At 42.0% G+C, this 1,153,433-nt stretch overlaps 2 protein-coding genes and 1 long non-coding RNA gene across 3 annotated transcripts; 1 reads left to right on the top strand and 2 right to left on the bottom strand.

Annotated features, from left to right (window-relative positions):
• The first annotated feature begins 14,227 nt into the window (after positions 1 to 14,227).
• Positions 14,228 to 17,031, top strand: LOC102558456 (coiled-coil domain-containing protein 70). The gene is made up of 2 exons (XM_006258575.3): positions 14,228 to 14,323; positions 16,057 to 17,031. The coding sequence occupies exon 2, from the start codon at positions 16,167 to 16,169 to the stop codon at positions 16,827 to 16,829; it is 663 nt and encodes a 220-aa protein (XP_006258637.1). The 5' UTR covers positions 14,228 to 14,323; positions 16,057 to 16,166; the 3' UTR covers positions 16,830 to 17,031.
• A 181,558-nt stretch (positions 17,032 to 198,589) lies between these two features.
• On the bottom strand, positions 198,590 to 755,547 carry KLHL1 (kelch like family member 1). The gene is made up of 11 exons (XM_019488567.2): positions 754,657 to 755,547; positions 627,516 to 627,698; positions 602,310 to 602,446; positions 580,671 to 580,867; positions 452,534 to 452,746; positions 400,972 to 401,158; positions 344,445 to 344,669; positions 276,970 to 277,132; positions 229,485 to 229,697; positions 215,339 to 215,510; positions 198,590 to 209,074 (listed from the first exon to the last, which is right to left on the bottom strand). Exons 1-11 carry the CDS (start codon positions 755,151 to 755,153, stop codon positions 209,015 to 209,017), a joined length of 2,247 nt encoding a protein of 748 aa, XP_019344112.1. The 5' UTR covers positions 755,154 to 755,547; the 3' UTR covers positions 198,590 to 209,014.
• Positions 449,038 to 452,520, bottom strand: LOC132248602 (uncharacterized). The gene is made up of 2 exons (XR_009459900.1): positions 451,411 to 452,520; positions 449,038 to 451,141 (listed from the first exon to the last, which is right to left on the bottom strand). It is a non-coding gene; the product is annotated as an uncharacterized LOC132248602 (long non-coding RNA).
• Positions 755,548 to 1,153,433: the final 397,886 nt, after the last annotated feature.

The following is a 1,153,433-nucleotide window of genomic DNA, read 5'->3' as shown; positions in this document are numbered from 1 at the left end:
GGGGGTGCCACCACTTCCCCCTGGTGCTGCTGGAGCTGCTGGACCTGGGAGTGGCAGGAGTTCTGCTGAGCTGCTGCAGGTTCCTGCTCTCCCCAACACCGCCTTCACCTGGACCTACAGTCTCCCCTCCCTTCTCAGGGAGACGGGAGGCCACCACCACATGCTGCCATGGCTTCTCACAATGAGAGGACCAGTGGGGCCCCTCCAGCAGCAAACACCACCTGTTTTCCTACTAACTGCTCCAGCAGTACCTTTGTGTTTACCCTCCTGTGGCGAGACCTCTGCTTCATTCCCTCTCTCCCACTGTTTTGTGTTCAGCTAAGTAAGCCAATAGTGGGATTCCCACTTCCCTCCTATGTATGCCTCTGTGTGTGTGTGTGTGTGTGTGTGTGTGTGTTTATACCCCTGCCACTCACATACACACCACTCTACCACACAGCAGCCCTCCCTCCCACCCAGAGCAGTTGGAAGCACAACCCTGGACCCCGAATCAGGAGTCCCTCTCTGTCATCAGGAGGCACCACAGGGTGCACTGCTTTATGCCCAAGCACCTCTCCCCATCCTTTGAAACATATGTGAGGGCCTTCTCTTGTGCAACAGGACCCCAAAGATCGTGGCAGCCTCCAGACAGTATGGCAAGTCTTCTATCTTGCCACAGAGGCTGCTATGCAGTAAGTAGTGAAAAGGCTTGCAGTGGGGGCGGTCATGTCCAGGGACTGAACCCTGGAAGAGCTGGGGACCTGGGTGGTCCTTAACCCCATCCCCATCTACCTCCCCAACTGGGCCCTCATGTCCTTCCTTCAAGGTCTTGGTAGAGTCCCCAATCACCACCCTCCTGCTGGGGTGTCAGGACCTCAGCCTCTACTACATCCAATCTTTCTGTACCAGGCCAACATCCAACTGGGCAGAGGCATCAGGGGCCTTTACAGTCCCCTTCTAAGGGTCTCCCAACAAGGTCTTCTGCATAATGATGCATGTGAGGTGCTTCTAGTACTGGGACTGGGGCATCTTTGCCAAGGGTTCCCACTCAACCAGCAATGCAGGGGAACCATGTGCCCCTGAAGAGGATAAGGGTGCCACCAGCACCCCACAAGGAGAAGCCCCCACAATCTCAGGAGACCCCATGCCACAGCCACCAGTAGGGTGCCAGGGAGGATGGGTAAAGACAGGGAAGGGTGGCAAGGAGGATTCACTTGCTTACCCCCAACCCCCACCATCATTACTGCTGCCACTCCCACTTAGCTCCCAGCACCCCAGGCCAACCCCTCCCTGGGACATCTTGAGGCTAAGAGGTGTTGGTCCGTTATGGGTGGCCATGTGCCACCCAGAGCAGAAGTAAGCACAAGTCCCAGGTGCAGCTTGGGCCTTTGATATGGAGGAGTCCCCACCCCGCAACTACCTAAGAGGGGGAGTGACATTTAGGTCATGCCCACCAGTTCCTGAACTACACCAGGAATTCAACCCCCAGAAAAAATAAAAAAGTTAGCCAGTACCATGATGGAGGAGGGCCCAGGGGCATCTTACAGTAGAGAAACTAATAGAGGAGATCCCCAACTACACCAGCCACAGTCTGCCCCCCACCATTTCAGACACTGAGGCCCTGGCCTCGCCCACCCCTGGAGTGGATCCAGCAGCTAATGACTAAAATTTCATTTTTTTAGAATGTTAGTGTTTATTTACTGCTTATTGATTATCATTCAATATATTCAATATAAGCGTAGCTAACTAGTGTGCTAGAAAGCAAAATGAGGCTCTCACAGCCTAGCAGAGGAGCAGTTCTGTAACAAGGCAATCATCACATATTGTATAGGTAGAGATTTTTTTTTTTTTGAGGGTAGAGATTGTCTAATCCTGAGAAGAGAAATGGCCCCATCTCCCATGCATTCAAACGATAAGAGCACAGCTGCAGGGATTAACTCATCCTGGTACCTAAAGGTCCCAGTTAGGTTTGAAAAGATATCTAACTATAAGATCGCATCTTACTAGATGCCTGGTGCATGAAACACATGTGGATAGTAGGTCCATCGGTTGAACAAGGTATATTGAATTGGACCATGAATGAATGAGCACCAGCTAGGTACACAATGAATGGACTGAAGATATAGCACTTGAGAGGAACAAAGGGACGGTGTGTTCATCACTTGGAAAATTCCTCCAAGTGAGACCACAACAAACTGAAGCAAATGACACACAGAAGATGATCATGTGTTGGCCAGACATCCATCTTTCTATGTACATCCCTAGGGCACAGTGTATGGTAAGAGCCTTCGCTTGCTTGCTAATTGTCATACGCTCCTAGTGTGTATCAATAAAAGTTTCCAAATTATTGACTAGATGCACTGTGACTGGTCATTTTAGGGATATTGCACCCTGCCCACAACTGAGTATAAGCTGTTAATTTTTTAAATCAAGCCAACAGTGGAAGAGCCCTCCCTTCTCAGACCACTGGGAGAAGGTGAGAACTCTGGGGGAAAGAGTCCCTTCCCCAGGGCTCCACAGAGGGCACCATCACCATCCAGGTGCCCAAACTATCTTCTATGGCCTTCATCAAAGCCACCCCTGCCACAGACCCCAGCATGTCCTGTGGCTTCAGCACAGAGCAGGGAGAAGTATGTCCCCCACTGAAAGCCATTCCAACCCCAAGGGGAACCTTGCAGAGACAACCCTGACATTTGCCCTAACACTATCCATGATGCCCTCTCCCCCATCCCAATGGGCTGCAGCCCTCCCTCCCCCAGTGTTGGGGGATGGGTGGTTCAGGCAGTGCTTTGCCAGGCTTTTGATCCCATTGGGATGGAGAAGCAGTTAGGAGGAGCTCACTGAAGCTCAGGCACCCTGGCCTCTGTCTCCATGTCCCCAGCTGTGGTCACCCAGGGTGCTGACCTCCTCACTGAACCCCTGATGAAAAACACGAAGCAATCTCCACCTCCCAGGCCTCAGACATGGTCACCCTAGGTGTTAACTTCCTCAATGTGCCCCTGCTGATAAACCTGAAGCTGGTGATTCTGGTGATGGAGGTGCCCTAGAGGATAGTTATGGCCAATATCACTCATATCAGAGACCTCCTGGACTATGCCAGGCAGGTCACTCTGTGCTGGCCCAGTGCATTGAGCTGCCCACCCTTCATGCTCCCTGCCACCTACTCCAGGAGGGCCAGGCTACTCTGCTCAACACTGCTGTCACCTACACTGACCAGGTCCTCTGAGAGGGCAGTCCTTATGCACTAGTATCCCAAAACCTGCTGGAGTTCAACATAGGGTTCCTGCTTCAGCAGGCCCCATGGTGCTTCCAGCCCCACCATCTCAGCAGGATGGGAGATACCAAGCTGGTCTGCTTTGGTGTAGCCCATCACTGCCAGCTCTACATGCTAGTGCTCCACACTCTCTGCTACCTCGTCTTTGCATCCTACCCAGACACCAAGTGGCAGGACACCCATGGTGAAGTTGAGAGCCCCTGGTGGATGGAACTATACTCCACCCTGATCCCATGAGCCACTGGGGACCTCAACTGGTGGCACTATGGATGTATACCTGGCATGATTCATGGAATCCCCTGACACCCGCCCTTACACAGAGAGAGAGAATTTGTGGATGGCTACCTGGAGCACACCAGGCTGCAGCCTCTTCACTGCCTCTTCCAGAACCTCCTGCTAGGATTCTGGCTATACTACGCCCCTCACTTTTTGTTTACACAGCCCCACCAAATCCGAAGGCCTCCTGGTCAATAAACTCCTGGCCCTAAGCAAGCTAGCAATATAACTGACCTGGAAGTGTTAGCAGTGAGTCCTGGCCAGGCTATGCATGTGTAGGATGGCTAGAGGTTAGATGTCTCTGGAACCTATAAACTTCTTACCTTGATGATGCTGTGACCTACTTTCCAGATATGATCATGTGCAGTCCACCGAGCTGCCTGTGGAGATGTAATCCAGTTGCATGTGCAGATGTAATCGCTGTGGCAGGAAAACTATGGTAATGAGACATAAGGTAAGAATGGTTCTGAGTGGTCCAGTTGAAGTGTACACTTGATTGATGGAGTGATGTGATTGATGACTGGATAACAGCATGATTGACAGGTGGCATGATGTGACCAGTATAAAACCTATGTGAGGTGTCACCTTGGCGCATGACTGGCATATGACTGAGTTGTGACTGGATGTGATGGTGCATGCATGTCCGAGACTGTGTGGCTACAATCCGATGTGATAGAGAGCACAATTGGGGATTGTGTGCAGCTGGGTGTGATAGTGGACAGCATCTGATTTAAGGTATAGGGTGCTTGTATGAGCAAAGGATTATTTACCTGTGGAACATTATCTGCCATACATGAGTGCATCTGCTCGGTATACCTATCTTGTCATTCATTGTGAGGGTAAAGTATCACCCACCCCTGTGTATGAGGTGTTTAGTACCCAGATGGAGGAAAAGCAAATAAATTCTTGGTGAGTGTGGTAGAGACTGAAATAACAGGCTCCTTTCCACACTAGGCCCTTAGTGCTCTGGACTGCCATCTAGTAGTGATATGTTGATGCTGTTTGATTCCCTATTTTAAATATTGTATATACTGATTTGTCTCGTATGTTTGACTTGCTGTTACTATTGTAGATGTTAGTTGTGGAACTTGTTATAATATATACTGTTGATTGACCTGTATCCTGTATTTCATGGCTATTGGTGTATTTTCCCTCTGGATAGGGCCAGGCTATAGGCCAGTCTCTGGAGCAGAGACCCTTCGTAAGCCTACCAAAATAAAATCAGCTGACAAGTTATAGAGGCCTAACCATGCTCTGTGTTTATTAATATAGGTCACCTGCTGGCTTTCTTCAGAAGAGGTTTTGGTCAGGAGGATCCCCAGGGATTGTGTGGCTGTTTTTCTGTCCCTTGTCTGCTCCCATCTCCAAATAGTGTCCATTACCTTCTTGGACTAATTTGAGGGCCGGAGGTCACTGTCTCCTGTGCTCTACTCACTGCTCCCCCTTGGTCTACTCGTTATAACCTTTGCTTTCACTCCTGTACCTGTTTTGTTTTTCATTTGTCTCAAGGAATCTTTTGTATGTCTATAGTGTCCTTCCTTAGTAAGGGAGGCTTATAGTTTGCCTTGGTGGGCCTAGGCCCATGTTCTCTGGCACATCAAATAGGCCTATGACACAAAATGGCAGAGAGTGAATACTGAAAGGAAGAGTGAACAGGGTATGACCAGAATTGTTTCCACTGTTATTCTCTCACTTGCAGCCTCCAGCATTTATAGTCCAGGAAGTTATGATTCAGAGGCTGTACCACTAACTGCCATGCTCAATAGATACTGAGTCCTAAGACATTCTGTGTAAATACCATATAATTTCACCAACAGCTGAGTCATGGCTAATAAAGCAGATGCCACTAAGGCTAACTTCATAGCCTTAGTGGACGAGGAATTGAAAATAAGGAAGAGACATCCACCATGGATGAAGGAACGTATACAATAATATGGAGTGTCTTGAGCACCATCAATTATCATAGCTGTTATAGGTGTAACCTACTCAATTACACAGGCTCTCAACACACACACAAAAATGAAGTACACTTCATGTATAATATAACAGTAGCTTATGGATCAGACACGCCTGAGCCATAAAACTGCTTTCTCCGCTTTGAGTATGTCTTTGTAGTATAACATTTCTATGCAGGAGTTCTAAAGCAACTTCAGCTATCAGAATCAATGTGGTTTCCTCCAAGGTAATATATATTACTTCCTAGCAGGCTTAATAGTACAGATTGACAATCACGTTAATTTGACCATACTGTTTCTTGTACCTGGTAGCTTATTCAGAACTAATTCAAATATCTTTATATGGTGCTACATCACGCCATATAGGCTCCATCTACACATTACACTTAAGGCATGATTAACCAGTTAATCGCATCTTAAGTGGTTACCTGGCCACACATTCAATCAAAAAAAGAGGAATAAGCTGCCAAGTCATTACACAAAATGTGTGTACTATAACTTTGTAGCTTATTCCTATCACACGATTAATTGTACATGTGACCACAGGCCCCTGTGTCTGCAGCTGAACAGAGCCCCATCAGCTGATCAGAATTCCCAGTTGGGGAAGCTTGCTTCCTGCTAGTGCAGAGGGAGCCTGGGATCATACCATCATGCTTTTACCTGCTGGTGTACAGGAGTCCATAGACATACACACAGGTTTTTATGGATGGCTTATAAATGATAGCCTATAAGGTAAACTAATTTAACAGTTTCATCAGTATCTATTTTCCACAGATTATATCATAAACAGAAAATCGTATCTCTCCTTTAAAAGATGAGAGCTAGGTGGACAAATACATAAAATTGTTCTCTAATTTAAGGACCACCATGGACAAATTCCAATACGAGGGAATTTTATTGCAATTATCTGGCATTTGTTGGCCAGTGGTGCTAAATATTGCTGTTCAAGAACAAAGGAGATAGGGCAGTTCAAATTAGCAGTTAAATATCTATGTACAGGTGGTGTGCAAATCAGCAATGCTGACTCTAACTTCTATGATTGCCACCCTAGCTGCCTTCTCCAAAAAACAATTGTCTTGCTGTGTCTGTACCTACATATAAGCAAATCTACAGCACATAAGACAACCCCCATCATACTGTCAAAATTACAGGCTTGATTACACCTTCAGTGAAAGCAACTGCAAAGCTGCCAGAGATATCAGATAAAGCTAACCGAAGCAAAACACTACCACCCTGTTATATGGTTGTTGTTTATATGATGATTAAGGAATATGATAAATCTGATTATCCTAATCTGATGATTAAGGAGAATTAATACACTGTGCATTTATGCATCTCCCAGTATATTTCACATGCATGGTGAGTTACAAGAATGACTTAAGTCTTGATTCTGAAATGGGACTAGAATTACACTAAAGTCAATAACACTCTATGGGATCATCCTCATGCCCATATGCAGTCCCATTGACTTTATTTGTGCCCATAGGCAGCAGAAGGCCAGGGCTAACAGGGCTTAGCCTCACCAAACATGGCTCCGTTGCTCCAGTGCTGCTGCTGTAGGGCTGCACCCTGCACCCCCACTGCGTGTCAGCCCCACGATGTCCCTGCAGACAGGAGGGGTGGCCCTGCATTGCCCTGCATTGCACCCCGCACCCCACCCTCCACTGCCCCCTGCACCACCAGCCCCCCCCACATAATATTTTCTCCCGCCACCGCTGCTGGTGCCCCATAGATGCAGAAGTGTTGTTTATAGTGCACTGAAGACTGTGGGCCTAACACCAACACCCTCCTCCCCCAAATAATTTGAAAGCAATTTTCATGATGCAGAGTTGAGTTGATACTGTAGAAATCAACTCAAGAGGCTTTACATATGCCAAGTCATCTATTGATTCCTGCATGTAGTTTTTTAGACAGAAGAAGTTCTAGTTAAAACATGTCTTTGAGCCAGTAGCTCAACTCTATTACTAAGAATGCTCAAAAGAAATACAGCAATTGGATATTCCTAACTGAACAGGTAATAAAGGTGCTCCAGGACTAAGTTCCATGACATATGCCTCAGATTAGCTCATTTTTGTTTATCCTAAAATGTTCAGCAAGAGGCTGTAATAGTGAGGCAACAGTTTTCAGAATCTTAATTGGGGTGCTGTGAACATCTGCTAGGCTTTAAAGGCACAACTTTCCCTGTTTTTAGACATCCTGGCCGCATCCAGATAAGCATGGCCATGTGGTATGTGGCACCATTGACACATCTCTCACACATTTAAGCATTCCCTGCACTGCTACCTTGCAGAGTGTGTGTGTGTGTGTGTGTGTGTGTGTGTCGGGGTGTGGGGGGTTGACCCAGGGTTCTCACATGGAAAAAAAAGGGTGGCGGCACATGTGGTGGCAATGCAAAACACCCAGAGCCTGACCAGCCAGAATCACACTCCAGCTGCCGACCAGGCCCCCAGCTGCAGGAACACTGCAGCTGCAGCTTCTCTGGAGCCCAGGCCCCCAGGTAAGGCTGCTGGAGGCAGCACAGTTGTTGGTCCCAGTCTTCCGTACCCCACCCAGGGTAATCTGCTGCACATCAGAGCACATGTGGCACAGGAGTTCCCTGGGGACAAGTTGCAGTGGCACAAGGCATGCTGCTGCTACTTGTCCCTGGGGAACCAAACATCCATGCTCATCTGCATGTGGCCCCTGTGGTTATTTTTATGTAGGCAAAGGAAATGTTTGCTCTTTTAATACTAAAAGTGTATCTTTAAATACTAAAAGAGTATCTTTATCAATGGGTGAATAGGTAAAATAAAAGCAAAGGATGCGTGGGAATGAAACACATCATTCTTCTTTTGATATGATTATTTTTAATGACTATGCAACTACCCTTCAAATTGGATACCTTTTCTTGTGATAAACCAAAAATAATTGGTAATTTACATGATATACCAGCTCACAACACTTACAGGGGTTATACTGTGATGTTTAAGCTTCCAACAAAGAAGCATCTGTCTGACATAAGTAGTTTTAAAATATATATGATTCCAAACATGATTGCCCACACTTCTCATCAATCAGCTCTTATCTTCTAAGGGAATGAGCTGGCAGCTGGAGCTGGAATCTATTGGAGACTCTGTATAGGTATGCTAGCAGGTGTTTATGAGTGTCTTTGTGTATAGGTCTGAAGTACCTGGTGAGATTCATCCAGGTTAGAAACACAAAAGTTTAGTTTCTTAGTTTAATTTTTTCTTTTCAATTTCTTTGAAAATCATATTCAAATGATTCAACGCCTGCACATTCTTTCAGAAGGAGTTCTGTTTTGATGACTAAACAAAGCCTATAGAGCCATCCTTTCTTCCACTTACTGGGCATTTTTACACATGCTGTGAGATGTGGCACTGGGCACTTTAATTAGTGAGCCACATTAATTAAAACTGCCCATGTATCATGTGTATCAGCATACTCATGTGTCCCCACACTAAAAATGGCAGCAGGGCACTTTGAACTAAAGCTTATTGAATGTGTTTCATTTCAAAACATCCTGCCACCATTTTTTCAGCACAGATCGGTACTGGGATGCTGATACACGTGATACAGAGGGCTGCTGGAATGCATCTCTAGCAGATGTGTTTTATCGAGTCTGTTCTGATGTGCTGGATATCCAGCGTGTTAGAGCAAGCCCTGCATATAAGTATAGGAGCCCAATGTTGCAACTGTTTGTAGGATCAGGAACATTACATATGCATACATGTCAAGTGCTTACCTTGTCCTGTCCTGTGGCCATTTCAGTATTTCCTGGAATCCTAACCTCTCAGAGATGAAGCATTCATGAAATGGTTCTTTCAGGGCTGTGGTTTAATGGGATCAGAATTTAGAACACCTTTTGCATCCATTCACTTAAAGAACTGCATTTGTAATAGCATATGGCTTTGACATGATTTTGAACATAAAACATTGAATCACTCAAAGCATCCTACAGCTTGAAAGAAAAACAAACAATAAGAAACACGCATTTTTGAATAAAGTATAATTGTTGAAACTACTGAAGGTAAAATAACTCAATGTCTTTTAGTTTTTACTGAAAAATTGGCTTAATTGTTATTAAACATTTTATTGTGGCCAGTGTTACCTTGGTAATTATCTATCAATCCTATGCAGATGAGACCTAACTCCAATACAATTTATATGATTTCAGTTCCTGATGAGACATACTAAAGGAATCTTATTCCTTTTTACTTGCTTTAGGTTAAGACCAGAAGACACGGAGGGCCTTAGGACATGTAATACTGCCTCAGGACTACACTACAGAGTGCTGTAGTACTCACTCCCTTTGTGCATATGCTTTTTTCCAAAACCAGTGTATTTTAGCTTCCAACACGCTTGGTCTAAGGAAAGCTTCTTGGCATGTGGCCCGCATTAGATTAAGATGGCTCCATTACATCAGCTTCAGAAGGAAGAGCATGCTGAGGGGGCATGGGGTAGTCTACTATGGTGCTCCCTAGCAGAGTCCTCAGGCAGAATGCCTTGACTGTGCCAGGCACTGAGCCATGGGAAGACCTGGTTCAGCAAAGTAACTGATAGACTAAAAAATACGCTTTATTGGTTTCATTTTGTTTCCAATTTAATATGTATCCATTTATTTATATTACTCTGTGCTATGATAAAAGTACAGTTTAGAAAGTAAAAAGAGAGATAAAAAGATTATTCATATAAACGGAAGGATAAGATAAGGATAAGAAGGGAAAGCTAGTATCACATGAAGGAAAAAGAGAGAACGGGAATTTGGAGGAAACCATTCACTATGAAACTATAAAATAGGGGGAGTGGAGAGAGATATGGTTGAAAATTCATCCCAGGAAAAGTTTGGCTCACCCTTGCTGTTAGAAGTCTGCACAGGGTTTCCCTCTTATATCACTGGTAATTGTAAATGATGGGGACTTCTCTGCTGCCTAGGGGATTACACTATCCCATTAGTTCCTCCATTTCTTTCTCCCACGAATATGGCTGCATGGTCTCAGTGAATATGAAGTGGCATCCTTGGAAATCTTATTTATTATGAGCAGGGATCCTGGTTTTCTCCGATTTAAAAAAAAATTGCCAATTTTTGGATTAAAAAAGGTACCCCAAATCTACATTTTTCCATGATTAAAATGAAATTATATATTATAGTGGTGTTTCATTTTAATCACGGAAAAATGCAGATTTTTTGGGGGGGAGGGGGTTATATCTGAAAATTGGGGATTTTTTTTTATCAGAAAAAAACAGGATCCCTGATTATGAGTGCACTGATCTCCAAAGTTGTGTCCCCTAAAAGAAAATAAAAATGATGTACAGTAGTGCCATTTCAGAAATCAAATCAGGAATCAACAACATAAACATTCTTACTTCTTGAAATAACTAATAACCATACAATGACAAAGCTAAAAGCAGAGTTTTCTAGTGTTTCAACAAAACCATAACAAAATAGTTGATTGGGGCTTTACTTTTGAATTTATAAACTGTGGAATTTTCAATCGTTGAATATTTCACATTTTTATGATTTACAGCTGTGTTTAAATAAATCCATCTAATAATATTGAATCCTGCCTAGTAATCACAGACTAATCCCATTTTCATGTTTAGAAAGTGATAACAATGAGCTCCACTGGGCTATAAGGATTCAGATAGATAAATTGAGGTCCTTCTGCATTAATTCTAGGATAGCACTTTAAAAAAATCCTGAATTTATCTGGCTTGCTGCTTCAAAAAGATCATGTTTATGACCTTAAACCAAAAGTAAGAAAGACAGATAAGTCAATCCTTGACACTTCTCCACAAAGACCAGACCATCTGGACACAGTGCATTTGTAACAGGTGCTTATGGGACTTAGAGCCTAATTCTGGCCTAGATTCTGTTCTGTATGGGTGACTCTGTTGCTATGTGCAATTGTGCATTGCATTAATTGAAGAGACTGGAAAAGGCCAAGTACAGTAATTAGTCAGTTGGTCATGCAGAAAAGAGACTAGTGGCTTTGTGCCACTAAATGCTGAATGCACAGATGTATAGTACCATCAACTTTTGCTCTCTGTGGTATCCTGCTAATCTCAGGAAGGTAGAGCAAAGATCTGTCTTAGTCCAGATTTTTAGTCTTGGAAGCAACAACGTACATTTCATAACCACTGAGGGGAAAAATGGTGAGTTTGACTGACCTGAAAAACAAGTCATATCAGCATAAAATTGTCAGGACAGTAAAAGCACCAGATGGGCCAAATATGCTTTTGAGGTTTCTTGGTTTCAGGCTGAACTTTGATTTACCTGACATCACCTGGTATACTTCGAAATTAAAATTGATATGATTCTTATTTTTTTTCATTTTTGTTTTCTTTTAAGCATATTAAGGTCATTATTGCAGACCAAAGTAATGATTTCACAGAAGTGATCAGGAATTTTCAACAAATCAATTTTTTTCACTGGCAATAATTTTGTCAAATCCAGGATGGGCATTTCTGATGGGAGAAAAAGAGGGTTTTTCCCCTTCCAAAAATAGCAAATAGCAAGGTAATTAGGGCACTAATTTAGGATATACAAGGCTGAGGTTTAATTCCCTGCTCTGCCTGCTTCAGAGCTGAGACTTGAATCACAGTGTCCCCTGTCCCAAGTGACTATTTTAATCATTAGACTGTTGGGGGAGGGTTGGGAAAATGCAAAGATGAAAAAAAATGAAAAGATCTCACTTTTATTTTGATGCAGAATGAAACAAAATTCTGTGTGTGTGTGTGTGTGTGTGTGTGTGTGTGTGGTCTGAATCCAAAGTCTCATTATATTATTATACTCTTGACAGAGCTATTTTGAAGCCTTGTTTTCTGAATATTCGAAGTTTTACATTAAAGATTTATAGGATTGGGGCCCTAGCTTTTTCTCACCTTCCCATATCTCACGTACCTGAGGATGGGCAATGAAAGCATAAGCAGGCCATATCACAGCATCCATGGTTAAACAGAACTGTCCGCTGGTTCCTATGGAAATTTTGATTTAAAAGTGATATCATGGTCTAGCATATGATTTTTTTTGCTCTGAAGTTCAATGAGGCCATCTGCTACTTAAACTTCTTGGAATGGATTGGGGTACGTAGTGCTATAGAGTCTCAAATGGTCCAAATTATCATGGGCTTTCGAAGCACTACATCACTTTACATCAGATGAGAACTATAGAGATCAGACTAACCATCCCCTCATACCCATGCTGCTGAGCAAAAGGTCTGTAAATATAGACATGTTCTTCTCTATCATATATGGAAACAGCCAGCCTCCTTCCACCTACAGGCTGGGGTTAGGAAAGGAGATGGCTTTCATTCCAAAATGGCTAATGTGTCTTTAAATTATACATTCTGAAATGGAACATCAGTGACTGACTATTGTTTAGTATTTATTCACCTTATGGATATAGGTAACTCCATCTCCCTCAGCAAGGCCAATAGCTGAAGACAGACAAAGACCATAGGATGGACTGTAATTAGGATTCAGATTTATTTTATTAAGGACAGAAAAAAAATAAAATTAAGACTGTGCCTAATCATAAAAGAAAGAGCGCAAAACAAAAGGTGCACAAAGAAAGATCACATTCAACATAAACAGGTTCAGGAGAATTGCTCATCTGCTGCCCCATTGGCCTCACATCCATATGGAAAAAGGGGATATTTCTGGAGAGAAGGATTTAGAAGGCTAATCATCCTTGAAAAAATGTCAGTGGTTTTTGTGTGTATTCCTCTCCAGAGATTACCGAGCATCAGTGCTGTACCTAATAACATAAAGAAACAAGTGACAACACAAAAAGAAGGCATGATAGAAAACAGAATCATGGAAAAAATGGGCTGGAAAGCACATCAGGAAGTCATTTATTCCAACCCCGCACTCAAGTCAGGATTATCCCAGCTAATGATGTAAAGCAAGATCTCATTTTAACTTTATTGGACTTTAAAAATATCTCTGCAACTTTAAAAAAAATCTTTGACAGAAACAGAATGATTAAAAAACACTGTCAGTTGCCTCAGTCAGATGTCAGATGCATGGAAGACATCTATTCAAAAATTGCTGTAAAATATTCACTTGTTCAAAGGTCATAAAGAATGGAAAAGATTCTGCCATCAGTGTGTAAAAGACAGTGACTCCATTACATTAATGGAGCTAAGAGTTTATATTGGTATACAGAATAACACATTAATTATAATTGTGTAATGAATGCTGGGATTATGTATATGTATACAGTGATATCACGGTAGGCTGTGGGAGTGGGCAGTGAAGACTGAAAATAGTGTATCACCACATTCTTTTCTGCTTCAATATATATTCATTATAATTGTTTGTTTCACATTACCCACATCGCTAAATCTCCCTACTATCATTAGCCTAATAATTAAGCTATACAGACCTAAATTTCTCTTTCTGTTACAGCAGTGTGAATCTAAAATAACTTTACATCTATCGATGGAGTTATTAGATATTTACACTCAGGTAAATAAAGGGAAAATATTAACTAAGAATCTTCAGAGTCAATACAGGAACTGTTCCTATAATGTTCTACATTTCAGCTCTGGAGGCAACCAGGCAGCCAGCCAAAAAATACTTTAGGATGCTGTAATAAACAAACAAGCATGAAGAATGACTGAGAAATACAAGCCATAGACAACTCTCAGCCAGACTTCTAGCCTTATGCATATTTATTGCTCCCCTTGTGACCAGTCCAGAGTTGGGATTCCCTGGGCTACTGATTCTTGCCTCACTGAAATTATCTTTATGACATCACTGCATACAACCAACCACAATCTCTTGAGTGTCTGTCACCAAGGCATTGGATGGCAAGCTGATTAAAGAGCAACACAAAGTAAGTACTTCAGGCTATCTTATATTGGTCAGATATTTGCCTTATATTTGGCCAGATTTTTAGCTGGTGTAAATTGGTTTAACTCCAATAACTGACAGAGAATCAGCTCCTCTGTGTATTCGATGGTATCCTAAATAGAAAATTAGTAGTTCATTAGTTACTTGCTTTTTGTCCCAAAGGTATAACATATTACCATTTTAAACACAGTAGAGGATCAGCCCCTTTCTGTATATGGTATAATACCAAAAAAGAAAGCAACATACTACAGTTGTAACCAAGGAGAGGATTCAGGCGATACCTAAAAATACAATTATTCATTACAAACACCTTTAAAACAATCTCTTTCAAACAATGAGCAGAAACAAAATACACAGTTCTTGATTATTAGATAAAAGGGTGGAGTGTTTAACACTGTTTTAACATCGGTGGTGTTGGACATTTTTACATGTGCTCCCAGCGCAACACTGGGTGCTTTAATTTGTGAGCCACGTTAATTAAAAGTGCCTGCACATCATGTGTATCAGCGTTGCCGTGTGCTCTCATGCTGGTGGTGGGCTGGTGGGGTAGGGGTAAAAAATGGCGGTGGGGTGCTTTGAACCAAAGCTCATCAGATATGTTTCATTTCAAAGCACCATACTGCCATTTTGTCAGTACAGAGATGTGCAGCGATACTGATACATGTGACATGCAAAGCTGCCAGAACACATCAATTTCTGTGTTCCAACAGACTCGATTAATTGAGTCTGCTCCCCGCATGTGTGTGGGATCCCCTTGGTTTTTATTTGCACGCAGCAGTGTAAATCAAGAGTGACTCCTTCTAATTAAGTTGCATTATGTCATTGTAAAGTGAAAATGAAATCATAATCAGATCTCCTTTCATTTGGAAAGTTAAAGATTTTATGCATTTAAAGTTCTTAGATGTCACCACTTAAAGACAATGGTACACATTTAATGAATTACAAATTATTGCATTTTTAAATAAATAATTTTGTTTCATAGTTAAGTTCAGAAACGTTTATCTGTAATTCAACTATTCATGACAAAAACAAAAAGCTTATCTGTCTACTTTGTGTTAAAAAAGTACGTGTAAATTTACACAAAATTTTACTCCCAGTGACACTGGTATAAAGGCATCACTCCGCTGAATTCAATAGAATTTCATCTAACAAGTACCATCTTGCTGCGGAGATTTTACTCCGCAACACCACATGTGAAGATGCTGACGTGGCTGGCTGGGGCGCAAGGCTGCTTCACTGCAGGGGCTGCCTGCTAGTTATTCCCGCATTGTGGCATCCTTGTGCTCCATCCAGCTCCTCCACACCAACTGAACCAGGCTGAAGCAGCCCAGGGCTGGCAGGCTGACCCCCCAGACCTACTGCCAGCCAGGGCTGCTCTGACCCGGCACAATGTGCTGCAGTCCCAGGAACATGTTCAAATGGTGCACCCTGAAGCAATGAACCCCCTCACAATAAGCACTGGAGTTTATTGCTTCTAATTAATTGCACATGTAGCCACACCCATTAAGAGTGAAATCTGATTTTAAATACTCCAGGTGCTATACTTGGCATTGTTCCCCCCTAACTATGCATACCAATAAATGGATTATAAACAACTTATCTCCTAAATTTAATTTTACCATACATTCTTCCGAGAATGCACAATATTTATCAGGTGTTTAAACTGATTTCATTATTAATGGTGTTAATTCTGTATCCCACAATGTTCCTCTGCAGAAGTGCTTACTGAGCCTTCAGTTTCATTTTTCATCTGATGAATTACTAGCAGGCTGAGCCGAGTTTGAACCACAGACCCCACCCCCTTGAGGGTGCAGCTAAGTGACAAGATGATTTATTTTGAGGATGGCAAGTGGTTAAATGAAAACAGTTCTTTACCTGTACAGCCCTCTTCCCCCTCCTCCTCCCAACAGAAAAAGCTTAACCAAAGCCTTCGGAAGGAGAATCAGATCCTCCGGGAGGAGAATCATGCCCTTCGTCAGGAAAACAGGGCTTGTCGTGTGGAGAACAAGGCCTTCCACCAAGAGAATCAAACCATTCGAGAAGAAAATAAAATCCTCTGGGAGGAGAACAAGATCTTCCAGGAGAAGAAAAAAAACTTAGAGAAACAAAGTGTTCTTGAAAAGCAGGAAAATGCCCTCCGAAAACAGAACAAGGCCCTTCGGGAAGAGATTATAGCTCTGAAAAAGCAAGAAATAGCCTTTGCAATGGAGGAAAAAGCACTTCAGCACGAAATTATGGCCTTGTGGGAAGAGAACAAGGCCTTCCAAGAGCAGATCAAGGTTCTCCATAAGGATGACAAAGCCCTCCGTGAAGAGGAAAAGGCACTTCGTGAGGAGAAAATTGCACTCCATGAGGAGAAACTATCTATCCAGGAGGAGTACAAAGCTCTTACGGAGGAGAATACTGCCCTCAATAATGAGAAGAAAGCCCTGCTGGAGGAAAACAAAGCCCTTCAGGACTTGAACAAAACCCTCTGTGGGGGGGAATAGGACAATTTAGGAAAAAAAAGACTTTGGCAGGAGGAAGAAGGAGGACAAAGTTGTAGCCAGAGGTTATGGGCCAGTTTGTAGACTAAGAAAGCAATGTAATCACAAGGGTAAAAACTGGGTGTTTGGCTTAGTGTTGAACATTGTAATTTCAGTTGTGTATCAGCATACTTGAGCCTAGAAACCTAATAAAATCCTGCTGGAGGAGGTGTAGAAAAGATGGTTTCAGACTGTTGTATTTGTTGTAGTATGGGCTGGGGTGATGCAGGTTCTAAGGTGCATGGGTGACAGCCTAAGAGCTCAGACATTTGAGGCCATAACAAAGCTGTTGGTTGTGGCTGTGTTGGCATAAGGACATGGGCAGGAGGGCTGTGCAAAGCTTCGGTGACTGATTTGATTTGGAGGAGATTTGGGCTGATTTCACGACTGAATCTCTGAATCCAAATTGAAACAGGGGACCAATTAAAAGGTCTGCATCCAATCAGAAGCCTCCAAATTGATTCGGAAAAGATTTGGTGCCACTTCAGAGATTCGGCCATAGACTAAACAGGCAGCAGTCCTCACTACACTGGACACAACTGCCTCCAGCTAAGTCTGGTAAGTCCAGGTAAGTCTGTTGTGGTGGCCAGACAGGGGAGGGAAGGGACATTTGGGGAGGAATGGATTGGGGCTGGGGCTAGCTGCCCAGCTGGGACAGGGAGTGCAGGACTCAGGGCAGGAGGTGGGGGGAAAGGGGCATGGGATGTGGGCATGACAGTGCTCTGAGCAGGGACTATGTTCTGCTTCTGCTTGTCCAGCTGGGGCGGGATGAGGATGAGGACTGCTGCCTGTTTAGTCTATGGCTGAATGTCTGAAGCAGCGCCAAATCTTTGGATCTGATTCAGCCAAATCAAACTGGACAGTGATTTGAATCTTTGAATCAAATCACTGTCCCTCTGAATCGGTCAAATCCAAATCCAAAACAAATACTTGCTGCTTCACACAGGCCTAAGAGGCAGACAAGTTTCTTTTGGTAAATCTGTTATCTTTTATTAGACTAATTAGTTGCAAGCTTTCTGGTACAAACACCCTTTTTCAGAAAGAGGGAGCATTTGCGGTTGTTTTGTGCTTTCTGGGATGGGATGGAAGCCAGGAGAGCACAAAACAACTGCAGATACTCCCTCTGCCTGAAGAAGAGTGTGTGTGCCCAAAAGATAGCAAGAAGAATTTTTCCAACTGTTTGAGTTGGTTTAATAAAAGGCCATAACAGAAACACTCATAGTGCAGCCTATCAGATTCCAATGAAATCTGTGAATTCTGCTAAATGCCTTGTCACAAGGACACTACTTATTGTAGTCTTGTTATAGGTGTGTATATTCCTTTTTATTTATACCTGACTGAATACTATGAAAAAAATCATCATTTGCTTTCTACAAATGTGTTTCAGTGCTGACATTCAAAACAGTGGGCTTTTAATGAAAAATTAGAGACTATTCATGGAATGTCAAGGTTAATTTAATAAATGCTGAGGACTGGGTAATGGAGGGGGTATAGATAACTTTTTGCCACCTTCCATTCTTCAGTCATCCTCTACTGAAACTAAGAGAATACATTGCCACATGCTTTATAGCAAGGCAGTCTAACTCATTAGGTTGAGGGATCAGCTGTGGACAGCAGAGCTTCTCATGGGATGGATGACCTACTTTCAACAGTTGGATGGGTTACACCTACACTAATCCCCTTGTGTTGACTGAATCATTACCAGGGATCCTGGTTTTCTTTGATTAAAAAAAAAATCCCCAATTTTTGGATTCCATGATTAAAATAAAACACCATTTTTTTATTTTTTTTTTTACCAGAGAAAACTACCACCTGTCTGACTGTCAAAAGCCATCCTTAAGACTCCCAACCTGGAAATTCAGGGGGGGGGGAGACATCAATGTGGAAACAGCATTAACCCCCCAGGTGCTGGCTCCACCAACACAGCAGCTCTGGCAGCTGGAGGGGTTATTGTTACCACTTATCCCTGCCACAGAACTTCCAGCCACACAAGCTATGATTTAACCACTTGCACACCACATGCAGACACAGGACAACCCTGCTTTATAGGAAGTGCAAGAAATGCTGTAGTGAATGCTAATATAACATGCTATATATTGGGAAATACCACAGGGCACAGTCTAACACTTCCATTGAAATATTATGGAAGCTAGAGGTATGCACCCATACTGTTTTCCAATCAATGAATTAGTCTACATGTTATCTTTTGAACTTCCACAGTACTCTGGATGCCCATCCAATAGATCAGTGGTCCACAAGCATGGGAATTTGAAGGGTAATAGACTAATGACATTTTAAAAAACAATATTCATACATTTCATGAGTGTATAATGTAAGGACCAGGATATCTGCAATCTTGCCAAATGGTTAGACTAGTGAGGAAGGGCAGGAGACAAACCACAGGCTGAGTTAGGGATCAGAGACCAAGGTACCAGATCCAAAAGGAAATCCAGGAGTAGAGTTCAAATCACAGGCCAAGTCTAGCTTCAAAAGTCAGAAAACAGTGGCTGGACCCAAATTAGCCTGAAGACAAAGCAGAAGTTGGAGCATACCAGGTTCAGAACTGGAGTCAGAGTATACTAGGATTCAGAAACAGAATCAGGATGAATCAGGAGTCAGAGAATGAATTGCCAGATTCAAAGGCAAAATCCTGAGAGGCAGGGGGAGGGAGGCAGGGGAGGGAGGAGTCCAGGACCAAAATCAGCAGAGGCAGAAGTCAGATCAGAAAATAAAGAGCACCAGATCTAAGAGCTTTACAAGAATAGACCTCCAAAAAGAACAGTTCACCAGGGATCCTGGTTTTCTCTGATTTAAAAAAAATCCCAAATTTTCACTTTAAAAAAAGGAGCCCCAAATCCACAATTAAAGTGAAATATCTACCCATCTACCTACCTATTTTATATTATATATCTCGATATAGTTATAGATGTAGATCTATTAGTGGCGTTTCATTTAAATCACAGAAAAGTGTGTATTTGGGGTTACATTTTTAACTGAAAATTGGGGATTTTTTTAAATCAGAGAAAGCCAGGATCCCTGCTGCTCACTGACCTGCAACCTGCTGCCAGAGGTAGAACTACATGGGTGGCTTCAGCTGCTAATCTAGAGGCCCTAACAATAGGCAGCTAAACCATTAGCTGGGATAGGGCTGCCTGTCAGAGCCCCCAGGCAAGTGTGGCCAATTAGGCAATTAGCCCAGGCTAGACTGCCTGTTAGGGCCTCTGACATAAGGTTTGTATTTGCTGGGGAGGGAGAAATAGTGACAGAGAGAGAATTATGGAGTAAGGTGAATGTCTTTTCAAAGCATGCAAAAGAAATTCAAGTAGCAACAAATAGGCTATAGTACTTTAGGAGAAAAAAGAAAAAGAAAAAGAATGAAAAAAGGGGCACTGAGTAATGTTTAACTGAAAGGGTAGCCTTTACAAAACTTATAGTTTATGGTCACATTTACTCAGAATTTCAGAGCATGATAGCAACTTAGCAGGATTATGTGTTGGCGATGATCATTTTCTGTTTAGAAAACAGCATTTCATTTGTAATTAATTACAAGGTTATTTCTATTCTGGGTCTCTATATTTAAATAATGATGAAATATGGTGTTCTAATTTGTCTTTATAACATTAATAAGATTACATTTACGTACATACAGAGAAATTAATTAGTTTCCATAAATACATTATGTTTAAAACATAGTAAATTATCATGTGTAATTGGGGACTTCAAGAATGATTAACAGTGTTTGAAAGTGTTTTAAATGGGCTGTTTATTTCTTTTGAAAAATTAAATAACTTTATGGCATTAGCAGCAAAGATGAAGTTTTATCCTAATGTATATGAACAGTATATATATATAATGCATATGAATGTATATATAATGTGTTGTTGTTACTAAGGGCTGATCCTAACAGATGAAAGTATCCTTTTTTGGGTACTGTGCATCTTCACATCCAGTCTTTCAACATGTTCTCCTGGTAATGGTATTGCCTGGTTTTGGTTTTTTGTTTGTTTTGTTGTTGTTTTTAATTATTTGGAAGGAACCAATCATGAAGGGCTGGGAACATTGTCCATAGAGGCACTGGAGTGAAGCTGAGACGGGGGAGGCAGGGAGGGAGACAAACTTTTTAAAAACTTCATTACAAAAATATTAAACACAAAAAAGGTGAAAGTGCAAAAGTAGGCAGCCCTCCCAGGGGCTGAGCATGAAACACTTATCAGCAACAAAAACATGACATCACAGAGATTGAAACTGCTTCTCCTTCATGGGGTTACACATTTAGGACTAGTTGTCTGTTTTCCACCTTGCAGAATGCCCCCTCAATGACCCTGCACAACACAAAGGCTGGTTCACATTTTGTTACAAAAAGTGTCCATATTCAAATATGAAGTGTGCCTGGACCAAAATATGGAAGAGTTGGAAGGTGTTGTCAGAGCTGCTCCCAGTGAGCTAATTTTTGCAGCTTTTTGGAGTCTTGGCCAGACCCAGCAGGAAATTGGACAGGTAGATCACAGTTCCCTCAGCCACTTGGTTTGCGATCAAGAATAGCCCTGGAGAAGTCCAAGTCTTGTGTGCCAAAGAGGGTGCAGAGGGTGGCAATGAACAGCTGTACCTGGGGCAGTCCAGGAAGGCATGTAAAAGAATAATCTGCTCTGCACAGAAAGGGCAGGATGCCAATACCACTGGGTCTAAGTGGTGGACAACATTGCCCGTGGCCATAGCAGTTCTCTTAGCCTATGGGCAGCTTGTACAGGGTGTGCCAGGCTGGGCAAGTTTGCTTTGGTTTTTGCTGTCAGGAGATGCCATTTCAAGGGAGAGAAAGAGATGCTTTAGGGAAAATACTGGGTTTGTCCCTATTGTAATTAAGATTCTAGATCAATGCTAGATCAACATTAAATCTCAAAAAACTTTTCCTTGAGATTCTTTCCATTGGCACATGACACCTCTGACAAAGCTGAGCCTTTAAAACGTTAGGGGAAAATGCAAAATATTAAATCATTCTTAGTATATTTAGATGAAACAGGTATATGGCGATAACTAGAACATTAAAAATCCAAAGGCCCCTAGTGTGATTTTTTTTTTAAGGTAGCTAATGGTATGAAAAGCAAAGATTGAAGTGTTTACTAATAGATACCATTAAATGTCAGGGAAAGGTTGAACTAACTAGATTGAGAGTATTAGGTATGCTTAGTTTGGAGAAAAGAAGATTACAAGGTGGGGGGCATGATATCAGCTTTCAAATACTCGAATGGCTGCCATGACAAAAATGGAGAGCAACAATTCTTCCTGGCTATAGGGGGCAGGACATAAAGCAATAGACTTAAACTGCAGTAAAGAAAATTTGGATTGAATTTCAGGGGAAGAGGAGAAAACCATAATTGTCAAAACAGTAGGGAAATGAAACAAGTTTCCCCAGGAAGTTTTAGAATTTCCTTCACTGGAAGTATTCAAGAGGAAGCTAGACAGGCTTGTGTCCAGAATGGTTTCAAAATTGTGCAACCTGCATAGAATAGATGAACTTTAAAGTCTTTTACAACCCTAAGATTCAATGAGAAAAGGGAAATTCTCAAAGGTGACAGTGAGCAGTCCAGCCTACATGGTCCTACAGTTGCAGATACCCAGATAATGATACTAAGTATGGCAACTACAGATACATTTCCCTGTCCACAAACCTCTTCAACAACATGTGCATTGGGCCCCCAACTAATTTTGCTCAGGGTTTGCAGGATCCAATCCCACTAACGTTAGATCGATCGATCGATAGATAGATAGATTCGATCGATCAATCGATCAGGCAGGCAGGCAGGCAGGCGTGTGTATATACAGGGTCTTCATAAGTCCTTGTGCACTTTTAAACTTTAATAACTTAGGTTGTCCTAAAGGACTTTATGAAGAACCTGTATGTAGATCTCATAATCTTATGCCAGTAAGTCATGTGTAAAGACTTTACATTCATAAAGAACTCAACATGCAGGTAGCCAATTTTCAGTGGAAAGCTGAGTAATTTCATCCTGGGTAGATGGCACTTGAAGATGATACAAAGCTTAAAGGCATAGTAAAACTAAAGCAAGGCCCAGCTTTAGTCCACAGACCAGAATCAGGGCCCCAGGCTAACAGTGATGATGACATGCAAACAAATGGAGCAAAAGGAAAATTGAATTTAAAATGAGAACTTGGAACTTCTTATTCTGTGTGTATATCCTTCCACAATCACCTCATCAGTGTCCCATTATTCCTATTCATGGGTGCTGCAGGGCTTTCTTACACATAACACTGTGGGCCTGAAGGACTGAAAGGTAAGAATCCCTCCCCTTTCATTCCAGGTTTTCTTCCTGCTCCCAGCTCCTCTGGAGCTCCCCCTGACCTTCCCCACCCCAGGGCTCCTGCCCCTGTCTCTCACCTCCCTGCCCACACCCCTACCTCCTGACTTCCCTCATCCCTAGGTCATTATTTACTTGTGGCTGCCTGCAATGTCGGCCCCAGATGAGCAGGCAGGGAAGGGTTAACCTATCTGCCTGGCCACTGCTGCTGCCAGGCTACTGCTTTTCTGGCCCAGAGAGTAATTCTTTCTGTGCTGCACTGAAGCTCCAGGAGGCTGGCAGCAGAGCACACAAACCCAAGCAACCTGAACATCAAGAACAGCAGCAGACAGGAGGCCAGCTGGGAATATCCATACACCCCTGTGGCTCAGGAAAAAGTGGGTACTTGAGTTAGGAATTTTTAATTGGGAAGAAGATCCTTTCTCTCAGATTCCTTCTACTGATATGACAGTGAAACAAATGGAATCCTTCTGTACAACAGAAAGAGAAGAGGGGATGGAGGAAAACTATCCAAGGAAACTTCACAGGATGTCCAGACTCCATGGAAGTGTCAAGGTGGGGTGGATAAAAAATGAAAATTTGACTTCTTACCAGGATATAGGAGTGCAATAGCTATATAATTTACAGTAGTCTCAAAACTATTCTGTTACAAAGCGTTTTGGTTTCCATTTAACTTTTGACTTTGAGGACTTCACCTGCACCAGTCTTATTTGTGTTTAAAAGTTGTGCTATAATGTATTATTTATACACCTGAAGGAAATTCTATAATTCTTTTCTTGATGATGGAGACAGTGACAACTGCTTCTATCCCTTCTCTTACTTTTTACACCTTGCTTGAGCTTTAGCTCAAGTTGTGACAGCTCTTGCTTTTGGCTCAGGAGATTCCTAGTTCAAGTTCTAGTATACTCACCAACACAACTATCATCAGTCATTACAACAAGGATAGACAGTATAGTAGTAATATAACTCTTTTACTATTACTGTGTAAAGCAAGCAAATGACATGTTTTATATTCTGGATTAGAGTGATTCCAGGTTATAATATTGGCATAAAAGTGAGCCATTGAAAATATAAATTGCACAGTGTGAAAATGATGTACAGTATTTTACATATCCAGAGGAAAGAGGTAGATACCTGCTGAGTCATTTAAAACAAAAATAAGCAAGACTCTTGGACATCTTCTGTATGAAATGACCCTGATTTATATATAATGGTGTCAACAAAATAATTTATGATAACAGACAAAGTGGTCTCTAACCCAAATTACTGTATTTACTCAATTCTGAGATGAGGTTTTTTTCCCTCATTAAACATTGGGGAAAAGCCCCTTGTCTTATATGAAGGTGGGGGGGGGGGCAATCAAATATGAAGGTGGTAGGGGGCAGGTGGCTACTGTGGCTTGGGCCCCAACCTCTACTCAGGGTTGGGGTCAGAGTGGAGGTCAGGGCCATAGCTGCAGCTGCTGCCTGGGAGCAGTGTCTGGTGGCAAAGAGTAGGGAAGAGAGGCTGGGGGACAGTGGAAAGCAGAGGCTAGGGGGAAGCAGGTATCAGAGGCTGGAGGAAAGTGGGGAGCAGAGGCTACAAAGAGGTAGGTAGAGGTAATAGGGGGCAGGCACAAGGAGGGGGCAAGCTGCTGGACCTCCCCACAATGGGGCTTGGGAAGGGAACTCGGTTCAGCTAGGCTGAGTTCCCCTCCCCAGCACAGCCATCAGGCTGGGGAAATGAATGAACAAGCCTAATGGTCACACTGGGGATGGGAGGTCAGCCCAGCTGGGCTGAGTTTGTTTCCCTGAAACTCATCCGAATGAACTCAGCCCAGCTGAGCCAAGTTCCCCTCTCCAGAGCAATGATTGGGCTGGGGGCAAGCTGCTGGACCTCCCCACAGTGGGGCTGGGGAAGAGAACTCAGCCAGGCTGGGCTGAGTTCCCTCCCCAGCACAACCCTTGGGCTTGGGAAGTGAATGAACAAGCCTAAGTCATGCTGGGGAGAGGAACTCATCCCAGCTGGGCTGAATTCATTTCCCCAGCCTGAGGGTTGTGCTAGGGAAGGGGAACTCAGCCTAGCTGGACTGAGTTCCCTTCTCCAGCCCCATTGTGGGGAGGTCCAGCAGATTGCCCCCAACCCAGTTCCCCAGCCTGATCATCACGCTGGGGAGGGAAACTTAGCCCACCTGGGCTGAGTTTGTTCCCCAGCCCATCTGGGCTGAATTCATTTGGATGAGTTTCAGGGAAACATCAAGACAGCCTCAAAACAGCATTACTGTTTCAATTAAATGAAATGGAACAGCAGTTTTGAATCAAAATGAAATTTGAAACAAAACGCTGTTCCGTCAAAACCTCAAAACACAAGTCAAAATGGAACAGTACTGTTTTGCACAGCCCCAGTACCTAAGAACTTTGCAAGAAAGGCAACAAAAAGTTTACAGAGGGTGCAATAGCTTTTCCAAGTGGAGGGTATGCTGTACACAATGCATACTTTTTACTGGAGGATTTAAACTGTAACCAGAGCCCCCATTGCAGAGCCCCCCAGGCTCTGGCTGCTATGGAGCCATAACATCTAAGGGAGGGAAAAGCAGCTGCTGAGAAGCTGCAGGAGAGCTACACCAGCCTGGAGAGAGGGTCAGAGACTCATTCCCTCCTTCCCCTCAAGGCAGAGGGAATAGAACTGAGGCTTGCTGGGGAGCAGACTTCAGGATTGAGGAGAGCTTGAGTCATCCCAGGAGAAACTGATTCCCCATCCAGGGTTGGAGCTGTGCAACAGGGACACAGAAGGAAACTAAAGAAAAGAAGCCTATTACCTGCAGTGGCTAACTGAAGACTTGTTTTTTCTGAGTTACTAAGAAAGAGCAAAGAGTCCATCTTCCCCAGAGCAGCAGAAGCCTTGCCTCTTCCACCTAGTGGTAGAACATAATTAAAGCTATTGCCATTTATTGTTATGGGAAGGGGAGTGTTACCAGAGGAAAATCAACTGGCTTATGGGAGGTGGGGGATGTTTTAAAGTGTTATAACCAGGTGAATGTAATCACTGAGGTTGTTTGATGCAAGTGGGACCACCCAGTGTGGTGGAATTATTTATCTATTGTTGCAGTTGTAAATTGTATTTAAATTGTTGGTTTTATTATTAACTATTGATATGTGTGTGTGTGTGTGTATTTAGTCTCTTCATTAATCATTTCTTTTCTGTATATAGTTGTGTATAATAAAGAAACCCATTTGTTTATTGGAATTAAAGTCAATTCTTGAGCAGTGAGGTTGAGGCTTACACCTCTCCAAGGGGTGTATCAGTCAGCAGGCCTGCTTGGGGGAGTTTCCAGGACTATTGACACCCTGAGAATCCAGAATCTGGCATATCACCTAGCCTAGCATGCTGGCAAGGGTTACCAAATTTAATTATTGGGGAGTCATCTCAAATTCAGGGCCATCTTATATTCAAGTAGATACAGTACTAATCCTGTATAGGCATAGGCTGGAATTCTCAGGGGGTGTATCTACAAAGATGCTTTACTATGCATTAAATTAATCTAACGCACAGTAAAGTATCACCATCTACACATGTGCAGCAATTACTGCACAGCAGATTAGTCTATTAGGCTTTTTTTCTAGTACTGGTTGATACAGGTACAAATTTGTTCCTGATGGGTACATTTTCAGATTTGTGCAGGGCTGCAGTTAAATGTGCCTGAATTTTATATGCAAAAAATTCAGGCACATTAATTGCACATGTAGATACACATGTAGTGTGCATGATTATAAATTGTTCTGTGTTGTTAATAAAATGTGATTCTTCATAAAGGGAGTTATTTTATTAGATATGGTCCCATGTCACGCAGCGTAGAACTGAATACAGTTGCAAACTTTCTCAAAGCTCATGCTTTCCAAATTAGAATTTGCTTCATTCTTTGGGAAGAAGCCAGTTGCTTAGCCAAAGTTTTGAAGTGGTGTTAGTGGATTTTAGGGTTTGGATGCATGTCATTTTTAAATTTATTATTTCCATAGCTTTCAAAGCTATTAAAAACCATGTGTTTAATTCACTGCTTGAAATACACCCAAAATTTCATATTTTAATGTGTATTTTGGCTCTATAAACCCACTGAAACAATAATGTCCATAAGAAAGTAGAAATTTGGGGAATATCTCAGCAGCTGACTTCTATTTTCAAATGCTTTGTTGAGCCATCACCATATAGTCTCAACATTTTAAAAATAGATATAGATAAATCATTAGCCAAATTTCCAACTTTGATTGCAAAACTAACTTACGTAAAACCATATCTCACTACGTAAGTAAAAGACCCGATTTAAAGAGATGCTAAACACACTTAAAGCCCCTGTATTTCAGTAAATTTTGCAGGTGCTGAGCAGCTTTGAAATAAGGAACAACTATACTACCTAACTTGAAGTTCAGTGTAGAACTCTGGAAACTCTGAGATATGTATATTACATATTCCACCTCTCCCCTTGATGACTATTGATTTTTCCTATCTTTTTATATAGACGCTCACTAGCATTACAGAAGTGTGATCCAAATAATTTTTTTAAATATGTCTGATACACATTAATGAGTTTTTCTATCCTTGTATGTACAAATAATAAAGGTTCCAACATTTAGTATATGGACTTTAAACATGAACAATACATTGTCCATCAGTCTGGGGAATTAGGGCAGTACCCCAGATTTATCTCTTAGTAGAAAGAAATAAGAATGCTTTTCGTCTAACTTATCCTGAGACACTGCTGGGATAGTCAATGAATAGCACTATTTCTATTGAATACAAAGAGTATTTTTTCTTATAATTAATGAGTCATAGATATTTTAAGCACTGCAATTCAAGGACAGAAAGCTATTAGATTTAGAGGAAGAATGGGAGAAAATAATGAGATCAGAAGGGTAAGCTATTTTTGCACCTGTGAAAGGTTGTTATTCTAATTCAATATTTATCACACTGTAACAACTTTAAAATGGGAATCTACAGAAAAGATTCTTAGGTTGCGATACCATCTGGGAAGTATAGTTCAAGAGAAGTACATGAAGAAAGTAATGTAATTAGAAAATATGTTTGTAAAAACACAGATTATTTAAATCAATACAAAAATAAAAACAGATGGTAAGTTTTCATAAGATACTTTTAAATTGACACCTTAGGCTGCTTACAAATGTAGAAAAAAGAAAAAAACCACAGCACTCTACTTTCAGCTCTGCACACTCCGTACCAACCACAGCGCATGCCCAGAAGCGGTATCAAATTAATTGGCCCTGTTTCACTCAACATCTGTATGGATTGAGCGCTTCAATGGAGAGTTTTGGTACTTTTATCTAATAGCTGATTGAATCAAATTAACTTGCAGAGTCCCCAATTATATATGATAATTTACTATGTTTTAAACATAATTTATTTATGGAAACTAATTAATTTGCTAAAAAGCTCTGCTGAAGCGCTCAGTCTATACAGACGCCGCAGACCCGGGTTGAACTAATGCTCTGCCTCTTCCATTAAAGTGCTGTTTTCGGGGGGGGGGTTACATTTGTCAGCACCAGTGATGACTAAATCCTGTATTTTTTTAAACCAAAGAGTAAATTCATTTACACTTCAGCAGGATGGTACTTGTAAACACAAGTATCCTGCTGCGGACTTTTTTACTCCACAGCAGTGCTCGTGTCGATTTTACTCCAGCAGGCTTCAGCACAAGGGTGCTTCAGCGTGGGGCCTTCCTGCCGGCTAGCCCCACACTGAAGTATTCTCGTGCCCCAACCAGCCACTTTGCAGCATCTTGAGCCAAGGGGAGCAGCACTGGGCTGGGCTGGCAGGCTGATCCCCTGGGACCCTTGCCTGCTGGGGTTGCCCTGACCTGGGCGCATGTTCAAATAGCACCCCTGGGAGAAATAAACTCCAGAGCAATTGGCTCCACAGTTTCTTCCTGCACACTCTTCACATGTATAGACACACCCAGTGAAGAGAATAGTAAGTAAATATTAAAGATCCTTGGTCCACTAAGATTTTTTCATGCTGTGTAAGTACTAATTAGACATGAAGCACATTTGGCACACATTTAATTCCCCTTTTGGCACATGAGTGGTATTTGGACCACTTCCATGAATATCAGATTGTGCTCCTCTTTGAATCATTCACTGACCCTTCTGAGCATGATCAAAGTGATATGATGTGGTCACTTACACTCTGTTGTAATCCTGTTCCACCTAGGACATACATAGCTTCATTAAAGCACTGGAATACTAGTTGCAGAAAAAAACACAACTATCAACTGCTTGATGAAGAGGGTGAGGGGACAGCCCTCCTACCTATTAGTCCAACAGCCTTGTAATTAGGACTCTTGCCAAAGTAGTTGAAGTCTCAGGTTCTAGGCCCCTATCCTAGCAATTGATGGTTAAAAAATACATCTCCCACTTCCTAGCAAAGTGTCCTAGCTACAGGCTGCAAACTAGGCAGTTCCAAGACCAGCCTCCACCCCTTTCATAGTTGGAATAACTGCTATTGCTTTTTATCATTTGAGTAGTTTGCTACAATCTGCCCAAATGGGCAATGTCTGTAGCTAAAATTAGCCTAAGTGATACTGACACATCCATGGGTAGAGTTAGATTTAGCTAAAATAGCTAAATATGGCCATGGATATTCCCCCTTAACCACAACAACATTTTATTGGCAGAAGGTTGAAGTAGTGGCTCTGTTGCACAAAGCTCATCAAGATTTTCTGAGATCAGGGTGTGTGAAAACATAACTCAGCTTCATTATTCATCTATTGGCATAAATTAGAGCTATCCTCCTGCTGTGTAACTTGTACCAGGCACCTAACTCAGGATGAAGAAGGACAATTTCCTGATGCCTCTTTCTACCCCTTCTTCCATGGCACCTACTCACTGCCTGAGCAGGGTGGGAAATCTGCTCAAAGACATGATTTTTTTTTTTCCAGATTTTATTCTGTGGCATGATTTTCCCATGCCATGACCTCCCTCCCTATATGTTGTACATACTATCTTTCATTAAGCATCTTACACTATTTTGCAAATATTAAGTAATTCTTTTAAACAGCACCTCTTTAAGGAGACATTGTTATATCTATTTGACAAGTGGGAAAACTGAGGCACAAAGAGAAAGGAAGTGACTTCTTATGACAGAATTACCCCATGACAGGGTAGGAATGGGGCACAGGAGTTATTATTTCAAATAATTTGTTTTAATCCTAAAATAAACATTGTCCCATTTTAGTACAAAAAATTCTCAGCACATTACACAAAAAATATTCCATGTTCCTTTTTAGTATTCCAGGAGTTAAAAGGTGGGGAATCACAGCCAACACACTTTAACAGGAATCTGCAGACCAAATGCCAACACCAGACATGTTTGCACTCACACTAAGAATACTACATCCAGAATAAAACAATGTAGGGATATATGTATATGGATTAAGTTAAAGTTGCCATACATTTCTTTAAGACTTACATTCTCACAGGCTAAGTGTTTAAAGGGGAGCTTAGAAGGGATATAGGGCCCGCCACAAACAGTCATCTTATTCACCTGATAGGACAAACTGATTCAAACCAGTTTCTGAAGCATGAAAGTGACCCTGAAAGAGGTGGAGTGAAGAGTGGAGGACAGGCCTTGTAGCAACCCTCACCATTCATTGGCTAGCAGCATTGTTTGATCACAGAGGTACATATTCTTCACTTTCTGCTGCTCTTCTGCCTTAATCTCTATTGTAGGCCAGCAAACAATAAGCATCCCTATACTGGTGGCATCTCTGAGAAACAAATCTACTCCTCATTCCTGCTGACACATTACAATTAGGCAATATAAACAGCTTAAAGAGGTCTTGAGCATGTACCCTTAGCACCCCACCACATGAGATCATGAGATCATCAATAGTGTGGATGTGCAGAATGTCTTTAAACTGTATATTGCCTAATTACTTAAAGCTGGGTAAGGGCTTGGTAGGTAAGTTGGTAGGGAGGCACCTATAGACATGGAAAATGTTTCCAAGACTTTCCACCAGAGTAGTGCAATCCTGTGCTGTCCTGAACATGTAACAAGTATGGATGAAAATCACAAAAAGCATCAAATAGAGCAAAGTTAATACTCATGACCCAAAAGACAGTTTTCCAGCCACATAAGTGGCATTTTTGGTACTTATGCACAGTTTGTGATTTCAATACCTGTGCGGCATGAATGCAAGGCTACTGAGCATGTGCAGTAAGCTACACATTGGCCAGGTACACAGCTTTGTATTTGTATACATCAAGCATTCATATGTCATGAAATGTCACCTGACAGCAACCCAGCTAGCAGGTGTTTAGCTCCAGAGAAGGAGGTGGCGCTGCCATGCACAGACAATGCGTAAGGAAGGCACAGGGGGGCACGTGCCCTCCCTAAAATTGGGCCTCACCAGCTGGGGAGTGGGGAGTGCCTGCCAGTGACTGCCCAAGAAGTGCCAGTAGCACTTCTGGTTTGCTGCCAGTGCATCCAGTTTGCCTCCAGTGCTTCTACCAGTGGTGGTGATTGGCCACTGGAGGCCCTCATCCTGGTCAGCAATTGGCTGCAAGTGCTAGCAGCACTTCCACGCTGGCACTTCTGGTTTGCTGCCAGCACTTCTGCTGGTGGCAGGAATCAGCTGCTGCCCACCCCCTCCACCCATGATCAGCAGCTGGTGCCCCCCACAGAGCCAGGAGGCACCATCTATCCATGCAGCCATACCTTAAGTGCATATAGGACTCTTGCTCAAGAAGCAGAAAACACAGGTTCTCCACCCGCCACAATCACCTTGAATAAATTTGACCTGTTTTTCTTTGACTTCCTAGCCCAATGTTTTAAATACCAGATTACAGGTTACACATTATTTAGATCCTTTCCAGTTTTGATTTTTGAAACTGACACCCTGGACAGCCAATGAAGGAGATAGGTGGATCCAAGAGGAGGAGAACAAGTTAGAAGTTACGTTGCTCAGTGGGATGGATGTGACTTTGAAGTGAACCAGGTCTTCGATACTAGCCTGCACTCTGGTTCCCAATAATCCAGAAACTTCATCAATTTATCCAATAGGAAATGAAAGGTGCAGTGGGTTAACTTCAAATGAAGTGGAAAGGGATCTTGGAGTCCTAGTGGACTCCAAGATGAACATGAGTCGGCAGTGTGACGAAGCCATCAAAAAAGCCAATGGCGCTTTATCGTGCATCAGCAGATGCATGACGAATAGGTCCAAGGAGGTGATACTTCCCCTCTATCGGGTGCTGGTCAGACCGCAGTTGGAGTACTGCGTGCAATTCTGGGCACCGCAATTCAAGAGGGATGCGGATAACCTGGAGAGGGTCCAGAGAAGGGCCACTCGTAAGGTTAAGGGCCTACAGACCAAGCCCTATGAGGAGAGACTAGAGAAACTGGATCTTTTCAGCCTCCGCAAGAGAAGGTTGAGAGGCGACCTTGTGGCTGCCTATAAGTTCATCACGGGGGCACAGAAGGGAATTGGTGAGTATTTATTCACCAAGGCACCCCCGGGGGTTACAAGAAATAATGGCCACAAGCTAGCAGAGAGCAGATTTAGATTGGACATTAGGAAGAACTTCTTCACAGTTAGAGTAGCCAAGGTCTGGAATGGGCTCCCAAGGGAGGTGGTGCTCTCCCCTACCCTGGGGGTCTTCAAGAGGAGGTTAGATGAGCATCTAGCTGGGGTCATCTAGACCCAGCACTCTTTCCTGCTTATGCAGGGGGTCAGACTCAATGATCTATTGAGGTCCCTTCCAACCCTAACATCTATGAATCTATGAAGTAGCTAGGTTAATATTTAACTTGTGGTCTGGTGGGTAAAGCACTCTATTGCTAAGTAAAGAAATGTAGTTTCAAACCTACTCTGGGCCAGGGGAACCTAGAACCTGCATCTCTAAATTTCTAGGCAAGTCCCCTAAGTGCTCAGTTTTTGGGACTGAAAAACAGGACCTATGTTTAGGTACACTCATATATAATCGCATATCTACCAGCCATGTAGATGCTTAAGTGTTGGCACTATGTAAGTAATACAATTACAAATTGTGTGTAAGTGACAAAAATGCCACTTACACAGCTGAAAAACTGCAATTTTGGGGCACATAAAGGGTAATAGAAGTTTGCCCTAATTTTCTATACACTGCAGGTACTTTCTTGAGGCTACAGAGATAGATGGTACATTTTGAATTGGATTGACATTGCAGTTATTTGCAAGGGTCACTTCTCTTAGTGAGCTATTAATGATTTATGAACCATTCAAATGAAATTGTATTTCAAAATGTTGTCATTATTTCAGAAATTAGGTATCTGGGTTGCGTGAAAGCTATTTATTGGTATTGTTTTTAATCAAACAAAATGCAAAACAGCTAATGTGCATGCAAATAGAAATGAAAATACTGTTATCAATTTCAGATGAAGAATTTTAAAGCAAAATATTATACTTAAACTCAACATTAATTACTGGTTCTTATGTTTTTCATTACCAATGTGCAAACTGCACTTATTTCTTAAAGCTACACAATATATTTTTACAAGAGCTCTCTCTTGTGGACATACCAGTTTCTGCAGGTCCAACATTTATAGAACTTGTTAAATGAAGTATACTCTGCAAACATATGCAAATCTTAGGGAAAATAATTATAGGCAGTAGTTAAGAATATCATTGTAAACCCTAATAAAATAATTAACAATTTAATTAACCACAGAATGAAATTAAGGGAGGGAAGAAATTAATTAAAAGAATGCAAAAATTGGGTAAAGGTCCAGATTTGTGAGCACTTAAAAAGGAAATGTTCAAGAATTGTGACAGAAAAGACACTGACACAAACACTGAACTGATCTCTGCTTCTATTTTGTAATAATATAACTGCTACAGTGAGAGAATCATTCAGTTTCTATAATTGACTAATATTTATGTGGGGCAACTGATGACAAAGAAAGTAGTGTAACTCTTCACCTTTCTAAGTCTTCTTTAAAACTCACCTAGACTTCATATATCCATCCCCAGTACAGGTACCATGATATATTTTTTCCTAATTTTCACAACTATCATGGATATTTCTTTAACTTATAGTTAACTTTACATATTGTGTGTGTGTGTGTGTGTGTGTGTGTGTGTGCGTGAAGTATAAAAATATGGATATAAATACTTTCAAGTTACATGGTAGGATTGGTGCAAACACCAACAAACAAGACAATTCTCCAACTAAATCAGAAGCCATATACACCTTTATTCCTTAGTTTTCCAGTCCATTAAATAGGTTAAAACTCATGAGGAGATTTCCTAGTTGATAGGTATGTATCAGGTCTCTGCTTAGCTAACCCCAATCTCATGAGTCCCCTGCCCGCCCCCCCCCCCCCCCAGTGCAGGGGCTTTCCCCAAGTCACCTGCCACATCTTGATGGAATAATATTAATTGAAGGTGGGGTTCAGTGGTGTGATCAAATGCCCCCGTTTGGGGTTACTCACAGTTCTTATGTGGTCAGCTTTGGGGCTCAACCTCCCCTACACCCCATCCACTTGCCAACCATGTGTGTTGATATTTATATCCAGCCACAGCTGCTTCTGGCCTCTGAGCCTGCCCATCTGGCACTGACTCAAGTTTTATATCCAGGTTCCAGTGGGTGGCTTTTTGGGTTATCTGGCATATCCTACATCCTTCTCCCTTGCCTGCCTAAACTACCCTGCAGGTCCCACACCCAGTCCCTGCCTTTTTTGGAAAGTGAGCTTACTATTTAGCTTGCTGATCACTGCACAATGATACAGTGAAAAAAGCAACAAAAAACAACAACAAAAAAATCCAACCTCAAGAGCAACAAAACCAAAAACCTGAAAAACAAATGATAGGGGGCTGACTATAAAAGCCTCAGCCAGCTCCCTCTGGCTACCTCTATGCTGCTACCCCTCCCTAGAAAGGCACATCCTGAAGCAGCCCTGAAGTGGGAAGCACCTCATATCCTGGCATCTGCCCCTCTTTAGCTCCAGTGGGGACCCAGCATTGCTGGAGTCCTTTCCCAGCCTCAGTGTCCTGAGGCTTCTCCACATCCAAGCTCTGCCTACCTGGTTTCGGGTCTCTCTACCTCCTGCTCATCTCTAGCCAGGCCTTTTAAAATTTCCCACCATGGCACCTGAGGCTGACAGCATCAGACAGGCATCACCAAGCTAAAAAAGCATTGCAGCATCAACACATGTTGTTCTGGACTCAGGGCTCCATGCCTCTTGGGTAAGTTCTCCCTCTCTCCTAGAGCCCCCTGCCTGCACCCCTTGATGCTGGTGGGGTTCCCAGGGTCCCAGCTTTTTGTGCGCAGCCCCGGCCACCACAGTAGGTTACAACCATTAATATTTTAGGAGTTTTTCTAGAGGAGTGAACTGGAAGGATAGTGTCTTAAAAACCACATATATTCCTTGATCATACAAGTACTAAATAAACGTCCACTAACCACCGCACAGTAATATCTTGTGAGGACGCAGCCTAGGAGTACCAATGTGCATTGAATTAAGCACCTGTATAATGAATTTCTCTTGTATTAAAATATTTTTTCTTGGTGGCATAAATTTGCCTCAATGTTAATAATGGAACATTATTTATTTACATGTTTAATGCTTAATGAATAAAAACAAGCTATACAGAAGTTTATTTTATACTAAAGCGGAATTTAAACTGATTCAGAAGGTTAAAGTACCTAAAATGATAAGCTTCTTCTGCTGCAGGGAGATTTAGTGTTGACTAGCTGCTTAGATACCCTAAAGGCAAAGGACAAATTTCAGACATGCAACAGCAGAATGTTAGAGCAATCCACAGTTAGGCACCTAGCACTCTGGGAAGAGAATATAAAACAACAATGCCTCCAAAGAATGATTCTGAAATCCCAGAGACACCTACAGCCAGTAAATAGAAAAGTTAAACTCAGGGATGTTTCTGAACTTGCACTATCCATCAAGAATCTCTGCTCACTTGAAAATCACAACTCCTACTCTCAATTCTGAAATAGCCACCAGAGACAGCTCTGGGGAGAGGGTGTGGTGGTTTGGGCACCCCCCCCCCACACTTGATTCCTGCCACAGAGAGGGAATAGGGACCTGGATCTTCATAAAGTCTGCTGTGGGGGAGAGGAAGCAGCTGTGAAGGATCTGGAGTGTTTCCCCCAGGTCTCTCCAACTCCATTTGGGCCCAATCTGTTGCAACTGCTGCTGTGGCAGCAAGGGATGAGAGCGGGAGTAGGGTGGAGGCATAGTACAACCTGGTCAGAGTGGGATAGGTAGAAATGATATACCAACAGCCAGAGAGCAGCAATGACAGTGGTGTTATCTGCAATGGCTTAGGCTCCCTGCAGTCCAGCTGCTACTTCTGCATCGTGGGTGGAGGAAGAGAAGAAGTGAGCTTCTGCAGTATCCTGGGTGGGGGTGAGGGACATAAATTATGTTGACCACTGGTGATCTGGGGTAAGACTCCACTGTCTCTTCCCCTTACCTACCCCAGCTCTTTCTGCACACTCTGCATTTGGTGGCTACTGCTGCAGCTCCTGCTGTCTCCATTTGCCTGAATTTGCAAATTTAATGAATAAAATATTTTATAAAAAAATTCACCAGTTCTATTTCTGAGTCCTACTTCATTGTCTTAAACACAAAACCACTCTTGTTCTCTATCATCATTTACTATTTTTCATTAATGTACGCCTGCTTTTTCTAGGGAACAGGTTGGGGACTTTTCCCTCTGTTTCTTCCACTCCTCAGGGGTTCTGCATGCACTGCCTTCTATATTCTACTTAAGGGAAAAGTTCCACCCCCAACAGGATAGGAGAGCTAGGGGTGTGCAAAACAGGTTGTATTCAATTTAGATTTGGCCCGAATCAGGGACAGTGATTCAATTTGTTGATTTGGATCACTGTTCTCAGTTCAATTCAGCTGAATCTGAATCTGAAGATTTGATGCTGATTTGGAGAGTCAGTGATTCAACCATAGACACAGCTTTAAATGTTTTTTCTACATACCTCAAGGTAGTAGGCATGGCTCATGAAATCTGTGATGCTGGGGCAGATGAAGCATCCCACAGGACTGTGAGGGGGCCCCCACATGCTTGGTGGTGAACCCAGAAGTGGACCCAAAGTACTTCCAGTCCACTTGCACATCCACTGCTGAGTGCATTGCGCCTCCCCCCCCCCGCATCTCCCCCCAGCTTGGTGCTTGGCCATGAGGGGACCCCAGGTGCCCCCCCAGACCCAGGAGGCACCAGTCAATGAGCCAGAAGAGTGCAAGACAGGGGGTGGGAGGCAGTGTGCTCCCTAGAGGACTCAGAAGTGGACTGGAAGTGCTTCTGGTCCACTTCTGGGTCTGCTGCCAAGTACGCTGGGGAGCCTCTTCATGCTCCATGGGATGCTTCATCCACCCCATCATCTCAGCATTCACAGGTCACCTGGTACCTTGAGTTATGTATAAAAAGCATTTAAAGCTGTGTCTATATCAATTCATAGGGTTCCAATTTGATTTGGAGAGATCCTATGACCAGGTGACCTATCACCTGGACAAGGGAGAAGAGATTGATGTCATATATCTTGACTTCAAAAAAGCCTTCAATCTGGTTTCCCATGATCACCTCTTGGAGAAACTGGCCAATTGTCGCCTTGGGTCCTCCACGATCCACTGGCTGGAAAATTGGCTCCGTGGTCAGACCCAGAGGGTAGTAATTGATGGAAGTCACTCATCATGGTGTCCGGTGACCAGTGGGGTCCCCCAAGGCTCTGTCCTTGGACCCATACTGTTCAACATCTTCATTAATGATGTGGACACTAGAGTCAGAAGTGGACTGGCCAAGTTCGCTGACGACACCAAACTTTGGGGCAAAGCATCCACACCAGAAGACAGGCAGGTGATCCAGGCTGACCTGGACAGGCTCAGCAAGTGGGCGGACGAGAATCTGATGGTTTTCAACACTGATAAATGCAAGGTTCTCCACCTTGGGAAGAAAAACCCGCAGCATCCTTATAGGCTCGGCAGTGCTATGTTAGCTAGCACTATGGAAGAAAGAGACTTGGGGGTCATCATTGACCACAAGATGAACATGAGCCTGCAATGCGATGCTGCGGCTAGTAAAGCAACCAAAACACTGGCTTGCATCCATAGGTGCTTCTCAAGCAAATCCTGGGACGTGATTCTCCCCTTGTACTCGGCCTTAGTGAGGCCGCAGCTGGAGTACGGCGTCCAGTTTTGGGCTCCACAATTCAAAAAGGATGTGGAGAAGCTTGAGAGAGTCCAGAGAAGAGCCACGCGCATGATCAGAAGTCAGGGAAGCAGACCCTACGATGACAGGCTGAGAGCCCTGGGGCTCTTTAGCCTGGAAAAGCGCAGGCTCAGGGGTGATCTAATAGCCACCTATAAGTTTATCAGGGGTGACCACCAGTATCTGAGGGAATGTTTGTTCACCAGAGCGCCCCAAGGGATAACGACTAGGTCGAATGGTCATAAACTACTACAAGACCGTTTCAGGCTAGACATAAGGAAGAATTTCTTTACTGCCCGAGCCCCCAAGGTCTAGAACCGCCTGCCACCGGAGGTGGTTCAAGCGCCTATATTGAACACCTTCAAGATGAAACTGGATGCTTATCTTGCTGGGATCCTATGACCCCAGCTGACTTCCTGCCGTTTGGGCAGGGGGCTGGACTCAATGATCTTCCAAGGTCCCTTCCAGCCCTAATGTCTATGAAATCTATGAAATCTATGAAATAAAGGCTCTCCTGATTCAATTCAGATTCGGAGATTTGGCCACCAAACTGGGCAGAATCTTTGCTGAATCAAATCATGAACCAAAGCTTTGAACAGACTTAATGAGAGTCCTGTGCATGCAGTCTTGCATGTAGAGCTTCAAGTGTCTCTGGTAACTTAGTAAAGGGATGCAATGGTGGAAGACTTAGCAATGTTCTCAAGGAGAGGACAGGACAGTTAATTTCATACTTGAAATCTTTATCCACAAATGTGAGAATTATGGGAAACAAACAGGAAGAATTGGAGGACCTAATATAGTCATAGAATTATGATGCAATTGGGATTGCTGAGTTGTGGTAAGATAATTCACTTGACTGGAGTAGGGTCATGGATGGGTACAGCATGTTTAGGAAGGATAGGCAAGAGAAAAAAAGGAGGTGGTGTTACCTTGTATATAAGGGCAATGTAGATGTGTTCCAAGATGCAGTACAAAGTGAGCAGTAGGCCAAATGAAAGCCTCTGGGTAACGGTCAGTGGAGAGAGTAGCCAAAGTGGTGAATGGTGGGCACTAGCTGCAGTCCACAAAACCAGGAGGAGAAAGTAGAGGAGGTCTTCTTCAAATAATTGACAGAAGATTTCAAATGGAAGATTTTAATTATTAGGAAGGAAACACAGCAATGTACATATAGCAGCTTTGTGGATTGTATTGTGGATATTTTTTTGGTATTGATGGTAGACAGATTTTCTTTTATGCTAAGGTGACAGGCTCTGTGGATGGGAAGAGAAATGGGTGCGATATAAGTAGGGCAGGGTGTTTGACCAATCAAATAAGGTTTGATCAGCTGGCCAGTCAACTATCTGTCAAAAATTGTAAAAAAAAAAAAATTGCCGATAGGTCCAAGTAATACACAGAACCCCCCCCCCACACAAATTTTCATTAAAATATGTCAATAAACAATTAATCATATGCCTATCAAGAAAACTATAAAAACTGTATTTTTTATAAAAGAGCTGTATTTTTTGATTGGTCAAAAAATATGCAGTCAATTGACTAGTCAATTAACAATATTTGACTGATCAATTGAGCAGCTTGCCAACCCCAGATTAGACAGACACTTGGCTAAAATGCTGTAGTCAGGAATGATCCTTGAGCAGGCGTGTAGACTAGACAGATAATTTTGTGATTATCCTTTAGCCTACTTTCCTATGATTCTAGAATACCAAAATATATATTTTGCACAGTCAAGAATTTGTTCATTTTTGGCATTAAGATAAAACAAAGTGTGTGTCACACTAATTCCTTCCTCAATAAGTGTTCTTTTCCCATGCAAACTACCAAGCTTAAAAAAATGAGAGCAAGTATTCTCAATTTACATCTAACCATTACTTAAAAAGCCATGGACTGGTAATTACATTTAATAGAAACAAGTGTATGTAAATAAAAAGTATTTGAAATATATAGTAAGGTTAAGTCAAATGCTTTTCTGAGCCAGTGCAACACATCTATTACATCAATAAATATATGTTTTTTCAAAAGAATGAATGGAAGATCTTTTGACTATTAGTGTATCTATTATGCATTGCTAAAACTTTAAGATGCGAGAGATCACAAATAAAGGTGCAGAAATAAGCAAAACGCAGATCATAATCAATTCTGTTCAGGCAGACAGATTCCTTCATTTAACCAGGTTTAAAGAGAAGTTTACAGATCTTCCTTCTTTTAAGCACCAGCTGCCTGCAATTCTGCAGTTTCAAGACTTGTACATTCTATTTTATCTTTTAAGAAGGTGGCATGCTAAACAACACAGCCAATCAGGCAAAGAAAAAGATCAGTGTTTTCTGGTCTGGGAATTTTATCTTTTGTTGCACTGTATCTCAAGTTTTTCTTATATATCACCTCCCAAGTCCTATAATTATCTAAGAATATTAGCTTTTCTCATGTTTAAGTATGTATTTCCATATGGTTGTAGAGAACAATTAGAAAGGTGAACCCCAAAGACTAAAACAGCAGATGACAATTATATGCATCTCTAAAGTCTCAATGTTTTAATAATCATATTTCATAATTGTTTAGTTACTGTCATTACTTTTAACATTCTTTCTGATCAGCATTATTGCAGAAGAGCCAAAGAAGGAAGCCACATAGCCTTACCATTAAACCAAGTCACTCTAGACTTCTTCTTAGCAGGAGGGTTACATTTTGGGACCTTCCTGAGGGAGTTTATTGTTTGCTAATCTATTTCAATATTTTACTGTTTTTATATTGTTTTCTTTTTTTTGTGCTGTAAGCTGCCTTGAGCTTTTATTCTGGCAAGGGTAGTGTATAAATCTCATAAATATATATAAATGGTCAAAAACTAGAATCTATGCTCCAAAGGAAATACCAACATTTTTCTTTTAGTTTAGTCCCAAACAATATAAGAAAGCTAACATTTCAAAATTTCCTTTGGAATAACAATTCAGAGAAAAAAAAATCATTCCCAAAAATCTAATTATTTTATTTCAATTACATGAAAATTTTTCATGCTACAATTACTGTGTCAAGTTATGTTCTTTGACACTGAAACCTTAGTTATACATATATAACAGTATATTGTATACACTACTTTACTATGTTAGTTATGTTTTTTAAACTACAACATTAAATGGAATTTTAAAACACTATCATTTTGTTTAAAACATGAATGAAACATTTTAATGATTTCTATCTAAAATGTCAAACAAATTTCCTTAAAACATTTCAGCTTTGCTAAAACTGCATTTTCTGAAAGTAAATGAATTTATCAAACAAAAGGAAAATGTTTCATCCTTCCTAAGATTAACTCTAAAGGGAGAACAATGATAATTCTAATGAAGGTATGAGAAAGGAGGACATAAAGAAGGGGGGCTGTAATTAAGCGTATGAAAAAAAAACTCTAAGGTGGATGAAGGCACGAGAGAAGATAAATGTAAACAACAAAGAATGGATGGTATTGATGGGATGGAAGGAAACAAAATGAGACAAAGTGCAACAGATCTGATGCTTTTGCAACAAATGTCTGATCAATGTACTTTCAACCTGGGAATGAGTGGGAGACGCACAAAGCAGAAAACTAGCTCCATTTCCTCTAGGAAAGTTAATGCTCTGGCAAAGACCTCAAATAATCTGTTTATCTAAGAACATAAGACATCCTTAGTCATTGCTTTCTCTGTAAGGGAGGATCCAAGGGGGTACAGTAGTGCAGACCCCACCCCCCCACACACACCCCCCCCTTACGAATTCCACCCCTTTGGTAGTATCTCCTCCCCCCCCCCCTTCATCTGTACGTTTAGTCATCCCTCTACTTTCATTCCTCTCTTCCCCCACCAGTGGCTGCTGCCATCCCCAGCTGCCCTTGGGATGGGGGAAGCTCTAGAGCTGCCCCTTCCCCACTCCAGCTGGGTCTCAGCCCAGGACAGCATCAGTGGTGGCCATGGGTAGGTTCCTTCTCCCTGCTCAATTCTCCTGGTGTTCCTGCCAATCTGGGAGCATATTGTGGGAAAGAAGATCCCACCTGCTGCTACCACTGCCACTGTCCTGAGATAAATCTGGCTCTCCCCACAGCTCAGCTGGAGCAGGGAAGAACTGGTTTTGGAGCTCCCCTCCCCTTAGGACATCAACAACAGCCAGTGAGAGAAAGGGGGGAATGGGAAGGGAGGTAAAGGAAAAAGAGGTGCTGCTGAGCATGGAGGGGATAGGAGACGGATCAGATAACAAATAGGAGGAGAGTCTTACCTGATTTAGAAACTTTTAATGTCCCCAGCTAGGGGTGCACCAATAGAATTTGCGGGGTAATACTAATGGCCGATTTTTAACAAGCCATATTGGCTGATACTGATCCAATTGCCAATATGTAGCCCAGCGGTTACAGAGCAGCATCTGGGTGGTAAGTCTGTTGTGGAGGAACGGGTGAAGGGAAGGAAGAGGTGTGGGGGGGCAGATCGAGGCCCACATGATGAGGGAGGGAGTGGGGCTGAGGCTGAGGCTGGGGCTGGGGCTGGGGCTGGGGCAGGCGCTGCCCAGCTGCAGCAGGCTGGGGCACAGAATGGAGCCATGGGGGGGACCCACCACTACGAACAACTTGTGAGGGCATGGGGGCATGTGCCCCCAGATGAGTGTGCAAGGCAAGGGCAGGCTGGGAATGGGATGGGACTGCACTGGGCTGTTCCTGGCAGGGGAGATGGGATAGGCTGCACTTGGGGCAGGTGGTGCTGCTGAGAGGGGGCTATGAGGGGGCTGCAGCCACCCCAAAACTTGCAGTAGCCCCCACTCCCAGTGCTGCTGCCTGCCCTCCCACTGGGAAGAGCTCAGTGTAGCCCTGGCCCCAGCCGGCAGTACCAGCCTGCCCTTGCCCCATGCACAGATCCAGAGGCACATGCCCCCATTCCCTTTGGGGGTGCATGTAACAATGGGAGCTGCCCGTCCCTCCCTGCACCCTCCCAGGATGAGCCGCAGGTGACTCCATCCCATGCCCCACCCCTGCCCAGCTAAGCAGTGCCTGCCCCTCCCCCAAACCCAGCCCCACTTCCTCCATCACTGCAGAGGCCTCAATCTGCCCCCCCACATCCCTTCCCTCCCCCCACCCCTTCCCCCATAACAGACTTACTAGCCTGATGCTGATCTCTGGACCGGGCTGTGCTCCTGGCTTCCTGTGTGCTGACTGAGGCTGCATGTATGCACAGGCCATTTATCAGTGACACGTTCAGCCACATCAGCCAAAAAAAGCCAATTGCCAATACTGACAATTTTCCTTATATCGGTCCCAATCCTATATGGGATCAATGTATTGGTGCACCCTTACTCCAGCTGCTATTTCCCCAGTGTGATCTGCCCATCCCAGTTGGAGATGGCAGAAGCTGGGAGTGGGGGTGCCATTACCGCTGCAGCACCAGTCGCTGTTCCTGACCTCCCATTTATAAAACCCTGGATCTGCCCATGACCCTATGCAGAAGACATTGAAAAAATGTATAATGTACAACCACGTCAGCATTATTGTGCTCAGAGATTCCTTTTTTGTTGCAAGGAATCCAGATTTGCCCCTTAAGGCAGTTTTCCAAATGCTTTGATCTGACTTGGCATGCAAAACAAATACAACAGGTGCAATAGGATATGGCCCCATTTGTTTGGGCCTATTCCAGATAATGGCCTATGTCCAGATTCTATTCCACTCATTGGGCATCTAAATCTGATTTTATTCCAATCTACTCAAGTCCCTGAAAATCTATATTCTATCCTCTTTTGTAGTAGCCATCATCTGGCTATTATGATTGAGCATGCAAAAAGCAACAAAGACCCATGCAGCTTTTGTATGAACAGACTTTCAGGGACTGAAGCAGGATGGAACAGAATAACACTTGAGCACCTAAGTCCTCTTACATGTCTAAGTCCCCTTATGCACCTAATATGTAAAATGGAATCTGGTTCCTAAAGTCAGTTCTCTGTTCTACCACTAAATTAGATCTGAGTTTGATTTCCTACTCTCACTCTTTCAGAAGACAGCTATGTATGCTGGACCCAGGCTGGGTCCAGGCCAAAGGGAACTGTGCCTGTGCCGCTACTGCTTCACCCAGCTGTCCCCACTCTGGGTGAGGCATGGGCACAGCTTCCAGCCAGTGGAGAGCTATGCCAGGTCTGCAAGCTGCATCCATGCTGCCACCACTTTTCCCTGCTCTATTCCCCCCTCTCCCACTCCAATCGCCCTCCATCTGAAAGGCAGGCAAATATGAAAGCTGCCTAGCCCCAGCACAGCTCCCCACAGCTGGAATCTGTGCCCATGCCACAGCTGAGGCGAGGGGAGGGTGAGAAGAATTGGTGGCAGCATGGATGCAGTTTGCAGATAACTGGTCTTAGCATAGCTTCCTACAGACTAGAATCTGCACCCATTCTGTAGCCAAGACGTGAGGGAGACTGGGAGAAGCGATGGCAATGTGGGCTACTGCATAGTCATAAAGAAAGCCCCCACTTCATAGTCATAAAGAAATATATTGCTAAAACCACCTAGCCTTGTCAGACTGGAGCCAGAGGGGCAGGGAGAAGCAGCAGCAACATGAATACAGCTGGAAGCTGCCTTGTCTCAACATAGCTCCTTGCTGCCTGTGTGGGCACAGGCAAAACCTCCAGCATGGTGGGTCAGATACATTGGTTACATGGGCTGCATCCATCCTGTGGGCCATATGCTGCCAACCCCTTGTCTTAACCATTGCTTCTCAAATAAGGCAATGGCTCTTGTTATCTGTAGTAATGACTGTTATAACAATGACAAACTGAGTACTGAGAATACTTTGGAAGGCTTACAGGTAAGTTCATTATGAGAAAGTGGTGACTTTCTCTTGGACACTAATGTTGTGTATCAATAACAGTATGATACTGCATTAGACAGATGAATCTGCTTTCATTATGCAATATAAAGACCTTGATTTAAGGTGTCCCTGATTTATTGTTAATTGTGAACATTGTTTCTACAGAAAAGTGGCTTATCTATTTGGAAAAAAAAACAGAGTTAGTATAGTACTACTTTCTATTGTATCAAAGGCAACATTTTAAAAGTGACACAACTATCAATTTTAATGTTTTGCCTCCCTAGTTCACTTTAGGATAAAGTATTCAGGATGAAAAAGCCCCTTAGGATAGCTTATATCCTAATAATTTAGGCATCTCTGGGGATTTCTACACTATGTACCCAGCATTTCTAGGGAGAGATGCTTCACTGTGTGCTGTCTTCACCATCTTCTGTTTGCTCATAACAAACCCAGGAATACAGCAGTGAAGGTATTCCAGGGGTGAACACTTCTTGTCATTCTTGAGACCTCTGCCTCAGGTATATTTGAGAGTTGTTTCATAGTTTCATAGTAGCTAGAGTCAGGAGGGACCTAAACAGATCATCTAGCCTGATCTGCTGCCACAGGCAGGAATGAATGCTGGGTTCACAAGACCCCAGACAGGTGATCATCCGAACTCCTCTTGAATTTGCCCAAGGTAGGGGCGAGGACCACTTCCCTAGGAAGTTGGTTCCAGATTTTGGCCACCATAGCTGTAAAATATTGCCTTCTGATCTCTAACCTAAACCTATTCTCCATCAGTTTATGACCATTGTTCCTTGTCACCCCAGGTGGTGCTGGGGAGAAAAGGGCTCTGCCTATTTGCTGTTGAACTCCCCTGATGAGTTTGTAGGCAGCCACCAGGTCCCCCCTCAGCCTCCTCTTGCTGAGGCTGAACAGGTTCAGGTCCCCCAGACTCTCCTCATAGGGCCTGTCCTGCTGCCCTCTCACCAAGCAGGTGGCCTTCCTCAAACCCTCTCCAGGCTGGCCACATCCCTTTTGAAGTGTGGCGGCCAGTACTGGATGCAGTACTCCAACTGCAGTCTGACCAAAGCCGCATAGAGGGGGAGTATCACCTCTCTGGACCGGCTTGAGATGCACCTTTGGAAGCATGACAAGGTATGGCTGGCCTTGCTGGCTGCGGTCTGGCATTGGCAGCTCATGTTCATCTTGGAGTCAATTATGACTCCAAGATTCTTTTCTGCCTCTGTGCTTTCAAGAACGGAACTCCCCAGCCTGCATGTATGTTGTGGATTCCTTCTCCCCTTCTCCCTCTCTCTTCCTTCTCCTTCTCCATTGTGTCGAATGCTGTTGGTGCAGCTTCACTGACCCATTTCTAGATTTGCTGTATGTGAATGGAAGAATGTTGGTTAGGCATGCATCTGCTGTAAGGCATGCAGAGAGCATGATGTAGACTTACCTCACACCTAGATCCAAAATTATAATTTTCAAAACCTCCACATAATGTACCCTGGAGGCACCTAATATCCCTAACAATGTTATTAAAATGCTGTACGGCCTGCTTCTGGGCATGCTTTGAAACTGCTGCCCATACAGTGCTCAGCAGCTAGGCACATAGCTCACATCTAAGCCCCAGGAGATTCTCAAACAGGAACTTTCTCCACCTATTTTGCTTGCAGAATCTGATCTGGTAGATGTTGTCAGGTTGCACCTAATGTATTGGGCTCCATGCAGAAATAGCCATAGATGGAGGTAAAAGTGTCCCCCTGTCCAGCCTTTAAGTATCAATTCAGTGGCTTAAGCCCTCACCCAAAGTAATGGGTTCTAATTTCCTTCACTGCCTGAGAAAATTCAAATGTGCATCTTTTACCTCTAAGGAATGGACCAACCACTAGGCTATAGTCTATTCTTGGGTTGTGATATAGTATATTGGAGGGCAAGGATTCAGTCTTTCCTGTTGAAACCATTCCACTTCTTGTGCAATAAAACTAATTGGACCAATGAGAGACCATGATTCTCTAGGGGTTTGAGCTGGGGGAGATAAGGATTCTAATCTCTGCCTAATGCCACTGGAGACAAGATACATTGGTCAGTGAGAGAGGAAAGATTTAGTGTAAAATAATCTTAGCAAATTTAGCTGCTTGCAGATTTAAAAAAGGCTCTTTATTTTAAATTTAGTGCATTCCTGAGCCGAGCTTCATGCATGCCCAGAAGAGGCAGCACATTACTTCAACCTCGTTCTGCAGCGTCCAGAAGGAACAGGCACTTTAGTGGAGCTCTTTTGGGTGCTTTTATCTAATAGATGATTGAATCAGCTTTAACTAAAAGTGCCAAAAAAGCTGTGATGAAGCACCCAATCTTTACAGATGCTTCAGAGCTGGATTGAAGTAACATGCTACTGCTTCTGGTAAAGCCTTTTTTGTTTTGTTTTAATGTCTGCAAGCAGCCTTTATGAAAAGGAAAAATTGAGATAACATGAAATAGAACAACATATTAAAAAGAAAAAAAGAGAGAGGGAGACTTTCAAGAACAGCAAAATTGGATAGTACATCTGTAAAAATTTAGTAAGAGTCTTATCCTATAAAGTATATGGGATGAGGATGTATTTACTTCTGAGAAGAGGGCCATCCATAATCTGGAACCACTAAGAGCAAGTCTTTGGGGTAGCAAGCAGTAGAATAACATTACCCAGAGCTGATGAAAGCATGGCTGGACACAGACTGGTGGGATGTCAGGAGACTTGTGTTCAATGGGCTCCTATCAGATTTTACAAATGCTACACAAATATCAGAAGATATATGGATTTGTGGTTCCAAAATCCTAGTTTCTTGGGGCTCATGAGGCAGAACTCCCCACCCTACCCAGAACCAAAACCTAATGTTTTGCTACTTAGTGTGCTTTCCCAGGAGTCTTTCCGCAGAAGAGCAAAATCTGGTCCTAGGACACATAATCAAAGTATTTCATTTTAATCGTGTGTGGGAATATACATTTCTATCTTTACTATTCTAAATATCCACCAGATGTCAGTGCAAGCTTACAAAAGAGCCTAAAATTTTACTTAAGACACTGTGTTTTAAGTACAAATCTGTTCTATTCTCAACATAATACTGAAGTACAACTTACAATCATAAAACTGGTGTAACTGAAAGGAAATAACTTCAAATGCAAACTAGTGTAAGCCATTCTTTAACCTTCATAGAGGTGGGAGATTGGCAGGGGTATTTAGTTCTTTCAGTGGTACTGAGAATACTCTCAGGTCTCTGGCTGATGAGTCTTGTTCTGTCATCTCATCTCCCTTTCACATCCATCACAGGCTCATGGCCAAATCAGCTCTTAGATATGGAGTGAAGAAGACATTTTTCTCTTGCTGGTCAAATTGGCAAGAGACTTTGGACTATTTTTCCTTTTACCATTCTCTGTAACAGGAGGCATAGTTTTGTTGTTGCCGTGAACTTTGAGTATATAATAAATTCCTTGCCATTGTCATGGCCAACACATTGGTAGCACCTTTTTTCCCTCTCCTATTCTCTTTCTGTAGCACATTTTATGTTGACTTGTTTTGTTTTGTTGGGGTTTTTTTGTTTTTACTTAATCAGATGCTTTCTGGCTATGGTTAGAGAGAAAAGCCAGAGCAAATAGTCTGGTAGATCCTTTTGGATAAATGTTTGCCTGTAAATTTTGGGGATTGGCCTGGGCAACCCAGGCTGTCTCTTTGTATCAGATGTTACTATTATATTTATATATAAAGTGAGGTAACAGGAGTATGAGTCACTAATGCCCCCCCCCCCCCCCACACACCTTCCCTCCACTTTGTTTTTTTAATTAAGTTTAAACTGAAACTCTTCAGGCTATTTTTTCTAATAGCAGTTTAAATAGGAAATTTGAAATATTTTTCATTGACAAGAAGGGATATATTGCATATGAATAATAGGGTTTTTTTTCACCTAAATTTTCATAAGGTATTTTTACACGGTATTAATGAGCATATGCAGAGCCAGCTTGACACAATATGTTGTGATGTTTTTTTCCAAATGTTGAGCCTACCAGAATACTATGTAGTAGCAACATACCTACTGCAGGATACAAGTACTGTTGAATTTGATGGGAATTTGATCAATTCTTCAGACATTAGAATGCATTTTAGACTGAATTCAGCTCTGTGTTTGAACACTGATGAGCACTATGGGACCCTGATCCTGATTCAGGCCTATGCATGTTAACTTTATATAAATATTGAAGTAATATCATAATAACCAATGTCATAAGATGACAGAAGTGGTACGTTCACATTATACCTTTACAGAGATAGTTAGCTTAAAATCAGGCAGAAGGTAGGTCAGGGTGGCAAGTGGTTCAGAGATGCATGAGAAATATTGTAATTGGGTGTGGGGGGGGGGGGGGGCAACCAGGTCACCAGCCCTGGGCACTAATTCAGAGAGGGTGCCAGAATGTCAGCCTACAGAGAGCCTACATTATTTCCACAGCCCGTGCTGGAGGACCTTGTGCTAAGGTAGTAGTAGCAGCTCATACTGCTGCAGCAACTTGCATGTGAAGGTAAGTAATCCCCAACCCTCCCCTCTCCCTTCCCCTGCCCATGCCTATGCCATTTCAGGCCCCCAAATTTAAAGTTACATCTCTAGGCATGAGCTTTCATAGGCAACAGCCTAGTTTAATCAGATACTATTAAGAGACTAGCAGAAATAGACAGATAGAGAGATATATAGAAAAGAGACGGGGAGATGAGACACTGCCAAGGAAGTTAAATCAGTGAATTGAGGTAAAAAAGGCAGTTAACACCTGAAGGGACCAGTCTTGTTTACCACAATTCATCTAACTAACACTAACTAACAATAACTAACAATAACTATTCTCCAACTATTTGGGTTGGTCTAATAAAAGATATCAGATTCACCCAAGGAACCTTGTCTGCCTCTAACCAACACTGTAAGTCATTGCCCATGACAGCTCACACCTCTCTGAACCCGTTAGTCTCATAAGGTATGTACATGTGCAACATTTAGATCTCCCTAACCAAAGTTAGGGTGATCTAAATGCCCCCCATATGCAAGTATTCACAGTGCTTTAAAAATGGCCCCCCTGATCTAGTTGGTTAACCTCATAGGTGAACTAATGTTAGATTGGCAAGGAGTTAACTCAACTAGCAAGGGTTAACCTGCCCTAGCGAACACTTGCATGAACACCCCAGAGCTGATAAAATCCAGGCACGCTCCACAGCCCTGTGGGCTTTGCTATTTTATTGCTGCCCCAAGCCCTGACTCGGTTATTCCCCACACCTGAACTACCCTCCACAGGTTGGACATTTCCTGCTCCCTCCAGACCAACCAAATCCCATCACACCTATCAGATTCTCCCCCCTGTGGACCCACCTCCCTGATCCCACCACCCACTTCTTCCCTCCAATTTGCTTACCTCTGGCTGCCTGCATCTCCTCCCAGCAAATGGCGAACACTTGCACTCACAGGATCTTGACTCAAGTTGAGATGGATTACATTAAGCCACATTTTTTCAACCTAAGGTGCCATCCTGCCCTACCTTGCATTATGCCTTTAGAAAGAGGAGATTGCATTGTCTTCAACATACAGTTCTTCTCTTGACTCCCCTAAACCAGATTTCCTGTGGGACACTAAGTAAGCCACTTACAAATTTATGTAAAAATCCTCGAAATCAGTGATGGGATGCTCTTAATATTATCTTGTTTCAACTACCTTATGGTAAAATGGCAATAACATTTTTGTACCTCGTAACAGCATTGCAAACAAATGTGTTAATTTAATGTTTATAATGTGTGCTCAGATTATTGAATGGCATCTGCTCTGAAAGTTCAAGGCATTCATATTATGTAAATAAAATCAATTTTAAATGCATTATTATCTTAACTTTTTATATAGGGAAATTTTATTTTAAATGTGATTGACAAGGAATATTTTAAAAAGGAGCTTCACATACCAGAGAGACAGACAGACAGATATGGATATTTTTTCAGATGCATACATCACTCAAAAATGAGGTTAAAATTCCCTTTCTGAAGTCAACATTTCAAGCCCATTAAAAATAAAGATACCTATAAATTTAAACAAATGAATCTCCTACCTATCACATCCAAGAATTTAACACTAACGTTGTTGGCAGGTGCCTTGAGATGCCTCACTGATTTCTGTATTCCTCTGTATGAAATGACATCTCATACACAAATGAGCATAAATTAAACTCTTCTTCATGACAGTTTAAGTTCTAGAACATAACCACTCGCTTTTGTTTTGCTGCAGACTGACACCTTTGCTTCACTGCCTCATTTCATGACATTGCATCAAATATGTCACTTCAGTCACTACTTTTGAATACAGCTGAAGTTAATACAATTGTTTTGTTTGACTAGTATGATACTTCTTGCATTGATGTATTGTTCTGGCAGTACACCGATTTAATGCCACCATTCAATAAATGGTAGATATTTCCAATGAGTTTATACTTTTTTTTAATTCTAAAGAAATATTTTAAGCAAATATATTTTCATACAATTCAGGCCTATGAATATCATATACATTACTTTAAAAGTGTATGGATTTAATAAGGAATGATCTAATTTCTAGAAACCTTTTAAAGCAAATATATAGACTCTAAAAAGTATATTTAAAAAACGTATGGGTTTAGTACCACTTTCTTTTAGAGTCTATACATTTTCCTTGCAGAGTGCTTTGTGTCTCTTCTACATGAGTACCACTGAGTCACCAAGAAGATATATGAATACACACACACACACACACAAACACACACACACACAACCTAATGACATCTGAATTTCATAAAGGAAACCTTTCATTGAAACCTGAGAAATGGTATAAATTGTTATTTGATAAATTGACCCAGTAGACAATAATTTTGTTGAAATCAAATGATAATTCAGGCTCTGAAGCTGAATCCTAGGGTAGAGAGCCCCCCTCTTAGAAAATATCACTGAAGGATCTTTGCAGTTTTTAGAAAACATGCTGCAGTATGCTAAAGAAATGTAATAAGTAATAGGTGATGGTATATATTAATATATATTTTATATACAAGCATGGATCATATCTTCAGGAATTCATGTTTTAAGCAGAGAGAAAGACAAATAGAGAGATTCAAAATGCTCATGTTGTTAGGGTGGAAAGTAATAAGCCTTAAACAAAGAAAAGGAGCCAGTAAAGGTGGTAGACCAAGCCAGGAAGATACATATGCCAACTACTTTGGCCCCTGTACATCCAGTACATTTCCAGGGCTTCCCAAAGTGTGCCCCCCAGGCAAAATGTAGCTCACAAGACTCTTTGATACGGCTTGACACCCAGGATTGCCTTTTGGAAATGGCCCTTCAGGACCAAAAGTTTTTGAACCCTTGGAGTAGAAGAAAACGAGGTAAACAAAGGGTTTGCATTTTGGGAACAATAAGATAGATTAGTTGATCAGTTTCAGTAACTCATAAAAGGCTGCAATGAAAATCTGAGTGAATAAAATAGAACAAGAGAGAGGAGGTCTTTGCTAGCCTAGCTAATCATAGGGAGCCAAGCATCATAGGAGAGGTAAAATCTCTCTTCCTAGTCCAGTTGTAAGTATTCTGATCAAATACTTATAACTGTAAATACTCTGTGTATCTGACATAAATAAGTATTACAGCATTGCCATTTAATATATAGGTGGTATTTTGTTGTGGGATTTTAGAATTTTTGTTACCAGTGAGAGCACATCTACACGTGAATATTAATGCAATGCAATAAACACTGGAACAGTTCGTGCTGGAGTTTATTGTTCCTGGGAACAGCATTTACATGTGCACCCAGGACAGCAGTATGTTGAGCACAGCCTCAGATGGCAGAGGGCCCTGGGGGTCAGCCAGACCACCCAGAGCTGCTGTGACCCAACTCAACTTGGTGCAGAGGAGCTGGCTAGTGCATGAGGGTGTTTCAGTGCCAGGCTAGCTGAAGCACCCTTGTGAACCAGCCAGCCCCATCAGCATCTGCACATCCATTCTAGTGGAGTAAATAACTCAGGTGTAGGGTAGTACTTATATCTGGCAGTATCAACTTATGGCAGAGTTAATTAGTTTACTTCTGCCTAATAGGTTCGCATGTGTAGACCAGTGATGCTTTACCGCAGAGCTGATTAGGCAACACCACAGTCAGCGACTCGTATAGATGCTCCCAGTAACTATATGACTGCTACTGGCCTTTAGATTTAATGAAGGAATTTTAGCTGAATTACTGACATGGAAAATCAAATTCTAACAGCAGCAGCACCCGTAATCTCTTTTATAGCGAAAAAGGACAAGAGCTGGCTGTACAGCTGCCAAAATGTGTTATACTGTCTGAAGGTAGAGGGTGGTCACAGTACTCCAGAAATGTATTGATTCAGTTTCTCTCTCAAACAGGCCCTGCTGGAAAGCCCTAGGAACAAATGAAAGCTATTGGGGTGATACTGTGGCAAAAATATAGTCTGTCTTTCCTTGGGGGTGTATCTCCTACTGGCTCAGGTGTGGTGGAAGGGCTGCACAGTCTAGTACACATAATTTAAAGTAATACAAAAACAAAGTAATCTCATTTATTATATGGGTATGTTTTGTAGGATTCAAAATTGCCTCCAATTCTGCTGACTTTTTAGCAAGCTGTCAAAAGGAACACACATGCTTTCTTAGTTGTGCCCGTTCTCATTTTTTTCAGCGCAAGGATAATTGAAATCCCATGTGATCAGTATTCTAGCTATTATACCGTCTTCGCTTATCTGCATAAACAGTGCCTAGTCTGCTGCTGCTTTTCACCCTGGAGATATAACAGTTTTTGTTTGAAAAACTCTTCTTCAAACTTTGCCTACCTTTTATTTCTGTTCAGTTTGCCTTGCAGTTTCTGAGAACATTCTGCCCTGTAACAATGGGGAGTTATATTTCTTTTAATTAATTCATAAGCATCATCTGGTCTACATGATTTTTATTCCCTAACAGAATTAAACATTATTTCATTCAAAAACTTATAAAAAACGGAAGTAATGTTGTAATGGTTGTGAGGATGAGCACCTAAAAGTTAGGGGAAAACTAAGCAACCCAGCACAGCAATGCAGTTCTCAGCCACGTTTTCTCAGAGTTAGATACCTTTCAAACTGACATAATCCTTATTTATCCATGGATCTTAGGGCTTTTGTGAATTATCCTTTTTAGAATCCTATGATACTATGATATGTTCAGCATTAATGCTACTCAGAGTAGATGTGAGGCAAATGCATGATTCCTGGTTTCCTGACTTATGCATATTTAACTAGGACAAAATATATTTTGATAGAGAAAAAAGTATCAAAATGAAGAATTTTGAGCCAGGTGCTGTAACTCTGAACAATGATTAGTTAAGTTGAGTTAGGAAATGCAAGTAGAAACATCAAATAATTATGAGTGAATATATAAGAAACATTACTGTATATGTTCAAAAGGTGCTCTTTCTGTGATTTATTACTTGATTTAATTTGGAAGGTTTTTACAGGAACAGTGAAACATCTCCATGTTTGCTTCAACATCCTTCTGTCAAACTTGAATTTTAAATTCATTCAGACTTTTTATGGTGTAAGGCACTGCTCAGTAGGAGAGAAAAGGTGGCATAATCAAGTCCTAGGTAGCTAATTCAAACTCACCCAGAACATGAGAATAGAAACTGGAATTTTAATGGGATTTTTTATTCTTAAGACCTTTTACTCATTGTGCCTTAAAGTTTATTCTATTTCGTAAGATGTGCAAGAGATTCTTCCTATACTTTAAATGCAGTTTATTATTCATATAGTAATAAAAATGGGACAAATTTTGAATAGTGATCATTGTATTTGATGAGGTATTAGAGATTTTCCCTCCTGCATCATCACTCTGAGGGTGAAATTACATGTTACACTTAGACCATACTAAAGCTATGGTATTTTAAGCAGTGTTGAAGTTAGAACATGCTGTGAGCAGTCACTCATTAAAAGTCATTACCATTTCTTGGCTGTACAGCTCTGACTTGCTACTTTGAGGTCTGGTGAGCAGGGGCATGGCTAGGAGCCAGGATACCTGGGCTCTATCCCTGGTTGGGGAGGGGGGTGCTGGAATCAGTGCTTCCTGGGATGCGGGGGGACTGCAAATTGTTTGTTTTATCTCAGTAGAGCAGACAAAAGTTATCCTAACACAGCCTGGAGTTGACCTTTGCCTGAAGTGGCAAAACTTCGAGAAGCTCAGAGGTCACTTAGCACAAGTTAACAAGCTTTGATGTGTAGATGCTTGTGTTTTAAGTGTGCTTAGTAATGTCTAAGTGTAATAGGCATCTTCACCCTTTGTCTAGAAACGGTAGCCTAGATCAATGAGGTCCTGATCAGGGTCTCCAGGCACTATGATAATACTACGACTATTACAGCTATTACTAACGTACCCATACAGGGCACAGCTACACATGAACCTGACTGCACAGTTGTTACTTGCTTTAGCAAGTACTACATGACTGTACAGTAACTGCTACTTAACCGCACAGTCCCAGTAACACACGGGTCATTTCTGACCCTACTGTGAGTAGTGGTGGCATCATGGTTTGTGCCCACCGATGCTATGTTGCCATAGTGATGAGCTTTATCACTGTAGCCCATCACTAGGGAAATGTAGCGCCTCATGTTGATGTGCTCACAGTCTATGATTTACAAAGACTAACACTAGTGCTCCTGGATACTCAGCACTTAAAAAAAAATTAAGTCACCAACTTAGTTTCCTAAATGAGGACTCAGGGAACCTAACTTTAGACAACCAAAATTTGTAGGTTTTGGTCATCAAATCTACTTGAATATTTTTAGTGTGAAGAATAGGCATTCAGAAGCAGAATCTTTTTAATGAACTAGCTAGACACTGTAAACAATTTCAAGTCTTGCAGCTGTTATATTTAAGTCTGCTTTTTCCCCTCAGAAGTTTGAGGAAGATTTTTGTAAAAGTTCAAATAATCCCTCTAGCCAGGAGTCTGAGGAACAAGGGCTTCTGCTTTACTGCTCTCTTGATGCTTGTTTGAGCCTTAAAGCCTCATGCTCTTGATGTTGCACTAAAACAGATGCTTTTATGCTCTTGACTTCTGACTGCATGGGGAAAGATGTTTTTTGTTGTTTTATTATTCCACCCCCAAAATTTCACTGAATCTAAGTTAAGATTTAATGGACTACATCCCAAGCTGATATAAATCAATTTATAATAACTGGGATTCTGCCTTAGAATCATGTTTAGCCAGTTTCTAATGCATTCAAGCTTCTTGATTTTATCCTAAGCCTTTCCCAAGAAGAGTTTTTTTCATGTAAGTTGTTTCTAAACCACTGGTTTCCAACATTGTGACCACTCATGCATTCTACAGAAGCGTCCGGATGACTGTGCACATGCAGGGACATGCATTTGCCACATCAAAAATAGTAGCGGCACATATTTTTGTAGTTGCTTTGTGCCCCAGGGCACACCATGCTCTGATGCATGCCAAATTGTTGGCAGGGGACAGCAGGGACCAAGGTGCTGGCCCAGCAGCCTTTCTTGGAGTCCTGGGGACTTCCCAGGGCAGCAGTGGTATGGATACAGCTGCACAGAGCCTGGCTAGCAGCCAGAGCATGGCTCTCAATGGCTAGGCTCTGTTTTTGGTGGTGCATGCTGCTGCCACATGTGCACCACCACTTTTTTTCACAAATTTTTTTTACACCATATCTTCTCAGTGTCAAATTTTGGTGCTGCGCTGCAAATTAACAGCATGCCAAATGGGTGCATGTGTACCATGTATCGTTTGCAGTGCCTCAAACAGCATTGAGGCATCACAAACCACACGTGCATGCTTATCTAGACGTGCCCTACAGGGGGTGACACGAGGCTGCAAGCAACTCCTTACCACAGATATGTTTCAGGTAGCATTCCTTTCAAAATATGTGCATTTAAATCAGGTACTATGCTTGGATACATGTGGAGAAAGTATTGAAAAATATGAATGATTTTAAAAGTGGAAAATCTATCATGATTATTAACAATAATCTTTTTTATTTTCAAGGCACCATTTTCTATCTCATCAGTATACCTGGAACATTTTACACTATAATTTAAAATTTACTTTAATCAATTTTGTGACGCATCATTAGCTGTTACATGGGATACGTTTTTTTAAATGTTGTAACTGTGTATACCTTCACAGGTACCATGTTTACTTTCAGTTTAGGCTCCTGTTAAGAGCACTATAGTTACCAACCCTGCTAGTTGTGTTGTGCTCTCTTCCCTGATCTAGTCTAACCACCAGTGCTAAGGAATCATAAGACATAATATATTTTGCAACAAGGACAGGATAAATAGCTTAATTTAAATAAATAATTAAGTAAAATTGCCATGAGTAACCCAAATTTGTTTGATCAAATGTAAGGGTTTTTGAATATATGGAAATGAAGGTCCAAGTTCTTGTCAGAATATTTCCTTCACTAAATCATTACTGGTTTTGGTGCCACACTGCCAAAACCAATTGGTTATTATCACTTGAAAAAGAGTTGGCAAAATGAACTTGTAGGATAAATACAGTTAAAAGTCAACAAATTATGTGGTGATGGTGATGATGACATCTGATATTTTGATTTTAGTTCAGCTGACCTGAAAAAACTGATATATAAAAATGTGCCAAGTAACAATTTAATTATTTTAAACATGATGACTCCCTCAACCTAGACCATTATGTTTGGAACATCCTCCAGCATTTACTTTTAATAACAATGTAAATTCCACAATCTATCTTTCATTTTACTGCTCTGGATTGCTGTAGGGAAGGTATATGAAAATATGCTCCAAGAACCATTGCCCATTAAACAGCTGGAAAGACCCATAACTGAACAAAAACTATGAGTTCAATATATTTTTATAATCCAGGTAACTTCACTGATGCCAGAAATGGCCTGTCAAAAGCAACTTTTAAAAAATCCCTAGTTTCAGCTCCCATTCGATTCTGAGAAGCTTCTGTGAATCACTGCAAGAATATGTTTATTTATCATTTCTAATTACGGTAGAACTTAATTTTGAGGAGTCCATTTGAACCTGAGACTGCACAGGATCTATAACTCAGGTTACCTACTTTATGGAAGAGTGCAAGAGCCACTACTCTACTGAAAAGAAGGCCAGCACCATTGCCGTTAGACACACACAAACTACCCATAACAGATTGCCATGGGATGCCAATCTTTCTTTTCTTTCTTTTTTAAATCCTAAACAGCCCTAGGTAGGAATTAAACACTCAGTATACACAAGGCAACAACATTTTGGGGAACACATATAAGCCATTCTTTAGCGATCTAAATTCATTTTTTGCCAGAAACCTATGGCACTGATTAGGCAGGAATTTAGTAGATCACTCATTTAAATCTTGGGGTGTAACTTCTGCCTAAAGTGCACCTACATCCCTTTTTTAATCTTGCCCTACATTACAAAACATATATGGACAGGTTAAAAGAAGCTTATATAAGACCACCAGATGTTTTCTTAAGGCAGAAAGCATTGGTTAATACAGCAATATTTCAAAAGATTATTCAGAAGATGTGTCTGAGTTAAATGAGGAATCTGGCTTATTTTTGCCTATTATAAAGGTGAGACTACTGTAATTAATATGATTAGGTAACTTAGAATAATTAAAGAATAATATATTTTGTTTGAATATCAATGAAACAATTCTCATAGTTAAGCTATGTTAGTCAAAATAAACACCCATGGAAAGTGATAGTTCTATTGCTTGTCACATTTAAAATTGAGTTGAACAAAACGGTAGAAAATGTATCATGCTAAACAACTGTGTATTGCAAGGCTGATGGACCACATGACCCCAAATGATTTTTTTTCCCATTCTGTTACTCAGAACTTGTCCTTCTCCATTTCAAAGCAGAATTCTTATGTGCAGTATATTATCAAATGCTTTATTCATAATGTAGCTACCACAACATGCTGTGCAGAGCTTTGAAACTCTTCATGAATATCCTTTGATGTATATAGTTGGACTTCATTGAAACAATTTTAGCCCATCCAGGCTCATTATTCTACAGAGTATTTTGCAAGGAAGTTTTTGTAACAGGCAACAATGGTTTTATAACAATTCTTCTTACATTGACACTTATAAAATAGAAATTAAATACTGGAACGAGCCAAAGTAAACCATTAAAAAGTCTGTTCATTTAAATGACAATTACCGACTCTAACACTAATGAACCCTTATTTTTTTATATTATTTGGTTATCTAAGATGATATAGCTTAACAATCATGAAAATGTAGTATGAGGGATGTTTGTAAGATTTTTTTATGCCATATGTCAACAGTTCCATTCCATTCCATGAAGAAGTCACATCCTTGAGTATAACATAATTGTGCTGCTTTATAAACCATCCCATAATTATTCTGGAATCTAAGCTTTCAGTTTTTAAACAGCAGCACAGCAATGACTATTTCCACCAACTAAGGATATTATAACATTTCTTTCAGCTTCTTGGTTGCACAGAAAACTTTCAAAATGTAAAATAAGGTGAGTTTGTGATGCTTTCCTGGCTAGGTACAGACAGTCAAAAACCTGAGTCTCAATTGATTCAGTCTTTTCAGTCTAAATTGCACAGATTAAATTGAAACAAAAGTGAACATACATTTACCTTTGATTCAGGAAATGCAGTCACATATCTGCAGTGGCTCAGGCCAGAAGCTGGGTGTTCACTTTCTCTTCCTGCTGCCCCCAAGGTCTCTGAGATTTGCGGTTCAGAATTACAGCAGCCGGACTCTGCAGTGTTGCTCATCACTTCATATAATCATAGAATCATAGAAGTAGGGTCGGAAGGGACCTTGTAGAGCTTCAAGTCTGACCCCCTGCCTGGGCAGGAGGGAAACTGGACTCAAGTGACCCCAGCCATGTAGGCATCGAGCCACTTCTTAAAGACCCCCAGAGTAGGAGCCAGCACCACTTCCCTTGGAAGTTGGTTCCAGATCCTAGCCGCCCTAACTGTGAAGTAGTTCCTACGGATGTCTAATCTGAACCTACTCTCCAACAACTTGTGGACATTATTTCTTGTTATCCCAGGGGGCGCTGGGGGAAACAAGGTCTCCCCCAAACCCTTCTGGTCCCCCCTAGTGAGTTTATAGATGGTCACAAGGTCCCCCCTCAGCCTTCTCTTGTGAAGGCTGAATAGGTTCAGGTCCCGTAGCCTCTCATTGTAGGGTCTGCCCTGCTGTCCCTGGATCATGCGGGTTGCCCTTCTCTGGACCCTCTCAATGTTGTCCACATCCCTCTTGAAGTGGGGTGCCCAGAAATGGACACAGTACTCCAGCTGCAGCCTGACCAGTGTTGCGTAGAGTGGGAGGATCACCTCCTTGGCCCTACTTGAGATGCACCTGTGGATGCACGATAGTTAGACCTGCTGACCGTGACGTCGCATTGTCGGCCCATGTTCATCTTGGAGTCAATGATGACTCCAAGATCCCTTTCTGCCTCCGTGCTCTCAAGAAGGGAGTTTCCCATCTTATAAGTGTGTTGCTGGTTACTACTGCCCAAGTGCAGCACCCTTCACTTCTCCGTATTGAAATGCATCCTGTTTTTGTCAGCCCACCCTTGCAACCTATCCAGGTCTTTCTGCAGTCTTTCCCTCCCTACTAGCATGCCCACCTCACCCCAGATTTTGGTATCATCAGCGAATTTGAACAGGTTGCTTTTCACCCCATCGTCCAAATCGCTGATAAAGAAATTGAACAGCGTGGACCCAAGGACCGAGCCCTGGGGGACTCCCCTGCCCACTTCCCCCTAGGTCAAATATGACCCATCCACCACCACCCTCTGAGTATGACCCTTCAGCCAATTAGCAATCCATCTGACCATGTAGGCATCAATGCCACAGTCGCCTAGTTTTTTAATGAGGATGGGGTGAGAGACAGTGTCAAAGGCCTTGCTGAAGTCCAGAAAGACTACATCCATGGTGACACCTGCATCCAGTGCTTTTGTGACCTGATTGTAAAAGGCAATCAGGTTAGTCTGACATGACCTGCCCCTAATGAAACCATGCTGGTTGCCCCTCAGCATCACCCCCGATGCCAGCCCAATACAGATGTGTTCCTTGATGATCTTCTCAAAGAGTTTCCCTAGGATTGAGGTAAGACTGATGGGCCTATAGTTGCCCAGGTCCTCCCTCCTCCCTTTCTTAAAGATGACCACATTGGCTATCTTCCAATCATCTGGCACCTGGCCCAAGCACCACGAGCGCTCGTAAAGCCGTGCCAAGGGCCCTGCAATAACCCCTGCTAGCTCCCTCAACACCCTGGGGTGGAGAGCATCCGGACCTGCTGGCTTGAACACGTCCAGCCCCTCCAGAAGCACTCTATCCTGGTCCTCCTCAACCTTAGGTCTTGGGGCGTTCCCCTCGAGTGCATCTTGAATCATGGTGAGGGAGTCCTGGTCCCTGCACAAGAAAACAGAGGTGAAGAATTTGTTAAAGATGTCTGCCTTTTCTTCTGGAGCAACCACCAGATTGCCCAGCGTATCTTGCAGGAACCCCACATTTCCTGGCGCCTTCTTCATCCTCCCTATATATTTGAAAAAGGACTTTTTATTATCCTTGATTTTGGATGCTAGTCCTAGTTCTATGTCCACCTTAGCTTTCCTAACAGCCCCCCTACAGGCCCGAGCAGTGGAAGTATACTCTTCTTTGGAGATAGTGCCCCCCTTCCACCGGGTGTACGCTGCCTTTTTGGTAATCAGGCATTCCCGGACTTCCTTTTCCTGCTTCCAACTACCTCTGGGATTTGTAGTCCACAGTTGCAGCCAATGGTAAGTTTGAGCAGGGGAAGGGATGTTTAATCCCCACTCCCTGGCCCCAGACCCCAGCTGGGTCCTCCTCTTGTAGATTGGGCTGCATCCCCAGCTGGGCTTGCCCCCGTCCCCTTGTCAACCAGCCCTCACTGTTCCAGCTAGGGAGTAGAGGAGTGGGAGCAACCTCACTCTCTGGAGCAGACAGCCCAGCCCAGGGCTGCAGAGCATGCTGGGATGCTGGGGTACTTTGATTTAACTTGAACCAGGAAGGGGTCTGGGGCAGAAGTTTCATAAACCAGTGTCATAGATTTCATAGACATTAGGACTGGAAGGGACCTCGGAAGGTCTTCAAGTCCAGCCACCTGCCCCAGGGGCAGGAAGTCAGCAGGGGTCATAGGATCCCAGCAAGATAAACATCCAAATGTCTCTTGAAGGCGTTCAAAGTAGCTGCTTGAACCACCTCCGGCGGCAGTCTATTCCAAACCTTGGGGGCTCAGACAGTAAAGAAGTTCTTTCTTATGTCCAGCCTGAAATGGTCATGGAGGAGTTTGTGACTGTTTGACTGTGTCATCCCTTGGGGTGCTCTGTTGAACAGACATTCTCCCAGATCCTGGTGAACACCCCTTATAAACATAGGCAGCTACCAGATCACCCCTGAGTCTGCACTTTTCCAGGCTGAAGAGTCTCATAGCTCTCAGCCTTCCATTGTAAGGTCTGTTTTCCTGATCTCTGATTGTGCACATGCACATGGCTCTCCTCTGGACTCTCAAACTTCTCTACATCCTTTTTGAATTGTGGAGCCCAGTACTCCAGCTGTGGCCTCACCAAGGCCGAGTACAACAGGAGAATGACATCCTGGGATATGCTTGAGAAGCATCTATGGATGCAAGCCAGCATTTTGCTCGCTTTACTAGCTGCAGCATCACATTGATGGTTCATGTTCATCTTGTGGTCAATCATGACCTCCAAGTCCTTTTTTGTCCGTAGTGCTAGCCAGCGTAGCACTGCCGTGCCTATAAGTATGTTGCAGGTTTTTCTTCCCAAGGTGGAGAACCTTGCATTTTTCGGTGTTAAACACAATCAGGTTCTCGTCCACCCATTTCCTGAGCCTGTCGAGGTCATCCTGGATTGCCCTCCTGTCCTCAGGTGTGGATGCTTTACCCCAAAGTTTGGTGTCATCGGTGAACTTGGCCAGTCCACTTCTGATACCAATGTCCACATCATTAATGAAGAAGTTGAATAGTATAGGCCCAAGGACAGAGCCTTGAGGGACCCTACTGGTCACAGAACACCACGATGATTGACTTCCATCAACCACCACACTCTGGGTCCAATCACGGAGCCAATTCCCCAGCCAGTGGATCATGGCAAAGCCGAGGCCACAGTTGGCCAGTTTTGCTAAGAGGTGATCATGGGATACCAGATCGAAGGCTTTTTCAAAGTCAAGATATATGACATCAATCTCTTCTCCCTTGTCCAGGTGATAGGTCACCTGGACATAAAAGGAAATAAGATTGGTTAAGCAAGACCTACCAGCAACAAACCCATTCTGGCTATCCCACAAGATGTTGCCATCGGCCAGTCTGTTAAGAATGGCCTCTTTGATAATTTTTTCTAAGACCTTACCCGGGATAGAGGTCAGGCTGATGGGCCTATAGTTTGCTGGATCTACTTTCCTCCCTTTCTTGAAGATAGGCACCACATTGGCCTTCTTCCAATCTTCGGGCACTTTACCAGAGCACCAGGAGTTCTTGAGTTTGATCCAAATCAGTTAAGTCTACATTCAACCAGGTTTATCTTAAACAAGTTTCAGCCATTTTGAAACTGGTTTGTGTGCACTGAGCTTATGTTCTGTTACAGGTTTAAACCAGTTTCTGATCACTTAAACGGGTTTATGTGTAACTTCTGCCCCTTCTTGTATTTGAAAATTTTTAGACAATAGCCACAGGCACTAAGGTAGTTACCTTAAATTCTTAAGGTAATTTATGGAAGAGATCTTTAACATGTATCAGGCAAAGAGGAGAAGAGATGAGAGAAAGTACTTGAAAAAACAGTGCTCACACATAACATACATATTTGTCTCATGCATGGAAGGATCCAGGATTTCAGCAAGGGGGGTGCAGCATTCACAATGAAGAAAGCTCAATGCGCATGTACCTCACAGCTGAAGGGCACGTGGCTGCACCTCACCATGATCCTGGATGCAAAAGCTCAGTTCTCTGAATTCACCAGCTGGTTGGCATGGGCTTTGGCCAGAGTCCTTGCTTTGGTATAGCTCCGGAGGCAGGGGATGAGCTCTGTTGCTTTTCACTCTTCCCCTCCTTCTCCCCTCCCCATGTACTGAATTCAGCAGCAGGGATAAATAGGGGACAAGTAAAGTCTCTCTTTTCCTCTATTGCCAAATTTAACCAGGGGAAGGGGGAGGAGAAAGAACAAGGGTAACAGCACTGGTGCTGACCCATTGGGCTCTGAAGCTGGGTGAAAGCAACGGCTCAACCAGCTGTTGAGCGCACAGCACATGCAGATCTCCCTTTAACATCTGCACTGACATGCCAGGGGGCTCTAAGCTCACCATGCATGTGGCACTCAGCTCAAGTGGTGGCAAGACTGTACCCCTGCACCCCTTTGGATCTACACATGGTCTCATGCAGAAGGAAGAATCCAGTCCTTTTCTGGAACATATAAACATGAAGAAATGTAGATTTACTTCTCCCTCCCTTTGCAAGTTACCATTTTATGCTATGTTGTCAAATCTAACTCATGATGACAAAGCTTTCCCTACCCTTGCAGACCTACATCTGAAATTGTACCTATGTAGAATATGGCTACATCCACATAAGTGTGGACATTCCCTGGGGACAAGTAGTGTTGGTGTACCTTGCCCCAGGTGAGGTAAGAGAGCCTGAGGCCAGCACTGTGCCTTATTGAGGGGCTTCCTTGAGCTGCTGCAGCAGCAGCAGTTTTGCCATGTGAAGCCTGACTGGGAGCCACATTGTGGTTCTGGGTGGCCCAGCTCCACTTTTGAGCAGCACACACTGTCATGTGGGCATTGCTTTGCACTTTTTTCTGTGGGTTTTTTATGACCCCTGGATATCCAGGGGTCAAAAAAAAAAAAAACACAGAAAAAGCAAAAGTGGAGCAATGTATATACAGGCAGCACTCCCTTGTATCATGGAGAACATCTGAATGTGCAGTATGTGGTGCTGCAAATGTGTTTGTGGCACCACATGCCACCTGTGCTGGCCCTAACAGTATATAAAGGTGCCCTGGTGAGCAGCTCAGATCTACTTGCCCTCAGGAGTTTTTGAGGCCCAGCCAGTTGGTATCTGGGGACACTACTCCTTGTTCCAGCTGGACTGCTGAAGCAGACCCTGCACCCTTTACCCACTGCAGCAATCTGGAAGTGGGGGCTGCTGTCTGGCTGTGACCTGTTGACACCTGCGACAGCATCCGCCCCCTTAGACCCATGGCTCCATGGCTACATATCTGCCAGACCTGGATGGGGACCACATAGCCACCTGGGCTGTGGTACAGGAACTGTAGCAGAGCTGTCTGCACCTCTGGGCCAGCTGCTAGTGGGCCATGGCTGCACAGTTGGCCTTCACGCACCACTGCTGTCATGCCTTCTGGTGCCCCTGCCCTGCCATATGGACAGCTATTGCCCAGTTGTGCTTCCTGTGGCAGCCCACTTTGAATTGTCAAAGCATGTCTTCCTGGCCCCAAATGGCTAGATCAGCCAGCTCTTCTGCCCTCTAGCTGGGTCCCCAGTGCTGGCCCTGGGTAGGCTTCTCTGCCCAGGTCTCACCACTTTGCCACACCAGCAGACATCCTGGTGTTCCCTGTTTAAAAATTGCAAATTCTCTTATAAGAAACCCAAATTCTCTCATTAAAATACCCCAAATTGATTCATAGATTCATAGATGTTAGGGTCGGAAGGGACCTCAATAGATCATCGAGTCCGACCCCCTGCATAAGCAGGAAAGAGTGCTGGGTCTAGATGATCCCAGCTAGATACTCATCTAACCTCCTCTTGAAGACCCCCAGGGTAGGGGAGAGCACCACCTCCCTTGGGAGCCCGTTCCGGACCTTGGCCACTCGAACTGTGAAGAAGTTCTTCCTAATGTCCAGTCTAAATCTGCTCTCTCCTAGCTTGTGGCCATTGTTTCTTGTAACCCCCGGGGGCGCCTTGGTGAATGTTCTTGACAAGTAAATCTACATTTCTTCATGTTTATATGTTCCTGATGTTCTTCCATGATTAAAATAAAATGTCACTATATATATAGAGAGAGAGAGGTCAGTTAGACAATATTTTATTGATATATTTACAATTATAAAGCAATTTGAAAATCTATAAGTGCCTCTGTCTTCATAATTAAATGAATTCTAAATATCTATACACTTTGACTCTTGCTTTTGTTTTTTCATCCTAGAAAAATCAGAGCTGCCCTTCCCCCTTTGCTCACCAGGATGTGGGGTGCTGAGCAGCACTGATATACCAGTGCCCTCTCCCTGACTAGACTCTTGCCCCTTACTCCCAACCCACAGCCCTGTCAGTGGCCCTCATTCCTGACCCACAGCCCTTGCCTGCCCCCCACTAGCTCCCTCCTGGCAGCAGCTCCATCCCAGCACCAGGACACAAGTTCAGCTGCAGCTGTCCCACATGCTGCTTTGTGGCTCTGAGCAGTGCCAGCCCTTTCTGTTCTGCTGCCTACACCTGTACCCAGGGTCCAGCAATCCCCATGCTGTTCCTGGGAAACCTTGATTGGGGCTCAGGGACTTGGTTGGGCAAGCCCCTCCCAAGCTGGCCTCTCCCTGCACAGGCTGCTCTAGGGGAGCAGTGGGACTCTAAGCCCAGCTCTGGCATCCTCTCCTACTTGGAGCACTTCCCCTATCCCTAGCCTCTATCTCTCTGTGTCTGTTCTCACACACACCCCTGCTGCCACCTCCACCCCTCCCCCCAGCCCATCACACACCCAAGTGGTTCCTGGGACCAGGAGCTCTTCCCCCCCCCCCCCCCACACAGCTGGGGCTGCATGTCCCAGCACTGGTGTGAGCACAAGACAGGGCTGCAGTGTGGCAGTTGCCATTGCAGCTGTGGTTCCTGACAGGAGGCCCCATCCCATCCCATCCCATCCCATCCCATCCAGCAGCTGGGCATGCAGGGTTTGAGATCTGTAGGAGGGATGTAGGGTTTGGGGAAGAAGGGGTATATGTGGGGGTGTAGAGTTTGTGGGGGTGAGGTTTGTTGGGGTGTTATGGGGCTTGTGCAGGAGTTTGGGTGTGTGGGGCTTGTGAGTATGTATATGGGTGTGTATGGGGAGTTTGTGGAGGTGGTGTATGTGTTTCAGGGTGTGGGGTTTGTGGGTGCATTGTGGCAGGGACTATGTGGGAATGGGGGGACTGTGGCAGAGATGTGCCCCCCACGCACAACCCAGAAAGGCTTATAGCCCCCGCCACCCCAGTAGCAGCAGCAGCTCTTGGGGTGCTCTTGGCCACTCCTGGCAGAGACCCCTGGCAGCACAGCAATGCCTCACTGGACATGGCGCAGGGTGCTGTCATCCCGCTGGTGTGCACCCTCAAACAGAAGAAGGCTAGGTCTTGCTTTCACCCACGGCTCCCGGCAACACATGCCAGCCATGTCCCCTCAGGCGGGGCTGGGTCCTGCCTCCATGTGCCCCATGCACCATCAGGTCAGCCTGGCTACATGGACACAGAATCCAGCCCGGCCTGAGAGTGCACCACTTATATGTTTGGTGCTGGGAGCCATGGGTGACAGCAAGACCTGGCCCAGTTCTGCTCAAAGGCGTATGCCAGTGAGATGATATGTCCATGTGCCATGTCCAACCACCAGGTCTGAGGTGGCATCACGCTGCCAGGGGTCTCTGCCAGGAGTGGGCATGAGGCCCTTATAGTGACTGCTGCTGCTTCTGCTGCTGCAAGGGAGGCAGTGCACTTTGTGGAGAGGGGGAACCCACCCCTCCCATAGTCGCCCCCACCCCCACATCCCTATGTTCTGGGGACAAAACTTGGGGACAGAGACTTGCCCCACTCCTATTGCTTCACCACACAGAGGCAGTGTGCTGGGGCAGCAGGGGCACAGGGCAGGAATTGAGATGTTCTGGCCAGGTGCTAAAACATCGCTCTGTTGCTTCAGGGCATGGTCAACCTTTTTTCAGTGTGTGTTTGTTTTTTTTTTCATACTGGGATTTCCTGGTATCAAAATCAGAGTCTGTGCTGCAAATATGCAGTACGGGGAACCTTTTTTCATTCCCAGCATGTGTCTTGCAGAGTCTCAAACTACTTTGAGAAGCCATAACAGGCATGTGTTCACTCATCTGGATGTGGCCACTGAGTGACCCAAAGTGCTGTGTAAGTGGAAGTTATAGCTAATCTCATCTAGGTAGCAAAAAATTCAGCTTACATGGCTACCACTTAATGGAGAGTGAGGTTCAGACCAGGATCTCTAAAAAGACATGAAAACATAAAGACCTACTGTTTCATTTATTTTGTTTTCTTTGGGCTTGGTTAGAAGATGGTTAAAAAGAAATCAATTTTCAAGAGGAATTTTCATGGTTTACGCGCCTTCTACAATGGGGTGAATTTTTTTGCTGGAAAATTTTAATGCCAAGTATCATAGCTATATTATTGTTCATGGTATATAAGCCAAATTCTGCTTTCATTTAACTAGTGAATGCCATTGACTTCAATAGTATCATATCCATGTAAATAAGAACAGTGTTGTCTTTATTCCAAAGCATTAACTTAACACAGGATACCAATATATTTAATGGTAAAATATGTCTATTAATTTGCATATGTGCTTCTCATGTGTGAATTATCCTGTTGGTTTGGAAAACAAATACTTCATTAGTTAAAACCTAAAAACAAACAGTCATTCATCTTAACAAGAGATGACATTCAATTTAAATCCTATTTGTTGTAAGTAACTTTTATAATAAAGACCATCCAAGAAGATACACAGCAAGGGTAAATGCATCAAACATGATTTATAACCATTAAAAAAATATAGGATTGTTATACCCTATAAAGAATATGAAAACAAGAGTGTAACATTCTGAGATAGCAGCTTGCAGTTAACCCGAAGGACCTTTCAGTGAAAAAACTAGTTATCTTTCTGCAGTATATTATTGTTCAAAGATGGGGGTGGTTGTGGGGCAGGAACTTATATATAGAAGTGCAAATACGCTTGGTTTGTAACATAATCATGAATGGATGTCAGGTTTCATTATCACAGGAAAAATAAGGGCTATCATGGAAAGGGTAAAGATAGAAATAATGCTGATGTAGGCAAAAAGTAAAAAAAGTAGAAATGAGAAAGAAAAGCAAATCAGATTTGGTAGATAGCAGTAGCAATGTTAAAAATTTGGAAATATTGTAGATTAAGGTCATGTAAGAGTAAGAAGATTGAGCTCTAAATGGAAATGTTAACCTGACGTGTCTTTACTGTAAGGAGATGCTACAGTACAACCACTGAAAGAAATGCTATTCATTTCAGAATAATGCTGCTGAAATTACAGTCAAAGTTGACTTTTTTTAAATATTTTTTAGATGAGGTTATGGACCTTAGTGCAGGACTCAGTAAGTGAGTTTCTTTCCCTTTAAGTGTCTGGAAAAGATTTTCCTCTGATATCTGTCTCTGATTAAAAACTGTCTCCAAAAGTCTGCTTGAGAAGCTTAGACAGGATAAAACCAATGAGGGCCTGCACATTCCGGCAATCCCTTATAGAAAAATCTCCTTTCGACAGTGCAGGGGGTATTCCATATCTTCCACACGACCACAGTTCTACTGGCCCTGAGCCCCTAAAAAGAGCTGATCCAGGCTTTTGGCTGTATGGAGATGATAGGAATAAGGAAAATAACTAAAGGAAGGAGCAAGACTTATAAGGTCCAACCAGGAATAAACCCATGTGAAAATGAATTAATCCAACCTGATGGCACATACTGAGATATGAGCATACTCATATTTAACAGTGTAAAATAACTGGTAAAACACACACACACACAGAGAAAACAATAAAAGGAATACTATAAAAGCAGTACATTTACACCAGAAATTAGGGATTTGCCACAAAAAAAAGTTCCCCAGGACCAATTTGCATTAAGTTCCTTTGTAAGACAAGGAGCTTCCTGGTGAAGCCCTTTCTGCTATTCAGGTTTTAAAAACTTTGGACATTTACCTAGCTTCCTGGCCAATAACCATTCTGGAACTTTGGCAGAATGTTTGGCAGGTGACCAGGAAGCCAAAACTTCCAGTTTCCCTTCATCCCAAGGTCCCAGTTCTTCAAGTCTATGAGCTTTGTCTCAAGTCTAAGAGCTTTCTAGGTCCCAGACCACCAGGTGAACCACATGAAGCTAGGACTTCCAGTAGAATGAAAACACATTCTGAAACCTCAAAATTCTTCATGAACTAGGATTGCTGTTTCCACATAGCTCTGCTGGAGAATCCTTGATATGCCATTTAAAAAGGTCTGCATGAATCAGGATTAATGCATTAGTTGTTGAGGCACAATGTACTTTTAGTTCTACAGGAAGGATAAACCTCACAAGTTTGTCCTGTTGAAATATCTTCCATAGATTTTATTGAAGGTACCATTTGTCTCCATCTTTACAACATTGCTTAGTAGCAAACACTGACACTTTGCATTGAACTGCAGAAGAAACCATGATTGCTTTTATTGTGTGATTTCCCCTATCCCCTAATTTTAAAATGTGACAATATAATAGAGCAACTGGTCAGGGATATTAAATCTCAACCACATGTGGAACACTTTAATTATATCTCTGTGTAAGATGTGTAATGTGACATTTTGAGGCAGGAAATGCTCTAGTTGTGTGTACTGCATACAAGGCCTTAAAAGGTCATTCTGTGCAAGACTGAAGGGTGTCATGCATCACTCTCCAGTAAGACAAAACAAGACTGATACACCTTTCACGCCCTATTATCCATATTTAAATGGCAGCATTGTTACTCGTTTCCTTGTGTGTTCTGTTTTCTCTGTTTTACCTCATCTAACACAGATGTTCTTTGATTTTTCCTAGGAACCACTTTCTTGGATTTAGTTTATTTTTTTTTTTTATACATATGATAAACTGATTGATATACTGAGACCAGAGTTGGCACATTTCTAATATATTGCAATGATAAGTGCAAACAGAACTAACAGCTGTAGCTGGCATAGTCTCCTTAAGTTATCGTCAAGATCTAGTCTTGCTTGAAAGATTTATTGTGTCCAATAAGAAGGGAAAAAGCATTAAGTAAACATGAACATGTTTGCATACTGGAAGCTCTCCAGGTGTGTGTAGATGTTTCTGCACCCTCTAAAAGTTCCATTAAGAGTGTTCCATTTGAGGAAAAACTTCCACACATAGGAAGAATGCATACAGACTTGATTTTGGATGCCCAAACAAATACTTCTAGTGGTTGTTTATCCAAAGAAATTCCTGTCTGTACATTATATCATATTTACTTGAACAGAAGATGACCCCAATTATAAGCAAGGATCCTGGTTTTCTCTGATTTAAAAAAAAAATCCCAATTTTTGGTTAAAAACAAGTAACCACATATCCACATTTTCCCATGATTTAAATGACACACCACTAATAGATAGATATATAGATAGATGCCTGTCAGCTGCCAAATAAAGGGCATGGTCTGGTGGACACTCTCCAACCAATGGTTATGGTCAGAGATGGAAACCCACTGTGCCCACAAGGCTTTGCCACATTGACTGGTCATGCCACATCTGGCCTGACAGCCCCTCAGACATGAGCATTGGAGCACACATCCCATATGAACTGCCAATGCACCTCCACCTTTCTCCATAATGCCACAAGGTCACCTATGACCAGTTGCGGTCCGAGAAGGTAGGGTGTAGCATTGGCAATGAGGCCATCAGGGCTCCCACGCCAGCTCTCCAGGCCTCCAAGCAGTTGTCTCTACACTTCTGGGCATGGACAGTACAGCTGTGTAAAGCTTCAGTTCCTGAATTGATTTGGTTGAGATTCGGTGGCCAAATCTCTGAATCTGAATCAACATCAGAGGACCCTTTAATCTCTCCAAATCAAATCAGAACCCTCCGAATCAATACGGAGAGATTCAGAAAGATTTGGCGTATTGGACATAGACACAGCTTTAAATGTTTTTTCTACATACCACAAGGTACCAGGCAGCTTGTAAATGCTGTGATGGTGGAGTGCATGAAGCGTCCCACAGGAGTACTGGGGGATCCCCAGTGTACTCAACAGCAGACCTGAAAGCGGACCAGAAGGAATTCCGGTCTACTTCTGGGTCCACTGGGGAGTGTGCAGGGGACCCACCCCACACCCCCTGACTCAGCAACTGGTGCCTCCTGTGTCTGGGGGGGCACCCAGGGTCCCTCTGTGACTGATCACTGAGCTGGGGGAGGGTATGGGGAGGGCACCCAGCAGACCCAGAAGCGGACCAGAATTACTTCTGGTCCACTTCCAGGTTTGCTGCCGAGCATGTGGGGGATTCCCATCCCCCCTGCTCCTGTGGGATGCTCCATCCCCCCTAGCATTGCAGTGTTCATGAGCCATGCTGGTACCTTGAGGTATGTAGAAAAACCTTTTAAAGCTGTGTCTATCCGAATCACTGATCTCTGTATCAGCACCGAACCTTTAGATTCAGATTCGGCCAAATTGAATCAGGGACAGTGATTCAAATCAACTAATTAAATCACTACCCCTGATTTAGGCCAAATCCAAAGTGAATAGGGTCCACTTCACACACCCTTAAAGGGCAGCTGCCTTCAGTGCCCTGCACAGGGGCATGGCACAGAACTAATAGCCACGCAATGAGGCAATGCCCCACGGCACCTTCAGGCTCCAAGCAGGCAGCTGGGATGGGCTGCAGACAGCTGGAACTAACTCTGGTGTCCAGGAGTTTCCTGCAGCTGGGTCTGGATGCTGACAGGCCTGGCAGGAGCCTGGAGCAGCCTGAAAGCCTGGACAACATGGGCCTGGCATCTGTATGGCACCATGGTGCAGACAGGCTGCTGCAGCTGCCCTATGGCATGTGCAGGGGGACACAGTAGCTCTGAGTGCCTGCAGGCTTTTAAAGGGCCCAGGGCTGCGGCTGCCAGAGAACCAGCCCAGCCCTGGGACAAGAGAGGCTCCCAGCCCCAGAACCCTGGGGCTAGCCTCAGGCTGGCCCCCTAGTAGTGGGGATGCTCATAATGCACGTGTAGATGCCAACCGGAAGCAAATTTGCACCTAGTCAGCATCCACATGTTCATTACTACTCACGAGTAAATTTCCTACTTGCATTTTCATGCTTATTACACAGTAATCTATGCTACTGTGCAGGTAAGCATCTCATGTAGACACACCCATTGGTTCCCAAATGTATCATATCTTTGTCTTTTAAATCAAAACTAATATTGATTAAAGTAGCAGAGCTTGGAGAAATAAAAAAAAAAAAAGGACTTTCTAGGATTTCAAATCTAGATGACATAAGCCAGACATTTTTTGTCATATGCTAAGTTAATGATAATCAGGAAGTTCAGCCATAATATGCATAATGAAAAAGAAAAGTAGCAGTTACAGAGTAAATAAGTATTTACTGCCTCATTCAATTTTAATAGGAAGGAATTTCATGAGCCTGAGCATAGTTTTCAAACTTGGGTTTCATATGGATTTTGAGACTTTGAAAGCCTTCTAGTAAAATTATGATGATATTGTAAGGGGTGACCTAGAAACCACTATTCAAAGACGAAGCAGAAGAGAATGTTATGTGATGAATGCCCATCTGCAATGATAAGGAGGAGACAGTCTTAGATAAAGGGGGCTTGAAAACAAAATAAGAAACAGAGTACTGGGTTATAGGGCTCATTAAAATACTAAAAATCATGCCCCTAGGTGGGGAAAAAGTATGCTAATGAAACATACATGTATGTAAATGAGATACATGGCTAAAACACAGGTATAGAGTCATGCTCAGTAAAGAACTCCTTGCGTCACTCCTTTATAACCGATCAGCAAACAAGGATGCTTATGAAGGCTCAAAAACTCCTGTATAAAAGATGCTTAGAAATAGTAATCTGGTGTGCTTGTTACATGAAATTATTCCGCTCACACCTTTTATTGCTAGCAATAAACTTTCTTTGTACTTTCACCCCTGGTATCTTTATTGGCCTTTGCATACCGGGCACGATCCCAGACTTGAGCTGGTGCTCAACAATATGAGGAAATTTAGTTTATGTATTGCACAAAACTATTGCTCCTTTTTTTTTTTGTGCTTTTGTTATGTCTTGGACAGTCTGTTAGAGCACACCTTCCGTTTGCTTTGGGACTCTGGGTATCTTTTTTACTTTTGAGCTACCTACATTTCAGTTAACTGCTTTTGAATTAGCCTAGCTCTGGAAAGAGTGGACAGACACAGTGAAAGCCAAAACTAAAGCAATAGAGTAAGTAGATTAGAAGCACAGAGAAGATGAGACCCCTGTATTACTAGCTTGAACAAATCAGTGCTTAACCTTCAGTTTGTACTCTCAATCAGGCCAGCTTGCTTGAGTTTAAGCTAACACTGAAGTGAAAAGAGGCTTTTATAAACTCTTCTAAATGAAAGCCACATATTGCAAATATTTACTTTCTCTAAAAAGTACATTTCAAAGCCATAGCAAACTGCCAGCCTTCATTTCAGAAAGTCTTGGCTGTGGCTCACTCATCTGTAAAATGTACTATGGGTCCAGTATTGAAAAACACACACACTTTTCTTTTGAACAATTATTTTGAGACAGAAAGCAAGCTACAATTTGAGGGCAAAAAGTTTCTATTTCTTTTTCACATTTCTAACAAAAAAATATATTAGCATTAACATTTTACTTTTATTCCTTTTTAACATAAGAATAGAAATTAATATAAAATTTAGAAATGATCGGGCTAAGGGCTTTTTGTTATAGAGCTAATCACTATTTATTTCAATAAGACCTATTGTGATGTCTATAGAAAAGGATATTAAAGATGTCTACTTATCTATAATAAATCTATATCACTGTATTCCTGCAAGATAATTATTTTTAACAACATAATATCTTTTCTTCCCTGAATCTGTGTGTTTGGGGGTTTTGTGCTCACTGACAAAGGAAGCTTTTTCTGTGTTGTACCCCTAGCCCAAGAAATTATTTGACGGTATTCTATACCCATTGAAATTAACCTTAACAAGACATTAAGAACAACATTCTGATAGCCCATGTAGCAAATGCATAGCTAAAAAAAGCCTGGGAAAAGTTGCCTGGTGGGAGGAGATAGGGCGTCACTCTTACCTGCCCTGGAGACTCAGAGACTGGCTGCTGCACTGCTATTGCCCACCCCTGACTCTGCTGCTGCTTTGGTGCCTTGTACCCAGATGTGGCATGGAGCCACTACTACACAATGCAGGCTGCTGTTGCCAGGGCAAAGACTCCAATGGGGAGGGGGGATTACCATTCCAGAAACCCCCACTGAAGTGACCCAGTGAACAGTCAGGACTTTACCCTAAATATCTTGTCAACATGAATTGACTCCTGAACAGCTGTGAAGAAAAGCTTTTAAGATGAATATTCAGCAGACTTTTCATGAGAAAGCAAACTTCCAATGCAATCTGAGCATTAAACTCAAGGTAAACTGAGCAAAACAATTGTGATATTGCTTAATTGCATTTTGTCTGCTTGGAATTTAATTCACGTTTTAGCACATGTTGGTAATATAAACTTAAAACAACATCAATTAGTGATGCAACTCTGGATCATCTGTTACTATTAGCTATGATATATCAAGCTTTTAAATAAGCATAGTTTAGGTATTTTTCCCCACCAGTTTACTTAGATAAACAGCCATGAGGCATTTCAACAATATTCATCATTATCACTGTCATTGACAAAGTCATATCTTATCTACCCCAGCAGGAAGAGGAGATCAGGAAAACTTTTGAAGGTTCCTTTTAAGGGATGACAAATATTCAACATGACCTGCAGTCACTTAATCAATTACAGTGTTACCAAAAACACCAAAGGCATTTTGAATATAGGATAGACAAATGGGTAGCCGAGAAACATATAACAATAAAGGTTATATTTGAACATATTCTGATTGTTTTTTGTTCCCCTTGATAAACAAAACAGAGGTCACCCCACCTCATATTGACAAGTGTAAAAATCCTGTTGCTACTTTTGAGGAGGAGGCCAGACCTAAATTAGAAATAAGTTTAAAATGGTAGTGCAATATGCAAGCAAAACTGTACACAACATTTGACATGATTTGGCAAGGAGACATCAATATTTATTTACATAGTTTTGTTTAAATTGATTTTACAACATGGACTTAGTTTCAAGATTAGCAATTACAGTTTACACTTATCAAAGGTTTATAGCAATAACTTAAGAATACCACCTGGAAAATGACAGTACATAATAATATCTCTCAGGTCCATTTGGGAGCTCTGTCAAGGTCTTTATGTCTTTCCATTCTCATCTCATTTGATTATCTACATATATTTCAACCTTTAAATCAAATAGATGTAAGATGCAATGCATGAAAAGATTCATGACAGACTCCGAAAGAAATTATCCTGACTAGAAACTTAAAATGTTCTGGGATTAAGTCTTTTGGCTTTACCTGCTCTTTCTATAACTCTTCTCATTATTTTTTATTTCCACGGTAAACAATTTTCAACATGGAAGCGAGAGCTCCAAGTATACATGTAATGTAGGTAATTTTCTGACTCATCATGAGTGGGATCCCTAAGAATGGGAGAGGTATGCAAATACACAGCAAAAGGCCATATGTATATATGAAATAGTAATTTTATTGTATGTACTATTGGCGTGCTCAACTGTTTGCCCTTTCTAAATAAAGATGATTTGCCTTTACAGATAAGCATTTTTTTTAATTGTAAAAAGTCTCTCAGCTTATCAACAGGGATCCTGCTTTTCTCTGATAAAAAAAAAATCCTCAATTTTCAATTTTAAAATAGTAAACTAAAATCCACATTTTCCATGTTTAAAATTAAACACCACTCATATATAGATATATTTGTAGTTTTGTTTCATTTTAAAAATGAAAAATGTGCATTTTGGGTTACTTCTTTTAAACTGAAAATTGAGAGGTTTTTTTTTTAATTAGGAAAAACCAGGATCCCTGCTCATCAACCTTTTAGCTAGCCTTTTAAAATATATATATATTATGACTTGTTTGTAAATGCACAAGAAATAAAAATGTGGGCTAACACTCACATGCCTGAATCAACCCCTCAGAGCTAACAAACATCTCAACTCTGCTGGCCAGTTTCTCTCCTGCCAGAGCAATATCCACATTTCTCAGTGTTGTAAGTATGTTGTAGTATTTCAAAACTGTGTGTAATTGCTTTGTCTAGCTTTAATTAGCCGTTTATCCAAATACACCAATGTTTCAATCACCTGTGTTGCTGAGGTCGCCTGTCTTAATCCTTCACTTCAGCTCTGAAACTCTTTAGGTCAATTTAACAACAATAAGTTAAACTAACTGGTGAAATCCTCACATCCTCCACAATATTCATTAGTTCTTCCTTCCCTAGAGGTTTATTCTAGTTTTAAGATTTTAGACTCAAATTGATCAAGGAATTTATGTGCTTGATTTTTAAGCTCATGATTAAGTGTTCTGTTGAATAGCAATTAACTGCTGAATTGTTGCATTGATAAAGTGGAGGATTTTTCTGCTTTCCATCACCCATTGGAATAGTAAAAGGATCCATGTGACTGAAAGTTTCCTTCCCTGTTGCAAGATTCAAAGTAGACAAGGAGACGCAATGGAGGGTCAGAAGTCCCTGAAAAACAGTATGAGAATTAACAACTGGGGAAGTGGTCAGTAAGGGGCGGGTGGGGGGGGGGGGGGGGGGTTGCCTGATTCAACATAACCATAGCTGGAGACCATTTACATTCAATGAAAGTCCCATTATTTTGAAAGGAATTTACTATTTGGTTGTGTTGCCATTGACATAGTTGTATCTTTTAAACATGAGCAAACATAGCATCACATTGTTCATTTCCCATTCTTTTTATCTGGTCATCTTTTATCTAAACCATTTTAGACTATAAGATCTCAAGAGCAGACTGTACAACTAACTGCATTTTCCAAGCTGACACATTACAAATACAATAAAATGCAGTCCTCAGCCTTCTATCAAGTCATTTGAACAACACACTTCTCATATTCTTGGTACCCACAGTGGTTCAGTTTTATTTCTGCCAGCTGGGGAGTAACTTCTTGTCTGACTGCAGTTAAGAAGTCTATCAGATATAAAGTAGAGACAATTGCTAGTCCTGTAGTCATTAATGTTAAATGTACATCTCTTATTCAGATTCATAAACAAAATCTAGCCTTCTTGAGTATCCTGACAGTGCTTTCAATACTTCTCTGTCAGTTATTTTTACACCTGAGTTAATATTACCACAGCTGAGTGAAGTTTTTTAGCTAGAGCTAGAAACAGTCTGCAGGGCTGTGAAATTGAACAGAGACATTACCAGGAACGGTTAACAGACAGCAAAATTACAGAAGAAAGGATTACTTGAATAGTGGAACATCAAGACCATTAAAAAAGATAGAGGGTTGTTAACATCCATGGAGTGGAAAGAAATTTACAGAAATCAGAGAGATGACAATAAGCCATGAAGTCAATTGTCTCTCTCAGCACTGCCTGAATAGAAATATGACTTCCCCTCCCAGACAGTAGGTTTTAAAGTTTGGGTGGAGCAGGAATCAAGGAGGATGCAATTACATCACTACACTTGCCCCCTGGATCTGCCCCTGTATTCAGATTCTGTTTAGGTTTTCCATGTCCTTGGGATTGGGTGTTTTTACTTATAGTTTACAGTTAGCATAACCTATTCCTGTTCCTCTTCTATCCATAGTATGTCATGGCTGCCATAAAGTTAGCCTTGGCTCTCTTTTTTTCTGCAGCAGACCCTTTTATCTTACTCCTGTTCCATGGGGTCCATGTAATTCTCATGCATTCATCTGGCATGAAGGCCTTTGTCATCCTTTCCCTTTTCGCTTTCACCTTCTTTGCAGTTGCCTCACCATGTTGTCTGTCTTGCTATGGCAAGTGTACCACCATGTAATGCCACTTTTTAAATCTCTGTATGCATCATAGGTTAATTCTAGAGCTTGTTTAGCACCTTCTGCAGCACTGCATACTGCTGTCCCTTGGTCTGTTTTGGAGTTGTTCCCGCTCTATAGCTGTACTCCAAGCCTAGAAACAGACATCACCAAATTGAGCAATTCAGCTCTGCTGTGATGTATTGCCCTACAGCTGATTTGCCTCACTGAGAGAAACACATCGTCCTTTGCCCCACCCTTGATGGTGAGGGACTAGGGGTAACATGATCTCCCCACTGCCCCAGACCTGTGCAGTGGGTTTGGGGCAGCAGGGAAAATTGCTTCCCCACTCAGCTGGGCCTGAGGGTGTGAAGCATTGAAGAACACTGGGTATTCTCCCCTCCCAGCACAGGTCTGTGACAGCAGGGAAGTCTGGGGCTGGCTGAGTGTGGAAGCACTTCCCCCACTGCCCCAGACCCACAGAGCAAGTCTAGAGCAGCAGAGAAAGCTGGGAATGGCTGAACACGATTGCACCACAAAATAATAGATTTCCACCATGGTAGATTCTATTACTACCTTTAGTTGAGCCACTGATGCAACCAAGGGTAAGGACATCTATTTGCTCTGAATTTGTGCCACCTTAAAAAATTTTAAGGTGGCACAAATGAGAAATCAGATGACTCCTGTTTTCACTCTAAGACCCATAAAATGCATGTCTCCTCCAGCTCCTTCAGGCTGTCTTTATTTGCTCTCTGAACAAATTGCCATTACTGCAACTTCTGCCTTGTCACTGCTCTCACTATTCATACAACAGGATACTATGAGGGTCAGTTGTCCTGTGATACAGATTATTGCATCTAACAGTATGGTACGTATGAGCCAACAGTGTGCCCTTGTAAAGAAGCCTAATGGCATAGTAGGCAGCATAGTAGGAATTTTGTCAGCAGACTGAGGGAAGTGATTCTTCCCCTCTATTCAGCACTGGCGAGGCCACATCTGGAGTACTGTGTCCAGTTTTGGGCTCCCCACTGCAGAAAGGATGTGGACAACTTGGAGAGTGTTCAGCAAAGGGCAACAATAATGGTGAGGGGGCTGGGGTATGTGACTTCTGAAGAGAGGCTGTGGAAACTTGGCTTATTTATCCTGGAGAAGAAAAAATTGATGGGGTATTTAATAGCAGCCTTCAGGTATGAGAGTGGTTCCAGAGTGGATGGAGCTAGACTGTTCTCAATCGTGGCAGATAACAGAATAAGGAGCAATTGTCTCAAGTTGCAGTAAGGGAAGTTGAAGTTAGAGATTCGGAAAAGCTCTCTCACCAGGAGGGTAGTAAAACAGTGGAGCAGGTTTCCCAGGGAGGTTATAGAGTCTGCATCCTTGGAGATTTTTAAGACCTGACTAGACAATGCCTCATCTAGGATGATCTAGTTGGGGATGGTTCTGCTTTAAGCAGGGGATCAGACTAGATGATCTCCTGAGGTCCCTTCCAACTCTGATTTTCTGTGATTCTATGATTCTATGTCAGTTTAGTAAATATATGAACACCAAACTTCTATTATTTGTCTCTACACGTATTTGCAAATGCAGATTTTTTTTTTAAAGATGACTCATAATTTAGCCCACAGAGTCATACAATAGTTGGTTTAGTATGAATGACCATTCTATATTTCATTTGGTAGCTTTCTCTTCCTTTTCCAACTAATCCTTTTGTATAAATACATACTCAGACTGTAACTCAAAACCTATTAGGTCTACATTTCTTCACCTACATCTCCAATTTAAACAAAAGGGGCCAGATCTTCAGGTCATTGGAACCAATAGAGAGAGAATTATTTACAAGAAAGAAGGATCTGACCCAGTATAACAGGTTTTTTTTGATCTGCGGCGATAGAGATAAAAGAGTCTTCTGAACCTGAAACACAAAGTAAACCAGCACAGTAATGATTATCTAATACACTGAACTAATGAAGAGGCCTTTGAAGAGAAAAGGCACGTTACAAAAAACATGCTTCAAGGAACTCGATATTTTTATATTTATATTCAATTATATATATTTATATTTTTTACTATTTCTATTCTATTCCAAATATTATAGTAGTTAAAATATCATATAAAAGGAATGGTCCTCTTGAGACAAGTTATTTCATAGGCAAGGAATAGATCCATACAAAACTATTTTGATATGTATCACAGATAAAACAAAAGTCTGGAAGTATTTCTTTTTTATTTATTTTATCCCTATTTATTGAAAGGATGTTTTTTGAATTTAAGAAATATTTGACTTCCCATTTTTATTCTCAAAACATTTTGATGAGGCAATTAGACATAGCATAGTAGAGCCCTATACTACTGAAATACAGTGTGCAGCTGTAATGCTAAAATAGAATATTATGCAGACATGTAGGAGAGTTCTTACTGCTTGGACCTTCCCCCTTACCCGACCTCATGAAGAGATTAAGGGGATTGAAAAGAGTGTTTTATTCCTGATGCACAAGAAGGTGGAGCCAGAGTCCAGTTTCCTAGGTTTTTTTTAAGAGATATCTTTCCTTAAGTTTAAATCCAAGTTAGTTCTGACTTACGTATTGTAACTCAGGAGTACCTGAGTGCATACTCCCCTCTCCAATAAAAGAGAATGGTCAGCAGGGCGTACGTGCTGAAGATGGAAACTACAGCTTGCTCAGTTTCCCCTTCTCCGGTGTCTCTATAGAGGAAGACCAGGACACAATAGCTTAACAATATACATGGTTTATTCAGGTGCAGAATAAAAGGGGAAGGGATAGAATAACTGGATAGGCGATAAAGATAAATATTTACATATAATATATTAAAGCCAGCAAATAACAGAACAGGTAAGTATAGCACTCCCCAAGACCCATGAGAAAAACCTCACCCACAGATTCCCAGAGGGTAAGTATGTCCCAACAATCAATGGGTAAGCACTCCAAAATGTAAAGCACAAACAATCAATAAACATTCCAAAATATGAAACACAGCAAGCAATTAATAAACACTCCAAAATATATAGCTCTCCCAAATATCCCCCTCCTGTAGAGGAGTTTCTCTTTCTGTAGCATAACCCCCCTCTGATGCGGCTATGTACTGTGTCCCTCCCTGGTGGGAAACCCCTTGCCTGAGAACTCATACTTCCTAGCAAGTAAGGGTCCAGCAAGGGTTCCTGGTGTTTTGTCCCCAGATAGGCAAATGGCTCCTCTAGTGGGTGCTCTGCATCAGTCCCCTCGTGGGGTGTGTGGCTTGTTTATACACCCAGATGGCTTGGCTTTCTCAGCAGGTTGTGGGCCTGGGCCACCTTGTGTGTTTGCCCAGGGCTGGGGCTGGAGTACAGGCCCGCTGCCTACAGGTCCCTGCACCTGTAGCAGGGAATGCAGCCCAAACCACCCCCCGCTCCCTCCAAGGGCCCTCGACCTGTCAATGACTCACTGTGCCATGGCATCTGCAGCATCCAGCCGCGTGCCGGGGTTGGAGACCCGAGTCACCTCAGGTGGCTTCCAAGGTCTCTCAAGCCTACTAACCAATTAGAGAAACATACCCTTTTGTCCCTAAGGTAACTTGGGACCAAACATGGGCTGCTTTTTTGGCTGACAGGTCCTGTGACAAGCTTACACCTTTTATAATTACACTTGCTGCAAATAAAAATATGCCACAACACGTGCAATGGTGGTCTTAACCAAACAGAAACCCCAATTACCCAGGACCAGCCTAGGAAGAAATCCATAGTATGTCCTGACCATACCTTTGAGGTGTATGTATGAGGTATGGAGCAGGGCAGGAACTTTTCTTACCTTTGAGGAAACATTAGTTCTTCTTCTTTTTTTCTTTTTCTTCTTCATGCTTAGGGACAGATTCATCCATCTGTCCTGCTTCTGTCTTATATGAGCCTGACTCCACCTATATCTACAACTACGCTGTATTAAAGGTCCTCTATTATACAATCACATACATGAAGCAGTTTCTTCTGTTTGAATCCTCTTCAGTAAATGCTTAAATTGTTAACTGAAGAGATGCTTACTGTACGATACACCATAATGACCAGGGAATTTTTCAGTGGCCCTTGGCTTCTATTCTTCTATATCTTTAAGTTGAATAAAAGGTGTTGTACATATACAATTCTGCATGATAGGGAGACACACATTCTGTTGGCTGCACCTGATCCCAAACTCATGCTTGGCCTGCAGGGTACCAGTGGGGTTGGCATCAGGTTACCAATGGGGTTTCTCCCTTAATTTCAGAAGTTACAAGTTAAGGAAATCACAGCCAGACAATCCACCTTCATAGGATGGGTGAAAGTTTCCAAATTAAGCATTTTATTTTCCTCCTTGCCCATCTGCAATACTGTCACTATGTGCAATGTGGAGATAAGAGTTGACAGTTCATCACGTCTTTGCACTGCAAGGTTTACGGGCAGTATTGCCAATGTATTCAGCACAGGCCATATGGACATTACCAGAGTTCCTCAATGTTGCCTTCATTTTGAGCAGGGCACAGAGTTTTTCATGAAGATGTTATAGAAATTCTTACACACCTTTGGGTCTTGAAAATATTTGCTGTTACAAGTCCTTTGCATTGGTTTTGACTATTTGACTGGGTTTACAAAAGATGCCAAGATCCAAGCTCTCCTCAGCTGGAAAAAAGGGCCTAACTTGCTTGGCAATGTGACACCTTATCTCAGAAGCAGAATAAGATGCATCAGCTCTTCAAAGCACAGATTTGAGATGTCATGGAAGGATTACCGAGACTCATCCAGCCCTCTAACTACTATCCCGTGCTGCTTATGCATGTGGGCCAGTGATACTGCCAGGGGACACCCTGAGCAGATCAAAAGTGACAATAAGGCTCTGGGTGCAAGGATGTAGGGTTCAGGTGGTGTTCTCCTCAACCTTTTCTGTCAAGGGGAAGGGCCCAGGCAGGAGTGGATTCATCCTGCAGATCAACATATGGTTGCAGAGATGGTGTCACCAGCAGGGATTTGGCTTCTTTGACCATGGGCTGTTGTTCCAAGAAGAAGGATTGCTAGGAAGAGATGGGATCCATCTGATGCAGAGAGAGAAGAGCATCTTCAAAGACAGGATCTCTAACATACTGAGGAAGGCTTTAAACTAGGTTGGTGGGATAAAGCTGGGGGATAAGTACCAAAGCCCTGAGGTAAGTGGGTGACCTAGAAGAAGCATGAGCAGGAGGGGGCAACAGAGGCAGGGTTTTCATTCTTGTGGAGAAAGTAGGGCATCAGCTGGGAGAGCAATAAGGCAGTGCACAGGCAATTCAGGACATTTTTAGAGAGTGCTGGGGACAACTTCTGGGTGCAAATGCTGGACAAAATTAGGAAGGCCAAAGCACAATTGGAATTGCACCTAGCAAAGGATGTGAAGGTTAACAAGAAGGGTTTCTGCAACTATGTCAGCCTCAAAAGGAGGATCAGGGAAAGTGTGGGTCCTTTTCAAAATGGGGGCGGCAACCTAGTGAAAGAGGATGCAAAGAAGGCTGAAGCATTCAATGACTTTTTCACCTCAGTCTTCACAGGCAAGGTCATCTCCCAGACTACCGCACGTGGCAGCACAGTTTGGGGAGGATGTGAGCAGCCAAGAATGGCAAAAACAAACAGGTTAGGGACTTTTTAGGAAAGTTAGATGTGTACAAGTTTATAGGGCTAGGCTGCAGCCAAGGGTCCTGAGGGAGTTGGCTGATGTCATTGTAGAGCTGCTGGCCATCATCTTTGAAAGCTAGTGGCAGTCAGGAGACATCCCAATGGCTGGTGCCACAACCCAAGGGTGTGATTTTTGTTTGTGTGTCCTTTGGCACTGCAAAATTATTTCCCGCCACTCGTAGCTTTCTTTGCAGGGTGCATTTCTAGGTTGCAAAAGAGAAATGCACAGTGCAAGGAGTTCCCACCATTCGCATGCAAATTTGTGTCCCACTATTGGCCAGTTCTAAATTATTCCCACGTGGCGGCTAGCGATTGGTTTGCTAGCCGTATAAGAGGCTTGAGTGGTTTCCGCCCAAGTTGGAGGAGAAAAAGGAGAACTCCACAACCATCTGGAGAGAGAAAAAGAGAAAGAGGAGGGCTTCACGTCTCATGAAGATCTCTAAACGCTGCGGAGCCTATCGGACCCAACGTGAATACCTCAAGAAGGCTATAGGGGTCTGATCAGCCTCTCGCCTCTCCCTGTCGCTGCCTGATCCCTCGACATACCCTTCCCTGTGCGCAAGTTCCACGGAGCCTAGCAAACTTCGTGTGAGTGTATCCAGAGCTCTGTCCTAGTTTGAGTCCTGCAGGTTTATCTTCCCGTCGCCGAAAACCCATTGCGACGTACTCTCATGTTTTGCATCTTCCCATTGCCGAAAACCCCCTGCGATGTACTCTCGTGCCCTGCAGGTTCGAGTTTTGTTTTGTTTTGTAACTGCAACTCAAGCAAGTTTTCCTGCCTGCACCGCAACCATCTTCGGTATAAGTAAAATAATCTTTAATCAACCACTAAGCTTCCGTGCCTAATTCTAGCGTGCCGCCTGCCTTCCCCGACCTGGCGTGTCCGGGCTGCTGGCCACAGCCCGCCGCGCGGAAAACCCCCCGAAGGCCTCGGACCGCTCCTGGCCCGCACATGGCAACGAGGATGGGATCAGGGGAAGGCACGCTGGAGCTAGAATTAGTTAAGAACTGCCCTTGGTGCAGTGGAAAACGCCAAGTAGAAAACTTTATGGAACTGGAGGCGTGTATCGCTTACCACCAGGCGGGCGGAACGGGTGAGAGATTTATCAGCGGATGCCTTTCGCTGAAGGGAGAAGAGGGAGCTTCCAAAGATGGAGCCCAGAAAGAGAGGGAAGTGTATCTGCACCCCGCGGCATTCGGGTGTATAATGAGCGATGAGCAGGTCCTGTTCAGGCCCCTCAACACTGTGTCCCTCGCCAGAGTCAACCCGGCGGGTGAAGTGAACCCGACCCTCACCCGGGAGTGTGCCCATTGCCTAAGATGTGCTCGGGAGAGTGAAGAACCGGTACCGATCAACCGGTTCACCCCCTTTATGCTGGCGTCTAGATTAAGGGGTCGCGAGCTTCCATCCGAGCTCCGCGAAGATCTGGAGGCGGAGGAATGCGCCGCGGGTGAGAGGGTGGCCCCACAATACGACAAGGGGGGAGTGTTAACTACAACTTTTCGCACTGTAACCAATTTAATGCAGAAGAATTTAAGTTTGAAAGCCCAGCTGCGTATGGCCGTTAGCGCGGTCAAAGAAGCGGCTGCGAAAGAGAATCCTGAAACACCACACCAAGATGGCGCCGAGCAAGACGGAAACTGCGTGGAAGAACCAGAAGAGAAGGGTGGAGCTTCGGAGGAACCCGCAAGAGTTCGGTCAGCGACTCCGCCCACTGACGCAGAGCTGTTTCTGGCGACCCCGCCCACCGACGTAGCGTCGCTTCCGACGACCACGCCTTCTTGCCGACGGAAGGGAGAATCGAGCGGGGGAGTGCATCCACCCCTCCTGCCTGAAGCAATAACAGCAGCAATGACTCCCGCAGCAGTAGTTCAGCCTGTAACAACAACTAACCGAGTTGCTACTGCCTACTATGCTCGCACCAGAACTGAATTACAGGATTTGTGCAGAGAATCGAGAATCCAACCTGAAGAAACTCTAGCTGTATGGTTGGGACGTTTAGTTGTGGAACTTGGATCCGACCTGCTAAACCAGGAAGAAGCAAGCTTCTTGATAAGACAAGCTTCGTGGAGTAGAGGACATGTCACTGACATTGACATGGTAGCGGTTAACGTTCACTGGCCTATTCCACTGCCAGCGCTTGTTGCAGGACTGATCGGTCAGAAAGCCCATGTATGGCATGATGGATGGCCAGAACATATTGGCGCAGAACATCTCATGCTAGCAATCATCGGAGTCTCGTACTGTGCCTGGAACCCAAGAGCATGTGAGCTGGGACTGACATCACTCCAGCGAATAAGACCATGGCCTCACCGTCGTCTATGAGATCCTGGAACCGTTCCAGTGACCGTTCACAGCATAGATAGTTGTCTTGAGGTTTATGGGTGAAAGAACATCGTCGTCCTCCGGATTCTGCTCAACCCAATGGTGAACCAACCTGTGAGTAACCTCCTTCATCAGTTGTCACGACTGCGTATCCTGATGGAGCCAAGATTATCAGGTGATTGGGAACGTCGACACCCGACCGAGATTCAAGGCACAAGACACCGCGAATCCGATCTTCCATCATTGCCACAGAGAACACCAGAGGAGCGATACATGTTCGGATTTCTCCTACAGCGTTCTGGACTCAATAAGCGGCAACTTCGGATTTTAGGGGACGCAGGCCAATGGCAACTGGCCTATGAGTTAGGTTTTCATTACCTAGAAGAATTAGACGATGGCTCCTCGACGATTTCATCTAGTTGAGTGTGCAAGAGAGGGTAGTTCAAAGTAGCAAACACCTGTATTATATGTTTTAAAATTAATAGTATAGTTCCATGGAAATTTTGTAAATATTTTGAGATACGTTAACTTATTTTTTGAGAGTTTTGTTTACAGATCCGGAATTCAGAGTGCGTGGTGAAGAAAAGCCCCAAGAAGGATAACATCATCAGAAGAAGTGAGGGCCTGACGCGCGACTTCGCCATGACGCCTACTGAAGCCCTGATCGTACAGTTCTTTGTTATGAATCTGATCATGTGTATATGTATTTGTGCTGGTTATTATTTGATTCAATCCCTAGAGGACGAACTTCTTATGTTAGTGGATTTTGTGTTTACCCGTTTAGTTCGACGACCCATGGTAAGAGCTCTTGATCACCCGAGTGACGAGCGTGCAGCATAATTCATCTGTGCCTCCAGCAAGGGGGGATGTCACAACCCAAGGGTGTGATTTTTGTTTGTGTGTGCTTCAGCACTGCTAAATTATTTCCCGCCACTCGTAGCTTTCTTTGCAGGGTGCATTTCTAGGTTGCAAAACAGAAATGCACGGTGCAAGGAGTTCCCACCATTCACATGCAAATTTGTGTCCCACTATTGGCCAGTTCTAAATTATTCCCACGTGGCGGCTAGCAATTGGCTTGCTAGCCGTATAAGAGGCTTGAGCGGTTTCCGCCCAAGTTGGAGGAGGAAAAGGAAAACTCCACAACCATCTGGAGAGAGAAAAAGAGAAAGAGGAGGGCTTCACATCTTGTGAAGATCTCTAAGCGCTGCGGAGCCTATCGGACCCAACGCGTATACCTCAAGAAGGCTATAGGGGTCTGATCAGCCTCTCACCTCTCCCTGTCACCACCTGATCCCTCGACGTACCCTTCCCTGCGCGCAAGTTCCACAGAGCCTAGCAAACTTCGTGTGAGTGTATCCAGAGCTCTGTCTGGGTTCGAGTCCTGCAGGTTTATCTTTCCATTGCCGAAACCCCATTGCAACGTACTCTCGTGTTTTGCATCCTCCCATCGCCAAAAACCCCCTGCGACATACTCTCGTGCCCTGCAGGTTCGAGTTTTGTTTTGTTTTGTTTTGTAACTCAAGCAAGTTTTCCTGCCTGCACCGTGACCATCTTCGGTGTAAGTAAAATAATCTTTAATCAACCACTAAGCTTCCGTGCCTAATTCTAGCTTGCCACCTGCCTTCCCCGACCCGGCGTGTCCGGGCTGCTGGCCACAGCCTGCTGTGCGGAAAAACCCCCGAGGGCCTTGGACCACTCCCGGCCCGCACAGCTGGAAAAGGGCAAATATAGTGCCCATCTTTAACAAAGGGAAGAAGGATCCAGTGAACTACAAATTGCTTAGCTTCACCTCAAACCCTGGAAAAAATAATGGAGCATGTGCTCAAGGAATCCATTTCTAAGCACTTAGAGGAGGATAAGGTGATTAAGAACAATCAGCATGGATTCACCAAGGCATGTCATACCTGACCAAACTGATTGCCTTCTATGATGAGATAATTGGCTCTGTGGATGCAGAGAGACCAGTGGATGTAATATGCCTGATGAAGGTACTTTGATTCTTGAAAGCTTGCAGAAAAGGACAATTTTCTTGTGATTTTCCAATTGGTCTAATAAAAGGTATCATTTTGGAACCATGAGTTCTAGTTTTTGTATGTCTTTTTGTCTCAGACCAACACGGCTACCAAGTACACCCCTGAAACATGGAAGATGCCGAATGTCAGCCGATTTTGGATTTTAAACTTCATTGCAGAACAACAAGGAAGTTTTTTTTTGCCTCTCTACCTACCATCTGACACCTTCAGGGAAGGAATTCTACCTGATCAACACATTAAAGAGCTACTCAACACAGCTCACGAAGACACTCTCATGGACCCAGTGAGACAGACTTCCATCCTCAGCTTCCTCTGTGCAAAAATGAAGTTTATTTCTGACCTATGGGAACTTTTTACCATCTTGTACCATCTGCACTTTCCCCAGAGCCTGATGAAGGGATTTTGATTCCCAAAAGCTTGCAGAAAAGGACAATTTTCTTGTCATTTTCCAGTTGGTCTAATAAAAGTTATCATTTTGGAACCAAGAGTTCTATTTTTTTCTATGTCTTTTTGACTTTAGCAAGGCTTTTTGTCAGGCATTTCAGTTCCCTGCCAGCAGCCGAAGGGGAAGAAGCCTTTGGGAAGGAAAGTCTCAGAGATGCTATAGCCATCGGATACGCCACTTTAGGGGTTAATGGGGCACCAGGAGCCCATAAGGTACCCTTGCCTACATGCATCCAGTATTAGAAAAGAGGTTTTACTCTTTTAAAAGGGGAAGAGTGTGCCCTGAACTTTGTGTTACGTTATAGCCCTGGGGCTCAGGTTTGATTGGTGTTTGTTTGCTATCTGATAGCCTCACCTAAACCACGGGTGTTTTTTGAGGAAGGAGGAGGAGGCCTCACTGGGGGGCTCACTACAGTATGGGGACTCCAGCGCCAGAGAGGGTGCAGAATTTGGGGTGCGCAAACCCCAGAGCTGAGGGGCACAGAGAGGGCTGCAGAGAGCCCAGTGAGGACAGGGGGCTGAATTATAATGAGGTCTAGGCAAGACAATGCCAGTACCATCTGAAAGGCTTGGGGTGTGGTAAAGGGGTAGTTGGAGCCATGCATACAGCCCATAAGGCTGAGACTTGGGAATCATCCACCATAGCGTGGGGCACCAAGGGGTCTATGAACCACAGGGTTCCGTAAGATCTAGCCAGACCATGTCTAAACCCAAAGATCAAGGGCAGCCTCCCTATATCAATTATTCCAACAAGATGTGGCAGGTGAGATAGAGGGTGCCTGTAGGGCAAGACTGGCATGGTTAAGGAGCCTAGGGGTAACATAGCCACCCCCAGGGACCCCACCCTGCTACACTTTTAATATGGTCTCCCACAACATTTTTGCAAGCAAATTAAGGAATTATGGGTTGGATTAATAGACTATAAAGTGGATAGAAAACTGGTTGCATCATTGCCTCAGAGGGTAGTAGTCAGTGGCTTGATGTCTAGTTGGCAGCCGATATCAAGTGGAGTACCCCAGGGGTTGGTCCTGGGGCTAACTTTGTTCAATATCTTTCTCAATGACCTGGAAGGTGGAATAGAGTGCACCCTCAGCAAGTTTGCAGATTATGCTAACCTAGGAGGAGTAGTAGATACACTGGAGTCTAGGGCCAGTATTCAGAAAAACCTCAATGTAGTGGAGGATTGGACCAAAAGAAATGTCATGAAGTTCAATACTGAGAAGTGCAAAGTCCTGCACTTAGGACAGAAGAATCCAATGCCAGGTACGAGCTAGGGGCTGACTGGATAAGCAACAGCTCTGCAGAAAAGGACCCAGGGATTACAGTGGGCAATAAGATGCATATGATCCAAAAGTTTGGCTTTGTTGTGAAGAAGTCTAACGACATATTATACTGCATTAGTAGAAGCATTGTCAACAGATCAAGGGAAGTGGTTATTCCCCTCTATTTGGCATCGGTGAGGCCACATCTGGAGTGCTGTGTCCAGTTTTGAGCCCCCCACTACAGAAGGGTATGGACAAATTGGAGAAAGTCCAAGGGATGGCAAGGAAAATGGTTAGGGAGCTGGGGCACATGACTTTTGAGATGAGGCTGAAGGAACTGGGCTTATATAGTCTGGTGAAGAGAAGACTGAGGGGGCAGTTGATAGGAGCCTTCAACTACCTTAAGGGTGGTTCCAAAGAGGATGGAGATGGACTGTTCTTAGTGGTGGCAGCTAACAGAGCAAGGAGCAAAGATTTCAAGTTGCAGAGGGAAGTTTAGGTTATATATTAGGAAAACTCGCTCACTAGGAGGGTAGTGAAGTGCTAGAACAGGCTACCCATAAAGATTGTGGAATCTCCAATCTTAGAGGTTGTTAAGACCCAGGCAGACAAAGACTTGGTTGGAATGATACAGTTGGGGATGGTCTTGCTTTTAGCAGGGGGTTGGACATCGATGACCTTCTGAGGTCCCTCCCAACCCTAACTTTCTATGATTCTATGTTGGCAGACATGACATGCATAGCCTCTTTCCAGGCAGTAAAAGCCATCTACAGCCCAAATTTCCATGGTTCTACTTTCCTACAATAATAGAATGACTTGACACTCCTTAGAGACAACAAATCTACCAAAGCTAGATGGAAAGAGCACTTTGAGGTATTCATGAATCAAGAGTCAACTGTAACAGAAACCACCACTGAGTCCATCTTCCAATACTCCAAAAAGGGTTCCTATGCCAACCCTTCTATCTTAGAAGAAGTCTGGCATGCCAACAAGGAAACCAAGAACAGCAACGCTACTGGACTATATGGCATACTGCTGAAATGTAGAAGGCTGGCAGTGAAGAACTAGTACAGAGACTCCACAATTTTATTCTTTTAATTCAGAACAACAAAGTGATCCCTGGGGACCTGAGGAATAACAACATTATGACTTCAAGACAAGAGATGTCTGAGAGTGGAAATATAGTAAGATTAGCCTCAAGGGTGGCCATGCCATCCTTAGAGGCTGCTTTGATCCTGCCATGCTCTCTGGTCTCTCAGGGTCTCTGCCTGCTGTCTCATCTGGCATGCCTTGACAGTAAAAATAAAGAGGGGAGGCTACCCTCCAAGGCTGTTGACCTTGGGGTGATCTTCCTAGTTCTGCTCCTCTTTGGACTTCATAGAATCATAGAAGTAGGGTCGGAAGGGACCTTGTAGATCTTCAGGTCTGACCCCCTGCCTGGACAGGAGGGAAACTGGGCTCAAGTGACTTCAGCCAGGTAGGCATCGAGCTGCTTCTTAAAGACCCCCAGGGTAGGAGCCAGCACCACTTCCCTTGGAAGTTGGTTCCAGATCCTAGCCGCCCTGACTGTGAAGTAGTTCCTACAGATGTCTAATCTAAACCTACTGTCCAACAACTTGTGGCCGTTATTCCTTGTTATCCCGGGGGGGGGGGCGCTAGGGGAAACAAGGTCTCCCCCAAACCCTTCTGGTCCCCCTAGTGAGTTTATAGATGGTCACAAGGTCCCCCCTCAGCCTTCTCTTGTGAAGGCTGAACAGGTTCAGGTCCCATAGCCTCTCATTGTAGGGTCTGCCCTGTTGTCCCCGGATCATGTGGGTGGCCCTCCTCTGGACCCTCTCAATGTTGTCCACATCCCTCTTTAAGTGGGGTGCCCAGAACTGGACACAGTACTCCAGCTGTGGCCTGACCAGTGTCGCGTAGAGGGGGAGGAACACCTCCTTGGCTCTACTTGAGATGCACCTGTGGATGCACGATAGAGTCCGGTTAGCCCTGCTGACCGTGACCTCACATTGTCAGCCCATGTTCATCTTGGAGTCAATGATGACTCCAAGATCCCTTTCTGCCTCCATGCTCTCAAGAAGGGAGTTTCTCATCTTGTAAGTGTGCTGCCAGTTACTACTGCCCAAGTGCAGCACCCTGCACTTGTCCGTATTGAAACACATCCTGTTTTTGTCAGCCCACCCTTGCAACCTATCCAGGTTTTTCTGCAGTCTTTCCCTCCCTACTAGCGTGCCCATCTCACCCCAAATTTTGGTAATTTGATTTGGTCCACTTGATTTGGGAGCTCTGATGCCACAGCATTGTCTCAATCTAGGGCTCTGGCCCATGCTGACCTTAATCTCTCAGCTCTCTTTATGGGAATCAGACACCTCTGGCACTAATTGCCTTAAGGGCTAAAATTGTTGCCTCCTGACACCCTTATAGACATGTACATGCCTCTGTATCAATTCAGAGGGGGCCTCTTGGTCTCAATGGAGCACTTAGTCCCTCAGGCTTCATACCTTTGCCTGGGCTTCAACTTTCCTAGCCTTAGCACTTTTACTTTTGTACCCTTTGGCCCATGTTCACTGCCTCAGACCTTGGCTCCTGGGTCCCAGCCCTGTACTGTGGTCCCCCCTGGCACGGTTTCATATTCTATCCTAGCCCTTCATTCCAGGGCCCAGGGAAGGCTGTATTCACTTTACTTCAGTCCTCTAGGGCCCCTGACCCAAGCAAGGCTACCGTTAATTTGTGGAGTCCCTGGTCAGAGGAGTCCCTTGGCCCCTAGGATCCCTGACCCTTACAGGGCTCTCTGCTCGGTGCTCTCCAGCACCCCTGTGGTTTCCATGCCATACTTATAACCACCACCAGTCCTCTGGCTTTCTGCATCAAAGATGACCACAGAAATGGCAACCTCTTTATTGAAAGCAATGTAGCCAGTATAGGATCAGTGATCCTCAAGCACCAACTTCACTGGACCAGAAATTGTGTGAGGATGCCAGAGTCTCAACTCCCAGAACAAATGCTTTACTCACAGCTTAGTTATTGACTGAGATTTTGCAGCAGTCAAAGGAAATGCTACAAGGACACACTGAAGGCATACCTCAAGAAAATGGATGCCAACATCAAGAGCTAGGAGAATCTGGCTACTTACTGACTCCAAAAACAGAGAAGAGAGAGTCAAGGAAGGAACAGGAGAAGAATTCCAGCCTACAGCTTACTCTCTCCTGCAGAAACATATGGAACTTCTGTGCATGCATCTGTGGCTCAAGGATTGAACTCTTAAGTCACCTCAAGACCCATCAGTGAGCCATGGAAGAGATTACCCTTGAACTGAGAGACTACTGATGATGGCACTGAAAGGTCCCACTTACTTAATACTCCTAGTGAATGGGTAGGCAGAGTTTATTTGCCTCATTGGGAGTCGGGGACATTTGTACTCTGGGCCTTGCCATTGCTACTGACTGCCACTATAGCTACCTTGGTGATCTGGAGTAATTTCAGGCAGCCCTCACCAAGTACTCTGAAGTACTTGGGGATACCCAACATCATATGAGGGCTTCCCACATACAACTGTGCTAGATAGACCCTTCCTTTCAACTAAGAATCAAATAAATGAAGGTGTTTAGGTTGGAGAAATGGTATTTATGGAGTGCATAAGCAACAATAACCCCATCCTGGTATACCCCTTTCTAACTTACGCGTGAAGATCTTATATGGCTAGAAAACTGCCATTAAAATGCATAATGGGAAATATAATTCCGTTCAAAATGTTCATAATACAAAATAGGGAACACTTGGCTCGGGAGCAAGTTGATGGTATAGGATCAACTTGCTTGGAGTTATAGTTTGTCACAAAGTCAGCAGAAGTATGTCATTGTAAATAAAACCAACCTAATTTACAGATATGTTAAGAAAAATGTTAAACTTGTATAGGAGATGTAAGAAGTATTACATTGGGGATATGAAGTAATAACACAAGTATTCCAATTTAAAGGGAAGGAAAAGGACTTCCTGTGTCAAGATGATCCATTATAACTTGTTTTGCGTGTCCTTTCTGTCCCACAGCGAATGCATCTACACATTCATTAATGCACTGTGTAACAGGGGGCCTACCTCACTGTGGCCCACCCACCTGTTTCTGGGCTAACCTCCCACCTTCTTGTCCACCACGCCTTGTTGGTAATTAATTAATTGATGTAATTTAAGTGGGAGGCTTCCTATTTCTTGCCCCAATGCCAGGGGGTGCTACCTGTGGCTCTGTTCCTCCCCTACACCACAGCCCAAGCCTTGGAGATGGCATCCAGATGTTACCAACATCACCAGTCCCACACTGGGCCCCAGAATCCTACTAGTTGAACCCCACCTGGATTCCTGTCCTAAGGCGGCCTATTCTACCTTCATCCTGGGCAGCATAGCTCCCTGAACTGCTTCCCCCTTATGGGTGTGGCTCCCCCCCAGAACCTTTGGCTACTAGCCCCGGCCCACCTCCAGGCCAGTCAGATGCCCATGCTCTCAGCTTTTGGGTGTGCCCCATGGTGGGCACCTGGCCCTTTGACCCTTCCAGTCCTGGCTCCAGCATTGACCAGTCAGGGGATATCCAGACAGGTGTGAGTCTATGGCCCAAATCTCTGTCTCTGGGCTCCACCTTCCAGACCCCACAAAGCAGGTAACCTACCCGGTTGTGGGAGCTGGGGTTAAGTTGCTTCGATCCACCTTTCACCAGGGTGGTAACTGGCCTGGCATTTCCTGGGGGGTCCCACGCAACTGAGAGCCCCACCAGGCCACCCACTCCCAGCGGGTGCAGTTTTATGTCATGCCCAGGACCAGGAGCCTCCTGACCATCCCCTACAGATTCTCCCTTACCTCCAGATAATACCAGCAACCCTGCAGCCAGGCAATGTTGATGTCTGGCCTCCCAGCAGTAGAATGACCTGTTTATATGGGTAACCCTGAATCTAAAATGGCTGCCCTAATCAGGAACCTGCCAGCTGCTGTCTTCTGGCCCCTTAAAGTGTCAGGCACAAACAGTGCCCTGCCACACACTATAATTAAGGCACATTAAGTTTAGTGCTTGTAATGACAGGTACTAGGTTAATGCACCATTATTGATGCTACTGCACATTAGCACAAACAAATGGTCTTTTGTAATGTTAATGTGCAGCAGACTAAATCTACTGTGCATTAGCACATTTGCATAGGTTTTGCCCACTGCATTAATGTACAGTAGAATTATTCTACTGTGCTGGAAGAGTCTCGTCTAAACATGCCCAGCAAGAAGCAGCTAAACCAAAAAGCAGTAAGTTAGCAAGTTGTGATAAACTGACTATGGTTATCTTCCGTTTAGTATAGTTACACAGAGAAGTTACAATGAATCAGCTGGGCCATGTACACAAGCAATACGTTGTCTCCAACATCTTTCTAATTTGCTCTCGTTGTTTCATATGTCCATAGTCTGAATTAGACAAACATATAACAATATAGGCCTACTTGATCCTTCCCATCATTTCTGAGATTTTCCATTCCCCACCATACCTGTCAATCCAAATAAAGATTCTCTATTGCCGATGACGTTGATGCTGTCAAGACAATTTTCAGGCTCTTTCAAGCCTGTAGGAAAAAAAAAATAGTTTAAATTTCTTTGAATAATTCTAACAGTTATATCCATTTTTATATTCACTAAATGACTGTCTCTTTTAGCTCTCTCTCATACTGTAGAAAGTGTAGCAACTTCATAAAAATACTACTACTACTTTAGGAGCCATCTTCATCTCTGCTGTTACAAAAAAAAAGGTGTGTGGGGGGGTGCTCCCAGGGCTTAGGTAACTTCCATTTCAGGTTCAAATCTTCATTAATGGAACCTAGAGAACAAAGTGACAATAAAGGGGAACCATCATTCAAAAATAAGGAGGGTAAATTCCAACTTTATGATGCAGTTGTTTGGTCTTAAAAAACATTCCTCATATAAAGAAAGGCTCAGGTTAGCTTTGCTCTAAAGTTGCTGTAATATATTCACCCCAGATCATTAAAAACTTTGGAAGTAGTGAGCTATTTCCCAGTCTGAGGCAGGGATTAGATACTGTGTTATCAACTCCAGAGCTGCTAAACTCAGAAGCTAGTATTCTATTCATACCTTGTATCTTTCCCTCCCTAAGGATACCTTCTTTACGAGAAACCATTGATTTATGCCATATGATGTACAGTCACTCTCACAAAGTCTTCCAGCGTGCTATTTGCCTGCATGACTTTTATGGAAGGAACCATTGATTTCTACTTTTTGGAATAGATTTTTAAAATAGTTCTTTAAAAACTTTCCTTTCATCTTCTGTGGTGTCAGTAGTACTAGGAAAAAAGTGAAGTATGAAAAAAAATTTGAACTTGTTATCTTTGCAGATACATAAGTATGTGGTATGCATATATATGGACTTTACAGAAATACTGTGTATGGTACCTTTTTTTCTCTGAGGGTTAATTTAACTTATTTTAAGAGGTCCCACAAATGCTATCTTTGTAATAACCTTATGCCAATACTTTACATTTGTATGTTGGATGACACACTTCTTAAATCTAATCAACAGTACAAGGCAGTAAGTCATGAAGTAAAATAAACATAAAACACAGAAAAAGTATGTAAAATATTGTTCAGCAAATGCATTTAAACAGTGACTTAGCACAAAAACCTGTATTTAAATAAAAAAGATGATGTTTAATTTTTAAACGTTTGCAATATGCCCTTAGAATAAGTGATGTAGCGTTTTTTTCTACTATTCATTTTATTCTCTTATTTAGCAACAGTTGAGATTTTTGTTTCAAAATGGAGCTGAAAAATGTATACTTTTTAGTTTATCAACATCAACTTGCACTTCAATATGGTGCCTTTTCTTTCACACATCAATGCACACTGATATAAGTATACTTAGCTAACTGCTAGGAATAAAAGTATAATACTTATTGGAGTCAATATTTTGGATATAAGCTCTAACTAGTAGTTACCGTAGCAAATCAACTATTTTTAGGTTTATCCCCATGACTGCTGAAAGTTAATATGAAAAAGACATTAAAAGATATGTCTTTATAGCATATTAAGGAAAAAAGGAATATTTTCTGTTTTATAGCCTTGTCTACCATAGTACTATGATTTGGCAATGGGGTTAGGATTTCATTTTGGGTTTCAACAACTTGTTTTTTTGAGACCTAGTAACATGGTCTCAAAAATGGCAGCTGGAAGCATATATTCCACTTCTACTCCACCTCTAACTGCATCTCCCAGAAAAATATCAGTGTTTTAGATTACTTTCTTTTTGCATTTTAAAATTTAAACTTGGCAACTAAGAGTGCTACACACATCATATAATCATTTCCACTCTTCCAGGAAAATTTAAATTCTTTAATGCTCATTTAATAATCAAAATATGTTGCATTGAAAATAATGGATTAGTTATCCTGGCATATTTAGAAGCTCTTATCACAAATAACATCAACAATAAAATAAATAATCTTGTTAGCTTTAAACATATCAAGGTATTTCTGATGCTTAACAAAATCTATTAAAAGATAGACATTTTTCAAGTCTCAGTATTAAATAATTTACTTCCAAGTGAAACCTCAAGAAGAGTTAAAGTAGATGAAATAATATTTAAATAGTATCTTAAAACTATTGTTATTCATCTAAAATTAACGCCCTGACTTCTAAGATATTCATAGTATTTATTCTGTATTCCAAAAGAATCTATTATAAATTTGGGAAGGACATCTTATGTTTTTTCATAAAATTTACAATAATTTTTTTTTTTAAATCTAAGTCTCAGTACAGCTTTAACTTTTGCAAAATAATTTACTCTAAGGTAGATGGACAAATCTGGAGATTTTCAGTCAGCATGTTGAAAAGAAGAGAATATCATGACCAATTGAAAAGGAACTTTTATAATGGAAGTATGTAGGCTGAAAAGTAATAGTCAACCCCAAAGATATCGAAGATTTTGGATCTAGTTTGGTGATCAAGCTCCAGCAACACGATTATGCCAGAATTATATTTAAAAGTAGTTATAATTTTAATATCTCCCCAGGGGATTCATTTAGACGGTTAAATCTTTCAGTATCCTCTCTTCCCTACCATCACAACTGACCCATTCTAGAATGATGATAATTTAGTTCTAAATCCATTTTTTTTAAAATAAAATTCTATGGAAATTATATTACATTAAAGACATGACTTGATTTATGTCATATCCCTTACCATTAAACTGTCAAAAGTCTCAGAAGAAGATAATAATACCCTTGAAAGTATAACAGTAGAGGAAGCGACTGAATTTGTCTTTTTAAATCCTAAGTGTTGCAAATCATCTGGAAATGACAGCCCCCACAACCCCCCACACCCTTCATGGCAAGCTTTATAAAAAAACATAAAGTTATATTCAAACCAAATCAGCAAAAAGCTTTTCCACAAAATAAATGTTACAGAGAAATTCTTCCAACTGTAAATGCATCCAATTATAATTAGTGATTTTTTTATTAAAATAATGATTTGGATTTCGGAAACCAAAGAAATAAAGAATTTTGACATGGCATAATTAGATGTATTATAATAATAGAAATGGACAAGGAAGAGTGAGTATCCAATAATATGATTACATGTTACTAAATTTAAGTACATCATGGATGTTCTTTTAAGTATTTTACTTATTATTTGTAAAAAAAAAAACCCAACATGAATATACCAGTATTATTTCATTCTAATCTACAAATTTAGACTTGTAGTAATTTGCTTCACAGGGTACCCATGAGCATGAAAATGAAGATAGTCAAGATTTTCATTCACACACTAAAAACATTTTCAGTTGTAGGCCATGATCTTCCAAGTTGTTAAGACTTTGGGACCAGTCTTGCAAAAGACTTAAGTACATGCTCAAATTTAAGCATGACAATAATTCAGTTGACAATTAATAAAGGACAGGATCCTAAATGATGTCATGGAACAATGAACCAGACCAGAGTGAAGAGCAATACAGACTAAAATTATTCTTTTTCATTTCGGGTAAAATCCTTACTTTTTTTTAATCTTGTTTTCTCCTCCATGTTAAATTCTGGTTAATTTTAACAACAACAGAATAAAGGTTGCCTCACACTTACTATGAGACAATTACACTGATTACTTTTTGTTTCATTCTATGTAAATTAGCTGTAATGATGTCTTTGAGATAAAGAAAAGGAAATAGCAGGTCTCACAATGACTCATTTATTTTTGTCTTAATGTGTAACCACTAAAAGTGAAATAGATTAGACATAAATGAGGTCTCTTGTCTCATGTGGCTTTATTTTCTTACACTTTTCTTTCAAGACATGGTTTATATTATGTCTGTTTGATTCTCTAGTACATTTCATTTGTTCTTCATAGGCTGGGTCCTGAAGTTCTTATTCACACTGTAATATTTTTAGCCTTTTTATTTTCTTAATAGCTTCCCAAATGCTTCTCAGTGCATATCAGGGTTCCTCTTTTAAAAGGGCCAACATTTTTAGATGAACATGTTTGCACTAGGTTGTGAATTAAAGGCATTATCTAGACTATACCCATTATCTAGATTATCTACCCAAGGCATATGCAGTGCTTCGGAAATGGGTCTAGAGTATTTGTTGATAATTCTTTTTATGCTGTATCTTCACTGAGCAATGAAAAATGTGTATTTTGTGGTAGATGGTAAACAGCGAATGACTTCATTGTGGTTAGGGGGGAAACAGTGTGCTGTTGATATTCTTGAGTTAAGAAATCCTATGTTTTATCTTGATCTACTAAATTGTGCAAAAACAAGTGTGTCCAATCAGATTTTACCTTCTGCTAGTTTGCTCTCACACACAACACCCTTTCTTTTTTTTGCCCAGTACAGTAAAGACTGGACCTGGTAAAGAAGATACTCCTTGGCCTCCTGTGAAATCTAATGATGCCCTGTTGCTGCACGACTGAACCCTGTCTCACTCAGTGGTTAATTGCACCTATTATACATGGGTTTGTGTTGTAGGAACTCCATTCTATACACCCATATGGGAACTCTAAGTAAGAGAGCCTATATAGAAACAGATTGGCAATCACATTAAAGAAAGGGATTCTGACACGAAGCCTCTTGATACTGCAAGCTACTTCCCCTGCTGAACCTTCTTTGTCACATACTTCCCCACTTTCTTTACACACACAAAATAGGAATTGATAGCTAAAACAGCCCTTGGATTAGCAAAGGCTGAGCTTCTGACAGATTCCTGGCAATGAATCTGGCATTTAGTGCAAAGAGCTTTGAATTGATGTCTACCTTTCCTTGAAACACTGCATCATACCTCTGAGTTTTATAAATCTATGGAACATACACAAATCGTCATTTTTAAAGGCTAGTCAGTGAGCCAAATCAAACCAGTTTCCACTGAAAGGCTCAGAGGCATTTCTCCATAAAGGCCATCTCTCCAACAAATTCAACTTCTTCCCAGCTGCTGCATTGCTAGAGCTGGTTAAAAAAAAAAGTCACAGTTACGGGTACTATTTAGGTCATATTAACTAAACATTGACAGTGTTCCTGGAAATTAGTGAGGCATAGTATGAAGATAGTCCCCATATTTAAGTGCTCAAGGCCATTCATATTTACAACTAAATGTAATATTTACTGTCTCTGGTGTATTATGAAATTAAACTGAGGTACAAAACCAATGCTTATTTTTTTTTTTTTATTAAAAAATATATCCTACACCTATCTTCCAGAGCTAATAATCAGATCCCTGCCAGAATCCCTTGAGGAACTGTCCCATGACTTAGTCAAGGAACCTGCTGCCATCTGCAGAAAATGGGAAGTCCTGATAGAACAGCTTCTATGTCAAACTGCTCCCATGGCTCAGCAGTATACATAAAACAATGGTCCCAGAATGAAGTGTGGGTACAGTTGTATTAATGGCATAGCTGTTTGGTATCTTTGATGCTTGCCCTTTTTACAGTGAGAGGCACAACAACCTGGGGGTGGGAGAGGGGGTAAAATAGTAATCCCCTGTTCTTCCACTTCCAAAATCTCACATTTAGGCTTGGATGCATTTTTCCTATGTCTTTTCATCTACATCATCTCTGCTCAGTGCTGCTTCTGAAACCCTCATTTTTACTTGTGTTTTATTTATTGTCTCCTTAGATCAGCTGTCAACTGGGTTCTGTGTCCCAGTCTTTAGTCTAAGAGGTTCAGGATGGTTTTTGCAGTCTTTGAAGTTTTGTGAAATTCTTCTCCTGAACTATCTTGACTCCTTTCCTACCTCATGTTTTTCAATCAAATATAAGAAGTATTTGTCATTTTGATTCTGCCTTTTTTTTTTTTTTGTACTGTCAATGTGCATGCAGAGTTCCTTAAAGAATTTTACATGTCCTTTGTTTAAGTTTGTCATAGGATGATCATTTCAGCATTTTGGTTCTTGAGCAGATGCCCCAAGCAGTGATTTGGGGAGTGAAAACATTTCCATTCATTAGTCTCTGGGATATCTGTGCCATGAAGATTTTTCATACATTGTGTTTTTCCTTAAGGAACAAATACATTAAAACTCATTTTCTTACTGTTTTTGCTGTGCTATTTAACTACAGATATATCCACATCAGAATTTGAAAGGGAAGGAAATGGTACAGGGAAGGAATGTGATAAAACAGGAGGGCAGGCAAGGACATTTGGCATGGGAAAGGGCTTTTCATGAAACTTGTGGTTCATGTACTTTGCCAAGTGAGTACTCAGCATCATGCTTGGGTGGAAATTACCACAATATATGAATACATCAAATTGTTTGATAGTCTGGTACTGATAAGCATTATCCCTTTCCATGTTCTAGGACAAGAAAGGGTTTATTAGTACTAAAATTATCAGCAAAAGATATAACCAGTACATGCAAATCCACACAATCAATTTCAGTTCATCACTCCTCTCTTATAAAAATCCAAGAAAAGAAAAAAGAAATCTTCAAACATGGGGCCATTAAAAAAAATGAGAAAATGTCTTTAAAATTATATAAAAATCCAAAAAGTCTTGGGAGACAGGTGCGGTACTAGAGCACTGGAAAAGGGCAAGGAAAAGGACAGGAAAAGTGCTCCTTTTAAAAAAAGGTAAAAAGGAGGATCCGGATAACTGCAGACCAGTTTTCACCAACTCAATACCCAGGAAGTTACTGAAACTTATCCTAATGCCAAGGAAGTCTATTTGAAAGCATCTGGAAATGGAAAGGCTGACCACAAGCAGTCAGTATGGATTTACTAATAACAAATCATATTAAAAAACCTGATCTTCTTTGACAAAATTGCTACTTGGGAAGGGAGTCCTGTGAATATAACCTATCTGGGACTTCAGCAAGGCTTTTGAAAAGGTCCTACATGATCTTCTCATAAAAAAATTAGAGAAATGTGGACTGGAAAAAAACTCCTAAAAGGTGGATAGACAACTGGCTTAATAGCAACAGATCCTTATAAATGGGTCCCTGTCAGTTTGAATGGAGTACCACAAGAGTCTGTCCTGGTCCATCTGCTGTTCAACATGCTTATTAAAGCTTTATATACTGTCATAGAAAGCTTCTTGAGCAAGTTTGAAGATGACACAAACATGAGAAGAATTGTAAAAGTGAAGAATGGGAGCACAATTCACAAGGTTTTTGACAGATTGGAAAGCTGGGCTGAAGCTAACAGGTTGAAGTTCACTGCTGACAAATGCAAGATGCCATACTTTAGTAAGAATAATAAAAAATACAGCTACAAAATGAGTGATACCTGGTTCGACAGTACTACTATAGAGAAGGCTCTTGGAATCTTGGTAGATAACAGAAGCAGTATGAGTCTGCAGTGTAATGCAGCTGCTTAAAAGGCAAATGCGGTTTTGGCCTGCATCAACAGAAGCATTAGGTACAAGTCATGGGCGGTGATAGTGCCTCTCTACTTGGCACTGGTTAGGCCTCATGTAGAGTACTGTGTGCAGTTTTGGGTTCCACATTTTACAAAGGATGTAGAGAAATTAGAGAGGCTCCAGAGGTGGGCAACAAGAATGAGAGGGCTTGGAAGGCAAGTCATACCAGGAGAATCTGAAAGACTCAGGAGTCTGAAGGCATGTTTGACTTGTGGCAAAGGCACTTAAGAGGGGATGTGATAGTAGTATTCAAATACTCAGAGGGCTTATGTAAAGAAGAGGTAACACACTTTTTCTGTCTTGCCTCAAAGGATACAGACCATTGGCTTGAAGTTGCAGCAAAGTAGGTTTAGATTACAGGATCTTCATAATATAAATCCCAAAGAAGTTTAGAAAATTGTTGAAATAGATATATAGAAGGCATCCTATTTTATATTTTCAACTTGTAAACATTTCTGGCTTAGATTCAGTTAAACTGAAATTAATCTCCTGAAACTCAACAGGGAGCAGAGGGAGGCCATTTCAGGTTATCCTGTGGATCAATAAACTTACAGTGGATCATCTGCCTACCATTCATCATAAGAGATGGTCAGGAATTTAATAAAATGGGATGGTAGGGGGATTGAGAGATGCAAAGGGTGTAAAAAAAATCTATACTGAAACATTAATGGAAATCAGTTTCAACGAAACTTTTTTTGGGTAAGGATATCCAAGCTTTGAGTGAAAATTTCAGTCAAAAGCATAAAATCCACTGTGCTTAAAGCTAGGGTAATTAGGATATTAGGGTCATTAGGATATTAGTCTGCATTAGTTTTTATTGAGTATTGGGGATACAAGAAAGGCGGTAGGGGGAACAGTGTTACAACTGAAAGAAATCAATCTTTGAAGAAGTCTCCTATTGTGGAAAAGTGATATTGTTGGGGGGAAAATGTGAGGTACCTGCTGAAATATGAAACCATGTGGAAGCCCAAATCAGGAATCAAAAGTTCCTAACTCCCTGCCCTCATTGCAATATACCAGGGATACATACTCTTTAAGGAGCAGGGGGCCAAATAAAGCAAGCTGGCATCAAAGGCGGGCTGCCATTTGTGACTTAACTATTGGGTCTCCAAGCCACCTGCCACCACCCAAGCCCTTCTCTGTGCAGAGAACTGTTCCCTCTCTCATACCCTGCATATGGCAGCTGCTGCCATTTCTGCCTCTTGCCCCTGACTACTTATCTTCATGAACCACTGCAAGAGATGAATTTTGCAGCAAGAGAAGCTGTGGTTGCACTAAGGGGACATGAGAGAGAGAGCAGGGAAGGCAGGAGTGGAAACACTGGAACAGGGCAGTGAATGGGGATGCACAGGCAAAGGGGACCTGGGACACCCCCTCCGGAGAAGAAAGAAGCACAACATTCTAAACTGCTCCAATAGCAATCCTACAAGCCATGGTACATGCATGGCTCCCAGTATGACAACATATCTATGACAGACCTTGAAGTTCATTTCTTCTGCAGCTGCCCTATTATTCCTTTGGTAAACCTCATGAACATTGATTTTATCTTGATAATATGGACACATGGGAAGGAATCTCTAGAAAATTCCACCAGGATTTGAACAACTTCCACCCCTCCATCAGATGAACTCTTCAATTTTCTGTGCAGCAGATTAATTTCTTAGACACTACGGTGAAGTGTTGCAGTGGCCAAGCTGCCACCACATTGTACCAGAAATCATCCAGCCTTTACAGCTACTTCCATGTCACCGGTTTTCATCCTAAGCATACCACTAAATCTATCATCCACAGCCAAACTCTATATTACAACCAGATCTGCTCTGATCCCAGCAACTGGGATGAATAAGGATCTGGAGCAGGGATTCCTACAGTTACAATTCAATCCCCAAACCGTAGCCACTCAAATAAAAAAAGCCAGACTCAGATCTTGCTCTGACCTGCTACAATACTGACACCAAGACAAGGACAACAAAAATCCCTCTGGTTGTCACCTACAGCCCTGAGCTTGAAGCCTTAATGGTACATCATTAATTACCTCCAACCCTTCCCGGGAAAAGATGTCTCAAGGTAGCCTTGGCAAAAAACCTGCCCCAGCTTACAATCCTGCCAACATCAAACAGTGTGTCTCAAGCAGACTGATGAACTCCCATCCTCACAAAGGCACCAGAATTTGCAGTGGACCCAAATGCCTGCTGTGTACCCACACTGATACATATCCGGACCTAATAATAAGGAATACAATACCCAAGGTTCATTTACCTGCAACTTTACCAGTGTCATACTCCATTACTGGCTTGCAGTATTTCTATGCTGCTTACATTGGACAGAAAAGGGAGATTTCTATGTGCAAAAATAAATGAACACTGATCTGATATTAGCTGCAAAAAGACACAAAAGTCTGTGGCACAACACTTCAGCATCCCTAGAAACTCCATCGGTGATGTCAGTATTGCTGTTCTCAGACAGATTTAGAAAAAACAAAACAGTTTGAATAGGAAATTACAGAACAGGAAATTACCCACAAACTGGTGTGTGTTAAGTATGGTTTAAACAGCAACTATTGATTCTTATCTTATTACCTGAATTAGCTTTTGTGATCCCTTTGTTCCTATGGGTTCTTTGTATGCCTCTTGCAGCACTTCTGCTCCCTCTTTCCCCTCCTGCTTTTCTACCTGTTGTATTCTAATCACACACTCCACTTAATACACTGCTTTATGCTGTCCTTTTATAGCATCTGATTAAGTTAATTTGGGTTCATGAAAGTTTGTGCTACATATATAGCCAAGATATTATATATATTATTATCTGTAACCCAGGTGCACCCAAGTAGGTGCTCCCCAATCCAAATAGAAGGGATGGGTGGTTATGCATGCGTGTTATGAGAGGGATCTGCAAATGCAAACCAGTTCCCTGTATTCCCTATAGAGTCAGGCCAGGACAAGGAATGCTTAACTATGTACAGATGTATTAATATATATAAACTCTAAAGAAATGGATATTGAGGAACATATTTACACAAATATATGATTGTCATATAGTATTATATCCCTCAAATGAAGTCTGAAAGATTACACCACCTCAAGAAGCATTGAACAATGCATGCATAATGAGTTGATCTGAACCAGGTAAGCAACAGGTAAGTACAGGTAAGCACAGGTAAGTATCAAGGAAGGGGTCCCAGCAGAGACCTGGCTAAGAGTCATATACTCTACACTCTATTAATCTACTAATATACAATTATAAAAATAAACAAAATATAAGACACAGTATTACAAAATATGTGGCGCTCTCTCCCAAGGTATAAAGCCCATTAACATAAAAAATAAACTTGACTCTTCAAAAGTCCTCAAAGCCCAGGCTGTTCCTAAGACCTTGGCAACACTCCAGTGACTAATGGGAGGGAAAAACCCTAATGCACCTTGAGCCTTCCACAAACCCCAGTGAAGCCTATAAACTCAGAGGGGCCCTCTCCCCCTGGGACCTCCCCTGCAGGAGCTCCTTACTAACCTGGAGAATTTCCCCTCCCCTGTGGGAATCCTTTTCCCCAGCAACTCACGACTCCAGAGTCCAGAGTGAGTGGTCCTTGGCCCCTCAGGCACATTGGTCCTTGCTTGCAGGAGCCTTATGGGGTTTTGACTCCTTCTGGACTGCTTGCCTGCTTGGAGCTCTGAGCACTGTCACATGCTCCTGGGGGTTTTGCCTTCTGCTAAGAGTTGGAGGCCCAGGTCACCTTGTGCAACATCAGGGCTCAGTCTGGACCCTCCATGCAGTGTTGTCTGCACTGGGCTGCTGGCTCTGTGCCAGGAGGAGCAGACTCAAGCTCCTGCAAGTGGCTCCCAAGGCTCCGATCCCTCCCAGACTGCTGTGTACCGTGCTATCAGCACCGACTGCTTGGCCCTGAACCAGGGGTTGCAGACCTGAGCCACCTTGAGCAGCTCCCAGGGTCCTGGTCCCTCCTGGACTCTCCGTGCAGCACTGCCTGCACCGACACTGTGTCCCTCAATGGCAGGCTGAGGATGCAGTCACTTGCTGCTCCCATCCAATGAAGAAGGGTCTTCGGGCTCTTCAAGGTACTGACTCTGCCCCGCTGGCCAGCTCACACCAGGTCAACTTTGCCCATCCTCTTCTCCATCCCTCAATGCAGCCACCCGTGTGCCGGGCATGCTGCTCTTTTCATATCCCCCGAGGGCTCCGCCCCCAGATTGCAGATGGACTAATCAGGTTGAAGAAAGGTGCAGGCTTCAACCAGGTTCAGGTTTTCTGCCATGCAGCATTCACCCAATTGGTGGAAGGGCTCCACCAATCACAGTGAAACTTCTCTGAGCCCAAGCGCACCAGGCAGCTATCAATAAGCCTGCACATATTTTATATAATATCTTATAACTAAATATCTTATTTAGTTAGTCTAAAAAGACACATATATACTCTGCCTTCTGGTGCTTCTACTCATATTACTATTGCAGTGCTGTAAGAAATTGCTTGGAGGGCAAAAAAACCCCAATAAACACTGTTGTCATTTAGTACTCATAAACCCAAGTACTATTCTACAGTAGTGTTTAGTGCACCAGAATACATGTCTACTTCACAGTTAGGGCAGCCAGGATCTGGAACCAACTTCCAAGGGAAGTAGTGCTGGCTCCTACCCTGAGGGTCTTTAAGAAGAGGCTTGATGCCTACCTGGCTTGGGTCATTTGAGCCCAGTTTTCCTCCTGCCCAGGCAGGGGGTCAGACTTGAAGATCTACAAGGTCCCTTCTGACCCTACTTCTATGATTCTATGATTCTAGACACTGTCAGGCTAGCTGGGGCATGAGGGTGCTTCAATGCTGGGATGCCTGTCAACTAGCCCTGCACTGAAGCACCCTTATGTCCCAGCTAGCCCCTCTGCAGCACAAGCTGGGTTGGAGCAGCCCTGGGAGGGCAGGCTGACCTGCTGGGGCCCTTGCCAGTTGGAGCTGCTCTGACCTGGCTCAATGTGCCACTGTAAGCAATTGCTTGGCAAGCTGGATTCAGCCTATGGGCTGTAGGTTTCTCTTGTAGTAAAATTAGGAGTATTTTGCCTATTGTTCACTTTCCTTTTCATATCTCAAGTATTTAACTAGATCAGTGGTTCTCAACGTTTTTAGAAGCACCCCTCAAAAATTTCCACTGCTTAGTTTTCACTCATTTTATGACTATTGAAAACAATAGAGCAGTTCTTCTGCTGCAGAGAACTCAGAAAGACAGGTCAGAATATTGTTAACAGTATGGATTACTATTTGAAATCTCTGGTTTTATCCTGTGACTCATGTCTGCACACATAACAGGGCCAATATTGTGTGGCATCCCACAGGACCCTTGAAATGATCTCAAGGTGCCTCAGGGGGTGTGGCAGGCTTTTTGAAAAATCACTGATCTAGACCAGTGGTGCTCAACCTTTTTTCTACGAGGGACCATTTGTAAACATTGATGGCCAGTCCCAACCCAGTGCCCCTCACCCCCAAACTGCTGTCACCCACCCCAGGCCACATGCCCCAGTGTGTGGGGCAGGGAATGGGTTTGTGGGGTGGAAGGTTGTGGGGTATGGGGGCCCCAAGCAGCCTTAAACAGCCCCTTGCAGGCTGGAACTCTGCCAGCCTACAAGGGAAAAGTCACCATTTCCTTCATTTTTCTACTTTAAAGGAGAATCCATGTTAAAGCTTGTTGATCAATTTTTAAAGTTTGTCTGTGATCCTTGCATATCCACTTTTGGGTCACAACCCACAGGTTGAGAAACAGTGATCTAGATAGCCTTGGTATTGTGCTTCATGATGAATGGGGATGTACATCAAGAGCACCCCTATCCCTGTGCAACCCCCCCCCCGCAAAAAACTCAACTCTGTTAGTTGGTAGGGACTTATTCCCAGCAAGCACTAGTACTAACCTCTTTAAAAGAGGGAGATGTATAAGTTTAGTTAGCTTATTACTGAATAGTGTCACAAAGACTAACATATTTTGTAGCCGATGCTAACTGTAGTGAAGGAGGATTAGAACCTACAGAAGCCAAATGCTGTGGGTGAAATCCCAGGCCCACTGAAGTCAAGGGCAAAACTCCCATTGACTTTCGTAAAAGCCAGCATTACAGCCTATGCAGGAAGACTGAGTAGGCACTAAATCTTAAATATGCTGATTATACCCGTTGGATATAAAGTATTTTGTGTTTTACTAGTGTAAATTCCTATGAAGAGTTTTTGAAGTAAAATGTCTTATCTAAATATTAGCATTGCCATTTTGTATACCTGAGGGCTGAGAAAATGGAAGAACATTAAAGAAAAATCCATAAATATGAAATGTAGATAATGAAAAGGGAGAGAAAGCAGCCCTGCTGTGTACATATTGTATCGTCAAGTAAGAGCAATAAGACATACATTGTGAAAACGCTGAAATTGCAATGGTATGAAAACATATTAAAATACCATAAAAAGAGCACTAACCCAAGAATTTATTTAAAAATGGGAAAGCATTACCAGATTTGTTATAGAAAAGGGAATAAAAATAGCTGTTTTCTACAAATATGATAAAAAGAAGATACACTGAATAAAACTTTTTAGGCTATAGATATCTTATTCAGAGACAAGATTGTTTATTATAACTATGACTAAAGAAAAGGAAAACTCATAAGAAAAAAAAGTTCTTGAATAACTTCTAACTAGTGTTAGAAATTAACCAACAGTCTGGTGAAGAACTTTGAAGGTTTTTTTTCCCTGAAAAATACATGCAAACATATACCAAAGCAAAACAAGAATCACACGATGTTTTTACTATATGTTTAAATGCCTTAGAACAAGAAAACAAAACAAACCCCCAAAGCAGTGGCTGTTTTCTAGCAATAATAGTGAAATAAGGAAGTATAGGTTCTCCTGAGAATACTGCATTTTGAATGTGGTATCTGTCTGTTAGTCATTAAATGAAATGATAAAATAATAATTAATTATATAAAAAACTCTCCCACCACAGATATTAGGCTGGCACCTCTCTTCTTTGGGTTCACCAAGTAGCTTAGGTTTTACTGTTAAGCTGACCTTTCCCATTGAAGTCCGTAGCACATCAAGGTCCTAGGGTCCAGTCTTCACAGTAGGCAGAATCACTCAGACCATTTCTGTACAGCTTGAGGACCATGTTAGAGAGCACTACAATGAAGCGTGTAATAAGGAAGCTAAGTTGCATCAATTTGAGGAGTTAAATGCACCTCCAACAAGAATTCTGTGCCTCATCTTGCATAGTCTTTAGGTGGTAGAAACATGCTAAATGCTGCAACAAAGGACCAAAAGAAACACACTGTTGAGAAATTCCTGTTAAGAATCAAAATATTGTGACCTACCATTGGAATAGGAGTGGAAGCCATACAGGAGAAAGCAGGTAGAATCCCTGGAACTGGAAAGGTATTCTGAGGGACTCCTCCCACTGAGAAGGAGTTTGAATAGGAAATCTGCAAAAACCTATTAGGAACGAGGACAAACACTAGCAAGTCCCTAAAGACCTAGCTGCAGACACAAGAATGACAGGCTTTGCGACAGACAATGGTACTGGCCATAAAGCAGAGCTCAGTCTCTGCCCAGTACCCCACACAGGCCTGATAGTGCCTGTGAAAGAGCAGCACCAGTACAGGGCCCAATCCAAACTCAAGTGTATGGGCCCGCCTTACACACGTACCACTACAGTTGTGTATACAGCACCAGGATTGCCTCTTGTCATAACTTTTCCAGTCTTTCATGCATGTTACCTAAAAAATGATAGTGTGGGAGGGAAGTGGAACTCCTGGTAGCCTTGTTTACCTTTAGTATTTCAGGTAGAAATATGACCCTAAGTAATTTCCACCCCTGCACTATACAAAACCATATACATAAGCGGCATCAGGGGACAGGGAACAGAAAAGAGAGACAAACGCTAGATATTTTCACCATTGATTTTACTTTAATTATTTAAAAGGTGCACTTTGGCTACTGACAGATATTTGTTTAAAAGCCCATTGGGATCTAATCCATGATCCCAGTAATTGGCCCTCCTGAACTGCCATAAATTAATGGCAGAAGGTGCGATTTTGGGATTGGGGATGAGATCCAAATCACATCATACCAGCGCTAGTGCTCCAGGTTCCCTCTACTGATTGTCACCTGGCTCGTGGGACCCATAGGCTGGTTTGAGTCCCTGGACAGTCCCAAGAGCCAGCTGATGATCAGATGATGACTGGGAGGTCTCAGAAGCTTAAGTTGTGGAGTGCTCCTGATCACCAGCTGATTTCTTGTGACAGACAATGGTACTGGCCATAAAGCAGAGATCAGTCCATCAGAATCAGGACTACAACAGTATAACCTAGTGAAGTCCTGGTCATGTGGACAATCAGCTGATTGTCAGCCAGTGGGACCTCATTGGCCACAAGTTCAATTTAAGCCATGATACAGCCACAAAATTATTATACATATTTCATTCAGTAACTTTGTGGCTGGTTTCCTGTTTTATTGTTCCATTAGTTGCTTGAACATGTGACCAGGTTACATTTTAAGATGCAATTAACTAATTAATAAGGTATTACCATAAGTTTAATACCTACCATGGGCCATTGGATTGGGTGGGAGGGGGTTTTGAGCTGCATGATGATTGTATTTATATATCACCATCATATTAAAAAAAATATTATTTATTGTTCTCAGTCAGCTAATGTATTCTTGGTAATTTTCTTATTGTTGGTGTTGGCAAGTTTAATTTCTCGTTTTATTTCAATGTATTGTTGCTGTTTAATGAACTGGTTAAAAAAAAGGCAAAGCCATGACAAATGCTTTTGTTGAAAAAAAATCAAGGAATCTGTCAATTCAGAGGAGGAAGAGTAGAAAAACAGCCTGTATTCACAAAAGGGAAAAGGAGAGATGCAGACAATTATAGATCTGTTAGCTTGGCCTCAATATTACACAAGGTCTTGGGTGTTGAAGGTTAAAAAGTAAATCAAGGCTGTAGAAGTAAAACAGAAAATTGGATAAAATACAACATGGCTTTATCCAAGAAAGATCATGCCAGAATAGCATAATACCTTTCTTTTAATAGAAAAAAAAGTCTTAGATAAAGGCAATGCAGTGCAGTGGACCTAACCTAACTAGATTTAAGTAAAATATCTGATACTGTACCCCCAGGGAAATAACTAAACGGAATAAAATGGGGATTAATGCTAATGTCGTAAGGTAAAGAAGGCACTGACTATACAATCATGAGAAAACCTTTCTTCTAAGAACATTGCTAAGGCTTTCACTATTGCCTCCTCTTACTATGCTTTTTATCCAGGTTTCCTTGCTGTTTACTTACCTCAGGGATTTTGTCTTTATTCACTGATGAACCTAGTTTAAAGATTTAAAGTTTTAAACTTAGTATTTTTTAAAGGATTTTTAAACCAATATTTGAAATATATAGCACTTAAGACATTAATCCTTCAAATTATTGAAAATATGCCTTTGTTTGCAGAATGGAACTGATATTGACTATAGATGTGGAGCTCTAGCAAGTACCAGATGTGACTAATGAGAAGAGTTATTCATTGTGACTGAAAGCACTGCACTCAATTACACGCGTATATTTAAGGGACAGCAAAGAAATCAGAGTGGAAATATTGCAGGTGACTTTTCATTTACAAATGCAGGCCAAAACTGAAAGGCTTCTGCTTTCTCACTTGGTCTGGACAATCAGGAAATCAGACTCAACTCCCTTAAAAAGTGTGTAATAATCATAAAAGACTGAACTGTGGCTTGAACACTCCCTCCTATTTTTGCATAGCCAAAGTACTCTATCCCTTATATCCTTCTATGAGCGCACTAGGTTATGGTGAAACTACATGCCCATTTATTCATTCACCAGAAAAGGAGGATGAAGTGATGTTGCGGGGAGGAGAAGCCAGTATTAATTTTGCCCACAACTCCCACTTGGTGGCTCAGCTGTTCTGGGAGGTTTGCAATTTGCTGCTAGAAAATTTCTATTCCATCCTCAGCCTAGAAGCAAGCAGGTGGCAGGGGAAAAATTGTGACTCACAGAGTGTTTACCACAAGATGAATGAGCATAGGAAGTTCAAAAACAGGAAGGTTCTGATCAGGACCTGAACTGGAAAGTCTGACAGATAACTGTGATGAATCTATTTTTATTCCTGTCCAATGCAGGTTTTATTGCTATAGAAGAACATTCAGAGTAGGTTAGGACTGGCTGAGTGCATCTACATGTATTATTAATATGACATCATAAACTCTGGCACAGTTTGCACCAGAGTTTATTGCTCCCAGGCATCATGTTTACATGTGCACCTGGGATCTCAGTACATTGAACAAAGTTAGAGCAGGCCCAACTGGCAAGGGGCCTAGGGGGTCAGCCTGCCCTCCCAGGGCTGCTCCAACCCGGCTCATGCTGCAGAGGGGCTGGCTGGGGCATGAGGGTGCGTCCGTCTAGGGCTAGCTGGCAGGCAGCCCAGCACTGAAGCACCCTCATGCCCCAGCCAGCTCCATCAGCATCTATACATGTATTGCAGTGCATTAAACATGGCTGTAGAATAGTACTTGGGTTTACAAGTACTAACCTACAACAGTGTTTATTAGTTTACTGCACCCTCATAGGGTGTACATGCAGATGTGAAGACTTTACTGCAAGCTAATTAGTCAGCTCTGCAGTAAATGTCTTATATAGACATACCTGCTGAGTGGTTCCAAACAGCTGTGATTTGTGAAGGTAGGGGAAAGATGCTGCAAGTTAACATAAGAAACTGAAAACACTTGGAGTTACTGTTTTTGATGGGAGTTGGAACTGAGTGCTTTATGGAAAATTGTTGCTGATCTGTTTTTCAGTTAACTCTCAAGGCTTGGGGTGTTTCAGTTACTTTGTGGTTAAGGAGCTGTTTCTGATAGGAATGCCCCAGTGAAAAAACCTGCAAAATGTTCTAAAACAGTGTAAAAAAAGTGGGGCCTTTTAAATGTGTTTAAGTATGTGTCTGTTTTCTGTGGCAGATGATCCATATTTGAATAGTGTTTTTCTCTTTAAAAAATCAACACAGAGCTTTGATCATTCATTTTAACTGATATTTGAAAGAGGAGATGATGAGTAGTTTTTACTTAAAAAAAAATCATAGATTTCTCTATCCATATCTTAACAAAGTGGTACACTGGCTTAAACTGGCTTAATTCCTAGATTTCAATGCAGCTAAATCCTCATGAATTGCTTTGAAAATTTAGCACCTAAGCTATTTAAGTTAATGATTGGACTGTGAAATAACTAATATCTTAGTTGCAGCTAAATATTGATATTTTATATGCTCATGGGACAACATAAATCTGTAGTCCTTAAATTATATCAAGGATAACAATTCCTTTTGCACAATTCAAAGTATAAAGGAAATAACTTCAGGTAATACCTGAAGGCACGATAATTCTCTCTTAGTCTACTTAGCAAGTCAATTGAGTTGATGGCTTCTACTATCCATAAATCTATTTTATTCCCTTTTTGGTTCTTTAAGGTATGCTATTTTTAGAAAAAAGTTCTACTGCATCATCTCAGCAAGAAAGTTAAAATGCTCAAGTCAACAACTGAAATAAACTGTGGGGTATGCTATGAGAAAATAATGTAATTTCACTTTACTTGAATAAAACTGCAAAGTCTACTTGTTAAGGAAAGTGCTGATCAAACTTGCATGTAACATGTATGTAATACATAGATTATTATGCCATGCTAAATTTAACTGTATAGTAAAGGCACAGCCATAAGCTGGTCCTATGGTCTTGGAATTTCAAATATATTCACAAGATTTATTTTATATTGACCTGAATCACATGCCAATCATCTCTCTTGCAGTTTTTATACTTTGGTAGCAGAGTAGTTAAACAATATTTCTATAGATTCTGAAGTGCAACATTGCAGATAATTCTAGGCTTTGAATAAAGGCCTCCCCTTAGTCAACCCAACTATAAATACGTTCCTGGTCATTCAAGTTGTTGAGTCAAAGATGGCCAGCCATGATGCTTGCTACACCTCTCCTCCATGTATGCCATTGGCTGGTATTCCTTAAATCATGCTAGCTCAATGGGCTGAATAGGTCTTTTACCATTGTGATATATATTTTAAAGGGAGACAGAAAACTAAACTATTCCCTTCCAAGATATTCTCAGTCGGAGGCTTGTTAAATGGGAAGAGAACATTTGTGGAAGAACCCTGATTTTGGCTGGATGTAGATTCTAGGTGTGTGCAACATATTTTCCTATTTGCAATAAAGTTAATTGTGCAGTGCAAAAATCATTAAGGACAGATCATCAACTTGTGTGTCACACTGTTAAGTATCTAGCTTATGACAGCTCCTAGATTGCCTATTTTTCAATGCAGGATTTACTGGTAATATATAGTAGATGCATTTGCTATACTGGATGGTGTGGGGGGGTTTTTCCCCCTTTTTTTTGGCTTCCCTATCAACCACTGTTGAAGAAAGAATTGATGACAGGAAAAAAAACATTAATCTGCTCTGGTTGGGTAGCTATTATGTTCTTATGACATTTTGTTCCACAAAGGGGTGGGGGAGGGCAGTTTTTTGAATTGGTAATAGAAACTCTTGTGTGTCAGAATTGGATATTTGTCCATATGCACTTTGATTGGATGTTTCTTGTTGCTTGATAATCTTTACTGCATGAAAAGAAAAATAAATCTAGTTGCAATTGCATGCCTATCAGCAATGACAGGGACTTCTTGTACTATGGGAGGAACATTACAGTGTAAAGATGCTTTACCCTCAAATTCATTTTTTAGCACAGATGGTTTGGGTCTGTGGAGATATGATAGCCTTTTCACTTGAGATACTTTTCTTGAAATATGGAGGATACAGAATTGAAATTAACTGAGCTCATATTGTATGTGCCATCTTTACAGGAATAGAAATAACTAATTACCTGTTTTGAGAAAATTAATCATGTGCGACAGGAACAATTGATAATGATACCTTTAGCTTTCTAACATATCCATAAATGAGACCAATTTCTTCTCAGTAAGAAAACCGAAACATCTAATGTTTGGCTTAGCATTTATCACTAGAGAGCCCATGCCAAAATTAGTTCTACACTTCACATCCCACAAAATAATTGCCGGAAAAAAGCCTTGACACAAAATTATATTAAAAACATGTATTACAGAAAGAGACTCTAGAAATGTAACAGAATATTGTCACAGGATAATTGTCTTCTCCAGCTGATATTTTTACATAATGATCTTCTACATTTGCTTTGTATGTATGTATGGAAAAGAAGTGTCAAAGAACAACCAAGTGATTTATTTTCAAAACAATGTACATGTATGCTGTGAAAGTGGTCTGCCACAGCTTTCACTTGCTTTAAAACAACTGGTTGCTGTCTGTTCAACTGTGCAACAGAGTGAAGTAACAGTTGTTCCTTATATTATTATCAAAGAATGATAAAATTTAGTTAAAATCTTTTAGTCTGATCAAGTTAAAATGTACAACCATCTTCCAATGGAGGGAAGGAGCTCCCCAAATGCCCCCTACCTCATACCCAGATAGTCCTTCCTTGCAACCACAATCATGTACATTTTTGGTAATCTCATTGTAAATACAGGCAAGTATCCACTTATGTCATCCGTTTACCTTAATGTCCCTGTACCTTTCTATTGGGCCAGATGGGTCTACACCATGAATTCTAAGTAAATACTGTGAATTGTCTAGTTTCCAAAATAAGATGTGGCTAAGTATAGTATAGGGCTTGTGATTGTGGGATTCTTTTTATTTGGTGTTGCCCAATCCTAGTATGCCTCATTCCCTAATGCTTCCTTTGCCTATGAGGTACAATTTTATTCCATACCTATTGAGTTATACTACTTCTAATAATATTCAGTCCCATTTCCATTTCTCCACTTGCCTGATCAGTAGACTACATAGGGGAGAGGCTGAATTACGTCTGTATACTTAATCTCCTTCTTCATAGGTCTGCACTATAAACCCAATAAAAAAGTATGTTCAAATAATTCACATTCATGCATTATATAGTTCCACATGCAGGCAGATTCATTTTTGTGACTATTTGTGTGTAGGATGGGATAGCAGTATATTTTGCAATCCAGCTTTAGATGGTACAGCCTAACTGTCTTGTTAGGAGGTTAGCTAATTCTGCTGCCTCGCAAGGCACATTGTACCCTATGAAAAACACCTACAACATTCTCCAGGCACTGGCAACTGAAGTATGGCAGAGCCTCTTTTCATATTACAGATCTATCCACATCATAGCAGGGGCCTAAAAGAAACTACATTTCCAATGGAGCTCTGACCTCAACAGGCCCGATTCTAAAATTTTCCTTTCCCATTGGAATAAAATATGATCAAAGATTATTTTTCTTCAGCTTTCATAGTCCCTTTCTATGGCAAATCAAGAGGCAAAACTGAAGTGAACATTTGGTTTGCCTTAGGCCAACTTACGAACTCAGCTCTACTCTTTTTGCAGTTTATATTCTCTTTGTTCTTATTTGATAACTCTTCAAAATAGGCTTACGTTCTCTTTTCTGGTGTACTGTCAGCATCATTAGTGCTCCCCTCTGAATTGATTCTTTTCATCAATATGATATGAAGCAATGGTACACAATTTTGTATTCTTAGAACAAATAATAGGGCTTTTCAAAGGGGGTGGGGGGAAGAAAAAAAGAAAACAAAGGAAAAAGTAAATTCAAAACAGAAACAAATTAGTACTGCATTGCAGCTTGTCAGTAGCATTCAGAATAGTAATTCCTCCTAAGGAGCAGAGGCATATTGGCCTATATAAAGTGCAATAGTAGCATTTAGTAGGCTAGAGTGCTACTGCTAAGTCATTAAAACCATAAACACAAAGCATAGGAAAGAACAGTGGATGGCAATAAAACTCACACAGGAAAATAGATAGTTGGTGATTATGTAAATATGATACTAGCTACAGTTTTCAAAATAAATAAATGTTTCACTCATATAAATAAAAAGTATCAGGGTGCATCAGAGAGTGTATCAAGGAGGCATGATTTAGAGGTTAAGAAGTTTCTGATCTTCTATCCTTAGCTCTTTCTGTTTCAGTGGCCTAGCCATTAAAGGCACTTTTATACGTGCTCCAGGGTTGGGGAGGGGGGGCGGACCATAATTAAAGCAGATTTGAAAGCTGCCCTAATTAAAAACACTGCAATATCTCATGTATCAGTGTCCCTGTGCTTCAAATGGCAGCAGGGTGCTTGAACTAAAGCTCATTGAATGAGGTTTAGTTCAAGCACCCCTGCTACCATATTGAAGCATAGGGATCTTGGTACACGAGATGCAGAGTCTGGCTGGAGCCTGCTAATTAGCACACTCCAGCAGACTAGATTAATTGGGGCTGCTCTGATGTGTTGTAACTACAGTGTGTCAGAGCAGCCTCTGGACTCACGTACAGGCATCCTAACTCTCTCAGTAGTCTCTTCCAGTCATTTGAGGTAAAAGTCTCATTCTTATATGAGAGCTTTTTGAGGTAAGGGGTAAGATGTCTTACAGTTCTCTGAAAGCTGTTTTCACTCATCCCACAACGGGACTGTTTACATGCTTTCTGGATCAGAGGTCATGTTTCTTAATTTGTTTTCAGTGCCAGCCATGCTTAGAACAATACATGTATAATGGCCTAAACTTTTAGACATGATTAGTGATTTTAGATTAATGTCTTCTCTTGTGACACAATTGGGCTGAATTTTCCAACTGTAATTGAACATCTATCCCATAAGTCAAATTCAAATTAGTCGCTCAAAACCAAAACAACTTGAAATCACTAGTGCATGTTTCTGGTTATAACTGGCATGTTCCCAGGGTCTGGATATTTCATAGAAAGCCGAAGTACTTGATTCATGAATGCTGTCATCAAGTTTCTTTCTGCCTTGGGCTTCAAAAATCTTCCAAAATCCAGCCCCCAAGATGAAGTTATTGGTCCATAAAGAATGTGTAGATTAACAGCAAGGCCTATGCATAACAACATTAGAAAAGAGTATTTATTCACCCTGTTCATTCATTCAACTTTTAATTACCAAGTTTCAGCTGGAAGTATATAAATGTGAATTAAAATGTTAAGTCTTTTTGTCAAGAGAAAATTACAATTAAAAAACCCCATGAATAATCAAAATAAGAAGAAGGTGGTTAGCCTCCTGTTTGATCATTTGTTTAGCAAGTACTGATTTTATAGCATGAACAAAATTTTCATTAAAGATTATTTTAGCTTTCATGGAGTAAAACCAAACTCATTTCATGCATAACAGTTATGATTTTATAGTTCTAAAACTACAACTCCGTCAGAATATACCGTAGACATACTTTCCTTCTAAACTGGATGCATTTGTCCTTCATGTCTCCTTGGGCTGTTCAATTTAGGAGAAGTGTAATAATATGCAAGCATTCTTTTCTTTGCAATATACTTTTTCTTGCCTGAATAACCACACCTTTCCTAGCTCTTCAATAGCAATTTCTCTTCTTCCTATTTTGTCACCAAAGAGCTGTCTGATAAATAATTTCCTCAGCTTTCCTTGTGAATATAAAGGTATAGTATATTTATTATTGTACGTTAGTTCTCTATACCTAATAGGATACTGCACTGGGTCCTTTATGCAGCCATAAAACACATAGCACAATTTAAGAGAACAGTACAAAAAAGGTTTTATCCTTACTGGACACATCTACATGTACAATTAATGGGGATGAATAAACTTGAGAGCTTATTGCTCCAGAGTTTATTTGTGTGCAGCACATGGATCCTGGTTGGAGCAGTTTGGACTGACAGGGGACCCAGGGGGTCATCCTGCCAGCCCAGGGCTGCTCCAGCCAGGCTGTGTGCTGTGGGGGAGCTGGCTGGGGCACAGGGTGCCTCAGTGTGGGGAACAGCCAGCAGGCAGCCCCCTGCAGTGACTCACACTGTTACTCAGCCAGCTCCCCTGTCTCCATTTGGAGACAGGGCGTGGAGTGAAAGTTGTTGCTTCCCCTATCACCATGTGCTGTGGGGTGGCTGGCTGGGGCTCAGTGTGTCTCAGTGGAGGGGGTGCCTGCCAGCTAGCCTCCATGCTGAAGTACTCTGGGCTTTAGCCAGCTGGCGCAGTATCTACATGTGCAATGCTGTGCATGAAAAAGCTCCACAGCAATGCAGGAGTTGTATTTTACAAGACTACCCTGCTGCAGTTAATTAGTTTTGTGCACCTTAAGAGGGGTGCACGTGTAGACACAGAGACATTTACTGCACAGTTAATTAGTCAGCTGTGCTGTAAACATCACATGTAGATGTTCTCACTCTGAACTATTTACATATGGGAGTAATTTATGTCCAAGTTAAAATGGTTGAATATTATTAACATCTATTTTATATAATACCACACCTGCATAGAGCACTACACCACCAAAGAAAAGACAGCAGTGCCTTTTCAAAAGAAAACTCAATTACCGGGTCCAAGCCTGCCATCCTTACTTTCACATAGGGCCCCAAATTTTAGTTTGCAATGAAAAGCTGATCATAACAGAAGTATTTTGAAGAAAGTAAAGGAGAACGATACAATTTATGACCACAAGCATGTATCATTACATTTGCATTCTGGGCGATGATGTACATTTTTTAAATGCCTGATACACTACTTCTGTTGTGCAGGATCAAGGTAAAATAAGTACTTAGGGAAGAAGTAAGAGACTTTTCAACTGGGGAAGTAGAATAGACAGATATAAAGGGGTTTCTAGGTATAGGAGAATGAGAGTAATGTAGGAAAACAGCCAATCTTAAGATATAGGTGATAAATCTTAATTGTCTGTGATAAATTTGTTTAACATTTGTATGCTGCTATTAATGCCATAAATGCATTAATAAGATGCTTAACACAAAATTGTTTAGAAGGATGGAATATGCATTCACTGTGACATAATGATGACTCCTTATTTGCTATTCCCATAGTGTATATGTTACTTGTATAAAGCATTTAATTTAAAGCATTAACCAGGAAACACAAGCTAAAATATAATATATTTAATCTTCTCTGGTTGAAAGATTTAATCAATGACAGTAGCTTTAAATCTTGCTTAGATTCACTATTGAATTAGCTCAGAGTCATGTTTTCTCAATATATTTTGCTTGCTTAACTCTATCTGCCACAAGTGAATTCAAAGTGTTGTGGTAGTTGTAATTATCTTAAAATATGTCACTTTATGCATTTATTGTTGCATTTCCAGGAGAAATCTCTCTCCACAGAAATGTTACTTATAACCTTTCTGTTTTCTGAGGCAAGAAATATTCAACATAGTGCTCACTACTACAATTATTTCAACAAGTATATGCTTGTTTATATATGCACCTAAAACTTTCTATTTCTTTTTAAAATAGTATTATAAGACAGTGAGATTGAGCTGTTCTAAATGCTTATTAATTTTATTTACATTTTTGACATTTTTCTCTCTTTCAAAAAAATATTCTGGTTCCTGAGTAATAATTAATGAATGCGGATTATTAACAGTGATCCTTTTGGTATCAAGATCTTTTCATAATTAAAGAAGGAGAAAAAAATGTAATGGTTAAAACAGTAGATATTGCTCCAAAGGAAAAGTATGTCTTCCTCACAGAAAACTGCTTATGTGCATTGCTTTCCCACCTGACTCAAGTTTCATTTTATCATCTCTCCTTTGTGATACATATATGGAACTTAAGTCATCAATTTTTTTAAGGGAAAAAAGTTGTCTTATTGCACGCAGTAATTTAAAAACTACAGTCTCAAGTTGTTTGATAAATTCATGATATGGTTCCTGCAATAGGAAGAATTGAATCTGATGATCCAGGAGGTAAATTCCAGTCTTATATTTCTGTACTATTTTTCAGCATAGAACATGATACTCCTAGATACATTATTTTATCTGCTTTGTGCTACTGCCATCAGTGAGAGATGAAGGCCCCCTTTACCTCATAGGGTTGTTCTTTTAGACACGAGTTTAGCAAAACACTAAATGACTTTGTGGATTCATGTACCAAGTATTAGAATGCTGACTTTCAATATACATAATTGATTTATATCCTTGTACTTTGAGAGATTCAACATCGACCTGAGGAAATGACATACAGCCATATAGCAAATATTCACCAAAATAATTTTTACCATTAATTTAAGAACAATTCTGCATCTTAAACCAGGAAAAATATACTGCATTTACTCGAATACAAGATGAGGTGTCATCCCCCGCCCCACCAATCTGCATAGAGGAAAAAGCCCCTCGTCTTATAACTGCATACAAGAAAATCTCACTAAATACATTGTTGATCATTAAATTGCTGCCAAAAGCAGCGTGCACTAGGAAATGGAAACCAACTATGAGGCTGATTAAATGCAGCCAACACTGAGCATCACTATAAAATACATGGCTCATATTTGGCAAACATGCTGATGAGACGATGGGAACTTTTTTTATTATTACAAAACAACTAAAAGAAAACTACATTAACATAAAACTTGACAGCCTCCCCTACAACAATACCTTTTTCTTCTTACACCATTTTTCACCATTAACACACTAGCTACTCATGAACTACACCCAACCCAGGAGGAAGCAACAATTTTCACTCCATACCTTTGTCCTTTTGAAATAGACCTCCATTCTTCTTTCCTTATCTCCTCTCTGCCTTCTCCTTTCCCATCTCATTGACATCTTGATCCATATAGTATTTCAATTCATAAATTGCCAACTCAAAACATTATTTTCTAGTTAAAGCCAGTCCCTTGACCAACAGTAGGTTTTTCACCTTCCATATCATTATTGTCACTCAAAACAGTATGGTTCTCAGTCTCTATGTCTCCAGTCCTTTGGGCATTAATCCATACAACACAATTTCATATGTTAGGTCACAATTCATATTGATTGTCTTCAAAAAATGACACACTCCCTCCCATATCCTTTGCACAAAAGGGCAGTCCCAAAATACATGCAGTACAGATTCTTCAGTACCACATCCCTCTCTCAAGCATGCTGCCTATTTTACCGTGCCCATTTATGCCGAATGTCCCTCACAGGAAGAATATGCTTTATCATCATCCATCTGATATCTGTATGTTCTCCTTTCACTCTATTATCTGTCACTTTTTTCCACACATTTGACATCTGTCTTTCCATCAGATCCCCAACTATTGTTATCTTATCTTCTTTTCTTATTATATTAATCACCTTCTTACAGTCTTTTAAACACACTAATCCCACTTCTTCATGTTTATTTACCCTTACGAAGCTCTCCATCTTCACAAAGTGGGCTGGTGGTTGCTATGCCCATGGCCTTTTCCATTCTCCCCTATACATGCCCCAACTTCTTAATACATGCCAGGTAATAGCAGAAACATGAAGTCTTCCCTACCTGCTCCATTATCTCCTTACAAAGTAAGCATACACAAAGCTTTCCAAAGCATACACAAAGCTGGCATTCCCCAACCTCTTGATTCCCTGGCTTTGTTTAGGTCTATTCTGGCTATGTTTTCTCTTTTACTTCCCCCCAAAAAACACATATCTGCTTCTGTACCCTCCTTATCTGTTGCCATAATAGTGGCTACAGCACTCCCATGTAAAGGATGATTGGCAAGAGTACTGTTTTCACCACAGCCCCTTTACCCTTGAAAGATAATGTTCTACTATTCCACAATCCCAATATCTGTCTCACTCTAACTTCTCCAAGACCTTTGTTCCTTTCTCTTCAGCATCCATTAGGATTCTTCTCGAAGACCTTTGTTCCTTTCTCTTCAGCATCCGTTAGGATTCCCAAAATCTTGATTATACCCTCTACCACCCACAGCCTGAATTTCTGTAACTTCTCCCAATTCCCCATACTCATCAATGTACCTTTCATCTTATTTAATTTGTCCCCATCATTTCACCATAGTCCTCTCAATTGATACCCTCTCACCTGATATGTTGCCCTGAGCCACTATGTTCACATCATCCATTATCCATGTAGAATGTACATTAAACTTCTCCTCCTCCTGGTATCTTCACAACACATATCAGGTTATCACCAGAAATTTCCTGTGCCAATGGCTCCATCATGCACACAGAAAGATAGGGGACAGTGGGCATCCCAATCTTACTTCTGTTTATATGAGAAATGCTTTGTTCAAGTAACCATTTACCACTTTACTATATAGCACTTTGACCCATCTAATCATTTTCACTAGAAACCAAATCCTCCACAATAGTTTAAACATGAAATCATGTGCAGTCCTATTATAAGCTTTTTGCAGGTCTAAATTCATTATTATGGTGTTTCTTTTCCCCTCTTGTACATCTGATAAGACATCTCTCATTAACCATAGGATCTGGTATATGCTTCTTTCAGGACTGGCACATGTTTGTTCTTCTTGTATCACATTGACTAAACAGTCACACATTCTTTTGGCCAATACTTCTGCCATCAATTTGTAATCTACATTTAAAAGGATTGTTAGCCTCCAGTTGCTTAACACATCTTCCTTTCTTGTTTTGAATATCAAAATTACCACACCTTCTACAAAATCTTCCCATCTCCCTATCCTCCAATATTTCCCAGTATCTTTCTACTATATCTGTCCCTAGGCATTGCCAATTTTTTTGATAGAATTCCACTAGAAATCTACCCCTCCCTCGAACCCATATGGAAAATCCTCAAACAATTGCAACCTGTACTAGAAAGAGACCCTATTCTTAAAGAGATCTTCCCAGAGCCACCCACCCTAGCCTTCAAACAAGCACCGAACCTCGCCAACCTCATCACCAGAAGCAAATTTCCTCAGACCCAAAACACACCAAATGGATCCAGGACATGCCATGACAAGAAATGCAAAACCTGCCAACACATCTCCACCACCCCCACAATTACTACACCTCACAACAAAGCCAGCAGCATTCCCGGATCTTACAGCTGTACCTCCAGAAATGTAATATATCTTATCCAATGCACCAAATGCCCAGATGGAAAATACATAGGAGAGACTAAACAACAACTGCATACCAGAATAAACGGACACCGGAAATCTATCAAAGACAAGAATACCCAATTACCTATGGGGGCACATTTATCACAAGGAAAAACCACTCTTTCACCAATCTCTCAGTCCTGATCCTCAAAGGAAACTTACAAAACACTTCCCAGGGACGAGCCTATGAACTCTACCTCATCAACCTCCTGGATGCTAAAAATCATGGGCTAAATATAGACATTGGATTTATGACACATTATAACCTGCCTGACAGCTGAATCCCCAGGTACTTCTCCACTATTCATCCCTCTTCCCCCTCCCCCCCCCCCTCCCAGCCTGTCTCACCCATTGACTCCTCAATCTACATTTTCACTGACTGCCTGTCTTGTATGCATACCAGCCCAGCCGCTGGCTTCTTTATTTTTCATTCTATCCAGGAAGAGCACACACCAACTGCTGAAACTTCCTCAGCCTGACAAAGGGTTTTTGAATCCAAAAGCTTGCTTAAATATTGTTTCTCCATCTATTTAGTTGGTCTAATAAAAGATATCAGATTCACCCAAAGAACCTTGTCTACATAGGATGTAAAGCACTAAAAGGGTTCTTTGAAACAGTAACAGACTGGTGAGAGTAAGTAAAAGTGTGCAAAAAGGACTAATTTATAATAGTAGAAAAAAGAACAAGCAAAAAGGAAGGTAGCATAATACAAGGTGCCATTGAAATGGATACTGAAGAGACTACACCAGCAGACCATACTGGGATTTGAAGTGAAAGAAGAAATCAAGGAAACAAAAGGGAAATTGAAACAATGGTTTAAAGAGCACAGGAAGAAAAATGTTTTTTGCATCAACACAATGGGTGGAGGAAAAGGAAGAATAGACAGAGTACTTCAATAAGATCAGAAAAGAAGGGAAAGAGGGCATATGGAAAGAACATAAGGAAAGAAAGAGATAGAAAAAATAATCAATGCCTTTTTCACCTCAGTCAGCATAGGCAAGGTCAGCTCCTGGACTACTGCACCTGGCAACACAGTTTGGGGAGGAGGTGAGCAACCAGCTGTCCAAGACTAGAAATGAATATAGGCATCCACTCCCAGTGAAATAGGCCTTCATTCCTAACTTTGCAGAATCACAAAATACTGAACCTTTGGCCTCCTCTACACTTGCAGGTAAAGGTCCAATAGGTTCTAATGCACAATCCAGACAATCACACCTCCTGTCATGACACAGATGCATGGAAGGAGGTGTGATTATGCAATCATGAATTAGATCCCATCACAACTTATTGCTAATGCAGGGGGCTTCACTTCACCAGCACAAAGCAGGCTCCCATGGCTGGGAGCCCCCTCTTCTAAAGGGGGTGCCCATTTCACCCCCATGGCTGGCAGACCATGACTGCTGCAATCTCCCAGCCCCAGGGTACCTCACACACCCCTGGGGCTGGGAGATTACAGCAGCATCCCATGGCTGCTAGGACCCAGTGTCCACATTTGCTAGGCATTTCTGAGACCAAGACTCCCATCAGCTACACAAATCTCAGCCCTGAGAGCTGCAGGGTGCAGCTGACAGATGACAGCAGCTGAGGTCTTCTGGTCTCAGGGCTGTGTGTGTTATGCACCCATGGTGCTAAAGGATCACTGAAGTATAATCAACCCAGAGTTTAATGCAGAATATGCCTCACACAATTCAGCTGAACTAAAATCTAATTTTATTAATACATTAAATACAATAATAGTTTCTACACAGAGGGAGAGAAAAACAGTTCAATGATCACAGCCAATACTAGATGTTACTCAACTTCACAAAAAAGGTACATGAAAGTAGAGGGTGGTCATCTGTGGGTAATGGCTGTTTTTCAGTTCAGTTGTAGCTGGACATTGACACACCCAACTTCCTTGTTTGCCCCTCTTTTATGTTTTTTCTTCTGATGACTCTTCATTTCCAGGTATCATTGATGGGTTTCCCTGTGATCCTCATAATGTTCATTTTCCTGTGTTGTCAGCATATTCCTTTGTTCCAACAAACCCAACACATGCACGCATCTTAATTTGGTCTTTTACCAGCATCTTAATTTGGGTATGCCCTATACTCCTAATTTGATCTGTCCATCAAAACCTGAAATTCTAAGGGTTCTTCAACTGGGCACTGTCCAATTATCACCTTTCATTAACATATCCAAACATGTTATTTCTATGTTTTAGTTGGTAAGTGCCAAGTTCAGTTAATGTGAGCTAAGAACAAGGCTTACACTTCACACACACGTTGATAATGCTGAAACATAAGCTGCCTGTGTAAGTGATCTCAAGGTTAGTCGATAGTGCAGACACAAGCAAAATCAGAAGTTTAAATAATAAGTCTTTCCAAAAACTTAAGCAATGGTTAAATAAGGCTGAATATAAAAGAAAAGTTCAAATAATACTATAATTCACCACTCAAGCAGGTGTAACTGAAGCTAAATGTGACAAGCTACCCTGACACGTGGATTGCCTCTGCAGCTCAGAGACCACAGTGGCTGGGAGACTGCAGCAGCTGTGAACTCCAAGCTGCTGCATGGAGTGCCCCTGAGGTCTTCCAGCCATGGGGGACTAGTGATACATGCAAATTAAATCTGAATAGAAACCAGCTATACAGTTATTACACATTTTTGAGCAATAACTTTACAGCTGGCTGGACCTTTTAAGCTGTCTATTTACATGTGTATCCAGTCCAAATTTATGGTGCAATTAACCAGGTAATTGCTTAATAGATACAGCATGTAAAGGGGGCTTTTAAAATGGTGGCATTTTTATGTCAACAAAACCTATTAGTGGCCTTGGACTGAATTTTGCTGCTTATTGGCTTGACGAAAATCTATGCATGTGAGAGCAGACAATACATTTCTATGTATCAAAACAAATTTTTGCATTCAATTGGAATAATTGGAACAATGATAATAGAGTTGTAATTAATTAATCAAAATCAAATGAAAAGCAAGTGTTGGGAAGCAGAGGTCTGCATTTAGATATTTCTAAATATCTCACTTGTCTAATAATTGATTTTAATGCAAGCCTAATAATACATTATTCCCCATCTTCATAAAATGAAATTCATGCTTTAAAAAATATGGATAAAGTTTCAAGTATTTCTGTGTTGCAGTTGCTGTGAATTATATGACTTTTCTGTGGATGCAAGTTGCAAGGTTAAGCACAGTGAGGAAAACTCCATCTTTCCTTCCCCAATCACTATGTGCTTCCTCATCTTCATAAAATGGCCCACCATATTTTAGGGCTCAGACACTCACATTTTGGTAAAATAAACTAAGAGCATATCTCTTTGTCCATGATAGTAGTAAGCAGACATGTTCTTACTTCATAGTGGCCATGTCTACATGAGACACTGACTGAACAGTAGCTTGTTACTACTGCATAGTAGTGTTGTGTGGCACAAAGTGTGCCATGACACTACTGTGCGGTAGTAATGAGCCTACTACACAGTCAGCATCACCTAAAAACCATTCAGTGATGCTATTGTGCAGTAACTCTGGTTATTAAACAGTCATTTAGTACTTATGTATGCAAAGACTAAATGACTTTGAAGTAACAACTGCATGGTCAGCATCTCATGTAGACATGGCCGGTATATAGGAAACAGCTTACCCTTCAGTTTGACTCATACTAACATGTTTGCAGAGATATCCCCTCAGAAGCCACTCCTGCTTTCCACCTATCTAACATAGCATCTAGGTTCCTCCTTGGTTTATAGGGGACACAGAACAGTGGCCCAAAATGTGCTTGCAAACATCAGGCCCAAGATTTGAGGAAACCTGTCAAAGGGATGCAGCCAAGGAGTTAAAATTACCACTACCAAACAAAGAAGAAAAGGTAGATACCTGAAGCAGGAGAGGAGAACCTCTACCATAGAAAAGTATGGTAGTCATATCCACCAATTCAGGCCTTCCATTTCAGACAGAAGAGAAGCCCACATATATTGAGTGCTAGCCAGACTGTCTTGGATCTGCTTGATGAATTAAAATAAAGGACAGGTGTAGAAGATTGGGGAATATGATTTCAAGGGCTGACATAGAATTGTTAGGTGCATATTCTGTGGAACTCTCATCTTCAGTTCTAGCACTTTGTTTCTGGTTACATGGATGACTGGTGCCACCTTAGTCAGCGGGGGCATGTGTCCCCCTGCAACCAGTCCCGCCCACAGACTGGGGGTGGGGTCCCTCCTTGGCTGAGCTCACTGCCCGGAGGGACGTCCAGCCACTTCCGGGAGCAGCTGTAGCCATTTCTAGGAGCAGCTGTAGGGATTTGCTGGTGCTTGCAGTGGGGCCAGTGGTGCTTCCACCTGCACTCCCTGACCATCACCTAAGCAGCAAGCGCTGGTCAGAGGGTGCACTGGTGCTCTCAGGGGGTGCGCATGCAACCCCGTGTACCCCCTACACGTCACCACTGTCTGGTTAAGACATGAACTATCTCTAATAAGCACCTGGTGCATTGATAGATCACTAAAAATCATAGGGAGACTCACTCACTTGTGTGAATTAGTAGCTGCAAACCTTGGAAAGTACCATTCCTTTATGTAAGAGCCTTAGGATTGACTTTGAAGAATGACACACTCTTCTTCCAAACACCTTCCTATGTTTACAATTTTTTTTCCCCTATGTCTCCATAGACATTTTCCATTTTCTATTCTGAGTTCCATGCTTGTTAATAAGCCATTACAGTGGCACAGAGTAAATTTATGAAGCAGCTTCACTAATGAAAAGTAGACAGTCATGTCAATGGACTTTTATTAACATGCCTAACCTTGTAGCCTGGTTTAGGTACAGGTTTCCCTCACTGTATGAGGGTTCTGTATATGCAAATTCGCTCTTATGCGATGACCCTTTTTATACCTAGAATTCCATTTTTTGTGAAGTAATATCACTCTTATTTGATCAGCAGCAGGTAATTCTGTTGGGGGAGGTGAAAGGTCCTTAGGTGGTGGGGGAGATCAAGGCTCCAGTGGTGAGGGAGGGAGTGGGGCACAGGCAGGAGCAGGGGCTTGGGTGAGTGGGGCCTTGATCTGCCCTCACACTGGTAGTGAGGGAGGGAGTGGCACTAGGGCTGGGGCTGAGGCATAGGCAGGTGCTGCACAGCTAGGGCAGGCTGAGGAAGAGGGTGCGCACCTCCTGCTGCTACAGGCTGCCACTGCAGGCTGGGGCCAGGATTGTACCAGGCTCTTCCCAGTGGGGACCGGGCTGGGCTGAGCTGTGGTTGGGGCAGGCAGCAGTGGCATTGGCACTGGGAGGGAGCAGCCACCCCAAAATTCACCGTAGCCCCGCCACCGAGGCTCCACTCAACCGACCCAACCCTGGGGCTGGGTTGTTCCTGGCAGGGGGATTCAGCTGCATTACACTTGGGGTGGGTGGCGGTGGCACTAGGAGGGGGGTTAAGGGGAGCTATGAAAAATGTTGGGGTGGCTGCAGCCCCTCCCCGTAGCTTCCCCCAGCACTGCTGCTGCTCACCCTGAGCACAGCCTGGCCCAGTCCCCACTGGGAAGAGCCTGGTGCTGCCCCTGCCCCAGCAAATTTACCTGCTGCAAATGCAGTCGAGGTCTTGGAATGTACTGGCAATCCCCGATAAACACTGTTTTGCTTAGCACTATTTTGCTATAACACTTATTTTAAATTGATACCTGATTTCACTTAGTGTTCAGTGAGTTTTGTTATAATGCTCACAGTTGCCATCTTGGGTCATTAAAAACAATTGTGGTCGCCATCTTGGGTGATCAAATATTTTCAGTTTTGCTTAATGCTTGTTTTGCTTAATGTTTAGTTTTTCAGGAACCGATTAAGAGTGCTAAGTGGGGGTTGCTTGTATCCCTATTTGTTACTTTGTAAAGTGGGTTCCCTTTATGCAAATTCGAGTTATGCACATTTTTTTTCAGGAATGCATCTACCACTTAAAGCGAGGGAAACCTGTAGTGTCTTTGTTACCCATGATCCTTTCTGTCTGTTTAGTTTAGGGTCTGGCCCTTTTTAAGCTAATAGAAGTTTAAAATATATCTGAAAGACCAGAACCTTGGTCCAGCACCTTGGTTCTCTCCACAGTCTTGGGCTCCTTTACTTTGAGAGCTACAACTACCACTTTCACAAGAAAACAGAGGTAGAGGAACATAGAAAGATTCTCTTCTTTAGGATATATTAATAAACAAAGCTATTCCTTCCTAGATGTCACTGGTTCTCTAGTCCATTTCCTGCCATCTTTCTTGGCAATCTTTCTCTTCATGCCATCGTTGCAAATCCTCTCTAATTACTACCTTTTCCAATTTTTAAAAGCAATGCTTTCTAAGGGGCTGACTAGTTACAGGTGGGGACAGGCCCTTAATTAACTCTTTCCAAGATGTAGCTGTTTGGAGTATATAAGCCCCATCACAGGTTATTTGCACAATGCCTTAGTAAACTGAATCTTGTGCATATTAACATGGTTTAATCTAACTAGAGAATAATAAATAATAGAAGATACCATTAACCATTCTGTTAATGTAGTCTATTAATACATACAGTATCATGCTTAGAATGAAATATAGTAGTTTTAAAAGATTATACCTCATGAATTTGAAAGCAATTTAAAAATATTTGAAAGCAATTGGTATATTTTAATGGCTTGAATGTGCTTTAAAAAAAAACAACGCATGACTGTGTATTTAGTAGAGCTATTTCACAGAAATGCATAGAAGTGGCAAACTCAGATTATATAAAAGATAAAAGCCCAGTCTTCCAAGAAATGCACTGAAATGTATCCTGTTAAGATTGCTCTTTCACTGCTTTTATAGGTGTCCTATGTTTGGGGGAAGGGAAGAATTACAGACAAGATAGTGAAGTTCACTGAGTTCTTATAGGTCTCACTAATTTCACTGTTGTTTAATCTATATGAAATTATAAATTCTATTAACAGGAGTAACAACAGAAGGAAAATACTAAGGTTGATAAGCCTAATGTACTGAAAACAAACCAAATTCTTTAGTGTTAAATACATACAGTATTAAAGGCCACTTGAAAGATGCAAATTATATAGGACTTTGCAGCACAATCCATCCTAGTTGTCAACTTTTCCTTGGGTGCTGGAAAAACTGTTCACAGGGTTGCTGGAAAGAATAGACCAAATACCTCTGGATTCAGCAGTAAAATAGATGGAGAAGGAAAAAAGGAAAGCTGTAATGGGAAAAGAGATGTAGGGACATACTGTTTTAGATATGAAGTGAGATTTTATGGATACATACAGGCATTATATTTGGATCAGTGTAAGTGAACATAGCTCAATCTAAATGCTTTAGTATACAGGCATTCAAAATGTCTAGGTTGGATTAAAAGTGTCATACACAACTTAAACCTAGGTTGCACCTGAAGTGTATTAAGTGTAGCTCAGGTGTACTCAGGTATATACTCCCCTTCTCCAATTGAAGGGAATTGTTAGCTGGCAGTTGTGCTGGGGGGGAACTGCAGACCACTCAGTTTTCCTCCATCCCTATAGAACCAGGCCAGGACAGTTAAGAAACTTAACTATATACACATTTATTTACATTAACTCATCACAAGGAAAAGAAACATAGATATAAACATATGTACAATATATATACATGGTATCCAGGGAAATAACATAAACAATACCCTGTGGGTAAATGCTATAAAACCTTATTCCAGTGCCCCAGATACAGGTAAGTCACAGATAAGTATCTGATCTGAAACAGGTAAACCCCAAAATAAACAGAGATAACTAACAGATAAACTATAGGTAAGTATAGATAAACAATAAATAAGCCACAATAAAAAAAACAAACAAACAAAGGTGAATAATAGCAAAAGGGGGTTCCAGCAGAGTCCTAGTCAAAGATATAAATTTAAGACTCTACTCATCTACTAATTTACAAACATGAGAATTCACAAAATAGAAGGCACACCAAGACATCATACCACTTACAGTGCAAGAACCTCAAAGATAAATTTAATCCCAAGGGGAAACCCCAATGTCCCTTGGGCTTTTTCCCAAACCCTTCAAGAAAGCTGGTAACTTCAGGGGGGCCTTCCCAATGGGACCTCCATTTTCAGGAGTCTTTAACTAACCAAGAGGGAATCTCTTTCCCCTGTGGGAATCCTTTTTCCCTGCAACTCACAGTTCCCAGGCCTGGAGGGTGGCCCTCATCCTCTGTGTCAAGCTGCTCTCTTGCCTGTGGTTGGGCTCCACTATGCAGGGATTCTGGGGCCTCTGGCTTGGCCCTGCCCACTGGCTCAGTATCCTGAGCATTGTCTGGCTCTCTGGACTCAACCTTTTGCTATGGGTTGGAGGCCCAGGCTGCCTCATGCAGTACCTGGCTCTGTCTACTCCTGGACCCTCCATGCAGTGCCTCCTGCACCAAGCTCCCAGCCTCGTGCTGGGGGTTGGGGACCTGAGCCACCCAAGGGCCTCCAAATATCCTGCTCTGTGCACTGGCCTGTGCACTGTGTCTCTGGCCACATGCCAGAGTTTGCAGTACTGAGCTGCCTTATGCAGCTCCCAGGGTTTGGACACCGTGCACTGTGCTGCATACCAAGAACCTAGTCACTGGAGCCATCTGCCGTTCCATGCAGATGGAAGACTTCAGGGGCTTTTCCAGGCTACTGCTTCACCCTGCTGAGCAGGTCTCCTCAGCTCTTATAAGCCCCACTCTTCTCTTCTCTGTCCCTGATGGGTCTCCCATGTGCTGGGCACACAGTGTCTTTTATTCTCTTTGGGAGGCTCCAACCCTGAAGTTCTTCTGGGGCAGCAGAGTACAGTCTTGAACCAGGTACGAGGTTTCTTTGTTTTTTTTTATTTTTTCTCTTTGCCCCAAGCAGTGGTGGGACAAGTCCCTCCCAACAGTTACCTGATTGGTGGATGGGCTCCACCAATCATGAAGAGGATTCTCCAAGCCTAGACATGCTGGGCTGCATCAGTAAGTTTGCTACATAAGTAGAGATTGATAGGGGGCAGGTGAGCTGTTCTGTTCCCCCATCAATTCAAGTTAACCCACTGTCCTCTGGCACCCCAGCATGTTTTTTGCCTCCTCCCTTAAAGGCAGGCATGCTGAAACTCAGCCTACACTTGGCTGCTGTAGCTGAGAACCCAGCAAATTCCAGTTCTCCCCCAGACTGCAGGAGCCCAACTCTTCCCTGCCTCCCATTGCAAGCCACAGACAGGCATGAGAGACCAAGGCAACAGTGTCCCCTGCACATACCCAGGCCCTTGGGAACCAGAGCCCCCAGACCATGCCCTCAAACACCCAAGACCCCATCACAAAATACCCCATGACTTACACACAGACCCAAACACTGAAGCTAGGAGAACCCCAAGACTGAGGCATAGTGCCACAGCCCTGAACCTAAGCATTCACATAGTGAAGCAGGGACCCTATATTCCAGGATTCAGGCCCAACCCCACAGACCCCACATTTCAAATGCCAGACCCAAGCACCCCACAACCCAGACCCTGAAATGGATCCAGCTGATGCAAGCAGGAACCAGTGAGGGATGTTCAGTTCTGGCAGGGGAGGGGAGAGAACCTCAGGATTAGACTGACATGGAGGTGACCCTGTTGCCTCCAGGACTCAGCTGCTGTCAGCTGGTACCCAAGCCATGTCAACCCCAGGTACTGGCAACGTTTTTTGGCTAGCAGGTACAAGTTCCTGAAGTACTTGTCCCCAGAGGAGAAATAAGAATTTGAGCTGAGGCAGACAGGTGGATAATGGCCAGCCACCTCAGGGTTGCCAGATAGAAGTCCATAGAAAGTTTGAAGCTAGTGATGGGGCAGGCCCAGTCTATTGGGGGGCACCAGGTGAAGCCCCTGGAAAGCTTTAAGACATGGGGGTGGCCTGACCAATGAAACTGTAGTCACTATGGAGCAGGGGCCACACCCTGTTGGAGTAAGAAAGAGAGCCATGTGCACCATCTACATCCTTGAGGCAACAACTGCACCCACCCATGGACACCAATACCGCATGAGCACCACCACACATCATGGCAGAGCTTGTTCTATCCTCCTGGGGTACCCAACACTGGGCAAACAACTGGGTGCTTGTGGAGCTGAGGGATATCATTTCCATATGGGTAAACCCAGGAGAAGTTCCCTCACCAACAGTATTTAAGCATATTGTTGAACAGATGTGGGCATGGAACTATGACAGGGATGGGGTACAGTGCTAGGCAAAGACAAAGTGGATGAAGGTGCAGGACAAATGCATCCACAATGCTAAGAAGACATCTGGTGGCAAGAGGCACACTGTACCCTTGTATAAGTAGCTGTCCCATTTTCTTGCCACTGATAGGGCTACCTCCACCTTGTATATCTTTGGCACCACCACAAAGTGTGCTGCTGGTGGTCTTCAAGGACCCTGGCTTGTTGCCAATGGTCCCCAGTATCTAAGGGGAACCAGAGCTGGAGATGCAGCTGGAGATGGAGTATAGTTCCCTTGACCTCATCTTGGGCCCTAAGTTCATGTACTTTGCGGGGGGGACCACAGTGGACACCTCCACCATCACTGTCATTGAGACCCAGGACCTGGACCCCAACATCATGCCATCCACCTTGTGGGTACCCCCAATGCAATCATTGCCTTTTCTCCTTGTTCTTGACCCTAATGAATGTGGGAAAACACATGTGCCAAGGAACACCATTTCCTGTATCAGTGCCACAGGTGTCCCACTCTCACTTGTCCAACTTCTCCTTGGTAGTCCCCTCACAGATGCCTGGACTGCCCACCAGTCCCACTGGTCCCAGCACAGGGAGCTGCACAGCACCCACAGAACCTGTGCCCATCCATCTTCCTGATTTTGTCAATGAATCTGGGATTGAGAGACCAAAGCCAGACTCCTGAAAAGGTACAGCTCAACTCTACATCAATGACAAGTGTTGGGGTTCCATGTCCCACCCTGCTCAGAAGTACTATGGGGTTGGGTGGCAGATAGCACAGTGACATCAGGGACATATGAAAACAAGCAGTTCTTAAAAGTATCAGAGTCACATTATATCAGGAACCAGGAAGGAATCCCCCTCTGCCAATCTCCCTCCATCCCTTCCCAAGACAAGTACTGTTGAGAAGGCAGAAATCCTATGGGGGACAATATTTGCAACTGATCTGGCTAAGGATCCAGGGTCACTCCCAGCACCTGAGCACTTGTGCCACTTGTAGGTGGTACTCAAGTAGTCCAGCCCACAATCCCAAGGGAAAGTCCATGGGACTGAGGTGACTCCAAGTCTTATGGTACTACCTGTCAATGCGTACTGAACACTCAACCCCTGAACACACTTTCCCCTACATCCTTGTACTCTTCCTGGACAATGGGTCCCTGACACAAACCCAGAATTCTCCCCCTAAGAATTTTTTTAGTAGAGGAATACACCATGGCAGCCAAGGGCAGCACATGATCTAGCTGCTCAGAGTGAACAGAGAAAGCACCCAATTCAGTTCCTGGGGAGGAACCCACTCCCTTCTTCCTAAGCACTCCTCTCAGGCTCCTGAGTCTGCTGTCCACCCAGATAACAACCAGAAATCTAATATGAAGTGTCCTGGGCGGACAGCTGATTCTCCCAAATCCAGTGGGTAACAGGCAAGACAGAAGACTTACTATCACTAATGTTCTGTCTCTGCATTAGTCCCATCATGTTAGGGCTGCCAGACTCTGGAATGGGCTCCCAAATGAGGTGGTACTCTCTCCTACCTTGGGGGTCTTCAAGAGGAGGCTGGATAGATATTTGGCTGGGGTGTTATGACCCCAGCACATGTTCCTGCCCAGGGCAGGGGGTCAGACCTGATGATCTGTTTAGGTCCCTTCCAACCTTAAGCACTATGAAACTATGAAACATCAGGCCAAAACTTCTTCATTTTTACCCCATTATATGAACAAAGTTTGTTACATTACACAAAGGTGCAGTATTTCCCCTGTCTAATTGCAGAGACAGCACCTGTACCAGGAGGTGGGGCATGGAAGATGAAAGTAGGCGGCTCAAGGACAGCCCTCTGCACATGAGATATGCCCAGGGGAGGCATTGATGAAGGAGCAAGGAAGTTTTGCTACAGACCCTGGTAGCTGTATCTGAGCATTGGGCAAGCACTACAGACTCCTGGTGCTGACAGCTAAGGCACTGGCATAAGGAGAGACTGCAGAGGTGGAGAAGGAGGCATCCTCAGGCTAGGGGCTGCTGAGATGTTGGGGGCTTGAGATGGCTACCAGCTGTTTTGAGGAGGCTAGTAGCACCTCAGGAGACCTGGCAGACTCCCAATGCCAGGAGAAGGAGCTCATGGACAAAGTCCTGGACCACTTGTGGCCACCTATGACAGTCTCAAATAGTTACAGCTTTGCCTCCCAGGGAGACTCCATGGTCCTCTGAGCCAGGTGTGGTAGGAGAGGCTGCTTACACAGCCCCCATTGGCATGTCATGTTTCACTCTGGGGAATCTTCCTTGGGGTGAGAGGAACCAGAGTCCTGTGGGTGGGACCCCTGGACTAAAGGTAGGGGACACTTACCCCCATGGCATCCAAATTGGGAGCAAGGGCAGCTTGCTCCCCTTGCCCCCCAAGGGGAGTCAACCCTGGAAGCAGAAGTGCAACAAGGGGTCCAGTTACTTGGCAGCTGAGAAAATATAAAGGGCCCCAGGGATACCCTTATCCCTTTCCCTTCATTGTCTTGGGGTTGGGGAACAGCCCCAGATGATGAGGTGCTCCAGTTTCCAGAGGTGACTCCAGTCCCTTTCCCTTTGTCAGACCCCACCTACTGAAGCCTACTTTATAGGCTCAAAGGAGTTAAAACTAGTTCCAGTAAGCAGGGACTGACAAAGGGAAAGGGACTCGGATACCTAGGGCCTGAGGGCAGGGCCATCCCAAACACCACCCTCGTCCCCAGGGTAAGCCTTCTTTCCCCAGCCCTGGAATTCATCCCATGAACACAGGATGCCATGCTTGTCTGTTGCTGGGACAGCAGCTGGCATTAGAGTCTGGGTTCCAATTCCTCCATCTGCCATGCGGAGAATCTGTGGGGAAGCTGGTCCACTCCATGCAACCCTGATACTGTTCTTGGTGCAGGGGAGCACTCCAGCCACAGCAGGGATAGGCACCTGCTGGTCAAGTCTTAGAGTGTGAGATGAACCCCATGCATGGCCAAGGTATAACAGGGAGCCAGGGCCTCCTCTTACTTTAAGGGAAAAACCACAACAGGTATGTCTCCAGGTGGGGGAAGACAGCAAATCTTGAGCTGCCTGCAGGGGAGTAAGAAGCCAGAGACCCATAGGCTGCAACTGTTTATTGTGGGGCTATCTGCCTAGCAATAGGACAGTAGGGCAGAGTCCTGATTAGGTGGCAAGGCACTACTACAGTTTGGCCAGAGAAACAGCAGTAAGCTGAACCTGATCAGAAGGGGAAGAGCCCAGGAGATATAAGCCTGAGTCCTTGAGGCAGAGGGGCAGTGTAACCCTGAAAGGAGATGAGTGATTGCCAGCTCAGACTGACAAGGAGTGGTAGCTGCAGTCCATGTCAGGTACTTCCAGGGTTGGCCAACCAGTGAGTGGGGAGGTGGGGAGGTTATAGGGTAAGTTGTTCCTGCAGAGGGAGACTGGAACCCAGGGTCCCTCAGAAGAGTGGAGGAGCCTGTGGCTTCTGGTATGGTTGTTGCCCTGTGGGGTCAGACCGACTCTCAGGATCTCAATATTGCGCTGTTAGACAGGAGGGGGTGACACAATTGCACATATACAAACACACAAATCAATTGGATGCATACACACACACACACACACACTACCAACTCAGGCACATGCACATCCAAACTAGCCTAGGCACGTGCATACCTATCACCAATTCAAGCACATACACTATACACCCCAAAAGTTAAACAAAAATCAATTGTCCATACCCGCACACTCAGTACACATATACAGATTACTAATTCATATATCATACACAAAATGACATATATATATATATACACACACACACACACACACTCACCAGTTCACACACATGTGCTTGGGGTACCTGGGATATTGGGGGAAGGTTAAGGTGAGAGAGAGAGAGTTGAAGTGTAGGGAGTGAAAGTTGCCAGAACTAAAATTAGAACTGGTGGACTAGAGAGAGGAGCTGGCTGATGAATTTAGGTTTGTGGTTACTTAAGGTAGACTGGGGCTGGAAACTGAGGCAGACATCTGAGATTTTTTTTTGGGGGGGGGCAGATAAGTGGTGGAAAGGAAGAGACAGTCAGGAAAGAGAGAGGGAGGCAGAAACCTGGGAGCCTGGGACTGAAAACAGGCAGACAGCTTAGAGACTAGGGGGTGGGGGGGCAGATAAGTGGTGGCAAGGAGAAAAGAGTCAGGAAACAGACAAAAACGCAACTCGGGGTTTCAAAATAACAGGTTTATTAAACAGACAACACACTCCATACCCCCATGAAGTTATTGGTTCACACACACACACACACACACACACACACACACAAGCACTCACAATGGCAGCAGGAGAAAGAGACTTAGTGGAAGGGTTGTTGGAGTCCAGGTAGGGAAGAGAAGCAAAGTCCAAGTCCTTGGTTGAAAATGGGGTGGGGGGTGATAGCTACCGATCCAAGCTGGAAAGGTGTCCTTGTCCAGTAGGTGTTGTCCAGAGCGGGGGTCGCCGGCAGGGCCACTGGGTAGATAGGTGGTGTGGCATGGTGCTGGTCGAGATGGAGAGTGCGTCCCAAGGAGTCAGTCTTCACTACCCATTTTTATGGGCAGACTACCTCTGATCTCCTCTGGGGAGGGCCTGTCCAGGCAAGGTCAGTACTGTTCCAGATGTTCTTACTGAGCTGAGCATGTGCAGCCTTGGCACAATGGTGGGTTGCCTCATCTTTTGTTTCTTGAATGGTGAGGGTGGTTCCAAGGGCTGGGTCGTTGGTCCAGGTATTGGTGTTGGTGGTTTGGTCATTCAGGGGGAGCTATTTTTCGACCTACTGCCATTGTCTCTCAAGCACCCTCATTCATCCCCATTGATTCAGGAACCAAGTTACATAGGAGGGTATGAGTCATGGGTTACACAACCAGGCCTGGGGACAGGATGGAGTCTTGACATTACAAGATGGAAACTTGACTTGACTTATGCTAGCTTACATATATAGACCTAAAACAGTAATCACACAAAATAAAAGCAGTACAAAAAAAATCAATACAAAACATAATAATTATCACTTATAAAACAGTGGGTATCTATATCAAAATAGCAGGTCACTTATTTGCAAGGAGGGAAAGAAAAATAAAACTTACTACCTAAAATAAAATGTTAAAGCTTATCTTACATCTTAGCTTACTTATACTTATCTAGGGAATAGAGAGGGAGAGAAAAAGTCAGAAATGGTTGGGGAAGGGGAGGGAATGCATTTTAAAAGAAAAATAAAGAAAAACTGAAGGTTTTGCTACATGGTGATGACTCCTACCCCACACCCTCCTCTTCCAACACCCTGCATCCCTCTCAGGCAGATAGTAGGTGAGGGATCATGCACCTGTACAGCTCCTACATGGATATGTCCCTCGTCTTCACCCCCATGTCAGGGGATTAGTATGACAGGTTTAAATCCCTCCCTCCCCACCCCCCCCACATCTAAGTTTCTGTGTTGGGTGCTGCCCCTCCAGCATCTCCCCCCATCCCACCCACACCTTTCCTGATCTTAACTGCCCCTCCAGGTTATTTCCTGACCTGAACTATCCCTTCCCCCTCCTCCAGCCCCCTCCCAAGGTTTGTTCATTTTCATCTATGGGAAGAGGGATCAATTCCATGTTCAGTGGGTTTTATTAAATACAGTTAAAGTTTAGCAACTGAGAACTTGAAGCTGAGGCACATCTCCTCCTCACGCTGCCTTCCTTTGCATCCAGATGTCTCTCCCACAGGAGGAAAGTGTCCACCCAGCCAAGGTTGTGGGCAGCCCCAGCCACTTAATGGGGCCAGAGGAATCTGAGTCAGGAAGTCCCTTGCCCAGACTACACCCCACAAAGCCCTCCAGCCCTACTCATCTGGGGGGTGCTCCCAGGCCCTGGGTCCATGGGCTTCAGTGTGCATGCCAGGAAGTGGCAGCGCATGCGGTGCTAGGAAGAGAAAATGATAGACAGGCAGTTAATAAGAGATGGTACTCACTCCAGGTATCTTCTGGAAGCCTCTGGGCAGGCCAATTTGAAGGGGTGCAGATTGGAGGCATCATTCCCCATGGCAGCTAGACAATCAGGGGTATCTCAAGTGCTTAGCTGCATTTGGCAATCTCCGGAAGCCCAGAGTTCACAGGACATGCTGGGATGTGTGCACAAGCACCCCTCTTCTGTGGGACCCTGCCAGTGCAGGCTGCTTGCGTGCTTCCTCCCTCAAAGTCAAATGGCTGTACGGTGCATACCCAGTTGAACCATAAGTCATTCAAAATAAGCCACATAACTTTAATCCGTTCTTCTTCCTGAATGTCTATATGTACCCTATATGACTCTGTTCTCCTACATTTTTACCATGCATAGCAGAAGTCTGCAGGTTTGGGGAAGGAATACAACTTTCCATACCTCCTATTCAAGCTGTTGAGCCAATTGTATAGCTACTAAATACAAGTTTCTTGAGGGGCCAGGAATAAAGGTTATCAATAAGCAGCATAACTCTGAATTTGAAGCCTATCCTAGTGGGTACGTCATTCAGTTGGAAATGAGATCTCTTGGCTTCTAGTCGCTCTTCCCAGGATTATTTCTGAGTTTCTTGTAATAACTTTTTATGTAAAATGCATAACCTCCAGGGAGCAGGAACTGAAATCCTGAACACACTCTCCCTGGCAACTACCTTAATCAGTAGGGCAGATTCTCTCCTGTCTGGACACTTTCTGGTCCCTACAGATTCTTGCCAGTCCCATATATTTTGCATTCTTGGCTAAAAAAGTGAAATAACTTTTTACAGAGGAAGTGAATATGCTCCCACAGGACTTAGTTTATCATGAGGCATCCTGCTCTCCCATCATACTGTATAAGAAGTCTATAGGCTTAACACTGGGTTTTAGATTGTACTTTGTAGATCTGGCACCTAAAATGTAGGCACTACAATGGCTAATGTGTAGTGCCTATCTCCTTTACCGTATCTGGCCCATATGATGAGAAAATGTCTTTTACTGCTATTATAAAATGTTTGTTAAAGAAAGGCTGCAGTGAAAGCAAGGGCTGTAAAGTTCATTTGGTAGAATTAATAGAAAGGCTGATCAGAAGGTTATGACCATCCAGATAAGCACAAAGCTGTATTAAAAAGAGATCTGTAGATTTGAAAACTAGCAATAAGGTTTAAAAGTGTCAACATCTTTTTCTCCACTGCATTATTAGGAATACTAAAAAGATATTGAGAAACAGAAACTGAATTTTCTGTGTGATAGGCTGCCTCAGTCTTCTGATTCAAAGGGCAGATCACTGAAGCTTTACCCTGAGACCTCTTAGAAATTAATCTGGAAGATATGAGCTGCACTTAAACTCAGAAAGCAGAGGATAGCTTTTAAACTAACATTAAAAAAAATAGTAACAACGGTTTCAAAGTGGTACTAAAGGAACAAGGAACCACTAGAATTTATTGCTAATGTAGGTACATTGCAATTATGTATGGAAAGACATGTATCCAATATGCTAGAAAACATTAAAGCTGAAGTTAAATTCAGTTAAGAAACACCCTTTAGGAAATACCTATACAGGCTTACCATAATTTACTGTTCATTATGATAAGATTTAATTGCATAAAAATGTAGTATATTTCCCAGCTGTGGCAGGGTCATTCACAGTGGGTAGAAGCAGTGCCCCTGGGGCTTGGTTAGCCTGCTCCACTCCAGATTCTCTCCTGCCCCACTCGTGTCTCTTCCGCTATGCTTTGATGGGAGAATATTCCTGTAGAAGGTGCCCAGACCCCTAGACTGGTGTTTTTGCTGTGCTGTCTTGATCCAGGCTTATTTTGCTTTAACAGCAAAATCCACCCAAGCTTAACAAGATTCAGCTATAGCCAAGTATGATCCAAATATGGTTCAACTGATTCTAAATTGCCTTAGGGCTTTAACTGCACCCTCCAACCTCCCCCCCCATAACTGCATCCATGCCTCACGGCTTTCAATCTGCCACAGCTTCTCCATAGAGCCCCAAAACTATTTCCTGCAGGGGGCCTCATAAAATTGTGGGCCGGCTCTAGTATCCACATATCTTCCCCCTTTACATGTAACGCATCCCCATATAATACTAATATTGGCAGTTTAGTTCAATCCATAGTTAAAGAACATTTTAACAGGTCTCTTATTTGTGCTGGCTTTTTAACTCTAAGTGATCTTCTCAGTTTCTTTGCATTTTCAATCCTTATTGATTCAATTCTTGTTTGGTTCCCTTGTTCAGATGTCTCTACTTCTGCATCACTTTCAATCTCCTCTATCATTTCTTGTTGCCTTGATGTTAGCTGTATTTCCTTTGATGATTCTCGTGATGCTTCTTCTTTTCTCCCCTTTATGAGCTTCAAGTGTCTTCTGTTCCTTCTTAATACCTATCCTTCTGGGTTGACTACTTTATAGGCTCTGGGAGCTACTTGATGGGAAACTGGTGCTTTTTTCCCCTTGTTTATCCATCTGAATTAAGCACCATATATTTGTTGTGCTGTTGTGGTAACTCTCTGGAACCCCTGTCATAGTACCATTTTTTTCAGTTTGTCTTTTTTGTTTTGTTTTGTTTTCACATCTTGCTTTTCATACTGATGATCATCATCCACAAGATTCGGCAGCATGGTTTTGAGTTTCCTGTTAAACAGTATTTCTTCTGGGGACAATCCATGTTCCATGGGTGTTACCCTGTAGTTTAAAATGGACAAGTAAACATTGGTGTGTGACTCTGTAGCTCTTTTCAATAATGTCATCATTATTTGTACTCCATTTTCCACAAGACCATTGGTTTGTGGGTATTTAGGACTTGAAGTGTTGTGAAAGCATCCATATTTGTTTGCAAACTCATTAAACTCAAGACAGTTGAATTGAGGTCTGTTGTCTGTTCTCACAATTTGTGGAATCCCATGTCTAGCAAAAATCGATTTGATGTGAGTTATGACATGGTTTGATGTTGTGCTTTCAAGCAATGCAGTTTCAGGATAGTGAGAATAATAATCCAGCACTAATACATATTTTTTTCCTGCATGTATGACTACATCAATTCCCACTTGATACAACACAGCTATGGACTACTCCATGATCATCATGGCATCTTTTCTTTGTGTTGATCTGTACTTTAGGCATGTTGTACAAGCCTTTACAGTATCTTCTATGTCATTATTTATGTTGGGCCAATATGGAGCACCCCTTGCTTTTCTTTTGCATTTTCAATGCCTAGATGCCCCTCATGTATTCTGTTTAACATGCCTTTCTTTAGCACTACTAGAACAAGAAGTTGTGAGCCTTTGAACAAAATGCCATCCACTACTAACAGCTCTTCCTTGAACTGAGAATAGGGCCTCAGTATATGTTTTCCAGGCGAAGTAGCACAAATAGCTGTTTTCAGTTTTTGCAATGTGATGTCCTGAGCAGTAGCTTCTACAATTAGTGCCCACATTTTATATGTGACAGGAATTACTCTTTTAATCAGATTAACATATACTATGTCTGAGTCTGGAATTCTGTCATTTTACATTGTGTCATATGCTCTGGACAATGTATCTGCAATAAGTAGATGTTCTTCTGGCATGTACTGTATGTCTAAATCACACATTCAGGGATGTATTTGGTAGCTGTATTGGTCTGAGAAAAAAAAGAAATGCAAAACTCTAGAACTCTTGATTCAGAGATGATACCTTTTATTAGACTAACTAAGAAATCACAAAAAAAGTTGGTCTAATAAAGAAATCTTAGTTGGGCTAATAAAAGGTATCTCTGAACCAAGAGTTCTAGAGTTTTGCATATCTTCTTTTTCTCAGACCAACATGGCTACCAAATAATTCCCTGAAACATGGAAGATTCCAAATTTGAGCTGATTTTTGGATTTAAACTTCATTGCTGAACAACAAGAAAGATTTCTGTACCTCCTTGCCTTTCTGCCACTTGACACCACCAGAGAAGGAATGCTGCCTTATCTGCACATCAAAAAGCAACTCACAAAGATGTTCTCATGGAAAGAAAAATAAAACTTACTACCTAAAATAAAATGTTAAAGCTTATCTTACATCTTAGCTTACTTATACTTATCCAGGGAATAGAGAGGGAGAGAAAAAGTCAGAAATGGTTGGGGAAGGGGAGGGAATGCATTTTAAAAGAAAAATAAAGAAAAACTGAGGGTTTTGCTACATGGTGATGCCTCCTACCACACATCCTCCTCTTCCACCACCCTGCATCCCTCTCAGGCAGATAGTAGGTGAGGGATCATGCACCTGTACAGCTCCTACATGGATATGTCCCTCGTCTTCACCCCTATGTCAGGGAATTAGTATGCCAGGTTTAAATCCCTCCCTCCCCCCCCCCATCTAAGTTTCTTTGTTGGGTGCTGCCCCTCCAGCATCTCTCCCCATCCCACCCACACCTTTCCTGATCTTAACTGCCCCTCCAGGTTATTTCCTGACCTGAACTACTTCCATATGGACATACTTCCATCTTCAGCTCCCTCAGTTCAAAAATGAAGTTTATTTTCTACCTCTGGGAACTTTTTACCATCTTTAATTTTCCCTGAGCCTGAGGAAGGGTATGTGTGCCCGAAAGCTTGCAAGAAAAGATTTTTTTTTTTATTTCTTAATTCATCTAATAAAAGGTATCATCTCTGAACCAAGAGTTCTAGAGTTTTGGATTTCTAAATCATACATTTGTAGTTGAAAGAAAAGTCTCTGTAGTCTGCATGGCATATCCGATAAACCTTTTTTTGCTATAGTTACCAAAGGATTATGATCAGTTTCAGCTATCACAGGCTTTCCATAGATGAATATATGAAATTTCTTAGAGTCATATATCAGAGCTAAACATAAAGGCATGTGCTACCAATCTCCAGCTCCATGTTTTTGAAGCAAGGCTGTTCCAATGCCTTCCTTAGAATATCTTTTGACAATTTAATGGGTCTTTTAGGGTCATAGTACTTTAGTACCAGAGCTTTATTGACTTTTTCCTTCAAGTTTTTAAATTCAGCTTCATCTTCATGTTTCCATGTCCACTGAGCATTCTTTTGTAGGAGTGATCTAAGGTGTTTGGTCTGCTCTGCTAAGTTAGGTAGATATTTCCTTACAAAATTGATCATTCCCAGTAATCTTTCCACTCCTTCCTCATGTTATGGGCATAAGCAATTGGTGACAGACAGGGGGGGCAAGGCTGCACTCCTCAATGAGTTCTTTGCCTCAGTGTTCCTAAGCGAGGGGCAAGACAAGTCTCTCACTGGGATAGTAGAGAGGCAGGAGCAGGGCGCCAGACTACCAAGTGTAGACCCTGAGATGGTGCAGAGGCACTTGGAGGAACTGGATGTGTTTAAGTCAGCAGGCCCGGATGAGCTCCATCTGAGGGTACTGAAGGCACTGGCTGATGTCATTGCACAGCCACTGGTGGGAATATTTGAACACTTGTGGCGCACGGGCCAGGTCCTGGAGGACTGGAAAAGGGCCAACATGGTCCCCATTTTCAAGAAGGGGAGGAAGGAGGACCCGGGCAACTATAGGCCAGTCAGTCTCACTTCCATCCTAGGCAAAGTCTTTGAAAAAATTATCAAGCCTCACATTTGCAAGAGCCCGGCAGGAGAAATTATGCTGAGGGGAAACCAGCACGGGTTCATAGCAGGTAGATGATGCCTAACTAATCTAGTCTCTTTTTATGACCAGGTTACAAAATACCTGGATGCAGGAGTAGGGGTTGACGTCGTTTACTTAGACTTCAGGAAGGCCTTCGATACGGTATCCCACCCCATACTGGTGAACAAGTTAAGAGGCTGTGACTTGGATGACTACACAGGCCGGTGGGTGGTGAATTGGCTAGAGGGTCATACCCAGAGAGTCGTAGTGGATGGGTCGGTAATGACCTGGAAGGGTGTGGGCAGTGGGGTCCCGCAGGGCTCGGTCCTTGGACCGATCCTCTTCAATGTCTTCATCAGTGACTTGGACGAAGGAGTGAAGTGTACTCTGTCCAAGTTTGGGGATGACACAAAACTGTGGGGAGAAGTGAACACACCAGAGGGCAGGGAACAACTACAAGCAGACCTGGACAGGTTGGACATATGGGCGGAAAACAACAGAATGCAATTCAACGAGGAGAAATGAAAAGTGCTGCACCTAGGGAGGAAAAATGTTCAGCGTACCTACTGCCTAGGAAATGACCTGCTTGGAGGCACGGAATCAGAAAGGGATCTTGGAGTCCTAGTGGACTTCAAGATGAATACGAGTCGTCAGTGTGACGAAGTCATCAGAAAAGCTAATGGCAGTTTATCATGCATCAGCAGATGCATGACAAGCAGAACCAAGGAGGTGATACTTCCTCTCTATCGGGCGCTGGTCAGACCACAGTTGGAGTACTGCGTGCAATTCTGGGCGCCGCACTTCAAGAGTGATGTAGATAACCTGGAGAGGGTCGAGAGAAGGGCCACTCGTATGTTTAAGGGAATTGGTGAGTATTTATTCACCAAGGCACCCCCGGGGGTTACAAGAAATAATGGCCATAAGCTAGCAGAGAGCAGATTTAGACTGGACATTAGGAAGAACTTCTTCACAGTTAGAGTGGCCCAAGGGAGGTGGTGCTCTCCCCTACCCTGGGGGTCTTCAAGAGGAGGTTAGATAGGCATCTAGCTGGGGTCAACTAAACCCAGCACTCTTTCCTGCCTATGCAGGGGGTCGGACTCGATGATCTATTGAGGTCCCTTCCAACCCTAACATCTATGAATCTATGAATCTATAGGGAGGTAGCATGTTTGTAATGCCTTTAAGCCTTGCAGGATCGATTTGCATACCTTTCTCACAGAGCTTTTTCTCCTAGATATGTTATTTATTTTTTATCCTGAATTTGCATTTTTGTTTGTTCAGTTTCAAACCTGCTCTGTAAGTTCTTTCTAGTGTCTTTCTTAGGCTCAAGTCACATTCTTCCATAGTATTGCCCTAAACATCAATATAAACCATAGTTCCAGCAAGACCTTAAAAAAATTGTTGCACCATTCTGTGAAATACTTCAGATGTAGAACATATTTCAAAAGGAAGCCTACAAAAGTAATATCTTCTGAAGCGTGTATTGAAGGTACATAATCTAGTGCTATTCTTTTCTAGGGGAAACTTGCCGAAGCCCAGAAGAGGCATCCAAGGTGGAGAAGTATTTGACTTCTGCCACGTTGCCAAAAATATCTTTCTGGTGGGAAAGGGAAAATGCTCCCTTTTGATGTACCTGTTCATTTGCTTAGGGTCTAGACACGATCTCAAGAATCCATCTTTTTGTTTTTCTATTATAACCAGTGAATGAACCCAAGCAGTTGGTTGCTCTACTTCTTCTTTTATGTCCATGCTAACTAATCTCTCTTATTCCTATTTCAGTTTCTCCCTTAGTACAAGGGGAACATTTGTTGAAGCATAGATGGTGGGGGTATTTGATTCTCTTAATCCTATTTTTTACTCAATTGACAGTTTCCCTATGCTTTGAAACACATCATAAAATTCCTCTTCTATGTTCTTGCTTTCTAATCCCTCAGTGGCATCCATTCTCTTAATCAAACCTAGAGTTTTACACATTCACAACCCCATAATTGGCACTAGCTTTCCTGGGACTGTTACAAACTGATTTTTTACTATGTCACCCTTGTGTCTAGCATGCAGTGCACAAACACTGTTGCTTGCAATCATATTTCCATTATATGCTTTAAGTCTCACTCTCTTATTTTCATAGTACACAGATTTTTCTATTTTTTGAATAAGGTATTCTGGCATTACATTGACCTGTGCCCCTGTATCTAATTTAAAAGTTATCATCAGTCCATTGATGTCCAAGGGTGATTGTCCAATCCTCAGAAGAAAGAACTTCTTGCATTGTGCAACACAGTGCCAGGTGCATCAGTTTGCGTGCTCTGCAGACTCGATTAATTGAGTCTGCTCCAGTGCGCTAGATTTCCAGCAGATCAGATCATACAAATGTATGTGCATAAATGCCCCAAAGTTGCATGTCTGGCTCAGCACTCTGAAGTCTTTGACAAAATCCTCTATTGTCTCAAATTCTTTCTGCTGTCTTATGTGGAAATTATACCATTCAAAGGTTTCATTTTGTTTGGGTATACAATATTCCTGAAACTTTTTTATTACTGTGCCATGGCTTTTATGTTCTGCTGTTCTGTTCAGTTGTAGGCTATTATAAAGAGACAGAGCTTCTGGGCTTGCTATATTTTAAAAAAAAATATATATAGCTACCTTGAGTGAATCTTCCTTCCCTGTAGCTCCACTGGCCATCATATATACGGTGAAGCACTGCTTAAAAATCTTCCAGTTTTCTGCTGCATTGCTGGACAGCTTTAACTCCTCTGGCATTCTGGGATGCTCCATTGTTTTTCTTTCTTCTCACCCCACTACTGGTACCATGGGTAGTTCTCAAAAGATTAAGGGATTAAACTTATAGAATCATAAAGCTTGTTTTGGGGGTTTTTGGTTTTTTTCAGAGGGCAGTACCCTGCCTGCAGTTCTGCTGTTCCTTCCTGAATCCCCAGACAAATGTAACAACTTCTACACCATCCAGGACTAGAATTACACCGCCCCCCCCAGCCTGATGGTGAATCTCTTATGGTAGTAAACCCCTCCTCCCCTTCTGGCCCATTAGACCTATCACACAGCCCTGTCAGAGACCTCCCTTTGGCTGCAGTCTGCTTACTTTCAATTCACCGGTGGCAGGGGTGCTGGTGATTGCAGGTATCCTGTCTCTTACACGTTTTGCTGCTTGCCACATTGGGCTTCTCCCTAGTGGCATTTTTGCCTTTCCTTCCAGCTATATTTTTTGTTCCTGTGCTCTTTTCTCTTCAAGCCACAAAAACCCTGCTCTGAAAGGATCCTTGCAGGTTTTATTTGTCTTAACCTTCTCCCAGTAACAGGGCAAGGGTTCCCTGTTACACCAGCATGCTTACTTCTTTTCTGGCATAGAACTGATAATAATGACGGGCTATTCAATAGTTTGTCTTCTTTTTTTTTTCTGGCCAATGTGTGGCCACTAGCCTTATTTCTGGAATGGTATTCAAATCCAACTTTGAAATTCTCATATGGAATGAGAACATAGTTTCTCTATGGACTTTTCTAAGCATCTGTCACTACAATTTCTAAGGGCATCACTAAAATTAACTAATTTCTCTTAACTAAATCCCTGTGAGGCCAGAGAATGGCATTATCCCTATTTTTTACATGCGTCATTGAAACATGGGCAAAATAAGATTAAAGATTTCCACTAATTTTGCTTTCTAGTTTGAAACATCTGTGACACTATTTTTGGAGGACTTAGCCCTGTATAGTATTTATCTTCACAATGCAACTTCCATTGACTTCTGGTACAGCTGTGAATGCTCAATACTTACAGATTCATTCCTCACAATTGCAAGTCTGACACCCAGAACAAGGCAGTCACAATTAGTGACCACTTGGTTTAAATGGCTTGCCTGACATCACAGTGGAACTCAGAGGCTTGTACAGGGATAGAATGAAAATTTTCACAGTAAAATTCAACTGCCTTAACCCAGACAGCACCCCTTCTCTTCCTCCTTCCCTTGCCTCATTCAGTATATACAACTTCTGCAAGAGAGGAAACTGAGGTCTCACAGACAATGTTACTCCACAGTCACAATCCTCAGAATATGACCAACCCACTAGGATTTCTGGTCTGCTGTGGCTCACTCTGCTTGCTTTGCTATTTAATAAACAAAGTATTATGTATTTTTAATTTCTCAAAATTTCAGCTTTTGGTTTCTCATCCCAGTTGAAGCAGGAAAAACATGCAGAAACTCACATGCATCAAGGTTGCTCCAACATGATGTAATTACAGCGCACCAGAGAAGGCTCTATTAATTGTGTCTGCTGGAAAGTAGTAATTACCATGCTCCAGTAGACTACAGAGTCACATGTATCAGCGTCCCCATGATTAAAAACAGCAGCAGGGGTGCTTTAAATAAAGCTAGTCAAGAAAGCTTTAGTTAAAGGTTCCCCCACTGCCACTTTTTCAGCATGGCTCTTGGAACCGCTCTAATGAAAGTGCCCCTTCCCCCAAACACCTCCAAGAGCATGTGTATAAATGCCCTCAAGTGTACACAAAATTCAAATTAAGTTTCTCAATCAGTTTATTATTACTAAGTTACAGTTTGTTATTTTCAAATTCCCTACCAAGTGTACAATGTGAAAGAAAGAATGCTCTCAAACCACTTTGGAATAAATGATAATCAGAATCAAAACCTGAATCAAATGCCTGAATAACTGTTGTATAGTGTGTGAGTTGGAATTCCCTGCTTCTGACCTAGAGTAAATCACTTAATTTCCCTTTGACTCAATTTCTTCACCTGTACCATGGAAATTGTAATGATAAAAGTTATAATTTAGAGATACTCCCTAAATTACAAACTTTCAGAATTGGGAAATGTTCTCTTAATTGAGGAGTGGTTATCTAGTTAGTTAAAGAAAGAGAGAGACAAAGGTCTGTAGAGATTACCTACTGTCACAACCCAAAGTTATGAGTTTTTGTTTGTGTGTGCTTTGGCAACGCTAAATTATGTTCCTGCTAAATTGCAGCTTCCTTGCATGGTGGAGTTCTCTGCTGCGGAAGAGAACTCCGGTGCAACGGGGAATTTCCCGCCAAATTTGTAGCTTCTTTGCATGGTGCATTTCTTTTGCATCTCAGAGATGCACGGTGCAAAGGAGTTCCCACCATTTGTATAAGAGTTCGTGCCACATTATTGGCCAGCTCTAATATATGCATACGTGGCGGCTGGCGATTGGCTTGCTGGCTGTATAAAGGGCTTGGGTGGCTTCCGCCCAAGTTGGAGAGAAATCACTTGGAGAGAAATCACTTAAAGAGCGTGAAGATCTCTAAGCGCTGCGGATCCTCACGGACCCAACGCATTTCTTAAGCAGGCAACAGAGGTCTAAACAGCCTCTGGCCTCTCCCCATCGCCGAGCACAATCCTAGACATATCCCTTTCCTATATACACAATTTTCGAACCCACAGAGCCTTAACAACTCCGGGGCCTGAGAACCGAATTTGTCGTAGTCCTCCAACGAGGATTTAAGCGGAGCTGCACCCGGAAACTGTCCAGCCTACACCGTGACCATCTTGGGTGTAAGTAAATAATCTTTTAATCAACCATTACGCCTCTGTGACTAATTCTAGTCTGTGCGTGCCTTGCCGCTGTGCGGTTTTCTCCGGCCCCGCATGCCCGGGCTGCTGGCCACAGCCCGCGTGCGTAAAGACGGGCCCGGCTCGCCCCCGGCCCACACACCTACAATAAAAATTTATTTTTTTGGTTTTCTCATTCATTATATGCCTGTGTTTCCTGAATCCAGTGATCCCTAAATGGTAAAGTAGTGAATGAGAAAGAATTTGAGATCTGAACTGATAAAGAAGTTGGAAACTGAGAGCAAGTGGAGCAGACAGGCATGTGAGATGACATAAGCCTTTCAAGCACAGCCATATAGTCTAAATACAAGGATAGTTTGTCAGGGAGGTGTTGCAACCTCTGCAATATATCTGGTCAATATAAAGCAAGGGCATTCATACAATGATTTGAATGGTACCTGGCAGCCCAAGAGACAAGAGAAACATGATAAAATCAAATCCTCAATCTGCTTTCATATTGTAGAGGAAAAACCCTGGGGGTTGATCACACTTTTACCTTTGCAGAAGGCCAAAATTTATTTTGTGTTATGTGTACAGTTATGTGTAATACTGTCCAACTTTGACAAGTATTGCATGTAAAAGAATCCAAATAACTTGAAAAACACAGCTCTTTTATGTACAAAAAGAGGAGAAAGTCTAGATCAATACATTACTAAAGTAAAGAGACTGAATAAGAATTGTTCTTTTGGGAACTTGAGAGAATATCTGATTAGAGACAAGATTATTTTTAGCATTGCAGACACTGCATTACAGGAATGGCTGCTTATATGAGAGAGACTTGTCCCTGGAAAAAAGACCGTCTAAGTGTGCATGGCAGTAGAAACTATGAAGACTCAGGCTTTCGAGTCAAATAATATTAAATCACACTTTACCTAAGAATAAGTTATAAAATATACCAAAAAAGACTTACTGTAAAAATAAAAACAAACATAAGAAATTAGTAACCATGTGTTGAGATACAGAAAGAGATGTAAGATGCAAGCAAACAAAAGGAAATACCAGAACAAAAACTTGTTCTTACTCTGAATCTTAAATCCAATAATGCAGTTTTTATTCAGCTCAACAGGTTAAAAAGCAGCTTCTGTCCCTGACCTTCCTGCCAAAGACTCCTGCAAGTTCTCCTCTCAGCCTCCATTACTCATCTCACTGGCTGAGAGACTCCAGTGTTTTTCTATGCCGGGAAAAACTAAAGATAAAAATTTGCTCCCAAAGAAAAGGTCAAGTATTGTTTCTTATCTGGCCACCTGTGTACATCATTCTTTAGACTCTTGAGGAAGTCCATGCTATGCATATAACTTCCTGTCCTCCAAAAGATGCATATTTAAAGTTGCATGAATACAAGACTTGCCTGATATAATTATGACCAGGAGAATATTTGCATCCTTTCAGACATGAAGACTACTAATCCAATATCCTAAAAGTCCTGTCTCTCGCTTAATTTCCCCTGCTGTGAGAAATAGCTTTTCAGGTGTTATTCTTACCATCTCTTCTTTCAAAATATAACTTCATTATGATCAAAGAGGGTAAAAAACTCATGTCAGATGTTAATTATCATCAATTTCCCCCCTCTCTCAAAGCCATTTAATCTTTGAGCCCCTCTGAGGCATGAAGTAGATCATGTAATTCTGGATCGATTATAATTTATAAGAAATAAATCTATATCAAATACAATAATTCAGATCAACATAAAGATGATAGGGGCAAACTCAGCTTGATGCTCCCCTCCACTGAGACCACACAGTAAAACAAACTCAAGAAATTTTCATGACACCCCATAAGCCCTTCAAATTACTGTGGGGTTCAGGACACTCCTCTCAGGGCAGAATTTCCCTTTGGCAAGGAGGCTGCTAAGTGAGAGAGTGTGAAAAGCCATTTATGCAGCAAATGTTGGAGGCAACATGGCTTCAAATGTTCTGGATTTGGAAATCTCTGTTATAACCAGGGATCCTGGTTTTCTCTAATTAAAAAAAATCCCCAATTTTTGGATGCAGTTGAATCAAGCAAAAATGAATGAGAGGGACTGGATTTTGCCAGTGGAAGTGCAAAGAATTATCATTTCATTTAAACTGGACACTGAAGCTCAGTGTCCAATTTAAATGAATAATTAAATTACCAGACCATGAATATGGAGCATTAAAATTGAAAACAAAAATGAGTCCAACAAACATCAAGATAATTCAGGAACCCCTATACTAATGGCATGGAGATGCATTGCTATAACATAAAAAATGGAGTATAGAAACTCCCATTCATTGCAGTACTTAGCAAGGTGACACTAATTTTGGGTCTGGCAGCTTGTAAAAAATGTAATACCATTAAGAATGTGTTTGCAGAAAGAAAAGACACAGGCACAGAATATAAGACATTGATGTCAAAGTGCAAGGAGTTATTTGAAGGGCTAGTTTGCTTCTCAGGTAAATGCACAATTCAGATAAATAGAGGAGGCCTCCATTCAGACATGCAGAAAAGTGTAATTTGCTCTTCATGGTAGACTTGAGACGGAATTTGCAAGAATGGGAAAATTGCAAGTGATACAGGAAATCCAGGAGCCTCCAGAATAGGTAAGCCATGTTGTTATTATGGAGAAAATATCTGAGGTACCTCAGCAAGTCCATGAGACAAGAACATTTTAAATGCCAACTAGAGGCAAGATTATGACCTCATTTGTAAATACACAATTTTTCAGTAAATGCCATGCCTCCTCAGAACTTTGGCAGCTGAAGCTTAGAGAGAAAAGCTCTAAATTATATACATTTAATTCTCCATTTTGAAAGGTACTGATTCTGATATTGTCTCTGTTCCTGATGTGTACCATAAAATCATACACATGAGTTCTAATCCATATTCCTGATGTGGACACCTCTATGTGTGAGATCAGTTAAGCCATGACCTCAAACCCAAAGAATTGGCCTGCCCAGCACAGCTACTCCTCCCAGTCTGTCACATCTCCAGCTGTTCATTTGGGTAGGACACAGGTGATCAGAACCTTCCATCGGGGTCTAACTGTCCATTTTCTTCTATCAGAGTAGCTTGTCAGGGACTCCACCTCTCCCTATAGAAACCCCTGGTCCAAAAGAGGAAGTGTCCAGGCAACAGGGCTCAGCCCCTACCTGGGCTGCTTTGCTCTTGACTTGTACCTCTACCCCCTCTCTGCCTGTTCCCTCAGATACTGAGCCAGCTCACCCTTGCGCCCCATGTTCTGCTTGACCCTTTGGCTTCCTAATCTGATTCCCATCTTGATCTCCTGGATACGTACCCTGACCTTCTCATAGATTTCATAGACATTAGGGACTGGAAGGGACCTCGTGAAATCATCAAGTCCAGCCCCCGTGTCATAGGCAAGAAGTCTGCTGGGGTCAAATGATCCCAGCAAGATAAGCATCCGAACATTTTTTGAATTAATCCAGAGTAGGTGCTTGTACCACCTCTGGGGAGAGTCTGTTTCAGACCATGGACACTCAGACTGTAAAGAAGTTTTTCCTTATGTCCAGTCTAAAGTGGTCTTCAGGAAGTTTGTGGCCATTAGACCTTGTTATCTCTTGGGGCACTTTGGTGAACAGCTGTTCTCCCAGATCCTGGTTCACACCCCTTATATACTTATAGGCTGCCACCAAGTCTCCCCTGAGCCTTCTCTTCTCCATGCTGAAGACTCCTATGTCCCTCAGCCTCTCCTTGCAAGGCTTGCTCTCTTGGCCTTTGATCATACAGATGGCTCTCCTTTGAACCTCTTAAGTTTATCCACATACCTCCTGAACTGGGAGGCCCAAAATGGATGCAGTACTCCAGCTGCAGCCTCACCAAGGCCAAGTAAATTGGGAGGATGATGTCCCTGGTTTTCCTAGAGATGCATCGGTAGATGCATGCCAGAGTTTGGTTTGCTTTGCCAGTCACAGCATTGCATTGGTGGCTCTTGTTCATCTTTTGGTCAACCAAGACCCACAAGTCTCTTTCAGTCATGGTGCTAGTGAGCATAGCACTGCTGAGCTTATACGTATGATGCTGGATTTTCCTCCCAAGATGGAACACCTTGCATTTTTCTGTGTTAAATGCCTTCAGGTTTTGGTGTGCCCAACTTGCGAGCCTGTCCAGGTCGGCCTGTATCTCCAGATCCCCTGAGATTCTTACTCCACACTCTGCCCAACTCTCCAGCTTCCTGTCTCAGCTTCTCAGGCTGACATCCTGTTTCTCTGATCTAGCCTGTAACTGGGTTCAGTTCATTCCTCTTGACCCAGGTTGACCCCTTGTTCTCCAAGTGGCCTCGACCTAGTGTCCATGGCCCTGAGTGACAGTATCATCTGAGTCTCCACCCAAGAACATGATCACAGGCTTCAGGAAATGTTGGAGGCTACTAGAGGTGCAAATTTGAAACTGAATAAGGTGAAGTGCATTCTGAACTGACATAAAGGAAACACCATCTCTGCCAATGGAGTGAAACCTGACAAGACAAAAATTAAGGTCACTGATCTCGTGCTATATCCTCAGTCAAAGAAAAAAAGGTGCAATGGTGCCTAGGCCAGTTCCTATCTAATTTGTCAGCAAAAACAACACCAATGACTGCATTCCTCAAAATACAAATAAAAAGTGGTGTAATGCAGAACAGGATGCAGGAGTCACTATTGACATTTTATACATCTGGAAAACCTTTAAAAATATCAAATGCATCACAATCAGGGGTTGGCACAGTGATAATGGAAAAATACAATGCAATCAGTGGATTACCAATTTGAAGGCATAACTGATGCAAAAACCAGATATATGCAGATTGAAGAGTTATTGGGAATATTCATTGCCTATGAGAGATTGCACTAATGTATCTGTGACCGGACTCTGTACATGGAAACAGATGTAGAAGCAAATGCCTTTACTTTGAGGATTCAAAGAATGATGCTCAAACTTCAAAAAAAAATGATTTAGTTGTGACCCACACAACAGGTAAATGTATAGTTACTAAGGATGCTCTCTCTAGAGCTATACATCTAGCTATAAAACCAGAAAGGAGCTGACACAGAAGTCCAAGCCTATGTAGACTTAAATCACTGTCTATAGCAGATAGGAAACAGCAACAAATAAAAACAAGAGAAAGACAATTTGTTGTCACAAAAGTGACTGTAACATAGATGTAGCACATTACTGGCATGAACTTATGGTAGTAAAAGACGGTTAGAAAAGGCAGTCTGCTATGAAAAAGTAATGCTGTATGTAGACCCAGGGTTGTTCATTGTTGCCATTCAGCCCCCTCATTGATTTGGTAGACCGGGGCCTGAAGCTACTAGTTGTGCCTCACTCTGGCCTATCAATGTGTCTGCATTTAATGACATGTTTGATTTAATCCTGGGGAAAAAATGAAAACAACGAGCTTTTTGCCACAGGAGTTACTTTTGTGCATCTACTCAGTGAAACAGAATTCAGTCCAACTTGCTTCTAAATGTATATGGACATTACCATGGCCACAATTCCTTGCAAAATCCCTCATTGCTATTTATGTTTTCAGCTTTTACAGTGGGAAAAAAGCAGATCTTCCATTTAAATGAATATTGTATGTCTTTTGGGGATTCAAAATTTGTGAGGTGAGGTGAGGTGCTGGTTGTGTTAGAGGAACTTTGAAGCTGTATTGCTGCAAGGAATTTTTTTTCCCAATTATTCAGATGCTTTAAACATCATCATGAACACACCCAAGGCATAGGTGTGGATATACTCCTTTGGGATCCAGGATTTCTTTTTCAGTTGCAATATCTAAAGACTTTGATGTACTATCTACTGAGAAATCCTGAGAGCAAACTGCAGTCTGGAATATTGTAATATTTTGCTTTAGGTTTGAACAGCCTTAACAACGAAGGGGAAGTTATATTTCAGAAATACATTTAGTTAAGCAGATAAGCAAACAGTAATGGGGAAAACAGTAGCTCTTAAAATAAAAAAAAAAAATCTTCTTTTTGTCTCTTGGAAACATTTTTAGCATTTAAAATAAAATGCAGATGGAAAGGGGAAAATAGTATAAATACCTAAAGAAAAAAAAAAAGCAAGCAGCAATGTCCCCTTTCTAATAAATACATATAGAACAGAACAAAAGCCAATGAGGAAATTCTTCTTGCAAACAAACATACACAGTTGTAACTATATATTAGCAGAGTCAGATTGTTTTCATCCAGTAACCCTTAGTGATCAGGGCAATCTTCCATAATTTATCCATCCAGAAGTACTTCAGGGCTAATAAAATACTGATATTGATATTTGTCTGAGAAGCTTGTAATGTCAACAAGTTAGTAGGAAAATGTACTTTAAAATGTCCTGTCACAGCAGTCTAGACATTATCATCAGAAATCCAAATTTATGCACTCTTTCTGTCTGTGAGAAGGGAAAGGAAGTTTTGATTTTTAAAGACTGAGAATCTGAAATACAGCCCTTGGAGCTTATCTCCATTGCACAGACCCACAGTTTTTTCCTGAAGCCAAATCTGCAGTGCATATACCAACTTGAAATACACTCAAAAAGTTTTGAGCAGTGGCCTAAACATGGAAAGAATACCACTGCAGTTCTTGGGAATGTAGCATAGGAATTAGCATGTCAGTCCAAAGGAATGATCCCACCTCTGGCAGTCGTAATATACATACACTTAGGAAAAAAAAAAATAAAAACTTCATTGTGGATAGCTGTGGAATAATCTAATAATCTGCATTCTGTAAAAATCACAGAAAACTCATATCATGAAGAAGCAAACAAACAAGTACTTATTTGTTTTATAATAATCCAAAGTTTTACAGAGACAACTGTTTGATTCTTCACTTGCTTGCAGCTTGTATCAATATTTATATCTATATTAGCGAATATAGATATAAATCTATATTCTGGAGGCGCATCCAGGCCTAGGGTCAGTGAGGATCTAGTCAGGGAACTTCTGGAGGGACTGGACATATTTAAATTAGCTGGTCCTGATGACCTCCACCCCCGAGAGCTGAGGGAATTAGCAGAGGTCATTGCAGGAACCCTGGCATGGCTTTACGAACACTCATGGTACTCTGGTGTGGTGCCACAGGACTGGAAAAGGGCCAATGTGGTTCCCATTTGCAAAAAAGGGAGGAAGGAGGACCCAGGAAACTATAGGCCAGTTAGTTTTACCTTGATCCTGGGTAAGCTTTTTGAGAGAATTATCCTAGCACATGTCCATGAGGGGCCAGCAGGGGAGGCTATGTTTAGGGACAACCAACATGGGTTCATTAGAGGCAGGTCCTGTCAGACCAACCTGGTGGTATTCTACAACCAGGTCACAAAATCTTTAGACGCAGGGGGTAGCAGTGGACGTAGTCTTTCTGGACTTCAGGAAGGCCTTCGACACTGCCTCTCACCCCATTCTCATTAAAAAACTAGGAGACTGTAGCATCGACACCTACATAGTCAAATGGGTCACTAACTGGTTGGAGGGCCACACCCAGAGAGTGGTGGCGGATGGGTCATTTTTGACCTAGAGGGATGTGGGCAGTGGGGACCCCCAAGGCTCGGTCCTCGGACCCGCGCTATTCAACATCTTCATCAGTGACTTGGACGAGGGGGTAAAAAGCACCCTATTCAAATTTGCTGATGACATTAAGATGTGGGGGGATGTGGGCATGCTGGAAGGGAAGAATAGGCTGCAATTGGACCTAGAAAGGTTACAGGAGTGGGAGGATGACAACAGGATGGGTTTCAACACTGACAAGTGCAAGGTGCTGCACCTGGGGAGGAAGAACCAGCAGCATACCTACAGGCTGGGGAACTCCCTTCTTGTCAGTGCAGAGGCAGAAAAGGATCTTGGGGTCATTATTGACGCCAAAATGAACATGGGCCAACAGTGTAGGGATGCGGTCAGGAAGCCCAACCACACCTTGTCATGCATCCACAGATGCATCTCAAGCAGGTCCAAGGAGGTGATCCCCCCCACCTCTATGCGGCACTGGTCAGGTCACAATTGGAGTACTGCATCCAGTTCTGGGCACCGCACTTCAGGAGAGATGTGGACAACATTGAGAGGGTTCAGAGGAGGGACACCTGCATGATCTGGGGACAGCAGGGCAGGCCCTACGAGGAGAGGCTAAGGGACCTGAACCTGTTCAGCCTCCACAAGAGAAGGCTGAGGGGGGATCTAGCTGCCTGTTACAAACTAGTCAGAGGGGACCAGCAGGTATTGGGGGAGTCCCTGTTCCCCCAAGCACTACCAGGAGCAACTAGAAATAATGGTCACAAGCTGGCAGAAGGTAGATTCAGACTAGACATCAGGAGGCGCTACTTCACAGTCAGGGCGGCTAGGACCTGGAACCGACTTCCGAGAGAAGTGGTGCTGGCTCCTACCCTGGGGGTCTTTAAGAGGAGGTTAGATGACCACCTTGCTGGGGTCGTTTGACCCCAGTACTTTTTCCTGCCATGGCAGGGGGTCAGACTTGATGATCTGCTCAGGTCCCTTCTGACCCTAGCAACTATGAAAATATGAAACTATGAACTGCCAGTCAAGAATCACAAGCGGGGGGGGGGGGGGGGGGAACAGGAACAGAGCACTGCCATCCACTGCCCAGGAACGAGCGGTGGAGGGGGAAGCTTGCATGTGGTTGCCACTGCCGCCACCCACTGCCCTGCACTTCCACCACTCTGCATCCAACTGTGTGCCACCCCCCCTATTCTGCATCCATCCCTGCACCACCTCTTCTCTCCACATCCATCCCTACGCCTTTCCAACCCCCCCATGCCTGCCTCATGCCCCCCACAGTGCGGGGCAGTGCATGACCAGTGACACCCACTGGCCCATGCTGCCACTGCTCTGCATCCAGCCACGTGTCCCCCCTGCTCTTCATCCGGCCCCACACCACCACCCCTGGCACTCAACATCCATCCTTGTACCCCCTCTTCCACTCTGTGTCCATCCCTGAACCCTCCTCACTCCATGTCCAGTGCCGTGCCACCTACTTTCTCCCCAGCCCACTCTGTATCCTCCTAGACTGCTCTGCTGGAGCCATGCTCCCCCTCATTCTTAACAAACATTCTTGATGCAGCACTGGCTGAAGCCATGCCCCACCAGGAGCCATGCCCCACAAGAATGCTATGGACAGACAGAAAGACACACAGACAGACACACAGACAGATGGACTAAACCCTTTATATATATAGATATGTATGTGTAAAATGCATATAAAGGCTTCTTGTCAGAATAGTATAATTTGGTAACTTAGACCTCCCTGAACAAAGCATGTTACTTGTAGAATCAGAAATAGTCCTAAATGCAGGTGTAAAAGGTTAGCCTTTTAGGATCGGGCCTCAGTGCTAGCTGCTCACCTGTTCAGGGCCACCTCACTGGGCCATTTCTACACACTCAGCCCCTCTCAGGGCCTTCTTCCCCCTCACTAGGCCACACTCAGACCCTCTGGGCCACTTCATTCGCTCAGCCCTTCTGGGCCACTGGGGTCTTTCACCCTGTGGGGCTCAGGTGGCTCCTACTGGTGGCAGGCACTGCAGGTGCCCTGCCACAGCAGGTCCTTTTTTTCTTTTCATGAAATTGCATTTCCTTATTATCATAAGATTATCTTATTCCAAATTAAACTTGATCATAAATGTATTACTTTATTATTCTTGATTTACCTGAACACCAGTGCCAGCCTTTACTAAATAATTTCCAGATTTTTACAAGTTCTTATACGGAAACTAATTTTTTCATAACAACCTATAAAATACATATTCATATCCTGTGACTAGGTTCTTATTGATTACCTACTATTGTAGTTAGCTGGGTATCTTATATTTTTTCAGTAAATATATGTAAGTGAAATTAAAGGGTTTGTTTTCTTTTTACATTTAAATTAAAAAATAGTTAAAGACTGAAATAATCGTGCTTCTACCAGTATCAACAAGAGTTGGCGAATGCTTTAGAAACAAAGGTTTATTTTCTGAGCAGGAAAAAATGTAGAAGAATACATTCAATCTTTATTAATGACAATCCATTATTATTGCTTTTTAATTTATAATTAATTATGGCTTTCCAGTTTACCAGGAGAGTGTGCAATATTGCCGGTCCCAAGTGTTCCAGAATCATGATTCAGGATCCTCCAAATTCATAATACTTAATAATAAATAATAGATTGTAAATTTTATTTCACTTTGTAGACTAAAGTGCAGCTTCAGTCTAACTGAGCTATCTGACTATAGTGTAATGACAGTGTCAGTCTCCCCATTAGATATGTAAGTGCCCCCATTATAGGGACAGGATTGCCCCTTGAAGATGCACAGATGTCTCCCTATTCTTTATGTACCTGGAGAAACACTCCTACACCCAATTTGGATAACTCAGAGTTAGTCTCAAATTGTACTTTGGTCATCCACTAAGTGAAATAGCATTCTGCTGTTGGTCTTTTCCACCTGCTTTATTTTTTCAAGTATTTATGAATCACATTTTCCAGTTTTTCTCTGTAACCATATGGGTTAGAAAATTGGGGGAAAGCTAAGATCATTAACAGATGAGTCCAGGATCTCAGAGCTATAAGAAAAGCATACCAAATGTTATGTGACTCATGATAAAATCATGAGAGATGACAGCCCTGTGTAGACAGTAGGCCATTTTTTATTGTTTTTGAATGTAAAACTGCCATCAAATTCCCACTGATTTTTCCTTTGTGTCTTTGAAGATTTTTCCCTGTAATGTTTTTTACAGCTTTTAAGTTGTATCAGTTTAGAACACCTTAATCATGATACCTGGCCTTGTTTATATATGCTTCATGTTTGCCAACAATTTCTTCTATTTAAAAACACTTGTTTATCAGTTAAGAAAATATAAGGTGTATGATGTATATAACATAAAATGTAATGTGGTCCCATCAGAGATTTGTGTTTTGTTGAGGCTATATTGGTGGGTATTTCTGTGTGTCTTTGCATCTTTACTAGACATACATAAACTAGCTCTAGTGCCAACAGAGCACAGGGTTTTTAGTTTCCAGTCAAACAATTTTTCATAAATTAACTTCAGTCCCACTTAAATCCAAATTATACATGCATGCATATATATAGATACACATCAGTATATATGTAGATGCTGTAGATTGTAGAAACACAGTGTATCCATTTCTGAGACAGTCTCAGTGATAGTCTACTGAGTTCATCAGTAGACTATCACTGTCAGCTAAATAAGAAACCGCATATTTACAATCTCAGTGGGGCTAGCTGACCAAATATACAATCAGGATCCTGGGTCTGCTGCCATAGCTACATTTCTTTTGGTATCCAAGCTAACTAGATTAAAATGATCGTGGGCATGCCTACCTGTGCTGCAATTATAACCCTACTGCAGACTGGATATTCCCTGAAGGCTCCATATGTAATGAGCAAACACAGACAAAGAGTGGGAGGGAAAGGAGAGTTACTGAGATGTGAAATGACTATCTCCAGATTCCAGGGTGAATAGGAATTCCAGAACTGAAATTCAGGTTTCCCATGCCCCAGTTCAGTGCTTTGTCCACTACCTGTATGCTCTCTAGGGGTTTTGTTTGGTTTGGAAGGGTTGTTTGGTTTTTTAACAGCCTGATACATCCCCAAAATTTTATCATTACCTTTGTTGATCTATCCATCCCAATCAGTATGCTGTCAATCAAAATACCACTGCTTACTAAAGCTAATGCATCTGATTTAGTAAGGCTATAAGATGCAAATTTACCCTGTCTTCAGCTCAAAGTCTATCATGAAGTCTAAACAAAAGTAGTGTTGGCAGTCCCATTCTTTTTCTTGGGATGAACTGTGATTAGACCCAGATTGCTTTTTTATTCATAATCCACAGGATTTGTCTCATCTATATTTCAACAGAATGTTGGTGTGTTCTTTCAACCTCAGAATGTGAGGAATCCATGCAAGGAACCGATCTGTTAGGAATATATATTATCAGTACGCTAAAATTATATGTCAAATCTCAGATTACAAATCGAACTTAATTTTCCAAAGAATCAGAGAAACCAATAATGAGATACACTGATTACAATAGGTCATCCTATCCATTCCTTATCAAGGAAATATCATTGTCTATCACACTTTTAAGTACCATTTTCCAGTGGCACAAAAATTTCAACATAATCAACTCCTAAAATAATAAGACAATAATCACAGGGCATATCTGAGACCTTGGTGTTAATAAGGATTTACATAGGGAAATGTTGGCATCAAGTATTTGATAATCATGCCGTTTTGACCATTTTCCATACTTCCTGTAACTCATTTCCCTTTCCGAAACTTGTCTAGGCCTGTTACTTTTTCCTTCTCATCAAGACGCCACAGTGGGCCAGAAAATAGAATCAACTCCCTCATGAGGGCAGAATGAAATAGCAGGAGGCACCTACTTTTATTCAAAGCAGAGAAGCTAATAGAGGAGTCCTCTGCCTCCTTTTCAAAGCCACAGCAAGACATGTCAAACACTCTCATATTCTTTTCCTTCCTCACAGCCAAAAGTGGAACCTCAGTATATTAGCACAAATTTTGAATGAAAGACAGATTAATGACATGGAAGTAATTGGAAAATGGGACAAAATACAACACGGCTTTTCTAAAGATCGATTGTGCCAAACTAACTTGATATCTTTCTTTGATGAGATAACTGATTTTCTTGACAGGAGAAATGTGGTAGCTCAATTTTTTTCTTATTTCATTGGATTTGGTGCCACATAATAAATTGTTATTTTAGGAGGGGAAGATAGCAATTATTACAATAATTGACTAACAAAGGGTTTTACTAAGAAAATAATGGTCAGGATGTAGGGGGATTCTCAAAGCTCAGCCTTGGAACTGACCTTATTTATATTTTCATTAATGACTATGGCCCAAGAAATAAGCGTGTGCTAACAAATTTTGCTGATTGAACAAAACCAGGAGAAAATATCAGTATGAAGGAGCAACAGAGTGATTTGCTTGAGAAACTAGAACAGGGCTGTCCAACTTCTGAGTGGCCAGGGGCAACAGGCCTCCCAGCCACTTACTGTATGGCCCGTAACCCCCTCCACCATAACATATGAGGCCTGATGCACCACATCACCCCCAATGCACTCCAGACTGTCAAAATGTCCCCAGCAGTCCAAGATGAGCTGCACCTTTCTGGCAGACCACTAGGTATACTCATGGTCTCGAAATGCAATTAGCTTACTCCTGGGGACCACTGGAACTGAAAGGTCTGCAGGCTCCATGAAGTCTGCTGGTTCTTGGGCATCCTCCTCCTGGTCCAGAGGCTCAGTGGGCTCCTTAACCTGTCTGAACCCTTCAGTCCGCTAAATCCTTGGGCTCTGGTTGGGATTGCTGAGCTCTGCAGCCCCTTGGGATGGGGGTGCTGGTAAGGGTTGGGTTGTAACTCCCTTACAAGTTGGTAGAGAAGGGCTGGAACCCTGTGGGGTCTGCACGGGGTCCTCAACAAAATCAGCCTGTCAGTCAGGGTACCCCACCTTGACCTCCTTGGGCTGGTAGCAAGGTTTTTCTGGGAGAAGGGGGGAGGAGACCCATCAGGCACTGGGGTGGCATCAGTGCCTGCCTTAGAGCCTGAAAAAGAGGACTTTCCCCACTCAGGACTCCCCGTGGTGAGCTCCAGGGACCCCATTGCCCCCAGATAGTTGGAGGGGGCAGGCTTTGCTGCCAGACCTACAATTGGGTTGGCCTCAGCCTCGGTGCCTGTGGTCTTGGGGGATAGGCCCTGGCCAGCAGAGCAAGGGGTTTCCTTCATGGGCTCTTGCTCAGGACTGTCCAGGAGCCCCAAAGTCTCCTCAACTAGGATTACCTATTTTATCTTTCCTGGGGTTGGGGTGTCAGGTGCAGCTGGGGAGGGCTCCAGAAGCTGGGCTACTCCCCCTCCTCACATGGTGGTCCTGGGAGTGGTGGGGGGTTCCTCTACCTCAGAGGGCTCTAGCTGTGCCTGGGCCTTCCACCTGGTTTTGCACCCAGAGGGGATGAGCACCCACTCAGCCATGGGGAGGTCCTCAGGAGGACAAACTCTGGTAGAAGAAGGTGGGGTTGGAGGAGGTGAGACAGTGAAAGCAGGGGTATAGCTAGGGGTGGGGGGGTCCCACTCCCTCTCTCCTCTTAGCTGCTGCCTCTTTCCCTGGAACTCCACCAAACATGGTTGGGGGGCAGGGTCCCCTGCATGCAGAGGGGGGCTGGATGTTTTGGCTGGGGTGCTAGGGGGGCTGAGGTGGGAGGGGCACCAGTGGCAGGGGCACCCCTCTCACCAGTGGGACCCACAGATGCCCTCCCCACCTGGCCCATGGGGCACACGTGATGCAAGTACCCTGGGGCATGGTACCAGAAGCACTGCAGGTACCCCAGTGTATAAAACAGCTTCACCAATGCCCCCTGAAAAGGAATCAAAGGCACTCCTCAGCCTCCAGCTGTGCCCCCACCACCAGATGGATCATAACCTGGCAGCAGAAAGATTGCATGTGGTGGAGGCTGGGGTCTTGGCACCCCAATGAGAGGGCCAGTACTGGGGCAATAACCCTCCTCAGGGTTTGGAGCTGGGGGAGCAGGGCCCAATTAGGGATATAGGGTGGGATGGAGCTGAGGACCACCTGGGTCCCCAACTCTTCTAGAAGCTTGAGGGGGGCATATTTGCCCTCCACCACAAGCCCCCTTTCCACCGCCTTTTGTGCAGTGGCCTCCAAGACAAGGGGAAAAAAAAAAAACCTTTTCATGAAAGCAAGAGATCACAACAATCTTGGGGGCCCCCACCTCCCAATCCAGGTCCTGCACCGAGGTCTCAAACTGCAGGTCCTGCTGCTTGTATACTTGCCACTTCACCCCATGCCTGTGGGTGAGTACCAGAAAGGGGGCCCCACCACCCAAGCTGGAAGGGCCAGTGGTGGAGGGTCCAGGCCCCACAGCCACCTGTGCATAGCTGTGGTTCCCCCACTGGAGGGCCACATTGGTGGGGCCAGGGCTAGGGCCATGGGCAGGCTGAGTTGGTGTGCTGGCTGGTGTAGTACACCTGCTCCCCTCAGTCACTGGTGGCCTAGGCTTGGGGGTGAGGCCCTTTTCCTTCCTATCCCCAGCTGTGGAGGAGGCTGAAGTAGAGCCCTTCCCACTTTGCCTTTGCCCTGGGTTTCTGATCCTGGGGGAAGGGGGGGCTTGGGAGCCCCTCTGGGAGGTGTCTGGCTGAAGAAGAGCCCCTGACTTTGCTGGTTCCCCATTAGAGTCCTGCTTTCCCCCAAGTTGAGAGTTAAAGACTTGTATACCCCTAGAAGGGGTCGATTGGACTCTGCCCCCAGGTTGGAGGTTGTAGAGACATGCAACCCCTTGGGGCCCTGGTTGTAATCTGTCCCTACAGTGGGGGCTGCAGGAAGTTCTGTGGGGGTGTCTCCCCCCCCCCCCCGAAGGTCCCTGCTCTGCCATTGCTTCACCTAAGGGAGAGGGAAACCAAAAAGAAGAAACAAAAATCACAGCAGGGATAGTGAATCCAATAGGGGCAGGCTGGGGTTGTACAAGAAGGGGGGTGGGGAGGAAAGGGGCTGAAGCTCACTGAGCTACAGCCCCACAGAAAACTGGGCAGGCTATGCCTGGGGAAGGTGAGGGAGGAACGCACACACTCAAGGGTTGGGAGATTTGAGCTGGCTTACTTAGCCACACAACAAACACCACAACAGGGGGAGTGTATCACAGGACTTACCACACAAGGGCAAAACGCACAGTGGAGGCTACTGAGGCATGTGTAAGAGATGGCTGGAGCAGAGGAGGGGTTTCATTTGTTGAAGCTCAATCCAGCAGCCCCTCAGGCCTCCAGACAGGTACTTAGCAGCAGGGCAGCAGGCAAGAAAACAAGGCACAGGATCAAACATGGTGAGACAACTGTGACAGAGTGCAGGAGCAAACAGTTTATTAGGGAAGTAATCCAGTGCAGGTAAGGTGCAGAGTAGTGTAAGGCAGTGCAGTGGGGAATCCCTCCCCCTCTCCTGAGGGAGGGCAGCAGCACTACAGGTGGCAGCAGCAGCAGCAGCAATGGTGGTAGCAGCCATCCAGGTCAAACACTCAAGGCATGTTTCAGGTAAAGGTCAAAGTGAAGGTGAAGGCAGGGGGTGGCCTGTGTCGGGACCGAGGGTGGTCTAAGGCTATGGCCAGTAGCCCGGACCGTCAGGTGGGGTTTTTCCACGACACAGTAGAGTTAGGCATGGAAGCGTATTGGTTTTACAAAGAGAGCTTTACTTACACTGCCGATGGTCACAGTGCAGGAAGGAAACTTGCTTGAGTTGCAGTTGCAGACAAACAAACACAAGTGAGATCTCTTCCGAACCGAACCGAACCGAGATGAGTCGTCGATGTACGACTCCACGAGCGCTTCACATGGGGGATACGTCAAATTTTCCACTATGACGGGGAGTGGCTAGAAGCTGATCAGGCTCCTATGTCCTCCTCCAAGACACACGTGGAGTTTGCTAGGCTCCACAGCGCGCTCAGAGTTCCCCACGAGGTGGTTGTGGAGTCCTCCAACTTGGGCGGAAACTGCTCTAACCTTTTATATGGCTAGCGAGCCAATTGCTAGCCACCATGTAGGAATAATTTAGAATTGACCAATAGTGGGACACTAATTTGCATACGTGTGGCGGGAACTCTTTTGCACCGGGGATTTCTCTCTGCAGCTGAGAAATCCACCGTGCAAAGAAAGCTCCATGTGGTGGGAAAATTCCAATGTGCCAAGGCACTAAAAATCTTTGGGTTATGACAGCCTGCTGAGGCAGCTGGGGCAGGAAAGGCACCTTTAGGCACTGGCAATGATGGTGGGAGAGGTGCCCATAGGTAGTGCAGGCCTCCTCCCTGGGTTACCTCCCAGCTGCAGCTTGGTGGTGGGCTGGGCAGCAGGCTGCAACAGGACTGCAGAAGCTGGGGTGTGGTGCTGGGGTGTGGTGCAGTGTGGTGGGGATGTGTGGGGACGTCCTCTGTGGTATGCGGCAGAGGACGCCCCCATGGGGGAGGTGGCAACAGCAGCAGCCTGAGGCATGAAGGGGCATGGCTAACTTCCCTCAGAAACTCCTGAGAGCAAGCAAGCTAGTAGCAGCAGCAGTAGCAACAGCCAGAAGCAGGAAGGGGCATGGCCAACTTCTCATAAAAGCTCCTGAGAGCAAGCTAGCATCAGCACATTGGGACAGGAAGGGGCAATGCCAACTTCCTCCCAGAAGCTTCTTAGGGCCAGTAGCACTGACCTGCTTGCCAGGGCAGCTTTTTTTACTGTTGGGACCAGCACAGGTGCTGGCCCCAAGCTCTAGCTCCCACTGGCTGCAGATCTGGGAGGAGCTGGGCAGTTATTTTGCCCTAAGTGGCACAACTTGCCCCACATGTGCGTGTCCAGGCATATGCACTGAGGCAAAACTTCCTGGTACAAATTTGTGCTGCTCCTATTTGGGCTGCTGCAAACTCACATGCCTGCATGTGTGGACACACTTGAGACGTTCTTGCACAGCACATATGCTGATCCAAATGTTCTGATGCACTTCTGTCTTCCACAGAACGTAACCTCTTACTGTTCCAGGCCTGCCTCATGTGCTACAATGGCATGACCTATGCTATAATGTAGATAAACAGTCTTTAGGCTAAGTTGCTTGTTTCCTAAAATGTTTCCAGCTACAAAATAGGAGATCCAGTTCTAAGCTGTCCTTACTCTGAGAGGAATTAAACTCATAGCTTCCATTTCTTGCCAAAGTGCCCTGATCAACAGACATGTTTAAACCATGCCATTGGGTTCCCTTGTTTAGGAAGGGAAGCAGTGTAAGGGAAGAAGGAGGGCAGAAGAGGAAGCTTGGCTTTATGGCTTAGTAAAATGCCCCAGATGGAAGGGTCTCCTGGGTTCTTGACCTACTGCTGCATTTTCAGTTTATCCAATAACTGTTAAATGCAAAAACAGCTTTGAGGACAGGAACCAGAACATATAACCTGGGTCTCCTATTCCCTGAACAAGTGTCCTACGCCCTAGAATATTAGCCCGAGAGGTAAAAGAGTTTTCCTCCTTCTCTGATCAAAGTTGCAGAAATTTACCAGTTACACTTCACCCCAGGTAAAAAAATAAAACAACAGTATTTTAATAGAAATTACAAGAAGACTAATAGCAAGACTGAAAGCCTTAAAATAAATAAATCTGATAACAAATTCTAATGGCTCTGCGTGCATCTAAACAAGACATTTACTGTGGAGTTCCCTAATTAGCTTTGCAGTAAACATTTCAGTGTCTACACGTGCAGTACTATTATGATGGAGTAAACTAATTATCTCCACCATAGGTTAGTACTTCTAAATACAAGTACTATCCTATGGCAGAATTTTTTTACTCTGTGACAGTGCACATGTAGATGCTCACAGGCCTGGCTGGGGCATGAGGGTGTTTCAGTGCAGGGTCTGCCTGCCAGCTAGACCTGGACTGGAGCACACTCATGCCCCTGCCAGTCCCTCTGCAGCATGTTGAGTCAGGTTGGAGCAGTCCCAGACCGGGAGGATGACCCCTCCCCTCCGCCCCCCAGGACTGTTCTGTCCTGGCTCCATGTGCTGTGGTCCCAGGCATTTGTGTGAGAGTGATAAAGCAATTAAAAGCACCAGTTTTCCAAAAAGAGCTGAAAATGATGATGTAGTAAGATATATACCTTGCTTATCAAAAATCGTAGCCCATCCATGAGAATTAGCTGAGGGTGACATAAAAAGTGGTACTGAGTTATCAGTTTTGATGAGAACACCGAAAACACCCATGATGTGATCACCTTCAATAATGAATTAATACGATAAGAGCAAGGAATACACATTTAAAAAGTTGTAGTTTGAGAATCATTGTTTCAGGAAGGAGCCAGTGTAGCATATGGATCAAGAGCACTGATGCTAATGCACTAAAATTAAGATCAAATAAAAAACTGTTATTGCTGATGGATGTCAGACATTTCCTCAGTACATATATGGTTGTATAGTAACAGCCAAAAAAAAAGGACTATAAATATCTTGAGAACATTTTTCATCAAGTTCTAACCTCTGCACCAATCACTAGATCATTAGTGCACGATCTTAAAAATAGAAAAGGTGCAACTTAAGTGAAATACAAGGCCAGAAGAGAAATTCTGGTACTAGGTATTCTAATGTGTAGAAGTACAAGAGTCCTTTTATAGAAGGACAAGAGTCAACAAGAAGGAAGACTTTTGAAGAACAGGTACAAATGGTACTATGATACTTACTTGTATTTGCAAATAAGCCATCCAAAATGGTGAGTGGGAGTGTGCCAACCAGGGATCCTAGTTTTCTCAGATAAAAAAAATCCCCAATTTTCATATTAAAAAAGTAACCATAATGGTGTTTCATTTTCATCATGGAAAAATGTGGATTTTGGGTTACTTATTTTAATTTGAAAATTGGCAGCAAGGTGATGACTTGAGGAATGTTTTAAAGGAAACATAAAAGTCAGATGGCCTCCACAAAAACACATTCCCTTGGCTATTAGAGACTTTTGGAATGAAAGACCGAGTGGCTGTGGAGAACTGATTAGTACTGAAAGGGTAGAAATTGGTCATTCCAAGGAAAAGATGTCTGGGGAAGGGAGGAGAGTAATGAGGGGAACATTGCAAGTATTTAAGAAGACTCAATATTTTTTTATTGGTGAAATATGAATGGACAAACAGAAAAATGATCAGAAACTTATATTTGGTCAGAGTACCAGAGAATTTCAAGGTATCTATGACAAACTATGATGCACCTAACAGAAAATGGTAGCATTTATTCAAATTTATAGGCAAACATTAACTGCTGGTACTCAATTAACACAGTAATTTTGTGTAAGTAATTCAACTAAGAAATCATTTAGAATCACTGCAAGCAATATTTGTCAGGAAGGCTTTGTGATGAGCTAAATTCAAATAACAGATGACAATACACATATGATGAATTCTTAAGATATGAAAAGCATTTATGCTTCATATATATACAAGCAGCAGTCTGTATTACTTACACTTCACAGGAGTATCTGAAAAATATGCACGGACAGCCTTTGGCCCCAAGGGTGGCTGTGATTCCTCCTAGTGGCCAGCTTAATACAGCCCTGCTTGCTCACTCTAGCCTTTTAGGGTCTTACCTTGCTGCCTTGCCTGCCATGCCTCATTGGTATAAATAAGAAGGGAAGGCTGTCTTCATAGGCTGATGAGCTTTGGGTGTTCATCCTAACTCCACTCCTCCTTCAGATCAACTTGGCCCACTTGGTCTGGGACTCCAGTCCCTGCCAACTTCAGTGACTTTCTGGGGATCCAACCCGCGACTCAACACTGGCTTTCTCTGTGGGTTCTGACCATTCTGGATGCCAGTTCTCTACATGGGGATCAGACCTCTCTGGCCCTATTTGCCTTCAGGGCTAAAATCATGGTCTCCTACCATACTCATTGCCACTCTCGTGCCTTGCAGGTGTTACTTAGTTTTATTTCAGAGGGGTCCCCTGACACCAATGCAGCACATGTTCCCTCAGGCCTCAAACTTTTGTCTGGGTTCTGGCCTTCTAGCCCTGGCCCTTTTTCTGGCCCTGGCCCACTGCCCTGAACCTTGGCTCCTGGATCCCGTTCCAGTCTTTGCTCTGACTCACATGCTACCTCATTCCCCTGAGGTCCCTGACCCAAGCAAGGCTTCTCTCAGTCCAACCCAGCCCCTTGAGGTCCCTGACTTGAGCAAGGCTGCCTTCTCTGAGCTGCTGCAAGGGTCTCTGACCCTTATACAACTCTTTTCTGGCAGCCCCTTAGGCACCTCTGAAGCTCCCTATCCATCCTTATCAGCCACAAACAGTTCTCCAATGTTTCTAAACATGACATAAACATAGGTTCAACCCTATTCTGGGTCAAAGCCACACCCAAACCACATTTCCCCTTTAGCTCTCGCAGGCAGCTTGGATGCTTGTTGGCCTCTCTTCCCCAGAGCTGCTCTCCCTGCAACATGTAGGGCCAGACTGCCTACCTTGCTTCAGACCCTGGTCTTATATGCCCTCTAGCACCCCTTCCAAACATGTGACACATACAGGGATTTTCTCTTTTGCCTAATGGTCAGGCTTCCTTCTTTGGCTGCAGCCTGACCCAGCTGCCTAAAGCCTTTACCTCCAGGCTGCTCAGAGACCCTCCTTTTAGTTACTTATGGCAGTGGAGCTAGCTTTTGCTCAGCTGCCTGCCCACACTGTAAGGCACTATCCCCTTAAAATAACAGGAGCCTCAGGCTCCCCATTGCACAGTTATATATATATTAACTACAACACAGAAAGATAGATCAAAACCTTTAACTTAGGTTACTGAATTACCTCAACAAACATAGGAAATAGGGGTTTCAGTTGCACAAATTTTAATTAGCAAAGAGCTAAATTCAGTAATATCTGTGAAATAATCTCTTCCTTTTCTTTAAATGCTATTTATAATGAATCAAGTAATAACTTTTAATAGTTAAAGATACACCCAATTTCCCAAATATACATAAAAACAGATATTTAGCTTCCAACAATGGTGTTCCCTTAACCCAAGCCAGCATCCACAGAGGAGGTATGGTTGTTACTTTCTTCTATTGCTTTTCTTTATGTCTCTGACAGCTCCTTTACACTTCTTAGTCTATGTTAAGCTTTTCTGTTTCTTCATCTTTATTTGAACCTACTTAATCATTCACCGCCTTTTTTCCCCTCAGAACTCTGCATAAAACAAGGTTCATTATCTTCTAACCTATCTCTACTTTTCAGTTTCAAATTAATTCCAAAATTTGTTCTGAACTGTTAGCTCATAAAACTTGCACTCTCCTTTTAATATTAAAAACAAAACAACAAAAACTGTTTCTCTGGTTTTCTTGTTTGGAGGCAGAAGAATGGTTTTTTTCCCATCAAATTCAAAGAACTTCCACCAGATTTCTAAGTAAGAATCTTTTTTTTTTCGTCTCCCTTGTAGAACACTGACTTAATAGGACAATTCTTCCAAGACTAAAAGTTCCTAAACTTCTCTAGCCATTTTCCAGAGCAGTTTGATTCTGGGATATAGCCATCTTATGTCATAGAATCCTCCCATTTAACTGTACTTTTTCCAATAATAGTCTGTTCCTATACCTTATATACAATTCATTTTAAGTGGGGTGGTATACTGTCAATATAGAATTTAGAAAGGGTATGATTTGAGAAAAGTTTCCTAATTCTGCACTCTTTCAAAGAAATAATGATGTGGTTACATAAAAAATAGTCATGCTTAGAAAATGAATGTGTGCACCAAATCAGACCATCTCTAGTATACTGTTTTTTTTTTCTTTCCTGAAGAAAGGAGGTTATTATGTATTAGCATAACAGGGATATTCAAAACAACCTGAAAGACAGGCACTAAACTGTCATAGAAAGCTAATGGAAATGAAACATATAATTAACTCAGGCTCCTTATAAATATTTATCCATAACCCCTTTGTAAAAACTTGGTCAAATGGCACTTGAGGTCAGTGGAAGAATGCAGGGATTCAGTATTCATAGGGGGGGTGTCTACATGTTCATTTGATTCAAGATCAGTTTACTTGCAAGTAAACTAAATGCGCCCAGGCAGGTGTCTACATGTGTAGAGATGTGGCAGCAGATTTGTTGATTTAAGCAAATCTGCTGCCACTTCCTGAAGCCCTGCAAGGGGCCCCTTCCATCACTGGGGGGAGCTTGAGGCTCTAGCTGCAGCTGCTAGCAGCTGCCAGCAATCTTGAAAAGGCAGCCCTGCTCTCTGCTCTCTGCTCCTGGCCAGCCACTTCCCTGGTATGCACAGCACAGGGGCAGCACATGGCAGCTCTCTCGCCTCACCATTTCTGCCTTTCTGCACCATGCTTCTCCAGTCCCTGCCCCTGGCAGTGATGAACAGTGCCCTAGGCTCCTAATGGCCACTGCACTGGCCCTGCTAGTCCATGGTGCCAACCACTGGCTGGCTCATGGCCATCTGGGCCCTCCTGGCACCTCCACATGCAGCAACCACCTGCCTGGCCACAGCTCACTGTCCCAGGGCCACCACCACCACCACTCAGCTGCTGATTGGACCTCAGCAGAGATGCCAACAATGGGCTGCTGGACACCTCAGCTGAGGTCACCCACACCCTCCTTGTCCTTCAGACCTGCCAGCCAGCTAGGGCTAGTGGCTGCATGTCGGCCAGCACATCTGGGACAATGAGCAGTGGCTGGGGGCATTCCATGTGACCCGGGACACTTTTCTGGGACCTCCTTGAGCAGCTCTGCCTGTACCTGGAGTGGCAGGACACCAACATGCAGCTGCCCCTCCCTGCAAACACCCAGCTGGCCCTCACCATGCTCAAGCTGGCCACATCTGCCAGCCTCACTATGTGGGCCATCTCCTTGGGGCAGGCAAGGCCACTTCCAGGGAGGCCATCCATGGTGCTCCATGTAAATGACTACCTGGTACTGGTGGTGGGGTTCCATGCCCTGGGCTTCCCCCAGTACAATGGGGCCCTGGATGGGACCTACATCTCTGTCACCTGCCTAGCACATGGTGACCAGCCCTACTAAACCTGGAGAGGCATTCACTTTGTGGTGCTCCAGGACATCATGGACCACCATGGGGCCTTCATGCACATGAGTGCCGGCTGGATGGACAGTGGTCACAATGCCCATATCTTCAGGAACTTCACCCTGCATGCCCTGGTGCAGAGTGGCCGTTTCATGTCAGGGGTGCCGAACCTGCCGCTGGGTATTATGGTGGTCCCAGCAATTCTCATCAGGGACTCTACCTGCTGGCCTACACCAGTCAGCTGGACTCCTGCCAGGCCCACTTCAACTGGTGACTGGGCCAGACCCACACCCTGGTTGAGTGTGCCTTAGGCCACCTTAAGGGCTGCTGGTGCACCCTCACCACTAGCCTCAAGTTCACCAAGAACAACACCCCCCCCCCCGGTCATCTTTGCAGCCTGTGTGCTATATAACAGCTGTGAGGCCCAGGAGCAGATCTTTCACGAGGCCTGGGCAGAGGAGGTGAGGTGGGTGGACACTGCCAAGCAGTGGGGGCACCACCTGCAGTGGCAGTGGCAGCAACAGAGGCAGATCCCCACCCTGGTGAGGCCCCAGGAAGCTGCAGACCTGCCCCTGGGGGCCAAGATACAGGTGTGAGAGGGGCTGGCCAATGACCTCCTCCTTCACTCTGCACTGTAGCCCATCTTGACAGCCATCAATGGACAACCCATGTCCTCCCCACACCCTGAGCACTACACTCACTACAGACATGTCTCAGGAGAACTAGTTTTTTTTTCCCCTCACACATCAAACAGACTCCATCCCTAACATACAGAGCACCCCCACCTAAGAAACAGAACCCCTCTACCACTCACTATTAATAAAGGACCTTCTTCCCTGTGCAAATTATTTACAATGTCATTTGTGTGCTGTCCCAGTGTAGGGACCCATGGGATGGGGGCAGCTAGGGGGCAGAGACCAGGGACAGGCAGCCAGCACCCTGGCCTCTGCCTGTTCCCCCATGAGTGTGCATGCCACCATGACTTTGGTGGGTGGGAGGTTCACCCAGAGGTGACAGTGGCTGTTGATTCCCACAGCATGGGTAGATACCACTCCAACAGTCCTTGTCCAGGGCCAGCAGGGCTGGCATGTGGTCCTGGCTCTGCTACAGGCAACTCTGGCTCCACATCCACATGGAGCCGGGGTGAGTGGCAGGCCTGGGCCCAGGTGGTGAGGCTGGATGTCAGGGGAACAGTGGCAGGATACAGGGTGGTGGCAGTGCTGGACGTGCACTGAGGCCCATGGGGGGCATGCCACTGGCTGGTGGGTGGCTGCCAGGGGACAGGTAGGCCTAGGGTCAGGGGACAAGCAGAGGTGGCACAAGGGTCACTACCAGGGCCAGGATGAAGTCCAGCACCCAGAGGTCATCTTCCATGGCCTGCACTGCCCTGCCCAGAACTGTTGTCTACTTCTGCAGGGCCTCCACCTGCTCACATTGTAGAACCAGGAGCTGTGCCCAGAACTCCTGATCTGCACAGTCCTGCAACTCCTCACACCACTCCCATATCTCCTTATGGGCCACATCCTCCAACCACCAGGCCTGTGTATCCACCAGTTGGTCCTTCAATGCCATCTCCAGCTGATCCAGGAGGACAGTCCTGGGTTCACCTCTGATCCTGGGTCTGCCTCTGGCAGAGACGGCACATCTTCAAGGCCCTGGCTGTGGGCAGTAGCAACCCTGAGCTCACATCCTGGCTGCCAACTATGGCTTCACCCCTGTGTGCAGCTGCAAGACCTGTAGAGCCATGTGATAACAGCCGTTTGTAAGCATTTGCAGCATTTCTGAGATAAGATGCTCTGTACCAGGGGCTGTCCGCTGTTCAGCCTCACTTCGGGAGCCAGGCATGCATGGGTGCCCACAGACCATGGCAAGTCAGCTGGGAAGGCCCAGGTCCAGGAGACCACTGGAACCCCCCCACCCCCATCCCTGCTCACTCCCTTGGAGCAGGTGGGCTCCTGGGTGCTGGCTGCAGGCAGCCTACCTTTGCCACCCCATTCTTAGGCTGGGACAGGCCAGGCTCCTGGCAGCACCTGCTGCCATGACTTCAGCCCTGTCCACTGCCAGGGAGGTCATCCTGGTCATAGGTGGGGCCCTCTAAGATGTGCTGGGGCACATGGTGCTCCATGTAAATGACTACCTGGTACTGGTGGTGGGGTTCCATGCCCTGGGCTTCCCCCAATGCAATGGGGCCCTGGATGGGACCTACATCTCTGTCAGCATCTGGGACTCTGAGCTTTGATGGTGTTGGGGGAATGCCTGGGCTGCTCTGCAGATTTTGCAAAATCTACCCAGTGATCCAAGGTGATCTGCACCTTCTTGGTGGACTGTTGGGTGTATTTGCAATCAAGGAATTTTAGTAGCTCACCTCTGGGGACCACCATGATCGAGAGGTCCACAGGCTCCGCAGAGCCCACTGGTTCTCAGGTGTCCTCCTCCTGGACCTGGGGCTCAAGTTCTTGGGGGAGGGGGGCAGGTCCTGGCCAGCAGATCGGGAGGCCTCCTCCATGGCCTTCTGCTTGGGACTGACCAGTGGCCTTGAAGTCTCCTCCACTGGGATTACCCTTTTCATTTTTTTCATTGGGATGGGGTGTCTGCTGCATTGGGAGAGGCCCCTGGAAGCTGGTTTATTCCTTCCCTGCAATGTGGTGGTCCCTGGAAGGGGGTCCTCCACCACAGAGGGTTCCAGCTGCACTTGGGCCTTCCTCTTAGCTTTGCATCTAAAGGGTACCTATACCCACTCAGCCATGGGGTGGTCCTCAGATGAACAAGCTCCAGCAGGGGAAGGTGTGGGGTGGGCGGATAGGGTGGTTGCAGTGAAGGCATGGGTAGGGGAAGGCGGGCCCCATTTCCTCTCTTCCCTCAGCTGATGCCTCTCCCCCTAGGACCCTGCTGAACTTGGTTGGGGAGGGGCACCAGTGGCCGGGACACCCCTCATGCCAGTGGGACCCACGGATGCCTTCCCCACCCAGCCTATGGGGCACTCGTGATGCAAATGCCCCAGGGAGCGGCACTGGAAGCACTGCAGGTCCCCTGGCATATAAAATACCCTCACAAGTACCTCCTAAAAGGGCATCTGAGGCACCCCTTGGCCTTGAGCCACACTCCCATCACCAGCTGGATCATGAGCTCATGGCGGAAAGAGCACATGTGGCAGATGCTGGGGTCTTGGCACCCCAGCGGGAGCGCCACCACTGGGGAGATGACCCTTCCCAGGGTCTGGAGCTGGGGGAGCAGGGCCTAGTTGGGGATATAGGGTGGGATGGAGCTGAGGACTACCTGGGTCCCCAGCTCCTCTAGTGGCTCAAGGGGGGCATATTCACCTTCCACCACAAGCATGAACACCATCTGCCCCCAGAGGCTTGGCGGGGGGGGGGGGGGGCACGGTGACCACCCAAAGGCAGTGGCAGTGATGTTGGTGGCAGAGAGTCGTGGTGGCAAGCAGAAATCCCCTACAGGTGGCTGCAGTGGTGTCAGTGGTTGGGGGGTGTCCAGCAGTTGACAACCACCCACAGACACCACTGACAGTGTCGGCGGCAGCCATCAGTGATCAGGAACCACTTGCAGAAGCCACTGGAGGTGTCAGCATCAAGGGAGGAGTGGCAAGTGGCAACTGCCTGCAGGTGCCGCCAGCAGCAGAGTTGCTTTTTGCAGGGGATGCACTGCCAAGCTCAAGGAGTGCACATACACCTGCATGCACCCCTATGCATCACCAATGACCACAAGCCCCCTCTCCACCTCCTTTTGTGCATCATCCTTCAAGGCAAGGAAAAAGAACCCCTTGCCATGAAAACAGGAGGCCGCCATGATATTGGGGGCCCCCACTAACTGAACCAGAGCCTGCACCCAGGTCTCAAAGTGCAACTCCTTCTACTCAGGTAGTTTTCACTTCATCCCATGCCTGTGGGTGAGTGCTGGATAGGGGCCCTGCCACCCAAGCTAGAAGGGCTAGCAGTAGAGGACCCAGGCCCCATGGCTGTGGGTTGCCCCACAGCTGCCTGTGCATAGCTGTGGTTCCTCCACTGGGGGGCCACCTAGGCCCATGGGCAGGCTGAGTGGGTGTACTGTCTGGTGTAGTGCACCTGGTCCCCTCAGGCACTGATGGTTTGGACTTTCAGGTGGGGCCTTTGCCTTTTCTGCCCCCAGCTGTGAAGGAGGGTAAAGAGGAGCCTGTCCCCTTGCTCTTGCCCTGGGTCCCTGATTGGGGGGGGGAGGGTTTTGGAGTCCCTTGGGGGGGTTGGCTGTGGGAGACACCTTGGCCATGATGGTGCCCCATTGGAGCCCTGCCTGCCCTCACAGTGGGGGCCACAGGCTTATCTACCTCCTGAGGGAGCTCATTGGTCTCTCCCACTGCAGTGGGAGCTGTAGGGGCATGCACCCCACCATGGATCTGGCTGGAGTCTCCACTTAATGTGGCTCCAGAAAGCTCTATGGAGGCATCTGCTCCCCCAGGAGGCTCCTGCCCTGCCATCACTTAATAGAAGGGAGAGAGAAAACATGAACAAACTGCCAAAGCATTAGTGAGTTCAATAGGGGCAGGCTGGGGCTGTGATGGGGGAGAGGGGCTGAGGCTCATTAAGCTACAGCTGCACAGGAAATCTGGGTGGGATATGCTGGGGAGGTGGGGGGTGGGAGACACACACACACACACACACACACACACAAGGGCTAGGGAGACTCAAGCTAGATTACTCAGCCACACAACAAACACCACAACAAGGGGAGTGGACCACAGAACTCACCACATGAGGTCAAATCATACATGGGAAGTGCTGAGACAGGTGGAGGAGACAGCTGGAATGGTGGAGGGGCTCTGTTGGTTGAAACTCTGTCCAGGAGCCCTCAGGCATTTGGCCAGGCACTCAGCAGCAGGGCAGTACGCAGGAAACAAGGCATAGGATCAGATGCGGTGAAGCAGTTGCAAGTGAGTGCAGGAGCAAACAGTCAATTAGGGAATTACTCCAATGCAGGTGTTGTGCAGGGTAGTGCAAGGTAGCATGGCAGAGAGTTCCCCTTCTCCTGAGAGGGGGTGATGTTAGCAGAGGCAACAGCAGCAGCAGGAGAGCAGCAGCAGCAGCCATCTGGGGTAGCCACCCAAGTCATGTGACAGGTGAGGGTGAAGATCAAAGTGAAGGCAGGGAATGAGCCTGCCAAGGCAGCTGGGGCAGGTGAGGCACCCTTAGGTGCCAGCAGTGGTGGTGGGGGAGGGGTCCACAGGCAGTACAGGTTCCTTCTCCGAGCTGTCCCCAGCCATGGCTAGGCAGTGGGCTGGGCAGCAGGCAGGAACGGGAGTGTGGAAGCTGGTGTGCAGTGCTGGGGTGTTGTGCAGCACAGTGGAGATGTGGTGGGGCTCCCCCCGGGGGAGGGCAGCAGCATGCGGTGTGTGGCAATGCCCCCCCCCCCCCCCCCCGTAGAGGCAGGGAGGCAACAGCAGCAGTAGCAGCAACAGCAGAAACAGGAGCAGGAACCTGGGGCAGGAAGGGACATGGCCACCTGCTCACCAGAAGCTCCCTAGGGCAAGTAGCTCTCAGCTGTTTGCCAGGGAAGCTTTTTATACTGTTGGGACCAGCACAGATGCTGGCCCCAGGCTCTAGCTCCTCCTGGCTGCAGATCCGGGAGGAGCTGGGCAGGGTCATTTTGCCCCAAGTGGCACACCTTGCCCCACCCCAAAGTACATGTCCATGCAGGCACATGCACTGAGGCAAAAATTCCTGGCACAAATTTGTACTGCTCCTATTTGAGCTTCTGCAAGCACACATGCCTGCATGTGTGAATGCGCCCTATATGTGCATTACTGCACAGTACCTACTCACAACTAAATTTCCTATTTGTATTTGCAGGTACCAAATTTACTCATGAATAATTTGCTGCAAAGTAAGTGTACACAGGTGTAGACACATGCACTTATTGTGCAGTGAACTACACTACTGCGTAGTAATGTGTCTCGTGTAGACACACCCAGGTATGTTTATAGAGTTTATTTCTCTATCAGGGGCTGTACATGCCAGGATATGCTAATGGTAGTTATCACTTTTTTTCCTGATTTTTAACATTTATTATCTATTTTTATGCAGTCTGAAAGGTATGGGTAGATTTCATTGCTGTTTACTATTTCTCCCCCTTATCCGGTTGGATGACTATCGCTGATACAGTATTAGTCATGGCAGTCTTAGCATTCAGTGCAGAGAGACCTGCAATCATGGCTTGCCAGTAAACAGTAGTTTAAGAGGAAGACATTTATTATTTTTCTTATGTGAAGATGTAAGTGTTCACTGTTGGGTTTTTTTTTTTTAATTATTTGTTTATTTCTACACCCCAACCAGACTGCTGAAGACTATTAATTACATATATTTGGAAGAAGAGTTTGTCCAATGTAAAAAGCACTGATTGTTCTATCTATGACTCACTTGGATGACTAGAGTCACTGAGTAATGAAAACGACAGGATACCGTCTCCTGTTCTAGCTGTATATTTTCCTAAGGACAGAGACAAATTATTTTTCAGAACCATCAGTGTGTCATTTTATTGCTAAAGGAGAAAAAATAGCATTCAGAATAAAAGTTCATAAGGACATATTATAAAACCTTGTAGCAAAATCCTCTACAGGAGTGTTAATCTATCCCAGAAGTCATATGCTCTTGTCAAAGTACAATTATAATGTTTAATCCTTCTTTTGTCTTCTCAGTGAATGACACTATTGGGAAAATTAATGTCCAGCAATGTCAAAGGCACCAGACTAGTCTAAGGAGCATTTATCTTTCCTATTCAGATGCTCAGTGAACTGCAACAGCATTAAATCCAAATTTTGTATCTAGGACTATGGTGTGGATGAACAGGAACTCACAGGGACTGTGTTCTAGCTATTTTTAGCCCTGATTAAAGAAAAATGTGCTTCTCTACACAGATGAATGGTCTGAAGGACAAATGAATTAAATCTAAAGTGAAGAAAAAATTAATGTTGAAGAAAGTGAAAAAGTAAAAAGGGATGGAGACAGAGCTGAAGGTGAGCTCTCTGAAGAGCTGCTGGGAATTCTTCATTGTCCTGCTCTTTTCACTTTGAAGTAATACACAGTCTAGATCTGTTCATTTATCCTAAGTTAGCCATTCTCTTCTGAGCATTGATCCAAGACCCAACTTGAACGATGTTGGAAGACAAAAAGAAATGAAATATGGAGAACCCTACTATTATTATAGGATAGATTTCAGTATTCTTGCTCCTTACTCCAAAACCAATACCTCTTATGCTAGCTTTAAAGTAGTTTTCAGTGAGAATATGGATCAAAATCTGGTCCTAAATCTTATTTTTAATATTTTCTTTGCTTCATGGCTGTTAAAGTGCCTGTGGGAGCTTTGGAAACAGGAAGAGATTGAGGGAATGAGTTCAGGATGAAACTGAGGGGTAGAAGGAGGAACGTATGGAGTAGGAGAGGGACAGTAAAATATGAGAAAATGAACAAGGGAAGCTGGAGATGGAATGGCATAGAATGTAGGGCACAATAGGGAGATAAAAGTTGAATCCCATTCAGAGGAGAAAAGGGGATTTGTTTGGATGTTTCTAAAGTTGAATTTTTGAACCTGAATTGATCACTCTCTCTCTCTCATACACACATCCACTCATGGATGTACAATGCCAAACCAAAGTAAACATCACATGGAATATCATGATTTTAAGTCATCTGCATGGATTTCATAGATTTCATAGACTTCATAGACATTAGGGGTTGGAAGAGACCTCGCAAAACCATCGAGTCCAGCCTCCCTGCCATAGGCAGGAAGTCTACAGGGATCAAATGAGCCCAGCAAAATAAACAGCCAAAGACCGTTTGAATGAGTTCAGAGTAGGTGCTTGTACCACCTGTGGGTGAGTCTGTTCCAGACACTGGACACTCGGACTGCGAAGAAGTTTTTCCTTATGTTTAGTCTAAATCAGCCTTCTAGGAGTTTATGGCCATTGGACCTTGGGGAGCTCTGGTGAACACCTGTTCTCCCAGATCCTAATGCCCTCTCCTTATGTACTCATAAGTTGCCACCAAGTCCCCTCTGAGCCTTCTCTTCTCCAGGCTGAAGAGTCCCATGTCCCCCAGCCTCTCCTTGTAAAGTTTGCTCTCTTGGCTTTTGATGATATCGGTGGATCTCCTCTGGACTCTCTCAGACTTATCCATGTCCCTCCTAAACTGGGGGGCCCAAAACTGGATGCAGTACTCCAGTTGTGGCCTCATCAAGGCCAAGTAAAGTGGGAGGATTATGTCCTTGGTTTTGCTAGAGATGCATTGATGGATGCATGCCAGAGTTTGGTTAGCTTTGCTGGCCATGGCATCACATTAGTGGCTCATGTTGATCTTGTGGTCAATCAAGATCCCCAAGTCTCTTTTGGTTATGGTGCTAGTGAGCGTAGCACTGCCAAGCCTATAAGTATGATGCTGGGTGTTCCTCCCAAGGTGAAGCACCCTGCACTTCTCTACGTTAAATGCCATCAGGTTTTGGTCCTCCCATCTTACGAGTGTGTCCAGGTTGGCATGTATTCATAGCCTTCTAGTGTTACTGTCTTCCCCCATAGTTCAGTGTGCCTGCAATCTTTACCAGTCTGCATCTGATGCCTGAGCTCAGATCATTAATGAAGAAGTTGAAGAGTACCAGCGTGAGAACTGAGCCCTGAGGGACTTCACTGGTCACCTTGCACCATGTTGAGTCACTTCCAGCAGCTAGTATGCAATGGGTCCAACCCATGAGCTAGTTCCCCAGTCATCAGACTGTGAGAGGGTCAAGGCCACAGTTCCCCAACTTAACCATGAGAACATCATGGGAGACCAAGACAAAGGCTTTTTGACATCCATGTACCTTGTCTCCCTTATTGAGACAATGCATCACCTGGTCATAGAAGGTGACAAGGTTGGTCAGACAAGACCTTCCAGTGATAAAAGCCATGTTGGCTGGCATTCAGAAGTTTGCCTTCTGTTAGCTTGTTGCTGATGGATCCCTTGATGATTTTCTCCAGGATCTTTCCAGGGATGGACTTCAGGCTGATTAACCTGTAGTTCCCTGGGTCTTCCTTCCTTCCTTTTTTGAAGATTTGGACCATGTTGACAACTTTCCAGTTTTCTGGCATCTCACTCAAGCATCTCACTCCATGAGTTCTCAAATATATTTGCCGTAAGGTGTGCTATGATGTCAGTCAGCTCCTTCAAGACTCTCAGGTGCATTCTATCTCAGCCTGTGGACTTATGGATGTCTAACCTTTTGAGGTGTTCCCTCACCTGATCAACATCAATTTTTTAGGCCCATTTCCCACTCTCTAGAAGTTTTTTCATTTTGTCTGACAGTGTGACCCCCTTGGGAGGGTGGAAAATTGATGCCAAGTATTTGTTTAGGAGATTGGCCTTTTTTTGGGCATCAGCTGCCCCATTTTATCTCACAGGGGTCCAATGTTTTCATAAATTCATAGATTGGAAGGGACATTGGAAGATCATCGGTCCAGCCCCCTGCACCAAGCAGGAAAGATAACTGGGGGTCAGGTGACCTGATTAAGGGGACTGTCTAGTCTCCTCTTGAAGATTTCCACATTAGGTGATTGCACCACCTCTGAAGGGAGCATATTCCACAGGCTGGACATCCTGACTGTGAAGAAGCTTTTCCAAATGTTGAGCATGAATTGATCTTCCAGGAGTCTGTGGTCAATAGTTCTGGTTTTCCCCTTGGGTGCCCTGGTGAACAGTTGCTCATTGAGCCCTTGATGTACTCCCCTAGTGTAGCAGTAAGCTGCTACGAGGTCCCTTCTCAGCCTTCTTTTCCTCATGTTGCCTTGGTTCTTTTTCTGACTTCCCACATATCTAAAGAAGGACTTTTTGTTGTCCTTGATTCTGATGGCTAGTCTGAGTTTAGTTTATGCTTTGGCTTTTCTGAACTGCTTTCTACAGGTGCAGGCAAGTGCTCAGTAGTCCACCTTGGTGATGATTCCCATTTCCCATTTGGTGTAGGCTTCTGTTTTAAGTTTCAGGAGGTCCAACAGTTTTCTGTTTAGCCAAGGGGGCTTTCCTGCCCACTGACTGCATTTCCTGTGGGACAGAATGGAATTCACTTGTGCTTCTAGGATCGAGTTCTTAAGGAATAACCATTCCTTCTGGACTCCCCTTCCCAAGGGGTCATGGTCTATTCATACCTGAGTAACCAGTCTTCTGAATTTGTGAAAGTCTGCCTTCCCAAAGTTGAGGATTTCTGTTTTACTCAGGGATTTGCCTCCCTGCTTTGAACGGAGGTGATCAGTTCATGGTTGCTGTTACCAAGCTTCCCCTTGATCCTCAGATTGCTGAATGCTCAGAGAGTTACCTAATACTGCAGTCTGAATCCTATATATTTTCCTTCATTATTTTCAGAAGAAAACTGCTTGACAACACATCTCAGCATTTGTCAGACCATATTTTTGAGATTCTAGCTTAGACACAACACACTTCTTTTATAGGTCTTCTCTGGACCTCAAGTAAACCTTCCTGAGAGATTAGTTTTCAGCAAACCAGTTTTTCTAATGCTACCATACACAGTGTCCTCCTAACCAGAATCCTTTTGGAAAGCACCCATCAAGAACAGAGGAAAGTGATACTTTCCCTCCAAGAGAAAAATCTTGTGGCCAGAGACCTGTAGATTTTCTCATTTTTTTAACTTTGAGACATTTTTCCAGTTTGTCAGTTATGATATCACTGCCCTCCATTATCCTTCATGAATTCACTTTTACAGACACTTTCTGCCTTCTGTCTCCAGAATATATATATTTTTAAAAGCAGCTGACCCTTGCCTTTCTTTCTGAGCTCTCATACATTGCTGCCATAAAAAGAAATCCAAATTCTGGTATTTTGGGGAATAACTTCAAAACAAATTCATAGGTATTCAAAACACCATCCGTACAGTTGAACATGTTGATTTTAACTGGGCTCCCAGCTAAAATTTCCTTAATCACCTTGTCATGCAGCGAGTCATAGGATGTTGTATTCTGTACTTTTGCCATGTTACTCTAAAAGTGAATGGATGGATTCTTTTTTGTGGACAAATTATAAAGGGTGATATAATTTTTATATTTTTTGTGATATAAATTACTGTGCATCTGTAAGATTTTCATGAAATCCTCAAAACTGGAGAGGTATTAAGGAAAGCTTTTCAGCTTCCCACATCTTCACCAATTTTATTTAGGAACCTAATGAGAAAGTAAAAGAAAAAAAATGATAATAGCTTTTCCTACTTGTGCTGCATCGTTATAAAAGATCTATTAGGTCACCTATGGAAGCCTCAAGGGCCAAGGTAGTATTGATTCTTTAAATACAGTTCTAAAGATTTCTTATCCAGTCAAAGTTTTAGACTGAAATAGCACAGCTTCCCTTGGGAGACTCCTCCAGGGACTTTGTGGATTTCACTGTTAAAAATTATTTCCTGTTCTTCATTCTAAATTATCTTTTATTCATTCTAAATTATCTTTTACTCAATTCTACTCAGTTCCATTAATCCTACTTTTACTGCCCTGTAGCAGTCTCACAAATATCTCTCCCTGCTTACATGAAATCCTGGGCTTACTAAAATCAATGACAAAAATCACACTGAATTCAGAGAGACCATTTTTAACCCCTCCGTGCCAAAACACCTTAAACTAGATTTTGTGAAGAGAAGACAGGCATAGGTAAAGTTGAAGTCTAAATGGATTCTGAACTTTTTTTGCCTGCATTGTATCTCTTTATTGAATCCAGGCCACTGTATCATATATAAGTTGAAATAAAAACACGTTTGCAAGATTTAATAATTTTGTGGATGAATATTGAGTGTCTTACTCCATATTGGTCAACTTTAAATAAATAAAATAAAGCAAAGCCGGTATTATAAAATAACAAAGAAGAGACATCAAGAACCTGAATGATAAAAATCACATGTCCCATGGTACATTAGGAAACAAATATTGAGCCTTGACTAAATTCTCAACTCTGCTACAGTAAGTCTTCCCAATAATTTACTCTTTCAAAATTTTAAGTGAAAATTATTACAATTTAAATTTAAATTGATGGTCTGTCCACACCTTCATCAAAAGTTTACAAGAATCCCCCAGGGGTTACAAGAAACAATGGCCACAAGCTAGCAGAGAGCAGATTTAGATTGGACATTAGGAAGAACTTCTTCACAGTTCGAGTGGCCAAGGTCTAGAACGGGCTCCCAAGGGAGGTGGTGCTCTCCCCTACCCTGGGGGTTTTCAAGAGGAGGTTAGATGAGTATCTAGCTGGGGTCATCTAGACCCAGCACTCTTTCCTGCTTATGCAGGGGGTCGGACTCGATGATCTATTGAGGTCCCTTCCGACCCTAACATCTATGAATCAATGAAAAACTGTTTGTTTTTATTTCCTCTATAAAGCTTGAGAAGGTTCTGCCAAGAAATTCAGCAAAGAAGCAAACAGTTTTAATGGTCTTCTTTTAAAGGCTTGAAACATTGAATTTCTTACACTTGGAATCCTTGGAATGTTGTTGACTGGAACGCAGAATTTACTGGCTTGTATATTACACTTGCTGCATCAATTTCGGGGGGGGAGGAATTTGTAGTTTTTCAGTTCCCTAAGAAAAGTCCCAAGAAACTTAAGACTTCTTTACTACTCTGATATTAAGTTTTCCTAAGAAGAATCTTATTTCCCCTTGGCATACTTTAACCATGCATTGTGTTATCATTTCTTTGTACATAATAGCCTATTTTAATGAAAGTCAGCAAATCTTATGGTCATAGATCTACAGAGAGACTTTGGATTTTTCAGAAATATACTTTATTCCTTGGAAAGTCTATTTAAAGTTTTATGGAAATATTCAAGCTGTTGTATGACTAGCAATCTAACCTGCATGTAACCTGAAAATTAGATTTTCAAAATGTTTATTTGTTTTCTTTTCTTATTTGAGGCTTTTTTTTAAAGTTTTTTTGCATGACCTGGTAGACTTCTTTATTTATTTATTTATTTTTGGAGAGGAGAGGAAGGGAATCCCCCCTTCATTTTGTTTAAAACCCCCTACCTGACTGCCTTTTTGGGGCACCACACCACTTCCCTTTCCTGTTGGTCTAAACCCCACTCTGGGATGCTCATTTGAATCTGTGCCCTGCACCTGAGACCAGTCTCCAAAATCCAGGACTGTTCCAGGAAAAATGGGACAGATGCTCACCCTGTATCTATCTCTGGAGGCCTGCAATGGTTGCTTCTACCCCAAAGTGATTCTATTCTACTCTTCTGGGTTTTAAGCTGCTGCTCAGAAAGATATAGGCCTCATACAGACATTACACTTAGACTAATCTAAGTGATAAGAAATAGATCTAAACTTGTAACCATACAGAAGTTTGGGGCACACAGAGCAGTCTAAAATGGTGCAACTGGTCTAAGATAGACCTGGTTTGGTCAAATCAGATCAATCTAAATTAGACTGATACATTGATACTTCACCAATTCCTTATTGATTCAAGTAAGATTGCTGTCCTCCAGCATCCCAGCCTCCTTTGTGGCCTTGCTACCCCTCCCTTGCAGGGAAGTTTGCTAGAACTTGGCCCACTCTCGACTGTTCTGACAGAGCATCCAGCAGAGCCCACCCCCAAGCTCTCCCAGAGCTGAACCAGTACACCCCTTATCCCTAGCCCCAACTCCTGCCTCCAGAAATCTTTCAGTTGGAGGCAGGCAGCTAGGGGAGGTAGGTGTCTGTGTCCCCTACACAAGCCCTGGGACCTGGGAACCTGAGTCCCAAAGCTGTACCCACTGACCCAATTACAAAGCACCTTGCAATGTACATATATATAGCTTATCTTCAGCATATAAGCAGCTAAGCATATGCTTAAGCAGCTTATATGTAGTGTACACTACCTGACAATGAGCCCAGGAGAGCCCCCATGCTCAAGCATAACTCTACAGACCCTGACCCTGACACATGCACACCCATCCAGGGATTCCCATGAGCCCATGCCCATGCACAGACCCACAGACCCTAACTTTGGTTTGTGTACACCACATCTCAGAAGCCAGAGCCAGGTACCCTATCACCCATATCCCAGAATGGATCTCCTACCCAGTGTGGGCAGCTTGCCTCTGGTGAGTTGGGGTGGTGGAGAGCAGAACACTGGGACTGGGCCTGCATAGAGATATCCTGTGACCTCTGCAGCTCAACCACTGCTGGCAGATCCCCAGGCCATGTGCACCTGGGGTTCTGCAAGGCTTTTTTGGTCCACAGCTATAGGGTCTCAGGGTACTAGGGTGGGGGCAGGAGTGGGCAATGAGCAACCATGCTGGGGCAAGCAGGTAGGGGCCTCTGGATACTTCAGGAGCAGGTGGGATGTAGCCAAGTGCCTCCATGTGGCAAGGAGAGGACACTGGAAATTTCCAAACTGGATTGTAGGGCATTACCAGAATCATGGGGTGTCTTTTGAAAGCCACTTAACTCAAGTAACAAATGGGACTACAGGGAGATGAGGAATCTCATCCCCAGGGATCCTGGTTTTGTCTGATTTTAAAAAAATCTCCAATTTTTAGGTTAAAAAAAGTAACCCCAAATCCACATTTTTCCATGATTAAAATGAACCACCACTAATATATAAATTAGTTGGGAAGTTGCCTAAGTGCCACTTTTCATTACAGAGTACATGCAGTAAGACAGATCCCTTTCCTGGAAGAGTTCCAGGCTTATTTAGGCCTCAGTGGAAACAAGGGGCTTGTCCAGCTGTGTGTGGGAGTCTCATGGCAGCATCTTTTTCTCAGGGATGTATTTTCTTTCGTGCATGTGCTGAAAATTATCTCTGGGCTCTGTACAAATTGCTAAAGTAACAGGCAGTTACTTTATCTTTCCTGGATGGGGCATGTAGATCATCTCTGACCTCTCTGGTAGGATTGGTGTGAATAGAATCACTTTCTGAAGATGCACAAGTGACTCTCTATTCCTATAACAGGTCATGTATACAGTCAGAAGAGAAAACAGAATCAGTCTTAAACCCTGATCAATAAAGTCAGGGTTAGTCACAAGATACATTTTGGTCATCTATTGGGCGAAACAGTTTGCTCTAGAGCTTTTACAGCCCTTTAAACATTTCAAAATAGAGTTTGATTTTTTGCAAATACTTGCTCATTTTCAATGTATTTTGATTTTTTAAAGATTTTTGTTGTTGATTAGGTCAAATTTACTATCTCTAAATCTCATTGAGTATGACTAATAACATGTATTCTACAATTACATGTATTCTACCTTTTCTTTCATATGCACTGAAGCCCCATGTGATCTAGTTATGCCAACTGTGGTAGCACAGACTGAAATTCTACTTGTGACAGTGCATTTCTATCAGACCTTTTGCCTTCCCAATTAGGAAGTATATACTCAGCCATTTTGTCAGATATTCTCAGTATATAATTTTACAATCTCTCATGAGTTAAAAGATGTTCTTTGCCTTTGGCTCCGACATACACTTTTTTGATTCATTGCTGAATTTCTTAGAGTCAATATGAACTGCACTAACCTCTGAAAATCCTGTGCTGCTTCTGAAAGGTCAATTACTGTTGCTAGCATCTTTCCTGGTACACATGATAATTTGTAATTTAGCTGGGGATGTTGCTTTCAATCTCTGATTCAAGATGAAAGACAATATAGATTATAATATGGAGTCATAAATAGTACAGCCATCCACCCTCTGTTTCAAGTAGGCACACTGATTTTGCTCAACAGAAATAGACATGGATCAGAGACATCAGAAATTTTTTAATGAAAAACTGAAAGAATCCTATACCCTTCATCTCTTGTAGCTGGTATGTAGGATTTATCAAATCATAGTCTCAAATTATTTTGAAAATATAGCTATTTCCTAGACAAAGAATACAAAATAGAATTAATGAAACCATATTAATACCAAGTTATAGTCTTACCGTTATCAATCGTAAATACAGCAAGGCAACAGTTAGGATTTTCTGCACTTGAGGGCTAGGGACAGAAATTACACATAAACTGGTTTAAGCGATCAGAAAATGTTTTAAATGTTTAACAGAACAGATATTCACATAGTGCACATAAACCAGTTTGAAAATGGCCAAAACTGGTTTGTAATAAACCTGGTTGAATATAGATTCAGACTTAACTGATTTGGCTTAAACCATATAATGTAATGTCCACCACAGACCCTTTGCTAATTTAAATTAAATCAGACACCCCTAGCATCCCGGCATGCTTTCTGGGCTGTGCAGAGCTCTCTGCTCCACAGCAGGGCTGGGCCCTCCCCTCTGCTCCCTGGCTGCAGGTCCAGCAGTTTCTGCAGGCATCTGCCTGGCTTCTGCTCCTGCCCCACTAAGCAGGCATTTCCCCATCCCTCAAAGGCACCTTTCAGCATTAGCTAGCAGACCACATGCTGGCTAACTCCAAACTGTGTCACAGGGGACAAAGGTAGAATCAACTGATAACTGGCAATGTCCCTCTGTTGTTTTCTTAATGGGTTGATAAACACTATATGAGAGGTGATAAACATTCCCTGCTGGGCTGCTTAGGTTGTGGGGGACCCCTCCCTAATCACAGCATCCTGCCAGGACCTAGCCACACCCCCCTCAGCTCAGCTCTGTGAAAGAGAAGGGAGGGCTTCTCTAGTGCTCTCCAGCTTCTAGCCTGAGCCACTGCAGGGATGTGCTTGCATTTCTGGAATGAAAAGGCAATGTCTATCCACCTCCAAATTGGTTCCAGATTTGTAGGTTAGACTAACTTGCAAGGCTTGAATCAATTCAGGCTCAGGCTTTTTTAATATCTGCCCCTAGCCCATAGCTAGCATTGGTTGACTCAGAAACTCTCCTGGTCCTTATTCTCACAAGTTCCTTCAGAGTCACAACTCACTGCTCAACTGCCATTTTTACATCACTTATTGCATTTATAAAATCTTTTAGGTCCCCAGCTGCCCAGTAAAATCTGCAGCCCTGGGCAGAAAACATTTACACCTGTGTAACATAAGTGGGATTTTTATACTTATATAAACTCCACAGTAAACAAATGGGTCCTTCCAAAAAAACTGTGGACAGATAACACTGGTTGAATTACTCTGGTAAATCTGTATTCCTGATTTTCCCTAGAGAGATTCTAAAGCAGACAAATGAATTATATGTGTGTTGCACTGCATGATGCCAGTTGTTCATAGCAATGTAGAATCATAACTTGACGGAACTCAAAAATCAGTTTGTGATTTCTACTCCTCCAAAATAAGTAAACATTTTCTTTATGTTCTACTACTTATAATCTGTCATATATACATATAGAGTCCTATCATCATCCCTATTTCATATAAGAAGAGTTAATGCAGAGGCATCAGGTAACTTTTCCTAATTAAGTTTATGAGGGACACAGAAATTGAACCAGGATCTCCTACATGATAGCTTCAGATAGCAGTCCCCAGACATATTTGCTTATCAATGGCATCAACTCTTATGTCTGAACAATTTTGCCTGAATAGATGATAAATGAAAGTCACTAGGGAATTCAGGGTTTGTCCCTATTGACTCTTTTGGTGTTTCCAAATGTCAAAAATATCATGGCATATATAAAGATTAAACATCATATTAAAGAACTTAGACCCAGTACTTGTCTGTGACTACAGACACTTCACAAGGCAGCCCTTGGTCATTGTAATGAGCTGCTTTAAAATATGCTCTATATAATAATCATTTTATTTTTCAAAAGATGAGTGCAGAAAAAATGCATGATGGATGATGTTGCTGTATACCATATTATTGCAATCTGGACAGGCTGAATTTACAAAGAAAAAGGCAAGTAATTTCACTGTTAACATTAACTAAACTCCTAAACATTTTGTACGTAGAGAACTAAAGGTATAAACCTAAGGTATACCATGTATAAAATAAGGTGTGTGCACATAAATAAAAAATAATCAACTCAAACTCTTATCAAACACTTAAATGTATTGTGATACTCATTTAATAAAATCACAGAAGGTGAACATTAAAACAGGCAGATTTATTGTTTCACAGTGACATTCAAAATTCAGATATCTTTAAAAACAAGTCGTAATTGAAGGCAAATTTCTAAATTTTAACATTGTGCTCTATGTCTTCACTTGCATTCTACACACAGATGTCCAAGATGTCAGGACACAGACGGTAAACTGAGTAACATTCAGTAAGCTGCTCTGCAAATATTGCAAATTTTAGCACAGATTATTTGAAATTATTTACAAACATTTGCATCATACATTTTCATAGTATGCATCATATACATTCCAAACCACTAAAAATTGACTTTGCCCTGCAAATACTTGCATACCCTTAGAACCCCAAGATACTTCTGTTTGTAATATTAGTATAGTATTTATTTAAATAAAACAACAAAACTGATTTTACCAAGTCCATGACAAAGCCACGGCACAGCTACAGAAATGGCACTCTCACTTGGTGTCAATGGAGGTTTCATTATTATGATATAGTGGTATTTACCATGAGTCAAATTACACCAACTCTACTTGAAATTCTCTTTTTGAAGTACACAATCAGTGGTCAACTATAACTGTGAGTGCATGGTGTGTATATGTAAGGGAACCTGGAAGAGTATATTTAGGTATCGCTAAGGCATAAGCATGACCCTGCCAATTCCTTATAGGATGCATTAGGGAAAGCATTGGCTTCTGTTCTATGTAGGTTTAGCAATTCTATTAGCCAGTGCCAATCACAGATACATGAGCAGGCATTTCTCTCCATTTTAATTATGGATATGTCTCTGCTTCCATAGCTGTACCCTTTTGGCCTGAATCTTAAACACCAGTGTAAATCCACTCATTTTAGTGGTGTTAGTCTTATTATATACTAATATGAACAAGAATAGAAGCATTGTCACTTCTTTTGTGCAAAATCATGCAAGAATTTCCGATGTAATGAAGGTCTTCCATCTACTTTACATTGTTTCTATTTCTGATATATCCCATTCAACATAGATCTCTGCCAAAGGACAGATTCATAAAGAAATTGTATTTAGCTTGTAATCCTCTTTCTGCAGAAACCTACCATTTTATTTGTCTGTAAAGTGACATACAACCTATCACACTGCATAAAAATGAAACACTCGTTATTAAATAAATACTTTAAATAAAATATATAGTTCAATATTTTCAAACTTAGAAACCTAAAATTAAGCACCAAAATCCAAATGATTTGACTCAATGATTTAGGTAGCTAAAACAAAGGCCTCCTTTTTTTTTAGAAGTGCTAAGCATCTACAGCTCCCCAGCCTCGGAGGATCACACGAACACATCAATAAAAACAGCATTACTACAATAGGTGTCTAACAGGACAGTTATTTCAAAGTTTGTTTTTTTAAATTTTCTTAGTACGTTAGCATATGCAGCTGTATCATTTAAAAAAAAAAAAAAGTACGCGGTTCTGTAAACCAAGGGTAGCTAACCTTCAGTACATGCCAAAAGTGGCACTGGCAGCTTCTATGCATGGCATGTGGCAGAACAGGTAGCAGACAGGTAGTACAGTGTTATATAGAGCAGAAAGCAGACCAACGGATCAGGTAGGAAGCAGAAAGCAGAGCAAGAAACAGGGCATTTCTACATGAGATACTACTTCGCAGTCATAGTTGTGCATTTATTTAGTAAAGACATTATCAAGTACTAAATCAATGTACAGTGACTGGAGTTACTGCTCAGGAGTGGTGGCTAACATGTTTGAGGTGACGCTACTGCACAATAGCCTAATAATACTGCTATTAGAGGAAAATGTTTAGTGACCTATTAAATTGACTATGGATGTTAAAGTTTTCAAACTTGTTTGTCTAAATCTTAGCCATCTTGATTTTCAGAGATGCTGAGCAGGCACATCTCTAATTGATTTTATTGAGAAGTGCCAGTGCTCAGTATCTATCAACTTCAGGTTATATACTTTTGACATTCAATTGCTATTGTAATATTTTACCTTATACAATTATTTATCTAGAAATATGCATGCACGTACCTAACTTTAACCTCCCAAATTTGAAAATGTTGGCCTGAAGAGTCATACTTGAAATATTATTTTTCAAGGGTGGTCCAAACCGCTGCTAAGCCATTTAAGTATAGACAGAGTATATCTCATAAAAAAAAATGCTGAGGAAGCACACCAAAAATTGATTTCAGACACAATTGTAAGCCCTCTAAATATTATAATGGCATTTGGTTTCAGAGAATTAAAATAGTTTTGTTCATAATAGAAGTTGTTTGTTGGTGCTAACCATGGGTGACTGGTGCACTTGCCCCTCCAGCAGCCAGTCAGTGACTGGGGTCCCCTTGCAGCTGATTGAGCTTACCTGGAAGTGCCAGCGGTGCACCCAGAAGTGCCAGGGGCGCTTGTCCTGGCACCCCCACTCCCTGGCCACTGCTCTCAGGCGGGGCACCAGTGCTTCTGCCTGCACCCCCTGCCCATTGCCTAAGCGGGGAATCATTGGCTATCAGAGGGTGCACCAGCATTATCAGGGGGCACATGTGGACCCCTGTGCACCCCCTATGCTTCACTATTGATGCTAACTTCTAAATAGAATCCCTGTCAGTTACTTGTGAACATAGAACTGGATGGCTATTGATTCACCCTGTCTTTACAAGTCCCTCTCCCATTCTGTCTCTCTCTCATTCTCTCTGCCTTTTTCTCTTTTGCACAAAGTGACCACTTTGCTTTCATTCCAACCTCATCTATAGAACATGGATAGCAACAAAATAACCTTCAAAATGAGTAAGACATTTCCACCTTTTTCAAGTTCAGGCCTACATTTTAATTGCAAAATCTGGAATTATTTTATCTGTTTTCAGACATCATTCTTTCAGGTTTTACATTTTCCCAAGTCTGTGATGTCAGTAATTTAGGAACTCACACAGAATCAAGCTGTGATAGAGTCCACATACTTTTGCATAGTGTATGGCACCACACTTCCCTTTGTGCTTAAAAAATAAAAACAGAAAAGGTTGCACTTTACTTGTCATCATGTGAGATTGACAATTTGCAAAATAAATATTCTCTAGGTATTATTTAGGTCAATCTCTCAGCAGTGGAAGTGTCAATATTTTCCTACACACCTTTTTATTAGTTAAGAACAATACAGGACTCACTTTGCTCTAATATTTTTAGAGTTGCCACCTTGCACCATCATAAAAAAATAATTCTCTCTACTGTAAGACTATATTATCATGCTTTCCATATGTACACAGAAGTACTTTCAAAGCCATTTTACTGTTGGAAAGAGGAAACAATAAATCTTTAGACAATGGATACTCCAGCAGAATAAACCCATTATCTTTCAAGAGTAAAACAGGTTTGCTTGTCTTGTGTACAGAACAAATTATATTTGAATATTGAGGTCCTGGAGAGAGGAGAGCTTACAGTGCTGGCACTGTGCAACTGGGCGAGGGAAGGTGGGAAGAGGAGGACCTGTACACACATCTCAGCATGCTTTTCAGGCTCCCTTACTCTGCCTGGCAACAGATCCCAGCAGTGCTTAGGTTAGCCCTGATTGCCTGCCCCAGACTGCCCTGGTCAGCCTGTGTTTTCCTACAGCATTAGGTGGGGATTGTGAAGGGGATGTGTAAAGGGAGCAGCGGTGTCCAGCAAATGACACACTGTCTTCCTTGGGGAAATGGAGAGGAGGAAGGGATGCTGAAGGATTATATCATCTTCTGAGAGAAGCTGTTCAAGGATACTGTCTGTCTCATGGGAAGACCTCTGCCAGTTAATATTTCATATACTTAATTTGTATCACTCGAGTAGTAGTGAGCAGGGACTGTGTTTTCACAACTATGTTTACTTATATGCTTCTCTCCTCTGAGGATCAAGGTAAATATTTTCAAATGTAAGTTAGATCCACAAAAATATATATGTGTCTCCACATTATTGGAATCCAAAGCACAGAGTTAGGTTCCTTATAAGCAGGGATCCTGGTTTTCTCTGATAAAAAAATCCCCAATATTTGGATTAAAAAAAGGAACCCAAAATCCACATTTTTATGTGTGTGTGTGTGTGTGTGTGTGTGCATGTGCGCGTGTGTATAAAACTCCCCTACTGTGTGTGTATATATATATATGTGTGAAACACCACCATATATATGAAAAAAATAGCCCCAGATCCACATTTTTCTGTGATCCAAATGAAGCATCACTATCGATATTGATATCAATATAGATAGTGGTGTTTCATTTGGATCACAGGAAAATGTAGATTTTGGGTTATTTTTTCATATATATAGTGATGTCTCATATATATATGTGTGTGTATATATATATATATATATATATATATATATATATATATAGTGCTATTTATTTGATATATAGTGGTGTTTCCTTTTGATCACAGAGAAATGTGGATTTAGGGTTATTTTTGTAATCCAAAAATTGAGGATTTTCTTTTTAAATCAGAGAAAACCAGAATCCCTGCTTATAAAGTTAATGGGAATATTTAGGCATCTCAGAATAACAGTAAAAAAAACCCCTATATCCTCAGCAGAATGAACTAGACAAAAAAGAGCATAATCAAGATTCAGAACCAGACTCCTGAGCACAGGCATCTAGAAGTATTATTTTAAGAATCTAGGCAGAGTTCATTCTTTTTAAACATGGTTGGCAGTAGAAGTAGTAGTGTAATATATCCCTGTGGTATGGGCACTCACCAAGAAAGTGATATTTAGACTCTCACCAGCATGAGGAGATTCAAACCCATATTTCAGATTTCCCAGGGGAGTGCCCTGGAATCATTCATTCCTTTGCATTGAAGTTGGGACACTGTATGCCAAGGCATGCATGGGGTCAAAAAGCAGCGAAGAAGAGGGCAAATAAATCCATAGCCCAGTAGTTAGGATACTTCAGTGGCTGCAGGTATCATGAGTTCTTGTCCCTGATAACAGTTATTTCTATTTTTTATCAAATAACTGTCTAATAGAAGAAGGCATAAACTTTTTAAGGGAATGGAGACTGAAACCCACCTCTCCCCACTCCTAGCTGTGGGTTCTAGTTACTAGCGTCACGTTTATATGAGCGCTGCAGGACTGGCACCGAGAAAATAAGCCCTGCTCAGATAATCTTGTTCCAGTATACCAGAGACCTGAAACTAGGCAACATAGGGTATGTCTACACAAGACATTTACTGTGGTTGCCTAATTAGCTCCACAGCGAAGCCTCTGTGTCTACCCTTTTAGGCTGCAATAAACTAATAAATATTGTTGCAGGTTGTGTTGCACAATATCTTGTGGTGCCATTATTTAGTGTGCCACAATGCATGTGTAGATGTTGATGGGGCTGGCTGGGGCACAAGGGTGTTTCAGTGAAGGCTGGCCCCACACTGGAGCACCCTCATGCCCGTCAGCCCCTCTGCAGCATATGGACCCTGGTCAGAGTAGCCTCAGGATGGCAGGCTGAGCCTCCAGATCTCCTGCTATCTGGTGGTGTTTAGGCCTGCCTCAATGTGCTACAGTCCTGGGTGCACATTCAAATGTGGCACCCAGGAACAATGAACTCTGACATAATCTGTGCCAGAGCTTGTATTGCATTAATTTCATGTGTAGACATGCCCACAGACAGCCCAGAAGCAGCCCCAGATGCCTTATAGCAAACCTGAGTGTAAACCCTAGAACTACTCTTAGGTAGTACTAAGCATTGGGGTGCACACCTAGTTTTCTCTGATCTCCTCAATCACACCATCACTACTGCCTAATTTCCAAACTATCGTCACTGAGTAACTGCCAGAGTGCACAGTGCTTAGTTTTTTGGACAGGGAGTTACTTTCCCTTCTGCTTCCTTTTCTTCTTCCACACCCTGAATTGGCACTCTTAACTGCCTCCTCCTCTCTCTGCATTTTTGGATGAACATGATCCTGGCAGCTGTGTTCTGTGCCAAAGTCAGTGTTATTAGTTCAGTCTCCCATGGATGAAGACTTGTGGGTGGGTGGACTTACTGCAGCGGGGACCCAGCAGCTCATGCACAGCAAAGGAATATGGTGTGGAAATACACCATAACTATAGTGATTTGTTGTGGAATTTTAGGTTATGACAATAGGACCACCTTTATATTAAAGAGTTAGAATAAGGCTGAAGAATAATTATTTGAAGGGGGAGTTGTTTTTGTTTTGGGGGGTATTTGGAGGGAGGGGTTGCATTTTCCCTTAATTTGGACTGATTATTTTCCAGCAGAATTAATTCTGAAATTATATTTGTGTGTGAATATATATATATATGAATGTTTTGGCCATTGCAATTTAATACTTTAGGTGTATCCAACTGGTTTATGGGTTGTAAAATCTGTTCACAATTCAGCACTGTCAAAGTTTAAAATAACAACTAAATACTAACCAAAAACATGGATTTGAGTTGCTGTATTTCAACATTGAGATTTTAAGTAAGGTTATGAGATAAATAACTACCTTCCTCCTTTTACAGTCAAAATACAATGTCAAGTGCCTATTTAACATGGATTTTTATGCTACAGGAAATTACAGTGGTAACGAAATCACTGCCTATGACTAGTCCACACATCTATGAGCCAAGAAACTGATTGCAAAGTTATTCCTCCCAGATATAGCTGTTATGACTAAAAAATAATAATAATAATATTTTCAGTGAATGCAGTTTTAGAAAAAAAATGAAAGTCCATTTTCCTAATGTATACATTACATTACACTTCTGTATTTATCTCTATTATATTTTATATAGATATATATTAAAATACATTGCACTATCCCTGACCTTTTTATGTTACCATCATATTGGGATGAATAATTTATATGTTATAATTGAATTAAGAATGAACACTGAAACAAACCTTCACTAAAGCTGTAGGAGGCTAAGTAAGACTTGCTGAAAATTTTGTTTAATTTTATTGTTTCATTTGTGCATACTATATGCATTTGTGTAATTAGTAAATATTTAAGTTACTATTTGCAAAGGTGTAAGTGCATTCATACTTTAGAATGTGTATGTAATGTTGACACCATGATGCCTGCTTACAGGGTAGGAGTTGGTCACAGTAATATACACAAACTTCAGAGATTCAAATGTGTAATCATGAAAAAGTACAGTAACACTTAGACACAGATATTTGTAAGTTTGAGCTTGTACTTACAAATCTGTAAATTGCCTTTATAAATATGTTATAAATAGCAGCAATGGTACAGAATGATTACACATAAATTGCACTGCATTATGTGTTGAAGGTTACAGTGACATGGGAAGAAGTTTTTTAAAGTGATAACTTTGAAGTTATTTAAAGTGTATGTTCACTTCTGAGAAATGTCTATGCTTTTGTAGAGATGAATATACAGTTCTTTTATGTCAATTTTAGTCCGTTCTTGGAAAATAGAAAAGTAAAGAATTAGTTACTGGTATTCTGTAGTATTATGCAAGAAACAATTTGTGCTGCAAAATGTGGATAGAGTTGTACAACTTCTAAAATAAAAAGTACACACAGCTATTAAGCCTCTAAAGGGGTTGCTACACTGAAGCAGCAGGAGGGCCCAGTGAAGACAGGGATGAGTAGGGTCTGCCCACACCTGGTACAATCTAAAACCAGAAACACTTTAGTGAGGCTGCTTCAGGTTCATTCTTCCATTCTTGGTCTCTGATGTGCTTTAGAGAAGCTACTAGGGACATAACAAGTCGGCAAGCTCCTCTGACTTGCTACTTGTTTCAGAATTCGGTGGCAAATTCCAAAATTGGAAGACCAATCCTCTTACACCTGTACGGTATGTCTATACCTGCAGTGGCAGGATCCACTGCTGTGGTAATAAGTCCCATCACTTGCCTCTGCTCCACTTGGATCAGAAATGAGACCCAGGGAATGTTGAGGGTGTGCTCCAGGTCACTACTTTTGAGCATACCACAAAGCAAGGTCTTGTGCTCAGTGTCAAAAGTGCCCCAGATATTCTCAACTGCCTCATTTTGGGGTTGACAGGCAGGAAGAAGGACCAGGTTGGTGGGGCTTAATTTTTTTAAGCACTGCAACTGAGCATCCAATCACTGTGGTGTAGATATACCCTAAAACATTTAGGTCTGCTATCTCAATGAGAAATCTAGTGCGACCTAATCCAGAGGGTTACCTTATCCTGCCCTTCTCTGTACAAATCTCTCTGTTTTTTTATATGAATAGGAAGACCTATAGATCATATCGCAATTCTCCCTGCTCTAATTCAATAAGCAGGAATGTACCCATTTGGAATCCCTTACACTTGGATATTGCACTTACCATTGCATCAGAGCACGTGACCAACATACAGATGGAGGAAGAGAAAGGTAACTCATCCACCGTTTAACTTAGAGTTTAATGGCACTTGCTATGGAAGTGATAGACTCAGGTTTTAGAACTTCCATTGTTCTGAAGGAACATGAACCCACATTTTCCATCTCCCAGGTCAGTTCCCTAAACATCAGGCTAGGGACTACATAGAGGTGATGACACCCTTTTGAACCAATGAACATCCCAGAATGAGAGAGTCAGGGGATCAGATAAGAGGCCCAGGAAAAATATCTTAAACAGTTGGGCAAAAATGGAGTCAGCAGTTGCACCACCAGTATGTTCTTAATTTCAAACAGCTGTAGTAGCTGCTCCTTTCTAATTTGGCCAGTTAGGAACTTGTGCACAACTTAGACATTTTTTTTTCCAGATGCAGTAGAATCAGAAAAAATTGTAAGCTGAATATGATGCCTGGGTAGCCATTTTGGATACATTCTGAATATGCTCAGAAGATCAGGTATAGGGGACTGTGGAGAGATTTTGAGTTTAAGACAAGGTATCTCACTGGGAGTCTATGGAATTTAGGTACCTAAAGGGAACAGAGGATGTTTTGAGGGGAAGAATAGTAGAAATAAAGGTTTAGTGACATAGAGGCCTAAAAATGCCAAAGGAACACTTAGGTTACAAGCAGACATTGCTGAATGAAATGGAACAGCTGTACCAAGATGTCAGACCCCTGCTGCTTTCAGAAGCAGCAGAGGCCCAATCCTGCAGAACAGCACTTGCGGTGTACCTCTGCAAATGCAGGAACCCCAAGGGGATTCCCCAGCAGGTTTATGGGGATTCCTTGGGGTTTCCTTGTTTGCAGAGATGCAATCCAATTTAGAGCATACCAGCACAATATACACCACTTAGAAAATCTCCTGCCAGGAGATTTTCCAGGCATTCATCTGCAAGCAGTAAAACTCATGGTTACCCCATTTGCAAAGGCATGCCCTGCGTTGGGGTGCAGCAGTGTGATATGGGCACCTAGGGAATCCCATGCTGGCTGATTCCCAAGGTACATGTAAGAACAGGGGAATCTGGGTGGGTGCTCCTGGGACTTTAGAGACCCAATCTCAGTATGCTGGCAGGAGCATGGTAAATACCATGTTCCAGAAAACTCAATTAAGTCTAGGGTCAGAAGGGAGAGCAACAAGGGTGATGCTGCTATAGACTACCAGACCAAGAGGAAGTGGTAGGTGGGGTTTTCTTCAAACAGCTAGCAGAAGTTTCCCAGTCACAGGCCCTGGTTCTCCTGGAGGACTTCAGTCACCCTGACATCTGCTGGGAGGATGATACAACAGTGCGCAGGCAATCCAGGAAGCTTTTGGAGAGTATTCAGGACAACTTTCTGGTGCAAGTGCTGGAGCAGCCAACTAGTGGCCATGCTCTTCTAAAATTGCTGCTCACAAACAGGAAGAATTGGTGGGGAATGTAGTAGTGAATAGCAACTTTGGCAGAGAGATGATTGAGTTCAGGATCCTGAGGAAAGAAAGGATGGAGAACAGCAGAGTAAGGGCCCTGGACTTCAGAAAAGCAGACTTTGACATGCTCAGGGAACTCAGAGGCAGGATCCCCTGGGAAGCCAATCTGTGGAGTTGAGGATTTCAGGAGAGCTGGCTATATTTGAAAAAAGCCTTAGTGAAAATGCAGGAACAAACAATCCCGATTCACAGGAAGACTAGCAATATGGCAGAAGACCAGCATGGCTTAGTCAGGAACTTTTTAGTAAACTAAATCACAAAAAGGAAGATTATAAGAAGTGGAAACTTGGACAAATAACTAGGAAAGACAATAAGAGCATTGCTTGGGCATGCAGAGATAAAGTCTAGAAGGTCAAAGCACAATTGGAGTTGCAACTAGCATGGGATGTGAAGGGTAAAAAGAGGGGCTTCTATAAGTATGTTAGTAGCAAGAAGAGAATCAGGTAAAGTGAGGGTCCCTTACTGAATGAGGAAGGCAGAAAAGGCTGAAGAGGATGCAGAAAAGGCTGAAGTGCTCAATGCCTTTTTTTGCTTCAGTTTTCACAGGCAAGGTCAGCTCCCAGGCTACTGCACCAGGCAGCACAGTCTGGGGAGGAGGTGAGCAGCCCTCAGTGGTGAAAGAACACGTTTGTGACTACCTAGAAAAGTTAGATGTGTATAAGTGCATGGGGCCAGAAGGGGTGCTCCTGAGGGTGCTGAGGGAGTTGACTGATGTGATTGCAGAGCCGTTGGCCATGGTCTTTGAAAACTCATGGCAATCAGGAGAGGTCCCAGGTGATTGGAAAAGGCCAAACGTAGTGCCCATATTTAATAAAGGAAAAAAAGAGGAGCCAGGGAACTATAGACCAGTCAGCCTCATCTCAGTCCCCTGGAAAATTGTGGAGCAGATCCTCAAGGAATCCGTTTCTTAGCACTTGGCAAGAAAAAGGTGATTAGGAACAGTCAGCATGGATTCACCAGGGGCAAATCATGCCTGACCCACTGGATTGCCTCCTATGATGTGACTGGCTCTGTGGATGTGGTGATGGGCAGCTGAGTGAAACTCCAAGACAGGGGAATGATACAGCAAATAAGAAATTCCCAGTAAAATTAACTTTATTGGCAATATGGTAAATGTTTGTTAGTAAAATGAATTGTTATAAGTTAGCCAGCAGAAGAGAAAGAGAGAGAGAATGGAAATCAATTATAAAATACCTTTTTGTGATTACTTATTTCATTTTACAAATAACAATTTTTCCAAGTAGGCAGGTAATAATAATTCATTTCATTTGACTTAATGTATGTGTGTTCTTGGCCAGATTCTGCCAAGCCTCGTCAGGTGGAATGATACCAAGAAGACTAACTTGGGAAGAAAGGTACTATTTAATATGCATGATGGAAGGAGGATCTGATCTCTGAAACTCACTGGCACAACACAAGACTATCATAAATTATTCCAATCCAATCCAGTGTGTCCCTGGATTGATATTACTCTGGAGGTTTATGGATTACAGCTCTTGGTGATAAGATTTTCAGTAGCATTCCATTTGACTCAGAGCTGTTCCTTTCAAAGCTAAAACTCCCATTGACTTAATGAAAGCAAAAAGCCATTGCTGAACACTTTTGAAAATCCCACCTACTGTCTTCTCTCTCAAATAAATGCATGCAACACATTTGAAATCTCTGAGATCTAGCTGCATACAGAAACTGAAGGTCAGTTTTGGCCTTTTATCTATATTGGATATAGAGGTATACAATTAGAAATAAAAAGAAGATAAATAATCACAGTGTTTTACTACTGTTGAAAGGGAACTGTATGATGTGCTTAGTATTGGGTTACAGAATAGTTAACCAACGTGGTAACAAGAGAAATTATCAAAAGGAATAAGGAAATCATGGATAAAAGTGGTCACGAGACAGTTACCTCAATATGGGTTACATGTATGGAATTTCTTTTATTGGAGGTTAGATGCAGAGGTACTATTCATATTTCAGTTCTATACTGGCTATAAAGCACTTGACAGAAATTGTGGATTCTGAATTGAAACAATTTTTACTCAATAATGTTTAGTCTTTACTGAATTTTATTTTATTTAGTTATTTTGGAACTTGGCTTTGAAAGGACTGTTTAGGTGGACTCTGAACCAGTTTGAACATGGGAAATATTATTTCCTTTACCAGCATTATACATAGTGTTAGCAAAAATGAGGAACCTTTTTAAACCAGTATCTGTGCATGATAAACCACTGTAATTATTTCAGTTGTTCACTTTTTCCACCCTCTAACTTCAGATAGATTTATTATTTGTACAAGTTTTTCAAAAATAATTGACCTACCTAAAGAAAACTGAAATTGTAAGGAACTCCAGTTATTCTGGGTTAAATGTATACCCTATGTTAAAGGTAAGCATCCTGGTTTTCTTTGATAAAAAAATCCCAAATTTTCTGACAAAAAAAATAACCCCAAATCCACATTTTTCCATGATTAAAATGAAACACCACTAAAATATATATAATGAAACATCATTCATTTTAATCATGGAGTAAAAACTATATATATTAGTGGTGTTTCATTTTAATCATGGAAAAATGTGAATTTGGGATAAAAAAAATCCCAAATTTTTTTACTTAAAAAAAATAACCCGAAATCCACATTTTTCCATGATTAAAATGAAGCACCACTAACATATATATATATGTTACCAGAGAAAACCAGGATCCCCGAACACCATGTATGCACATGAAAATAGGATTTAATTGTGCTACAAGTCCTGTATTGGCCCTGAAGTGACCTGCTATTAAATTAAATTTCAGTTTAACAACAGTAAGGATTACACAGTTAAACCTCAGTCCTCCTAACAAGTAAGACTAGTGACTATTCCAGTGTCTATCAAAACAAAAGAGAACTCTTTGTTATAACAAGCTGGTATATATTTGTTAGCTGATTCAAAAAGTTCTAGGAATCCATATATATTTGGGAATGTATATTTAAATGGCTGGATATATACATTTATATATCTACACCCAATTCAACATCTGGTTAATACAAAACTTTTTGGTAGTTCAGTTCCAAAAAACCAAGAAGCTTTGTTCCTATCAACATTTATTTTGTAGGATTCTTTTTTTTTCAGTACCTTAAAGATCTCTTGGATTTGTCCACAAAAGAGGCTAATCCTAACTCAAGAACTGCTTGTGCAACTGTCTTTTGACTAGCAAAGAAGAGCATAAAAAATTAAACCAGCACCAGTGATTTGCTATGAAAGTTCGCTCAAGACAGAAAACTGGTATCTTTTTGGTGGGTTTTGGCACTTAATGGCAGGGTAACATAATTGCTGCAGCTCCACACTACTAAAAAGATACATTTCCAACTATCATTGAGCATATTGTAATATACATACTGGCAATGTAAGCGGCTTCAAAGGCAATGAAAAGTTCCTCAGCTGTAGCTATCACAGGACAGTTCAGAATTATTCTGAATTCTTATGAATGACATGGCTCCTGTATTTGAAACACAATCTTTTTTTTCCCTAGAAAACCTGCATTGATTCAGAAACAAAAAAGGTTGTTCTTTGCCAAATAGGCTCATCCCCACTAGTTTCTATGCTGCTTTGAATACTGTAATCCCTTGGATCCTCACATTCCATTAGGTGGTTTAGATTTTAAACCAATTCAAATGACCAACTAGAAAATACGGATACCAACTTCATTGCTGAGTCAAAAGCTTGATGTAGTGTTACTGCTGTATTTGAATTACCCTAAAGAAAAGCACACAAGGCTCTAATATATTTATTATATGGGATTTATTATATCTAGATGGCCTAATTTTGTCTTACTCCACTCGCATACATTTCTCACTTGTGCTGTACTTTCAGTAACTTTCAGTAATAAAATGGAAATTAAGTGTAAGTGGAATAAGGACCAGTTTTTGTGTAGGAATTTGAAAAAGGAAATGTCATGACATTTCTATTTATTTTGTCCATCTGCATCAAACTGGGCCAAAAAGATAATTCCTTACCCTGGTCATATTTAATTTATTATATACTGGAATGAAGCAAAAATAGCTGCCTTTCAGCTTTTCATGGGCTTCCACATGCAGAAGATGCATAAAATATAATATGACCAGAGCAAACATGCTTCAGTTTTATACAAGATAAGACGGATTTATGGATTGATATGTTCATTCAAACTGAGTTCCATTTTTGCAATGAAGCCCAGGTAGGGCTAAAAGTATGTTGTTCTCTCTGTGTAGACTTTGCTCAAACGTTCAGGATATAACATCAGTGCAACATGATGCATCACAGACAAGGAGCGATAGTCCCCAATTATTGAAACAATTGTCATGTTGGTTTAATTTTTCTCTTGCTTCTCCTCAGACTGCAGAGAAGAAACGTAATCACTGTGGATGAGGAAGAGAACTAACCTTTCAACCTTTCTTTTTTTCTTAAGCAAGTATTAATGCCCTTGCCTTGTATAATCACATATCTAAATTTAAAGCCCATAACCAATTTGAACATAATACCTTGACAGAAAAACATCACATCTACTGTTCCTTTTAATACAAAGGTTTAAAAAGTGACTGAATGTGCTGTGATGGTTCTGTAGTTAAAATTCTTGGTGCCATGAAAGCTGTTCTCTTACTCCCTTCTGCTCCTTATGAAGAGCTGGCCCTTGATGATATTGATTATCCAGCTTTATAACTCTTGAGAACAGTGTCTGGACTTACCACTACATTTGCTCCTACTACAAACTGTTTTTTCTTGTTCATCGACTGAACATCTTCTAATGATTGGATAGGGCATAAATCCTTAATCTTCCCTGTTTTTAAACTTCGTCAAGTTTGTGATTAACAGATTATTGACTATGTAAATCCTTGTTCTCATGAAGTTATCATTCTTGTTGTCTGATAGTAAAATAAGCATTTCACAGTCAATTAAATCCTAAGCAATGCTGACAAAAGTCATGGTTGCTTGATGACTACAACACAGGCACCTGCTCTTCCAATATTTAGGGAAGCCATCTGCAGAGAAAATAAGCAAATAAATAGGAAGAATTCATTCAAGAAATGGCAGAAGTATCATGTCATGTTACAGTTCTTTTGGGAAGACATAAATTAGCAGGAATTAAACTTAAAAGGAGCATACAGCTCCTTTTTAATTCTAGATTAAAAAAACAAGGAGAGAGGAAGGAAAGATGGTTTTATGATTAAGAGACTAAACTATGATTCAAGACACACAAGTTTAATTCCTGATTCTACCTTGTATTTTCCATGTGTTGGTCAAATCGTTTCTATCTTGTTAGTTGGGAGCAGTTTGGGACAGAAACCAACTTTTGTTTAACAAATAATACAGTGGGATTTCAATTGCAAGGTACAAGTTATACTGTAATACAAATAATTAAAACAATCAAACAAACAAAAACAACTCTGTATCTTGGGTTAAAGGTGCTAGTTCTAGTTCCTAGACATTTTTGTTAAAACTCACTTTCATTTTGTCTGATATATAAAATAATGTATAAAAGTTATGGGACCTGTTTTAAATCATTTTGAGTTACTATTAATTCAACATTAACATGCTTATGTAACAGCTATGACAACTACTATGCACAATATTATCTTCCCTTTATAGTTATAGTAGGAAATATTTACAGTTATTTCTTGTATGGTATCTGTTAGAAAATGTTTATTTTTTATCAAGTTCCATTGCCCAGACTATAGGACTTCAGGTTATGCTAAGCAATAATTATGCTAAGCCATAGTTACACTAAGCACCAAAAATGAGCTTGGGAATAACAGGCTTTGTTGACATCTGGATGACTTGAGAAACAAATGTATAAAGTAAAAATTCATTAATGAGCATAAAAGTTGGCATGAGAAGGGAGTAGTAGAAGCAAAGTAAAATTAATGAGGGCAGGTGCAGAAATAAGAGAAGAACTGAAGGTATCAGGTGTACGACCTTGGCAAAGAAACAAATGGGTATCTGGACAGAAGGATAGATAAACATTGGCATGAACATTTGGGTATTAGCGGCACAAATAGGAGTGCCACATTATGTGTTTCTTTTTAGCGATGTAGGGGGTGTAATTAATGCAAGGAGTTGCTACCCTGTCCCAGCAGTTTTACTGAATTGGGCTAACTGCTAAACAGATCAGCTAATGTACAGCCTAAGTCACAATAAACATCTCTGCGCTTTTACCACCAAATATGAATTTTGCGTAATTCTGTGTTGCACTCCAGGGCTGGGTCCAGACAAGCATGGCCATGTTGTGTGATGCCCATTCACATCTGCGATGCCACATACTGCACATTTGTTTGCTCTCCACGCTGCAAGGGAGCAGTGCAAGGGTTTTTTATGACCCCTGGATATACAGAGGTCAAAAATCCCATAGAAAAAAAAGTGGAGCAGTGCACACAGGGGCAGCATGCCAACTCAAAACCAGGGCTGGGCTGGCCAGAGCCATGCTCCAGCTGCTGGCCAGGCTCTGTGTGGCAGGATCGCCACTGCTGCAGCCCCAAGAGGCCCCTAGGACTCCAGATAAACTGATAGGACCAGCCCACTGCTGGCCCCAGCCTCCCCCGCTCCACCTGGGATAACTTACAGTGTGCCAGAGAGCATGTGGCACAGGCATTCCCTGGGGACAACTAATGGCAGTACAAAGTGTGCCGTTGCTAGTTGTCCCTGGGGAACCAAGTGTCCACGCACATGTGGACATAGCCCAGAAGGCTGCTTGCTAGCACTGGCCTCCTGGAGCACATAGACCTCAGCAGCCTGAACACCAAGACCAACAGTGAGCACAAGGCCACCCAAACACTACAAACTCCAGAACACTGCATACTGACCTAAATCAATGAACTATTTGTGATAAATTCTCATAGCACTCTTTTGTCTCAATGATTTAAATGCTGTAGCAGGATTTTTGTATAATGTCTGAGAGATCAAATATTGGAGCCCTATTCTCCCAGCAAACTTTATTGAGTTTGCAATTTACATCATGAGCATTTCCTGACAGAATAAGTTACTATTCAAATTGAGTAAAGGTACAAGAATCAGCCTTTCATCTAATAGGTAGGACAAAGGTTGGATGGGAGAAAGAAAATTGTTATCTCTGTTTTACAGATGAGCAGGGATCCTGGTTTTCTCTACAAAAACCCCCCCAAAAAACAAAAAAACAATTTTCAGATTTAAAAAATTATCCCAAAATCCACATTTTTCCATGATTAAAATGAAACACCACTAGTATAGATACATTAGTGGTGTTTCATTTTACTCATGGAAAAGTGTGAATTTTGGGCTACCTATTTTTATCCAAAAATTGGGTATTTTTTTTAAACAGAGAAAACTAGGATCCCTGCACATGAAGAACTGAGATACATTGAGAATAAATTTGCTCAAGATCACACAGAAGATGGCACAGCCTAAATCTAATTTCAGACTATTAGAGCCATTTTACAGTAGTTCAACTTCCAGGCTATGTCTCTTTCTGAAAATGAATTTAGGCCATCCTCTGGCACCAATGTTCTAAGGGAAATTAGTAATGAGGAAAGACATGACAGTATTCTCCCTGTGATATAGAAAATAAAACATGAAAAAGTAAAAGCTGGTGATAGAGGCAGGGCAGAACAAGGAAGCAGTGAAAAATATATCCTGATTTGTTTTTATTGACATTTTATATACTCTGGCATCATAATTTAAATTAATTTTAAAAGCCTGTGTAACACCCATAAGGTGCCATGCAAGTCACAAGGTATAGTGTAGCATAGGTGTAGGGCCTTTAAAATTATTTTCTATAATGTTACTGCTGTACCCAGCCAAACTATCATAATTTCAACCTTTTAGAACTGTAGGTGTTTTTAAGAGTGGGTAACGAAGCGTATTCTTACATATATAATGCATTTTACTTAGTCTACTTAAGACTGTGTGAAATTCATAACTATGCAATTTTTCCCTGGCTACTAGGAAAATAGCTCTAGGATGAGACTCAAACCCCAGAAGATTAGGGAGCTAAAGTGCTGATAAGAGGAGAAAATCTTATTTGCTTCTGAATAAACAGGCTTTGTGAAAAGAAAACTAAATAAGTAACTTGGAGCCTTAAATTTCCCTCTCTCTGACAAAGTGAATTCCAGTGAATATCACTTGCTTACTGTAATAAAGCCTATCCTTTCCTGTAGACCAGGTAGATTAGTAAGATTTATAAACCATATATAAAATACATAGTCACAAGAAACTCCCTGTGGCTTGCAGTCAGGGCATAAATTTATTCTGCAGTTGTTACTGAGGCCTGTATTAGCATGTGTGATCTGGACATAAGGGCCAGGTACACTTTTACCAGTATAAGTGATAGGAAAACATTTTATACCGGTAACAGAACAGAAGTTTAACACACAAAACTGGTCTACGTCCATAACAGAATAGAAGTTTGGTGCACACAGACTTGTTTAAAAATGGTGGAACCCAATCTAAGATCTGCCAAGGGGAAATGTATGTTCTCTTGCTACTGATGTAAACTACAACACTTACAGAAAACTGTGGGACTTAGATTGATTCTGCCTCAGGTTTTTTGAATGTCTGTGCCTAGCCAAGGGTAGAAGTTAGCCACAGTCTGAAATCAGGCAGGAGGCAGGATAGATTTGTAAATCAGAGATGCATAGCATAAGCTTTCATGAGCCCAAACTCTCTTAATCAGAGGTTGATGTGAAAGAGCACATGCAGGGCAGTGTATCAAATACAGAGAGTGATAGTGAATATGAAAAGCAGGCAAAAGAAGGAGGGAAGGGAGACATGGGAGGTGAAACAATTCTGGGAGAGGCAAATAAGCAGTAAACCTATAGAATGGGGACAGACATTACACATAAACTGGTTTAAGTGATCAGAAACTAGTTTTTAAACCTGTAACAGAACAGATGTTCAGTGCACATAAACCAGTTTGAGAATGGATGAAACTGGTTTGAGATAAACCTTGTTGAATGTAGTATCAGACTTAACTGATTTGGGTCAAACTGGTTTATGCAATGTCTGTCCCAGACCCCTTGCTGGTTTAAGATAAACCAGACTCCCCAGCATCCTGGCATGCTCTCTGGGCTGGATGGGGCTCTCTGCTCCACAGCAGAGCTGGCCACACCCCTCTGCTCCCTCACTGGGGTTCTGACAGATACTGCAGGCACAGCAGAGTCTGTCTGGCTTCCCTCTGCTCTCCCTCTGCCCCCACTTGCTGCTCACTGCTCAAGCAGGAATCCCCCCTCCTTCCCTCACATCTCCCACAGCACAGATGCTAGCCCCATGTGCCCTAGGCATGTGGCATGCCAGCTAATGCTGAGAGGTGTCTGTGTCTGTGTCTCTCCAATTTCACTGGGACAAGCAGACAGAACAGTGACCACTTAGGGTTTTTTGGAGCTAGTCAGCTGGTAAGCTGTTTAAGAAGAGTTTGAACTAACAGAGAAAGGCTATTGTTTTACTGATGGCATGATAAGCACTGTTATCAGCCCCCTGCTGGCTTGCTTGCCTGTCAGTTTTCTGCAGACAGTATAAAGTAGCAGGGAGGGAGACTGAAAAGCTCCGTATCATCAACAGATGCATGCACTGCGCACCCCTGTCCTTGCCTCAGAGTGCTAGCTGGGGGCTGGCAACACTCCCATCCCTTGAGCAGCCAGCAGCAAAAAGTCTGGGACTGTGCAGGCAGACATCCCTAATCAAAGCATCCTGCCAGGGCCTGGCCACACTCCCCTCAGCTCAGCGTTGTACAAGGGAAGGGAGGGCTCCTTTAGCACCCCTCAGCTTCTACCCTGAGCCACTGCAGGCATCTGCCTGAATTTCTTCAGTCCAGAGAGAAAGTCTGTCTGGTTACAAACCAGTTCAGTCTAGCCAGGGTAGACTAATCTGCAAAGATTGAATCAAATAAGGCTCAGGATTTTTTAATGTCTGTCCCTAGCTGTGGAGGCAATGGGGTCACAAAAGCTAATCCAGGGATAAGAATCCATAGTCCCTGGACATGAGGGCCATGTTACTTGAAAAAGTTTTCAGAATTTAAATAATTCTGTTGTAACAAATCAAGGCACTATAGCAATTCAGGTCTGATTTTCTGTCACTTTAACAAGGTCATAGTAAAGTCTATCTCCACCATAATAATTAAGGACACAATTCTGTTTTCATGTATACACTTTACTTGGTGACTTTCAAAGGAAAAGTGGTATTAACAATAGGGTAAGATAGCACAACAAAAACTGTTAATGTTGTTTAATTTCATTTCTTTGAAAAAAAGGTTTACTTTATTACACTGAAGGCCAATAAATCATATTTGTTGTTCTTTCTTATTTACTTTATAAAATTTTGAAATAAAGAAAATTAGAGAAAACTGCACTTTGGCAAAACACACACAGTACACAGTTATATATACATCTTCTTGCAAACATACCTTACTGAATTTCATGAAACCTTTCTCATGCTTTCAAAAGCAATGTAAGGTAGTTCATAACCAGGATTTCTGTACATCAAAGAATTCCCCACCTAACAATATTGAAGCATTCTCCTCTGGGAGAAATATGCATACAGCATAAAGGGTTATGGCAAAGGAAATTCACTGCTTGCCTTCTTTGGTGAGGTTTCATGAAGTAGGGAATCCATATGATGGTTCGCTATGCAAAGGGTGCTTCCATAATATTTGTGCTTTGGAAGACATCTGTACTTTATCCCAAAAAAGTAATGGTCAGCTGTCAAGGGGAAAGATTGTTTTGCTTAAAAACCTTGTGGCTTTAGTGTTCTGTCATGCTTCCTGTTCTCCAAGCAGGCAGCATAGGGAGCTATACTTATGTCTGTTTATAAGCAGGTTTAGTGGATACAGGAGAACTGGGCAGCATCCTGGCCTATCGAGGATAATTGGTAGAATCAGTACAATGAAAGCTGCTCTGGAAGTATTAAGATATATGCCATGTGCCCTAAATCTCTGGTTACTGTCAAAAGCTAGTTATTCTTATGGGGAGAAGTGATTTTTTTAACCCTTTAAAATTTTTGGATTTAGCCCTCTGACACTACAGGGCAAATACTCAAAAACTATCTACCTGTTGTTATAATGGCAACAGGAGTTTTAAAGTGACAACTTTATCTGTCTCTCCCTGGTATCCTAGGTGATAATTTTTGCTTTTTCTCTCTTCTGAGGAAACTTCTATTATAGTAGGTGATAAAATATTAGGAATAATTTTACATTTATGTCAGTGTCAGCTATTGAAAAAATACAGCTTTTATGAATAATTTCTATGATATATTATAGAAGAATTAATAGACTTAATAAGTACCTGTGTCCATTCATTAGTTTGAGGGTCATATGATTCCATAGTGTTCAGGTATGTCTGGCCATCATATCCACCCACTGCATATAATTTATCACCAAGGAGACAGACACCAACAGCATCTCGAGGCATACTCAATGGAGCCACCATTGTCCAGGTATCAGTTTTTGGATCATATCTGAACAAGAACAAAGGAAGCAGTATGCTTAACATAAAATTGGGTGTTAAATCATGTTTATCTTTATGTAAAATCTATTCATTTGCTTGGATGAATTGTTCATGTGCATTTATACAGGAACAATCTTTTCAGCAGCACAAAAAGAAAAAAAGGGACTTAGTGTGGCCCAGATTCTGATACTTTTGTGTTGAGTAGCCATCTATTCTTGAAAATAAGTGGGCCATTTACAGAATAAGATTCTACTTAACAAGACTAAGGACCATAGAATCTGGTCCTATGTAAAGAAACTATCTAATTATACTGTTGTTCCATAGTGTATTGGAATGTTTTGTCCTAAAACTAGATTTAACTTTCTACAGTAAATCTATACAGCCTCTATGAGAACTCCAGGATTATTTCTTATTCTACTAGGGCTAGATTATATCTTTGCTACTCCTGTTATTCAGTTACTTTTCACTCTATAGACAGTATCATTTTCATAAATGGGATGACGCCCACAGTAACATCAGAGTAAGCAGTATCACAACTGATCCCTTAGGGGAAGAATCCCAGAGGGAACTATGTGCTTAAAGTGAAATTAAAGAAGAATTTAAGTGCTTAAATCAAAAAGTCTTCTCCACTAAAAAAAATGTTAAAATCTTTAGATGTCTGAGAGTCTATAAGCACTTGAGTTCTCATTAATAAAATTAATTAGGTGCTTAAAGTTTTGCTACTGCATCTTCCTAGAGATGTAACCATCTTGCCTGTTATGGGTATCTCAACACCTTTCTCATGTGTATGGCCATAAAGAACACAATAACCAGGTGTCTCCACTTCTCAGTCCTTTGAGGAACCCAATCTGTCCCTCAGGAAAATTCAGAAAGTGCTTAACATATTAGTAGTAATAATTTCAGCATAAAACACACCAGCCAAATAATTATCATTCAGAAACATGGTAGCATGCACCCAGGATAATAAAAACCTAGTATCCAAGACCTCCGCTTCCTGAGAGACTGCTATAACCAGTATGCTACAATATAAAAGGTGAGCACTACCACTCTATCACTCTTCACATCTCTCTCTTCAGCATTTCCTATTGGCTGGCTTAAGTATCCTTCTGCTCAGACTAGAATAGTAATGTGTGTTGTAGGGTTGTAGCCGTGTTGGTCTAAGATCATACACAGGCAAGGTTCTTTGGGTAGATGTGATATTTTTATTAGACCATCTGAGTAGTTGGAAAAAAAAAGTTCCGCAAGCTTTTGAGCACATGCATCCTTCTTGAGTCTCCCAATGCCTGAAGGAAGGTGCTTGTGCTGGAAAGCTTGCATATAACTTTTTTTCCCAACTACTCAGTTGGTATAATAAAAGATATCACATCTACCCAAGAACCTTGCCTGCCATTGTGATTTTTGTAGCATTTTGTGGTTCCTAACCCTTCCATTGTACAGAAATTTTGCCATGTTTCATTGTAAATGTGCCATCTCAGGTGGTGATACTCATACATCCTACACTGGTCTGTTCAGACTGTCTTCTGAAAGTAGCATGGCTGCATCATAAATTGGTTGCTTGGCTTGAGGTCAGCCTATTTGTTGGTATCACTGAGCATGTCTATACATGCATTTTAATGTATATTAGCTTATTTTAATGCATATTAAAGCATCACTAAAAATCTGTGCACATTCTCTAATGTGCATTAAAATAGGCTAATATGCATTAAACCATCTCTAACAACCATGCTTTTTAGTTAATCTGTATTAAGACAGGCTAATGCACATTTACCTAGTATCCCACAATGGATCCACGCATAATCTATGTGTGTGCTTTAATGCACATTACCCGTTGGGACCAGAGCTGAAGCCAGAGCCACAGCTACTGCCTGCCCCAGGCTGGAAACTCAGCTATAAAATTAGGCTTTTTTTCCCCATGTTTTTTCCCCCTTGAAGATCCCAGACACTTCTTGGGCAACCAGCTACAGGCAGGCAATTGTCAAGGGAAGTCTCTTTCTACCTGAGTGAGTATTCTATCTGTTGAGTTATTATATAAATGATTTGCCTGGTTCTCCTGGTAATATTTTTTCATAAAATTTTCTGTGACTGCTGCTTTATACTTAACTCTAAGCTGTCAGTGGGTGCGTCTACATGAGATGCTTACTGCACAGTAGACTAATTAGCTTTGCAGTAATGTCTCAGCTTCAACACGTGAGACTCTATTAGGCTGGAGTAAACTAATTTACTCCACAGCAGGATAGCACTCATATTTACAAGTACTATCCTGCTTCGGAGTAAAAAACTCCACAGCAGCGCATGTGCAGACACAGACTGGCTGGCTGGGGCACAGGGGTGCTTCAGTTTTTCATAGATTCATAGATTCATAGATGTTAGGGTCAGAAGGGACCTCAATAGATCATCGAGTCCGACCCCCTGCATAAGCAGGAAAGAGTGCTGGGTTCAGATGACCCCAGCTAGATACTCATCTAACCTCCTCTTGAAAACCCCCAGGGTAGGGGAGAGCACCACCTCCCTTGGGAGCCCGTTCCAGACCTTGGCCACTGTAACTGTGAAGAAGTTCTTCCTAATGTCCAATCTAAATCTGCTCTCTGCTAGCTTGTGGTCATGGTTTCTTGTAACCCCCGGGGGCGCCTTGGTGAATAAATACTCACCAATTTCCTTCTGTGCCCCAGTGATGAACTTATAGGCAGCCACAAGGTCACCTCTCAACCTTGTCTTGCGGAGGCTGAAAAGGTCCAGTTTCTCTAGTCTGTCCTCGTAAGGCTTGGTCTGAAGGCCCTTAACCATACAAGTGGCCCTTCTCTGGACCTTCTCCAGGTTATCCGCATCCTTCTTGAAGTGCGGTGCCCAGAATTGCACGCAGTACTCCAACTGCGGTCTGACCAGCGCCCGATAGAGGGGAAGTATCACCTCCTTGGACCTATTCGTCATGCATCTGCTGATGCACGATAAAGTGCCATTGGCTTTTTTGATGGCTTCGTCACACTGCCGATTCACGTTCATCTTGGAGTCCACTAGGACTCCAAGATCCCTTTCCACCTCTGTGCCACCAAGCAGGTCATTTCCTAGGCTGTAGGTGTGCTGGACATTTTTCCTCCCTAGGTGCAGCACCTTGCATTTCTCCTTGTTGAACTGCATCCTGTTGTTTTCTGCCCACTTGTCCAACCTATCCAGGTCTGCCTGCAGCTGTTCCCTGCCTTCTGGCATGTCCACATCTCCCCATAGCTTTGTGTCATCTGCAAACTTGGACAGAGTACATTTCACTCCCTCGTCCAAGTCACTGATGAAAGTTTTTTGGGGCTGCCTGCCAGCTAGCTTCACACTGAAGCATTCTTGTGCCTCAGCCAGCCCCTCTAAGATCAATTGGAGCATCCTTGGGCTGACAGAGAGACCCCTGGGGCCCCCTGCCAGCCAGATCTCCCCTCCTGGCTCAATGTGCTATACTCCTGGGTGCATGTGAAGATGCATGCTATGGGGCAATAAACTCCAGAGCATAAAGTTCCAGAGTTTATTCATGAACATTAATATAGATTTAATAGATTCAATAGATTTCACAGACATTAGGGCTGGAAGGGACCTCGTAAGTGTCACAACCCAAAGTTGTGGTTTTTGTTTGTGTGTGCTTCGGCACTGCTAAATTATTTTCCCGCCAACTGTAGCTTTCTTTGTATGATAGAGTTCTCTGTTGTGAGAGAGAACTCTGGTGCAACGGGGGATTTCCCGCCAAATTACAGCTTCTTTGCAGGGTGCATTTCTTTTGCATACTGGTGATGCACGTTGCAAAGGAGTTCCCACCATTTGTATTTGGATTCGTGCCACATTATTGGCCAGATCTAAATGTAGGCACACGTGGCGGCTAGCTATTGGCTTGCTAGCTGTACAAAAGGCTTGGGTAGTTTCCGCCCAAGTCGGAGAGAGAAAGGGAGTCGGAGAGAGAGAGGGAGAGGGAGAGGGAGAGAGAGAGAGAGAAAACCTGGAAAGAGATAGAACTCGCCAGGAGGAGGAGGAGACTTCGTGTTGTGTGATCTCTAAGCGCTGCGGACCCTTGCGGACCCAACGCGCCTCTCTCAAGCTTAATAACTGAACCCACAGAGCTTTCGCTTCTAGCTTCTCCCCATCACCCATCACAATCCCAGACGTATCCCTTTCCTGTAAACCCAATTTTCGAACCCACGGAGCCTAAACAACTCCAGGGGACCAGGGAAGCGAACCGGACCTGCGGAGCTTAAACAACTCCGTGGGAGCAATCGAACTTGTCCTGGTCCTCTAGCAAGGATTTAAGCGGAGCTGCGCCTGGAAACCTGTCCAGCCTACACCACTACCATCTTTGGGTGTAAGTAAACAATCTTTTCAATCAACAACTACGTGTTTGTGACTGATTCTAGCTTGCCACCGGTTTTCTCCGACCCCGCATGCCCGGGCTGCTGGCCACAGCCCGCGTGCGCAAAAGACGGGCCGCGGATCGCCCCCCCCGGCTCACACTTGGCAGCGGGATCGGGGCCTGGCCCGCACATGGTGACAAGGATGGGATCAGGAGAGAACACCTTAGAGCTAGAGTTGGTTTGAAATTGCCCTTGGCGCAATAACCAACGCCAAGTGAAAAGCTTTGAGGAACTGGAGGTGCATATCGCTTACCACCAGGCGGGTGGAACAGGTGAAAGATTTGTGAGCGGATGTCTGTCGCTAAAGGGAGAAGAGGGAATCTCCGAAGACAGAGCCCTGAGAGAAAGGGAAGTGTACTTGCTCCCCACGGCGTTTGGGTGTATAATGAGAGATGAGCAGGTCCTATTTAGGCCCCTCGATACTGTGTCCCTCGCCGGACCCAACCCGGTGGGCGAAACGAACCCGACTTTCACCCGGGAGTGTGCCCGATGCCTATGATATGCTCAGGAGAGTGAAGAACCGGAGCCAATCGGCCGGTTCTCCCCATGTATGGTAATGGCTAGATTACAGGGTCGCGAGCTTTCATCTGAGCTCCATGAAGATCTGGAGACGGAGGAACGTGCCGCAGATGAAAGAGTGGCCTTGCAGTACGACAAGGGGGGAGAATGTGGTACAACTTTTTGTACTGTGATGGATTTAATGCAAAAAAACCTAAGTTTGAAAACCCAGCTGCAGATGGCGATCCGATCGGTCAAAGAAGCGGCTGAGAAGAAAGAGCCTGAAATGCCGGTCCAAAATGGCGCCGAGCAAAAGGGAGACCGTGTGGAAGAACCAGAAAAGAAGGGTGGAGCTTCTGAAGAACCCGCGAGAGTTCGGTCAGCGACTCCGCCCATCGACGCAACGTCGTCGCCGGCAACTCCGCTTAGCGACGCAGCGACTCCTCTACCGACCATGCCTTCCTGCCGACAAAGGAGAGAGTCAAGCGGAAGAGTGAATCCGCCCCTCCTGCCTGAAGCAATAACAGCAGCAGTAACCCCCACGGCAGCAGTTCAGCCTATAACAACGTCAACTCCCGAAGGAGCAACTTTCCCTATAACAACAACTAATCAAGTTACTACTACCTATTATGCTCGCACCAGAGCTGAGTTACAGGATTTGTGTAGAGCATCAAGAATTTAACCTGAAGAGACTCTAGCTGTATGGTTAGGACGTTTAGTCATAGAACTTGGATCCGATCTGCTGAATCAAGAAGAAGCAAGCTTCTTAGTGAGACAAGTTTCGTGGAGTAGAGGACATGTCACCGACATCGACATGATAACATGTAATACACACTGGCCTATTCAACTGCCAGTGCTTGTTGCAGGACTGATTAGTCAAAAGGCCCATGTGTGGCATGCAGGACGGCCAGAATGTACCGGCGCAGAGCATCTTATGCTGGCAATTATTGGTGTCTCGTATTGTGCTTGGAACCCGAGAGCATGTGCACTGGGACTGACATCACTCCAGCAAATAAGACCATGGCCTCACTGTCACTTGCAAGATCCTGGAACCGTTCCACTAACCTCTCACAGTCTAGATAGTTGCCTCGAGATTTATGGGTGAAAGAATATCGTCGTCCTTCAGATTCTGCTCAGTCCAATGGTAAATCAACACGTGAGTAATCTTCTTTGTCAACTGCCATGACTGCGTATCCTGATGGAGCCAAGATTGTCTCTTGATCGGGACTGTCAACACCTGACCAGACCTCAAGACACCAGACGACGTGGATCCGATCTCCCACCACTGCCACCGAAAACCCTAGAGGAGCGATACATGTTTGGATTTCTCCTACAGTGTTCCGGCCTTAACAAACGGCAGCTTCAGATTTTAGGAGACGCAGGCCAATGGCAATTAGCTTATGAGTTAGGTTTCTGTTATTTAGAAGAACCAGATGATGAATCTTCGACGATTTCATCCAATTAAGCCATGAAAATTGTTTAAATTTGTTGAATAAGATTATTAATCTGTTTTTGGGAGTTTTCTGTTTACAGATCTGGAATTCAGAGCGCGTGATAAGAGGAGCCCTAAGAGGGATGACATCACCAAGAGAAGTGAGGGCTTGACGTATGACTTCACCACGACGCCCACTGAAGCCCTGATTGTGCAATTTTGTTATAAATCAGATTATGTATTTGTGTTGATTATTATTTCTTGATTGTTATGTAACTTAATCCCAGGGCAGCAAATTTTATGTTTGTTTATCTGTTTGTTTGCTTATCTACTCGCTTGACGACTCACGACAAGGTTCTAGAGTGATGACTGTATAGCATAATTTAGCTATGCTCTCAGCAAGGGGGGATGTCACAACCCAAAGTTGTGGTTTTTGTTTGTGTGTGCTTCGGCACTGCTAAATTATTTTCCCGCCGACTGTAGCTTTCTTTGCACGTTAGAGTTCTCAGCCCCCTGCCCAAGGGGCAGGAAGTCAGCTAGGGTCAATGGATCCCGGAAAGATAAGCATCCAAATGTTTCTTAAAAGTGTCTAGCTTGGGTGCTTGCACCACCTCTGGGGGGAGTCTGTTCCAGGCCTTGGGGGTCTCATACAGTAAAGAAGTTATTCCTTATGTCCAGCCTAAAATGGTCTTGCAGGAGTTTGTGACCATTGAAGTTTGTGACCATTGAACCCTGTCATCCCTTGGGGTGCTCTGGTGAACAGGCATTCCCCCAGATCCTGATGTACTTAAAGGCTGCCACCAAGTCACCCCTGAGCCTGCGCTTCTCCAGGCTGAAGAGTCCCATAGCTCATAGCCTCTCTTCATAAGACCTGTTCTCTTGCCCTCTGATCATGCACATGGCTCTCCTCTGGACTCTTTCAAGCTTTTGTATGTCCTTCCTAAATTGTGGAACCCAAAATTGGATGCAGTACTCCAGTTGCAGCCTCACCAAGACCGAGTGCAGTGGGAGGATGACATCCTGGATCTTGCTTGAGATGCATGGGTAGATGCAAGCCAGAGTTTTGTTTGCTTTGCCAGCTGCGATATCGCATTGGTGGCTCATGTTCATCTTGTGGTCAGTCATGACCCCCAAGTCTCTTTCGGCCATGGTGTTAGCGAGTGTAGCATTGCTGAGCCTATAAGTGTAATGCAGGGTTTTTTTTCCCTGGGGTGAAGCACCTTGCATTTCACTGTATTGAATACCATCAGGTTTTCATCTGCCCACCTTGCAAGCCTATTGAGGTCAGCACATGTAGACATGCCCAGTGGGTATTAGGCCATGCCAGCGTGGATAAATATACCAGGCCCAGAAGTAGCAACCTCCATTATGTTGCTTTGAGTGGGCTGCCTCCTAAATCTGAAGTACTGTAGCCACACAGCTGTTCAGGGAAGCCAATTATCACTGCTGAGAGAGTGTCAGTTAGTCCATTTCCATGCTGAAGTGCTGCATAGGTACAGTTGCATCTCTACTGGATTAGAAGGCACCCTGAAAAAGGCAGTAGAGTATACTTGAGGATTCTGGTGTTGATTGTGGTTGGTTTACTAAATAAGCATGGCCTGACACAAGCTCTGAGTATGGTTATTCTCTTTTGTCCCTCAGGTAACTCATTCAGGCATTGTTTTTCCAAGGCCACTGATGTGTGAGAATCTGCCATAGGCTCATTCTTGGCACTCGCTTGCCTATTGCCTTCTTGTAGCTGGTTGGCCAATAAGTGTGAGTCTGAGGTCTACATGTGAGCACCAATTTTGTATGTGAAAAGAAATAATATGTAAATATGAATCAACAGTGGTTTACACTTAGGTATCCCCACTGACTGTAAAGGAAACTTCTCAACCAAAAAGAATCAATGAGACTTATCTTCTGTGATCAGACACACAGTGGTTAGGTGGACCTTTGCCTAAGTCAAAGTATGTACTGAAACAATTTGTATCTAGTCTTATACAATTAATTTTCAACGGACCTTAGGCATCTAAATCTCTTAGGCACATTTAAAATGTTTACCCATTAACCAAATGGACATTTTAATCTAAGAACAAACTAAATTAGGAGACAGGTTATACTAGATTAGTTGTTACTACTGTATTTTATAATCTTCTTTCTTCCTTTATTGTATTGCTGACTTTTTTTTCTTCTTATATTTTTATTATACCTACCAATATTCTTTCACACCAGTAGATTTAAGAAAACAATACCTGAACTCATTAGAAGTATAGGGGAGGAGAGAATGGAAAGCAGGAGAGGAAATAGAAATAGGGGTAGAGGAACAATGGGAGCTCCCAAATCCTAGCTTTAGAGGGGACTGGGTCTTGAGAGACTAAATCTTACAGCAGTGAGGACTGCTGGGATCTGGCAATGAAAGTGCAGTGCAGGGCATGGGGTACCTGGGCAAGCCCAACTCCAGGTCTGGTCCTAGCCTGGCTCCTGTCTACTGTTGTCCTGCACTCCTAGTCAAAGGTGAAACATCCTAAAATAGTATTTCATTTAAATAGGTACTATTTTGGAGCATTTCAGCCACTCTTGGAATGTTTCAAAGGACACACACAGCTGGACGTTTGAAATGGTTTGTTACATTTACTTGCACCCTCAGGCTTCCCCCTAAATCATTGAGGGGCTTCTGAAATTTTTCTTCACTCTTACTAGCTAGGCAACATTTCCATTTAAGTCATTCTGCTTTCTTAGTCATTCTTGCCATCAAGTTTGTTTCTTCCTCTTTCTGTCATCTAGCATAACTCATGCTCATAACTGTTTTATTCAAATCCTTATTAGTTCCTGGAGGTTGTCAAATTACATTATGTCTTTAAAAACTTGTGCATGGTTATATAAATTTAGATATGTCATGGATATCTCTTCTGATGTTATATCCTGACCTATAGAACCTGTGGATATGACTTCCAATTTTAAATCTCCTATTTATATGCATGTAACAGATTTACAATTGATTGAGTTGTTGTAGAAGAAAGAAATAGCTATATTTATGTGCTTTTCTTGCCTACATCTTCCATAGGTGGAAGAAATGCTGGACATGCTGTATGTATGTATGTATGTATTATTACTATTATTATTGTAGTAAAATAGTTGCTATTTTCCAGTTACAATTGGCAATGGTGTGAGTAGGGCAGGGCAACAGAAGCAACTGCCCTGGGCACTGGCAGGGAAGGAGTGGGGCATGGAAAAAATAGCTTTTGCCTCATCTGTGTGACTGATTATCCTGTGTATAGCAGCCACTCTGGGTAGCTGGCTGCATTGTTACACAGCTGACAATTGCAATATTTGACATTTTTAACAGCATTTAGATCTAAGTGGGTATTGCTCTGGATAAGGGCTGTTAAAAAAAATGAACAAGAACAAGATAGCCTTTCTCTCCTTGGCCTAACCTTAATGGCTTCAAATTGCCTTTTTCTATTCAGAAAATTTTATGGTATCCCCTCTCACCCTGGGCACATCGAATTATTACAAAGATGAAACGTACAGCTGTTTTTTAGCAGGACAAAGAATAGAAAAAAATGCAGGTATTTTTCTAGGCAATTAAAATAGCAATTTTTTTTTATGTTCTATTTTGTTGACAGAATTGAGTTGTAAGCATTCTATGTAGCTTCTGGTTACCTGTTCATTAAAAACAGAGACATCATTTATATTTAGTTTTTCTGCTTTTTCAGCTCTTCACCTTGGTCATTGCAATTGGAAAGAGTACTGTATCAAAGAGTCTATTAAAGTTTATTGCCCTCAGGCAGGTGAAGATACAAAGCACGCTTGCTAAAACTGGTTGTAAAATGTCTTTCAGCTAGAGGCATCTGATCCACGTGGAGGAAAAGTCATACAGTCTTTGAGAAATCCATCCAGAATAAATATCTTTTGGTCTTTGTTATATATGAATTTTCCTATCCCATAAAACATTATTGTAGCATTTTACACCTTAATTCAACAGTTATTAAGAAAATGCTGTGAGTCTTAATAAAAATCTTGTTAAACAACATTTAAAAACAATTAGAAACCTTTAAAAGAATGTGTACTTCCAAGAATGAAATATGCACAATAACTAACTTTATTTAACCATTGCTATTGAAATACTTCATGAAAATAACAACAGCCTTCAAATACTTGAAGGGCAATTAGAGGAAGGATAAAGATGAGCTTTACTCTGCAACTGTAAGGGACAAGGCTAGGAGCAATGGCCTTAAATTTCAGCAGAGGAAATTAAGTTTGGAGATAAGGATGAACATGCTGACTATGAAAGTAGTCAATGATTAGAACAGGCTACCTAGAAAAATTGTGATATCACCACCACTGAATTTTTTTCAAGAGGAGGTTAGACAAACCCTTGGCTGGGATGGTTTAGTCAGGAATGATTAAGGGGCTGGATTAGACAACTTCCAACCCTATTCCTATGAATTTTATGACTTCTGACAAAACAAGTGTCTATGAAAATAATGGATTTCAAGCATTACTTTGAAGCCATTGCAAGCAGGTATTATTATATATTCTTCCTGTTACAAATTGGATCAACTGTATCATAATTCAAATAAGCCTGGTTTCTTTTCTTTTCTTTTCTTTTCTTTTCTTTTCTTTTCTTTTCTTTTCACCATAAACTGAGAAGAGCATAAAAATGTTGTACTTGTTGCCAAAACAAGACTTGAGTCTATCCTGTTATATACAAGAGTTTAGGGCACTAACGCATCTCTATTAAGCATCTCTATTCGTTATATTTTCTAATAAGCAAATTACATGGCTTGTACTAGAGCCCATGCATTTTATCTAAAAGTTGGCAATTTATCAAGCATTTTTACTAAATATTGCAACAGGTTTAGTGGCATTGTTTTTAACTACTTTTCAGTTCATAATACATTTAATTGGTTTTAGCACAATTAACAGTCTTTACTTTCAACTTGATTAAATTGTTCTCAACAGCTAAATGCAATTGGGTCCAAATTTTCTTCAGTTTACTACTGTACCTACTAATTTAATTAGGACTATGCATATAAGTAAAGAGAGCAGGATTTTGTGATCACTGGGCACGTCTACATGAGACGCTAACTGCGCAGTAACTTAATAACTACAGATCCTGGTTTTCTCTGAAAAAAAAAGATCCCCAATTTTCCGATATAAAAAAGTAACGCAAAATCCACATTTTTCCATGATTAAAATGAAACACTACTACTACTACTACTACACACACACACACACACACACACACATTAGTGGTGTTTCACTTTAATCACAGAAAAATGTGACTTTTGGGTTTGGGTTTTCTTAAATCCAAAAACGGGATTTTTTTTTTATCAGAGAAAACCAGGATCCCTGATAATAACACTGTGCATTCAATCATTACATCCCAAGTGCAGAACTTTGCATCTTTCTTTGTTTAATCTCATGTGGTTAATTGCAGAACATTTCTCCAGTCTATGCAGGTCATTCTGGACCTTAACCTTACCGTCTGGAGTATCTGCAACTCTATCTAACTTGGTGCTGTCTGCAAATTTGCTTCAGATGTTTAACATTACAGGAGGGATAATTAAAGTTTTTCATTAAAACCAAGTTCTGTGATTTGGAAGCTTCCATCAGTTGTGCAAAGGCCTCATGCACCTTCTCTGCCTGGTTTGGTGGCCTATAGTAAATGTTCACCATGACATCTCCCCTGTTCTCCCTTCTGAACTTTACCTATAGGCTTTCAACAGTCCTACCTTTTCTAAGTAAAGGCCTACCTTCCACTTAGTATTACACCTCAGAACATGTATATATCACCCTTACATACAGGGCGATATCTCCTCTTTTTTTCCCCATATGTATCCTTCCTGAACAAACTACACCCATCGATGACCCTACTCCAGTCATGTAAACCATCCCACTCCTGCAAACACCAAGATACTAAGATCCACCCTAATTGCTTTTAAAGTTCTCTGGATTCCTAGTACCATTGTATAGTCAATGCAAAATGCATATACAGCATTTGGTGCAGAGCTCATGGCTTCCTCCATCTCAAGGGACGATTCATCTCAATGGCCTACAGGGTTAGATTCAATCTTGCATGGTCTGTTTTTGCCCCAAACTCTTGCATTCCTTCCTATCTATTGACTACATTTCAACAGGAACTTGTAGGATGCCCTCATCCCTGCCTAGCCAAGAGGTAGATGGTAGGGTACTTTTCTGGAAAGTGTATTTAAACTCACAGGCTGAGGGGGACGTAGAAGTCAGGGCTCCTCCTTCTAGGGCAAGTTATCTTATTCATTATGAGTTGTTTATATGACCACTGTGAATCCAGCTCAGTTTCTTGAAAGAATGCTTAGAGATATCTACTCCTGTGGGGGGATCTGAAGCTAAGGGTCCTGAGTGGTTTGAGGTACCTAGGTTCCTCAGAGGAATAGATTTCAGAAACACTCATGTATTTGATATTTCCTACACAGTTGGCTGTTATAGAACTGATTATGAAACTTCTAATTCAACAATTCATTGCAAAAGGACCTACGCACCTAACATGCTGTTTGGAATTTCACCCAGGGATCACATACTTAGATCTTAGGCATTGTATTGCCTACCTTGAAGATGTCTAAGTCCTTCACTGAGTCTAGCAGGGGATATGATTTAAACAGAATGCCAGAATGCCAGAATTTTCCCTTACTTCCCCCTTGATATAAATTCTGGCTTCTGAAATTAAAGTGTTCATTTTTATATAAAGTTATAAATTCTGTCTTAAGTCACATTTACATTTACATTGACTTTTCTAAGGATAAAATTCAGTTGAAGAAGAAGGGAATAAGTCAAATTCATATGGGATGGACAGTTAATCTTGATCAGACTAATCTCTAATGTACAAATTATAAAACAAAGGAGTTCCTATATCAAGAAAGATGTTAGAAGTGCAAGAAGTATTTCATCTGCTTTACACTCACTACTTTACTATTTAATTAGGACAAGGTAAATGCTTGGGCCAAATGTTTATATCTACTTCTCTTCCTGGAATTATTGGGAGCCTCCACATGGTCTACTTTCTTCCTCCATCTTCTTTTTATCATAGATCAAAAGAAAAATACTGGCCACAACCATTTTTCCACCAAAAAGTGCAGATTTGGATTGACTGAAATTCACCCCTATTGATATCTTAAGAAATTGCAGCCCTAGTGAAGAAACTACAGCCCTGTAAACTGCATGTGCATCACTTTAAAGCTTTTTATAGTTGCCTGGTTATATTCTAAATGCTGTCCTATACATCTAAACACAGTATGGTAGTACAGAGTTTCTTACTGTTGACTTTGCAATGAGAAAATGTTTATGACTTAGACATGGATTTTCCTCTCTGAAAAGTGAACAGGCTTTATTTTCCTTTTATGTACCTGTGTTTATTTGTAGTTTTAGTGAGAAAGCAAACCAAGGTATTTTTTTTCCTGTAATCCCATTTCTATGTGACAGTTAACATGGCAACAGGTTATCTTGACAATATTAAATAATTATTTTTATGTGGTTACTAACATCTGGTTATTTTCAGTCATCATTTCACTGATTAACTTAAAAAACAAAACAAACTTCCTCCAAAAGAATGGTCAGTAATTAGGTAACTTATTGTTTTAGGATACAGGCAGCTATCACATGTTCCAAAATAAAAAAAAAAAATTGCGCATACAATTATACACTTAGTGGATACCTTTCTACATAATCCAGCAATCTGGAACAGTGGTTAGAAGCAGGAGCATCATGGCCTCCAACTGCATAGAGAAAGCCATCACATGTGGCAACACCTACACCTCCTCTTCTCTTGCACATGGGTGCACACATATTCCATTTATTTGTGTGAGGATCATAATATTCCATTGAACTCAAACAGGAACTTCCATCCCGACCTCCAACTGAATATAACCTTAAAAAAAAAGAAAACAAAACACACATAAAAACAAAAATGTCAGTACAAGAAGAACTCAGAGAAGAAAATTATAGATTGGGAGGATCTTTTTCCTTTTCACACCTGTAATCTGAAAAGTAAGGGGCAGGAGAAGACAGCTTGTCAAATTTGAAACTCACAGAAATCTCACTCATTCAGAATTAATCAATATCATTTCTACTGTCAAATTCACATTACACTTTCTGTTTGCCTCAGTGGAATGGAAGTCATTTTCTTGTTGGGCAAGTGGCATTTTAATTTTCAAATAAAAAATGCATGCTACCAAAACATACTTTCTTTCTCCTTGATAAAATATCTCATAAGAACTTGCTGCACTATTACTGCTAATCTCCACTTGTGGTATCAGAGGTATAAATGTGCAGAAAAGTAAAGGTGCTAAATTATTATTAGTTATCTGATTCAAATAAAACTAGGGATAGACTGAACAATGGATGAAACTAGATGGAAAATAGAACATCAGAAATAATAGATCTGAATAAACATTATTGTAAAGACTTTAGAAGATCTTAGAGTCTTACGATAATATAATGGGGCTAAACAAATTTTTGAATCATATTGAAAGTAAAGGCTGCTGTGAGCAGTTTAGAAATTACCATGTAAGAAAGTAGAAGCAATACTACCTGATTTAGGAGAATAATCATGCCGATTGAATAGTAAGATTATAAATTGTGACTATTTGAAATAATACTTGTAAAGGCTGAAAGAGATTTGCATAACTCATTTGAGGAATTATTTTGGGTATCAAACGTCCTTGAAAAACATGTCTGCACAAAGATAACGCATAAACAGAAAAAAAGAAAGAGTAACTTAAATGAATTGTTTACTGCAACTGGTTCATGCAGCTGTAATGAATGTTGATTAAAATGATACCTCCATTTACAAATTGCATAGAAGCTTTTTACTGATTCTGATATGTGCCACATACTATTTCTATAACTAGCTAAAGTTAATTGTGATAACTGCCTACAGGTGCTGCATTCGGTGAAAGGACTCATTCTATAGAAAACAGTCCTTTTAAGTGAAGCAGGGTAAAGCAGAGCATCTAAACATAGAGATATAATAATCTTTATTATATGATAAATATACTGCATGATAATAGGAGTTGCCAGACCCCATTACTGAACCAGCGAACAGGGGCAGCAAACAGGGCAAGCAGTTTGTAGACAGTTTGCTGGGAGCAAGAAGAGGAAGGGGAAGGGAAAGAGAAGCCAAGCACCAGGCACCAGATTCTGCCCAGGGAAGATAAGTGATCCAGAGCTGCCTGTGCCTTTGACTTGCTGAGTGTTGATTTGGTGGGCTGTTTGTGTGTTGCACACTGGGAGCGTTGCTAGCTGAGTGACTGCTGATTGCTGAGGGCTCTTATACATGTGTTCTGGGAAGCAGGGGGCACTTTAATTAGAGGGGCTCTGAGAGCTGCTCTAATTAAAGCGCCCAAAGCATGATGTATATCAGCATTCCCACACTAAAAAATGGCAGCGGGGGAACTTTAACTCAAGGTCATTAAACAAACTTCAGTTAATGTGCCCCCGCCACCATTTTTCAGCACAGGGATGCTAATACACATGACACTGGAGTCTGCTGGAGCATGGTAATTACCACGCTCCAGAAGACTTGATTAATAGAGTCTGCTCTGATGTGCTATAATTACAGCACATTGCAGTAACCTCAGTGTCTGTGTATAGGTGCCCTGAGTGATTGCTGCCTGTTCCTGACAGAAGCCCTAATAAGGGGGCAGAGCCAGTCCAGGCCCAGCAGGGTATAAAAGGAGACTTCCCAGGTGACCAGGGTGCCAGAGAACAGAGGCAGGAAAAAAGGCAAGCAGTTTGCAGGCAGTTCACTGGTCAGTTTGCTTCTCCCCACCCTCCCTCTCTTGAGGGGAGAGCTTTTCAGCTTGGTATGAAGAAGAAGGGAAAAAGAAACCCTTTTGGGGCCAAGGAACAGTACACAGGCCAGTGTTCAGGTGAGTTTGCTGGGGAAAGTGTGCTTGGAAGAAGGGCAGTAAGAGAGAAGAGGCCAATTCAGACCCAAGGAAATGGCTGGAGGACATTGCAATGCCAGAGCCACTGTCACTGCCTCTGCTTGTACCTGTGAGGTTTCTGTTCAGGCAGGACTGCTCACCACTGAGGCTTCCATAGAGGTCCAGGTTTGGTGATTTGGGAACCATGGGTTACAGGTTCCTTCTGGTGATGGCCTAGTGGATGAATGCCTATGATATGAGTGATGTCTCTCAGGAAACAGGAAAGAAAGGTACAGGATGAGATGGTGAGGCTCCAAAGCATCCTCCACCATGAGGAGTTCATTGATTCGATACTGGAGGAGAACTCCAGGACTGTGGAGGAAGAAATGTCAGAGGCAGCACTAGAGAAGGGAGAAAACATGGACTCCCAGGAAGGTAGAAGCTCTGGCAGCAGCAATCAGAAATCTTCATCTCCACCTCCAGCAATTTGTCTGGAGAATAGATGTGGAGACCTAGCAGTAGAAAGCAAGGAACACTTTTCATTGGTAGAGGAGAACAGGCCAGGCTGCCCAAAGGTGGGAAGGACTGTTGGCGATAATGTTGGCAACAAATGAACAATTCCCAGGATCCTTAAAATTCATTTTTTTGATGGAATATTCAAAATTGATAGTGTGAAAAAACCATAAATCAAACCTTCAAATTATGAGGGGTACTGTCTCTCAAATACCTGCCCCCCCCCCCTGACACGCACACATGTAGCAGCTGCAACAGAACACCAGTGTCAGGTATACCTATCCTAAGCATTGGAGTCTGCCATCAATGGCCAGTTGAGGTTTCCTCCAAGCGGTGTTGTTTCCAGAAGGGGGTCGCCAGCTGGTCCTTCTGGCTGGATTGTTAGAGTGCTGGTCAGATCAAGAGGGTGCCACCGAGGGTCACTCTTTACTGACTATTATCCTCCTCTGGTAGACTTCCATGCTCCCCCCCGTTTTCAGATTTGCCCAATCCAGGGGTCCCTGACCCTCATGGGATGTCCCTTGGGTGGCTTCCAGGAGGCATTTGTCAGCCCCTGAGGTCATGTCCATTGGTATGTGCAGTTTGGAGTGTCCCTTGGTGATTTTGATTAATTTAGTTTCTGGCATTGTCTGGGTTCTGAGAGTGGCTGATAAGGAGGTATTATTCAGTCCCAATAGCCTGTCTATGGCATTGATTAAGTCAAACCAGGGCTTCTGGTCCTTTAACAATGACGTTTCATGGAGTTCAGGGGCTCTGTACTGATCCTTTCCTCTTCTTAGTTTGGGGTTTCATAGGTTTTAATCCTTGCTCATTAGCTCATTATTGTAGCTAGCTACTGTCCTTACACAACCACTCACTCACTCCCATTCATATAGAGATCAGCCCAAGACATAGATACCGTAATTCGATTCCCATCCTTGCTACTATTGTTACAGGGTACAACTTACTTCTAAAAAGAAAATACATTTGTTACAAGGTTGAATATATAAAATATAAAAGGTGAAATGCCACGGTACATACAATAGATAGAATGCCCGGTAAAATGAGGGGAAAAATACAAATGCACAATACCATACTATATCTCTATAAGCCCTTATAAAATGTGATTTCATAATGCACCAATTTTATAGCATACCTAAATAATTCCATATCCTTATCCTTATAGTGAAAAGAAAGAAGAGAAGTGAGGAAGGAAGAAAAGGCAGAAGAAAGAAAAATACCCCGAGGGACTGGCAGCACAGGCAAGAAGCCTTTGCTATGTGGAGTGGGGGGGCTTTATGGTATTGGGGCAGGCAAAAAGGGGGCTTCTTGTTACAGGATCAAAACCACTGCCACCAAGAAGAAGTGACAAGTGGCGGTAGATGGTGAGGTGGAGGGATCCACCTGCCAACCTGACCTGTAGTCTTGGGAATTCTGCTGCTTACCTAGAGCCCAGATCCAAGAGGTCACTGAGGCATTACTGAGACTCACCCAGCCCTCTGACTACAAGCCCATGCTGCTCATCCATGTGGGCATCAATGATACTGCCAAGGGAGACCTTGAGCAGATCAAAAGTGATGACAGGACTCTGGGTGGAAGGGTGAAGGGACAGTGGCCCAGGTGGTATTCTCCTTGATGCTTCTGATCAAGAGGAAGGGGCTGGGCTGGAATAGACTCATCCTGAAGATCAATGCATGGCTGCATAGATAATGTAGCCAGTAGGGCTTTAGTTTCTTTGACCATGGTATGTTGTTCCAAGAAGGATTGTTAGGAAGAAACGGGGTCCATCTAACAAAGAGAGGGAAGAGCATCTTCACAGACAGGCTTGCTATCCTAGTGAGGAGGGCTTTAAACTAGGTTTGCTGGGTCATGGGGACCAAACCCCTGAGGTAAATAGGAAGTGGGTGACCTGGAGGAAGAGCAAGGAGGAGGGGCAAGAAGGGAGGTGTTCTCATTCTTCCTGAGAATCAGGGCAATTGACTAGTTACCTCAGGTGGCTGTACATGAATTCACAGAGCCTGGGAAACAATCAGGAAGAACTGGAAGTCCTTGCACAGTCACGGAAATATGACGTGATTGGAATAACAGAGACTTGGTGGGACAGCTCACATGACGAGCACTGTCATGGATGGGAATAAACTGTTCAGGAAGTACAGGGAGATGAGAAGAGGAGGAGGAGTTGCACTTTATATAAAAGAGCCATATGATCACCCAGAGCTCCAGTATGAAGCTGGACATAGACCTGTTGAGAGTCTCTGGATTAAGGTTAGAAGAAAGAGCAACAAGGGTGATGTTGTGGTGAAGGTCTGCTATAAACCACCAGATCAGAGGGAAGTGGTAGATGAGGCTTTTTTCAAACAGCTAGCAGAAGTTTCCCAATAACAGGTCCTGGATCTCCTGGGAGACTTTAATCACCCTGAAATCTGCTAGGAGGGCAACACAGCAGTGTGCAGGCAATCCAGGAAGTTTTTTGAGAATGTAGGGGACAACTTCCTAGAGCAAGTGCTGGAGCAGTCAACTAGGGGCTGTTCCCTCCTTGACCTGCTGCTCACAAACAGGGAAGAATTGGTGGAGGATGCAGAAGTGGATAGCAATTTGGGCAGCAGTGACCATGAGTTAATTGAGTTCAGGATCGTGACAAAAGGCAGAAAGGAGAGCAGAAGAATAAGGACCCTGGATTTCAGAAAAGTAGACTTTGACTCGCTTAGGGAACTCATGGGCAGGATCCCCTCAGAAGCCAGTCTGAGGGTGAAATGAGTCCAGAAGAGTTGGCTGTACTTTAAATAAGCTTTACTGAGGGTGTAGGAACAAACCATCCCAATGTGCAGGAAGAGTAGCAAGTATAGAAGAAGACCAACTTGGCTTAGTAGGGAACTCTTCAGTAAACTAAATCACCAAAAAGAAGCTTATAAGAAGTGGAGACTTCAACAAACAATGAGGGAGGGGTATAAGTGTATTGCTGTGGCATGCAGGGATGAAATCAGGAAGGCCAAAGTGCGTTGGAGTTGCAGCTAGCAAGGGATGTGCAAGGTAACAAGAAGGGTTTCTACATCATTAACAAGAGGAAGATCAGGAAAAGTGTGTATCCCTTACTGAATAGGAGGGTGAGGGGCAACCTAGTAACAAAGGATGCAGAAAGGGGTGAAGTATTCAATGCCTCTTCCACTTCAGTCTTCACAGGCAAGGTCAACTCCCAGACTACTACACCTAGCAGCATAGTTTGGGGAAGAGGTGAGCAGCCAACAGTGGTGAAAGATCCCAATTTTCTATGATATAAAAAAATCCCCAATTTTCAGATAGAAAAAAATAACCCCAAATCCACATTTTTACATGATTAAAATGAAACACCACTATATATCTCTATGTTAGTGGTGTTTCATTTTAATCACATAATTAATGTGGATTTGGGGTTACTTTTTTTTAAATCCAAAAATTGGGGATTATTTTTATAACAGAAAACAGGATCCCTGCTGGTCATAAGGAAATCTGGGACATCTGGGACACTGCCCCTCTACCCCCACCTCACTCTCTGAAGTCAGGGCAGGGGTGCTGTGTCTTCCTGCCTGACTGCTTGGGGCGCTATGCCAATTCATCCTGCTCCACCTCTCCTCCAGACTACACCCTGTGCCCTTGCATTTCCAGGACACTCGTTTTATTTTTCACCAGCCAGCTGGGATCATCCTCCATAATCTGGGACCATCCTGGCTAAACTGGGATTTATGGTCACCTTAACTATGTGGAAGCCACTGAAACTATATACGTACTCACAAATTGTGAAATATTGACATCTAACAAAAACATAAAACATTGTGTAATAGCTAAATTACACAGAATAGAACCATCACACTGGTTTCTGATCTTTTAAGGTGGCATACTTTGTGCTTATTGCCAAGGATGCAACTAAGTCATGCTTGATGGGTGCGGTACAGCTGCTCCTTTAATCTTGTTCATTTTTTCACAGCCCCCTACCACTGATTGGCTGAGGAGCCCTGGTGGCCCCATTGCTCACTACTGAAAGGCCAGGAGGCAAAAACTGCAGCATATTTAAAACTCTTTTTTGCCTCCTGGACAATCAGGAGTGAACAGTGAGTGGAAGACCATTGGGGTCCCTCAGCCAATCAGTGGTGGGGGAGACAGAAACATGGTGAAAAGAACAAAGTTAAAGGAACCACTGTCCAGTGCACTTCCAGTGTAGATAGATAGATAGATCCTTACTTATTGCCCATAAGGATCTCTTGTTGATATCAATGGAAAGTTCACATATGCAAGGAGTATAGAACTTGCAGTAAATATGGGTATTCCAAAGATTAAATTTGCACTACAGATTATAAATTGTGCTTTAAGTGAAGATCTCTACAAACTACCATAAAGTACTACCTTGCTTTTCTAAAACAGGGGTGGGCAAAATATGGCCTGCAGGCCAAATCTAGCCTGCTAGGCCATTCTATCTAGCCCATGGGGCCCCTAAAAAAAAATATAAAATTAATTATTATTTATCTGTGGCTGCCTATTTAAGATGATGAGGCACCAGTAGTGGCAGGACCTAGGAGGAAGTGGCAGCAGCACCCAGGGGCAGCAGCAGCAAGGCTTGACTGGCTTTGTCAAGCCTCCTAGCAGAGGCTTTTGGTCTGGTGACACTGGGGTTGTTCCCTGCCTCCCTCCACCTGAAAAGGCAGTCAGAAAGGAATAGCGGGGGAGAGGACCAGTGGCAATCACCTCCAGTCTGCAGGGGCTGGGCTGGCTTGTGCTTCGTTCTGCAGTACCAGCCATACAGCTGGTAACTGTGCACTGCTGGAGCGGCAAGTGGGTGGGCGCAGGGGGGCAGGGAGGGGAGAAGTGGCAGCAGCAGCAAGAAAGTGGGGAAATGGTGGTGGCAGCAGAAGCAAGCAGGGGGTGGGGGGGAGTAGTAGTGAGGAAGTGGGCAGGAGCGCAGCAACAGCTAGGTTGGAGCACGGGGCAGGAGAGTGGGGCCTGTGCTGGTGGAGGCCCAGAGCAAGGCAGCAGGAGCATGAACCCCAGGCTGCCAGGGGCTCTATGGAGCCAGACCAGCTCCCCACTTTCCCTGCCAGTGCAGCAGAAGCCAGCCTTGCCCCTGCGATTCTCGGCTGGTTCTATGCCAGTTCCTTGCTGAGTGGCTGAGACTGCACGGTGCAGCAGGAGCCAGCCGGGAACTGTGTGGTGTGGGAGCAGTGAGTGGGTGTGTGGGGAAAAGCAATGGTGGGCAGTCAAGCAGATGGGAGGGAAAAGCAGCAGTGGGTGGGTGGGCAAGTGCAACAGGGAAGCAGCAGTGGGAAGGCGAGTGGGGGAAAGCAACAGTGGTTTTGGGTGTCTTCAAGAATGCCAACACTGCAGTTCCCAACACGCTTAGCACTACACTACAACCACCATCTTTCCACACTGTATGCCCCACATAATCACCCTGCACCTCACATACCCATAACCCCCAAGCACACTCCCCTGACCCCCTCACACACTCACAGCCCCCTGATAAACCCCATATCCCACAAACCCACCTACACCCAACATATCCACACACACCCCCATGTTTCCCCACCCAGCACCTCAAACCCCATACCCACCCACACCCACAACACCTATCCACCCCCAACAAATCCCACACACATTCCCAACCTTCCCTGATACCCCACATACACACACCCACAGCTGCCCACAAACCCTGTACTCACCCACCCATATTGCTCACACCCCTTCACACCCCTCCCACAATATACAAAACACATGCAAACACATGTAAATCAGGGAAAAAATATTTTTTTTTTAATCAAATTAATGTATGTTGTAGATGTTTGGCTTTTAGAATATAATTTGTTTTTTTTTTTTCTTGTTCCCAGATAGCACCCCCTTTGCCAAAAAGAGTATTTCTGGGGGCAAGGGACAGGACTTCTAGTGGTAAAAGTCAAGGGTTAGGGTGTGGGACTTCTGGTCCCAAGATGGCCACCAAGAGGTGAGGCACCTGTCAAGGTGTGGGGCTACCCATGTGACCCTCAACAGCTCACCAAAACTCGTTAAGCAGGCATCCAGCTGAAATAATTGCCTGCCCCTGTTCTAGAATCTTAATTGAATTCCAGCAGATTTTGATCCATGCCTAAAATTGGCATGCCTAGTGAATGGCGTGCTCAGGGAATCAAACATGCAAATACTATACATTGATTTTCTTCATCATAGTATATGATAAATAATACATAGTGAGGGTTGATTTACATGGGTAGTCTTGGAAAACTTCCAAGAACTATTTTAAAACCAAAGTAATATAGATACTGTTTAATGAATTTCAGCTCCATTTGTAACTAACTACAGGCAAATAAAAATTGTTTTCTTCCTTTTTAATGGTTCCCAGGAGGAAATAGTTCCTATTTTGCTCTCCAAGTGTTACCATGTTGCCTACATTTCTTCTATGACTCCTGTCCAGGTCTGTTGCCTGTTCAGGGCTCCTGGAGATTAACTAATAGAAACACAGGCTAGTCCAAGCATTGAGCAATTTAGGATGCAAAAGCTCCCTGCAGTGAAGCAATTATTCATTTGGAAGCTTTTATTGTCCTAAATGCTTCGTGAATTCAGAGCTAGTTAAATGTGCATTTGCTGTTATGTTTCACTGGCATTGAAGCTGGTGTCCTGAATAAGGCAGCGTAAAGCTATCACTAAATCTTCAGTGAGCCCATGAAATGTTGAGGTACTGACTGACAGACACCCTTTCACTGTTAAAAAAGAAGCCAAAGGAATGAATCAGTGTAAATGATGATCTGCTTAAAAAAATCAAGATCAAGATATTCAAATTTCAGATGTTAAATTAGGCTCACAAATCTGGATTTATGTGCCTAATAATCAGCCCACTTTTGAACATTGTGGAGTACTTAATCCTTCCAACTAAAAGAATGGCTGTTATTGGGTGCTCAACACTTTTGAAAATAAAGCCATATAATTAGGTGCTTCCTTCCCTTGTTTTTCCTGCCTGAAAGTTCTGCTCTGTTCCTGTTGACTTTCTTTTGACTCATATTGGGTTTTCCAAGACTATGCACAGAAATTGCTATTTTTGGGAGGATGCTTAAGCAACCCTATTGTTCCCTCTTCTGTTTTAATAAATGCTTGAGGCAGCTATTGAAACATTAGAATATAAGTAGAACCCAGACACTCAGAAGGTGAAAGGAAAGAAGTAGTGAGATGCCCCAAAGAGACAGCTTAATGTTGTTTGCATGTTCTCAAAGAAGTTCCGGACAGCCTTTTTGGCTCCAGCTAACTCTTGTCAGCAATTATTAAATTAAAAAAAAAAAAGAGAAAAAAAGGAGGCAAAGACAGGAACAAACAAACAAACAAAACCCAGCAAAAACAAACTTCCAAGGCCAGCTTGCTTCAGATTTTTATTTTGTTTACTTTGATTAGTAATACCTAATTAAATTTAATAGTAAACACCTTTAAACAAGATTGCATTGTAGCAATACACTGAATTCCAGTTTTTTTCATTTGATTTCCACAACTCATTTATCAGTTCTATTGGAACCTCACTGTGCCTGAGAAGTACACAAGGGCATGGAGGATGGCAAGGTTGTTCTCCTGTATTTACTCCCCTGACAGTTTAGTTACTTGTAATATGCTCAGCACCATTGGGTTGGATTGATCCTAGACACAAGTAATGACTGTTCAGTGAGAGTGCACAAACAACTGCAAAACATGCTGTAAGTGGTATGAGGACTGTCAGATAGGACTGAGGAGCTGAAGAAATATCGTCTCTATTCCTCTGTCATAGACACTCCCAGACCTGATTTTATCTGTCAGGAAAATACATATAGTGGGCACTGATAACAGTTGGTACAGAGCTGGTAAAGCTGACCAAATGATAATAAAACATGACTATTACTCTCTGGAGAATCACACAATTTGATGCTACCATTTTTTGTCAAGAGGATATTTCTTCCCATTGCCTGCAATTCAAATTCAGAGTCTTTAGGTAGTTCTCATTATTATCCCTGTTATGTTGTTTGACCTCATGCCTAACCAAAGAGAAAACAAAGGGATAATTTTCTTATCTCTGGTGATGGGGACCTAAATGCCTTTTGGAAGATATTTTGCAATTCTCCATGTAGAAATGGAATGCCTGTATATAGCCTGGATAGATCAAGAAGCATTTAGTTCCCCATAACCCTAGCTGAATAAGATTACAGAGAATGGAGGAGTGGATTTTATTTCCCCTTGTGAATTTAATTGTTGCCGTGTTGATGTGTAAGCATATGTGCATAGACTGAACATGCACTGAAAGCTCACACTGGCCACTTAAGTGTCCAATTGTACATGAGCTCCTTGTGGTGCACACAGGAGTCTAAATCATAAAAACGTAGTTGACTAGAAAGCCATGAGAGACTTCCCATGTTTTAACCCAAATTAATTCAGTCTATGTGCATATGTTTATATCTTTATAGCAGAGAAAAATACCCAGGGATGAAGCTATAAAACTGCCATTTAAATGAACAATGGGAAATAGAATTCCACTTTGCAAGTTTATTCTCTTAGCCACATTTTGTTCTCCATAGACCTCTCAAAATTACTTCTTTATATATCATTTTTACGTACCAGCCCCCAAATTAATCTTAATACTTTATTTTGTATGGAATAGGTGTCAAGTTTCTTCTCTTTTAATAACTGCCTAGGCTTCACATCTACATAAAACAATAGGCACTATAATGATCTTATGTATATAAAGCTTGGCTTTTTTCAGTAGTTGTTTAGAACTTAGAATTCTTAGCAAAGAAAAAGTTATAAGCATTCTTCCTCTGTTATCATGCCTTAATTTTCTCTGTCACCCAATTATTATTAGTAATTCATACCCCTAAGATTTTAAGGTAATATGCTATCAACAGTTATATATCAACTGCTTGTTCAATATTTTCTCATGGGCTTATAGCCACATATTTACTTTCATTTTCATTGGTATTAAGTCAAATCCTTCTTCATGTTTTAAGACTCCAACCTCTTTTGTACCATATCTTCTCTATTGACTATGATAGCCAAGTCATCAACACAGCATAAGAAATTAAATTTATCCCCACCACCGCATACTCAGAATTTTGCATTCCCTATTTTTCCTCTAGTTTTTGAGCCATAAGAATACATACTTGTGGGATTATAAAATGTTTGAAGAAATTTCACATTTTTTCCCTGTGACCCAATGGGCATTGTGTAAAAATCAAATCACACACTTAAAAAATACATAAAAAGACACTGTATGTGTTCTGATTGCATTCCCATCTTTTTTTCAAATAACCAATGAACTGGACCCATTTTTCTAGAACTTGGATAGATATTCCCCTACTGTTATGTTTATATAAGAAATAAATATATATAGGTAGGATTTTGTAGACCACAGTGAAGAGAGAGACATCGCAGTAGTTGCTACATTCTACTTTACCTCATTAAAAACATAAAGAAAAAAGTATATTATAATTTCATTTTACTTATACATTTTTAAACAAACTAGTTTACAAAATGTTAGATTTTTCCTATCCCAGATAAACTATTCAGTTGGAACAACACCTTGTGATTTGTTGATCCTCAATGTTTTAAAAGCTTTCTGGATCTGTTCAAAACTTGATTCTTCAACAAATGGTTTATCTTGGAAATAACCGTTTGCTGTTCACTTTTCCTATTTTACCATTAAGATGATCATCAAAGTATTCCTTCCAACTTTCTACAACTTCATATTTTGAAACTAGCTGTATTTTTTTCTTTTAGTTTCATTTGTAACTATCCATTCAACTATCCATACTATTTCATAGTATCCTTCCTTCCACCTGTCGCTGCCTTCATATTATTATTACTTCTGTTTCTTCTCCCTCTTCTCTACCACACACATATTATCTTTTGTGTTGTTTTGTTAGTCTCTTAGTTTTATTTTTGCTTTATTATATTGCACAACAAGATATATCAGTTGTGTTGTCATAATCATTTAATGTGATGCATAGCAGCCCTCAGTTGGTTTTCTACACTGTTCCTCAAACCATGGCTTATTATGTTATTTATTCTTGGACTTATAACCATAGTTTTTTTTTTATTTTTGGGGGGAGGGTGGGTTGTTTTTTTAACTCTGCGGTGATCATCTTTAACTCATTTCTGTTGCTCTCTTGTTTGCTATGAACATGCTGTAATGTTCAGGCAGCAGCAATGTTTCACATGATCAAATCTGTTCTTAACTAGCACCCAATATTCCTGTTGCTAATCTCAATTCCCCTAAGAGTCTATGTTGTAACTGCAGATCATCTGTTTCCTTCATTTCTTTTTTGCAGATAATATTTCCATTCCCATCACTCTTATAACACAGTACTGTAGTGCAAATCACAATACAGTAAGTAGAAAAAGATAAGCGCCTCAGAATGCAGTTCACAACAGCTGGCACCCTGACTAGAGGTCTGCATAAACCAACCAAGAAGAAAAAAAAAAAGAAAAGCATGTGTGACTGGAATTCCACCTCTCCATTGCTTTTCCCACCTCAGAGTTATATACCTTCCTGAATCCCTTATTTAGACACTCATAGATTCTGGTGTTCATAGGCTCGAACTGCTTCCTGCATTTAAGCACCCAAGTGCTTCTTTAGGGTACAGATGACTCAGACCTCACTCTTCTTTTTTGTTTAAGAAACAGCTAGAAGAGAAAGGGAGAAGGAATCATAGTAGGTATCCACCTTTAAATAGTGGTCTACCTTTAAAGTACCTGCACAACAACAGGACACTTAGACCCATTAACTCATAAGCCTGAGACTAAAACTACAACTTGCACTTTTAAGAAAATGTTCTGTCAACAGGGTTATGGGGCACTACTCGCCCCTCCTGTTGAAACACAGACTTTATGCAGCTAAGACTGAAGAGAGACAGGGTCAAAATGCCAGGGAGCAAGAAGGAAGCCTGAGGTTGCATACAGGTATTCATTTTTTGCAATGGAAAATTCCCCAAGTGACCAGAGAGAAAGCAAACAGGGGCACCAAACAGGGAAGCAGTTTGCAAGCAGTTCACAGGTCAGTTCACAGGTCAGTTTGCCAACTCCCTTTTTGAAGGGGAACCTTAACGCTTCATGAGAGGAAGCAGGGAAAAAGTAACCCTTCAGGACCAAGGAGCAGTAAACAGGCCAGTTTACAGGAGATTTTGCTAGGGAAAGTCTGCTTGGAAGAAGGACTGCAAGAGAGAGGCAGTAGATAAAGAGACCCAGAGAAATGGCTGGAAGATGCTGCAATGCCACAGCCACTGCTATGGCCTTTGCTTGTACTTGTGAGGTATCTGTCCAGGCAGGACTGCTCACTGTTGAGGCTTCCACCCAGGTCCTGGTTTGGTGCTATGGAGACTGTGTCTTGCAGGTTCCTTCCACTGACAACCAAGTGGAGGAGTACTTGTGATATAAGTGACACCTCCTCACAGTGCCCCTCAGGAAGGAGGAAAGAGAGCTACAGGAGGAGGTAGCAAGACTCCAAAGCATCCTCCACCATGAGCAGTTCATTAATTCAATGCTGGAGGAGACCTCCAGGACTCTAGAGGAAGGACTGCCAAATGCAGTGCTAGAGAAGGGAGAGGACATGGACAGAGAGAGGAAGGTGGAAGCTGGAAGCTTGTAACCTCTGGCACCAAGCAGAAATCTTCATCTCCACCTGCAGCAGTTTGCCTGGAGATCAGGTATGGAGTCCTAGCAACAGAGAAGGAGGATAGGCCAGGCCTCCCTGAAGTTGGAAGGACTGAGACCACTGCCACCAAGAAGTAGTGATGAGTGGTGGTTGTTGAAGACTTCCTTTTGAGGTAGGCAGAAGCATCCATGTGCCAGCCTGACCTGTTGTCTCAGGAGGACTAGTGCTTGTGCAGAGCCTGGATCCAAGACAACACAGAAGGATTATCGAGACTCATCCGGCCCTCTGACTACTACCCCATATTGCTTGTCCATGTGGGCACCAATGATACTGCCAGTACAGACCCAGAGCAGATCAAAAGGGATGAGAGGGCTCTGGGTGCAAGGGGAAAGAGACAGTGGCCCAGGTGGTATTCTTCTTGATGCTTCCGATCAAGGGGAAGGGGCTGGGCTGGAGTGGACTCATCCTGCAGATCAATGCATGGCTGCACAGATAATGTAGCCATCAGGGCTTTAGTTTCTTTGACCATGGTATGTTGTTCCAAGAAAGATTGTTAGGAAGAAACGGGATCCATCTAATGAAGAGATGGAAGAGCATCTGCACAGACAGGCTTGCTAACCTAGTAAGGAGGGCTTTAAACTAGGTTCACTGGGAATGGAGACCAAACCCCTGAGGTAAGTGAGGAAGTGGGTGACCTGGAGGAAGAGTAAGCAGGATGGGGCTAAAGGGAGGCATTCTCATTCTTCCTAAGAAATGAGGGCAATCAACTAGTTACCTCAGGTGCCTGTACGTGAATTCACGGAGCCTGGGAAACAGCTAAGAAGAATTGGAAATCCTCACACAGTCGCAGAACTTCAGTGTGATTGGAATAAATAGAGACTTGGTGGGACAGTTTACAGGACTAGAGCACTGGTATGTATAAATATAAACTGTTCAGGAAAGACATGCAGGGCAGAAGAGGAGGAGGAGGAGGAGGAGGAGTAGCACTTAATTTAAAAGTGCCGGATGATTGCTCAGAGCTCCAGTATGAAACTGTAGATAGATCTTTTTGAGAGTCTCTGGCTTAGGGTCAGAGGAGAGAGCAGCAATGGTGATGTTGTGGTGGGTATCTGCTGTAGACTACCAGATCAGGAAGATGTGATGAATGAGGCTGTCTTCAAACAGCTAGCAAAAGTTTTCGGCTAACAGGCTCTGGTTCTCACTGGGGACTTCAATCGTCCTGACATCTGCTGGGAGAGCACTACATCAGTGCACAAGCAGTCCAGGTGCAAGTGGACTGTAACTTCCTGATGCAAGTGTTAGAGAGGCCAATTAGGGGCCATATTGTTTTTGACCTGCTGGTCACAAGCAGGGAAGAATTGGTGAAGAATGTAGTAGTGGATGGCAACTTGGGCATCAGCAATCACAAAATGAATGAGTTCAGGATCCTGATAAAAGGAAGGAAGCCAGGGGGTGCTAGAGCGGGCCTCCCAGCCACTGCCAAAGGGGAGGGAAGAGAGATGACCTCCAAGGTGCTCACCCTTCCCTGCTTGAGCAGAGAGGGTGTGGCCAGGCACCAGCTGGGGCTAGCACACAGGGGATGGAGAAAAAATCCTGTCTCTGAAGCAAGGTATTGAACACAGCAATTTGCAAAGCATACAACAGGAAACTACCAAAAATCTTTGTCTAAGCTAAGATACAGCCCAGTAAAACACAGCAGACACAACTTAGTCTAACTTAAAATGTAAACCAGAAAAACAAGAGTTAGTCTTACTAATCCTTACAGCCAGGCATTCAGAAAGACTTTGTTTACATGTTCTGATTTACAATGTAAATGTAGTGCTTTGAATTCTTTGGTGCAACTTCTCTTAACTAAATCTCCAGCATGTATGATCACTGATGATTATCAGGTCTTTGCCAACACTTTCCACTTCTCAGTCTGATTAATTCCATCCTTGCCTGTTTGCAGGCAAGCCATGGAGGTACATCTGGGGCTAGCAAACAGCAGCTGAGGTCCCCAGGTTTTGCCAGCAGAGGGAGGGGGGGAAGAGGAGACAGAGGGAGAAATTTGCCTCAGGGGCCATGGCAGGCCAGTGTCCAGCCACACCTTGCCCCTGCTTTGCACTTCCCTGGGTCCCAAGAGGAGTTAAACTATGGAAAAGTGTACAATCGTTCACTGTATTTGGCATTGCTTCTCCTTGTAGTGCCTTCTCTCTGGTTGGGGCTGGGTTATTTTTCTCCTGAAACTGTCATTTTTGGTCCAGGAGAAAAAGCTGGAATGTCTTTACACTCAACATTTCTGCTAGGACAATGGCAGTTCTCCAGGTAAAAATGGAATATCTGTACATGACCTGATTCTAGCTTAGTGACTGGGACATTTGTCTCTGAGAAGAAAAACTTAATTTCTAATCCTAGCTTTCCTACATGGTTCATTCATTTTACATTGGAGAGGCATTGGCTACAATAGAAAAAGACTCCTGAGAACATGAAGTAGAACGCAGAACTCTTCCTTCCCTGTTGATTTCCTTACCACTAGGCCATAGGAACTTGCTTTCCTTCATCTTGATGACTCGTGAATTCTTGGTTTCATTGTAAAAAGAGCAAGCCTTGCTTGGTGAGGCATCTATCCTAAAAAGAGTAATCTAGGTTCTGGATTCCAGAAGACCAATATACCTTAGACTGACAAACCTAATGTATAACCCTGACTCATGCACCTGAATTACAAAGAGAGGTGAAAGTTCAGACACATCCGTTGATTAGTGCTTTCTATTGGCTAGGTCTCATAGACATTTTGCTCAGTGTCCAGTCTCTAAGTTGCCCTTTGGAGATGCCTAACTTTTTTTTCCAATAACTGTGCAAGTCCAAGGTTCAGATTCTATTCCAACTCGTAGGTGTCTAAGTGGACTTGGTGCCTGAATGTGATTCTATTCTATGTGCTCACTTCCTGAACATACATTAATTTGTTCATTTTCATATCATCCTAATATTTTATCCTTGAATCACAAAAAAAGCAGTGAAGAGGAAGAGAACACACCTACCATTCACATTCTCTGTTTTTCAGGGACATTGGCTGTACATCTAATTTTAGGTGTGTCAAAGGTGGACCTAAAGGGGCCATCTGTATTTTCTCAAAGGGACTTAGATGGGAGCACAGTCTGTGACAGAGTAAAAAAACTTACTCTGAGTTCAGCATTTAACCACAAAACAAACTAAATTATCTGAAAATCATGGTACAGGCACATATAGATATATATGAATGCATACATACACAAATGTGGCAGGCACTGAATACATCCTTGGAAAGTAAAACATTTGTGTCTGAGGCTTCCAATGGGGTAAATAGTTAATTTTTTTCTGAATATTTATTTCTTAATTGAAGCTTGATATGGTCCATTTACACTATTAATTGTTCTCTGAATTGTTCTGTATTGGCTCATGCTGTGTTTTCATTATATTTTACTTGATTTTATTATATATATATATATGTGTGTATATATTATATATATATGTGCGTGTGTATATATATATGTATGTATGCATGTATGTATATATGTATATGTATATAGCATTATAGATTATATTATTATATGTAATGTTTATAATATATATTATAAACTCAAATATGATGGAAATGCAGCAAATTTACTAATATACATAATATAAAATAAACAAGTAAAATGTGATGAAAGTGCAGCATGAGCAAATACAGAGCAATATATATATTTGCTGTGCTTACTCTTTTACTTGTTTTTTATTTGCAAATAAAGGAAAATTAAAAAAGAAAAAAAATACCCTGCTTTCAGGATCAAATACTATAAATCTCTTAATAATTTGACAGGAAATAGGGAACAAATACTTTTAAAAAAGGCATTTTCTTTAAATGATAATTGCTTATCAAAGCAAATATACCCCTTCAATCTAACAGTGCAGTTTTAAACATCTAATTATGCTAAAAATGCAACTTCCCATTCACTGTATAGCTGTTTTCAGCTTCATCTGTTTGTTTCTGTTTCCATTTAGGGTTTACACTAGTTTTCAGCACTTACACATACCACCTACTGAAAACATTGTATGTTGCTGCATCTGTTTTGTATGTATAAGTATACCTTCTTATGTCAGAAATTGAGGTTATACTATAGGCACGTCTTTGAAAATACAAGCCAAGTGTTTGGGGTCAGTGTCCTTTCTTTATACCCTTCCCCACATGTTTTGGCCCTAGAAATATAAAGAAGAAACTCAGTTGGATTTAAGTTTTTTTACCATTCTCACACAGTCAGAATCCTTTGCTTATGCTGTAAAATCTCTTTGTCCTCATCACTATGTTATTTGAACACCATCGAAATCTGAAATAGCTAGTCTTTATGCAAAACACTGGCAGCTTCATCTATTTATACTTAGTCTTGATTTCAATAATTTTCTGAACTTGTAAAAAAATTCTTCAGAAATCCAATACACACACACCCTGTGGTTATTAAAAAATAGCTGCAGTCAACAAGTAGCAGTCTCTCTTGCCTTGTCCCATCCCAGTCCCCTTTCCCTTCCTCATTTTCAACTGGCACATTCCATTCTAGGAATATTCCCTGAAAAGATTCTATTTCCACCACCAAGCAAACCTGCTTACGTCTGTCTCAGTTTACTTCTGACATCAGTTCCATTTTCACTTATGACCTAGATACAGAAAAGGTGTGTCCAGAAGCTGTTTTGTGATGTCATGCCTAGAACAAAATCTTGCCCTTGGCTACATGGACGCATAATGGACAAAGATTGCTGTGACAACTGCTGCATAAAAGTAAGGAGGAATGGTATTTTACTACATAAAGCATTAGGCTATTGTACAACTACCAACCTGGCTAGCTTTGGGGCACAAATAAGCACTTTGGCCTAGATTATTAGGATTTAAATCCCAGGTGGGCAATTATTTGGGCTTAGGGAGTTTTGGTGAGTTGTTATGAGCTGGGTTAACACCGGCAGCAGCAATCAGAAGGAGCTGCCACGATTGTCATTGGGGCTACTGGGAAGTAGAGTCCAGTGGCCATGCTGCCCAACCCCACTGCATGCCAGGGGTGGTGGGGCCACCTACCGATGGTCCAGGCTGCCCCTCATGCCTGGGCCAGGCAGGGTTGAGAAACCTGCCATGGACCGGACAAAATCTCTTGGCAGGCCAGATCTGGCCCATGGCCCTACTTTGCATGCCCATGGCCACTTACATGCCACTCAGGGTCTGGACTGCTTTTCTCCAGTAGCTGCACTATGTAATTGCTATTAAAAAGTAGGCAACTGTTGTTTAGTTAGAGGTATAGTTGAATGAGCAAACCTGACACAAGTAATTCTTCCCTGTACTATATGTTAGTAATGTTATACTTAAAATAATGGTGAGGATTTTACATTTTATGCATGTAATATTCTGAATAAAGTAAGTAGAAAGCATTAGAAATAAACAATGAACTTTTCTTTACTATCAAATCACACTCCCTCAGCTCTGCTGAAAATATTAGCAAAGAAGGTATACAACAGGCAATCAAGAATATCCTAGTAAGTTTGAGCATGATGGAATGAAGTCCCAGCATGCAGAATAAACATAAACACATTTGGAAGAAACACATTTTTAGAAGTTTAAAAGGAAAAATAAAACATGAGAGGTAAAAAATAAAAAATCCATAAAATATAGTATTATAGGTAGTTGGCAACAATCTCAGTTCAAAATGAAGCCAAAATTAAAATGAAAGTTTTGCCTGAGTTGAGACTGAGGTATGTCCAAAAACAGCAGATATACTTAAATCAGTAAAAGTAATGAGTTCATGGGTTTGCTGACAGTTCATATAGTTATTAGCAGGGATCCTGGTTTTCTCTAATTAAAAAATCCCCAATTTTCAGATTTAAAAAGTAACCCAAAATCCAAATTTTTCCATAATTAAAATGAAACATCATTATATATATTACAATATATTAGTGGTGTTCTATTTTGATCACAGAAAAATGTGAATTTTGAGTTCCTTTTTTTATCTGAAAACTGGGTTTTTTTTTTATCAGAGAAAACCAGGATCCCTGATTATTAACCAAGTCAACCTGAAGGAGAATTATTTACTTTGAAATTTCCCTTTGAAGCATGGTTATACTGCCCATATTTTAACAACAGGCTCTTACATAAATATTCCCATCACCTATGATATACGCTATGCCTCGCCAGCACTTGTGCTTGCAAAAGAAGGGTGAGGAATTAGAGAATCTATTAAACTGTTTTTCCTTTAAACAGATTATAAATTGTTTCAGAAGCCAGAGAAGGGGTGACTTGATTTAAAGAAAAGTCCTCTCAACTTTCTCTTCCAAATGGTGGCAGAATTTTAACAAGATGTCCCCAGGAGCATTTCCAGCCAGTGCATCACCCATTTGACCCATTGAAACCAACAGTTCTAGCTTTTGTACATCGCCCATTTGATGATGTTTATGGAGGCTACCAGAATCATTCACTTTCTAAATTTTTGCTTTTCTGTATTTGCTGAAATACCATCTAGACCGATTATTTCAATCTATTTTATACCATTTTTTGGAATATAACTTTTTAGGGCAAATACCTAAGAAGGAGCTTTGGTGTATTTTCCCTAAATTCCAAAATGCCATTATATGCTCAATATTTATCAAATCATATATTATATAAATTCAACGTTCTGATTTTTTTTTTTGTTTCCCAACACTTATCCATATGGAACCAGTGTCTAGGTCCTCCTCTGTATAAGACACAGTCCTTGTAGGTAAGTCTCCAAATCACCAAGTAAGAAGGTGATCTGAAGGAAGAGGAGTACAATCCTCTTATTGACATTAACTAATGAAGAGAAAGAAATGCAAGACTCATAAACAAAGAAAGAAAAGCTACAAAAAAGCATGAGATTCTGTAGTTTGCTGGTTAATGAGCTCACCCATTGGGGATGGAGTCCTACATTCTGAATCAGTAGCAAAACTAGGGCAGGGTGACTGGTGCATCCACCCTAGGCAACAAGTTGAAGGTGGCGGTGGAAGATGGGTGGAATTCTCCCACCAGGGCCCTACAATTTCACTGGAAACAGAACAGCAGATAGAAGTTATTGCTACCCGCCACCCCCACCACCATGTGTCACAGCTACCCCCTCACCTACCACATTGTTACACCTATGTTCTAAACACAGGATTTTATTTGATTTTTATCAAATGGCAATTTATTGCAACTTTCGCTTTATATAAAGATAATAGGGGAATATCAGTCCAGGTTACAGAAAAAATAGGTCCAGTTCATCAATTACTTGAAAAAAGATGAGAATGCAATCAGTACACAGACATAGTCTTTTATGAGTTTTTTGAAAAGTGCATGATTTGATTATTACACAATGACCATTGGGCCACAGGGAAAGAATTTAAAACTTATTAAAACATTTTATAATCCTACAAGTATGCATTCTTATGGCTCAACAACTAGAGGAAGAGTAGGGAATGCAAAATTCTTAGTGTCCACTAGTGGGGATAAATTTAATTTCTTTTGATATTCTGATAGCCTGGCTGTCATAGGAGAGAGAGAAGATATGGTACAAAAGAGGTTGAAGTCTTAAAACATGAAAGATTTGACTTAATACCAGTGAAAATAAAAGCAAATATATGGCTATAAGCCCATGAGAAAATATTGGACAGGCAGCTGATATATAGCTTTTGATAGTTCTGGAAGCAGAAACTAGAAGGAGGAACCCCTGCCTTTCAGGCAAGTATTCTAAAATGCTAAGCAGCAGGCACACTCCCTTTTGTACTCTCTCAACATGACTACAGCACTGATTTACCATGACAGGTGCTGGTATGCTAAAACACTACTTTGCACATACTACCTCCCAAACTGGAATCTGTATAAGAACTTCCCAGTGATTCTGAGGAAAGGATAACAGCTCCTGTCATCTCTTTCTTCCTGACACTAAAAATCTGGCATTCCTTTCTATACAATAGGACACCTTCAACAGGAAGGGTGGGAGAGTTAACCCTCACCTGACCTAGTTTCCAGCCTAAGGGCACCTTACTAACTCAAGTTCCCCATTTCCTGGGCAAGTAGTCTAAATATTAAGCCATAATATAATGGTGGGCAGCAGAAATTGCACCTTCTTCAGTTGTATTTGTACAGGGAATGTGCACTCTACATTCAATTCTTTAAAAAAATACTTGTAGGCACCTACACCCAGAAGAGGACTGCAGGATCTGGTTCCTGAGTAACTGAAAGTGCTTGAACTTGGGAGATCAGGCATACCCTTATGCTAAACCTTTTCTATTAGCTAGGTGGAAATGGCTCCCTCCTCATTTTTAATTGGACTTTTGAGGTACATCACTTCAACCTGGTAAGGCACAGGGAAGCTAGGTGACTAACTTTGGGTTTTGGACTCTACTTCAGGTTCCAAAACTCAACAGAAACCCTAGGACAAATGGCACAAACCACTCGTTTGTGTGGCTGACTCTATACCTATTAGAATCAGGAAGAGTGTTGAAATTTGCCTCAATGAAGCTGAATCAGACTTTATTATACATATTGTTCTGTCAAAGCTGTATGTTTTGTTCAGGGAGCATTGTACATGGACCTCTGATTTCTCCTATACTTAATCCTGCACTGTGAAAAACAAATCATTCTGAGACTTTGTATTTAAAGGGCACCTACAGAAAGGTTTTAGAATTTCTCATTCTTCTGAATTATTCCATAGTTTGCTTAATCTCCCTTTTTACATCCAAATCATAGGTTCCCATCCCCAGCATTAATTTAAATGATTTAATATGACTTCAAACTTACAATTTAAAAACCATATTTCTTTCATCATTATGGGGTTTAGCAGTGCTTTTTGGAGCTTATCTGCTTTAGAAGAGACTATCCTTTTATTTTAATTCAATTTTAGACTTAGAAATACATGAAATATAAGAGCATTCTTCTGTTCTTTCATGTGTCTTGATGAGCCCACGGGATATTACACATTTTTCAGTTTGCACCTTATGTGTGATTTATATTTAAGAAAAAAAAATCCTTACAAATAGAACCCTTTAAAAAACAAAAAACATATGATCATTTTTTAGGAAGTTGCTAACTGAAGTCCTCATTTACTGGGAAATCCATTTTAAAATTCATCTTGATAAGCCAACCTCAAAAGTTTGCACTGACTTTGATCTGAATTTGGCTTGTAAAAATACTCATGCCTGTACTGTATGCCCTATAAGGTTCCACCTTTCAAAATGTCTTCAATGTGCATATATAAAACACATGATACTGGCTTATCAAAGCATCTCTTTGTACTACTTTGAGCCACTTCAAGGTACCTAAGCAAGAAGCTGAGAAGTACTTTGGCAAATAGAATATATCACAGCTAGTGATGGGCCACTATATGCCACAGGGCACATCTACACTGTAGCAATGAGCTGTGGTGATGTAGCTCATTGCTACAACAACGTAGCATCAGCGGCACAAACCATGACACCAAAGCTACTGTGTAGTAGCTCATTGCTACTGTGTAGTAGGGTCAGAAATTACCTGTGTGCCATCAGGACTGTGTAGTAATGGTGGTTACTGGTGCTTTAGTAAGTACTAAATGATTGTGCAGTACTGCACAGTCAGGCACACATGTAGATGTGCCCACAGAGTCTTAGAGGGGCCCCAAGACTATTCTGTGCTATATGACTGGGCATAAACCCTTGCCTACCTGGTCTTACATTAAAGTTGCAAAATAAAAAAGCAAAAGTTCACTTTTGCTGCTTCTTTTAGGTATACAGAGAACTGCTTTGGAACAGCTAATGAAGTTGTATTAGTTTTTCTGATGGACTGATTGGGCATGGCTATAAATCAGTGATTATTCCAGTATGCAACATTTTAGATGATATTTCTTTGACTCAGTAATGTAAAAAACTAGAATCATGTGATTAGTACATACAAGAGCCTGGAGAAGCAAAGACTAAAACCAAAGTTTTAAGTTTGTCATTCCCCCTGGGGAATAATTGTGTCAGCTTCTTTGCAGTTATTTATTTTTCCTGGTATAAGTGCTAGTCTATTGCTAGTAGGCCCAGTTCTAATCAAATCTATATTGGAATTCTTGTATTAAAAGGCCAGCTATTGAAAGTTGACTCCAATAACTGGAGAAGTCCACTGCAGCATCAGACCATCTAGCATGACATCATTTAATATAGCAGTGGTGCACTACCTTTTTCCCTTGTGGGCCAGATAGGTAGTGCCTGGTCCAACCATGGATGGTGGTTCTGATCCAATGCCCAGGGCTGGCGAGGCAGCCAACATCTGGCCACATGAAGGAGGGTGGGGGACTGTCTCGTCTGAACCCAGCCCCACAGGGGGGAAGGAGCTTTAGCTCAGCTCTATGGGGAGAAAGGAGGCATGCTTGGTCCCATGTGTGGGGGGAGGAGGCATGGCTTGGCCCCACAGGGGGACAGATGGCAAAGCTTGGTCCCAGGCCAGCTCCTGGGGAAAGGAGATGTGGCCCCCCAACTTGGCGCCATAGGGGAAAAGGGGTCATGGCCAAGATACACAGGGGGAGGGAGGGTGGAAGAAGGCACAGCTTGACCCCACAGGGGGAAGGGGGAACAGCCTGGCTCCCACTGGGAGCATGGGGCTTAGGCTTTGGAAATTTGGCAGGGGGGAGGGTGGCCATATTAAAGACTACCACTCCCCACTACCAAATTTCTAGACCTGAGGGAAGCCCCCCGAGCAAGATGAAATGGCTCCACAGGTCACATTTGGCCCAAGGGCTGGAGGTTGAGCATCCCTGTACTATAGTATCAGTATAAAATTATTTATTTGCTCTTGTATTTGTTAATAAACATGTCTGGTGTTTCTATCTTATTATTTAAGTACTTCATAATATAGTTTTATGCTGGTATAATTCAGTGTTAGTATTTTAGGGGTATCTATTTTCTCTGTTAATTGTTTTAGCTCATAGCACATTTTCTGTCTAAACAACTTCAAATGCATATACGTCTCTGAAAATTCTACTTCTAAGTATGTACATTTTCCACAGGTATCTCCTATTCCCGGTAGCAAGGGGCAAATAAATTGTCCTTCTGAGGAAAGCATTCAGTCAGATGAAGTAGTTGGTAAATGCCTCATTTATAAAACAATCATAGATTTTGACAGTGCTATGAAAATAACTTGAAAGAACCATTGCTGCATTTCAAACTGTGGTAAAATTTTCTAAGGTACGTTGGTGAAAAATGTGGTAAGAGCCAAAACAAAAAAATAAAATGATACCACTAAATTGTTTTTCTTCTACTAACAATCATAATTATTTATCCTTTATTTAGACAAAACCTTAAAATGATACCGGTAAGGCTTTGCCTGAAAAAGAAATAACAATTGCAGGATTTACTCCATGTTTACATGTTTGCAGCATCACATACGGCAGAGTCCAGAGTTCTCCATGCTGCAAGGGCACACTGCCCAAGCGTGCATGGCTCTGTTTTTTGTTTTTGTTTTTTCATGTTTTTATTTGATGCCTGGATATCCAGGAGTAAAAAAAAAAAAAAAAAAAAATGGTAAAAAGCCCCCCAAGCCTCCCCTCAGTGTCTGGATATCCAGGGGTAAACAAACCCCACAAAAACATGGAAAAAAAACCCAAAAAACCTGGGCAGCATGCACTGCTAAAAAGCAGTGCTGGGCTGCTTGGAGCCATGCTGCGGCTGCCAGCCAAGCTCTGCCCAGCAGGATTGCCATGGCTGCAGCTCTGGGAGGCCCCCAGGTCCCCAGGTAAGGCTGCTGGGGCCTGCACAGTGCTTGCCCCAGCATCCCCTACACCATCTGGAGCAACTTGCCACGTGTCAAAGCATGCATGGCACAGGCATTCCCCAGGAACCAGAAGCGGTGGAGCATGGTGTGCTATTTGTCCCTGGAGAACGAAGCACCAATGCACATCTGGACGTGCCTTAGATGTAAGTAAGAAAAATGAATGCTTAAATCAGTCTTTGTATTGTGTCTCAGGATGGGTTGGGGAATGTAAAATACATAGCACATTTTAAAAGTTATAGGAATATATATCTGTTAAAAAAGGGCAAGGAAAGCTGAGTATTATACAACATTTCAGTGATTAAAGCACAAGACTGGAAATCAGGACCCTGTTTTCACACACTTCTTGTGTGATTTTGAGTGAGACCTAAAGGGTTGGAATGTTCAAACCGGTTCAAATTTAAATTTAGGAATAATAACAATAGATAGGTTTTCAAAGAAATCTAGTGAATTGGATGCCAAGCTCTTTTAAAAAAAATTCTACTGTGGGAAGCACATGAAAACCTGACCCTTAATTCCCCTACTCATTGTTTTCTCTTAGGTAAAATGATTGTGTTGATACTTCCTTTTACTCACCCTGTTTCTGTCTTGGATAGTTACTTTCTAAGATGTCTGCATCAAAGCTTTTCTCTAGCTATATCTATTATATGATTTCTAGTGTCCTAATGTGGCTGAATATCTGCTATGGGTTTTACATGCTACAATTACAAAAAAAGAACACATCAAATAAGTAAAATGTTTTGTTTATCAGTAATTGATTGCTGCTGACACTGGAAGATGTGTTTTACTTAGAAGAAACTGGAGTAGCCCAGCTACTTATACTCTGCAACACTTGGATGAATATGTCATTGAGAGTTACATACTTTGAATGTCTTCTTCAAATTACCAATCATTAATGTTAGTAGTAAATAACAATTATTACTATTGATTGATAAAACTCAGTGCTTTGATCCAAGTTAGATAAGGCCCCCAAAACGTAAATGATGATTTGAAGTATGTCAAAACTTTATTGACTTTTGAAGGTCTACTTTTGGACTTATCCTTCCCATGTCTTAACCAAAGCCCTCCTATGTTTCCAATCTTGTTTGTAAGTACAATCCATCCTGAAGCTGGATTATCCTGGCTTCATTGTAGTTCTTGTTCCCCCATCTTTTTTCCCAAAAATATTTTCATCTCTCTAATCACACCATGACAAGATTATGATCATCCTCAGCATTTCTGGGTTATAGATTCTAACCTTACATACCTGAGAACCATTACATTAAAAAAGAAACAAAAAAACCTAAAATCTTTGTTACCTTTCTACAAAATTCACATGAAAGGATGTTTACAATTAAGGGTCAAATCTTCCACTTAGTGGAAAGAGTGAAAGGTGGAACTGTGCTCTAGAAAGAAAGGAATTTCAACTGGCCAAGAAATATCTTGCTGATGAAAGATGGAATGTTAAAGGAAGGAAGAGTTAGCCAAATTAGCAATTGGCTTAGAAAAGGTCAGGTATGCTATGACTATTAAAAAGCATACATTGCAATTTGTAGACCAGATGAGAGCTTGAGTGTTGCACACAATAGCCTCAACAAGCAGATAGTGTTCCTTGGTAATGGGAAGACTGTGGCTATGGCCACTGGCCACATTTTTGCTCTAGGTAGGCATTCTTCCCTACTGCATGCATGAGGGTGCTGGAATGGGAGAGGTGATGCTCCTTTATCTCTATTACTGATTGCAATGTACCTTTAAAAATTATGGGGTTTTACATTTACCTCCTTTAAAATCTCATTTATTTACCTGAATTTAATCCCACTTTAAATATAGGACTGGAGCACAGAGAGAAGCAAGCTTAAGAGGAAAGTTGTTTTAGCTTTTAGGGTGTAAATCAATCCCTGCTTAGCAGCCACTCAAGTATGAGATTCTAAAATGAATATGGTTCGAACTGACCTGCACACCCACTGACCCACAAGAGAGCTCTATGTAGGACATAAGGATTTGCAAGCAAAAGTACAAAGAGCAGCAGGCTGGGGCACTGAATTACTAATGACTCAATGATTCTGCTGAGTTTAAATGCCATAGAGGTTTTGTTATGTACAGAGCTGGCTTTAAGGATGGGCAGTGTGAGCAACTGCCCAGGACACTGTTGTCGGGGGGTGGGGGGCACTATACACACGCACACACATACATGCATTCTGCCCTCATTTCCCTGATACATACCCCCACACCTCCCACACACACCCCACTCCTCCACACGCCCCAGACAAACAGCACTGGTTACAGAGGGGTTAGAAGGATGCTGCTGCAGGGCGCTCTCAAATGTAAGTTCACCCAGGGCACAATTTTCCCTAAGGCCGGCTCTGATTATGTGATAAGTGAGAAGCAAGATGTAGAACATCTTAAGAAGCTTGTAATCAGGCACACAATCAGTTATTTTAGGTGTACATATGAATGTAATATTCTGTTAATTTTCTTAGGTCAACCACTGAATCACTATTAATGACTTAGAGATATTATTAACCTGTGACTTCAGGAGGGTATTTAGCAATGAATGTGTCATAATATACAATGATTAATTCCAAACATTTAGGCCAGCATGAGATTAATCTTTTGAAAATCACAGCCCAAACAGCTATTATTATTGCATTTGATTGCATGGAAAGCCTTTGTATTTCTGTCAGAGCTTTGAGGCACTTCATCATAAAATGAATGAGCAGAATGCTAAAGCTTCTGAAATGTGTTTTGTACCAACTGCATAGCAGCCATGGTCTAGTATCAGGAATAAGTGTTTTCACTGCCTTCATTTGGGTCAGGATTTCAAATAGGAAATTTAGAGCCAGAGAGGAGGTATCAGAAAGGAACCCTATATACAGAACAGATTTTTACCCCCCAAGTAACTTGTCCAGCTGAAGGATTCAGCAAAGTCGATTGCATTATACTGTTGAGGCCTGAGCCACAAGAAAACCCAACAACCACCCCCCCCCCAAAAAAAACCCCCAAAAAATAAAACTACACACACACACTCACAAACACAGCCTCATGTTTCAGGCTTTTAGGAATTGATTATCAGGGATCCTGGTTTTCTCTGATTTAAAAAGATCCCCAATTTTCAGTTAAAAAAAAAGTAACCCCAAATCCACATTTTTCTGTTATTTAAATGAAACATCACTAATATATAGATACAGCAAAAGCTGTGTTAACCGGCATTTTATTAGCCAGAAAACTCTATTAAACAGCATCCAAGGGATGCAGCAAAAGCGAAACTGGAAGTACCACTTCCGGGTTTTGCTGCTGCCACGAGCAGAGTTCTTGTCACTTCTTCAGCCCATGGCCCAGGGCAACCTGCACAGGGCAAAGCTGCCTGTGAGAGGCCCTCTTCCTGTCCCCAGCACACTGACACTGGGGAGTGCACCAAACAGTGCACATTTGATTAACAAAAATATTTGATTAACTGGCACCCCCATTTCCGGGGAATCCTGGATAACAGAGCTTTTACTGTATATAGAAAAGCAGGATCTCTGTTGATTATTAACCAAATGGTCTCATTTTATTTTAATGACCTATTTTTTGGTAATAGTTTATAAAGTAGGCTCTAAATAAATTAATCTTCAATGAGCAGGTTAAAGTGTTTTCCTTAAAAAAAATCATAAGATTGATAACAGAAAAGAAAAATAGGACTTTAATATTTTCAATGTGCATGCTCCACTCCACAGACAGAAAAGAAAATGGAAAACTCAATATATAGAGCTTCAGCCCACTCCTTTAATTTTCTAGACTATGTAATACAGAATGGACTTTCCATAAAGATATTTTCTCTGGCTCTCAAGAAGCATTTATAGCTAGGAATCTCCCAAACTAGAGGAGATGGCCAGATGATTTTGTAGGTAGATCCCAGGGCTGGCCACCATTTTCACAGGCTGAGCATGGTGGGGAGCCCACCATGCCTCTGATTGGCTGAGGGGCCCGGGAGTCCCGCATCTTCCCACAGATTGCCAGATTGCCTGAAACTGCAGCTTAATTACCCTGATTAAGTCCAGGGAAGCCATTTTTAAGCATGGATTGATGGCTTTCCATGGCTTAATCAGGGTAATTAAGCTATGATTTAAGGCCATCCCAAAGTGGGAAGGCTAGAAACAGCTGCATAGCAGTCTTGAGCCAGCTGCAGCAGGCAGTTGGGAAGCAGCAAGCAGTTACACCAGGGTCTGTGGAGCCCCAGCTCAACTTGTTGCTGGCAGCAGGTAAAGCACAGCCCCTGGCCCTTTCCCACCTTCCACCCCAGGGTGCATGTGCACCTGCCAACAGCAAGGAGCCAGGCTGGGACTCTGCAAACCCCAGTGATTCTGCTTGCAGCCTCTCCACATCTGGTCTGGGTTCCATGACCAACATCAGAGGACTGCCTGAGCCTCGGCCAGCTGTGGTAGGCACCCAGGAAGCTGCAAGTGGAGTCCACAGACCCCCAACCCAGCTCCTTGCTGGCAGCAGGTGCATGCATGCAACAACCTGGTGCAGCTGCTTGCAGACCCCCTGTCTCCTGCTCCAAGCAGGCCTGTCCCATCCCCACCCTCTCTGCCCCTCTGCCTTCCTTCTCCTCCTTCTGCCTCATATTATAAGACTGCAGGACTTCCTGCCCTTTTCTCTGCTTGCTGGTAAGTTTCTTTTGGTTTTTTCCCCAGTGTGCCTGTTTTGGTTCAATAAGCCCACCAAAATCACAGAGCCCATCATTTTTCTTGAAGTCTGTCTGATTTAGCATTTTCCACAAAAAAAACATAAAATCATGATTTTGGTAGGTTCCTACTTATAGTTTTATATATATGAGCATTTGTGAAAGGGGCTTGTACAGAAAGATGATTAGAAGAGGCTAACTGTTTATCCCAGGACCTCAAACAGTATATTTTCAGTTTGCCTTACATGTGGTATTGAACCTGGGTATGTCTGTAAACTGGATCTGACTGGAGAGCCTGGTTGCAATGTGGTGGGGCTACTCATGGTGAGGGTAGCCTCTATAAAATACCACAGTGTTGCAACCTCCAGGGTATGGTGAACATAGGGTGCCTCAAAACCCTAGCCCCCACTACCTTGTGGGTATTCCTTGCTTGAAGAAAAGCTAAGGGAAATCACTTTGACCAAAACACACCCTCACTAAGGCATTAGGCAGTCACTAGCAGTTCTTTTCTGTTGCTCTCTGGATAAACTACAACCACTGAGGTACTGAATATTTTGACTTCGTCTGACCTTTGGATTCTGTCTCAGTGGTATAAAAAGGGGGTGGTAGGTCTTGGGCATACTCTTGCCTAGGTGTGCACATCAAGGCTAAGGACAGACATTCAAAAAGCCCAAGCCTGAATTGATTCAATCTTTGCAGGTTAGTCTAACCTGCAGAGATTGAACCAATTTGCAAGTGGAAGACATTAACATTTATTCAGGAAATACAAGCACATGCCTGCAGTGGCTCAGGCTAGAAGCCAGGAGGCGCTAGAGTGAGCCCTCTCTTCCCTTCTACAGTGCTTAGCCTAAGGCTGAAGAGTATTTTGGGATGCTGGCAGACTCTGCTTTAACTTAAACCAGGAAGGGTTCTGGGACAGAAGTTCCATAATCCAGTTTGATCCAAATCAGTTAAGTCTGATACTATATTCAACAAGGTTTATCTTAAATCAGTTTTGGCCATTTTGAAACTGATTTTTGTGCATTGAACTTATGTTCTGCTACAGGTTTAAACTGGTCTCTGATCACTTAAACCAGTTTATGTGTAACTTCTGTCCATAGCCCAAAGGTCTTGACGTGATCGTTGCAGGACTCCATATAAGCAGATTTATCAGGCACCTGAGTAGACCTCTTATGCATTCACAAGACTCAAAGGATTGATGGTTGACTGCTGCATGTCTTAAAGATGGTGCAAGTACTTGGGCTTCTAATTAAGGATATCTTACACTTTCCATTAAAATGAAAAGCAAGCAGGAAAGTTTTCAGTTCCTCAAAACTATGTCAAACTATGGCAAACTTCAATTATTTGGGTGAAATTATAAAACTTCACTTTCTCTTCTTTTACTCCCCTCTTCCCTCAAAAAACCAAACAAAACAGTAATGAATGTTCAACTAATGGGAATGCAATTGCACTGAATATAACCAAGCATACAAAAAAATCAATACTTATCAATACTTAAGTAAACTCCTGGTCAAAAAACAGTGATTTTCTGTATACTCAAAAACATATTTCCAGTAAAAATATAGGGCAGAAAAATGAAAAAAAAATATTTTTGATAATACATCATTATTTCTAATGTGACTGCTTAGGTGGGATGTAGAAGCCACACTAAACTGAATTTACTATAAATCCAGTAAAAAAAATTTAGCCAAATTGATCCCGAGTTATTTTACAAATTATGGAAATGCAAACTCACAGATTTATGGACAATGTGTCTTGGTGAAAAATATAAGTGGAAGATAAAATATAAAAAGCCTAGGATAAATCTACAAAGATAAGGTAGGTACAAACTAGGGTGGAAGATGATAATATTTAAGTATGCAATGCAAGGGAGAGAAAAGTTTCCAAATTTAAGAGATACAAAATGATGAGACTGTATTAAGATACCTATTTTAATTGAGGAAGGATGCCATATTTTAAATCACTGGACTGGCATTCATGAGGTCTAGGGTTAATGCCCTACCATTTAAGTGTCACTACCATTCTTGAAACTACCATTCTACTACTTTATATTCATAGACAAAGTTACATTTCTAGCAGTGGTAACATGTAAAGCATCTAAGCACTTACGCCTCCTCACAGTGAATGAGCTGAAGCCTTGGGGGGCCTTGAAGTAGGCTTCTCGAATGACAGCAAGTCACCTTACCTGACAGGAGGGCCTAATATTATAGGCGTGCCTTGGTTTGTCTAATTTTTGATGCAGCCTTCAAAAGAGACAGGCAGGAGATGAAAATTCATGTGCAAAGAGGTATGTCTGAGAATTCATGCGCGAAGAGGTATTTCATGGCCAGAAATAGGCATTTATATGTCCAGATCATCCAAAGAATCAAAGCTGATATATGTGCCTCCCTAGCTCAACTGGTTTCAACTAGTGTCTTCTTTAGGTTGGGTAGGCAGTATCAGGGATAATTCAGGGACACTGAAGCCAACATCTATTGCATGGGGTTAGACTAGATGACCTTCAATGTTCCCTCCAACCCTATGATTCTGTGAACATTTCCTGTGCATATCATAAGAAACCTGGGGGTAAAGAGTTTACTAGGCAGCAGGTCACCAAGAATTTAGGTATTCTAATGATTGCACTTACATGCCTGTTGCAATACCTTCGAGAATCTCCCCTCAAATGTATTATGTGATGCATAGCAAATGAATCCCAAATCTCAGCTGGCACCTTGAGGAGTGACTGAAATACAAATTGCAACAGTGTATTGCTACATTCCTGTCAAAATAACAGGACAAAAAATAGAGCTAGATGCCAACAGGGAATAGTATCACACTCTTCATGGTTCTTTTATTCTTAAAAAAGAAAAAAAAGAAAGGTAATTTTTTTGAACTTGGAAAGGAGTAAAAAGGTGATTTGAAAAGAAACTTAAAATAGCTCATCTTTTAAAAGTGAAGATTAAAAGAGTTCTCACTTTTCTTTACCTATCTTAGATCAATAACAGTTTGTGATATTTGATATAAACAACAGCAGCAGGTGGAACGATGAGGTTCACTAAAGCACATCTTTGAGGATGGAGGGATCGATAAAGGGCAGAGGTTTTTTTCTTCAGTTCTAGAAGACAGTTCCAGTGTGATTGTGCTGGTTCCTGTGGTGCACTGAAGTCATTACATTTGACACTTATCTCAGGGTACCTCTGTGATGTTCTGTAATTTAAAAGTAAATTGGCAGAGCTTGTTAACAGCTGTGTATTTTCTTTTGACTTTTGCTGCACAATATTACTAATGTCCCATTAAGGAAAAGCGTAATTAGAAGTCACATCTTTTAAATGTGAAATACACAGAGGTAAAGCAAAATTAAGAATTTCCTATATATAGTTCAGATGCCAGGAATAATTTTTAAAGCTATATAACAGGGAACAGCAGGCTTTTATTTGTGGTTGCATCATACAATTATATGGGATAATAAAACTCTCTTTAATCCATGAGCCTCTCATAATGACATCGTTTCACTGAATGTGTATTGCCATCTTCTTTTTCTTATATTGTCTCAATCAGAAAATAATTTGTTCTGCTATGAAACTGAATTACACAAGTAAATTCAATGTGAAAGTTTAGTCTTTTTAAGTGCTAATACTCCAAATATTAAATACTTAACAGGAAATTAATAAATAGCTACTGCTGCCTGGGAGGGAAGTTGATTATAAATTACTGAAAAGATTAAAAAACACTGAATAGGAAAGAGTCAACTTGATTGTTTCAAAACTGGATAAGTTTCAAAAGATTCAAATTTCTGAAAAAGCAACCAGTAAACAGTAAGTTTTGGGAGTTAAGAAAAAAATGCATTAATAAAGACCAGGGACAGGTAAAGATGGGTTTTAGTTATGTTGGTCTACAGGCAAAAAAATATGCAGAACTTTTGGCAGAGGTGATATTTTTATTAGACCAACTGAATAGTAGCAATTTTTTTTATTTTTTTATATTTTTTTTTGGATAAAGACTATGGCTCCCGAACTGATATTCCCAAGTGGAATTTCAGGAGGCAGGTCTGACTGAATAACAACTTTTTCAAATACGGTGAGGCTAATTCTTCCTTTTCCATCAGTTCCCTGTACACCACTGACTGAAAGTCTCCTTTATGGACTAGCAAAAGCAAAAAAGTTCAAGTAGCTAACTCCCAAAATTTTAAATTTTACTTTGGATCTGAGAAGTCCCAAGGTGTTAAAAGAGAAACATGCACATTAGGGCTGTGTGAAGCTTCAGGTACTGATTTAATTCGGAGGAGATTTGGCCCAATTCGGCAGCTGAATCTCTGAATCCAAATCAAATCAGCAGACCAATAAAAAGGTCCAAATCAATTTAAAGCTCTCTGAATCAATTCATAAAAGATTCAGAGAGCTTCAGAGATTTGGGCAGTCCCCGCTTGCCACAGCAGGGAGCTGGACCTGGAATCTGTGCTGGTAAGCAGTGGCCGGGGAAGGAGGGACTGGAGAAGGGAGGAGGACCCCCACCATGCCACATCCCCTGCTTGCTCCCCCAGCCCCCTGAGTATGCTCTGACTCCCACCCATTCTTCTACTGCCCCCGCCCCCCCACATGGCTGCCCCGCGTGGACCCAGCTCCCAGCTCTTTAAAAAAAAAAAAAAAAAAAAAAGCTCCTACTCACTGACTGCTGCCAGGCAGAGGGGCAATCCTCACTGCACTCCAGTGCCCACGGGCTGCATGGGGGGCTCTGTCACGAGCCCCACCTCCCATGGCTGCCCTGCCCATCCCCAGCTCCCAGTTCTTTAAAAATATTTTTAAAAAAGTCCCCACTCACCAACTGCCACAGTAGCCATCAGGGCCTCTAGAGGCTTGTGGCAGAGCCCCCAATGCAGCACAGGGCAGTGGGGATCATCCCCCACCTGGCAGGAACTGGTGAGTTCAGGGGTTTTTTGTTTGTTTTTTTTTAAAGCTGACACTGGGGCCAGGAGGGGCAGCCAAGGCAGGGCTAAGAGAGTGGGTGAGGGGTCAAGGGACTCATGGAAGAGGTCCCAAGAAGCATCAAGCAGTGGGGGGGAGCAGGGATTGCCCCCCAACCTAGCAGCAGCTGGTGAATGGAGACTTTTTTTTTTTAAGAGCCAGGAGCTGGTGCCAAGCAGGGGATGGGGGTTTGTGACAGAACCCCCCCCCCATGCAGCACGGGGCAGTGGGGGGCAGTGGTGATCACCCACTGGCTAGGCAGGAACCAATTGGTTTAGGGATTTTTTTTGGTTTTTGTTTTTTGTTTTTTGTTTTTTTTTTTAAGAGCAGGGAGCTTGGGCTGGGTGGGAAAGCCATTGATGGGGCTGGGAGAGTGGACGGGGGATGGGGCCTGTCTGATCAGGAGATTCAGCCCATTCGGCAGCGTCCAAATCTCTGAATCAGATTCAGCTGAATTGGTCCAGGACAGTAATTCAAATCACCAAATCAAATCACTGTCTCCCAAATTGGCTGAATCCGAAGTGAATACTAGCCACTTTGCTAGAAACACTCCCACCCCATTCCTCATCCCCCACCACCCATTTCTCTTGCTACAGTCCTCAGATCATCAAATGCTTCCACTATGAAAATATAGCCCTCCACTGTATGAATGATGCCTTCCGACAGTGTGTTGTTAGCCAATGTTATGATCAAAGATCCTGGTTTTCTCTGCATATATAAATTAGTGCAAGAACTGGAAATTAGATAAGGAACTGGTTGAAAGGGAGATGATGATAGATTGTGTTTCTGGAGAAACTATCAGATAGAAGAAGCTTACCTATTGAGCTCTATAAGAATCAGTCCAGAAAAAAAAATTTTTTTCAGTGCTTACTTTGAGAAAGAAGAAAAGGGATCCTGGTTTTCTCTAATTAAAAAAAACCCCCCAAACCCAATTTTTGGATAAAAAAGGAACCCCAAATCCACACTTTTTCATGAATAAAATGAAACATCACTATTCAGAACTGGGCTCTTCCCTGTTCACACACCATTACTGTGTATACATATAGTGATGTTTCATTTTAATCACAAAAAAAATGTGGATTTGGGATTCCTTTTTTATCCAAAAATTTGGGATTTTTTTTTAAATCAGAGAGAACCAGGATTGGCTATGATTACCCTTTTCTTCTTTCTCAAAGTAACCAGTAAAAACATTTTTTTTTTCTAGACTGATTCATATAGAACTCAACAGGTAACCTTCCTCTATCTGATAGAGGAATCTACACAATCTATCATAATCTCCCCTCCAACCAGTTCCTTACCTAATTTCCTTTTCTTGCACTAATCACCATTCTCTCTAAGGATAAATACAGACAGTCAAAAAACCCAAAACTGAATCGATTCACTCTTTGCAGGTTAGTCTGAGCTGTGTAGATTGAACTGATAAGCTAGTAAACAGACATTCACTTTGATTCTGGAAATGCAGCTGCATGCCTGCAGTGGCCTAAGCCAGAAACCAGGGGGCACTAGAGCATGCTCAGCTGGAGCAGACAGCTTGGGCCAATGCTAACCTGCCCACTTTCCAAAGGGGTTTTGCAGGGGAAGTGCAAAACATCCTGGGATACTGGGGCACTGTGAGTTCACTTGAATCAGGAGTGGATTTGGGATAGAAGTTCAATAAACTAATTTAACCTAAGTCAGCTAAGTCTGACAGTACATCCATCCAGGTTTATCTTAAACCAGTTTTTGCCATTTTGAAAGCAGTTTATGTGCACTGAACTTCTGTTGTGTTACAGATTTGAACTGGTTTCCAATCACTTATACCAGTTTGTGTGTAATTTCTGTCCCTAGCTCAATTGAACTAATAATTTTCAATGCCAAACATGTTATAGAAGTTAATCTTTATTAGATTTACTTCATATCCTATAACTAGAAAATCAGTTATATCATCAAAGAAAGCAGCAAAGAGAGCATGTTTGTCTCTTCCCATTGAATCTATTTGTTTTGGCTTTATGTCACAGCTTTTGGCCAAGAAAATGCCTGGGCACCAGACTCAGAAGCAGCAATAGGTCTGCTATACAATTAGTAAACAACATATAGCAGCCTCTGTTCTACAGTATTAAACAAGCTCTTCCAGAACCATTCATGTAGATGAAATCAAGTTTTGACTAAATAAATCAAGAAATGAAGCTGACTAAACAAAAAGTATGCTCCAGTAACCAAGGTTTTTATTTTGTCTTGTTTTGTGTTTTGTTGAGTGTTTTGTTTGTTTGCTTTTTGCTGTTCTATCATTTTTAGTAATTTTCTTTATTAATTTTAACTATGGAAGATAAATCATTTTCACACAGCAGTATGATATGCAAGCTGAAAATATTCCTTCTAAGTATTTGAAATGTTTTCTGATACATTATGGTAATACTTCTGGGTTCTATTTTTAAATGAGATTTGATAAAATGTTATAATTTTCTGAACATCTATCTTTCCAGCTGCATTTCTTGTATGGCATGAATTTCAAAGAAACTGCCTGGCATATGGCAAGTGATTTAGTATATACCATATGAGCGATAGTGAAACAAGGCAGTAGTTACAAAATTATTGTCCGTACCTTAACACAAAAAGGTTCAAGTCCATTGAGATGTAATGAGAAGTTACTTATGGATAAACCTGTTGCGAGTTGAAAGAGCTTTCATTCTTTACTTCTGTCATACACTCAAAGGAAAACACAATTTCCTTTCCATTTTACTTTTAAAATGTACATTTCTTCTGCTTAAAATGCCTATCTGAGGATAATAAAGGAAGCATCTGATGGATGTGTGAATGACTGTTGGAATAATTTTCATCATTAATTTTCAGCATTTTAGGCCAGACAGAAGAGATAAACTTCCCAGTTAAATGGTTCTTTTTTGATGTGCTTCTTTCTCCGTGTCAGTTTGTATGAGCCTCCTAAAGCAATTTAGATGACCTTCAAGGAGAACTATTTCTAACTATTCTGTTTTAAGGCCAGGGCTACCCTGCTATGTTTTATTTATTCGCTTATTGTAATGAAATGGGGAAGGAAGGAAGCACAGGTGTTAAGGAGCTACTACAGTTTATCTACACTTCAGTGTTAAAGCGAGTTTCTTATTTCCTACTCAGAGTATCCATTTCTCACAATCTTCTGGTAATTTATTATTTTGACCTTTACATATATGTGCTCTAGTTTTAGAGGCAAAGTTTAGAAGAGACCACTTGTGTAACACAGCTACATAGCAATTATACTTCATTGGGAAGCAAGTTTCATCTTTACTTGTTCCTTTCCAGAAAGTCTATTAAATGAGTTTGTTGAAAAGTGCAGAACATTTGTAAAGGGTCCAATATGCAAATGATGTTCTGTCACCATGGAAGTCAATGGGGATTTTGCTTCAGTAAGGCTATTTTTTTACCTTTTTTTGAGTTTTAACTGATGTTATGGCAACATGTCCTTATGTTTGAAAATGTTATTATTGGTACATTATTACATATGCAAATAATCATACTGATATGCAAATACACATCTTGTTCAGCAGTGCATAAGAAACGTATACAATTTATATTCATAGCCATATGCATTTTTTTTTAGGTTTTTTACCTTTATGGAGAGGGTCATTTTAGTAGGTCTTGTCTTTGCTGGTTGGCTGCTTGTACTCATAAAAATTTTAAATTACATTCTTTTAAAGTAATAGTGCAATTAAAGCAGATATGTCCACTTGATCTATTCTAGACAATTTCAATGGCATTGTGCCTTGGTGTAAGAAAGCAACATTGATTAAGCTACTATTTTAGGGAGAATTTGACAACATAAAATCAGCTCCTGTTATAATGGATGAGAATTATTATTTGAGGATATAGTATCAAAATTAAATGAGACTGTATTCATGGGGAATATTTCTAATAAGACCTGTCTTTCCTTATTCAATATTATTCCTTTTCAAGAGTAGACACGTAGGTTGACAAGATTGTGGAGAAGAGAAAAACACTTTTAATTTCTAAGCCTTTAATTATTTCAAGTTCGTGATTTGAAAACAGGAGGTGGAGGGGAGAAGATGATAATTACCAAGCATTCTGGCACTGTCAAGAAGAGACATGGTTTACCCAGAGAAGAAAATAATAACAAGACTTTATGTTGCACTTTAAAATTTCCAAAATATGCTTTGGATCACTGAGGCACTTTTTGATCTCAGTGACATCAGTATATAGACACTAGCTAATTGAACTTCACAGCTCCTCTGGGAGAGAATTTGATAAGTATTATTATCCCATTTACAGAAGGTAGAAATGAGCCAGAAAAGTGAAGTGACTTGCCTAAGGACACAGTTTATGATTACATAGTCAGCTAATCATCCTCATATACACTAAACTGCATTGCCCTGGTGGCTAATTAACATGGTAGTGGCTTAATTGACTCAATAAGAACGTAAGGCCTGCCATTTACTGGGTCAAACCATAGGTCTATCTTGCCTAGTATCCTGTGTTACACAGTGGCAGGAGGTGGATGCTAAAAGGGAAAGTGAACAGGGTATGACCAAAGTTTTTCCCCTGTTCCTCTCCCGCTTCCAGCTTCCAGCATTCAAGGTCTAAGAAGTTTTGACTCATGCTCAAAAGCTGATGATGCATCTTTGTTTCCAAGAACTTGCCCAATGCATTTTTACACCTGGCTAAACTGTCAGCTTCCACAACATCTTGTGGTAATGAGCTTCATGCTTTAAATACATTCTATGGGGGTGGAAAAACCTTTATTTTGTTAATTTCAACCTTACTACCTACTAGATTCAATCAATGACCCCTATCTCTTGTACTGTATGAGATAGTAAACTTTCCCTTTGCAAATTGGTATTTTGTAAACCCTTATTACATCCTTCTTCAAGTGCTTCTTTTCTAAATCACTCAGCAATAATAATCAGATTGCCAGAAGAGATGTTCAAACAGAGGCTTACTGTTTGAACATCTCTTCTCTACTGTTTCCAACATAAGCAGTAGCCTAGCTGTGGCCATGCAATGATCTTGAGGACACTGCTCTGGAGCATGGTGAGGTTATTGTGTAAATGTGAACATATCAAGTTCATGACGGAGAGAAAATCTGAACTAAGGTTATCCTCACTCTGGAATATGTATGCTTCCATTTCATGTTATCTAAAGCCCTATCCACATGTTACACTCATAGCATGACTAACCAGTTAATCACACCTTAAACTGTGACTCAGCTACACATCCAAACAATTAATGGCATGATAAAACAAGCAATACACTACGAAGTTACTTCACAAACAATATGGAATAAGTTTGTAGCTTGTTTTTCCCACACCCTTAAGTGAATGTGTACTTGAGTGCTGTCCTGTGTCTGGGAGCCCCATCAACTGAGGGACTCCCAGCCACAGGGTGCACCACTCACCTCCAGCCCCACAGGTAACAAGGCTTGCAGTGGTGGCAATATTCCTAATCCCGACACTATGAGCTTCCACAAGCTGCAAGGTTCACAGCAGAGAGAATAATGCCATTGCTGCAAGCATAGGCAATGCATAGGAGGGGCATGGGGGGGCACATACCCCCCTGAGATTGGCTGCCACCAAAGCCACCGCAGGCTTCTTTCAGTGGTTGCCGCCCCCCCTTCCCCTCGCTGCTGATGCAGGCACTGGTGGCTGTGGGCAGCCCCCGCTTGCTGCTTGCTGCCACCGCCAGTGCAGATGACAGCTGTGGGTGGTCCCCACTAGCTGCCTGCTGCTCGCCACCCCCCCGCTTGCTGCCAACACTGCCCCAGCCACCTGCGGGTGGTCCATGCTCAGCCCTCCCTCACTACCAATGCCACTGTGATCACCTGTGTGCAGTCTCTGCTTGCTGCTGCCATGCCCCCACTGCTGACACTGCTGCTGCAGCCTGCGGGTGGTGGCCATGCCCGCCCAGCCTCCGGAGGCACACATCATTCATAGCTGCAAGCCTCACCAGGTGCAGGGCTCCCAGTGGGGGGTAACAGGGAGAACACTGCTACCACTGCAAACCCCATCAGCTGTAGGGCTCACAGTTGGGGCAGCGGGAATAATAATGAAACTAATGCTGCATCATAAGGCATCTCTACATGCATATGCAGAGAGGCCTTAGAATACAGTGTTGTTACTCAGGGTTTAAACCAGCAAAACTGGCATTATTTAACTAAGGCCTATACAACCCTACATATACAGGTAGGGTTGTATATGTGCACATGCATACATGTCATTATTTACTTCTTCTATATTATACAATTCTGCATCATTTTAAGAGACTTTCCCCATGGAAAAGTTTAAAGTAATACTCTCACGTTCCTGGGAAAGAGAACGTTTAGCTGAAGAAAAGACCACAAATCAGAATAAAAACCTCAAAATTCCCTGCAAACCTGTCCCATCTCATAATGACAATGCCCCCAAAGCAACTTTGGGCTTCTTTCTCCTATGATTGGACAAATGTAAGCACTAGTAACTGGTGTTCTTATTTGTAAAAGTGAACTTAGAATTTCTCATTAGATGCCATTTATGAAGAGCTTGAGTTTGTGAATCCAGAAATACAACTGAGTTGCTGCATCTTTCCCCATAAAATAAGGGTGCATAAAGAACTTCTGGCAAAAGAGAGAGATGGAGTCTCTCTGCTAAAAAATGTAGTCAGGAGATTTTCAGAAGAATAAAGTTCTGCTATTCCATAAGTTTGTGCCTTTATTAATCAAATAGAAAATAGTTCCTCAGTGTTTTAGCCTGAGATGGAGGTGGGGAGGAAATTTTCCATATGATGACATAGTGCATGAAGAAAGGAAGTAATTACAGTTACTGATTTATTTCTGGGAGATAGGATAATTCTCTTATCCTTGTGTTATTCAAGCCCCATTTAGAAACAAATGTAAGTGGGAGGTTATTTTATTTAAGTGTGAGTCAGTACAATTATATTTTGATTCAGGGATACAACCGAATAGTATAACATTACCTGTTTGTACTGCAAGTTTTAAACAAGTCTAGGTTCTTTTTTGGCCTCAAATGTGAAAAGAAACACACAATATAAATTTGATATAATAATAGCAATTAATGTAACTTCATTATTATCCATTTTGTCTACTGTCAAGAAGCTGTGGAAAAGGACAAGAGACCAGGCAAATTTTCTCCTTTATTAATCTTTTTTTTTTTTTTTTTCATTCTTCTTTGTAAAACTGCTTCACTGTTCCACCTGATAAGCCTATATCCTGCAGTGGAAAAAATATGTTGGTCTCTAAATTTATCTCATATTCTTTCCTTTGTAAAACAGAATGAGGGAAGGGGGTTGGCAAATCAAGCTCTTACCCAAAGGAATGTCTCTCCTCCTTCCTTGCCATTCAACTTTTTATCCACAATCCTTTTTCACTAGCTTTGGGGGTCTCTCCTACTAAAAAAATCCTTTTTAATGTTTTTCCTACCTTAGTTGTAGTGGATGTTCTGTTTCCTCCACAAACTTTCCTTTTCCAGCTTCTTGGTTATGCTGTTCTCACTCATTTTTTTTCAAAGCAACTTGAGGGATTTCCTCTACCAATGTCAACAACAAATCTTGTTCAAAGTTATGTTCCAGAGCTTGTTTTCCATCATGCTTAATCTAGTCAACACTTTCACCATAACTGATTTCCCTCTATACGTTGTAATGCTATTCTCCTTCAGTATCAGAGATTTTCTATTCAGCTTTTTCTCTTTCCTTCTTCCTTTCCAAACACAAATTCAATCTCTTTCAGAAGTTTCCTTTCCTCTCTTTCCCCAACACTGCACGATTTTCTCTAGAACATCCTTATCCCTTTTTCCTCCTATTTAATCCTATTCCTGAGTAATCTTATCCATGCTTAATTTTTTTTTTTAACTTTAAGCCAGCAAATTTGTAAGTGATCAGTTGTATTTCAATTTTCTTGGGACACCAGCTGATTTTCAGAGGGCACATTTTTAACAGATACTGAAAATGCAGGTCCTATTTCCATCTCTGAAAATGCCAGGTCTGCTGCCAAGTGCACCCCCCCCCCCACACCTCCACAGCTCAGCAATCAGCCACGCGGGTCCCTAGGTGCCCCCCAATACCCAGGAGGCACCAGCCGCTGAGCCAGGGAGACAGTGTGCTTCCTGGAAGACCCTGAAGTGGACCAGAAGTGCTTCTGGTCCACTTCCAGGTCTGTGGCTGAGCGTGCTGGGGAGTCCCCCATGCTCCTGTGGGATGTTTCATCTACCCCAGTATCTCAGCATTCATGAGCTGCCTGATATTTACAGGTATGTAGAAAAAACATTTAAAGCTGTGTCTATGTCTGAATCAATGAATTTTTCTGAATCTCTCTGAATCAATTCAGAGGGTTCCGATTTGATTCAGAGAGATTAAAGGGCCTCCTGATTCGATTTGGATTTGGAGATTTGGCCACCAAATTGGGCCAAATCTTCTCCAAATCGAATCAGGGCCCAAAGCTTCACACAGCCCTATTAACAACTATTCAAGGCCAGCTGACCCTCACCCTGGCTTTGGGGCTGTTTTTAAGGAACTCGTCCTGCACTTGAGCCTTGCTGCACAAACTACTTGTGTCTAGTCCTAGAGCAGCTCCTGTCCTGCTAATGTCTTCGGCTGCTCAGGGTCCTGACCTTAGTTTGTCTTGTTCCTGGATTTTAGCTTGGATTTCCCTATGGATCTGTTTTTTCTGATTCCTGACCTTGATTTGGCTCTGTTTGTGGACCTCACCCTGTGTCCCTCAGATTTTGCAACTAGGCCTCTGATTCCCAAATCCTGACCCTGACTTGGCCTTAGCTTCCTGAATCTTGGCTCTGACCATGGCCCCACCCTATAATCTCCAGTCCCACTTCTAGCTCTGGCCACTAGATCAGGCATCCTGGTGGACCATTAAAACATCTGGCAACCAATAGCACAAAGATAATGACTATCCACTTCCCCATCTCATAACTCTTTATTTCACTTTATCTCTGGGATATCCAGCTCACAGTACATGGACTACATGCAATATATGAGGGTCAAGTATATGGCCCTTAGGCCCCAGCACCTGTCTCACTCACTGCCACACGGCAGGGACATCTGCATGCACATATTAATACACATGAATAAACTCCAGAGCTTATTGCTCCAGAGTTTATTGCTCCTGGGTGTGCCACCTGCATGTATGTCCAAGACAACAGCTCATTGAGCCAGGTCAGACCAGCCATACCTGGCAGGGACTGGGGATCAGCCTGGGGGGTCAGCTTGCCAGCCCAGAGCTGCTCCCCCTGGCTCAATGTGCTATGGAGGGACTGGTTGTGGCATAACAGTACTTCACTTTGGGGCTAGCCAGCAGGCAGCCCCCACAATGAAGTACCCTTGTGCCCCACCCAGCCAGGGCAGCATCTACACATGCACTGATGCAGAGTAAAAAACTTCATTTTCACAAGTATTTACAAAACCCTTCTGCTATGGAGTTAATTAATTTACTTCAGCCTAACAGGGGAGAAGGTGTAGATATGTGATGTTTACTGTGCAGCTGAGTAGTCTACTGCTCAATAAACATCTCATGTAGATGCACCCAGAAAGTTAGAGCCTTGGGGTCTGCAAGCCTTTTGAATGGCAGGAGGGCCATGTGTCTGCATGGTGGGGGGTAGGCAAACCACAATGTGCTGCCACAGCCTGCACAGTGGGGAAGATCCCACCAGTTGTTCCTGCAGCGTGCATTCTGTGTGCCATGTGGCCCAACACCACATGTGGCTCCCATCCATGACAAAGTAGGACAGCCATGTTTATTTCATCAGAAATCCAGCACTTTAAGAATGCAAAGGCTACACTGAATCCTCCACAATGAATATTCCACCATAATGAAATATGGCTACCAAAATGCCTCAAATACACACAATGAAATGTATAAATTTGCTTTAAAAATGTCAAAAAGGTCATCTTAATACTGTTCTTGCTTGTTTATTACTAAAACAAAGTAGAAAAAACCCTGCCTTTTTCCTTGGTCTTTCAAATATTTAAGTATTTACTAAATTGGTTGGATAAAATGTTCTTCAGCTAAGAATATTTTTCCATTATTCACTATAGTGTATGTATTTACTATGTGTGTATTTAATATCCTACTATTGGTAATTCAAAGAACATTTTTTGTTTTGTGTCTGAAGGTCTGAAACTTTCTAAACAAGTGAATTATTAGCAACTAACCATAAATAACATACAATAGCATTCACTCAGCTCTTAATTACCATATAGTTGTATAATCAAGAAAGACACAAACATTCAAAAGGAAGAGATACTCAGAATGAGAGAACTTAATTTTGTCCTTGAATCACATGTTTAGTTTAGCTCTGACTGGCCAGAGGCGGGTTTCCATTTATTTCGTCTTCTGGAAATGCTGCCTTCAGACAACAAAGGCCAGATGTTTTAAGTTTTTATTACAGTAACATACAGAATACCTAAACAGCAAGCCCCATTGTCAGAGGTCCCCTCTGCATGTTACAGTTACTATGTAATTAACTGGTTAATTGTTCAATTAACTGAGAACAGCTACATGTGCAAAGTATTTTTCAAGCCATAAAAAGGTCCAACAAGCTATAAAGTTAGACCTTGAAAATGTGTACTAATTTTATAGCTGGTTGACATCCAGCTTTAATTTCCACATGTAACAGGGTCGGTCTCTCTGGCTGGTAGCCCCATTACCTGAATGGGCTCCCAGCTGCCAGGGTGCACCATGCACATCTGGGACTGGGAGTCCTGCAGCTGAGGGGAGTATCAGCCCCAGCAGCTGTGGAGTCTGGGTCACAGTACTATGGGGTGTTGCCAGGACCCAGTGTCTGCAGCTGCAGGACAGCCCCACACACTGCTGAAGCTGGGAGATGCCAGTGGAGTGCCACCATAGCTGGGAGATCAGTCTCCCCCTGCAATGGCAATAAGATGCAATGGGATCTAATGCACAATCCTACAATCATATCTCCTTTCATGCATGTATGGCATGGCAGATTTCATTGCACCTTTACCTGCACATGTAGAGGGGCCCAGAGAGGCAACTCTAGGATTTGGGTAATTACAGTCTGCAGAAGAGAAATGACACATACAGTATTTAGGTTTCCCTCGCATTATGCTGTACACGAGTTCCTGAAAAATGGCACATAACTCAAATTAACATTCCTCAAAAGGGAACCCACTTTGCAATGTAACAAACAGGGATACATTCCAAGACCTCACCTGTACTGACCCCCTGACTCATTTCTACCACTTTTACAAGACAATTTTGGTGCTCACCAATAATAGACAGTACACACAAGCACAGGGTGGTGTGGACGTTACTGTAATGGGGATGGCAACTACAGAACATGTTTTGAAGACATTGAGCAAGAAGCACAGATCCACACAGAAGACTATGTTTGGGTGTGCGTCACTCACACAATTCACTGCACAAAGCAGCAGACTGTGTGCTTCCACCATGCTGATCGCATAAGAACGAATTTACCTCCCATACAATGAAATTTTTTATATAAAAAGGTTCATTGAATAAAAGTGAATTTGCACATACAGAACCCACATAAAGAGAGGGAAACCTATAGATCAGATGAGGAGACTGACATCATATCCAGAACAACACTTTGAAAATATCCGCACAGATCTCATCAAATTGTCTTGTACACATCGGGATCTCAACTCTGCGTACCAGGTCCTTAAACATCAATACTGAACTTATTGCTTAAAGTAAAATGGAGAGAATACATTTTGATTTGTTATCTATCATCATTATAACATACAGAAAAGACTGTACATTCACCTTAAATAACATGCTATATTATGGTATATGATTTCTCAACCATATTATTAATCTAATTGAAAAATATAGGAGGACTTAACAATATAAGATGACCCTACTCACTTGCCATTTAATGCTGCCACTCCGACAGTGCTTCTGGCAATTGACATACTTGCCACAAATGTCCACTGTTGACTTTGTGGGTCCCACCTCTCAACTGTGTTCAAATAGCTCCAACCATCATGGCCCCCCACTGCATAAATGGGTCCTTCAAGTACTGTTACACCTAAAATGGGGGGGGAAAAGTGAGAGAAGATAAGACTGTTTTCCTCCTGCCATTGTAATTTGTAATTAATATCTTTTCATAACAAACCTAAAAAATAAATGTTCATATGCAGAAATGACAATTTTAAAACTGTTTCAAGCTTCAGTTAATAAAGAATTAAAGAATATGAATATAATTAATGCCCATTACTATAGCATTATAGAGAATGCATCTTTTCAAACAAACCTGATTTCATTCTTTTGAGAGGATTAAAATCCAGCTGATAACAGGACCTGAATAGATGCAATATACTTAGACTGTTGTAAAAGGTTTGACATGACATTCTGATTAAAAATTAGCTCTCTGAAAAGTCAATAATCACACAGTAACTACATTAAAAATTGGCCAGCTGGCCGTATCTCAAATAAAGTATTCATCCAAAAGAAATGATCTTCAAATGGCTTTGTTTCTAGTGCAGTTATACAGAACTGGAATTAAGTCTGATGCTATTAAACATCTTTATCAATGATCTGGAAGAATATATAAATTCACTGCTGATAAAATTTGTGATACGAAGTTTATTGGATTGGTAATAATGATGAGGACGAGGAGACCATATAGAGCAATTTGGATCTCTTAGGAAGATCCTAGACCAAAGAAAATGCATTTTAACAAGACAAAAAGGTACGTAGCTTGAAACAAGGAATGAAGTTTGTACCTAAGAATGGAGAAACAATATCCTGGGAAGTAGTGTTTTCAAAAAGAGGAGACAAGTGGCTAAATAGGAGCTCCCAATATGTTACGGAATAAAGGGTCCAGTGAGGTTCTTAGATACATAGATAATAGAACAAGAGAAGGTCAGGTTAAAATTCTTGGTGGGTGCATCTACACGAGAATCTACGTCACCATAGCAATGAGCTACTGTGCCATAACTTGTTGCTACAGTGCAGTAGCAACTAAAAATAATTGTGTGGTGATGGGACTGTGTAGTTCACTGCACGTGTAGACGCTCCCTGTATAACACTTGTTAGACCATTACTGGAAAACTATCTTCAGTTCACATTTCTTAGAAGGAGTTGGGCAAAAGAAATGAGGAAGTGGACAGAAAAGCCACAAAAAATATCGAAGGTCTGGAGGTGATTCCTTGATAGAGCAGTATTCATTTTAACTTATCAAAAGGAAGATTGAAAGGGGACTTGATCACAGTGTACTGTGATCCCCTTAACTGGGGGACAATACTTAATACTCTTTAACCTAATGGACAACAAAAGCATAAGAAAAATCAAAGGTGGTGAGCTCAAGCCAAACAAATTTGACCTGGAAATATGGCAGGATTTTTTAACCATGAGACTGCTTAATCTTAGGAACAAATACCTGGAGAAGTGATGGATTTTCCAGCTCTTCATGTCTTTAGCTCAAAACTGGATTCCTTTCTGGAGGATATGCCTTAGCCAGACATACATTCTTCTTAGTGAAAAGGTAACTGGCTAAAGTTACATGGTTTGTGAGAGTCAAAAGATAACAATAAATGGTCCCTTTGGGCCTTAAACTTTGATTTCTTGATTCTGGTTCAGTTTCATGTTAGACATTTTTTTCCCACATCTCATGTCATCCCACTCACATCCCTGTGCTATTTTTCTACTATGCTGCATCCTAGTGAGGCTATATAGTAGACTGAATCCTTAATGAGGAGTTTCTTCACTGATATGGTCTCTAACTTTGGTTTCTCTCTAGAATTTTCTGTTCTAGCTCCCCAATTTTCCTCTTGTCCAAAGGCATTTTCCTACCATCTCTTCATCCTGGTTGAATACATGTGACAATATGATACAACAATAATTTCCCTAAGTCTTTCTTTAGATAAGAATTATTGGAATTACCATATTAAAAAGGCTTGTGGGCCATCTCATTCAGTATCCTAAGAAGTGGCCAGCTGGATGCCTCAGAGGAAGGTCCGCAATACCTCACAACAGGCACATGTAGAGTAATCTTCCCCCTTAAAGTTATTATCCTTCTCTCTAAAAGGTATAGATTTCCCTAAGCCCTGAAACATAATGCTTAGCCTTTCCAAAATCTGTTTCTTAGCATTTACTATAACACTGCTGGTGTGTTTATTATCCCTGATACCCACATACATACACAAAATCCCTCTTTGGATTGCCCTAAATTCTTTACCTTAATATAAGTCTCTGGTAGTGAGTTCCACAATGTAATTATTAATTGTGTGGGCAAAAAAAAAAAATCAGTTTGAAATTTATTTTTAAACTTCATTGACTGGTTTCCTTTCTGGTGTCTTATGAAACAAGAAGATTAATTCACATGTTTCTTTCTCTTGATTATGCACTATTTTATTTACCTTTATAATGTCCCTTGTCTCCTTTCTCAGATAAACCATTCAAATCATTTCATATTATTTTCTTCCTATCTTTTGACCAGTGTTGATTTCCTCTGAGCTTCCTTAAATTCTAAAATATCCATATGGGATATTAGTATTCACAGTATTATAAATGAGGTAATTCAGCTGATATAATCAGATTTTCCATATTCATTTAGTATTTCTTACATAGCCTAACACTTTTTTGCCTTTTTGCCACAGCTCTCTACTAAGTAGAGGTTCTCATCTATGGCATCACATTATTTTAATCAGTGCAATTAATTTAGAACCCTGACAGACATTTAAGTTATTCATTTTTCCCCCTCTGTGTCCATTACTTTGCATTCAGCGACACAGAACATTATGATGTCCTTTCCCCCAGCTTGGTTAGGAATCTCTAAGCTAGGTACTGACATTCAAAAAGCCTGAGGTAGAATTCATCTAAGTAATACAGTTTTCTGTACACGGCATAGTTTAGATTGGTAGTGAACAAAACACAAATTCACCCTTCAGGGATGGGAAATCTTAGACCAGGTTCCACCATTTTTAAACCAGTTTATGTGTGCCAAACTTCTGTTCTGTTATGGGTATAGACTGGTTTCTACTCACTTATGTCACTAATAGTGTTATCTCTGTACCTGGCCCTAAAGTTCAATATGGTCCTTTCTTGGATTCAACTAACCTAAATAACTTTGTTGTCTGTGAATTTTGCTACCATTTCCAGAGCTGTATTCGTATTTAATCCTAGGCTGACTCAGGGTTGATCTAAAATTGCTCCCCCCCCCCCCCCTTTCCCTCCACCAATATAACTCCTGGCAAAAATCTAAATATAGATGCAATTCTACTTGCAAAAAGTCCTTAATTATTTCACTTTAGGGACTTGTATATGCAATTCAGCAACAGACTCTCTGCTCCTCATAATTCCTTATCAAACTAGATGCTCAAATTGTGGATCACTGTGTTTTAAAATGATACACAAATAGAACTTTGTAAAATAGAATGTCATCTTATTTCTGTACATTGTAACTTTACTTTGAACTGTTCTGAAAGGTGTTGTATTAAGGTCTTGAGACCAGGAAACCAGCCCACTAATAGTAAATAAAACCCAAGATTGCTAAATTTAGATTGCATTTAAACCCTAATTATATTTCTTTATTTGTATCCAAGTGTTTGAGGTAAATTGGAAGACAGAATAACAATTTAGTTTGTGAATACCCTGTTGATATTCATAGATAGAGCTGTTGTGCATATAAATAACTTGATTTCAAAACTACTTTGAGTGAGTTATTAGTCAGCGGTAGGAAGGATGACAGAAATGGATAAATTTAAACTTTTTCCAAGATCTATTTAGGTGGCATTTATTTTGAACACTGTCAGTAGGTGAAGAAAAGAAAGAGTAAAAAAATATGCAAGATTTGGACTACGTAACATAATCTGAAACTGGAAACAAAACAGCCCTTCAGCAAAAATATGAATCATCATAGTAGTTCTAGCTATTTTTGTACTTTTCCTTAATCCATGAGATATTTTTAGGGTTTGTCATATTCTTTTTAATCATACTAGATTCAAACTGGAAAGCTAAAACTACTTTCATTTTCATGGCACACTACTCAATAAATACTTTCTTTGGACTGCAGGAAAAAAACATGAATTTTGATTTTATGCTGTTCTTAGAGTCGTCAGAGAGATGAAAAATTAATGATAACTGAGTGACAAACCAAATACTATTCTAATTTGTGAATGAAGGCAGTTAAATCTGATAAAGAGAATGTTTCACATTTCACTGAATTTTTTTTGTCTTGCTTATATTATGGTAGCTTTTGGTTCTAGTTTTTTCTATATATTCTATATATTGCCTTTAAATATTTTATTTTTTTGCAAGTTAAGAAATGGTAGCTTCAATAAAAATCTCTTTTACACAAATAAACAGATTGAAACAGGACCAGTAACAGTATAATCGTTGCAAAAATAAATGTTAGCACCTTCAAAGACCTGCACACTGTAGACCAGGCTTGGATTAAAATTTAAAGGGAAAAAATGACTAAATTCTAGTTCATGGGCCAGAAGCCTGCATGTCAGGAGTGATAGCATGCAGTTGATTCCAGTTTAGTACAAAAGCAAACTGTGTTGGCACTGAATATATGACCCAGATAACTTGTTGCAGGTGGGTTCAAACCCTCAGACCTACCATGACCTCTCCATTTGATAATAGGTGAATTTTATTGATACACAGTGAGAACAGTTAAGAATAATGAAAACAATTCTATACCTACCAGTCCTAAAGCTGTCATCAAAGGGAAGGTACATCTGGCCAGTACACAAGCTTCACCCTGATATCATTTTGGTTGCCCTTGTCTGTATTGTTCCTGATTCTACTACAGTCTTTTTGAGGTGTGGAGCCCAGAACTGCACACAGTATTCAAGATGTGGGTGCACCATGGATTTGTATAGTGGCATGCTGAGGTTCTGCATTTAGTTTTTAATTTAATTCTTCATGATGGCCAAAATTTTATTGGCTCTATTGGTTGCTGCTGCACACTAGCTGATGTTTTTAGAGAATTATCTATGATGACTCAAAGTCTCTTTCCTGAGTTGTAACAGCTTGTTCAGAACCTAGCAACATATAGTTGAGGGTATTTTTCCCAGGTGCATTACCTTGCACTTGTCAACACTGATGTTCATCTGCGCATTTTTTGCCCACTCACTCAGCTTGGCAAGATCTTTCTGCAGCCCCTTTCCATCAGTTTGGGACTTAGTTGCCCAGATTAATTTAGTATCATCTGCATCCCCATTTTTAAGTCATTGATGAAAATGTTGAACAAAATAGGGTACAGCACAGATTCCTAGCAGGTCCTGTCTTTGACCTCCCTCTATCCTGAAAAGTGACCATTTAACCCTACCTTTGCTTCCTATCTTTTTACCATCTGTCAGTCCACAAAAGAACCTTCTTTCCAAAACTGTGGCAATGTAGGCTTTTTTTTAAGCCTTTGGGAACAGAACTTGCCAAATGATTTCTGAAAGTCCAAATATATTATCTTCCTTGTCCACATGCTTGTTAACACCTTCAAAAAAAACCTCAAACAGATTGCTAAGGCAGTATTTTCCTTTACAAAAAACATGTTGATACTTCCCCAGCAAGACTGTATTTGTCCATGTGACTGCTGATTTTATTCTTTATTATAGATCCCACCAACTTGCCTGGAAGTGCAACTTGCTGATCTGTAGTTTCTAGGATCACATCCAGAGCCTTTTTTTGAAGGTTTGTGTTATGTTGGAAACCTTCCAGGCTTCTGGCACAGAGGCCTTTTGTAATGATAGGTTAAATACTTTTGCCAGCATTTTTGCAATTTTACCTCTGAGTTTCTTCAGAACTCTCTGGTGAATGCCATCCAGTCCTGGTGACTTATTAATATTTAGTTTACCATTTTCTTCTGAAACTTGCTCTGTCACTTCAGTGTGTTTCAATTTTTCAGACCCACCTACTAGATCAGATTGATCTGGCATGGGAATCTCCCATGTCTGCTGTGATAAACACTGAGGCATATAATTCATTTAGCTCCTCTACTATGGCCTTATCATCCCTGCGTGCAACTTTTACACCTTAGTCAGTTGGACCGTTTACAGTTTGGTCCCACTGATTCTCTAAATGGTCTCCTGCTTCTGCTATATTATAAAATGTTTTATTATGAACTTCAGTATCTTTTTCTAGATGCTCCTTAAGTTCTTTTTTGGCCTACCTTATTTTGCTTTTTCACTTGACTTGCTCTCAGTTTGTGAGCTTTCCTATTTTCTTCATTTGACCACACCTTCCATGTTTTGGAGGATCCCTTTTTGCCCTGAATGGCTGCCTTAGCTCTGCTATGAAATCATGTAAGGGTTTTATTGACCTGCTTGGTACCTTTTTTGATTTGTAGTATACACTTTTCCTGAGCCTCTAATATGGTATTTTTAAACAGTTTCCAAGCTGCCTGCAGGCTTGTTTTTATTTTTTGATTGTTCCTTTCAACTTATTTCTAGTTAACTTCCTCATTTTTGTGTAATTTCTTACCTTAACATTGTAAATTGGCATGACGGACTTTTTTGACTTACTCCCTCCTGCTAGGATGTGGAATGCAATCATATTATGGTTGCTATTACACATCACCAACAGATACCTCTTGAACTAGTTCCTATGTGTTACTCAAGCGAAGGTCTAAAATTGTTTCTCCTCTAGCAGGTTCCAAGGTGAGTTGTTTTAGAACATACAGAAATTTTATTTCCATGTCTTGCCCTGATGTGGTGTTTAAACAATCTATGTGAGAATACTTGAAGTTTCCCATTATTATTGCTTGCTCCACTTTTAGCAGCTTCTTTAAGCTCCCGGAGCATTTCATAATTACCTTCACCTTCCTGATTAGATGGTTGGTAATATAATCCTAGTACTATATTATTTTTATGAACGTATGGAATTTTTACCCACAGGGATTCTGTGATATTTTTCCTTTCAGGTAAGATTTTTATGTTGTTACTATCTATGCTATTATTAATATAGTGCCATTCCTCCACCTGCACATCCTACTCTGTCATTCTTGTATAGTTTGTATCCTTTTAGAACAGTATTCTATTGATTATTACCCTTCCAGCTTTACCCAGGAAGTGTATCCAAATACTATTGGCATGGTTCTTTTGCTAAGTATTGTGCCACATAGCACCTTAATGAAGCACTCCACACTCCTCCACAACTTCTGAATACTTTCTGAACATAGCTTCATGTAATGTACCTGCAGCACCACACAAAGGAAGCTATATGACTTCCAGTGTATGAGAAGCAACTTGACTTGTTTCATAATGGTGCCATCCAGAGTGGTGAGTTGGTGACACAGACCATCTTAATAAGTAGATGGAGAGAGCATTTCTGATTGTAGAGGGCCCTTGACTCTAGATGACAAAGAAAGAACAAAGGCCAGTAGTTCAAAGCTATATATCTTGACAATTTCAGGTTAGAAATAAAACTAGTGTTTTTAAAACTGAGGGAAATTGACCATTAGAAAAGTTTACTAAGGGGTGTTATGGATATTCTGCCCCTTAGAATACTCATATCATTTCTGGCTATTTTCACAACCCAAAGTTGTGATTTTTTGTTTGTGTGTGCTTCGGCACTGCTAAATTATTTTCCCGCTAAATTGCAGCTTCTTTGCACAGTGGAGTTTTCTGCTGCAGAAGAGAACCCCGGTGCAACGGAGTATTCCCACCAAATTTGAAGCTTTCTTTGCATGGTGCATTTCTTTTGCATCCAAGAAATGCATGGTGCAAGGAGTTCCCGCCATATGTATGAAGATTCATGCCACATTATTGGCCGACTCTATTACATGCACACGTGGCGGCTAGTGATTGGCTTGCTAGCCGTATAAAGAGCTTGGGTGGTTTCCACCCAAGTTGGAGAGAGAGCAATTGGAGTTCCAGAGGGAGAACGTGAAGATCTCTAAGCGCTGCGGATCCTTACGGACCCAACGCTTTTCTTAAAAGGCAATAGAGGCCTGATAACCAAACCTGCGGAGCTTCAACAACTCTGGGGAAAAGAACGAACAGCCTCTAGCCTCTCCCTGTCGCCGATAAATTCCTAGACGTATCCCTTCCTGTACGAGAAACTACCGAACCCATGGAGCTTCAATAACTCCGGGGCAAAGAACGAATTGTTGTAGTCCTCTAACGAGGATTTAAGCGGAGCTGAACCTGGAAACTGTCCAGCCTACACCACGACCATCTTTGGTGTAAGTAAACAATCTTTAAATCAACCACTACGCGTCCGTGACTAATTCTAGCTCGCCCCCGGTCTTCTCCAGCCCCACGTGCCCAGGCTGCTGGCCACAGCCCGCGTGCACAAAGACGGGCCCGGCTCGCCCCCGGCCTGCACAGCTATATGATAGAAAGATGCACTCTACTCAACAAGAGGTATGGCCTCTAGGTAAGAATTAGTAGGTGAAATTCTATAGCCCTGAGGCTGAAGGCCGGAGTAGATGATCACAGTAGCCCCATCAGGCTATAAAAATTGATAAATTTCTGTTTTTGCCAAATTGTGGTTCAGTCGCACTCCCATTGACTATGACATGCACTCTGTTATCACAGATGGGTGCAGCTGGTATTTCCTATGGCTGGAATTTGGCCAAATTTAACAGGTTAATAATGAAAAAAGTTGGTTTAGACAAATGCATAAACCTCTATAGTGACAGTAAAATATAAGTGCCTCAAGTGATATGCTTTTATCATAACTCAGAGCATCATAACTCTGTGATAATAATTACTAGACCTCCAAAAAGAATTACTTAAATCACAGGTTCCTTTTTACCTCTTAAAAGAAACCTTAATCCTCTCTTTCTTTTGCATTTTATAAGTGTATATATATATATATTGTTTTTTCACCACGTAGCTCATATTCCTTTTCTATTACTGATTCTTCTTATTCTTTCCACAGTTCATAGTATATGAATTTGGGGATGGTTCCAGAATGTAGTGGGTTGCAACTCTGGGGCTTCTTAAACTAGACATTTGCTCCCCCCACATATCTTAGCAAGCCCCAGTAATAAACAAATAAAACAAGTAAACAACAAAAACCTAGGGATCTCCATAAATTGCACCAGAAATGCCCCCCTCCCTGCACCCCCTGCAGTGGCTCCTTTAATGCTTTCATTTCACCATTTGCCCCCTCTTCCCCTGATTGGTGGAGGAGCCCCACTGGCAGGTCATTTGCCTCTGATCACTGGGGAAGTGCGAAATAGCCTGGCTGGTGGAGTCCCTCAGCCAATCGGGGGGGGGGGGGGGAGGGAGGACAAGTAGTGAAATGAAAACATTAATGGAGCTGCTGTAGGAGGCACTTTTGGTACAATTTATGGAGATCTCTACAAAAACCTTGTTGCCCTAGTCTGGGATGGGTCCTCTGTGTTTCTCAGCAGTTTCCTGTTCCAGTGCTTCTCCCACATACCTTCCAATGATTTTGAACTTGCAGTGAGCTACTCCTTCATTAGCCTTTACATATCTGCAGCCCCCCAACCAGGCTGGCTGCTTTCTTTTAAGGAGACAGGTCACCCTGTTACAGGAACAAGGCCACATATCAAAAGGTTTTAATCAAGGTTGTTTCCCATTTGCTTGGACCAAGTCTGGTAATGCTGTTTGTATGATAATGTATAGTTACTTGCATCCCTCCATTTCATTGTAAATAGGAATAAGACCAAATTACTGAAGTATATTTTTAAGATAACAGTATCACTGGGATGTGTACACGTGAAATTAATGCAACAATAAAATCACGTGCATATTGCACAGGAGTTTATTGCTACTGGGAGCCATGTTTACATGAGTTCTTGGGACCGCAGCTTGTTGAGCCAGGTTGGAGCATCCCTGGCTGGCAGGAAGCCCAGGGGGTCAGCCTGCCAGCCCAGTGCTGCTGTGACCTGGCTCTATGTGTTAGGGAGGGAATGGCTGGGACATGAGGGTGCTCCAGTGTGGGGCTAGCTGGCACCCTCATGAAGCACTCTTATGCCCCAGCCAGCCCCATCAGCATCTACACGTCTTGCGGCATACTAAATAACACTTCTACAAGATATACTTGTTTTTATAAATACTAACCTGCAGCAGAGTTATTTATTTTCCTGTGGTCTAATAGGCCACACATGTAGATGCTGAGACTTTACTGTGAAGCTAATCATGCAGTTTCACAGTAAGCATCTCATGTAGATGCATCCACTAACAGGTTAAACATGTACGACAAACAGTACTTGCAGTTCAGCAGTATCATTTTAGCAGATTATGCTTGTTGAAGAGCAGGCTCATTTTTCTTGAAAAAGAGAGACAAGAATTGTACACAGTATTTGAAACAATGATTTACCAGTGCTTTGTTCAATTACATTAATACATACTTATTTCAATGGGAGATAATTCACTATATACATTCTAAGACCACTTTTGCCTTTTTTGCAAACCCGTTATATATGTGACTCATATTCATCCTGTGATCAACTAATACACCAGGTTTTTCTCTGGTTCTGTCTATTCCAACTGATCAGATCCAAGTTAATTTCATATAGGAAAATTATACCATAACTTGCATGAACTTACACTTTGTGTGATTAAATTCCATCCCTTTTTTGTTGCTACAATAACCAATGTCATCCAGTTGTTTCATATGCCAATATTCTGTGTTAACAATGGCTGCCATCTCTATGTCATCAGCAAATTCATTAGCCTGTGCCATTTTTGGTGGGAGTCAGGTTTGTTACTGAAAATATTAAATCAGTCCTAAAACTGAACCCCAAGTATCTCTGTCAGTAAAACTGGTCTCCATCCTGACGGTTCTGCTTTCAGGACCATCCCCTTTTCTTTCACTTTTAATTAGTTCCTTTTCAACCTTATACTTGTTATTCTAATCCTCATTATTCTCCACTTAAGCAAGTTATATTGCACACGGTATTTTATTAATGCTTAACTGAAGTCCACAGGCAAACTAGTTTCTATACCACTCTGAGACCTTTCTTGATTGGAAATTGCTTTGCAGAGTATTTGCCAACAGAGCGGTAATATTCTGCATTATACAGCACTACTCTCTCAGTCTCTTTGAGGCAAAATTAGTAGGTATTATTACTACTGAAGGCAACGTAAAGAATTTTCATAAGGTTGAAGTAGAATCAGCAGATGTAAATTCGTGGAATTTTAGATGCACGTAAGGCAACATAAACATGGGGATGAAACATGATCATGCAATCACAAGAAAATATGAAAGAATATGAAATATTAATAACAAATACTTTTCCATGTTGATTATAGCATCTTTACATTCTCTGTCAATGACGGTGAAGCTTTAAATGTGGAGCTAAAGGTAAATGAATAGTAACTAAATCTACATTTTCAGTTTTATTACTTCCAATTTACTCATTGCTGGATTAAACACCATTATACCCTAATGATTTAGTGCCTCATTATTCTGAATTCTCATTGCAGTATAGTTCACTTCAGAAATGCAGCTAGTCTCTGCAAGGATTAACTCAGTTCTTCTGCTTAATGTGAAAGTCCTGAATGCTAAAGTCTTAGAGCTGCACATGCTGTAAGAATGTAAGAAGTCCTATACTGGGTCAGGCTAATGGTCTGCCTAGCACAGTATTCTGTCTCCAATGGAGACTACACCTCCTTGGAAGCCGAAATTGGTACTAAGGAAGGGTGATTTGAGACCCGCTGGGTCAAGATACAGGGGAGATGTGGCAAAAGGGACCTAACTATAGACATATATTACAGCCCTCTCAATCAAGATGAGGAGCTAGATCTGAAATTCTCCAGAGAATTGCAAGAGGCTGCAAGAGCACAGGATTTGGTAGTCATGAGTGACTTTAGCTATCCAGACATCTCTTTGGGAAGAACACTCAGCCAGATCTGACTGGTTGCATAGATTCCTGACTTGTATCGATGAGCTCTACCTGTTTCAGGAAGTATGTGGGCCAACCAGAGGAAATGTACTTCTAGATTTAGCTTTGGCCAAGGGGGATGTCCTGATGAGTGATCTGATGATAGAGGGTAACCATTATCATTTTCACTGTCCATCATAGATCTGGGAAACCTGTCAGTAAGGTACAAATTCTTGACTTTAAAAAAGCTGACTTCAACAAGCTAAGGGCTTTAGTAAGTAATGCCCTATGGGATTATGTACTGCAGAGAAAGAGTGTGGATGAAGAGTGGTCATTCCTCAAGATCACAATCCTCAGTGCACAGAAGTTGTGCATACCTGTATGCAAAAAAAGTGGCACAGGGTCTGAGAGGCCATCTTGGCTCAATAGGGAAGTCACAGATCTTCTGAAAAAGAAAAGGGAGGCTTATCAGTGATGGAAGCTAGGCATAGGCCCCAAGGAGTACTACATAAGATTGTCCCATACCTGTAGGGGGCAGATTAGAAAAGCAAAGTTGGTGACCAAATTCAGGTTAGCAACCAAAATCAAGGACAATAAGAAGTCCTTTTATAGGTACATATGTAACAGGAGGAAAACCAGTGGAAATGGGGGACCACTGCTCAATGCATCTGCACATTTGATCACTGACACCAAGGAGAAAAATGAACTCCTGAATGAGTACTTTGGATCTGTATTCCACCAGTCTAAAAGTGATAGCCTAAATGCAAATATGACACAGAATAGTCACAGTAGGGATGAACTTATGACCTACTAACAGTCAATGTAGAGCTGGTGAAAGAACAGCTAGAGAGCCTGGATGTCTATAAGTCAGCAGGACCAGATGAACTCCATCTGAGAGTGCTGAATAACTAGCTGAAGTCATCATAGGACCACTGGAAAACCTCTTTGAGAATTAATGGCATTCAGGAGAGGTCCCAGATGACTAGAAGAGGGCCAGTGTTGTGCCCATCTTCAAGAAGGGGAGGAGTGAGGGCCCAGAGAACTACAGGCCAATCAGCCAGACCTCAATCCTAGGAAAAATCCTCAAAAAATTTCTCAAGGAGCCCATATGTGATAAGCTAATAGAAGGCAAAATTCTGAATGACAGCCAGCATGGTTTTGTCACAGGCAAGCCATATGAGGAAAGGCTGACAGATATGGGTCTGTTCAGCCTAGAAAAGAGAAGAATTTGTGGGGATTGGGTGGCAGCTTGCAAATATATCAGGGGAGAGCATCAGGGCCTAGGCAAGCAACTATTCACCAAAGTGCCCCAAAGGAAACCCAGGAGCAATTGTCATAAATTCTTAGAAAGTGGTTTCAGACTGGATATAAGGAAAAACTTCTTCAAAGTTTGTGTGACCAGACTCTGGAATACACTCCCAGAGGTGGTGGTGCAGGCACCTATCCTGGACATCTTCAAAAGGAGACTGGACGTACACCTGGCTGGGGTTATTTGACCCCAATAGTCTTTCCTGCTCAGAGTAGGTGGGTTGGACCTGATGATCTCATGAGGTCCCTTCCAGCCCTTAACTTCTGTCAATCTGTGAAAGGTAGCAGAAATGGATGATAGTAGGAGCATTTAACCAGATATTTCTAGAATGATCTAACCCCTGGCAAACTCTCCCAGGCATCCATTATTTTGGTTTAGAGATGCCATAGAAGACCTGCCTTTTTTAATCATTCTGTTTAATAGCTGTTAATAGATTATTATCCATGAATTTATCCAGTCCCATTTTGAACAGCTATGTTATCTGCCTCCAATAGTTAGATATGTTCATAGTTTCATGATGCTGGGTAGGACTGCAAGTCTAGCCTAACCCCTGCTTATTCTTAAAAAATCTGTTTTACTGGAGTTAAGTCCATTATTTTGTATCCTAGACTCCATGGTAAGATGAACAATTGTTATTCTTGTTATGGCAGCTCTTCAAATATTTGTAGATTTTCATCATATATCTTTTTAATCTCCTTTCTCCAAATTAAACATGCCTAGTTCTTGCAACCTCATTTCATATGGTTTGGAATATCCTTTTATCATCCTTGTCACTCACATCTGGATATTCTACTTTCTATAGCTCCTTAAAAATCAGAGCCCAGAACTGCACACAGTATTCCCATAATTTACATGCAATGCTACTAATAAGATGACCCAAAATTGCATTAGTCCTGCCCTTTTGGTGTGTGTGTGTCACAGCCTGATATTGCTAATTTGATCTGTCATAACTCCATTATCCTTATCAACAGTGCTACTGTCATATAAATGTCATATGTCTATATCTATAACTATATTAATCAAATGTCATATGTCTATATCGATATCAATATCAATATCAATATATATATATATATATATATATATTAGTGACATTTCATTTTAATCATGGAAAATGTGGATTTAGGGTTACTTTTTTAAATCTGAAAATTGGGGATTTTTTTTAAATCAGAGAAAACCAGGATCCCTGCTCATGAGTACCTTTATTGTTGACTCCAGAGTTCATATCCCCTCAGTCCTCACCTCACACATCTTGGATAAGTGCTCTAACCATTGAACTAATGGGTGAAAGGGCATGATAATGATGAATCTAATCATGTTTTTTTTTCCAAATGAAACCACTTGTCAATTTCAACTTGATAGAGAAATATTTTTGGTTTAGCTGAAAGTACATTTTCTGGTGAGTTTTCTTTCTGCCAAAGAAAAGGTCACCATGGTCTATGCAAATACTGATACTAAAGAATCAAGCTAGTAGCCTCCTCTAGTCTTCAAATCTATGAATTTTTATTTCAACCTATTTGGCTCCATAAAGAACTTGCTGCAAAGAACTTTCAATATTCATTGCTGAATAAGAAATATGGATATATACATTTTGTTTAGGAAGGTAGCAGACCTATTGTAGGTAGAAATAGAACTTTTGTAACTAGAGTCGATTGCTCAACAAAAAATGTACTTATCTAATTTATGCTCTCATTCCCTTAAATAACCAACAATTTGCTTTATGAACTGTGTATATAATACACATCTTCAATCACAGAGAAATAGTTTTGCAAATTGACCTGATGGATTTTTCTTTTGTGCATATGTGAAATCTAATCAATGAACTTGGCAGCTGTTACATCTGCCATATAATGACAATAAAAAGGCTCTCATTCTCTCTTCACTACCTAATGAGTTACAATATTTGTTAATAATAATAAACAATAATTTATGTAGTGCTAAAGCTGAAAATGCATGTTACAAGAAGTGTTAAAAAAGACTGGGGGTCAGGGGAACAGGAAAGAAACAACCTCCAAATGAAATCAGGAGATTGGCTTCAGTGAGACTACATTGTAAAGACAAGAGCAATAGCAATAGTGTATCTAAATCCAAGGTGGACAAGGACTTTATGACAGGTAAGGTTTGAGAATACTTGGGATTTCAAACGTGATCTGAAGTAGAATAAGAGAAACTGACATGCATTAAATTGGTAGACACGTAAAGTAGAATTCTATTATACTTCATGCACCTAAACGGCACTTACCATAAGTGGCATTTTTGGCACAGTTTGGCAACTACTCAGCTACATGCATGTGTACCTGAGTATAAGTCCTAGAAAAAAATTAACAGAGAGGCAAGAGCGTGGCCTCCCATGTTTTAGCCCCAACTGACCCCTCACCCAGGAGGGTTTAAACCTGCAATGCTCTAACTAAACCACAGATTGGCCATTATGTGATCTGGGTTACAGTGCTCCTTTTGAAATTAAGCTGCTGCACTTTTCATTCAATAGCCATTGGATAAAGAGGTTGAAGAATAGTTGGAGAAGTTTCTGCTCCGCTGAGAGCAAGGGTTGAAGTTAGAATCAAGGGCTTGGTTTCTTCCAGATCAGTGTCCATTTCACTGATCAATGTACATTTCACTGAGTCAGGTACCCCTTGGTTTATTTTCTTCTGCCTTGGACATACATCTCCCTTCTTTGGCTGCCCAGGGGACCAAGTTAACAAGGAATGTTGGAGAAAGGCCTGACTAATGTCTAAACTGTGTGTTGGTGGTTAGACCACTATATCAGAAAGTTGAAGAGATGCAAGATCACACTCCTCCTTCCTGAGGGGAGCCAAAAACTCAGGTCTTCTTGTTTTCTGGGTCAATGCCTGTAACAGGAAGCTAAGAATCCTGTTTCTTTAAGAAGAAAAGGGCAGCAGGATAAACATGCAATCTGGTGAAGGCCACTGAGCAAAATAAGCAGCTTAGAGATGACTACTCAGGAGCAAGTGGCTTTGCAGCAGACAAATGGCAAAGCCCAGAGAAGTAGTTAAGCGGGGAATGCAGAGTTGGGAGATGAGAGGTAACACCAGAGAGATGGGCTGCCTATTGAGTGAAGGATATACTCCTGAAGCTGACTGGGAAGACACCTGACTTGAAGGGGCTAAGTACAGACAGTCAAAAAACCTGAGGCTGAGTAGATTTAATCTTGATAGGTAGTCTAAGCTTCTTAGATTGAACCGATAAGAAAGTGTACAGATATTTCACTTTTGCATCCAGAAATGCAGCCACATGCCTGCAATGACCCACACCAGAAGCTAGGGGGTGCTAGAGCACACCTTCCTGTTCCACGGGAACAGACAGCTTGGGACAAGGCTAGCCCACCCACCCTACAAGTGGGGTTTGTGGGGTAGATGCAAAGCACCCTGGGATGCTGGGGGACTGAGTTAATGTGAATCTAGAGGGGATCTGGAACAGAAGTTCAAAAACTGATTTAATCTAAATCAGTTAAGTCTGACACTACATCCATCCAAGTTTATCTTAAACTAGTTTCAACTATTTTGAAAGCAGTTGATATGTCCTGAACTTCTGTTGTGTTATAGATTTGAACCAGTTTCCAATCACTTATACCAGTTTGTGTGTAATTTCTGTCCCTAGCCAGGGACAGTAGTAACAAGGTAGTGCTCAGTAAGCTTCCCTAGGCAACCATGCTGGGTCACTATTGTGCAGTAGCACTGATTACTGAGCAGTCATTTAGTGTGTAGCCCAGGTGTACATGGGTTTGTACTTCCCTCTCCAATTGAGGGAATTATTGACAGGGCAATGTGCTGTGGAAGGACACAACAGCCCAGTGGCCGCCTCCATCCCTTATAGAGTCAGATCCAGTCAATCAGTTACTTAACTATATACAGATTTACTATCACAACAAAACCATTAAAGGGTAAGGACATAAGTTTACAAAACAATAAATCCTATAATATATATATACACACACACACCACACCCAATTTGAGGGGGTGGGGCTCCCCCATGGGGACCCTCTCTCCAGGGCAACTTACTACTACTCCACAGTCCCAGAGGGTTGCCTCTTGTTCTCCAGGTCAAGCTCTGTCCCTGCTGGGTTTTTCTGCTGCCTGATTCTGCTGCCACTGTCCTGGCTTAGGGCCACAGGCACTGCTGTGTGTAGTGGATGCTTTGCCTTGTGCTAGGGGTTGGAAGCCTGGATAGCCTTGTGCAGCACCGGGGCTTGGGCTATTCCCAGACCCTCTGGGCTGTGTCGTCCTCACTGAGTTGCTACTCCGTGCCAAAAGCTGTAGTCCTGAGCCACCTCAAGTAGCTCCCAGGGTCTCTCACTCTCTGTGCAGCACCTCCTGCACCGAGCTCCCAGCCTCATTCTGGGGGTTGAGGACCTGAGCCACCCTAGGGGCTCCAAAAATCCTTCTCCATGCACCGGTCTGTGCACTGTGCTTCTGGCCGCAAACCAGAGATTGCAGACCCGAGCCGACTCATGCAGCTCTCAGGGTCTGGATACCGTGCACCATGCTACGCACTGAGAACCTAACCGCTGGAGCCGTCCCCCACTCCCCACTGCTAGAAGTCTTCAGGGGCTCTTCCTGGGCTACTGCTTTGCCCTGATGAGCCGCTCTCCTCAGCTCTTCTAAACCCCACTCTTCTCTCTTCTCAGTCCTCAATGCATCTGCCCTTGTGCTGGGCACACAGCTCCTTTTATTTGCTCCAGGGCTCTGCCCCTGAAGTCTTCCAGACCTGACAGTTTGCAGTCTTCAATCAGGTCCAGGGGAGCTCTTCTTCCCCTCTTCTCACAAAAGGGGCATGATGTAATTTCTCTTGTTTCCTCCTGATTGGTGGATGGGCTTCACCAAACAAAACAGCAGGATTTCAAGCCTGGGATTCAACCCAAGCTCTGAAAGGTAAGCCTGCTATAAGTGCAAGTCCTAAATCAGGGGTTTTCAACCTTTTTTAAATAAGTGTACCCCTGGCAGCCCCCTTCTTAATAAGTGTACCCCCTGGGGGAGGGTGAGCAGCCAGACTTGAAGCAGGGGCATGGCGAGTGGTGGACCAGTGGCAATACATTGTAGCGTGCAACATATGTGCAGCCCTGCTCTCACCCCACCCCAGCCATGCTCCTGTGAGGCAGCAGTGTGGGGTGGCAGCACTCCATCCCTGCCCACCCCCGCGTACCTCCTGGGACCTTTCAAAGTCCCCCCAGGGGTACACAACCCCTGTGTTAAATGACTATGCAGTAACAGCTGTGCTGTGGGCAACTTGTGTAGACATGCCAGTGAAAGAATTATTAACATTTCAGAGATATATACAATAGGCTCCATAACAACATAAAATAAAACCTCAAAATAACGTATAGGTTGTTTGGAGGGTTTTTTGCATGTTTTTATGGAATGTATAGGTAAAATAGAGAATGTATTATCCAAGGATAAGCAGAGCACTGCAGTTTTTACCATAGTCTTTTCCCTGTGACATGCTCCTTTCTGAGGGTTGAAATTAGTTGTGATAATTCTGCACCTCCTGGTGAATCATACTAAGAGGCCTGCTAATGGTTTGCACTCCCTTTTGTCACAATAACAATAACACAAAGATAACTGAACAGAATAGAACCTGCTCCAAAGTAGTGACTATACTTCCGTCATATTTTGGACTTTCAGATGAAAAAGTTTAGACACTTCTACATTCAGTTTTGAAGTTCCCAAGGTAGTAGAACTACTTCCTTCTCCTGGCCTCTTTTCCATGGGAGTGCACTTTCTATCAGCCATTTGAAATTCACTTTCTACTGTAAGAAATTGTACTGGGAATATAGAAGAGACACAAATTTAAACTTCAGAAGAAAATTATGTTAAAAATGACAAGAGGACCAGTAAATGCTTCTGAAATGATGTTTGGACTCTCAGTTAATTCCATGCTTTTATTTTCACTCTTCTTTATTCTCTCTCTCTCTCTCATCTGTGCTTTGAAGAGGAATAAAAAAGCTCCTTTTCTGTGCTCTTTTGGAGGATGAAGGTGCATGGAAGTGGTATAATAAGACAGAAGCTACCAGCCAATCAAAAAGTGGCTTTGAATAATCAAAGTCTACTTTTCATTTCAGTCAATGAAATAGTGAAAGACCAACAACATGATTTTACTTATGCATGCTCAGCTTCTCATACTTAATGGGACATTATATTTTGGTTTTGCATATATGTATGACTAGAATACAGAAATTTAAAAAAGCGTGATAAATGTCAACTAATTTTAACTGAGCCTTTATTATTAGAAACAGATATTTAGAAACAGCTGCCAATGTAAATTTATAACTGTAGTACACAATAATTCAGGAGTAGAAATTCTGGCATTAATGATGATATTCATTTAAGAAAATGCATTAGTTCATTGCATCATCAACTGACTGCTGATACAAAAGTACTTTTAATAAGGAATATAGTTACTTGATCATGGCCTTTAAGCCGGCTGAGCTACAAAGTATGAATATGGATAAGTTGTTAGCTAATTACCTTCAGAAAACTACAGATCAATTCTAAATTGAGACAAAAAAGGCCCAGTCTTCCAGCAATGAACTGGAAGATTATTGTGCTCTCTGATCCCACTCTTTTGCCATGCCTTTCAATAACAAAATCAAAGACAGATGAAAAAATGCACTGTCCCACAAGCAGGTTCCCTTTTCCTCCTCTCCTTGTCCTTCCTGTAGTTTAGTCTTCTTCCTTCATGTAGTCTGTCTTTTCCATTCTAACTAAAAACCCAAATCTGTAAGGTGCTAAGTATCTCATAACCAGGGAACCTGCTTTTCTCCCCACTTTTTGGATTTAAAAAAGTAACCCAAAATCCACATGCACTAATGTGTACACACACACACACACACACACACACACACATATCACTTATATATATGTAAACATATAACCTTATATAAAATAACCTTATATATAAGTAACACACACACACGTATTTGTGTGTTTCTTATATGTATAAGGTTACTTATATAGATATCTATATATAAGTATATATCTATATCTCGAGATACATACATATATATATATGTGTGTGTGTGTGTGTGTGTGTGTATCTATATATGTGTGTCTATATCTATATATAGATATATATGTATATAACTATATCTATATCTAGATCTATGTTTGTGTGCATGTGCATGCAAGTGTGTTTGTATACACACATGTGGTGTTTCATTTTAGTCATAGGAAAAAGTAGAATTTGGGTTCCTTTTTTTAAATTGAAAATTGGAAATTTTTTTTTTATCAGAGAAAACCAGGATCCCTGCTCATGACAAGTGCTGTGTGCCATCCTCTACTACTGTAGTCTACCTTTTGGACCTAGTTTTAAAAATCTTATGTAGAGACCACTCATAAGGTTAAATTTTCACATTTACATATTTATGTCTTTATCCCTAATGGATGAACCTTGTCTTGTATTTTTATCTGTAAAAAGCCATACATACATAATATGACTGGTATAAAAAACTTAATACACAGTTCTTTTGGTTTGTTCCCAGAGTTTAGATGGCAGAACATCTAAGGCATATTTGTATCAGAGAAAGGGGTATTAGAAGAGCCATGATGATTAGAAGCAACTACTAGAAATTTCCAAATGTATTAAACTTTGAGGGATAACTTCTACAAATGAAGAAGGATCGTCTGAGGTGGCCAGCAAACAAAACAATTTTTGAAAGAAAATTGACGGTAAGAATTCATGCTCTTCTTATGAACAGGGATCCTGATTTTCTTTGATAAAAAGTCCCCAATTTTTGGTTTAAAAAAAGTAACCCCAAATCCACATTTTCCCATGATTAAAATGAAACATCACTAATACACAGATGTATATCTACTCATTATACTAATAGATAGATATATATCTATATATAGTGGTGTTTCATTTTAATCATGGAAAAATTAGGATTTTGAGTTACTTTTTTTAAACTGAGACTTGGTGATTTTTTCTTATCTGAGAAAACCAGAATCCCTGCTGATGAACTTTACAGTTAATTTGTCTTAATAGACACAATTCAATTTATTTTAAAATAAACTATAGCAAAATGTTTGAGCTCTGTCTGATTAGCTCACTAAAGAACTCATACTCCTTGAAGGACAAAGGAGCTAAACTCTATACAAGCTATTCTTAGTAAATACATCCAATTCTGATTAGTTTCTTGGGATTAAAATGTTTCATCTTTCTGTCATCCAGGTGTTAAATACACTTGTTAGAGGATCACTTATATGCTGTTTCATGCCACAAAAATATTATACTACTAGTTTCTGTGGTAGTTCAAGTACCTCAATACACCCATGTTAATATTATTGGTAAAAATGTCTTTGAAGCATATAATGCAGGAAAGGGTAATATATTGCATTAATCTCCAAGATGCATTTGGAAAATAATTCCTGTGCAGCTGACACATGAGATCCTATAACATTGTGGACTGTCATCTGTTTGGTAAATCTGTACTCCAAGAAGGATCTTTCACACCTTCTCTTGCTACCACTGTGCTTCAACAATTTGATGAGGTTAATTTAAACCAAGACCAAAAATATCAGTGCTCTCTTGCAGCACTAGCACCACTCTTGAGCAACAACAGTATTTTGGCAGTGAGTTCAAAAAAATCTATTTTATATGTGGTACAGGACAAAACCGCATCTGAGAAATATAAGATATATTAACATGAAATATCTGGTTCCTTTTGCATTTAAGGAGCTGATACTCTGCTGCAGTATGCTGAGAAAGGCATATGTCTGTATGCCTTCATCAGAGGAGACATGATAGAATTACATTAGAAATAAAGGACAAAATTAAGTCTTCGATAAATCTTTCTCAAAATTGTTTGAGCCAGCTCTTGCTGTTTCATCAGAAAAAATAATGAACTGGCTTTTAGGGACTCACTCACTCACTCACTCGATTAAGTCTTTGGTAGACTACTGTGATTCTGAGGATTCAGAACTCTTCGGCTTTGTTAGCTTCCATTCTTTTGAGGCCAGAAACCAAACATTAAGATCTGCTTTACAATTGATGAAGGTATGTTTTATATGGAAGAGAAAACATATTCTTAGCAGTGAATTGAATAGAGAATGCATGGAGATGATAAACCAAAGATATAGGATAAAACAAGAAGGATGTTCCAAATGGCAGGAGCCACAGGGGAAAAATGTTCTTTTAACTGTGACTGTGAGAAACACAGAAGAGAGGTAGGAAAAAGATTATCTCTGACATTCTTTAATCATTTTCCTTGTTAATAACTAGTTTATGAAATTAAGAAGGAAGCCGATATGAAGCGGTGTGGTTCTCTCTCATCTTACCTTCAAGAGGCAGGCAGCAGCCTTCTGCATGTCCTGGATGAAGTAGAACTGGGAGACAGGGATCTAAGGAACTACTTGCAAGAGCAAAGGCAAGAGGAATGTGACAGAGAAGGTTTTTAGTGGCGATACAGTCAAAGCAGTGATATTCATTGGCCCTGGGCAATATTGTTAATGTTGGCAGATGTATAGACTCAGAAGCAAGTTTAGGATTAGGAACGAGGCACAGGATACACATACTTAAGACACAATTCTGAGTGGAAGATATGGATAGCAGAGAGTAAGCAGAATTTGGGAATGTTTTTTCCTAACATTCAACAATAGCTTATACAAACATCCACATATTTTCAAATATCTCTAGATGTAATTTGTATGTAATTTGTTCCTTATACTAAGCATTAAAATCTTAGTACCAATGAACTATTATTGCAGAAAGTCTCTTCATTAAATTCAGTAAGATACCTCTTTTTATCCCTACAAGGTACTGAGCATTCCCAATGAGTTTGATCTAATGAGCATACCTCTAAAATGTAGAGCTACTTTCTACTGAAAGTAAGTAGCCCTTTGTACCGACTATTATTATGATAGACACTAGAGCAAGGGTTTTCAACCTGTTATCCACAGACCCCTGGAGGTCTGCAGACTATGTCTAAGGGGGTCCACTAAAGATAACTACGAGCAATCAAAAGTATGTGAATACCCACACTTACAATTCAAAGGGGTCCACAACTCCTTTTGAAATTGTTTAGGAGTCTGCAAATGAAAAAGGTTGAATACTTTTTTGTTGTACTAGAATATTAATACTGGTATTCTGTCCTTTGGTAAAGATAGTACCCAACTAACAAAACCAGATTCTAGAATCCTTGCGAAACTGCTGTTTTTAGCAGTTTTCCTTGGGTATATCAAAACAACAGTAAGTCAAGCGTCTTGGAGTATATGTGATATCTTTTATTAGACCAACTGAGTAGCTGGAAAAAAGTTCTTAGCAAGCTTTTGGGTGCAGTCACTTGCAAAAAACTTTTTTTCCAACTACTCAGTTGGTCTAGTAAAAGATATCACATCAACTCAAAGAAGCATACATGTCCTTAGACCAACACAGCTACTAACAAACACGCAAAACAACAGTAAAAAGTTTTTAACTGAATGATCCAAAATCTGGCTTCCAGTGTTACCAAAACCTAAAGCAGCTGAGTTCATTCCTTTGTAAGAGATGGCAAAGGGAAATTGTCCCAAAGGACTGTGATGAAAGGAGAATTAAAATGATACTCAATTTTAAAGCTCATGATCTTTGAGCAAGTGCACTAGTATATATTTCATGCGCATTTGAAGATTGCTAAAATGGACATTAGTTATTTGATTCACAACCCTCCACGACACACAAGAGGTAGTGCACATTTTCAGATCAGTGGATTAAGGAATATAGAATCTGATGAATAATACAATAAACCCGTTTATACATTTTTTTAAAAAGTCTGAATTATTGAGTTTAATCTTGTCGAAAATAAAAGCTAAGAAATTAATATAATAAATGCAAAGAACAGAGTGCGAGCAGAATCCTAATTTTACTCTAAAATGTGATCAAAACTCAATACATTCTCATCAGTCAAGCAAAGTATTAGTCTTTTTTTTCCTTCTAAAATAAATGGCTTTTCTAGAGGAAAATTGTTAATAATAATAAAAAAAAATCATCTTAATCCAAATTCATTCTATATCAGCATGTGGCTGTTTTGGGGGAAAATAAATCATAAGAAAGATTTAAAAAACAAATAGATTCTTGAGCTGGAGGAATCTTTGAAATGAGTATAACAATGGGAAATCAGGTGGGGATAAAAAAGAAATGGATTGAAAAGAACAGTGAGACATAGGGGGTTCCTCTGACTTTATTTACTAGAAAGAATTTTATTCATTTCTGGGAAAGAAAGCTGCTCACTCCACTACTCAGGGGTTTTCAAGAGGCAAACTATTGAATTTTTCAAATAAATAAGACCAAAAAAAAAAAGGAATGCTGTCCAACATGAGATCACCTTACTTTCTCTGATTACCACAATTACCTTTACAAAACCATTCATGTAAAGCATTATGAGAAATTCTAGTATGTGTAATTAGCTGCTGAGATCTGTATGCTTTGAATTATTCATACTGGGAAACAGGAATGGGATTTTTAAAGTATTTTTGTAAAGATGTCAAAAAGTAATGAATCACCACCTTTCATATTTCTTACTTGCTTTGGCTACACATAACTTTCTGATAGACTGAAGCCATATACAATCTTGTGAACTTTTACAAAGCTTAAGTTTCTAATAAATACAAGGCAAATATTGTTTTTATACTATTTCTTCTATGGAGACCAGTGTGTGTCAAAAAACAAATAAAGAAAGATCTATAATGTTAGCTTTACTATGGCATGCTGCAATTCTGTCTCTGAGACAGAGAATCTTAAGTAGGAAAAGATACCATAAGGCTCGGGGCACAGTAACTATTTAAAAGACAGAGGAATGTATTATTTAAAAGGGCAGAGGAATGGTACAATTGTTGGTCAGAAGGGCACGAAGACTATTGATATCTATTATTTGGGCTGTCACTAGTTTAGGCTGCCCAAGTTTCACATCCACAACTGTATTTTTACATTTTCCAAAAAAATTATTTTCAGTTCTATATATCAAACAATGTCTTGGCTTTATACTGAATCTGATTATCATTGTTATCCCTCAAGACTTCATGCTTTTCTCATGTATGTCTCAAACCTGATCACTGCCATCCTATTGCTAGTTTTATTTTGCTTTAAGGTGCCTACGTGCTGCTCATATGTCAAAATGTAGGTGCCCAATAGGCATTTTTGCCACTTTTGGCAATTTTAAATCCTATTTTCCCCTGAACTTTTCCTGTTTCCCTAACAAGGCTGACTGCTAGGGTGGAAAAAAGGATGTAATATCTTTAGTAGTTGTTCCTACCACTATCACAGGCTGCAGTCTAATACCTCATGGGCCACATGCGTGACTGCAGGCTGCCACTTGGACAACCCTGAAATAGGGCATGAAAATGCCCAGTGTATTCTCATGGGCTAGTAGCTTCTGTGCAGTTAGCTAATATAGGACCAATTTATAGCACTACAAATCTGCATATCATCTCTTTATTTCAGTCCAGTTTTGTAAAAGAGACACTAAATTCTCATACCTGCTACAACATTATCTTGGGATCTATGCTTAGATATTATCATTATGATAAGTAACTTTTTAGTGAATCGGGACATGAGCTTCTACTTAAGGGTATAAATAACAACAAAAAATGATTCAGAGAAACATTTCCCTCAATATTTTTCTTGAGGATAAAAAAAAAAAAAACCAACCTGAAACAAAAATGGAGTATTCATGCAACTTAATATTTCAGAGAAGATATAGTAAAAGAATCAGCTCTTTTGTCAGCAAACAGAAGAGGTTAGAATGATATATTTCCCCCGTGAGTTAAAAAATATAGCATTTTAAATAGTATTTATTTTGCTTCTAAGGGTGTTTTACATGTTAATTTAAATGTGTTAAGGGCCCTTTAAAAAGGAGTGCACACAGATTAGGGCAGCAAAATGCATGGTAAGGGTTCTCTGAGTGGTTTAGAAATAATCCCCTTCCATAGAGGATTCTTTGTAACTATTTTTGGGCAGTTTATGTTGCAGTCATGTGTGACTGCTCCACAGGCTCAAAACCAGTTGGGGGTGTTCTTCCAGCGTCCCAGAGCAGCTGGGGCACTGCTTCCTCTCTCAACTCACAGTGACAATAGGGGAAACCAGGGGAACAGACAATTAAGGTAAGAATCCCTCTTCTTCCATCCCATCCTGGGCTCACCCCATCTACTTTGGGTTTCCCTCCTAACCCCAGGGCTCCCGCCTTGTCCCTTGGGACTCTTCCTCTTCCCTCCCACTCCCAAGGTTCATCCCCTGCCCCTTGGGGCTCTTCCCTCACCCCCTGTACCCCCTGGCTCACCTGTGGCTGCCAGCTCTGTCCTGGGGACCAAGCAGGGAAGGGAAACCTGCCTGTTGTTGCCATTATCTGGGTGAGGCTTAGCCTGGAGAGCAACAGCAGTCTGGCAGTAGTAACAGCAGCAGGAGTGCTGGTGGGACAGGTGGGGTCCCCTTCCCCAATTGCTTTTTTGGGAAAGCAACAGCAGCCACAACTGATCTGGAGGACAGGGCAGGCAGGAGCGAGACATGAGGTCTGGGAGCAGCAGAGAGGGAGCTCCAAGGGGCAGGGAGGGTATCTGCAGGGGTGAAGATGGAAGGGCAAACAGCAGCAGGCCCAATATGGGTGGCTGGGGGTAGTTGAGTCCAGTTAAGACAGACAGGGCTGATGGACACAATGATACCCTGTTAGCCCCTGGCAGCCTGCAATCTGGGCCACCTACCCTATCCCTTAGCATACCTAACACTCATCCCAGGGGTGGTCGCAGTGTCCCCCGGTGGCCACTCAGCTCTTCCCAACCCAGCACCCTTTCAGCACTCTCCACTTCACTCGCCAACCATGCCTGGATGTTATTAACTTTTAAGGAAATGGAGTTTGCCCCAGAGCTTCAATACGTGGGCTCCATCCTGCCAGTATGCACTCCTATGCCTTGTAGATGACATGCTAACACATGCCCTTCCTAGGCTACAGGCTTGCAGCTCCAGTCCTCCTCCCTCCTGGACTATGGGCTTCTTGGCCTCCTTGGTCTCCAGCTGTGACCTGCAGTCTTTTGCCCCTCTCTATGGGCCCTGGCCCTTCTCTTAGGTCAAAAGACTGCTGTGTTTCTCTGGCCTTGCCAGTTTCTGGCTGTGGCCTTGCTTTGCCTTCGGCCCATCTCTGGGCCCTGGACCTGCTCCTGGGCTAGTGAGACCTCTGGGCTCCCAGTTCCTAGTGACAACCACCCCTCCTGGGCTACTGACTTCCAAACTCCCTAGTAGGGTAGCCATTTTAGAGGACAGTCCGGTTGTTCTGTCCTCTACTGATACAAAACCCAATACTTTATGTTAAATAAGAGGACATGAAGGCATCGGGTTTCATATCAATAGAGAACAGAGGACAGAGTAGCAGAAAACCAGAATATCCTCTATTATGGCCACCCTACAGACTTGCTGACACCTGTCCCTCCGGCCTTCTTCTGGGAATTGCCACCTCTGCCCATGCCACGCTTCATAGATTCATAGATTCATAGATGTTAGGGTCGGAAGGGACCTCAATAGATCATCAAGTCCGACCCCCTGCATAAGCAGGAAAGAGTGCTAAGTCTAGATGACCCCAGCTAGATACTCGTCTAACCTCCTCTTGAAGACCCCCAGGGTAGGGGAGAGCACCACCTCCCTTGGGAGCCCGTTCCAGACCTTGGCCACTCGAACTGTGAAGAAGTTCTTCCTTATGTCCAGTCTAAATCTGCTCTCTGCTAGCTTGTGGCCATTGTTTCTTGTAACCCCCGGGGGCGCCTTAGTGAATAAATCCTCACCAATTCCCTTCTGTGCCCCCGTGATGAACTTATAGGCAGCTACAAGGTCGCCTCTCAACCTTCTCTTGCGGAGGCTGAAAAGGTCCAGTTTCTCTAGTCTCTCCTCGTAGGGCTTGGTCTGCAGGCCCTTGACCATACGAGTTGCCCTTCTCTGGACCCTCTCCAGGTTATCCGCATCCTTCTTGAAGTGTGGCGCCCAGAATTGCACGCAGTACTCCAACTGCGGTCTGACCAACGCCCTATAGAGGGGAAGTATCACCTCCCTGGACCTATTCGTCATGCATCTGCTGATGCACGATAAAGTGCCATTGGCTTTTCTGATGGCTTCGTCACACTGCCGGCTCATGTTCATCTTGGAGTCCACTAGGACTCCAAGATCCCTTTCCACCTCCGTGCCACCCAGCAGGTCATTCCCTAGGCTGTAGGTGTGCTGGACATTTTTCCTCCCTAGGTGCAGCACTTTGCATTTCTCCTTGTTGAACTGCATCCTGTTGTTTTCTGCCCACTTGTCCAACCTATTCAGGTCTGCCTGCAGCTGTTCCCTGCCCTCCGGCGTGTCCACTTCTCCCCATAGCTTTGTGTCATCTGCAAACTTGGACAGAGTACATTTCACTCCAACGTCCAAGTCGCTGATGAAGACATTAAAGAGTATCGGTCCAAGGACCGAACCCTGCGGGACCCCACTGCCCACACCCTTCCAGGTCGAGACCGACCCATCTACCACGACTCTTTGGGTGCGACCCTCTAGCCAATTCGCCACCCACCGGACTGTGCAGTCATCCACATCACAGCCTCTTAATTTGTTCACCAGTATGGGGTGGGATACCGTATCGAAGGCCTTCCTGAAGTCCAAGTATACGACATCCACCCCTCCTCCTGTGTCCAGGCGTTTCGTAACCTGGTCATAGAAAAAGACTAGGTTGGTCAGGCACGATCTGCCCACCACAAACCCATGCTGGTTTCCCCTCAGCATAATTTGCCCTGCCGGGCTCTCACAAATGTGAGCCTTGATAATTTTTTCAAATACTTTACCAAGGATGGAGGTGAGACTGACCGGCCTATAGTTGCCCGGGTCCTCCTTCCTCCCCTTTTTGAAAATGGGGACCACGTTAGCCCTTTTCCAGTCCTCGGGACTTGGCCCGTGCGCCACGAGCATTCGAATATTCCCTCCAGTGGCTCTGCAATGACGTCGGCCAGTGCCTTCAGCACCCTCGGATGGAGCCCATCCGGGCCTGCCGACTTAAAGGCATCCAGTTCTTCCAAGTGACTCTGCACCACCTCAGGATCTACGTATGGAAGTCTGGCGCCTTGCTGCTGCCTCTCTACAACCCCAGTGAGAGACTTGTCGTGCCCCTCACTTAGGAACACTGAGGCAAAGAACTCGTTGAGGAGTTCAGCCTTGTCCCCCCTATCTGTCACCAATTGTTTCTGCCCATTTAGCAGGGGTCCTATTCCTCCCTGGGCCTTCCTTTTACTCCCAATATATCTAAAAAACAATTTCTTGTTGTCCTTTACTTGGGTTGCCATCCTCAGCTCCATGGTAGCTTTGGCCCGCCTAACTGCCTCCCTACAAGCACGAGCAGAGGAGGTATATTCATCTTTAGTGATCTCACCCCGTTTCCACTTTTTATGTGCTCCCCTTTTGGCCCTTAGGCTGCCCTGGATTTCTCTGGTCAGCCATGAGAAATCCAGGGCAGGCCAGAGAAATCCAGCTTCAGGCCATAGGCCCTCCATACACAGCCCCTCCTGGGCTTAGGCTTTCTTCCTCCTGGCCCCAGGCTCTCTGCTTCTCTGGCCCCTCTGTCTCTCTGGGCCAGCTGGTAACTTCCCTTAGTTCCTTTCACAATCACCAACTGTTATTCCTCACCAGCCCTCTTGGGCCATGAACTCGGGCCCTCTCAGACCTGCTCTATTCTCTTGCTGGGCTTTGGGCACCCTGGCCCTCCAGTCTCTGCTGCCCCTTTCCATGCTATGAGCTCACCTGCCCCTGTTTTCAGGTCTATTATTTTCCTAGTCTTTGCACAGCATACCTCCACTCTATAAAGGTAGATAGCAGCTCAAATGTTGATCATTATTAGAGCTAGCTCATGTTTGGAGCAGTCACACCTTAAGGCTAAAAACCTCTGACTGCCCCCAACCTGAATGGCTGTAATTTGTCACCCAGAGGGATGGTGAGCAGGGATCTGACTAGGAGCTACAGCTGTGAGTTGTCACTACAGGCTTCAATCTGCTAGAAACCAGCTGCCAGGAGTTCTGCTTTCTCTGGCTTCCAGGGTTAGACTCCCTGAACAGCTCAAGCCCTGGGTTTATACGCCTTAAGTCTGGCCCCCTTCTAGTCAGGTGACTTGAGCAGCCTCTGCCACACTTGGTTCTCCCTCAGCCTTTCTCCTCTCAAAGTAACAGGCATACAAAGCATCCTGTCAAATTTAGAGCAGGTGAGCTATGCTGGCACTGAGCTAATTTGGCTCCTAGCCACCCCCTTGCTCACTGCCCTCTAAGGCAGGGGTGAATAAAATCTGGTCATGGGCCTGATCAGGCCCACAGTGGACTCCATTTCCCAGCAGCCCCTGCCCACATCCCTGCAGCTAGTTTTCATAGAGACCCCAGCATGGGGCCAGGGTTTCCATGGACACTGGCCCCAGCAGTGTTGAAACGGTACTCAGCTGGGCAGGGAGCTGCTCCAGGACTAGTATCTTGCAGTGGTGACAGTGTGGTCTGGAGCTGGGGCAGAGCTGTGATCCATTGCCTGCACTGTCTCAGCTCCAGACCATGCCATCACCACTTTGTGATTCCAACACTGGCTGCAGAGCAGCTCCCCACCAGTGCTGCTGGGGCTGCTGTCTATGGAAACCCTGGCACCACGCTGTCATGGCACTGTTGCTGCTGAGTTCTCCATGGAAAACAGCCACAGTGATGTGGACAGGGGCTGCTGGTAAACGGAGTCTGGCCAATTGCTGCATATGCCATTTTGCTCACCCCTGCTTTAAGGGAAGGTCAGAGCAGTGCACATTACAGGGGGTATTAATCCTTAATGTGTGACTGCTCAAAGCATGTGCTAACTTTAACACCAATTAAAATCAGAATATTCTAATTGTAAGGTGCAACTACACTCTAAGGGCCTTGTTATACATCAATTTTAGTCATCTCTTGGAGCTCTTAACTCTTGAATTGTCCACACATTAACACCTGAAGCTAGTTTTAAGCAGCTTAAAGTTATGCCACTCCAGGACAGATTTATCTTTAGTCTGTGTTACCCAGCTGGTGTTCCATTAATGTGTGGCCACTACCCAAAGATAAACAACTCAAGTTGCAGTCCTCCAGCATCCCAGGATGTAGTGTCTTCTCCCCTATCCTCCTGTTCCATGTGGACAAACTTTCTTCCCTCTCGGCTTTACTGTCCAGGAGGCAGTTCAAGAGTCAAGCCAAATCCTCCTCCCAGTGCTTGGTGGTGTGACCTCCCCATCCCCAGGAGTGCAAACCCCATACAAACAGCCTGCAGAGCATATACTAGCTAGCCAGGTTGCAGGGCCCAGACTGGTCCAGGAGTGGGGTTAGGAAGGGCGGGTGATAGGTGGCTAGATTGAGTCCTCATGAGCTGGGGCTTCCTTCCAAGGCAGGGGCAATAACTCCCTGAAAAGTGCCTTCTCGACACTCCCACCTTCTAGCATCCCAGGAAGCACGATCAGCATTCCTCACACCTCATTCTCAGATCCCAGTTTATTAAAACATGACGCCTTCACTTTATTTCTTTTTTTTTTTTTATTGATTTTATTCTTCAGTGGCTGACTTCCTTCATTTCACCACCCATCCCACACCTCCATTTCCTTCCCGCCTCTCATTTCATTACCCACACCATCCCATTAACTCTGGCTCCCAGTTTTATGTTCCTCTCCCCCCACAGCCCCTTTCCCACACACCCCCACCTACAGCAGGGATAGGAGCTTGTAGCAGCAACTCACAGGAGTAGCTCCTAGTTGGGTCCCTGCTCACTTGCCCTCTGTTTTGCAAGTCACAGCCATGCAGGTGGGGGACAGTCAGAGGTTTTTAGTTTTAAGGTGCGACTGCTCAAACTTAAGCTATCACTACGACTGGTCAACATTTGAGAAGCTCAAGGTGCAACATGTAACAAGGACCTAAGAATACAGAAAAACTCAACACTGAAGACTTACTGCCTCCAGTAATGTCCAGATACTGCTCCCCCCCCCCCCGCAAATATATAGGAAGGAGAGTCTCAAAAGACCAAACTTTCTGCTTTTGCAGGTGCTCCTCCCTTCCACACCTGCTCAGATTAATCCCTAGAAGTTTTAACCTTTGTAGGAGATCTGTGGTCATCTTAAATTAATAGGAGGAAGACTAAGGGCAGAACGTTGCCAGTAATCAGCTTATTCTGATAGTGCAGTTGTAAAAAAAGTATTTAATAAATTAGTGAAAGATAGTTCTTACATGCATGTGTTCCTTAGTGTATATGCTAACTGCTTATTAACATAAACTGTCACATGTGATATGATTTCCCATCCCTTGGGACCACCCCAGCTTGTCATCCATCTCACCACTCATCTTTATAACTTTTTCTCTAGCCATATATTAATTCATTAACATGGCTGCTATATCTTCTCTTAGCTTTGGAGAAAACATCCCCCTCTGCATCCCCTCCCATTTTTTTTTCTGCAGGACTTTACCAATCTGGTACTAGGACTAAGTAGAATGAAGTTGTTGACTTTAATTCTGTTGTTAATATTCTATATCATTTTATTTGGTATGTTGAAAAGGACAGCTCCTTTCTTATGTGATTTAAAGTATGATTTTTATTTTTCCTTAACTGTTTTTGTTTGCAGGAGAAGGTGGGGTTAACATGTATACATCTACCCCTCAGGTTTGTTATTAGAGATATGGCTGAAATTTTCTCCATCAGTAGTTGCACATGCAATTGTACATAGGTTAAAGAAGTTACCTGGTAAGCACACAGAACTAGACAAAGGTAATCTGTATTCTCTACATTTTTTTTAGGTGGGGAGGGATGGGATTGTTTTTCTGTTTTGTTTTAAAGTCTCATTTTATGCAGTCCCCATTCCCAAGGTAAGCATCTCATGGGTTTAGGTGTCAATCGAGGTTCACATCCAAACCCATGGCCTATTTCTATATTTTCTAATATATGAGTAAAGGAAAAGCTTAAGTAATGTCTTGTGAATATCCATAAGTATTTATTAATAATAAATTAAATATAGCATGTTCTCTCTTTTAATAAATAAGATTAATTGTTTTCAAGATTCTTTGTTTCACGCCCATTTTTATTTCTTGATGGTCTACAGTAATTCATTTTTTATTAAAACTGACTATAATACTTAGTTTGACTGGATCTATACTAAATTTTCTCTAAGATTTAAAACTGGATTCACAGATGACATATTAATGGCTAGCTGGAAAATTTTTGTTTTTCAACTTGTCTGATATCTCTAGACTTAATAAAAAATACTAAATACTTGTAGCATTTCCAAACTATATTTAAAAAGTTTGTTCCAAGTCTTGCTGTGTGGAATTTTGGATATTACCTCTTGAAAACCTCTTTTTTTTCTGATTTTTCAAAATGTAAATAAAACTAGACAAAATAAAATGTGTTTACTGTTATTTTGAACTTCTTATCAAACATACGGATCACTCTTGCAAGAGACCTACATTATCTTGGTTTTAAAAAAAAGCTGCAGCTGTTCATTCTGATTCCACTCCAAAGAAAAATGTGTGTTTATTCATTAGTTAAGTTAATAGGACAGAAAAAATAATCAGTGTCTAAAAGCTGAGAAATGTTTTGATGTCTATCTAATTATAATTTCTAAAATGTCTTTCCATCCCCTGCTTACAACCTGAAAACTTAGATATGACTGTTTTTAATAGGCTATATAGACATTTGAAATTGAGTCAAGTTTTGGATGAATTTCCAGTAAAACTGGGGTATTTGGTTAAAGCTGAATGATTTAAAATATCTACTTTAAACCAGACATATAAGAGAAGGTCCCAGTTTCTCACAACAGTGACCATCATGGCTGATTCTGCCAGTTAGATCTTCTTGGTCCTTCCTTTCTCATATCCTTGCATGATAAGATATTCAACAGAATTTGTAAATTTGTGGAAATCTGACATGGCCACACCATAAGCACTTGTGCTAAGGCCTCAAACTCTCAATGTCTGGGCTGCTCATCCCAGTGTTCAGGCCGCTAGAGCAGGGCTCTGTATTGGTGAGAGATGATGATGTTCAAGCAAGGAAAAAATTTCACCACTTATCCACAGAAACAAGATACTTATTTCCCCCTTTTCATCATAAGCAGTTCATTTTGTGTTGCATCCTCCTACTGTGTGTTATTGATTTAATAGATTTCATAAACATTAGGGCTGGAAGGGACCTCGGAAGATCATTGAGTCCAGCCCCCCCGCCCGAAGGGCAGGAAGTCAGCTGAGGTCACAGGATCCCAGCAAGATAAGCATCCAATTTTCTCTTGAAGGTGTTCAATGTAGGTGCTTGAACCACCTTGGGGGCTTGGACAGTAAAGAAATTCTTCCTTATGTCCAGCCTGAAACAGTCTTGCAGTAGTTTATAACCATTCAACCTCATCATCCCTTGGGGCACTCTGGTGAACAAACATTCCCCCAGATCCTGGTGGTCACCCCTGACAAACTTATAGGTGGCCATCAGATCACCCCTGAGCCTGCACTTTTCCAGGCTGAAGAGCCCTATAGCTCTCAGTCTGTCATTGTAAGGTCTGTTTTCCTGACCTCTGATCATACGCGTGGCTCTTCTCTGGACTCTCTCAAGCTTCTCAAGATTCAGTTTTGCATCTTATGCTATCATTATGGTATATGAACTCCTGTAGCTTCTCAATGATTTTTCCCCAGGAGGAAAATTCCTTCTCAGTAGTAAAACTGAGGGGAGGCAACAGGGCAATAGCCCTGGGCACCATTTTTGTGGGAAGGTGCAAAAATAGCTCCTGCCATAGTGGCAGCTGGTCACACTGCTGCCATCAGCACCTTAGTGGCCACTATTGCCCTGTGTACTATGGCTACACAGGGCATGGAGCAGGATTAGGAATTATGAGAGGAAACATTGTTTTGCAGTCTGCCAGATAGTCAAAAGTCTTTTCATCTCCACCATGATTCAGGAACACATACCTAGTCAGCAAAATGTTTAAGAATGTGTTTGAGTCCACCTACTGTAATGATACTTAAGTGCATCCTTACAGATAATTAAACATGTGCTAAAGGCTAGATCCAAAGCATCCTCACAAGCATGTCTAATTAGGAGTTGCAAGTGTTTTACCTCAGGACACATATCCAGAATAAGGTATCTAGGATACTTATGCAGTCAATGTGAAAAGCTGGCTGTCTTGAAAAGGAAATCCAGGACACCTAGGTGCTGAGCAAGATGATGCCTACAGCAAGGCAATGAGAAATACTAGGGATAGGGGTATGTAGGAACTCTTGTCCCTACTTAAAGGTTAGCCATTTAACTAAGGGCCACATATGATGAACCTCTGTCACCTTGTGATCTAGAGTATACAGAGGGGTAGTGTCTGAGTGCGGCAGTGCTGGTGCTTACCTTTTGCAAAGCAACCTAACTATCTAGGACACTTACCTATGAAGTGGGAGATGGGACCTCCTCACCCTGAAAGAACTCAACTATAACTACTACTTACCAGAAGAATGCCTTTAACCTATAGGCTAAGTCAGTGGGCATCCAAGAGTGCATTTTCATGGGGCTATAAGGTAAGCTAACAAGAGAAAGCCTGGGCAGCCAAGTGATGAGGGTTTTACTTTTTTATTATCCTAACTCTTATTGCTTTCAATAGAATTTAAGCACCTTCCTAGGAGACAAACTTCCTGCACAGTAAATGCCATGCTTGTGTAGACTGTGACACTTTCCTAAACAGTAAATTAGTCTACTATACAGTTAGCTAGTACCTGTAAATAAAGGTAATAGATTAACTGTGAAGTAGTTACTGTGCTGTACCACTTGGGTAGCTGCTGATCTGAAGAAAATTTGCTCTCAGTAAGCCACACCAGCAGGGGGGCCACAAGGGACAAGGAAGTTCTCTGTCCCTGTCCTGGCACTGGTCACATCCCAGATCCCCCCAAAAGCCTACCCGCACCAGGAGGGGGTCTCTCTCTGCTCCTCCCCATCCTGGTGCTGTGTGGACCAGCCCCCATGACTCCTGCAGGCCCAGGGCTAGCACTCCAGGGGAGCCTGGAGCTCCCCCTGCCTGCTGCAGGGGGGAAGAACAGGGCAGGAGCATCCCTGTACCAGGCTTCTCCCATTGAAAGCAGATTTGTACTCCAGGGGAAGGCTGTGTGAAATACTGTGAAATACTGTGCAGTAAGCCTATATCACATTACTAACATGTGTAGACACACCAGCTGAGACTTATTAAGAACCTCTCTCTTTTAAATTGGACTTTGGCTCATAAAATTATATTTTTGAAAAATTACCCAGTAACTAATTGGTACATCTGATTTCAGTAGGAAGATGAACAAGTGCAATTTGTTCCTCTGTTAAAATGATATTGGTACCAATATTCAATTGCAATAAAATTATATACATATACATGTATCATTCATGGACTTACCTACTTCTTAGCTGCTAAACTGTTTTTACTTAAAAGTATATTTCCAGTTATTTGATATTTTGTTGAATGCCACTAGATGATGTGGTAAGTGTGAAACCTGCCACTGTGTGCAGGATAACTATAAAGCATATACATAACTTATGACCTCAATGTAAGGCTTGTGTGTACTTAGGACTTGTGTGGGCCCTTTGCACAGGACAGATTTTACACTATTCTCCTACTTTTCAACAAAATAGTTTTCAGTCCTTGCACTGAATCACAACCTACAGCTTACTGTTTCCTGTGCAAAGACCTGCAACTTCAGCATATGGATTTGTGACTCAAAGTCTGGACTCTAAAGTCACTTCAAGGCCCCCATGTGAGCCATGGTAGAAATCATCCTTGAATCAAGGGACTGCTGCTGCCAACAGAAGTCTATAATAACCAGTAGGTCCAATAAAGAAGATTATCCACTAAACTCCTTACCTCTCTTCAATCCTATAAAAAGTTAGATATGTGCTTATATTATGTATATGGACATGCACAGTCCCACTGCATTCAAGAGAAACATTCAGCTGCTTAAATTAATTATTTTTGCAGATTGAATTAACCACTCATGGTTTAACATATGGTACTTAAAGAGGGTACAGCTACAGCAAAGCTTACTTTGCTCCTTTTAAGTCAAACAGTTCATTGTTTAAATATCTATTAATCATGTGCTTACATAGATATGAATAATTTAAAATCTATGGTTTTAAATAATTTAAAATCTAGTATTGTTTTAGTACCTATGAATCATTTAATATTTTTATTTAATTAAACCAAGTCCAAGTCCTATATTTTTCATAACATTAAACATAATCTAGTCTTTTCAGAATGTCTCTTGAGTATGAGAGGCGGGCAGACTTTTGCACAGGAATGAAAATAAAGACAGAGATCATATGTATAAATCATTAATTAAATGATATACTTATCATGATGTAGTAATTTTCTATATATCTGTAAGCAGTTTGCATAGCCCAGAAGCCAGTAACCTTTAACAAGCCAAGGGCTGGAACAACCTGGCTCCAATTTGACAAGGCTTTGGCAGCCAGTCTTTGGCAGGGAGCTTTAGAATCATAGAGAATTAGGGTTGGAAGGGACCTCAGAAGGTCATCTAGTCCAACGCCCTGCTCAAAGCAGGGCCAACGTCAACTAGATTATTTCAGCCAGGGCTTTGTTGAACGGATCCTTAAAAACCTCCAAAGATGGAGATTTCACCACCTCTCTAGGTGACCTGTTCCAGTGCTTTACTACCCTCCTAGTGAGAAAATTACTCCTAATATCCAACCTAAACTTCCCTTGCTGCAACTTCAGACTAATGTTCCTTTTTCTGTCATCACAGAGAACAGTCTAACCCCATCCTCTTTGAAACCACCCTTCAGGTAAAGGCTGCTATCAAATCCCCTCTCAGTCTTCTCTTCTGCAGACTAAATAAACCCAGTTCCTATGGCTGCCCCAGGGCCAGGAAGCTGGGAGCCACAGGACTCTTCCTCCAACCCCCTGCTTCTCAACTGCAGCGCAGATGTAGCTTCCAGCTGGTGGGGAGCCACTTAACAGCTGGGCAGCTAGAAGCTGCATTCTTACTGCCACCATTTCTCCTTGACCTCTCCCCTGCCTCCTACAGGCAGCGCAGCTCTTATCCTGCTAGATTCTATGTTTCTCAACATTTTTTTGTACCGGAACCCATTTGCAAAGATTGATGGCTTGTTCTGACCCACACACCCTTTGCCCCTGCCGGTAACACAACCCACAGTGCCCCAGTGCCCCTGCCCTGACTCAGCCTCAGTTTCCAGCCACCTTCCCCAAGTGCCAGCAAGCACCTGACCCCTCCCTCCCCCACAGACCCATCCCCTCCATACACACACACACACACACACAAGCAAATACCGCCCCCAGCACCAAGACAGTCCCCAAGCCCTGGTCCTCCAAACCTCACTCCTCATACACTTAACTTCATCTGGCTGCTGAGGCTTCTCCCATGACACTGCCTAGCTGTGTGCTGGCCATGTTCCAAGCAGCTTCTTGCAGGCTGGAATGCTGCCGGCCTGCAAGGGGAAACTCACACTTTCGTGTGTATTTTCTGGAACTTGCTCACAACCTTTTGAAATATTCTTGTGACCCACTTTTGGGTCATGACCCATGTGTTGAAAAATGCTGATCTAAAACACTTACTACTCACACCACAGCCAGGGAATGGGGTGGGGGTGGGAGGGGGGAATGGGATGGAGAAGGGTGGAGGGGAGAGAACCAGCAGCAGCACAAGCATAAAGCTTCCAGTTGTCCGGGTCTAATGCTGTTCATTGCTGCCTAACCCCAGTGTGACCACAGGCACAAGTACAGGCTTCTAGCTCTGCAGGATGAATCCAGTAATACTGTGGGTCAGATCTGGCCCAGCATAGGACCCTGGCCTTTCCATGAAGCATGCATTTCAGCTTGCTTCCTCTTCCTCTCTCTCAGTTGGAGCTTTAAGCTCTCAATGGGATGTTTTCTCATTATCCGCATGTCCTACAGATGGGATCTTTCAACAGTGCTGACTGTTCCCTCTTAAAGGTACAGACCACCCTGTTACAATACGCCTTACTATCACTGATGAGTATTGCATCTTAAAATAAGGTGTAAAATAAGACTCATACCCTTTTTAGTAATATAATAAAATAATATGTCACTATACCTTTGGAAAAGATTCTGAAATATGATCCACAGAATGGCTCGGAAAGTTTCTTCTGTCTGAGAAAAATACATGGATTACAGAACAGGATAACTGCAATGTGCAGCTTCCATTTCTTTCCAGTGGGAGACCTTAAAGAAGGGCACTTCAAGCATGGAGTGTTGGGAAGGGGAAGATCCTTTCTTAAATATGTAGGCCCCAAGGGTTTCAATATAAATTAAACAACACTATTCCTGGGACAGTGGTAAACCTTGTAAAACTTCCCTATTAGTTCACTACATTCAGAAGTTCTATGACTGCATTTGGACCAACCCAGTGTGCCTCTAATTCTATCTGTTCCTCTTACCTCAGGGCAAAAGTTTGGAATCTAATGATAATTTATAGCATGTATTATGGATTACAATGTTCAATCAAGTCAGTACTCTAAAAGAGGAGGGAAAATAAAGTGAAATTGTTACTCTCTTTCATCACTTTCTACCGGTGCATTGATTCTACTTCTAGAACACTGTTGCAATTTTTAAAGCAAAGAATGATTTTGCTACTTTGATAATCTGAAAGGTAAAATAAGAAGTGCTAAAATGTATTATTTCAGTGGAACAAGCTAAGCTTTTAGGAGGTTTCTGCACTCTAGCACATTAGGGTCCCAGAGGCAGCTGTGATGCCTGCTGGTGGCTCTGCAACCATGTACTGCTTTGCCTCTAGGGTACCCTCCCTTCAGTCTTGCCTGCCACAACTTGATGCAATTATTGGATTGAAAAGGAAGCTGCCCATGGGCTTTAGAATAAGCTCCAGTCCAGCTATATCTCTTCCAGGGTTCCCCTGAACCCCACTGGTCTCAACTATGTCCTCAGGATTGGTGGGCCCTCTTGGCCTGACCATGTCTCTGTAAGGCATCTGAAGCCTTAGGGCTAACTGTGTAGCTCCATTCCTTCCCTACACCATGCCCAAAGTCCTGCAGGTGTCATTACCATCACTCTCTTCTGTTAGGACTTCAGCCTACTTGGTCTCTTCCCCTTTCCTCTAGCTGGGACTTCTAGCACAAGTCCACTGTACTGGATCTAGCTTTGAAGCTCTAGTCTTGCCCTCTCGGGCACTGGGCCCTTTGCCCTTGTCTGCCAGGCCCCTGGCCCCTGTCTTCACCCCTTTGGGTGGTAGGCCCCTCAGCCCTGCTCTGGGTTTTGCAGCCCCATGCTGTCCCCCATGCTGTGTCTAGCAGGACTCAAGGCAATCACTTGGCCCTCGGACAGTAATGGGACCTCCAAATACACCCCTCACAATCCCAACCCAAACCGCTGGTTTCAACTGTAACCAAACAGTAAGTAACCCAGGCTACAACATAAACTCTAACTTCTGGACCCACCAGCATCAACAAAAGGGGAAACAGCACACTGCTCCTTTAGAAGGGAAAACCTTTCCCTCACCTCTCATACCATGATAACCGCCCAGCCCTGAGTTATACCCTGTGTACTCCCAGAGCCTCACTGGTAATCCAAGGCAGGACAGAACTCTATCTAGCCTTCCTGGCCTGGAGCTCCTACCCCTTGCCTTGCTAGCAGAGGCTCTGGGTTTATGCCTCCCCGGGCTCTGCCCCCTTCCAGTTAGGAAACTACAATGGACTGCCTGCAGGTGCTTGCTAATTGATCTCATTGGCCAGTTTCTACAGCAACCCATTTGCAGCTGCTGTCTGCCTGGATTCCTCAGGCCCTGATTAAATTCCTGACCAAAAGGAATTCAGCAAATCAGGACTTTCATTTCAAAACATTCCAAGGCACATAGACTCCAAACAAAACCCTGTCCCTTTCTACACTTTGGTGATAGACAAGGCAGAGGCAGCAAAGCAGCAGGGCATATTTGCAATCTATTTCTCAAAGGAGTTCTAAAATGAAAGCCACATGGTTTGCCTACTGATCCACTATAGTTTCAATGAACTAAAGCCTTCCAAACATGGAAGACTGGTTAGGTCCATCGTACTCTGAACATATTGTGATTAAAGCACAAAGCTACAGGAGTTTTTTACTGCTCCTTGCAATTAACTATACTTCAGATAAGTAACTTCAGGATTTCACTATAGATAAAATCATTTCATCCAACTTCACCTATCCCTATAATGTAGTATGTTGAAGTTAACCACAGAGACAGCTTAACAGTAATTACAGCAATAGTTCTGGGTGCTGCATTTCAACAAAGGCATGGTAAAGGTTGAGAGAGTCCAGAGAATAGCCACCCATATGATCAGAGACTTGCACAGCAAGCCATATGAGGAAAGGCTGAAGGGCCTGGGAATATTCAGCCTAAAAAAGAGAAGGCTGAGAGGTGACTTGGTATCAGCTTACTGCTACATCAGGGGAATACATCATGGGCTTGATGATCAACTGTTGACCAGGGCACTCTTGGGGAAAACTAGGAGTAATGGCCACAAACTCCTGGAAAACCATTTCAGGCTTAAAACTAGGAAAAACTTCTCTACAGTTACAGTGTCCAGACTGTGGAATAGGCTCCCTCCAGAGGTGGTGCAATCACCTACCCTGGAAATCATCAAGAGGGGACTGGACGGTCACCTTGCCGGGGTCACCTGACCCCCATTGTCTTTCCTGCCTAGTACAGGGGGGCTGGACCCGATGATCTTGTAAGGTCCTTTCCAGCCTTACAATATATGAATCTATGAATATACAAGTTTATTAGGATGGAAATGAAAAATATTTTTCAATCTGAATTAAAGAGAAAATGTTAAAAGTGAAACATTGAATGTTATTTGTGATCACATTTACTGAGATCTTGGCTTTGCCTTATCTCAATGACCACACTTCTTGAAACAAAAGTGACCCTCTGGACTCCTGATTCAGAGGGGTGAATGTAATCTCTCAGTGTGCAGATTTTCATAGGACATTTTCTCTCTATAACCCTGTTTTACATTTGAATTATGCAAATTCACAATCCCTGATGCTATGTAATCCCTTAGTATTCCCAAGCTTTTGAACAATTGCCATATTGTTAGTGTTTGGATATTAGATCCTTGTCATATGTGAAGTGAATGAAATATGGTTGTTAGCAATAATATAACCTGATATTCAATTTCAAAACAGTGAATAACCAACAACAGATTCTTTTTAAAATACCAAAGGTTTCATGATCACATAATGAACTCAAAAGGACATTCTGCAAATTAGACAGCAGCAGTGTAATCACACTTAAGCAATAAACATGATTCCTTGAATGGCTACTAGGATGAACTGTGGGATCCAGTCACTGAAAAAAGGCAGCTCTATTCACTGTGTATAATACATAATTAAGTGTCTTCTTCTGTGAAAACAATTTGTAAAAAATGAATACACAAGTTAAAATGTGCATTTTTTATCATTTTAATTTATTAATTTAATTTAATTTTAGCACTCTTTTTGTTTGTGTGTGTATATAAAGTAATTGAGGCCTAAAAATAAAATATGTTAATAATTTAAAATTAAAATAACTCTCATGTCAAACAAACACGTTTGTGATTCAGTTTCAGAGATGCAGGCAATCTCACTCTAATGAGGGATGTTAGGCATTTTATTTCAATTTCACAAGGCTTCTAACAAAATACAAATATTCTTCTTATCAGCCTCACATGTGGCCATAGTTTTGAGTACTCAGAGCCAACCAACTGATTTTAAATCATAAACAGGACACCCATTCTCAAGTTGATATACTGTTGGAACTTCCCTCTACATTATTCCTGTTGCCAGCTTTCATAATTATATTATGAATGAGTCTTGTGTTATACGTGTTTCTCATTTACACACAGTATAAGAAGACTTATGCATATATATAAGATCCAATTTCTAGATTTTTTCAAATTCATGATTAACCTAATTTTCAGGATTTTAAATTAGCTTTCTAGTAATCAAAGCTGTAGAGAAAATGTGTATAAATGACTCGGATACCCTAAAAATCTGAAGTTAAAAAAAAAATTGATTGACAAATCATATCATGAGTTTTTGTGACTTTACTCATTTTGAATCACTGAGGTTGGCAATAGAAATTAAAGAAAAGTAACTGTAAAATACTATTTTACTAGGCTATAATATAGGGATAGATCAACTTTTAAAGACGTCCCTGAACAATGGACTGCATAAGTTGACCAATTTTAAGAGATAAGAGATCCAGTATAAGGCACTTTGGGTATTTTTACACTTACTTTGTCATGCTGCAATGTGCCAGAGATCCAGCACGTCAGAACAGACTCGATTAATTGAGTCTGCTCTGCATGCAAGTTGATGTGCCCGGCACTGCATTGCATCCATTTGTATAAACAGTGAAACGTGCATCAGTGCTGAGAAAATGGCGGTAGTGTGCTTTTGAACTAAAACACCTTTGATGTGTTTTAGTTCAAAAGTGCGCCACTGCCATTTTCTGGACTGAAACACAATGGCTAGGGCTCGTGCAAGCAACAGCAGAACAAATCCAGCCCTGGCATGGGCTGAAGGGAGGAAGAGACTTTTGTTGCACCCCTCTCCCTGGGTTGGGGCCCCCATGCCATACCAGGTGGCCTGGCCTGACCACTACCCAACCCAGCTTGGGCAGCATCTCCCTGCCATAGTGCTACCCCTGCCCCTGAGAGTAGAGGCATTAGCCCCAGGCGCTGCTGGCCTGGCCACGTAGCTTCCACTATGGGAGAGGCAGGTGCCTCTGGGCAAGCCCCACTGGCAACAGTGTGGAGCTGGGCTCACTGGTGGCACTGAGTGCTGGCTCAGACTCCCCTGCCCTACCACAGCACTGGCACCCAGACTCTTCCCTCAGCTCTGGTAGGCACTGCCATCCCTCCATACACTCCTGCCACACACACATACCCTACAAAGCCCCCCAGATGGTTCCTAAGCACTAGCCCTCCAACTCACCCCCCCCCATAGACTTACCTGTATCCAGGTGATGGAACTGCTCCCACCATCCTGCCTGGCTGTATGCTGACCATGTGTGTGCATATGCACACACACACAGAGCCCCCTGGCTCCAAACACCCTCCCTCTGCTCCTCCCAGCACCAGGACTGTATAGAAAAACACAGTTTCCCACATTTTTCTCTTTAAAAGCGAAGAGCCATGATTTTCTTCTTTAAATGAGAAAATCCACATTTTTCTGTGTCAAACAGAAAACCCGGATCCCTGGTAATTATCTATACCCAGGACAAGCAGATCAAGGCAAATCTTGGATTTTGAAAAGCGGGGTGCAGAAGCAGAAAACAGCGCAGCATTTTCTTTAATTTGGCTGTAGAGGTTGTATACTCATGACTTGCTGTGTTATGGATTTATATCACACACACACACTTTTGTTTCCACGACTTGGCATTTAGCAAGAATAAAAGTAAACCAACGGAAATGAATTCCATAAGGAATCGATGTTTGTCCTTTTGCATTAATGAAAACATAAAGTTAAAATTACATCAATCTGCACTTTAATCACAGTTTTCTTTGTTAATGTTCACAATCTTTTCTTGTTGACTCAGCATAAACAGCAAAGGTCACACACATTTGTACTAAAGAATGCTATTGAGCTCTTTAAGTAACTGCTGATAAGAAATAAATGGTTTGGCTGTGTTTCCATGGCATGCTGCTTTAATCCAGTATAAATATTGACAGGCTGTCTTTCTGACTGTTATGCACTGTGATTAAAATAATAAAAAAGAGAACAATAATATTGTTAACAATCATTAAAGGCTTGATTTAATATGTAATAATCATTTTCTGCAAAGAATGAAAGGATCGTTAAAATTATCTATTACCAATTAATTGAAATAGATATATAAAATTATAGCTATTTATGACAAAGGGATGTGTATTATACTAGAGTTGCTACAAAATATTGAAATAATGAAAAATAGAAAAAATATGATTAATTTTGAATTAGAAAAAAATATTTAACATTGTTTCCCTACAATTCCCAGCTACATAAGAATTGGTTGAAGATTTCTACATAATGAATTTTGTGAGCAACTTCTTAAATCTATGTTTCACTAAACTCATTTTTTTTCTTTCATTATTTGGGGAAAGAAAATCTTACCATTGCTAAACAATAACACAGCTAATATTTTAACTTGGAATTAAAATATTCTGCTCATCCAATATTTCAAAAGTATCAAGTGAAACAATATGCATGACACCTCAGCTAGGTAGCTGTTCTCTATTTATCAAACTTAATCATAAAAAAATAAATCATAGGACAAATATTGGCTGTACAATATAGAAATTCCTTACAACTCCAAAATCCCAGGAAATTTTGTTTTTTTCAGATGGATCCTCAAAGTCCATTAAGTTAATAATGTCCATGGACATAAATAACATTTAAAGCACTACAAATAGTGGGTGTACAAGCATTCATGACTGAAACGCATCAAAAAACAGCCAAAATCTTCAAAACATTTTAAAGAGCTTTCTTTTAAATCACTTTCTGAATTACCTGGGTGCTCTGTGGAGTATGATGAGAGCATTGGTTTGATCTTCTGGCATCTCACAATGCTCTGCTTCCCCATTCCCAACAGGGAAAGAGCGAGAGAAAAGAATGGATATGCAATAAGCTCTCTTGTGTGTGCTTAGCTGTGTCTGGCAACTTCCAGAACCCAAGAGACATGGAATGAACACTTTTCCATCCACCTCAGTAGACTGAAGGAGCCTGAGACATGCAAGGATTCCTGCTCTCTTGCCAAACAGATGGGGAAAAAGCTTCTTTGTATGCCTCTCAGGCTCCAGGAATACTCAGCAAACTGGAGAGCATGCACAGGCTGTCCACCGCACTCTCACCGATACATAAGACAGCAGGACACTGTGGGGTAACAGAGAATTGAGTAACCCCTTATCGTACTGCTGCCTGGATGAAGAACACAACTGTGACACACTGGGCACATCTGTACATGCTATTAATGCGACTTAGACTTACTGCACAGTAAAATAAGGTGCAGTCAGCCATAAGCAATGTATAGGGAGAGCAAAGGGGGCCACGTGCCCCCCCTGAGCTTGGTCCTTAATGGCCAGGGAGTGGGGGGCGATGGCTGGTGCCCCCCTGAGAATGTGGGGGCACTGAGAAAAGCATTGGCAGCACTTCTGGGTTTGCCATCTGCACTTCTGGTTTGCTGCTGGTACTTCCGCTGGTGGCAGCAATCGGCCACTGGCGGTGCTGGAGGACCATCTTCTCCTGCATCCCCTGCAGTAAGGCACCTAGGCAGCTGGCCACAAACCTCAGGATGACAGCACACCCCCAACACCACAGATATTTTCAAGAAACAGTCTTTACTCCCCTCCACAATAGACTTCCTCCCATCCTCCCTCCTCAACAACAGTCCCCATCCCCAAACCCACCACCCACATAAATAAAGCACCAGCTTCCCTGGAAAACTGTGTAAAACAATGTGCTGGGTGCCTTCTTGGGAGGCAACAGTGGAGTGGAGGCATCTATGGGGTGGATCTTGGGGACAGATCCCCAGCACCCAAGCTCTGGTCACACCACCATGGGTGCAGACACTGTGGAGAGGTCTGTAGGTTGGGGGCTCAGCCAGGGGTCAGAACAGCCACTGTCCAGGTTGTTCAGCCTGCTCCCCCTCCTCCACCATGGGGGTAGAGCCAGAAAGCCCACCTGCAGGGCTGGCTTCGGTGCAGACAGCTCCCACTCAGGGGCTGCACGATGCCCAGGTGATTGTTGAGGGGTGGCGCAGATGGAAAGCTAGGTCACAAGGGGAACCAGCTCAAAAGCAGGGACAAGAGGCCCTGGCTGCTGCAGGTGGTGTTGGACCTCCTCCCAAACCCACTGGGGGGCTTGTCTCTGGGCTGTGGGTGGCTGCCAGGGGCAGATGGAGCTGGGGCCAGGGGCTGGGCCATGGATAGCATGAAGTTGACCACCAGGGCCAGGATGGTGTCCAACATCTGATGGTGTCCAGTACCTGGGTGGGCCTCCTCCGTTGCCCCCACTGCCTGGGCCACAACAGTAGCCTGCTACTCCTGGGCCTCAGACATCTTCTTGAGGAGGACAAAGTGACTCTCATTGAGGGCAAGAATCCTGTCCCAGAAGGGACAGTCCTCCTGGTTCCTCTCCCACTCATGCTCCATGTCCCAAGAATGCCAGGCCTGTGAGTCCACCAGCCACTCCTCTGCCATGGTGACTAGCCAGTCCAGCAGGAGGGTGCAGTCCTGTGTATTCTCCTGGCAGAGGCAGTGCATGCAGAGGGCACTGGCCCACTGTGGTGGCATCCTTGGAGGTGCATCCTGCTTGCAGCTGGTACTTCTCCCGTGTGTAGCTGCTAGAGCTACAGAGCCAGGAGACAGAGGCTCTTTATGAGAGTTTGCAACATTTCAGAGATAACATGCACTATACCAAGGGGCTGTGCACCACCTGGCCCAGGGGCAAAGCCTAGGGGGTGCACGTAGGTGCACATGCACCTCCTGAGCATGACAGTGTCAACAGCATCTGTGGGAACTCCTGCTTACCGTCGCTGCTGCGCTCCTGATGCCACCAGTGCAGCCATGCCCCCCCCCCCAGCCACTGGGGGCATGCGTTGTTCATTATATGGCCTTAGATCAGGGGTCATGCACACACAGGTGCCCAGGGACCATGGCAAGCTGGCTGGGCACCCCCCTGTCATAGGCAGCTGCAGGCCAAGGCCTCCATCCCCACCCACTCCACATGGGCAGGTGGCCTGGTTGATGCTTGCCGCAAGAAGCCTGTCTTTCTAATCCCCTACCCATGCTGGGCCAGGGCTCTGGGCCAGGGCTGGCTCCTTCCCAGCAGCTGCCATGGCAGTGCCAGACCAACTCCCCTGCTTCTGCTCCTACAGGCTAAGGTATTTGCTCCCATGGCAGCAGCCCTTCCCATGTGGAGTCAGGAGGGTGAGGGGCATGGAGGAGTGGGGATCTGGAGGCCCCCACTCCTTCATGCAGTGCCCCTGACTCCAGACTTGCAGCCCAGGCATGTGCAGGTGAACTGGCATGGGTGGCTGCAGTGGCCCCTTTCTCCCTCCCAGCCTTCCTCCCTGTGCAAGGCTTACCAGATGGGTGTGGCTTACTAGACCACCAGACTTTGTCCCAGTGCTCTGAGTCTGTTACTGAAGGTGGTGAGGTAGTGTGGCTGCTTTCAGTATCCTGGGGTGCAGAGGCATAACACTTGGCTGCCCAAGCAGTGGCCCCCTCTAGGGAGAAGCTGGAGCTAGTCACCAGTGGGGCCATTCCTGGCCCATCCTCTGCACTGGGGCTGTGTGCCTGGAACTGGCAGGACACGTGTTGGCTTGGGATCCCTGAGTTGCCAGCTGAGGCCAGGGGTGGAGAGAATGTGAGAACCTGTGCCCGGTGCCCCAAGGGGCCCTCTCCCAGAGACTGCTTGTCACTGCAGGGACCCAGTGGAGTCTGTGGTAGGCTGCCTGTGCTGTAGTAGACATGGCAGTTGTGTCCAAGCCCCTCACAGGCAAAATGCGGTCCAGCTGCCACATAAAAGGCATGGTGCTGTGTGAAACCCCAGACCAGTGGTCTGTGCTACAGACTCACTGGGTGTGCATGTCCCTAACCTTTATGTGGCACTGCTGACCAGACCACTGGTGGCTGCATTCCCACATATGGGCCACCATGCCTTCATATGTGTGGGCATTAGACCAGCTGGCCTTGTAAAAGTGTAGAGCAACAGTTTGCCATCACCCCACACTGCAATGAGGCCAGAGATCTCTCCCTCTAATGAGTTGGGGTCCCAGGATGATGTCTGTAGCATTGGGAATGCTGCCCTCATGGTTGCTTCCAGAGACCTCAGGGACTCAGGCAGAGACTGGGTGCCAGAGGAGTTTGGCATATGCCCACAGTGGAGGGTCATACACAGTGGAGGGTCATAGTGTCCAGGAGGCAGACAGCTGTTGGAACAGGCCCCAGGGAGTAGTGCTGGGGGTCTCTGGACCCACTGTGGTTGGCACATGCCAGCACTCCTGGGACCCAATGCCTAAACGTAGGCAGCAGCTGTCACAGGCCCCTGGGGTCAGGCCAGGGGTGTAAAGGCCAGGCTGGGACAGCCAAGGAACCATCCCTGCCCCACAGCTGGAGGAACTGCCAGCCACATGGCTCTGCCTCAAGCAGAAGCCTAGCCCCCTGCTGGTCTGGCTGACCAGGCACAGTTTTGTGCCCAAGTCAGCATCTGCACATGCACTACTGTGCAGTGGGTGCCTATACATGTGCAGGGAGGTTGCTCTGACACTCTGTAATTACAGTGTATCAGAGCAGACTTGATTGTGCTTTGTGTGCCACAACCGATGGTACACAATCAGTGGTCTGGGGGTGCTTAATGATTAATTGGAATGTGGTAATTACCGTACTCCAGCCGACTCCAGCATCACGTGTATGAGTTCCCCCATGTTGAAAAATTGTAGTGGGAACATTTTCACTAAAGCTCATTCGACAAGCTTTAGTTAAAGTGCCCCCACCACCATTTATCAGTGCAGGGAAGCTGCTACACATGATGATTCAGGAGCTTTAATTAAAGCAATGCTCGGAGCCAGTCTAATTAAAGTACCCACCCTCCACTCCCAGAGCATGTCTATAAATGCCCAGTAGCTACTGTGTGGTTAATCTGCTACCTGTATCTACCTGTAGATCTGCTCACTGTTGCAGTAACTATAAATGCTCTAATTGGTGGGGGAGGCAGGGCATAGTTGGGGACTGTAAGTCTTTATGTCATTGAAGTGCTCCAAATTTGAAGCACTTCAGATTTTCCATGGCCAAACTAGGTGGACCTATTAAGAATCAGTCCGTATTAAGTAAAATACAACTAGCTGAGCTCAGATGTGTATACTATGTTGTTATTAGCAATTACAGGATAATATGGGAATTGCCAAACTGGATCACAGAGTTGCCCTGTTACCCATGTCAGATAGGTGACATATTGGTGTTTAAGGAAGGAACAGGCAGCCATTAAATAACCTACCAAGGATTTCTTCATAATCCCTGCCAGCTAATATTGGTTTATATGCATCTTGGAACAAAATGTTTAACTCACATGCATTAGAGAAGATAAAAAAAAAATATTAGTGGGCATGTCTACATGTGTGCTTTAATGCACAGTAACCTTTATTACCCTGCATTAAAGTGGTGCATAAAAATTGCGCTATTACGTTAATGTGCAGTAAAATAGGCTACTATGCATTAAGCATCACCTAAAATGTATGTGTTTGCACTACTGTACATTAGAGTAGCCTAATACTACATTAATGTGTATCTCGCATGTTTGTGCCACAGCGCCGGATGCTTTTAAAAGTGCTTGGTGCTGCAGTGCATACATTTGTATAAATGGCAAAATGCACATCAGTGCTGAGAAAATGGCAGCAGCACACTTTTGAACTCACACTCATTGAAGGTGTTTTAGTTCAAAAGCACACCACCACCATTTTCTCAGTGCTGATGTGCATTTCACCATTTATAAAAATGAATGCAACACAGCACCAAACACATCAGCTCTCACGTGGCTTTCCGGCATTCAAGATACCTGGTATATTAATTATTAACTTCCACTTCTGGCCAACTTTGTTTCCTCACTTTATATAATAAGCTCAAGCCAATGACCTGCAGCCAGCTGGTTCCAGTCAAACCATCAGGGCAATCAATTTTCTGAGCCTGCAGGAAAACAGGCACCTCACCTGTAACAAGTTCAAATCAACGTTATGTGCTCAGGTAGTCCTAACTGAGAAATTAGGGCAACCAATCTCCTGGGACTGAAGGAAACAGAGATTCATAGATTCATAGATTCGTAGATGTTAGGGTCGGAAGGGACCTCAATAGATCATCAAGTCCGACCCCCTGCATAAGCAGGAAAGAGTGCTGGGTCTAGATGACCCCAGCTAGATACTCGGCTAACCTCCTCTTGAAGACCCCCAGGGTAGGGGAGAGCACCACCTCCCTTGGGAGCCCGTTCCAGACCTTGGCCACTCGAACTGTGAAGAAGTTCTTCCTAATGTCCAGTCTAAATCTGCTCTCTGCTAGCTTGTGGCCATTGTTTCTTGTAACCCCCGGGGGCGCCTTGGTGAATAAATCCTCACCAATTCCCTTCTGTACCCCCGTGATGAACTTATAGGCAGCCACAAGGTCGCCTCTCAACCTTCTCTTGCGGAGGCTGAAAAGGTCCAGTTTCTCTAGTCTCTCCTCGTAGGGCTTGGTCTGCAGGCCCTTGACCATACGAGTTGCCCTTCTCTGTACCCTCTCCAGGTTATCCGCATCCTTCTTGAAGTGTGGCGCCCAGAATTGCACGCAGTACTCCAACTGCGGTCTGACCAACGCCCTATAGAGGGGAAGTATCACCTCCCTGGACCTATTCGTCATGCATCTGCTGATGCACGATAAAGTGCCATTGGCTTTTCTGATGGCTTCGTCACACTGCCGGCTCATGTTCAACTTGGAGTCCACTAGGACTCCAAGATCCCTTTCCACCTCTGTGCCACCCAGCAGGTCATTCCCTAGGCTGTAGGTGTGCTGGACATTTTTCCTCCCTAGGTGCAGCACTTTGCATTTCTCCTTGTTGAACTGCATCCTGTTGTTTTCTGCCCACTTGTCCAGCCTATCCAGGTCTGCCTGCAGCTGTTCCCTGCCCTCCGGCGTGTCCACTTCTCCCCATAGCTTTGTGTCATCTGCAAACTTGGACAGAGTACATTTCACTCCCACGTCCAAGTCGCTGATGAAGACATTAAAGAGTATCGGTCCAAGGACCGAACCCTGCGGGACCCCACTGCCCACACCCTTCCAGGTCGAGACCGACCCATCTACCACGACTCTTTGGGTGCGACCCTCTAGCCAATTCGCCACCCACCGGACTGTGCAGTCATCCACATCACAGCCTCTTAATTTGTTCACCAGTATGGGGTGGGATACCGTATCGAAGGCCTTCCTGAAGTCCAAGTATACGACATCCACCCCTCCTCCTGTGTCCAGGCGTTTCGTAACCTGGTCATAGAAAGAGACTAGGTTGGTCAGGCACGATCTCCCCGCCACAAACCCATGCTGGTTTCCCCTCAGCATAATTTGTCCTGCTGGGCTCTCACAAATGTGAGCCTTGATAATTTTTTCAAATACTTTACCAAGGATGGAGGTGAGACTGACCGGCCTATAGTTGCCCGGGTCCTCCTTCCTCCCCTTTTTGAAAATGGGGACCACGTTAGCCCTTTTCCAGTCCTCCGGGACTTGGCCCGTGCGCCGCGAGCATTCGAATATTCCCGCCACTGGCTCTGCAATGACGTCGGCCAGTGCCTTCAGCACCCTCGGATGGAGCCCATCCGGGCCTGCCGACTTAAAGGCATCCAGTTCTTCCAAGTGACTCTGCACCACCTCAGGATCTACGCATGGAAGTCTGGCGCCTTGCTGCTGCCTCTCTACAACCCCAGTGAGAGACTTGTTGTGCCCCTCGCTTAGGAACACTGAGGCAAAGAACTCGTTGAGGAGTTCAGCCTTGTCCCCCCTATCTGTCACCAATTGCTTCTGCCCATTTAGCAGGGGTCCTATTCCTCCCTGGGCCTTCCTTTTACTCCCTATATATCTAAAAAACAATTTCTTGTTGTCCTTTACTTGGGTTGCCATCCTCAGCTCCATGGTAGCTTTGGCCCGCCTAACTGCCTCCCTACAAGCACGAGCAGAGGAGGTATATTCATCTTTAGTGATCTCACCCTGTTTCCACTTTTTATGTGCTCCCCTTTTGGCCCTTAGGCTGCCCTGGATTTCTCTGGTCAGCCATGGAAGCCTCCTGGCCCCTTTCCCTCTTTTGCCTCGCTCGGGGATCGTCTTGCTTTGTGCCCAAAGGATCGTTTCCTTTAGGCACAGCCACCTTTCTTGGGCACCCATCCCATCAAAACTCCTACTCTGCAGTGCTTCCTTGACTAATCGCCTGAGTGCAATGAGATCAGCTTTCCTAAAGTCTAGCACTTTCACCCTACTAGTTACCTTACCCACTCGCAGTCTTATGTTGAATTCTATTATAAGGTGATCACTGTCTCCCAGATAGCTACCGATCTGGAGGTCCCCTATCATGTCATCTCCCGTTGCCAATACCAGATCCAGTATGGCATTCCCCCTAGTGGGACCATACACCTCCTGTGTCAGGTGGAGGTCCTGTACACAAGTTAGAAACCTGCGTGAGCGATGGGACGTTGTTGTCTGCGTCTTCCAGCAGATGTCCGGGTAGTTTAGGTCCCCCATGACTACCGCCTCTTTAGCTTTTATGGTCTCCGATCACCTGCTCCAGCCTTTAAAAGTAAGAGGGAGCTTAGGAAAAGATTTTGGTGTTTGCTTCTCATACTTTGCAGCTCCTTAACTTTGTTTTACCTGAAACTCCTGAATTACTCCTGGATTTTGGCTTAGACCCCTGACTTGCCCTGAACTCTGGCTTTCCTTAATTTGGGTTTAGGCTTCTAGACTACCTGAAACTCCATTCTCAACTCCTGACTCACTGTGACCCTGGCTCTCTCTGGCCTTTGCCTGATTAACTAGGTGACCTTCCCTGACTTCCCATATCCCAATTGCTAATATATCATTAATATAATAAATAAATATAATACTATATTATTCAAGAGGAACTGATAAGGAGGCATGGTTGAAAGAAACGAATATCATCAGATTTTATGGCTTTCCCATTCCCCATCTGCCTCTTGCCAATTGTGTTTTGTTGTACCAGATCAGGGGTTTTCAACCTTTTTTAATAAGTGTACCCCCAGCAGCCCCCTTTTTAGTAAGTGTACCTCGGGGTGGGGGGCTGAGGAGCAATTGAACACTAAGTGGGGGGAGGGAGTGGCGAGCGGCCAGATGCCAAGCAGGTGTGTGGCAAGCAGCAGTGCAGTGGCAGCACGGTATCTGTGCAGCCCTGCTCTCACCCCACCCCTGCTCCTGAGAGGCAGCAGTGCAGGATGGCAGCGCTCTGTCCCTGCCTGCCCCCACTTACTCCCTGGGACCTTTCAAAGTACCCCCAGGGGTACACGTACCTCAGTTGACAACCCCTGCACTAGATCTAATATAAGACTTAGTCCTACAAAGACTTACCAGGCAGAGGGCTTATTATAACATCATAAAGCTCTGCTCTGAAAGGACATATAATCATCTTACATCAAAAGGAGTCTTTAAAAGCATGCCCTGTCTCTCCACACAGCAGCTTGTAGAATTTGAGCTTCAGACTGTATCTTCTTAAAGGTTTGAAGCCCTATTTTTTGCTTAGTGTCATTCCTTTTTTGTGCTTTCTAAGAATTAGGTTATTTAACTATACTAATTGTGCTTCACATTCAGCTACTTTTAAGCAGAAGTTAAAAAATGTATCTGGCTTTCTATTAGCACATCCAGGTGATAGCAGGAATGGTTAAAAAAGTTTTAAAATAGAAATTATGGCTAAATAAGTTACAGCTTACATTAAAATAAGGTAGATGAAACCTTATAAATTAGGGTAATTAAACATATTCTAATTCAATGTTTTCAGAGAATTTGAGGTTTTTATCATGTATTTCATTAGGCAGCAGTCACTTTGGTGGCAGTAAAAGGTATGCTGAGAAAATAAAATACCAACCCCCGCAATCCCAAAATATCTTATTTTCTATTTGCTTTGTATATCTGAACATTATTAGATTTAACAATTAATGGAATCTAATTTTGTACCAGCTAACTGGTAAAATAATTCTCCATTGTGAAGCTCCTTTTGTCATGTTGATGTGTGTCAAATGTAAAGTGGTCTCATTCTGTCTTGGCAGCATAGTTCTCTCACTTTGGATAGTTGGTAAATGTGTAAAGATTCCACACAGTTGACCAGCACCTCACAATTACCTGGTCATCTGTATTCACAGACAGATGAACTTGTGATAGTATCCTGTTAAGAGCAGTTTATTGAATTCACTCTTTATATTTCATTTTATAATTCACTATAGTTCAAATCTTTAAGTGGTTCTTAAGATTTTTTTATGCCACATAACAATCAGTTATTGATAATGAAATATTTGATTTTTCCATCTTGTCTCTTCTTTGGGGTTTACATGAGCAGAACACCGAAATATATGCCTACAGAAAACAATATTGTGTAGTCAAGCAGAAAATTCACCTAATGCAACATTTTTGAGAAAATGGCTACTCTAAGTGGTGTTATCATAGATCTGGTCCCTGGTTGTGCACACATTTACTGGGAACCATGCTGGGAACATGATCTAGGTAATTCAGGGTCAGGGGAGGCGTGGGCAGGATCAGGAAGGCAGGTCCACAGAGGAGTTGGCAGGTCCATGGAGGAAGGGGTTGGGCATTTGTGAGTCCATGCAGGGGGTGAACTTAGTGTGATTGAAGATGCTAATGGGTTCAGGGGTGTGGATTTGTGGTCTTCAGGAAGGGTTGTCTGTCCAGGGATGGGTGTAAGGGATCAGAAGGCTAAAGATAGCCCAATCAGGTAAGAAAAGTGCAGCCCCAGGGCTGGGGCAAGTGGCTAGACTTTCCCAGCCCCAGTTCTGTGCTGTAAACATGTAAATATGCCCAGTGGGCTACATGCAGGTACTCCCAGGATCTGATTACTTTAAGTCAAGCAACTGTAGATTGGGTCTCACTTTTGCACACGTTCACTGATACCAGGAGCCACACCATGAATGTGATCTGAGTAAGTGGGGTAGGGAAAGAACCAGCGGGTCCACAGGTGGTGGGAAAATGGCAGGATCAAGGGCTGGTGACTCCATGGGAAGGGGTTGGTGTGTCTGCAAGGGGACTGACTGTCCTGGGGGAGATTGGGGGGCTAAAACTATCCCAGTTAGGATTGGAGGGGTAGAAGAAAAGTAGAGCTCTGGAGCTGGGACAAGTGGCTGAGCTTTCCCAGCCCCAGAGCTATGCTCTGAAGGTGTATGCTTGTTTAGGAAATTGGACTAACTTGTGCCCGATCTAACTTAGCGAAGCACACAGATCAGGCCAGCCATTTTTTGCCTGATCTAATCTCCCTGAAGATACACAGTTCACCACTGTAGGTTAGCTAGGTCAATTTAAATGCAATGTCTGCACATACCTACTCCCTCTTTTTCTCTCTGTCTCTAAGCAATTTCTTACCCCCAAATAAATATGGTGATTCATCATTTCCCCCATGTGTTAGTTTATTTCCATTCTATCCTGAAATCTATTTCCTGTGGCATCAAGAAATCACTAGAAGAATCTATTTGAATAGAATAGGCAGACTTTGGCCTAACACCTTAAAACAATGAGGATGAACACAAGAACTTTTAAAATGCAAGCAAAGTGTACATTGCAAATTAAATCTTTGAAGAGGCATAATATAATGAACATTTACTGTGTTTGGCCCTCAATACCAAATATGTGAAGACATAATAAATTTACTGAGATGATACATCTAATTTACTGAATTTTAATTACCCTTTATTACTTCTATAAATCAGTAGACATTTACTTGCATTTCTAAATATTGTAAGTGTTGTTATTTTTAACTATATCCCATTGTAATTGCAATACAATTTGAATTTATGCTCTTATTGATAACAGTAATTTTAAATGTGGTTTTTTTGTCTCTCTAAATCTGAGGCAAGTTTAAACCCATAAAACTCAAGGACAACTTCACCTCATTACTTCATCTTGGAAACATGATTTTAGACTCAAATCATTATATTTAAAATCCCTGGAGGAAAATTTATATTAACATCAGTATTGGCTTTAAGGTTTTATTTTAATCCAAAAGAATACCTTGTATGCAAGGTAAGATCACTAAAGAAATTGAGTATTGAACAACATGCAAACATCTCCTATTGCTATAAAGCTCAAGTATGTGATATCTAACCCTTGAATGTGTAGCTGAATTTAAAATTTAGTTATTATCTAAACCTTTTCAAACTGAGGTATTATACAAATTATGACTGTTGACAATTTAGAGACAACCCTCCCCCTTCCCGATGAACTGTGTTATAGGCATGCAGAGTTGAAAGTATTTTAATATTATTAATAAATGGAAAACTGGATTTGTTCACAGCATGATGAAGCAGTGGGGTGACTTATAATTTAAAAGCTTCAGTGAAAAGATCCCTAATACTAATTATGCACTTTAAACGACAAATGCTTTGCTACTATTTTAGAGCCAAACAATGCATTTAAACGATAAACCCAAGTTTGTACGTACCGAAAAAGGAATACTGCATTCTTGTTGATGTTATTGCTGATAATAATATACGAAATTCTGATAGAGACGATTACTTTACAGAAACTAGACTCAGTAGAAGTAGGTTACATTATGCCTTTTGCATCTCCTAACTTTTGATTTTACCTAACAGTTTCTTAGCTAACATCTTATTTAGTTGGGGGGGGGGGGATGGATGGAGAAGAGGGTTCATCTCTCCCCTGCATGGATTGATGGTACAAGGCTTTTCACAACACTTTCCTTTATCCACAGTTTCCTCCAATGTCTTTCATAATGATCACTGTCCCCAATCTCCCCAGTATATGACTCTTTTACTCTCATCACTCTAGGTCATATCTAAATGTTTTCATTGGTGAGTCTTCTTCAGAATCGCAACACAAAAATTAGGCATCTTGTCTCAAGAAGGTCATCTAAATTGATAGGATTAGCCAAGTAAGATCCCCACAGAGTGCATGAAGAGGGTTATAGTACAGGCAGAAGTATTCTTTGAAATGTTTCCTAGTGAAATGGGCTTGGAAACAACTCAACATGGTACTGTTTCAACTCTGGGACACATATGGGTCCTGTGGTGTCCCTGGGGTGAAACATTTCAAAACTGCTCTGCCTACATGCAGACAACTCTCTAGCCAGGGTATTTTAGAGGAGATTGTAGTGACTTGATGCTCTGATCCTTCCCCTTCTCTCCACCACGGGATGGGGAGGTGGAAGGGATTGGGGCTGGAGAGCCTGGTTCTGGGCAGGCTCCTACTGTAGGAGTCAATGGGGTTGGGGGGGGGAGGCAGGCAGGCATGGGATACTCTTCTTGTAACTCAGCTCCAGCAGCAGCAAAGCAGAAATTCAGAGGTCTCCAAGCACAAGGAACAAAAAGCAAAACTCCACGTAGCATGTGTGCTTTTACCTTTTGAAACATTTCAAAGTGTTTGAAATGTTTCAATTGTTACTTCTGTCTTTGCACTCGTCCCTGTTGAACCTCATGAGATTTCCTTTAGCCCAATCCTCCACTTCATCTAGGTCAATTTGAATCCTAGCCATATCCTAGCCATACCCCATCCCCCCCAGCTTGGTGTCATCTGTGAACTTGCAGAGGTGCACTGTAACCCATCTTCCAGAAGTTTAATGGAGATATTGGACAAAATTGGCCCCAGGACTGACCCCTGAAGCATTCCATTTGATACTGCCTGCCCATTAGACATTGAACCACTGATTACTATCCATTAAGCCTGATGCTCCAGCCAGCTTTCTATCCATCTTACAGTCCATTCATCCAATCCATAGTTCTTTAAGTTGCTTGCAAGAATGCTGTGGGAGACAGTATCAAAAGCCATACTAAAGTCAAGATATATTATGTCCACTCATCTCCCCACTTCCACAGAGGCAGTTATCATAGAAGGCAATCAGTTTGGTCAAGTACGACTTGTCTTTGGTGAATCCATGATGACTGTTCTTAATCACCTTCTTCTCCTTCAAGTGCTTTGAAACGGATTCTTTGAGAACCTGCTCCATGATTTTTCCAGTACCTAGGGTGAGTAGTTCCCTGGATCCTCTTTCTTCCCTTTTTTTAAAGATGGGTACTATATTTGCCCTTTTCCAATCATCCAGGACTTCCCCCAATTGCCATGAATTTTCAAAGATAATGGCCAGTGGCTGTGCAATCGTGAGCCAACTCCATCAGAGATCCTGGTTCTCTCTCACTTAAAAAAAAAAAAAACACACCCAATTTTTGGGTAAATAAAAGTAACCCCAAATCCACATTTTGCCATGATTAAAATGAAATACAGATCTATATTTAGTGGTGTTTCATTTTAAATCACAGAAAATATGTGGATCTAGGGTTACTTATTTAAACTAAAAATTGGGGAGTTTTTTTTTTTTTTTAAATCAGAGAAAACCGGGATCCCTGTCCATCAGCACCCTCAGATACATTGCATCTGGCCCCATGGACTTGTACATGTCCAGCTTACTTAAATAGTTCTTAACCTGTTCTTTCATCACTGAGGCTGCTCGCCTTCACCTCAAACTGTGCTGCCTGGCACAGTATTTTGGGAGCTGACCTTGCCTGTAAAGACCGAGTAATTACAATATAAAGCCTAGTAATAATAGTAATGGCCCAGAAAGTGGGAGACCTTGGTTACAGGCCCTCCTCCTTATCCTCCTATTGACAAAAAAGTTATGCACAACATAGACCTCGATTATCCTTCACTCAACTTGCCATTATAGAATCATAGAAAATTGGGGTTGCAAGGGGCCTTAAGGGGTCATCTAGTCCAACCCCCTGCTCAAAGAAGAACCATCCCCAACTATATCATCCCAGCCAAAGTTTTGTCTAGCTGAGTCAGAGGAGATAACCCAAGGATGGAGATTCTACTGCCCCCCTGGATAACCTGTTCCAGTGTTTTACTACTCTCCTAGTGAGAAAATTCTTTCTAATATCTAACTTAAATGTCCCTTGCTGCAACTTGAGACTGTAGCTCCTTGCTCTGTCTTCTGCCATCACAAAGAGCAGTCTAGATGCATCTTCTTTTGAGCCCTGCTTCAGGTAGTTAAAGACTGTTATTAAATCCCCTCTCAGTATCCTCTCCTCTAGACTAAATAAACCCAGTTCCCTCAATCTCTTCTTATAGGTCCTGTACCTCAACCCCCCTCACCATTTTTTTTTTTTTGCCTTCCACTGGACTCTCTCCAATTTGTCCATATTCTTTCTGTAGCCAGGGGGGAGGGGGGGGGGGCAAAATTGAACACAGTACTCCAGATGTAGCCTCACCAGTGCTGAATAGAGGGCAATAATCACTTCCCTTGACCTGCTGGCAACACTTCTACTGATGCACCCCAGTATGCCGTTAGCCTTCTTTGCAACAAGTCACACTGTTGGTTCATATTCAGCTTACTGTCCACCGTCAGGTCCTTTTCTGCAGAGCTGTTGCCCAGGCAGTCTGCCTCCAGCCTGTACTGATGAATGGGATCATTCCATCCTAAGTGCAGGACTTTGCACTTGTCTTTGTTGAACCTCATAAGATTTCTTTTGGTCCAATCCTCCAATTTGTCTAAGTTACTCTGAATCCTAGCCCTACCCTCCAGCATATCTACTACTCTCCCCAGCTTGGTGTCATCTGCAAACTTGCTGAGGGTTCACTCAGTGCCATCTTCTAGGTCATTGATGAAGACATTGAAGAAAACTAGCCCCAGGACCAGCCTCTGGGACACTTGGTACTGCCTGCTAACTAGATATCAAGCCATTAATTACTACTCTCTAAGCCCAAATGTTCTAGCCAGTTTATCAACCTTATCTTCAATATCAAGTTGAAATGTATTGTCAGTCTTAAACCCTTTGTATCTTATTTTATACAAACCACTATTTCCATTTAATTTCTCAATATTTTCTTCTAAATAACATCAAGACCTTTCTTACTTTCCTTAATTTCAAACTTATTCTTCTCTCTCTTTTTCCCTCTCAGACTTTTTTTCATATAGATATTTGGCACATAACTTCCATGAACCTTATCAATTTATATTTTGTTTTCCATTTCCAATCCAGGCCATTATCTTGATACTGCTATCTAATTTTTTCCCCCCTGTCACTGGATTGTTTCTTCCTCTTACTCTCATATGTTCACTTGCACTTTTTCCATTTTTTTCCTTCCCTTAATCTTTCCTATGCCTCCTAGATCTATTTCTCTTATATCACAACTCTTCCAGTTTTCCCTCTCTCATTGTCAGTCTATTCATTTGTTTTCTTCTACCTCTTGTCCTCTCTCTCTCAAGATCTTTTCTCTTTCCTCATATAATTTCTGGTTTCATCTCTTTCATTTCTTTTATTTTTTTTCCTTTGACTCTCCTTTTTCTCTATTGCCCCCTAATATTACCCTGCCATGCTGTTTTCTACTTTATCGACTATGTTGCAGTAGTGCTCTAATCATTGTTGGCTGAAATATTTCTAGAATCCCCATCCAATTGCTTTTACTTCTACAATCTTTCATCCTATTACTGAAGATTCTCAAAAAGCACAACGTCCACCAAGACATCACGTTCTATTGTGAACAGAAAGCCTATATAGTAACAGGAACGCAGTTTATTGCAAGATCCTACATATTTCCTTGTCTTATTTGCTGGTATCAGCAGATCTATTGGTCAAATAATTCCTACAGGAGACCGTGCAAAGGTTTACAGCACTGAAAAAAAGAATTTGCATCATATGCATGATTCCAATTTTAACTGCAATGATTCAAATAAAAAATAATTCTATTAAAGCCAACAGTGGCATTAGTCTAAAATGTGTAATAATAAGTAGACCTACAAAACATTTTTTTTAATTATACCAAGCTTTTATCATGCCGTCAATTTAAGAATGTTTCAATTTATATTTTAGAAAGCAGATGGACAAAAAATTCTGACAATCATTTCTCATTCAATAGGGCATTCATTAAAATAATATTTGTATGGGATCTTGGGGAAAAAGATATTAAAAAGAACCCAATAAGGAATAAAGAATTCTTGGGACACAATGCAACATGTATCACAACAATTTTGGTATTATATAGATAGAAAAGAGTTGTGCTCTTCTTCTAATTACTTGAACCATTATCCTGGTCTTGTTTTCATTATCTTTTTAACATATTAGAAAATGTCATTATTCTCAAGAAAGGATATATACAATTTATTTATTTCTTCACTAACCCAGTTAAATTTTAAAGAATGGCCCATATTTATACAGTACAAAATGAAAGTTTTAACATGATCAAATGATCCTACTTAAGTTATATGTTATCTAACACTTTTGCAGCCTAATGTTTTTTTGGGGCCCACTGTAAAATCAGCAGGGATCCTGGTTTTCTTTGATAAATAAAAATATATTTTTGGATATAAAAGAATAACCCCAAATTCACATTTTTCCATGATTAAAATGAAACACTACTGTTTCATTTTAAATCACAGAGAAATGTGGATTTGGGGTAACTTTTAAAATCCAAAAACTGGGGATATTTTTAAATTAGAGAAAACTAGGATCCTTGGTAATCAGTACCTCCATCCCACTTCCTACCCTCTATGAGCAATATATGGTTCTCTCTTCCCCCTCAGTGATTTCATAGGACACAACCTAATATGTGGAAACACATTTGACTAGCTACAGACATACATAGTGAAATAAGATTTTTTTTCATGTTGTTACTACAGTGAGTTTTGAACCAGACCACTCTCATCACCAGAAGATACCACAGAGTGACTTTTACTATGTGTTGGCAAATACTTGTGGATCATAGACTACTCAGAACTTCTCTTAAGTTTTCATTCATATAATGTATTTCAAGAACAGACATTCACTTATCACATGGTCTTTGTCAGGATATTTTATCACATTATTTAATTATTGGAATCTCTGCTCAGCAAGAAACAGCAGTGTGCAAGCAGTCCAGCAAATTCCTGGAGTGTGATGAGGATTTTTTTTTTTTATATATATATAGATGGTAGAGAAACCAACTAGGGGGGAGCTCCTCTTGACTTGCTACTCACAAACACAGAGGAATTGGTTGAGAATGTGAAGGCAGGAGGTAACTTGGATGACAATGATCATGAAATGATAGAGTTCAAGAACCTAAGGAGAGGAAATACAGAAAGGAGCAGAATAAGGAGACTGAACATTAAAAAATGAACAAACACTCTTTCACAAACTCATGGAACTGGTGGCCCTGGGAGACAAGTCTGAGAGGAAAGGGAATCCAGGATATTAGCTTTAATTTAAGGAGCCTCTCAAAGTGTGCAGGAGCAAGCTAGAGCAATAAAAGAATGGGAAGTTAAACAGAAGACCAGCCTGACTAAACAGCAACCTCTTCAATGAGCTTAAACTCAAAAAAGAATCCTGTAAAAAGTTGAAACAATGATTGGACTACCACTGCCAAGTAGTTGATGAAGTTGAATAGAACATGGTAGGATAATATTAGAGGATTATATACAGAAAGGAGAAGAAAAAGGGGAATATGAGGAATTGCACAAAGCAAACCAGAATTCAGATGGAGAATAATGAAAGGACAGGTGATAGAAAGAAACAAATGAGCAGAACTAGGGAATGTACAAGTATCACTTAGGCATGCAGAGAGAAAATTAGGAAGGCTAAGGCAGTGAGATGCATCTTGCATGGGACATACTTGTAATATCCCTTTTTATTGCAATTTATGCTAAAAGTTAGAGGAAGACCAGAGAAACAACACATTCTTTAGGAAATGCAGAAAGCAATCTAGATTTGGGAAGGCTGAAGTACTTAATGTCCCTTTTGCTTCAGCTTTTGCAAACAGAAGCAGCTACCAGGTGATAAGAGTAGTTGGCAGTAAAGATAGAGAAGGAGAAAGATTGCTTAGATTAATGCAAAAATAGGTTAAAATTACCTAGAGAAGCTAGATGCTTTCATGTTGGCAGAGCCAGAGGGGTGCATTCTAAGATACTAAAGGAATTTGTTGAGGTAATTTCAGAGCCATTGCTTATCCTCTTTGAGAACTTCTGCAGGTCAGGTGAGATCTCAGATGACTGGAAAAGGGAACCTGATTTCTTTCTAAGATGAGATGACAGCCTTTGGGAATGGGGGAGAGCAGAGGATATGGTACACCTTGGCTTTAGCCAAGGTTTTGATGTTGCCTCCTACAGCAGTCTCATTAACAAGCTAAGGATATACAGACTAAAGTACTGTAAGAAGGATACGTAACTAGTAGTGAACAAGTAATCATCAGTGACTCGATATCTAGTTGGGAGAAGCTATCAAGTGGGGTTCTTCAGGGGCCTGTCATAGGTTCACTATGGTCTAATATTTTCAGTAATGAATTGGATAAGGGGACTGAGTACATACTTAGCGGATGACACCAAGTTAGGTGGTGTTGCAGATATCCAAGACAGTAGGTCTAGGATCCAGAATGACCTGAGCAGCATGAAGAAATGGTCTGTGATGAATCAGATGAGATTCATTCAGAACATATGCAAAGTTCTACACTGGGAAAGATGCACATACAGACTGGGTAATGACTGCCTAGGCTGCAGTACTACAGAAAAGGACCTGGAGGTTACATAGAACATAAAAAGAATACGAGCCAACAGTGTGCTCTTGGTGAAAAGCCAACAGTATCCTGGATTGTACTAACAGGAGTATCACTTGCAAATGAAGGGAAGTGAATCACTGTGTTCAGCACTGGTGAGGCCTCAACTGGAGTACTGTGTCCAGTTTTGGGCCCCACACTTCAAGAAATATGTGATTAGTTTAGAAAGAGTCCAGAACATGATTAGGGGCTTGAGAAGCAAGACTTTTGAGGAAAGACTGAAATAATTAGGATTATTTAGGCTGGAGAAGAGAAGTCTGAGACAGTATTTGATAACAGTCTTCAAATACTTAAAATCTGATCAGTAATCACCTGTAATCGCTGATTATAGAGTACTCTGTGGAGCAGCAGAATAGAGCTGTTTGGTCTTCTTGCATCTCCACTTCCTCCTCCTTCCCTCCTTGCCCCCTACTCCCCCTCCAGAGAAAGGGTGAGAAAAAAAAGGATGGACCTCTCCTGTGTGCTTGGCTGTTCTTGGCAACTTCCAGACCCTAAGAGGCATGGAAGGAATCCTTCTCTCCATCCACCTGAGTAGACTGAAGCATGAAAGATATGCAGGGATTCCTGCTCTCTTTTCTCTGTAGTTGTAGGGGACAAGACTAGGAGCAATGGCCTTCAGATGAAGCAGGGAAAGTTTAGGTTGGAGATTAGAAGGAACTTTCTGACTACAAGGGTGGTCAAGCATTGGAACAGGCTACCTAGAGTAATTGTGGAATCTCTATCTTCAGAAGTTTTCAAGAGCAGTTTAAAGAGACACTTGACTAGACTTTAATGGGGGCTGGACTAAATTACTTTTTGTGCCTTTCAGCCCTACTTTCCTGTGATCCTATGATTTCACCAATCCAAATCATTTTCATTTTTGATTCCTCTCACTTTGTTTCAGGTAAAATAACTATATAATTTTATTTTTTCCTGGATCACATCTATGGACTGCCTATAATTTAATATTGTATTTCTTACTGTAAAAGTTAGTTTTTCCATACCTTGCTCTTTATTATGACAATAATTATCAGATTACCCTCAGTACTGGGGGCATCGTAAGGCATGCTTTAACATTTTCTACATGAAGAGAATTTACCAGCAGGCCACCATATTTTTAGAGTTTATGGGGTGAAGTATGTAACATAAATTAATGAATTTGTAATATTCTTGGGAACAAATTATATTCTCAATTTTGAAGCAACTCTACTGGAAGAAAGGGCATCACTTGAGAACAATGCCCAGGCAAGATGACAACTTTACCCTTGATGAAGTTTTTCATCACATTTTTTGCATATGACATTTAATATACCTTTAACTCGCTCTATTTTCTGCTTCAGTGTAACATAATACTTTCATTTACTAACAGATTAATTTTAGTCCAGGTCAAGTGTTGATTATTTCCAAATATTAGAACATTACACTTGAGGTGGATGTCATCCATTATCAAATAAACTACACAGGTAGTTAATCATAATCAAATTTACAGCATCGGATTATATATGTTACTTCAATTTAAAAAGTACATAAACTACTGCTGCAATGTAACTTCAAGAAGAAAATGAAGAAAGGAGAAAAATACCTATGGAGAGAACAAAGTTTGAGAGTAAAATGAAAAAAACAAGATAATGCTACAGCTTATAACTCAAGGGGATGGACAAGATGACCTAACAGGTCTTTTCCATTTCCAGTCTTCATGATTCTATAATGATTCTATCAAACTAGAAACCTCAACAGATCAAATAGGTCAGTTTCCTATACCTTTTAAATGCTATATTCTACTTGGAAAGTCCTATGGACTCCACATGGCTTTTTAAGAGAGAAAATGCCATCCCTTAGTCACAGTTACTTAAAATTTAAGGGTATTTTTGCAGCCCAACTTAAAATATTTTTGAGATTTGATAATCATTTCATTGCTGATAATCACTGGAGTATAAACATGGAAGTAAATAGAACAAATTTACTGGATTATCTTCCCCATTGAAAAAAAACCCAAAGTTTTCCCATGGAAAGTAAAAATGTTGGAAACAAAAAGCATCTCAAATACCAGTCAACAAAGTGAACAGAATTGTTATAAAAATAAAAATTACTATTTTTTAAAATGTAAGTGTCCAAAAATACTGTCTCACTTTCACTCTGAGCAGGACAACCTGCCATTCATTTTTTTGCCAACAAATACAACTGTCAATGTATAACACTAAAAAATAAAACGTTACATTCAAGTGTTGGAGAATGGATGGCTGAAATATCGGTAATAAGAAACTTACAAAATCAGGATTTACTATTTCAATATAATAAATTTTGGGTTTATTCAGATGTTTGTGTCAGCTGATGAACTGCGAACAATATAGTCATATAGTTGTGAGCTTTGGAGTGTAAAGATACCTTGGTGTATGCTTGCACAGATACAAGGTCTGATTAATAGGATCAGAAGTGAGCACCACAGTAAAGATTTATCTGAGGTACTACTTGGGGGAGCACGTCACAGGTGATGTTACTGCTGCTGCCGAAACCACTTCTTCGAGTGCCTTCCAAAGTTATTAGCCTATGGCCACTGCTAAAATGATGTACCCTGTTTCCATATCTTCCAGCAAATCCCAAGCTCTTATAAAACATGGAAAAGCACCATATATCTTCGTTGTTTAATCAAATAAGTTGAATATAATAATATCATTATTATTATCATTATTATTAATAAACATTGTAAAAAAACCCCCAAAAACATAAAAACCAAACCACCTGGACTATAAGGTAAAACTTTCCAAAGTTCAGTTTTCTCTTGTTGCCCTCCCTCTCCCTATATTACATTAATAGGGCTTTTTATTTAACATTTATATCATATATTTATTTTTCATATGCACACACAGAATAGAAAACTTGTAAATTATTTTATGTCTATATAATTATATTTTATAGAACACAGTATTATAATTTGAGTAATTTAATACAGGTATTTAAAAGCAAAGAGTAAGAGCCCCAACCAATCATTGTTCAATGTAGCTTAAAAAATACCAACATTTACATTATCAATTGCACATTTCCAAAAACAGATTCTTTAAAAAATGATTTTCTTACCTAAACCATGCCTATGTGTTGACATTGATGGTAAGACAGTCCAAGCCTTGGTTTTTGGATTGTAACATTCGACTGTATTTAACGTCTTTAAACCATCCCGACCTCCAATAACAAAGAGTTTATCATCGATGACAGCTACACCAAACTGAAGCCTCCTTCCATTCATCACTCCGGCCTGGATCCATATATTTGTCCTAAGATCATATTTTTCTATAGTTGTAGCACCTAATAAGAAACATTAAAGGGGACAATGTATTTAACATAGATGTCTTCAAACAACCCTCTCCCCAAAAATGACTTTCACTGCTTGTGTCTGTTGATTTCATACATTTTGTCAAGCAATTTCTGTATATTCAGAACTATTAACAAATGTCCAAGAATTAGTAACTGGATGTGGAAGAGTTTCATTAGTCTGAATAGCAGTATGTTCTAGCTTTATGATCTCTTTTAAGGTTCACAGGCAAAACTATGTAAGATGACTACTCTTGCTGCACTCATTCCTCCTGTTATTCATTTATTTCTTTTTAACTATGAAGTTTAAGTGCAAATTTCATTAGAAAAAGGAAATTCAGATTTGGGTTTGTACATCATGAGAGTTTTAGGGAATTAAGATTTGCAGTATTCTAGAGTTCTCATATTTGTGAAAATGCTGAGGTTTGCATAGAGACTTATAAGCACTTCTAAATCAAGATATAGCCAAAAACATTTCAATCTGAATGTGATTATTTGACTTACTTACACATCTGACACCAAAGGCTTTAAAGAGCAAGAGGTGTAAAATAACTTACCAGCTGATCATGACAAGATCTCTAATTGAGAAACGTCTGCTGCTAAAAGCAACTTATATGTAACAAGAAAAGATGAGTAATGTAATAAACTTGATTAACAGAAAGAGGGACAAAAAGTGACCATAACTAACTTAACCAGTACCAGAAGTAAAAGAATAATGTATTCCATTAATTATACTAGGTTTATGAGAAGGTTTAATCTAAACCAAAACCACAAACATCTAAATGACAGATGAATCAAAATTAATCTGTATGAAGGATGCATAATAATTAATACAAACTTAACACTGTTTTATTTTCACATGCACAAAATAATCTTCATGTCCAGTGATTAAATGGGTCTACAGAGAGCATGAACATCATCATGCTCTGCAATAAAGCTTCAGCAGTTTATTTTATTTGGACTGTTAAAAAGGTTACAATTCTACGGAAAACAATTATTTCAGGATTCATTCTTTCTTTGGAACAGAAGAAGCAATAAAACAAACAAAAACAAATGTTGTGGAAGCAATAGTTTTGTTAACTGAACTGAAAAAAGATGTAATTTAAATTCAATTTGCATCCAAGTGTACCACACCAGTAATTATGTCAGTGTCCAACTGGATTTAATATATCCCCAGCTAGTTTTCTGAAGCTATGAGAAATATGAACTAATTTCTACATTCAATTAACAGAGTGGTTTTTGCTTTTTCAGACAGTAATTTAAAATTGTGAATTGCATAAATGAATTATCCTACAGATTAGTTATGAAAAACAACATCAACAATACCACTTTCTTTAAATGCAGTTGTTTGGTAATATTGGATGGCATATTGATATTGCATACCTTTAACATTTTACAAATCCTTCTGCCTAGATGTGTTTTAGTTTTTGTAAGTAATGATTTAAAAATCCAGAAACTGACATAGCTCTCTAATATGCAAGGTTTTTTTGTTTGTTTGTTTTTTGGTTGGTTGGTTGATTTTTCACTTGTATTCCATTAAATTTAGTTCAACACAAACAGGTACATTTGGGATATCTTTTTTATATATTTGATTGCCAAAAAATCTAATTACATACCAAAAACAATCTTCATATTTTGCTCAGTTGGATAATTTCCTATTATCCAATATTATCCAAGTTCTAACTTTCTTTGAATTTTGTTTGAATCCTACCTTGAACATTTGACTTCAGTTTCTTAAGCAAATTCATGAAGAAGCTAGACAAAGACCAACTACATGTCCATCTAATGGAAACTACTATCTCAGAACCTAAGAATTTATATTTTTATCTGTCTAGATCCCTGTAAAGTATGCAACACTGATCACTTTGAGATACAACTGTGTCACCTGAAAGAAGTATCAATGGTTCAAGTGGAAGAGACCTCACAAGATCATCAGGTCCAGCCCCCTGCACTTGAGAAAGAAAGACCGCGGGGGTCAGATGACCCCAGCAAGGTGGTGCACATCAAGTGTTTTTTTAAAGATCTCCAGGGTAGGTGACTGTACTACCTGGGGGGGGGGGGGAGGGGGAGCGGAGGGACCCTAGATCTATAAATTCAATAAAGACCTTCCTTCTTTCTTTTTCTTTTTCTGTCTCATGCATACAGTAATAATGAAGGAAACTGCAGCTCTACCACTATATTGCTTAACTGTAGACTCCTACAAGACTAAATTATCTCTATGATCCTTCTTAGCATCCAAAGGCAGTCACTCCAAGTACTCACCAGATGACATGAACCGAAGTTGCAGAACATGCAATGAGACACAACCCTAACTTTTAACACACAAGATCATACAAATAACATTACGATGATCCGAACCTTCAATGGCATGAGCTCAGAGATAAATAACAAAACCCCAATTAGATGATCAATCTTTTTTTGGCAGGCAGAGAAAAGTACTTTACACTGTGCTCAACAACTGTCTTCTTGAAGGTACACCTGCTCAGTTAGACAATTTAATCTATAAACTGGGAGTGCTCTTGGATTCTTTAGTGATGCTGAAACACCTTATATAAGTAACATTTTTTTTGCCATCTGTGGTTAGTTAGGAGATTCCATTCCACCTTGGCCAATAATGATTTAATCTTGTTTAACAGTCCCTTTGTCATCTGTTGTCTGGATTACAACAATATAATATATCTGGGCATAAGCTATCACCATTTAAGAATCTCCAACTAATACAGAATGCCACATTGTACTTTCTCAGTAATCAGGCTACCTGAAATACTTCAAATTTATCCTTAAATTTCCACACTGGCTTCTTCTCATAGAATATTGATTCAAACACAGGTTCTCATTCCTTGCTGTCTGTAGCAGTTAGCAATTCTAGGCACAACTAAACTTTCTACAGGAAGAATAAAGCACATCTTTGTAGAGTCAAAACTTTCTCAGGGACCAGTCTGAGACTGTGGAAGGAATTTCTGTAGGCACACAGGAACATGACCTCATCACTTTGCATTTAAGTGGTGAACTTCTTCAACCTTGTCTTCTCCAATATAAATAAAAATAGCCATGTGCACACTTATATAATCAAATAGCCCCAAACTAAAACTCTATCAAAATGAACACTAGACTATCCACACAATTCTTTTAGAAAAAGAATGAGCAAATAAGTTTCACATTAGATATTAGACAGTATTTAACAAACATCTTTCTAAGGTAAGGGCAAAGGAATAATAGATTAACCAAACATCTAAATACTTCATCCTGCATTAATACAAGGAGCTAGGCTAAATGATCTCCAGAAGTTTCCTTACTATGATTTCAAGATTCCACATCACATCAAGACAATGTACAGAAACTATCAAAACCTTTTATATACATCACTTCAGGATACAATTTTAATGAAAATGGTGTTCAATTTCAGTACAAAACTAAACACATTTGCACTTTTTTTTTCTGAATTATTATAACATAATAAATGTTTATTCAACCTGAAAAAGGTTAAGATCTCTGGAGTTCAAGATAGAGGGAGATCTCTCGATAGATAGATCTCTATCTCTATGTAGATATTACTCTTTGTGGTCCAGCTTTATGTTAAACTCTGGACTAATCCTGCCCCAAGTCTCTCACCAGGCACAACTTCTCATGGGGCTGGCCCTTACTCTGTCCTTCAAGTTTACTCCCATTCAACCTACTTAGTCCACCCCTTGGGCTGTCCTCCAGGCCTACTTCAACTTCATCCCTACTCAGCCCCCTGACACACACAGTCCTTCAGGCCTACTCACACTTCAGCCCTACTCTGTGCGGGGACTCCCAATGTTCTCCACACTACGCCCTCTGGGATCTCCAGGACCTTGTATCTGTGCTGGGCTCAGGTGCCTACAGATGAGGATACCTGGCCCCCACTACTCCACAAACTGCCTCCAAAACCCACCCAAAGATGGGGGCTGGAGTTAAGGTACCCCTCCTCACCTTTCAACAGGGAGGCAACTGGCCTGGCATTTCCTGGGGACTCCCATGCCACCCGGAGCCCCACCAGGCCATGCTTCCCCAGCAGGGTGTAGTTTTAGGTCATGCCCAGGACCCGGAGCCTCCAAACCATCACCATAAGCTCCTGCCCTTACCTTTAAGGTTGTTCCTGCTGCAGCTTAGCTAGGCAATATTTCTGCCTCCCCTAGCAGAAGCAAACTGAACCCTTTATATGCCTTTTGTTCAACGTGGCTGCCCTCATCAGGCACCTGGTAGCTGCCTGCCTCTGCTTCTGCTTAAAGTGGCAGGCACCCAAAGGTGCCCTGCCACACCAAGTCACTAATATACAGAATGCCATTTAAGTAAATAGAAATGAATAGTGCCTCTATGAAAATAATTGTTGATTATAACTGAAAACATACCTCCTCGAGTCTCTAAATCTTCTATCTCTCAGCTCTGTGCATAAGTTCATGTTAATGCATCTCTCTCTCCCCCACTCTTCTCTCTCTTATCTTCCTTGGACTTGCTCATTCCATCAGCTTCCCTACCATTGCTCTCAGCTATATTATTGATCTTATCAGTCTGCCATTCTCTTTCTCCATTATTTTAGCTACACTGACCACTTATTAGATGAAAATCTATTTATAAATAAATAAAATAATTCAGAACTATCAAGCTGCTTGCTAAACATTTTAATAAAAAATCTGGTTTTAGACTATCAATAAAACACATGAATCATATTTGAAGGTATTAAAGGGCAAGCAATTTATAGCTACAGATGTTTATAGCTTTTGTATTATTATTTTGTATGAATTGACAAGAAACAAAAAAAATTACATTTTTTTTAGGAACACTATCAAAGCAGTGTAGGAAAAGAATAACAGTTCCTTATTTTAAAATTTGTTAATGATAATTAACATTAATAAAATAGAGAGAGATAGCAAGCCATGTTATTCTTAGACTAACTCATTCAGAGCCTATGTAGCTACAGCCTATAAACATTCATATCCCTCTGAACCATTTCCAAATAAATTATGAGCAGCAAGGGTCATTTGAAGCAGCAATATTATTTCTATCTTAAAATATTTTAGGGTGTGAAAAGAAAATCAGAGCAATAAAAATGTGTTTGATATTTTTAAAAGTGCCTCCCTTCCCTATACTTGACACTTGAGATATTCCAGTGCTGTAAAAACACTTCACATAGTGGCAATGAGATAAGTTAATGTGCAACAGAAGAGAGTTGCGGGTTAAAAGAAGTCAAGTGTGGGATTTCAAACCTGCCTCTGAAAACCAGGGGAGGGAAATCTAAATACAATCATTTATAGAATTTAAGAATATATAGATTTATAAATGTATATAATTTATAGAACTCTGGAAATTTGTGGAATAAACTTTTTCTTTTGTATCCCTAGAGAAGATCCAGATTTTTACAAGGAAATTTATTGAAGGAATGTGTCTGTTTTGATAAAAAGTTTTAAATAGGTTTGGTTTCTCAGATCCACAGCTGAATTTCTGGTCAAAATAGAGAAAGATGCACAGGACCACATTCCATATTAAGCAATCTTTCCTGTTTCAACTATACCCAAACACATTACATACAAACCAGGGTATGTCAGGATCACTCAGGGTATGTCCCTCAGGCACTAGGACTTTTTGCCTATAATATCATTAGCCTGGTGGTAAGGAAACTCATCTGTGTGTGTGTCTAGGTTCAAGTCCCTGCTCCAAATCCAAATTCTATATTGAAGTCTGTACAGCTCAGGGATGATTTGACCCTGTGTCTTCAATTTACAAATTGAGTTCCATAGTCACAGACTATTGGCTAACTCAGGGGGTTGAATTAATCTTTTCTTGCTCTGATTATTCATAAAGAAAACAAAGCTCTATTATTTGCACATATTTGGATTAGGGAAAAAAATAATTTCAAAATTACAATATAGGAGACTATCCCCTCAGCTGTGGTTCTCTGGGTAACAATAGCATATGCTGTTGTTAATCTATGATCTTCTTCTCAGCCAGACTGGCTGACCTCCACTGGGCTTTAAACTAAGCCTGCCAGGAAAGCCAAGGCTGTGATGGAACTCCAGCTAGCTACAAATATCAAGGAAAATAAAAAGTCCTTTTTTAGATATGTGGGGATCCGGGGAAAAAGCAAGGGCAACATTGGACCCCTGCTAAACCAGATAGGGCAACTGACAAGTGATGCCCAGGAAAAAGCTAACTTCCTAATGGGTACTTCGCATCAGTTTTTCACCAGTCCCATGGGACGGCCCTGCCCACTATGGGTCAGGGAGGCCCAGGTGAGGGAGATTCCTCACCCTCCATTGAAGCTGACTTTGTGAAGGAACACCTTGACAGGCTGGATACCTTCAAGTCAGCCGGCCCTGATGGGTTACACCCAAGAGTACTCAGGGAGATGGTGAACATCATAGCTCAGCCCCTGGCATGGATCTTGGAGAGCTCTTGGCTCTCTGGTGAAGTGCTCAATAATTGGAAGAGGGCCAATGTCGTGCCTATATTTAAGAAAGGGAGGAAAGTAGATCCGGCTAACTACAGGCCCATCAGCCTGACCTCTATCCTGGGGATGGTCTTTGAAAAGATTATGAAAGAGGCCATCCTTAACAGACTAGATGAAGGCAATATCCTGAGGGATACCTAGCATGGGTCTGTTGTGGGTAGGTCTTGCCTGACCAATCTCATTTCCTTTTGTGACCAGGTGACTTATCACCTGGACAAGGGGAAAGAGATAAACGTTGTATATCTTGACTTTAAAAAAGTTTTTGATCTGGTATCCCATGATCACCTTTTGGCTAAGCTGGCTAACTGTGGCCTTGACCTCACCATGATCTGCTGGCTGGGGAATTGGCTCCGCAGTAGGACCCAGAGGGTGGTGGGTGATGGGAGCCAATCATCTTGGTGCATCTTAAGGCTCTGTCCTAGGGCCTATACTATTTAACATCTTCATCAATGAAGATGATGTGGACATTGATGTCAGAAGCGGACTGGCCAAGTTTGCTGGCAACACCAAAATCTGGGGTAAAGCATCCACACCTGAGGACAGGAGGGTGATCCAGGTGGATCTCGACAGGCTCAGGAAATGGGCGGATGAGAACCTGATGGTGTTCAACACCGAAAAATGCAAGGTTCTCTACCTTGGGAGGAAAAACCTACAGCATGCTCATAGGCTCGGCAGTGCTACACTGTTTAGCACTACAGATGAAAGGCGCTTGGGAGTCATGATTGACCACAAGATAAACATGAGCCTCCAGTGTGATGCTGCGGCTAGTAAAGTAAGCAAAACACTAGCTTGCATCAATAGATGCTTCTCAAGTAAATCCTGGGATGGCATTCTACCATTGTACTCGGCCTTGGTGTACTGCATCCAGTTTTGGGCTCCAGAATTCAAAAAGGATGTGGAGAAGCTAGAAAGAGTGCAGAGGAGACCCATGTGCATGATCAGAGGTCAGGAAAACAGACCTTATGATGAGAGGCTGAGAGCCATGGGGCTCTTCAGCCTGGAAAAGTGCAGGCTCAGGGGTGATTTGGTGGCCACCTATAAATTTATCAGGGGTGCTCATCAGGATCTGGGGGAATGTCTGTTCACCAGAGCACCCCAAGGGATGACAAGATCGAATGGTCACAAACTCTGCCATGACCAATTCAGGCCGGACATAAGAAAGAACTTCTTCACTGTCCGAGCCCCCAAGTTCTGGAATAAACTACCACTGGAGGCGATTCAAGCACCCACTTTGAACGCCTTCAAGACACATTTGGATGCTTATCTTGCTGGGATCATATGATCCATGCTGACTTCCTGCCCCTGGGGCAGCGGGCTGGACTCGATGATCCTCCAGGGTCCCTTCCAGCCCGAATATCTATGAAATCTATGAAATGATATTGATGATAATCGTATATATTGTATATTTTTTATAAAGTCAGATTAACTCTGCCACAGGATTCCTTTGTGACCTTGGTCCCCACCTGTAAAATGCAGATAACTGTATCACCCCATCTTCTATGGATGATGTGTCGGGGGAGGGGGGAGGTGGATAAAGGGTGAAGCAGCCAGATAATATGATAACAGAACACATAAGAGTACCACAAATAGATACGTGAACAGAGGAGCCATTCCTGATTGTGAAGATTTAAAATAATGTTATCCAAAAACTAGAAAAAGGGAGAAGTTGCTTCTGAGAGGTTGTGTGTAACTGCTTTCATTAAATCAAGGCTGACTACCATCACAGACTAAAGGAAGGAAGGGAGAGTAACAGCTCAGCTTCCATAATGTAGCACAGTATGTTTTTTGATTACAAAAAGAAAAATTAATGCATAATCATATATACATATCTGAAAACATAAAGGAAAAGTCTATCTGAAGTTTTACTGAACTAAAATCTAAGGATAATATGAAAGTAAGTGTAACTTTATTCTTTGCAAGATTAAAATGCTTGAAAACTTATGTATATAGCTGTATAAGGTGGTTGCTTCAAGTAAAGATTTTAATAGTTCAATCATCAGTTAAAATTAATATCAGAAGACTCAGCAAGGTAAAAAAAAATATGCAATTGGGATAAGAAAAAAATTTAAGAACTATAGACAAATATGTAGCCAATATCATATCATTTTAATTCGTGGGATCATATCATTTTAATATGTGGGGCCTATTCCTTAACTTATTCCAAACATGAAAATCCCACTGATGCCAATGAATCAGTAGGACCAATTGTCTCAGGGCCATGCAGATGTCAGAGGAGGATAATGATTAATGCAAGCATTACAACTGAAAAGTAATATGGTTCATTACAAGTGAACTAAGACAGACTTATGTAAAAAAAGTAACATTTATGTGTGCTATAACTTCTATCAAAATTCATTTTCTCTAATGTTAGTAATATTTTGATAAAACCAATTTTAGGCTAGGCAGGATAGGCTTCTTCATTCATTTTTAACATTTTGTTTCAGTTTTAGAAGAAATGAGCCTTTCTCCGTTGCCATGCCGACTGTGAAGCCTGCTGTCTAGCAACTGATAAAATATTTACATGACTTTCAATAACGTTAGTGTGCAGGTTCCTGTTGTGAACCTTTTATCCGAAGCACTAAGGAAGAAGTCCTCATTAGTCCTTCCTAACTCCTAATAATAGAAATGGGTTTTGTTTCAGAGTTTATTGCAGAGACACATATTTCACAGGAGTCTATAATATACATGGTGAAGCTAATTATCTTAGTCACAAGTACAGGTGATAACACTGCTGGAGGTCTTAGTGTGGTGCTACATCAGACTGAAGCACCACCGAATCAGGTAAGTCATGACTTGTTCAGGTGGCACAGTCAGAGTCAGGGAAAGAATAAAGGGCAGAGAGGATAGAAAATGAGAAGAAAGAAAGAAGCCCAACATGACAGGTAAAAGAAGAGAGAGGCAACTAACTGCAACAGGATTTTAGGTGACTGAGAGGATTAATAAGGTGCTTCCTGTGGTAATGCTTGCTTTAATGTTGCTGGCATGCATTGTATTATTAATAATGTGTTGGTACACAAAGAAACTTTGATAGGCATTGTTTTATTAATTTAAATATAAAGAAATAAAAATAAATATGGCATGCAAAAGGGGTTCTAGAGTTTAAGTTCAGACATGACCATTATTATTAATCATTTATCTGTACAATTTATTTTGGTAATATTCAAGTATCAACCACAAATGGGACTCTATTGTGTTAGGTGCTGTACAGAGTCACAGAAAGCCCCACCCGAAAGAGGTAAACTGTCTCAATAAACAAGGCAAACACTAAGGGAGGGAAAGGGTATATTACACAAGCAGAGCAAATGGTATAATGGAGCTAAAGACTGCAATTAGTTATATATTTGGTTTAGTTAGGTAAATGAAGTGAAAACAAGAATTAAGGAAGGAAAATGAAGGAAAGCTGAGTGATGGTGAGAGGGGAGGGAAGGGGAGAAGAGAGTAAAGGGTGGCATATGCAGCGTATCTGTGAAGCCAAGAAAGAGAGACTGAGGAGGTATATTAAAACAGCTAGTCAGGCCCAGGAAAAAACTTTACAATATTCTGTCAATGGCCAAAGGCAGAGAGTTGATTTTACAGCAGCTCCAGGTAGCTGGACTCTCTGGACGGCTTCTCCTCCTCTTATTTTATCCATGGATATATGCCAGAGAGGAGGTAAAGCACCACCTGTCCTAGTGGCACCTACCTCATGTTGAGAGGGGGATACTTGGATTAGATAATCTCTTGTGTATCCTTCCTGTTTGATCTTCTCATCTTCCTATGATTCTATTGTGGGGTCTTTCCCAGCACAGTTCTGGGTTCAGAAACAGATGCTGGTGGGGGGTGGCCGGGAGGTAGGGTGGGGAGGAGTAAGGGTGGAAATCAGCCAATAAGGGAACTACTAAACATAAAGCTTGAAAACAATAAAAAGATGGCAAAATTGAATATTGAGCAAGGAACAAGGGTTTTAACATATTGTGCTAGTACTCCATGACATCTTTTTGACTAATTCTGAAGCAACCTTTCAGACAATCCAGTCCATATGCATCATATTTGCTAGCTTTCTTAATTTCATTTTAAGTGTGTAGAGAAGCGTAGTAAATGTTCTCTAAACACAAATTATCACACAACAATTTTCTGTACTGCCACATTCCCCCAAAGCAAATGCCTGCCTTGACATTTTTTCAGAATTCAAAATTGATTACACTTTTCATGATAACCACTCTTAGTGGACTTCAATACTAATTGGCAAAATGACTACTAATATGCCTCCCCTCTCCCCCCATGGAGCTCGGTTAATTGCTATTTCCTCATGCTGCTTCCATGGAGTTATCACAGTTAGACCTTTCTTTTGCAAAATAATGCATGATTTAAGGATACATTTTAAAAAGGGGTACCATCCCAGATCAGAAAACTGAAAACTTCCTGTGTTTACAGTGTACTTACTGTAGGATCCTTTCCAAATCCATGCACTGAGGTAGTCAAAGGCTAAGGAATGGGCTATTTGTTCATCCCCAGTACCTCAAAGAGAACAAAAGTTCTGATATTATTCTTTATAAACCATTAAGCATTTAGCTAGGTGCTTCACATACTTTGAAGATTAAGTTTTTCACCTAGAGAGCTATTAATTTAAATAGATTGGGCTTTACCTCTATTTATCCTTTATGGTAGATATGATAGCTTCCAAATGTGGATCTCTTCCTGGTATCAAAGGACAATTTGCCTACCATCAGTTACAACATATTTTAAGAGGTTTCCATATGTTATAAATATTTTGAAATACCTTTATTTTCAAAGTGCTAGCAAGATACTATGTGATGGCTTTATTCTTTTTCAGGTACAAAATAAGTATGGCCTTGGTTTAACATTGGTTTAAATATTACCAATGTTAAATATTACCAGTATTAAATATTAAATTATAGAGAAATGAAGTTATCTCAGCCAGTTTGTAGGGATGTTTCACAGTTACTGACCCACAGCTGTATGGTAATTTAAAAATTATGCAAAATCTGTATGGTTTGATTAATTACTGGCCTCAGAACTCCATATCCATATGCCATACATGGCTACCTCACTTCCCTCCCCATCTGTTTCCCTACATGCTCTGCTCATACATTGTTCTCCTTATCTCCTCTCAGACTGCTCTGTAATTGCTCATTGCTGCAAAAAAGCTGAACTTTCCAGCCTCTCCATCTCGTAACAGTATTTTTACAACATTTTACCCCAAAGGCTCTCTCCCTCTCTTTATCTGTCTTGGATAACATCAGCAGTGTGCACGATTCAAGATTGTGATACACAGTCTGAGTAAAGAGGGAAAGAGTAACTAAACTGAGGAAAGTAGAATGCAGATAAAAGGATGTACCAGTAAAGAAAGGCAAGGAAGTAATGGGAGAGTAAACAGGAAAAAGAGCAAGAAACATGGGAGAGACGAGCATTTAAATGAGAATGTAGAGTGTATGATACAGTTTTTTAATAAACAACCTTAGGCTGTCTGTAACTTGGTAGTAGTTGATAACCTAATTATTTGGTAGTAATTCTGTTTTAGGTTGTTTAAGAAAGGAAGGATGATCCATGTTGAGGCCGCTAACATGGGGTTGGAAGACCTAGGTTCTTTTTTCTACTAAGTCACAAACTGTTTATTTGTGTCCCTGGAAACTCATTAATGTATCTAATTTGTAACACATTGCCTTTACCCTTAAGGCTAATTCACAAAAGAACAGTGAGGAGGACCCATTCACTTTTTTCCATAACAGTTTTGAGGGATCTGAACAAGGTGGAATACAATTATATTTTAGTCCTTAAATCCATTTAGGTATCCAATAGGTGGGATAGAATATGGTCCTTAGTGGTTAAATTCTGTCTAAGCTCAATTTTGAAATCCTGAAAAATGTTTGTGGACTGCTATGAAACGCAACCCACCTAAATCTCTTCAACACATACCTAAGGACACCTCAGTTTTAGTAAAGCTCAACAGCTCTGTACCCAGTTTACAGCTAAACCCCATCCAAAAACTAGATTTTCTTCTGCCTACCTGCCAAAGGACCTCATTTAAACAGTGTTTTCTGAACACACCTAAACAACTGGTCTTTGTTTGAATTGCAGTGGTAATTACTACTATCTTTTTTACAACTGATTTACAAGTGGAAGTCATTGGAAAGGAGCTAGTGTTCCTTGAGAAGTCCTAAGTTCCTGCCCCTACTACAAATACTTATTTTTAAGTCATTTCATACATTTTATACAGTAATTAGATGATATACATAAATGGTCCTTTGAACATGCACAGATACCTAGTTCTTAGTCTTTGTGTCTCAGTCTACCCATCTGCAATACAGTATTGTTCATATTTACTAAGATAAAGGCATTCAAGGTTGGGAACTGTTCACTTAGTATGACAATAGTATAAGTACTCAAGATAGAATGACACAATTTAGCTTTGAAGTCCTTTCCTGTAAGTACTTAACTATAACTCTCTGCTATTGAGCTTACATGGCCTGAGAAAGTGCAACACCCTCAAAATGAAAATATCTTCTAGTTATTCAGACCACCCCACCTCCCTCCCAAACAAATGAACAACATAAATTATCAGGAAAGTTGAGAGATACTAGCCCAAAATGTACATTTCTTTAACTGTTAGAATTATTCACAACATTTTAATTTGGAAACTAGAACGAAAAAATTGAAATAAATAATAATAAGAGAAAAATTAGCAGTGGCAATACTCTTAAATTCCAGAACACATAAAACACTAATAGTTTTAGACTTATATAATAGTTGGTATATATTATATATTCAGACTCACAAACAGAAAGTCAGCCATACAGTTTAGGCCAAACCCAATGTTACTGCATGCCTTACTGAAGCTAACTACCCTGTTGGTGGAAATTAAAACACAGAAGATATAACACAGGCAAGTTTTATATTTCATAGTAAACACTTTATGTGTTCACAGTGAATCCAAACTTCAGGAGTCTTCTTTCCTTCCTTCTTTATTTCTTTCCTTTGATATTGTGAGAGGGGCAGTAAAAGCCCCTCTAGTGTGTCCCAGAACCCCGCCCCATGTGTTCCAATACTCACCGCAGGAGCCCAAATAAGTGGCAGCTGGGGAGAAATGCAGACCTCCAAATTCCAGAGCTGCCTGAAGCTGCATATTGGGGAGGGACAGGGGCAGAGCTTCAGAGAGATGTGGGCTGCTCAAAGAGCAGCTGGGGGCAAAGATGAGTGGCCAGCAGGGGAAGAGTGGGATACCAGCCAGAAGATGCCAGAGCCAGAGCCAAGGATAGCAAGCCTGGTGGTTGGAGAGACAGAGCAGAGCAGCTGCCGGAGGCCTCAGACAGACCAGTCAACTAGCCTAAGCCTGCAGAACCAAGGGACACTCAGGAGTGACACCACAGCCCCACTAGGGAATCCAAGTACAGTGGCTGGGGATGGCAGCAGGGAGCTGCTAGCCCTCACAGGCAGCTCAGCAGGGAGGAAGGTGCAGCCCAGCATGGGAACTATGCTCCCTACCAGCTCAGGAGGAATGGAAGATAGACCCCAGGTCAGTGGGGACCCAGAGGCGGACACGCTGAGAAGATGGATCAGGGTGGGGCACGGAGTGGCTGCCTACCCCCACAATTACTAGGAGGAAAGGGACGAGCAAGTTCCCCCTTTTTCTCTTCTCCTTCCCTTTTTCTGAGTGACCAAATGGGCACTGGGAGACAGGATCCCAGGGGTCTGTCGGCAGAGGCCAGATGTTTTCTGTTGGATTCATTTGGAGTTCCAGTTAGCCCTAAGCCAGGGCAGAATTATACGCCCAAGTTGGCCTGAAGTTAAGGAACTGGCTGTGGGGAAGATTCTGCTGGCTGAGAAGGCCCAGCCCATTCTGAGGTGGGTAATCTGGATGACAAGAGATATCATCCAAGGGAAGACCTGCAGAGTACAGTGTTTGTCCAGGCTGTGGATGTGATAAGGGTGGGGTAAAGAGGAGGTTTGGAGCCCCATGAAGAAAAGATCAGTGTCGAGACCTCGTCACTTTTGGGGGCCACCTGAAGGGAACTGCCTCCTCAATAAGGAACACTGAAGACATGGCAGGTGAGTAGGAGAAGCACCCATACCATCTAGGTGGCACCAGAGCCCAATCTCACCCTGACCTCGCTTGGGAACAAGGAACCTATCAAGAAGGGGCCAAAGCCCTATTACACCTACAAGCGACAAATATGAATAACCTGTCTATTCAATACTTAATATTGTTTACCTTGCCTTGAAATAAGAACTAGAGGTACCTAGATAAAAGTCTGAGACATGGATAAGTATATAAGGGGTGTACATTAGGATCTGTGGGAATGCCTGTTTACCAGAGCACCCCATGGGATGACAAGTTCAAATGGTCACAGACTTCTCCAAGATCGTTTCAGGCTGGACATAAGGAAGAACTTTATAGTCCAAGCCCCAAGGCCTGGAACAGACCGCCACCAGAGGTGGTGCAAGCACCTACTCTGGATTCCTTTAAGAGTCAATTGGACATTTATCTTGCTGGGATCCTGTGACCCCAGCTGACTTCCTGCCCCTGGGGCAGGGGGCTGGACTCGATGATCTTCCAAGGTCCCTTCCAGCCCTGATGTCTATGAAATCTATGGAATCTCTACTTATTGTTGCTTCTCTAAACACATTCCCTTTAAAAAATACTACTTATATAACCATGCATACTTGAGTCCAGATTCCATTCCATTTATTATTCATCTAAGTGGATTTAGGCACCAAAGTGCCTAAATTTCAAAATTAGTGATTCTATTCCACAGGGCATAACTAGCAATTTGATGCCTTGGGCAGGTAGAGTGTGGAAGAACCACCAGCTGAGGTCCCTGGTAGCTCGTGGGATCTAGGGACTTTCACCCTCACCTTGGGTGTCTTGCCACTTGCTGTCAGGGCTGGATGCAAGAAGAGGATGATGAACAGTGTGGAGTATGAGTATGTCGATCTGGCAGCAGTGGGCTGTTCGGAGGTGGACCAGCTTGGTAACCTTCAGCCTGCTGAGATGGTGGGGCAGAGAGTGCCATGGGGCCTGCTGAGGCAGAGGCCCCATGACTAGTTCTGTGAGGGATACTGGTGGGTGGGGACTGTTTTGAAGAAAAGGTGGGAACAAGCCCACCTGCCACCCATCACCCACCATCAGGCTAGAGCTCTTGACCCTGCAACCCAGGCAGAGGAGGCCACCAAGTAGATGAATTGGTAGGCCTCCACCTAAACCAGCTCAATTGGGTCCTGGACATTGAGGAGCAAGGTGTTGGTGTATGCTTCCAGGACCATCTTCATGGCCTGTTGGAAACAGGAACAGGATGCTGAGCTACATGGATCATTGTTCTGACTCGGTATGGCACTTCTTGTTGTCTTCTGTTTTCATTTAACAGCATTAGTGACTCCAAAGACAAGTTTCCCAATCATAGCAGTAGAATCCTTGATGTTTTGGCTAAATTCCAACTCAAATAATTCTGCTTAAATTCTGCCTTTGGTTCAATTTGTTTTTATTCTTTACTTTGCAACATTATTGTGCACATTTAAAAAGTGCCTCCTTTTTACTCATAATTATGATTACTTGTGTATATGTCACTTAGCCATTTGGGCATTGTGAGACATAATTAATGTTTAATGAGTGCTTTTAAAGTTTCAGAGAAAAAAAGTTTGTCCTGGTAGCTCTGTACAGATATCAGCATCCAACTACCATTTTTTTTTTCCTATTTGGATAACAGTGTAGGAATAGTCTTCACAATTATCCTCTTTACTACATTATCCACATGCCCATTGTAGAAAGTATCTTAAATTATCCCTCACTTATTCTGCTAATTAATTTTATTTCTTTTGTGCCAGTAAACAACTGCATTTTCTTTACTAGAATGGTATAAAACAATAATCTTGTGTATGGCTAGTTTTCTTTTACATCTTGCATAACTGGATAGCAAAGGCCTAATCAAATAGAGAGGAAGGAAAGAGAAGGTATTCTGAAATTATTTGAAAAAATGGCTTTATTTGGAGATTGACTCTTAACTTGGTGATTTAACTCAAATCTAGTAAGATATAGTTCCCATCTTTTTCAAAGCTTTCGACATCAAAACATCCCAACCATATAGCATGGATTATGACCAAGAGAATAATACCCATGAAGAATGTCTGACAGCATTAGAAAAATAATTATAAAACATTATCCTCAGGAAAGTTAGAAAAACTAAAGGCAAGACAAATCTTTCTGACTTCTGAAGCAGATACATAGACTTGTAATATAGACATTTCTTCAGAATGAGGGCCATTTCTGATAGCTGTTTATCTAAGCATTGCTAGAATAAGCCCAGCATTTGACATTATGAAAAAGAGTATAAGCAAACTAAATTTACATTTATTACTATAGGCATTGTAAATTCTTTTTGCCTGTAATTCTTTCCGCTGATTCTGTAATAACTGAAATTTTTGCTGACAGTTACTCCAGCCTTATTTTTCAAGATGTAGAGATGTTGCCATGAGTAGGGGCAGACGGATGACCTTGATCTAGTGATCTGCAACATTACATGTTGAAGTGAAAAGAAGTCAACTGAAGCAGAACCAATGTGACTGAACTGGTTTACTGAAGCAGATATCAAGAAGAATTTCTTGATAAAAGGAGAAGCAGCTGTACAATGCAGAGGGCAAGATAACTCACTATGGTTTTCTTTAACTGAATGGTAAGGACTTCATATAAGTGTCTCAGACATTTAATGTATTGTTTTGGGTAAAGGTGCACATAGCAAAATACTGAAAGGATAAATTGGTTTTCCAACAGTCAATATAGGTAATTTCTGAAAACACAAAATATCACAATACCTTGAATTTAATACATACATTTTTGAAGGATGTGTTAGTGAAAGTTCAGAACCACATATCCCAACAAGCATATGTTTTGTAATCTTTCAATCTTCTTTTTGAATCCAGTACAAATTTGGTTTGCATTACACTAGAATCAACAATCTATTCCATGACTGATAAATCCAGGCCATGATTTAGAGAGATCACTTTGGAGAATGACAGGAACTGCTTATTCTACTTATTGTAATTATTAACAAAGTGGAGCCTTTGAACTGATGCAAGGTTTTCTGCCTCTTTTTTTCCATTTGGAAACAGTATTGGCACTGAGAACGCAAAACCTATATGCACACAAGTGCACTAGCTAATCCAAGAAATAAAAGAACAATAACTTGTTGTGTAAATTTGTTGAGTTGGATAAATGAGATTTGACCAAGGACTACTCTGAGAATAAAAATGCCAACTACTGAATTAAATTATTCTAAGATGCTTGCAGTAATGTTAAATTGTGGAGTATACGTTATGGCAGAAAACTTGGTCTTGTTTCAGTATAACTTTGTTCTGAGAAACATTAGCTGGGCACTTCCAAATTCCTAAATGTGACTCAAAACTTCTTTGACTCATTAACTGATCTTTTCCTAAAAATCTGTGCATGATGCAGGTGAGGCACTAAAATCCAACTACATTAAGGAGGCTTAGAAACACACACACATACACACAGAGTTTCTGTATTGGGTAGATTAACAATAAATGAAACTGTACTTTATGTCACAGCAGTAAATACTTTATGTTTGCATTTAAATTGTGTGCATGTCAAAATGGACTGTTCCATGTTCTGAGATCCTTTTTTAAAATACGAACTGAAGCAGTAATTTCAGGGGTTAAATAGGACACTGAAAAGATGCTAAAAATGAAGTGGTATAAAATAAGTCTTAAGAAGCTACCAGATGGTGTTACAAGCTGGCAGTTTTTGTTCAGAAAACCACATTTTAATCAAGTACTGTAACTGCTAAATGGTCTATGAGGGTGAATGTTCTATAACATATTAAAACTCACGCAAGTGAAAAGAAGCAAATAAGAATGTTAATACTTATAAGAACTGAATGAAAAGGGGATTTTAAAGTAATTTATACATTTAATTAACTCATCAGTCATTAGCCAGTATATTACTTATTCCTATGGTGAAGTAATTAACTAGAATCCATCTCATTCTGCAATAATGCCATTGATGTTATCTAATTAATAGTGATTCATATCTTCTGAATGTTCTCTTGCCAGCCTTAACTCCACCCTCCAAAATAAATGTGTATACATTTTTGCCATTTTAAGACTTAATTAGAGTTTCATGCAGCAGGATGAATCAAATAAAACTTTATGCTCATACCAAAAATGTAATACCGGGTGATATTTAGCAGCTCTAAATGAAATGTCATGAATTTGATATGTTGCATTTCTTTGCTAAATATTCAAAAAGCTAAAAGTATAATTTCATGCAACAGGTAATCTGAGGTTCCTTCCTTTGTTTCAGTTTCTAAGATAAAAAAAAATGTTAACTATATTTTGACAAGGGGATATATTTTTGTCTGTTCAACTGGAATAATTTCATAATGATATTGGCTCAGACTTTAAACTACTTTTATAAGAAGCCACCATGCGATTTCACAGTTTACAGAAACTACAATACTAGCATATATTCTAGCATATTAAGTATTCCTTTCTAACTTTCTTCCATTTACAAACGGGATAACAATTTCATCATTGCCCCAAGGTTGATAACTCAGATTTTTTTTTTGCCTTTACATGCCCAGAGTTGACACAAAAAAGTGAATCAAACATGTTGTGTTGTGCACCTATAAGATTCACCATTTATTGTCAGTATAATGATATTAAAATAGATCCTGTGAATTAATATACTTCTTAATTTTTATTTCTCAGTTTCTACTGCTACTAGTTGCAAAGAAATGGAGTAAATAATGAAGAATATCAATATATTTTACTTCATTTTAAATAGTATACAATATTTGCACAATTCTAAACTATATAAATTGAAATGGATAATACAAATAGCACTTACATGCACTGAATAATTCACTTGTTGACATTTAGTGTGTAAAGCTACAGATCAGACAGTGGTGAATAGCTCATGGTCAACTTGTTGAAAATTCCTGTATGCAAAACTAAAATATTTGCTCACTGCGTGGAATTTTGCACTTGAAGAGTTTCTAAAGTTTCCTATGTTCCTGAATGTTTCTGAATGTGAAAATAAATAGATAGGTGGAACAGCTTTTAGGTATGTACCACTTTTTCATCATTTTTTATAGCATTCATTAAGGATACTATATTGTTTGTTCTTTATTTAGCCTAAGTTATTCAAGATATCACTTGTCTTGGGAGTCTAGTTCAAAATTAATACATCTCACTACAGAAATAGTTTTCTTTTCTAAATTTATCCTTTATATCACTCCATGACTCCTAGTTATGCAATCTTTACAATTACCATTTATGTCATACCGAAGTATTCTATTGCAATCAGGAAAAAATAAAAAGAAGTAAGCTTTCTATCTTGAAAAAGAAAGATCATAATGGAAGCTTTGCTTTCAGTTCTCAACCTTAGTTATTCCATAGGAAAAAAATTGTCTTTAAAATATTTGCACATAAAATCTTCAATATTTTAGTATGACACACAGAGAAAAAAATATTAATGAATAGAATAAAAGTGAATAAAAATGGTATCATAATCATTTACATAATTTGCTTCATATAATTATAGTATTAACTGTAACCACTGCCCACACTTCTTTCTGATATTTGCCTGCTGTTTATTTTCCAAATCTGTTATTTGTATTAAAGATGTTGACTCTTTCTCTAAACTATACATTTAAAAAAAATCACAATTTTTTTTCTCCAAGCTCAGTCTGAAGTAAAATTGAGCTATATTGTTTGGAACTATAAACACTGGAAAACACTGGTATTCTCTCTAACAGGAGCTTACCTTTGTCATTGATTCATTTCCTGTTTCCTCTTTAGACTTACCTCATTGAAGCCGGGCAGAATGCTATCAAGCAGACAAAATGTGGTACATATGATGCTCATAAAAATAATATCGATAACCTCCTCATTCTATTTGGTGTTAGGGATCCATGTCTAAGAAACTGGGAAGGCAGCTATGCAGCTTGATATTACCCTGCCTGGCTTCAAGGAGGTAAGTCAAAGGAGGAAACAGGAAATGAATCAATGGCAAAGGTAAGCTTCTGTTAGAGAGAATGCTAGTGTTTTTCTAGGGAACAATGAGGAAGCTATTAATTGGTTTAGGCCCATCTGAATAGCTCCAATTCAACAGCTAATTTGGGTTATTTGTCCTTGGCCTATAGCAAGGATAAATTAGGATAATAATGGGTATAGTTCCTAGCTTATGGAAGAAAGAAGTTTGAGTAGGCAGCAGAGCTGGAGAAAAATCTCTGAGAGAAAGATGCAGAAACTGCAGCACAGGCTGCCTGTCATTTTGTCATTCCTCCCACTACAGGTGTCAAAATGGAACTACTCAGTGCCTTGTTAAGGAAAGAATTAAGTGTAGGTAAAACTGAATGTGCTGGTTCTTTTCTGTTGCTTCCTGTACATGTCTGCATAGATTAAAAAATAGAGTTGTTTTTATATAATTGTTCCGAGTCACTTTAACTAAGGGCCATTGGTACACACTCCTAGAGAGAAATTTTGGGTACCAAATATAGTTGGGCCTGGCATATCACATTTAAGGGATGGAAAAGAAATGGATTACAACCCAGAGATCTGCATTGTTCCACACATAGGCAATGGGAGAACCCAAATCTGTTTACTGCAAGGCACACTCTGGAAGTGCTAAAAGGTAGGTCTGTGCAAAGTGGCAAGTATTTGATTTGGATTCGGCTGATTTGGAAGGGCACTGATTTGATTCAGTGATTTGAGTCACTGTCCCAATTCAATTAGCCCAAATTGAATTCAGATATTCGGCACTGATTCAGAAATTTGGCCATAGACTATAACAGTGAATCACTAAAATACCTATAACTTTGTCATTTTTTTGCCAATTTGGATGACAACAGCAGAGATAGTAGCCCCTTCTGCGGGCATGAAGCCTGCCAAGTTTCAAGGACATGATATAGGTGCAGGGGCTTCTCTGAAAGTGTCCCTCAAACTCTTGAAAGTAAAACTTGTATCATTTGTGTGTGTTAAGGCAGAGCTAGATGAAAACAGCAGGGATCATAGCTCCTTCTGAGAGCATGAAACCTGCTGAGATTCAAGGAGATAGGTGAAGGGGTTTCTGTGAAAGTGCCCCTCAAACCCTTGAAAGCAAAACATGTATCACTTGCATGTGTTAAGGCAGAGCAGTATGAATGCAGCAGGGATGGTACCCTGTAATAGGGGGCCTCCCCAGTGCTGGTTACATCTTAGCCTGCCCACTTGTTTCTTGGTCAACCACCCACCCCTCTTTCACCTACCACTCCTTGATGGAAAACTGATTCAGTTGTTACCCAGACAGGAGACTGCCCATTTAGGTCCCTGATGTCTAGGGGTGGCATCCATTTTGCAGCTCCATACCTTCCCTACACTGTAGCCCATGCCTCGCAGATAGCTTTCTCCAGCCAGGGTTGTACATGTGTGTGATGGCTGGAGGTTACCAGGACCCCCTACCTGCCTTTCTCCAGGGAGCTTAGTGGTCCTGGCATTTCCTGTGGCTGTTGTGCCACCAGAAGTCCCACTAGGTCTCCCTACCCTGGCAGGGTGCAGTTTTAGGTCATGCCCAGGACTTGGGGCCTCCTCCTTCCCCATAGGCCTAGCTCATACCTCCAAGTTCATCCTGGCATGGAAACTCAGCAGGGACATGTTCTTCCCCTCCTTCCCTGGCTGGTAAAAATTAAATTGCCACCTCCAGCTCTGAGAGTAGGGCATTAAATGGTTGTGAAAGCAACTCAAGAAAGGAAATAGGTGCAGAGTGAGGAGGGAAGCACTCACTCCATCTGCATGTGGAAGTCGGGGTACCCCAGCAGCAGGAGGTTCACCTTCAGGAACACCAGCTGCTCCACCAAATCAGGAGACAAGGAGGTGTGGTGGGGTGTCACAACATCCCCAGCAATGCTGAACACCCTCTCACTTAGAGCATTGGTTGGTGGACAAGACAGGTGTTCCTGGGCAACCATGGGCAGATCTTGCCATATCTGGCTGTGGGTTGCCCAATAAGCCAATGGGTTGAATTGCAGCGGCTCCAAATCCTTGGCGAGATAGGTCGCTACTGAGGCCTCTGCTGGGTGGTGGGGTCTGGTGCCTCTGGATCCCAACATTGAAGCTATGCCTTTGACTCACATTGGCAGGGCTATGGTGGAGGAAATTGGCTGGTGCTTGTAGTGCTGGCACAGGAAAGTGGATCCCCCTCTTCCACATCCCTCTGCCTCTGCCCTTCTGCTTCCGTCTCTGTTCACCAGCACCTCTGTCCATTGATGGAGGGTTTTGCTGCTGCAGATGCTCCCCTTCACTCTCGCGTCATGCATGTCTGCCACCACATGGACCGTATTGGACCGCAACAGATCCAGCCATTTCTTGATGCCCTCCTTTAGCCACTTCACCAGTGCATGCACCTCCTGGGAAAGTGGCTTCCCCAGCTAGGAGCACTGATCCTCTGGAACTTCCCTATTCCCTATCAGGCCGAATCTTCTCTGAATTGAATTGGCAACCAAAGCTTCACACATCCCTATTAAAAGGGTGTGTCCACGTGCGTGTGCACATCTTTCTTCCTGGAGACAAATAGCAGTGGCACATAGTTGTGCCACTGCTACTTGTCCCTGGGAAATCCCTATGCATGTGTGCTCTGGCATGTGTCAAGTTGCCCTGGGTCGGGTAGGGGAGGCTGGGCCAGCACCTGGGCTGGCCTCAGAAGCCTTACCTGGTATCCTGTGGGCCTCCTGGGGCTCCAGTGATGGCGACCTGGCACACAGAGCCTGGCCAGCAGTTAGCGTTTGGCTCCAGCCATCCAGGCTCTGGTTTTGGGCAGCACACATTGCTGCAATGTGCACCACCCTGCTCTTTTCAGGCACTGTTTTGTTTTGTTGTTTTTACATTGGTTGTGCTGCTAATGCCTGCATGTGCAGTGCATGTGCAGCACTGCATGCCACACACATGCGCTCATACAGATGCACTCAAAAAGTTCCAACAAATAAACCCAGATGAGGGGTTCAACAGATATTGGTGGAGTGAGTCATTACAATATGAAGAAATCTTTTTTTTCTTTTAAGTACAAATATGTTTCTTCACACAACTGATTTTATCTGCCTTTTAATGTCCCTGGTCAAGAAAGAACACATTATAAAAACTATGTGCAAAATTCTGCACATGCTACAGTTACTATCCTGGCAGTAGGAAGGTAAAATGATAGAGACCTGGCCTCACACGTTTCTTTACCTGTCATTTGTATTCTGGCCTCTTTCCTTAAAATATACATTTGAAAAGTCCATGAAACCTAATATCCAAGTTCGGTGTGAAATATAATTGAGTTCTGTAGTTCAATTTTTACTATGTTCAATTTTTTTTCAGAACCAAGTAAAAAATTCATCTTGACATTGCAGAAAAAGCTGTCCATAGGATACTGAAGTGGAGCAAGGACAAAGGGAAGGAAACGAGGTTCAGGACCTTTCTTGGTTATTCTTGCTTCTAAATGAATCATAGTTAACTCAACCATATACCTGCTTTTTCCATCCACTAGTGAGGTTTTGAAAATTATAAAAATGCTGCATGAAATATGATTATTTTTCTTGGTAATTGTATGAAAGATCTCTAGTAGTATTTACAGACATTAATCAAATTTGGAATCCCATGGTATCAGGCACTGTACATACATAAAAATAAAATGACTGTCTTATAATTTAACTTGACAAGAAGGACACAGTGTGAAAATGGCCTGTCCAAATCCAACTAGAAATATATTGTACAGCTAGGAATCGCATACAGTAGTTCTCAATACCAGGCCAAAAATTTAATGAAAAATCATCCTTTCAAATACCTGCTCAGTTGTATAAGAAACTGAATAAATGTGTTCTTTACTCTTTTGTGGATGTTTTGCACAATTTAGACTCTTGTTACAACTCTACTGGTATAGCCAGAGAAGAGTTGGCCTGATAAAACAGCTGAAGAAGCAGTGCATGTGATAGAACAGCTGAAGAAGCAGAAGCAGTGGATGCTTGCTTGGGGCCACACTCATTTCTGGTTTCTCTGAGTATGCCCTGAAGCCAGCCTAAGTGTGGTTTCTGAAGAAGCGTAGGAGCTCTGAATCCTTCTCCACTCTAAGACCTCGCCTTTTTCATTCCTCATCTGTCCTGGTTCTCTGTGGCCCCGACTCAGGAAACTTCTTTCCATCTCAGCTCCTGAAAGAGAGACTCTACCTCTTGATAAGGAGAAATGTACCTAGAAGTTCCAAGCAGCAGAACAGGCAGCATTATTGTAGCAGGTAACCATTGATCCCCTGGATTATGGTGTATATGTAAGAGGTGTAGTCAGACGCCTGATGAATCTGTGGCTGACAAGCCCAATTCAAGACTGGCACAGCTTGTTACAAATTTCCCAGATCCATATGTTTTCTGAGCTGGAGTACAAGTTTATAGCAAGTGGCTGTCTTATTTTTCACCTTGCTTCCATCCTCCAGATCAAAGTTGGTTCATGTTGAGCTGCACTCAGTGCCAGATATTCCTTTCAGATTGGATGGGATTCTGCATGCTTTTCCCAGCTTTCTACGTTGATGTTAAATTACTTCATATCATTTTTGTGCACATAGTGGTACTCCTATAGAAGATGACCCCACTTTCTAGAGCTGTCTCAAATCTCACTATACAACATATTCTTGGGGATTTATTGACTTTATTGGGGAAAAGGCCACCCAGCCAGAGGTTCTTTGCTGCCCACCAAAGAGTTCATCAGTCTCTCTGCCCCAATCCAGCCAACACAAGCTTGAGCACCTATAAAAGTCTTCCTCTCTTCAGCCAGCACCCATATTTCCTGAGGCTGCTCCATTCATTGTCAAGTGTATCTTAGTCTCCTCCTCTCTAATTTCTCTTTGGGGGCATTTCCTTCAAAAGATTAGTATCAAGCCCATCTGAAGTATCAACAGGACTATTCAAATTCTTTACTGCTGGAACCCCATTTTGTCTGGGAGACAGCTCCACTAGCAGCAGGGACCCTATTAACCTTTCTTTCTCATAGGAAGAATGTCTTTCTTAAGACATGGGAAGAAAACAGACTCAGTGAAGCTAAAATCATGCAGGCAGCTCAGTGGTTGAAGAGGAGGTGCCACATATGTTTTTGCCCAATAGCCTTACACTTACATGAGAAGTGAGAGACTTTAGTTTATACTGAAATCAATGCTGCATGTACAGCTATCAGCTACATGTACATCTAAGTAAGCTGGATTCTGACATGACAAAATTCAGATAGGTGTCTCTCCTCTGAGTGAACTCTATGGCAGAATGCCATTGTTCTCCTGACACAAGAATTGCATTTATTGGATAAACAGCTTCTAAGTTGTAAATTTTAATAAGCAGTCTAGAATAGCCAAATTCATTTTCTAGCTATACTGATCCTTTTTAAAAACTCAATATTCAAAAGGCCCAAAGCTGCCTTTATACCATGGGCATCATAATTATTACAATAACATCTTCACAAAAAGATCATACTCATTACTTCCTGTGGTCATTCCCTTTAAAAAAAACAACTCATCAGTTAAGTTTAAGAAGACTTACAGTAACAAAAGAAGAACAAGGGACATGAAAGTCAAATTAAGCCTATATGAATTTGACAGAATAATACAGCCATGATAGCATAAGCAATAGGTAAAAAGAGGGTGCTAGATGCCAATATCATATGCTGTGTAGAAAAGAATAAGATACATGTATGAATATAACTACATCAAAGTTTTTTATTATTTTAACAGATTTCCCCAATGCAAGAATGCTTTTAGTATTGCAAGTTTATCTTAAAAGGGATTATATTTTGAATAAGAATACAGTCAGCATCCAAATACTTGGAGATTTTAAGTGAAGAATGATTCCGATATTCATTATGGGGAGGTACAAATATAATATGTGAGGATGTAGTTAGATGCTTACTGAAGATGCCAGTAAAGACCTGTTCTTCCTTTCAGGATCTAATGACATAAAGACCATAACAACAACAACAATAATAAGGGAAACAAAAATAGAGTGTGAAATCCATGCCACTTTGCATAATTGATATATAATCCATTAAACCAAAACAAAGTAATACCTCAGAAAAAAAAATACTAAAATATAATTTTAAACATATCTCAGCTATCCCTAGTACAAAAGTCTTAACTGTAATGGACATGCACCCTGAATGTGTGTGTTATCTAGTAACTTCAACTATTTAACATGTTTCCACATCCATTTTCATTGCATAAGCTACTTGAATTCAGTAACATGGAATATGTACCCCTCCTTGAGCTCTTTTATATTGAGCTAAAGGATAAGAGTGCCCTATGAATAAAGTAATCCCTAGCTGTACTCACTGAAGAAGACAGCCATAAGGATGTTTCTAGATAATCTCCTTTACAAGCAGGGGGTGCCATCTACAGACATGAACCTGTCACATACAGTATTATATTTCAGAGATTCCAAAGCAGTAGTATGGTCCATAGGGCCAGCCCAGAAAGCTGAAATTATTTTGACAATCTCTAAGACACTAACTCCTACCTGGGTCCTCTCAAGTCTTTGGGACAACCTAAGATCAGGAATGCATTAAACTGCCTAGATTGGAAATTCCAGACAAAAATCTAATCTATGTTTAAGAACATATTGAAACAAGGACTGTAGAGTTCTAGATAGTGGACTTAGAAGATAAGATTTATTTTAAAACGATGATTATTAACAGTAATGCAATCATGGATAAAACTTTGCATTTTGGAATCTCAAATACTTTAAGTTAGAAAGGTAAAGTTAGTTAAGCTACAGCTAAATTTAAAGCTAAGCTATTAAAACTATTTAAATCTTAAATATTTAAGCATCATCAGGGAAGGAGAATACAAAAGCAGAGACTTGAGAGTAACAAAGGGTCCCATGCTCAGGTCCCTCCTGATCCTCCTCCCCTATAGGGTCCTTGAGAGGGATCCTCACCCCGTCCCTGTCCCCCGGGAGAGGTCCCCAAGGCCACCATGGACCAAGGCACACCACCAGCTCATTTCATCCACACCATTGAAGGGAGGGTGTAGGCTTGGCATCCCACCTCTGGACTGTTGGTAGATATATAGAATTGCTTGATTGCTTGTATTGTTGGGGGGGGGGGGTTCTGTTATTACTGTGTATCAATAAATTTGCCTATTAATAAATGGAAAGGTTGTGGTTGGTCTCAGGGTGGGTCCCCCCATAATTAGGTATCTAGGGCCAACACAGTATGTGTGCTTCTGACTTCCTGAGACACAAATATCTCAGGAGTGACAAGTGAGCAAGGTTTAATGGCTCATAATTCTCTCATTTCTCTGTCCTGGGAGCATTTAGACACTATACAGCATAGTTCACTCCAGACAGTGCACAGGGGTGCAAGTGTACAGATTTAGGACTGTCCATAATCCCACTGCTGAAACTTATTAGCTCAAATGGCTACTTGAATTTTCAAGTTGGCAAATACCCATGTGATAATTGACTACTTCACATTTCCAGGAAAACCAGCAGAACCTGTTTTATCTATTTAGCCTCACTCACACCCATTCCACAACAAGGAAGGTTGGAGATAAGAATTTACATGCTCCAGAGCTACACCTGCTGGACAAACTACGTAACTCTCAAAGCAGACAGACCCTAAATGTGATAGATATTATAAAACTAGTTGCAGAACCTGATTCAACTACATCTGGTTCAAATAAACTATGTCCATCAAGCTTTAGTTTTCACATGATGATTGGGCCCCTAAACAACATATAACCCCGTGAACGTGTATCATGTTATGGGTAACTGACGGGTAACAGGATAACAGACTTGCTTAAGGGTGAGATTACATGTCACAATTAGACAATATTCAGTGCACTTAAATCTTATTTTAACATGCTAGGTGTCCTCTAGGCATCCTAAAGTTACACCGCTTTATCTGAGGATTATCATTGAGCCCTGCTACTTAGTTCACTGGCTACTCTCTTAAGAAAAAAAACAACTAATTTTCAGTGTTTCAATATCCCAGGAGGCACATTTACCAGCACAGACTAGCTATCATTTGGAAATTTATGGTCCTGGGTCTCAGAACCAAGTAGTTGTATGCCTATGGCACAGTGGAAAATTCCATTGGTTTGATACATGTGCCTTAGTGGAATCCCCCGCCACAGTGGAACATCCTGCTGTCAATCATTCTGCTGTCAATCCACAGTAATGGAAAATTACAGCTTAAAAAAAGGCCCCGCCAACTTTATGCAAATACGCACACCACCATTGGCCAGTTCCCAATTATTCATATTTGGTGACTAGCGATTGGCTTGTTAGTCATATAAAAATTAGAGCAGTTTCCGCTCACGTTGGAGAACTCAGAGAACTCAGAGAACTCCGCACATTTCTAGGAGTTTGGAGAACTCCGCATACACCTTGGAGTTGGAAAACTCCGTGCTTTTCTCGGAGTGAACCTGGTGGACTGATCACCCACCAGCGACTCCCCATCCTCGACCCTCCCGACGTACCCCGACCCTGGTACCGCAGTAAGCTGATTACGGGAACTTCGTCCTGGTTCTCTCGCGCTTTTCAGAGAGGTTTTGTAACTCGTTTGTAATTGCAACTAAGCCAGTCAACTCTGCCTGCATCCATACATCAGTGGCATGAGTAAACAATCTATTTGTTACCAATACGCATCCATGCCTAATTCCGCTCCATCGGTCAAAAGTACCCGCCTGCCGTTTCGGGGCTACTGGCCACAGCCCAGCCTACCACTCAACTGCCATACTGGGGTGACAGCTGGGAACAGCTAGACAGCAGATGAGTGGGGATGGGAGAGGAAAGAGGAATGTGGGACAAGGAGACAGGGGAGCAGGGGAAGGGGACATGGGGAAAGAGGGATTGGGAAGATGGGAGCATGGGGAGCAGGGTGTAACAGGGTAACAGACAACCTGGCTGAGGAGCAGCAGCTGTGTGAAAGCTGATGAGGGAGGGGCTTGCTAGGAGTTAAAAATCTCAGGATGTGTGGGAGAAGAGCCAGAATGGGAAACTGTTGGGCTATGCTGAAGGAAAGCCTGCTGTGGCCAGGACGGTAAGGTTTCTGTTTATTTGCTTATTTTTTTTAAAGAATCTGTTTATTACTGGGACTCACTGAGAAATTGTTTGGGGAGCAAAAGCCTGACTGAAGATGCCCCAACGTGGCAACCTGCTACAGTGGGGAAGAAAGAAGATGGCAGTGTGGGAACCTGCCTCCTAGTTGTGGGAGAGGGGTGGGTGGAAGGGGCAATACAAGCAGCTGAGGGCACTCTTAGGGGAGATTGTTGGGGAGATTTTGGGGATGATCCATGTTGTAGGATGGCCATCCCAGTAACTGGGGGTGATTGGGGAGCATGGAAGGAGTGATTGGTGTTGGATCCAAGTGTTGTTGGGGGGGTTCTAACTCCTTCCTCTCTCACTCCTTTTTCCTTCCTCCTTCTATTTCCTATGGCTTATACTATGGCCAGAGAGTCAGTGAGCCAGGTAGGCAAAAATAAGATTCGGTAGCTCCTAGCTATGCTCCTGCTAACCAACCCTGTAGCAACAGATCAGAGAGATATGCACGTTAGAGAGGCCACTAATCCTTACTGTGTGACTGTTTGCAGCACACGTTAACTTTAGCACAGCCTAATACTTTCTAGAGTTAGTATGCACTGACTGTAATGTGCAACTACACCCTAAATTAGACAGCTGAGTCACTGGCAAAGCAGGAGTGGAACACAAGATGTGTCTTCAAGTGCTCTGTTGTTTATCAAAGGACAACAATCCTTTTGGAATCAGCAGCAGACATTCAAGGCAGATATTAAGGGAAAGGTCAAATCAATAACTATTTCATGCTGGTTAGACAACTATCATACTAGAATGGAAAATCAGCAGCACAAAAATGGATGAATCTAGAGAAGGTTATAAGAAACTAAAATGAGTTAATTCTTCTATTTCATAGATTTCATAGACATTAGGGCTGGAAGGGACCTTGGAAGATCATCGAGTCCAGCCCCCCACCCAAAGGGCAGGAAGTCAGCTGGGGTCATAGGATCCCAGCAAGATAAGCATCCAGTTTCATCTTGAAGGTGTTCAATGAAGGCACTTGAACAACCTCCGGTGGCAGGCTGTTCCAGACCTTGAGGGCTCGGACAGTAAAGAAATTTTTCCTTATGTCCAGCCTGAAACGATCTTGTAGTAGTTTGTGACCATTCGACTTCGTCATCCCTTGGGGCACTCTGGTGAACAAACGTTCCCCCAGATACTGGTGGTCACCCCTGATAAACTTGTAGGTGGCCATCAGATCACCCCTGAGCCTGCGCTTTTCCAGGCTAAAGAGCCCCAGGGCTCTCAGCCTGTCATCGTAGGGTCTGCTTCCCTGACCTCTGATCATGCGCATGGCTCTTCTCTGCACTCTCTCAAGCTTCTCCACATCCTTTTTGAATTGTGGAGCCCAAAACTGGACGCAGTACTCCAGCTGTGGCCTCACTAAGGCCGAGTACAGGGGGAGAATGACGTCCCGGGATTTGCTTGAGAAGCATCTATGGATGCAAGCCAGCGTTTTGGTCGCTTTACTAGCTGCAGCATTGCACTGCAGGCTCATGTTCATCTTGTGGTCAATGATGAACCCCAAGTCTCTTTCTTGCATAGTGTTGGCCAACATAGCACTGCCGAGCCTATAAGGATGCTGCGGGTTTTTTTTTCCCAAGGTGGAGAACCTTGCATTTATCGGCGTTGAACACCATCAGATTCTCATCCGCCCACTTGCTGAGCCTGTCCAGGTCAGCCTGGATCATCCGCCTGTCTTCTGGTGTGGATGCTTTGCCCCAAAGTTTGGTGTCATCGGCGAACTTGGCCAGTCCGCTTCTGACTCCAGTGTCCACATCATTAATGAAGATGTTGAACAGTATGGGTCCAAGGACAGAGCCCTGGGGGACCCCACTGGTCACAGGACACCACGATGAGTGACTTCCATCAATTACTACCCTCTGGGTCCGACCCCGGACATATTACCCTTACATTTCTAAATCATTCAAAGCAGATATTTATGTAAAAGGCTCAGAAATCTCTTTGTATTTGTTCCTTCCTTCCTTCCACTTTGGACCAGGCTTGCTTGGAACTGCATGGGGCGATCCTGAGGGTAAGATTCCCTGGCTTCCTATCTCTTTTGTTTTCTGAGTCCACCTGTCTAAAGGTCTCTTGCTTCTGTTTATTCCCCTTTCTCATTTTTTCTTGCACTTTCACAGTGTTTTTTCTTCTTTTTCTCTGCTCTCTGTCCCCTCCCATTCTACTTCCAGTTTCTTTCCCTGCAAGTTGCTACTTCACAGTATTTTTCTTACTGTTTCTTTTTCTTTCTTTCTTTCTTTTTTGCTTGTTTGTTGTGGGGAGTTATCTTTTGCTATAACATGCCTTTTGAGGGGTGCTCTTAATCCCCCCCCTTTTTTTTCTTTTTTTCTGTTTTATTCCTAGCCTCCATAAGCCCCACCCCTGAGTCTTTTCACTCCTCCCCTTTCCACCACCCACTCCATGTACTCACCCTCTCCTTTCAGTTTTTATGACTACATTCCCAAACATTTACCTTTAACATACACAACATTTTTTTTTTTCATTCCCTTAGCTTTAGCTTTTGAAATTAACCCTGTCCTAGCAGGAATAGCCATTCCTAAGCCCAGAGGCTGGCATGGGGATGCTTCTGAAAACCTCCCCCTTAACCATGGCTTGAGGTTCAGACCCCTCCCTATGTTGGGGTCGAGGTCTGCATAGGTGCCCTTGCTGGTCTCCTGGAGAATTTTTTAAATCAGAGAAAACCAGGATCCCTGCTCTTGAGGTCCCAGATAGAAGGCTATGTACTTCATTACAGAGGAGTGCCAAAACCCTCACAGTCCATACCAATTTGACCATGGGGTAAAATTCCTTCCTGACCCCAAATATGGGGATCTGTCTGAGAACAGGGGCAACACCCTGTAGTCAGGAACCTCTGACTTTGCTCCTAGCAGAAGAATGGGAACACCACAGTTGAAGTCCCCAACCTTAGCTATAGCCAACACCCAATATCTCTGGGGAGGCTTAGAAACACCCTAACACATATAGCAGGAAAAAAAAGGGACCAGGAAGAGGGAAATACCCATAAACCAAAATAGGCTTATGCACCTGATGGGCATATGATTTGTGATGATTATAGCTTGAAAAAAAAAAAAACATTATGAAGTAAACTGGGAAGTCCTAACACATTTTTAGAGAAGCTGCCACTGAAGTTCGTATGAACAAAATATAATTTCAAGGTGTGGTCTTAGCAGGCATGGTGAGCAAAGAGAAAAAAGAAACCGTAATTAAAAGGATGTAGACCACAGACTTTCAAACACTTGTGCAGACAAGTAACTTTAGACATGTAGTCACATTAGACTTGAAAAAGTTTACTAGCATGGGAAGATAGGCAATATTTACATTTCTATTGTTTATAAAATATATCTACACAGAGTTGAAGAGAAGCTTAAAGTGAAAATAAAAAGGTCTGAGTGGAATGTATGTCATATGTAAAAAAATGAAAAAAGAAATGGACTTAAAAGAATTTAAAATCTAAAAGCAGAACACTGTCTTTAAGATGTTGCTCCAGATAAAAAAAAATCAACAGCAATATTACTATGGAGACAAACATATTTGCCAAGAAAAATATATTATTTTAAACAAGTGTATATTGTTACAAAAACGCAGAATACTGCCTATGAGAGTTTGGTGCCTAAGTTCAGAATAAAAAGTGAATGACCTCAAGATTTTACCCCAAGCACAGAGAGCAGCATTTGTAATAAGATCCTCTTATACTGGTCCTGAAAAATGGTATTAATATACTATAACTTGGTTTAATATACACTGATAATGCCTGTTATCTTCTTGCCCATCAGAAAGTAATTTTGTTCATATTTTTTATGTTTAATCAACAGAATAAGTGAAAACGACACTTTTGAAATAATTGTTTCAGTAGATCAATTTTTATCTCTCTCTATTACTAACCTATCTGCTTTTTCTAGGAGAGTTTCTCGCCTGAGTTATTTTTAAGTTTGTCGTTCCTTGTGTTCCCTTCAAGCCTGTGATTCACTAAAGACTGAGATAACCCAGGCTTTTGATTCTAAGGGTAATATATATCTAGGCTGTTCAATCACGATTCCTCTGACATTATTACTTTTTTTTATCTTCAGCTTATACAGCTCCTTGTTATTCTATATGAGACAATTTAAAACAACTGAGAGATGCACCAGTATTCTTCCTTTCTTAAAACAGTTTTCAATTATTTATAATGATCTTCTCTTCTCTTAAATATACTTCCCCAATACTGTTTTACAGTGTTATTGTTGATATAATAAGTCATAGAGTTTTCTCTTGTATATCACATATTTTTATGTCATATATTTTTATGCCATATATTTTGTATATTATATATTTTTTATTTAGGATTTGAAAACTTCTGTAAAAGGCAGTGTTCTTCATTCTTCTAAAGAAATTACACATGCTACCCTAGCCAACTTTCCATCAAGAAACAGGCAATATCACTCAGTTGGAACTGTCATGTCATATGACCTGCTTCACATTCAAAGACCAAGATATCCAAAGTGTAAAACAGGATCTTGCCCAACTTGCTGTGCCAGTCTGTCACCTCTCTACAGCTGTGCTGGGAATAAGTCTGGGCTCCCTGTGGGTGAAGGAGATGTTACCTCAGCCCTTGTAAAGATCTGGGGAGACCAATGTGAAGGGCTGGAGTAGCTGCAGGGCTCAAGCTCTCCAGGTACATTATGGCTGCATCTGGACGAGCACAGATGTGGCACTGCAGGACATCTGTGGTGCTACACCCAACACATAAGGGTGTTTCCTGCACTGCTACCTTGCAGTTCAGGTGGAGGGACTGACCACGAGAGATCCCAGGGTAAAAAAAATATCAATGTAAAAAAAAAACCAACAGATGGCAGCAGTGCACGCTGCATTAAACGGGAGCCTGGCCAGCCAGAGCCATACTCCAACTGCCAAGCAGGTTTCCTGATGCAGCTGCCACCCTGGGAGGCCCCCAAGATCCTAGATAAGGCTACTAGAGTCAGCACAGTTGCTGGCCCCAGCCTCCCCTACTTCACCTGGGGCAACTTGCCATGTGCCAGAGCATGCATGGCATGGGCATTCCCTGGGGACAAGTAGCAGTGGCACAAGGTGAAACAAATGGGGAAACAAGCATCCACACTCATCTGGACATGGCCTATAAGGCAGCTTTTGTGTCTGCCCTGAATAAATTCCCTCCCCCATCCCCTTCTCTATTAGACAAGTGAAGCATGTCACTTGGGTGTTTGTTTACACCTAGGGTTTCACAGAGAGGTGCTAATGGCTTCTTAAAAAGGTGGACTGGACTGCTAGTTGAAGAAAGAGAGGAGGGGCAGTGAGTCATGATGACATCTCTTGCTAATTCCCCAGAGGCAGCAGACTTAGGCATGGGTCATAGAGGACCCTGGTATGAAGGGGGAGTGGAAGGTGGTGGCAGAGAGCAGTCAGCTCTGGAAGACTGGAGTACCTGGACAAATACTTTCACCTATGACATGCTACATGTTCAAATGATAGCTTGATAGAAGCCAAATATAAAAAGGTTCTATACTTTTCAAGTAACACATTTATAGCTCAGCCATTTTTTATTGTTATAATTACTTTGCACAGATAGCATGTCTCAATTTATTGTGCAGTTCACCAGTTAATTGCACAATAGATGTAAGGTGTGTCAGGAGAGAAACTCAGACCAATTTTAATTAACCATATATCCTCCTTTTCATATGTGCCTGGACAATTCTGTAGATTATTTTGTACCTAAAACCGGCTACACTGATATGCACGAGTGTGATTATTGTATGGATAGTGTGAATTTGGTCCTATGCATGTCTCCACTGAATAATAATGAATTTAAATTTTCATGGAGAGTCAATCATTTGTTTCTCAATTTGTTACATGCATGAGTCATTCAAATTCAGAACCAAGCTTTCTTTTATATTAAAAGTTTGAGAAAATGAGGGTTTCAATTGAGGTTTTGTACACTGGAGAGAAGTAAAATAAGAAAATGACCTAAATTTGCTCCTTTTGATTCTAACAGTTATTGCTATTCTGTATTGACACTGCCTTATTGCATGAGTCATGATGTCAGTCACTTGGCAATAAGGTTTAATGTGCCATTTTATGGGAAAGAAAATCATTAGCATAGAGATTTCAAAAATATAGTTGGCTTATCATACAGAGTAGACCATTTCTAAACAATGCACTGCATAATCTTAAAAAAAAATCATAATATTAAAGTGAATACATTAGCTACCAGTTTGTTAACTTGTTTAGCCTGCCTCATTCTTCCATGTAATAGTTTCATTTTTGTTGAAAGATACAGCTGGCATTGTCAAGCACATCTTTGGGAATAAAGAGTGCACCAGGTTATTCAAACATTTTCATGAAGAAAATGGAACAAAAGATCAGTATGACTTCCACATGAATGGTTGATGGGAATACACTGATAGCATCATCCTGTGGCTAAAGGATAAGAGGCACTCTAATCTCACAGGAATTGTACAAAACAAAACTTGCTCTCCAAATTTACTTTTCCTAATGACCCTCCCATTATTTTTCACATGGTTCTGAAACAAAAGTGGAAAGAGATCTGTGTAATATAGGCCTTCAGTTATACCTTAACCATGCTTAATGTTATCCTCATGGTACATATAGGAGTTTTTGACATCCAGGCTCTGAGGATTATATGTTTGGAGCAGCTGGGAGGCCTGCAAACCATTAATAGCTGAGAAGGCACAGATTATAACATATATGACAATAAATTGACATGTTTGGAATGATCCAAAACATCACTCATAAAGGAGGGAAATGCCAGTATAGTTGCTGTAGATTTACATCCCATATCCTAAACACACATAATCAAAGTCCACTGTCTAATAACTAATGAGGATGAGAGACAAAAGGTCATCTCAAAACTGTCATTGATTTATTTTTACTACTGTGTTTTTAATTGCAGAGGGAACAGCTACACTTTGCCCAAAAGGAGAATTAAATTATTATTCAAACATATTGAATCAACATGCATCAAGCTTCTGCAGTTTCCACGGTTTTCTTTGATGATAAAGAGGTTTATGTTACCAAATGTGAACCATCATAAACACATAAATGATACTTGGGTAAAATGAAGAACAATGAGAAGTATATCTCAAAATTCCTCCTCTATTTTTCCCCCTATACTTGCAGTACCTCCCATCAATACATTTGCAGTTAACATGCATTTTCACATCCTTTCTCTTCCCTAAAGCTTAAACTTAAAAAAAAAAAAAATCTTTTTTTCAAATACCTGCATCTTGATGAACAAACCAATGGATAAAGCCACAACATTACTACACAAAATGTGTGACAAATTTGTGGCTGGTTCCCATCATGCTTTAAAATTGAATATGTAGCCTGTAAGGATCTGTAAGGATTGTATTGGTCTCTCCACTTTTAAGAGGTAGGTGGAGAGACAGAGAGGAGAAGAAAGTCTCATGGGTGTGTGTATTGTTGTTAGCAGACAAGGTTCTTTGGGTAAATCTGATATATTTTATTAGACCAACTCAAATAGATGGAAACATTCTTCTTAGCAAGTTTTCAGGCACAAACACCCTTTGTCAAGCTGAGGAAGCATCTGCAGATGGACTGTGCTCTTCCTGGATGGAGTGGCAAAGCAGCCAGAGGCCAGTACATATACAAGAAAGCCAGTCAGTTAAAATGTAAATATATAAATCTTGCATACATACTGGCCTCTGGCTGCTTTACCACTCTGTCCAGAAAGAGCACAGACCATCTGCAGATGCTTCCTCAGCCTGACAAAAGGTGTTTGTGCCCGAAAACTTGCTAAGAATTTTTCCATCTATTTGAGTCGATCGACCAATACAGCTACAACCTACACTCAAGCCTGAAACATGAAAGATACTGCATTTTGCTGTTAGCAGGTATATAGAAACCTCTTTGTAATAGTGGCTCCTGCCTCAATGAGATGAACCAATAACACAACATCATACCAGAAGTGGTTGAAAACAAATCACTGCATTGCATGAAATGAACTTTAAGCGGAAGGGTGGGGGAGGGAAAGAGAAAAATTGGAGCAACTATGGGCTCCAGCAGAGTTAACACTGTATAACTATGTGGCAGAGAACTGGAAGAGGTTTGAACAACAATTCAGGCTTTACATGAGGGCAAGTGGAGATATTGAGAAGCCAAGTGACCAAAAGGGAGCTACTTTTCTGAATATAGCAGGTGCTGAGATGCTGGGTATATCCAACAGTCTGCAGCTGAGCCAAGCAGAGCTGGCTGATTATCAGACTGCTCAAAAAGTTTAAAGAGTATTGCACTCCAAAAAAAGAAATGAGACTTTTGAAATATATCAGTTCCACATGGGGTCACAAAATGATGGAAAATCTGTCGGGGAATTTGAAAAAATCTTTCAGACTGCTGAGTCAGTCCTGCAAGTTTGGAGAACTCACAGATGCCATGATCAGAGATCAGATATTAATAGGGATCAGAGACATGCAGCTCAGGAAAAGACAGCTCAGAGATCCCAACTTCAAACTAGAAAAAGCAATCAGCAAATGCAAAGCAGCAAGGATAATCCAGACTAGAATGAAGCCTTTGGAAGAAAAGCCAGATGCTGAAGTTGCTGATGGTGGAATAATAAACCCTTCCAGAAAAGAACAGAGACAAGACAGATATTGCAAGGGGAAGATTGAAAAATGCAGTCAGGAAAAGTTTAAGAAAAGCAGCATTAAGATCCACTGTCCTGTGGAAAATGCTTTGACAATTGTAACAGATTAAACCATTTTGTAAGAGAGTGCAGAGGAAAGGATTGCAGACAGAGGAAGGAACAGAGTGTGCAAGCAATGCACAGCAAGGTGAATTGCAACGTTGCAAGCAGCAATGAAGAGGAGCTGTATCCAGGACTAGAACAAGGTACAACAAAGGTGGGCAAAATATGGCCTGTGTGCCAGATTCACCATGCCAATTGATTGGATCCTGCCTGCAGCACTCCACATGGGGCTGAGCCCTGCCAGCTCCCAGCTGGAGCAGTCTGCATCGTGTTCCCTGCCTGTGCCTGCCTAAGGCACCACTCCGGCCTTGGCCAGCATGCACAGCTTCCTGGCAAGGGTGCAGCCACCTAGGTACTGCTTGGCTTCCCCTGCCTCCAGCAGCTCCTCCTCTTCCTCCTTCTGCTCCTGTTCCACAGCTCCAGACAGTAGGTAGTGCAGGGAAGTGGCAGCAGCTATGCGGACACATGTCGGCTACCACATGCCCAGGCAGGTGGGGGAAAAGCTGTACCCTGGTGGCTCCTGCCCCCATGCACAGGGCTCCCCAGCCACCTTCGAGCCACTCCACCTGCCTGCTGTAATAAGCATCCACCTCTGGGTGGCCAAGTGTGTGGAAGGTGGCCAGGAGAGCTGAAACCTTGTGTGCTGAGGTAGTGTAGTAAAAAGATGTTAGCCCCCATAATTTTGCAGTAATGCTTGAGCAACAACCATATGATAGAAGTGTCTTATGACCATTTTATGACCCTTTTGTGTAAAGATCAGGAGGTCTAATGTCCAAGCTGTGGTTCTTACTGCTTGCCTTGCATTTTGAAATCATCTCTGTCCAGTGCCTTAAGGTTACGTTAAGATAAGAAGTTACTAAAGTTTAACTAACTTTGTTGAAATTGCTCTTTTCTTCTGAGCATGCTGCAATTCTACCTTTGAGTGCGCACGTACTAACCCTGATAAGTCACATTAACCAATAACTAGTTAAGTACAGCCTACAAGATAAGACGTCACAATTAGGAGCTGGTACTGCAGCCAATAAACTTCTAGTACGTCAAGACTCTGTTGAATGTAAGCTATAAAAATGTGATTCCAGGCCGGACTCATCGTCGGCCCTGATTTGAGCTCTCTGCTCCTCAGTCGAACTGTTTGCAAACAATAAACCTAGATGGACCCAGCCTGTATGTGTGACTTTTTCCTTGAGGGTAATTGAACAAGCCTCCAGGGGAACGAAACTAGCCGTTTTGGCAACAATTTGGCGAGCCAGCCAGGAGCCCTCTGGACTACTTCGGGGCACGACGAGATCGGCAAAGGGGAGTCATGAAGTGGGCACCGGACTGATCTTGGAGTCCATCACGACCCTCGGGTCCGTGAGTTGGGCACCTGAAAGGTCAAAGGCACTCCTTTGAACGAGTCACCCAGGCTGAGTGGGTCCGAAGAGACGGCGCCAGGGGTCCAGCAGAGTGAGTATTCGCTTTCCTTGTGTCAATTGAATGGTCTCTAAGGGAATTTGGGGAGCCCTGAGGATTTAAGTGTTGGTTTTGGTATCCAGCATATTGGTCTGGATTTTGGATCCGGGGAATCCCTTTAGAAAAATGAGCCGCTGACCAAGTCTGAGACTATAGCTGAGCCTAGCCGCACCGATTCTGCCCAACAAGGTAGAGTCGAACGCAAGGGGGCTCAGCTGGAACCTCGTGACTCAGCGGACAGGGACCTGAGTGCATTTGTATATTGGTCGACACAATGGGTTCGGGTAGCTCCCGAGAAGAAGATTCTGCTTCCCCATTAGGATGCATGCTGAGGAATTTTGGTAAATTTAAGGGAGATTATGGAATAGAAATGACAAAGGATGACTTGATTATATTTTGTCAGAAGGAATGGCCCACTTTCGGGGTTGGATGGCCGGAAGTTGGTTCTTACAATGTAAAATTAGCTAATGCAGTTTCAAATGTGATAACCCGGGACGGCCACTGGGATCAGTGGCCGTATATAGATTGTTGGATAAGTGCTATAATGAATCCTGTTCCCCCATGGGTTCAGAAGTGTAAAAAGAAAATGTGTAAGATGTTATTGGCAAAAGACACTGGGAGAACAGCCCAAGTCCTTCCTGATTCTGGTAGTGAGGGAGATCTGATTCAGGGACCAGGACACAGAATTAGAATACAGTCACCTGTCAGCCCCAGTTCCAGGAGTCAGGAGTCACCATCATCATCTCAGACGGACTCTAGCCCCAGCTCCAGGAGCCAGGAATCATCACCATCATCCTCATCATTCCGAGAGGATCCTGACTTGTTGGGCAGGGAGAGGTCAGAAAGTCCCTCAGTAGTACCCCTAACTGGCCTCGGGGTTTCAGGAGAAAAGAAGGGAAAAGACCCAGAGAATCTCCCACCAACAGCTCCCCCTTATGAGGAAACGGACAGCTTCCCAGAGGGGCTGGCTCAGCTCAAATCAGCGTTAAAGCTCGTGGAATCCTGACATGATAAAATCCCCTGGAGTTCCCATAACAAGAACCCCAATTACAATTGTCCCATGAGACAAGTAGTGACTCCAGGAGAAGGGGCGGGAACAACCTTCGTTTACGTACCCTTTCACACGTCAGATTTGTTTAATTGGAAGAATCAAAATCCTTCTTTTAGAGAAGACCCCGATAAGATGCAAAATCTGTTTCGGTCAGTAGGGCAAACCCACCGTCCTACCTGGGCTGATGTTCAAATGATGCTGCATACCCTCCTGACCTCTGAAGAAAGGCGGATGGTACAGGGAGTAGCGGATAAGATAGCTGAGGAGCGGGTAGTAGCCCCTGGAGGGGACCTGTGTGCTGTATGTCCTATTGAGAGTCCCAATTGGGATAACGACTCAGAGGAAGGGAGAGATCTGAATCGTCAATATCTGGGGATTATAGTAGAAGCTCTGGGTAAGGCAGTACCACGGGTACCAAACCTCTCCAGGATATGCGAGGTCCGCCAAGGAAAGGATGAATCTCCCTCAGCCTTCCTCGAGCGGTTGTATGATGCCTTTAAGAAATTTAGTGAAATAAACCCTGAGGCTTCAGAAAATCACCGCATGGTGAATATGCTGTTTATTGGGCAGGCGGCCCCAGATATAAGGAAGAAGTTGCAAAAAGTTGAAGGAGGACCAGGGAAACCCCTTTCAGAGCTAGTGGAAATTGCGTATAAAGTCTATGGGAACCGGGATCAAATAGCAGAAAAGAAGGAGGAGAAGCGTGGACAGAAGCAAATGGCCATGCTAGCAGCCGCCTTAAGCAAGAGTACTAATGGCAATGGAGGATGGAAAGGGCAACCAGAGGGGGGGCAGAAGAAAGGAAGAGGTCGGCCGCAGCCGGATGAATGTGCATATTGCCGGGAAAAAGGACATTGGAAAAAAGATTGTCCTAAGCTACGGGATAAAAAGAGGGAAACCCAACGAGGGGACCGCCAGATGCTAGCGGAATCCTCAGGAGAAGATTCTAGCTGAAGGGTCCAGGGATTCAAGGCCACCGCCCTACGGGCAAACGCCCGGAAGGATCCCATGGTACAGATTAGGGTAGGTGGCAGAGATTATGAGGCCCTAGTGGATACTGGGGCCACCTTTTCAATGATTCCTGTGAAACCCCCTTTAGCTAAAGGAAGCAGAAAGTATGTAACGATAGAAGGGATAGAGGGAAGACGGATCAGATTGCCTGTATATAAGCCCCTCCTCACGAAGATTGGGAATAATAAGCTGGAGCATGCATTTGTAGTATCACCTGCCTGCCCAGTAGCACTATTGGGACGGGATTTGCTAACAAAACTGCAAGCGGAAATCTTCTTCCGTGAAGATCAAATCGTAGTGCAATTACCGGTAAAGCAAGGCTCAAACTACCAGATGGCTTTACGGACAGTTGAGACAAGATCAGAACCCAAAGGGATTGAGATTTTAGAAAATGTGGATCCCTGTGTATGGGTAGACGGAACTCCTGCCCGAGCAAAATATGTACACCCTGTAAAAATTCCCCTGAGGGAAGGAGAAGGTCCTGTGTGTGTCAAACAATATCCTCTGAAGAAAGCCACTCGAATAGGCTTGAAGCCACTAATTGAAAAATTTAAGAGGTATGGGTGGTTAATAGAGGGATCATCCCCCTTTAACACCCCAATCTTGGGTGTACCCAAAGCAGATGGAATCTCTTTTAGGCTGGTACAAGACTTAAGGGCCATAAACAAAAAGATTTTAGTGGACCACCATACAGTCCCAAATCCCCACACCATCTTAACCCAGGTTCCAGCGGATGCTGAGGTATTCTCTGTGCTAGATTTAAAAGATGCTTTCTTCTCTATTCCACTACATGAAGATAGTCAGAAATTGTTTGCCTTTGAATGGGAAGATCCAGATACATACTATAAGACCCAATTGTTGTGGACGGTATTACCGCAGGGATTTGCTTCATCTCCTCATATTTTCGGAACAGCTTTGCAAAAAGATTTGGAGCACTGGAAAGAGAGACACCACGAAGTGGCACTGTTGCAATATGTTGATGATTTATTAATAGCAAGTCCCGACTTACAGACGGGGAAAAAGGCGACAGAATCCTTACTGAATACCCTGGGACAGAGAGGGTATAAGGTGTCTAGAGAAAAAGCTCAAATTTGCCAACCAAAGGTTACCTTTTTGGGATATGAGATTAAGAAGGGGATTCAGGCTCTGAGCAAGGATCGAATTCAAGCAATTCAGGATATGCCTGCTCCCAGGAACCCTAAAGAGCTGCGAGCTTTCTTGGGTTTAACCGGGTTTTGTAGACTGTGGATTCCTGATTATGGGGGAAAAGCCAAACCCCTATATGAGTCCCTCACAAAAGAGGGTCTCACAAATTGGAAATGGACTAAGGAAAAACAACATGCATTTGAATTACTGAAAGCTGCCCCCTTGCGACCCCCAGCATTAATGATCCCAAATGGGCACAAGCCCTATAGACTATATGTGCATGAAAACAAAGGGGTAGCTTCAGGAGTTTTAACTCAGCCAGTTGGTCCAACTTGGAAACCAGTGGGATACTACTCCAAGGTCTTAGACCCGGTGGCAAAGGGGTGGCCTGCATGTTTGAGGGCTGTCGCCACCACTGCTACCCTCGTGGAAGAGGCCCAAAAGATTGTTATGGGAGCTGACATGGAGATACACACTCCACATGGGGTTCCCCAGATTCTCGGAGGAGAAGGAGGGAAATTTTTGAACCCCTCCAGACAATCGAGATATGAAATCTTCCTTTTATCTAATCCAGGTCTTACCTTTAAGCACACCACTGCCTTAAATCCAGCAACTCTACTGCCGGAGCCGGGGCCTCCGGGTCATGACTGTTTAGAAGTATTGACACAGACAGTACTAATTCGCCCTGATTTGAACGATGACCCAATTGAGAACCCGGAGGAGGAATTCTTTGTAGATGGTTCGAGCAGTGTGATACAGGGTGTGCGATATACCGGATGTGCTGTGGTGACATTGACAGAAACGGTATGGAAAGAAAAGCTCCCTGCAACATGGTCAGCACAGGCAGCGGAGCTCGTGGCCCTAACTCGTGCACTAGAATTGGGAAAAGATAAAAGGGTAAACATTTTTACAGACTCACGTTATGCCTTTGCCACTGTTCATGCCCATGGGTTGTTGTGGAAAGAGCGGGGATTCATCACGGCCTCTGGACAAAAGATTGCCAATGGCCCACAAATAATAATGTTATTGGAAGCCCTCCGGCTACCAAAGGAGGTGGCCGTGGTACATGTAAGAGCCCATGGCAAGGCTGCAGATGAACACCAGAAAAGGGGAAATGCAAAGGCTGACATGGCAGCTAAAGAGGCAGCACAAACAGGAGGAGAGGCAGCGTTCCAGGGCACGGCCCATGAAGTGTCTTCCTATTTAGAAAATTGTGAAGTAAAATATGGTCCAGGATCAGATAAGCTAGCCGCTGAACTCAAGGCTAATAAAAATTCACAGGGATGGTGGATCGTACCGGGAGGGAAAGTGTTGATACCTCGAGCCCTTCTGGGAGAGATACTCCACCGATTGCATTCTTCCACTCACATGGGAAGCACAGCAATGGGAGATTTGTTGACTCGTCAAATGGTAGCCCCCGGACTTTATTTGGATGCCCAGAGAGTGGTCTCTCAGTGTCCGACTTGCCAGAAGGTGAATCCAAAATCTGCCAGACCACCAGCTCCCATGGGAGGAAGACCGTGGGCTCAATATCCTGGACAAGCTTGGCAGATTGATTTTGCTGAACTTCCTAGATCCGGCCGATACCACTACCTGTTGGTACTAGTTGACCAGTTAACTGGGTGGGTGGAAGCATACCCCACGAGAACAGCTACCGCATCTACAGTAGCACGGGTGCTACTCCACGAGATAATACCCAGATTTCTGTTACCTGAGTTTATTGAGTCAGATCAAGGCAGTCATTTCGTGGGGAAAATAGTACAGGAAGTGTCCAAAGCTTTAGATATCACTTGGAAACTCCATGCTCCATGGAGACCCCAGAGTTCAGGTCAGGTGGAACGCATGAATAGGACACTGAAGGCTATGTTGACAAAAATTTGTATTGAGGCTCATTTGAAATGGCCACAGGCACTCCCACTGGCTTTAACTCGTATTCGTAGTACACCACGTAGGGGAATTAAATTATCACCTTTTGAATTGATGTTTGGTATGCCTCCCAGGGTCTTGCCAGCAGGATGGAGGGAACTAGTTACTGTAGAACTTGGTAAATCTGAAATTTGGAAACACGTTATTGCCTTGCAGTCTGTTTTGTCTTCTCTACACAGGTTTGCTGCATCCTTCCAGAGCCTTCCGCTTGATGCACCAGCCCACAACTTCAAACCGGGTGACCAGGTCCTGGTACAGAAGTGGAAAAAAGATCCTCTTGCGGAAAAGTGGGAAGGACCCTATCAGGTGTTGCTGACTATGCACACGGCTGTCCGCTTATCAAACAGCGACAAGTGGACCCACTATTCAAGAGTGAAGCCTTTTCATCCGGAGGACACCAACTCCCAGGGTGTGGTCACTCCGGAAGCTGACAACACCCGGGAACAAGAAGCCGACAAGTGGACAAGTGAACCAGTAGGAGATCTGAAGTTATGTTTACACAAATGTGGACTCTAATCTATTTTTTTGGCTACCGTGCATCATGACCCTTCTGAGACGGACTGTTCGATCAGTTGTTAACCGTGAAATGTTTGTACACTATCAGAAATTGGCTATCGCAGACACTTATTAAAAATTTAGAGTAAGAAAGCATCTGAGGGGGGAGTTGTAGTAAAAAGACGTTAGCCCCCATAATTTTTCAGTAATGCTTGAGCAACAACCATATGATAGAAGTGTCTTATGACCATCTTATGACCCTTTTGTGTAAAGATCAGGAGGTCTAATGTCCAAGCTGTGGTTCTTACTGCTTGCCTTGCATTTTGAAATCATCTCTGTCCAGTGCCTTAAGGTTACGTTAAGATAAGAAGTTACTAAAGTTTAACTAACTTTGTTGAAATTGCTCTTTTCTTCTGAGCATGCTGCAATTCTACCTTTGAGTGCGCACGTACTAACCCTGATAAGTCACATTAACCAATAACTAGTTAAGTACAGCCTACAAGATAAGACGTCACAATTAGGAACTGGTACTGCAGCCAATAAACTTCTAGTACGTCAAGACTCTGTTGAATGTAAGCTATAAAAATGTGATTCCAGGCCGGATTCATCGTCGGCCCTGATTTGAGCTCTCTGCTCCTCGGTCGAACTGTTTGCAAACAATAAACCTAGATGGACCCAGCCTGTATGTGTGACTCTTTCCTTGAGGGTAATTGAACAAGCCTCCAGGGGAACGAAACTAGCCGTTTTGGCAACAGTAGGAGCCACCCAGTTGCAGCTTCCCTTCTGTATTCTGGGCATTTGGTACCCAGGATACCTTCCTGAGGCTGGGCACCTACTACCCAAAGTGGTACAATAGAAGGAGGAGGAACTATTGGAGGTGGGAGAAGCTGAACAGCATGCAGGTGGCTGCAGCAGCAGTGGGAGCAGCCCTGCTGGGAAACTGTATGTGCTAACAGGTGCCCGGTCATCAGCGGGTATCAGGTGGGTGTGTGCAGGAGTGTGGTATGGGTTGCCCTGGGCAGGAACAGGCAGGGCTCAGCCTGATGCGGAGCATTGAGGGGGTAGCTATGGGCCAGATGCAAGGTTAGACTGCATCTGCATCTACACCTTTACTGCACTGCCTGGGCAAGGTCTGCTGTATGCACCCCCTGTTCCTATTCCCTCCTTCCCCTACTCCCAGCTGGCTTTCAGGACCTAGTGCATGGGCACCCTCCCACACACATGCATTTACACCCCCCACACCCACACCCCCTCATACACACTCCCAACACCCCCCCACAACTCCCACATACTATATACAAAAGTAAGACTTTATTTTGAGCTAGTACATAATCACCTCTATATACACTACTCAATCCCCCCCCCCCCATAAATTAGGGCAAAAAAAGTATTTTAAAATAAAATTAAAATATGTTATAGTAGATGTTTGTTGTTTAGTGTATGGTATTTTTTATCTATAATTTGTTAAAATTATATATTCTGAAAGATTTTGTGTGCAGCACTCGACAGCTCACCAAAATTCATTAAGTGGCCCACCAGTTGAAATAATTGCCTGCCCCTGAGATACAACATCAATAGAAGACTGGAATATCATGCTGGAATATAACTCCTGGAACATTTTAACTGGACAATGGTGCATGAGCCAGTGTTATACCACATTACATTGTAAAGGTCTGAAAAATACAGTGGGGAGCTAATTCCTGCTATTGGCACATGTGCTAAAAAGACACAAGACAAAAAATAGTAAAGAAAAAATTCAGTTCATGGGTGTGCCAGGAAAACATGTATCTATATTAGGGCTATATTAGGGCTAAAGACCTGTCAAACACGAGGTCCTATTCAGAGAATATATACCAGTGAGGGACATTGTAAAATTGTAAAATTGAAGATACATTTCAGGATGTATTTGAGGGGCTTGGAAAGCTGAACAAAAACTATAAGATTGAGTTGTCTGAACTCTATACTCCTACAATACATGGTCCCAGAAAGCTTATTTAACTCAATGCTGAAGTCTGAAAACTGAACTAGACAAGATGATTGCTCAAGATATTAATGAGAAAACAGACAAACTGACAAAGTAGGTTAATTTGTTAGTATTGGTGTATAAAAAAGATGGAATCTTTTTGGCTTTGTCTAGATCCAAAATAACTAAATAAATATGTAAAAAGAGAACATTTACCCACTCCCAGAAGAAAAGATATGTTTGGAGAGATGGCACAATCAACATATTTCTCTACATTAGATACATCAGCTGGGTTTTGGCAGGTTCTGTTAGAGAAACTCAGCAGACTTTTCTGCAAGGTTCAACACTCCATAAAAAAGATTCTGCTTGTGCAGATTGCCTTTTGGGGTACATTTAGCACCAAAATGTAACCCAAAAGGGTTTTATATATATATATATATATATATATATATGTCTCATTAATATATATAACACATATTTGATGGTGTTGAAGGTGCCAAAGAGTATATATATAATATTTTAATATGGGGATATTAACATATTATTGGAGAAACATTATCAGAGGCTTCAGAGAGGTCTGGAAAGCTTTTGGTCAGCAGGGTTAAAACTCAGTAGACAAAAGGATAAAAGTAGAGTCAGAGAAATAACATATTTGAGTGAATAACGACCAAGGCATACAAATAGCTCCCAGCAGGGTACATTCAATTAATGTGCCACCTCCCATAGAAAAGGGAACATGCAAAAGTTTCTGGGAATGGTAATCTTTCTGTGGAAGTTTGTACCTAATTTGGTACAAACATAAAGCAAGCTGAGAGCTTAACTGAACAAAAATAAAGAATAAATATGGGAACAGTTATTACAGCAGGCTCCAGTGCTTAGATTCTTTGACAACACACATCAGACAAAACTATCTACAGCTGCCTCTAAGGATGGTCCTGGGACAGCACTCATGCAAAAGTATGGGAAGCACTGAATATCCAAAGCATATGCTTCCAGGGCTTTAACTAAAAGTAAGTGTCAGTGGGCACATCTACGTGAGATGCTATGTTGCACTAGCAATAAGGTAGTGTGCTGTAGCTCATTAATACCGTGCAGTAGTGCTGCCAGGTACTAACCATGATGCCACACTATTGCACAGTAGTGCTGGGAAAAAAAACATGTGGCAACAGTACTGCACAGTAACACCAGTTACTGAAATTGAAAAAGAGGCTTTTGCTCTGGTGCATATATGTAAAAAGTTCTATGTCTTCCTGTATGGGAGACTGATATTAGCTGAACTATATCACAGGCCATGGGTGGCAATAGCAAAAAGAGGCCTTAGTGGCAAACCTCTGAGATTACAAAGACTATTCTTTCAATTTCAGTTATGTGATTTAAGATTAGAATAAAAACTAGGGAAATAGTAGTGATGGATATTGTGTCTAAAGCTTTTGACAGAACAGAAATAGAATCAAACCCACAGTTAGACATTGTTCATGTCAATTTGTTACAGAAAATGTGCCCAGTTTCTGATAAAATATGAACTGTACTTCCAGATGTCATGGTACAAGAATTGGCTTTACAAATAGTAATACAGGCCATTAATGCAGAATGGCCTGCAAGTTACATACCCAGTCCTTATCACCAGTTTGAAGCAGAGCTGTCAGTAAAATATGGGCTCCTGTTTACAAACGACAGGCTTATTGTTCCTGAAGTATTACATCTGGATATGTTACCAAGGATACATGAAGGACACTTGGGTATAAAGAAATGCAAAAGCAGGGCTAGAAAAACACTGTACTGGCCACAAATAAGTATGGATATTAAAACAGTATATTATGCATGTTCAACCCCACAAAAATACAGACGTAGTCAAGCAAAACTTCCAATACTAGTGGAAGTAGAGGAAGAGCTGACCCCTGGTCCAAAGATCTATTCACAAATGTGGTGATCATAAGGCATCAGCAGTACTATATAAGTATGTATTGATTCTAGACTTTTACTCTCACTATCCAGAAGTAGCAGGACTGGAGAAAATGTGCTTTTAAGCATGTAACAGAAAACATACAACCTTTCTTTGTCATACATGGCATAACACGTGCAGGTCAGGTCTGACAATGGACCTCAGTTTGATGGATATGAGTTCAAGTGCTTTGCAAAGGAATGTAGGTTTATACATTACTTTTAAACCAAGATGTCCACAGTCTAATGGATTTCTATAAAATGCTATCAAAATAGTAAAAAGGCTGCTAAGCAAAGCAGAGAACTCTCACACAGATCCTTATCTGGCATCACTAAATTATAGACCATCTCCTTTGAAACATGGACTTTTGCCAAATGATCTTTTATTTAACAGGAAATTTAGAACAAGAATGTCTAATTTGGTAACCACTGCTAAGAAACAAAAAACCTGACATAAATTCTTATATGATCCATGATAACTATAAACAAAATCTTTATTATGTTAAGGAGTCACTAGCACTAGAAATAGGGTACTCTCATGTACTCCGAGACGCTACTCCAAGGCAGGGTACATGTGCCGCATACATGGGTAGAGAAAACAGTTTTCACTTAGGAGGTAGCTCCTAGATCCTATGAAGTGGAGCCAAATGAAGGAAACACCTACAGAAGAAATAGGAAGCACCTTCAGCACATCCAGGAACTGTCCAAACTGGAGAAGGACATGGAGGAGACTAGAATGAGGCCAAGGGAAAAATGCAGAGACTATAGCCTGGACCAATTAAGATGATGTAGAGACTAATGTAATGCCTTGTAGATCTGAAAGACTGAGGACACTGCAAGAAACTGATTAAAACTTGGTAGTTTATTAAAATTTTGAATTATTGTGTGTGTGTATATGTGTGTGTGTGTGTGTGTGTGTGTATTTCTCTATATATCTATGTATCTATATCTATATCTAATATAGATATATAGTTATTAGTTAAATGGCTTATGACTTTACTTGGAAAGGAGAGATGTGAGAATTGTATACCTTTAAGAGATACGCAGAGAGATAGAGCTGGAGAACAGAGTCTGATGGCTCAGTGTGTGCGTTGTTAGAAGGAATAAAGAAACCTCTTTGTAAAAGTGGCTTCTGCCTCAGTGAACTGAACTCAGGACACAACAAGGGTGATCAGCTGACTGGGGCTTCTAGCCCTGAGAGTACACCAGAGTCTTTAACTCCAACGCGCTCCTGAGGCCGCTCCATGCTCCTAGGCTCAGGGGCACATTTGAGCCTTTGCCTCCAGTACACCTTCCGAGGCTGGGAGTGCCAGTCAGCTGACTGGTGCTTCAAGATGGGTGAATCGGGAACCTGGCTTGTTACCTGCTGGTAGAGTGGAAGCAATAGGGTGTGATTGGGACCTAATCCTCGATTCCAGTCATGCCTCCTGCCTTGTACATGTAACGTGGCAGGAGGTGCAATTTTGGGGATCAGGGTTCAGATCCTATCCTACCCCCTTTAACTGAATGTCTGCCAGGGGACTGAGAGGAGTTAAGCATTGAAACAAATTATTGTCAGTGGTTGTAGAGTTTCAATCACTAGAAGTTTTAAGAGGAAGTTATATCAATATTTTTATGGGATAGTTTAGACAGAGATAATTCTGCTTTGAACAGGTTCCTGAAGTCCCATCTTGCCCTTTTTTTCTGATTCCAATAAGACCATAATTTTATTAAATTAATGCATTTAGGAAATATCTAGCAATAGCTCATGCAATAGTTCAGCTTATTTCCACTGATCTGAGGGTTGCTGTCATCCCTCCTACAGCTGGGACTCCTATTAAACCTAAATAGAAGGGCTGAGCAGCTAGAGAGGGCTAGTGTTTCTCCACTGTCCCAGACAGTAAGATTCCCACCCCCATTGAGAAAGGGGATAGTATCCCTTAACTCAGTTTTAACTTTCATTTATCAGGGAACAGAATGAGTACTATGAAGTGATAATGAGTATCTTCTCGTGATATTTGCCACCAAAAAAATGCCACCAATGAGCTTGGCTGCCTCCCACCCCCATTGCTAGGAGGATAACCAGAGGGTGTCAACTTTCTCCTAAATGTGTGATAAAAATATATTTGGTGAAATTAAAAAAAAACAAACCCTCAAAGATTCAGTATAAATTTTTGGTGGTCATTACCCAGCTTTTCAGTGCATATCTGTGGACCTTGCTAATCTGGAAACTCTCCATTATACTAGTCTATGGGTATCCTTGTACTCCCCAAAAATGTTTGTGTCATGATAATTAATTCCTACTAACTTCCAGTTCCCTTTCACACAGGTTTACAATAATGATTTCTAGTATCTGCTTTGTGGCTTCCAGAGAGTGCCAGATGAACATCAGCCTACCCATTTAGGATTGCCTCATCCAAACCCCACATGTGAACCACCAGGGAAGTTGATAATACACATTTGACTCAATACATAATAGTGCAGCTCCACACACCCAACTTGGATGACTTAATCCCTTGTTTTTAAAAAAGCTAGATAGATCATACCTAGATAGATACTAAAATTAGCTCATTCATATCATGCAGCTGATTCTTATTAAGCAGCATAATCTACACAAGGGTCGGCTAACTTGTGTAATCCATGCCACAAGTGGCAATAGCAGCCTCAGTGTGTGGCACATGGAAGATAGGGAGGGGGCAAGTAGCACAGCAACAGTTGGGCAGGAAGCAGAAAGAGCAACAGATTGGGCAAGGAGTACAGGACAGGGAGCAAAAAGTAGAGCAACAGATTGGGCAGGAGAAAGGAATCAGAATGGCATCAGGAAGTGTATTGTTGCATGCCTGCCAAGAAAGTTCACCTCTACTGATCTACATTTTACAGCTATTTGAGTATCAATGACCCATGTGGCCTGAATCCAATATCCCCAGGCAGCCAACACAGGTAGTTGACCCAGATTTGAATAAATAAAACCTGAACTCACTGGCAGAGAACCTGGCTTCAGAGGACTCCTCCACCACACCTAGAATTTTGTGAGGTAGCTTCCATTGCCATGAATGGCCTCTCTACAGTAGTTCTTATTGCCATGTTGAAACAAACCTGTGCTTTATCATCTGTCTGCAGTACTCTGAACTTCCCCTGATCTGTTTCTGACATCCTTAAGGTGCTCATGACTAATTGTTCACTTTGAGATCATAAAGCTCAAGTGTTGGGGGAGAAAGATCACTCTTTTAAATCAAATTATAAAACAGGCCCAAACAGCTGCTTCCTCTTGGATCTCTTCCCAGGAAGATATGGTGGGTCTTCGCGCTGTCCACATCTATCACCGGTTTTAATTAATGATCACTAAGAGAACTGCTAAAGGTATACGAATAAAACGGTTTATTAAATTGCAACAAACAATAGATGCATAACACATATATGCACCTGGTTTCCATAATGACGATTACCAATACAACAAATATAATATTTGTTACCAATATAATAAAGTTACCAATACAACAAAATAATATTTACTCAAGGATGAGGTAGATTTTATTGAGGGAGAGGGGAAACTTTATTAGGCTCGTGTCCCTGCCTCTGGTCTCCCGACTGTGGTCTGTTCCTCAGGCAGCTGCTCAGTAGGGCTTACTTTCCCCTCACAAACAAGAAGGAATAACCCACAACCAGGACAAGAGTGAGGGAGAAAAGGAATGGGTGATACTTACAATGGGAAGTAGAGGGCCACTGCTTTATACACACCCAAGGGGGAAGAAAACTGGGGAGCTGACCCTATCTACCTCCAGCGAAGGTTCACAGCAACAGAGGGAGGAGATCGATGGAGCCCCACAGGTCACTGAAATCTAGCGTGGTGTGGCTCCACAGTAAACCGGCCAAAGAAACCAGTCACTCTATCCTTTCTCTCACTCTAGTCTCTCACCCTAGCAATGCAACCACCAATTCCCTCAGCAAACACCTTCCTCCAATCTCTCGGAGCCTCTCCACACCCCAAAAATGCACACAGACCTCTTAGTCAAGCTCTCAGTCCAGCCACACCACACACCCAGTCTCTCACACACTGGCCTGTCAATCAGAGCCCCCTTTTATATGGGTAGTGCACCCCATACACTCAGGCTCCGCACTCAGCACGTGGGTGTGCACACGGCACTCTATTCCAGGGCCTCTGCAGGTAGCCGGCATCACTCTGCAGAGGGTGGGTCAGGTAGATGCCATCTGCTGACCTGCTTAACAGAGAGCTCCATGATCCAGGCCCGAATTTGCTCTCAACACAAGGTCCAATGACAACACCATTTCTCCAAAGAACGCGAACATTTGTTTAAATCAAAGGCCCCAAGCCACTGGGTCAGAGGCAGTATGTTGCCATTGAGACCCTCCAACACAGCTAACAGGAAATTAAAAAGTTAAAATTGAAGTTGATAGGGAAAATAAAGAATGATATTGCAACAATATGACTTGTTTAATTTTAGAGGAAGTAGATAAACCTGAGGATTTATAGACAAGAGCTTTTAGAAATAAAAGAAAGTTTGGAGTTAAAGAGGAAGCACATAAGCTAGCTCATTTTTTTAATCCAATTGGACCAGAAATGCCAATCCATAACCCTCTCCACAGCCAAGATATATAAAACTAAGCCTTGTCCTTTAATTTCCCAAAATTACACCATTTGTTGAGTATGGGTACACTCATATGCACTGAGATTCAGAAAGAGGCAGAACAATACAGCATACTACTAGTGGGGTTTATAACTAGACACAGGAATGTTCTAATGCACAATCTGCATGCAAATGTATGAAACTATTAAAAACAATGAAGCTAAGATTTTCAAAGGCAACTACCGGAGTTAAGTTAAAATCCTCACCAAAGTTCAGTGAGAAGTGGAAATGTAACTCCTTTACACTTGTTTGAAACTTAACTGTGAAATATAAAAACTTCTAATATTCCCCAATGTGCAAAATCTTGAAACAACTTTTCACGGGAAAATGTTCTGCGGAAGCCCCAATAATACTTGCAAGTTGATTATGCAATCAGGCACACATCATAATGCACAACCAGGCACACTGCTGTGTGGGTGGAATGCTCTTAAGAATAAAATGGAAAGCCACTAAATGTTATATGACCCCAGAGAACAGTAGTTTCCCAATATATATCCTTATATTCTCACTCCACTGCCTGGCATTGAGGAAGCTGTAGGATTCACTTTTGTTCTCAGGATTCAGTGACACTTAAGATTATATCCTTATAACCAAAAACAAAAGAAAGAAAGAAAGAAAAAAGATAATACTGTACAGTAGAAGCTGGGGCACTGCCCAACTTAGTTCTAAAATTAATTATATTTAAAGAGACAAAACAAACCTGATGTTGAAAGGGCACACATACACACAACCTGAAAATGAGATCTTAATTAGCTGAGGAATGCCATCCAGATGTTCTACTTTTTTAAAAGCTTACCAGATACCTTCCTATCCTATGGTACAAGCTTGGATCCTATGGTACATCCTATGGTACAAGCTGTCCTATGGTAAAGCTTAAAAGATACCATCCTATCCTATGGTACATTCCAACATCCTTCATAGCTCTAATTGGAATTGTTTGCTTAATATCTAATTAATAACGTACCATAGACATGTTCCATGAAGATCATGTGGGGCATAAAAGATTTACCTTCTTTCAAACTGTCAACTCAGATTTGTCCCAGGTTTATTTAATACATTTCATTACAATAGTGTTTTATATAAAGCATTGCCCAGATTACTTCCAAAATGTTCCATTATGTTGTGAATCTGCATTGTGTTGACAGTGAATTTACATATAAGGGCAAATAATTTTCTTAATTCCACCACTTTCTAACAGATAACCTATGAAATAAACATCTGTACAGCTATTTAAGAAAAACAAAAAATATTTCAATCCTCCTGAAGTTATGTACATTTTGTGAAAGTGATTTTGCTTTCTAAAATAAAATTAACTCTATTTTTCCCTTATATTTATATCCTCTTTTTATTGTTTGTAACTTGTTTATTTTTAGATTCAAGTTAATAATTTTATATATTTTGATTTTAGACTCTTTTAGCCTAAATATTTACTGGAAGATGAAGATAGTGTTGGTTTGTTGTAGTGAACTTTTAAAACTCATCTCTAATTCTAAACTAAAAATGACAGGTTCTCTAATGAAAGACCCTTGATTTCTTCAGGTGATATCATTTATTAGACCATCTGCATAGTTGAGATAGAGTTAGACAAGCTTTTGAATGGAAGAAGGAGAATGCAGTGGAGAAGTATTTCAAGCATTTGGAAGCTTATCTCAAATGAAACTATGCATTTAGCCAAATAGAAGATATTGCCCGAGGAAATCACTGTTTCTTGGATAATCCATGGCTACAACATCTCTCTAACACAGCCAGGTTCTATACAATAATTCTTATTGAAACAATATCTTTGGTTTGAAAAGCAGGACATCATGTTGACTGCTTTGCCAATTTTAAAAACAAAGAAGTACTATTCTTAAAGAATTCACCAAAATCCCAGAATATTTTGCTCCAACCAAATTTGGTTTTCCAAATTTTCCACATTAAATATTTAATTAAAATAGTTTTAGGAAATTATAACTTCCATGATTAGACTCCACAAGAATCCATTAATCATAGATTAATAACATTATTTTTAAAATGGGAAAGAATTATTAAATGGTGAAATAATATTTTAACCCATAAATGGAAATAGAAAACATTTGTGTGGCAGCATTTATAAAGGGAAGAATTCACTCTGAGGATTAAATTAAAGAGAACTCCCAAATAACATTCACAGAGTCTAAGTGTCATTTATGAGGATAAATTTAGTAACCTGAATTATTTTCCCCATACAGGAAAGAAATATTCTTCATTAGTTAAAAAAAGGAATATTTTCCCTCTGTGAGTTAATATAAGCCAAAAGTCTTAGGAGCTATCTTTGCTTGATATAGATTCCAAAAACTTGGAACAGAAAATTATTTCCCTATTTGATATTAAGCTAAACATACAGTCACAGATACAAAATATAACCTGTTTATAGAAAAATTATCATCCTATACCTTTGTTGTTATCCATTCCTCCAACAGCATAAAGTGCCCCAACTGTAGATTTTCTAGGTTTTGTCCTTGGACTTTGCATTAGAGTTCGTCTCTCTGGTAAAAGATGATATTTCATGGCTTCCAAAATCAGTTTCTGGCATTCCAAGTCATCCTTAAACAGTGCATGGTTTTCTAGGTCAGCCAATATCTGTGAATGACACAGACACGAACCAGTAATTCCAGCATTTCTAGATAAGTAGTACTGGAGAAGTGGAGAAGGTTAACATTATTGATTAAAAGTAGCATACAAAATTAATCACTTCTTTATAGAAAACACTCATTCTAATCTAATATGTTTTAAATGTTTGTATGTATCCACAACACTTTGTGGTGTGGGCAGCTCACTGTCTCCATACATGCTGCCCAGACTTTTGCATCCAGGAGAGGTCCCTCCACCTTCGCTTTATCTTCCAGTTGAGGATTATGTTCAGCGACCTGATGTCTCCGAGTAATTCTATTGTCACGTGAGACAGACAGATACCTACTTCTATGGATTATTAAATACAGAAAGTTGTATTTGAAACAGTTAGTTCGCGAAGGTATATGGTGTCTGTACTTAGTAATTAAAAGTGCCTCGACACAGCAGAATTCTTAGCACGATGCGAGTACTCGGTGCAAGGGATGCCTCGCTATGGCTGGAAAAGCCTTGGTGCAGTGATCAGCTCCCGCCAAAACTAGCAGCTGCATTGTTTGGATGCATGCTACCGATTGGCTCATTGTAAATTATTCATACCCGGCGGCTAGCAATTGGCTCACTAGCCGTATAAAAGCTTGGGTAGTTTCCGCCCAAGTCGGAGAACTCCGTGTGTATGTTGGGAACGAGTTCCTCGTGAACCTTGGAGCAAAGTGGAGGCCTGATCAACCGCCAACCACTCCCCGTCGCCGACCGTCCCGACGTACCCCGCACCCTGCATGCTCGGAAAACATCGGTGTGCCACCTGGTTTCTTTCTTTTGTTTGTAACCTGTACGGAGCGTGCCTACACTGTGTGCATTGATGCAAGTCCCTGTACGCCAGTTTGTAAGTAAAGTTCTTTTCAATTCAACCAGTACGCGTTTGTGCCTAATTCCACTCCATCGGTGCGGCCCCATTCCGGCTATACTCGGCCCCCACATATGGTATATGGCAGGTGCTTCCAATTCAAAGTGTATGGTTATAAAAGGGCATCACCAAATGATCCGCATCATTGTGTAAAACAGACATTGCCCATTGTCCTGCAGGGTCAGACCCCTGTCACTCAAAGGAGAAGCAGGGCCCCCATCTTGTAGAACACTTGGGACATGTCTCTGCAAAAGGGGAAACTCTGGGTTTCACCACCCACAGAGGCACACTCAGGGATTCCCTGGCAAGGGATTTTCCAGGTGTGTGTATCATGCTGTTGTGCCCCCAGAGTTCCCCTGTTTGTAGAGGCATGCCCCAAGTTGGGGCATGTCAGTGAATTATGCACTTCTGGAGGGATCCCTTGCCAGGAAACCCAGGGTTCTCCCATTTACATTGGCACACTCTGACTCATGATGCAGCTGTGCAATATGCATGTCCTGTGCCAGGAAATGCTGAGAATGCCTTTGCAAATGTGGAAACCTGGCAGGTGTCCTGGGGCTTCATGGGTCTGATCCTGCCTATCTAGGATTTCTTGCCCCAAAACAAAAGTATCCACCAAAAAAAAAACAAAACCCAAAACAAAAATAAATCCCAGCAGAAATGTATGCTAGCTATTGTTTCTGCCACAATTTTTGGCATGACAAGGGACATAGACGTCTGCTTGCTTGGCCTTTGTGCCAACATAAACATTTTTATGGTGGCACATAGGCAACATCTGTGTCCAACCTCTGGGAATACTGTACTCTTGTACATAGGAGCTTGGTAATTGGTTAGACATTGACTTGTTAACAGCTTCCACTGGAAATATAAAACTGTCATACTATCTAAAATATATCTTAGATTTGTCTACTTTTTATAATATTTTGCATTGTCAATCCCAAAGATGCATTCAAATTCTTTATATATAAATTATTTAGCTACTCATGAAAGTATCTCCCTGATTTTCTGGATTGCTGCTTATCTCATGTATATTATTAGAAACAAAGAAACAGAAAAGAACAGTTATTTCACTTCCTACTGGATTTACATTGATTATGTGACAGCATCTCTGCAATTGCCACAGCAGTTGCCATCAATATTCCTAGAAAATGGATGACCAATGAGTCAGGTTGCACAAATTAGTAAGCATATTTAAAATGATATTAGGATATGGTAGCTTGTGAAAATTGTCAAAGTGGAGGTATTTAGGTTACACATATAAAATATTGGTCTGCTTATTAAAAGGGTATTTTTGTATTGATTTTCAAACATGACTTTGGAGACAAAAAATAGTTAATCATATACGAACAATTCTTTGTGTGTATAATCGCCTGGCTTGTTTATATATATTTTAAGGTCAAAAGATATTTGAAATCTTTGGATGGTTACAGAATCAGATGAAGGAAATTTGTTTTTTTATAAAGATCTCAGATTCAGGGAAAAGAAACAGTTTTGATAATCTGACATTTGGATAAGAATGTTTTTTCTTATTTAGTTTTTGTATGCACTTTGCTATCTGTGTGCACATATTTTTTCAGGAAAAATTAGGTATCTATTTCTGACTATTTGAACTATAAATTTCTTCTGAACATCTGTACCAGCATTAAGATTTTCCTGATAGACCCAGATTGTTTTGATCCTGGATGCCTAGTATACAATTACAAAAATATCAGACATTCTGATTGTAATTCCTTACATATTTATTTTATGTTCTTATTCATTTCTGGTTTCACTAATAAATATTAGTTAAGTAAAACTTCACTCAATACATTCACTGTTAAACTGTGTTTCATTTTTACAAATAGGAATCTCATTGAACTATCAATTCCCCTTCTTTTCACACATGAACTCATGACTATCCTGTTGATGTGTGAACATTTATTTATTTTTTTAATTTGTACTTTCTCTCCGGTCTCAGAGGCCTCAAGGGCCTAAAACCGCCTTAACTACAGCCTTTCATCTTCTCCTATCTTGCAGAATCTCCTTCCACCTTAACACATCTTCGCCTATCCCAACTTTTTATATGATCTTCCCTTGTTGCCTTGATCTATTTTGTGTCCTGATACCATCCACCTCAGCTACAAAAATCTACGTCATATGCCTTCTCACTAAGGCTGCATACAGGCATTTGGGGAGGTCACAGGGAGGTTAGATTGCATTAAAAATAGCCACCCGAACTAACCTAATTCACCTAGGTGTGGGCCTTACACTAGTTAGGTGGATCTAAGTGCAAACTGTATTGAAGTTCAGGAGAGTTAGATGAGTCTAAAAATGGCTGACCTGATCTAATTTAATCCTACCTCTGACGTATACCTAACTTAGATCAAGTTGGCCATTTTTAGACTTATTTGTCCTGAATTTCTATACAGTACCCACTACAGGTCCAGGCCTGGGAAAACCCAGCCACTGGTCCCAGCCTTGGGGCTGCACGTTTCCTACCCCATCCCTGGCACTGGGCTATTTTTAACTCCCTGCCAACAGCCTGCTAACCCTCCCCCATCTAGCAAGCCATTCCCAGTGCCAGTTTTACTGGTGTTCGACAGTGCTGGGAGCTAAGCAACTAAAATGGGGTTCAGGGTGGGGCAGGAGGGATAGGATGTTGGTTCACTAGGTAGGGAGGGGGGTTTGTTAATTTGGGGGTTGGGGGCCTAAAAATAGCCCTTGTCCCCAAGAGGTGGGGAAGAGAGTCCTCCCATCCCCCAAGCCCACTGTGGACCCTGTGAGCCCCCTGGATTCCACCTGCCCCCCCAATCACCCCCAGGGATGTCACCTGCCCCCAGATTTCCTGATCCCTCATACAGACTACTTGCCCCTGATCCCTCCTGCAGATGCCGCCTGCCCTCCCAATCTCCCTAATCCCTCCTGCAGACCCCCACATGCCTCTCCAATCCCTCTGTGAACCTCACTCTCCCCCCTGATTCCCCAATGCCTCCCGCAGTACCTGCCTGCCCCCCAATCACTCTGCAGGCCCCCCATCTTCACTGAAGCCTGCCTGTCTCCCCATCCCACCAAACTCCCTCTATCTCCCATCATGACTTATCTTGGATCAGATGGCTATTTTTAATTCAATCTAACCTCCCCCTAACTTGAATATCTGTACTCAGCCCATGCAAATAAGTTTATCATACCCACTTTCTTTATACCTCCTTGCTACCTTCTTAAAGAGACACATACTAGTTTATTGATTTTAAAATACAGTAATTTAAGTAGAACAGATTATGCAGAACTGTTTAGAATTACAACAGACTGAGCGTGTAACAAGTCTTAAAATAAATAAATAAATTAGTGATGATATTCTATATGTGCAAATTGGAGATTGATAGTTCTTAAGCAATGTGAAATACAAGAAGTCAGGACTATGTGACGAACAGGGAAGGAGATAGGGAGAGGAAGGAAAACAGGATCTGTCTTTGAATTTATGCTAACTCCACACCAAACAGCATAAACCATGAAAAAAAAATATGGCATGATTAGGTGAATTCAAATGTAATTCTTCTGTTTTAACAAAAATCAGTAAGAGTTTATATGAATTAGCAACAGAAATTTTCCCAATACCCATTCAACTGCTTTCAAAATGGGCCTTAACATCACTGAAATCATCACAGGAAGCAAACTCTTTCCTGATGAGGAAATATAAAATGGAATAACTACCTGTCTAAACAAGTAATGTAAAACCAGCCAACACATCTTCACTGTCACGAGGATCAATAAACCCTATATTTAAACCATCAGAATCCATATATTTTATACATTCCTAACATAAAACATGACATTTTTACTCAAAATACTTCAGAGAAACTAAGTGGGTGGAAAAATAAAAACAATCCAAAAAACCCCCAACCACTATGGTCAAGAACAAAGTCTCAGAGAAAAATGGTAAGGGAAAGAAACAACCAAGCACTAGTAGAACAATAGTTTTCAGAGGAATCACTTTGTACCTGTCCTTACAGTCCTTGTTTTTGAATGGAACTACACAATGCCTTAAGAAGTAGTAAGCAATTGTTGATCCCTCTGGAACATGGCGCATGTGTGAGATGTTATCCAGATGTTCAACATGTACACCTAGGCAGGAGTATGGAGGAGTGGTGGCTTCCCAGACCTCCCATTCCCCCATTAGACCATTGAGACAAAATCCAAAGGTCTGACTGAGTATGGACATTTGGTGCCTTGACGGCTGTAGTCATATGCACGTCCAGAAATTGAACCTGGGTAACCCACATGGTAAACAAGGATTCAACCACTGAACCACAAAGCAGAGTGCCTGCAGAAAACAGGCATGGGAAAAAATGGAACAAAAAACAGTAGTCAGTAACTACTTCTGGTATCTTCTCTTTGGTCCATTAGTTTACTGTCCATTCCCCATCTTGTGTACAATAGACAAGCAGTAGGGCAGTTATACGATACTTCCATAGTTTTCCATTAGAAATGTTTTTTCACTATTTCTCTGAAGAATGTATTGCTAGAAATATAATTATTTCATTGGTCTCATCCAATGGGATATTTTTTGTCTGTTGCCCCAGAGTTTGATTTTTGTAAGTACTGAACATCACCAAACCAACTGATAACATTGAGAACTATCAGCTCTTACATCTCTGAAATGAGAATGAATACAAACAAATTATTTTGATCTCCAAAATTGCAACTGTTAATACTGAAAAAGATACTCTATTACTTCCTTATAGAGTCTGATTATTTTATTTTGATAGAAATGATAATTTAGCTTTAAACCATAACAGTTTGAGATGACTCTGTCAAGGACTGTAAATTGAAGTAATTACTAGCTAAGACAGCAGTTAAAAAGAAAAAAAAATGCCTTCTCATGCAAGATACTTTACTATCCATTTTGGACAGCTAAACCCATCTGATATTCCCTTCTCTCCGGCGGGCTTTAAACTAGGCTCGTCGGGGGGAGGGGAGTACGAGGGCAGGGGAAGCTGTGGACCACCAAACCATGTGGCACCCACAAGAACAGCCCAGCCTGAAGAAGGAGAACATTGGGAACCTGAAAGCCATGGGGAGGCCAGCACAACAGAACAGGTAAGGAACAAGAAGGTAAGAAACAATGGGCCCCATGGGACTGGGAGCAGGGGGGCAGCAAAGGCGCCAGTCGCAGGGCTCAAGTGCCTATATACTAATGCTAGGAGCATGGGGAACAAGCAGGATGAACTAGCGCTCCTGCTTGCACTAAACACCTATGACTTAGTGGGGCTAACAGAGACCTGGTGGGATTCATCCCATGACTGGGCGGTACATATTGAGGGCTATAGATTGTACAGAAAGGACAGGTCGGGGAAGAAAGGGGGGGGGGGTTGCACTTTATGTCAGTGAGCAATATACATCAACCCTCATCAAGACAGAATCCGAGGCTGAGGAAGTAGAAGGATTGTGGGTTAGGCTACATGGGGGGCAAGGAGAAAGGGATTTGGTGGTAGGGGTCTGTTACAGACCCCCACACCAAGGGGAAGAAATAGATGCGGGGCTCCTGAGGCAACTCTCGGAGACCATAAAAGCTAAAGAGGCGGTAGTCATGGGGGACCTAAACTACCCGGACATCTGCTGGGAGACGCAGACAACAAGGTCCCATCGCTCACGCAGGTTTCTAACTTGAGTACAGGACCTCCACCTGACACAGGAGGTGTATGGTCCCACTAGGGGGAATGCCATACTGGATCTGGTATTGGCAACGGGAGATGACATGATAGGGGACCTCCAAATCGGTAGCTATCTGGGAGACAGTGATCACCTTATGATAGAATTCAACATAAGACGGCGAGTGGGTAAGGTAACTAGTAGGGTGAAAGTGCTAGACTTTAGGAAAGCTGATCTCATTGCACTTAGGCGATTAGTCAAGGAAGCACTGCAGAGTAGGAGTTTTGATGGGATGGGTGCCCAAGAAGGGTGGCTGTGCCTAAAGGAAACGATCCTTTGGGCACAAAGCAAGACGATCCCCGAGCGAGGCAAAAGAGGGAAAGGGGCCAGGAGGCTTCCATGGCTGACCAGAGAAATCCAGGGCAGCCTAAGGGCCAAAAGGGGAGCACATAAAAAGTGGAAACAGGGTGAGATCACTAAAGATGAATATACCTCCTCTGCTCGTGCTTGTAGGGAGGCAGTTAGGCGGGCCAAAGCTACCATGGAGCTGAGGATGGCAACCCAAGTAAAGGACAACAAGAAATTGTTTTTTAGATACATAGGGAGTAAAAGGAAGGCCCAGGGAGGAATAGGACCCCTGCTAAATGGGCAGAAGCAATTGGTGACAGATAGAGGGGACAAGGCTGAACTCCTCAACGAGTTCTTTGCCTCAGTGTTCCTAAGCGAGGGGCACAACAAGTCTCTCACTGGGGTTGTAGAGAGGCAGCAGCAAGGCGCCAGACTTCCATGCATAGATCCTGAGGTGGTGCAGAGTCACTTGGAAGAACTGGATGCCTTTAAGTCAGCAGGCCCGGATGGGCTCCATCCCAGGGTGCTGAAGGCACTGGCCGACGTCATTGCAGAGCCACTGGCGGGAATATTCGAATGCTCGTGGCGCACGGGCCAAGTCCCGGAGGACTGGAAAAGGGCTAACGTGGTCCCCATTTTCAAAAAGGGGAGGAAGGAGGACCCAGGCAACTATAGGCCGGTCAGTCTCACCTCCATCCTTGGTAAAGTATTTGAAAAAATTATCAAGGCTCACATTTGTGAGAGCCCAGCAGGACAAATTATGCTGAGGGGAAACCAGCATGGGTTTGTGGCGGGCAGATCGTGCCTGACCAACCTAGTCTCTTTCTATGACCAGGTTACGAAACGCCTGGACACAGGAGGAGGGGTGGATGTCGTATATCTGGACTTCAGGAAGGCCTTCGATACGGTATCCCACCCCATACTGGTGAACAAATTAAGAGGCTGTGATGTGGATGACTGCACAGTCCGGTGGGTGGCGAATTGGCTAGAGGGTCGCACCCAAAGAGTCGTGGTAGATGGGTCGGTCTCGACCTGGAAGGGTGTGGGCAGTGGGGTCCCGCAGGGTTCGGTCCTTGGACCGATACTCTTTAATGTCTTCATCAGCGACTTGGACGTGGGAGTGAAATGTACTCTGTCCAAGTTTGCAGATGACACAAAGCTATGGGGAGAAGTGGACACGCTGGAGGGCAGGGAACAGCTGCAGGCAGACCTGGATAGGCTGGACAAGTGGGCAGAAAACAACAGGATGCAGTTCAACAAGGAGAAATGCAAAGTGCTGCACCTAGGGAGGAAAAATGTCCAGCACACCTACAGCCTAGGGAATGACCTGCTGGGTGGCACGGAGGTGGAAAGGGATCTTGGAGTCCTAGTGGACTCCAAGTTGAACATGAGCCGGCAGTGTGACGAAGCCATCAGAAAAGCCAATGGCACTTTATCGTGCATCAGCAGATGCATGACAAATAGGTCCAGGGAGGTGATACTTCCCCTCTATAGGGCGTTGGTCAGACCGCAGTTGGAGTACTGCGTGCAATTCTGGGCGCCACACTTCAAGAAGGATGCGGATAACCTGGAGAGGGTACAGCAAAGGGCAACTCGTATGGTCAAGGGCCTGCAGACCAAGCCCTACGAGGAGAGACTAGAGAAACTGGACCTTTTCAGCCTCCGCAAGAGAAGGTTGAGAGGCGACCTTGTGGCTGCCTATAAGTTCATCACGGGGGCACAGAAGGGAATTGGTGAGGATTTATTCACCAAGGCGCCCCCGGGGGTTACAAGAAACAATGGCCACAAGCTAGCAGAGAGCAGATTCAGACTGGACATTAGGAAGAACTTCTTCACAGTTCGAGTGGCCAAGGTCTGGAACGGGCTCCCAAGGGAGGTGGTGCTCTCCCCTACCCTGGGGGTCTTCAAGAGGAGGTTAGATGAGTATCTAGCTGGGGTCATTTAGACCCAGCACTCTTTCCTGCTTATGCAGGGGGTCGGACTTGATGATCTATTGAGGTCCCTTCCGACCCTAACATCTATGAATCTATGAATCTATGAATCCTGAAACCTTTTAATTTACCAGAATGCAATGACAAAAAATTTGACTAACAGAACTATCAACTTTTTCTTCTACGTGAAAGCAAAGATAATTATATTAAATTACTTTCATTTCCTAATTATTTATCATGTCTACTAAAGTTAATGCCAAGCCTTACTGTTTTTAAACATTATATCGATATCATAATGTGAATATAATTTTTGTGTAATGAAAAAGCATGTCAAAAGTGTATCTGAGTCTATTATAAACAAAAGTTGTCTAACAAATGGCTGTCCAACTAGTGGCCCATGGGCTGAAACTAGCTTGAGAGAAGATAACTTGTGACCCCCAGGGTTCCAGTCTGGGTGCTGCTCCCCTCATCATTCCTGTTACTGCTGAGAGGCTCTCCGAGCTTCTGCTTCTTGTCTCCACCACTGTGGGTGGGGTGAGGGTACAATGGGATAGGAAGGGGATACATGGCACCTAACGCTTGGGGGGGGGGGGGGCTAATAGCCCCCTGAAGGACCCATTCAGCACAGTTGTGTGCTGGGGTGGAGGAACACACACTGCATAGCTTTTCAGTAGTTGGACAGCTCTGATCTAACTAATTCTAGGTATATATTGATGCCAGAGTCTGCTTTTAAGCTCTTACAACTAAGTGCTAACTTAATTACCCAAATATAGGATTTGGTATCCTATTTGCTATATTTTTTTCCCTCTTCCTGCCATATGCACATTTTCTTTTGCTATGCTATGAGGATGAAGCACTGCTGTAATACAATTTGTTAAAGTCATGGAGTTGGTACAAGCTACTGATACTATATGTCAGTCTTAGGTTCATTACTATAGTTTGTAAAAATTGATGACACCAGCCACAAATCTGTGTCATGTAGGTTTGCTCTTAGGTTCTTTCCTTTTGGCTTGTAGAAAGAGGATTATTGTCTTCCTTATGTCCATTATTTCTAGATTTTGGTATTTTTTTCTCTAGGATTGGAAATGCTGTTTCACAAGACAATTAGTTTAAAATACTCTATAAATATGAAAACTAAACAAAATATATAATCCAATACACACAGATTTTTCATAATTGCTAATCTGTTAAATAGAATGCTTTTGTCCTAATCTACAAAAAAATCAGCACACTGGTTTAATGGTCTAAAATTCAACATTCCCTGGAATCAGGATATCTGCAAATAAAGTTCTTCAAATTAATTTTATCCAATATAGTCTCAAGGTCCTGAGATAAATGTATCTATAGCTCAAGGGCAAAACAATATAATTTATAACACTGCTTTTATGGGGAAACAACTGACATCTAACAAACAGTGCTGTATCTAGGAGGGGAAACAAGGACAGAAAAACAACTTTGTATTCTAATTTTATAAAACTCAGAGATAAGATGACAAACATCTAATTGGAAAAGTCATAAAGAAGTCTAAATAAATGTGAGTATTTTTTTCTAATTTGTATCAACAGCTTGCCTCTTCAAAGCATTTTATAATTATCAAAAGTTACTAATATGCCATTGTTTGAAACGTTTATGTTGGATATATATTTTTGTTCTTCCAATTTATGATAATATTACTCTATTTAGAAAAGTCAGATAATATTTTATGAGGCGGTGTCCTGGCCCAGGATATAAAAAAACTCTAACTACAACAACAGACTAGGAAACAAAGACTAATCTTTCTACAGTATTATGTAGATAGTCCTCTATTTTGTGCTGGATTTAGAGTCACTATTTAGTTGGAGTGACCATATCTCCTGGTTTGGCAGTCCTAGATTTCACAGGCTGGTCCCAGTGAATATTAAAACAAGTTTGTTGGATATGGGGTGGGAAAGTGGACCAGCACAAGCTGGGAAATAGAAAGCCCTATAAAACAGAAAAATTGCCCTAAACTAGGTTATATTGATTACTGGAATTACCATTAAAAAGGGGAGATGATTGTTAACACCTATAAAGTAAAGAACAATGGGTCATTAATGGGCCATTGTCTCTCTTAGCAACCTGTATAGTAATACCAGAGCTGTACCACACCAACCTGTCCTGACCTCACTGCTGACTCTAGAGGCAGGTTGGGGTGGGGTGTCCTGGGCCTATATGGTTATCTTATATTTAGTCCTTGTTTGCTCATTATTCCCTACAAGATCATATGTATTTTCTGTTGCAGCTTGCATCCCCTTCTGAGCTAGTTCTGCTGTATTTCCAATGCGCTTAGTGTAGCAATTTTTTTTTTTTTTTTGCCCAGCTGAAACATTTTGTTTTACCCAGCAAAACTTTGCTGTTTCAAAATTTCCCCATTCTTCAGTGCAGTAAAATAGGGATATTTCAACATGTTTTTTTTCTGGAAAAAAAGAGATAGTTAAAGAGAAACTGAAACTGAACAAGGGACTAGAATAAAAACTAGCCTGGTTAAGTTCTACTCCTGTGAGGTGTGGAAGATTCAGTCAGTTTCAAGAACCTGAATCTTTTTTCCCACAATTCCCAGAACTCTAGGAAATACTACAATCACTAGTCTATTTCCTATTCTATTATGTATTTCTCTGACCAGAAATATTATCTTGGAGCTAAGAAATCATTACTAATAAAAACTGTATCAAAACTGGGACTTTTGTAGTAACTGTTTTGTTTTTTTAGAATCAGTATTTTCTGACAAAACTGTTTTGTTAAAAAAATCCTGGCCACCTCCGATAGTGGTTGAGAAAACGACTCCTTCAGGTCAATGCTCCAGTCCAAGTGCCTCCACACACTATAACTGTTCGGACAACAAAGTCAACACTGGCATTATGCCCCTCCTCTTACATTTCCTTGTGCTAGCATGTAGGTTTTGTGATTTACAACCTGATTCTCTTACTGTGTTAACTTTCATCTGTACAATATGAAGTTCAGCCCTTTAAGAAATAATGGAAAAAAATAAAAGTACTCTTTGGAAAATGAAGTTTCTATATGACCATTTGCAAGCTTATATTTTTCTGATTTCCAAAATTCTTCTACTGTTTCAACATTCTTTATATTTAACCTTTCCTTCCATGACAAAGGAATATATTGCATGTTTCTACTTGATCAGATCAGGAAATTCAGTTAATAATTGTTTTTCAAGGAACTAAATTAAGTTCAGTGATACTTCATGGATGGGACTTCTGCTTAATTAGACTTTTAATTTCTCTTATATTCAAATGAGAATTTCTCTCCTTTATGACAGCAGTTCATGGTGTTTCGTCTTCCTTCTAAAACAAAAATCTGCCAGTGCTGAATCAGCATGGACAAAAATATTACTTTTCAAATATTGTTTAGAGTGCTCAGACAGCAATTATATTAGACTTTTCAGTGGGTGCATCCACACAAGACGCTAAATTGCAGTAGACTAATTCTACTGTGCATTAGCATGTCATGGCAAAAGCTGAGCTAATGCATCAATGCACAGTAGAGTTAGTCTACTACACATTAGAAGCACCTAAAATATATGCACCGGTGCTACTGCACAGTAGTGCTTATTATGGCACATTAAGTTAGAGCCTGTTATTACAGGTACTAAACTTAATGAGCTGTAATTACAACGCATTAATGCAGGTGTAGATATGCCCAGTTACTTGCAAAGGTTTATTTTTCTATTTTGTTGCTTTCAGCCTTGAGCTTTTTCTCACTTGCATTTCTATTACCTTAACTGCAACTTTGTAGTGAGCCAGTAGGTTTCATATGATGTGAAAGCAACTTGAGGACCTCACTGAAAGTCACCAAATACCATCACATGGAAGGTCCAGTCACAGCTAGCCTTAAGGAAAATGGCAACCTGGGCAAAATTTTATTTTGGCACCCTTTCTTTGAGTTTAAGTAGGTAGTAGTATTAATGAAAGTTTCAGAAATAAAACACTGGGGGTAGCTGCTGTGCTGGATCAGGAGATTTGCTTCCTCATGGCAAATCCTAGTGGTAGCCAAACAGGGCAAGGGGAGAAGAGGGGTGGGGAGAAATTGGTGGAGCTTATCTCTTTCCAGCCCTGAGGCAGAAAAGATGGTGAGCAGTGCCGGACAGGTGCCTATGATGATGAGCAGCAGGAATACAAAGAGTGGTGCTGCTGACTTAGGCAGCAGTATTGCTTATACAGCCAGTTACAGGTGTGAGGCAGTGGGTGTTGCTTGCAGCCTACCTGTTCTGCCCTGTCCAGAAGGTTGCAGTGCCTCATCAGTGCTGAGCCCCTCAGTCAGCCAACTTCCCCGCCCTGCCACCCAAGTCATCACAGTGCTGCTGCAGGCAGAGGCAGGCAAGAAGGGGAGTGGGGCACAGTCTGGTGGGTAGATGGAGGCGGGGTGTGTGTGTGTGGGGGGGCACACCCCTAACCATGGTGCCGCAGGTAGTCACCCACCCATAAGGCCGGTCCTGGGTCCAGCAATATGAGCACAAAAGTAGAAAGCTAAAAAGAACTCCTGTGTTACTAACTGACATGCTGTGTATCCTATTCATATCAACAATACCAACATTTTTCATCCTAGGTGCCTGAAGTAGGTTCTTAAAAGGACACCTAATCTCCTAAAGGTTGGCCCTGAAATTCAGGTTTTCCAACCAGGCATCTACAACATGCATTTGATCACCAAAATCCAAAATTTATCTTTGGATTTACCTGTGGCCTTAATTTCATTTTGGGTCAAGGCTAAACCTTGCAAGTCAAATACACTTTTGTCATTGGCTTTAACGGGAATGGAATTAGGCTTCTTATCTCCATTTTCCTATGTAAGAAAGGGAACACTACTAGTTTTCTACTTCACAGAGTTATTCTGAGGAATAATTTTCTACTTCATATTTATCTCTTGAAACATTATAAGAACTTTTAGTATTCAACTATCATTATTATTATTATTATTAATAATAATAATATTGAAAAAGGGAATCTTCAAGCTGCCTCATTTTCTCAGTTCATAAAACAGGAATAATTTTTACCATTTTTTAAATTTTCATTTCACTTGAACTTGAAAAACTTACCAAATTCTGTGAATTTTCTCATCCCTCCATTAACACTGAAGTGTACATAAATCTACATATTTAACAGAATGTTTTTCTGTGTCAATTTGGGAAGCAAAATATTCCCCTTGTACACACACAGAAAGGTTATCAGTCAATGCACAGGTTAAAAACAAACAAACAAATTATTGAAATGGAAATTGTAACATAGAGTATGTGCTTGGTGAAATCAACAGGATTGCAGAGAGATGACTGTCGTAGCATCACTTGTGGTTTTCAGTTGTTAAACTTCTAAGTCTTATAATTACCAAAATAGCCAGAAGTCCCTGATGAGGAAATCAAAGCTAGATATGACTTAGAGCAGTACAAAACTCAGTTCACTTGTCACTAACAAGGAGTATCAGATGGGCTTATTTTCTGTGCTCTGGCTACTTTGATTGTGTTATTCTTCATCTCTGCTTGTCCTGTTAGATTAGCCAATTATTTTCATCTTAAAACCATCAAACATTTCTTTTATTTAGAAGAAAACTAATGAACTTGCACCCCCTTTCATGGATTCCCTTTCAATCTTAACTTCTTGGGACACTTTAATGAAAATCTTTCCTTTAGCGTTGATGGAGCATTTAACTGTGGTAAGAATACTTACTTTTCTGCCCATATTTATTTTGATGTCTATGGGATATAAAGTAGATTATCAAAATATATTGGCAATTGTAGCTGGGCAGACTATACAAGGCAAATGTTTTATTTGATGTATTTCCCCCATTTTCATGCTTTGGAGCTCTTAAAAAACATTTAATTTGTTAATCTGAGATGTTTGACAAATGTTTTATGTGAATCAATTTCAACCATTAGATCCCTCATATGCTGTACTTAGTATTCTGTTCATTACACATTAGGCTCCTTCTCTTGTCACTTCAGTCTCATTGGTTTAGGTCTGCAAGAGGGACTTTGCATAATATACTGCTTACCATATATACCATAAATTGTCATATCTACTTTTTAGGCACTTACCTATATTCTCAAAACTCAAATTAGGCCCCAGGCCCACTGTATAATGCTTTGGAAGAGTTAAGTACCCAAAAATGGGATCCAAAAAACCTACCACATTTACCCACAAAATTAACTTGCAGGAAACATTGCAGAGAGTGTTGTATTTTACGTATTTGCTTTGTACTAAACTGATGGTGAGGCCTTTTTGCCTCTAAGGTTACACAGTCTCTAACCCCTGGATTAGGTGATTAAGACCTTTTCTTAAAAATAGAAGGTGTTTGTGATGCCAACTTCCCTCCTTTTACCCAACAGCTCAGTATTCCAAATGGTTCAGTTCCCTGCCTAGGGATTATGAATCCATATCTCCCATCTTCCTGGGGAGGGCTTTATGTACCATACTACAGAAAACTTAGTGGGTGGCAGAGGGGAAAGAGATGTTCTCATTCTCTCCCCTTGCAGTGTTCCACTTTACATGAAATGTTTAAATATTTACTGGGGCAGAGAAAGAGTTAATGCATATACCTAGGGACTACATACTCACCTGGGAGAGGGAATACCAGGGTGCCAGTCCTTATTCCGATAAATACATTATTTCACTCTACCGCAGATCAGTGCCTCCTTTTACCCTCCTCAGCCATGTACATGTCCTAAACACAAGGCTATGTACCATGCTCACTCCCTTTAGTGATTCACCAATGAATACTTGGTTATTCCATTAAAGGGAAACAGCTTTAACAGAAGACACTGAATTTTAAGACATCTCACCTTTTTACATTTCTGGCTCCCTTAATTGGCTGAGACATTTCTTACAAGGAGAGAAATGTGATGCTATAACAAATTAGGAGTGGCTCTGACTTTGCATGCCATATGATTAGTGATTTGCTTCCTGAAAATTTACAAATATACATTGTGGGGCAAAGTTTATTTTTCTTATCAAAATCTTAGTTTATTGAAATCTGAACTGTAAAGAAAAAGAAATACAGATATTTAACTTTAATTTTCCTTCCTAAATGTTTAATTGCAATACATTTTAATGTCATTATGCATTGTATAAGCATTATACTATTCAGTAGAGTAATTTTATTATGTAACATAGGTCAGAGGTTTCATAAGGATTTTTTTCCTTTCTGTTTCAATTAAAATAAGGAGTCCTGAAGTTTAACATCAGAAATGCATAAAACAGCAGATTCATAAACTCTAAAACGCAGATAAGCATATAGGCATTTGTAAGTATACTTACTATTTGAAGACATTAAAATAGGCTGTGGTTTTGCTCATTACCTCACAGGAACAGCCAATAAAAAATCTCAGGTTCCTAAAGCAGAACCTAGTCAGAATTCAGACATCAAAATCCAAAATTTTGAACCTCAACCCCCACCCTGAGGGATACCTAAGCTTACCTGACACCTTGTTTAGTTCTGAAGTTTTTCAGGTGCCTAGAGGTCTGCTTCTGTATATACTAAGATTTGTCTCCATCTAAACAGCTTAACTGACTGACCATCTCTCCTCCCTATTAAAAGAAGTGTAGTCCACTCAGAGGCTGTTAAGGAAATGTGGTCAGAACATGCCTAATACACAGAACAAAAATAGACTTCTTAAAAATGTAGCACTGATCAGATTTTATATAATGTTTTTATATAAGGCTTAGTGATTAAAGCAGGCATCCCGCAAGGGGTGCACATGGGTTCAATTCCAGATACAATCTGAGAATTCAGTCACCATTTCACATGAAAGAGCCTTAACCCCTATGCTTCTTCTTTTTTCATTTCTCTTGACTTCTTTATAGGCAAATCTGGCCAGCTCTGCACCCTGGGTGGTGGTGGCAGAACAGGTGCAGGAACTGTAACTGGAGGTTCACTGTAACAGGATGCACAACTCCTTTTTTTGCCACAATGTGTATCCAGTGTCCATTTAAATATTGATTTTTGGCAGCCAAAAAATCCTTCCCCTTCCCCACAGCAGCAAGCCTCCAGAAGCTCCTCCTGCACCATGTACCATCATTGCCAGGGCACCATGTGGTACCACTGCTTCTCTGCTCTCCCTGATGCTGGATCAACTAGAGAAAATGTGCAGAGGCCTGGGAGGACGGGGAGGTATCTTTTTTTTCTCCATTCCAGAATCCTTACTACCACCCCCTGCAGAAGGCAACGTACAGGTCTCTTGAACCATTTGTCCACCCATGGTTGTGCAATTGCTTCTTTGCTGTACAGTAGCAAAGTTTTACCAACAGTGGCAGAATGCTTCTCTGTTTGTCCTATGGACTCGCAGTTCTGCTGCTTTGCATGTCTAGAAAGGTGAGCTATTAAATGCCTACTTCCTACCTAAGTCTTACTGAGAACAACAAACGGGACTGAATGGTGCCAAAGTGTGACCCTTTCTTAGGTGGGTGCTCTGCCTACTAGCTATAGAGAAAAGTTCCTTTTTGCTGTAGGAATTCTGGATTTCTTTCTGCACAGTAACATAACTTCAAGAGGAAAGTGGTATGGGGTCCACAATCTAGCCTAGCTTCTAGTATGAAGTAGAACTAGATGATCCTTGAGGTTCATTTGCAACCCCACAATTCTACCACTGAGTACATTTTCTTTGGTGGTAAAAGAGGTGGGTTGGAACTCTCTGGGCATGTCCGGACTCCTTTGAGACACTGCAAGAGGCACGTGCAGAGATGAGAAAATGTCCCCCCCACTGCAAATTTGCAGCGTGGATTTGCATTAGACCCCTGGATATCCAGGGATCAAAAAAACCCACAGACAAAAAATGCGGGGCAGGGCATGGTCCCAGACCGTGCCCTGAGGCAACCGGAGGCTGGGTCCTCCACAGAGATGCTCTACTGGCCCTCACCCTGGTGCAGGGCAGGCAGTGTGCCAGGAGCAGGGAACTGGACTCAGGCTCTAGTGCCAGTAGGTAAGGGGTTAGGGGAGGCTGAAGGAGAGGGGAGCAGATCATGGGGGGGGGGCCCTGCTGGCCCTGTGCACTCTCCCAGCCCCACCAATCCCTGCCCCGCTCGGCCTCATCCCCTGCCTTCCTCCTGAACCTCCTGCAATCCCCTGCTGGCCCTGCCCACTCCCCCAGCCCTCCCAATCCCTGTCCTGCCTGGCCCCATCCCCTGCCTGCCCCCTGAGACCCCTGATTCCTGCCCTGCCTGGACACCCCCCCACCTCCCCCTCACATCCCATCAAAGGCTGCCCCACCTGGCCCCATCCCCCACCTGCACCCCAAGCCTCCTTGATCCCTGCCCCACCTGGCCCCATGTCCCCCAAGCCCCCTGAGCCCCCCAGTTGCTGCCCCACCCAGGCAGTGACAGCTGCAGTGGGTAAAGTGTGCAGGGAAACTCTCAGGGCTGCTTCAGCAGTTCAGCTGGCACAAGAGGTAGTGTCCCCCGTTACCAATTGGCTGGGCCTCAGAGGCTCCCGAGAGTGAGCAGCCCTGAGCTACTTGCTAGGACAGCTTTTTGTACTGATGGGGCCAGGATGGGGCAGCTTTTTATACTGCTGGGGACAGCACAGGTGCTGGCCCCAGACTCTAGCTCCCCCTGGCTGCAGATCTGGGAGGAGACAGGTAGGTTTATTTTGCCCCAAGTGGCACAATTTGCCCCACATCAAAGTGCATGTCTGGTCACGAGCACTGAGGCAAAAAGCCCTGGCTCAAACTTTCACCACTTCTATTTAAGCTGCTGCAAACACACATGCTTGCATGTGTGGATGCGCCCCATGGGGGTATGAAGGATCTGGAACCTCTGCATCCCACTTTCCCAACAAGCCCTTTTTTGAACTCTGTTATTATACAAGTCATCATCATGATTATATCTTTTAAATTAGAATGGGCTCTGCGCAGTTCTTTGTAAGAATGTTTTTAGGTACCTACCCTCGGGAGAGCATTCCAGGATGTGGATCCCAAGTGAATGGAAGTGTCTCCTGTCTCCCCTCTCTTTAGTGATTAGTGAGATATATAAGCTTCAGAAAGGGGTATAAGTGCAGCATTTATTAGCTAGCTCTTTTCAGTTTCTTTGGCTTTAATTTGAGGCACTTAAATCTTCCCATGCACTGTATAGGGAATATAGGTACCTAAGGGCCTTGTTACATCATACATTGAGCTGCACACATCTTGATTGGTGTCAGTGCTAGCTTGAAGTTTGGAGCAGTCACACCCTTAGACTAGAAACCTTCTCTGACTGCTTCCTGCTCTCCCCTGCCCCCTCACAGCTCTGACTTGCCACTAGAGGCCTTGTGAACTGGGACAGGACTAGGAGCTGTAGCAGTGAGTTGCCACTAGAGGGCTGGTGAGCCAGGACAGGATTCTACCCCTTCTGTATGGGCAGAGGGGTGAGAGATCCTGGGATACTAGAGGACTTCAACTTGGGAGGCAAATGTATGGGGAGTGGTCATACCTTAATAGAATAGAAGCTAGGTAGTGCAGATCAAAGATAATCCTGTCCTGGAGTGGTGTAACTTTTAGCCATATAATGAGTGCTTAACAACACTTTAAGGGGTTAAGACCTCTAGGAGCTGCCCAAAATTACTGTGTAACAAGGCCCTAACAGGGTTACCAATTCCAAATGAGGAACTACTTACATAAAATTTAGGCACTAACTTGTAGACCTCTAAGTCCTTTGTCAGATTTAACACTCACCATCTTGATTTGTTGGATTGTGCCCCAAAAGGTTTCATATAAAGGAAGTAGATGTTTTGTTTCAGTGGAAACATGACAAGGACTTATGGATGCAGCCTTCAGCATAGGAAAGAGAGATTCATATTGTCTTCCTCTGCAGTTGGTGGGATGGGGGGATGGGGGTGGAGGAGGAAGGGCCCTTTTCCTTGAATCTCTTGAAGGCATTTTAGTGACCCTTGCCATGGTGGGATACCAAAGGTCCTTTGCCTGTGACAAGTCAGGGTGTTCTTTGTGTATCTATACTATTATGTGTACTGCATCCATCTCCGTTAGTAAGTATGAAGCCTCATTGTGATATATATTGAGAGAGATATATAGAGATAGAATTTTATAGAGATATATAGATATAGAGATTTATAGAGATAGAGACAGAGATATATAGAGATAGAGATCTATATAGATATATAGTGATAGAGACAGAAATATATAGAGATAGAGACATATAGAGATAGAGATCTACAGAGATAGAAATAGAAATAGAGATAGAGATATATCTTCAGCTTAGTGATCAGGAGCAACCGGAAATACAACAACTCCAAGAGTAGGAGCGTTCCTTCCGGATCCTGTCTTCACCCATGGGCAACTATAGTGGCTGCTTCCAGAATCTCCCAACCAGAAAACATCTGGTTTGCAGTGACTGCTCACTTGAGTAACAAAACCAGGAATGTTGTATATATGGAAGTGTTGTAAAACTCTTACAGTAAGAAAGTGTGATATGTTTCAGTATTGTGTGTATGCAGAAGTTTTATGAATCTCTTGAAGTGCAATAAAATGTGATCTCAAGCAAAAATTGGCTCATTGGATTTTCATGCAAGCAATGCTGCAAGGGGCATCTAGTTTGAGTAATACACCTTGTAGCCATGCAACAGGGTTAATTATGTAGTTCTAGGAATAGATTAGACAAGGACTTGTATGGGATGGTTTGGATAGGGATGACCCTGCATTGAATAGGGGTTTGAACTAATTGACACATGAATGTCCTTTTTCAGTCCTACTTTTCTATGATTATCAAAGATTTTGAGTATAAAGCCTGAGAGAGAACAGACTTTGCTTCCTTCACTAAAGTGAACAAAGATACAAATTTTCTTTCTTTCTACAAATTCCCCTATTTTGTTCTCTTCCAGGCATTCTTTAAACACCCTTTCCTCATGAATACAGTATCCTGTGCTCACATCTTACTAAATGCTGTTTGTCCTTATTGCTTTTGTGGTCCAAATTAAGTATTTCCTACAGACACAGAGACAAGGCTATTTTAACACTAGCTCACCTTTGGGTGAACTAGAACTTTGTTAAATTACCCAAACACCTTTCATAGAGGTATAAATAATCCACTGCAAAATCTCTGAAGTTGGCTCATACATATTCTTTTTTCCTTGTCTATTCTCTACATTTCTATTCTTCTTTCCTAATACAATCTGTCTATGCACTGGCACCCTCTCTCTCTATGCTTCCTATTACCTCAATAATGCCACAAAGTAAATGGTTACTTCAGTATATTTCCACACAACTGAATTTCCTTTTCTAGAAATTTCTATGTTAAGGAAAACCCCAACTGTTTCTTTTTTTCCCCACATAAACATATATTAGAAAAAAAATAGTTGTAAGGATATCTACTTAAAAAACCTCTACAAATACAGAAGTGAGGAGAATATGGTGAAGTAAATTTAGGTTATTTGACCAAAGCATTCATACATTATCCACATTATCCCACTATCCACTGAGTTCTATTGACAGTGCTCTTTATGCATAAAATACTGTTTGAAAGACAGAAAGCAGACAGTGCTCCAAATGAGACTTAACAAAACAACTGAGACTTTTGTCACGCCTGGCCTCTCCTTCACAAAAAACTAATCTTAGCTTTTTTAGGTCATCAGATAAATGACATGCTCAATTTATGATGAGAAGACATTGAAATTCTATGGTTCCTTTTCTTTTTTTTTTTCACAGAGAACAATATAACTCTGATTGATACTCCTTAGCTGATATTTCCTTCAGTGTATTATATTTGCAAGAGTGAGAGTGCAGAATTGAGCTCATGATTTTTCATAGTAATAAAGCTGCTAATTAGAGGTGTATTAGTTAATGGAATTATAGCTAAGATCATGTTTATGTTTATTATAGATATCTATCTTTAGACATCAGAAAGGGCAGGGTTACAAAGGGTAAGATTGATAGAAAATGATTTCCTATGATCCTAGATGGTTTATTTGTACTTCAGTAAATCCCTGGTTCTTTAAATACTGATTTCAGAAATATCTAGCAGAAAGAAAGTCCATTGACTAAATTATGTAATTTAGAAAAGTGGCCATTGGGTTTCCACAGCAATTTAACAAAATTGCATAAAGGTGCACCAGGAGAAGTTTGTCAGATTGGGTGGTAATTGTCCATAAAATGTACCTGAAAGACCACTAGATGAACAGTTCATTGATCAGGACAAACAGCTCAACAAAACCAGACTTAGGCATGGATTTAAGCAGCAAACTGCAATTTTAAGATAACCCATGTGATGGGTGTTTTATGCTCTGTCTCTCCCATGTCTTACATATTAGGCATTTAAGTGGATTCAGTGAGGGATTTAGGGGATTATCACTCCATAATCAGAATAGTAATGTCTGTCCTGCTGTAATATCTGTGCTGTTCAGCCCTCTAAGAGCTTCTTTTCTCAGTAACAGGGCATCTGTACACAAACACAGAGACTGCTCCAATGCACTGTAATTCCAATGCATCAGAGCAGACATAATTAATCAAGTCTGCTGGAGCCTGGCAATTACTACGCTCCAGCAGCCTCCCGCATCTCAGGTATCAGTGTCTCCACGCTTCAAACTGGTGGTGGGGACTCTTGAACTAAAGCTTATCGAATGAGCTTTAGTTCAAGTGCCCCTACCTCCATTTTCAAATGTGAAAATGCTGATACATGAGACAGTGTGGTGCTTTAATTAGAGTGGCACTTGGAGTCGCTCTAATTAAAGTGCCACCCCTCAAACCCCAGAGCATGTGTAAAAGTGCCCTGTATAATGACTAGAAAACAATGTTAACCAAAAGACCAAATAATACAAATGTCCTCATTAGTCTTTTATGACAGCAGATTTAGATGATTCTAAATTGACTAATAACAGGAACCCTGGTTGTTACACCAAGACTTAACCCATTTCCCTCTAAATTGTGGTGGTTACCACAAATATTCTAAAACTTCTTCTGCCAGGTACTTTACCTTGACCTCTTCTTCTAGAATCCAGCCAATTTACCAGACTGTTAAACAGACATAGTTCCCTTATATTCAAATCTCCCTTCATTTATTTGTTCTTTGACAAAATGAAAAAACTCCTTTGCCTCAAATGATCACTAGTTAGTTGCCCTAATGAATAATGATGCAATACACAAATACACATGCACACAAATTCTTTTAAGGTAGTTATGAGATAATCTGATATTATTTAGGTTCCCATGTTGTGGTGGGGGGGGGGGGTTCTTTTTGTGGCCAAAAGCACTTCCCAGTGCTTTGTCATCTCTTTAAATATTATTAATAGACCTTTACCTGTCCCATAAATTTCCCTGGTATGATCCAGTAATCAGGATAGTGAATTGACTGTTGCAGGTCCACTTCCCTTTGAACTGTCCACTCTAACACTGTGCTGAATGTGTATGAAGCAGCCCTTGGGCACTGCCTTAGCAAAACCGGAATAATCTGAAAAGTAATAAACTCAACAAGTTTAAAATCCTTGGAATCAACTGGGGGCAACTGAAACTTAGGCTTTGGCTAGGTCTACAGTTGCCTGAGCACCACATTAGGGACTACTGCAGTGAGGCATGCCATGCCTACTCCATAAGCACTATGCCTTGGAATGGATCTTTTGTAGCTGTCTTTTTGTAGCACTGGGCATGCACTAATACGGTCTCCTGAAAAAACAAACAAACCAAAAAAACTACTTTATTGTTGACTGTCCTACATCACATGCATGGCTATGTTACATCTATTTGTAGGGAGTTAACACAAATGGAGTGAGCATACTATATCATAGTGCAGTCCTTACTATTTTACTGTGTTAACAAAACTCCTAGGCTGCATTTTTAACTTTATGTGTTATTGAAAAAAATCACTAGGCACCATCAAAATGATTAGGTGATTCAGATCAGTTAAAGAAGTTTCTGTTTTCATTTGGTTCATCTGACTATAATCCCAAATCAACTTGAATAACCTCAAATCATAACAACAAATAACAGTCTGAATACAATTCAGAAGTTTGCAATTTAAAAGTTTTATGGTTTGCAAATTAAAAGTTTCAGAAATTTGCAATTTAAAAGTCTTTTCCAAAAGCATTTTCTTGGATTATTTTAGGCCTTTAATCTTTCTTCTTTTGCTCCTCAGTAGGGAAAGTCTGTTTGCATCATTGGGTTTGTTGTAGTAAGCTACTGTTAGGGATAATCATGTTGCAAAAACTAAAGATATTCCAAGAAGAAAGTACCCTTTTCAGTACTTTATACAATCTAAATTGAAAAACAAAAAAAAATCAGTTCACGTGACTTCCAGGAAAATCTGATAATGGATTGATATCTAAGAGGTGAACTTTAGAAACAGTATGTTAAAAGCATATTGTCCTGTTTATGTTATTGTAGCCTGTAAAAAAACATTTTCAATATATATAGACATGACCTTTATTGAAGAACTTCCCTTTTTGAGCTGATAAAATAACACATACACTGTGCTTTACATTATTTCTATTTTATTTTGTTGATCTTTAAATAAAAGCATTTTGATTGCCTAATGTGGTAAATTAGCAAGCATGTAATACTATCTTTATAAGTTGCATAGAGCAAAAAATAGTGATAACTGTTATAAAAATGCAGATTATACTTTTTTCAAATTTATCCTGATCAAACCCTTGAGCAGTGTCAGTCAGTTAAATCAGCTCCACTGCAAACATGAAGGAGAACAAGGTCCTGCATAGCAATAAGGGTTTAAAAAAAAATCTCTATGGCAAAGCTAGGTTTTATTGGGTGGAAACCCATCAGCTACAGAGTGTAGATCTTTAATAATCTCTTTAAACTCCCCATCTTTATCTAATCTCTTATGAAGCTATTTAGGTAAACAAAGTGGATACATTCTTAAGCAATGAGTTTAGTTAGTCTTGTTCTAGACATGCTTGAGCTTAAGGGTTTGATACAAGGCTCCCATTTTGCCAATATTTTCCCTGTTCTTTTCTCTCTGAAATTATATACTTTCATGACTTTTCTTAGTGGAAATTCAGTCTGATCAGCAAATTGTCTGTTATATTTTCATAGGTTAACTGGTTGGATCTTTTATTAACCGAGGAATGCTGCATGTTTTTGATCCAACTCTGCAGTGCACTTTAAACACCTGGTTGTTATTTCCTTCTCTAAGCTTATGTATGTTCACCCAAGCTGGACCTTATGTTTATCACAAACTCCTAGCTATATACTGAATATTTATGACAATGTATGAATACATTTTGTGTGCTTCAGTTAACTCAGAGTTATGCCTGAATGAAAATGGTCAATGCAGCAGCCAATGGTTAAAATAAAATGACCATCAAGAACAAGACTTTTAGGAACAGTCAACAGTTAATGCATAGCAATAGGCTATTGTTAAAGACTGAAATAATACTGATGCAAGATCATTTATATTCTAATTCAGTAAGAAAGATTAAGTTAGGAATATTATACAAGGTCTCAGATACACTGTCATTTGATATTATTATAAATCTTGTTTAAAATTCATCTTTCATGGAAAATTGCCATTCTTCAAGATCTAACAATCAAGCCAGTGTAAGAACTTGGGCACCAATCAATGATTAAGCCTCTGTGATCCCTTTCTTTACACATGGTTTTATCATTTATTACACTGGCACAAATGCTTACAAATAATCTAACTTACAAAAATGAGAATGACTTATTTTTACCATGCAGGCAGTATCTTTTCTCCCCTTTTATGGCATACTATCATATTACAGAACGCTCCTTGTTTTGAGAAGCTCAAGATTTGTACTACACTGTATTACAAAGCGCATATTTCTATAAAACCATAATGGTCACATCTGAACTTATAGGCTAGGGTCAGAAATGACCCATATACCATTATAAGGAATCAAACTAGTTCAAATCTATAACACAACAGAAGTTCAGTGCATATAAACTACTTTCAAAATGGGTGAAACCAGTTTAAGATAAACCTGGATGGAGGTGGTATCAAACTGAACTGATTTAGGTTGAATCATTTTATTGAACTTCTGTTCCAGATCCCCTCCAGATTCAAGTTAAGTCACTGTCCCCGAGCATCCCAGTATGCTTTGCACTACTCCTGCAAACCCCACTGGCAAACTCTCCTTGCAGGGTGGGCAGCTAGCCTTGAAGGGAGTTGTGTTCAAGCTAGAATAAAAAATGAAAGCTTGTTTACTTGCTTGCTCATTTAATGTATGCAGTTTAGACTAACCCGCAAAGATTGAATCGATTCAGCCTCAGGCTTTTAAAGATCCATACTTAGCCATAGGGATAAGCAGGGAGTTTTATTCAGCAAAATGTTATGGCCTGAGTAAAACCTACTCAGTTCCACCTGTCCCTGACTAATCAGTTACTCAAGTTGGGTGTTTTCTGTATTCTTGACTTGATTAAGAACCTTATTAGACTTCAAATACATTTAACAGTGAACAATCCAACTATCTGTACCCTGAAAAGGAACTAAAATAATGGGCCCATTGGATTAAATGAAGCATTAATAAATAACATAAAGAACACAACTTGAACACTGATCTTCTCTGGTTTGCAATATCACATTCATAATTACATACTGGAAATAATAGTAAGTATTGTCTATAGATACCAGAGTTTTACTTTATTTGCTATTCCATTGCTAGGAACTTTCCAGCAACATGATGAAATCTTTACTTTATGTTCTCCAACCAATATTCTAGTGATCACCCTATTATCTTTTCCATCATGCAAAAGTTGATTTAGAACTGCAGGAAAAACAAACAAACAAACAAACAAACAAACCGTCAATAGATTGTGTAACTACTGATCATTCCTGGGTAAAATTTCTGGCCTCAAAAATGTAGAATGGGGAGATTTAATGATAAGAATACAAGGGTTCCAAAAGAATATCAGATTTAATCCTCATGGATCCAAAAAGATCATTGTCCATGTGGTCTCTTTCATACCCATATGCACTGCTTCTTCAGGAGATTCTATTTACCACACCGTATACTACCTCCTTGTTAAAGAAGTGGCATTATTATTAGTTGTAGGAAAAAAATCTGATTCCACAGGAGGAAAATGTATTTTTGTTGAAAATGTGAACACCCCAGATCAAGATGGAGAAAAAAGAAACAAACAAAAAGTATTCAAATTTTAGCTCAAATCAATTTTTTTTTCTGAGAAATTTAGACTTTTTCATGTTTCGTGAAGTTTTTTGTAGAATAATGTATATATCTGCATATCTCATATCTCACAGAGTGTTTGTATGTAGAGGCCTTTGAGCTCAAAAGAATGAATAGAAATATTCCACAGAGCTAGTACAGTTGGGCCTCAATTTACATGGTATTTTTTGCACGGTTTCAGTTATGCATAGTCAATTAATTGTGAGCCCTTATTTTTGTATATGGTATGAATTCACTTTTATGCAGTGCAGCGCTTGTAGATAGTAAGTGTGCTGTGTTGTGGTGGAAGGGGAGGGAGAAGGGAAGGGGCACTGAGGGGCAAATAAATGCCCCCGAGGTGGTGCAGGGAGTGGTGCAGGGGCTGAGGTAGGCGCTGCCCAGCTGGGGCTTGTCTGGGGGACATGGGGAGGGGGAGAGCTGCTCCTGCTGCTGAGCACACTCAGGGAGGAGACAGGGTGCGTGTGCCCCCAGATCTGCACAGGGTGGGATGGGTGGGCTGCAGCTATGGGCTAAAGCTGGGGCTGCACCAAGCTTTTCTCAGTAGGACCTGGGCTCGGGGTGGGTGGTGTCAGTGCTGGGAGGGGGCTGTGAGGGAGCTGCAGCCACACCAAATTTCACTTTAGCCCCTATAGCCCCTGTCCAGTGCTGCTGCTGCCCTCCTGGTGCAGCCCTGACTCTTCCTGGTGTGTGGGTGCAGATGGAGGTTGAGCTGGAGCTGTGCGCGAGGCTGGCAGCAGTGGTTCTGGAAGGGGGCTACATGGGGGCTATGGCAAAATTTTGAGTGGCTGCAGCTCCCCCCCCCACCCCTAGCTCCTTCCTAGCACTGCTGCCACCCACCCTCAGCCAGGCCCCTGCCAAGAGAAGCCTGGCACACCCCCAGCTCCAGCCTGCAGCTGCAGCCTGCCTGGCCCAGCTTGTGCAGATCTGAGGACACATGCCCCAGCCCATGCCATCCCAGGGTGTGTGCAGTGGCGGGAGCTGCACCCCTGTGCCCCATGGACAAGTTGTGGCTCTGTCCCACACCCTCTCCACCGCAGTAGCGTCTACCACTGCTCCTACCCCACTCCTCCCTCACTGCAGGGGATGTTGATCTGTCTCTCCCATACCACTTACCTCCTCCTTCCCCTTCCACCACACCAGACTTACCAACTACACACAGCTCTGAAAGCTGCGAGGCTCTGCTCCTTGCTGCCTGAGTGCTGCGGTGAGGCTGCGTGCATGTCCTGGCATTTATCAGCCAAATTATAGGCCACATCTGTAACCTAAACCCTTATTTCCCATAGAACCTTGCTATCTTTTTACATGATTTCTATTTGCAGAGTGTTTTTTCAAGAATGTAACCATGTGTAAATCAAGGCCCAACTGTACTTCCTCCTTTTGTGTTAATTTATTCTTTCCCTTGACCTAGTTAGAGAGAGAGCAAGAGAGTTGTGAACTTAGAAACAGAAAAAAACCCATTGGGTATTGGAGCTAAAAGTGTCTTGCCTTTTTCAACTTTGTATTACCATAGACTGTTTTATAATTAAGAAGTGAATTTCCTATGAAACATTTATAAGAAATATATTTAAATAAGACAAAATTATGCCTCCCTTGACAACAAGATGTATTCATGTAACTTTCTACATTAAAATCTTACATGGTTTCAACTAATAGTATCTGTTATATTTTCAAAGTTATCAGCAGAGACCCTGGTTTTCTGTGATTAAAAAAAAAAAAAATCCCCAAATTTCAGTTTTAAAAAAGGAAATTAAAATCCACATTTTTGTGTGATTAAATGAAATATTACTATATATATATTAGTGGCATTTAATTTTGATCACAGCAAAATTTGGATGTTAGGTTACTTTTTTAAAACCAAAAATTGGGGATTTTTTTAAATCACAGAAAACCAGGATCCCTGGCTATCAGGTTTATTATAACAGATCGGTATGATAGTGTTAAAGTGATGTTGTAACTATAATGATTTGAAAAAATATGCAAGAATATAGAATTTTTGTCGATGATATCTTTTATTGTGGGATAGACTTACACAAGCTTTCAGGTGTCATAGTACCCTTCCTTGGGTCCCTGGGAGAGAAGCAGACACAGCAGAGTTAAATAGTAGATGGAACAAACCTTATGTAAAACTCCATATGTAAAAAACAAATAGGATATAAGAGAAATTATTGGGCAGTCAGCAGACAAGAAATATGCAGTAAAACCTGATAATGGAAACAATTATCAGGTAGATTATAATGGGCCATGAAATCATTGTGTATGCTAAGTATCTGGTTCTTAGTGATGAATAGACTGATGATTTTTTATTCTCAGGATCCTCTTTCAAAGGTTTTTTGAAAATTTCCCTTGAGCAGGAAAAGTATGAGGTCAGACAGGGGGTGGCTTTTCGATGCAAAAGATTCCCCTACATGTGTTTTGTTTTTCTCCTTCATGTTTTTTTGGTGATCATTCATTCTGGTGCATTGCTTTAATTTGGTTTCACCCATATAGGGAATTTGATGAGGTATTGTGCATCCTGGGATCAGAGGTGTAGGGAGATCACTGAGTACCCAGGGTGGGGGAGTGCACAGGAGTATGTAGACTGGGCAGGGGGCTGGCCAGACTACTTCTGCTGCTGCCATTGCTGCTGCTGTAGCAGCATCAGCTGTGCTTTGGCAGCACCATGACAAAGCTTCCTGGGAGCTGATCTTGGTGTCCCCTTCATTGCCCCCATCATCCCCATATACACATATTAGGTACAGGGCTGCACCTTCTCCAGCAAAGGCTCCCCAGGGAGTGGGGGGGCAGGGGGGGGCGCAGCATTTCATTTGCTCCACTTGTCCCCAACCCTGCAGATACAGTTCTTGGTGTACTGTGCTTTACTGCCTGGCTACTATGGCTTCACAGGCAATTATACCCAGGGGCAATTCTGTTGTTGTGGCAGCAAAGATGAATTGACCTGTCTTGCATTTATTGTTAAAGCAGGATTGGGTGTCATTAGGTGCCTGTTGATCAGTGGGGAATTTACTTCTGATGGTGACTTGGGCAAGGTTAAGGAGCTGTCTGAAGACCAGGCATGGGGAGGCTGGGAATATTCCTCTCAAGGTCTGGTCCTTTTGGAGCATAGGTGGTAATTGTTTGATGATCCTTCATATAGATTCAAGTGTGGGATGGTAGGTGACAACCCAAGGTAAGCGATCAACAGGGATCCTGGTTTTCTGATTAAAAACCCCAAAAAATCCCCAATTTTTGGATTAAAAAAAGTAACCCAAAATCTACTTTTTTTCCATGATTAAAATGAAATGCCACTAATAGAAAATTGTGGATTTTGGGATACTTTTCTAAATCCAGAAGTTGGGTTTGTTTTTTTTTAATCAGAGAAAACCAGGATCCCTGGTGATCAGTAGGGGTTTCCTTCTTGTAGTGCAGTAGGATGCTGTGATAGTCTGGTACTGTGATACTCAAAAGCTTGTTTAAGTCTATTCCAACCATGTAATTAGTTTAATTAAAGATATTACCCACAAAAATCCTTGCCTCTCAGAACAGATTATGTCATTATTAATTCCAAACAAAAAAGTACCTTATTATGTGTAAACAGAGCATAATATCAAATATGTTTGTATTTTTAGCCTAACAAAGGCATTATATCATATTAAAATACATAAAAGTAATAATCACTGTTTAAAAAATGAAACTGAAGAAACACCCACAGTAGTGAATGCATATTTCCAGTGTTTACATGCAACATGGGAAATTTATTATGCTACTGGCCAAGTATGTGTTGCTAACTAAAGTAATAATAAATACATGAATAAATAAAGTAAAAGCTTTACTGTTATATATTAGCTATCATTTCCAAATGTGTCAAAACTCTTAGGAAATTCAGATTCATACAAACTGGGAGCACTTTGCTGAGTATTCCCAAACGAAACATAGTAACTCTTTAACACACAAAGTGCTACTTTGGTGCTTAGGGAGAGGACATTAAGCATGCTATATTAATCTGAAAATAGCAAGAGAATATTTAGAGAAGCCTCTTGAATCACCTATTACACACAGTCCTGTGCTGTCTTTTAGTTTTGCATTATATTCATCACTGTAGCACTGGAACACTAGAGTACTTATATGGCATTAAAACTAATCTATTCTAAAATATAAACAAAATATATCACAGCATGAGAGAATTATTGATCTGTATTTCTTGTTCTCTGAAGATATATGAATGGATTTTGTGTATTGACATTCCTTACCTAAACTTTACTATGTAAAACCTATTCAGATTTAAACTGGAATGGGTTAGAAAAAAATTAAGCATGTTGATCCTTCTCTATTTTCCCCCTACCTCCCCATGTTTCTTTTTAGCCCTTAAGCCTAAATAAAGATTAGGCATTTACTCACAAACTCATTAAGTATCCAACTATGGTGCCCCTTTTCAAAACCATTTTATTCACCACCAAGCTGCCAGTATTATTTAAGGACCCAACTGTTTTTGCCAGCAAATGAATAAATAGGACTAAATCCAATGTCATGATCTCCAGTTTTTTATCCAACCCTACTATGATTCAGCCTTGGAAATCTAATAAGAAGTTTACATCCATTTTATCTTGCTATGCTTTTAATGTAATGGTTTTCATACACTGTCTCAGTTCAATGCATGAAAAATATTTATAATAAATAATTTTGGTAATTTGGCATTTTTTCAGGTGAAATAAAATCCAGGAACTGACTGAAATTAATTCTGTCTTATTCATATTTAATTGATGGTTTAAGTAAATCTATTTAAGCCCCATAATTAATTCCAAGGCATGGCATCTATTTGACATATAGAAATCAATATTTGTGTTGTGCATAGATAGTATTTCTATTGTCTCCCTGGCTAAATTAACATGGAAGTAGGATGATTTGAACTTGGATCTTTTCAGGGAGAGAACATGAACACCTAGAGAAAGGTAAAAGCAGATAAGCAAACTGAGTAAATTTTAGAAAATTCTGAGCCATTTCTATTCAGGGCACAGAGAGGTATTCAATGCCACAAAAATTTGGGTACAGTAAGATTTATTGCCTGAGTACAGCAGCCTGATTGTGTAGGCTTGCGTGCAACCCTAGGTTGCAAAGAGTGCTTTCACATCTCAGTAAGTCAGAAACCTGGACAGAAATTTTATAAACAAATTTATTTCCATGTTGTGATTAACCAAGTGCACTCTTACATTTACCAGCCTGTTATTTTCTGTAATCAGAGTCATTGACAGAGATGAAATGCATATAGCATCTAATTGGTTTGTCATTTCAAATTTATTTTGCACATGTTAAAATAGCTCTACATACTCATAGCAGTTCTTAAATGAAGGCTCTGTTTTTCAGTTATCACCCCAAATCCAAAAATAAATTGCTCTGAGATAGAAAGTAATCTGGCAGAGCTAAGGTTTGGTGCTTTTAACCCTCCATTAGGATAGAAAAACTTGGCTGAAGTTTTCCATTTATTATATAAAAAATTACTCCATCCATCCACCCTCCTCCACTGAATAAACTAAATATTGGAACAGGGAATATTCATTGGTAGCATCTGTGATAAGTAATTAAATGGTGGTGTTGAAACCATTTTCACAGCATTAACACTTCCCCAAAGATTATAATTTAATGAGCCCATCTATTAACATCTTCAATTTTGTTTTGTATAAGTGGTCCCCCGTTATCCTTTACCACATTGTTTAAAATTCCTTGTAAACTTAATTCCTAAATAGGTCCACATATCTTGGCATATATTAAATTTCTTTGGACTAAATAGTACCATTGGGTATAGCTTTCAAAAAGGTAGTACTTTCAATTTTGACCAACTAACTTACATTAAGATACATCAGTAATTCACATAGTTTAATTTAAGAGAACAGGAATTGTGTAAATTAGATCTTTAACTGATAATGTCATTTGCACGTCAGAAAATCTTCTTGCAGGGGGTTGTAGTTAAAATTATTGATATGTACATTTTAAGTTCTCTTGCTAATATGAAAGATTCCTATATTAGAAGCAAACATAATTAGGGAAAACTGAAGGTCTGAAATCCTGTGAAGTGTGAAGCTGTAGATTTTGTTTTTGCCTTCAGATTTGTATCAGAATAATATAATGTCATGTAGAAGACTTAAGTGCAAGTACACCCCTTTCTCTCCCAAACACATACATAAAATATCTGAAAGGATGAGAAGAATAAACAGATTTTCCTCAAATGTTTAGGATCCATATTTTTGAAAAACTCAGCATCCTACAGCTCGTATGTAGCCACTTATATGATATGGGATGATTTTAAAAAATGATTAGTAACCAGCTGTTCCCATAAGAAACAACAGAGACAAATCTGGCCATGTCATTTAAGTGTCTGAAAAGCAGTGGAGCTCTGTTGAAAATCTTGTTTCACTGTAAGTGCTGAGCACTTTAGAAAGCCATTATTGTGTAGTCTGCCTATTTGATAAAAAGTGTGTGACCAAGACATCCTGAATTAAAAAAAATAAAAAGGGAGGCACTATCGAGAAGACTGACTGTATCTGTCTGTATTAAGATAGCCTCCTGCAGCAATAAGAACAAGGAAATCTTTTTGATTACATATTTCTGAAAGATGCCGATATGAGTATCCAGATTTAAGGTTCTTGATGGATCTATACTACGTAATGGTTTTTTTTAACAAATAAAACTACAAAAACCAAAAGGTTTGTCCCCCAAACAAACAAAACATAGCTTCTCATGCATAATGAAACATAGCCCCATACATTTTAAGCATGTCCCTGAATCTCCCTGCATTGCTGGGGAAGTCAGGAAAGGATATATATATGTGTCCAGAGCTTAGCAGCAGAACTATTAATATTATCTGAAGTATCACAGATACATAAACCAGTGTTGATGGAAATATTTTTTTTTACACATACCTAACTGTCAATTAGTTAGATGGAGACATTAAAAATGTTATAATGAAAATGAGATTATGACATTTTGACAAATAAGAATTACATTAAGGTAAAGCGAGATACCTCTTTTGATTATGTAGTGCCATTACCAAATCTCCTGTACCACTAATAAAGCTAAAATGATTTAAGGGGAACACTGGAAAAGATGACTGATACAACCACCAAGACTGCACCAAGCTAGGTATTTCCCTGGATAACATTAAACAACACATCAAGCTCTCCTTATCTTCATGGATGAAACCCTGAACAAAACAAATAACCTGATTGCCTGTATATATATAGGTCAGAAACAGACACTCTAGATTTAGTCTTAAGGTATTAAGCTGTCACTACCTTTCTCTTTCAACACTATTTGTGACAGCTGCAAAATGTTTGCATTAACTATCCTAGTGGATATAGTCTGGTAAGAATGTTACATAAAATTTTGATGAGAGGTCAGCATTTCCCATGATTATGAAAGGTCCTTCTGTCACTCATCTACTGACTAAATGAGAGCCATTCTGACGTCTGACAGCTTTTAGTCCATGTTCAAATTAGCTGAAAAGCTGGCAGGTTCTTCTGGACTATTTATTTTCATAAACTCCACTGATTTATACAATGCACTTTTTCAAACAAGACTTCAATTCACCAGAAGAAATCTCTTCAGCCGCTTATGCTCTATAGTAATCCCATTCCAAATGGGCAAACATGTCAACTAAGTGCAAGTCCAGGAAATGTTAGCTGAGAACAAATAACTATAAACTGTGTGAAGGAAGAGGGCTGTCCCACCTTTTAGTGACTGCTTAGAACATTTGCCCAGAGACTCTGATATTAGGTTTCCCAGCAAAATACCTGGTGCTTCAGTTCAGACCACTCTGATCATAACTTCAATTTTAACATTAGATTCACTAAAACACTTAAATGCACTCACAGTATATGCCATGGGATAGGTAATGTCATTAGCACCTTCCACCTCTCTTCTAAAAGCTGGTCGAGGCAGCCCAGAGAAGACGTGGAGACAGGAGGAGAGGAAGTTGGAGGGAGCATGGCCCAGTAACATGGACTCTGCTGTGGAGAAAGGGCAGCCCTGAGTTCTGGTTTCTGCTACGGCCCCCAGTAAACAGAAATGAGTCCATTAATAACCAGGGATCCTGGTTTTCTCTGAATTAAAAAAAATCCCCAATTTTTGGTTAAAAAAGTAACCCAAAATCCACATTTTCCCATGATTAAAATGAAACACTACTAATATATAGGTATATATATATAGTGGTGTTCCATTTTAATCACAGAAAAATGTGGATTTTAGGTTACTTTTTTTAATCCGAAAATTGGGGATTTTTTTTTTGTTAAATCAGAGAAAACTAGGATCCTTGCTAATCACTCCTGACTAGAGATGCAGTCATGTTCATAAAAGTCACTGATATCAAATGGTATCAAAGGATGGTAATAAATCTAGTAGAATAAACCTAGCTTGATTTTCCTAAACTGCCAAAGAGGATTTAATAACCAATTAGACATATGCAGCCTTACCAAACCTATGCTGGAAATCAGATTAATTAGGATCAAGGAAATCTGAGGACTACTAACTGTCAGTCTTTGTTTTCAACAGTGTTAGTCAGAAGAAATAGAATGGTATATATATAAGGATATAATATTATTTTTAAAAAATCAACAGAAATATCTTGTTAAGTAATGGCTTAGTGACCACATCAGTATTCTGTCAAATTCTTGCCTTGTACAATGTGGTGTTAAAGGTGGCAGAACTAAGTCCTCATGAACAGCAGTTCAAACATTTTTAAGAGAAAAGAAATCTAACTCTGCCAGCAGAAGGAATTAACAGTAGGTTGGCAGATTACTGTAATTATGCAGGCTGGAATTTAGAAGAATTCTTCTCTGCAAGATAAGTCATGAAACCTCTGAAAAGAAAAAGACTTTTGCACCTCACCCGAAAAGGACGAATTAATATAAATCCTCAAAATCACACTGAGTGTTTTGTACTCATGCACCACAGGTTTTCCTACTACAGTGAACTGCAAGGCTTTCAAGGTAATCTTATTAAAAGTATTTCAGTAAGAAATGAAATAACGGCCCTGCAGTTCATTCTGGTACTTACTAGAGTTCATACAAAACCACTGATCTAATATTGTAAGCAGGTACAAAACCAAACAGCATGAACAAACCATGCAAAAGACACATTCATTTTTCACTTGACCATTTCTCCAAGCAAAAAAAATATTATATATTTACTTAAAACTAAAACACTAGTTTAAGTTAAAGATGTTTTCAATTAAATATATATATATTAAAAAATATATATATTCTACTTTATGTTGAGTATGAACAATAACGACAAATTTTATTCTTTACATAGTATGGGACTCCTGACAATCACTTAAATTTGTATACTGTATTATCTTATACTTTCCCAAGAGCTTCATTGGACCAACTATTACGAACTCTTTTAAATACGGGTACATTCATCTTAAAACTTTCTTGGTGTACCATTGTTTAAACCCAGGTGACTTTTCACTTCTTTTGGACAAATTATTTATTTTTAATGTTAAAGGTCAAAATCATTGCAGCAAGGTTAATCAGATAGAAAACTCCTTTAAGTACCAAATTTTTGTCTCTGGTTGAATATTAAAACATTGTCAGTACTTAATAAACGGGGAACCTGGTTTTCTCCAATTAAAAAAAAACATCCCCAGTTTTCGGTTAAGAAATGTAACTCCAAATCCACATTTTTCCATGATTAAAATGTAACACCACTATATCTGATTTTTTTTTTTTTAATCAGAGAAAAGCAGGGTTCCTGTTAATAAATAACAATACTATTCAGAAAATGACAACAACACTGAATGTTTCTTGGCCTTAACAATACTAACAGACTGATTTTTAAAAGTGGTTAGGGGATCGGGCATAAAAATGATGATATATTTAGCCCTCCAAAGAGCACCTAGAGACTTCAGAAAATTAACTGAGGAATCTACCTGAATCTTTGAGGATCTAAATATTTTCAGAAATATGCTCCAATTTATTAGTTTGCATATGCAGTCCCACTGCTATTCAGCTGGTGCCATATCCAGGTGCATCTTGTGACTCATTGAAGTCACTGGGAATCTTAATTTACTTCAGTGGGCTTTGAATTAGGCCATAGAATAAATATTTCCAACAATAGGTCATAAATATAGTTAAAGACTTGTAATCAACTTGCATATTCCTTTAAAAGTTTTCTGTAAAAATAGGATGTGAGTGTTTTATAGAGCATAAAGATAAAATGTGTGGCTTATGCATTATAAGAAGCTTTCTTATATGCTGTGTAATAGCTTTCCAGAAAATATTTTATTATGTTGGTCAAGCATCCAGTTGTTTTAGGAGAATTTGAACAAGGAATTTAGGATAAACCTATATGGTTTAGCAGATGGTTTCAGGATAATCAAAGTGAGCAAAATAAAACTAAACCTAAATAACAATATGGCTAGGTGTATTATTTCATTTTCAGCCTCATGAAATTTTCCCTTTAAACATTAATACTTGACTGGTTGATATCAAGCTCTTCCACTAATTTTGAAGTATATTGTTTGATATATTATTACTGAAAGAGTAACTATACAGCCAGAATTATCTCTGCACCTTGAAAATGAAATGAGGTATCTTCAAACAGAAGATATATTGAGAGAATCTCAGTACAATCTTTTCAATTTGTTAACAACATGCCATGTTTATGCTTTACTTTCTTAGAGATAATTTTAAAGAAACACATCTAAATCTGCTTCATTTAGAGTACTGTGATTAGTCCATAAATTTTGACCTTGTTCCTCCCCAGAGAGCTTCACAGTTAATTTTCACTAGCATTAGAATGATATAGTAATTTATTTTACTGGTACTATAGTAAATTAAAATCTCAGTAGGGACAGTTTCAGCTCCTTGGTGATAAAAAAAAATATATCTATCACTTCTCAACTCTGAATATATATATTCTCCTTTTTATTTCTTTTTATCTTAGCTTCAAATTAAAAGTAATTCTTATGCAGCTTTTAAATGATTTCCTAGCATTTTAATATTTACAGTATTTCATGATGAAATATAAAAAAGAATGACTTATTTATTATAACTATATGTTTCATATTAGGAGATGTAATTACAAATAGAAAAAAGAGCAGAATAATATTGATTCAAAATAACCACTCAACAACTTTTACAAAATATTAAGGAGCAATTTTTCAGACTGACTTCTATACATACATATCCCTTGCCTCTTGGGCTCACCTATCCACACTCGTGTATAAATTTCCAGTAGAAAACTAATGGAAACGTAGACAGATAAAGAGGAAAAATGTGGATGTGGCCAACAATGTGTCTCCTAGATTAAATACTAAGTTAAATGGTGCTGCCTAAATACAGAGAAATTAGTTATATTTTCAAAAGTGTTTAAATCTACAATTACAAACAATGGGAAGTGCTGACCATAGTATAATTTTGAAATTCTTGGCCTAAATCCCCTGGGTATATACACAGATGGATTCACAGTTTTTAAAAGGGAGATGCAGGAACAGCAACCAGAACTGTAAGGATAGCTTCACTCCTTACTCCCAGCCTTGCAACCAGGTGGGGCTGGTGGATCATGTTGTGAGAGCAGCAGCTGGGGACTTTTTTAAGGTCCCCAGGTAATAGGGGACAATCAGGTAATAATCTCCCTCTCCTCCCCATCCTAGCCTCCTCTGTCTCATTTCCCTCCATGCTTTTATCCGAGCTGGGGCTGGCTACAGGGAGGCTGCATGGGTAGCCAGACTCACCCAGGAACAGTAGCAGTGAGAGTGGCAGGAGGGTTCCTGGAAGCACCTAGAGATGAAGCTGGGGACCAGGCAGGGAAAGGGAACCCCCTGTAGCAGGCTCTGGCCTCAGGGATGGCCAAGACACCCCTTGGTGATGAAATAACCCCTGTTCCACTCCAGCTCCTCAGGGTACCCTCCCTTTTCTACCTCACATGCTATGCCTTGATGTATCTTATAATACTTACGGAGGGTCCTCCAGGGTTCCAAAGTGAACCTCAGTCCCTCAGCCAACTATTCTCCATGTGCCTGGCAGGCACCAGTTTCACCCCTCTACTGATAAATCATGGCCCTCCTGGCTCTATCCATGCCTTAGAGCACAAGCTCTCTTAGAGGGCGATACTCGTGATCTCCCTCCTCCCATATAGCCATGCCTGTGCCTTGAAGGTGTAACTTGGCATCACTCTGGAGGGGGTCCCCAAGTTCCAACACAACACTTGGCCCCTTTGGGACAATTACAACCTTTCCAAATTTGGTCCTTTTTCTCTGGCTATGCTTGCTGAGCCTAGGTCCAGTACCTTGGACCTCAGTGTCTGGGTCCCCTCTTGGGCTCTGAGCCCCTGGCCCTGGTATCACCATCTCAAGCCCCCGTCCACTGGCCCTCATATCTTGTGACATCCCCCTAGGGTTCCTGACCCAGGCAAAGCTGCTTGCATGTTGCTCAGGCCCCTAGGGTCCCTGATCCTTTCAGGACTCTATATAGCATGCCTCTCAGGAGCCCCTGTGGCCTTCTTACCATTCCCATAGCCACAACCAAAGTGAGGTTTGGTGCTTGTTTGAAGGCTAGGATGGATGGTTCTGGGAAGATGTCTTTAAGAATACAGTCTCCTTCTAGTATGGGTTTGAATTGTTTTAGGATTTTCTGTATGGGTTCGAGGGACGGGTGATATGTTAGAACCAGCGCTGTACGATTAGTGGGGGGGGAGGGGAGGGGGCGAGATTTCTGAACTGCTACAATTCTTCACATGGTACCCAGGTGGTTTTTTTCAAATGTGCAATCTATCTCTCTGGAGGAGTGTCCTTGTTGAGAGAAAGCCTTTTTAAGATTAGTGAGGTGGTTTGAGCCTTCAAACAAGCACCACACCTCGCTAACCTCATCACCAGAAGCAAACTTCCTCAAGTCCAGAACACACCAAAGGGATCCAGACCGTGCCATGACAAGAAATGCAAAACCTGCCAACACATCTCCACCACCCCCACAATTACTACACCCTACAACAGAGCCATCAGCATTCCTGGATCTTACAGATGCACCTCCAGAAATGTAATATACCTCATCCAATGCACCAAATGCCCTGATGGAAAATACATAGGAAAGACCAAACAACAACTGCACACCAGAATGAACGCACACCGGAAATCTATCAAAGACAGGAATACCCAATTATCTGTGGGGGCACATTTCTCACAAGGAAACCACTCTCTCTCCAATCTCTCTCAGTCCTGATCCTCAAAGGAAACTTACAAAACACTTCTCAGAGATGAGCCTATGAACTCCACTTCATCAACCTCCTGGATACTAAACATCATGGACTAAATATAGACATTGGATTTATGACACATTATATCCTGCCTGACATCTGACTCCCCAGTTATCTCTCCACTATACATCCCCCTTTTCTCTCTTCCCCCCCTCCCCAGCCTGTCTCTCACCCATTGACTCCTCAATCTACATTTTCACTGACTACCTGTCTTGTATGCAACCCGTCCAGACACTGGGTTCTTTACTTTCCATTCCATCCAGGAAGAGCACACACCAACTGCTGAAACTTCCTTAGTCTGAGTAAGGGTTTTTGAACCCAAAAGCTTGCTTAATAATTGTTTTCCAACTATTTAAGTTGGTCTAATAAAAGATATCAGATTCACCCAAAGAACCTTGTCTGGACTAAATATTGACATTGGATTTATGACGCACTACAACCTGCCTGACATCTGACTCCCCAAGTACCTCTCCACTATTTACCTGCTACATTCATCCCCCTTCTCTCTTCCTCCCCAATGCAGCCTGCCTCTCATCCACTGACTCCTCAATATACATCTTCACTGATTGCCTGTTTTGCATGCATACCAGCCTCTGGCTTCTTTACTATTCATTCTACCCAGGAAGAGCACACACCACTGCAGATGCTTCCTCAGCCTGATAAAGGGTTTTTAAACCCGAAAGCTTGCTAAGAAAAAAAAAATCCCACTATTTAAGTTAGTCTAAAAAATATATATCGGATTCACCCAAACAACCTTGTCTCATACAGAAATAAAATTTTGTAAGCACATTTTTTCACATCGCAACTGCAAATAGCTCCACTGAAGTTAATTCTTGCAAAAGGAGAACTGCTATTTCTGGCAACTTGGGCAGAATCAGACCCTAAGTCAAATTACCTTATCTCTGTATTTATGTATAAATTTCAATAATAAAACTTAACTGTGATGTAAGGGTATTGTGATGCTGCTACTTGTATAACTTGGAATGTAAAAAACACTATGAAATCACAACTTTTATGATAGATGAAGCTTTAAGGCTGTTGTCCTTGTCAGTTTTCCATTTATGTCACTCTTCATGTTAGAAAGTTACAAAAAACAATAAAAAAGAGAAAAAACCTCCTTCAATGACAAAGAGCATATAAATCTTCACATTTTGATTCATGGTAGAATGTTTTATATTGATTTCCTCCCTATCACTTTGCTTGCTTTTTCCTTGAGTCTTTTAGATGTGGCTATATTTTTTCTGAACAGTAGAGATCTTTCAATATCATTGTATGTTCAATTAGCAAGCTGTCACTAAACCCCAATGCAGAAAATGTCTCCCTTCAGTCTTTCTTCTGTGTACATTCACAGGATGAACTTCTGAAACTACATCTTCCTGGTATACAGAGAAATAAAATCTAATATTAATACTTAAAGGTGCCTATTTCAGTAGAAAGGACTTTATATTTGGGAGACAAAAAAAGCAAACAACGCCCCCCCGCCCCATATTGATAGGTTAAAGTAAAATTACAAATTAGCCCAAAGTCTTTACCTATGGTCCATATCATCTATTCTGTTTCCATGGGTTGAAAAAAAAATCTGCAGAGCTGAAAACCCTGTCCCCAGAGACAGAGAAATAAGAATTCCTTTCTTGGCTTCATGATTCCCTGATTTTCCAGAGTCTTGCTTAGTCAAGTTTCTGAATTTGACCTCCAAGGGACATTATCCTGAAATGAAAGCTGTGAGGAGGACTAAATTCCTGACTCCTACACAGAAGTAGCCTTTGAAGGGGATAATTACAATCCTCTGATATTAACAAACCGAACAGAGCATGTTTATGGGGACTACTTAAAACTAGTAGCTACCTCTTGCAAGAGTTATAGGCTTGTTAAGAATATTCTAGATAATATCTCCTCCAATTTTGTCGATAAAAGATATTTCACTCCCATTTACTTATAAAGACTTTTAATGTGAAGCTAATATGGTTATGATAGTAGAGACTGGATTTCCCCCCCATCTTGCATAAAATCAATAAAACATCAATGAGAATATTAAAGATACGCAGGTCAGAATGCAACATCTTCATTATTGGTGTTAAGAGAGCTGGTTTGGAATTTTGAGAATCAGCATAAATATTTCAGTTTTGTGATTTCCTCCCCCCAGCCCTGATTATCATGAAAAGGTTAATATAAAATATTTAATTACAGGTTGGCTCAACCTTTGTCTGAACTTTCCAACTTGTTGAACAAAATGGAATATTTTGAATCAGATTGGACCAGATCCAGAATGGTTCCATGGATGTCTAAGCATGATGTGTACTGAATGTGTGCATCTAAGTTTCAGAAAAAAGATTTCCAGAATAGCTCTATTCCCCAAGAAACAAAATTCAGAAGGGATCTAAGTTCAGTGAGTACCTCCATTTTAGTTCATACATTTCTTTAGATGCCTATTAGGTTTCTGTACAACATTAGGAATACTTTGACCACCTAAGTGCCTATCTGTGGTCTAGGGTTGTAGGTTGTAGCCATGTTGGTCTAAGGACATAGGCAGACAAGGTTCTTTGGGTGAATCTGATATCTTTTATTAGACCAACTTAAATAGTTGGAAAACAATTATTAAGCAAGCTTTTGGGTTCAAAAACCCTTCGTCAGGAAGTTTCAGCAGTTGGTGTGTGCTCTTCCTGGATGGAATGAAAAGTAAAGAAGCCAGAGGCTGGTCTGGTATGCAGCTGTTGAGTTTGGCTTCTTTCTTTTTCATATTGTACAGTTTCCATTTCAAACAGCTGAATTTGATATTTCCATGTTACAGGGGTGTAGGTTGTAGCTGTGTTGGTCTAAGGACATAGGCAAACAAGGTTCACTGATTACCTGTCTTGTATGCAGACCAGCCCAGCCTCTGGCTTCTTTACTTTTCATTCCATCCAGGAAGAGCACACACCAACTGCTGAAACTTCCTGACGAAGGGTTTTTGAACCCAAAAGCTTGCTTAATAATTGTTTTCCAACTATTTAAGTTGGTCTAATAAAAGATATCAGATTCACCCAAAGAACCTTGTCTGCCTATATCTGTGGTCTAAAACTCTTGAAGTTCAGATTGGTCCAGGGAGGCACCTAAGTCACCAGACAGGCTACAAGCATAACTAGTTTACACCAGAAACATTGGATATTGACTCAGATATGATAGTGTTAGTGCTACTGCCATTGCTGACCTTTTGCCTAAAAAGCTATTAATTGGAACACTTGCCCAAAAAATGTGACACATGGGTTACAGGTCCTCTTCAGACCCAGGAGACTAAAACTCACATTCCCTTTATCCCATGAAAATGTAGTAACTACCAAGCTACAAAATATAAAGGAAACACACCTGGAAGGGTAGAGACCTGGATTCCAGTTCCTAATCCCAGGACTGTTTGTATATTGTACATTAGAAAGCTACCTGTTTAAGCAAAAAATAAATAACTTTAGGAGCAATGGCCAAATCCTGCTAAGTGTAGGCAACTAAAAAAGTCAAACTGGATCTGGCCCTCTGATATTAAACTATATCTGTCTGCTATGGTATCACAATGCTTCATGATTGTGCTTCAGACTGCCTGGCAGAAATATATCCCCTTGAGTTTCTACAGTCTCTTATCTGAGTGAAGCAGGACCATGTCCCAGGGGTAGAAGTGGCACCTGCTGGTGGCCAGGTACTACTCTGCTTCTAAACTGCTCTCCCTTTCGCTGTCTCCTGCCATGCCTTGATATTCTTAGTAAGTTTGGAAAAGGGAGGTTGCCCAAGAGTCTTAAAAGTTAGCCTAGTTTTGTCTCTTTGTCAAACCCCATTTCTTTCAATCTCTTTTTCACATTCAGTGCACCCTCCTGGCCTTTATATGCCCCACCTCCAGTGTTGGCACTGTATTTATGACCCAGATACCTTGTTCCGGGTGGACCCAAATTCTCAGACTGACTACAGCCTTTCCATTCAATAATAGGCAAATTTTATTGATACACAATGATAGCAGGTAAGAATAATACAAGCAATTTTGAATCTACCAGTCCTAGGGCTATCATCAGAGTCAAGGTATATCTGGCCAGGAAGTGAGCTTCACTCTGAGGTTCTCTCTTGAATGTCACATGTCAGCAGCCTGGAGTTCAGAGGCCAAGACCCACCCCCTGACAATGGTGTGGATGAGATGGGTTGGTGGTATGCCCTCTGTCCACAGTGCCTCAGGTTCCACTCTTGGGTAACTTTTGTTGCTCTGAAATCCCTTCTTTTGTATTCTTTTCCCCTCCTGATGACTCTTCATACATGGGCATCACTGATTGGTCTTTCTGTCACCATCACACTGTCCATGTTCAGTCCTGTCATCATGTTCCTTTGTTTCACAAATCCATCACATGTGCATATCCTAATTTCAGCCTTCCCAGTCCTTTTCATTTGGTCTGTTCCCTAAAACTGGAAATCTCAAGGGCTCTACACTTGGGCACTGTGAATTGGAGCCACCTTATTGTATGTTATGGAACACTGTGGTACATGCCTACAATTTCCCAGCCTGTGTGTCTATCCCTGTTTGCCTTGAAGGCTGTGAAACTGTGTAACAACCAGGCTTTTAGAAATCAATTAACCCAGGGGTTCTCATACTGCATGATACCATGGCCCTGAGTGATAGATGGCAACGGCAGGGGACGGGGAGCATGCGTGCGACACCACAAACCACTCCACGCCACTGCCACCACCACCACCACCACACTGTGTGCTGCTTCCTCATGCCACTATACATACCCCCTGGGAAGTTTGCAGCCCTCTTTTAAGTTGCTCATGACCCCTCCCTCACAGGGGGTTGTGACCCACAATTTGAGAATCCCTAAATTAACCCTTGCCATTGCCATTGCCCCAGCCCATTATTATAGCGCATATTTACTTTACTTATAAGCCAGTTCCCAAAAGCAAAAGTCTAAATGCCATTTTCTAGCCATCACCCAGGACAGCTATCACATTATGGGCTATTCACAGCCTCCAAACTCCCATGAGTCATTCTCATGCCCCACATGGTTTAACCATGAATTATATCAATGGGGCATTCAGCTCCAATGTTATCTTGTGTTTCTTCTGGGGTCTCTGCCTTTCCTAATCTCTGCTTCTCTCTTACAACCCTCCCAACTTTGGTTCCTGTTGTCTGGCTAAGCTGTATCAGCCCAGGTATAGTACCTTGGACCTCAGTGTCTGGGTTCCTGGCCCTCATCTCTGCCCCTCCCAGGTTGTGGACCCCTAACTTTCATCTCCTTCTCTTTTCTATGCTGGGTCTCTGGTCCTGTCTCAGTCTTTTACTTTCACTTGCTTACTGGGCTCCTAGCCCTGGTCTTCACTACTGGGGCACTGGGCTCTCTAACCCTGAATCTGTCTTGTTCAGAGGTTCAGCTGGGACCTCCACTCACCCCTAATATGGCCATATAGACCCTAATAGGCCCATACCAAAATCTCCCTATTCTGGGTCTCAGTCAACCGTCAACTCCTTACTCATTACTTTCAAGTTTGGCAGAATCTCTGTAAGTCAACCAGTAACATCAGAGCTCTTTCCCCTTCAGCCTCTAGTGCCAGACTGACTTCCCTGGCTCAAACCCTAGGCCCCTCCCTCTTTCTGGTCAGGTTTCTTCTCTGAGCTGGCCACAGGTGCTTTTGAATTAAGCTTACTGACTGTCTACAGGGTAGCTTACCGCTGCTGGCCATTGCTACAGCAGTATCTTGTCTCTTATGCAGGGTTCTACCCTATTGCACTACTGCTAAGCTGCTGGCACTTCAATAGGCTCCCTGCTGCCCACACAGGCCCTCCTCTTGTACTACTGCAGAGCTAGTTGCTCTGTAGTAAATACTCATAGCCTATAACTCTCTTTGGTAGCCAGTCCTACTGCCGTCCCTCACATGGAATCTTCCCCCATCTAGGGATCTTCCTGGGCTCCCTGTTACACTGACCAAAGCATGTGGTTTGCCATGTATGCATTCTGTCTGCAGGTCCATCATTGGAAATGGAGCCCTACCAAGTATCAGTGCTCAAAAAGATTAGGGTAGCAGGCATCAGAAACAGTAAGAAAAGCCACTCAGGAGCAGTTTAATGTCAGATGTGATTATTTAAATATTTCCAAATCAAACATAATTTTGGAAATTTTAGTTTCATGAACACTTTTGTCCTGATATGAGCTGCAAACAAACTATAAAATAGTATTTCCCCGAAGAAATAAATTCTGATTTTCACTGATCTGTAGTGCTTAGGCATGAACCTTAAAAAAGACAGTCTGAGGGTTAAATCTCTGAGGAAACTGGAAAGACTGGTGAAATTACTTTTTAGTTGTAATCTGAAGAGCTTTGATATGACACGCTATAAAATTACACTTCACAATAGTGTGAATTTGAGAAAAACAAAAACCTACTTTAAAGTTGCAACACTAGAGAGCTTCTGCCAATATTGCTAAGTCAACAAAACCCTTTAGCAGAAACAACATTTGGCTTTGTCTGCCAACACAGATATATCACCTACCCATGTGTCAAAAGCTAGGTTGGAAAAAGCACTCTGTCAGCATTGTAGCATCCACATTGGGGTTTCACCATTGCTGCTGTGTTGCCTAAGCAATGTGAAAAAAATATATCCCATAGGTGATACACGCAAATGTCTTACTTTTTCTGTAATTATGCTTGCATTTTCTATCCTTCACAGCTACTAGTCATTTTTTCTTCAGTTTTCAATCAGTTTTATGTTCAGATGCTCAATCACTAGTATAATTTTGTAATGAGTAAGCTGTAATGCAAATATTACAGTAGCACTTGGTAGCACCACTGGAATGTATTAAAAACCTTCACGGAAATACTTTGATTAGGTTTATGGAAGCATGGGCTTACTTAAATTTGGGGTCAGATTTAGCAAGATATTTTCTCTTAAAATATCAAACAGTTATATACAAAATAGTTGTGAACTATTATCTATTTTCTGTTTAGATTTAAACATTCCTGTTTCACATTGTATGTAAGGTGTAAGACCTATATACTCAAATCATTTGACTCCAAATTATGACTACAGTCTTGGAAAAAACATGCTAGAGTCCATATTTTTAAAAAGCCTGCTTATGTCATTACATATAGAGGGAAAAACATAACTTTCAATCGTAATTCTTTAGAGCTTTATTAAATCAACAGCTATCACCAAAAAATAAAGTTCCAATCAGTGAGCATAAAGTATGTTTCTTGTCTGTAATAAGCTGCAGCATCTCAGAGAATAGAATGGCTTCTGTCTCTGTAGATGAGTAAAAATTTAAACATACAGTACACAGACAACAAAGACACCATAGGGTCTAGCAATATGCAACACCTCCCAAAAACTCTCTGTACACTTCATTTCAAGGACCTTGAGTACCATTACATCATCTCCTTAGGTAGCTCTATGACAGTAATATTTTTTGCTTTGTGTTTTACCTGGAATACTGTTTTAAACCTTTTAGTACAAAAACACAGCAAAAGGCAGTTAGAGAAGTAGTAAAAACACTAAATGAAAAATACCCCCCTGCAAAAAAAAAGGAAACAGAAAAAGAAAAAAAGTACTCTTTAAGATATGTTCAGTAAAATCTGCAGAAAATGGTCCAAACATCAGTAAACATCCAAAGCACTAGGCGTGTTAGAGATTTAACTCTCATCTGTTCTCATGAAACCATAACTGTTGTTCTCAGCAGGTAACTTGTTACCCTGCAATTTAACATTGTTGGTCTGATCGTGTAACTTGTTACCCCACCCACATGAACAAAATGGAACCAGCGACAAAAATATAAATGTACCCAAAACTATTTATTAAACTTACAGACTGTTTGAAGGAGTATTTATGATGATTTGAACCCAAAATATTATTTAACTAGAACTATGAACAAAATTTAAACTTTTTTAGAATTTCCAAATGTGAATGAACAATTTGCTAAATATGCAGTTCACACTGTTTTCAAACTAACAATTACTTCTAAAAACATTTCCTAACTGTTTTAACTAAATATAGCATTCCTAACAAAGCAGCAGTGATGTACTGTGGTGCACACAAGCAAATCACTTACAATCTTTACATCATTTCCAGGTTTTGTGGTCATCTGCCCTTGGACAAAAAGCACAAGGTCCACTCATACTTGCAGAAGTTTCTACTGAGGTAAGTTGTGGCAATTTGTAATTTAGGGCAGTCATACCAGACTTGATGGACTTAGACAGACAACTTATATCCATCAATCTTTGCTTTATTTGTCTGTCAATCAACTGTTCTCCAAGCTCCTGCCAAAAAAAAAAAAAAAAGGGCTTTCTTTTTAAATGTGATCTTTGCTTCCAGTTTGCATTGTGGCCTAGCCAAATGATGAGGCTGGCAATGGCAGCCACATCCAGCATATTGAAAAATAGTGTCATTGGCCACCTGTTGATTTTCTGTCTGCAGGTGGTCATGCAGACAAAGTGGTAAAGGTTATCCACCCCACCCTTGTTTTTATTGTAGTTATAGATGATGTCCAGCTTTCTTTGCTCTCCACTCACTGACAGGTCATGGCGCATGCTTGACAGCAACAGCACAACTTTGGACTTCCTTGGAACATAGGAAACTTGTGTGAGTCCCCATTAAAAGCAAAAATGGATGAAAAGGTTTCTTCTTTGATTTGCTTGAATTTCACTTGGGATATCAGCTTTGTTTTTCTGAATTGTGCCCACATAGGTCAAGCCCTGCTATAGCAGTCTTTCTGCCAGGTCAGTACTTGCAAAGAAATTGTCACCCACAATATTCCATCCCGTCTTGTACCAGGGATGAACCAATTTTTCAATGACCTGGGTACCAAGATTAAGTTGACATGGAGCTTCAGGTTACTTGCCTAGGTAGATGTCTCCAGACAGGGGGAATGATGTTGCTGCATCACAGCACCACCAAATTTTCAAGCTATATTTAGCAGGCTTACTGGGCATATACTACCTGAAGGGACAGCGACCCCTGAATGCAATGAGCTGCTCATCAATTGTCAGGTGTATTCCTGGAATATACCATTCCCTGAGCTGCTCCACAAATTGTGTCCCAGTATCTCTGAAGGCAGCAAGCTTGTCCACAGCTCTCCTTTCCTCATGTGTTAGTTTGTTGTCAAATCTCAGGTAGTTGGTGATTTGACAGAATTGTTTTAAACTCATGGTGGCATGGAAGCAGGGGTGCCTGGTGCATTGCTTCCACAACTCCTCCAGTGACTTGTGGTGACTGTGGCTTAGACCACTCAGCAGTAGGAGGCCAATGTAGACTTTCAGCTCTGTTTCATCTAGCTTTTTCCACTCCTTTCTATTTTCAGGATGGCTATCATTCCATTTCCTGAACCTTCTTTCTGCCTCTCTGTTTGTTTCTCTTATGCTAACAGTCAGGATATCTTGCGAGAGAAAAAGGTAGAGCCTTTCCACCAATGTGTTTTTATTACTTTCTCTTGTTGGCCCAGCACTTTCATGAACTATGCCCTTGGCTGTTCTCTGATGATGTATTAGTTGTCAACTTTCCCCCCACACTCTGCCATTCCTTCCTTTAAAGGTATCATCACCTGAAATGTTTTCTGAGGGTGGTGTCAGTGGTTCTTCTCCACATCCTACTGTAGCTCTCCCTGGTCTTCCATGGTCGCCCTGGGCTGATCCTATTTCCTTTCCCACCAGAAGTGTTGGCATCACTTTTGCTTGTGGTACCAACTCCTCCTCATCTGAGCTTAATGAAGCTTCTATAGAGACATGGTCTTCTTGCTCTAAACCATCTCCCATGTCTGGAACAAAGTCAGAATCCTCACTGCCTTGGGATAAGATTTCCTCAGTGGATGTGTTATTTTCATCCCCGGTTACCTGTGCAAGACAGGCTTCAGCACTGACTATGCGCTGCCTTCTCATCCTGGACTGCGGAAAAAAAAGACAAAAATAATTACTGCTGAATGCATATAAATAACAATCAAAGACAAGCCTGTCCACCTATGCTGTCACAGAAGCAATTCCTCCCGGCCCTATGGCAGCGCAGGTAACACCCTCTCCTTCTGGGCACAGAAGCCAGAGACCAACATCCACCCTTTGCAGGCAAGTCAAATGCAGGTGGATGCTGTTTGGAAACCACACATGCAGGGGCTTATTGAGAACAGGTAAAAGGGGCACAGGGAGTGTCAAGCCCTTACCATTGAAGGGGACTCCACAGTATATGCTGCATTGTAGTATGATGTTGTTCTATTTCTTCTCTGCTGTCCCTTTGTTCCTTGTCCTCACTTCCAACAAAGACAGGGAAAACTAGCTTTTATGTTATGGAAGGGGCAGGTGAGACAGAGTTTTGCCATGAGAAAAGAGATCAGTGGTGGATTTGGTGCGACAAAGATTTTTTTTTTGTTGTTTTTTTTTGGCAAAGGACATGGTGTTTTGATGACCTTGAAGCCTGCAAACAAAGTGGTTAGCAAAAGGGATTACCACATCTTCTGGAAAAGCAGAGTGGAGGATGGCCATCTATTAGTTACCATGGATAACTGAAGTGGACATAAATGAGGTGTAAATGAATGCTGGCCTTTCAGATGCATCCACCCAAAGTAGCCAAACAAGTCTAGGTCTGTCATTTATACAGAAATTGCATTGGGGTAACAAGTTACCCCAATGTATTAACATGGGATTGGGGTAAATTGTTACCCCATATAGAAAAACACATTCATGCCTGGGATAGCATGTTACCCTGAGAAGTTTTTCATCCACAGAGAGCAAACCATTTATGTAAACTGACTGTTCTTCGGGGATATTGTGCACTGTGGTGCCAGTGACAATGTCCTGAAAATAATTATTTTTAGAATTAATACACTTTAAGATACTGCACAAAATATGCATCTTGGGTAGCAAATTACCCCATAGGAACATATGAAAGTTAAAATATTCAAAATGCAATCAGTAGTCAAAAGATATAAACCAAAATGCAAGCAGTAGTTAAAACATAAACCATTTCCTCTCATACACACATATAATACGATTCACATGTCACCCCGAGTAGTGAGACCCAAATAGTAAATTATGATGGATTATACAAATATTCAGTAATCATCAAGTTTTAATATCTGGCAATTTTCTACCTACATACTCATTGTAAATAACCATTCCAACTTTAACCAAATCCAGTTGAGTAGATTATGAAGTTATATAGAATGGAATTACCACTAGGCTCCATGCAAAATATGAATACTTTTTATTTATAAAATAATAGAATAAAAAAAAATGCATGTTATAATTTCATACAGCACTTTTAAAAACAAGAAGAGAATAAATTACCTGTGGTGGAAGCAGTGGTAGTCTGATATAGGCAAGTAACATACTCAGGTCACCGCATCTCCTTTGCATATCATACTTAACCCACATCATTAAGGCATGAAAAATAGTTTCTTCATCAGGAACATTCACATCATCACTTGCAAGGAGTTTATGTAGCTCCTCTGCTGGCAACAGTAAAAACTCTTGATTTCTGATGACTTCCATTATGTTCTCCTGTATGGAAACAAAGTACTCAGAGAGTAAATCCTACCAGAATATTAAATCAGTTGCTAAAGCTACAAAAACACCAACATCAACCAATATCCTTCACAGTCATCCCAAAATAAGCCTTAAGAATAATTCACACTGAAATGCAAATGTCCTCAGGTTACATAATGAGGGTCATATTATAGTGCTAAGAGGTTTGAAATATGAAAAGCGAGTTGTCATTTAAGTTGAGATCTCTCTCTATTACTGTAGGTCTGGGAAAGTAGTAGTTTAGCACATATCAAATATTTTTTAAAAAGTAAGAAAAGAAAGCCCTACTACAATAAGCATTGTTGCATTATATCCTTCTCATTGTGTTGGGAAAATAGGTTTATTAGTTAATAGAATCATAGAAAAGAGGACTGTAAGGGACCTCAAAAAGCCATCTATTACAGCCCCCTGCAGGATCATCTCTATCCAGCTCAAACAACTACTGTGCTCCAGAATGAATTCCATCATTACCATGATAAAGGGCCGAAACACTTTATCATCAGTGGGAGAGTACTTTTCGTAAAACAGTCGCCCCATCTCTGACCTCACAGTCCTTGTTCTCAAAGGAAGTCTACATTCTAGCTTCAGAAGATAAGTCTGGAAAAAGTAATTTAGTTTTTTTATTGGACACAAAAATAATGAACTTAACAAAGACAGTGGTTTTATGACTCATTATAAGTTGCCTCTCATCTCTCCTTCTTTCAGCTTGGCTTCACAGGTAAATGCCTGTGTCACTTTTAAGTGATGAAATCTATTAGAATAGTTAGGTTAAACTAAATACATTTGTTCTAACTTTTTTTGAGCTACGACTGTGACTGCTTCTTTCCCAAACCTAATGAAGGGCCCTTAAACCAGAAGGATTTTCTCTTATCACACCAAACTTTGCAAGCTGACACAATAAAAGACTTTATGCCTGCATACAGACATTTAAAAAGCCCAAGGCAAAATCATTCTAATTTATGCGGTTTTCTGTAAGCAGCATAGTTGAGATTGGTAGCAACTAGAATACACATTAGACCCTTTGGTGGGAGAGAGGGAACAAATCTTAGACCGGGTTCTGACATTTTTAAACCTGTGTGTGCAATATTCTGTTTTGGGTATAGATGAGTTTTGTGTGACAAATGTTCTGTCTGTTATGGGTATAGACTGCTTTTCAATCACTTATATCCCCAAAAAGTGTAATGTTTTTATTTGGCCTATATGTCACCTCACAAATCTTGTTCCTTTCATATCTCTGAACTACAATGCCTACAACACCCACACCAATAAAGCAGCTCAGACAAATGTTGTCTTAATGTGGATTTAAAACTTTCAGTTATGGAAATTCCACATCTCTAGCTAACCTGTTTCACTGTTTAAACAACCTCATAGCTTAGAAAATGTTTTCTAAAATCAAACTTAAAGCCAAAAAATGTATTCATATTTTCTCAAGGAAATGGGTTATAAGATACAGTTTAAATATATTAGACTATATTGCTTCCAAATATGATTATGAAGAAAATATAATTCTATTAATAAGCGCTAACATGAAACTTTGCAATTGTATATACAATCAATGGCCTTATATCATTTAACAGAACTTTAGTTGGTAAAATGCCTTTCATGAACTCAAAATTTCTACTAGTTTATTTACAGAACATTTGGTTGCTTGCCATAATCCCAAAATCTGTGGGGAAAAAGCCTTCTGAACTCAGAATAATATTTCAGTTTTGAGGTTTTTTTCATAATTTTAAAATTGTTGAATTTGGGCATATATTTAAGATTACTCACCACTCTTATAAGTATTTGTATGGATTTACTTTTGATTATGAACAGAGGTGCTCTAAGGCATTGCAACTCAATGAAGTTTTGTCAGTCAATGTCAGTTTGTTGAGTCCAAAAGATTTCATTTGAAAAATCCAGGTTTCAATGAATGTTTACCAAATTCAAGGAACAGTTTCCAGTGGATCACAGAGAATAATATACCCTTTTTAAACATTAAACAGAGACAAATTACATGAGCAAAAGCACAATTTTATTTGAATAATTATGCCTGGCAGTAAAAGAAATAGGAAAAATTAATGAAAAATCCCGCAAAATAATGACAATGGTAATTATTCCTGTAAGGTGCCTAGACAGTAAATAATTAGAAGTCATAGATCTTTTTAAAGCAAAATAAAAGAGTAACTGCTAGAAACTGCTAGAGTTAGAACAGTATGTTGAAATCAATTAATTAAGAGCTACATAGGCAACATGTATCAAAGAGTGGACAGGTAAAGGGACTATTAGAAGGCCTAATGCCTGTTCCTTATGAGCAGACAGGGTAGATTTGCACCTTATAGTCTAATTAAATCAGAGATGTATACCATAAGCTAGGGGTTCTCATTCCCTGGGCCACGGCCCAGTGCCGGGCCGTGGCAGGTTGCCTACTGATCCACAGTACGGTCAGCTGCTGGGCCGGAAATGGCCTCAGACTGGCAAACCACAGCCCCCCAGAGCTAGGCGGAGAGGCTGCGGCTCCTTCTCCAGGGCCCATGGCAGCACAGGGTTTGCCCCTCCCCCCACCCCCAAGTTTGCTGGGCCATGGCCACTTCTGGGCCATAGTTTGCCAGGCCGCAGCATAAAAACTTTGGGAACCCGTGGCATAAGCTTTTTTACAAAATGACACAAACACTTTTAAAAAACTTCAGCCATTACCACATGCCAGAGGAGGGATTATTTCTTTTCTTATATCCTTATGATACAGAGCCCAGGCTGTTCACAGCAGGCAACTGAGAGGCTGCAAGCTGCTGCACCTGGCTCTGGAGCCCTCTCTGTGGCAGTGGCTATATGCACACCTCTGGGTAGATGGTGGGGGAGGGGTGTAGTCCAATGCAAACCTTGCCCCTCCCCATTGTCTGCCCAGAGATGCACATGCATCCACCACCACCATGGAGCCCAGTGCAGCTGTTTATAGCCTCCTGGCTGCCTGCCACAGCCAGCCTGGGCTCTGAGCAGTTGTATCAGGGGGCTGGCAGGCTGCAAACAGCTGTACCGGCTCCATGGTGGCAGCAGCAGCATATGTGCTGCCACGTGGATGGCAGGGGAGGGGCCAGGGTTCCAGCATCTACCAACAGTGGGGATCAGGCCTTTCATGGCTCCCCCATGGTCTTCCCTTGGCACACCAAGTTAATGTGTGTGTGTTGGCATGGTTTTGGCACTGTGGCCAAAAATGTTGCCAACCCCTAAATCTTTCACTTTCAATGTAAACTCATGTAAAAAAAAATAAAAATCAAACAGGGTGGCATTTTAGTCACACCACCCCGCCTCTCCCCTGCATAAAAAAAACCATCCAAAATGGAAAGTGTGTGCTTTCCAGGGGAATTTTTTTTTTTATTGGAATGTTAAACACTGAAAACAACACTATTTTGATGAAACCTGGTTTTGCTTCATATATGGAAAATGAGACCCTTAGGCCTATATGTTACAGTGCCAAAAAGAGAAAGGACTAGAATTTATAACTTGAAATTCTTGGGTTTCAAAATACAATTTGGGTGCATTTACATGTTGCCCTACAGCAACATAGGAATGCGCTGTGTCACCATATGGCACACTACAGCAATGGAGCAATTATGTGGGTCTACATGTGATTGGCAACTATGGCACCAAAGCGACATGCTTCCCAATATAGCACACCCCTTTGGTGACATAGTGGTGAAATCTAACCATGTACCATGTGTATGGTGCAGAAACCACACATACTGCACTGTGTTTTAGTACTTCAAAAAGGAAGTACTAAAGCATGGTGCTGTAGCAACATTGCTGTACGGTGACGTGTAGATGCACCCTTTTTGGTATTTCATATTTGTTGCTAAACATAGGAATTATTTTGATAGAAAATGCCTACATAGCTTTAAAATCTAATTAATTTCATATATACAAAAGACTTGTGGTGTTTCCAATTCATGGGGGGGGAGGGGAGGGGGGCTAAATGGTTTGGCTGTGTTGAGACCTTCAATTATTATTAGATGGTCTTCCAAAAACATTGACTAAAATTTCCATACCTGACATTTGAAATCTCTCTAAATATAAGTGATGACATTTCTAAACCTATTTACTCTGTATAATTTTTAGATGATCAGTGTTTCAGATTGGAAAAAAAAAAGATTTAAATTCTGTGATAGTTTTTAAATTTTTAATTCAATATTTTTTCATCCTGAATCAGGGCAAGAATCTTAAAATATTTTTATGGAATATAAACTCTGTATTTCATTTTGGAACCAGTGAAGAACACAGAAAAATCTTTTGAGGGGGAGTAATATGCAATTCCTATGGGCAGTGGTTTTCAAACTTTTTCATTTGTGGACCTCCATTTGAAAAATTTTAGGAGTCCACAAATGAAAAATAGATGGAAGACCATCTAATAATACTTGAAGGTCTCAACACAGCCAACTGGCTGGCTGGGATGTGAGGGCATGTCAGTGTGAGGGCTGCATGCTGGCAAGCTCCACACTGAAGCAACCTCATGCCCCAGCTATCCCCACCATAGCACATTGAGCTGATGGCAGCAGCCCCAGGCTAGCAGGCTGACCCTTCCCCTCCCACCCCAGACTCCCTGTCAGCCCTCCAACTTGGCTCAATGTGCTACAGTCCTAGGCGCATGTGTAAACATGGTGCCCAGGAGCAATAAACTCCCACATGATAAGTGTCAGAACTTATTGCTTCCAGTTAATTCCAGTTAAATGTAGATGTGTCCCCTGTAAGGTAGAATTCTAGGATCTTGGGTTTTGTCTGCATGGGATTTAATTGTTTTAAGTAAATTATTCATGTATTATTATTAATATATCTATTATAAATCTTCATTCAGGTTTCTTAAATAGTTTACCAACTATCAGTTACCTCTGCAAAACAATGCCACAATCAATTAAGAAATATAGCATATGATCGTATCACCAACCAGTGATATACAGCCATGTCTCAAATGCAATGCAAAATGCACAGAAATTACAATAAAAATATATCCATCTAAAACTGAAAGGGAAATGTAGCTGGACATAGTGTGAATATGATCAATATACCAAAGATACATATACTTATGGAAGGGACCTTTAATTTTTTTTTTCTATTTTATATGGTGGTACATAGAAAATAGTCATTAGCATAAGGATTATAAAATGAACATGGATTATAGCACAATTTCTATCTTCTCCAATTAGTTATCTGAAAACATTTGTACTGTTATGTTTTAAAAGTGTATTTCTGTTATTGACAGTTTCAGCAAATGGCAAATTCAACAATGAGGGATTATAGTTTGATTTTTTTTTTTTTAATGCCTCATTTAGTATATCCTAGAATTGGCTTCTTTTTAATTTTTCAAAGCATAATTGACTATTTTGGAACATGCTGAGGTAGAGACCAGCTGCAAATAATTACTGGAGACTTGCACCTCCTTGTTGAATGATTAGAAATTTGAAGCATTCATTCTACAGGAGTTCAAAAATTTATGGAGCTTAATCAACCTAATTCTTCCTCCACTTCAATATAATGGGGAACTACTAAAGTCTTCTTATGAGAGAGTAAAAAATTGCTTTTTGGAAAAAACAAAACAAAAAAACAAACAAACCAGGATAGAAATAAATATTTCAGTAAAAGAAATTAAATCTTTAGATGCGGATTATATCACAAAATATGTTGCCTAATATAGTATGCATTCTTATCAATAAGTTATAAAATAAAGTGCTGTCCCAGAATGCAGGGTATGCTCTATGTAGAATTATATTGGGATTATTGCGATCTGAGAGGTTATTAGCATACTAAAGAGTAAATTCAACCATAATAAAACATGAACTATAAGAGACTCTCTGTGAAACATACATATGACACATACAAATCAGCCAACTATTCAGTCAACTCTATTCTTATTACTACATTGAGAATCTGACCTGGGAAATCACAGGTCTCCCCTTGCAGGCTGGCAGAGATTCAGCCTGCAGCATGAGGCTGCAGCCTGACTGGACCAGCACTGGGCAAGAGCCACCTCCATAGCCCAGAGGGCAGGACCCAACATGGGATGGTGGAGTGGGGTGGAGAGGCTCAGTGCTGCCACCACCACCACCACCACCATGAGTGCCACACCACCACAGCCACCAAAATGAGGTTCTACGGCAGTGGCAGTGCTGAGTTGTGAACCCCCTCTGCAGCAGCAGACAGGGGGCACCTCACCTTGGCAGTCACAGTGGTGTGGTGCTCCTGGTGGCAGCAGCAGCAGCAGCATCAGTGGCAGCACCAAGCCTTCCTGCCCCAGTTCACCCTCCTGTGCAGGGTCCTGCCCACTGGCCCATGGCGATGCCTCCTGCTCTGTACCAAACTGGTCAGGCTGCAGCCCCACGCTGAGCAGAAATTTGGGGAGGCGCACGTGTCCCCTCCATACTTCCCAATGTGTCACCTGTGGCATTACCTATGCCCAAACACAACCCTCTTCCCCACACACTCACCCTCTGCTCCACACACACACACACACACACACACACACACACACACACACACACACACAGCCTTCCCCACACACTGAGGGGCTGGTGCCTGGAGGCAGGGGGCAGTGGATCAGGATGCAGGGGAGGCTGTGTGTGTGGAGGGGCAACAGCATGGGAAGGAGCAGGGCACTGGCATAGCAAGGCTGTTCAGTGCCATAAAGCGGGGGGGGGGGGAGGGTAAGAGGGAGGAGAGCCGCAACTGGCCTCATGTCCTAGTGAGTGAAGGAGGCAGTGGAAGCTCTGATTTTCCACAATAAAAAAACCAAAACGAATTTTTTCGTTTATAATTTAGAATTAATATATTCTAAATACTAATATATTAGTATTTAGAATTAATTTTATTATAATTATTGAGGCACTGGTAAGCTTCCAAATTGCTTTAAAATTGTAAATATATCAATAAAACATTGTGTTCAACTGATATATATATATATATAATGGTGTTTCACTTTAATTGCAGAAAAATGAGGATTTTGGTATTTTTAATAAGAGAATTTTGGATATTTTAACAGAGATAACCAGGATCCCTGATGATGATTAACACATCTCTGGGCAGTGATGGATCTCCAGTAGAGTTTTATTAAAAAAATTAAATATCTATTGATATTCAATAATTATTCAATTATTGAATATATATAACGGTAATAAAACCCCATGTGCTGCAAACCACTTTACATGAAGCTATTATTTCTGTAATTCCTAAACTAGACAATAATTCTATGAATTGTTCTAACTATGGAGCAATTTTTTTAATGAATATTTGGTGCCAAAATCCTAGCCAAAACTTTATCTCACAGATTGGAACAGGTCTTTCTGAAGATAATTCACAAACCACCCCACAACCCCCCCTCCCCCCCCCCCCCAAAAATGGGTTAATGTATGTCAGATTACTGATATAGTAGCAGCAGGACAGCATTCAAAAGTTCCTACAGGTCTTTTAGCTCTTGATGCAGAGAAGACCTGTGATTATTTTGCTTGGAGATACCTCTTTATGTATTACAAAATATATGCTTTGGTAAATAATCCACAAAGTGAATACAGCTGCTAAATACAAATCCCACTTCAAGATTTGGGACCAATAATATGTTATCTGGTCCATTTTACTTTCAAAGGGGGACTCAAGGACTTGCTCATTATCCCCTGAAGTACTAAAATTTCTGTCACAGCTGACCTGTCCTCTTACCATGAATCAAGAATTTTAACAATCTATCTGGTTATTGGACTACATAACCATTTATTGGACTAAATTTATTGGACTGAGTTATTTGGATTAAATATGTATACCAGAAATTATATGGTTGGCTAATGGAAGTTTCAATGAATGGCAATCAGAGCACATAAGCTAACTTGGGAGTTAAAATATCTAAGAATAATGTAAATGTTTCCCAAATCTTTGAGAGGAGTCTCAATGTTATATCACAGGATATGAACAAATGGAACAATTTGCAAATATCATTGTGGGGGGATGTGAATATTGTACATACTAATGTTTTATCTCACCTCATTTATACCTTATATACCTGTTGTAATCCCTCAATCTTTTAAAAAACATTTTTAATCAATCACATGTTTAACAGATTTCTGCGGAGAGAGGATCAAAGGACTTGACTTTCTGCAAAAAAAAGATGCAACTGCCAATTGAAATGGGTGGCTTTCATCTTCTAAACCTTTGACAATATCACAATGCCTTCTTAATAAGTCAGACTATGTAATGGGTGATTGATATGATGAATAACCAGGGATGCTGGTTTTCTCTGATTTAAAAAAAAATCCCCAATTTTTGAATTTCAAAAAAGTAACCCAAAATCCTCATTTTCCCATGATTAAAATAAAACACGTGTGTATGTGTGTATTCTATATATTCTATATATATACACATGCACATATATATAAGTGGTATTGCATTTTAATCATGGAAAAATGTGGATTTTGGGTTACTTTTTAAATATAATACACACACACACACACACATATATAGATGTGGTATTTCATTTTAATGATGGAAAAATGTGAATTTTGGGTTACTTTTTTAAAATCTAAAAATTGGGAATTGTTTTTTTTTTAATTAGAGAAAACCAGGATCCCTGCAGATAACCCTCAAATAGATGGAAATTGAACAGGCTTCTTTTCCCTTCCAGTATCAATCACCATAAGTTGTATGTCACCATTTTTCAAATTCTCTAATTTCTACATTTTTTGTAGTTTGACAAACTTGGGAAAATGGCAACCTTACTGAAGTTTCATTCTTCATTACATCAAAAGGCCTCTATTCTCGACAATCCCTTTTTAAAGTATGGGTCTTACAAACTCATGAGAAGAAAGCGTATAGGTAAGGATATTGTACATGTAGAGCAGCATCTATTAAGAAATTTTATTGAATCCTTAATCTTTGAGTTATGTGATTAATGGCACTTGGAAACACCTGAATGGCAATATATATGCGTGTATCAAGTATTAGAAAAATTAGTTTGGACTCGAGCCATTCGATGTAGCAAATGCTCCAGAAATATCAGAGATGTAGATATGCTGCACTTGCTTCTCCTTGTTCTAATATTTTGTCATATGCTAGAAACCAAATCCACCTCCTAACAGTCACAGGGCATGTCTACATGAGACAATTTATTGTGCTGTTGCCTAGTTTATTGTGCAGTAAGCATGTGCATTTACACATATGCACACTTACTGTGCAGGTAGCAAATTTAAGTGTGATTAGTAACTGCACAGTAATGCATGTGTAGACGTGACCCAGAAGCAAATTTGCTGCCAGGTCTATGCAGACACTAGGGGGCCAGCCTGAAGCCAGACCCTGGGCTCCTGGCCGAGAGCCTCTCCTGGTCTAGGTGTGGGCTGCCTCTCTGGCATCCCATTTGCAGGCTATAAAAGCCAGTAGCCATTTGGTGCCCTGGGGCACACATCACAGGCAGCCTGAAGGCAGTGTAGGACCTGTGTGTCCCCCTGGACAGGCCACAGCTGAGCTGTGCCTCCCTTTCTGGAGCCGTGCACTGCTGGTTGGCCCTGCACAGCCCCAGACCCTGCCATGAGAACAGCCAGCCATGTAACCACTGGCAATCAACAGTGCTAGCTCCTCCAGGGGCAGCGCGGGCAGCTGGGTGCCTGCACGCTGCACACCACAGGACTAGGACACTGGGCACAGCTGAATGCCATCACCAATGGAGAGGACTGTGCTGAGCCACCAGCCTCATCAGCCCTGGACATGTGGTAAGCCCCACACTGGGGGCAGGTCCCTCTCTGCTCCAGCCTTCGCCCCTGCCACCTACCCTTACCCCTGCCCCTGCTCCCTGCCTGGCCTGCCTATACTCTCCTGGCCTGCAGCTCCCCCCACAGCATTCAGAGAGATGGGACACAGTGCAAAACTTTATTTAGCAGCTGATACCCAGACAGCTAGGCAGCCACAGGCCTCTCACACCCCAAGGGAGGCACTGATACTGGCAGTGATGTTCTCCTCAGTAGCAGGGGGCAGGGACATGTAGCACTTCTACAGGTAGACCTCCAGGTGGTGATGGAGAATGCGGGGTAGTCCTTGCTTGCTCCCTGCACCACTGTAGCTCACAGTTGTGTACTAGGTATGCAGGTATGCCCAGGGCACCATAAGGATCAGCAGCATGATGTAGTGGGTCAGGAATCGCTCAGCCTACATAAACAGCTCCTCACACACTGACTGGGGCACAGACAGCAGCAGCACTCTTAGGGCACAGTGGTGGTGCATGGGGGACCTCCTCAAAGAGGCTCCTTGTGTGGGGGGTGGCCAGCTCCTCATCCAAGTGTTTGGGAGCCCCACACACCCGAACCCAAGGACACCTGAACTGCCAGTGCCATGGGCTGAGTGGCAGTGCAGCACAGTGGTTGGCCTGCAGGGGCAAAGGGAGGGCATCAGGTGCTGGGAGGACCCTGGCCTGTCCTGCCCTGGGAGCAGGCTGCAGGAGGTAGGCTGCCTGTGGCCAGCACTCAGTGGGCTGCTGGCCCCAAGGGAGCAAGCAGGGTTGAAGAGATCAGCTGGTGGCTGCCTGGTCTCAGCCCTGCCCAACCTAATTTACAATGGTCCCTGGGCATCCATGCATGACTGATCTCTGATCTGAGACCAGACAGCACGTGGCCCCTGGTGCAGAGCATCTTATCTCTAAAATGTTGCAAACTCTGACAAAAGGCTTCTGTCTCCTGGCTCTACAGGCCCAGCATCTGGAAACAGGGGACAGGCAAGAGTGGCCAGCGGAGATGCTAGGTCAGGGATGCTGCTACCCACTTCTGGGACCCTCCAGATGTGCCGGCTACACCAAAGGTACATGCAGGACCAGACCCTCCTCCTCCAGTGGCTGCTGATGGTGGCTGAGGAATGGAAGGAGACTGTACTGGCCTGGCAGGAAGTGGACCTGGATTGGGAGAAGAGATGGCAGAAGGAGAACCTGGCCCACCAGGACAGGTGGCGGGCGGAGAACTTGGCATTCTAGGGTGAGTTCCTGGCCCTGGAGTGGGAGTGGATCTAGGTCTGGCAGGAGCAGAATGTCATCCTGGACTAGGCAGTGCAGGCGGGCAGATGATGACCATCAGAACCTGGACACTGTCCTGGGCCTGGTGGTCTCATTCATGCTGGCTCCTGCCTGACCCCTGACTCTAGCCCTGCAACTCCACTGGCAGCTGCCTACCATCACAGAGCAGGTCCATGCCTGGCCCTGGGAAAAGGTCCTTCACCACTTCCTGCCTGCAGGAGACTCTGGCTCAACCCCCAACCCCCGCCTCAGGTCTGCCACCACTCACCTGGGCTTAAGCCTGCAGCTTACCCCAGCTCCTTGTAGGTGTGTAGCTAGGTTTCATAGTTGGTAATTGGTAGGGTATAGTCAGAAGGGACCTGAGCAAATCAGCAAGTCCGACCCCCAGCCATGGGCAGGAAAGAATTCTGGGGTCAAATGACCCCAGCTAGGTGATTATCTAGCCTCCTTTTGAAGACCCCCAGGGTAGGAGTGATCACTACTTCCCTTGGAAGTTGGTTCCAGATCCTAGCCACCCTGACTGTGAGCAGTGCTCCCTGATGTCTAGCCTGAACCTACTGTCAGTCAATTTGTGGCCATTATTCCTACTTACCACTGGTAGAGCTCAGAGGAACAGAGACTCTCCCATTCTCTGCTGGTCCCTCCTGGAGTTTATAGATGGCCACCAGATGCCCTCTCAGCCTTCTCTTATGGAGGCTGAACAGGTTCAGGTCTCATAGCCTCTCCTCATAGGGCCTGCCCTTCTGCCCCCTTGCCATGTGAGTGGCCCTCCTTTGGACCCTCTCAAAACTGTCCACATCCCTCCTGAATTGCAATGCCCAGAACTGAATGCAGTACTCCAACTGCGGCCTGACCAATGTTGTATAGAGGGGGAGGATCACCTCTTTGGACCTGCTTGTGATGCATCTGTGGATGCATGATAAGATGCGGTTAGCCTTACTGACCGCGTCCTCACATTGGTGGCCCATGTTCATCTTGGAATCAATAATGACTCCAAGATCCTTTTCTGCCTCTGTGCTGACGAGAAGGGAGTTCCTCAGCCTATAGGTATGCTGCTGGTTCTTTCTCCCTAGGTGAAATAACTTGTACTTGTCAGTATTGAATCCCATCCTGTTCTCATCTGCCCACCCCTGTAACCTGTCCAGATCTAGTTGTAGCCTGTCCCTCCCTTCTAGCATGCTCACCTCTCCCCACATCATAGTGTCATCTGCGAATTTGAACAAGGTGCTTTTTACCCCCTCGTCCAAGTCGCTGATGAAGATGTTAAACAGTACGGGCCCAAGGACTGAGCCCTGGGGGACCCCACTGCCCACATCCCTCCATGTTGAAAATGACCCATCCACCACTGCCAGAGTTGCCTGGAGTGGTGTCATGACTGGATGTCGGTCCTGCTGGGCCTGGACTCCACCAGCTTGAGGGAGACCCACCTACCCTTGAGGATCCTGAGATACCATTGCCCCGGGCAAGCCACCCACCTGCCACAGTCACAGTGGTGTGTGGACCTGCATGAGAATAGCCAGAGGCCATGGTGCTGGACACCTATGCCCCAGCTCTGCCCCCTAGGCACCCCCACCCCATGGTCCCCCACTCTGGGACACCAAAACAAAAACTTTGTAAATAGTTTTCATGCTGAAGATATTTGTTATTGTTGGTGGGAGGGGAGGGTGGTGGAGGAGCTCTGTTTGTTGAGGTTGGAGCGGGGAGGGGGCTCTGTGTGTTGACTGGGGAGGGATTGAGGGTGTGTGCTGTGAGAGGAATAAAAGTTTCTTCTCTGAACAGCTCTCTCCTACCTTGGGGGTCTTCAATAGGAGGCTGGACAGATATTTGGCTCAGGTGATATGACCACGGCACACATTCCTGCCTGGGGTAGGGGGTCAGACCTGATGATCTGTCTAGGCCTCTTCTGACCCTAAGTACTATGAAACTGTGAAACTATGTGCCAGCCATGACAGTGGTGCTGAGGGAAACTGTGGCCCCCCAGAGCCAGGCAGAATGGCCATGGCCCCTTTTGCAGGGCCCATGGCAGTGCAGGGTTTGGCCCATCCCCCACCCCCACTCAGGGTGGGTATCCTAACCTGTCTGCCAGCTGAAGATTCCAACCATGGTCGGCTGTAACCACTGGGCCACAGTTTGCTGGGCTGCGGCCACTTCCAGGCAGTGGTTTGCCAGGTCATGGCATAAAAACTTTGGGAATCCCTGGTCTAAGGTCTCTCATAATATATAATAATTCACACAATTTGCACATCAATATGAGATGCTACATTGCTGTAGCAATGAGTTATGGTGGTGTAGCTTATTGCTGTGGTGATGTAGCATCGGCGGGCACAAACTGGGATGTTGTAACCACTGTACAGTAGCAATGAGTGCTGCCAGGACTGTGCAGTACCAGCAGGTACTGTGCAGTCAGTTGATATTTGCTTTAGCAGTATTAAATAATTTAGCAAGTATTAAATGGCTGGGCAGTACCTACTGTGTAGTCAGGGGCACATGTAGACACACCTAAAAAACGTATAATCAGGGATCCTGGTTTTCTGATTAAAAAAAAAAATCCCCAAGTTTGTAAGTGGTGGTCAAGATGCAAGGTCACTGAAAAGTTGTCACATTAAATTGTTATTCTATGACAGAACACTTACAAATTGTTCATCAGATTTTGAATATATATCAATGTACTCTATGGATCCCAAAAGACAAATTTCAGACTAAAGTGGGATTGCAAAACATTTGTCTTACTGTGCATTAGATTGATTAAACTGACAGATACTCTTGTTTTACTGGTGTTTAGTAAATTGTATATTTTGAAGGAACATACATTATGTATCAATTTGTTTAAGATGTTCCATGCCAAGAACCAGTGAAATCATACTATCAACTAGCTGTAAAATACAATAATTTCTCAGCATCAATTTCTTAATAAGGGATTTAAAAAAGACTTTGCAGCACTGTTTTTGTGTATTAACGTCTGTCCATCTAGTCCTCATGTCATGCTAACTCATTCTACACATTTCCTTTTAAATCTAACAGTGTGATTCCTCTGTTAAAAGGGAAGGATTGTCTTAAATACAAGGTGAGGTAGCAATATCTGTACTCAGACTAGAATTGTCAAAGCTACACAGTCACTAGTCCATTGACATTATTCAGTAGTCTCTGTAAATCAACTAAAAATTCTAAACTAATATTAGCACTTGTAAAATCATACCATCCCCTTGCCCTGAATGCATACTATTTTGTGCTTACCAATATCAACTGGAGTTCATATAGTAAGCAGATCACTGAAGAGCCATAATTTTGATTTGAGAAGGTGTTCTTGTATGCAAATGAAGATAACTGAAGAATGAAAAATCTGTAAAATATACTGTGCAAGAAACTGGCTAGAATCTTAATGGGGAGAAATGAAAAACCACACAACACCTGTTATTATTTTCACTAAAACAATAATACCTCCTGCAAAACAGGTGTTTTGTGGTTTTTCATTTCTCCCCATCAAGATTCTAGTAAATTTCTCTATGTATATCCAGATCTATATATATATATCTATATAACTCTATATATCTACAGAGATTAAGGATTCCTTTTAGTTGTCCGGTATCAAAGTTGGAGAGCTAAGGAGGTACTATTGTTTTAGTGAAATTAATAACAGGTTTTATGTGTTTTTTTCATTTTTCACCATCAAGAGCCTAGCAAAGTTCTCTCTACATATCTCTATATATAAGTGTTGTTTCATTTAAATCATGGAAAAATGTGGATTCGGAGTTACTTTTTTAAATCCAAAACTTGGGGTTTTTTTTAAATCAGAGAAAACCAGGATCCATGCTTATAAGCATTCTTTGAAAGAACCAAGAAAGGATAACTTTTTTTTTAAAACGGTCAGAGGAGGAAGAGGAGGTGTTCACTTCTTATCATAATAAGATAATTAGAGCACTTGCCCAAGAAGTGGGAAACCTGGCTTTTAGGACTTCTTCAATCTGAGAGAATTCAAACTCGTCCACCTGTCTGTAGGACCAGGGTTAGTTTCTTCTTGTTTCCTATTCCTCAGTCTCCTGATTCATTAATGCCTTGGTACACAATGGCTCAGCAGTAACTGGAGGAATGAACATTGTCACTCCCCGGCCTTGTCTATAGTTCAGTGGTTAGAGCATTCAGTTGGGACACCTGGGTTTGAATCTCCCTAGGCTGAGAAAGGTCTAGAACCACCAGTTCTCACACTTCCTAGGAAACTGATTTAACCACTAGGGAAACTTACTGCCCTGGATGTGTCTTTGGTATGCTCAAAGCACTCTGACTGGAATGGGTCCCTCAGGAACCTTACAGTGTGTCTACAGCTTTCCATGGTACTTTCAGGGATGGTCAATGTGAAGCATACCACAGCAATATATTTTTTACTGTGTTCAGTAAACCTAGAAATAAGAAAGTAAAGTAATCATCTCTCAAATTTCTTTGGTTTTTGGTATGCTTATCTCAAAGAGGGTGGATTGCAGTCCTTATCTATTTGAAACAATACACAATGTAATGGTCAGCATTTTTTTCATGCTTTCTGTATGTAAATAGATTAAGATCTGGGGTAATAAAAGTTTATTTTCAATACCTTTCACTCAATTCTGTCCCAATTCCTTAAGGGTCAAAGATGTAAGCATTTTGCATTTTCTCATGAAATTTGTCTCACTAGATTAATAGAACTGTTGATTTGAGTAAGCACATCAAACACTGTATAACCATACCAGTAATTTTCTGCCTATATAGTGTTTGGCCAAACTAAACTTTCAGGCACCTACTAACTTGTCCTCTTTAATGGAACTAGGATATCAGTTTGTGCTGGGTCTGAATTTCAGACAGTGTGTACAAGTGAGTTTATGACAATTACAGATTTTTCAAGAATTTGCTTCTAAAATGCTTTTGACCAATTAATTAACATGAGCAACAAGATCATAAACAAAACCATCTATTCTAAGAATAGATTACTACAAAATGGTTGCCCTTTAGAAGCTGGATTCCCTTGATCAGGTATCTACCTAATTGGTGAGACATCACGTGGATGTCATTGCTGGCCAGTCTTGTTAGTCTGATACATTTAATAAGAACGAAACCCTCTCACACTCTTTGTATGTTTAATATTAATAAACAAAATGTACTATTCAGGGGTCAATGAAGCATTAAGGCTAGGGACAGACATTACACATAAACCAGTTTAAGTGATCACCAACTGGTTTAAACCTGTAACAGAACAGATGTTCAGTGCACATAAACCAGTTTGAGAATGGCTGAAACCGGCTTGAGATAAATCTGGTTGAATATAGTATCAAGCTTAACTGATTTGGCTCAAACCAGTTTATGCAATGTCTGCCCCAGACCCTTTGCTGATTTAAGAGAAAACAGACACCACCAGCATCCCAGCGTGCTCTCTGGGCAGGGCAGGGGTCTCTGCTCCACAGCAGGGCTAGCCCCTGCCCTCTACTCCCTGGCTTCAGCTCCCCTTCTCCCCTTCACCACTCCCTGCTAAGCAGGAATTCCCCTGCCTTGCTGAGGAGGTGTCTGTGCATTAGCTAGTAGACCGCATACTGGATACAGTCAGTGTTGAATCAACAGGTAGAATCAGCAAGTAGCTGGTAATGTCCCTCTGTTGTTTTCTTAATTGGGTGATCACCCATGGTATCAATTCCCTTCTGGGCTAATCACAGCATCCTGCCAGAGCCTGACCATGCCCTGCTCAGCTCCATGGTATGGAAGGAAGGGAGGGCTGCTCTAGCGCCCCCCAGCTTCTAGCCTAGGCCACTGCAGGCATGTGCCTGCATTTCTGGAATGTCTGTCTGGCTACAAAACTGATTTTGCCTGCCCAGGTTAAACTAACCTGCAAAGATTCAATCAATTCAGGCTCAGGCTTTTTGAATGTCTGTCTCTAGCCTAACAGTTCGTCTTGCTTCAGGACTAAATAATCATCTCATAACTTCCAATGTATCTCCTGTTTATATTGTTTAAATCAGGGGTGTCAAACTCCCCTAGTCCCCCAGGATGGATTTGTACTACAGGAATCCTTACAGGCTCAATCTGCACACAACTGTCTCAAAAGAGTTAGTGGTGGCATTGTTAATTACTGCAGATTCCTGGGCCACAGGAATTAACACACCCACTGCTTGCTCACTCACTTTACTACTGGCACACATCCCCAACAGGGCTCCTTACACTAGAATTCAGCACTGAGCCCTGCTCCCAACTTGCTAGCCCTGAATTCTTGTCCTTAAATTTATCATAGCTTCAAATTATATATTTGTGAAAAAGGACTTAAAAGTTAACTATATTTTTATTTGTAATAGAAAATAGAAAATGTATCTAGATTACAAAGATCATTTTGAATCTTAGCTCTGTCCTCCAGCCCACCTGCTTATTGTCATCTACAAATTTAATAAACATACCCTTAATTACATCCTCCTAGTTATTAATGAAGACCTTGAAAAGTAATAGAACCAAGATAGACTTCTAGGTAATCCCACTTAATACCGTCATCTAATCTTATATTGAGCTCTTCATAACTAGTCTTTGAACATGATTATTCAGTCAGTGATTTACTCACCCAAACAAGTCAGAGGAAATTCTTATTAAGAAAATAATGGGAGATATTGTCAAAAGCTGTACTTAATTCAAAATATAACATGTCCATTTTTTTTTCCCATTCACAAGTCCCATCACCTTGCCATAAGAAGAATAGCTTAATGGCCTTGTTACTCATTGCACTTTGAGCTGCTCAAATGTTGATCACTGTTAGTGCTAGCTCAAGTTTACAGCAGTCATGCCTTAAAGCTAAAAGCCTTTTCTGACTGTCCCCCAACTGCACAGCTATGAAATGCCACTAGAGGGTGGGCGAGCAGAGTCCTGACTAGGACCTAAAGGTGTGACTTGCCACTACAGGGGTGGTAATACAGGGCTGGTAAGCCAAGACAGGCTTCTATCCCTCCTCTAGGGGTGGCATGTGATGGATTGATGGATGGGGGTGGGGGGGTATGAAGCTGGGGGGAAGGGAGGGCAGAGAGTTAATGGGATGGGGGTGGGTAATGAAATGGGTGTTGGAAAGGAAATGGGGGTGGGGGTGACTAATAAAAGTAAGGAAGGATAGTGAAGGATTAGCCAGTGAACGATAATATAAAAAGTAAAAAAAAAAAACAACCCCCCCAAAAAAGAAAAAAACCCCAACAAACAAATAAAAAATAAGTACATTAAAGAAGGTCCCATGGTTTAATAAATGTGGATCTGTGATTGGGCTGTGGAGGATGCTGGTCATGCTTTCCAGGAAGACTGGGAGGTCGGAGTACTGAGGGAAGGCACTTTTGTGGGAGCTACTGCCCCTGCCCTGGCAAGGACGCCCCAACTCATGGGGACCTGATCTGACCCACTACCTTGTTTCTGTGCCCCGCCCCTTGTAGGCCCCACTCCTACATCTGTCTGTGCCCTGTGACCTGACTATCTCTGCAGGCTGTTTCCATGGGTAAGAGGGGGAGTTTTCTTGGTTGCAAGAACCATTCAACCATTCCCTGGGAAGTAGAGTTTAGAGGGTGGAAAGTTTTTCTGCACAGAACAGGAGGGTGGGAATGGGACATTGCATCCTGGGATGCTGGAGGAATGTAATTTGGATGGCTCACCTATGGCGGGGTGGGCACACATTAATGGAATATGGGCTGGGTAACATAGATTCAAAGATGTTGGGGTTCGAAGGGACCTCAGTAGGTCATTGAGTCCGACCCCCTGCCCTGGCCAGGAAAGAGTGCTGGGGTCAAAGGACCCCAGCTAGGTGCTTGTCCAGTCTCCTCTTGAAGACCCTCAGGGTAGGGGAGAGCACCACCTCCCTTGGAAGCCCATTCTGGCAACCCGTAAAGAAGTTCTTTCTAATGTCCAACCTAAACCTGCTGTCCATCAATTTATGGTCATTGTTCCTAGTTACTCCAGGGGGTGCCCTAGTAAATAGAGCATCTCCTATTCCCTGATGCCCTCCCCTGATGAATTTATAGGGAGCCACAAGATCACCTCTCAGCCTTCTCTTGCAAAGGCTGAAAAGATCTAGGTCCCTCAGAATCTCCTCGTAGGGCCTTGCCTGCAGGCCTCTGACCATATGAGTGGCCCTTCTCTGAATCCTCTCAAGATTCTCTGCATCTCTCTTGAAGTGTGGCACCCAAAACTGGACACAGTATTCCAACTGCAGCCTGACCAGTGCTGCAAAGAGGGGAAGCATTACCTCCCTGGACATGTTCGTCATGCATCTGCTAATGCATGATAAAGCACGGTTAGCCTTGTTGATCATTTCATCACATTGATGACTTACGTTCATCTTGCAGTCAGCTATGACTCCAAGATCTCTTTCTGCTGCTGCGCTGCTGAGAAGGTCACCCCCATCCTGTAAGTGTGTTGGTGGTTCTTTTTGCCCAGGTGCAGCACTTTGCACTTGTCTTTGTTGAACTGCATCCTATTTCATTCTGCCCATTTTTCCAACCTGTCCAGATCTGCCAGGAAACGTCCCCTACCCTCTGGTGTGTTACCATTTCCCCATAATTTGGTATCATCTGCAAACTTTGACAGGGTGCTCTCCATGCCCTTGTCTAAGTGCCTGATGAAGACATTGAATAGCACCAGTCCAAGGACAGAGCCTTGCGGGACTCCAGATCGATATCAACCCATCCATCATCACTCTCTGGATGCAACCCCTAAGCCAATTTGACACCCACCTGACCATGTAATCATCTACATCGCATCCTGTCAGTTTATTTATGAGAACAGAAGGAGATAGCATATTGAAGGTCTTCTTAAAGTCTAGGTAGATGACATCTACCTTGACTCCTGCGTCTAAACATTTTGTGACCTGGTCATAAAAAGAAACAAGGTTAGCTAGGTAGAATCTACATGTAATGAACCTGTGATGATTTCCTTTTAGCATTATTTCCCTTGCTGGGCTCCCATGGATGTGATCCTTAATGATTTTTTCCAGAGTTTTCCCAAGGATAGAGATGAGACTAACTGGTTTCCTGGTGCCTCCCTCCTCCCCTTCTTGAAAATAGGGACCACAGTGGCCCTTTTCCAGTCCTCTGGGACCTGACTGGAGCACCATGTGTGCTTGAACAGCTGTGCCAGTGGCTCTGCTATGATAAACCTTCTCTGGAGAGGCATAACTTTAAGCTGCTTATAGTGTGCTTAAAACTAGTTTCAGGTGTTAATATGTCAACAATCCAGCGGTTAAGAGCTCCAGGAGTCACCTAAATTTAGATGTGTAACAAAGCCCTTAATTAGGTCTGATTTGCTCTTGATAAATTCCTAAAAACTGTTACTTTCTACTTTATTACTGTCTGGGTATTTACTAACCAATTGTTCGATGATGTGCTATAGCATCTTTTCGGGTTTCAATGGTTAGCCTGACCAATTTGTGATCCTTTTAGTCTTCCTCCCCCCTTTCTTAAAAGATGGATGCTATATTTGCCCTTTTTCAGTTTTCTGGGACTTTACCTAACTTCCTTAAATGAGTGAAATAATAGTCAAGATCCTGAAATTACTTCAATCAATTCCTTGTGTAGCAGGCCTGCCCTTTGGAGCTTTGGTTGAATCCCAGGCTTGAAATCTTGCTGTTTTGATTGGTGGAGCCCATCCACTGATCAGGAGGCATCAAGATGAGTTAAGTCATGCCCTTTTCCTCAGGGAAGGGGGAGAGGAGTCCCCCCCGCCCCCAGACCTGATAGAAGCCTGCAACACTCAGGTCCAGAAGACTTCAGGGGTGGAGCCCTGGAGTGTAAAAAAGGAGCTGCATGCCCAGCATGAGGGGACCACATCTGGGATGGAGAAGAGAGAAGAGCAGGGCTTAGCAGAGCTGAGGAGAGCTGCTCAGCAGGGTGAAGCATTAGCCCAGAAGCACTCCTGAAGACTTCCATCAGTGGGGAATGGCAGATGGCTCCAGCACCTAGGCTTTCAGTGTGAAGCACGGTGCACGGCAACCAGACCCTGGGAGTTGTGTGAGGCGGCTCGGGTCTGCAACCGCTGGCATGTGGCCAGAGACACAGAGCACAGGCCAGTGCATGGAGTAGGACCTTTGGGGTACTTGGGCAGCTCAGGTCCTCAACCCCCAGAATGAGGCTGGGAGCTCAGTGCAGGAGGTGCTGCATGGAGGGTCCGGGAGTGGACCAAGCCTGGTGCTGCACAAGGCAACCCAGACCTCCGACCCATAGCAAAAGGTTGAGTCCAGGGAGCCAGACAGTGCTTAGGTTACTGAGCCAGCAAGCAGGGCTGAACCAGAGGCCCCAGAAGCCCTGCATAGAGGATCCCTGTTCCAGGGGACAGTGACCAGCCTCCCCCCCCCCCCCCCCACAAAGCCCACTACAGGTGAGAGAGCAGCTTGGTGCAGAGGACGAGGGCCACCTTCCTGGCCTGGGAGCCATGAGTTTCAGGGGAAAGAGGAGTCCCACAGAGACGGGGGAGTTCCCCCTGGTTAGTTAAGGGCTCCTAAAAGTGGAGGCCCCACTGGGAGGGCCCCTCTAAAGATACTAGCTTCCTTGTAGGGCTTGGGAAAAGCCCAAGGGCATTGGGATTTCCCCTTGAAACTAAGTTTATCTTTGGGGTCCTTGCACCATAAATGGTGTGATGTCATGCCTTATATTTTGTGAACTCTCATGTTTGTAAATTAGTAGATGAGTAGAGTCCTAGGGCTCTGCTGGGACCCCCTGTTGCAATTTTTTCCCTGTTGTTTATTTATATTTATTTGTGGCTTATTTATTGTTCACTCATACTTATCTATAGTTTATCTGTTAGCTATCTATGTTTATTTTGGGGTTTATCTGTTTCAGATCATCTACTTACCTGTGACTTACCTGTATCTGGAGCACTGGTATAAGGTTTTATGGCATTTATCCAGAGGGTATATTTTATGTTATTTGTTTAGATATCATATATATGTGTGGGTGGGTGTGTATGTATGTGTGTGTGTGTATATATATATATATATATATATATATATATATATTACATATGTTTATATCCATGTTTCTTTTCCTTGTGATAAGTTAATATAAATAAATGCATACATAGTTAAGTCCCCTGACTGTCCTGGCCTGGTCCTATAGGGACAGAGGGAAACTGAGTGGTCTGTAGTTCCCCCACAGCACACCTGCCAACCAAGAATCCCCTTGAATTGGAGAAGGAGAGTATATACCCGAGTTACCTGGGCTACACTTGAGAACTCTATGATGAATGTCTTTAAGCCAGAGGTGAAACCAACATTTTTTACACCCTGGGGAGGGATGGGAGGAGGGTGTTCTTCGAACTGAGTGCCAAAGACTGGCAGGCAGTGGGTGTCCTCTGTCACATCCTAGCTGTACCAAACCCCAATAAACACTAGCTTCTATGGTTTGGATGCTTCAGTTATCTGCCTTTAAAAATCTTGTTCACTAGAGGTGTTGCTCTATAAAAGAAATCCACCACTGCTTTTAGAACTAGCATACATATTATATATGAGGCAATATATATTTATACAAGGCAATAACACCTAATTTTTCCTCTGTCTGTTCTCCCTGAACATTCTATAACTATCCATATCAATATATCAATTTTAGCTGCTTGCTCTATCCCACAAAGTATCAATTATCCCAATTAAATTATAATTCTATGCACATACTAGGATGATTGCTATTTCTCCTGTTTATTCCACACATCTCTTTCCAGGATGCATTTATCCTACTTTTACTCTTGAGTGGAAGAATAGACAAGAACATCACCTAATCTGTCTCCTTCACCCTCACTTCCATTATTTTGTAGTCACTTTTGATCTGCTCAAAGTCATACCTGGCAACATTGCTAATAGGCACACAAATATGGACCATGCTGTAGTAGTCAGAGTTATGGGTGATTCATTTTTTCAGGGTGATTCATGGGCACTTTCTACAGTATCTTGGATTTGGGCTCCCAGCAGATGTCAAACTTCACAAGACAATAGGCCAGGTCTGCAGAGCCTCTTGCTCAGCAGGATAATCCATGCAGCAGTATTTGGGGTTTTTTTACCTCCATTCATTTCCTTTTGGGCAACCATGAACTTCCGTTCAGACCCTTACAGGCCTTTAGATCTGGGTTTGTGTGTGTGTGTGTGTGTGTGTGTGTGTGTTTGGTTTGGGGTTTTTTTGTTTTTCATTTTTTGGTTTTTTGCAAGACTGAGTTTTCAGACATTATGCTGCTGTTTGTTTCATTTAGAACAAAGAAAATGTCTTCTCCTCACTAACAGTGTTAAAACAATTATTATACTAATAAACCAAATCACAAAAACATGGATCTGTTAAAGCTCAGGGGCTGTGAACATCTAACTATCCAAAACAACACTATAAGATGGTAAAGACTAGACAAAAATCACAAAGCTACTCAAAAAATCATTACCCAAAGCAACAAATACTTCCTTGTCTCCTCCCAAGCAGAAATCCCACTAAAACTTCCCTATTAACTGTCTTGATTGGTGACTGCTGGTGGCACTAGACATTAATTTATGACAAGGATATAAAATCTATACCTACTTTTTAGGGACAATATCCTCTGATTTTATATTGCAGCTTGATGATCATTTGATTGCTAAGTTTTGCTAAGAAGCCACTGTGCCACCTGATAGACATTATGGAAGTTAGAATGGTTTGGAATTAACTGAGGGACATATGTTTCATAGAACATTAACAAGGTATATATTCCTTTCACAAAGGCATGGTAAATTCCCAAGACTTTGAAAGTAATATAGGTTTGGAGAAAAGAGATAAAGTAACAATAGAGAGGGCACAAGTTTCAATCTTATTTCCTACTGAAGAAGCAAGAGTCTGGATTTTAGCATTATTTTAAGACTCTTTAGGCTTCTATGTCCCTAGTGTTCCAAAGCCCTTGCATTTTAGTGTGCCTATATAACTAAGGAACCTGAGTCCAATGTTTAAAACTAATTTTGCTCCATATCCACAAAACCATTTAAACAGCTAAAGCAGGGGATAAGCAGAATTTAGGTGCCTCAGTATACAGGTGTACTTAACTCCACAAATCCACCAATAAATATATAAGACAACATACTAAAAATACAGAATTGATGTTCTAGTCAGTGTAAAATTAGATCTTGTCCGTAGTCATATAATAAACATGCATTTTACACTAATAGTTCTTCTTTGGAAGCATTTATGTCCTACAGAGCAACCCTCAATAGAATTTGATTTATTGGCATCAAATAGGAGGCAACAATTATATTGTTACTCTCCATTTACATATTCTACTGTGCACTTCTGATTGCAAAACAAATAATTAAAATATTTAGCTCTTGCTAGAGGCCTTGACATTTAATTTTTTTCACATTCTTTTCACTAGATCTACTTTTTACTAAGAAAAGTAGTGTATACTAAATAATACTGAATAACAGGTAAGCAATTGTCAGCTAACATTCAAACTTGCCTGAAAAATCAGGATAGCAGTGAATTCTAGTTGATCTAATTCCTGCTAAATCTGAATTAAATAGAAAACAAAACCTAATCATAGTATTTTCCACATGCTATGTACTACTGTATTAACACATTAAGGCCCCTTCTACATGTTGCAAGTCTTGTACAATAAACTGATTAATTGCACAATTACCTTAAAACCAGCTACACATGCAAAGTACTTATAACACAATAAAAACTCTAACCGGTTATAAGGTTAGACCTTGAAAATGTGTGCTAACTTTACAGCTGGTTGCTATTGAGCTTTAATGTGCATGTGTAGCAGGGTCTCTTCTGGGAGCCCCATCAGCTAACAGGGCTCCAAGGTACAGAGGTGCACTATAACGAGTGTGAAACCCTTGGGCCCTGGAGATTGAGGGCAATAAGGCACAATGGGATCTAATGAGCAATCCCACAATCATACCTCCTGTCATACATGTGTGTCATGGTAGAAAGTATGATTGTATGGATCACACATTAGATGCTGTTGTGCCTTTGCCTGCATGTGTACAGGGGGCCTAAATAACAGAGGATCAAAACAAATTTATATTCTAACTTATTTGTTCGTGTTCCAGAAAGGTCATTATGAAAAGCCCTTGTATACTTCACAGCTGTAAAGGTTGAACCATGCAGTGTATTTTTATAATGTATTCCAGCTTCCACACAGACAGCTAAAAGGGAAGATGTTTAAATCTGCTAGAATTAATATAGTAGAAGGAAGAACTGATCAGTTTAACAAATATTCCTCAAATGCAATTTAATTGGTAAAAGAAAAATGGATTTTCATTACTATTCTATTCGACATTAGCTTTTATGAGTGCCATGACATTATATTATTCTGAGCTGAAATATTTGAAAAAGAAAATCTTCTAACTTTAGAATCCTGCATAAGGCTGTCCATTAGGCTATTAAATTCTAACCATTGGAAAAGTTACAATATATTTTGGAACATAATAAAAAAGAATACTGAACAAATAAAAATTAAACTATAATGTTAGACAAGTATACAGTGCCCATAAGTAAAAAAAAGAACAAAATCTATTTTTTTAAAAAGTTAGCTATCTTTATGCCATCACACAGATTCTTTTTGAAGCTATGTCTTCAAGAGTAACAGTAATATAATGTTTTTGTATATTTAGAAGCTGAACTTGAAGAAAAAGAAAAAACTAGTCATTTTAAAATAATGTTTCTATGGTCAAATGCTAATTGCATCTCTTTAGTTCAAAATTCATTCAATGCAACAGAAGATTCAGCATTGGCATTCATAGTTTTTTATTAAATGTTCTGCATATGAGAAGTTCCAGAATGACTTTCACAATGACTGAAGTGCTTTTTTGGGTGGTTCGATCCTGGTTGAGCCTCAGTTCAAATAAGAATGATGCCTGTAATTGCCAGAAACTTTCCAGTCACCAGAGGCATTGTGTTCTTACACATATATTCAGAGTTTTCAGTTAGGAGATGTGGCTTGGTGAAATAAGTAATCTAATCTCCATATTTACGTAATTTTCACAGCAACAATTCAACTATGTCCTGTGCTTGATATTCTAGGTCAAGTATTATAGGTTTTCTGAACAATGGAAATAGAATTTCTACATTTTGATTTTCTAGATGTCAGTTCATAATTCAGTCATAAATCTGCTGTCCTGAATTTGATCTAGAAAGTCATCTTTCAAACACCTTTCTCTTCAGATTTTATAAGAATTTTGTATTTTTGAAAATGTTTAAAGACATGTTATCATAGAAAAAAGAGTCCCATGCAAAAATATTAATAGTTTTTCAGCCAAGTTGCCTTAACTACTGATCAAAGAAATCACTAATAAGGCTACTTAATTAGTCTGCTGTTATGCATCAAGCTGCAATCTGAAATACTGTTTCAGATTAGTATTTAAATACTAATGTTGTATTTAAATATTAATACTTAAATGAATAGTTTAATATTCTATAAATGAATAATTTAAATATTTAAATAATAATACTTGTTTAGTATTAGTATTTAATACTAATTAAAAACTAGTACTATACTTAGTATTTTGATTACTGTATTTACTGCAATCCGAAATACTGTATTTACTCAATTAAAAAACAAGGTTCCCCCTCCCCCCCCCCTTCAATATAGAGAAAAAAAGCACCTGGCCTTACAATCGAGCATGAGTCATCAGGGAGGAAGGAAGCTGCTGTGGCTGTGGCTTGGGCCACATCCCAGGGCTGGGATCTTGGGGATGGATCTGAAGCTGCAACTTCTGCCTGCCCCTTGGTGCCTCTTCATGCCCCTCCACTCCTGCCCCACAGCTCCCAGTCTCCCCTCTCCTGCATTGCTTCTCCCTCTCTCTCCCCCTCTGCTGAACTCCTCCTTTCCTTTGCTCCATGCCAGCAGGCTCCATCCCTGCTGCAGCTTGTGGCATGGAGCATGATTCCAGCCCTGCCCTGTGGCAGTGGCCCAGAGCCGGCACTATTGCACCAAACCAGCCCACACGTCTGAAGCTGGGCTGGAGCAGCAGCGCCCACTCAGCATCACTGCTACACCCAGGGCTGCAGTAGGGACAGAACCTGTAGGCTTAGAACAAAGGTAAGAGAGAGGGTGGAGGGGCAGGCAAGTGGAAAAGACTTTGGTGGGGGGGAAGGGAGGTGGGGACCTGAGGCTGTGGAGAGCAGAAGCAGCATGGAAGGAGGAGAGGAGGGGAAGGGGAAGGTGGAATTGCCCCCACAGCTTGAAGTTGTGTGGGGTAAGCACAATGGGGGATAAATGTCAGGGGACAAGCTGCAGGGGGACAAGCTACCTGTCTCTCTCACTGCCTGCCCCACCACCTCCACAATGCTTGCCCTCTACCACTTGCCCCCACTTCCTGCCCCATTGCTGCCCCTCTGTCTGCCCTACCATACACCCCGCTACCACTTCCCCATTACTGCACTTCTCATTAGGGCTGTGCGAAGCTTCGGTCCTTGATTCAATTTGGTAGTGATTTGGCCCAATTTGATGGCCAAATCTCTGAATATGAACCAAATCAGAGGACCCTTTAATCTCTCTGAATTGAATTAGAACCCTCCAAATCAATTTGGAGAGATTCAGAAAGATTCATACATAGAGATAGCTTTAAATGTTTTTTTCTACATACCTCTAGGCAGCAGGGGCTCATGAGTGCTGTGATGCTGGGGCATGTGGAGTGTCCCACAGAAGCACGGAGGCTTCTCCAGCGTGCTCAGCAGCAGATGTGGCAGTGGATCAGCAGCACTTCCAGTCCACTTCCGGGTTTGCCACCAAGCATGTGGAGGACCCCTCAGCATTCCTGTGGGACACTCCATGTGCCCCAGCATCGCAGCGTTCACGAGTTGCACCTGGTACCTCAAGGTATGTAGAAAAAACTTTTAAAGCTGTATCTACATCTGAATGACTGATTCTCTGAATTAGCATCACAACTTCAGATTTGGATTCAGCCGAATTGAATCAGGGACAGTGATAAAAAGCAATTGAATTAAATTACTGTTCCTGATTTGGGCTGAATCCAAATCTGAATTGAATACGGCCTGCTTTGCACACCCCTACTCCTCATCACCTCTCCCCCCCGCACCTGCACTAATGTGGGGGGTTGAATTTAAGATGATCATCCAATAATTTGATTGCATACATAGAACATTATAATACATTTATACATTTTCCATGTATACAATCTGATTATTGGGGGTTGTTTTACATTTATGGCCATCCTGTCTTTGGGTAAATACAGTAAACTGATTAATCAAGCCTTCTCCAATGCATTCTAATCAGAATGCATCAGAGCACATTCAAAAGTGCCATACAGAATTTCTCCAGACTCAAAAAACAACCCTGGTAACACAATCTACTGTAACTTATCGTCACATGAAGTGGTGGTGTGAGTGGCGGGGGGGGAACACTTTCCATACAAAAGCCACAGAAATATGTGTCAGATCCACAGGGAGACCCTAATTCTCCAGCATCTGAGGTTTTTTCCCCCTTTGGTTTTATAATAAATTTTCAAACAAAATAAAATAACATAAAATATCATCTGGTACTTCTTGACCTGCTAAGGCATAATACAGTTAGATCTTGTTTCTCAAGATGGCCTTAATTTATGTTTATGAAAGCATATGAAGAGTGAACCTCTAGAAGAGGAAAGCCATGATGCTCAAAGATTACGATTTTGCTAAGACAACCACAATAGGTCTATACATTTGGTTTGATTGTAGGGCCTGCCTGCATCCTAGTCATTATTCCTTTCCCCAATTCATTGACTTCCTTTATTCTCTTTATTGTCTCTCAATATTCTCTTATTCTCTATATTTTGTGCAATTCTTCCTTGCTTTCCCTTTATGCATTTAATAAACATGTACCCAATATTAAAATGTAGGGAAATAATTATAACTGTATGAGTTTTGGCAAGTTATTTTCAGATTTGCTTTACTACTCATTTACAGGAGAAATGAAAGCATCCTTAAACATGTATTCTCCTATTTAGGCATCTTGAGTGATTTTGTACACATTTTGAATTAGTACAATGGGTATTAAGAGTGAAGATATCGAGTACTATAATACTATTAAGCAATTTTCTTCATCAGAATCATCAAAAGATCTTATTTCTTCCTTTGTGGCAACAAAAATATAAAATTATCAGATTTTTTTATACTTAAGATGCAGTACAAGAGCCAGAAGTGTTCTAGAATTTGAATTGATGAAGATAACTGTACATGTCTCTTTCTGCTGAAGCTGGAGTCAAAAATGATATTTATAACCTTAAGCCCACTTTAAACCTTATGCACATAAATAGCCTAAATAGAAGAACCTGGATTTTTTTTTTCCAATAAAACCAAGACAAAAAAATCAACTAATCCTCTTTGAACATAACAAACAGAGCTAGTAAAACAAAAACATTAAAGAAAAATACTAAAAAAGTATCATAAATGGAATATAACCTCTACTCAATTTGCATATTCATAAAGATCAACAGTATTTCTGCTTGCCAATTAACTGCCCTAATGTGCCAATTAACTAGTCCAGTGATGCCTCAGCACTTATTTGGTACATAACTGCTTATCTGACAGTTTATTGTATGCTAAAATGCAAAGGATCCTATTTCATGAACAACAGGGAGTATATACGCTTTCATTAAGAGAGCTTGCCATTGTAGCATTAGAACCACATTGGCAATAAACTTTTTTAACCATTCTATTACTGTATGTATCATTTCCTAATACATCCAACAACATTTCTCTCTTCCTTTCTATATTACTTGCCTAAACATGATGCATAAAAATACAACTAAAGGTATGGTTTTGTTCTTCCACTCCCCAGTGTCTCCTAACTTTACTGATGAAGTTTCTGTTTCTGTTTTTCCTAACATCTCAAATGCACATAAGCACTGGGTCATCTTCATCATCCTTCAAGAAAATGCCCTGTACAGTTTTTCCTCAAAACACATGGAAGCTATGGAAATAGTCCTTGATTGAAGATGGCCTCAAGAAAATTGTATTTGTCCAACAAAAGAGAAAATAAGCAGAACGGATTACTAATTTTTCTGCAAAAATGGTGAAATGTACCAATAGATAATCAGAATTCAGAAGTTCAGTGAATCTCTAAATAAGCATAATGTGTACAGTAATATTTTCAGGAACAAATGCTTCTCTGATTTTCATACAACCGATATCCTTTTTATTTCAATGAGACCTGTTCATGCATATTCCAAATACAATTTAACAATCACTGTTTTGCTAACAGAAAGAGAAGTAATTTATTTTTGGTCCATCTGGTATTTTTTTTTCAAAAGGAGGAACACAATGAAGAATCAAGAAATATGTATAAATGTGTGTGTGTGTGTGTGTGTGCGCACACACATATGCATACACACACATATGTATATGTGTGTATATATATATATGTATACATATGTATATGTATATATACAGATGTATATGTATCCATGTGTATGTGTGTGTGTGGGTGTGTGTATATATATATATACACACACCCACACACACACATACACATGGATACATATACATATATATTGATCGAAAGATAGATATCTCATCAGGGATCCTGGTTTTCATTGATAAAAAAATACCCAATTTTCAGATATAATACACCCCTCCCCCACATCCACATTTTTCATGATTAAAATGAAACACCACTCTCTCTCTCTCTCTCTATATATATATATATATTATACACACACATATATAGCTTAAATATATATATATATATAAATATATATTAAAATGAAACACCACACACATATATACATATATAGTGGTGTTTCATTTTAATCATGAAAAATGTGGATTTGGGGTTACTTTTTTAAATACATACATTGGGGATTTTTTTATCAGAGAAAACCAGGATCCCTGTATATCACTTATTGCTGGGAGACTCAGGCATTGAACCTCACATCTACCAGATGCAAGTATGGCCTCAGAGCTATTTCAGCTTAAAGTAATGTTCAACTTCAAGGACAGTTCTGTCAGTTGGGAGACATCAGACTTAATTACATCTGGTACTTACTCTCTATTTCCCTCCTTCCCCCCTGCTACCCATGCTTCCCATAGCTTCCTAGCTTCCTTTGCTAGAGGAGGAAGGATGATCTGACATAACAGTATCTATGCTAACTACTAGTGGTAATTGTAGTATTTAGTATCAAAATATATAGACTACAACAGTGGTTCTCAACCTTTTTTGTACCAGAATCCATTTGTAAACTGGCTGCAAACAGCCAGTCCCAGCCTAGTTAATGGTTTAAGAAGAAAACACTCTGTCCTGGCTGGTGCCCATGGGTGACTGGTGCCACCTTAGTCAGGGGGGGCATGTCCCCCCTGTGACCAGTCCTGCCAACTGGGGGGGGTGCTGAACCTGCAGACCAGGAAGGGGGGTTCTGCCCCAGGCAATTCTGCAGTGGCTGATCACTGTGGCCGATCACTGTGATCACTGCAGCTGCTTCTGGGAGTGGCTGCAGCCACTTCTGGGAGCAAGCATTGTCTTTTCACTGCAGCTGCTCCCAGCAGTAGCTGCAGCCACTCCCAGAAGTGGCTGCAGCAATTGCAGCAATCAACCAATGCTTGCGGGGGGAGGGGGTACTGGTGCTCCCACCTGCGCCCCCTGCCCATCACCTTAGCAGCAAGCGTGGCCAGTCAGGAGGTGCACTGGCACTCTCAGGGGGTGCACATGCATCCCCATGTACTCCCTACATGTCACCACTGCCAGTGCCCATCACTCCTGACCCACTGCCCCTGTCCCCAGGCCACAGCCCCACAGTGTGCAAGGTAAAGTGGGGGGGCGGTGTTTAGGCATGGGGGGACCCTAAGGAGCCTGTTGCAGGCTGGAAGTCTTCCAGCTTGCAATGGAAAACCCATAGTTTCTCACATTTTTAAACTTTACATTTTGTTGATCTATGTTTAAAGTTTGTTCATGACCCATTTATATATTCTTGTGTTTCCCTTTCAGGTTGCAACCTACAGGTTGAGAAACACTGGACTAGAATAACTTCAGCGGGTGAGTATAGTTATCCTAAGTGCCTATCTCCATACCCATAAGTAACATTATGGTTTGGATATAGATGTTTAAAACAAGGGAAACAATGAAACCACTTCTATTATATGTTGTAGAATAGAATATGAACTATAGAGGCTGTTCATAATATTTGAATTAGAGGTCAATTTATGTAAAAGAAATAGAAATATAATTAATAGGTAATAACCTGTTGGGCATTTTGGTTGCATAGAAGCATTCAAATAAACTGGTGGAAGTGTAGCAGCTTGAGAGTTAGAAACCCTACTGATAGAACAGCACACAAGAGTTTAGGAGGCCAGCTGTGTGCTCTGCAGACAACTTGTATTGTCAAGGGCACCCAGCCAGGTGGCCCTAGAACACACATCCCAGCATGATTTGGAGGCTTCTCAGTCTGCCTGGAGACAGCTGAGAACAGTTGAAAATACAGATCAGGGCCAATTGGTTTGCAGCTCCAGGAGACTTCCCCGGTTTGGTTTGGTTTGATTTTTGTGCATTTAGCTTTTCCATTCTAGGTCACTTGGTGTTCATGGAAGGAAGGGTTGGAGGGGAAGTCCAAGAACTGTGGAGACTAGCTTGGACTGGCTAGTGTCAGTGGCAGGGGTTGGGGGTGCTGGGTGGCTTTGGACAAGGGAGTGGTCAATGCTGTTTGGGTATGGATGGGGTCTGCCAGCCCTGCCCTCTCCTTTATCCAAGCTGAATTGACACAGCTCCCACTATTCCCAGAGCACCACCCACCCCTGCCCCAGTGGCCCAGCCATTTCCATACACTGTCCGTTCAGGTAGAGTACCAGTGGATGAGTTGAGCAGCTGTAGAAATGGTGGGAGTGGTCCAGTCCATACTGGCAGGGGCTGCAGGTCTGGCATGGGGTTTTAGTATGGTGGGGAGCTGGCAGGTTACTTTTTCCCAAGCTGCTCAGGTTTAGGGATGTTAACATTGGCACTGCCCTAATGCTTTGGAGAGGGGGTTGGCCTTTATAGCCCTGGGGCTGATATGGGGAGGGGTTTTCTCTGTGACTTGGCCAGAGAAGTGTAGTCCGGCTGAGTCACAGAGTGTCTCCCAGGAGGTTGGGGGGAGGGGCAGAGCAATGCACATTGGGAAGTAGGATTTCCTACTTATACATCAAATTTACAAACATTCATTAAACCAATAGAACCCCTATCAGACTAAATTTCTACTTCATCAGATGAGGTAAAAGTTTCTACTAGACCCACCTTTTTTGGGTCAGTAGAAATTGTTTGAATACTTTAGCATCTAGGCTTTCTACTACTGGAACTGTGATTCATTAGTAGAAATGTAGTGCTTGTATATACCTTTAGCATGTAAGCTTAAAAGCACAGACATATTTAGAACCAGGGGTGGATCCAGGAGGGATGCAGGGGGGATGCACTGGTATTGTTGCACCATCTCTGATTCCTATCCTCCCAAAGTTTAAAACCAACTGCCTGGCAAAGACAGCAGCATTTATATTCAGGTAGCAGTGGAAGCATTCATGGCTCATTGAAATTTGCCTTATTCCTTCTAAACTCTTAATTCTACAAGTGTTATGTCTCTTTTTTAATGGTCTTGGCTAGCCTTTCCTCTAGAATTCTGTTGTCTGTTACCTGCTCCTTGTAAGGAAGTTCCTACTTCACAGACCTGCAGACTGTTTTTAACTCATTCCAATAAAGTGATTTGTTCTTGCCTCTGTCTTAAAAAGAGCAATATAGCCCTAGGCCCCTAACAGATTAATAAAGTTTCTAGTTTCCTTTTTTCCTGGTGAAAAATGTCTTGTGTTATATGGGATTATGCACCACATCATCTGCCCCAGCCCCCCTTTCAAAATTCTCAATCCACCCAATCTTAGAACACAAAGGGAATAAATTTAGTACAATAGCTGTAGGAAAATAATTCATGAAAAAAACAAACAACTGAATCTACAAAATTATCTTTGGTCTTTATGACTAGTTAGGAAAAGCTATTTTCTTCTCCATCATCTGACAGCATCATAAGGGTCTATTGCCAAGTGAGATTTTCTTAACCCAGCTGCAAACAACAACTCCCCTGACTGGCCCATAACTCTGTTGAAAGTGGTTGAAGGGTGAGATGGTTCTTTTATTAATGTTAGCAGTGCATAGCACTTCACCTTGTGAACAATTATATTGCTGTCAAGCACAAAACATTGTTCTTAGAGCAATATAAAAATCTGACAGGTTTAGGCCTTCTAGAGACTTTGCAATAGACCATATTAATCCATCACCACAGTATGCACAATTCATTCTTTGTGGAACTATATATCTAAACAAATATATTTTGCTAAAATACATCACTTCAATGTTATTCATTAGTTCGCATGGCACAAATATTCACATTGAAATAAGCTGTATTCAGTTATGTCAGCCAGCTAATTACTATGGCAATAATAAGATTCATTCTTATAACATTGGATCAGATTGTATTCCCTAAATTTCTCCTGCTAACCTGGAACTCCACAAACCTAGTAAACTAACAGAGAGATCAGAATACACCTCAGAACAGAGCCCCTTTCTGTGCCTCTTCTCTCACATTTGGAGGTATGATCTTCTACCTTCCTATGAATAGTAGAAGGATCCCTTGTTACTTCTTAGAATGGCAGGCTAAAATGCTGTGTAAATTTTGTGTTTAATTTAAGCCATATCTGTAACTTTGTCCACCAAAGGGGACTCAAAAATTATTCTAACTAGTCAAGGTTTGAATTTAAAGTGTCTTAGTTAAATAGTATTAAATCCTGTATAAATCTTCTTGTTGAGAGTTAAGATTAGATAATTCAGTCTAAGAAAAATTAAACTGAGTAAGACTACTCTAATTCTGAATAAAAGTGTTTTCACTGAGGTTTAATGTAGTTATATCCATTATAAACATTAAATTAGATAAATTTTCCTAAATGCAGATGTGTAGGCATGACTGGTCTGAAAAGACACTGCATTCTTCCAAAGCAACGCACCCAGTCCTGTGCTGGACTGGTAGTAAAGAAGCCCAATTTGCAGAAGTGGATTCTATAGTTAACACTCTGTTCAGATGCAAAAGGTAGTTCATACTTCAAAGCTGTCATATCAGGCTCTCTGAATGTTCCAACAGTTGCCATTTGAACTTGGGTTATATTTTCAAGAGTTTCTTTGTAATCATATGTAATTTTATCCATGCAAATCATGAACAAACTATATGGAAAAAGAGAGAGCTAAAATTTCATGCAATTAAATAAGTTTAAGATGTTAATCAGGCAGAGACAAATATTTTCTCAACTAGATACAATTGCAGAATTAAGTGTTACAATTTTTCCAACCATGGAATCCTCCTTCCTCACCATTATAAGACAAGGTAAAAGTCAAATGAATGTAAAACAGATGCAAGATTCAAACTCCAGTAAGGACTGTAAAATCTGGATGCATAATAGATTGAACTATCTATCAAATCTGCTCTCTTCAAATATATTCCATAATGGGCACATTTACACGTCATCCTATGGTGACCTAGCAATGCACTATGTTGCCAAATGGGGCGCTAAGGTGATGTTGCGATCACATGGGTTGACATGTGCTCACAGCTATGTAGCCATAGTGGTGCACTCCACCCAGTATAATGTGCCACTAGAGTGACATATCAGCCAAATCTAACTGTGCGCCACATGCTAGGTGCAATAACCACCTGAACTGTGCTGTAGGATCACCGTATGGAGATATGTAGGCATACCCTATTTGTCTATTATATATGCTCCCTATTCCCCCCCTCCCCACCCCCCCCCACCCCCGAATTAGACCTTACAATATTTGTTTGAAAGTTAGGATTTATTTGACACCGGAAAAAAATATTGAAGAAAACAGTAAATTGTAAAAGAAACCTATTTGGCAGTGCAATTCTGGGTAAAGCATGCTCAACTTAAACAAAGACAGCCCAGTCTGTGAAGCTGGAAGAAGTTTGGAACATACAATAATTTAATATTATTTTATTTAGACAGAGCGTAAAGTGAATTAAGGACAATGTTTTAGCTGTTGACTATTACTTAGATAAACACTTCAGCCTTTTTCTTTGAGCTTTTAGATTCTAGGTTTCTCTTTGACCTTGGCATGCAATTGCAAATATTTACAAATGATATAGTTATCATATTAAAAGGAAATTATTTCTTAAAAATAACTGGGTCATTTTAGTTTTGCTGTATTCTATTTGTTGGTTAGTCCTTGGATATTTTGGGGGGTATATTATAAAAAAGATCATCCAAGAGAAAACAAGTGAGTCATCATTTTTGAAAAGTACTTTCAGCCGAGAGGTATTTGTTAACTCAGAATAAGACCATTACAAGGTACAGCTAGATCATCTGTGACAATTTGTATCCTATCCTTCTAGAGACTGGGATTGTAATTCTTTGTACTTCAAAACCAAAACTTAAGTTATTCTAAGCTAATTCATGGAAATGTGCCTATTAGAAAGCTAATGCACTAGTGAAATTATGCCTACTCATTTACTAAATGAGTTTCATGAATGAATATTGGATCACTATAGCAAGCATAAAGTGACTGCAGGTACTTAAATCAGGGTGAATCCATTTGTCCATTTAACACAGATTGTGGCACTTTAAAATGAATCTCACCATTTCAAAGAATGACCTCTTATATTGGTGTTTTATGCCTAATTGTGTTGGTATCCAGAATTTAATGATGCTCAAAGTATAAGATTAAAATTTCATTAATGTCACATTTCTGGTAGACCAGTGCTGTCCAACATTGAAGAAACCAGGGGCTGCACACCTCATGGGCTATTGCAGCATGAGCTACAGGCCACACAATATGCAGATGCCCACCCACTGCATCATGTACCCTATCAGTGCTGCATCAAATGCCTGCATGAGCCCAGCCTCAAAATCAGCTCCCTATACTGTGCAGCACTGTCCAAGACCCTAGGCAGAGGCAGGAAATGTTAGCCAGAGGAGGGAGGGGGATCCCAGAGACTTTGGCTGCTGTTTGCAGCCTGTGATGGGGGAACTGATAGCTAAGTCATAGTCCAGAGGCCGTAACTTAACCCCTCACAGGCTACATGCAGCCTGCAAGCCACCAGATGGACAATCCTGTGGTAGACCATAATGTTTATTAAACATAAATAAACATAAATGTAAAATATATATTCTGAAGTTAATTATTTAATTCTATACAACATTTTTGTAGGGGCTTTCTGTTCCTCTGAACATATTTCAGGGCTTTTTCCAGCAGGTGAGAAGAGATAGCTCTGGTACTACCAGTTTCAACTGCACTTTTTCCTTTCCATTGCCTATAGGTGAAGCCAGTGGAGCAGCAGCATTCAGCTAAGGTTTCCCAACTTCTAAATTTGTCCGTTGGGATCCAAAGACAAGCCTTTTAATTCATCCTCTCTCACATCCAGTCATTTGGAGAGACAAGTAAGCTTTTCTCCAGCTGCCTGTGTCTTCTGTTGCTTCCAGTTTTCAGAAGTCCTTGGAAAAAAAAAAGAAAAAAAGAGAGACAGATTCTTGACCCCTTATTCCTAAGAGGCAGTATGTCTGCTGCTATGATATTTTAAGGGCTCAATCTTGAAGAGCAATGGGGTATATAAGTACTTGAGCCAGAAGCAGAAGAGACCATGCCTACATGAGAGGATCCAAAACAGAGTCCCATTTTCAATGTCCTAGTCAATAAGCAAGATCCACAGCTGTAGTCCAAGCAGTACCAAAAGTCAGGAATCAGGGATTCAAAGGTAACCAAACAGGTTAGACAAGAGCAGAGAACCAGGCAGGAGCCAGGCTGAAGGGGAACAACAGGTACAGCAGCTACAAGTAGTGAAGCACTGAGCAACCAAAACCCAAATAAAGGGCTTTATATACTCAAGTGAGCCCATTCTGGGTCCAATGGGCTTGACCCTTGCAGCTGGTTCCATTCTGAAAACAGATAGTCCTGCTGAGGGTGGAAATTGTTATGTAATGTGTTAATCCCCAGCCACAGGGCTTGGGAAGAGTGTACAGATTACACTGCACACTGTCTGGTATTCTTCAAGAGTGGGGTTATCATACTACCTCATAAAAGAAGGAATTTATCTAATCCATGTGTTTAATGTAATGTCACAGCCCATGTTGAGTGACATTGTTTTTTTCCACTCAAGGAACAGACTTCAATGTAACAAGAAGAATGCATATTAGAGTTAGTGCTTTAAACATTATAAATATCTAAAACTGGGTGAACAGGACTCAGAGCCAGGAGATGTGATTCTTTTGTTGGCTCTGCTACTGACCTTTTGAATAAGAAGCTTTCATCTCTCTCTGCCTCTCTTTCCCTTTCTCTTCTGCCTTCTCCATTGACATTTTAAACTCTTTGGAGATTAGAGACTAATTCTTACTATGTTTTTGTACACTATCAAGTTCAGGAGACTCTAGATGTGTTTGGAGACTCTTCCCACTAGTCTCCAATAAATAATGTTATTTATTAATACAAATAATAAATGGGATAGACATTTTGTCTTTCCAGGATTTTAAACTCACATTGCATTGAGCATTTTTATATTCATCAGACATTTAGTTTTTACAATAGAATAAAAAAAATGCTTTTTTATATATGCAAAAATAGTCAGACAAAGAAAGATACCTAGTTTCAGACCAACTAGACTGTCACACACTTGCTCAGCCTTTTAGAATATCATGTATTGTATTGGTAAGTAAAGAAAAAGATGCAATGCTACTTGCTGAATATATAGTGGTACACTAATTGTTTTTGTCACTTTCCTCTGTGGAAAGATCCATAAAGCCACCTCTGCATGGAGTATAGAATTTTTCATGCTTTAACAATGCCATCCCTATCCACTCACACATACACCTACACCAGATCTCCTGGTTGAAGGCAACTGTCCAATGGAAAATGAGGAACCAAGGACCCCAGTTGCATGGCTGAAATGAGTAGCACAGAGGAATGCAATGAATGCAAACAAGTGTTCACAGCACCCTCTTCAGGTATAGGGAGATTATGATAAACAGATTTAGTGCATAATATTGGGAAGAGACCATATAGAAAGGCTGGATTGGAGACATGAAGAAGAAGTGTAAGCTGCCCAAACCTGAGCTGGGTGATGCACATGCAAGTGTTCACCTCTTGGTGAGAGGAACTGTGGACATCTGGAGGTAAGTCAGAGGAGGTAGGGACTGCTGGGATCAGCGTGGGGCTAGCAGGTCCATAAGGTTGGCAGCTCATTCTGGGGATGGGTAGTCAAGGGTGGGTAGTCAGGGGGACAGCTCTGTCATGGTCTTTCCCAGCCAGTTGTGAACATGTGCTGGTGTTCATAAGGCCAGGGTATCTCTTGTTAGATCAAGTTAATCCCAGGTCAATCTAAAATTAATTCACCTGTAAAGTGAACTAATTTTAGATAGGGTACAACCATTTTAGGATGATCTAAGCTCTGTGAACACTTGCAGAGCAGGATATTTAGATCACCCTAACCTTGGTTAGAGTGATTTAAATGTAACACTTGGGCTATGAACATACATTACACATAAACCAGTTTAAGTGATCAGAAACTGGTTTAAACCTGTAACAGAACAGATGTTTACTGCACATAAACCAGTTTGAAAATGGCTGAAACCAGTTTGAGATAAACCTGGTTGAATATAGTATCAGACTTAACTGATTTGGCTATAACCATTTCATGCAATGTCTGTCCTACATCCCTTGCTGGTTTAAGATAAATCAGGTAACCCCAGCATCCCAGCATGTTCTCTGGGCTGGGTGGGGCTCTCTGTTCCACAGCAGGGCTGGCCCCTACTCTCTGCTCCCTGGCTGCAGTTCCAGAGACTGTGGGCTGCTTCCCACCTCCCCTCACCACTCCCTGCTAAGCAGGAATTCCCCCCTCCCCTCTGCCTTGCTGAGGAAGTGTCTGCATATTAGCTAGCAGACCACATGCTGGCTATAGTCCCTGCTGAATCAACAGGTAGAATCAACAGGTAGAATCAACAAGTAGCTGATAATGTCCTTCTGTTTTTTAATGGGGTGATAAACACTGAGTTAGGGGGTGATAAACACGGTTATCAATTCCCTGCTGGGCTCTTCATAGCATCCTGCCAGAGCCACCCTCCCTCAGCTCAGTGCTGTCGAAAGAAGGAAGGGCTGCTATTGTGCCCCCCCCCCCTACGGGTTCTAACCTGAGCCACTGCAAGCATGTGCCTGCATTTCTGGGATGTCTTTCTGGTTACAAAACTGATTTAGCCTAGCCAGGTTAGACTAACTTGCAAAAATTATATCTATTCAGGCTCAGGCTTTTTGAATGTCTGTCCCTAGCCTTGTACATATTCATATGGTGCAAGCAGAAGTAGTGGTCCCTATTGGGGCAGTGGAGACAGAGCTGTTTCTATCAATGTTCGCAGTCTGAGCAGAATGGAAAGGGAGGGAGACATTGTGCCAAGTGCCAGAGAAGAGGGAATGGAGCAGAAAGTAGTCTTCCCTGCCATGACACAGGCTTTTCCCACCCTGGTTGCAACATTGGCTATGGTGCAAGGTCCCTGGAGGCCACCATTCTGACAGCTCCAAATTGACTCCCAGGTCTGGTGTCCACTTGCCCACCCCTAGTCACACTACTAAATGCCAGGCAAGGCAAGGGCAGGTCTGCAACAAGATTCTTCATTGTCCCCTACATAAAGGATTGGCAAAATTTTAGTAACACAGGCCACAGCTTGTGATCCAGTTGGTGCCATGGGTCACCATCAGAGATCATCAGAGATTCTGGTTTTCTCTGATAAAAAAAAATCCTAAATTTTTGGCTATAAGCCAACCCACCAAATCCATATTTTTCCATAATTAAAATGAAACACCACTAATATATATGTATGTTTTATATAGTATATATAATATAGATATATTTCATAGATTTCATAGATTTCATAGACATTAGGGCTGGAAGGGACCTCGGAAGATCATCGAGTCCAGCCCCCCACCCAAAGGGCAGGAAGTCAGCTGGGGTCATAGGATCCCAGCAAGATAAGCATCCAGTTTCACCTTGAAGGTGTTCAATGAAGGCGCTTGAACAACCTCCGGTGGCAGGCTGTTCCAGACCTTGGGGGCTCGGACAGTAAAGAAATTCTTCCTTATGTCCAGCCTGAAACGATCTTGTAGTAGTTTGTGACCATTCGTCCTCGTCATCCCTTGGGGCACTCTGGTGAACAAACGTTCCCCTAGATACTGGTGAACACCCCTGATAAACTTGTAGGTGGCCATCAGATCACCCCTGAGCCTGCGCTTTTCCAAGCTAAAGAGCCCCAGGGCTCTCAGCCTGTCATCGTAGGGTCTGCTTCCCTGACCCCTGATCATGCGCGTGGCTCTTCTCTGGACTCTCTCAAGCTTCTCCACATCCTTTTTGAATTGTGGAGCCCAAAACTGGACGCAGTACTCCAGCTGCGGCCTCACTAAGGCCGAGTACAGGGGGAGAATGACGTCCCGGGATTTGCTTGAGAAGCATCTATGGATGCAAGCCAGCGTTTTGGTCACTTTACTAGCCGCAGCATCGCATTGCAGGCTCATGTTCATCTTGTGGTCAATGATGACCCCCAAGTCTCTTTCTTCCATAGTGCTAACCAACATAGCACTGCCGAGCCTATAAGGATGCTGCGGGTTTTTCTTCCCAAGGTGGAGAACCTTGCATTTATCGGCGTTGAACACCATCAGATTCTCATCCGCCCACTTGCTGAGCCTGTCCAGGTCAGCCTGGATCACCCGCCTGTCTTCTGGCGTGGATGCTTTGCCCCAAAGTTTGGTGTCATCGGCGAACTTGGCCAGTCCGCTTCTGACTCCAGTGTCCACATCGTTAATGAAGATGTTGAACAGTATGGGTCCAAGGACAGAGCCCTGGGGGACCCCACTGGTCACAGGACACCACGATGAGTGACTTCCATCAATTACTACCCTCTGGGTCCGACCCCGGAGCCAATTTTCCAGCCAGTGGATCGTGGGGGACCCAAGGCGACAATTGGCCAGTTTCTCCAAGAGACGATCATGGGACACCAGATCGAAGGCTTTTTTGAAGTCAAGATATATGACATCAATCTCATCTCCCTTGTCCAGGTGATAGGTCACCTGGTCGTAGAAGGAAATGAGATTGGTCAAGCAAGACCTGCCCGCAACAAACCCGTGCTGGCTATCCCTTAAGATATTGGCGTCAGCCAGTCCATTAAGGATGGCCTCCTTAATAAACGTTTCTAAGATCTTCCCCGGGATAGAAGTCAGGCTGATGGGCCTATAGTTAGCCGGATCCACTTTCCTCCCTTTCTTGAAGATAGGCACCACGTTGGCCTTCTTCCAGTCTTCGGGCACTACACCAGAGCGCCAAGAGTTTTCAAAGATCCGCGCTAGAGGCTGGGCTATGATGCTCGCCAGCTCCTTGAGTACCCTGGGGTGAAGATTGTCAGGGCCGGCTGACTTGAAGGTATCTAGCTTCTCAAGATGTTCCTTCACAAAGTCAGCATTAATGGAGGGCAGGGGATCACCCTCACCCGGACTTCCCGGCCCTGTAGCAGGCACGGGCGTCCCATGGGGCTGATGAAAGACCGACGCAAAGTACCTATTTAATAGGTTGGCTTTTTCCTGGGCGTCAGTTGTCAGTTGCCCCATCTGGTTCAGCAGGGGTCCAACGTTGCCCCTGCTTTTCCTCCGGCTCCCCACATATCTGAAAAAGGACTTTTTATTGTCCTTGATGCTCAAAGCTAGCTGGAGTTCAGTTGCAGCCTTGGCTTTCCTGGTCTGCTCCCTACAGGACCGGACCAGTGCAGAATAATCCTCCTTGGAGGTGACTCCCATCCTCCATCCTTTGTAGGCCTTTCTTTTTAGCCTCAGGAGGTCTGCTAGGTCCCTGGAGAGCCAGGGGGGCTGCTGTGCCCTCTTGCTGCCTTTCCTCCGAGATGGAATAGACTTAGTTTGTGCATTGAGGATCGCTCCCTTGAGGAGCAACCACTCTTCTTGAACTCCCCTCTCCCTGCGGTCACAGTCCCTTAGGGCCTCACTGACAAGCCTCCTGAGCTTGTCAAAGTCGGCTTTCCTGAAGTCAAGGACTTGCGTGTTGCTGACCGACTTGCCAGCTTTTCGGCGGATGGTGAAGGTGATCAGCTCGTGGTCGCTGTCACCCAGCTTCCCATCGATCACTAGGTCGCCAACTAGGTCCTCCCCAGTAGCCAGCACCAGGTCGAGCAGCGTTTTGCCTCTCGTTGGCCCATAGACTTCTTGAGTCAGGTAGAGGTCATCCACGCACGAGAGGAAGCTCTGCGACCGCTCAGATTTTTCTGAGCGATCCTCCCACGAGATGTCTGGGTAATTGAAGTCACCCATGACAACCATGGTCCTGGAGCAAGCTGCCTCAGCCAGTTCCTGGGCAAACTCCTGGTCTAGCTCAGGACTTTGGGTGGGAGGTCTGTAATAGACTCCCACCATTGTGTCCCCTGTGCCGTGTTCCCCACGGATTTTAACCCAGAGGGTCTCCAGCCGTCCACCCTGGTCGCCAATATCGGCTTGCAGGGACGCGTAGCTTTCCTTAACATAGAGAGCTACACCCCCGCCCCTTTTCTCTACACGATCCCTCCTGTACAGGGTATAGCCATCTATCCCCGTGGTCCAGTCATGGGTGGAGTCCCACCAGGTCTCCGTGATCCCTATGACATCGTAATTGTTTGCACTGAGCAGGAGGATGAGCTCCTCCTGCTTATTCCCCAAGCTCCTGGCATTTGTGTACAGGCAGGCAAGCGCCCCCTGGGGGGCTCCTTCCTTGCCCACAGATTTTACCAGGGCTGGGGCTGGGGCGGGCTCCCTTGAGTGCCATGATCCCCTGGCTTTGCAAGATTTGCTCAGCGGGCCAGCAGTGGCGGTCGTGCCCCCGTCCCCCAGCGGGCTTAGTTTAAAGCCCGGTGGAGCAGGTCAGCCAGTCTGGCTGAGAAGAGCCTCCTTCCTAGGGGAGAGAGGTGGAGACCATCTCTTCCCAGCAGCTCGCTGCGTCTCTCGCCAAAGAGCGGGCTGTGGTCATGAAAGCCAAAGCCTTCCTGACGACACCAGCACCGCAGTCTTTGGTTGACCACATAGATCCTCCTGTCCCTTCTCAGCCCATAGCCTGAGACTGGGAGGATCGACGAGAACACCACCTGTGCCCCCAGACCCTTAAGCCCCGCTCCCAAATCCCTGTAGCGCCTCATGACCTGGCTGGGAGTGCTCCGAGCCGTGTCATTGGTGCCCACATGAATAAGGAGCATGGGATAGCGGTCTGTGTGTTTGAGGAGCTTGGGGATCCTCTCCGCAATGTCCCGGATGCGGGCCCCTGGGAAGCAGCAGACTTGCCGGGCTAAGGGGTCAGGGTGGCAGATTGGCCCCTCCGTCCCCCTCAGGAGGGAGTCTCCCACAACAATCACCTTACGTTTTGTCTTGGGGAGAGCAGGGGCGGGAGTTGCAGTTGGGCCCATGTTGCCTGTGGGGGCCGGCAACTCAGCAGGCTCTGCTGGGGCAGCAAGAGGTGCATACCTGTTGCTCAGTTGTGGCGGGGGTGGGGCCTTGGTGCGGCAGGCCTTAGGGCCCTTGACCACCTTGGTCCATGCCCCTGGCTGGACACAGCAGGAGGTCCCAGAGTCCTCCTCTGGCCTGGAGGGAGACTGTGATCCACCCTCTGCCTCCCGGGGGAGAAGGGCCTGGCAGTAGGAGTCTATCTCCTGCTCGCAGTCCCTGATGGCACGCAGTCTGTGGACTGTGGCCTGGAGCTCCTCCAGCTGGCGTGCCAGAGACCCCAAAAGGGAGCAGACCCCGCAAGGGGAGGTCGCCATGCTCCCAGGTCCCAGAGCCTGAATCTATATCTATAGTAGTGTTTCATTTTGATCATGTAAAAATGTGGATTTTGGAGGGGGCGGGATACATCAGAAAATTTGGGATTTTTTTTTTAATCAGAAAAAAAACAGGATCCCTGGTCATCATTCCTCTCTGGCTGCTGCAGTTATAGTGGACAAAGGTGGCAATGGGGGCTGGAGCAAGCCCATGCAATTAGAATTCTATTAGCAAAGGTGAGATCAAATCAGATTGGATCAGATCGGACTGGATCAAATCTTCACAGGTCCCTTTGCAGGCTGATTCCAGCCTGCCAACCCCTTCTGTACATTAATAAATATGCACAAAGAAAGTAGAAAATCTCCTACACCAAAGATACCAGCATTTTATGTGAAAAGGAAACAGAAGACTCTCGCTTTGCCTCATGTATCTAGAAGAATATCACACTCAGTAAATTGTGGGAAACTGTTGAGGAAAACAAACAAACAAAAAAATCCTAACATCTCTGCATGTGGCATTATGCCTTGAAGGTCTGAGTTCCAAATATACAATGTTATGCAATTTCATAATTTGGAGAATTGAAAATTTCCTATTAATCACATGCATGTGTATTTTTGGTTCTGCAGATATATATATATAATTATACATTAAAAAACTACATTAAACCTATTTCATGTTCTGGATATTCAGTTGATGTGAGCAGTGAATAGTGAATTATTTAATATTTTGTGAGTAGTGAATTATTTCATATTTTGTTTTATCCATATTGTTCAATGTGTGGCTCAATGCCTTATGTGTTTCAGTGATTCAAACCCTACTCTGAATGTAAACTTGTTCATTTCTTCAGGTGCTTTCCTATGATGCTTATTACTAGAGTATCGAATTTGTTCACAACTACTACTTATTTTATCTTTTCACCATCCCAGTGAGAGATATTGCATTATTATCCTCATTTTACAGATAGAAATCTTGGATAGGGACAGAAGTTTCATATAAATCAGTTTAAGAGATCAGAAATTGTTTAAGCCTGTAACAGAACAGAATTTCAATGCATATAAACTGCTTTCAAAATGACCAAAACTGATTTAAGATGAACCTGGTTTGATGTAGTATCAGACTTAACTGATTTAGGTCAAACCAGATTATGTAACTTCTATCCCAGACCCCTTCCTAAGTCAAGTTAACACACATTCCCCCAGCATCCCAGGATGCTTTTCAGTCCTGAACTGGGCTATGTTGTCTGCTTCAGAGAGCAGGGTTGGCCCTGCCCCTCTGCTCCCTAGCTGGAGCACTATCTTTGCTCTAGTTGGCTGTGAAAGGGGTGGGGTGGGAAACCTAGGTCCAGGCTGCATCTGGGTCTGCCATGTTTTCCCCCCACTCACCACTGGATCAGAGGAAGAGGGGGAAGGGGGAGGGCAGACCCTGGAACCAGGCTGGCAAAATGAGGCAGAGGGGAGGAGGGGACTTTAAACACCTCTTCTTTTCCTCCGCATCAGTGTGCTGGCCCAGGGCTGGCATTTGGCCATGCCCCTGATCCTCCCAGTTGGAATGGTGAGTGGGGAAAAGCTGGGCAGGGAATGCCGTACCACTGCCAGGCAGACCCCAGCTGGGGTCCTGTGCAGGTGGGGGGAGGGGGTTTAAACCCCCCCCTCCCTTCCCTCCACCTCAGCAAGCTGGCTGCTGAAGCAGCAAGCGAAGCAAAGCTAGGCGGGACTGCTCGGCCCCTGTGAAGCAGACCCCAGCTGAGATCCTGTGCAGGTGGGGGAGGGGGTTTAACCCCCCCCCCATGCCTCAGCATGCTTGCCTGGTTTGGGATCTGGCCACATCCCTGCCCCCTGCTCCACTGGGGAGCAGGGGAAAATCCTGGCAGAGGCTGCTTCCCTACTCCCCCTCACTCCCCAGGGACACCCTGGCTGGGGTCTGTGCAGGCCAGGGTGGGAGTTTAAACCCTTCTCCCCAAACATACTCAGCTGGTTTGCAAGGACCTGGCCATGCTTATGCAGGGGAGGGGGAAAAGCCTGCAGGGCTTCTCTCCCGGCTTCCCTCCAGCCTTCCGGCCATTGGGTAAGGAAAGGGAAAGCTTGCTCTAGTGCCCCCAGCTTCTAGTCTGAGCCACTGCAGACATGTGGCAGCATTTCCAGAAGGTCTGTTCACTTGCTTCTTGGTTCAATCTACTCAGTTTAGACTAGTCTTCAACAATTAAATCAATTCAGTCTCAGGCTTTTTGACTGTCTGTACTTAGCCCTGAAGGGCAGACTGATTATGATAGAAAGTGTCCACTAATTCTAGATTCCCATTTTGGTAAGACTAGGACCTGATTTTTCAGAAAACTTTGCAATGCATCTCTATCATATTCAAAGGGCAGCTCCCCTGACTTCAGGTGTAACTGAATGCTCATTTTAAGGGTTCCAAGCTGGGTACACACAAATCCAGGGAACATGCAATTAGTGACCCCACGTGATAAGTTATGTTTAAGTGATTTGGCTCTGCATTCTGTAAGAAGTCTATAAGGAGATAAAGAGATAGAATCCAGCATTCTGGTGTGGTGTTCAGCTGTTATAACAATAATTGACCATATCATCTTGGAATCTATGCTTTATTCACTGCACACTTTGCAAGTGCTGCAACAAATAATGTAAGGGCCACTCAACTCTGATTCTCAACCCTGACTTTATCCCATGTGCCAAGGAAGGCTGAGTCCTTGGTCAAAAAAAAAAGCAAAAAAAAAAAGCCAGGGATAGGTAATTAAAGCTCATGTCTGTGCACAAAAGGGAGGGACAAATTCAAGTTGCATAAGCAGAATCCCATCCTTCCTAATTTTCATGTTCTTTGAACATTGTTTATTTGTTTTCTGTACACTTTCTTGGAAGTTTTTTAGTACTCTAAAAACAGAACTCGCTAACCTCAGAAATGGCTTTTTTTTAATGCTCCAGAATATTCAGCTTGAGGCACACATTCATCAATTAATTTTTCAGCCTGAACAAATATAAGTTTGGAAACAGAATACTATAATGGGGAAAATAGTGTGTGGAAGGTTCAGGCAACCTGGAGTAGAGGGGGTACTAATATTGTACCCTGAAGTAGGTGACATTGTCAGCTCCCTCTATAAAAAATGTGGTGTACTGATTTTGGAAATGTTGATAACTATACTCATAAAAGTTCCTAATTTAAAAAAATAAACATATACACTTAAGATTCAATGCATATTACAAAACAGATGGATATGTACACTGATTTTGGTAATGCAAAATTTTGTCAATTACATTCCCAGGGAAGACATTCTTTAGTCATACAAATTAAAACAAGATTACCTTATATTTATCAAAATAAAATAATTCATTACTGACAATTTTTTTTGTTTATAATGAAAAGGTAAAATTAGATGTAGGCTGTATTTGATTGAACAAACCCGCTGAATTAGTGTGTAGGTTTTTTGGCCAGTTAACATAAATATTTTAAAAGTAGCAGCAAATGGACCTGGTTGAACATTTTAATGTTTACTGTGATATGTTGCAGTCACAAATGAACTATAATACAGCCATAACTAAAAGCTGAACAAAGTCACAAAGAGTCTTGGATCTATTTATTACTGTAACAATAAGCTACACTATGGTTAAGCTATGCTTCTGTAGATACAATATTGAATGCCATAAAAATAGCGGACTAAGATGGTAGTTCTATTTAAATAATCTTGCACATAGTGCACACTTTATATGACATTATATCTATTGGCAGAAGGAAAAACACTTATCCAACATACAAGATAAATGCTTATTTCACACATTAATACTTTTAAAGTGAACCATACAGTATCTTTCTTTTATAAATCTTCTTTAGAAGACAAGAACTTGATTCAAAGACGGAACCAATTTGCAGTTTTTATACTGTCGTATAATAAAATTGGGAAACTTGCTCTTCATGGTGATTGTCTGACTCGTAATCACTGTACTACGCATGGAGTGCTAGATTGGTTTCTCCCTAAGGTAAGGGCTAATTTGCCATGGTTTTAGGTGTAATCAAACCTTTCATTCCTTTTGCTACTCATAATGGAATTTTTCATTGCTACTACTATAAGTACAAGAGCAGCAACTAGAAATACTGCATCTCAAGGAAAATCATACCAAGGCAGGTTTAAACTCAAGGTTTCAATAATATTGCATCTATGATCTTGAACATCCTTTCTCAGTCTCAGGACATACTAGTGTTTTATTTCTCTAAGCCAAACCCTCATTTTGTTGAGAATTTGTTATTCTGCCAATAGATAGTGGCAGAGTAATGTTCTGACAACTCCACATTTCTGAATACTTCATTTTTAAATACAAATATGTTTGACTAAGTAGCCATGAAGCTACTTAACATAATATTATTTTTTTACTTTTTTTTCTGTATACTAGTGAGGTTGGCATAAAAAAAATCCAGTCTTTCATAACACTTAATGCCAGAAGGGGCCATTGAATCATCATAGGATATTACTTTTCATACAGGTAAACCCTAATGCAGTACAATAACTTTTTTAACCAAGACTATTTTCTAAAAGTATATCCAATCTTCAGTAAACACATCTAGAGATGAAGAGTCCACCATTTCCCTTGGTAGTTTATTTTAAAGATTAACCACAATCATTGTTTAAAGCATATGTGTATTTCTGATTTGAATTTCTCTGGCTTCTGAACACCGATTCTTGTTATGATTTTTGTCCATTAGATTAAAACCCTTTCTAATACCCATCATTTCCCCATCATAAATTACTGTAAAAGTCATCTTTCAATTTCTCTTCTAAATAAGTTAACTAGATTGAAAGTAAGATCATTCTTCTAAGTGCTTAAATTAGAATTAAAGCAGAATTTAAATATCTAAATCCCCAAAAGCAAACCAGATTCATCCTGATCTAGCAGCCACAAACCTGCCTGGGCAACTAGTATTACAAGGTTAGGGCCAGCCCACAATTTTTTCGGGCCCTGGACATGAAGCCAGCGGATGTGGGGAGTGGGGAGGGGGACTGGCTGTATGCAGGGGCAGAGATGGATTAATGTTTACTGGGCCCTGGGCAAACACAAAATTGGAGGTCCCCTCCCCTCCATGGGAGCTGGGCTTGTGGGGGTGAGAGGACAGGGCACCTACCTCTCCTGATGCAGGCATGGGAGGTGGCAGGGTTAGGGGGCACATGCCCATCTCTTCTCCCTGCTTCCTGCCCTCCTTCTCTCCCCCCATCCTGTCCCACTATGGCCAAATATACTCACACATATAGACAGAAACACACAGGCATGCACTCAGACAGGTGCACACTACTCTCACTCACTCTCTGCACATGGACACAGAAAAACAAACATACTCTCCCTGCCAGGAACAGAGACACATGCATGCATGCACACATGCACAGACACACCCATGCACACATGCAGATAGGTATGCACTCTATTCACTCACTCTGCACATGGACACACAGAGACAAACATACTCTCCCTGCCATGAACACAGACACTTCCATGCACATTCACTCATACACACTCACTGACACAGTACCCCGCATCCTGACATGGTGTGCGGTGACTTCCCCTCCCCAGGCTCCAAACCCCACACATACACCCACAGCCCCCCACACCTCCACAAATACCCCCTCCACACACACACGCAGAGTTCAAAAATAGCCTCTTATGATTTACATACCAAATCTCTTGATATTTAACAGCTTGTCTCATTATTTTTGACAGGGTGGGGTTGGCATTGATTTTATGCGCCCCCCCCCCCCCTCTCAGTCTGGTTTACATTTGATACCTACACAACCTGCTGTTCTCTGGAGTCTCTCTAAATTTGTATTCCTATAGAACAGGTTTCTAAAGACTGGTTTTTCATGCCTGAGGAATGTCTGACCATCTTTCATATCTCTCACCATTTTTAATTTCTTTTTTTTTTTTTTTTTTGCCTGACAGAGGATGTGGGTGTCCGAAAGCTTGCAAAAACTCAACATTTTGCAACTATTTAGTTGGTCTAATAAAAGATATCACATCTACCCAAAGACTCCAGCTACAGATCAACATTCCCCCTCTCCACCCCTACGTGTTTCTCAACCATTGTCTCCTGGCATTTTCATTGACTGGCATTCTTGCATACTGGCTTCTGGGATAAGCCATCCTGAAAGAAGAATGAAACTGGCCAGGAGCCAGGCTCTATTCCTTGTAGTTCAGTACACAGCAAATGCAGTCAGACTGGTAAAACCACCACTGCAAGCTAGCTTCTATTAGGCCAACTAAAATAATTGGAAAAAAAATCTTTTTTGCAACCTTTTGGGTACAAACACCCTTGTTCAAGCAAAGAAGGCCTCTGAAGATGTTTTGTGCTCTTCCTGCATGATCCAGGAAGGTGGAGGGATGGGGATGTTGACCTATAGCTGGTGTTTTTGGGTAGATGTGATATCTTTTATTAGACCAATTAAATAGTTGCAAAAAGCTATTTGCAAGTTTTTGGACACCCACGTCCTCTCTGTTTGTGAAGGTGTGGTGGGGGCATTGGGTGTATATATGGAGTTTGGAGCCTTTGCCAGGGCCCTGCATCCCCTCCCTGCCCTGCTGGGCAGAGTTCAGGGCCCCCAGAGCAAAGGCAACAGTGTAGGGAGACCCAAGAAAATACTAGTCCAAGCAGTTGGGCAAATTATTTTAAAAGCTCCATATCTGAAGCTAGGGGTGTATATGGTAAACATGTTGTTCTGACACAAAAAGACATGCAAAATTTTAGAACTCTTGGTTCAGAAATTATAACTTCTATTAAACCAACTAGGAACTCACAACAACAACAACAACAAAAAAATTCTGCAAGCTTTTAGGCTGAAAGGAGGGACCTTTGTGTCTCTGAGTTGTTCTGAGTTGCTCTTCGTTGTGCAGATCAGGTAGGACTCCTTTCCTGGAGGTGTCCCATGGCAAGCAGGGAAGTTTAAAAAATATTTCTTGTTGTTCTGCAATGAATTTTAACATCCAAAATTGGCTAAAATGTGGCATCTTCCATATTTCAGGGATGTATTTGGTAGCCGTGCTGGTCTGAGACAAAAAGAAATGCAAAAATCTAGAACTCTTGGTTCACTCTCATGGACCCAGAGGGACAGATTTTCCATCTCCAGCTCCGTCTGTGCAAAAATGAAGTTGATTTCCTACTTATTGGGACTTCTTACCATCTTTAATTTTCCCAAACCCTAATGAAGGGCCTTTGAACCTGAAAGTTTTCAGAAAAAGAGATTTTTTTTTGCGATTTCCTAGTTGGTGTAATAAAAGGTGTCATTTCTGAATGAAGAGTTCTAGATTTTTTGCATTTCATATCTGAAGCTAGGCTCTGTGTTTAAAAAAAAATGCAAATGTACACTTTTTAAAAACACATAGACCTAAAGGCTTTAAATGCTTTGGGTATCTAGGTAAGTGGCCTGAAGATTTTTTAAGTATGCTAAGCACCTCATTCACTTAGGAGCCTAGCTTCAGACATAGAGCTTTTAAAATAATTTACCAAACTGCTTGGACTAGTATTTTTTGGGTCTCTCTGCACTGTTGCTTTTGTCCCAAGGGCCCTGCACCTTGCCAGGCAGGGCAGGGAGGGGATTCATGACCCAAACAAAATCAGCAGATATAGACCTGAGCAAACAGCCACAGCCTGCCTCTGCCCCCTGCACAAATCTGGGGGGTACATGCCCCTCCTACCTCTCCTGGCCCAGGGTGTATGTAACAACAGGGAGCTGCCACTCCCCTCATATTTCATGGTGTTTAAGTCAGGTTTTGAAGCCCAATTTTGTGAGTCTTAAAAACCAACTCGACTTATATACCATACTGCATCAAAAAGTCAGGCGTGGGCTGGGTTCAGCACTTGGTTGGCACAGCCTCATCCCCTGCGAGCAGCAAAGCCTGGGCCGCACCAGCACCTCTGGCAAGGGAAGGGGCCATACCAGCCAAGTGCCAAGTCTGGCCTCATCCCCTGGGAGCGGCACCGGGTTTGGTGCTGAACAGCACTGCTCGCAGCAGATAGGGCCAGGCTCGATGCTTGACTGGCACGGACTCATCTCAAGAGCCCAGCACTGCTTGCAGGGATGGAATGGGGGTGGGGTGCTGCTCGCAGGGGATTCAGGCCACACCAGCTGAGCACCAAGTCCAGCCCCATCCCTTGTGAGTGGTGCTGGACTTGGCATTCAACAGCACCACTCACATAAGAAAAGGCCAGGTTCGGCACTTGGCTTGCATGGCCCCATCCCCTGTGAACCCAATGCCACTTGCAAGGGCCAGGGACGGGCTCAGTGCTCAGCTGGTGTGGCTTTGTTTCCTACAAGCGGTGCCAGCAGCACTGCTTGCAGGGGATGGGCCCATGCTGAGCCCAGCACCATCTCCATCTCCATCCCCACCCGATCCCCATCCCCTGTGAGCAGTGGTGGGCTTTGCTGGGGATGCGCTGCTCACAAGGAATGGGGATAGGCTTGATGCTTGGATGAGCCATGACAGCTGAGCGCTGAGCCGGACCCCGACTTACATACCACACCTATTAAAATAATTATCTTTCAAATTGGACAGTCAGGGTTTGACCTATACACTGTGACCTGTACATCATAAAATATGGTAATCTCTAGGCCAGTGGTTCTCAGTCTCATTAGACTTAAGGTACCCCTTGTTAGACTTGAGACACCCAATGGAAAATGCCAACTCTTAGAGCAATTCTTCTATTACAAAGAACTCAGACTACAACATATCAGAACACTTTTAATACTATGGATTCTTATTTGAAATCCCTTGGTTTATCTTGTGAATCATGTTTGCACACGTAACAATGCTAACATTGCATGACATCCTATGGCATCCCTGAAAGGATCTCAAGGCACCTTCAGCACTCTGGTTAAGAATTACTGCTCTGGGCTATAAAATGATCTAGGTGGGCAGAATCTTCCAAATGTCCTATTGCATCTAGACAAAAGGACACCCAAGACTTAATATCCAGGGCCAAGAAGAGTGGAAAAGTAGCTCTGTAGATGAGTGAGGAGTACATTTCCTTGTATACTATATTGGAGAGTCATTGGTTATGACAGCTCCACTAGGCAGCTTCGATAAGATTGTTGGAGGGTAATCCACCCTGTCTATTATGTGGTCTGGTAGTTAGAATGGTCTCCTAATAAATGGAAGCATGAGTCCTTTTCACACTAAGGAGGATCTAGAGCCCTGGTCTTCTGACTTCCTGACAAGTATTCTGAATTTGCATGTAATCTCTACCTTCTTCATTTTAACAAATAATTTCCCAAAGCACTGTATATGTGGTTTACTGAAATCAAAATATATCAGATTATGCAGTTCATTTGTCTAGAAAATCAGTTATAAAGTACAACTATCAGGTTAGTCTGATGAGATCTACCTTTGGTTATTGATCCATCTTGCATCTTATGCCATTTTTCAGTAACCTCAGTGACTTTTTTTACTTTTATTCATTTAAACCAGGTTCATTTAAACCATTTTGTACAGTAGTAGGACTTACATACTCAAATGGGATCTCAGATGGGCAGATGACCAACAATTCTCCACTGTAGCTGCTTGCAGTATAGTACGATTAAAGCACCTTAGCATTATAAAACCAGCTACTCGGGGACAGCTCTGGAGGTATAAATTACATGTCTGTAGTTATAGATTGCAACAGTATTATTTAACCCTTGATTTTCCCCAGGGCAATTCTACATCAAAGATGAGAAAGTTACACCAGTGCAGGAGTGTATTTCAGGGTCTATAATACTGGTATAAAATATGCTGTGTCTTCTTTATTCTAAAGCCTTGTATGCTTTAGGGCCAAAAGGGGAGCACATAAAAAGTGGAAACAGGGTGAGATCACTAAAGATGAATATACCTCCTCTGCTCGTGCTTGTAGGGAGGCAGTTAGGCGGGCCAAAGCTACCATGGAGCTGAGGATGGCAACCCAAGTAAAGGACAACAAGAAATTGTTTTTTAGATATATTGGGAGTAAAAGGAAGGCCCAGGGAGGAATAGGACCCCTGCTAAATGGACAGAAGCAATTGGTGACAGATAGAGGGGACAAGGCTGAACTCCTCAACGAGTTCTTTGCCTCAGTGTTCCTAAGCGAGGGGCACGACAAGTCTCTCACTGGGGTTGTAGAGAGGCAGCAGCAAGGCGCCAGACTTCCATGTGTAGATCCTGAGGTGGTGCAGAGTCATTTGGAAGAACTGGATGCCTTTAAGTCGGCAGGCCCGGATGGGCTCCATCCGAGGGTGCTGAAGGCACTGGCCGACGTCATTGCAGAGCCACTGGCGGGAATATTCGAATGCTCGTGGTGCACGGGCCAAGTCCCAGAAGACTGGAAAAGGGCTAACGTGGTCCCCATTTTCAAAAAGGGGAGGAAGGAGGACCCAGGCAACTATAGGCCGGTCAGTCTCACCTCCATCCTTGGTAAAGTATTTGAAAAAATTATCAAGGCTCACATTTGTGAGAGCCCGGCAGGGCAAATTATGCTGAGGGGAAACCAGCATGGGTTTGTGGCGGGCAGATCGTGCCTGACCAACCTAGTCTCTTTCTATGACCAGGTTACGAAACGCCTGGACACAGGAGGAGGGGTGGATGTCGTATACCTGGACTTCAGGAAGGCCTTCGATACGGTATCCCACCCCATACTGGTGAACAAATTAAGAGGCTGTGATGTGGATGACTGCACAGTTCGGTGGGTGGCGAATTGGCTAGAGGGTCGCACCCAAAGAGTCGTGGTAGATGGGTCGGTCTCGACCTGGAAGGGTGTGGGCAGTGGGGTCCCGCAGGGTTCGGTCCTTGGACCGATACTCTTTAATGTCTTCATCAGCGACTTGGACGTGGGAGTGAAATGTACTCTGTCCAAGTTTGCAGATGACACAAAGCTATGGGGAGAAGTGGACACGCCGGAGGGCAGGGAACAGCTGCAGGCAGACCTGGATAGGTTGGACAAGTGGGCAGAAAACAACAGGATGCAGTTCAACAAGGAGAAATGCAAAGTGCTGCACCTAGGGAGGAAAAATGTCCAGCACACCTACAGCCTAGGGAATGACCTGCTGGGTGGCACGGAGGTGGAAAGGGATCTTGGAGTCCTAGTGGACTCCAAGTTGAACATGAGCCGGCAGTGTGACGAAGCCATCAGAAAAGCCAATGGCACTTTATCGTGCATCAGCAGATGCATGACAAATAGGTCCAGGGAGGTGATACTTCCCCTCTATAGGGCGTTGGTCAGACCGCAGTTGGAGTACTGCGTGCAATTCTGGGCGCCACACTTCAAGAAGGATGCGGATAACCTGGAGAGGGTACAGCGAAGGGCAACTCGTATGGTCAAGGGCCTGCAGACCAAGCCCTACGAGGAGAGACTAGAGAAACTGGACCTTTTCAGCCTCCGCAAGAGAAGGTTGAGAGGCGACCTTGTGGCTGCCTATAAGTTCATCACGGGGGCACAGAAGGGAATTGGTGAGGATTTATTCACCAAGGCGCCCCCGGGGGTTACAAGAAACAATGGCCACAAGCTAGCAGAGAGCAGATTTAGACTGGACATTAGGAAGAACTTCTTCACAGTTCGAGTGGCCAAGGTCTGGAACGGGCTCCCAAGGGAGGTGGTGCTCTCCCCTACCCTGGGGGTCTTCAAGAGGAGGTTAGACGAGTATCTAGCTGGGGTCATTTAGACCCAGCACTCTCTCCTGCTTATGCAGGGGGTCGGACTTGATGATCTATTGAGGTCCCTTCCGACCCTAACATCTATGAATCTATGAATCTATGCTATTGAACGAAAACTAAAAGACCTGTAGTTTCCTAGATCATCCCCCTCCCTCCCCCCTTCTTACTGTAGTGGGTCTGGCACTGAGAGCAAAGTCACCACTTAGCATTTGCCTGGATTCCACTTTGCTCATTCGCTCTGGTCTCTCAAGGTCCCATCCTCTTGTCTAGCCTGCCGTGCTTTGCTGTTGTAATTGGATAGGGAGGCTCCCCCTAGAGGGCAGCAGGCTTGTTAAAGTATCAGGTCCTTGGCTCCGCTGAGGCCCTGTGACCTTGACCCACTTACTCAAGCTCAGTCCCAGTCCACTGTCTGAGGACCCTAGGCTCCTGGGGCTCCTTCGCCCTAGTCTCACCCTGCATGGGCTCTGGGCCTCTTGGCCCCAGTCTTGTCCTGCATAGGCACTGGTCCCCTTGGCCCCAGTCTCATCCTGTGTGTGCCCTGGGCCCCTTGGCCCTGGTCTTTGCTGTCTAACATCAGAGTACTTCTGCTAACAGAAGCACTTCCCCCACTTCAGACAGTCTAGGACCTGGAGTGCCCTGGGCACCCTCCTCAATGGTCTCCTCCCCTACAACCACAATCCAGTCCTCTGGTCTAATGGCAACATACAAGAGAAATGTTAACACCCACTCCCAAAAAAAAGGTTCCCCCAAACACGGGTCAACACCAAACTGTGGCAGTAAGTTACAACACCATGCCCAAAGTACTTCTCCCTGCTGCCTGATGAAGCAGGGGCTTCTTGCAGCTTGCCTGCAGTCTGGATGCCTTCCTCCTTGATCAGTCAGGCCCTCTCTTCCCCAGAGCACAGCTCCTTGCAGCCTGCATAGCCAAGCTGCCCTCCTTGCCTTAGGCCCCAGGCTTATATATCTCGTTTTGGGTCATCTGACACATTACTTCTGCCCCCGACCTGTCAATCACTGGCCATGCTGTGCTGGCCACATCTGGGGTAGGCAGCCATTTTATTAAAGGCTTCTCCATCCTTATCAGTTTGTCCAGGAAGCTGGAGCTGGTCAGCTGATACCTGGCTCACTGTCTCCTTCAGTGATGCGGTAGGACCCCCATTACACTTACACATAGACATTACATTTTTTATTTCCTATCATGCAGCACCACCCCTTTATTTGATATATTTATTAAGCATTGCTACCAGATGTTCATGTGATATTTCTTTCATAATTCTGGATTTTTCATTATCGTGTTCACCCACTATGAGTTCATTTTTTAGTTTTGCCTTCACCTCAGCTTTGGTAATTTTCCTTCCAAAACCTTATTTCCCATTACGCATCTTGCTTTTGCCTCAGTTCTCAACACTGCCCCATCTTCCAGTAAGGATGATAAAATACCAATTTCGTTTTTCACCAATATTTTATCTTGTTAACTTCTATCCAATCTGTAGTATAGAAATTTAACATTTTTCTTGTTCTCCTATTACATATATGGTTGGATATGTTTTGTTATTTGATGTATTATCTTTTTCAAGTTTTAACTCAACTTGACTTTTGGAAAACTCAACATATCCTTACACTTGTTGACCTAAGTCTGGGACCACACTTAAACTACATGCCTGCCATGTCTAGCACAGGTGACCTCATACCTACAATGTATTAGTTTGTACAGTGCTACCTATACCAGAAGCAATATAACTATGCTTTTGCATTTCGATAAGTGGCTAATTACCATTTTTGTGAATCTATATTCATTAACCAATCCTGAGGGTGCATCGACATGTGCATTAATGTGCTTTTCCTAATGCACATTAAATTTAGTACCTCCAAGGTAAGATACTAAATAAATGTGCATTAGACTGCCCTAATGCGTAGTACTGAAAGCACACATTTTATGTGAGATTTTAATGTGCAGTAAAACAGGCTCTTGTACATTAAAGTGTACATGTAGACATGCTCTGTGTGTCACCAAAATTGGAAACGTCAAGGGAATTTTAAGATCCTCAATCCAATTGACTTATCTCAGTGATCTGCTTAGCTTATCACACTTCTAATATCAAGATTGTGGTTTCTGACATGTTTTAAGCCTTCTGTCTAATAAAATGAACTGACTTGTGATCACTTGGTCCAATGTTATTTTCTACAACCACCTTTTCTATTATTGCTAAATCCATGTCTAAAATAGCCATTACCTTGTGTTAATTTAAGGATAATTGGGTAAACAATTCTGTCAATGATTACATTCAGGATTATTTAAACTGTACATTATTAGCTATAGAATACACACCAAACAAACACAAACTCTATACCCTACTACCTTATGTTTATTTTTGGTTTCCTGAATAGAACATATTCTTTAATAGCTGAGTTCCAGTTATGACTGCTATTCCACCATGTTTCCATTATTTTTATATCTACTTTTATGTCTTGCACCAAAAGGTCAACTTCTTCTATTTTGTTGCCCCGGCATATGGTATTTTAATACAAATTAATGCACACATTGGAACTACATTTCATACCAAGCTGCTTGTTACTGTGATCCCCAAATTCTTTCCAGACTCTCAGTTTCTAGTATCTAGAATTCCATTCAGCAGCTATGGCTTGAGTTCTTTCTACTTAAACATAAAATTTTGATTTTAGCTGTATGAAAACACATTTAGTTATAATGCATCCAGTTTGCCAAGAAATCCAGATAATTCTTTGTGACTCCTATTCCTCTTCATTCCTTATCATCCTGTCAAGCATGCATCGTCCACTTGTTTTCTAAGCAGTGATTTTACATTTATTTCAAAATAATTGATCAGAAATTTGAATAGTGTCAGGTCTAACATAGAGCTTTATGAAACTCCACAACAAGTGCACCCAGCTGATGAAAATCTACCTGTGATAACTATTTTTTGATATATGCCATTTAGCCAGATAGTGATGTAATGTATCTTATTCATATTGTATACAGCTAATATTTTAATCATAATAGCACAAGGCATTAAATCAGATACCCTACACAATTTAAGCATATTACATCTACAAAGTAACCTTTAGCAACCAAATTTGTAATCTAAAAGAAGGAAATTGGGTTTGTTTGACGTGACCTATTTTCTATAAAATCATGTTGACTGGCATTAATTATTTTTAAAGGTTGATGTCTGTCCACTGAGTATGCCTTGCAGAAAAGAATTTATACGACTTTTTTAGAGTACCCAGTTTTGAAAAGACCAATTTATTCTTAATGTCTAACAAACAGAACTCCTTAAGCTGACATGAACCATATTAAGTAGAGGCACAATGAGACAGACTGGCACTGCATTTTGAAAGAGTTATAAATATCAGACTAGCAGGGCAACTCAGAAGGGACAGGCATCTTCTATTATTCAGAAGATCTGGCTATCACTCAAAGCTGAGGAGTCAGACAAGAAACAGGGCCATATTCTGTTCCACCTATTAGACACGTAAGTAGACTTAGGTAGCTACGTATGATTCCACTCCACTAAGTTCAGGTCTGTGAAAATGCACCAGTGCATATTCTCTTGTAACACACCATATGCCTTTAAGAATGAGTCACAACCTCCCCTCCTCTGCCCCTCTGCCCCCACAAAAAAAAACAACCCAAAAGCAAAGAGGAGAATAATTTATCTACCACATGTATTCCCATATTTTCAGAGAATTGATCAGGGTGCAGGAGGATTGCATTTAAATTAAATGTCCAAGTCCTTACATACCTAGGAGTTGGAATACAATCTTGCCCATTGTTGGTTCCATATCTGAACTGAATCCAATCTGTTTTAAAACAACAAAGAAAACTGGGTTCACATTATTCATGAACCCAGTTTTTTAGGGAAAAGTTCCCCACAAAAAAACAGTTACATCATGTACAGCCAAAATAGGGAAATTGGGACAAATGTGATACCTAAAGGAGCTCAACTTGACTTTTCTCTCACTATTTTGCACCATTGCAATCTCAGGGTCCATCCAGATGAGCCTGCACGTGCCTCTTGCCCAATCTCAAACCCCTTTGAGGCGGGGCAACAGGCATGTGCGGGAATGAAAAAATGTTCCCTGTGCTGCAAGTTTGCAGTGTGGGGAGAAAATTAGACCCCTGGATATCGAGGGGTCTAAAAATACCACTCCACAATAGAACAGATCAAGGCACAGTTCATGACTGTTCCCAGAGCGAGTCCTCCAAAAGAGACACTCTGGTTTTGGCCAGAGCATCTCTTTGGTGTTCCTGCTGCCCCCAGAACTGCCCAAGGTAAGTTGTGGGGGTTTCATGGGTGTCGGGGAGGGTGAGGGGTGGCAAGGGGATGTGGGGGAGTTTGGAGAGTGGTATGGGGGGATGTTCCTGGGGCTGTGGGGGGTGAGGACCTGGTCCAGATCTCTGAGGCTTGCTAGTCCGGCTTTGCACAGGAGCAGGTCACACAGCTCCAGGAGGCGCGCAAAGGAGCCGCGCCTCCCAGAGCCCTGTGACCCTCTCCAGTGCAAGGTCAGACATGGGGCTGGGCCAGGTCCTCACCCCAGCACAGGCACAGGGGGCAGAGGTGGGAGCCAGCCTTGGGGCCCAGCCCATGCTGACAGGAGCCGGCACGGTATGCGGTTCCCACGTGCTGCGCCAGGTCCTGCTACGGCTGGGCCCTTCCTATAGCTGCAGGACCTGGTCCGATGCGCAGTGACCATATGGAGATGATCCAGGTCCTGCTGGCCCTGGGGCTAGTCGTGCCACCTGGCAGCTGGGCAGCACAAGCAGCCCCAAGGTCGGAAGGATCCGGCTCAGCTCCATGCAGTCCCCGTGCACTGGGCCAGGTCCTGCAGCTATAGCAAGGGCCCAGCTGTGGCAGGACCCAGTGCAGCACACGGGAACTGCATGCCGCGGTGGCTCCTGTCAGCATGAGCCAGGCCCCAGGGCCAGCTCCTGCCTCTGCCCCCTGTGCCTGCAGGAGAGGTGAGGACCTGGCCCAGCCCCATGTGGATTGTTAGTCTGGCCTTGCATCAGAGCAGGTCACAGGGCTCTGGGAGGTGTGGTTCCTGTGCATGCCTCCCGGAGCTGTGCGACCCGCTCTGGGGCAAACCTGGACTAGCGAGCCTCAGGGATCTGGGCCCAGCTGGCTGGGCTGCAGAGGGGCCCCAGGACCCAGCTGAGCCTGGCACGTAGTCTCTGCATGCCACACTGGGTCTTGTCACCATAGGCCTAGCTCACCTGGGCTGCAGAGGGGGCCCAGGACCCAGATGGGCCTGGCATGTGGTCCCTGCATGCCGCACTGGGTCCTGCTGCCACAAGACCAGCCCAGCTGGGTGGCAAGAGCAGTCCCAGGGCTGGCAGAACAAGGCTGGGCTCAGTGCATGGTCCCCCCTGCTGCTGTTGTTAAAGGTTAGTTATGGGCCCTGAGCAGGGGGGGCTAAGGCCCTGTGCGGCATAGGGGCTGTGGCCCTCCAGGGTGCCTGGGACCCTGGGCGGGGGGGTTGTGACCCTCCAGGGGGGAGCTGGGACCTTGGGGGGGGGCATTCCATGTGCTGTGTGTGGGGGGGTGCACCCCCCTCCTGAGAAGCCCCGACACAAGGTCCCCCACACCCACAGTGCCCCCAGTAATTGCCCCACTCCTACCCACAGACCAACCCACATACCTCCACATCCACCCACCCACCTTCCCCCACAGCCCTTATCACACCCTTTGTACAAGCACCACATCCCCCATCACACACCCATCATCTATGAAGAAAACCAGAAGCGCACATCAACACATATAGGTATTTAGAATTTATTTTTTCATGATGATAGAGACACTGGTAGGCTTCCAAATTGCTTTAACATTGTAAATATACCAATAAAACATTATCCAACTTATCACTCTCTCTCTCTCTCTCTCTCTAGATGTGTGTGTGTGTGTGTGTGTGTGTGTGTGTGTAGAGTTTTGTTTTGTTTTTTTTGATTTTGGGGTATTTTAAAAAATGGATTTGGGATGCTGCTGCAGCAGCCCAGCTGGCACAAGGGTTAGGGACCCCAGGTATTGATTGGCTGGGCCCCAGAAGCTCAAGAGACTGAGTAGCCTTGAGCTGCCTTCCAGGGCAACTTTCTGTATGGATGGGGCCAGGACAGGGCAGCTTTTTATACTGCTGGGGACAGCACAGGTGCTGGCCCCAGGCTCTAGCTCCCCCTGACTGCAGATCCAGGAGGAGCCAGGCAGGGTTATTTTGTTGCAAGTGGCACAATTGGTTCCACACCAAAGTGCATGTCTGAGCACATGCGCTGAGGCAAAAAGCCCCAGCTCAAATTTGAACTGCTTCTATTTGAGCTGCTGCAAGCGCACATGCTTGCATGTGTGGACACGCCCTCAAGTGCAAAGTTTGTGCAAGAATGCCAAGATAAAGATGTCTTAGGAGGAGAGCAAACATAACAATATGGACTGATTTCATCTCAAACTTTGGAACAACATATAATTTTAAACATTTCAATCACAAGATTTCATGGTCGTTGTTGGATCAAATATTACTGTTTTCCAACCAGGGGAGAATAGCAATTCTGGTTATTATTAGTCTGTAATTTTAACTTCATTCTTTTTTTGCTAGTAAAATAATGGAAAATGTGCTGAGACAAAGAAATGCAGAATGTCAATAAAGAAAAAAAGTTTAGGGGGAAAGGTGCCACAATGTTTCTTCCCTCATCCCCTTATACAGGATCAGGTAATATTGAGCCCTTGGTGATTACTCTTTGTCTGGAGGTATCAAGACGACTGAAAATTGTTTTCTGAGCTGCAAAATTCACAGCTATAGACTGGTTTGTATCCTTAAAAACTGTAATAGGACAGTTTGAATGGACTGTCTCATCCCTAAAGCAACATTTAGGATTTTTTTTTTCTTAGCCTTGTCTATTTTCTCAGCTTGATATAATACACATTTCATTTTAGGACAACCTAAATAAGAAAAAATAAAAGAAATTGTAAGAAGTTTTGAAGTGGCTGAGTGAGAATAGAACACTCATGCTACTAGTCTTATGAAAGAAAGCAAGACTAGCAGAGAAATCTAAGTTTTGGTTGATTTTTATATGGATTCATAATGGGACTGGGAAAGGGAATAAAAAGTCTTATTGTATTAAGTTAGGAGAACACAGGAACCTCTGCTTAACTATTCTACCTGAACTCGTAATGCATGCAGCCTGTACTTGTCCTGCTCAGGAAAGCTGACCCAGTATACTAAGGTGATATGTGGACACCCCCATATGATTTTGTTAATGTCTCTGTATCTATTTTCTCAGAGTGTTAGATATTTGGGTGGTATAGAAGAAAGCAATACCTTTAAACAAGATATTTAAATTGGGGCATATATGCCCACTACCACCTATTTCCACTGCTCCTCCTATGGCTGTTGAGAATTGGCATGATTAAGCCCAATATGCTCAAAATTATCAAAAAGCAGATCTCTCCAGACCTTACCAAGCTTGAGGAGAACTTACAAAAGTATCCCCCATTCAGTTTAGTGGATTTATGTGTGAGCATATACTATTCAGTGTTGCATCTACACATCCAGTTAATGCGAAGAAACAAACTCCAGCACCGTTTGTACCAGAGTCAACTGCTCCGAGGCACAGCATCTGCAGATGTGCCCCAGACAAGCAGTTTCAGCTGGAGCGGAGCAGCCCCAGGCTGGCAGCAGGTTTGGAGGGCCAGCCCTGGGTTCTGGGTATTGGCAGAAGATGGTGGAGGGGCTGGCTGGGGCACAAGAACACTAAAGTCCAGAGCCATGCAGTAGGCAGACCCCACACTTCAGTACCTTCATGCCCCAGGCAGCCCCTGTCACCATCTATACATGCATTTTGGTGGAGTTAAGTACTCCACTGTAAGACGGTACTGTTGGGGACTGTACTATTTTATGGTGGAGTTAACTAATTTATTGCACCCTGTTATTGGTACATGTGTAGATGGTGAGACTTTACTGTGAAGCTAATTAGTCTAGTCCACAGTGAAACATATGTGTAGATGCACCCAATGGGTGCATCTACACATGTATTTAAGTACACTTAAATTTCATGAACATAAAACTAATGTGGATTAAGCAGGTTTTGGCAGGTGCTTACATGTGGTAGGACTTGAGACTAACTTTAGTCCTAGGTTGCCTCAGCCCTCCCATGTGCCCCTGTGGCCATGGGGGGAGCTCTACCCTCCAGACACATAGCAGCCAGCACTTGGCAGCCATGCTGAAGCCAAAGCCAGCTGCCAGCATTTGGCATCCATCTTGGAAACATACCCCAGCCCTCTGATCCCTGGCCAGCCCCTTTCCTACCCAGGATCCACATGCTGAGCACAGAGGCAGCACACTATAGCTCCCTCATTGTCCACCCTGCCTCCCTGCACCAGGGCTGCCCCCTAGCCCTGTCCCTGCCAGTGACACCCAGAACCCTACGGCTTCACCCCAGCCCCTGGCAGCAATGACCAGCACCCCACACTCCTGCTGGCCATTGTGCTGGCCCTGCTGGACCCAGCAGGCATCCCTCCACCCAGGGCCCAGGAGAGCCATGTACATGCCAGCAGGGGCCAGAGCACTGGTTGTGGGAGACCTTGGCTGAAGCCTCCTACTGCACCCCCCACTCCAGCCTGCCTGCACCGCCACCCACATACTTTCTGCCCTCTGCTCACCTCCAGCACCACTCTCAGAACATGCACATTATTGAAACAAAAAAACTTTATTATCGTGACAGCACCCACCCCATCCCTCCCCACTCAACAAACAGTGCCCCTGCACCACTCTCCCCACCCACCAACAATAAAAAAAAACACTTACAAGTGGTAAGCTATATAGAGAGCAGACCAGCCCTGGCGAAGGAGAGGCTTCCAGCCAGGATCTCTGGGGCTGGGCTCTAGCCAGCCCCCTAGTGGCTGGGCAGACCCAGGACTAAATTCCCTGTCTTAATGCAGAGTAATGTGTCTACACATGCATTAACCTGAATGAACTAATCCCACTTCAATTTGATACTAGGTTTGGGTTGGTATCTAATTTAGGCTCACAGAACCTAAAAATGCCATTTTTAAGCCACATTAAGGATGCACACATGTAGACATGTATCATTAATGTGGTTTAAATTGGGCTAGCCCACATTAAATGACCATGTATAGATATGCCCAGTGTAAGTAAAAGTTGTATCCTTGTACATTTAGGTGTTACATTTAGATCAACCTAACTAGTATTAGGTTGATCTAAATGCCCATTTATGCAGACATTTGAAGGGTTTAAATTGAGCCAAAATGGTGGCCCAGTCTGAGTAGCTGAACTAAAGTAGACTGGGAATGGGTTAATCCAATCCAGCAAATGTCTGTACATGTTTAGAGAGCAGCTCTAGGGCTGGGAAAGCTGTGCTTTTCCTACCCCACTGACCTTGCCTGCCCCAGGGATCCATCAATACCCTCTGCAGGCCCACTAGTCTACCCCATCCTGCTCCCACACCAAGTTACTTATACCAGGTCCCAGGATAAACAACTAATAGAGAACTGCTCCTGAGCTGCAGTCACATGGTTTAAAGGAAGCCACATGATTGTAGGTGGGTTGTGGTGAAAGATTGTATACACCTTAGACAACTGCAATGACATGAGTAGCTGATGTCTGTTCAAGTAATGAAAACAATATCAGCTTATAGACTGTTTTTGTCTATAAGCAAATGCTAATAGTGAAAATAGAAACCTCAGTAAGAAATGATTCTTTGGAGAGGAAAAAAAAATTGCTCTCCAGAGCGATATCGTTTGTATAGAATCTTTGTTTAAAAAGTAAATTAAATAGGTTCATCTATTAAATAATCCAGCAGAGGGAGTTGTATGAATGACATATAAATATTTCAGCAACAAATGTGAAGCTTTTACATACCACATGTATATATACAGATGACATTACTTGCACCTTTTACTTTATTCACTACCAACATTTTAGTTTAGTTTTGTTTTTTTTAGAATGCCAGAATTTATTAACTCTGAATTACATTTGAAGTTGCCCAAACTGACAAAAGGCATTTATCTGAAAAACAACAGGTAGATAAAAAATATTTTGTGATACTAACTCCAATTCCATCTAATATAAGATGTATAATACTATAAAAAGAAAAAGGGACATGTTTGGAAAGTTCCATAAAATGTTTGTGTCCACCAATAGGCACCTCAAAAAATCTCCATAGGTTTTGACAGATTGAGGTGTAATTTACTGAAACTGGGAGTTGACAAAGACTACATACAGCTCAAGAGAGGGTCTACTATCATTTTTTAATGTAAGATTGGTTAATAATTTGTAGGCCAGTGCTCATAAAATTGCCCAGGGCAAGACAACCATAAGCCTGTGACATTACCAAAAGTGATTTGTCTGAACTATGTACTTGCAATCCATGTCCTGTGGTAAACACTGGGTAATAGAACCATGCTTAAAAGTGACATTTTGTCCCCATAGATAATAGATGACTTTATCTCAATAAAGTATTCATTCTTAAAACTACCTATACTTTCTTATAGGGACACAGTACAGATCAGATAGGCATTTTGTTATAGGGCCAGAGGTAAGAATAAAACCCTTGTCTGGATTCACACCAAAGACTTTCTCAGTCCACCCAACTATAAATCAACCTTTTTTGTCCAACATGGTATCCACATTGTTCCTTAGTTGCCCTTAGCTATAGAAAATGGGCTACCTTTAAATACTAGTCCAATTGACAATATAGGCTCAGGCATACATGTAACTTATACAGGAATACCTAATAAAACCTTAAATTTATGACTTGTTTATAAGAGACACCTGGAAGATTAACATATTAACCAGTGTAAGCAGAGGTAGTACCACAGATATTCTGATATCATCATCTATGGTCTAATAATGGTAGATTCTCAAGATAAACTTATCTGTAGAAAAGTCCCTAGAGGATGTCATGAAAGTCTCTTGAGAATGTCCACCTGCTCCAACACACACACTGCAAAGCCTTTAGTGTTGTTAATCTCTTTTACGCTCAGTTTATGCAAATATTGGGTGGCAGAATAAAACCCCAACACAGAGGGTGCATCTACATGTGCAATTAGGGTGAAGAAATAAACTCCAGCACATTTTACACTGCAGTTTACTTCTCCCAGATGTAGTTTACATGGGTACCCGGGACTGCAGCACATTGAGCACAACCCCAGACTCTGGGTGGTGGTACTGGGCAGCAGATGGGGTGGCTGAAGCTCAAGGCTGCTATAGCATGGGGCTAGCTAGCAGGCATCCCCTGCACTGTAGTACCCTCATGCCCCCAGCCAGCCCTGGTCACTATCTACAAGTTCACTGCAGTAGCATAAATTAGTCTGCTGTAGGATAGTACAGTAAAATCTCTGTTATTTTTACTTCATCAACTGGAATACCTTATTAACCAGAATTTTAGCACCATGCCACACTGCTTTGCCTCCTGCTGTGCCGCTGAAAGCAGCGAGATGCACACAGTGCTGTGCCATGCTGCTTTGTCTCCTGCTGCTCTGCTGAAAGCAGTGGGACGCACATGGCCACACTGCTTTGTCTTCTGCCGCGCTTCTGAAAGCACCAGGGTACACATGGCTGCACCATGCCATTTTGCCTCCTGCTGCAAGGCGGGTTGTGGGGGAAGCTTGCACATGGCAGCTACCACCGCCACGCACCACACTGTACTGTCACTGCTTTGTGTGCAGCCACTGACATCCCCTCCTGCCCTCCGCTCCATATCCAGCCAGAAACCCTGTGCCTCAGGTAACTGGCACTTTTAGCTTACCAGCACGCCTCATTCCCCACTCATGCTGGATCACAGGGATCTTACTGTATTCAGAAATATTCTGTACAGATATCCATTCATAATACAGGACATTCAAAGTAATGGCCCTGAATACTCACACTTCAGGTTAAACCATACTTTGTTATTGAAGTTTGAAAAAAATATGTTAAAAATATGGTAATACAAAATATAAACAAGTATTTCAAGAGCCAAATAGCAGACTTCAGCTGATACTAAATTTCTCACATGGAACAGATTATATCATGGTATTCTTATTTCCATTTTTTTAAGAGTTTGGAGTGGCACAGAGTGCACTGTGGGGACACATCCACACAGACAGGCATGTGCACTTGCAGCAGCTCAAATAGGAATGGCACACATTTGAGCCAGGGATATTTGCCTCAGGGCACATGACCAGACAAGCACTTTGGTGTGGGGAAGTGGTACCACTTGGGGCAAAATAACTCTGCCCAGCTCCTCCCAGACCTGCAGCCAGGGGGAGCTAGAGCCTGGGGCCAGCACCTGTTCTGGTCCCAGCAGTATAAAAACCTGCCCTGGCAAGTAGGTTAGGACTACTTGCTCTCAGGAGCTTTTGAGGGAGGAGCCTCTGGAAGGAAGTTGGCCATGCCCCTTCCTGTCCCAGGCTGCTGCAGCAGCAGCAGCAAGCTTAGTCTTAGAAGCTTCTGGGGAGAAGATGGCTAAGCCCCTTCCTGCCTCTGGCTACTGCTAGCTGCTGGCTTGTTCTCAGAGCTTTTGGGGATAAGTTGGCAGCACCCTTTTCTGCCTTGGGCTGCTCCTCCCCCATGTGGGGGGGTCCTCTGCTGCATGCCACATGCTGCTACCCCCTCCTTGGGGGGGACCTCACTGTACCACACCCTAGTAACACATCCCAGCAGTGCACCCCAGTTTCTGCATTTCTGTTCCAGCCTGCTGGCCAGCCCACCACCAAGCCATGGTCAGGGGACAGGCTGAGGAGAGAGCCTGCATTGCCTGTGAGCCCCTCCCCCACCATCACAGCTGGAATCTAAAGGTGCCTGGCCTGCCGCAGGTGCCTTGGCAGGCCACCCCCTGCCTTCACCTCCACTTTCACCTGAAGCACACCCTGAGTGGCTAAACTGGACAGCTCCTATCACTACTGCTGCTGTTGCTTCTGCTGCTGTCCACTCTCATGAGAGAGGGAGATTCCTTGCTGCACCACCCTGCAGCACTCAATACCACACCTGCACTGGATTACTCCCTAATTGACTGATTGCTCCTGCGCTGCCCCACAGCTGCCTCACTGCATCTGATCCTGATTTGTTTTCCTACCTATTGCTCTGATGCTGAGTGCCTGGCTGAACCCTGAGGGGCTCCTGGACTGATCAACAAATAAAGCCCCTCCACCACTCCAGCCATCTTTTACATTTGCCTCAGCAGCCTACCCTGTGTTTTTTGCCCTTGTGTGGTAAGTCCTGTGGTCCACTCCCCCTGCCCTGGTGTTTGTTGTGTGGCTGAGTAAGCCAGCTGGACTCTCCCCATCCCTTGTGTGTGTTCCCCCTCCCCAACATCTCCCAAGCATAGCCCTCCCAGTTTTGTTTTTTTTCCTGTGAGGCTGTAGCTCAGTGAGCTTTGCCCCCCCCCCCCCCACCCCAGATTGCCCCCACAACCCCAGCCTGCCCCTATTAGATTCACCAACCCCCACTGTATATTTTGGTATTCTTTATTGTTTTCCACTCCCTCATGTCAAGCAATGGTAAGGCAGGAACCTTTTTTTTGGGGGGGGGGGGAGATGCCCCCACAGAGCTTCCTGCAGCCCCCACTATGGGGGAAGATCCCAGCCAAACCCCCAAGGGGATTCATGCCCCTGCAGCCCCCACCCCAAAGGCAGAGTCCAACCAACCTCTTCCTGGGGTAGAGAAGCCTGCAACCTCCAGTGCAGGGACAGGCGGGACTCTGGCAGGGAGCCAACAGGGACAGGGGGTCTCCCCTGGCCAGCCCCCTGACAAGGGGTTCCCCTCCCTCACCATCAGGAAACAAGAGCAAAGGCATTGGGAAGAGTTCCTCTTCATCCTTCTCCACCTCTGGGGTGAGGGAAGGTCAAGGGCCCCAGGTGCACTACACTAGCCAGCACGTCCACTCAGCTTGTCCCTGGCCCTAGCCCTGGCCCCACTGTGGCCCCCCAGTGGGGGAACTACAGCTATGCACAGGCAGCTGCGGGGTGACTTGAAGCCATGAGGCTTGGACCCTCCACTGCCAGACCTTCCAGCTCAGGTGGAAGGGCCCCCTTTCCAGCAGTCACCCATGGGCACAGGGTGAAGTGCCAAGTGCCCAAGTGGGAGAACCTGCACTTTGAGACCTGGGTGCAGGCCCTGGTTTGAGTAGTGGGGGCCTCCAAGATCAGTGCTGCCTCCTGCTTTCATGGCATAGGGGTCTTTTTCCGTGCCTCAGATGCCACTGCACAAAAGGTAGTGGAAAGGGCGCTTGTGGTGGAGGGTGAGTACATCCCCCTCAGCTCCTAAAAGTGATGGGGACGAGGGTGGTCCTCAGCTCTGTCCCTTCCTATATCTATATCCCTAATTGGGCCCTGTTCCCCCAGCTCCAAACCCTTGGGGAGTTATCTCCCTGGTGGTGGCCCCCTTGCTGGCCCCTATGAGCAGCTGGAACCCTCTGATGTGGAGGACTCCTGCCTGCCTCTCCAGACCACCACATCAGGCAAAGGAGTGGCCTAGTTTCCAGGGGCCTCCCCAGCTGCGCCTGACACCCAACCCCCCAAGAAAAATCAAATGGGTGATACCCATAGAGGAAGTTTCAAGGCTGCTGGACACCCCCGAGCAGGAGCCCATGAAGGAGGCCCCTCACTTCACTGGTCAGGGCTTATCCCTTGTGACCATGGGTGCTAAGGCCAACCCAATGGAAGGTCCATCAGTGGAGCCCACCCCCTCCAACAATCTAGGGGAGATGGGTGTCCTGGGGCTCACCCCGGTGAGTTCTGAGGGGGGAAGTCCCCTCTCCCAGGACCCCAAGACAAGCACTGATGCCACCCCAGTGCCTGACAGGTCTCCCCCTCCCCACTCCCAGTCAAACTTGACTACTAGTCTGCCCAATGATCCCACACCAGAGGGGGTCAGTGTGGGGTCCTTGGACCAACAGTCCGATCTTGTGGGGGACCCCGTGCAGACCCCTCAGGGTTCCAGCTCTGCCCTGCCACTTTGTGTGGGAACCACACCCCCATTCCCCACCCAAGAGGCTGCAGTGCTCTCCCAATCCCAGCCAAAGTCTGGCGTCTTAGCAGACTGGGGGGTTCAGACAGTATCTAAGGAGCCTGCTGAACCCCAGGACCAGGAGGAGGATGCCTGAGAACCATCAGGCTCCATGGAGCCTGCAGACCTCTTGATCCCAGCAGTCCCCAGAGGTAAGCTACTTGCATTTCTTGACTGTGAGTACACCTGGCAGTCCATCAGTAAGGTACAGCTCAACTTGGACCGCTGGGGAGATTTTGAAAGTGTCCTTGTCACTGCAAGGGCACTGGCAGGGGAAGGCAAGGGGCCCAAAAGCTACAACACCTGGATTTATAGGTGAGCCTGCAGTTTCATAGATGCCCTCTATACTTATGGAGTATAACACACCAGGCATTGAGATGTGTGAGGCCCCGGCTGAACCACCTACGCCACCCCCCAGCTATGAAGTTATTCAAGATTGTGACCCTAAATGTCCACGACTGCAGGAAGGGTCTCTGGAGATGCTGGGTGCTCTCCTTCCTTCAGGCAGAGGGCTACCCTTTGGCATTCTTGCAGGTGCCCCTGACAACTCTGGCCAATGAGCTTAATTGGTGGCTGGAGTGGGGAGGCAGGGTCTTTTGTAATCACCTCTTGGCCACCTCTTGCGGGGTGGCCACCATGTTCTTCCCAGGCCTGCAGTTGGAGGTCCTTCAGGACATTGAGGTGGTGCCAGGCCACCTGCTGCATCTCCAGGTCTAAGTGCAAGGACTAGTCCTGGACCCTTTGAATGTGTAGGGCCCTGTGAGGAACCCGGAGTTGGTGGATTTTTTCCATCAGGCAGCCACTTACATTGGCACACTCAACCCTCGTGAGTGCCAGGTCATCAGTGGGGACTTTAACGTCACCCTAGACACACAAGACCAGTCAGACAAGGTGTACAATCAGGCTGCCATGGGCAGACTCAGGGAAATCCTAACAGACTACTCCCTAGTCGATGTCTGGCATGCCTGTCACCCTGCCAGCCCCCCTTCCTTCATCTATGTGAGGGTGGGGGAGGAGCGGGCATGCCACTCCTGAGTGGACCAGATTTATATCTCTTTGCTGCAATTTTCCTGGGCCCACTTCTCTGGTATCCAGCCAACCCCTTTCAGCAATCACCACCTTGTCTGGGCCCAGGCCATGCTGGGGCCTGGGCATCCGGGGTTGGCCTACTGGCATTTTAATGCCAGTCTGCTGGAGGATGTGGGCTTCAGGGAGGCCTGCTGAGAGTTCTGGGTGGCCTGGTGGGAGCAATGGGTATCTTTCCCCTCAGCTCAGAGATGGGGGGACGTGGGAAAGGTGCACATCTGGCTTTTTTGCTGCAGCTACACTAGGGGACACAACCGGCAGAGAGAGGTGGTCTAGGAGCAGCTCTAATGGGAAGTTCTGGAGCTGGAGAGGTGCCTGGCCACTGACCTAACCAACCCGTCCCTCTGTGGAGTGTTGGGAGAGGTGTGAAGAACTTTGTGCTCTGGATGACCACTGTGCCCATGGTGTATTTGTCCATTTGCACCCCCCCTCATGGATCTAGGTGAGATGCACTGGCACATGTGGGCCTTCTATGAAGAGCTCTTCTCCCTGGATCTGACTGACGCCGAAGCCTGTCAGACCCTGTGGGAGGGACTCCCACAGGTCAGCATGGGTGACCACAACCGGCTGAAGGCTCCTTTCACTCTGGCTGAGTTTTCAGCTGTCCTTTGCCTGATGCCTGGTAACAAGGCACTGGGCATCGACAGGCTGACTGCGGAGTTCTACTGGGCCTCCTGGGGCATGCTTGGCCCAGACTTTGCTGTGATCTGGGCTGAATCTAAGAGAAGTGGGGAACTCCCCCTGTCATGCCAGAGGGTCATGCTGACCCTCCTGCCAAAGAAGTGGGATCCCCATGATCTGAGGAACTGTCATCCCATGTCCCTCCTCTGCACAGACTACAAGTTGGCAGCAAAGGCCATCTCACTGCGCCTGCGGTCCATGATGACAGATGTGATCTATCCTGACCAGATGTACACAGTGCCCAGATGTTGCATCTTCGACAACCTATACCTGGTTTGGGACCTTCTGGAGGTAGTGCATGGGGAGGGCCTGTCCCTGGATCAGCAGAAGGCATTTGACAGAGTAGATCACAGGTACCTCAGAGGTATGCTGCAGGCCTTTGGCTTTGGGCTGGCTCTCCAGGTGCTGTACGTCTCTGCAGTCAAGCTCAGTCAAGCTCAACTGGACCCTGACAGAGCCCATCCTATTCAGGAGAGGGGTGTGTCAAGACTGCTCACTGTCAGGCCAGCTGTACCCCTTGGCTCTGAAGCCCTTCCTCATTCTCCTGTGGAGGTGGGTGGCAGGGTTCATGCTCCAGGAGCTGGCGGTGTGGCTGGTCCTGTCAGCATATGCTGACAACTCCTTGCGGTCCAGGACTCAGGTGTCCTGGTGCAGGTGGAGGCCTGACAGGCATTGTACTTGGTAGCCTGCTCTGCCCAGGTCAACTGGGTCAAGAGCTTTGGCCTGACAGTGGGTGATGAGTGGCAGATGGGCTCATTCCCACCTGCGCTTTGTGGGATCCACTGGAATGTGCACTCGCTGCTCTAATTGGAGGTCTACCTGTCCCCTACAGACACCTTCCCACCGGAGAACTGGCGCTGGCTAGAGGCAAGGGTAGTGGAGGGGCTGTGGCCATGAGTGGGACTCCTGAGGTGTCTCTCCCTGTGTGGGAGAGTGTTGGTGCTGAACCAGTGGTCCTGTCCATGGTCTGGCACCACTTACATACTGTGCCTGTGCCCCCAGAGATCCTGGTTGGGTTCCAGAGATGGGAACTGCAGTTTTTCTGTTCAGGACGGCACTGGGTCATGGCAGAGGTCTTAAGCCTTCCCTTACAGCAGGGAGGCCAGGGCCTGGTTTGCCTGTGGAACCAGGTCCTGATGTTCTGCCTTTAGGCCCTGCAGTGACTGCTATACGGCGTCAGTAGCCATCTAGCGTGGGGTCACTTGGTGCGTGCCTTCCCCATCAGTTCCGGGGGCTCCAATATGACTGGCAGCTCCTCAGCTTGTGGGGATGCTCCCTGCAAGACCTGCGAGGGCTGCCAAATTTCTACCAGGACCTCCTCTGGGCCTGGAGGCTGGCCTTGGCCTCCAGGTCCCCCATGATACTCACCCAGGTTACCGACCTGCTTGTCGAGCTCCTCCTTTGGAATCCCCAGCTGGAGGTGCCCCAGTTGCAACAGAGATTGATCCTGGCTGGTGTCACCCATATTGGAGATCTCCTAGACGATGATAGGCTGGAGTGGGTGGACCCTGCTGTGCTGGCCTGGTGCATGGGTCTACCCACAACACATGTGATCTAGCTTTTGGTCCAGGAGGTGAAATCTGCCTTACCTCCTGATGCCCTTGCCTTTGTTGACCAGGTCCTGTGAGATGCCTCTATCATCATAATAAAATCATAATAAAATTAATTCTAAATATCTCTATGTTTTACTGATTGCTTTTTGTTTTCTTATCATAGAACAGTTAGAGCTCCCCATGACCTCTTTACTAACTAGGACGTGGGGACAGCTGCCTCTGCAGTCACAGCTTCTGCCAGCAGGTGTCATCCTTCTGCTCAGGAGGGGTGGGTCCCCTACCCCCCCACAGGGCAAAGCCCCCCCCCCACACACACAGCATGTGGACTGCCCCCCTCGCAGGGCCACAGACCCCCACAAAAAGCCCATTACTTCCCCCCCCCCGCAGGGCCACAGCCTCACCACAGGGCCCACATGCCCCCCTGCAGGGCCCCCACATGGCTCCAGCCACACTGCATGGCCCACGGCTCACCAGCACCATCAGGCCCCTTGGGGCCTTTTGGCACAGCCTCCCCATGTGGCGTTGGGGGGCAGAGCAGCTCCGCCCCAGCTGCCTGGCACTCAGTGCTGGCTGTGCCGTATCATGTGGGCCTGGCTTGGTGTGGCACCATGCACTTTTGGGCAGCTCCAGGCCACTCAGGTTATCACCTGGAAGCCTGTGCTGCTCACGGGGACCACCTGTTGCGCCATGCTGGGTCCTGTGTGCATGGGTCCCTTGTACCATCAGGCTGGGCCACTTCCAGTCATGCAGGACCTGGCCTGGTGCAACAGGCAGTCCCTATGAGTGTCATGGGGCCCTGGGTGACAGCCCAAGTGGCCTGGAGCTGCCTGAAAATGCACAGCACCATGCTGAGCTGGGAGAGGCCTGTACAATATGACGCACTCAGCACTGGATCCCAGGCAGCCGGGGCTGAGCTGTGCTGCCCTCTGCTGCTTCCTACTGCATGGGTGGGCTGTTCCAGGAGGCCCTGAGCATCCCAGTGGCGGCTCCTGTTGCCAGTGAGATGTGAGCTGTGCGGGGAGGCTGTGTGGGGGGACGTATGGATCCTGCGGGGGCTGGACAGGGGACCCACCCCTCCCAAGCTGCCCCTGCACCCTCACAGCTCCCACACCCTCCAGCCCCACATTACTGCCTACTTACCTGGAACAGAGCCTGGGTCCAGGTTGCTGAAGCCTATATCGCTGTTTGTCCTGCACAGGCAGACAGTGTGCTTAAGCGTTGGGGCAAGGGGCAGGTATAGAGATGCTCTGGTCGGCTACTAGAACATCTCTTTGGAGGACCCAAGCCTCTAGGGACAGTCGTGGACTGTGCCCTGCCCCACTTTTTTTTTTTTTCTGTTTTTTGTTTGTTTTTTTTAAAACCTGGATATCCATGTATCAAAGTTTGAGCCCATGCTGCAAATATGCAGCATGGGGAATGTATTTTTTGTTACCACGTGCCTGTTGCTCCATCTCAAACTGCTTTGGAATGTGGCAAGAGGAACGTGCAGGCTGCACTGGACATGTCCTGGGAGCCCATCCTTCTCACTAATTTATAAACCATGTTTTAAATGTCTATTAAAAAAGAGACAGTGTGTTTGCCCTTCTTGCTAATAGATCAACCCAACCACCGCTCTGGTCTAATGAATACATTTAGAAAAATACAGAAGACCTATCAAAGAAGAAAATTATTTCTGCAGTGTAGAGCTTAAAGTCACTATATAGTCTTTGGTAAACAAGAATTTAAGGGGGTTTTTTTCTTCCACACAGAGGAAGTACAGTAAAAATACTTGTTTTGGAGGCAAAGTGGAGACTATTTTGGAAATGGAGTGCTCTGTAGCCATGGGTTACCAAGCTTCATTGAATCCTGAACTTAAGAGTGTTGGTTACTATCAGATTATGTAAACTTATTTTCTTATTAGACAAACCATTTACTATAAAAAAAAGATTTTTTTTTTTTTTTCTGTTAAGCCTTTCCACGGACTCACAAGGCAAGAGTATACCACTTATGAAGGAAAAAAATACATATACTAATCTGTAAAATTGAAGAAATAGTATAGCTAAATAAAATGGAACTGAAGACAATTAAAAAAGCTACATTGTAGTTTCCTTCAGGCCAATACAGTAAAAAAAAAAAGATCCGGCTATTCAGTCAAATGGAGAAATACAGTTTGCGGTTTTTAACATGCCTCTCCTGCAAACAAGATATGTTGTACCATGTAATAATGGGCTATTTTTATTATTATTTAGCTTGGTATTTTTCACTGCTATCATACATATACCTTAAATAATAAAATCTATTAATGTTTATTTACCTATCAAAAAAAGTTTAGTTGATTATGATTCTCATAGCATCACTTTGGATTTCTTCTTGAGTTTATATCTACATGAGATCTAATACATACACAAATAAATATTTGGTAAAACGTTCAACCATTATTATTCTTGTGAAATAAGTTTTCAATTTTTTCCACCCACTAAAAGAGACAATCTATAAGTTAGATGAGTTAATTAAAATAACTAGTAACTGTCACAACCCAAGGGTGTGATTTTGTGTGTGCGCGCTTCGGCACTGCTGAATTATTTCCCGCCACGAGGAGCTTTCTTTGCAAGGTGCATTTCTCAGTTGCAAAGAGAAAACCCCAGTGCAAAGGAGTTCCCGCCATTCGCATGCAAATTTGTGTCCCACTATTGGCTAGTTCTAAATTATTCCCACGTGGCGGCTAGCGATTGGCTTGCTAGCCGTATAAGAGGCTTGAGCGGTTTCCGCCCAAGTTGGAGGACTCCACAACCATCTGGAGGAGAAGGACTTCACGTCTCGTGAAGAACTCTAAGCGCTGCGGAGCCTAACGGACCCAGCGTGTACCTTAAGAAGGCTATAGGGGTCTGATCAACCTCTGGCCTCTCCCCGTCACCGAGCACGATCCCTCGATGAACCCCTTCCCTCCGCGCAAGTTCCACGAAGCCTAGCAAACTTCGTGTGAGTGTATCCAGAGCTCTTCTCCGAGTTGTTTTCTTTGGTTGACATGACGGGCTCGTGGTTTTAGAGCCTTCAGCCGGATTGGGCTAGAGTTCACGAGATTAGAACTCTTGTCCGCTCTTCTTTCTTATCTGTAACTGCAACTCAAGTAAGTTTTCCTGCCTGCACTGCGACCATCTACGGTGTAAGTAAAATAATCTTTAATCAACCGCTACGCGTCCGTGCCTAATTCTAGTCCGCCGGCCTCCATTCCCCAACCCACATGCCAGGGCTGCTGGCCACAGCCCGCCGCGCACCCCCGAGGGCCTCGGACCGCTCCCGGCCCGCACAGTAACAACTATGCAAGAATAGTTTCATAGCTTGTAGGGTCAGAAGGGACCTGAGCAGAACATCAAGTCTGACCCCCTGCCATGGGCAGGAAACAACACTGGGCTCAAACAAACCCACTTAGGTGATTACCTAGCCTCCTTTTGAAGACCCCCAGGGTAGGAGTGAGCACCACTTCCCTTGGAAGTTGGTTCCAGATCCTAGCCACCCTGACTGTGAAGTAGTGCCTCCTGATGTCTAGTTTGAATCTACTCTCAGTCAACTTATGGTCATTATTCCTAGTTACTCCCAGTAGTGCTCGGGGGAACAGGGACTCTCCCATTCCCCACTAGTCCCCCTTGGCAAGTTTATAGATGGCCACCAGATCCCCTCTCAGCCTTCTCTTGTGGAGGCTGAACAGGTTCAGGTCCCATAGCCTCTCCTCATAGGGCCTGCTGCCCCCTGATCATGTGAGTGGCCCTCCTCTGGACCCTCTCAATACTGTCCACATCCTTCCTGAAGTGTGGTGCCCAGAACTGGATGCAGTACTCCAGCTGCAGCCTGACCAATGTCACATACAGGGGGAGGATCACCTCCTTGGATCTACTTGTGATGCATCTGTGGATGCATGACAAGGTGCGGTTAGCCTTCCTGACTGCGTCCTCACATTGGCGGCCCATGTTCATTTTGGAGCCAATAGTGACTCCAATATCCTTTTCTGCCTTTGTGCTGATGAGAAGGGAGTTCCCCATCCTGTAGGTATGCTCCTGGTTCTTCCTCCCCAGGTGCAATACCTTGTACTGTCAGTACTGAAACCCATCCTGTTCTCATCTACCCACCCCTGTAACCTGTCCAGATCAAGTTGTAGCCTGTCCCTCTCTTCTAGCATGCCCATGTCTCCCCACATCTTAGTGTCATCCATGAATTTGACCAAGGTGCTTTTCCCCCCCTTGTCTAAGTAGCTGATGAAGATGTTGAATAGTGTGGGCCCATGGAACAAGTCCTGGGGAACCCCACTGCCCACATCCCTCCAGGTCGAAAATGACCCATCCACCACCACTCTCTGGATGTGGCCCTCCAGCCAACTTGCGACCCATCTGACTGTGTAGGTGCCAACACGGCTCACATTTCAAGGCTCACATTTGTGAGAGCCCGGCAGGACAAATTATGCTGAGGGGAAACCAGCATGGGTTTGTGGCGGGCAGATCGTGCCTGACCAACCTAGTCTCTTTCTATGACCAGGTTATGAAACGCCTGGACACAGGAGGAGGGGTGGATGTCGTATACCTGGACTTCAGGAAGGCCTTCAATACGGTATCCCACCCCATACTGGTGAACAAGTTAAGAGGCTGTGATGTGGATGACTGCACAGTCCGGTGGGTGGCGAATTGGCTAGAGGGTCGCACCCAAAGAGTCGTGGTAGATGGGTCGGTCTTGACCTGGAAGGTTGTGGGCAGTGGGGTCCCGCAGGGTTCGGTCCTTGGACCGATACTCTTTAATGTCTTCATCAGCGACTTGGACGTGGGAGTGAAATGTACTCTGTCCAAGTTTGCAGATGACACAAAGCTATGGGGAGAAGTGGACACGCCGGAGGGCAGGGAACAGCTGCAGGCAGACCTGGATAGGCTGGACAAGTGGGCAGAAAACAACAGGATGCAGTTCAACAAGGAGAAATGCAAAGTGCTGCACCTAGGGAGGAAAAATGTCCAGCACACCTACAGCCTAGGGAATGACCTGCTGGGTGGCACAGAGGTGGAAAGGGATCTTGGAGTCCTAGTGGACTCCAAGTTGAACATGAGCCGGCAGTGTGACGAAGCCATCAGAAAAGCCAATGGCACTTTATCGTGCATCAGCAGATGCATGACAAATAGGTCCAGGGAGGTGATACTTCCCCTCTATAGGACGTTGGTCAGACCGCAGTTGGAGTACTGCGTGCAATTCTGGGCGCCACACTTCAAGAAGGATGAGGATAACCTGGAGAGGGTACAGCGAAGGGCAACTCGTATGGTCAAGGGCCTGCAGACCAAGCCCTACAAGGAGAGACTAGAGAAACTGGACCTTTTCAGCCTCCGCAAGAGAAGGTTGAGAGGCGACCTTGTGGCTGCCTATAAGTTCATCACGGGGGCACAGAAGGGAATTGGTGAGGATTTATTCACCGAGGCGCCCCCGGGGGTTACAAGAAACAATGGCCACAAGCTAGCAGAGAGCAGATTTAGACTGGACATTAGGAAGAACTTCTTCACAGTTCGAGTGGCCAAGGTCTGGAACGGGCTCCCAAGGGAGGTGGTGCTCTCCCCTACCCTGGGGGTCTTCAAGAGGAGGTTAGACGAGTATCTAGCTGGGGTCATTTAGACCCAGCACTCTTTCCTGCTTATGCAGGGGGTCGGACTTGATGATCTATTGAGGTCCCTTCCGACCCTAACATCTATGAATCTATGAACACCACAGTCGCCTAATTTTTTAATGAGAATGGGGTGAGAGACAATGTTGAAGGCCTTCCTAGAGTCCAGAAAGTCTACATCCACCATGACACCTGTATCCAAGGATTTTGTGACCTGGTCAAAGAAGGCAACCAGGTTGGTCTGACAGGACCTGCCTCTAGTGAACCTATGCTGACTGCCCCTAAACTTAATCTCCCCTGCTGGTCCCTTGCAGACATGCTCCTGGATAATTTTCTCAAAGAGCTTTCGCAAGACTGAGGTGACACTAACAGGCCTATAGTTTCCTGGGTCCTCCTTCCTCCCTTTTTTGAAAATGAGGGCCACATTGGCCCTTTTCCAGTCCTCTGGCACCTCACCAGAGCACCATGAGTGCTCGTAAAGCTGTGCCAGGGATCCTGCAATGACCTCTTCCAATTCCCTGAGCACTGTGGGGTGGAGATCATCAGGACCTGCTGATTTGAACATGCCTAGCCCCACCAGAAGTTCCCTGACTAGGTCCTCACTAACCCTAGGCCTGGGTGTGCCTCCCCTGGGTCTGTCCAGGATCCTGGTGCAGGGGATCTTCAGGTCCCTGCTCAGAAAAATGGAAGCAAAGTATTTGTTAAAGAGGTTAGCTTTGTCTTCTGGTACTATGACCAGATTTCCAAGTGTGTCCTGCAGAGGCCCCACGTTACTCGGTACCTTCTTTTTACCCGCTATGTATTTAAAAAAGGACTTCTTATCTTTGATCTGGGTCGCTAGTCCCAGTTCCATCTCTGCTTTAGCCTTCCTAACAGCTCCCCTACAGTCTTGAGCAATGGAGGTATAATCTTCCTTGGTGATGGCCCCTTCCTTCCATTGGGTGTATGCCTCCTTTTTAGCTTTGAGACATTCCTGGATGCTTTTGGTGTGAATGTTAATTTTTAAATTGTTATAACTAGGTTTTCAGAGTCAATGCTACACAGTGGGTACATACAGACATTTGGGGAGGTTAGATTGAGTTAAAAATGGCCACCCAATCTAAGGTAAATTGCGATGGAGGACTAGTGGGGGATTGGGTGGCTAGCAGAGTAGGCTGAGGGATTGGGGGAGCAAGTGGGATCAGTGGGGGAATGGGGGAGATCAAACACCAGTAATACTGTTACTGGGAGTGGCTTGCAGGATGAGGGTTTGGTGGGCTTGGAGGGTGTTGGCTAATCCAGAGTGTGGAGGGACTGTCCATCTGGGACAGCAGCAAGGGGCCAGGGGGCTGAAACTAGGGTGAGGAGGTTAGGAAAAATACAACCCCAGAGCTGGAGCCAAGAACTGAGCTTTCACAGTCCTGGGACTGCTCTGGGAACTGTACAGAAGTTCAGTTAGGTTAACTTACATCAGGTCAACCGAGGATGATCTATCTCAGAGCCTAACTTAGGTCATGTCAGCAATTTTAAATCGATCTAACCTTCCTGAACTTCTGCACCATTTACACTTAGATCCCTAGTTAGGTCAGTCTAAGTATCAAGTCCGCACCTGAGTGAAGTAAGTTAGGTGAGCTGGCCATTTTTAATGCAATCTAAACTCCCCCTAACTTCCCAAAACATCTGTACCTAGCCAGTGAAGAAAGAGGTAAGTTACATTTCTCTGTCCCACCCTCAACCTCCTCCCCACATCCAGTTTTCTTTTGGCAATATGGGAGTACATCCTTTCATTGATTCACATTCAGATATGTTTACAGACGAGATGGAAAAGAAATGTGTCTTTCCAATGAAAGCTTCATGCTGAAGAAAAGACTGCAAATACTAAAATTCAGAGAGATGTTAAATCTGTGCCAAACCACAGAGTTTTAAAAATACCCAGTGTTCAGTGTTTATTTTTTTTAATTGAATTTGTTCTATACAATTTAATGAAGGAAAACTTGTTCATCAATTGTGATTTTAAAGTAACTTTCTTCTTTAAAATTGGAATGAATAACTGCTCTGTTGGCCTATTTTCTACTTGTACTACATGCAAACTGATAAGAAGTAGTTATTATTTTTATTTGAGTATACATTATTGAATAAATTATGAATATATTAAAAGCATTGTAACTATATCTATCTATACCTACTGACATAGATATATAGATAGATAGATATTTAAAAGATGTATTATCTCATTTGCAGACAAGCTTAATTTCAAAACCAAAGATTTTTTTTTTTTTAATGACACTTGTTTTGAATTAGTCTTTTAATTGTATAATAGCATTTACTTGCTTCCTGAGTGGAAAAAAAATCATAATCTATATTAAATATAATTAATTTTGAATAGATTGTTTATTAAAGCCACCTTTATTGTCTTCTGAGTGATGCTAATAGAAAAGGTAAATTCTGCAAGAAGATCTAGCAGTTAGGCTGCACTGAATTAGAAAACTTCTGCTTGTCCTTATCATGATCTTTTCTCAAGTGATGTCTTTAGACCTTTTTCTCATAAAGTTTCCATCAACACTATCTTTGCTTTTGCTATTGTACTCAGTCAAGAAGGTAAATGGAATGTGAGCTAAATACGTGCTTTTGATTGTTAAACGTATCAGCGCTGGTGATAAATCATGTTGAAGCATGGCCTTCGGTAGTCAGATAAAAGAACACACTCTTTCTAAGTGGGCAGGAGGGAAGTGGGAAGGGTTGCATCACGTAGCAAAGAATGAGGTATTATGGATGAGCTTACCTGCAATAGAAAACTCTTATTTCAAACCCCAATGGGTAGTGCTCACTCTTGGAGCAAAAACTCTGATAGGTCTCTACAGCTTTATGTAGCTATCATCCAGGAAAGACTATTCCAGGAATCAACCTGAATTTATGACAGTCATTTAATTCATGGCAGCCATTGCATGAGTTGAAGGATGGCTTATGTAGGCAAGACAAGAGGGAAGAATTGTGACTCCACAATCTTCTTCTGTCAGAAACCAATCCAGTGAGCAATATTTTTCCTCTGTTAGTTATTGACAGCAGTGGTGACAAATTGGTATTAGAGGATGTTGCTGGAGATCCTAGTCATGAATGCAAACAGATGGCTCAAGGCTGATGGCCACTTATTAGAGATAGGGCTGGATGACATTTGTGTCCGTCTAACATTACAACAAAACTTCTCAGAAACAGCACTACCCTTCCCAAATCAGGAAAGGGAACTGCAAAGGAATACAAACTACTACCTCCACCTTCTAGCACCTATCAAGCAGACACACTTGCCAGATAATCTATTTCTGCTTTCAAACAATGAAATTTACAACCTTAAAGGATGATCACTTCTGGATGACAATGAAAGACCTGGGCACTGTATGACATTAACCACTGTGGTATTTAAGAAATGCAGCATTAGGATAGCCAGGGTGCACTGAGGACTAAAGCAGATCCAAGTCTAGGAGGCTTCTGATATTTTGTGACCTTTTTGGCCACTTATGGTTGTTAACATTTGTCAAACTCTTACAGAAATTGTATTTGAGGCTACTATAGATCCTTCTTTATGGGGAAAAAAACTCTTACTACCCTCCATTGTCAGAGGCCATCAAAAATGACAAAGATCCAGGAGTCCTTGGCTTCCAACTTGGAGGCCTCCAAGGTAATATGTGAAAGGAAAATGGAGGATTTGGCTTATCTAACACCTCTCTGATATCTCTAGAGAAGTACTGAGCATTACAATTACAGTGAGCAAGACCAAGTCTTAGGAGTTTGTTTTGAAACTCCAGGCTTGGTTGGATACCCTGATGAAAAAGGTTCAAGAACTAGAGAGCAGAAGCTATCCCTGTGAGGACTGTGGTATGGAAACAGCCAGGCAGATGGGCTTTGACAGCAAGAAGATGAAGGCTCTGATGCACAAAGTGCTAGGCTTGGAAGCAGGTTCAGGAGATACAACATCTGCATTGCTGGAGTATCTGAGGGGTCTGAAAAAGGAAATCCAACTTTGTGAAAAAAAAAAAATGCTGCTCACTGTGTTAAAACTACTCCCAGACACTGACTTGGAGATACAGGGGGACTTCAGGTCTCACTGGAGGAAGACTGATCTGGGAAGAAAACCTAAGGATTTCATAGCCAAGTTCCTGTGAATTTTCACCAAAGAAAGAGTGCTGAAAGCTGCCAGAGAAGTAAGAAAACTGACATGGGGTGAACTTGGCATTTGTATAAAGCTGTTTTTCCACCATAGCATTGTTGAAAAGCAGGCTTTCTTCCCACCAAAAAAACTACAGACCAGATGCAAGCAGCTAAGATACTTCACAACACATCCTGCTTTGTGGTATCTAATTCACTGAGGGAAAACCTATGCTTTCTCTTACCTTAAAGAAGCAGAAACTTCTCTTACATCAATATCAACTGGAGAGGGCAAATATTTATAGAATAACCTGAGTTGTCCCCCCAAAAATCCCACCAAGGATAAAAGTAAAGGGTTTCAGATTGCTAAACACTGGGAGTATCTACATATCACCCTATGACGATATAACAAAGCACTACATCACCGTGCAGTGAGCTATGGCAATGGAGCAATCACACAGATCTACACATGATTGCCAGCTATGTTGCCATAGCAGCACACTCCCTGGATATAGTGCATCACTATGAAGAAGTAGCGGAGAAATCTACCTATGTGCTATGTGCACAGTGCAGTAACTGTGCCTTTTGGAAGTACTAAAGCGCAGCACTGTAGCAACGTTGCTGTACAATGACATGTAGACACACCCACTGTTTATCAATCAGCAGCACTTACATGATTTGCGTTAATGTCTTTGTCTTTATTTTCTCAGAGTGGTAGATAGTTTTGGATTACATCTGCTACAAGCCTTTCTGGTGGATACAGTATGTCACATAATTGAAAATCTGTCATTTGTAAATTTGCCATTTATGTGACATACTACTACTTTTTCTACTTTATTCTGTCTTCCTCCCTCCCCCTTTCTTTTCCTCTCCCTCTTCATGATCTTTTCAAAAGTGTGTTTGGCAGTATGCATTATTATGAGCCCTAAATAAACGGGAGACTGTCAATATTACAAATGATGGCAGTATACAGCTAAATCTGTTATATTTGTTATAAATAACCTGGCACGTTGACTGCTAAATACAAAGTTTAACAAAAAAAGATGAAGTCACTGAGAATGACCAGTCCTACTAGGATTATAACTTGGAAGGTAAAGGGTTTAACAATCCTATTAGGAAGAAAATACTGTATTTGTTTTAAAAGACAGAGGACTGATATTCCTATGCTCCAAGAAAATCATCGGACAATAGTTGCATCTCAAAAACTCTAGCATGTGTAATGTAAAGCTCTAGCATGTGTAATGCAAAGTCAAGTGGAATTGCTATTTTACAGCATAAAAAACCCCCCACACCTCTATTTACTTAATAGCCGATAATTTATGGGGTAGATTTTTTCTTGTAAGTGTTAAAAATATGGATTCCATTTTTACTTGAGGATATATCTATGGTCCAAATACAGACAATCCAACATTTTATCGTTCTTTTTATTGTAAAGGTCTCTGAATTTGGAAATTACTCTTATGTAGCAACTCCCCCCCCCCCCATTGTGGGGGGGTTGGATTTATTTTAAAATGCATTCCCTTCCCCTCCCCAATCATTTTTTTACCTTTTTTCTCCCTCTCTATTCCCTATAGATAAGTATAAGTGAGCTCAGACTTAGGATAAGCTTTAAACATTTTTATTTTGGTAGCAAGTTTTGGTTTTGGATATCCACTGTTTTATAGTATATTATTATTAAGTTTGTATTGATTCTTACTGTTGCATATTGTATTATTATCATTTTCGTGTTGATTTTTATTGTTTCATATGGATGTTGTATGGTTCAGGCCTGTGTTTGTAAGTGAACCAAAGTCATGCCAAGTTTCCATTTTATATGTCAAGCCTCCATCTTGTGTCCTCTGCCTGGGCATCCCATGTTGCAACTGTATGAGTCACGTACCCCTCCCCTGTAAATTGGTTCCCGGATGAATAAGAATGATTGGGAATGATTGAAATACAATGGTAGCAGGCCTCTACTGAATGGCCTGTAGCGACTGGGCCATCACCTCACATTGATTCATCCAGGAACCACGGACCTCACCCAGGAACAGAGACAAGACCAGCATTTGAAAGACAAAGCACCCTGCAAAACCAGCAACTCTCACCATTACAGACACCCAAAACTGCACATCCCTGCATAGAACACACATGCTCAGTACACCAGGGGCTGACCCTTGCCTGGGCATGCCTCCCGTCACTAGGGTCACACAAGGTCTGCCCCTATAAAAAGGGGCAGTGAAGACAGACCCAGTGGGATGCCCTCTCCATCTGGACCAGCACCATGCCACACCACCTATCCACCCAGAGGCCTTGCTGGCAACCCCCCTCTGGACAACATCTACTGGACAAGGACTCCTTTCCAGCCTGGATAGGTAGATATTACTTGCACACCTCCTCTTACAATTTGGACTCTCTCTCTCCACCCCCCTCCCCAGACTTCAGTGGACTTCAGCCCCTGCACCAAGCCTCTCTAACCCCTGCTGCCACTGTGTGTGTGTGGGGCGGGGTGCAAAGGAACCAATAAGACATTGTGTCACCATCTCCCCTGTTCAATAAAACCATTGTCATTTGCAACCCCAAGTTGAGTCATGTTTTACTGAATCCCAGTCCCTTCCCTATCTTAAATTCCAGCCTCATTCTCTCTCTCTCTCTCTTTCTCAGCTCCAGTCCCCACCCTCTCTGCTAGTTTTCTGATCTCCTCCAAATTCCATCTCCCCTTTTCTGCCACCTTTCAGCCTCTCCTTGCTTTCCTCCTGTCCCTGCTGCCTCTCACCCTCCCCTGCTCCTACTGCCTTTTCCCTGTGACTTTCTGCTGCCTTTCTCTGTGTTCCCTCTGCTCTGCCACCTGCTGCTTTTCCTGTGATTTTCTGCTGTACATCTCTGTTTTCAGGCTTCCCCCCACACCTTCTGTAATCCTCCCCCCACCCCTGCAGCTTCCCAGCTCCTCTTAGCTGTCCTGCAGTTTTCTCCAGCAGCTGGAGCCTTCCTCCAACTTCCAGCACTTACTGCCACTCCCTGAAACTTCTCTAGCTGCCCCGGAGCCATCCTCTGGCTCCCCACACCCAAAGCCCCTCTTTAACACCCACACTTTACCTTAGTCCCATTTTTCCCTCTCCCCAACTACCTTTTCAGCTCCCCTGTAGCTCTGGCTCCAGACCCAGCCTCTGTGCCAGCATGCTTCCCTGTTCTGCAGGCTTTGGGCCTTGTCTTTTAATCAATTAAGATCAATTTAGCTAAAGTTACCTCTGAGCCTCAGTTCTTCTTCGCAGGCCCCTGTAGTCTACTGGTGTGGGTGGCATGTTTATGAATTAGTGAATACACATATATAGATATCATTGTGTGTGTAGTATATGAATTAGTAATCCACATATGTGTATTGGATGTGCAGGTGTTGGTAACTAGTAACTGATTCCATCTAAATTTGGTGTGTGTAGCATGTATAGGCTTAAGCTGGTGATAGGTGTGCATGAACCTAAGCTAGTTATTTTGAATGTGTGTGTATCTGAGTTGCTGAGCATGTGTGTGCATATATAGGGCATTGTGTGCATTATATACAAATTAGTGATCTGTGTCTAACTTTTGGGGTGTATAGTGTATGTGCTTGAATTGGTAATAGGTATGCATGTGCCTAGACTAGTTTGGATGTGTATGTGCCTGAGCTGGTAGTGTGCATGTGTATGCACGTAATTGATTTGTGTACTTGTATATGTGCAATTGTGTCACACCCTCCTGTCTAACAGAGCAATATTGAGAACCTGAGATTTGGCCTGACCCCTCAGGCTAACACTTATACAGGTTTCCCTCAATTTATGCTGTACATGCATTCCTGGAAAGCTGTGAATTTGGATAAAGGGAACTCAGTTTATAAAGTAACAAATAAGGATACATTCCCACAGTGGTGAGGGAGGGAGTAAGGCTGGGATTAGGGAAGGGATGGGGGCTAGGGGTATGGCACATCCCATCAGCTGCTCCCAGGGCTGTGACAGGGAACAAAGCAGAGGGAACTGTCAGTAGCTGTGGGATGTGGGGTGTGGGATGTGGGGGGCATGGCTCTTGCTATGTGCACCCCAGGAGGGTTGCAGGCTGTGGGGCTGTGCTGTGCCCCTGGATCTGCATGCAGGATGAGAGTAAGCCACCATTGAATTCTGGGGCTGGCAGCAGCACGAGGCTCTTTCCAGTGCTCAGGAATGGCCGTGGCAATGGGAGGGGGGCTGCTTCCACCCTAAAATTCACTGTGCCCTGCTCCCCCCCAGGCCACCTCCTGCAGCTGCCCTGGGAGTGGCCAACACCACCTGCCTGTGGAGACAAGCAGAGCCCCAGGGGATTCAGAGCATGGTGCATCCCAGTGGATACGGGCAGCTGGCATCGGCTGCTTCTGAGTCCACTACAGCAGGGGCTAGGGTGAATGGGGACAAGCTGTGCCACAACCCAGGTCCCCACTTGTCCCCACTCTCCCCAGCCACTGCTGCAGCAGACCCGGGAGCAGCCGGCACCACCTGCCAGCACCACAGTATGGCACAGCCCAGGGTTAAGGTGAGTGGAGACAAGCGGAGCCCTGACGGGGTTCAGGGCACAGTGCAGCCCAGGAGCTGCAGGCAGCTGGTGTTGGCTGCTCCCAGAGCAGCTGCAGCAGGGGCTGGGGTGAGTGAGGCCCTGGCCTCACAGCCCTTTCCTCTTCTGCCACAGACTTACCTGCTTGGGGTACGTGGGGAGCACACCTATGCCGATCACATAAGAGTGAACTTACCTTGCATATCATGCATTTTGGGTATAAAAAGGGTCATTGCATAAGAGCAAATTCACATATTCAGAACCCACATAAATTGAGGAAAACCTGTATTTTGCAGGAGAGACAGGAATGAATGTTGGGCTGTTGTTATTGATAGGCCTTGTGCCCCTCTATTCACAAAATCTACTTCTAGGGAAGTTATTAAAAGATAGCTGCTAACACATTTCAATAGTAAATATAACAATAAGGGCTATTGTTTGGGGTGGGGGGTTGAACACCTTATTCAGTATATTCTAGAACTAACTACTTTTAATTTCTCGGAGAATAAATGACCATGTGGTAATGCCTGCATTAACCCTATAGCTGTCTTGGACCATGCCGAGATGGAGTTTCAGCTCTTCCTTGCAGACAGACCATCTGCAAGGAATTATTACTGGTGCCTCAACACTTCCCTGTTGAATGATTATAAAATGTGAAGAATTCATTCTAGAGGAATTCAAACATTTTAGTGAACTAAACCAGCCTCCTGATTCCTTTGCTTTCTTTGCTTTCAGTATTATAGGAAACTGCTAAAGTTTTCTTACGAGTGTGTGTAATATATGCTTCTGGAAAAAAAAAGAAAAAGTGGGATACAGTAATAGATACTTTAATATGAAAAATGAAGTCTTTAGATGAGGCTTATGTCATGAATACTTTGCCTGATGAGCTATGGAGTCTTACCAATATGAAATATTCATTTAATAAATAACTATGCTAGAAGGCAGAGTATGCTTTGTATAGATTATACCAAGATTATTGGGAATTGGAAGAATGTACAGGAAGGCTACTAGCATATAGGCTAAAGCATAAATCCAACCATAATGAAACATCATGTATAAGAGACTCTCTGGAATACGACTGTGAGAGAGAGACAAATCAACCAATAGTTCAGTCAATTCAATTTTATTTTGTACAACAAAAATCTGAATGTTACTAATAGGGAAACAGATATGTTTGTGGACTTTATACCCTTATAACAAATGTCAGAACCTAAGAACCTCACTTCATCAACCTCCTGGATACAAAAATCATGGACTAAATATTGACATTGGATTTATGACACATTATAACCTACCTAACACCTGACTCCCCAGGTACCTCTCCACTATTTACCAGCTACATTCATTCCTCTTCCCCTCCCACCACCCAGCCTGTCTCTCATCCACTGACTCCTCAATTTACATCTCCACTGACTGCCTTTCTTGCATGAATACCACCCTCAAGCTTCTTAATATTCACTTTATCCAGGAAGAGCATACACCAACTGCAGATGCTTCCTCAGCCTGATAAAGGGTACTTATTGCAAAGAAGATTTTTTCTAACTATTTGAGCTGGTCTAATGAAAGATATCAGATTTACCCAGAGATGGAGAAGGAAAGTTTAGAGGCCCATTTGTAATTAGCTGAAAAGGCTTTAATCTTTAAGGACATGAACAATACTATATCTCTTGGCAGTAAAGCAATTTTTGTAGACTTTTTAAAAATAAAAGATATACTGTTACCTCTGTGATCAAATGTTTATAATGATAGCAAAGCCCAAGATGCACTCCCAACAGCTTTATGTGGATCTATTGTTTCTATCATCCTAAACCAGACAATGATTCTACAAATTGTTCTAATTATAAAACAATCTATTTAATGAATGTAGACATGAAAATCCTAGCCAAAACTTTATAACACAGATTGGAACAGGTCCTCCTGAAGGTAATTCACAAAAAAACCCCAAACAAACAAAAAAATAAAATTTCTCAAAATAGACATGGTTCAGATAATGTATGTCAGGTTCCTAATACAGTAGGAGCAGGACAAAATTCCCCAAATCCTTACAACTGTTTTAGGACTTGATGCAGAGAAGGCTTTTTGTGTTTCTTGGAGCTACCTTTCTGTGTATTATAAAAAAAGTGCTTTGGTAAAGAATTCATAAAATGGGTACAGTTGTTATACACAAATCACAATAATATGTTACCTGATCCATTTTCCTTTCAAAGGGGGACTCAAGGAGCTGTCCATTACCCCCCCCCCCCCGCCTCCCCACCCCTGCTTCTATTTGGTTTAGCATTGAAGCCATTGGATACAGTTATAAGCAGGGATCCTGTTTTTTTCTGATTAAAAAAAACCCAACTTCCATTAAAAAAGTAGCCCCCAATCCACATTTTTGTGATTAAAATGACAAAAGAATGACAATGTATATAAAAACCCCACTATATATATATATATAGAGAGAGAGAGAGAGAGAGAGAGAGAGAGAGAGAGAGATCTAAATATCTATATATTAGTGGGGTTTCATTTTAATCATGGAAAAAGTGGATTCGAGGTTACATTTTTAACTGAAAATTGGAGATTTTTTTTTTTTTTTGAATCAGAGAAAACCAGGATCCGTAGTTATAAGGAATAAGAGTGATATCAAAGACATTAAGGTAGCAGATAGTGAACAGAAGATCCTATTATATGAAGATGACACAGTAATGTTTATGTCACAGCCTGAGAGGATCATTTCCTGACCTCTTACCATTAATTAACAATTTTAGAAATCTATCTGGGTATAAAATTTATTAGACTAAACCTGAATTACTTAGATGAAATAACTACACCACAAATCATATGATTAGTAAATGGCAGTTTCAAGCATAATCAGAATATATAAACTTATTTGGTGTTAAAACATTCAAGAATATATTATCATCTACCCAAAGTTTCTTTTATTATAGGAACTGAACTAATATATCACTTTGGCAGTACCTTTGTGGTGGGGGTGGTAAGCATTTTAAAAAAGAACGTCTTAACATACAGTTCCTTCATCCAACCATATATGGTTCCCTCATCCAACCATATCTGTATCTGTATCTATATACACACATATACATACAGCCAGTACATCCATCCTGGAGATGTGATGCATTACAAGCATTGCTTGATCACGTTTTGGTCATATTTTAGCATTAATTATTTTTGGAAAGAAATAAGAACTAGAGTTAGCATAGTTTTGAATAAAGGATGTCACAGCCTGAGAGCATCAGATAAAGCAGTATGAATCTTTGCAAATATGCATGTTCTTCAGTATATCCCTAAAATTAAAACAGAATCCTTCCCAGTTTGCACTCTTACAGTGGGCTTTTTAGTGATATGCAGGATTATATTGCTACATTGGAAAAGTAGGACATCTCCAAAAGGTCGATATCTGGTACAATGAGATGACATAGCTGACATTTATGGAGAAAGTCGTGTTCAGCAAGCTAGCTGCTTTGAAAAGTTTAGTGCAATTCTAAATGAGTTCTTGAAATATTATGGAACCTAGATTGTTGCTCATTGCAAACCTCTCCTTTCTTCTTCTATTCCTCCCTTTTTCCTACTCCTTTTTTCTTTATTGCTTATTGTTTGAGACAATAAGCAATTGTTTGAGTGTTGACATGTACTGTTGACAGGTACAGTTTTATGATTTTTCATTTTTTTTTTAAATTTGTATATTTTGAGAAAAGAGAAAAGAACAGAGAAAAGAAAAGAGGAAAGAAAAATACAGTGTCAAAACACCTGCCCTTTTCAAAACTAGTCTCTTTCATGAAAACATTTTATAGGAAGTTGGGTCATACTATTATTAGTTTTATTCATGCAATAAAATTAAGACGAGCCAAAACCTTCTGGTGCAGGGTTTGCCATTTGCATATTGATTTTATCTAAACTGGACATGACTAACATGTCTACCCAGACATGAGTAACAAATTGATGTGCATTAGCCTCCACAGGGGGTTATTAGGTCACAGTCATCACAACATATGCACCAGCTATGACTCATACACATGAAGCCAAAGAGTCATTTTATGAAGATTTGAGTAATAACATCCCAATAGGACTGCACAGATAAACTAATCATCTTGGGAGACTATAATGCTTGCATAAACCATGCTCATGCATCATAAAGCAAGTAATTGGTCACCATAGCATCAGAAAGACCAAACGCTTCCTCATCTCATAATGGGTGAAGCATAATCTATAATTATCTTTCAACACAATCTTTCAACAAGCTGCTAAATGCAAAACAATGTGAATACACACTCACTCAAAACAATGGTCTATACTCTGTTTGATTCAGTTATAAAACTCTTTGAACAAGAGTTCAAAGACATTTTAAGCATCATTCACTTTATGAGGGGTGCAGAATACTAGACTCTGTTGCACAGACTTCTAAAAGTCAGATGTTTCTTCAAGTAAGAATCATTACTCAAAATAAAAAATTGCAAATAAAATCAATACTGTCGGTTTGCATCATTTAGAAAACCAGATAGCATTCCAAAAACAAAAAAACCCAGCCAAATCCATGACTAACAGCCAAATAAACTGGGATTTGCGAATGCATGGTTTCTGGGATGTCTCTTAAAGAACAGCATCTAAAATCCTTGGGCCTTATAAAAGGAAAACAGTAATCCAGATTTTGTGGAAATGTTGAAATCATTCAGAAGGCAGGGTACATATGCACCTGTATAGACTAACTAGATAAGAGGTATAGAGTGAGAAGATCTTATAAGTGAAAAGCACATCAGTTAAAAACTTGACAGTATAGTAGCTTGGACGGACGAGTCAGCTCCATTCTCAATTGCTCAGACCAGTTTTAGGGTGGAGTTATACATTACACTTAGACCATACTAAGGACTCTTAAAATGAAAGTGCCCACACATTAAAGCTCATCAACTTGTACTAACTGTCCTCTGAGCATCTTAAAGTTAACTCTAGGCTGTGCTACCTAGCTCATGTTAGAGTAATTTCAGTTTGCTCCATGGAGATAGAACAAGATAACTGAAGTCCTCCAGAATCCCAGGATGTACCGCTCCCAGCACCTCTTCCCTCCTGTGACGGGGCAAGCTTTCATGCCTGGTGCAAGCACTGGCCTGCCTCCTGTCCATGAGCCAGCCGTCCACTTCACTTTTCTGCCACACCTTGATATACTAGTATTGATGTGTTAATTAGGCGGGAGGCTTCTTCACAGATGGCATCCCAGGCAACTAAACTCAGCTGTTCCTTTCACCCATTAGCCGTGGTCCCCTCTCTGGCCCTTTGGCTCCCCCTTAGGCCCTGGCCCCATCTCAGACCAGTTGGGACCCCAAGCCTCTTTGCTCTTTGGGTGTCCCTCGCAATGGGCCCCTGGCCTTTTTGACCCCTCTCTGGGTCCTGGCCCCAGCAAGAACCAGTCAGGTACCTCGGGTTGGGTCTAAGCTGCATGCCTGAATTTCAGGGATCAGGGATCCCCCATTCCCAGCTCAGGTGCTTCACAAAGCATGCCTGGCCCCACGGGATCACTCACCTCACCAGGCTCAGGTCCTTCAGGAAACTTACCTGGCTTTCCCTACATTAAATAACCCACCCACCCAAAGGTGGAGGCTGAAGTTAAGGCACCCCAACCCACCTTACACTGGGGAGGCGCTCACTCCTGTATTTACATAGAGACTGCCGTGCCACCAGCAGCCCCACCAGGCCTTCCTGTACTGGCAGGGTGCAGTTTTAAGTCATGCCCAGGACCAATGAGGCCTCCAATCTATCCTCACAGCCTCACCCTCACCTCCAAGGTATTCCTGGAATCGCTCAGCAGAGAGATGTTTCTTCTGTCCTGGCTGATCATGAACTGCCCTCAGCTCAGGTAGCTGGGTCTAAAAATGGCCACCCTCATCAGGCAACTGCCCTCCCTGGCCCAGTCCTTAAAGTGGCAGGCACTACCAGTGCCCTGCCACATCTCCCCAAGCAGTGACAAAGCCCAGGTATCCTGGCTCCCAAACATTTCCTTATTCACCAGCTCTTCATAGCAAATCAGAGCTGTGCAGGCAAGGAATGGTATTAACCATAAGGCCATGTCCAGATGTACATGGATGTTTGGTCCCCTGAGGATAACTAGCCGCAGCACACCTTGTGCCACTGCTAGTTGTCCCCGGCAAACGCCTATGCCATGTGCCCTGTGGCATACAACACTGGGCTAGCCACAGAAACCTTACCTAGGGGCCTCCCAAGGCTGCAATCATGTCACTCCTGCCATGTGGAGCTTGGCTGGCTGTGGAGTGTGGCTCTGGCCAGCCAGGCTCTGGCTTTGGGCAGTGCATGCTGCCACCACCTGCTCTGCTCCATTTTTTTTTCCCCCCATGGGTTTTTTTTTTTTTGATCCCAGATACCCTTGCAGCATGAAGAACAACTGAAAGTGTGCTATGTGGCACTGCAGATGTGTCTGAAGCACCAGATACTGCACTGCCATGCTCATCTGGACACAGCCTCAATGTGCAACTGCTCACAGAACATTCTAACATTAATACTGCTCAACATGCCACAGATTTAGTATGTTCCAAGCATATCACGTAATTTCACCATTATTCTTCAAAAAGCAACCTTGAATCTGTCACAGCACAGCACACCACGCCCTGTGTAGCCCTAAACTTCTCCCTGGCACAACAGCCAGATCTTTACCCATCTAATACACCCTGCCAGCCTACTCTCTTTTCTTTCCCTCCTTCTCCCTCCCTCAGCAGCCTCCTTTTTCTCTTTTCTATTTTGTACACTTGACTAAAGCTTAAGGACACTGTGAACCAAATGCTTGTGGGCTTTGCTATATAAATGTGGTTCCCCAAGGTATCTATAAGAAGATCTTTTAATGGTGTTTGTCAAAGTATAGGAATCCTGAGAATCATCTGAACAATTCCCAGTTTCAAATGGGACATACAATTTGTATTGCCTTTGAGTGTCACTATCCAGGAATTACTGATTAGTAATCTGTTATTCCCAGATGACTGAACTTTAGTTGCACATACACTTGAAGACATCCATTCTATAAGTGACCATTTTGAATGTGCAGCTAACATTTTTTGTTAACAGTGAGCCTAAGAAAAACTCAAGTTATATATCAACCAGTTTCAGGTCAGGCTATGCTGAGTAGTTAGTTGTAAGTAAAGACTCTCCTTTCTGAGTTCTTAAAAAAAACAAACAAAAAGTATTAGCTTGGCAGCCTATTATCTACTAATATCTATCTTGAGTGTGAGATTACCCAAATTATAACAACAGCCAATACTACTAATATGAGCCAACAGTGTGTCCTTGTTGCAAAGAAGTCTAACGACATATTGTGCTGCATTGGTAGGATTGTTGCCAGCAGATCAAGGGAAGTGATTATTCCCCACTATTCAGCACTGGTGAGGCCACATCTTGATTTCTGTGTTCAGTTTTGGGCCCCCCACTACAGAAATGATGTGGACAAATTGGAGAGTCCAGCAGAGGGCAATGAAAATGGCAAGGGGGCTGAGGCACATGACTTATGAGGAGAGCCTGTGGGAACTAGGCTTATATAGTCTAGAGAAGAGAAGACGGAGAGAGGATTTAATAACAGCCTTCAACTACCTGAAGGGGGGTTCCAATGGAGCTAGACAGTTCTGAGTGGTGGCAGATGACAGAACAAGGAGCACAGTCTCAAGTTGCAGCAAGGGAAATTTAGGTTAGATATTAGGAAAAATGTTCTCACTAGAAGGGTAGTACAGCACTGGAACAGGCTACCCAGAGGGATTGTGGAATCTCCATTCTTGTCGGTTTTTAAGGCCTGGCTAGGAAAAGCTTTGGTTGGAATGATCTAGTTGTGGATGGTCCTGCTTTGAGCAGGGGGTTGGACTAGATGACCTCCTGAGGTCCCTTCCAACTCTCATTTTCTATTATTCTATGATTCTACCTTAGACAGTTTATAAAGGTGTCTCTGTAAAAAAATATTATGTTTACCTATACACAAAGTTAAATGTATATTGCACTATAGTATTACTAACATTAGTTTACAGGTTCAAATCATAGAGTATCAGTGGCACATCAGGCATCTTGATCAATTACACATATGCTTCCTCCATTCCATTTGTAACATCTGATGACAAAACAAAGGTGTTTCAGAGATTTCAAATAAATGATAGTAAAAGCTTACTAGTAGATTGTAAGAGCTTCTTGATCAAGTCTCAGCTTCCTTGCCTGGACACCTTGTAGAAATAAATGAGTATGGAATTTTAAAGATGATTCCATTTTTTCCTTTTTACACTGCAATTTTAAACAAGAGACACTCTATGTTCCAGAAAACTCTATTTATAGAAAAAGAAATGGAACCTAGGATTCATGATTCACCATGCATATGCTATACCACTGTTAAACCATACTGATGCACAAACACACATGAAAGTTTCAGTTGACAGTGCATAGTTTGGTAAAAACATGTAAGAAGAGGCTACCCAAGACAAAAATACCTGGACATATTTGCAACATGTTGTCCAGGAACCTAAAATAAATAATAAAAAAAAAAACCAGGAAAGAAATGCAAAGCAAACAGTTTCAGAGCCTCTCAGTAGCTTGAGTATAATATAAGCAAGTGGGCTTGTAAATAAGGAATTGATTATGCACAAACCCACCGTTAAGGGTTGGAGAATCCTTCTGCTGCATTCTTGTGCATTTCTATCACCATGAGATTTATATTTTATGTGGAATCTTCATTTTTCTATTAAAGTGCTAAAATAAAATACAATTAGTAGTTGCCTAGTGGCTAGAAACCTGGGAGATGAAGGTTGGAATCCTAATCCCATTTAAATCAATGATAAATCTTTAAAAGTGACAAGATTTTAATGCTAGGATTTATTCCTAAATCCCGGGTGTGTCTGTAGGCAGCCAGGAGACACCAGTAAAGTGAATTCAGCTCTCCTTGTCATAGTTTCTATATGTGTAACATGGGGATAATGATACTTACATCTTGCTTACAAGGATAAGAGCCTGGAGATCTGTATATAATACTTTATGAGGTGCAAGTTAGTCAGGTAGTATTATTATATTAGGGAAAGGCACTAATATTTGTGAAGTCTTTTGTTTATAATACCTACTGTTTACCTTCTAGATGTAGGGCTCTTGTTATTGGCTGATTTCAGTCTTGCCTGTCAATTGCTTGATTATTAAGTACTATTGTAATATGAATGGAAAGAATTACTATTTCCAGCCCAAAATTAGTCACCCTATCTTCTGTATTTCATAAGCAAAAACAATATCTTGAGTTGTTGACACTTTTTAAAAGTTTGGCACACCATTAGAAATATTCTTCAGGTATAAAAAATTAATATGTAAGAAAACTCCATAAAGCCCACATAAATTTCTACAACCCTCAGGCTGGAATAACACACCAGGGAGATGGAAGGGTCCAGGCCTTGCCTATGAATCATGAACATTTTTAATATAGCTTGGGAAAAGGAAACATGCATCTTGCCCAGCTAATAAGAAATACTGTAAGATTATGTCTTTTTTCAATACCTCTGTTATAAATTCCCTGACAACATCACTGTTGCACTGAAGGGTGGTCAGGCATTGTTATAATGTCATGAATCTTGATTACTAGTTTTGTTTTAAAAGACTCTGTTTAATCTTTGAGCCACACTAATCATTTGTTTCCTACAATTGAAATCAAGAAAATGGATATTACCTATTAAGATTTCCTTGCTTTTGTACCTCTCTCATTGCATATTCATCCTTAACTAATTGACAAAGAAATAATCTGCTCCAACACTGTGCTCAACATACACTTGCCATATGTATACAATGAATCCTTCATCTTTATCATGTCTTGTTTCACTGTAAATTTACCTGCAGGGATAAAACATTTCTACCTTGAAATAAAGAGAAGTCTCAATGCCTCAGCAGCTTGCTTCTGAAAGATAGAAGGCATATGGACTTATTTTGGTGAGGAATAAAACATTCCTTACCACCACACTGAAACAGTAGTTAATAAATTGTTATATACCAACCCCACCATTAATGTACACATAGAGAAAAATGGTTAAAAGAATGCTAAAGCTGCAAAAAGAAACACACAAAGAATCAATACATTGCAGAACTTAGGCTGCTTTTCATGTATAACAGCTTACAGAAGAAAAATGGTGAGATTCATAAACCTTGGGTTCCATTCAATGTTCTGGAGCATAGCATGTGCAATTAGTCATGAGTTACAGTGCACAGGGAAGGTGTCTGGTTTCTGGGCTTTGATAGTTTCCACAAGGGGACAGGAAGGACCTTTTTTCCCCTTCTGCTGCCACAGATGCTGGGAACATGGGGGAAGGAATGTTATCCCCACAGTCAAATCGGCACAGATTAAATGTGTGTGTGTATGAAGGGGTTGCCTTCCTCAGTAGCAAAGGTCATGGTCCTATTCATTGGATCTCTCAAATGTATTCATTAACTGTTTTCTGTCCTTACAATATGGCATTCCCCTTATCCCCTTCCTTTATCTGTAGCAAATTAAAATGTTCTTTTTATCTCAGGGCATTGAGCCTGGTAGTTGTATGAAAGGTTTGTCGGTACAGATTTAATAACCGGTTAGACAATGGGTGTTAAATGTACGGCTTTTGAGCCAGATCCAGCCTGCAGAGCCATTTCACTCAACCCATGGGGCTCCCAGGAGCCTGGAAATGTTGGGGAAGGATCTGCCACTGAATTTCCAGTTAGGGAGCCCCACTGGAGATGTGTTTATGGCAGAAGGCAGGAGGTGAGTGATGGCTTCATTAACTGTCCCCCTCCCATGCCACCACTAATAGGAGGAACAATTAGTGACAGAGAGGGGGGACAAGGCTGAGCTATTCAATGATTTTTTTGCCTCAGTGTTCCTGAACAGAGCTCAAGATAACTTTCCTAATGGGTTCATAGATGGGCATCAGATGGACACCAGCCTACCAGCTGTCGATGCTGACTTGGTACAGTCACTTGGATGAACTGGATGTGTTCAAGTCAGCAGGCCTGGATAAGCTGCATCCAAGGGTACTGAAGGAATTGGCCGGTGTCATGGCACAACCACTGGCACAGCTGTTTGAGTGAGCGGAGGACTGGAAAAGGGCCACTGTGGTCCCTATTTTTAAGAAGGGGAGGAAGGAGGATCCGAGTAATTATAGGCCAGTCAATCTCACCTCCATCCTTGGAAAGGTATTTGAAAAGATTATGAAGGATCATATTTGTGGGATTCCAGAGGGGAAAATAATGCAGCAGGGAAACCAGCATGGGTTTGTAGCAGGTAGATCATGCCTGATCAACCTGGTATTGTTTTATGACAGGGACACAAAATGTTTAGATACAGGAGTAGAGATGGAGGTCATTTTCTTGGACTTTAGCAAAGTTTTTGGAACAGTATCTCATCCCAATCTCATAAATAAATTAAGAGGCTGTGACACAGATGTTTACATGGTCCAGTGGGTGGCAAATTGGCTTAGCAGTCGCACCCAGAAAGTGGTAGTATATGGGTCGGTATTGACCTGGAAGGATGTGGGTAGTGGGGTCCCGCAGGGTTCCATCCTTGGACCTGTACTCTTCAATATCTTCATCAGTGACTTGGATGTGGGTGTGAAGTGTACTCTGACCAAGTTTGTGGATGATATTAAATTGTGGGGTGAAGTGCACACTCCAGAAGGTAGGGAATGATTGCAGGCAGACCTGGACAGATTAAAAGTGGGCAGTACATAATAGGATGCAGTACAACAAGGACAAATGCAGAGTGCTGCACCTAGGGTGCAAAAATATCCAGCACATCTACTGGCTGGGAAGCAGCACAGAAGTGGAAAGGGATCTCAGAGTCATAGTGGACAAGATGAACATGAGTCGTCAGTATGACGAAATCATCAGCAAAGCTAACCACACTTTATCATGCATCAGGAGATGCATGACTAATAGATTCAAGTGGGTGATACTTCCCTTCTATGCAGCATTGGTTAGACTGCAGTTAGAGTACTGCGTCCAGTTTTGGGCACCATACTTCAAGAAGGATGTTGATAGACTCGAGAGGGTCCAGAGGAGGGCAACCCATATGGCTAGGGGCTTACAGGACAAGCCCTATGAAGAGAGACTGAGGGACCTGGACTTCTTCAGCCTCCACAAGAGAAGGCTGAGAGGTGATCTTGTGGCTGCCTACAAATTCATTAGGGGGATGTATCAAGGGATTGGAGATGCTCTGTTCAGTAGGGAGCCTCTTGGGGTACCAAGAAACAATGGTCACAAACTTACAGAGAACAGATTTAGGCTAGATATCAGGAAAAACTTCTTCATGGTAAGGGTGGCCATAATTTGGAATGGGCTTCCAAGGGAGGTGGTGCTCTCCCCTACTTTGGGGGTCTTTAAGAGAAGGCTGGATAGGCATCTGGCTGGGGTCATCTGAACCCAGCACTCTTTCCTGCCTAGGCCAGGAGTCAGACTCGATGATCTGTTGAGGTCCCTTCTGACCCTAGCATCTATGAATCACTCACACCACTGCTGTTGGGATTGAATCTGGCCAAGAGGTTCCTTGTATCTAAATCCAGCCTGTGTGGAGTCTGTCAGTCTGAATCCAGCTTGGGAACATGAGGAATTTGACACCCATGGTCTAGACAAACACTTGTATAGGATGGTGAGGTAGAGATGACCCTGCCTTGAGTAGGGGGGTGGACAGATGGCCTTCTGAGGTTCCTTTCAGCCTATTATTCTGTGATTTCTCCTCCTTTACCCCCCAAGTCTGTCTCTTTCTTCTATGTTCCAGCCCTGTTTCTTCCACTCACAGTTCCCTCTGCTAGGCCCTTCAGCTTCTAAATCACCCTCCTGGGGGTTTCATTCTAGTCTTTCTACTCATCCAAGCCCAGACTCAGGCTCTTGGTACCCATCTGCTCCTTTCTGGGAGCCTGATACCTAAGCCAGGTTCTCCCACGGTTGGCCTAAAAACCTTTGAGAACACAGGAAGACATTCTCTCTGCTTCAGGTGTTTCTGCCTACATCACCGGGACAAATAGCAAACAGGCATAATTGCTTAACTTTGGATATTGTTCAATATAGACCAGGTGTACAGAGATTTTATTTGACAAATATTAACACTTTTCTATTCAGCATGATCTCCTTTTACCCTTTGTTTCATTTTTTGTCTCAAAGCACAAAGAGGAGGATCAGTGTAAGTTTCCCAGTGAACTGTTATAAGTGTCAGAAACCCATCTGCGAGGCATGCCCAGACTTGGAGTTTGTCTCCACTGTCCCACTGCTTTACTTCTAGGCACATACCAAGGTTTGCCCTGCAAACCTCAGCTCCTTATCCCTGCAACCTCAGCTCCACTGCCCTTATACCAGACCTCACAGCTGCAGCAGGGAAATATTTGCCAGCTCTAAGTGGATTCCCTTTGGACTGTGAAAGAAATTTTAGGTTCCCCTTTTTGTAGAATGGGTAGCCTGAAATATCATTTGCCCAGAGATCACTCTTCACCACAAGCAATCTGTAAGGAGACGAACAACAAAACAATATATTAATATAAAAAGTACTGACCATAAGTTTGAAGCCAAAACAAGAAGACAAATAAAGCTTCTTACCCTCTCATCTGGCTACCACCTAGCCCTTTGAGAGTCTTGCTAGTGTTTTTAGAAATCACCTGTCCTGCTGATACTTCCAGTCCTGACTGCTGGGGACTTGAACTCCTCCAAAGGCTGAGAAAACCCAAAAACCTTGACCACTTTACAGATAGCACTTAAAATACCTTGAAGCCAGACCCTCTTCCCTCAGCATAGTCTGAGTTCCTAATGAATCTGAAGCAGAAATGAATTTAAGCAGAAATTTCTCTCCCTGGGACATCTGGCATGCTTCTAGCTGAACCATTTCTCTTAGATACCTTCACTGCCATATGGTTGTTTTTTCTGATTACAAGCAGACAATAACTTGGTTGCCCATCCTTATAATGGCTCCTTCTGTCTGTGATCGGGAGTGGCAGTTGTTTTTGGCCTAACAACACAATGGCCAGAGTTATTGTGCCAAAAGCACAACTGCCAGAAATTAGCAGTCATGCCTACTTTCTTTTCTTTTAACATGCATCGCTCGGTTCCCTTGATTGAACATGACATAAATCATAAAGATATATATAGACAGTAAAACATACTCAATACAGAGGCAAAAGCAACAGAAATGGATAAAGAATAGCATAGACTTTTCAACAAGACCACACATGCCAAATCAATCGAACAAACACAAGACAATCTGTATAATACTTCACAAAACCATCAAGATTTGGTGAGGTTTGTGGCAATAAGATTTAAACAAACAGAGATAACTATAATGTACTCCTTGACTTTGTTTGCACACATGGCTGAATTATTTTTGCTAAAATCTTCAAAAAAATAATGAATTTAAGATACAACTCAACACTGAAACTTAAGTCTGAATGATTACAATTTGTCAGTTATAAGCACCCAAAACCACCATCTTGTAATAGCAAAGTTTCCCATAGAAGGGAACAGTCTCAGATTCAGCAGGCAGTCACAGGGAAAATAAGAGAACCAGCCATCTACAGTATGTATGTCATTGTTGCATATCTGAGCATTTCACAATTTTTTTATATATGCAAACTCAAAATATCCACTTCCAGCAGAATACTACAACCCCTATGTTACTAATGGGAACAGAACCTGAAAAAAAATTAACACACAGCTGCAACAGATCAATTAGATGTACTAAGTAGGATCTGGGCAGAAATTGGTCCCCTAAAGTTGAAGGCAATGAAATTTCCTTCTAGCCTCTAGGGCATCAACATTTTCACCAGTAAAGTTCCCTAAGTGCCTAGATTTCTTTGTACATGCCTAGAACAGATGCTAATTTAGCCTATCTCCACATATGTGGTCATTTAGGACTGACAAACTAGGCTTCCCCCTATATCCCTAAATGTTCTAATCCAGGACATTGAGCAGACCAACCACAATCTGACAGCAGTACATTCAAAACAAAACAAAGTGTGAGGAACTGTTGTTGACGGCGGCCACTTTTAAAGCAATAGCCTTGTAGTTATAGCATTCACTTAGGAAGTGGTAAAATGGGTTCAATGACCAGGCATGTTCCTGGGATATGGTCCTACGATCCAGCTCTATAACCTCCAAGGTAAGTACGCTATTATAAATAGTTATATAAAGATACTGTGACCACCAGGAATGAGTGACACATTTATCTGCATTGACAAAGAAATAATTTAAGGACCTATGTCCAGAAAGTTTGCTTCAGATTGTGAATCCTATTTTTTTTCATAGGCCTTACCTCGAGGTTGCTGGTAGGTGTCTAAATACATACTTTCTCTCTTTGGTGTTTCCTCTTGAGAAGCTTAGGCTTCCCAATAATTTGACTGCTATTCCCAGGTGTCTTCCCTATGTAATGCATAGAGAGTATAGTCATGGAATCTGGATTTGCGAATGCCACTCTGGGAGTCTGATACCTAAGATGTGGTAACACTCATTATTATCCTACTGAAGAAGCCTTGTGTATCTGTCCTTAAGGGACTCACATAAGAAATCTATGGTAGAGCAAGCTGCTGAACACTGGGCTTCTAGGGCACACCCTGATTATAAGATCACCCCTCTCACTATATGCTTCTTCTTTAGCTGGTTTAAGTATATGACTAAAATGTCTCTTCATAACAGCCAAGATTACCATTTCCCAGAACACCAGTGAAAACAAGTGACCCCCCCCCCCATACAGAGATAAGGATATTTGACATTCCAATAGCTTTTAAGATAGAGAAGTTTTCAATTTCTACTAGAAATATCTTAACATATCCCCAAACAAGAAGTTTTGAATGTTTTATTCAAAAATTAGTCACTTTTTTATAGCATTAAATATTATAGTTCTAATCCATGTTTCTTGTTTGGATATCACTAGGAAATTAGTGTTGGAGCAAAGGTTCATGAATAGTGCATTCTTTCTAGCCCTTCTGGGGCTTTTAAGTGGTCTGGAGAGCTAGTCAGCATAATGAATTATTAGCACACTAAGCTACTAAGCCCTGAAGCTGACTACTTAGTTTTCTAGAATTAGGGCAACATTTAAACTCACTAAAACCATAGAAATAAGATTTCTATGATCAGTTTATAAAGAAGATTCAGATTACAGTGCTATTTTCCTGATGCATTTCTCCCAATATTAATTAAGTTCCATTTTCTATCATGTTAAGCTTTTCAGGTGGAGTTCCTTATGAGCACTTACAGAAGTTACATATTTCACGTGATGAGGCCCCTGAAAGCAGTCTACAGCCATAATGTAACAAACATTCACTGATGTAGAGGGCTTTTAAAATGCCTGATGACATGAAAATTTAGTCGTCTGCTACAGTATCAGACAGGGGTGCTCTAAGGCAAAGTGTCCTAGGGAACCTGTGTACAGGTTTCTTGTAAGGGTTATTTTTGGCTGATTCCACCCACATCCCATGTGACTGCGGGCTGGACCAGTGCTCATGTGGGTGAGCACCATCCTTGCCCCATCCCTGGGGCTGGCACAAAGAGGAGACAGAAAACCTGTCTCCTCGCAGCACAGTGGGGGGGGGGAGGGAACCCCCCGCCACATGTGGCTCCCCCAGCTACCTCGTCTGGGGTCTTGGGGATCTGTCCCATGAGGTGAGAGGGGGGCTTTATTTCTCCCCCTTCTCCAGCTCTGGGTTCAGCAATCTCTGCCATTGTCACAATGCAGGGGTGGGGGGGAGGACAGGAGGTGGCAAGGGAGCTCCCCCTGCCATGTGGGCCCAGCTGGGCTTCCCAGGACCCCAGTAGGTGTAGATGAGGAGGAGAATGTGCAGTTGGGGGGGGGGGGGGACTCCATGCCCCCTTCTCCTGCCCAGCTGCTGCTGACAGTTGCTAGCTATTCAGAGGTGGGGAGGGGGTTGGGAGAGGGGTAGTCTGGCAGCCACCTGGGAGACTGCTGGAATGCCCCTGCCTGCTGGCCAGGGCTGCTGGAGACAAGCTCTGAGCTCTCCTACTCAACAAATGAACATCTGTTGGGTTCAATGGTACTCTAGCTCATGGTACTTTTTGCAGGCAATCTCCCTGACAGGCTGCCTGCACTTGTGTACATGCTCTATGCCATTTGTCCTTATGAAAAATAAGGCATCACATTGTGATTAAAGCAGCATGAACTATTTGCTTAAGTATATTCCTCTGGGTTTCATAGCATTTTACTATCAGCAGTTGTCGTCTTCATTTCCTATTAATTGACTAGCTTTCTCTATTCTAGTTCTTAAAATGTGTTTACTTTTCCTCTTCTCCTACTGTGCCTCATTGGAGTGGCATCATAATGTGCCATACGAGAGCTGTATTAGACAGAGTTTATCATAAAAAGTAGCACACTGTGCTAAGTGCTAGCTATAGTCATTAATTTCAAACAAGCATCTAAGTTGCTGAAATATGAGAAGTGATCTATAAATTACTACTCTCTTCATGGGAATTACATTAATGTACACTATTTTTACTCATTCTATTATGTATATTCTTCTTATCGTCTTCAAATCCAAAAAATATAATAAATACTAACACTAACAAAATCATAATTTAAGGGACGTCTTATGGGGTTCATTAATATCCCAACACATACTGTTGCTCTTGTGCTGTAGTTTATTTTGTTATAGTTTACTTTGTTTACTTTGGTTTCTTAGGTAGATTTTTCTCCCTTTTCCACTCTATTTGCCTTTTTTGATGGTTGAAGTAAGAAAAAATACCTATAAATAAAGCTATAGTGTCAAAATAGCAACTTTCACAAAGAAAAATATAAATCATAGCAGAAAAGGGTGTCATATACTCATAATCCCAGGGCAGGTGTCTATAGATTTTATCCAGAAAAGCAGCCTAAACAGTTTATCTTTAGGTACTGAGGTGCTGACTCTAACTTAAGCAACTTAAAGATGGTGTCTAGAAAATGATGCAATAAAAAAAGTAAAAAAATTAGAACACAGGAGGCCAGAGTCTTTGGTGCATTTATATCTCAATGGTACAAGACTGCTCATAGCTCTTTTCACACTCTGGGATGTGATGTAACACATTTCTGGCTACACTAGCAAAAGGTATAATTAGTGTCATAAAAACACATATTTCCTCCTGATACAAGATCAACTTTATACTGGAAAAGTCTCCTTTATTTTGCTAACAAGGGATAAGTTCAAAACAGACATAGCTTGCTAGAGGATCTGACTCTGGATGTCTTAGTTAAAATCTACAGAAACTATAGATGATTATATAGTTTTGAAGAATGTATATATAAGTGTAAGCGACTTTGAGATAACAGAAGAAGAAAAGCTAAGGATTTAAGTGTGGTAAGATTTATTAGAAGTTGAAAACAGAGCAGAAAAAAAGCAATGCTTAAGAAATGATTCTCCATCATTTTATTCCCAGTGTTCCAAGCCTGAAGATACAGACTCCATGGATAAAGGAAATGGTTCTTTATCACAAAAATCAACAAACAAGCAAGCATACAAACTGGGTGCGTCTACACAAGAAGTTTACTGATGAATTGATTAATTATTCCCACAATAAAATGTTATTATCTACATGTGCAATACTATTAGAATGGAGTAAACTAATTAACTCTGCCATAGGACAGTACTGCCAGACACAACTACTATCCTATGGTGGAGTTATTTACTCCACTGCAACACACATGTAGATGCTGACATGGCTGGCTAGAGCACAAGGATGCTTCAGTGCAGGGACTGCCTGCTGGTTAGCCTTGCACTGAAACACTCTCATTCCCCAACCAGCCCTTCTGAAGTATACTGAGCTAGGCTCGGAGCAGCCTCAGGCAGACTGGCCCCCAAGGCTCCTTACCAGTCAGGGCTGCTCTGCCCCAGCTCAATGTGCTGTGGTCCTGGGTGCATGTGCAAACACAGGACCTGGCAGCAAAAAACTCCAGCATGAACTGTACCAAGGTTTATTCAGCTACATTAATTGCATTTCTAGATGCACCCACAAAGAGTCTGCTTGAATGTGTTGGAAGTGGGTATGAGACATCTTGGTCCTGGAAGACCTTGGGTTGGAGGCCATAGAGGACTTTGAAAATTTGCAACCAGGGTGGTAGCCCTGCCCAGAGCTTCCTCTCCCTCCCCCTAGACCCTGCAGCAGGACAGCTGCTCTGGAGACTCATCCTTCCCCTTATGCCAGTGCTGAGAGCTGGGCTGTTTGCAGCCTCACCTGTCCCTATATGGTGACAGTGGAGGGAAATACAGCAGTAGGGAAGCTGGGCTGCAAGGTCACGTTGTAAAGTAAAAATAAATATTAGTTTATTCTCTAGGCTCCTGAGCTGGACCTTTCAAAAGAGTCTGTGCTCTGATTGCATAGTCTTTGGCACAGCAGTCTTTGCCACAGCATGTGATGTTTCTACTCTCCTGGAAGTGGGAGGAAGGAGAGGTAGCAGAGCATTTCTGATCTGCTCTAGGATGAGAAGGAAGAAGGGATCCTCCAGAAAGAAAGAAAGGGAAGAGCTCAGCATGCCTGTGCAGAAGCAAGAGGGAAAGCAGGACTATAGTGTCTTGTGTGGGAAGTCAGTTTCCCTCCACCTTCCTTCCCATCAGAGGACCGTCTTGGAACTGGCAGGTGTATAATGCAGCACATCTATGAGCTGGGAGTATCTGGCAGCCACATCTAACTTACCATTCCAGCAGTGATGCAGGAGCATGGCTTGTGCCCTGTGCTGGTGGATTTGGGAATGGTTTCTCATCTCTGCTGCCCTGGGGTGAGTGCTGGGGTTCCCTCCCACTCCTGGGGCAGAGAGGTGCCCAGTTGTCTTAGTGATGCACACTGTATCACTGTACCACTGTCCTCAAGAGTGAACCATTCAGAGAAAGGAGTGCATGTGGGAGCAGCAATGTCTCCCTCTCAGGAATGCACATCTCTGCAGCTTCTGAAAGCAGGACCAGACTATGACTAAGTCAAGGGGTTTGTGGTGAGGGAAGGAGAGAGGGGAAAGGATGGAGACCAATATGGAAGGGCACAGAGAGGGGCACTGCTTATCCATTATCTTTGTGTGTGGGGAGATATGTAAGGAAACCCCCACCATGGACCACTAGCCACATTCCTATACTTATCATGGGGACACTTACATACCTACAGAGGGAAAGAGGATAGGTCTTATATTTTGGTTGCCTAGATCATATTTTTGGCGACATTGTTTTTGTGTGTCTAGAGAGACAATAGACACTACCCACTATGGGTTGGTAATGTGAGTTTCGTGATAAGAAATGTTATCTATCAATATTTCAGAGGATTAATTAGCTTCCACAATTGTTAGAACAGTAGGATTTATTACATTATTATTTTCTAGTTGGCTGGACAAGAGTTTAAATATGACATTTCAAGAAACAACAATAAAATACATAATAAAATTGATGGGATGAGTTCTGCTGCCATTTCAATGCCTCGGGCATTTGATGATGGACTATCTATCCACAGAAAAAGCTACTTACAGCTCATCCATTTTGTGTGAGATGCTGTAAAGTTTCAAGAGCTTCTGTATGAGCTGTCTTGCAGTTCCATGTCTGCTATTTACAGTACAAGAAAAACACCTTGTACAACAATACATTTTGGAGAGGCGCTCATGACATATAGTACAAATATCTAGAGATTTAGAGCATGCTTTAAAATATGAATGTGTTATCAGTAGCACAGTCCAAATGTGTTACTAATAATTTGTTGCTTAACAATAGTTACCTCCAACCATAAATGCAAGGTCTTGTCATTCTGTCTGCTGCATGAAAAATAGCAAGTGGTCTAGGAAAACTGAACAGTACAACAGAAAACACTAAGTAAAACTAAGTTTTACTTTTTGCAGTGTTACTGCTGGGTGCAAAGCTAAATGCATCCAGAATATATAAATGAGAGGACTCATTAAACAGAATGCAGCAGAACAATAAGGCAAAATCAGAGTTCTAAGGATACCTTTATAATAGTTTTATAATTATGATAGACTCTTTTAGAATTTAGCTATCAAATGCACATATATTAAATCTATGTTAAAGCTCTTGTAGGTACCTAACGTGCTACAATGTGCTGAAATGGCAAGAACACAAAAATGGGGGCATGAAGTAAAAAGAGGATTCAGAAAAGTTTAGCAAAATTAGTCACAGAATATCAGCAATACAGTCAAGCAGATATGTTGTTCTTTGATTATGACTTGACTTCTAGTCCAGAGGAATGAAGAGATAAGAACAGGTATCGGAGACCACTGTGATAATATTACATGGTGAACACCTCATAAGTACTAGAATGCAAATTCAACCACATGTATGAGAGCTCTTCGATGATATGTGGTATCAAAAGGCCTAAAAAAATATATTAAATAGATAGAAAAAACCACAAATTACTGCATCTATAAAGAGAAAATCTGGCAAGACAACTACTGGAATGGCCTAAGCAAGAAATAAAACAGGAATTGATCCAAATGTAGGTTGAAAATGGTTATCATGTCCGTAGTTCATAGAATCATATGGGAGTAGAGCTGGAAGAGGACTCTAGATACCCTGTTGCAATGCTTGACCACCCTCACAGAAAGTTCCTCCTACTCTCCTATCTAAAGTTCCCCTGCTGTGGTTCAAGGCCACTGCTTCTAGTATTGTCACCTTTGGCCACAGAGAAATACCCATGTTCATACTCTCTATAATTGCTCTTCAGGTATTAGAAGGCTGTTATGAAATCCTTCCTCAGTCTTAGAATCATAGACTCATAGGACATTAGGGTTGGAAGGGACCTCAGGAGGTCATATAGTCCAACCCCCTGCTGAAAGCAGGACCATCCACAACTAGATCATCCCACACAAAACTTTGTCTAGTCGGGTCTTGAAAATCTCCAAGGATGGAGATTCCACCATCTTCCTTTTGGAGATTTATTTTACTGAAGAGTACACTTGCTAAGCCAAGCTGGTCTTCTGCTACACTTGCTAGTCTTCCTGTGCATCAGGATGGTTTGTTCCTACACTCTCAGTAAGGCTTCTTTAAAGTACAGGCAGCTCTCCTGGACTTCTCTCCCCCTCAGACTGGCTTCCCAGGTGATCCTGCTCATGAGTTACCTGAATGAGTAGAAGTCTGTTTTTCTGAAGTCCAGGGTCCTTACTTTGCTGCTCTTCATCCTTCCTTTCCTCAGGATCATGATCTCTATCATCTCATGGTCACTGCTGCCCAAGTTGCCATCCACTACTACATTCCCCACCAATTCATCCCTGCTTGTGACCTGCAGGTCAAGAAGAGCATGGCTCCTAGTTGGCCGCTTCAGCACTTGCACCAGTAAGTTGTCCCCAATATTCTCCATAAACTTCCTGGACTGCATGCTGCTGTATTGCCCTCCCAGCAGATGTCAGGGTGATTGAAGTCCCCCGTGAGAACCAGGGCCTGCAATCAGGGAACTTCCACTAGCTGTTTGAAGAAAGCCTCATCCATCACTTCCTCCTGGTCTGGTGATCTATAGCAGACCCCCCACCACAACATCACCCTTGTTTCTCTCCCTTCTGACTCTAACCCAGAGACTCTCAACAGGCCTATCTCCAGTTTCATACCAGAGCTCTGAGCAATCATATAGCTCTTTTACATAAAGTGTAATTCTTCCTCCTCTTCTCCCCTGCCTGTCCTTCCTGAACACTTTGTACCCATCCATGACAATGCTCCAGTCATGTAAGCAATCCAACCAAGCCTCTGTTATTCCATTCATGTCATAGTTCTGTGACTGTGCAAAGACTTCCAGCTCTTTCTGATTGTTTCCCAAGCTCCATGCATTTGTATACAGGAACCTGAGGTAACTATTGATTGCCCTGATTTCTTAGGAAGTATGAGAGCACCTCCCCTGATTCTGTCTTTCTCACTAGGTTAGCGAGCCTGTCTATGAATATGCTCTTCCCTCTCTTCTTCAGCTGGATCCCATCTCTTTCCAGCAATCCAGATTTTGTTTTTTAAAGGACCTGCATGGACCTTTCAGTGCTGTTCCATATTACCTTACCAAAATCCTTCTTCTTGGAAGAACATCCCATGGTCAAAGAAGCCAAAGCCCTGCTGGTGACACTACCGGTGCAGCCAGGTTCATATATTCATAGATGTTAGGGTCAGAAGGGACCTCAATAGATCATCGAGTCTGAACCCCTGCATACGCAGGAAAGAGTGCTGGGTTTAGATGACCCCAGCTAGATGCCTATCTAACCTCCTCTTGAAGACCCCCAGGGTAGGGGAGAGCACCACCTTCCTTGGGAGCCCATTCCAGACTTTGGCCAATCTAACTGTGAAGAAGTTCTTCCTAATGTCTAGTCTAAATCTGCTCTCTGCTAGCTTATGGCCGTTATTTCTTATAACCCCCAGGGGCATCTTGGTGAATAAAACCTCACCAATTCCCTTCTGTGCCCCCATGATGAACTTATAGGCAGCCACAAGGTTGCCACTCAACCTTCTCTTGCAGAGGCTGAAGAGGTCCAGGTGCCCTAGCCTCTCCTCATAGGGCTTGTCCTGCAAGCCCTTAACCATACAAGTGGCCCTTCTCTGGACCCTCTCCAGGTTATCCACATCCCTCTTGAAGTGCGGCGCCCAAAATTTCATGCAGTATTCCAACTGCGGTCTGACCAGCGCCCAATAGAGGGGAAGTATCACCTCCTTGGTTCTGTTCATCATGCATCTGCTGACGCACAATAAAGTGCCATTATCTTTTCTGATGACTTCGTCACACTGACGACTCATGTTCATCTTGGAGTCCACTAGGACTCCAAGATCCCTTTCTGATTCCGTGCCACCAAGCAGGTCATTTCCTAGGCAGTATGTATGCTGGACATTTTTCCTCCCTAGGTGCAGTACTTTGCATTTCTCCTTGTTGAATTGCATTCTGTTGTTTTGTGCCCACTTGTCCAACCTGTCCGGGTCTGCTTGTAGTTGTTCCCTGCCCTCCAGCATGTCCACTTCTCCCCACAGTTTTGTGTCATCCGCAAACTTGTACAGAGTACACTTCACTCCCTCGTCCAAGTCGCTGATGAAGACATTGAAGAGTATCGGTCCAAGGACCGAGCCCTGCGGGACCCCACTGCCCACACCCTTCCAGGTCGATACTGACCCATCCACTACAACTCTCTGGGTACAAGCCTCTAGCCAATTTACCACCCACTGGACTGTGTAGTCATCCAAGTCACAGCCTCTTATCTTGTTCACCGGTATGGTGTGGGATACCATATTGAAGGCCTTCCTGAAGTTTAAGTAAACGACGTCAACCCCTACTCCTGCGTCCAGGTGTTTTGTAACCTGGTCATAAAAAGAGACTAGATTAGTCAGGCATGATCTACCTGCTACAAACCCATGCTGGTTTCTCCTCAGCATAATTTTTCCTGCTGGACTCTCGCAAATGTGAGCCTTGATAATTTTTTCAAAGACTTTGCCAAGGATGGAGGTGAGACTGACTGGCCTATAGTTGTCTGGGTTCTCCTTCCTCCCCTTTTTGAAAATGGGGACTACATTGGCCCTTTTCCAGTCCTCTGAGACCTGGCCCGTGCGCCATGAGTGTTCAAATATTCCCGCCAATGACTGTGCAATGTCAGCCAGTGCCTTCAGTACCCTCAGATGGAGCTCATCCAGGCCTGCTGACTTAAATGCATCCAGTTCCTCCAAGTGCCTCTGCACCATCTCAGGGTCTACGCTTGGTAGTCTGGCGTCCTGCTGCTGCCTCTCTACAATCCCAGTGAGAGACTTGTCTTGCCCCTCGCCTAGGAACACTGAGGCAAATAACTTGTTGAGGAGTTCAGCCTTGTCCCCCCTGTCCGTCATCAATTGCTTATACCCATTTAGTAGAGGTCCTATTCCACCCTGGGCCTTCCTTTTACTCCCTATACATCTAAAAAACAATTTTTTGTTATCCTTAACTTGGGATGCCATCCTCAGCTCCATGGTAGCTTTGGCCTGTCTAACTGCCTCCCTACAAGTGCAAGCAGAGGAGGTATACTCCACTTTAGTAATCTCTCCCCGTTTCCACTTTTTATATGCGCCCCTTTTTGCCTGTAGGCTGCTCTGGATTTCTCTGGTCAGCCAAGGAAGCCTCTTGGCCCCTTTCCCCCTTTTTCCCCGCATCAGCATCGTCTCCCTCTGTGCCCAAAGGATCATTTCCTTAAGGCACAGCCACCCTTCCTGGGCTCCCATCTCTTCAAAACTTTTACTCTGCAGTGCGTCCTTGACTAAACGCCTAAGTTCATTGAACTCAGCTTTCCTAAAGTCTAGCACTTTCACCCTACTAGTTAACTTACCCACTCGACGTCTTATGATGAATTCTATTATTTGGTGATCACTGTCCCCCAGGTGACCACTGATCTGTAGGTCTCCTACCATGTCATCCCCCATTGCCAATACCAGATCCAGACTTTGCTGTCTGCGTCTCCCAGCAGATGTCTGGGTAGATTAGGTCCCCATGACTACTGCCTCCCTAGTTTTAATGGTCTCCGAGAGCTGCCTCAGGATCCCCAAATCTAGTTCTTCCCCTTGGTGTAGGGGTCTGTAGCAGACCCCTACCACCAAATCCCTTTCTCCTTGACCTCCATGTAACCTAACCCACAATCCTTCTACTTTCTCCTCCTCCGATTCCGTTTTGATGTGTCAATGTATATCGCTCATTGACATAGAGTGCAACCTCTCCCCCTCTCTTCCCCACTCTATCCTTTCTGTACAGCTTATAACCCTCAACCCTCAGGTGTTGATCTGCAGGATGCACCTGCTCCTGCCCAGGCCCTTTCCCTTAACCAGAAGGATCAACTAGAACGTAGACTGAGCCCTAGACCTACCCCCCACCCCACCACACAAACCCAGAGCCCAGTAGTCACTTTTGATATGCTCAAGGTCTCCCCTGGAAGTATCATTGTTGCCCACATTGGTGAGCAGCCTGGGGTAGTAGTCAGAAGGTCAGATGAGCCTCAATAGTCCCTCCATGACATCTTGGATCCAGGCTCTGGGCAAGCAGCAGACTTTCCAAGACGACAGGTCAGATTGGCAGATGTCTCCCTCTGTCCCCCGCAGACAGGAGTTTCCAACACCATCACTCATTGTTTCTTCTTGGTGGTGATCATCTTGATCCTTCCCACTTTGGTGAGGCCTGGCCTGTCCTCCTCCACCAATGGAATGTACTCCTCCTTCTCTGTTGCTAGGGCTGCATATCTGTCCTCTAGACAAACCACTGCAGGTAGAGGTGAAGATCACTGCTTGCTGCCAGAAGTCACAAGCCTCCAGCTTCCACCCTCTTGGGTGTCCATGTCCTCTCTCTTCTCTAGCACTGTGAATGGCATTTCTTCCTCCATACTCTCAGAGGTCTCCTCCAGCATTGAATCGATGAATTCCTCATGGTGGAAAATGCTTTGGAGCCTTGTCACCTCCTCCTGTAGTTCTTTTGCCTGTTCCCTGAGAGACACCACCAGGAGGCAACACTCAACCTGCAGATTCTCCCTGACCTGGCCACTGCTGGAAGGAACCTGCAAGCTGCAGTCCCCACAGTGCCAAGCCTGGACCTGGGTGGAAGCGCCGATAGTGAGCAGTCACGCCTGGACTGAAACCTCACAGGTGTAAGCAGAGGCAGTGGCAGTGGCTCTGGCATTGTGACAGAAGTAAATAACCCTAGTTCTTTCACCCCTTCCTTATAAGCCTCATCTCCCAGAGACATTAGAAATGTTCAGTACTTTAGCCTGCAAGACTGAATAATCAAATTGCAGTGGACTGTAAAAAAAAAAAAAACAGGCTGCTGGCTAAAAGGAGGACTCCAAAGCAAGACCACAGTCAAGCCTAGGCTTTAACTAAAAATCTATTTTTAAAGCATGTTTCCATTTCTGACATGTATGTTAAAGTGAAAGGATGCAACTACACATAGATAGGTATAACAGAAGGAGTGAATAGCAGATCCTAGGTGCTTACCAGTTCTTGACAAAAAGGTTGATTTTCTAGGATTTCAGTCTTATTATTTAACATGATACTTTCTTTAGTTAAAGCAATAGTTTCAAAATCATGTTCAAAGCATTACTTTCATTGCAAAGAGAAAACAAGTCCTTTGGTTAGTATGTGGGGAGAATTTTGACTGAATATTTTTTATAACATATTCTATTTGAAATTCTGAATAGCAGAAAACACAATTAGTTCTACCATGAGCCATACTATTTGTTATATCTTTAAATAGGCAGGGCTGAATGAAAATAAGAAGCTCATACCCTCTAACGTAGACAGAACAGTTAAAGTAGTAAGCCTCTACTAGTGACCAAAAAGTACAAATGCCTGAATGTACAGCAGATTCTCAGGAACTAAAACTAGTAACAGCAGTGATAACATTTCCTTCTCCTTCCTTCCCCCTGCAGATAGTTATCTTACTTCCAGTGGAGAGTTTTGCTTAAACATTTATTACACTGTGGCCCTAGTTTAGCTGCTGTGAATAAAGCTAAACTCCCCCTCCCCCTCTCCCAAATCATTTACTGATTTTTCAAGTCAACCTCTGATCTGGCCACACACAACAATGAATTACTGAATTCTTCAATTTGGCAAGCAAGGCATTCCTAGCTAGCCAAAACCACACATACACACACTCATCCAAAACACACCAAAAAACCCTATGATCTACATTTTGGCCTTCAGATATAATCAGATATGCTCCAAGAACACTCATGACAGCTCTCTTGCCAACCTGAAAACTGCTTTTATCCAATAAAGACACACCATCAGAGAAATAAACTGTATCTTTGTAACCTAGTGGAATAGCAAAAAGAATACCTCTCCCCCACATTCAACGTGCACTTCTGGTTGTCACCAGACACACCACACTGGAAACAAGAAGAATTATCATCAGGCAATTACAGCCTATACTCAAAAAGGATCAGACCTTGTGAGAAATACTCTTAGCCCTTTCCTTTCCCAGCTTCCCCATCTGCCCCTGCTTTCAAGCATCTTCCTAGCTTCACCAAACTCATCAAAAGCAAACTCCCTGCTGATCAACAGACATCAAATGAGTCATAGCCCTGCCTTAGCAACAGATGAAAAAGTGTTCAGCACATCTCTATGGTCAGAACACTCAACATCCCCAATATCAAAACCATCATAACTAGAGATCCTGGTTTTCTCTGATAAAAAAAAAAATCCCCAATTTTTGGATCAAAGGAAGTAACCCAAAATCCACAGTGTTCTGTGATTGTCTGTCTGTCTGTCTGTCTGTCATGTTTTATTTTAATCATGGTTAAAATGTAAATTTTGGGTTACCTTTTTAATCCAAAAATTGAGTATTTTTTTAATCAGAGAAAACCAGGATCCCTGGTCATAAACATAAAGTTTAGCAAATTATCTAACATCTATTAAAAAAAAAGTTAAGAATAAAGATAAAATGATTCAAAGTAAAACATACTCCAAAGGGTGTCTCTTCTAAAAAGCTTTTCATCCCAAATGTTTGGTTTTTTTTAAATTACAGCCATCAATCAGGTGCTACTCTTCACTTCATAAAGTATAAATAAGATTGTATATAATAATTCTTATTTTATTCAGTTTTAGAAACTTGTAAGCGTAAGTGACACAAAAGTGCTTACAATAGGGAGGCACAATTCCACACCACTACCACCACCACCACCCCCACCTCTTCCATCCTGCTCGGCATTGGATCCAGCCGGGTTTCAGCCCCATTCCCCGTCATTGACATAGAAATCATGCCACCACCATCACCCCCGCTGGTGCCGGGCCCTGGCTTTGACCAAGCTGGAACCCTGTGCTCCATGCCCCACTGCCAGCGCAGAAATCTGGGAGAGCACATGCCCCCACCATGCCTCTCTGATGAATCTCCAATGTTTGTAAGTCCAAAGTGGACTAGTTTCTCTATGTATAAGAACACTGGATAGCAAGGAATGTAAGCAAAACTTACAAAATATTATCAGATTGTAGATGTAAATATATTTAGTTATATTCACAATTTCCTCTTTGCTGATTTTGTTTTTTAAAGGAACTACATGGATGTTTCAGTGCTGTTCCATATTACCTTACTATAAATTAAGAGATTAAGCTTTGAGCATATGGTTTAGCAGACTGATGTTACAAAACCTGATGAGCTTCTTTGGAAAACCAGACTGACATTATACAGTATCAGAAATATTAAACCAAGTGAGATACGGATATTGGTTTTACCAATTAAATTAGCAGATTTTTAAAAATTTGATGAACATTCTAAGTGCATTAATAACCCCTCCAAATTACACTTAAAAAAAAAATTCTGTTTTTTTTTGGGGGGGGGGTTGTTGGTTTTTTTAATGTTCTAAACTAAATTTTGGATTTGAGTTTTAATATCTAATGTTGGTACTGACATTTTCTGGAAGATGAACAGAAGAGTAATATTCAACTGTTTATGCCCACATTCATTTTTGTGTTCTTTCCATCATTTTCCTCACTGCTTAGTAATGACTAATAATGATTTTCTACAGATTCTTAGCATGTTTAGCCAATTGTCTCTCAGAAATTGCTTTCACTCTTTGGCTACTTCCATATGATACATTTATGCTGTGATTATCACATTCATTACAGCATCAATGGGAAGAGTGTTACACACACACACACAATGCATGTGAACCAGCAGCATACCTACAGGCTGGGAAACTCCCTTCTCATCAGCACAGAGACAGAAAAGGATCTTGGAGTCATTATAGACTCCAAGATGAACATGGGCCACCAATGTGGGGATGCAGTCAAGAAGGCATCCACAGAAACATCACAAGCAGGTCCAAGGAGGTGATCCTCCACCTTTATGTAACACTGGTCAGACCGCAGTTGGAGTACTGCATCCAGTTCTGGGCACCGCACTTCAGGAGGGATGTGGACAACATGGAGAGGGTCCAGAGGAGGGCCACTCGCATGATCAGGGGGCAGGAGGGCAGGCCCTATGAGGAGAGGCTACGAGACCTGAACCTGTTCAGCCTTGACAAGAGAAGGCTGAGAGGGAATCTGGTGGCTGTCTATAAACTGGTCAAGGGGGACCAGCAGGCAATGGGAGAGTCCCTGTTCCCCCGAGCACTACTGGGAGTAACAAGGACTAATGGCCATAAGTTGATGAAGAATAGATTCAGGCTAGATATGAGGAGGCACTACTTCACAGTCAGGGCAGCTAGGATCTGGAACCAACTTCCAAGGGAAGTGGTGCTCACTCCTACCCTGGGGGTCTTCAAAAAGAGGCTGGATAATCACCTAGCCAGGGTCATTTGACCCCTGCATTTTTTCCTGCCCATGGCAGTGGGTCGGACTTGATGATCTGCTCAGGTCCCTTCCGACCCTACCAACTATGAAACTATGAAACAACATAAGGAGCCACAAAATGAGGAACAAGCCATAAAAATATTCCACACATAACACAGATAATTTTATGGCTCATTTGCAAGGCACTTTAACTTGAGTGTATACCTAGAGGCCTACAATCAGTTGATTAGCAGCCTGGCCAGGAGCTATTGTTCAGGGAAGTCAAAGGCTTCTACACCAGGGACTTTAAACCTTGCACTGAGCAGCTCTGGCTAGGCATCCCAGTGCAGAGGAACAGAGGCTTCCCCTGCCAGGACTTTAAACCCCTCACACAGCAGTTCTGGCTGGGCAGCCCAATTTAGGGAAAGAAAAGCTCCTGAAAGGGGGAGAGGATGTTTCCCCCTTCCAGGGACTTTAAACTCCACAGAAAGTAGCTCTAGTTGGTTAGGTCTGGGGACTGCACTGGGGTCTGGAACCAGCCCTGGTTTGGTTCCCACTGAGCTGACGGTCTGCTGATTGTTGGCCACCCTACCTTTCAACTTGCTGGTGAAAGAAAAGTCTGAGATCCTGATCCCAGATTCTCCTGCACTGGCAAGTATGGAGTAATTTGGACCTGATCTCTGATCTTAAAATCATGCATCCTGCCATGCACAGGGGACATTGTAGGAGGTGTGATTCAGATAAGAGATGAGATTCTATGTACCTTTAAATGTCCTTCCTTGAACATTTCTGGACTAAGCACAAGCCTAAATAGAAAGATTTCTAACATATTACCAACAAGTTTGATGTATTTCTAGTTTATCAGCTACTTTTTTATGGGTTTGTTTTGAATATTTTTGCTAACTTAAATATTTTGTTTTTATAGATTTACACACACATGTGCACGTACACACACACACACACACACACACAGTAAGAAATTGACTTAGCAACATATGTATGTTCTAAGTAACTGCTTGTAATCCCCCAAGTCTCTCTTCCACTTGGTTTTAGGATTGTTTTCCTAATATTTAAGTACCAGATCTGAAAGCAAAATAACCCTTTTAACGTATTCAAATGGTCTTATGCCTCTGTGCACAAAAAGAGACTGGCCCTATGAAATGTGTGTGCTCTGCTTCTTCAGCAGTTTCTCCCGAATCTTAACCAAGCATTCCAAAAGGGCTTAATGGTAGCGAAAGGAACAAGAGGAAGAAAGTATAGTTCAAGAGAGACAGGCAGGTTTCTCAAGTTTCTCCTCTTCCAATTGAAAAATTGGGAAAAGGGGAGTAAATTCACAGGAAAAAGAAACAGCATATATTTTTTGTATCTTTTATTGTTTTCACTTTTCTACTGCTTTACCTTCTCTTCCCTGGAATCAGCCATATATTTGAGACTGCTTTCCTTGGCAGAACCAAACCGAGTTGTTTTTGAACTTGGATAGATACAAAGACCATATAAGGCAGGTTCAGTTCAGAACCTGTGACCCCTCCAGATTTCAAACTTGAAGGGGGCATGAACACAATAGCATAATTGAGGAAGGGCAACAGGGGCAGCAGCCCTTGGTAGTGCCATAGTGGCAAGGCACATACATCACCTCCACCACAGCAGTGGCTAATTGCACCACCGCAACTGGCAAAGCAAGAGCTGGATCTGCCTCCCCCATGCATTGCAGATGCCTTAGGCACAGGGCTGCACTGGTACACCTCTATACGAGCATTTAATTCCTCCATCTTTGTAGTAGAAAATTGAGCCAGAAATTATGTCTTCTAACTCAAGTCAGTTTTGCAACTCTATTGCACTAGAAGTGGAGGAAAGAGCTTACCAAGATAGATTGCAAAGCTACCTTTTCTAACATTTTTCCTTCACACACTACATGAAATAAATCATATAGTAAAATTAAATATTTAATCAACTGGTAACTAATTTATGAACCTTAATGCGCAGCATCTCATAGTGGTAACAGGATGTAAAATACTGTGATTACAAATAGCTGGGCATTTTTCAATGAAATAATGTTTATTGGGAAATGGTGATATATTTAAACACCTTTTCAACAAAATATATCAGTTTCCATTAAAATTCTGGCAGGGAGGTTGCTTAGCTCCACAGTAAATTTATGATTAAAAACAAAGGGAAGAGAAGCAAGATACTCACCAGCGGTACAGAAAATCAATGACCTGACTTGGGGCCTCCCACATCTGTCATAAATGCCAAAACCACTAGTTTATAAAGTCAACCTCTCTCTCTCTCTGCCCAGTGTATATAGTGGAACTACTTGAGAGGCTGACTATATAGTCTTGAGCAGGGCCATCCAGCTGTTGAGTGGCTGGGGGATGCATGCTTCATGTCTTGCAATCTGCATTCCATGCCACAGATCCCCTACTCCTTCCAATTGTACCACACTGGCACTCCCATGCCACATCAGATGAGCCCCTGCACTGTGCTATGGGTGACCCTGTTGCACTATGAAGGATTTCCAGGTCCTCTTGAGCTTCCTAGAGCACCCCATGACCTGGCAGTTGGACAACTCTGGTTTAGAGAGGTAGCAATAAAAGACTCATTTTCAAATCTCTGCTTTTCCAAGTTTAGGCAGATGTGTATTCCAGGTGAGGACCCTGACATCTACCAAGTAAGATGTCTCTTTCAATTTTTTTTGTCAAATATTTTCAAAAGATTTTGTTTTGTCCTGATGTGAAATGTTCATGGCAGAGGAGAATTATTTCCTGCTCAGCTCTAATCATGTCACTATGGGGAAATGTAGTCATGAGAGCAAAAGTGAATAACAAGACTTAATAAATGCAATGTTTAACAAAAACAACATAATGAGATTGGTAATATTTTAGTCTAAGATTATTTTTTTTTTAACCTTTGAAAGTCAAGGGTTTTTTGGTTTGGTTTTGTTTTTTACCTATAAATTTCAATTGCTACTATGATATATTTTGGGGAAAGTGAAAAGGGAAAAACCTCTTGGTATTTCTGCCTCATTAACATTAATGACCTATTACCTTTATACCCTAGTCCTAGATTCTGTGGCTGTCCAGGTAGTCACCTAAAAATCCTTATTCACTGGTTTTGTATATCATTTACTGAGCAATTATTTTAGTTAAATATCAAGTCATAGGTTCAATGGTGTCTAAAGTTTGGAAAAAGAAGGGTTTATTTAAAAAAAAAAAAAAAAGAAACCAAGCTCTTATTTAACTTCTCAGAAGACTTTAAAGTTCTGCAGTGCTTTCAAATCTTTTCCTAGAATTTTCCCCCTACTGTTACCTTTTATACATGAGAGAGTTGTTGTTTTTTTAATTTTCTGACAGCTCTGTGGATCATATAAAAATGGTTTAAGTTTTTAAGAAAATTAACTAGGAATATTTCATTCACCTGGTTCTTATACAGCCTCATGGTTAAAAAAGACTTCTTAGTTTAAATAAATATAAATGATTCTTGAAACTATGCACTCAATCCTCCCCCTATTCTTCAACTCAGAAAGATTTATGCCTAATAATTATTCTGGAATGTTAAACTGTGAACTTTAAACTAGAAGTTTTACAAGAAAAAAAGTAAAATGTTAAAAACTTTACATATGCGGGAAAACAAATTACTTATTCAAAATAAAACTGATTTCAAATGATACTGTCTTCCAGCATAGGCCCCTGTATATTTCATATACCACGAAATTACAAATATAAGGCCCCCTCTACATGTTATAGCTATTGTGCAATTACCTTGTCAATTGCACAATAAATTGAAACAGGTTACACATGCAATTACTTACTGCACCTTAAAAAAGGTCCAACCAGCTATAAGTTATTACTCAAAAATTGATAACTTTATAATTGTTTAATTATACAACTTTAATTTGTATATGTAGGCAGTCTACTGCAAGACTGCAGCTACTGCAGTCTCCCAGCCATTGTGATCTTCCAGCTGTGTGGGGTTTCTCCCCATGGCTGGGATACCACAGCAACATCTCATGGCTGGGGGGGTTGGGAGGCCCATAGCTGATGGGGCTCTTGGTCCTGGCTGCATGTGTGGCACAAATGGAACCAAGAACTCCATCAAGTGCAGGACTCTCAGTCCTGGCTGGGCCACAAACACAGCCTGGACTGAGCGTCCCTCAGGTGTGGGTGTCTCGGTTCTGGCTGCACATGCCCCACACAGCAGGGAGCCCCTTCAGCAAACAGTGTTCCCACCCATGGGAGCCTGTTTCTTGCCGATGCAGGGGAAGTCCCGGATTGGGCTCTCCCTACACCAGCAATAAGGCATGATTGGATCTAATGTACAGTCCCACAATCGTGCCTCCTGCCATGCATGAATGGCATTGCAGAGGGTACAATTTTGTGGATCATGCATTACAGCCAATCATGCCTTTACCTGCATGTCTAGAGGGGGCCTAAGACAAAGGTTTCAGTCTTTTAGAGACCAACTTAGCCACAACTCTGTGGATATTTGCATGTCTGTTATGTTTGTATGGGTAGTCAAGCAATTGCTGGCACCTGAAGAAGCTGCTGACTTGAGTTTAAAAAAAACCAAACCTGGCCTTTTATATGTTTTTCTAGAGTAAACTGCCAAAAGTTCTCCTTTTTTGGCTTCCAGTCCTTTGTTAGATATTTTTTTTCCCTTTGTACATGATTAAATTTTTGCCTGTAGAAATTGAACATAATATACTTGTATATCTGAAGGATGGGTACAAAGTAAATAGCAAGATAAACCACAAAGCTGGAAGATATTTAATCAATTCTGCAATGACAAGCACCTTAAAAATTTGCAGTATAATAAGGACAAAAGCATTTGAAAGTGAAATGGATTTCATTTTCATATTTTCAAATGTTAATTAGCAAGGCTGCATTATGAAGTACATAAGAAACAAGTCCTTGACCTAGATTCTAAGGCTTCAAGTTTCTATAACCTTATTTTGCAACTTTTGTAACCTTATCCCCACCCCTCCCCAGAAAGTCCCAGAGTTTACCCACAGCAGCAGCGACTGTTGGGGTGCTCAGGACCTCCAAGCACAGCCCCACTGTGTGGCACAGGGCCGCAGGCTCAGCCCCGGCCACCTGGCACCCAGCACTGCCTCTGCCCCATCATGCCAGCCCAGCCCAGTGCAGCATGGCGCCATGCACCTTCGGGTAGCTCCAGACCACTAAGGCTGTCACTCAGGGCCCTGTGCCACTCATGGGAACTGTGTGTCACACCAAGTCAGGTCCTGCCCGCATGGAACTAGCCGAGCCCAACAGCGTGCAGGGCCCGTGTAGGCAGGATCCAACCTGGTGCAACATGAAGTCTCCACAAGTGACGCAGGTCCCCAGGTGACAGTCCAAGAAGCCTGGAGCTGCCCAAAGGTGCATGGTGCCACACCCAGACAAGCTGGGCCCACGCAATGTGGCACAGGCAGTGCTGGGTGTCTGGAAGCCAGGGCTGAGCCGCGCTGCTCTGCGCTACCCCTCACCATGTGGGGGGCCTGTTCCAGGAGGGCCCCAAACCCTGATGGCCCGTGCTGATGCAGATAAGGGGGCTATGGGTCATGTGGGGGGCAGGCAAGGCACCCACCTGTCCCAAGCAGCCTCTCCCCACCACAATACCCTTTTCCCCCAGTCTCCCACACCCACATAGCCCTGGGTCCAGTTCTCCCGACCCACAGTTTCTACTTACCTGGGGATGGAGCCCTGGTCTAGTTCCTTGCAGCTGACACCGCTCCTTGCCCTGCAAGGAGCAGCCATAGAGATGCTCTGGCTGGCTACTGGAGCGTCTCTTTGGAGGACCTGAGTCTCTGGTTGCCCTGTCCCGCTTTTTTTCCGCGGGACTTTTTTTGATACCTGGATATTCAGGTATTACATTTTGAGCCAACACTGCAAATATGCAGTGAGGGAAATGTTTTTTTGTTCCCAACGTGCCTCTTGTCATGTCTCAAATGGCTTTGAGATGCGGCAAGAGGCATGTGCAGGCTTGTCTGGACATGCCCATCAATAGCAGCTGAAAAACAAAGATTGGCAGACATTTGATTATACAAAAAAGACTTATGCAATAAAGGAACAGTTTTGTGTTTGGTATATTTTTCTTTTTTTTTGTGAAGATCTGTCTGGATTAGCCATAGAGCTGCACTGAATAATTTCCTATAACTTTTCTAATAAATTCAGTCTAGATTAGAAGAGCTCATTATTTCTGTAAAATAAATTATCTTGATTGCGTTCTTAATTTTATCAAACCATACAGGATTAAATTGCTACAGATATATTTTTGGATTTTAGTAGGTTACATTTTTTGCCTCATTGAGTCTGACTCATTTCTAATAATATTAATGTAGTATAACATTTGAGGCTTGTAACAGGTGACATATAAATTACTGTACATAAGATCTGCATGTGTACGTACAAGATCTACAAATCCATTTTTTTATGTATATTCATTGATCCACAAAAGCAAGATGAAGAAAAAAGGCAAAAGTAAAACTCATCTTAGAAATATATTGAATAATATAGCCAACTATAAAGCTTCTCTAAACCCAAAATAGCTGCAAATAGAATTATATGCCGCCAGCTAAAGAAATGGTGGTGCCTTAACCACACTAAGACCCAATGTTATAATAGACTCAGGCTGGACTCTGACTTCACTTGAACCTAAATGAACAATTGCCTCATCAGATGATATGCTACCTTCATTCACAGATCATATGCTGACTAACCATGGACCCTATACAATGTTTGGTCAGAATGTTACAGAATGAGGCATACTTCATCTCATAGAAGATATGTGGGTCACAGTAAAAATATGCAGCACAGAGGCACACAATTGCTGGTAAAAGAACATTTTTTTTCACAGAACAACTACTTTCTTTCTGACTTTCATAGTTTCATAGTTGGTAGGGTAGGAAGGGACTTAAATAGATCATCAAGTTCGACCCCCTGCCTTGGGCAGGAAAGAATGCTGGGTTAAATGACCTCGCCTAGGTGATTGTCCTGCCTCCTTTTGAAGACCCCCAGGGTAGAAGCGAGCACAATTTCCCTTGGAAGTTGGTTCCAGATCCTAGCTGCCCTGTGAAGTAGTGCCTCCTAATATCTAGCCTGAATCTACTCTCAATCAACTTATGGCCGTTAGTCCTTGTTACTCCGGGTAGGGTTCAGGGGAACAGGGACTCTCCCATAGCCTGCTGGTCTCCCTTGGCCAGTTTGTAGATGGCCACCAGATCCCTCCTCAGCCTTCTCTTGTGAAGGCTGAACAGGTTCAGGTCCAATAGCCTCCGCTCGTAGGGCCTCCCTTGCTGCCCTCGATCATGCAAGTCGCCCTCCTCTGGACCCTCTCCATGTTGTCCATCCTTCCTGAAGTGCGGCGCCCAGAACTGGATGCAGTACTCCAACTGTGGCCTGACCAGTGTCGCATAGAGGGGGAGAATCACCTCCTTGGACCTGCTTGTGATGCATCTGTGGATGCATGACAAGGTGCGGTTAGCCTTCCTGACCGTGTCCCCACATTGGCAGCCCATATTCATTTTGGAATCAATAATGATTCAGAGATCTTTTTTCTGCCTCTGTGCTGACGAGAAGGGAGTTCCCCAGCCTGTATGTATGCTGCTAGTTCTTACTCCCCAGGTGCAATACCTTGTACTTTTCCATATTGAAACCCATCCTGTTCTCATCTGCCCACCCCTGTAACCTGTCCAGATCTAATTGCAGCCTGTCCCTCTCCTCCAGCATGCCCACTTCTCCCCACAACTTAGTGTCATCCACAAGTTTGAACAAGGTGCTTTCCACCCCTCGTCTAAGTTACTGATGAAGATGTTGAACAGTGCAGGCCCAAGGACCCAGCCCTGGGGGACCCCACTGCCCACATCCCTCCTGATCAAAAAAGACCCATCCACCACCACTCTCTGGGTATGGGCCTCCAGCAAATTTGTGACCCATCTGACTGTAGGTATTGACGCCACAGTTGCCTAATTTCTTAATGACTTTTTTTTCTGTGCACAACGGAAACATATATAACTCCTTCTAAAGATGGACTGGGTAACAAAATTTAATAACTTTATAGGACACTAAAAACAATAGACTATGGCTTTATGTTTGTTATAATCTCTGCCACCCTCTTTGAAATCCAAAGGTAATGGGGGCATCTATGTGTCACCCTGTGGCAACATAGTGACGTGCTATGTCAGTCTATGGCATGCTACAGTAAGTAGTGATCATGTGTGTCTATGTGTGATCACCAACTACATCACCATAGTGGTGCACTTCCCGGGTATAGAGTGCTACTGCGGTGACAGTGGCAAAATGTAACCATGTGCTCTGCGTATGGTGCAGTAACCACCTGTACTGTGCCGTGCTTTAGTACTTCCTTTTGGAAATACTAAAGCACAGTGCCATAGCAATGTCACTGTACGGCAACATGTAGACACACCTAAGAATGCATACTTTTTGTATGGTTTTGTTCTACGTAGAGAAGGCAGGGCCAGATGTCACCTATCTCTTCTGCATAATTAGGTTACCATTCCATTGCATTAACCTTATTTTAGAACTATTTTTGATTACTTCTCTTTGCTCCCACTTCACTAAAATTCTCTGTTTCTTAAATTATTGCTGTCATTGACACAGACTTATTTTTTTTCCTGTCATCTAGTTTAGCCTGTATCTGCTACTTTCTCAGACCTGAAAAAGATACTTTGTAACTTAAAGCTTGTCCAATATCTCTCCAAACTATGCAACTGGTCCAGTGCAAAATACCACAAAAAACCCTGGCCTCCTGTACATTTCCTGAACCATAACAGTGTGCTGAAACTGCCTTACCATGGTGTAGTTGTGAGCCACCTTCATGAGCTCTGTGCATCCCTGTGCGTCTGCAAATGCTCGTATTCCCAAACAGTTGGAGGGGTGTAATAGCTTCATTAGAAAGTGGCAGCAAACTTCTACTACTTGTGGAAGTTGCAGGAGGCAGGCAGCTGCCAGAAGGTTTTCGATGGTATCCTCCTTCAGTTCCAAGCAACCTGAAAATGGAGATTAAAGTACACATGCATTCTTGCTTCCTGAATATGTGCTTACATAAGAATGCAAGATTTCAATAAGGTTTTACCAAATAAGCCAGTAAGAAATTCATATATGGGGTTTGGATGCAACTTTAACACTAATAATTATTGAAACTTGCATTAAAAGCAACTGGGAACTGGGAATAATTAAGTTTCCTGAGCATCAACAAATCAGACCATGGGTGATGTGGCTGTAGGTGTACAAAAGCCTTAGCAAGGTCAAACAATGGAAAATCCAAAGAAATCCATTTTGCAGGGCAGGGTTAAGCTACAGTTGATTAGGGCTCTCAGACATGACAAATCTTTCGATATTTTTTGTAATAAAAGGGTACTGAGGGAAACCTAGAATCATAGAAAATTAAGGTTGGAAGGATATAATTTGGTCCAACCCCTTGCTCACAGCAGGACCATCCCCAGTTAGAAAATCCCAGCCAAGGCTTTGTCTAGCTGGATGGAGAGTCCACAACCTCTCTGAGTAACCTGCTCCAGTGTTTTACTACCCTCCTAGTGAAAAAGTTTTTTTTCTACTGTCTAACCTAAACTTTCCTTGCTGCAACTTGAAACCACTGCTCCTTGTTTTCTAACTAGGTCTATGATGCAGTTTTGGTCACAATGAGCAAACAACTGAAAAGATGCTAAGCTCCCAAAATGTGAAACTACTGCTAGTGGGAACATCCTCTAGGAAGAACCTTCTAAGTAATATTCAGTCTTTACTCTTAAAATAGGGCTGTCTAACTGGTGATCCATGGGCTGCTTGCAGCCCCTAGAGGTTACCATTCAGTCCAGGTGTGGCTCCCCACAGCATGGTTCTGCTGTTGTCACTGGATTCTCTAGGATTCCCTTCCCTCACTCCAGCTTCTGTTTCTTGGGGCAAGGGAGCCCAAAGCCAAGGGGTACTTAGAGGGATCTAAGGAGCTTGCATGACACCCATGCCATTCAGTATGGGGAAGCAGGTACCCAGCATGAAGCCCTTAGCTACTCAGAAGTCAGACAGCCCTGCCTTAAAAGTATCTTGCATAGCTACATTATATTTCCAAAATATACAGTAAACCATCTTTTCTTCCTAAACATACAAATACCAAAAAGTTAATAAGTTTAAACATTAATTAAAAAAATAAAATACCATGTAGAGCACAGTTCCAATAAGTTGGTGGTCATTTAAAAGCCTGAACCCTAGCCAATGGTTCTATGACATTACCCTACAGAGGGAGGAAATAGTTTCCCCAAGTGGTTTGTAAAGGACTTAAGTATTTAGGAACCATAATGACATGTGTCTTAAAAATATCATCAAGTAAATTAGATAAAAGATCAATGAAAAAAGATGGAGTTGACAAAGGGAACTGGATTCCTAGAAAATATGTTGATAAGTTTATCTTAAATTTTGCTTTAAAACTAGATATTATGAAGACTGTGATCACCTTAATACTGGAATCAAGGAAAAGACTCCCAGTGTTTTCTGGGGTACAGCACTGAGTCCCCTAGACTTTTAAATAACTGTAAGGGTATAAATCCATTGGCTTCAATGAGACTGGTTGCTTTACACACACACACAGTTTCAGAACAAATCCATAACCTTCAAACATTTGATAATTAGTTCATTGTTATAGTAATAAGACTCAAAATAGGAACTATGAAACTATCAAACTATGAAACCATATGGGGTTAATTTTAAGTTGTGGTATATGAGACCAGATCTTTAGTATCACTCAGGTCCTTGAGATCAAAGAAACTATGTACAACACCTGACTTAGCCAAAAGTCCACATATACAAATACAGTATTAATCTTCCATTTGATTAATAACACATTCCAATTTAACTTGCCATTTCACAGCACACTCTCTTTAATTTTCACATACTTAGATTTTTTCTCAGAAAAAAAGCAGTAGAAATATATGCTAGATACAGGTTAACTCATTCTGCCAGGGTCCCTAACAGACAGCCTGGCCTGGGCTAATTGCTTAATTGACCACACCTGCCTAGGGACTTTGATTGGTAGCCCTACTTAAGAAGCTATCTGGCAAATTCTAGGACTTCCTGATTGGCTGCCGGGGCTGCCTTTTGATTTCCACCTGTGATGGCATACTTGAGATCAGCCAACAATTCTTTCTGAATGTCTGCTGTGGTAATTTCCCCTGGATCACTTCTCAGCCTGTTATTTAAGATCAAGCAAAAGCTGGATCTTGGTGAGAGGGGATTCCCAGAAGGGGTGGCTGCAGAGGAGGTAGCTTAGGTTTATTCTACTTCAAATGATGGCATCTGACCCTGGCAAAAGAGAATGAACTACAGAGGTTCAATGGAATGGGCTTGGACGATGAATGTGAGGCAGTGGTAGCAGAAGACAGAGAAGGAAGATGGAGAACATGAAACAGAGACTGGAGAGCAGAAAGCAGTGAACAGTGGAACAGCACAATGGAGGTACCAGATTTAATGTGCATTAACTAAAGTGTGCTAATTTATATGTAGATGCACCCTTAGATGGCACAAATGGTGCAAAAGGTGATGGAAAGAAAACAGTTGTTTTTAAAGATAGTTTGGGCTGATGAAGAGACTGATGCTAACAAAAGTGAAGTGAGTAGGTATTGTTTTATGGAAGATGTTTTACTCAAGGTTCTGAAAGTACATCTGGAAGGTTTAAATAGCCTTTTGCTTTTATAAATGGAATGTGGGAGTTCACATTGTACACCACTGAAGGGCATGGCCAATTCTGGAAAACTCATGAGATAAGCAACAATCCAGAGCTCAAATGCCACAAGTTCTTCTCAGGAAAAGCAGCACAAGAAAGAATAATTATATTGAAAATGTTCTCAGATTTAATAATGACAAAATATATTAAGTTATGTTTGGAAGGTCGCACCATAAAGGTGATACAGGTAGATAAAATATGGGACAAGTATGGGGTATGCACTGGGTCATGGTGATGTACAGTGATTTTTAAATTAAGATTCTGGAAGTCCAGGCAGCGTGAAGCACCTCCCCGTGATGATTACATTAGGGCCACACTGAGGTTTATTATCTATTTTGGACAACCCATGATATACAGCAAGTGCAAGCTAGAGGGGCACCAGGCAGATATTTAGGTAGAGATATTTTGTTTTAAGTGTGGGGAAGGAGGGCACATTGCTAACAAATGCAAAAGGGCCCATAGGTATAAATTATGTGAGGATAAGTGCCATATCTTTAGAACATACCCTAGGCCTTTTCAAATAGAGTCCAGACCCTGGGGTGCATGGGGAGTACAGAAAAACACTAGAGGAGACTGTGTATAAAGAGAGACCAGGAGAGGGGAGGAGGCAGAGAAGAAAATTAGGTGGTACAGGAGACCTTACAGGGAACTGATATGGAAGAGGTGATGGATGTATTTGTGGTGGATGTGACATAGGGGGATATGGTGATGGAGGAGGAGAAAGCAGAGGAAGGAAGGACCCAGAGCAGGAGGAGGAGGTTAAGCGGGGGGGAGGAGGGGCAAGAAGCAGTGAATGACCAAGAGAAGAAGAAAGATACAGTAGAAATGCAGATATCTTTTGGCAAAAGAAAGAAATATAAAAAGAAGATGACAAAGGAAGCTAATGCATGTGAGCAAGATTTGGAAGAGAAGCCCAGCTTATTTCCATTATCTTCCTTGGTGTTTAGGCCCAAGTGGGCCACAGAGGTGCTAGACCACCAAGGAAATAAAGGGATCAAAGGTTTTTTTGACACCTGAGAGATTCGGAATTCAGCTGAGGCAAGAGGAATGAGAGTAGGGTGTAAAAGAGAGTTTCCAAAGATAAGTGAGGATGATTCATAAACAGAGAACATTTTTTCTTATAGAAATTTTAATGGTGTCGGGGGTGGTATCCTGAAACATCTAGAGTATTTTAGGGAAGTGTCAATAGTATAGGGAAGGTCAATAGGATAGGTCCTTTTTAGCACAAGTGCAAGTAGATAAAGCATACTGAAGGAAGGTGATGAGGGCTATCATGAAGGTCAGTTTCTAACAAGAAGAGATCTGCAGGGGTGGCAATACTAATAAAGAACCAACATCAGTTAAGTTGGTAAAGGTGAAAGAAAGTATATGCAGATGTTTGCAACACAAGATAGTAGAAGTAAAAGAAACAGAGATTGAAGTTTTTAATGTGTATGGCTCTGAAGTGAAAGGAAACCTTTTAAAGAAGCTGCTGATAGGTGTGGTGTGGGGATGGCCCTGGAGAGTTATGGAGGATTTTAATTATATTTTAAAGGAAGGAGATCAGGTAGGAAACACTAGGACTGGGGCCTTAGACAGCACCTCCAGACTTCTGAAGAGTATTTTAAAAGATGATCACTTTGATGTATTGAAAAGGGAGATCCATTTTATGAAACTGGATTTCAGAGCAAAGTATCAGTCAAGGATTGATTCCATTCCCCCATCCCCCGAAATTGGGTGCGATTAAAAAAGAGATTTTTATGAGCCTTTCTTACCAGCATTTTATGCTGAAAGCAATTTTACAAACAGACAGATTCTCCACAATTGAGGAAGAAGTATAGAAGTTGTATGTATGAGTTTTAGAAGGTGTGAGATCTTCCAGAGATTTATAAGCTTGTGTGAGGACTGGAGAACCCTAAAAAGATGTGTTAAAATGAAGCAAAAGTGGTGGCTCATGGTAAAGAAGAGAGCTGGGGAGGCAAGCAAGACAGGAGGGAGGGATTTAAGAAGCTACAGCAGAGAATAGGGATGAAGAAGGGGAAGGGAAATGGGGAGACGTGCAATAAGGAGGTAAAAAGGTTAGAAGGGGTAAATGGTAACATGAAAAGTTTAAGAAAATGGGTTGTTTGGTACTTTCATAGTAATAATTATACTGGCTTCTCAACCTGGTTTCCTCTCTGCCTGATATCCTGGTTTCCTAACTTGGCTTATTCCTAGAATCCAATCTCAGATTGACCTCCTGATTTCCTGATCCAGCCTATCCCTTTATTTTACTTGCTCATGCTGACCCTAGTTGTCACCTTGATTCCTGAGTGGCTCCACACCTGGCCCCCATGACTTAGCATAACAAAAGCTTCCACTGAAGCCATTCTTTGGTTCATCTTCATACCATTCCACTCCTTGCTTTGATTTTGAAACAATGGTTGCATACACACATTCAAATAAACTGAGAGATTTCTCCCAGGTTTGTTCTTCTGTAGAAAAACTTATTCACAGGAGAGAATATAGTCCTCCAGCATTCCTCCTCACTCACCAACTCCACCCAAAGGATACAGTGTGTTGCTTGTTGGACTCCGCTGCTCCAGCAGGGAGCAGAACACACCACCTTCACAATCCCTACATTTTACTTCAGGGAAACACAGACTGACCATGGGCATTCTGGCAACATGTACAGAAATTAGCTCTCCCAGAATATTTTTTCCTGGGAGTGATTTGTTATTCCCAGGTTATTTTTCTCCAGGATAACCCATTTTTACTCTGAGAGGAAAAGCCTTAACATCTATATGCTTATGGTTTCTCTTAGGAGAGCAGCCATTCTCTCAGGAGAAACCAAATGTCTGTATGAGGACAGTGCTGAAAGAGTCAACTGCTGATCTGGAAGTGTTTCTTGTTCTGCTTAACAAAAAAACATTCCCAATCTTGGTACCTGACCCTATGCACTCTTCCTTGCTTAACCACCAATTTATAGTGAAGCCAGCTATCTTCACATTTACAATGGTTTCTCATAGTTAGAACAGAAATGGAGTGACTAAAGAACTGGAAAAGAGATGAGGACAAAGGACGGTTTCATAAGGAATTAAAATAAATGTTGGTGGATGTAAAATTAGAGAAACTCTGTTTCATCCTTCTTTTGTATATTTCTTACTCTGTTGTAAGATTTGGAAGCCTTGCAAACTGGGGAAGTCAACAACCTTTTCAGAAAATGCCTTTGAGAGAATCTAAAAAAAAACACAACATTGTTATGGTTATGAGGAAATGGTCTTTCACCTAGGCTTTCTGTTGGACCCACTGTAGAAGAAGGAAAGGCAATGCTGAGGACAAATTATTATTTATGTTAGACCTACTATCCACTTTGATCTTAAAGACACTCATGATAGCCCTGAGGAACAACTTCAGCATTAGAGAGATTAAAACAGGCTTGAGGACAAACAAATTGATCTTTGAAAATATATTTCTTTAAATAACTAATCTAGCTATTTTGCTGTAAGTTATAAAGGATTTTATGGTGGCGCATGAAGAATTATCTGCCTTCAGTGTTAGCCCATCAAAGAAATAGACAAATGGCTTCAGATACCTGGGGATAAGGGTATACTAAAGTTTGATAACTTTTCTTCAAAACTTAATGTAACAACTTCTTCTTGATGCTTTAGAAAACTAGGTAAAGACAAGATTCTTTAATTTAAGTAAAGTCAATTATAGAGGGTTGTTGCTATAGTGGAACTCATTTTCTTTTAAAATGGGTCACATGCTACTTTTTGTACAAATAGAGTAATGGGAAGTGGTAGAATTCTTCAGGACTTTGTTTCTGCAAAGTGTTAACATCAGTGACAAGTACATTAAGATCCTTGCACATATAACTCAAGGGTTAGGGACAGACATTACAGATAAACCGGCTTAAGTGATCAGAAGCTGGTTTAAACATGTAACAGAAGAGATGTTCAGTGCACATAAACCATTTTGAAAATGGCTGAAACTGGTTTGAGATAAACCTGGTTGAATGTAGTATCAGACTTAACTGATTTGGCTCAAACCAGTTTATGCAATGTCTGCCCCAGACCCCTGGTTGGTTCAAGATAAACCAGACACCCCCAGCATCCTGGCATGCTCTCTGGGCTGGGCAAGGCTCTCTGCTCCACAGCAGAACTGGCCCCTCCCCTCTGCTCCCTGGGCACAGCTTCTCCAGCACAGACTTGCAGACACAGCAGGATCTGCTGACTTCCCCTGCCCTACACCTTCTCAAGCAGGAAATCCCATTTCCCTCCCCCCACTTCCATCTCCCACAGCACGGACCCTAGCCCCACAGATCCTAGGCTTGTGGTCTGCTACCTAATGCTGAGAGATGTCTGTATGTATTTCTCTAATTTCACTGGGTCAGAGAGGCAGACAGAACAGGGCTTTTGGAGCTAATCAACAAGTCCTCCTGTAAGCTGTTTAAGAAGAGTTTGAAGTAATGGGAGAGAGGCTACTGTTCTGCTAATCAGGTGATAAATACTCTTATCTGCTGTGGGCTACCTTTATGGTGGCCATCATAGAGGACAGTCCAGCTATCCTCTGTCCTCTATTGATGTGCAACTGGATGCCTTTATGTCCTCTATTTTCTCTTGAGGACATAAAGGCATCTGCTTTTGTATCAGTAGAAGATAGAAGACGGAGTAGGAGAAAACTGGAATGTCCTCTATGATGGCCCCCCTAGCTACCTATCTCACCTGTCAGTTTGCTGAAGACTTTCTGACAAGCAGAGAGGGAGATTGAAAAGCTCCGTATCATCAACAGATGCTTGGACTGCACACCACCCCTTGCCTCAGAGTGCTAGCTTGTGACTGGGGCCTCATAACTCTCCCACCCCTTGAGCAGCCAGCAGGGAAAAGCCTGGGTTGATGCAGGCAGACATCCCTAATGAGAAGGTCCTGCCAGGGCCTGGACATGCCCCCTCAGCTCAACTCTGTGCAAGGGAATGGAGGGCTGCTCTAGCACCCCCCAGCTTCTAGCCTGAACCACGGCAGGCATGTGCCTGAATTTCTTCAGTCCAGAGGGATTTTCTGTATGGTTGCAAACTGGTTCACCCTAGCCAGGTTAGACTAACCTGCAAAGCTTGAATCAATTCAGACTCAGGCTCTTTGAGTGTCTGTCCCTAGCCAAGGGCAGTAGGGGTGCTGATATCTTTTATTAGATTATGTACATAGCTAGGAAAGATTTTAGACAAGCTTAGAACCATGGTGACATGTTACCATGGTACCTTGCATCTGAAGGTTTGTTAAAATCTCTCCCAACTATGCAGTAGGACCAATAAAAGATATCACAAAAGATCTCCCCCCCACACATTTCTTGCCCCACCATGGCTATAGCATTGCTCCAACACTTCCATAATTTGCTTAAGTGCTTTTGTAAGTCTTACTACATCTTGGGGTATTAAATGCAAGGGTGAAACAAAGTCACTTTTAAAAATGGCACCTTATTGCTTTTAAAATACCTGCATTTTTCTCTGATATCACATGCTCTAGGACAGAGTTAGAAAAATGTAAACATATTAAATACTATCTTTCATCTTTTTATTTTAAACATTAAAGAGTGATCTTCATTTTTGAATGTCGAAAATGGGAAGATCTAGACTTCAGTCAACATTTCTTAATGGGGCTATTCAGAGGTTGTTAACTTTTAGTTACCATTTACTCTCTTCTTTTTTCTTTTTCATTTTTATTCAATAAGTATTTGAAAAGCTACTTAAGCTGGGGAAAAAGCAAATTAATTGAGACTTAAAATCTAATTTTTAGTTGCGTTAAAATTTAATAAAAAATTCATGGGAATAACGATCAAATAGAAATGTAATGGATCGTAAATGTAACTCTAAATTATCACTCTATTTGTGACAATTTTATGAGCATTGATTATGTGGAAATAAATGTGTCACTCTTTAGGATACATCCAAATTGTAAATACATAATTTGCATTACCTTGTTACCAGGCTTCATGATTAGGGACTTTTTATGTATTCTTTACTCCCTTCTTTCCATTGCTAAGTCTATTCCCAGGTCAATAGATTCATTTGTTTAGGTACTTTTTTTTCTCTTCTTGTAGGGCATAGTCTGATTGTATATGTGGGGTCCCTTCATCCATAGGGATATCCAAGGAAGTTGTAGAGATCCTGAATTTAGGTGTATGATCAGGGCAATCACATACTCAGGTTGGGATAATTCCCTTTATCTATGGTTGTACAAACTTCCTGGTTCTGCTTCCTGTTTTAACCCTGGTCCTCTTGTAAGCTGACTGCTGATGCAGTCTGGGAAGTGGAATTCAAATCTTATACTAGGTCATAGATTTTCAGATAAAAGCAGTGTCCAGCCATTACTCTTTTGTTTATCCAATATTATATGAGATGCTTTCCAAAATAATTTAATTTAAACCCTTGCTCTGAACTCCTGTTTTAGGATAGCAATGTTTAGCCTGTGAAATGAGCAACCTCTGTGAGTGGCACATGACAGACTGGAGGGATAGGGCGCATGGTGACAGATGTGTCATGGAACAAAAAGCAGAGCATCAACTCGGGTACAGGGTACAGGACAAGAAGCAGAAAATAGAGCCATAGCTTAATCAGGGAAGAGATCAGAAAGCTGAGCAGCAGATCAGGTAAGGGAAAGATATCAGAGTGGCACTCGAGGAGTACGTAGACCTAAATTTGTGACTCAGTTTGGTTGGCCCCAATGTATTAGGAAGTTGTTTGTTTGTTTTTTCAAACTGTCCTCAGCAAGTCATTTCTTTCAGATTCCACTCAAGATTAACTCAAATATGTGACAAATGTGCTATGATGATCAAGTCATGCTCTATGATTTTTATTCATCATTTGTCCTCAAGGATGCAATATGGTAAATGTTTTGAGTCTCAAGCTGCATTAATATCCAATAATATTTTGAAGACTAACTCTTCTTTGGATGTAGTCCTTGCCAACCTAATTTATGTCTTTGTTAATTATCCTACAACAGGGCCTTCACAGGGATAACCTTATGTTAATCAAGGAACTTTAGAATTTTGTCAAGGTGCAAAGGTTCTACATTGATCAAGGTTTAATGAATTCAAGTCTTTTGGTTGTATCATCATGTTTTCTTTTTTACCTACAAATCTTTATAAGGATTGAGAACTTCAGTTAATATACTGAAGCTCTCTCTATGCTACAGTACTGTGTTTGTGATCAGCTGAATACTCCCAAATTTCAAAGCAAGGTGAATGGTGGTAGAAATGCTGCCATCAGAGGAAATAATTTCCTCCCTGCTCTGTCCGTTTGTCTGACCTGCACAGCCCCAGCAGGGAAGACACCAGGCTCCAGCACGTAGGGCTTCCCTCCCTGCTGTGTGAGTTCACTGGCTGCATGTGACAGGCAGGAAGCACCGGCAATACAGGCAGCTGTGCAAACGCTGAGCCCCCAGCTGCAATGTGCAGTGCTGACTGGAGCCATGCCCTGCCAGGCGCCTGCATCCTGAGTGCCCTATGTGCTGCTGCTGCCACCGCTTGCCAGGACTGTGATCCATAGGGGACAGGTGGCTCCCTCCCAGTTCATGTAAGTTTCAATCGCAGCAAAAGACCCATCTAAATATTTCAACATTACATAAAAAAGGCTATTTGTAAGATCAAGAAGTGGCCATTAGCTGATCAAATGAAGCAAAGAAACTGTTGTTTGTTAGCTTTTACAACTGTTCAACTTGAACTGCAAGAGGATTGAAAATAATAAATACATAGTGTCAGGATCTTGCTCCAAGAAAGAGGTCCATGTAGACCAGAATTCTCTTGCTGCATAGGAACTGAGGTCTAGGGCACACTGCAAATAGATTTGGATTCTCTCCACTATTTAGATCTTACACTATAATTTAAAAATGCCTTGCTATAACTTATGACAACATAAAAAGAAACCCCTTCACTGACTGCATACCTCTCATTGTCACATCTCATCCCATGCTGGAACCTGTAAAAAGGACCATAAAACAATTACACCATATGCTCAACAAGATTAGACCTTGAGAGAAATATTCCTATCCTGCTCCTGGCTTCCAGACAATCTCCAAAACTCACCTAAATCATCATAAGAAACAAACTCCCCAGTGATCAATACATGCTAAGTGGAACAGATCCTTGACTTAACAACAAATGCAAAACCTATCAACATTTCTGCATTCCCCTCATAATGGATATTCTTTTGGAATCAGTGAATCCTATGTGTCTATCATAAAGTGTGTGTCTACACATGAAATTAATGTGAAGCAATAAACTCCAGAGCAGTTTGAACTGCAGTAAACTACTCCCGGGCACAGCATCTACAAGTGTGCCTAGGACAGCAGCAATTTGAGCTGGGGCAGTGTAGGCAAGGGCTGGCAGAGGGTACCAGGGGGTCAGTCCAAGGTTCTGGGTAGCAGTGTTGGGCAGCAAAAAGGTCAGCTGGAGCATGTGGGTGTTGGAAGTGTGGAGCTATGTGGCTAGGCAGGCAGGACTGACCAGGCACAATTTACATCCATGGTCAGACTCTACACATGTGTTTAACCACAGTAAATTACTACAGAATATGATAGTACTATCCATAAGAATTACTTCCCCCCCACCCTTTTTTTCATTAAAGCTTTTTATAAACATGTCCTCTGACCATCTCATATATGTTTGAGTTCCTGTTTGTACCTGTCATAACACTGACTATGGAGAACACATGACAGTACTATTTTACAACAGCGCAAAATAGTTTACTGCAGCCTGATATTGTTGCATGTTTGGTCGGTGATGCTTTACTCTGCAGCTAATTAGTCTACTCCACAGTAAAGCACATATGTAGCTGCAGCCAGAATGTATTATATCTCATCCAGCACATTAACTGTTCTCATAGACTCTGCCTGGTATATTCTCACAGAAACTACTCTCCAGAATGCACTCTCAAAGAAAAATGATAAGAGACAGAAACACAATCACAAGAACCCTTTTCATAGAACAACCATTCCCTTTTTGACCTTACATTCCTCGTGCCCAAGCAAAATGGACAAAAGACAGGCCTAGTAACAGAAAGTCATAACCTTGCTGGACACTAAAAATAATGAACTAAACACAGTCAATAATTTTATTGCTCTTTTCTATTTACCTATATCTGTTAACCTCTCTGTACTCCTCAGGTAACAAAAAGCATTTTTCCTCTGTTCTTCTACAGAACTAGGTTATCTATGCAACTTTACTTCTCTTTTTTTAAAGCTATTTCTTATAACTCCCCTTTGATCCTCATTTACAGACCTCCTCTTTTCTTTTAAACAACTGTTTCATTTATAAACAGAGTTAAACACAAGCCACTTGTGCCTGGAAGCTTGTTTAACTTTTCTCTCAACTATACAGTTTGTCCAATAAAACATATGACCAAAACCACTTCATTCTCATTCTATAGCTTAACTCACATAACTACATACATACATACATAAACACATGCATGCATATATATGTAAATAAGTACTGCAATGCCAGTCCTGTTAGTGTATATAGTGAGACCTAAATCCAGGAAAACAATAAGGTGCCAAATCCAACAAGTCCAACAGTACCAAGCACAAAACATCCACACAAATCTTTTTAGCATATGAAACACCAAACATCTGGAGTTCAACCACTGAGCATGGTTCAACCTACTGCCAACTCTGCAAAGAGTTGAGCATTTCTTCACCTACCTCAAGGTGATATTCATTTAGGATTCATGAACTAGCTGTCCCTGGCCTAAACCCCCTAAAAGGCCCAAAGGGTAGAGATGCTAATACAAAACAAGTAGTTAAAACTACTTTCACTTAAGCAGAATTTTATATATTGTTTGAGGTAATATATAAAAGGTGAGCCACACTAAAAGCTTGGTCTTAGAGCACTCACCCAGGTATTGGCAGGCCTGGATTCTGTACTTTCTTCAACCCTAAGCCACAAGAATAGAAACAAATGTGTGCAGGGCACTTTTAAAACCTACTAATGGAATTCTAACATTTTGCACAAAAAATCAGTTACTATCCTACCTATTAGGTGCTTAAATGGACCTAAGTGTGATCCTATTACAACCTTGTTCACGTCCCTGAGAAAACAAAGGTGTGGGCTTCTTCATCCTGCTCACTGCTTTATTGATTTAGTCTTATGATTAAAATGTTGGTATGCTACAAACAATTCAGACATGCCCCTCTCTTGAGAATTTCCTCCTGGGCAGCTTAAGGTGAGAACAAACATTTGTGGCAGCCAGCTCAAGTTTAGATGGCTTAGTTTAAGCTGGGTCCCATGTGTGTAAGCAGTCACTTAGAGGCACAGACAGCTGGGAGTAAGTAAGTCTTGTGGGGGGCTTACATGATTGGGGGGGCTGGCTGGTGGGTCAGTGAGGGGCCTGGCAGGTGTGGGGAGGTTGGCAGTTCTGGGGGGGGGACTGGCAAGTCCATCAGGGATTGGGGGTGGGGACTGCCCAGTCTAGGAAAGGTAGTTGGGGGAGTGGGGTGGCAAATACCTTGATCAGAGTTGGGGAAGGGAGTTAAGAACAGAACAATCCTGGGGCAATGGTGAGTGGGTGGACTTCCCCAGCCCCACAGCTCAGCTGTGAATATATGAAACCATTTACTGGGTTAGGTTAAATCTTGATTCATAGGATTCACCTTTTATCAATCTAAAGTTAGTTCTCAGGGTACCCAAAATGTAAAGTATGTATATGTAATGTAAACATATGTAATATTTGTATATACCGTTAGTATATTGCCTATTATGAGTCTGATTTCCAGGTGCCAAGTTATTCCAATTCATTTAATTTCACTTGCAGTTTCAATGAACCAATGAACCTCAGTGAAATTATGTGGTTGGGCATGAGATAAATGTATGTTTCATTTTTGCCTGCAACAACATTCATTGTAAAACTAGGTTCAGTAATGCACAATTTTTTATTTTGTTTTTAGGCTTTGGGAGCTAAACATTTCTGTACTCTAGATAACCACTCATTCCCATGCCCCCCAAAAACGAAGGGGAAAAAAAGGAAAAAGACAGAAAGCATTTTGCATCAAGCTTGGATGGGTTGAAAACAATTTCAGACAGACAAATTATTAAGGTAACTTCTTCCTACTCATGATAGATGACCAGCTCTGCAAAAGCCAGAACATTGCCTAGAGGCAATTGCCTGTGAAATGAAGACAACAGAGTTGCAGGTAAGTCAAGTTAAAAAAAAAAAAAATATGTATCCACACAGATAACATTCTGTTGTCCAGATGTTATGTGTTAATGCTTTCATATAACTTGTGGAGGTGGCAACTGTAGGATCAAGAGAAATTAATGTTATTTTAGATTAAAAGAAAGTATGCTTAACTATAAATTCTATAGAATTATTTTTCAGGGGAATTAATTTTTAGATTACTTTCAAGAGTCTCAAATATTTCTATATCACTGTTCTCTTGTACCTTACATACAAATGTCAACAACTGCTCATCCACCATAATGAGACAAAGTATTGTTAAACAACAAAGAGATATGTAGTTTAGTTCCATAGTTAACACCTCAAAAATAATTTTATATGCATTAAAACAAATCAATTAATTTTAAAACATTCTTGGTATTTCCTTATGTGTGGCAGAGATATGTCTAGTAATAAATGCTTCTGGGAACCATGTTTTCCCATTAAATGTACATTGTTTCCCTTAAGTTGTATAGTAAATGAGTTGCAGTAAAAAGGCAGCTGATTAAGGAAAGACTGAGCGCATCTACACAAGACATGTTACTGTGCCTAGTTTAATGTGCAGTATGGGCACACATCTACATGTACATACCCTTACTGCACAGTAAAAATGGCTAAGGCAGGTATCAAATTTAGTCATGATTAGTTAAAGCACAGTAATACATGTGTAGACACAACCCAGCACTAAGTTTAGTGGGTTGTGGTGGAATAAAGCTTTTTTGTTTCAAACACATGCCAACCATGAGAGTGATGCAGGGGGTGGGCCAGGTGAGCTGGAGAGGGGAGATGGTCTATCAGAGCCTCCCACACCCATTGCCCTGGCTCCTGCTGGTGGGTGTATGGCCCATCTGGTGCCTTCCTGGCAGTGGACCTGCTGCTGGTGCTGACACTACCACTGAGGTTGTGCTTCCACCACCAGGCCATCTCTGCCCAGCATGCCTTCTCTGCCCAGGCCTCCCAAAACAACTCTACCTGGACTTCACAAATATTGTGCAGCACACACACTATTACAGTGACCCAGGGGAGGTTGCTCTCAGCCACTTTGAGGTGGGCTGTGAGGGATCACCAGCTAAAAGTGCACTTGGCAAGGGTACAGGTCTGGCCAAGGCACTAATTAAAATGGGCCTGGTGGGGGTCCAGGTGCCTTGCGTAGAGCCTAATCAGCCACAGGAGTGGGTATGCTGGTTCCCTGATGAGCAGGGATGGTCTGATGATGGTGCCCAGCTGTAGGTCCTCACTCCCAGGAGGATGATGGCAGTCTCAGTGGTGGCCTCCTGAAGCTCCTTGTCATCATGGCTGGCAGTAGCAGCTGTGCAGTAGCGGGGACCTGGGAGGGTGTGGAGTGGTTGTCCAGGAAGCGACAATGTGTGGGGGAGCTGAGTAGAGCAAAATGGCTGTAAACCAGGCAACGGTGACCACAGTGGGCGAGCAGGATGACTGAGGCAGCCAGGAGGATCAGGGGATCTTGTTCCTGGCTACCAGGACCTAGGGCAGCCATAGCTGAGGACTGCAGATGGGGCAGGAACAGAGCTGGCACATGCTGCCTGTGTCTGTATCAAGCTGCTTGTCTGCCCACTGAAACTGGATGCCCAGACACCACAGAGTGGGGTGGGAAGAGGTGTTTTAAAGACACTGGCAGCTGGGTCTGGCTTCAGACATAGACACCAAGTGATGGCAGCTGGGACTGGAGCCTGGAGCCCCAACTCCCACTGCACTGGTGGGCACAGGGACACATGGCAAGGCTGTAGGGACCTGACACTAAATGTATTGCCAGATCACTGCATCTGCAGACACCTTCTAAAAATTGCTTACTGTGCCTTAGCTTAATGTGCAGTAAATCTAGTCACAACTAATTGCACGTGTAGATGTGCCCACTAATTCTAAAGACTGAGTAATTGGTATTCTAGAGTAAGCAATATTGATTAGATCATTTTATCAATACATTTGCATAACTTATGATATTTGAATTAAACTAGTGGTTCTAATGATGCTATAATTGAGTTTACACTGTAATGAATACTTTGTAGTATTTTTTTATGAATATGTAATTATTTCATTAGAAAATAAAATATCTTACCATATCTACTTCAATTAATGCCAAACTTATCGTTTATATCTTTTTTATATTTTCTTCATATTTTCAACACTAATCAAGTTGGGTTTTAAGGATATATAGTATACTTTTAATTAATTTTGCTGTACAGAGAAAATCAGGATCCCTATACTCCAGTGAACACAGTCCATTTTCAAAGTCTCTAGGGCTGATATTCAATGCACAAATACATGGAGAAGGCAATTTACTGTCAGTATTAAGGCTGGGTTTTTTTTTTCTTTATGACTACTATGTTTAACATACTATTATTTTTTTCTAAAAGAAAATAAACATTGTTGGAAAGGACTGAACATTACCAAAAACAACACCTATACCCTTCCCCAAATCAACAGACAATAACACTTTCACATAAAAGTACAGAAAGTGGAAAAAATTGGGCAAATACCATACTACAGATACTTAAGTACATGCATAATAATATTCAGCTTAGTAGCTCCAAAGTTATGCAACTCTTTGCTTGAAGATGTTAAGAGCACAGTCCTTCATTCTTTACATATGGAAAACTTTATTGGCAATTGGAGGTTTCAATATTCACAGAATATGTCCCTATGAAATATATTCCTCAATTTACAAGATAGGGGAACAGAAAAAGGTGAGTTGCTGAGAACCTCCTCTAAGTCTAGGACAGGTGAAAGCACAGAGCACCTTGAAGAATTAAGCCCACAAAGGTCATGTGTCTATTTTAGACTAGTGTGGAAGCTTAAGGCTCTCCATAGGAATGTGCATAATCCTACCACTCAGGACTTGCTCATCCTCTTTGGTTCTCACCGGCCATACCTTCCTTTGATGTTAACAGAAAATCCAAAGGGAAAAGTAAATACTGGGAGGCAAATTGCTGTTTCTCAATAGAATTCCTCCATCCACCCAGCTATTTAGGGTACAATTTCTGAATTATCATCAATCTTGCTATATCCACACAGTCTGGAAAATGCCGCCAAATGGCCCCTTGAGCGGGTTAAGACCCATCTCACAGTACTGAGGCATTTACTCTTGCAAACTCTTTGCCTAAGGCCAAACTCAAGCTTACATGCCTTCAACTCTCAAAAAGGAAGACTTCCTTCCACCCCCACTAGAGATTATCTTCCCCTTCCTCTTTCACCAGTAGTCAGAACAATATTGGAGCTTCATTTCCACTCTGTCCTACTTCAGAGGTCCCCCTGGAGCACCACAGCCAGCTCATTCAGTGCCCTGGCTGGCTCTGCATTCTCTTGTGGAGGCAAGCCCCTTCTCTCCACAGGGCAGCTCTCTCTAGCTGGCCCCTTCTTATCTTCCTTTTAGGCTAAGAACATGGCACATCTTACTCACCAGCTAAGGCCCTCACACAACATCCAAAGCATCATTCTAGTGTTGGATCTCCCTCAGGTAAATTTTGTCATTGCTGGTCTTCCTCCACCAGCTCCACTGATCCCAGCTTGGGTTGGGTAATCATTGTACCTCCATGCAGCTGCATGAGCTCCTGCTCCCATGACTCCCCTCTCCAGGGAAAGATAACTCATTCGGCTTCAGAATTTTAACTTCCAGGTCAGAAGTTAAAGCCTATCCGGTGATTTCTCTTTCACCTGCCATTCCTCCCATGGCAGTCAGCAGGATCAGTTAAAGCTGAATGTTGATTTCCCCATAGTTTATTAGGGTCTCAACTGGCAGGTGAGGGACTCCCCATCTGCAGCTCTCTTGTCTGCTTTGGGACAGGGCATGACTTCTGCCCTGCCACAGTTAGGCTACATTCATATCTAATCAGTTTCTCTATTACAACCCCTAGAACAGTTGGAAAGATCTATTTACTACAAGCCCTTCTAGTTTATATTAATAGAGCTCAGTACTAAATCTGTCTACTGATATTCTCAGTGGTAGTATGGCACAAAAGAAAGCAACTTTTCTGGTGGGTAGATGAAGAGGAACAGTTCAAACACCAATAAATATAAGGAAAAGTGACCTTCGTGGCTTTCTTTGATAGCTTAAAAAGTGCTTTTAGTATAAGTCAGTATTGTCAAAGGTATGTTTCAATAAAAGTAGACTGACACAAGTTAGGACTAACACTGAAGAATTCTAGAGTTAAAATAAAGCTCTCAGGTCAAAAGGTTTTTTCCCAGTGAAGATTTAAAATGAGTGTATCACTTTTGTGTCCCAGCAGGAAGTGAATAATGTTTTATGCGCAATGTTTCTAGCTGCCTATGTGGTAAAACTGAAATGCCCTGTACATATAATGAAAATGAGAGAATGAAAAAGTTTTTTTGCAATATATTAATGAGAGAGAGAGTATGGTACAACTGTCCACAATTTTGAGATGTTTCATACAAAATACTTTTATTTTTTGTAAACTAAAAAGATCAAGTGAGACATTTTATTAGCATGAAGGAACTGGAAGGTTTATGTAAGACAGGGTAAGATAAGTTCATTTCTTATAGAAATAAATGTCCTGAATTTCAAAAGTGCTCAGCAATTAGCAATTCTGTGATTTCGCTGCCAAATAGACTGTACCTTACTCAGAGTCACCTGAATGGCATTCCCATAAAGATGCTAAAAAAGGGACACACAGATCAAAGACATCCAAATAAAGGCATGACATTTATGATAAAAGATTCTCTTCATTGACCAGAATTCAGGAAACCATTGAAGCCACATTTTGGAAAAATGTAGCTATGAGCCTGGGTGGCTGTGGTATTTACATACAACATAGAAGAATTTTAGTTTTGAAATGCTACATTTTTTTTATTACTTTAATTGAAGATCAGAGACTGTGATCAATATTGTGATGCTTTTACCTCATTGATCATTTATTTATAAATATACATATTTTCAGCCTCTGAGTAAAGTTTATGATATTTTCAGTATATGGTGAAAATGAAATAGTTCTGCCAGACTCTAATATATTGTAAAACTGAGGGATAGGGTGACATTGGGCATGCCTACATGTGCCCCTACAATGCTGTTGTTACTGCCCCATCATTTAGTACTTCCTTACTGCACCATGCCGGTGGTGCACAGTTATTTTTAGCCCCTATGTCACCGTAGCAAGATGCTATATGGAGGGAGCACATAACTACTGCAGTGTAGCTGTGACATCACACTTTGTGCCTGCTGATGCTACGTTGCCATAGCACGGTGCTACAGTGACATAGTGTCACGTGGAGATGCACCCATTAAAATATCAGAAATATATAATAGCTCATCACTGCTTTAAAATGGTGGGAGTGTTATACTGCCAAATATTATTATCTAGTGATATAACTTATTTTCATGAAATAAGTTTACCATAGAAAGTTAACAATCTCAGATAAAGATTACCTTAGACAAAAGATCATGCAGCTTACTTTAAGTCACATGACTGTAGATCAGATTCCTGGGATCCAGGGGCTGCACCAGAAACATGATCTAAGTCAAAATAATGGGAAAGGAGGGCAGGATCAGGGGGACACTAGTGGTTGTGCAGAGAGCTTTGGGAGGAGCTAACAGGTCCTTGCAGGTGGTTGGTGGGTGTGTTTGGAGGGTTGTCTGTACAAGAATGGGGGCCAGAGTGTGAAAAACAGTGGGCATTTGTACATGTGCTCCAGGAGTGGGGGCGGGGCACTTTAACTAGAGTGGCTCTGAGAGCCGCTCTAATTAAAGCGCCCAGAGTGTCTCTTGTATCAGCATCAAAATGATGGCAGGCACACTTTATCTAATGCTCATTCAGTGAGCTTTAGATAAAAACGTCCCCACTGCCATTTTGAAGTGCAGGGGCACTGATACATGAGATGCTTTGAAAAAGCTTTCAAATTCTTTGAAAAAATTATCAAGGCTCACATTTGCGAGAGCCCGGCAGGAAATTATGCTGAGGGGAAACCTGCACAGGTTCGTAGCAGGTAGATCATGCCTGACTAATCTAGTCTCTTTTTATGACCAGTTACAAAACACCTGGATGCAGGAGGAGGGGTAGACGTCATTTACTTAGAATTCAGGAAGGCCTTCGATACGGTATCCCACACCATACTGGTGAACAAGTTAAGAGGCTGTGACTTGGATGACTACACAGTCTGGTGGGTGGCAAATTGGCTAGAGGGTCGTACCTAGAGAGTCGTAGTAGATGAGTCAGTATCGACCTGGAAGGGTGTGGGCAGTGGGGTCCCGCAGGGCTCGGTCCTTGGACTAATACTCTTCAATGTATTCATCAGCGATTTGGACAAGGGAGTGAAGTGTACTCTGTCCAAGTTTGGGGATGACACAAAACTGTGGGGAGAAGTGGGCACACCGGAGGGCAGGAAACAACTACAAGCAGACCTGGACAGGTTGGACATATGGGCACAAAACAACAGAATGCTATTCAACAAGGAGAAATGCAAAGTGCTGCACCAAGGGAGGAAAAATGTCCAGCATACCTACTGCCTAGGAAATGACCTGCTTAGTGGCACGGAAGTGGAAAGGGATCTTGGAGTCCTAGTGGGCTCCAAGATGAACATGAGTCGGCAGTGTGACGAAGTCATCAGGAAAGCTAACGGCACTTTATCGTGCATCAGCAGATGCATGACAAACAGAACCAAGGAGGTGATACTTCCCCTCTATCGGGCGCTGGTCAGACTGCAGTTGGAATACTGCATGCAAGAGACTAGGGCACCTGGACCTCTTCAGCCTCCGCAAGAGAAGGTTGAGAGGTGACCTTGTGGCTGCCTATAAGTTCATCACGGGGGCACAGAAGGGAATTGATGAGGCTTTACTCATCAAGGCGCCCCTGGGGTTTACAAGAAATAATGGCCATAAACTAGCAGAGAGCAGATTTAGACTGGACATTAGGAAGAACTTCTTCACAGTCAGAGTGGCCAAAGTCTGGAATGGGCTCCCAAGGGAGGTGGTGCTCTCCCCTACCCTGGGGGTCTTCAAGAGGAGGTTAGATAGGCATCTAAACCCTGGGGTCATCTAAACCCAGCATTCTTTCCTGCCTATGCAGGGGGTCGGACTCGATGATCTATTGAGGTCCCTTCCAACCCTAACTTCTATGAATCTATGCTGGAGGTCACTGGAGCACAGTAATTGCCATGCTGCAGCAGACTCAATTAATCAAGTGTACTCCAATGCGCTGGAATTTTAGCACATTGGACCAACCTCACTGCTTGTGTATAAGCACCCATTCTGATTAGGATGTGGGGTTATGAAAAGTGCAGTCCCAAGGCTGGGATGAGTTGCTAGGCTTTCTGAGCCCTGGGGATGTGCTCCAAACGGTTAGATTAGGTATTGTTTAATCCAATCTACATAATGCAAATCCTCAGGTGAAATAAATTAGATCATGCCAGCCACTTTTTGCCCAACCTAAACTCCCTGTATATATTTACAGTTAGTTAGATCTAAGTAAAAAGTTTGTACGTATCCAAAAATATTTGTTATATGAATAAAGCTATATGAGGATCTGTTTCCAGTCAACAAAATTTAACATTCTCCTTTCTAGGAAATACACTGCACATGTTACATTACCTGTGTATGCAAACTGCACAAGATCCCACAATGCATTAGGGTCTATGCCTTCCATTTTGATCTCCTCTTGTTTGGCTTCACAAACATCACTTGTAAACATCGCAGCAAAGTAGTCAGATACTGAACTGAGAACAAGCCTACAAGAAAGTTACATAGATGCCAGTTAAATGTATGCATTTTTTAGTCCCTGAAGTAGTTTAATTATAAATAATTATTGTTTTTATTTAAAATATTGGGATTTTAGGGTAAATACAAAGCAGAAGCAGAAGTTTATTACAATTTGTAGGTAGAGACATGGAGAATGACATTCTAATTTATTTTTGCAGCTATATATACAGCGCATGGTGCACAAGCACAGAAGTATACACACAAAACAGACAGATTTACAATCTTCATCACTCAGGCCCTATCACGCAAGTATCAATAATTAAATTGCTTTTGTTAAAATGACAGTCGCTAGCAGAAAAACTAAATGACAGAAACCGATAACATGCATAAGGGGTGCTCTTTTCCCCTTCTGAAAGGACACGTTGTGATACTCATCTTATTCAATATTAAGAAAATCAACACAATTGGGTCAGAAAAAGGTACTCATTTAGGAAATATTACCCCAAGGGGAAAAACAAAAAAACAACACATTAGTTCCTAGTTCCTGATACTGATAATTAATTTGTCCTAGGAATGTAGTTTGCATAAAGCTATGATCCTGAAATAAATAATAATAATAAGAAAATTAGGAATGTTCTATATCTTTAAGGCATAAGCACTTTATCCTCACACATTCAGGTTGTTACTACATATGCATTTGATTGGGAATCAGTTTATTTGCAAGTAAAGGACTTGCGAATAAACGCTCCCAGGCAGGCATCTATGAATGCAGGCAAGCAGGAGCAGATTTGCTGTGAATGCTAATTTACTGCTCCCACTTTCTGAGGCCCTGCAATGGGCCTCTTCCACCACCAGGGGGAGCGCTAGACTCCTGGGTGCTAGTCCAGGGGCTGGCAGGAAACACTGGACCAGGAGGCAGCTGTATCCTAGCTGTGGCTGGGATACTACTCCCCTGCCCGTGAGGGCTGCCTGCTGCTGAGGCAAGAACAATGTATCCCTGCACCAGCAGCAGGGAGCTCCTAGCCCTGGCTCCCTGATCAGGGGTAGGGGACTTAGAAAAAGCTGCAGGGAAGGGTCAGGTCCCAGCCCCCTATCCCATCCACCAGTGGGGCAACTAGCAGCTAGCTTTTTCCAAGCCCCATGCCTTGATCACCAGTCAGGGCATGGGATTCAGACCTGCCCCTGACCAGAACAGTTCCCAGTCCCAGCTCCACAGTTGTGGGACAGAGGCTGGGGCACCTATTCCCCAATCAGCTTTATGAGCACAGAGCTGGGCAGGGAACAGGGTGGGGAGCTTTTTCTACATTCAGTTCCACAAGCGTGGAGCTGGGCAGGGAACACGATCCTCAGTCTCCACCAGCAGGGAGCTCCCACTGCCAGCTCTGCAAGCATGGAGCTAGCACTGAGAGATTCCTATCTCCCAGCCCAAGCTCCATGGTCACGGTGTTTGGACCAGGAGGCCTTATCTCCCAGCACTGGCCCTGCAGTCACAAAGCTGGCGCTGAAAGATAAGGGTCTCCCAGCCCAAGCCCTATTACCACAGAGCTGGCACTGGGTGAGCTCTCCACTCCTCAGTTGTGATGGTGAAGCAGGGGCTTGGTGATCATGATGTCACAGAACCTGCTCCCTGATCACAATCTCGTAGTGGGGTGGCTTGAAGTTTCCCACTGCCAGGACAGAGGGACACAGACCTTGCCCAGGCTCTAGTGGCAGAGTCCACCCTGGCAGCATGCTGCTCCCAAGGGCAGGGAGTGATCTCCCGCTCCCCTGGTGGCCAGCTGACCAGCAGCAGATTTGCTCCTGGTCAGACGTCTACACAAGTGCTACTGCCCCATTACTAACCACAAGTAAATTTGCTACTTGCACTTGCAGGTAGCAAATTTACTTGTGATTAGTGAGGTTTACTATGCAGTAATAAGCATGTGCATGTGCAGACATACATGCTTACTGTGCAGTAAACTATCCTACTTCACAGTAAAGCATCTTTTGTAGATGTGCCCTCATTCAATGTAATATTTCTATATGAAAAATAAATCCTATGTTCTGTAGCTAAACATAACCATCCCTCCATCCCCACCCAGTTTTGTTATTTTCAAAACTGCCAATATACGATTCTATAGCTGCTGCAGCTAGCAGAAAACTGCCATTTGAGGAATCCAAAAGCATGGAAAGATCCTCACTCCCACTGCATGAGTTTGTACATGTTATACTAAACATTAACTTCAGGCTGGGGCTCCAGAGCATCAAATGCATTTAAAAATACAAAAACAAATTAATAATAATACTAGGTTGGCCAAACACAGAAGAACCCCACTGCATGACAATGCTATTCTCAGGGATGGGCTTCTAATAGTGAAGCAAAAAGGTTGAGTAAAAAGGCAGTGAATTAAAAAAATGAAAAAAAAAATTTTTTTTTTAAAAACAGCAACACTTATTATCAATATTCTAAAAGGTAAGCATTGTATGATAAATAATTTATCTATTATTCCAATATAGGTGAAAATCAAAAACAATAAACAAACAAACAAAACTCACAAAACAATTGCCCTAGATTAAGCTTTACTGGAGGAAGAATTGTTGCAGTCCCTGAACTGGTAACCTGGAGTGAGTCCACACCAGCACTATCTGTATAGTAGCATACCTCTGCAAACAAAGATCTTGACTACCATACCAAGTTAGTATTTCTTTAAAAAAAAAGTCAAAAGGTTATTGTAGATAAAGAAATATATATTGCCAACTACAAAGACCATTATTAGTTCCACAACATTTTAAAACTATTTTTTCTTGAATATTATTCCTTCAGTGAATGGAATTCAAGTGAAAGACTCCTGCTAATTAAACTTGCCTCTGACAGTGACGTTTTTGTAAAATTATGCTTGTGGTATAAAAGCATCCAATATTCAAATGAAGAAAAATATAAAAAGAAGAAAATCAACTATCCAAATAGTTTATAATGACCTGCTGTTTTCTGTTCTGAAAAATAACTATAAACTTTAGCTCTGAATCAGGCTGACTGACCTCTTCAACAGAAAGGTCAGCTGACCCAAGGATGTTGTTTTCCTTCTTTCAGGTACTACTCTGGTCATGAGAATATACTAATGAACTTCTTTTCTTCCGTTCTTCAGACGCTTTCCAGCAGAATCCGTAAGTAGCCAAAAGAATTTCGGGGGCCGTAGAAATACTTTCCAGAGCAAATTCTGTATCAAAACAACATGACTCAACTGATTTGAAGCCTTCTCTGTTTCTAATTACTAGACAGTGAAGGGAAAAGCAAATCTTTTTGTTGTGAAGAAGAAAACGCTGTACACTTAGAGACATAAAAATATCACTGCATTCAATCTTATTAAAAAGAAGATGGAGATGTGACCTGATTTGGGTTTGAGTGCCTTCAATGCTATTAAAGGCTTTCTAGTCTAGGGGAGGCAGGCCATATAAGGAGGACTACCTGAAAGTTAAAACCAAACAAATTTGAATACAAGGCATAGATTTAACAGTAAGGACAATTATTAGAATAAACTACCAGGTTGTAGTTTCTCCACTTCTTTCAGCTCCACTGGCTACCCATCTAAAAGATAAACTTTAGCCAAACAGAATAAGTTTGATGCATAGATGACTGAATAGAAGTTTATTATCTTTCTGGACTTAAATTCTTTGGCCTCCATTGGGTGCATCTACAATTGGGCTTTACTACAGAGTTAACCAATGAGCTCTGCAGTAAAGTATCATTATCTACACATGCATCGGTGAGGTAATTAACTCCGCTCTAAGATAGTACTGTCCCCGAGGTCATTTTGTGTCCTGAAGCGCACATGTAAACACTGACCACAGGCATAAATTGCACCTGGTCATCCCAGGCAGCAGGGGACCAGATCTCTGCCTGCCATGTAGCCACATGGTTCTGCTTATTCGGCACTCACATGCCCCAGCCACCTCCTTCATTGCCTGATGTTTCCACCTGGAGCCCAGGGCTGACCCCCTGAGTTTGCTGCCAGTCTGGGCCTACACTGCTCTGGCTCAAAGTGCTGCTGTCCTGGGTGCATGTGGAGACACTGTGCCTGGGAGCAGTGTAATCCAGCTCAAGGAGCACTGGAGTTTATTGCATTGCATGAACTGCATGTGTAGTTCCCCCATTTAGAAGAGATGTTCATGTCTGATCCGATTGTGACTCTTGTGCCATCACAACTAAGACTAACAAATATTCCCCAAATTTTTCAAATGAAATTTAATGATTCTTTTATTTTTTGAATATTTTCTCTTCCTTTGTCTACCTTCTCCATTAATATCTACATTACTATAGGGATTTTGCTACAGGGAGAAGAGAGATAAATGTCAATACCTCTGAAGAATGGCAGTAATCCAACCTTTAGTCTACCTATATACCTCTGAGTCTCTGCCTCTGTTATGCTTAGTCTTATCTAGCTATCCAATAGGAAAACTCCTCCTGATGTAATTATACCATTAGGAGATTTCAAGGCCTGTATCTATGCAGCTGTATGGAGGAGGTATTGATCTGCATTAACAGTTCAGTCAAATCCCCATTATAAATTATAATTAAAACCACATTTATGTTTCTTACAAACTAGGCAGAACATTAAACATGCTGTAACCCAGAATCTTTCCATGTGTATTATTCTCCTTTCAAGAAAATATTTAAATCCGTCTCATCAAAGCAGAATATTTTGTATATTGAAAGTAACCAAATATCAAAAAAGGGCACCCCACCCCTCCCAAAAAAATCAATGTGTAGTGTATTATTTCACTTTTAATCTGGCATGTACTTTTTCACAGAACCTTTTAATCTCTTTTTATCTAAAAGTACTTTTTTGTGGAAGCATTACAACACTACTATTGCCTGAAATATGCATTTATGAATTTTGTTTGGGGGAGGGAAGTGAGGGAAGAGGGACTATAAAAGGTACTGCTTCTGTAAACAGTTATGCATGTGAGCAGTCCCATTAAACTGTTGCAAATTCAATATAATAAAATATAATGTACTGCTTACTTTCAGCAATCCTGACATGTGTAAAGGGCTAATATTAATTTCTTAGATTATGTAATGATACAAATTGTGATAATCTAAACTAACCTCCTATAACAAAGAGCATAGGATTACCCTGAATTAACCCCCATTTGAACTGGAGTGTATCAATTAGGAGAAAAAAAATCTGAATTTGATTAAAAACAGCTAAGGAATGGAAAAATCTACCACAGCCATTGATAAAAGGTTGCAATGATTTATTTATATAACATTAATAATTGCATCTGAATGTATCTGTTTTGACCTGGTTTATGTTACAGTTTTGCCTGGTAAACATACATTTGATAATAGAGCACTTCTCAGTTCCTCATTCAACACACAGAGAAAGTTGATCGAGCTATCCTATAACCTTCCCTTGATAAGCTAGACATATCAAGCCCCCTGAAAATGTTATTACCAGGTAGGTATTCCAGTCCTGTAATTATTTTCATGACTTTTTGATCTTTCTCCAATTTTTTAATTTTAACTTTATCAATGGACACAATGGGTGCCTATATACGAGCAGTGAGGCTGCTCTGACATGCTGTAAGGACCAGACTCAATTAATCAAGTCTCCTGGAGCGTTGTAATTACCAAGCTCCAGCAGCCTCCAGCATCTCATGTATCAGTGCCTGTGCTTAAAAATGTTGGTGTGGGCGCTTTATCTAAAGCTCATTCAATGATACTCCAAAAGCTGATCTAATTAAAGCACCACAATGTTACATGCATCAGTCCCCACACTTCAAAATGATAGCAGAGCACTTGAAGTAAAGCTCATTTGGCTTTAGTAATTCCAGGGTGTTGGAGCAGGCTCTGTGTTCGTGTAGAGGCACCCTTAGAGACTAACTAGCTTAGAGAGGCATAAACTTTCAAAGGCCTCCTGCTAACAATAAGGAAGTATTTCATGATATCTAATCTACAACTGTTTTGCTATAATTTGAAGCTATTATTTTGTGCCCTTCTGCTGCAAGGGAGAACTGCTGTTCTCCCTATTCTTTCTGACAGCCTTCCAAATATTTGAAGACTATTGTCATTTCTCCCCTTAGTTACCTTTTTTTCAAGCTAAATGTGCCTAGATCTCTCAATCTTTTCTCATATCTGTAATCCCATAAAAATCTTTGAAAGCTCTATTTCTACAAGATCATGTTGACCAACTTTGATTATATTAACCTTCTTTAATTTTGATCAATCAAGCTTGACATTAGCATGGACTATTATTTCATCTAAGTTTGAATAAACATTTACAGGCCTATAAGGTTCATTCTTTCTTCCCTGTATAGTTACTGGTACATCATTAGCTTTCTTCCTCTCTTCTAGAACGGCCCTGTTCTAGAAGACAGAGAAATCAGCATTAACAGTTCAAAGAGTTACCTGGCGAACTCCTTGAAACATCTTCATCACAATTATGTAGACGGCTAATATGCCATGACTCCTCTCTTCTATCTGAACCCACTTGTTATTTAGCAGATAATTCTTTTCCTTCCTTGAATCTGAAGCTTCTCTGATATTCCACAATATCAGCATTTCTCTTTCTGACTTTATAGTCTTTCTGCCTATAAAAGTAATCAACCTGGAAGGGTACTTAGAAAGAAAGCCTAACACACTGTCTTTTCAACTATCTCCAAAACGTGTCTACCACTTCTGTCCAATGCTTAGGTTGTTATCTATTATGTATCACTGTTTATTACTTCATCTTTGCTCACACAGATCAGTTACGGTGAAGACGGAAGTGCAGCTCCCAGCTGTAAGTCAGAATGATTTTTGCAAAGTATTTTGTTTTACAATGTTACCCCAGACTAAACAGAAGTTCACTTTTGGTTCAGGGGAGGGGAGCGGGGTGGAGATCTGTGGACTGGGAGCCTGCAGCCAGTTTCCCACAGCAACAGCCAGGGCTCTTTGACAGTGCTTCCTGTTTTCAGAATGGGAGGAGGAAAAGGCAGTGGAGGGAGCTCATTCTTAGGGCTCCCCAGCTGGTGCTGAAGGGTGGGCTGGGTAAATCAGAGCCCCCAACCTCCAGGAGGGTGGGTTTGAAAAAAACCCAGACTGAACACCCTCTGCTGCCTCCCCCTCCTTCTGAAAACAGCAACAGGCTGGGAGCTTTGAAGATGCAAGTTACAAAAGACTCTATATTTTGTAACATCTTTATCTGATACCTCATTTAATGAGGGATCAGGTTTTCACCGAATTGGCCATTTTTGAAGCTGTTTGCAGCTGTGCACTTGTGTTTGGTCACAGGTATAGACTATTTTTTGTGGCCAGACTAGGTGAAAATTGTCACTTCTGTCTGCACCCTTAAGCTCTCAAAGTCTGGAAGCAACAGTGCTGATCAAAGACCTAAGGTCAGTCTCACTTTAGCCACATGTGTGTATCTTCTTGGAGTTTGATTATGCTTACAAACAAGCTTTTGTGAATATTTACAAAGAACAGATGATATGCACAAGCTGCTCAACTATTCACAGGACATGAATTCTGAATTTTGTATATGATTGTTTTAAGTTTACAATGGTCCTTACTTCCATGTTGGGGGGGGAGGAGTACCATATACACAATTAATCAAAACATTACTGAAGATTTTCAAGATTTATAAACTGCTTGTGAGCCATGAGGAATTTACACCAAAGATTTTTTCAATATTAATTAAATAATGTAATATATATGAACCTCCTCACTAAATTATTTGCCCATCTTTATTATAAAGCTGGTTTTATTATTTGATAATAATCTGACTATCCTCTAACTTCCATTAGTTTTGAATCTCCTCCTTTATTTACAACAATTTATGCACTGTTTTAGCTAATGAGCATTATTTCACTAACAGCTGTTACTTTTACTAGTAACACTCATGCAGCTTTAATAAAGCAGGTGTCAAATAAATGTCTTGAAATACAGTGCATGAATCAAAGCACTACAACTCACTAGCCTGAATTACATTATTCTTAGCAGATTCCCCAAAAGGGGAAAAACATAACAGCTTAACCTATGGTTTTGTTTCTGCAGCAACTTTTGTCGCTGAAAATATACAACTAAGAATAGTATATATGAATAGAAAGAAAATAATTTATCAAAAGGAGATATGAGATACATGTTACAGTATCCACTATGTGGATTTATTTGCTATAAGTTTATCTCCCAAGAATATTCATAAAAATAAATATTAAAGAGTAAAAGGCAATACTTTTTGTACCGCTGTATAAAATAGTACAATGAGTGCACAAAAATATTATGAAATGGTGGTTTTGGTATTGCATCATGGTGCATTCTATTGAGGAATGGGTCAACTGGTACTGGAAAATTCAAACTCAGCTTACAATTCAAGTTAGATCAGGGGTGTCAAACTCATCCAGCCCTGTAGGCCAGGTGAGGGTCTCTGAGCCAGTCTGCAGGCCCACTTAGGCTATGCTAGTGCCAGTGTGCAGCATGGTCCCTCTACAGGCCTCACTCTGGGCTTGTGCTGTTTGTGATGTGTGGGTTGAACCTGGCACTGCAGATGCTACCCATGGCCCAGGTGGCTGGCACAGAGTACACATGCATGAGCAACCCAGCTGGACCAGCCCTGCATGATGGCTCCAGGACTTGCCCAGATTGGGCCCCAAGCTGTCTGTGCATGCAGGAGCTAGTATGCAGGGTCAATCTGATGGCGCACCACATGCAATGAATGCCCTGTAAAAGCCCCTTGTGCTTTGGGCAGGGACCAGCCTGTGCACTGCAGGCAACATGAACCCTGGTACAGGGCAGGTACATGGTGCACATGGTTCACAAGCTGTATCCAGCATCCCAGGCACTACGTTACCTATGGGACTGGCCCTGTATGCTGGCTCCAGCACAGCCTGATTTGAACTAGCCCCAGAACCAGTATGCATAGTTCAACCACCTGTGCCACATTCAGCACCTGCAGCACTGGGTTCAGGCTTCATGCCAAACTGGCTGCCAGGATGTGGGCCCTATGTCTCATACTACACAATTACAACATACTACAGACTTCAGAACATATCAAAAAGTAGGAAAGATCTACGAATATAAAGATCTGTACAATTTGCTTAGAGGGTGTACTGCAAGAAAGTGGTTTCACTTTTCCCCCAAGCCCAATCAAGAAACCCAAACCCAAGAAATCTAGCAGAGCATGAGTTGCCTAAGAGGAAATCCAACCTCAAGAAGACTGCTGTTGTATATAAGACTCCCCAAGGAGAGTCCAGGGATGTTAGGATCTCACTGAATGAAAGATGGAAACCATGCTAAGTCACACTTTGAACATCTGCAGAAAAAGTGATCATTTCATGTAGGTGATATTTATTTTTTGGGTAATTCTAGTACCTACCACTGCTCCTACCTCTCCAAATACTTGGTAACAAATTCAGATAGAATTATATTATATCTTGCTTACCCTAACAAACCTACCTTTATTCATAAAAGTACAGAAGGCTAATGGTGGGAGAACTATTCTCTGCTGATATTAAAGATTCAAAGCCAAGTACAGTGATCATTTTTGAGACAAGGTGGAAAAGTACAATGGGAAATATGCCAATATTTCTTTGGAATGCCTCCTTTCCCTTCCCCCCTTAGGGGTAAATTTGAAACCAAAGAAATTTACCTGGGAACTATGTGCTAATCTCAAGATACTTTCATGGCTGACGTAGAAGAGGCCCAGCTGCTCTGGTTAGCCCCTTAAGGGAAGAGGAAATAGTGTACATTGTATAAAGAGAACAGAGGTCAGTGACAAGCAGGGATCCTGGTATTCTCTGCTTAAAAAATCCCGTATTCTCCGATTAAAAACCCCAAACTCTGCATTTTTCTGCAATTAAAATGAAATGCCACTATATATAGAGAGATCAGCTCAACACAATGTTTTATTGTTATCTTTACAATTATAAAGCAGTTTGGTAGCCTACCAGTGCCTCAAACATTATAATTAAATAAATTCTAAATACCTTCTCTTCCACCCTGCCCAGGCCATGCTGGTGTTCCTCACTCCTGACCCACAGCCCCCTGGTCCTGCTGGTGTGCTGCACTCCTGACCCACAGCCACCCCTGGTCCTGGTGCCCCTCACTCCCAAGCCATAAGCCCCCCAGCACTTCTAGTGCCCCCCAGCACTTCTAGTGCCCCTCACCCCTGACTCGCAATCCCTTGCCCACACAGCCCTTCTGGAGGATGCGTCCAGCTGCCCCTGTCCTACACAGGTCAGATCACAGCAGCTGCAATGGCTCCAACATGTGTGGGTGGCAGAGGAGCAAGTCCAGTCCTAGCGCAGGCTGGAGGGAAGAGCAGGGAGAGGGACCTGTGGCACCCCCACCCAGGGCAGGGACTCCCATGCTGCATGAGGCGGCCTTTCTACAGCACCCCACCCCAACAGCATGGGCATCAGCTCTGGCGCCACCAGCCCAGGCACACAGCTCCCCATTGCCCCCAAAGGTCTTCCCCACCCCCTCCCCCAGCTGGAAGGGCAGGTGCCTCCCCCTGCCCTTCCGGAGCCCCAGCACCTGGACAACTTCCACCAGCACTGGCAGGCACCTGCCCCCCCTCACACACCCATCCCCCCCACATACTCCTGCCACACATACACACAGGCTCACATGCCCCCACCCACCAGCCTCCTGGACAGTGCCCAAGCCCTGGCCCTCCAACCCCACCATAGACTTACCTGCATCCAGCTCCTGGGGCTGCTCCTACCACCCTGCCTGGCTGTATGCAGACTACATGTGTGGTACTCTCTGCCTCCAATTGCCTTCCCTCTGCCCCCCCAGCCCCAAGCAGCCACTTGCAGGCTACAAAGCTGCCAGCATGCAAGAGGAAATCTGCAGTTTCCCATGATTTTCTCCTTTAAAGAGGAAATTCTCTATTTTTCTCCTTCGAATAAGAAAATCCAGGTTTTTCTGCATTTTTCCACAGAAAACCTGGATCCCTATTGAGAAAGCAAAAGACTAGCATCTCAGATACAGTTGCTCTAGTGCTTAACATTGGCAATCTTGTTATGTGTATACTATGCTTCTGGCCCTTTTTCACCCTGAAAATGGGGAAAGACAAGTTAAATAATCCTACCCTATCTGGGTCATCAGTGTGTGCTACTTACAAACCACCCTATTCATTTACACCTTCTGATAAGCAGCTTTGATTAAGGCAGTGAGAGCATGGAAGATTTGATTAAAGTAGCTGGTCACAGCTCAGAAGAAAGTAAACAAGATCTGAACAAGACAGTCTTATTTCTGGCTTTATTCAAACACTTTCTGCATTGAATTTATTGTATCTTGTAAGCTAAGACTATATGTTATTTGATTTCAAATAGCGATCTGTCCTTTTCATATTTCAATATTTGATGACAGGATTCAAAAGAACACTTAACAGGAACAAGTATCGGTTGATGCTGGTCATTGCCCCAAAGAGATAACAAACTAAAGTTATAAAATAAGAGACAACAGGTGATGCTACACAGACAAGGGAACAGGAAATAATAATTAAATGATTTGGATGAGTGCAAGAATCAAAGCAGATCAGCTACTGATTTCAATAATAATGACTGCTGTTTTTGCAAGCATCATGCCAAAGATTTTTAAGGAAGGATTTAAAGGAAGTCAATTAAGTAGTTTTGCACAATTTTTTTTTTTTAAATCTCTTTCCATTTATGTAGAGAAACATGGAAGAAAGCTTGAAGATGCATGTGAGGCAATCTGTTTGCTCACTCTTTCTGATTTCTTCATTGTTTTGTGTAACGCATTAAGTATGACAGTAAGTATTACTTACATAATTATATTCTGCCTAAGAATATTCTTACAGTTTCAAATGCACAAAATATCTTTATGTACTTTGTATTATAAAATATTGGGTAGTATTGCCATATTAGTGTTAGAGTTGCTTGATTCAACCTGGCAAGGGATACATTTTTTACCTCTGGAAGGAAGACATCACTATACATTATTGTTAGCTGTACCTCATCAGAAATTAGGAGTCTCAGCTAAGTATATACAGTGATTTGAGTAGGTAAAACTATGTGGATAAGGTGGTTTAGGTTGGAAGAAGGGGTTGTGAAAAGGAAAAATTTGGAAAGAGAGATGAAAAAATCTGAAGTGGAAGACAATAAAAAATTAAGAAATGCCATACTAGATCAAACCACAGATGTGTCTAGCCCAATGTGTCTCTCTCAATGGCACATAAGATGTTAATTAGAAGAATATTGAGACAAAACATACCTAGACTGGTTCATCCCTTCCCCTTCTCCACCCTAGAAGGATGCACTGGGGAATAAGGAAGGGTAAAAGAAGAAAAAGGGACTTGAAGAAGAAATGTTTTCCTGACCTCCAGAAAAAGCCTTATGAGCACCCACATATATAAATTCACCCATCATTAGTCTTAAAGTAATGTCAATTCCCTAAATGAGAATTAAATTCCCTCCATCACTGCTGACCTCATACCAAGTCACTATTTAATGGAAAACTTGTTCGTGACTAAGTACATGATTTAGTATGCCATGTATTAACTTTCCTTAAAAATGCTGGCAAAAAAGTATTAGAGGAGCTTCTTCCTTCATCATTTTCCTACCTGTTTGAATTTTCTCATTTCCTATTTTGAGTTCCAATTGTATACAATAAAACACGAAATTATATTAATCTTCTGCGTTTATACTTTTGTTTTATGATGTGCTACTTACACCTCTATGAAAGGCTGATTACTTTTGAAAATATGGATTAAATTATATAGAGCAAATTACTGAAGTCAATAGAGTTTAGAATAATACAATAAATTAATATTCATGCTTCATCACTCTTTTTGTTCCTGCCTTGTATTTTACAGTAATATTGACCAGATAGACTAATTCCAACTCCCTCCTCTCGTGTGTATCTATGGGGATTCTCTACTCCCCACCCCCCCACCCTTCACCCACACTGCACATCTGCTAACAGCAAGTCCACCAAAAATAGAAAAATGCTATGGTTTCTGATGGTTAACCCTAATCATTACTAAGAAACCCAAGAATTCCTTATTTGGCAAGCACAGGATCCACGTTAACCATTAAATTCCGTAACCGGGCTTAACATAACTACAAAGTGCTTAACACGTCTTTCAGTAAAAACATCCAGTACATGCTATGAGACCAACCATCTCTGAATAATTAGACATCAACTTTCTGATAATTAATATACAGCAAGTATTGTGCTAAAATAATAATAAAAATCTAGCTTCTGGAGCTGGAATTTTACATGACTATTTAAGCATACAAATAAGAGTGTGTGTGGGTTTTTTGGGGGAGGGCGGGGGGGTTCAAATGTGTAACTCCCATTGAAATTTTTTGGTTTCAAAACCAAGTTTAACATTTAAGCCACATTTCTGCATATGTGAAACCTAATGCATGTATGTAATATGAGCACTTCTATAAAGTATTAGGTAGCTGAACACTGACTCATGTTAAGACAGAAATGTCATGTGCACAGGCGGTCAAGATCTTACACATGTTAGCAATGCACAAATCCAAACTAAAGAGTTCATTTCTGGAATTCTGATGGGAAGACGCTTTGACACCATGCCCTTAGTGCCAAAAAAAAAAACCTGTTTGTTTGTTTACAAAATAAATGAACAAGCTCACTGCATCTCTCATCTCCCTGGAGAATATCTGTCCAAACTTCCTTGGACACTTTCTTTAAGAAGGCAGACAAGACCCCAGAAAAACCTGCAGTCAAGACTCCTGAGAAGACTCCAGCCAAGAACCCTTCAAAAGTTCAGTAAAATCACCTCAAAGAAGTCCTTCCAAATCAATATAATTGTTATTTACAATATAAATGCATTAATGTACCTATATTACTCATCTATAATTGATCGAGTACTGGGGTATTTTTGGTAAAAATAGGGTATTGGGCCTTGGTTCAGGAACCAATTCCCCATTTATAACATTGTTTCTTATGAGAAAATCAGTTCCAAGTTACAACGTTTTGACTTAAGATGTGGTTTTCAGGAACCAATTGTGTCATAAGTCTGAGGACTGCCTGTACTATTGGATACAGCAGGGTAGAAATTATGTGTTTATAGAGGGCTTTGGTTTGTACGACTGCATGGCCAGGTGTTCTGACCGCATAACGGCATATTAGGCACGATGTGTAATACTGCAAATGTGTCTTTCATGGTGTGATGTTATGACATAATAGCATCATGCTTTTGGTTTGTTGGTGATTTGTATATTGGAATTGGACCCCAGAGGGGCCAGCTTCTTGTACCCTGAACACCTGAATAAAGTAGCTAAAAAATCAAAAGACAAAAGTCCTTCCTTGCTTTCTTCCTTCCTTCTTTCCTTTCCCTTTCCCATCAGGGCTTTCCTTTTTGTTCAGGTCTTCTTATATTTTTGCTCCACTTATTCCTATATTTGTTCTTAATCTGTGCCTAGTATTCTTACTCCATATGCTTTCACCAACCTGTCTTGCTTAATGTCCTGTATTAAACAAGCTTTCTGAGATCCCACACCCTCCCCCAACATACTTTTTAGCTTCTTTATTCTCCATCTCTTCCTAGCTAGTTCATTATCTTTATACTTACACTAGTACCAAAATATGCTGAATGTAGTACAGACATAAAGGAAGAGATAGCCTCTGCTGTAAATAGTTTATAATCTAAAGAGAAAGATAAATTTACATTGGAAGAAAGGGTTAAGCAAAGCAGCAAACTGATAAGGATCTTTTAATATCCTGAGATGTCATTTTCCTGTTGTACTTGGCCTTGGTGAGGCCACAGCAGGAGTACTGCATCCAGTTTTGGGCTCCACAATTCAAAAAGGATGTGGAGAAGCTTGAGAGGGTGCAGAGGAGAGCCACGCGCATGGTCAGAGGTCAGGAAAACAGAACTTATGATGAGAGGCTGAGAGCCATGGGGCTCTTCAGCCTGGAAAAGCGCAGGCTCAGGGTGATCTGGTGGCCACCTATAAGTTTATCAGGGGTGCTCATCAGGATCTGGGGAAATGTCTGTTCACCAGAGAGCCCCAAGGGATGACAAGATCAAATGGTCACAAACTCTGCTGTGACCGATTCAGCCTCAACATAAGAAAGAACTTCTTTACTGTCCGAGCCCCCAAGGTTTGGAATAGACTGCCACTGGAGGCGGTTCAAGCACCCACTCTGAATGCCTTTAAGACACATTTGGATGCTTATCTTGCTGGGATCCTATGATCCCTGCTGACTTCCTGCCCCTGGGGCAGGGGGCTGGACTCAATGATACTCTGGGGTCCCTTCCAGCCCAAATGTCTATGAAATCTATTAAATATACAGTTCAAAAACTAAAAAGGTTTACACTTAATTTTTAATCTAAATATTTATGTTTTTTATCATGTTAAACAATATGGTAGATCTGTGTAAAAAATGTTCATGTTCCTCCATTATCTCACAGTGTATCTCACAGTATCTCCACACTCTAAGGGGAAGGAGATCAGCTGGTTCTCTGATGGCCACCCAGCCAGTAAGCTGTCAGGGAGCTGTACAGGGCCCCCTGTAATGAGGCCATGGCTGCCAGAGCACCAAGTTTTGCTAGGGCTCTGGCAATAGCATCCGTCAAACAGCCAGAGTTTCCATCAGCTGACCAGCTCTTGTCACCATGGATGGTTTGCAGGCAAACCCCTTGGTGGTTGCCTGATTAAGTTCTATGCCCCATAGAGATCTATTTTCATAACAGTACAAAACTATAAGGCACTTTGTAGCATTACAAGAATAGCAAAGCATCTCAAGTTTTCTATAGCAAGAGTAATATTTATTTTTTTTTAATATCTGGTAGTATTGATTGCAAGGGAATCTATATTAATTCAATCTCTTGTTCTGGAGGCCAGATACATCAGCCTACACCAGGGGTGATCAATTATTTCAGGTGGAGGGCCCTGCCCCCTTGTCACCATCTTGGGACTGAAACTCCCACTCCCTAACCCCTGACCTTTGCCACCAGAAGTCCTCTCTCCCTCACACCCACACACTGCCCACCCCAGCTCCATGCTTCCGCCACCCCCTGTTCCCCTCGGCGTGGCCTGTACGCTGCCACCAGCCCCAGCCCCACGCTCCAGGCTCCCTCCCAGCTGCAGCCCCACCCCCAGTACTTCCCTAACTGCTGCCCCGAGTCAGCAGGAGATCAGGGAAGTGAGCAGGTCCCAGGGGCTGCACCAGCAGCAGCCCCACACAGAAGCTGCACATTGGCTGGCCAGGCCCTTCTGTCCACAAGGGTCAGAGCCAGGCAATATGGTATGTTTTTGGGTCTGCATGTACACTTGGGTGCCTCGATCCCACCCTCATGGGTGGAAGGGCTAGGCAGGGCACAATTTGTTGGGGGCCCCATGGGCTGAATGAAAGTGCTTGGTGGGCCGAATCCGGCCTGCAGTCTGTATTTTGCCTGCCCCTGGCCTATGCACAATTCATAGTGATATAACAATGAATGGCCATTCAGTAAATGCTTCTCTCAAGTTTCAATGTTGCCTAGATACCAGTTACTGTGCATCTAATAATGTTCACTATGTTGTCAAAGTGCCATGAAAGTCTCCAGGGAACAGTGAAAATGTCGGCTAAAGGGGATCTTGTCTGGTCCTCCAGGTGGGGAGTAGTGTGAGGGGTTGGTAGCTCACCCATGTCAAAAATTTCAATTACAGTCTACAAGAGAAAAAAACAGATGGATACGATGGTCTGAAAGCTTTTGAAGCTGGAATAGACAATGATGCATAAACCATAAAGTAAAGAAGATAATAATTATGACAAAAGGTTATAAAAAATACAAAAAATTAAATTAATCTTCTGCAGCGAAGTGTGAGTTCAACTATTTCAGTATAAAAAACTAAATAAGTTACTGATTATTTTAAAATATATTCAGACAAACTTGGAGATTTTATAAAAATCTGAGTTCACCTGGGGAAAAATATATTGCTTTCTATTAAAGGGAATTATATTAATTCAATCAGATAATAAATATAAGCACAACAAAAGTTAAAAAAATACTACTTGGAGTTCTCCCTGTTACTTTCAGAGGAATATTTTATTTTTTAATTTAGAGGAATATTTTTTACTGAAATTCCTCCTCTGATTTCTAGGAACTTTCTGTTTCATTTTAAACCTTGAGAAGAGAACCCTGTCTTTATTTTTAAACTACTCCCATGCTATTTATTTAATTCGATGTATGTTTGTATAGGTCAAGCCTATTGGTCTTAGTCAAAATTTGTCTATTCGTCACCAGGGTCTTAGCCTGACCCTGGTCAGTCTGTTTTAGAGCTAACAACTGCATCTGTGTATTCTTAATTAAAATTTTTATTGACCTTTTCGCTTCAAAATTAAAATGTCTATCTATCATTGTATTGGTTTTATTTATACTTATTTGTAATTTCTAATGCAATGATCATAGGAAGCTTACTTCCTGTTTATGTTATGCATCTGGTAATCAACAACTTGTATTAAAATGGTCTGACACTTCTTAAACATTCTAGATTACATGTAGTATTTTTTACTATTTTCCCATAAAACTATGGGGAGGTAGAGGTTGAGTTATGGTTTTCATCTCATTCTTACAACTAGCAGGTGCTTGGTTTTCTTCGGGGGCAGGGGTTTCTCCTCTTCAGTTTTGTGTGTGTGTGTGATATCTGCTATGCAATACAGCTGGACACCTAAACTGAATAAATGAATGCAACAACATTTTGTTGATTGAGACTGGACAGCTGAGGAAAACAATCATTACATATGTTTTGTATTAGGGCCCCTCTAAACATGCAAGTAAAGGCACAATAGGATTGAATGCATGATCCAGGAACACTGCCTCCACTGTGTCTGCTACAGGGCTTGGAGTGTGGGCAGCATGGGGAATGCTGCTGCCAGTGACAGCGCCACACTTCATGAGGTTCACAGAGGCAACAGTGTTGCTGCAAACCCTGCAGCCGAAGACACTGCCCAGGTGTGAGTCCTGCAACTGACAACACTTCCACTACTGCAAGCCCTGTCCGCTATGGGGCTGGGAGAAGTTGGTCCACCTCTGTGGCTGGGAGCCCCTCAGTTGATGCAGCTCGCAGCCACACAGAAGCACTTGGCCACATGTTCAATTAATGGCATGATTAGAACAAGCTACAAGGTTATTGCACATTTTTTGTGGAATAACTTCCTAGCTTATTGTTTGTTTTATCACGCCACTAAGATGTTGAACATGTAGCTGGATCACAACTGAATGCTTGATTACTGGGTTAATCACACTTAAAGTATAACATGTAGAGGGGGCCACAAAGTGTGATCAGAAACTCTACATGAAATCAGGGGTCCATTGTTCTAGCTACAATAGAAGCCCAATTTAAGACGGTCCTTGTGGACACCTGACATCAGAACAGCAAAGTTAGACAAAAGATGGAGCAAAGATGTATAATATGTGAACAGAATACTGAATGTCAAGCAAATTTCAAAAGAAAAGGGGGTTGGAAGTTGTTTTCTTTTCTTTTCTTTCATTCTAATGTGAAGTATTTTACTAGAAGCCAGTTGTGTGTACCTTATGTCTTGTTCTTCTAAATGAATTATAAGGTTAGGTTTTTCTACAAAAAATCAGTTTCATTTATAAGAACATTACAAGTTCAGTAACTGATTCTCTGTCATCTGAAAAGTGCCACAGGGGTCTCTTATCAATCAATTAGTTGATTGTTTCTGCAATCAAAGTTTTGATTTACACTGATTATTGTACCATTACGTAAGGTCTGTTACACAAGTCCCCAGCTTCCTCACTTTTTCATTTTGCAATCTGTTGTTATAATATCTGCTTAGTTTGTCAGTTCTTTTTTGAAGGGCTGTGAGTTTTGTTGTACCATTTCTATTTTAAATGTGTTCATGCTGTGGTAGTGTTGCATCCTTTAGTTTTTCTATAAAGCAAGTGTCACTGAAGTGACTGTAAAATATGATCCGTTTTCTGTGAATTTATTTTATTTATATATATTGTTTTGTGTCTAGAAACAAAAATAAGCTGTGTCTATTTCTGGTACTTGTATGTTTGTATGAGCCATGATGTTTGATATGTATGTAGTTCTATACCATTATATGACAACTAGTCAGACTTCAAGAGTGACAACGGCTATTCACACCTAGAAGTTCAAAGCCCAAATGGTTGGGAGAATTAAACATTAAGAACTTATATTGGCATATCTATGCACACAAGGGGCTGAGGTGAGGTGCCAAGGCCTGAGTCAGGAAGGGGAATTACTTTTAAAGGTAAATTATCTTCTACCCAAATAGTATTTGAATAGAACTAGAAGACGGAACTAGTAACCTTTAAGTGTGAATGGGTGTAAATATTCCTTTAGTTATAAATGAATCTGTAAAGATTCACGAGTTTTCAAATGGATGTATAGTAGAGTGTACACTTCTCACAAGACAACCACTCTCTCCAAATTCTCAGTTCTGATCCTCAAAGGGAATTTACAAACACCTTTTGTAGACGAGCCTACACTTCACTTTATAGATCTACTGGACAAAACAAAATTATGGACTAAATAGAGACATTGGATTTATGGCACATCATAACCTGCCTGCCATCCAATAACCCCAGGTAACCTCTCTACATTTTACCAGCTATACTCTACCACCAAGCCAACATTCCCCCTTTTTCCCCCACACCTACCTGTCTTGCACCTATTGTCACCCATCACCTCTGATCCTCACTGCCATGCATTTGCATTTTCACAGACTGGCATTTTGCTTATTGGCTTCTATTCCATCCAGGAGAACACAGAACAACAGCAGACTCTCCCTATGTCTGAAGAATGGGTGTCTGTGCCCGAAAGTTTGCAAACAACAATTCTTCCAACTATTTACTTAGTCTAGTTAAAGATGTCACATTTACTCAAAGACATACAAAAAACTAGCTCTTGATTTCAAAATGATACCTTTTATTAGACCAACTGGAAGATGGCAAGAAAATTGTCTTTTTCTGCAAGCTTTCAGGATCAAAATCCCTTCATCAGGCTCTTGGAAAAGTGTAGATGGTACAAGATGGTAAAAAGGCCCCATAGGTAGGAAATAAACTTCATTTTTGCAGAGGGAGCTGAAGATGTAAGTCTGTCCCTCGGGGTCCATGAGAGTGTCTTTGTAAGCTGTGTTGAGTAGCTCTTTGATCAGGTAGAATTCCTTCCCTGGAGGTGTCAGATGGCAGGCAGGGAGGCAAAAAAAACTTCCTTGTTGTTCTGCAATGAAGTTTAAAATCCAAAAATGGCTAAAATTTGGCATCTTTCATGTTTCAGGGGTGTACTTGGTAGCCGTGTAGACTACACTTGGTAACCAACATGGCTACCAAGTACACCCCTGAAACATTACTACTATCACTAATGATTAGATTTATATTAATTTATATGTCAAGATGACACTTGTATATATGTGTATTTGAGTATATATGCTAAGTCTGTTTTTTTCCTGTATCTTAGAATCATAGAGAAGGAACCTCCAAAGGTCATCTAGACCAACTCCTTCCCTGCCTCAGGCAATGTCATCCCTATCCAAACCATCCCAAATAAATCCATTATTTAACCTATTAGCAAAACTACACAGTCAACCCAGGCACAGTCATGTGATATAACACCCTAATCTACCATAGGTAAAGCAGGGGGACCACAGTGTTAAAACATACTCATAAGATCTGACCATTCCCACAGCTACAGATAAAGGAAAAACCCCCAAAGTCTGTTCCACTCTGACCATGGGGTAAAATTCCTTCCTGAGCCAAATATGGAAATTAGCTTGACCCCAAAGAGAGGGGCAAGATCCTCTATTCAGGAACCTCTGGGTTTAAGTCCTAGCACAAGCATTGGCATCCCCCGGATCCAAACCCCCAGTGTTGGCTGCAGCCAATACACAATGAGGCAGTCTTTAAAAGCAACAAAAGGGGAAAAAATTGCCTCCTAGCCCCATGCAGCAACCAGCAAAGTCCAGAAGCATAGGAAATGTCCATAATGGAACATAGGTATAGCTATGCATAAATCATCGCTGACCAGTGGCTTTCTAACCTTTTATTGAACAGCTCCAGTGATGGAGAGCCCACAACTTCCCTATGTAGTCTATTCCACTGTGAAGAAGTTTCTCCTGATTTCCAATCAAAACTTACTTTGCTGCAAGTTCAAGCCACTGGTCCATGTCCTACTCTCTGCAGCAAAAGAAAAGTGTCTTCCCTCTTCTTTAAGGCATCCCTTCAGGTACTTGAAGATTGCTATCATGTCACCTCTTAAGCACCTTTTCTGAAAACTACCTATTTCCTTCAACCTCTCATCATATGACTTCCTTTTCAAGCCCTATATCATTTTATCACCCATCTTTGGCCCTTCTTCAACTTCTCCATCTATTTTTTTTAAAGGTGGAGACCAAAACAGCACACAATAGGTCAGGTGAGGCCTATTGCATTAAATAGAGGCAGTGTCGAATAGGGAGGCACTATTACCTCCTGTTTCTTGCACCTAGTGTTTCTACTGGTGCATTCCAAAACTACATTTATCTTTTGTGTAACTGCATTGCACTTCAGACTCATATCAAGTTTGTTCTCTACCAAGACTCCCAGATCCTTCTCCAGCAGGGATTGTGAACCGCCCGCAGACGCCGCCGACAGTGTCAGCAGCGCCTTTTTGTAGGGGGTACACAACCACGCGCAGGGGGTGTGCGTACACCCATGTGCACCTGCTACGCGACACCCCTGCACCCAAGTACTTGTTTTGTCAAAGGAGATTATGTGTTTAACATGATTTGTTCTTAGTAAATCCATGCTGAATTCTTTGGATCAATCTTTACTCCTGCTGAAGCTTGAAAATGGACTTCTTTAGGATATGCTGTAGTAACTTCCCAAATATTGAGATGAGGCTAACCTGTCTGTATTTCCCTAAATCTTCCTTTTTGTCTTTTTAAAAGAGGGGCACTATACTGACCCTTTTCCAGTTCTCTGTTACCTCACCCAGCTCCTACAATTTCATAAATATTATTGCTAAAGGCTCTGAGATCACCTTTGCCAGTTTCTTCAATGCTCTGGGATCAAGTTCATTGAGACCCATCAATAGCTCTTTGACTATCTCTTTTATAATTTTATCCTTTAGCTTCAGCCCTCACCCCTTCCATATCCAAATAATCTTAATTAGGTTCATGGCTGCAGCTTAGTTTTTTGTACATACTTTATTGGCTGATAGTGTATATATTAAACCTATATTTTTTTTTACTTGAATTATTAAATGTTTGAACTGGTGCCTTTGTCTTTTTTTAACAGAATTTTACTTTGTTTAGAGTCTAGGCCAATTTCAATTTAATTTAACAGTTTTGTCATTCGTTTTGGTGGGAACAGATTTGGGTGTGTTTTTTGTTTTTTTTCCACTGACAAACTATGATAAAAACTAAAAATCGCATGAAATGTTGTTTGATGCTTTCCTGGATGATCTAAACAAGATTTGGTTTTTATTTCATGGTCAATCGTATGTTTATTAAAGTACTTTTCCAGTTCCAAAAGGCTTTAGATATGGTATAGAATTGGAATGACACATGTGAAATTAAATTTGCCATTGACAAGTATGAATACAAATTGGCACATCTGTCTGAAAAGAAAAAAGTGTATCAGAAAGATAGAGGTGAGAGCAAACTAATAAAAGACCTTGTTTGATGCCAAACTCCTCTCTCAGTGCTTTCATGCAATCTACCAAAATAGCTAACCTTGGCAAGCAAATGCACTTATGTACTTTAAATTATCCAATTTAAATCAGATAGGATAAAAAGGATGTAAATCCCCCATTTTATACATTTGTTTTTGTTACTGTTTAAATAATGTGGATTCAGATGTTGGATGAGATGAGTAATACCCTAGAGAACTAAGGGCACTGGGACAGGTTACCTTTAAAACATTTTAAATCTGTGGAATGTTAGACAGTCATAAAGTTGGAACAGTTTCAGAGTAGTCACAGACCTGCACAACTATGATTTACCACTAGAGGACCTGGCAAGCAGGGATGTGAGCAGGAGTTAGGACTCTATTCCTCCTCTGGGATAGAAAAGTGATGGGGAGGGTGACATGTAGCTTGAAGGTGGAGAAAATACCATGGGGTCTATGGCTTCCCTCCCTCTTCAGTAGCAGAAGCCAAGCCAGAGCTGAGGGTAGGACGGGAGAAATCTTGAAAAAGTGTTTGAAGTAAAGAGGGTGGGAGGAGAAGTAGAGAATGGACTGAAAAAAAGAATAAAAAGAAATAAAGGACCAAAATCTTACATGTGTCTCAGTGTCTGGGACTGGGGTGGGAGAAGTTGGGTTAGAGGTGGCAGGAGTCATGCTGGCTGGGATGCGGGACTCTCCTGGGCCAGGTAGCTAGGGGACGGGAGGAGTAGAGGTGAGAACCAGGTGATTTGTGGGTACAGGGAAACTCAGGCATGATGCAGTGGCTGGCCAGCAGCGGTGGTGATTGTGGGTGGTAGTAGATGGCTGGGTCCTGGGGAGCTGGCTGGCCCTGTGCCAACCCACTCCAGTGAGCCCCCTGGCACTGCTCTCTCTGGGAAAGACTGGTAGAGCCAGGATAGAATTAGGGGTAGGAGGGTTGTGCAGGCTGGGAGGGGAATGCTGAGGTGCGAGAAGGAGGTCTCACCTTTCCATCATGGACAGGGAAAGGGAGGAGTCATCTGGCAAGATCAGCCACCTGCAACAAACACTGATGAACCCCCTGCAGTCTTGGCCCAGGTGGGGTGGGGGGGGAGGTTAGGAGGACCCCAGCTTTAGCCCCAAGTCTTCCATGGTCCCATCCTAGCCTAGGAGGGAGGGGCCTGATGAGAGGGCTCAACAGTCTGGTTCCTCCATGCCAGCTGCTTTCAAAGACACCTCCCAAACCAGACCTCAGCCCCCCTGCCTTATTCCAGGTCCCCAAGCCTTATTCAGGGCTGCCTGAGCCTTTAAGCTGGGCGCAAGGTGTGGGAAAACTTCAACTAAGCTCATGTTATTTAAGGTTAATTGAAAATGTCCTATACCCAGCTGGCCTTTTCCCCTGTTCTCCTCTGGCCAAGCACATAGTGGCAGGGCAGGGGGAGAGAGGGCAGCTTTCCCTCAAGCCCATTCAAGTCCAAGTCATCCAATTCCTTTATCAAGGCAGGATCACACCTTTCTAAACCATCTCAGGCACATGTTTGTTTTAGCTGCTCTTAGGACTCGCTAAGACACAGGTGAGAAGATTTTACAACCTCTCTTAGTCATGTTTCAACGATAAACCATCCTCATAATTTGACAGTTCTTCTTGGTATCAAGCTGAATTATCCTTGTTGCAATTTAAATATAATTTCTTATATGTCCTCTGCAGCAACAGGAAATAGCTTAACATGCTCCTCTTTATAGCCATCCTTCAAGTATCTAAAGACTGTTTCAAACTTTCTTTCTGAATCATGTTCCCTAGACATCTAATCTAAGCTCTATGCTGGACTTTTCATAATTTTTCTTTCCTTATGTGTGGTGCCCAAAACTGGATGCAGGATTCCAGTTGAACCCAGTCTGAATAGAGAGGAAGAATTGCTTGCCTTGACTTGCAGGCAACATTCCTGTTAATTTAGCACAGCATGTCATTATCTATTTTGTATCTTTTTGGCACCACTAAGAATGGTGAATAAATTGAGATTTTTTTATGCATACTGTCTCATTAAGTTAGCGGTCCCAAATATATTAGTAGTCAGAGTTATTCCACATCATTTTTATGGTTTAACTAGTCTTTTGTTTTGTTTAATTCCTAAACCTATCTGCCATAATTTATCAGAAGTATAAATATGAACAGATCAGGAGCTCAGAAGTACTCTGTTCGCTGTCGCTGTTCAGAATCTTTTTTGGATATTTTCATGCCAGTCACCTAGGCAGATGAGTACTCAGGAGCTGAAAATGTAGTGCCAGCAATTAACATGAAAAAAGTTAACCAGAGGAATATTGCTTAACATGGGAGAGACATACCAAGGGCTTGATCTGCAAATATCACCTTTATAGCTGGCTTCACTTGTGCAAAATAAATGGTATGTGTGTCAAATATTAACAAATCCGACTGGTAGTTTTACAACCATTTTGAACTTTGTAAAATACTGCACATGGTGCATCTCAGTGGATAATCAGGCCCAAGTTTAATAGTTTCTTTTTTTTTTTTTTTATCCCCTACCTATGAGCAGGTATTTTGCGGTTCCCAGCAATAAGGATAACATCACAGAGTTGCTGCTGCTTCAGGTAGCTTTCCATTTTTCTGAAGGTTTGTTCAGCATGGTGTACTGCCTGATAGAATTCCTCAGAGCTACTGGAATCCATATCACATGGAGGTGACAGAGGATGGCTGGCTGCTGACAATCTGTAAATCACAAAAAAATAGTAGGGTTGATGAAGTGTCTCCAAATCTCTACACATAACAGCCTCCAGATCTCTGATTAAGAGAAATCAGTGTATCTTTCCCTATTTTTCTCACTGGAAGCAGAAGACGGCAACATTTTATCAGTTTAAAGACCCAAAAGTGTTTCTCTGGGAAAATGAAATAATATTTTCAATTACCTGTAAAAAACAACAATCAAAGAAGGGTTCAGCATACTTATACTAAAGTTACTTGTACGTGTTTATCTTCAATAAACAGCCCTATTTCTCTCCACTTTTGTGTTCTAAAATGTTCTTCTAGCCACAAAATGGAGCACACTATGAAAAAATAATTTTCTGCAATAGTTACAATACTAATATGAAAAATCTTTTTACATTAGAAATTAACACTACGTATATGCACACTTGTTATAACAGTACCAACTCTAGTTTAGATCTTTCTTGTTCTTGTTTTGTTTGTTTTGGTTTCCTCAGTGTGTTATGTTAAAACACTCATTATTTCGCCCAAAGCAAAACTGGTAAGTAGTATTCCAGAATACATGAAACTAAATAGTGATATAAGCTACCATTAATTTATCCTGTGCAGTGACACAGTTTACAATACCCCCCAAAATACTTAGGAAAAAATAATCTCAATAATTATAGGTGAGCATAAGCTTCAGAATTTGAGGAATCTATATGGGGATCTTATAGTTTCATAGTTTCATAGTAACTAGGGTCAGGAGGGACCTGAACAGATCATCTAGCCTGACCCCCTGCCACAGGCAGGAATGAATGCTGAGTTCACAAGACCCCAGACAGGTGATCGTCCAAACTCCTCTTGAATATGCCCAAGGTAGGGGCGAGGACCGCTTCCCTGGGAAGTTGGTTCCAGATTTTGGCCACCCTAACTGTAAAACATTGACTTCTGATCTCCAACCTAAACCTATTCTCCATCAGCTTATGACCATTGTTCCTCGTCACCCCAGGTGGTGCTGGGGAGAAAAGAGCTCTACCTATTTGCTGTTGATCCCCCTTGATGAGCTTGTAGGCAGCCACCAGGTCCCCCCTCAGCCTCCTCTTCCTGAGGCTGAACAGGTTCAGGTCCTTCAGTCTCTCCTCGTAGGGCCTGTCCTGCTGCCCTCTCACCAAGCGGGTGGCCCTCCTCTGAACCCTCTCCAGGCTGACCACATCCCTTTTGAAGTGCAGTGCCCAGTACTGGACGCAGTACTCCAACTGCGGCCTGACCAAAGTCGCATAGAGGGGGAGTATCACCTCTCTGGACCGGCTTGAGATGCACCTATGGATGCATGATAAGGTATGGCTGGCCTTGCTGGCTGCGGTCTGGCATTGGCGGCTCATGTTCATCTTGGAGACTCCAAGATCCCTTTCTGCCTCTGTGCTTTCAAGAAAGGAACTCCAGTTGCAGCCTCTCTCCCCTTCAAGTGTGTCCACCTCGCCCCACATCTTAATGTCATCAGCAAACTTGGACAGCGTGCTTTCCACCCCCTCGTCCAAGTCGCTGATGAAGATGTTAAACAGTGCAGGCCTGAGGACCGATCCCTGGGGTACCCCACTGCTCACATCTCGCCAGGTTGAGTACAACCTGTCCACCACTACTCTCTGGGTGCGCCCCATCAGCCAATTTTTTACCCATCCAACTGTGCAGGCATCAATGCCGCAGTCACTTAATTTATTGATGAGGATGGGGTGAGAGACATTGTCAAAGGCCTTCTTAAAGTCTAGAAAGACTATGTCCACAGTGACACCATCATCCAAGGCTTTAGTTACATGGTCATAAAAGGCAATCAGGTTGGTCTGGCAGGACCTGCCTTTGGTGAAGCCATGCTGATTGCCCCTGAGCATGATCTCCCCTGCAGGCCCCCCACAGATATGCTCCTTGATGATCCTCTCCAAGAGCTTCCTGAGCACCGAGGTGAGGCATACAGGCCTATAATTACTTGGGTCCTCTTTCCTCCCCTTCTTAAAAATAGGGACCACGTTAGCCAGTTTCCAATCCTCTGGCACCTGGCCAGATGACCACGAATGCTCGTACAGCTGGGCCAAAGGCTCTGTGATGACCCCTGCCAGCTCCCTCAACACCCTTGGGTGGAGGGTATCTAGACCTGCATATTTAAAAATGTCTAGCCCTTCCAGAAGATCCCTACCTACAGGTTTTTGTAAGGAGGGCATGCTGGGGTGGGATGGGCTTCACCTCTCCCCTAATGGCAGACGTATCTTTTCCTCTAGGTTGGCTGATCTCATACAGCGGGGGAAGGGGCCGCTTCGAGTGGAGAGGATGCTTCACCAGCACACTGGGTGACAAGAGGAAAGGAAGCACGGGTAAGTATCAACGTCCGAGGAGCAGGGGGCCACAATGGTCCTGGGAGTGGGAGGAAGGCATGAGCACTCTCAGGGGACGTCAGGTGCCTCTACACTAATGCTTGTAGTATGGGGTGTAAGCAGGAGGAACTATGCCTCCTTATTGCAAGTAAGAACCCAGACTTAGTAGGGCTCACAGAAACCTGGTGGGACCCTACCTACGACTGGGTGGTGGGCATTCGGGGGTACACCCTATACAGAAGAGACAGGACAGAGAGGAAAGGTGGAGGGTTGCGCTTTATGTCAAAGAGCACTTCATGTCATCAAGGATTAGCTTCGGGTTAGAGGAGGGTCGGGCAGAGACACTATGGGTCAAACTACAAGGGGGACGTGACAAAAGGGTCTACTACAGACCACCCAACCAGGGGAAGAGCTAAACCAGGATTTCTCCAGTCAGCTTATGGAGGCAGTTAGGTCAAGGGATGTTATTTTGTCATGGGTGACCTAAACTACCCGGACATTAGCTGGGAGGAGCAGACAGCCAGGTCTGACTGCTCGCATAGGTTCCTGGCTGTATTACAGGACCTTCACCTTATCCAGGAAGTGCACAGCCCCACTAGGGGTAACGCCTTGCTGGACCTGGTCCTGGCCATGGGGTATGACCTGGTGAGGGGACTGCAGGTCCTTGACCACCTGGGCAATAACGATCATCACCTGCTGGATTTCACTATCCAACACAGGGTGTCTACAGCTCACACCAAGGCTAAAGCCCTTGACTTCAGAAGGGCCAACTTCAATGAGCTTAGGAGATTAGTGGGGGAGGCAATAAGGACCCAGAAGGTAGAGGAGATGGGAGCTCACGAGGGATGGTCGTACCTTAAGGGGGCGATCCTCCAGGCCCAAAGGATAACAGTCCCTGAGAGAAGCAAGGTGGGTAGGAGTGCTCAGAGACCCCCTTGGCTCAGCAAGGGCATTCAGCAATGCCTGAGGACTAAAAGGGAGGCGTACAACCAGTGGAAGGGAGGAACTATCACCAAGGAGGAGTACTCCTCCTCGGCCCGGGAGTGTAGGAGGGCTATTAGGAAGGCCAAGGCAGAGATGGAACTCAGGCTAGTGTCCAGGATTAAGGAAAACAAAAAGTCCTTTTTCAAGTATGTAGGGAGCAAGAAGAGGGCACCAGGCAATGTAGGGCCCCTGCAAGACACAAATGGTAATCTGGTGGCCATGCCAGACAAGAAAGCTGATATTTTTAACAGTTTCTTTGCCTCTGTTTTCCTGAACAGGGACTGGGATATCCCACCTACCAGACATAGGGACAATCTTGGGGATAGCTCTATCAAGCCTTCAGTCAGTGCAGTACTGATAGGTAGTGCCCTTGCTGAGCCAATGGGGTCTCTGAGCACTCTTACCCCCCTTGCTTCTCTCAGGGACTGTTATCCTGTGCATCTACAGTGACTTCCAAATTTTGAGGAGTTTCAGACCTTCTGTTCTGTTCTGGCACAGCCTCTGACCTACATACAAGAAACATAATGCTAAAAAATTCTTGTTGCATATATGCCTACTTGCAAGCATGCCTTGAGTAAAACAGAATCATTGATACATAAAACAGTCCATTTCTTTAACTTTTTATTTGATATGAAAGCCATGGTTTCACACATCCAGGGTTAATAGTAATTTTTTATATATGCTGATCGATCTGTCCCCCTCAGCCAAACCAATACAGGCTGATTAAATCAACAGGACAAACATCAGAGTAACGCAAGGCAAAATTTAGTCTGGCATATTAAAGGCAGTATAAATGAATATGATCTTGGTTTATAAAATATTGTACTAAAAGAAAAAATAAACAGAGCACAGAATGATTACTGCTAGTTGACAAAATTAATGTTATATCTGATAGCACAAGGTTTTAATCCCGTGACAGTTATATTGCAATTGCATTATCAATAGTTCAACAAACAATGCAAAACAGTCTGCCAGCAAAACTTTCAAAGATCAGTTAACTAATTCAAAAAACTGTATATGAGGGAGGAAAAATGGATTATGAAAATAAATAAATTAAAATAAACCTGTTCATTTCTGATTTGGTTGCATTCCTTAAGTTTAAAGTGCCTATTTACAATAACTATTATTCTTATATTTCACCCATGCATGCAAAACAGTTTTACCTTTCTAAATGTCCAAGACTAGTCTCCATCCTCCTGCCATAGTGAAATCATCACCAAAGGAAAGGCCAGACTAGGTCATTCCCACTAAATTTTGTTTTCACAGTATTTTTCCTTGAAGTGGTTGGGAGCCCACTTATAGTACAGAGAAGCCTGCAGACAATTCTAGGGGCATGGACAAATGTACATGTGGAACAGTTTGAACCACCTATTCCCATAGTCAGGGTTAATTTGCACCATAGTATCCTCTCACAAATACCCTGAAAGTCAGTTCTCAGAGATGACTTGTCCCACAGATTGAACAAGTCAGTATCCTGCCATTATGAGACTAGATATCTGGTCCCCTTTGCCTTGTAGCTTACACAGGTATTTATAAAAGCTGTTAAATTCTCCTATGCTGACATGGTGGGGTTTTGAACCCACTTTATCAAGAGGCACAAATAATGGTGTAAGACAGAAGGCCTTGAAGAACCAGTCTTGACAGGTTTCCTAAGATGTCTGACAGTCAGGGAGAGCCAAATAAATGCAATGGGAAATTAAAAAGAGGGGTGGGGGGCAGAGGTGGGGGAAGAAATATGTTGATCCTTTTTTCCAATTTTGCCTTTCTGGGAAAACTGAAAATTGATTTGACTGAGAAAATGCAGTTCTTGAACTACAGTTGTCCAAATGCATTAAGAAAAAAAACCTATCTGTTCTCTCTACCCTATTTGCACATTTTACATTTATTATAAACAAAAACAATAACAATTGTGAGAATGGGGATAGGAAACCAATCAAGACTACCCTTCTGCCTTTCTTTCTATAGCCCAAGCTACTAGACTGCAGAGTCCAGCTTTATCTCATTGACCTTCCTTCTGAGTCCATAAATCCTTTATTTAAAGTGATGCAGCTTCAGTGGGAGAGGTGAAAGGTGTGAGCGCTCAACCATGCCTAAACCTGGTGGTTAGGGCATTCTCCTGAGAGGTGAGATGTAGGTATCAATCTACTCAGGCTGAAGAAGAGAGAGAATCCTGGCTGCCATTTCCTGGTTGTATGTCTTAACTATTAAGCAATTATAGAAGAAGATGGGCAGCATTACCCTCTTATCCTTCCTATTTTTTATTTGATTTGAAAGAAAGTTGCTATAGTCACTACTTTTGCACTGAATTCTATGCTGCTAGAGAGTTTTAGACATGTTCCAAACACATGTATGAGACTAGTCTTTCACAAAATTTTGGTAATACTCTGCCAGGTTTTTAAATCTCAGGGAGATGTGGGCAGGAGCTATATACCTAGCTGCTTAGGCCCTAGGAATTCTAGTCATGTGCAAAAAACAGTGCTGAAGGCACCAATGGAAATTTCAGGTAGAAAGGGGGTACATCTACACAAGCAATTAGCATGGAGCAATAAACTCCAGTACAGTTTGCACCGGGCTCCAGGTTGCAGGCTCCAGGTCATGGCATCAGGCGGTAGAGGGGCTGGCTGGGACATGAAGATGCTAGAGTGCAGGGTTAAGCAGCAGGCAGCCCCCACACTGTAGCACCCTCATGCCCCAGCCATGTCCAGTCATTGTCTGCATATGTATTGAGGCAGTATAAATTACTCTGCTATAGGACAGTACTTGTCTCGGACAGTACTATCTTACAGCAGAGTAAATTAATTTACGGAGTCCTAATATTGGTGCAAGTATAGACAGTGACATTTTAGTGCAGAGCTAATCAGTCAACTCTGCAGTAAAGTGCATGTATAGATGCACCCGGGGAGGTGTCAAGCAAGTTGTGATAGTTCCAGGTTCGATAGCCAAAAGCAGCAATTTTATGAATGGGCCATGTTGCATGGGACACTTAGTATATGTTAAGTATGTGGATTGTTTTGCAGCATTAAAGTTAAAATGTGTTCTGAACAGGTGCATCATAATGTTTGCTATAAACCTTAACAAGCCCAGCCAGAAACAACCAAGTGCAGAGGAAAGTGCCAATTGGTAGACCATCTCACTGAGGATATGAATTCTAATTCCTCCTTGGCCTGGAATAGGATTCCAATCCATCCTTGACTAGGTGTCTCAAATGGGACTGGATTTCCACAAGCTTCCTCTAGATGACATGTGACAGAACTGAGTAAATCCTTGTCCTGGCTGCTCTAATCCACCAGCATTCTGTTCTTTGGTGGCACAAGCTCCTGGCCTGGTAAGGCATCACTTTGAGGGCTGTGATGTTTCCGTGGACCTCATGCTGGCCCTTTTCCAGGAGGCACAACAGCGTGCCACACAAAATGGGGGACTGTGGGCCTGTTATTGGATGCCGTCTCATCTCTACTGGGCCCTACCATGAGCTTGGGCTGTTGGGAGCAGCTTGTTCCTGGAACATGGAATGCCAAGCAGCCATGGCAAAATGTTGGGATATCTCTAAAGTTGTGCTGAACCGTTCCAGTTGCTACAACACTGTAACACTGAGCTTCAGTACCCCATGCCTACCAAAAGATTCACGGCCCTACGCAACAGTCCAGCAGTAGCTGAACATGTGTTTCTTAATATGATCTGGAAATAATTCTCACCATACATTTGCTAAAACATAAACACACTTAGCATATGTTTTCCTGCTTGAGCACACAGTCATTCTCATTTTTAAGTGTATTTAACATATACTAAGTGTCCCATGTGAAATGGCCCAATCACAGTTTTGTACTTAGAAAGTAAAGACTGTGTAAATCCTGTTGTGGGCAACTAAGAGCTTCAGTACTCTTTGTTGAAAAAACAAATAGAAGTGAATAGTGAAAGGCTACCACTTTACACAGGCAAATAATACTTCTTGCATACTTTGTCTGCTTCATAGGAATATTCTTCTCCCTTGATGTACTGAAGTCCAGGCATCAAATTAGAAACTCTTAAATCAGGAAACATCAAACTCCTCCTATTGTTACTAGAACAAATATTTTTCTAGTTGTATTTAACTTTTTTTTTAATTTATACAGGGTCAGCCATTCAGAAATCTAATTATCTGACACAAGTTTCATTTGGTACAAAATAAGCTATGCTTACAGATTTTGCCAGTTATGTCCTAGAAGAAAAATATGGGCAATTCTTTAATTAAAATATTTCATTATTTATAACTAGCAAAAGGATGTAAGAAATATTCCACAAATATTAACAAAAAAGGTCTTCAGATAATTTGTTTTCTAACCACTATTTATTGAGTGTTTAGTGTTCATTAATCTGTCAGATTGCTGTTTCTAATGTAAAGTAGGCTGTCAAGAATTGTCACATTTATCAGTGATCACTTGTTAAGATGCAAGAGAGCATGGACTTTACTGTGCTTCTGAAGCATTGCTTATAATGACAACAAGATTTTGTTTAGTTTTGGTTGTGATGAAAGCCATGGTTTCCTATCAGCCAGAAGCAATTATATTTGTAACAACAGGTACCACCCAAAGTTTAAACAATTTATTTATTGACAAAATTATCCAGCATACTAAATCAAAAAATGAAGCATTCAGAATGTTCTCTTCAGGCGGTTACATAAAAAAACCCTGCATTTTCAGTATCTATTCCAAAGATCCTTATTGTTATTGGGTAAAATAAAATTACAGCAAAACACTGCAACACCTATTTAAGTGTTGTGAAGTACAGATAAGCCAACAAATTGATGAACTCAGCTTCCCTCTTACAGCTTAATCATAATGTATAATTTTAAATTAACTTTCACCCAGGAACTATTCTGGAGATCAAACTTGTAACCTAATTCACTCTTTTGTCACCACAAGGCCAAATTAAATCACTACACCAGCCACGGGACTAAAGAAAATCTGCATGAACCTAATTTAGCTCTTTACATAGATGTACAAAACAATTTAAGAATATTATTGACCTAAGTAAGTAAATAAAAATGCATCTCATCCACAGCATTAGAATGTCTCTACCCCCTAGAAAGATACTAATTATAAAAACAAAACACCCACCTTTAATTTGAAAAAAAAACCCTAGTAAAAATCAAGTAATCAATCAGAAAAAAAAAAAATCTGTCAATATTCAGCGGAATTGCTTCTCAGTGGTACCCATTCCGTTGTGGGGGGGCGGGGGTTGTGACACGTATTCCACTTGTAAAATATTTGGAACACAGAATTGACTTGCATTCATACTTGTCTGTAAATATCTAGCATACTATGAATAAAATACAAGTATTCAATAATAAATAGATAAAAACAGAGTTGACACAAGAAAGGACACAATGGAAAGTGTTGCAATCCCAGCTGAACCACAAACTTCTCCTGTTACATTAAACCAGTTACATAAAGCAGATTTTTCAGACCAGTCTACGACCAGATTTTGAAAAGGTCTTGTTGACTAAAAACATGGACAAATTTGCCAGTAAGATTTTTTCCTGACTGGACATCAAAAAGAGATCGTAATCCAAAAGTTCTGCTTATGACACTTACAGGTAGATTTGCAAAAGAAGATTTTCAGTTCAAAATGCCAAGGCCAAATAGTATTCTACCTATTATATGTGAAAGTGAACATACAGGTAATGTGGACTGCTGACAAACATTCAAATAAGGTGGGATGGGATCTGATGCTCCATCTAAACAACCATGCCTGCTACCATGCTTTATGTGTATGGCAAGAGACATAACTGTGGGACCAAGGATCAGATACCAATTGCAGCATATTGCCAATACTCCTGTCAGTGCTCCCAGTCTTGTGAGTGCACCAGGGTCTTGAAGAGCTCCAGTGTACTCTGGGGCTGGGAGTGCTAGTCATCTGATTGATACTACCAACTTAAGGAACACATCAGAGCTTTAAATAGCTCGGATATGCTCCTATGGCTGGAAGTGCTTTTCAGCTGACTAGCACCCCCAGCTGTGGGAATGCAGAGCCTTCAAGGCTGCAATGGTCTTCTGAGGCTGGGAGTAGCAATCAGCTGATCAGCACTGGTCATGACTTAAATTTAAGGCACAATGGGAACCAGCCAGGTTGCTAGTTAAGACCTGATTGAGTGGTTAATCATGCCTTAAGTGTAATGTCTTCCAGGGGCCAAAAGTATAATTATGTTCTACTCTACTTCAGTCCTTGAAACACCATTAAATACAAAATGTATTTTGTATAAACCAGCTTTTAATCCAATGACCTAGGTTGGGCATTAGAAGGCTCTAGGTCTTGGCCCAAGTCTTGTCCTTACTGATTATCAATGTTATTAGATGTGCTAGTAAATACAAAAACAATACAAAAACATTCAAAACAAGAGCAAGGTAAGAATCTAGAGCTCCCTTTCTTCCAGGCACTGTTCATCTCTCTCTGGCTTCCTTCCTTCTAGCATATATTTTCTTCCTTTATGGGCTCTCCAGTAGGTCATCTTCAAGAAGAATGTTGGAGGATGCTCTTGGCAGGTTGGAGCCTATGGCTGGGTCATTAACAGCAGTCTTTTGGGTAGTGGGAGATGTAGGTTTAAGCCTCCTCTGGAAAAGGGATTATATAAACTGGGTCTCCCACTTCCTGGACAAATGATTTAAAGCTATTGGAATAAAAGATATTGGGACAGTCCTCATCCACCAGACTCTTTTTTTCCTTCTCTATAACTAACATTTCCAAGTTACTTACATTATTTATAAACTTACCCATATGCAATCAGACTACAAAAAAAGATACATGACCAATGCAGGTCTTTCTCAATATGCTCAGAAGAGTAAGGAGAGTAGCCCAAGAAAAGTGTTTGTATGTGTGTGTTGAGAGTAGTTGGTAAGGGACAGCAACCACCTCACACAGAGAGGTAAGTCCTTGTTCTCGGCCAGGATGGCCAATCTTCTAGATATGGCTTTAAACTAAGATCACCAGGGGACGGGGAAATACTGACTGGAACATTCCCAGGGACTGGCACACACAAAAAAAAAAAAAAGCTCCTAAGTTGGGGACACTAGGATAACCATTCTTGCAAGAGCTGAGGGAACGGTTCTCCCTCAGCATGACAGGAAACTGAGGGTCTCAATTAAAGGACTCAGGTGCCTGTACACTAATGCCAGGAGCATGAGGAACAAGCAAGAGGAGCTAGCCCTCCTAATCTCCAGTGGGTGTTATGATCTAGTAGGGATCACAAAGACCTGGTGGGACTCCTTGTATGATTGGAATGTAGTCATAGATGGCTACACCCTGCACAGAAGGGACTGAGCAGGGAAGAAAGGTGGAGGTGTAGCTCTCTTTGTGAGAGAGTAGTATACCTCCTTGGAGGCTGACATTGGCTTCCAAGAAGAGTGGCTCAAAACCCTTTGGGTCAAACTACGGGGTGGGGGGGGAAGAGAGCAGGCAGTGAAAGAGACCTTAGTGTAGCTGTATACTACAGACCAACAAGCCAGGGGGAGGAGCTCAACCAGGAGTTCTCTTGACAACTGGCAGAGGCCATGCGTGCACAGGGCATGGTCATCCTGGGCAACTTCAATTACCCAGACATCGCTTGGGAGGAACACTCAACTAAGTCAGATCAGTCGCAGTGCTTCCTGACCTGTATCGAAGAGCTCTACCTGACTCAGGATGTGCATGGGCCAACCAGAGGTAACACTCTGCTAGACTTGGTCTTGACCAAAGGAGATGATCTGGTGAGCGACTTGAATATACAGGGTAGCTGTGAAGGAGTAAAAGAAAGTAAACAGAGCCCCTGAGGTGCTCATCTCACCAGGCTGCTGCTGAGGCCAAGGGAAGGAAAGTGGAAAGCACAGATTGAGAGGGAAAACAAAAGTAAACAGAGCTCACCACATGATCAGCCAGTAAGGCCACAGTTGGAGACAAGAGGAGAAAAAAAAGATACCGCAGCAAAACTTCTGGAGCAGACTTTCACTCCGGATTGGAGGAGCGAGTTCGCCAGGAGATATTCCAGCCCTGGAGAGGGGCAGAGAGGGTCAATTCCCTGCAAGCTATGGGGAGAAGTGGTCAAGTGTTCCTTCAAGCAGGTAATCCTGACCCTGACAGAGAAACACTGAGGGAGCGACCTAAAAACATATTCACTCAGAGGAGTGCCTGCATAAGGACTCTGATAACGCTTAAGGATGGAATGGCTGCTAAGGATCCTGGTGGGAAAAATAAATGAAGATCTCCTTCTAAGGTTAGAAACACCTAGGGTGGGTTTTGGCTCGGAAAGGTCCTAGTGGTGGACTGCACCTACTTACCATTAGACGTGGATCCTGAGCAAGCAGCACTAGATTAATTGATTGGGAATGCTAGCAACTGACCCAGGAGTATGGGGAACAGACTACTTTAAAAAAGCAGAACTGAGACAGTTGTGTCTGGGATGTTCTGCGCCCAGACAAGGTGCATCCCCTGGAATTAGGCACGAGTCAAAATAGGACTACAGTCAACCAAGTTGAGGGCTGCAGAGGACTTGATATTCAGAGAACCGGACCTATAATATCAGGCCACAGAGATATTTTGAGTTCCATCTGGAGTGGCTAGGGTGGGATAAAGGGTAGGTTTGGAGCCCCACAGAAGAAGGCAGAGATTGAGACCTGTAAGGTCACCTCGGGTTATTGCTTCCTACTAAAATTATACCAACAAGTCATGGCAGGAGAGAGAAACAAGATCATTCTCTGGCAGACCAGGTGATCTGAGATGAAGGTCCATCCTATCACCACCTGTAGGTAAAGGAGCTCTTGGCAGTAAGCCCTATAACACCTACAGATGTCACAGTAGCCTTGGCGACAGCAACCATGAGACCATCACGTTCACTTTCTGTCTCAAGGAAGGAAAATCAGCTGGCATGGTTGAAGTTTTGGACTTTAAAATAAACAAAAACAAATTTCAACAGGCTTAGGGCAATAGTAGGAGAATCGCTGTGGAACCAGGGACCAAAGGTAAAAAGTGTGTATGAAGAGTGGTCGTTCCTTAAGGATAGTATCCTTGAAGCACAAAAGACCATTCCCATGAGGAGGAAAGGTAGCAGAAGGGCTGGGAAGCCCTCATGGCTTAATAGGGATATCATGGTCCTCTTGAAAAAGAAGAAAGAGGCACACAAACAATGGAATCTTGTGACAGTCCCCAAGGAGGACTATACAACAATGGCCCACGCTTGTAGAGAGAAGGTTAGGAAGGGTAAGGTGGTGACTGAATTTAAGCTAGCAAATTGAAATCAAGAACAATAAGAAGTCCTTCTTTAGGTATGTAGGGAACAGAAGGAAAACAAATGGAAGCATGGGGCCATTGCTTAACAACTCAGGACAGCTGGTTACTGACACAGAAGAAAACTGAACTCCTGAATGACTACTTTGCTTTGGTATTTCACTGGACTAAGGGGAAAATCATGCTAAATAAGGTTCAGAATGGGCATGGTGGGAATGACCACCTTCCTACTGTTGACATTGAGCTGCTACATGATCAGTTTAACAAGTTAGACATTTAGAAATAACGGTCACAAGCTGGCAGAGGGTAGACTCAGACTATACATCAGGAGGTGCTACTTCACTGTCAGGGCGGCTAGGATCTGGAACCAACTTCCAAGAGAAGTGGTGCTGGCTCCTACCCTGGGGGTCTTTAAGAGGAGGCTAGATGAACACCTTGCCGGGGTCATTTGACCCCAGTACTCTTTCCTGCCATGGGAGGGAGTCAGACTTGATGATTTGCTCAGGTCCCTTCCGACCCTACCAACTATGAAACTATAAGAAGTCAGCAGGACCAGATGAACTTCATTCAAGAATGCTGAAGGATCCGGCTGAACTCATTGCGGGGCCTCTGGTGAAACTCTTCCAAAACTCATCGCACTTGGGGAAGGTCCATGAAGACTGGAACAGGGCCAATATTGTACCCATCTTCACAAAGGGGAGGAGAGAGGACCTGGGCAACTATAGGCCAATTAGCCTTACTTCTATCCCAGGGAAAATCCTGGAAAAATTCATCAAAGAGTCTATGTGCAATACACTTGCAGAAGGTAAGATTCTGAATGACCGCCAGCATGGTTTCATCATGGGCAGGTCTTATCCTACCAATCTCATCTCCTTCTACGACCAGGTAACTCGCCACCTGGATAAGAGAAAGGAGGTCAACACTGTATACCTAGACTTCCAAAAGGACTTTGATCTGGTATCCCATGATGTTCTCATGGGAAAACTGGAGGATTGTGGGCTTAACTGTTCGACAGTTATCTGGGTAGGAAGCTACCTGCAGGGTAGGACCCAGAGAGTTCTAATGTTGTCCTGGCAAGAAGTGACTAGTGGTATCCCTCAGGAGTCTGTGCTTGGTCCAGACTTTTCAACATCTTTATCAATGATTTGGATGTGGGGGTAAAGAGCTCACAAGCCAAGTTCATGGATGACACCAAATTATGGGGGAGCATGGTCATGCTGGAAGGTAGGCTGCAGATACAGACAGACCTAGACAGGCTGGCAAGTTGGCCAGATTGGAAACAGATGAATTTCAACATTTAGAAGTGCTTCACCTGGGGATGAAAAATCCCCAACTTATTTACAGGCTCAGTGGCACCAATTTGACTAGCACCACAACTGAAAGAGTCCTAGGTGTAATAACAGACTACAGTATGAACATGAGCCATCAGTACAATGATGTAGCCAGCAGGGCAAACAATACTTTGACATGTATCAACTGATGCATCTCAAGCAAAACCAAGAAAGTGATTCTTCCACTTCACTCAGCATTGGTGAGACTGCAGCTGGAGTACTGCATCCAGTTATAGGCAGCACACTTCAACAAGAACATGAAAAAGCTGGAGAAAGTCCAGAGAAGAGCCACCTGTATAATCAGACTTGCAAGGCAAGGCATACAAGAAAAGGCAGAAGGACTTGGGCCTCTTCAGCCTAAAAAAGAGAAGACCTGGTAGCAGCTTACCGCTACATCAGGGCAATACATCAAGGGCTCAGTGAACAACTATTCACCAAGGCACCCTTGAGGAAAACCAAGAGTAATGGCTACAAACTCCTGGAAGACCATTTCAGGCTTAACTCTAGCAAGAACTTCACATTAAGGGTGTCCAGGCTGTGGAATAAACTCCTTCCAGAGGTGGTGCAATCATCTACCCTGAAAATCTTCAAGAGGAGACTGGATGGTCACCTTGCTGGGGTCACCTGACCCCAGTTTTTACTGCCTAGTGCCGGGGGCCTGGACCCGATGATCTTGTGAGGTCCCTTCCAGCCCCTAGCAATCTATGAATCTATGGTAGGGTTAGGATTAAAAAAGCTTCATAAATTGTTCAAAATACAACTAACACGGCAGAAGTTAACTGCCTTCATTGTACTTATGTGTCAAAAAAGGAATTTGAATTTGTGTGACTCAGTGTCACACATTCAGATATTCATTGTGTTCCTATTCATTTTTTATTTTAGTAAAAGCAAACTTACAGATAGCAAAATCTAAAAACTGCTAAAATAAACAGGATGTGGAAGCTGATTAACTACAGGCTTAATATTTTCAAAGGAAGGATTTGCAAGGTTGGGTATGTTTGATATTGAACGGTGGACAAATAATATGTTAAGTTATTCATACTTCATTTTTAATGTTTTTTGTAGAATTATAATGTTAGATTTCATTTTGAATATCTCTTGAGGCATCTGATTCTGCATTTATATAATGAGAGGAACAGTTCATAATTTTCCTTTAATTATTAATATTTAATCATTTCTTAATAATTTTCCCTCTCCCCTCTACCAGTATTGATAGATGAGACATATTTGTTCAGTTTAGAATTTCTTCTTATATTCATAAATGACCTTGCTATGAGAACACTTTTGGTTCACTTTTAGTTCATGTTTGATTGGTATTTATATAATTTCAATCTTCAGGTTAGTGATTTTGTTTCAAAGTTTATTTCAAAAATAGAAATGGAGAGACAAAATAAAATTCTGGGTTGGAAGGGTAATGATGGTGGCATGGTAACAATAATAAAGGATTTTAGTAGCTCTACATAGTAAAAAAAAATCTTCATATGACCTACACTGGTAAACCTAATTACTCGTGTAAGTGATTAATATTATAAATCACACTGATACCCTTCCTTTAAAGGTCTGGCATTATATCATGCAAAACTTTTCCCTTTAAAGTAGTGGTAACAATGTTTCTGCCCTTAGTCTAATTTTTTTTCTAATCTAAAATACCATGAGAAAAGTCACCAGAAAGACATGTTCCTAAAACACAGAAGGAACATGTAATGTCAGTGGTGCAGGATTAGGTCATGGTTGGTAGTTAACCTCAAATGCAGCCAAGTTTCTTCTGACAAGCAAAACTCTTTACATTATGACATTTGGTGGCTGATAAATTCTATTAAATTTATTATTTCCTCAGTTTCTTTATCTGACTATGGTTCAGACATACAAAATATAGATGGAAGCATCATTTACTATAGTTAAATTATCAAGGACTATTTGTTTTGTTATTGCATTTGATAATATAATTTAGAAATATGAAACCAAATTCTACTCTCATTTGTGTCTGAAAATTTCTTCCAACTTTAATAAACTTAAATGGTAGGAATAACATTACCTGTACTTTTGATTTTGGTATACAACCATATGTAATAAGGCATTTGGTTTTTAGTTATAGTTTTCCATCCCTGACCATTTTTTTAATGCAAGGTGGTCCCAGTAGAAGTTCTCCAGTGAAATAGTTGTAAATATTCTAGATTAACATAGTAGACTATTCTCCTATTTTTTATAGATTGTCCTGCATGTTCACACTTGATTTAATTTTTTCTTATAACCACGGATCCTGGTTTTCCCTGATAAAAAAAATAAAAAAATCCCCAAGTTTCGTTTAAAAAGGTACCCCAAAATTCACATTTCCATGATTGAAACACCACTATATATAGACATATCTATATTCTACTATATTTATATCCACAATATTTATAACTATATATCTGTATATAATGTTGTTTCATTTTAATCATGGAAACGTGAATTTTGGTTTACTTTTTTTAATCTGAAAATTGGGGATTTTTTTTTTTTTTTATCAGAATAGGTTTAGGTTAGGGATCAGAAGGCAATATTTTACAGTTAGGGTGGCCAAAATCTGGAACCAACTTCCCAGGGAAGTGGTCCTAGCCCCTAGCTTGGGCAAGTTCAAGAGGAGGTTGGATGATCACCTGTCTGGGGTCTTGTGAACCCAGCATTCATTCCTGCCTGTGGCAGGGGGTCAGGCTAGATGATCTGTTCAGGTCCCTCCTGACCCTAGCTACTATGAAACTATGAAACCAGGATCCCTTCTCATAACATTGGATAGCACATGTGCATTTCAGCAGAAACATACCAAAAAACGCTTGCAGCTATCCATGCTTATTCTTATTTATTATTTCCATGAGAAACTCTCCTAAAAAAATGAACAGATTCACTCCCAGATCTGTGCATGACCTTATTTAATATCTATGAAATGTAATTAAATCTTCTTACTGTTTCCTTTTTCCAAGTCAGAACACATTAAATTTGTGATGCCTGCTTTCAGCAGAAAACCCCATTGCACTTAAAAGTAGTGTTATAGTTCTTCTTGAAATTGATTTGAGCACTAGAATGGGTCCTTTTCTAAAGTCATGGAGATTCTATACATCCATACAAATCCAGAGCTGATTGCTTTTTTGTAGGAGACACAGGTGGGGAGATTCTTAACCACAGTTTAATATGAGGAGTAGAACAGCAACCTACAGTCATTACTACATCTATGAACAAGTTAAATAGTTGTTTAGTTGACTGAATCTACCTCTTCTGCACCACTCAAACCCTACCCCCATGCCTTTGTCCTTTTCTTCTCCTAAACAATTCTTCCTTATTAATAATACTAGGAAATAGCACTCCACAATGTGCAAGTGCTGTCCTTCCTTCTTTTTGTGTGCTTTTGATAACATATTTAGTAGAATTTGAAGATTCATTGGAATCTCACAGGGCCACACTGTGAGCACTTCTGCTGTGGCTTCAAACTTGCAACTTCCAGGCTGTCAACCATGCACCTTATCAACCATCACCTTATCACAGGCTGAGAAGGGAGTGGGTGGGGAAAAAGTACTGGCACTGAATTCATAAAAGCTTGATCAAAAATAGTTCTTTCTCTGAAGTGAGCATTAAACACAGCTTGGCTGTATGTTTGCTTCCTCTTCCTGCTGACCCCAAAGTCTCTGAGATTTGTAATCCACAATCACAACAGGTGGATTCTGCAGGTTGCTCATCACTTCCTCTTCCTGCTTCCAGGTGCCTCTGGGATTTGTAGTCCACAGTCACAGCCAGCGGCAAGTTTAGCAGGGCAAGGCAATTCCATACTCAGGCGAAAGGGAGTTTACTCTCCTTCCTAGCCCCAGACCCCAGCCAGGGTTTGCCAGACAGGGGGAGGAGCGGGACAGTGAGCCAGCCAGTGAGACCAGTGAACCAGCCCTCACTGCTCCAGCTAGGGAGCAGAGGGGTAGGACCAGCCCTGCTCTCTGGAGCACAGTTAACTTGAACCAGTAAGGGGTCTGGGACAGAAGTTTATAAACTGGTTTGACCTAAATCAGTTAAGTCTGATACTACATTTCTCTTAAACCAGTTTCACCATTCTGAAACTTGTTTATGTGCACTGAACTTCTTTTCTGTTACAGGTTTAAAACAGTTTCTGATTACTTAAACCAGTTTATGCGTAACTTCTGTTCCTCGCCTAAAGGACAAATTCTACCTCTCCCACTGTATTTCTTCCCACACATCCATGAAGGGTAATTGAGGGAAACTTAGAAAAAACTTTCTTTTCTTGCCTATCTAGGATCAACAATAATTTTCCTTAATGATGGTATGAGTAGCCACAAGTAAATATAGATCTCAGATAGTATATAGTGCATGGGATGGGGTTAAGGAATGCTACTTACTCAAGCATATATCTACCTATCCACACACACAAAACCCCTTTGATAATGAAGAATTAGATCCCAAACAAGAAAATACATGTTGCATCACAGCACAAATACAACACCAGTGTATCTTGGACAGCTTGTTTTCTATTACTACAGAAATATGGAATTATTGAATTACGGTCTTGACCCCTGACAGCAAGCAAATATTTAAAACAAGAAAATCTTAACAGCCAGTCAAGGGGTTGGTAATTCTTCTGCAGCACATGAATATTTTAATTAACTAACTGACACTGAAGGAAAAAAAATCCTACTTTATTCACAGAACCGCCCCCGAAAACACTTCTTAACATACAGGTTAAATTTTGGGGTTATATAACACATTGTATTTTACCATGAAAAGTATTATGTAAAAAGAACAAGATTAAGGTGGTACAGTTAGCAGCTCAACATTGAGATAATGTCCAAACTCAGATGAAATACGGGGGCCTAACTCTACCCCTCTGTACAATATGCATAGTTTTTAGTTGCATACTTACTACAATTTTGTAAAAAATGGGGACTAGAAGCATATAGCAGTAGACTGTTTAGTACGGGTACTGGAGCTGCTGATTAGGAAATTTTAATGTGGTTCTTGTGGAATATATTCCCCCTGGCTTTCCTTATAGTGTTCGACCGTGAGATTAAGTAGACTGAAACACAGTGTAGACACTGTTGTGAGTAGCAAGAAGACAGAGTAGGGATAGAAGCATCAGCAACCAAAAAAGGTGCCGAATGTTCCTTCTCTACCTTTTCCAGGTCCCTACTAAACCCTAGGAATCCAAAGAGTTTGTGCTGGTATGCGCTTCAATCACAATGTTCCCCCAGTATTATCTCCAAGGGACAGACACTCATCATCAGTACAAGCTATCACTCCACTGTTGACCTCACAGAGCTATGACAACTGCAAATTGAAATTTTACCCCCAAAATTTTCTGTATTTTAAAGAAATACTGACAAAAAGACTATAAAAGTTCTCCACCTTTTAACCCAGTGTATCAACACTCTATAACTTAACTGTAAATACTGACTGAATTTAAACCTGAAGATATGAATGAATATATATTGTTATGCATAATCTGCATTAGTACTTTTTTGTAGAAGAAATACATATGAGCAGATGGCAAAGCTATCTTTCCAGGTACTAGAAAGATATTCAGGTCATGCACTTGGTACCTGATCTGCTTATAAGCAATACAATGAACATTTGGGATTGGTAGCTAATATCAATTTTCAGAAACTGTTCTTTTGATGGACAGTAAAAAAGATCTCTTACTGACAACATCAGTAGAGTTCTGAAATTGTGTTAGGAGGTAGAAATAATTTGGGTTTGGTTAATGAATGAGAAAGCCTGCAAAGAATATAAAATAACCCCTCCACAAGCAGGTTTTATCAAGTGTTTATTTTTTATTATTATTTCTATGATTCTCCATGTGTATATGGGATTATACATTAAACAAAGTATATGTCTACATCAGTGGTTCTCAATCCTTTTGGACTCAAGTCATCTCTTAATAGATTCAAAGCACACCTTAGAAAATTCCAGCTCTTAGTTTTCACTCATTTTTTGACTACAGAAAAAATAACGAGCAATTTTTTTTGCTGCAGTGGGTTATAATGTTTTTAATACTTTGGATTCCTATTTGAAATCTCTAGATTATCTTATGAAATATGTTTGCATGCCTAATAGTGGCAATATTGTGTGGCACTCTACAGGGTCCTTTAAAGGATGTCAAGGCATCCTAGGGTGCCACAGCACCCTGGTTAAGAATCACTGGTACACCATGGCAGTAGGGAGCAGCCCCATGAAAACATCCTCTTGACTCACCTGCTACTATTTGCACATGTTCTGTGCCAAAAATGCACGTAAGTCAATTAGAGCTGTACTGGATGCACCTCTTACTGCTCTCCTGGGCATGCTTAAGACAGAGAATTGATCTGAGTATGCACCAAAAGTGATTAAATTATTTATTTATTTATTTATTTATTTATTGGCAGTCCATGCACATGAAGTAGAAGCAAGTGGTCAGGAAATATTTTCAGCAGTCACATTTCCTAGCACTGCCCAGTGGAATGTACATATACCTAGATACCATTTTATCTCAAAGCCTAAGTCATCTACTGAGTAACACCACTATCGTTCACTGGAGAAAGACTTGTCTTTTCTTTGAAATGATAAAAAACTGCTTGGTAATTATATTTCTAATTAAAATGACTATACATTCAAATATATTTTATTGACCTTAAATTATGGATGTCATCATTTGAAATGTATTGTGTGTATAAAGACTAAATTAAGAGCAGAATTGTGAAATGGTACTGATTTGTGCACTGAAAGAAAGTAAGAAAGAAAGGAAGGAAGAAAGAAAGAAAGACTTTGACTTTTGACTTTTTATAAAGGTTTGTTAAGGGGAAAAGGGGTAACAAAACAAAACAAAAAATAAAACACTGCCCACGCAGGGGCCTAGGTACAACAGATAGAGCCTACGGCTATGACTTGAAAGACCTGCCCTCACAGTCTGAAAAAACAAAAACAGCTAGTCCTACAACAATCTGCTCAGACCCCTGCTGGTACCCCAGAAAAGGGCAAGCAGTATCACAGCGTGAGGACCAAGCAGCCACCCTCAACAGTGCAGAGCACCCCCTGAATGGCCCAACATGCCTGGAAGGCGGGCATCATCTGCTGGAGGACCTCATTCCCAAACACCAGCAACAAGTGAAACCAGAACAAAAACTGGAATAGCTTCAGGGTGTCGTCTGAGCTGACTTTGGCAAACCAGTTTCTGCACCTCTTGATGGCGGCCATCTTAGCCTGGCTGAATAAGAAGTTGGCCAGGCAGATGACACCCTCATTGGGTTTTCCTTCCCATCTGCCAAGTATGGGAAGGAAAACAAGTAGGAGGCCTCTGAGAGTTCCATGTTTAGTGCCTGAAGCAAAGCACCAAGGGCAGCAAACCATGGCAATAGCCAGGGCTTCAAAGGAATGTATGGTGAAGATGCTCCTCCACCTCCTCCAAATGAAAGGGACAGCCCACCAACACAACTGGGTCCATGTGGTGGACGACTGCTGGTGGCCAGTATCCCATGTAACAATTGCCACTGGAGACCACTGTTTTTTTTAGCAATGGGTGGCTTATAAAGCATGCACCATGCAGGATGGGCTAGTGTGAGTGCCAGTACTGCTACATGCCACCACCACATCATGCCAAAATGAGTGGCAAGGATGCAGGCGTGGCAGACTCAAATCACCCACATATACATGGCCTTTTGCAGGAGTGTGTTGGAGTGGATCCTGGTACTGCTTTCAGGAGGCACAGGAAGGACCAATAAGGTGCCAGGCCCACCACCCAGGTCACTGTCTACAACCAAGACAACAGGCAGTGGCAGAAAGGGCTCGCCTGGGACATCCCAAGCAGGGAGGACTCTCCATGCTCAGAAGTGGTCTTCCAGGGCAGCTGCTGCATCTGCTGAGAATGGCCCTCATACCCCTAGGAAGCAAGCAGTGCAGTGCCCAAAGTGGGCAGCCAGAGCTTCGGCTGACAACCAATCTGACCAGGCCACATCAAGGAGGTGTCCTAGCCAGATAGTATACATTCAGATGAGGGAGTCAACAAGGCTGCTAGAAGAGGGGCTGGGTTATAGACAAGGGGCGATTGCAGCAACTGCGGAAACTGCAGATGCCTGGCCTGGGGCAGTCTACCAGGATTGCACCAGGCTTCAGTAGAAAGGCAGGAGAATAGGATCCATAAGGAAAAGCTCCCGGTCAAAACTGAGGCCCCCACTTGGTGCACAAACACATGAGCTAGCTGCTGCCAGGAGAGGGGGTCCTCGCACTACAGGAGCTTTTGAAGGGCCCGCAGGCAGAAGTCAGCTACCCTGCCCACAAGGTCCACTATGCCCTAGCCCTCCTCAGATAAAGAACAGCTTGGGGGAGCAAATGATTCCTGTTCCAGATGAAATCCATAAGAAGTTGCTGGAGCTTCTGGAGCAAGTCCAGCAGAGGGGTCCATAATGGCACACTGGTGCCACAACATTGGAGCTGCCAGGTTATTGACAATGAGAACCCACCCACAATAGGAGAGGCTGGACAGATGCCAGTGCCATCGATGAAGGTGTGCTTTTACCTTGTCACCAAGGTCCTCCAAGTTCTGTGAAGAGAGTACTAACAGTCTAAGAAACACCCCCAGGATTTTGAGGCCCTCCCGATGCCAGGTAAGACCCCCGGGCAAGTCTGGGGAGGGGGCTGACCCAAGTACTGAGAAGTAGGGTGTCACTCTTGGTCCATTTTACATGAGCCAAAAAGGCATCCTCATATGCATGTTGACAGTCATCCAAGGACTGGAAATCACCGTGGGTGCTAAAAAAAACACTCACATCATCTGCATATGCCATCAGCCTAACTAACAGGTGGCCTGCAGAACCTGATTTTTGTAGGGACAGATTGGACAAGCACCCAGCTGGGATTACTTAACCCTAGCACTCTTTCCTGCCTGGGGCAGAGGGTCAGACTCAATGATCTACTAGGTCCCTTGCAACCCTTGAAATCTATGAAATATATGAAGTGTCCCAGTACAGGACTTGGAGGGCAGAGGTTAATATGGCCCTGAAGCCAAAGGCCTCTAGAGCCTGAAAAAGGTAGTCATGGCTGACCCAATCAAAGGCTTTCTCTTGGTCCAAGGAGGCAAAACCAATGTTTAGACCGAAGACGTCTGTGGCCATCAACAGGTCTCAAAGCAGGAACAGATTGTCCTGGATGGTTCTGCCCAGCATATAGTAGCTCTGCTCAGGGCCAGTTATCAAAACCATAACAGTGAACAGCTAGATGGCCAAAGCCTTGGCCAAGATCTTGTAATCAGCAAACAGGAGGAACACTGGCCGCCAGTTCTTGTGGTAGCCAAGGTCTCGTTTCTTAGGCAGAGGGTGAGAACTGCTTGGCAACAGCTGACCTGCATGGTCTGGTCCACAAGACTCTCACAAAAGATGTGCAGGAGGCAGGGGCTGAGAAGAGGCCAAAAGGTCTTATAAAACTCAGCAGGCAACCCATCAATGCCTGGGACTTTGCCCGAGGTGAGGCCCCCAACAGCAGCCATGAGTTCTTCCAACGATATCTAATGAACTGATTTAAACAAGTCCATCCTCATTTTTTCCTATGTTTAAATGTTGTTCACAAAATATCTATTAGATTATATTGACACAATTCTTGCAGTTTAAGTACACATTCACTATTCCTTAGCTTATCCTCTGAGAAACTTGCCAGTTCATCCTGTTTTTAAAATATGTCCTAAAAAAAGTACAGCAAAAGCTTTGTTAACCAGCACCCATGGGGATTGGGGGGGTGCTGGATAACCAAATATGCCAGTTAGCTGAGAGGCCTGAACAGGCATCTTTGCCTGTTTGGGCCACCGCCCCTCCCACTGCGTTCAATGCTTCATTGCCCCTCCTGCCGTGTCAAAGTGCCAGGGGACAGGGAGGGGGGCCCTGGGCACACTGGGGAAAGGCTGCTATGCCCCGGGCCGTGGAGGCTCAGCTGTACAGGCTGCTTTGCCCCAGGCTGTGGGGGCTCAGTGAAAATAGAAATGCCATGGTGGGCACTTCCAGTTTCATTTTTGCTGCGTCAACTGGCATGCCAGTTAGTAGAGCATGCCAGTTTGTAAGGTGCTGGATAACACGGCTTTTACTGTAATTAAAATTTGACTTCCGGGTGTATACTTATTTGCTTCCCTTATTCCCTCAGTTGAAAAGAAGCACCACCAGAGGTTTCTACTCCCTAAGTGCTTTCTCTGTTCTGGGTAATATTTCTGTGATGGCTCAAGGACCATGACAAATTTATGCATGATTTCTGTGGCATCTTAAAAGAACAGTGTCTAGTCCTGGTGATGTATGTTTATTAGCACAATGAGCCATTTTTCCTGTGACTCTGAAGCTGCTCATCTCACTTCTTCTGCTAGTACACATCTTACAGACATAGTCTTTATGCTTTTATTTCTTTTAAATATAGTTAATATAGTCATTGTCCTTGGTCATTTCAGTATCCTTAACAACTTCAGACAAGTTCAGTAGGTCTATATTAACCCAGAAGAGCTCTTGGCCTCTGGGTTTATGTTGACCTTGTGAATGTAAGGACAAATCACAAACTCTAAACATGGTTTGGGCTATGCCATGTCCTATACTACCAGATTATCTGTACCCTGCAAGTTACAGCACTTCTGTAGGACATGGGACATATTAAGACTCTGAAATGCCTATCAGCACTGCTTTAAGGTGGCAAAATGGTTGTCATGTGGTGTAGACATGCCTTCATGCTTTGCTTTTCATCCAGGATTTTAGGATTTAAAGAACACATTTATGATGGCCAGATGGATCCTCATGAATGCAAATAGCTAGTAAAATCGGGATCTCAACAGCTATTAAAATCAACTGGATCTACAGCTGTTTAAGACAATAAATAGTTTATTATGAAACCTGACTACTACTCAGGAGAAAGCCAATATTTATCCTTGCAGCTGGGGGTGTTTTTAGGATCTTTAAGTGCACTTTGACTTGCTGTTACAGCTTCAGTGGTGAAAGTGCTGCATTTCATCTGTTAAAAAAAACACTTTTTTTCTTTTAGGTTTGATTGCAGCAGTGTGCTCTAGATGCATTAATAATGCAATACCAAATCTCCCAGTATGTCAATGTCAGAGTTATAAACAGAAGCAAGGATTCTTTATCTTTTAACTTCTAGAAAATACTCATGTTAATAGCTTATCTGCAAATCTATGGAAATGTTTTATTTTTGGTTGCTCTTTCATGTAAGTATGTGGATTTTCTGTGGTAGATTTTAGATATGCACTCTAAAACTTCTTCTCTTTAAGTTGGAAGTAAAACCTTGGTTTGTCCAAAACAATAGCATTATAGAACAGAATAGTATGCATGGGTTTCCATTATTGCAAGGCTATAGAAAAAAATAAAAGTTGTTGGTAGGGTTTTTGGGGGGGAGAGGGGAAGTGGAGGGCATTATTGATTTTTAACATAGACATGCATATGTAGTTCTAGATAATTTCATACTGAAAAATGTGGTAACAAACCTATCTTCCTTTGTAACATGCTTACTGTTGAAAATATCCTTATTGTAAAACTACCATTTTATAGGGACATTTTCACCCAGCATGGTTTTCTAGGACCGGCTCTTTACATATGTCAGAACCAAACAGCTTTAAAGAGAGTATTTACAGCCAATTTCTGTTTGCGGTAGCTCCTTCTTTTATAGCTGTTAAGTACTATCTCTACATTTCTTTTCTCTTCACTTTTTTGCTCTTGTGTTTGAAGGAATGAAACATTTTTCACAAGTATTACTTCATTTTGCCATCTAATATAGAATCCTTTCCATACAAATGCCTCAAAATAAGATTGGGTTCATGCATACATATATTCCCTGATAGAACAGACCCAAATCCTGCTCCCTCTAATGCTGGTGGGGAGCTACTGTAGTAAGTAAGTAAGGAGTTTGCATATGAGATAACAGTTCCAACTTTTCTGTATAGCAGAAATCTACACAGCTGTGAGTAGCAGTTTTTGGAGCTACAGGTTCTCTGAGTTCTCTTGTCCTCTCCTCTTGGTGCCATGGAGTTGCTGGTAATGAGAAATCCTGGTTTTCTCAGACAAAAAAGAATAAAAATCCCCATTTTGGGGATATAAAAACGTAACCCAAAATCCAGATTTTTAAATATCTATATCTATTAGTGGTGTTCCATTTTAATCATGGAAAAATCTGGAATTTTTTCAGCAGATCCACTTTAACACACTCCCCCAGAAGGCTATCTCAGATATTGGCTGGAATGGGTAGGGAGGGAGGGGAGAGATTTACTTAGGTCCTTGCTTTGGTCAGGGATGTGGTATGACCAAGTCAAATTATCTTACCAGATCATGGGAACAGCTTCAGTGGCCAAAGTGCTGCTGTTAAAAGCATTTTTTTCAGACTTAAGTGTGATGGGTATACATAAGACATAAATAAAGAATTTAATCTGAATTCTTAAAGAACTCTTAAAGCTCATCACACTTCTTTTAAAAAGACCTAAATGGAATTTTGTTTAAATATTGTGTTAATTATTAGTTTTGAGCTGAATATTTGAAAAGATCCTTTGCTTGTGAATATTATAAAAATGGGACATTTACCAAAGTATTTTTTCATTCTGACTCCAGACAATATTGCCTAACTACAGCTAGTATGGTAAATACCAATTCTGCAGTCATGTCAATTGTATTTGATAACCTACCAAACTCAAATGAAATCTTAACAGCTATAAATGTACTGAACAATTGCAATAATGGTCATTCATTTCTTGGGCGCTAATTTAATAGTATATACACAACTTCTAAGGCAAAAAAATAAATATAATATCTTCAAGCCTTTTCTTATGGCATAGGTAACTATAACTTACTCAACTGTAACATAATAAGTTCCTAATTTATTTTAATCAACATATAGTGTTAGTTATCTATGGGCATGTTTACATGAGATGCTTTACTTGAGATTAAAGCAAATTACTGCACAGGAGGTATCACCATCTACATGTGCAGATGCTTACTTCACAGTAATTTGTTTTAATCATGAGTAAATCTGCTACCTGTAAATACTAGTAGCAAATTTACTCACAATTACTTATTGCACTGTAAGGTACGTGTAGATGGCTGACCAGGAGAAAATGTGCTCCCAGTCAGCTGAGCAGTAAGGGGCAAGAGATTGCTCCCTGCCCCTAGGAGCTGCCTACTGCCAGGATGAGCTCTACCACCAGTCTGGGCAGGGACAATGACCCACTGGCCTGGCAGCAGGGAGCTCCCAGCCCCTGCTCTGCAATCCAGAGTGGGGGCTAGGCGATAAAAATCTCTCAACCCCTGCTCCTCAGATTATGGAGCTGGGGCTGGGAGATAAGATTCTCTCAGCCCCAGCTCCAGATCATGATCATGAAGTGGAGGCTGGGAGCCTGCCCCAGCAGCATGTCAGAGCCTGCCCCAGGAGCATGGAGCTTCTGGGGACAGCAGGGAACAATCTCCCAGCCCCTGCCAGGAGACAACTGTCTCCTGACCCTAAGCTCCCTGCCAGCCCCTGGGCTAGCACCCAGGGGGAGCCTAGAGCTCCCCAGGTAACTGCAGGGAGTGAGTCCAGGGCCGGTGCGGGTGGGAGCAGAGTGGTGCCATGACAGGCAAATCTGCTTTGCTTCCCCACACATGTACATGGCTTCCTGAGGTGGGTTCAATCTGGAGTAAATTACTCTAGAGTACACCCACCCCAGAGCATTTGCACATGTAGATGCACCCTCTGTATGTCTAACATTTTCCTGCAACTCATCTATTTTATTGATAGTCAGAACTAATGATTTCAGCACAAACATTTTGTCACAAATTTGTCCATAAATATGTAAATATGTGGTAGTATATTGTCAGTGGCTGACTAAATATGATAGAAATGTGTGTAAAAAGCTTGCTAATTAAACTTAGAGGTTTACATGTTTATCAGTACGGCATTACAAAACAGTCAACATGTTTTCTGGGTTTTTTTCCCCAGCGCACAGAGACTGTTTAACTGGTCAAATCAATAGATCTTTCAGAGGCTTTTGAATTAGCGTATAATTATCTCATTTTTAGTATGTTTGGGTTTTTTGTGGACAGATAACCTTTCACTGGTTTAATTACAAATATCCAGATGGCAGCAGCTTGTTGTCTTGAAAACTAAATTCCTCATTTATACATATTTAATCACTATGGTTTTTCACAACAGACAAATGCACAGTATTTGTCAGCTTACAGTTTGGTGGCTGTGTCTAGCTTTACAGCTAACAAGAGTTAAATCATATATTCCCCTACTATGGAATATCCCACATGAATTGCATGATCCAAAATGGATTTTTTTTCGTCTTTCCAAATGTAAGTAATTGAGACCAATTTTTCATAGACCAAGTTTATAACATGCCTTCCAAATCAGTATTCCTTCTCTAAATTTATAATTAAAATATATTAGGAGCTACAAACATTGCCATTTGATCAACACTTTCTAAGTCCATTTTACATAGACTGACCATAAGGAAATCCAGGACATCCAGGACATTCATCTGGGGCATCTGGGACACTGCTTCCTCTTCCGTCCCCACGTTTCCACAAGCTGGCAGGGCAGGGCAGGGCAGCATGCCAGGCAGGCATTAGTGTTTGCCTGCCCGCTTTCAAGGTACTCTGTGCTGCTCTGACTCCAGCCAGACTGTGCCCCTGCATTTCTGAGACACCTACTGTAAATCTCAACAGCTGGTTGGGATTGGCCTATGAAATCTGGGACTGTCCCAGCTAAACTGGGACATATGGTCACCCTAACTGTACATTACAGTGATTCCTATGTGATTATCAATGATCCAAAATATGTACTTGTGATGTGTGTGTACAGCAATAACATTAAGTGCTTACATTTCTGATACTATCATTTTATTTATTATTTGATCCTATTTTCAAACACTAATATTTATATTGACCCATTTATAGAATGCCAGCCTTTAAACTCCAAGCACATTGGAAGAGAAAAGTTTTTATTGCACATTTCAGAATTGCCCTAAATTCAGGCAACAAGTGGTTCCCTGAAGATTTTTCCCCTGTATCTACAAAGTCTGTGACAAAAAAATAACTTGTTTTGTCTTTCTTACTATGCCAACTACTTTCCAAATAGCAGTGTAACCAATTTCAGCAAAACTGCAACGGAAAAAGTCTTTTTAAATTTGTGCAGGTAAGCATGCAGCATGGAAATATTTTTAAATTTAAAAATTACCAAAAAAATACTCAATGGGTGCATCTACATAAGACACTACATTCAGTACTTGGATAACCAAGTACTAAATGACTATGCTGTAACCAGTGTTACTGCACAGTAGCACCTCAGTATGGTTGCCTAGTAAGGCTCACTGCACAGTAGCTCATTACCAGGGATCTTAGTTTTCTAAATTTTGGTCCTCTATTTTGGTCCAATTTTGGTTTTCTCAATTTTGGGGTTAATAAAAGTAACCCTAAATCCACATTTTTCCATGATCAAAATGAAATGCCATGAATATATAGATTTTTATATATATATATATATATATATATATATATATATATATATATATATATAGTGAGGTTTCTTTTTAATCAAAGAAAAAAAGTGAATTTTAGGTTACTTTATAAAAAAATGTGGATTTGGGGTTACCTTTTTAAATCTGAAAATTGAGGATTTTTTTAATCAGAAAAAACCAGGATCCTTGGTGATGGTGCACCATACCACTTGCACTTTCCTTTTCAAAATCCTAGATCTGCTAATGTCCCTTTTAATATGACTTCAATTATGCAAAAAAAATTCACTGTATGAACTATTACTATTTATCTTCTTTTTAGTTTTGCTTAAAATTAAAAACACCAGATAACTCATTTAAATGTTAATACATGGTAAATACTTTCACAGATATTCTTTTATTGGTTAGTTTGAGTAAGATGTTCACGGGTGAGAACAAAACTAAATAATAAAATGCTTCACCCAGCATGCAATTGTGGCCAACAAAATAAGCTGTAATATTGTCAGACTCTTGCAAACTGTCCTGAAGAATTTGTAATTTAGTTTGATATATTTGAATTCTAAAGAGTTTTAGTGTGAATTAGGTTCTTACAGTGGCATCAAAACAAAATTAATTTCAATACCAAATTTTTTAAACTGGATAATATGTAAATTACTCAGGCAGCAGCATTACTTAAAGTACCCCTGTTACCATTTTGAAGCATGGGATGCTGAATACATGAGACGCTGTGGGTGCTTCAAGTAGAGTGACTCCCCAGAGCCGCTCTAATTAAAGTGCCCATCCCCACACTGGAGCACATGTAAAGATGCCTTTAGGCCTTAGGCTGTATTCTTGCCATTTCCCAGTAGTAGCTTTTCTAAGAGCAAGATATGTCTGAAGCATATACTATTGTAGAAAAACCCACAGTTTTTCTTTTTTTTTCTTTTAAAATGTATTCCCTCCCCTCCCCCAACCATTTCTAACTTTGTCTCTCCCTTTCTATTCCCTATAGATAAGTATAAGTGACCTAAGACATAGGATAAGCTTCAGCATTTTATTTTGGTAGCAAGTCGTATTTGTTTTGGTTTTTCTCTTTCTTTATAATGTATAATTATTATGTTTATATTGATTTTAACTGTTCTATATTACTATATGATTTAGGCCTACATATACATATACTTGGTACTATATGATTTAGGCCTACATATGTAAGCTAGCATAAGTCATGTCAAGTTTCCATTTGTTTGTCAAGTCTCCATTCTGGCCCCAGGCCTGGTTGTGTAACCCATGACTCACACCTACCCCTCCCATGTGGCTTAGTTCCTGAATGAATGGGGATGAATGAGGGTGCTTGAGAGACAATGGCAGTAGGTCTAAAAATAGCTCCCTCTGAATGACTGAACCACCAACACCGATACCTGGACCAATGACCCAGCCCTTGGAACAACCCTCAGCATTCAAGAAACAAAAGATGAGGCAACCCACCATTGTGCCAAACTGCACATGCTCAGTAAGAACACCTGGAGCCCTCTGGGACAGGACTGACATTGCCTGGACAGGCCCTCCCCATAGGAGATCAGAGGTAGTCTGCCCCATAAAAAGGGGTAGTGAAGACTGACTCCTTGGGACACCCTCTCCATCTGGACCAGCACCATGCCACACCACCTATTCACCCAGAGGCCCTGCCAGCAACCCCCACTCTGGACAACACCTACTGGACAGGACCCCTTTCCAGCCTGGATAGATAGCTATCACCCCCCACCCCCTCTTCAACCAAGGACTTGGACTCTGTTTCTCTTCCCTACCTGAACTCCAGCCCTTCCACTGGGTCTCTTTCTCCTGCTGCTATTGTGAGTGCTTGTGTGTGTGTGTGTGTGTGTGTGTGTGAGAACCAATAACTTCATGGGGCTGTGTGGCGTGTTGTCTGTTTAATAAACCTGTTATCTGGACCTGTTAGTTGGGTTTTGCTTTACTATGTTTCAGCCCTGCTCTGATCCTCATCCCTCTAATTTCTGTCTCGTTTCTTCCTCTCTTGCTTCTGGCTCACTGCCACCTCCAACACCTGTTCTGAGCTCCCCTCTGCCTCCAAACCTCCTGTTTCTTTGCCACTGTCTTATCCCCACTGCCTTTTCCCCTGAGCAACCATGTTTCTGCCTCAGTTTCTTTCCTAGCTGTCTCCTCCTTGCCACCACTTATCTGCCACTACCCCGCCAATATCTCAGCTGTCTGCCTCAGTTTCTAGCCCCAAGCTCCCAGGTTTCTCTCTCTCTCGCTCTTTCCTGGCTATCTCTTGCTTGCCACCAGGCTTCTTTTTTTTTCTTTTCCCTCCCATGCACCAGTGACCTCGAGTAACCCTGGGGCCACTTGACCTTAAGTAAACCCAAGCCTCAGTCAGCTTCTCTCTAGTCCACTGGTCCTAATCCCAATTCTGGCAACTTTCACTCCCTACACTTTAACTCTCTCTCTCACCTTAACCTTCCCCCAAGTATCCCAGGTACCCCAAGCACACACATACATACCATACCATTCAAATTAGGAACTTACCTATGTGTAGGCGGGTTGCATGTGTGTGAACTGCTGAGTCTGTGTGTGTGTATATATATATATATCTTTGTGTGCATGATATACGAATTAGTGATCTGTGTATGTGTACTGAGTGTGCAGGTACTGACAATTGATTTTTGTCTAATTTTTAGTGTGTAGTGTGTATGTGCTTGAATTGGTGATAGGTATGCATGTGCCTAGGCTGGTTTGGATGTGTACATGCCTGAGCTGGTAGTGTGTGTATGTATGTGTGTGTATGTACCTAATTGATTTGTGTGTTTGTATATGTGCAATTGTGTCACACCCTCCTGTCTAACAGCACAGTATTGAGATCCTGAGAGTTGGCCTGACCCCACAGGGCAACACTATCATCTGGCTGTTTCGCAATGATGCCTGGCTGGTTGTGAAAAATTGTCCAGTCTTATCTCATTTATATTGCACCAAAAGGTGAATGGCTCCCCTATAGATTGGGAGAGCTCAGAGGTTTCAAATTACAGGCTTGTCAGAGCCTGTAAAAGTCTTCAGATGCTACTATACTACACTGGTTAATCCAGCTGGTATCCGCCCAGAAAATAAGCTGTCTTCAGTCTGCTATGATAAGTTTGCCACCTAGGTTGTAGACAAAATAACCTGTATCCAGCGTGGCTTGGGAATCACCACTTTGCTGCAAAGTCAGAGTTTGGGATTGAGGAAACTTGGCCTTGCCCTGTTTATATGAATCATGTTAAATTGTTATCACCCACTGATGCAGAGGATGTCCTAGGGAGGTGGGGACAAGGATGAGGGCAACCAGTTTTGAATAGGATCTATGCCTGCCCTGATTGTAAAAGCCAGCTGTGGCCACTGCTGATGGGAGATGCCAACAACTCACTTCAGGAGCGCAAATTGCCAGACATTCTTAAGTCTGCAATTCAATTGTCTGCCTCCTGCTCGAAAAACCATCATTTGAAACTTACACTTCAGCCACTTATCACCCTGTCTTCAACCTCCCCTATTTGGGGAAGGTCATTGAATAGGTGGTCACCAGATAGTTCCAGGTGCAACTGGATGCCATCAGTTGAGGATTTGTCTTTCTCCCTCCCTGTTTTTTTTCTTTTGCTGTAACTGCATATGTCCACAAAACTGCTCTGAACAGCTTCCTCAGAAGGAAGGACAGGGGCAACAGAACAGGGCAATAGAACAATTCATTTTAAATATTTTTCCTTGTAAATCGAGTAGTGAAAACTGTATTAGAATTCATGTGTAAGATAATTAAGTTGGATTCTGGCTAATCATCCTCAGCATCCATTAAATCCTAAAGTATTCAATCGCTTGTATGAATTAACTATCGTATTTTATCTAAGCATGACTAATATTGAAGGAAAGTCATACTTTTTAAAAACATGGAGACTCAGGTGGTCCCATACTTTGAAGTTGCTTGATTACAAGTGCATTTCTCTCCTCTGGTTCTCTATATTCAGTTTTATGTTTTCAAAGCCTCACTTCGATGAGTCAAGAGAGACTAATAATTCAAAATACCACAGTAGTGTGGTTATTTATAAAACTATTATGAAAGTGGTTATAATTAATTTAATCCTATCTAATGTATACAGTATGGATTAGAACAGTTGTGCCCAACCTATGGTCTGCAGGTCAGATGTGGCCCATCAAGCCCACATGACTAGCTCATCACTAACAAGAGCACGATGCATGGCGTCCATTGTTTTGGGACAATGCTCCCTGCCTGGGCTCTCCAAGTTACAAAAACCTCCTTGGCTAAAGAAGCAGCTATGTAGTTAACTCCAGAACCAGGGTGGCCTTGGCTGTCCCCAGCAGCAGGAACTTCCCAGTGCTAATAGGGTCATAATATGTGGGAGGAGGGCAGCACTGGGAATGCCTGTCCCTACCCACAGCTGCCAGAGTGACAGCCAGGAATTGATTGACATGCCAGGGTCCTTAGGATTAGTCAATGGAGACTGGGCATCTGCTCACAGCACCCATAGGTCTGGGGTCTCCCTGCCACCCTCTCTGCCTCATGGACATACTTTCACTCCCTCCTGGAGCAGACAGGTGTTCCAATGGCCCTGTGAGCCATTCTGTAGGTTGTTCAGTTTTGGCTGGCTTATAGTATAGTGAGCAGTGAAGATGTCTTGATGCAGTTTTGGATTGGGGAGTCTAAGTTATACTTTGTCCATTTTATTTCTTTTCATCCTTGCTAAAATAACTCCAGAAAGAGAAGTGGTAGGAAACCAAAGTGACTGGACTACAATTGAAAGTGAAAATGAACCTGAGGAAAGCTAGGAAATGCAACACTGAAGGGGGCATGACTGTTGGAATTCTGGACCTTTGGGTGTTCTCCACTTGATTATTATAAACTTCCACCTTTGGATTAAATATTCCAGGTTTCTCACTTACCCAAAGGTTAATTCTTTAGGGGAGTTTGATTGCATGAGCAATCCAGCTGTTTGGGGATATGAGGAGAAGGGAAGAGTTAAACTTTTTGCATTTATATTAAAAATGCAGTTAAGTAAGTCTGGGTTATCACAAGAACATGGGAGTGGGCTTGCTGTTGTTATATGTCTTCTTTCTTTTAAAAAAAGTTACATTTTGGTATAATTTCTTGTCATGAGAAGGTCAGGTTCACACTAAAAAGTCAAAAATAATTAAGTTAAGGTTACCTCTCTCTACTTGTGAATATGCATTATGATAGTACATGTCATCCAACATTCAGCTGACACACGAAGGCCACCTAACCTTTGCAGCTACATTCACTTTATATCCGCCTCATCTACAGTAATACACTCAAGAAATGCTGCAGACAATGTGTCTTCATTATGCAAACATACCTACTAGTAATTTCACTCACTATGTCTGAATAGGGATATTAGTAAATCTACTAAAAGGCTTAGGTGTGCAGGGTTGGCTCTTAAGTCAATTAAGAGAGAAAATAACTAGTTTAACACTCACATACACATCCTACACAGATTAAAGAGAAGTAACCATATCTTCCCTATATATAAATTGTTGCTTACATTGGAATATGTATCTACATAATTTGATTAGCTCCTAAAATACAAGATACAATAAGCATGATTAATTTCATCCCTTCCATATCCTTTAATACTTTCAGTGTGCCTTTTAGCTGGGCATATGTCTCTGGTAAAGTCGGAAACAGACTGTTGAAAATCTATATATTATATAAGGTATCTATATTCACACACTAAAACATTTGTGGAATTTTGGGGGAGGTTAACATGCAAAAATATGGAAGGCAGACTTTCATTTTCCATGGATATTTACATATTAAAGAGAATTATTCAAAGAAAAAAGGAAATAAAGTGCATGATCTTTGATATAGCATGGAACTAATATCTAATTCTAAAATACACACATTTCTTCCTTTGTATCCCGTATTATTTTTCTGTCCTCTCATTCTGACTTTTAGAAATCTTCACTCCTTCTCATTCTAGAACTTTGCAAAATGACATTCAAACTATATTATAATAATAATGCTTTTATAACAATATAATAGTTTTTGCTGTAATTTCCTGTCATGAGAGTGTCAAGAGAGGAGAGTCATGAGTGTCATGCTTCATGAAAGGGGATCAGTATTATGTCTCATTTTGGAGATAGTAAATTTAAAATTAATATTACTTTTAGATAGGAAATTACATTTTATATTTTAACACATTGCCTTAATATTAGAAAATAATAATTGTATTATATTGAATCAATCACAATAAAAGCAGCTTAATTACATATCAGTGTTGTATACTTATTTGCACATATACAGGAAGACATGTCACTCAGGCTTGCAGCTGAGGTTCCCAGCCCAAATGTAGAGAGGCAGGAGAAAATATCCTGGATAAAAGTAGGGATAACAAGAAATAGTTTGTTGTCATCCAGGGAATCCTTAACACCTCATTCAAGAACTTCTAGCTTCCAACCTAACTCATCAACAGCCTATACTAATTAGCTTAGATTACTACAAAGCTGGTCTCTGGTATACATAGAGAGAATACACCAGAAAACTCTTGGCGCTCTGGTGTAGTGCCCGAAGACTGGAAGAAGGCCAATGTGGTGCCTATCTTCAAGAAAGGGAGGAAAGTGGATCCGGCTAACTACAGGCCCATCAGCCTGACTTCTATCCCGGGGAAGATCTTAGAAAAGTTTATTAAAGAGGCCATCCTTAATGGACTGGCCGACGCCAACATCTTAAGGGATAGCCAGCATGGGTTTGTTGCGGGTAGGTCTTGCTTGACCAATCTCATTTCCTTCTACGACCAGGTGACCTATCACCTTGACAAGGGAGATGAGATTGATGTCATATATCTTGACTTCAAAAAAGCCTTCGATCTGGTGTCCCATGATCGTCTCTTGGAGAAACTGGCCAATTGTCGCCTTGGGTCCTCCATGATCCACTGGCTGGAAAACTGCCTCCGGGGTCGGACCCAGAGGGTAGTAATTGATGGAAGTCACTCATCGTGGTGTCCGGTGACCAGTGGGGTCCCCCAGGGCTCTGTCCTTGGACCCATACTGTTCAACATCTTCATTAATGATGTGGACACTGGAGTCAGAAGCGGACTGGCCAAGTTCGCAGATGACACCAAACTTTGGGGCAGAGCATCCACACCAGAAGACAGGCGGGTGATCCAGGCTGACCTGGACAGGCTCAGCAAGTGGGCGGACGAGAATCTGATGGTGTTCAACGCCGATAAATGCAAGGTTCTCCACCTTGGGAAAAAAAACCTGCAGCATCCTTATAGGCTCGGCAGTGCTATGTTGGCTAGCACTATGGAAGAAAGAGACTTGGGGGTCATCATTGACCACAAGATGAACATGAGCCTGCAATGCGATGCTGCGGCTAGTAAAGCGACTAAAACGCTGGCTTGCATCCATAGATGCTTCTCAAGCAAATCCCGGGACGTCATTCTCCCCCTGTACTCGGCCTTAGTGAGGCCGCAGCTGGAGTACTGCGTCCAGTTTTGGGCTCCACAATTCAAAAAGGATGTGGAGAAGCTTGAGAGAGTCCAGAGAAGAGCCACGCGCATGATCAGAGGTCAGGGAAGCAGACCCTACGATGACAGGCTGAGAGCCCTGGGGCTCTTTAGCCTGGAAAAGCGCAGGCTCAGGGGTGATCTGATGGCCACCTACAAGTTTATCAGGGGTGACCACCAGTATCTGGGGGAATGTTTGTTCACCAGAGCACCCCAAGGGATGACGAGGTCAAATGGTCACAAACTACTACAAGATCGTTTCAGGCTGGACATAAGGAAGAATTTATTTACTGTCCGAGCCCCCAAGGTCTGGAACAGCCTGCCACCGGAGGTCGTTCAAGCGCCTTCATTGAACACCTTCAAGATGAAACTGGATGCTTATCTTGCTGGGATCCTATGACCCCAGCAGACTTCCTGCCCTTTGGGCGGGGGGCTGGACTCGATGATATTCCGAGGTCCCTTCCAGCCCTAATGTCTATGAAATAATGGCAGAATCATGAGTGTTCACACTGCTTCAGTACAAAGGTACAATTAAATGACTGACTCATTCCTGTGAAATATTTCCTACATGTTAAAAAATATATATTGTAAGTTTCCATTAAAATAATATTTGATGAAACAACATTTTTAAAGTAAAGCTTTGCAAAAAAAGTTTTTACTTTTCCTGTTTTTTTAATTTTTTTGTTTGTTTTTTAATGAAAACTGCAGTTTATCATTTTTGGACACTAATAACTTATTTTTTCCCCACAAAGTAATGCAAGCAAAACTTGAATAGTATCAGTTCACCTCTTTTGATGAAAGGTCTAAACTTTGCTAAAAGCCTAATTTCCTGTACTGTGAACACATACACATGCTTTGAACACCTCTAGAACTATAAAAATATTAATAATTATGTGCACAACTTTTGATGATTACCTTTACAAGGGGAAAACTTAATCTTGTGATCTCAGTTCCGATGTGTTTAATATTCTATACCATATATATACTGTACTTATATCTTATATTGATAAAGCAGTCTGTCTTGGGTGTGGTATGCTATTCCTGTCCATTTTCAATCTCTCCAAATCCACCAATGAACCCAAATTCAAATTTATATATTTTTAAACCTATGTACTACCTTCTATGTGTCTTTTTGAGTGTAGTTTACTATGAATGAAAATGTCTTTGACATTGCCCAGAATATTTTAGCAGTACAATAATAATATTCAAAATCATCATGTCATGTACAGTTGTTTCTTTTCCTAGAATGACTCTTTTCCAATTGGAGACATCATAGTATCATAGAATCATAGGAAAAAAAGGGTTGGAAGGGAGCTCAGGAAGTCATCTAGTCTAACCCCCTGCTCAAAGCAGGACCACCCCCGACTAGATCATTCCAGCCACGACTTTGTCAAGCTGGGTCTTAAAAACCTGCAAGGATGGAGATTCTATCACCTCTAGGTTACCTGCTACAGTGTTTCTCTGCCCTCTTAATGAGAGTTTTTCCTAATATCCAACTTAAACTTCCCTTGCTACAACTTGAAACCATTGCTCATTGTTCTCATTATCTGTCACCACTGAGAAAAGTCTAGCTCTGTCCTTTTTGTAACTACCCTTAAGGTAGTTAAAAATCAAATAGATTGACTTTTTTTCTTTTTAGGAATGAATGCAGTTCATTTAAAACTATATAGGAATAAAGGTATAAAAAATTCTTACCTGAAACCAAGAAAAATGGAACTGGGGGGAAGGCCCCGAGGGTCATCTTGGTCTGGAAAAGGCATAAGGAGAAGCTACACCCACTCCTTCTAGGGACAGGAGAGGAGAGGAGAGGAAGAGCAGCAGCAGCTGCTCCCTGCCAGCTTCTCACACTTTGGTGACTCTTGTATGAGAAGCAGGCAAGGAGCTTTGCTGGGATGCTCCATCCACAGGGCTCCTGACACCAGGAGATAAACTGGTATCTTTGTCTTGCTGATTCCCTCTCCTGAACCAGTTGAGGAAGAGAGAGGAGCAGCAGTCATTGCTCTATGTCTCCCTTCAGTCCCCAGTTTTGGGAAGAGGTGGCCCTGGCACCTTCCCCCTGCTGCTTGCGCTGCCCAGCTGGGTGGTGACAGCATTGATTTAAAAGATGGTGGAATTGGGAAGTAAGCTCAGGTACAGCATCTTCAAGCTGCATCCCTAGCCATGCTGGCTTTTTAATCTCCATATCTGCCACTCATTTGAGCAGAGTGGGGAGCAAAGGGAATCTGGAAGGGCCACAAACTTGGCTTGGAGAAGCTCTTTCCAGGATAGCTGGGAAAAACACACACCTGCTCCTCAGAGTCAATTGTCAGGTGTGTGGAGAACATAGGGGCTTTGCTGTGGTGCTCAGTCTACTCAACTCCTGGTTTCTGACTAGGCAAGAGGGTCTGTCCACTGCTATCTCTCTTTGAGACCAGAAGTAGAGATACTCATTGCTCCCAGAACTCTCTCTAAACCGGGGCCCTTGGTCTGGAGAACTGGTGGGAGGCTTTACCCTGGTTCTTCCCTCACCTCCTGGATCAGGCCAGTAGGACAACAGAGCAGTGAGGCAAAACCCATGGCCTTTTATGCTGCTACTTCTCTGTTCACAGTCCACTTAGCTGTGTGGCACCAGGAACCCAGGGCAGTGAACAGCACAGCTGCCTGCCTGCTTTTCACACCAGACTTCCTGGTGTGAGAAGCAGACAGAGGCTATGTCTCACTGCTTCAGTCCCCCTGGAAAGCAGACGACTGAAGCAGTTATGCTTTCCCTGGTCCTGGTCACCCTAGTTCTAGAAAAGTGCAAGGAGCAAGAGGGAGGGAACAGTTATACACTGAATGCCTATGTTGCTCCCTTTCCAGCAATCATTTCTAGCAGTAGAAAAGTTCCACCATTAAAACAGAGTGTTTGTACACAGGCCCTATAACAGACATGGCTTTGCTATTTGCTTTCCGCACACCTGCCACATGACATTTTTTTTTAAATACATTATATTGAAGTGATCTTCATTGGCAATTATACATTTTAACGAATAACTTTAGGATGTAGTCAGAGCCTGTAAAAGTTTTCTAATAGTATATGAACAGAACTATAAAGAAGCATAAGACAGATAGAAAACGCAAGTCACAGATATATAATGACATCAAATTAATACCAATATGTCATCCAGGGCCAGACCTAATGTGAAAGTCAGTAGGAGTGTTTCAGGTGCAGCTGAAACAGTCATCTTTGTGCTTTTAAGTAACCTGGATCAAGTTATGCAATTCTGCCACATTTCACTGTGCCCTGTGCATCAAGTATTCTTAACCAATGGGTTTCACTTAGTTCAGGCAGTTATACTTTCTTCTCTCTTTGGAAGTCTGAGACAGATGTTAGTGTGAAAAAGCACCGTTTTGTTTCGACTTCCATTTGACTGTTTTGAAGGGACAGTGTTTTGTTTCAACATTATGTTTCATTTCAAAGCACTGTTCTGTTTTGTTTCACTGTTTTGACACCTTTCAATGATTCGCCTATAGGCTATAATGGGGAATCATGAAAATGCCCATAACTTTGTCATTTCTTGCATGATTTAAATGAAAAAAGCAGGAAGGGTAGCCCCTGCTGAGTCCACAAAGCCTGTCAAGTTTCAAGGACATAGGTGCAGGAATTTCTGAGAAACTGCACCTTAAACTGTTCAGAGCAAAACTCATGTTACTTGTATGTGTGAAGGCACAGGGAGATTAAAATAACAGACATAGTAGCCCCTGATGAGGCCACAAAGGCTGCCAAGTTTCAAGGACATAAGTGCAGGGGTTTCTGGGAAACCCCTCAAGCTGCTGACAAGCAAAACTCGTGATGTGTGTGACTGCATGCGTCTTAAGGCGCGCCCTCACTGGAGCTGGGGCTTCTACATGACATGGTAGTGTGCCCCAAAGAGGTCTCCTCCTCCCCTACAGCCTCAGTTTGGTACACCACTTTAAAAAACAACAGGTAAGTAAGCATTACAGTAGCACTAGCATCTCAGGCAGTCAAACTATCACAGAGCCTTTCTTTCCTTTCATGCAGGAGCTTCTTCTCCAGCAGCTGCCAGAGAACTCTCCCTGCCAGCCCCAGCCCTGGGCCTTAGATGTGCCCAGGGGCCTGACTCCTTCTGGTCAGCTGATCGGGTACAGGTGCTAGGGGTGTAGGTTGTAGCCATGTTGGTCTAAGGACATGGCATTGGCAGACAAGGTTCTTTGGTTCAATCTGATATCTTTTAGTAGACCCACTTAATAGATGGAGAAATATACTTTAGCAAGCTTTCAGGTTGAAAGACCCTTCATCAGGCTGAGGAAGTAACTGTAGTTGGTGTGTATGCTGTTCCTGGATGAAAGGAATAGTAAAGAAGCCAGAGGCTTGCATACAATGCAGGCAAGAAAGCCAGTCAATGAAAATGGAAATGGAGGCATCAGGGGGTGAGGGACAGAGTGGGGTGGGAGGGGAAGGGGGATGTAGCAGGTAAAAGTGCAGAGGTACCTGGGGAGTCAGATGTCCAGCAGGTTGTAGTGTGTCAGAATTCCAATGTCTATATTGAGTATTAGTTTCTGTACCTAGGAGGTTGATGAAGTGCAGTTCATAGGCTCATCTGTGAAAAGTGGTTTGTAAATTCAAACAAGCACTGAACCTCACTAAGCTCATCACCAGAAGCCAACTTCCTACAGCCTGAAACAGGCCAAGTGCCCTGATGGAAAATATGTAGGAGACACCAAGCAATAACTGCGCACCAGAATGAGCACACACCGAAAATCTATCACAGACAAGAAGACACAACTACCTGTCTCCAATCTCTCAGGCCTGGTCCTCAAAGGGAATTTACAAACCACTTTTCACAGACAAGCCTATGAACTTCATTTCATCAACCTCCCAGGTACGGAAACTCATAGACTCTATATAGACATTAGAATTATAACACTACAACCTGCCAGACATCTGACTCCCCAGGTACCTCTGCACTTTTACCTGCTACATACCCCTTCCCCACCCACCACAGCCTGTCTCTCACCCCCTCATGGCTCCATTTCCATTTTCACTGATTGACTTTCTTTCCTGCATTGCATACCAGCCTCTGGCTTCTTTACTATTCCTTCCATCCAGGAACAGCACACACACACACCAACTGCAGATGCTTCCTCAGCCTGAAAAGGATTTTTCAATCTGAAAGCTGACATCCCAGGCAGCTAAGATGAGCTCACCTGGAGCCTCACAACTCCACTGCAACCAGCAAGCCTCAGGCCTGTCAAAGACGTGATGGGTCTGGGCCTTCCCCAGCCAGGACTGTGAGTGCATGTGGTAGCTGGAGGTTATGGTGCCTCCTATCTGCCTTTCACTAGGGAGATCCTCAGTCCTGGCATGCCCCTGTTCATACCTCCAAGTTCATCCTGGCACAGAAGCTCAGCAGGGACATGTTCTTCCCCTGCTGGCTGATGATGCAGTGAGTGCCCCCTCCAGCTCTGAGAGTGGGGCATTAAATGGTTCAGAAACCAGAAACCAAAAGGAAATAGGTCAGGACTGAGCGAGGAGGGTGGTATTCATTCTGTCTGCACCTGGAGCTTGCCTCTGGATCCCACCATGGAAGCCATGCCCTTGGCCCACATTGGCAGCACCTGTAGTGGGGGAGGAGACTGGCTGGTGGATGGCATGCTGGCATGGGACAGTGGATCCCCCTCTTCCACATCCCCCTGCCTCTGCCCTTCTGCCTTCCTGACTCTCTTCACCAGCACCTCCGTCCACTGATCCAGGGTTTTGCTGCCACATATGCTGACACTCCTCTTCACCTTAGGTCACACATGCCCACCAGACTGTCCTGGACTGCAATGGATCAAGTTGTTTCCTGATGCCCTCCTTCAGCCACCTCAACAGTGCCTGCATATCTGGTGACAGTGGCTTGCCCCAGCCAGGAACATTGATCCCCTGGAACCTCTCCACTTGGTTCTGAAGTTCCCTCACTACAGGGATCACCTGGCTAAGGAGGACATTGCCAGTACTGAGGCTCTTGGTGGCTTTGAGGAAGGGCTTGAGGACCACCAAGATTTGGGAGATGGTATCCCACTCAGCTCTGTTAAGGGGACTGCTGATCCCAGTCTCCCCAAGCAAGGCCATCTTATGGGTAGCCTTCTGTTGCTCCACCAGCCTCTCAAGCATCGGGTATGTGGAGTTCCACTGAGTCTCCACATCCTGCATGATCTTGTGCTGTGGGATGTTCATCTCTGCCTGTTTGTCCTGCAGCATCTTGACCCCCTTGATGCTCTGGTGGAAGTAGCCTGCCACCTTCCTGCACTTAGAAAAGAGCTTGCTGGTGGTGCTCACACCGTCACCAGCAGCCCTGTCCCCCTCCAAGGCATCCCTGACAATGAGGTGCAACTTGTGTGCCACACAGCGGATGCCAACTAAGTTGGCATCATGGACTACCTTGACCGTATTGGCTCCGTTATTGGTGACCATGAACCCATGGGTGAGCTTGCCCTGCCCAATGAGCCACCTCTGCACCAAGTGGTTCATGCTCCCCATAATCTCATTTGCTGTGTGGGACTCATCCATTACCTTGGCTTCAAGGAGAGTTCACCAACAGCCTGACTGGTCACACCAGTGCCCTGTGAGGGACAGGTATGCATGATCTCCACACTGGCTGATCCAGATGTCCAAGATGAATTGTAAGGCTACCTGCAGACCTGCCTTGTGCTGCTCCTCCCTAAGGAATATTCCCTGCATGCCTCATACAGGGCAGGCACAACTGTCCTGTTGAAGATGGTGCATGCAGGCACTTGGTATGATGGAGCCACACGTGCCATGATCCACCTGAACCCTGGTGACTCAACTAAGGAGAAGGTCTGGCCATCCACAGCAAGCATCTCCCCAGTGGTCTGGGTGATCTTGCTCACCTTTGCAACATGATCTCTTTCTGTCCACTTTTCCCCAATGTTCCAGGGTGGCCTGTCTCTGCTTTGGGGTGACGGGGGCTTTGGAGAGAGAGGGGGACTTCTTTTTGGGCATGCTCCCACTGGTGCCAGGCTGAGGAGGAGCAAGGGCAAGGGGGTGGTGCCTGCAGAGATGCATCAGCATCCCCGTGGTGCTTATGTGTTTCGTTCCCTTGCCCTGGCTAGTTTTGGCTTGGCTGTGCAGGTAGATAGCATATATGGGATCATCTGGTAGTTCAAAATGATCCCAGACCACACTACCCACTCACTTCTGGGGTGTGGGTACATGGGTGGATACAGCAATTCCCCCTCCTCAGCAGGCTGAGGAACAGTAACAGGAGGAGCAGACTCAGCTGAGTCACTTGCCTCCACAACTTCTACCTCAACCTCCTCCGAACTGCCTTCTGGGGAAGGAAACCTGGTCCTATGGAAAACTTGAGGGGTGTGGGGCACAAACTCAGATGATACCCCCTCCTTCCCTAGAATTTCCCTTGTTATGGCACTCAGATCCAGACCCAGCTCTTCCTCTGGCACTGGAAGGCTCGTCATGGGAAGTGAAATGGGGGTGGAGGAGACTGTCATGCTGGTGCTGCTTGTTGTCATGGTGGTGGTGGTGGCAGTGGGGCGGTTATGGCTGGTGCTCTTGAAGGAGATGCAGAATCAGGCACAGGCAGTGGCACTGCTTCCCTCTCCTTGCTGCCTCTAGAACTCAAAGCCTCATGCATGCTACTTGTACAAAAGAGGCTGCATCTCAGTTTGGTGGGTGGGGGAGGACTTACAGCTGTCCCTGTACCTCCTCTTCTGTCCCTCCCTGAAGGCTTGCCAGGTGCCTTTCCAGCACACTTCATGGTGTTTCATAGTGCACTTGCCTTAGTTTGCTGGAAAATCTGTGTGTTCTTCTGTAATGTAATCTGTATTTATGGAATATATGTAGATAATTGTATGTATGTGTATGTATGTAGTGTACGTATGCATTTATGTAATAAATAGAATAGATAAATGTATGTAGTATGTGTTCCTGAATAAATTCTATATTATAATATGTAATATATGCTGTACTTCCCTGCACAATGAATGGAATGCACACTGTGAGAAAAACCACAGATTTTTTTCTGGAGGAAAAGAATCGAAATAGACTAACAAAAACTAAAAGAGGATTTTGGGGGAGGAATAAATTAAACAGATTTAATTAGTATAATAATAAAAGGGTATAGAAAGCAAAAGGTATTGAAACCTACTTGCTAGGAACAGGCTAGCAAGTAGGAAGTGATAGCCTTTCTCTGATGCTGCTGAGCTGCTGGAAAATACAGCTCAGTAACTGACCCCAAGGCAGAAAGGTCAGTTCAAACAGTGCTGCTTTTTATGCTGGTTTTCCATCCCTCCCCAGAACACTGGGATTGTAAGGGACCTCAGGGAAGGATCACAGTCACCGGCCAGCTACACAGTCAATATCAGAGCAATCCTTCCAACCTCTCCCCCCTCCCTCTCCTTAGTTTCTGTTTCCTTGCAAGCAAGCCCAGCTTTGAAACTCAAAACATTTTGAAACTTTCAAAAGATTTCGACTGCCCTTGTTTCATTTCCAGGCTGCTTCGAAGCCTTTTGTTTAATTTCAATTTCATTGTTTCAAGCTCTAAATGAGTCAAAGCTGCATCAAAATGAAACACCCAGAGAAATTTTGTACAGCCCTACTTTCCATAAAACAACATCATGTTTATTTCAAGAACAGGAACAAAGCATTTAGAGAAAAAGAATGTCAAGATGCCCAACAGTCTATACATATGCCTATCTTCCCAAAATATTTATCCAATGTCAATCTGGGTAGGACTAATTTATTCAAACACCCTCCAAAAGATTCTGTGTTGCTCACCAACCATTCCCAATACCTATCTTTTGACAAAGTATTTTTTCAACCTGCCTGTGTTCTTGTAATTTCTTTTTGCGCATCTATTCCTGTCCTGACATTTCTTAACACTCTTAATAAGTATTTTCACCTAAACAATTAATCTTGAACCATTTTTTCCTTTCCTGTTTGTTGTCTCATGCAGTGCCCTTTAAAGAACATGCATTTATACTGTACACATTTGAATAAAGAGATCAACTTGCATCCTTCAAATTTATTCCAGAGTATCTGTAGTTCAATCAGAAGAGTTTAGCTATTGGCCTCAGTCACAATACCATCAAACTCCTACTTTCTTTTAGGTCTGAATAAAATTATATCTTATTGTTTGTTCTATATATTTTAAAGAGTGGTTCTACTTAGTACATTGTGCTGTTGTATAAAACCCTATCCTTTGTTGAAATCTTAAATCATGTAAAGAAGGTCAAAGGTGCTAGGATTACATATTAGCAGATAACTGCTTGGGGTAAAATTACTGAAAGACCACAGAAAATGAGTCAGTGCACAGTAAGCATTAGTGCAGCAGCATCACCATTGCCAAGCCATTATCAGACTCACAGTAATAATCACCAATAAAGCCTAATGAAGAAGTTACCCATAAACTTATTGCCCTGGCAGTTTTGCAGCAAAATAGGCTCACCCAAGATTGAGACCAAATAAGTCCCCAAAATTTAGCAGAGCAAAAGCACAACTAGAAGCTCTTAAACCCCAAAGGAAGAGGACCCTCTTATCTAATAGCTCAACAGCTTAATGCTTAAGGTACTTTCCTACAGTCCAGTGGCATGTCCAAACAAGGGCAGATGTGTGGTATGCAGCCCCAGACCCATCTATATCCTACTTGCAAGAAAAGTGCTCTAATCACCAAGCAACAGGTTCTTTCCTTGTTTTTCTCATCAAAGAGACAGAATCAGAATTTAAAATAAGATCTGGGAGTTAGTACCCAGAACTCCTTTCTCAACAAACCTGTCATTTCTTTCTGTCATTCAAGAACTTCCAAGCAAGGAATTATTCTTAATACTTATAAAAAGAGAGGAAAGATGGAATTATATTAAAAGAAGATGTATAGAGGGATTTTTCAGTCTTAAGGGCCATTTTTTTCTCTTTCCTCTTTTGCCCTCTGTGTTGGTTCAATATTTTTAAATGGGATTTTCATCTTTTTGGCAGTGTACAACAAATGAAATCAATTCCCTGGTAAAAGACCCATACAGCTACGCTATTATTATTTTCTCCACAATAGGTGAAAAAAGTACTTGAGTATGGAACTCTGTGTTATAGTGAATAGCAAGATGATTTTGAATTAATTATGTAATATTTTATAAGTCAAGGCTAATAGCATATTGGAATATATTAACAGGGTTGTTGTATGTAAGTCATAGGAAGTGATTCTTATACTTAGCACTGGTGAGACCTCACTTGGAGTACAAAACCACTTTTGGAGGGTGCACTTAAAGAAAGAGATAGTTGAAAAGAGTTCAGAGGAGATCAAGAAAAATGATTGGAGATTTGGAAAACATGACAAGGAAAAGTTGGTAAAACTAACATTCTTTAGTTTGAGAAAGAAGACTGAGGATTGATAGCTGTCTTTAAATTCAAAAAAATGTTGATATAAACAGGATAATCATCAACTCTTTTCTCTCAAGAAAGTAGTTGTGGTTAGCTATGTAGAAAAACTTTCTAATTATGAGAGTGTTTAATCACTGGAGCCTATTACCTAAAGAGGTTGTGGAAGCCTATTACCTAAAGAGGTTATCTAGGCCACCAGATTATTGGCCTCCTGAATTTCCCTTCAGCCTTATTATGCTATGATTCTAAGTTACCTCTTAAACCTTTCCTTCGGTAAACTAAACAGATTGACCTTCTTAATTCATGCACATAAGAGAAGCTTTCAAGACCTTAAGCCACTCTCGAAGCTCTATTTTCCAATTCCTTCCAATGTTTCAACCTCCTTTTTAGAATCATGAACATCAGAGCTGGAAACAGAATGCTAGTGATGTCTCACTAATGCTATATGAAGAGGTAGTACTGCCTATATACCAGATCTTCCCCTACTTAGACATTCAAGAATTATTTGCTCTTTGCTAAAGATTTGCATAAGGAGTTCATGGTAACTTACCACATGTCACTGTATTCTAAAAAGGCTATCTCATATCTTGTACACATGACTTTCATTCTTTGTTCTTCAATATATTACCTTCCATTTCGCTGTATTAAAATGCAGATTGTTCAAATGAGCATGTCTTCCTGAGTTATCTAGACTGGTCTGTATTACTCCACAACCCCTGTACCACATGAAAACATGTGCAGAGACACAGGGGCAGGTAAAAGGGGGCATGTGGCAGAGGAATGTACAGTAAGGGCAGGCAGCAGCACGGGACAACTGGGGAGGCAAGCACAGGGAGGCAGGGCAGGATACAGCGAAGCAATAAGTGGTGGTCTGGCAACTCATCCCCACTGCTGCTTTCCTCTCCAAAACAGTGGGTGAGATGAATTTAAGACAACTTCCCACTCTAATTATCAAGGGTAATCAATGCCCCGCCTTCACTCACTCTGGGAAGAGCCGGGGCTGAGCCAAGTGGCTAGCACTGGCAGGGCTGTGAGTGAAGCAGTGGTGAAATTTGGGGTGGATGCAGCATCCTCCCAGCGCTGCCGGTGCCTGCTCCAAGCCCAGCCCCGACCGAGAAGAGCCCTGTGCAGTCCCGGCTGCAGCACGCCCCACCCCACCTTGCCCCATGCAGATCCAGAGGGCACCCCCCCATGCCCTCCTGGGGTGTAAGCAGTGGGATGCAAGCAGCAGGATGCAAGCAGCAGCTCCCCCCCATGAGCTGCCAGCAGTGCTCCTTGCTGCCTGAGTGCTGCGCTGCAGCTGCTCACATGCATGGGAATTTATCGGCCAAATTACTGGCCCCATCGGGTCGATATCCAATACAGCCAGTTTTCTTTATATCACTACTGATCCAATATCAGATCGATGTATTGGTGCACCTCTACTAAATATAGTAAAGGTGCACCGATGCATCAGTCCCATATCAGATGAGCACTGATATAAGGAACATTGGCTGTGTCAGCAATTGGCTTTTTTTGGCTGATGTGGCTGATAATGTGGCCAATATATGCTGTGTGCATGTGCAAAGCCACAGCATAGCATGCAGGCAGCCAGGAGCACATCCTGACTGCATGGAGAGCAGCCACATCTAGCTGGTAAGTTTGCTGTGAGGGAAGGGGTGTCTGGGGGTCAAATGCCTTCAAATCTGGACATGGTGCAAGGGTGGGCTGCCACTTTGGATTGCACCGATCTCTTCCCAGCAGGAGGGCTGGGCCAGGCTGCACTCAGGGAGGGTGGCAGCAGCACTGGGAGAGGAGTTATAGGGGGGCTAGAGTGAATTTTGGGGTGGCTGCAGACCCCCATAAGCTCCCTCCAAGCACTGCTGCTGCCCAGCCAAAGCACAGCCCCAGCCCAGCCCCCTGCTGGGAAGAGCCTGGCACTGCCCCAGCCACAGCCTAATCTGAGCTATAAATACATCCTCGTCAATTCGTAGATTGTTAGGGGCTGGAAAGGACCTCACAAGATCATCGGGTCCAGCCCCCCCTGCACTAGGCAGGAAAGACAACTGGGGGTCAGGTGACTCCAGCTAGGTGACTGTCCAGTCTCCTCTTGAAGATTTCCAGGGTAAGTGATTGCACTATCTCTGGAGCTGAGTTTGTTCCACAATCTATACACCCTGACTGTGAAGGAGTTTTGCCTAGAATTGAGCATGAAGCAGTCTTCCAGGAGTTCGTATCCAATACTCCTGGTCTTCCCCATGGGTGCCCTGGTGAACAGTTGTTCACCGAGCTCTTGATGTACTCCCCTGATGTAGCAGTAAGCTGCTACCAAGGCCACTCTCAGCCTTCTCTTCTTTAGGTTTAAGAGGCCCAAGTCCCTCAGTCTCTCCTCGTATGGTCTGCCTTGCAAGTCTCTGATCATACGAGTGGCTCTTCTCTAGACCCTCTCAAGTTTTTCCACATCCTTGTTGAAGTGCAGCACCCAAAACTGGATGCAGTATTCCAGCTGCAGTCTCACTAGAGCTGAGTACAGTGGAAGAATCACTTGCTTGGTTTTGCATGAGATGCATCAGTTGATGCATGCCAGAGTATTGTTTGCCATGCTGGCTACAGCATCGCACCGATGGCTCATGTTCATGAGATGGTCATCTATTACCCCTAGGTCCCTTTTGGCCATGGTGCAAGTCAAATTGTCACCACTGAGCCTTTAGGCATGCTGGGAGATTATTTGCCCCCAGATGGAACACTTCACACTTCTCAATGTTGAACTTCATCTGGTTCCAATTTGCCCATCTCTCCAGTCTGTCTAAGTCCATCTGTATCTGCAACTTTTCTGCAGGCGTGACCACGCTCCCCCATAACTTGGTGTTGTCCACAAACGTGGCCAGTTAGCTCTTCACCCCCTCATCCAAATTACTGATAATGTTAAAAAGCACTGGACCAAACATGGACCCCTGAAGGACACCAGTGGCCACTTCTCGCCAGGATGACACAGCTGTTCATAAGAACTTTCTGGGTCTTACCTCGCAGCCAGTTTCCCACATACTGAACCATCGAGCAGTTAAGTCTGCAATCTTCCAATTTTCCCATGAGGATATAGTGGGATACTAGATCAAAGGCCTTTTGGATGTCTAGGCATATAATGCCAACCTCCTCTACCATGTCCAGGTGGCGAGATACTGGTCATAGAAGGAGATAAGATTGGTAAGACAGGACCTGCCTGCAACAAGGCCATGCTGGCTGTCATTTAGAATCCTACCCTCTACAAGTGAGTTACACATAGACTCCTTGATGAGTTTTTCTACAATTTCCCCTGGGATAGAAATTAGGCTGGTTGACCTATAGTTGGCCTATCTTGCTTTTTTCAAACCAAGACTATAAATATTTATTGACTATTATATGACTGCTTGACTGTTTTCCCTTATAAGATTTCATTTGTTCAAAATATATTTAAAGAATTCCTTTTCTTCTGGATGTAGATTTATCATTGATACTTCTAGATTCACTTATCAATTACATGCATATCTGGACCTTCAGTATCTAGCCCAGAGGTGGGCAAAATACAGACCGCAGGCCAGATCGAAAGCAATTTTGCCCAGCCTGCAATGGGTCCCTGGCCCCACCAAGCAGTTCTAGGGCACCCCATCCTGTGCCAGCTTGCAGCTAATCCTGGGATGCCTGCACAGCAGTGGCAGCCCCCAGCCCCACTTGTTTAGTCTGGGCTGTAGCAGTGCAGAGGGAAGCAGAGTGGTTTGGCAGCAGTGACAGGAGTGGGAATCTCAGTGAGGATGCTATGCCTGGAGTTGGGGCCAGGGCCAAGACCAGGTCTGGGAAGCCACGAGAGAAGGGTGCTGAGTCTAGGGCTGGGGCCAGGATCGTAAGGTGGTGACAGTGTGGGGCCTGGGCGGGGCAGAACTGAGATTCACTCCCTGCACACCCCTGCCTGCAGAATTCGTGCCCATAGCAGGGGCAAGCAGGCAGCAGATCATGGTTCTGACCTCGCTTAGCCCAGCATTGTCACTGCCCTGTGACCCCACCCTATGATCCTGGGCATACCTGTCCATCCCGCTCCTGAACACCACTGCCCAGGGCCCCATCTCACATTTGTGAGTTGCTGCATGGGTGTGTGTGGGAGGGGTGGAGGGCAGTGCTGACCCAGCCTGCAACAGTTCACCAAAACAGCCTGTGGCTCTCAGGCCCAAATAGTTGTCCACCCTTGGTACAGACATTGCTGTCTATATCGCCACTTCTTCCATTTGTCATACATATTTATTAATTTATTTTATGTCCAATTTTTATTTGCTCTCTTAGGGTGTTCAATTAACTAAAAAGTATATTTATGTGATTGCAGGATTGTATTTTTCACATTGTGAAAGACGAGGAATTGTAAAGATATATCAGTATATCAAAAGATATGGTACAAATATTTTCCCCTAAACTCCATAGTTTGTAACTGTAGCAACTGTAATTGTAGTTTTTAAATTTACAGTAGCATTTGAAATAGACTTTATGTTATTCTGTTATTATGGTCATAGAGAAGCAGGGCTGGAAGGGACCTCCAGAGTCATCTAGTCCAACCCCCTGCCTGAGGCAGGATCATCCCTATCCAAACCATCCCATACAAACATAATCTAAACTCTACATAAGACTACCCTCAACCCTAACACAACATAGATCTAACATCCTAACCTGCCACAGGTAAAGCAAGGGAACCATGACACCAACGTTCTGCTTTTATAAAATGTTGTCACTATATGCTCAAGAGGAGTGAGGTAGAGGGTAATAGATAAGATGTTATAACATTGAAAGAATCGTTGGGGGTCACTAAACATGCAGTTGATATAATTGTATCAGGGACATGTCAGTCTTCACATTCCAAAATAGAAGAATATCACTCTCTGTGTGATCTTTGGTGTACTGGATATATTTTAATTAGATCTAGTTCTATTTTAATGGTGAAACTCCCTTGAATAAAATTAACAGAATATAACTGTTCAAAGGATTAGGGACATATATGAGAGCAAAATGTAATATTAGCAGCAGCCAATGAGATAAACCTACTATGTCTCATTACACAAAAGTCTCCTGAATTTCCCTACACAGGCTATTTCAGGAAAACCAAGGTTAGTTGAAAAAGAAGAGAATGTGTGAAGATTATCAGAGAAATAAAAGATAATTTTGGCAGACTGATAGGAACATATTTGCTAATATCACTCAAAGAATGATAACAGAGTTATTATTGACAGCAACAGAATAATTAAAATGAAGGTTTCTCTTTTTTTTCTCAATTTTTTATTTATAAAAGGAACAAGCAGTAGGTGCACAATGGAGGGCTCTGTTCAGAATGGGATAATTTCAGGTTTTTTAATAACCCTTCACTTAGTATGTAAGAGAAGGAAAAAGTGGGTTAAAGTAAGTAAATATATATCTATATAAAATATAGATATAGATATATTTGGGATTTTTTAAAAGTGTTCCTTTAAAGGAAAACTCCAGGGTTTTGGATAAAATACAGTTTTGTATCATTCTATATTCTGTGTAGGTAATAAGTTTATATACTATGTACATATAGTAAAAATTCTTATTTTGACATTTGTATAACAATACATTTTTCTTAATTATTTCATGTATTTAATTTCATAACCTTTTGTAAACAGTTCAGTTAATGGAAAAAATATCCTTCAGCTGCCTAAAGTTAAAAAAGCCATGATCTTCCAAAGCTTCAGGGCATTATCAGCACATAGTCTATCTTGTAATTAATTCCTGTTTGTTTTTAAATAAACAGCTGATTCCTGAGAACAAACATTTTACATATTATTCTCAGCTTTTTTTTTTTTTTAACTTCTTTTCATTTCAGTGTCATTTTGTGAATTTGGCCTTCCACTTTTTTTTTTTTTTTTCCTTTTCCCCTCTATTTTGGTTTTCACTCAGGTTTTCTTACCAATTCCTTTCCTTCTCTCCTTTCTGTTCTTGCCTTACTTTTTCTCTTGCTTTCCCTTCCCCTTCTCTTACATTACTGTTGCTCAATGTTTTGGCCCTGTGAGCCAGATGAGTGTCATAAGGCCAGTTTACTGGCTGCATTGGGCCCCACGCTGCCCCTGAGAAGCCCCGTATGCTGGATCACAGTCTTGGGGCCCACTCCAGCTCTCTCTGGCACCACATACTTGAATCAAGCCCTGCACCACCCTATGTGCCCAATTCAGGAAGTAGGCTCCCCAATGGACCCATGGAAAGCCCTGCTGGCTAAATAAAATGGAATTGGGAGCCAGCTCTGGCCTGCTAGCAAGGGGGTGAGTATCCCTGCCTTACATTCTTCAAAATCCTACTCCATTCTATTTTCTTTCTTTCCCAGTATTGTAGCCACAAGTGGGTGGCTATGACCTGTGACCCAGGGCCTCCCAACTAGGGATCCTGTTTTAACTAATTTGCAATAAAAATGATTTGTTGTGATATTAGACCTTTGTTCATTATAAAATAACTCCCCCCCCCCCCATTTGTATTAGGCATGCTGCACTGTTCATTCTCCTTCCATCCCTCCCAGTTTCTTCCTCACTGCCTCTTTTTCTGTTTCTTCCTCTGTCTTTCCCCTCCCCTTGGTTTTGATCTTTTGTCTTCTTCCACAGCTGTGGAAGTTTCCTGCTTCACAGAGGGATTCATGCTGAGAAGAGGAAGGAAACATATACTTTGTCATGGCTGTGCTGTCTTTCCATTGCATTAGGAACACAAAAGATGCCTTTTGAGCAGGCACAGAAGATAGCATGAAGTAAAGGGAGGTAAACATTGTAAAATCAGCTAGTCTCCGATTGCTGGTCTCAGGCTGTGCATAAGGAATTTCACACCCATTTCCATTCTGTTGCTCTGCCCATCTTGAGCCCCTGTATCATGGGAATATTCAAAGAATGAAGCAATCTTTGGATCTCAGGAGCTCCCTTTGTTTTACTTTACACAGCTCAGATCATGTTTTTCCTCCACTGGGAAAAAAAGGTTCCCCAAGGTGGGAATTACAGCATTAACTTGTTTCCATTACTACCCTGGTTTTAACAATTTCTCTGAGGCTTCTGAGAAAAAAAATAAAGAGATGCAAAGATCTGGCTGGCAATGAAACTATTCTGGCTTTTTTTTTTCTCATTTGTGAGACAGGGAGAGTGTGAAGGTGTTTGCAAGTAAGTGGAAATGCTTTTGTAAGCACACCAGCTCTCAGTTGAAGACCAGTGCTAGTTATTTATCATCATTTACAGCTCCTGGACATTATCTGTCTATAAAGTTAAAAAAAATCTATTTTAGAACAAAACTATATTTACTGGCAGATAAATCTGCAGCTCATGCTGACAAGTTGAGACTTGCTTAAAACCAGCCTTCAACATGCAGTGTTTTTACCATTAAATCAATGGGCAAGAGATTCACTCTAGAACATCTAATCTCTTCAGAGAGTATAGGAGCCTCTACGAAGTTCACTGCCACATATTAATTTATCTTTGATATATTTAGTCATATTCATCTTTTTCAATGTTTCTGGGGTTTGATTTGCACATATGTGCACATGTGCATTTGAACAGCTCTTAGATGCTTTGAAATGGGCAATTTATCTATGGCTTAAATAAAAATATATTCAAATATTCTGAGGAATTGCCTGACAGGTTTCTGTTATTGTGGAAATCAGTGGTTGCATGTACACGAGATGCTGACTGCTCAGTAGCTCATTACTACTGCGCAGTAGTGTCACATGGCATGAAGTCTGACATGATGCTACTACTCACAGTAATGAGTCAGCATCATCAAAAAGCCCTTTGGGGATGCTACTATGCAGTAATGCTGGTTACTGAGCAGTCATTTAGTGCTTGTGTATGCAAGTACCAAATGACCCTGCAGTAACAACTGTGCAGCCAACATCTCATGTAGATGTAGCCAGTAAGTACCAGTATGTGCTGGACTAAGAATATAACAAAGCCAGAAATGTATAAATTGATTGTGTTAACTTGTTTCTCCTGTTTGGAGCTTGAAAGGGAGAAACCAATGGGCTCACTAAAGAATATTGATCATTAAGGATTGAATATTGTTTTCTGCTAGCTTTTGAGAAACTTGGGTAAACGGTAGTAAGCATCACGTGTGCTAATGAATTAGAAAACAAATAGAAGGGTGACTTTAAATCTTTTTTTTTTTATTTTGAGACAGAAAGATATATAGTGAAGTGGTCTGTGTACTGTTCTGGGAACTAATAACTCTTGTTTTCTGATGCTGTGCATGCTGCTGTCTCCCTTTGCGAAAGTCATAGCATTGGATATGTCTGGGTATGTTTTCACTATACAAATTATGCAAGCATGGGTCCCAGCAATAAGCCTTGGTTAGCCAAGCTGCCTGAGAACCTACAGACTGCTTGGGCACACTCTAGTAGCTGCATCCCTGATGATTCTGCAATGATACATTAGGATTTCTAGAAGCCATTATTTCCTGATTCATAATATTGCATTATGGTAAGCAGCTCTAGGAATAGTTTTGTTGTTTTGTATGAGAACCTATCCTCCCAGAGGTCTCTGTGAAAATGTTTTTAGCTAACTAACACATTTAGCTATGCACTTCTGACTCTGCACTCCTCTTTCCCACCTATTCCAGGTCACTGTCAAGGCATGAATTCAGCTCAGAAGGATAGACAGTCTTTTCTTTTGATATTATTTAATGTCAAAGGACAACGTGGGAGGAATCTCAGCAGTACCGGGTGGCTTGCAGAAGGTGGAAATGGGTTTTGGGGAGTAGATAATGCAGACTAGATGTTGACATGGTAGTGTGGAGACAGTTGATACAATTTGTAGTAACTGTGGATTGGTTGGGTGCACTGACAGCTCTGTTACAAGACAACAAGCACAGAATGGTAAAACTATATTCAAATGGAAACCTAGGATGGCCTGCAGTGGCTCCAGAACTTGCTGCCCTCTTCACATGGGATGTGACCCTTTGGTGCCAAAGACTTTCTGTGATCCTTTGGTGCCAGATCACATAGATGAGGGAAGTCATTCCAAGTCTGGAAGGTAGTGTAATTGGTGTATTGGCTGTTATAGGTAAGTGGCTAATCTGTGTGGGGTTGTCAAGTCAACTGTTGGTGCTGTGGTTCTGGAGAATTGTGAGACAATTTCTACAGCGTACATTTGCAGAAGATGCTGCTAATCTTCCCCAAGCACTAGCTGGCTCTGAGAGAATGGGGTTCCCAAACTATGTAAAAACTATCAATGTCACACTTGTGCCTATTATCTGTGTGTCTCAGTCATTTGGACATGTTAGTAGGAATGATGGTATTTTATTTTGCAGGCCACAATCAAACTTAAACAGAAGCACATGAAACACTAATGGGAGATGCAACAACAGAATACATGATTCAGAAGATTTGGTATTTACCTGTTTAGACAAAAATGACTATTTCCTTCAAAGTATATGGATGTTGGAAGGGGATCTGTTCCCACAATTATTTTATTAGGCCTGACATATCTTCTACTACCTTCATTCATCATGACACTATTATCTTTGTAAGAGCACCCAATAGAAGAAGGTCTAGATACCTTCTGGCAATTGTGAGATTGTGGCATTTGGCCAACTGAAGGCAAAACAGCATTCCCCAGAAATGCCAGTCAAATGTTATGTGTGTTAATGATATATGCAGCAGATGACAAAATACTTTATTTTAAAAAAATACCCTGATACACAGCCTAGCTATACTTTGCAAAGACATAAATATGCAACAATAACTACCACTACAGGCAATCCATGCAATTTAATTAGTAATGGGCCAACATACACGTTCTCTTCCACCCATTTCCAACATACATGTTCTCTTCCACCTTCTGTAGCAGTGCCAAGGTGCTCCCTTCCATATCCATATAGAGGAAAATTCACTGGTACTGGTAAATGTACAAGGGCTGATGCTGGGCTCTGCAGTTTGCTGGACATTAGGTTAAGCAGCCACTGAAAGGGGTCCCTTTGCTGCTGTTGGTTCTGTTCTCTTATATTTGTGTCATCTCCACTCCACTACTCATCAATCAATTCTTCCTTGTCTCCCATCTCTCCTTTTTCTTTCCCTACCTTTTCCTTTCCAGGTGCTACTTCAGAATTCAATGCAGTGGTCTGTCTTGTATGCAAAACCATCGTATATCTCCTGCAGTCAGGTTTCCCTGATCCTTTACTTTCTCCAACTGGTTCATAATTCTTGTCACAAAAAGCACAACAAAAAATGAAAGAACATTTTGGTTTGTGTGTGTCTATGAATAGAAAGAAGTGTATCTCCATCCCAATAAGGCTACACATTGTATTTCCATGCATTTGGTATTCTTTTATTTCATCTCTCGTAAGCTTGTTCACAAAGCATCATATCTCAAGTTACTAGCACATGACAATAATATATATATATATATATATTTAATATATATTTAATATTTATGTTATTCAAATATTTGAGAAACATTTGCAATCAGGATTGGGTTCTCAGACCAGAAACCCATTATCTCTTAAGGTTTTGACACTATTTCCAACAAGGATGACCTAAAAGAAGTTTGTAAACCTAAAATCTGAAACATTTGCAGGTAGGAGTGGACAGAAGCATAAAACATAATGTTTAGATGAGACACTTGCTTACATCAGGTTTTACTTTTCCTTGCCAAATAGTGGTCTACAGCAGTGGTTCTCAACCTTTTTTGTACCAGGACCCATTGGTAAACATTGACGGCCAGTCTCAACCTAGTGCCCCTCAATCCCAAACCATCCCCGCCCCCCCTCCCCCAGGCCCCAGCTTCCCAGTTTGTGGAGCAGGAGGTGGGTGTTTGTGGCAGGGGTGTCAGTGTAGGGCATGGGGGGCCTCAAGCAGCCCCTTGCAGGCTGGAACTCTGACAGCCTGCAAGGAAAAATCCATGGTTTCCCACATTTTTCTCCTTTAAAGGAGAATCCATTTTTAAAGTTTGTTGGTCCATTTTTTAAGTTTGTTCGAGACCCTTTCATGTATTTTTGCAACCCACTTTTGGGTCACAACCCATGGGTTTAGAAATGCTGGTCTAGAGGGTGACATCACCAGACAGCACCAATGGACTCTCTTTCTTAGTACAACCCCAGGTCATACTATGGGATTTATAGTCCAGGCTACCTCATGATGGCTAGAAAATGGTATGTAGAGGTTTGCTTTTGCGAACTGGCTTGTACATAAAATAGATATTGTATTAGAACAATGGTCCAAGGCAACAGATAAGCTTCATTGACTTCTAAAAGCCAGTTTTTGACAACGTTTCTTCAATGTAGACAGTATGACAACCACAGAGAGACCAATCAGTGATTCCCAAAGATGAACAGTGATCAGGAGGAGAAAAGAATACAAAAGGAGGGATTTCAGAGCAGCAAAGGGTCCCTGAGTGGGGAACCCAAGGCCACCATGTACAGAAGGCATACCACCAGACCATCTCGCTCGTTCCACGGCAGGGCTCTGCCTCCAACCTCCAGGCTGCTGACATCTGACATTCAAGAGAGAACCTCAGGGTGAAGCTTGTGTACTGCCCAGACATACCTTCCCTCTGATAACAGCTCTAGAATTGGTAGATATAGAATTGTTTGCATCATTCTGATCTGCTATCACTGTGTATCAATAAAATACACCTATTATCAAATGAAGAGGTTGTGGTCAGTCTGAGGGTTTGGGGTCTGCCAGAAACAAGGTATCTGGGTCTTAAATCCAGTGCCAACACCTCAGAGAATACTTTACTCCAGTAGCATTCTAGCATAGTTACAAATAGAGTACAGCATGTCTGTAGATATTTGGTGTACAAGTGGAGGGAAAAGCAGAATGACCAAAGAATTGTTGAGGTTTCCACTGTTACATCTCAGCTCCGTGCTCTTGGGGAACCCTGTCACAGGATGCAGTCTGTCTGACTCACAAAGAATTCCCCCTCCCTCCCCTCCTCTACATAAATTAAACTGATTAAGATGCAGTGAGAGACACACCTAAGACCCTCAAGATAAGGGTGACAAGAGTGAAACAACTGCCCTAGGTCTCATTTGCATCCGAGATGGTACCAGATGACCATTCATTTACATGGGAGATGGAGAACAGAAAGCCTGAAGCACAGACTGCAGTGAATTCTGAGACCGAGAAGCAGGGGAGCACTGCATGATGGGGAATCTGTGCTCCAAATGCTAATCAACCCATGTTCACACACACCCAGCTCAGCATTTACCAGACCAGTTCTAATCTGGCTTTACAAAGGACTTTCCCCCCCCAGACACACAAACACACCTCTAAGTTTAACAGGCATCTCGGGCCATACATTCCCCAGTCCCACTATGGGAGGCCTATTTAAACTTGATTGACTAAAACTCAGTTGCCAGGCTAGGGAATGCTGAGGCAAGAGACCGAGTCAAAGGGGGTACGGGCAACATTTGAACAATGGTTAAGGGTTCATCACAGCATCCAGCCCATTGGAGCCCTAATCATAGGTGTTGCCATACTTTTCCCGAGACGACTGGTGGAAGTACTCTCCACAAAAGGTTATGAACACCCCAATAATTGCCTTAAATCTGTTAAAAGACTATAGTAAGATCTGGAAAAGTCATGCTAAGCTGAGGCTTGTTCACAACAAGTGAAAATCCAAAATCCTGATGCTGCAAGCTATTGTTTCTGAAGAAACCATGAGATATCCCATCAGTATATCTGCTATCCATATGAATTTCAAGCTGGTTTCCAAGCATTTGGTTACTCCCTAACCTTATGTGTTTCCTGATTATCAATCAGTTTCGTGAGATGTTCCAAACCAGATAACCACTTGTCAATAGAAAAGACAATGATTTACACTATTGAGAATGCTTCGAAGCAGCAGAACTGAGAGTATAAAAATCTGTAAAAAGCAGCAGTGTGGGTGCTTCAAGAAGAAAAAACTCGTGTGCTGACACCATCCCCTGTTGTTCTTGGGACACTGGAAGAACAGATCGTCTCCCATCAAGAATTGTGCTACGGACTGTGCCTGTCAGCTTTGCAGCCAGAGTACCTTGGACTGGTGAGATCCCAGCACTCTCTCTCTCTTTTCACTCTAGGCATAAATTTCTGAACCTGAACTGTATTAGTTAAGCTTGAGCTAAGTTTCCCCAAATACTTAGTGAAACCAGGGTAGTATTGTAATTGTTTGTGTTTGTGGGTTTTTTTTTTTCCTTTTGCATGTCTATTACTACTAATACCATTATATATTTCATATGCTTAGCAATAAATAACTTTTATAGTCAAACTGGTAGTAACTGGGTATATTTTTCCTTCTCTGCTTCTCTTTCCTCCCGTGCTCTGCAGCAACGCTTCTTTTACCTAAGCTAAAGATCCCTGTGAAGCCCAAAAATACTGTGGGGTCTGCTCATCAAGAGGCCAAAGATTGGGATGTGCTGAGTTTGAAACACATAAGGGGATCAGCTTGTACAGGCTGATTGACCCAGTTTGACTCAGACATGCCCTTATGAACTGAATGCTGGCCCATGAGGGTGTCAGCTGAACACCCAGCCGGATTCAGAGGGATTCTGTTCACCTGTGTGCTTGTGTCTGATTGCAGTTTATTGTTGCTCTGATGAACTGATTCTTGGCATATAAGGGTGTCAGCCTGCTCATGTTGATCAACCCGGCCAGGTCAGGCATGTCACGTTAATTTGTGTGTGTGTCTGTGTGTATGACTGATTTGGTGACTGGAGGAACCCAGCCCCACTGAGACTGAGTCCTGCAAGATAGCTCCATTGGGGGTGAGGGCTTGCAGAAGGGAGAGATACAGCTCCGTATAGTAACACAAGCAGCACATTGACAGAATTACCAAGACCCTAGAAACGTATCCCTAATAAATGAGCACACCCCAAAGTAATGGGCAAATCTGGTAACACCACCATCAATTGAAGCAAAAGATGCTGTTTAAACAAACAATGACCTCCATAAAAATAGCTGTATTGTTTATAACCTGGAGAAACATGATTATTTTACCCTTAAGAATAGTAAAGTTAGGAGCTGGGGGTTCTGTGGACTGAAGCAGATGTAAATTTAACAGGCTTCTGCTATGTTTCAACATTTTCATACAGGTTCAGTTCTTAAAATTCATCAAATCTTTATAAAAGTCATAGTCAGAACTACTAAAAACCCTTCTTTATGGCTGGGAAGAACTCCTACTCCCATCTGTTGTCAGCAGCTATCAAAACACCTTGAAGATTAAGAAGCCTCTTGACATCCGAGAAGGAGGTCTTTGATGTGAGATATGAGGGGCAGATAAAGGACCTGATGTCTCTGATAAAGGTTATAACTAGAAAGATATAAAGCATTAAAATACAAAGACTCAACAATGTGTTATGAATATCCAGGTTTCATAGTTTCATAATGAAGCAGGTTTCATAGTTTCTAGGGTTGGAAGGGACCTGAACAGATCATTCTGTCTGACCCCTGCCCTGGGCAGGAACAAGTGCTGGGATCATAAAACCCCAGCCAGATATCTATCCAACCTTCTCTTGAAGACCCCCAAGGTAGAGGAGAGCACCACCTCCCTTGGGAGCCCATTCCAGAGCCTAGCCACCCTAACCATAAAGTAATGCCTCCTAATATCAAGCCTGAAACCTGCTCTCAATCAATCTGTGGCCGTTATTCCTTGTTATGCCAGGTAATGCCCAGAGGAACAGAGTCTCACCTATTTTCCACTGGTCCCCCCGGTGAGTTTATAGACAGCCACCAGATCCCCTCTCAGTCTTCTCTTGTGGAAGCTGAATAGATTCAGGACCTCTAGTCTATCTTCATAGATCCTGGCTTGCTGCCCCTTGACCACATGAGTGGCTATCCTCTGGACCCTCTTAAGGTTAGCCACATCCCTCTTGAAGTGCAGCACCCAGAACTGGGCGCAGAACTCCAACTGCAGCCTGACCAGTGCTGCACAGAGGGGAAAGATCACCTCCCTGGACCTGCTTGTGATGCATCTGTAGATACATGCAGGGTGTGGTTAGCCTTACTGACTGCTTCCTCGCATTGGCGGCTCATATCCATCTTGGAATCAACAATGACTCCAAGATCCATTTCAGCCATTGTGTTGTTGAGAAGGGTGTTCCCCAGGCTGTAGGTATGTTGCAGGTTCCTTCTCCCTAGATGCAGCACCTTGTACTTGTCTGCATTGAATTCCATTCTATTCTCATCCATCCACCTCTGTAACCTGTCTAGATCTAATTGGATTCTGTCCCTCCCCTTCAGTGTGCCCACTTCTCCCCACATCTTTGTTCAGGTTCAGGAACTAGAGATCAGAGTTTCTGCCCATGAGACTATGGAAATGGCCAGGCAGATGAGTCCTCAGAGCAAGGAATTGCAAGCTCTCTGAGATAGTGTTGGACTTGGAAGGGAGATCCAGGAGATACAACATCCACATGAAAGGTCTGAAAAAATAATCCTACTTACTCAGTTAAAAAAACTACTTGCATTTTAAATTCACCTCAGACATGGATTTGGGAATACAAAGGGCCCATAGGTCTCCTTGGAGAAAGACTTATCTAGATTTCATAGATGTAGACATTAGGGCTGGAAGAGACCTTGAAAATCAGCAACTCCAGCCCCCTGCCCCAGGGGCAGGAAGTCAGCTAGGTCAAAGAATCAAAGGATCCCAGCAAGATAAGCATCCAAATGTTTCTTGAATGAGTCCAGAGTAGGAGTCTATTCCAGGTCTTGGGGGCTCGGACAATAAAGTAGTTTTTTCCTTATGTCCAGCCTAAAATAGTCGTGGAGGAGTTTATAACCGTTGGTCCTTGTTATCCCTTGGGGTGCTCTTGTGAATAGACATTCCCCCAGATCATGATGCACTCACCTTATATACTTATAGGCAGCCACCAGGTCCCCCCTGAGCCTGCGCTTTTCCAGGCTGAAGAGTCCCATGGCTCTCAGCCTCTCATCATAACGCCTATTCTCTTGCCCTCTGATCATGCACGTGGCTCTCCTCTGGACTCTTCTCAAAATCCTTCTTGAACAATCCTTGGACAATACTTCTTGAATTGTGGAGCCCAGAATTGGATGCAGTACTCCAGCTGCGGCCTCACCAAGGCTGAGTACAGTGGGAGGATGACAACCTGAGATTTACTTGAGAAGCATCTATGGATGCAAACCAGAGGTTTGTTTGCTTTACATTGGCGGCTCATGTTCATCTTGTGGTCAATCGTGACCCCTAAGTCTCTTTTAGCCATGATGCTAGCGAGCATAGCACTGCTGAGCCTATAAGCATGCTGCGGGTTTTTTTTTCCCTGAGATGAAGTACGTTGCATTTTTCAGTATTGAATATCATCAGGTTTATATCCACCCACTTACTAAGCTTACCCAAGTCAGCTTGGATCAGTAACCTATCCTCAGGTGTGGATGCTATCCCCCAAAGTTTAGCATCATCGGTGAACTTGGCCAGCATGCTTCTGACACCAATGTCCACATCGTTGATAGAGATGTTAAAGAGAACTGGTCCAAGGACAGAGCCTTGGGGGACACCACTGGTCATGGAGTGCCATAATGATTCGCTTCCATTGACTACTACTCTCTGGGTCTGACCTCGAAGCCAATTTCCCAGCCATCAGACTGCGGTGTAGCTGAGGTCACAGTTGGACAATTTTTCTATGAGGAGATTATGGCATACCAGATCAAAGGCTTTTTTAAAGTCCAGGTATATGATGTCAATCTCTTCTCCCTTGTCCAGGTCACATGTCACCTGGCCATAGAAGGAGATGAGATTGGTCAGCCAAGACCTACCCGCGACAAACCTGTGCTGGCTGTCCCTCAGGATGTTGCCATCAGCGAGCTTATCCAGAAGGGTCTCTTTGATAATTTTCCCCAGAATCTTACCAGGGATTGAAGTCAAGCTGATTGGCCTGTAATTTCCAGCATCTACTTTCCACTCTTTCTTGAAGATAGATACCACATTGGCCTTCTTCCAGTCTTCAGGTACTTCACCTGAGTGCCACGAATTTTCAAATATTCTTGCTAATGGTTGGGCTATGACACCTGACAGCTCCTTGAGTACTCTAGGGTGTAATCTGTCAAGACCAGCTGACTTGAAGATGTCCAACCTCTCAAGGTGTTCATTTACAAGATCCACACCAATGCTGGATAAAAATATGCCCTCGCCCTGGCCTTCCTGCGTCATGCTAGGCAAGGCAGTCCCTTTGGGCTAATAAAAGACTGATGAAAAGTACCCATTAAGCAGGTTGGCTTTTTCCTGGGTGTCAGTTATAAGTTGTCCCATTTGGTTCAGCAGGGGTCCAATGTTACCCTTGCTTTTTTTTTTTTCCAACTCCCTACATATCTGAAAAAGGACTTTTTATTATCCTTGATATGTGAAACCAGATGGAGTTTGGTTGCAGCCTTGGCTTTCCTGGTCCACTCCCTGCAGGCATGGACCAATGATGAGTACTTCTCCTTGGTGGTTATTCCAGCCTTACATCCTTTATAAGTCTCTCTTTTTAGGTGTAGGAGGTCCTCAAGTTCCTTGCTGAGCGAAGGAGGTTGCTGTGCCCTTTTGCTACCCTTCCTCTGAGATGGGATGGACATCTGTTGTGCTGTCAGGATTGCTCCCTTAAGGAGCAACCACTCCTCTTGGACTCCTCTTCCTGTCAAGCTATGGTCCCTTAGGGCCTCGACAATGAGCCTCCTGAGCTTGTCAAAGTCAGTTATCCTAAAGTCGAGGACTTCTGCATTGCTGACTGACTTGCCAGCTTTGCAATGAATAGTAAAGGTGATCAGCTCGTGGTCACTATCACCCAGCTTTCCATCGATTCTTAGGTCACTGACTAGATCATCCCCTTTGGCCAGTACCAGGTCCAGCAACGCTTTACCTTTGGTCGGCCCATAGACTTCTTGAGTCAGGTAGAGCTTGTCCATACACATAAGGAAGCTTTGCGACCGATCACATTTGGCCAAGTGCTCTTCCCATGAGATGTCTGGGTAGTTAAAGTCTCCCATGACAATCATGCACCAAGAGTATGCAGCCTCAGCCAGTTCCCTGGCAAATTCATGGTCTAGCTCTTGTTTCTGGTTAGGATGTCTGTAGTAGACTCCTACCACGATGATCCCTGTACCACGTTCCCCATGTATTTTAACCCAAAGGGACTCCAATTGTCATGCCTGGGTTCCAATGTCAATTTGCAGGGACCCGTAGCTTTCCTTGACATAAGAGGGCTACACCCCCACCCCTTTTATCTGCATGATCTCTCCTGTACAGGGTATAGCCATCTATACCTGTGACCCAGTTATTGGCAGAGTCCCACCAGGTGTCCATTATCCCTGTGAGATCATAGTCTTTCTTGCTTAGCAGGAAGACCAGTTCCTCCTGTTTGTTCCCCAAGCTCCTGGCATTGGTGTACAGACACGTAAGTGTCCCATTGGAAGCCTTAGACTTCCTTGCACTCCCAGGTGGACACTGTTCCAGGGCTGAGGTAGGTGTGGAGTCCCTTGGGTGCCCTAGCCTGCTGGTTATGCAGTAGTTGCCTAGTGGGCTTGCATTGGTGGTTATCCACCCCTCCCCTGGCGGGCTTAGTTTAAAGCCCGGTTGAGCAGGTCAGCCGGTTTGGCTGAGAAGAGACTCCTCCCCAGCAGAGTGAGGTAGAAGCCATCTCTTCCCAGCAGACCACTGCCTCTCTCACCAAAGAGTGGACTGTGATCATGTAAGCCAAAGCCTTAACAATGACTCCAGCACCGCAGTCTTTGGTTGATTACCTCAATCCTCCTCTCCCTTAGCCTATAGCTCGAAACTGGGAGGATCAAGTAAAACACCACCTGTGTCCCCAACCCCTTCAGCCCCACTCACCAAGCCCTATAGTGCCTCATGGACCATTGGGGTGCAGTGTGTGCCCATCTGCATTGTGCCACTGGGAGTCTGGCTACTGATGGGATTGCCTTCCCTAGGGCTCACTGGCAGGGCCTCAGGCCCTCCCACTCACCCTCCTGTGCAAACTCCCGTGCTAACTCATGCACTGGGCAGACAAGTACACCTGTTTGTGCAGCGTGTTCACTAGGCCTGTTCATGAGGCTCCGGTCGTGTGGCTCCCTGGGAGCTGGGCAAAGTAGGAGCAGGAGGGGCATGTCCCTCCTCAACTCTGACTCAGCTGCCCTGCAGCCATCTGGGCTGGGGTCCCTCCCTCCCTGCTATGGGTCCCACCTACCTCTGGCTATGCTGGGGGTCTGGGTCAGGGTCCCGCTGGGCAGTTTTGGGGGTCTCTGGGCTCAAGGGGGGTGCAGTGGGCTTCTGTCCGTGCATCTCTTGCCAGAGCTGGGGACCAACTGTGGCTTTGCCATCAGCAGACCCTTTTTAAACTGTGTGCATGAGCAGAAGGGCTTGCTGATGGTGCTACACCACTCTAGGGGCTGGGGGGTCCCTGCTCCATGGAATAAGGGGACAGGTGAATGCCCCCAACTTCCCCTGTCTCATGTACTGGGCAGGACCGGTCACATGGTTCCCTGAGGGCTGGGCAAAGTTAGGAGCCGGGGGGTGTCTGTCCTCAGCTCCGACTCAGCTGTCGTGCAGCTGTCTGGGTTGGGGTCCCTACCTCCCTGCTGCAGGCCCCACCTACCTCTGGCTGCCCTGGGGATCTAGGTCGGGGTCCCACTGGGGGATACTGGGGGTCCCTGAGGGGCACAATGGGCTTCCACCCATGCGTCTCTCGCCAGAGCCAGGGACGAACTGCAGCTTTCCCAGTGGTGCGGGAACCCCAGGAAAATGCCAGGCCAGTTACCACCCCAGTGAAAGGTAGGTAGGGGTGCCTTAACTGCAGCCCCCCACCTTTGGGTTGGATATATGATCCATGTAATCCAGGGAAGGCCAGGTAAGCTTCTTGAAGCGTCTGAGCCTGCTGGGGTGAGTGACCCCATGGGGCCAGGCACGCTGTGTGAAGCATCTGAGCTGGGAATGGGGGACCCCGATCCCCAAGTGAAAGCAGGAGGCTTAGACCTAACCCAAGGGACCCAACTGGTCAATGCTGGGGCCAGGACCTAGATAACAGTCAAAAGGCCCAGGGGCCCACCGCAAGGGATACCCATACAGAGCAGAGAAGCTCAGGGTCCTGACTGGTCTGAGACAGGGCCAGGGCTTAAAGGGAAGCCAAAGTCCCAGGAAAGGGACCACAGCAAATGGGCGAAGGGAACGATTGACTTGGCTGCCTGAGATGCCATCTGCGAGGCTTGAGACATGGTGTAAGGGTGGAAAGGAGGCACGGATAGCCCCCCAACATAAGGGTATATAATGGGCAGCCTCCTGCCTAATTATTACATCAGTATTATTACATCAAGGAGTGGCAGGTGAGTGAGGTGGGTGGCTGACCCATAGACAGGGGGCAGACCAGGGCTTGCACCGGGCATGAAAGCTCGACTCTGTCGCAAGTGACTTTTGTAAGATTGTTGTTAATGTCTTTGTCTTTATTGTTGCAGCATGGTAGAGAGCTTTAGTTTAAATCTACCCAAAAGCTTCCTTGTGGACATAGTACTATATTTACTTGAATCCAAGAAAAAGTTATTTTCCCTACTTAATATTGTGGGGAAAAGCCCCTGGTCTTGCATTCCAATGCAAGATGGGTCGGGGATAGGAAGGGGGAGCAGGCAGCTGCTATGGCTCTGACTCTGACCCTGACCCAAGGTCTGGGTTGGAGCCTGAGCCACAACCCACCTGCTGCCTCTTCCCTATTACTTGCCACCCCCCACCTCCTTCCTTTGCCATTGCCACTTACCATCTCTGTCTGGCTCCAGCAGAGCTTCAGTCCCACTCCAGCCTGGGGCAGAGGATGTGGTTGCCCTGGCCCCAGCCCACCCCACTAGCTATGTTTACTATGTTTTGTTTGACTACTAAATACATTTCTATTAGATGCAAAGAGTTTTGAAAAATAATTTTCAGATCTGATGTAGAAAAAAAAAGAAAAAATTATCAGCCATCTATTGAATAACCAATTGAATGACATAATCTATAGAGTATGAGATGATACAAAGGCAAAGTTTTCAAAGTCCATTCGTTCCACACATTATGACTAGAGAAACTGAAGACTGTAAAAAATGTTCTCTATATCCCATATTTTATGTTTCTTCAACATAGCATTTTATGTTTTATGTTTACATTTATTTCTTTAATACCTCTATGCTCTTAATATAATATTTTGCATTATAGAAATGGTAGGCCAAATTCTAGAAAAAAAAAAAAGAAAAGCCTCTCATCAACACCCAATTTTCCTATTATACTAGAATGCAATGCATTCTCAGTAAGGTCAAACTAAGACTCATTTTGATTCATGAAGGATGCCTGACTACCCATCTCTAAAAGTTTACTTTGAGCCTAGAAGGTTTCAGCATTCTCTATGAATAGAGCTGTCTCACTGCTTCTATGATTGTAATGATGGTATGAATTGGAATTTCTCTCTTGAAATATGGTTTTCTTTGGACAGTAACAGTTAGTTGAAATCCGAGCTGTCTGCAGGAAAGGGCAAATTCAAAGATATCTCTTTTTTTCAACAAAAAAGTTGAAAAGAAACATAAAATTGTGGAAAAAAAAAACATTTTTTCAACACATTATTTAAGTTTCAGGTTTATGCCTCACAATGAAGATTCATGAAGATTTTGATTTTTCATCCCAATGCAGGGTAGGAAGTCTCTCATATACTAAAAAATGTCATGGGATGGAAAAAACAAGTTGCTGCACAGCTCTGCTTTTGCCTGGTCCTGCAAACACATTACAGGTTAGAATTTCAAAGGGAAAAAAAAGAACTTTATTCTCTTCCCTATTTTTGTGCATTGTCTCCCTGGGTTTTAAACTTTGTTTGTTCTCTATATCACAGGTTCTCTTTCTCTATTACATTATTTGTTCTTTTTTATAATTACCACTAACAATAAAAATATCACTCATAAAACTCAAGTATTACTACATCAACTTTAGTGAAGTTTGTACAGATTTACCTGGTATAAATGAAAAAAAAAAACTATCTGAAGCATAGCACATAGCGGGAGAGAGAGAGTTGTAAAGGAGAAGCGCTGGAAGAGACCTCCAGAGGTCATGTAGTCCAACCACCTGCCCGAGGTAGGATCATCCCTATCCAAACCACCCCATACAACACTAATTTAAACTATAGATAAGACTACCCTCAACCTTGACACAACATATACTTAACACCCTAACCTGCCAAAGGGAAAGCAAGGGAACCAAGGCAGTCAACATCCTGCTTTTATAAAATGTTATCAGCATATGCTCAAGAGATCCCTGATAGAGGGCTACACCCCCTGCTACAGAAGAAATCAAAACCCCCACAGTGCATACCAATCTGAACATGGGATAAAATGTCTTCCTGCCCCCAAATATGGTGATCAGTCTGACTCTGAATGAAGGGGCAAGACCCTCTAGCCAGGAACCTCGAGCTTTACTTCTAGCAGGAAAATCCTAGTTGAAGTCTCCAGCCTGAGCTGCAGCTAGCACCCAATGTCTCTGGGGAGGCTGAAAAGCATCCTGACATATATAGCAGAAAAAAGGGAGGGGAGGGAGTGGGGAGCAATCAGCAAAGCCCAGAAGCATGGGAAATACCCATAGTAGAAAACAGGCATAGTTACTCCTAGATTCTCCCCGACCAGTGGCTGTCCAACCTCTTCTTGAATATGTCCCGTGATGGTAAGTCCACAACTTCCCTAGGCAGTCTATTCCACTGCCTCACTATACTCATAGTGAAGTTTTTTTTTCCAGATATTCAATCTAAACTTACTTTCCTGCAAATTCAAGTCATTGGTCTGCATCCACCCAATCCCTGGGCAAATAACTTAACTAGTAGGGCATTGGCCTAAAAATATAGGATGGTAATCCTCTTCCAGGATCTAATATCTATAATCACTGCTTTGGCCTAACTAAACTTTCAGAACTTATCTGACTTTACCTAATGTGTCATTCTGCTGTTTAACCACAGAACAACCCCACTGAGCATACTAAGTGGGCACAAGCATCCTTGTCCACCCAGAGCTGAACTGTAAATTGTATGTAAGTACCAAAACCTGCAATTACCTAACCATGTATGTGCTATGTAGGCATGTAAAAACAAATTGGCTTTATCCCTGAAGATCCCATGCCTTTATATTTTAAAGTTCAAATCTGTCTAACAATATACCTAGGTTAAAGTGTCCTTTTTATTCAATAAATAAAAATATTCCAATTATTTTAATATAAGTATTAAAACTAGGAAAAAATCACGGAAAAAAATCTGAAAAAGTATTTCTCCTTAAAATAAAACGCTGTTTCCTTAGTAGACTGAATTTATTGCAGTACAAAATCGCATACCCCTATTTAATATTTTAAAATAATAAATCCATTTTTGCTTTAGCTATTCCAATATCAGATGCAAACTGAAACAATATGGTTTCAGTTTTAGCTAACTGTGCGTGCATCAACACGTGCCATTAAAGTGTCATGATAAACTCTTGTGCCAGAGTTTTTAACAGCACCTTAATGACACGTATAGACACTCAAACTGCTGAGGTCCAGGACTCACGTGCAGATGCTGCGCCTGGGAGCATAGCAATTTGAGCTGAGGCAGAGCAGCCCTCACCTGGCAGGAGGCCAGGGGTGCCAGCCCTAGGCTACGAGAGGTGGCATTGGGTGGCGGAGGGGCTGACTGGGGCATAAGAGTGCCTTAGCATGCAAAGCCCTGTGGCTAGGCGGCAAGCAGGGATCCAGTCCCTACTGCCTGGGTTTACCAAGCACAATGTGCATCTGGGTCACCATTTATATGTGCAGTTACTTTTGCCACCATAAGATAGTACGGTCCCCGACAATACTATCTTACACCAGAGAAAATTAGTTTGCTGCAGTCTAATAGCATCACACTTTACACCACAGCAAATTAGTCTACTGCACGATTAAGCAAATGTGTAGAAGCACCCTGTGTGTTTAATTATGAGTTAATATTATTTTCTGAGTAATCAGTACATTTTTCACACTCCCACTTCCCTGCCTTTTTAATGAAAGGAATATCAGTTATATTTTCATATTGCTCTGTGGTTTATCTTCAATGTGTTGTTTTCATATGATCTTAGCAGTTAGCATAAATGGACGCAGTACTAATATTAAATGTTTACAAATATCATTGGGGTGACCTGTTGAATATAAAATTGATACAATACTTAAGGAGTGCCTCTTCTAAAGAGAGAACTGGCTGGTGAAAAGAATAGATTGAGTACAGAACTTCTGTGGAGATTTCATAGTTCAGGTAAAATAATCAGAAGACAATTTATGAAAAGAGTGGGTGTAGAATATGAATGTCATTCTCTACTGAAAATTATTCTCTTCATAAAAATCCCAGGCTATATTTTTCAATTTTCTTTTTTCTCACTATCAGCATTAATAATAATTGTTCTTTTAATAAAACTCTGCCAAAGTCTACACATTAATATATGAGATTTAATTATTATACTAATATTACACAGGTATAAATCAGAGCAAAATTTGGTTCAGTAACATTATTTGGAATATCTATAATACAGTTATGACTACTTTCTCTTTTATATGCATATGCAACTACCATTTGTATCATTGGTCACTATACATGTATAAGGAAGGGGAATCAGGACTTTGTATAAAGAATATTATATTATGTCATTAGTGTGAAAATTTGAATACAGAAATGATATAACAGGTTGGACAGAATTTGATTTCCCTTTGTGCACCTAAATGTTAGTTTTCTGGCTATATATATGGTTTTGGCCTTACGTTTGTGTTGTGGTCATGTTATATTCTAACTTTATTAGAGGTGAAGTTACACTTAGAACATACTTATGGCATGTAAAATGTCAATGTTCACACATTAAAGCTTGTTAACTTGTGCTAAGTACTCTCTGAGCATCTCAAAGTCATGCCACTTCAGGAGAGCATTAACTCTGGGGCGTGTTATCTAGCTCATGTTAGAGTAACTTCAGCCTGCTTTGTGGAAATAAGCGGAGCAATCTGAAGTCCTCCATCATCATGAGATACGCCACTCCCACTGCTGCCCTCACTCCGAGCCCAGGTATCTGGCTCCTAGTCACACCCCTACTCACCAGCCCTCTAGTGACAAGTCAGAGCTGTGCAGGCAAGACACAGTATTAACCCTTAATGTACAACTGCTTCTAGCTTGTTCTAACTTTAACATCACTTAACATTCCACAGATTTAGTATGTTCTAAGTGTAACTAGGTCACAACATTCTCATGATTTACAATGGTTGGAAGTGAATAAGTGACAAGGTGCTAAACATGTAGTGGCTCTATGCTGGGCACCTATGTGCATACCTGAAAGTAAATCTAGAAAAACAAGTGGGGGTAGAAGGACTCTCCTGTGTTTTAACCCTAAGACCTAAGGGCATTTGTACACGTTTGCACTGCAGCACCAGGCACTTTTAAAAGCACCCAGCACTGCAATGCATGCATTTGTATAAATGGTGAAATGCGTGTCGGCACTGAGAAAATGGCAGCAGCGCCCTTCTGAACTAAGACACAATTGAAGGTGTTTTTTTTTCAAAAGTGCATTGCACTGCCACCATTTTCTCAGCACTGACACACATTTCACCATTTGTACTAATGCATGCGATGCAGTGCCAGATGTGTCAGCTCACATGCGGAGCAGACTCGATTAATTGAAACTGCTCTGACACGCTGGATTTCTGGCATGTCAGAGCACACAAATCTATATGTATAAAAGCCCTAAATGATTAGGTTTCTTGCCCAGTAAGTGGGAGACCCAGGTTCTAGTTTGCCATTGTACAGAGGGGTTTGACTCTGCATCTGACTTCCTAACACAGTGCTCTAACCAACACACCACTGGCATTAAACAGATCTTTCGCTACTGCTTCTTCTGAAACTGAGCCACTAAGAATGCATTGTGGGAGTGCACCTCCCATGCTCCTGGAAGGTCCCAAGTGGGGACCGGAAAGGAGAAAGCTGCTGGACTCCGAGGAGAAAATGGATGGCCTAGGAAGGGCCGCAGGAGCTGCTCATCAGCAGGGGAACACCTCAGCAACATCAGAAGAGTGGCACATGAGTTCCACACAGCCTTCATCACACTTTAAAAGCATGTGCTGGCTGCTTGTGGGGCGGGGGAGCAGTCAGCTCCTTGTGGTTTGGCATGAAGTGGCAAGCCAGCTTTAAAAGAAGGCTGGCAAACAGCTGGGAGTGGGGAAGCCAGGGAAGACTGGCAGTGGAGTGAAGCTGGAGAAGACTGGCAGCAGAGCAGGGAAGTCAGAGAGGACCGGCAAAGGCAGACATATCTGCACAATTGGAAAGACTGGCAGCAGAGCGAGGCTGGGGAAGACTGGAAGCAAACCAGAGAAGCTGGTGAAAACTGGCAAAGGCACTTGTGCCATCATGTCAGGGAAGACTGGCACCAGCAAGCCAAGCTGGGGAAGAATGGCATCAAGGCAAAAAGCCAGGGAAAACCAGTGTGAACTCAGGAGTTAAGAGGAAAGCAGCTGGCCAAGGGACCAAGATTGGCCTTGATGCAGGCAGTCTATCCCAGAGAGTCAACAGACACAGAGTAGTTTAAGTCCAGTCCCCTGGACAAGGGACTGGCAAACAGGACACCAGAGCAGGACCCAGACCATGATATTCTTGAAGAAGTAACATAACCAGGAATAAAGATACTGTACCAAAAAATATCAAATCATGAGATTATTAATAACACTATCCTTGATAAATTGCAATAAGACTTTATTAAGTTAACTGACTGATTATTAGGACTCTGAGTGTTTATGAAGTAACATCTGGTCCGTGAACTGCCAGTGTGAAAGGGGAGGTAGAACACCTGAGTAAACAGCCATTAGTCTCACCTGATGCCTAACCTATGGAAGCCTCCCGGTCAAAATAAATAAAATCCAAGTCTTGACAGGTGAGAGTGGAGGCATAGCAGACGGGTGTAGATATGCAGATAAGCAATGGCTGTAGAACAAGACCTCAGAGGGCAAGGACTAAATCATAGCACACCAAGTTCCATGCTGCCAAATGAACACTAGTACAGTTTTTCATTTGAAAACTTGTCTAAGTCCATCCTACTGTGTGCATTTGGTCCAGTAAAAGATACCACCTACAAAAATCCTTGATTTTCACTTATGGTTGTGCAGGCCGGGAGCGGTCCGAGGCCCTCGGGGGTGCGCGGCAGGCTGTGACCAGCAGCCCTGGCACGCGGGTCGGGGAATGCAGGCCAGCGGACTAGAATTAGGCACAGACGCGTAGCGGTTGATTAAAGATTATTTTACTTACACCGTAAATGGTCACGGTGCAGGCAGAAAAACTTGCTTGAGTTGCAGTTACAGATAGGAAAGAAGAGCGGACAAGAGTTCTAATCTCGTGAACTCTAGCCCAATCCGGCTGAAGGCTCTAAAACCGCGAGCCCATTGTGTCAACCGAAGAAAACAACTCGGAGAAGAGCTCTGGATACACTCACACGAAGTTTGCTAGGCTTCGTGGAACTTGCACGCAGGGAAGCGGTTCGTCGAGGGATCGTGCTCGGTGACGGGGAGAGGCCAGAGGTTGATCAGACCCCTATAGCCTTCTTAAGGTACACGCTGGGTCCGTTAGGCTCTGCAGCGCTTAGAGTTCTTCATGAGACGTGAAGTCCTCCTCCTCCAGATGGTTGTGGAGTCCTCCAACTTTGGCGGAAACCGCTCAAGCCTCTTATACGGCTAGCAAGCCAATCACTAGCTGTCACGTGGGAATAATTTAGAACTGGCCAATAGTGGGACACAAATTTGCATGCGGGTGGCGGGAACTTCTTTGCACCGGGGTTTTCTCTTTGCAACTGAGAAATGCACCTTGCAAAGAAAGCTCCTCGTGGTGGGAAATAATTTAGCAGTGCCGAAGCGCGCACACACAAAATCACACCCTTGGGTTGTGACAATGGTAACATGATTTCCTTGGCCCTTCCTTACTAAAAATGTAACTGATTCAGTTCTAGCATGAACAAAGCTAATATTTATAAATGAATTAATACATTCTGCAATGTTTAAAAGGAAAGTTGTAAGAAATGTTAGTATGCAGCATATATGACCCGATATACCTCCCTATTTTAGCTTTCCTTCTCTCTTTCTAAATAAACACTTCAAACTATTAAATAAACTTCTTATCTAATCTAGAATTGTTTCCCAATCTGTATTTAAGCATACAGTGCAAATGGAATTATTAAATATTTCTCACGTTCTCAAATACTTTCTCAGGCATTCATTTCTAGCAGTGAGAACTTCTGAAAAATGTCCACTGCTAGAAATGATTCTGGGAGAGGGAACAGTATAAGTATTCAGTCTGCAACTTCCCCCTCTCCCCTGCTCCTTGTGCCTTCCTGAGACCAAGGACACCCGGGGGGGGGGGGGGGAGATTTTTCCTTGCTGCTTAATTCCTATCCCATAAACCAGTCTGGTCAGCAAATAGAGCAGCAGAGCAAAGACCCCAACATGTTCCTCAGACCAGGCAATTCCTGGTCTGGGAATGCATGGGGTTCATTCCTCAAAGCCCTGGGAAATGTTTTTCCCCAGCCTCGTGGGCTTGAGAATGCAACATTTATAGACCACAGGGCTTGGAACTGGGGCAGGAAAGTCTCCTGCAGCCCACTTCCCATCTCCACTGGCTTTTAGATCATTGCCCTGCTGCCCAGTTGTGCAGCAGGGGTGGCAAAGGGAAGCCAGCTATGGCCAGGAACTAGGCTTGAAGACAGCCTCTCTGAACCTGATTCCTGGTCCTGTCAGCTTTGCAATGCTCCCCACTGTGCAGTTGTGCAATAGAAGAAGCCACAGGTAGCAGAATAGCTTCCTCAATCCCAGTCCCTCATATCAGCATCTCCTAGCCTCACCATCTCCTATCTCCACTTCCCACCTGGCAGTTCCCTGTTTGGGGAAGAGGTGGGGAGCAGCAGCCTCTCCAAGCCCCCTTAGATTAGTCCAGGATAGGAGGGCATCACATTTCCCAAAACAGGTAGTCCTTAGTCTGCTGAAAAGGCAAGAAGCATTGCCTCCCTGCTCCCCTCCTCACCAAACCATACAAATGTTCATTCCTGAAACAGATTTTCTTTTGCAGGGGAGATGTTACAGGTCTCAACACCTGGAGCACCTTATGACACTGGGAAGATCTCCTGGGAACAACTGAATGAACACTCATATATTTATCATTTCTACGAGAAGAAGAATAGTGATTCTCCCAGGAGAAATGTAACACCTATATGTGGCCAATGGCTCTGTCATGGTATCTTCAGCTTTTTTTAATGTTATATTTTAGAATGAATATTTGTTCTTTTGCTCACATGTATGCATACTGTTTTCTCATCACATATAACATGATAACATGTTGATAACATAACACTATAATATTTTTAATGCTATAATATAGCGAATGGCATGATATAACTGGATGACCAGAATGGCAATCTGACCAGAATGAGACCCATTGATAGTCAGTACAATCTCATTAATTAGAGGATGGGCACAAAATTAATTTAGCTGAAGAAAGGGAAAGATGATACCACTGAAAATAACTGAGATAACATCCTTTTCTAGTTTATGTCAATGGTTTTTTCCTTGCTTAAAAGATCATTACGGGTGAATTTTTAAAGGTTTTGAGAGGCCTGGGAGTATAAATCTCATTGAACATGTACTCATAAATTACTAAGGTGCTTTTGAAATTATTAGAGTATTCATAGATGTATAATCCATAACACATGGAAAAGCTGATTACAAAACTTTATTTTAAACGTATTTCTCTTTTCAATGCTTCCCTTTATCCTTCCCATACAAGATATGTACCTTATCTTTAGGCCAAACAGTATGCTAAGGTTGCTGGCCTATGCTGAACATCTTTCCCCTGAATGTTCCATAAGATTTTGCCCTCTGCCCCTCCAGAGCTCCATGGAACTCAAGGTAACTGTACCTCATACAATATTTTTGAGACTATAGTAGTGTTTTCTACTGTCTAGTGACAACCAGGGATGGGTTATGATTCTATGTCCCTGCATCCTCCAACTTCTCTATTACTTTGGGGTAGTTTAAATGCTTGATGAATTAATGAGATAGAGTCCATATAGCACTGGTACTTTGAAGTCTAGTGGGTAGGTATTTCTTGGACACAAGAATGATGAGTCTTAGTCTAGCACTTAGGGCCCACATCTACAAAAACTTAATTCTGTGCACAGGCATCACTGAAACCACTGACAATATGCACAGTTGAGCACATGCTTAAGTCTTTGCAGGATCTAGGCTTTAGACTTCATGTGCATTAGTCCACTGTGGCACAGCCTTCTTTCATGTGCCTGTAAAGCATGATGCACATTTAGGAGGCCATACATATAAGAGATGTTATTAAAAATTTAAACAAACCATTATTTGTCTGCAACATGCTATTACACTGCTTTTCTGAAGACCCTTCATGCAGAAATAAGATTGGCACTTTCAATTCTTTATAATTTTCTAGCTGTCCACAGCAGTTAAATCTTATTGGATGTTCTTTACAGCAAAATTGAAACTACTCATGCTACTTTGTAAAGAAGCTGATTTGTAAGGAACATTAGAATTCTTATTTAATAGGCTGTTGGAGATCAGTTGAGGTACAGAAGTTATCAATTTAGGCCCCAGTTCAACAAAATATTTAAGTATGTACTTAAATATGTCAATGGGATTTAAACACATGTTGATCTTTCAGTAGGAAATTTCCTAAATCAGGGACCTAGATTTTACCAGGAAGACATGCACACTGACCTACTTTGTTTACTGATTTTGAAAAAGGCATAAGAAGTGAACATAAATATTAAAACTGTCTTGAGGACAGAAGAAAACAAACCAGATTGTATTTTCATCTGGAACTTATCCTAAAGTAAATGAGGAAATAAATTCATTGTTCCTATACATACTATCCAGCAATAAAAAAAATTTTCCTCTGAAAATTGACACAAGCTTTCAGTTCATAAGCAATTGTTAAAAAAAATTAATAACATTATTTTACTTATTTTTAACTAAGGTATACAATAATAAATTATCATGTATAGATTATGGCTAGATTCATCCAAAAACTGAGATATAATTTCAAAATGTTTAATGTTTTTGGTGAATTCCTTTTTCACTATGGATTTTACTCTCCCCACAACAAGAAAGAAAAAAAGATGCAGGACAGAGGGGAAAGCAAGTCCTGCTGCATGTGCCACTGTAAAAAAAAGCCATTTTCAATAAAATTCCTCAAACAGGGAATGTCAAAGAGAGCAACTTCTCTAAATGTAATGGACAATATGATCCCATTCTTATGTGGCCTAATGATCATGTTAATATCCAAGATTGCATAATGCTGTTAGTAGTACCATGAATTGTTCTGCTACCCTAGAGCCAGTGGCAGTATGACAAGTGGGCCAACGATAGAGATGAGCCTATGTCTATCTGGTAACCAGATATTTACAGAATTAAGACCAAGATTAATCATAGATATCTAGGCTCCATTCTTTTCTTGGTCATATTTCTTGAGTATATTAAATCTTTGTTACTAATATGGGGTAGATCACTGGAACATAAAAGAATGTAGCCAAGCATGACTCATGAAAAGGCATGGGTCTTCAAGACTGATTTGTTTTCCATTTTATAAGTGCAGTATGTAGGTTTCCATCAATGGTATCACATAAAACTCTATTTAAGGACCAGATTTTACCTGTTCCTTATATGATGCACAGAAGAGAGAAAGGACACAAGAAACCTTGTTCCAGCTGTGCAGTCTGACAAAGTGAGAGGTAAAATTGCATCCCCTGTGAACTGGGGAGTATGAGCTGCTCTAAATGTAAACTTTAAGAGATACATAAGGAACTAAACAGGAGAGGAAAAGAAATAACTACATAGAGGAAGTCTGAAATAGCACTCATGTCTTATGGCACAAATCCTGTTAAGTTTCCACAAGCTCTGTTATAGTTCATATCATTATTATTTTCTTATGTTTTATTGTACTGATAACACGTGTGCATGTGACCCATGTTAGGCTGTATCTATGTATGCTACTGTTATCACTGTATAGATTATATTACACTGGCTATATATAACTTTACGGTTTTGGATATGGCATGGTGGGTGGAACTGCTAATTAACCATTGCCATTGTGTTCTAGGGCCAGGACAATTGTTTCTTTCATGTTGAGATTAAATGGAAGAGCAAAAACTGTGCCCTACTCTTAGTCCTTGGTACAAGGGGTATAGTTAAGGCAAAAAAGTTTCCCAACAGACAACTCTGATAGGACTGTGTACATTGATTATCACTCAAATGAGAAATGATGCTATCTTGATCCCAAGTGACTTTTAAAACAAGACTACACTGGGAACTATAGAATGTGGTATAGGAATAATGATTCCTTGCTTGCAAGGGATTAACCTCTTTTTGACATACCTCTTTTTTCCTTCTCTTCCTATTGAATTATTTCAACCCATATTCAATCATAACAAAATAGAAACATGAGCCTTGTTAAAATAAATTACTTTTGCACCATTTCAATATAGCCTTCATTTAAAATATTTTAAAGCCATGCATAATGCAATTTCTGCATTGCAGATATCCTGCATTATATCTAATTTACTGAAAGTTCACTGGTTTTCTTTTAATCACTGAACTGGCTATGTTTTAAACAATGATATTAGTATTGTTTCTCTCTAGATTAATATGAAAAATACGTCAGAAAACAGAATATGTTAGCCTATGTGGTATTCTATTATAATAAGGGCCCCATTGCTACAGTAAATGCACAGGAGAATACTGAGATTCATTGTATTACCTTGAATATTAACTTCTTCCTGCTACTTTATTACAGAATTTATGTTAATGTTCATGTTGCTTACCACAGAGAAATATTAGTTATCTGTGCAAAGAAACCAGCCATTGTTTAAAATATACACATAACTTGAATTATTTATGTTGCATACCTTATTTCATAAACCAAAGGTACATTTGCAGATTGTTGTTTTTTTTTTACCAGAAATATGTATTTAAAAACAGGTCTAAGTAAACTATTCTCATAAATCAGCACAGGCTATGCATTTTCTACATAATATTCAATCAACGTGTTCTAAGGAATATGCTCTAGTCATCATTGTTTATAGTTTAATGAGGACATGGCCAAAAAATGTAAATGAGACATTACGTTGAATTAAGAGTAGATTAAGAAAAAAAAGTTGAGACAAGGCTATGTGTGGCATACAGTGAATCCAGATTCAGAATCAATAAGGAAGTCGTGTCCTTTCCTGCGGGAAAGCTCATAGTAGATGTTAGTGGGTAAGCAGTGAGGCTTGTATATGCTTCCACTTAGGCACTACAGCCCAAGTCCAATTTCCATTTGGGACAGTGGCGTTCAACATTTCCCACGCCATGGGGCCAGATAAGTGATGCAGGTCAAGTCAGCGGGATCCTACATGTCAAGTTGTCTACATGCCTGATCCAGTGCAGAGTTGTTGTGTGTGTGATCCAAAACAACACACCAGCTCCATGCATGGGATTTAGCCAGGGAGCTGGGCTGGTATTTGACATGTCTGTCAAAACTTCTGTTTAAAATTTCCAAGGATGGAGATTCTACTATTTCTTCAGGTATCCTTTTCCAATGCTTGACCACCCGCATACTCAAAAAGTTCTTCCTAATCTTTAATCTAAATTTTCCTTGGTGCAGCTTGCAGCCAATGCTCCTAGTCTTGTCCTCTCCAGTAACAGAGAAAAGCACATCTCCATCCTCCCTGAATTCCTTTTAGCACTCATCATCTCATGGTTGTCCCTGTTTATGAAGATGGAGGTAAAAAAGTCATTAGAACACTTTAGCTTTCTCTGAAGTATTTCATTAGATTGCCTTGGGCATTCTTTAAGGGACCTATGGTTTCTCTAGCTTTCCTCTTCCTCTCTGGATAGGCATTGAATCTCTTTTTAACTTTTTTAAATGTCTCTTGCCAAATGTGTCTCAAATTGTGCCTTGAACTTTCTAATTTTCTCCTGCGTGACCATATGATACTCATCTTTAATGTTATGACCAAGTTCCTACCACTTTCCTAATATTATGACCAAGTTTCCACTTCACCCTTGATATTATGACCAAGTTTCAACCATGGACTGACCCTCCTTCCCCCTCTAAAAAGGACTCTTCACAGCTTCTGTTGAAGCTTACCCTCTGAGAAGACAAATGGGTCCAAAAGAAGGGAGTGTGTGGCTCACTGATGTGGGCAACCTAGCCCTTGGCCCAATAAGATTGATCCTATCCCACTAATATATATTTATTTTATTCAAATGCAGAAACACCCTTGGAACAGAACTGGCACTTACGCAGCTAAAGTTAGCTGTATAAGTGCTACTATCCTTCTACAGGTAGAGCTGAATTTTGGCCTATATGCCTAGCCCCTGGAAGGCCAGATAGACTTAGGTGCCTAGTCACTGTAGGTAGAGAATGGAGACACATAGTCTTTTTCTAAGGGAGAATAGAAGATCCATGTAATGCCTAAAGGAAACAGCAGCCTTGAGAAAAGCTAAGCACCTAAGTTAGGAGGTTTTCACTCACTCATGGTCAAGAAAGCATACTCCATTTTCCATCCATGAACATGTAATAACCTAGCCCAGGGGTCAGCATCCTATGGCCCATAGGCCAAATCTAGCCTGCACCCATTTGATCCAGTCTTTGGACATGGAGCTTTGCCAGTGTTCAGAAGCAGGACATCAGTACCAGGCACTCTCCCTGTGCTGCCCTGTGGAGAAATGGCAGTTGCCAGGACTTAGTGCCACCCACCCACCTCTTACCTCAGTGGGGTCATTTTGACCCACAGCCTAAAAAGGTTGCGGAACACTGACCTAGCTTCTTAGGGCATGTCCACACATGCAGGCATGTGAACTTGCAGCAGCTCAAATAGGAGCTGCACAAATATGTGCCAGGGATTTTTGCTTCAGTGCATGTGACTGGACTTGCACTTTGGTGTGGGGCAAGTTGTGCCACTTGGGGCAAAATAACCCTGCCCAGCTCCTCCTGGATCTGCAGCCAGGGGGAGCGACAGCCTGGAGCCAGCAACTGTATTCGTTGCAGTAGTATAAAAACCTGCCCTGTGCTCACCCCAGCAGTATAAAAAGCTGCCCCAGCAAGCAGCTCTGGACTACTTGCTCTTAGAAGCTTCTGGGGTATACATGACCAGGAAGGAGGTTCTGGCCGGAAAGGTGCCCATGGACTATAAGGCCACGTTCCTCTCACTGGTCCACACATGCTTCCAGGTGGAACGCCACTAGGCAGTGTCCACCGGCTCCTTAGATTTCTTTGAGGACCAGTGGGCATGGCCCAGAGGGCTCTTCTCGGTGTTCCCCTCAGGAGCACTCATTTTCACATTTTGACCCTCTGACCCTCACGCACTCCTATCCTGTTTTTGCCTTTGTTATCCCAAAAATTTAGTTGTTCCATTCATTCTCTAGCCCCCATGAAAAGGGGCTATTAGTTAGCCAGGTGGGTCTTAGAGCTCACGGTAACTGAGGAGTGTCTGGGATGTAAATGACCAGGAAGGAGGCTCTGGCCAGGAAGGTGCCAGGGGACTGTGGAGCTATTTTCCTTTCACTAGTCCGCACATGTTTCTGGGTGGAGCACCACTAGGCGGTGTCCACTGGCTCCTTAGACATCTTTGAGGACCAGTAGGTGCAGCCTGGAGGGCTCTGCTTGGTGTCCCCCTCAGAAGCACTCATTTTCATGTTTTGACCTTTTGACCCTCATGTCACACTGCTTCCCTGTTTTTTGCCTTTGTTGACCCAAGAGTTTTGTTGTGTCATTCATCCATTAGCCCCAGAGAGTAGGGGCTACTACTTAGCCGGGTGGGCCTTAGGGCCCATGGTACTTGGATGACACAAATAGACAAGCTTCTGGGGCCCGGTCAGTTGGAATCTGGGGACACAAGCCCCTTGTGCCAGCTGGACTGCTGAAACAGTCCTAACCGAGAGTTCCCTGCACACTCTACCCACTGCAGCAGTCTGGCAGTGGAGGCTGCTGCCTGGGTATGACCTGCTGCCACCTATGACAGTATGTTGCTCCAAGGCTGCATGCCTGCCAGACCTGGACAGGGACTGCATAGCCACAGAGGAGGCAGCTACACCTCTGTGCCAGCTGCCAGTGGGCTGTGGCTGCACAGTTGGCCTTTGTGAAGCATTACTGACATGTGTGCCCCCGCCCTACCTTCTGGGCAGCTGTTGCCTGAAAGATGTTCTCAGTGTGGTGGCCTGCTTTGAACTGTCAAGGCACGTTCTCCTGGCCCCAAATGGCCATTTGTCCTCTAGCTGGGTGCCAAGTGCCAGCCCTGAGCAGGTTCCTCTGCCTGGGTCCTGCCACTTGCCTCACTAGCAGGAATCCTGGTGTTCCCTGTTTAAAAACTGCAAATGCCACGATTAAAAAAATCCCAAATTCATTCTTTAAAATTCTCCCAAAATCCATGTCTTTGCACATTTAAGACTAAAGAGCACACACACACACACAGATAGAGAGAGAAATTGATCAGTTGGGCAATGTTTTACTGATATATTTACAATTTTAAAGCAATTTGGAAACCTACCAGTGCCTCTATCATCATTATAAAATCAATTATAAATATCTATATGCTTTGATGTTTGCTTTTGGCTTTCTTATCATACAAAAATTAGAGCTCCCCCTAACCACTTCACTAACCAGGATGTGGGGACAGCTGCCCCTGCAGCCACAGCTCCTGCCAGCAGGTCTCATCCTGTCTGGGTGTGTGATGGGGGATGTGAGTTTTGCAAGAAAGGGGGTCGGAAGGGGTGTGGGTGGGTGTGGTGGGATGTTTTGGTGGGTGTGGGAGTGGTGTGGGGTGTGTGGGTGGATGGGAGGGGAAGTAGGAGGGTGTGGGGTCTGTGAGGGTGTGGAGGCCTGTGCAGTTTTCAGGAGGGAGTTGGAGGGTGTGAGGGTGATGTGGGGTTTGCAGGAAGGGGGTGGAGGAATGTGAGGGGCATGAGTGTTTGGTTTGCAGCCAGCATTGGTTTGCCTCAGGGCACAGTCCTGGACTGTGCCTTGCCCTGCTTTTTCTCTGTGGATTTTTTGGGTTTTTTTGATACCTTGATTTCCAAGTATCAAATTTAAAGTCAGCGCTGCAAATGTGCAGTGCGGGAAATGTTCTTTTGTTCCCAGTGTGCCTCTTGCAGCATCTCACACTGCTTTGAACCACCACAAGAGGCACCTGTGTGTTCATCTGGACACACTCTTAAAGTTCTACAGTGTAGCCAAGACAGACTTCCATAATCATGAGGCTACAGAGTGAAATTCTCTTTTAATGATTTCCCATCTGGCCTCAAAACCGTAGTATCCTTGGCTTCATAGTAGCCTAACTTCTCAAAAGGAGGTATGAAGGAAAAAAAGATAATTTCCTTGACTGCCACTTTGATTATATGACCCCTCAATATACATCTTTTCACAGGCTCCCTCCTTCTCTTGTCTATCACGCATGCTGTGTCCTTACTTCCAATTTTATTTTGAACTCTGATCAACTGATTATACCATTCGCTATTGCTCCTTTGTTAAATTAAAAAAAAATTTTTTTTTTGAAAATTTAACTAAATGTTGTCTTATTTGTTCCACCGTCACCTGAGAACACTTATAAATGTCCGAAAAAGGCATTTTATTTTTGATAACTAAATAACTTTGCCATGTTGTAGGTATCAACTGTTAGACTGTTGATTTGCTGATACTACGATGATCCTGCTAACTAAATTTACAATCATCTTTAGCCATGTATTATCTCCTGTCTTATACCTAAATTGTAACTCTTGAGGTAAGGCCATCTTCTACATTTATGCAGTTGCTCAAAGAATGGGGTCCTAACTGATTACAAGGATTCCTAGCTGCTATGAGGATAAGTATGAAATAACTATCATCTTTGATAGTTTCTCTAAATTAAACAGATATAATAGCAGACTAATGCTCTCTGTGAGCACTGCTAAATTCAGTACTTCTGACTAACAACATATTTCTATCAGACTACTGTCAGACAATAGTAATCAAAAGGTCCATCTTCATTAAAAAAAAGATCCTACCTGTCTAGATTACAGACCACAAATAGGTTCATTGTATCTGTTTCCTCCGTATCAGATAGAAAGTAAAGTACAGTTAGCAAAGTGGGATAAAATAATTTCTAACTGTGTAATACAGAACATTTCCCACTGCCTGTCCTTCACCACCTTCCTCTCCACCACCTGCCCCACTGCCTGCTCCCCACCATGTCCCCCACCATCTGCCCTCCAACTGCATCCCCTACCTCCTGCCCCTACTACATGCCCCACTATCTCCTCAACCACCACCTTTCCCACTGCAGCTGTGGGGGAAGATGACAAGTTTACAATGACCCTCCAATAATGAGGTTCTAAACATGGAAAATTATAACAAATGTATAAATTTTCCATGTCTAGAATCTAATTATTGGGGGTTGTCTTCAATTCAGGGTCATATTGAACGGGGGAATATATAGGTTAACAATGTATTGAAGCCTGTTAGACATTTTGCACTGACTTCAGTAGACTTTAGATCAAGTCCAACATTTTCACTAAAATATTATTGTGCAAAAAATAGATTTAATAGATTTTAGGCTCAGAAGGCACCTATTAAATCGAGTCTGACCCCCTGCCCTGGACAGAAAAGAGCGCTGGGGTCAGATGACGCTAGCCAAGTGTTTGTCCAATCTCCTTTTAAATACCTCCAAGGAAGGGAGCAGCACCACCTCCCTTGGAAGCGTATTCCATATTCTGGCAACCCTCACTGTAAGGAATTTCTTCCTGAAGTCCCTCACTGTAAAGAATTTTTTTCCTGATGTCAGCAATAGCTCTGGCTATGATTTTCACTTTTGAAAACATGCTGCAGAAAGACAGCATGAATATTTTCATAGGCAGGAAAGGTTCTTTGAGTAAATGTGATATATTTTATTAGACCAACTAAATAGTTGGAAAAATTGTTCTTTGCAAGCTTTTGGGCACAAACACCCTTCTTCAGGAATAGGGAGAGTCTGGTGGTATTTTGTGTGCTCTCCTGGGTAGAATATAAGCCAATATGCAAAATGCAGGTCTGTGAAAATGCAAATGTGTGGCAGTGAACATCAGAAGGAATGGGAGACAGTAGGTGTCAGACAGGTAGGTGCAGGAGAAAGGGGTGGAATGTTGAACTAGTGATAGAATGTATCTGGTAAATTGAAGACAGGTTACCTGGGCTTATCAGATGGCAGGCAGGTTATAATGTACCATAAATCCAATGTCTATATTTAGTCCATGATTTTTTGTATCCAATAGATTTATGAAATGAAGTTCATAGGCTCATCTATGAATGGTGTTTTGTAAATTCCCCTTGAGGAACAGTACTGAAAGATTGGAGAGAGAGTGGTTGTCTTTTGAGAAGTGTGTACCCACAGGTAATTGGGTGTTCTTGTCTTTGATAGATTTCCGATGTGCATTACTTCTGGTACACAGTAGTTGTCTGGTTTGTCCTACATATTTTCCATCAGAGCATTTAGTGCACTGGATGAAATATACAGCAAAAGCATTGTTATCTGGGACTCATGGGAAATGGGGGATGCCAGATAACCAAATATGCCATTTACCTGAGAGACCCAAACAGGCATCTTTGCCTGTTCAGGCTGCCACCCCTCCCACCACATACAGTGCGCCGCCACCCTTCCCACGACATCAGTGTGCCGGGGGACAGGGAGGAAGGCCCCGTGCAGGCTGCTATAACCCGGGTCTTTGGGGCTCAGCAGCACAGGCTGCTTTGCCCGGGGCTGTGAGGGCATGGCGAAACCAGAATTGCCACAGTGGGCACTTCCAGTTTCATTTACCTTACAAACTGGCATGCCAGTTAATAGAGCATGCCGGTTTGTAAGGTGCTGAATAATGCAGCTTTTACTGTATTACATTTCTGGAGGTACGGGTGTAAGATCCAGGAATGGTGATGGTTCTGATGTAGTTATTGTGGGAGTGGTGGAGATGTGTTGGTACATTTTACATACCTTGTCTCAGCATAGCCTGGATCCATTCAGTATGCTTTGGACCATAGGAAGTTTGCTTCTGGTGATGAGGTTGGCAAGGTCCGGTGCTTGTTTAAAGGCTAGGATAGTGGTTCTGGAAAGATCTCTTTAAGAACTGGGTCTTCTTCTAGTATGAGTTACAATTGTTTAAGGATTTTCCATACAGGTTCCAGGAAAGTATTATCCGTCATAATTAATGGTGTGTGATTTGTGGGCATTTTCTTTTCGTATGGCAGCAATTCTTCACCTGGTATCCAGGTGGGTCTTTCAAAAGTATGATCTATCTTTCTAGAGGAGTGTCCTTGTTGGGAGATTTGTGAGGTGACCATTGCAGGTATTCTCAGTGCAAATTCAGTGACATTGGAGGTATTGGCTATATATTACAGCTTTCTCGGTGTTTTTAGGGTGATTGCTGGTTCTGTGTAGATTGTTAATATTTTCATGTAACTTCTTTAAAGGTAGAAAAAGATTATATTTGTCCTGTCCACTTACCAGTCTGCCTGCTGTCCAACCTTTTCTGGCTTGAACCAGTGTAGTTTGCAATATATGAAAAAGAAAATGATGGAACCCTGTGGAGGCAACTGAACCCTCTCTATTCATACCAGAAAGATGTTTTCACCCTTAGACAGAAAGGAGTATGATCTCAACATATGCATCTTTAACTATATTAAATTAAATATTTTGTGCTAAAGAATAAATTATTATCTTTACAACTACATATATATATATATATACACACACACACACACACACACACACACACACACACACACACACACATACATACACACACACACCATACATATTTAATTTAAGACCAAACTGGATTTTTTTTCAGAGCAATTTTCTTATTATTAGTTTTCCAGTAGGAAATTTGATCCAAATATATAATCCTCTAGCTAGTATTTTAAATTTGTTGTGTTGTGTTTATGAAATCTCTATTATTCCCTTTTGTCAAAACAAAACAGAACAAAACAAAAAGCAATTAATGAAAAACAGGGAAGGATACAAGAACATTATACAATCAAACATTCACAAACAAGTCTGGGATTTCTTCAAAACTTCTTAAAGTATATTTGAAAGGAAAGTTTATAGTGTTTTGACTTCAAATGAAAACCGCAACCAGTTTAGTTAAAGGAAGACAGCATCACATAATGGGTAGAATTTATTTTCCCTTGTGTGCCTAAATGGTAGTTTTCTAGATTTGCAAGTAGCATTTTTGCCACTTAACATACGTTGCAATTCTTTTGCCTCTGCATTGTGGATACATAAGAATACATGCACATACTGATCATGTACAAGCTGCACAGTGACCAAGCAGCTGTGGAACTGCATGTTCCCACAGCTAAGTCATAACATTATAGCTGTTGAGATAGAGGAGGAAAACCATCACACCATGTTTTGGCCTCACTATTAAGGCCTTGGTCAGATACCTGCCCAGTGTTCCTTTTAAGGCTGATTTGTGGGCATCCAAGAGAGGGAGATATTTTGGCATAGTTGTAAACTGTCTTTAGATGAGGGAAGGAACTGAGTATCTAGAACTCTGTATTCTTAATCATAGAGGCTAAAACATGAGAGGGGCTGCTCTTCAGTAGTGTAACTGAGATGGGGCAACTGGGGCAGTAGCTCTAGAAACTGCCTTTGTGGGGGTGGCGGGGAGCGGGGACAAAAATAGCTGAAAACACAGCAGAGGCTCACACAGCACACCTATGTCTCTGCTGCTACTCATGGGCGCATCCACACATGCAAGCACATGCACTTGCAGCAGCTCAAATATAAGTGGTGCAAATTTGAGATGGGGCTTTTTGCCTCAGTGCATGTACTCAGACATGCACTTTGGTGTGGAGCAAATTGTGTCCCCTTGGGGCAAAATAACCCTGCCTGGATCCTCCTGGATCTGCAGCCAGGGGGAGCTAGAGCCCGGAGCGAGCATCTGTGCTGTCCCCAGCAGTATAAAAGCTGCCCTGTCCTGGCCCCATCCATACAAAAAACTGCCCTGGCAAGTAGCTCAGAGCTACTCACTCTCAGGAGCTTCTGGAGCCAAATGAATTGGTACCTGGGGACACTACCCCTTGTGCCAGCTGAAGCAGCCCTAAGAGTTCCCTACACCCTTTACCCAGTACAGCAGTGTGGCAGCATGGCTGCTGCCTGGCTGTGACCTGCTGCACACCTGCCAGACTCAAATGGGGACTGCACAGCCAGTAGAAGCATCTGCCCCTCTGGGCCAGCTGCCAGCGGGCTGTGGCTACAGGTTTGGCCTTTGTGTGGCACTACTGCCATGTGCGCCCCTGCCCGGCCATCTGGGCAGCTATCGCCCGGAAGATATTGTGGGTGTGGTGGCCTGCTTTGAACTGTCAAAGCATGACCTCCTGGCCCCAATTGGCCAGGAGGTCAGCCACCTTCAGCTGGTCCAAGATGCCAGCTCTGAGCAGGCAGGGTCCTGTCAATGGCCTCCCTAGGAGGAATTCTGGTGTTCCCTATTGGAAAACTCAAAAATCCCTGATAAAAATATCCCAAAGTCACTCTTTAAAATACCCCAAAATCCATGTCCCTGCACAATTAAAACAAAAGACCACTATATATATATAGAGAGAGAGAGAGAGAGATCAGTTGGGAATGTTTTATTGATATATCTATGATAATAAAGAAATTTGGAAGACTACCTGTATGTCTATCATAATAATAGAGTGAATTCTAAATATGTTTCATGAATTCATGAATACATAAATATATGTTTTTCTGCCCCCCTGGGGGGCCATGCCCCCCCCCTCAGGGCCTACCCCTCCAGGGGTAACAGCCCCCGCACCAGGGGCCAAATGGCCCCTGCAGGGGCTACCACCCCCCCTGCAGTGCTTACATGCTCCACCCCAGCCCCGCAATTGCTGCCCCACCTGGCCCTATCCCCAGTGGGGGTCCCCCCATAGTCCTCTCCCCCCTCCTCCAGCCCCCATGACCCATTACTTACTGGCACTGAAGCCCTGCTGCTGGTACACTGCCTGCCCTGCACAGGCAGGCAATGTGCTTCAGCATCAGGGTGAGGGCCAACCACAGAGATGCTCTGGCAGCCAGAGTATCTCTGTGGAGGTCTCAGCCTCCGGTTGCCTGCCCTGCTTGTTTTAGCTCTGTTGCCTGCTCTGCTTTTTTTAGCTCCTGCCCCACTTTTTTTAGCTTCATTTTTTTTTTTACCCCTGGATATCCAGGGGTCTATTTTTGCCCCTGCGCTGCAAACTTGCAGCAGGGGGAACCTTTTCCTGTTCCTGCATATGCCTCTTGCAGCATCTCAAAGGAGTTTGAGATGCTGCATGAGGCATGTGTGGGCTCATCTGGATGCGCCCTATGAGTTTATCATAGAATCATAGAAAATTAGGTTTGGAAGGAACCTCAGGAGGTCATCTAGTTCAACCCCCTGCTCAAAGCAGGGCCATCCCCAACTATATCATCCCAGCCAAGGCTTTGTCTCCCTGGGTCTTAAAAAACTCCAAGGATGGAGAGTCCACAATGTGTCTGGGTAACCTGTTCCATTGCTTCACTGCCCTCCTAGTGAGAGAATAGCAGCAGTATGCCTGATTTCCTCCTGCTCCCCCACTTCCCTCACCACTCCTTGCTCAAGCAGGGATTTCTCCCTTCCCCTCTGCCTTACGCAGATACCTCTCAGCATTAGCTAGCATACGACATGCTGGCTATGGTCTGTGCTGTAGGAGACAGGACAAAGGCAGACAGGACAGTGTTGGCTTAGGGCTTTACAGAGCTAATCAACAGGTAGCTGGTAATGTTCCTCCCTTCCTTCCTTGGAAAAAGTTGTTGAAGAAGAGCTTCAACAAATGAGAAAGGCTTCATTTTGTTTGATGCCTGACAAATGCTCACAACTCCCTGTGTAACTTCCTGCTGTGAAACTCAATGCTCTGTTATAAACAGTGAAGGGGAGGGAACCCCTTCCTAATGAGAGCAAACTGCTGGGCCTGGCCATACCCACCCCCCCCCACCAAAGAAAAGGGAGGGCTGCTCTAATGCCCCCTGGCTTCTAGCCTGAGGCACTGCAGGCACGTGCCTGCATTTTGGAGATGTTTGTGTGGTTACACACCAGTTTAACCTAGTCAGGTTAGACTAACCTGCAAAGACCGAATCAATTCAGGCTCAGGCTTTTTGAACGTCTGTCCCTAGCCCTGTTGTGTTCCAGATTTAAACTGGTTTCTGATCTCTTATGCTAGTTCATGTATAATTTCTGTCCCTGGCCTCAGTGGCACTTACTCTGCCAATGTAACTGGGGTTCTGTAGCCCTTTGCTTGTAGCCTACTTTTTGTAATCCTGTTCTTACTTCTTCCAAGTAACAGAGAGAAGAGTTCCTCTGAATATAAAAAAAAGTAAAAAAAAAAAAAAATTATGCATGTTTCCTTGTCATAAATTTCAAAAACATAGTATAATTCATTACAATCACATATAAAGATGAGCCATCTTTATATTTTTAGCACTACTGTTGGCTACTGTACAGTCTTAGAAAAATATGTTTTATGCACTTTACTGCCTATTAGATGTTTTATGACTTCCAGGCAAATTTGAAATAAAGTAGATTTCTCTGGCAGAGGTTAAAAAATGGATAGCAAAAGTATTCTCAGTACTACATTAAATCAATGAAATATATCTGAGAAAAAATTATATGAAAATGTCAATTTGTCAGGGTTTTAAAAATATGAAAAGTCTTATGCCTGCATCCTATTATTTCTTTATAGTTGCTATTACATTCTTCAAGAAAGGTAAAGGATTCATGATTTATTTGAGTACCATCAGCTGGATTCCCTTCTCAGCTACCAAGAGTTGTTCTGGATTTACTTGAACGTGGTCATATAGACAAATATATTTCTTTCTTTTCTAGGCAAGACTCCTATGATGTCTGCTTTGGGACATGTGCATTGTAATGTAGCAGTATTGACAACTTTGGCTTGACTCACTGTGTATTCTTGGGTGAGTTTCAACAACATCTTTTCCATCCATAAAATGGAAGCTTATTTTTTACCAGACCAAACAAAACCTTCCATCCCTGTGAAGATCATATTTTGAATACAGTAAAGTTAGAGGACAATCTGGGAGAAAAAGCAATTTATAAAAAAGCTGGATAGGGCTTATGAACTATATGGAATGTTATGGAAGTTTCTAAAGGAAACTTGCAAAAGAAGATTTGAACCCAGGAAAAGAAGGAAAAGGCCACAGATATGGTGAATGAGTGGGGAATAGCTTTTGCAAATATTACTTCAGGTGATTTAACTGGACTTTAGAAGAAGGGAAGGATCAAGTCTATTGTTATTTTTGTTTTTAATGCCTTCTTGATGTAATTATGACAACATGATACGATGCTTTGAATTGAAGAAAGATCCAGTGAACAGGCACTGCTTTACAACTGACTTTTAAATCTGCCACCAAACTGGTGTGTTAGTGTACAGGTAGCTGGTCTTATGCTTACAATAGATAGCACTTATTATGCATCTGTCACTTCGTAAATCTTTTTTTCCCCCCAAATATGCATATCTCCAGAAGAAAAATAATCTGTTCTTAAAATCTGGTATTATTTTACCCTTTCAGCACAGGCAGATAAGTTAAATTTTAAGAGCAAGATTATATTTGGACAGCGGGAAATATTGGGATATATTCTACAATACACAAAAACAATATATAAAAGGAGTCAGAACTGACTTTATACCTCATATAACAGTGATGCTTAACTTCTGGCCCCCCAAACCAGATGAGTGGCACTGGGCTCATCTATGAGTCAGATCAGGCCCTGCATTCCAGGATTTGGCACAACTACACCCCAGCTTCTGAGTTCAGCTCTGCTCTGCCCTGACTCACACTGATGGATCAAGCTCATCACTGCCTCTATGTGGCCTCACACTGCCAGATTGAGCCCCATGCCACCTCTGCTGGCCTCTGTACACTGAAGTCAGACCCCATGCTGTTTACACCATATCTGCTGAGATCATGGCCTCTGCTCCACCCTGCACACCCAGGCAAAGTACAGACATTCAAAAAGCCCTAACTTGAATCAATTCAATCTTTGCAGGTTAGTCTAACCTGCATAAATTGAACCGGCATGCAGATGAATAGCTATTTACTTTTGATCCCAGAATTGCAGGCACATGCCTGTAGTGGCTCAGGCTAGAAGCCAGGGGGCACTAAAGCAAGCCCTCTGCTGGAGGGAAACTGAACTGAGGGTGGGGATGTAGCCAGGTCCTGGCAGGCTGAGTATGATTGGGAAGGGTTTAAATCCCCACCCTGACCTGCACGGCCCCAGTTGGGGTGTGCTGGAGGGGAAAGGGGGAAACAGCCCCTGCCAGGCATTTCCCACCCTCCCCCCTTGCTGCTTGAGCATGGGGGGCATGGCCACCCTCCCTCCTTGCCGCTCATACACTGGGGGCATAGCCAGCCCTGGCAGCAGCCTTAAGCGAATGGGAGACAGAAGGAGGTTTAATTCCCCCCTCCCTGCCCTGTCCCACTGGCACAGATCTCAGCCATGGTCTGCCTTGCTGGGGCACACCATCCCCTGTCAGGGTCACTCCCCCCTCACTGCTCCAATGGCAGGGGCAGGGGCATGGCCAGATGCCAGCTGGCATGGCCTCCTGAGACAAAGAGGGTAGGGAGGGGGTTTATTCTCCCCTCCCTCCCCTTTCTCCCTGGGGAACCCAGCGGAGGTCTGCCTGGCTGGGGGGTGAGCAACAGAGGTGGCAGCTGGGGCTGGCAGACCCCAGCTGTGGTCCTCTAGGGCAAGAAGGGACAGAGTGGGAAATAAACCTCCTCCTGCCCGCTTCACTTCAGAGGGCCATGTCAGTTGGTTTCTGGCCATGCACCCATCCCTGACACTACAGCTGTGATGTGAGGGGGAAACCCTGACATCAGCTGCTCTGCCCCAGCCAGGCAGACCCTGGCAGGCCAGCAGGACAGGGGAGGGAGGGGGAAATTAACCCCACCTCTGTCCCCCATATAAGTGTGTGTGTGTGTGCGCACATGTATATGCATATATTTAGAGGCATTTCATTTTGATCATGTAAAAGGGGGATTTTGGGTTACTTTTTTCAATCTGAAAATTGGGGATTCTTGTTTATCAGAGAAAACCAGTATCCCTGGTGATGAAACTCATTTACAATAGAAACTAAAACATATCAGATGAGCAAGTGTTAAATATAATGTTGGTCTACATTTCAGTGTAGCACAGATATGCCTGAGATTGTTTTACCTTGCTACTCATTTAAACATGACTCAACAGAGCTCCAGGCTGACACTGCTGGACTGTTTCAGATATCCAAGGTGGCTCATTTATAGTTAGTTTGATTAGAGCTACAACGCAGCACAGGCTCCAATGTAGATTTACAGATTTCACATTATTTTTCTCGGTCCACTTTAACCAGGCTTTCTTGGCCGTTTTTAAATTATTTAATATGAGTTAAACTGAGTCTGCTGATTTCCCATATTAAGCTGGAGCCTATAAAAGTCTTATCCTGAAATATTTACCAGAAATTTCTCTCCTCTCCATCTGCTTTAGTAATTTTTTTCAGGGTGAAGGTTTCTTTCCTAGTGGTCATTTCAAAATGTACTTATTCCTAAATGCTAATATTTTTAATTGATCAGAGAAATGAATATATTAAAAACATAAAGGCTGGCAATTATTTCACATAATTCTGTGTTTGGTATTAGTGGATGGACCTCTCTCAAAGGTTATAAGTAATCTTGATAGTCTTTGAGCCAAAAACATGAAGTTTTTCAAAGAACCTGTTTTTTGTAATATGGAATATTCACAAATGATTTGAATTCTTTCTTTTCTGTGTTTAAGAAACCTTTCTGAAACATTCTTATTCAGCTGCTAGCTTCTGCTGATGTATTAAACTTTTATCCTTAGAATTAAACTTTCATAAGTTTTAAGGTTATAGAATGTTAAGACAAGGGTGAGGTGCTGATATGTTCAGTTTAAAGCAGAGCAAGTATATCTACCAAAATGAAAAATGTGTACTTTACCACAGCTTTGCTTTGTCATCTCTCTCATGCTATTCTCTTTTCCAAGCCAGCATTTTTTGTTATTTTCTGAAGCGGAGGTATTTCTAAATACCTGATGCAGTATAACAAGGAATGCTATCTCCAAGTTGTAATAAATGTACAATGTCCATGTACAGGTGTAACATTTCTACTGGCAGAATTGCTACTTGCCCACTAGAAATGACAGGCGTTCAGGTGTTTGTTCAATTTCTCCAGAAGAAATTTCTTCATGCCCTTCCAGGAAAAGATATTCCAGGTGTCCAGAGATTTTTTCACAAGAACAAACATGTAAACACTTGCCTTCAGAGATTGCTGGGGACTGGAAGCCTTGTATTGCTGCTCCCCTCCCCTCCCAGACTGGTCTAGGAGGGGAGGGAAGAACAGGAGGGGGTAATACTCCCTACCTCTTTCCCAGACCAGGGACTGCCTGGTCTGGGGAACAGGTTGAGGGCTTTGCCTGGGTGGGCTGTGGGTGCCAGCTTTGAAGTGTTGCATTGGAGAGAAGCTCCCCTACATACAGTGTATGAAGAGCCCTGCATCAGCAGCCCCATGTGAGGGGTGGTAGGTGCTGGCTTTGAAGGGAGGCACAGGGCAGAAACTCTGACACAGCACAACCCTACTCATGGGGCTGCAAGCAACACCATTGAAGTGTTGCACAGGAGAGAAGTTTCCCCTCATGCAGCACTAGAGAGCACTGCACCTGCACCCCCATGTTAGGGCTGTGGGCATCAGCTTTGAAACAACTATGGGGCACTAAGCCCTGCTATTCCGGGCCACCAGGACCTGGAGGAATGGAACAGCCTCTGCTCCTAACGCCACAACACTTTTTGCAGACTGATCCCCAGTCTGGAGAGGGGAAAGAAAGCAGGGAAGAGGGGGAAACTGCAGGCAGAATGCCTGTAATGCTCCCTCTCATGGAACTATTTGTTGTGGTGGAAATTTCTCGAAAACTCTTGCAAATTTTCTTCTAAATCATATGAATTCACATCCAGTGGTCAAATATCATAAATGGGAGTCAAGATGTCTAAATTATTAATGTCTAATTATAGGATATCTAATTACATCCTTGAAACAGTCATCCAACTGAAATTACTATCAGCTGAAAATGTTCACTACCATGGAAGAAATGTAAGGTGCTGTCTGTCTCAGCATAGGAATAAAAAAAAGCAAAAATGTACTAATTTTTCTACAGATAAGTTAATGTCTTTGCTAATGTTGCTTACTAAAATTTAAGTAGTTTTGGAATTCTTACTTATTTTTACCATTTACTTTTGCATTTTGTGGCTAGGAGAGACAAACTGTTTTACTAAAGTTTATACACACTTTCATTATCAGGTTCTAAATATTTCATTGCTTAATTTCAGTTTTTGGCAGGGATGTCTTTTGGGGAGGCTGATGACAACTAAACATGTTTTTGAGTAATTGATATCAAAAGTAACATTATTATACATAAAAGATATTGGATAAAAACGTGGGGGGGGTTGTTGTTTTTTTTAAATGTACCTACTCTAATTAAGAGTCACCTCTTTAATTTTCACTGGTGATCTGAAAAGGGAATAAAGTATTCTCAGTTTGAACATGGCAGGACATGCTTTTTCCTGGAGTAGGAATCGGGGTGGTGGGAGAGGGAGGCTCTCCCTTGTCTCACCCATTTATGTTATTCTGTTCACATGTATGGAACAGAAATCTAGTAGGGAAAAAATACATTAGCTTCCTCCATTTTGCTCCTCCCCTACCTGAGGACAATGACTGGTAGAAATCATAGAGTACTGATATTTCAGAAAGTCCTACCAGTTCTATTTATTTATATACAAAAGAATTATCTTTATAAGGGGGTGTTTATATTCAATTGTGATGCATGGAACATAATTCTTTTTATGAGACCAGAAAAGTCTTGTCTGCTTGAGTCTTGCTCTAGGCATGATTTTCTCTGGTTAAGCTAGCTGATGAATGCAGGTTTTATTTGTAGAAGCACAGAATGTCACAGATTCAAAATGTTACAATATTAATTAAATGATTACTTTTTAATTGAATCTACCAGAAAAATGGCCTAATTTGTACAGAGGAGTGGAATTCTATATGAGTGGAATTGCAAACGAAGTGGCACTTTTTAGTTGCACTTTTGGCACTTATGCCAATAAAAAGTGTATATGCATGAACAACCTGTGCCCCTGGCAGTTGGGGTGCACAGCAGTAACAGGAGCGCCACGGGAGCGTGGCAAGCTCCCACAGATGCCACCAGAGCTGTCAGTGGTGGTCGGGGGGGGTAAGTGCTGACCATGAGTCAGTGACTACCCGCAGGTGCTGCCCAGTGTCGGCAGTGCCTTTCTGTAGGGAGTGCATTGCCATGCTCAGGGGGTGCATGTACATCTGCGTGCACCCCCTACACGTCACCCTTGTGTACATATATACAACTATGGGTCCAAGAACTGTCTTGTGTTTTAGTCCCAACAGTTGATACTTAAGATACTCACCCAGAAAGCCAGAGGCCTGGGTCCTAAGCCCCTCACTTATACGGGGTTTGAGTCTTCATCTCATGGGTTTTCACTGCAGCACTCTAATCACACCACAGGTCAGGCATTATCCAGGCCCTTCTCTGGCAAGCCTGAAGCAGATACAGTTCCCCTTGTATTTACCAGTTATTGAAAAGAATGGGCAAAGGAAATGAAGCAGGGAAGTGCTCACCAAAGTAGCAGCAGTAGCAGTCAACTCACCAGGCTACATACCCTCTAACTTATTTTTTTCCTCCTGCATCCCTAGGGACCAGTTTCATGAAAAGCCTAGATCAGGGGTGGGCAAAATATGGAGGGCAAGCAGATAGGTGGCCACCATCTCATAGGATCTGGCCCACAGATGGCTGAAAACTCCAGCCGCCTCATGGTGCTAGGCAGGTGGGCAGAACAGCTTCTGCTAAGCAGTGTCACCCACCCACCCTGCATCGACCCAGCGCTGATGCAGTGGTGTCAGCTGTGGACCTGGGTGGATGCCTGAATCCCCACCTGGAACTTGCTGGGTGCAGGCTGCTTCTGTCACATTGGCAGCGTGGTGGTGTAAGCTGCAGATGGGGTTGTCAGGTTCTGGGTAGGGATTGGTATTGGGGCATACTACAACTCTGGGCAGGGGCAAAGGAAGGGAGGGAGAAAGAGAAGAGAGAGAGACAGAGAGGATGTGGGTGCACTACAGCTCTAAGGAGAGACAGAGAGAGAGGAGAGAGAGAGAGGATTAGGGCATGCTATCACTCTGGGTGATGGTGGGGAGAGGAGAAAGAGAAACAGGGGTGGGAATGGGGATCAAGTGTGCTATTGGGGGGAAGCCTGCCAGACCAAGATGGAGTGCCCCTGCTCTGCCAGGAGGGCCCTGAGTGCCCCCATGGGCTGCTGCTGTGTGGGGGGGGAGCTGTGGCCCATGAGGAGGGCAGGCAGGGGACCCACCCCTCCTGAACATTCCCCCCACACCCACACTCCCCTGCACCCCCACAGTTCCTCCGCTCTAGTCCCCCCACCCTTACTTACCTTGGATGGAGCCGAGGTCCACGCATGCTGCACCACTCCTGGCTGCCCCGCAAGTGAAGGCAGTGTGCTTCAGCACTGGGGCAAGAAGCAGCCACAGGGATGTTCCGGCAAGCTACCAAAGTGTCTCTTTGGAGGACCCGAGACTCCACTTTTTTTCTGTGCGTTTTTTTGGGGAGAGCGGGAGGAAGGGGAATACCTGGATATCCAGCTACCACATTTTGAGCCGCTGCTACAAATATGCAGAGCAGGGAACATTTTTTTATTTCCAGAATGCCTCTTACCACGTCTCAAACTGCTTTGAGACGTGGCAAGAGGCATGTGTGGGCTCGTCTTGACATGCCCAATGTGACCACTAGAATCTTACATACAGTAATAATTATTATATGGTAGAAAAAATCATGTAGTTACCACATACTCATATTATTTCTTTCACTTTATTGTATATATTTTTCACAAATATTAAACCTTTCTAATTGCACTTGACTGTCTAAAATTACTTTTCTAGCCAAAAATATTGTTACAATAGTTAGTTAAATGAATTTCAGTATGACACAGAGATTTACAAGGTAGTGGCATTTAAGGACATCAAATAATAGTGACTGTGCACAGGACATGGCAAGGCATAGCAAAAGTGTAATACTTCTCTTTTGTTTCTATTAAGCTTTTTAACTTTAATGGCATTACTGATATAAGACTACTATGACTTGATTCCCAATGGTACTAAATCCTATTAAGCAATACATATCAACACAAGAAAGCATAATGAAGTTAGAATGTGTTGATAGCAAATTATATTATTTTAATTCTAAAATAATTAGGTATACTTATTCTACTGTACACTTTATCTGTCTAAATTTGATTGTTTCTATTTAAATCCACAGTCAACGTCACAAGTAATAAGAATATGTGCCAACACAGCCCCACTTGAATTATAATACAGAAAAGAAAGTACACCTACAAAGTGTCCCTTACAGACAATATATCAGTATTTTAACAAGGACCAGGCGAGTGGGCACTAACTTAGAGGTGCACTGTAGCCCCCAGGGAGTCTGCACAGCAGCACTGCAGCAGCAGAAGCAAGAGTTGGGGATTTTGAGTCCCCACGGCAGTAAGACTAACCACTGCCCAACACAGTCTCCAGCTGGGTTTTCCCAACATGCTAAACTTGCTAGTTTCACCTCTGAATATATATTATCCATATATATACATACATATATCTATACATACACACACACACACATATAATAGATATATATTATGTATCATTATAAAGATGTGTATTTATCTATCTATTTGACTACTGTTAATTGCTTCTCAATGACTAAATCCTATTAAGCAATAGTAGTATGTATATATATAGAGCAAGACACAGGGGCCAGGGGCCCAGAACATAAGACAGGGGTTGGAACCCAGAAGCTAAAGTCTAAGACAGTGCATCTTGAGCTAAGGGGCCAAGCTAGAGGAAAGCGGTCAACAGGTTACTGGATATATAATGCTGCCTAATATTTTTCCATTTAATAACATGTTTTCAGTTGCTAATAACTTTCTGAAATTATGATTAGACCAAGTTATGACCAGGGATCCTGGTTTTCTCTGATTTAAAACAATCCCCAAATATCAGTTTAAAAAGTAAGTATATAGCAGTGTTTCATTTTAATCGTGGAGAAATGTGGATTTGGGGTTACTCTTTTTTAACTGAAAATTGGGGATTGTTTTGAATCAGAGAAAACCAGGATCCCTGGTTATGACCCACCACAAATTGCATCCTGCACATATGCAGTATATTTTTTTTTAAGATAATATTTTTCTCTCAGCTCAGCATTCTTTGCACATACTAACATAGATGTGAAACAGGAAAATGTACTGAAGGGGGAAGACATTAGGGATAGCTTCTGCTTACTTCATAAAACATAGGGGATTCAGTACCTTTAGATAGTTCAAAGTATAAAGAAGTCTGAGAAGGATGCTGCTTTTCAGTCATAAATGGTAAAGGATCACAGATTCCATTTCTTTGGAACAGAAGAATTTTTTTAAAATAAAGGAACAGTAGTCTTTCATTCTGGTTCACTACAGAGCTTCTCTTTCCACATAAGCAATACACTAACTGAGCACTGATTCTCTGAAAGGCAACAGGATGTGGATGCAGTACAAGACTGGATCTAAACTCCCAAATCACTTAGACATTTTTAAAAGTTATGGATGTATTGTTTCTATGGACCTTATAAAGATGTCTAAATATTTGCAAATAAGGAAATAATAGTTAAACACACAACTTAACTCTACAGTACAAATTTAAATTTCATCATAATGGACAATTTTTCAAATAATACACAGAAATGCCATGTTAATCTGAAGTAGGCTATTGCTTACAAAAGCTTATGCTTCTCTGAACAATTTAGCCTCTGTAACAGGAAGCCCAAGGCTCTTTAAGAGGGGAAAGCAGCATTAGAAGGCTGCAATCAGGTAGGCAGCTAAGGTAGAAAGAGATGTGGGAAAGTAAACTGCCATGGAAGCTAAACATGGGAGCTATACAGTAGCTGGATACTGTTTGAGAGTTAGTTGCATGGTTGTAGGCAGAAAAGACTCCAGGCAGGTAAGAAGGCAATGGCTGCAGTTCAGTGGCTTCTCTGGCAATACTTGAGAGCAGACTACAGTAGATCAAAGTAGGATGAGTATTAGATTAAGTAGAAACCCTTAGGTAAGGTAGAGGCTGTGTGATTGGAAGATTAGATGCCTGACTCATGAGCCAGAGGGCCCTCAGGTCTGGCCTGACCTCCACGGAAGGCAGGACTCCTGTTACCCTGGGCAGCTAAAGAGGGGAAGCCAGTAGTAGTTAATCATTGGAACAATGCACAAGATTTTATGATGTCTTTTCTCACTGGAAATGTTTACATCAGGAGTGATGTTTTCCAGAAGATATTCTCTAGTCCAAATAAGGATTAATTCAGAGAAAGTTTTATGTTCTATATTATACAGTAAACCGGATGATTGTGGTGGTCTTTTTTGGGCCCTATAATTTATGAAGCCCATTGAAGTCTGTCATTCATCTGAGAGTATAGTTAAGTAAGGTTTGCCCTATCTGTCTTATTCTGTGAATTACCTACAAAGAAAGCTGTGTTGATCACTTAGATAGGAACTTCCAAAATTATTAAAACGTATATCTTTGAAAAGACAGCACATACCATCTAAAACCTGTGTGGCCAAAATTTTCTTTAAATCTTCATATTTGTGCCACTGCTATTTGTCCCCATAGAATGCTCCTGCACATGCACTCTGATATGTGGCAAGTTGGCCTAGGTGGGGTGGGTGGCAAGTTGACCTGGGCTGGCCCCAGCAGCCTTACCTAGAGTCTTGAGGGCCTCCTGGGGCTCCAGCAGAGGTGATCTCCCAGGGTTAAGAAAACCTGCCATGCTGCAAATTAGCAGTGCAGTGAACGCCTCTGTGTGAGCTCGTTGGGACACACCCACAGAGTCCTAACTTTCGGCAGACAGTTTTGAAATGTTGGTCATAAAGAAGTGGTAAAAGATAGAAGCAGCAGGCAAGAGAGGAAGTTATGCTGGAGTCAGGAAAAAGGCTGTAAGGAAGTGGAGGGGGTGGCTGAGTGAGATAGATGTTAATTTGGAAGAAAAGGTCTATTTTCTAACCCCTGTTCCCAAAAGCAGAAAACTTTTCCCAGTGCTGTTTAACAAGTGAATATTAAATATTAAAGGTGCAGTGGATCACCTTCAAAAAGATATCTGGTTAGTGCTCAGTGCAATGTCTGATTGTTAGAGCACATTAGTGGAAATGGGGATATGCAGGTTTAAACACTCTCTAAGGGAGGGGAGCCTAGAATCTGTTTCTGCCCCTAGGCAGGACTTAAATAAACCCCCAAACTGTGCTTAAGTGCACAACACTACAATTATGCAGCTACCTATGCTATTTAAGCAGGTAAAATAAAAGCAGGATTTAGCCCTAAATTAATGTATAAAAGTATGACATTATGCTATTGGTATATAGAATATTATATTGTATTATTTAACAAGTACACAGTTGTATAATTCCATGTGTAAATTGTGGAATTAAAATTGTGTTCATAATCTGAACTACAGAATGTTTTGACTTGAGACTACCTAATCATGCAACATGAATCTGCCAATAATATTCTTATATGAACTTTTTTCTTTAACAATACATTATCTATATATGTATATCTAAAACAACTCTCCATATTTTCCATAATTTCATCAGAAGAGCTAATATGCTGATATTTTAAATTCTTCTTTTATTCCAAAATATCTTACCACAACGTATTTGTCCTCTAAACTATTTGCAGACTGAGTGTTATATGCATATTGAAAGGTTGAGCACTTTTCCCCCTGCTTGCAACAGAATGCACAAACCATCTGGTGTTTTTTTTCTCCAATTGCTGCTTTCATATGCTCATAACATAAAATAAAAAAGCCTAACGACAACCCCCCCCCCCCCCCAACAAAACAAATCTTCTAGCCCCTTCTGTAGAGGAAGATTTAAAATAAAAGCCATGAAAAGTTGTGTTAAGACTACACAAACAGGCCAGGGACAAAATAAAACCCCTATGGGTAAAGCAATGCATTTTTACCTTGCAGTAATTTCTGGCTGGGTATTTTCTTTGCTGTAATTGAATAAGCACTCCAGGGAGAACAGAGTTCTCAACAACACTCCTGATATTTAAAAATGATCTTATTTATAAGTTAATTGTTGTACTGTACTTTGAATGTTCTTTGCTGATAGTACATTAATTTTAAATTACTCTTATTTCATTCAAGGAGTAGCTAACTGCAATACCAGATGAAAGGAGTAATAGTATGAGAAACATCTTTATTAGTCCTCAACCACTGAAATGCTGAGCATGAGAAATCATGAGACAGGGTCACTAAAGTGCTCCTTGCAGACCAATTCACACAGTAGAATAAGTTGCTTGCTTTATTTATTGAGGTTTGATTTTGAATTGTTGCTATTGCTATGATGTATAATTTTTGCTATAATAACAGCAAGGTAAAGGTATAGTAAAGATAGAAAGGAGAGCACACCACATCATCTAACTATAACAAGTACATTTTTTTCATTTGTAACTTATTTCTTAAGGATTTGAAGTAATGCTGGAAACTTCCCAGTTCAGTACTTGAACTGACCTAACGCCTCAAAAGGTAATTAGACAGGTGATATTTCTAGTAGTTTATTTACATCTTTTGCTAAAACAATACAGTAACATTTACAATAAAATGATATATAATGTAACAATAAAATATATAATGTATGGTTACTGGTCAAAATACCATAAGATTACGCATTCTACCAATTCAAACAAACTGAAACAGAAAAGACTATATGATGATACAAAAAGAGATAAAATGAAACAAAGTACAAAAGTAGAATAAAAAAAATGAATAGGGAAACACTATTTGACTTCAGCTCTTATTCTTTGCGCAAGTAACACAAATATACCCAGGGAATACAGGGCAGCCTACAATTTGTAGAGAGCAGTCAATTGTTTTTCTTCAGTAGTAATTAGTAATTTTCAACTAATGAAGAGATCTATTTTCCTTTAATTTATTTTTTTAAATGAGCAAGACCTGTCTGTATACAGCTGCCAACATACAGCTGCCAACACCACCTGCCCATAACAACTTCGCATCTCATTGGAGTGAACTGCAGACTAGTAAAGGCCTCTCATTGTTTGTAGTTTTGTACTTCAGATGGGTAGTTTTCTATGCCAAAAGAGTGCTTTACTAATCTCAAATGAGAAGTTTAAGAAGATTTCACTGCCTGCATCTCTGTCTCCAGGTTAGAATCTTTAATTTATATCTTGTTTTAAATATTGGGTAATACTGAGTCAGCAAACTTCCAAAGTCATTTGTCTGAAAGAAAATGTATATGTTATTTAACTAACCTTAAGTAAATAAGGGTTTACTTGGAAGAGGCTTCTAAAATGTAGTTCTTAGGGCATTTAATACATTTAAAAGAGTAAATGCGTCTCCAGGGGTAGATCCTTCAATTCCTAGACCACTTAAAGTTTAGAACCAACTGCCTGGGAAGGGCAGCGACATTTCTATTTAGGCAGTAGTGAAGGAGACACCGGTCTTCATAACTCATTGTAGTTTTCCTGCTTCCTTCTAAACTCTTCATTCCATGGGTGTTAATGACCCCCTCTCCTTTTTAATGGTTTTGATGTTCCACTAAATCAAGCTAGCCTTTCTTCTGCAATTCTGCTGTCTGTTAGCTGCTCCTAGAAATATAGCTCTTATTTCACAGCCTTGCAGACTGTTTTTAACTCAAGCTAAAAAAAAGAAGTCAGGTGAACATCGCTTAGTTGTTGAAATAACCTTCAGTGAAGCATTGGATCAAGATGCTCAAAAAGGCTAGACTTTGTTTATTTAATCTTAAAGAAACTTGCATTTAATTCTGATGACAACTGTATTCAAGAAACAATATATTTAGATTATTTTTTGCCTACCTTATTGTGAGTTTTATTTATATTATTGATTCAAAAAAGCAAAGGTGAAAAGCAAAAAAAAAGTGTTGTGTTGACATTAATGCAGAAAATAGACATTTGTAAACATCTAGAAAAAGGTGAGGTTGGTGCCTGCCACTTTAAGGGCTGAGCCAAACAGCTGGCAGGCGCTTGATTGCGGCATCCACTTTGAGACACTGGCTGCCTATATAGAGAGCAGATTGCTGCTGGCAGGCCAGGCAGAAACATTGCTTGTCTGAGCTGCTGTATGATAACATCTGCAGGTAGGAGCAGGAGGCTCTTGGTCCTGGGCATGACCTAAAACTGCACCCTGCCAGGAGTGGCTGGCCTGGTGGGGCTCCCTGTGGTGCGGGAGCCTCCAGGAAAATACTAGACCACTTACCATCCCAGTGGAAGGCAGGTCTGGGTGCTTCAATAACCCCTAACCCCCACATCACTGTGGGTAGCAGTTAAGGCCAGGTACAGCTATGGCCACCTGAGCCCCCACCAGGGAGGGAAGCCCCATGTGGAGCCCCAGTAAGGGTAGGCCCCAGTGAAGGGGTAGAGATGTGGAGCCCCTGTGAGGGGGCAGGTGTGGAGACCCAGTGAGGGGGAAACCAGAGGGCTGGGAGCCCAGTGTGTGTGAGAGTTTGTGTACAGTTGCCCTGGGAGGAGCCAGGGCAAGCTTGGCCCCGGTTGGGTAATTGGCTGGCCACTACCCCAGTGAGGGTCGTGGGAGAGGCCCAAAAGATGGTATGTCTGCCACCCAAGCTGTGTGCTAGATAAAGCCTATGGCAGAAGGAGCCTGCTCTGAGAGGGAACAAGGTGGTATAAGTTGTTGATGTTGTGAGAGGGGGGTGGAGCGTGAGAGGCCCTAGTGAGAGGAGTGTGGTATGAATGTGTGTGTGTATGAGGCCTGACAATGAAGGCTAAGCTTGGTCCGGCTGTAGACCTGAAGCATTGTGTCACCTGGATGCCATCTGTGAGGCTTGGGCTGTGGTGTAGGGGAGGAACGGAGCATCAGATAGCACAGCTTGGCATTGCGGCAAGAATGGGAAGCCTCTTACCTAATTAGAACCAATTAAGAAAACAAGTTCATTGAAAAGGCAAAAGATTTCTACAAGCAAATGGATTTGACTTAACTCTGCACACTTTTGGCTGGATGGCTTTCATGTTTTAAACTTCATCATGGCATTAGAAGGCTAGATGTGTCTGGTGAAATAAAATTGACTGACCATGAAGCTGCTGAAAAAAACTGTGGATTTTTTTAACAAATTAGTTGCTGAGCATGATCTATCCCCTACCAAATCCACAATGCAGACGAAACTGGCCTAGTTTGGTGATGTTTGCTGAATTCTACCCTTGCTGGTGCGGGTGAATCTGGTGCTGTTGGTTTCAAGGAGAATAAAGACCAAATAACTGTGCTTACGTGCATTAGGCTGACAATAATTTGGATTCTGCAGCTGAATAAAGGCTTTTTTTCTGTGTCTCAGCAGAGCTGCTGGGAACAAGGCAGAATGATATATTAAGACTAACCTTGCAAAAACTTAGGCAGGCAGTTTCTAAACAAAGTCGTAGTGTTAGAGCCCATTGTGTAAGAAGAACAAGATGTAGCCTACCAGCTATTGTCAGGACATAAAGGAGAAGCAAGACCTTGGAGATGATCCTGAAGTCAGCAAGAACCACAAAAAAAAAAAGTGATTGACCGAGAGTACTCAAGTTCATGGCCTTACGCATGTACTCTTAGCAGAGAGGCACGTAAATGAAGGAAATGCATAGGCAATTCCATGCTAATTAAGTAAACAGTAACCAGAGGTGAAGCTTGAGATGGAAGGAGAAATGGGTGGAACCTGAGAAGGGATATAGGTGGAGTCAATGTTAATATGTATGAAGGTGTATAAAATGTGAAAAAAATAAAGTTCAGGGTTGCTCCCCGTGTTCATAGACTGGGTGCCTGTGAGGGAGCTTGCCCGAAGCCATCTCCATTTTGAATCAAGCTGTTGCGAGCAATGTGTGCTGGTGTTTGCTCCCTGCTTGCTCTGGCTAATGAGTAACATGATCTATGGGCAATTGGATTGTCATCTCCCTAGTTGTTGGGCGCCATGTGGAGTTGGGGCCTAACAACGTGTGCTAATGCAGGAGGCACACATAAAAGCGAAGCTCTTGGTGGATGGAAAATGTAATCATCCTAGAGCTTTTAAGGGTATTACACCTGTACCTGTTGTTTACAAAGCCCAAAGTAACACATGGATGGACAAAGGAAATTATGACTGGTTTCATCATGTTTTTTACCATCAGTGAAAGAACATTTTAGAAAAATTGGAAAACCTCAAGGTAGTAAAGCTATTCTATTATTAGAAAATTGTCAAGCTCATCCCCCTGAATGCGAATTAGTCTCAGATAATATTTTTACCATCTTCCTACCTGCCAATGTTAACTCACTAATTCAACCAATGGACCAGGGCATTAATCGAGAATATGAAATGTTATTACAGAAGAGAGATTCTGAGAAAGTTTATCAATCTTGAAGGCACTATCCAGAACTTTCAATCTCTTTATAAAATAAAATATGCATTTTTTTTAATGCGGCTTGTGCCTGGAATTCTGTAAAAAGTAAAACATTAAGAAGTGCTTAAAGAAACTTGTGGCCTATTGTTGTTTGCAGAAGGGTCTTCTAATGAAGAAGAAGTTGAAGGTTTTAATGTGATACATAGAAAAAATATAATAGCTCAAATTCTTGAAGTGGTGAAGGATGTTCCTTCTACAAATCCAGTCAACAAAACATCAAGAAAGTGAGATAAAAGAGTGGATCGAAGCTGAACAAAAAGTTGAAAATGTTTTTAGTAATGCAGAAATAAGGAGTGTTGTTAATCTTGAAAAATCTAAGGCCACTGAAAAAGAACTCTGAAGAAGACTACTTTAGTGAAGAGCAGAAAATATCTTGGGTTAGTGCTGCTTCATGTATTGACAACTTCATTAAATTTGCTGAAAGGCAGAGTTGTTATTGTGCACAGGAGGTTATGCAGTTACACATTATTCATGCAAAAGGTGGCAGGCAGGAAGTAGGCAAGCTGATAGCAGGGATTTCTTTAAAAAAGCTTCTAGGGCTTGTCATAAAGCCAGTACAGAATCAGCCCCATCACCATCTACATCTGCAATTGATGTTGATGACTCTGAGGCACTGCAAGATCCCCAAGTGCCTCTTGAATCTCTAAAGAGGCTGCAAATTATGTACAGTGCAGTAGTGTAAATAGTTTTAGTAAATAGTTTAGTAAATAGTTTTAGTTATAGTGTAGTGTTAAGTGTATTGTACTTTTAAGTGATCTAAGAGTATGCCGTGTGCTGCCAATAGTGTACTACGTGTAACTTTACTGTACTGTACTGTATATCACTGCCTCAGAAATTCTCTCTACTCCGGTGCTGCTTTACTACTACTTGATTAGTGAGTACCTGTATACTATTTTATTCTTTATGCAATATGTTATGCTGTAATGTATTGTAATTTCTAATATTTCTAATTCTTTGAAAAATTGTACTACAAGGATGGCACTGTCTTCCTGGCTAGGTATACTCTTAGATAACTGGAATTTTTAGACACTGGCACCCCACCCCCATTCTCTACTCATGCTGGATAACAAAGCTTGTGCTGTATAAGTGCACGGAATTGTCTCCCTATTAGCACATGCTTTAGATTATTCAGAAATAGATTAAAAAGTAGTGGAGCAAAGCAAACATCCTTGTCATATCCATGACTTAGTAAGAGAGCTACTAGATAGGGCACCAATGTTCTCATAACCAGGGATCCTGGTTTTCTCTGATTTAAAAACTCTCTAAATTTTGGATTAAAAAAGTAACCTCCAATCTACATTTGTGTGTGATTTAAAATGAAACACCACTATACATATACATAGTGGTGTTTCATTTTATATACATATAGGTGTTTAATAATAATATATATAAAAATTAGTGGCGTTTCATTTTAAAATCACACAAAAATGTGGATTTGGAGTTGCTTGTTTTAATCTGAAAATTGAGGATTTTTTTTTTTTTTTTTTTAAATCGGACAAAACCAAGATGCCTGTTCATAACACACCATAGATAATGTATCTGAGTAGTAGGCAATCATGGGTGTCTAGTGCCTTTTGAGTAAGGGGGGGCATATGCCCCCCCCCCAACACCAGTCAGTGACCGGGAAGCAGGGGTTCCCTGGCAGCCAATCCCACTGGGTGGGGGGGATCCCCCAGTGGCCAATCTCACTCACTGTAAAACTCCCGTGGCCACTTTGCTGGTGGCCCCGCTTCCTGGCTGGCACTCGCAAGGGGGGCACTGGTGCTCCTGCCTGCCCCCCCTACCCACCAGCTAAACAGGGAGCATGGCCTCACAGGAGGTGTACCGGTGCTCTCAGGGTATGTACGTGCACCCCCTATGCATCGATTCTGTAGGCAATAGTAGAACTTTTCCCATTGATATCACTGCTAGTATCTTTCGTATTTTTTAACAGGTAATAGAGTGAAAAGCTCCCTTTAGTTCTATGAAGGCTACATATAAATGATATGGTCTCTTTACATATTTAGATGCCAAATAATGTAACACTAAGCAATGGTCCACACAAGAATAACTTTCTTTGAAATTGGTCTGCTCTTCTCTGAGAGTGTTATTTTCAAAAACCTATTTTTGTAGTTAAGAGAGTGTTTCCCATATAGTTTGGCTGGATTAGACATAAGACTAATAGGAACTTTCTTCACCATTTTTAAACTGAAACTATCATATTTTCATTCCAATGCTGATGATAAATGCTTCCTAATTATGTAGAGAGTCAAAATTAGGCACCAATAAATGAATTTTTTGAAGATTTCGGGGGGAAGAAAATCAAGGACAGGAGACTTTCCATTATTCAGTAGGAATATATATGTTCTTACTTGAGATTCATAAGCGAGTAGTGCTGTGGCTTAAAAGATAAAATTTCCTTCCATGAGCATTTCCTGTGTTTCCCTCACTGGCTGAGAATAGGTTGTTAAATTCTTTTTTTTTTTAAAGCAAAACCCATGTATTTTCAGGAATGTATGCATCACTGAGATAATATTTTGTCCCTTTGGGCTATAATCTGCCAAAAGTGTTGATTATCTTTATTTTCCCCTGCTTTATCACATGCACTTGGTCCCCATATTTCATTAATTATGTCTTCCTTATCATGGATATCAGGGCCACCAATTTTAACACTGAAGTCGCTTGCCATTATTATTTCTGGATCTAGAGGTTAATTTCAGATCATCTCCAGATCATTATGTAACAATTCCTATTTCAAAATTGCATTCATTTTTATGTACACGGTGGGGAATAAACAATCATTAATAAGAATTAAGGGAGCTCTACCACGGAATTTAATGAGAACTGCTAAGAGATAGTTGTACTATTCAATTTCTAGTCCCTCAGTCAGACTCCTTATTGAGATGAGAGTTACCAACCCTCCCTGCAGCCATTCCTTAGTTCTATCCTTCCAGCCACTTTTATAGAATGAAATTACCCATCTTCCCATACCACATCTCTTTTAAAAATCACAATATCAAAATCATTAATAAAACTTCTCCATAACAGATCAGATAATGTATTTGTCATCCCAGCTATGTTCCAAACCAGAACACCAAGTTCAACTAGAGATGAAAGAGATTAAGGAATTTGCTTCTGCTTAGAGGTCTGGTTAATCTCTCGAGTTCACAGGTACAGGACAAGAGTAACCATTAGTAGGAACTGAGGACCTCATCTGTCTATAATATACCTTATTTTGAAAACGCAGAATGTTGTCTTTAATTTCCATCCCATTAACTAAAAAATGGCCCCTTTTACCATCAGGTGCCTAAAACCAACTCCCAATAGAGAATATCTAGCTAATCCTTTTGAGGATTACAACTGGGATACATAAATAATATTATTTTCCAATAGCTGAAGAGAAATGTTAAATCTTTTGGCTAAAAATTGTGCAATGCCCTGTTTCATGCTAAACAAAATTCTCTTGTGTGGATAAAAAATTAATAATAAAATATGTTCTCTTAATTTTTTTTTTATTTTATCTAATCTGTGCTTGATAAAAATACAGAAAGAGATTTTTATTGGTCTGAGACTGACACTGTCAGTCATCAATTGTAATAAAATTACTATTTTGAATCTTCCTTTGGTTAGGAATATTATTTAAGTTTTCTTTGTTTATTTTCTATCAAATGCATTTAGTAAAATGCCATGGGCTTCTGGTGTGATTTTAAATCCATAGATTATATTCTGCATTACTATTAATTCATATAAAAGTAGAATTTTTTGTTAATATGTTGATGTGATAAAAGAATAACTGAAGACATGAAAGATACCTAGGGAATTTTCTGAGGCATCCTGGTTACCTTCATTTTCCCACTGTAGGGTTATTCCAAATATCTAGGACTTGTCCCCTAAAATAACAGTCAGACAATGAAGGAAAAAACTCTCAAGATTGAGATAGTTGTGGATTTGATAGGTCTATGTTAAAATTCCCTTTTTCCATAGTACCCATAGTGAGTGATGTGGTATAAAAAAAATGGTTTTTTAAAGATTTCTTCATTTATCTTTTCTTCCAGTGTCTCAATTGTCTAAATTGTATCACTGGAATATTAATGGATTAATGGTAATGTTACTGAGTTGAAAGGAAGAGGTTCTTTTTAGGCCTTTATTAATATATTTATTAATTTTTCAGCTGCATAGATAGCTCTCAATTTACTGACAGCAAGGCTATGAGAGAGGTTTCTATTATAGATGGACTAACAATCATATTGACAATGGCCAGAGCTCTCAGTTATAAAACTATAAACCTAATCTAGGGATTCCTTTCCTAAAACACACTAGACTCTACAGACCAACTGCTGAACAGATACTGTTGAAAGAACCACCTATTACACAGTGAAATAAGAATGCCACCATCATGGATTATATAAATTAGTAACAATTAAAAAACAGATGAAGTCAAACAAAAAAATAATTCAGGCTTACAAGTGGCCAGCAGCCTTTGACTGTAGCTTTTAGGCTGCTGCCTATGGCAGCAGCAGTAGTTTATATTGACAGAGGGTTCACTTCACCCAGGTGGAAGTGATTCCTCTAACACAGTCTCTGCTGGACTCCTGTTTCAACTCCACAGCCCTCTCCTCAACAAGGGCAACAGCAGTGTATATTGGGGAATGGTCTGGTACACTGAGGTAGAGATGATGTCTCTAACAGAGTCTCTGCTGAATTCTTGTCTCCAGCACCACAGCCCTGTCAACAGATGATACGTGAGAGGTGCCGTCTTAGTTTTTATCCTTTATTTCTACGTCCAATTTAAGATTCTCACAGTAATTTTAAGCCAACAACAACAAAAACGGTTAATCATTATTATAAAACACCCAGAGCCCGGCATTCTCCCCACTGCCCTACTGCTTGTCCCATGAAACAGATGGAGATATGCTCTGGGATAACTCCTGATCCCTACAAGCCTCAATTCCACTGCCCTTACGCTGGTCCTGACAGCTGCAGCAGAGGAATCCATCAGTTTCAGGTGGCTTTCCTTTGGATTGTGAAAGAAATTCATTTCCCTTTCCGTAGAATGGGCCAGCTTGTAATATTACTTGCCCAGTACCTCTTTCCACCGGCAATCAGTAAGGAGACAAAACAGCAGAATGGTTTATTCTGAAGAAGAAAATAAGTACACAAGCAAAACTAACCACAAGTCTGTAGACAGAACAGCAGGAGGAGTAAAGGCTTCTTACCCTCTCATCTGGCTACAACCTAGGCCCCCTGTAAACCCTGCCAATATCTCCAGAAGTCAGCCTTCCTGCTGATTCTTCCCTGACTGCTGGGGTCTTGGACCCTTCCTTCTCCAGTCTGGGAAAAATCCAAAGACCTGGGACACCACACAGATAATGGGGTCTAGGACAGCCATCACACAATATAATCTAATTTATTCGTGTCATGACCCAAAGGGTATGATTTTGTGTGTGCTTCGGCACTGCAGAATTATTTCCCACCACAAGGAGCTTTCTTTGCATGGTGCAATTCTCAGTTGCATAGAGAAAACCCCGGTGCAAAGGAGTTCCCGCCATTCGCATGTAAATTTGTGTCCCACTATTGGCTGTTTCTAAATTATTCCCACGTAGCGGCTAGCGATTGGCTTGCTAGCCGTATAAGAGGCTTGAGCAGTTTCCACCCAAGTTGGAGGACTCCACAACCATCTCGTGGAGGAGGAGAAGGAGGACTTCACATCTTGTGAAGAACTCTAAGCACACTGTGGAGCCTAACAAACCCAACATGTGCCTTAAGAAGGATATAGGGGCCTGATCAACCTCTAGCCTCTCCCCGTCGCCGCCTGATCCCTCGACGTACCCTTCCCTGCACACTCGTGGAGCGTCACCTTTTGGACTCTCATCATGGTATCCAGAGCTCTGTCCGGGTTTAAGAGGCTCGAGTTTTCTACGGGTCTTGTTCATGCGAGTTTTCTTTTCGTTTGTAACTGCAACTTAAGCGAAGTTTTTCCTGCCTGCACCACGACCATCTACGGTGTAAGTAAAATAATCTTTAATCAACCGCTACGTGTCCGTGCCTAATTCTAGTCCGCCATGCCGAATTCCCCGACCCACGTGCCAGGGCTGCTGGCCACAGCCCGCCGCACGCCCCCGAAAGCCTCGGACCGCTCCCAGCCCGCACAATTCTAACATAATGAGAGGTATGATTGATTTGGTTAAATAGAGACTACTCAGTGCAAATAATGCACAATGTGCAACATAATAAATTTCACCAGATGGTGTTTTCAGAATAAAAGGGAAACAAATAATCAAACTTCCACTATATATTTTAACTCCTGTTTTGTAGAAAAAGTTTACCTAAATTATTTTTCTAAACTAAATGTTGCAGTAAGAGGCAGGAAGCATGGCCTTGTGATTAAGGCACCAGGATCCAGTATATCTACACTCGGTTTTGATTCTGCAGCAGGCTTTTTGTGCAATCTCTTGCAAGTTACTTAGTATATGTCTGTAGTGGGGCTGAGCTCAGGTTATACCCACCAACCATCCATACTAAAAGCCCCTAATTCACACCAATAGTCTAATCTTACACTGGAAGCTGCTGAACCCCTGGGTCTGTGGTCAAGCCTGCTTCCTACTCCCTATAGTAAGGATAAAATTTACTAGAGGCTGCAAGTACAGGAACCATCTTCAGCTGCAATTCCACAATTTACTGACATCTGGCTCTTCTGCATCATACCTCATCTCTCTACCACCCATAGTTAGAACCAAGTACGGAATAATCAAGTAGTGCCCAGATTGATCCCTAGAAAGGTTCTGCTTGAGGAATAGGCAACACAATGTGCATGCCTGGGCTTGGGACAGACATTCAAAAAGCCTTAGCCTGAATTAATTCAATCTTTACAGGTTAGTCTAAATTAGCTAGGCCAAACCAGACAGACATCCTAGAAATGCAGCCCCATGCCTGCAGTGGCTTAGGCTAGAAGCTGGTGGGGCTGGCGCTAGAGCAGCCCTCCCTTCCCTTCTACAGAGCTGAGCTGAGAAGGGGCCTGGCCATGCCCCCGTAGAACACTATGATTAGGGAGGCCTTTCCCCTTTCCTGACCAGCCCGGGATGGAATGTTTATTACCCCTAATTCAGTGTTTAATCAGCCCATTAAGAATACAAAGGGACATTACCAGCTATCTGTTGATTCTGCCTATGTCCTGTGTGCCACAGCTCCAAAGTAGCCAGCATATGGAATGCTAGCTAATGCTGATATGTGTCAAAGAGTGGGGAAAGGAGGGGAGGGGAGGGGAGGGGGGTGGCGGGCGCAGCAGAAGCCAGGCAGAGACCTGCAGAGACTGCCAGAGCAGCAGCCAGGAAGCAGAGGGGAAGGGCTAGCCCTGCTATGGATTGGAGAACTCTGCCCAGGCCAGAGAGCATTCCAGGATGCTGTGTAAGTCTGATTTAATTTAAAACAGCAAGGGGTCTGGGACAGATATTGCATAAACCGGTTTGACTGAAATCAGTTAAGTCTGATACTACATTCAACCTGGTTTCTCTCAAACTGGCTTATATGCACTGAACAGCTGTTCTGTTACAGGTTTAAACCAGTTTCTGATCACTTAAACTGATTTATGCATAATGTCTGTCCCTAGCCCTAGAGACAAGCTGTCAAATGAAACACTGACAGAGAAGGACTGGAAAAGGGAAAGCGGAGGGAAGATATGATAGAGGCCTATACAATCACGAGGCGCATCCACACATGCAGGCACGTGCACTTGCAGCAGCTCAAATAGAAGCAGTGCAAATTTGAGACGGGGCTTTTTGCCTCAGCCTACATGCCTGGATATGCACTTTGGTGTGGGGCAAATTGTGCCACTGGGGGCAAAATAATCCTGCCTGGATCCTCCTGGATCTGCAGCCAGGGAGAGCTAGAGCCCAGGGCCAGCACCTGTGCTGTCCCCAGCAGTATAAAAAGCTGCCCTATTCTGGCCTCATCGGTACAAAAAGCTGCCCTGGCAAGAAACTCAGGGCTACTCGCTCACAGGAACTTCTGGAGCCCAACTAATTGATACCTGGGGAACCTACCCTTGTGCTAGCTGGACTGCTGAAGCAGCCCTGAGAGTTCCCTGCACCCTTTACCCAGTGCAGCAGTCTGGCAGCAGGGGCTGCTGCCTGGCTGTGACCTGGTGCATACCTGCCAGACCTGGATGGGGACTGCACAGCCAGTAGAGGCATCTGCCCCTCTGGGCCAGCTGCCAATGGGCTGTAGCTGCAGGGTTGGCCTTTGTGTGGCACTACTGCCATGTGTACCCCTGCCTGGCCATCTGGGCAGCTATTGCCTGGAAGATGTTTCCAGTGTGGTGCCCTGCTTTGAACTGTCAAAGCATATCTTCCTGGCTCCAATCTGCCAGGAGGTCAGCCACATCCAGCTGGGTCCAAGGTGCCAGCTCTGAGCAGGCAGGGTCCTGGCACTGGCCCCCCTACGAGGAATTCTGGTGTTCCCTATTGGAAAACTGAAAAATCCCTGATAAAAAAAAATCCCAAAGTCACTGTGTGAAAAAAAAATCCCAAAATCCATGTTCTTCCACAATTGAAACAAAAGACCACTACAGAGAGAGAGAGAGAGACAGAGAGACAGAGAGACAGCGATCAGTTGGGCAAAGTTTTATTGATATATCTACAGTGTTAAAGCAGTTTGGAAGCCTACCAGTGTCTCTATCATTGTAATAAAGTGAATTCTAGATATGTATATGTTTTGCTCCCTCCAACAGGGTCTACAGCCCCCCATGGTCCACTCAGGGGCTACTTCTCCTGCAGGGCCCACGTGCCCCACACCCACTTGCTCCTCCAGCCCCCCAAGCTGCTGCCTCACCTGGCCCATCTCCCACCAGCTCCTGCAGCCCCGGCAATGGCCGCCCCCACCCAACCCCACATCCCCTGCTCTCCCAGACCCCCCCCAATAGCTGCCCCACACAGCCCCACCTCTCCCCTCCCCAACCCCTGATGGCTGCCCGCCCCCACCGCAGCCTCCGGCACTTTTTTTTTTTTTTCTCAAAGCCTCTACTCACCCCAGGAGCAGGGGCTGGGGGGGGGGGGGGCCTCTGGAGCCTCTTGGCAGAGCTCCCCCCCCACCACAGCACAGGGCAGCAGAGCCCAGGCTGGGGCCGTTGGGGCTGTCACCCGGCCCCGCTGTGCAGGGGAGGGGGAACCAGTGACCCCCTGACAGCAGCTGGACCTGCCAGTGAATGGTGAGGGGGTTGGGGTCCCCCCCGTTACCAGGATACTGGGAGGGGCAGTGATAGGCAGGGCTTAGGGGGCAGGTGGGGGATGGAGCCAGGCAGGGCAGGGATTGAGGGGGCTCAGGGAGCAGGCGGAGCCAGCAGGGGTCCCCCCATAATCCTCTCCCCCCTCTCCCAGCCCCCACGACCCCTTACATACCAGCATTGCAGCCCGGGTCCAGCTCCCTGCTGCTGGCATGCTGCCTGCCTTGCGTGGGCAGGCAGTGTGCTTCAGCACCAGGGCAAGAGCCAACCATAGAGACATTCTGGCAGCCAGAGCATCTCTGTGGAGGACCCAGCTTCTGGTTGCCTCAGGGCACAGTCCGGGACCATGCCCTGCCCCATATTCTTTTTATCTTGGGCTTTTTGACCCTTGGATATGCAGGGGTCTAATTTTGGCCCTGACCTGCAAATCTGCAGTGTGGGGAACATTTTCTTGTTCCTGCACATACCTCTTGCAGCATCTCAAAAGAGTTTGAGATGTTCCAAGAGGCATATGCGGGCTCATCTGGATGGGCCCACAAAAGAACAAAGTGGACAGGGAGCTGTTATTCACTAAGTCCCAGAACACTACAATGAGGGGCACCTACTGAAGTTAAAAGAAGACACATTTTAAACTAACAAGAGAAAGTACTTTGTTATACAATGCATAGTTAACTTGTGGAATTCATTCATCACAGGAGGTGGTAGATACAAATAGCACAGCCAGGTTCAAAAAGAGACCTGACAAATTCATGGATGATAGATATATTAACAGCTGCTTAGGAAAATGGTTGAAAATGTTTTCTTTGGTATCTCTAAAGCAATAATAGTGGACTCCAAGGAAGGTGTATTTAATGAATTTCAACAATTAAAAGATTTGGGAGGACCTTCAAAATCCATTAGAGGAAATATTTTTACCTAGATCAGGAAACTCTTCTATTAGTTACATTTAAATAAAACACTGCCTGCATTCAACTTTCCATTAAACATCTCGTTTCGGGTTCTCTACAACTTCAGTGTATTTCATCCCTTTCCTGTACTTTAATCTACTTTTCTTATTTTTTATTAAACATATGGAACAGGTACTTCATTGATGTAAATGAAAATTACTCAATTGAAACATACTTGTTTTGGTTTGCTTTGTTTTGCTGTCCATCTACAAAAATGTAAGTAGCTTTGCTGACACTTAAAGGTGAGGATTGCAGGTAACACCCAGAAGATATCCAGGCAGGGAAAAAATAAATATGGCAATGAACGTAGCAGGGATGGACAAGCAGGATAGTTTGGAAACAGAAACCAGTAAAGGGGATTTGGGGCTCAGGAACTGAAGAGACTGCAAAGGGAACAGAGTAGATCCTTTGGAAGTGGGCAGAGAAAGGCTGGGTAACATTTATCCCAGTAAATTATTTTACTGAAGTGGGGTTGTCTGATGCTTGGAGTTCTAAATTGTACTTGTTCTACCCAACCAGAGATGAAGTCCCTTTCTCAGGAGCAGAACTGAATGTTAGTTTCTTGAGTAACAGCTACAGAGAGCCAGAGAAGGTAAAGAATGTAAGGGCTAGTGTCTCAGAGTGGGAAGGAGCCACAACTCAGACCTCTGCTCTAGAAGCCATGCCTGAACTGGTACTAGGGTGGGAAGGCACCCTCAGAGACCAGACAAGGTTGTGGTGATCCCAAGCAAGCATCTCCCCCATCTATGCATCTAGATACATTTGGAAACTTGCTTGTAAATATTCAAAGACACTTCAAAAATTGAGACTTAAGGCACCCAACTATAACTATCACTTTACTTATTAAAATGTTTATTAAGCACATACAGAAGCTGTAAGTATGTATATGGGTTAATAAAGGTAATAAATTATAAAAAATGGAAATTTAAAATTAAGCTAAAATGTTTAACATTCGTTTCAGAAGGAAATATACTCAACAAGTTTACTGGGACTACTTTAAAAATGCATTTTCTGACAAATAAATCAATTATTTTCATAGGAGAGTTCTGGTTTTCCCCCAAATTTTAAAACTTAATTTGAAACATCTAAGTGAAATATTGCTTAACAAAATGATTTCAATCTGTTGAGCTAAATCAAATATTTTAGTTTTATGCTCAGAGTCTTTTAGAGAGAGATGTTATATGAATATAATAAATAAATACAGAATAAATAAATGCCATTTCAACATTAATCTGTGATTGTTGAAGCTATTGCAGTGCCTAATTAAGATTATACAAGTTTCCCCCAATTTATAAGGTACATGCATTCCTGGAGACTGGCACATAAGTCGAGTTTGCATAAAGCAAACCCAGTTTACCATAGAACAGATAGAGATATGTTCCCACTGCAGTGAGAGAGGGAGGGAGGGAGAAGGAGTAAAGCTGTGACTAGGGAAGGGGCAAGGGGAGGGTTGCGGAGCACCCCATCATCAGCTCCCAGGGCTGCAGCAGGCAGCAAAGCGGCAGGAATTGTGAATACATGCAGGGTACATGGCAGGGGTGCACAGCTCTTGCTGCTACATGCCCCCCAGGAGAGCTGCGGGCTGGGGGGCTGTGCCAGGCTCTTCCCGGGGGCAGTGCAGGCCACTGGATCTTTGCGCAGGACAACAGCAGACTGCCACTGCAAGTTGGGGCCGGCGGCAACACCAGGCTCTCCCCAGCACTCAGTGGGCAGGTTGGGGGGGGCTATGGTGAATTTTGGGGTGGAAGCAGCCCCTTCCCAGCACCGCTGCCTCATTCGTGCAAGCAATGCTGGGGCTGATGGCAGAAATGGGCTCTTCCCTGCGCTCCAGGCAGGCAGTGGCAGTGGCACTAGGAGGGGGGCTGCTGCCACCCCAAAATTCACTGTAGCCCCCCCTAACCTGCCCACTAGCAGCCCAGTGGCACTGCCAGCCCCAGCTGGCAACGGCAGCCTGTTGTTGTGCCACATGCAGATCCAGGGGCACACGCTGCCCAGAAAGAACCCAGCACAACCCTGTAGCCTTCCCGGGGGGCACACAGCAGCAAGAACCACACACCCCTGTCCCGTGCCCCGCCCCCCCCACGGTTCCTGCCACCTTGCTGCCTGCTGCAGCCCAGGGCCTCCGCTTCTCCTCGCTCACCCCAATCCCTGCAGGAGCAGCCAGTGCCAGCTGCTTGTAGCCACTGGACCATGCCCTGAACCTCCCAGGGCTGCGCTGCTCCCCAGTCGACCCAGCTGCTGCAGCAGACTAGAAGCAGCTGACACCACCTGCCTGCACCACAGCACAGCGCAGCCCAGTGGCTCGGGTGAGTGGGAAGAAGCGGAGCCTTGATTGCATAAGAGTGAATTTACCTCGAATAAGGAATTTCAGTTAGAAAAAGGATGATCACGTAAGACAAATTCACATGTATGGAACCCACATAAAATCGAGGGAAACCCATAGTTCAAATGCCTCATGTGCATGTTCTCTTTTTTGGGCTGGATTCCCTGTCTATAATAAGCCTGCCAGTGCACCATAGTGTTTAGAGATCAGATTTTGGTGTAAAATGGACTCTGCAGCTAGGCCTGGCCCACAGAGGAGAATGAAGGCATGAGGCACTGTACCTTCCATAAGGTACTGTGACAACTTATGAAGATACAGTTCAATGTCAATGTGAAACAAACGTATTTCTTTGGTTAAAAGGGTAAGAAAAATATTTCTTGTCTTTTTAGAGAAAAGGGGAAAAAAAAGGCAAGGAAAACCCATGTTGAAATAATGGAATTTTCCAAACAATGTAAACTGATTTAGTCAGCATTTGTTAGATGCAGCTTGAAATTCTTGAACAGATATGTAGATAGTATGGAAGTTATAATAATTTATCTCAAACATAAAAAAGGCTTGAATTAAGAAAGATATTTCTAATTTAGTTCGATTTTTAAAAACATGTCATTTCAAAAACAGGAGTTTTCTTAGTGTTGAAATGAAATCTTTCAGCACTTACATAGACACTTGTTTTGTAAATATTAAAATGAAGATTGTATTTGTTTTTCATTTTTTTCCCCATGGAAGATATCTATCAATCCCTCTGAAACTCTTATTTAGTGAAGTTATTATTAATAAATAGAAAGTACTAGATATGATTACCAGGGATCCTGGCTTTCTCTGATTAAAAAAAAAAAAAAAAAATCCCATCTTCTGATTAAAAAAGTAACCCAAAATCCACATTTTCCTGTGATTTTAAATGAAACACCACTATCTGTAAGTGTGCATATTAGTGGTGTTTCATTTTAAATCACAGGAAAATGTGGATTTGGGGTTACTTTTTTTAAATCCAAAAATTGGGGATTTTTTTTCTTTTAATATCGGAGAAAAACAGGTTCCCTAATGATTACACCATTTTGTGAAAAAGTAGTATATTTCAAGGATTTTCAGGGCAGCTTGCTTTTGCAGGAGAAATAGTTTTAATATACTAAATAGGTCTTTTCCTAGAGGAACTTCTTTATTTTACATTGTATATGCCATCCTTACAAAAAACACGGATTTGTTCCATTTAGAAACATGAGGTCAAAGAGCAACTTTGCTAGTTGCTTGCAAAAGCTTCCCTCAAAAAGATGTTACATAACAAAACTAACAATTCATTTCTTTAAAGACTGATGGTTGCATGTAAGAGAAGTAGCACGTAAAACTATATGTAACAGCACCATCTGGTGGCTCCTGGCATTAAAAAAAAACAAACCAAAAACTAAAAAACCATCACGTTGCCAGATTGTATTTTAATTTATTTAATTTGCATTCACCTTAAATGAATGTAATGCTCACAAGCTATCAGCATGAATGGAATATAATGCATTAATTATTTTAAGTCAATTGGCAAATTATGAGCAGTATTCATTAACTTTATTACCACAGTACAGTTTCAATGCATTCAAAAACTTTTTTTAAGGGTGATACCTATATATTTAGAGTCAATTACTATTTTTAATGATAGTGAGCTTTAAGTTTGTGCTTTATGCGTTACGAGAAGTGGAATATCTAGAACTGCACAACTTTAGTAATTTAAGCTAAGAATGCCCAGGTGCCTGCCTCAGGCTGATATTTTGAAAATTTCAGCCAACTTATTTAGCCATTTCTAAGAGTGAAATTACCAAAAAATATGACGTTAAAAATTCTGGCCACCTTTTCTGTGAACCATTTTAATGACATTTGCAGAAAGACTGATCTCTCCTGGAGGGAAAGGCAAAAGGGCTTTGTGTCAGAGGGGTGCTTTCTGCCAACTGTGCAAATCTACCACATTTTGTCTAGGTTATAAGCTTTTTTAATTAACAGTTCAACCATGCTCAGTTGAGGCATCTGCTTTTAGCAGATAATTTCTAAAAATATTCTTTTCTCACTGAGCATGATCATTTTTCTCTCTCAGCACCTAGTGCTGAGCAGAAAGTACATGTACTATCTCCACAGAGTAACCTTAATTGAGCACTCAAGTGCACATGGCGTTATAATTGCAATGTATTATAATTCAGTCATTAGTTAACAATCACATACCTAAACTAAAACTGAATCAGGGGTATATTATGAAGGAGACAGTTGTGTATATGACCCTTGCAGAAGTTGAAAACTGTGTGTTGAACGATCAAGGAACAAAAATGGCACTTAAGATTTCCATAGTTGAATGATTCCCTAGAGAATTGGATTCTATCCTTGCCACAGAGTTTCTATAAGATGATATGTCATTTAAACCAAACTTTCTCAAGTGCTCTTTGGTTGCAGGATCTTGCAACTCTTGGAGTTAGAAAAGCGCTCACAGATGCAACTGAAGCTAATGTGCTGCAGCCATAAAAAGTGCTAGCAGTATATTGCTCTTTACTCTGAAAAAATAAGTTCTAGGCAACTCCGTTTTTTTCACTGAAAATTAGGAGTGAGAGTCTTTGTGATTCAGCTTTCTATTTGAAAAATACAATAGTATTGAGAATAATTTCATATTGCATTTGAAGCACTCAGATATTCAGTAATAAATGCCACAGAAAAGTCCATAGGTAAGTTAATAAATCTGTTCTATGGTAAGTCTTGAATACTGAAAAGTAAATGAGGCATGGTGCTACATACTAAACAATACGGAGAACCTAAAATATTCACTCTTCCCCTTTAAATTAGTATGTAAATCTTTTGCACTGAATAAGACCGGGTCCTGTAGAAAACCTATGTATGCCACCATGTAATTTAAAACTGTATCACTATACAAATACGCATAGGGGTGAATTAAAGTTGCATGAGCCATCTTAATTCTGGACCTTACTAATCCTAACCTTAACAATGTTTCTTAATAAACTACATGGAAAAAAATCTATTACAGATCATGCTTGATTTGTCTGCTATGGTTATTTCTAAGCGACCTATGTAATCTTTCAAGCACAATAAATAAATTGCATTTTATTTACTGAATACCAGGGAACCTGGTTTTCTCCAACTTAAAAAAAAATCCCCAATTTTTGGATTGAAAAAACTAAACCAAAATCCACATTTTTCTGCTCTCATATATAACATTAATCACGTGCATAATGTTTGCGGGATTAGCCACACAGAAAATTCTTTAGAGATGAACAATAGAACTATATGTGCTTTTTAAAATAAATTTGTTCAAAATTGCATAGTATCCATCATGAAAGGGACTGGACAGTATTTCACAGAACAGTACAATTAAAATAAGGAGTTCAAGTAACTAAGATAAATAGGTAAGTTTTTAGTACAGATGTAAAGACTGAGCCTTTGTCAAGAGCTGCGAATTACCAAGAAGAGATGTGTTGTTAAAAACCACGAGCATAACATTTTTATGTCAATAAAATGGAAAACTCTTCTTGTTCCTGGATTGTGAGTGCACATCAGAATGCAAAGGGAGAAATAAGGTTCATATCAGCCATAAGTGATATAATACATTTAGTCTACGCATGAAGATGCTACTGATATGCCTACTATGGCTTTAATTATACACATAAGGAACTAACTCTATGTCAGACTGCCTTTATGTTAAGAATGCATTAACTTTAAAGAATTGTATATTCTTTCAAAGACACCACATATGGAAATATTTATTTAAAATTTTAGCAAAAAAAACAAAAAACCCCACAAAAACAAAAAACAAAACCCAACCCCCCCCAAAAAACACATTCATAACAAAATGTTCTTATAAATAAAAACATCATTCTCATGAAGAAAAAGCAAATATTTCCTTAGTTTTCATAAACGATTTGTTACTATATACATGCCTTTATATTTCTTATAACATAGCTGTAATACCATTCTGAAATATACAGTTTAAAATGACTTATCATTTTCTGCTTAAACAAAAACTTTTTTAAAAACCCATGAGTTAAGATAATTATAGGTATAAAATATGCCACCTTAAAAAAATTAGTTTTGTAGTAAGAGAGTTTGCAGGGTCAGTGAAAATATATACACACACACTTTATGCATATGTTTAGACAAAATTTAGTCCAGCCTTTCTGTTCCCAGATAGAATTTCTGGTCAATTTCTGACAGACCACATATGGGAGAGCCAAAGACACTCAAACAAAGTGTGGAAAACCTGAACTAAACGTCCCTGTCCAAGCCAAGCAGAACAGTAACTTGAAGCTGGTTCACCCACATCCTGAGAGTCCCAACCATGGGTACATTCTGGAATAGGAAAGTCTCTTACTCACAAAAGTTTGAAAGGCTGTCAATATATTCTGACATCACAAAATGAAATGGCAAACCCTTGGAACCATTTATCAACTGGAAATTTGAAGTATAGAGCAGTCTTGAGTTGCACGTCAAAATGTGTGAACAAGGGAGCCAAAACTTGAACAAACTTAAAATTGACAAAGTGTACTGGCACGTACTTGAAGGGTGGGCATTTGTGTCACAAATCTGAACACAACCTCTTATTCAAAAGTGAAGTATGGATCATATATGCAATAGACACAATGAAGTGATACAAGTTAGTACTAATTATAGAAAATGTTGCTTCTGTAGAAAAGAGGACTCTGACTGGTCAAAACAGATTAGAGTACGTTCAAATTGGGTGTTAAACATTTTTAATGACTGTAGAATTATATGTAGTACACTGTGCAGAATGATATCAGAAAGATACACTGATGACACCCAACCGTAACAAATTCTCAGTACTTTCTAATGTCTCACCATGGCATTCAAAACTGAAAGAGTTAGACAGCTATTATCCCGGCGGGGGGAAAAAAAAACCCCTGGATTATAAAATTATTGTAAACAATACAATTTTTCCCCCCCAAGAGGGAAAAGTGTATTTAACGCATTAACCATTTTATCTACTCAGTATATATTCTATAATACAGAAGTTGAACAAAACAATGGCAGCAATGGTGACTACTGAAGTGTCAATAAATTAGAAATATAGAGCCCACGCAGTTTGGAAACTCAAGAACACACATTTTTCATCAATAACACATTATCACAAAATGCATATATAATGAGAAAATCAATTTTATCATACCTGTCCTCATGAAGAAATTAAGTAGTTCCATTAACATTCAGTAAGATAGGAAATATTTTTTTCCTTGCCCAGTCTACAGAATCTCTGAGGACCCTTAAGTCAATGATGTGTAAAGAAAATATACAAGAACCAAGTACATTTTTTTACCCGATGAGTGCAGTTCAAGTACTTATTATGAAGAGTGAGTAGTTTTCCTTGCTAATAATTTGTGTCTTTAATACTATATTAAACATCCAACTGGTTTTGAATGATTATCTCCAGTATAGGTTAAAACTTTAGCATCACTGACCTCCGATTTTAACAACATATTCTGACTTGAGCCTTGAATGTACTGCAGTTGTTTAAACAAAGTAGTTACTGTGAAATGAACTATAATAATTGATTTTTTATGAAAAGCCTGGCTTTAGAAAATAAGTTGAATTGTGTTTCTCCACATACTCTAAAGTGCTTTCTGCCAAACGGAGATTTAATGTTAACTAATGCAGTTTGAGATTATTTAAACAGAGTTGTCTTGGTATATAATAACATATTTAACTTAACTTTAACTTCATTTGTAATGCAGTGAACAGGAATCATCTATGGGATCCATGAAATGTTAAGATGTTCCTTTCTTTTTATAAATAAAATTGCACATTTAGTTTATAAAGAAAATGTACAGGAGAAAAAAAATGCAATTAAAATGGCTTAAATAATAGGAAAAGGAAGGCAAGTTGAGACAGACTAATGTGGAGTTGAAGGTCCTCTGGGACCTATGCTTTAGCCTCAGTTGCATCAAAGTCCCTGGAAAACTTTGAATTCTATGCTATTTACACTTCAGCCTTCGAAGGAATTAGTTATTATTTTATATTTTGCTTGCATTTTTCCTCCAGAGAGCAAGAAAACCAACCACCTGATGGAAAAACTTTCCTATAAGAAAAGCAAGTGTCTAACAGCAACTTTCTAGTTCTGGTAAGTACATGGTTAACCATAAACTTTCCCAGATACAACTAACCCTCCTAGGGATGGCCAGCCCCAAATTTTTAAGGGACACACTTAACTTTCTATTCAGTGGGTTGTCCCACGACTTGCTTACCCAGGCAATACACTTGAAGCGAGACAATACCAAGCCAACTATTCTTTAGCAAGCAGGTAACTAAGGAAGGAAACAAGGAATCACACCTTCAGGCTGCTGCTTACTTTTTGATCAAACTTTTGTCTGCACGTTTCAGGCACTGGCCCATCCCTTCCAGCCCTGCCTCATAACATGCTGGTGACTTTACCTCGAAGGTTTCTCATTGTGTTCCGCTGTGGGTAAAATAATGAGCTGGGGGGGAGATGGAAAAAGAGAAAGTAGTTGCCAACAAGCCTGTCGCCTGTGGCATCCACTGGGCTGGCCCCACTGCGTGGCACCCACAGTGGGAGCCAAGCTCTCCAGATGATCACCCCTGGTTAGAGGTGAGGACACCCCGAGTAACTTTTTTATTGGCTCCATCAAACTCACCCGACCCAGAGTGAGACAGTTGGAGGTGGCTGGGAGGGAACCAAGGCACCTCCTGGCACATGTCACCACTGTCCTCCCACCACATCCCACCCCGGGCTGTTCCCTAGGGGGATGACTGTACCTGTGTCCACATCCTTCACCTGTTGCCTGGCCGCTGCCATCCGAGTAGCCCTCCTTCACCTCTGGCACCCCCAGGGCCTTCTTCTCCTGCTCCGGGGCGACCTCCATCCCACCGGGCACCACCACCTCCTCCTCCTCCAGGGCCTCCACGTAGAAGATGGTCCTGGGCGCCGGGTGCTGGGGCTGGCCCAGCCCATGCCCGCCGGGCTGCAGGCGGGTCAGGGTGCCATTGAGCGGGGTACTGGGGCAGCAGGAGGAGGACGAGGAGGAGGACGACGACGACGACGACGAGGAAGGCTTCTTCCAGAAGGCGCCGCTGCCCCGCTCCTGGCCCTTCAGCAGGCGGCTCTGGCTGGGCCCCCAGTGCTCGAAGCCGCCGTCCTGCTGCAGGCAGCCGCCCCCCGCCGGCCCGCCGGGCGCCGACGGGTGGCTGAACAGTTTCCAGCGGAGGCGCAAGATGTGCTTCACGTCAAAGTCTTTCCTCCCCGAGCCGGACATGCTGCTGCTGCTGCTGCTGCTGCTGCTGCTGCCGCGGCCCAGCGGGGCGGGAGGCGGCGGGGGCTTGGCCCCAGCCGAGGTGGAAGGGCGCGGAGCTTGGCGGCGGCGGGGAGAGGAGCAGGCGGGCGAGGAGGAGGGAGGCACACGCGCTGCACACGCACACGCACACACACAGACACGCACACACAGGGAGGCTGAGCAGCCGCCTCAGGACCGGCGGCACCGGCGAAGCGTGGGGGCAGGGGCAGAGCAGCAAGCACCTCAGGGCCGCCTCCGCCTCGGGCCAGCGCAGCCCGAGTGCAGGCGATAGGAGGCAGCGCCGTTTTATAGGCTCTGTGCAGGGGCGGGAGGGAGAAGGGGAGGGGGAGCTGGGATCCCTGCCCCCCCCTCCCCCCCGCCTCAGCCCGGGAGGCCTCAGCGCTTCCCGCCTCCCCCTCCCCGGTCTGTGACGCAGACCCGCCCCGGGCCCTGGGGGGCGCCTCGCTCGGCCTCCTGCAAGGGAGCGGGCGGGGGCGGGGGGGCTGTCACCCAGAGTTATTCGTGGTGTCGTGTCGTCACTGTTACTATTACCAGCAGCATTGTCATTGTCATCATTACTATCATCATTATCAATATTATTACTATGGCCGGTATTATTGTCATCAGTTTCCACGTCACCATTGATATTACTATCATTATTAGCGTTACTGTTCTCCTTACGAATATTATTATCCATATGACTCATACTACTGCCCTTATACTTACCATCATCAATAGGACTACTACTAGTATTATTGTATGTATGGCTAACACAATGATTGTCTTTGTTATTAATAAGATATGTATTAATAATAATATTGCCCAAATCGTTGTCATTATTATCAATAGTATCATGGATATTATTAGTAGTATCATTGACATTATTTTCATAATTATTATTCACGTTAATGATATTACCATTATCCTTGTCCTTATGATCAATAGCATTAATATGATTATTCATATAATTATTGGCATGATTATTGTCATCATTATTATTCATACTATTAATTATATTACCATTATCCTTCTCATTATGATGATCACTACTATTATTCATATCATTGTTAACATGATTATTTTCATCAGTATTATTCACTATTATAATAATTATTATACTATTAATGATATTACCATAACCCTTGTCATTATGACCAATAGAATTAATATTATTATTCATATAATTATTAACATGATTATTGTAATCATTATTATTCATGCTATTAATGATATTACCATTATTCTTGTCATTATGAACAATAGCATTAATATCATTATTATTCATATCATTATTAACAAGGTTGTTGTCATCATTATCATTCACTATTATAATAATTAGTATACTATTAATGATATTATACTATTAATGATAATACCATTATCCTTGTCATTATGATCAATAGCATTAATATTATTATTCATATCATTGTTAACATGATTATTGTCATCCTTATTATTCATACTATTAATGATATTACCATTATCCATGTTGTTATGATCAATATCATTATTAATATCATTAGTCATCCCATTATTGACATGATTAACAGCACTATCATTCATGTCATAATTATTTTCCCTGCTATTATGATGAATATCATTAATATTATCATTCATACCATTATTGACATGATTATTGTCATAATCATTATTCATATTATTAACAGTACCATTATCCCTGTCATTATGATCATTATTATTAATATCATTATGAATATCATTATTAACATGATCTTTGTCATTATTATTATTCATATTAGTAATAATATTACCATTACTGCTGTCATAATTACCAATATCTTTATTAATATTATCAATATCAGTATTAGCATTATTGTTATTGTCATCTTCATGAATATTGTTCATATTATTAATTATGCTGTTTCCAATATCATTGTCATTATTGTCAATGTAATTGTTGATACTGTTAACATTATCGTGATGCTGATGATGCTTTTGGTTCTGAGGCAGCTCCATGGCACTAAAACCACAATGGGGAGGGTTGGGAAATGCATCAGGAGCAGCAAACAAAAAAAGCATGAATCATAAGCGTGTGTGAACTTAATAGACTGTGTGCTGCCTGTGAGAAGGTTACAGGTTAACGACTTCTTTTGCAAGCTTCATTCATTAGCCTCTTGGCTTCCTGCTCCTTCCATAGTGGGAAACACCAGAGAGAAGACCCCTGTGTGTCAAAGAAGAATAGCACACCACATCTGCTCCTCACCTTTTATATCTGCCATGAATGCATTCAAACAGTGCTAAACCCAAGGGAGGTTCCATCAGAACAGAGAAATTCGCCTTGGGGGCATCTACCCAACGGGGAGGAGTGTTGCAAAGGGCACTGTGCCACTGGGACATCATTACAGAAGGAAAGGTTTTGTGGTGAATAGCTAGGAGAGGGATACAGTGGCAAAACTGGATAGCGTGTCATCACCTTCTAGCTCATAAATCATCATATAAAATGCATGAAAGGCTGCAGGCAATAAAATGATACACAGCGTGCCTGCAAACCACTTGCCTTGCTGAAATTAGTTGTTTGGAGGAGAAAAGAGAGGGTTTCTCCTTTAAGAAAATAATCAAAAAGTTCATGATTTCCTCAGGATACTCTTCTACTACAACCAGCTTTAACTCCTGCTTTAGTGAACCATCAAAAGTCTCTTGAATCAAACCCTCTGTGAGTGCAGGTGGAAGGGGTAAAGGCAAGCTTTCCCTAAGTCAACTAGAAATATTTTTGCTTCTTATTCTTGAGAAGCCACAGCCTGATTAATCCCCCAGAGGGGCACAGGAGTCAAACATTTAGCAAAAGTTCTATTAATGTTCCTCTCACTCATCACCGAGCTAGTAAACTTGGTATAAACCCGAATTAGAGTTTTCATTCTAGCCTAGGCAAAGTTCTGTATTTCAACAGAGCAAGAAATTCAGAACATAAAGCCCTACTTTCAGAGGAAGAAAAATCACTACTGTGCATTTTAAATATTGATTTATGCCACAACAGCTGGACTGCAAAGTCCCTTGTGCCTCGATTTGGCTCTCAGTATTCAGTGATAAAAAAAAGACCAAAAGCCCTTTAAAGCAAACAGAAGAAAGATTTTTTTTTTCCACGTACTGATCTGAGTGAATATGTCCTATTTGGGAGAACATTAGATAGGAGCAAAGTGTGCACCAGAAATAAGAGGAGGGGGGAAAAAACTTTTTTACTTTTGAAACTTGAACTGCATGTCATTTGTCAAGACGTTTGTAAAGATTTTAATGATGAATACACATTCCGAAGGTATTAGTAACCTCTGGTAATGTACTATACAGAAATATTTAGCTCTACAAAATAGTTTAAAATAACTGCACATACATGTGTGTGCAAGCATGCACATATATCTATATGGTTATAGATGTGTATGTCTGTTCGGTTAATTTAAGCTTTTTTTTCTTATATATAAAATAGTAACTGAAGTTTGGAAAAAAACATTCTAATGTGTAAGACTACATGTCACCAAATATGCTATAAAATTCAAAGAAGGCATTTGAAACCTGATGACTTCTAAGAATGATATCTATTAGACTAACACCTATTTCATGGTTTGATGTGAAGAGTTGATGGGTTGTAAAGTATTACAATATCAACCCTACTGTAATCATTTTTTTCTAGACTGGCTACTGTAAGTACCATGATAAATGCCAATAAGTAAACAAAACTAGCCATATTGTAACTATGAGTTATTGTGATTAAAGTTTTGAAATATAAATCAACAAAATGACTTAAAACAGACTTTTGTATGTAGCTAACACCATTCTAGCAGCTTGTGAATAAAATTATATGACAAATCGGATATGCTGCCTTTGCAAACCATGTTCTGTCATTGTTTTCACATTCAGCAAGTATTATGTCCTTTGTAGTTCTGTAATTTTGTTCTTCTACTTGGGGCCTCTATTTATCAAAATTTTACTCATAGGATTGCAATTTTAATGGTTATTGAATCCTTTGTACATCATAACACAACTATTTGCTATGAATCATAGGTATAGTGCTTTTTGTATTGGTTTTTAATAGGTTATTACACAGTATGCATATCAGAGTCTTTTTCAAATCTGAAAATGGATAAACACCTTTCTACCATGTTACCATGTTAATTAGATGTGGTTATCTCCCAGGGATTTGTTACTTTGCACTACACTCACCAATGTAAAAATGATCTGTCAGTATGTAGTGAATAAGAACCACAACAATGTAGCCCTTGTCACTATAGTACACAGGGAAAAGGTGATTTCCTACCACAGAGTAGAAGAAAAAAATAGTATGTTTTATTTACGTTTTGAAGTTTCTGTTGTTGGTGCTTCTGCTGCATAAAAAATGTTCCTTTGACTAGTCCCATGTACAAAGCAAAAGACATAATGGGTGCTGACAGAAGTGACGTTTTGTCACGCAGTTGACCCCTGGAAAGCACTTACAGTCATTCCCTGACAGAAGTACACAGCTGCAGAGCACTTTAAAAGTGCCCAATCGCACAACACATGAACCCTCATTACAAAAGGATTTATATGAAGGTGCTCCAAAGTAGAACAACTTCATTAACTGGTCAGTGCTCACTGGGAGCAGGGCTGGGCTGCTGCCCCTGGTGCTGTCTTCAGGATGGGAGAGGGGAAAGGAGGGGATGGAGTTTGGTCTGGGGTTTGTCCAGCCTATGCTGGAGGGAGAAGCAGGTGGATTGGAGCCCCTCCCACCTCAGGAGGGGCTTTAGTCCACCCATCCTTCTCCTCCAGTGCAGGCTGGGCAAACCCCAAACCAAACTTCCTCCCCTCTTTTCTCTCCCTCCCACCCTGAAGATAGCGCTAGAGCTGAGAGCATGGTGAGGGTGGGAGAGGTAGGGAAGTGAGGTTGCAGACGTGCAGACTGGAGCTCAATCATCCAGCCCCTCAGACCCAATGGAGAACATTAGTTGGGTCAGGGGGATCTCTGTAATTCATGGTGCTTCCTGTTAAGCACCATGAGTTACAGTGGGGAGCTGCATGTCTGTCAGCACCCTGTGTAGCATAGATCATTGTACGCCAAGACAAACAACAAACCACATTTAACCACATTTAAATCTCCAACCAATTAAACTGTTGGTGTCCTAGGTATACAGGACACCAGAGAATCAATGTATTAGAGGGATGAAATATACTTAAAATGATTATAATAAGTAGTTTTGAAAATGAAAAAAAACGTGAGAAATGAAGATCTTCATGCCTGATGGGGAAAAGGAAAGCGTATTTATGCCTTCTATGTTAGAAAAACATAACAAAAATCACGATACTTGAGAAGCTACTAAGGTCCTTGCAAGCTTAGGTTACCTGTAAATCTTGTTTATGAAGTTTAGCATGCTTGCATTATGCTTTTCATTCATTAAAATCTATCCGCACTTGATCCACTTCTACTAAATGTGAGTGTTTATACACATTCTCCAGGAGACAGGAAGAGGTGCTTTAATTAAAGCACCCAGAGCATTCAACAAGCTTTAGTTAAAGAGCCCACACCACCATTTTTCAGTACGGGGACATGGATACACATGATGCTGGAGTCTGCGGTAGTTACCACTCTCCAGCAGACTTGATTAATCAAGTCTGCTCCAACACATTGGAATTGCATGTAATTACAGATCACTGGAGCAGCTTCTCATGTAATGACAGCATGTCAGAGCAGCCTCAATGCACTGTATAGGATCATTAGAAAGCAAGTGTGGAAGGGACCTCACAAGGTCATTTAGTCCAGCCCCCAGCTCAAGGCAGGATCCTTGACTCAAGCATCCCAGTCAAGTGTCTGTCTAATCTGCTCTTGAAAACTTCCAAGGATAGGGATTCCACAATATCTCCAGGTAGCCTATTCCAAGGCACAAAGATCCTGATAGTCAGAAAGTTCATCCTAACATCCAACCTAAATTTTATCTGCTGAAGCTTGAGTGCATTGCTCTTGGTCCTGTCCCCTATAGCCACAAAGAAAAGCCCAGCACCATCCTTCCTATAATCACCCTTCAAGTATTTCAAGATTATTATCAAATCCCCACTTCTTCAGACAAAAAAGCCCCTAGTTCTTTTAGCCTTTCCTCATAAGCAGTGATCCTGGTTTTCTCTGATTTAAAAAATTCCCAATTTTCAGTAAAAAAAACCTAACCCCAAATCCACATTTTTCCATGCCTCCCTAGCCCCTAATAAGTTTTGTTTCTCTGTGCTGGATTCTCCAAAGCCTTCTTGAAGTGTGGGCCCAAAATTGAACACAGTACTGTAGCAGTGTAAAGACACAGTTGGGCCCTGGAGCAAAGCGGAAGAAGTTTCTTTCAGTTTGAGATCACAAATGCTGGGGTTATGGGGTGCAGTGGTGGTTGCTGGTCTCCGGGCCTGCTGGCACCTCCAAGCTAGCCCAGCCAACTGCCATTTGTGCTTCTGGGCCCAGCTGTCACAGAGCTGCAGCCAGCTGGGAAGGGCCCTGCCCCCATGACGTGGCTGGGGCCATCCCCACGAGGTCACGGCTCCATGACAGCCCCACCCAGCCTGAACGTGGGGAGCAGAGAGCAATCTGGCCATGCAGCTCCCATGACCGCAGTTCAAGCTGAAGGCCAGGCTGGCCTCTCAGCAGTGTCTGTGGGCCAGCCCAGTTCAGCCTCACAGCCCCAGCCTCACCCATGGGTGAGGCAGAGAGATGATGAGGCCTTGCCAAGTGGCCACACCCCTACTGAATTGGAGAGGGAGGGAATGCCTGACAGGGGCTGCTCCATTCCAGCCAGGCAGACCCCAGCTACAGTCCCCCAGTGGAAGAGGGAGGGAGTAAACCCTCTCCCTGCTCCCTTTGCCTCAGGGGGCATGCCAGGCCTGTATCTACAAAGCAGAAGGGTGGGGCAAGACCTTCTGGGTGGAGCAGACAGCACATCCCAGCCCAGGGCTGCAGAGCATTCTGGGATGCTGGGGGACTCTGGTTTAATTTAACCCATGAAGGGGTCTGGCACATAATTTGCATAAACCAGTTTGACGCAAATCAGTTAAGTCTGATATTACTTTCAACCAGGTTTATCTTAAACCCGTTTTGGCCATTTTTAAGCCGGTTTTTGTGCACTGAACTTCTGTTCTGTTACAGGTTTAAACCAGTTTCTGATCACTGAAACTGGTTTATGTGTAACTTCTGTCCCTTGCCATAATGATTTGCATCTACTGAGTCTGCAGGTACTAAACACATGTATCATTGTGGGCAGATTGTAGAGAGGAATGGGTGATGTTTCCTAGTAAACTGAAGATAGAAGACATTCATTTGCTACTGATATTTCTTAGTTGTCTTATTTTGAATCTAGCAGAACTCGAAAGCTTCACATTAGTATGATCAAAAGGAGAGAAATACCTTTGATGGAAATCGAGTGTAAAAAGGAGATCTTGGAATATATTCAAATAATTGTTATGGATGCCTAACTAGGATTAAACACATTTTAGATGCTTAAGCAGAAAAGTGAACCAAATCAACCTGACTCCGACAGCTACAAAACACCTGAAATACCAAACGTCATTACGCACTTCCATTATGACCTGAAACAGCCTCAGGGTATACGGTTAGACTTGAGCATCCAGACACTTATCTCCTGCCTATGCTCTGTTCCAATCCAGATCAGACATGGGAAGTGCCTGAAATACTTCATTTCCTCTTGGAGAAACTGGCCAATTGTTGCCTTGGGTCCCCCACGATCCACTGGCTGGAAAATTGGCTCCGGGGTCGGACCCAGAGGGTAGTAATTGATGGAAGTCACTCATCGTGGTGTCCTGTGACCAGTGGGGTCCCCCTAGGCTCTGTCCTTGGACCCATACTGTTCAACATCTTCATTAATGATGTGGACACTTAAGTCAGAAGCGGACTGGCCAAGTTCACCGATGACACCAAACTTTGGGGCAAAGCATCCACACCAGAAGACAGGCGGGTGATCCAGGCTGACCTGGACAGGCTCAGCAAGTGGGCGGACGAGAATCTGATGGTGTTCAACGCCGATAAATGCAAGGTTCTCCACCTTGGGAAGAAAAACCCGCAGCATCCTTATAGACTCGGCTGTGCTATGTTGGCTAGCACTAAGGAAGAAAGAGACTTGGGGGTCATCATTGACCACAAGATGAACATGAGCCTGCAGTGCGATGCTGCGGCTAGTAAAGCGACCAAAACGCTGGCTTGCATCCATAGATGCTTCTCAAGCAAATCCCGGGACGTCATTCTCCCCTTGTACTCAGCCTTAGTGAGGCCACAGCTGGAGTACTGCGTCCAGTTTTGGGCTCCACAATTCAAAAAGGATGTGGAGAAGCTTGAGAGAGTCCAGAGAAGAGCCACGCGCATGATCAGAGGTCAGGGAAGCAGACCCTACGATGACAGGCTGAGAGCCCTGGGGCTCTTTAGCCTGGAAAAGCGCAGGCTCAGGGGTGATCTGATCGCCACCTATAAGTTTATCAGGGGTGACCACCAGTATCTGGGGGAACGTTTGTTCACCAGAGTGCCCCAAGGGATGACGACTAGGTCGAATGGTCATAAACTACTACAAGACTGTTTCAGGCTGGACATAAGGAAGAATTTCTTTACTGTCCGAGCCCCCAAGGTCTGGAACAGCCTGCCACCGGAGGTGGTTCAAGCGCCTACATTGAACACCTTCAAGAGCAAACTGGATGCTTATCTTGCTGGGATCCTATGACCCCAGCAGACTTCCTGCCCTTTGGGCAGGGGGCTGGACTCAATGATCTTCCGAGGTCCCTTCCAGCACTAATGTCTATGAAATCTATTAAATCTATTTGTTTGTGACCATGAAGTATGCCTAACTTACACTAAGAGCAGAGAGTACAGGGGCTACTCTGTACACTGAAAACATACTCACTTCATCAGAAACAGAGCCAGAAGTGGTGGCCATCTTTTGTATAAAAGCATAAGCATTAAAGATCTCAACCAGGATCTGGGAGACCTGGGTTTCTAGACCATCCCAAGTGTGAGAAAATTCAAACTCACATGTTCTATCTCCATAAAGAGGATACCAAGTACCAGGAAAGCCAGACAGAAGACAACTTTGTAGCCTTGTGATAAAGACATTCCTCCCCCCCGGACTGTTTCGGTGTTTTACATTAAAGAACTATTGGTTTAAAGAAAATATCATGGAAGCCAGAGCCCAGTTTCTCCCTCCCAGGGAACTACTTTCTTCATTAGGTCACAGGGCCAGGCTCCCTCTTGGTTGCTTTCCTTTTGGCCCCATGACTCTTGCACCATTAGCTTCCCTGTGGCCACTTCAACAGGGAAGATAATGGGTGCTCCCTTCACAACTGTTATAATAATGTTACTATCTACATGTTACTATCTACAATCAATTAGGGGCCTCTGAGCTCTTTGGAGCTGATGGAGGCATCTTGTAGTAGAGTGCTGATCCTGGGCTCTATTATGCATAGTTCCTGCGGCTGGGGAGTGCTATTGCCACCATGCCCACAGCCGCAGGGAAATCCTAGTCCAATACCAAAAGAGTTAAACCAGATGTGCAGTGATCAGGTGCAGTAGGAGCTGGCTCCCATAAGACCCCGGGAGCTCCGGTCCTCTTTAAAAGGGAGTAACCAGGATTACCTGTTTCCCCAGAGATGGGAGAGCAGGGCAGTACAGGTACCTCGCCACTTGTGCAGAGGCACAAACTGTGAAGATTGCAAGAAGGATCCAGCCAAGAAAAGAGAGAACAATAGACTGACCTCGGGGCTGTCATCCAGGCAAGATCCTGATGTATACAGGGTTTGTCCCAGCTCCAGAGAAAGAAGAGTTGTGCCCAGGAGGGTGAAAAAAACCCATGCCTGCCCAGAAGGTGAGCAGGTCTTGAGAGCTAAAGTAAATTTAAAAGGACAAGACCCAAAACGAGAAACAGAAGTTAATTAATGATAAGGGTGGACCGTATCAATTAAGACTATGGATTAATTGAGGTTCAACATGATAAAATCAATAACAAAGAGAGAACAAATTGATAATTTGGGTTGTGTCAAATTAATCAAGGAGGAATTAATTGCAAAGAGAGCACCTACTGATAATTGAATTGTGTCAAAGTAATTTAGGGATGAATTGATCATTGACTGTGTGTGACCTGTTCAGTCCAGGGGCCAAAATAGGTCAAGCCTAGGGAGTGAAAACCTGGCTGAAGTGGAACCTTGCACCATCAGACTCTTGAGGAGGCAAAGAAGTAGGATGTCCCAGAGCCCCAGCTTCACCAGCCAGGGCAACCCATGAAAGTGGCAAGAAGTGACAGACCTGTAGGCAGATTCAACCTGAGTAAGAACCAAAACAAAGGATACCAGACAAGACCATCAGGCTTACAATCTGTCAATTAAGATCTAAATGGGTATGTGACAGACTGGAGTGAAGGGGAGGAGCCCTGTGAATACACCTCAAACTTTGACTGTCTGATCCATGGCAGAAGACACCTGCCTCCCCTTTCTTTATCAGTGACACCTTAGCATGGCTGGCAAAAAGAAATAGCGGAGAAGTGACAAGGTAGTAAGAACCAGTTGGGGAGAACACCATTCTCAGTAAACGATCAAGTTGGTGAACGTTGTGAGAAGAGGGACTGCTTACACATAATATGCAACCCTGAGTTTGGCTTCCAAGCTCTGAAGAGAGCTAGTTTCTCTTGGCCTTATTATTTCTGATTTGCTCACTTGTCAGGGTGAGCAAATCACCTTTCTAGGTTCCTAAATCTTTCCTTTGACTCTACAGAGAACCTGGATGCTTTACTCTCTGTATCCAAACACAGTCATTGGGCAATATTCTTATTTATTAAGTGGTGGCATGTCTTAAATGGATCTCTTAAATAGAGCTGAAAAGCTGATGTGGATCTACCTCATTGACATGAGTAGAACAGGGCAGGTAATAGAGCAAATGGCCTTAAAACAAATCTCTGCCACATACATAGGATCATGTGCCTCATTCAAATGATATGGTGAAGAATGCTGACATTACTAGCTTATAGTCTAATAGCTTTACTAGTGATTGATCTTTTATTCTGATTTTATATTTTTTATACCTGATCTTATAACTGCTGAAAGGAAAAAAACGTTATTTTTGGTAGTGGTGAGTAAAACATTAAACAGAAGCTAACAAATTACTCTTGTAAATATTTTATGTTTAATAAGTAAATGTAATTAAATTCAGCTTCTGGTATATGCAGGTTTCTGCCAGCATAGATATTGGTATAAATGCAGTGAGAAAAAGTGGCCACAAGCCATCTTAGCTATCAAGTAACTTGCAAGGAAACAAATCTTATGAGATTCAATAAGGACAAGTGCAAAGTCCTGCACTTAGGATGGAACAATCCCATGCACCAGTACAGGCTGAGGACCAACTAGCTAGGCAACAGCTCTGCAGAAAAGGACCTGTGGATTAAAATGGACAATAAGCTCAGTATGAGTTAGTGGCGTGCCATTTTTGCTAAGAAGGCTAATGGCATACGGGTTGCATTAATAGGAGCATTGCCAGCTGATCGAGGGAAATGATTATTCCCCTCAATTCTGCACTGGTGAAGCCACATCTGGAGACTTATGTCCAGTTTTGGGCCCCATACTACAGAAAGGATGTGGACAAGTTGGAGAGAGTCCAGCAGAGAGCAATGAAAATGGTTAGAGGCAGGGGCACATGACTTAAGAAAAAGGCTGAGGGAACTTTAGTCTGCAGAAAAGAAAACCGAGAAGGGATTTAATAGCAGCCTTAAACTACCTGAAGGGTGGTTCCAAAGAGGATGAAGCTAGACTGTTCACAGTGGTGGCAGAACAAGGAACAATGGTCTCAAGTTGCATCAAAGGAAGTTCTGGTGGGATATTAGGAAAAACTTTCTCATGAGGAGGCTAGTAAAGCACTGGAACAGGTTATGCAGAAAGGTTCTGGACTCTCCATCCTTGGAGGTTTTTATGACCTGGGTAGACAAAGCCTAGGCTGGGATGATATATATGTGGATGATCCTGCTTTGAGCAGAAGGTTGGACTAAATGACCTCCTGAGGTCCATTCTAAGCCTAATTTTCTATGATTCTATGATTCTATAATGGTGCAGACCAAGAAATGAGTAGTGTTGGACATGAGGAAGCTTGATTCTACATATTTCATATGAGGTATCCCTTAGGAACTCTGCAAGCACCCCTGGAAGTCTAAAAGCATATCATCTGTAGAAGAAAAATGGGCATAACACGTTTCTAAGGACCAAGTAATCCCCCTCCCCCCCCCCCCCAAAAAAATTTTTTTTGTTTTAAAAAATGTATCATCCAGGGGAAAAAAAGACATAGAGGCCAAATCTTTATAACTGAGTTCTTGAAACTAGTGTGGGGATGTAATTCCTGCTATTTTAGTCACATGGGGTTTTTTCCTATGCCTTAAGGGATACTGAAATGAAAGACAAGCCAGCTAATCACTGTTATTAACTATGAATATTTTATCATTAAGGAAAGGCAAAGAATAAAAATAAAACAGGAAACAAACATTAAGTAATGGTTTCTTCAGATGTAATCTTTGTTTGAATGCTTTTTTCTGGAAAGTTTTCAACTCAGATTGCTCCTTTGAGATTAGTTTTTTTTTTTTTTTCTGGCAGTTGCACTTGGTAAATTAAGACCACAGTATATTTCTGCCTGAAATTAGCTGTGGATTCTGTCTCAAACATATCATGAGGTTTGGATGTACAAAGAACTTACTGCAGGTGAAAGGCAGTAGGCTTTATTGGATATCTGTTGTTCCATGGTACCTGACCATGTACATACCCTTGCTGGCAGTGGCAGTTACCATAGCAGTTTAGCCTGCAGTGAAATAAGGCTCTGTGCAAGTTGTCTCAAGTAACTACACAGATTAAATACCACATTTAAACTGTGACAATAATATATTAAAACTAATATTGTTGACAGTGCTTTCTCACCTCATTGATAGCATGGAAGTTTTAGTGACCTCTGAGAGGAAAGCCCACCTCTTTCAGGGTTTGGCTAGATTCAAGTATCTTCTTGGGTCACGTTTTTGTGGGTCATCATGAAGGATACTAGTTTTCTCTTATAAAAAAAAAAATCCCCAATATTCGGATTTAATGAAGTAAGCCAAAATATATAGATCTCTCTCTCAATTAGGGCTCTGCAAAATAGCATCCAATTCAACTTCCATTTCAACGACTTGACAGAACAGTGTTTTCTTTTGAGTTTCATTTCATTTCAAAAGCGCTGTTCTGTTTCATTTTGTCGAAACTGTTTTGCTGTTTGACACTGTTTCGACGCTGTTTCAATGTTTTGCCCATAGGATATTATGGAGAAACATAAAATGCAGCAGGCAGATAGATCAAGGGATCTTCTGCACCCCCAGGAGGGCTGCCAGAGCTGTGCCCAAGTCCTCCCAGGGGTGTGAGCCCCCAATCTGTCTGCCAGATGAGGGAAGCTGGTTGCAGCTGCCTGGGTCCAGTGCCAAGAAGATCACTGCTGCTGCCGGTCCCAGGTGGCAGCACCTGCCTCCTGTCAACTAGCAGGCAGATTGGGGGCTCACCCACACCCCTGGGAGGGCTGCGGGGGCTGTGCTGGAGTCCTCCTAGGGGTGCAGGCCCCCGATCTGCCTGCCAGATGACAAACCGGTACTGGGCAAGCCTGCACCCATCCTAAGCTGATCTGCCCCGCTCCCTACTGGAGCTGGCTCCAGGTGGGGACCCAGGGCAGATCAGCTGGTGCAGGGACACTCCCCTACCCCAGGATCAAGGTGGCAGGTACCTATATGAGCTGATCAGCCCTGTCCCCTAAGGGGAGCCACTCCAGGTAGGGGCCCAGGGCAGATCAGGTGGTGTGGGGATGCTCCCCCGCCCCAGGATTGGGGTGGTGGGTCTTTTGCTAAATTGATCTGCCCCAGCCCTGCTGGCCCCAGGTGGCAGCACCCAGCTCCTGTCATCTGACAGAGAGACTGGGGGCCTGCCGGCACCCCAAGGAGGGCTGAGGGGGCTGTGCCGGAGTCCTCCCAGGGGTGCGGGCCCCCGATCTGCCTGCCAGGTGACAGGAGCTGGGTGCTGCCACCTGGGGCCAGTGGCAGCACTGATCTTCCCGACGCTGGGTGCGGGCTGTGCCCAGCACCAGTCTGTCATCTGGCAGGCAGATTAGGGGTCTGCACCCCTACGAGGACTCTGGCACAGTCCCCACAACCCTCCCGGGGGTGCAGAAAGCCCCTCATCTGCCTGCCAGATGACAGGAGGTGGGTGCTGCTGATTGGGACTGGCACTGAAGCCAGTAAGCCTGTCTTTGAATGTCAAAATGTTTTGAAACTCTCTAATATTTTGAGTTCCCTTGTTTCGTTTCAAAGCTGTTTTAAAGACTTTTGTTTCATTTAAATTTTGCTGTTTCAAGCTCGAAGCACATTGAAACAGCTCCAAAATGAAACTCCAGGTGAAATTTCTCACAGCCCTAATATCTATATCTATCTATCTATCTATCTATCTATCTATCTATCTTGGCACTTACATAGCTACATAATATCAAATTCTGGAATTTACACAGGGTTTGGATTCTATTTCCACCTATAGTGGAAGACAATCATCTTCTGCACATATCTGCCATAAATGAGAAGAACCCTCTGGCTTTTAGCCAAATACCCTAGTGTTTAGGGTACGTGCCTAGGGAGAGGGAGGTCTGGATGTTGGGCCACACTCACCTTGAGAGGGTTTGAACCAAGGCATCTATTTTTTAGCCAAGAGTTCTCAGGCTTCTGGCACAGATTATGTTTGTGGAACAATTAAGGTGTTAATCACACCAGAAAGAGCAACTGACCACACATTCACAGAATGTATGGTGCCATAAAATCAGTAACCAGACACAAAGATATTACTTGAACAATATGCAATATCTTTGTGGCTGGTTTGTATGGTGCTATAGCTTGAACGTGTAGCATAACATACAGGGACCTCCTCAAAGCTCAAGTCCCAGAACAGTCCCAATCAACTGATCATCAGCTTGCAGAGACACCCTGGGACTTGAATCCCAGCTGATAATTAGCTGATCAAGAGGGCCCCAGGCCTTGAATCCCTTGACTGGTTCCTGCCAGTTGACTACAGACTGGGATTGCCCCAGGACTCAACTGATAATTGGTCAGCTCCAGGGACCACAGTGGGGCTCAAATAGACCCATGGGTCCCCAGTGCCATCTTACAATCATCTGATTATCAGGCACGCAACCTGCCAGTGCAGGGAGATTCTGGGATTATGAGCCCGTACTCCCCCTGCACCAACAATATGGTGTGATTAGCAGGGATCCTGGTTTTCTCTGATAAAAAAAAAATCCCCAACTTTTGGATTAAAGAAGTAAGCCAAAATCCACTTTTTCCCGTGATCAAAATGAAACAACACTATCTATATCAGGGGGCGGCAACCCCCAGCATGCATGCTGAGCACGGCATGCAAGGCCATTTTGCTCAGCACGCCATGGCCAGCCATGGCTCTGGGTAGCTGCTGCCAGCGACAGAGCCTGAGCGGGGGAGAGATCAGAGTTGCACTGCCTCAGGCCCCTCCCCCACTGCCCGCTCCAATGTGTGGGTGCATGCACCAGTATGAAGCTGATGCAGGAGCCCAGCACAGCTGTTTGGAGCCTCCCAGCTGCAGCCAGCCCCGGCTCTGGGTAGCTGCTGCCAGCTGGGAGCCCAGGCTTCTCCCAGCAGGCAGCTGGGATGCTGCAAGCCCTGCTGGCAGCAACCTGGGCTCCAGCCACTACCCAGAGCCGTGGTAGCTGCTGGCAGCCACAGAGCCCGGGCTGGGGGGCAGAAGCTTTGGGTAAAGGGCAAGGGGCACAAGCAGAGCATCCTGCCATGAACCCCTTGCCCTCAGTTTGTTTTTCTGACATGCCGGCACTCTGGCACTTTCCAAGGTAGGCGTTGTGGTGTTTTTTGGTACTCCAGCCAAAAAACGTTGCCTACCCCTGATTTATATATTAGTGGTGTGTCATTTTGATCACAGAAAAATGTGGATTTTGGCTTACATTTTTTAACCAAAAATTGGGGAATTTTCTTTTAATCAGAGAAAACCAGGATTCCTGGTGATTGGAGTCTGGTTCTCAATTCTATAATTGTGCTTCCTGCAATGCATATGTGGCATGGCAGGTGGCGTGATCATTGGGATCAGGAATCAGATCCAATTGAACCTTTATGTGACTGTTTGTCAGAGGCATAAGAATCAGGCTAAGGATTAATAAATGCTCAGAGCTCCTTCCATCCCCCTTGGATCTGGCCTACTTTACATTTATTAGTCACTAAATAAACAGTGGGATAATTTCTACACCACTGTGGATAACCTAGAACACAGGGTCCCTATCATTCCAGAGTAGTATCCATCTTACTGAGATGCCCTCTCTCTGGACTTCTTTCCCCATCCCGGCCTCACGTATCTTCCCCTCCTGGCCTTCTTCAACAGGAGAGCTATATCAATAGCTGTGTACTGCCCAGCCTGTGGTCCAGTGGTTAGAGCACTGAGATTCAACTGAACATAAAGTATTCAGTGGAGATTCAAACTCAAACTCCCTTTGGGTGAAAGATACCTAAAATTCAGGTCTCTTGCTCCCTGGGCATGTGCCACAATAATTGAATTACTGGGCTAGAAGGTAGGAAACACTCCTTCTCCATCTCTACCCACTGCTCTTGCTTTTGCTGCAACTAAAGTTTCAGGACTTACACAGAGCATTATATATGCTTTGTTCCCTCAAGTAACTGCACAGCCTACTGAACATGTTCAGAAAATGCAGGGTAAGCATAGATATATGGAACCCAGGATTGTCAACTCAAGGAATTTTTTTTTAACTGACAACCCACACATTTTTTTACTGAAACATGTATTTACTGGCATATGTTTTACATAATGTAGATGTAAACTTTCTGCCAGGCCTTACACAAAAGCCAGGAGCAAATGCTAAACACCAAAATAGTAAAAAAGGTTGGTTGTCAGTAAACAGTTCACAGATTATCAGTAAAAAAAAATAATGTCTTGTATTGGCAAACCTGCTTGAGTTCAGGAACAGACATACCCTGATACCCTGAATGCACCCCTAACTGTGTTGCACCCCAGCCCAGCTGCCACTGCCAGCCCCACTAGCCCCAATCCCCATCCTGCCATGGATCCCAAAAAAGAACTGTTGTCTGCCTACCTGTGACCCAACAGTGTTACAGGTAGTTGAAGGGATGTGGCAGCAGCAGCATCACCACATGGCTGGTGGGGAATAAGAATACAAAGCGTAAGATAATGCTTTCTGCAGGGTGTGTCTGAGTGCCGGTGGCACTGCTCTGTTGTGCTGTGCTCTGCTTTGTCTTTCCCTCAAGGCTTTCCCTCCAGCTTCTTTCCAAGGAAGGATCTTCAATCAAGCTTCAAGTATAGGTATTTTTTCCCTTTTTTTTAAGAGACAGCTCATTTTATTATGGATTTTATGAATAGGCAGTTTTCCCATGTTTTTTATGAACTATCTATAAATGTCTGGATAGATGGCAATGCTAGTGGAATCTAAACTGTATGTAAATATCAAAAATCACTGTTACTTAGCTACGTAAGTATTACTTGGATGCATGAAGGTGATATCTCACTAAGTTTTATTGGTTTTAAATTCTTGTTCTTTAAAGTCATTATCTTTATATTAGATTGGATAGATAAGAGGTATGTACCTAGGGAGTCATCTGATGACCTGACCTGTTGTCTTGGCAAGTCTTCTGCTTGCCCAGAACCTGGATCTGAGATATCACGGAGGGATTACTGAGACTCATCTGGCTTTCTGACTACTATCCCATACTTCTCATCCATGTGGGTACTATTGATATTGCCAGAAAAGACCATGACCAGATCAAAGATGACTATAGGGTTCTAGGTGCAAGGGTGAAGGGGTTTGGGATTCAGATCATGTTCTCTTTGATCCTTCTGGTCAAGGGAAAGGGCCCTGACAGGAACAGGTACATCCTGAAAACCAATACCTGGATGTACAGGTGGTATCACCAGCAGGTATTTCGCTTCTTCAACCATGAGATGTTGTTCCAAGAAGAAGGTTTTCTGGAAAGCAATGGGATCCACCTGACAAAGAGAGGGAAGAGCATTTTCACAGACAGGCTTGCTAACCTAGTGAGGAAGGCTTGAAACTAGGTTCACTGTGGGGTGGAAACCATAGCACTGAGGTAAGTGGGAAAGCGGAAGACCTGGAGGAAGAAACAGGGGAGTTGTTCTCGTACTTCCTGAGAAATCAGGGCAATCAGTTAGTTACCTCAGGTGCCTGTACATGATTTCACGGAGCCTGGGAAACAATCAGAAAGAGCTGGAAGTCCTTGTACAATCACAGAACTATGACATGATTGGAATAACAGAGACGTAGTGGGACAGCTCACATGACTGAAGCAGTCATGGATGGGTACAAACTGTTCAGGAAGGACAGGAAAGGAAGAAGAGGAGGAGATGAACTTTATGTTAAAAAGTTATATGATTGCTCAGAGCTCCAGTATGAAATTGGAGATAGGCCGGTTGAAAGTCTCTGGGTTAAGGTTAGAGGTGTGATGTTGTGGCTTAGCAGGGAACTCTTCAGTAAACTAAGTCACAAAAAGGAAGCTTACAAGAAGTGGAAACTTGGAGAAATAAATAGGGAGAAGCATAAGCGCGTTGCTCGGTCATGCAGGGATAAAGTCAGGAAGGCCAAAGTGCAATTGGAGTTGCAGCTGGCAAGGGACATGAAGGGAAAAAGAAGAGTTTCTACAAGTATGTTGGTAGTAAGAGGAGGATCATGGAAATTGTGGGTCCCTTACTGAATGTGGGATGCAACCTTGTAACAGAGGATGCAGAAAAGGCTGAAGTGTTCAATGCTTCTTAGCCTCAGTTTTCACAGGCAAGGTCAGGTCCCAGACTACTGCACCAGACAGCACAGTTTCGGGAGGAGGTGAACAGCCAACAATGGTGAAAGAACACGTTAGAGACAACTTAGAAAAGCTGGATACATATAAGTCCATGGGGCCAGACAGAGTGCAAACAAGGGTGCTGAGGGGGTTGGCTAATGAGATTTCAGAGCCATCATCTTTGAAAATTCATGGGGATCAGGTGAGGTCCCAGATGATTGAAGAAGGGCAAATATAGCACCCATGTTTAAAAAAAGGAAAAAGGAGGATCCAGGGAACCAGTCAGCCTCACCTCAGTCCCTAGAAAAATCATTCAGCAGATCCTCAAGGAATCCATTTTTATGCACATGGAGAAAAAGAAGGTGATTACGAACAGTCAGCATGGACTCATGAAGGGTAAGTCATGCCTGACCAACCTGATTGCCTTCTATGCTGAGGTGACTGGCTTTATGGATGTAAGGAGATGAGTGGATGAGATATACCTTGATTTTAGCAAGACTTTTGATATGATGTCCCATAACATTCTTGCAGGCAAGCTAATGATGTGCAGCTTGGATGAGTGGACTGTAAGCTGGTTAGAAAATTGGCTGAAGCATTGGGCTCACAGGGTAGCAATCAATGGATTGATGTCTAGTTGGCAGCTGGTATCAAGTGGGATACCCCAGGGGTCAGTCCTGGGACCAGTTTTCTTCAATGTCTTCATCAGTGACCTGGAAGAAGGCATAGAGTGCACCCTCAGTACGTTTGTAGGTGACACCAAGCTGGGGGAAGTAGTAGATAGGCTGGAGGGTAGGGCTAGGATTCAGAGTGACCTAGACAAATTGGAGGATTTGGCCAAAAAAAAGTCTCATGAACAGGGATCCTGGGTTTCTCTGATTTAAAAAAAAATCCCCAGTTTTCGAGTAAAAAAAAATAACTCCAATTTTTTTTTTTGTGGCGTTTCATTTTGATTACGGAAAAATGTGGATTTTGTGTTACTGTTTTAAACCTGAAAACTGGGATTTTTTTTTCAGAGAAAACCAAAAGAAAACCAGGATCCCTGCTATGAGGTTCAACACGGACAAATGAAAACTCTTGTACTGGGGACAGAACTATCCCATGTACCAGTACAGGCTGGGGGCTGACTGGCTGGGCAGCAGCTCTGCAAAAAAACACCTGGGGATTACGGTGGACAATAAACTGAATATGAGCCAACAGTGCACCCTTGTTATAAAGAAGGCTAGCAGCATACTAGGCTACATTGGTAGGAGTGTTGCCAGTAGATCAAAGGAAGTGATTTTTCCTCTCTATTCAGCACAGGTGAGGTCACATCTGGAGTACTGTGTTCAGTCTTGGGGCCCCCACTAAAGAAAGGATGTGGACAAATTGGAGAGGGTCCAGCAGAGGACAACAAAAATGGTGAGGGGGCTGGGGGACATGACTTATAAGAAAAGACTGAAAGAACTGGGCTTAGGGGGCATTTATATTTATATTTATAAATCCTTAGACACAGGGGGAGCAGTGGACGTAGTCTTTCTGGACTTCAGGAAGGCCTTCAACACTGTCTCTCACCCCATTCTCATTAAAAAACTTGGGGACTGTGGCGTCGACACCTATACAGTCAAATGGGTTGCTAACTGGCTGGAGGCCCGCACATAGAGAGTGGTGGTGGATGCGTCATTTTTGACCTGGAGGGATGTGGGCAATGGGGTCCCCCAGGGCTCGGTCCTTGGACCCGCACTGTTCAACATCTTCATCAGTGACTTGGATGAGGGGGTAAAAAGCACTCTGTTCAAATTTGCTGACAACACTAAGATGTGGGGGGATGTGGGCATGCTAGAAGGGAGGAATAGGCTGCAATCGCACCTAGACAGGTTACAGGAGTGGGCGGATGACAACAGAATGGGTTTCAACACTGACAAGTGCAAGGTGCTGCACCTGGGGAGGAAGAACCAGCAGCATACCTACAGGCTGGGGAACTCCCTTCTTGTCAGCGCAGAGGCAAAAAAGCTGGCAGAGGGTAGAGTCAGACTAGACATCAGGAAGTGCTACTTCACAGTCAGGGAGGCTAGGATCTGGAACCAACTTCCAAGCGAAGTGGTGCTGGCTCCTACCCTGGGGGCCTTTAAGAGAAGGTTAGACGAACACCTCGCTGGGGTCGTTTAACCCCAGTACTTTTTCCTGCCATGGCAAGGGGTTGGACTAGATCATCTGCTCAGGTTCCTTCCGACCCTACCAACTATGAAACTATTAGACTATACACAGATTTTCTTTGTTGGATGTGCAGGAGATTCCGCACATGACGTGCCGCACATGAGCTGATACGCACCATGCTGTGTCACATGCAGTTGTATATGCAGTGAAATGCACGTGCAGGAAATAGCAGTGGTGCACTTTTGAACTAAAATACATTTGAGGTGTTTTAGTTCAAAGCGGACCACCGCCATTTTCTGTGCAGTGACGTGCATTTTGCTGCTTGTACAACTGCACGAGTTGCAGCGATGAGCTCTTTTCAAAGTACTTGGTGCTACAGCACATACATGTGTAAAAATGCCCATTTAGTTTAGAGAAGAGAAGACTGAGAGGGGATTTAACAGCAGCCTTCATCTACCTGAAGGGGGGTTCAAAAGAGGATGAAGCTAGACTCTTCTCAGTGGTTTCAGATGACAAAATAAGGAACAATGGTCTCAAGCTGCAGAAAGGGAAATTTAGGTTAGATATTAGGAAGAATTGTCTTCCTATGAGGGTAGTAAAATACTGGAACAGGTTACGCAGAGAGATTATGGAACCTCCAGGCTTGGAGGTTTTTAAGTCCTAGACAAAGCTTTGGAGTGATCTAGTTGGGAATTATCTGGATTTGAGCAGGGGTTTGGACTAGATGACCTCCTGAGGTCCCTTCCAACCCTAATTTTCTATGAATCTATGATTCTATGATTTATAGACCAATCTTGTAGCTATTAAACTACTGAGGGGGTGGAGGAAGGGGAGAATGGCCAGACCTTCCCTGCACAAGAGTTGGTCACCTTGCCTCCCACAGTCCCACACTGGATGCCAGATCAACCTGGCTAGGGGGACAGAGGCAGTGCCAGACCATCCCTTACTGAGGAATTTCCCCTTAGATTAACAATCGGTTGCTCGTAGTATATTTACACTTTGTTATTAAAGACTTCTATCAAATATTCTATATGAGTCACCATAAGTAAAACCATTTTTTCTTTAAAACAAAGCATAAATGAGTCAGTATAGTGTATTCTAAGGAAGTATTTTAGTCTGGGTAAACACTTTTAAGATAATAAAGGTGTTGGCAACTTCATTTGAAACTTTAAAAGCCTGACACAAATTGACAGAAAGCAGATCTCTTAGAGGGTTCCTAAAAGTTAATTTAAGGCAAATATATATTTCTTTTATTTTTCTCCCATTAATAGGGTTTGTTAAAAAACTGGTATTTTTATGAACCATGCATTCCAGAATGGGTAAGCGTAACTCTTGAGTTATTGTGTAAGGTTTGTAAATATTTTGATTATACATACTTCTACCTGAACTGGTGGTGAGGAATTTTATATAAAATAAAACAAAATAAGATATTTAAAGCAATAATTTTAATGTATACATCTATCTGTTTTACATTTTATTCCCTTGAAAAAAATATTTAGCTTATGACTGACCCTCCTTGCAAAATGTTTGTTGACATACTGTATGAAAAACTCTACAAAAGAACCAACAACCAAAATACCCCCTAAATCACAGTGTATTCTCAGCTGCTTTATTTTGAAGGTCAGTTAAATGCATATTAGTTTACAACTCCCCTGTATTAGGTAAATTAAAATTAGAGAGCTTGTAATAATAAGTCTCCTATCTTTAAAATTAATTATTTGCATTGTACTATTTTTTGCAGTTTTATGAAAAGCAAATTCTAAGAATGCAGCACTTTATTGTCACCCCATACTCTCCTAAATGAGCATTTTTCCTTCTGTAGTTTACAGCTATATTAAAACATGTGAAAGCAATAACTAATTTCTAATCACCGGCTAGAAGAACACTGACTTTTATTTTTCCATATAGTTTTAAAGTATATGAACAAAATAGCTGTAATGAAACTGGAGCTAATGAAACTGTACAGTTAAAATCTACCAAATTTCCCCAAACTTACACAATAAAAAATTATTGGGGGAAGGTGGGGGGGTAGGAATAAGTTGTGCTCTCCCCTTGAAATGCCTGTCCATTTACCAGGAGTGGCCAGACAGAGATGAGACTCTTCATTTTTTTTCTCCTCTTCCTGGTCACCTTCCCATTTGGAAACAGGATTTGGTCAGGCTATAGTCTTATGCAAAGGGGTAATGACCAAGCCTAAGCCTTGGACATACTTGTATACAGGACCTTTTTATTTGCTGCAAGTTCCTCTTTCTAGTGGAGGTGCACTCTCTCAAATGTGGGTGCTGTTCAGCATCAGATCTATATCTTTCTTCAGCTTCTTCTTTGCTATGTCAGGTCTTGGGGGAGGTCAGGCTTGGTTCATGTGGCAAGGGGACTCCAGTCTTCCCCCTCCCCCCTCCATCACCTCAGCCTCTTGACAGCAACAACCAGCAGCCAGTAACTGCAGAATGAGACTGCCCAGCCTGGTGTTTGGCCACACTGGGAACTAAGGATGGAGGGAGGGAGCTCTCCTGCTATGTGGACCTGGCCCAGCCCCACCTCCTTCCCGCCCCCAAGACCTGATCCAGCAATCTGTGGGGGTGTCCATGCAGCATGGGGGCTTCATTCTTCAACCCTCAGTCTAGCTATGCAGAGAGAAGACAGTGGTGGGGCTGAACTGGTGCTTACCCAGAGGAGATGAGCACTGGCCAAGGCTAGCAAGCCACCCAGCAAGGGGGCCCTGATATGCCGGGGGAAAGCAACCTACCTTGACTCAGGATGGGATATGGTGCAGATATTCAGTAAAGTACTCTATACTCTATACTGTAATCCATGCAGGGTTAACATAGGGCATTTATACACATACTCTGGGAGTGGTGGGGATGCTTTAATTAGATCAGCTCAAAGAGCATCTCTAATTAAAGCAGCTGGAGAATCTTGTGCACAGTAACTGCCATGCTAATCAAGTCTGCTCTGACATGCTACTCTCTGCTCATGTACAGGCACCCTTAAAGAAGGATCCACCACTTTTAAATTGTTTTAAGTGCTGTGAACATCTGATATTTTACAGCTGTAAAGCACTTTCTGAACACTTAATACATGATGACTGTAACATCTGTATCTGGTCTGAAATTCAGTTCCACTTCATGATACATAGGTAGTTGCTAAGACTCTTTATTGGATAAATACCAGGGAGATATTCAATCAATATAGAAGGAAAAATATTTTATCAGGTAAATGTTATATTCATAATTTCTTGAGAAATTTTGGAGGCTAATTTTCAGCCCATATGCTACACTACTTACTATTATATATGATAAATATATGATAAATTTAAGAACACAGATTGTTTGCAATGTTCCTGCTTGACACTTTCATCTACAATGTTACCTTTTTTTTTTAACATAACAATCTTTTATGCAGGTACTGGTAAAACCAATGGGAAATAAGATTTTACAGGCCTGTAAGTAGTTTTTTTAATTTAAAAAATCTTCATAATTATGTATTCTCAAACTGTATTTAATATATGTGCTACATATTAATACATCTTTCATATTGATGTAATGTCATATATATTTTAACGTAGTAAGAATAGAGTTTGTCCTATAGTCATTACATATTGTTGTCCATTTTGACATTTACACTTATCAAAAAGTTACATGTTAATTACTGTGCGGGCCAGGCCTCGATCCCGCCGCCAAGTGCAAGTCGGGAGGGGCGATCTGCGGCCCATCTTTGCGCACGCAGGCTGTGGCCAGCAGCCCGGGCACACGGGGTCGGAGAAAACCGATGGCGAGCTAGAATTAGTCACAAACACGTAGTGGTTGATTGAAAAGATTATTTACTTACAGGTGGTAGTGGTGTAGGCTGGACAGCTTTCCAGGTGCAGCTCCGCTTAAATCCTCGTTGGAGGACTGCGACAAATTCTTTTCCACGGAGTTGTTTAGGCTCTGCGGGTTCGGCAATTCTTTCCCACGGAGTTGTTTAGGCTCCACAGGCTCGGTTCGGTTCGGTTCGGTTCCCTGGTCCCCCGGAGTTGTTAAGGCTCCGTGGGTTCGAAAATTGGGTTTACAGGAAAGGGATACGTCTTGGATTGCGCTCGGCGATGGGGAGAGGCTAGAGGCGATTCGTTCTTTTGTTCCCCCCTCCGGAGTAGTTAAAGCTCTGTGGGTTCGATTGTTAAGCCTCTATTGCCTGCTTGAGAAAAGCGTTGGGTCCATAAGGATCCGCAGCGCTTAGAGATCTTCACACTGGGTGAAGTCTCCTCCTCCTGATGTTCGTGGAGTCCTCCAACTTGGGCGGAAACCACTCAAGCCTTTTGTACGGCTAGCAAGCCAATAGCTAGCCGCCACGTGTGCCTACATTTAGAACCGGCCAATAATGTGGTACAAATCTAAATACAAATGGCGGGAACTCCTTTGCACCGTACATCTCTGAGATGCAAAAGAAATGCACCATGCAAAGAAGCTGCAAATTGGTGGGAAATCCCCCGTTGCACCAGAGTTCTCTCCCGCAGCAGAGAACTCTACCGTGCAAAGAAAGCTACAATTTGGGTGGGAACAATAATTTAGCGGTGCCGAAGCACACACAAACAAAAACCACAACTTTGGGTTGTGACAATTACAGTGTAGTTACAGCAGTGGTTTCTAATTGTGACAGATTGTGCACCATCAATTTAAAATGATACAACCTTAAGCACCACCAGCAGATTTTTCAGTTCAACCCTAAATACCATCAGCAAATTTTTGTCATATAAAGTAATTATAATAAATCTGTTAACACATACCACTGACAGGTTGTCTGTGTACCACTAGTAGTAAACATACCACAGATTGGGAGCCGCTGTATTATCACAGTGTTCATAAAAAATAATTTACTTGTAATATCTGTTTTATTTGATATATAGGTCCCAGTCTTGAAAATGGTATACAGATATTACTCAATGAATATTCTCATTGACTTCAATAGAACTATTTGGGCAAACAAATTTATTTGTCTTATAGGGCCCAGACTCAGCAGTTTTCAATTGAATTATGTTGATTGCTTTTAGTTGCCTTGTAACTCCAAGCTAATATCAAAACCCATTTTCTGGAGGTGAATTGGCTACATTAATAATCCTCCAGTCCTTTGTTAACTACAAGAATTGCAAAGCATCTGAAATATTTCACTTTTGTTTAAATGTGAGTGATAGATATAAGTCTACCAGTATTACAGAACAAAAACCATGCTAATGGGTTAAAGGCTTGTAGTTTTATGATAAGAGTTTTATCACAATTGTAAGCCTGGAGAAGAGAAATTTGCTGTTGCATTGTGATAGTTAAGCCCTTACCTGTTTATCTTTTAAATTTGGGAATTCAGTTATCTCTTTTCCCATCGTATCATAAATGTAAGCATATGTTTATCACATGAATCATCCATTAAGCATAAGTAGATGTTACTAATTCTACTGCATAAATGCTAGATAAAACACAGAGAGGAGAACTTGCCTAGCACAGGAATTGGTATATTAAGCATTTTTGCAAATATTCACCTCTTAGAAACCAGAAGAATGGGTGTTTCTGAACTAACAAAATGAGAGATACTAAATGCTTGAACTTTTATCTTTTGCACACACTAGCAAACATTTATTTATATGAGCTATACCATTGAATTGTATTTAAATAAGTACTCATCAGCATAAACAATGGCTGCATAATTGCCTTCCCCCCCCAAAAAACTGTAAGGAGACAGAGCACATTTACACATCATTGTCCTAATGACAATATTCAGTTCACTGTAGATTAAAATATGCATTATAACCATGTATATATTACAGAATTTACTTTATTCTTGCTCATTAAAATTTCTGAGCAATTAAAAGAATACAAAATGACATTTATGAACTGTAATTAAGTATGGAGGATGCAGCATATTGCACTGATATCCCCTTCAAAATATCTTATTGAGGGGCATAACATTCAATCTTGGTTAGTCTTGTCTTAATAATGAAAACAGCAAAGAGCAGACTACTTACATTGTAACACCACTTTATAAAATAAATATAATAGAAGTTAAAATCACAGTTCAAACAAAATGAATAATTCTGGTGTTTAATTTTTATCTTAATTGGTTAGCGTGAAACTGAGGAAGCTGTGCGCTCTTACTTCTAAACCAAAACTAATTATATAAAATATTTTTTTCCAAGTCAAGACCTACCGGTGTATATATATCACTCAGCTGTAACTTCAGAATTTAAACTGGGACTGTTTCAATTCTGGGACATCTCATAAGTAGATCCAAATTAAGTTCATATTGAACTAGAAAATATTGGGCAATCAACATGAAGTGATAAAACAGCATACTATTATATTTTTTCAGATTTCACTTTTTGTTGATCTTTCTGAATTAAAAACAAAAATTAAAGTAGACCTGATTGATATAAATGTATATATGCAAATGTTCTGTAATTTACTGTATGTATAATTTAAAAAATGACGGCTGCTGACCATCATCTTTGAAAACACATGGTGACTGGGAGAGGTCAAGAAAGGTTGGAAAAGGGCAAATATAGTGCTCATCTTTAAGAAAGGGAAGAAGAATCCAGGGAACTACACACCGGTCAGCCTCACCTAAGTCCCTGGAAAAATAATGGAGTAGGTCCTCAAGAAATCCATTTGTAAGCACTTGGAGAAGAAGAAGGTGATTATAAACAGTCAGCATGGATCCACCAAGGACAAGTCATGCCTGAACAACCTGGTTGCCTTCTATGATAGGATGACTGGCTCTGTGTATTCCAGAAAATGAGTGAACATTAAATATTTTGACTTCAGCATAATTTTTGGTCTGGTCTCCTACAACATTCTTACAAGCAAGCTATAGACGTATGGACCAGATGAATGGACTGTAAGGTGGATAGAAAACTGGCTAGATAGTCAGGCTTATTGTCTAGTTGGCAGCTGGTGTCAAGTGGAGTGAACCAGGGGTTGGTCCTGGGGCTGATTTTGTCCAATATCTTCATTAGTGACCTGGAAGATGGGATGGAGCACACCCTCAGCAAGTTTGCAGATGACACCAAGCTGGGGCAGTAGTAGATACGCTAGAAGGTAGGGCTAGGATTCAGAAAGAGCTCTACAAATCATAGGACTGGAACAAAAGAAATCTCATGAGGTTCAATGAGGTCTAGTACAAAGTCTTGGACTCAGGACCAAAGAATCTCATGCACTGCTAGGAATGGAATAGGAGTGTTACCAGCAGTGATTCTTCCTCTCCATTCAGTACCGGTGAGGTCCAGTTTTGGGCCCCCACTACAGAAAGGATGTGGACAAATTGAAAAGAGTCCAGCGGAGGGCAATGACAATGGTTAAGTGGCTGGGGCACATGACTTCTAAGGAGCGGATGAGGGAACTAGGCTTCTTTAGGCTTATTTAGTCTGGAGAAGAAAAGACTGAGGAGGGGTGTGAGGGAAAAGAAGGAATCCTTGGGGCAGAGAGGAAGAAACCAGGGTTTGAAGGGTGCTTGACTGCAGTCGTCTCATTGCCTAGGATACATACAGCTACAAAGGAATCTTTCTTCTCCTGGTACTTCTGGAGGGGAGAGGAAAGGAAGGCAAGCTCCAGTATAAAGAAGGACCCAGAGCAGACTCAGGAGTGGAGATAGGAACCGGAAATTTCTCACCCTAACAGTGAGGATGCAGAAAGTGCTGAGAGAGGCAAGGAAGCATGAGCAATTGTTCTGCCTGAAGCTAGCTGCAGATTTGCCACTGACAGAGAGGTATCTGTGACGAAGCAGCTGGAATAAAGTCTGACACTCCAGTCAGCTAGCCCTGAGAGAAGGGCTGAAACAGAGGTACCGTATATACTGAGATATATGGACATTGATTTTTGTTTTGTTCATTATTTCTCTTGGACTGAAGGAGGTGGGAATCCTCCCAGAAAACAGAGCAAGGATAAAGCTCAGATATCTGCACGCTGGCTAGTAAACCATTTGAAGGAAAGATGTTTCATTTTCAGAGTCCCAGTGAGGATTAACCAGGGCTAAGTTAGTTTTGATTTACATTAAAAGTATGAGCCTCACAAAAGGATCCTGTGGACTTTTTTTTTGAAGTTATATGGACAATGAGTTACAACCTGGTGGATTGGGAGAGGGTATAGGAGTAGGCAGAACCCTTGCTATATTAAGGTATCACCAAGGATCATTCATGCAGTTAGCCTCATGCCCTGACATCCTTTATTTTCCTCCTTTGTCATCAAGACATGGCAGGAAAGAGTGGGGTGCAAGGTACCCTACACTAAGAAGTATCCTGGGACTCTTCTGCTGACTGGCTGAAGACTAAAATTACCTTAATATAGAAGACACCTGGAGACAGTTTTACTTGCTAGGGACAATTAATAGCCAAATTAGTAGAAGACATTTGTCACCAATACTCAAGCAGTGATCAAGTACTTTCCAGGGGGATTTAATGGTAGCCTTCAACTACTTGAAATGGGGTTCCAGGGAGGATGGAGATGGACTGTTCTTGGTGGCAGAAACAGAACAAGGAGCACTGGTCTCAAGTTGCATCAAGGGAAGTTTAGGTTAGGAATTAAAAAGAAAAAGTTATCACCGGGAGGTTAGTAAAACATTAGAACAGGTTACTCCATCCTTGGAGTTAAGACCTGGCTAGACAAAGCCTTGGCAGGGATGATCTAATTTGGGGATGGTTCTGCTTTGTGTAGGGAGTTGGACTAGATGACCTCCTGAGGTCCCTTCCAACCCTAATTTTCTATGATTCTATGATTCTATACAATTGCATAAGAAATTCTATTTGTATTACATGAAATATTGTATTACTTGATAATCATTTTGTAGCAGGGTGTCAAAGATACCACCCACAGAGCTCCATCTGGCTCATGGAGTTATATCATCCAACCTGTGGTGTGGCCTGCTGCAATGCAGCATGTGGAAGCCTGCAACACCACTATTGGACTGGCCCTGCATGGTGGATCCAGAGCCTAGGCTGGTCTGGATTGGGCCCACAGAAAGTTTCATGTGGAGTCCACAGGGTCAGTCTGGCATAGTGTCACATGCTGTGCATGTCCCTGACCAGCCCCATGTGCCACATGCCATGCCAGGCTAGACCAAGTCTGTGTTGCATGTAGTGTGTGGTGCTCCTCTGAAGCATACATCTGCACTAGACCAAGCCTGTGAAATGGATCTGGGCCTCATCTGACTGGCTTTGTGTGATAGAAGCAATGCAGAGGGCTGGTTTGGTGCAGGAGTCATATGTAGCATACACCCCAAACTGGGACCACACAGTGTGTGTAACACACGCCTTAAACCAGCCCCATGTTCCACTTGCCACATGTAGGGCTGGGGTCAGTATGTGCTGCATGTAGCACTCAGGACTGAAGCAAACATGTATGCCATGAACAGCATACACAGCCAGTCTAGGGTCCATGATGCATGAAGCACCTGTGAAAAAATTATCCTGCATAATGGATTTGATATGTGAGGCTAGGGCTGACCCAATCCAGCCTTAAAACCAGCCTTGTGCCCTGCATAATTGGATGAACTTGATATCCCTGATGTAAAGAAATGTTGGGACTATTAACAGAAGCAATGTATGCAAGGCATGGGAAGGAATAGCATCACACTACTTGGCACAATTTAGGCCTCAGCTGGAGCATGTTTTCCAGTTTTGGGCACCACATCTTAGCAAGCTGGAGAATATCCAGAAGAAAGTAATGCAGACGATAAAGGGTTTGGAATGCCAAGAGAAAAGCTTGAAGAAACAAGGCATGTTTTACTTGGAGAAAAAGGGACCAAAATCACATGATAGCTGTTTTCAAATATTTGAAAAACTGCTATAAGAAGAGAGAACAACTTTTCTCCCTTACCACAGAGGACAGTGGGCAATGGGTTTCCAGATGAGCGCAGATGTGTGGTATGCGACACTGCAGACCAATCTGCTTTTCTGCATACTGTATGAGCTGCACGTGCAGGCATTCCCTGCACTGCTAATTTGCAGCATGGTGTGGGGAGGGGGGAGGTGAGGATTGACACTGGGAGATCCTTGGTGTCAAAAAAACATGTGCTTAAAAAATTGAGTTGGCACATGTAGTGACAGCATGAGTTGCTGCAAATCAGAGCCTGGCTGACTAGAGCCAAACTCCCACTGCCGGCCAGGCTCCATGGTGACAGCTTGCCATGGCTGCAGCCTCTGATGGCTCTCAGGGTCCCAGATAAGGCTGCTGGGGCAAACCTAGGTGCTGGCTCCAGCCTCCCCTACCCCACCCAGGACAATGTGCCATGCCCCAGAACACGTATTCGTGGACATTTCCTGGGGACAAGCAGCAGCAACACATACTGTGCCACTGCTGTTTGTCCACAAGGAAATGCACATTCCTGCTCGTGGGGACGTGCCTATTGAGATGAAATTTGGGGAGAGGGGGAAACTTTTTTCAACTGTAAAGGATGTAGAAGTGACAAGACGTTAGGCTTTTATGGGAGCTGATTTAAGAATAACACCTCCTCTTTCTGTATGGAGAATTAGACTAATGACCCTTGAGGTACCTTGCAAATCTATTATTCTATAAGAAATCATATGTTAAAGAATAAAATTAAGATGACAGAGTTCAGATTCAGTGTTTAGTCTTAACTCTGCCTGCATTGATCTTTGGATGCTTCATTTCCCAACATTAACACTGTATTCATGAAAAATGATTTGCATAGAAATAGCTTGGTTGGGGGAAAAAGAAAGAGAGAGAGAGAGAACAAATTTCCCATGATGCATTCAAGTTCTATGATTTGTAAGAATTTATGTCAGTACTTTCAAAACCCAGAAGCTCTTTAACTGAGTTTCTTTTTTCTTAAACCAGATACTTTTCCCCTGGTAGCTAGGGCTCCTAAGTATCCTGTATTTATTTAATAACTTATGTATTAGAAGACCAGACTTCAACATTTCTGACCTAATTAATAACTGGTTGAAAATTACTTATATACAAGGTACTAGGTATAATAATTTCTATTCAATGGAATATATACTAAATACTGTCCTGATTAAATGCACTGTTACTTTTCATTATCATTAGGCAAATAGGTTCCTGGGAGATGCCCCAATATAGCATCCATTTCTACTCATATAAATAAAGAATATAAAGTATAAGGTTTTGCCATATACATTTTCTACTCCAATTTATAAACAATATATGCATGGCATATAATATTGCCCAACTGGATCTGCCTTTCCAGGAGGTCAGCAGCCAGTCAGTTCATTGAATGAACACAACAGTGAGAAGAAAATGTTGTCACAGTGGCATTAATCCAATCTCTTATTTGCCAGGCATATATCATGGAGATTTTAACATCCACATAGACAGAGCTTTTTCCACCCACCCCCACTCAGTCTGGAAAAATACATATAATAAATTGTATGGAATGCAATTTAAACACCTAAGAATCAACCAAGGGCTGAGACTTCCTCAGAATTTGTTGCTCTAAGCTAGCTAGCTATTTATTACCCCATATTTACTGCTGTCATATCCTTCAGCTGCACCTAAATGTGCCGCTACTGTTCTGTGTACCTTTTATTTTCTTTCTTTCTGTCTCCATTTTTCTGTCTCTCTCTTTACATCAGATTTTTGCTCTGTAAAAAACATAATTCTCCTCTCCTAATCAATTTCACTCTTCTTACCTCCAAACTCTTCATCATCATTTTTTCTCACCCTCTTTATCCTGCACCTGGCTATTTAAAAAGCATTATAAGTAGAATATGGGAATAATGCTTTTTCCCTGTGCAGTCACTTCTTTCTGTTCTCTCTAGTGACAGAAGGCACCTATTAATAATTCTTTTACAGGATTCTGATTAAGGGTTTTATGTTTTCAAAATATTGTAGAAACATATAACTTAAGATGAGATGTAGAGCCGTGGGGACAAAAAGAAACTTTGAGGGATCATTTATTTTTCTGGTTATTCACAATTAAAAATTTGACATCAGGAATAGTATGAGGAAGTCAATTTCCCCACCTCATCTGCCTTTAAATTCAACCTCCTTTCATAATTTTATGATGTTTACCATGGGATTTGCTTCTGACCAGATATTCTGTAGTTTTAATTTCAGATGAGAAAATAAATGAAAATTTCTTCAAATGACAGATGCATAAGTTTTAAAATGTGATAAGGTCATGAAAACTGTTTTTTTTTAGAAAATAGAGAAAGTGCTATCAAACCTGCCATTATAAATTTGGTAAGATCTAAGACAAGAATATGAAATAGTACACCTCTACATTTCAGCTGTAATTCTATGTGACTAAACTAAGATGTGTAATAACTTAGGAGAGATGAGTAAGCATATACAGTACGGCTATGAAGAGAGATCATGTTTGTTACAGGATCAGCTATACCAGGATGGGCACAGATGATCAGGTACAAACACTGCACCAGGCTGTTGTCCTACAGGATCAGGTCTCTGCTGCGCCTGGGCCTTCAGAAACATGATCCTGTGTGACAACAGCCCCAGCTATCTGGCCCCAACCCAGGGAACACCATGGGGTTCTCCTGCCTTGCAGGAGATTCTGCGGCCTGTGTTTCATGCTACAGAGCAAGGGAACACTCTAGGATTCCCCAGGGTGGGACCAGGCAAGGGGTTCCTGGCTCTGAAGTGTGAAACACATGTCCAGGAATTGCCTGCTTAGGGCAGCTGGAGAGTACAGCCAGCCTCAGGCTTCAGGGTTCATGCCATAAGCCTGGGGTTGTCAACCAGGGGTATGTGTACCAGCGTGTACCATGCTTTCAGCATGGAAGAACCAGGACACGCTCTAAACTCTAGTGGTCTACCTGTCCTGTTCTTCCATGCTGAAAGCATCCTCTGTGAGTGGCTTAATTGCAGAGAAATCATGGAGCTGGGGAAAGCATGCGACTTGCAGCAACTTGCCTTTTATATCCATTCCATAGAGACTGCAGCATGTTTTTTGGCCTCCTCCTAAGACAGACATGAGAAGAAGTAGAGCACGGAGAAGTCTTTTTCCTATAAAATTAGGACAAGTTTGTAAAAAGGCTCAGAAACTACCCATCAGGAAAAAAAGACACTTATTTAAAAAAAATAGCAAAATGATTCTTTCCTGCATCCTTTCATTATTTTAAATATGAAGATCAGTAAAAATAACTGTGCAGTATACTTTAAAGAGATTTCAAATAACATATAAATACAGAAAATTATAATGGAGACCAGTAGAGCTACACCTGGTTTAGTTGAGATGCTAATTGTTGATTTCCCTATTTCCAAGCTGCTCATTCCCTCAGTTTTCCTCTCTGATAGCCTTTACATTTGTCACCAGGAGTAAGGCATAAAGAATGGGGTTGTGTCTTCTAGGCCAGCTGTTCCTTTTGTCTCCACAAGTCTCCCCTCAGGGTATGAAAGACATAATCCTCTCCTCTCTTTTGTGATTATATTATACCATCTGACTTTTATGCATTTTTTTTAATGACATCTTACCAAGGTGACTCAAATTCCACCTTTTTTATGCATATTAAAAAGGTATTTCTAGGAATGCAGTTTAGGAGAGGTAAATTTATGCAATTTAAGAGGACAGCATTCACTTACAACTAGGACTAATAAAATGATATACTGAATTTAGAAATGCTTGCATTTTTATTGCAGCTAACCTCCTCTTTGCCCATTTGTATAATCACTTGTTTGTGATGACATTGCCAGACATTATGTCAGCAAACATAGCATTGTAAACATTTTCTAACTGGTTCTCATTGTCAGAGAATTCATTACAAAGTAAATGATGCCATTAAAAAAGATTCCATAATTGCTCAACCCCCTAATTTATTTTGATAAAAATTTCTTCTGAATTATATCACCAAAACAAAAAATCAATAAAATTGGAGGGCCTACACATAAATAATATATTTATGACTCTCCTAAGATTTTCAATACATTCTACTAAATTATTAGCTTTGTTTCTGTGTGTATGCATATCTAGCCAAACCCTGATTGTAGGATAACTGATTAACTAACTTTGTAGGATTCAAATATAATAACCCAATACCATTATTGGTTTAAAAATAAACAACAAGCACTGAATTGCCTAAGATAGGGAGGTATTTAAAATGGAAAGAAACAGCTTTGAGAATAGATTGCTGCATACTATCATCTAACCATCTGCTCTCAGACCCAGAAGTACGGGAGTAGGGCTGCCACCTCCAGGAAGGTGAAGACATGCATAGGTAAGAGACAAGAGTTGGCAATGCACAAATGTTGGTCCTTTTATTTTTGTCTCACATTAGAATTCATTCTGCTGACTTTTGGTGGAGGTTTTCTGTATTCTCTAGGTCTTAAAAGTATGTGTAAAGTGATTCAGGGCTTGATTATGCCTGAATTTTACCCCATGGTCAGATTGGTATGAGCCTTGGCAGTTTTTGTCTTTCCCTATAGAGGGGGGCATGGCCCTCTGCTCAGGACCTATTGAGTATGCATTTACAACATTTCATAGAAGAAGGACAGAAGGTTACTGTGGTTCTCCTGCTGTATCTGTGGCAGGTTAGGGTATTAGGTCTATGTTGTGTCAGGGCTGAGGGTAGTTTTATGTAGAGTTTAGATTATGGTTGGGTGGGATAGTTTGGGTAGAGATGATCCTGCCTCAGGCAGGGGGTTGGACTAGATGACTTCTGGAGGTCCTTTCTAGCCCTAATTCTCTAAGGCTATGATTCTATGAACTGATGTTTATAAAATTCCTCTTGATTTTGCTACTAATATCATCATAAATCAAGTATGTTGGTGGAATATTTTTGTATGACACATTATCTTATTGCATCAAGACAGTATATTATCATGGCACAATAAGAAACCAAAATGTTCTCACTTTAAATTGAGGAACAGTATATGCCTCTAAGGTACTCAATTTTAATAATAATTTTAGAATGATCTTACTTTGACCTCTTTGTAGCTCAATAAAAACATTGGCATCACCTCTTCAGTGAGTACCTCTTTCCTATTTAGAATGATATCAGCAGCTACAAATTTGAAATCTGATGCGCATGAATTGTTCAGCAATGTTCCTGTCAACAATGTTATACCTCATATTTAATGCAACTTTACAGCTCTATAAAGCCAATTTTCCATGTCCATCGACACTTGCTTTAAGTACATAAGTTTTGTAACACAGTTTAACACCAGTAGGTATGGAAATAAAATAATAATAAAAAAATGGTTTAGATTGTCACAAAAATGCAGTCTGGTATCTCTCACCTATGGTCTCCCTTCTTGCCACTCCAGATAATTAGCTGGTTTCCCTGTCCCCTTGTTGATGGTATCTTTGTGACCAAGGACTCTGCTTAAGACTACCACAATTTCTGCCTGCCTTCTCTCATCAAGTGGTCAAATGCAAAACATTTAACATTTTTATTCATAATATTAATATACTAGTAATTTGTCATATCTTGATTTTCGTACCTAGTTGCTTCTTTATTGTATGACATAATTTATCTATCTCTTACATTTATCTATCTATAAAAATCATTAATTAGAGTCTTTCCCCAATTGAGAAAAATTAAGCAGGAGTGATCTATGAGTAACTTCAGTTTTCAGATTTAGGTATAAAAGACTGTTAAACAGTCATTCAAATATGACCTGTTAAGATTTTTAAATGGTTTAATTTAAAAAAGTAATTTGAATTAGAGGGCATTGTTAGGCATGGAAGTTATGTGATGTCTAGTGATAAATCTGCATTAGGATACATTATTTCCTGATGGGAGAGTCTTGTCATTAGATGAGGAAACAGCACTTTTCATTTAACACTGTTACAAACAAACCAACAACCAAAACACCCAGAAAAGAGGAAGCTACATTAATATGATGGCTATGAAAGGAACAGAGATTTGTTTAGTTTTAACTGTTACTAAAAATAAGCTATTGCAGCTGTATTTACAGCAGTTGATTTCAATTTAAGTGGTTATTTCTTCTTTAGCAACAGACAGTTGTTCTTTTCTACTAGTAAGAATTTGTCTTAGCAGAAAAATAACCTAGGAGCAGGAGTGTAGATGCATTCCTGGCTGAAGAGGAATAAGCCCTCCAAGGAAGCCCTCCAGCCAGGGGACACTAGAAAGATGCTTCCTTGGCTACCCCCACCTTTATGGGAGTGTATTACTTGACAGCCTATCCTCTTCTCTGCCTAGGCTGCACATGGAGTAATTTAAAGCCAGAGCCTGAGGGAAGCAGGGCCTGGGAGAGCCTCCTGGCTCTGGTTCTCATCCCCATAGGCTTTGAAATTGGTCCCTGCTTTAAATGTCAGTTTAGTGACATTTAAAACTTACTGGGCCAGGAACCGTGGTGGGGAAAACTTTCCCAGTCCCAGTTCCTACCCCCTGTCCCATCTTTGAAATCTTTGTGGCACTGCACAGCTTGACAGTGGAGGTAGGGATTTCAAAGCTGGGTAGGAAAGCCAAGAAAGCTTTTCCCACCATGGTTCCCAGCCCTGCAGACTTAAAATGCCACCCATGGAGGACCCAGCAAGGCAAACTCCTTCCCTGCTCCTTAGATGGGGAACCCTGGTCTGGGGAGCAGGTAGATGACTTTTCCCCATTACTCCAGCCTCCAGTCCTCTCCCAGACCAGTCCAGAAGGGGACTGGAGCCTTGGGGCAGTGCTCCCCACCTGTTGCCCTGATGACCCCCTGCTGTAGAGAGCACAGGGAATATTGCCTTGCTTTTTCATTCTTCTCCCAGACCTTGCTGGGAGGGGTGTGTACAAGTGTTCATTTTGGCAAAGGATTGCTCTCACAAAGTAGAACTTCCAGGTTGACATGTGGAAGATTTTTCTCCTGGAGGGCTCATGTTCCCCTGGAAGGAATCCAATAAATGGTTTTAACTTATAGTTTCTACTAGGAGGACAGCAATTCTCCCAGGTAAAACATAACACTATATTTGGACTCAATCTGCATGCTTTAACTATAGAGATTATACATGGAGTTCACACTGTCTCTAAAACCAAACGTGGGTGTACCACTTTAGCTGCATGTACCTATACATTAAGTGTTATTGTATCTCTCTAAAAGAAAGCATTCTGGGATTCTGGGTGAACTGTTTCAGGCCCAGTTTGGAGATATTTTCCATTTAAGGCTGGTGAAATAAAACAAAACAGGGATTATTGGAAATGGGAAAGAAAGGCAAAGGTCAAATGTGGGAGTGAAGAGGAAGTAAAAATGTATACAATGTAGTGGCTCCCCATGACTTGAGAAAGAGTCAGCGCTGAGGGAGACTGCTTAATGGACACTACCATGTATATTATTCAGATGGATTGCATTAACATATCCTTGTGGTAGGTTCCCTTTAGTATGTTTGCCCTATATGGGCCATGTATTTTATAGTCATGTTCAGCATTGGCTGCATATAACCGGTTTCATAGCTGGTTTCCTTTATTGAGCATGATTTGCTTTTGGCAGCAGTTCAGTAATAGACAATGTATTTAATGAGTTTTTCTTGTATGGGAATGTAAGATGAGGTTTCCTTCTATATAAATGTAAAATGAGGGACCTTCCCCTTGTCCATGCTGATTGGAGAAAAAATCCTTATCTTGCATTTTAGTAGATACTTTATATGCAATAAATAGATATGATATGATATGTGTGCTTTATATTATATATTATCAATAATATACTGTGTATCATATTTGTTCTTAGCGTACTGTAAAAATCAATTTCACTTGCAAACATACAAATAGCACTAGAATCAATGAGTAAATATAAAGACAGCATTAGAGAGAGATCTGATAAAGGACTTAGACATCTTAAACTTTGGCACTAGAATAACGTTTTAAGTTCCTGTTCCCAGACTGTAATGCCTGCTGCTAGTTATGTAGACTCCATATACATATATGTGGGGAGAGTTAAGTGCCTGAAAATGATAAACAAATCAAGTAGCACACTGAACAAGTTGCCATAAGTATATGTGTAGTGTGGCACTGTGAATCCTCAAAACAATTTGGGTTGCAAATACTCAAAATTTGGTTTAAATTCATAATTTTTCTCTGAGTATATGAATACTTATACATAGACCTCAGTGGAGACTAGGAAAAATTGCATGCCGTAGAATCACACAACACTTTTAGTATGGTATGATCAGGATTCACACCCATACAAACAAGAAATGGACAGATCCTGGTTTTCTCTGATTTAAAAAATCCCCAATTTTTGGTTGAAAAGAGTAACCCCAAATCCACATTTAAAAAAATGAAACACAGGATAGATAGATAGATAGATAGATAGATAGATAGATAGATAGATAGATAGATATTAAAATGTGAATAATGGGTTCCTTATTTTTACTGAAAAGTGGGGATATTTTTTAAATGAGAGAAAACCAGGTTCCCTATAGATGATGTATAGTCCAGTATAACTTATTTGAATTCAGAGTAGAATTACACTGGGAAAAACAAAAGTTAAATTATACTGGTATATGTTAAAGTAGTGTAAAAGTGATGTTGTAGCCATAATGTTACCAAAATTTACAACTGAACTGATGAAGAATGTCTTGTCTTATAAAGCTTGTCTAACTTTATCCCTACTACATAGTGGGCCCAATAAAAGATATTATCCTAAGAAATCCTTAACACTGACATATGTGTCATCTGTGTAGCTGTTTGCTAAAGTGGCATATTGTTGTAAGAGCCTTACCTATATCACCAAGGTCTTCCCAGCTTTTAGAAAGGGAATTTTGCCAGCTAAAAGAACCACACCCTTGTTCAGTCATGTGCTCAGAAAAGATGGTTCCCCCTGCCCTGCAACCATGGAAGAGACTTGCCTGTATAGTCAAATGCTTTAGAATCATACTTATCACCAGGGATCCTGGGTTTCTCTGATTTGAGAAATCCCTAATTTTCAGGTTTTAAAAAAGTAACTTAAAATCTACATTTTTCTGTGATTAAAATGAAACACCACTATATATATGTATTAGTGGTGTTTCATTTTAATCATGTAAAATGTGGATTTTGGGTTACTTTTTTTAATCCAAAAATTGGGGATTTTTTTTTTAAATCAGAGAAAACCAGGATCCTTGGTTATCACTAATTATAAGTGGGTTAAAGGATAACAAAAAGATTTCTTATATAAAAAAACAAGAACAAGCATAAGAAATCAGTAACCATATACTGAGATAAAGAGGTAAAAGAATAAACAAACAAAAGAAAATATAAGAACAAGAACCTGTTCCTATAATGCAGTCCAGGAATGCAGTTTTGACTCAGCATTCTAGCTGAGAGACTCCAGTATTTCCCAGCAAAAATTGAAAACAACCCCATATTCTTCAGGCAAAACTTAAGTACAATTTCTTATCTAGCTCTTTATATACATAGCCTATAACAGGGGTTGGCAAACCCCGGCACGAGTGCCATTAGTGGCACATGGAGACATTTTTCCTGGCATGCCGGGAGGCATGCAAAAAAATTGTTTAATTTTTTTTTTTTAAGTTGCTGATCTGGGCTGTCCCATGCAGTCACAAGTCCCGGCACTGTGGCAGGCACTGGGATGGAGCCAGAAGAACACAGGCAGGGAGGCTGTCTGTATTCTACTGCCTGACCCCTTGCTCCCAGGCTGCACCCTCTAGCCTGGCTGGTTCCTAGAGGGAGCTGCGGGTGGGCAGGGCTGGGGACAGGGCAGGCACTGCTCAGGATCGCTGCCCTGGAGGTATCCAGTGGATGGCAGAGCCCTGGGCCCAGGCAGGCAGATACCCTGTCCCACCTGACACTCATGGTGGGGCCTGGCCCAGCCCACACAGTTCCTCAGGGATGGGCTGCAGCCACCCTGAGCATGTGGGGATGCTACCTGGGTGGGGAAGGACACTGAGCTCAGGGGCCTTCCCTCTCTGGGATTGGCCTCCTACATGCTGGGCACAGTGTAAGCAGGGCAGAGTCATCTCCAGTGCAAGGGCCTGGTCTCAGGAGCCCCCTGGAGCCTGGGAACAGCCACTGCAGCTGCCCTAGCCCTGGGCCCTGGTCCTGTCCACCTGCAGTTCACCTCAAGTGGCCAGGGCTAGGGGAGGCATTGCACAGAGCCACTGCACTGCAGGCTCCCAGCTGGCTCGGCCCTGAGCACTGGCTGTGGCGGCTGTTCCCAGAGCCTGGGAAACAGCCTGTGGCTGCAGCTCCCACTCGTACTGTACCCGGCACACACAGAAACCAAGCAGGGAGATCCCTGAACCCAGCATCCTGCTCCAGCCAGGCAGCATCCCTTCATAGGCAGGTGGCTGCGCCCCACCCCTGTGGAGATGTGCAGGCCAGCTAGGCCCCACCTCTAGTGCTGCTGGGCCCCCCACTGTGGCTGAGTAGCAGAGCCCTGGGGTAGCCCACCTGACACCAGCTCTCCTCTGGCTGCAGCCTTCCCAAGGGCCTGGCCAGGCCAGCCTGCCTGCAGTGACTCCCCCGGTCCCTGTTGCTTCCTGCTCTTCTCTCCCTCTCTTCCTCCTCTCATCACAACATGCTTAACAAGAAAAAAAAAATCACAAGTACAAAGGCATGAAGTTTTATTTATTGTCATCAGGTTTTGAATTTTTAGGAAGTCTGGTATTTACTGTAAAAAAAAAGCAACATTAATGATTATTAACTGTATTAAATATGCACTGCATCCTGCCATGTACCCCCTCCATTCCAGTTTTGTTTTTGTAGCATGCCAGCACTCTGGCACCTTATGAGGTAGACATTGTGTTTTTTTCTGGCATTCTGGCCAAAAAATGTTGCCTACGCTGCAGGGGGCGGGGTTGGGGGTGTACCCTGGACATAGTCCAGGTCCTTTGCTTGGGGAAGGAAGGTGGGTGATAGCTACCTATCCTGAGCTGTGAGTTGATCCTTGATGGCCAGTCAAGGTCTTCTCCAGCAAGGTGTTGTCCAAAGTGGGTCACCAACAGGGCCTCTGGGTGGATAGGTGATGTGGCATAGTGCTGGTCCAGATGGAGAGGGCATACTACTGGGTCTGTCTTCACTCCCCCTTTTCATAGGGGCAGACCTTCTATAACCCTAGTGGCAGGGGTATACTCAGGCAAGGGTCAGCCCTGGTGTACTGAGCATGTGCACTTCAGATGAGGACGTGCAGTTCCAGGTGTCTGTGTTGCAACAGTGGATTGGCTGATTTCTGTAGGGTCTTTGTCTTTCACATGCTGGGTCCATGATTCCTGGGTAAGTCAATGGAAGGCAGTGGTCCAGTCGTTGAGCTGATGGTCCAGTTGTTGAGTTTATTATTCAGTAGAGGACTACTACCATTGTATCTCAAGCACCCTCATTCATCCCCATTCATTCAGGAACCAGTTTACATGAGACTGGTTAGACATGAGTCATAGGTTACACCTAGGGAGAGAACACAAGATAGAGGCTTGACATACAAAATGGAAACTTGACATAACTTGACATTACTTATGCTAACTTACACATGTAGGCATAAATCATATGGTCAATAGAAAAAACAGTAAAATTCAGTAAAACAGTATAAACATAATAATTATATAGTATAAAACAGTGGATCAAAGAAGGAGAGAGAAAAAGTACTTGCTACAAAAATGCTAAAGCTTATCCTATGTCTTAACTTACTCATACTTATCTATAGGGAACAGAGAGGGAGAGAAAAAGTCAGAAATAGTTGGGGAACAGAGGGAATGCATTTCAAAATAAAAAAAAGAAAAATTGGGGGTTTTGCTACATAACAGGGTAGAAATCTTTCCCAATCTAATTAAGACTAGGGAAATATGTGCATCTGTTCAGATATGAATACTAATCCAATATCCTAATAATACTATTTCTTAGTTAATTTCCCCAATAGCCTGAATAGGTAGGTGTTAGTAATAAAAACCTTTTCTTTTAAATGTACATTAACCATTATTTCAAAGTGCCTTTTTCCTGTGACTCACAGCAGGCCTTAAAAGGAAATGAGTAACAACCTCTTGTCGTATGTTAATTCCTGGTGATTACCTCTTCTAGTGAGAAGTTAGTATCCGGCTCCAACTACAAACAGCATACGTGGCATAGCCTGAACAGATTGAGAGCAGGTCTTGGCAGATGCAACCTTCTCATGAAATCATGGGGCCTCTATGCAACTGACCAATGCGTATGTTGGAGAAGCAAACCATGGATCATCTCCTGAGTCGCCCTGTAGCACCACAATTCATCCTGCAACACCAATACCAGAAACATTAGCCTGTGCAGGTAATATTAGGAACAGACCATATAGAAGGCTGGATTGGAGACGCAATAAAGAAGACCTCTTCCAAGAATGGAGAGAAGAAGAACGCATAGGGCTGCTATAGATATGAAGTGAGGCTGCTCCAACGTGCTGTAAATCCAATGCTTTGGATCAGACTTGATTAATCAAGTCTGCTGGAGTGGAGAAATTAACACACTCCAGCAACCTCCAATGTCATGTATATCAGCATCCCAATGCTGAAAAACGGTGGCAATGCACTTTAAACTAAAGCTCATTCAATGAGCTTTAGTTCAAAATGCTCTGCTTCCATTTTTCAGTGTGGGGATGCTGATACATGTGACCCTTGGGTGCTTTTAATTAGCATGGCTTGTTAATTAAAGTGCCCCCCTGCCTCCCAGTGTATATCTACAAATGCCCTTAATCACTGCCCCACTAAAACATTCTTTAATAGAAACATATATTAAAATTACACTTATATCAAACACCACAGTGCACATAAACAGAATGATAAGCAAGGATCGTGTTTTTCTCGGACAAAAAAAATCCCCAATTTTTATTTTAAGAAAAGTATACTAAAATCCACAATTTTCCAAGCTGAAAATGAAACACCACTACATATATAGATATATATGTAGTGGTGTTTCATTTTCAGCTTGGAAAAATGTGGATTTTAGGTTATTTTTTTACAACTGAAAATTGGGTATTTTTTAATCAGAGAAAATCAGGATCCCTCATGATAAAGCTAAACACAGGTCAATGCTACCCATCTGTAGACACTACACATGCAGTTTCTGTAAAACAGCTCAAGAAAACATGCAAAACATCTCACAGACCAGCAGACCAGCATAAGCATGTGACAAGATAGAGATGGTTTTAGCCTTGTGAATTTCTTAATGTTTTATCTTGCTTCTATTTGAGGCAGCTTCTTTTTTTATTAAGCTGTGCACCTTTGGTGCCTGTCACTTTAAGCACCTTTGGTGCCTGTCACTTTAAGGACTTAGACCTAGCAGCAGAATAGCCTGCAAGTGGTTGCACTCCCAATCAGGGGTCACATGGCCATGAGGAGGCCACCTGATTGGGGAAGAGGACTCAAATGCTGGCAATAAGAGCAGGTCTGAGCAGGAGAGTCAGCAGCTACCTGGTTGCAGCCATAGGGAGAATATTGCCCAGCTGAACCTGCTGTTCACAGCATCCTGGAGGTAAAGGTCAGGAACTATGGGGATGGCAGGAGGTTCCTGGTCCTGGGGCATGACCTAAAACCTTGCATACCTCAAAAGAACTTTCATCCAACAAAGACACTCCCCCAGAGAGTTAGATCACATTTTTGAAAGAGCCACCCAGATACCACATAAAGAATTGCTGCAGTACTAAAAGAAAATCCCCTCAAATTGCACACTATTAATTATGACATATCATCCTTCCCTGGAACGTATACGGAAAAGCCTCAAACAATTGCAAACTCGTACTAGAAGAAGACACAATTCTTAAAGAGCTATTTCCAGAACCACCCATCCTGGCCTTTAAACAAGCATTGAATCTCACCAACCTCATCAGCAGGGATCCTCACCAAGTTCATTACCATGTGATAAAAAAAATCCCCCATTTTCAAATATAAAAAAGTAACCCCAAATCCACATTTTTCCATGATTAAAATGAAACACCACTAACATATGTATATATGTGTAGTAGTGTTTCATTTTGATCATGGAAAAATGTGGATTTGGGGTTACTTTTTTAAATTTGAAAATGGGAGATATTTTTTTTTAATCAGAGAAAACCAGGATCCCGGTTCATCACCAAAAGCAAACTTCCTATGGCCCAAAGCACACTGAGTGGATCCAGACCATGCTGAAACAAAAAAATGTAAAACCTGCTATCACATCTCCACCACTCCCAAAATAACTACAACCAACAACAAAACCATCAACACTCCTGGATCTTACATCTGCACCTCCAGAAATGTAATGTATCTCATCCAGTGCAATGAATGTCCTGATGAAAAATATGTAGGAGAAACCAAACAACAACAGCATACCAGAATGAATGCACACCGAAAATCTATGAAGGACAAAAATACCCAATTACCAGTGGGTGCACGCTTCTCACAAGACAACCACTCTCTCTCCAATCTCTCAGTTCTGATTCTCAAAGGGAATTTATAAAACACTTTCATAGATGAGTCTACAGACTTCAATTCATAAATCTACTGAATACAAAAAATCACGGACTAAATATAGACTTTGGATTTATGGCACATTATAACCTACCTGCCACCCAATACCCCCAGGTAACCTCTCTACATTTTACCAGCTACATTCTATCACCGGTCAACTTTCCTTCCTTTCCTCCCACCCTCACCTACCTGCCTTGCACCTATTGTCTCCCATCCCCGATAATCTTACCTGCCACTCATATGCATTTTCACAGACTTGCATTTTGCATATTGGCTTATGCTTCTATTCCACCCAGGAGAACACACAAACACCAACAGACTGTCCCCAAGCCTGAAGAAGGGGTTTTCTTCCTGAAAGCTTGCAAAGAACAGTTTTTCCAACTATTTAGTTGGTCTAATAAAAGATATCACATTTATCCAAAAAACTTTGTCTGCCTATGTCCTTAGACCAACACAGCTATAACCAACCCCCTGTATTCATAAACAGTAGCTCTTGCTGGCTACAAGCAATTCAAAGAAAAACTGTACCTCAGATAATGATGTTGTTGGCCGAGTATCTTGTTTATATAGTTTTGATACGGTAATAGTTCATTGTAAGATTAATAAAATTAGACAGCTGGTATGTTTTCCTGTGGCACTGCTAGTTTTAAAACTGCCATATGCTCACTGGACTATATACTGTGTTGGGCTTAATCTTGTACTTGTAAATATAAACAACATTTTGTGTTTTAGATTTAATCCATGATAAATGAGCATCCAAATTAGATATAATTTCATATCAGACTATTCTAATTAAGGGTGTTTATTGACTGTGCTTTGCAATTGCAGTGTCAAAGCTATTGTAATGTTTTCATATATTTACATACAATAGTACTGAACACAAATTTCCATACTGGGCTAAATCCACAAAAGGATATGGTCATGCTGAAATATCTTAGTGCCTCATTCTTAGGCACCTTGTCACACAATGGATGCTGAAAGACAAAGTGGATGCATAGACAAAGAACAAACAGGTATGGCCTAGGGTTTTCCCCTTGTTCCTCTTTCACTTGCAGCCTTGGACATATAAGGTCTAGGAAGTTCTGATTCAGAGGCTGTACTCCTAACTGTCATGCTCAATAGCTACTGATACACCTTTCGTTTAAGAATTTGTCCAATCCCTTTCTGAATCTATTTAAACTGTCAGGTTCCACAACAACTTGTCGCACTGAGTTCCACACATTAAGGTATGATACAGTGCCCCTATCAATCTAGCTTATAGCCTGGTGGTTAGATCACTTTTCTAGCATGCACAAGAAGCATGATTCTATTGCCCTAGGAGGAGAAGTCTTGGATTCTGATCTCTACTACCAGGTTTGCTAATTTAATTTATATAAAGATGGTAAATGGATAACAAGAGAGGAATACTCATAAAAGTGAAGACTGAAACGCCACATTTCCCCTTCCTAGGGCTATGGAAATATTTCCTATTGTGCTTGAGTGCACTCTCTCATTTGGCTTCATAACTCTTGCATTCTCTTCAATAGGGAGGAGCACCTCTCCCTTGCTGCAGTTAAAACTATGGTATGATAATTAAGGCACATTTTTGGGAGACATAAAACCTCTCTGTCTCTGTGGGAATTGAATCAAGGTCTCCCATTATAACTAGGTTCATAAGGAGAAGACAGACAGCACTTCCTCCCACAGCTGTATCTTAAAAATAAAGCTGCCAAAACTGCATTTTGTGAGAGGCCTGATCCCTGTATCTTTTAGAGCTGGTTTTCAGACATCTACTAGATTGGGCTTAGGCAGAAGTCCCACTTGGGTAGTTTCTGTATTCCACTGGGACTTATGTGGGTGCTAGGTGCTATTTTTTTCAGGTCAGGGCAGATCTCAGTATGAAAAGAGCTATAAGCACAGAGGGAAATTTAGGATCAAAAAGAGAAGTGCATAAGGATTTTAGGTTATTCTAGGATTAGATGGCTACAGAGCAGGTCTTTTTGGGACTGCTATTTTGTATTTCACTGTGAAATCTAAGTCTTGTCTTAGTTCCCTCCAGACCAAGGCTTGGGAACCTATGGCCTGGATCCAGCTTTGGAAGCATCTGGTAGAGGGAAAAATCTCTTTGCACCACACCACAGTCAGGTGCCCAGGGCTCCAGCACAGTAGTGAAGGGGGAGCTCTCTTTATTCTATGCTGTAGTTGGGCACCAGGGGCTCTGGTGGAGGGGTAGTTCTGCCTGTACCATGCTGTAATCAGGCATTGTGGGCTCCAGTAGAGGGGTGCTATCCTTGACCCATGCCATGACTGGCAAAAGAAAGAAGTGGCAAATGTGGCTTAGTGCCTTCTCATCTCAGACCCAAGGTGGGTCATTCCAGCCCCCGCACCAGAAAACATTTCCAACACCTGCTCTAGTCCTTTAATCTTTTTGTACACACATGTGTGCATGAGAATGCACACACATTTTCTTTTTTCTGCATTATATGATATTAGATATAGCTTTTTCCATTAACAACTTTAATTGAGAATGTGGTTCTTTATTCCCACTAACTACCGAAGTGTTGTTTGAGGAAGAGTGTAGTTAGTGCCAGTCTGCAAAGTGAAAATTCTCTCTATATAAAAGGTTTAATTAATCTGTCTGTCCATCCATAGTGCTCTTGGAGCACTGTGATTCGTTGTCTCAGCAGCCAATTTCAATGCCTACTGAAACAACCAATCAGAGTGCTTTGCACAGACAGACACAGACAGTTGGCTGGATGTGTGGGGGAGAGAGGGGTGTTGTGAAATGCGGGGGGAGGAACTCTCAGGACTCTCAAGCTTGGAGGCAGTGGTAGTGCAGGGTGGTGATGGAGGGGGATGGATGGGATGGCAGGGACAGAGTGGGACAGCAGAGCACAACCATAATGGCGGGAACAGAGGCAACAGAGTGGGGCAGGGGGGCGAGGCCAGCACCACTGGCCTCACCCACCTGACCCTGCTCTTTGGAGATGGCGGCAGTGTGGGGTGCTGGCAGGGTGGGGATGAAGGGGGTGGCGGGGCAAGCTTTTCCCCTCACTCCTGAGAGGCAGCAGTGGCATGGGGAGGTGGGTGGCGGTGCTCCATCCCTGCATGCCCTTCCCCCCCTCCCCTTTCATTCTTGATGGGAAATTCACTAATAGTATCATAATAGATGGCAGAATGCTGGTCCGGCCACTGAATGGACCTCATAGGGCTATGTATAATAATTTTCATTTCTAACAATACAATCACAATTTAATAGAACATATTTAGCTTTACCTAATCTTGACATAACCAAATAGAAATCAGTGACCCAAAAGAGCAAAGGAAGCAGATACCAGTTGTGTGTCTAGCTTCTGTTGCAGTCTCCAACTTTTTGCAATTGCATTGTTCAACACCCTCCTTTGCTTCTGTCTACCCAGATGACCATGTGTGGAGACACACTAGTGGAAAAAAAAAAACCTGTCTGCCTATTATTATATACTTGATTAAGATTTATCTCCACTAAAATATCTATTTTTCTATTTTTTTCAGAAGCATTTAAAGAAAAGGATGTTTGTGCGTGTTTGTGTGATTATTCATATGTGATATGAAAAGATGAGAAAGTTAACAAAAGGAGATGAAAGTAAACAACAATTAAAATCCATTGGCCATTTGTGCTCTTAATCATCATATAGCTTTATTGAAATGAGAGGATGTAAATCAGGGTAGAATATGACCAATTACCTTTATATAAAAATGAATATAATCAGCAGGAATTCTGGTTTTCTCTGATAAATAAAATCCAATTTTTAGATTAAAAAAATAACCCCAAATCCACATTTTTTCATGATTAAAATGAAACATCATTAGTATATGGATACATATGTATAGTGGTGTTTCATTTTAAACACAGAAAAATGTGGATTTTGAGTTACTTTTTAACTGGAAAAATTGTGGATTTTTTTAATCTGAGAAAACCAGGATCCCTTATAATTAGTTGGTATATTGTGATTTATAGTTCTCTACATCTTTGCCTAGGCTATTTTTCGCTAAGGTTTAATGCCAAACTAAATATATCAAGCCACAATTTTCTCTATTAGTGTTCTTAGTATTTTGTAGGCAGTGGACAACAATGAGGACTCATAATACAATAGTTTACCCATGAACAAAGCCACTGTGTGCTGCACTCCTCCTTCTTATATATGAAGCAAAAAACAGATACATATTATGCAAAAAAGCAAACAAGTAAACCAACACTAGGAAGTCTATCCTCTTCTAGCTGTACAAAACTTTTATGTGACATTTATGCATGACAGAACTTTTATTTAGATTTATAATAATGATATTCCTGCAACCCACTGTGCTAAAACCGGTTCTTTCTATGGATTCAGTTTACTTCTGCCAATCCACTAGCAAAAGGCGTGATGCTGCCAAGGGGAAAGTGTTGTCAGTGTTACATCACTATGGTTGTTCCTTGGAATAAAGATATTCTTTGAAAGCCCAGCTAACCTGAGGGACAAAACTACACTTCTTTCAACAGAGGAAATAATGGAAAGGAAAACTGCATAAGTCTAAAAGCACAGAATCTGATTCTCCGTGGTCTTGAACCTATGTACTTAAACTTGTGGAAATCACCAAACAATAGACATTTACATCCATTTTGCACAGCTGGAAATAATATTGCATGGTACAAGACATCAGGGAGCTAGGCCTACAGCTTCCAAGTCCTTTTGACCCATATATGACATCTAAGCCATTTTAAAGTACCATATTTCCCTTTTTTTAAATAGTCTTCAAAATACTTAATGAAGGTGTCACCCCTTTCTTGTTGTTTTGAAGAAAAATATCATTTTTAGTAGTGTTCAGAAAGACTGAAATGAGCCTTTCATTCAGGAGATGTTTATTTTCCCCTAAGGAAACAAGTTAAATCAATGTCTCTTGCAAAAATGATGTAAGGGCTGTTCTGAAAAACAATTTAAACAAATGTGTGCTACTTATTGTTGAGAGTTGTGAAATACGAGGCTGATGTTTGTGTATGCATGTGGAAGAAAGCAACTTTCATGCATATGAACAAAACCAAAGCCCAAAACTGAATCTACAAGTACGTACATACACACACACACACACACACACACACATTCTTGTAGGTTCTACACAGGGCTTCAGCATTGTTCATGTGTATAAAAGTTGCTTCCTTCCATATATACATAAAATGGATATTTAATTTATTCTGCTGTGATGTTAATCAATATTTGCTCTTGCTAATTGCCATAATAGTAGTAGAAGGCCAGACTGTCAGCTCTAAATTAGTGTAGTTTCACTTACTTCAATTAATCTATGCCCATTTAAACCAGCTGACAATATAATTCAGTTTTTAGGACAATCGCTTGCATTTTTTTTAAGCTACTCTGGCAGATATTAAGTATAAAAATACATTTTCATTATGTTCTCACTCTCCTATTATAGTCTTCATCACCTCACTGCTCCTACATGTTTCCTTTTAATTTTTTTTATGGTGACTAAGAAAAGAAAATAACCCTGAGGCTGTCAAGAAATGATTTGAGATTCTCCTTGATGAAAGCATCTAGTTTTTTGTCATTCTGTGATTTCAGTTTTCTACAGCATGGTGGTCTTCTGTCCAATTTGCTAGACTAATACAATTTTCATTCCTCTGTTTGCTTTTTATTGGTGAGATACTTTTTTTGAAGATGGCATATAGTTGGTATTTCATGTGGCTTTTCTTTCTCCTCGTTTGAAGTTGTTTTAAGTTACACTAAGATTTCATGGCTCCAGAACTGGGAAAGTGCAAAGGTAAATACATGTCTTATTTTCAAAAGTTATTTGGCATTGACAATTCCCATATTTGTAAGTCCTCAGCACATCTCAAAACCAGATCATTTCTATTTAGGAGCAATAATGTTGGAAAATTTAAGGATACATAATTACTCATATGAGGCCATATTTCATGCTTTTCTTTGCAGTGAAAGACAGTGTTAAAAAAGGTAAATTGAAAACAATCCTGAAAACAATATAATGCTCTAAATATATTATCATATTTTCTTACATACAATATGCCCCAGAATAAGATACATACCTAGTTTTTGAAAACTGAATGAAGAAAAAAATCCTTTAAAATTCTGATAAATAGCAGTAGCAAACTGCAGCAGCCCAAGTTTCCAGCAACTGATTTTTGGAAAAAAAGGTACATGTGGATGGTGAGAAAATATTTTATTTTCTTTGAAGTGCTGAAAATAAATGATAAGGGATTTTGGAGCTTGTAATATTAAAAGTTAAAAATAGCATGCAAAGCCTTCACCACAAATCATGTTTGAACTCAGACAATACTGGTAATTTAATTTTTTTTTTAACACAATGGTCATAAAAGCATATTTAGCTGTCATCACTTTTAGGAAAACATTGCACCTTGTTATGTTGTATAGTCAGGATAATTTGTGTTAAAGGGCATATTAGCAGGTCATAGTAACCCTGTTGTTTTTATGTTGTCTCTGTTACCTTAGCAAATGCCATATATTCTTCAACAACACTTTCAAACACAATCAATTTTCCTTGAGTAGTCATGTCCATGATTGTTTCTGAATATGGTCTGTGTCCATATGTAATAGGGTTAATATCTTTTTAGTAGTATGGCAACTCTATATAATCAACCCCAGGGGCCTCAGTAAATTAAAAACGGGACATTTATTGAAATATTTTTTGTGAAATATTCCCTCAAGTCCTAGGGGGGAAAATAAGAAGTCTAACCATTTATGGTAAGCCCAAAGAATGCGATAGCTGCCTAAATGTTTCCAGAATGCACTGATTCACTCCTAGTTAGGCAAAGAAAGTGCAGTAGTGTAAGTGTGGACTAATTAAGGACCAGAAGAGTCGCCATGTGGAGAAACAGGAGAAAACAATGCTTATTTTAACCAAGCCAAATGAGAATGTTACAAGAAATATGTGGATAGGTTATGGAGGAAAATATATATATATTTATATATATATGAAGATTTATCCACTATCCCCAGGGATTTTACAGAAATATTTTAGTAAAATAAACTGCAATCTGCAAAGGGGAGTCATGTGATAAAGGTTAAGGAGGGAAAACTTGCAGTTGTCTATGTTCTACCTTTTAATATATTTATTGAAATACCTGAAAATTCTATCTTTTTTCTGAAAGATAATAGAATTACCTGTGATAGGAATGAGAATGAATTCTGCTTGCATGTGAGGGAGGAATGGCTCTTCTGCCATTCATAAATAAGAGGTTTACATGCTTAATTTCCATTAGCAATCATCAAGGGAGGAATCAAAATGGATGTCTTCAGTTTCAGTTTCTCCCCAAATTTCATAGCTGATTCTCATTTTAAATTAGTAATATCAATAATAATGTTTCCAGGTTAACTCTGTACTAATTTTCTAAGGCCTGAGGGGTAGGGGACTTTTACATGGTAACTCTTAAGTGATTTTACTTTCTAATTCTGCATGTCAAATCAGATGATCTCCCAAATGGGGAAGACTAATTAAAAAACTAGATGTCTTCCCAACTTTTTCACTGAGCTTAAAAAGATCATAACTAGGAGGTCACAGTCATTCTTTGGGGGTTGGGGCTGGGAAGAGCTGACTAGCAATTTTAATTACAGTCTATAGGTTGCCAGGTATATGAAATTAGCACTTACAATCAACTGCATTAATCTTGCTGAAAGTTTTGCACAAAGACCTAGGAAAATCCATATATTCTTGTATTTTCCTACCTTCTTGGGAACCCAGAGGATTCAGCAACTGAAAGAGAGACAAAGAGGGCAGTATTGCAAGGTTCCCTCCTTACAGCAATTAATTTATTTAACCAGATATAGCTAGCCATCTCCACTCATTTTATGAGCCCATGAGTCCAGCAACAATGGATAAGTGCACCAAGTATATTTCCTTGTAGATCTAACATACATCAATAGCAGTGAGTTCACAGAAACCATAGGCATTTTAACAAAAAACAAAGGTGGATGAAGCGGTACCAGCCTGTTATTAATAACTTAGTGGTTTAGATCATTTGCCAAGAAAGTAAGAAGCATCAATTGTAGATTCACACTGGCCTGAGACAATTTAAATAATCATTTTACCTCTACTAGGAAAGCAGAACACCCTAACCCCTAGGTTACAGGCTTAGCTGGTGGAACTCCTAATCTGTCAGCAAATAAGCAAGATTTATAGGGCTAGAAGTAAAGGAAGTGGGATCTAGTGTGACTCTGAAGACAAGCAACAAAATGCCCTGGATTTTTGAGACCAGTCCTGAATTTTGACATTCTATCCTGTTGGAACTGAAGAGCCCCCGAGGTAGACTTTCATGCCAAATGGACTTTCAAATCCCAAATTTGAAACATTGGACCTAGACTGTCACAAAGCAGTGCCCACTTGAGGGACCACCTTCACAACCTGTAAAGTTAACACAGGTCTCTGAACCCAGCTGGCTGCAAATCAATTTCAAACCTGTTATGAGCAGCCATAAAACTGACTAGCATCTGAAGGCCTTGATACACATGCAAGTGATTTATCTAAATGCAGATTCAACTATATCCAATTTAGATGCATGCCCATGTAGACTAGGGTGATATATGTTCATTTGGTCATGTGTGTTAAGTTATATACCTCGTAGTGCCACTGGATGGTGCTTACATGCCGTGATGTTTTTTACAGAGTAGATTCATGTACACACTTAAGTGATAGCCATTAGAAAACCAGTCACAGAACCTGGTCCAATTACATCTGGTTCAGCTAAACTATGTCTATCAATCTTTAGATATCACCAGGGATCCTGGTTTTCTCTGATTAAAAAAATCCACAATTTTTGGATTAAAAAAGTAACCCCAAATCCACATTTTTCCATGATTAAAATGAAATATATATTAGTGGTGTTTCATTTTAATCATGGAAAAATGCTATTTTTTTATATCCGAAATCTGGGGATTTTTTTAATCAGAGAAAATCAGGATCCCCAGATATCACACTATGATTGGCCCCCTAAACAAGATTTAACCCCATGCATGTGTATCATGTTACGGGTTGTAATGCATTATCAGGTTGTAAAGTGTAATGTCTATCACAGCTTTGACAGACTAGTTGCAGTTTCATGGTTGCCTGAACAGTTCCTACATAGTGGGTGCATCTACATGTGCACATTTACGGCACAGTAAACAAAATTACTCTGCAGTACAGTTATGCGTCTCCACATCCAAGTCCGTGCTCTGTAGTAAATATGGTGACTTATGCTGACTTAAGTGTAAATTTGATACCTGTATCATGCCTGATTTATGCCTGATTAGTTACTGTGCAGTAACACACATGTAGATGTCTTAATACACAGTAACACTGTGTGTGTGGACTGACTGGAGACTAAAGTTAGTCCCCAGTCAGTCCACACACATAGTGTTACTGAGCAGTAAGGCATCTACACAGTGTTAATGTGCTTTGATGCCTGCACATGTAGATAACAGCCTATTCCTGTTTACTGAGCAGTAACTTACTACAGAGTAAATTTAAGCCAGTGTAAATGCATGTGCGGACACACCTAGTCTGTAGAGCATTTTGAAATAGCCCAGATTTTGCTCTCTGAAAGTCAGTCACTTTAGTCTCCAGTATTGTATTGTCCTTGTTTTTGGTCCCTGCTCTTTGGACTCTTTATACACTTTTTACTAAACAGAAATTACTCTTCAGGAACAATAATGCAGGCAATTCTGTCCCCAGCTAGGCTACAATCAGGCTCCCCTTGATTTATTTTCCTTATTGGTTACACAGTGGTACCAGCACATGCAAAGCCATCTGGTTTTGAGTGCTGTTTTTAGCCCACCAGCAATATTTTCCCAAACCCTGACCTATGAGATAGGTGTAACAGTATCCATAGTCATTTGTAGGCACTTAAGTCCTTTCTTGGATCTGCCCCATGATAACCATGAGCTTATATTTCAAATTGTTAGTATTGGAGATATAATGCACAGGTTTGGGTTACTTTTTTGTTTGTTGCCCATAAAATTGTAGGTAGAGAATTCACAAGTTTAATACTTAAAAGGTTTTAAACAGAAACCCTGCAAAAAGTGAAATGAGTTCAAAATGGAACACAGTTCTCTTCCACTATTTTATGCTGGCCGTTTACAGGTAGTCACTTACTCCCATGAAAATAGGTGTAAAATGTTATGACCCAGAGTTGATCATGTTTTACACTCACTTTGCTCAGGTACAAATGATTCCATAAATAGCTGAGCGATAAAGAGAAGGCTCTTCATCTGCATTTTGTTCTAAAATGATCAGTATTTAGTTAATATTATACTGCCATCAGTAGACTTCTGAATTAATGTCTATTTTACCTATTTTAACATATAGAGCAGCTTATAGCTCTTAAAGCTGTGATTTCATGTTTCAGATGTGGCTAAAGCTAAGAAGAGAGAGATATAATTAGCCATGTTACCCTGAAGACAGGCAGACGGCATCGTAGATTTGCACCTTATAGATCAGCAATTCTCAGCCAGGGTGCCTTGAGATCCTTTCAAGTGTGCTTTGGGTGTTACACAATATTAGCACTGTTGGGTGTGCAAACAAGATTCAGAAAAATAATCCAGAGTTTTCAAATAGGAATCCATAGCTGTAGTTTTTCTGAGTTATTTGCAACAGATATTCTCTATTTTTTTTGTAGTAAAAAGAGAGTGAAAACTAAAAGCTTGCATTTCCTGAGCGATGACTCAAGTCTATCAAGGGGTGTCTTGGGGCTAAAGAGTTTGAGAACCACAGTTATAGACTAATGAAATCAGAGATGCATAGCATAACCTTTGATAAGCAGTGTATTTATTTCTAATACACATCTTCTGTTTACAAAAGTTTATGCAATGCATCTCTGATTTAAGTTGGCATATAAGGTGCAAATCTACCCTGTTTTTTGCCTAAAGCTAAGACAGTATCATCTGGATTAATATTCAGCAGGATATAATTTATTCAACCATAGAATACAAAGTAATTATACTACATCTTCCTGGGCAAACCCTCCCCTCCCCCAGTAATTATATTTCCTTATTTGTATTTCTAATTATATGTGTCCTTAATTATCTGGTGTACATTTTAAAATATGAGGAGATCTAATTTGGCACAATCTAGACTGTGTAACTTGTAACTGGTACCATAACTTGTATCAAAATGTATAAACATATATTCCCATGCTATTTTCAGGTTAAATTAGCACATTCAACTAAAAATGATTTTCAAGAAACATTTTATCACTCAACACTTGAATACTTCATAGATTCGTAGATGTTAGGATCGGAGGGGACCTCAATAGATCATTGAGTCCGACCCCCTGCATAGGCAGGAAAGAGTGCTGGGTCTAGATGACCCCAGCTAGATGCCTATCTAACCTCCTCTTGAAGACCCCCAGGGTAAGGGAGACCACCACCTCCCTTGGGAGCCCATTCCAGATTTTGGCCACTCTAACTGTGAAGAAGTTCTTCCTAATGTCCAATCTAAATCTGCTCTCTGCTAGCTTGTGGCCATTGTTTCTTGTAACCCCCGGGGGCGCCTTGGTGAATAAAAACTCACCAATTCCCTTCTGTGCCCCCGTGATGAACTTATATGCAGCCACAAGGTCGCCTCTCAACCTTCTCTTGCGGAGGCTGAAAAGGTCCAGTTCCTCTAGTCTCTCCTCGTAGGGCTTGGTCTGCAGGCCCTTAACCATACGAGTGGCCCTTCTCTGGACCCTCTCCAGGTTATCCGCATCCCTCTTGAAGTGCGGCGCCCAGAATTGCACGCAGTACTCCAACTGCAGTCTGACCAGCGCCCGATAGAGGGGAAGTATCACCTCCTTGGATCTATTCATCATGCATCTGCTAATGCACGATAAAGTGACATTAGCTTTTCTGATGGCTTTGTCACACTGCCGACTCATTTTCATCTTGGAGTCCACTAGGACTCCAAGATCCCTTTCCACCTCTGTGCCACCCAGCAGGTCATTCCCTAGGCTGTAGGTGTGCTGGACATTTTTCCTCCCTAGGTGCAGCACTTTGCATTTCTCCTCGTTGAACTGCATTCTGTTGTTTTCTGCCCACTTGTCCAACCTGTCCAGGTTAATATTTAGAAAGACAAGACAAGCGAACTCACTGATCTGTTGAGGTCTTTCACTGGTAAACTGTTGACTCCAGACCTAGATTTTTATTGCTTTTGAAATAGCTTTGCTAAAGCAGAACAAATATGGTTTAGCTGCGCACAAGAAAATTTACCTCATTATTGGAGATCTTTGGAGTGGATGTAGAATCACTATAAATTATGGTGATTGCCAGGGATCCTGGTTTCCTCTGATGACAAAAAAAATCCCCAATTTTCAGATTAAAAAAAGGAACCCCAAATCCACATTTTTCCATTATTAAAATGAAACAGCACTATACACACACACACACACACACACACACACTAGTGGCATTTCATGTTAATCACAGAAGAATGTGCATTTGGGTTACTTTTTTAAATCTGAAAATTGGGGATTTTTTTATTAGAGAAAACCAGGATCCCTGGTGATTGTACGTAAATCGTATATAAACAAGCACATTCCCTCCCCCCACCATTCCTAGAAGACTGCAGAAGAGGCACAACCAAGAAAAACAAGGCATACCAGATATTTTCCTAGGTTCAAGTGACCATCAGTTTTCTTAATAGCCCATTTGGGCTTTTTGCCATGCTTTTTATTAGTGTAGACCTCATACCATTCTAATTATACCTTATTCACCTGGTACTAGATGGTTTTAATTAGCATTAGCTGGAGCATAAGACGTGAACTGGAAAAAAAAAAAACTTTTCTCCTTCTTATTTACACATAATTTAGCTGAGTACTATTCTGTTAACACTCATGGAATTACCCCTGATTTAACAAGAAAGAAAGCTGAATGAAGCCCCAGAAGACACTTTTAACAAACTTGTGACAGGAAGGAAGAATGCATGCAGGATTTCAAGAGCTGATGTGAGTAGTTTTAACTTTTCTGGTGTTTGGAACAGTGCTGTTGCTGGCTATGCCTTTTTCTCCTGGTCTGTCTCCTTCCTTCTCTGACCTGTTCAGTCCCCCAGACATCACTGTTTCCAGGGCTGGTAGTGTCTGCAGGCTATAGCAGAAAATAGAGGCTATCATGAAGAACAGGTTGTGAATGGATGCAGTTTCAGGCAGGTTCGAGTCTGAGCAGTGACAGAGACTGGGCAGGGGTCCTGGACATGAGGGCTTAGCAAAGGCAGAGATAATGATAGGATGGGGTATAGAAAGATAAAAAGCTATATACCTTCAGTAGATAAATGGATGGAGAGACCACCTTAAGATATCTGAAACTTGGTAGTAACTATCCCCTGGAGTCAAGCTAAAACTCACTTATCTTCCTTACATTATATAACAAGTTCAACTTAAACTATTTTAAACTTTTTTTTTTGTTTCTACCAACCATAGTAAAATAAGCTGTTTTTTTTGTGTGCTTAATGGAAGCTACCTAGCTCTTGAAAGCTGAAGTACCTTCAGCTTACCTTTGAGTCATAGTAAGCCTAATATACTACTGAGCATTTCAAGAAAATTTGTATACCACTGCATTAAAATATTGATGCATCACTGAACAACTCTAATAATGACATAATTAACCAAAAAGATGGCAGGCTGAGAAAGTACAAATCTTGAGATTCCCTCCCCCAGCGTCAGAAGTTTTGTAGGAGAGTATGCTCTAAAAATGAACAAATAATGACAAACAGCAGGACCCCTGGTTTTCTTGGATAAAAAAAAAAAAATCCCCAATTTTTAGATGTAAAATGTAACCCAAAATCCACATTTTTTCCATGATTAAAATGAAACACCACTTATCACAGAAAAATATGAATTTTGGGTTACTTTTTTACATCTGAAAATGTTCTCTTTTTTTCTCAGAGGAAACTGGAATCCCTGGACATCAGACATTCACATCTGCAGTTTCTCCCTCCATATTTAACACCCCTGTTCTTCTACACTGGAAAAGTGAAGAGAATTATGACGATATCAGTAAATAGTCTGTGATGCATGAAGTTGAAAATACTGTAGTCCATGACTGTTTGTTGGACCAATTGGATATGTTTCTGTGCTTGGGGAAATTTGATAAATAGCATATGGAAGATGTGATGAAGTAATAAAATAATAGTTCTTATTAACTTTCAAAGGCTTCTGGGTTGTAGGAAGTTAAATTGTACTTTGCCTGAAATCACTTGTATATTAGATATAGCCTATGAACAGACATTCATAGAATCTAGAATCATAGAAAATTCGGGTTGGAAGGGAGCTCAGGAGGTCATCTTCTCCAACTCCCTGCTCAAAGCAGGATCATCCACAATTGTATCAACCCAACCAAGGCTTTGTCTACGTGGGTCTTACAAACGTCTAAGGATGGAGATTCCACAACCTCTCTGGGTAGTATGTTCCAGTGCTTCACTACCCTCCTAGTGAGAGAGTTTTTCCTAATATCTAACTTCACTTCCCTTGCTGCAGCTTGAGACCATAATCCTTGTTCTGTCATCTACCACCACCGAGAACAATTTAGCTCCATCTTCTTTGGAACCACATCCAGGTAGTTGAAGGCTACTATTAAATCTTCCCTCAGTGTTCTCTTTTCCAGGCTAAATGTGCCTAGTTCCCCCTTCCTCTCCTCATACGTCATGTTCCCTAGCCCTCTTACCATTTTTATTACCCTCTACCAGACTGTCTCTAATTTGTCTATACCCTTTCAGTGCCCAAAACTGGACACAGTACTCCAGATGTGTCCCTGGTCTTAAATAGAGGGGAATAATCACTCCCATTGATCTTCTAGCAACACTCCTACTAATTTAGTCCAGCTTGCTCTTAGGCTTCTTGGCAACAAAGGGTACACTGCTGGCTCATATTTAGCTTATTGTCCCCTGTAACTCCCAGGTCCTTTTCTGCAGAGCTGTTGCTTAGCCTGTCAGTGCCTAGTTTGTCTTGGTGCATGGAACTGTTCTGTCTTAAGTCCAGGACTTTGCACTTGTGCTTATTGAACTTCATGAGAATTTTATTTGGTTTAATCCTTTAATTGTCTAGGTCTCTCTGAATCCTATCCTACTCTCCAGCATATTTATTACTCCAGCTAGCTTGGTATCATCCACAAACTTGCTTAGGGTACACTCCATCCCATCTTCCAGATTGTTGATGAAGATACTGAACAAAACCGGCCCTAAAACCAGCCCCCAGGACACTCCACTTGATACTGGTTGCTAACTAGACATCAATTCATTGACTTACTACCCTCTGAGCCTGATGATCCAGACAGTTTTCTAATCATCTTACAGTCCATTCATCCAACCTGTACTTCCTCAGCTTGCTCACAAGAATGTTGTGGCAGATTACATCAAAAGTCTTGCTGAAGTCAAGGTGTATCACATTCACTGCTCTCCCTACATCCACAGAGCCAGTCATCTGATCATAGAACTAAATCAGGTTGGTCAGGTATGACTTGCCCTTGGTGAATTCATGCTGACTGTTCCTTCTTCTCTTCCAAGTGTTTAGAAATGGATTCCTTGAGGACCTGCTGCATGATTTTTTCAGGGACTGAGGTAAGGCTGACCTGTCTGTAGTTCAAAATCTTGCTGTAACAAGACCTGATCAGAGCCCTGGGCTAAGCCAGTCCCAGTCAGAGTCTCAGGACAGTTCATCCCCTAAGACTGCATGGAAAAAGGTGTCATCTGCAGCAAGCCTAGGCCAGTGCCCTGGGCCCAGCTGGTCAGAAAGGGACAATCAGGGCAGCCAATTCCCTGAGGTCACAGGCAACAAGCCCCACATTCTCCTGTTGCCCTGGGGGGTCAGGCCAAGTCTCAGGATCTCAATATTGCACTGTTAGACAGGAGGATGTGACACAATTGCACATATACAAAATACACACAAATCAATTAGGTGCATACACACACACACACTACCAGCTCAGGCACATACACATCTAAACCAGCCTAGACACATGCATACTTATCACCAATTCAAGCACATACACTATACACCCCAAAAGTTAGACACAGATCACTAATTCGTATATCATGCACACAATGCCATATACATATACATACATACATGCACACACTCACACTAGCAACTCAGATAAACACACATTCAAAATAACCAGTCTAGGTTCATGCACACCTATCACCAGTTTAAGCCCATACACGCTACACACACCACATTTAGACAGAATCAGTTACCAGTTACCAACACCTGCACATCCAATACACATACATGGATTACTAATTCATATACCACACACACACACGATGATCTCTAATATGTATATATATGTATATTCACTAATTCACACACATACCACCCACCTACACATACACACAAGTGAGTTCCTAAATTGGGTGTCATGATGTGTATGTTTGTATGTGCTTGGTGTACTTGGGATACCTGGGGACAGGTTAAGGTAAGGAAGTAGAAGTGTAGGGAGTTAAAGTTACTGGAAGTGAAAGTCACTGGGACTGAGATTAGAACTGGTAGATTAGAGGGGCCTGGACTGAAGAACTGAGGCTGGGGGTAACTTTAGGTTAATTGATCTTAATTGTTTAAAAGACAATGCCCAAAGCCTGCAGAACAGGGAAGCATGCTGGCACAGAGGCTGGGTCTGGATCCAGAGCTATGGGGAAATTGAAAAGGTAGATAGGGAGAAGGGAAAATGAGACTAAGGGAAAGTGTGGGTGTTAAACAGGGGCTCTGGGTGTGGGGAGCCAGAGAATGGCTCCCGGGCAACTAGAGAAGTAGTAGGTGCTGGAAGCTGGAGCAAGGCTGCAGCTGCTGGAGCAAACTGCAAAACAGCTAAGTGGAGCTAGGAAGCTGCAGGGGGGGAGGATTACAGAAGGTGTGGAGGAAGCCTGAAAACAGAGAGACGGACAGCAGAAAATCACAGGAAAAGCAGCAGGCAGCAGGGACAGCAGGAAAGCAAGGAGAGGCTGAGAGGTGGCAGAAAAGGGGAGATGGTATTGGGAGGAGATTGGGAAACTAGCAGAGAGGGTGGGAACTGGAGCTGAGAGAGAGAGAGAGAGAGAGAGAGAATGAGGCTGAAATTTAAGATAGGGAAGGGACTGGGATTCAATAAAACATGACCCAACTTGGGGTTGCAAATAACAGTGGTTTTATTGAACAGGGGAGATGGTGACACAGTGCCAAATTGGTTCCCTTGCGCATAAGCACGCAGGCGTGTGCGCGCACACACACACACACACACACACACACACTGGCAGCAGGGATTAGAGAGGTAGAGAGGTTTGGTGCAGGGACTGTAGTCCACTGAAGTCCAAGCGGAGAGAGAGAGAGACAGAGAGAGAGAGAGAGAGAGTGTCCAAATTGTAGGAGATGTACAGCTAATATCTACCAATCCAGGCTGGAAGGGGTCCTTGTCCAACAGGTGTTGTCCAGAGGGGGCTTGCCAGCAGGGCCTCTGGGTGGATAGGTGGTGTGGCATGGTGCTGGTCCAGATGGAAATGGCGTTCTTACTGGGTCGGTCTTCACTGCCCCTTTTTATAGGGGCTTCACTGCCCCTTGTGTGACCCTAGTGACAGGAGGCATGCCCAGGCAAGGGTCAGCCCCTGGCATACTGAGCATGTGTGCTTCATGCAGGGATGTGCAGTTTCGGGTGTCTGTAATAGTGAGAGCTGCTGGTTCTGCAGGGTCCTTTGTCTTTCAAATGCTGGTCTTGTCTCTGTTCTTGGGTGAGGTCCGTGGTTCCTGGGTGAATCAAAGCGAGGTGATGGTGCAGTCATTACAGGCCATTGAGTAGAGGCCTGCTACCATTGTATTTCAATCATTTCCAATCACACTCATTCATCGGGGAACCAATTTACATGGGAGGGGTATGTGACTCATACAGTTGCAATATGGGATGCCCAGGCAGAGGACAGAAGATGGAGGCTTGACATAAAAAAATGGAAACTTGACATGACTTTGGTTCACTTACAAATACAGGTCTAAACCATACAACATCCATATGAAACAATAAAAATCAATACAAAAATGATAATAATACAATGTAATGCATTGTACAATGACAATAATACAATTGATTTATACAACAGTAAAAATCAATACAAACCTAATAATAATACAATGTAAAATGGTGGATATCCAAAACCAAAACTTGTTACCAAAATAAAAATGTTTAAAGCTTATCCTAAGTTTGAGCTCACTTATACTTATCTATAGGGAATAAAGTGGGAGAGAAAAGGTCAGAAATGGTTGGGGAAAGGGGAGGGAATGCATTTTAAATAAAGAAAGAAAAACGAAAAACTGGAGGTTTTGCTACACTCCAGGCTTTATAACCTAGGCCCATCCTGCAGTACCATGTTCAGGCAAAGACCCCAGTACTTGCTCCTGACCTCCCTATACATTTTTGCTTCTTCTGCTGGATCTCTGACCCTGGCTCTTTGCTCACCCTGATTTGGCTCTGGGTCTTCCCAATTCTTACTTCTAGTGAATCACCACTCTGGCTCTGAAGTTTGACATATCCCAACTCCAATTCTGGTTCTGGCTTACCCTGACTTGGTTCTGGTTAATTGTTATGGTTCTGACTCCTGCTTCACCCTAACCTTGGCACTGACATCCGAATTGCACCTTTCAGCTCCTGACTCCAGGCTCCTTGGGAATCCTGCCCATGGACTACATCTGAGTATCAGATGACCTTTGCTAACTGCCAAAGTTCCTAACAGTCACCCATACCATGGGAGAAAATATTTTCTTATGGTACAAAGCTTGAGCTTTCAGACCATTCAGAATGGTTGTCCCATTATATTATCCCTGTAAAAGAGACTGAAATATGGAGTAAAACATTTGAATTTTGATGTTTCAGTAGAAATTCAGAAGTTACATTGATAGCCTAAACCACATATTAAGAGGCGTTGAGAAAGATGAGTATAGGAACAGAACAGCATTTGAAATACTAGATGAAAGAATATCTTTCTGTGAACCTGATGCCCAACACTTCATTGCAGTGCTTGCACAAACAGGCAAAATGGAATGAAAATCAGAGGAGGGAGAAAGAAAAAAACAAACAAACCCCGTGATGTTGGAGACATTGTGAGATGGGGTATATTCTGAAAGAGTGGAGACTTTATAGCCTTGTCTTGACTGAAAAAAGATGGGAGGTAGTGAGTGGTAGGCTCTGAACAGGACTTATTAATTGAAGAAAAAAATTCCACATTATGGTTTCATGAATGTATCATCTTTTTTTTTCCATTCATAAGCACCAGACGCTAGCAGATAAATATGTCTCAGAGAGTAAACCCTACTGCAAAGAAATTATACTCTCTATAAAAAATAAGGAGGCAGGGGGAAGAGAGTGTGAAGAGGTCAAAATAGTGCTCTGACACTCTATTATTAATGAATCTAGATTCCTCTGAAGTAAATCTGTTTACACTTGTTGGATTTGGTCCTTCAGCTTTTGAATTGAAAGGAACTTCCTTGTTGCAAGTACTCTTGTAAATTAAAGCTTGACATACCAACACAAATAGTTTTAAAATCGCATTACAGCCAAAGAAACAAATTGGCCTAAATGCACATTTGATACATACTTGGAACCATCCCTAGAATAACAATCAGCAAAATGATAACTGCCATACCCCCATCTTCTGCAACATTTAATGTGAGATATTAGAGAGGAATTGATTTATATTTTATCCGACATTTGTCTGTAGCTACAGGCATGCCAATGTGACCCATGAAAAAGGAAAAAAAAAGTTACATGTCTTTCTTAATTTATTGCTGTTGCTATATATCTTAGATACCTGATTTATGAGTCTTTTTGATAATATAATCCATTGCAACACTTTCATATGCCTCCTTTGACTTACACTGGGGCTGTGTATTTGCAGTAGGACAAAAAACAACATTTATGATTTTTCTTTGATTTTTCTTTTGCTATTTAGCTTCACCACTCTCACCCCTAAATAATTTCTAAAGAAAAAATACCCCTGGTGAATTATACAGTAAAACTATTAAACTGGATATGTATCTTCTTTAGCTATTTGGAAAAAAAAAACATTTTTCCTTTTTAAAAGAAGTATTTCTCCTTTGCCTGTTTAGGGCTTGAAAACAGAAATATTTCAAACAAACCACATATCTGTTTATGTACAAAGACAATGACAGGTATCTATGAGCTGATGTTTGATGGTGAAGGTGGAATGTACAGGCTTTAGAAATGATAAGAAACAGCCTGTGTTTTATTTAAGATAAAACAGAAAGCATGTTGAAGTTTATTTCTTAAAGTAGAACATATAAAATTAAGTCATTTGTTGAAAAGGTCTCATAATTTAGCAGACCGTGAATGACCATTTGAAATATAAATATTCATAACTAAAAATACAGAAGGGTATAGTCCATCATTCACCTTTAACCCAACTGAAGTCAAAAGCTATAAGTGGAGTACTCAGGAAATGTTTTTAGACAACCTCCTAAATTGAAATAGTGGAAAGAAATATATTCATTCTGCCTTTAATGGGAGATGTACAGATAAATCCCAGATTGGTTAAAAGCAAAAGAACTTGTATAACCATATCTAGTAAAGTTATACATCTTAAAAGGATTTTTTTATTTTATACAGAATGGGAAATAGGGACCCTGACTCTATCTTTGTTGTTAGTCATGTATCTGTAGAAGAGGTGCCAGGGGTTATGTTGTTTGGTTTGTGTATGCATTTGCATTAGACATTTTGCCAAAAATATTTCTGAGATCAGTCTCTCCTTTTCACTGAATATTGCAATCACTAGGCTGAAGATTCAAGTTCCCTCTTGTTTGCTGACCCTCTGGCCCAATGATTCATGAATTCAAAATTGCAGTGTGACCCAGCTTCAGCAAAGGAAGGATGGAGGGTGCCCTCCCCCCCCAAGATTATTCTATAACTTGGTAGGTAGAGGGCTCTTGCAGAAGTTGAGTGTTTGAATTCCTTCTGGCTGAGGAAGGCTTATTACCCGGATCCCACTGCCAGGATGTGTCTTAGGCTAATGTTCAAAAGGTAGGCAGTGCTAGCTATGCTTCTGAGTAGAAGTGGCCTGGCTACCATGGTTTGTACTGAGTTTTTTGCTGTTGATGTGCATAAAATGAGGATGCCTCCTCAGTGAAGTCGCTCCAGAGATTTAGGCTAGAGGGAGGAACAGATACACTTCATCTGAACCTAGATAGAGGTCTGAAACCTATCTCTAAAAAGCTTAAGATGGTGTTTGTTAGTAGAAAACATCAAACATACCTATAGGATTAGATTTTTTTTTTAAAAAGCAGTTTTGCCTCCACCACCTCTTAAAAAAATAGTAGGGGTAGCATTCTGTACTCTTCCTTTTCATCCGACTACTGTCTGTATTTCATCTTCTACATGGTACTGTAGTGGAACCTACATGCAAGTAGGAATTTTATTCCTGGTTGTTACAGGTGCAACAACATATGGTTATGGATTAGGCATACACAGTAGGCCACACATCGGTCATGTCCACAGCCAAGCATACATGTGAAATCCTTATGGATGTGTAGAGACTTTAAATGCCCCGCAAATATATTCAGCCAAAGCCTTGACACTCAGAACTTGTTCTCCTGTCCTTTCCTCCCCAATAGCTGAGTGCCAGGGCAGCCACTTGGAAGCTGGAGGACCTGGGTTCTAGATCTCTCTAACCCAGAGGATATTTAAACCTAGGTCCCTCTGATTTCTAATCATAGCGCTCTAACCTCCACACCACAGGTCAAACTTTTTTAGCCTTTTGCTGACACACATTTTTAAGCTCCTGTCTTAGGCATTCACATGAAAGAGGTATGGGGAAAGACACGTAAAGCCAGGAGGAAAGAAGCAAGCCAGAGGGTATGTAGGTCAGTGAGATGGCTGCTAGCCTAACAAGGAATTGGCTTGAGCTCTTTTTCCTGGTCAGGTAGAGAGTTTTCCCGATATTGTCCTCCATGCATTTTTTTCTAATCCATATTTTGTTAGCTCATCCTCAAAAGGAGCAGTGGAGAAGATTCTGAATGGTAGCTGACCTGTGATATGGTGATTAGTGCACTGTGCTAGGGCATCAGAGAGAATCAGGTTCAAATGCTTGCTTGACAAGGAAGGTGGAAAATCTTGATCCACTACTTTCTAGGTGAGTGGAGTGCCATAGCCACTCACTTATTATGGAGAAAAAGATAAATCTCTCTTCCTCTCCCCCAGTGTTCCTTTCCATCTCCTTCTCCAAGATACTTCTTCAAATGTACTTTGAGAAGAACAGTGTTAGAAAATGCTCTGAAGCTCACAAACTTTTATAAACCTCTTTATCCCTTGTGTATAGGTTTTGCTACAGGTATAATATCTATTTTTTTTCTATTTTCATCCAGATTTTTTTATATTATGGGCCATGAAGAATGGTTTACATCATACTGCTATGGATAAATTAAATCTTTTTTCAACAAAACAAAGAGATTCAGAAAAAAAAATAACCTTTCACTTGGAAAATCTATCTCTTTTTAGGTGAGTTCACAAAGTTCATTATCTGGTAATGATTATTCATTGTAAGCTCACATATATATTAGATGAAATATTTATAAAGATTTACAATCCTGAAATTCATTAATATCACAAGCTTCATTTTATGTCCATGGGAAGGCATGGTAAAGAGCATTCATAACACTTTTATATGAATTTTAGTGAATGTTAGGGACATGGCTTTGCAAACATTCATAAAATATTTATGAATGTTTCAAGGTTATGTAGGAACATTATGAAAAGCAGCAACTGTGTGTGCTCAGTCAGCTATTTTTCAAACTTTAATATCTTGACCTTTCCTAAATATTTTTTTAAACAACAAAGAATCTTTATCCACAGGGGGCCTCATACTGAATGAGGATATGCAGGGTTACTCCTTGCATATGCTGAAGCTGTCTGCTTGCACAACAGAAGGCAATCTGTTGTCTATTCCAACAGCTGCACTGAGTTGCACAGGGCTTGCTTATCCTGCAGAGCAGGAAAAGGAAATGGGGACAGATAACTGATGAGTCAGGGAAATGATGGGGATCTTCTGCATGCTAAACACATGTCAGACCTGCAGTGACTACGTTTTACAGAAACACGCCTAAAAGGCTATTTCACTTGCTACATCATTTCATCATTTAATACCTTATAAAGATATCCATAGAACCAGCTGGGTGATACTGCTAGCTCTGCATTCACAGAGTGCACAAAATTATTATTGTTCTCATGTTTTCAACCTACCTTTAAAACTGATGAGAGAGGTGGGTAGGGATCACTATGAAAACTTTCAAAAGGGAACAAGAATCTACTGCTACTAATGATACGAGATATGGTATTCTGAATGGCAGATATATATATAGCCTTTGGGACCCATGAGAGAAACCTTGAGGACCTACTGTATCTTGGGCATTTCCTTCTAATGACAGGGAACTTTCTGTTTTATTTATGCTCTCCTTTACTACTTGATAGTCCTTATTTGCCTTATTTTTCCTTCCTCCATATTAAACCAGAGGTAGAAATTACATGAGTCTATTCCAGCCTTCTTTTGATATTTAGAGCTCTCCTTATCAGTTTTACCAGCCTCAGTCCCAAAGGGCTAGAACCCCAGGTATTGAGGTTTAGCCACCATCACTCACTCATGAATGGATGCCATATACTCTATAACCTTCCATGAAAAAGGTATAGTCCTTTCCATAAATGGCTCCCAAACCTTCCCCATTGGGTGCCAATCTTTGAGCCATCTGTTGTTCTTCATTATCTTGTAAAACTTCCTCTAAGAATTGCAAGAATTGGAAGAATTTAGCTGAAGATCATCTAAGTTTCATGCAATCTTTCTTAATGTTTAATTGGAAATCTAATAGTGTCAGTTATCTAGACATGAAGGTCAATTAGTGGAGTCCTCCCTGCATTTATTAGGACAGACTTTAGACCCAGAAACAAATCTAATATCCTTACTGATGGCAGATGGCCATGGGTAAGGTTATGAGGATAAGGATAACTGAAAGGTAGATCTTTCAGATAACTTTCTTTTTATAACTCCCTTTTCCTATAGAAAAGACATAAAGTAGGTCTAATCTAAATGGAGTTCAGGAAATCAATCAAGATAGATTGTGTCACATTGTAAACTATGTTTTTAAGACAGTTGTTAGTATAGGAATATAAGGAAGTGGGTAATGGGAAGATAGCTGATTGTGTTGAAAGTGCAACAATGAACTGCAGGGAGGTTCTATGTATAATTCCTCATGGGAAGCATAATTTTAATAAATAATTTAATTTATGATCTTTACAAAAAACAAAAAAAGCAGGGGATGCTGGGCAGAGACAGCTGGATGGCGCTGCACAACCGACAGGGAAGGCCATGGACCAGGAGTGCCCTGGGAGGTGGTAAGAGGAAGCATGGGACCCGCACAAAGCCAGCTTGGTCAAGTCCAAGCAGCACTATCCCTGTGAGGAACTCAAGAAGGGAAACCTGCAAACCAGAAACAGTTGCCAGCTAGTACAAATTGCTCAGACAAGAGCAGTTAGAAGTAGTGCCCCAAGACACCCCAGAACTAAGTTCATCACCTCAGTAAGGTGGGGGGAGACTCAGTTAATGCTAAGGCACCAATTCCCTGCCTGGCCAACTAGGCTGAGCAATTTAAGTTTAGTTACCTGTTTCTGTTATGATCCTTTTGAGGCACAGTCACCATCCTAAGCAAATTCAATCCTCACATAGCACCTGAAAGGAGAAAAATCTAGTGGAAAGCAGACTCATCATCAAGGTCCAACAACAATACTAGAGGAGAAAGGGGTGGGGTGTAGGAGAGGAAGAGCCCAACAGAAGCCCAATCCAGGTCAATCCCATTGTGACAGGCTCATAAACAAAAAAGCTGCCAATGGGCAGTGCGTGTACCCTGTTCACCTGGTCATGATGCAACTTCTTCCTTTCACCTGCCATGACTTGCTGATTTTATAAAAAGAATGGTTGATTATGGGGAGGTGGTACCTGTGATCACTTGGTGGACTTGGTGTGAGCCTGTCACAATGGGATTATATGGCCCAGTTGAGTGTAATAAGAGCGAACTGTTTATCCAAGAAATCCTGTGTTGGCACTCATCAGTCTGTCCTAGAATAATATTTAGTCTAATAGAAGTGCTCTCTTTTAATTAAACATATATTCATTATGTTTGGCTGATTTTTCTTAGAGTCCTTCTGTGGAAAAATTCTCATGATGATATGGGTATGTCAAACAGTAAGCAAGAACAAAAATCTGTGTATCATGCTGTCATCAAGTAATGCTAAAAAATTCTTACATTGGTTCCTAATTACAGTGGGATCCTTAGTGGGGCTTGATGCACTACAAATATTTGAAGACATGCTTTCTAATATTGGATATATAAGTATGAAACAAATGATGCAAGTAGAGTGGTAGGGTGCACATATTTAACATTGTGCTTACAAAGGAAATAAATGGTAAACTAGTGTTTCAGTAGAGTCAATATGACTGCCTTTGTTTGAGAAACTGAACCTTTTTTCTCAATTTCTGGATTCCATTTAAAGAATTTTTAAAATGTTTTTTGGCTTCAGTATTCTTGGAACCCTCTCCAAACTGCTGATGTCTATATTCAAGGTTAGTAAAGATACATGTGTGTGGGAATTTGATTTCTGGTGAAGGATTAGTATTTGTATATCTAATTCAAGTGAGAATTTCAAAAGCATCTAATTCAGCTTAGCAGCAAAAGGTCTCATTAAATTTATTTTAAATCATATAGGCGCTCAAAGTCTCATGCTAAAATATGATTTACTTCAAGTTCATCATTGAATGTGCTTTTTAGTGTGGGAGCTGCAAATATTGTTAATTGCATTTCTGATTATTGTATGTTCCAGTACGCAATGTATCTGTTTCAATATATTTACATAGACTTTCTTAATAGCACTTCATAGTGAAAGAGAATGAGCCAAAACCTGACTAATATTTTCTCTACAATAATGGATGCAGTATAAAATAAAATAGGAGAAAGGTTCAGCAGAAATAAAGCATTCCCAATCCTCAGGAAACACCGCCTAAGGTTATACATATAGGAAGTCACCAAAAAACATGAGAACTCAGGCATATAAAATAGCAAACACAAAAAGCACATATGGGTAGTAAACATGAGTGCAAACTGAAAAAAAAGAGAAATATGACAACATACTCAGAAAAAAAATGGAGTGCCCAAAACAGATCACCTGAAAAAATATGCAAGTCTCAGGCAAGACTGAGCCTCTCTCTCCATCTCTAGAATTTACAAGTTAACTAATATACATTATTACTGTTCAACCTATCCAGCCCATGGGCCAAATGAGTGGTGGGGTTGGTCCACGTGTATGACATGGCATGCTGACATGACCCCACACAACTAATCTGGTTGAAACAACCCCATGCTCCAGATCCTGCTATGGCATGTCCAAATGCCAGTGCTTTTTGGACCATGGGGCCATGTCATCTGGAATGCAGGGCTCCCCAAAGTCTAGAAATTTGGCAGAAAGAGGTGGCAGAATTAATTGCTGCAGTTCTGGGAGCAATTAACACTGCTACCACTCCCCTATCACCAAATTTCCAGATGCATGGGAAGCCCCTAGGGCCAGATCCAGCCTGCAAGCCAGAGGTTGAGCACCACTGTTATAGACAGTCATTGTGAACTTTATCCAATGTGTTAATAAAAAAATTACCCTCATGACCACTACTGAGTCACAAAATGTCTACAAAACTGTACTGTCCTTGGGAATATTGTGTTTACTCAAATCCAAGATAAGGGTTTCCCCCCTTCATTAATATAGGGGGGAAGACCCACAATTTGAATTTGAGTACAGGGGCTGGGGGGAGGGGCCCAGGCAGATGTTGCAGCTCCAACACCAGCCTCAACCTGGCATCAGGTTGGGGTCACAGCCACAGCTTCTGTGTACCCCACTGCTGTCTCCTACTCTGCTGCCTGCACCCACTGCGGCCTCTGACCTCCATGGAGCTGCTGTTACCAGTGCCTCTGCCCACTCCAGTAGCAGTAGAAGTGGTGGCAGCAGCTCCTGGTCAGACTCCAGCTCTGGGACCCAAATGGAGTTGCTGTTGCTGCAATAGTTGTTATCAAGCTGACCTGGAGCTAAAGCAACCATATGCTCCAGGCTTCAGTCTGCATTGGGGCTAGGGGTGGGATGGAGCCAAAATTAAGCATTGGGGTATGGGTAGGTAGAAAGCGGAGGCTGGGGGGCAGAGGCTACCATGGATCCAGGTCGGGGGACAGGAGGGCAGGCATTGTGGGGAGGTCAGGTGCTAGGCTAGGTAGGCATCAGAATGGGAAGGGAAGGTGGTGGAGGGCCAGGGGGCAAGTTGTATGGGCTGCCTGCTGGCTAGCTCTGCAGTCTGAAGGGGCAGCCAAGCAACCTAACTTCTGCCCCTACCAAGGCTTGCCTCCCTGGATTGAATCTAATTATTAGACAGGTCATTTTAAATTCAGAGTTGTCTTGGATTCAGGTAAATACAGTACTTTCCTTTCCTAATTATAGCCCCAGTTAAGCGATATATATCGGTATGCACCTATTACTAATCATATAGATAACATTGTGCAGCACTGAGAAAGAAACCACTGAATTTGCATGATAACCATGCCCATGGGAATTATATTAAGGGATTGAGTATAATCTCTAGTCATTCTGAGGGATTCTAACATCACTGATTGCTTGTTGAATTGAAAGGAACAGAGGACCAAATTCTATTACCTTTTTATGTACCAAAGTGATAGTTTTCGAGTCATATATGTAACATTTTTGGCATGTGAAGTTTGCCATTATATTACCTGTGTAGTGTTATATTATATTGCCATTATATTACCTGTGCTTCCTGTGGCTGCTAAACTTGTACAGTAGGGTGCCTGCTTACCAGGCAGCCTTGCAGTGGCATATGCACATAAAGTAGATATAAGTCATAAAATTTTGCCTTGCAAAAACTCATGAATAGCAGAAAAAGGAGCTCTTTTTCATATTACTGCCCCAATAATTGAGTGGCTAGGGCACTTACCCAGACAGCAAGAAACAGACATTCTAGACTTCCCTTATATAGAGGAAGTGCATCTACACAGGACTTTTACTGTGAAGCTGCCAAATTACCTCTGCAATAAAATATCACCATCTATATGTGCAGTACTATTAGGATGCAGTAAACTAATTAACTCCACCATAGGAGTTAATTGCCAGACACAAGTGCTATCCTATGGTGGAGTTATTTACTCCACTACAACACATGTGGAGATACCAACAGAGCTGGCTGAAGCATGAGGGTGCTTTGGTGTGGGGGCTGCCTGCTGGCTAACCCTGCCCTGAAGCACCCTCGTGCCCCAGCTGCACCCTCATGCCGCAGCATGTGGAGCCAGGTTAGAAATGGACTGGGCAGGCAGGATGGCCAGCCCTAGTTCAATGTGCTACAGTCCTGGGTGCATGTGTAAATGCTGCACTTGGGGGAAATAAAATCTGGTGCCCAGGGTATTTGAAGCTGTGTGTCTCTGGCTTTAGAACCACCAGGCCACAGTTGAGGCAATTTCTTCTCCTGTGCAGCTGGAGTACAACATTAATTCAGCTTATTGCTCTGTTATGAAGGTCTTCCAGGGGTTGGAGGAAGGGTGGGAAAGGAGATCAGTATGTCAAAAGTTAACCTTTGAAGACTGACACCAAATCTAAGAGAGAAAGCAATGAAGCAAAAGAGGATCAGGAAAGGAAACATATTCACTGAATCTGAGAGAGGCATTTTGGATCACAAGGAGATAGATAATTTTGTTTAATGTAGTAAGGCAGACATAATCTTCTTTTTCTTTTGGAGCTACAAAAATAGGTACAACTTACAAAGTATGAAGCTCCAGCTATTGTACTGAAAGAGGTATAGAATAACTGTGGCACACGAGATAGAAAGACCTTTTCCAGCAACATACATCTGTCATGGTTACATTTGAAAAGTAGGGAAACAATATATACAGCTATTATATGGTGTAACCTGTGTTGCCCCTTCTTAAAATATTAGCATTACAAACTGCTGAATTATAACCACAGGTCTACTAAATATATTGTAAAAGAAACTGTATTCTGTAATGTCGCATGTACATTATGGTTTAGGGAAAATGTATTAATGCATCTGGAACAGAATATTCAGCAACTTGAACTCAAGTAATCATATATATAATAAAAATGGACATTTATAGGTGTGGGCTACAGAGGTCCAATTTAATTAAAAGGCCTTCATATAATCAGGTATTTAGTATCCGCAAAATATTTTGCTACCCACCTATTCTTCTGAGAGATATATGCACATTGCCTTGATTTTAATTTTAATCCTGGCAATACCTCTCCTAATAGATTAGTTTTAAATGTCAATGTTCAACATGCCAGCCAAATGCTGCAAATGAAAATGTGATTATAAGAGGTATGATGACTGTACAGAATCTATAATGCATTAGTACAGTTGCACTTTAACATTTCTTGAATACAATATTGAGACAGTAGTCAAAGGCTGTGTAGTTCCAGGTGTTAATAGTTAATAGATAAAATAAGTAATCATTCTGACACATTTCATTTTTGAAGGCTCAATATGAACAAATCTTAAGCATATTTGGGTGACTTTACAAGATGTGCCCACTGTTTATAACACTCACTATGGACAGATGCAGCACTGCAGGTTTGGGGAAAGTCCAGTGAAATGATTCTCTGACCTACACTGTTGACTTGACTGTTTTCACAACTTGGTAAACACTGCTTATGTACTCATTCTTTTATCGCATTTCCCCTCAGTACCAGAAATAATAAAGATTTCAACCCTGCTATTTGTCCATTTCTCTCAACAGATATCTTAACCCTTTATTTTTATCCCTTATACATGGAAAACTTTGCACCTATTCAGGGGGTAAAAAGCACCCTGTTCAAATTCACAGATGACACTAAGATGTGGGGAGAAGTGGACACACTAGAAGGGAGGAACAGGTTGCAATTGAACCTGGACAGGTTACAGGGGTGGGCGGATGAGAACAGGATGGGTTTCAACACTGACAAGTGCAGGGTATTACATCTGGGGGGGAAGAACCAGCAGCATATCTATAGGCTGGGGAACTCCTTTCTCATCAGCACAGAGGCAGAAAAGGATCTTAGAGTCATTATTCATGCCAAAATGAACATGGGCCAACAGTGTGGGGACACAGTCAGGAAGGCCAACCACACCTTGTCATGCATTCACAGATGCATCTCAAGCAGGTCCAAGGAGGTGATCCTTCCTCTCTATGCGACACTGGTCAGGCTACAGTTGGAGTACTGCATCCAGTTCTGGGCGCTGCACTTCAGGAGAGATGTGGACAGCATCGAGAGGGTCCAGAGGAGGGCCACCCGCATGATCAGGGGTCAGCAGGGCAGGCCCTACGAGGAGAGGCTAAGGGACCTGAACCTGTTAAGCCTTCACAAGAGAAGACTGAGGGGGAATCTGGTGGCCATTTACAAACTAGTCGGGGGGACCAGCAGGCATTGGGAGAGTCCCTGTTCCCCCGAGCCCTACCAAGACTGACAAGAAATAACGGTCACAAGCTGGCAGAGGGTAGATTTAGGCTAGATATCAGAAGATGCTACTTCACAGTCAGGGTGGCTAGGATCTGGAACCAACTGCCAAGAGAAGTGCTGGCTCCTACCCTGGGGGTCTTTAAAAGGAGGCTGGATGAACACCTTGCCGGGGTCGTTTGACCCCAGTACTCTTTCCTGCCATGGCAGGGGGTTAGACTTGATGATCTGCTCAGGTCCCTTCCGACCCTACCAACTATGAAACTATGAAACTATAAGATCATTACCTTTTTATCATTCAACATCTTTCCCAGGATCCACTCTCCATGATGCCTATAAAATTTATGAACAGGCTGATGTCCAGAGTTTGGTTGGTCAAAGCCCAAGTAATGACTGCTTGTATTAATGGGCTCAGATGGAGGAGAGATGGGAAAGAAGTATTTGTTTGGTTGGTTTTGGATTTAGATTTTATTTTAATTTACTCTAATTCCATTTTAAAATGATTTCCTAGCTTGAGCTGTGAGATCTTCAAGTCAGTGACTTTGATTGACAATATTTTGACAAATTGACAAGGTTGGGGACTCTTAAGCCAAAATATAAATTATTTATCTGTTTTCTGAGCCTAGCTTCAGGGCATCAGGATTGTAGTGAAAATGGTCTTTGGCAACACTGAAAAATGAAATGGCAACTTTAGGGCCTCTGGCTTCTAGAGTGGAATTCAGAAGCCTGTGTTAGGTGCCTGATAGCAATGTATGGAGAGCAAGGTGCCTTAGAACAGGATACACAAAAGCTGGCATGCTGAGAAGGGTACCTCTTGAACCAGCTAATAAGAAATAATGAGGAAAGGCGAGTCTTATGCATACTCCTTTTGGAGACTTAGGCTCCTAACTCTGGACTGTAGAGATCACCTGTTTGCAATAAGGATTCACAACTGTAAATCCTTTTCTAGAATTCAGTGCTTGCACCAGCCCTTTCTAACAAAGCATAGCTACTGACGGAAGTAGTATTTTTAACATTCCCCAAATACCTCCTATTAATACCTTCTTGTCCTTGAGGGAACCTAAACCAGTGTGCTACCTTAATTGTTCTGATATGGGGATCTCTCAATCCATCCTGTTGAAGCTTTCCTACTTTGAAACTCCCTCCTAGAGGTTAGGGAGTTGCTTAAGATGACCAGGATTCCAGCCCCTGCTTCAATGGATGTTTCAACACTTTATATTAATTATTAAATGGAATATCAACTGGGTTCTAACTAGAGTTTAATTTTCTTTTGGAATCAGACAGTCCTAAATTTAAAAATTAAACTTAAACTGTAATAAAAATATGGCACCAAGGTATTTCTATAGTATATATCATGATTAAGAAGATTCCATGCTAGTTTTAGCTGAAACTACATTTCTGTCCCATAGGAAATTTGGAAACTTTGAAAATGTTTTTGCTCAAATTTGGAAGGATAAATAGAAATGTCACTATATTCTAAGGAATTACAATTATGGATATTGTTTATTTCAGAAAAAAATAAACATTTTGCCTTCTTTTCCTTTTTCCAAAATAAAATGGAGCCTGCTGACTTAGCTCCATAACTTGCCTCAATATTTGTATAGTTACCCATTGCTTGAAGGAAATTGGAGTAAGCCTAGGGAGTTCCCAATGGAAAGGCCTAGAATATGAAGAAAGAGAATTCAGTTAGAACTCCCAGAGCTGTAGATCTGCCCTATTACATCCACAGTAATTATTAATACAACCTTTGCATATTTTCCACCCATAAACACATGTCTTCCACCTGGGGCAGAACAATAGCTAGCACAGCCATTGGGTCTACACTGGGACCCAAGGCCTAAAGTGGGCCCATCCTTTTTGATATTCTAAATGTGTTCAACTTCATGCACATCCAGTGTTAAAAACATATTTGTCATTGTTTGTTCACTGTTGTCATATATTCCTTTTAACAGCAATTTTAAGGACCATCTCTCATATCCACAAATATAGAATATTTCATCCCATGATATATATGGTAGTGTAAGAGTGATGTTATAGCCTTGATGGTCCAGAAATTATGTGAAAGGCAGGGATTTCTTAGAATGATATATTTTATTGGATCAACTGTGTAGTTGGGATAAAGTTAATCAGACTTTTAAATACAAGACAGTCTTCATTGCCTAATGTTTTCCTCTTTCCCTTTTGCAGCCATTAGCAAATTCAGGTTCTTACAGTCCAATTCTGCATATGAGCCAGAAGTGGCAGTGAGAGGGGTTAATACAGTAGTTGTTGGCTGTACAGCAGGGGAACATGGAGTGAGGAGTGCCAGGGCTGGGAAAATTCTTCTACCTTCCCTCTCTGCTTCCTCCCCCTGATTCTCCTGAGCTCGGCACAATCTCCTCCACACCCTCATCCCTCTGCCCAGGGCAAAGAAATAGCTGGCAATGGTCAAGCAGCCAGCAAGCCTTGGGCTTGGAGTGGGGAGTTTGGCCCCTCAGTTAGCAAAGGGTGGTGCAGAGTGAGCCCAGACCTGTCACCCTGCCCCTCCATTAGCTGGGCTGTCTCTGCAGCCCCCACTAGGGCTGTTCCTGGGCACTTGATGCCTATACATATGCTCCAACTCACTGTAATTACAATGCATCAGAGAAGACTTGAGTAATTGAGTCTGCTGGAGCGTGGTAATTACTACACACCAGCAGACTCCAGATCCACATGGCAGGGGTGCTTTAAAGCTCATTTGACAAACTTTAATTAAAGTGCTCCTGCCACCATTTTTCAGTGAGGGCATGCTGATACACATGATGCTCCAGGTGCTTTTGGAGCCACACTAATTAAAGTGCTACTCCCCTCCCCCGCCCCCCAAGCACATTTATAAATGCCCTGGGAGCATGGGGATTGACTCCCCCTGGGGAACCTGTGCCACAGGCCTGTTGCAGTTAATGTCCCCTAGCCACAGCAGCCACAGCCAGCACAGCAACCACTGGAGTGTTAGGAGCCTGGGGATAAGGAAGGAAAAACCTGGTTTCTCCCTACACCCCTCCACTCTGCCTAGGGTGCCAGAGGAGCATTCTATGCTTCTGCCTCACCACCTCCATCCTCCACAGCCCTTTTCAAAACTCTAGGTCTGTCCATGTTTGGTGGTAAATATTATTTGTTGAGTTTGTTGATAAAAACACATCACTAAAACTTAAGTGCAATCCCAAGATTTTAATTGTTTGGGGTTTTTCTCCTGATATGAAGGCTCAAACCCCTTAATAATTGATAGAAGGACACTTCCATGCACTCATGTTGTGAAGCAAGCTCAGGTGATGTGATCAAGTACATGATTATATATGATGAGGAAGCAACTTTTTTGAAATCATCACTAAGCTTGACTTCATTTGTACCTCAGAACACATTTTGTATATACATTTTCTTCCTATGAATGAAAATTTGTGGTAGGTATAGTTTGCTTAATTTTTGTGATTTTTGTAATCACTATTTTTGAGACTGCCACTCACACATAAGTGGTGCACAAAAGCAGAAGGAAAAACTGGAAGAGTTTAAACTATCTACAAAACTACCTAAAATAAGCACATTTCTTCAATGTGTTGACATTAGTGATTGTGCCTATAACAGGAAGAGTAATAACTGTTAGTTCACAGAAGGAGTGCAAGATAATAATATGCTGAGTTCTAGTCCTCAGACAGCAAAACTGTGTAAAAAGTTTGATGATAGAGCAGAAAGAAATACTGGTGGTGTATTATTAAATGATGAGTCAGACAAAATAAACTATGGATTAGTAAAGCATGAAGAAAATACTCTAGCGTGCCAAAAGGTGCCAAATATTCCATAGATAAAAGACATTTTCCACTAGATGTTACAGTCAGACAAAACAATATAAAATTTCACAAGATTTGTGTAAACTCAAAAGACTATCTCCATGTGATAAAAAAAATAATCGGATGGTGTTTTTCTGACCCCGAGCCACACTACACTTAAGACATGATTAACTAGTTGACCACATCTTAAGTTTTTACCTAGCCACACATTGATGAAATTAATAGTGAGATAAAACAAGTAATATGCCACAAAGTTATTTATTTTATTACAAAAAATGTGTAATACCTTTTGTAGCATGGGTGTGAGGTGTTCGAGAATGGCATCATATAACTGAAAGAGTAGATAGTCATAAACCCTCACATTCACACTTAAATATTTGGATGGTGTGTCTAGACTGGAGATTACATAACACTACTGATGAAAATGACAAAAAAAAGAAAAATCAAGAAAGCAAATAACTTCTGGAGAAAAGTACTTATGGTCCCCTTTACATATGGAGGTAAAGGCACAATGAGATCTAGTGTATGATTCACACAATCATGCTTCCTGCCATGCTACACATGTATGCAGAAGGTGAAATTTTGGGACTGTGCCTTATTGATGGTGCAGGGGGAGGGCTCAGAAGCAAGAAGCAAGGTCAGTTGAGGGGGGCTCCCATGCACAGGTTGCCCCATGCACCCCCAGGGATGAAGGATCTTTGTTGCATTGATCTCCCCACCCAGGGGTGGGTGAAACCCCCAGGGCTAGAGGATCATTGAAGAGGCAATCCCCCCACCCTGGGGGTGTGAGGAAACCCCTGCATGGCTGCCATAATCCCTAGGGCTCATGGGTGCGTGAAATCCCCAGACTCTAGAGATCTTAGCTGCTGTGATCTCTCGGGCTTGGGGGTTTTACACTGTATGGTGCACACTGGTGGCTGGGAGCCCCCTCATTGATAGGACTCCCAGTCACAAGGAAAACTGTGCAACACATGCAAATTAAAGCTTTATAGCAACCAGCTATAAAGTTAGTACACATTTTCAAGTCTAATTTTGTAGCTGGTTGGAGCTTTTTATTGTGTGATAACTATTTTTCATATGTATCTGGCCTCCAGATAATTGTGCAATACCTGTATTGTGTAGAGGGGGGCCTGAGTGTCTCATCAATGTAACTAACAATGATGATATGTAACCTGGCTTTCAGGAGGCACAGGGAAGTTTTAGGCAATATTAACAATGGAAATTTTCTTCAGTCATTGAACTCTTGACTAAATATGACCCAGTGCTGGAACTGCTAATTAATATGCCAAACATTAGCAATGCGTAGGGGGTTTACGCGGGTGCACGTGCACCCCCTGAGTGGGGTAGTGCACCTCTGTGAAAAGGCACTACCAAAAATGTTGATGGCACCTGCAGGCAGTCACCACTTGCCACTCTCTCTACCCCCCTCTCTGTCGACAGCACTGCCGCTGCCTGCGGCAGCTCGCCGTGCTCTCCCAGGCTCCGGGAGAACATGGCGTTCATGACGCCAAAGGTTCACTTTGGTATTTAAGGCATCACGTTCATAATGAAATTGCTCAATTATTGTTGAAATATGTTGAGAGGGGGATTGTTGACAAAATAAAAAATGCACCATTTTCTCTTGTTTTTATATGTACAGCCCAGGACATTGCAAAAATTGACCAAGTAAGTCAAAATTGTGTTATGTAACAGTAGATACCCATTATATGAATATAGCTCTTGAAGGTTTTCTGGGGTTTCATAAAATATCTGATCAAAATGATGCTGGTCTTGAAAAGGAAATTTTAACTTGCACTAAAGGGAGAGTGTTGGGCAGATTAAAGTGCCACAATAATGGGTATGATGGGGCTTTATCATGGCACTTATAATGCAAATATGATCAGAGTTTATTCTGGATTGCAGGCAAGAATATCTATACTTCCACTGACCACCATTTGAACTTTTATTTAATTACTATGCTCAAGGAATACCTGGACTAAAATATTTTTACATGGGGATTGAAGAATTCATGCTTTCTTTGGATGTATTACAAAGAAAGCAATAAGCCAAGTTGTCTGAATTAGCTTCTGTTTCAGAGTTTGTCAGTAACATTACTTTGAAAAGACTATGTCTAGCATGCTGGTCAAGACCAAAATCACTCATTGCTTTGAGCTTTTGCTATGTTTATATACTGAAGGTGCTTTCAAGAATAATTTTCCACAGTGAAAAGGTCAATGAATGTAACAATTTTTAGGAACTTTATATTTTGTATTTTTTGTTATGTTCAAAACAAATTCTGGAAACTGTAAATCCTGTCTCTAAGTGCCTACAGTTTTAAACACATATGCTTACACAAAGCAACACCATTACTTCACAAAATAATGGAAGGGCCATCAAAATGTGGGGTTAGGAGGTTACACTTGAATTGAAATTTGAAAAGGAAGTGAAAAAATGATAAATTATGTGACAACAAAAGATTGAATGACACTGAAAGATATTCCAAAATGAATATATTCTATGGTTGTTTGATAATCATTTTAGCTCAGCTGTCAAATTGTTTTCATAGTTTGGATATAATTGTTATGAAGTTAAAAGTAATTCTACTGAAGACACTTGTGTCAATAACTGATAAATAGCTGTATAAGGAAGCTAAAAAGGTAGTGAAACAATACAGCAGGGACATTTTCTGCCTGGACAATTAGTTGCATTTAAAAAATATGTAAAATCAGAAATGTTGGTGTTCCTTATAGAGGAAGTTTTGGTTAAATTATTGTTTATAACATTGCTCCTTCATTAAGTTTTTCTGAAGTATGTACTGTGATTGTGCTGTTTTTAACAATATCAAGTGTGGAACTTTCCTTCTTGAAACTCAAATAATTAAGAATTATGTGCAAAGCACAATGATACATGGTATAAATATTGACAAATTGTAGGGAGTCTCTAACAGAGCTATAGGGGTGATTTGAGATCTGGAAAATATGCCCTACACTGACAGACTAGAGAATGATTATGAAGAAAAGGTAAAGAGGTGTTTGATCTCTGTCTGTGAGTACCCAATATTCTTCAGCTATTTCATTTATCTGTTAAAGGTACGGCAAAAAGCATTCATTGAAAACTGAAGTTGGATAAATAAGGCAAACATTTATAATAGTGAAGATAACTGATCATTTAATCAATTTACCCAGTGTTAGGAAAAATTCTTAATAAGTTGAATACTTTAAGTCAAGAAAATGTGTCTTTCTGGAAGCTATGCTCTAGCTGAATCGCAAGTTATGGTCTTGGTTCAGTAATTATGTGGTGAAATTTCTCTTGCCTTATTCATGAACTCAGAAATAAACCATAATGATGGATCTTTCCTAAAAATCTATGTATCTTAGTCCCCTTCTACAAGTTATATCTATTCCACAATTATTGGGTTAATTGCACAATAAATTTAGACAAACTACACATGCAAATTAATTATTGTCCCCTAAAAAGATCCAACCTGCTATTAATTTATTGCTAAAAAATGGGTAATAGCTTTATGGCTGGTTTCTATCCAACTTTAATTTGTAAGTATAGGTAGACCTGCAGGTGGGAAACTGTAGCTACTGTGATCCCCCAGCCACTGGGGAGCACAATGCACCCACAGGGGTGGGAGATCACAGTAGTTGCAGTCTCCCAGACATTGTGATCTCCAAGGTACAGGGCACTCCATGCTCCCCTGTGGCTGGGAGACTGCAACAGCACCCTACAACTGTGGGGGTTGAGAGTCCGACAGCTGATGGGGATCTTAATCCTTGCTGCACCATGCATGCAGCCAAGACCAAGAATCCCTGCACTTGAGCTGGGACCAGGAATCTCCACACCTGACAGGGCTCTCAGTCCCAGCTGCGCCATGTATGTTGTAAGAATTCTTGGTCCTGGCTCACTGAGAGACCTCCTCAGGTGCAGGGATTCTTGGTCACTGCTGCATGTGGTCCTCTGACTAGAAGCCCCATCAGCAAAGAGTGCTCCCAGCCCCAGAAGCCTACTTTTTGCCAATATAAGGGAGCCAAGAATCAGGCTCCCACTACATCAGCAATAACACATGACCGGATGTAATGCATGATCCCACAGTTGTGCCTCGCACAATGCACATGTGACATGGCAGGAGGCGTGATTGTGTGGACTACTCATTAGCAGGGATTCTAGTTTTCTCTGATTTAAAAAAATTCCCAATTTTGGATTTAAAAAGTAACCCCAAATCCACACCTTTTCCATGATTAAAATGAAACACCACTAATATATAGATATATATAGATATATATATTAGTATATGTAGATAATATATATCTATATATTAGTGGTATTTCATTTTAATCATGGAAAATGTGGACTTGGGGTTACTTTTTTTAATCTGAAAATCGGGATTTTTTTTTAAATCACAGAAAATGAGGATCCCTGCTCATTGGATCCAATAGTGCCTTTATCTTCACATGTAGAGGGAACCTAAGAATTCTTCCAAGAATGTGAACAATAAAACACAAATCTGGTGGAATCCAACTTATTTTAATGAGATTTACATTCTTGTTGTTGGGCATAACACAGTTTAACAAATTTTCTCATCTTGGCTAAGTACAGAGGCTCAAAAAGCCAGAAGCAGAATTGATTCAATCTTCACATGTTTTTTTCTAAGCTGTGTAGACTGGACTAATAATTAACTGAACTGATGTTCAGTGTTCCAGTGGCCAAAGTAGGCAGAAGTCTGCCTCGGCCCAGGCCAGGAGCCTAGGGGTACTCACACACATCTTCCATCATGACAGACACTGCTGAAGGCTGCCAAACCCAGCCTATCAAGAGGCCATGCCTGACTGGCTGCTAGACACACCTCCCCCTACTCCCTGCTGTCAACCACAGGAAGGGGAAGAACCAATACACAATCTTTCCACAGCCCTGCCCACTTGCCAGCCATCTGCCCCTCTGCAGGAGCTGGGGGAGAAAGGAGTGTACCCCCAGCCTGACACCAGCCCCCCCCCCCCAGCAGGGGTCTGCATGATGTAGTGGGGGGGAAGCCAGTTCAGGGGGGCTTTTCCCTCCACCCACAGCAAAAGTGAGCTGGTCTGGGAAAACCCAAGCCCTGCCCCTTCATCAGCCACAGATTGTCTGAGAGGTAGAGAGGAAATACACTTCCTGGCCTGGCACAAAGAGGGTAGTTGGCTAATGAGGGGAAGGGCTGAGGCTTTCACAGCTCAGGGGCTATCTGGACTGTTCTCCCACCCTGCCATCCCATCAGGCTGACAGGTGGAAATAGGACGCAGGCTAGGGAGCAGAGGATTTCCTGCCTCTGTTCTGTGATAGCTGGGGGTGAGGCTGGAGCAGATAGCACAGCCCAGGGCTGCAAAGCATCCTGGGATTCTGGGGGACTGTGAGGAAATGAGGCAACTTAAGTCTGGAGGGGATTTAACTTAAATCAGTTAGGTCTGAAACTACATCCAACCATGTTTATCTTAAACTTGGTTTGACCATTTTGAAAGTGGTTTATATGTACTGAAGTTATGTTATTTTCCAGGTTTCAGTCGGTTTCCAGTTACTTATATCAGTTTATGTGTAACTTCTGTTCCTAGCTCTTGTAGTTTAGAGCTTGGGAAACACCGATTCAGCACCAAGTTCACTCAATATATTTCAAAAGTGGAATGCAAATTATCTCAAAGTATTTCATAGCTCTTAAACTTCTGTTACCTTTAAGTAATAAACCCAAGGACTAAGTATTAATCTTGATATATTATTGGTTATTTAAATACTTCCTGTGAACTTTGCTGTACTCCAACCTAGTAAAATGAATAAATAGTTGAAAGGTATTTGTTTTCATCTCTCCTGAGGGTAATGCTGGCAGGCTAAATGCTATAGTAAGATCTTTAATGTATATTTTCTTAATGTTTGCATTATTTGCTTTTAATTTAATTTTGCAGGTGAAAAGCTTCTCAGATTTTCATTTGTTTCTAAAATAATCCATGCATTAAGAATGACTTACTGGTTATTCAAGGGGTTGATTTATAATTTACCTTTGTTCCAAAAAAACCTGTCTTTAATTTCATAAACTAACAACACATTTATTTAGCGTTGTCAGTTGGCACCTCCTCCCCACACACATATTATAATGGCCTTTGAAAAGCTCAATAAGTATAGTTCACTGGATTTCTAGTGTTTATCCTGGCAATATTACCCTCTCATTATTCTAGCAAGAGAGTTAGTCCTGTCCTCTCTACGTAGAAAAGCTATTTTCTATCAAGCTGTGTTTATCCAAATGTCCCCTCTATTGATCACTTCAAATAAGTGATTCTCAACCAGGGTTCCATGGTACTCTGTGGTGCCTTGAGATCCTTTCAAGGGTATTTTGGGGTGCCTACGCAATGTTAGCACTGTTGGGTGAACATACATGACTCACAAGATAAACCTGGATATTTCAAATAGAAATTCATAGTGTCAAAATATGATCTGTTGTGTTCTTTGAGTTTGCAACAGAAGAACTTCTCTCTTCTTTTTCTGCAGTCAAAAAATGAGTGTAAAGTTACAGGGGACATTTTCTGAGGATTGCCTCAAGCTTAACCAGGGGTGTCTTAAGTCTAAATAGGTTGAGAGCCACTGCTTTTAATAGTTAATAAGTTTATTGTCTCAAGTGATGTTAAGCTAGTCGGTCTATAATTTCACAGTGAGTCCCCCACTAGACTGTTGGCTGCATCCCTTTCTTCAGAAATTGCTCAAAACTCAGTTAACTTATGTAAGGGTTCAGAATAGCATTCACAGATTTTTCCATTACTTTTGTTGTTTTTTTACTGACATGTATTGTGACCCCATTGTTTTAAAAAAATTAAGCTCCAAATATTTTCTTTTTACATTTACTAAGTTGTCACCTTGTATTCTTGATGTTTTTGTACATATTTATGATATTGGATGTAGGAGTAAAGGCAAATGTAACACATTTTATGCTGTGGGTATTAAAGTGAGACAGAGAGCAGGGGGTACAAAACACTGGAAGAAGGTGTAGGAGGGGGTGCTATTCTGGTACTCCCTCTGACTCAATGCAGCAAATACCCCTCCCCTATTTGCACTACTGAATAAGAAGGTATATTTTTTAAACTCTTGCCACATTACAAACATAAACTAAGCATCAGCATGAATAGATAGAGTTAAAATTGCATGTAGTGTATAATTTCAAAATACTACTTTTTAAAAATCAGTGAAATCCTGGTTGTAATGTGAGTTTTACTAGTGGTAGTCCAGTTAATAATTAAAAAATACATTATTTTAAATTAAGACCAAGATTTTATCCAAAAAAACTTTGGAAGTGTAGTTCCAACTTTGAAGACAGGGAAGGGAGAGAAGGGACCTCCTTGCTAAATGAACTTGTCCCAGATGTATATTCAGTCATATTATTATTTTAGAAAAATTAAGGACATCTCATGACCACAAATTTACCATGCATAAAACAACAGTCTTAGGTATTCTGCAGAGCTCCATCTGGACCTTCCTAACTGGAAGCAAAAAGGCCTGATGAATAGCAGTGCAAATAAACCTATTTCTGGGATTGTGTGTCTAGTAGGGCTGTGTGAAATTTTGCCAAGTGTTTTGTTTTGAAGCTGTTTCGACACATTTGAAGCTCAAAACAGAGACATTGAAATGAAACAAAAAGCTTCAAAACAGCTTCAAAATTAAATGAAGGCACTCAAAATGCTTCAAAAGTTTTGAAACATTTCGGGTTTTGAAGCAGCCCAATGGCGGGAGGCAGGGGAGAGCCAGGGCTGCACTCTGAGCGGCTCTGCAGCCCCATAGAGCTCAGCTCAGCAGTGGGAGGTGGAATGCAACCCTTGCTTTCCCTGCCTCTTGCCGCTGGGCTGAGCTCTGTGGGGCTGGCAGACCTGGTCAGGGTGCAGATCTAGCTCTGCCCACCTCCCGCTCCTGGGCTGAGCCCCATAGGGCTCAGCCGAGCTGCAGGAAGCAAAGCACAGCCCTGGCTTTCCCTGCCTCCTGCCAGAGCACAGTGGGAGGTGGGCAGAGCCAGGGCTGCACTCCACCTCCCACTGCTGGGCTGACCTCCATGGGGCTGTGCAGCCTGGTGGCAGGAGGCATGCAGAGCCAGGGCTGCACTCCAACCAGCTTTGCCAGCCTTATGGAGCTCAGCCCAGTGGCAGGAGGTAGGGGGAGCAAGAAAAAAAATCCCCATTTTCCGGATTTAACAGAGTAACCCAAAATCATTTTTTTTTCTGTGATTTTCTGTGATACATATATATATATTTAGCGGCATTTTCATTTTGATCACAGAAAAAATTTCAATTTTGGGTTACTTTTTTAAATCCAGAAATTGAGGATTGTTTTTTTTTTTAATCAGAGAAAAGCCAGGATCCCAGCTTATCACAGCATCTGGATTCAGTAAGGCATTTTACCCTGTGATTAGGTTGGTATGGACTGTGGTCCTTTTTGCCTTTCCCTGCAGCAGGGGTGTGGCCCTCCTCTTGGAAATCTCAAGCAAATTTTAACAGCCCTTGCAACAGCAATTGCTTTACCTGTATCAGGTTAGGGTGCTATGCCTTGGAGTTGTGGGACAGGATTGTCTAGGTATAGATCTAGGTATAGATTCTATATATTAGTGCTGTTTCATTTTAATCATGGAAAAATATGACTTCAGCGTTACTTTTTAACCAAAAATTGGGGATTTTTTTAAATCAGAGAAAAGCAGGATCCCTGGATATCACCAACAGAAATTCTTGACTCTAACACTTGGTTATTTTGTTACGTTCATCTTTTTCTCTTAATAAGAAACTCTATTTTAGTTATAATTTAAACTAGTTTAAGATGGGTTGCAGAGAAAACTTTTGATAAAGTTTATGTTATTTGTACTGTAATAAATAACTTACATTTACAAGAAATCTGTTAACCTGAGTGAAAGTTAAAATTCTGTTCCATCATGCAAGCTGCATCTAAATGAGAGCAAGGGATCAATATGGGGCTCAGCTACCCCTAGATATTAGTCCATGTTCTACTGCTGTGGTAAGTATATTTCTAAGGGTTTATGGAAGGAGGACTTCTGTAGGTTGTGAAAGCACTGACGATGCACCAACCTTTTTCACGTCTTACCAGCAACTCTCTCAGCTGTTCCTAATAGGCTACCTTCATATGATGATAACAAAGGAAGAGACTACAAGATCTTGACTTGTATAGTCTAGCCAAATGAATGTGGAGAATGGATATGATTGCTGCCTATAAATATATTAAAGAGGTAAACACCAGAGAGGCTGAAGAGCTATTTAAGCTAAAGGACAAGGTCAGCATAAGAGCAAACAAGTACAAATTTCCTATGAATAAATTTAAACTGGAAATTTTAAGTAGTTTTCTAAACAGCTGAGCAATAAGATTCTGGAACAGCCTTCCAATCACAATAGTGGAGGCTGAGGGTAAAAGAAAACAAAACAAGCAAGCAAACAAAAAATAAAATACCCAGCACTGAACAATTTTTATAAGTTTTTAAAAGGAATTATAATTGTTGCCTGAAATAATGAGGAACTGGAGTTTGTGACCCAGGTATTTTCTGAGGCCTGTAAAATTTTGCAGAGTCTTCTGAAGAAAAAGGCCTCCTATTTTAACTTAAGCAGACTAAAATTGAAGTGCACAAAATTAAAATTTTTGAAAAGCCAATTTACTGTTCAGCTTCAAAATCTTGCCTACTTGAAGAATGATATTATAGCATTATGGTGGCAGGCCTCTCCATGGTAAGTTCCTGTTCTACCTATTGGGCTTAGGTACTTAAATATGATCTCATCATTGGGAAACAGCTGAGGAGGAGGAAGACTGGGTTGTACTAAGTGATTATTACACACAGTCCTGAAAAAAAATCCTTTTGCAATATATTGTATATTTAGTTTTAAGATTAAGTCACACTAAGGAGTAAGAAAGAAGTGGACCCATCCACCCTTTACATTTTATGTTTTCCAGGGACTTGTGCAGGGCTGAAGAAGATCATTCTTAAACACTTATTTCCACTTGGGCATCTAATAGGTGGAATAGTATCTGATCTCAGTGTTTAGTAAAGAGATTAACTTCTTGGTCAAGTAGCTAACAAATTTAGATTCCTTGACACAGAAGACAGAACTCAGATTACTATACGGAAGGAACAGATTAAATACTAGCTAGTTCTTGGATCCCTGGAATTCAAACCCAGATCTTCCATATCCATAGGAAGAGGTCTAGGCCACAGCACCACCAGGCAGTAGGCCAGAACTCAACCTGGGGCCGCCCATGAAGGCACGCAATGGGAGACAAGTGATCTGCGTGATCAGTGGAAATCCCGTGCTGCTTCTGCCCTGGAAGAGTTCTCACTTGATGAACTGTGTATGCAAGTAATATATATATTACCAGAGTATATTATGGAGGCCAAAGTAAGGGCCCTTGCAACTATTATGATCCATACTTGATCATATTATTTGTATGATCAAGTATGGACTACTACTTATGTTTTCTCATTTTTCTTCAGGTAGTAAACAGTTGATTATAAACAGTTTAATAAAGATCCATTCAAAGAAAAAAAACTAGCTTGAATTAAGAATAAACCTCAAACTTGACACACGTAACCAGTTACTTCATGCATTTATTGAAAAATGCATTTCTCTGCATGTGTTATGAACCACGAACCAAAGCCAAGTGATTTTAACTGCCTAAGTTGTTATTTTATAATTGTTCACTGGAATGTGTTACTGCAGCTATAAATGTGTTCTAAACATTAAAAAGAATACATCTGAATAAAGAATGAGAGATGCACTTTGGCTTACAAATAAAAATTAATTTTGCAACAAGACAGTGTTGTTGTTGGAAAACAGAAGAGACATAGACTTAGGGGAAGACAGACACATATCTCCCCTTGAAAATATTTTACAGATTCTTCTGTACGATGGCTAACAAACTGTGACAGAATGTCCACAATCACTTTAATACTAAGCATTTATCAGCCATGAGAGGGCGTGTGCCACCAGACTCATAGCAGGTTGTTGCTGTTGCTTTGTGAATGAACAGACAGCTGAAGATTAGATTTAAGGCAGACATTTCTTCCCTTTCTTTTTCCATTAAGCTCTCCCACTCTGTTCTCACACAACTATTTTGGGTTTAGGGACTGGATATACCTAAAAACAAATGTCACTGCCATGGGCATATGTCCTGCCAAATATACCAACATATTTGCGATAGCCCTTAAAGTCTGTTTCTTCTGCAACTCTCTTCTCACCCTGCTTCTATACCTCAGGTACATCAATGACATCTCCATTTTATGGACACATGAAAAGGAATCTCAAGATGAATTTCACCAGACTTTAACAACTTTAATCCTTTTGCCAAACTAACACTTCCTAGACATTAAAGTAAAGGTTTGCAGTGGCCACATGACCACCACATTGTACTGGAAACCTCCCAACCACAGCAGTTTCCTTCATGTCATCAGCTTTCATCCTAAACACAAGTCTAGATCCATTTTCTATGGCCAAACTCTTTGTTAAACCATATCTCCTCTCACCCCTCCAATTGAAATAAACACCTTAAGGATCTAGAGCAGAGATTCTTACAATTACAATACAATCCTAAAACTGTAGCCACTCAAATCAACAAAGCCAGACTCAGACCTCACTCTGACCTGCTACAACACCAACCCCAAGACAAGGAAAACAGAATCCCTCTGTTTATCACCTACATACCCCTGGTTGAACACCCAAGATATCCAACCTCTCCTGGAAAAAGATGACTCAAAGGAGCCTTTGGGGACAAAAATGTCCTGGCTTGCAGATGCCTGCTCATTCCCTCCCCACCCCCCAATCTCAAATGGTTTCTCCCATTTAACAAACTCCTAAACTCACCAAGGCACCAGACCAAACATCAGTACAGACCACATCATCACTGTACCTAATAACAGCCAAGGTTATAACAGCCAACAACCTAACTCTACCAAACCAAACTCTACCAAAACCATATATGCTATCATCTGCTTACAATGTCCCCCTGGTGTCTACACTGGAGAGACAGAGATCTTGATCTGTATGAATAAATGGATACTGATCTGACAACACCTGAAAAAGGACATGAAAGCCTTTGGCAGAACACTTTAAGCTCCCTGGACTTTAGGAAGGTCTTTGACATGATGTCCCATGAGGCTCTCAAGGTAAAACTAGGGGAATATGAGTTCAACAACTCAACGGTCAGATGAGTGGGACACCGATGTGGGTTTGGACCTAGAGAGTACTAATAGATGGATCTGTGTTGCCCTGGCAGAAGGTAGCCAGTGGGGTCCCCTGGGGTTTGGTATTTGGACTGGTGCTTTTCAAGATCTACATCAATGATCTGGATGTGGGGGTGAAAAGATCAATGGCAAAGTTTGCTGATGACACTAAGCTCTGGAAAAGTGTGGCCATGACTCAGTAGGCTGATGATCTAGGCAGACCTAGACAGATTAGTTAGATGGGTGGACCAGAACCAGATGATGTTCAAATCTGAGAAATGTAAACTGCCTCATCTGGGGAGGAAAAATCCACAACAAACTTACAGGGTTGGTGGTGCGCACCATGGCCGAAAGGGACCTTCAGGTCATAACTGACCATAAAATGAATGTGAGTCACCAGTGTGATGCTACAGTTAGAAGAGTGAACAATATGTTGGCATGCATCAACTGATGCATCTCAAGCAAAGCTAAGGAAGTTATTCTCTCACCCTACTCAGCATTGGTGCAACTGCAGCTGGAGTACTGCATCCAGTTTTGGGTGCCACACTTTAGTAAGGATATAGAGAAGCTTGAGAGACTCCAGAGAAGAGACACTTGTATGATTAGAGGATTGAAGAGCAAGCCATTTGAGGAAAGGCTGACAGATATGGGACTGTTCAGCCTAGAAAAGAGAAGACTTTGTGGGGGTTTGGTGGCAGCTTACAAATATATCAGGGGAGAGCATCTGGGGCTAGGCAAACAACCATTCGCCAAAGTTCTCCCAGGGCAAAGCCATGAGTAATGTTCATAAACTCCTAGAAGGAGGTTTCAGGTTGGATATAAGGAAAAACTTCTTTATGGTTCATGTAACCAGACTCTGGAATAGATTCCCAGTCGGGGTGGTGCTGACACCTACCCTGGAGCTCTTCAGAAGAAGGCTGGATGCAAATCTTGTTGGGGTTATTTGACCCCAGCAATCTTTCCTGCCTAGAGCAGGGGGGGCTAGACCTGATGATCTCATGAGGTCCCTTCCAGCCCTAAACTTCTGTGAATCTGTGACACTCCATTGCTGTTCTCAGGCAAAAAATCTTAAAAACCAATTTGAATGAGATACAGTGGAACAGAAATCATCTACAAACTGGACTGTGTTGAGTATGGTTTAAACAGGGACTATGGATTCTTATCTCATTATGTGGATTAGCTTTTGTGATCCTGTGAGATTACTGCTCGATTGCTAGCCTCTCCTAGGACTGCCCCATCTTCCCCATCTCTTTTTCTCTCTCCTCACCTTCTCTTGTCCTTCAATTCTAATTTGTCTCTCCTTCTTATAGTCTGCTTTCTATATGGATTTTTACAGATTTTAATTAAGTGAAATTGGGTTTACAAAAGCTTGTTCTCTCACTCTCTAGAAAATCACATCTCTTTCCTGCCTTCTGATTGACTTCAGATTAACACAGTTAACTCCCTCTCTCTAAACTATCTCAGTCATAGAATCATAGAAAATTAGGGTTGGAAGGGATCTCAGGAGGCCATCTATTCCAGCCCTCTGCTCAAAGCAGGAACATCCCCAACAAGATCATCCCAGCCAAGGCTTTGTAAAGCTGGATGGAGAGTCTACAACCTCTCTGGGTAACCTATTCCAGTATTTTTGCCTCCTAGATACCACATCATTTTTGTTACCCTATGCTGGAAACTGTCCAAACTATCCATGTCCTTCTTGAAATATGCAGCCTAAAACTGGACATGTGTGAGAGGTAAGGCTTCACCAGTGTGGAACAGAATAACAGAATCACTTTCCTTGATTTGAAAGTGACACTCCTGGTAGCACAACACACAATGCTGTTGGCTCTGTTTGCAACAAGAGAGCACTGCTGGCTCATGCCACCACATGAACTTATGATCCACTGTATCCTCTAGGTCCTTCCCTGCAGTACAAGCAAGCAATCATTCCCCATTCAATATTTGTGCATGTAGTTATTTCATGCCAAGTGCAGGACTTTGCATTTATCCTTTTTTAATCTCATCTAGTTGATTACAGACCATTTCTCCAGTCTATGCAGGTAATTCTAGAGTCCTGCCTTCCAGAGAGTCCACAATTCCACCCAACTTGGTGTCATCCACAAATTTTCTAAGCGTGCACTCTATCCCATCATTCTAATCATTAATGAAGATGTTCATCAATACCAGACCAAAGACAGAACCTTAGGAAGCCCCACTTAATACCTCCTTCCAACTGGACATTAAGGCACTGAGGACTACTTGCTGAGTATAATGGTCCAACTTGTTTTGTATCCTCCTTACAGAACTTTTATCTAGTTTGTGTTTCCTTAGTTTGTTAATGAGAAATGCTTAAACCATCCCTAAGGATTTCTATGACCTGTTTTCATTAGTATTAATTTTACTGGAGGGTACAGGGAGGGCTAACTATTTAGCTTTCTTTTAAAGCCAGATTTTGAGATTGCAAATGATTTTCTAGTTATTATATTCAAACTAGTAAAGGACATTCAGTCTGTGGAGTTAATTATTCCTGCCCCAGTTGAGTTATGTTTAAATGAAACATTGCACTAATAGATTGAAATGAAACATCTCTAAGGGTGGGATATTTTTCCCTTATCTGCTGATAAACTTCACATATTCTATTTCTGGGTTGGCTTTAAAATAATAATAATAATAAAATCATGTAATCATAAGCAATATTGTTGTTCAGAATTTGGGATAGAGATTATCAGCTTCATCAGAATATGTCACTATTAAAAAATAAATGAAAAGTTGGAGGGGGAAAATGTTGTCTTTGTTTGTTGGGAGATTGAATAGGTATAGGGATTAACACTACATATATAGAGAGTGGGTATATATATAGATATCTATAGATATAGATATACAGATCTATCTATCTATCTATCTATCTATCTATCTATCTATCTATCTATCTATCTATCTATCTATCTATAGAGTGGATATAGCCACTCTATATATGTACAGAGTGGCTATATCTATAGATTGTGGGGTGGGGAGGGAATGGGCAGGCATCTGCAAGCCAGGACAGTTTTGTCCCAAAAGGCTCCCTTGAGTGAGTCATCTTCTTTTTCCAGGAGAGGTTGGAGATCTACAGATAGATAGATAGATAGATAGATAGATAGATAGATAGATAGATAGATAGATAGATAGATAGATAGATATAGATCTCTCTCTCTCTGTCTCTCTCTCTCTCTCTCTATATATATAGATATAAATATCTACATTATCTATATATATCTATATATATAGACATTCTATATATGTATAGAGTGGCTATAGCCACTCTATATATGTACAGAGTGGCTATATCTATAGATAGATAGATCAATTGATCTAGATCTAGATATATTATCTATACATAGATAGATAGATAGATAGATAGATAGATAGATAGATAGATAGCCACTCTACATATATGTAGGGTGTTAATCCCTATACCTATTCAATCTCCCAACAAATGAAGACAAAACTTTCCCTCTCCATCCTTCCATTCATTTATACCTATATCTATCTATCTATCTAGAAATATATAGATATAATATCACTGTTTCCAAGTGAAGACATTATACCTATCTTCTAATTGAACTCTCTAAATAGTTCTAAAAGAAACCAATTAAAGTAATACTTTTTTATCCCAGCTGCTGCTCTCTTGACATTTACAAGTGTGGCAAGAGCGTTCTTTTCTTGCTATTACTGGACTTACCCATTTTATAGTCTATGTGAATAGGTGACTTTTGCAACTAAATTCAGACCCTCAGCATTTCTCATAAAAATAATATAAAAGCCTCATAAGAATGACACACACTATTCAGCTATAAAAAGATTTGAAACTAATGCTGGCATCATGATAATTCACATACACACTACATACAATACCAGAGGCAAATTTAAAACAGGAATCCATGGGCCTAAAGATGTGTGTTCTGATACAGCAAAGTAAGAGAAAGTTAGAGAAGGATAGCTTGCCAGGCTGCAGCCTAAAAAGTAAATGTGCAAAAAGTATGTGGCCTACCTTGAGATAGTCTGTCCTGGGTAAGCTAGAAAGGATTTGGCTGCTGAGGAAGCCTATGGGGAATTGGGACTGAGAAGCAGTGTAGACATTTTGCCTAGAGGCAGACATCCAAAAAGCCTGCACCTGAATTGATTCAAGCTTTGCAGGTTAGTCTAACCTGGTTAGGCTAAATCACTCTGTAATAGCACAAACATCCCAGACATTCAGGCACATGCCTGCAGTGGCTCAGGCTAGAAGCTGGGGACAGACCTCCCTTCCCTTCTACAGGCCTGAGCTGAGGGGGGCATGGCCAGGCCAGCAGGATTAGGGAGGGATTTCGCCTGCCCCCCCCCCCCCCCCCGTCCTTGATAACAGAGCATTTATCAACTCTGTTCTCATCATTTATCACCCCATCAGAAAACAAACAGCCTCTCTCATTAGCTGAAACTCTTCCTAAACAAAGAAGAAACAGAGGGACATTACCAGCTGAGCTGTTGATTAACAGACATTGCTGTCTGCCATAGCATGGATGTAGCCAGAATGCGGTCTCCTAGCTAATGCTGAAGTGTCTGTGTAAGGCAGAGAAGATGGGGGGATCCCTGCTTAGCAGGAAGTAGTGAGGGGAGGGGGAGAGCAGGGGAAAGCATGGCAGATGCTGCTGTGCCTGCAAATATCTGCCAGAGCTGCAGCAAGGGAGCTATGGGAGGGGCAAGCCCTGCTGTGGAGCAGAGAGCCCCACCCAGCCCAGAGAGCATGTTGGGATGCTATGGGAGTCTGATTTAACTTAAAAAAGGAAGGGGTCTGGGACAGACATTGCATAAACTGGTTTGACCCAAATCAGTTAAGTCTGATACTGCATTCAGCCAGGTTTATCTCAAACCAATTTCAGCCATTCTCAAACTGGTTTATGTGCACTGAACATCTGTTCTGTTACACGTTTAAACCAGTTTCTGATCACTTAAACCAGTTTATGTGTAATGTCTGTCCCTAGCCTTTGAAGATTATTGAACCTGAGAAAGGGAGGATAAATCAATGCAGGGGGTTGCATGATTTTTATATGACCTGGGAGCCCAAAGTTGTGAAGAATTTTAGCCCTGCTCAGGGATAAATATGCCCCTGTATATATATAAAACTGTATCCATCTATGTTTCCTTGTCTTTGCAAGAGGATACCCACATTCTCTTTTACATTTTCATTAGGTATACAATAGTTATCTTAATAACACCCCATAGCTTCTTTGGTGAGACAGTAAGTTCAAAAAAAGTTCCATGTGCATTTTTCATCCAATCATTGATATTCCCAGTACCTCTGGAATTATTTCAACAGACCACTAATTTGATTTTCTAATCCTTTAGTTTGTTTTTTTGCAAAATAGTGTTTCTTCTCTTCATATGCCATGTAGTCTTTGTGCTATCCTTTATTGAGAAACCCAATGGTATGTGTGTATGTGTATATATGTATAGGTGTACACACATACCATTAAGTTCCTTGTGTGTGTATGTGTGTATGTGTGTGTATTCATATTCTTACAACAACTAATATCTTATTCTTCCTCAAAGCTTTAATGAAATAACTCCTGTACTGTAGCATCCTCATCAGCATAAGGATCATTATGTTCAGGGGTAAAAAATATCTATACTTCATTTCTTATCTTTCAAAGAGATCTTCAAACCTTCAGATCTGCCAGTCTGAGCATTTATAAGTATCAACAGTTTCCTCCTTTCTAGATTGCCTACTTGAGATCTTGTTTTAATTCACAACAGATTGATATCAGATAATTAGTTCATTCAACAGCTCCTTAAAATTGACTGTTATATATTTGATTGTACTTGAAAGAAAACTCTTAGTGTAAACATTGCAAACAACAGGCTTGGCCTTTCATCTCCTTGAATTATATTTCAGTGACTACTAAAATTTGCATTGGTTGCCCATTCTTCAAATGGATTAAAGGTGCATCCTTTTCAAATTCACATAGCACATTATCTGAAAATCTCACATCTGTCTACTTAACCTTCAATAATGGAAATGCATCCTAAATATCTTCTGTAGTCTCCATTTCAACAGTATACCAAGTCACTCTTTCTCTTACTCATCTATCAGTAGCATGTTTAGAGAGAGAGATTAAAATTACAGCAATGAAATTAAATATACTAATGCAAGATAATAGTACAGACAAATTATTAATCTATAGTCCTGTATCCTCTTACCTTGTAGAAATATAACAAGCCAAAATTCTGTGCTCTGCCTCACAGAACACTCTGGTGATCTATTTAATTTATTATGAAGAATCACAAGGCAGGGGTAGTAGCTGACATGTTCAATAGGCACTCTTTCTGCTACTTTTTAGTGCTATAGGGCACGTCTACATGTGCTTTTATGCATGCCTTAACTTAATGCACATTTGCCTAATATACATTAAGGTGATTTAGATGTGCATCTGCACATGCACGTGTTAAGGTGGATTAACATGGTGTGCAGACCAACTTGGAACTAGACAAAGTCAGCCAACATACACAGTGTTAATGTGCCTTAGTGCATTTGCACATACACTAGGCGCTTTAGCTATTTGCACCTAAATTTGATACTTGCTTTTGCAGGTATCCAATTTAGGCACAAATAGCCTAAAATTGCCATTCTTAAGGAACATTAAGTGCAGGCATGTGTAGACCTGCATCCTTAATGTGTTTTAAAAATGGTCAGTGCTCTTTAAATTGGCACATGTATGTGCCCTTAGAGAAGTTATGCACTGGGGTTGAGAGGTTGGGGTGGAGAGAGAGTGTTTGATCTATGCCTCTACAAACATTATTTGCCCTTTACTGGCTGATAGCCATATCACAAGGAGCTTGTTGAAAGATTCGATATGTATTTGCTATAGGAATACTTTTCTCAACAAAGTTCTATTCTTGCCTACAGCATATCCAGGGGAGTTAATTGAACTCTATAGTGGTTCTCATGACCTGTAACTCTAACCAAAACACTAGTCCTTAAATGATTCAGAATGAACATTTCCACCAAAAGGCCACACTGTCTCCTCTATTTCTATAGGCATTAATAAAATCTTGAGTGGCCAGCACAGAATCACAACAGGTCAAAATATAGAGATGATAAATGCATACAGCATAGTACTCATCTGTATGAACAATTTGCCCCTTCTTTTATGGTTCTGGTTGTCTGTTTTAGAGTTTCTTACTGAATTTGACCAAGCTTCTTCCTGTAATAGCGTGATCATCCCTGGAATTTGCCAAGCCAATTCCAAGTACACATGAGTATATGCACCTTATGAAAGAGACAGTCAGGATTTGGGTCAAGTAATGCAAATCCATGCTATCTTATAATCAGGGATCCTGGTTTTCTCTGATGCCCTCACCCCTCCAGTTTTTGGATTTTAAAAAGTGACCCAAAATTCACATTTTTCTGCGATCAAAATGAAATACCACCCTCTCTCTCTCTCTCCCTCTCTCTCTCTTTATATATATATATATATATATATATATATATATATATATATATATATAACACCCCACCACTGGGCACTAAGCACTACCAACAGCAATTTGTGGAATCCTGGGGTATGAGATAGACCCATCCTTTTGGTTCCTTTGGGCTAATGAAGACCTCAGGATCCCAGTACGGGGATACCTCCTGTAACAGCACTCTGAAAGAACAGGTAACTATTTACAATATTTATTCTTTACAACATATATAGACACATATTAATTTATATTAATATATTTACATACATACATATATTTGTATTCATACACATATACTACTATCTATTTTAAGGTTTAATTCATAATTCAATTAACTTATGTAATAGTACTTGTTAGACCCTGACTCCATGAGGCACCCAACGACTAGGGAGATGATGGTCTAATTGCTCATGGGTCCTGTTACTCAGCCACAGCAAGCAGGGAGCAGACACCAGCACACGTTGCTCGCAACAGCTTTATTCAAAGCTTCAGTTAAGCTCCCTCACAGACATCCAGTTTATGAACACGGAGAGCAGCAACAAACAATAGTTTTTTTTCCCCATATTTATACACTTTGGTTTATACACATTAACATTTATTCCACCCTCACCCCTCCTATGTTCCACCCATTTCTCCTCCCATCTTAAGCTCTGCCTCTGTTTACTGTTTGCTTCATTAGCATTACATTGCCTATGCATTTGATTCATTTACATGTCTTTTTGCTATGAGCGCATGTCTAAGACCTTGACTCCCTTTCTTCAGTTAATGGGTGGACTTTGACCAAAACCTGGAAGCTTCTGGAGGCTTCTTCACTGATCATCATTTGCCTTTTTGCATATGTTCATCTCAGATTATGTTACCAATTACATGTTTTTTCCACATTCCAGTCTGTTTTCTAGTCTGAGGTTGTACCAGCTTCCACATTCCTAAAACGTCGCCTCATTCACAGCACACAGACTGATATAGATTCACTGCTGCTTTTTCCTCAGAAAATGGTTAACACAGTAAAGCAAATGGCTGGCTGAGCTACCATTCTGCCTTGTGGTCAGCAATTCTTCTAGGCCACGTGTCATGCCTTTATTCAGCTGCAAATCCAGTGCTCCCTATGATCCAAATATTGTTACTCTAACAGTACTAACGAACTCAACACTTATAAATATATATATAACTTTGTAACAACATATATACATGTATAGGTAGGTGATCACACCCCTGGTAGAGTGACAGTAGGTCTACTCCCCATACAGTAAGGCAACATTATATGCATCCAAAACCCAAAAGAAACAAAACAGGGACAGCCCCTCTTTTGTAAAAAAATGATACAGTCCTAGTAGGTCTGTCATAGACACCAAAAATAATAGTCTTTTAGTTGATTACTGTTGTCTTGAAGTCACCTGAGCTCAGGCAAGTGTAATCAGTCAGGTGTGGGTGCAATGGGAGCTCCTTCAATGGCCCCGGGGATCTACTCCTGATGATGGCTGGTGCCCTTGCTTGGCCTTCTGTAAAACATAAACAACCTCCTCCCCACGACACCCCTTTCTTCCCTTCAGACATGGCTGGTGGGCCTACTTTCCTGGTTGCTCATTCCCATGGCCCTCGTTGACACTCAGGTTAAGCCTTCTCTAGCGGGGCCCACACCTGACTGATCACACTTGCCTGAGCTAAGGTGACTTCAAGACAACACCTGTTGTCCTCGATTTCACTCTCACTAGCTGAGGCTGGTCTCTCCTCAGGGCCCTCCACACAAGGGTCGGTCCACTACAAGGTGAGAGGACTTTGCCCACCCACCAGCTGCCAGCCTCAGATGCTGTCCCTTTAATCAGACCCAGGGTTTGCCTCTGGGCTCTGCTCACTTCCTTCACACATGCAACAGGTGGATTGGCTACTGCAGCCTCCCACATTCACTGCTCCAGCCCCCAGCAAGATACCTCCAGTATCCCCACACCAGTCTGTCCTTCCATAAACTCCCCCAACTGTCCCCAGTGACCAACCTCCCCATCAGATATTGGCAGCCAGCCAATCCTGGCTGTGGGATTCTGGGGCTCTGTCAGGGACCCTGTTTCCAGAAGCTGTTTCCAGAATGGCTCCATTCCTTTTGTTCTGGTGTCCTCAGGGGGACAAAAATCTCCCAGGCTCAGCCTGGTTTTGGATCCCTGCAGGTGAGTATCCCTTCAGTTATATTCTGTTACATATATATCTATATATTAGTGGTGTTTCATTTTAATCATGAAAAAAATGTAGATTTTAGGTTACCTTTTTCTAATTTCAAAAATTGGGATTTTTTTTTACCAGAGAAAACCAGGTTCCCTGCTTATAAGGTAGAGCTACATTAATGTCAAGGATTTCAGCAGGAATGTAAGTGATTTTAATAAAGGTATCACTCAAACATAATAAAACTAGCATTTTATAACACTTTAAGTTATCAAAGAGATGTATAAATATTTTATATAAATATCATACTGAGGTAGGTTAATGGCAACATTTTACAATTAGTTTGTGACTTCACAATATGCTTCTTTAAAGCTGATTAAGACATCACAATTAGATTATTTTAGTATTATAAAGAGAAAGAGAATAAGGATCTAGTGAAGGGTAAAGACACAATGGGACCACAATGGAACTTAAGAAACAAAGATTGTTTTTCATGGAAGTATCCATAATAATAAAACATTAAGGGAAAAAAGAAAATGCATTGAAATAAAGGCTGTCACAAATATTTTCCTTCCTCAACTACACATGTCTTAGCAAGTGACTGGAGGATTTGTTTATTTGTTTTCTCTTTGAACTAATACGCCATATAACAAGAGAAAATCTACTTTGGAACTGAACTTTTCTGCAAATGTCTATAATTTGTTCCTAAAAAAAATCAAATGTTTTATACGATAAAGCAGTGTCAGTCCCATATTATTTGAAATGAAGCATATAGATGTTTCACATCTTGGAGATACCCTATTTTGAATGTTTCCCTCCTCTTTTGCAGACATCTTTCCGGTGGGGCAACCTGATTCATTGCAAAAGCAATGAATGAATTTTTTAGAATTACTTTTATGATCCCAAAGAAAAAACACTCTTAAGAAAAGGCTGCATAGTATAGTCTTACAACACAAACATAGCTACATGTGCTTGGAAGTAAGATGAGTCTGAGATCTAATTCTGACTTTATAGCCAAATGGCTTTGGGATGTTAGGTAAATTGCTTCACATTTCAGTTTCCTCATCAGTAAATGGGGATACTAGTACCTACAAACTTGCTTCACAAGATTATTGTGAAGATCCATTAATGACTGCATGGTACTTCATAGTCATATACAGATTTCCCTCACTTTATGCTGTATATGCGTTCCTGGAAAATGGTGTATAACTCAAATTCACATAAAGGGAACCCACTTTACAATGTAACAAATAGGGATACATTCCAAGACCTCAACTGTACTGACCCCCAGACTTGTTTCTATCACTTTTACAAGACAATATTGGTACTCACCCACAGCAGACAGTATGCACAAACACAGGGCACTATCATGATGGGGATGGCAACTACAGAAACACGTGCCACAGAAAATGGGAGAGGAGCACAGATCCACACAGGAGACTACATTTTGGTGTGGTCAGCCTCACAATGCACTGTACAAAGCAGCTGACTGCATGCTTCCACCACACTGATCATATACAATTGAATTTAACTTGTATATAACGATTTTTTGGTATAAAAAGCATTATTGCATAAGAGCGAATTTGCACATATGGAACTACATAAAGCAAGGGAAACCTGTACTCATTCTAGTAGCATTCACCGAGGAATGCGGATAACACCAGCAGAAAGGCAGCCATCATGACTCCCCTTCATATTAGCAATAGAATTTTAATTAGAGGCTTAAGGGACATTATGAGAATCCATTTCCACACATCTTCTTGGAGGGGAATGTGTGATTTCTAGTACTGCTGAATGGCTGATCAACTGAGTGTATAGGTTTTATTTGGTAAACCTTTTAAATGTTTGTGTTGTTCACATCCTTGCAGCATTAAAATGGGAATTAACGTGTCTAATTAAATAAACACACACAAACAGCCCAAAGACGTTTACATGATTAATCTTTTCCCCTTTTTTTTTTCCAAATGATTTTCTGTTGGGACTTAATTATCCTAAAGGTTGCACACTTTTTCAACACAGTAATATTAGTGTTCAGTTAGCACTTGGGGTTAATGCAGAAGAATTTTGACACTGAAGAGAAAGATCAGACATCATTTTAATCCTATTGATCTAATTTTGAACACACATTTCCTCACATTAGAAAATCACAATACAATTTAGTTCATAGAATCATAGAATTATAGGGGTGGAAGGGACCCCGAAGCATCATTAGGTCCAGCCCCCTGCATGAGCAGGAAAGACATCTGGCGTCAGATGACCCAGGCCAGGTGACCGTCCAGTCTTCTCTTGAAGACCTCTAGGGTAGATGACTTCTAGGGCCTGATCCTCAGCTAGTATACATTTTTCATAGCTCCATTAATATTAATACAACTGTATTAATTTACACACAAAAGTCTTGGTAGAGAAAAGAACCTAAGCAAATTCTTAGTTTGATGTGTAGGATAAGTCCTATTGATTTCAAATTATACATTTGTTTCAAAGATGGACTGAGTCTCATTTGAAAATCTGCCCCTGCATCAGATCTTTGATCTGCAAGTCAATCTTAGTGATACTTAGTTGCTTAAAGATAGATTAAGCAAGTACAGATTTTCAAAAGGGTCTCAGCACTTATCTCAAATAGCTCTTAATGGGATCTGGGCACTTACTTGCTTTTGTAACTTTACTAGGCACATTTAGGTACCTTTAAGTAACTTTGCTCATCTTTCCCAAAGTTCTTAGGAGAGGTCAGGCTTAGAAGAGAAGACATATTTTAGGCAACCCATGACTGTGGTACTTGATTGAAAATATGTAGAAAACTTGCCCAGGATCTTCACATCTCACCCCTCCCCTTTCCCTCACCCCCTGCTCTTGTCTACGTATTTCTGTCAATTCTTCACTTTATTTCAAATTCTGTCCTACAGTATTTGTCAAACAACCAGAACACAAGCTAGTTAAAATTATTTGAAGATATTTCCTACATGCTTTCTTCCCCAAACTGTTTCAGTAGACATTTTCTTTTTGGCTTTTTGCTTTTATTCCCTAGTCTATGGAAAAAATGTGTTTTAATATTGTGTGGTAATTTATCCAGCCTTCAAATTAAATGACTTATTCACATGATTTAAAAAAATCCTAACTTCATTTAAATGCTGTGTTAAGCTAAATATTTTACTACATATAAAGAGTTACATTATGAAGTAGAACTTCCAGATAAAATAGCTGTGTAGTCATACTTTATGTGTCAGATGTGTGGATTTGTGGTCCATATAAATTAAATTAAATAAAGGAAATAATGCAGAAACCTCAAAATATTATGTATCATATTCATATTGACATCAATGGGAAGAAGGCACTAAAGCTTCCGACCCTATCCTGTAATTTGCCTCCTGGATGTAAGAGGTGGGGTGTAGAAAAAGGTGTTTATACATATGACTGTGCCAGAAGATTTTTTTCAGATTAATGTAGAAAGCATTACAGCCTGACATATGTCTTCTAGGCCAATGTCCAACAGGCTGCATAACATTTACAGATACAGTAATATATTTTGCCATTGCTGGAACATGAAAAGAGCTCTTGGCATCATCCCAGCTTTCTGAAGCTGGGTTTCAAGTCCAGAATTTGTCGCCAGTATTCCTGAAACTTTAAATGACCCTGCAATTCTTATCTAATGTGGTCATCCACATATTTGCATTCATAGGGTAAGTACAGGTACTCAGCACACACAGGTTAGGATTAGGCAACTTACTTTAAGCCTCCTGAACAGAGGCACTGAGTATGTGGGGGCTTGAGAGCCCTGAACCCACTTGGGAAGAGGGCTGTCACCTGAAATGTGTAAAACTTCACAGGTCCATCATCTTAGCTCCCCCCTCCCTCTCCCAGCAAAAGCAAAAGTTGGAGCCTATGTTCCTGAACATGACTCAGGGGCAGTACATGCAGGTAGTTCCCATTGCTAAGAGTGATGTGGGAAGCTGGAGGTACATAACTCAGGGTAGCGGAGGGATGAGTGGAGGTGTGGGCTGGCAGAATTGGAGGGCCTGGGAAGTGGGGTTGGCTGGTCCAGGCAGGACTGGCAGGTCTCCAGAGCTGGCAGGGTGGGGATTTGGCTGGTTCATGGGGGAGAGGTGCCCAGTCCAGGGCAGGTAGTCACAGGGATAAAAATATCTGGCGGGAGGCGGGGATATGCTGTTAGCAACAGCATAGCTCCAGGGCTGGGGCAAGTAGCTGGGCTTTCCCAACCCTGAGCCTGTGCTGTGAATATACATAGGTGTTCCCTAGATATTGTTCACATTGCATAGCTCAGGTTAACCCTTTATTGATCTTATTGATCTTAGATCAGGCATGTCATTTTTGGGAAGATTTTAGACCAGCAAATAGCTGCACAACTGGGCATTTAGATTAACCTAACCCTGGCTAGGTTGATCTAAATATAATGCTTTATATAAATATAATATACCCATACATCTTAATCTGGTATTGTGTAATGTACTACTCCATTTTATTCACCATTCCCACCTCTCTCATTTTCAGGGATCCTGGTGTTCTCTGATTTTAAAAAATACCCAGTTTTCAATTAAAAAACTAACCCCATATCCACATGTTTGTGATTAAAATGAAACAACACTATATTATATATATATGTGATATATATATGTGATATATGTGTGTGTTATCATGTTAATGATATGACATATTTTAAACATATAACTTGAGAAAAGAATCAGTTTTCTGCACAATATAAACAGCCAAGCTTCATGCACATTTATATTATTAATTTTAAATTTTCAGGGTAGTTTTCATTATTGGGAGTATTGTGTGTACAAAAATCATGACCTGCATTGCAACCGATGATTTTTCTATGTCTCTGTATTTTTATAATGGTTGTTGAATCTCTTATAGTTATTCACTTGTTAGTCCTATGCTATATTGAAATTATAATACCGGATTAGCAACACAAATAAAATGTATATGTGTATTTAATATCATTCTTGAGTGTGGTTCCTATCTCTAAAATATCTTGTATCACTATTTGTCTTCAGCAGTAGAGCCAGACAGATGGCAAAGCAGAGAACTTGCCAATCAGGAAACAGAACAACACAAACAAAGGCTAAAGAAATCCTCCAAGGATGATGCATCAGTACAAGGGCACTATTAATTAAACCTGAAAAAATAACACATTGCTAAAATTTCTGGATGAAGAACAATCTCCTATAAACAAGAGACCAAATTGATGAGTATGCTACAAGGCATTGTGCTAATTAACATAATTTCAGCATGAGACAAGTATTCCTTTTATTATAAATCTTTTCAGAGGGCATAATACTTTAGATGAGTGCATTTATTTTCCTACCTATGAGTCTAAAATAATGATCTATCATTATAATAGATATAGTAAACCTTGACATTTTGGAAAAAAAATGTTGTTTTAAAGGTTAATTATATTAGTAAATACTTCAGAGGTGCTAATTTATTATGTTGTTAAACTAGAGTACACTTAAAGTTCTTTATAGCATTCTTGTATTATTAATATAAAATCACATGCTTTTAAAAGACCTTTAGATATTGAATAAACCTGCCTGTTAGATGCTGAGAACATGAACTTCTTTAATGAGCCCAATTCTGAAAGGGGCTGAGGACCCTGTATTATATAGCTAGTCAAAAACTTTCACTTGCAACTGTTATTTAATGAGAGATGGTTACATTTTTTCCTTTTTCTTTTCTTTGTTTTGTTTTTTGGGTTTTGTGTTGTTTTTTTTTTGTATGTACAGGAATCATGTTTGGTTCATATATCTCCACCTAGTAATAAACAAAAGCACAAATATCATTCAATTCTGGTGAACTGAAACAATTTTGATTATCACTTGGGGCACCTATACATGTGCAGCAAGACTGCTCTGACGCACTGCATTTATAGCACATCAGAGCAGACTCAATTAATCGAGTCTATTGGAGTGTGATAATTACCATGCAGACTCCAGTGTCATGTGTATCAGTGTCCCTGCACTGAAAATTGGTGGTGGGGGTGCTTTAACTAAAGCTCGTTCAATGAGCTTTACTTAAAGCACCCCCACCACCATTTTTCAGCTCAGGGATGCTGATACACATGACGTTCTGGGCACTTTAATTACACTGGCTCTCTGAGCTGCTCTAATTAAAGCACCCCCCTCTCACCACCACTCCAGGAACACATGTATAAACACCCTTGGTTCCTTCCATTCTCCTGTTGAAACAGCAATTGTTGACAGTGCCTCCTTTACATTTTGTGAAAGGAATAATTTTAGAGTAGATGCATGAGGAGGGCATAGAAAACCTTAGGCAAGTTATACCTAGTCATTGGGGCTGGAAAAGCAAACATGGCCAGATATCCTCATCATAATGCTCAGCCATTGTGGTATGTTTAGTGCAGAAACTGATGCAACTTAAATGTGCTGGTGGAATGGGCTGCTAGGCTCATGCAGATTTTTGGCATATCACTAGACAAGCACAAAGTACTCCTAATGTATCATCAGACCTGGGTTACTATCTCCCAGTTGTTCTCCTTAACAAGGATTAACACAATTAAATCTCACCTCTCTGTTCTGGGCTTATGATTCTTGATTGAAAAAAGGTGATGCATTCTTTCATTATTTGGAAACTAATCTGGAGAAATACAAGGTTCTTACATAAAGTTAAAGAGTTGTCCTCTTCAGGTTGGTAAGTAGTTCTTACATGAATAACCTTAGTTTAAATAATAGTTTAGGCTACTTAGGTCACGTCTACACATGCAAGCATGTGTGTTTGCAGCAGCTCAAATAGAATCAGTGCAAATTTGAGCTAGGTCTTTTTGCCTCTGTGCACATGCTCAGACATGCACTTTGTTGTGGAGCAAATTGTGCCACTTGGGGCAAAATAACCTTGCCTGGCTCCTCCTGGATCTGCAGCCAGGGGGAGCTACAGCCCAGTGATTGGGGGGGATCAGGGGGGCAGTCAGGGGGAGAGGCTGCGGGGGGAGGGGCTGGGCAGAAAAGTGATCAAGACTTTTGTGGGTGGGGCAGGGATTGGAGGGCTGGGGGAGTGGGCGGGGCCAGCCGAGTTTCCCCCCATAGTCCCCTCCCCCCTCCTCCAGACCTCTGACCCCTTACTTATGGCACTGGAGCCCTGGTGCTGAAGCAGCTGCCTGCCCTGCTCAGGCAGATCGTGTGTTTCAGCACCACGGTGAGTGGCTAACCACAGAGACACTCTGTCTACCAGAGCATCTCAGTAGAGGACCCAGCCTCTGGTTGCCTCAGGGCATGGTCCAGGCCCGTGCCCTGCCCTGCCCTGTTTTTTTAAGCTTTGTTTTTTTTAGATCCCTAGATATCCAGGGGTCTAATTTTCTCCCTGCACTGCAAGTTTGCAGCATGGGGAACAGTTTTTTCATTCCTGCATGGGCATCTTGCCCCATCTCAAAGGGGTTTGAGACAGGGCAAGAGTCATGTGCATGCTCGTCTGGACATGCCCTTAGAGTTTAACACTATTCCCCTTTACAGCATACTTTGCTACTCTAAGCAGTTTCAGAAGGATCTACTCAGGACATTAGCACTCTTGCAATCCTGTTCTGCCCGGATAGGCACATAAACTCAGTGCAAGTCCTGGAAATCAGTTTCAGAAAAAAACATGACTAGCAACTGCTTGACTAAAGCTTAATTACAGAGTACTTAGGACATTCACCTAGGCAGTAGGAGTCCCAGTTTCTAGGCCTTTTTCATCTACAAGGGCATTTGAATCTACATCTCCCACAAAGTTCTGCACTCATCAGGCTGTGTCCTAATGATTTTCAAGAGCACCCTCCACATATCTTGTTGAAACTGGCCTACTGGGTAGCCCAGAGAAAGATTCATGTGGACAGAAGGAGATCAAGCCAGAAGTAGTCTATAAGATGGATATTCATTGACTTGAAAGGGAAGAGACGTGGACTTCTGGCCCCTGTTTCTATCCACAGTAGTATGGAAAGTATCCATTTGATGCCCACCCATTTTATCCAATGACTATTGGATGCAGTAGTCATTGATCCTTTTCAGTTTTTCTTAGTTCTGAATATAGTATCAAGTGGTACTGCTGTTGCAGATGTTTGATCTCTATCTACCAGTACACAGTTATCAGGCTTTTTTGTTGATTCTGTTCTTCCCTGTTTGAGATCATTCACATACTAATTTGAGGTAGGACTCTGTTGCTCCTCTTACTCTCACTGAAGTTTGCACAGCATGCTCAGGAAACTGGAAATTTAGGTTATCATCAAACACCAAAAATGTCTCTTTTCATCTGCATCTGGTTAAGAGTATTTAATTATTTCAGATCTAGGTTCCACTGCTATAATCTTTGACTTTTAGATTAGATCACTTTAATGCTACATATTGGAGCTATTCTTAGAGTCCATTAAGAACTTCCTCATGGTGCAGATCATACTTTCTACATTCTACTTCCTGGATTGGAAGATTACATTAATTCTCACCATTTCAATTCTGAGTGCAATTTATGGTGTTGACTGTGATCTATAAGGCTTACTTCCTGTGGATATACAGAATATCCAGTATATTGCAATGACCTTGACACCTACTGCAGTGCCTGGGCTAGCTGCTTAAAGAATTTTATAACTGAGAGCATGTGATTCATCGTTCTCATGAGATGCTCATGGACTTTGTAAATCATTTTTTCCAATGATTTAGCATGGCCTGTGCCTTTTCAGTGTTAGGATTTGTTAGTAGACCAATATTATCTTTTGGGTATTTGTTATAGGTGCAAGTTGAGTGGAAGGGTAATTGTTTGGGTGGTCTTCTTTAAGGGAGAAATCCTTTATGATGCTTGGAAAGAAAATATATGGCTAGGGTCAGTCTGCGTTGACTTGCTGCCATGAATCCTGAAGTAAGCCACTGACCATTCTCAATAAAGGACTGTGGCAGTTTGACATGCTTTAACTAGAAGGCCTCCTACATAGCCCCCAAAAGGAAAAAAAAAATAGTTAAAGGAAAGAGTGTAACTTGGAAGGCTAAGGGATGTATTGTTTCAGGGCTAGATCCAGTACCTGCTTAATCTAATGAAAAAGCACCCATTAACTTCAGCAGACTAGAGTCAGCCTTGCATTTTCTAGACAGTTTGGCTGGTGAAAGTACTAAGCAGCCTGAAGGAAAGATTAAAACTTCCCCCTGTCCTCTAGTTTTGCAAAAGACTTGAGGGAGAGCAGATGGTATGAATTCCCTCGGAGCTCAATGAACCAGGCTAATGCAGTTTTTATCTCCCTGAACCAGCAAGATTGACTCCCTTTCAATATGGCTATTTTTATAGTATTGTATACCTGCTCACTGTCAGACAACAAATTTAATAAGCCAAACATACTGATACACACATTCATGTACTCATAAATACAAATGAGGTAATTTCTTTTCTTAAGTTAGCATGGCATTGCCATGTAGTATTGACATGTTTTATTCCTGAGGCAGCTACATTTCATTGGTGATCAAAGTTCTGTTAGAGGCAGATCTTGTAATATTCTTATAAGGTTGCTCAGGAAAGCCAGTATACATTTTACATAGATCCTCACAAGCAGCATGTAATAGCAGTCCCTGTATATGCTTCATAAGAACAGTTGTGATCACCGGGGATCCTGGTTCTCTGTGATTTAAAAAAATCCAAAAATTTTCTGTTAAAAACCCCCCAAAATCCACATTCTTTCATGATCAGAATAAAACACCACTTATATATATATACACATATATACACATATACACACACGCACACATATATATATATATTATATTATATTAGTGGTGTTTCATTTTAATCATGGAAAAATGTGGATTTGGGGTTATTATTTTTTCATCTGAAAATCAGGGATTTTTTTTTTTTAACCAGAGAAAACCAGGTTCCATGGTGATTACTTGCTTCTGCATATCCCTTGCCAGATCTCAGCTGTTTGGTACTAAGGGGAACATCCTGCACAGCCAAATTGCTAATTCAAAATATATACCTTCTTTCCACACCTTTTAGCTACTAGCACAAGAAGAGACTGTACCTGCATCAGGAAAAATCTTGTTGATCCTTCTGGAATTGTGCAAAGCTTGATTCTTATATATAGATGCTATAATATTGGATGAATAAATAATTGTGCTGTCACTGTGACAAACGCTTTACAATTAAACTGGTGAAAAGAGCTGTGATATATAGATATATAGATATATAGATATAAAACGTAGAATGAAAGCTGTTTGAAAAGATGGAAACCCCCCTAAGACATTTTACTTTAACAATCAAGTTAAACAGACAGTTTAAACTTGTTTGTGAATATGAATATAAAATAATATATTCTGTATAATTGGTGTGTAAGTTCAAGCTTCCAACCCTATGTTGGCAAGCTTACCTTTGGGATATTAAACTGACTATTATCAGCAGAATCTGTTACCCTAAGGAAATATAGCCAAATGATAAGTTAGTCAAATATGGCAATTCCTGTAAGGCAATAGCACAAAAAACAAAAGATTTTTTGGCATGCATTTAACCATTAAGTACAGACATATATGAATATGGCTTTACTTCTTGGTTTTTAAAACGACCTTGCTACAGGAAGTTGTGCTACTTGCTAATGCTGAAAGATAGTCTCAAGAAAACCTATCAAAACAAAATGACAGTAACATAAGTAATGTAAATGGTGCATAATAACAGTAAAAGAAAATATATTCAACTCCAGCCAATTTTGAATAGTAAGTCTATATAAGGCTTATATAAAAGACCAAAATAATATATCTGAAGTGTAGAGATTAGAACAGTGTTATTTCTTCACAGATAGACTAAATTGTACAGTCAGTTACAGAAGGAGAAATTGGAAGCTGGAGTTGAGGACCTATGAAAATGCAGAGGAATATGGGATTGGAAGAGACTGTCTAGATCATCAAGTCCAGTCCTCTGCTATAGAAAGCAACTATGTCATATAATCCCACTCGTAAACCTATTAAGCTCCATTTTAAAAACAGATTTCTTTTGTCCCATTGGTACTATAGAAAGATAACTGCAGAATGTTACTGTTTCCTCACTCCTTTTAGAACAAGGTTTTCACTCTTGTTGGGGGAATTTGCCAATGGTCATGGCCAGGTCTTGCAGCTGTTTCAGCTCCCTGAATTTCCCCTGGCTGTAATGCTCCTGGAGTACACTTTCAGAGAACAATTCTAATCTTAAATATTATTCTTTTATTTTCAGTAGCCCAGGCCTTTGAGTGTATTCAGAGGAGATAAAGGTGTGGTTGCACGCCCACTTTCAGACTATGCCGAGGGAGCAGCAGCTGTGTACTCTTTTAAAATTCCCTGAAGCTGGTGAGTATTCCCCCGCACTTCCCTCATGCTAAGCAACATGTCCCATCCTCCCTCACTCCCTGCCCTCCACCTCTGGCTACTCCCACAAGTGGAGGTGTAGCTACCCCTGCAGCACTGATCATTCCTCCCACACCCCACTTTACAAAATCCTGGATCCACCCATGCTTCCAATATATTGTATACATACTTGTTAGTGGTGTTCAACCCCTTCATTTAAACAAAAACACAAATGGTAATAGAGAAGCATAAGCATTACTAAGAGTATCATATTTAAAGAGTGGTGTTCTTAAGTGTGGGAATTATTTGTTCTGTAGAACCTTGTTACAGTTGATGATGCATAACAAAGAATGGATCCGGCTTCATCTCACACACTCAGGCTAAGCCTCCAAGGCTGGCAGCCTGTAAAAAACATTTTGCTTATAGAATGAAAGCATTTCCTCTTGAAATTATTGAAAGAGAACTAACAAGTAACTCCTTGATGTCACTGTAGAGTACATCTTTAAAGTAGAACTATTCTTGTAAGTTTCATTGATCTCGAGGATTAAATATGAAGCAAACCTGCAATTTCTCACTGCAATTTAAGTAAGTCCTTAATTATTGCCATTTAAAAGATAGGGACTGTTACTTTAAATGATACTCCATGTTTTGTTTTGTTCTGTTTGTTTGTTTTTAATTAGTGTTGTGCAGATGCATACTCTTTAAATCACATTTTCAGTAATACACCCATTTTCCCTCTCTGTGACTTTTATCAATTCTGGTTTAATACATACACAAAGATCTCATGAAAACATTGTGTTCTTCAGATTTGCACTACAGATAAACATTGTAGACATACCATCTTTGAATTATGATACCTAAGTGCTGCATAACTGATGCCTTTGCCCAAACTGTAAGCCATTATATTGCAAAAAAGTCAGAGATAAAAAAAGTATAGAGATGTGACACCTACAACTTGGGATCTCAAAGCCTGAAGGGAGAAAGAAGAGCATTGTTCATAAGTTGCAAATCCAAGCACATTTAAATGCACATTTTAAAACACATCAACTTCAAATGCACTTCAACACATTGCATTAATTTGTAAACTGCTGCAGATTTTGAAAATTTTGCCAACTGAATTAATACGGTGACTTTTCTTATATTTCATATACTTCAAATTACTCCTTCTGACACCAATGCAAATAGGTTTTACTGCGATGAGAGCTTACTTCTATTGCAGAATGATGCAGGTAAGGTTTTACAGACCATAGAGAACATATCATATATAGCAAGAAATACAAAGTAAACCACCACAGGCATTACATTAATTAAAATTAAAAGTACTGATTCAATAAAAAGATTTTTTTTCTCTTGAAGATGATTAAATGAGCAAAGAGAAAGGTGAAGTCTTTGTTCATTTTTATATTTGATACATGATACTATCAAAGCTATGGAAAAATCTTTATCAGTCTGCTAATGACCACATATGAGAGAAACAGAATCTGTATAGAGAATAATTTAATTCTACTTCACTAGATTATAGAGTCCCTTGGAGAGATGCATCAGTGAAATCAGGAAGCTGCAGGGAAGACTTAACTTGTTAAGTTTCTTTTGCTGCTGTCTTCTTTTTCTTTCCCTCCTCCCACACTTCAGCAAAGAATCATTGTTTTTTTGTCAGCTAATATTATTTTAATATCAGGGGAAGTATATTTACATAAGATGAATATTATATTTAATTACTTTTTAAGGTTAAACTTTCTTTTCTGTGGTGAGGAAATACCAAATATGTTGTGTGTATTTACTACATGTGCCCAAACATTGGAAATTTATAACTGCATCGTGAGTTTGTAATAAATGTTTATTTGTACACCATTTTTAGAAGTACATAAAGAGCATAGTGAAGTTGCTTAGTTTCGCACTCAGAAGTCAGAAACAACATTGCAGCTTCTTAAGCAATCTTAACTCTGCTTCCTTCTACATATCCACTATTATTCAGTCTTTAAAGGCATTCTGAAATGAGTAATTTCTCACTTGAGAAACCTTTTGTAGTAGTCACCTAAGGTAAGGATGGCAGCATTTGGCCTTCAGTGATTAACCATGGCAAAAAGTACAATAGTTCTTTGGAAATAGATGTATAATAAAAGTTCATTTACATTGGTTAATTTAAAATGGAACTCTGGTATTTTAAAGTGCCAGTCAGTGGTAACAAGACAGAGAGGTAATTAGCTGTGTTAGTCTGAAGTCTGGCAGGAGGCAGAGTAGAGTTACACCTTATAAACTAAATGAAGCAGAGATGCATAAACAATATTAAGAACTTAGAGATTTCCTAGAATGCTGTACTGTTGTCCTACAGGTTTTGTCTTTTTATCTTAGGGAGTTACTGTGCTTGTTTTGCACACAACATGCACCTTTCTCCCCCAAATCACACCCCCCACCCCGCCAAAAAAATTGGGATGTATGTATTAAGTGGTTTTCTACCTGGGGTCTGAAGCAACCCCTGGTTTGGCTATTGCTCCACAATGCAGCAGCTGTGGTAGTACTCTTCAGGCAGCTGAGGAAGTCAATTGACTAGAAGGCTTCAGCTACAGATTCAGCTATAGTTATGCAAGAAAGAGAGAGCGAGTCAGGTGAAGATCAGGCTCTGTCCCTGCTCTATGCAGCCATAGCATAGAGCCCTACAGCATAGAGCATAGCTCTATGCAGCCATGGTAACATCCTTTCTCTTCATTCTACCTTTCAAAAATAAGATGCATGTCATATTTGGACATGTGTTGTATGTGACAAAATACAATAGTAAAAATACAAGTAGATTCTGTAGGAGATAAAGAAAATAAATCAATAATTTGTCAGTGAACATGCAGGAAAAGGTGTGATTATTTACACAACTAGAAGACTAAAAGGACAGTAGGAGGCATATCTAGAGAATGAATAAGAATTACTGCTTAGCTGATAGTGAGTTGATTTGGACCAGGAGAAAGAAAACAGAGTAGAAGATTAAGTGCCAAGAAGTGCTGATTTGTACTATGCCACTTGTGGGCTCTGAAGAGAAGTCTGCATGTAAAAGAAATTAATACATAAAGACACAGGAGCAAATTCTCCACTCAGCCGGAGTAAATTCAAGAATGGAGTAGTTTTTTTTAATTATATTAAGGTAATGTGGAAAGAATAATTTGTCTTGGGGTGAGTTTGCTACAAGTGTCAAATAATGTATATGTGAAATATGACGCTGATATTTTTTTCCATGTGAGAGAGATTCTAAAGAGTAGAAATTGGAATGTGAGTCTAGAGATTTTCTCTTATGAAACAATTGTAGTCTATGAAGTGGCAGATGAAGGCAGAGAGTGTTTTCTACAAAAATACATTGCATTTGTAAATCAGTTTGTATTGCTTAGTAGTCTAAACAAGCTGTAATATTTTAAAATTAATTTAAATAATATTACCTTTGGCTTTAAATAAATAACAATTCATTGTAGGGGAGATTTTTTTGACTTCCTCTGCAAGCCCCTATCTGTAGCTTCTGCTTGAACACTATGGATGACATCTTGCCCCCAGTGAAAACAGTAGGAGTAGGAGCTTCAGTGGGGCCAATAATTCACTCTAATAATTCACAATAATTCACAAGAAATTAAGCTTGGGCCATTGTATTATATGCCCTTGATTCAATAATGTTTTGGGTGTACTTAGCGCCTCCCTTAAAGTTAAGACCACACATCCTTTACTGAATTGGGACCTAAATGTGCAGTATATTATCACAAGTGACATGAAATGAAAGAGTTCATTACAACTTAAACACAAACAAGTAATTATTTTAGTTTCAAAATTGCTCCAAATTCAAATTGCAATGTTTTGTTTTGTCATCTTCCTATTTCTTTCTCAGAAACATTACCCATTATCTTTTATATGTTTGTCAAGAAAATAAAATTGTGCAGTAAAATGTGAGAGAAGGAATTGTGCAAGGAAGTGTTCATGTATGAAATATGGAGCAGACAATTAAGATTGTCTGTGCATCATTACTTCAGGGATGCTAAGTACCCTACCTAAAAGTTTCATATTTCTGCCAATGTTTCTGTCAAAATTTCCTAAGGTTCTTTTATGCAACTGTGCTGAGTCATGGGTGGCTTGATTATCTTTCAAATAGAAAATGACTTGAGGTATTGCTCCAAAACGTGTACAAAAAAAGTAAACTATTATTTTTTTCCCCCACATAAAGCTCCCCTCTATTGGGAAGGTACTGTATGTTTTCGGGAAAAGACCACTCATCTTAGAATGACATAGGGGGGAGGAGGGCAGGCAGCTTCAGCAGCTCAAACTTTTTCCATGGTTCAGCAGGTTGCATTCCAGCCCCTAGCCCCCCGCGCTACCCTTGTACCCCACCATGTTCCCCCTGAAGCCTCTTTCCCCAATCTCCTCCCTGATGGAGCTGCTATTCTCCTCTAGCCCCTCTCCTTTCCACCTTACCTTTGCTTCATGCTGGCAGGCTCCATCCATGCTGCATCCTGAGGCACTGAGCATGGGCACAGAGTGGAGCAAGGGTAAGGGGTGGGGGAGAAGGGAGCAGAGCTTGTTTGGGGAGAGGAAGCAGAGGCTGGGAGGAAGGAGGGGGGGAAGCAGAGTCAGGGGGGAACAGAGGCTGAGGGGGATCAGAGTCTGGGGGGGTAGGAGGAAAAGCAAGAGGGGAAGGGCGGGCAGAGTGTGCAGGGAGATAGCCAGGTAGCAGAGGAGCAGGTACAAGCAGAGGACAAGTTGCTTGACCTCCAGACACAACCCGCTGCCTCTACTGCCTGGCCCCGAGGGAGCTGAATTAAAGAGAACCCCCAATAATTAGATTCTATCCATGGAAAATTATAACAAATTTATCATTTTTCCACATATAGAACCTAACTGTTGGCTTTGAAACTCAAGCTGAGCTGGGCCTACTCACAAAAGTTAAAATACGAAATATTGATGACAATTGAATAGTGCAAAAGAATGGAAGTTTGTGGTTGGACCTTCTAAAAAAAAATGAGGCATCACTTCCAGCTTATTATATTTATGATGATTTTAAGTAGGCTCCTATTTGTCTGCTATGTATCTATGTGAAATGTCTATCCTTGATTAATTAGTATAGTAAATATTTCTTTGCAATTAACTTGTATTTATATGCAGGAAGTGGAATTCTCCATATGGGCTTTGATAAGTATCTCCTTCTGATTAACTTTTGCTTTGCCTCAGTGATTCCCGTGGTCTTCCAAGGACAACTCTTCAAAAACTTGGCATTTTTCTTGGTTGTTAATTAATTTCTCAGAATGTTCCAACTTAGATATTGATAACCTCCTGTTAGTGAGGAAGATAATTCAATCAAAAATGGGACTTTCTGATAACCAATAATGAACAGTTTGATTAACAGGATTTTCTGGTTAGTTACTACTTGGGATTCTCTCTTGATTAATATAACTACAAGAATGCTTTGAAGAAGCTGAGCTAGTGGGTCTGAGAGAAATGAAACAGCTAATGGCATGCTTCAAGAATGAGAAATAATTTTGACAAGAACTGCTACTCCACCCAGCTGATCTTCTGGTGAATGGATTCAATCCTTGAGAAGCTGAAAAGACTGAGACTGCCTCTTTTGCCTCTTTTGATAGTATTGGTGAGATACTATCACTTTTACAGTTAAATATATTGCATTTTTCTTTGCTTTAGGCTCATTGAACAGTGAATACTTTGAATGACATAAAGCTTTATGTCATTCATCAAAGGAGTTGTCATGCCAATCCTTTATTCACTAGTCCTGAATCCCATTTCATGACCCCCATCCCACTAATTATTGGGTTGGGGGTATTGCCTTATATTCAGAGTCATCTTCAATTTGAGTAAATATGGTAATATGTCAGGATATAGAAGCCCAAATTCAACTCTGCCATTAGACAGATAAGTTGGACTTTAACAGCTAACTACCTGAGTGACATTTCAGAACACTTACATTAATTTTATATTTTTCTTTCCCAAGAAGTTGCATAACTGTGTTTGCTGCAACATGCCAGGAGGACTGTACCACTTTTAGCCCAGTAATTTAGGTTAAGGCTCTTGTCCATGGGGTGGGAGACCCAGATTCTAGTCTTTCTATTCCCAAAGGTGTTTAAATTTACATGCCCATCTCCCAGCTAAGTTCCCTTTCGACTAAGCAACAGGCCAGGAAAAAAAGAAGTTCACTTTCCACTCCCTGTTGAAGCTGGCCCACTGAGAGATGTTTGAGATCAAGAGAAGAAGACAATATGCAGGATAAAGAGAAGAAGAAGCCAGAGGAATTGTGGCTCACTAGTCTGGAAGATAGGGTACCTAATATTTTAATCACTTCTCTTGCCCTTTTCTAGTGTTTCTATATTTAACAGTCATTGGATAAAAGAAATAGCCAACACTGGAATAGCCTTCTAGGGCCTTCCAAGGCACTGCCCATTTCCCTGAGCCAGACTCTCTCTGGTTTGCCACAAGGGAGGTTTAGGTTAAATATTAGGAAAATACTTCTAACTGCAACAACAGTTAAGCACCTGAATTAATTGCCTAGGGAGGCTGTGGACTCTCTAACACAGGGGTGTCCAACCTTCTTGAATGTGGGGCTGGATCACAAACTTTTTATCACCCAGTGACCTGGTGGGCCATATTCAAAGACCTCACAGGAAGTGACATCACATCAGGAAGTGATGTCACATGACCTTTGACACCAATGAAGTTGCAAGAAGTGACAATGAAATGGGTCTGCTCCACACAGGAATTTATCCCATGCCTCTGTCTGCCCCGGCCTGGCCCCGAGGCACCCCCAGCTCCACATGTGAACTTACCCCGTGCCTCTGTCCACCCCGGCCCGGCCCTGAGGTGCTCACAGCTCCACACGGGAACTTACCCCATGTCTCCATCCTCCCTGGCCCAGTCCCGAGGTGCCCCCAGCTCCGCACAGGAACTTACCCTGTACCTCCATCTGCCCCAGCTGGCCCTGAGGCGCTCCCAGCTCGGTGCAGGAACTTACCTTGTGCCACACAAGCCATGCTGCAGCTCTGCTGGCCACGTGCCAGGGGCAAGGGGTGGAGAGCATCCCCAGCTTGATGGGTACCCCTGAACTTTCACTATTCATTTTCTACTTCGGGAACAGCTTTGTATGTTTTGAAATGTATTTTATCTAACCAAGGGCATTGAGTAGGTTGTTTAGGCTGGGGGAGATCGCTTGTTGCTTAGTTGCTTAATTGCTGGCCTTGCTAGAAGGAAAGCTGTATCAACAAAGTCCGGAGCTGGAAGGGGGGTTACTTGCTGGGCTTGCTATACATTTCATCACATCAGCAAGTTTAACCTGTTACGTAGCTATATAAGGCAGACGCCCACTGAGGTGTGTGTGCTTGCTTTGCGAACGATTGCCAAGCACCACTTTCTGCGCAGAAATAAAGATTAAGTTGGATCCTTCAACCCTGTGTGTTTATTGGCACAAGCGCACCGGGCACGAACTCACCGTTGTTTGGGGACAACAAGCTCATCCAATCAAGCATGGCTGGGGCAGCCCCCCTTCAAGCAGCCCTCAGGGCAGCTGCAGCAGGACCTGCCTCACTGATGAGCTGGTCCCCTTGAGGGTAATCACCTCCCCTCCTCTCACTGCCAGCTGTGACCCGTGGGCCGGCTCTGCCCAGCTCGCTGCTGCCCCGCCACTGCTGCTACAGCTCCGTGCTCCACCACTGCTGCCGCGGCTCCATGCTCCATCACTGCGGCTCTGCTACCACTGCTGTGGCTCTGTGGTCTGCCACCGCTGCTGCAGCTCCAAGCTCCACTGCCATGGCTCCATGCTCTGCCTCCACGGCAGCCCTGCCACCACTGCTGTGGCTCCACATTCCGCTGCTGGAGCTCCGCGCTCCGTGGCAGCCCTGCCGCCGCCACAGCTCTGCACTCCGCCACCGCAGCTCCACGCCACCGCCACTGCTGCGGCTCTGCACTCCACCACCGCGGCTCCATGCTCCGCCACCGCGGGCCAGATAAAATGGCTTGGAGGGCTGCATGGTGGCCCACAGACCGTATGTTGGACAACCCTGCTCTAACACCAGAGGCTTTTAAGAGCAGATTAAACAACATCTATTGGCAATGATTTAGGTTTTGTCAAGACTATTATTGTCACATTAATTTTTAGTGTGTTTCACAGCAGAGGTTCAGAGAAAAAGCTTATATTCAGTGGGAAGGTTAGTGCTGTATATACTCTTCACAAAATCACTATCTAGAGGGGGTAATACAGATTTTGTTAGTAACGCCATCTGTGCCAGCATGTTGAATTGATTACTGAAAATTTTAACTATTAATTTATTTAACATAAAAAAAAAACAGTGGTTTTTACTTGTATTTATTTTTTTAGTGAGTTTTCTAAGGCAACATCTTCTGGATAGTGAAGTTATTATCCTTGAATCTATATCTGTTATAATCTAAGGCACCTCTATTAGGGAGAAAACAGTTCCTCACAGTCTGCAGCATTAAAAGGACTCATCAAATTCATAATGCTATAACTGACAAGGTTCCTTGGGTGAATCGGATATCTTTTATTAGACCAACCCAAATTTGGTCTAATAAAAGATATGAGATTCACCCAAGAAACCTTGTCTGCCTATGTCCTTAGACCAACACGGCTACAACCTACACTCCTGCAATGCTATAAGTGGCATTTTGGAAAATGCTTTTTTAGAAGTCAACAATATTTAAGTCCTTCATATCAGAAATTGTATTTATGGAGCCAATTAATTCAATACCAATGCATTGTCTTAAAACTGAAAATTGCACCAAAAAAAAAAAATGTTGATGCAAGGTCAAGAGAGTTGGTTTCAACTGTGATCAAACAGTTGATGGTAGTCAAACACCCTCACATAATTGGCAGCAGGTTAGCAAAAGAGGGTAATATGGTGCTACTGAAGATTTTAATTTTTACTTCAGCTTTCAATAAGGGCTTCCATGTGTTCAGTGGTTGGACTGTAAGTTTGCCTACGCAATGTCAGCCAAACCATTTGCCATTCACCATGCAAAAAGCCTCTGTAAGTCTACAGTGTTCTACAATGCATTTGTTATTCTTTTTTCACACAAAATAGTTCAATCACCATTTCTGGTACTTGTCTTTCCTACTGCAGACTCAACTACTTGGGCCTCTCAGAAATGCAAAAGCACTCTGAAGAAGTCTCTCACAGCTTGCTTTTCTCTTGCAAGCCACAAGAATACTATGTGTTGTATAAAATATCCAGACAGCATTTTTATGAAATATCCCCTTTGGATACTTTTCATTTCTCTGCTTAGCATTTACATTTCCTACTTACTTGCACTTGCTGTAGGCATTTTGTGCCTCATTTTCACCTCTACAGAAATTATTGAGTGCCTTGTTGAATCTTGATGGTTGCACTACAATCCTGTACATGCTGGCTTACTTCACATTTGCAACAACAGAACAATAGCTTTACAAGACACCCACTGATTTGATATCAACATGTGATATGGCAATACATGCTTTTAGATAAACAAAATTATCAGCTGAATGGTATATGTGTGTGTATAATTATGATATTGTATATATATTATATAATATATATATGAATTACCTAAATAATTAGGTTTATACTGTATAAACTACCTATGTATATAAATATATTACCTAAATGTGTGTGTGTGTGTGTGTGTATACACAGGATATTATATACAGTATATATATATACTATATATAAATAAATATATACATAGGTAGTTTATATAATATATACGTGGGGGTGTGTGTGTATTTCCAAAAGTTCACAGATTCATAGATACTAGGGTCAGAAGGGACCTCAACAGATTGCTGAGTCCAACCCCCTGCCTAGGAAGGAAAGAGTGCTGGGGTCAGATGACCCCAGCCAGATGCCTATCCAGCCTTCTCTTAAAGACCCCCAGGGTAGGGGAGAGCACCACCTCCCTTGAGAGCCCATTCCAAATGTTGGCCAAGATTACCATGAAGAAGTTAATGGGATTAATTCAAATTCATAGGTTCTATGAATTGTATGATTTCTACAAAACCATAATGTTGTTAAGTACAGCTGATCCTGCTTTGAGGCAGGGGACAGATTAGACAACCTCTTCGGGGCCATTCTAGTTCTATTTTCTATTAATCTTTGATTTTGACACTCAAGTAGGAAACCCAACCATGTACTTAAAAAAAAAAAACAGTAAAAAAAGAAAAAAAAAAGAATTTGGTTAGTGACTTTAGTGAAAAGCCCAGGATGAGATTGTATCAATTAACTAGGTCACCGTTTCCAGCTCATTACATTTGGGTTCAAAGAAGCACTTTAATGACATAAAATAGGACTGATAGAGAATTTAGGCTCCTAAATCCAAAAAAAATAAAGAATTAGTGTTGCCATTCCAACACTAACAGCTAAAACCCTACTAGGCACCTACATTTATTTGGTGGCTAATTTTTGCAATGTGAAGTTTACTAGATGAATAAGAGTTCTCTTTCTGACTGCATGTTTTGCATATTTGAGTACACACTATCCAGCTTCAATAACATGGTCAGCAGCTATTACTAAGTGTTGAGGGTTGTCTTTTGTTATGTGGGAAAAGTGGATTTGGACCTACAGGCCTCTCCTTCTTATATGGATGCTTTAACTAATAATCTAGAATAGAATTACAATATCCTTGGCTGTGTTTTTAAAAGAGTGAACTCTGCTTATATATCCACCTACCCCTGAAGCTCTAATGCAGGCAGCTAATGCAAAATCCTAATTCAGAGTGAAGTGTGAATTAAGAAATACCACTGTGCCTAGCATTTCTTATAGGCTGGATTTAGGCAGCTATCAGCTTAACATGCACATTTTTGTTGTTCTCCCTTTGGAGATGTCTAAATTTCCACATTGGCTGGGTAGGTATCTTTGTACCACAGACAACAAATAATTCATTTTATAATCTCCCTTCCCACTATATTTCCAAAGCCAAAAAAGGGGGAAAAATTCTACAAAAAAATCTTTAAAAAAGAAAAAAAAAAGTTTATGTTCAGGCTAAATGTGAAGGCAACTCCTCATATCACCTTTTACTGTTACCCACAGATGTATGAACAGATGTTTTCATGGGCCAGATTATATTCCAACTATCAGGTGCATGAATGGATTAAGTATCTGAGAGTGAGTCTATTGCACTTTGAGTCCCTGAAAAATGGTTAATGCAACAGGTAGGTAGGTTCTCCTCTTTCTCATTTATTTTCGTTGTTTTGTTTTTTGTGGGGTTTTTTGGTGACTCAGTCTGAAAAGTTAAGATAATAGTTGTTACAAAAGTCAATACATTGTTGGATTTTTCAGACACACCACCAGAGTATAATCAAAATTAAGCACCTAAATCCACTTGTGCACTTAGCAGGTGGAATAGAATTTGGCTTCTCTCTAGTCAGCTGTTTCTCCACTTTATTTTCAAGTGTTTTACATCATTACTGAGTGGGTAAAACTGACCAAGATTTTGCATTATGATTTCTGATCTGATGCTGCACTTGATTTATAAAACATCTGAAGACAAACTTCATTACAAATCCCATAAATTCTTCAAAGTTTGAATTTCTAGGTGCCCATCAGCTTTTAAGAAGTGCTCTCTCGAGGTTAAGAATAAGGTCACCTATCATATAATTTATTTCATTAAGAGAAGGAGTCTGCCTTCTGTCTAAAATTAGAACAACCCTATAAAACAAGGCGTGTGCTTTGTGCTTTTCATGCTCTTTAATACCAATCAAGAGTTTGACTTTTTAAATGATAGATGTCAAGAAAATATATTTAAAAGGAAGAGGGTAAAATCCTCAACAATTTGCTGTTAATGCATTTTCACCGTCTTCTGAACATAGAAAATGGACTTGTAGATTCACCAGTTTATCATTATTCATAACAGCTATAGTTGTGGTCCAGGACTCATTTCTTCTAGGTGCTGTATAAACATAGACCAAAAAATAGGAAAACCCTCAAAACTTACAATCTCAGTACAATGCAATAATCCACAGCTGGATACAGACAGCTGAAGGTGATGGAGAAAAGAGTCATTGATAAGAGTCAGCATGAAAGAAAATGTTCCTATTATAGCAGGAGTCTACTTCAGTCTTCTTCATATTGAGGAAAAATGTTTCCCCTTCTAGATTTCTATACTGTTTCTCTCAAGGGAATATTTTATTGGTATCAATCGTAGTTATTCACATTCAGGATAACTATAGAATATGCTCTTGAAGCATATTCACACTTTGCCTTATACTGTGTTCTTTGTAGCCTTTTTCTTACTTTAAGAGGAAAACAGTTCTCTTGATGTGATTTTTTTCTTAATCACATTCTTAACTATGCACTCCACACACTCATATTTCTTTTTTGCTTCATTTTCTTCTAAATGATATTGAACTTGTTACCTTCCTTCAGGGTTGTCTGCAGTTGAAATGGCAGCTAAATCAAGAATGGATTAGCAATTTATTCTAAACTTGAAATGTCAGTGCCTGCTAATATTTGGTCAGATTCTGGTAGCTCTATTCATTCTGAATAGGATTTTGTACTATAAGTAGTCTCGTTGACTATTTGGAGAGTAAAGTATCTTTCCACATGTACAGGTCTACCAGACTTCTTGCCTGTTCTGGAGTTTTTTGTACTATTGTCTGCAGAAAACTCCAGTGATGGATAAGTGAATCAGTTATTGCTGAATCTGTTATCTTTTACACTACTGTGTAGTCTTAATACCTATCATTGCAATAAGGTAGAGCACCTCACTTCTTTCAATAGTTTGAGGCCTTTTAATTGAACAGAAACATACTAAGGAAGGCTATATGAGTGAAAATTGTAAAACCCTTTTATGTGCTGCAGCATATTTCTTGACTAGCTACTTGAAGTTAGGATAAGAAGGGAAGTCTAAATTTTAATTAATTTTAGACTCTAAAAGATAGGACCCTGGACTGAGACTCAAAAGTCCCATGTTCTACTTTTGGCTTACAAACTTCTGGAGTGGCACTGGGCAATTCATTTAGGACTTATATAGAACAGTTTAAGCTTTGGTGGCCTGTGACAGCCAGAACCAGAGGGATTAATAAGCAATACATATGTGCTTCTTGGAGGCATTTGGTATTTTGCCTAAACAGATAATATTAGCTAATATAAAGCTTGTAAGTTTGTAACCCACAAATGTAACTTGTTTGTCATTAACTGTTCGTGGAACTGACTGTGCTGCATAGGTAAAGCTGTAGCTGCAAGATTAGCTGACCTAATGGTTTTTTGCTCAGTGTTCAGCCTTGACGATAATACTGGATCTAACCGCCTGGCACACCCAACACATTCCAGGAAAGTACATCCCAAGAAAGCATATTCAGAGAAACCTAATAGGGGTTGGGCTTAGGTGGAGCAATGTTAATTTCAAACCTAAAGGTGCTGCATTGTAATTTGCTTATTGGATAAACCCGAGTCTAGGTAGTAACCTTTTATGATAATTTTTAACAACTTTTAATCCCATAGGGCAACAGCTATAGGGCAAGATTGTGAGTGGCTCTAAAGCCAACAGATTAGCATAAGACTAGGTATCAAAAGTGTGTGCATCAGGTGACCAGCAGGAAGGAGGGAACAGAATGGTCATTGCTGTTCCACGTCCAGACCCCAGCCTCTCAGTGTGAGTGAGGATCATCTTCCCCGGTAATCTCTCCGACAGCATCGATCAGGGATGCCTGACTTTGTTGGAATCACTTGACGCATACCTAGGCATCGAGGGACTATCGATAAGTTGCCAACCAATGTTTGTCTATCTGTTGTTTTGAACAGCCCAGTGGCTGATACCCTCGCAGTGCCCAGTTGGCCTGCGACAGAATTGGTCCATCTATCTGTTGTTATTATCTGTTGTTATTATTTACTATTAGCTCTTTAATACTGCATTATCTGCTTTTTGCATTTATCTTTCTGTTAACTGTTGTGTGTGTGTAAGCTATAATAAATTTGCCTTTACTTCAATCCCAACTTTGCTTCCCCAATCCAAAACTGAACCAAACAGCCCAGTTGGCCTGTGATAGAATTGATACACTCACAGTTCTCAGCTGGCCTGTGACATTGGCCATGTCTACATGAGATGCTGACTGTGCAGTTGTTACTGCACAATAATTTATACTGGCCTAAACAAGTACTAAATGACTTCTCAGTAACACAAGTTACTGTGCAATAGTGCTAATGAAAGAATTTTTTGTGATGCTGACTGTGCAGTAGTCCAAGACTACTGTGTAGTCGCATCTTGCATAAATATGGTCACTATATATGAAAAATATATGCCTTATCCCAGGAGACTGATTCAAATAGATGGAGGATACCTCTATAGTGAATAGGAGACTGGGGTATCTCTAAAGGGCAATTCAGAATGCTTAGATGCTTAGCAGGGACATAGCTAATAGAACTAGCTGGCTAATAGAAACTTGACAGCACAGTCCTGGTTACTGCCCCTGATGCCAGAGTTATTTCTTTTTTTATCCAATGACTATCTATTGCAAGCCAAGAAAAATGTTTTGGGAAAGGAACCAGAACAAGACTCTTCCCTACCTGGAGACCGCTATCATCAAAAAGAGTCATATCCAGTCTTGCTTGCTCTTCTGCTGCCCCCAGGACTCTTGCAATCCATTTGCTTATTGGCTCAGCCTCATCAGACAAGTAGAGAATATCCTTACCCAGCTTGGTGATAAGGGCACTATCCTGAGAATAAAAGAAATATGAGTTTTAATTTCCTTATACTGAAGATGGTTTGGAAATAAGGGACAGATTTCTGTGTGTGTGTAAATGACAGTGGTTTTTTTTTTGCAATTCTATTATCCCTCCTTAAGTATAAAATAGGGATAGTAGGTCTACCTTTAGAATAAAAAACACTTTTTGACAGGGAACCTTTCTTCTATTATACTATTGGTTGATTTTTTTTTTAGGGCTGGAATTGCCAAAATAGAATGGAAAAGAACACGTAAAGAAACAAAGATGATGAAAATGCATTGCTATGATTGCACCTGTCATTGAGATCTTATTCTATCTTTTTGGTTATAGACTTATTTTCCTGTTCAGTGCATACTAATTCTAATAAAATTATAGAACCTTGGGTTTGATCTAAATCCTAATTAAATAATTTGGAAGACTCATTGGCAGCAATGGGAATTGATGAAACCTTATGTAGATGTAGAGGCATTCCATTTGCATGGCTTTTGTTTTGTTCTGTTTTTTGTTTGCTTTCACTTTTTTTTAGTCTAATTGAGTTGAAGAAATCAAACATAACACATTAGGTATATGTTTCATGATATTTTGAAGGAATATAGTACTAGATGGGCTTAAATAGATATACTTTTGAACTTAATGATCAGGATTTGCAAGGTACTTTTTTAGAATAGGGCTTGTGATAGTAAGAATGGGGTTCTCCTCTATATTTGAGACAGTGCAATGAGTTTTTGCTGAAATCATAATGGTATCTGTGCCCTCTGTGGTGGCCCATGGAAATTCTTGAAGTCAATGAGAGAAGAAAGTTTACATGAATCATTCTTGCTCAGAAGCAATATCACTGAGGTGTGACAATGTGGCAGCATCTGCCACATACACCGGAGCAGTGGCAACTTCCATGATTGCACAGTTATGGCAGCAGCCATTTTTTCCACTCATCCATAAGTTGGTGCCTGGGGTGGCTGCCCTGGTCACCCTCCCACTAGTTACACCACTGCTGAATAATACAGTAGAATGTGAGATATTAAAATGGTGATTGTTTCATTTATTGAATGCTTTGCATATTTCTACATACTTTGTATATACCTCTAAATAGATGTGTAAAGAAACAAAAAACACCTAAGTATTATTATCCTGCTACCAAAAATAGGAAATTATGTCATAGGGAGGTTGTCTAAGATCCTAAGAATATCCCTAGCAGAGATAAAAATAGAACTCAGTAGTTCAGGATTAAAGTAAGTCAAGCACATCTACACATGTGCTTTAATGTGCATTAGCCTATTTTAATGCTCATTAAAGTGCCACAAAAAAAGTGCTCTTGTCCTAATTCTCATTAAAATAGGCTAATGTTCATTCTTCTAGTACCTCACAATGGAGGTACTAGATTTAATGCACATGACCTTGAAGTGCATTAATTTAATGTGTAGATGTGCCTGCAGTCCCTCAACCTTCATCTTTATGCCTTAGTTTATACAGGACCAAAGGTATGCATGATAGTTTACTAATATGTAATAAAACAAGTTCCCTTTGCATGAGACTTAGCTTCCAGAGGCCAAAATCAAAGCACAGGGGTGAAATGTCTTAACACAAAAGCAAAGTAACTGCATAGTAATGCTTGAAATACAAATTATTAATTCTGTTGCAATGGAAGCATTGTTCTAATTCATTAAAACCTCTTTTGGTAAAAGCTAGCCATAAAAAGGTGATCTTTCTGTTTTCAGGAAAGTAGAAAGTTGCTTGTAGAACTCCTGCTCCTTTTTTTTGCCAACACGTTAAGTATTAATGCAGCAGCATAATGAAGCAGGGTGACTGAGGCACTAGCCGTAGGTGCTGACCCTGGGAAGGGGTCACAAAAATAGCAGCAGTTGGCTGCTGGCCCAACTGCCAATATATCACCAGCAGCATAGACACTGATACTGCCGCATGTGCAGCTTCCACCCAGAGTGCGCCAGTTACACCTCTGTATTAATGTGTGGAATTGCATCCATCAATTTAAGAAAATGCTAGTTATTAGAAAGCTCTTTTCCTTTTGCTTTTTGCATTGATGGGGTTTATTATTTTGCCAATAAATACATTACAAAATGTTATATTGTCTTTAACAGGCAATTTTACTGAATTTCCTAAAAAAAAAAGCAGCATACCCATCTTTGACAACCTCATTCCACTATGTTGTCAGTACATACATGTAGTAAAACAAGAAGTATGTTTTCAGTGCATACATCAAAAGCTTCCCTATTAACAATTGTTCATAGTCTGCCATCTTAGTGTGTACAAGACTGAGAATTAACCTCCTTAGCCTCATTTGGGCCCTGAACATGCAAAAACAACATTAATTAGGATTGTGCAGTATAAGCCTGTAATTGAAAGTCATACATAAATCTAAATATAACTAAGCAACAGCTTAGCAACACATTCTCTTTTATAAAATATATCACTTGTTAAATTATGCATATTAATTTAATATGATGAATGCTCAATTTTAAAAGCACTTAAAAGAAATTCAAAAACACTTTTTTGAACTAACTGACATATAAAAATCTACATTGCAAAACAGCATTCTTTTTCTTTTCTTTTTTGGAGTTTATTCATTTAGCTCTGCTGCTAATTTGCACTTGGGTAGTTTGCCTAGTACACATTGGAGTCTCTCTGATTTTTTTTTTTTCTTTTCAGAAATAAATGTTCTTCCCATTGCTTCTCTCTCCTTACTGTGCTAGAACAATGTCAGATCCTCCTCAACTCAGCCTCAAACCAGCACAAGTTTACTTAAATTTAGATTTAAGAAAAACAAGTAGTTGATTCACAAGCTGTCAGAAACAAAAAAGAGAAAGGTTTTTGTTGTTTTGTTTTTTTGGTTCAGTTTTAAAATGTATTCATTCATTATGCATACTATAAATATAAAACTGGAACCAAGCAGTAATAATAAGGACAAGATTAAATTGCAGGGTGCCATGTGTGGTTCCTTTTATAGCTGCATTCATATTGATTACATGTAATTTTTATAACAGACCTCTTTACACTGTATAGGTGAAGATGGCAATTAGATGTCTGCATTTTTCTATTTTACTTTACACTCTGAAGGTTGGAATAGGATTTTTTCTAGATTATTTCTTTTATTTTACCATTTTAACTTTCAGATTGAGAACTAATTTTTCCTTTCTTAATTCACCACAACATACTTTATTTTTTAAAGTTCATGTAAACATATATCTGATAATGTTTGTAACTATTTGCCAATCTACAGGATACATGAAAATTGGGCCAGCAGGAATGGTAGTTTTAAACAGTCTGTTTGGAAACTGCTGTTTGTAGCAGATTTGATCACGCTGTAAAATGTAATTCTTAAATTGTAGCATCAGAAGGAAAACTCTCCTCCTAAAGTTCAGCTGGTTAGAAAACTCACCCCTTTCTCATGTTGTAGGTATGATCATAGTAATTCATGCTTCTCAGGTCCAGAGTAGATTACTGTTACTCATTGTATTTATGGCTGTGTGAATGCATTTTAGAGACTCTAAGAGGGGTTGCCAAGCTGCATGGATAGGTGGCTACTAGCTTATATTCATTCCCATCACTAGTTCCCAGTGTGTTTTTAGAGTCTATTCAAGTTGCTGATCAAATCAGTGAATTGGAACCTAGCTATATCTGCACTTTCGTCAATGTTAGATTTTGATTTTCTGATACGACTGAAGGAGCCTTCTTCAGTGGTTTCACTGTAACAGAGAGCTTGAGGCTTCTTAATTTAAGGATAAAAACCACGTCTAGAAAAACAGGCAATGGCAAAACCCTACTGCCCAGGAAGCGGGGAAGCCATCAGGGTAAAGGGTTTCATGGCAGGGCTAATTTCAGAGCTGTTCTAAGAACTGCCAGCTGAATACTGGTGCCTTACAAGGAACACAACCCTGGGTAAGGGGAAGCCTTACTTTAAATGATTAAAATGAAACACCACTAATATTAGTGGTGTTTCATTCTAATCACAGAAAAATGTGGATTTTGGGTTCCTTTTTTTTAATCTGAAAAATTGGGATTTTTTTTTTTTTTATTAGAGAAAACCAGGATCACTGATGATAGCTCCTTTGTTGGGGTCCTCAGCCTTCTTAGCCTCTACCCCTTTCCTCAGACTGCAAGCCTCCAGCCCTGGCCCACAGATTTGAGTCTGGCTATCTCAGCTTCTGCCCTGTCAGTTGTTAGTACTTCTGGCCTCTGTTTCCTTTGTGTGATATTAGTGGTTTTTCATTTTACTCTTAGAAAAATATGAATTTTGAGTTCCTTTTTTTGATCCAAAAATTGGGGGGGAGGGGTTCAGAGAAAACCAGGATCCCTGGTGAGCATACAGTAAACTTGTGAGGCATTGGTGTGGTGTAAGAGGAAGATGGAGCCATGTAATAGCCCTTAAGGCTACAGGTGCCCTGGGGTGGTATAAGTAAGTTAGAAGAACTGACTTAGCCCGAGAGGGGCACAAACAGGACCAGAGCAAGGTCCTGGTGGCTAGAAGAACCGGGGCTCACTCTAGGACCCTTAGGCAGCCCCCCTTTCAATCAAATAAATTATATCAAGGTGTGCCAGGTGAGTGAAAAGGGGAGGGCACCCTAGAGCTATAGCCGGTCAGGTGTTGTGTGGCCACCAGGGGGCAATATGGCTGCCCCTGGAAGATAAACCCTGCTACATTCACAAAATACAAGACAAATATGTGATAGGCAGAAAGAACTAACTTTCCATAAGATTGGTATAAATGGAGTTATTTAAAAGGATCTTATATTAGCTGGGAATTTAACTGCCTTAGGGAACCTTTCAAGAACCCAAGCTCTGTGATTTTTTTCACCCACTATCTCTATAGAGATAAACAAAAACACCTTCAAAAATTAAATTCGTATTTAACACAAGCAGAGTGTTTCAAAATGCCATCTTGTCACATGGGATCTAATTGATGTGAGAATCAATGCATGCTACACAATTTACCTGAGCATAAACACGTAGCTATTTAACAAAGTGGAAAATAATTTATGCAAAATGAAATGATAGGCTGCTTAAGGAAGAGAGTATTATGCATTCTGGCCTGCACAGAGTGTTTGCATATATTCTTGAAAAATGGGTGATGAAAGTAGCTGCATTACTCTAGGAATAGCCCTTGGAATAGTTTCAACTCTTAGTTACAATTGCTGTATATGGAGAAGTTGCATAGCTTTTGCTCCGTTTGCCTGGATGGTCAGTAGACCTCCTGTTTGAGGGAGTACTGTGTGACTACCCATGCTCTCATTATTATTGTTTGCAGTTGCATATAGAAGCCAGTCAAAACTTAAGGTCATGTTATGCTGTGAAACTCTGACCCAGAGAAGGGAGTCCTGGGCTCAAGTTCCTGCTGCTATGACATTTATGCCCTTTTCATTTGATAGTTATTAGTTAAAACACAGACTCCCTACACTAGACTCAGGCACCTAGGTGCTTGATTTGCATCACACCTAAACATGCATATAAAGATAAACCAGAACATTCAGGATAAATTTCAAGCCAAATGGAGAAAGCGAATAGTTCGAGGTATAGAAGCAGTTTTGGGACCATTGGAACAGAGTCAGTCTCAATTCTTTTTTTTGTAGGCATCTAAATCTGACATCAACACCTTGGACAGAATCCTGTTTCATCCTAGGGGATCTGTCACAGCACAGCTGATCTGCTTCATTGGGTAAAACACACGTTGCTTCTGCTCTCCCTGATGTGGCATAAGAAGTGATGTGATCCCCCTGGTTTCTCTGCCCAGGAAGACAAGGGTCTGATTAAGTGGGGAAAGTGGGCCTTTTCCCCAGCCAGCTAGACTCAGGGCACAGGCCCAACTGAGCTGGGAAAGTGGGTCTTTTCTCTGATCATCCAGATCTGCTCCTCTGTGATTGGGGGGATGGGTCTGGCTGAGCAGGGAACCCAAACCTCCTCACTTATGGAGATTCATCCTGAGATTCCCCAAGATGCCTCTCTGTAAGTGGAGAATTGAGCAGGTTCTCTGGGGATTTGTGGACCCCTTAAAGCACTTCTCTGAGTGGCAGGAGAGTACAAGCAATTCAGGCAGAGCGGCCGAATTTGTTATCACCTTTTGTTGGGCCGCTGATTTTCCTTTCCTGTGGCATAACAAAGGGTATTGGCATCTATTTACTCAGCATTTGTGCAACCATTTTTATGGCAGCACAAATGAGACATCAGGCAACATCTGTTTCCACCCCTAATGGCCCACCATTAGTTACCTGATTAAAGTGTGAGAGCGGTTCTATTGCCCTCTCTGGGCATGGAAGTGCCCAAATTAAAGAAATCAGATTACCATCTGGAGATATGCCCATAATAGGCAATATAATTGCTCCTACACTTTAGTCAGGTGACTCCAGTCCCTTGTTCTTTGCATAAAACCCACTTCTGTAAATTGAGGCCATCTCCATCACTGTAAGATATCTGCTATAAAACTGCCATGCTCTTTCATGAATCTAGACATAGTAACAAGCATAAAGTAGATCCATTCCAGGTACAGTAACAAAACACAGAATCAGGAGCCATAGACCATTATACAATATACATCATATAGATGACTCTGGCCTTTACTCTTCCCTCCCCTAGAGGGAGCAGAGACATCCATCTCTCCCAGCTTCATGTCCTTTGATTAAAGTTTCTTAGTTTTCATTATTTCTAATTACCCTCTCTGTGAACAGAAGCTATTCTTGGCTTATTTTTCTGACTGTTTACAGGATAGGTTTTCTTGCTCAGATGGATCTTTCCTAATTTCCTGATGAAAGGTAGCTGTGACCACATAGAGGATTTTTAAATGTCTGGAACTCTATTACTGGTATTAATCACTGTTTTAACTAATATTGTTTATTGTTTGCTGCATGTTGCAGACATACTATAACATATTTTCTAACATATTTAATGATCACAGTGAAAGGGAGTCAGAAACATACAAATTAAGAAAATTCTGTCTGCAGTAGGAGTGTTAAGAGGAATCTTAGCCTCTTACTTCTTATCCTTATTAAAGCATTTGTTTAAATGTGACCTTTACTCTGTATTCTCTTGCTTTTAGACATATAATATTCTAGAAAGGTTTCTTCACCTTGAGAGGTTAGGCCATTTAAACTTTAAAATAGCTCTGTTGACACTATGGTACACACAACTGCTGTGGAAGGGTTGTGATAATTTGTCCAGTACTCAGAGATTCTGCCCCTTTCTGTATTCCATACCCTGCTTTTCAATGGGCATGTTTATGTGTGCATTTGCCCCAGTTTAAATTTACTGCATAGTAAATTACTGCACAGTAAGTGGGAATAGGCCAGCATCTACACGTGCAGGTGTTAAAGTGCATTAAAATTAGTCCCAAGTCAGTCCACACATAGTGTTACTGAGCAGTAAGGTGCCTACACATGCATTACTGTGCAGTAAATAATCAGGTATAAATTCAATACCTGCATGATGCAGGTGTCAAATCTATGGTCAAGTTGGCATAAATCACCATATTTACTGCACAGTACGGGTGTGCATGTGTAGACACAACCACTGATTTTTTTAAAAAAAGGAAACTTTGCCTTATTTCTATTTCAGTGTCTTTGGGTAAGCTAAGATTTCTTTGTCACCAGCACTGAGGCTTGGCTACAAGGTTGGGAGAGAGAGGTGAAAATGATGTTTGGGACATGAAGCTGGAAATTGGTTGTAAAGTATAGTCAAACATAAAGTGCCTTGGCAGGATTGTCCCATTTAAATTTTTCTGTACCCCCATTATTGCAGTCACAATTTTATTGAATTCCCATTTTATTTAATCAGACCTTCCCTAAATCCTTGTTTTCATGGTTTGGCCCTAATGACAGAATTACAGATTTTTCAAACTTGTTTTCTAACTTTCTTTTTGTAGGAGTAACTTCAAAGGCACTCTTCTAACTATAGTGATTTGGATATGTGATATTTTTCTCAAAAATGTATCTTTTTTTGTACTGCTGGTTGCATAAAATCCAGCCACAACCAGGCATATACTAACGTATTTTCTCTTACAGTTTTATGAGTGCCTTGTTAAAAAAGTAATTTCTGGAAGCATTTTCTTAAGGTCAGACCTATCCATTCTTCATTTTGGGTGGTTATTTAAGCCTCTGACATTTAAGGTAAACACTGAGATGTAGGTACTGTCATTAATCTAAATTGTGGCTTGTTTGTATGTCATAACCCATTCTTGTCAAAATTATTGTCATTCCTAATCCTTTTTTCCTTTGCTTCTAATTCAGTTATAGTTCTGTGTTTATGCCAAACCAAATATTCCCATAATTCATCAATTTTAAATGGTAAAGTTCTCCTGTGTGAGGTTAATGAGGGTGACCATCTCATTTGAAATCACTGTGTGAGTCACTTTATGTAGCACAAAGCTAATGATCAGGTCTTGGTTGCCACACTGATATCATTGGTCATACCAAAACATTTAAAAGGAAGTGCATGATGGTTGCCATCTTCCACCCTTACATATGTGTTGAGGGAGCAGTTTTTAGCCATACCATTCTTATTTACCAATATCTTAATCTATATGTGGATGTGCTGTCCTCCTTGTATTTCACATTCTTATACCCTACACTTGTAAAAGATTAACTACTTTTCTCACTTTTCCCCACAAATGTCCATCCCTTAGCTGTTTAAATGTTCCATCCAGTACTGTTATGTAATGGAAATTTGCAAAGCTGAGTCCCTTTAGGAAAAAGAAACAACTATTGCAAATGAAGGACATTCTGCTAATGGTGAACACATCTTGATTTACAAATACTTTTTTCCTATCACCAATGGGTCTTTTAATTTTTCTCCCTCCCTGGTATATATTTTGAAAATTCTTGTTTATTGTGAAATCATGTTAGTTCAATAATAATGCAATCCTTTAATGGTTTAAGATTTTGCTAATAAACTGAAGACAATAATATTAATGTGTCTTTTCTTCCGGTTCTCCAAATCATCCTTTATTAGCTGAGAAATAGGCTACCAGATTTCAACTGTGAAAACTCCCTTAGCTTGAGGCAAATCTAAGAGACACTGTGTATTGCAATTAGCATTAAGACAGTTTCTTTTTCTTCTTTTTTTTAAGCTAGCTAAGGTATCTCAAGTACCAGAAGCAAGCAAGATATTGTAATAAAGAGTTCTGTGTGAATTAATTTATCCTGCTTTTCAGCAACAGGCAGAGTAGACATGATCTGAATTAGTTAGGATAGCTAAATGTGTGTCTAAGTGTTTCAGCTTCAGTTACTCTTAGGACTGCTCAGAAATCATGAGTCTGGTTCCTCAGAATATAATACTGGCTTAAACTGTAAGCCTTTTTTTAAAGACTATTTTGAGTTAAAGGTCCCAATTAATCACTTGCTTCTAGGAGCTGAAAAATTCAGCAAACTCGTGTTTTACAAGGGACTCATGGTTTATTTGTTTATATTGGTAATTCTGCTTATATTTTTAACTTTTCTTAACTCTTTAGAGTTGGGCTAGATATTAAATTCCATTGATTTTGACACAATTGTTTGTAATTAACTAACGTTGTGGCAGCCACATCCTCTTATAATACTTTTTTTATAAGTAGAATGTTGGCTTATGCGATTTTCTGTGACACCTTGCAAATGAACTACACATATAATAGAGATTTGTAATTCTCCTTTTTCAAGGTTTCAAATTATCATAGCGCCCTTAGTCATTTCAATGGGATACAGAAGTGAAGCTCTAATAAGGAATTATTATTCCCATTTTTGGCCTTGTGGAATGGTAAACCTGTTAGAAAGAGAATCATAGAGAACCTGAAGAGGTCACCTAGTCCAGCCCCAGCTCAAGACAGTATTTTGAATCATTGCATAATTAAACTACTTTTGGATGTAGTTTACTTTGCAAAATTGCAGATTTCAGTGAAGCAGCTGTCAGCTCACCCCCCAGCCATGGGAGAGGCATGCTGCCACTATGGAGGGAAGGACCGGGCCCCCCCACAGCTTAGAGGCTGCTCAGCCCACTGGCAGCTTGCCCCTCGGCCATGGATAGGCTCTGGCTCTGACAAAAAGGAAATAAAAAAGGATCAGATCAGGACTCCCACTATAAAGTGATGGAAAAATTGAAATGGTGGGTTTCAATTAAAAACCCACCATTTCAATTTAGGGGGGCATAGAATAAAATCTTGGGGATTAAACCCCTGCCATGTGTACAAGCACCCATTATCTCAACCCTGAGCCTTTCCTTTTCCTTTTACATATTAATTTTCTGGTTGTAGCATAACTTGTTTTTGTGAAGACTCAGGCAAAGTAGCTGTTGATCAGCTCTTCTCTCTTTGCAAATTTTGATAAGAGCCTACCCTGGCTATTAAACTGTTGACCCACAGATTGCTTGGTCTTTATTTTCTGGCCAACATATTGATAGAACCTTTTCTTTATATCTTTAATGTCCCTCACCATGTGTAGCTCCTTTTTTATCTTGGACTTCCTGATTTTGTCCCTACAAGATCTTTCTATGCCTTGATGACCTGCCACGTTTTCATTCCCTGTATGTTTTCATTTTTCTTTTGGGTCATCTATTAGCTGTTTGTGCAGTCCCATTGGTGTTGTGTTTCCATTTTACTGGAATAGCTTCTTGTTCAGCCTGTAATACTTCAAAAGCTTCCATCCCCCTGGGCTCCTTTATTCTTCAAATTGTGCTCCCTTGGTACCATACCAACTATTTCCTTGAATCAGCTGAAATGCACAGTTTTGAAACCCAGTGTTTTAGTTCTTCTGATCTCATGCTTTTTCCTTCTCTGAATCATGAATTCTCTCATACTGTGATTGCTTCCTCACATATTTCCCATCACTTTCACACACTCCACCAATTCTTCCGTACTGGTCCCTCCAAGGTCCAAGATAGATGATTTCTAGTTATATCTTCAACATTTCGGGAAGCTGACCTCCACACAAGTTATGAGGAGATTTTTCAAAATGTTATATTTTGGTGTGTTATTCTTCAAGCAGATATCTGGAAAATTGAGCTATCCCTTCGGTACTAGCTCGAAACCGTTGGATAATTTTGTCATCATACTATTATATCACTAGTATACTTGTCACCTTTTATCTTCACCTAAATACATTCTGATCTGCTATCCTCTTCCTCTTGAACCAGGGAACAAATGTATATATTTTTGACATAGAAGGCAATGCAACTACCTTTTCTTTCAATCATGTCCTTGAAAAATGGTGTACCCTCAGTGGTGACATTCCAGTCATAAGAGTTATCTCATGAAGCCTCTATGATACCAGTCAGATCATTTTTCTTTTCACAGGCTGTGATTTCCAGTTCATCTTAAAGTTTGTTCCTCATACTTTTCATACTTGTATACAAACTTCAGAACTAGTTTGCATTTTGACTACTTGTTTTCATCTTGCATCCCTTATTGCTGCCCTGTGGCTCTACAGTCCTTCACCTGATTTGAGCTTGCTGTTTTTTGCTCCTCTCGTCTCTGGATTTTTTGGTTTCTTTTGGAAGGTTTTGTTCACGATCTCCTCATGAAACCTAGTAAAGCCTTCCTTCCTAGGTTGACCAGATGATGCCCATAGATGTTTTTCCCAGTTGTGGTTGGAGAGATACCATCTCTTCATAGTAGTTGTACTCTTCTCAGACACATATTTACTTCCAGGATATGAATGTCCCTGCTTGGGGATTTATCTTTCATGAGGAAGACCACTTGTATTCTCATATGCTCATTATCATCTCTGATAATATCGTTGATGTCTGCATGTGCAAGCAGGAAAGGGTAATAGTCTGAGGGGCAGCTGAACTCTGACAATTTTTCTGTGAAATACAGAATACAGGCTCCAGGCAAACAGCACATTTCACAGAACCCCAACTCTGGATTACAAATTGATACATCCATGGAATGGAGTCACCAACAACTACTACCTTCCTCTTCCTTCTTGGAGCGGTAGTCTTGGTTTACAGGGCTCTGTCCCTGGAGCCCTGAACTTAATGTTGTCTAGAGTTCTGGGTCCTCTAGTCTTTATGTGCTGTTGCCTTCCTCTCTATCTTTTCTCCAGATGGTCCTCTTGAATTCTGGGGACTCTTTTTCTTTTGGTAGTCACATGATGACACTTATTTCTTTGGCCTGTATGCAGATTAAATGGTCTTGACCTTCTAGCACATGCCATGAAAGTAACAACTTCTAATCAAGTCTCCATGTATGCCTCCTATGCTCCAAGAAGAACATCTAGGCTATAGAAAACAAGTGGAAGAGATAGGAAAAAAAAAAACCCACATGCATACAGGCATGCATATGCACATGCACACAGTGCCTCCAGCTCCTTAACTCACTTCTGTGGCAGGTTCCCAGGAAACTGCCTTTGTTCACTGCTCCTTGTGTTCGCAAGGGGCTGTCTTTTATAAGTCTGGGCTTGGCCATTTCTTCAAATAGCTAAAACAGCCACACCTGAAACATATTTCTCCACATAGAGCTGCAAGCATAAACACTATTAAGCGGTCACTCCAAAACAAACGTAAGTCACATACACAGACACCATAAATCAGACACTAAGAGAAAATGCTAAGATAAAGACGGGGTCAAGGAGATTTAAAAAAGAATAGCAAGCAGAAAAACCTGGAAAACCTCTGCTCTTCTGGTTTCACAAGCTCCATGGATCAGTTCTTTAGTGATGGTAAAAAGCAGGGGTAGTTCCTTGTTGCAGTCTTTCCTGGGCTTGCAGTCAATATCATTAATATTAACACAGAACCTGATTTGCAAGGTGCACACTGCCTCAGCTCTCATTGCCTTCACTAAAAATTCCAAGAGTTTGAAAGCTTTGCATCAGGCCCTCACACCTTGTAGAGTCTAGCCATATGTTATTCATTTGCAGGTCTACAGCAAATTTCTCCCTGGAATCTTGTAGCATTTTGCAAATATTAACTCTGGGACTATAATTTGATGCTGACATTTACAAACAGTAGCAACTCCAAGTTGACGTCAATGGAAGCTCAGCACTTTGCAGTACTGAGCTTTTAGGCATAAGACTTAAATTGGCTAAACCCTATAAGAAAGTCAAATTTCACCTAGTACATTAGCTTCTGCTTTCTATTTGAGCTTATGCAGAGACCTACTATAGCGTGTGAATGCTAAGAGGCACTGTCCTGAGTATTGTTTCCAGCTGCATTGCTTTTTGTGTGACAGTTCAGCGGGGTTACATAAGGGAAAAAATTCATACATTGTATGCATGGGTGTGTATGTCAGACCCTAGGATAGAATAAAATTGTTGCCACGGCTTTAATATTCACAGTGCTAGTTTCTGGGATTGATCTTTTTGTGACAGATTTTTTCTTACTTCATAAAGAGATCCTGCATAGCTCCTTTCAGTTCATTTTAAATTTCAACCAAGCATGCCTCTGGGTTCAGTAGTCAGCCTACACTTGTCTCTCCTTACCTATACCAATATAATGGCATAACAGTAAAGTGCAAAAATATTATTGTTATGCAGGCAACACACATTGCTGATCTATGTTGTCAGTAAAATTATCATCGCTACGGGAACATCATCCAAAAATGTTGCTAGGATGTGTAGATAATAAGATACAAATAAAACTCAAAAATCATGAACTTATGAAAACCTAGCTTATTCCTGGTAAATACACTTATAAAGAGCTATTCTTAGAATTTTACAAATACTTGTCCTAGGGGCATATTACTACAAACTGAGAGAAAATTCCAGTGGCTGGAAGCCAGGTCAGGAAAAGACTTGCATGGAACAATATAATTACAGAACCATAGAATCAGAAATAATTACAAGGTTCATTGCTAGCACTTCATTGTTTTGAGTGATTGTTTAATATATATAATATAATATACATATTATATATATATTATATACACATAATATACATATGTGTATATTAAACAACAGAGTAGAAGATAAATATTACTGGTGAAAAGCAAGCCAAGAGAAGGTATCCTTAGGAAGCCAGTGGAATGCTTTTAGGGGCTGTTTGCAGCATGTAGGGTAGAGTGGAAGAAGGCAGAGAAGAAAAGGAATAGTAGAGCCTGTGATGCAGGAAGAGGGGGTAGTTAAGGTATCAAATAGGAGTAGCAAAAAGCTAGTACAGTTTTCACTCAATGAGAGAGCATTCACATCGGTCCAAGATGAATGAGTTAATTTAGTCAGATTTCATGAGATTCTGTATAAAATGTATTATTATATATTTTTTGTAGTACCTACAGGTCCTATTCAAGGATGAAAGAGACAGCACCTGTACCAATGATCATATAAACAAGAAAAAGTTAATTACCAGAACTTAACTATTTCCCTATTTCCTCTCCTTCCCATATTAATAATACTGATTTATTTTTCATAGATAATAATTCTGCTATCCATTAGCTATTTGTTATAATATTTTGCTTTACAAAAATAATAAGCATCAGAATAAGATTTCACAGCCTACATTGTTATGATTAGTATTCTTTTCTACTTTGAAAATCTGTTCAATATTAGTTTTTCTTCTGTTCTCTGGTACCATCTCATGTCTTTTAAGTGTAATTACTAATGATTTGGCAGGATTATTTTAGTCAACCCTTTTCATGTTCAAAGAGTGTCATCTGAACCAGTTGATTTCTACATGTCCAAATTTTCCAAGCTGTTACCAGCTATTTATTGATGTTATTTCAAGGGCTTTATAACTTGTTCTGACTTATTTGTTCTATTTTTTCTTGCTACGAATGATTATAAATGGAGCTCTCTATCTCAGGCATCTAGTTGCATCATTGATTTCTTTCCTCCCTTCATTTTAATGAACTTCATTTTACTCTCCCAGGCAAGAGTGTGCACATGACTGTTATTAATTCATTAATATCTATTGCTCTTTGTAGTAATATTCTATTTAACCCTAGTTGTTACTTGCTGCCCTTATTTTGTCCCTGCAAACCTTTAATAGTATTTTCCTTGGTTGTTTCCCTCTTTTAGATTTCCAGTACAGATTGTTTTTATCTTCTTGTCATGACCCAAAGGTCTGATTTTTTTTTGTGTGTGCTTCGGCACAAAGAATTATCCCCGTGGGTTTACCGCTTTGTTGCACGGAGGAGTTCTGCTGCGCAGAGAACCCGCATGCAGGGGAGTGTTCCCGCCACTTTGCAGCGATCTTTGCAGGGTGCATTTCCTTTGCAACACAGAAATGCACGGTGCAAAGAGTTCCCGCTCATCGTATGCAAATTTGTGCCCCGCAATTGGCTAGTTCTAAATTATTCACACGTGGAGGCTAGCGATTGGCCTGCTAGCTGTATAAGAGGCTTGATCAGTTTCCGCCCAAGCTGAAGAGGACTCCACATCCATCTCGTGGGGACTCTGGGTGTGTGTGGCAGGGTAATAGAAACCCTGTGTGTCGCTCAGAGGGGTTTGGCGGCCTGATCCACCGCCCACCTCTTCCCGTCTTCGAACGGAGCCTACTATAAGACGTAACGACGAGTTTTATGCGCGCTTGTCCTGGACATCCGGAGTTTGTCTGCGTGGAGCCTAGCAAGCTCCACGTGATTGTTCGTGTTCTGTCTGCGTGGAGCCTTGCAACCTCCACGTGTGTTCGTGTTTTCTGTTGTAACCGTAACTCAAGCAAGTTTTTCAGCCTGCATCGCGACCATCTTGGTGTAAGTAAATAATCTTAAAATCAACCGTTACGTGTCTGTGCCTAATTCTAGCTTGGCGACCTCCCTTTCTGACCCAGCCTGCCCGGGCTGCTGGCCACAGCCCGCGTGCAGAGTGACGAAAGCGACCCGGGGTCAGACCCGGCGTGCACACTTCTAACTTGAAAAACAGCTGGTAAAGTGGTAAGTCATTCCAGGTGGTTCATTAGAAAGCAACTGGTGCATTCTGGGGCTGGTTGAAGGCATTCTGTTACCTGTGACATGGGCCACTAGCTTACTAATACACACTTTGTTGTGACTTATTGCATATCCAAAAAAGAAAATCAATAGCTGGAAAGGCTGCTTCACAACCAAGAACAATTTAAAATATTTAACAGTTCTTGAGAGGTAATTAATGCTTTGAGCTCGTAAGGATCTCCTGCCTCCTTAACCATAGCTTATGGATAGGCTAGAAGATTCACTGCTTCCAATAAAACCTCAGGGAATGTCTACACCATGGTTCAATGTGCACTGGCCAGGATGCTGCAAGCTCCTGCTAACATTCTCCAAGCCTCGCAGGACACAAGTTAGGAGACTTAGGGGTATCTGAAACTGTGTCTCTGGCATATGTGAGAATGGGTCCTGAAGATGACACATGAGCAACTGGTATATTTCCAAGTTGGGCTGTGTCAGCAGGAGCACGTAGGCAGTGTCCTCAAGGTTGTCCAGGGAACTTCAGGGTAGGCATTCCCATAGTGGATCAGACACAATGAAAGAAGAGATGGCAAAGTACAGTAGCTATCAAAGTAATAAATCTTTAACTTGTTTTTTTCTGTAAAAGTAAGGATATTTACAATTTAGATCTATTTCTTACATTGCCTCTTTCTATATATTTCTTTTTCCAATACACAAATGTCCAAAAAAATCAGTTACGTATGGTTTCCAAAGTAATTTGCTTTTATGGCTATTTTATCTGATCAATTCAGTGATCCAAAACAAGCATGTTGTTTATCTTCACTTCCTTAACTTCAGTGTTTAAGTGTAGACAAATTGCCTGCAATGGGCTTTGGACCCCTAAATAGTTAGGGCTGAATGTTGCAGAGTTATGGTTAAGAGGCTTTTCTGTGTGTGACTTTAGGTCAAGACACATAAAGCCAGGCCCAAACTGTTCTCATAATTAAGAAATAGGCAACATGTAGGCACATAGGTCTCAAAACACAAATCAAACCAGCCTTATCATCATTGGCAGTCCCTCAATTCAAGGATGATCTCTACCATGGCTCACTGATGAGTCTTGATATGACTTAAAAGTCCAATCCTTAAGCCACAGATCCATCCACAGAAATTTCCATCCACAGGTCCATCCACAGGCAGTGGTGACATGTAGAGGGTGCACAGGGGTGCTGTGCTCCCTGTTTAGGTGATGGGCAGGGGGGCAGGCGGGACTGCTGGTGGCCCCCTTCAAGCACCGGCTGGGGAGTGGAGCCACAAGCAAAAGCAGCTGTGCCGCTTCTGGAAGTGGTCACGGGACTTCCAGAAATGGTGCAGCTGCTTTTGGTGAGTGAGATCGGCCGCAGGAGGACCCCTCCCCCCAGTCAGTGAGCTCGGCTGCTGGAGTATGTGCCCCTCCGCCTCAAGGGGCACCAGTCACACATGTCCACAGGTCTTTTGCAGGGGAGAGTAGACTGTAGGTGAGGACCTCTCACTTTTTCCTTCCTCTGTGCTCTTTTCTCTGTTTCATGGGCAAGATGCTTTACCTTTAAGTGGGCTTCTGCATGGCTGAGGTTGCAGTACCACTGATGTTGGTTAGCAGCCTTCCCCCCATAGCTCTTGATGTCAGCATTCATTTTCTTCAGGTATACCTACAATATATCCTTGTAGCATTTCCTCTCTCTCCCAAGAAATTTTAGGCCACAATTAAGCTGGGAGTAGAGCACTTGTTTTGGAATTGAGTCAAACATCCATACACAATGTCTGATCCAGCAAAGTTGATGTATGAGGATCACTGACTCAATGCTGGTAACCTGAGCTTCAGCAAGGATGCTGGCATTTCTATAGCAACCTTCCTATTTATTGTGGAGGATTTTTTTTGTGGCATCATTGTTGGTACCTCCATGGGGTCTTGAGATGATAATGGTAGGTCACATACATTTCATACCCACAGGGGAATGGGGATCATGACTGCATTGTAGAACTGGATCTTGGTGTCTTTTTGCAGCTTGTGATCAATAAAAGCATGCCAAAGCAATGTCCTGAAGGAAGTACTTATGCAGTGGATCCTGTGCTGGATCGTCTCATTAATTTTTATTTTCTGAGAGAGGTAGCTACCTAACTAAGGGAATCACTCAACTAGCTTCTAGGTCTTTCCTTTAAAGATAATTTGAAGTGGGGTGGGGTGGGGTTCAATTTATGGCCTAGAGAAGGTTGTTAGAGCAGTTTAGTCTTCTAAATGTTGAGAGAAAGGCCCAAAGTTTAGTAGTCTTCTGCAAAGAGATCCTGAGCAGCCTAGAGGGTTTTCCTCAGTGTGTACAAGGATGGCACAGTTGTCAGTATATTAAAAGCTAAAGATGGTTGTTTTGAATACTGTGGTCTGCAACAGGGAACCCTAGCCCTGTTAGAGGGAAGACAAGACCAGGTAAAGAACAGCAAGGTCCCTTTAATGATAGGAGTTCTGTAGCTGGAGGGAAAGGGTTGGCTGCCTGCAGAGAGGGAAGCATTGACAACCCAGTGAGAGGGGCAGAGATACCAGAAGCCAAGAAAATCATGAAGTGATGGGGCATGGGCAAGCTGCAAGCTGCCAGCTGCAAGTAAAGAGGCTCAGAGTGCAGCTCCCCCTGCCATCTTTAGTTTTGCAAAGCCCAGCTTGCAGCTAGCTGGCTACAGAAAACAATAGCAAGAAAGGTACGTTACACCCCAGGGAATTCTGCAATCATGTGGCTCCATAATTTTGCACGTAACATGTATAACTATGCATTATTGCATAAGATTGCATAATTTTCTGTGGTGTAGCTGGTGAGTGGTAAGGGGAGCTCCTGCCCGCAGGAGATTAGGGTGGGCATGGGGTTATGTATAAGGCTTGTGGGTGGGTGTGGGTTCCCTCACCACATGTCCACCGCACCATGGTGCTTAGCTCCTGCTGCTGGCAGCAACAGTTGGTGGTGGGCCGTTGGGACACTCCTGGCTCAGGCAGACAGAGCTGCCAGCAGTGTGTGGCTGCAGGTGAGTGCCTAGGGCTGAACATGGTTCCTGCATGCAGTGTCATAAGCCCTATGTCCTGTCACAGAGCCCTCCCGGTCTGGCCCTAAGATGTCCCCCAGCAGGCTGAACCGGGCCAGCTGCGTGCTGCCATGTGCAGCCCCCAGGATTCACCAGAGATGCACACCACCAGGGGATGCCTGCTTCAGCCAGGACTGCCTCAAGTGCCTGCTGGTGGCAGGGGCTGTGCTAAGGGGTATGTGGCAGCAGGGGTTGTGCACAGGGGGGAAGTGTGGTTGAGGGCATACTGCGTGTGGTGATGAGGCTCTGCTTGGGGAGGCATGTGGGTGCAGGTGCTGTGCTCAGGGGGCATGTGGTGATGGGGGCTGTGCTCAGGGGGTTGTGGCAGTGGAGGCTTTTCATGGGGGGGCATGTGGCAGCAGGGGCCGTGCACAGGGGATTTGTTGTGGGGGGGCTGTACTGCGGGGCATGTGGCATGGAAACCCACACTCACCCACAAACCCCACACACTTCCCCATAAACTCCACACGCTCCTATACCTACACCCAATCACAACCTCCACACCCAAACCCCATGCACACCCCCACACCCCGTACACCTCTTCATAACCCTTCAAAACACTCCCACAAACCCCACACACACCCACATCCCACACACCTTCACAACACTCCCACACACCTGACACCCACACCTCACAACTCCTACACATGAGTACCTGTATATAAGTGGGTTCAAATAGCATTATATCTAGTTGAATTTGTAAAAAAGAAATGTAATTAATTTTGAATTTTCTGTGCATAATTTTGAATTTTTCTGCACATAATTCCCTGGTGTATAGTAGGTGGGAGATTGGCAGCACCTGGAACAAGTAAGCAGGAAGCCTTGTCAGCTGACTGAGGGGAAGGGGTTGACAGGGATATGAACTTTTCCTCAAACTTGAGGCAGGGGGAATGGCCCCAGCAGTGGAGCAGCAAAAACCCACCCTGAGAAACAAGGGCCCAGGCAATCCCTTCAGGAAGAGACACTGCTCAGGAGAAGCCTCTGCTGGCAGAGCATGAGTGAGAGCTCAAGGAGCACAGAGTACTGAGTTTTTTTATGTTGTCTTGGCTCAGGAAAGACCCTGGAAGAGGGGAAGTGAAGTCACATAGAGTGTGGAAAACTGTTTAAAGCCTGGAGGGGCCCTGTGGATTGAGAACAATTCAGATAGGCCCAGGAGAAGCCAGGTGAAGTGGGTGCACAAGGTGGAACAGGGCAGTTTATGTTAACCCAAGGGGGGGGGGGGTCTGTTTTCCTTGTTTCCTTTTCCTCTGTTCAGGTGTTGGTAAAACCAGTGGACTCAAAAGGCACTATGAAGGGTGGTATGGAGGCCACAGTCCAGAGTGCTTAGAGCCCTGTGAATTTTTCCCTTGTATTTGTTGTGTGTGTGTGTGTGCATATGTGTGTGTTAACTTTTTCCTAATATTCTGTGGTAGTCTTGGAGAGGGAGATCAGCAGCTGCCTCCACCAGGCAGAGTCCCAGGAAATAGTGAAAACCCCAGAAGTCACGCAGGCTGAAACCCAACAGAGTTGAAACCCCAGACAAAGACACAGGAAGAGAGTAAGGGAGAGAAGGGCATCCCTGCACTATCTAGGTGGGTCAGTAGCCGGGGAAGGAGGAGGGAAGAGAAGGTAATCTTGGCTAGACTCTGGTTACTGAAAGACAACCTACTAAACAAACATACTAACTATGGGCAGGTGTAGACAAAAGAGGGGCCCTAAATTGAAGTGGTGGGTTTTTTAAAACACCACTTCAATTTAGGGCTGATTAAACTCCTGTGTCATGCACACACCCCGCTGACTTACCTGCCTCTCTGGTGGTGGGGAAAGGAGGGCAAGCTGCCAGTGGGTGGAGTGGTCCCGGGGCTGCGGGAGGGCTGGTGATGCCCCCTGTGGCAGTGGTGGTCACCCCCCCAGGTGGCACCCACCCACAGGCACCTAGTTTGGGTGGTCCCAGGGGACACCACAGCTGAGGACGGAAGTACCAGCACCCCACACAGCTCGGGCAGGTAGGCAGGCTCTGGGGGGAAAAAAAAATCAGACTCACTGCTTTTCTTGGGTGGAACCTGCCTTCCCGGGCGGCTTCCTGCAGCGCCACATAGCTGCGTGGAGCCCGTTTTTTTGCTCTGCAGCTATAAAGGAGCTTTAGTTTCCTGCATCCCAAGTTACTTAAGGCTCATTATGCCCCTGAATTTCCTACAGCGGCTGGAACTAATGCGCAATATGCCACCAAGGCATGCAAACACTAACACCATTAAAGTGGTGCAAAAGCATTTAGCCTGCTTTAAAGTGTCGTGCACACATGCCCCTTGTATCATCTACACATATAACCTATAACATCAAAGCATGCCAGGCGGGAGAGAGGAGTCAGATTAGGGAAATGAAGTGGCAGACAGGTGCCACACAGTCAATAGAGTGCTATGACCATCCGTGGAGATGCCCTCTGTTACATGATCTTCAAGTGAAAACATCTGAGTTGGAAAAACCTGCCATCCATTCAGTATTCAATGTGAATTCTGGAAAGGAGGAGGTCCTTATCAAGAACCAAGCTGATGGTAAATAAATGGAGAACAGAATGGGGATGATGATGCATCTTGGCTTGACCCCAGTGCAGATCTGTCTCTGATCTGCTACAAAAAATGGTCACAGTCACATGGTCATGGAGAAGCCTCAGGACCTTGATGCGTTTTTCAGTGCCATTACTTTCCATAGCAATTACTTTCCACAGGGCTTTGTGATTGATAGAATCAAGGGCCTTAGACTCCTTTCTTGAAGATAGTTATGATGTTGGTGTTCCTCAAGTCCCTGGGGATCTCCTTGTTATTTCAAATTTGAAGAATAAATTGGTAGAGTCTCAGTATCAGTTCCTTACTGCCAGCCTTTGTGATTTCAGCAGTTATGCCATTCAGTCCAGTAGTCTTGTTGGTCTTGGTTTCCCTAATGGCACTCCAAACTTCTTCTAAGACAGGAGGGTTGGTGAGGGATCCCCTTTCAGAATGCTGGGGATGGACTTAATGGTGTCATCTGTCACAACTGACTCACAGTTAAGGATGACCTTTAAGTACTCTTTCTATCTAGCAAGGATAAATGTGTTGTCTTTGAAGAGTGTTGAACCATTTGCAATCGCAGGAAAATAGAACTATGTGAGATTGGACTGTTGATGGTTTTAATTGCCTGGAAGCAACTGAATCTCCTTGGCTTTATCTCACCACCACTAGTTTTCTGATTTTCTGGATTGTTCTTTGAAGTTCAGATGCCAACTTGCCAAGCAAAATGAGCCCTTCTCTTCCAGTCAAGGAAGGCTTGGATCTTGGCGTCATGCTCATCAAAGCAGTCTTGGTGTCTGTGGAAGATCTTTGCAAACTTTCGGGTCTTAAAGAAATGTGTTGAAAAACTGTTGCATTACTTTTGGCTTTTTCTGGTGTTTCAGAGCAAGCTAGGCATACATGATGGATCTGACAAGATGATGATCTGTCCAGCATTCATTGGTTCCTGCCCATGGCTCATGTGATACAGGCATCCATTCAATCACAAGACCTAACAATAACATAGGTGAGGAGATGCCAGTGCTTATCATGAAGATGTCTCCAAGTATTCTTGTATTTGTCTCTGTCTGAAGATGTTCTTCCTAATGACAAGATCATGCTCCATATATTTGCTCAGGAAAAGGATGCCATTGAAATTGACTTTCCCTCCCCATTCCTTCCCAAAGGTGCTGCTCAAGAGTTCCAGGTCATGCCCGATTCTGGTGCTAAAGTCCCCAAGGAGAATGATATTGTCCTTCTTGGAATTTTTAGTCAGAAAATGGTCAAGGTTAGAGTAGAATTGTTCTTTGACATCATTGTCAGCATTGAGCATTGGGGTGTATACACTGATGACAATGGCACAGTGGTTGTTGCTGAGCTTAGGACAGAAGGTCATAAGATGTTCATTGTCCGCCAGGGAGCTCTGCCAGCCCCCACAATCCCATTACCCCACATATGGGCTACCTCCCATCCAATCCCACCTGCCCCTTCACCCATGATAATGTACCTAAATCGGGTTCCCAGCGTGGCTCCCGGCACCAATGAATGTGTGCATATGGTGTTCCTGATCTATGATCATGTAGGTTAAAGCAAGCTGCGTGTTGTAGATTGGGTATGGAGAACATCTGTACATACTCTGAGAGAGATTTTACTTTCCATCAGACTGTTAATAAACCTAACATTATCACTATTCAAAAATTTAGGGTTTTTTTATATTTGAACATAAGAACTTTCTTGCATTTCTTGATTGAGGATTGCTATTGGAGAACTTGAATATCAAATGCAACTCCCTTACATACTTCAGCAGGAGGTCTGATTTGGTCCCTAAAGTAAAAATAAAGTACATTATCTATTTGTCATTCTCCCAAATGTTTTAGTGTTATGCGCTTTCTCTACAGGCAGTTAGTCAATAGAAACAAGCATATTTCTGTGAGTTGTTTTGACATATTTAACAGATTTTTGCACTAACAATATCTACTAAATAAAACTAATGCAAACTTCACTTACTAAGAATGTGCACTTGTTGGCTTCACTTTTTCAGTTCCAGTGCTATGAAATGTCCAAGATTTGGGGATGTTTTTCAACTGATCCTTCATAGGTCTTACATATCCATGTCAAAGTCCAGTATCAGTATTCATAATTAAGCTGCTTGAGTACAGTGCTGTAGAAGTTGTAAAAGAATGCAGCAGTGAAGTAGTTAAGTTGCAAAAAGTGATAAACAAGTTATGAGTCACACCTCCACTTTACTTTGTGACATTCAGAACAAGGCACATCACCATGACACCTTTAAAGGGCATGGAAAAACACATACAGCTAGGAGATGAGAGAATGTCACAATATATAAATTGATCTGAGAGAGCAATAAAAAATCTAGTTGAATTGCTGACTTCACTTTTGCAAATAACTGCAGTGCTAGTAGCTAAAAGATGCAACTTGCTTTCTTTTCAAATAGTCATAGAGCCCGGTTCAGTACCTGTTTATACAGCTGTTGCAGAAAAATTAAGCAGGGATATTTTATAGTTTTTAAGAGCAAAACAACTTGGCTGTGTGTCGTAAAAGCTATTCTACTATCAGTAGCTGAAGACATTGCTACCTGCTCAAAGAAACATAATGCCCTCCACAGAGTTGCAAGCTTAAAAATGGGTTGTAATCTTTATGGCCAGCAACTTGACGTGTACAGAAATGTAAGAGTGTTCTCATCCACTGGTCTATCTTAGCTCAAGTTAGGCATCTCTTTAGTGTTTACATGTGTATTAGTATTGAATAAGAACTATAACATCCTCTCCTACATTATTACTCAGTTCTGTTTGCTGTGGCTTATATCCAGGTTCAATGGAAATCTACTAAATCAGAATCTATCTCATTCTATGATTTAGGAGTCAAACTGTAAGTTAGAATGAAAGATCCTCTTTTTGTTCAAAACCTAAACAAATTGCCACATATATATATTTATTGTCCTCATCTTCTCTCTTACAGTGAGAGGCTACTACTTCAATTATCCAAAATCTCCTTCCTGCCAGATTGTACCATGATATCATGAAATTTTGAACTTTTTCAGCAAGAGGAATGGTTTTCTTACTGTAGAATAAAAGTGGCATTTATGAAGAAGGCATTAATTTACCATAACTTTTGCCTGATTAGCTTTTTTATTTAATTATGAAGTGTTAGCATTTTGGGATAAAGAATGCTGTGTAAGCTTCGTTTATATAATTTTATATGAAGTTGCTGAATAAAAACATTTATTAGTAACTTTATTGTTAGTAGCCAAAACATAATGCTCTACAGCTACATCATAAGGTAGAGTAAGCTTTGATTTTATTACTTGGCCATATTAATTAATTTATTAAATATTAATGATGAAAAAGCAATTCAAGTGATGCTATATAGACAGCCCTTGCATTGCTAACATATTATTACCTCATTTATCAACTGCTATGCATAAGATATATCCAAGTAATATAACTGCTGGATGAAGAATGTTCATACCATATGTTGTTAATCTAGTTAATGGAATAACAAATACTTAGCTGGGTCTATTAAATGAAAGACTTAACAATATACATTTATGCTCACATAATTTATCTACTACAGACAGTATGATTGTACTATCTTTTTGACATCAGATAGCAAATGGAACATAAATAAACATCTTTTTAGGTTTACAACTGTGCCTTCTTTGCTGCTTACTAGACAATATGATGACCTTCCAAGAGCTCCAAATGAAAACAAATATGCTTGTTTTTATACAAATATTCTGTAAGGTTATGTTAAAGTTAATTAAATTTCCCAAATAATTCATAAGATTTTCTTTATTGATTTGTGCAGATTCCCTTCTGAATTCTCTTTTTCTGTCCATCATTTGTCACCAATTATTGCAGTGTATCAATATGAATTGTCATCGTCCTGCTGTTCCACTGAAGTAAATATAATAAAACACCAATCTTCTGAGTTGATACTTTAGTTGAATGTCAATTTTAGGCACAGCCTTTTTTTAAACTTTATTGTGTCACGGCTATTGATCTAAAGCTCAGAGATTGAACACATAAACTACCTGTGTTGTTTTACATCATATTGCTACTTGTGCAGTTTCCCAAATCCTATTTTCTCTTTTTCTTTTTAATCTGCATCATCTCTTATTTAGTTTCAAGACTCATCTCAATCAACCTAAAGTAAAGTAAACTGGATACTTTGGACAGAATCCATTTCACTTTAACTGGACAAAAATCTACAATCAGGAGATGTTAGGGTCTAGTTACATGTTATACTGTGAGGTGCACAAATGTTAACTAATGTTATTACTGGCTCGAATTTGGAGCATTCACACATTCAAGCCAGTAGGGGCTTTGAGGACTGAAAGGTAAGAATACACTCCCCTCCCATTCTGGGCTCCCCCTGCCTCCTGGAGCCTCCCCCATCCGTGCCCCCCAAACCCTCCCCACCCCTGGGGCTCCCTCCATGCCCCTCCCCTCCATGCCCCTCCCCTCCACTTATGGCTTGAGGCAGTTACTTGTGGCTACCTGTACTGTCTGTTTCAGGGGAGCAGGCAGGGAAGGGTTAATATGTTTGCCTTGCTCCACCGCTGCCAGACTGCTGCTCTGTCTGGGCTGAGCCTGTCCAGAGAGCAGCAGTGGGAGCAGTAGCCTTCCCTGGCTTGCTCCCCTGGCACAGATTGCACAGGCAGCTACAAGTAATATTCAGCAAGTGGGGATCTGGGGTGCTGGGAAAGGGCAAGGGGGGAAAGGGTCCAATATGGGTCAGTAAGGAAGGGGGGATGGGTGGGGTGTTTATACTAAAATTTATCCTAGAGTGGCTGCACCTTAGTGTAACACAAGCTGGGTAACATAGGTCAGAGATAATTCTGCCCTGGAGTTGCGTAGCTATAAGCTGCTTAACATATGCTTAAAACTTGTTTCAGGTGTTAATGTGCAGACGGTCCAGGTGTTAAGAGATCCAGGAGCCACTCAAAATTACCAGATAAGAAGGCGCTTACCATAGGTGGGGGGAGCAAAACTGTTGGTGTGGGGAGGGGGGGCTGAGTGTGCATGAATGTGCACATGCACCCCCCAGCAGGTAAGCCTGTGAAGGAAGGGGCAGGGGGAGGGGAAATGTCGGGGGGGGGAGTGGGGCTGGGGTAGGCATTGCCCAGCTGGGGTGTGAGTGGGATGGAGCCACGGTTCATGTGGGGGGAGGGGGTGGCAGCTCCCACCACTGCATGCACACTGGAAGGGCATAGGTTCTTGTGTGCTCCCAGATCTGCATGGGGCAGGGCAGACTGCTGCTGTGGGCTGGGCCTAGGGATTCACTGGGCTCTTCCCAGTGGAAGTTGGGCCACACTGTGCTTGGGAAGGGCAGCAGGAGTGCTGGGAGAGGGGTTGGAGGGCTACAGCAAATTTTGAAGTGACTTCAGCCCTCTCCATAGTCCACCTCCCAGTGCTGCCACCACCTACCCCAAAAGCAGCCTGGCCCAGCCCCTGCTGGGAAAAGCCCAGTGCCACCTGGCCCCAGCCCACAGCAGTAGCCTACCCTGCCCTGTGCAGATCTGAGGGTACACGTCCCCCATGCCTCCTGCAGGTCTTCCTATATTTTAGGCCACCAGCCTAGTAGTAAAGATAATCACTAGCTACTTTGTGTGTCTCAATGAGGTCCCTGCTGGCCTGAAAGAGAATTGATCCTAGAATTTCTTCTGCTCCAATGGGGCTCTAACAGAGCATAGTCCAATGGAGCGCTAATGGGGCATAGTCCATGGAGCAGAAACTACACAACTGATTTTTATCCAGTTAATAGTGAATGCAGGTGCAGCTTCAACAGGAAGGCCAGAGAGAGTATTGTATAGTTCCTAGCCTATTGCTGGATGATTACATTACTGTACTGGGAAAGTAAAAGATATGCAATTTCAAACCATCTGTATGTGAGAGGGGCCTAGAACCTGTGTGAACACTTTAACTACTAGACCAAGGATGGGCAAAATCTGACCTGCAGGTTAAAGTGCCAGCCCACCAGGCACTTTTATCTGGCTTGCAGTGCCCCACAACAAATTGTGCCCCACGCAGCCCTTCCACCCATGAGGCTGGGAATGAGGGGCCCATGTGTACACCCCCCCAACATACTTTATTGCACCTCACTCCCACCCTCTTGAGTGGAAGAATTCTGTCCAGCCAGCAGCAGCTTCTGGGCAGGGCTCCTGATGCAGTCACCCCATGGTTTGGGGCAGCAGGTAGGGAAGCTGTGGGGCTGAAGGGGGAGGAGGGGTGGATTTGCAGCTGGGCAGAAGCAAGCAGTGCATCATTGAACCTACACCCAGAGGGGCAATGGGAGCATGGAGCTTGGCTGGGCAGGGTGTGGGTGTGAGGGTGTACACACACTCCCCTAAATGGAGCACAGTCCCCATTGTCAGCAGCAGCAGCAAGCGGGGAGGTCATAGTGTTCATGCCTGGTGCAGGGACATGATGGGGTGTGGCTTTAGCCAGAGTGGCATGCCCCAGCAGGGGGTGCTCCCCCTACCCGGCTGCCTCTATTACCAAGGCTCACCATACACACACCCCCCAGCCACACCCCACACCCCGCTATACATACACAATATAAAAGGGTGACACTATTTTTGAGTTATTATGCAATTCCTTCTATATACACTACACAATTACAAGCCATGACAAATATTTTCTGTAATAAAATTAAAATATATTATAGTATGTGTTTGACTTCTAGTATATGATTTTTTTTTCTAGTTCTAAGATGGCAACCCCCTCCCAAAAGGAGTATTTGGAGGGGTGAGGGGGTATCAAAGGAAGGGACTTCTTGTGGCAAAGGTCAGAGGTTAGGGGGCAGGACTTCTGGTCCCAATGTGGCAACCAGGAGGTGGGGCAACTGTCAAGGAGCTACCTATGCTTTCCCTGACAGCTCGCCAAAACTTAAGTGACCCTCCACTGGAAAGAATTGCCTGCCCCTGTGCTAGATTTCTGGGTTAAAATGTGGGAAGGTTCTCTTTCTTCTCTTGTGCTTGAGAGCTACTTACCATTGAGTATTTTTCCAGCTGCCTTTTTGGGACTTACTAAGTATAGAACTGCAAACTTGCCCAGCTAGGGAGCACCTACCGCACATGCACATAGCTGTGTGTACACTTCTGTGACTTCACTACACATGAAATAGGATCAGTAACTGTGAATAAGTGCCAAAAACATGAAATAGGATTCTCGCTTTTTTGGTCATTATGTCCCTTTAATAATTTAAATGACAGACAATCAGTTCAGTTCATTAGGGGCACAATTTGAAGATTAAGTTTTCAGATTTTTACTTTTTTTTTTTTTAACTGAACTTAACTAAAATATGTATAAGAGATACCAAAATCCATGCTGGATATATTTTAGGAGTAACTTTTTATATTAAATATTAAGACAAATTGTAAAGTAGTACCAAGATTCTTCATAGGGTTAGGATCCTTAACCACCGGATAAAGAAGGTTTGCTAGAAAGTTGAAGCTGCAGCTAATGTGCTACAGCTTTTTGTTGAAAATTTTATTTCAAAAGGTGCTGCTTCTCCAATTGCATAACATGGCTGAGGGGCTTCAAACTGAGTGGAAAAGTGGTACCCTTTGACATAAAAGCTACAGCTGATTTGCGCATCCTTAATTTGGCAACTCACTGTAGACCACCCAGATATAAATATTCTGGGTTCTACTGTACTACTTGTTCATTACAAGTACAGTGTCTGCCAGTTAATAGGATCTCACTTACTGAATTGAAAGGCATATTAGAATCAAAACCCTAAACCAAATGACAAAGCTTTGAGTTATATACATTCCCCCTACTTTTCAGCATCTTAATTACTCATTAGGATCAGTGAGTAACGTGCAATGAAGGAGCAAAACTTGATGGGATTCTACGCTGTTTCTTTTATTTATTTATTTTGCTTGCCAACACTTATTAGAACCATCATTTATTAAAATCTAAACTGTTCTGCCCAACATGATTATATTTACTGGGAGGCACTGTATGTTGCACGGACTTGTAATGTGACATTTTTGTTAAAAAACAAGTCTGCACTCTCTGTGAAATATAATACATTTATTTACAAGCTAAAACCTTCAATTCATCAAAGCTGTATTGTAGCAAACACACCTGATGACCCTCTGCAGTACTATAATATACACTTATGTACCTCCACTTCTTTCAATGTAGAAATTGGTGTAAAACTGGAATAATGCAGAAAAGTTCCGGGGCAATTAACACGTATGATTTAATAGTATAAGAGTTAATCCACTTTGTGGAGGTTTATGGAAGAACGGCTGGCCCCAGTATGTTTAATGATATCATGGGAAAAGTGGATAGTTAAATTCATGCTGTCTATAATTTCATACTGTCTTGAGTCTAAAAGGAATATAATTGGATGTTCATATCCTTCTGTTTACAAAGTATTCTTTTATGAAACAGAATCAATATTGTAACATTTTCTAGTGCAGATGTTTTCATTAAACTATTTAATGTCTTAGAATTATAAATGTTAGTAAACTATAATATCATCAAATACAGAATAGAGATAAAGTCAGGATTCTGGTACAAGCTGTTTACTAAAGTTGTCATTTATAAAAGAATATTGAGAATGGACTTAGTGAGCATCGAAAACCTTAACAGATGGAATTATCTTCAAGCTCACTAGTCTCTGAAGAAATTTCTTATGGACTAGGCAAAATGGAAAAGTCTTTATGAATAAAATGTTAGCAAAAGAGTTAAAACCTGAACCACACCTATTGTATATGTATAATCACTTTATACTCTCTCTTATTCATTGTATGCAATATGCTATGCTTTTCTAGATAATGACAATCACCTAGGAAAACACAAAAAGAGATATAAAAATGGGAATTACTAAGATGTCACACAACCTCTAGCTCAGGCTCTGCAGGCCAGATGAGGGGCACTGAGCTGGTCCAAGAGCCAGACTGGGCCCACAGACCAGCCTCATGAACCAGACCCAGTGTGCAGGGTCAGTCCAGCATAGGTGCCACATGCAGCGCATGCCCTGAACCAGCCCTTACCACCTCCACACACTGAATGCATCATGCAGGCCCTCCTTGTGGACCTGATCTGGATTGGCCCCAGCACACAGGGTCAGTCCTGCACAGGCACTGAATGTGGTACATGCCCCAGACCAGCCCCATGCTCTGTGTGCAGCACAAGTCCTGTGCCACATGCCAGACCACTTCTGTGGGGCAGCATATGTTGCATGTGGGGACAGTCTAAGAACCATGGGCAAGGTGATAGGGGTCTGCAGGATGGATCAGGTCCACAGGCCATATCTCCTCTAACTGAAGAGCTAGGCTTTCAAGGCAACTAAAACCTTCTTTTTGGCTGTTGCTCCTCAGCTCTGGGACTGATTCTTGAGGCCAACCAGAGCCTGAGTATGGATATCTTTCAGTAGTGCTGCAAGATCTTTCTATTTGAGAACATAATTAACGACCAGAGTTAAATCAGATGTTGTTTAAGGGATCTCTGCTTGTGTTGAAATGTAACCAGTTTTTTTTTAATAGAAAATCAGTAATGATGAACAGAAATGAACTCTGTCAGAATATAGTCTCACAATCTGTTCTCCTTTTTCACCTGAGTAACCTGAATGCTTAGAATGTATTTTACACTCTGAATATATCTATTTCCAGACAGAAGTAGTTTGATGTCATGCAGATGAGGTGAGATGATAAAAGATTTTCTTTTTTAGATTTTTCTAATCTTGCAGTAGTATTTTCTGTATTTCCCTCTCCCACACAAAAAAAAAGCTTTTATAAAGTTGTTTTCTGAATTCTTATTGGAGGAAGTATGTTGATTGACAGCAGCAAATAGAGGTGAAAGACAGGAGATGCCTCATGGTGCAGAATATATTTGGAGAAGGGGATTAAATCTACATTAATATACTTGGAGTTATGCACTGAGCATCAAATTTAAGTTTTTCAGTGAGAAGTTTGGACACAATCTTCCTTGGCTATTATGATTCATTCAGCTTCCCTGTGTTACTTCATTAATATTTAGAAAACAAGAGAAAGAAAATCTGAGATAAATTAAAAATTCTAACAAAATCAGGCAAGTTATCAGAATCCTGTACCTTTTTTCTCAACTAGGAAGATATTACAATATTAATCTGTATTTTAAAACAACACTGCTAATTACTGGAGTCAAGTTAAAATATATATTACATATTTTATGATTTATTTAATAATCTCCTGTATTAAAGAATAAGAAGTATGCTTCTTCTAGAAATACTAGAAATTACAAGAGATTACTAATATAAATTAATGGAGAATACCATTTCTAGGCTAGCTTTAAACTTATTTATGGAATTCTCTAGGTGCGATATAAGCACAATTTAAATTCATGGACTGGTTCATAGTCTTTCAAAAATTTTTTTGTTCTATATCTAAACTCTATGAATCAGAGAGGCAGCAATCTTTTACTAAGGTCAGGCCTCCCCTTGCAACCAGACCATCGTCATGGACAGCCAATTTCCTGCTGCCACTCCAGATAATCATGCTCTGTGGGGAGGAATGCCACCTCCCCCACTCCACCCCCCAAACTATGCTTACTGACAAGAATAGCAAACACAGATTTGGATACAGCATCTCTGAAAATGTGAGCTTTTTAGGTTTCATTATCACAAAAAATCTCAGAATTATACCAAATGCCCACAACATGCACTAACAGGGTTATGAGCATAGCAGCCCATTTTTCCTGAATATTACAATCTTTCATGAAAATGTCTCTATCATTCCTCTACTACAGACTGTCAGGACTGATCACAGAGTACCAGAATGGTTTGGGTAGGAAGCAACTTCAGGATATCATCCAGTCTAACTTCCTTGCTCACTGAGACATCCCTGGATAACCTGCTTTTAAAAGTTCCAGGGATCGAGATTCCACAACCTCTGTGGGTAGCCTGTTCCAATGCTTAACTTTATTTTTCCAACGAATATCTCATCCTTATAAAAATAAGCATTATATAGTCACAGGTATTGTTTAATATGTAAAGAGCATATGTAATATGTAAGCATCCTCCTGCAATGTTAGTGTCCTCCTGCTAGCAAACACCATGAATATTGAAGTAATGATCATCCAATATCATCTTTGCTGGGCCAGCCATATCATACAGATGTCTGATTCTAGACTCCTGAAGCAAGTTTTATTCTCCCAGTTCAGTCAAAGTGTATGCTCAAGAGGAAGGCAGAGAAAGCACTTAAGGGATGTTCTTGCCAAAGAAAGAGGAGAAGATATGTAAACAGTATATATACAGTACCATAGCAAGGAAGTTTGGCACCCAGGGCAAAGCCTGCAGTATCAGCTTGCCCTCTCCCTGAGCACAGATCTGGGGTTCACATCCCCCCCCCCCCCCCCATGTGGGAGTGCATATTGTGGTAGGAGCCACCCTACTCCCATCCCTATCCCCCCAAAATGAGCTGCTCATGGCTCCATCCCATGTCCCACCCCAGCTGGCCAGTACCCATTGGTGCCCTTTGACTCCGGCGCATGAGGTGGTCACCCCACTTACCCCCCCACCCCTTGCTACAGCACTGTGTGTGTGTGTGTATATTTATAGGATCCAAAATTTTATATAATATATAATAGTGTTTTTGCAATGTACATTACATATGGTATATTCAAGCATTGTACACCTACCTAAGTAAAAAAGAGAAGGTGATAACTTTCTTAAAAAATAAAATTGGCCAGTGCTCAGGTAATATGCCAGTGGTCACCAACATAAAAGAGAAAAATTCTGGATTTCCTTCATTTGCCATTTCCAGTACAAAGACAGATAAACATAGTAGCTGCTCCTGTGTTTTGGGACAGCAAGAGCTAGAAATACCACCAGCAATACATTTTGAGGCCCAGACCCATGCTTTCCTTTCCTAAAACTATCTAAAACAGTTTTCCAGCTACAAAGGGGAATAGACATAATAGCTTTTTCATAGGTAGTAGAGTAGCTTTGCTAATTCTGTGGTCCTCCAAATGATGGCTTTCAATCTGAGTCTATCCCTTAAAGGCACAGTAGAGTCTCTCATATTTTAATTAAGAAATCAAATCAACACAAAAAGAAGCTTTCATATTTTAAACAGTCATTCTGAAGACTATTCATCCATTTAAACACAAATAAAAAATTATAAAATACTAGTGGAGAAATGCCACATTTCAATTAACCCCAATATGTGGCAATCTAATTTATATTCAAGATGTATTCTTTTCTAAGATTTTTCCCCCATAATGTTCTTTGGTTCTTTTGGTCTGGAACAGCTGCATCATATTATATAAGTTCTACCTAGAATTGTATGGATGTTTTTAAAAGCATATCAGTAGCAATTCAAAAAGAAACATATCTTTTTCTACCTAATATACCACTAAAGTTTTGCTGTTTATCATATGGAATAGACATATACTTTAAATGAGATAAAACTTATTAGAAATGCATATGCCTTCAGTGATAAGTATTCAGGGAATTTCCTTTATAAATCAAATACAAACCCAGCCAGAAGTGTCAATGAATTAATATGTAATTGTAATACTCTTTAAATCACAAACACCAAATCGTATGCCTTCTTAAAGCACAAAACACACATTTGGTGTGGGTTAAGATTGATTTACTAACTGTTTATGATCCCATTTATGACTTATTACAGAATAGTCCTAGTATCCTATATATTATTCAAAATGCTTTGCATACTGTAGGTACTCTAAGATTATATCATATCTCTTGTTTTTGGAAAGCTGTATTGCATGTTAACTGTTACTACATTACAATGATTTTTAGCAGGTTTATTTTAATATTATATTACAACCTTCTGAGCATTGAAATGAAAACCAAGGTATGAAACTTGAGTGACTCCACTGACTTATTCAGATATTTGCTCTTGGGACAAGAAAGCTTTCATTAGATTTTCTTTTGGCACCCCCTTCTGGTCCATGGTTGTATATGTTTCCAGGTAGGCTTTCTGTACTTTCCTTGGGGCTATGATCTTTACTGAAAAATGAAAATAAATGATTATGCAGGTATGCATGTTCTCCTTAAACAACATGACTTCATTAGATAAAAGTGCCATTTGCTTAAACACTGAGTTGAGATATACCATAGTAGTACTACTTCATATATCATGAAGGTTTATGTTCGTTCACTAACTACACTGACAAAATGAGAGAAAAATCACTAAAGATAGAGAATACTATCACTGCGTAAAACTGATCACTTGAATTAGGTGATGATAAGCAATTCTTAACAATAAATACAAAATGTTAATATTTACCAAACATTATTTTTCATTGTTTCATTTGTTATACATATTCAGTAAAGGGATCTACTTTATAATTGAAGGCCATGCATAGGATCTTGAAATTTGGTGAGCATGATACCATTAATTATATATTTTTTTCTTATAGAATATAGTCCCAAGATGAGACAGCTAGGGATTTTCATTTTGAATGGCACCACACAGGTCCTTTGTCACTCACTCAATGACCATGAAAGAAGCATCTTGCTCTTCTGGGAATAGTAGATAGCTGGATAATTGTATTTATCATCTACTTGAAGTGAGGATTTTTTTATCTTAAGGGCCCAAAGGTTTAACCCTTGATCAACAGTGTGAACCTGGCCATAGCTACCATGGAGCTGAGGCTGGCATCCCAAGTTAAGGATAACAAAAAATTGTTTTTTAGATATATAGGGAGTAAAAGGAAGGCCCAGGGTGGAATAGGACCTCTACTAAATGGGCATAAGCAATTGGTGATGGACAGGGGGGACAAGGCTGAACTCCTCAATGAGTTCTTTGCCTCAGTGTGCCTAAGCGAGGGGCAAGACAAGGCTCTCACTGGGATAGTAGAGAGGCAGGAGCAGGGTGCCAGACTACCAAGTGTAGACCCTAACATGGTGCAGAGGCACTTGGAGGAACTGGATGTGTTTAAGTCGGCAGGCCCGGATCAGCTCCATCCGAGGGTACTGAAGGCACTGGCTGACGTCATTGCACAGCCACTGGCGAGAATATTTGAACACTCATGGCGCACGGGCCAGGTCCCGGAGGACTGGAAAAGGGCCAATGTGGTCCCCATTTTCAAGAAGAGGAGGAAGGAGGACCCAGGCAACTATAGGCCAGTCAGTCTCACCTCCATCCTTGGCAAAGTCTTTGAAAAGATTATTAAGGCTCATATAAGTGAGAGCCCAGCAGGAAAAATTATGCTGAGAGGAAACCAGCATGGGTTCGTAGCAGGCAGATCATGCCTGACTAATCTAGTCTCTTTTTATGACCAGGTTACAAAACACCTGGATGCAGGAGTAGGGGTTCACGTCGTTTACTTAGACTTCAGGAAGGCCTTCGATACGGTATCCCACACCATACTGGTGAACAAGTTAAGAGGCTGTGACTTGGATGACTACACAGTCCAGTGGGTGGTGAATTGGCTAGAGGGTCGCACCCAGAGAGTCATAGTGGATGGGTCGGTATCGACCTGGAAGGGTATGGGCAGTGGGGTCCCGGACTCTTCAATGTCTTCATCAGCGACTTGGACGAGGGAGTGAAGTGTACTCTGTCCAAGTTTGGGGATGACACAAAACTGTGGGGAGAAGTGGACACACCGGAGGGCAGGGAACAACTACAGGCAGACCTGGACAGGTTGGACATATGGGCAGAAAACAACAGAATGCAATTCAACAAGGAGAAATGCAAAGTGCTGCACCTAGGGAGGAAAAATGTCCAGCACACCTACTGCCTAGGAAATGACCTGCTTGGTGGCATGGAAGCGGAAAGGGATCTTGGAGTCCTAGTGGACTCCAAGATGAACATGAATCGTCAGTGTGACGAAGTCATCAGGAAAACTAATGGCACCTTATCATGCATCAGCAGATGCATGACAAACAGAACCAAGGAGGTGATACTTCCCCTCTATCGGGCGCTGGTCAGACCGCAGTTGGAATACTGCATGCAATTTTGGGTGCCGCACTTCAAGAGGGATGTGGATAACCTGGAGAGGGTCCAGAGAAGGGCCGCTCGTATGGTCAATGGCTTGCAGACCAAGCCCTATAAGGAGAGACTGGGGCACCTGGACCTCTTCAGCATCCTCAAGAGAAGGTTGAGAGGTGACCTTGTGGCTGCCTATAAGTTCATCATGGGGGCACAGAAGGGAATTGGTGAGGCTTTACTCACCAAGGCACCCCTGGGAGTTACAAGAAATAATGGCCATAAGCTAGCAGAGAGCAGATTTAGACTAGACATTAGGAAGAACTTCTTTACAGTTCGATTGGCCAAGGTCTGGAATGGGCTCCCAAGGGAGGTGGTGCTCTCCCCTACCCTGGGGGTCTTCAAGAGGAGGTTAGATAGGCATCTAGCTGGGGTCATCTAAACCCAGCACTCTTTCTTGCCTATGCAGGGGGTCAGACTCGATGATCTATTGAGGTCCCTTCCGACCCTAACATCTATGAATCTATGAATCTATGAACCTTACTGGACCATAATGAGGTCAGGAAATAATTTTATCCCATGGTCCCAGATTGGTACAGACTGTGGGGGTTTCTGCCATCCTTTGTTGTGGGGGGTGTAGCCCTCAATCTGGGTTCTCTTGAGCATATATTGACTGTCTTTTATAGAATTAGGACATTGGCTGCCATGGTTCCCTTGCTTTACCTGTGTCAGGTTAGGGTGTTATGTGTTGTGTCAGGGTTGACAGTATTTTTACGTAGTGTTTAGATTATGGATTGTATAAAATGGTCCTACAGGACAGAGATTATCCTACTTCAGGCAGGTGATTGGAATAGATGACCTCTTGAGGTCTTTTCCAGCCCTACTTCTCTTATGGTTCTATGATTATTCCCATTAAAGCTACAAAGCTCTTCTAAGTTGGCTGCACTGGATTCATATCATGATTAAGAGTTATATAGCTAGGTAAGGGCTATAGGATTACATATTACTAAACACAGAAAATTAAATCATGATAAAGAGAAATCAGATAGTATGCTGCTACGTAGTAAATTGGATGACTGATGATGCCTTTTAATTAATGACAAATAGTTTTCAGTTGTAAACTTTTTCATTCTTTGAATGCTCATTTATCTGTACTAGGGATGGGATGGGAGTATGCGCTTCCACATATTAACACTTTTCATTAATCTTAAAACTCGAATCTCATTCCAGTTAAGTGAAATAATTTTGACATCTATGGCCTGCCCAGTTATCTATTGGACATTCAGCCTTAGCCTTTTACTTCTAGCTCAAACAAGTTATAGATTCTGGTCCCTGCCCCCAACAAATGTTATGTGCATCTTAATTCCCTTCCTTACAATAGTTTCTGTTAAAATACGATTATATTGTATCACTTTGCAAACCTCTCCCCTGCTCAAAAAATACCAACCCCTCCCCAAAAAACCTATCCACCTACCCCCACCCCTTGACAAAGCATTTCCTATCACCTTTGAAACTTTTAGCTTTTTAATATCCCTATAAAGTTATTTTACAGATGGGGAAGCTGAGACAGAGAGCAGGAAACCTATAGCAGACTTTTTTATTGTCAGTAGTTTGGTATAGGTATCAGGATATCTTTTGTTTAGGGAAGCATACATGTTATTTAATCTAAAATGTATTGTGCATGTTCTTTAGAATTTACTTTCTTTTAAAAAATAGTAAATATTTTACAAATATCCCCTATTTTAAATAAGGAATACACTAAAAACTGACAATGTCTGTAGGGCAGATGGATTTTATTTCAATTAAATCATTTTGGCTCTAAATGTAGAATATATATATGTGTGTGTGTGTGTGTGTGTGTGTAGAGAGAGAGAGAGAGTAGAATATATATATATATATATATATATATATATATATATATATATGTGGCATTTGATTTTAATCATGGAAAAGTGATATATATGTGGAATTTCATTTTAATCATGGAAAACTGGATTTTGGGTTATTTTTTAAATCCAAAAACTGGGGATATTTTTTACCTGAGAAAACCAGGATCCCTCCTGATAGGTAAGGTGAAAATTATACAAGAAAGCCTAGCTTTCACTAAAATCAATAGAATTCTGGATTGCAGGGCAAGGCAGGCTGGGAGCAGGGAAAGAGAACAGTTTGGCTCAAGTAAAAGGATGAGGGATCTATTGGGGGAGGCTAGGAAGGAGCCTGGCTGGGAGGGATAACCAGAGGTGCGAATAGGGAGATAACAGACTTCTTGACTGTGAATGTTCTTTGGTACTCTTAACACCTACCACACCCAAATCCTCTCTCTCACATCTTCATATAGAAAGCCAGGTTCAAATGGATTTCATGGGTGACTAAAGAGGACTTGTGCAGAATGTAAGCATTTAACTGCCAAGCACCAATGCAAGTTAACCCTAGTACCAGTAAAACCTTTATGCATCCTGCATAAAGTTCCCTAGTTAGACTGCAAAGTTGCCTAGTTATCTACCCTGGGGCTTCTGAACATGCACAGAAACAGACTAGTTGAAATACATCTTCAGAGTAACTAGGGTGGGGTGACAGCTACCCAGGCACCAGCTTGGGCCACAGCCATAGAATTATGCCAGAGGCAGCCAGAAGCAGGCACTATGTCCCTGTGTCACAGCAGCCCTGGGTGCCCAGCTACATTGTTAAGCCTCTTGAACATACAGACATCTTAATGTTGCCTTGTGGAAAATTGTATTGGTGCTGGGAAGTACCTAAAATCAGTCTAAGCTCCAAGACAGGTGCAGTCAGTCAAACTGTTTCTGGGCCAGTTTAATGAAAATATGGTTCTCACATGTTCCAGTATATCCCCCCACTTAAGGCTTGATCAGCCCTGCCTAAACCATCACAGGCACATGTTTGTCTAACCTGCTTTTAATAAAAACTACCAAGAATGGAGATGCTACAACCTCTTTGGGTAGCCTGTTCCAGTGCTTAACCACACTCATAGTAAAAAAGTTCTTAACACCGAACTTAAATTTCCCTTGCTACAATTTTTGACCATGACTCCTTGTCATATCTCCTGTAGCAATAGAAAATAGTTTATAACCACCATTTTCAGCTGGAATAACAAAATACTGCAAACTTTATCCACTCAAAAAAAGTACTGAAGGCCCTTACTTCATTACGTCTCATAAACATTTGCTAGCTCTACATCATAGTGGATCACTTGAAAAGTATTGTCTAATCTTGATATGAGCTTACATCTTGGTACAACTGACTTAAGAATACACCCCAAACATCATTAACATATGATGTAAGTATCATATCATGTGGCATATTATTGCTGCTATTTTGATCAAAGGATCTAGTCCTGTTTTCAAGAGTAACACATTGTCCAGCTCCCAGAATTAAAAGACCTCACTTAATCAGCATTAGATCCATATTCTACGAGTGTGAACCCCTTTATTTTTTCTTTGAGAATACTGAAAGTTAACAGAAGGCTATGCAGCAGTCTAGTGTGCAGGAAAGGCCTCATCAACTAAAACATAATGGTGATGGTGAGTACAGGCAAATCAAGAGCATTTCTCAAGATTGGATATACTTCTCTCATCCTGATTACTCAAAATCTGTAAGATTTGATTACAAGTCAGGTTGAATAATTGTGTTTTGGCTTCTCTATTGAACACCTGTGATACCAGGAAGCAAAATGTGCTGTCTTAACCCACTACCCACTGTAAAACAATTATTGTCAACTATAAGACATAACATAGGGTATAGTTTTACTGAAGACTCATCAAGTATGAAGTTTCATACTAGATTATGATTGATGGCTGAAGTTCAAGGCTCTGGGAAAAAAGAAGAAACAATAATAAAAATAACAAGATATTGAAAGGTCGATAGGGTGAAAATCATATTTTCACTGAGAAATGGATTCTCTTGAGCTATTCTAAACCTGGTTTCTCAGGCTCCCAAACCAATGCCATGCGACAAATGCTTTTGGTGACAGTTTGTGTAATTTCACAGCCACTAAAACTGACTTAACTTTTTATTTTACCTTGGGGGCTGTGCTGATCCAAACTAAGATTGAAGAGAAGATTTTCAAAAGCTCACATGGTAGTTCTGTACTTCATTCCCACTTATCTTTTGACTTTGAAATGTTTGGGGAAACAATTAATTATTGTCATGCAGAAATGGCAAGCAACTGTGGCTAGTCATTACCAAATTTAGACATCTCTTATGGAAATAAAACAAATTATAGGAAAGAAAAAAATGTCTTATTGCTCATAATTTTTTCAATGTATAATTTCAAGTACTTACAGATATGAGCACCATATGATACACTTGCATATAAAGAGAGAAACTTAAACTAACCATATTAATTTGAGCTGAATGACTCCTGCTATATTTATGTTACCTCAGTGCATGTCACACTAGTAAACTAGACACTACTGTACACACTACACATGTACACACAAAACAAATCCTGCTAATGGTTATCAGCAGGGATTCTGGTTTTCTCTGATTTAAAAAAATCCCTAATTTTCGGTTTCAAACAAGTAACCCCAAATCCACATCTTCTGTGATTTAAATGAAACATCACTATATATAGATAGATCTATCTATATATAGTGGTCTTTCATTTTAAACATGGAAAAATGTGGATTTGGGGTTACTTTTTAAAGAAAACTGATAATTGGGGATTTTTTTTTTTACATCAGAAAAACCAGGATCCCTGGTTATCAGTGACATATGGCTAACGTATGTCAAAGATTGACTATATACTGGCTCCAGTTTTGTAGCTTTTGACCTCTTAATTCTCACTCTTTAATATGGAAAGTGAGAACCTGTTGTGTAACAGTCTATAATGCCACAGGAAAAAAGTAATCCACATTGTCTGGTCTTGGGCATGTTTACACATGCATATTAATGCAAAGCGACAATCTCCAGAGCTTATTGCTCTGGAATTTATTGCTCTGGGTGTGCCATTTGTACATGCATCCAGGGGCACAGCATGTTGAATGAAGTCAGAGCAGTCCCGGGTGGCAGGGGGTCCTGGGGCTGTTCCCTCTGGCTCAACATGCTGCAGAGGGGCTGGCTGGGGCACGAGGGTGCTTCAGTGCAGGGCTAGCCAACAGGCAGCCCCCCCACCAATGAAGCACCCTTGTGCCCCAGTCAGTGGAGTTTTTTACTCCACAGCAGGATAGCACTTTTATTTACAGGTATCCTATTATAGCCTAATAGGGGCTCACATGGAGACATTAAGGTGTTTACTGCGCAGCTAATTAGTCTACTGCACAGTAAACATCTTGTGTAGATGGGCCTGTTGGTAAATAAAATATGTAGTTGGCATAAAAATATGTTAGCTAGAAACAAGACACACAAATTCTCTTTACCTTACTAATTGCTTCAGGTAGGGAATAAACAAAGCTGCATCTTTCATAAGTCTCAGATTTATATCCATATATATAGTAAGAATTTGAATGGTACACTTTTCATCAGCACTATCATTCATGACTTTCCAGGAGTTAATATTTTCAGTTAGTTTTCTTTCTAATGGAAACCATGGGATTTGTTTGCTTGTTTTTGGTTTTGCTTTTTTTTTGTTATCGTATCCCAGCAACTTCATAGGTCAGGAAAAAAATAAGACAAAAATTCCCCCTGAAGTCACAAGGGTATTTGAGCTCCAGAAAACCTCCGTTTCAAATTATTTTCAGTAAAGGGTTCAATTCTTGAGTGTATCACACTATCAATCCGGCAGGCTTTCCTCATAAAACCCTGTTGAACAGAGGGGGAAGAAAAAGGGTAAGTTCATGGGTTTAGTATTTAATAAAGTCTTCTTCCCTTGCACAGGGGACTATTATCTACATCGTAACAATGGTGCAGAGTCAGCAAGTGAATGCTGTCCCTGGCCTGAATACACAAACTTCAGCCTATTAAAAGCACATTACAGGCAAGATTGAAGCCAAGCTCTGCTTTTTCAAATTTTAAAGGCTTTCAAAATGATTTGATTGTAAGTTATTACAACATAGGGGGAGAACAAAAGGTCTTCCTGGGTAGCCATTGAAGTTAACAAGATTTTTTTTTTTCTGTTTGCCATTACTTTCAAGAGATGAGAGGTAGTGGCAGGATGAAGGCCAAAGCTTTTCAGTGCCTAAAACATAGATACTGAATGTTTCATCATATGTGTTTCATCATATAAGGGCTGGTTTCATACTATGATTATGTTGCTAGAAATAAATGAAATAGATTAAATTGAGAGGTCTACCCATTGCTTTATAATTATTGGCAGAGATGTAACAAGTGATTTTTGTCCTCTGGGCAGTGGCAGCAGCTGGAATGGTTGCAGCAGCAGCAGCAGCTAGGCTGGTAACAGAAGCAACAGCCTCATTACCATTCTTGTGTCCCCTCTCTATCAGCGCCAGAGCTGGTGCCCCATTTGCCCACTCTTATTTATGCTACCGATTACTGGGCAATTCTTCAAACAGGATCTGATCTAAAGCCCATGGAAAACAGTGGCAGGAAAGGTTCTTTGATTAGATGTGATATCTTTTATTAGACCAACTGAGTAGTTGGAAAAAAGTTCTTAGCAAGCTTTTGAGGGCAATCATTCTTCTTCAGGCATAGCGAGTCTCTGCTGTTCTGAGACTCCAAGGAATGAGAAAAGATGAAAGTGTGACAGGATGTCAGTGAAAATGTAAATAGGTAGAAATTAGGAAGAGAAAAAATAAAGCAGGGAAGGGAAGGGAAAAAAGGCAGAGGGAAAAAACGCAAAGGTGAGTTAAGGTCAGCAACCTATGGCACGCATGCCCAACGTGGCACACGGCATGGTTTTTATTGGCACATGGGCTGCTTCCCGCCCCAAGGGGCGGGAAGGGGCATGCCCAGATTGAGCAGCACATGGCTGCCTGGGAACAGCCTTGTGCTGCTGTCGACCCCTGAGTTAGTTAGCAGACCCAGGCCCTGGAACACCCTGACCACGCTGGCCAGGTAAGAGCTCCTGGCCCCAAACCTAGTCCAGCCCACTGGGGGCCCTGGCCCTAGCCACATCCATGCTCTGATGGCCCCGGCCCCAACCCCATGCTGCCAGCAGACCCCAGCCAGCACCAGCACCTCTGCGGGCCCCTTGCCCGGCCTGGCCACATGCTGCCGGCAGTCAGGCCCCATTGCCGCCACAGGGCTCATCCCCAGGCCCAGCCCCAGCTGGCCCCATTGCTGCCGTGGGCCCCATCCCCAGGCCTGGCCACATGCTGCCGGCAGCCTGGCCCCAGCTGGCCACATCACCGCTCCGGGCCCCAGCCCAGTGCCAGCGCCGAGGCCATCTGCAGCATCAGGATGTGGCTGGGGCCACGGACCTGCACAGGCCCTGGCCCCATCCAACCGCTACAGATGGCCCTGGCCATGTTCTGACAGTGGGCCCAGCCCCAGCCGGCACCACCGCCGCCGTCCAACCCAGCCAGGCCAGGGCCGTCAGCAGTGCCATCAGCAGTGCCGGGATGAGGCTGGGGCCTGGTTCTGTGAACCTGTGCGGGCCCTGGCCCCATCCCGGCACTAGCAGCAGGCCCAGCCACATGCTGGCAGCGCAAGGCTCAGGCCGGGGCCATCTGCAGCGCCTGGATGAGGCTGGGGCCAGGGCCCATCTTGGTACTGCAGATGGCCCCGGCCCTGGCCGGCACCACTGCCGCCATCTGCCCCAGCTGGGTCAGGGCCATTGGCAGTGCCAGATGAGGCTGGGACCTGGGCCTATCTCAGCACTGCAGATGGCCGCGCCCATGTGCTCCCAGCGGGTATGGCCCAGGCCCTATCCTGGCACTGCTGGTGGGCCCAGTCATGTGCTGCCGGCGGGCCCAGCCCCGGCCGGCACCTCCACTGCCCCCCTCCCAGCCCAACACCACTGCTGGGCCAGGGCCATCTGCAGCACTGGGATGAGGCCAGGGCCAGCGCCAGGCCCCAGGCCCCATCTTGGTGTTGCAGATAGCCCTGGCCCCAGCCATGTGCTACCGGCAGGCTGGGTCCCAGCTCTCACCACCGCTGCTGGCCCCAGCCCAGTGCCACTGCCCGGCTGGCCTATTGGCAGCATGGGGATGGGGCCTGTGTGGGGCTGGGGCTGTGGACCTGTGTGGGTCCTGGCCTCATCCTGGCATTGCTGATGGCCCCGGGCTGCCAGTGGGCCCATGTTGCCCATGGCCTAGGCCCTGGCCCCAGCCCCATGCTGCCCATGGCCCCAGCCATGTGCTGCCAGTGGGCCCTGGCCTCAGCCCCATGCTGCACATGGCCCCAACCCTGCTCCACACTCATTTTGTTTTTCTGATATGCCGGCACTCCGGCACCTTTCAAGGTAGACATTGTGGTTTTTTTGACACTTCAACCAAAAAACTTTGCCTACCCCTGCTCTACAGTAACAGTGATTCAAGGTAGAAAAGAGGTGTTCTGTGAAAAAGGATATAGCTAGAAATTAGGAAGACAAAGAGCAGAAAAGGATGGGATGGGAGAAAAGTGGGGCTGGAGGCGGGGCGGTGTAAAAGGTCAGGTCTGGCAGGTACCTGGTGAATCAGATGTCAGGCAGGTTGCAATGTATCATAAATTCAATGTCTATATTGAGTCCATGATTTTTTTGTATTCAGTAGATTTATGAAGTGGAGTTCACAGGCTCATCTATGAAAGGTGTTTTGTAAGTTCCCTTTGAGGATTAAAACTGAGAGATCAGAGAGGAAGTGGCTGTTTTGTGAGAAATGTGACCCCACAGGTAGTTAGGTATTCTTGTCTTGGATAGATTTTCTGAGACTCCATTCCTTGGAGTCTTAAAACAGCAGAGACTTTCTATGGCTGCAGAAGGGTGATTGCTTATAAAGAACTCTTACCCAACTGATCAATTTGTCTAATAAAAGATATCAAAGAACCTTGCCTGCCTATGTCCTTAGACCAACACTGCTACAACCCAAAACCTTGGAAAACAGTGGGGCTTTTTTCCAATGGCTCTACTGGCTAACATATAGGAGCAAAATACCTTTAATGAAAAAATAACCAACTTTTCTCACCATGGTGGCACACTATACTGAGGCTGGTTTAGATGGAGAATATATAATTTGATTCAACTGTAGCCTAACAGAAGCTGTGTGGGGGTTTCTTTTTCAATGCATTGTTGTTTCTTTTCAAAACTGAAATCAGACTTTATTTGTGAGATTTTTTACAAAAAGCATTTATAATTAAATGCTTTTTTCTTAAGATGAAGAGGGGTGCCCTTCCCTTCTTGTTTGGATCCCTGAACTTAATGTTATTTACTATAGTTTATAACATGTATAACTGTGACTTCTTCCTTCCAAGCTGGGAAAAGAGTTCAGGGCCAGACCCTGTTTTCAGATATACCAGTTAAAATCAGATACTTTGCAACTCCAATCTTTGCATTTACATTGCTGAAAATGGGATCTTTCACCCATTTACTATTATTTTAAAGATTTCTTCCCCCAAAATTTAAATACTTGATATTAAAATATTGAATGTAGTCACTCGGTAATCAAGAAATGACTAGAAACTTGAGAATTTAACCTAAATAATTGTGATTTGACCTAAATAATTGAGAAATATTCAAAGCATTAAACCTTGAGCATAATTGAGTCAAACACCTGACCATCATTGCTGTTCTCTGTGTATAAATAATTTAATACAATGTGGATCTCAACCTTCATTTGTACCTCTTGGTATAACTATAAATATTATTGTTGCTATTATGGTCAATTTTGTTTGTAATATAATGTCGTGTATTACCTAATTTAGGATCTCAGTGCTCTGAGATATTCAGGTTCTTCATGTGGTTAAAGATATATACAAACAAACAATTGAATGATGCATTCAGATATATTTAATTTGTATTAATTTGCAAAAACAATTCAAACTTACCAGTCTCTGAAATTGTTGTAAGGCTTTGATCATAACCAGAATAATACAGCCCTAGGTCCCTAGCATAGCAGTAAAGGTTCTAGTTTCTTTTTTAATTAGATAAAAATATGTGTTATATAACGTGATGATGCCTCACACCACTTGCACCCCCCTGTCAAAATCCTAGATCCACCCATGGCAGGAAGTGGTGTGATGTACCTTTTTTCTCCTTGGATAAATCCTGTCTCTACCTCTTTTTCTATGGTGTGGGTCTAAAAGTAAAGATACTGAAATACAAGCAATGGTAGGTTTACTACTGCTCAGTGTGCAAGACCATGCTTTATTTTTACTTATGCCTACTCTGGGCCTCAGTTTCAAATAAAACACTGAAGCACAGTGGTCTTATGTGCCTTGTTATGTGAACATACGGCTTTGATCCTACAAATATTAGGGACCTAGGACTATATTATTCTGTTTATGATTAAGCAAAAACAAATATAACTAAGTCTGTGGAAAGCTGAGTACCATCTCCATGGTGAGGCAAGTACCTGGTGCAGGGGGTATAGGTGTTACCTTGCAGCCAGAAAATGGACAGAACTGCTCTCTGTACCCCAACACATGGATCCCCCAGATACTCTACCGTGGCCCTAAAGTGGCCCTCACTGCCCTTATGCATTGTCCCTATAATTTCATTTAATTTTTAATCTGAAAATTGGGGATTCTTTTTAAATCAGAAAAAAACAGGATCCCTGCTCATCATTTCCTCTTCCTGCTTCCAGGTGCCTCTGGGATTTGTTATCCACAGTCACAGCCAGAAGTAAGTTTCAGTGGGTGAAGGGGTGTTTAACCACCCACCCTGGCCCCAGCCCTCAGCCAGGGTTTGTCTGGAGGGAGAAGGGAGGGAACAGTCCTCCCTCTGTAGACTGGGATGCATCCCCAGCTGGGATTGTCCCCCACCCCACCCCCTTCTCAGTCAGGTCTCATTGCTCTGGCTAGGGAGAAGAGGGGAAGGACCAGCCTTGCTCTCTGGAGCAGACAGCTGAGCCCAGCTGAGGGATGGAAAGTGTGCTGGGGTACTGTGATTTAACTTGAAGCAGGAAGGGGTCTGGGATAGAAGTTTCATAAACTTTTTGACTTAAATCAGTTAAGTTTGTTACTACATCCAGCCAGGTTTATCTTAAACCAGTTTCAGCCATTTTGAAACTGGTTTATGTGCACTGAGCTTCTGTTCTGTTACAGGTTTAAACCAGTATATGAGATCACTTAAAGCAGTTTATTTGTAACTTATATCCCTAGCCAGAAGGGCTACTATTGCCCCTCTACTGTAGGGTGTTATGCCTTGTGGCTATGTCAGGACTGACTCTGTAGTTTTACTTATAGGTTAGACAATGGATTTTCTTGCAATGGTTTGGATAGGGATAATCCTGTCCCTGGTAGGGGTATGGACTAAATGACCCCCTTCTTCTGGATGCATACATGACCATCTTTATGCTGCCCTGGCTGTGCTATTGGTCGAGCCTCCCAAAGCCTTCATCATCTGGTGCAATGATTAACCCAGAAAAGGGTCATTTCAGTAACTTACCTCACCTTGGCAACTCTCCCCTATCTCTGTCACAGCTCAACCTGGTTTTATCCCTGCCCTTCCATCCCTGTATCTGATTTGTTGAATGTTTGAATATCTGAGGAACAAAGCCAACCACTACAGGTCCCTAAGTAGTGACACATCTTTTTTGAACCCACAGGGGAGGGTGAGCATAGAAACATTACCAAGAGTAGATAACAGACATGATAATTGGAGAAGAAAGTGTAGCTTGATTAGTAGAGGATTGAGAGTTGTTAATACCTGTAAAGTGAAGAAATTATCAGAAATCTAATAGTTAATAATGATCCATAAAGCTAATTGCCTCCCTGAGCCCCACCTGGATAGAAATGAAGGTGTCCTTGCTGAGTGATTTGTTTTGAATTTTGAATGGAGCAGGAATCAAAGTTGGAGTATAACTGTGCCCCCAAAAAACCACTGCATCCAGCCCAGCAAAATCTGCTTTATCTCCTAACAATACCTTATTAGCTATATATTTTACAACACTGCTATATTGTTAAGAAAATGCTTGCCTAAGCATCTTGGAATGTTACTTTTAACACACCATTTTGCCTTGTGGTTAGCAGCTCTGCTAGGCCACAGGTTATAGCCTTTTTATTCAGCTGCAAATCCAATGCTCTCTAAGATCCAAATACTGTCACCCTAACAGTGTAAACATCTTAAAACAAGTTCCTGTGTTTACATGCTCATCCCTATTATAGCTCCATTGTCAGAAGTATTGTTGTACCCCCACGGTGCTAAAGAATCACTAAAGTATAATCAATCCAGAGTTTAATATGGAATATGTCTTACACAATTCAATTTAACTAAATTCTAACCTTATTAATACATTAAATGTGTTAATAGTTTCTACACAGAGAGAGAAAAAAACACTTAGTCCAATGGTCTCACCCAATCCCAGATGTTACTCTACTTCACAGAAAAGTTGGCCAATCACTTCCTCAAACTAGAGGTGGTTGTCTGTGGGTAATGGCTGTTTTTCAGGTCAGGTGGTGTTGGATGATGACACACACCCAACTTCCTTGTTGCCCCCTTTTATGCTTTTTCTTAAACTTTACTCCTCTGACTGTTCATTTCCAGGTTCCATTGATGGCTTCCCTGTGATCATCATACTGTTCATGTTTTTTATCCTGCCAGCATATTCCTTTGTTCTACCAAACCCATTATATGCATACATCTTAATTTGGTCTTTTACCAGTGTCTCAATTTAAACATGCCCCAGACTCCTAATTTGGTCTGTCTATCAACTCCATAAATTCCAAGGATTCTGCAGTTTGGGCACTGTCCAGTTGGTTCCCTCTTATCACCTTTCATTAACATATCCAATCATGTCATTCCTTTGATTTAGTCAGTTAGTGCCATGTTCAGTTAATTTGAACTAGTAGCAAGGCTTACAGTTTACACACCAATGTTGACAATATTAAAAGATAAACTGTTCCTCACAGTGATAAGAAAAGAAAGAAACAATGTGAAAGTGAGCTCTAAGCAAGCTCAGAATGCAGAAGAAAAGTTCAAATAAAAATAAGGCTATACAAAAACTTAAGCAATGGTTACACAAGGCTGAATGTGAAGGAAAAATGCAAATAATACTATAATTCACTATTGAAGCAGGTGCAACTTAAGCTGAATACGACAAACTGCCCTAACAGCATGTCAGGATCGTGGCTGAGACAGCAGTCTGCTGGGGTACTACTGCATTACAGTAATTCTTGGCTGGTGAAGTGATCTGTGAAGGGACTGCTGTAAGTTAGGGCAAAAGACTATTTTGTGTTATGACAGCAACCAAACTGGCCTCCGAGTGGCCACAGGGTAGAAAATGCATAAAAACAACATTAAGGTACCTTTGCTTTCTTTTCATGCTCCATTAAACCCCAAATTAGGGCTGTGGAATAATTTTATCCCCTAATTACTTATATGTAAATTACTAAATGATGTGGAAGGCATGGGGAAATCAAACCCCAAATATCTTAACACTTCATTTATCAAATAAATGGAAAGTAAACTCAATTGCTTTCATGGAATTCTGTAGAAATATGAGACAGAACACTAAAATATAGAGCAAAAAGAAGTCCATTTGTAGTATGGATAAGAAACAGTAGATCTTAGTGAAAGGGAGGAAATCAGCCATCAGCAAGAAAGAGAACAGGCTCCTTGCCAATAGTAAATGAGCCTAATGGAAACATGGCATCTTGCTTCATAAATGAAAGAGCTTGTACAGCTGGAAAGAGCCACCCAGAGGATATACTGAATGAAATCTTTTAAGTGGTGTTTGAAGCTCTAATAAAGTCACCAATGTACACCAGCCTATGATCTCTCCTTCCACCTAGGGAAGAAACCAAACTCAGCTGTCCAAAGAATCAATTATGAAATCTTTAGTACCTCTTAGTTATCAGCAGACAACTCTGACAAAAGACATTTTTCTTTAATGACTACAAGGAAATACTACAATACAGGCCATGAGAAGAAATCAAAATTTCATGTTGACTCTATGAGAATACTGGATATAGCACAGGAAAAAAATGGGAAGGTATCTTTGTTTTTTGATAAATCAAATTAATTGTAGATCAGTCTACTGACTCTTTCTTTGTTAGATTTATAGAATGGTGATGCTTTTTTTTTGAAAGGACATGGGTGCTTTCCTACTTTTGGAAAAAAAAGCTACTCTTCACCCTTCCAAGGTAAAAAATGTATACAAGTAACTTCCTTTGCCAATTTAGGAGCCAGAGTAATCTGTGAAAATGAATGGGAGTCTAATTGAAAGAGGCCATCACAATACAGTCAAGCTGTATATGATATTTTATTTACAATATTATATCATTATATTTAATCTAAAACTAAAGGCACATGAATAATAAATCAGTAAATAAAACCTCAACATTTATTTCCGTTTATTAAGGGAAATAAGGAGATCTTTACTACTACCTCACTTGGATTTCAGTCAATTGCTGTATAAAGAACCTATTAAGTATTTTCTAATTGGCCATGTTACCAATACACAAGATATATATATTACTTACTTTAGCCATGCTTATACTGTTCTTCCATTTCATGCAAAAGTACATATACTGCCCACTTTTAAACCATGTGAAAACTTGAGGCAGATGGGGAATCAATATCTTAGCTTTCTGGAATGACTGAAAAAAAAAGAAACAAAACCCTCTTTGTTTGGAATTGCATAGCTAGCATTAATTGTTGATAGCTTTCTGTCTTTTCCAGATGTTCTTGATATCACAAGTCTGCTTTTTTTGTTGTTTTTTTTTTACTGTTTCTGCCTATCCCCATGCACTCAAAGCTTCATCCTCAGCTAGTATAAAAGTTTGTTTTCTCCAAAGAAATCCAGCTGGCACCAGCTGAGAATCTGGTTCTGATTGTTTTCTTACTCAAGCCTTTCATATTCTATTCTGCTACCAAGGTCAATAGCAGTAGGGTCCGTTGTCTCATTCTCATTTGCTCAACAACCTGACCAAATCCATTGGTTTTATTTAAAAAGAAGCAAAGTGCAAACCATTAACTTGCACTTTATTGCTGTTTATTTTTTTATTTTTATTTTCTATTTACAGGCTTCTTTAAAACAGTGATTCTCAACCAGAGTTCTGGGGTAACCAGGGGTGTGTTAGATCCTTTAAAGGAGAGGTTCTCAAATTGTGGTCCATGGACCACCACTGGTCCATGAGGTCCATTTAGGTGGTTCACAGAAAGGTTGTGGAACAATCAAGAATATCTGTACTTGTAAGGTAAGACTACTGATATTAAAATATGAGTTGTGTGTTTTGATTTGTAGAACAAAAAATGTTTATTAAGTGGTCCACCTAGACCCTCAGCAATTTTCAGGTGGTCCACAAAAAAAAAAGTTTGAGAACCACAGCTTTAAAGGACGTAGAGAGGTGTCAGATCAGCAGATAAGTGCAGACTCAGGCTCAGTCCCTGACTCTCTGTTCCCTTGTCCCCACTGCCCGGTCCATCTGGGAGGAGGGAAGCACTGTGATAAATAAGTAAGTTTGAAATGGAGTGCTGCTCAATTCACAAAAAATTATGGAATCTATTGAGGGATGCCTTGAGTCTAGAAAGGATCAGAACCATTGGTTTAAGATAACATTTTTCTCACAACTCAATCTTGATTTCCTAGAAATAAATCTTGTCATTGTTTCTTTTGTTAAGGGCTCTGGATCAGGATTCTGAGACTAGTTCAAGTCCCTCACAAGTTAATGCCATAGGAGTTATTCATCGTCTTTCTCACCCTTGTCTTCCTCCTCACTTTTCTAACACAGTGAAACTTCTGAGCCATGAAAATATCCCAGTTGAAGTATAAACTGACTTCATGCTTTCTTTGTAGAACTTCTACTTACAGTAAAATTCTTATAAAGAACCTAATTAAGGAATAAATATAATAATTTTGAAAAAAAATCACATACATCCTAGAATAGTTTTATTATATCATGTTTTATAACATAAAGGAATAGACCTAATCTGTGTGGAAATATTTTTATAAATGGTTTTAATCTGTTGATAAACAAATAATTGGTAATGCGATACACATGTATATTACATAATGCACGGCATCTCTATCACATTTTGCAAGTTACTTTCTGTTCTATACAGGTTTTTATAGCACCTTCATTATCTGAGTGTCCTCCAGTAGTATATTCATAGATTCATGGATTCTAGGGTCGGAAGGGACCTCAATAGACCATTGAGTCTGACCCCCTGCATAGGCAGGAAAGAGTGCTGGGTCTAGATGACCCCAGCTAGATGCCTATCTAACCTCCTCTTGAAGACCCCCAGGATAGGGGAGAGCACCACCTCCCTTGGGAGCCCGTTCCAGACTTTGGCCACTCTGACTAGGGGAATGCCATAGGGGGAATGCCATACTGGATCTGGTATTGGCAACAGGAGATGACATGATAGGGGACCTCCAGATCGGTAGCCATTTGGGAGACAGTGATCACCTTATAATAGAATTCAACATAAGACGGCGAGTGGGTAAGGTAACTAGTAGGGTGAAAGTGCTAGACTTTAGGAAAGCTGATCTCAATGCACTCAGGTGATTAGTTAAGGACGCACTGCAGAGTAGGAGTTTTGAAGGGATGGGAGCCCAAGAAGGGTGGCTGTGCCTAAAGGAAACAATCCTTCGGGCACAAAGCAAGACGATCCCCGAGCGAGGCAAAAAAGGGAAAGGGGCCAGAAGGCTTCCATGGCTGACCAGAGAAATCCAGGGCAGCCTAAGGGCCAAAAGGGGAGCACATAAAAAGTGGAAACAGGGTGAGATCACTAAAGATGACTATACCTCCTCTGCTCGTGCTTGTAGGGAGGCAGTTAGGCGGGCCAAAGCTACCATGGAGCTGAGGATGGCAACCCAAGTAAAAGACAACAAGAAATTGTTTTTTAGATATATTGGGAGCAAAAGGAAGGCCCAGGGAGGAATAGAACTACTGCTAAATGGGCAGAAACAATTGGTGACAGATAGGGGGGACAAGGCTGAACTCCTCAACGAGTTCTTTGCCTCAGTGTTCCTAAGTGAGGGGCACAACAAGTCTCTCACTGGGGTTGTAGAGAGGCAGCAGCAAGGCGCCAGACTTCCATACGTAGATCCTGAGGTGGTGCAGAGTCATTTGGAAGAACTGGATGCCTTTAAATCGGCAGGCCCGGATGGGCTCCATCCGAGGGTGCTGAAGGCACTGGCTGACATCATTGCAGAGCCACTGGCAGGAATATTCGAACGCTCGTGGCACACGGGCCAAGTCCCGGAGGACTGGAAAAGGGCTAACGTGGTCCCCATTTTCAAGAAGGGGAGGAAGGAGGACCCGGGCAACTATAGGCCGGTCAGTCTCACCTCCATCCTTGGTAAAGTCTTTGAAAAAATTATCAAGGCTCATATTTGTGAGAGCCCGGCAGGGCAAATTATGCTGAGGGGAAACCAGCACGGGTTTGTGGTGGGCAGATCGTGCCTGACTAACCTAGTCTCGTTCTATGACCAGATTACGAAACGCCTGGACACAGGAGGAGGGGTGGATGTCGTATATTTAGACTTCAGGAAGGCCTTCGATACGGTATCCCACCCCATACTGGTGAACAAGTTAAGAGGCTGTGATGTGGATGACTGCACAGTCCGGTGGGTGGCGAATTGGCTAGAGGGTTGCACCCAAAGAGTCGTGGTAGATGGGTCAGTCTCGACCTGGAAAGGTGTGGGCAGTGGGGTCCCGCAGGGCTCGGTCCTTGGACCGATAATCTTTAATGTCTTCATCAGCGACTTGGATGAGGGAGTCAAATGTACTCTGTCCAAGTTTGCAGGTGACACAAAGCTATGGGGAGAAGTGGACATGCCGGAGGGCAGGGAACAGCTGCAGGCAGACCTGGATAGGTTGGACAAGTGGGCAGAAAACAACAGGATGCAGTTCAACAAGGAGAAATGCAAAGTGCTGCACCTAGGGAGGAAAAATGTCCAGCACACCTACAGCCTAGGGAATGACCTGCTGGGTGGCACAGAGGTGGAAAGGGATCTTGGAGTCCTAGTGGACTCCAAGATGAACATGAGCCGGCAGTGTGACGAAGCCATCAGAAAAGCCAATGGCACTTTATCGTGCATCAGCAGATGGATGACGAATAGGTCCAGGGAGGTGATAGTTCCCCTCTATAGGGCGCTGGTCAGACCGCAGTTGGAGTACTGCGTGCAATTCTGGGCACCACACTTCAAGAAGGATGCGGATAACCTGGATAGGGTCCAGAGAAGGGCAACTCATATGGTCAAGGGCCTGCAGACCAAGCCCTACGAGGAGAGACTAGAGAAACTGGACCTTTTCAGCCTCCGCAAGAGAAGGTTGAGAGGCGACCTTGTGGCTGCCTATAAGTTCATCATGGGGGCACAGAAGGGAATTGGTGAGTATTTATTCACCAAGGCGCCCCCGGGGGTTACAAGAAACAATGGCCACAAGCTAGCAGAGAGCAGATTTAGATGGGACATTAGGAAGAACTTCTTCACAGTTCGAGTGGCCAGGGTCTGGAACGGGCTCCCAAGGGAGGTGGTGCTCTCCCCTACCCTGGGGGTCTTCAAGAGGAGGTTAGATGAGTATCTAGCTGGGGTCATCTAGACCCAGCACTCTTTCCTGCTTATGCAGGGGGTCGGACTCGATGATCTATTGAGGTCCCTTCCGACCCTAACATCTATGAATCTATGAATCTATGACTGTGAAGAAGTTCTTCCTAATGTCTAGTCTAAATCTGCTCTCTGCTAGCTTGTGGCCATTATTTCTTGTAACCCCCGGGGGCACCTTGGTGAATAAAACCTCACCAATTCCCTTCAGTCCCCCCATGATGAACTTATAGGCAGCCACAAGGTCACCTCTCAACCTTCTCTTGTGGAGGCTGAAGAGGTACAGGTGCCCCATTCTCTCCTCATAGGTCCTCATATATTAACTGATGTGATTAACACCTATTGCATATGATTTTTTTTTCTGTTTCTCTTTTACTCTCATGCTATCTTCAGGGCAAGAATTATGTGTTTTGTATGGTAGAAGAAAGGGGTAGTAGGGCAGACTGGCTCAACTGAATGGCCAAAGAGGAAGTGGACTAGAATATCACCTCATAGGTTTCATTTGTAGTGGTTCTTTCCTGTCCTGCCTACAATATAATTACACCAAGGAAGGTTTGAAGACTACCTTCCACAGTGGGGTGCAACATTAATATAAGTAATAAATTTAAATATATCTTACTATATCTAAAAAGTATTTAGGTTTTCAGAAAAGAGGACCAGCTTCAAATTCTTAGTTTCTGGAAAACTACCCTTCCCCACAACTGGAAAGTTTTCATTTTGTAAATTGAAGCCTCCTCAGTTTGAATATATTTTAGACACAACACCTAAGAGTTGCTAGTGTCCATTTCTGAATCCTGTTCTTTAGAGTATCTAGGGACAGTGTTACAGATTAGATTTAAGCCATCATAAAGGCACTTAAAACTGAAACATTCACCTGTTAACGGGTGTTAATGTGTGCTGAGTACTCTCTAAACATTTTAAAGTTATACCATATCAGGTGAGGGTTGTCTTTGATCCATTTTACCCAGGTCATTCCAGCGCATCATTAGTCTGCTCCAGGGGGAATAAAACACACTATTTTCATTCTTCCAGCATCCCAGGGTGCACCATTCTCAGACCTTCCCACTCTCTTGCTCCATGAGCAAAATTTCAAACTTTCTAAATTCTACTGTCCAGGGGGATGGTGACCAGGGAGTGTGACCCCATCATACTCTGACCACTCTGAACATCCAAGTGCAGCTCACCAGTTTGCTGCTTGCTCTAACCCCCATGCTAACAGCAACAACAATCATACAACCCACCTCCACTAAGAGAATGAGCCAGAGAATGGAAATCATCAGCTGAGTTTCAGCTCTTCCCCATTGTGGGTTGCATGAAGCAAGCCTGTTGGGTCTCAGCTCTGCCTCTGTGAGAGTACTAACCCAACCTCTCCTCCCACCCCCCAACTCAATCCCAGTTCAGTGGAACAACACATGCAAGATTTTTGTTTTTTTTTTATTATTATTATTATTGTTGTTGTTGTTGTTGTTGTTACTCCTTTCTCTTTACTGTTCTTTATTTCTCCCTTCTACCTATTCACTTCATGGGGGAGTGGGGGGTCCCAAGAATTTTCCCTCTCATCCACAGTTCTGACTGGCTCCTGCTGGCTTCAGAGTGAGGGAACCCACAACCCCCATTGTGGTTTCTCTTCCTCCAAGGTACATGCTACCCTCTCCCCTACTGTCCCACCCCAGAGGAGGGATAGTGTCACAGCTCATGTCCACTCCCCTGTTCACCAGACTCTCTAGTGGCAAGTCACAATTGTATAGGTCTGAGATGGCATTAAGTCTTAACCTGTGACTGCTCTGAAACTGTTCTAATTTATGATGGTATAACATTCCACAGATTTAAAATATTTTATAGGCAACTTGTAACAGCACTCCTTATAGTTCTAGACTCAGCTTTGAGATACTTTAGGAAAGGGGTGGGCAATTATTTCAGACAGACGGCCACTTGATGAGTTTTGGCGAGCTGTCCAGGGCTGCATGGGTAGCCCCACCCCTTCAGTTGCCCCACCCCCTGGTAACCCTCTTGGGACCAGAAGTCCTGCTCCCTAACCACTGACCTTTGCCACCAGAAGTCCCTCCCTTTGCCCCTGGAAGTACTCCTTTTGGAGAGGTGGCCTTGGAAACTGACCCCTCCCACAAGCAAGGACCCAGCCCACCACATCAGGTCCCAGGTATCAAAAGCTGGCCAGCCCCCACACCCATCACTGGTGCTAGCATGACCTGGTCCTGACCCATCCCAGCCTGTCCTTCCCTGCCCCCCATGGCAGAAGCCAGCCCAGAAACAGTTCCCCTCACCAGCACAGTACCCTCCAGTGCTGTGGGACCCCTCCCGTCCCAAGCCACAGAGGACTCAGCCACAGGTTTCCCTCCCCGGTGCAGCCCAGCCAGCCCATCCCATCCCCTATCAAGTGGTGGCTTCCCCATGTGCTGCTGCACTTTCCTCCTACGTGTGCCAGCTGGTCCCAAAGGGCAGGAGGCTCCACCACTGCTTCTGCTGGCCAGTGCCGACCCAGCCAGGCATCGGCATCCCCCTTGATAGATCAAAGCCTGAAGAGGTTTAAAGCTGTATCCCTTCCTTCCCAGAAAAGTTTTTTAATCATCAGTCCACAGATTAGACATTGCCCAGGCCCTTCCTCCAGCCTACTTCTCGAATACCGCACCTTGTATTTAATATTCATTTGATAAAATGGATGGAGAGCAGTGCAGAAGATCCTTAGCCACAGGGATTAAAAAGCCAGAAGTAGAACTCAGGGTCTTATCGAGGGTAGCATCTCAAACAGCCATATACCCCGTGGCTTCTTTTCTTCCTCCAAGTCTATATATGACCCTCTCATGGCTAATGAGGGGACCAGGATCAAGAGGAGGCCTGGGAAGAATCTAAATAAAATCCAACCTATTTGATAGTTAGAACCAGGGGCGACGTGTAGGGGGTGCATGCAAGTGCACATGCACCCCCTGCACATGGTGGTGCACCCCCTGCAAAAAGGCGCCACTGACAATGTCACTGCTTGCTGGCACTGCTGGCAGCATCTGTAGGCTCTCCATGATCATCCCTGGCTGCTGCCACCACTGCCGGCAGTGCCTGTGGGTGGTTGCTGGCCCGTGGTTGGTGCTTGCCAACCCCCCCGCTGCTGACAGTGCTGGCGGCATCTGCAAGAGCTCCCCGCTTACTGTCACTGGGCTCCCGCTACCACCAATGCAGCTGTGCCCCTGCAGCCACCGGGGGCATGCGCTGTTCATGGTTAGAACACTACTGGGAAGGAGAAGCAGTTTAGTGGGAAGTTCCCTTGTCAGTGGGGAAATAAAATGGCATTTTTCTGTTTCTTGAGAAAGTGCCAAAAGCAATAGGCTATTAGGCTAAACATGGAAAGCATGCCTCTGCCCTGCATCCATTTTACTGCTGCACACAAGGGGTGCATCCACATATGTGCTTTCCTGTGGAGCAGACTAATTCGCTCTGCAGTAAAACATCACCATCTACACATACACCTGTATTAAGGGACAGTATTTTGGGATGCCTATACACTTGCAGGGAGGCTGCTCCGATGTGCTGTAATTACAGCATGCTGGAGCAGACTCAATTAATCGAGTCTGCTGAAGCGTGGTAATTACTGCACTCCAGCAGACTCCAGTGTTATGTGTATCAGCATCCCTATGCTGAAAAATGGTGGTGGGGTTGTTTTAATTAAAGCTTATTTGATCAGCCCTTGGTGTGCTGCAGTGCACAAGTAGACAGTGACTGGGGCTGGCTGGGGCATGAGGGTGCTACAGTGTGGGATCTGCCTGCCAGATAGTTCTACACTGTAGTGCCCTCATGCCCCACCCAGCTCTTCTGCTGCTTGATGCCACCACCTGAAGCCTGGGGATGACTTACCTGCACGGAACTGCTCTTCCCCAGCTCTAATTGCTGCTATCCCAGCATACATGTAAACACTGTACCCAGGAACAGCTGACTCTGAGATGAACTGCACCACAGTTTATTCAGTCAAGGTCACTGCACCCATAAAGATGTACCCAGGGTGTTCATCTTTGAGATAGGATGAAATAGAATCTGAAACTGTATGTTAGTGCCAGAACTGCCTTTATGTGGCTGCCTACATGCCTTTTAGATGCAAAATGAAATAGGATTTAGCAAAAAAGTCTTAAAGATAGGCACTTAAAACTAGAAAATATTTGCACCTGTAACTTGTGCATGCTTGTGAGACTTGCTAGCATAGTCTGAAAATGAACGTTCAGATACTTACATTATAATATTAATGACTAAAGACAAGTAATTCCTTGTACCCTACTAGCTTCTACTATTTTTTTTCGCATTTCAATTTCCCCCCCAATCTGCTTAAACTGAATGAATCCTAATTAAATAAAACTCAAATACACCTGCGGGAATATTTTCTAAAATGGCATATTAGTTGAATCTTATCTAAGAGTGGTTCAGGATTGAAGGTACTGGGGCATTATAAGCCAGGATAAAGAACTGTCTGGGATAATTGCTGCCTGAAGCTTGCTGAACAAAGGGTGTTTTTGAGGTAGAGTGATCAAGACCTTACTTTTATGAGCACCACAACTTTCACTCAAGATTACTCCTGAAGTTATGTTGCAAATTGAAAAATATAAATTTGGTGCTCTTCCTAGTACTCAGTTTATGATGTGTATCACTACAGAAAAGGAAACATTTGATTTACCCATAAATCAGTCAGTGCTCATCACATCACAGCCCATTCCCTCACTCAGATTCTTTATAAGGTCACTTTGTCACTCCATCTGATTTGGTTTTGTTCATTTCCTTCAAAAGTTCCACAGCTAATTAGTGATTAGATTTATCTGAAGTAATTTGTGAATTAATTTCTCAGTGACACAGTCATTTAAAAGTATTACCTTTTCATAGCTTTTCATTGCACATGGATAGCAACCCTCCCCAACTTCTTGTTTCCTCCCTGTTGCTCTGTGTGGGTTTCTGTATGTGTATATTTACTTGCATTCTTTCCTTTCAATAGATAAAATACCAAGCTATGCATCTATTAGGAAGAAGCTGCAGGGGACACATATTTAAATATTTAACCACAATAGAGACTTGTGGAAACAGCTGTTTATGTTTAGCAAGAAACAAGGTCAAGGTGCATTTTCATGTGCTGAAATTAAACAGGTGTTCAGTTTAGCCACAAGGAAGACATTTTGACCTCAGAATATCTTTAAATCAGTGAGGCACATGCCATTTTTTTGACATATTGCCCTTCAAAGAAAGCTGTACTGTAGTATCCTGAACCTTATGGAAGCAGGTGATATGTTTCTTAGTCATGTCATTATATTTTAAAATAAAGCAATATAGAAATGCAAAGTATCATTGCATCTTGTATCAGATGCAGTGTACCAAGATAACTCAGTTTACTTCAACAGACCTGCGATGATGTACAACAGCTAAAGATCCAGTCCATGTTCTGTAACAATATGGACCAGGGCTGCCTAACTTCTGAGGGGCCGGGGCTACATGTCACACCATATGCGCCACTCCCCCGCCACTGTGTTTCATCACACAACCTGCCCCTCCCTGCACTGCATTGTTCCTTGTGCTCCCCTGCTTCCCACGCCATGCCGAGACATGTCCACCCCCCTGCAAGAAAACCTCACCATGTTGTACATGTGCCTTTCCATGATGCAGGATCCCAAGGTCCCCCTGAGCACAGTAACCATGAGTCCCTCAGCCCTGCAGGTACCCCAAAGGCAGAAGCAGGAAGAGAAGGGGATCCCAGAGACAACAGTGATAGCATTAGGAGCAATGGAGAGTGTGGCACCTGGACCAGAAACCTGGGGGCCACAGAGTAACCCCTCAGGGGCTGGGTGAAGCCCATTGACCACTTAGATGATACAAAATGGGAGGCACAAGGTTGGAATACTGTGACCCCAAAGTAGACTTAGGGAGTAATGGTAGGTAACAAACTGAACAAGAGCTCCCAGAGGTAGTCTGTAGCTAAGATGGTAAGCATCACCTTTGAGTGAATAAACTGAAGAATATCCATTAGGAAAAAGGAGATAGTACTGTTTCTACTTATGGTAGTAATGGGATTATGAGTAGAATACCATTTCCAGTTCTAGTATCTACCCTTCAAAGATGATGTTGAAACAATAGAAAGAGTTTATGAAAAAGCTACAAAAGTTAACAGGCATCTTTAAAAACTGCCATACAGAGAGTTCAAACTATTTTGCTTATCCAAGAGAAAGAAAGTAGTGACTTGATCAAGTACTTCATTGGGGATGAGATTTTTCTCATAGTTAACGACAGCGGTACCCTGTGAGGGCCAACCACCCAAATCAATGAAACAGATGCTCTGCTATTGGGTTTCATTGCTGTTTGTTGACAGCAGAGGAAGGCTGAAACTGAGGACTGTGGGTTCAGTTTCTGATTTGGTGTGGGGCAGTGATAATAGACATGCTTAGCATTGTTCTGCTGGCTTTCTTTGTCCTTGCTCTAATCAGATACTCATCTCAAAACCTTCTGCTTCTTGCCTTCCCCCATCAGCTTCTGTCACCCTGGCTTTTTGCTCTTATCTGCTCCAGTTACTGCTTTTTCCCTTTTGGCTCCAATCATCATCCTATCTCTACTGTTTCAGTTTCCACTGCTTTTCTCCACTGCTCCTATACAGCTCCCACCCTGATGCCTGGCTTCCCTGGCACCTGCTTCCTTCAATCTGTTTTTTCTTCTGTCTTTCACCCTACTTCTTATCCTTCCTGCATTCAAGTCACACTGCAGCTTTTCCCCTTCCATGGTGCCTAATCCCCAGCCTCCTGTGGGTATATATGAAGAAATGAGCTTGTTTGATTTGCCTTGTGTCCCAATGTTTTCTATTTGGATTGTTTAGTAATTTTTTATGTAGTATGGTTGAAGAGTTGTTGTACCCTTGATAGTCCAGAGAATATGTAAGAAGCAGTTTATTTGGCAATATATCTTATTAGAAACATTTTCCACCTTAACATTTCAATGTATCAGTTTAAACATGCATGCATTTCTTACACAAGAAGTAGTAATTAGATGGCAGATAGATGCCTGGGAGATGCAGGCAGTAATTGCTAGTTGTGGGGTCGGGGGGGGGGGGGGGAGGGAGGGAAACATCAGTGGAAACAATCTAGGCATTTTGTTACCTTTTCATTAAAGAAAACATCTTAAATATTATACGCATGTTACATAACATATACAAAATATTTGTGTATATTTAAAAATATTTAATCCTATGAGCAGGATAAATGGGTGTGCAACTGACTTCAGTTTTATGTTTGGTTTGACACAGAGTGATACTTCTCGATCCAACAATCTGTTTATTCAAAGAACTGTATATTGGACATACTAGAAAAATGAATTTTTCTAAACTACTTTGCAGCTAATAGTAACTATATTATGAATTCATGAGAGAACAGTAAAAGGAAACTCCAGTACATACATTAGTTTGCAACGACTCATATTATACCCATTATAACAAGAGTTCAACCACCTTGCCAGCACTTGGGCCCTTGTTCTTCACTAGGAATACTTCCAAAAGTCCATTTTTATTCCAGTTGGAAAGAGATAAAGGTAATTAAAGTCTTGAATGTGCCTGGCTTTGACTCATTGTGTGATGTCCTTAGTTGAGAATAGAGGTCTTTTTTTATCATGGGGATTTTAGAATCTTTTTCTGGACCGGGTATTTTTGTCTCCAAATGAGTTTTTGTTTGGGGGGAGGTGGGGGAGAGGGAGGGAAGGTTGTTCTAATAATTAAAATGATTGATATCTCCTGAGACAGATATAACTATAAAGGACTTATCATTTCAGAGATGAATTGACATAATGTCTGATAAAGTGATATGAATGATGATGATAGAATATAAATATACATAAAGAACTCATCTGCATATAAACCATATCAGATTTAAATCTATTACTTTTGACACCTTTTACAATTTCTCCTTGATTTCAGGCATTATTAACATTATAATTATTAACACCATCATTTATTTTAAATCATTAGATTGCAGCAGCACCAAAGAAGTGTGTTTAATTTACTGCATGTTGCAAACATAAGAAAGAATGCATTGCTGCCTTAAAGTATATGCAACTGAAAAAAGGGATATATGAAAAAAGTGTTTAATGTTTAATTTATTATTTACAAATGATTTATACCATCATTGTTTTTGTCCCGTATATGCCATCTGAGTACATTCATGAAAGTGCATCACCACAGCACATACTACCCCAGCTCTAGGCAGAAAAATGGGATATCTTATGATATTATACACTTTTAAAATCCCCAATTATTTTAAAATCCATAAATACTCATTTCATAAAATTACATGGATGACTTGTTATGAATTGGTATTAGAGATCCGATTTTTTTCTTTAAAAAAGAAATGGAAGTAAAATTAAAAATAAACTTAGTTGATTTTTCAGCTGCTCACAGCAGGGACTTTTTGTTTTGTACTTGCATAGCAGCTGTCAGAGTGGGTTCATGGTCTCTGATTACTGAGTATACTGAACATAATTAAGAATCAGACTTACAGAAAGCTAGTATTTTCCAGTTGAAGTATAGTCAAATTTAAAGTGAAATTCCATGCTTTACTTGTCCTGTTATTTATATCTTTAACTGTTTCATATGTCTAAAATCACTGGATACTGCAATTAATTTTTTACCACGGTTTCAATAGACTTTTGAAAACACCTTGCAAGTGATCCATTGCATTGTTTGCATGCATCAATCCCTGCATACAGGCATGTGATAACTGCAGCTAAAAGTGACTTTACAAATCAGGCTCTTTGCATACATGTGCAAACAATCTCAAAAAACAAGGATTCTTCTTACAGAGCATGTCTACACATACCTCTTTTAAGTGGGCTTAGTCTAAAATCGCCATTTTTAAGGTGCATTAAGGGCACGTATCTATATGTGCATGTCCTTAATGATCCTTAAACATGGTTATTTAAAGCTATGTGAGCCTAAATATGATATGTGCATAAAGCAGGTATCAAATTTAGGTGCAAATAGCTAAGTCACATTAGCTCATGTGTAGATGGCTAATGCACATTAATGCTGTGTGCATCAGTGGAAACACATTGCATTAATGCACATTAGTGTATCTGCACATGCACTAATGTGACTTAGCTGAATTTAATGTGCCCTAATGCGCATTAGTGCATTCACATGTAGACGTGCACCTAAATTGCCTTAATGAGCCTTCAGTAAAGCACATTAAGTTTAGGCATGTGTAAATAGATGTGTGCATATGCCCACAGTCTCTTTGAAAATGTTGCCTTATATACACAAGGGCAGTTATTGTCTCCTCCCTGAAGTCAAAAGCAAAACTCCCACTGATTCAGTGTCATGCCTTTTAATATCAGTATATAACGTAGTGACTAAATAGAGGATGAAGTGTTACCTTTAACTAAAATTTCCTGAATTTACTTAGCTAGCATATAATCATCCAGTTTTGAATATTGTACACTAGTTATGCACTGTTTAAGCATTATCTGCAAATATAATATTTCTGATGATGGCATTCCCTCATTGGGCTGTAATGGGTGAGAAAAATGAAGAACACGAGAAAGCTTGGTACCACTGAGGAATAGCTACTATTGTGAAGACACTTTTTATAGCAGACTCAAAACTAAAAATGCTGGACTCTGCTACTAGCCACACAGAAGAATCATAACTATGGGCTGCTCTTTGCTGATAGCTGTTTTCATCTCAAACCTGCCAAAGAATTTACTTGCAAGATGAATGAGATGCTCTAAAAGGCTTAAGTCCATACAATCAAAAATACCAATAGACAAAATGCTGATGTGACGAACAAAAAAGGAAACAAAAGGAAAATGAGAATATGCTGGAAAGTGAAAAAAAAAACACTCAAAGATGTACAGATAACAATTTTTAGATCAATACAAAGTAGTAATTGGTAAGTAGCAGGAGTAACTGATGAAAAAGGACTTGTTTTTTTTATTAATGTATATGCCACCCTTCCCAACAAAGGCTCAGGGCAGCTTAGAGTAAGAGAAGCAGAACAACATAAAAGGGTGACTATAGTAAATTAAACAAAATAAGAAAACAAAACAAAAAGGTAAATAAAGCTGTGACCCATTAAATAACATCTCAGTCTACGTTTTTGGCTATGTGCTAGCCCAAACACTTGCAGCACTTCCAAATAATATGAATCATAGGAAAGTAGTTCTAGTAGGGACCTCATAAAGTCATCTAGTCCAGCCCTTTCCTCAAAGCAGGATCATCCCTGACTAAATCTTCCCAGCCAAGGTTCTGTATAATTTGCTTTTGAAAGTTTCCAGGAATGGACATTCCAAATCTTTTCTAGGTAGATTCCAATGCCTGATAACCCTCAGAGTCAGAACGATCCTCCTAATCTCCATCCCAAAATTCCCCCTGCTGCAGTTTGAGGCCATTGCTCTGAGACCTGTCCCTTATAGCCACAGAGAAAGCCCATGCCCATACTCTGTATAATCATCCTTCAAGTATTTGAAAACAATTATCAAATACTCGCTTAGTCTTCTCTTCTCCAGGCTAAATAACCCTAGTTCTTTCAGTCTTTCCTCATAAGCAGGGATCCTGGTTTTCTCTGATAAAAAAAATCCCAAATTTTCAGATTTAAAAAAGTAACCCCAACCCCAAATACACATTTTTTCAATGTTTAAAATGAAAGACAACTATCTATATATTAGAGGTGGACTGATACATCAGTCCAATATTGGATCGGTACCGATATAAAGAAAATTGGTTGTATCAGAAATTGGCTCAATGCAGCCAATAATTTGGCCAATAAATGCTTACGCATGTATGCAGCCGCAGCAGAGCACACAGGCAGCAAGAAGCAGAGCTGGCAGGATGGAAAGCTGCCTCCAGCTGGTAAGTCCAGTGGTGGAAGGGGAGGGGGGAGGGAAGGGGCATGGGGGAGGCAGATCAATGCCTCCCGCAGTGAGTGAGTGAGGGGGCAGGGGTAGGGACAGGGACAGTTGCTGCCTAGGCAGGGTGTGGGGGCGGAGCCAAGGCTCATGGAGGGGGGTGGATCCTGCTGCTGCTTGCACCCTGAGAGGCCACGGAGGAGGTGTGTGCCCCTGGATTTGTGCAGAGTGGGGTGGGGTGGGGTGGGTGGGCTACAGCTGCAGCTACAGCTGCAGGCTGGAGCTGGGACTGCACTGGGCTCTTCTTGTTAGGCCCCAGCTCAAGTCTGGGTTCGTGTCTGGTATGCAAAGGCCAATAAAGATACCAGGGGTGAAAGTATAAAAAAGATTTATTGCTAGCAATAAAAGGTGCAAGCGGAATAATTTCACAGAACAAGCACACCAGATATTCAACACTAAGCCCCTTATATACAGGGGTTTGAACCTTCATAAGCATCCTTGTTTGCTAATTGGCTATAAAGGAGTGATGCAAGGAGTTCTTTACTGAGCATGTCTCTATACCTGTGTTTTAGCTATGTATCTCATTAACATACATATATGTTTCATTAGCATATTTCTTCCCCACCTAGGGGTGTGATTTTTAGTATTATAATGAGTTCTTTGTCCCAGTACTCTGATTCTGTTTTTGTTTTCAAGCCTCCTCTATCTAAGACTGTCTGCTCCTTATCATTGCAGATGGGCATTCGTCATATAACATTCACTTTTGCTTAGGCTTTGCATAGTAGTTTCTAGGTCAAACCTCACATTCCCTCCTCTGGAGCATTTTTAATTATTATTAATTATGATTGCTCCATTCAATTTGACTTAACACAAATCTAGTATTCTCAGCTTTCTTTGTTTGCAAAATCATTTGATTTACCTTAGGCCTGAAGATAGATGCGATACAAACAGGTATACATTGGATACAGAAACAAACCATAATCCCTATAAAACAAAACAGAACAACCATACAAAATAACTGTTTCAACCATCCAAAATTGGGAAGCCAGGAAGTTAACCAGGAAAAGTCTAAACCAGATGATTCTTTCAACGTCTGTGTCAATCGTTGTAAGGCATCAATTTTGTCTTCAATTAGCACAGAATTATCAGTGAGGTTGAAGCAGCACATTCCTTTTAAGGTTTCACACCCCAGATTGTGTCGTAACAAGAGATAATCAATAGCGGCTCTATTCTCTAAGACAGTGTCCCTTAGTTGTTTTTGTTCAGCATTCAGGGCTGAGAGCGCTCGAGATGTAGCATTTAGTCCTTTTGCTAAAACACAGGCCACTGCATTAAGATTTCTGCTATTACTTACAGCAAGACCCGGAATACTAATTCTCCCGCAGGCCAGAAACCATCCTCGAGGAAGGATGGTATGTGTGTATACATAGGATATTTGACTGGTCTTATTACAGATGATTTTTCTACCTTGGTTCAATTCAAAGCAATTATTGGTACAATTAACTATTAGGAAACATTCAGAAGCATTAGCTGTTGCCTGAACCCGTACAGAAAACATGTCTCTGCTTTTTTCTTTTAAAATAGTCCCCCACTTATATATATCCTGATATGTATTTTCCTTCTCTACATCTTTCAGCATAGTATAATTTTGTAAAATTTTCAAAGGGGTAGGTACTGCAATTAAGCATGAGGTAAAAACCAGATGAGCATTGATCCCTCCTGCTAAGCAGAAGTCTGTTCTATTTAACATTTCCCGGGCCAGATAAATCCAGACATTTTCCTGAGGGTCAAATTCTTGTTGTAAAAGATTTTCCCCTCCTATAAGTAGGAGTGGACAGATCAGGGTGCCCCACACTAAAACCTTGAACAATTTCATAATAAGGCTTGTAAAACTTGATCAAAGATTGACAAATTATTCAAAGTTCCTTTCTTTTGAATAGGAATTTTAAGTCTCTTATTGGCTATACCTTCCACTGTTCTCTGCCTCCGGTCCTAGAGTTTGCAGGAGTTTCTTCTTGTTCTGGTTCAGCCACCGGCTTTAGGCGACTGGAATGTATCCAAGTCTTGATTCCTTCGAGCTTTGCTGCCGTCGGGGTCGTTAAATGTACTCTATATGGGCCCTTCCATCTGGCTCGAAGTGCTTCCTCGTTCCAATCTTTCACAAGAGCATAACTCCCAGGTAATAATCGATTTTCCGGGGCAGGAGACTGGTCCTGTGTCTGCAGCACGTCCCGTACCTGCTGATGGATGGAAGACAAAACAGAAACCAAAGACCATACATATTCTCTAATCATTCCCTCCCCTAAAACATGTAACTGTTGTTCAGTACCCATGGGCAGACTCAGAGGGTAAGGCTTACCATACATTATCTCAAATGGGCTTAATCCCAATTTAGAATGTGCTGCGACCCTTACTCGTAACAGGGCCAAGGGTAGGGCCTCTGGCCATTTGAGTCGAGCTTCTTGGCAAATCTTTGCAAGGTGTCTTTTTAAGGTCCGATTCATACGTTCCACCTTTCCACTGGACTGGGGTCTCCAAGGGGTGTGTAAATGCCAGCTGATTCCCAGGAACTCAGAAACCTTCTGAGTAATTTGTGCAATGAAATGTGGGCCATTGTCTGACCCTATTCCTTTTGGAAGTCCGAAGCGAGGTATTATTTCTCGTAGGAGTGCCTTGACCACCTCTCGGGCTTGGGCAGTCCGACATGGGAAGCACTCAACCCAATTAGAGAAAGTGTCCACAAAGACAAGGAGATATCTCATCCCCTGTTGCCGGGGTAACTCAGTAAAATCCACCTGCCATTCTTCTCCTGGCCCATTGCCTGTTCTCTGATGTCCTGAAGTTTCTTTTCTCCCTCCTTTTGGGTTATTTCTCTGGCAGACCTCACATGTCTCTGATACCTTCTTGGCAGCCTCTCTTAATCCCACTCCAGTTACATAGTGACTGATCCACCTTACCAGGGCCCTGGGTCCGTAGTGGGTGCCATGATGAGCTCTCTTCACTACCACATGAACCCAGGCAGCTGGGATGATAATGCGGCCATCCTTTGCTACTAGCCACCCGTGCTCCCCCTCCTTTGCTTGAAACTCTCTTATCAATTGTTTCTCTCTTTCCCCGTACCGTGGTGTCACAGGCTGGTATAAGTCTGGGAGGAGAGGTAACAGATTACTTACTTCAGGCAGCAAGTCTGTCTGAGGTCTTTTAGCTGCTTTCTTTGCTGTAGCGTCAGCAAATCGATCACCTTTTGTGGAGGGAATATTTTCTTTTTGATGTGCTTTGCAATGCATTACCGCTACCTCTTTTGGTTCCCGACTGCCTTGAGGAGGGCTTTTATCTGCTTGCTATGCTTAATGCCTGTTCCTTTTGAATCAAGTAGACCCCGCTCTCTCCATACCACTCCGTGAGCATGTAAAACAAGGAAAACATATTTAGAGTCAGTATAAATATTGACAGTTTTGTTGGCCGCCAATTGCAAAGCCCGAGTCACAGCAATGAGTTCAGCCTTTTGAGCTGAAATAGATGGGTTTAAAGGTCCTGCTTCTATCACACTCTGTGTAGTCATGATAGCGTATCCAGATTTTCGAATTCCATTCTCCATACTCGAGCTGCCATCAGTGTAAAACTCCAGGTCAGCTTTTTCAAGAGGTCGGTCTCTCAAATTTGGTCTTGAAGAATAAACAGCTTCCAATGTTTGCAAACAATCACGGACAAGATCTGGTGTGTCACCCATAGATGGCAACAGTGTTGCTGGATTTACAGTGCGAGAAATGGCCAATTTTATTTCAGGCTTATCTAGGAGGATGGCCTGATATCGAGCCATTTGTCCTGGAATTAACCAGTTCCCTCCTTTCTGCTCCAGGACTGTAAGCACTGCGTGAGGCACATATACAATTATTTCATGACCTAGGGTTAACTTTTCAGCTTCTTGTATTAGCAAACAGGTGGCAGCAGCAGCCCGGAGACAAGCAGGCCATCCACATGACACAAAGTCTAATTTTTTTGAAAAATACGCCACTGGTCATTGCCAGCTACCCAATTTTTGTGTTAAGACTCCCACGGCTACCCCACCTCGGTCATGCACAAAAAGGGAAAAAGGCTTACTCATGTCCGGTAGTCCTAAGGCGGGTGCATCAATGAGAGCCTGCTTTAACTGGCAGAATGCTTGCTCACACTCTTCATTTGAGCACCTTTTCTTCTCCGTGTGTTGCTTCATACAGAGGTTTTGCAATAACCCCAAAATTTGGAATCCAAATCCTGCAAAAACCTACTGTACCTAAAAATCCTCGTAGTTGTTTCTTTGTTATTGGGGGTGCCAGCCGGCATATAGCTTCTTTTCTTTCAAGCAACAGGGCTCTCTGACCAGGCTGTAATTCAAATCCCAAGTATGTTACTTTCTGGGATATGGGCTGCATTTTATTTCTGGATACCCGGTATCCTTGTTGACCCAGAAAATTAAGGAGGCAAATTGTTCCTTCCAGGCAGCTTGCTTCTGCGGTGGCTGTTAAAAGCAAGTCATCCACATATTGCAAAAGAGCACAGGACAATGGCAGTTTTAGCCTGCGTAAATCCTTGCTTAATGCATTGCCGAATAGGGTTGGGCTGTTTTTAAATCCTTGGGGTAAAACAGTCCAGCACAACTGAGTCTTAATGCTAGTATCTGGGTCTTCCCATTCAAATGCAAATATTTCCTGAGATCCCCTCTCTACCGGTATACAGAAGAAAGCATCTTTTAAATCAATAACCGTAAACCAGTTATGATCTGGGTTCAAAGCAGATAGCAAGGTGTATGGATTAGGCACTACCGGGTATATACTCACAACCACTTTATTTACAGCTCTCAAGTCTTGGATGAAACGATATTCATTACTCTTAGGCTTCTTCACAGGCAAGATGGGTGTGTTAAAAGCTGATGTACATTCACGGAGAAGGCCATACTCCAGGAACCGTTCAACTAACGGCTTCAGTCCTTTCCTGGCTTTCATCCGCATTGGATATTGTTTCACACATGGAGGCTGGGCCCCTGGCAAAAGTTGAATCTTTATGGGGTCAGCATTTTTAGCCTTCCTGGGTCGGTGACCTGCCCATACCCATGGAACAACAGCATCGAGCAGGGTTTGAGGAATATCTGGTGTACTTTCCTCTCGGAGAAGGCCGAGAAGGCAAGCCTGCAAATGCCACCCCTTTTCAGGAGGCACTGTTAAAAACAGTTGCCCATCCTGGAACGACAACATAGCTTGCAGTTTACAAAGGAGGTCTCTCCCTAAAAGGGGAACGGGGCAGTCTGGCATGTACAAGAATTGATGGGTAACTTCGGCCTACCCAAGATTACAGGTCATTGGCTGTAGGAAGGATCGTGTTACTGCCTTCCCTGTAACCCCTACCACTGGCACAGTCTTTTTACTTAAAGGTTTCAGTTTTTGAGTTAAGACAGAATGGGCAGCACCTGTATCGATGAGAAAATCTGCCAATTCATCTCTGTCCCCTAGTTGCATTTTAACCAAAGGCTCGTCAGGGGACACTGGGATCTGGGTTATCTTTCCCTCCCGGGCCTCCGGTCCCCTTCAATCTGAATCCCTTCCAAAAGTGAACAATCCACTGCTCTCCTCTTTTTTCTTTTCACCTTCCCCAACTTTCCGATAAGGGCATTCCTGCTTCCAATGTCCTTTTCGTTTGCAAAAGGCACATTGATCTTTCTCTAATGGACCCCGTCTCTGAGGCTGTCTCCAGGATCCCTCATCTCTAGGTTTTCCCGTGATTGCAGCTGCTACTAGGGCTGTCTGCATTTTCATCTTTCTCTCTTCTTTCTTGTCCTGTTTCTTTTCCTGAACACTTTCTCGGTTAGTAAATACTTGGTAAGCAATGTTTACTAGCTGGGAAATAGGCATACCTGTTGCTCCGTCTGTCTTCTGCAATTTCTTTCTAATGTCTGGTGCACTCTGACCTATAAAGATCATATTTACCATGCGAGCGTTCGTTGCATCCTCTGGATCCTCACGAGTGTATTGCCTGAAAGTAGTGTAAATTCTTTCCAAAAAAGCACTCAGGGTCTCATTAGTCTCCTGTCGAACCTCATACACCTTACTGAGATTTTGAGGTTTTTTCACAGCATCTCTCAATCCTCGGAGGATATATTCTCGATAGGCACAGATGGAGGTCATATCTTGGTCTGGTTTCCAATCTGGCTCCTGGATGGGGACATGATCATCTCTATTTCCTTGCAGGTTCCCTGCAGTAATTTCCTTTTCCATGTACTCACAAGCTTTGTTCATTACCATTTTCCTTTCCTCTGGTGTCAACAGGATATCTAAAAGAGACTGAACATCTGCCCAGGTTGGGTTATGGGTTTTGAAAATCATTTTAAACTGGTTTTGTACCTTTTCAGGATTCTCTCTCAAGCTGGGATTATTGTTCTTCCAATTATACAAATCTGATGTATTGAAAGGAACGTGCACAAAGGTTCGACGGTAGGCTGGCTCACTGTCATCTTCGAGAGGCCGGGGTACCACTTGTTCTCTTAGGGGAAATACCCCATTTCCCTTCCCACGGCCAGGATCAGATTCCCTGTGATGTTTTCCCTTAACCCCGGAGTCTGCTCCTAACAGTACTCTCCACCCACCTCCCGGGCTTATATCAGGAGAAGTCGGGGAGTCTAGAGATTGCCAAGCACCTGACGACCATGGTTGGCGCTGTTCCAGATCCCTGGGTCGGGGAGTATTCAAAACTTCTGCCTCAGGGGGGGAAGAAGCAGGAAGAGCAGATGCCAACGAGGAATCAGATAAATCAGGAGGAGGAGGAGGGGGAAGAGGAAGAGAATAAGGTAAAGGCAGCAGAGGGTGGGGAGCCTCCGGCTCCGGACAGTCCAGGACAGGATTTGCAGTTGGTCGAGCTACAGCCATCTCACAGATCCCAACCCCCTCCCCCAATCCACATTCCTCCAAAATCCTCTTATCTCTACAAAGAGACATAAATGCTTGCGCATACATCAATTCCTCCCATTTACCATTCTGCCGGCAGAACAAAATCAATTGCAAGATGGTATTATAATTAACACTTCCCTCCCGAGGCCAATATTCTTGATCATTTAGCTGATAGCGTGGCCACGCAGTTTCACAGAAGAATTTAGCTTTCTTCTTAGTCATAGGATCCCCACCAAACTCTGCCCATTGTCCCAATACACAAGAGAGGGGGGTACATTTCCTAACCTTACTGTTAATAGTACCCATCTCAGGGCTGCCTTCCCGGTTCTGACCGTCCAACTTACCTGGGATCCAGGGATCTGTTCTTAGTCCTCGTCCTCACAGGGGAAAAATCACTGGTCTTGGACTCGGGCCGGACAGAATACTTACAGAAATAATCCCAGGCAGACGTACTGACGGTAGACCTTATGCCCTTTTTACCCTCTCACCCAGGTGCCTGTTACTGATACTTTCACTCTGTGGCGTTGCACCGTTAGGCTACTGCCGCCTCAGCAATCCAGCTCCTCCTGAAGCAAAAGTCTCACCGGGAAAAGAAATCCCGGGGCGCGCCTGACATTTGATAAGGAAGAGCAAATCAGCTGGTCGTCAGCTAGTCCGGGCAAAGCTTATCTACGGCAGTCCCATCTGGGGTGCCAAAAACTGTTAGGCCCCAGCTCAAGTCTGGGTTTGTGCCCGGTATGCAAAGGCCAATAAAGATACCAGGGGTGAAAGTATAAAAAAAGATTTATTGCTAGCAATAAAAGGTGCAAGCGGAATAATTTCACAGAACAAGCACACCAGATATTCAATACTAAGCCCCTTATATACAGGGGTTTGAACCTTCATAAGCATCCTTGTTTGCTAATTGGCTATAAAGGAGTGACGCAAGGAGTTCTTTACTGAGCATGTCTCTATACCTGTGTTTTAGCTATGTATCTCATTAACATACATATATGTTTCATTAGCATATTTCTTCCCCACCTGGGGTGTGATTTTTAGTATTATAATGAGCTCTTTGTCCCAGTACTCTGATTCTGTTTTTGTTTTCAAGCCTCCTCTATCTAAGACTGTCTGCTCCTTATCATTGCAGATGGGCATTCGTCACATAACATTCACTTTTGCTTAGGCTTTGCATAGTAGTTTCTAGGTCAAACCTCACATTCTCAGTGGGTGCTTGGGTCAGGGTGGGGGCTATGGAGGGGGCTGCAGCCACCTCAAATTTTGTCGTAGCTCCATTCCCAGCACCTCCTCTGCCGTCTGCCTGGTGCAGCCCCAGCTCTTCCCAGTGCATGGGGGAAGGTGGGGGATGAATTGGGTAGAGTCGGGGCTGTGCCTAGCAGGCAGCTGCAGCAGCACTGGGAGTGGAGCTATGGTGAATTTTGGGGTGGGTGCAGCCCCCTCTGTAGCCCCTGCCCCAAGCCCAGCCCCTGCTGAGAAGAGCTCAGTGCAGCCTTGGCTCCAGCCCACAGCTGCAACCTGCTTGTCCTGCCCTGGGCTGCACAGCCCTGTGTCCCCCCCCCCCCCCGCCCCCCTGGCAAGGCAGTGCCTGCCCCTGTCCTCTCCCTCACTGAGGGAGAATTTATCTGTGCCTCTCCATGCCCCTTCTCTCTCCCCTTCCACCACAATGGACTTACCAGCTGGAGGCAGCTCTCCACTCTGTATAAAAAATTGGATCAGTATTGGCTAAAATACCTCCTTAAAAATCGGATATCGGTATCAGCCCCCAAAATCTCTATTGGTGCACCCCTGATATCTAGATAGATAGATAGATAGGTCCCTCTCATAAATCTTGCCTCCAAGGCCCCTGATCATTTTTGCTACCCTATATTGGACTCTGTCCAAACTATCCATGTCCTTCTTGAAGAAAGGGGTCCAAAACTGAACACAGTACTCCAGGTAAGGCTTCACCAGTGCTGAATAGATTGGAAGAATCACTTCCATTGATTTGCAAGTGACACTCCTGTTAGTACAACACACAATGCTGTTGGCTTTGCAAAAGGAGCACACTGACCAAGTCTATACGAGACGCTGACTGCACAGTAATGACACAAAGTGTGACTTGATGCTACTGAGCAGTAGTAATGAGCTACTGTGCAGTCAGTATCACCTAAAAGTGTTTGGTGACACTACTGTGCAGTAACTCCACAGTAACACTTCAGTATACACAAATACTAAATGACTGCGCAGTAACAACTTTGCAGTCATCATCTTGTGTAGACACAGCCACTGTTGGCTCATACTATATGAGCTTATGGTCCACTGTAACCCACAGGTCCTAATCTACAGTACTGTAACCTAGCCAGTCATTTCCCAGTCTGTTTTTGTAAATGCAATTATTCCATGCCATGTGCAGGACTTTGCACTTGTCCTTCCTGAATCTCATCTAATTGATTGCAGACCATTTTTTCAAGTCTATCCAGGTCATTCTGGATTCTAGGTCTGACTTCCAGAGTGTCCACAATTCCACCCACCTTGATGTCACCTGCAAATTTGCTAAATGTGTCCTTGATCCCAACATCCAAATCATTAATACAGATGTTGAATTATACCAGGATACAAAAGGGAAGGAGTTCCAAAGCTGAAGAATACATTTTGAAAATGATGTCCCACCTATTTTTGCCACGTGGACTTGGCTTATTGATAGCGCTTGTAGGAAGTTACTCTTGACTGAGGTTAGGGATCATGAGGGGCATAAGGGAGAAGGCAGTCCCTTAGGGCCCAGACTATTTGGGCCTTTATAAGTCAAAACCAACACCTTGACTTACACCCAGAAATCCATTGGGAGCCATTGGAAGCAGGAACTATTGGGTTCTGGTAGCTATTGCAAACTCTGAAATACTCAAGTTATGTACTCCTGGAAACCCACCCTGTCAGAAGGTGGACTGATGTGTTCTGTATAAGCTACAGCTTCTGGACTCATTTCAAGGGCAGCTTTAGCACAGAGTATTTCAGTAGTCAGAGAAGGAATGTGGCAGAAGGTTCCTTATGTTTTTCTCTATTGAAAAGCTTTTCTACTAGATGTGGCATAAACAAGATACCTGAGAGAATCATGGTCCTGGCAAAGGGCAGCTGACATTTCTGTGGGATGAGCTGAAAAACTCACTTCCCCCTTCACCTCATTTGAGTAATATGGAAACTATGGTATAAAATATTTACTGGGAAGACTGTACATCATTGTTTACTGTCTATCTCAGAGGAAGATAGATGAATTAGCTAGCATTTGAATTACCATTGTAGTAAAAATACAGAAAAGAAGCACTCAAGCCCTTTTCCCCCTCCCCCCTGCCCATCACCAAATCATTGAATATGGTCTTCCAGTCTGTGCAGCTAAATGAAATCTCTGCAATAGTGAATTTATCCTTTACCTTAATGAAAATCGATTCTATGCAAGTTGCATATTAGGGCTAATGGTCCTAGATATTGTGTTAGTTCTGTATAAGGCAGGTGGAAGAAATTTTCCACAGGAAGACATTCTGGGATGGTAGAAACAGCTATGTAAAGCCACAGCTGGTTTGATAGCAAGACTCAAGAAAGAGGCAGGTCAAACTGAACACTACCCCTTCCATCTCTTGTTTTTTTACTTTCTCTTTGTTAAGTTTAAAATATCATTTTAGTTTTGATCACTAGAACAATTTATTCTGAACAGCATCTCACTCAGTGAGTGAAATCTTGAACCCATTGAAGGGAATGTCAGAACGTTTATAGTCTAATAAGCAGAGCTGGCCTTTGGGGAAATGGCACCCTGGGCCAACTTGTATTTGAGCACCTTCCTCCGGTTCTGCCCCCTCCTCCACCCTGCACCTCAGTGGTGCTGCTGCAAGCAGATGTGGGTGAGCAGAGGTGAAGAACTGGAGCAGGCACCACCCTGCTCACACCTGCTCAGCCCAGCTCCTTCTGAGCAGCAGCCTCAGGGACACCAACTCCCAAGATGCAAGCAGATGGCACTGCCCCTGCCCCACTTTGCCCCTCTCCATTTCCAATGAGCTTCTGTGGTTAGCTGCACCCAGGGGGATGCCGTGGTTGGGTAGAGACATGTCCTGCCACCACCTCAGCTAAGCACAGGTCTGACCCAGGAGCCACCTGGGTACAAAGCAGCACACCCCTGCTCCCTGCCCAGGTGGCCCTGGAACAAGCCCCGTGCTGATCCCACCTGACCAGAGTGGAGTGGGACATTTACCTTCTCTGTGCTCCAGAGGGCACAGAGTAAGGTGGGCTGGGACAGGCCAGGTTGGGCACAGAGCAGAGCAGAGCAAAGCAGAGCCAGTGGCCAGAAATGGAAAGTTTGGGTGAGAGAGGAGAAGAAAGTTGGGAGTAAAATCAGGAGGTGGCAGGACTCTTTCCCATGCCATACTATGCTGTGCTGGGATCTTGGGGTGATGCGGAGGGGGCATGAGGGCAGTGTCCCACATGGCTGAGCCAGGAGTACAAGACGGGACTCCATAGCATGTGGGAGAGACATGGCAACCAGGCTCAGCTGGCCTCTGGGCTGGCACCACTTATCTTGCCTGGGCCAGGGATTGGCTGGGATGGGGTGGGGTGGGATCGTGGGGTGTTTGGTGCCCCCTGACTGTGGGGGCACCAATGTTGCCTACCCCTAAGGCGAGCTCTACTAATAGCACTAGTACATCACCAACTTTTTTTTTTTTGTGGAAAGAAATGATGCTTCATGGTATACATAAACACAATGCCAGTGTCATAATGTCTAAAACTCCTAAATCCAAAATATTTTCAGTCATGTCTTCCTTTGCTGTACTTATTAGATAACTATTATGCCTTATCAAAAGAGAGTAAAACATTGAATAATCATTGTGATATGAAAAGTATAACAGGAGGGCTAACGCTCCTGTTACTTTGAGGAAAAATGTGCAGCAGGTAGAGCCCTGGCAGCTAAATAGAAAATAGCTGCAAGGGACTAGGCATTGAGGAAGCCCTGTTACCAAAGCAGGGAGATGCCTGTTAAGGAAAGAGGACACCTGCAGTGGGTTAAGGAAACACTTCCTAGAATAAGCAAGCTGCTGTTGGCAGACAATAGAGAAGATCTAGTTAGGCAACAAGGAAGGAGCTGTAGCTGCAATGGTAAGCTCCCATGGTGACTGGATGGCAAGCCCTGAAGAACAGGGATTCTGGTTTTCTCCAGTGTAAAAAAATCCCCAATTTTGGGTTAAATAAAGGAACCCCAAAGCCACATTTTTCTGTGATTTAAATGATACACTACAAATGTGGGGTCTATATCCTAATGGGGTGAGAATAAGCAAGGCTGTAGGGCCCAGCATCCCAGGAAGGACAAGAAGCAGGGTCAGGGGAGCACAACCTAAATGGGCTGAGAATAAGTAGGGCCAAGGGCCCAGGAGGGGCAGAGACCTGGGCCAAGGCCCCGGAGTAAGAAATACAGGGGCAGGAGGCCCAGAGAGACTTATGACTAAGGCCTGAGGCCAAGAAAGCCAGACCTGAATCAGTGACCCAGGCCTGGAGGCTAGCATCCAGAGGGAAAAGAGGCAGGGACCGAAAAGACCAAAGCCCTAGCAAGGGTATGATTGTGTAGTGCCATCTGTGAGGCATTGATGTGGTGTAAGGAGTGGTTGGAGCCATATAATAAGCCCTTAAGATTCTGAGTATTGAGACTGAAGCTCAGGAGTGGATGAGAAGTCACCTGGGGATCTCAAGGGCACCCTCCTTTTCTAAGTACTTATTTGCATCAAGGTGTAGCAGGCAAGGAGAAGTGGAGAGTGTTTAAGGGACCAAGGACATAACAGAAGCAGGGTGATCACCACGGCCAACCCTGGCATCCTTGCCTGTTTTAAAGAGATTTAGTTGTTCCAATATTATTGGGAGTATTATGGCTGAATATTGAAGCAAACTATATTAAAAATGTAAGCCAATGCCTCCTTTTCCTCTAGAGGATAAATCACTGTTTTGGCTGACATACCAATTAGGTATAATTTAGGGGTTTGATTTTTTTTTTTATATCTCTCCTCTGAGATTTTAGTTCTTTTGTGGCTCCTCACCATTAGCAAAACTTAACAGTTGACCTTCCCATAAAAATGAATAAACTCATTCTCTATTAATATTTAATTATACTTTGAATGCATCGAATTTCTGCCATGCCTACACCTAACCATTTCTTTTACTGTATGGCAGTATGAAGAACACAGTTTATCTGAATGTAGGTAGAATGGAAACAAAAGGTCTTAACACTTTCATTAACATACAAATGTGTGGGTGGGGACCGGTCTTATGTTCCTGAAACAGAGAGACAAAAAGAAATGAGCAAAGCAGTTTGCAAATTCTGCTTATTTTGCTAGGAACTGGTAGGCAGGTTTGACAAATGTTTAACCACTTTCTCTGTAAAGTAATTATCAGTAAATAATTTCAATACCTTTGAAACATAGAAGTAATATGTGAAAGATTATTTCCCCCCCTACAGATATAAATTGGGGTTTAAATTTAAGTAGGATTAATTTAATTTAATATTATGACTGGTCAAAGATGTGGCATTTTGGTCTTCTTCACATTTTAAGGGTGGGAGGCAGGAGGGCCTTAAATCCCTACAAAATTAAGGCTAATTAAAGAAAAGTAAGTCTAATTAAATGAGAGGAAAAAAAAAAAAGAAAAGCGACAGGTATCAGCTTCTAGTCCATAAACCCTCTTTTGCGCACACACCTGATTTGCAGATAGAAATCAGCCGCTGTCTCTTGGGAAGCCATTTTCTAGAGAGAAGCAGAGAACCATCTGACAGGTAGACATCTGTGGGGTGTTATAAGATGGGACATTGAAATTCTTCACCAATAAAAGTGGACAAGGACAGAATAAAGCTAATAAAGAAATAAACTTGTTTTGTGGAGTCCACGGAGAGAATAGGCCAAAGTCTGACAGACCTACCTATAACTGCTGCTGTCATGGAAATCCCATTGTAGGATCTGACTCCCATCTGCCCCTGGACTTTCCCACCAGGACAAGTCACTTCAATCCCTGTGATGTGTGGCAAAATGAAGGATTAGATCCAATAAAAGATTGAAGCTCCTAAATCAAGGCCTATTTGAAACTGAGCTGCCATGTCAAAAATGACACTCCAAAAGACTTCCCCTAATCTGGAGGATTTAAATTCACTAAAGACTTCCCTGTCTGACTTTAAAGTTCTCTAGACACCCAGGGCCAGATTCTCTTATCCTTTACTGACTGGCCAGTCCAAGGCCTACCATGCATTCACAGTAGCCATAACATTTTAAAAAGGCCACTGATGCAGCCTGAAAACTGTCTTTTGGGCATGTAAAGGGTAATGGAATTTGACCTCTAAAAGTTCTGTGTGTTCAGAACTGACCTTCTTTGACCAAATCAGTATATATCAAAAGTACAGTCAATATTAAGGAGCATCATAATTTCTCCACTTGATCCAGTAAATATTTTTACAGTATATCTACTACCACATACCTGTAGCATTTTTATCCCCTCCAAAACTGTGATGAAATTGTGGTGACTAATATATATATATAAAACATTTCATATTATAGACTTATCCAGAAGTGGTAGAGTTGGGTGTAATTCTCTTCTCAGCCTTCTAGAGTTCAAAACCATATCTCCAACCACTCTTGGGATTTCCTTAGCCACAGATTATAGGTTACACTGGGTTGGGAGCATTCTCTATCCATCCTGTTAATTGGACTTTATGGGACCAGACAGAGAATGAACATAACTTTCTAGCTTACTGATTTGGACACTCATTTCAGGATTTTATCTAAGGACTGTATGATGTAAAATATAGAAAGAATCCTTTGAATAGAGACCATAACTTCAAACTCCCATCTCCCAAGAAAAATCCCCTAATGTCTTTGCAGTGGTTTGGAGTGTAAGGTATTTTCCTATGAGTTGGAGATGGGCGTTAGAATTTCTTGACTCTGGGCATATCTCCATGCGTAATTAATGTTCCTGAATTTTCTGTGCAGAAAATTCAGGTGCATTAAACTGTGGCCCCTCATGCATCTGCACACCTGCCTGTCACGAGCAATTTGCTTCTGACAGAAGTTTAGTCCAGCCCCAGGTTAGCAGGTGAAACAGGGGCTGGTCCCAATCTGTGCAGGGCAGGGGAGAGCTGTCTCAGCAGCTCGGCAGCTGCCTCCCACCTACATGAAAACAGGATGCGTCTTAATCTCCATGTGGCTAGGAGAGCTGTCCTGGGTGTCAGGTAGCTGCCTCCCAACCACATGGAGAGAGACAGTGTCCTGCTGAGCCAGGACAGCTCTCCCCACCTCCTGTGATCCCCTGCTGCCCAGGATGAGCAGGAGAAATTTACTCATGTCAACATCTATGTGTGCACTTTGCCATTTTAGTTTAATGTGCTAATTTCTAGTACCTATATCTATGTGTACTAGAAAATGCCAAAATGGGACTAATCTATTACACAGTAATTGCTATGCATATGTAGACAGTGATGCTTTACTGCACCATAGGTGCAGCAAAGTGTCCTGTGTAGATGTACCCACTGAGAAGGTAATTGAACTCAGGTTTCTCACTGTCTAGGTGAATGAACTAATCCCTTGCCTGTTATATTAAACATGGACACTATCATAACATCCCATCCAGTAGCTCTCTTTTAAAAGCATAGGCCCTACTCACTCCTTTGAAAGAAATGTTGTTGGTACATCTTTGGGGATGATTCCAGACTGTAGAAGCCATTCTTCAGATACACCCCTGTGCTCAGCATTTCCTGTTCCTGTTTCTTAGTACCTTCTGGCTTAGGGGAGGGTTTTTATGATTTGCCTATAACATGTCAACCGTGCATCTCAGAAAAGCAGGACTTAGCACATAATGCCCATCTGAGTCCACTAAAGAACTCCAGACCCAGAATTTTAGGGATACACCCGTGTTGGTCTGAAAAGCAGAGGCAGACCAAACTTTTGGTTTAGAGGCAATAGCTTTTATTAGACCAACTAAATAGTAGCAAAAACATTTTCTTTCTTTGCAAGCTTTCGGGTCCAAACACCCTCCAACAGGTGGAGGAGGATTCAAAGATTGTAAGCGTTCTCCCAGGTAGAAAAGAAACTTCATCTTTCACAGGAGAGGTAAAAGATGGTGGGGTTCCTCTGGGTTACTAAGTCCGTTTGTGGAAAAAGTTGCTCTGTGAATATGCAGAGCTAGAATTTTGCCTGCAAGTCTCCTCTAGCTCTAGCACCTTCTCTCAAACCTTTGGTCTCCACTGTGTCTGAGACTGGGCTCTGGAGCATGTCTGTGAACTTGCATTGGTAGGGCATGCTTAGTGCCATCATTCATGGTTCAGTAAAAACAGGCCCTGTCTCCATGCACTGTATAGAAAATGAGTCACTTAACACAGGTCAGGCACCTTAATATTAGGAATTGCAGTTTAAGCACCTGAATCCTTTAATTCATTCTTGAATAAACTGAATTAAGAAAGAAAAGTAGAGGACAGGCAGAGGTTCCAGATGTTTGGAAAAGGAAACAATTATAGTCAATTAAGATAAATACATTTAGCTGAAATAATTGGGTTCATGGAAGGGAAAAAAAATCATTTTAACAGTGCAAGAAAAAAGTACAGAAAAAATAGCCAGACCTTTTAGGGTATCTCTAGTATGCTATGACTGGTTTTAAAAAATACAGGAAATACAAGAAAGTTCTTCTGTTTAACGTTATATGTGAAGTGAAAAAATGAAAGCAACAGCTGAGACGACAAACTTCTTGCTGCCTGTACTAAAGGTTGAACAGAAATGAATTAATTTAAGTACAAGGAAAATGACTTTTGAAGTATCTCAAGAACAGATGAACCAATAAGAAAAACATGGTAGAGCCTGCCAAAAGAAGTAAGCTCAGTAAATTCAGATGAACTGCCAGGAGCTAAAGAACTTCAGGAAGCCACTTGATCCTCTCATAGCATTCGACTTCCTGGCCAAGCCACTAATTAACAGGATTGTCTCAGAGACTTGAGAAGCCAAAGAGTTTTTTCTAGGAAAGCTGCTTGAAATGATTAAGGCCTGAAATAGAACTGATGGAGGCTGATAAGGCTTGGGAGAGAAATAGAAAACAGAAAATATATTGAGCTTAACTCCCACTTAAGATCAGTTTTATAGTGGCGTAATTTTATTTATTTCAGTGATAGTTCTGATTTACACAGGTATAAACTGTGTAATGTCTGCTACCTAGAAATCACATAGGTAGAGAAGGAGAGAGAGATACTTTTGGTTCAGTTCCCTTACCTATACATTTAGTGTTGATTAAATGATTTTATTCTCAAAAAAGCAACAAATCCTAGACATTTAAAAATGGGAAAAGTGGCAAGTGAAAAAAGAATGCCTTTGAACTATTTTAAGTGGCTTGTTTTAAAAGTATACCATTGGAATTGGTTAACTGGAAAAATAGAATTATGACTAAACAATTTGTTTTCATACAAAGTCTGCTTCGCATAAGATTTTTTTTGTCAAAAACCTGATCACCTAGCCAAGAGCAGACTTTTTTAGCTGAAGATTACTACTACTAATACTACTACAAAGAAGCTTCAGAAAGTAATGGGAATTTTTAAATAAAATGTTTGTGTGCAATGAGTGAGAATTGTTGAATACACTGATCATTTGCAACTTATGTAAATAAGTGATGTGGTCCAGTAAATGATCATTGCACACAAAGTTATTTTATTTTAAAATTGCTATTACTTTCCGAAACACCCATGTACTATTGTTGTTGTTATTCTATCACCATCCTCATCTTTATCATTAACATTACTATTAGCAAGACGGCAACAATAACAACAGTATTAATTGAGAATGCTGGTCCAGTGCCTCAACTAAATTGCTGTTTGGATCCCCTATGTGATGCAATGGTTTCCAACAATTCTAGGGCGACAGTGGGCTATCCCCTAACTGCTGGTTTTATCCTCTAATGAAACTGCAATGTGTCATCTAGCCATTAGAAAAGACAATCAAGTAGAACATTCTTCTAAGCTACAGATGGTTAGAGGGAAGGAAATGATTTCACATGCTGCTGGTTCCTCCCCTGGCTGTCAGGATAAGGAAGAATACAATTCTGCATTTACTCCTACTGACTCTCAAGGAATGTAGCATTTATTGCCTAAATCTGAAATTGCAGTGCAGCTTCTAAAATTACTCATCCTGCTTCTCAAAATAGATATTTAACACTGCTTTCTCTTCTAGTGCCAGAAACAAGGTAGGAGAAATAAGTGTTTTTTCTCCAAAACACTGATAAATTGGGTTCCATCTACTTCACATACATGGGTATGATACCACACACTGGAGAATGTGCTGAAGTTCAAACATTATCATTATGCCCTCTTGAGATCCTAATGCTTCATAGCCCGCTATAAAAAGCTTGAATAGCCATCTTTCAGTTGGTTCAGAAGGTAATGTGGCTTGGCATTCCCTGAGTGAGATTCACATTTCCCTTTGAGCAATTCTACTTTTTGTGGCTTGTTGGCTTTAGGGGTTCAACCTGGGAAATAGTAATTAATGGTCACTCAAGGTCTAGTTTAGAGGTGCACCAATACATCAGCCCCATATCTGATTCACACCGATATAGGGAAAATTGACAGTATTGGCAATCACCTTTTTTGCCTGATGTGGCCAATAATGTGGCTGATAAATGCCCCATGCATGTTCACGGCTTCAGCAAGCCCATGGCCAGGAACAGCATCTGGCTGGTAAGTCTGTTGTGGGGGAAGGGGTGGGGGGAAAGAAGGGATGTTGGGGGGCCGATTGAGGCGCCTGTGCTGAGGAAGGGAGTGGAGCTGGGGCAGGCACTGCTTAGCTGAGGTGGGGAGGGGTGTGGGATGGAGCTGTGAGTAGCTCATCTGGGGGGCACGGGGAGGAAGGGTAGCTCCTGTCACTGTGCACACCCCGGGAGGAGGCACAGGGGGAGGGGTGTTTTACCCCGGATCTGCCTGCAGGGCAGATTGGGCTACTGCTGTGGGCTGGGGCTAGGGCTGCACTGGGCTCTTCCCAGCGGTGGGTAGAGCTGGGCTGTGCTTATGGTGGGTGGCGGTGCTGGCTCTGGGAGCGGGGCTACGGGGAAGCTATGGCAAATTTTGGGATGGCTAGAGCCCCGCCATAGCCTCCTTCCCCGTGCTGATGCTGCCCACCCTGAGCACAGCCTGGCCCAACTCCCTGCTGGGAGGAGCCTGGCACTGCCCTGGCCCCAGGCCTGCAGCTGGAGCCCACCCTTGCCCTGTGCAGATCCAGAAGCACATGCCCCCCATTCCTCCTGGGGTGCATGCAGTGGTGGGAGCCACACCCTCCTCTCCCCCTGGATGAGCTACTCACAGCTCCTTCCCATGCCTTGTCCCTCCCTGGTTAAGAAGTACCTGCCCCAGCCTCACTCCCTCCTTCACTGCGATCTGCGCCCCCTCATGCCCTTTTCCTCCTCCCACCCCTTCCCCCACACCACACCTACCTGCCTGACACTGGTCTCCAAGCTGCCTGGTTGCATATCAGAACTGGATCAGTAATGGCCAAATGGCTCCTTAAAAATCGGCTATCAGTGTTGGCCCCAAAAATCTTTATCAATGCACTCCTAGTCTGATTAGAATCCAACATTTCAAGTCCAAAGTACCTTCTAAAACCATATGTCTTAAAGGTCTAACACAGTTATTTATTTGTTAGGGTGCACGATAAATCTATCCAAAAGGCTCAAAGCAGCTAAAGCACACAGGTACTATTCAATAACATGCAAAGGAACAACATGGCCACCATCATATCCAGCCACCTTTTGTTCCTTGGCCTAATCATCAGATGTCATCTCCGTAGCTAGATTGACTAGGGGATGCCTTCTACACAAGTCTGGCTAGCTACTTGGACACCTGCCTATGGCTCTATAGCAGAATGTTGTAACCACTCTGGCAATCCATCCTCTCTTCTTTCCATGCCCTCACTGCCTCCCACCTCAAATAAAACAAACAAAAAAAATCTGTTGCATTGAGCCTGGGGTGATTCAACTCTTCCTAGTCTGTATGTGACATAAAACAATACTAATTTAGAGCTATCTGTTCAGAACCAGTGTCTGCTCAATTTTGAACTGGTTTGTTCCATTGTTGAACAACTGTCATAAAAAGCCAATAAAAGACTAGACATGTATGCAGCCAATTCTATCCAGATTTTCATTAAAGTGTACGGAAAAAGGCCATGCAAAACTCTAGAACTCTTGGTTCAGAGATGATACTTTTTTATTATTATGTCTAGAAATTGCAAAAAAAAAAAAAAAAAAAAAATTCTTGTTCTGCAAGCTTTCGGTCACATATGCCCTTCCTCAGGCTCAGGGAAAATTAAAGATGGCAAAAAGCCCCCATAGATAGAAAATAAACTTCATTTTTGCACAGAGGAAGCTGAAGGTAGAAGTCTGTTCTTCTGGGTCCATGAGATTGTGAGTTGTTCTTTGATGTGCAGATAAGTCAGGATTCCTTCCCTGGTGGTGTCAGATGGCAGAAAAGGCAGGGAGGTGTAGAAATTTTTCTTATTGTTCAGCAATTAAGTTTAAATCCAAAATCAGCTCAAATTCAGCATTTTCCATGTTTCAGGGATATACCTGGTAGGCGTGCTGACCTGAGACAAACGTTTCTTAGTTGCTCTAATAAAATAATAATAAAACAATAATAAAAAGAGTTCTTAGTTGGTCTAATAAAAGGTATAATCTCTGAACCAAAAGTTCTAGAGTTTTGCATTTCTTTTTGTCTCAGACCAACAAGGCTACCAAACACATCCCTGAAAAACACCAAATATTAACTTACATTCATTCCTAATTGGTACACAGTTTCCTCATCACATCATACTCTTATTAACTCAAATTAAAAGGGTAATAGTTTCTAGATACTGTATTTATTCTTGCTCACAGGGGAAGGAGCAATATGCCATTTACAGTACGTTATTGGCAGAATCTGAAGTACCTGGTTTACAGTAATGGTAAATTCGATACATAAAATGTATTAATTATGAGCTAGAGGTAGCAAAAGATAACATTGACTGTCTTATGTCCAGCTGAACATTACTTCTGTGGTTCCATAGATAGATAGATAGATAGATAGATAGATAGATAGATAGATAGATAGATAGATAGATAGATAGCTCTATGATGGCTCTAAACCTATATATATGAGATGCGGAGTTCTCTGACAACCCCAGTTGTCAAAGAACTCTACATCCCCAAGTCCAGATGCTATAGGCTGGGTGACAGCATGGCAGAACAGCTGGCCTGCAGGGAGAGGTGGGGGGCAGAGTCTGGAGCCACAGCAACAAGTGCCGCCAGCAGTCTGGTTTGTCCCGCCTTGTGTCAGCACCCAGCAGCCCACAGGCCATAGGCCCCAGGGGAGCAGGTGGGATTAGGGGACTTGGGCCACAGCTGCCTGAGCCCAGGCCTGCCTGGTCAGCTTACCATGGTCCCTGGGCACCTGTGCATGGCTGAACCCTGATCTGAGTCTGGGCAGTGCATGGCCCCTGTTGCAGAACATCTTATCTCTGAAATGTTGCAAACTCTCACAAAAGGCTTCTGTCTTTTGCCTCTGTAGGATCAATGTCTGGGTGGAGAGGCTACCAGCCCCAGCTGGGATACAGGCTCTGTGTCACCAACACTCACAGCTGGAGCCACCCAGCTGCATCACCTATGCCAGCCACACACCAGGGACCAGACCCTCTTGCTCCAGAAGCTGGTGGCAGTGGGGAAGGAGCAGGAGCAGGCATGGGAGCAGGCCTAGCAGGCAGATAATGGCATATGCGGGGAGACATGGGACTGACCAAAGTGGGCCCACTGGGCCCACATGGGGGTCCTGGAGTGGGAGCACCTGGAGTTGCTCCAGCAGCAGGGGGATGCCAACCACCAGGCCATGGATACCCTCCTGTCCCTGGTGGATGTGTACATGTCACCCACTGCCTGGCCCCCAGCTATTACCCCAAAAGTCCCCTGGATCTCACCCACTGCCCTGCAGCAGCCCCCATCTGGCCCTGAGAGAAGATCCTTGGGCACCTCATGTCTGCCAGATGCCCTGGCCTGGTCACCACCCTGGACCTGCTGCTCCCCCTTTGGGCCCAGTTCTGTCATTCTCCCCCACACCGTGTGGCTAAAGACCCAGCCATTCATGAAGTCACCACCTGCTCATGCCATTGCAGCCCCAGACCCACAGGAGAACAGCCAGGGGCTAAGGTGCAGAGCTCTGCCCCCTAGGCTCCCCCCCACAGCCCCGCACTCTGGGCTTGAAGAGACAAATTATTTTTAATAGCTCCCCATCTATATGTAGCATCCCACTATATATAGTTTTCCACTTGTAAACAGGGTTTTTTTTTTGTTGGTGGGTGGTGCAGGAGGACCGTTGATTGAAGTGGAGAGGGAGTTCTGTTTGTTGAGGGGGGAAGGATGAGGTTGGGTGTTGTGAGGGGAATAACTTTTTTTGTTTCAACCATGTGCATGTCCTGACAGTCATCCTGGCTGTGGGCAGGGGGTAGGGGGTGTGTGGGTGGCAGGGCAAGTGGGTTGGAGCAGGGAGTCCAGGAGGAGGGGGTCAGCCTGAGCCTCCCACAGCCAGTGTCCTGGACCCCACTTGCGGGTATACAGCTTTCCTGAGGCCTGGGCGGGGGGTGCCTGCTGGGGCCAGCAGGGCCAACACCAGGGCCAGCAGGACTGCAAGGCACTAGTCAATGCTGGAAGGGACCAGGATGGAGCAGCAGAGCATTAGACATCACTGGCATGGGCAGAGGCAGCCCTGGCATGGTGAGGCAGGGTGCTCATGGAGGGAGCTGGCAAGTGCTGCCCCTGTACTGGGCATGAAGCTTCTGGGCAGGGAAGGGGCTGGCCAGACATCAGAATTTCCAAAATGGCTGCCAAGTGCTGGCAGGTGGGTCTGGCTTCAACATGGTTGCCAAGTGCTGGCAGCCACGTGGCAGGAAGCTGGAGCTTGCCCCGGTGACCACAGGGGCACATGACAGCAATGGAGGGACTTGGGACTAACTTTAGTGACAAGTCCTTGCACGTGTAGACACCTGCCAAAAATTGCTTAATTTGCAGTAGCTTAATGTGCATTAAATTAAGTCACACTTATTTACACATGTAGACATGCCCATGGAGATATAGGCATATAGGTGTATTTAGGTTATGAAACATGATTAGAGGATGATGTCTTTCTGTTATCTTTTTATTTCTCTCTGCATTCTACTGTTATATCACAAAGAAAGATAATGAGTAGCAGTTTTAGAACCAGACTGTGATCTTTATAGCCTAGTAAGTAGATGAATATGTTAGGTCACATCTATATGAACAAAGTTGTTCTGAAACAGAACCTTAAGGCAAAAATGTAAGCAAAATTGCCTCAGGGCAAGAACATGAAAACAGATCTTCTGGCTAGGAACTACCTTAATCTAGAGACTTAATTACACTGGACTGGAACCAGAGTAAAATTCTCTAGGTTAGGGAATTTAAATTTAAGGAGCTACCTCAAGTGGACACAGCTTTCTATTTTTCTGGCATAGCTGAAGTTTTCTAAGGGTATCCCGTTTGTGTGCCCATGGCTTTACTCATCAACAGGGATCCTGGTTGTCTCATTAAAAAAAAAAAAAAAATCAGATTTAATAAAGTAACCCAAAATCCACATTTTCTCAAGATTTAAATGAAACCACTAATATATAATAATATGTTATATAATATATTAATATAAATTATTGGTGTTTCATTTTAATCACAGGAAAATGTAGATTTTGGGTTACTTTTTAAATCTGAAAATCAGGGTTTTTTTTTTATCAGAGAAAACCAGGATCCCTGCTCATCAAGCAGCTAATGGGTGTGCTCACACATGCAGGCACGTGTGGTTGCAGCAGCTCAAATAGAAGCAGCACAAATTTGAGCCTGGGCTTTTTGCCTCAGCGCACGTGCCCAGACATGCACTTTGGTGTGGGCCAAATTGAGTATGGGGAATAAGCGGGGGCTGGGGGGAATGAGTGGGGGCTGGAGGAACAAGCCAGGGGCTGGGGGGATGATGGGGGAGCTGGAGGAATGAGCAGGGGAGCTGGGGGAGCAAGCAGGGGCGGACGAAGCACCCAATTTGTTCAGAAACAGAGTATTTAGGCTCTGGTTACTTGTAGTGAGAGTAAATCACCTACTCCATTCAAATATACTTTTTTCCCCCCTCTCACTACATGTTTAGGACCTACTGACATAATTCTACCTGTGAGACCAACCTCTGACTGCAGTCCTCTAGTCCCCACATGGGCATGATTCCCCCTGATATGAAGGGGAGGTTTGTTTTTTTTTTCTGTGCACGGTTACTATATCCATAGGCTGGTTTCTCTTTGAACTGAGTTTTCCTAACAGACATTTTCTGGTTCTCCTGGTTTTTAACATCAGGAGAAAATAAGATTAAACTGAACTCAGAATCATTAGGAAATCACACTTATTCTGTCTGTGTGAATGTGATACAAGACTGCTTGTCATCTGAAAACTGATAGTGGCTTAGTCTATAGGATTTCACCATGCCTCTTGGTGACTTTGTAATATAATGTGGAACAGCATGAAGAAGATGATGGGGTATTGTGCTATTTATAAATGTAAAAAAAAAATTGCAGCTGAAAATCTTAACATAAACATGCACATTTCTGGATATCCTTTTCTTATGTTTATTTCACAGGGAGAGAAAAAAAAATCACTTTTTTTTAAAGTTATGCCATGTGTTAATTGTGCATTTTGTCTCTCAAGACTTGGCCCTATCATGATGCATGCATCAGGTAGATGACTTTGTGGTCTCAAGTAAGTATTTCATTGTGATCCCCATTTTACTTCCCTGCATTTTCAGGCTCATCACAGTAAAAGAAAAGACTGAAAATGATTTCTCCAATTTATTACTGCATTTGTCTGGAGGCAGTTTTCTGATTGAAATGACACTAAATCCACTGGGAAGCAAGAACTATGGACCTTATAAATATGCAGCCATCCGTTCTCTGATCAAGCTTTTGACTGTGCTGCTATGACTGTCATAATAAGGAGATGTATAATGGGGAAAGTTTTTAACTCTAAATTCCTATGAGAATTCCTAGCACCCCGCAAAAACTGACATATTTTAGGTACTATGGAATCTAAAAAATGAGTACACATGTTGTTGGCAGTTGCTGTCAACCCACACTGTTACAGTTATCCACCCCAGAATGTCACAGCCAATATTTAAGAAAGTATTACTGCTGCATATACTTCTGTGTATTATATTAACAAAGATGATTTGGGCTATTGATTTTTTTTTTTTTTTTTTGCTGCCTATGGGCTTCTCCTTGTATGCTCCAGCCTACACTTTTCATTTTCTATTTAACAAATAACACCCCCCCACACACACACATATACACATATATGTAGCTGAACAGATAGCTCTATGATAGCTTTAAACCTATATATATAGGCAGGAGGCCTCTTTGGGGAAGCACTGGGGGGCTGGCTCCCTGCCATGCTGCCACTGTACCTTGAGCACGCCCCTGTTGTGTGTGCCCTGGCTAGTGTGCAATCAGCCGTTTGTGCAGGCAGAAGGGACCCTAAGCCACTACATCCTGCTGCTTATGATCCTCCTGGTTCCCCAGGGACACCTGCACTCCTGTTCCAGGACCCTGAGCAACAATGGTGCAGGGAGCAGACCTGGGCTGCCCCACAACCTCTGCTACTGCCTGGAGGGCTACCTGTGGCAGTGTTGCACATCCCAGATCCCTGCTGCTGAGGACGACATCACTGCCAGCACTGACACCTTCTTTGGGGTGTGAAAGGACCGTGCCTGCCCAGCTGCAAGGACACAGGCTGCTTAATAAAGCTTTGAACTGTATCCCGCCTGTCTGTGTGCTGTGGGGAGAGGGGAACCCAGGGCCAGGGGAGTGTGGTTGGGCCAGGCAGGGAGTGGGGGGCAATGGCCAGGGGCAGGGACTGGGAGGGTCCTGTCCCAGTGCAGGACTTAGCACATGTCCAGGTCTGGCTTGGCTTGTGGCTCAGAATGGGCCTCCCCTCCTACTAAGTTGACCGGCTGCATTCCAGTGTCCATAACCCATGGTGTACAGTGGGTCAGAGCCCAGTGAGGCCCCCCCTCCCAGGGAGGAACTGGCACTGCCGGCGGCCAGTAGTGGCATGGCTGGCCATTCCTCATGATGGAGTCAAGGTGTGCCCAGGGCAAGGCATCCACTGGGCAGTGCTCCCTGAGTTGCCAGTCAATGCAGCAGCCAATGAAGAGGGCAGAGCAGGGCACTGAAGATCTGAGCCCCCCTTCTCTGGTCATGTGTCACCACAGATGTCAGGGAGGGGCAGGGGCTCAGGCAGGCTGCTCCTCCTGGTGGCATTCACAGGGGTGTGGCTTGGCTCCCAGGGTGCCAAAATGTGGGTCAGCTCTTGCATAAAGGCCATGGACTTTTGGGCATGGGATTAAGCAGCAGGAGGGAGCAGGTACTGTCTCTGCTGCCAGAGATAGCCAGAAAGCAGGCATGGGGAGATCTCAGGGCTGGGCAAGGATCCCCAAGGCCACCATGGACAGAGGGCATACCAGCAGCCTGTCTCATGCACCCCACTGCAGGGGGGCTGTGGCCCTCTGCATTCCCACCTCGAGACTGCTGACACCTATGAGAAAGAGCCTCAGAGTGGAGCCTGCATGCTGAACAGATGTACTTTGACTCGGATGACAGCCCTAGGATTGGTAGGTATAGAATTGTTCGATTGTTTGTATTGTTGCTTTTTTGTTATCAGTCTGTATCAATAAACTCGCATATTATTAACTGGCAGGTGTTGTGGTCGGTCTGAGGGTTGCTCTCACCTGGAACAAAGGTATAGGGGCTGGGTCCAAATCCAGTACCAACAGGTGATAGCCCAGTTGCTGGCAGGGAGCACTGGGGGTGCCTGCTCCTGGGGTATAGACAATGTCCCTCTGCCCTGGCAGCAGGGAGCTCCTGGCCCTGGCTTCCTGATCAGTGGCACCGGGCTTGGAAAGAACTGCAAGAGAGAGGCAGAGCCCAGCCCCCTGCCCTAATTCACCAGTGGGCAATTAGCAGGTAGCCCACTGCTAGCTGCCCCACTGGGGGATTGGGACAGGGGGCTGGGACCTACTCCTCCCCTGCAGCTCTTTCTAAGCCCTGTGCTTCAATCATTCAGCTGGGACCTGTCCTTGACCGCAACAGTCCCCAGCCAGCCCTAGAACATGCAGAGAAGTCTGCACGTGCAGCTCAGATCTGGTTGTGGACTGCCTGAAACAAGGCAGTCCCCATCCACCTCCAGGCTGCATGTGCTTCACCATGCAGCCTGTGGTTGGCTTGGAAATGTCCTGGTCAGGGGAAGGTCCCAGCCAGCTCCAGACTGGGCAGGGAACTGTACCCATGCAGGGCGCTCCCCACCCCTGCTCTGCAATTGTAATTGCAATCATGGAGTGAGGACTGGGGAGCTTCTTTCCCACCCAGCTCTGTGAACATGGAGCTGGGTGGGGAACAAGCTCCCCAGCCTGTCCCCTTCTCCCCCTCCCCCAGCTCTTTGCTCATGGAGATGGGCAGGGAACAAGCTCCCGAGCACCTTCCAGCAGGTTTGAGGAGCCCAATCCTGCACAGAAATCCATGGGGCATGCAGGATTAGGCTTATCAAGCCCTGGGAGTACCAGCCCAGGCCAGGTAGAGAGTGCAGGCAGCTACAAGCCACCTGTGCTTTTGAGTCTTAAAGCAAACAGAGACCTGTCACTAATTAGCAGCAGAAATTGTTACCACATATGTCAGGTCCTCAAACTGTAGACAGTTATGACCTGCCAAAGGATGGATATCTGCTTGTTTGGCCTTTATGCTGCCCTAAATACTCTTATGATGGTACAGACGTGATATCTATTTCCCCCCTCAGTGAAGTCTCCTGTCACCACCCTCTGCCATAATCTGTAATAAAATAAAGACTCAATTTATCAAGCCTAGCATAAAAAAGGAATTTTGCATAAGAGAGATCTAGTCTTAGCAGGATTATTATACCTTGATGTGCCATAGTTTCTGCAAGTTCTGCACATTTTACAGGTCAAACTAGATAAGAGGGAAACACTGTTGCCAGTTTCTGCTAATACTGTTAGGATTCCTCTTTCATAAAAAGTTTCACTGTAATAACTTCAGTTATACTATTAACAACAGCGCAACCTGCAGGAAGGATGGAGAAGGACACTGACCTCTTTGAGGATTGGGTATCAGGGCACGTTCAAGTTCTCTGCTCATTTATTCTAGTGTTGCCCTGAGGATTGAAAAGAAGCCAGATTTTACTTATAAATTTTATGGTGGTGTGTCACTGTTTCATATAGCTTTAATGACTTTAGAAAAGTTGGCTGTTTTGTGGAATATTTAATTAATCTTTCTTTCCTTATGGTGCCAATAAAGGAGCTCTGGGGTGAGCTCTAACTACTAAAAACTAATGTTGGCAATGAACGCCTGTTTCTTCATATATCTTTTGTCCTAGTTAAGAATCAGGAAATTATTGTAATTCCATTAAAAAATAAAGATTTTACAGAAGGTGGCAACATCTCTACTGCCCAATTAACTTCAGCTCAAACTATCTGCTAACCCAACCATATGCAGAGGATGTAGAAGAGCCCTTGAGGAGTAAAAATAACACCTTTGGCTGAAGCATTAAGGGCCCCATAATACAGTGGACTGAGCAAGCAATGCCCTTTATAATTACAGAACAAAGTTTGTGCACTGCACCATTTCTCCACTGGGAGGAGAAATCAGTAACTAAATCAAATATTTTTCTGTAATTTGTTTCTTTACAAAGAATGCACATAAAATGTTATATCCATGAATATGTCAGGAGTCAAACAGCAGGAGGCCATTTCCCCCAGTTTTCCAGTTAGCATCTTCCCCAAGAGCTGTCTTTTCTGATAGAACTCCTTTCTCAAGGTGAGACTATGGTATCTATGTCTTGGCTTCTTTGCTGCCTTGCTCCTCAGTTGTTTCTTCTCTTTTCTTCTCTCTTTGGCTTGAATGTAAGGCAGCAACCAAACCCAATGTTTTCAGCAAGTGATTGCTAACTGCAAAGTATAACAATAGAAAAAATTTAGTTTGTAACGTACTTTTAAAAACCATAAGAATCATTTGAACCTATTCAAGACCTCCTAATCTGCTCTTTCCCTCTACATGCCTCTTAGGGATCCTGCATTTGAACTGCAGGTTGGAGGTAAGGCATGAGAGGTAAAATCTGCCCTTCTGTCGTTGCCTTTCAAGCCATCTCCTCCCACTTAAACAAATACCACACAATCATTTTAATATATTCTATTTTCTTTTTTTTTTGTTGTTTTTATGTTTTTTCCTTTGTTTTATATTGGATTGTTTTGATCTATACTTGATTTATTCTCTAACCTTAATACTTATATGCCTAATACTTAATTTATTCTCTAGAGTTGAATGTGTCATAGCTAGACTATTCAGAAGACATGTGAGATGCCACTGACAATCAAATTCTTGTTGAAGTCAAAGGGAATTTTTTCATTGACTTCTAGAGAGCCAAGATATTACTCCAGTTGAGAGGTGATTTTTCTGTCTCCTTGCTATAATTTCTGTGTCTTGGCAGAACATAACAAGTGAATAGCAACAAGGAAACCACTTGGCTCAGCTATGAGAATTTTTTTAGATAATGACTCTTACAATGGAGTTGATTTCTGTATTGTGCTTTTAAGAAAAGCAAATGACTTTATTAGGAGCTTGTGGCTGATTATTTATCAGGCAATCTAACCCATCTAGCAAATAACCAAAAACATAATAGTGGCACAAGTTGAATATGTATTCTAAAGCTTTGCAAAACATGTAAATATTGTAGGAAGCTGGCAAGCACATAAAAATAATATAAACGACTGCTTATTGGAAATGTGTTAAACAATAAGATATATATATAACATATTTACAATAAGCAGTCTTTTATATTATTTTGTCTTATATAATTTTATATTTTTTATTATTTTGTAAAGAAACTATATATATAGTCATGTATATACAAATAATCTATTTACAAAATAATATAAACAATAAAATTATATGGCAAAATGACATAACTATATCTATATTATAGTATATTATTACTATATATATATATAGTAGTCAAACCATATATATATTAGTCAAACCATGTCATTTTTGTCTGTGTTCTGTACTGAAGTTTTAATTTTCCAAAAGCAAAGGAGAGATAATGTAAGTGAGAAAAGACAGCTTCAGGAACAAGCACACATTGAAATGACACTTATTGCCAAATCTCCCTGTCATCACTTATGCAAAATTCCAACTGAAGGAAATCCTACTGTAGAGCTGACTGTGACAGCTCCATATCCCCAGGGGGATATAGGAGGAGTTTCTCCTTTCTCATCACCTGAATGGCACAAAAGGAATGAATTGGTCCCAAGTATTCAGCCATTTTTCTTTGTTTTGCTCTGTTTTATTTCTTAGTCTAAACAAGAGTTAGCAGTTTAGCTGCTAGACATAGATATATTAAAACAAATTCCACACTGAATTTCATATATCTAATCTATGTCAAGGATTGTTTATACACTCCTCACAGGCTATCCATAGGATTGCAGAAAATAATTTAATTCATATCACTATGAGAGAAAACTTAGTTTTTGATAAATTCCTGGTCCTTAAACATCAAGCTTAGGATTTCAGTTTTTTCATTAACATAACATTAACATATGTACACTCAGGGACAAATGGTGGCCACCCATAAATGAATATGGGTGAGGAGAAGTTGCGCAAGGCATTCTATCCCGTGCCATTTTGTAGTTGTCAGTACGGGAGGGAGTCACAGTTTCTTTGCCTTCTCCAGTGCAAAGGACTCAAGGTAACTTCCTCAGGAACACAATCCATAGTTCTTCCTCCAAACTGCAGATCTGGTCTCTCTGACCATATAGTCCTACCTGATCTTCTCACTGGGGTATTGTGGCTCTATACAATACTCTCCTTAAATCTCTCTTTAAAGCTCTCTCCTTAAAACTGTGAACAAATAGTACAATGAAATTCAAGATGGAGTAGTGAGGATTTTTTCTTCATCAAGTATGTATCATCCTGTATACTCATAGATGAGTATATAGGATACTCTCCTGTATCTCTGTCTACAGTGCCCGAAACCCCTATTTTTCACACCTTATCCTGCAGTGCCAATATTAGTGATTTTTACATTTAGCTATTGGCCCCAGGCAGATGATTATATACCATGGCATAATTTTAATTGGTTTTGTACATCAGCATAAACTACAACAGGATCAGGAATGGACAGATAAACATACATCCCTTGGTAGTTCAATTCAGTAAGTATGATGGCTATTAACACATTTCACTATGTGGTAGGTAAACAATTTGCCTTTAGAGACTGGATCCTCCAGGATGGACAACTACCAATACTTTTGTAACTTTTACTGATGGAGTTTTCTCTTTTTACTCAGGGATGCATAAGTGCTAAAGTTGTATGAGCAAAAGATAGTAATGTTGAACATTTTCTATTTTAATGCCTGGCTTTGGTTCTATGGATCCTTTTAAAACTTTTCTTTTCTAAGTCGTATAAAATATTCAGTCTTGGAATAAGATCTTAATTTAACATATTTTTGCCTGCTTGTAAATGAAGAATTTGGATGAGTTAATCCATCGTAACATGGGCCTTTCAGCTAAATTCCTGGAAGACCCTTAAATGTTAGTGCTGGCAGAATAGTTATGATGATAAACAGCAATATACACAGGACAAGGACTACAAGTGATTCATGATTTCACTTAGTTTAACTTGATTAGTCAAAGGAGAATTTCTTTTTAGCTGAAGAAGCACTTGTTAGTAAAATGAATGGATCCTTTATTTAAATTCAAGTAGATTTTTGTTTTGAGCAGGAGATTACTGGAAAAAATAAAATTTTAGATTAAGTCAGAGGCAGCCAGTGCAAAATTCAGTATGGCTACAGCTGGTTACTGTTTTCAAACCAAAATACTGCATTGAAACCATTGTCAGACAAAATTTTTAAATTTCATGATAAAACAATTAAAAAATAAAACAATACTTTGAGTTGGAATTTACATTTTTTTAATTTCATTTAAATATCATATACTTTTCTTATTTTGAAAGTGAAATATTTTGTTTTTCCATATTTGTTTGTTTGTTGTTGAAATGGAAGGTTTATTTTCCACCTTTCAAGTGTATCCTAACTAGAAATTGGATTCAATATTATTAACATTTGGCTTTAAGTCTATAAAGCAGGGATCTGCCACTTTTTACAGGGGGGAGAACAACCCAGCTTAAGTCTGAGTTGAGTGGGCACTGGAACCTGGCCACTTCTGTTTCTGGTTCTTGCCACCCAGCTCTCGACTGAAGCATAGTACAGGCAGAGCCCCTAACCACTAGGGCTGTGCAAAGCTTTAGTTGCTGATTTGATTCGGCGGAGATTCAGCCCGATTTGGCGGCCAAATCTCCCAACTGAATTGAATCAGGAAACCGTTTAATCTCTCCAAATCGAATTGGAAGCTTTTGAATTGATTTGGAAAGATTTGATGATTCGGACATAGACACAGCTTTAAATGTTTTTTCTACATACCACAAGGTACCAGGTGGCTTGTGAATGCTGTGATGCTGGGGCAGATGGAGCATCACATGGGAGTGCAGGAGGGTCCTCAGTGTGCTCGGCAGCGGATCCAGAAGTGGATCAGAAACACTTCCGGTCCAGTTCCAGGTTCACCACCAAGCACATGGAGGAAATTCAGGAGAAAATTGGATGCTTCAAGAGTAAATTGGATGCTTATCTTGCTGGGATCCTATGACCCCAGCTGACTTCCTGCCCTTTGGGAGGGGGGCTGGACTCGATGATCTTCCGAAGTCCATTCTAGCCCTAATGTCTATGAATCTATGGCTGAATTGCTGATTTTATGAATCAGCATCAAATCTTCAGATTTGGATTTGGCCGAATTGAATTGGGACAGTGAATCAACAAATCAAACTGTCCCTGATTCAGGCCAAATCTGAATCCAAATGGAATCCAGCCCATTTTGCACACCCCTAAGCACCAAATGTTGTTGAAGTCATGGGCTCTAAGCTGCCAGTCCCTGTTTCGGAGCAAATGGAACAGAGTGTAACTGGACACCAGCTGGGTTCAAGCTCATGGGAATAAAATAAGCAGGAACCAATGGGTCTGGAATCAGGATTTAGGGTAAAGCAATGTCCAAGACATGGTCCTACGTCTGACTCACCTTCCTGCTTAGTTTTGCCTATTTCTTCCAACCAACCCAAATTCAATTCTTCCCTGCTCCCCTTTCAAGACAGGACTCAGCTCTTGCCAAGAGAGGATATGGCTCCTCAAGACACTGTTTCCAGTCTCCTGATGTGCTGCCTCAGTGCCCAATACTTGACAGGACATGTACCCTGAAGTTCAACTTTCTACCCAGAATGAGTTTCCCATTTCTTAATCCTAAATGTAATCATTCACCAAGAATCAGCAATCATCAGCAAACCCCACCTCATCAGCTATGCAGCCAGCCATCAATCTGTTATCCCCACCAGTTCTATTACAAGGAACTTAACCAACATAAAACTGCTGTTCAGCATATACAGTACTCATGATTCCCATAATCCCTACCATGAATGCTTCAAGAACATCTTTACAGACCCTAGCCTCTCCTCCCACCTAAAAAATCCCTAAACAGGAAAAAAGGGAGAAAAAAAACCCTAAATAGTTAATATTTTTTTCTTGCAGATTATATTCTTCACCTTTTAGAATTGTGGATATTGGAGGTGTCAAGGCCTGACACTGCTGCTGTATACTTTTTATGCAGAAATATTATAAGACCCACTTGCTTTAGATTTTCTTTGGCAGATTAGAGTGTCCTTTATTAAAGGTATGCATCCTGCCTCAGCACTGACATTGTGTATGACTTTGAGTGTCTCAGTGTCCCTTCTGTAAAAAGTCCATTATAGGAATCTCTCAATTCCATTGACTGTTTAAAAGATAAGCACATTAGAGAATGTGAGGTTTTTTAGATAGTGTGATGTCCAATGCTATATAAGAAAAATAGAATGTAAATAGATTGTTTTGATGTCTTTTCCACTGAACACTTGAGAGTAAATTTTTCTGTTGTGTACTATTTGTTGATAAAATCCCATTTTCCCTCTACATGAAAATACTTTTGATAACATGGAAGCTTTAAATTTACATGCCACACTGATTCTTACTGCTAGCTGCCACATAGCAGACTTCTAATAAAAATGTTAAAATCACCCCCATCCCAACCTCTCACACAATTTTCCAATTTAATTTTAATGGAGTAAGTTTCCATTTAAATTGCAATGAACCTGCAGAACAGTTCCACCATTCCACAGCTTTGCTTTGAGAAGACAGTGATTTTAAAGCAGGGTAACCCGTGTGCATAAACTATCCTGAATTTAATTAAAACATTTAAGAAATCTAATTTAGGTATCACATTCCCAGGATATTTTTTGCTTAGCTATTTTATGGAAACGCTTATACATTCACTTCTAATGTCAGAGGTCAGTCTGAAGCATTTTATATTTCCAGAGTAACTCTGTATGGCCACTGTTGTAGAGATATTCATTCATGTCAATAAAAAGTATGTGGTCTGCGCTGGATTGTCACAACCCTTACTTGAGCATGACACCCTTGTCACAACCCTTACTTGAGCATGACACCCTTTACTTCCTTGTTTGGACTTAGTTCAATTTTACATCTTAGAATAAGTGAGAAGAGACAAAAGAGGCCATTGACTAAATCTTCCAAGAAAAGAAGCAGAAAGAGGTATGTAAGTTAGGAAGTGTGAGAAGGCCTTGCTCTGCCTCATTGCCTTACTAGCCAGATTCAAAGAAGGGTATAGACTGGTCCATGAAATGGGTGAAAAAGTCTAACTACCAGATCTAATAAGCTACATAGACCCCTACAAGTTAGATGGTGCAACATCTACCTTCCACATGCCTGGACCCTGAATTGAAAACCAGTACGATTTGTTATATAGTACATGGAGCCTTAGAAAAGGGATCCAAAAGAGGCAGCTCTGAGCTGGGAGCAAAGATCAGCATGCTTAGCATGAAGCTGCCTAGAGCTAGAAAATTGTTTCAGGCAACAGAGGGGGGAAAATGGGCAAATCCTAAGGCCTGGTCTTCAGACACCTTACTCAGGCCTGCATGCCACAGCTCAGAAGATCATGAGGTCTTCTGGTGATCGTTACCCGTTTCCTTTCTTTTACAGAACTGAAGAGGATTCACTTTTGCCTTTTTCACTTTTGTCCTTGTTCAGAAAAGAATTCAAGATTCAGTGAGCCATTTCTTGCTATAGTAACCCTTTATAGTAACCCTTTATAGTAACCCTTTCTTGCTATATCTATTTATATTTGAGCCAGTTAAAGATAAAGAAAAAAAAGAAGATTGCTTTTTTTTATTATGGGTAAATATTTATGTGCTTTATTTAAAATCAGAAAGTACACTAGGCACAAGGGAGCTAATGTTATATGTCACGATACTTTACTTTTTAAAGAGATTGTCATGTTATAACAAACAATAACTAGTGTCACTATTGTAATATTTTGATGTTATAACAACTGTCACAGGCCCAGAAATGTTCCCATGTTGCTACAGTATACTTTCTCTCAAACCTTTGTCAAGGCCCTTTTTTCTTGTCTAGTGCCTGTGAACCTGCCCTAAAGAAAATAAATTTGATCTGTGGGCAACAACATAAACACTTAACATTGACATCAAATACACAGTTACTGTCTGAAAATCTCTAATTTGGTACAACTTGTAACAAAGAGAGTGATTTCCAAAGGATCGGTGTCAAGCTTCACTGCTTTTAGAGGTTAAAAATAAAATAATAACAATAAAAAGAATCAGTCATATTCTTACTCTATAATGCTATAATTCAAATTTTTAAGCCAGGGGTTTGTTGTAGCCTTGATTAATGTTGATACAACTCTTAACTTCTCATCTATTTGCTGCTTTTTTAGAAGACAACTGGAATAGATCTGAGACAACAGGGATAGGAATTATCTGCTATCTGTCCATGAAATACAAATCGTACATGGCAGTCACAGAAGATGAACAGGCCTGAGTGTCCTTCACAGCATGTCCTGTGTATTGAGAGAAAGGTATATTTTGCCTATTAGCTTGAGTGATTTGTTCTGAGATAGACATAGGAACTTCTGCTACAGGCATAAAAAGAATACCTAGTTGTCCTTACTCATAAGATGATTTTGCCTAAATTAGTTAACCTGGTGGAGCTAATTTTCACATGTTAAATTAGTAATTTACCTACTCGCATGTGATAATGAATGCCATGGATGTTCACTAACATTTGTAATTTCCTGTGTACTTAGTATAATTCTGCTATTATACTACTTCTATAGATAGATAGTATTCTACTAAGCATGTAAATAATTTACTTTTCGAAACTGATTTTTTTCCCTTTACAATCATGCATTCTTTCTGCTGTGGGAGACAATTTTGGGGTGTATTTTTAAAAGATGATTACTCGAGCAATTTTATTTTAAAAGAGCAAAATGCTGAGTTAGCCCACTAAGAAACCATAATTGATCATGCTTGTAATGACTCATTTTCTGGTCCCACTTATATTATTTATTTGCAAATAATATATAAATAAAATGTATTTGGAGACTAGAAAGTTTATATTTTGGTAGTGTACAGTCAGAATTAAAAAGGACAAGTAAATCATTTGTGAAAAATGTGTATTTCCCTAGATATTTACCTTGTTCACAAAATTCTACCACTTTTAAAGTGACATGAAAATTGGCTTGTTTGCCACATTATATATTTCAGAGTTTGAAACCTTGTAATTAGGATCAGGATGCAAAAGCAGGATATAGTATATGGGTGTAAAGAATGCCATACAATTATATTTTTCACAAAACCCCCCCAAACAATTATGACATGAGCAAGCTAGAAAAAAAAGTGAAGCACAACATGTTCTTGAATGTATAAAAGAACAAGAACATGGAGACTGGAGTAATGAAGTATAAAGAAAAAGAGATGAACAGAATAAAAGCATTAGATTTCATAAAAGCAGATTTTCTCTCTCTCAGAAGTGGTAGGCAGGATTGTAAGAGAGCAGGCTGGTACGGGCACAACAGTATGCTATCCCAGTGCAAAGGAAGGTAGGAATTAGAATGCAAAAGACGTGCTTGGCTAAACCATGGGCTCTTCAATAGCTGCAGCTTAAAAAGGAATTAAAAAAATGGATATATGGACATATCAAATTGGATCAGTATAAGAATCTAGTATAAACATGTGAGTAGGATGACCATGTCTCCGAGTTTGGCCAGGACACTCCAGAATTCTGTAGCCTGGTCGTGGCCAGTTGGTCAAAAGTCCCAGGCCAGAATCTACCAGGGAGGTGGAGTGGCATGGTATACCAGCCAGGCACCACTGCTCCTGTGCAGGAGCAAGCACATGCCATGTACAGGTGGGGTGGTGCCTGCTTCAGTCCACCCACTTTGTTTCCGAACAGGAGCAGTGGTGTCTGTTTGGCTGCCTGCCTGGTGCACCAGGCTGCTCTGCTTCCCCACCAGACTCAGGTCTGGGACTTATGACCAACCAGCCAGGACTGAGCTATGGAAATTTGGAGTGCTCTGGGCAAACCAGGATGTATGATCATTGATTACCCTATGTATGAGCACAATCAGAAAGACCAAAACACAAATTAAGTTACAAATAACAAGAGGAAAAAAAGCAACCAAATAACCTACTAGATATGCATAAGTAGTAAGAGAAAGGCCAAGAAGCGCATATGTCCCTTACTCAATAGGGAAAAGAAACTAATAATGGATAATGTGGAAATAGCTGAAGTGTTTAAAGCCTTTTTTACTCCACAAAAAGGGTCAACTCTTAGATGCACACTTAACATCATGTACAAGAGAACAGATAATCGGTTTAGAGTAAATTACACATTACTATCACCAGAAAAAAAAACCTTGCTTCTTAGCTTACACAAGTAGGATGTTTTCAAATCAGCTGTACTGGATGAAATTAATCTTAGAATACTCAAGCAATTGACTGAAATAATTTAAAAGCCATTGGCTATCACCACCAGGGATCCCTATTTTCTCTGATTTAAACAAATCCCCAAGTTTCAGTTAAAACAAAGTAGCTCCAAAACCACATTTTCCCATGATTTAAATGAAATACCAATATATATAGAGACATTAAATCATGGGAAAATGTGGATTTTTGGGAAACTTTTTTAAATCCAAAAAATTGTGAGGTTTTTTTATCAGAGAAAACCAGGATCCCTGATAATCAGGCAGGCAAGTTAGCAGGGTACCAAATAGACCAGGAGGCACAGACAGGTAGTGTGTTTGCTCAGTTCTCTCCTGTCTCTTCTGAGTTTATGTGGCTAGCGTGGGCAGGGCTGTCTTCCTGTGGGCCCTGGGGTGACTAAGCCAGGGACCTAAACACCTCCAGCTGGATCAGCCCCAGCTGTGCCTAGACTTCTTGGCCATGTCCAGATGAGCATGGCCATGTGTAACATTGTTGTCCCCAAAGGACAGTGAGTTCGTGCCCGGTGCGCTTGTGCCAATAAACACACAAGGGTGAAGGATCCAACTTAATCTTAATTTCTGCGCAGAAAGTGGTGCTTGGCAATCATTCGCAAAGCAAGCACCCACACCCCAGTGGGCGTCTGCCTTATATAGCTACGTAACAGGTTAAACTTGCTGATGTGATGAAAGGTATAGCAAGCCCAGCAAGGAACCCCCCTTCCAGCTCCCCACCAAGTAACCCCCCTTCCAGCTCCGGAACTTTGTTGATACAGCTTTTCCTTCTAGCGAGGCCAGCAATCAGCAACTACACAACAAGCAATCTCCCCCAGCCTAAGCAACCTACTCTATGCCCTTGGTTAGATAAAATACTTTTTCAAAACATACAAAGCTGTTCCCTGGTTAAAATTAAGTGAAAGTCCAGGGGTGCTTCATCAAATCCCCCCTTCGAGGCTATAGCCTTTATGAAAAAAGCCCATAGTCCTCGACTATCTTTCTCATCTCCAGAAATCTCTTCGCTTCCTCCCGATTGTTTTGGATCGGGTTTGTAACTGATGATTTTACAAACATCACGTGGTGAACGGGGGAAGAAATTGATTTCTTGAGTACCTCACAACACATTGATGCACACTGTATCTCACAACAGATTATCAAGAAAATACATATACTTGCCACAATTAATAGGAAAATTTGCTTAAGCCATGAAAAATTAGGAAGCCAAGAAGTAAGCCATGAGAAGTCGAACCCTTCCCCTTGCTTAATGTGGGACAGAACCTTTTTTAACTTCTGCACTTTTGACTCTATCAATCGGAGTTATCTGTCAAATTAAAACAACTCATTCCCTCGAACTCTTCACATCCGTGGTTATGCCTCAGCAACAGGTAATCTATGGCTGCTCTATTTTGCAGAGTAGCTCCTCTTAGTTCTTTCATTTCAATATTGAGGGCAGCTAGGGCCTGTGAAGTTGTATTTAGGCCCTTTGCCAGGGCACAGGCCACCTTACCAAGCTGCCTTTCAGCATCCACTACTAGACCTGGCACCCCTACTAGGAAAACTGCTAAGGACACTACCTCGGCCTCACTCAGGAGATTTATGTCACTATCACAGGATTTATCTAGCACCTTCGAACCTCTCAGGTGACGCTTACTAGAGGTCTTAGGCATACCTGGTAGCCAGACAGTCAACCGGCCTAGAGCACAAGGGCCTCCTGTGGCATTGGCTGGGATATATGAATAGGCAGTCTTCCCACAAAGGAGGAACCACCCCTGGGGTAATATAACATGAACGTAGTTGCAAGATACATTAGTCATGTCTGAGCAATTGAAAATTTTCATTTCTTTGGTTAGGCTTTTGCAAGCTTGGGTACAGTTCACAAAATTGGCACAGCTGGTGTTACCAGGGGAGGTGACTGTCAACAAATCTATTTCAAAGGTACTAGCGTTTCTTTCTGTGGTAATGGTTCCCCACATGGAGTTGTTAGTGTAATTGATTGGACCTCCTATTCCCCCAGATGCAAACCAAGTCTGATTCCGGAGTGCTTCCATTGGAGTGGGCACCCCTATAAGGCATGAAGTGAAAATATCATCAACTGATATTCCACCTGCCAAAAAAAATGAGTGACATTTAATACGTCCTTTCCCAAATGAACCCACACATTTTGACTCTTATCGAACCTTTGATGCACCAACCCCTTAGACTCTAGAAACATTACACCTATGCAAAGAACTACTTTCCACATGGTTGACGTTTAAACAGAAATTTAAGTCCTTCTACTGGCTCTGCTATCCAATGGTGTCCGTTTGTGTCAGCTTCCGGTGTGACACTCTCAGCCACTTCTCCTGCCGGTGGTACTTCTGGTGTGGCCTTCACCCGGGTGTAGTGTATCCATGGCTTTACCCCCTGAACTTTTACTGCAGCGTGAGTGGTGAGAATCACAGGATACGGTCCCTTCCACCTGGGCTGAAGCGGCTCGTCTTTCCACGTCCGGACCAGCACTTGGTCCCCAATCTGGAACTTGTGGACTGGTGTATCTAGAGGGAGTGGAAGTCATTCCTGGACATACCTGTGGAGAGAAGACAATACAGCAGACAAAGAATACAAATAATCTTTTACCCAACCTTTCCCTTTTACATGTATTTGACTCCCATGCGTCACCACTGGATTCTTAGGATATGGCTTGCCATACATTAATTCAAATGGACGAACTCCCAATTTAGCTCTAGGGGCTATGCGCACTCTAAGCAAGGCAAGAGGCAGAGCTTCGGGCCATTTCAGCTGAGTCTCTTGGCAGAGTTTAGCCAGCTGTCTTTTTAGAGTCTGATTCATTCATTCCACCTGTCCACTTGACTGCGGTCTCCATGCTGTGTGAAGGTCCCATTGTATCCCCAGAGCCCGGGAAACTGCCTGGGTCACTTCTGACACAAAGTGTGGCCCTCAATCCGAGGCTCATCCCTCTGGGATTTGGAATCGTGGAATCATTTCTTTTAGCATCACCCGGACCACTTCTTTTGCTTGGTTGGTTCGGCACGGGAAGGCCTCAGTCCATCCAGTCAGTGTCCACGAGCACTAACAGGTATTTGTAGTGTCCCTTCCTGGGAACTTCAGAGAAATCTATCTGCCAACATTCTCCTGCTAATAGTCCTTGCCTTCCTGCTCCTGGAGGAGGTTTGGGGGAAATCTTAGGACTGTTGGCACAACAGACAGGGCATCTACGCACTATTTCTTCTGCTGTTTTTCTCATCTTAGGCCCCACTACAATTCTTTGGAGACCTTGGGTCATGACGTCAGCTCCCATATGGGTGCTCTGGTGGTACTCTTGGAGCACTTTGCTAAGAATCAGTTTTGGCATCAGGACTTGTCCCTCAGGCAAAACCCACCATCCATCTTGTTGTTCTTTGCTTCCCAATTTCTCTGCGAGTTGGTTCTCTTTTTCAGTATATTTGGGAGGTTCCTCAGGTAACACTACCTGAGGCATCAATGCCAACATTTGAGTCTCCTGAACTTGTCCCCTAGCTGCCTTCTTCGCCGCAGCATCTGCTCGTCGATTTCCTTTAAGAACGTCAGCATCTCTCTTTTGATGGGCCTTACAGTGCACCACAGCTACCTCTAGTGGTTCCATCACGGCTTCAAGTAATTTCAGGATCTTTGTTCCATGCTTTACTGGGCTTTTACTTGCCGTTAAGAGTCCTCTCTTTTTCCATATAGCTCCGTGGGCGTGTAAGACTCCAAAGGCGTACTTCGAATCCGTGTATATAGTGGCTATCTTTCCTTTTGCCAAATGGAGAGCTCGGGTCAGCGCAATAAGCTCAGCTCTCTGTGCAGAGGTATTTGGAGGCAAGGTGTTTGCTTCCACGGTATCCCATGATGTAACCACGGCGTATCCCGCCTTTCGGGTTCCATTGTCCATGAAGCTGCTTCCATCTGTGTAGAATTCAAGGTCTGTATTAGGTAGTGGGGCATCTTTAAGATCCGGCTGGCTAGCATACACACTCTCAATATTTTCAATGCAATCATGCTGTAATCCTTCATCCTGTTCCAATGGCATCAACGTAGCTGGGTTCAGGGTACTAGAGGTTTGCAACTGGATGTCTCCTTGATCCAGGAGAGTCGCCTGCTACTTAGCCATTCATCCAGGGGAAAGCCAGGTTCCCCCCTTTGCATTCATCACCGTCAGCACTGAATGTGGGGTATACACAGTCATTGGTTGTCCTAAAGTAAGTTTCTTAGATTCCTTTACCAGCGTAGCGGTAGCTGCCACTGCTCGCAGGCAGGCCGGCCATCCCAAACTAGTGGGATCCAATTGTTTGTAGAAGTAGGCCACTGCTCTTTTCCAGCTACCTAAGTACTGGGTCAGCACTCCTGATGCTACTCCTTGGCGTTCATGTACGTAAAGTTGAAATGGTTTACTCAGATCGGGTAGGCCCAGGGCCGGCGCTGTCATAAGGGCCTGTTTGATAGTGTCAAAGCTCTTTCGGCATTCTGCCGTCCATTGCAAATCTCCCTCACTACCAGTAGTGGCCTCATAAAGAGCCTCGGCTATTAGTCCAAAATTGGGGATCCAGATCCGGCAGAATCCTGCCATACCTAAAAAGCCTCGCAACTGTCTCTTGGTCTTTGGGACTGCCATCCGACAGATGGCCTCTTTTCTTTCAGGGCCCAACATCCTCTGGCCTTGTGAGATGTCAAATCCCAAATATAGTACCTTTTTTTCTGTTATTTGGGCTTTCTTTTGAGATACTCTGTATCCAACCTGTCCCAGGAAGTTTAGTAAACTTACGGTCAGCAGGTGGCACTCTTCCCTCGTTTTTGCTGCAATTAACAAATCATCCACATACTGTAACAGGGTTCCTGATGTCCCTTTGTCCCACTTCTGAAGGTCGGTACTTAAGGCAGTGCTAAAAATAGTGGGACTGTTCTTAAAACCCTGAGGCAAAACTGTCCAGCACAATTGGGTTTTTCTCCTAGTATTCAGGACTTCCCACTCAAATGCAAAAATCTCTTGGCTGTCCCTTTCAAGTGGGATGCAAAAGAAGGCATCTTTCAGGTCCAGGACTGTAAACCACTGTTCCTCTGCAGACAAAGTAGCCAGCAAAGTATAAGGGTTCGGCACTGCCGGGTGGAGGGTCACCGTGACCTTGTTCACGGCTCTGAGGTCCTGCACAAAACGATACTCATTACTGTGGGGGGTTTTTTACAGGCAAAATGGGGGAATTGAAAGATGATTGACACTCCCGAAGTAAACCATATTTAAGGAATCTCTTTATCAATGGTTCCAGGCCTTTCCAAGCTTCTATTTTCAATCGATACTGTGACACCCTGGGTGGGGTAATTCCCGGCTTTAAATCAATGCTTACAGGGGTGGCCAGTTTGGCTCTCCCTGGCTTCTCTCCCGCCCATACCCATGGTACTACAGCGTCTTCTACTTCTGGGGGAATTCTCCCTTCCTCCCCCTCCTGCAATAGGAGACACACCTGAGCTTTCCAGGCTTCCTCAGTTGGTATCTTCATAGTAATTTTCCCCTCCAAAAAGATCAATTGGGCCTGCAATTTACACAGCAAATCCCTCCCAAACAAAGGTATGGGGCACTCAGGCATATACAGGAACTGATGACACACTTTCTTTCCTCCCAATTTGCATTCCATGGGTGGCACCAAAGGACGATACGTCCGCTGGCCGGTGGCTCCAATTATGGGGATCTTGGTTTTTGATAAGGGTCCTTTAAAATTGGTTACAACTGAATGCGTGGCTCCACTATCTACTAGAAAGTCAATAAGTTCTCCCCCTACTTGCATTTTAACCAGGGGCTCATCGGGGGAGACAGAGATTACTTCAGTGTTAGCCCCCGGTCCCCGTCACTCCTGGTCAGAACCATCCAACATCAACAATCTTTCTTCCTCCTCTCATCTCTTCTTCTCCCTCTTGGGGCACTCATTTTTCCAATGCCCTTCCTGCTTGCAAATAGCACACTGATTAGGTCCCAGCCTGGGACCCTGGCCGTAGCCTCCCGGAGCATAGCCCACACCTCCTCTATGCCCTCTACTTCCCCTGCCTCGTCCCCGACTCCTCTGATCTACAATTGCCACTGCCAACAACGATGCTTGTAATGACGCCTGTGCCTTTATTCTCTTATCTTCCATTTTCTCCTTAACCTGATCTCTGTTGGAGTATACTTTATAAGCAATCTCAATCATTTGGCTGATGCTCTTTCCAGCTGCTCCTTCAGTCTTCTGTAGTTTTTTTTCTAATATCTGGGGCTGACTGTCCTATAAACAGTGTGTTAAACATCTTGGCATTTTCTGGCAGCTCCGGATCTAAATCCGTCCACTGTCTGGCTGCCTCGCATAACCTCCCATAAAAACTGGATGGATCCTCCTTCGGACCCTGCCGCACTTCATACAATTTAGACAAATTTTTCTGCTTGGGGATAGCCTCCCGGAGAGCAGCTAGCACAAACTCCCGATACAGCTCTAACTCCTTCCAGCCCCCTCAGGTGTTGGGATCCCAGTCTTGATTTTTCTTAGGGCAAAGTTCATCTACATCACTGGCAGGGTGACGCTGCTGTGCTATCGTGCGTGCTTTCTCTAAGACCAACCTCTTTTCTTCTGGAGTCAGAAGAGCGGCCAGTAAGGCCTGAATATCTATCCAGTTTGGTTGGTGGGTGAGGAAAATAATAGAGAACAACTGTGCCATTGCCTTTGGATTCTGGCGATATTGGCCCACGGACTGTTTCCAATTTATCAAGTCTGCCGTGCTGAATGGCACATGGACAAAAACTGGTTCACCCTCAGGACCCACCGCTTGTTGTAAAGGGGCCTGAACTACTGGTTGGGCCCATGATCATAAGCGACTCGCCACAGGGCTAAATGCCCCATCTTCTACAGTCCCTTCTACCACCAGATTGCTACCACCCGCATCCGCCGGACCCGGAGACGGCAACCCAAGGCTGTCAGGGAAGGTGGGGAACGACGGACTGGACGAGCCAGCCGGGAGTCCCTGACGAGCCGTTACAGGTGCAGTGAAAGTCCCCTGTGGTAACGCATGGCTCACAGGATGAGACGGGGGAGCCATGGGAGCAATTAGCAACTGCACGTCTTCTTCCTTCGGCTCCTTTGGACATACTGTGGTGACCCCCTGCAAAGCCATTACCCCACTTTCCCTAAATATCCCACACAACTTCTGTGTAACCTTATCCCTATACAAAGTCATATATGCCTCTACATAAAGCATCTCATCCCACTTCCCTTGGCGCCTACAAAACAACTGTAACTGCAAGATTGTGTTATAATCCAAAGACCCATTCTCCGGCCAGGCTGCACCATCCGCAAGTTGGTACTGTGGCCAACATGTATTGCAATACCGAATCATCTGTTGTTTTGTCATAGGGTCACTTCCAAACTTTGGCCAATTTTTCAAAATGCATCCTAAGGGACTGCAGGGTGGAATCTTAGACTGGTTACTTCCCATTATCCAACTACCGGATGGCGACTGCCGCTCAGCCTCAGAACCAAACTGATTAAAGGGAGTTCATGGGGCTGCCACCTGATCTCACTCACCTAGGGCGTCTACACGGTCGGAACTTTCAAAGCCGTCTCTTTCCCAACCTGCCCAAAATATGGAAAGAAGTACTCACCAGTCCGTTGAAACCTCCCTTGCCCCACCTGATTAAGTTGGTCCTTCGAGCGTTGCGCCGTTGTGCCCCTCCCCGACTCTGTCAGGCAACCAGGAGACGGTCAGACCTCCAACGAATAAGGTCGGTGGCGCCTGGCCCTCGCGCCGTCCACAGTTGTTGCCGGAGCCGAAGAGGTGGACTGGGCAAGGCAGTCAGCTAGAGTCCCATCTGGGGTGCCAGAAATTGTTGTCCCCAAAGGACAGTGAGTTCGTGCCCGGTGCGCTTGTGCCAATAAACACACAGGGTGAAGGATCCAACTTAATCTTAATTTCTGCGCAGAAAGTGGTGCTTGGCAATCATTCGCAAAGCAAGCACCCACACCCCAGTGGGCGTCTGCCTTATATAGCTACGTAACAGGTTAAACTTGCTGATGTGATGAAAGGTATAGCAAGCCCAGCAAGGAACCCCCCTTCCAGCTCCCCACCAAGTAACCCCCCTTCCAGCTCCGGAACTTTGTTGATACAGCTTTTCCTTCTAGCGAGGCCAGCAATCAGCAACTACACAACAAGCAATCTCCCCCAGCCTAAACAACCTACTCTATGCCCTTGGTTAGATAAAATACTTTTTCAAAACATACAAAGCTGTTCCCTGGTTAAAATTAAGTGAAAGTCCAGGGGTGCTTCATCAACATGGCGCAGCACATACATTTGTGGTGCCACATACCACATTTTCAGCTGTTCTCTACACTGCAAGGTAGCAGCATATGGGGGAGAAGGGGTTTGACCTCTGGAGATCCCAGGGAGAAAAAATTCTGCATTAAAAAAAAGCACACAGGCACAGACACGCTATCCAGAACCAGAGCCTGGCTGGCCAGAGCCGTGCTAAGGCTGCCGGCCAGGCACTGAGCAACAGGATCACTGCTGCTGCTGTCCCCAGGAAGCCCCCAGGACCCCAGCTAAGGCTGCTGGGGCCACCCCAGTGCTGATCCCAGCCTTCCCTACCCAACCCAGGGTAACCTGCCATGTGCCAGAGGGTGGGTGGCACAGACATTTCCTGGGGACTGGTAGAAGTGGCACAAGGTATGTTGCTGTTTCTTGTGCCTGGGGAAACAAACACCCATGCTCGTGTTGATATAGCCATTATATCTATCAATTATACTCTATGTCCACAGGTAAAAGACAAGAAGTAATGTGCCTAAACTGCAATACGAGAGGTTTTGGTGGGACATTAGAAAGATTTGCTAATTATGAAGGCCATATATTATGGAGGGGTCAGGAAGAAATTTTAGCTTGTGGTCAGATTGGTACCAACTGTGGGGATTTTCTTTACAGCATGGGCATCACGCTCTGCTGGGGATCTCTCCAATATAGATTAATAACCTTTTATTGAAGCAGAACATTGGCTGGCATGGTTCCCCTGTTTTACCTGTGACAGGTTAGGGTATTACGTCTTCTGTTGTGTCAAGGTTGATGGTAGTCTTACAAAGAGTATACATTATGGATTGTTTGGGATGGTTTGGATAGGGATGATCCTGCCTCAGGCAAGGGGTTAGACTAGATGACCTCTGTAGGTCCCTTACAGCACAACTTTTCTATGATTTCTATGGTAAGTCAGGTAAGCACTGGAATATATTATGTAGAGTGATTCAGGAATATGTCCTTAGAAGGTACTAAGTGCAGCATTTATCTGGGATTGTTTTGAGAGTGATAAATTATCACTGATAATCCTACCTTGAGCAAGAAGTTGGGCTAGATAAGTTCTAGACAACAAAAAACAACTGACCAGAATAGATACTTGTAACTTGCAGGAGTGGGAATAGTTTCAATATTTTCTTTTAGATTCTGATAGAATATCTGTTTAACATATTCATTAATGATCTAGATAACAGGATTGGGTGAATGCTCAGCAAATTTGTGATGACACCAAGTTGAGTGAAGTTGCAGACTTGGATAAACTGAAAAAAGGGCCAAAATCAGTCAGATGAAATTCAGCAAGGACAAGTGCAAACTCTTGCACTTGGGATGGAATAACTGCATGCACAAATACAGACTGGGAAATGATATGCTAGGCTTCAGTCCTGAAGAGAAAGATCTGGGGTATAAAGTAGACCAAAAGCTGAATATAAATCCACAGTGTGCTCTTGTTGCAAAACCCCCCCAAAAAACAAACCAACCTCCCCCCCCCCCCCCAACAAACCCAACAAAAAAAAAATCCCAGCATCCTGAGTTGTATTAACAGAAGTGTCCCTTGCAAATCAAGGAAAATGATTCTTTCACTCTATTCAGCACTGGTAAGGTCTTACCTGGGCTAGGGACAGAAGTTACACCTAAACTGGTATACATGATCAGAGACCAGTTCAAATCTGTAATACAATAGAAGTTCAGTGCACATAAACCACTTTCAAAATGTCTGAAACCAGTTGAAAATAAACCTGGATGGATGTAAGATTAATTCATCTTATTGAACTTCTGCCCCAGACCCCCTCCAGATTCAAGTTAATTCATAGTCCCCTGGCATCCCAGGATGCTTTGCACCTTCCATACAAACTCCCCCTCACAGAGTAGGCAGGCTAACCTTGGCCCAAGCTATCTGTTCCAGATGATCCGGGAGGCATGCTCTCATGCCCTCAGTTTCTGCTTGGACCACTGCAGGCAAGTGGCTACATTTCTGGAATCAAAAGTGAATGTCTGTTCATTTTCTTATTATTTCAATCTATGAAAGTCTGTTCACTTTCTTATTGCTTCAATCTTAGACTAACCTGTGAAAATTGAATTGATTCAGCCTCAGGCTTTTTGACTGTCTGTACTTAGCCCTGGAGTATGCTGTCTTGTTCATCATTCTTCAAGAAGGATGTGAACACATTGACAAGTGGCCAGCAGAGAGCGACAAAATTTATTAGAGTACGGGAAACATGATTTATGAGGAAAAGCTGAAAGAACTAAGGTTATTTAGTCTGGAGAAGAGAAGACTGAGTGAGGTTTGATTACAGTCTTCAAATATCTGAAAGGTGATTATACAGAGAGGATGGAGATAGCCTTTTCTTTGTGACTGTAGGGAACAGCACTGGGTGCAAAGGCCTCACACTGCAGCAGAGAAAATTTAGGTTGGAGATTACGAAGATCTTTCTGACTATGAAAGTGATCAAGTATTGAAACAGGCTACTTAGAGAAGTCATAGAATCTCCATCCCTGGAAATTTTCAAGAGTGGGTTAGACAGACACTTGGCTGGGATGTTTCAGTCAGGGATGATCCTGCAGAGGGCTGGACTAGATGACTTCCTGAGATCCCTTTCAGCCTACTTTTCTATGATGATATCAAACTAAACTAAAAAAAAAGTTGCATAACTAAGCTATCTAATATCTATGTTAAGAAAGCAATACTGTAGCTGCTCTGTTAAACAGGATTAATTACTTTGATTAAAAGGAAAATGAAAACAAAAACATTTAAATTTTGGGAACTCAAACTAGAAACTTACATGGCCCCCATAAAAAGGGAGGACTTCATAATATTGTCCTTATGCCCCACCTGCTGCACCTTAGTACAGCCAGGTGTAAAAATGGGACTGGTTGTAAAAACAGGACTAGGTAAAAATGGTGGCTCATAGTAAACGTTCACTACTTTTGGTGAAAGCCAGTCCCCAGAAGCCAGGATCTTGAAAAGTTTCCTGCTAATAGCAAGAAAACTCTTAGAAAGATTGCACAGGTAATGAGAGAGATGGACAATTATAGACTTGAATTCCTTGAGTTCCTCAGCTTCAGTGAGAGCAGGCTGACACAAAAAGATAAAAAAGCATTTCAAATAAGAGAAGAAATATCTCATCTACTCAGACATTTATGAGAACAAGTAGTCAGAGGATGTAGGATTCATCATGGAAAAGTCAGTCATCAATTCAGAATGGATCAGCCAATATGTCATGTATGTCAATTTCAAATCAGATTTCTAAAGATGTCTATCATGCCATACTTTGCTCCAACTCAGGAACATATCAATGAAGACAATGATAAGTTCTAAAATTGCCTCCAAAGTGTGATTGACATACTCAGGCTGTAATAACAACAAGCATTCAGAGGTAGGAATGCTTATCTTGGCACACTGTAGAAAAGGATGATCTCACCAATAGCAGCCACATGTGAAGATTCACATTACTTTTGGCTATAAGGAAATTCTTTTGCCATTTCATATAACAGAGGATGTCAGAGGCAGTGGATACAAATCACAGAAAATAGGCTGTAGTCAGGCTCAAAAGATTTTATTTAAACCAAATATTCACACCATGGAATTAACCTAGAACAGTGGTGCTCATCCTTTTGGTCCTGGAGGCCAGATGAACAGTGCCCTGTCTGTCTGTGGGCCAGATCTGGCAAGTGCGTCTGAATTGATGTCTGCAGGGGGGCACAGCAGGGCCCCATTCAGCTGGGTAGAGGAGAGAAAAGGACCTGCAGGAGAGAGGAGCCATGACCCAGCCCCATTCCACTTGCATGGGAGGGGCATAGATCAGCCCTAAACTGACCTCATGGGGGGCGATGGCCCAGCCCCAACCTAACTACATGTGATGCAGGGGTGTCGGGAGGACACGGCCCAGTTCTGATCTGGCCTTAAGGCTTCAGAATTTGGCAGTGAGGGGGGGTGATGATAGTAATTGCAACTACTCTCCCACCTCCAAATGTCCTGACCAGTGGAGAGCCTGCAGACCCAGAGGTTGAGCACCCCTGACCTGGAAAAATTCACAAAATGCATTCTTCTATTTTTTTCATTTGAATTAACATTCAAAAGGTATTTGATAGTCTGCATGGACATATGTTGTGGAATAACATTCATTCCTATGGCATCCTAGCTGAAGCTCTTAGCATAACCAAGGCTAGACCCAGGAATGCAGTGTTGATGAGAGTAAACAACAGAGGGGTTCAACCTGGACACTATAATTACTAAGGTACATAGCTTGTAAATATAGTTCTCTCTGTGTGTCTTAAATATTTGCTAATTTATTTTATCACCATGCTTATGAGGTCGCATTTTCATCCTCATTTTACCTACGTTGAACTGAGGCACAGAATTATTAAGGCCCTAACCCTATGAGATATTCTTGAAAAGAACTGCTCTCTTAACCGTTGAGCCTCACAGTATTTGTATGCTGGAGCAGAACCTAAGAGAGTTGCCAACTGCAAGCCAGAACTTCTAAATATCAATCCAGTATTTTATCTATACATCATAACCCAGGTACTAAATAGATAATTTTAGCATGAGACTAAAAAATAAAAAAGGAGGCGGCAAAAATTTGACCCAGATATATGCATAGGAGTAACATCTCTTCTTTTTTCTATGTGTTTCAGAGTCAGAGTAAGAATGAAGGGTGAAAGCCCTAGGAAGGCACATCTTGGTTCAAGCTATTACATTTCCTTTACCAAGTAATTGCTTAAAAGATGCCTGATGTACATTTTCTCTTTCTTTTTTAATATATTTTATTAGAGTTAGTTTTATTCTTTAAAAAAATAATTACATTTTCTCTGTTGCTGAAAGATAAGTGTTCTTTTTTCAGAGAATGAACTAAATAAATAGGACTTGATTCTCTTCTGGTAACAATTTACAGCTGTGTATTGCCATTTATTTTAATAGGTTACTCCTGATATGCACTGGTATAAAGGCAATAGCAGGAACCATATTAAATAAAACAAGCAATGGCATATCTGAACCCAATATTTAATTAATTTATGGATGACAAAAGATGGACATAATACCTATTTTATCCCCCCTTTTTTAAACCCTAAATACAGAGGCATACTGCATACAGCTATAAACAAGTCTGAACTTCAGATAACCCAAACCATTACATATAGGCTTATAATCTCCTGGCTTAGCCTTGAAGTGTTTTCTAAGCCTGTGGAGACCCTGACCAGATTTTCAAGATCCCATGTTCTGCCAATAGCAAGCTCTAATACTGGATATCTGTAGAGGTGGGACTAGAGCTCTCGATCTTGGCCACATACAGGCATTATGCCTCTACTGGCAGAATCACTGCTCTCCCTGTAGAAACTGTGAGTTTACAAAAGCTCATTCAATTTTTCTGGGGGTAGCCATGCCCCCTATGGGGGAGAGATTTTTCAGTTGTCAACCTGGAAGATCATTCCTAAAGAATGGTAACCTGTATGATCCTCTCCCTATCTAGTTCAGGAGGTGAAAGGAGCAGTGGGGCAATGTGATCCATGATTCCTGAGACCAGCGACTATCTGGTTGGGAGGAATGGGCAGTTAGAGGACTGGAGTGGTGTGGCAATGCCCCCCACCAGACTAAGGTCCTTTGTTTAAGGAGTGTGTAAGGGTTTGTCTTACTTCTCCTTCAGCTCTGCTCTCAGTGACTGAGAGCAGAGCAGAGGAGCAGCTGATCCTTGCTCCATGCCTGTCCTCACACCAGTGTCCCCAGTCTGAAAATCAGGTGAAAGGGGTTACCTTGCTGTTCCCTCCAGAGGCAGCATTCAAACCCATGGGGCCAGGAACCGGGGTGGGGAGAGCTTCCTTGGCCCTAATTCCCAGCTCCCATGGCTTTGAAATCAGCATCTGCACTGCCCAGCTGGGCAGTGATTTCAAAGCAGGGGCTGGAAATCAGGGCCAGGAAGCATTCCAGAATGCAATTTAAGTTTTCTACCATTTGAAATTGCAATTTCATTTCACCTGTGTGTTTCAGCCCCATCTTTATGCAAATTTTTGTTTATGGCAATCTATAATGTAGAGCTCATGTGACTTCAAAGCACAAGACATTTATAGAGATTTCTACAGCCAATGACTACACATGTTATTTTCTATCCTTTAGTTCCTGTGTTTCCTAGTTGTGTGTGCATGACAGGTCACATAGTAACTACTCTTCTAAGCTGAAGCATTATTTAGTGGCCACATCAAAATTCTTAAATTCAAATACTAGTTTTTCTAAAATTGCAGTTTAAAATCCCATTTCTACAGCTCACATTATCATTTCCCTAACTTGTTCACAATATTAACATAATCTCATTTCAGTGAAGCTGCTTTAAAGTTCGCATAAGTCTGTGAAAATGTTATTGCTACCCAGAAAAATCATCTTCTAGTAGGTTATTTTATACTAAAACAGATATTAGCTCATGATTCTTCTGTGCTATTTCAGGCTCTCCCTCGAGAGGTTAATAATGGATTTTAAAGTTTCCAATCAAAATACAGAAAACACATTACAAAAGCATTGTGCAAGCAGTTTGAATTTCCAAAAGTATTTGGCAAAATAATCTCTTCTCTGGTGGGATTTATTCTGAATGCAATAAAAATGTTTGTACCGTAGCTAAATAGATTATGTTATATATGTTAAAAGAAAAACTAAAAAAAGAAATCATTAGCCAGATTGTATCCTCTGAAGTCACATTGTATAGTAATGCTTTTGGTGCCCTTGGGTTTATTGCAGATGATATATAGGTACAAATAAGAATTTTTAGCCAACCTTCTGTGGCATCATTTAAGTTGATGGGGTTTATGCCAGGTGCTGATTAGATCCTTGGGTTTCTATCCTTATTCCATTGCAATCAGTAAAAAAAAATCACTGATTTCAATGAGACCCATATTTTACTGTGTCTCATTTTTCATTCCATCCCTAGGTTTCTTAGAAACCTGGGGAAGGTCCTGGAGGAGAGTGGTGTATAAGTTCTTTTTATGCTTATTATACACAGCATAATACCGGCACAGAGGAGAGCTGTTCTTTATGAGATACTTACACCCCTTCTACCGATGTAATTAGATAGTAGGCAACAACCAGAGCCTTCATAACAGCAGGCAGAGTGCTAATACTACAAAGGGTGATATAATCTAGTGTTGGTATAGCCTTTCACCCTGAAGCAAGGGGGAGGTCTAGGTGGGAATAATGGCTGAATCATAACCAGGGTTTTCTCTGATTTAAAAAAAAAATCCCCAATTTTCAGTTTAAAAGAAGTAATCTAAAATCCACAATTATCCATGATTAAAATGAAACACCACTAATATATAGATATGATCCCTGATCATAACTCTGTCATGGTCTGCTTCAAAGCTGGTGCAGCTGTGTACTGCTCCTCACAATAGTATTGCCAGTTTTCATTGTATTACCTGCCAGGAGTCATGTGATGTGAGAATCCTAGTTTTCTTAAAAAAGGAAAAAGTACAATTTTAGTGCTTGTGATTTTGGAGGAAAGCTTTGAAAACATGATTCTAAAGGCTCAAAAATAAAGCCTATTGATATGGTATTTTAAACATTTTCATGAATTTCAAATTATTATCATGCTTTGTCTTGGCATTTGGATTATTATTTTTAAGTGATTGCTCTTGTCAATAATTATTGCCAGTGGTAGATTGTATATACATCATCTAGTCCTCTGTTTCCAGTGCTGTTTGTTTCTTTCTCTCCTTTTTGTCATCAAGATCTAAAGAACATGGGGTATTTATTTCTTACAGAGCTTGATAAATATCCAATGAAGTCAATTGATGTTCAAAAGAAGTACAACCCTTTTATTGCTGAATTGCCTTATATTATATTGGGTTGAGTGAGGCACAAAGAATGTGCAGCTCAAAAAGAAATTGATACAAAAATAAAATATTCTGTTTAGAAAGTTACACAGAAATCTCCACACACTACACTTTTGAGGCTAGAGTCTTTAGTACCTTATAGGCATCTAAGTCATCAAGTCTGACTAAGTTACATAAGTGCCTAAGTCAGATCCTATTTCATCCTATTACAGTCCCTGAGAACTCTTAATTCAAAAAGTGGGTGGGAGCTCCTCCTCCTTGCTGCTTTTTTATGGCTAGGATGACAGCACATCGTAAAACTACATGCATGAATGGATTTGGAATCACGTGGATGGAATAAGATCATACTTAAGTGTCTAGTAGGTGGAACAGTCTATTTTTTCAAATATTTATTCTAAGTACATCTTAACATACCAAATCCAGGTGAAAGTATTTTCTTTTTTCTATTTGAATATATAGAGTTATACTTTATATTGTATTTTATTTTTGAACATTTGAATTCTCTAGCAGTGGACTTATCAAAGGTCTGTTTTACTAGAAAACAGCATATATGTTTTACCTTGATTAAATATACAGTCAGATAATGGAGTAGTATCTATATATTATTTTTGTAAATTACTTCTGCTAATTTTGTGATTCAATATATGAACATCCATTTTTTAAATAAGTCCAATATCCACACAAGGAATATATTAGCTTCAATACTAGGCTTCCATAATAGTAAAATAGTTGAAAATAAAAGCTGATAATTACAGTCTACAAATATACTGTACTCCTTTGACTGTGACTGACCCACATACTCTGACACATGTGCTAATTTCACTTAATGAATTCTATGAAAAAAAAGTTTTAATTCCCTGACGCCAAATCAAGACATAAATCCTATAATTTGCATCTTCTTAAACGATTTTTTTTTAAGTTCCTTTGATAGGATTCACAGCTTATAATTTCATTGTATAGGCAAAAGACTATCTACAGGGAGCCAATTGTAGAATCAGGATTTGGGTTTCTTCACTCCTCTAAATGTGGGTAGCTCCTACAACTCTAAAGTTTGGATACTTTTATTATCTCTGGATGTAAATGAAATATAACAGGTGACTCTGGCCCTGTCTACATGAGATGCTGACTGTGCAGTCATTACTGCATAATTATATAGTACTTGTAGAAACAAACACTAAATGACTGTTCAGTAACCTGAGTTACTGTGCAGTAGTGCTGATGAACATCTTTTTTTGTGATGCTACTGAGCAGTAGCGTTGACTTATAGTTGTCGCCATGCAACGCTACTGCATAGTAGTAACGGGTGACTGCACAGTCAGCATCTCACGTAGACATGGCCTCTGAGTAGTTATTAGATAGTTCCTTCAAATTTTCTTTCTGGCAATCTTGTTGAATTTCCCGTATGCTTTTTATACCATCAAATTGTATTGAAAATGCAAATGCTTTGTTCATTTTTTACACGATCATATCACAAATAAATAACTTTAATATAAGTTCAGAGGTCATATTTTCAGTAATCTAAAACAATAATACCCCGCTGTATATCATCTTGAAATATATATGCTTCCAATCAGTTGAGAAGGACTCCCTTGCCTTACAACTTTAAAAGACGAATATGCAACGGAAACATTATTTTACAAAATACAGTAAGTCAACTATTGAACTGATGAATCCTCAGATGTGGACTGTGTGTTACCTTGGAACTAGATGGAATCTAATTTAATTGCTTTTTTTATCTTTGACATTGAGGAATCTGCCATATAAAAATGTGTTGTATAACAAGCTAGCTCTAGCAAAAAAGATACAATGAATGAATAAGAATTAAAATCCATAAATTAAAATAAATTGAAAAAAAGCCCAAATTAAATTCAAAACAAAAAATGGAGTTACTTTAATGGTAAAATGAAAAGTAAACACAGTAGAACGTAACATTTCATAGCAAAACTTTTTCCCCTACTAATTTCCTTAACATTCTCAGAGGAAAAACATCTGTGACCCAAAGTTTATCAGATGCCCATAAATTGCTTTTCTGTTGTGAAGTTCATAAGTTTCAAAGATATCTTAAAAGGAATGTATGAGGCTGTAGGCTTGCAGCCATTGTAGCTCTTCCTGTAAAATTAAATAAATGAGATTTGATGGTCCTTAGGGCTACTTTGACTGTAAACATGAGAAATTAAACTAATCTATAATACATCATGTCAAAATGAATATTAGCATAAAGCCAAAGGACAAATGCTGCCTGAATGTGAGAGCTATAAGCCTGCTGAAATCCCAACATAGCTATTATTTCTGGGGTTTGTTTTCCTTTTTAAAAAAAATTAAATTATCAGTGATGGTTGCTTTCTGTGGAAGATACATGAATGTAAAACTTTCATCATAGGTTGAGTTCTACAGGATTTTGCTAGAGGTCGACATGTGATGGACAGACATTAAGCAGAAACACATCTTACCCAGCAGTAATAAAACAGAGTGAAGGGAGGGGGTAAAAGACACTGTTTTCTTTTGCAAAAGCTGAGGAGACTACAGCAGTAGATTAGGACACATTTCTGCCTGTCTGCTCAATCAGCACTGGAGGTGAGGTGTCAGTCAATAGCACTTTCAGAATCAAAATGAAACAATTAAATGCAAAGGCAAAACGTGTTACTATGAGTGAGAAATGTACATTGAGAATGCTGGAAATTACGCAAAATAGCAGATACTTCTAAACCTCACACATTCTTCCATTAATAAATGTATTGATGTGTTAATGCAGACAATATAAAGAAAACAAGAATATGTTGGATCCACAAGTTTCTAATATTTTAGGTTGTTTTCATTATCATCATTGCTCCTTCATTGCCTATGGTAACTTGTTTTGCATTTTTCCCTTCATTTTCTCATGCTTTGTGGCAACATTTAATTATTTTGGCATGTTGATTCTGAGTGCTATTGATTGGCACCCTAGGTTTCTGTACCTGACTGAACAGACATGTTTCTAATCTGCTACTATGGACCCAAGTTTTCTGAAAACTAAGTTTTGGAATAGAGCTCTAAATGTATCGGGCCTCCAGTTTCTGTGGCTAGTTTTCTTATGGAAAACACAAAGCACTTGAAATAAACATGTATGGATCTACAATAGGGTTATTATGGAGTCTATAGGAGTTTTTCACTAGTGTACTGTAGTTTGTGTGTGGTGCTTGCTTACTTGATAAATTATTTTTACCATTAATTATCTTTCATCCAGATGGGCACACATTTTGATAGAAGTACCTTACTAAATTGGCACAGTATGTCTTAACTGTATATTTTAAAGAAGATGAATCGAGGAGGAGTCGGAGGAGGGAGAAAGACAGGGAAAAGATTTAATTGAAATAAGAAAGTTAACATTTTATACACCAGAGGTTTTGACTTTAGTTATAAAGATGATTCACTTTACTAGATGCAATGCTTCATTCATTGCAGGTTTACTGTGAATCCAAATGATGAGCATGGGTGGAAAAGTACTGGATGAAATATATTGGAACCATTCCCAACACCAAAGCCTCTTCCCTCGTGGAAATTAGTTTCACATAATTTAATTTACTTCAGACACAGAATATATATTCTTGCACAAAAGCAGCAAAATATGCTTATGAAGTTTGAAGTGATTGACCACTTGAGCATAACCAAAGATATTCAATAATCAAAAATGTGTGTCTATTTCAGTGGGGACTTAGAAAGGAATCTAAAACATTGAAGCTAACCCAGCCTAAAAAAACAATCGTTACTTAAGTGTGACCCCAAACTTTCTAAATGGGAGGTGCTATCCAAGCTGTGTGGATGAAAGAACACTTTTATACTTTTTAAGATGTTAAAATGCTCATGCTTACATAATCTTCCCAGCCAGTGCCTTCAAGATTGCCAAATAATATGATTCTTGTACATACATCCAGATACATTAGTCATTGATAATAGCATGCAACTTGGCATTAAAAAAATCAAATTTATAGTTACAACCATCACATTATCCTCAAAATAATGAGGACTGTGCAAAACATGAAATACATTCTGAAACAGGTGGTTCTGGTAGTTGGTTAGGGCAGAATCAGAGAACACCAACAAATGATAGTGTATCACGTAAGAAAAAAGGATCCCACTCCAAAAGGCAAACTTTGACTGTGGTCCTGCATACATTTATGCACATAGTTTCATAGTTTCATAGTTGGTAGGGTCAGAAGGGACCTGAGCAGATCATCAAGTCCGACCCCCTGCCATGGGCAGGAAAGAATGCTGGGGTCAAATGACAATGGCAAGGTGTCTATCTAGTCTCCTTTTAAAGACCCCCAGGGTAGGAGCGAGCACCACTTCCCTTAGAAGTTGGTTTCAGATCCTAGCCGCCCTGACAGTGAAGTAGTGCCTCCTGATGTCTAGCCTGAATGTACTCTCAGTTAACTTATGGCCGTTATTCCTTGTTAATTCCGGTAGTTCTCGGGGGAACAGGGACTCTCCCATTGCCTGCTGGTCCCCCTTGGCCAGTTTATAGACGGCCACCAGATCCCCTCTCAACCTTCTCTTGTGGAGGCTGAACAGGTTCAGGTCCCATAGCCTCCCCTCATAGGGCCTGCCTTGCTGGCCCCTAATCATGTGAGTCACCCTCCTCTGTACCCTCTCGATGCTGTCCACATCCTTCCTGAAGTGCAGCGCCCAGAACTGGATGCAGTACTCCAACTGCGGCTTGACTAATGTTGCATAGAGGGGGAGGATCACCTCTTTGGACCTGCTCATGATGCATCTATGGATGCATGACAAGGTGTGGTTAGCCTTCCTGACCGTGTCCTCACATTAGCTGCCCATGTTCATCTTGGAATCAATAGCGACTCCGAGATCCTTTTCTGCCTCTGTGCTGACAAGAAGGGAGTTCCCCAGCCTGTAGGTATGCTACTGGTTCTTCCTCCCCAGGTGCAGTACCCTGCACTTGTCAGTATTGAAACCCATCTTGTTCTCATCCGTCCACCCCTTTAACATGTCCAGATCTAATTTCAGCCTGTCCTTCTCCTCTAGTGTGCCCATTTTTCCCCACATCTTGCTATCAGCTGCGAATTTGAACAAGGTGCTTTTCACCCCCTCGTCCAAGTCGCTGATGAAGATGTTGAACAGTGCAGGCCCAAGGACCGAGCCCTGGGGGAACCCCACTGCCCTCACCCCTCCAGGTCAAAAACGACCCATCCACCACCACTCTCTGGGTGCAGCCCTCCAGCCAATTAGTGACCCATCTGACCATGTAGGCATCAACACCACAGTCACCTAATTTTTTAATGAAGGTTTAATGAAGGCCTTCCTAAAGTCCAGAAAGACTACGTCCACCGCAACACCTGCATCCAAGGATTTTGTGAACTGGTCGTAAAAGGCACCCAGGTTGGTCTGACACAACCTGCCTCTAATGAATCCATGTTGATTTCCCCTAAGCATAATCTCTCCTGCTGGTCCCTTGCAGATGTGCTCCTGGATAATTTTCTCAAAGAGCTTTCCCAGGACTAAGGTAAGACCACATTGGCCCTTTTCCAGTCCTCTGGCGGGGGGAATGTCACCCTTTGGGCTTGGAGGATTGTCTCCTTAAGGAATGACCACTCTTCTTGGACTCCCAAATCCCCTCCCCTCCGTGACCTCAGTGGCTCCCTGACTAGTCTCCTTACCTCATTGAAATCCACTATCCTTAAGTCCAGGACTGCTGTCTTGCTGCAGACCTTTGACATCCTGCGCTGGATGATGAATTTCAGTAGGCGATGATTATTATAGCCCAGGTGGCTGAGAACCCTCAGTCCCTTCACCAGGTCATCACCTTTGGCGATGACCAGGTCCAATAATGCATTTCCCCGGGTGGGACTGTGCACCTCCTGGGTTAGGTGGAGGTCCTGTAACTCAGATAGGAACCTACGTGAGTGGTCAGACCTGGCTGACTGCTCTTCCTAGCAGATGTCCGGATAGTTTAGGTCACCCATGATGACCACGTCCCTTGACTTAACTGCCTCTGCGAGCTGACCTGAGAATTCCTGATCCAGCTCTTCTCCCTGGTTGGGTGATCTGTAGTAGACCCCCACCATTAAGTCCCCTTCCCGCCCCCCGACCCCCTTGTATTCTGACCCAGAACACCTCAATCTGCCCTACCTCAGACCCAGCGCTGTTTCCTGAGGATATGTATTTCTCTTTGATGTAGAGCGCCACACCCCCATCATTCCTCCCTATTCTATCCTGCCTATATAGCCTATAGCCCTTGATATTTACCACTCAGCCGTGCGTTGGATCCCACCAAGTTTCAGTGAGCCCCACTGTATCTGGGTTTGTGTTAGCTAGCAGGAGGGCAAGTTCCTCCTGCTTGTTCCCCATACTACAAGCATTAGTGTAGAGGTATTTAAGGGCTCCTGAGGGTATATGCACTGCCCCCCCCCACCCCCAATTCCAGGACTATCCGGGCCTCTGTCTCTTACCTGGGTACTTCTTGTGTTCATCGCCTGTCTTGGCTGGGCTGTTCTTGTGGGTGTCTCCTGGTTTGGTGTTCCATGGCTCCCTCTGTCCTCTTCCTCCCCCTCCCCCAGTAAGCCTAGTTTAAGGCCCACCAGAGTAGATCAGCCAGCCTGAAAGAGAATACACACTTACCTTTGCGGGAGAGGTAAAGCCCATCCCAGCCGAGCATGTCTCTTGTTCTGAAGTATGGGTCATGCTTAACTTTACAAAATGAGTAGTTCTATTGACATCAATGTGGCTACTAACATATATGAAATGTTACAAATCATAAAGTATTATGAAATTCCAGTCCCTAATATGCTGGCACTATGAATTCTTTTTTTTTCAATTTGCTTAAGTGGGTGCAACCTGCATGCAGCAGCTGCATACCTCACTATTTTGGACTGATAAAGGTATTATATGGCCCCAATTTAAAAGAAGTAATAGCCATCTATAGGCCACCATCCAAATTAGTTTTGTAGGCCCTTAAATATGAGTTAGGCACCTAAAGTCTCAGAAAGGAGGCTCTGGAAGCTTCCCATGTTTTGGCCCTCTAGCCTAATCTCTAGGGTACTCACTAAGGGAGTAGGCAACTCAGAGCTTCTTAAACTAGGGAGGGTTTGAGCCTACATCTCCTCTTTCTCAGCATAATGCTGTAAACATGAGGCCACAGGCTAGGTACTGCCAAGATTTCTCATCAGTCCTTCTCTTGCCTCTCTCATACCTTTCTTTTAATATTATATTGGATAATATAGAGAGGCGGGTATCACTGAAAGATTACACTCCCTTGACAGAAAAGGCTTAAGCTACAAGCTGAGTATTATTACTTCTTTCCTGAGTAGTATCAGTATCACTGAGTCACATACCCTATGACATGTTTCCCCCCCCGCCCTTCATGGCCCTCTCTTGGGGTATGTGCAGAAGTTACATTTAGATTGACCTAACTAGGGGTAGATCAATCTAAATGCCAATCCAGTCTGTGCAGATGTGTACCTGAGTAGGTGAACTAACTTACATTGGGAATGGGTTAAACCTAGCCAACAAATGTCTGCACAGCTTCAGAGAACAGCCCCAGAAATGGGAAAACCAAATTGCCTGCCCCAAGCCCAGGACTTTGCTTTTCAAAGCCCCCCTCTCCCCAACCATGATTGAGGTGTTTTTATACCTCCAACCCCCCCCCCCCCACTCTGGGACAGACAACCCCCCTCTATGGAGACCTACTAACCCCTGCCCCCATGCACCTGCTTACCCCCTCTCCCAATTCTGCCACGTCTCTTTGGACCTTCCAACCCCACCCCCAACCCAATCTGGACAACCCCTCCCCCACTTGTATTGGTTTCCCCATGTGGCTACTAGCACCAGTGAACATCTCTACATGCTCCTCCCAGTCTACAATCATGTGGCTTACAGTAAGCCATGTGATCATGGACTGAGGTTCTGAACATTTGTAAGCGCCCTTGAGATCCGGCTTCAAGGGGGTTGTTGCACTCTGGGCAAAGCCTAATCTATGTTCTAGTGGTTATAGATCTGAATTAGGAAGCAGGAGTTAGGAGTGTGTGCCACCTGGATGAGTGCCTTGGCGTAAAACAGGAGGGTCCTTCTGTCTTTCTGCATTAGTACCTCCTGCTGAATCTGCTGCTGCTTCTTCTTTTGAATAGCTGACTTGGAAAAACAATTATAAGTCCAATTTAAGATTAGTTAAACAGACTAATGTTCTTGAGGAAAGGGAATGTATCTCTGCAATGTCACTGTCAAATTTGTGTAGAGGGCAGTGTGTTATGTGGCCCAGAGTTTGATCAGGATTACCAGTCACATTTTGCAGAACTCCTAATACATCATTTGTGTATCAAGTGACTGCAGTGGCCATGCCTGGTTCAGATCTGATTTAGTGCCTTCTATGTTTTTCATGGGAGGTCAAAACCAGAAAGCTTTGTTGTTGGGTCAGAAATTAGATGTTTATTCAGAATGGTAGTTTTGTTCCATGCTTTCCTCCAAGCTGCTGCACTGTCATGTCCTGTGAGGGCTTGTACATGTGTCCACAAAGGTTTCTGGGAGACCAAGTGGTGAGCTGGGAGGTTCTTTAAATACCTATGGATGGGAAGGTCTGAGTTGTCATTCATGTGGAGGACCTTTCTGTAAGTAGCTTAGTTGTGGTGAATGTCTGGAGGAGCAATACTGGCCAGCACTGGTAACCATTGAATTGGTATAGATTTCAAGGTTCTGGAGATAGCATGCATTACAGAATTTAACTGGACATCCACACATTTGGTATGAGCACTAGCAGCTCAGACAGATGCACAGTACTCAGCTGTTGAGAAGTTTAGTGCCATAGCAGTGGTGTAGAGTACTCCCACAGTGGCACCCCAGCTCGTTCTGGTGAGCTTTAACACCATGTTCACCCAACTTTTAATCTTCACCGCTATTTTTTGAAGATGGTTGTGAAAGGTTAAGGTGAGGTTGTATGTCACCTAGGTAGGATGCAGTTGGATCATGTTGGAATTTTTTTCTGCAAAAACTGACGTTGAGGTGAACATGTGCTTTGTGGTTGTTGAGGTAAAATGCTGAGATGATAAACTTCATTGGATTTGGTCACAACCTCCACTTGCAGAAATATTCTACCACTATTGACAGGTCTAACATCAGTGTGTTTTCAATCTCTTTGAAGGTCCTTGCTTGTGTTATTAATGCCAGGCCATCAGTATATGCAAATTTCCTCTAAGAGGTAGCAGGCATATCACTTATATAAATGTTGAAGAAAGCTGGGACAAGAACACTTCCCTACGGGAGGCTGTTATTTAGAGTCCTTGGTCTGCTCACTTTGTCTCAGACCTTCCCATCATCACCCCAACCAAGCATCTATCAGTTGTCCAGAAATGTCCACAGAAGGTGGAGCAGTCTGAAGCATGGGAGAAGGCAGGACAGGTTTAGCAATAGACCATGCATCCAAACAGTATCATATGCGGTGGAAAGGTCAATGAACACAGCACCAATATTAAGGTTTTGCTGGAAGCTAGCTTCAATGTTCTTGGTGAAGGCAAGCTGGTCACAGCAGCCTTGGTGCGGCATAAAACAGGCTTGTTCTCAGGGGGTGGATGCCTTGGCCATTGGGCTAATCATTTGGAGGATGAGCCACTCCAGTGGTTTGTAAGTTGTACAAAACAATGATTTTGGCCTGTAGCTCCCTGTGCCACTGAAAGCCCTGAATACGAGGTTTTTAGCCAGGAAGAAAAAACAAGGATGAGATGTCATGACACTGTAGTCCACTTCCATCATCCCTGCTGGGTACCCTGGAAGGTAGAGTTATGCTGCTAGAGTTATTCATGTGTTTTAACCAGTGACTGTTTAATGTAACAAGCACAAAATCTCCCGGTAACAGAAGCCAGGTGTCTCTGTCAGACTAGTGTCATATACACTAGGGCAAAGAGTCTGGCTGTCTCTTGTTTGCTTTCCTTCTGATTTCATTATTCTTTTATCCAGTAGCCCAGTTTAACCTGGAAGAGTGGAGAATGCTTCCAAATAATTGCTTGAATCTTGGCATACATGTAAGCACATATAGATTCAATCATGCTATAAGCTGACTCCCATTAATAAATAGTATAAAACAGGACTGTCCTGCTTCTGAGTGGCTGATGACCACACACTGTTCAGGTTCCCAGGTGCCTTTGCAAGGCAAGGTTCCTGAGGCCCAAGGACAGAGGCAGGAAGAGGAAGCCTATGGAGGGAGCTAGGGGACCCTAGTGGTATCAGCAACCAGAATAAGTGGGGGAGCAGCACATGGGTCTGAGTTAACTACTCACAGGCTGTATACAGCCCATGGGCCATGAGTTGGATGGTCTGGACAGAAACTTCTATTACTGTACTTTTAAAGCATTTGACTTTAAAAGAAGTCATCTCTGAGAAACTTTAAACAAGCACTTTCACTATTGTGTTGATGAGAAAATAGATGATTTGGGGATATTTCATCAATCCTTTAAAAAAAGCTGGCCATGTCTACACAAGACATGGTGCAGTTGTTACTGTGCAGTAATTCAGTACTTACTTATGCATGCAAGTACTGAATGACTGCTCAGTAACTGGAGTTACTGCACAGTAGCATCACCAAATGGCTTTTAGGTGACACTGACTGTGCAGTAGCTCATTATTACTGTGCAGTAGTGTTGCATCACACTTTATGCCACATGATACTACTGCACAGTAGTAGTAAACTACTGCACAGTCAGCATCTCATATAGATGCAGCCTCTGAGGCATGCATTTAAGCCCAAGTGCCAGCAAGTATGGAGTAGGATTATAGGAAAGTAGGGCTGGAATGCACCTTGCAAGGTCATCTAATTCAGCCCCCTGCTTAAAGCAAGATCATCCTTGACTAAATCATCCCAACCAAGTAATGGATTTCCCCAATTCCTCTTAAGAAATAAAAAGAAAATCCAGTTCTTGGTAGCTTTATTTGCATTAAACATATATTGCTGACTCCTAATTCTACAGGTTGCTTTATTCTGCTAGGTTTTTTTATGCTTTGATTGTATATATGATTACAGATTATTATTACTGCCTCTGTACTGATAAAGAATCACAGTAATTAGATAGAAAATGCTTTGAGGATAATCACCTTAGCTACTGAAGAAGTAAAATTTTCCCTTGGTTTAGGTAACTGTTTGTTCTGGATTTTCTACCTTGAGTTTATGAATGCTGTTTAAAGGAAGCAAAACTAAACTATCACATTTGTGGTGCAACAGAAGTGATTTGGCAGTAAGAATTGATTTGACCAACAATGAGAAAGCTGATGGTTCAGTGACCTGACAGATCATAGCAGCTTTGATCTTGTTTTACAACCCTTTTCCTTGATTCTTTTGGACAAACCAACAAGCAGAATTAATGCTGTAGAATTGGGACAAGTAGCTAGATATTGGAGTGGTACCAGAAGAAGAACTTGCAGCTTTTCTTCACAGATCTGCACATTGTGGCTATTGATGATTCTAATTAGACTTGTAATCCAAATATGAGATGAGGGAATATATGGTGGGATTTAGAATTCTGGGCCTACATAAATCAGACAATATTATTTTGAATGAAAGAGTAGGAATAGGTTGTTCAGACAACCAATGCACTGATTTGGGCTGTTTAGTTTCTTGTACGTAAATATAGAGAGCACTTTCCTCCTGTTTCTTTTTTTCTTTTTTCTTTTTTATTTTCTGTTTTCTCCCCTATCATTCCAAGTACAAAGATTCTTGTGAGTCCATATTACCTTATAAATACAGGATGCTAGATAGGGAAAACATAGCCACCAAATGTGACCCGTGAAGTTACATGAGCAGGAAGGCTGCTCCCATGTGCTGTAATTATAGTCCACTGGAGCAGACCCGATTAATCTCCAGCAGACTACTGGAGCATTGTAGTTACCATGCTTCAGCCAGCCTCCGTATCCTGTGTATCAGTGTTCCCATGCTGCAAAATGGTAGTGGGGGGTGCTTTAACTAAAGTTCATTCAACAAGCCACTCTAATTAAAGTGTCCATCTTGAAGCCGCTCTAATTAATGCACCTCCTTCCCCCACATACAACTCTGAAGCGTGTGTAAAAACACCCATGGTTTTTAAGTGATGCTTAACTTGTGTTAGCTTATTTTAATGTTCAATAGCTAAATTGTATTTTTTAGTGATGCTTTAATGTGCATTAAAATAGGCTAAAGATCATTAAACCACATGTGTAGATATGCCCAGAAGCAGGTATATGGCTGTTCCTGAGAACCTAAGCCATTGTTTTATATATCTTAGTAAGGGAGTTCCAGCTAATCTAAGCCTGGCCCACTGCTGCCTAGCCAAAGGGTTACATACATGTGCAGTATTGTTACTAAAAAGCATCATTTCAGATATTTTAGAACTATCCCATATATTGTGATCATTTGGGAACAGCTATTTTGGCTAGAAAAGCCCTGATAGCCTTTTGCTTTGTCTCTGCTGAGTATGTATATATAGAATAATAGAAAATTTGGGTTGGAAGGGAGCTCAGGAGGTCATCTAGTCCACCCTTCTGCTCAAAGTAGGACCATCCCCAACCAGATCATCCTAGCCAGGCTTTGTTTAGCCAGGTCTTAAAAATCTCCAAGGCAGGGAATTCTACAATCTTTCTGGATAACCTGTTCCAGTACTTTACCACCCTCCTGATTAGTTTTTCCTTATATCTAACCTTAACTTCCCTTGCTGCAATTTGCTCCTTATTGTCACCAGCCACCACTAAGAACAATCGAGATCCATTCTCTTTATAACCACACTTCAAGTAGTTGAAGGCTGCTATTAAATCCCACCCTTAGTTTTCTCTTTTCTAGGCTGAAATAACCCTATATCCCTCAGCCTCTCCTCATAAATCATGTACCCCAGCCACTGAACAATTTTCATTGCCCTTCATAGGACTCTCCAGTTTGTCTACATCCTTTCTTTAGTTCAGGGCCATAAACTGGACAGAATACTTCAGATGTTCCCTCACTGATGCTGAGAAGAGGGGAATAATTACTTCCCTCTGTCTTCTGGCAATGCTCCTAATAATGCAGCCCAGTATGCTGTTATCCTTGTTGATAACAAGGATACACTGTTAGCCCACATTAAACTTATTTTACACTGTAATCCCCAAGTCCTTTTCTGTACAAATGCTGTTTAGTTAGTTGGTTCCCAACCTGTTCTGGTTCATGGGATTGTTCTGTCCTAAGTCCAAGACTTTGAACTTGTCCTTATTGAACCTCATGAGATTTTATATGGTCCAATCCTCTAATTTGTCAAGGTCTCTCTGAATCCTAGCCCCACCATCCAGTGCACATACTACTTCCCCTATCTTGGTGTTATCTGCACCCAAAGGAAAGGAGGGGTCATCACCAGGGAGGATTATACCTCCTTTGCTCGAGATTGTAGGGGCGCTGTTAGGAAGGCTAAGGTGGACATGGAACTGGGACTCTAACAACCCAGATCAAGGATAAAAAGAAATCCTTTTTTTAAATACATAGGGGGTAAAAAGAAGGTACTGGGTAACATGGGACCTCTGCAGGACATGCTAGGAAATCTGTTGGTTACACCAGATAACAAAGCTAATCTCTTTAAGAATTTCTTTGCCTCCATTTTTCTGAGCAGGGACCAGGTCATCTCCCCCTCCCCCCCCCCCCCCAACCGGGATCCCTGATGGTCCCAGAGGAGGCACAGCCAGGCCCAGGGTCAGTAAGGACTTAGTGAGGGAACTTCTGGTGGGACTAGACATGTTAAAATCATCAGGTCCTGATGATCTCCACCCCAGAGTGCTGAGGGAATTGGCAGAGGTCATTGCAGGACCCCTGGCACAGCTTTACGAGCACTCGTGGTGCTCTGGCAAGGTGCCAGAGGACTGGAAAAGGGTCAATGTGGTTCCCATTTTAAAAAAAGGGAATAAGGAGGACTCAGGAAACTATAGGTCCATTAGTCTTACCTTGGTCTAGGGGAGGCTTTTTGAGAAAAATTATCCAGGTGCACATCTGCAAGGGACCAGCAGGGGAGATTATGCTGAGGGGCAACCAACATGGGTTCATTAGAGGCAGATCCTGTCAGACAAACCTGGTGGCCTTCTACGACCAGGTCACAAAATCCATAGATGCAGGTGACATGGTGGATGTAGTCTTTCTGGACTTTAGGAAGGCCTTCGACACCGTCTCTCACCCCATTCTCATTAAAAAATTAGGTGACTGTGGTGTTGATGCATACACGGTCAGATGGGTCGCTGATTGGCTAGAGGGCCATACCCAGAGAGTGGTGGTGGATGGGTCATTTTTGACCTGAAGGGATGTGGACAGTGGGGTTCCCCAGGGCTCAGTCCTTGGGCCCGCACTGTTCAACATCTCCATCAGCAACTTGGATGAGGGGGTGCAAAGCACGTTGTTCAAATTCGCAGCTGATAGCAAGATGTGGGGAAAAGTGGGCACACTAGAGGAGAAGGACAGGCTGCAATTAGATCTGGACAGGTTACAGAGGTGGGCAGATGAGAACAGGATGGGTTTCAATACTGACAAGTGCAGGGTACTGCATCTGGGGAGGAAGAACCAGCAGCAGACCTACAGGCTGGGGAACTCCCTTCTCATCAGCACAGAGGCAGAAAAGAATGTCTTTTGTATGAGTAGTTTTGGATATAAATTCTCTGTAATGGATTTTCTTTTCCTGAAACCAAAAATATTAGGAGGTATATTTTATGAATTTTATCTTGATTTCTTTTATTTGCCTTAATTATAGAGAGCATGTATAATACTGGCAATAACATGGATTGGTGAATACAGCAATGATTATACTATTTTAGTTCTTTTGTCCTTAACTTGTTTTGTCAGAAAAAAACATAATTTTTATGTCCCTTTTTTTGTTCTATGAGATTAACCCACTCTTTTTTTAGTAGTAGTGCATTTTATTGATTGGAGGTTTTTTTTTCTCCCCTCCACATGTACTAGAAAAAGCTCTTTCATCATGTTCTTTTCCTTGGGGCTGCACATTATCCTGCAGGCTATATGAGTTTACTGTGAATTCTGACTGAGTATTGATTTCATTGTTATATAAAAGTATAGCTAGGTGCAAACTACAGGTATCTGCAAAAACACACATGCTTTTTAAGTTATATTTTGTCTTGATGTGGTCTAGTTAAAAAAAAGAACAAAAAAAGAAAAAAAGAAGGACACTAGAATTAACTTGTGGTAGTTCATATTACTAGCAAGAATAGACTAACTGAAAATAAGACTTAACAGAATCTTTATATATAGAGAGAGAGACAGAGACAGAGAAAATGTTCCTCAAAATACTGAAAAAATAGAAAGAATAGAATAAAATACAAAATATACTTAAAGGTAAAAAGAAAAGCAAATCATACTTCCTGAATCAAACATTTTGAAATCACTTTTGAAAAGAGTGATGGATACTAGAAGGACTAGTACTATATAGATGGGACTGAAGGAAAACATCAGATCAAGGTATTATCTATTAACTAGTGTATATTATACTTTCTATATTAGCAATCCTTGGGGGATTCTGTTGGACTAGGGACAGAAGTTACACATAAATCAGTTTAAGTGATCAAAAACTGTTCAAAACCTGTTTTAAACCTGTAACAGAACGTATGTTCAGTGCACAACTGAAACTGGTTTAAGATAAACCTGGTTGAATCTACTATCAGACTTAACTGATTTGGATCAAACCAGTTTATGAAACTTCTGTGCTAGACCCCTCCCTGGTTCAAATTAAATCATAGCCCCCCAGCATATTTTCCAGCCCTGGGCTGGACTGTCTGCTCCATATTCCAGGGCTGGCCTTGGCCCTCTGCTCCCTAGCTGGAACAGTGAGTGCTGGCTGACATGGCGGCAAGCCCAGCTGGGGATGCAGCCCAGTCCACAGGGGGGAGGGGTCTTCTACCACCTCCCCAGCAAATCCTAGCTGGGATCTGGGGCTAGGGATGGGGGTTAAACACCCCTTCCCCCACTGAAATTTATGGCTGGCTGTGACCATGGACTACAAATCCCAGAGGGACCTGGAATCAGGAAAAGGAAGTAATGAGCAATCCTTCAGAGTCCTGCTGCTGTAATTCTGGACTGCAAATCCCAGAGACCTCAGGGGCAGCAGGAAGAGGAGGTGAATACACAGCCACTGTGTATGGGAAAAATGGCAACAGTGTATGTGTGCGTGTGTATATATATATATATAATATAACAATGTATCTTCCAAACCCCCCCCCCAAAAAAAACCAAAACAAAAAAAAAAAACAGATTGTGATGCTTCAGTCACTGATATTAGTTGGAAGGGAACAGAAATGTAGTATTCCCGGACCCATGCACAAGTGTGGATGTGTCCATAGCAATAGCAAGAACAAAAGAGTAACTGCAAAGCAACAACAGAATTTGGGGAAAATTTAAGGATCTAACTAAAGAATATGTCCTCTGTTGCCCTATTTTATTTTTCTCTGATTGGAGTTCTATTTCTTACCTTGTGACCTTATTATCATAAAGTTGAAACAAAAATCATTTTCTCTGTTATGTGTTTAGAAATGAGAATCAGTTACTGTTTAGACAAATGAGCAAGTTGCAGTGGGTACTTGCAGACATTACGCTTAAATTGACCTAGCTAGGGTTAGGATGATCTAAGTGCTAATCTGTACAGACATTTGTGGAGGTTAGATCAGGCAAATAAATGGCTAGCCCTTAAGTTCACCTAAAGAAGTAAACTAAGATAGATAAATATGGCAGGACCTGGGGGAAAGGGGATCCCTCTGCCCATCCCAGTCCATACTGCCATTCCACCCTACTCAGAGTCATCCCAGTCCCAATTACCTTCCATATTCTGTTGGGAAATGAGTTAATATGGGAGCTGTCTTACTGCTGCTTGAAGCAGAAGAGAGGAAGGACTCCTAAGTCTGGGTTTCACCACCTAGCAGGGCTCTCAGTTGTGCATGGTGTTCTGGGTTTCCTGGTTAGGCCATTACCTTACCAGCTTCCTTCTTCTGTGTCATCATGCAGTCCAGTTCCTCAGCCTCTGCCTCTTGGTCCAGGGCTCTGGGCTATTCCAGGGTTTCCACCCCTCTGGGGTTAGGGCCTAAGACCTTGGGCCTTGCAGCCCCCTTACTTATTTCTTACACCACCCCTGCAGCCCTTGGGCTTTTGCCTGTGGCTCCACACTTCCACCTGGGACATAGGCTAGACAGGATGCAGGGACACCATGTCCTGTGCCCTCCACATCTATCTTACACCCTCTACTATTTCACCAGCAGTCCATCAAACAAGAAAAGGGAAAAATAATCCCCAACTTAAAGGTCTGCCCTGCCTCAGGATGATGGATACAGTTCAAATGTAGGGTTTGTCTCCATGGGCCCACTGTTTAATAAACCAGGAACAAAAGGAAGAAATATAATGAAAATTTTTCCCATCCTGGGTCTACTTACAATGCCCATATAGGCTTTCTGTCTCTCAGACAGGGACAGTTTAGCCTTCTCAACAGTTATGGCTCTACTGCCTCTCTCCCTCTGTTGGTCTAGCCTTTATCTGGCCCAGCCATTCCCACTTCTGGTCTTGTTGTCTACTTTGCTGAACCTGGCCCTTGCCAGCCCCAAAACATCCTTGTTTTAAAGGGGCCAGGACCCTTTCCCAGACTTTCTCCTTCATTCTTTGTAGCAGGGACAGCTCTGTGTTACAATCAGGAACAGGCTAGCCCATTCCACTGAATATCTGTGCATATTTGGAGTGCAGCCCCTAGCTTTTCACCCCAGCCCTAAGGATGAACTTGTCATTTCTCCACTCCCTGACTGGGCTATTTTTATCTCCCCAACCCCTTCTCCTCCAGATGGACAAATCCCCCAAGATTCCACCAATGCTCCTTTAGACTTGTCAGCTCTCCCACAGACCTGTTAGTCACCCCCCAATCCTGCCCATGCCTTCCCCCAACCCCAATTTACTTGCATCAGGTTCCAGGTATGGCTCCCAGTACTAGTGAATGTGTGCACAAACTGAGACCAATCTATGATTATGTGGCTTAAATTTGTTGCCCTGGGGGGGTCAGGCCAAATCTCAGGATTTCAATATTGCGCTGTTAGACAGGAGGGTGTGACACAATTGCACATATACAAAACACACACAAATCAATTAGGTGCATACACACACATGCTACTAGCTCAGGCACATACACATCCAAACCAGCTTAGGCACATGCACACTTACCACCAATTCAAGCACATACACTATACACCCCAAAAGTTAGACACAGATTACTAATTCATATATCATGCACACAATGCCATATATATACATACATACATACACACACACAGTCACTAGCAACTCAGATACACACACATTTAAAATAACCAGTCTAGGTTCATGCACACTTATCACCAGTTTAAGCCCATGCATGCTACACACACCAAATTTAGACAGAATCAGTTACCAGCTACCAACACCTGCACATCCAATACACATACATGGATTACTAATTCATATACCACACACACACACTGATATCTATATATGTATATATGTGTGTGTGTATATATATATGTGTGTGTGTATTCACTAATTCACACACATACCACCCACCTACACATACACACAGTGAGTTCCTAAGTTGGGTGTTGTGATGTGAATGTATGCATGTACTTGGTATACTTGGGATACCTGGGAAAAGGTTAAGGTAAGAAAGTAGAAGTGCAGGGAGTTAAAGTTACTGGAAATAAAAGTCACCGGGGCCAGGAGTAGAACTGGTAGAGTAGAGGGTCCTGGGCTGAAAAACTGAGACTCAGGGGTAACTTTAGGTTAATTGATCTTAATTCATTAAAAGACAATGCCCAAAGCCTGCAGAACAGGGAAGCACACTGGCACAGAAGCTGGGTCTGGAGCCAGAGCTATGGGGAAACTGGAAAGGTAGATGGGGACAGGGAAAAATGGGACTAAGGGAAAGTGTGGGTGTTAAAGAGGGGCTCTGGGTGTGGGGAGCCAGAGGATGGCACCGGGGCAGCTAGAGAAGTAGAAGGTGCTGGAAGCTGGAGCAAGCCGTAGGAGCTGGGAAGCTGCAAGGGTTGGGGGGGGGGCAGCCTGAAAACAGAGAAACAGACAGCAGAAAATCACAGAAAAAGCAGCAGGAGAGACTGAAAGGTGGCAAGGGCAGCAGGAAAGCAGAGAAAAACAGCAGAAAGTCACAGGAAAAAGGCAGTAGGAGCATGGGAAACAGGGGGACAGCAAAAAATCACAGGAAAGGCAGCAGAAGAAACTGAGAGGCAGCAGGGGCAATGGGAAAGCCGAGAAAGGCAGCAGAAAGTCACAGGGAAAAGGCAGTAGGAATTGAGAGGAGATCAGGGAAGTAGTGGAGAGGGGTGGGGGGCTGGAATTGAGAGAGAGAGAAAATGAGGCTGGAATTTAAGATAAGGAAGGGACTGGGATTCAGTAAAACATGACGCAACTTGGGGTTGCAAATGACAGTGGTTTTATTGAACAGGGGAGATGGTGACACAATGCCAAATTAGTTCCCTTGCACCTCCCCTCTCCCCACACACACAATGGCAGCAGGGGTTAGAGAGACTTGGTGCAGGGGCTGAAGTCCACAAGGAGAGAGAGAGACAGAGAGAGAAAGAGAGTCCAAATTGTAGGAGGAGGTGTACAGTTAATATCTACCTATCCAGGCTGGAAGGGGTCCTTGTCCAGTAGGTGTTGTCCAGAGGGAGGTCACCAGCAGGGCCTCTGGGTGGATAGGTGGTGTGGCATGGTGCTGGTCCAGATGGAAATGGCGTTTCCACTGGGTCTGTCTTCACTGCCCACTTTTATAGGGGCAGACCTTGTGTGACCCTAGTGACAGGAGGCATGCCCAGGCAAGGATCAGCCCCTGGTGTACTGAGCATGTGTGTTCCATGCAGGGATGTGCAGTTTCGGGTGTCTGTAATGGTGAGAGTTGCTGGTTTTGCAGGGTCCTTTGTCTTTCAAATGCTGGTATTGTCTCTGTTCCTGGGTGAGGTCTGTGGTTCCTGGGTGAATCAATGCGAGGTGATGGCCCAGTCATTACAGGCCATTCAGTAGAGGCCTGCTACCATTGTATTTCAATCATTCCCAATCATTCTCATTCATCCGGGAACCAATTTACATGGGAGGGATATGTGACTCATACAGTTGAAACATGGGATGCCCAGGCAGAGGACACAAGATGGAGGCTTGGCATATAAAATGGAAACTTGACATGACTTTGGTTCACTTACAAACACAGGCCTAAACCATACAGTATCCATATGAAACCATAAAAATCAGTATGAAAATGATGATAATACAATATACAACAGTTAAATCAATACAAACCTAATAATAATACAATATACAACAGTGGATGACCAAAACCAAAAACTTGCTACCAAAATAAAAATGTTTAAAGCTTATCCTGTCTTAGCTTACTTATACTTGTCTATAGGGAAAAGAGAGGGAGAGAAAAAGTCAGAAATGATTGGGGAAGGGGAGGGAATGCATTTTAAAATAAATAAATAAATAAATAAATAAATAAAAGAAAATGGGAGTTTTGCTGCTAATTAAGCTGTATATTGGTAGATCAGGTACTGTGAAGGCATGCATGTATCCAGTGAGGTAAAGGTAGGCTGGGGTGAGATACAACTGCTTGGCCGTAACTATTTGTGTCCATTCTTGCCCTATGGTAAGTGGAAGCTACATTGGGGTAACCCTGTTTCATGGAAAGGTAAATTGCTATGGTTTAGCTTATACTTGATATGGGATAAGAACAGGCATACAGACTGTGGAGTAGCTGATGGGTGATCTGTCTCTATCGCCTTTTAATCCACTGTAATTTGATAACTTGTCCATATACTGTGATAATGTTTCTGATCATGTTTTAAAGATTAAAATCCAAAACGTTATTTTTATATTATTTTTATCCATTCAGTCATTTCATTTTCTGTAATTTATTTATTGTTTTCAGAGTAATACTTTATCAATTCCTGAATGCAATTCTTCTCCCACTGAAGTAATAGCAGTTGGATCAGGCCTTAAGGAACAAAAATATCAAATAAACAAAACAATATTCTAGAAAGTACACCAAAACTATATTTTTTCATGTAGTTCAGCTGCATGTTTTTATTAATCTACAGTTATTCTTCACTGGTGTTTTATCAGGACCTCAGACTGTTGACTCCCATCATCCTCTGGATTTAAACAGAACACACCACTAAAATAAATGAATACTATTTACATCAATAGGTAAACTCTAAATATCACAAAACATGGAAAAGAGAAAAAGTAAAAATCAAATTGTTTTCTGTAGGTTAAAAGACACATTTGCTAAATATAATTTCACAATGGCTTAGTACACAGAGAATTTAATGAGCACCATCTAGAGGATGCCGCTATATTTCATTTAGCAATCAAGTAGAAGTTTGAATGTTCAATCAAACCTGATTAGAATGTTACAAAAGTTGTCTAGTCTTTCAGTAATGTGGATCACACTAGCTATGAATAAAGTTATGAATAAAGTCACAAAGGAATAACTTATTTAAAAAAGCTACACATTACACTTCCAGATTTATTAAGTGCACATAATTATAATACAAATACTATAAATGTACCTTAAGAAAATTACATTTAACCAGGTTGAATTTATGAGTCTATTTACAGATATATTTATGCACACCTAATATAAATAAAACATAATAATTTATCAGGATTACTAAAAAATGAAAGCAAGATTTAGAACCAAGCACATATATAATTATTAATTTAAACTTGACTTCATGGGAAGAGTATTTGGTTTAATAAGAAGATGGCTTTCGTGCCACTTAATGTTTCTGTGATGCATAAGGTTACTTACTCTTTCTTAGAGTTAAATCTTTACATTTATAATATTTAAATATAGTATTAAGTGTTAACAATGTTATCTTCTTTAAGGAAATGGAATAAATTAGATGTAATTTATTATTTTGCTGAAGTCTTTTACATCTGCTGCTCTCTAATTACTACTTTTTCCTGTAAATGGTAGTGAAGCTGAAGGTGGATGAGGATAACTTTTGGACTTTTGTACTCTCCTATCAGAAATCTTAGTATCTATAGCTCACACTTTCATATAATTGTGATGTAGTCAACTAATAGTCAACCCAAACTGATAACTGTCCTTTTAGGATATCACAGACTGTTGTCATTCTGACAGCATTTTTCATATTATTTTGATTGTTGTACATTGGAATTGAACAAAGCACATACAGGGCTCAGGAATAAGTGAAGAATCTAGGTTACATTGCACTATCCCACTAAAGATGTATTTCCCATTTGTGTGACACCAGTACATACACAGCATACTAATGGAATCAGCCTGGCTGGCAGTGTATAAGGTGGCATTATTATTATTACTGTTGCTGTTGGTGTTCATGTTGATGTTGTTTTGTCATTGATGGCTGTATGTAGACAAAACAAGAGGCATATGTGCATGACACTTTAAAGTATGCTATATGCTTTTGCACTGCTTTAATGCTGTCAGTGTTTGCACACCTCGGCAGCATATTGTGCATTAATTCCAGCTGCTGTAGGAAATTCAGTGGCATAATGTGCCTTAAAAGACTTGCGATGCAGCAAACTAAAATTTCTTCTGGAGTTTTAGTTTGCTGCCTTCACAGCTGTGGAGAGAAACACCAGGCTCCATGCAGCTTCATGGCTCTTCAGGAAGCCCTGCAGGCAGCCTGGCAGCAGCCTGGGCAAGCATGCTCCACCCCAGAAAAACAACGAGCCTGATCTTTTGTTTTGCCCCCCCCCCCGGAGCCCGCCTGCCTGCCTGAGCTGCACGGGGGCCCGGTGCTTCCCTCCAGGTGCACCTAGGACCGCCTGAGCTGGATGCCTGCAGGTGGGTGCCACTTCTGGGGGAGGGAGGGAGGGGTGGGCATCACTGCTGCAGAGTGAAACACCAACCCACAGCCCAGGGACTGTTCTGCCCACCGGCAACTTGCCCTCCCCACCCCGCTCAAGAGGCAGGTAAGTCAGCAGGGTGTGTGCGTGACATGGGGGGTTTAATCAGCCCTAAATTAAAGCAGTGTTTTTTAAAACCCCAAGCTTCAATTTAGGGGCCCTGTTTTTTCTACATATGCCCCAAAGCATGCTAAATACTTTTTGGCATATGTAAAAAATAAAACCCCTGTTCCAAAATACTTACAATTTAACTTCAGACAAAGTCAGTATCAAAGAAGGGGCTGAGGATGCTGAAAAGTATTTGGCATCCTTTTGAGGACAAAACAACTACAACAACCCCAATAACAATAATATTGCATATTATTGTATTAAAATTATTAATATATGTATATGTCAATCACCATAGGATCTCCTTTTGGGAGTATAAGGGTAGAAATAGACCATATAGTTGTTTTTAAATAGGCCTGGAATAATCCAGAATGAGGAGTTTTTGTAAATAGAAAATAATCCTGTTCCCACCTGTTCCATGAAACGTTCCAGCTTAATATATAACATGTCATTCTGTCTTATTCTATTTTGCACTCGTTTGTGTTTTTTAGACTGAAAACCCCTCCAGGGATGAGCAAGATTATTTTTCGGCATAGTTTGTCTATTCCATACAAGTAATGTATTTTCTCTCCATCAGTTTAAAGGAACAATGTAGACATCAGCTAGATGAAGGAGTTACATTTATGTGATGAGCAGGGATCCTGGATTTCTCTAAAAAAAAAAAAAAAAATTAAAAAAAAATTCCCCAATTTTCAGAATAAAAAAGTAACCCCAAATCCACATATTTCTGTAATCAAAATGAAACACTACTCTCTCTCTCTCTCTCTCTCTCTATATATATATATATATGCATGTGTGTATGTATATATGTATAGTAGTGTTCCATTTTAATCATGGAAATATGTGGATTTGGGGTTACTTTTTTTAATCCAAAAATTGGGGATTTTTTTTTTTAATGGAGAAAACCAGGATCCCTTCTCATCACATAATATATTAGTGGTTATATCTAGTTATGTTGGTTATATGCTGGCCCTGGCAACAGCATACCCTCCCAGGCAGTCCCAGGGCCCCACATGTAGGCACAGACCTATTAGAGTTTGGCTTTGTAACTGGTACACGCTCCCAGACAGCCCCAGGGTCAGGCATCCTGCCAGCTGGGCCACAGCTTGCCCCCACCACGCAAGAAGGTCCTGGTGTGGGAAGCTTGCCTTTGCTGGGTCAAGGTGGTAGGAGCCAGAAGATTAGGACCTGACCTGCATGAAGACAATCCTGTGACCTCCATGGTGGGGCCCTAATGGCAAGTACCTAGACCATGGACACCTGGTTTGGTGCAAGGCATTTTGGCTCACAGCTACAAGAGTGAAGGTGTTATCAGAATCATGTCGTGTCTGCTGTAAGAGCATGGGAAGTTTGAGGTTGTTGGGATGGAATGACCAATAGAGTCCTGGTCACTCTGCAGCAGAGGCTACACCAGGCTGAGGTGAGAGGGAGAGGCACAGAGGGGCTACAGCTATCTTGAGCCCACTTCTTTAACACCTTGTGGCCCTGCTGCAAGGCACAGAGTGCAAACCATCCCCCATACTACCAGTACAGTGGCCACTGTGCCAGCACAACCCACATGAGCCATAGCCAGCCCTCCCCCTACTTTTCCTGATGATTAGGGCCCTGAGCAAGGAAACCGTGCTGCTTGAGATGGTACAATTCCCCTTCCTACTTCCCCAAGGCTGTGTCCCAGTCCTTGGGGGAAATAAGAGGCTCCTGTGGGGGAAGAGTTGGGGGAAAGCTAGGGGGAGAGGGGTGAACTACAGCTGCTACAGTCTTTCCCCATGGTCCCCACCCTCACTCAGGCCATTGTGGACAAGAAGGCTAGAAAGGGGTCAGATTGTGGGGGAATTGTACAGATTGTAGTGCATGGGGGGAGGGTGAATATCCCTGTCCTGACCACTCACTGTGTGGGGCCCCAGCCAGGGAAGTGCTCAAAAGTTTTCTAATCTTCAGCATTCAGCAGAGGACCCTATTCTCTTGCTTACCCCCAAACCCCTTCTCAACCACCCATGAGCATGGCTGAAGTGTCAAGAGCCCCTCTCACCAACCGTCCCCACAGCCTTGGGTACTTACCACTCGTCATTCAGTGGGAAGATTAATTTGCCTAATTGACACCTCCCTGGCCTATCTGTCAGGGAGAAGCTGACCTCTGGAGCATAGGCAATGTGTAAGTTCTAACAGTGTAGAGAGCAAAACTTTGCACCTCTGCTGACATGGGGGAGGGAGGGCACAGCTCCTAGCCTCTGCCAGCTCCCCACTGCTGTCAGGCCTTGGATCCAGCTGACTTGCAGCCTTGTGCCCCACCATTGGTGCAGAAATTGCACTTCTGCCACCATCTCCACTGCTACCTTACACTGGCTCGAGCCAGGCTACAGCCCCATGCTCTGAGCCCCACTGTCAGTACAGAAATCTGGGGGACATATGCCCCCCCATGCTCCCCCACACATCATGAGCCTCACCGCAGCTGCCCCAACCAGTCATGCAGAACCACCTCCCCCTCCCCCCAAGGAGACACAGAAAGCATTTATTAAGCTCTGCAGGCAAAGTGTAAATAGCAGTTGCAACTGTGGGTTCATGCTGCCCCACGACAGTTGGCATCACCACAGGTCTGGTTGGCAGAGAGTGCCCTGAGGTTAGGGACAGGCAATAACCCTGTAGGGATGAAAAAAATTCAGTAAGCAACACCCCACCCCCTGCCCAGTCCTCCCTCCCTCCTGGTCCAAGACATGGGCAGATGTGACAGCAGGAATCCTAAGTGGGAACTGGTTTCTCAGCCACTCTGCTCTCAGTGTCTGGGTTGTGCATCTGGAAAGGCTGGCAAGTAGAAGACAGCACTTGTCCCCCTCCCCTCTGATCTAACCCATGGGTAAAATCCATTAGGTGCCAGTTGATACTGATACTTTGCAATCATAACTCTTCTGGGTATATCAACTCATTGTAACAGAGGCACAGGTACAACTTGCAGTGGATTCTCACATTGAATGGGAATCCAGGGTTTCCTGGTGCACTGTCAAAGCAGATGGCCTCTATCCAGCTGTTGAGATGCTCCCAGGGGACCATGCCCAGCAGCAAAAGCACAGCATATTGGTTGGGGCTCCCCCAGGAGAATAAGAAAAGCTCATCCCTCCAGGCCTGGATGACTCTTATCAGGAAATGTTGGAAGTGTAGACCTGGGTCATCAGGCATGCAGGCCTGAAATTCCTCTCTTGAAGGGGAAGCACAGGGATGGGTAGTGGTATAAGAACGAACCTCACTGTTCCAGATGAATCTCACTCCAGCAATATTGGAACCTAGGTGCTGCTCCCAGAAGGACCCAGTGCTGAAACATCTCTTCAACAATGGAAGGATCAGAAATCAAAAATCAGAAATCAAATAAAGGATGGGATAAGAGAGCATTGTGAGATGTCCTACCAGCATTTCTTAGTGTGGTCAATCCCTGCCTCCCCCCAGGGAATTAGAGTCTCCAGACTGTGGTTCAGGAGTGAAGCAATTGTCTGCTGCCATGCCTGCAGAGAAACCCAGGCCCTTCTTCTCTAGGAACCCTTCTATGTCCCACTGCAGGTGCTGCCTACCTGCAGCACAGCCAGGACCCATAGTCCCTGGTATGCAAGGTGGAGAGCAGCTGCACAGCTGCAAGCCCCAGGCAGGAGAAGAATCCATGCAAGGGACACACCATACCTCCTTCAATGTGTCTGCACAAGTATCCAATGTTTTTTTTCAAATCACTTACCATTACCCTAGCTCTGATTCCTTGAGTCAATGATAAAGCTTCCATTTGCCTCAAAAGTAGAAAAATTGGTTCAACTATTTGAACTAACCTGTGACAATCTAGGAAACATGACCACACAATTTATAATTTCTGTCCAAGATCATGAGCTACATATGTACAGTGCTGCCAACTCCATTTTGAATTCCAGTCTCTTACTGTCTATGTTGTTTTACACTTCCATCTTAGACAAATATTCCAAAGGTGGCTTGTTTTTGGCTAACAATAGAAAACAGTGATTATTTGTCCAGTGTAGGTAAATTGAACAATATTTTTATGTTTGGAGTTTTTCTTTTGTTTTGTTCGTGCCCTGAATATATACCCTATGGTACATCATAGGATACCATACGATGGTATCCAACATGATGAAAATCTTAGTAGAATCTCACTTGGCATGTGATTAAGGTTATACAGTGCAATGTTATTGAGAGGGTGCATCTACACATTCATTAATGCATCATAGTTACTGTGCATTAAATTTAATACTTGCATAACCAAGTACTAAATCAATGCACAGTAACTGGCACTACTGTGCAGTAGCACGGGCACATGGCTTTTTACAGATGCTAACTGCATAGTAAACTAATACTACTGTGCAGTAGCATATTAGCACGGTTTCTGCCCAGCATGCTATTCTGCAGTGTTGTTAGGCTACCGCACAGTTAGAGTCCTGTGTAGACACATCCAGAGCTACCTAAGCTTCCTTATCAGCAAGGTTAATAGCCCAAGTACAGCACTGCTTACAGCACTTCTTTCAGTATCTGAGCTGGCTCATTCATATATATGTGAAATACATAGCTTCCTTTTCTTTTGGGCTGCTCTTCCCTGCAAAGCTGTCCCTTGGCAATTGAAGTTATTTGAGCCTTCCTCAGTGGGTTACAAAGTATAGGAAGTTCTATTTACAATTTAATATGACTTCAGACTGTAGCGAGTCTATGGGGTTGGGAAGAATGGTTTGTGTGTCTCAGTCTCTGCCTCTGTTTCTCTTCCTTAGGGAGTTTCAGTGAGAAATACTGGATGCTAACAGAAATACATGGTACCTGATGTAGACAAATCTGGGATGAAATGACTAGACACATTGTTAGCAATATCCAGAATAGTTTGCATGAGTTTTAAGAAGTGTTTCATCATTACTGTGATGCTGAATTATTTAAGAATGACATTAGATATTAATATGGCAGCACAAAATTCCCATATGGATATCTATACTCAGTGGGCTCAAGATTAGAGCAAATTATTGCACAGTAAGTGTCACTGGCTACACATGCAGAAGTTTACTGTACAGTAATTTGCTCTAATCACAAGTAAATTGGCTACCAGTGAATACAAGGAGCAAATTTACTTATGATTATTTACTGCACTGTATGGCATGTGTAGATGGCTAACTGGAAGGAAACTTGATCCCAGTCAACCGGGCATTACAGGGCAGGAGTGCCCCCAGGAAGTATCTGCTGCCAGGGTGGGCTCTGCTACTGGAGCCCAGGCAGGGACAATGTCCCCTTGCCCCAGGAGTAGGGAATTCCCAGCCTCTGCTCCCCAATCTCCATCACAGAACAGGGGCTGGGGAGATTGTTCTCAGGCTCAGCTCCGCGATCATGAAGTGGGGGTTGGAACAGGTTGGGAACTGTCCTGCCTAGGGTCAGGGCCCATCCCCATACTCCAATCAGACAATTGAGGCATGGGGCATGGAAACAGCTGCAGGGGAGGGGCAGGTCCCAGCCCCTGCCCGATCCATTGATGAGTCAGCTAGCAGTGAGCCCCCAGTTGAGTAGGTTACTCCTCCCACCTGGGGGCTCACTGCTAGCTGCCTCACCAGCAGATGGGAGAAGGGGGCTGGGACCTGCCCCTCCCCAGCAGCTCTTTCAATGCCCCATGCCCTCAATCATGGAGCCAGGGTGAGGTGCTCCCTGCTGCTGGTGCAGGGGGACATGGTCGCCACCTGGGCTCCAGTGGTGCTGCCTTACCCCCTTCTGGGGGTAAGGAGCAATCTCCCAGTCCCTGCCAGGAGACATCTTTCTCCTGGCCCAGTGCTCCCTACCTGCCCCTGGGCTAGCACCCAGGGGAGCCTAGAGCTCCCCCTGGCTGTTACAGGGGGCCCTTGCAGGGCCAGCAGGGGTGGAAACAGACTGCCCCCAGGAACAGCAAATCTACTTCCCCCTCCCTGTATGTGTAGGTGCCTGCCTGGGGTATCTTACTCTACAAGAAACCCACCTTGCAGCATTTGAATATGTTGACATGCCCAATGTGAAATATACAAGATGGACATGGCACATTTAATTGTTTTATTATTTAATGTTCATTCTGCATTGTTTTTCTTTTTTTTCCCCCTGTTGAAGACTTATATTTGTTTATGTATCTTGAAAAGCTTGGTATAAGAGTAGCAGATCTTTTATTTTCATGTTGAAATGTGTGTAACTTCCAATTCTTTTTTTACACTCTATCCTCAATAAGCAATTGAGGTCTGGGGCAAAATGCCAACGTTAAGAACTTCCAGATGGAAAATGAAATTCTGAACTCTGAGTACATGATATTCAAGTTCTTCTGCTTGAAATGTCAGTGCTGGTGGGCCCTATCAAGCACTGGACTGATGCAGAGGCAGTGAAATAGAGCTTAGCTTGGGGTGGGGGAAAGGTGACATATGCTGTGGAAAAACAGTGGATACTATCATACTATCCAAAGCTACTGCCATTATTTTTAGAACTAAATACCCAAAGGATCTTAATTCATGCTTTAATTACTGACCAATATTTTGTTCTATTTATAAAGAAATCAGATAAAATTAAGTGCCCAGAAGATGTTTAAGTATGTCAATTTTTATTGTACCGACTCACGGAAATGTAAGAAAAAAAGAAATGAAACATTTTTGGTTGGGTAAACAACTTACTAGTCCAAACTATTATTGTAGTGGAAACAGGTACCTGAGAAGACACCTTTGTAGTTTTAAGTGTATTCAACTTGTTTTTCCTGTCTATGATCATCTTATCATTTTTTTCAGAATTAAAGGTATTGTGAGATATGTTTTGCTTGAGTGTACAGTTGAAGAGAAATAGAGAAACTCACTAGGAAGAAGAAAAAGATTTCCCCATTGGGAGATCAACTACTTAGCAATATGTAAACCTGATGTGACATAGGATGCAATATATCCATGCAATTATGTTTACCATGCCTTTTAGCACCAAGATATAGAGATCTTTAAAATGTACACCATTCATTTTGGTTCTCAGAAATGTTGTTTGTGAGCTAACATAAGCATAAGATAAATATGAATGAAAGGCACCTGAGCAACATTATATTATGATCTATTCCATTGTCATGCATGTAATGAAAATATGCAAAGGCTAGAGACTCAGGCACATTTGTTACCCTTTGTGGATACCGATTAATATGACTGTTTGTAAAAGGTGCTGTTATGATCATTAGTCTTAGAAAACTAGTTGAAGATAATAACACTATGAAAATGGGTATTACAAAAGGAATTAGAAGAGATCTTAAAATGGTACCTTTTTTTCCTACCATGGAACAGAATTGCCCAGTAATATAAACACAGCAATTTGATTACTTGAGCTCGTTTCCTTATTTATAACAATACAAATTAAAGGCTTTGTAAATTGGGTATTACTTTTTGCATATTGCACGAGGCATTCCATGTTAACTTTCCCTCCCCCAAATTTAGCATAATGTGCACCAGTCCCTGATTGGGACTTATGGCTACTAACTCAACATCCATAGAATAAATGTTTATTGTCTTCTTAGTAAAATAAGACTGGAAATCAGAGCACTTAAAATTCCTAATCCTATTCTTGTGTTTGACTCACTGTCAACTTTGTACACAACATTTTAAGCCATCTCTTCCTCAGTTTATCCACTTGTACTCGAAGGGTTTTGTGAGAGGAACAGGTTGAAGAATTTCAATAGCAATGAAATATCAGAAAAAATGTATGAAGTGTAATTTCTAGGTGGAGTCTTACTCATGGTAATATTACCATTTAGTAAGAGCGATATGCAGCAAGTATTTTTCTGTTTCATAGGCTGCCGCTCATCAGCATTATGTGTGATATAGGGTGAGCAGTTTTTCTATTTTGGTTACTTCTGATATTTATAATATACTAATGCAGGCTTACATCTGAGATTCACAAACTCATGGAATGAATTCTGCTCTCAGTTATATCACTGGTTTCATTACAGATTTGCACCACTATAACAATGAGCTAAATCTGACCTAAAAACTATCACCTACGTGCAAAAGAGATTGCATTTATTGTAGAATTAATGCTGCAATGAATGAATGAAATCAATGAATTTGCATTTTGAAATTAATTGCATTTAGATATTAAATTATTTTCTGCATTTTTCTACTGCCATAATATGTATACAAAGAGAAACTATTTTCAGGACCTATGTTTTTCAATTAAAAATATAGTTTAATTAAAAATTAATTTGCACATTGCAAGTAAAACATAATGAATATGTGACTAGGTAGATCTTCTCATCCAATTAGCACTAATAGTTTCACGTGTAAAGGTCAATCTAATTTGACTTGGGTGACAAGAGTGTGTCTTTTTCCTTCACTAATGGAGGCCCGAAGGAAGTCAATGCAAAAGCTCCCCTGGAATAGGATTAAGTCCTAAATAACAGTATCTGACAGCCCTATTCACTTCTGATTTATTTAGTCTTATCAGTGTTTTCCTGTGAAGTGAAGGCTTGCTCACAAATTGAGCCATTAAGGCCCTTATTTGTGTGCTGAGTTTCTCATTTTCATCCCTTATGTCCCTAATTGCACATCACAGCATTAATATGTCTTCCAAATGCAAATTTATGAGGTTATTTTATTTTACACTTTCTTTGCAAGTCTTCAGTTCAGTGGAGCAACTTTTAGTATTTGCTGATTTTTCTGCAGGAGTATTTGTTCTTTCAGCAATTATGACTTAAATATAATAGTAACTCTGCTCATAAGAGTCCCACTGTGTTCAGTGCACAGTCTGAATAGTTCAATAGCTTCAAATACTCGAAGTAATAAACTCTAAATAGTTTGTGAGCAATCCAAAAGCAGAATATGATCAATGAAAAGGCTCTTGATAATTGTAAATAGTGAACAATTTCATAAAATATTAAGTGGGTTCTCAAATTAGCCATGGAGAAATAAAAAAAGCCAGGAGAAATAAAAAAAAACTACATTTGTTGATTTATTTGTTGTTGAATAAATTGTTCGCTGCTAATAGTTTAATCAGCTCTTCTCCTCAGGAATTACATACTCAGTGCTTTTCTTGGTATTGTATAGGAATTATATGTTCCTTGTTTAGATCTGGTTACAACCTTGATAATAGTTGGCACATCTCCTAGCTTGACAGGTTACCATGAAGTTTCTGTTTGAAATTAAATTCCCTTTTTCTCTCTCCTCTCCCTGCCCGCCTCCCCCCATCCCCACCCCCCAATACTTGAAAGGATGGTAACTCTTTAGATGTTTTTACCTAGATGTTTTTTTTCTAGAATCTAAGGGTACCTATACATGAGCAGCGAGGCTGCTCCGACACACTGTTATAAAGTGTCAGAGTAGACTTTATTCATTGAGTCTCCTGGACTAGTAATTACCATGGTCCAGCAGACTCCAGCATCTCGTGTAGTGGCATCCCCATGCTGAAAAATAGCAACAGAGGTGCTTTAGCTAAAGCTCATCAATGATAAGCTTTAGTTAAAGCACCTCCACTGCCAAATTTCAGTGCTGAGATGCAACCACCCTATGTCTTGTAACTAATTCAGGTTAAACTATATTCACAAAGATATTTGTTGTTTGCCATAAGATCCTTTTATTTTTGAATACCTTTCTAAATGAGACATTTTGATAAGTCATTGAGAAAAGTGCTGTGATACAATAGCAAAGCTAACTAAGAATACCTAGAATCTTCCTGTGTGTTTATGATTAAGCTTTTTGCTATTTGAGCTGTCCTTCCTAACATTGCAGAAGCTTGATGTGGTGTGCTTGAACAGTATAGAGAATTGTCAAAATAAGCCACTCATGAAACGTGACCCATGGTCTGTTATTAACTCATCTGGAATGCTGTAGTGAGCAAACTGTGATTTACAATGTGTTATTACTTTGCTAGTTGATGTGTTCTGCAAGAGTTCAATTACAAAATAATTTGAGCAGTAGGTCACTACTAAGAAGTAATCTTTCCCATTTAATTCAAATAGATCTCCTACCAACCTTGGACCAAGGGCACACAAGAATAGCATGCAGTTTAAATGAGTCTTGTATTTTATCTTCAGCAGTAGTCACAGATTTTTACCTTGGATTCTATAACCTTAATGGAGCCATTTTTGCCAGGCCAAGGGAGGATGTCCCTACTTTTGTCATTAATTATTTTGGCATCCTCAGGTGTAAACCAGAAGTAAAATATCATTGCTCTAGCTGTGTACTAATGCATATGAACAGGCTTGGTTTAATTCACGGACCCTGCTCGCTAGTTTTGCAGCCCGATCATGGTGGGGGATGCCATTTTTGCACCCAGATCATGGTGCCCTCCCATCTCCTGATTGGCTGAGGGGGCAGGTTTAGGACTGTGGCTGGCCCTCATCTTGCCACGTGGGGTGTGGACAGCCCTGGAGCCTACTCACCTGCCGTGACTTTGGTGTTATCCATACCTTGGTGATGTTGCTCAGTGGTCCTTACTGTCTCTGGGAGCATCCCCTTGGTGCATCTTTTGTGGAGCAGCTCCTCCCCTACACCTCACCTCTTTCCAATTGGGTGTTTTTGTATATCACTGGCTATGCCTTGATGCTGTCACAGGTGGTTTGATGCTCAGTTGGGATGACACTTCAGTGTCATGGTGACTTTTTGTGACCTTGTTGCACTTGCAGAATAAATACTAGCATAAAAAGAACACACAGTAACTTGACATGGCTCAGGCTGAGTGGTGGGCAGGGCACAATTGCCCCCACAGTGAGCTGCTCAGGTACAGGTACTACCTAATTGTTCTGTAGACTAATTTACTGTGCAGTCACTTATTAGCATGGTTACTTAGTGATGCTTTAGTGCTCAGTAAAAGGGTCTTGTGTAGACGCACCTTATGTCTACTTTTGTAGCATGAGTTTATCCTAGCCATAAATGTCTAAGTCAGAGGAGGTAAAAATGACTCACTCACCTTTTTATCCAGTATCCTTCTGGTTAGGGGATTTGGCCAGGAAGTGGGAAACCTGGGTTTTACACATCAGGGGATTTGAAACCAAATCTCCTATTTCTTTCAAGAGAGACCTAAATGACAAGGAATGGGTTAGGTAAGGCTGAAAATACTCTTCTTCTCTCCTGATGATATTAGGCCACCAGGCAGAAAGGAATGCAAAAGTAATGAAGGAGAAAACCAAGAGGAATTAGAAGTAGTTAGTTTTAGTCTGAAGTCAGGCAGAAGGCATGTCAGAGTAGCACCTCTATAAGTAGTTGGTTCAGAGGCATAAGCTTTTGTGAGTGACAGCCTACTTCATTGCATCTGATAAAAGTTTGTGCCTTTACAGCATCTATCATAAAACCATAGAGTAGCAGGGCTGAAAGGGATCCCTAGAGGCAGAAATATCCCTGTCCAAATCATCCTATACAAATCCATTGTCTAACCTGTTAGAAAAACAGCAAAGTCAACCCTGACAGAACTACAAGACATACCACCATAATCTGCCACAGGTGAGTCAGGGGAGCCAATGTCCTGCTGCTGCAAAGGCTGTTAAAATATGCTTGAGAGATCCAAGGAAGATCCTGCTCCCCAAATACAGAAGAAAGCAAACCCCCCTACAGTCCATACCAATCTAACTATGGCATAAAATTCCTTCCTGACCCCAAATACAGTGGCCAGTCTGACTGTGAGCAGACGGACAAGAACCTTTAGCCAGGAACCTCTGGGTTTACATCCCAGAAGGAACATTAGCACACCCCAGTCCAAATCCCCAGCTTTGGCTGTAGCCAACACCCAGAACTTCTGATAAACACAGATTCTGGGTTTCTCTAATTTAAAAAAAATCCCCAATTTTCAGTTTAAAAAAGTAACCTCAAATCTGCATTTTTCCGTGAATCATAGAATCAAAGAAAGGATCATAGAAAGAAGGACCGGAAGGGACCTATAAGATCATCAAGTCTGGTCCCCTGCCATGGGCAGTAGGTAGTTGGGCTCAATGAGCTCAACGAGGTATTTGTCCAGCCTCCTCGTAAAGACCGCCAGAGATGGTGACTGCACCACCTCTGCTGGACCCAACATTTGTCCTAGTTGAACCTCAGCTGGCTTTGTTCAGCCCATATGAAACAACCTGTCAAGGTCTTCCTGAATCCTTGACCTGTCCTCTGATATCCTCGCTTGTCCCAACAGTTTGGTATCATCCGCAAACTTAATCATTGCACTTCTCACTCCCTCATCCAAGCCATTAATAAAGATATTCATGAGCACAGGCCCAAGCATGGATCTCGGGGTACACCACTGGAGACAGCCTTCCAGGATGCAGCTACCCTATCAAGATATCTATATGGTGGTTTTCATTTAAATCATGGAAAATGTGGATTTGGGGTTACTTTTTACTTCATCCTTGCTGACAGATAAGGGGAAAAAAACCCTTGACATATGTAGCAGGAGGAAGGAAAAACCATAGAATCATAGAAAGTTTTCCCTCCTGGCCCCATGTGGCAAACAGAAAAACCCAGAAGCATATGAAATACCTATAAAATACCCATTCCTAGGAAGGCTTATGTCTCTTTCAACCAATTAGTCTGTGCAGAAATTGTGACTTTCTAGTCCAGAGAAGAGGGTATTCCCATAGAAAGAGGCAGTCTTATGTTCTGTTTCCTGCTCTCAATGCAGTGTATATATTTTGTATTAGTTTGTGCTTGACTTTTAAGAGCCTGGGTCTCACATACAGAGTTTCACAGCCTTTGAAGCAGACAAGTTGTCTAATACAAGGCCATTGGACACATACAGTCTGAGAAACTGGGGACATGTACCATACTGTTCCATAATTAACCCCTGCTGTCTATCTTGAACCATTCTAATGTGCGTGCATACACACACACTCCCCTATAAGCACATTCCCCAAAAGCAAACTTTTAAATAGATTTCCAGGTTGTAGCCATATTGGTCTAGAGGAAAAAGCAATCAGGGCTCATAGGAGAGGTGATATTTTTTATTAGACCAACAAGATTTTTGCAAAAAATCTTTAATTGCAAGTTTTTGGGCACAAACACTCTTCATCAGACATCGGATAAAAGGTTGTAAAAGTATTTCTAATCAAGAGACCTTTTACAATCTTTTCTCTGATGCTTGATGAAGGGTGTTTGTGCCTGAAAACTTACAATTAAAGACTGTTTTTGGTAAAAATCTTGTTGGTCTAATAAAAGACATCACCTCTACCATGAACCTTTAAATACCATTTTCTAAGCCAACACCTGGTAAGGGCAGAATCCTATTTAATTTAATGGGTGACAAATTTCAGTTGAGGATTAACTTGTTACCTGACTAAAGTGTAGGCATGACTTTGTTACAGCCCCTGGGCACATCCCCATAAGCATGCACGTGTGTTTTCCTGAGGACAAATACCAGCAGCACATATTTGTCCTGGGTGGGGTAGGGGAGGCTAGGGTCAGCACCTGGGCTAGACCCAGAAGTCTTACCTGGGGCCTTCTAGGGCTGGGGTGCTTCAAAAAGCTTTGAGGTGCCACAAACTGCATGTTCCCACTCATGAGACATGGCTCCTTGTTGTATATGTCTCCTGTTATTAGGGCCTGGTTTAAATTTCTTCCTAATATCATGGCTTGGTTGTGGCCGGGGCCACTATTTTTATACCCAGATCATGGTGCCTCCTCCCTCACCCCTCATGATTGACTGAGGGGCCAAATTTAGGACCAGATTTAATTGTAGCATTAAAGGCCTTGCCCCCAAGGCCTCTGATCACTGCAGAAGCAAAAGCCTAGCAGCCCATGGGAAGGGGTCACAAATGGGACAGGGGGAGAAGACAGCTTGAGGATGGGGAACAGAGGTGTTGTTTCCTCCTCCAGATAAGAAAACTGGGGCATAGGGGGTTGGGGACACCTGGGGGCTGCCTTGGTAGACAGCCCTGGCATCAAGTATGGGAGGGACTGCTTGCTCCTCTGCTCATGTGTTCTTTCCCCCCATCCCTAACCCCCAGCCCCCCCAGTTTTCCTGCTCCACCTATTATAGTATTGCCCTGCAGAGATATGTCTCCCTATTCCTATTATGGGGGCATTTATGCACCTAGTGCTCCCACAAAATAGTTGGGTAACTCAGAGTTAGTCTTAAACTGACCTTTGGTCATTCACTGGGTAAAATAGGATTTGTCCATAATCTATCAATGCTCATTACATAGATTTCCTCGCCTTGTTGCTATTGCCTAGAATAAGATTCAACAGATCACTACATTCATACTACATTCATGCTTTAAAAATGTTCTCATCTGCTTTTCAATGAGAGAGATTTTCTCAGTCTTCATAGTGTGACTTGAATGTGTAGTTTGTCATCTGGACTCTTCAGAGCTTGAGGAGAAAGGTAAAATCTCAGAGCTTTCAAAATGTCTCAGCATCCTGTCAGCAAGAAACCCCCACAACAGTCTGAGGTTGCTACAGCTAGCAGCTTTCCAGCCCTCAGGTTAACTGGTTGTCAGTTGCCAGGAAAAATCAGAAATCTGTAAGCTGTATGCAAAGCAATACAGATATGGGGTTTACTACGTAAAATATCTTTCCTTGCATCTCAAACTTTAAAGTTCTCTCTCTAAGTCTAGCCAAATCAGGTAGGACTCAGCTGTGCCTGTAATCACTGTGTAGCTGTGACTGAATCCCATTTTAAAGCAGTTAATTCATACTTTACTACATGGGCCTTTTAGTATCTAGGTGACACCCACTTCCCTCTGCCCTTTGCTTGGTACCAATTTCATGAACACACCCGAAAGCACAAGCATCATTCTAATAGTGACCTTTTTCTATGAAGTGTTTATGCTACCCCTCTTTGCTTTATCTACTGTGTAGCAAATCAGTTAGGAAGGGGTTAATAAAGGGTTGTCTCATATAATTATATCTTAGGGTCTGAATATGACCCCTTCTCCCAATTTGTGCTAAATATCTTAATTGCCAAATCGTCCTATTGCAGTCAAAAGGAATGAAGAAGACAAAACTGGACCCTAAGTTTATTTCAGTTAACAAATACTCTGGAGAAACATAAGACACAACTTACTACAATGTACCGGGAAACCAGACAGCAAGCAGAAAGCAACGTCATCACGATACTTTCTATATTATCTTATATTCCTTTTTTAATGCACCCAAGCATCATATTTGCTCCTATAACTGATGGCTGCACAGAATGCACCTGCTATTAAGAAGGAAAATAGGATGCTCAGTTGCTTGGAAAAATGGAAAGTAGCATCATCATAATATTTCCTATAATACCTTCTATCTCTCTTTTAAGACACCCAAACATCCTATTTATTTCTGTAACTGATGGCTGTCCAGTGTGTGCACCAGCAATTAAAAAAGCATATAGGAATCTTGGGTGCCTTAAAATAATGGAACACTCAAGTAAAAATATTATAATGACATTACATTATACTTATTCAGCTGAATTTCATGTGGGCAGACTTTAATTGCTTCTCTACACTGGGAAACCATAACCTGTGATATATGTGATAACTTCCTTAGAGTATCCTACAAATTCAGAATCTATTGGTAAATGAAGAAGGAAAATTATTTTTTGCTAGATTGCAGATTTCATGGTTTAATTCATGGAGGTTAGTGTGCCATTTTCTTCCATGTTCATACAAGTGTTTCACTGACTGCAGCTGTCAGTGAAAGTCAAACCTCAAAGCAAGTTAATCAGTTCCAATTTTCATGATGCAATGAAAGGAATTAATCAAAAACATTTATAAAATAACCCTCTAAAGTATGCCTTGAAATTGACCTTTTTCTTTTTCTTTTTCTTTTTTTTTTTTTAATTGTGTTTCATCATTATTATTCTTAAGTGATTTTTTTGGTCAAAATGCTATTTCATGTTTTAAAACAAATCCTACTTAAAATTGATTAAAAACAACAATGAAAACATAATTTATTAGTTCACAAATTTTTTCACATAAAAATTCCAAACAGTTCTTATCTCCTGCCAAGAAATCATAATTCCATTTAAATCCATTCAGAAGTGGTTCACTTGTACTAAAAAGAAAGTGTGCATGTGTGTGTTTTGGGGGGGTGGGGGTGGAATTAACAAGGCCTTTGGTAAATGTGTCCAAGTTTCAGATTTTCACTGAAATCCCAAAATAGACAATATTGACATATTGCAGATTTACATAACAACAATTACCACAGGTTCTCATTTCAGGTGCCTCTGAAGTACAGCTCAGTTTTGCTCATCTCATGTAAGACAAAGGAGAGGTTGAAAGCTTGAAAGAAAATAATGAAGATGATTAGGAGACATGTTAAACTGTACCTCATGACAAAGATGGCTGTTTATCTGTCACTTTTTTTTAGTTACAAAAATAGAATACCTGTTAGGAATATGACTGAGTTTTAATAACTGTGAATAGTGTCAAAATAGGTGGTTGTTGCTTAATGTGAGAACAGTAAGCTGGGCTTCTCAAGGAATTCACAGTTGATAAATCTAAGGAAATACTTTATTACATAGTTTTTAATTGAACTATAAAAACACTAGCTATATTTCAATTTGAATATGAATCTGGTCATATTTTTTTAGAGTTGCCAGATACTGGAAGCAAAATATCAGATACAAGAGACTATGGCCTAATTTGGCATAGGGAATTAAATTTCTCTGGAAGTTAGTAAATGAAAGTTCAGAATTATTAGAGAGTAAGTATAAGTAATTTGTAATTACTGGCAGAGCTAAGTAGTATATGACTATTGTAGAGTAAATATCAAAAAGGAGAAAAAAATTTGCTGGTGATAAAATAGTTTGCATTACAGAACTAGAAATAGCATAGGTAAAATGTTAGAGGTGGGTTAAGAAATGAATGGGTAAAAGAGAACAAAATATGTACAATATGAAGAACTGGTTTATTTGTTATCCCACAGCAAATTACCACATACACTAAATACAGATAAATAATCTGTAGCTGTTTCTACAATTAAATGTATGTCCATCAACCAAGGAGAGAAAATTATATAACTTAACAGAAACTGTCCATCATAGAATCATAGAAGTAGGGTCGGAAGGGACCTTGTAGATCTTCAAGTCCGACCCCCTGCCTGGGCAGGAGGAAAACTGGGCTCAAATGACCCCAGCCAGGTAGGCATCAAGCCTCTTCTTAAAGACCCCCAAGGTAGGAGCCAGCACCACTTCCCTTGGAAGTTGGTTCCAGATCCTAGCCGCTCTAACTGTGAAGTAGTCTTACTTCACACTTCTTACTTACGGATGTCTAATCTAAACCTATTCTCCAACAACTTGTGGCCGTTATTCCTTGTTATCCTGGGGGGGGGGGGTGCTAGGGGAAACAAGGTCTCCCCCAAACCCTTCTGGTCCCCACTAGTGAGTTTATTAATGGACACCAGGTCCCCCCTCAGCCTTCTCTTGTGAAGGCTGAACAGGTTCAGGTCCTGTAGCCTCTCCTTGTAAGGTCTGCCCTGCTGTCCCCGGATCATGCGGGTGGCCCTCCTCTGGACCCTCTCAATGTTGTCTGCATCTCTCTTGAAGTGGGGTGCCCAGAACTGGATGCAGTACTCCAGCTGTGGCCTGACCAGTGTTGCGTAGAGGGGGAGGATCACCTTCTTGGCCCTACTTGAGATGCACCTGTGGATGCACGATAAGATCTGGTTAGCCCTGCCAACCGTGACGTCACATTGTCAGCCCATGTTCATCTTGGAGTCAATAATGACTCCAAGATCCCTTTCTGCCTCTGTGCTCTCAAGAGGGGAGTTTCCCATCTTATAAGTGTGCTGCTGGTTACTACTGCCCAAGTGCAGCACCCTGCACTTGTCCGTATTGAAACGCATCCTGTTTTTGTTAGCCCACCCCTGCAACCTATCCAGGTCTTGCTGCAGCCTTTCCTTCCCTACCAGCGTGCCCACCTCACCCCAAATTTTGGTATTATCAGCAAATTTAAACAGGTTGCTTTTCACCCTATCGTCCAAATCACTCATATCCGTATTTGTGTCTAATTGTGGGCAGGTTGACTGTGTTTCTCACATTGATTAAACTCTTACAGTGGAAGAGTTGAACTAAGAAATCCTTTATTTTTTTTTAATAGATATATTACACCTAAGTCCATAGCTAACACAGGTCATAATACAGCTAAGTCCGTAGCTAACACAGGATGCTATATTGGAGTATAATAATATTATCTGATACCACTTATGTTATTTCCCAATTGCTTTATCTGAAATGATAGTTAGGAAGTGGCAGTTCACAAAGCAGAAGGGAGGGTAAGGCTATGGAATTTCTACAGGCCAGTGCCTTCATTTGGAGGCCCCCAGCACAGGATCTGTTATAAAATCTGACTGTAGCTTTCCCCAGTAGTAGTTTAAGTAATGCTTAAATGGAAAAAAAAAAACCTGGTAAATTCAATCAACACAGCTGGTGGTGTATATATGTGTGTACAAAATGCATATATAACAGAATGCTGTGAGCTGAATGAATTAGTACAGGATGCTGTTAAGCTTATCAACAGTAGTTCCAAAACTTTAGGCCATAGCTCTGGCAGTAATACAGTTTGTAAGGCAAGTTGGGGTAGGATGCATGACCAAACTCAGCCAAGCACAGATTCATCATTACTAAGTTGTCATTGTGACTTACCGTGTATTTATTAAAGAAATAACTTGAATAACTGTGCAATTCAATCCATGATTGTGTCAGATGAATGAAAATTATACTTCAGTATGGTACAGGATTTGGAAGCAATTCAAGGTGATTACCTAAAAATCTTGGCTAGAATTCTGCTAAACAAGAGACACAGAGGTAGCATCCTTCACTTCTGAGATAGTGCACATAAATGTAATAAATGACTTTGGTGAGTGGCTGGTAAATAATGGTGACATAAAATGGAGACTAATCAATCTGTGAACTTAACTGATATATGAGATATGGTTTCATGTTGAATGGGATATTTACTGCTGCAGAAAAATGGTGTTCCCTGAAACCTAAAGCCAGAGATGTGTCCTGAACTAATGTTAATAAAGGAAAGAAAAAAACCCAAACAAACAATAACCAAAAAAACCTAAAAACACTTTGCAAGTATCAATTCAAACATAATTGAAATTAATAAAATTGTTGAATGGTTGGTGAATCACGAGGTGTCACAGAAGTTAGGCTTTTGAATTGGTGTCTATATGTTTGGCCAGAGACAAAACAAGGTAACTTGACACCCTGAGCAGTGGTGGCTTCTGGTTCCATTGTTGACACATCTGGCTGGCAGCAGCAGTGGAGTTACATTTCTGTTTCCACCCATCCCCAAAATCAGCACTCAGGGCACTTGCCCTAGTTGTCACCCCCTTAGTTACATTACTGCACTTGGCAGATGCATGATATTTGCATATAAAAAGCTCAGTGAAACCAGCACACCAAAGCACTTACTTTAGACAAGGCAATAATCCAGACAAGAATTTTTGCAGTAATTTTGAAACTAGATTGTCACAATGTTGATGACATAAGCAATAAATTCAGTTTATAAATGTTTTTCTTCCTCAGTCTGGACATACCCTAGTTATTTTAAAATGTGGTGCCTAATGGTGTAGACTAATATGATCTTTCCTGTGTGAAACAAAAAAGGAAGTGGTTTGATTTTTTCCTACAATTCAGAGCCCTGTGTATGCATTCTCTCTTACTTTCACTTTACAGATATAATCCCTGATGTTTAGCAGATATAATCTACCCCCCACCCTCACTTTCTGACCATACCGCAGGAGCAGTAGCCAGAGGCTTAAGTCCCAAAGAAGATAAGAATCCCATCCCTTCTTCCACTCCATGCTCAAAGGTGTATCCCCTCCCTACAAGTATTCCCAAGCAGCCCAGGAGTAGGTGGGGGAAGGGGAACATACTTGCTCACCAGTGCCACCACTCTCATGGTCCTGAGTGAGTGCAGTGCTCATGCAGCACAGCTGAAGCAGGTGGGAGCTCCGCTTGCCCTTGAGACACCTTGGACACCGGCAGCAGCAGCAGGCAGAGTAGTGAGGAATGGGATGGGAGGGGACAGAGATGGAGCTGGGACATGCCTCTGAGCATGGAAGAGAAAGGGGGAAATTCTTATCTCCTTTGGGACTTAAGTCCCCAGCTGCTGCTTCTACAGTGCTAGTGTGGTCTGCCAACCCTGGGGAGGAGAGGTCAGGGAGAAGCCTGGGAGCAGGTGGTGCAGCCACCCCTGCAGCATCTGTGGATGCAGCCGCAACCTCCTTTGTAAAATCCTGGATCCATTTTTGATCACATGAATAACTCCAAACACAAGTTGTTACATAAACTGCAGGGATTTCAATAGGACTTCTAATATATTTAAATATGGGAACATGCTTAAGTACCACTTGTATTCTGATCATCAAACACTTAAGTATAAGAATAATACTTATATGAACAAGGTACTGAATCCTCATTTCGTGTAAATTGCATAGCTCTATTGAAATCAGTGACTTCAATGACAGCTGAGTGACTTCACAGAGAAGCTAAGACAACTAGTTTGGTAGCATATTTTAATAGAGGAGCTGTGTGCATAGTGTAGGCATACACATATGCATACGTATGTGCTTTATTTAAAATGTTATGTATTTGACACAGTTTATAAACAAGCAAAATGATCCTAGTCCCTGAACAAATGCTCCATAGTCAGTTCAACCAGCTTTATAGTGCCAACACTTCAAAGCTGGTAGAACAAAACTGAAGAAAGATGTGAAATTGGGAGAAAATGAAAGACCTGTTTGAAAGACAGTTTACTGGATCAAATACAATGTTTGGCTTTTAGAACAGGCCACATTCTGATGCAATTATATTTTCTCATTAGAATGAGTATTGAGTAGATTTATTTATTTATTCATTTATTTTAAATTCATGGTTGTATGCAATTTCATGTGCTTAGTGGAATCAGACTTTTGGTGATAAGACAGATCATTTGTTCCAAAAACCTTTTGGTAGCAATTAAAGTGATGAAACAGACATGGCTTAACAATATGTAGAGAAACATGTGACATATTTAAGATAAAAAACAGACTTAATCATGAGATACCTCCAAACTATTATTTATGTATTTTAATCTTTTGTCTTGTGTTTAAGTTACTGAAAAATACAGTTTTTAAAGTTATATAGAAAAAGGCTAATTCTAAATTACCCCATCCAACAAAGAACAGAACAGAACTTAGGTAGGATGAATTAAAGATCAGAGTTGATCTTGACTAATGAAGAGAGTAGTATGAATGGAACGATTCCTTTATGAAAGCAATAAAAGCCAGAAATGTTTAGTCACTCGAATTAAACACTTAAAAATCTGACAGCCGTTCTTATTAAAGTGGCTCAGCATCTCATGTATCAGCACCCCCACACTTAAAAATGGCAGTGGGGGCTTGAATGAGCTTTACTTCAAGCAATCCTGCTGCCATTTTTTAAGCGCAGGGATGCTGATACATGAGATACAGGAGGCTGTTGGACTGTGGTAATTGCCATGCTCCAGCAGACTCTATTAATCGAGTCTGGTCTGACAGGCTCATTGGAGCCTGACTGTACATTGGAGCAATTTCCACACTCGTGTACAGGCACACAAAAACTCTACCTTGTTGGTGCTGGTGTAGAGATTTCTTAAAAAATTTTGATTAAATTTATCTCTAGCATTCATAATAACTGGTCGATAGAAAGAAGATCATATCTGACTGAATTTGATCATTGAGGGGTCAAAGACCTGAAACTAAGAACATGCAAAAGGACTGTTAAAAGCAAAAATATATATATATGGTGCAACAGGACAGTTTTTCAATGCAAGATTTGAAAAAAAAACCTAATCATATAACTGAAGCCAATATTATTAACTAGAGAATTATGAAAATTATTCTATCCTCTTTCTTGATGCCTGAAACTTAGATAATATGCTAAAATATTAAAATAGGTTGGAGATGTATTAAGTAGGAATAACTGAATTATGAGTATCTCTGATGAATACTCATCATATTGTTTACAGCTAGAAAAAGGCAGCAGCCCTTATATTAGTTTCTCGTTGTTTGACACAATGCAGGTTAAATGCTTTTAAAACATACTTTTAAAATGTGAAAGGAGGTGCATTTATGCTTTCCATTTTGTTTTGTTTTCTAGAGAGTTTATTAAACCTATTTTTATTGCATCTCTTGTTTTTCTACATATTAAATATTGCAGGTCAAGCTATGAATTAGATACAAGGGATTCTGATCCTTGAGATAGGAGGAGGGAAGCAAGTACAAAACAATTTATTCCAGATGGAAATCATAAATACCCCCTTTCTTAGAACAAAGAAGAAAAACGCTCTCCTCCAAGAGAAGGAGGTAATTATTTTGTTTCTGACAATACAGAGATTGCCAAATGGGGGCATAAAGTAAGAATGAAGACAGTAATAGAAGATTTTTTTTCTTAAAATAAAAGAGCTAAAATCCATTTTCCTTGAAAGACAAAAGCACTTAAACGTTGCTGTGGGTAATATCGGTTGTGATATCCCTGAAATTGGGCCACCACCCCTATTATTGTCGCCTGCAGAACTAACAGTGGCAAACATATTGCAGCCTATTATAGCATTCTTAGCTAGAGTGAGGGGGTGCCAACCTTCTAAACTCTATAAAAGTAAGTGCAGATACAACCATGATAAGATCAAAGATCATCTTATTCCTCTAATTTCGAGACTTGGAAATGCACATAATATTGATTTCAGAGTATATGCTGGGTGAACAGAACTAGACGCTGCAAATGATAAACTATTTCATACAAGAGCTGGCAGACCTTTTCTAAAGAAATAAATACAAAAATGCTTTCTGGGAAAATAATGTAAAGGGTCTGACTGCAACCAGGAAAAGCAAGGAAATTTAGTCAATACTGGCCTTTACTGGCCAGACTGTGAGTCTGGCTTCAACTTACAGACTGGCTACAGACATTACACATAAACCAGTGTAAGTGATCAGAAGCCAGTCTATACCTGTAACAGAACAGAAGTTCGGTGATAGACTGGTTTAAAAATGGTGGAACCTGGTCAAAGATAGATCTGGCTCAATGTAGTATCAGACTTAACTGGTTTACATTAGATTGGTCTATCTAACTTCTGATGGGGTAGCCCATTGCTCAGCTACATACAGTTGCTCTTAGCAGTCTTTGGCATACTGGGAGGCATGCAGTAACACCTCCAAACTGTTGGCCTCAGTCAGTGTAGACATCCTGCATGCCACCCTTCACCAAAGGACAAACTTGTATTCTGTTTGTTCCCACACTAACCTTAGATTCCATAGATTTCATAGACATTAGGGCTGGAAGGGACCTCGGAAGATCATCGAGTCCAGCCCCCCGCCCGAAGGGCAGGAAGTCAGTTGGGGTCATAGGATCCCAGCAAGATAAGCATCCAATTTACTCTTGAAGGTGTTCAGTGTAGGAGCTTGAACCACCTCCGATGGCAGGCTATTCCAGAACTTTGCAGCTCAGACAGTAAAGAAATTCTTCCTTATGTCCAGCCTGAAATGGTCTTGCAGTAGTTTATAACCATTTGACCTCGTCATCCCTTGGAGCACTCCGGTGAACAAATGTTCCCCCAGATCCTGGTGGTCACCCCTGATAAATTTATAGGTGGCCATCAGATCACCCCTGCACTTTTCCAGGCTAAAGAGCCCCATAGCTCTCAGCCTGTCATCGTAAGGTTTGTTTTCCTGACCTCTGATCATGCGCGTGGCTCTTCTCTGGACTCTTTCAAGCTTCTCCACATCCTTTTTGAATTGTGGAGCCCAAAACTGGACGCAGTACTCCAGCTGCAGCCTCACTAAGGCCGAGTACAAGGGGAGACTGACGTCCTGGGATTTGCTTGAGAAGCATCTATGGATGAAAGCCTGTGTTTTGGTCAGTTTACTAGCCGCAACATCGCGTTGCAGGCTCATATTCATCTTGTGGTCAATGATGAACCCCAAGTCTCTTTCTTCCATAGTACTAGTCAGTGTAGCACTACTGAGCCTATAAAGATACTGCAGGTTTTTCCTCCCAAGATGGAGAACCTTGCATTTTTCAGTGTTAAACACCATTAGGTTCTCATCTGTCCATTTGCTGAACCTGTCCAGGTCAGCCTGGATCACCCTCCTGTCTTCTGGTGTGGATGCTTTTCCCTAAAGTTTGGTGTCATCGGCGAACTTGGCCAGTCTGCTTCTGATTCCAATGTCCACATCATTAGAGAAACCCTCATAAGAAGAGAAACCTCCACCTGCGAGATAAACCTGCACCTTGGGTTTTTTGAATGTCTGTACCTAGCCATGCAATTATGAACAATTATGAAAAAAACCTGATGGTAAATCTGTTTAATATAGTAGACACTGAAGCTATGATGCTGTAATAAAGGAATATATCTTCAAAAGTGAAAATGTTTTAACTCTTCCCCTCACTTCCAACTATCCTTTCCTGTTACATATATAATTTTTAAGATCCTGTGCTGACCTACACATGGTTTGTGTTTTTTTGTATATATAGTACATTTGATTAAATATTTATTTTTGATCTGTTTTGCTATGATTTGAAACTTGAAAGGGTACAATGGGGTTACTACCTGTAGCAGAGTGATGGAGGAGGAAATGTTGCTATCTGATCTATATTAGAGAGTATAAGATGTAATATTAGGTAGAATCATCAAAGCTTTGTGAGAGTGCTCCATTACCCAGAGGCAGGTCTAGGTGGAGAATAGCATAGATGGGCAGATCTACAGTTGGTATGGTGGTATGGTTGCACTGACTTCTTAATGTGGGGTCTGACTAGAAGCTTTGCTTTTATGTGGCTTCATAGCCTAGAGAGTAAGCACTTTTCAGAGTTCAAAGCTTATGAAGAGCTCTGGCAGGATCCTACAGTGACCAAGCAGTTAGCACATTCACAATGCACAGCCAAAGTTGGGAGACACATCCATGATGCCCTATTCTTAGATCCACTACTGGTCATAGACCTTCTTCTTGTTGGTGGTCAGGATCAATTTGGTAGCTCCCCAGTCACACACTTATTAATTCAGGATCTAGATTCCTTTGCCTCCTGCCACTCCTTTTCTTTTCTTTTCTGCTGGTATATGCTAAATACTTCTGCTAGGCCAAGATCAATTTATATTAAAGTACCTTAAGGAAGTAACCTTTTCTTTATAAAAAGTCTCTCTCATTTGCTTGTGTGATATTGTGTGAGGTTGTAAGATGTTCTGGAATGTCGTCAGGGCTGGCATTTCTAGTTTTTAGGTCAAGATCTTTATTTTTTTAAAGGGTTTAAAGTTAGTCTACTAAAGCCATACTTAAACACCTAAATTAGAAGACTGAGCTGCAAAAGTGCTCAGGGCCCAGGAGCTTACACTGACAACAATAATGGCCATTATTGACAAGAATGACCTTCCATAATGGACATTATGAGGTTGGGGTTTTTTTTTTCCTAATGGCAGTTAGTTAGTGGCTGATTATGCCCTGAAGGAAGAGACTTATTTTTATTGTGTTTTATGTTACTGCAGAGTTTCTTATTATCTATATAAATGTCTAATCTTTTTTTTTCCTTTCTGCATTCTACTAAGCCCTTGGCCACAAGTAATATTTCAGTAGTAAATTAGATGCTAAAATTATTCTAAAACAAAAAAAAAATTAAGAAAAGCAGGAATGTATTAAAAGAGCTGCACAGAAATGTGAGAAGCATAAGAAAGAAGTTAGGAGAACTAAAAGCACTGCTAAGTGATGGTGGTTATGATATTGTGGGCATAACTAAAGCCTGGTGAGATGATTCTCATAACGGGAATGTCAATAGAGATTAGTACAATCTATATAAGAGAGGATAAAGGAGATGGAGGGGTATAGTTATATGGTATATCTAACGTATTTATAGTGCCAGCAAGATCCGTATTAAGTGTCAAGGTGAAAATCTTTGCCCTAGAATATAAGGACTGGAAGAAAGGAGAAACGATAAAGAGCATTTGCCATAGAGTATTATGGAGGAAAAAAGAGCAAACTCTTTCTGTTCAACTTCTTGGACACTTAAAAATACACAGGGTATTTGCAGGGATCTTTAATTAAATGAATACTTGGTCAATATCAAATACAGACAATTCATACATCCATACATTAAGAGATTCTTAATTTCTTTGATTATCTCTTTGGGGTGGGGGGGTTAAATTTAAGTAGTAGTTATAACTTGTAGTAGTTACAAATCTGCTCCTTATTTTTAAGCTGAATGTATATAGTTTCAGACATTGCATCTACTAGATTAAAGAACCCTTTGTTAATAAATTTCTGTGTCCAAGGTATGTAGTTATTGAATGTGGTAATGTTACTATTTTACCTAAATAGATTGAGTTTCCGAAGTTTTCAACTAGTTAGCCTCTAAGGCCTAGGTACAGACATCTGAGAAAATTAGAAAGAGATTAAAGCATTTTAAAAATAGCTACCCAATGTTACTTAGTTTGCCTAGATATGGATCTTATGTTAGTTAGGTTGATCTAATTGTGAACTGTACAGAAGTTCAGGACAGTTAGATTGATCTAAAAATGGCTGACCCAATCTAAGTTAGCCCTACCTCTGAGGAAGTCTCACTTAGAACAGTTCCTACTCCCTCCCTGGCACAGGGCTATTTTTAAACTTCTGGTCCCTCATCTCTACCCCCAGATGAACAACACCCTCCCACAGACCAGTCAACCCCACCCTGAGTCCACAAATTCCTATCCTCAAAACTGTTCCCAATGCCAGTTTAATCAGTGTTTGTCAGGGCTGGAAGCCAAGGAAGTAAGTAGGGGTGGGGGTAGGGGCAGGTCTTATGAGGGTGGTTGGTTCACTGTGGGGATTGTTAGTCTGGGTGTGAAGTGGGCTAAAAATAACCCTGATCCCAGGGAGAAGGGGAGAGACCCCCCCACATCCTTTAAGACCCTGCAAGCCCCCCTGATCCCATCACACTCTCCCAGATTCTCCACTCCCCCATGACCCCTGTCTGGCCCCTAATTTCCCTGCAAATGTCACCTGCACACCCAAACCCCCAATCCCCGCTGTGGACTCTGCCTGCCTCCGATCTTCCCTGTGGATCCTGCTTGCCCTGCAATCCCCCCAATCTCACCAAATACCCCTGTGGATTCTGCCTGTCCCCCTGATCCCCCAGTACCTCTCCCATGGACACCACTTATGTCCTCAATCATGGCAGTGGAAATGGCCTATCTCTTGATCCTCCCCATGGAACCCATCTACCCTTGAATCCCCAGCCTCCCCATGGACTCCAATTTTCCCAATCCACTGACTCCCCTGCAGCCTACTTGCCCTCCCAATCCTCCCAAGACCCCACTCCCCCCCCCCACTAGCCTCCCATCCCAACTTACTTTACATTAGGTGGCCATTTTTAACTCTAACCTCGCCAAATAACGAATTGTATTCTAAGGTGCCACTTTGCACTGCCTTCTGCCTGATAACACTAACAAAGATAACTACCTCTCCTTACCATAAGGCATCTTTTCAAGTGCTTTAATTATTCTTGTGATGATCCTCTAAGTCCTTTCTAATTTTTAAGCATTATTCTTGAATTATGGAGCCTAGAACTGGACAACATTTTGCTAAATACAAAGATAATATAATATTTCCATTCCTGCTTGACATTTCCTTGTTTATACATCCATGGATTACATTAGGAATTACACTAGAGACTCATTATGGGCTAATTATCCAGCATGATACCTAAGTGTTTTTTCCAGTTCACTGCTTCCTAAGATAGAGATCCTCATTCTGTAAATATGACCATCCTTCTTTGTTCCTAGATATAGTACTTTAGTTATATTGAAGTGTATTATTTGTAGCCCCCTTACCAAGTGATATGTACTCACCATTTGTTACTCTCCTAACTTTTCCATTCTTTGCGACTTTATCAGTAATTATTTTATGCAGTGTCATATGTTGACAGAAGTGATAAATAGCAATTTGCAAATGTATCATTTTTTTTCCAATCAGCTCAATTCCTTCTTGAAAGATGGGAATGTTTTTTTTATCAAAAAATCTTGTGAAAAATTATATCCAAATTGTTCATATCAAAATAACATGTACACATGCACATATAAACATATCTACACACAGAAATTTGAAAGATCTTGATCAGATAAATTTTTTAGGGAAATAAGAAAGACTTTTGTAAGTAAATTAGAGAGAATGTATTGTTTATCTTTTGAAAACTGAAGAAGGACAGAAATGATGACTCAGGAGGACAAAAATGATTAAACAGGATTCTCTAGTCAGAAACTGAAGGCTGGGTGACAGCGACCACGAGCTGATCACCTTCACCATCCGCCGAAAAGCTGGCAAGTCGGTCAGCAACACGCAAGTCCTTGACTTCAGGAAAGCTGACTTTGACAAGCTCAGGAGGCTTGTCAGTGAGGCCCTAAGGGACTGTGACCGCAGGGAGAGGGGAGTTCAAGAAGAGTGGTTGCTCCTCAAGGGAGCGATCCTCAATGCACAAACTAAGTCTATTCCATCTCAGAGGAAAGGCAGCAAGAGGGCACAGCAGCCCCCCTGGCTCTCCAGGGACCTAGCAGACCTCCTGAGGCTAAAAAGAAAGGCCTACGAAGGATGGAGGATGGGAGTCACCTCCAAGGAGGATTATTCTGCACTGGTCCGGTCCTGTAGGGAGCAGACCAGGAAAGCCAAGGCTGCAACTGAACTCCAGCTAGCTTTGAGCATCAAGGACAATAAAAAGTCCTTTTTCAGATATGTGGGGAGCCGGAGGAAAAGCAGGGGCAACGTTGGACCCCTGCTGAACCAGATGGGGCAACTGACAACTGACGCCCAGGAAAAAGCCAACCTATTAAATAGGTACTTTGCGTCAGTCTTTCATCAGCCGCATGGGACGCCTGTGCCTGCTACAGGGCCGGGAAGACCGGGTGAGGGTGATCCCCTGCCCTCCATTAATGCTGACTTTGTGAAGGAACATCTTGAGAAGCTGGATACCTTCAAGTCAGCCGGCCCTGACAATCTTCACCCCAGGGTACTCAAGGAGCTGGCGAGCATCATAGCCCAGTCTCTAGCGCGGATCTTTGAAAACTCTTGGTGCTCTGGTGTAGTGCCCGAAGACTGGAAGAAGGCCAATGTGGTGCCTATCTTCAAGAAAGGGAGGAAAGTGGATCCGGCTAACTATAGGCCCATCAGCCTGACTTCTATCCCGGGGAAGATCTTAGAAAAGTTTATTAAGGAGGCCATCCTTAATGGACTGGCCGACGCCAACATCTTAAGGGATAGCCAGCACGGGTTTGTTGCGGGTAGGTCTTGCTTGACCAATCTCATTTCCTTCTACGACCAGGTGATCTATCACCTGGACAAGGGAGATGAGATTGATGTCATATATCTTGACTTCAAAAAAGCCTTCGATTTGGTGTCCCATGATCGTCTCTTGGAGAAACTGGCCAATTGTCGCCTTGGGTCCCCCACGATCCACTGGCTGGAAAATTGGCTCCGGGGTCGGACCCAGAGGGTAGTAATTGATGGAAGTCACTCATCGTGGTGTCCTGTGACCAGTGGGGTCCCCCAGGGCTCTGTCCTTGGACCCATACTGTTCAACATCTTCATTAATGATGTGGACACTGGAGTCAGAAGCGGACTGGCCAAGTTCGCCGATGACACCAAACTTTGGGGCAAAGCATCCACGCCAGAAGACAGGCAGGTGATCCAGGCTGACCTGGACAGGCTCAGCAAGTGGGTGGATGAGAATCTGATGGTGTTCAACGCCGATAAATGCAAGGTTCTCCACCTTGGGAAAAAAAACCCACAGCATCCTTATAGGCTCGGCAGTGCTATGTTGGTTAGCACTATGGAAGAAAGAGACTTGGGGGTCATCATTGACCACAAGATGAACATGAGCCTGCAATGCGATGCTGCGGCTAGTAAAGCGACCAAAACGCTGGCTTGCATCCATAGATGCTTCTCAAGCAAATCCCGGGACGTCATTCTCCCCCTGTACTCGGCCTTAGTGAGGCTGCAGCTGGAGTACTGCGTCCAGTTTTGGGCTCCACAATTCAAAAAGGATGTGGAGAAGCTTGAGAGAGTCCAGAGAAGAGCCACGCGCATGATCAGGGGTCAGGGAAGCAGACCCTACGATGACAGGCTGAGAGCCCTGGGGCTCTTTAGCCTGGAAAAGCGCAGGCTCAGGGGTGATCTGATGGCCACCTACAAATTTATCAGGGGTGATCACCAGTATCTAGGGGAACGTTTGTTCACCAGAGCGCCCCAAGGGATGACGAGGACGAATGGTCACAAACTACTACAAGATCGTTTCAGGCTGGAAATAAGGAAGAATTTCTTTTCTGTCCGAGCCCCCAAGGTCTGGAACAGCCTGCCGCCGGAGGTTGTTCAAGCGCCTTCATTGAACACCTTCAAGATGAAACTGGATGCTTATCTTGCTGGGATCCTATGACCCCAGCTGACTTCCTGCCCTTTGGGCGGGGAGCTGGACTCGATGATCTTCCGAGGTCCCTTCCAGCCCTAATGTCTATGAAATCTATGAAATCTATGAAAATCTATGAAACTAACAGTAATGGAGGCATATAGGACCTAGGGTATACCAGTTTCTCCTGAAGGTTTCCATCCTATTAAATATGTGTATTTTGTTTCCATGTTCCCAGTAGTCATAATTTAGCCAGCTTTTACAAATGCATTTTTATTGGGCATTCTGTGCCTGTGCTGCTGAATAGAGGGAACATCCCTTAAAGAGTAACAGTGTCCTCTATGACCCTGAAACAAGGAAATCCTGTTGATAGTGTTGAGTCAGCACCTGGCTCATGCTCTTAAAATGAAATGGAAATGATTTCAAATATAAGTGCTCCTCAGCATACAGTCCATAACCAAAAGAATTTTCATAGATAAGCCGACAACAGAAAACAATATAATATTATTGGAAAATGTATTCATTGGTTTTCTGCTTCTGTTTCTGGATTTAGAATTTTTCTTTTACCCTGAAAGAGAGAGAACCCTCTTTTCTAAACTAGATTAAAATAAACATCATTTTGGGATCTTACTATATACTGGAAGATATATAGATGAGCTCATAAAAGCATCTTGTCTTTGTGTATGCTACAAAAGATTCTTCCCTGTGGCTTTCCAGCAGAAACAGATTGAATCTCACTATGGCCATTGTCTGTGACTTAATGTAAGTTTACCTAGCCAGTAGCTTTCTGAGAATAGGTAACTGTGGACATGTCTACATGAGATGCTATGTCACCGTTGTGACGAGCTATGGCGACATAGTTCGTTGCTACAGTGACACTGCATCGGAGGGCACTAACCGTGATGCTATTGTTACTGCACAGTAGGGTTGAAAACAACCTGTGTGCCATCAGGACTGTAAAGCAAGTACTAAATGACTGTGCAGTACCAACTGTGCAGTCAGGGGCATGAGTTGATGTGCCCTGTGAGAGCAGAAACAAATTATTTAAAAAGTAGTCATAAAAACTTCAACTTTTCTGTGGAGAACTCGAACAAAGAAAGCAAGAATGTCCTTAATGGAAGGAGTTAAAGACAACAAAGCTAAATCAGTAGTCCCAGTCTCATGTAGTTTACATAGGTAAATTACATATGTTAAAATAAACATTTTGGGGGGAAAAAAAACAGATTTGATTATTTATCTCTAAAATATTTTGCAAATAAATCTTGGTTCCACCAAATTAATATTAAAATAAAGCAAAACACAAAGTCAGAATATTTCAGTTCACCTTTTTTAAGTTAAAGAATTCCATCTTTAAAATTGAAATGACATTATTTAGATATTTTCTTATAGTTTGCTTATAAAAATAAAATACTTCAAAATGACTTAACCTGAAATAAACATTATTTTTTAGCCAAATGAAATTATCTTTTACATATTAATAACAAGAACCTCCTAATTTACCAGAGTTTATTTTTAAAATGTTCATTTTGGGTTAATCCAAAATTAGATATTTTTGAAAACTACCAGTGAACTGAAAAATCCTTTTTTATGTTGTATTTCAGGTACTATAAGAGTGCAGTAAAATAGATGGCACCTACACTTGCTGCCTTTGAGTTGCAGCCAGGATTTCCTTTCACTGGAGCAAATCCAATTACAACATCAGTTCTGATCTGAAAGCTAGATTTTTGAAGGCATTAAGGAATCTTAAAATGTAGATAAGTGTCCTGTGAGATTTACAAAATGTCCTAAGTATGCAATTCCTATTGAAATGAATTGCTGTTGCAGGTTTAGTTGATACTTTAAATCCCACTAGATGCCTAAGGCTGGATAGAGTTTTCTCTCAGTTAGAAGCATATATAGTCATAACAAGTTCTAGTTCCTAATATGTATTTCACCTTTAAGGTGCCTTATGACATGTTTAGGATGTCCCCAAACACATATTACCAAATAATTCCTGTTCTCATGCCCCAAATCTGGAAATACACCAGTGAAGTGCCTTTGGGACCATAATCAGAGACTACTTTCAAGGTTGTTGGAGAGCTTCTTCACTGGTATATTTTTGGCTTTAGATCATGGACATGGGAGCAGGGGGCCGGCTGTTTCCAGAACCATAGAATAGTAGAAAAAAGGGCTGAGGGAGGACCTTAAGAGTCCACCCCCTATCCCTAGACATAAACAAGTATAATTTTACCATTCCTGATAGCTAACTTTCTAAATATCCAAAAGTGATGGACATTCCACAAATTCCCTAGGGGATTTTTAATATTGTTTAACTATCTTTATAGTTACATTTTTAAAAAGATGTTTAGCCTGAATCTTTTTTCTTGCAAATTAAGCACATTGCTTTTTGTCTTGGCTGTAATAAACATGAAGAACATTTTTAAAACCTTCTCTTTGGAGTATTCTTTTACATATTTGAAGCCTATTACCACGTTATCACCAGGGATCCTGGTTTTCTCTGAGTTAAAAAAAAAATCCCCAATTTTCAGTTAAAAAAAAGTAACCTTAAATCTATATTTTCCCATGATTTAAATGAAACACCGCTAATATACAGATATCTGTATAGGGGTATTTCATTTAAGTCATGGGAAAATGTGGATTTGTGGTTATTTTTTAATCAAAAATAGGGGGATTTTTTTAAATCAGAAAAAAAACGGGATCCCTGGTCATCACAGTGTTCTGTAACCTAAACAACCCCATTTTTTTCAGTCTTTACTCATATTTACACTGCTGCTTGTATCAAATCACAATGTGCAACACTTGAGCCCACTGAAGCCACTCAAACCTGATGAAATGCTCAAAATCTAGAAATATGCCAGCGAGACCATTGTAAGGTGGTCCCCAGAAACTCTCTTTGGGGCTGTTGCAGACTAAGGACTCAATAGTGGGTGCAGACAGATAAGTCGACAGCAGAATCCATATCTGCAACCTGGATGTGAACAAGCTGTAACTGAACACCTTAGTATTGGGACTTATAACTGACACAGTGTTGACAAACTTTATAGGGCCATAAATCTAAAGCTAAGTACAGCCTAGAAGATGTTGACTATTTTTTAAGTGTTCAGTCCTTTAAATTGTCATGACTTCTGGCAACCCCTTCAAGATGAAAACTACCTAGAAATGTAGGAGTTACTAAAGTTAAGGTGGTTTCTTTCTTTGCTATAGGCTTCGATGAAGGGGGCACAGGGGATGGGAGTTCTTTCATTGTAATTTGTTTTCCCCTTCTGAATATGGTAGGTCAAAGTATAGCATTGTAATAAAAGACTCTGAAAAAAGTTGTTGTTTGTTTCTCCAATTACCGTTCCTGAGCTGTACCTCTGAGCACTTGGCCTTGACGATGGCATGCCAGAAGTCCTCTGAGTAGTTAAATATTGAGACATATGATGTTTGTTTATATAATATGCAATGAATGAATATTCAGTGAAAATTGACATAGCAGTGAATTTTAGTTTTATAATGAAAAGTAAAACAGCTATTTATCAACTACAGGGTAGTTTTATTGTTGATGGAATAAGGAGGAACATTTATCCATTCTCTGAGTTATAGAAATATTTTTTATGGACCAAATAATATTTTCTTAAAGACACCTCAACCATCAGAATACTATCAACCCTTGTGTCATCAGACCAGTGAATTATTAAGTGCAATTGCTTTCTCCTTTTTCCTTTCTAACAGTTGGCAGGCAGCCATTCTGAATTTCAGAAGTCACTGGAATAGGATATAAGAACTGCTGGTGTGGGAGGGATCATAGGATAGTAGGAAAGTAGGGCTGGAAGGGACCTTACAAAATCATCTAGTCCAGCCCTCTGCTCAAAGCAGGATCATCCTTGACTAAACTATCCCAGCCAAAGAAATATAAGGGAATTTATATGGGAACATTACCTTATAAGAATATGTATCTTATGTATCTAAAGAAAACTGCTGGAAAAGTAACAAGCTGAGCAAGTGACAGGTGATCTTCAGGGATCCTGGCTTTCTCTGATTACCAACCCCCCCCCCCCACACACACACACACCCTTTTTGGATTAAATAAAGTAACCCAAAATCCACATTTTCCAGAATTAAAATGAAATGCCACTATATATACGTGTGTGTGTGTGTGTGTGTGTGTGTGTGTGTGTGTGTGTGTGTGTGTGTGTGTGTGTGTGTGTGTGTATACAGAACTGGACTGGCACAGATATCCATATGGGTGCATCTACATTTAATATCTATTAGTTGGTTGCTTGTGATTTTAGGGGCCTGGGAATGATGACCCAAGTCATCCATTCCAGTCCTATGTGCTTGTCCAAGGGAAGAGTGCAGGAACCTTGAAGGACAGGATGAATTAACACAAGCACAAGGTGACCTATCACCTGGACAAGGGAGATGAGATTGATGTCATATATCTTGACTTCAAAAAAGCCTTTGACCTGGTTTCCCATAATCACCTCTTAGAGAAACTGGCCAATTGTCGCCTTGGGTCCTCCACGATCCACTGGCTGGAAAACTGGCTCCGGGGTCGGACCCAGAGGGTAGTAATGGATGGAAGTCACTCATCGTGGTGTCCTGTGACAAGTGGTGTCCCCCAAGGCTCTGTCCTTGGACCCATACTGTTCAACATCTTCATTAATGATGTGGACACTGGAGTCAGAAGTGGACTGGACAAGTTCGCTGATGACACCAAACTTTGGGGAAAAGCATCCACACCAGAAGACAGGAGGGTGATCCAGGCTGACCTGGACAGGCTCAGCAAGTGGGCGGAAGAGAATCTGATGGTGTTCAACGCCGATAAATGCAAGGTTCTCCACCTTGGGAAGAAAAATCCGCAGCATCCTTACAGTCTCGGCAGTGCTATGTTGGCCAACACTATGCAAGAAAGAGACTTGGGGGTCATCATTGACCACAAGATGAACATGAGCCTGCAGTGCGATGCTGCGGCTAGTAAAGCGACCAAAACGCTGGCTTGCATCCATAGATGCTTCTCAAGCAAATCCCGGGACGTCATTCTCCCCTTGTACTCAGCCTTAGTGAGGCTGCAGCTGGAGTACTGCGTCCAGTTTTGGGCTCCACAATTCAAAAAGGATGTGGAGAAGCTTGAGAGAGTCCAGAGAAGAGCCACGTGCATGATCAGAGGTCAGGGAAGCAGACCCTACGATGACAGGCTGAGAGCCTTGCGGCTCTTTAGCCTGGAAAAGCGCAGGCTCAGGGGTGATCTGATGGCCACCTATAAGTTTATCAGGGGTGACTACCAGTATCTGGGGGAACATTTGTTCACCAGAGTGCCCCAAGGGATGACGACTAGGTTGAATGGTCATAAACTACTACAAGACCGTTTCAGGCTGGACATAAGGAAGAATTTCTTTACTGTCCGAGCCCCCAAGGTCTGGAACAGCCTGCCACCGGAGGTGGTTCAAGCGCCCACATTGAACACCTTCAAGAGTAAACTGGATGCTCATCTTGCTGGGATCCTATGAACCCGGCTGACTTCCTGCATTTTGGGCAGGGGGCTGGACTCGATGATCTTCCGAGGTCCCTTCCAGCCCTAACTTTAAAACTGGTAGTCTACTTCCAGGCTCTAGAGGCTACATAAAACACATAATCTGTCCTGTTATCGTTTATGAAGCCATCTGTACCCCTCATTTGAAACAATAGATTACTTCCTCAGCATTGTTCCAAGGTTTTTTGAATGTGATACCTCCCTATATAAACCAGGTTTATTTTGAGTTGTTTTTCCTAAATAATAAAGTTTCTACTCACATGTAATAAATATCCATTTGTATACAATCTTATTCTTATGGATTATGATCATGAATTATTTTTATTCATACTTCATTGTTGTTACTGGTAAATGATAAACTGAGACTACATATCATCTTCCAAATAAGGAGCAAAGTATTATTGAAATCAGTGGGATCACTTACATACTATGCTGAATGGGATAGATTAAATCTTATGTTTACAGTAAAGTATATTATTTAATCTATGACAAAGGCTGTTTAAGAAGGACTACCAGCAGGTTCTAATCCTAATACATAAAACAATGCAACAGTAGGAAAGGGGCCGGATCTGTCCAGGCTTGTTCACACTGTTATACCTTATGCCCCAAGTAGATCCATTCATTTTTTAATGTGGTACAAAGTGAGTGAGATGCTGAATGGGCTGTGGCCTTAAGTGATTAGGAATAATGGGGGTGATGTGATACTGCAATACTGCTTCATATAAATTCTACATTACTTGATTGATGGAGTCAAGTAATGAAAGTTAGTTAAGTATTTTGGCAAATCAGGTACAGGCAGTACGTTGTTAAAAAATAGAGGTCTGAAGTGTTTTCTTTAACTTTAGACCTGTTTAGAACTTATGTTTTTATTGGTGGTTTTGAATCCGAGAGAAAAAGAAATCTAACTGTATTCTTCCTTCCTTCCTTCCTAGTGCAAAAGTTGATTATCATCTTATGTCAGATGATGTATATAAAAGATTAAGCTGGCATCATTAGCCCAATTCTTTTACTATTGCATTAAAAATAGATATCCTACTTGAAAGCTATGTTTGTTCCATGTTTATGGATTGGATTTTCATTTTAAACTTTATCTTCCAGTTTTTATGTTTGAGAAATGTATGGTAAATGAAATCCCCTGCTACTGTCACTTAATAACATACCTGAAATTCAGCAAACAGTAATTTAAAGTACCTAGAATGTTAAAATCTTGCTTATCAGAAATGATACATAGCATTAATAAATAACAAGCACTATGGTGAATAAAACATAAGATGGGCATTTTTGAGATTGAAGGGATAATTTAGCTGAATTTTGTATACTATATCTATATATATAACATGGAAACATGACATAGTATATAAAATACTGACATACACAAATTCTGTAAGTATGTATGAAGTAGGAAGTGCATAGTAGAATCTGTGTACACTTATTAGAAGGAGTAATTAAGGAAGGTGAGCTGTCTAGAGAAAATCTCTGATTTTATTGTATATCTTCCCTACTATTCCTAGTTCATTAAAACTACACAGTCAACAAGGGAGATGTGAGAATAAATGTATATATTCAGAACAGTAAATTACTAAAGGTAGATAATTATCATTCAATCCATCAAGAATTAAGAAAGATGTAAAATTACATCAAAACCAGGAATTTCATTGGAAGTTTAGACAATATCAACATTTTTCAGATTGTCAATAGGAAAAATTGTCAACCACCCTACAGGTACTGAACCTAATTGGCAGTAACCACAGTTAATTACAGTTAACACTCCTCCACACACAATATACAAACAAGCCCCCTCCCCCCCGCCAAAAAAAGAGTACTTCCTGGGCAAGGGGAGAGTCTTCTGGTGGCAAAGATCAGAGGTTGGGGCAAGACTTCTTGTCACAAGATGGCAACTGGCAGGGCGGGACACCTGTCAAGGGACAGGCATACCCTTGCATCCCTTGATGCCTTACCAGAACTACTTAAGTGGCCCTCCAGCCAAAATAATTACCCACCCCTAATGTAGAGTCTGTGTGTGGAAACAGTGACACCTAAATGAATCCCCACAGACTTGGGGATTTTGTTACAATGTGTATTATCAACAAGGTGTACTATCAACATTAGGTGCTGGCATGTCTAATTTGAAGATGGCTAATGAACTTAGGTGTGAAGGAAAAAAAAAACCAAGACATTAGCTAAGCCAAGATGTTGGCACATCTGGGTATGCATGGAAGCAGACCTTCAGATGCTCAAGTAATTTCACCAGTGAAAGCTTAAGTGAGTTTCAGGGTTTTGAGATTGTCCTGTAGCTTTACTCTTAGACTTAGGTGTCTAATTTCCACATTAATTGCACTTACAACAATAATGTGCTACTCTATAACACTTTTCATTAAAAAAAAACCTCAAAGCACTTTACAAATATTAGTGATTTAATCCTCACAACACCCCATGTGAGGTAAGGAAGAATTATTGCAGGGATCCTGGTTTTCTCTGATAAAAACAAATCTCCAAAGACCACATTTTTCTGTGATTAAAGTGAAACATTACTATATATATAGATTTCATAGATATTATAGATTTCATAGACATTAGGGGCTGGAAGGGATCTTGTGATATCATTGAGTTCAGCCATAGGCAGGAAATCTGCTGGGGTCAAATGACCCCAGCAAGATAAACATCCAGATGCCTTTGAATGAGTCCAGAGTAGATGCTTGCACCACCTGTGGGGGGAGTCTGTTCCAGACCTTGGACACACGGAATATAAAGAAGTTTTTTCTTATGTCCAGTTTAAAGCGGCCTTTCATGAGTTAATGGCCATTAGACCTTGTTATCCCTTAGGAAGCCCTGGTGAACAACTGTTCTCCCAGGTCCTGATGCACCTCCCTTATATACTTGTAGGCTGCCACCAAGTCCCCCCAACCCTTCTCTTCTCCATGCTGAAGAGTCCCATGTCTCTCAGCCTCTTCTCATAGGGCTTGCCCTCTTGGCTTTTGATTATATGGGTGGCTCTCCTTTGGACTCTCTCAGGCTTATCCATGTCCCTCCCGAAGTGTGGGACCCAAACTGGACACAGTACTCCAGTTGCAGCCTCACCAAGGCTGAGTAAAGTGGGAGGATGACGTCCCTGGTTTTGCTCGAGATGCATTGGTGGATGCATGCTAGAGTTTGGTTTGCTTTGCCAGCTAAGGCATCGCATGAGTAGCTCATATTTATCTTGTGGTCAATCAGGACCCCCAAGTATCTTTCAGTCATGGTGCTAGTGAGCATAGCACTGTTGAACCTATAAGTATGCTGCTGGTTCTTCCTCCCAAGGTGCAGCACCCTACACTTCTCTACATTGAAGGCCATAAGGTTTTGGTCTGTCCACCTTATGTGTGTGTTCTAGTCAGCCTGTAACCCCAGCCTGTCTTCCAGTTTGACCACTTTCCCCCACAGTTTAGTGTTGTTTACTAACTTTGCCAACCTGCATCTGATGCCTGAATCCAGATCATTAATGAAGATGTTGAAGAGTACTGGCCCAAGTACTGAGCCCTGAGGGAAACCACTAGTTACCGTGCACCATGTTGATTCGTTCCCATCAACTAGCACTCATTGGGTCCAACCCCAGAACCAGTTCCCCAGCCATTGGAACATGTGACAGTTGAGGCCACAGATCCCTAGCTTAAACATGAGGTCATCATGGGAGACTAAGTCAAAGGCTTTCTTAAAATCCAGATATATGACATCAACCTCATCTCCCTTGTCCAGGCAATGCATCACCTAGTCATAGAAGGAAATGAGGTTGGTGAGTCAAGACCTACCAGTAACAAAGCCATGTTACCTGGCATTCAGAAGGTTGCCTTCCATTAGCCTGTTGCTGATGGATCCCTTGATGCTTTTGTCCAAGATCTTTCCAGGGATGGCTGTCAGACTGATTGGTCTGTAATTCCCTGGATCCTCCTTCCTTCCTTTTTTGAAGATTGGGAACCACATTGGCTTTTTTCCAGTATTCTGGAACCTCACCTAACACCACACATTTTCAAATATCTTCATCATAGGGTACGCTATGATGTCTGCCAGCTCCTTCAAGACTCTTGGGTGCATTACATCTGGGCCCATGGACTTATGGATGTCTAGCCTCTTGAGGTGTTCCCTCATCTGATCTACGTCAATTGTTGGCCTATCTCCCACTTCCTGGGTAATTTGCATCCAGTCTAACAGTGTGACCCCCGTGGGCAGGTGGAAGACTGAAAAAAAGTAATCATTTACGAGATTGGCCTTTTCTTGGGCATCAGACATCAGCTGCCCCATTTGATCTCATAGGGGTCCGATGTTGCCTTTGTCCTTTCTCTGACTCCCCACATTTCTGAAGAAAGGCTTTTTGTTGTCCTTGATTCCCGTGGCTAGCTTGAGTTTGGTTTCTGCCTTGACTTTTCTGGACTGTTCTGCACATGTGCGGTCTAGTGCTGCATAGTCCTTCTTGGTGATGCTTCTCATTTTGCATTTGGCATAGGCTTCCTTTTTAAGCTTCAGGAGGTCCAATAGTTCCCTCTTTGCCAAGGGGGCTTCCATGCCTGCTGACTGCATTTCTTGTGGGAGGGAATGGATTTCCCTTGCACTTCAAGGATTGTGTTCTTAAGGAATAACCATTCCTTGTGGACTTCCCTTTCTAAAGTGGCATGACCTCTTAGTGTCTGACTAACCAATCTCTTGAGTTTGTGAAAGTCAGCCATCCCAAAGCTGAGGATTTCTGTTTTACTGAAAGATTTTTCCACCCTGCGTTGGACAGAGAAAGTGATCAGTTCATGGTCACTGTCACCAAGCTTCCCCTTGATCCTCAGATTGCTCACCAGATAATCCCATTTGGCCAGAACCAGATCCAGCAGTGCCTCTCCCCTAATCGGCCCATAGACCTCTTGTGTTAGGTAGAGGTTATCAAAGCAAGCAAGAACATTATGCAACCAGTAAGATTTGGCCATGTGCTCTTCCCACAAGATGTCAGGGAGGCTGAAGTCCCCCATGATGATCATGCATCAGGAATGTGTGACATCAGCCAGTTCCCTACTGAATTCATGGTCTAGCTCATCTTCAGCTCTTCTTCTTCATGGGGAGGTCTATAATAGACCCCTACAAGTATATCTCCTTCCCATACTCTCCCCGTATTTTAACTCAGGGGGTCTCGAGATGCCCCTCATGCTTAGTAAACTCAGTTTGAAGGGAAGTGTACTGCTCCTTGATGTACAGAGCTACACCCCCACCCCTTTCCTAACATGGTCCTTCCTATACAAGGTATAGCCTTCTATACCAACAGACCAGTCATAGGTGGAGTCCCACCAGGTCTCCATTATCCCTATGAGATCATAACCTTTATCACACAAGACAAGGGCCAGTTCCACTTGCTTGTTTCCCAAGCTCCTGCCATTTGTGTACAGGTAGTTGAGTCTGCCATGGGAAGCCCTAGGCTTCCTTATGTGATGGAACATGGCCTTTCCTTGGGCTGTCATAGGAGTAGGTTCCCTTGGGCTACCTAAGTTATTTCTACTGTGGTTGAATATATATATATATATATATATATATATATATATATATATATATATATATATAATAGTGATGTTTCATTTTAATCATGGGAAAATGTGGATTTTGGATTACTTTTTTAATCCAAAAATTGGGGATTTTTTTTAATCAGAGAAAAGCAGGATCCCTAATTACATTTTATAGATGAAGAAGTTGAGCTAGGTGGCTTGTCCAAGATCACACACTTTTGCAGGCCTGGTCTCTATCTGTTACACTTTGCTTCCTCTGAGACTTACATTTATAGACGTTTTTCTGTTCATCAGTAAAAAAAGCTAAACTTTTATAGAGATAAACTTTTATAGAGAAAAAATCTGTGACTTAGTGTCAGACTAATATCTAAGGCAGGTGAAACTACTATGCACTTTACAGAAGCCTAGATAAGTATCTTTTAATGACCCCATACTTTTATATAATTAGGTGACAGATAAAGAAAACAACAACTTTACCTATTGGACACAGGGTTCATAATTACCTGAATTTGTTCCAGTTTCATTCATTTGTTGAAATTGCCCATAATGCATTCAGATCTCAGCTTTGCATTAAAGAAAGGCACTCTCTTTCCACACAAGTAGAAAAGACAGTACTGGAAGATTTCTGTTTGCAGGGTTCATGAACTATAGGGCACAGAAGATGACCTTGGAATCTGAAAACATCATCCAGCAATATTGGATTTGTGTCAGGAACGTAAAATATTTAAAGACAAATAATAGGAGATCACAGCCAATTCCAGTATACTGTGTGGACATTTTGTCAGCCCTTAGATTTACAACACCCCAGTTCTATCTGTGTGGGCATAAACCAGTCAAGTTGTTCTACAACAGGTGCCATAATCATTTTACAGGGCATTATAAAAGGAATATGCAACAAGGACATATTCCCCCTAAGGAAACCCATAAATAAGAACAAAAGAGTTTTTTGGGGGAGGAAGGAGTAAAGGCCATTTAGCCTGTCAAAACACATTCCCTTTTCTGTATTTCATTTTCTTCATGGTGCCACATAACCATTGTTTCTTGAATGATCCCAGTGCTTTTCCTTGAATAACCTTGAGTAATAGGCCATCAGACACATTTACTATTCTTCAAAAGCCCAATTGCTTCGCAAAGTCAGCATAATATGAATTTCTCTTGATTTCAATATATGCTTCCTTGGCCTATGATTAGTCAGTTAAGTCTAAAACTGTGACATTTCCTTGTGTTGTTTTAATGATATAGGTAGAAATATGACAGTTTATTTCCACATACACATGTATCCATATATGAAAAAGCCACATAATCCAATAACATTCAAGCAAAGAGCCACACAATCTAATATAGACACAATCTAATATAGGCATACTAAAGCATTCAGAAAGAGAGAATTTCAAATGTCCTTTTCCTGACCTGATATATTTAGCATAATAGCCAACAATAAAACAACAAGAAAACAGAGGAGGGGAGCAATGTGTTTTCATCAAATTTGTGATCCTCTACATTTAACAGTGATCTAACTGTTTGGGAAAGACATCCTCTCCTTCTACTTGGGCTTTCTTATTGCCAGGGGTGATGTAAAGACCAGCCAGAAGAAGTCTGAATCATCCTGCAACTGCAGACTTGCTATATCTCAGTTAACCAATGATGAAGTGGCTTTGTTTTCAGATTTTGGACTCTGTTTTGACTTGGAATGCATATCCACAAAGAGGATATTTATCCTTCTCCCTACACAAAACAGAAGGTCAAAAAGTCAGAAAAGACAAGGCAGGAATGGGAAAGGAATAGGCACAAACTGGACTGTAGACTCCTAGTTTCTTGTTTGAGTAAATGACCCACTGTGGAAAAAGAATCATTGTTAAAGTGAAGTGAAACTTTATAGCCTTTATTTCCTCTCAAAGGCATTTGAGAAAGGCTTCACTACCTTCACCCCAACCCAGCGTGGAACAACACCACTCTTCCTAAGTGTCTGCAAACTTTTTCTCTAAGAGACTATGAAAGCAATTGATTACAATGATCCAAAAAGAGGTCCTAGATAACAAATTTGTATTCATTTTTCTAAAAGGGCAGAGCAGATGTATATGAAGATTAAAACAGTGCAGAAGCATTTGAGATATTATCCTCCTCTTCGGTGCTGTACCTAGACTCCTGGCAGCCCCAGGCGAACTTTTACTATTGGGCCTACCTTTGCCAGAAATTATGATAATAATAATTGGACAATGGAAAAAAATATCATTTTAATAAATTTTTGGGCTCCCTTTCTGTCCGGGCCTCAAGAAGCTGCTCGGTTCACCCATGCCTGTGTCTGGGTCTGCTCCTCTGAATCTTAATCTTTGCTTGCAAATCCAACCAAAGGTTACAGTTACCTGAGAGAAACAAAATGCCCTGCAAAGGCAGGCTCTCCATGTCTTCCTTTCTTTCTCCTGAATCCTCATCAGCATCTACTGCAGCCCATAGGACCCACCATGAATCCCTTTTCTCTCCTGGGTCTAGGGTCCCTTAGGTCACCTCTACACCACAGAAGTGTCCTGGGCAGGATGCCCTGAGGACAGCTAACTGATCCACTCCCACTTGTAAGCTCCAAATCTAGAAATCCCATAGTGAGGCTGCTCTAGGATCAGCCCCAGAAACTAGCACCAGGACCACTAGATATGAAGTCCTGGAGGGCAGCAGCAGACAGGGGATGCCCTTGAGCAGCAGTTCCCAAACAGTGGGTCATGACCCCAAATGGGGTCACAACATCAGCAGATGCAGTGTGGAGCTCTCTCCCATGTCAGGTCCACTCATTGGGCTGCAGAGGCCTGGGGGAAGGGAAACAGTGTGGGAAACCCCAAGCCTGCAGTGGCAGCTCACATCCTCCCCCACCCCATGGGCTCTAATTTGGCCATACTGCCCATGTGGAGGGTGCAGGGGTGGGGAGCTAGGCTCTGCGCTCGGCCTCAGCAGCTGTTGCTTCCTGCAGGCAGCAGCCAGGGCTCAGGCACTGCTGGGTGGGAGGGCAGGGGGCTGTGGGCACTGGCCCTGGGGCACCTCAGGAGAGTGAGAGGCTGCAGATTGGGAGTGAGGGGCATCGGCAGGGCCAGGGGCCGTGGGTTGGGAGTGAGGGGCATCTGGGTTGGTGGGAGGCTGCAAGTAGGGAGTGAGGGGCCATGCTAAAGAAATGAGGTCATGCGGAAGAAAGGTTAGGGAAGCACTGCCCTAAAGCATCTTCACCAGCACATTTCTGAGTTTGGAACATAACTTCATGAACACATGGGCAAGAGGCACTCAGAAACAGCCTAGCCAGGAAATGCCACTATCACAGTGCCCTTCATAGTTTGGTAATATCTGTTTTTACCCCTGGTCAAGCCAGGGAATAGTAAACCTTGAATGCTTGGATCCTTTAAATCAGCCAGAACCAGGTAGGAGACACTTCCCATCTTCTTAAAGAGCCTTATCCCTATCACTATTTCATTTTCTCTTTGCTTCCTCTTTTGATTTATCTCTATGAATTCAGCATAATTCCATACAGAATAAGTGAAGCTCCTATACTATGCATATTTGCATATATTTTGTATATGTGTGTGTATTATATAGGTGTGTGTGTGTGTGTACATATATGTGTGCTAATGTGTGTGTGTATATATATATATATATATATATATATATATATATATAAAATGCATGTGTGTATATACATTTATAAATGTATGTGCATGTATATGTGTATATTTGTGATAGATGTAGCTATGTATATAATATAGTACATACATATCCATATAAAATGTGCATGAGTGCATGTGCTTTTCATAAAAATCACCAAGTTTTCAACTATTGTTGTTATAAATCAGCATTATATTAATACCCATCAACAGCAAGGAAGAAGCAGGGAAGTGGTTTTTTGACCCCAACCTGGGCTGCTGAGCCACAATACCTTCTGGAGGGTTTGTATGTAATTGCTTGCTCATGGCTATGCCTAGAATCAGTGTTGCCCAATGACTTTAAAGGGTTGGGCCTTTCCAGGCACACTTACTAGTTTTCTACTTGAATCTTTGGTAAAAATTCTTTACCTAATGCTAGAAAGAAAACTTCCCAAATGTGATAGCTTAAAAATGACGTAAAAAATAAAAAATAAAAAACAAACAAACAAAAAGCAGCAAAAAAGAAATGCAGAAAAGAAAAACTCCTGTAAATCATAATTAGCATAGAACCGTCAGTCCTCAGCATTGGTGTAAAACGTACCCTCCTACCATTTCTATTGTCCGTAAAGCCCTTTTAGCTTTTTTTTTTTTTTTTTTTTTTTGCAGCAAGAAACATAATCACATCCCTGGCTGCCGTTTTTTCATCTATATAAATGACAGCTCTGGAATAGGGGCAAGCCTCATTACTATGCATGGAATTGGAAAAAAGTATAGCAATGAAAAAGCATTTGAAAAAGTATCAGCCTGGGCTATTGCATAGCATTAAATAAAGCTAAAACTACCAGCATAAATGAATAAGAAATAGCTTGCACAATTTCTTAAAGGTCCAGCTGAGCATGTCTAGGCAATATGTCTTCCCATTATTCACACCTGATCTACAAATGTGAACACTCCTGATGATTCAGCAGCAATTAATAGAACTCCTTTTTGCGGCTATTGTCAGTAACACCAAAGGGAACTGTAGAATCGGTGGAAGAGAAAAAGATATAAAGGATTCGCTCATTTGATTGTTAAACGTAAGGAAGTAACTTTTTGTTTCACATATTTAGCTACTTGCCTCTGGAGAAAGGTATCACATGCATCAGTAGAGCTAGGGATAGTAAAATTGCTCCAAGACTAGATTATGAGCATCTGTTTCACTGCCATATACAGGAAAGCTCTATCACTCTTCCTCCAAAAGACACCCCAAAGTGTTGTCCCTATGGTAGTCAAGAGATATGGTAATTATTTTCTGAAGCATTGAAGTATGTGCTTAGAAAAATGTGATGTTTCCCTAAAACCACATGTTTATAATTTTCCAGAATTTATTCTTATATTTTTACACACTTGGAGCTACCATAAGGATTAATATTCAATATTGTTAAGTATTGTTTTTTAAAAAAGGATAACTGAGATACCTGCATTGTGCAAAAAACTAAATATGTTGTGTACAATTATGAAACCTCTGAAAGTTTTTCCCTTTATAACGCAAGAAGCTAGAGCTACTTATAAATGCATAAAACAACGGAGAGCACAAAAATCTCCTAAATCTTCTCACTTTTGGAGCTGAAAACAAAGGCAACCTCCCAATTTGTTTGCATAGACAAGTTGTATCTTTACAACAGTTTCTCAGCTTTTTAAAATACAAAACAAAAGAATCTGATAAAATCCGAGGGAAAATGATACTCATTAAAAAAAAAAAATAACATGACCTGATGTAATATAACTTACCTAGTTAATTTTTTTTATTTGATACCAGCTGTTAGGTCAGATATATAATATAAAGCTATTTGCAACAGATGAAGCAAAGCAAATGTGAAAGCACTTCTGTGACCTTGTAGATTCCACATTTCACTGACTCCCACAGTGATCACCTAATTGTTTGATATCATATAACTAGAGACCCAACTCCTGCAGAAGACAGGATTTAGGACTTATATTTTTCACCTTGATGGTGCCTAGATTTTTTTAGTAGAATCCAGAACAAGTATGACCTAGTCTCCTTCTATTCTACTTATGAACAATTAGCACTTCAGGGCCACTTAAAAATAGCCAAAAAGGGTGGGTTGACTGCACCTAGTCTACATTGATGCAATTTATTTAAAGTCACAGGAATGTAGACAAGGAGCAGCCATTCACTGCTCCTGGGAGTTGCATGGGGAACCCAGTATAAATAACTCAGGATGGCAAAAGGGTAAGTGGGATGTGGGGGGTGGGGGTAGTGGGTCCATGGTGGTGCTAGCGGGTCCATTGTGAGGGGGAATTGGATGGTCCAAAGGGTTGGCAGGATGAGGAGGGGGGTGGTGGGTCCATGGGGGAGGATTTGAAGATCTTGGGGGGCGTTGCCTAGTTGGGGACTAAAAATAGCCCTGTCAGATTCAGGGAGTGACAATAGCATAGCTATGGAACTGGGGTGAGTAGCTGGGCTTTCCCAGCCCCAGTTGTGCTGCAAATGAGTGCAGGTATTTGTGATATCAGGTTAACCCCTTCATAGATTAGGTTAACCCAATCTCAATCTGAGTTAGCGCACTCACTCAAGTAAACTAATTTATATTATGTGCGGCCTTTGTGGGGGAAATTTAAGCCCTCTGCATGCCTATATGATCAGGTATTTAGATAGACATGATTCTGGTTAGGTCAATGTAAGTGGGATGCATATACATACCCAGAGAAATGTAGCAAACGGAATAGTCTTGAATCCTGCCCCTCTCTGAGTATTTGGAGTCTCACCCAGGGCTGCAGGGAGTTATCCCTTGGAATCTGTGGCCCAGAATTCTCTTTTGAAGGTAGATGCCTATGCATTTTCCTTCTTTCTTTCTAAGACGTGGTTCCCTGTTATGAATATTTTATATATATGGTTTAGATGTTGGAGACTCCAGTTTAATTCTCACCTATGCCTGAAGGTATTCAAACCCCTGTGTTTTCCCTCTCCTCCTCACCTCCTGGACAAAAGTGCCATGATTTCTGAGCCATAGGCTACTGTTTGTGAAACCATGTCTGTCGTTCTTGCGATTTTTGTGTCACTCTGCAGAAAAGGAGTCATTGGATCAGAGAAGCAGGGAGCACATCAAGCAACATGACTCTTTAGCCTAATAGTTAATATACTCATCTAGAAAGAATGATTCCTACATTCTGGTCTTTGTGCCTAGCACTTTCTGTATAATATGAAGATTTTGGTTCATGAATTTAGAAAAGACTGTACCTGAGTTTCTGCTGGTTCTACCTTTTCAATGGGTGCTTCCCACATACAATTTTTATATACTGTAATGTTTTTTACTACATTTATAAATAATAAATTCAGACTTTTAATTCTGCTTATCCTCAAAAAACAGAGCTCCCACCTTTCACCACCCCACACATACCCTTTTGTGTCTGTCTTAGAGTACTGTAACACTAAGTTACTACTGCAAAATTCTAAAACTCTATACCAAATAAGCTTAAAGAGATGCTGAAGTTATATTCAGCAGACTTTTAACTCTAGGAAAAATTGTTAGAGGCTATTTGCTCTATTATTAAATTTCAACTCTGACTACTTCTGGTCTTGTATTAGCCCTCTGTGTTACCATTGGTTTCACTTCTTTCACATGGCAGGACAGGTGATCAACAACAGTCAGATAATCATGTCCAAATTTATGGCCTAGCATATGGCTGTTCAGTTTCTAAGTGGCTGGAGGCTGCAGGCCACACTTGCAGGGGTTGGACTAGTGGGGGCTGCCAGTGAGGCCAATGTACACTGGGGCTACACACTGTATGTCCCCTCCCACACAGCACCATGTGCCCAAGTGCCCCACCTCGCTGTCATCTCCCCAACCCTGCACTCCCCCTGCTGCATTGTGCTTCTCAGGGACCCCAGGCCATGGGCTCCCTGACCACTGTGAACAGTGCTCCACTGTGCCACTCCACCCTCTGGGCTAAAGAAGGGAAAGCTGGAAAGTGAGTGTAGCTGTCTCTGCAGTCACAGCAATGTGGGGAACAGCAAGTGGGTCGGAGCACAGGGGTCACAATTTAACATCCAAAGTGGGCACTAATGTACAATGTGGGACATATTTTGTGACTCATATCTGTAATGATGTTGTGGTCTCTAAACTTCAAGAGATATTGGTTTCATTTATTGCTTCTGATACAATGGGAAGAGTCTTCAGTGATTTCTCTGCAATGTGATTGTCTGAAAAGTATGATTTTTTTTTTAATTTACTGCATGTATCTTACCTCATTTAAATGAAAAGAATAATGTGAACTGCACTTTTAAGATGCTTTTGCCCCAAACCCTTGATTTACCAGCACAACTGTTGTTAACATTAATAGGATTCACTTAAAAATTTAGAATAGAAAGTATCGCTTAGTTAGGAATATATGAATATAAATTGTGATTGATTTGAATGATCTTTTAGTCCCAACTACTATTTAAAATTATGATTCCTAATTTATTCCATGATACATTTGTTTTGTTAATAATTCTGTAAATGAGACTTGAATTTTTCAGCATGGTTCTGCCATAGGAATAGGAACAGAAATTAAATAAGTAGCAGTATATCTATTCAAATCTCATTTTGGTTGATTAAGGCAACATATAATTAATGGAGCATAGGGACTGAAAAATGAATAATTGTGGCAGATTATTGTATTTGTTGAATTTACCGTGTAGGTTTGTATGAGATATTTCATTGTACCAGAACTCCTGAAACATTTAAGGAGTTGTAACATTAATATCACTACCCAGAATTCATATTTTCTATTACAGTGAATATATTACATGCTGTCTGAGAGAGAAAAATAATGCAAGGATTAATTTAAATCAGATTACTACACCTTGGGCATGTCTACACCTGCTATTAAAGTGATTCAATAAACTACGACACCATTCATGATAAAGTTTAGTGTTTCTGGGCACTGCATTTGCCCATGCTCCTGGGATCGCCGTATGTTGAGAAGGGTCTGCTCCAACCCAGCTCAATGTTCTGCAGAGGGGCTGGCAGGGTCATGAGGGTGCTTCAGTGTGGGGCTAACCAGCAGGCAGCCCCCACACTGAAGCATCCTCATGCCCTAGCCAGCCCCATCAGCATCTACATGTGTGTTGTGACAGAGTAAATAACTCTGCCACAGGATAGTACTTGTGTTTGGTAGTACTATCCAATGGCAGAGTTAATTTGTGCACTGCATGTGTATATGGTAACATTTTATTGTGGAACTGATTAGGCAACTCTGCAGTAAATGTCTCATGTAGATGTGCCCCCTGATACTTCATTATTCTTGTACTGCTGGTTTCCACTTCCCTGATTTTAGTCATTTTGTCATGATGAAAATCAGAGTATATGGGAACCTACTCTATCCACTGTTAAACCACCTAAGTGAAGGTTCATGTGTAGTAGTTCACAGCTTCAAACCTTCCACCCTGCCACCTTAACACACTTAGTGTTCTTCCTTCTTCCTCCTATCCTGGTAGATAAAGAGTCAACTGCACCAACTATAAGCAAGTGCAGGTTAGGACAGTGATAGATAATACAATTATATTAATAAAGAATCAAGTAGAGCAAAATTATGTTTGCTGTCCTAGCTGATTTGTATCCTGAGGCTGCTTGGACTATATTTCCTTCTGTGGAAAAAAAAAAATAGAATAGATACGTACTTCTGATATTTCCCAATTATTATGTGGTTCTTATTGTTTTAAACAGCAATAAGATTTAGGGTAAAACTTCATCAGGGATACTTTAAGACTTAAGCCCACCATTAGTTCTAGGGATATCAAAAGAAGCTTGCTTGAAAAGGATTGTTTTTCCATACTTGTCCATCTCTGTTGGTAGGAACTATCAACTACATATCATTGTGTGTTGGTTAGTTGGACATTTCTACACCATTGTTGCACTACAACTTGTGCAGAGATATGACTGCTAGTATCATGAATGCCTTACGCCTCCTGAGGCTGGGGGGCATGACAACCACCCACAGGTGGTGGCTGCAATGTCAGCAGCAGGGGATGCTGTGATTGGGGACTGCCCACGGGCAACTATGATGACGTCAGTGGCAAGGGCAGGATGAGCAGGGACTGACTGCAGCCAGCTGTGACAGTGTCAGCAGCAGAAGGCGAAGTGGTGAGCACTGAGAGGTGATCAGCAACTGCCCACAGATGCCACTGGCAGTGGTGGCAGTGGCCAATCTCGGGGGAGGCATGGCCAATCTCAGGGGGTGCACGTGCACCCACATGCACCCCCTACATGTTGCCAATGGCTAGTATATAGAGGGAAGGATTTAATAGGATTTCTTAGTATAAAGAGGGCATATACGTTCCCTGTCAATTTAACCACCATGTTGTCTAGACCTAGCTTAGTGGAGGTCATAGCAGAGCCCCTGGCGTGGCTATATGAGCACTTGTAGTGCTCTGGCCAGGTCCCAGAGGACTAGAAAAGGGCCAGTGTGGTCCCTATTTACAAGAACGGGAGAAAGGAGGACCTGGGTAACTATAGGCCAGTTAGTCTCACCTCAGTTCTTGGGAAGACCTTTGAGAAAATTATCAAGGAACACATATGCGGGGGGCCGAGCATGGGAGGTAATGCTCAGGGGCAATCAACATGGGCTTATTGTGGGCAGATCCTGCCTGAAGGAAGGAAACCTTGTTTCCTTTTATGACCAGGTCACAAAGTCCTTGGATGCAGGCATTGAGGTAGATGTCATCTACCTGGACTTCAAGAAGGCCTTTGACACTGTTTCTCACCCCATTCTCATAAAAGAAACTAGGCGACTGTAGTATTGATGCCTACACAGGCAAATGAGTGGCAAATTGGCTTGATGGTCGCACCCAGAGAGTAGTGGTGGATGGGTCATTTTTGACTTGGAGGGATGTGGGCAGTGGAGTTCCCCAGGGCTCAGTTCTTGGGCCTATGCTATTTGACATCTTTATCAGTGACTTGGAGGTAGGCGTGGAAAGCACACTGTCCAAATTCACTGATGACACAAAGATGTGGGGAGAAGTGGGCACACTGGAGGGGAGGGACAGAATCCAACTAGATCTAGACAGGTTACAGAGGTGGCTGGATGAGAATAGAATGGAATCAATGCAAACAAGTGCAAGGTGCTGCATCTAGGGAGAAGGAATCTGCAATATATTGATAGGCTGGGGAATGCCCTTCTCAACAACACAGTGGCTGAAAGGGATCTTGGAGTCATTGTTGAGTCCAGGATGGACATGAGCCGCCAGTGCAAGTAAGCGCACAGTGAGGCTAACCACACCTTGTCGTGCATCTACAGATGCATTACAAGCAGGTCCAGGGAGGTGATCCTTCCCCTCTATGTGGCGCTGGTCAGGCTGCAGTTGGAGCACTACATATAGTTCTGGGCACTGCACTTCAAGAGGGATATGACTAACCTTGAGAGGGTCCAAAGGAGGGCCACTCACATCATGGTTGGGGGCAGCAGGCCAGGCCCCATGAAGATAAACTAAAGGGCCTGAATCTATTTAGCCTTCACAAGAGAAGACTCAGAGGGCATCTGGTGGCCATCTATAAACTCACCAGAGGGGACCAATGGAAAATAGGCTAGGCTCTGTTCACCTGGGCACCACCTGGGATAACAAGGAATAACAGGCACAAATTGTTTGAGAGAAGGTTCAGGCTTGATATCAGGAGGCATTACTTTACAGTTAGGGCTGCCAGGCTCCTAACGGAGGTGGTGCTTTTCCCTGCCTTGCGGGTTTTCAAGAAGAGGTTGGATAGATATCTGGCTGGGGTATTATGATCCCAGCACTCATTCCTGCCCAGGGCAGGAGATCAGACTGGATGACCTGTTCAGGTGCCTTTCAACCCTAGAAACTATGAAACTATGAGCATGGTAAGGAGTCATGACAGATAAAATCCTAGAAGCTGACTTGTACAAGCATTCCCATTGGGAGTTAACAAAATTTTAGTAGTCAGGAAGAGCCTTGCTGGGTCAGTAGAGTTGTAACATTATGATTTCATAACTGTTAACTCCAAATCATCCCTCCCTCTCAAATGTATTTCTCAGGGCAGATTATATTCTACCACTCAAGCACTTAAGCAATGTTAGGTAATTTCAGAGCCATTGGCTATTATCTTAAAGTACTCATGGAGGTCAGGTGAGGTCTTGAATGACTGTGAAATGGTAAATATCTTCAAGAAAGGGAAGGAGGAGGATCTGGGCAATTATGAGCTGATCAATCCCACCTAGATGCCTTGAAAAATCACATAACACTTTCATTTATTTTTAGGAGTTGTTTGTCCTGTTGAGAGCCATTGCAGAAAGCAACAGAGCAGCCATCTTTTTTATACAAAATAAAAGTTTAATTGATTTAACTGAAGGCTTTCAAACAAAACAGCAGGCAGCAATGGGAGATAAACAGACCATTTAATAGGCCCACCTATTGGCAGGTGTGTGTGCTCTCTCTCTCTCTCTCTCTCTCACACACACACACACACACACACACACACACACACACACACACATTAATGTGTTTCCAATGAGTTGAACAGGGTGGAATAAAATCACTCTTAGGTGTGTAAATCCATGTAAATGCCCAATCATTTGAATATAGGATCTGGTGTACATGCAAGAAAAATCATCTTTGGACATATTTGTGTTTATCTTCTGATGCCTGCCTATCCTGCACAGAAACATATGAAGGTTCTGTTATTCTCTAGGGTATAATACTTTCCTGGTTATTTTTATACAACACTTATAAATTAAATTGCTGCTTGTACATGAACTGCATAAACAGAGCTTAGAGACTGATTATTTAAATCACTCACATACCCTAAAATGAAAGCAGAATTGGTGCTACACAAAACAGTAACGTAGGTAGCAGAAGTAACATGTTCCAGGCCATGACAATGAAACCCAATAGAAATATTTATTTTGTTTTTAATGACCCTTTAAGTCTTCCACACGTCTAACCTGCAATTTAAAGTTAAATGGGCAAATTTACAAAAGTTTTAAAATGTTTTGTGATCACAGTCTCTGCTATTTTTACTTCTTCCATTTCTGTCCCACCAGTGCTATGACAATTTATGCAAGAGAGCCATTAACACAGCATTCACAGCTACAGTTCACCGACATGAAACCTAAAAAAGTAAACATTGCAGACTGAAATCAAAAAATTAAGTGATGTCAGTTTGCTAAGTTGCCATCTGGATGAAGGTCTTTTGCAGTTCATGCCCAGAAAGGCTGCTCCAACACATTGTAATTACAACTTGATTAATGAAGTCTGCTGGAACGTGGTAATTATGGCGTTCCCGCAGACTCCAGCATCATATGTATCCATATCCCCATGCTGAAAAAATGGTGGCAGGGGCGCTTTAACTAAAGCTGGTTTGATTAACTTTAGTTAAAGCGCCCCTGCTGCCATTTTTCAATGTGGGGATGCTGATACACATCACTCTCCAGGTACTTTAATTAGAGTGGCTTTTAGAGCCACTCTAACTAAAGCACCCCCCGGCCCATGCCTCCCAGAGCAAATCTATAAATGCCCTAAGTGGGCAATATTCACAAACTTATTTAAAGTTACTTAAGTGAAATAGACACTGTCTGAGAGATTTCTGTATAAATACTCATAGTCTTAAAACTGCAGGTTTTTATCTGATTATGGAAGCCCATGTGTTTTGAAAATCCTTAATAAAGACAACATCTGGACAAAAATACACCTAACACTGTAGAAACCTCCATTCCCATTAGAAGTCCATATCATCTCTCCTTTTTTTTCTCTTTCTGGTGTTGTGCTTCATTGGTTAGAGTCTACAAGATGAATGTAAAAGGTATAGTTTTGAGTCTTCATGATTCAATTTAGCTACTACCGAACACATGATTACACTCATACTGAATGATAGCTTAATAAACTTATTCAGTCACTTAGGATCATAGACTCCAATTTTCAATGCGTCACTGAGTCTTAACAGAACACGTCTCTCTTCTTCCCACAAGTACTTCGAAGAACTACACATAAAGGATTTGTCATTTTCTACTTTAAATGGAATTTGCTATCACCAGACAGATGTAATTAGAAGTAGAAATGAAACATTTATTGATTTTACATTGAGATAAGCAATTCATGTGTTTAAAACCAGTGAAGAAAAAGACTCCTAATTTAAACAAATCTTCTGTATTTAATGGTTAAAGAATTGAGAGCTAGTTAGCTATATTAGTCTGAAGTCAGGAAGAAGGCAGGCTAGAAATGTACCTTACAGGAACTGAATCAGAGATGCATAAACTTTCATGAGCAACAGCTTGCTTCATTACATGTTAGGGTATTAATTTTGGGTTAAGATATTAAGCTTATCCACAGTTTGTAAGAAAGGTACTTCTCACACATATTGTAAAATTTACGTTTTTTAAAACAACAATATGATAGGATATGCCAAAGTGGAATTTTTTATGCCATGGTGTACAATGAAGAAGCAATAAAGTGAGTGGAAAAATTGCATCCAGTAAACGTCTCTCTTGCCCTTGGGAGTTTGTGGAAGTCACTTTGTACAAACATTAAGGTTGAATTTATGTAGTCAAGCAGCTTGGCAAACATTTCAGTTGAATGTGCCTTGTTTACTGAAGACATTTAGAACAAGCTAGTTAGAATATGCTAGCTAAAAACAAATCCTTACATATTAGTCGAGACTATATATACATGGACAATAACTCTCTTCCACAGGAAGAAACACAATTTTGAGGGCCATAGGCAAGTGTGAGTAGCCTGTTGGGAGGGAAGGTAGACCAGAGGGCACTGAGCACTTTAAGAGGGAAGGATTTTCCTTGATTTGGCCCAATTCCCTCCATATATGGAGTTTAGCAGAATTTGTAGGTTTTTCCACACCAAGATTTTCTTGTAAAATCACAAACTTCTCCCACCTCCGAACAGGCATCAAATCCATGAATTTCATGTATTAGAATCTTCCACACCTTTACTTTGACATTTTATTTGAAGAGTTTTGCCTGCTATGTGCTGTCTCATATTAATGATTTTCTTGAATCTATAAGTTCCTGGATAGGGTCTGCTGAGTGTGTAATACATCTGGTTTGTTTCGTATATGTTACAGTATGCATTATAGTAGAGGCATACACTATACTAGTAAATCTTCATAAAACCAAAAAAGAGTAAGTAATTTTGTTTAGGGCAATGAAGTACTGCCAACATTTTATAAGAGTCCCTCTCCCAAAAATTTCTCCCTTGTCTGTTAAGAGGCATTTGAAGAAAGGTTGTAGGAAGGTACAGGGTTTTTTTTCTCCTCATAGAAAGGGAAAAATTGGGCTTGCTCAGCAGACTAATCTTAATGGTACTATTTGCAGTCTGATCCATCACAAACTGGAAACCAGTAATAGAATTTTAATAAGGACCTAAAGAATATCTCTGGTTTAAGGACTTCAAAGATGATTAATGAAAAGGCTTTTATTTGTTTAAAAAACAAATTGAAATTCAGTTTGGACATTTAAAACAGTGTGAAAGCATTTTTCATTTAAAATTGAATGCATGGCAAAGATTTTATTTGACTAGAGCTTGACAGTATACTAATATGATATATTTGACTAGGATATGAAGTATCCATATTGTCAGCAAAATTGCTTGTTTCATATAACTAGTTCCATTATTGATTCACCCGTTTGGCTGGCTGGGGTATTACTTCTAGGAGTGGCAGAAAGGACACCTACTTAAGGTGTATGCTAGATTGTTGCTTCCAGTATCCTCACAGGAACCACAGACTGACTGCTGGAGTAGTGCCCAGGTGAGGAAAGAAACACCACACAAAAATTTCTTATTCTCTTCTCCTTTCTAGAAGTTGTCTTCCATCCATCTTTGTACTGCAGCAATATAGAATCATCACTGTACATAGATGTTCAGGTACCGGTATTATTTTGACATTTCAGGTATAGTTGTTAATTTTTTTTTGGTTGTATCATTGTTTTGCCTATAGTTACAGGTTCATTTTCTTCTCTAGACTTCAAGTTACACGATATTCTCTCTTTTATAAGCATTGTTGTGGGGTCTGGGGTAGCACGGGTACTAAGGTGCAGAGTTGGTAACCCAGAGGTTGCTAGTTTGCAGCCTTAGCAGAAGTGCTTATGGTGCAGCCTGTCAGATTCCAATGAAATCAGAGAATTCTGCTAACTACTTTATCACAACGACACAGAAAAGAGAAGGAAGCATTGTTGTAATATTTACTTGGGGGATTTGCATAGTGGGCAGTGTAAGAAGGGAGGTTAAACTATTAGATCTGATTTTATTCAGGCATTAAGTTTAGCTCAGAAGACACAGAAATAATGACTAGGAAATTATATGTTCCTCTCAAGGCCTTTTCCTACTAGAAATAATACTCTCCTACTAGCGATAATAGAGAAGAGGCTGGATGCACGCAAACTTTTTTTGTGGGAGTAGAGCATTAGGTCTGTTATGATTCAAGTCAGATTGCTAAACCTGGGACACTAAATAGTGTTGGGAGTAGTCAAAACTTTTGGAGTCACAGCAATTACTCTGAATATGATTTTGGGAAGCTTGCGAGTGCTGTTTAGACTATTTTTATTTAATGGTGACCTCCTAATCTTCATATATGTAGCTATATCTTACACATTCCTGTATCCCAGGTTCAGGTGGTGTTGAAGAACAGCTGCCATTGCCAACTGTGGTACCTACTGGGCAGGAAGCCAATCACCAGAATTGCCAACCCAATAATTTCTTACTGACAATCTGAAAACTTATTACTAACAACAAATTTTATTTGAATGACAAATATTTACTGTTATTAAAAAAAAAAATCTTGCATGGCAATGCTGCTCACTACAGTAATGCTTTTATACTCCCTGATGCCACCACTGCAGTAGTCCCCTATTTGCCCCATACTCTGACACCCCCAAATACACCCAGCAACTAAATGGCTCTCCAACGTAATTGTCCAGCCTTATCCCCACCAGTCCCACTACTCCTGTTCTAACACAGACCCCCATCATCACCTCACTCCAGCCCCACAGCTTTGCCCTAGCTGTAAGGAACTACAGATCCAGTGAACTAGAAATCCTTGACAGACATTTCAAGGCACCGAGAATCACTCCCACTTAGGCCTCAAACAGACATTCAGTTTCTCCTGGGAGAGTCATGTGTCAGGCTTTTTCTCACAGTATAAAAATGGCCATTCCAGCAGAAAAATAACCTGGAAACAACTCCCACGAGTTTCCCCTGGAGAGTTTCTCCTGGGTAAGCAAATGTCTGTACATGCTGTGACATCTCTCAGAAGGGAATATAATCCTCCCACACCCCTTGCCATCACCCTTCCGATCACCAACTGGACTCTACTGCTCCAGCAGGGAGCAGAACATGCCCTTTTCACAATCGTCAGATTGATATTCTTTTGTCTAGTTAGATGCTGCAGGGAAACAGAAGTTGACCAGTCTGGGTAGTCTAAGCCAGGCAATTGGGGCTGCCCTATGTATTGGTGCCCTGTCACCAAGCAGACTAAGGGGAACTGCAGGACATGTTAAGATATGTGCACAGTCATCCCCCATCTTCCATCCCAGTTCCAGGGTCACCACTGCAAGATCTCTACTTTTCAGGGCCCTAGCACTTGAACATCTGTACGCACAGTTCTGGGTAAGTTTTTCTACAATATGAACAAGCCTGGGAGAATTCTGCCAGATTATTTGAATGTGAAAAGACTAAAACACCAGGTGGCACTGCACCACTCTCTGTCTAGCATTGATGCTTGAATGTAGCTTCATTCAGGCAATGAATCTTGAAATAACTCAAGACTTCTTATTTTTAAGGAGGCTCAATTATTTTTAAGGAATTTAAGAACTGGTGATTCTACGTGTTCTTTCATGGACTGCACATAAATATAAATATAAATATAGGGGCATAAATCATACCAATCACCCTCATAAATATATGGATAGTTGGCAATCATACTAATCACCCTTTATCTTGCTGCTCTTTTGCTGTATTAGGGCAACAAAGTTGAAGAAAAGGAAGAAACAAGGACTTCCAAGACAAAAAGAGGGTAGGGACAGTACTAGTCTCAGGTTCCTCCAGAAATCAAGACTACCTCTCATGCATCCATATATTTCTAAAGCACCCTTCAAGATTTCTCTCGTTTCCTTCCAAGACCTATATATTCCCAGTATTTCCAACTCCACTATAATAATTGGCTATCCCTCAATATGAAGATGGTATCTACCGGGGGGGAGGAAGCAGGGTTGCTGGTGAGTTTTAAGGTGGCTGAGGAGTCCAATCCATGCTCTGCAAGTCTTTCCACAGATATGACAAGTGGTGCTTTGAGGGGGACACAACTGTTGACCAGGATATTGTGCATTTGCTTTCCCCCTCTGCCGTTTCTCAGCTTCCTGAGCAAGACAGTTCTTTTCAAAGTGGGCTGTAGCTTGATGTACAGTACATCAAGAGGTGCATTCATGGGGTTGGCTTTGCTATCAAGAACAAGATTGTCAGCCAGCATTCAGAACTCTTTGTGGGCATTAACAAATCTCTTAAGGTCAGGGATCCTGGTTTTCTCTGATTTAAAAAAAAATCCCCAATTTTCAGACTTAAAAAAATAACCCAGAATCCACATTTCCCCATGATCAAAATGAAGTGGCATATTACATCTCTCTATATATATAGATATCTAGATATAGATATAGATATAAATATAAAAATATTTGTGGTGTTTCATTTTGATCACAGAAAAATATAGATTTTGGGTTCCTTTTTTAAATTTGAAAGTTAGGGATTTTTTTAAATCAGAGAAAATCAGGATCCCTGGTCATAAGGCATTTGTTAATGCCCACAGGGAGTTCTGAATGCTGGCTGACAATCTTGTTCTTGATGGCAAAGCCTACGCTGTGAATGTACCTTTATTCAGGTGACTTTCTGAAAAAAGGTGTAGCCACTTCCTCCTTCTTTCAGTTGGCCTTCATCTGCCCAACAGGTCTTGCTTAAGCAGCAACATTGATGTCATATCTTGTAAGTTCTCTAGCTACTATGGTGGTTCTTCTTTCACTATACCTTCTTGAAGACTCCCACCTAAAGTTTACTGTACCTTAGAAAATATTTTTCCTCTGTGTATAAGATCTGAAGATATTACAGTAATACTTATACAGGTAAAACACTTAATTTTAAATACATGGATAGTCATCCCAGATTCTGCAGAACAATTCACATGCTTAAAATTAATCATATTTCTAAGTGGTTTCAGGATTGTAAATAGGACAAGAAATAAAATTTTGCTTCCACTTAAATATTACCCAAAGAAGAAAAATATGATCCATATTCAGACTGAGTTTATGCTAGGTTTCTGGCTGAGACTTCAGCAAAACTAGTGTTTATGTTTGGATTTGATAGTGATGTAATTTTGAAATGTACTTTTCTGATATGTCACTCCAAAATGATAACAATATTTTATTTATAAAGGTGTCTACACCATTGGATAATGGTGCTTGCCGTGAGAAAACAATTTTTCATTGATTAAAAGCACATCCACAATAAACAAAAACACAAAAGCAATGGTGAAAATGTCATAAATGTTGTATGATCATCAGAAATGTATATTCTTTTCTATGATCAAATTGAAGGAATGCCTCCAGTTTACAGGATTCCAAATCCATCCAAATCAGAATGGGGACCAGGCCAGTTCAAGATCCAAGAATTCAGGGTGGTATCCATGACATTCAAAAGGTTTTCTAATTGAGTTATTGGTTTTGTTCAGTCACATATAGCTACAAAATGCTGTTGGAGTTTAAAACTCATGTGGGTATCAAAGTACTAGTGTATCTGTTAGTGAATCATTTAAAATTCAATCTGATGATCTTTCTAGATAAATTCATAAACCTCCCACCAACTTTTGTTTGTGAGGTGCCATGTGACATACAGTAATATCACAATGTGGTCTACATAAAGTGGTGTAACATAACACAATTATGATTCTGAATGAATAGAAAAACAACCAGACAGATGGAACAGAGTCAGTTCAGCATATCTCTATTTGTTATAGAGACTAAGAACCATTATATGCTAACACATTTGTTCCTGCCATTATGACAAATTAAAAAGGATGACTACAACCAGTAAAGCATTAACTTCCTAGCCCTCAAGGTTTTGGTGTGTTTCGGTGCATTGCCAGGAAAGATTAACAAATTATTCTCTAACTTTTGTAAATGATTGTGCCAATTGTATCTCTCATTCTTTTATAAGAAATAAGTTGATGTACTACAGAAAAATCAACTTCCACATCCTAAAACCTAATGAGGCTGCAATTTTATATGGCTTTGTCTTCTAGTGAAACAAATGGTACAATTACATTCACAGAAGTCTCTAGGGGAATATATGTAACCAGAACAGTTCTATGAATGCTTTCTGGATAACTGATACTCCTTTTACTATTAACTTTTCATAAAATATGAAGATGCAGAGCCCTTTTATGCAAGCAGTAATGTTACATATCAAATGTTGCCTCTGATTTATTACTGCTGCTATATGTCATTGTCCTAACTATGAAAATTCTGAAATAATCAATCATTACAAAACATGTATGTTGCAAAAGGGAAATAGTAGTGTTGCTAAATAGCTCTTCCTCTTCCTCTTAAGTTTTTTACTACTTAATCAATTGTCATCATAATTAAAATTTGTTTGTCTAGTTCAGTCTCACTCTTGATAAAACTGATAATTATCAGAAAGTTTCTAGTTTCTACTGATATATCTGTCTGCTTGTGGTTCCAGTTTACTGAAAATAAAATTGTGATTGATCATATATAACTGGAAAGGATTGTGTTTTAGTAACCTTGATAGATGATATTTGTTGAACAAGAAGCGATTTGCTACTACAAGTGTTGAAGATCTCTGGATAATTTGGTTTTAAGTTCCTTTTCCCTTCCTCTCCCCACTCCCTTCTTCCTCTACATCTTTATATCCAGCAACATTTTTAGTTTATTCATCAGTACTTGAGCTAATTGCTCCAAACTGATCAGCTGGAATTGGGCCTATTGTAAGGTACCTGTGGTGCTTATGTCTACCACGTGAGAGGAAAGCAAACTCGTAAATCCCAAAATATGTTGTCTTAGTCATGAAGGTCATAAAGCTTACTAAGTAACATTGCAACTTTATTGGGTTGAGTTGTGGACTAAGCTCAGTGATAGGTATGGATTTCCCACAGGAGCATTTGCTTGGAACCCCACCCTTTTATAGTTATTTGGAGTATGTTTTGAAGCCATTGCAGGCATAGCTTGTAGAGAAGGTGGGACCCTGACTCCTTGGACTCCAAAGATGTCAAGACCTGGACTTTTGGTTTCTGCCCCCATGGTTATCTATGGCCCTCTCAGAGGGCTATCCTTTGGCTTAGCTCCCTGGGAAGGATGCAACCTCTTCAAGACTATTAATTCACATTATCTCCAGAAACAGCAGGGAGTCTCTTCTGAGACTGGACTGGAGGCCACTTGAATGAGCCATCAAGCAACAAGCAGCTAATTTGCCTATTACCCACATTCAAGATGGCACTTAGGCAGACTCCCAGGCTCCTAGCTTCAAATACAATTAATGCCTTCTTTCCCAGGGTTCAAGCTAGTGAGGAAAACTGAGGCATACAGCATTATTTAACATAATGCATTTAAACTAGAAATATTAGTATAAAGCCATTATCTGTCAAATTGGGATATATATCAGAATTAGGCTTTCTTTGTCTTAAGGTCTAGACACAGTCAAGATTCTTTTGCACTGATCATTTTAGGAGGCTATTAAAAAATCTTTATCCTGTTTTTATTTCTCTTGAAACAGAAAGTACTTTTCTATGTGTATCTATCCACGACCCCCCCCCCCCCCATCAATGAGTTACAGTCATGAAAGTGGACTCTAAAGCAGCGGGCATATGTTATCTTTATGTTCCAACCAATACATTGTTTTTTGTTGCTGGTTTGTAGGGCTCCATAAATTGAACATATAGCATGCCCCCATCCTGATGCTGAAAACCAGCTGATTGTCAGCATCATCATTGGGATGGGGGTTAGCATCGGGACTAGAACTACGCTAGTCCTGTTGTAGAAAATGTGCTGTCAATGGAATAGGTTGCAAAATTTGCCAGCAAGGGAAGCTGAGGGGCACTCTCCACCAGGAACCTGGCAACACCCATGCCCAGCAATCTTTTCTTCCTTGCCTTGCAGCCTCCAAGGGCAAGGTACTTTAAAGTGCTGGCTCACAAGAAGCCCTGGAGGCTTAGGCCTGGGCTGGGCTGCATATGTGTTTTTTGGACATCCAAGGGCACCACAACCCAAGTATAGGTGAGAAGCTTCAATCTCAGGTTTCAAAGAGGAAGCTGCCAGGAGAGTTAATTGACTTCCTTCATACAGTACTTGCATAGAAATGCCTGGGGCTTCCTGCTGTCAATGGTACAATCCTAACAAGCACATATCTTCCCATGCATGGATGGCAAGTGGTCCAATTGTTGGGATTGGGAATTGGATCCCATTATGCCATTAAGTGAATGTTTCTTTGGAACCTTACTGGTGTATTCTCTGAACATGGTAATCAGTTGACCCATTGTTTGAATTTTCCAGTTCCAGATCTTGTGGTAATTGCAAATAAATTCAGTGGACACAATATTTGATTTCATATTTATTTCACTTCACTGATAGAGGAACCATGTAATAGAGTCAGATAAATATTGATTTCTGTAAAATTACTTTTATTAATTTTTTTGCACAATTAAAGTGATAAAATGACTTTCCTACAGCAACTGGATTATTGCTAGCACATCACTGAATTTACAAGTGGGAACTATGAAGTAGACGGCAGTATTTATACAGCTGGAAAACAAACCAAAAAGTCAGTTAAAGTTAGTGTCTCTTTTCACACACTAGTTTTACAAGAAAATACTTGTGAGTACATTTAAAAATGGATCTGTTTTCAGAAGGAGGCCAAAGTGTGTATTGCTACGAGCTATAACTTTAGTGATACATTTTTAAATATATGTTTTTGCTATACCAATTGAAACATCTTAGTCTTACTTCTTAGCCTGTATAGGAGCTTCTTAGACCTTGGGTTAGCTACATTAGTCACTACATTAATCAACCAAAGTTGGTCCTAGTGTCACATGAACTGAACAATCATATATGGCACACACTTGCCTCAGTCTGGAAATGACAGCAATAAGGAATGATTCTTTCAAACAGTGGAAAGATAGGAAGTAGCAAAGAGAGGAAAGTCATTGGGCAGGGGGGTCTGTAATGATGGCCTCCTAATAGGATGCTAGTAATAATATGACTGCCCAAATTTGAATTCAAAATTAGAATCAGCTCAAAATTGAATCTCAGACTGCCTGTATGTAGTTGTTTGGGTGTTCTGAACATGGTAAATTATACAGTAATAAACATTTCTTAAGATCATTTAAATGGGGCTCAAGGGGAGACAACCCCAAACCAACCAAATCAGTAGCAGATCCAGACATGAAGCAAGAAACAATGAGCCCTCCCCCCACCAAACAAGCAAAGCCTCTATAAGACTTAGGGATGTAAAGAAGTCTTTCTTTACATGTATCTGAGCTTCTACCTGCCAGTTGATTTCTGTGGGTTCACATCAAGTGAAAAATTCAGTATACCAAATGTCCACAAAATTCTTTTTAAGGTTAGCTGATGAGAAGTTTCCATTTTCTCAAATATGGTATCATATAATGGAAAGACATCTATTTCAATTTTCCACTCAGGATATCCATTCCTTTTATACCTAGCTAATACACTCAATTTCCTTCCTAGACAATGCCTTCGCTTGCTATTTAAGATTAGGGTACATGTGGTTAACTCCTATTGTGGGATTAAGAGCACACTGCAAATGAGCAGATTTCTCCTGCCTTAATGATGCTGACTTCAACTGAAAGGGAATACTGTAAAAGACACTTTCTGGATTGATTATAACACATCCTATTAATAATTCTGTATGAAGGCTTACTTGATGATTTAAAATAGTTTTAAAAAGCTATTTTTTCAAGCAAGGTAATATATGAAAGAAGGCAAACACTACTCAGCTTCTGGTATTTGGCTACCTATCTCTTTTATTATTTGAATACATCAAATATGCTCTTGCTACTGAAAAGAAGAATTAATTGGGAAAAAAAGATATATATGTGCCTGACTGCAAAATGCTGACACATGAAGTCCTTACTTAGTAATTTAAAAAAAATGCAATTCAAGCATAGAAAAAGAAATTATATCATAGCTACTCAGCATACTGGAAGGGGGAGAGAAGTAAACACAAAATGAATTTCAAATCTGCAACTAATACTTTCTAGTGAAAAGTCCATGTTCACCATACATTTTAGGAAACTTTGGTTTCAGATGTAGAACAATTCCCATAATGGGCTGATTTCAAACACCCTGAAAGCAAGTTTGGAATAAAATCCAAATGGAGATGTAATCATTGTAATTTACAATTCAAGTTCAAATTGCTGGGTCCTGTAGTTAGTACTTGATCAACTACTTTGCCCCCTCATCAGCTTTGGATCTTGTAACTGTGTATTCTTCAGCATCCAAAATATTCAAATAGATTCCTACCCATCTCATTTACACCAGGATTTAACAATTGGTGGAGTAATAATGGTACAAGGTGAAATCAAAATGAAAACTTGATAGCTTTGCTGTTATCCAAGTAAAGATACTTTGCCATTTCTGGTAAGTGTAATAGTTGAAATTAAAAAAAAAATGGCTTGACATTTATTAGGTACTTTGACATTTTCCATCAATATTAACAGGGCTATAAAACTGTCATTCTGGATGCCATTTACCAATAAGCAATGCTTATTAATTAAAATGTTATATAATTTGTTTTAGATACAAAGGTTACATATCTTTTTCATTCTTTATTTTGATGAAATCTAAATCAGCAAAGCCATTGAACAATAAAACGTGAACTTTAAATAAGATTTCAACCCCCAAGGGCTTGTAGACCAGTTAAAAATGATGTTATTTAGAGAGTCAAGGCTACATTTTCTACAAGCAGAAGTTCTGAATTTTCAGATCTGAACTGTATATCTTTTCAAAGCATGGAAAAGTGAAAGTGTTCAGCTCAGTCATATAAAAATGTTCTAACTCATGGTTAATTAAATGCCTATGGAAAGAACTTCCCTATGGGGCACACATATGAATGTTTAATGAGCCCTTTCTCAGTAGAGATTTATTTGAAATGATGCTTTTGGAGGTAGCCTTCAAAAGAGTATTGTGTTATAAAAAACAATCCTGTGTAAAAGCAAACATCCAGAACATTCGGCCAAACTGTGTTTGTGTAACACAACTATAACTCAAACACTACAAATCAATACTTCCAAAACCTCAGCATTTTTTTTTCATTTTCTTTGAAAGGTATTTTTTTTCCTCAGCAACATTATTTGATAATCATTTGTGGCATTATGAAAATAGATTATCACTTTTGTAATCCTATACTATGAATTTTGACTTCAGTTCAGTACAGTTCAGTACTGCTAGCAGTTCCCATGTGCCCTCTTAATAAAAGAACATTTACATAGGAAAAATAAAGAGCGTGAATCTCAAGAAGAATTTTCTCCCTTGTTTTGAAAAATACAGGATTGTAATGTAAAATATGGATATTCAGTAGGCCGTATTTCTGAAATAAAAGAAAGGTATGTTTATGGTGTTTAGATTTAGTTTGCTGTTTATAAATCAGCAATGCTGAATTGAGTTGTTCTTTGCTTTCCTTCTAATCCCATTCTTCATTCTTAATACAAGATATCCAAAATATACAGAGAAAGATTTAAGGTCTAATGAGTTCTGCTTTAGATTATGATAATCAGGACTGAAAGCAAATGTATTTTACTCTATAATGCAGTTGTAATTTATAGCTCAACATGGAGAATTGCTTACACCAGTAATGTTAATAGAGTAGCTCTAAAATAATGAAAGGAAATAAATCTGTCCTTGTTACTAATGTTATCAAGTTACTCCGAAACATCTTAACACAACAATAGATAATGGTACGTTATGCTGAAAGGTCTTTGGCTGCCCTAGTCCACTGTGCTACCCCACAAACTACAGTATTCATCATATGAAGGACTTGAAACTTATTTTGAAGTAATTCAAACAAAGACACAAACAAGTATGCCAAGTTTGTTGTTAGGTTTGTTGTTTGTCATGCCACTGAATAGTTGGAAAACACTTCCTTTTGTCAATGTTGCAATGAAAATATTAGATAAATAGGGAAGAAAACAGCAAAAGAAAATCCCTAGTACTGGCAATCAAGAAAACATTTCTGGCGTTTTATGTTTTACTTTGATGAATTCAGATCAGCTCATCTGTTCTTTGGTTAAAGTTCATTGAAGACCAAAGGAAAAAAATATCCCTCGGACTCCAACAGTTTTTGGATTGGGCCCTGGCTTTCAAAAAAAAAAAAAAAAATAGAGTAAAGGAGGGTTTTTATTCTTTTGCTTTCTTCCTTTGATTTATGCTTGGGTAAAAGTAAATTTTAGCTGTGCATTGAAATGTATCCTGGATGATAATATGTCAGACAGAATGATTTTACCAGAATAGTGATAACATTATGCACTGCCATGCTCTCAGGATTATGCTATTGTTTCAGATTTAATTACTAAATTATCACACATTTCCCAAGCTTATGTTCATAAATTGAATCTATTGTCAATCATTTTACCTTTCCTGAATAGCAGAAAGTGTCTATTACTGCCATACACTGCTGAGCTTATTCTTCTTCATTGCTGGCACTAGGATTGTTGGCTATATGTCTTTATGTGCAAAATATACCTAGAAACACTGTCGTTGTTTGGCATCAGCAAACAGACAAAATTGCTTTTGTTTGCTAGTTTTTAGTGTGTGAAATAATCCTTCAAAATCATTCAGGAAAGCTAGCTTTATCATAATCCTTCTAGCAGTTTATTCACTTTCTAATGAACGTATCCAGTAGTAAATTATGCAGCTTTTAAATTAGTCATGACAAAACCTGGCTGTCTACTTTTTATCTTCCATAGAATCGCTTTGTGTTTTATTCGGAAATATTTCATTTTTAATCTGAAGTTTTTGAAGCCACTTGGGTTTCAGTGAGGAAAACAAAACAATTTCATTAGGTAATTTTGGATTTATCAATTTAATCTCATAGGAAGAATAATGTTAGCAAAGGTCTGTATCTTGACTGACTGGAGCCATCCGCCTTGCATGGAAAGGGGGCCTGGGAAGTAAGACAGTACCTTTCACAGTAGATCTGTCCAATTTAGATGTGGCCAGAGGCCACACATCTCTGGGGCCCACATTAGTACAAGCCATGCCCCTGGCCCAAACCCTCCACTGCAGTACCAAGGACATGGGCAGCCCCCACAACCACTGCTAAACTGTATGTGTGAGCAGCCACCTCACACACCATTGAACCACACAAGTAGTTATCGCACCGTGCATGTGTGGGCAATGCCTTCTTCCCACATTTTGCACACAGACAACTTTCACCTCAGCTCCCTCACTGTACCATGCTGCCAGCTCCCCTGATCTGTAGGCTGCAGCAATCTACCCCCTGGAGAGGGAGCAGGAAAGTAAAGCTCGGAGAGGGAAGGTAGGAGAACCTAGATACCCTGGCTGAAGCAGGAGCCAAAGTGATGGGAGTGGTGGTTGGGTAGGAGCCCAGGGCTGCCCATTAACCACTCATTAACTATGTGCATCCTATGCACCACCAGTTGGAAAGCCTTTTTTTACAGTATTATCTATTCTCTCTGGACTCCTGAGGGGTTTTCTCGGCATTCTGTATTCTGTGTAAGGGGAAAAGGTGGAGCCAGGTTGAGTTGGGAAGGTTTCCATTGTCTTTTCTTTGACCTGCAGAACATAAATGAAAAAGAAGCCCCAGTTAAGCTCTCTTTACAGCTGGAAAACTCTGGCATCCTGGGCCTACTGCAGCTATAGGGCTTCCAGGTGGCTTCCAGGGACTAATCTTGATTTAAGATACATTATCTCTGCAACCAATTAGATCTCTTATATATTCAGGTAGTGGTGCCTATAACTTTATCCTGCAAAACAAAGCCTGTCCCTGCAATGGCACGCATGGAGGAAATTGGTAGAGTTTTCAAGAGAAAAAAGAAAAAAATTGAGCTTTACAACAATCACAATAGTATCTTTACTTAAGTATGAACCATTCTGGGGCTATGGTCTACAGATATTCACCTTGGACTACCTCCTCTCACCCATTAGACACCTTTAAACAAATCCTATTCTACTACTAGGTACCTAAATGGACTTGGCTGCCTAAATGTGATCCTATGGGTACAGCTACATGAGACACTTGACTCAGAGCTGACTAATTAGCAGAGATCGTGGATGTCTCTGATTTTAAAAAATGCCCAATTTTTTTAATTGAAAAAAGTAACCCAAAATACACATTTTTCCTTGATTCAAATGAAACACTACTATAAATATATCTATATATTAGTGGTGTTTCATTTTGATCAAGGGAAAATGTGGATTTTGAGTTACTTTTTTTAAATCTGAAAATTGGGGATTTTTTTAAATCAGAGAAAATTTGGATCCCTGCTAGTTAGCTCTGCAGTAAAGCATCACCATCTACATGTGCAGTGTTATTAGGCCACAGCTAATTAATTAACTCTGCTGTAGGATAGCACTGCTTGGCGCACGTATTATCCCATAGCGGAGTAGTTATGTGCAGTGAAATGCATGTGTAGATGGTGATGGGGCTGGCTGTGGCACAAGGGTACTACAGTGGGGCGGATGCCAGCTAGCCCCACATTGGAGCACCCTCCTGCCCCAGCCAGGCCTTCACAGCATGTTGAGCTGTGGGGAGCACCTCTGGGCTGGCAAGTGCTGGCGAGTCCACAACTTCCCTAGTCAGTCTATTCTACTGCTTCACTTTTCTAACAAGGAAGAATTTTTTTTTTTCTGGCTATCCTATCTAAACCTATTTTTCTACAACTTTAAGCCATTGGTTGTTACAATATTGTGTGATTCAATTTACCTTATTAGCTTGTGCACAGAACAAAAAGTGAAGTGCCTGGACTGGCTTCATGCAGGACAAAACAAGATGTACCTCTAGTATCCACAGAATCTTGAATGGCTTTGTTATCATATTAGCAAAGGTGAGATGCCAAACACCCAGAAGGCTGGAGGGACACTGAATGAGAGGAGCATAACAATGGAGAGGGGAGTGTGAACAACAGCTTTTCAGCTCCTGTGGGGGAGTAGAGAGTCAGGACCTTGTCAGACCATATTCTGTAAGCTGAACAAATGTTAATTGAGTCAATGTCATTTGGCTTGATGGATAAGGTAAAAAACCTGCTCTGACTGCCCTTCATCTGCACAGCTCCAACTTGCCACTAGATGCTTGGTGAGCACGGGTAGGACTAGGAGTTGGAACAGACTCACTGATCCTACCAGGCAAAGTCAGTGCTGCAGTCCCAGAGTGCCTGGAAGCCACGGTGCCTCCTGCTGCCACATGGATCAGCTCTGCTCCCAGTGGGAGCAAAGCAAACCAGTCTGAGAGAAGGGGAACCACCTCCCTGTCACCGGGAGCAGAACGAACTGCAGGGGGGCTAGTGCAGTGTACTACCTCTGAAGCAAAACCCCCATTTTTCTTTTTTTTTTTAATTAAAAAATATATTCCATCCCATTCCCCAACCATTTCTGACTTTCTGTCTGCCCTCTCTATTCCTTATAAGTAGTTATAAGTAGTCATAGATAAGCTAAGTTCTCGTATGCCATTATTGTGACAAGCCCCTTTATATATTGTAAATAGTGTTCTGGTATTTTTGTATTGATTTGTACTGCTTTATATTGTATTGCTATTATGTTTGTATTGATTTGTATTGGTTTACATTGATACTGTATGATTTAGGCCTGTTCCTGTAAGCTAACCAAAGTAATGTTAAGCTTCCATCTTGTAATGTTAAGTTTCCATCTTGTAATGTGAAGTTTCCATCTTGTAATATGAAGTCTCCATTTTGTGTCCCCTGCCCGGGCATACCCTATTGTAACTGTGTTGCAACTATGACTCATACCTACTCCTCCTATGTACATTTGTTCCTGGGTGAATGAGGATGAATGAGGGTGCTTGGGACATAATGGTAGCAAGCCTAAAAATAGCTCCTGCTCAATGACCAGACCATCAACTCAATAACCAGACCACTGCCTTACATTGACTCTCTCTGAAACCACAGACCTAATCCCAGGACCAGAGACGAAACCCAACATTTGGAAGATAAAGACCCTTCAAGAAACCAGCAACATGGAAACAAAGAACAGAATAGAAACCAGCAACTGCACCATTGTATTCCACTGGACAATGAGGACACCTGGAAATGCATGACCTCATCTGAGCAGGACTGGCCCTTGCTTGAGCATGTTCTGCCCACAGAACATGCACCATTGGACCCACAGGTAGCCTACCCCTATAAAAGGGGTGGCAGAGTGTGACCTCCTTGGGATACCCTCTCCATCTGGACCAGCACTATGTCACACCACTTATCCACCCAGAGGCCCTGCTGGCAACCTGCTCTGGACAACACATTGCTGGAAAAGACCCCGACTGGCCATCAAGGATCAACTCTCAGCCAGGAATAGGTAGCTATCACCCACCTTCTTCCTTCAAGCAAGGGACCTGAGCTCTGACTCTGCACACCTTGACCTCAATCTCTCCATTAAGCCTTTCCTCTCCTGTTACCATTCTGTGCGAGTCTGTGGGAGAGTTTGTGTGTGTGTGGGGGAACCAATAACTTAATGGGGCTGTATAGTGTGTTGCCTGTGTAATAAAACTTATTTTGAAACTACAAGTTGGGTTTTTGTTTTGTTTGCCCTCCTCCTTGATTTCCTGGCTTTCTCCCTCAGTTCTTTCTGCCTCCCGGTTTCAGCCCTGATAACCCAGCTTTCTGCCTCTGTTTCCCAGCTGTCTCCTCTTTGCCACCACTTATCTGCCTCCTGATCTCCCAGCTTTCTGCCTCTCCACCTCCCAGCTTCAGCCCCGATCTCTGAGCTTTCTGCGTCACTGTATCCCGTCTGTCTCCTCCTTGCTACAGCTTATCTGCCTCCTGATCGCCCAGCTCTCCACCTCCCAGCTTCACCCCTGATCTCCCAGTTTTCTGTCCTCTGCCTCCCAGCTGCCTTCCAGCTTCTCTGCCAGCTTCTGCCCCACTACCCCTTCCCTCCTGCTCTGCCACTTCTCGCTGCCACCCAGGTTTCCTCCCATGGCTCCATTGCCTGCTCTGCTGTCTCCAGCCCCGGCTTTTTCCCTTGTTTCCACCCAGGCCCCAAGTGACCCTGAGTAACCCTGGCACCATGACCCTGAGTAACCCCAGGGCACAGTGGCCGCAAGTAACCCCCAAGCATCAAGTTATCCCAAGCACCCGCTAGTGTCAACACATAGCCATGGAAGTGCATGTTTGGATATGTGCATGTGTGTGTGAACTCATAGTGTTGTATATGGAGTTTCATAGTTTCATAGACGTTAGGGTCAGAAGGGACCTATTAGATCGTTAAGTCTGACCCCTTGCCCTGGGCAGGAAAGAGTGCTGGGGTCAGATGACCCCAGACAGGTGTCTGTCCAATCTCCTTTTAAATACCTCCAAGGAGGGGGACAGCACCACCTCCCTTGGGAGTGTATTCCATATTTTGGCAACCTTCACTGTAAATATTTTTTTCCTGATGTCCAATCTGAATGTGCTCTCTTCCAGTTTGTGGCCATTATTTCTAGTTACCCTGATGGGCACCCTGGTAAATATTGTATCCCCAATTTCTTGCTGGCCCCCCCAATGAGTTTGTAGGTGGCCACGAGATCACCTCTCAGCCTCCTCTTACAGAGGCTGAAGAGGTTTAGGTCTCCCAATCGGTCCACATAGGGTTTTTTCTGTAGGCATTTAACCAGATGAGTGGCTCTCCTCTGAACCCTCTCCAGGCCATCCACATCCCTCCTGAAGTGCAGTGCCCAAAACTGGATGTAGTTCTCCAGCTGCAGCCTGACCAATGCTGAGTAGAGGGGAAGTATCACCTCCCTAGATGTGTTTGTGATGCACCTACTTATGAAAGAAAGGGTGCAATTAGCTTTACTTATTACCTCATCATACTGGTGATTCATGTTCATTTTGGAGTCAACTACTACACCGAGATCCCTTTCCGCAGTTATGCTACTTAGAATGGTACCTCCCAGGCTACTGGAGCATTGATGATTCTTCCTCCCCAGGTGCAACACATCACACTTATCCTTGTTAAACTGCATCCTATTCTGTTCTGCCCATTTCCCCAGCCTGTCCAAATCACTCGCTCCATGCCATCTAGTTTGTGTACCTCCCCCTATAGTTTGGTGTAGTCAGCAAACTTGGACTGGGTGCTTTCTACTCATTCATCCAAGTCACTAATGAAAATATGAAATAGTACCAGTCCCAGGACAGAGCCTTGGGGAACTCTGCTGCCTACGTTTCTCCAGGTAGAAACCAACCCATTCACCACCACTCTCTGGGTGTGTCGATTGAGCCAATTTTCTACTCACTGGACTGTTTAATAATCTACATTGCAACTGTTTAGTTTATCATAAGAATTGGGTGTGACACTCTGTCAAAGGCCTTTTTAAAATCTAAGTAAATAACATCTACTTCTATTCCTTCATCCAAGCATTTTGGGACCCATGTCATAAAATGAAACCAGGTTAGTCGGGCAGGATATGCCTGCTATGACCTTTTGCTGATTGCCCCTTAGCATTATTTTACCCACTGGACCCCCACAAATGTGATCCTTAACAATTTTCTCAAAGGTCTTACCAAGGATAGAGGTGAGACTAACCAGCCTATACTTACCCAGTTCCTCCTTCCTCCCTTTCTTGAAAATTGGGACCACATTGGCCCTTCTCCAATCCTCTGGGACCTGTCCTGAGCACCATGAATGTTTTAACAGTTGTGCCAGTGGCTCCACTATGATTCTAGCTAATTCTCTAAACACTCTAGGATGAAGATCATTGGGGCCTGTTGACTTAAATACATTCAACCCCTCCAGGTGCCCCTTTACTAGGTCAGCATGAACAGTTTGTGTGTGTGTATAATTTTGTGTCACGCCCTTCTGCCTAAAAGCATGATATTGAGATCCCGAGTGTTGATCTGGTGTGTGTAAAGTCAACACCTCCTGTCCACAGCTCACACCAGCTCTGCTAGTCCACCTCCCCACCCTCTACTTGAACTGGTCTGCTCTGCTCCAACAGGATGAGAGCTAGTATGGAGGCAGTGGGAAGCACCACATCTTCCAGGAGCTCCAGGGCTGCGGTATTCACTCTTCCAGATGTCCCCGGGTAGCAAGCCTCTGTACCCAGCACCACTGTTCCCACTTTCCTACTGCATCCTGAGATGCTGGAGGACTTCACTCTTCAACTTGGGTGGAAAAGCTGTTAAAAGTGACCACAAGTAATGGAACAGGAGCAAAATTAGGCCAGTTAGAGATAATCCTGCCATGGAGTGGCATAACATTAAGCCGAATAATGAGTGCTTTAAGCCATGTAAAAGGTGTTAGCCTGTCCAAGAGTTAACAGCTGCAGAAACCAACCTAAAACTGTCATGTAACAAGGCCCTCAGAGACCAGGAGAGGAATGTTAGGGTCTCAGAGCTGGGGGGAATGGAAAGAGAACAGCAGAACAACCTTTGGGGGTACTTTGGGCTGTATGGAATGAATTAAGGACAGAGAAACAGTTTAAACTTTGAAGGAGGGCAGAGAACCTCTGGTTGAGTGACCTCTGCTCCAGTAAATACCATTATTGAAGCAGAGGTGTCTGTTTACATCTTGAGACTTCGGGTTGCACTGGATCTCCCCAACATGAGATAAAGTCCTTCTCAAAGGTGCACAGCTGGATACTAGATCCTTAAGTAATAGAGAACCAGGGAAGTTGGGAGACTGAAATGCCAGGGGTCAGAATAGGTGAGCAGATGGTTAAAGACAGAAACTCCTACTAATCTGTTAAAACCATGTGTACCAAAAAGATACATTTCCTTTTCTTTAAAAAGAAGATGGAGAAAGAAAGAACTAAGTGCTAGTTTTATGTTTCACTAATACATTTGTTGATTGAGTTTGCTTTCTAAAATGTTGAGTATTTTCAGTGTTGAACCTCAAATATAATTATTTTTATTGGTTTGAAGTAAAGATGTTCTAGTAAACAAATATATAGAAAAAACATCTTTTTTTCTGGTGTATTGATTTTTCTGTTGTTGTTGGGATATTTTCTTTGCATTTATGCTTTAAAACTAATGAGGTTTCTAGCCAGTAAACTGAGAATGTGTACAGATATTATACAGTGTCATCCAATATTTTCAAGTAAATTTCTAATTGTAGTTAAACTTCCTGAAGCAAGACAGTAATGGTTTGAAAATGAAATGGGAGGATTTGAAATTGTCCTCATGAAAGAAATTATGAAATGTGATTTAGCAATCACTTATGCTGTAGAGCTTAAGGTTTAGAAAAAGGAAATGTTGTACTGTTGCTTCAGATCAAACATCCTATAGTTTAACCTTGAAGTAAAATTATAGGCTCTTGCTGAGAATAAAAGCCAGGAGTCAACATTAAATGAAATCTATTTGAATGTATTTATTTTAGAACACCACTGAAGTAAATTTAACTTAGAAGGGATGCCAAATTCCCTTTTAAAGGAATACTGAACTGTAATTTTTGTCATCAAAACCTCAGGTGCAGTTCACAATGGAACAACACCAGGGGAAATTCACTCCTTACATTTTCCAGTATCAGTAATGTAGGTATTTTTCTTTCTCCACCTTCTTGGGATTTAGGGATACCAAGCTGACATTTGCTAGGTTGTCTGAAAATGAGGTGGAATGAAGCATTTAAATTATTGGGATGTTCACCCCCAATTATTGGGGGTGAAAATCACACCACTAGTTTATGTAGAAAGCAGTTGTAAATTCTATTGGGTTTCTTTTCTGGGCCTTACTCTGAAATAACTAATGAGACTACAAGGCACTCACTGTATGTTCTAATACTACAAATCATTAATTATGTACATGAGTTGTGTAGCTTGCTTTAAAGGGCTAAAGTTAGGGTTTTGCAGGATCAGGTCTATTGAAGGATCAAACTTACTTCCAAGGATTAGAATGATTAAACAAAACAAAACAAACAAACAAAAAATCCCATCAAAATCCAACCCCCCCCCCCCATGTAGTTTATTTTGGGAAAGAATTTGCTGATTTCTATTCTGCTTTGTTGTTGTTGTTGTTGTTATTCAAACCCTGAAAAGAGTTAATAAAGGCCCAGAAAGAAGCCATGCTTTCCTAGGGAAAAGCCTTTTTATTTTTATTTTTTGAACATCCATAGGATCAGAGGAAAGTAGGCCTGAAAGGTTACAAGATCATTTAGTCCAGCCCCCTGCTCAAAGCAGGATCATGCCTGACTGAACCATCCCAGCCAAGTATCTATCTAACCTGCTTTTGAAAGTTTTCAAGCATGTAGATTCTACAGTGTCTCTAGAGCTCCTGTTCCAGTGCCTGACCACTGTTACAGTTGGAAAATTCCTCTTAATCTCCAGCAAATCCTCTTAATCTCCTGCTGCTGCAGGATATTGCTCTTAGTCCTGTTCCCTAGAGCCACAAAATAAACCCTATCCCCATCCTTTCTATAATCACCCTTCACATATTTGAAGACTGTTACCAAATCTGTCCCCCAGTTTTCTCTTCTCCAGGCTAAATAACCCAAATTCTTTCAGACTTTCTTCGTAAAACTCATCTCCCAGGCCCCAGATCATTTGTGTTGCCCTATGCTGGAGTCTTTCCAAACTATGTCCTTCTTGAAGTATGGGACCCAAAACTTGGCGCACTATTCCAGGTGAAGCCTTACTAGTGCTGAATAAAGTGGCATAATCACTTTCCTTGATTTGCAAGTGACATTCCTGTTAATACAACCTGGGATGCTATTGTGCTTTTTTGGAACAAGATTTGGCTTATGGTTGGTGTGGCAGAGCACTTCTGATTCCACTTTAAGGTTTGGAGCCAGCAGTAGAGCAGAGGCTTGATGAGGCTAGCACATGACCCCAGGAGGGCCCTGGGATTGGAGGAGGGGGCAGGACAGCCCCCATTTTAACCCATGCCCTCAGAGATGGAGCAGCAGTCTGTTCTTAGAGACCAGAGAGGCAAAGCCAGATGAGCAGCTGCTTAGGAACAGCTTTGGAAGTAAGGGCAGGAGCTATGGGGAGGCTTGGAGGCTCCTGGTCCTGGGTATGACTTTAGACTGCACCCTGCTGGGGACAGGTGGCCTTCAGGACAGTCCCCCAGAAATTCCGGGCCAGTTACCACCCCAGTGAAAGGTGAGGAGGGGTGCCTGAAAACCCCAGCCCCCATCTGCGAGTGGGTTATTAACATTGGAGGAGAGCTGAGAGGGAGTAGGGCCAGGCAAGTTCAATACAGCCACCTGAGCACAGTGCTAGGGACCAGGCATGGTGGCAGCCACCCAAGCCCCACAGGTGAGGGATCCCAGTGTAAGGGGGCCAGGCACAGTGGTAGCCACCTGAGCCCCATAGAGTGAAAGACCCCAGTGGAGGCCCTATAGGGTGAAAGACCCCAATGGTCCCAGTGAGGGGGCAAGAGAGAGAGAGAAAGAGAAGCAGTCCAGTGAGGGGACTGAGAGTGGGAAGTGGCCCAGGAGAGGGGTCAGTGGCTGATTGCAACCTTGAGTATGGCATAAGACCATGGGGCATGGAGAGTAAGGCTAGAGAGAGTGGCCTGAAGTGCTGTGTGAGCCTTTGGTTAGAATGTGAGTTGGTGAAGCCCAAAGTACTATGTAGGGTAGGGCCCAAGGAGGACCCAAAATACTGTGTAGAGTAAGGTGGGTTGAGAGTGGTCCAGGAAGTGGATAGTGCATGAGAGGTCTGGTGAGAGCAGGCAGAGTACAAGAGGCCCTCTGAGAGAGGGTGGCATGTGAGAGGCCTGATGGGAGGCACTGTGTGTGGGGTGAATGATAGAAGCCATATGAAAGGCAGAATTTGGCCCAGCCTTAGGCCAGAATTATTCATCAACTGAGTGTGTTATCTGAGAGACATGGGACACATGTAAAGGGAGGTTGGAGCATGTACAGAAGCCCTTGTCAGCAGGGCCTGTTAATGGGCAACCTCCCGTCTTCAGAATATCTCTAATATTTATTACTATCAAGGCGTGGCAGATGAGCTAAGCAGGTGGTTAGCCCAGGGACAGGCAGGTGGCTGATGTTGTGACCCAGCCCTGAGTTGGCCCACTGTCACAGTTAGCATACAGGGTTTTAGGGTCCACAATAACCCCAAGATTGTTCTCTGCAGTACTGCAACCAAGCCAGTCATTCTCCAGTTTGTATTTATGTATGAAGTTATTCCATCCCAAGGATCAGATTTAGCATTTGTCCTTGTTGAATCTTATCTGGTTGATTGTAGACCCTTTTTCCAGTCTCTCCAGGTCTACCCTCTGAGGTCCTCTGGAGTGTCCAAAAATTCCACCCAACTTGGTGTAATCCACAAATTTGCTAAGTGTGCACTCAATACCATCATCCAAATCATTAATGAAGATATTAAATAATACTAGGTCAAACACCTGGGGAACCCCAATTGATTCCTCCTCCCAATTAGACATTGAGCCTTTGAGGACTGCTTGCTGAGTAGAATGATGCAACCAGTTATGTATCCACCTTATAGTACTTTCATCTTATCTGTATTTTCTTAGCTTCTTAATGAGAATGTCATGACAAACAATACCAAAAGCCTTGCTAAAGTCAAGGCACACTGCTGGCTCACATTCAGCTTATCGTCCACTGTAACCCCCAGGTCCTTTTCTGCAGAACCGCTGCCGATACAGTCAGCCCCCAAACCTGCACTGGTGCATTTGATTTTGCATTTTCCCTTGTTGAATCTCATGAGATTCCTTTTGGTCCAATCCTCCAATTTGTCTAGGTCCTTCTGAATCCTAGCCCTACCCTCCAGCATATCTGCTCCTCCCCCCAACTGTCATCTGCAAACTTTGCTGTGGGTGCACTCTATGCCATCTTCCAGGTTGTTGATGAAGACATTGAACAAAACCAGCCCCAGGACAGAACCTTGAGGCACTCCATTCCATACCGGCTGTCATCTAGACATCAAGCCATTGATTACTACACAGAGCCTGATGCTGTGGCCAGTTTTCTATCCACCTTAGAGTTCATTCATCCAACCTGTACTTCCTTAGCTTGCATTCAAGAATGTTGTGGGAGATGATATCAAAAGCCTTGCTAAAATCAAGATAAACCACATCTACCAGTCTCTTCACATCCACAGAGCCAGTCATCTCATCATAGAAGGCAGTCAAGTTGGTCAGGCATGACTTGCCCCTGGTGAATCCATGCTGACTGTTTTTAATAACCTTTTTTTTCTCCAAGTGCTTAGAAGTGGATTCCTTGAGGATATGCTCCATGATTTTTCCAGGGACCGAGGTGAGGCTGACTGCTCTGTAGTTCCCTGGATCCTCCTTTTTCTCTTTCTTAAATATGGGCACAATGTTTTCCCTTTTCCAATCCTCCAGGACCTGTCCTGATTGCCATGAGTTTTCAAAGATGATGGCCAATGGCTCGCAATCACATCAGTCAATGTTCTTAGCACCTTCAGATGCATGCCTTCCGGCCTCATGGACTTATACAGGTCCAGCTTTTCTATGTAGTCCCTAAGATGTTCTTTCACCATGGAAGGCTTATCACCTCCTCCTAGCTTCTTAGACTATTCCAGGCTGATTACCAAAACTGTGCTGCCTGGTGCAGTAGTTTGGGAACTGACTGCCTGTGAACACTAAGGCAAAAAAGGCATTGAACATGCCAACCTTTTCTGTTTCCTCTGTCACCAGGTTGCCTCCCCCATTCAGTAAGAGATCCACACTTTCCCTGATTCTCCTCTTGCTACAGACATCCTTGTAGAAACCCTTCTTGCTACCCTTCACACCCCTTGCTAGGTGTAACTACAATTGCCATTTGGCCTTCCTGACTTCATGCCTGTATGCCCAAGAAATACTCTTATAATCTTCCCTAGTTATTTGTCCAAGTTTCCTCTTCTTATAAGCTTTTTTTTTTTTTTGTGACTTAGTTTACTGAGAAATTTCCTGCTAAGCCAAGCTGGTCTTTTGCCATACTTGGTAGTCTTCCTACACATCGGATGGCTTGTTCCTGCACTCTCACTAAGGCTTCTTTCAAGTACAGCCAGCTCTTCTGGACTCCTCTCAAACTGGCTTCCACTGCCTATGAGTGCCTTGAGTGAGTTGAAATCTGCTTTTCTGAAGACTAGGGTCCTTATTCTACTACTCTCCATCCTTCCTTTCCTCAGGATCCTGAACTCAGTCATCTCATGGTCACTGCTGCGAGAGTTGCCATTCACTGCTACATTCCCCACAAATTCTTCCCTGTTTGTGAGCAGCAGGTCAAGAAGAGCATGGTTCCTAGTTGGCCACTCCAGCACTTGCACCAGGAAGTTGTCCCCAGTACTCTCCAAAAACTTCCTGGATTGCCTGCACACTGCTGCATTGCCCTTCCAGCACATGTCAGGGTGATTGAAATCCCCCATGAGAACCAGGGCATATAATCAGGAAACTTTCAGTAGCTTTTTAAAAAAAGCCTCATGCACCACTTCCTCCTCGTCTGGTGGTCTATAGCTTACCCCCACCATGACATCACCCTTGTTGCTTTCCCCTCTGACTCTAACTCAGAGACTCTCAACAGGCCTATCTCTAGTTTCATACTGGAGCTCTGAGCGATCATATGGCTCTTTTACATAAAGTACAACTCCTCCTCCTCTTCTCCCCTGCCTGTCCTTCCTGAACAGTTTGTAGCCATCCATGACAGTGCTTCAGTTATGCGAGCTATCCCACCAAGTCTGTTATGCCAATCATGTTATATTTCTTTGACTGTGTAACGACTTCCAATTCTTCCTGCTTGTTTCCAAGACTTCATGCATTTGTGTACAGGCATCTGAGGCAACTAGTTGATTTCCCTGATTTCTCAGAAGGTATTAGAGTATCTCCCCTGTTGCCTCCTCCTGCTTACTCTTTTTTCAGGTATCCCACTTCCTGTCTTACCTAAGGGTTTTGATCTCCATCCACTGGCGAACCTAGTTTAAAGCCCTCCTCATTAGGTTAGCGATCCTGTGTGAGAAGACACTCTTCCCTCTCTTCATCAAGTGGATCCTATCTCTTCCCAGCAATTCTTCTCCTTGGAAGAACATCCCATGGTCAAAGAAGCTAAAGCCCTGTTGGTGACACCACCTGCACAGCCAGGTGTTGATCTTCAGGATGTATCTGCTCCTGCCTGGGCTCTTTCCCTTAACCGGAAGGACTGACAAGAACACAACCTGAGTCTCAGACCCTCTCATTCCTCACCCTGAGCCCAGTAGTCACTTTTGATATGCTTAGGGTCTCCCCTGGCAGTATCATTGGTGTCCACATGAATGAGTAGCATGAGGTAGTATTCAGAGGGCCAGATGAGCCTCAGTAGTCCCTTTGTGACATCTCGGATCTGGGCTCCAGGCAGGCAGCAGACTTCCTGAGACAACAGATCAGGTTGGCTGATGGGAATCCATTCTGATTGTTCCTGGTAGCCTGTTGTACTCTAGGTGCTGCAGAATGGATTCCTTGAGGACTTGCTTCATGCTCCTTTCAGGTATAGAGCCCAGGCTGACTGATCTGTAGGTCCCCAGGTCCTCTTCCTTCCGCTTCTTAACGGTAGGTACTATCTTTGCCCTTTTCCCTTCATTTGGAACCTCACCTGACCTCCCAGAGTTCTCAAAAAGGATAGCCAATTGCTCTGAAATTACCTCAATTGATTCCTTGAGCACCCTCAAGTGAATCCCATCTAGCCCTGCCTATTTGAAAGCATGTAACCTCTTTAACTAATCCCTAAAATCTCCTGTCATTACTCTAGGCTGTTTGTCTCCTTCCCTACCCATATTGCCAACTGCACTCATCCGGAAGGATCCTGGCTTTCTCTGGTTTAAAAAAATCCCCAATTTTTGGTTAAGAAAAAGGAACCCCAAATCCACATGTTTCCATGATTAAAATGAAACACTACTAATACATATCTATATCTAAATCTATATATCTATATTTTTATATAGATATATATTAGTGGTGTTTCATTTAAATCATGGAAACGTGGATTTGGGTTTCTTTTTCTTAACCAAAAATTGGGAATTTTTTTAAATCAGGGAAAACTAGGATCCCTGCTTATCAGCTGTTAGCTACTCCTTTTGCTGAAAATGGATATAAAAAGGCATTAAATACTTCAGTTTTCTCTGCATTTTCTGTGACTGGATTGTCTTCCATGTTTCATAAGGGCCTTCCTATGTAATCCATGGCCTTCCTCCTACCTTTGTCATACCTACCGTTTAATTGTCTTTCATGTCCCTTGCCTCTCAAATTATGCCCTGCATATCCATGCAATAGATTCATAGATTCATAGATATAATACTATTATAGTCTTCCCTAGTACTATGATCAAGTTTTCCACTTGTTGTAGGATTTCTTTTGGAGTTCCAACTCCTATAAGACATTTCTCTCTAGCTAGGCTGGTCTCCTATTGCACTTCCTATTCTTCTATCTTATTGTGTTATCTTGTTTCCTGTGCCCTTAAAAGTGGCCCCTTAAAGTACAGCTATCTCTTCTGGACTCCTTTCCTCCTCAGACTTGACTCCTAAGGGATCTTGCTCACCAGGTCCCTGAGTTTGTTAAAATTTGCTTTTCTGAAGTCCAGTGTCCTTATTCTGGTATTCTCCTTTCTGCCTCCTCTTAGGATCTTGAACTCTGTCATTTCATGGTCACAGTTACCAAAGTTACCATTCATCTTCACATTCTCAACCAATTTCTCTCTTTTTGTGAGCAGTAGGTCTCAAGAAGAGCTTCCCCCTTCATTAGTTTCTCTACTATATGGATTAAAAGATTATCCCCAACACACTCCAGGAACTTGCTAGCCTTTTTGTGCACTGCTGTATTTCCCTCTCAGTAAATACCCCAATGATTAAAGTCCCTCATGAAAACTTAAGTCCTGCAATTTGAAAGTTTCCATCACTTGTTTAAAGAAGGCCTTGTCCATCTCATTCTCTTGTTTCAGACACCCAGCATGTCATCACCTCTGCTACTTTTCCCTCTGACCTTTACCCAAAGGCTTTCAATAGGTCTACATTCCACTTCATACTGTACCTCCAAATACAAGTGCATTTATTTTATATTGTCATAACTAAAAGCAACTATGCCCATGTCACAAGCAAGAAAAAAAAATATGTCCACGTCACAAACAAGAAATGAAACTTAAGCCCACTAACAAGAAACAAAACTTAAACCCATGATATATGATTGGTCAGAGTGAAAGGGGACACCCCTGCAATAAAACCCGAGCAAAAACTGCTGTATAATTGGTGATTCTAACACAAACCAGATGACGTGGCATAAATCAATTGGTTATAACACAAACAAAACCAGCTTGCACTTCCGCCCAAATCAGAGAACTCTGAACACACGCAGCAGAGTAACTTGGTGGTTTGATCACCCACTAATAACTTCAAGTCATCGCGGTCCCGATGTACCCTAACCCTCCTGCAGGCTTGTCCAGTCGTTAACAGCATCTCGTTCATCACACACGGTCGATTGTAACTTGAGACACACGCTCGAATGTAAACAACGCAAGCCTTCTGCCTGCGTCGCATATCACTATCTGGGCGACGTAAGTAAACAATCTCCTGCAACCAACACACGTCTGTGCCTGGTTAATTTCACTCCATCCATTAATTACCAACCCGTCGAGTCAAAATCTAAGCACTCCGGTGAGAATCAGAAGGCAGCTGCCGGCGGCTGCTCTGATTCTCGACGTATATATAGGACAACACATCCTCTCTTTTCCCCCTGCCTACCTTTCTTAAATGAGCTGTACTCATCTATACTCCAGTCCTGTGAACTATCTCACTGCATCTCCATAATCTCAATTACAACAAAATTCTGAGATTGTACTAGGACTTCCAGTTCTCCCCGCTTCCTCCCTATACTTCTCACATTAGTGTACAAACATTTCAGGTATCTGACTGTCCTATCCTTTCCCTGAGAACATGGCTAAGGTTTCCATTATTGCTTCCCCTTACTAAGGTTTTATCTACTTCTGTTCTTTTGTCCCTTTACTTACTTATGGGCTTTTGTCTCTGTCACCCAGTAAACCTAGCTTAAAGCCTTTCTCACTCGGTTAGCAAGCCTTCATGCAAAAACACTCCTCCCTCTCTTCATTAGATAGACCTCATCCCTTCCCAGCAGTCCATCTTCCTGAAACACCACCCCATTGTCAAAAAATCTGAAGTCCTACCAGTGATACCATCTATGCAGTGATGTGTCAGTCTCCAGAATGCAACTGCTTCCACCAGATGGAGTTTTATTTGTTTTTACTATTTTAACCCTGCATCCTAATCATTAGCATTTTATTTGATGGCAGTGCCTATTGGGACAGACTTGCTCATTCATCACTTTGTCAGTGGATCAATTGCTACCCTGGCCTGAAAGGATCAACAAGAACACCACCTGACCTCTATTTCCTTCACCCTTGCACCGAGAGCTGTGAAGTCAGTTTTGATCTGCTCAAGGTCACCCCTGGCAGTATCAACAGTGCCAACATGGATGAGCAGTCAGAGAGTCACATGAATCTCAGCAACTTGTCTGTGACATTGTGGATTGGGGCTTATGGCAAGCAGCAGACCTCCTGAGTCAACAGGTCAGGCTAGCCGAAGGATGCTTCTGGGCCCTCCAGGATGGACTCACCAGCCACCACCACTACCACCCTTGCTTCTTCTTGGTAGTAATGGTCTCAACCTTACGGGTGCATGGCTTGGTCTCCCCTGCCACTGGACAAGGATCCTTTTCATCCAGTAGGAGGGATGTTCTCCAGCTGGACAGCTGAAGGCCCAGAAGAGTGTTTTTTGTTCTTAGAGATGACAAACTACCATGTTCCACCTACCATAAAAGGTATATCTGTAGAGGTATATTTGTAGCAGGCACTGTTGATGCTGCAAGCACTCCCCACTACCTGGCTCTCCTAAGCAAGCATATGCAGACTGCAGTCACTGCAAAGACAGGCAAGAACCTGAGTGAAAAATCTTGGTAGTCAGGGACCATGCTTGGAGAGAGCCTACACATATACAAGCAGAGGAAGGGCTTTCAGTAGAATAGGCTTTGGCATTGGAATGTTTTCCAGCCATCCTATCAATTTTCCTGCCAGCTCCTTCCTCTTTGCTGCTATGTCCTAGCAAAAAAGAAAAATCCCTGTTCCTCCCTCACCTGCTTCCACTTAGCAAGCTTAGAGAGAGAGAGGCTGTCCTGGCAAACTTCCCAACAAACTTTCCAGTCAAACTCCCAGTCACACTCCCCTGTTTGCTGTCTCCTGTGTCATTGTCACATGGCAAACCAAGACTTTCTGCTTATGAGAGCCCCACCTCCTTGCTAACACTGCAGTCAGCTCCAATCAACCACACTTACCTGCAAAACGGTGTAGACAAACCTCTGGATTTTCTTGTGGCTGTCATTCTTGAAGGCTGCTATTCATGTTAGATGAGGCACATAAAAGATGAAATTAGTCTGGAGACGCAAATACTATAAAAAATTCAAAGAAATACTCTAAAACATGCTCACACAGTTGAGAGAGTTCCACCTTTTCCAAATCTCTTTTAAGTCTAAGAAATGCTTTTGCTCTATTTTCTAAACTTTTCATCTTTTTCATTTCAAAGTAGCATATCTGGGTGGTAAGTTTTTGATCAATAAAAGTTACACCTGGTTTTCAGCATCCTCCTTTTTATCATTTGAGTTGCTTTAAGGTATGTCTTTACAGTGCTGGCAGGATTTCCTGGCTGCGATTATTCCAAGTACCACACTCCTATCTGCTCATGCTTGTCAGGGCCGAGGGGCTGTGGCCAGCAGCCCAGGCACGTGGGCCGGGGAAAAGGTCGGCACGGTGAACTAGAATTAGGCACGGACATGTAGAGGTTGATTAAAGATTATTTTACTTACACTGTAGATGGTCGCGGTGCAGGCAGGAAAAACGTTCTTGAGTTGCAGTTACAAAAAAACACATGCACATGAAGTTTGCTAGGCTCCACCGAAGACACACGAGCAGAGTTTGCTAGGCTCCGCTAAACAAACATGAACAGAGCTCTGGATACCACTCACGGAGTTTGCTAGGCTTCGTAGACCGTCCGAAATGAGAGTCCAAAAGGTGACTCTCCACGAGCGCGCAGGGTGGGGTACGTTGAGGGATCGTGCGGCGACGGGGAGAGGCTAGACGTTGATCAGGCCCCGGTATCCTCCTTTAAGGTACATGCGGAGTTTGTTAGGCTCCACAGCGCGCTTAGAGTTCTTCACGAGATGGATGTGAAGTTCTCCTCCTCCAACTTAGGCGGAAACTGCTCAAGCTTCTTATACGGCTAGCAAGCCAATCGCTAGCCGCCACGTGGGAATAATTTAGAAACAGCCAATAGTGGGGAACAAATTTACATACAGGTGGCGGGAACTCCTTTGCACCGGGGTTTTCTCTATGCAACTGAGAATTGCACCGTGCAAAGAAAGCTCCATGTGGCGGGAAATAATTTTGCAGTGCCGAAGCACACACAAAATCATACCCTTTGGGTCATGACAATGCTCACTTACTTCAAACCAAGCAATATGCTGCTGAGGCCATAGTACTGCTCTTGAAACCCAATCCCTGGTGTGGACACTTTGGAAATGCACACACACATGCAAACCCCCAAAACTAAGACCCAGAAAACACATTGGGTATATGTGAGCAAGAAAGAATGGATGGGGTGTACTTAAGGATTTTCAGACTGTCTCAGGCCACTGACAGATGTTCATTTAACAATGGGATATGATCTCTAATCTCAACAATAATGCCTTCTGTCATGGCAGTCATGTCACCATGATCCCAGACACCCCCAGCACCAGCAACAGGGCCTGACAGTTAGCTAATTGGCCTGATTTGAGGCCTGATTCAAGCCCTGCTTTGGTCCCCAGAGCTGGCCAGCAGATCGATGACAGCATCAGTATAACAGCAGGGCTTGAACCCTGATTCAGTCTCTACCATGCAAGAATTAGCTGACCATCAGCAGTGCTGGGGCTACACCAAGGCTGCCCAGTGTGTCCAATACTGTCGATGATCAACTAATTGTCAGCTAGCAGCGACCGCACTGAGGTCCATTTGAGTCCCCATGCAATCTTGGATCCAGCCAATGATCAGCTGATTGTCAACTGGTGGGGACCACATCAGAGCCAATTGAAGACCCCAGTGTGGTCTACCTTGCCCTTCATTTTAAAGTATGATGGAAACTAGCCACAGAATTATTACACATTTATGTGCCTGAATGTGTGGTGGGATGACACTTTAAGACATGATTAACTGGTTAATTGTATCTTAAGTTCAATGTCTCTTAGGGGCCTGCAATACACTGCCAAGGTATGGTAAGTGCACTCTGCCTTTCAATTGTTATTCATTTATCATTTTGGTTAGGTGATTTTTCCTTCTCTCCATAGTGGGAAGCACACAAACACACCTACTATTCCCTTTATGCCACCCTCTATGACAGGAACTACACTGTTCCTTGAGCAGTGTTAACAGTGCTATATTCAGCTTAAACCAGATTTCCCTCCTGCTTTGTGACTTATGGCCCTCTATGTATGAATTGTTTTTGTTGCTGTTGCAATAGGACTTTGCAAGCAAATACAGAGTTATTGCCCATACCCCACTCTGCATTGTTTTTCTCTTCACCACTGTATTTTCTAGCCCCTCCCTCTTTGCATTATTATTCTTTGTTGGTATTAGCAACTGAATATCTTCTTGCTTTCTGGATCTTGGTTTTTGGGTTTGAGTGTGTGTGCACATTTCCCATGCCCTTCTAAACTCTTGAGGTCACTCAATTTTCTTCTATAACTTCAGTTTGTATTTGGGAACCCTTCAATTTTAGATTCTTTTCAAAATGCATGAAATGGGTTTCTTAGTTCCTCCTCCAGTGCATTAGTATAGTTTTAATTTAACAATACATACCTCTAACTTGATATACTGCTGTTTGTCATTCTTCTTTGTTTATGTTTCCTCAAATGTTTTTCATAAGCCACCTGACAGTACTGATCCCTAAACCAATTTCAATTACTTTTTCAAAGAATATTTCTTAAAGTTTATATACAATTGTTATATACAATTGTTTTTAAAGCTGTAGGACATCTATGATGTTCTCTAAATTTTAATATGATAAAAAATTAGATCAAGCATATCTTGCAAGACTTTTTCATATTAACCCACATTCTGCATTGGTCATACCTATTTAATAATTTAGATATTTCTCTTTCTTTAAATAGCTATCTCATGAATGTTCCTTTGGATTGAAGAAGGATTTTTATACATAGTTAGTGAGATCCAGAGTTACATTTTTCTTCTTTTGAGAAGAATTTTTTTTCTTTTATTTCTCTGATTCTCTCTTCCCTCCCTTTATGTCTATGAATATTCAAAAATAATTGCTACTGGCTCAGTAAATTCATTATCTAATTAATAATTCTTTTTGTTATAAGAGAATTTATGATTTACAATGGCTTGCATAGAACATGAATGAGCTATTTTATTTTTGCTTAGTTTGTTCCTGGTGAACTGTAGATGATTCATCAGTGACTTATAAAAAATAATAGCATTTAATCAAAATCATATCAAAAGCTTAATATTTTGTATTTTCTACTTTTGCTCACAAATTTTAGTTTTTATATAGCACTCTAAATAGAATATATGAAGTAGGTAGGATATTGCCTTTTGTGTAATGAAAACCTATGGAATTTGTTGAGTACTATGAAATAACAATAGTCTAGGAAGCTATTTTAAGACAAACTAGATACCTCAGATTTCCTATTAGATTGCTATGTTAAATATTGTTAAGCTGGTACGTACACCTACATTACTTTTATTTAGAATAGCATATAACAATGCTGAAAAATCATAGAACATTGTTTAAAAACTTTGGATGAAATGCAGAGAACTATAAATCAATAAAAAGAATCTTATGAAGAATTTAGGTGGTTCAGTCCAAGATTTACAGAAACCCTACCTAAACCATTTAGGTATTAGACATTTTGTTTTTAGAAAATTAAATGGGCATACCCAGAGGCACTACCATCTTAACTGAGCTGAACATTTACGCTTTTATCTCCCAACAAAGGCCTTATGGGATCCCCAGACTAGGCATCTCTTTGATAAGTCCTCTGACATTCCTGATTTGGGAGGTATGCTTGGAGGAGCTACAGTCATTTTAATGGGGTGTCCAAATTTGCATAATGGTAAGATCCTTTACCCATAATATGGGAACTTTGTATTCTAAGTCCTTTTTCACCCTGATGGAGCACCAAACACACTTCCCACCTCTTAAGGAAGTGCCCTAACCATCAAGCTAGAGCAGGGGTAGTTAACGTTTTTTTGGCCAGAGTGCCAAAAAAAACACAATGTGTACCCTGTAAGGTGCCAGAGTGCCGGCACACCACAAAAACAAAACTGGGGTGGAGGCGGTACATGGCAGGATGCACTGCATATTTAATACAATTAATAATCATTAATGTTGCTTTTTTTCCTTTTTTGTAAATACCAGACTTTCTAAAAATTCAAAACCTGATGACAATAAATAAAACTTCATGAAGTGCTTTGTACTTGTAATTTTTTTTTCTTGTTAAGCATGTTGTGATGAGGGGGAAGAGAGGAGCAGGGAACAGCAGGCACTGGGGGAGTCACTGCAGGCAGGCTGGCCTGGCCAGACCCTTGGGAAGGCTGCAGCTGAAGGAGAGCTGGTGCCAGGCAGGAAGCGGGGGCTGCCCCAGGGCTCCACAGACTTGAGGCACAGCAGGGGGCCCAGCAGCACCAGAGGTGGGGCACAGCCAGCCCATGCAGCTCTGTGGAGATGGGGCACAGCCACCCTGCCCATGAAGAGATGCTGCCTGGCTGGGGTAGGACGCCGGGCTCAGGGAACTCCCTGCTTGGTGTCTGTGCCAGCCAGGTACATTATGAGTGGGAGCTGCAGCTGCAAGCTGTTCCCTGGGCTCTGGGATCAGTGCTCAGGGCCGAGCCAGCTGGGAGCCTGCAGCACAGAGGCTCTGTGCAGTGCCTGCCCCAGCCCTGGCCCCTTGAGGGGAGCTGTGGGTGGGCAAGGCTGGGACCTGGGCAAGCTGAGGCAGCCATGGTGGCTGTTCCCAGGCTCCAGGGGGCTCCTGCAGCCAGGCCCTTGCACTGGGGATGGCTCTGCCCTGCCTGCACTTTGCCCAGCATGCAGGGAAGCCGATCCTGGAGAGAGAAGCCCCCCGAGCCTGGCGTCCTGCCTCAGCCAGGCAGCATCCCCACATGTACAGGGTGGCTGTGGCCCATCCCTGAGGAGCTACGCAGGCCAAGCCAGGCCCCACCATGGGTGTCACTGGACACCCTCACCCTGCCCACCCACCACAGCTTGAGCCCACAGAGCCCCAGGGCAGCCCCCACTTCCCACCAAGCCCTTGCCTTCCTAAGGGCCCTACCAGGCTGGCTTGCCTGCGGCATCTTCCTCCATGCCACCCAGACCCTGTCCCGACTGCCCGGCCTCAGCACTTGGCACCTCAGTGCTGCCCTGGGTGGCCTGGGCAGCTCCCTCCAGGGGCCATCTGGGCTGGAGGGCGCAGCCTGGGAGCAAGGGGTGGGGGCAGTAGAACACAGTGTCCCTGCCTGCATTCTGGCTCCAGCCCGGTGCCTGCCGCAGCGTTGGAACTTGTGGCTGCACAGCCCAGAGCAGCAACTTTAAAAAAATAAATAAACAAACAATTTCTTTGTGTGCCTCCCGGTGTGCCAGGAAAAATGTCTCCGTGTGCCACTAGTAACACGCATGCCGGGGGTTGCCAACCCCTGAGCTAGAGCATAGGATAGACAGAAGGCAAACTGTGGTTGAAGCTGGGTCACTGTGCAGAAAGGAGTACAGGAGTCATGAGCAGCCTAGAGAAAGAACAACCAACAGAGATCACGATAGCTAACTAACAAGAATGCTGCTCTGGAAGGCAGTCCTGGATTCTCATGCCTGCCATGGGCCTCCATATTCATTTTTCATAAAATATTCATTAAATGAAATGTATAAACTGTATTGGAAGCATGAGTCATTCAACCATCAAATTATTTTTGGAAGTGTTGAGCACCACCACTTCCAAATTAGGTGGCTAAGTCCAGTCACATGTCTTAGGCTATGAGTTCCAGTCTAACACAGGTATCTAAGGGCTACAAGGAAAGAGGGGTTCAGGTATACTTTTTTTATTGCTTCCTATTGGTGGCTTAGGAACATCTCCAAGCTTATCATGCTAACCATTTTGAATCCCAATGCTAGGAGCCAAATTCCACATTTAAGAATAGGGAAGTTAGATGACTGACGAAAAGCAGGGTGACTAAATTTCAGGTATGGAAACATTGTTGGTGACATTTTATCATTTCATGGTCATTTAAGGGATCATTCTGCACAAGGAGGACACTGGCCCCAAGCCCTGCCTTGCAAGTGAGCACACTAGCTACTCAACTATCATGGGCAAAAAAAACAGGAAGCATTTCTCCCTACATTTTGTTGACAACACACAGGTTTATGAGTTCAGGAATAGGATTCCAACCTGCATGTAAGTACCAAAATACAATGTAGATTACCAACCCCCCCACCATTTTGACATCCAGAAAAGAACAGAAAGACATGCATAGTGCTCCCATGCCTTTATGAAACTTGACTGTAATTCCTAAATGCTGTCTTTATTATGCAGTGATAACATAGTCTTGCTTATATTCTATTCATGTGAAATCATTGGCTTAATCCTACTTAAAATTAAAATCCATGGACACATTTCTGAAAGCCTTGTTGGTTATTTCAGTGATACTTATGCACATGTAGGACTGAGTCCGTGTGATGATATTTGGAAAGTGAGGACTTACCATAACTCCCTGCCTATTCCATTACATATTTTCCATTACATATTTTTCAGGTAAGTATTCACGATAACAAAGGAAAAGCAGAAGGGCATAGACCACAGTAGTTTGAAAAACACTGACTTTTTTTTCAGTTGTAAATGTCAATTTTTCAAAACTAATGTTTCCCAGGCCCCCTCTACATATCACAAGTAGCACACAATTAATTGGTTAACTGTGCAGTTATATTAAGACCAACTACATGTGCAAAGAAGCTATCACATGACAAAAAGTACCAACCAGCTATAAAGTTAGACCTCAAAAAATGTGTACTAACTTTATAGCTGGTTGCTATCAAGCTTTAATTTGTATGAGTAGCAGGGTCTCACCTGCAGCTGGGAGCCCCATCAGCAGACAGGGCTCCCAGCTGCAGAAGTGCACTACACCCTGAAAGAAATCCCTGAGCCCTGGGGATCATGGCTACCACAGTCCTCAAGGCTCAGGGGTGCATGAAACCCCCAGGTCCACACACACAGTTGTACCTGATGGGACTCTCAGTTCCAGCTGTCCATGGCCCCCATGGCTTGGAGCCCTTTCAGCAAAAGAGATGCCTAGCAATAGAAGCCTGATTCTTGCCATTTCAGGGGGAGCCCAGGATCAGGTTCCCCCCACACTGGCTATAAATTGTGATTGAATCTAATGCTTAAGCCTACAATTGTGCCTCCTGCCATGCATAAGGCAGAGTTATGACTCTGTGATTCATGTATTAGATCCAATTGTGCTTTTACAGGGAAGTATAGAGAGGGCTCCAGAAACATATTAGATGTCATGAAAGTATTACTGAGAAAGTGTCTTGAGCTTAGATAAGGATGTATGTGGTAGCTGTGTTGGTCTGAGACAAAAAGAAATGCAAAAATCTGTAACTCTTGGTTCCAAAATGGTACCTTATATTAGACCAACTGCATCTAATAAAAGGTATCATTTTGGAATCAAGAGTTCTAGATTTTTGCATTTCTTGAGCTTAGATAGATTTTTAAAACAGAGAGAGAGAAAAAAATAAGTTGTGATAACTCAAAGTTTTCTGTTGAAAATTATGCAGTTATCATAAAAGTTACTAACAAAAAGTTACTAACATCTCTGGTTGCTATTCTTCACTGCTAACAGACATAGGATTTTTCACTGAAGACTGGGGATGGAATTTTCCCTCTTTCCTCTAGGATTGTGGATCCCCTGTACCTCCACTAGTCTGTTGTAGCTGCCTTGAATAACCCAGGAGAAGGAAACCCCTGGCATGATTAGCAGAGCCCGGCATATGAAGGCATTTTGCTTGGCACATGCACCATGGGGAGGATGGAGGGGAAGGGGCTAGGGCTATGCTGTCACAACAAGAATTGGGCCCCTCATGACACCCACACTGTCTCTCCCCTGCACCCCCCACCCCCTCTCTCTCTTTGCCCTGGCACACCAACATCTTACAAGTCCAGGTTGCAGGTGTTCTTGGCATCCTGCCAAAAAACATTGCTGACCCCTGGAATAACCCTTTAGAGCTCTGCTTGGACTGGGATGGCCACATTAGTATCCCAGCAGTGTTGTTCATCCTGTCAGCCACATCCTGCAGATTAACATGTTCACAATGCTATCAGTACACTGTGTCTCACTTAGAACCTCATAAGCAGGGTCCTGGTTTTTCTCTGTTAACACCCCCACCACCACCACCAAATTCTCTGATAAAAAAATCCAAAATTATCTGATTAAAAACCCTCAAATCCATGTTTTTTCAGTGATTAAAATGAAACATCACTATATATATATGTGTGTGTGTGTGTATAGGTTTCATTTGAACACAATGTTTTATTGATATATTTACAGATTTAAAGCAATTTGGAAGCCTACCAGTGCTTCAGTCATTATAATGAAATAGATTTTAAATACATATATATTCTAGTGTTTGATTTTGTTGGGTTTTTTTATCATGGAAAATCAGAACTCCCCTTCATTCTAGATCAGCAATTCCCAACCTTGGGGTCACAACCCCATTTGGGGTTGCAACAATAAAAAATAGGATTGCACAATCCCAGAGAGTGAGGCATGGTTGGAGCATGTGCCCCCAGATTTGCGCACAGGGTGGGGGTCAAATGCAAACTGCCTGCGGTGGGGGATCAGGGCTCCCCACTCTGCTCCCCTCCCTCTGGGGCCTTTGCGGACCAGCAGGCAGGGCCAGATGCGGAAGGTCAAGGAGGCTCAGTGCCACTGCTGGGACCGGACCCCTATACTGGCTGTGCCACCATGACAAAACACCCCTTGACCAAATGGCAGCAGCAGGGAGCAAAACTCCATGCTCCTGCTGCCATCACTGGTGCCAAGCAGGCAGGGGGTTCCTTGCTAGGGGATGCCTGGCTGGCATAGGGCTCTGAGAAGTGGCACCAAGCCTCCCTGACCTTCCACACCAGCTCTCACCTACTGAGCTACAGAGGCTCCCTGGGGAAGGGCAGCAGGGTGGGAAGCCCTGAGCTCACAGTGGGCAGCCCACTCCTTCCCCCACACTGGATCTGCTATGGCAGCACTGTCCATGGGGAGAGGGATTGCAGGGGAGCTGGGCTTTGTGGTCCACTCTGCCTGCAGCAGGAACCACATCTCGTAGGTAGCAGCCAGGGCTCAGGTAGTGCTGGGGTGGGGCAGGGGGGCTGAAGGCCCTAGCCCTGGGGTACCTGGGGGAGTGGGAGTCTGTGTTGGGAGTGAAGGGCATCATCAGGACAGGAGAGCTGTGGATCAGGAGTAAGGGGCACCCTGGGGGTGGAGGGCTGTGAGTTGGGAGTGAGGGGCCATGCTGAGGAAATGGGGTCATAAATGGGGTCATATGGAAGAAAATGTTGGGAAGCACTGTTCTAGCTGGCAGCAGCAGGTGCAGTGCAGCATGACCTGGTGAAGTGGGGCTTACCCTGACAGCTGCAGACTCACTGCAGCTCTGGCTGGCCCCCACACACTGCCTGGGGCTGCCACCACCTGTCCCCACTGCAGATCTTGGAGCTGCTCTGCCAGGATGCATCACACTAGCCCAGCCCAGCCTATGCACTTCCAGCCCCAAGCACCTACCATCTGGAACCATCTGGGCACTGAGCACCTGGGAGCAGCGGGACAGGTGTAGCAGGGTGAGGACTGTGGCAGGTTGGTTGGGACTTGCATGGGGACAACTCATGGGCAGCAGTGGTCCCCACTTGGCAGGAGCTTAAAGGTGACTGGGCAGACCTTTCCTAGCCCTGTAGGTGGCCCCAACTGTATCCCACTTCCCCTCCTGCTCCACTCCTTCCCTTCCTCCATCCCACTTGTCCTGCCTGTCACCAGGCTCCGCTCCCCCCAACTTCCATGTAGGGTCAATTAGCAGGCCCCCAAATCCATTAAATCAGGCCTCCATTTTGAAGATGGTCACCATGTGCTTGTGCAAAGATTCAAGGAGATGCATTTTTACTTCTGAAGAGCCACATGTGGCTCCAGAGCTGCAGGGTGGCCACCCCTGGCTTAAGGTTTTGTGCCTTTTTTGCAAGCAGCTCATTCAAGCCTGGAACTCTTCCAGCCTACAGAGAGCTGTTTGCAAAAGGGGAAATCCAATTTTTTCTCCTTTAAAAAGGAAAGGGTCCAAAGGAAGGCCACTTGCATGGTCAGTGGGTAGTAGGGCTGGCCCTATGAGGAGAGGCTATGGGACCTGAACCTGTTCAGCCTCCACAAGAGAAGGCTGAGAGGGGATCTGGTGGCCATCTATAAACTTACCAAGGGGGACCAGTGGGGAATGGTAGAGACCCTGTTCCCCTGAACACTACCAGGAATAACTAGGAATACCAGCCATAAATTAACTGAGAGTACATTCAGGCTAGACATCAGGAGGCACTACTTCACTGTCAGGGCAGCTAGGATCTGGAACCAACTTCCAAGGGAAGTGGTGCTCGCTCCTACTCTGGGGGGTCTTCAAAAGGAGGCTAGATAATCACCTTGCCAGGGTCATTTGACCCCAGCACTCTTTCCTGCCCATGGCAGGGGGTCAGATGTGATGGCCAGAACCAGAGGGATTAATAAGCAATAAATATATGCTTCTTGGAGGCATTTGGAATTTTTGCCTAAGATAAAGCTTGTAAGTTTGTAACCCACAAATATAACTTGTTTGTCCTAAGTTTAACCAAAATGATAAAACTAACTGGGCCCCAAAGGCAAAGCTGTAGCTGCAAGATTGGCTGACCTAACGGTTTTGGCTCAGGGCTCAGCCTTGACGATAAAAACTGGATCCAACCACCTGGCACACCCAAAATTCCAGGAAAGCACGTCCCAAGAAAGCATATTCAGAAAAACCTAAACGGTTTGGGTTTAGTAATATTACTTTCAAACCTAAAAACGCTGCATTGTAATTTGCTTATTGGATAAACCTGAGTCTGGATAGTAACCTTTTATGATAATTTTTAACACCTTTCAATCCCATAGGGTAACAGCTGTAGGGCAAGATTGTGAGTGGCTCTAAAGCCAACAGATTAGTATAACACTAGGTATAAAAAGCGTGTGCATCAGGTGATTAGCAGGAAGGAGGGAACAGAACGGTCATTGCTGTTCCAGCCCAGACTCCGGACTCCCGGTGTGAGTGAGGATCAGATCCTGATCAAGGGAACTTCCCCAGCAATCCCTCCGACAGCATCGATTGGGGACGCCTGACTTTGCTGGAATCACTTGGCGCATACCTGGCACCGAGGGACTATCAATAGGTTGCCAACCCATGTCTGTCTATCTGTTGCTTTGAACAGCCCAGTGGCTGATACCCTCGCAGTGCCCAGTTGGCCTGCGACAGAATTGATTCATCTATCTGTTGTTATTATCTGTTGTTATTATTTACCATTAGTTCTTTAATACTGTATTATCTGCTTGTCGCATTTATCTTTCTGTTAACTGTTGTGTGTGTAAGCTATAATAAATTTGCTTTTGCTTCACTCCCAACTCTGCCTCTTCGATCCCGAACCAAACAGCCGAGTGCCTGATATGGTTGCAGTACCCAGTCAGCCTGCAACTAAACTGATACACTCACAGTGCCCAGCTGGCCTGTGACAGTCAGACTTGATGATCTGCTCAGGTCCCTTCCGACCCTATCAACTACAAAACTATGAAAATCTGTTTTTCTGCAGGAAATGGAAAACCTGCAGCCCTGCTCATGAGTATGGGTACATTTTTCTTATTGAATATTAGTAAAACATGCAGTTCAAAGGGTTCCTTCTCCTTTATGTTAATGTAGTTTTACTGAATAACAGAGATTGTTCTAGATTATATTGGTGTGACTGCAGAGAGAATGAGACCCCTCTTCCCATGTTCTTTTTTGAGCAAAATATGATTTCACCAACCATTCCCATTTTGTTTTTTTTTAAAGGAGATGTGATACCCTAAGATGGGCATTAGCCATTTAAAAATTAAATAGCTAAAAAAGATTATCTCTTTTACCAGATTACATTAAATGATTAAAAATAAAATCATGCTAACTTTTTATAATACATAGTGTTTCTTTATAGTTCCCTGTTCAGGGACAACAGGAATGCAGCAAGATGGGCTTGTGTTATATGTGTTGTTTAAAGTTATTTTTTTTCCCTCTTTTTCTCTCTGCTCATAATGAAATAGCTCAGTTCTGTAATGTGTGGGTAGAAAACACTGCTGGGATTTATTAAATCCAAATTGAAATTTGTTTCCCTTAGACTTTGCTTTAATATCATGGGGACAAATTTTATGTTTCATAGAAGTTCATTTGTTTACAAAATGGAATCTCAAAAGGAAAAGAGATAAAAAAGAGGTTGTCTGAGGAGGCTGCAGATATGAAGGGATTATGTTTTTTGTGTTATTGTGGATGAAATATGGAAATGATTAGTTAAAAGGCAACGCCACAGATTGATTACTTTTTTTTTAATTATCCCTGGAGTGTGGATAACACCAAGACTTATTATTATCTGAACTAGTTACAGTAACTGCAAAGGTATGCAAGCAGATAGAGTCCCTCAAGTAGAGAAAAAAAATCATAAGATACTTTGAGGGAGGGCAATATTATTAGCAGTGTTCTTTGTGGGTGGGGTTTAAAATTTGAATTATCATTATCAACAATTTATTAGTATTTTTCATGTGCAATATAGTAATGTTCTTCTATACATGTACATTATTATCTTACTTAAGGACATAGCAGTGGTACTCAAAATTTTTACCCTGCAGGCCATATGGGCACTGCAGGTTCATGCATGGGCCAGATCTGGCCACTGGGCCCAATTCAGTGTGTAAGGTAGGTGCAGCAGGGGTTGGATTGGGTCCTGTTGTACCTGGGGTAACTACCTGAACCTGGCCAGGCCCCAATCTGGACACATGGAGCTTTTAAATTTGGCAGCGTGGAAGGGTGGTAGTGTTAATTGCTACCACTCCCTCATTGCTAAATTTCCTGACCCATGTGGAGCCCCATGGGCTGGATGTCATGGCTCTGCTGGCCAGATGTGGCTCATGGGCAGAGGGTTAAGCACCCCTGCAATGGAAGGATGAACTTTATGTTGCTATACTAATGAATGTATTGTAGGATGAACCTTAATGTTTTGTGTTTGAAAATAAGTGCCACAAACATTCTCTATCCTTATTCCTACTTTCTTCCTGCCCCAACGACACACCCATTTCTGATTTTTTTTTATTCCTTCAGTGTCTTCCTGAACTAGCCTACTACCTGCTTTCACTAATAATGAAGTTTCTTTTTACATTCCCACTGTCATCTAGAAAAGAGGATTTCTGAAGAGTAGATTGAACAGCTGCTGCCTAGCAGGGAGGAAAAGCAATAACTTTGTGCTTGGCAGCTGCAAATTTGTATACAACTTAATAGTTGAAAGGCAGTATCCAGAAAAAATGACAGCATTTTTATCTACTGGGTCTAGCATACCTAAGCTTATTAAATTTTCCTGACTTAATTAAGATAGGTTTCTTTTATTTTCATAAGTGTCATGAAGGAGATTTGGCTAGTTTTCAAATTCTTTGTCTGTCTCATGTCAGAAATGTTACTTTTTACACAAAAAAGAGGTCACGAATGCCATACAATATTTGGTTGGGGTTGTTAATAAATCTAAAAGCTACTGTTTTTGTTTGTGTTTTCAGAAGTAGTAGGGCAGTAACAATCTCTATTAGAGTCAAGAGGACTGAAGGGGCTTAGTACTTTAGAAAATATTGGCCCGTGTTTTTGGAATTAGGCCTGGATATTATATTCCAAATGCAGTTAAGAACACATGCAGAATGTTTTAACTGATGCAAAATAAATTGGGGAAGAAAATTATTTACACGATGTAGGCATAACTTCTGATTTTTAAGAAATTGGAAGGTTTGTTTTTAAAATATGACAGCAGAAATATTAAGAAAATATTTTAAACTGTATTTACTCTGATGCTTCTATTTGTCACTGATAAATTCTGTGCTCACACCTGGATTAACATCGTTTCACGGCCAGGATTGATCAACATTACTGAGAGAAGCTAGTATATAAATTAAAACTCAGTTGCTCAATACTGTCTTTTTCTCTTCATCAATTCCTAGAAACGTTTAACAGCAGTGCAGCAAATATAAGTGCTTACTGCTTCACAATATAATCATCACCCAATAACTATGGGCCAAAGCTGAAGATGCTTACTTAAGCAAAATTTCCTTGAAGTCAATAATAAACAAAGTTGATGGTCCAGTATTTAAAGGTACAGTAGTAAGAGCACGTAAATTGTGACTTCCGTGGTGCTCTTGACAGCCTTCTTCCAGCTCTGCTGCATGGAGTATCCAACTCCTGTGTAATTTAGCGGAGTTCCTCCAAGGGTGAATATGTTGCAGATTCCTTGAACAGAGGTTCACAGTAGTTTTACAAAGCAGAAAATGCTTTAATGTGTTGTAGATCACATTGCTCCCCACTTCTTTTGATTATACTACTCATGACAGGTATTTTAATATGCTATCTCCCTAGGATCTAGTCTAACTGACTGATATTGAATGGTAGCAACTGCTGCTTAGACTCTCCACGCTTCAAGTTTCCTCTCAGTAAATTAGGATTTTGAGGGCCATGATAAAAACATTTTATTTATCAGAGTTTAACTCATTTGCATAATTAAAAGTCAAACAGCTGTTAACCAATTACAAGCAGTTCCACCCCCCTCGTTTTTTTAGTTACCATTAGCTCCCCAGAAGGTGTAATCAATAACTTTAGTATAGTCACACTGTGCTAATAATTTGCACAGGGAATATCTTAGTGTACTAAGGGGACCCAGTTCTGAGAAAATGTACTGGAAATCTTGATGGGTTGTAACTTCTGAAATAAACTTGATAAAAACTGATTGTAACCAAAGGTTAGAAAAAAGACTTGCTGCTGGAGGTTCTAAATAGACTTCATAAAGCGGTTGAATAATGTGCAGTATCAACGGAAGACAAGGAAACTGCATTCAGATTCTGCACTGATCAGAGCCATGCACGTAGCTAGACAGAGAGAGAAATTATCATTCCTATCACTCAGTATGTTACCTACTATACAACAACTGGAGTGCATTGAGGGGCAGCACCTGCAAATTATCTACCAAGGTCTGCATGCACTTCTATAATAGTTCATTCTGACCACATGGATAATTTCATTTTTCTCATTCTTTACATACTGTACTCTCAGTATTTTGCTTTTACTTTCTTCCTATTGCATAGATATTTTCTGGAATGGTCCTAATATGTGAAGCAAAATTATTGAGCTACTGTTCCTTGTATATAGTTCATCCAATCATTCTCTGACTTTTCAGGGATTTAGAGGCTGTCAATTAATTATAGTTTCTAGTGTACACATTATTGCTGATTAGAAAAAAGCCCACAAAGTTCTCTCTGTTTCTATCCAAATGTTAGAAGTTTTTTCATCAGAGATGAACTCTGATGGCACTAACTCTTATGACTTCATTGCATGTTTCAGTAGATGAAATATTTTATATAAATCTCTGTCTCCTGGAAGAAAGCGATTACATCATATTCTCAACTTTTATTTAAATTTGTATATAAAAATAAAGTTTAGCCTATGCTTCTAGAGGAAAAAAAACTTAAATTCAGGATCCAAAGGAACCATAAAGACTCTCACCTTCACTCCCTAAAATGCCCAACATTTATTTTAAATGTCATGACCAGGGGTCTGTGATTTCTGTTTTCCATGGAAAAACAGCACAAACCCTGCAGATTTTATCTTTTAACTGAGGAAAACCTGAATTTCTCATTTTAACAGAGATACACGCGAATTGTCCACTTTTGCAAAGAGTTCTCTGCAGGATGGCAGAGTTCTAGTCTGGAAGGGGCTAAGGCAGGGGTGGGCAAAATATGGCCTGTGAGCCAGATCTGGCCCACCATACCATTCGATCCAACCCCCAGGGCCCCTAAAAAGTTTAGAAAAATAATATTTATCTGCTCCTGGTTGCACCTGTCATTGATGACAGGAGCCAGGGGCAGTAGGACCCAGGGGAAGCCAGCAGGATCCAGCACCAAGGCCGTCCGGGCCCCAGACACCCCCCTCCAGACACCTGCTACCCCCATCTCCCCCAGTTGCAAGCCTCTGCCTGTGGCCACTTTCACCACTTTCCTGCCCTCCAGTCAGCTGCTCCAGCACCATGTAACACCTGGCTGCACGGCTGGACTGCAAGAGCATGGGGCTCACACTAGTACCTCAGAGCCAGGAGTGGGAGTGGGGCAGTGTGTGTGTGTGTGTGTGTGTGTGTGTGTGTGTGTGTATTTCTATGCAATGAGGGAGGGAGGGAGAGACAGTGTGTGTCTGTGTCTGTACAATGAAGGAGGGGGAGAGAGAGACAGAGAAAGTAATGAGGGAAGGAGAGAGAGGAAGAGAGTAGAGAGAGAGATAGTGTATGTGTGTAGTGAGGGGGGCACAGAGTGTGTCTGTGTGAAATGAGAAGGAGAGTGTGTGTGAGTGTATGTGTTCATAGGGTGAGTCCCACATGCACACCCCGCCATACACATGAACCTACACACCCCTCTGCACTGACATATATGCAAGCTCCCACACCCCCTCACATACCCATCCACCCTCCCCCACACACATCTCCCCACAAACCCCATACCAACTTACACCCCATATCCACACCCACATGCTCCCTCACCCCATACCCACACACCTATCCAGCCTCCCTACCCCACATACCCACATACCCACAGCCCCCCACAAACCTATACCCACCCCCCATCCCCCCATCCCCCAGTATACAAGAGTAAGACTTCATTTTAAGTTATTGTGCAATCACTTCTGTATACACTATACAAACACATATAAATCAGGACAAAAGTATTTTTTGAAATCAAATTAATAAATGTTGTAGATTAGTGGTTGTCAACTGGGGGTATGCATACCCCTGGGGATACTTTGAAAGGTCCCAGGGGGTATGCAGGGTGGGCAGGGATGGAGTACCACCACCCCATGCTGCTGCCTCACAAGAGCAGGGCTGGGGTAGGGCAAGAGCAGGGCCACACACACACTGGCCTGCCACCACTCATCATGCCCCCCTCCTCACTTGGAATCCGGCTGCTCACCACCCCTCCCTTAGCTTGGTGTCCAGCTGTTCACCACCCCCTCCAGGGTACACTTACAAAAAAGGGGGTTTCCGGGGGTACACTTATTAAGAAAAGTTGAGCACACTTGTTGTAGTTGTTCAATTTTTAGAATATAAAGTGGTATTTTTCTGGTTCTGAGATGGCAAATCCCCATGCTGAAAGAAGTATTTCATGGAAGAGGAGGGACTTCTGGTGACAAAGGTCTAGGGTTAGGGGGCAGGACTTCCAGTGCCTAGATGGCAACCAGGGGGTGAGACTACCCATGCAGCCCTCAACAGCTTGCCAAAACTCAGTCAGTGGCTCTCTGCCCAAAAAAATTGCCCACCCCTGGGCTAAAGGGATTGGAAGGAGGGCATTCAGGTAGAAGGAACCATGTGCATGTACCTGCACAAGACCACCAGGCAGCCTGGAGAGCAGCTCCCACAGGTAATTCTGGAGGGGGGGGACTGAGGCCCCCATAGGGAAGGTAGAGGGAGGGAGTTGGATGAGGCGAGGGCTGTTGCCCAGCCAAGTGTTGTGTGAGGCTTGGGGCCCAGGGCCAGAATGCACAGCCTCAGGACCTTGGTGGGGAACAGGATGGGGCTACAGGAAGCTTGTCTGGGGGAGGGGGATATGGCCAGCTCCCTGCCACGGCACACACTCCCATGGGCTGTGGGTGGGGAGTGAGGGGCACCAGGAAGCCTGGGGGCTGTGGTTGGGGAGTGACAGGTACCTGCACAGCTGGAGGTCTGTGGCTTGGGAGTGAGGGGACTAGACTTGCGTCCTGGTCAGTGAAGGGGGCAGGGGAAGCTCTGATTTCCCATGATAAAAAACCTCAAAACCAAATACCAAAATGTATAGGTAGTTAGAATTTATTTTATTATAGTGATTGGGTGACTGGTTTTCTCTGTTAAAAAAAAAAAAAATCCCCAATTTTTGGATTTAAAAAGTAACCCAAAATCCACCACTAATGGTGTTCCATTTTAAACACAGAACAATGTGGATTTTGGGTTACTTTTTTTAATCCAAAAGTTGGAGAATATTTTTTATCAGAGAAAACCAGGACCATAAGTCATGTCCTCCAGCCCGCTCACCATTTGTCACCCTCCACTGGACTCTCTCCAATTTGTCCACATCCTTTCTGTAGTGGGAAGCCCAAAACTGAGCACAGTACTCCAGATATGGCTTCACCAGTGCTGAAGAAAAGGGAATAATCACTTCCCTTGACCTACTGGCAATACACCTATCGATGCAGCCCAGTATGCTATTAGCTTTCTTAGAAACAAGATCACACTGTTGGCTCATATTCAGTTATTGTCCACTGTAACCCCCAGATCCTTTTTGTTCATGGCTGCTACTTAGCCACTCAGCCCCCAGCCTGTACTGGTGCATGGGATTGTTCTGTCCTAAGTGCAGGACTTCACACTTGTCCCTGTTGAATCTCATGAGATTACTTTTGGCTCAATCCTCAATTTGTCTAGGTCACTCTGAATCCTAGCATTACCCTCCAATGTATCTACTACTTCCCCCACCTGGGTGTCATCTGCAAACATTTAGAGGCTGCACTCTATGCTATCTTCCAGGTTATTGATGAAGACACTGTACAAAACCAACTCCAGGACCAACCCCTGGGGCACTCCACTTGATACCACCTGCCAACTAGACCTTGAGCCATTGATTACTACTCTCTGAGCCTGATGATCCACAGCAAGTTTTCTATCCTCCTTACAGTCTATTCATCCAGCCTGTACTTCCTCAGCTTGCCTGAAAGAATGTTGTGGGAGTCTGTATCAAAAGCCTTTCTGAAATCAAGGTATTCTACATCCACTTGTCCCCCCGCATCCACAGAGCCAGTCACCTCATCATAGAAGGCAATCAGGTTGGTCAAGAATGACTTTCCATCAGTGAATCCATGCTGAAGGTTTCTAATCACCTTCTCCTCCAAGCGCGTATCAATGGATTCCTTGAAGACCTGCTCCATGATTTTTCTAGGGACTAAGGTGAGGCTGAATGGCCTGTAGTTCCCTGGATCCTCCTTTTTCCCATTTCTTAAATATGGATACTATGTTTGCCCTTTTCCAATCATCCAGCACCTCTCCTCAATGATCAGGTCTTCTGCAATCTCATCAGCCAAATCTCTCAGCACCCTTGGGTACATCCCACCCATCCCCATGGACTTGTACATATGCGGCTTTTCTAAAGTAGTCCCTAACCTATTCTTTCATCACTGTTGGCTGCTCACCTCCTTCTCTAACTCTGCTGACCAGTGTAGTTGTCTGGGAGCTGACCTGGCCTTTGAGAACTAAGTCAAGGAAGGCATTGAGCACTTCAGCCTTTTCTGCATCCTCTGTCACAAGGTTGCCTCCCTATTCAGTAAGGGACCCACACTTTCCCTGATTCTCCTCTTGTTACCAATATACTTGCACAAACCCTTCTTGTTACCCTTCATGTCTCTTGCTAGTTGCAACTCCAATTGCACTTTGGCCTTCCTCACTTCAACCGTGCATGCTGGAGCAGTACTCTTATACTCCTCCCTATTCATTTGTGCAAGTTTCTACTTCTTATAAGCAGGGATCCTGTTTTTTTTCTGATAAAAAAAATTCCCAATTTTTGGATTTCAAAAAGTAACCCAAAGTAAACCAAAATCCACATTTTCTCCCCTGATTAAAATGAAGCACCACTTTATAGATATATATTCATTTTAAAATCGGGGAAAATGTGGATTTTGGGTTACTTTTTTAAATCCAAAAATTGGGGATTTTTTTTTTTATTAGAGAAAACCAAAATCCTTGCTTATAAGCTTCTTTTTTGTGACTTAGTTTACTAAGCCTGCTAAGCCAACTTGCTCTTCTGCCATACTTGCTACTTTTCCTGAGAATTGGGATGGTTTGTTCCTACACTCTCACTAAAGTTTTTTTCCAAGTACAGCCAGCTCTCCTGGACTCCTCTCTGCCTCAGACTGGTTTCCTAAGGGATCCTGCCCATGAGTTCCTTGAGTGACTCAAAGTCTGCTATTCTGAAGTCCAGGGTCCTTACTCTGGTGCTCTTTATCCTTCCTTTCTTGAACTCAGTTATCTCATGGTCACTGCTGTCTAAGTTGTCATCCTCTACTACATTCCCCGCTGTGAAGAGGGACTGGCTATAAACCAAATACTTCATGCAGGGAAGGAGACCAAGTGGGGAGAATGGCATTTCTGGAGAAGCTGTTTCTTTAAGATTGAAAAACCTGGTGAGAGATGGCATGGGGAGAGACAGAGTGAAAAACATCTCTGAGGAAGAGAAACCAGGGAAGGCTACCGGGATGGGGGAATCCCAGGAGCCGGCCCTATGTGCTGGAGAAGGCATGAGCAGAGGACAATAAGCTGAGAGTCACCAACGAAATAAGTCGACTCTTAAGTTACTCCACAAGAGAGAGGAATGTCAGCAGAAACAGTGAGAAAAAAAGAACTGTGGATGCTCATCAGGTTCAATGAAAGCTGATTTTTTTCTTTTCTTTTCTTTTCTTTTCTTTTCTTTTTAATGGACATTGATTGGGGCCATTTGTGCTCCAGGGGTGACTGAGGGGAGAAGGAGCCTGAGTCACAGCTAATCCCCTACTTTTAAAGAAAAGAAGCAGGAGTGTCCTGAAGGACTTAGTGAGATAAGATCTCACCGGGGAAAAAGAAAAGAAGAAAGAGATTGAAAGGAACATTTCCTGTCATGTTTAAATGGTTCAGTAGTTATCTTTACTTAATTTTATATTACTTAAATTGGATTCAACAAAGTATTTCTGAAGGGAAAATCAAAAGTATATAAAACAGTTTGAAATAGCCACAATCCGCCTGACTGTGAACTGGTTGTAGATGTAAGAAGAAAAAAAAAATAATAATAAAAGAGAACTGTTCAACCCATATAAGACTTGGATTCAATTGATGATGTAAATCTTGGGTGTTGTCCGAGAGAGCCATGGGAGAGATTGTTACACAGATAAAATTCTAGGTAGATTGCCAATGCTCTACTGCAGTAGTAACATCTCCCAACTAGTAACATCAAAATTAATCAAAACATGGCAGGTGAGAGTCGGACTATACCGCAGGAGTCCCTAGATAGGGCAATCGGTGAAATAAGTGTTAAAATCAGACCTTCAACTATCAGCACAAACTTCAAACCCACCAATTCTTTCCTGTTTGTGAGCAGCAGGTCAAGAAGAACATGGCCTCTAGTTTCCCACTCCAGCACTTGCACCGGAAGTTGTCCACAGTACTCTCCAAAAACTTCCTGGATTATCTGCGCTCTGCTATATTGCCCTCCCAGCAGATGTCAGGGTGACTCAATAACCCCATGAAAACCAAGGCCTGTTATTGGAAAACTTCCACTAGCTGTTTAAAGCAAGCCTTATCCACCAATTCCTGCTGGTCTGGTGGTGTATAGCAGACACCCACTTTATCATTGTTGCTCTCAGAAAGTATGAGAACACCTCACCTTTTGCTCCCTCCTGCTTGCTCTTCCTCTAAGTCGCCCACTTCCCCACTTCCCTCAGGAGTGTAGGTTATAGCCGTGTTGGTCTAAGGACATAGGCAGACATGGTTCTTTGGGTAAATCTGCTATCTTTTATTAGACCAACTCAAATAGTGGGGAAAATTCTTCTTAGTAAGCTTTCAGGTTTAAATACCCTTCATCAAGCTAAGGAAGCATCTGAAGTTGGTGTGTAGATGCTCTTCCAGGAAGAGCACACACCAGCTGCAAATGCTTCCTCAGCCTGATGACAGCGGGCCTTCCCAGGGCTAGATCATGAATTAGCCCACCCACCTGTCTAGGGCCATCTGCCCTGACTGGGCTGCCACGACTTGAATGCTGTCATGATATCTTAAGTGGGAGGCTGCCCATTCATTACCCTGATGCCAGGGGACGCTATTCATGACTCTGTATCTTCCCTACACCATGGCCCATGTCTCGCAGATGGCATCCAGAATATTATTATTACTCCCTGAATATTATTATTATTGCTCTAGAATATTATTATTTGCTCCAGTCTGAGGCCAGAGCAAACTCAGTCCTTTGATGGCCTCTTCCATACACAATCACGCACACTACCCCCCCACCCTACAGGGGTCTCTTACACTCCGCCCCCCCTCTCACAGGGGCCTCTAACATACCTCCCATTCCTGGGCCACTCTCAACTGCCTTTGCTTCTTTAAGTGATCCCTTTGGACCTTTGAGCTTGACTACTCTCTCTCTGGCAATACCATGCAGCAACGTCGGATCCTGTGAGTTCACCTACTTTGCATTTTGTCACTTTGTGCCGATGTTAGACTGCTTCTGCCCCAAGCGCCCCACTGGGCAAGTGGTTTCGTGCACACACACTTGGGGTTGGCCATTTGCCACCCTTCAAGCCATCCATGCAGCCCTACTCAGTTCACCCCTGGTGCAGTCCTTCAAGCCACCCTCTGTAGCCCTACTCTGCACCCCACTGGCACAGTCCTTCAGGTGCCACAGTTGCACCTTACTCTGTGTGGGTCCTCAAACTACACATGACAAACTACCTTCTCTGGGGCCTCTGGGATTTCACACCCCTGCTGGGCTCAGGTGCCTCATTATTAGCATGCCTAACCCACATCGCTCCTACGACTCTCACCACTACCCACCAGATGGAGGGGGCTGGGGTTAAGGCCCCCTACCTGCCTTTCACTGGGAGGGATAACCTGGTCTGGTATTTCTTGGGGGCTGTCCCACCACCGACAGCCCTGCCAGACCCCCCCTTCCCTGGCAGGGTGCAGTTTCAGGTTATGCCCAGGACCAAGAGCCTCCAAACCTCCCTGCCCTTACCTCCTAGATGTTCCAGGAGCAGTAGCTCAGCCAGGTGATGTTACTGCCCCAGTGCCTGGCATCAGATTGCTGCCCCAGCATGTGTGTGCTGGGTCCTAAAATGGCTGCCCTAATCAAGCACCTTCTGGCTGCCTGCCTCCAGCCCTTAAAGTGGCAGGCACCCAAAGGTGCATTGCCACATGATCTAATAAAAGATATCAGATTTACCCAAAGAACCTTGCCCACTTTCTCAGGGCTTGGATCTCTATCCCCCAGTGAACCTAGTTTAAAGCCTTCCTCATTAGGTTAGGAAGCCTATCTGTGAAGATGCTCTTCCCTCTCAATAGGTATATAGGTATATACCCTATAGGTATACAGTTTAATTTTAATCACAGATTTCAGATTTTTTATTAGAGAATTTGTGATTTTTAAACAGAGTAAACCAGGATCCCTGGTCATGACCTTCAAGGCAAGCTCATGGCTTTGGAGGGTAGAGGGAGTGGCCATCATTGAGGGAAGGGCTGTATTCTGATCATTTACAGTTCACATTTCTTATACTTTCTTCTATTCTCTTCTTTTTTCCTACCTTACCCCATGTTTAGCCAGTTTTCTCTGTCTGTTTCCCTTCGCTTTCACATTGGGCAGGATAAGAAAGGAAATAAAAGTCCAAGATGAAGCAGGGGATGTCTGATATTGGAAAGAGAATTTCAGTGCAGCAGATTGTACCAAATGACAGGTATTTAAAAATATGCCAAAGGGAGAGTGTCTCCAAGTCCCATACAAAAGATTTACAAATGCAAATAAGAGCAATGCAAATGTTTTTTATAGGCTTTATAGTCCCAAGCCATTTTATAGCTGCCAAAATATCCAAGTAATGCCAGGTCCTACAAAAACAACGGGACAGACACAAAATATTAAGATTTTTTTTTTTTTAATCTAGGCCTTCAGGATATATTTGGATCAAATTGTCATTTTTTTTTTTTCTGGATGTTGTTAGAAAACATCAGCTACCATATTATTCATGAAAAAAAGATAAGAATTGAGAATACTTCAGACTCTGTAAAGAAATTGCACCAAATTTGATTTTTATTAATTACACTAAATCTATCTGGTGGTGGTATAATCCTGGGATCATAATTGGTTTTCAGGCTAACAAAATGTTTCTGAAATGGTCTGTGTGATATTTAGTGGTCATCACTTCAGATATATGGTTCTATATAAGACTGTAGTTCTGAAGTCAAAATGTTGAAACCAGGACATCAAAGTCAAGTGCTGCTGACTCCAGGCAACCTACTCTGGCATAGGTAAGGTGAGTGTCAGATGATATCATTGCCTCATGAGAAAAATGCAATCAGTGTTTTGCATCATAGAAAAAAAAACCCCTGTTCTTTTCTTATTTTATTTTATTTTATATACAAATCAGTATAGAAGAAACAGGAGAGATTAAACATGAAAAATGATGTAACATGATGAATACATGGACAGTGAAGGACTCATGATAAATTATTTGAATAACATTTTGTAGTCTATCCACATGCAAAAGACATACTGTGGGCAGAAGAATGTGTCGAAAGATGTTCATCATTGAAGCAAGTTTTTTAATTATTTCAATGCACGTACTGCTGATCTATAAAGTTATTAGACATGTTATTCAGTTATTTTGTATACAGTCCTTTGTTAAATTATAGAGTGGCTTCAGTCTCAGGGAGAAATAGTAACTAACAGATCTTTACATCTTCCCAGTTAAAGGCTTAGTAGAAAACATAAAATTAAAGCAGGAATGCCCTTTTTAACCCCTTCCTATGATCATATTACTCCCTGTAGAAGGAAGAATGTTTAGATACAGGACTTTATAGTTAATGCTCTATTAACCGAAGCATTCTGCTTGCCAAGGGAAAAATACTGTTTGTAACTAGTTTAATCTTATTACATCTGATTGTTTCCTCTTCAGTTAAAGTTTCATTTTTGAATATTTAACAAAGACAGGTGTATCTATACCTAATGATCTTTCACAGGAAAGTAGAACAATAGTTTATCATACCATAAGCACAGTGAGCAAAAAAGGAATATCATTTACATCACGGCATTGCAAGATAGAATATATTATGAGAAATTATGCACTAATTACTTTTATATTATACTCTGATGTACAGTCTGAAGTTCTAAAGATATGCTGTTATCTCTTGTATCTGTATAGTACATATCATAAAATGCCCTAATCTCAATATGGGCATTTTAGATACTGAACCAGAGAACATTTTCTCCCTAGCTACAAGACATATGTAATATAATTCAGTCACAACTGACTTTTTGGAATACTAAATTTTTCCTGGTATGCAAAAATAATCATTTTTTTTAAAAAGCAAGGCAAAAGTTTACTTTCCCAGAAAATAATATTGAATCTTCAGCAAACTATGACCTTTGAGCTAATGAAAGACAACATCCATTAACTTGGCCATAAGAGTTGTTAAGTTCAAGCTACTTTGAAGGTCTTGAAAGACAATTAATCCTAGCTACATGTTTTTAAAGAACAGCAGTTACATTAATTGAGATACAAGAGCCCAGTCTGTACTTTTTTTTCAGTTTCTTTAAGTCTCAAGCGATAATTAAATCAGTTCAAGGATATCACTTAAAGAAAGCCACAGTTAGCCAGAAATGACAATGAGAAACTAAATTTAGATGAACCTGGAGATAAGATAATCAATCTCTTTTTCTAAAAAACAAATTAAATGCACAATTTGGAGGCCATGGGTGGGCAACTTTTTACATTTTAACTTTTTAACTTAATCATCAAAGCTTGTAACAATCACAGTGAACAAGTTATTTCTTCTATGATTATATTTCCATTTATTTCAGTGAGACTCTCATGGAACAATGTAACAGGGAATAACTGTGAGTAACTGTGGTAGAGTTTGGTTCTAATACAGTAGTTTCCACTAACTAAGTCAGTTGGTATTGAAAAATATTTAATACTTTTTGACATTCTCTCCAGCAGAGAAGGCATGGATGGGTTACCCACAAAGTAGTGTGTTCTAACGTATTTTTGAAGATGTTGTTGGTGATGAATAAATGTTTTTTAATCAATGAAACACATTCTGAAAAGTCAAATCTATGAAAGTTCAAGGTTTTCTGAATTTTATATCTGTAGTTATTTTAACTTTGAGTAAAACAAGCAACATTACAAAGTGGCTAAGATTTCAAGCAGACTGTCATGTAAGCCAAGTGAGCTTTATTTTTAATAACAATGCGATAACCCTCATTTTTCTCTTGCCTCCAAACACATTTTGTATTAAGAATAACCTTTCTATTAGAAGGACAACTCTGAAAGAATATATCATCAAAATATCTACAATGAAGAGTTTGAGTCACTTATATAATGGCAGAAAAGTAAAAGTTGAAGGATAATAGCACAAGCACCTCCACTTAGTGTCCAAGGAATGACAGATGACAACTCTGTAAGGGTACTTCAGAACACGAACACTGATGATTAACTACAAAAGTGATATAGTCACTTTTTTCTTGTTTTGCTTTCTGACACAACTATCTGGATCTGTTCATAGTTTCATAGTTATAGTTATTAGGGTTGGAAGGGACCTATTAGATCATCGAGTCCGACCCCTTGCTCCGGGCAGGAAAGAGTGCTGGGGTCAGATGACCCCCAGCCATGTGTCTGTCCAATCTCCTTTTGAATATTTCCAACCAAGGGGACAACACCACCTCCCTTGGAAGCCTATTCTACATTTTGGCGACCCTCACTGTAAATAACTTTAGGCCTTTCCTATTAATTAATTTTAAATGTACTTCCTCTGTTCCATAGAAATGTTGCTTGATATCCAGGGATCCCGGTTTTCTCTGACAAAAAAAATCCCCAATTTTCAGTTTAAAAAAAAAGTAACCCAACATCCACATTTTACCATAATTAAAAATATATTATGGTGTTTAATTTTAATCATGGTAAAATGTGGATGCTGGGTTACTTTTTTTAAATAAAAAATTGGGGATTGCTTTTTTTTTTAATTGAAGAAAACCAGGATCCCTGCTGGTATCTTAGTTGATTAGTTGTGCAGTATCTGTTGGGTGCCATGCCTCTTATGCGTTCATGCATGTAAGCAAACCAACAACACTCATCTCAATTACTGTTGTTGTTGTGGTTTGATGTTTGTATGGAGGTAGTGTTATAAACTTATAATGTATTATTTACTCCACAGGGAATAGATGTATGCTTTCATTTTGAAGTAAATGTGAGGTATTGCACCCCTTAATTAAAGTGGTGTAAGCTACCTTGTATGCATAAAGTTGTTTGGAAGGTTGGCCACCCAATTTAACTTAGTTCACCCACAGGTGGTACTTACATCTAGATCCCTAGTTGCGTCAATCTAAGTGCTAAACTGCACAGATATTCCTTGTGTGTTGGATTTTAAAAAAAAATAAAAAAAAATGACTGACTCAATCTAACTTTAGCTCACCTGAGAAGTGCACTAAGTTAAATTGGGCACAGTAAGGTCAGTTGAACATTTGTACATGTTTGGAGTGCAGCTCTAGGGCTGGGAAAGCCCAGCTGTGCCCTAGCCCCCAGGCTGCGCTTTTCCTATCCCCCTGCCACCAGGCTATGTATGGCCCCCCACAACTCCTGTCTCCACCCCCAGGTGGACAACCCCTCTATGGACCAGCCAGCCACTCCCCTGACCACACCAACCCCCTTAGCCCACAAACTTGGGGGCTGTTCTTCTGGAGGTGAAGGGCATTGCAAATCCTGCCAGACACCCCTCCCAGACACCATCAGCCCTGATGGAGCTGTTAGGTTCTCCCAATCCTGCCAACTCCCCTGTGGAGCAACTAGCCATCCCTGCTCCATCCACCACCCAATATGTCCTCCCCTTCTCCCACCCTGACTTACTGCAATCAGGGTTCAGAAACTGGTGGATTTCTGGGAAACAAGCATTAGAAGAGGTTTATAGGATCGGGGTGGTTTAGTGGAATCAGGGGAGACAGGAGGGTTGGCAGGTTCTGCGGGGGCTGAGTCACAGAGTTGGAAAGGGCCTCCAATCCCACAATCCCTCCCAATCCCAAGACCCCCTGCAAACTCTTCCTGTGGACCCAAGCAACCCCTTTGTAGACTCCTCTAGCTCCCTGACCCCTTATATCCTCCCCAAAGCCCCATCAATGCCCACCCCACTGCAGGAAGTCCCAGGCTGCCTGCTTCTCATCTTTGCATGCTGTGGAGCCCCCATGCTGAGGTACTCTGTGACCCAGCCAGCTGCTTCTTGACTGGCAGGAGCATGGTGTGCCCCACAATGGGAGAGCAGGCAACCCTGGGCTGGCTGCTCCCTTGCCTCCATGTGCCTCAGCATGAGAGCTTCACTGCTGAGCAGCTGGCTAGGGTGCAGCATGCCTCAAGATAGGGAAGCATCCAGCCCAGGGACCCCTGCACTGAGGCACACAGAAACAGGAGAGCAGCCAGCTCAGGGTGGCCTGCTCCCCTGTCTTGAAGCACACTACACCCCAGCTATCTGGGGAGCAGCTGGGGTGCAGGGTGCCTCAGCATGGGGCTCAACAGTGAGTGGATATAGGGAAGCAGTTCTGGCCTGCCTGGTCCCTGGTCTCCACATGCCAGTGCTCAGCTGAGATCATTCACAACCTAAGTGTGGGGGCTGCCTGCTGGCTAGCCCCTTGCTGAGGTACCCTGTGTCCCAGCCAGCATGCCCTGGAGCACATGGAGCAGCAGGACATGTGTTCTGCTGACAGGTCCATTCCTGAGGGGGGTGAATTGGGGTGACTGCCCTGGGCCCCAAACTTTGGGGGGCCCCACAGAGCTGGGCACAGTGGCCACAGTGACTCTGTGCTGCTGTTGGCTTCACATCTGGCTGCTCAGCACCCCGCAGCCACCGAATCTGCTGCCGGCTTCTTTGTGTCCAGGGCAGGGCCCCACACAGGCTGATTTGCCCTACGCCCCCCACCCTGCTCATATCGTCTCTGCCTGCTGCACTGTGGTACAAAATAGTGTGCCACTACTAACTGTCCTGCTGTAAACACACTTCCCTGTTCCTGTGGACTGGGCCAGAGATTTCAAATAGAAATTCATAGTGTTAAAACCATTATGCCCTCTTGTGGTCTTTCGGAGTTCATTGCCACAGAAGAATTGTTCTAGTATTGTTCTGTAGTAAAAAAAGTGAGTGAAAACTAAGAGCTGGAATTTTCTGAGGGGTACTCAAATCTAACAAGGAGTTTCTTAAGTCTAAAAAGTTGAGAACCACTGGCTTAGTATCACAGGTACAAATCTCAGTGGGATTGATATAGATATGGGTGAAGTTTATTACAGCAAATTATATGGAATTCAGTGGCCTTTTAGATGACACCCTAATAACAATCACCTTGCATAGATACCAGTTCTATAGCTCTCTTTATAAAAGCAAAGGTTCTTTTTGTGTCCCAGTCCCCCTCTACATATTACAGATATTGCAAAATTAACTGGTTAATAGCACAATTACCTTGAGACCAGCTACACATGAAAAGTACCTGTCATACCATAAAAATCTCCAACCAGCTATGACGTTAGACCTTGAAAATGTGTATTAACTTTACAGTTGGTTGCTATCAAGTTTTAATTTGCATGTGTAACAGTGTCTTGCTTGCAGCTGGGAGTCCCCGGACATCAGTTGATAGGGCTCCCAGCTACAATGGTGTACCATGCCTAGCTGGGGCTGGGGGTCTTGCAACTGAGAGGACTGTCATCTGCAGCAGCTGCAGACTCTGGATCCCAGCAACACCCTGTAGTTGTCCTGACCCAGAATCTTGCAGCTGTCAACATGGGGTTATTGGAGCTTGCCTTCCTGTGCCAGGACCCAGCTGGGTCACCACAGTCATGGGGACCAGCTGTGATCTTTTAGTGGAGGTATGTGAAGCCCCCATGGCTGGGAGATTGCAGTTGCGGCAATCTCTGAGCCTTGGAGGTGTATAAAAATGCTGGGTCCAGGAGATCACTGTTGCCACAGTTTCCCAGCTTTGGGGGGTGTGGGGGAGTCCATGAAACAGCTGTGGCTCTCAGCCATGGGGGTTCATGGGGTGCATCTGCCACTGGGAGCCCCTCAGCTGTGGTGGTTTCCAGACATGGGAGCTTGCTTTTTGCCAGTGCAGAGGTACTCTGGTATTGGCTCCTCTGCACCACCAATAAGGGATCTAATGTGCAATCCCACAATCATGCCTCCTGCCATTCCCTTACCTGTACATGTGGAAGGGCCTCCAGGATAAGAATTATCAGGCCTTTTAACTGTTACAGACACTGACATGTTGACAACTAAAATTCAATTTTGTAGCTGCCATTAATAAAACTTCTTTAGGTCCTAATTCTGCAAATACGTATGTATGAGCCAATGTTTTAGTGAATAACAACTAAACATACACTTAAAGTTAAGCACAACTGTTTTCAAATAGGCTGTTAAAACTACATTTATCAGAATGCATTATGTATTAATTTAGGATGATGAAATGCTCTTCTTTCCAAAGCCATCCATGTGTGCCCCTAACTCCTTTCACATTATCCAAAATAAGAGATTTTTAAATTATTATTATAGTGTGGGGTTTGGGGTTTTTTGGTTTTTTGGGGTTTTTTTTGTTTTTTGTTTTATATATTAGACAAGATTCCTACCTGGGCCCTGATTTAGCAAATGCACAAAGTTAAACATGGGCTTAAACATAGTGGCCAAAAATGTTTTCATACATTGTAAGGCTGGAAGGGACCTTGGAAGATCATTGGGTCCAACCCCCTGCACCAAACAGGAAAGACAACTGGGGGTCAGGTAACCCCAGCAAGGTGACTGTCTAGTCACCTCTTGAAGATATCCAGGGTAGGTGATTGCACCACCTCTGGAGGGAGCTTATTCCACAGTCTGGACACCCTGACTGTGAAGAAGTTTTTTCCTAAAACTTTGCTGAATCTGTTTTAGATATGTATATGTTTTTACATGTGAATCTATTTTTTGTTGTATACTTCTCACGTGTCTATATTTTTAAATTAAAATTTTATAATGATATGTCTTGTGCCCTGTATTGGTATTTCTCAAGTGTATATCAATGGTCATAACCCCCAAGGGACTATAAAAAGCAATGGGAAAAGACTCATACAACATTTTAATCAAAAAGAAAAACCAAAAAACTAAAAGTCAGTCATTCCCAATACACTGTTATCCCTTTCCAGAAGTTTCTCAAAATACTTACATAAGGAAATCATATCGGTTTATTTTTGATTGATAGACTTTATATTCCTTTATTTTATATCAAACAAAAAAGGGATCACAATGTTTTTGACTTTGAAGAAAGCATTGTCAGTATGACAAGGCTAAAAAGACTCAGCCCTACATAACATGGTACCACGTCTCATCTTTTCAATCAAATAAGATTTTCTGCTATAGTCTGAAGATGATTTATTGATAAAGAATCAAATTTAGAGCTACTTAAGAGATGGATCTCCAGTGATTACAACAAAGATGAACTCCCTTGCACTGGATCCAGATGAGCACTCTGAGATTCTATTTCTCTATTCCTCCCTTCTATGTGTAATGGGGTGAGTAAATCATGGTTCTGTCTGATGTGTTTCTAACATACATATTCAGTTTCCGTTTTCTTCTAATGTTCATGAAAAAGTATAATTCAAAAATGTTATAAATTTTAAAATGTGCAAATAGTGATATGAACAGAATCAGCAATGGCATTTTTATCATTCAGTGTAGGTATGTAGAATTACACTACCTGCCTCCTGGAAGCTAGTCACCTTGTCTTCCTTGACAACTGTCACTATCTTCACCCTTTCTGTCACCAAACTGATGATAGGAGGAATTTGCTTACCAGTAAGTCACAGTATGTCTGATTAATTCCTGCATATTCCAGGCTCTAAGGTGGTTGTGAATGATCTCAGCCAGCCTTTAGGAAAGTAAACTGTACAATGCCAATCAAATGCGACTGTGGTATGAAATAATAGGGAAATATGAATAACTAATAAGCACATAACAGAGAAAAATGCATGTCTATGGTGTTACCATAATTAAGAAATACATTTCTGAAAGGCAGGGATATCCTGCTGTTAACTTTTAACTACTAAGCTTATGGATACCTCTGGAAATAAGTGAGAGACAGGTTTACAATAATTAAAGTAGATTGGTCTGTCTGTCTAATCTCTCACTTCAGATTCCACTGACAGAGGAGTTTTACCTTCAGTAGTAAGGAAAGAAAAAGAGTTCAGAGAGAACAGAGCTTCCAGAAACCAGGAAAAGATAGTTTGAAAATTGTACATGAGGACATCTCTTCATTCTTAACAAAGGATTTTCTCCCTTTACCATGGTGGTTCCTAGAATGCTGAGCATGTATGCAGGGGTTTAGGTTGTAGCCGTGTTGGTGTAAGGATATAGGCAGATAAGGTTCCTTGGGTGAATTTGATATCTTTTATTAGACCAACCCAAATGGTTGGAGAATAGTTATTAAGCAAGCTTTCGGGTTCAAAAACCCTTCGTCAGGCTAAGGAAGCTGCAGCAGTTGCTGCGTGCTCTTCCTGGATGGAATGAAAAGTAAACAAGCCAGGGGCTGGGCTGGGCTGGGGAGTCAGTTGCCAGGCAGATTGTAATGTATCAAAAATCCAATGTCTGTGTTTAGTCCCTGATCTCTAGTATCCAGCAGGTTGATGAAATGGAGCTCATAGGCTCGTCTCTGGGATGTGTTGTGTAAATTTCCCTTGAGGATCAGGACTGAGAGATTGGAGAGAGAGTGGCCCTCCTGTAAGAAATGTGCCCCCACTGGTAATTGAGTGTTTCTGTCTTTGATGGATTTCCGGTGTGTGTTCATTCTGGTGCGCAGTTGTTGTCTGGTCTCTCCTACGTATCTTCCATCAGGGCATTTGGTGCATTGGATGAGGTATACTACATTCCTGGAGGTGCAGCTGTAAGATCCTGGGATGCTGATGGCTCTGTTGTGGAGTGTAGTAATAGTGGAGGTGGTGGAGATGTGGGGGCAGGTTTTGCATTTCTTGTCATGGCACGGTCTGGATCCTTTTGGTGTGTTCTGGGGTTGAGGAAGTTTGCTTCTGGTGCTGAGGTTGGCGAGGTTCGGTTGTCTGAAGGCTAGGATGGGTGGCTCTGGGAAGATCTTTTTAAGAATAGGGTCTTTTTCTAATATGGATTGCAATTTTTTGAGGATTTTCCGTACAGGTTCAAGGGAGGGGTGATACGTCATAACCAGCGGTGTGCGATTTGTGGGTGTTTTTCTTCTGTACTGCAGCAGTTCTTCACGTGGTATCCAGGTGGCTCTTTCAAACATGCGCTCTACCTCTCTGGAGGAGTGTCCTTGCTGGGTGAAAGCCTTTTTAAGATTGGTGAGGTGGCAATCTCGGGTGTTCTCTTCAGTACAGATGCGGTGGTGTCTGAGGGCTTGGCTGTATATCACAGCTTTTTTGGTGTGTTTCAGGTGATTGCTGGTTCTGTGCAGATATGTATGTTGGTCTGTGGGTTTCTTGTATACTGTGTTCTGTATTTTACCCTTCTGGATACTGATCATTGTGTCTAAAAAGGGGATGTTGGTGCTGGAGTATTCTAAAGAAAGTCGGATGGAGGGATGGTGACTGTTGAATTTCTGGTGGAACTCAATCAGAGATTCCTGGTTCTCACTCCAAATGATGAAGATGTCATCGATATATCATAAGTACAGCAAGGGTTTGATGGTGCAGTTCTTGAGGAAGTCTTCTTCCAGGTGGCTCATAAAAAGGTTGGCATACTGTGGGGCCATTTTAGTGCCCATAGCTGTTCCCATCATCTGGAGGAAGTGTTGATTATTAAAAGTGAAATTGTTGTGTGTGAGGGTGAAGTGTATAAGCTCAGTGATATCTTTGGGTCTGTATTCTGGGTTGTAATCTTGTTCCTGTAGATATGTAAGGCAGGCATGGATGCCATCCTGATGTGGGATGTTGGTATATAGGCTGGTAACGTCCATGGTGGCTAGGAGTGTGTTGCTGGGAAGGTGGTCTATGTTTTTAAGTTTCCGTAGCAAGTCTGTGGTGTCTTGGACAAAACTTGCTCTGTGGGTGACAAGCAGTTTTAGGATGGATTCAACAAAACCTGATATTTCCTCAGTTAGGGTCCCATGGTTGGATATGATAGGTCTGCTAGGGTTCCCTTGTTTGTGGATTTTAGGGAGCATGTAAAAAGTCCCTGGGTTAGGTAGCAGGGGGATCAAGGTCTGTAGTTTTTCTTGTAATCTTGGTGGAAATGATTTGATGGTATTGTTGAGTTTTTTGGTGAAAAGGGGAGTAGGATCTTCTTGTAGTTCTTTGTAGTAGGTGGTGTCAGAGAGCTGTCTGTTGGCTTCCTTTATGTAATCCTCACGGTTTAGGATGGCTATGGCTCCTCCTTTATCTGCTGGTTTTATTACTATTTGGTGGTTAGATCTTAGAGATTCTATGGCCTTTTTCTCTGGTAGAGAGAGGTTGTTGTGGTGGCGCGTGTTGCTGATTATTTCATTGTTCATTCTTTCCCTGAAGTAGTCAATGTAGCGGTCAAGGTTAGGGTTTTGTCCACTGCAAGGTGTCCAATCTGATGTTTTTTGGGGCTTTTTGGCATTGATCTTTTCTTGAATGTTGTCAGAGGATGAGTTGTTGTTGGGAGTGGGTTCAGTTTGGTCGTGGAAATATTCTTTGAGGTGCAGGCGTCGGAAGAATTCTTCTAGTTCTCCACATTGAAGTATTTTATTAGGGTATTTTTCTGGACAGAAATTTAGGCCTTTAGAAAGGACAGATTTTTCAGTTTTGGTAAGCGTGTGTGTGGAGAGATTGATAATATTTGTGGGTTGGTTGCTGCTTGCAGTTTAATCAAGTCTGAGGTTGGAAGGTTGTAAGGTGTTGGTGTTGTTCCTCTGATGGTTGTTTTGTGGCTGTGGAGCATGTATGCAGGTTTTGGAATAAGTTATTTTCTCCCTTAATTTTCCCTCCTACTTTTCCATCATGAGTACTGAAGTCAGAAGAAAGGCAAAATAATTAAGCAATAAGAGTGGTCTATCACGAGTGAGAAATAATAGTGGGACGGGGGAAGAGAATAGGCATAATAGCAGTAGTTCTGAAGACCAGCCTTATCTTGGTGTGATTTAGGATTGCTACTGGGCATTGATAAAGCATGCTTTCTAATAAAGTTTCTTTCTTATTTGTCTATTTATGATGTAGGGGACTGCTCCATAAGTGAAGTTGTTCCCATGGAGGAACTTAGGTGAACTGTACTGCTGTCAGCTACAACACCCTTCAGGTATTGTTTAAATAGTAGGGGATACTTGGAACAGCAGATTGCTCTGTTGCCTAATGCCCAAGAGCTATGTTGTATAATGTTATAGAATAGCAGTTCCCAACCTTTTTTGTACTATGACCCCACTTTCAAATCCACTTGCAGACCAAGGCTGATCACTATAATTACATTTCAGCTGGGGCTTGCCACTTCGCTAACTGTACACGACTGGAGGACTGCCCTATGCAAGGCAAAATGTCAGTTGTATATGTCAAATGATCATAAAGTGTGTCCTAACAGAGACACATGAAGTAGACTTAATGGGATTAAGGATCTGGTCCCACATCATTACATTAATAACTAATTAAGTGAGATTTCTGGACAACTTTATGCCCAGAATTTTCCTGAATCACATTAATGTGTTCAAGGGACTCTCTCAGACAAGCTCTATGAGCCTATAAAAGTGCTGCTAATCTTTCTGTTTCGAACTGTTATAACTGACTCTTTCTCTCTCTCTCAGTGTAATATATATTGTGCATTTTTTGGCACGGTGGTCTGAGGTTTTCTAAAACAGTGATTGCAGATTAGATATGTTCTTGAAAATCTAGTAAAATATTCTGTTTCTAAAAACATGCCTTTACTTTTTAGCATTTATTTCTCAACCTATGTGTACTGAAAACATGAAGAGGGCAGAATCATACTGATGTCATTGTGTGATATTATAATATTCTTTATCATTAAGGAAATCATGGGCCTGTTCCTCCTTTTACAGGTGTTGATTTGTTACTAGTGTACCCCCATGGACTTTGAAGGAATTCCTCCAGATTCATCATGCCTATTATCCAAAACTTTGTCTTACCTCCCCCAAATCCTAAAACTGAATTTTGTCTGGTTGTGAAAATTAATGGAAAATGATACCGTAGCAGAGGGTGGCATCCAAATTGGATTTACCTTCCAATAGAGTAAATAAATATACAAAATATGCATTTTAAATTATTTACCTTTAATCATTTAACAACTGGCAGATATATAAAGAGAGATAAAGTTGGACCTATATAAACTTTTGTAACAATGTCCAAAATGTATTAAACTTGACTAGTTTGAGGTAAGAATCCAAAAAATTAAACAGGTAAATTTACCAAAAAGTTTCTAAGAGTTGGGAAATCTCACATTGTAACTCAAAGTAAAACTTCTTTTGTCTCTCCAAAGCAACATATTATTAAGACCGACTTCTTTTATCATTAGGTTTCTTTTGGTTTTGTAATGATACATCATACTTAGTGATTTAGTACTGGGTCAAATGAGCAAGCACTATTAAGTTCATAAGCAATCTTTAACTCTTATGAATTAACTCTAATTTTTGTTTCATCTTTCCCATAATGGCTTTGAACAAACCAGAATTATTAAAACAAAACTCAAGGGATATGAAACCAGTCTGAATGAAACCAATAGAAAAAATGTTTAAATCCCTGGGAGGCAAATGTAGCAAGTTTCACTTGGTTGTGTATCAAGTAATCTATAGTCAACTCCATGCTATTGCTAACTCACAATTAAAATTGCTCTGGGAAAGGTAAACACATTTCCCAGTGCACCATAGAAATTATAAAAATTAATGCCGCAGAGACCCTTCCTGGCTGTGGGCAATATACATCAGGATTTCCTATTATGCCCACACCATATAAGAAGAACATATTAAAGGAACTGGCATCTCTAATTATTATCTAAAAATTGTACAATGAAACTGAGATTGCACCAGTATGAACCTTAGGGATTTCCAAGTCACTCTGGTCAAATGTACTCTCTCTTCTCTGTCTCCTGTTAGTACTTTAATAAAAATTTAAAACAACTTACCCAAAGGGAAGGAAAGATTTTCAGAGATGTCTGAGACATTTAATAGATTTCTGTGCCAAATACCATTTGGAACTTGTAGAGAGAATTCCCAGACTGAAATGCATCAGCTAAAAGAATATTAAAGCTTGGCTTTTCAGCTTCTAAAGTGAAATCTGAATTGGAGGTAAAATCTCTGAAGACCTCACCTAGCTTAAGAAATAGTGGCATTCCTTTCTAATACATAATAAAAGAGGAAAATAGTTGCTTGATGAATTAGAAAATATAAATCACTTTGAAAGAATTAAGACTCATAATTATTTTTTAACACAGACACATCCCCACAACTTAAAACATAAATGTAGAGAGGTATTTCTAAAAAAATAACTGAGTGCTTTTGGTTAGAATTCAGATCAGTATTCAGTTTCCTTCTTTATCATAAATTTGGTGTGACGCTGGGTGAGCCTCATTATGTTTTTAAAGCATCTCTCTCTCTCTCTCTCTCTCTCTATATATATATACATATATAATATCTAGAAGTATATTTAAAGTACTTTCAAAAGGAAATACTAAATGATGGTGCAGTAACAACTGCTCCATACAGCCATGTGTAGATGTGCCCAGGCAGTCAGTCAGTCAGTCCCGAGGCCATACCAATTGTTGAGACACCTTTGATGTAGCAATCATTTGCCTCCATTCACAGTAATCATGCTAGATATTAATGAGACTTGAATTGATAGTTTTCTATATCTGCATTTTTTAGATTTTATGACAGCATTTTCACCAAATGTTGCTAAATTAAATAGATTCATAGATTTATAGAAGTTAGGGGTTGGAAGGGACCTCAGAGATCATCAGGTCCAGCACCCCTGCTCAAGGCAGGAAAGACTGCTGATATCAGATGACCCAAGTGAGATGTGAATCCAGTTATCTTTTGAAGGTCCCCAGGGAAGATGCCTGTACCACCTCTGGAGGGAGTCTATTCCAGACTCTGGACACATGAACTGTAAAGAAGTTTTTTCCTAATGTCTAATCTGAAGTGATCCTCTATCAATTAATGACCATTATTCCTAGTCTTCCCCTGGGGTTCCTTGGTGAACAAGTGTTCTCCAGGGCCGTGATATTCACCCCTTATATACTTAAAGCAGGAGTGGGCAATTATTTCAGGGAGAGGGCTGCTTACTGAGTTTTGGCAAGCCATCGAGGGCCGCATGACAGGCAGCCGGGGGAAGATAAATGTTAATTTTCAAAAAAATTTAGGGGCTCCGCAGGCTAGATAGAATGGCATGGTGGGCCACATCCAGCCCATGGGCCACATTTTGCCCACCCCTGACTTAAAGGCTGCCACCAAGACCCCTCTGAGTCTTCTCTTCTCCAGGCTGAACAGTCCCATGTCTCTCAGCCTTTCCTCATATGGTCTGTTCTCCAGACCTCTAATCATTCATGTGGCCCTCCTTCAGACTCTTTCCAGCTTTTCCATACCCTTCTTGAACTATGGCACCCAGAACTGGATGCAGTAGTCCAGCTGCAGCCTCACCAATACTGAGTAAAGCAGGAGGATGACATCTTTAGCCTTGCTTGTGATGCATCAGTTGATGCACGCCAGAGTGGTGTTTGCTTTGCTGGCTATAGCATTTCATTGGTGGCTCATGGTCATTTTATGGTTGATCATCACCCCAGGTCTCTTTAGGTTGTGGTGCTGGCTAATGTAGCTAATATAAGTATGTTGTGGGTTATTTCTCCCTACATGGAACACTTCATATTTTTTGGTGTTAAACATCATCAGGTTTAGATCTGCCCACTTTACAAGCCTATCCAGGTCAGCCTGTATCTTCAACTAGACTTCTAGTGTGACCGCACTTTCCCATAACTTGATGTCATCCATGAACTTTGCCAGTACACTTTCCACTCTTGTGTCCAAATCATTGATGAAAATATTGAAAATCACTGGTCAAAGTATTGAGCCTTGAAGGACACCACTGGACACCTTTCGCCATGTTGACTCAGTTCAATTTATTAACACTCTCTGGGTCTGACCTTGGAGACAGTTTCCTAGCCACTGGACCATTAAGTTGTTGAGGCCCCAATTTGCCAATTTTACCATGACGGCATTGTGGGAGACCAAGTCAAAGGCCTTTTTGAAATCCAAGTATGTGACATTGACCACATCTCCTTTATTTAGAATACTGCCTTCTGATAGCCTATCAGTGATGGATTCTTTGATATTTTTTTCCAGGGATTGAGGGCAGACTGATCGACCTATAATTCTCTGGGTTGTCCTTCCTTCCTTTCTTGCAGATAGGCACCACATTGGCCCTCTTCCAGTCTTCTGAGACCTCACCCAAGGACCATGAGTTCTCAAATAGCTTTGTCATCAGTCATGTGACATTGGTCATCTCAATAAAATCAGAGTACAGTAAATAATGTAAGCAATTAAATACAAGGCTGAACTTGGGAGCAGACATCAAGATACATTAGATAAACAGTAGTATAAAATATACAGTAGGGAACTAGAACATAAGAACATTGCTATCTTGCTGGGATCCTTTGACTCTAGCTGACTTCCTGCCCCTGGGGCAGGGGGCTGGACTCAATGGTCTTCTGAGGTCCTTTCCAGCTCTAATGTCTATGAAATATATGAAACTACTAGGAAGAAAGAAGGTGAGACTTCAACTTACGGTTTAATGGATGGAAATAGAAGACTACAACATCCTATAATAACAGATTTTACACATATATACCCCTTTTTATTCCAGAAGCTCAAAGAATTTTATTTGCGTTAAGAACTTAAGACTTATCTGAGACTGGAGAACTTTACATTCTTCAGACTGTAATTGTATTTTCATATTTCTTACTACAGCACATAGTATACTTTTAATTTTACAGTGTTATAAATAATCATATTTATGCCATAAAATCACACATACTTAATACTCCTGAATCTTAGACACAAGTATGTTAAATCCTAACTTTTCAAAGCTATTCACTAGTTATGAATACCTCAGTTCTCGAGACATTCATACATTTGAGACAGCTTAATTTGCAACAGTGCTGAGATTGCTGAGGAGTGCTTTGGTAGATTCCGGAAAAAAATTATATTTGACTGCATTGCTCAAGGTCACACTTAGTGATAGAGAATATAAATGCCAATATCATAGATCACTACTGTAATCACTAGGCCATGTTCCCTATAATACATTGGTAGACAAGCAGCAACAGCTTGCTAGGCAGCAACTGGAAACAATAAAGTATACTTATTTTAGTATAAATTTCTTCTTGTGCTACCAAGATTATTTGGCAAAGAGATATTTTAATTATTAGTGATAAACACATATTAGTGAATCTATCTATGATGACTAAAACTGTGCTTAGTACAGAACATTGGTTTTGTCTTTGCACCGGTTATTAATTTTGTAGGCATAATTTGATAAAAATAAAATCAACATATATTGGCTTCTGTTATAGGATTTGCAGACTTCTAGACTTTGTTTGTTTTGTGTAAAGCTGAGGCATTTGTATCTTAAACTTTAATGAGGAAAAATGTATGCATTCTTTCTCAGTGAATCCAGATTGAGATCATTTATTTTAATTCAGGGTTGAAGCTTTTTGTTTCTTGCACTATTATTAGAAAAATAAATAGCTTCCAATAATTTCCCCCTCAGTTAAAATTATGCCTTGTTTATTTAGTTCAAATAGTCCACAGTAAAATTGTTTGTGTTGAATTTGATGGTGGTAAATCATAATATGTGGCATTTATAGGACTATTTTTATAGTGCCTTGTGCCACACTTTAATCTCGTTTGACAAATCCAGGGTATCCAATGCAACTTTATTGCACTGTGTTTGAAAATATCACATGCAAGTATAATTTTTTGGTAAATGGAAGTCATTAAAGTAGAAGGCAGAATTAACTAGTCTTAAATAATAAAAATGATATTGTCTAGAGTTTAATGTGTAATCATGCATTTTACTTAATTAAAAGCAAATTCTTTTTTGAATGTTCAATAAATTTTGGAAATATATCAGTTTGATGCATTTGTAACTCTCTGAACATCAGGCCTGTGGTATCTCATTTAATCTATTTCTTTATTAGAAAGATTTTACTTATGAAACATGCAGAAGTACAACAGGTGATTTTGTATATGTTGTTACTACTGATAATTTATATTTACAAGGGTATAGTTACCGTGTGTTGTTGTAGGACATGTGCTCAACAAAACATGTGAGCCAGCCGGCTCACTCTGTCATGGTGCCAAGAAAGGAAACCAGTTCCAAAGCACAGATGGCCAGAAAGGGTTCCTTCAACAGGGAAATAGGTGGTCAGTTGCCTTATGCTTCATTTGCACATCCTGGTTGAGACAGCAGTGCACTCCTGCCACTAAAACCTGACCTCTGGAGCATAAACTGTACTGGGGGCAGACTGCTGCTAGGTTGTGAAGATATTGCAATGAGGTGATATGTTGATACATTTAGTGATACATTGGATTCTGCAGTTCTAACTTTTAAAGTAAATGCTAAAATGAGAAATATTTTAATATACCCATTGCTGCTAATTTATATAACTATGAATCCTAGGTAGTACTGTGTGTGCCAGAAGGAAAGAGAAATTGTATGTGTGTGTGTTTGTGTGTGTGCGCGTGCATGCACATACATCTTTATATAATGCACAATACATATGAAAGATAGCAGATAAAAAGCACCAAAAAAGTTAAGAAAAAATGGGTGCATCAATGAGAGATGCTTACTGCACATTAGCATAAAAACACTGCGCAGTAGTATGTCATAGCAAAAACTGTGTTAATAGCACAGTGCTATTAGCAGAGATCCTGGTTTTATCTCATTTTTTAAAAATCCCCAATTTTTAGTTAACAAAAAGTAACCCCAAATCTGCATTTCTCCATGATTAAAATGAAACACCATTACATAGATGTATATAGCGGTGTTTCATTTAAATTATGGAAACATTTGGATAACCTCAAATCCCACAAAAGGAACTCCAAATCCACATTATTCCATCATTAAAATGAAACACCAGTAATCTATAGGTATGGATATAGTGGTGTTTCATTTTAATCATGGAAAAATGTGGCTTTTTTAAATCTGAAAATTGGGGATTTTTTTTTTAACCAGAGAAAATCATGATCTCTTGTTACTAGGCTAATGTGCAGTAAGCATCACTAAGTAACCATTTGCCAGCGTTACTGTGCAGTAACTATAGGTACCACACATTTAGTTAGTACTTTACTAAGGAAGTACTAAACTAAATGTGCAATATCTAAGTACATTAATGAATGTGTAGACACACCCCATGAGTCAGAGATGGGAAGACATTTAAAAGGGTTTCAAAAAGGAACTTTAATTCTGACAATAAAATCTTATAACCTGCAGTGTGTAGTCTTAAATGAGTATTTGTATTCTAGACATGATCCCTCCTAGGCAAAATGAAGGAATAACCTAAAGTAGTGGAAAATTCTAATGCAATAGGATGTCTGGAGACCACTTGTGATTATCACTGAGAACAGTAATATATAAAAAAAGGATTCTCCCACATTCAGGGGAACTACTACCACTTATCTTCATTGGCATCTATTTGTAGGAGGGCTGGAATAGTAATCTGACATATACTAAGGAAGAACTGTCAAGAATATCCAGAAAACTCAAATTGTGCACATGACACAGAACCCCTATAAATACTTTAAATACAACTGGGTTCCTTTCTGCCCCTGCTTTTCAGTTCCATTCACCTGTTGTTTACTGGGTGCATCTAAATGTACAATTAGTACATAGCAATTAACTCTGGAGCAGTTAGCACTGGAGTTTATTGCTCCCAGGCACAGCACTTATAGGGTGTCATCCTGCCAGCATGGGGCTGCTTTGTCTCAGCTCAGTGTGCTATGGAGGGGCAGGCTGGGACATGAGGGTTCTACAATGTAGGACTAGGCAGCAGTTATTTCCCGTACCGTATAGCATCCCTGTGTCCCAGCCAGCCCCAGTCACCATCTACACATGAATTTTAGAGTACATAACTACTCTGTTATAAGATGGTACTTGTCCCAGACAGAACTATCGTTCAGCATAGTTAA

This window comes from Alligator mississippiensis, chromosome 1, assembly GCF_030867095.1.
Source record: "Alligator mississippiensis isolate rAllMis1 chromosome 1, rAllMis1, whole genome shotgun sequence".
Classification (NCBI taxonomy): domain Eukaryota; kingdom Metazoa; phylum Chordata; order Crocodylia; family Alligatoridae; genus Alligator; species Alligator mississippiensis.
This window is presented reverse-complemented; position numbering and strand designations above follow the sequence as displayed.

Bases quoted from the DNA above. Each gene is read 5' to 3' on its own strand.
- KLHL1 (XM_019488567.2), bottom strand. From the start codon at position 755,153: ATGTCCGGCTCGGGGAGGAAAGACTTTGACGTGAAGCACATCTTGCGC. The intron at 344,670-400,971 runs GTATAGGATGAT...GTTTCTTATTAG, and splicing joins AGGAATGGATAACAACAAAG to GTGCTACAACTATAGAAAAA. The intron at 277,133-344,444 runs GTAAGAAAATCA...CCCCCATTTTAG, and splicing joins AACACATAGGCATGGTTTAG to GTGTAACAGTACTTGAAGGA.
- LOC102558456 (XM_006258575.3), top strand. From the start codon at position 16,167: ATGATTTATTTTGAGGATGGCAAGTGGTTAAATGAAAACAGTTCTTTA.